Here is a 1,133,801-nt window from a genome sequence, read left to right on the forward strand (position 1 = left end):
ATTCTCCCCCAACCCCCCAGAAAACACTTTTTTCTACACATATAACAACTGCTGCTTGCACCTGATAGATCTCTCTCCATTCCCATCAAAGAAAGCCTCTACTTCCTCAGGAGTTTGCGGAGGAGCTAGTGGGGTTGTTCAAGTGAACCGGTACGGACTTGAAGGGCTGACATGGCCTGTTTCCGTGCTGTAAACGGTTATATGGTTATAAGTCATCATCTCCAGTGATCACAGTCTTTGCGCGGCTTCCTGACTCTGTCCGTCTCCAACAGTGAGCTGCAGAACTGCAGTCATTAGGTTGACCAAGGCAATAATCTGCATTCGCGGCTTCAGGACGGACATCGTTCTCCATCCCTCCGCATAACCGAGATCCTGTCCATGCATCTTCGCTGAAAGATTGATGGTGTCTGCAGGTTGGACGAAAGCCAACGCAACAAGAAGCCGAAAGCTACATTGATGTCCATGAGCTTGGGCTGGTCTCAGAGCGCATGCGCCGCCCGTCACGCGCTTGCCGCCTTCTAGGCATGCGCAGCACCATTTCACCGCGAGCGGGTGGCCTGTCGGAGCAGTTCCCCAGCGTTTGGGGGGCGGTGGCGGAGCTACGGCTGCAAAGTGGGCAAGAGTCGTGGGTTGATCAGTAATCCGAGGGCTTCCCGCTTTTATTCGGCGCCGACATCTGGAGGGTTGTCAGCGGCGTGAGAGAAGGAGGTTCCGGGAAATGATGGCGGCGCCCACTTACTGTGAGTCTCGGAGCTGAATCCTGGCGCCACCCGGCCACTCTCCTCCCTCCTTGTTGCTGCCGTTTGCGTCCGTGTGAAGCCCGTCAGCGAGTCCACACTTGGGCCCCGCTTCGTTTTCCTCGGACGTGACGTTGAATTGTAACCTGGCTTCATGCCCAAGCTCTTTCCTTTGGGTTCATTGTGTGGGTGCGTCTCTCATGTGCAACGCTCCTGCAAGGTTCCTCTTCACTGGACACTGTTGGCTCCACCGTGGAATCAATTCCCGGCCCAGAAAGTCAAAATATTCCAACACGGGACGGGGACGGGGACGGGGAAGCGTAGTTTTCTGGAGGAACTCGGCAGGTCGGACAGTAATGTCAAATCTCTTTCTCCACCAGTGTCCCCAACAGTTTCTGGTTTTATTTGGCATTTCCCATTTTCGTGACTGAAAAGTGGAAAATGTTACCCAACTGCACATGCTGAGCAAACAATGACAATCTGGAGTGAATTAGCAGCATCCAGAGCCTTTATTCAGGCTGACAAAAGTCCATAATTTTTTTTAAAAAGCTTTGTGTGTAAAGGAGACTGAATTGTAGAGACTTGTTCAAAATATGGACTGGCAGGTTTGTGTATTAAAGTTTTAGTTTTCATTTTTTAGTTCTATCATTTGGTCCTAGTGGCTCTGTTCACATGAGAACACAATGACTTGGATTTTTAGGGGAAATAGCAGGTTTGCTTTGTGAACTTGCTGGCATTTCTCTATTTAAATGCTGTTTGTTTATAATTTCATTGTCTGCACATTTGAATTTCTGCCTGTTCAACATTTGATTCCTGATGGTATACAGCAGTATAGAGCACTTGGGAGCAATCCGGATCGGTGCTAGAACAAGTCTTAGCAGGGGGCATTAGGGCAACTGGGGTGTTGGTGGTGTGGTTTCTATAGCCCCTTTCAACTTGCAAGTGATGGTAGGAATTAACCGCCAATCGGCCTTTAAAGTGCCGCAAGTAAAATCAGCTCAACACCAGTGTCAGATGACGTCATCTCACGCCGGAGATTGACGGTCTCGACCCCTAGTACAAACCCCGGCGTCTGCAGATGCTGGCAATGCAGTCAGGCAAGCGTGAGACAGGTAATTGCATTGTGGGATTAAAATGACCCTTCATGTTCCTGCACTTACGCAAAAACTTGGAAGAAATTATTAAATGAAGGTATGAACTTTGTCGTGGGAAAGTCACAGTGGGAGAGAGGGGAAATAAATAGCAATAGCGGACAATTTTTAAACAGTGCCGGAAAGTTGGTAGAGTTATAGCGCACAATTAACATAGCGTGGGGGGAAAAAGCGATGGCAGCCTTGACTTCCCAGAATGCCGTGAGGCAGAGAAACCCCTCCATAAATGCTCTGTTGCTGCAGCCCGTCATACAGCCCTTTCTCTGCCAAAAGGAATTCTGGGAGGGCAGATTCACCATCACTTCCCCCAACCCCCTACGGTATTTATAAATTGTACGCGATAATGCTACCAACTTTCTCATGCTATATAAATTGAGCACTAAAGCGCTACCAACTTTTCCACCATGTTTAAAAATTGTCTGCTATTGCAAGCTCTTTACCACAGTCCCTTATAAAGGTGTATATAGGTCTGCACAACAGTAGGAGCTGACGAGCTCATACTGTGCTGTATACATAAAGCTTAATTATGTTATAATTAGGCATGATTTATTTTATTCAAATACAAAATCATATTACATTGATCTGGATTTAGAGCAGGTCCACCATCGCTCGATGTGTCATGATGTTCCCAGTAGAAGGTAGAACAGTCCTAACTCCGGGGATGGCTCCTTGCAAGTATGAAAGCGTTCAGTGTCCCAGTTAGGAGTAGTCAAGTATGAAAAGCCAAACCCCCATTCCTCTCCTGGGACACTGAATGATCAATTTAGTGGGATGGAAGAGTGAAAGGGGCCTATGATACTATTAGTGTTGTGTGGTAGAGTGTGAAAAACAGTCGGGGTGGGGGAGGAGAGAGAGAGAAAAGAAGGAAGAGTCAGAGACTCTACACGCTACCAGCTGCCAACCATGAACCTCCATGCACTTCCCCTACAGGCAGCAGGTAGGAAGGCAGTGCAGGGGAACAACATCCCCCATCAGCACAGAGACTGAAAATAGTTTGCAGACCTTTGGCACAGCAATTTGGATGCAATGCGGGCTGTTGCGCGGACCCTTCCTGCCCCGTGCACTTCACCCATGGCTGCCAGGGATTTCTCCAGCCTTGTATTGTGGGTGACGTTTCCCTGGTGCTGCCTCTGGCAGAGCATTTTCAGCTGCGTAGGGGATTGTGGGTAATGAAGATGGCCATTGATCCTGCTGAGATGCTAGGCTACGGGTCTCAATACCTCATTTGGGAGGGGGGGAATGGCTTTGAGTGGTGGGGGGTCATAATATCTCGTTTGGGGGGGCAATGCCCGTGAATATCCTCCCTTGGTGCTGACCCTGAAAGCAATGCATCTGAAAAACGTGCAAGCATAATAGAAACAGTTAAACACTAAGCTATTTACATTTTAATTAATTGAGTTTAATTAAACACTTTACATTTTGGACTGTTTGTGACTAGACCATTGGCCCAGAAGCTGTGAAAGCTGTTTGACCTGATGTATTTACAGCATTTCATGATTTTCTTTTTGCATTAAAGGTAGTCCCCGACCTGAGACAAAAATTGGGACAGAAGGATCAGTCGTACCTCGGAAGGGCCGTAAGTCGGAATTTTGCCTGAGCACACGTGTAAAAGCCAAAATGTGCATACTTGTCTTATTAGTCGGTGCTCTGGGTTCATAGACTGAGCGCGGGCATCTTGATTTTTGTGCGCATGCACGAGCCTTTGGTTCGGCACCGGAGTTCAGTTGGCGCATGTGTGGTGGGATCATGCACTGGAGTTCAGTTGGTGCAGGTGCGGTGGGATAACGCGGTGGAGTCCAGTTGGCGCATGTGCAGTGGGATCGCGCGCTGGAGTCCAGTTGGCGCATGTGCAGTGGGATCGCGCGCTGGAGTCCAGTTGGCGCATGTGCAGTGCGATCGCGTGCTGGAGTCCGGTTGGCGCATGTGCGGTGGGATCGTGCGCTGGAGTCAGGTTGGCGCATGTGTGGTGGGATCGTGCACTGGAGTCCAGTTGGCGCATGTGCGGTGGGATCGCGCGCTGGAGTCCGGTTGGCGCATGTGCAGTGGGATCGCGCGCTGGAGTCCGGTTGGCGCATGTGTGGTAGGATCGCGCGCTGGAGTCCGGTTGGCGCATGTGCAGTGGGATCGCACCCTGGAGTCCGGTTGGCGCATGTGCGGTGGGATCGCGCGCTGGGGTCCAGTTGGTGCATGTGCACAAGTTAAGGGCACAAAATCAATATCAGGGCACTTAACTCGTGCATATGCGCCAACTAAACTCTAATGTGTGAACCCACTACACATGCACTAACTGAAGTCTCATGCATGCGCACAGGAATCAAGATGCCATGCTTAGCCTATGGACCCCTGAACACCAACTAACAATGTAAGTTTGCATATTTTGGCTCTTACATGCCCTATATCCTTGTTATAGTTTGTCAAAAACAACAAAGAAAAAATATAAAATTTACCATTTTTTAATTTGACCATGTCCGGATCGAGGAGTCGAGTAGGTTGTAAGTTGGGGAGCATTTTCCCCAGATTTTCTTGAGGAACATTGGTAGTTCTACTTGGAATTGTATATCAGCTTTTATATCCAGCCCTGTATCATCTTGTTTTTTTTTAAACCTATCCAAACTACCATTGGCTGTTACTTTTGTCTGCCATCCAGTATGGGGTGCAGATTAATTGTGGCTTAGTTTGAATTTTTTTTTGTACATTCTATATGGCACCATCCTGTTCTTCACCTCCATAGGCTTTTGAAATCTCTATTCTCCACTTTTGGTCTTTTCTATCCTGATTACCTCAGATGGTAGTTACTTCTTCAATTGTTTGACCTGAAGCTGTAGAATTTTCTCTCATATCTCTGCTTCATTCTGCGCAAAACCACTATTTTTGACCATGTACAAGATATCATTAAAACAAAATTATAAATTTAACAGCTTAATTCCACAGCGCTAATTTGTTTGTTTTTTTTAGAATGGGTATTCCTTAACATAGAAAGTAACAGCATCGTTAGTGTCTTTGTAACAAAGCATATGAGTTATTGGGAGCAGGCACAGAATTGAAGAACAAAGTGGTTGCCTTCATGTGTAAAAGCTTCTCATAAGTGTCACAAAACTTGATATAGACTAAAATGAAACTTAGAGAAGATGATGATTTGAACCTCTGTCAGAGGTAGGTTAGAGTACTTTTAAAAGAGAAAAAAGTAAAGAAGCAAAGAGTGATGAAAATGGGATGAGTAGAATTTCAACACTTGGCATATTGGTAGTTGAAGGCATGCCAGTTAGCAATTGAGCAGTGAAATTTTGGGAGGGGATAAAATTGCGGAGAGACTGGAGAATATTACTTGATGTATTGGTGAGTCCACTAAGCAATTGGAGGGGGGGGGGAAGAAAAGCTAGTTTAGCTTCATGTGTAGAGAAGAACATTAGAAATAGGAGCAGGAGTAGGCCATCTGGCCCATCGAGCCTGCTTCACAATTCAATGAGATCGCATCTGATCTGATAATAGACTCATCTCCACCTATCTGCCTTTTCCCATATTTCTAAATTCCCCAGCTGTAAAAACTTATCCAAGTTTGCCTTTCATAGATTTACTGAGGTAGCCTCCACTGCTTCAATGAGGAGCGAATTCCACATAATCACCACCCTCTGGGAAAAGCAGTTCAACCTCATCTCCATCCTTAATCTACTACCCTGAATTTTGAGGCTGTGTCCCAATCAATAGAAAGAACTTGCATACCTCTCTATGCCTTTCATAATTTTGTATGTTTCTATACGATCCCTTCTTGTTTTTCTAAATTTCAGCAAGTACATTCCCAGATGACTCGATCTCTCCTCATAGGATAACTCTCTCATCTCTAGAATCAACCTGGTGAACCTCCTCTGCACTGCCTCTAAAGATGATTCATCTTTCCTCAAGTAAGGAGACCAGAACTGCATGCATTACTCCAGATGCAGCCTCATGAACTGCCTTGTGCAGTTATAGCATAACTTCCATGCACTTAAATTCTAGAGAGCCTGCTGCACCTGCAAACCAACAATTTGCAATTCATACACAAGCACTCTGAAGTCCTTCTGGCACAGCAGAATGCTGCAATCACTTGCCATTTAAATTGTATTCTGATCTTCTATTTTTACTTCTAAAGTAGATAACCTCACATTTGCCAAATATTGTACTCCATCTGCCAGACCCTTACCCATTCACTTAACCTATCTATATCTCTCTCTGCAGATTCTCTGTATCCTCTACGCAATTTGCTTTTGCACTCAATTTAGTGTCATCAGCAAACTTACTCTGTCCAGAAATGGGATGAATGGGATTATACAAATTTGAAGATGAATGAACAGCAATGTTTTGGTGGGTTCATATTTTTGGAGAGTAGAAGGTGAGAGCTAGGACAACATTAGAACAATAAAATTTAGAATTAACACAAGCAAGGAAGAGATCTTCCAGCGTGAGATATTTAATAATATGGATGTAGAAGACATACATGTATGTTGTCTAAAATTCAACCATAATCCTTGAACCAATGGCCAGATGGAGTTGGTGATAAGAAATGTCAAATTATGGCAGGCATTAAAGGTGGTTTTGGTCTTTTCAATGTTCAAAGAAATTTCTGTGCATCTAGTTCTATCTAATTTCTGTTTCAAGTTCATTGAATTTTGTATCAGTATTTCTGGTACTACATTTTCAAAATCTGTTAATTTTAGTTTCTTTTGGTAACAGAAAGAAAACCACGCTTTGATGTGTCGCTAGTGCGTCTAACTCAACAATTTATGGAATTTGTGAGGAAGGCTCCTGATGGAGTTCTTGACATTAATGATGTGGCAAGAGTGTTTGGAGTTCGAAAGAGAAGGGTTTACGATATCACCAGTGTACTAGATGGGATTCATCTTGTGAGAAAAAAATCCAAAAACCTAATTGAATGGATGTAAGTTGCTTTTTACAATAGGTTTTGCTTTGCATAAAATTCAACTGTTAATTAGAGATACCTCTTTTGTTTTTAGTTGCTATCCATTGAGAAGATATGCTCAAAGAGTAACATCACCCTTCCGATTTTTGTTCTCCAGAAATAGACTTGACTGGAAATAGATGTTTGTTTTTCTTTGAACTAATTATATTGGCTTAGATTCTGTATTTATAATGATGGCAAAATTGTGGCAGTTGACATTGTTAGACCATGAAACATTTTTAAGCGCACGCTTGTGTACTTAAAAGCAAAATTCAGAATTTGCTGTGTTATGAGCCCAAAGGACCCCAAAACCCAGCAGCAACAGACATTCACCAAGACAGTGGTTTTTAAAACAAAAGTTATTTTTAATCAACTTTAAACATGAAAACAGAATCAAACCTCAACCTATCTCAATACTTAACTAACCCAAATTAATCCCCTTCTAATTCTAAGTGCATGTGTATGTAATGTGTGTGTAAATTTAAGAAAAGTTCTTTGGTTCACAGTTCAATCTCACTTCTCCTTCTTCCAAGTTCTCTGGATGCAGGCAATTCTTATACTGTGCACAGAATTTAACATGCATAAAGTTCACTAGGCTTTGGTGCTCGAAAGGTAAGTGTTTACCACTCAGGAAGGTTCTTCTTTGGTTTGCAGAGACAGATTTGTTGTTCCAGGATTTCCACAACTGAGGTACCACCATTAGTCACCTCAAGGTCTCGCTGATGAAAATTGCCCCATCAGGGTTCTCCAGATGGTAACCTCTTTCTTCAGGCTACCACAGAGTTCCTTCCTTTCTGTTCCCTTATTCCTAAGAGAAACATCAGACAGATAGCACTTCCAGCCATCCACTGCTCTGGAACTTTGTTTCCAACCAGCTCTTCCTGGCTTGCACCAGCTCCTTTCAGTGTCAGACACTCAAACTGAGACGGCTTGTCTTCTCTCCCTCTCTTTCCAACTGAGTCTGTCAGGAAGCCCATGTGACTCTCTCACTTGCGAAAAAACCCCACCTTCTTCAGCAAACCACAGGAGTTCTCCTCTCTTGGTCAAGCTGTTGTCTTAGAAAGGTCACTCCTGGGTTTTGTTTATCTGTGAGCACACTGTAAGTATTTGCAGCCAGTTTGTCTCCTCATTTCCTGTTATTATTTCAATTAGCACCTACTTGTGAAATGTGCATTAAAGTCTCCAAAGATCCTGCAATGTTACTGAATATGAATTCTTCACTTTTTAAATAAGATCTGTTTTAAAATGTGTATGTATGTAACCCACTAATCTTACTAAATTCTCCCAATTTTTATCCATTACAGCTGTCAGTGATTCATTGAACCAATCGCAGCATTGCTTATATAATCAGTGATCTACAGACAACTTCAATTGGGAACAAATTTAACTCAAAAATTACAAAAAGCATTCTACATTATTTTTTTAAATGGCATAATAAGTATTAATCGTTTAACAATTTTTCTGGGTTTGAAAGCAACTGGTGTCTTGAATATTTTCATGCCTTGTATTTTAAAATACCATATCTCTTTTAAAATGCTGGTATCTGCTTCTCTCTGAATCTATCCCTGCAAGTCCAAAACATAAGAAACAATGAAGCCTCAAAATTTTTGCATTTTTCACATAAAGGATTGATATCAGATTAAAAATGAGATAGTTTAACTCTAGATATACGTACTTTCATATTCATGTACATGAATCACCTTGAATTGTAACAATTTCGTATGTTTTTTTAAAAAGTAGTATTAATGAGATTACAGATATGATCCTAAACTTCACCCGAAAGTCATAATGAGGCTATTCATAAGTCCACCAATTTGATATTGAGCCTCTAAGAAAGCTGAAAGTCAAAGAGTAAATCAAGAATACTGGTATGTCTCAGAAAATCCAGGATCTTTGGTTGAACAAAATATCTAACTTGTAAGTATCTTTAAAAGAAAAGAGTATTTGGTAAGTTAAATTTTACCAGTAATTGTTCAAAGGAAGCAAAATTGTTTCAAATTAAAAAAATCTTGAATACATTTAATATCTATGCCAATCTTTAAAAACAGTATCCAATAAAGAAGGTTGAAAGATGATTAGATATAATCAAGCTGGCAAGAGAAAAACTGAGATCCACAAAACTTTCTAAATTGTGCCCACATTCTCAAACTGTCTCATTGTCAGATTACAAGTCAGTTTATAAAAAAGTTTTTTAAAAAAAAACCCTAAAATTGCCAACATAGATGTATTTTTAGTTAAAAATTCAATTCATTTCTACCCAAGGAGGGTGTTCAGTAACTTTGTCAAAATATAACAAAAGAAGCAGATTATGTATATTGACCAGCCAATAATACAATCCATAATCAGGAAATGCCAATCTACCGTTCCTTTTAGTCTTTTGAAGATGAGCTTTATTTAAATGAGGGTGTTTCCCTTGCCATATGTAAAAAGATGTAAATGAATCCAGTAAATCAAGAAAGGATTTGGGAATAAAAATGAGTAAAGCTTGAAAAAGATATAAAAATGTAGGTTAAATGTTCCTTTTAATAGAATTATTATGTCCAATCATAATAGATAAAAGTGACCATCCTGATAACAATTTATCAGTTAAATCTTTAAACTAAAATATCAGAATTATTGGAAATTAGTCTATTAGAAATTTTTTGTCACATAACTACCCATGTTCGAATAAAAACTTTGTAAACTGCTTTTCATGATGTTCACGGGTCATGCATAACTCTTCATGACCTGTGATTAGCCTTACAGAAAAGAAGACCTAACACCAGAGATTACTTTTTTTGTGTGTTGGCAAAATTCTGTGCAACTTTTGAAATAACTGCATTTTTTTTAAGCAAAAATGCAAGCTACCATCGATTACAAATGTCCTGTTTGTCATCTTCTTAGAGGCAAAAGTCCACAAGATAAACAAGGATATGAAGCCCAGTCTCAAAAACTGAGAAAAGAACTGGCAGACCTAACAACAGAAGAAGATTCCTTGGATGAATTAATTAAAGACTGTGCTCATCAGTTAAACAATTTAACAGAAGACAAAGAAAATGCTAGATATCCTTTTGTTGTTGAGGATGATACTGTTACGTAGAACACAACACAGAAAACAGGCAATTTGGCCCTTCTAGTCTGTGCCAAAATATTATTCTGCCAGTCCCATTGACTTGCAACCAGTCCATAAACCTCCTGACCTCTCCCATCCATGTATCTATCCAATTTATTCTTTAAATTTAAGAGTGAGCCTGCATTTACCACATCAGATGGCAGCTCATTCCACACTCCCACCACTCTGAGTGAAGAAGTTCCCCCTAAACCTTTCCCTTTCACCCTAAAACCACATCCTCTCATATTTATCTCTTCTAATCTAAGTGGAAAGAGCATACATGCATTTACTCACTCTATACTCTTCATAATTTTGTAAACCGCTATCAAATCTTCTCTCATTCTTCTATGCTCCAAGGAATAAAGTCCTAACCTGTTTAATCTTTCCCTGTAACTCAACTCCTGAAGACCTGGCAACATCCTAGTAAGTCTTCTCTGCACTCTTTCAATCATACTGATATCCTTCCTGTTGTTAGACAAACAGAACTACACACAATACTCCTAATTTGGCCTCACCAATATCTTGTACAACCTCATCATAATATCCCAACTCCAATACTCAATACTACTGATTTATGAAGGCCAAGATACCAAAAGCTATCTTTACAACTCTGTCTACCTGTGACGCCAGTTTGAGGTAATTATATATCTGTATTCCCAGATCCCTTTGTTCCTCCACATTCCTCATTGCCCTACCATTTACTGTGTATGTCTTACCTCGGTTTGTCCTTCCAAAATGTAACATCTCATATTTGTCTGCATTAAATTCCATCTGCCATTTTCTTGCCCATTTTTCAAGATGGTGCAAATCCTTCTGCAAGCTTTGAAAACCTTCCTAGCTGACCTCCAATCTTAGTGTCATCAGCAAACTTGTCTGCTTTTAATTTAAAGAACTTTGGATTTTTTTTGAAAAGGGCTTTGCTACAGAAGTTTTGTGAGATTGCGAAAAAGCCAACAGGATTGTGACAACACGTTCTGGTCAACATTAGACTTTTACTTGTGATTCTATAACCATGGACAGCATGTGAGGAATTTGAATCTCACTGAAAGTAAAAGCCACCAGCTAGAAGGGCTGGTGCAATGGTCTTCAAAATGCAAGGTATTGGGCAAAACAATGATTTAACGTAGTTATCTATTAAATAGTCAGTCATTGTTTTTGGCATTATCAAGATTGATCGTCTGGTCATTGATTTTTTTTTAATGTTCTCTGGTTGGGCAGATCTCTGGAATTACTCCCAAGTTATTTCAGAATCCAGTCAAGCATGGGTTGGTGTTTGATGAACAGTTGTTCAATACTTTTTCAGAAGGGAGCAACATAATTTAATGCCCCCTTTTTGATGGACTGTTCATCGGCATTGAACAAATTGTACAGGACTTCATTGGTTCAAGAGTTAGCTTCACCTTTCTAGCCCAACAGATGCCAACCTGAAAAACACATTTTCATCTTGAATGTCACAGGGTATTCCAGAAATGGTTCATTGTCTCATTATGGAAGAAACTATTGACAAAAGTTCAACCTGTTTCAAACCATAGTAAAACTCCTTTAATCTGGTAGACTTGGGACTTTGGTGCTAGACTGGCTGATTTGGCAGACTTTTGGATGTTATTTCAATTAAACAATTTTTTTAAATGGCACTGCCTGAGCCGCTGTTACAGTGTGGACCTGGGACAGTAGGGAGCAGAGGCACCGCTCTATGGTGGAACTCTGCAGGGTCCAACAGCTTTAAATGGCCTATTATGGGAGCTGACGCCTTTTTCAATTAAAATCTTGCAAATGGAGGCTCTCCCCAAGACGGCATCAAAAACTGGGAGAACATCCCCCATTTAAAAAGCATCCCTACTGGATGATGACCATGACAGAGGACCAACGAGGGGCTCAGTGACTGAAGGACACTACAGGATGGTGACCATGGCAGCAGACCAGTGAGGGGCACAGGGCTGAAGGACTTGCACTGACTACATTCAGTCAGTGACTTGTGGTCGAGGGACTCATGGGACTGGGATTTGAGAGTTTTGATGGCAAGAGGGGCTCTTGAAGGGCCTTGGATGCTGAAGGCTTCCTAATTGTATGGGAGGTTTGGATCTAGAGTTCAGTTTGCCATTGATCAAACAGGAGCTTTTGGGGTTGCAGAGGATGTGGGCAAATCCATGATACTCTGTTTCACTGAAGTGACTCTCTTTTGCTACTCTTCTCTCACACCTAAAGGTTGCCAGGCAATACTAATTGTGAGTCTTTGCCTTATGGCAGGCAGAAGGAAATTTTGTGCAAAACATTTTCTGTATATTACATGACAATAAAGGAATACTCCAATACTTTTTGACATTAAAAGGAAATTGCATTCATCCTGCAAAGTAATACATTTTCCATTGACCCTGTTGAGAAGCATTGGAACCTGGAGCCCCAGCCTATTAAACCAGATGCACCAATGAGCCTGTGGTCAAATAATTTGGATTTCTAAACAATTGAATATCAGAGTAAATGTAGCCCAATTAACTTTAGTCATCCAAAACCATGGAAGTTTTGCAAATGTGCATTCAAGTGGTAATTGAAAGAAAATTTCAGATTATCATTGAAGATTTCTGTTTTCCATAAATTTTAATTGTTTAATCTTAACAAAAAAAAATACACTAGCATATGTAACTTACAAAGACATACATAGCCTTCAAGCCTTCAAAGAACAGATCGTAATCGCAATCAAAGCTCCCCAAGAAACAAAACTGGAAGTACCTGTACCCAAAGAGGTAGGATGATTTTGGCATTTTCTGTTTTCCATCACATCTCCCATTTGGAGTTACTGAAAACGATTATAATTAATGATTTTGCACTTTTTAAATGAGCGGTCACCATTTACCTTTCAAGCACCAAAGCCTGAAGAAATACATAAATGTTAAATTCTGTGCACAGTATAAGAATTGCCTACACCAGTGAACTTGGAAGAGTGAGAAGTGAGATTGGACTGTGAATCAAATAACTTTTCTAAACTTGCACATTATATACACGTGTGCTTAGAATTAGAAGGGGGTTAAGTTAATAGTTCAAATTTGATTCTGTTTTTATGTTAAAGATATTTAAAAGCAACTTTTGTTTAAATAACCATTTGTCTTGGTGAATATCTGTTGCTGCTGGGTTTTGGGGTCTTCTGGCCTGTCACAGAGTACGTTAATGGATGTTTATACTAGAAACCCAAAATGCAACCAGCTCTCTCTTGGCAACCAATTCAAAATAATAACTAGAGAGCACACTTTAAAAAATTTAAATACAGTAAAGCCCCTGGTATCAAGCACCTACAGGGATTGGTAGATGATAGATATGTGAATTTTCCGGTTGCTTGAGACTCATTCTTGCAATGCCTAACTAATACAACAGCATTAAGAATAAACAGTTTAAAAGACAAAAGTCAGTGCAAAATATAAAGAAATTTGAAAAAAAAATCATTATTGTAGTCCCTAATTATGTAAAGTTCACGTTAATCAGCTATTTCCCGTAATTTGCATTCTTTTTTGAATATTTTATTTTAGTTTTTTTTCAATAAATATACATCAACATTTTCCATTTTCAAAATATATAAACATATGTATATAACTTTTTTACCTACAAAACAAAATGTAACCCCTTTCCTCCCTCCCCATCACAGTATGAATCCATACAGCATCAGGGCTTACAAATGGGTTTAAAAACGAAAATCCTTATTGCGGAGGCCACTTGTATTTTTATAATAGTAGCAGATTTTTATATTTGGGCTCCTGTATAGTCTAAATATGGTTGCCATATTTTTATAAATAAGTCATATTTGTTCTTTAGATTATATGTGATTAACAAATGAAATTTAGAATTTAGTCAGTTTATTAATTATTTCAATAAAGTTGTCCAAAAGATACTGCTCCGGGTCATCAGTGAAGGCCACCTGTTATTCATGTTGGTATTTCAGTAATATCCTGCCAGAAATGTCTCGCCTTCACACATGACCACATAGCATGTACAAATGTACCTATTTATATTCCAAACGAACACAGCTCAGCGCGGACATTGGCGACTTCAGGGGTTTCTACGAGGCTCTAAAGGCTGTGTACGGCCCCTCACCCCAAGTCCAAAGCCCGCTGCGCAGCTCAGATGGCAAAGTCCTCCTCAGCGACAAGATCTCCATCCTCAACCGATGGTCAGAACACTTCCAATCTCTTTTCAGTACCAACCGCTCAGTCCAAGATTCCGCCCTGCTCCAGCTCCCTCAACAGCCCCTAAGGCTAGAGCTGGATGAGGTTCCCACCCTGGATGAGACATATAAGGCAATCGAACAACTGAAAAGTGGCAAAGCAGCAGGTATGGATGGAATCCCCCCAGAAGTCTGGAAGGCTGGCGGCAAAACTCTGCATGCCAAACTGCATGAGTTTTTCAAGCTTTGTTGGGACCAAGGTAAACTGCCTCAGGATCTTCGTGATGCCACCATCATCACCCTGTACAAAAACAAAGGCGAGAAATCAGACTGCTCAAACTACAGGGGAATCACGTTGCTCTCCATTGCAGGCAAAATCTTCGCTAGGATTCTACTAAATAGAATAATACCTAGTGTCGCTGAGAATATTCTCCCAGAATCACAGTGCGGCTTTCGCGCTAACAGAGGAACCACTGACATGGTCTTTGCCCTCAGACAGCTCCAAGAAAAGTGTAGAGAACAAAACAAAGGACTCTACATCACCTTTGTTGACCTCACCAAAGCCTTCGACACCGTGAGCAGGAAAGGGCTTTGGCAAATACTAGAGCGCATCGGATGTCCCCCAAAGTTCCTCAACATGATTATCCAACTGCACGAAAACCAACAAGGTCGGGTCAGATACAGCAATGAGCTCTCTGAACCCTTCTCCATTAACAATGGCGTGAAGCAAGGCTGTGTTCTCGCACCAACCCTCTTTTCAATCTTCTTCAGCATGATGCTGAACCAAGCCATGAAAGACCCCAACAATGAAGACGCTGTTTACATCCGGTACCGCACGGATGGCAGTCTCTTCAATCTGAGGCGCCTGCAAGCTCACACCAAGACACAAGAGAAACTTGTCCGTGAACTACTCTTTGCAGATGATGCCGCTTTAGTTGCCCATTCAGAGCCAGCTCTTCAGCGCTTGACGTCCTGCTTTGCGGAAACTGCCAAAATGTTTGGCCTGGAAGTCAGCCTGAAGAAAACTGAGGTCCTCCATCAGCCAGCTCCCCACCATGACTACCAGCCCCCCCACATCTCCATCGAGCACACAAAACTCAAAACGGTCAACCAGTTTACCTATCTCGGCTGCACCATTTCATCAGATGCAAGGATCGACAATGAGATAGACAACAGACTCGCCAAGGCAAATAGCGCCTTTGGAAGACTACACAAAAGAGTCTGGAAAAACAACCAACTGAAAAACCTCACAAAGATAAGCGTATACAGAGCCGTTGTCATACCCACACTCCTGTTCGGCTCCGAATCATGGGTCCTCTACCGGCACCACCTACGGCTCCTAGAACGCTTCCACCAGCGTTGTCTCCGCTCCATCCTCAACATCCATTGGAGCGCTCACACCCCTAACGTCGAGGTACTGGAGATGGCAGAGGTCGACAGCATCGAGTCCACGCTGCTGAAGATCCAGCTGCGCTGGATGGGTCACGTCTCCAGAATGGAGGACCATCGCCTTCCCAAGATCGTATTATATGGCGAGCTCTCCACTGGCCACCGTGACAGAGGTGCACCAAAGAAAAGGTACAAGGACTGCCTAAAGAAATCTCTTGGTGCCTGCCACATTGACCACCGCCAGTGGGCTGATAACGCCTCAAACCGTGCATCTTGGCGCCTCACAGTTTGGCGGGCAGCAGCCTCCTTTGAAGAAGACCGCAGAGCCCACCTCACTGACAAAAGGCAAAGGAGGAAAAACCCAACACCCAACCCCAACCAACCAATTTTCCCTTGCAACCGCTGCAATCGTGTCTGCCTGTCCCGCATCGGACTGGTCAGCCACAAACGAGCCTGCAGCTGACGTGGACTTTTTACCCCCTCCATAAATCTTCGTCCGCGAAGCCAAGCCAAAGAGAGGAAAAGAAGAAAAGAAGATATTCCATATCTAAAACACATCTCTGATATTTCTGATTTTGATTCATGCAATTTCTGTGGTGTGAGGTATAATTGGTGTAGAAAATTATATGGTACTAATCCATATCTTCCATTTATAATTGATGTCATGCTACCTGAACACCAATCTGACCAGCATCTTTCCATTATTGCAACTCCTAAATCCAACTCCCATCTCTCTCTCGATCTCTGTAAACCTGGTTTGTACTTTCATTTTGGAGAGCCAAGTACATCTTGGATATAAATTTAGGTGTGTTCCCCAACCAAATCGTTCGTTCCATCTCACTAACTTCAGGTGGGGCCAAGTTTGGTCCCCATCTTTTCTTAAGAACAATCTTACCTGGAAAAAGCAGTAGAATGTCCCATTAGCTACTTCATACTTATTTCTTAATTGTTCAAAGACATGAGATACTTCCATATAATCAACATATCTTATTCCTTTGTCATATCATGAATTCAATGTTTTGTTACCTAGATTCATAGACATTTTTGCATAATAGTGTCCTCAGTGATATACCTGCTTTTTTCCCCGATACATTCATTTATTTCTTGCAATATTTTAATCATGTATATTAATGTAGGATTATATTTTTTGTTATTGACTTAACATTCCACTTATAAAATCCTTAATTATCTCTTTTATTGAATTCAGTTCCATTTGAATCCACGAAGGGGGACTATTTTCTTCAAAGAAAGATGATAAAAATCTTGCTTGTGCTGATAGATAATACTTAAAACCTAAAGTCTAAGTCCTCCCAGTTAAAGTCCCATGTTAACTTTTCTAATGCAGTTCTTGGTACTTTGTTATTAGATATGAATTGTCTTATACAATTATGTAATATCTTAAAGAGTGCAATAGGCAATGATGGAAATAGATACTGTAGTCTTGGGATTTCCTTCATTTTTATACAACTTACCCTTCCTATTAATGTAATTGGCAGATCTTTTCATTTCTGTAAATCTCTTTCTATTTTTTCTAGTAGAGGGATATAATTGAACTTGTACAAGTACTGTAAATTATTTTCTGTCATTATTCCTAAATATTTAATTCCATCGCTCTTCTATTTAAATCTACTGCCTTTTTGGTATCTCTCATAATTAAAATTCTACAATGGCATTATCTCACTTTTATCCATATTTATTTTAAATCTTGATATTCTTCCATATTTGTCTAATATTCTGTATAATCTTATCAGTGATTCAGTTGGGTCAGACATATATAATGTCACAACATCAGCAAATAAACTAATTTTGTTTTTCCTGCAAAATTTAAATTTAAACCCAGGTCACTGGCACTGTAACAGCATGGTGCTAATCACCACACTAAAAGTGCTGCCATCATAATTAATTCCCCTCTCCCAAGTTTACAGATAAAACCTTATTAATATACTTAATAATATACTAAAAAAAGATGAAGACTCTTACTAAGCAGGGATATGGAGTTACTTTAAGAGTCACCCAATGGCAAACAGCATTGACCAGCTCTTCAACCTGGACGACGCCATTTTATTCAACTGTAACTTTATTCAAACAGCTGCTACGAACAAAGAACGACTAAGTCACTCTGCTGGCTAAATATTTGCTCCCATTTTCACCAAAGGTTTATGTTTTACTTCAGAGAACATTTACCTTTAACAGTTTTAAACTTTTATTTATTATTGATTTTCCTCCCTTTTTGCCAGTTGCTTGAATTCTGGATAATAGGAACTGTACTTGAACTTGGAAAGCAGCCAGTGTGCACCATTAATGCTTGTAAAAGTGAAGTCATATAATTTAAAATCTGTGCTTGACACACATTAAAATTATGTTAATAAAAGTACACCATGACCCTTAAATAAGAATGCTTTTTTAAGAAAGTTGCTGTATGCTAAATTACAAGATTTGAAATTGATGACCGTGGAAATACTTGAACCATATCTTTATTTTCAAAAGCCAGTGCAGTTTGCATCTAAATTGCCAAGCAGACTTGATCTTTGTATTTCTTTGCAATTTTTGCACTCTTATTTTTAAAATTCAATTTTGTTTTTGCATAGGAAACGATCCAAGTTTATATAAAGAGTACTGAAGGACCAATTGATGTCTTTGTGTGTGAGATGCAGGAAGAAAGTAGTCCTAAAAAATACACAGATGACATATCCAACAAGAATAAAAAGATCTCTTCAGCAATGGATGAGACTGTGACATTACCACCTAATAAAGGTGAAGCTGCTTTTTTATGACAAGATTAAGTAAAACAATTTTTCATAGTAATTTTGATGAAAAATTATTCAAAGGCTATCAAGCTCTCTTGAACCTCCCTTGTTACAGTGATCGTGAACTACAGTACAACTTCAATTATCAGAAATGGTTGGGATAAAAGTCATTTTGGATAACTGGTAAATTTAAATAGCAGCAAATCACTTGTAAAAGGGTTTAAAAAACAACAAACAACAAGGGAAGGCTTTTTAAGCATTAAAATAATGTTTAATTCTCACCAAAAAAAAATGCTGGCTACTGCTGATCACTGACACCTCCCAATTGAGGACCCGCTGCTGCTGGAAGGCTGCTCTCCTTGAAGACACTGGGACAAGGGATTCTTCTGACCAGATAAATGAAAATTTCAGATAATCAAAGATGTATTGTACTTTGTCACCACAAAAGAACTGCCTGCACTATTGTAATGCCACTTTTTTCTTGTATTATGGTAAATGAATATCATTTTATTATTTTTAATTCAATATATGCTATTGTTTTTCATTTAGTACCTATTTGGTGCAGCAAGTAAACATTTTGGTGGAAATGTACAATGTACATGTCAATAAATTCATTATCAAGCCTTTTAACTGAATTATTTGGACTGATGGCCAGTAGTTGCGTTTGTCAAGCACACATGCTTTTTTTTTTAAACTTTATTTAAAATTTTATGACATGAATAAAATAAAAATTACATTTAAAGAAATAATAAAAAATAAGATAAAAATTAGAATACTACATCATTAAACTACACAAATTAACCCCCCAATAATTATAACACATTAATCATCTAATTTAAAATTAGTCCAACCCTCCCCCCAAAATAAAGAGTGAAGAATTAATTAACAATATTGTAAATAAAATAGAAAAAACCCCACTTACAAAAAAAGGATAAAACTTAACAACAAAAAAAATTACTAACAACAAAAAAAATATCAATACTAAAATAATACCCTTAAACATATATTTAAATCAAATGTAATACATGTATTTAACAAATAAAATCCACTTTAAAACTAAGTTCAAATATTAAAATCATATATCAACCACATATCTGTTATACAAAAAATCATAATTAATAATACATAAATACAGAATTTCCATTAATACCAAATTTCCTTTATAATTTGAGAGAACAAAAACATTCCTTAGAAAAACAATCAGATAAACTTTTCATTCCCTTCCCCTCCCCTTATATAAAAAAAAGAAAAAAAAGTTCAAACTCTTATAAAATTCTCCATATTCTTCATTTATAACATCTTCAAAATTCTCTATCGAAATTAACTTAATTTTATTAAACTCTTCTCCCTCAATGTATTTGTACTTGATTTTCTTCTTTTTCTTCTTATCACCTTTCCCCTCATCTTCCTCTTCATCTAATTCAACATCCTCAATTTTTGACTTATCTTCTGTGACATCATCCTCTTAAAAAAGAAAGAAAAAAGAGAAACCCCCCCCAAAAGAGAGAAAAAAAACCTCCTAATTTCCTCTCAATTACAATCAGAAAACAGATTTTTTTAAAAATTATTTATTTTTAAAATAATTATAAAAAAACCTTCACTTCATAACCCAAAAATTAAAAAGAAAAAAAAACAGGTCGGAGGTCACAACTACCTCTTCCTGTTTAAACCGCCCAAAGCGGTAACTCCCCCAAAATATTGGGTGTGAGATAACTCACAGGTAGCTGATGACTTCTGGAAACTAGTGCCCACCCAATTCCCTCTCCCAACTCCCATTTCATTAAACGTGGCAAGATGGCGTAGGGAACAGACGTGCCTTCCAGACCTCTCCTGACTCTGATTTATTGTTTTGTCTTTAAGTGCCCGTTAAAGTTCTTTTAAAAGTTTATAAATAATAGGTGTTGGATTAGTGCCTAATGGTTTATATGTGAAAAAAAAAGGTGAAAGAAAATATCAACAGACTGTTAAAAAACTACATTTTCCGAAATTGTCTGAGCCTACTTGTTTACAAGAAGCCAGGACTCAACGTAGAATGGATCCAGAGGAGGACGTGCAGAGTTCGGCATTGAAGCTTCGTTTTAAGCCGGTGAGGCTCTCTGAAGGTCGCACTCAACAGCTTTCAGACCAAAGAGCTGGACGGGTGCCAGTGTTTCGCACGGTGGCCACTGCACGTGTTGTTGCTGAGGCTTTGACAGTTGAATGAGCTGGGGCGCCACCAGCTGGAGAGTTAAAAGAGTTGTCATTCGACTGCTATAGTGGTGGCGCTGCAAAATGCATCTTCAATTACAACGGTTTTTCCAGACATCGATTCAGTGAAGATGATTAAAGAGATTTGGCTTAAAGATAACCCTGATCTTCAGTCTCCTGGCATTGCTGGGGGGACTTTGAGAGGGATTTTTATACGAAGTCAAACTGCTAGAAAAGATACTAAATTAAGGGAAGGGACAGAAGATCCCGTGGTCTCTAAGGAACAGCAAGACCTCATTATGCCTGAATCTACTTCTGTTGAAATGTCTGTTAAGGATCTTGAAGATAAGATATATTCTGTATCGAGTCACTTAGCTAATTTTGTGAACCCGTTTATTTCCAAGATAAATGCGATGGCGGAAGTCATTAATGCAGCTTTTAAGCTTGAAACCATTGAAAGATTTGAAATGTGTGATCAAGGTTTAGTCGAAGCACAGGATCAACTGCAAGATGAAAATAGAATAATTGAAACATTGCAGATCCAAAATAAAAATTTAGCAAAAAAGGTTGATTATTTGGAGAATCAATCTAGATGGAACAACGTGAAAATTGTTGTTTTGCCAGAAGGCATAGAAGGACCAGATCCAAGAAAATTTTTTACTGAATGGATTCCACGAGTGTTAGGACAGGATAAATTCCCTGAAGGTTTAATACTGGAACGTGCTTATAGAGTTTTAAGAAGAAAATCTTTTTCAGGACAGAATCCAAGATCTGTTTTGATCCGTTGTTTAAACTATTGTGACAGAGAGACAATTTTATGTACGGCTATTAGAAATGCTCAGCAAAATAGCAAAATAGATCTCCTTTGATGGTTCAGAATAATCCTGTTTTCTTCAAGAAATTTGAGTCAAGAAATTATGTTTCAACGACGCGAATTTAATTCTGTGAAAGAACGGTTGTGGAAAAAAAGACATAAGGGAACAATCAGGTATTCTGCAGTACTGAAGATTTTTTAGGATGGAAATTAGTCAAAGTTCTTTGACAATCCTAAAGAGGTTATGGGCTTTGCTCAAGCACACATACTTCAACATGTGCTGAACATTTGCAAATGCAGAAATTTGATGAATTGAAGGTATACTCTGTCACTGGACTCTCCATTGAGCCCAGCAATGACCTGAACAGTTGGTCCAGATGCACATTTCATCTTTGTAGCTAAAGAACAACAGTGTATCTGTTGGGAATCATTATTATCTTTTTAAATATATTTTGCATTATATTGAGTTTTTAATTGTAATTTTATTATAAAAATCTTTGTGAATAGTTTTTAAACTCTCTCTATTGGACATTTAACAGTTTAAAAAGGAATCATTCTTGCAAAGCTACTCTAAACTCTTTCCAATCCAGCACATCCTTCCTTAGAGGCCAAAACTGTGCCCCGTACTCCAAGTGAGGCCTCAACAGTGCTTTATAAAGCTTCAACATAACATCCCTGCTCCTGTATCCTATTCCTTCAGTTATGAATGTCAACATTGTATTCACCTTCTTCACCACCTAGAGGTTAACTTTAGCATGTCTTGCACGAGGACTCCGAAGTCCCTTTGCCCCTCTGAATTTTGAATTACTTCCCCATCCAAGTAATAGTCTACCCTTTTATTCTTTCTATCAAAGTTCATGACCGTACTTCTTTGCTCAATCTCCTAATCCATCTAAGCCTCTTGCAGCCTTTCCATTTCGTCATCACTACCTGCCCCTCTACCTAGCTTTGTTTCCTTTTCAAACATACAATGCAAAATGTGGCCCCAATACTGACCCTTGTGGGATACTACTGGTAACAGATAGCAACCAGATTCCATTATTCCTACTCTCTTGTTTCCTTCCATTCAGCAAATGCTCTACCCATGCAAGTACCTTTCCTCATTTTGTGAAGCAGTTTCACATGCGGCACCTTGCCCAAGGCCTTTTTGAAAGTCCAAATATACAACATATGTATGTTATTGGTCTAGTCTGCTTGTGGTTTCCTCAAAAAATTGCAGTAGGTTTGTTGGTGACTTTAGCCTATGTCATGCACCTCCAGGTACTCCATAACCTCATCCTTGACAATCGACACCAACATCTTCCCAAAGTTAAGCTAACAGGTCTATAAATTTCCTTTCTGCTGCCTCCCTCCCTTTTCAAATAGTGGAGTGACCTTTGTAATTTTCCAGTCCTCTGGAACCATACCGGAATCTATTAATTCTCGGAAAATCTTGAGTTTTTTAGAAAACTGCAAACCTGCATGTATGTGGGCTTAAAATATATATAGGTAAAGGATCACGCAACAGACTTATCAGTAAAAGTGATGTACATGGAATAAAAAAGGTTTATGGCTATACTGATGAAATTAGCTGAAGGGCTGGAACAGAGACCGATGGTGAATGTTTTTTGGGTCCCAGATAGACCTCTGGCAAGTTTTCCAAAATCAGTATTGAAACCACCAGGCTTTAGTTTTCACAAAACATAAAGTTAAAAATATTAAAAGGTATGGTCAAAGCTTCCCTCTGGTCTTCCTGCCAAAATGCTCTTACCCACTATGAAAGGGGACATTGGGTAGAATGGAGAGACATGGCAAACAAAATTTAATGCAGAACTGATGTACATACCAGCATGGCAGTATACCATATATTTTGGTGTATAATTCATCCTCCATTTTTCTGCCTAATTTTAATTGTTTTTATGGTATATCTGGCATATAAGTCAACCCAAATTTTCAGGATGCCTGAGTTGTCCGATTGGCCGGCATATAAGTCAACCCCAAAAAATTGCGATGCCTGAGATGGGCCATTGATCGGCATATACGTTGACTCCCAAAGATCATACAGATTGATCTGGGCATCGGCTGGAGGTGATTGGTATCATGGAGGGTCCATCAATACAGTGCGATTCATGATGAAAGTATGAAGTGAGTTTGAAACTGAAAGTGATAGAAATGGCCAATAAAACCAACAACTGAGCTGCTGAAGAAAATTTGATGTATATAAGTTGTTGGTAAGATATTGGAGGAAGAAAAAGGAGACTAAATACCAAAAAAGCAATGTTCATTGAGAAAAGGAATCACTCATTGGCCAGAGATGGACAATCATGTTGCAGAATGGGTATGTGAACAGAGGCAAGACTGCTACATGCTCACCTGAAATAAAATAAAATAAAATAACATTTGCACTGCAGTAGGCAAAGTCGTATCCCAGATCACAGTAACGATTTTGCAACTTTCATGAACTGGAAAAATCTGGTATTACAATGAAAAATGGGGGCCTGGCAAGATGGCGTAGAGTCTAAACGTGTAATCTCGACTTCTCTGGCCAGACTTTTAAGAACTTGTTTTTAACTCTTTGTTTTCAAGTTTAAATTTAAAAAAAAATTAGTTTAAAGTATTAAGGAACTGTTATGGCCATTAATGGTAAAAAGATTAAACCTCAAGTGCAGAAGAAACTACATTTTCAGAGTGTTGAAGATTTAGGGCCTAAGCAGCCTGTTGCAGTTTCAAGTTTGCTTTCTTCCGTCCCTAAACCGCAAAGATTGCCTGTGGGAGCTGATAAAAAAAAAATGACTACTACTCACCAGGAGAAGGACATCACTGGAATTACCCATTCTCAGGAGGAAGGTGTGTGTGCCCCCGATGTGGATCCTGATCCTGGCAGCCTGAAACTTTAACAGAGGGGCCACGCAAGAAGACTACTCCATTGCTTGAAATGCCCCAGGAAGTGCTCCAACCTGAATATCTTGATCTTTACCATGAGTTTTTGAAGCAACAACGGGTTGCGGGGGAGAACAGCGTCGGCCCCCTGAAGAAGTCAGGGTGCCGTCGCTGGGAGTCCAGAGCCGTAGTAAGACTGTTAAACTGCCTGTTGTTGAGATGCAGCAGGAGCTGCAGTTACCTGGTTCTGCCACTACGCAAGTGAAAGCAGGGCTGAGCTTTTCTGAATTACAATGTAAACAGCTAAGCCTTATTCAGCCTATGCTGAATGAAATGTCTCAAAAGTTTGGAACTGGATACAGTTAAAATACGTGTGGAAGCATCTTGTGAGAATTTTAAACAATTTCAGGCTGCTTTTTTGAAATGTCAACAACAAGTGGCTTCTAATACAGAAAAAGTGCTGAAGGTGGAAAAATCTGTTAAAGAATTGTGAGAACCTGTTAGAGAGGAAAGTAGACTATTTGGAGAATCAAAGTAGAAGGAATAATGTGAAGATTATTGATTTGCCAGAAGGTATGGAAGAACAAGACCCTCTTCGTTTTTTTACAGAATGGATTCCACAAATATTGGGGTGAGAATTTTTCTCTGGAGGCTTGGTATTGGAAAGAGCTCATAGAGCCTTAAGAAGAAGACCTCTGTCTGGTCAGTCACCGAGACCCGTGATAATTCGAAGCTTGAATTATTTGGACAGAGAGACAATACTTCGTTTAGCAGTGCAAAATGCGAGACAACGACAAGCTCCATTAATGATTCAGAATAGTAGAGTTTTTTTCTACCCCGATTTGAGTCAAGAGGTTATTCAGTGTTGGCGTCGATTTAATCCATTTAAAGAAGTTTTGTGGCGTAAAGGCCATAAATCTACGTTTCGCTATCCGGCAGTGTTGAAGGTGTTCTGTGGAGACTTTCAATCTTGGTTTTTTGAGAATGAGCGTAAGGCAATGATTTTTGCTGATTCGTTGCCAGATGTAAGAGGACAAAGACATAGTCCACCATTGTCTCCTAAAGAAAAATCTGGTTGCTCTGGAAATGGAAGAAATAATAGAAGTGGAAGAAATGGGAATGGAAAGAGTCCAACTTCTCTTGAAATGGGGTCACCGAGTCTGGAATCTCTTGGATGAATAGAAGAACTTTTTTTATTTTTACTTTCTTTTTATGTCATTATGATATCTTGTTGTTAGTCTTTCTTTGGCTGGAGAGGGAGAGATTTGCTCTATGTTCTATTAGTCATCAGCCACTGGTGGGTGATCCACACCCAAGTTTTGTTTAGGGATTACTACCTTTTGGTAGTTTTTTTTGGGGGGGTTCCCCTTTTTTTATTTTCATTTTATTTAGACTTTAATTTGTGGTTTCTTTTTCTCCTATTGGAGGGGCTATTTACGTTGATCTGAGTTTTTATATATTGATATTATTAGTTCTTAGTTGTATTAGTAGGTATGTCAAAGTTGAAGTTTGCTACTTTTAATGTTCGAGGTTTAAACAGTCCGATTAAGCGTAAACGTATTTTGGCGTATATTAAGAAAATGAAAATTGATATCGCTTTTTTACAAGAAACACTTCTGAATGTCAAAGAAAGTATGAAATTGAAAAGGGATTGGGTAGGACATGTATATTCTTCTTCATTTAACTTCAGGGCTAAAGGTGTAGCAATTTTGATACATAAGAATTTATTTTTTGAATTACAATCAATGGAGGAAAAGGCAGGTTGTATTCTTAAATTAAACTGTAAGATTTTTAGTGAATTTTGGACTCTACTTAATATTTATGCCCCAAATGAAGATGATGAAACATTTATTTCTGATGCATTTTTATGTCTGGGTCAGGCTAATGAGAATGTTTTAGTTGGTGGTGATTTTAACTGTGTTTTGGAACCATCATTAGATAAGTCCCCGAAGAAAGTTAAGAAATCTAAAATGGCTTCAAGCGTTGATGAAAGATCTCAACTTAGTGGATATTTGGAGACATCTTAATCCGACAGAGAAGGATTTCTCTTTTTATTCAGCTAGACATGAATCGTTTTCAACGATTGACTTTTTTTAGTATTGGCACATTTACAGGGGAAAATACAACAAGCGGAATATAAAAGTAGGGTGATTTCGGATCATTCTTTGTTATACTTTACTTATATAACTTCTGAGAAAGTTCAAGTGGCTTATCATTGGAGATTTAATACAATGTTGTTAAAAAATACGGAATATATTGATTTTTTTGAAAGAACATATTAATCTTTTTTTGAAAGAAAATTCTAATTCTGTCCAAAGTAAGTTTGTATTATGGGATGCTATGAAAGCTTATTTAAGAGGACAAATAATTAGTTACACTGCTAAAATGAAAAATAATTGATTAAATCAGTCTTTAATTAGAGAAATGGAGAACAAGAAAACGGATCGATTGATTTTTTTTAATTACAGTTGAACTTACCGACCTTAGAGGATGTAGATATACAGGAGTTGGAAGCACCATTTACTGACTCGGAAATTAAGATGGCTATGATGGAAATGCCAAATGGTAAATCGCCTGGTGATGATGGATTTTCGGTCGAATTTTTTACGATGACCTCTCTGTAGTGTTTGGAGATGTACTATGTCAGGTTGGCGAACATTATGAATTACCTGAGTCTTGTTCTAGTGCTTTAATTACAGTAATTCCAAAGAAAGATAGAGATCCTTTGAAAGTATCTTCATATAGACTGATTTCGTTGTTGAATGTAGATTATAAAATTATAGCCAAAATTTTAGCAAATAGATTGGGTAAGTTTTTACCTAAGTTGATTCATATGGATCAAACAGTTTTTATAAAGAATAGATATGCCTCGGATAATATTTTATGTGTGATTAGTTTGATTAATAGATTTCAACAATCTCCAGACTATCCAATGATGATATCTTTAGATGCCGAAAAAGCGCTTGATAGAGTTGAGTGGAATTTTTTGTTCAAAGTTTTGGAGAAATTTGTTTGGTCCTTTTTTACTGGTTGGATTAAGGTTTTATATAGTAAACCGGTAGCTAGAGTACTGACGAATGTTTTGATTTCAAAACTGTTTAAACTGACCCAATCTACTCGTCAACGTTGTCCTTTATCACCAGGTTTATTTGCATTAGTGATCGAACCTTTGGCTCAGTTGATAAGACAGAATACACAGATACAGGGTATGAAAGTTTTAGATGAGGAATATAAAATTAATTTATTTGCTGATGATGTATTGGTGTACCTGACAAATCCAGCTCAATCACTTCTGCATTTGAAGGAGTGTTTGATGCAATATGGACGTCTTTCTGGATATAAAGTTAATTGGGATAAAAGTGAAATATTACCGGTGAGTGAAGGAGATTATTCAGCTTATAAGAATATTCTTAATTTGAAATGGACAGATCAAATTAAGTATTTGGGTATAATTATGGATGTCCATTATCAATCTTTATATAAATTAAATTATGTTCCATTAATGAAAAAAATTAAGACTGATTTGATTAAATGGAAAGATCTACCTATTAATTTATTGGGTAGAATAAGCACAATTAAGATGAATATCTTTCCGCGAAAAAAATATTTATTTCAATCTGTTCTGTATTTACTTGACAATATTTTTTTTTGAGATTTGAATAAAATAGTTAGGGAGTTTTTATGGAGAGGTAAATTTTCAAGAGTAGTATTGAATAAATTAACTTGGAAATATGACCTCGGGGGATTACGATTGCCACATTTTCGAAATTATTATGAAGCAGCCCAATTTAAATTTATTAGTTCATTGTTGGTTTTGGAACGGCCCCCTAGTTGGGCCAAAATTGAGATGGCAAATATTTATGAATTTGAAATACATCAATTTTTGTTTAGATGGAATGTAAATTTGTTACAGCAACATAATGTGCCTATATTAAAACATTTAATGAAATTATGGACGAAGAAAAAGAAATTGATAGGTTCTAGTGGTGAATTGTCAGCTTTGATTCCGTTGTATAATAATCAACTTATTCCTTTCTCAATACATAATCGGAGTTTATTACATTGGAGATTAAAAGGTGTGGAAAATTTGGGAGATTGTTTTAAAGACGGTAAATTTTTATCTTTTGATCAGATGAGGGACAGTTATGGTATTGATAAGAATTCTTTGTTTCTTTATTATCAAATTCGATCTTTGGTAAAGCATGTGTTTGGTAGAGATATGATTTTACCTGAAATGACTAAATTTGAGACTTTTCCTTTGAAGGTACCAGAGAAGGGATATATTTCAGTTATGTATCAAATATTACAGGATGGTATGGATAAAAAGAGTTGGGATAAATCTAAAGGTAAATGGGAAGTGGAGATTGGTTTTATTTTTTCCGAGGATGATTGGTCAGATATTTGTTATGATACTGTAACTAGACTGATAAATGCACTTTATGCAATGATTAATTATAACCTTTTACATCAATTATACTTAACACCTGAAAAACTAAAAAAATATGATTTTCATGAATCAGATTTGTGTTTTAGATGTGGTAATGCGGTTGGAACTTTTTTTCATGTGGTTTGGTCATGTATACAATCTTTTTGGAAGAAAATTCAATTGTTTTTAGAATACCTGTATAAGATTAAAATACCTTTAGACCCGACGGTATTTTTATTGGGTAGTTTGCAACCTTTGAAAGGTCTGGGATTAGTTAAATTTCAACTTGCTTTTGTATATTTAGCATTATCTGTAGTGAAAAAATGTATTGCTAGTACGTGGAAGGATACGAATATGATTGATATTAATAGGTTGCATAATGAGATGAAATATTGTTTAATAATGGAAAAAATTACATATGTTTTGTGTGATAATTATAATTTTTTTCTTAATAAGTGGTTGTTATATTCAGAATATTTACATTTTGATTTACATTGATTAGATTTTAATATGTATGCTTCATTTTTCTTTAATTTTTCTTTTTTTTCATGGCTCTCCTCAGGAGAGTTGGCTGAAGGGGGGGTCTTCTTTTTTTTCTCTTTTTTCTTTTATATAAAATATAAAATGTAATGTTCATGTTTAGTTTATTGTTATATATGTTACTTATAACCTGTATCTTGAGCAAATAAATAAAATTTGGAAAAAAAAACAATGGAAAACAAAAATTGCACAGTGTAGATGTTAAAATCTTGTGTCTTTAACTCTCAGTTAATTTTGTGTTTGTTTCTTTAAGAGAACTATTGTTTGTAGTGTTACCATAGTAACTATGATGTAATATGTTGTAATACTGGCCCAGACTAACGATTTGCTCATCCTTCAACCAGATATGAAGGAAGTGTGAGTACGAGAAATTTTTCTTTGAATTTTTTGTGTATATCTTTAATTCCGTTAGGTATCTCTTTTAAAGTTTGAGTATCTTTATATACCTTTTTTATATCTATTATACAGTAAATGCTTTATTATTCATTATAAAAGTCTAAAAGTTTATTTATTTTATCAACAAATTAAAGCTACGTAAAGCAACAGCCACAGAGTATGATTTGTTGGATTAAAGAAATCGAAAATCGGAATATCATAGCTCACACCTTGGAAGATGACACCTTGAAATTAGGCAATATTAGAATAAGGAAAGTGTCATCTATACACAGAAACTACCAAAAGATCTTCATCATAAAGTTGCAAATTTTCACCAGTTTATCATACTAACGGGCAGAAACACATTGGCAAATATTGGAAACATGGACGAAACCCCCATGAATTTTGACATGATAGGCAATAGAACAGCGGAATGTAAAGATGTTAAAACTGTGCAAACCAGAAGTACAGGCCATGAAAGGACCAGGTTTACCGTGATGTTATCATGCATTGCCGACGGGACAAAGTTAAGACCCATGGTAATCTTAAAACACAAAATGAAACCTAAAATAAAATTCCCTGTGGATATTTTTGTTCATTTTCATGAAAAGGATTGATGAAAATGGTGCAAAACTATGGATAAACAACATGTGGAACAAGCGGTTTGGAAGTTTACGCAAAGAATGGAGTTTGCCGGTCTGGGATATGTTTCATAGCCACTTAACTGAGAAGACTAAAAGTAGATTAGCACTACAAAATACTTACATGGCGGTTATCCCAGGTGGTTTGACATCTATATTGCAACCTCTCGATGTCTGCTTGAACAAGCCATTCAGAGACACTGTACAAGGAATGGAATACATGGATGTCGAGTGCAGAAAAGTTGGTTACAAAGGGCAGGGCAATGTGTGCTGCATCGCTTGATGTGCTGTGTAACTTTGTGCTCAAGGCATAGTGCAAAGTTAGAGACTGATTAAAATCGTTCAAAAAGTGCGGCATCTCTTGATGGCACAGATGATGATTTGTCGTGGGACACTGATGACAAAGCTGAAACCGCCTCGTCAGATTCAGACTGGGACCCATATGATTATTTAAACAGAGTATGGATGTGCTTGCCGCCATCTTTGCCTCAGACGATGATGGCGAGAGTGATTTTTGAAGGGTTCTAATTGTGTTGTTGTTTTCAATAAAAATCTCAATGAAAATCTGTGGTAGTTTTTTTGGTTTTTCAAGGGTTGACTTGTTTTCCAAATTAGTTTATTGATGGTTTGACTGACATGCCAATTTTGAGTTGAATTTAAGGCCTCAAAAGTATATTCAGCACATAAGTTGACCCCCTCCCCCCACCTGCTTTTTTTTTAGAGATTTTTTTGTGATTGCAAATTTGAGGTGACAAGGACTATTCTAATTGTGGACTTCAGCAGAAGCTTTGTAAATCAGGTGATTGATGAAACATGATTGACAAGAGAAATAGAGTAACATTGAAAATCATTTTTATTCAGTAAGTAGTTTGCATGCTGGAATGAGTTATTTTTTATAGGTGGAAACAAGTTCAATTGAATTATTCTGTTGTCACATTTATCAAGATACAATGGAAAAACTTTTTTGTGTTGTCTAGATTAGTTGACCTATTCCTTAAATACAACAGGTGATGCAAAATAAAACAAGTGAATTGTTGCAGAGTAAAAGTTCAGATAGGGCATTCTTTTACAAATGAGATGTCCATTTAATGGTTTAATTGTCAAAGCTGAAACAATAATTGTGATAATGCAAGAGAAGAGATATGAGAGAGTAGGGTGATTGTAATGAATACAAGGAGAGGATCTGCTGGGAACCGCAGCAAAATGTTGGCATGCTGTACCTTTAAAAAATGACTGGGATAATACATGAAGGGGAAAAAAATTGCAGTATTATCGGGAAAGCGTTGAGGAATAATTAGAAAGTTGATACAAAATCTCGTGTGGGCTGCCTATTCTTTTTTTCTGAATGTTGTAATGACCTGATTTTCAGTTGCCTGTTGATGCTTGTCCTGTTTTGTTTCCTGTAAAAGCCTGTAATATGTGTAGTGTTTTCTTTATTCATTAGACATTCCATTGAGTTGCTTTCCATTTTATAATTCTTTAGTGCTGTAGCTTCATTTTGTTGATTAGATTTGAAGGCAGCATCATCATGAAGCATCAAAATAACTTTTACTTTGGTGTGATTTAAAGTGAGGGCTGGTTTCTCATTTTTACCTGTAATTTCCAAATTTATTGGGAATAATTGGGCGCTACAGTTGGATACTTCCTTTTTTTTCAATATTTTTATTAACATTGAAATTTCATATAAAAAAATTACAGGATATATGTTAAAAGTCAAAAAGATGTGTTACACTTAAATCATATTGTTTCATCCAAGGTACCCCACATTCTCAATCAAACAAATTACATTGTATTAATTTTTTTAAATCTAAACCCACTACCAAGAAAGAAGCTGTTTGGCCAAAGAAAGAAAGAATTCTTATCAGAATGATTAATTACCTCATTAGCCAACACTTCAACCTTCATATCAAATCAAAGATTGAAAGTAATTCAAAAAGGGTTCCCACAGTGTTTGAAAATTTACATTCAAATCAGATATTGAGCATCTAATCTTCTCTAAATTTAAACAGGACATGACCTCATGTAGTCATTGAGCATGGGTAGGTGGAGCAACGTCCTTCCATCTGAACGACACTGGCTGCCTAGCCAGAAGAGAAATAAAAGCTAATACATGCAGATCAGGTCCTGTTAAAGTTAGGCCATTCTCTCCAACAATACCAAATAAAGCAGTTATGGGAAGTGCTGAGAAAGTTTAAAATACTTTGTTCCAATATTTCACCAGGCTCTGGCATGTACAAAACATACAAATTAATGAAGCATCTACATTGTTCATTTATAACAACATTGGATACTTCAAACTCTTAAATAAACCTATTACTGAATTTGAAAATCCCATCAATACTTGTTTGCTTTTTTTTTAAAGTAGCTGATACTAAATTTGATTATGAAGTTATATGAACATTTTCTTAAAAATTTAGACATACAGAATTGTAATAGGCCCTATCGGTCATTGAGTACATGGCACCCAATTGACCTACAATCCCCGGTATCTATAGAATTTGAAAACTGAACAGATAATAGTTCAGCTTGTCTTTTTTATCATTGCCAATTTTATGTTTTTATTTTAAATATAAATGTTTGGACTAGATTTGGTATATGTGATCTCATCATGTGGAAGACCATCTCTCACTCATTACATGGCTTAGAGCCTCTAGAAGTTCCCTCTCTAGAGCTTGGGTCTAGTCTTACCCAGTGTGATGCCAAATGAACAAAGTCTATCCTTGATTGGAATGCTGAAGAATTATTGATTCAATCATTAGATATCAAAGTGGTAATGGAAAAAAAATCAGGGGAGGGTTTATACCAAAAAACCCCTCCATTGTTAAATATTGAATGTACAAATTTTTGTTTCAATTTTAATTTTTTAATTCCAGAACAAAGACTTGCAGAATGATGTGTATAATAAAGCACTGGGATGAAGTAATAAACTAAAGACCAGAATCCTTCAAAGTGTCATGATCCAAAAACCTACCAAAGGGCCAAAGAAGGAAGGTGTCCAGTGAGGCCATGCAGTCTGCATGTCTTGACAAATTTTGTTGAAACAGGTGTAAAACGCTATTGTTGTATGTTAGGAAGAAATACCAAATGGCTTTGCACAAAGCATGATATCACCAGAAGTGTCATTTGGAAATACCTTGGTAGATCAGCTGAAGTGTAGTTTTGGAAAATAAATTCCCAGCTAACTAAAATTAGTTTTTATAAATATTTTAATGTTAGAAAATGAATCATGAAATTGTCAATAAATTTATAGAATATTACCTGTGAATGTATATAGTAAAACTTTTTATTTGTTGTAATATCTTCAGGGTAAACATTTGACTTAAAAGTTAATGTCCTGAAAACACTTCACCACCACTATGTACAGAAAATATTGTTGAGTATAATATAATAGTCTTTATCACACTGATGTCTCTACTGCAAAAGATGCTGTTTTCAACCACTAATACAATTTATAAAGTTTAATTTAAAATCATATTGGTGAAAGCCTTAAAATTAATGGAACAGCTTTGTTCTTATATCCTATCTTAAAATAAATTCTGTTGAAATGTTTTTTTCTAATATTTATGCCAAATTTGTCCAATATCATCAAAACACCAGCTTAGAGTATTGTTACTGAATAACTTGTACTGTTGAAAGGTTAATTGGTGCTGACATTAAACTGGGGTGGGGGGGGGTGACCAATCTTGCTTAATGTAAGAAGCACATACGATAATCTTCAGATGTTTGAGAGTCGCCACAATCATGTGGCAACGCCCACTAAAACTACCACTTGTACAATTCCTGTCACAGCCAACATATTTGCACATATGTCAAAGAGCTGCATGTGGCCTGAATGCAGTGGTTTAGCCACCCCTCCATTAAAGCACTGTGTAATTCATCTTTGGCTGTGATCATTTTCAGGCCACATTTTAGTAGTGTAGTGAGCTACGTTTTACCTTTTCCTTATATCAGTTACCTCTGGGTGAAATCTGATGTGTTGTAATTTCTCATGTCAGAAAACCACCATTAAACCAGCATTCATGTAACATAGTTTGATCAGACTGTTCTCACATCTTGTACACACTTTAGGAATATTTGTAACTTGAGGTTTAAGATGTAATTCGTAAAAAAAAAAAGGGTCCAGATTAGATTATTTTTAATGTCTTTATTTATTCTTCTATCTCATTTCATGTGAGAATGAAGGAATCCCCACCCTTTTGATCTTTACCCAGAAACTATTTCATACGAGGCAAGAAAGCATCTAATTTTTAATTTATTGATATTACTTTGCTGTTAAACGTATTGGATTGCTCAGTTACTAATTGAGAACTGTGGTTGGATTCCTGATGGGATAACTTGTGACAGTATGAGCATTGTGGTTCCGTCTCACCAGCCTTTACATTGTAACGCTGTCTTTTATTTAAACTATTTACCATTTTCAGATAATAAATTGACTGTTTGCTGCTCGGATTACAAAAAGTGAAGTGAACAATCCACAAAACCTCAAGATATATTTTTATCTAACATTTACCTCAGTGAGCTCCTATTTGGATTTGACATTGTCACCCATCAGCTGTTAACTGAAGCAGTTATTTAATGCCTTTTGAAGCCCACTTTTATGCACATACTGTTAGATTTTTGATTTTTTGATTTTCCCACTGCAATAAAATCATGAACTTGGTATCTGGAATTTTTGTGTGGAGTAACTGATTAGAACAAATAATGGCTAAATCTGGGAATGAACCCCATTGCAGATAAGTCAGGGTAGCTGCATTGTAAAATAGTGTGCAAAATGCACAAAGGATTAGAGGGGACAATGAGACAGGTGGATGTCCATTTTCCTTGGGGGAGGGGGTGTGTGTAAATTGATATGTCTTGGGAGAAATGATGGTGTATCAAAATTGAGTCATTCACAAGGGAGATTTATTAAATAGTAAAATAAATTATGATCCTGTTGATGCTGAATTACAGTTTTCTGGAAATGTAAATCAGAACTGTGATATTTTAAAACTTATTTTTTTGAAATTTAGTGCTTATTCAGCTACAATATTTTATTTTCTGCTGTCTACAACCCAATAGAATGAATACTTGAGTTTTCAAATTTCAGGTAACCCTCACCTCCTGTGGTCTTTTTCTAATTCACCTCCACGCCTCCCATTTTTCCTTTCATCATGTGCCCCCTTTCATGCCTTTCACATTTTAATGCCCTTCCCACCAATTATCCTGACACCTCCCAACTGATGCTGTTCAACCTGAATTCCTCCATGTTTTTCATTGTTAAAATGTATGCAAAAAGCAATTTGGATGTCTTGAATGTGGGACTTGAAAGGCACACTAAAAAGTCTCCAAAAGTTTAAAAACAATTAATTTTGGATTTATTTCTGTGGAATTTGTTTAATTACTGCAGAATTCTCCCAAATGTCTGCTGACCTCAAATGGGGCATAATGCATTTGTAAATATTACAGGATTTTGTCCCCTGGAGATGATCTCATAATGCCAGAAATAGATCAGTGAGTGGTGAATACAAGAGGAAACTAGTTTTTATATTTAATCTTGTGTTTGAGGACTTCTGCCTTGGTAGAAAATGTAAATGAGTAACCCTTATACAAAAGATTTCATTGTTTAAGCTTAGTTCAAATATGCCAGTGAGAAAGAACGGTTTTTCGGAATCCAAATGATTCCAATAAATCACCAGAGGAAAGCCAAGAACTGGGAAAAAAACCTGTGTTGTCAGACTGGGAGGGGGGGGATTGTGTGGAGGTGGGGGGGAGAAGAAAGAGACACACAGAAAATAATGGAATGGAAAGTGGAGCTTTTAGTCTTTCAGATGAGGGACCCTTCCTCAGAGTGAAGTGTTGCAGACCCAAAAAGTTATCTAATTATTTTGAGGTGCCACCTGATGAGTTGAACTTTTCCAATATTTATGGATTTATTTCAGATGAAGAGCATCAGCAGTTTTATTTTTATATTAACTTATTTCTTTCCTTCTTGGGTCTTTAACCTGAAACATTGAGTTTTCTTATCCATACAAGTCTTGCCTGCTCTGCAAGTCCCAACTTCAACAACTCAATCCACAGGCCAAGTAGCTTGTGTTATGGACCCTGGACAACTTTATTTTTGGACCAGGGACAGGACTGAGCCTATGGCAGGAGACAGAGTATTATGCACTGCTGTAAAGCACTGAAGTAGTGCTGGGAAAACTGACAGCAGCATGGGAAGCACTGAAACAGTGCTGGGAAATAACAGTTGTCAGAAGCTCAAGAGCCACGTGCTGTAAGCCAGTGGGCTTGTGGAGAGTGCTCCCATTGTAGTCAACATCTCCATCAATTGGGAGAGCTGAAGGCATGCATTGGTGAAGTTGAAGAGCCCAGCATGCTGAGTTTTGAACAGGTTAGTGGGAGGGCAGTCAGGCGGTCGGTCTGTGTATGCGTGCTCATCCGGCAGCTTCAGTAAACAAGAGGCTGAGTTGATTCATACATGGGTGTTAGTACTGCCGTCCATAACTGTTTATCAGTGTGCTCACCCAGCAGTTTCAGTAGGAGAAAGGAGACCAAGCTACTTTGTCTATGGGTACGAGCACTGTTGTCTTGACAGCAGTTTGCATCACTCATATCTGATCTGGGCTTTCCCAGTCCCCTTCACTTGATGATCCAAGACAGGGTGTTTAGAGGGGAGGACTTATGTGACAGAAGGTCACTTGTTAACCCTAAAGTGGGCTTCGGAGTTGTGGACCTCGTGTAGTGATTAGGAGGTGAGGTCACGGTGAAAATTTCCGTGTGAAGAAATCAAAGGTGGTGCTGCCACATTCAAACCTCAGGAAAGTTGTAAGTCTACAGTGATCACGGCCATCTGTTTCGACGTCCAACTAAAAGACCAGCGTGCAACCAAACGAAGAATCCCAAGCCTAGAGACCAGACTATGCGAGCTGTTCCTTTTTGACTGATGGACTTGATGTGACTGACTTGAAGTATTTGCTTTGGGAGTTTTCTTTTGGGACATTTTGAGTTTGGACTTTAATGGTCTGGGGCTTTTTCCACATAGACCTTATAAATGACTAGTTAATGTCGAGTTGCCATCAAGGCTTATGTTTGGGTGTTAAGTTTATTGAGGTAATTCTATTATTATTAATTTGTTAATAAATTTTGTGTTTAAACTTAAACTCATCTGTTTCTGCTTCTCAATTGCTGCTGTTGAGGCATAAAACTTGAAATGCTGATATTTCCCCATTAAGCTTTTTCAATTAATCCTATTGCAAACATTCCTTTTGTTCTACACTCCCCTACCCACATTTTCCTTCAAATTGTGAACATATTTGCAGCTCTTCCTCTCCCAGTTCTGACATAGATTCACAGATCTGAAATTTTTACTTGTTCTCTCCACAGAAACATTTTTAGAACTGGTTTTCTGTTTTTGTCTATATCCTGCATCTCGTTCTACTAAACCATCGCCCACAAGGTAACTGATCAATACTGATTCTCTGCCCACCATCACTCCAAATTTCAAAGTCTATATTTCTTGATTTTCCCTATGTAGATGGTTGCAATTCGATAATTCTCTAAAACCTTGATCCTCCTAGATTCCCTTTACAGGCAAACTCTGGAATTTCATTTCCATACTCTTCTCCATTTGCACTTTTCTCTAACTTTTAGCAAACTAACAATGACCTTTTAGCAAAGTTTACTTGTCCATATCCAGCTAAAATATTTTGTTTTGAATATACAAGGGTTATGTTCTCTCCTTGGTTTTAATCAACTTCATATCTAAAAAGTCATAACAAGTAGCAGTAAACAAGAAACTCGAGGTACTGGGGTCTATTGTAGGACTCAAAAGTGCTGGGGAAATTCAGCATGTTACACATGCATAGAAAGCAAAAGACAGCATTTCAACCCCCCCCCCCCCCCCCCCCCCCCCGTACTCTTCTGACCAACCATGAATTATTCATTGCTGCCTTTTGGTTTCTATGGCTTCTCAGTGACCTGATGAGTTTCTCCAGCACTTTTGTGTGCTTCCACTAGGTGGTGATACGTTTACACAGCTCACAATCCCAAGGATGTGACAATTGGGTGGCTTTGACACCTCTGATCATGTTGCTTCAAGTGATGAACTTATTCAAAGTGCAAATTAATTTCTCTAATTGCCCATATTATCATTGATTTGATATCCCGATTGATACTGTTTATCATTTGTTCTGGAGGAAGGCCAGTGACTAGCCTTCAGTGTTATGTACAAAAGTGCACCAATCTACCTCAAGGGTTCCTTTCACATGGGTTCAAATGTGCAGGGATGCTATACCATCAATGGTGTTTAATTCTTTGAGATTTTCTTTTCCTCTTCATTCCAGCTTCCTCAAGATCAAGCACTGCTTGTCATGTGGAAACATGAAGCACGATGATCCAACATTTGTTGTATCCAGTGCTGTGTGTTGATGTTGAAATTCTTCAGGCATATTCTGAGAGATTTCCGATCTCTTCTTCAGTCCTCCATGTGACTGTTTACCCTTAGTCAATTCTCCATAAAGTAAAGGTCATCAGGCATTCTTCTGAAATGTCCTGCCCATCTGATGTGATTTTTTTCACCAATATCTGGATGCAGGAGAGGTTTGTCTGGGATGGGATCCATGTGTCTGGAATCTTGATGTGCTTGATGTGAAGTATTCTTCATAGACAGGTCATGTGGAAGTTCTGTGGTACATCTGCTCTACACTGACCATGTCTTGCAAGCAAAGAACCTCATACAAAGCCCCATATGAAGCAAAGAGCCTCAGATGCCACTATCATGACGACCTTCAAGAAACAGATGTAATTGTGTAAAAAGCAATGGGTCTCTCTAATGTTAGCCCAAGCCAAAAGTTCCCCAGACCAGTGAAGTCCTGCTCTCCAAACATGGTCTTTGCAAAAGCAGCATGGACGACCTTTTATGACATACAAGCATTTGACTGAATGGTGTACTAACAACAACCTCTCACTTAATGCCACCAAAACTAAGGAGTTGATTGTAGACTTTAGGAAAGGAAAATCAGAGATGTATATTGGAGGATCAAAGGTAGAGAGGCTAAGCAAATTTAAATTCCTTTGAGTTGCCTTCTTGGAGGATCTTCCCTGGACCCAACATAATAATGCCATCGTGAACAAAGCATGTCAGTGCCTCTACTTTCTCAGGAATTTTCAGAGCTTTGGTATGATATTGGAAACCTTGAACCTCCACAGATGTGTAGTGGAAAGTGTGATGGCCTGCTGCATCATGACTTGGTATGGGGGCACCAATACCTCTGAGAGCAGAGTCACAAGACTTGCACCATGAACAGTTGCTACCCCTTGCCATCAGACTCCTAAATAACAGACTCAATCATAGACTCATTTAAGTATTCTTACTTTGTACATTATTTACTACTGAATACTTATTTTCCTGTATTTGCAGTCAATTTGTTTACATTTTTTGTTTACATTTCTCTCTTTTGTACGTATCTCTTTTTTCTTGAGTATGTTTACACTACCGATAAGAAGAAATTCTGCCTGGCATGGGAAAAAGAATTTCCGGGTAGAATGTTGTCTGTCAGTAAATTTGAATTTTGAATTTAACCTGCAGTTGAGCAAGTCTGCAGAGAATCGATAAGTTTCGCTGTCTACACAAATTCTTCATCTGCCTGTGAACTTAACCAGCAGATCTTCCACCACAGTGAGTGTGATTCACATGCCATCCATCTCATCTATTGCAGACATTTTGGAGGCATTACCTCAAGAGGGCAGTTAACACTATAAATGACCCCCATCATCCTGTCACACTGCTACTTTCAGGCAGAATGTACAGAACCCTGAAGCTCAGCACCTCTCATTTAAAGAACAGTTTATTTCCAACAGTCATTAGACACTTGAACCTTCCCTTGTTACACTAATCCTGGACTGCTCCAACACCAGAGAAGGACTGACTGCACTATTGCAAGTCACTCTTACACTATGTAAAACAACCTGTCTACATCTACTGTCCATGCCTTTCAACGTTCAAAATGTTTAAATAAGACCCGCCCTCATTCTCCAAAATTCCAACAAATACAGGCCAAGAACTGTCAAACACTCCTCATATGATAACTTTTTCATTGCTGGATCATCCTAGTGAACCTCCTCTGAACCCTATGCAACGTCAGCACATCCTTTCTTAAATGAAGAGCCCAAAACTGATCACCAATCCCTTATAATTCCCACTCTTATATTCCATTGCTCTGAAATGAATGCCAGCATTGCATTTGCATTCTTCACCACCAACTCAAACTGCAAGTTTATCTTCAGGCCATCCTGCATGAAGACTCTTAGGTCGCTTTGCATCTGCGCATTTTCAGTTTTTTCCCCATTTAAAAATAATCTGCAATATAGAAGTTCATCAGTACTGCACCATTTACTCAACATATGGAATAAGATTCACGTAGAAAGGAAAAAAACAAATTACCAACTATCAAAATTATTATTGACGCGAAATCAACTAATCACTTTCACAATAGATAACCTTTCCTTTAGAGAATGGGAGAGAAAAGGAATTAAAAGATTAGAAAATTGTTTTTTGGGAAATAATTTATTATCATTTGAACAAATGAAGTACAAATATGGAATAACTCATGGTACAATGTTTGCATACCACCAACTGAAAACCTACTTAAAGGACAAATTGGGAAACAGACTGAGATTACCAGAAGGAAGCAGCTTTGAATGTGTGATTACAGATACAATGATAATTAAAAGATTTATAACAAACATGTACATCAAGCTGCAAGAGAAAGAGAACGATGAAATAATCTGTCAACCCAAATAAAAGTGGGAACAAGATCTAAACATAAAGATAAAAAAATGAAATATGGGAAAAATTATGCTCTGGAACTATGAAAAATATAATAAATACGAAGTTACGCATGATACAATATAATTGGTTACACAGGCTATACATCACGCCTCAAAAGTTAAATAAATGGGACCCAACAGTATCAGACAGATGTTTTCGCTGAAAGAAGGAAATGAGAACAACAGTACATGTAATTTGGGCATGTGAGAAAGTGGAAATGTTTTGGGAAGATCTAAATCAGGTATTAAATAAAATCACAAAAAGCAACATATCAAAAAATCCAGAGATCTTTCTTCTAAGTAATATAAGAAGTAAAGAAATAGGCCTCAAACTGGATGAAGCACAAAAAAGATTTATTATGATAGCCTTAGCTGTAGCAAAAAAATGTATAATGTCAACTTGGAAATCAGAAGGGAGCCTGAGAGTACAGCAATGGTACATAGAAATTAATAAATGTATTCCATTGGAAAAAAATAACATATAATTTAAAAAATAAAGTCACATTATTTGAATAAATTTGGGAACCGTACATGGAACACAACAGAGTGGGCCTACCGCGGACCTCCACCCCCTAAAATGATAGAATGAGAAGAAGACAAAATGACCTGACCCAGTGTGTAAAAGTAGATGACACAATTTTCTTATTATTTTAATTGTGTGATGATAATGTTTAATGGTTTTATTGTATTATATATGTTGAATGTTTAATGGGTTTGGAGGGTGGTGGGAAGGAGGGGGGGAAGGGAGGGGGTGGAAAAGGGGAGAAAATGCCACTGTGAAATATTTAAGAAGGAAATGTTTGTGTGTATTTTGATTAATATGGTTCATAGTGTGAAAAATAAAAAATTAAATAAAATCTGCTCATTTGTTTCTACAAAAATACATGACTATACACTTTATGACGTTATATTTCATTTGCCACTTACTTGCACATTCTCTTAATTTGTCTAAGTCCTTTTGCAGCCTCCCTGTTTGCTTAACACTACCTGCTTCTCCACCTACCTTCATATCATCTGCAAACTTGCCTACAAAGCCATTCATTCCATAATTTAAACCATTAATATACAACATAAAAAGAAGCGGCCCCAACCCCTGTGGAGAACAACTAACAACTGGCAGCCAACATGAATATTATCCCTGTATTCCTACACTCTGATTCTTGCCAATCAGCCAATGCTCTATCCATGCAAGTATGTTTCTTGTTATACCATGGGCTCTCACCTTGTTAAGTAGCCTTATGTGTGGCACCGTGTCAAATGCTTTTTGAAAATCCAAAATCTTCAATCTCATCTCCCTTATCCAGCCTGCTTTTCTTCCTACTTTTGTATTTATTGACCTTTTTTCATTAGTTCAATTAAGTTTACTATTTTATAATTATTTTTACAAGTACCTGCTCAACCATAGCAAGTAAGAATTTTGGTGCATATGTACAATGTATATGACAATAAACTCATTATCATTATCCCACCCCTGGGATCCCAGGCACTCCGAACCAGTGACTTCAGCCATCTGAGCTCAAACTAGATGAGAGTGTGTTTGGGGTGCATGAGAAGCAAACTTATGCATAAGGCCAGCAAAACCTAGCCAATTAACTGATCACTCTTTGCATCACGTGTCATGTGTCCTTGCTGTGTGTCCATTGGCCTGTATTTTGCTTTAAGATAATTAATTGATTTTGAACTGTTGATTGTTTGTGACAGGAAAGGCACAGAGAAGCCTGGTGAATTTCCATTTTGAACAGAGTGCAGCAAGGAATAGACCCTTTGGCCCACGAGGTCTGTGCCAACCATGATATCAAATCAAACCCATCTTCCTGCATATGATCCATAATCCCTCAATTCTTTACATGACCATATGTTTATCTTTCTTTCTTCTTTGGCTTGGCTTCGCGGACGAAGATTTATGGAGGGGGTAAAAAGTCCACGTCAGCTGCAGGCTCGTTTGTGGCTGACCAGTCCGATGCGGGACAGGCAGACACGATTGCAGCGGTTGCAAGGGAAAATTGGTTGGTTGGGGTTGGGTGTTGGGTTTTTCCTCCTTTGCCTTTTGTCAGTGAGGTGGGCTCTGCGGTCTTCTTCAAAGGAGGCTGCTGCCCGCCAAACTGTGTGGCGCCAAGATGCACGGTTTGAGGCGTTATCAGCCCACTGGCGGTGGTCAATGTGGCAGGCACCAAGAGATTTCTTTAGGCAGTCCTTGTACCTTTTCTTTGGTGCACCTCTGTCACGGTGGCCAGTGGAGAGCTCGCCATATAATACGATCTTGGGAAGGCGATGGTCCTCCATTCTGGAGACGTGACCCATCCAGCGCAGCTGGATCTTCAGCAGCGTGGACTCGATGCTGTCGACCTCTGCCATCTCGAGTACCTCGACGTTAGGGGTGTGAGCGCTCCAATGGATGTTGAGGATGGAGCGGAGACAACGCTGGTGGAAGCGTTCTAGGAGCCGTAGGTGGTGCCGGTAGAGGACCCATGATTTGGAGCCGAACAGGAGTGTGGGTATGACAACGGCTCTGTATACGCTTATCTTTGTGAGGTTTTTCAGTTGGTTGTTTTTCCAGACTCTTTTGTGTAGTCTTCCAAAGGCGCTATTTGCCTTGGCGAGTCTGTTGTCTATCTCATTGTCGATCCTTGCATCTGATGAAATGGTGCAGCCGAGATAGGTAAACTGGTTGACCGTTTTGAGTTTTGTGTGCCCGATGGAGATGTGGGGGGGCTGGTAGTCATGGTGGGGAGCTGGCTGATGGAGGACCTCAGTTTTCTTCAGGCTGACTTCCAGGCCAAACATTTTGGCAGTTTCCGCAAAGCAGGACGTCAAGCGCTGAAGAGCTGGCTCAGTCCAAGATTCCGCCCTGCTCCAGCTCTCTCAACAGCCCCTAAGGCTAGAGCTGGATGAGGTTCCCACCCTGGATGAGACATATAAGGCAATCGAACAACTGAAAAGTGGCAAAGCAGCAGGTATGGATGGAATCCCCCCAGAAGTCTGGAAGGCTGGCGGCAAAACTCTGCATGCCAAACTGCATGAGTTTTTCAAGCTTTGTTGGGACCAAGGTAAACTGCCTCAGGATCTTCGTGATGCCACCATCATCACCCTGTACAAAAACAAAGGCGAGAAATCAGACTGCTCAAACTACAGGGGAATCACGTTGCTCTCCATTGCAGGCAAAATCTTCGCTAGGATTCTACTAAATAGAATAATACCTAGTGTCGCTGAGAATATTCTCCCAGAATCACAGTGCGGCTTTCGCGCAAACAGAGGAACCACTGACATGGTCTTTGCCCTCAGACAGCTCCAAGAAAAGTGCAGAGAACAAAACAAAGGACTCTACATCACCTTTGTTGACCTCACCAAAGCCTTCGACACCGTGAGCAGGAAAGGGCTTTGGCAAATACTAGAGCGCATCGGATGTCCCCCAAAGTTCCTCAACATGATTATCCAACTGCACGAAAACCAACAAGGTCGGGTCAGATACAGCAATGAGCTCTCTGAACCCTTCTCCATTAACAATGGCGTGAAGCAAGGCTGTGTTCTCGCACCAACCCTCTTTTCAATCTTCTTCAGCATGATGCTGAACCAAGCCATGAAAGACCCCAACAATGAAGACGCTGTTTACATCCGGTACCGCACGGATGGCAGTCTCTTCAATCTGAGGCGCCTGCAAGCTCACACCAATATGTTTATCTATAAGCCTCTTAAACATCACTATGACATTTGCTGGCATCACACCAAAAAGAAAACCTATCTTGTACATCTCCTTGAACCCTTTCCCTTCTCACCTTAAACCCAAGCCCTCCAGTATTTGATATTTTCATCCTGGGAAAATATTCTGATGATCTACCTTATCTATGCCTATCATAATTGTATAAACTTCTATCAGGGGAAACAATCCAAGCTACAGATGTGTAGTGTTAAAGTGTCTGTATTCAAGGATGAGCATCCGGTTCCGCTGAATACCCAGCTGAGTATTAAAAATCTGAGCTCTCCTACATGCCAATGTATTCATCGATATTCTCAACATCTCACCCTGGCAGGGTATGGTACCCATGTGTTTCAAACATATGGCAATCGTACTGATCAAGAAGTGTGCAGTAACCTGCCTAAATGACTGTCGACCAGTGGCACTCATATCAACACTGATGAAATGTTTTGAAAGGCTGGCACTGAAGCATATCATGGATATGAGCAACAACATGGATCTGTTCCATTCCACCTATTGTAGCAACAGGTCTATGGCATATTCTATCTCATTGGCTCACATAAAGCCCTGGAACACCTGGACAGCAAAGATGCATTAATCAGGATGCTCTTTATTGATTACAGTTCACCATTTAAAACCATCGTCCCCTGAAAATTGAACAGCAAACTCCAAGACATGTGACTTAAGACCCCACTGTGTAATTGGATCCTAGATTTCCTCACCTCCTGACCACAATCAGCAAGAATTGGTAAGAACATCTCCTCCACAATCTCCATCAGTAACCGAAGCAACAAAGGGCTGCATTCTTAGCCTCCTGCTCTATTTGCTATATACCTGTGCCTGTGTTGCTCAGTATGACAATAACACCGTTTACAAATCCACTGACGATACCACGGTAGTGGGTTGTTTAATAATGGATGATGAGTCGGCCTAGAGAAGGGAGATTGAAAACTTGGCTGAATGGGGCACCAACAGCAACTTTGCACTCAATGTCACCAAAATGAAGGACCTGATTGTTGACTTCAGGAAGGGAAAACCAGAAATGTATAATACAATGATCATTGGGGGATCAGAGGTGGAGAGGATGAACAAATTTAAGTTTGGGAGTTACTATCTTGGAAGCTCTTTCCTGGAACCCAAACACAAATGGCATCCTTAGAAGCTTGCAGATGTTTGGTATGACACCAGAAACCCTGGAAAATTTCTATAGATGTGTAGTGAAAAATGTGCTGACTAGTTGCATCACAGTCTGGTATCAGGACACCAATACCCCTGAGTGAAATCCCTGCAAAAGGCAGTGGACACAGCCTAGGACATCACAGGTAAAAACCCTCCCCACCATCGAGAACATCTACAGGGAACGTTGCCATTGGAGGGCAGCAGCAATCATCAAGGGTCCACATCACCCAGCACACGCTACCATTAGGAAAGAAAAACCTGCACCACCAGGTTCAGGAACAGCTGCTACCCTTTCACCAGCAGATTCCTCAATAACAACCGCAATCAGGGACTTATTTAAGCACTCTTACAGTTTATTGATTTTTTTCCTACCTCTGTATTGCACAGTGTTTGTTTACATTTCTTTATTTGTATTCATGTGTACATTGAGTCTGTTTATTTTGCACTGCCAATAAGTGGTAATTCTGCCTTGCCCACATGAAAAAGAATCTTAGGGTTGTATGTGATGTCATGTGTGTACTCTGGCAATAAATCTGAACTCTATCTTTTATTAATAGCAACCCTTCATAATCTAGTCGAAGAGTTATCCATCAATATGAAAATAATACATTGAAAGGACGACGAAATTCCAAAAAGGACAGAAAAAAGCCTGCAAGAACTATAAATAGAACTGAACTGCCTTGGCTCAGTAGATTAGCATGCCAGGCCCATTAAGCCATATATAGTCCTTTGCTACAGTTTGAATACCCCAAGAGTGATGTTATTGAAAACCAAGAGATAGTCCAAATTTTATTAACTAATAATAAATCCAAGTATAATTGTCTTAATTCTTTCCTTGACTGAACATGTAAAAGGATCCATCTTAAGAAACATAATATGCAGTGAACTATCAGACAAATCAGCACTTGATTATGTCAAGATGCTGTTTCATACTGATTATCACAGTGACTCCAGCAGGAAAGGATATTGTTTGCCAAACATTTGGTGGGAAAGAATAACACTGCCAAAATTCTGAGTTCATGACATTCAGTCTTGCAAATAATTTCTCCAAAGGAAAGTACCATACTGATCATCTTTCCATATATTTGGATACTCCTTAGCTGATATTTTTGTGTTGGAAAATTACTTCCCAATTTTTCTATTAGTATCAGAAAAGTGCAACACCATTTTTCAGCACAGGCTTGTTTGTTACTGCACTTGGCTTTTTGGGTACTTTAAATTTTTGTCCAATTCTGTAAAATTTGGAGCAAGTTAGTTTGAGTGGTTACATGCCATCCATATAATTAGCAAACAGTTTTGTTCTCTACAAAAAGAAACAGTTGTCCCGAGTTGCTGATCTTTTCCAGCATTTTCAGTTTCTATTTGAACTCTTACGCTAGTTTGTCTAGAAATTAGGTTGAATCAGACTTTTATCTATGTGAGATCCAGTATCCAAAACTTTATGGGTCGAGTTTGAAGCCCAACTTTTGCCTACTAACTAATGTAATGGATCTGGTGAACCCAAGGTTATCAGAAGTTCTGCTTATTGAAAGTGTTTAAAGTGTAAGCTTCCCTTCATTTTCCAGCATTCTTTTTATTTGAACAACCACTGAAACCACATTGTCTGAAATTATGAAATCCACCATGGTCTTCAATGCACCAGAACAGCTTTTAGCCAATTGAAGAGTACTTGAAGGCTTCAGTCCCTGCACAAATCTCATGGCTCACTTGGCAGCAGTAGTTTCTGTCTATTCATGTGCTTCTATGACGGGATTGGTCATGGCTATCGCTCGAGGTCGAGGATGATGGACTTTTTTCTATTTTCCACTGAGCAAAGATGCCCGTGTATGTATTTGTTTAACATCTACTAAATGTTGCACCCCAGGAAGCACATGATACTTCACAAATCAATCAACTAATTCCAATGGCATGGAAACCACACTGATAGGATCTGATGGCCTTCTTCTGCCTTCACAGCCATTGAGCTCAGAGTAAATTGTCGATCTAAGTCCATCCTATTTGCCTGCATTTGGCCTGTATCTTCCTAAATCTTTCCTATCCTCTACCCTTCAAATGTCTTTTGAACACCATAATTGCAACTTCCTCTACCACTTCCTCTGGCAACTGTTCCATGTCCCTACCAGTTTCTCTGAAAGTTTGGTGCCCCTCAAGTCCTTGTAAAATTTCTCCCCTCTTACCACAAATCTAATGCAATCTAGTTTTAGACTCCCCTGCCTTGAGAAAATGACAATGATAATTTACCTCATGATTTTATATACCTCTAAAAGGTCACCCCTCAGCCTCCTATGCTCCATTGAGAAAAGTTCAAGGCCATCCAGCCTCTTCTTATAACTCAAGACCACCAAACACAGTAACATTCCTGTGAATCTATTCTTCCACGCCTTTTCCAGTTTAATGGCATCTTTCCAAAACTGTAAAGAACTTAACAGACAGACAACAGAAAAGATTGAAGGATGTACTCATTCCCTCCTTGAGGGAACAAAACACTCCCACTGAAGATTGGCCCATGGCTGGTCAAAATGAAGAAACAACTTGCAGGATGAGAAACTCAAGTACGTGCACAAGAATCACACAGAAGCCCTGAATGTGATGGTAGGAGAGGTCTATCTCACAAACTATATACATACCCACCCCCGAGACATTTTCTGCTTTAACTCTTGCCAAATTTGCTTTATCAGCTATGTCAGCACCCATGAAACTGGAGTGGAAGGAATTAATCCCAATGGATTACCTAAGAATTGAATCACTGGATGATATACAAGAGTATTCTAGCCAACATTCCACTCTGCTTGTATGAAAATGTCTGGCTTCTATCTATGCTCCTTCATCATGACTCATCTGTCTGGTAACACTGAGGGTTTTAATTCAGCACATTGTCATTCGCAAGGTATTGTTCAGGTATCCACAGATGTAATTCGATTTCCACTTTAAAGCCACATCATTATGTGGTTATGTAAGGCTGAACGTGTGCCTTTATTTCATTCAAGTAGGGATGACACATAATATTTTAAGGAAGGAAAAAAACTTTACAATACATTATTTGGTGTTCCTGAGTTTTGGATGTCATTAATATTCCAACCTCCTTTTAATTAACTTTTAAAAAAGAAATTACACAGTATTAAAATATATTTTCCAATGAATCCAGTGGTTTTAAAGGTGCCACAGGAACTAGGGTCCTGATGAGTTTAAAGGGAGAGCAGGAAACATTATCTGATGAGCAAGATTTGCAAATCATCAGATTTCAGATTGATGGGCTATTGCTGCAGTCAGGGAAGAATGAAAAAAAAAACATGGAGTAGAATTAGAGGTTTTACACATCCCCTGGATTACTATATCAAAATGAATCAATATGATTCGGGGGCTGAAGGGCCTCCTTTCGAGCAGAATGACTTGCTTCTGTGTCAGGTGACTTCTCAGCCTCAGTTATGGATCTCCACCTCATCAATGCCGCACTTTCCTTAGACTGAGTTCACATCCCTCCAAACTCCCCACCTACATTAATTTCTACCATTGCATTCATGCTTAGGTGCCCAAGTATCATCAAGAATCCCAAACATCATCAAAAAGTACTTCCAAACTGATCATACTTTTCTCTGTGGGTTTATTGCATCTTAAATTAACATTGGAAGCCACCATAAAGTTGTAGAAGAGAAAGAATCAACCAACTTCAAATTACGCTAGTCCTTGCTGCTGCTTGTAAACTTCTATAGATGTACCATGAGGAGCACTCTGGCTGGTTGCATCACTGCCTGGTATGGAGGTGCCAAATCTCAGGACAAGAATAATCTCCAAAGGGTTGTTAACTTGCCCTGCAACATCACAGACACCAGACTTCACTCCATCAAGGACATCTATGTGAGGCAGTGTCTTAAAAAAGCAGCCTCTAATCCTCAAAGACCCCCACCACCCAGGCCATGCCCTCTTCACTCTTCTCCATTGGGGAAAATGGAACAGGAGCCTAAAGATGAGCACTCAACAGCACAAGGACAGTTTCTGCCATCGGGTTCCTTAATAATCAATGAACCAAAGGCACTGGTTACTTTCCGTGCACTACTAGTTTTATTTTATTGATAGTAATGTTGTAAGATGGTTATAATATGAATATTTGCACCATGATGCTGCCAGAAAACACTGAACTTCATGACTTGTTCATGACAATAGATTCTGATTCTGTCAGAGGTGAGGAGAAAATATCAATTAGAAGTGTGAAAGGGTGATGCTGATGTCATTGACCATTCTACACTATACGCCTCTGCCAGGTATTCATTAAGCCTGTACTAATGCCATCACCATGGTAACTCCATAAATAAATATGTGTTATGGATAAATTCTAAGGGCCCACATGACGTCTTATTGAGCCCAGCTTCACCTTCAAGTGAAGTACAAACACTGTACAAAGTGAATAGAATCTTAGAATTTAAATATAGAGATAAATTATGTATAAATAATACAGTGCTATTTCTGGAATTATAATGAGGCAGATAGAATGAATGAATGGCTGAGTTTATTGATATATGCATTAGTACAGATGCACTGAAAGGCTAACTTGCTGCAATGTCCCAGATACATAGTGTGCACAAAACAGAACTTGTGAGTGTAGTTTCATCTGATTAAAGCTCATTGTCTAAGCAAACAATTGGTATTTTGACATATTTAATACTTCACTGTACTTTTTTTATTAATTTTTTTATTTTTCACACAATAAACCATATTGACCAAGATACATACAGACATTTTTTTCTTGAATATATACAGTGTCATTTTCTCCCCCTTTTCCCCCCTCCCTTCCCTCACCCCCTTTCCCATTTATTTGAAGTTCAATCTATAAGATACATTAAACCCGTTAAACAATGTTGTCACTTAATAAAAATAAACAAGAAATTTTACTGAGTCAGTTCTTTTCGTTGTCTTCTCCTTCTGTCATTTTAGGTGGTGGAGGTCCATGGTAGGATTTCTCTATTGTATTTTATGCATGGCTCCCATATTTGTTCGAATATTGTGATGTTATTTCTTAAATTATATGTTATTTTTTCTAATGGAATACATTTATTCATTTCTATATTCTCAAGTTGTCTTCTAATTTCCAGGTTGACATAATACATTTTTTTGCTACAGCTAGGGCTATCATAACAAATCTTTTTTGTGCTCCATCCAAATTGAGTCCAAATTCTTTATTTCTTATATTACTTAGGAGGAAGATCTCTGGGTTTTTTGGTATATTGCTTTTTGTGATTTTATTTAATATCTGGTTTAGATCTTCTCAAAATTTTTCCACTTTCTCACATGTCCAAATTGCATGAATTGTTGTTCCTGTTTCCTTTTTACAGCGTAAACATCTATCTGATACTGTTGGGTCCCATTTATTTAACTTTTGAGGTGTGATGTATAGCCTGTGTATCATGCGTAACCTCGTGTTTATTGTATTTCTCATAGTTCCGGAGCTACTTTACTGTACTCTAACCAGATTCTTGCTGTTTATGTAATTAGCTGATTCTGCTGTCACAACAGAATGTCTTTCACAAAGGAAAGCGTGGAGTTGGAAGAATTCAGACACTGCGCAGACATGAGAAGAGCTTAACCTTAACCTTAATATAAAAATAATATTTCTAAAGAGGTTTCTCAAGTTATGTTGAATGTTGTGGTTGGTGTAGGTCAATCAGTCAAGCTCTTGAACATTACAGGAGGTGTTCATCAGGGTCCAACCACCTTCACACAACCTTCCCCCCATTATCATGTCAGGTGTGGGGATGTTCTCCGATATTTGAGTTATTCACAGCTCCTCAACAAATTAAACAGCAAAACCCAAACAGAATTATTTCATGAGCTATATATACACTGCTAAGTAATAATCATACCATCAGATTAACCAGAAACATGATAGAAGCACCAACATACTGAAGCTACAAAAGCAGGTCAGCAGCTGGGCATTTTGCAGTGTGACTCATGCCTTGATATCCCAAAGCCTTCACACTACCTTCCAGGAACAGGTTAGGAATGTGGTGAAATCAACTCATCCAGACAAGTGAAGAGAAACTCCAGCAACACTCACCATCAATCAGGGCAAAGCAACCTGCGACCTCCTGGAATATTTCTTCCTTCCGTCACTGGCCCAGAACAGTTGCAACCTGCACATTGCTGTCATTCACTTAGGATTTCATAATCTTGTGACCTCTTTCACCAAAGACAAGGCCAGCTGGCACATGGGAACACCACTGCCTGCAGGTTCCCCTCCAAGTCCAGGAAATATTTTGTCAGTCTTTTGTCATCACTAGTTCCAAATCCATGAACTTCCTCCCTAGCAGCATGGTGGCAGTTACCTCTTATGGGAAAAATTATAAGAAGAATGCTCACCTTCACATTCTCAGGGGCAATTAGGAATGATCAATAAATGTGAACCAAGCCACTGATGTCAATATCCCAAAGGACATAAAAATAAAGGGGGGGGGAGGGTGTGGTTGGAAGAAAAAATAAATTTGAATGGGAGACAGAGAGGAGGAGAGAGGAGAGCAGTGCTGCCGCTAGTGCAGATCCGGGAGAGAGGAGTGCTCTGAAGGGTTCAACCACCCAGTCCTAATGTCGGCACTTCCATACAGGCTTTAAATGACCTATTAAAGGAGACGATGATTTTTGTCAATAAAATCCTGCAATTGCGGAGGTCTGTGCCCAAGATGGTAGCAACAGGGAAGCAGGGCACCATAAGTGGGAAGAACAACCCCCCCCCCATCACTCATCGAGAAGGAGAAACAGAGGAGATGAACCAATAGGGAAGGTGACCATGGCTGCAAACCAGCAAGGGCCTTAGTAGTTGAGGGACCCCACAGGCTGTGGGCAACTTGCGGTCAGGGGACTTACACGGGATTGGATCATGGGAACCAGGTACTGGAGCCAGGATTCGAGAGGATACGGAGGACAAGAAGAGCTCCCAAAGGGTCTTGGGTGCTGAAGGCTTCCTGATCATGTCGAAGGTTTGGATCTGGAGCTTGGGTTGCCGATGAATCGAACAGGACTCTGTACAGCTGCAGAGGTTGTGGGAATGCTGGAGGCGAATTGATGGACACTCAATGACCAACTTTGAAGAGACTCTCTTCTGGTTCTCTTTCTTACTGTAAGGGGCACCAGGCAACTCTAATGGCTAGTCTTTGTCTGCTTTACAGCAGAAAGAAGGCAATTTTGTGTAATATTACACATTCTGTAATATTACATGACATAAAAGGAATTTTGACGGACCAAGTAAATAGAAGAGTTCACAAAAGCAGATCTGGAAGATTTGGAGATGGAGTGAGATCCAGATCCTAAGGACAAGAATTCAATGCATTGGGTTTATTCAAGAGGCAGCACAATGGTACAGGACAGAGCCCCTGCAAATGAAGGGTGCTTGATTCCTGTGAACGCTCCAGTCTAGTCAGAGTGCTTTCAAGGGAGGAGTGAGAAAATGGGAAAATAAAAGTCAGTGGCTGCCTTTCCTTTCACTTTTCTGATGTATTAGAAACACTTCTCAGTGCCCTAAGGATGCCTAGATATATTGACTCATCTAGCAGTACTCACAGCAGTATTCCTGAGGATGCAGTTAAGTGCTTTTGTGTCATTGAAACTCATTTGAATAAGAACATCATGGTTTGCTTTCACTAGTGAATAATAAATGGCTTTCAGACTGATGGATGTAGCACCACTTCTCTCTCGCAATCAGAAAGATTTGGCATTAGTGGACATGATAGGAATTTGTGATGTACACAATAAAATACAATATTTTCCATTGATCTGAACTTGTCAAGGCACACGCCTAGCACAATTGCTCATTTTCATAATTTTCAAAAATAGACTGCTTGAACATATCATACATCCATTTTTGCCATATGGCTTTTTGACCAAAGAAGGTCCTTCCTTAACACTGGTCTTTATTGTTATCAAGGTGAACTGACTCCAATTCTTCACCTGCCTATCTTCCAGAGTAGCCATTCTCAGCAGAATCTGTATGGCCCCTTCTGGGGGCTATTGCACTTTTAAGGGGGAGCATGATGGAAATCATACAATATTTTCAATGCTTTTTTTATGTAGTGGGTAGGAGAGAAGTATGGGAGAAACCAACTAAACTTGATTGCTTCACAGGGAAGGGGGATTGGTGGTGTTGCCAGAGCTACTGTAACTGCAGCGCTGCCTCTGGTACATGCCAGGGAGAATGGGGAGCAGAGACTCAGGTCCTACTGCTTGAGCATGATGCTGGTGGCATTGTAAAGGCTTTAACCAGCTTGTTAAAGGGACTGACAATTTTTTAAAAATATCTTGAAAACACAGAGGTCCATCCCCAATGCTTGGCCGCAAACTCAAGGGGATTATTGGATTGATGCAGGGCACTATAAGCGGGAGACCTTCTCCCCTTCCCACTGAGGAGAAGCATGTAAGATGACCCTACTGGGAAGATGACTATGGCAATGGGCCAGCAATGGATTCAGCGACTGAGGGACCCACACAGGCTGCAGGTTGCTGGAGAACCATGTATCAGTATTTGAGGGGGTGCCAAAGACACAAAGGGCTCCTGATAGGGTGGTGGGCACAAAGAGATTCCTGATTGCTTTGGAGGTAGAGACCTTGGAGATCAGGTTTTCCAATAGATCGAACAAGAGGCTGTGCAGCTGCTGGAGACGCTCAGTATCTCTGAACAGACTCTCTTTTGCTTCTCTTTCTCTTACTGTTGGGGGCCTTGGGCAATTCTAATGGTTCCTCTCTGTGTGCCTTTACAGCAGGTGAAAGATGACACATTTTGTTCATACCAATAAAGAAACCTTGAAATCTTGATATGTTGAAATAAAATCTTTAATAAATGTAGAGAAAATCAAGCAAATATTTTGCAAAAGATACCAACAACATCATTTGAATGTAAATGCTATACAATGATGCGTCACCAATCTTTGATGAGATAATATGGAGAAGCCTTTATTGAAGCACCATATTTCATAAAAATATAGGATATTGATTTCTCAAATCTAATTTTCTCCAAAGGGATACAACTTTGGAATTTTGCATTCCATCTTCCCATATCTAAATAAAAGTCCGATACAGTGACTTGCTACTGCCAATGCTATTTTAACAAATTTCGTTTTATATATTGACAATTTTAATTTAGATCTTTTTCCTTCTATTTATCGCAACAGAAATAAATCTGGATTTAATGGAAATGCTGCACCTGTAACTTGTTCTAAAATGTTTCATGGATCCGCCCAGAAAGGTTTTACCTTAGAACGTGACCAAGATAAATGCAGGATAGTGCCTAATACATTGATCTGATACATTTGATTTCATTCTATTAAATTTTTGTGGTGTTAAATATAACTGATGTTAAAAAAATACTCATCTAGTCTACATCTTACATTAAGTGTTTATCATACCATCTTTTCTCATCAATTATAATATTCAGATCCATCTCCCTTTTTTGTCTAGATTTATGCACTCCCTATTTAATAGTTTGTTTTTGCAATAAAAGATATATTGCAGATGTACATTTTTTGGTATTTCTTCTCCTAATAAGAGTTTCCAACTCACTACGAATAGGTAACCACATTTCTAAACCTAACTTTTCCCTTAAATATGCTCTCAACTGAAAATAACAAAGTGTTACTAGATATTCCATATTTATACCTCAATTGTTCAAATGACATCAATTGATCTTGTTCATAACAATCTTTGATATTTTTAATACTATTACTAGACCAAATCATTTAAAATTGATTATCCTTTGAAATTTTGAATTAGGTTTTGAATTAGGGATATCTTAGGTGATATATTTCCTTTTTACTCTATTTCTTCTTTTATCTTCTCCCAAACAGTAATCAAGTGTTTCAACAGTGATGTCTCTTTAACTTGAGTTAATAATTTTCAATCCCATTTATATACAAATTCCTCTGTTAATCTCTCTCCTATTTTATCGAACTCTATTTTAACCCATGCCAGTTTTCCTACATCTTCAGAAAGGCAAGGAATCTCATTTGAGCTGCTTAGTAATAATTCTAAAAATTAGGAAGTTATAAGCCTCCCAATTCATATTTCCACATTAATCTTTATATAAAAACTCTTGACATTTTAACTTTCTAAAGAAATTTCCTTGCATATTTATTTAATTCTCGAGAAAAACTTTTGTGGCAATATTACAGGTAAAGTTTGAAAAAGATATTGAATTCTTGAAAATATATTTATCATTATACAATTAACCCATCCTATTAATGTTATAGGTAAAGTAATCCATTTTTTAAAAATCTTCTTCAACTTTTTTAAGTAATGGCATATAATTCAATTTACATAGATTTTTTATATTGTTATCTACACGAATCCCTAAATATTTAATCCCACCTTTTGGCCATTTAAATTGGGTATTTCTTTGACAGTAACTATAGTCCCCTTCTGTAAGAGGTATAATCTCACTTCTATCCCTATTTATTTTGAACCCATAAATCTTACCATATTCCTCCAAATTAAAGTGTAATTTCCACAGGGAAGTCTCAGGTTCTGTCAAGAATATTAAAACATCAAATTCAAATAAACTAATTTTGTGCTTTTCTTGGCCAACCTTAAATCCTTAAATTGCCGAATCATTCCTAATTACTTCTGTTAGTGGCTCTATAGCTAATATAAACAAGGCTGGAGATAGGGGACATCCTTGTCTGCTTGATCTCATCAGTTGAAATGGAGTAGATATTTTACCATGATTTAATACTTTAACTTTGAGACCCTTACAGAAAGCCTTAATCCAATTTATAAAAAATGACCAAATCCAAATTTGTCCAGAAGCTTAAATAAAAAAATCTCATTTCAATCAATCAAAAGCTTTTTCTTCATCTAAGGCCACAGCAATGTTAAATCTTTCCTTTTTTGTGCCAAATATATAATACTAATTAATCTAGCCACATTATCTGCTGATTGTCTCTTTTTAACAAGTCTGTCTGGTCTATATTTATTAATTTTGGTAAAAATTTAGTCATCCTATTTGCCAATATTTTAGCAAGAATCTTATAATCTGCATTCAATAATTAAATAGATCTATATGATGAAGGCTTCAAAGAGCCACAGTCTGTTTTAGGTATCACAATAATTATTGCTGTTGAAAATTATTCTGGAAAGCATGGATTCTTGATGCTTGACCAAGCATTTCCATAAAAAGAGGAATCAATAAATTCTTTACAGAACACAGATGGAAAACCATCTTCTCCAGGTGCTTTGTTACTTTGTAATGAACGAATTAGTTAATTCATTTCTAGTTATGTATTATTAGCATTTAATTCTGCTTGTTCTACCGTGCTCAGTGTAGGTAAACATCTCAGAGGTAAATATCTAACTATTTTATTCTCATCTTTTAAAGACTCTGAACCATATAATTTAGAATAACATTTCTTAAATGATTAATTTATTTCTTGAGATTTATAATTAACAACATTTAAATCATTTTTAATTACATTCATCATTCTTGATACCTGCTCTTTCAATTGCCAAGCAAGCACTTTAAAAAAATTTTTGTTCGAATACTGTGATGTTATTTCTTAAATTATATGTTATTTTTTCCAATGGAATACATTTATTAATTTCTATGTACCATTGCTGTATTCTCAGACTATCTTCTAATTTCCAGGTTGACATAATACATTTTTTTGCTACAGCTAAGGCTATCATAATAAATCTTTTTTGTGCTCCATCCAAATCGAGTCCAAGTTCTTTACTTAGAAGAAAGATCTCTGGATTTTTTGGTATGTTGCTTTTTGTGATTTTATTTAATACCTGGTTTAGATCTTAATTGCCATGCAAGCACTTAATGTGATCTTTCACCCAAGTCAAAATACCTCTGTTTAGTTCTTATAATCACCTTTTCTATTATATATGTTTGTAATGTATTATTTTTTTTTATTGATTAGTTGTCTATGTTTATCTTCAGAGCTTCTCTTTTGAAGATCTTTTTCTAAAACCATTATTTCTTGGTCTAATCTATCCACCTCTTTCATATATTCCTTTTTAATTTTAGAAGTAAAACATGTTGGCATCTCAGATATGCCTTCAAAGCATCCCAGATTACAAATTTATCAATCACACAGTTCAACTTTATATCACAAAATAGTTGTATTTATGTTCTAATAAAATCTTGGAAATCTGATCTTTTTAATAATAATGAATTCAACCTTCATCTATAAACTGATTTCTCTTTATCTGGCATTACAATCATCATTAATAAAGGCAAATGATCAGATAACCTTCTCGCTTTATATTATGCGTCTAATGTCCTATTCTGCAGTTGTAATGAAATTTTTAAAAAAGATCAATTCCAGAATAACAGTCATGTCTATTTGAATAAAAAGAATAACCTCTTTTTCTAGGATGTATTCTTTGCCAAACATCTATTAAGTTCAAGACTAATTAGTACCAATATATTTCTTGCTGCCTTAGCTCTTGATGCTCCTCTAGTAGTTCTATCTAAGATTGGATATGAAGAAAAATTCTGATTACACTCTTAATACTATTCTGCTTTTCCTGGTCTACTCCTCTGATTAGTGTTTCTAAAATACCTGGTCTTATTTGAGACCTCTTTCTATGCAGGTTTCTGCTATCACTTTCACTGCTTTATCATTTTTTAACTAGTTATTAATTACTTAGTTATTATTTAGTTGGAGCTTGTTCCTTTTGGGTATTATAGGAACATAGGAAGTAGGAACAGGAGTAGGCCAAAAATGGCCCATTGAGCCTGCTCCGCCATTCAATACGATCATGGCTGATCTAATTTATGACCTAACTCCACCTACTTGCCTTCTCCCCATATCCCCTAATTCCTCTATCATGTAAAAATTTATCTAACCGAATTTTAAATATGTTTAACGAGGCAGCCTCAACCACTTCCCTGGTTAGAGAATTCCAAACATTCACTACTCTCTGGGAAAAACTATTTTTCCTCATCTCTGTCCTAAATCTACTCCCACGAATCTTGAGACTGTGTCCTCTCGTTTTAGTTTCCCTGGCCAGCTCAAAAAACCTTCCTACATCTATCCTATCCATACCCTTCATAATCCTATATGTTTCTATAAGATCTCCTCTCATTCTTCTGAACTCGAGCGAATACAATCCTAGACAATTTAATTTTTCATCATAAGTCAACCCCTTCATCCCAGGGATCAACTTAGTAAACCTCCTCTGGACCGTCTCCAAAGCCAGTATATCCTTCCTCAAATATGGAGACCAGAACTGGACACAGTACTCCAGGTGCGGTCTCACCAGTACCTTATACAGTTGTAACATTACCTCCCTACTCCTGAATTCAATTCCTCTAGCGATGAAGGCCAACATTCCATTTGCCTTCTTAATAACCTGCTGCACCTGCAACCTAACTTTTTACGATTCATGCACAAGCACTCCCAAGTCCCTCTGCACAACAGCATGCTGTCGTTTTTCACCCTTTAAATAATATTCAGCTCTTTTATTTTTCTTGCCAAAGTGGATAACCTCACTCTTACTAACATTGTACTCCATCTGCCAGACCTTTGCCCACTCATCCAGCTTAACTATATCCCTCTGCAGAGTCTCCACATCCTCATTACAATTTGCTCTTCCACTCAATTTGGTGTCATCCGCAAACTTGGCTACACCACATTTTGGCACCTAAGAAAGAAAAACCAAAAACAACGGGAAGAAAAGAAGAAAGACGCCGGAAGAGAAAGGTGAAGGCCTTACCTGCACGAAAAAGCAGGGATCCGCCGTGGAAAGAGGAGCCCGCTCCCCGAGGTTAGTGGAGACCCCCAGGGTCGTGACACACCGACCGCAGGACTTCAAAAATGGCTCACTAAGCCAAACAGAGGTGCGCAACTGCGCATGACAAGGAGAACACCGAAGGGAGGGGGGGACCAGCTGTGGAGTGAAACTTCACAGGACGAACAGCTGAGAGATGCCCGACAGCAGGACTCTCAGCTGGAAGATAAAGAAAGCAACGGGAAAGGGAGGGGTGAGAAAGAAAAAAGGAAGCAAGAGACACAACAGATAACCAGCACAGAAGAAGAGGAACAACATCAAGAAATAATGGAAAAAAATACCCAACAAACTGAGACAAGCAACTCAACAAGAAAGTCAAAAGAGACACAGATACAAGGAAGAGAAATAGAAGACAAAAACCCAAGAGCAGACACAGAAGAAGAAGAACACCAAGCTCTGCACAGAGGAATAGGAGGTAAAATTAATGGACAGTACATAGATTTTTTTTAAAAAATCACAAATGAAAGCATTAAAAGAATGGTTGAAACTAGAATTTAGTGAAATGAAAAGAAAAATGAAAAGTACAGAAGAAAAAGTGAGTAGAATAGAGCTGGTCATAACAGATGTAGGGAAAGGATTAGAAAATGTGGAAGAACGTGTAATGGTGGTAGAAATGGAAGTGAACGACTTAAAAAGAAAATTGGAAGAAAGTGGCAAATAAGTTAAAGAAACACAAGAGTTGTTAGCTCAGAAGATGGATATAATGGAAAACTATAGTAGGCGAAACAATATAAAGACAGAAAAATAGATGGAAGAGATGTAACAAGAGCAAATAACGACGACAAATTACATATAAAGATGTAAAAATAATGTATGTAAGAACTAAAAGAGGGAAGAAAATGGAAGTAATAGAGAAGGGGGAAAACAAAAGAAAGAGGAGGGCTTAAAAAATAATAAGGAGAAGAAAAGAGGGGGAGCTTTGTTGTAATGTGAAGATAAAAGTCTTTTCTGAAGGGGGATGGGTGCGAGAGAATAACAGTCACTGCGAAATCAGTTGACACTTGCGAACGAGTTCACAATCCGAATGGAGAGGGGAGTTGTTGTTGCCCGGCAATGGACGAGGGGCAACTCAGAGGGGGGGGGGGTGACACTTGGGGTTAAGGGAATTATAGATGTGGGAATGGTTGAAATATTTTATGTTTTAGAAGTGTTGTCATACAGTGCGTTCAAAAAAAGAAAACGGAGAAATGAAAATGGGGAAAAAGGGAAAGGTGGTGGTGAGGAAGCGGAAATGAGATGTAAACAGAGTATGAGATATCCATGTTGAACTATATGACCAAATCAAAAGGAAGAGGCTATTAAATTTACTGAAAAAAGAAAAAATAGATATAACATTCGTGCAGGAAACGCATCTAACTGAAGTGGAACACAAGAAATTAAGGAGAGACTGGATAGGGCATGTAATGGCAGCATCATATAATTCAAAAGCCAGAGGTGTAGCTATATTAATCAATAAAAATGTACCAATCAAAATAGAGGAGGAAATGATAGATCTAGCAGGGAGGTATGTAATGATAAAGAGTCAGATATATTCAGAATTTTGGAATTTGCTCAATATATATGCACCTAATGAAAAGGATCAAAAGTTTATGCAAGATATCTTTTTGAAGATTATAGGTACGCAGGGGAATATATTGATAGGAGGGGACTTTAACTTTAATTTGGATTCAAAGATGGAGAAAACTGGACAAATGACTAGCAGAAAGAACAAAGTAGACAAATTTATGGTTAACTCAATGCAGAAAATGCAACTTATGGATATATGGAGGAGACAACACTCAAAGGAGAAGGAATACTCATATTATTCGAGTAAACATAAAACATACTCAAGGATTGACCTGTTCCCGTTGTCAGCCCATATCCAAGGGAGAGTTAGGAAAACGGAATATAAAGCTAGATTGTTATCGGATCACCCACCCCTGTTATTAGCAATAGAGCTGGAGGACATCCCACCAAGAACGTATAGATGGAGCTTAAACTCAATGCTACTTAAAAGACAGGATTTTAGAGAATTAATTGAGCGCCAAATTAAAATGTACTTTGAAATAAATACGGAATCAGTGAAAGATACATTTATATTATGGGATGCAATGAAAGCTTTTATCAGAGGGCAGATAATAAGTTATGTAACTAAGATGAAGAAGGACAACAATCGGGAAATAGAACAGCTGGAAAGGGAAATAGTAAGTACAGAAAAAGAACTAGGAACAAGGGAAGATACAACAAAAAGAATTGGCGGACAAAAAAATAAAATACGAAACACTATAAATGTATAAGGTGGAGAAGAACATAATGAAGACAAAGCAGAAGTATTATGAGCTAGGAGAAAAAAACGCACAAAATACTAGCTTGGCAGCTTAAAACAGAACAAGCTAAAAGAATAGTATTGGCATCAAGGAAAAAGGACAAACAAATTACATATAACCCAACAGAGATCAATGAAAACTTCAAGGAATTCTACGAGCAATTAAACCGAACTGAGAACGAAGGGAAAGAAGACAAAATAGACAAGTTTCTAGCTAAAATTGAATTACTGAAATTGCAAGAAGAGGATCAAAACAAATTGATAAAACCATTTTAAATAGAGGAAATACAGGATATATTAAAAAAGCTACCGAAGAATAAAATGCCTGGAGAGGATGGACTCCCAATAGAATTCTATAAAACATTTAAAGAGTTATTAATTCCTCCTCTCCTGGAAGTAATGAACCAGATTTTTTTTTTTTTTAAATTTTTTATTTTTCACACCATAAATCACATTAACCATGATACACACTTTTTCATTTTCACACATATACAGTGCCATTTTCTCCCCCCCTCCCTCCTCCCATCCCACCCTCCCTATCTCCCCCCTCCCGTCCATTTAAAGTACAAAATCTAGGATACAAGTAATGAACCAGATTGAAGAAATACAAAGAGTGCCAGATTCATGTAAAACAGCAATAATTACAGTAATACCAAAGACGGGGAAATATCCACTAACACCAGCATCGTATAGTCCAATATCTCTACTTAACTCAGTTTATAAGATAATAGCTAAACTATTAGCAAACAGATTGGCTGACTGTGTACCAAAAATAGTAAAACTAGATCAAACTGGATTTATTAAGAAAAGATGAATGGACAATATCTGTAAGTTCATTAACTTAATCCATGCAGTACAAGGAAATAAGATGCCAACAGTGGCAGTTGCTTTAGACGCAGAGAAAGCCTCTGACAGGGTAGAATGGAATTATTTATTCAAAGTACTACAGAGGTTCAAACTATCAGAGAAATATAGTAATTGGATTAAAGCATTATATAAGGGACCATTGGCAAAGGTGACAGTAAATGGATATATATCGAACAAATTTAAATTAAGCAGGTCAACTAGGCAGGGATGTCCACTATCTCCCTCACTGTTCACTTTAGCTATAGAACTCATGGAAGAACTGGTAAGAACTGAAAATAAAATAAAATGGATAAAAATAAAAGAGAAGGAATATAAAATCATTATTTGCAGATGACATCATAGTATACTTAATAGAACCAGAATTATCAATAAAAGAATTACATAAGAAATTGAAAGAATATGGAGAAGTATCGGAGTACAAGATCAATGCAAATAAAAATGAAGCGATGCCAATGAATAATGCGGATTTCACAATGCTTAAGAAAGAATCACCATTTAAATGGCAAACACAAGCAATCCGATAACAAGGTATTAGACTAGATAATAATCTAGGCCATCTATACAAGTTAAATTATCAACCATTAATGAAGAAATTACAAGATGACTTATAACATTGTAAAGATTTACCACTAACAGTGATAGGAAGGGTATATTGCATTAAAATGAATATCTTCCCAAGGATACAATATCCATTTCAATCATTACCAATTCCCTTAACAGAGAAATTCTTCAATGAGCTAAAGAAAATAATAAGGAAATTCTTATAGAAAGGGGGGAAACCGAGGATAGCGCTAGATAAATTAACAGAATGGTACAAACAAGGGGGCTTACAGCTACCAAACTTTAAGAATTATTATAGAGCAGAACAATTAAGATATCTATCAGATTTTTATCAAACAAGGGAAAAACCAGATTGGACCAGGTTAGAGCTAGATAAAATAGGGGAGAAGGTACCAGAAAATATACTTCTTAAGTGGGATGAAAAGCTGGTGGAACATAGAAGGTCAACAGTACTGCACCATCTGCTCAACATTTGGAAGAAGATTCACGTAGAAAGGAAAAAAAAATTACCAACTACCAAAATTATTATTGACACAAAATCAACTAATCCCTTTCACAATAGATAACCTTTCCTTTAGAGAATGGGAGAGAAAAGGGATCAAAAGAATAGAAAATTGTTTTTTAGGAAATAATTTATTATCTTTTGAACAAATGAAGTACAAATATGGTATAACTCATGGTACAATGTTTGCATACCTACTTGAAGGACAAATTGGGAAGCAGGCTGAGGTTACCAGAAGGAAGCAGCTTTGAATATGTGATTACAGACACAATGATAATTAAAAGATTTCTAACAAACATGTTCATCAAGCTGCAAGAGAAAGAGAATGATGAAATAAGCCGTAAACCCAAATAAAAGTGGGAACAAGATCTAAACATAAAGATTAAAAAATGAAAAATGGGAAAAGATATGCTCCGGAACTACGAGAAATACAATAAACACGAGGTTACACATGATACATTATAATTGGTTACACAGGCTATATACCACGCCCCAAAAGTTAAATAAATGGGACCCAACAGTATCAGATAGATGTTTTCGCTGTAAGAAGGAAACGGGAACAACAGTGCATGCAATTTGGGCATGTGAGAAAGTGGAAAAGTTTTGGGAAGATCTAAATCAGGTATTAAATAAAATCACAAAAAGCAACATACCAAAAAATCCAGAGATCTTTCTTCTAAGTAATATAAGAAGTAAAGAACTTGGACTCGATTTGGATGGAGCACAAAAAAGATTTATTATGATAGCCTTAGCTGTAGCAAAAAAATGTATAATGTCAACCTGGAAATCAGAAGAGAGCCTGAGAGTACAGCAAAGGTACATAGAAATGAATAAATGTATTCCATTGGAACAAATAGCATATAAATAAAGTCACATTATTCGAACAAATTTGGGAACCGTACATGGAACACAACAGAGAGGGCCTACCATGGACCTCCACCCCCTAAAATGACAGAATGAGAAGAAGACAAAATGAACTGACCCAGTGTGTAAAAGTAGATGACACAATTTTCTTGTTTATTTTCATTGTGTGATGACATTGTTTAATGGGTTTATTGTATTGTATATGTTGAACATTTAGTGGATATGGAGGGGGGTGGGAAGGAGGGAGGGAAGAGAGGGGGGAAAGGGGGAGAGAATTACACTATATTCAAGAGGGAAATGTTTGTGTGTATTTTGATTGATATGGTTCATAGTGTGAAAATTTTTTAAAAATTAAAAAAAAACACTTTTCTCTGAGAGAGAGAGAGAGAGAGAGAGAGAGAGAGATCAGTTCTGTCGCTTTACAGACAGCAGCAACAGCCGGAACTGGAGCAGGATAAGCTGGCAAGCTTGTGGAAAAACCCCATTTTGAAGATGGGTACAGCCTGGTCAAAGCCCTTGTGGTTCATACAAGAGGAGAGGACTGGCTGCATAATGTTTCAATTGAAATAAGGGAAACAAAAAGGAACTCTGTGATAACATGAAAGAAAGAGGTTATTGTCACATTTGTGGCCCGAAATGTGAAGTTAATAAAACATTAAACACAACTTTTATCAGGCGTAGGATTCAAATTCTTCCAGCCATGCCTTCCACTTCACACTTACAGTACTTGCATCACCCGTTGGGTCAAAATGAGCAATTCCACTATGTGTTAGAAAGTCACTGTTTGCACCAGCCATGAGGAAATATTCCAGCCCCAAAAGTACTGAGTTAAAGAGAAAATTCTTATCACCTTGAAGTCGTCTGTAATCCTCTGTAATCTTGTTTAGTCTTTAATTTTCTTCAAGCTTCTTTCATCCTCGTCGCCAATGTCACATTTGTGGCCCGAAATGTGAAGTTAATAAAACATTAAACACAACTTTTATCAGGTAAACTTCTCAGTGGCTTTTATTCCCCGGTTTCCTTTGTTCTCCTGATTGTGTTCTTATCTCTCTCTCATACCACGTGACTTCCGGCACATCTCATACATATTCATTATCATGACATCCCTCCTTTAATCAGAAATAAACTTTACCTTCACTTACCAATATCCCTCAGAAACCTACAAACATCGTAACTAATGGTAATACTATAACTCAACTACATAAAGTTTACTTCCTACTGCACTCATACATCCACTTTATGATATAAGATTAAAATACTGTCCCAAAGTTCTTATTAAAACTATGGCACAAAGTCTTCGTATTGTTTGGGCACTTTCCGGTTTCGTTTCGGCCTGCCTGCGATATTGTCGTCGCTTCTCGCTCTCGGCGTCGGAAATACTGCTCGCCATGGCTTCGGGTGTTTCTGGCGCTCTAGTCACTTCATCAGGAGTGCTGGTAACTGCCTGTGGAACATCATCAGGTCTCTCAGTTTCAGCATCTCGTACTGGCCTTTCAACCTCTTCGCTCGATGTATCTCTGGACTGGTACCTTTTTACACCTGAGACATTTCTCTTATACAGGACTCCAGTCGGAGACTTGACTGTCACCATACTGCCACTTCTGGATACGACAGTATAGGGTTGATGGTAATAAAGTGGGTCTAGCTTATCACCAGTTTCATGCCTCACTAGAACATTATCTCCTGGCATGATGTCTGAGTACTTGGCTCCACGTTTCGAATCTGTGTACAGCTTTGCTGCACCTTTCTTTTCAGCATCGTGGTCCCTCATCTCCTGGTCGTCTCGGATTTCCTTTATTTCTGGCATTTTTGTGCGGATTTTTCTCCCAAAAAATGCTTCTGCAGGACTTTTTCCAGTGGTTGCATGAGGCGTTGCTCGATAGACAGCCACATAAGATAGCAATGCTTCTCGCCAATTTTGTCCTTCAGCGTGTGCAATCCTCAATCGTTTTTCAATGGACTGATTTTGTCTCTCTACTTCTCCATTGGCTTGCGGCCATTTCGGAGTTACTTTATGATGGTGGATGCCTGTGGTCCTCATGTATTCCGCAAATGTCTCTGTAATGAATTGTGGACCATTGTCAGAGTATAATGTAACAGGTAATCCATATCTTGCGAATATCTCTGCTAATGCTTGTATTGTTTTTTCAGTGGTTGTGGACTTCAACACCACGTACTCATAGTATCTGCTGTAGTAATCTATCACTACCATAATTGATTCACCCGTCGGTAAAGGTCCAAGAAAATCAACAGCTACGTCGATCCATGGTCCTGTCGGGAGTTGCGTACTCCGGATCGGTTCTGGCGGATTACTCCTACTTGTGATTTGACATCCGTGACAAGTTTTAACAAATTCCTCTGCGTCTTTATCACAACTTGGCCACCATACCTTGGTCCTGATGTTTTGCTTGGTACCAACAATGCCTAGGTGTCTTTCATGCGCTAAGGATACGATCTTCGGTCTCAATCTTTGCGGTATCACCAATCTGCAACCTCTTAATACACACTGTCCAATGCAACAAAGTTCGTCTCTAATGGGAATGTAAGCCTTGTGAGTACACTTGTCCCATTGTCCACTCTGTATGCATTCTCTTACTTCCATGAGTTCTGGATCACGTTCGGATTCTCTCTCGACTTCCTTCGTAGTCACAGCTTTCGGTGTTGCCTGAATAGCTACGAAGCGTACAAAGCTCTCTGTTTCTGTTCCCAATTCTGACTTGGAATGTGGACCTCCATCCTTCACCAATCTGGACAGCGGATCTGCAATGTTTGCTTTCCCTGCAATGTGGATTACTTTATATTTGTAGGGTTGTAGTCTGAGTACCCATCTCTCTATTCTGGCACATGGTTTGGATCTAGGTGCATAGATCACCTCTAATGGCTTATGATCTGTGATGAGTTCAAATTCAATGCGGTATAAATATTCATGGAACCTCTCACAGGCCCATACAAGTCCGAGTGCTTCTTTCTCTGTCTGAGAGTATCTTCTTTCCCCATCTGATAACGATCTGCTGGCATAGGCAATGATTCGTGGTCCTCCATCATGCATCTGGACCAACACGGCTCCTAAACCAACCGGGCTGGCATCCGCTATGACTTTGGTTGATGCCGCCGGATCGTAATATCCAAGAGTTTTTGCATCTGTCAGGCTTTGCTTCAGCGCTGTGAACGCTTTCTTCTGCTCAGATACAAAATGAAATGGTACACCTTTCCTGGTTAGTTGCCTTAGTGGTTCTGCCACTGTAGCGAAATTAGGAATGAACTTTGCACAAAAATTGACCAATCCCAGGAAACTCCTCACCTCTGTTGCGTTCTGAGGTGCACGTGCCTCTGCAATAGCTTTCACCTTGGCCTCTGCAGGGTTTAGTCCTTTCCGTGTAAGTCTGTGTCCCATGAAGTCCATTTCTGACACACCGAACTGACACTTGTTTCCATTCACGGTAAGGCCTGCTTCCTGTAGTCTAGATAGTACACGCCTCAACCGTTTGTCATGCTCTTCTTTCGTTGGTGCATGGACTATGATGTCATCAGAAATGTTGGCAACTCCAGGAATGCCTTGAATCACTCGATGGATTTCATACTGGTAGATCTCCGAAGCTGCATTAATTCCAAATGATAGTCTCTTGTAACGATACAATCCACAGTGAGTCACAAATGTTGTTAAATCTCGGGAACCTGGATCCAGCTCTAATTGATGATAGCCCCATTTCAGATCAATTTTTGAGAATACCTTGCTGGTAGTTAGTTCTTGAAGTATTTCTTCCACTGTTGGTATAGGGTGTCGTTCTCTAATTATAGCTTCATTGGCCATTCTCATGTCAACACATAGTCTTATGTCACCCTTTGGTTTGGGCACAATCACTAAGGGACTGACCCATTGTGTCGAATGTTCCACTGGTTCAATAATGTCTTGTTCGATCAATTCTTTAATTTTGGCTTCGGCTTTCCCACGAAGTCCAAACGGAGTTCGGCGCATTGGTTGTGCCTTGGGTTTGACCGTTTCATCTACCACTAGCTTCAATTGTCGACCTTTCAGCTTTCCTACTCCTTGGAAGACTACGGGGAATTCTTGCTTAATATCCTCGTATGACTGAATTGAATTGACACAAGCTCCAATATGAAGTATTGCCAGGTCTTGAGCTGTGCTTCTACTCAGCAATGGTTCTCCCCTCTCTTCTATGACCATAAACTCTGCTTCGGTGTACTTATCTCCAGCTTCAACAGTTGCAGTAAAACATCCAATGGTCTGCAATGGCTTGGTTGCTGTGTATGGATACAGTTTCTTGGAACACTTCTTTGAGGTACAGATGATCTTTTTCCTTTTCAACTTCTCCCATAAATGTCGATCAATCACATTACTGTCACTGCCTGAGTCTACAATGACCTGAACTGTCACTCCACCAATGATCACTGGGACCTTCTCATGACGTCCTTCATTCAACGTAAATTGGTAACAACTCTGTTCCTCCTGGGTATCATCATCGTCACCGTCTATCTGGCGAATGGTATCTTTCTTTCCAGGATACTTTCCTTTCCCCCAGGCTTTGCCTTTGGAAGTTGTACTCTTCCTCTTCTGGTCTGCATTGGACTTGCTTTTGCACTTCTTTGCAAAGTGGTCCTTACCTCCACACTTTCCGCAAACTTTGCCTTTGGCCGGGCAATATGGGTCTTTTCCAAAGTGACCTCGGTTTCCACATCGATAACACTCCACGTCCTGTGTCGACGTATACCTTGGCTGATTATGGCGATGTGAGAGCCTCTTAATTTGCTGGCTTGAGTTGTCTTTCAGGATCATGGTATAAAATTGCCCTTCAACAGCCTCTAATGCAGCAGCAATGGTTAAAGCATCGATGAGTTCCAACTCACTCCCTCTTTCCAGTAGACGTCTTCTGAGTTTATCTGATCTACAGTGCTGTACGACTTGATCCAATAATTGGTTGTCCAAATCAGCTGGCATGTAATTCCATCCAACAGCTAGCTGGCGTAGTCTCGTCACGTACTGAGCAATTGTCTGGCCATCTTCTTGTCTCGTTCTCCGAAACAAATGGCGTTGAAATGTAGCATTCAGTGTCACTACATAGTGTGCATTTAATGCATCTACCGCTTTCTGGTACTCATCCTTTCTTCCAGTATTCAAAAGTGTTTTAAATGTTCCCGAACTGCAGGTCCAGCAGTGAAAAGAAGTAACGCCCTCCTCTGCGCTTTTTGTTCAACCGTACCGGTATGTAGAAATAGGCCACGACTGTCGGCGTAGGATTCAAATTCTTCCAGCCATGCCTTCCACTTCACACTTACAGTACTTGCATCACCCGTTGGGTCAAAATGAGCAATTCCACTATGTGTTAGAAAGTCACTGTTTGCACCAGCCATGAGGAAATATTCCAGCCCCAAAAGTACTGAGTTAAAGAGAAAATTCTTATCACCTTGAAGTCGTCTGTAATCCTCTGTAATCTTGTTTAGTCTTTAATTTTCTTCAAGCTTCTTTCATCCTCGTTGCCAATGTCACATTTGTGGCCCGAAATGTGAAGTTAATAAAACATTAAACACAACTTTTATCAGGTAAACTTCTCAGTGGCTTTTATTCTCCGGTTTCCTTTGTTCTCCTGCTTGTGTTCTTATCTCTCTCTCATACCACGTGAATTCCGTGACTTCCGGTACATCTCATACATATTCATTATGTTGACAGTTATCATCTGGAAAACCCTGATGGGGCAAGTTTCTTTGGCAAGACACTGAAGTGGATGACTAAAAGGAATCAGTGGTGTATGTCCAGTGAACAATAAATCTCTCTCTGAAAACCGACAAGAAGCTTCTTGAGCGGTAACCGTTTACCTTTCAAGCACCAAAGCCGGGTGAACTTCATAAATGTTAAATTCTGTGCACAGTATAAGAATTGCCTGCACCAATGAACTTGGAAGAGTGAGAAGTGAGATTGGACTGTGAATCAAAGAACTTTTCTAAACTTACACACACATTACATACACGTGCATTTAGAATTAGAAAGGGGTTAAGTTAGGTTATTTAATAGTGATAAATTAAAGAGTGATTATGTTTTCATGTTTAAAGATCGTTAAAAACAATTTTTGTTTAAGTAACTATTTGTCTTGATGAATATCTATTGCTGCTGGGTTTTGGGGTCCTCTGGGCTCATAATAGAATATATATTTATCAAGCCCTTTCAATACTGCCAAATGTAAATACTTGCACCCAATGCCAAGTGTATGGCCCCCTTTAATTCTAGAATAGTGTGAACGTGGCTGACAGTCACCATTTTTATTTGATTTGATTATTTGACTCTCAGAACATCATGGAATTGGAAGAGAATGGTAGGCACTTGTTAATCAGATTTAGCAATTTAATGTAATATGTTTATCCATTATGAATGGAATGAATAGTTCAGTAAAACTACTCTTATTCAAATCAAGGTTCTTGGGAGATGGGGAGGAATACATAAGGCTCTGATAGCAGGGGGATTGGAAACGTGGTAGCCTATTTAAAACAGAGTTGGAAGATTTAGGCAAGAATAGATCAGTGAATTTCACATCAATCCAAAGGAAAAATAAAGGGATGTCTATTGAGGGCAAGGTAAAGCATCACTTCAGGGAGCTTCAGAATAATTGCATTTATAATAGAAGATACCTATCAAGAGGATTAACTATAATTTAATAATTTAAAAACAAAGGAAAAAGTTGAGATTTTAGCAATGCAACATATGATTTCAATGCTGCGATCATAGTGTGCCCAGTTCCAAACGGGGCAGATATGGGCCCTTTATTAGTCCAGACTTCCTCTCACTCCAATGCCACAATTTCACTAGAAGTACAAAGAAGATTCATCTCATGCATAGAAATGGGATTCACTCAACAATTTAGGCTTGAATGCTAGTCAAGGAAATTAAGGCAAATTTTAACCCATATCTTCATTTACTAAAAATTTATGAATTTAATTTTTAAATGCACAAAATCAGTGAACCGGTGCGGACTCGAAAGGCCAACATGGCCTGTTTCCGCTCCTTAAATGGTTATATGGTTATGATCTAATGATAATTATAATTTATTATGATTAACAATTTTTAAAAAATCATTAGTCATAATAATTCCAACTTTCCAAACCTATCACAAATTGATTGTTAGCCATACATGGAATACAAAATTGTTTCCAATCTTCACTCCAAAGAGTGCTCTGCACTTTAGACTATCTTCCCGAGACCAAGTCTTAATATGTTGGTAATCATGGTTGGTATAGTGGTTAGCACAACACTATTACAGCACCAGTGACCCAGGTTTAAATCTGACACTGTCTGAAAGGAGTTTTACATTCGCTCTGTGACCATGTGGGTTTTCTCTGGGTGTTCCAGTTTCCTCCCACTCTCCAAAAACATACAGGATTTGTAGATTAATCAGTATATTTGGGTGGTTCAGGGCCTGTTACCATGCTGTAATTCTAAATTTATTTTAAAAAAAAATTAAAAATTCACTCTTTATCCTAAATTCAGGGGAGTACAATCCTCATTCCTTCAATCTCTTTCTGTAATTTAACTCTTGGAGAAAGCATGGTAGATTCTACAATGATGTCAAGCTTGGAAGTGCTCACAGCTCTTCGGGCGTGGTCTGATTAAAGGTTTCTATTTTTGTAGTATCACTTCCAACCCTTTGGATGTCCTTTAGGTGTTAAGGCTAATATTCTACTGCTGTCTTTTGACTATTTTCTCTCTTCTCTACCTGTTTGTCGAATGCTAATCATGCATTTTGTTTTGTTTCTCCACAAAATAAAATGTTTTATATTTTAGAAAGCCCTCTGTTCTGACTTTTTTTAAATTCTAAAGCAGATGATCTCAAAATTTCTGCACAGAAATCCATTTCTAATATATTAATATTTTTCTAACTTGTTTCACTTCTCACATCTTTTCTTTGCACCAAACACAAAAAATTCCCAATACATGAAACATAAAAATCTACCTTAAAATGTGCAAAGATTACATTTTCCCCATCCTTTGATGCGATGTTCCAAAGACAGAGAGAGAAAAAAGTTGCCTTATACTTATCATAACTCTTTCTTTCAACTGTGACACATGCCCATTTTGAGATTTTCCCATAAAAAGAAACATCTACCAGAATATTGACCCTGTCAAGTTCCCTCAGGATCTTGTATATTTCAAAAGTCCCCTCCCAATCTTCTAAACCAGTGGTTCTCAACCTTTTTCTTTCCATTCACATACCACGTTAAGTATTCCCTATGCCATCAGTGTTCTGTGATTAGTAAGGGATTGCTTAACGTGGTATGTGGGCGGAAAGAAAAAGGCTGAAAACCACTGTTTTAATTGTACCTAATTGACTTGTTATGTGCATGGCTTCATAACTCCAAAGGAAATGGGCCAATGACAATTTTTCCTCAAGCAAAATATTTCAGTAACAAAGAGTAGTGATTCTCAACCATCCCTTCCTGCTCATCTACCACCTTAAGCAATCCCTTACTTATCATAGAGCACTGATGGCATAGGGATTACTTTACCCCCTCCATAAATCTTCGTCCGCGAAGCCAAGCCAAAGAAAGAAGAAGGTGAGTGGAAAGAAAAAGATTGAGAACCACTCTTATAAACCATTAATTAGGTCATTCATAAAAAGAGCAAATAGCTTCTGCACCAAAATAGAACTAGGCACCTGCTGACAATTTAAGTAGATTTTGTCGTCTGCCATGTCATCAAATTGTGAAATTGATAACATTTCACCCACAATTCTATGAGCTTCAATCTTAGCTAATGGTAGCTCATGCTCAGAAAGGGAAAGAGAACATGACTCTGTGAACAGAGGAGAAGAAAGAGCGAACTACCATTGAGAGAAAAAAAAATGATGGATCAGTGGAGAGCATGACAGCCAAGAATGTCGCAGGACAGGATCTTTGTGAACTTTCCTCACTCATTCATCCTCAACTTGGATTAGTGTGCATTAGTTAAATATCCTGCTTAAGATTTCTCAGAATTGTTGAGTTTTGCAAATTTATTGATTGTGTGCACTTGTTTCAGATGGAAGTTTGATATATTGGGAGAGACATGTAATGCAAGATAAAGAATATGACGTTACCTGGATGTGGGAATGTCAGAATCAGAATTTCTTGTCATGAACAAGTCATGAAATTCGCTGTTTTTCAGCAGCGTCCTAGTGCAAACATTCATATCATAACCATTTTACAACATTACTATCAATTTTTAAAAAAATTAGTAGGGCATGAAAAGTAAGGCAGTGATTCATTGATTATTCAGGAATCTGATGGCAACGTGGAAGTAGCTGTCCTTGTGCCATTAAGTGCTTGCCTTTAGGCTCCTGTTCCTTTTTTCCCCAATGGAGCAGAGTGAAGAGGGCATGGCCTGGGTGCTGGGGGTCTTTGAGGCTAGAGACTGCTTTTTTAAGAAACTGCTTCATGTCGATGGAGTGAAGCCTGGTGCCTGTGATGTGGCAGGCTGAGTTAACAACCCTCTGGAGATTATTCTTGTCCTGAGAGTTGGCACCTCCATACCAGGCAGTGATGCAATCAGTCAGAATGCTCTCCACGATATACCTGTAGAAGTTTTCTAGAGTTCATGGTGACGTACTAAATCTCCTCAAACACCTCTCCGCTGGCAATCCTTCTTTGTGATTGCAACAACGTGGAGGCTCCAGGACAGATCCTCAGAGATGTTGACACCCTGGAATTTGAAGTTTTTGACCTTCTCAACTACTGAGCCCTCGATGAGGATGGGTCATGTTCCCCGGACTTCTACTACTCTGATTAACTGAATAAGATCTACAGAGAAAATTAACAGTTTATGGCCAATTATGGTTGCAATGTTGTACAGGTACAACTCAGCAGTCATAATCTCATTCTGTCTAAATTACTCGTGAAAATATGACATCTTATGGGTTCAAATAGAACTATAAGTGGCTCCATCCAGTACCTGGCCTCCATGTGAGAATCCAAATGCCCTTTGGGGACAGAATCCTCTCACTGATTGATGGAAGTCTGTTGTGTATGAAAGGAAACAAGTTCAGTGAGTTCAAAGAGCAGAGGTTGAACGCAGGAAGGATCTTTATTAGAACACATGTCAGGAGGTAGCAACAGGGAAACTTACACTAGTACTCTCAGTTACACAATAGAGTCTAACCAGTCACATTGGACTTACCACTACTGATTCTAGGAACTGTTTATACTCCTACAAGTACAGGATAACCCAGTCACATCAAACTTAACACTACTGATACTAGCAATCAAGGATTACAATACGCTATCCGCCATTCCTTGTCTAACATGGGCGTGGCTCCAATGCGATCTACAACACTTAATGTAAAATAGCCCCAATCTCTATGTAGTGCACACCTTACCAACGCCATTGTCCGCAATTCGTGAACTGGAGTGGAGCAAGGTTTGTATCAGGACCAAAGAGCAAGAGAAAGAGAGATACTGCAAGTGGTGGATTTTATAGAACAGTAAGCTGGAGCCAGATAATAACAAGGTGGTTATAGGAGCCAGTGGTCAGGTGTGCACAAATAGGTGAGCAGAGTCCAACCTTGATGTGACTTTAGACAAGGTTCCAGTCAGAGAAGTCATGTGACCCTCCACAATCCCACCAGGTTCCAGACAGAGAGGCCACATGACCCTCCACAATCCACACAAGAAAGCCTAAATTTAGTAGAGCAAACTGATACTAGAAAACACAATAGAAAATTCAGAAATTGGCACAGGTGAGTCAATAGGTGGTGTCCTATTTTTACTACGATGAAGGATTAAAGTTGTTGCTCCCACAGAAATAGACAATAGAAATAATTAAGTTTGTCAGTTAGAAACTTGTACTACAGTATCAAATTTGAACAATAGTTTAAAATTCTCCACATAGGTGCTTCATATTGAAAGGCAAAACACTGCATATGCAAAAACATGCAATAAAATCAGAAATACTCAGGGAGCATCCAAAGAGAAATAGGAACATAGGAAGTAGGAACAGGAGTAGGCCAAAAATGGCCCATCGAGCCTGCTCCACCATTCAATACGATCATGGCTGATCTAATTTATGACCTAATTCCACCTACCTGCCTTCTCCCCATATCCCCTAATTCCTCTATCATGTAAAAATTTATCTAACTGAATTTTAAATATGTTTAATGAGGCAGCCTCAACCACTTCCCTGGTTAGGGAATTCCAAACATAAGTTTGATTAGCTTGATGAGTATCTGCTTTTATCCTTCACGACTATCAATTGCTTTGCAATTTATCTTATTGGTCCTTTTAGCCTAAATTAGCTTGATAACATAAGTACTTTTTTTATGTATTTTAAGCTTCGATCATGGTTTCAATCTGACCAATAACTGCATCAGATTAAGTGTCACTTTTTCACTGTTTAACTTCTGGAAGCGACCATTGCACATGATTGAAAATGTTCTCTTTTTAACCTCTTAATTATTGACTATGCAAATCAGCATTTTCTGAGGACCTTTGATTTAATTACCGTTGAAACTGACAGTTTGTCAATTAGCACTTAAAGTGATTGGTTGATCTTAGAATGAGAGATCAAGAAACTTACATTGATATTAAATACTTAAAGCAGCTAGGCTGGAAAGAGTAATACAAGCAGAACTTTTGCTCTTTGCCACCACAATGTTGAAGTTAAACATTTGCCAGATTCCTCTGCTCAATATTTTGATTGGAATGTGGTACAGAAAGATAACTGTCTTGAAGTGATTTAGGTATGCCCTGAAACAGGAAATGTTAGGCAAATAGAAGGCTATGAGATAAAAGTGAAACTTGGTTGCTACAGATTTCACTAGCATTTATTTTATTTGAAGTCTATTGCAGTGACCTAATTTGCTGTATTACTTTCAGTCACAACTCAATCAAATCAACTACATTTGATCAATGCTTTACAAACTCACGTTAGAGTTTTATTATAAATTAAAATTTGCAATACCCTCAATCGATCTGATACAGAATCAAATTTCTATAGTTTTCAATTGATTTTAATCAGGAATATTTAATTAAAACAATCTTTTAATTAATTGCTCTGCAAAATCAATTGAAGAGATCTCAAACTGCATTACTTTGCCAAACTTGCCACTGAATAATCTTCTCCAGCTGGGCAGGCTGGAAGAACTGGGGAATGAAGCTGCTCCTCTTTGTGAACAGCTGGCATAAGACATCATCCAAGCAGCCCAGCTGGTCTCTGTCTGCTTTTCATCCCCCACACAGGATTACTGCTAAAGGCTGTTTAATCCCAAATCAAGGAAGACAACACTGAGTTTTATTTTCCAGTTTTCCCATTGTTGGATAGCTTTCCAAATGTGGCAACAAGCACCTTGCCCAAATAAATGCAGAATTCCAAAAGCAAATTTCAATGAGTGACTCGAGAGCAGAGGTCATTGAACTCTTGTGGCCTTCCTAGCCTCAGGCAAAAATCTGTAACATCAAACTTACACATCAGTTACTGAAACTGTGATCTTGGGCAGAGAATTTCTTTACCACTTCATCCGTAATCACTGAGGCCAATTTGATGTGACCAACTCTCTTGAATTGAATGAAATTTGGGACTGATTTCCCAGAAATGCTGCCAGCTTGCCTTTGTTTTGTCCATCAGCAGTACTCTTTTCAATCTGGCTGGCAGGAGGGATTGATGGGGCAGAATTTGTTAGGTGTGGCCAAGAAGTATGTAGACCAGTGATTAGTGGAAAGAGAGAGGTGGGTCATTGGCAATTATCTTTGCTTCCTCTTTGGCCACAGGGGAGATGCCAGAGGATTGGAGAATGGCAAATGTGGTCCCCTTTTTTAAAAAAAGGTAATAGGGAGAATTCTGGTAATTATGGACCAGTGAGTTATGCATCAATGATGTGCAAATACTGGAGGGATTCTTAAGGACAGAATTTATGAGCATTTGGAGAAGTGCAGTCTTCTCAGGGATGATCAGCACGGCTTTGTAAGGGAAGGCCGTGCCTCATGAGCCTAATTGGGTCTTTTGAGGAGGTAACAAAAGAAATTGATGAAGGTTGGGCAGCAGATGTGGTGTATATGAATTTTTGGAAGGTATTTGACAAGGTCACATATGAGACAAAGCCCTAAGGCATGGGATCCATGGAACCTTGGCTCTGTGGATTCAGAACAGGCTTGCCTGTAGAAAGCAGGGAGTAGTAGTGTCCCTGTGCTCCACAGTTTTAAATTTGCCATCAAACAATTCATATGTAATTAAAGTGCTGATTCCCGATTTTATTCAAGGTTATTTTAAAACATTTTGGTTTGACTATGCACTACATATTATAGCAGTTTTTATACATAGTCCCCTCATTTCAGGGCACCATAATTCTTAGGACATTTGTCTTCAAAGGTGTTTGTGATTATTCAGATATGTTTAATTACCTCATTGTTGCAGGTATAAGAGAGCTAGGCTTGCTTAGCTTTTGATCAACTTTGGAGTCTGTAATTTCCATTTTTCAACACGAGAGCCAGCGTTGAGCCAATGAAAGCCAAAGAAGCTGTTATGAGGCTAAAAAAAAAACAAGAATAAAACAGTAAGAGAAATCATATAAATCTTAGGAACACCAAAATCAACAGTTTGGAACATCATTATGAAGAAAGAGCGTACTGGTATTCCAAGGAAGACCTCCACTGCTGACAGAAGAATTCTCATCATAATGAAGAAAAATCCCCAAATGCATGTCCAACAGATCAGAAACACTCTTTAGGAGGCATGTGGATATGTCAATGAGGGCTGAAGTCTACAGAAGACTTCACAAACAGAAATACAGAGGCTTTACTGCAGATAAAAAACATGGCAAAAGGTGGTGTGCTTTGGATCTTGGGCAGTTCCTTTACGCCTCCACACTTTGCTCTTGCCATCACTCTGATACAGATTAATCTTGATCTCATCTGTCCACAAGACCCTTTTTTTCTGGAATTCTGCAGGCTCTTCTAAATACTTCTTTGCAAACTGTAATCTGGCCATTCTTTCAGTGGCTAACTGGTGGTTTGCATCTTACAGCTCTGAATTTCTTTTCATTAAGTCTTCTGCAAATAGTAGTCATTGACATATCGACACCTGGTTCTGTATTATGCAAAGCTATAGGAAAGGCCTAGCAGGTCAAGACAACACTGGTGCAGAGAGCAAAACTGAGCTAGTGTTAGAGATAAATGAGATGAGCCTTAAACAAATAATGGTGTAATATCGTTGAAACTTAACCAGCTCTGAGGCAAAATGAAGATGATCGTGAAACAGAGGGGAAGCAAATTTAAATTCTCAGGAATCACCATCTCAGAGGACCTTTCCTAGACCCAACATACTAATGGCATCATGAAGAAAACACATCAATGCCTCTACTTCTTCGGGAGTTTGCAGAGGTCTGGTATGACACAAGAAACCCTGGCAAATTTCTAGGGATGTGGTGGCTGCATCACGGTCTGGTATGGGAACTGTAACGGACTTGTATTAATCTTTAATTTAATGTTAAACTATATTTTATCTTGAGATGTACTCTTAGTTAGTTGTGGGCTGGAACAGGGTCACGCACATGTCACAACACACTTACAGAGAACCATTGAACTCAAAGTATTTATTTTTGGAGTATCAGAGCTAATGAATTTGAAGTGGGTCTTAATTATTTAAGAACAATTGAGTGCATTATTAAAAACTGAGGTATCTTAGTACTCAATAGGAACTACTGAAGAAAGCCATCTGTTTCTAAACTAAACCATTTATGGCTTCCTGAACAAGAGAAATGAAACTCAGAACCATGTGAGTGATATAATTAAGCCTTTGAAACAGAAGTGAGGTAATCCTTTGGAGTCGTGTCGTGTACAAGACAGAGGTATGAAAATCACATGGTTTACAAGAAACTAGGGTTGGAAACTATTTAAATTCCAATTCTGATCATGATTTCTAGGAAATAAGAATGACCTCGTTGATGATGTAACTGTCACCAGGTTTGGATAAATATATTATTGAATTCAGACATTTTTGGTTTAGTTCAGTTTGGAATTGACAGAAGCCAAAACCCTGTGACACACAGTAAAACCTTGTGAAAAACAGAGTTGACTTACAGTAACCAGAATATGTGCTGTTTTGTGTGTTATATCTAAGGTAGGTAGGTGCCTGGAATGCATTGCCAGGGGTGGTGGTGGAGGCTGGTTCAATAGGGATATTTCAAAGAAGCTTCGACAGGCACATAAATGCAAGAAAATTGGAAGGTTACGGGTGTGAAGTAGAGAAGATTTAGATCGTTGAGTATGTTTATACATGTCAGCCAAACATGAAAGGCCTGTACTCTGCTGTAATGCTCTATGATCTATACTTCCTGACCTGTTGAGTGTTTTCCAGCATAGTTTTTATTATGGAAGTTTCAGTTCATCATTTCACAGGAGGTTACTTGTGTTCATCTGGCACCACTTGTATATTCATGATGACCCCTGTACTTTACATTCAATGAATTCCTGTTGGATTACAGCTTTGGAATACAGAGGAAAACACAGGAGCCAATCTGTGCACAGTGTGATCCTAAACAGGAGGAGTATGAAAAGTGAATCTGTTTTACTGTGGTTGCTTGAGAGATGAATGCCAGCTAGAACGTGTTCCTGCCTAAGCACACAGGAGAGAAAGTAAGAAACATATTGAGTTACTGTTACAAAATAAATTACGCCTCGCCAGCACTTGAGCCTTGCTTCAATAATTTGTGAATGCTCCACTGTTGTCATGTGTACATTCACTTGTAGAATATTGGTTTTTAAGCTCTGTGAATTTAGTTTTAGGTATGACAATCCATGCCCACAGTAAAAAAAATACTCTCAATTACTTGTCCTGTATCAAAGAAAATCTATATAGAGCGCTGTTTGGAATATAGAGCGCTGTGCGGAATATAGAGCACTGTGTGGAATATAGAGCGCTGTTTAGAATATAGAGCGCTGTTTGGAATATAGAGCGCTGTGTGGAATATAGAGCGCTGTGTGGAATATAGAGCGCTGTTTAGAATATAGAGCGCTGTTTGGAATATAGAGCGCTGTGTGGAATATAGAGCGCTGTGTGGAATATAGAGCGCTGTTTAGAATATAGAGCGCTGTGTGGAATATAGAGCGCTGTGTGGAATATAGAGCGCTGTGTGGAATATAGAGCGCTGTTTAGAATATAGAGCGCTGTGTGGAATATAGAGCGCTGTGTGGAATATAGAGCGCTGTGTGGAATATAGAGCGCTGTTTAGAATATAGAGCGCTGTGCGGAATATAGAGCGCTGTGTGGAATATAGAGCGCTGTTTAGAATATAGAGCGCTGTTTGGAATATAGAGCGCTGTGCGGAATATAGAGCGCTGTGTGGAATATAGAGCGCTGTTTAGAATATAGAGCGCTGTGTGGAATATAGAGCGCTGTGTGGAATATAGAGCGCTGTGTGGAATATAGAGCGCTGTTTAGAGTATAGAGCGCTGTGCGGAATATAGAGCGCTGTGTGGAATATAGAGCGCTGTTTAGAATATAGAGCGCTGTTTGGAATATAGAGCGCTGTGCGGAATATAGAGCGCTGTGTGGAATATAGAGCGCTGTTTAGAATATAGAGCGCTGTTTGGAATATAGAGCGCTGTGTGGAATATAGAGCGCTGTGTGGAATATAGAGCGCTGTTTAGAATATAGAGCGCTGTGTGGAATATAGAGCGCTGTGTGGAATATAGAGCGCTGTGTGGAATATAGAGCGCTGTTTAGAATATAGAGCGCTGTGTGGAATATAGAGCGCTGTGTGGAATATAGAGCGCTGTTTGGAATATAGAGCGCTGTGCGGAATATAGAGCGCTGTGTGGAATATAGAGCGCTGTTTAGAATATAGAGCGCTGTTTGGAATATAGAGCGCTGTGTGGAATATAGAGCGCTGTGTGGAATATAGAGCGCTGTTTAGAATATAGAGCGCTGTGTGGAATATAGAGCGCTGTGTGGAATATAGAGCGCTGTTTAGAATATAGAGCGCTGTGTGGAATATAGAGCGCTGTTTGGAATATAGAGCGCTGTTTGGAATATAGAGCGCTGTGTGGAATATAGAGCGCTGTGTGGAATATAGAGCGCTGTGTGGAATATAGAGCGCTGTTTAGAATATAGAGCGCTGTGTGGAATATAGAGCGCTGTTTGGAATATAGAGCGCTGTTTGGAATATAGAGCGCTGTTTGGAATATAGAGCGCTGTGTGGAATATAGAGCGCTGTGTGGAATATAGAGCGCTGTGTGGAATATAGAGCGCTGTTTGGAAGTGTTTGCTTCTCTGATGCTGCTTCAACATTTCTATGTTGGTATAGTAGTCTTATTTTATGCTATAATCTTAAAATTTTCTGCAACTCTGTGGTCTCCAGGTCACCTCTTAGGCTGGGAGTGAACCCAGAATATCCTTTAATTTGTATTCCTTAATATGTTCCAAATAAAATTTCAACTTTCTCCAAATAAAATTGCACATAACTGAAATGAAACATTTATACGTTTTGCTGAACAGAAGTGGCTAACATTCAGGTGCAGAAATAAATGTTACCCTGTAGCGCTCACGCTAAGGAGTGAATAATGGGACCGGCAGTCGACAGGTCCATTCCAAAACTCTCTGAGCGTTTAAAGGCACTCCCTGTTCCTGCCGTTGGGAACCAGAAGTTGTGTCGCTACCTGGCAGCTATTCATACTTTGCGCGGGGGGGCCCTTTCCTTGAAGGGAAGGGGAAGATGCCTGGCGCCATCTTGGAATAGGCTGCTCTAACTGAGTGCGCGTTACAATCAGAGCCAGTTCCCCTGAACACCAAACACTTTGGTTGCCACAACTCTATGATCGCCAGACTCAATGGGTCACCTCCACTCTATCCACAACGGTGATGAGTGATACTGTTGACAGGTTCTTATTAAAAATGTTCAGAATGATGAAGGGTTTTGATAGTCAAGAGAAGTTTATTCACACCAATTGGATTAATTAGTAACTATAATAATTTTTCAAAAAAATAAAATAAAATCACTCAGAAACTACTTCCTTCATGCAAAAGCCTATTTGGATATGGAAAGTCCAACCACAAAAAGTGGTGGATGATTGATCAATGGTAAGGTACGGTAATAAATATTTGGAGAGAGAAAATAATTTTAGAGGAAAGAGAGGGAAGAACAGGCCCAATACTTTCCAATAGCTCATCAAAGTAACAAACAAAAGGTAATACGTTCAGGCACTGTTTGCAAGATAAATATTAGCCAGGTCATTGTGTGAACATTCCTATACATATGAAGGATTAAAAATTGAAAAAGTTTCCTTTGTACTGAAAAAGTCTAAGTGATTACTTATTCCCCTTTCACACCTTTTAAACATATTTGTTTTAATGAGATGGAATTTGGTGGTGGAAAAAAGAATTGACAAGTTAAGATTGGAAGACTGTTCATTGCTCTTATTGGTGAGGTCTTGATTTAGGCAGCAGGAACTCCCATGAAAACCAAATGGCACAAAAATAGAAACTGTTGAGAATAGTCAGCAGACCAGGCAGCATTTGTGGAAAGTAAAATGTCTATGCACTCTCCAACCAGATGGCATTAACAGAAACTTTTCTGGTTTCTGCTGACCTGTTCTCCTCTTCCCCCTCCCTCCTTCTTTCTAGTTCTCCTCCCTCCCTTCACCCAGCCATCCCTCCTACCCTTGATCGCTGCTGTTCCCTCCCTCCCTTCTTCACCTATCACCTCCTGCCTTTGCAACAACACCTCCCCCCCTTACTCTTTTGGTCGGATGCCTGCGACAATTTTCCATACCTGGATGAAGGGCTCAAGCCTGAAATGTTGGATTATGTATTTTTATCTTTGCTATCTATATAGAATCTGCTGAGTTTCTCCAACATTGTGCGTTTTAGCATTTGTGGAAAGATGATCGGAATTAATGTTTCAGGTTGATCACCTTCAGAAGAACGGATCTCCATTCTGATAAATAGTAATTGCACTTTTTCCCTCTCCACAGATGCTGCCTGACCTGTTGAGCATTTCAAGCATTTGTACTGGAGAAGATATTTCTCTCAATTTGCATCTAAAACCCTGCCTCCTAGTTCTAAATATACTTAATAATATTTAATTAATACTTTGATTTATTTTTATTCTTCTCTCCAAGGTGGTTACACTTACATTTTCCCTTATTATACTCCATCCACCAAACTCTTACTCCCTCGCCCAAACTTTCTGTCTCATTTTGTGCTCTGTTTCCTCTTTAATTGGCTCGTCCACCCATCAGCGTCAGCAAAATAATTGTCTGCCATACACTCAGTTTCTTCATCCATCAATGCACTGCTCCCTGTGGCACTCTACTATTTAATGATTTTCAGATTTCCAGTTTATTGTCAGAGTGTAGAGCTCGTCGAAAGAATCAAAGACTTGTTGATCCAAACCAAGGCTTTTATTAGCAAAAGACAGGACCTCTTCACAGGTGGCCGACCAGTCTGGAATGATCTGACCTGGCTAGTGACACAACCCTTTAAGGCCCAGACAGTAGGTGTGGCTAAGCTCTCAGCCAATCGCTGTAAGCACAGTCTAGATACTGTAACTATATACACTATATACATTGGTGATAGATCTGTACTATCACACAGAGTACATACATGGAGGGAAAAAAACAATAAAGTCTAAAAATAAGAGTCCTTAAATAAGTCCCCGATTGAGTTAATTGTTGAGGAGTCTGATGGTAGAGGGATAGCAACTGTTCCTGAACGGAGTGGTGCAAGTCTTGTGGTACCGATACCTCTTTCCTTATGGAAACAGTGAAAACAGAGCATGTGCTGGGTGATGTGGATCATTGATGAATGCTTCTGCTCTCCGACAGCAGCGTTCTCTGTAGATGTTGTTGATGGTGGGGAGGGTTTTGCAAGTGATGTCCTGTGCAGTGTCTACTACTTTTTTCAGGGCTTTATGCTTGGGGATATTGATGTCCCCATACCAGACCATAATGCAGCCGGTCAGCACACTCTTCACCACACAGCTATAGAAATTTGCCAGGGTTTCTGCTGTCATACCAAACCTCCACAAACTCCTGAGGAAGTAGAGGCACTGATGTGGTTTCTTCATGATTCCATTAGTGTGTTGGGTCCAGGAAAGGTCCTCTGAGATAGTGACTCCCAAGAACTTAATTGCTCACTCTCTCCACCTCTGATTTAAAATCTGATTGATTTAAAACTCCACACGATTGTCTTATGATTTTTCTAAATATCTGGCTTTTACCTCCATAATGGATTCTAATACATTCCTAGTGACAGACATGAGGCTGAACAGCCCAAGGTTTCAGTCTTCCTCTCGGAGGCAGCTTTGTAGTCATTTTCAGGAGGAGACATGTTATTGTCCCACATACCCACTTAGATTTCTTTTATACTGCAATGCATTCCCCTCCCAAACCCCACCCCCACCCACCTTAACACCAGGCCACAAAACACCATGGTTTATCAGTAAAACAAAAAGTGCAAATGCTGGAAACACTCAGCAGGTCAGGCAACAACTACAGATAGAAAAAATAGTAACCTTTTAAGACCTTTCATTGTTCTGATAGTCTCAGATCTGAAAGATTAATTGTTTCTCTTTCCTCAGATGTTGTCTGACTTGCTGAAGGTTTCCAGCCTTTCCTGTTTTCATTTCAAATTTCCAGCCTGCAGCTTGTTTTTTAAATTTTCACTGTGTTTTATGCTGATTGAATTGTTATTTCAACGAGTTAGCATGAGAACAATAGGGCTGGATGGCTTTCTTCTGTGCTGTTCCATCCAATTATTTTAAAGGACAAATTAAAATGTACTTGTACGGTAGCTGTAACAATCAATCTCTATTATTGGTGCACTTTATAATTCTCCTCTATGGTGCCTATGAAGTGACTTTGGACTTTGAGGAGAGAAGGAATCTTCCAGGGAGCAAGTTCATTCACTTGAAAGAGTTGGAAAGCAGGAGAGGAACAGATCCTTCAACTAAGGCCTAATTTGGAAACAAGCTGGAGTGCTTTTTTTTTAAATATCCTGGCAACTAAATGTCAGGACAAAAAAAAACTAGTTCCCATCATTGCAAAGAATGAGACTGGATAGAAAAAAAGAACGATTAATCCTCTTGAAAGGAAGATATATCACTGTTTCTGACAGTTGTTAGCAGCCAGGCATTCCCCAGAGGCCCTCATTGTACATGATGAAACTGTCACTTGGGTAACAATGGCTGTAAAGCCTTCAAGGCAAATGATTTCAGCAAAAAGGACTAGCCAGCTTTGTGGCTAATTTTTCATCATGGACTACCTCTGGTAGAACTCTGCATTTTGTCATTAACACAGGAAATGCAATGCTTGAACTAATTTGGTTTAATAAATAGGTTGGTGGAATTATTATTAACCATAGGTGGACACACGGTGACAATTCCTGCCATTCTTCTTTGGCTTGGCTTCGCGGACGAAGATTTATGGAGGGGGTAAAAAGTCCACGTCAGCTGCAGGCTCGTTTGTGGCTGACGTCCGATGCGGGACAGGCAGACACGATTGCAGCGGTTGCAGGGGAAAATTGGTTGGTTGGGGTTGGGTGTTGGGTTTTTCCTCCTTTGCCTTTTGTCAGTGAGGTAGGCTCTGCGGTCTTCTTCAAAGGAGGTTGCTGCCCGCCAAACTGTGAGGCGCCAAGATGCACGGTTTGAGGCGATATCAGCCCACTGGCGGTGGTCAATGTGGCAGGCACCAAGAGATTTCTTTAGGCAGTCCTTGTACCTTTTCTTTGGTGCACCTCTGTCACGGTGGCCAGTGGAGAGCTCGCCATATAACACGATCTTGGGAAGGCGATGGTCCTCCATTCTGGAGACGTGACCCATCCAGCGCAGCTGGATCTTCAGCAGCGTGGACTCGATGCTGTCGACCTCTGCCATCTCGAGTACTTCGACGTTAGGGATGTAAGCGCTCCAATGGATGTTGAGGATGGAGCGGAGACAACACTGGTGGAAGCGTTCTAGGAGCCGTAGGTAGTGCCGGTAGAGGACCCATGATTCGGAGCCGAACAGGAGTGTGGGTATGGCAACGGCTCTGTATACGCTTATCTTTGTGAGGTTTTTCAGTTGGTTGTTTTTCCAGACTCTTTTGTGTAGTCTTCCAAAGGCGCTATTTGCCTTGGCGAGTCTGTTGTCTATCTCATTGTCGATCCTTGCATCTGATGAAATGGTGCAGCCGAGATAGGTAAACTGGTTGACCGTTTTGAGTTTTGTGTGCCTGATGGAGATGTGGGGGGGCTGGTAGTCATGGTGGGGAGCTGGCTGATGGAGGACCTCAGTTTTCTTCAGGCTGACTTCCAGGCCAAACATTTTGGCAGTTTCCGCAAAGCAGGACGTCAAGCGCTGAAGAGCTGGCTCTGAATGGGCAACTAAAGCGGCATCGTCTGCAAAGAGTAGTTCACGGACAAGTTTCTCTTGTGTCTTGGTGTGAGCTTGCAGGCGCCTCAGATTGAAGAGACTGCCATCCGTGCGGTACCAGATGTAAAAATACCTAGTGTCGCCGAGAATATTCTCCCAGAATCACAGTGCGGCTTTCGCGCAAACAGAGGAACTACTGACATGGTCTTTGCCCTCAGACAGCTCCAAGAAAAATGCAGAGAACAAAACAAAGGACTCTACATCACCTTTGTTGACCTCACCAAAGCCTTCGACACCGTGAGCAGGAAAGGGCTTTGGCAAATACTAGAGCGCATCGGATGTCCCCCAAAGTTCCTCAACATGATTATCCAACTGCACGAAAACCAACAAGGTCGGGTCAGATACAGCAATGAGCTCTCTGAACCCTTCTCCATTAACAATGGCGTGAAGCAAGGCTGTGTTCTGGCACCAACCCTCTTTTCAATCTTCTTCAGCATGATGCTGAACCAAGCCATGAAAGACCCCAACAATGAATTCCTGCCATTACAGCCTGTCCAAAAGACTGTAATTTTTAAGTGTTTCCTTTTGCCTTAACCAATGATGCAAAAAATATTGACAGAATTACCCACCAATTACACACCACCTCTTAAAATGACAAAAATGCCACCCCCCTTGAAATTGAGACTGCTGTCAACTATCTGAACAATGTCAGTTCAATGAACATGTACAAAAGGACATTCATACCTTAAAGCTTTCACATTTATAGGTCTTATTATACTAGTGAGTATTGATTGAATGTTTCATTGTGTTTTTGATGAAAGAAAATAGCAAAACTGTCTGTTATGTTAATACATTATCTGAAATCTGGAAGAACTTTATCTGAGTGACATCTCAGCATCACCACTGAGATTTGATAACGAGCCTAGTCTGGTCCTCATCTCCTTTTACAGAATTTGATGGGCGGGGGAAAGGAGGGGGGATAATAAAAGGAAAATGAGCCTCACTGATTTTTGGCTTTGGTCACAAATTATGTATTTAGTGGTCTAGGAACTGATTAGCTGCCTGATCTTTCACGAGGGAATATGGTGGTGCATGTAGACATGAACAACAATAAAGCATATTTTAAAACTTCTATTTGAAAAATATACCTTAAGTTAAGAATATAAATTTTGCGCAGTAAAAGAGATTTGTACAAGAATCTTAATGTGTTAAAATAATTGCATATTTTGTTAATGTAAATGTGATGGGTGCTACTTTATATATGATGAAATTTAAAACCTAAAAATATATTTATTGCAGGGAAACATACAATGTGGTGAAACTTTTGATATATTAGATGAAATATTTCTAATTATACTTGACAGGCTCATTAATCCATTCTTCTTATTTCTACTGTCTGGATTTTGTGACAGTAGCAATGATGAAGCTATTGGTATTTGCCATCGTTTATTTCATGAAACTGACAGCACCTGTGGGCTTGTCACACATGCACAACTTAACATGGAAGTCCTAACACAGCTGTCTGCAATTCAACACACCCACACAGTCTGCATTGTTGACCACAGTCAAGGAAACTAATGAGAACTGACATGAACTCAAACTAACATACCAAGGGCTAAAAAATATCCTCAAAAATGTTATACTTCGTCCCTGAGGATTGTGAGTTTTTGATGGTGTATTAACCATAACTTTCTTTGTAAGATATTAAGGGTGGTGTAGGAGGTGTTTGACACACACTATCTTTCATTGGTTCGGGCATTGAGAACAAGACATGGGACGCCATTTTACAACTGTACAAGACATTGGTAAGGCCACATTTGCAGTATTGTGGGCAGTTCTGATTGTCTAGCTATAGGAAGGATGTCATTGAGCAGGAAAGAATGCAGAAAAGAGTCATGTGAATGTCCCCAGAACTTGAGGGCTCAATCAATAAGATAGGAGTTTATTCCCTTCAGCGCGCAGGCTAAGGGGTGACCTTATAGGAGTATACTGGTGTGTATGCACTCACTTAATTGAAACTCGGAGACGTGATGCTTTCTCATCCTTTACTTCTACTAGACTAACATGGCTACTGACACACAGGGTTATATATAGGGAAGGGTGACATCATGACGTGGGCATCATGATGTCCAACAGAGGGCGGGCTTGTACCCAACACTCTTCCCCCCCTCCCCCACCCTGTAAGATAAATACTGACTGGGCCCCTTTGAACTAAAGATTACATCAGGCCCAGGACTACAAGTGAGAATTTGAATAGATCTCATGAGTAATTATAATTATAAAAGGGAATGTATTTAATAATAATCAGGGCACATAGTCCTTAAAGCGTTTAGGTGGTCTTCTTTCTCTTTTGGACTGCCTTGGCATGGTTTGCTGTGCCAGTTTTTGCTCGGGACCCGTAGATAGTCGGGTCGGTGGTTGAGTCAGCAGCGACTGCCTGTCTTCACTGCCCTCCTGGCTGCGTCTCAGCTATTGGACACCTCACTGGACTCATTGGCTCCGCGACCGTCTCTGCCCCCCCCCCTCCCACCCCACTCGGACTGAAGAGTGGGATGGTCGGGACAGGCCACAGCAGGTCTGGTTCCACCTCCTCCAGTTCATAAGGCAGTTCATGGACCTTAGTGTCAGTCAATGCTCGCAATTGGTCAATGTATCGCTTCCACAATCTGTCCCCCACTAGAACATGGGTTCAATTTTTGTAAGATTACTCCTACCACTCATGAGTCTTTATATTGTCTATAATCTTGTACCAGAACTCTCTCACCCACTTCTAATGTTCAAGGTGAGGTTTATGGCAATGCTCTCTTTTGCAATCAGAGACTCAGATCTCAATGAACTTTTGACAGCCTGGTCTTCAGGTTGCAGCAAAACATTAGTTCTGGTGGGGTGCGTTTTGTGGTAGAATGTGGCGTGTTTCTGTCCCCCAATAGGAAATCTGAATTTTTTTTGTGTCCAGGAGGCATTTAGAAGTTTCATAGTTTTCATTGCTGTTTTGAATGTTCTGCCTCCTCATCAGTACTTGGGTGATAGGGTGTGGACAAAATATGTCTGATATTGTTGTCACGCATAAATTTTTAAAAATGTTCTGATGTAAATTGGGGCCCATTGTCCATAACTAATTCACGAGGCAATCTGTAAGTGGCAAAGATAGCTCGTAGACAGTCAATCATGGGATCTGCTTTGGTATTTTTCAGCTATGAAACTACTGGCCATTTGGAGTGTGCGTCCACAGCTATTAGGGAAGTCCCATCCATGAATGGTCCAGCGAAGTCTACATGAATCCAATGCCCTGTGGTTTGGATGGCCATTTCCATGGGTTACCTTCAGCTTGTGGCATTTTTGGCTGCATTGACTGACATACTTTGCATTCTCTTACTGTTGTTTCAATGTCCCTGTCTACGGAAGGCCACGAGACATCTATCCGGGTCAGTGCCTTCATTCGTACCATTCCCGAATGGCCATAGTGCTGTTCTGATAACATGGTAATTTGCCATTTGGCTGGAATAATTGTATGGGGACACCATAGCAAACATCCTTCTTTGACTGATAGTGGCGGCACGTATGGTAAAGTTTTAGATCTTCTGAGATGACTTTAGATTTGGGCCACCCATTAAGGGTGAAGTATAGGATCTTGCTTAATATTGACTCTTTTCGGGTTTCCTTTCCGATCAACTGAGCCGTAATGGGCAGTTGTTGAAGTTGTTCTTAGTTGATAGTTGCTGTCTCTGCTGTCCATTAAACAATTTCTTCTCATTGCTCTGCTTCGGGTAGCAGCATGCGCGATAAGGCATCTGAATGGCTAGTTTATATTTTATACACCGCTAGTAGCATGGCTCATCTTTGAATTCTGGCCACAGCTAATACTGGTATATCTTTGTGTGTCCCCAGGATTAAACTAAGAGCTTGTTGTCTGTAAATTTTCTTCCATAAAGATATTAGTGAATTTTTTTACACCAAAAATTATTGCCAATCCTTTTTCTAGTTGGGTGTAATTGCATTCACTTGTGGTTAATGTTCATGAAGCATATGCTACTGGACTCCTCGGCTTCGCATCCGTCATGAGGGGCAGAGAGGAGGAGGAGAAAGGACAGTCTTTTTTCCAGGATAAGGGAAGCTAAAATTAGAGGGCATAGGTTTAAGCTGCAAGAGGAAAGAATTAAAAGGAACTTAAAGGATCTTTTTAATTCCACATAGAAGGTGGTGAGCATGTGGGAAGAGGAAGAGAACCATTATGATGTTTCATAGATTTTTAGACAGACATATGGATAAAGGTTTAGAGGGAGATGGGCCAAACACAGGCAAATGGAACTGGCACAGGTTGGGCTGAAAGGTCTGTTTCCATGCTGCCGAATTCTATGTTTGTTAAATAACATTAACCAATTGGTTACACACGATAACTTTTCAGTAGAGAGGAGGCCGTAGCGAAAAAGTGACAAAAAAAACAAGGATAAGCAGAAGAGGTGACAAAGAAACAAAAGATTGGTCTTTCGGTCTTAAGGATGTCATAGAGTTTTACAGCATACAAACAGGCCCTTCAGCCTAACTTGCCAACCAAGCTAGTCCCATTTCTTTGCATTCAGCCTATATCTCTCTAAATCCTTCCTATCCATGTACCTGTCCAAATATTACAATTGAAACTGTTGCCAGTGCGGCTCTGCTCCTCCCCATGACCCTCCACCCACATTTTATTCAGGTGCCTGTCTACATTTTTTCATACCTTGATGAAGGGCTTAAGCCCGAAACATTGATTATGTATTGTTTTATCTTCGCTCTATAAAGTACATTGTTTGACCTGCTGAGTTTCTCCAGCATTGTTTTTTGTTTACAAATATTACAATTGTCCTGGCTTCATCCATTTCAACTTGCAGCGCGTTCCATATACCAACTGCCCTCTGCATGAAGAAGTTGCCACTCATCCCCTTTTTAAAATCTTTTTCCTCTCATGTAAAATCTATGCTATCTAAATTCATAGAAAATAGAAGCAAGAGCAAGCCATTCAACCCTTCGACCCTGAACCACTATTCAATATGATGCCACATCCAACTCCTTTTTAAATGTATCTAATGAAATAGCCTCACCAACTTTCTGAGGCAGAGAGTTCCCTCGAAGCTCACAACTCTCTGAGTGAAGAACTCTCTCCATATCTCTTTTCTAAACTCATTATCCTTAAATTATGACTGTGTGTTTTGGACTTCCCCAACATTAGGAATATTCATCCAGCTTCTAGCTGTCTTTTCCTGTTGGAATTTTAGATTTCAATAAGAACCCCTCTCATTCTTACAAATTCTGAGTATAATCCTGGTCTGTCCAGTCTTTTTTCATGTGTCAGTCCTGCCAAACCATGAATCAGTCTGGTGAACCTTTGGTCCACTGCCTTTTTAGCAAGAATGTCCTTCCTTAGATCAGACCAAATTTGCACACTATACTCAAGGTACGGCCTAAACTGTTGCAGAACCCTTGGAAATGTAGAAAGGTACAATATTGAGTAGTGCAGAAACAGGAGAGGCCTATTACTATTTTATACCAATCTTCACAGTGCGACATCGCTAACTTACCAAAGAGAGATGTTGTGGATGGGATGGGAGGTGAAGACCTCGATACAATGGCCATCACTAAAAGGGTAGTGCTGAGCAAATGAATGGGTCTAAAGGTAGATAAGTCCTCTGTTCTTGTTGGAATTCATCGCAGGATACTGAAAGAAATGGAGCATTATAGTTGAGGTGATTGTGATAATTTACCACTATTTTCTTGCCTCTGGGCAGATCCCAGCAGATGAGAAGAGAGCAAATGTCAAGTCAAAGGCAAATAACTGTAGACCAGTTAATTTAATGTCCGTAGTCAGCAAAATGCTTAAAATTATCATTAATAAAGAAATAGCGAGACACGTGGATAGAAATTGTTTCAACAGGCATGAATTCAGTAGGCGTGGGTCACATTTGACAAATTTATTGAAGTGTTTTGAGGATAAAATGAATGTAGTGGATAGATTGGAATAGGTGAATTTGGTATACTTGGATTATCAGAAGCCATTTGAGAAGATGTCTTATCCATGGAGTTGGTGGTAATGAAGAGGAGACCAAATGTAGTGAATCTAAATCTTTGCTGATGTCATGAACTTGAGTGAAAAAGCAAACTCATTGTGCAGACAATAAGGATAGCCTTCAAAGAGTTATAGATAAAGTGAGTGGGCAAGGGTCCAGCAGATGGAGTACAATATTGGTAAATTTAAGGTCAGTCACTTTGCAATTAAACATAGTAGATCAGATTATTATTTAAAAGGTGAAAGATCAAAGCATGCTGTTGTGTTCAAGAACTTGGGAGTGCTTGTGTGTGGATCACAAGAAGTTGGTTTTCAGTAACAACAGGTAATCGGGAAGGCAAATGGAGGGATTGAATTTAAGAGCAGGAAGGTTCAACAGCAACTTTACAGGGCACTGATGAAGCTGCACCTGGAATTTTGTGTGCAATTATGGACCCCTTACTTGAGAAAAGACATACAAATTTGGATATGATGCTCAGGAGATTCACCAAGTTGATTCTGAACTAAGTTTAATTTGGCAAAACAGGTTTCAGTGGCAGGAATTTGGCTTCTACTGTGTCGTAAATAAATTTAATTTAAAAAATGACAATTTCTGCATTAAAAACATATGTGGATAGGTGCCTGGATTGGAAAGATTTAGTGGGACATGGGCCAAACACAGGCAAATGGGACTAACTCAGGTAGACGACGCTTGCGAGTGGATTCGCAAATCCAAATGGAGAGGGGAGATGTGGTTGTCCGACAAGGGATAAAGGACAACTCAGGAGGGGAAGGGGAGATTGGGGATAAAGAAGATAGAAATAGGAGAATAAGGAAAATGTTGGATGTTGTAGGAATGTTGTCTTATAAAGAGTTGAAAATAAGAAAACAGAAATGGAAAAGGAGGAAAGGTAATGATGGAAAAACGGAAAGAGAAGATAAACAAAATATAAAAGGGCTACGCTGAACTATATGACTTTAAATATTAATGGAATACATAACCAAATTAAAAGGAAGAAACTACTAAATTTAAATGAATAAATGGATTCCATTAGAAAAAATAACATATAGGTTAAGAAATAATATTGAAATATTCGAACAAGTATGGGAGCCTTACATTAAATACAATAGCGAAAACCTACCGGGGACAAACATTACCTAAGTTGATGGAAGGAGAAGGAAAGAAAAGAATGGACTCAGTAGAATTTCTGGTGTATTTTTGTTGAATGACAACATTGTCTGACTGGCTTAATGCAACCTAGATTGTATACCTAAAATGGATGAGAGGGGGGGTGGGGGGGTGGCTTGGGAGGGTGGGGGGGGGGGGAGAAAAAGTCACTGTATATGTGTGAAAAAGAAATAGTGTATATCATGGCTAATGTGATTTATGGTGTGAAAAATAAAAAATTTAAAAAATAAAAAAAAGAAAGAGTTGAGCTGAAGGGCCTGTTTCCATGCTGTATAGCTCTATAGGACAAACCATAGCTGACAAGATCTGACTCACAGCTATTTTCATAGATTTTTATTACATCACACTTCCTAGAAAGCCCTGTCTGCCTGTCCTGGGTGTCATTATTGAGCTTTGTTTAGATGGATGAGCAGGTAAAGTAAACTTGACCACAGGGCAGAAGAAAGAATGAGGCCAAGAGGCCTGTTTCCCAACCCATTCTTGCAGGCTGGATCACACTTAACTGGAGCATTGGACTACTTTATCTGCCTGATTATAGCCACACTTTAAAATTAACACAATAATGTTGGAAGGGGTTAAGAAGAGCTTTATACTGTACTTTTAAAATGATTTTTTTTCTCCTCAGGGATTACAGGTTGTAATTCTACTTTGAAGAAAAGTAGGTTAGCATAGCTGTTACCACAATGCTATTACAGTGCCAATGACCAGCGTTCGAAACTGGCATTGCTGTAAGAAGTTTTTACATTCCCATCATGTCTGTGTGGGTTTCCTCCCAACCTTCAAAATGTACGGGGATTGTAGAAATTATTGCGGTATGTACTTGTGGGCTCAACGGGCCTTTTTACCATGCTGTATGACTGAATTTTAAAAAATATTAAGATCAAAATTAATTTATGTGGTACTCCATTCAACATTAAGCATATTTTTAATGTTGTCAACCAAATACTATTAATGGAGCAGTAGCAATGTTTATTAAATAATTGTCATTGAATTCTGCATGCAATGCTGAATATAATGATTTCCCATTGGAATTGATGTGGAATAAAATTGCAAGGGGCTGTACTTTTCAGAAATTGCACAGAAACTGTGAGCTTTACACTTGCCTAAGTCAGGAATGATGAATTCACCAAACTTTCTGAAGCTGGCTTCATCATTTATTCACAGCGAGTTCTGAGAATGGGTTGCGACTGCTCCCGTGGAGTTCTGTTGAATGGCTTCCCAGAACACAGTTGTTTGGATTGCTTTCAAGATGGCCCAAATTATCAATGGGGTGCTCCACATTCAGAGAACTTGGCAGCAATGAAAAGGAAAGTCACCAGCCTCAGAAAATCAGACATGATAAAACAGATTTCCGATTTATTGTCAGAGTACATACATGACATCACATACAACCCTGAGATTCTTTTTTCCTGCAGGTGCAGCAGAATTACCACTAATTAGTGGTGCAAAAATAAACTGTACACAACGTAAACAAATAAAAGGAACTGTAAACAGATAACGGATGTAAGCAAACTGACTGTACAATACAGAGAGAACAAAGAAAATCAATCAATAAAGTGCAAAAATAAGAGTCCTTAGATGAGCCCCTGAATGAGTTTGTCGTTGAGGAGTCTGATGGTGGAGGGGTAGCAGCTGTTTCTGAACCTGGTGGTGCGAATCTCGTGGCACCTATTTCTCTTTCCTGATGGCATTAGGGAGAATGGAGCATGTGCTGGGTGGTGTGGGTCTTTGATGATTGCTGCTGCACTCTGACGGCAGTATTCCTTGTAGATCTACTCAATAGTGGGGAGGGTTTTGCCTGTAATGTCCTGGACTGTGTCCACTACCTTTTGGAGGGCTTAACGCTCAGGGGTATTGGTTTTTCCACACTATGATTCAGCCAGTCAGCACACTTTCCACCACAACTCTGTAGAAATTTGCCAGGGTTTCTGGTGTCATATCAAACCTCCGCAATTCCAGAACTCCAGGGGAAAACCCACACAGACACAGGGAGAATGTACAAACTCCTTACAGACAACGCAGGATTTGAACCCCGGTCCTAATCGGTGGCACTGTAAAGGCATTGCGCTGACTGCTACACCAACAGTGCTGCCCATGGACTGAAAAACAATTGAGGAATTAGAAGCGCTGATGGGCTTTCTTCATGATACCATTGGTGTTTTGCGCCCTGGTAAGATCCTCTGAGATAGTGACTCCCAAGAACCTAAATTTGATCACCTTCTCCTCCGCTGATTCCCCAATGATCACTGAATTGTATACCTCTGTAAAACTATTCATATTTCGAGTAACAACATGTTTTATTTTAACCTGCTATGCTTTACTTCACATCCAGATTGGCAATGAAGATCAAACTTGATAACAATAAATTTAATTGATGGCATATTTAAAAGGTTATTGCAAAAAACATAGTAATGTAGGAAAGAGATAAGATTAAAAACCCTATGTTCTGATGGTCACATGGCGCAATGATAATCTGGATTTTGAACAGTCAAAGCTTTCACTCTCAATTAATTTATCTATCACAGACACAGGAAACGAGGAAAACACAAATAATAGTCACTCATATAGAACCAAAACATGCCCTTCAGCCCACCTTGTCGAGACCAGCTAAGTTGTTAACAGAGCTAGTTCCATTTGCCAGTGTTCAGCACACATCCCTCTAAACCTTTTCTATCCATGAACCAGTTTCAATTGCTTTAAAACATTGTAAATGAACCTTCTACCATTTCCTCTGATAGCTCATTTCATAGAGCCACAACCCTCTGTGTTTGTATGGGGGTGGGGGGGTTGGGGTGGAGTTGCTTCTCATGCCCCTTAAATTTATTGCTTCTAGTTTCCTAATGTATTGTCTCGAATCTCCCCTATCCTGTGAAAAAGACTATGATCATTCACTTTATCTATATTCATTCATGATTTTATAAGGTAACCCTTCAGCCTTCTATACTCCAGGGGAAAAAAGTCCCAGCCTATCCAGTCTCTCTTCAGAGCTCAAACTCTCCAATCCCATCCTTGTGAATCTTCTGTGCACTTAATGACATCCTTCCAACTCCGAGATGACCAAAACGGCACACAATAGTCTTGGTATGTTCAGCCCCTAGCAATGAAGACAGATGTGAAATGAATGTGAACAGACTTTATGAAATGGAATAGGTCTAGACCTAGATTCTTTCCTTTGCATCATCCAATTTCAAATGGAGCTATGAGGAAGCTCTCAAGAAATAAATACTAAGTCTGCAAGTCAAGCTCATTAAAATAAGAGCAGGGAAACAGAAGAGGTATGTAGTATCCAAAGATATTTGTCGATCAAATGACCTCTGTTTCAGCTGAAGTCAATTTGGAGAATGAATCACCACATGGTAAAGTTGTGACTGAGTTGGACCCATGAACTGGAGCATCTAATTCAAGCTAGATTGACAGAGAAACAAAGCCTTCTTAATGTGTAAATCCAGAGTAAAGCAGCCCAAATATGTTTTTTTTTAAAATCAAAATATATAAGGAAATGAGGAAGATTTTTTAAATTAAAAAAAAAATTAAATTTAGACATATAATGTGGTAACAGGCCATTTTGGTCCATGAGTCCATGCCACCCAATTTACACCCTACCCCCAGTATGTTTTGAACGATGGGAGGAAACCAGAACTCCAGGGGAAAACCCACACAGACACAGGGAGAATGTACAAACTCCTTACAGATAACGCAGGATTTGAACCCCGGTCCTAATCGGTGGCACTGTAAAGGCATTGCGCTGACCGCTACACCAACAGTGCTGTCCATGGACTAAAAAACATTTGCAAGATTAGCCTTTATGGTGTTCTTCTTTGAAAATAAATGTAAGCATGGGTGTGGCATTCACTTTGTGTGCTTATACTGTGATCTGAATTTGATGAGGGATTCATGTGATGAGGCAAAATATGACAATATCTCAGATATTCTTTGACAGTTTAGTCTAAATAGATGGTTTGTGTGCTGTCTTGTAAATAAACCAAATCCTCATTGATTAGAAAGGCCTCAATGCATTTGTGAAGACATTTCACCTTTCTATTCCACTTTCCAAGTGTTACGCAAGAAAACAATGGTCAACTATTGTTCTTGAGCAGATTTTTTAATGACAACAAATTTTGACCTTTTATTTATAGTCACAGCATCTAGGCATTGGTGCTGCTGAGAAAGTAGAAAACTGAAAAGGTAGGGTTGAGCAAAAGGATACGTGTGTGTTTTATTATGCAAATTTTGTATTCCAAGCTATATCTCAGAATCAGAATCAATTGTCATGAGTGAGTCCTTGAAATTTGGTATTTTGTGGCTGCATCATAGTGTAAACATACATATTATAACCATCTTATAACATTACAATAAAAAAATTAAACAGTGCGTGAAAAGTAAGGCAGTGTATTTGGTTCATTGATTATTCAGGAATCTGATGGCAGTGGAGAAGAAGCTATCTTTGTGCCGTTGAGTGCTCATCCTTAGGCACCTGTACCTTTTTCCCCAATGGTAGCAGAGTGAAGATGGTATGGCCTGGGTGGTGGGGATCTTTGAGGATTAGAGGCTGCTTTTTTAAGACACTGCCTCATTTAGATGTCCTTGATGGAATGAAGACTGCTGCCTGTGATGTCGCAGGCCAAGTTAACAACCCCTTGAAGTTTATTCTTGTCCTGAGAGTTGGCACCTCCATATCAGGCACTGATGCAACCAGCCAGAACGCTCTCCATGGTGCACCTGTAGAACTTTACGAGAATCTTTGGTAATGTACCGAATCTCCTCAGTCTGCTCACAAAATATAGCTGCTGGTGAACCTTCTTTGTGATTGCATCAACATGGAGGCTCCAGGACAGATCCTCAGGGATGTTCACACCAAGGAATTTGAAGTTCTTGACCCTCTCCACTACTGGGCCCTCGATGAGGACTGGGTCATGTTTCCTTGACTTCCTCCTGAAGTCCACAATCATCTCCTTGGTTTTGCTGACATTGAGCGCAAGTTTGTTGTCGTTACACCATTCAACCAGCTGATCTATCTCCCTCCTGTATGCTTCCTCATCGTTGTTTGTGATTCTGCTGACAACTGTGGTGTCATCAGCCAACTTGTAGATGGCATTGGAATTGTGCCTGGCCATACAATCATGGATATGTAACAAATAGAGCAGTGGGTTAAGCACACATCCTTGGGGTGCGTCTGTGTTGATGATTAGTGAGAAGAAAACATTGTTTCCAATTTGTACTGACTGTGGTCTTCCAATGAGAAAGTCGATGATCTAGTTGCAGAGAGGGGTACAGAGGCCTAGAGTTTGTAGCTTCTTGGCCAGTACTGAGGGAATAAAGGAATTGAAGGTCGAGTTGTAGTCTATGAAGAGCAGCCGTATGTATGAATTGCTGTTTTTGAGGTGATCCAGAGTTGAGTGGAGAGCCAACGATATTGCTGTGGAGCGATTGTGACGAAAGGCAAATTGAAGTGGGTCCAGATCTTTACTTAGGTATGTGTTAATTCTGGCCCTGAGCAGCCTTTCAAATCATTTCATCACAGTGAAGTTAATGCTACTGGGTGGTAGTTATTGAGGCAGCACATGCTACACTTCGTGGTACTCTTCTTCTTCTCTTCAATCTAGCAAGTCCCCAGGTCCGGATGGCTTTACGGTAGAATTTAAAAAATCATTTACTAATTTACCTACTCCTCAACTATACAAGATATTTGAAAATTCAGTTTTCTCTGGGACCTTACCGGCAACTTTTTATGAAGCATCAATTTCACTGATTCGTAAAAAAGATAAAGATCTGACTGAATGTAATTCTTATAGGCCATTTTCTTTTCTGAATAGGATTTTAAGGTTCTTTCTAAGATTCTAGCCAATAGGTTGGAAAATATTCTTCCTTCTGTTATATCTAAAGACTGGATTAATTAAAAATTGATATTTGCATTTTAATATCTGTAGATGAATGAACATTATTTATTCCCCTTCAGACATAATTCCAGAATGTGCAGTTTGATGCAGAAAAGGCTTTTGATAGAATGGAGTGGAACTATTGATTTGATACATTAAAGAGATTTTATTTTGCTATGGGTTTTATATCATGGATTAAATTGATTTATAGTACTCCTTTATCTCTGGAGGTTACTAATAATAACAAATCCTCCTCATTTAGGTTGTTTAGGAGAACTAGACAGGGATGTCCAATTAGCTTTAACACCTCTAACAATAGCCCTTAGAGACTCTTATGAGGTTTAAAGGATTGTCAGAGATGGAGTAACTCATAAGGTTTCTTTGTTTGCAGATGATTTATTAATTTATATTTCAGATCCTGAAAGGTCTTTCTCAGTTATGTTTTATGTGTTTTTTCAATTCAGCTCTTTCTCTGGATATAAATTAAACCTTCATAAAAGTGAACTTTTTCTAATTAATATGCAGGTCCCTATCTAAACTCAAGTTCCTTTTAAGATTGTTGGAGATAATTTCACATACTTGGGGATTAAAATTACTAAAACAATTTAAAGATTTATAAACATTCAATTTTCTTCCTCTATTCGAGTATGTGAGATTGTCTTTTTCTTGATGGTCTCCCTTATTGTTATCTTCAATAGGACAATTAATGCAGTTAAAATGATAATATTACCAATGCTTTTATATTTATTTCAAGAGATTCCAGTTTACATTCTGAAATCTTTTTTTAATAATATTGATTCAAAAGTTTCTTCATTCATTTGGAAGAACAAAAACCCTAGCATTAGCAAATTTCATTTTCAAAAATTGAAAAAAATGGAGGTATGGCCCTACCTAATCTTAGATTTTATTACTGGGCTGTTAATATTCACTATTTAATTTTATGGAATTTTTTATTTTGACCATTTGGATCGTCCATTATTGACAGATTTAGAATTGAAATCTATTCAGCAGCATTCAGTGGCCTCTTTATTGGGTACCTCCCTTCCATTCAGCTTTTCCAAGATCAATAGGAATATATCTAATCCAATACTCAAATATACATTACGAATCTGGTTCCAATTTAGGATTTTTTTTTAATTTAAAAAGCTTTGTCTTATCTAGTGCTATCTCTCATAATTTTTTTTGACTGTCAATAATTGATCAATCTTTCTCTATATTGAGAATCAAAGGCATTGTTTCTTTTGCAAATTTATTTAAGGAAGGTTGCTTAATGTTTTTTGAACAGCTGGCAAGTAATATATTTACAGATGAGAAATTTCTTAAATACCATATTACTAGATTTTCCTTGCACATCCACCAGATTCAGTTGATAATCAGTTGATAATATTTTTCAATTGAATCCCTTCAGAAAAGGATTAACTGGAATTATATTTCATAGATTATTAAATTTACATCCAGTCCTTCATGATAAGATTAAAAAGGCTTGGGAACTAGAAATTGCAAGACCCTTATCTGACGATCTATGGGACAAGATTTTTAAACAAGATTTCTATACGTGCCTGAATTCAAAATGGTGTATTGTGTTCACAAATCCTATCACTTTTCCTAATATTAACCTTATTTGTGACAGATGCAAATCTGAAATTGCTACATTGACACATATGTTTTGGTCTTGCTCATCCTTAGAACACTATTGGAAAAAATATTTCAATATCTTTTCAACTATACTCCAGGTGAAACTACGACCCAATCCAATAACTGCTCTTTTCAGGGTTATTGACCCAGACATAGGGACTTTTTCTGTACCTTTTCAACAGGTTGTGTCCTTCACTACATTGTTGGTTAGAAGAGCCATCCTATACAAATGGAAAGGATATACCCCCAACAGTGTTTCAATGATTTTCTCATATTAAGTTTAGAAAAATATTAGATATCATGTATATGATTCATCGGTGAAATTTGAAATTTTATGTAAAGGTTTCTAATTTGATTAGATTTATTTACTCTTCCAGATGAGATATATTTTACCTTTGTTTTTTTGATTTAAGGTAGGAAACAAAAGCTACAAAATATATGTAACCCTCGGGATAAGCTGTTCAGCTGTTTTTGTTAGTTGTTTTTTTTTATTATTAGAGTAGGTTAGGTGGGGTTTTTATACAATAATTTTGATGTTTTTTTTCTTCATTTTCACTCATTGCAGTGGAGTGGGATTGAGTTTATACTGTTTGAAGTTTTATAGTGTATTTTCAGTTTTGTTCCCTTTTCTTTACTGTATTGTATTTCCTGTAAGAACCAATAAAAAAGATTGAGAAAATAGAAGTAAAATATCACTGATATTGTTTAATTGGAGAAAAGATTAAATAAGTGCAAATAATATCTACAAGATGGAGTGTCACAAATAGAGACAGTAATTTTCATGATCACAGTCACAGAATTTTTAAAAATTGTGCTAGATTATTACAATACATACATATTAAATGCAATTCCCAAATATTTTAGACAGAGAGAACATCACAGAAATACTTGATTTTTTTGCAAGTCCAGCATATATTTTAAACCTATTAATTTCATCAATTATTTTGGCCATGCATAAAACTTTAAGTGTTTAATGGTGCTCCGTAATCTTTAAATATTTGAATACAGATTTAAAATGTGAATGGTTTATCATAATCTAAGAATGGAAGCTATATGAGTAATATTTTAAACATAATCATTTTTTATCCACTCATTTAGTTCATTTAACGCCCTAAGTAACACATTGCACCATCTACCAACTTATTGTGTCTCCTAATTTAACAATTAGACAAAAAGGTGAATGCATTTTTTTCATCTGATTTATTAGAAATATCTATTTTTATTTAGTGCTAGCCCAGTTGCCTTTATTGTGGTCCTGGAATCACATTTATTTCCAGAGATTTGACACAAAAGATCTGCATTAAGGGCACTCTACTCTGTTGGAACTGGTGACTTTCAGATAAGGTCTCAAGCCAAAGTTCTAACTGGACTCTTAGTAAAGATAAGAAAGTTCAAGGCATTATTTCGAAGAACAGATGATACATCCCCAATGCCCTGGTCAATATTTATCCAGACAAAAATCATATGCTTGATATCTCAATATTTTTTGAGAGACCTTATTATTTGTCATACAGGTATTTCCTGACTTATGACCATAATTGGGATCGAAGGATTGGTCGTATCTTGAAATTTGCATGTCAGAAATTTTGTCTGCGTGTACCAAAGTCTTGATTAGAAAGCAAACTTTCTAATCAATCTTTTTATCATTGTAGATTTGACGATAAAACTTCCTTAAAGCTCCTTGAATTTGTCAGTCAACCTTGGTGAATCTTTCCACATTCTGGTCCATGTTTACCTTGTTAGTTGGTGTCCCTGGGTCCGTAAGATGGGTGGGCCAACTTGATTCCTGTGAGCATGCGCGATATTTGGTTGGCATATTGGAGTTCGGTTGGCACATGCGCGAGAGTTAAGAACCTTAACGATATTGAATTTGCGCCCTGACTCTCACACATCCCAACCAAACTCAAACGTGAATCCACTGCGCATTTGCCAACCAAAGACTTACGCATGCGCACAGGAATCAAGATGGCCACGCCCAGCCTACAGATCCCGGGACACTGATTATCAAGGCAAGTATGCACATTTTGGCTCTTACATGTACTGTATCCCTGTTAAAGTTTGTCAAATACAAGATAATCAGTGTAAATTTTATTTTTTTGTTTACATATATATATTTATATTTTTTACATTTCGGTCGTATGCGCAGATGGATGTAAGTTGCATGGGTTGCAAGTCGGGGAATACTTGTTCTCAAATACTGTAAAATGATTTATTGAATTTGGGAAGTGCTCCACTGCTGACACCTCCATGAGTACTGGTTTGTGTTCTCCTAGTTTCCTGAAGTCCACAATCAGTTTTTTAGTTTTACTTATGTTGACTGCAAGGTTGTTGTGATAGCTCTCAACGAGCTGATCTAGCTCACTACCGTATGCTTCCTCATTGCTGTCTATGATTCTGCCGACAACCGTGGTGTCATCAACAAATTTATAGAATGGCATTTTAATTGTCTTGGGTATAGAGCGAGTAGAGCAGTGGGCTAAGCAAGTATCCTTGAGGTGTGCCTGTGTAGATTGTCAGTGAAGAGGAGAAGTTGTTACCGATCCGCAATGACTGTGGTCTTCCATTGTGAAAGTCAAGGATCCAGTTGCACAGGGAGGTATAGAGGACCACGTTTTAAAGCTTGCTGACCAGCACTTAGGCGATGATGGTTTGAAAGCTGAGCTGTAGTCGATGAAAAGCAGCCTGATACACATGTCGCTCTTGTCGAGGTGATCTGGGGCTGTGGAGAGCCAGCGAAATTTGCATCTGCTGTGGAGTGATTGTGGTGGTTGGCGAATTGCAGTGAGTCCAGATCTTTACAAAGGTATGAGTTCATTCTGGCCATGACCAAACTCTCAAAGCATTTCATTGCGGTAGATGCGAATGCTACTGAGCAAATGTCATTGAGGCAGCTCACTCTGCTCTTTTTGGGCGGTAGTTTGATTAATGCTCTTTTAATAACATAACATAACATAACATAACATAACAATTACAGTACGGAAACAGGCCATTAGGCCCTTCTAGTCCGCACCGAACCAAACACCCCTTTCTAATCCCACCTCCCTGCACAATGCCCATAACCCTCCATCTTCTTCTCATCCATATACCTGTCCAACCTTTTCTTAAATAATACAATTGACTCCGCCGCCACTATTTCTCCCGGAAGATCATTCCACACAGCTACCACTCTCTGAGTAAAGAAGTTCCCCCTCATGTTACCTCTAAACCTCTGCCCCTTAATTCTTAACTCATGTCCTCTTGTTTTAAACTTTCCTCCTCTTAACGGAAATAGTCTATCCACATCCTTTCTGTCTATCCCTTTCATAATCTTAAATACCTCTATCAAATCCCCTCTCAACCTTCTACGCTCCAAAGAATAAAGACCCAATCTGTCCAATCTCTCCCCATACTCCAGATGCTTAAACCCAGGTAACATTCTGGTAAACCTTCTCTGCACTCTCTCCACTCTGTTTATATCCTTCCTATAATTAGGCGACCAGAACTGCACACAGAACTCCAAATTAGGCCGCACCAACGTCTTATACAATTTCAACATCACCTCCCAACTCCTATATTCCATGCAATGATTGATAAAGGCCAGCATACTAAAAGCCTTCTTCACCACCCTATTCACGTGAGTTTCTACCTTCAGGGAACGATGTACCGTCACTCCTAAATCTTTCTGCTCTTCTGTATTCCTCAATGCTCTCCCATTTACCACATATGTCCTATTCTGATTCTTCTTACCAAAATGAAGCACCTCACACTTATCAGCATTAAATTCCATCTGCCATTTTTCAGCCCACTTTTCTAAGCAGCCCAAATCCCTCTGCAATCCTTGAAAACCTTCTTCATTATCCACTATTCCACCTATCTTAGTATCGTCTGCATATTTACTAATCCAATTCACCACCCCATCATCTAGATCATTAATGTATATAACGAACAACAATGGGCCCAATACAGATCCTTGAGGCACACCACTGGTCACCGGCCTCCAACCTGACAGACAATTATCCACTACCACTCTCTGGCCTCTCCCTTTCAGCCAATGTTCAATCCATTTGACTATCTCAAAATTTATACCTAAAGACTGCACCTTCCTAACTAACCTTCCATGTGGTACCTTATCGAAGGCCTTACTGAAGTCCATATAGACAACATCCACTGCGCTACCCTCATCCACATTCCTAGTCACCTCTTCAAAAAATTCAATCAGATTGGTCAAACATGACCTTCCTCCCACAAATCCATGTTGAGTGCTCCTGATCAGACCCTGTCTATCCAGATGTTTATAAGTACTATCTCTAAGAATTTTCTCCATTAATTTACCTACCACAGACGTCAAACTTACAGGCCGATAGTTGCCAGGCTTCCTCCTTGAACCCTTTTTAAATAACGGAACCACATGCGCAATGCGCCAATCCTCTGGCACTATCCCCATATCTAATGACATTTGAAAAATTACCGCCAGAGCCTCTGCTATTTCCTCCTTCACTTCTCTCAATGTCCTGGGGAAGATCCCGTCTGGTCCCGGAGACTTATCCACCTTTATATTCTTCAAAAGCCTTAAAACTACACCTTTTGTAATCTCTATATTCCCCATATTTACCCAATTTGCTTTTTTTATCCCACATCTCCCAATATCCTTCTCCTTAGTGAATACCGAAGAAAAGAAACTGTTCAATATCTCCCCCATTTCTCTAGGTTCCACACACAGTTTTCCACTCTGATTTTCTAAGGGACCAATTTTGTCTCTGGCTTTCCTCTTACCATTAACATATTTGTAGAACTCTTTTGGATTAGTTTTCACCCTGCTTGCCATAGTTTTCTCGTACCTTCTTTTAGCTTTCCTAATTCCTCTCTTAAGATTCCTCTTACATTCAATGTATCTTTCAAACATCTCCTTAACTCCATGCTTCTTATATCTAATGTACGCCTCCCTTTTTCTTCGAACCAAGTTTCCAATATTCCTTGAAAACCACGGATCTCTCAAACCTTTTGCCCCTCCTTTTAACCTAACAGGAACATAAAGCTTTTGCACTCTCAAAATCTGATCTTTAAAAGACTTCCATCTCTCTACTACATCCTGCCCATAAAACAAATTGTCCCAATGCACACCCTGCAAGTCCTTTCGCATCTCCTCAAATCTAGCTTTTCCCCAATCAAAAACCTCAATCCTTGGCCCTGATTTCTCTCTTTCCATAATGACATTGAAGCTGATGGCATTATGATCACTGGACCCGAAGTGCTCGCCAACACTAACCTCCGTCACTTGACCCATCCCATTTGCCAACAGTAGATCTAACACTGCTCCTTCTCTGGTCGGCACCTCTACATATTGTTGTAAAAAACTATCTTGCACACATTTCACAAACTCTAACCCATCCATTCCTTTCACAGAATGTGTTTCCCAATCTATATGTGGAAAATTAAAATCTCCCATAATTACAACCCTGTGCTTATCACAAATATCTACTATCTCCCTACAGATTTGCTCCTCTAGGTCTCGGTCCCCTCCGGGTGGTCTATAATACACCCCTACAAGTGTAACCTCTCCTTTCCTACTCCTCAGTTCCACCCAAATAGCCTCCGTGGATGTGCCCTCTAATCTATCCTTCCTAGGCACCGCTGTAATATTTTCCCTGACAAGCAATGCAACCCCACCTCCTCTTGCCCCTCCGACTCTATCACACCTAAAACAACGAAACCCAGGGATATTCAGTTGCCAATCACATCCCTCCTGCAACCATGTCTCACTAATCGCTACCACATCATACTTCCAAGTATCAATCCACACCTTCAGCTCATCCACCTTTTTTACAATACTCCTGGCATTAAAATATATGAATTTCAGGGATTTCCCATTTTTTAATCCCTGTTTTCCCTCATCTTTAAGAACAACATTTTTTACTTTTCCTGCCAATTGCCCTTCATCTTCTTCCAGAGCATTTCCCTTCTCTATCACCTGCCCATCCATATTCAAATACTTACTACAAACTTTCATTGTTTGCATTCTAACCTTCTCCTTACTGCTCTGTACTATTTTGTTCCCTCCCCCCAACCATTCTAGTTTAAAGGATCCTGAGTAGCCCTAGCAAATACCTCTGCCAGGATTCTGGTCCCCCTGGGATTTAAGTGTAACCCGTCCTTACTGTACAGGTCACATCTCCCCCAAAAAAGGTCCCAGTTATCCAGAAACTTTAAACCCTGCCCCTTACTCCACCCCTTCAGCCACGTGTTAATCCTCCACCTCATTCTATTTCTATTCACACTGTCACGTGGCACAGGGAGTAATCCAGAGATTACCCCCTTTGCGGTCCTTCTTTTTAACTCCCTACCTAACTGCCTGTACTCACTTTTTAGGACCTCTTCTCTAATTCTCCCTATGTCATTGGTACCTACATGTACCACGACCTCTGGCTCCTGTCCTTCCCACTTTAGGATATCTGGGACACGAGCAGCAACATCTCGGACCCTGGCACCAGGGAGGCAAACCACCATCCGGTTCTCCTTGCTGCGTCCGCAGAATCCCCTATCCGTCCTCTTAACTATGGAGTCTCCTACCACAATTGCCCTCCTCTTCCTTTCCCTCCCTTTCTGAGCTACAGGGGCCGACCTCGTGCCGGAGGCACAGCCACTGTCACTCCCCCCAACCTTGATGTCCCCCTCAACAGTGCTCAAAGAGGCGTACTTATTGCTGAGGGTTACATTCACAGGGCTCGTCTCTGGCACCTTACGTTCTTTTGAAGCAGGAACGAACTGAACGCAGCAATAAGAGATAAAAATGTCCATGAACATTCTATCTGATTGGTTGACAGAGATTTTCAGTACCATGACAGGTACACCATCACGGCCTGATGCTTTGTGAGGGTTCACTCTCTTGAAAGCTGATCTGACATTAGCCTCAGAGATAGATATCACAGGATTGCAGTTACGGCAAGGATTCTCATTGGTACCATTTAATTCTCCTTTTCAGAGTGAACATAAAACACGTTTGGCTAATCAAGGAGAGAAGCATCACAGCCATTTATACTTTCAGGCTTTGTCTTGTAAGATCTAATGGCCTGCAAGCCCTGCCATAGTTGGCAAGTATTGTTTCTGTTACTAACTTCACTTGGAATTGCCAGTATGCTGTTAAGAGGGGCATCCACAGATTGCACCTCGACTTCCAGTAGAGATCTGTATCACCAGTCTTAAATGCCATCAACCTAGCAGGTTGCAAATCCTTTGATACATCCACAGCTTTTGCTTGGGGTATACATGGTATGTGCACGTGGGCACACAAATATCCATACGGGTACTGCTGAAGTCGGTGCCAGTATGAAGATGAATTATGGTCCAGTCCACTGATTCAAAGCAGTTCTGCAGGTGTTCCTCCTCCTCCCTCGACCATACTTTTACCATCTTCAACAGTGGTGCTGAGGTCCTCATTCTCTGCTAGTTTGCTGGGTTTAGAAGCACAGCCAAGTGATCAGACTTGCCGAAGTGAGGGTGTGAGATGGCTTGGTAGGCGTTCTTGATGGTAGTGTAGCAGTGATCATATATGTTGGTTGCTCTGGTTGCAGAGGTGGTATGTTAATCATAGTTTGTAAGAGACTTCTTCAGGCTGACCTTACAATGATTGGGAAGGCTTGAGGGTGCGCTGTCTCGTGGCTGCCGATTACAGTGCTCAGCTGTTCCAGTGCCAGCCTGATGTTAGCCTGGGGCAGCATATGCACAACAGTGACCAGAATAGGGGAGGAGAACTCCCTTGGCAGATAGAATGGATGACATTTGATTGCCAAATGTTCTAGGTCGGGGGATCAAGACTGAGACATAACCATCATGTTGGTGCACCATGTTGAAGTAAACGCTGCTACCTCTGAATTCACATGACACTAGTGTCCAAGACTGGCGGTGGAAGGTGAAGCCCTTGGGTTGTAGCACTGTGTTCAGAATGCTCTCATTCAGCCATGTCTCAGCAAAACACACCACACAGCAATCCCTTATGTCCCCCTGCTGCTGTAATCTGGCTGAGTTCAGAAATGATGAAACAATGTCTCACTGTCTTATGGTGGCCTTCTTAATGGCATCTTTTTTTTATTGACATCCCTGACATCAAACACACCTTTTGGTCAAACAGAAACACTTTTCATTTTTTGTTAAATTATGTCTTTTTCCTTACTTAAATATACAGTAACACTTTAAAAAAAAAATAACACCGTTGAAAGTAAGAATTGTTCATTTGGATTTAGATGAACGGCCCTGATTCATCTCGTGATACTCATAAGCCTTGATGACACCATCTATAGATACCCAGCCTATGATTTAATGTCTCACTTTATCTAATCTGCACATTTAAGATTTGGGAAGATATCCAAGCATACATCTACCCTAAATTGCTTAGATGATGGAGAATGACTCACCTACTAATGATTCTAAACAATAAATTCAAAAATCTCGTGCTGAAATTCAGTTGTGCTTACCTGGCAAGCTTGTCTCTCTGAGCCAAATGTTTGAGTCTTATTCCATGGTTTAGCACAAAAATCCAATCAGACCCTTTTGTTCAATTTGGGGAGAGTACCGGTCGGAACTGCATCATAGGAAGTGACATTCTGTAAATCAGATATTAAATGGCAAATCAATCTGGTTTCTTTGAGAAAGCTAAATATATATATTTTTTAAAGTTGCGAGTTATCTTGTCCAATATTTAAGCTCTCATTAGAAAAATCATGCTCCTTTTGCACAGTTTTAGCTGATTTTATTTCTCTGTAACATATGCTCTGCTTTTTTTTAATTTTATTTTGAACAAATCTGCTGTATGTAAGTGTGGATTAACTTGCCTGGATAGGCTTTTTTTTTTGTGGTATCTTCACCTATATAACAATAAATTCATTTCAATCAACAGCTAATACTGCATTTTATTTTGGTTATTTCATGATTTAATGGATGTAATATGCTTCGCTAGATTTTGAAAAGGACACAAAAGATGCAATATAATTGTTCGCTACCCAAATGAGCAAAATTATTCTCTTTGTACTTGGAGCTTCTTCCCTGTCACTGAAACCGTTGATTTCAAGTTCTTATTTTTCTTCCCTCTGCAACCTTAATTGGTCTGACTGTCCAGCATTCACCTTTACTCTTTGGCACTAATTTAATATCTGGTTCCCCTCCATCCACTGAATATGACAACTGTCAGAAAATATGTACCCTTCCATTTGCACTTGTCCTGCTAATCCACTTACTTTGAATGTTTTCTTTCTGAAAACATTCTAATACATTCACTGCTTTGACAATATTTTGGCTACTTTCCTAATTTTTGCCGTCTGTAGTCTTTCCCAGACTCTTCCATTGTGAAGAGCCTCAGGCGATTGCCTGCTGTTGAATGCTATATATAAATGCCAATTGAGGTTGTGATTTAACTCCAAGTTGCAATGCCTTGGTTTTCCAATTTGCTGCAAAAAAAAATTACTTTTGAGTTCAATGATAGAAATTATTTGTTTCTACTCTGCAACTACAATTAATTATTTCTGAGAATATCATACAGGATACACAATTTTAATAAACAAATTAACTGTGGCTGTCTAAACCTTATTGCATCCACCTTAAAAGCAATCAGAAGTTATGAAAATTAATGTTTTCATTTCACATGAAATGCAGGCAAGTTCATTGTCAGTAACAAGACTGTGTCCTGCTTATTTGTCTCCAATTATGTTGAATGAAGGATTATTTGGTTGTATAATGACAATGTTTACTGCACCTACCCAAACCTACATTAAGGTTTTACTAATCATTGAATATAATCAAGAGAAAAATTACTTTATTCAGCAACATAATTCTTTTTGAAATTCGTATTCTTTTCCTGCTGTAATTTAACATTTTTTCTACATCATATTGCATCACTCAGCCAGTCTTGTTTTTTAAAGAACTCAGAGCTACAAAACTGCACAATGAGCTGATTTACTGATTTGTCACTACACGTCTCTGCCAAACTTTAGAGTGTCTGGCAACATCATTCTTAGACTGATGCCTGTGCTGCCAATAGTGATGTTATTACGCACAACTTAGAATCTTTACACAGTTCATCATTGGAAAAAGTGCACTCACAATGATGCCGTTCATTAAAGAAATAAAAGAACCCTGAGTTCAGACTTCACTGGTTATGGTAGTTGAAGAGGATAGAGATTCTCTCCAAAAGTGCGTGGAGAGTTGAACAATACATAAATGAAGCCATTTCAAAGAGATGTTGAGAAATAATTGAGGCTTCAATTAATTATTCTTCAGAATCTCATAAATACTAAGGTTATGTCTGAATAATGTAGCTTAGTGAACCAACTAACAATTTATCAAAGGCAAGCAAGGAATAAATCAGGATGCAAATCAGTTTTAAAATATATATATCTATAGTACATAGATATATTATATATATATATATATAGTATATCATTTTATACAATGGTTATATGAGGAGGGCATTTTGAGATGGATAGGCTTTCATTCATATACAGTCAGTCAACATTTAATTCAAGGTTTACACCTCACTGACAAAAGGCAAAGGAGGAAAAACCCAACACCCAACCCCAACCCACCAATTTTCCCCTGCAGCCGCTGCAACCGTGTCTGCCTGACCCGCATCGGACTTGTCAGCCACAAACGAGCCTGCAGCTGACGTGGACTTTTACCCCCTCCATAAATCTTCGTCCGCGAAGCCAAGCCAAAGAAGACAGCTATTGAGTGAGTTTATTTGAATGTTTAAAAGTTAATTGATGAGGATATACATGTATGCCTTTAAGATGATGAAGACAATTATAGGAATGATAAATTAACCTGCAGAATTAGAGACCAGTTGACAAGGGAATGATCAATGGAAATAGATGCTCCTGTAAAATATTGATCACACTGGAGTTTGTATAGAAGTTCCTTATTGGTTAACATTAGAGGAATGCAATTCTCATATCGAAGAGCAAGTTATCATCAGGGAACAATGTGTAACCTGACTAAAGGTTACCTGCTCAAATCAAGTGAATAGATTTCAAGTGAGTGTAAATTAATGCAGATATACCCCCTCCATAAATCTTCGTCCGCGAAGCCAAGCCAAAGAAGACATAAAGGATGCAAACTAATAAGCACGGAACGGAGAATACTGTTTCATTGACCTTGTACAATTAACTTGACTTGAGTTGACTAAGTGAATGAATATTTAACTAATCATTCACATATCTTGAAAAGGCCAATCTCACAGGAATCTGCGATCAAGTGCTTCCCTTCATAGGAAGGCAAAAGAAAGAAATATACTTCCAATATGATTGTAGAAGTTGAGAAATGTAGAACAATACAGCAGAGGAAGGGCATTCTCCACACTGCTCTCACTTCCTCCATGCCCTTCTCAGTGAATAGCAATGCAAATTACTAGTATATGTTCTCTGGCTCCAGGCATAAATTCTTTCCTTTCTCTTTGAGTGGTTCTTGCCTCTCCCTAGTTATCCTCTTGTTCTTATTACAAGTTTAAAATGCCTTTGGACACTCCTTAATTCTCCTCATCAAGGACAGTTTTGGCCTTCTAAGTCCCGGCTTGAACTCTTTCCTACTCTTTTTATATTCCTCATTCTCTGATTTTAGTTTTCTAAACTTTACATTTGCTTCCTTTTTCCTTTTTGATTAAATTCATATTTTCTTCAGGCTGACTTCCAGGCCAAACATTTTGGCAGTTTCCGCAAAGCAGGACGTCAAGCGCTGAAGAGCTGGCTCTGAATGGGCAACTAAAGCGGCATCGTCTGCAAAGAGTAGTTCACGGACAAGTTTCTCTTGTGTCTTTGTGTGAGCTTGCAGGCGCCTCAGATTGAAGAGACTGCCATCCGTGCGGTACCGGATGTAAACAGCGTCTTCATTGTTGGGGTCTTTCATGGCTTGGTTCAGCATCATGCTGAAGAAGATTGAAAAGAGGGTTGGTGCGAGAACACAGCCTTGCTTCACGCCATTGTTAATGGAGAAGGGTTCAGAGAGCTCATTGCTGTATCTGACCCGACCTTGTTGGTTTTCGTGCAGTTGGATAATCATGTTGAGGAACTTTGGGGGACATCCGATGCGCTCTAGTATTTGCCAAAGCCCTTTCCTGCTCACGGTGTCCTCCATCAGCCAGCTCCCCACCATGACTACCAGCCCCCCCACATCTCCATCGGGCACACAAAACTCAAAACGGTCAACCAGTTTACCTATCTCGGCTGCACCATTTCATCAGATGCAAGGATCGACAATGAGATAGACAACAGACTCGCCAAGGCAAATAGCGCCTTTGGAAGACTACACAAAAGAGTCTGGAAAAACAACCAACTGAAAAACCTCACAAAAATAAGCGTATACAGAGCCGTTGTCATACCCACACTCCTGTTCGGCTCTGAATTATGGGTCCTCTACCGGCATCACCTACGGCTCCTAGAACGCTTCCACCAGTGTTGTCTCCGCTCCATCCTCAACATCCATTGGAGCGCTTTCATCCCTAACGTCGAAGTACTCGAGATGGCAGAGGTCGACAGCATCGAGTCCACGCTGCTGAAGATCCAGCTGCGCTGGGTGGGTCACGTCTCCAGAATGGAGGACCATCGCCTTCCCAAGATCGTGTTATATGGCGAGCTCTCCACTGGCCACCGTGACAGAGGTGCACCAAAGAAAAGGTACAAGGACTGCCTAAAGAAATCTCTTGGTGCCTGCCACATTGACCACCGCCAGTGGGCTGATATCGCCTCAAACCATGCATCTTGGCGCCTCACAGTTTGGCGGGCAGCAACCTCCTTTGAAGAAGACCGCAGAGCCCACCTCACTGACAAAAGGCAAAGGAGGAAAAACCCAACACCCAACCCCAACCAACCAATTTTCCCCTGCAGCCGCTGCAACCGTGTCTGCCTGTCCCGCATCGGACTTGTCAGCCACAAACGAGCCTTCAGCAGACGTGGACCTTTACCCCCTCCATAAATCTTCGTCCGCGAAGCCAAGCCAAAGAAGAAAGAAATTCATATGCTCTCATCATCCAAGGTTTCCTTACATTGCCATCCGTGTCCTTCCACCTTACTGGAACATGTCATTCCTGAATTCTGATCAGCTGGTCCTTGAGCAATTCCAACATGTCATATGTGGACTTGCCCAATTACAGCTGCTCCAGATTAACTTTGCTTCTCTCTGGTCTCATCATGCCATAACTTGTTCTCCCCCAATTTAGTACTTTCTTGTTCATAACCATTTAAGAACTTGAAATGTAATCACAGTTCCCAAAGGTCAGTCATCTGGCCAGACTCTTATAGCAAAACAAAGTCCCTCCTCTCGTTAGACTATCCATATACTGTCTCAAGAAGCTATTTTGGATGCTCCATTCTAAGCCTCTTGCTCTAAGGGAGTCCAATGCACAACTGGGGAAATTAAAGTCACCAACTATGACAACCCTACTGCTTTTACATCTTTCCATAATCTGTCGACATCTGTTCCTTCATCTCCTGATGGCTTATATGGCATGGTGAGGAGACAAATATAAAACTAATTTGTCATGACTTTTGATAGAAACAACATTTATTTATTCAGTGTATAATGGAAAGGTAGAACTGAATGTGAGCAACTTTGTTGATATTACATTGATTAATCTGTTTAAGGTCAAAATTGTTTATTTCTTCCAGGCCAAAAGAGAAGCAGAGACACTTATGACTAAGTTTTCAAATAAAAAAATCAATTGTTGAATGTAACTGGTCAGATGCAATGTAGCTGCAGTAGTGTTTGATGTCCTAGATCAATGGTTTTCAAACTTTTTCTTTCCACACACGTACCACTTTAAGTATTCCCTATGACATAGGTGCTCTGTGAATAGTAAGGGATTGCTTAAAGTGGTATTTGAATGGAAAGAAAAAGTTTGAAAATCACTGTTTTTAATGGTACTCATTATGTGCACTGTTTCATAACTCCAAAGGAAACAGGCCAATGAGTTTTTCTCAAGCAAAATATTTCTGTAATAATTGGATCTAGAGCAGTAATTCTCAGCCTTCCCTTCCCATTCACTTTAAGAAATCCCATACTAATCACAGAGCACCTTTGGCATAGGAATCACTTAAGGTGATATGTGAGGGAAAAGAAAAATTTTGAAAACTTACATGTTTATAAGAGGGAAAGAAAATATGATTATATATATATATCTTACTGACTTTGGCTGCTGTGTTAGCAACCATCATGCAACAATGCAGTGTCGTCACATTCATCCATGAATTATATCAATTATGGTTGAAAATATAAATTGTGGACATTTGTTGGGGAATACAGTACATCATGCAAGCCATTATTAATTGGGGAGACTGCGGATCAGATAGTCCAACCAGCTCTTTTTGACATTTGTTTTCATTACCATTGCCCAAGTATCTAGTAATTTTCATCTTTTGGGCATTAGCATGTGTTTGTATGTTAGAAGTGGATGCAGTTGGAAATTGGTCACCATTGGTGGAAAGTAGAGTAGTGGACAATGTTCTGGGTTTTCAAAGAATACAACCCCTCCTCATCGATAGCTTCAGGCAGAGGTACAAATGCCTGAAGACCAGCTCATCTAAGTTCAAGAACAGTTTCTTTCCAATGGTTCTATGGCTAGGAGAACCAGTCAAAGGCTGGCCACTGAGAGGGAAGTGACTCACTTCCTGACATCCAAGACCTTTCTACTATCTCCAAGGCAACTCTGGAATGTGTTAGAATACTCCTCACTTGATATTTTTTCATTTAACTTCAATTCTGACTTAGTGTGTCTCTTCCTGTTTTCGTCTGGGATTCCCCTGGCATCTCCAGTTTCCACCCACATCCTAAAAATGTGGGGATTGATAAGGTTAGTTGTCTACTGCAAAAGCACTCCCTGTGTCTAAGTGAGAGAAAACATTTTGGTTGGCGTTAATGGAAACATAGAGAGATTAGTTACAGGGAAATGTAGTGGGGAAATTAGATTGCTGTATGAGCCGACAGGGACTTGGTGGTTGGGTAGGGATTGTGGGGGGGGGGGGGGGTGGGAAGCAAGTAGCCTCTTTCTACGTTACATGGAAATAAAGTTAAGAATGTAGGCTTCTGTTTCTCAAAAAATCAGTAAATGATCTAGCAGGACACGTATCTTGTGAAGATTTGCATCTTTGTCAGTGCTTATATCCTTCAGTAGTTACCTCAAATATTACATTTCACCTTTAAATGTAATACCACAGCTATCAGTAATAAAGTCAATTAATACCACAGCATAAAACAATATAAAACTGCAGATTTGAGCACTGTTACGAAAGAAATTAAACCACAGACTGTAAAGCTTACACAAATGAATGAGTACAACTGACACATCCTTTACAAACACTTCCACGAAAAATCATGCTGTAACTTCCCTGTTCGTGCTGATACACCAACAGGCATGAATGGCAAGGGTGTGAATGGTTTAAGAGTTCCAATCTCGAATAATTTACCTTCAGATGACTAAGCAACAGGAATTGATTACGTAAAGAAGGAATAAAATAGTAAACGGAGAATATTTCCAACCTCTTAAGTAGCTAAAAATCCTCTTGTTAATAGGAATCTCAGAATGGAAAGAGTTAAGCATTCTCATCATATACAAAAATGCCAGAGAAAATCAGCAGGTCCTGCAGCGTCCATAGGAGACAAAGATGTTTTGGGCTGAGCAGTCAGTTTGACAAGGTATGAGCAAAAAGCAGACAGGTACCTGAATAAAAATACCAGGCTTGTGGTGGTGGGGGGGGGGGGGGGGGGGGAAGAGTAGAAGGAGCAGGAGTTGGAGCACGGGTCAACAGCCCAGAGGTGGACAAGGCTAGGAGGACAGGAGAGAAAATGTGAGATGCAGAGCTGGAGGAAAGGAGACTGAGGGATAGGGAATGAGAGAGGTGGGGGGTGCAAACAGAAACTAGGGAAGTCAATGTTAATGCCATCTGGTTGGAGGGTGCCCAGAGTTGTTCCTCCAATTTTTGGATGGTCTCAGTTAGGCAGTACATGAGACCATGGATGGATATGTCAGCGAGGGGAATTGAAATGGGTTGCCATTGGGAGATCCTCACTTTTGCTGCAGACAGACCGAAGGTTCTCAATGTCAAACGAAGAAAGTTTCATCTCATTCTTGCATCGCCCCCTGCATCAGCTACAACTGCGTATGCTGGGGGGGGGGGTCGTCGTCATGATCAAGGAACCTCCTCTTTCCCATCGCATTCACCTATGCTCACGCCTGATCCGTCGCGGCGCCTGCGCTTTGGTTGACCGCGCGGGAGGGGATGCGAACCTCGGAGCGGCTCAAACGGCGGCTGCGCGCTGAGAGTCTCCTCCCCGCCCGCCGTCATGGCTCGAGCGACGTGAACGCGAGCGGAGTGCGGCTGGTCTTGGGTTGCTGATCGCTGCTGGGTCAACGCGGAGCCTGATGTGAAAAAAATAGTAGTCACTCGGCGACCGGAGGAGTGGGGGAGAAAGGGAGATTTGTGCGCATTGTTGGGGGCGAGGAAGAAGGAGCTACCATGCCGGACCAGATCACAGTGTCGGAATTCGTGGGCGAGACGAACGAGGACTACAAATCCCCGACCGCCTCCAGCTTCACCACCAAGATGAGCCAGTGCAGGAACACGGTGGCTGCTTTAGAGGAGGTAAGGTGCAGCGCCCCTCCTCCCTCCCTCCCTCGGCAAACTTCTCCCCGCCGCCCTTGCCGCTTGGCCGGGAGCTGATCCCATTCGCCACCACCGTGGCTGCCGGCTCGGCTCGCCTCTCCCCTCCCCTCTTCTGCTCGGCGGCTGAGTCCAGATCCAGCCTCAATGTGTGCGGCGACACCCCATGCATGTTTCATTGACCATAGTCACTCTGGGAACTCGGGGGGGGGGGGGGGGAACACGACCGAGGGGCAAAGTACAGGAGTCAAGAAAGAAACCGAGGGGGTAAGGGGCTGCTTGTATCCTGGGGTACATCGGTGTCGGGAATGTTTTCCTCCGCTGACTGAGCCTTATTCAGCCTGGTATCGTTTCCTTTGCCAGTGGAAGGAAGGCGTCTTGCATTGACGGCGATTCGTGGGGTTTAAGACAATGTTGGAATGTTTCCTTTCGGAAGGTTGCCATTCATTCTGGAGTCGAGCTATTTCTGGGAAAAGCCAGTTTAGGTTTGAATCGACAGTGTAATGCGTGATTAAACTTTAAATTGATCTCGCTTGGTGTGTTCTCTCTATATATTAAAAAAACACCATTGTATTTTTTTTAAGAAAGTGATGCCTTTTAGGAATTATGCTTTTCTAATACCTGCTATTTGCAGGCGACTAGTTTTAATATGGTTGAGACAGAGGATGTGATTCCAGTCTTCAACACCATCAAACATACAAGTCTCTGACAGGATAAAAATTGACACGTTATGAACTCTCAGACGTCGAAATCATTTCCAGCATTTTATTGAATTGAAAAGCTCCAAATCGTGCTCTTCCCCCCCCCCCCAACATTTTCATTGACCTTAAACACCGACTTTCTTTCTCTGCAGATGTTGCCTTCCAACATTTTCTGTTTTATATTTTGAGATTTGGTGGAATTTCCTTTCTCAACGTGGTTGTGATTTGCAATGTATTTTAAATGAATGTTCTTATTATTAAGTTTTAATACATATTTGTAAATCATCACATCACAAAAGTGAAAATAGAATGAAATTCTGCAGATGTTATTCCATTTGTCTCCAGACGTACTCTATCCCTGCAATGGATGATTTCATTTGAAAACAAAACAGACAAATAGTTATTTTAAAAAGTTTTGAAATTATTGGTCTTGGCCAAGTGAACTTTTGTTTCATCCCATCTATAAGCCCAAAGATTTTTTTCATGCATTTGTAGTTATGAGATTAGCAATAAATCCACTTCAATGAATACATTTACTCATACAGTTAAAAGGAAAAATTGTAGATGTTAGAATTTTGAATAAAAAAGAAACAATGATGGAGATGCCCAACAGATCAGACAGCAGCTGTGGAGAGAAAATATTTCCTGCATTGTTTTTAACTTGGATGACATCATGCTACCTAAAATTTCTATTCCTGTGTGCTTGTGAGACTGGATTTGATAATTGCTTGTGTATAAGCTGAAAGAATAATATCTAACAAATCTATTTTGCATAAAATTGGCTTTTAAATAAGGTCGACAAATTAAAAATCGAGGTTTTAAAATTAATTTCATTTGTTAATGAATCTAGGCCATCCTATTTCCCCCATTTGGAAGGACTATAAGCAGATGCCTGTTATTTTGTTGTCTCATTCTGTTTATATTCTTGGATTTATTCAGTAGTATATAGGAAATGTGTGTAAGGAAGGAAATGTGATAGCATACTTATTTGACAGCTGTTGGTTTTCTGTGCACCACATTATGATGTAAGTGGATTCTTCTTGGCAAAGTTGCAACTTTTTTCTGTGCTTGTATTCCATTTGTTATAATGAAAATGATATTGATAGTGACCTAGTACAGCAGCTAGTGTGGTTCACAAAATGTTATCTGCTGGATTTCAACAGATGTATTATTGAGAATAAGATGATGTGACATCTCATCATTCATAATTATTATGGACCAGAAATGTGCTGCAATATATTTTTTAACAAAGTAAGGTATCTGTGGCAGAGTGGAAAATTGATTTTAGTTTCTTCTCCACATAGAATTAGTTTTCAGGGGACAATTAAAATGATAGTGCATATTATATGATTATGAAGACTGCAGAGATTTATTTCTGGCATAAATATTAGTAGCGGTCAAATCTTTTATTTCACAGAATATTGGGAATTATTTGTTCAGTATGTTATTTATTGGTAATATTTATATGAAATATAAATATTATCAAATATGTTTAAATAAACTGCAGATAATGATCAGGGTGTTGCTTATTAATGTATTTTAAAGTGAGCATTTTTTCATTCCAAATGTGACATATTTTCTCAATTTCTAGAAATATTTCTAGAAAAAAAACAGCAAGCTTGAAATATTTGAAGTATAGCAGAATATTTAGGATTTTGAACATAGCAGAATGTCCTAATTATCAATAGGTATATTTATTATTAGGGAATGAGGTAGTTAATTGGTGACCTCCAAGTACTGATTGATTACTGGATTTGCACAAAGGCTGAACTTTGACTGTTCATGTAGAATTCATATCCTGCTAACCAATAGAAACATTGTAGCACATTTGCAAAGACATTTTTAACGCACCATAGCTATTGGAACTAAATTTCAGAAATGCATTAAAAAAAATTTGTACATGTTTGGAAGTACAGCTAAAAGCTAGTTATTTTGTACTCCTTAGCATCTGTGTCTTGGAGAAGAATTAAAATAATTAAAATAACTTCATAAACTCGTGTGTCTTTGCTTTTTCGAGCAATAACAGATTTTTGTTTTTTTCTGAAAGGAATTTATTGCAGAGGGTTTTCTCATAATACAATAATATTTTGTGTAATAAAAGAGTCTGGTGTCAATATGAGGAAGGTGCATCGAGGGCCTGACTGGGACACCAGGATTAAGAGCCGGTCGATCTGCTCGCCACTGGGCGACTCTCCAAAATTGTCTCCCTATTCCTGCCTAGTAAGAGTCTATGTCTTTCTTAGTATTAGGTATATTAGTGAGGCTTTATCTATAAACTTGGTGAAGGCAGTTTATTATGACGACAGCACGGTTAGCATAGTGGCTTGTGCAATGCTGTTACAGCGTCAGCGAACGGGATTAAATTTAAATTTTTAAGTTACGGGAATTACCTGGTTAAAGTGAACTTTATTTAATTAACAACTACATTACTGATTTTTTTTGTCAATTACTTTACATTTTGCACTGTCATCTTTTAGGTGGTGTATTCTTAATACAAGTGTATTAGTTACGCATTGTAACATTGTTTGGAAAATTTGTATTTCTGGCATCTGCGATCGCTTGGGGATTTCACTGTATTTTGAATCTATTGGAAAACTTGATATCATCCTAATGAATTATTTGCAACTTCAGGCTTGTATCTTAATTTGCTATATTTGTAGTTTTTTTTTTAATTTCTGCTTGTAATTTGTCATTTATTCACCTGCTTCTGCACCTTTTCAGAAACTAACTTTATTATTTAATGTGCCTTTAACACTCTTTCACTTAACTCCATCATCATTTTTGAAATTAATCTCTCCTGCCCTCAACCTTACCACAGATATTTGCATTTCTCCATCTCCCTTTTGATTGAAACTTGCTTTAGCCCTGCCTCCTGTACTCAGTAGTCAGCATTTTCTTGTTTTTTTTTATGGAACTATGTTACTTTGCTTTTTATTGAAGTAGACAACCCTATATTTAATGAAGAGGGTTGAGGATGCTCAATTGTCAAATGTATTAAAATCTGAGTTTTATAGATTGTTTTTTTTTAAATCAGAGGATGTTGGGTTCAAGAAGGAAAATGTGCACAAAATACTGAATTGGCCATGATTTTAAAATTCAAAAGTTCAAACTTATTGTCTGAGTACATGCATGACATCACATATAATCCTGAGATTCTTTTTCCTATGGTCCAGGCAAAATTTCTATTTATCGATAACTAAACAATAAGAAAGCTATTATACAAAAGAAAGAAATGGTGTAAATACAGAAAAAAATAAATATTCAGTATAAATAATGTGTAAAGTAAGACTCCTTGATTGAGTTAGTCTGATGGTTGAGGGGTAGTAATTATTCCTGAACCTGGTACAATGAGTCCTGTGGCACCTGATGGCAGTCAGCTTTAATGACTGCAGCTGCTCTCCAGCAGCAGTGTTTCATATAGATATTTTGATGGTTGGGAGAATTTGCCTGTGATTTACAAAGGCTGAGTCCATTCACTTTTGCAGGGCTTATCAATTGGCGGTATCGATGCAGCCGGTCAGCATATTTTCCACTGCACATCTGAAGGTTTGCCAAGTTTTCTGATGACATGCTGAAACTCTGCAAACTCTTGAGGAAGTCTAGGCATTGCCATTAGTGTGTTGGGTTCAGGAAAAGTCCTCTGAGATTGTGACTTTCAGGAATTTAAATTTGTTCACACACTTCACCTTTGATTTCTCCCAATCATCACTGGATTTTACACCTATGGTTTTCCTTTCCTAAAGTTTACAATCATCTTGTTGGTCTTGGTGACATTGAGTGTGAGGTTGTTAGTACAACATTCAGCCGATTTTTATTTTTTTCTTTTCTTTATTTATCTATTTATCTATTTATTTTTTAAATTTGAATTTCCCTCCTGTATACTGACTCTTTACACAGTCCACTACCGTTGTATCATCAGCAAATATCTAAATGGTGGTGGTTTTGTATTGAGCCACGCAGTCATAGGTGTAAAGCAAGTAGATCCAGAGGCTAAGTACACAACCTTGTGATGCTTTTGTGCTAATGGAGATTGTGGAGATGTTTCTGCCAGTCCTCACAGATTGTGGTATGGAGGTAAGGAAATCCAGGATTTAAATGCATGGTGGGGTTTTGGAGCCCAGTCTTGGACCATAAGATATTGGAGCAGAAGTAGGCCATTCTGTAATTCTATCATGAGCTGATCTATTCTCCCACTCAGCCCCATTCCTCTGCCTCCTCCCCATAAATTTTTATACTCTGACTGTTCAGATACCTATCAATCTCTGCCTTAAATACACACAACGACCTGGCCTCCACAGCTGCCCATGGCAGTAAATTCCAGAGATCACCACTCTGTTTAAAGAAATTCATCTGTATCTGTTTTAAATAGGTTCCCTTCAATCCTGAAGTTGTGCCCTCTTGTCTTTGTCTCCTCTACTATGGGGAAACAACTTTGCCACACCTACTCTCTCTCTCGAGTCCTTTCAACATTCAAAATGCTTCTATGTCCCCCTAATTCTTCTGAACTCCAAAGAGTACAGTCTAAGAACCATCAAACATTACTCGTGCTAATCCCTTCATTCCAGGAATCATTCTTGTAAATCTTCTCTGAACCCTCCCCAATGCCATCCTTCCTTAAATAAGGAACCCAAAACTGTACCTCGTACTCTAAGCTAGGTCTCACCAGTGCATTATAAAGCCTCAACATTATATCCCTATTCTTCTTGAAATGAATGCCAACACCTTCTTCACCACCAACTGAACCTGGAGGTTAACCTTTATTATCTCCTGCACAAAGATACTCAAGTCCATTTGCACTCCAAATAATAGTCTGCTCTTTTATTCCTTCTACCAAAGTGCATGGCTGTACACTTTCCAACATTGTATTTTATTTGCCACTTTGCCCATTCTTATAATCTAAGTCTCTCTGTAGTTTCTCTGTTTCATCCTCCACCAATCTTTGTATTATCCACAAAGCCATTTATTCCGCAATCCAAATTATTAACATGCAACGTAAAAAGAAGTGCACCCAAATGTGGACCCCTGTTGTACATCAGAGGTAACCAATAGCTAACCAGAATAGGTTCTATTTATTCCCACTCACTGTTTTCTGCTGATCACCCAGTACTTTACCCATGCTAGTATTTTTCCTGTAATTCCACGAGCTCTCGTCTTGTCAAAGGCCTTTTGAAAGTCCTAATATACAACATCCACTGCATGTCCTTTGTTTAACTTGTGGTTCACTCAAAAAATTGCACTAGGTTTGTCAGGCAAGAATTTCCCTGAAGGAAACCATGTCAACTACTTGAGGCTTACTGCTACTGTTATTTTATTTTGTTTACACTGGAAATTTCACTAAGTAGCTAAATTCACATTATACTTCAACCTCTCGTCTGTTTGCTTGATCTGTTCTATCCCTTTTTAGACACTTTGCATGTTTCTTGCAGCTTGCATTCCCACCCAGATTTGTTTTGTACTGTTTATAAATAAGGTACTGAAATTAATTTTGAAAGGATCTATTCCCATAGGATTGAGAGTTTATAAATTTGAGTGTCTTCTGTTGTTGTTGTGTTTACCTCAGTTGTTATAAGGCAGGGGTGTCAAACTCAAATTCACGGAGGGCCAAAATTAAAAACTTGGACTAAGTCGAGGGCCGAACTAAATATTTACTGAAAATTTTCAACAACATCTGCATGTTTTCTCTTCTTTCAACATATGTAATGTTAAACTTTTTCTTATTAAAATAAATGTTTAATAATAGTTTTGGATAAACTCTTTCCAGAAGCATTAACAAATGAGAAATAAAATATTCAATAAATAATATTTCTCTGGAGGATTTGTCAAATGTTGCTAGTGTGCTGTCGAATAGTAAAATCTGAGGGCTATTGAGAATGTGGGAGAATAACATGATTCCTGAAACAATCCAATGGGTGACTGATTGTGGGCATGAACTCTAGTAGGGTTATTTGCCATGCCCTTTTTCCATTGGTACAGATATCCTTTGATTTACACACTTTTCAAGTTTTATGCCTAATGAGCTTGTATCCAGGTGCAGGACCATTTTTAACCAGGAATATATTTATCACTGTGACATGAAACTATTGGAAGATCGTTTTATCCTGAGATTAAAGTTCATAATCCTTACTCAGGCCTGTGTGCGGGAGGGCGGGGGTTTGCGGGCGATTGGGTTGGACAACGACAGTGCGGGGGCATCGGCTCTCGCTGCAGGGCGGCATCTTGGTGGATCAGCGGCCCCGTCACCGTGAGTCGCGGGTCGGCCTGCGGCAGGGAGGGGGAGTGGCCAACGGTCCTGGCGAGGTCAGGCCCGAGGCCTCCGGTTCCAGGCGCTGGGAAGCGGCCTTGGCTTCCCCCGACACCGGCCAGGCCCCAAAACCAGAGTCCACGGTGAGACCCTGCAACGTAAACAGAGGAAGTGGGGGCGATTAGCGGGCTGACGCCAATGCATTCTGGGATTTGTAGTATTAGCTGTGCATGCGCTATACTGGTGCGGCGGCCAGCGGGCCACCTCTAATACATTTTTGAAATGATCTTGCGAGCCAAATATAATTATATCGCGGGCCAAATTTGGCCCGCGGGCCAGAGTTTGACATGTGTGTTATAAGGTATTCATTAAGACCTTTTTAAAATTGTGGTTACAATGCTTAATCATAATTGGCTTTGAAGCTACAAAGCTGTTATGTACAAATATTTTGAACCAGATGATTTTTTTTTGTTTGACTTATTTCTGCTTTTAATTCTTTTCAGATAATATTTCTACTTCTGAACAAAATAAGCTTTGTCTTTTTTTTAAAAGAAAAGAGTACTCTAATGGTTTGCGGTCGCCACTTTTGGCTGACTGTATGATGATAAGTAGAACAATGGGCTAAATTCTCTGATAAATGATGGATACCCTCGGGTATGGAATGACAGCTTTGCATAAGCCTGGAGATGATTTTTGAAGTACCGTTCAGACAGTACAAAAGACATTGTTCAGGTTGTTAACTCAAATTAGTATCTTTGGATCATCATGGATGACAACACAGTCCTTTTGTGGTTGTGATGGGTGTGATGGGATTCTGTTGTCATTCTTAATATAGGTTAAGTGCACAATGAATAGAATCATTTTGATTGAAGAACGCTCCCATGGAAAATTAGTGTTTCATTTCTTTCACACTCTCAAAATTTTTGAGTCAACAATAGATTTTACGTAATGTAAACCATGCATTTAGAATGGCACATGATGGACTAAAAATAGTCTATCATCTACATACATGGTATTTACAATCAGACTTGTTTTTTGAATATATCAATCAGTGATATTACATAAAGTAATATATTGAAATTAAATCAATTATCATTTCTGTGGATTCCATTTGGTTTTGGAACATGTATACAATTCTTTCATTTAAGATTACAAGACACAGCCTCTGGAATGCAAAGAAAATGGGGGGAAAAAAAATGCACAAGGAAAAGAATATTATAAATTTGTTGGACCAGTGGTTTAATTATAGAAAAATTCAATCTAATTGATGGACTTTGAGCTGTGTGTAAAAGAGATTGACAGCAAAGTTTCTGCTGTACCTAGGTCAGCTTTACTGTATGTTTTTGAAGATTTTGTAAGGGATTTGAGAAGCATTGCAAGTATATGCAGGGAATTTTTAAAAAAAGGACATTTATCATTTTTTTAAAAAACTTTATTCGTTCAAAAAACAAATAATATATGACATATACAGCAATTAAACATGAACATGAATATATATATAAATAAAAAAAGAAAAGAAAAGAACCCCCCCTCCTTCAGCCAACTCTCTTAAGGAGAGCCATAAAAAAAGAAAGAATATTAAAAGAGTTAAATATACATGTTAAAATCTAATCAATATAAATTGAAATGTAAATATTCTGAGTATAACAGCCACTTATTAATAAAAGAATTATAATTATCATGCGAAACATAAGTAATTTTTTCCATTATTAAACAATATTTCATCTCATTATGCCATCTATTAATATCAATCATATTTGTATCTTTCCACATACTAGCAACACATTTTTTCGCTACGGATAAAGCTAAATATACAAAAGCAAGCTGGAATTTATCTAATCCCAAACCTTTCAGAGGTTGCAAACTACCCAATAAAAATACTGTTGGATCTAAAACTATTTTAAACTTATACAGATATTCTAAAAACTATTGAATTTTCTTCACAAAAAATTGTATATGTTTACATAACCAAACAGCATGAAAAAAAGTTCCAACTGTATCACCACATCTAAAACACAAATCTGATTCATTAAAACCATATTTTTTTAGTTTTTCAGGTGTCAAATATAATTGATGTAAAAAAAATTTTAATTAATCATTGCATAATGTGCATTTATTAATCTAGTTACACTATCATAACAAATATCTAACCAATCATCTTCAGAAAAAATAAAACCAATATCCGCTTCCCATTTAATTTTAGATCTATCCCAACCCACATTTATCATTGATAATCCCTTGAAAAATGGGGAAGAAGCTGCAGCAGCCATTTTTGTTTTCTATGCTAACAATGAAATTTGGAAGAATACAGTAAGGGCTAATGTGAAGCAGTGCTGAGATGGAGATAGTGAACTGGTTTGAGCTCGTAGGAGGTAAATATTATCTTCACCCATCTCCCTTTCTGTCAGGAAGGTGTATGAGTATAGCCCTTTTCACACTGCTGATTCCATGGGTTAAATGGCCAATTTAGCATGTTCGTTCCCAATAATTGTGTGGTGTGAAAGGTCACAACCAGGCAGGGCGAGTTAAATTCAACTGGGTTCTAACACTTGGCTGGGTTCTGACATGTTCTCCCACCAAGTTAACCCACTAATCCCCTTCTGGTGATGTGAAAGCTCAACCTGCTCTCTCATTGTTACTGCTGGAGGTGCCCCCCCTCCCCCAAATGCCTGGTTGCCCATTAGCCAGTTAAATCATGGTTCAGTGGGAAAGGCTCCTAAGTGCAGCATGCTTGGTAACTTTTCCCAATTCCTAGGAAGTTTGGCAGTGTGAAAGGGACTTACTTATGAGTCCACACATCACTAGATTCACGGACAATGTCTTTTCTGCTGTTATTAGATATGACCTCAAACGATTAAAATGATTTTACATTTGCTCCATACCAACAGATATCTCTGTAGTACTATGTATGTGATGTCTAGTGGTCTGCTTGCAAAATAGCCTTGATCTTTGCATCTCGGTCTATGTGACAAAAATCTCGAACTTGTGCGTGTACAATTTCTCCTGTTTCAGTTGAGTTGTAAAATTCTGAACCCATTCAAAATATCAGGGACTGACTTGCATACAAGTATAGTGGATTCTGCAAGCCCAAATAATAAACAGAAATATATCTTGAAACCTATTCGTTTCACTTTTTTGTGAAGTTAAGTTTGAGTTGGTTGATGTCCTTAGTTAAATTATCATTTTATATCTTTTAAAGATTTTGCCATTCATTCTCATCTATTCCGACATGCATGAGAATGGGAGTGTGGCTTGGTATGACAATAACACCATCCATGGTAGTGGGATGTATAAAAAGGGGTGAATAGTCAGTCAGTATACAGGAGGGAGATTGAAAACTTAGATGAATGGTTCACCAACAACAACCTTGCATTCAATGTCACCAAAATGAAGCAGCTGATTGTTGACTTAAGAAAGGAAAAGCCAGAGGCGTACAATTCAGTGATCATTGGTGCATCAGAGGTGGAAATTGTGAGCAAATTTAAGTTCTTTGGAGTCGCTGTCTCAGAGGATCTTTCGTGGACCCAACACAGTAATGGCATCGTGAAGAAAGCACGTCAGCGTCTCTACTTCCTCAGGAGTTTGAGGAGATTTTGTATGACATCAGAAACCTTGGCAAATTTCTACAGATGTGCAGTCTGGTATGGGAACACTAATACCCCTGAGCATAAAGCCATCCAAAAGCTAATGGACACTATCACAGGCAAAACCCTCCCTACTATCAAGAAAATCTACAGGGAACACTGCTTTTGGAGACAGCAGCAGCAATCATCAAGGATCCACACCACCCAGCAAATGTGTATCCTGTGCACAGTTTTTTTTGCACTACCAATAAGTGGTAATTCTGCCTTGCATGCAGAAAAAAGTATCTCAGGGTTGTATGTGATGTCATGTTTGTACTCTGAGAATAAATCTGAAATGTGGGATATTTTTTGCAATCTGCCAAAAAGTGGATTTTGCACGTTAAAAGATCCAGCTTGTCTCAGTGATATCTTTTACAAAATTGTTAAGTTTGGTTGAATATAGGAGATTACTTTCAAAATTTCTGCTTAACACAGCAGGCTCTGGAGTGAAATCTCAATGTAATTTGATCAATTCTGAAGAAAAGTCCTTTGTATTTTGCCATCCCAAATTTGTCTACCAAACAAAATGTTAAGAAGTAAAGCCACTGAGTTAATAAATTTTGTCACATTTTGGTGCTATGAGAGCTTGAGAATTTAAAATCACACTTTATTAACGATCTGTACAATTGTTAATGTGCCTGAAATCTGTTGTTTGTTAAACTTCCAACTCTTGAATGTGAAAGACTTTAAATAATTTTTGCCTTTTAATGTTTACTGAGTGGCGCTCTGAAAGTTTGTGCAGAAGATTTGTTTTGGTACATTGTGCAAAATATTTCTAACAAGTGATTTTTGAGCCTCTTTGCTTACTGTTTAATTATTAATTGTTTTGCTTGAGCAAAAGAATGAAGAGAGGATTTCAGATTAGCACATGAAATGGATGTTCCCTTGTGAACAGGATCAAAATGGTGGAAAGAACAAAATTAACTAACTTTATGTTGTCAATACTTGTAGGTAGCACCAATCTGAATTTTTTTCACATTTGTTTTTTTTTCATCAATAACCACAAAGACAGAACATCAGACACGCATGTCTTATTTTGTTATGGTGAGTTTTCCAAATTCTGAATATGGATAACCACATTTAATTGGTTCAATTTTAAATTATTATTAGTTGTAGTATTTGTAGTACTACTTATTCAGAGGGTTCAGCAATGAATTAACCTTGAAGTACATTAAAAGTTTGAATGTGCAAAAGCACAACTTGTTTTTGTCGCCAATTTATTTATCCCAGAAATTGAAAATTTATACATTTCACTGTAGTGTTTATATTAACTAAAAATACACTGTTAATCTGTTTTGTTCCCAGTGTTCCTAGTTCTCAGAAATTATATTTCTGGCACTTGGGCTGGCGGGTTCATGAGACCAGATCTGGTAACAGATACTAATCTAGCTAAAATTTAATCTGAACATGATAGAATATTGCAGTAGAATTTTTATCCTGAAGAATTTAGTGGTTATTTGCTATCCATGTTAGAAAGTAGCAGAAGTAAGAGTGATAATCTTTGAAACCATTAATCAGTAATTTAAAAAAAAACAAATCAAAGTTGGTTTACAAATCTACAAGTGCAATGGAATCAAGTTAGGTCTGTTAAATGGCAAAGATCGTATTCATGGTCAAGCATCCTGTATCTCTGCTCTGCTACCCTTAACTGTGATTGACTTTGATTCTCCTGAGGAAGTATAAGGGCTGACATACTTTCTTCATGATGGCATTAATATAATAGGTCCAGGAAAGGTCCTCTGAGATGGTGACCCCAAGGAATTTAAAGTTGCTTACTCTCCCTACCTCTGATCTCCAATGATTACTGGATCATACACCTCTGATTTTCCTTTCCTTAAGTCTATAATCAGCTCCTTGGTCTTGCTGACATCAAGTGAGAGGTTGTTGTTAGTACATGATTCAGCCAAGTTTTCAGTCTCCCCTTTGATACCGACCTCTACGGTGGTATCATCAGCAAATTTGTATATGTGGTGTTGTCTTACTAAGCCACACTGTCATAGGTGTATACGTAACCATGTGGTGCTCTGGTGCTGAGGAAGATCGTGGAGGAGATGTTCTTGCCATTCTGCACTGATTGGGGTCTGGAGGTAAGGAAATCCAGGATCAAATTGCACAATGGTCAAGTCATTTTTATGTATCATTCATACCATGCTCGCGTGGAAAAGACAAGATGGTGTTTCTCCAGATCATGGAGCATATTTATATAAATAGAAGTTAGAATAGTTAGACATTGAAACATTAAAATATTAAGATGTATAAAGGTCTAAGGTGCAGTATCCATATATGTCCTGGGAATTCAGGAGCCTCATGGCTTGGGGGGGGGGGTGGTGGAAGACTGTTGCCCAATATGGACGTAATGTTCTACGGTACCTCCTACCAGATGGCAGGAGGGAGAACAGTTTACGTGAGGGGTGTGTGAAGTCCTTCACAATGTTTGTTGCCCTTTGCTTGCATTGAGTGTTGTAAATGTCCTTCATGTTAGAAAGAGGCTCCCAATGATCTTTTCCGCTGACTTCACTATCCTCTGCAGGGTCTTGTGTCCGAGGAGGAACAGGTTCCAAACCAGGTGGTGATGCAGTTGGACAGGATGCTCTTAATACATCCTCTGTAGAATGTAGTGAGGATTGAGGGTGGGAGGTGAACTTTCCTCAGCCTTCGCAGGAAGTAGAGGTGCTGCTGGGCTTTTTTGGCTATGGAGCTCCTGGTGTTAAGGGCCCAGGTGAGATTCTCTGCCATGTGCACTCCAAGGAACTTGATACTCTTGACAACCTCAATAGTTAAATTAGCATGAGTAGTTGCTAGAAAATGTATTGCAGTCATTTGGAAACTGGATATGTCTCTAACGTTGCGAAGGTGGCAATGCTGAAATTCAAAGTTGTATCCCTTTGGTGGAAAAAATTACTTGCAACCTAAGAAATAAAATATTCTATGCTTTTAGAAATTTGGTGCCCATATAATCAAATAATGGGATTAAATTTGTAGTGACATCCTTTTTACCCCTCTGGCCCTGGAGAATCCTCCTCTGTATGTTTGTGTTAGAACCGATGGGTTGTATGGCCCAATGTCTCTCTCTGCAATCCAAGATTCTTTGTTACTTTTTATTTTTAAATCTTTTTATACATTTTTTTGTTTTTCAATTTGTATTTTTTTTGGGAGGGAGGGATTTTGGGGTGGTTGAAAACTGATAGTATGTAATCAATTTGTTCTCTTTTTTGATATCTGTATATTATAATAATTGTAGTTACTGCATGTATGGAGTATTACATAAAATATTCAAAAAACCGATGAGATGACATCTGCCATAGGCCTGTTGCTGTGGTAGGCAAATTGGAACTGATCCATGTTGCCACTCAGACAGGAGCTGATGTGCTTCAACACCAGCCTCTCAAAATACTTTATCACTGGAGTTGAGTACCACTGGTAAATGGTCACTTAGGCAGGTTACCACTTACCAGTACAATTGAAACCTGTTTTGAACAGGTGGTTACTAGGGCCTGTCAGAGAGATGTTGAAGATGTAAGTGAATACAGTAGTCATTTGGTTGGGGCACGGGTTTTTGCTATTCGGCTGGTTAGTTTTTAAAGAATGGCAACTTATTATTTCCTGACAGTGAAAGAAAAAAAATATTTAAAAAATTCTGTTACTTGGGTAGGTAATATTTCTGGGCTGAAACGTTGGCCATCTATTGTGTTCCAGGGACGCTGCCTGATCCACTGAATTCCTCTAGCACTTGCTCCAGTCTTGCTCCAGTTTTCCAGCATCTTTAGACTTGTGATTTACCTCCTTGATGAAAGCTATGATTCACATTTCAAGATGTTGTTTGATAGACAGCAATGCACCTTGATGGTGATCAGGTTTAACGTGTGTCATTCTTCCTCTCATGGGAGATGGTCTCTGCTATAATTACCCTGTCAAAAATTTTAATGGTTTTGAAGTGATATTTAATTGATGTGTGGCCACTGGAATCGCAGTGGACACGACGAATTAACCACACAAGACGTTTCTAGAGTGAATCAAGCCAGAATCACGTGCTAACATCATCATGCATTGATGTCACGTGGCTGGTTCGATGCCTCCTGGGAATTGTAGTGCCGCCATGGCACTGCTATGTGCCCCCCGCTCCCGGAACCGGCAGAAAGGTTTTTCTGTTTTTTTGTCTCCTCTGTGATGGACTGTTGGCTGCTGCAGTGGGGAAGACTTGACAACATGAGCTGGTTTAAGGCTGTCAATAGCGAAAGAGTGTGGCTTCCCTCCAATGTCCAAAATACATGTCGACCTAGTTTGAGTATACTATAAGGCCTTTTCTAGGGCATCTGTAAAGGTTGACCAAGTCTTCTCCTTCGTACGAAGACATACTCGCAGTTTTTGAGGTCTTCAGGTACAAAAGAAGAGTTTTCTCCATGTGGTGATGGTAGTAGAGGGGTCGATTTTTCCTACGGGTCTCCCTTAGCCAGCTCAACAGCTTAGGATCATCGCTGGAGTTGGAATGGTAGGGGATGAGCTCCCCTGGAACCATCAATGGTATGTCGTATTTGAGCTCCTCAGATGAAGCTTGGAGGACCAATAATACCCAGGGCAGCTCATCACCCCAGTTCGGGCCCTCTAACTGAGCCATCAAGGCTGACTTGAGATGTTGATGAAATCTTCCCACCATTCCATTGGCCTGGGGATGATAGGCATTTGTGTGATGAATTGTTGTACCAAGCAAGTGAGACAAGGCCATCCACAGCGAGGAAGTAAATTGTGGTCCTCTATCCGAAGTAACATGCGCCAGTAGACCAAAACGAGACATCCATGAACTGAGGAATGCCTGTGCACATGTCTCTAGTAGCATCTACCTTAGGCACAGCCTTTGCCCACAGTGGAAACCTGTCTATTACTGTAAAAAGATAACGGTATTCTCTTGAAACAGGAAGGTGACCAACTATGTCCATGTGGACATGAGCAAAAGTCTTGAGTAACTGCTGGGAAGGACTGCGTTGGTGCCTTAGTTGCCTTAGTTGGTGCTGAAGTTTTGCTTTTTGGCAGACAATGCAGGACCTCATCATTTGTTTGTCTTTTTAAAGACCATGCCACACGAACCTGTCTGAAACCATACAGTCGATCTAATTGATGGATGTGAGAGACCCTGCACAGAGTTGAATACTCGATGTTTCCATGATGTCAGAACTACTGGGAGTGGGTGTCCCGTTGATATCACAGAGGAGTAGTTTGCCATTAACTCCAAACTGGACATCTTTCAGTTGCAGGTTCGTCATTGCAGTCCGATTAGCATTTGTCTTGTAGACATGTTCTTAGGCTGTGGATAAAGCTGTGTAGTCAATACCTTGATCTACAGACAAAACCTCGAGTGGAGCAGAGCGGGAAAGTGCATCAGCTATTACATCGTCTTTTCCGGAAATATATAGTATTTTTGTGGAGAATTCTGAAATTAATGATAATTGCCATTGTTGTCCTGCTGACCAGAACTCTGCGACCTTGGAAAATGCAAATATTAAGGGCTTGTGGTCGGTGTACATAGTAAAATCCCTGTCCTCCAAAAAGTAATGGAAGTGTCAAATAGACAAGTAAATGGCCAAAAGCTGCTTATCAAAAGAACTGTATTTCTTCTCTGCCTCATGAAGATGGTGGCTGAAGAATGCTAACACTTTCCATTGCCACATGACATTGAAGTGCACCTCTTATGGCCATACTGGAAGCATCTGTAGAAAGGGCGGTGGCTGCATTTAAAACTGGGTAGCTCAGCATAGTGGCATGAGTCAGCAAATCTTTTGTCTTCAAACAGGCATTGTTTGGACGCGCACGCACGCAGGAAGCGGGAGGACGGAGCGGGGCTCACGGTGAGGAGAAGGGAGATAACAGCGGCGCAGCCATGAAGTGATGGGAGGTGTTATGGCTGGCCTCTTAGGGAGCCCTACAAGGCTGGAGGGAATATCCACTGCCGGGACCTCTGAATTCCCGCCCCCCAAGGCTGCTGCTGGCGGAGTGGGTCGCAGCCGCTCTCCTGCTCGGTCTTGCAGCCACCAGGCCTGGCGGCAACCATGAGGGAGGACGTGAGGATTCTGCTGGTCGGGGAACCTAAGGTTGGGAAGGCATCTTTGATTATGTCTTTGGTCAGTGAGGAGTTTCCTGAAGAGGTTCCTTTACGAGCAGAAAAAATCACTATCCCAGCAGATGTCACTCCAGAGAAGGTCCCCACACACATAGTTTTTTTTTGGATTTAATGATTGTTGCCTAGTTGTCTTTTCACTAACAGAAGCAGAACAGACAGAGGAGCAACTTCACAATGAAATTTCCAAGGCTAACGTGATCTGTATAGTGTATGCTGTCAACAGCAGAACTTCCATTGACAAGGAAGAAGCAGGCACTGTTTCCCCCTTCAGTCCAATGGATGGTTCTGGCATTTCTAGACAGTAAATCGAAAGGAGGCTTCATGATATGAGCTGCTACCGGAAGAAACTGACAGTAAAATTTTACCATTCCCAAGAATTCTTGTAGGCTTTTAACTGTAGCAAGTCTTGAGTACTTGGTACTTGGATGGCAGCAGAGTCGCGCCTTCCTGAGTAATCCTATGCCCCAAGAAATTAAACATTTCTTGTCCAAAAAAGCATTTATCTGGATGTGTACGAAGATGTTCCAAATGTTTATCTTTCGTCCCACTGGTCACAAAAATGTCATTGAGGTAAATGAAGATATTGGTCATACCAAGTCCTAAAGCATCCATCACCCATTGAAATGATTGAGTGGCATTCTTTAATCTGAATAGCATTCATAAAAATGCAAAGAACCCAAACAGGGTAATTATTGCTGTTTTTAGAATGTCTTCTGGCTCTTCTGGTACTTGGTAATAACCACACACCAAGTCGATTTTGGAGAAGATCTTCACTCCATGGAAATTAGCTGAGAAATCCTGAATATGAGGTATTGGATAATGATCCGGGATGGTGGAGTTGTTAAGCTGCCTGTAATCTCCACAAGGTCGCCAATCTCCATTGTGTTTCAGGACCATGTGTAATGGAGATGCCTAGGGACTGTTGGACCTATGAATTATGCATCGTTCCTCCATCTTGGAAAATTCTTCCTTAGATAAGCACAGCTTCTCAGGAGGCAAGAGGCATGCTTTAGCGTGGATAGGAGGGCCCTTAGTACAAATGTGATGAGTAACACCCTGGTTTGCAGTGGAGGCAGAAAATTGTTGAGGAGTAATTTCTGGAAAATTTTCCAACAGCTTGGAGAATTCATCTACTGGTTTTCCTAATATTTGAAGGTGCAGAGCAGGGGTATAGGCATCTGCCAGAGGAATAGTCTGAAATGTAGTACCATCTATTAGCTGACACCCTTTTAAGTCAATGAGGAATGAATGATCCTGAAGAAAATCTGCACCAAGTAAAGGTTGGGATACTGCTGCTATAATTTATGGCCAAGTGTAGAGTTGATTCTTAAACTTGATGTTCATCTTTCTGGTGCCAAAGGTTGGAATGTTGGAACTGCTAACTGCTTGTAGTTGCAGTTCCATGGTCCATGATAGCATGTGTCAAAACCGATGGGTGGAAATACACTAACTTCTGAACCCGTGTCCACCAGAAATTTTTGCTGGGACAACTAGTCCCACACATACAGTGGGCTTGCAGGTTTCTTGCCAACCGCCACAGCCCTTACTGGCGGTTGGCCTGGGTGTTTCTCGCAAATGGGCAGGGTGGAAGGCACCTGCGGGCATTTGCTCCCCAATGCCTGTGGTAATAACACCAAGACGAGATGTCCACAGGCTGCTTGCTTGTCGTAGGGTGTTGTCTACTTGGAGGGAGTGATGTGTTAAGAGCACTTTTGTGTGACACGGGGTCAATGTTGGAGGGGTTGGTTGTACAAACTTGTCTTTCCTTGCTGTGCTTTTAGCCAGCCATAGAAAGTCTGTCTTCGCTGCTACAGCCCTTGGGTCTTCAAATGTACACTTGGATAACAAGACCCTAATATCATCTGGCATTTGCTCTAAAAAGAGCTGCTCTAATAACATTGGGGCTTTTCACCAGTTGCCAGGAACTGCATTTTATCCATTAGTTCTGAAGGGCTGTCGTCTCCCAACCCATTAAAATGTAGTAGTTTGGCTGCCCTTTCCCTATGGGACATAACATATACACATGATAAAAGTGCTTTAAAAGCATCATTCTTGCTGGTATGCAGTGGATCCCATAGAAAGTTGCCAACCTACTTAGCCACAGCCTGGTCCAGGGCACTGACAAAATAGTAATAACGAGTGGTGCCCAATTCAACGTGGTGAAGGTGAAATTGTGCTTCAGCTTGCTGGAACCACAGTTCAGCCTCAGCTGTCCAGAAAGGTGTTAGCTTCACAGCAATGGCTACAACGTCCATATTTGTCCAAAAATGCATTTTTGGACTCATCAGGGTCACCATTTGTAGCCACTGGAATCACAGTAGACGCGACGAAATAACCACCCAAGGCATTTCTACAGTAAATCAAATGGATTTACTCTTCATCACCCGTGCAACCTTTTAAAAGCCTGAATCGCACTCGACATGTGCTGACGTCATCATGCACTGATGTCGCATGGCCGGTTCGATGCCTCCTGGGAGTTGTCGTGCCACCACAATGCTGCTACAGATGCATTTACTTCTCTACTCCTAGAAGAATGATCCCTTCTTCTCTTGATTGTTTACATAACTGAAACCCCACTCACTTGTGTTAATTTAATGTCTATGCAGCTTCCAAAGATAATTTTGTTAAAGTTTGTTGCCAAGAATTGGGCACAATATCCCTCTTACCTCCTAATCAGTAATTCTTAAAAGCTGAGTCGACCTTGCTTTTATCCTCTTTGCCTCTTTTCCTTTTCAATTTTTTAATTGTTTTTTGTAATAAGTACTGTACAATGAAGGAAAGGGAATGAAACTGAAAATAGTGCGTGCGTGCGTGCGTGCGTGCGTGCGTGCGTGCGTGCGTGCGTGCGTGCGTGCGTGCGTGCGTGCGTGCGTGCGTGCGTGCGTGCGTGCGTGCGTGCGTGCGTGCGTGCGTGCGTGCGTGCGTGCGTGCGTGCGTGCGTGCGTGCGTGCGTGCGTGCGTGCGTGCGTGCGTGCGTGCGTGCGTGCGTGCGTGCGTGCGTGCGTGCGTGCGTGCGTGCGTGCGTGCGTGCGTGCGTGCGTGCGTGCGTGCGTGCGTGCGTGCGTGCGTGCGTGCGTGCGTGCGTGCGTGCGTGCGTGCGTGCGTGCGTGCGTAAATTTCAAACAGTGTAAACTCTTTTTAAAATTTTTTTATAAACCACATTGATCAAGATACATACATTTTCCTTTTCAAATATATAGAATATCGTTTTCTCCCCCCCGCTCCTTCCTCCCCTCCCATTCATTTAAAGTATAGAATCTAAGATACATTAAATCAGTCAAACAATGTTGTCACTCAATAAAAATAAACAAGAAATTCCACTGAGTCATTTCTTTTCATTTCCTTCTCCTTCTGTCCTTTTTGGTGGTAGATGTCCCCGGTAGGTTTTCTCTATTGTGTTTCATGTATGGCTCCCATATTTGTTCAAATATTGCAACATTATTTCTTAAATTATATGTTATTTTTTCTAATGGAATACATTTATTCATTTCTATATACCATTGTTGTATTCTCAAGTTATCTTCTAATTTCCAGGCTGACATAATACATTTTTTTGCTACGGCTAGGGCTATCCTAACAAACCTTTTTTGTGCACCATCCAAATCAAGTCCAAATTCTTTGTTTTTTATGTTACTTAGGAGGAAGATCTCTGGGTTTTTTTGGTATATTGCTTTGTGTAATTTTATTTAATATCTGGTTTAGATCTTCCCAAAATTTTTTCACTTTCTCACACGTTCAGATTGCATGAATTGTTGTTCCCATTTCTTTTTTACAATGAAAACATCTGTCAGATACTGTTGGGTCCCATTTATTTAACTTTTGAGGTGTAATGTATAGCCTGTGTATCCAGTTATATTGTATCATACGTAACCTCATGTTTATTGTATTTCTCATAGTTCCAGAGCATAACTTCTTCCATGTTTCCTTCTTTATCTTTATGTTTAAATCTTGTTCCCATTTTTGTTTAGTTTTACCATTTGTTTCCTCATTCTCCTTTTCTTGCAGTTTAATATACATATTTGTTATAAATCTTTTGATTATCATTGTATCTGTAATCACATATTCAAAATTTCTTCCCTCTGATAACCTCAGACTGCTTCCCAATTTGTCCTTCAAGTAGGATTTCAGTTGGTAGTATGCCAACACTGTATCTTGAGTTATATTATATTTATTCTTCATTTGTTCAAAGGATAGTAATTTATTTCTTGAAAAACAATTTTCTATTCTTTTGATCCCTTTTTTCTCCCATTCTCTAAAGGAAAGGTTATCTATTGTAAAAGATTTTGCGTCAGTAATAGTTTTGGTAATTGGTAATTTGTTTTATTCCTTTCTACATGAATCTTCTTCCAAATATTGAGCAGATGATGTAATACTGGAGAATTCCTACATTGTACCAATTTTTCATCCCATTTATATAATATATGTTCAGGTATCTTCTCCCCTATTTTATCTAGTTCTAATCTAGTCCAATCTAGCTTTTCCCTTGTTTGATAAAAATCTGATAGGTATCTTAATTGTGCGGCTCTATAATAATTTTTAAAGTTTGGCAGTTGTAAGCCTCCTTGTTTATACCATTCTGTTAATTTCTCTAGTGCTATCCTCGGTTTCCCCCCTTTCCATAAAAATTTCCTTATTATTTTCTTTAACTCCTTGAAGAATTTCTCCGTCAAGTATATTGGCAATGCCTGAAATAGGTATTGTATCCTTGGGAAAATGTTCATTTTAATACAGTTTATCCTTCCTATTAGTGTTAGTGGTAAGTCTTTCCAATGCTCTAAGTCAGTAAGAGTTAATCTTGTAATCCGACACTTCTCCATATTCCTTCAATTTCTTATGTTATTCTTTTATTGATAATTCTGGTTCTGTTAAGTATACGATAACGTCTTCCGTAAATAAACTGATTTTATATTCCTTGTCTTTTATTTTTATCCATTTTATTTTCTGTTCTTATCAATTCTGCTAGTGGTTCTATAGCTAACGCGAACAATAAGGGTGATAGTGGGCATCCCTGCCTTGTTGATCTGCTTAAGTTAAATTGCTTTGATATATATCCATTTACTGTTACTTTCGCCAATGGCCCCTTATATAATGCTTTAATCCAATTAATATACTTCTCTGGTAAACTGAATTTTTGTAATACTTTGAATAAATAATTCCATTCTACTCTGTCAAAGGCCTTCTCTGCGTCTAAAGCAACTGCTACTGTTGGAGCTTTATTCCCTTCTACTGCATGAATTAAGTTAACACATTTACAAATATTGTCTGTTGTTTGTCTTTTTTTTAATAAATCCAGTTTGGTCTAGATTTACTATTTTAGGTACATAGTCGGCTAATCTGTTTGCTAATAGTTTAGCTATTATCTTATAATCTGTGTTAAGTAAAGATATTGGTCTATATGATGCTGGTGCGAGTGGATCTTTCCTTGTCTTTGGTATTACTGTAATTATTGCTGTTTTGCATGAATCTGGTAAGCTTTGTGTTTTATCAATCTGATTGATTACTTCCAGGAGGGGAGGAATTAATAAATCTTTAAATGTTTTATAGAATTCTATTGGGAATCCACCCTTTCCTGGTGTTTTATTATTTGGTAGTTTTTTTTATTATCTCTTGTATTTCTACTATTTCAAATGGTTCTGTTAATTTATTTTGTTCCTCTATTTGTAATTTTGGTAGTTCAATTTTAGTTAAAAATTCATCTATTTTGTCTTCTTTCCCTTCGTTTTCAGTTTGATATAATTGTTCGTAGAATTCTCTGAAGTTTTCATTAATCTCCGTTGGATTATATGTGATTTGTTTGTCTTTTTTCCTTGATGCCAATACCATTCTCTTAGTTTGTTCTGTCTTAAGCTGCCATGCTAGAATTTTGTGCGTTTTTTCTCCTAGTTCTTAATATTTCTGTTTTGTCTTCATTATATTCTTCTCCACCTTATATGTTTGTAGTGTTTCATATTTTATTTTTTTTATCTGCCAATTCTCTTCTTTTAGTTGTGTCTTCCTTCATTGCTAATTCTTTTTCTATATTTGCTATTTCCCTTTCCAACTGCTCTGTTTCCTGATTGTAGTCCTTCTTCATCTTGGTTACATAACTTATTATTTGCCCTCTGATGAACGCTTTCATTGCGTCCCATGGTATAAACTTATCTTTCACTGATTCCGTATTTATTTCAAAGTACATTTTAATTTGTCTTTCAATAAATTCTTTAAAATCCTGCCTTTTAAGTATCATGGAGTTTAATCTCCATCTATACATTCTTGGAGGGATGTCCTCTAACTCTATTGTCAATATCAGGGGTGAGTGGTCCGATAATATTCTAGCTTTATATTCTGTTTTTCTTACTCTGTCTTGCATATGAGCTGATAACAGGAATAGGTCTATTCTTGAGTATGTTTTATGTCTACCCGAATAATATGAATATTCCTTTTCCTTTGGGTGTTGTTTCCTCCATATATCCAAAAGTTGCATTTCTTGCATCGATTTAATTATAAATTTGGTTACTTTTGTTCTTTCTGTTAATTTTTTTCCCAGTTTTATCCATGTTTGAATCCAAATTAAGGTTGAAATCCCCTCCTATTAGTATGTTCCCTTGCGTGTCTGCTATCTTCAAAAAAAATATCTTGCATAAATTTTTGATCTTCTTCGTTAGGTGAATATACATTGAGTAAATTCCAAAGCTCCGAATATATCTGACATTTTATCATTACATATCTCACTGCTGGATCTATTATTTCCTCTTCTATTTTAATTGGTACATTTTTACTGATTGATATAGCTACTCCTCTAGCTTTTGAATTATATGACGCTGCTGTTACATTTCCTACCCAATCTCTCTTTAATTTTTGTGCTCCATTTCAGTTAAATATGTTTCTTGCACGAATGCTATATCAATTTTTTCTTTTTTCAGTAAATTTAGCAGTTTCTTCCTTTTGATTTGGTTATGTATTCCGTTAATATTTAAAGTCATATAGTTCAACATAGCCATTTCATACTTTGTTTATCTTCCCATTCCGTTTCCTCATCATCACCTTTCCTTCTTATCCATTTCTGCTTTCTTGTTTTGAACACTTTATGAGACAACATTTCTAAAACATCAAACGTTTCCCTTATTCTCCTATCTAAAATTTCTTTAACCCCACTATCCCCTCCCCTTCCTGAGTTGCCCTTTATCCCTTGTCGGGCAACCACATCTCCCCTCTCCATTTGGATTTGCGAATTCACTCGCAAGCGTCAACTGATTTCGCAGTGACTGTAACTCCTCCCCACCCAGCCCCCCCAGAAAAGATTTCAATTTTCATATATAACAAAGGTCACTCTTTTAATTCCCTCCTTACTTACTCTCTTCCCTTTCATTCCCTTATTAATTCTTATCTATACTCTATATACTTTCCTTTAAATACGGATACACTCATGTACACACATATACATACATACACACACACACACACACACACACACACACACACACACACACACACACACATTTATTTATATATATATATATATATATATATATATACACACCCATATACACACATACATATAGTTTGTGGTCATTTTTACTCTCGTTACACGTCTTCATCTCTCTGCCTGTTTTGTAGTTGTTCTGCATATTTTCGTGCTTCCTCCGGATCCGAGAATAGTCTGTTTTGCTGCCCTGGAATAACTATTTTAAGTATCGCTGGGTACTTTAACATAAATTTATGACCCTTTTTCCATAGTATCGTTTTTGCTGTATTAAACTCTTTTCTCTTCTTCAGGAGTTCAAAACTTATGTCTGGATAGAAAAAAAATTTTTGACCTTTGTATTCCAGTGGCTTTTTGTCTTCTCTTATTTTCTTCATTGCTACCTCCAATATATTTTCTCTTGTTGTATATCTTAAGAATTTTACTAAAATGGATCTTGGTTTTTGTTGTGGCTGTGGTTTCGGGGCTAATGTTCTATGTGCCCTTTCTATTTCCATTTCTTCCTGTAATTCTGGTCTTCCTAGGACCCTGGGGATCCAATCCTTTATAAATTCTCTCATATTCTTGCCTTCTTCATCTTCCTTAAGGCGCACTATCTTTATATTATTTCTTCTATTATAATTTTCCATTATATCTATCTTCTGAGCTAACAGCTCTTGTGTCTCTTTAACTTTTTTATTAGATTCTTCTAATTTCTTTTTTAAGTCCTCTACTTCCATTTCTACGGCTGTTTCTCGTTCTTCCACCTTGTCCACTCTTTTTCCTATATCTGACATGACCATCTCTATTCTATTCATTTTTTCTTCTGCAATTTTAATTCTTTTTATTTCACTAAATTCTTGTAATTGCCATTCTTTTACTGATTCCATATATTCTTTTAAAAAAACATATCCATTGTCTTGCCTTTCCCTTCTTCTTCCATTTCTCTATGTTCTTCTTCTTCCTCTGGATTGGTCATCTGTTGTTTCCTTGTTTTCTTTTTACTCTCTCTCTTGTTCTCATTGTTTTCTGTGTTCTCTTCCTGTTGTTGTGTTGCATCTGTCATCCTCAGCTGTGGAGATCGACTCCTCAGCTGTTCCCCCCTCCCGTCAATGTGTTTTTCTCCATGCGCATTGTGCATGCGCGAGGAGTTGCGCACTTTTACTTGGCTCCGCAAGCCATTTTTGTAGTCCCGAGCTCGGGACTTCCACTGACCTTAGGGAGCGGGCTTCTCTCTCTGTGGCGGGCTTCCTCGGACAGGTAAGGCCTTCACCTTCTTCTTCCGACATTCTTTCTTCTTCCCGTTGCTTTCGACTTTTCTTTCTTCGCTGCCATTTTCTTCCCACCTTTACTTTATCTTGTTTTAATTTTTATTCTTGTACCTTTGTGTTTTGTGTATTTTTTTAAACTTTTCAGGAGAGGGCTGGAGTTCCCTGACCGGCCACTACTCCATCACGTGACTCCTTTAAACAAACAAAAATATGAACAGCTTATCCTGAGGGTTACATATACTGTATTTTGTAGCCTTTGATTCATTCTGTGATTTAAAAAAAAATACCAAGGTAAGACTATATCTTAATGAGTACACATTAAAAACATTTACATCAAATGAAAATAAGACAAAAGGTTGCCATGTATCTTCAAATTTCACTGATGAATCAAATACATGATATCTAATTTTTTTCTGAACTTAAACAGGACCTACTAGGAGAGAACCATTGAAACACTGTTGGAGGTCTAGAGTCTTTCCATTTGAATAAGATGGCTCTTCTAGCCAACAATGTAGAGAGGGTCACAACCTGCTGTGCAGGTTTTCCTTTGCAATAGACATCAATTTGACTTCCATCTTCAAAGATTTGTGGTCCATCAACTGTTGATTCAGTTACAAAGTCCCCATTCTTCAGGTCTCTGCATTAAATTTCATTAGATAGTATCTGCAAAAGTTTGATAAATGTGAATAACATTATTATTTTGGAGGGTAAATTAGAATTTATTCCCATCAGTGGATGTTGAAAAAGCAGGGGACACAGATTTAAAGTGAGGGGAAATGGTATACAGGGCTCAGATGAAAATACATTTTTTTTGTAGAATGATATGGTTATGATGTGGAGCACTATGAGATTGGAGGAAAGGAAATTGATTAGGACAATTTAAAAGAGCATTGAATAGATGCTTGTGAGAAAATGATTTGCAGGGCTCTAGGGGGAGTGTTGACATGGGCTGATTCTGATAATTCTTTCTATTTTTTTTTCTCTCGATTTAAGTCATCAGTACCATTGGGTGATTCTACTTTTAATATGCTCATGTTGCTGTTCTTGGGGTAGTGCCTTTGGAATAAGGGTAATTTGTTTCTACCCCTGTTTTGTGGATTCTAAGGTAACTAATGATGCCATTTGGGAACCACAGATATAGCAGGTGTCTAAAGTGGAGGGCTGATGTATAGGTTGTAAGGCGTTGCACTTCTTTTGCTTTTGCAGGGACTTGGTTTTTGTACATTAATTATTAATTCTGTACACTCTAGCTTTGTGTAACTTTTGTACTTTTTGTGACTTGTAGTTCAACTCTTAGTTCATTGTCTCATGCAATCAATGGTTTTGTTTCCACCTCCGGTTGACTGTCCTGGTGAACCTCTCTAAGATTTCACTTGATAGGAACTAAATTAGGACAATGAGAGGTGGCAGCCTTGCCATTTGTTTATTATTGTCAAATGCAGACCCATCATGATGTCAAACAGAACACAGCTTGTTTTGCCAGGATTTGTCAAAGAGGGACTGATGTTATCTTTTTTATTTTCAGCCAAAATATTTTGTTTTAACATTACTAATCAAAGGAGTTTCTTCGATGTAAGTTTTATGATCAAGATTCAGAAGTTGGCAGTCTGCTGTTGGATCTCAGAAACAGAATTTATTGTCACGAACATGTCACAAAATTTGTTGTTTTGTGGCAGAAAATAAATAAAGAAAATAGTGGAAAGAAAAGTCAAAATCGCGCAGTTTTGGAACCTGATGGCAGTGGGGAAGAAGTTGTCCGTGTACTGCTGAGTGCTCATCTCAGGCTCCTCTATCTTTTTCCCAATGGTAGCAGAGTGATGAAGGCTTGGCCTGGGTGATGGGGGTCCTTATGGATAGAGGCTGCTTTCTTAAGATATTGCCTCTTGTAGATGACTTCGATGGAGTGAAGACCAGTGCCTGTGATGTCACAGGCAGAGTTAACAGCCCTCTGGACTTTTTTTTCTCGACCTGAGCATTGGCACTTCCATACCAGATAGTGATGCAACCAGCCAGAATGCTCTCCATGGTACATTTATAGAAGTTCTCAAGAGTCTTCGGTGACATACCGAATCTCCTCAACCTCCTCACAAAGTGTAGCCGCTGTTGAGCCGCCTTCATTGACGTGGAGGCTCCAGGACAGATCCTCGGATGTTGAGACCCAGGAATCTGAAGTTCTTGACTACTGAGCCCTTGATGAGGACTGTTTGTTATGCATAAGTTTCTGAAAGTAGCTTACTATTTATTTAACAATATACAGTAAATCCTCATTCAATCTGCCAATTTTCAGGTTGACTAAGACTTTACCAATGCCGAACTAATATACCTGCATTAAGAATACACCGTTTAAAAGACAAAAGACAGTGCAAAATGTAAAGTAATTTGAAAAAAAAATTAGTATTGTAGTCTGTAATTATGTTAAGTTCACTTTAATTAGATAATTCCCATAACTTACAAAATTTAAATTTGAACCCCGGTCGCTGGCGCTGCAATAACATTGCACTAGTCATTACCCTAACCAACCCACTGTAATAATTAACCCCTCTCCCCTTGATAACCCAACTTGCCTCCACACTAGTGTCCTGGTCAGGGCCTCGGCGCAACCCAACTCGCCTCCACACCAGCTAGTTTGTGCTTCTTTAGTTGAGCTATTACGTCCAGTTAGTATATTGTGATTATATTTCTTTTGCAAATTTTTCAGTATTACATTGTTTTCAATTTTTTTGGCCACTGCTACAGTTGAATATCATTTCATGGTTTTAAAAATATTTTTAGAACCATTTTTATTCTGGTCATGTAGATTTCTGATTGAGTTCTCCTTTGCTTTTTCCAGACATTTTTAATCAAAAGATTGTTTTTCTTCAAAACCTGCTGAAGCTATTAACACTTTCTTGCTAATACCTGACTCTTAATTACTTTTATTTTCCTGCCGTTCACCTTCAATTTGTTTAATGCAAGTCTGAATTTCTGCAGTCTCTGATCATTCCTGATGCACAAGTGTATCATTTATGATAATCAATCATTTTGGCAGTAAGAATATCTTTTATCATTTTATACTGTTACATCAGATTTGTTATTTTAAAAAGTTCAAAGTAGTTCATTTGGAAATAACTTTTTGTGCATTATGAAATAACTAGAGTTATTAATAGAAATTATTTGGCAAATTTGTCATTTACATCCATTGACTTGATTCAGTCTTTGTCCACTCTTTCTGCACAAATCCCACCCTCACTCTTTCTGCACAAATCCCACCCTCACTATCAAACCGCTGATAAGTGTAATGCTGTTGTGGTCTGGCACACTGACCTCTACCTTGCTGAGCCCAGATGATAGCTCTGACACCTCCTCTTACTTAACCCTTCAACAGGATACCACCAAAGAACATCAAGGCACCATCTCATGTTCTATCTCTAATCTCAACACTTCAGGTTATCTCCCTTCCTCTGCTTCCAGTGCTGTTGTTACCCATCCCCGCACTGTCTGGTTCTACCTTCAACCCAATTATCCAGGTAGACCCTTTGTTTCCACATGCTCCTGCCCCACTGAACTCGTATCATCTTACCTCCTGTGGTCCAGTCCCCTCCTATCTACAAATGCAATACCTTGCATGCCCTCTATCTCTTCAATAACTTCCAGTTCCTTGAATTTGACCACTTCATTTTCACTATGGACGTCCAATTTCTTTACACTTCCATCACCCATACAAAAGGTCTCAAAGCTGCTCAACTCTTCCTCCGCTGCACTGATGACTATATTGGTGCAGCCTCATGCATCCATGATGAACTCGTCAACTTTATTCACTTTTCTGCTAACTTTAACCAGAACCTCAAATTCACTTGGTTCGACTCTGGAGACACTCTCCCCATGCTTGATCTCTCCGTGTCTATTTCAGGAGACCAACTTTCTTCAGACATATTTTACAAAAAAAAACTAGCTGGCACAACTTCCTTGACTACACTTCTTTATTCTCAGTGCCCTGTAACAATTCTATTCCTTTCTCTTAATTCCTCTGTTTCCATCATATATGCTCCCAGGTCTTCCTGTCTAGATCATCCAAGATGACCTCCTTTTTCAAATAAACATGGTTTCTCCTCTACCACCATCAACTCAGCTCTTACCTGCATTTCCTCCATTTCTCACACTTCTGCCCTAGCCCCCTCTGCCCCTATACATACAAAAATAGGATTCCCCTTGTCCTTACCCAATCTCTCCATCCAACATTATCCCCCATAATTTCTGTCACCTACAGCAGATCCCACCACCAGACACATCTTCACCTTTCCTCCCCTCTCTGCCTTCTGTAGGGACTACTCCCTTGTCTACTCATCCTTTTCCACTAATCACCCCATGGCACCTTCTCCTGTGATTACAAGAAGTGCCACCCTTGCGGCCACACTCCTCCTTTACCACCATTTGGGGCCCCAAGTAGTCCTTCCAAGCGAAGCAATACTTCACTTGTGAATCTGTGGGAGTCATCTTCTACATCTGGTATTCGCATCTTTTCTACATTAGAGAGACTGGATGCAGACTGGACGATCATTTTACTGAGCACCTTTGCTCTGTTTGCATCGATGACTAGGATCTCTATGGCCAACCATTTCAGTACTGGACTGACATGTCTCTCCATGGCCTCATGATCTGCCAAACCAAAGCCACATGTACATTGAAGGAGCAACACCTAATATTGCGTCTGGGGAATCTCCAACCAGATGCCATTAGCATTGACTTCTCTGGTTTCTGCTAGCCTACTCCCTGCTATCCCCCTCCCCCTGTTTGCTGGTGTGCCCTCCCTCCCTTATCCAGCTATTACCTCTTGTCTGTGGGCTGCATCCCTCCACCATTTTATTCAGACGCCTGGCTACAATTTGCTCATATGTTGATGAAGGATTCAAGCTTGAAAGATTGGTTGTGTGTCTTTATCTTTGTTATACAGGTGCACCACGACTTATGATGGGGTTACATTCTGGATCTTTGGCTTGGCTTCGTGGACGAAGATTTATGGAGGGGGTAAATGTCCACGTCAGCTGCAGGCTTGTTTGTGGCTGACAAGTCCGATGCGGGACAGGCAGACACGGTTGCAGCGGTTGCAGGGGAAAATTGGTTGGTTGGGGTTGGGTGTTGGGTTTTTCCTCCTTTGCCTTTTGTCAGTGAGGTGGGCTCTGCGGTCTTCTTCAAAGGAGGTTGCTGCCCGCTAAACTGTGAGGTGCCAAGATGCATGGTTTGAGGCGATATCAGCCCACTGGCAGTGGTCAATGTGGCAGGCATCAAGAGATTTCTTTAGGCAGTCCTTGTACCTTTTCTTTGGTGCACCTCTGTCACGGTGGCCAGTGGAGAGCTCGCCATATAACACGATCTTGGGAAGGTGATGGTCCTCCATTCTGGAGACGTGACCCACCCAGCACAGCTGGATCTTCAGCAGCGTGGACTCGATGCTGTCGACCTCTGCCATCTCGAGTACTTCGACGTTAGGGATGAAAGTGCTCCAATGAATGTTGAGGATGGAGCAGAGACAACACTGGTGGAAGCGTTCTAGGAGCCGTAGGTGATGCCGGTAGAGGACCCATGATTCGGAGCCGAACAGGAGTGTGGGTATGACAACGGCTCTGTATACGCTTATCTTTGTGAGGTTTTTCAGTTGGTTGTTTTTCCAGACTCTTTTGTGTAGTCTTTCAAAGGCGCTATTTGCCTTGGCGAGTCTGTTGTCTATCTCGTTGTCGATCCTTGCATCTGATGAAATGGTGCAGCCGAGATAGGTAAACTGGTTGACCGTTTTGAGTTTTGTGTGCCCGATGGAGATGTGGGGGGCTGGTAGTCATAGTGGGGAGCTGGCTGATGGAGGACCTCAGTTTTCTTCAGGCTGACCTCCAGGCCAAACATTTTGGCAGTTTCCACAAAACAGGATGTCAAGCGCTGAAGAGCTGGCTCTGAATGGGCAACTAAAGCGGCATCGTCTGAAAAGAGTAGTTCACGGACAAGTTTCTCTTGTGTCTTGGTGTGAGCTTGCAGGCGCCTCAGATTGAAGAGACTGCCATCCGTGCGGTACCGGATGTAAACAGCGTCTTCATTGTTGAGGTCTTTCATGGCTTGGTTCAGCATCATGCTGAAGAAGATTGAAAAGAGGGTTGGTGCGAGAACACAGCCTTGCTTCACGCCATTGTTAATGGAGAAGGGTTCAGAGAGCTCATTGCTGTATCTGACCCGACCTTGTTGGTTTTCGTACAGTTGGATAATCATGTTGAGGAACTTTGGGGGGCATCCGATGCGCTCTAGTATTTGCCAAAGCCCTTTCCTGCTCACGGTGTCGAAGGCTTTGGTGAGGTCAACAAAGGTGATGTAGAGTCCTTTGTTTTGTTCTCTGCACTTTTCTGGATAAACCCATCGTAAATGGAAAAATTATAAGTCGATAAAGATACAGTACCGCACCAACCGAACATCATAGCCTAGTCTACCTTAAACGTGCTTAGATGCTTACAGTAGTCTACAGCTGGGCAAATTTATCTAAATCAAAGCTTATGTTATAATTAAATATTGAATTCCTTTTGTCTCCTCACATGGAGAGACTGGATGCAGACTGGACAATCGTCTCCATTTGCAGACTTTCATGTTTTATTCTTCTCTCCCCTCTTTATGTGAAATCGCACTCTTAGAACATAGAACTCAATAGCACGGTACAGGTCCTTTGGCCCTCAGTGTTGTGCCGACCCATATGATTCTATATAAAAAAAGTACTAAACCTCCCAACCCTGTAACCCTCTATTTTCCCCCCATGTGCCTGTCTAAGAGTTTCTTAAAAGCTCCTAATGTTTCAACCTCTACCACTATCCCTGGCAAGGCATTCCAGGCACCCACAACCCTCTGCTTCCATGCTCCAAAGAGAAAAGTTGACTACAAATATCCTAATCCTATGTACCAATCCATGCACTGAGTTCTTCTGGCTTACCAGTTGGCCTACTTGAATTAAAATTAGTACAATTTTGTTTATCAGAACTTCCTTGTTCTGCCTACTGAACTTGCTCACTTTTATTTCTAAATTTGCCTCCATTCTCTCACTGCCACAGCTCTACTTTTGTCCAATCCCAGCAAAGTGGCTTAAACCCTCCTGATTCCAGAAGTCATCAGAGGTACTAGATAAATGCAATCTTTTATTTTACTTTAATCAACCATGACCAAAGGTCAAGAGTTTCTAACTTTATTTAATAAATTTAGCTTTACACTTGTATAAGATTGACCTGGGCAATTCAGCTGTTCAACAAATTGGCACCAAACCCTCTCGATGTGAGAGACAACTTCTCCCAAACATGCCTGAAAGGGGCGTCATGCCAGATTCTCTTCCCAACAAACAGGTCGTTCAGCATTCCGAGGAAGTAAAGGGCAACTAATCTTTCAGGGAACTGAGCCCTTCATCAAGGTTTGAGCAAAAAAAAACACTTGGCACTTGAATAAAAAAGGTAGAAGGGAGGGAGGATAGGAAGGAGGAAGGAGGAAGGGGAAGGGGAAAAAAACACAGGCAAACAGGAGAGGTCTTAGATAAAGGTGAAAAATTGGTGAGAAGAGATGGGGAGGAGATAGCTCTCGGGAAGAGAAGGGGATGGGGAGCAGGAGGAAAGGGGGGATTGGGAAAGAGTGAAAGACTCGAGAGGGGTTCAACAAAAATTGGAGAAGTCATTGTTGATGCCTTCTGGTTGAAGAGTGCCCAGACAGAATACTAGGTATTGTTCCCCCAATTTGCGGGTAGCCTTGGTAATCTGCTTGTTATGATGCAAGTATGAAATGTCAGACAGATGGGGCAGCCGTTGGAAGAGTCGGAGCGAAGTAGAGACACCACTGCCCACAGGCACCTTCCACTGAGGTGAAGGATCATCGTTCCTCCCCTCACCCCCATAACCCCTGAGCTGTCCAACATATTTCAAAAAGTCTGCCAGAACATGAATGAGCAGAGTGGGCATCAAATCCTTGTGTAGGAAGCAGCCCAGTGCTCTTTGACGGACAGCAGCCATATCCCGGCTCACGCCACTCAACTGCTCGCCCTCATGGATGTTTTCTCGCTATTATACTAGTATTTGTGTAGTTCTCTCTTAAATCTTAATTTATCCATTGGGTTTGAACTTAGAGCCAGAGTAATAGAGTGGTACAACACAGCAACAGGCCTTTCAGCTCACCTCTTGTCATCTTGCCAACTATACAAATCCCATTTTCCAGTTTTAATTCTATTTCCTTCTGTACCTGTTGAGATACTGTGACGACTTGTCTCCAGCAGCATGTAGGAACAACCTTCCACATACCAACTACTCGTGTGAAAATTTTAACCCTCTGATCCCCTTAAAGCCTTCTTAGCTTGAACTTTATCCTCTAATTTTAGACACCCCCTACCATGGGGAAAAAGATCCTTACAAAATACCCTATGTTTATTGTAGGGTGTTTCGTATTCCGCTATTATATCACCTCTAAGTCTCCTTCACTGAAGGAACAAAAGACTTGGCCAACTCAATCTCTCCTGATTAACTCAAGGCTTCCAATCTATTTGCCTTGATTCAAATTGATTTGATTCTCATTGTCCTCACTGGAGAACATTAATTTGTGTAAATTATTTCATTAAGAAGTTCATATTTTCCATTTGCAAAGTGTTTGATAGTCTGTGGTCTAGTAGTGACTTCATGTTCAGCTTGAACTCCTTCTCTCTTATAATAGCTAACTCCTTTATCAGAAACCAGCTGTGGAAATTTTTTAACTGTTTGTTGAAAGCCAGGAAATCAGCTTGGATGTTTGCCTGTTTTGACTCATGTTTCCAGAGCAAAAATAATGGAAAATACTGGCGAGAGTGGCCCCTAGTCCATATACCTTGCGACACATTTTATTCTGGAAATGAGGTCTGTATGTTCTATGAATGTTGCTGAACCAATAGAGTTGGTTGGGTGATGTGGGGGGAGGGGAAAGAAACAACATTCTTTTTTTCACCATCACCCATCCCTTCTAAACAAATGTTTGCGCCTTTGGAACGGATCAATGGTTGATTGTCCTCTGCCCATTAGGCCTTGAAGTATTGGAGAAACAATGTATATCTCCTAGTTCTTGCTATTCAGATGTTGAGCAAGTCAAAGTAACAATTTGGAGTATGAAAATAATATACTGCAAAATGCAGAAACTTGACAGTAGCTTACAAATTAATTACTGAAAGGACATTAAAATCTCCTTCATACAAATTTCAAATCAGAAAATAAAATAATGTGCCAATGTGATTGGTGGTTTGCTTTATTCTGATTGCAACTGGTTCTCTTCGTAATACTTTGAATATTACAGCTTTATGAAACTTCATTTTAATTATCAAAATATTTTGTTGTGAAAATAAATTTGGTAAGATGCAGATGAAAGTATTACAAAATCTGATTTTTGAAGATTATTCTTTATGTAGATGAGGAAATTGACAGCAGTGAAAGAACAGAAAAAGTTAGTGCTTTATTGTTTCAGTCCTTTTCATTAAGTTGTAAAAGTGTTTTTACTTCCATTGCATTGGATATAGGTTGATCTTTCCTTGTCTGCCCAATTTTAGAGACTGTTCAGATTTACGTGTGTTTGTGTGCAGGTTTATGATCATGCGCTGGTATTCTTTCTTTCTTTGGCTTGGCTTCGCAGATGAAGATTTATGGAGGGGGTAAATGTCCACGTCAGCTGCAGGCTTGTTTGTGGCTGACAAGTCCGATGCAGGACAGGCAGACACGGTTGCAGGGGAAAATTGGTTGGTTGAGGTTGGGTGTTGGGTTTTTCCTCCTTTGCCTTTTGTCAGTGAGGTGTGCTCTGCGGTCTTCTTCAAAGGAGGTTGCTGCCCGCCGAACTGTGAGGCGCCAAGATGCACGGTTTGAGGCGATATCAGCCCACTGGCGGTGGTCAATGTGGCAGGCACCAAGAGATTTCTTTAGGCAGTCCTTGTACCTTTTCTTTGGTGCACCTCTGTCACGGTGGCCAGTGGAGAGCTCGCCATATAACACGATCTTGGGAAGGTGATGGTCCTCCATTCTGGAGACGTGACCCACCCAGCGCAGCTGGATCTTCAGCAGCGTGGACTCGATGCTGTCGACCTCTGCCATCTCGAGTACTTCGACGTTAGGGATAAAAGCGCTCCAATGAATGTTGAGGGTGGAGCGGAGACAACGCTGGTGGAAGCGTTCTAGGAGCCGTAGGTTATGCCGGTAGAGGACCCATGATTCGGAGCCGAACAGGAGTGTGGGTATGACAACGGCTCTGTATACACTTATCTTTGTGAGGTTTTTCAGTTGGTTGTTTTTCCAGACTCTTTTGTGTAGTCTTCCAAAGGCGCTATTTGCCTTGGCGAGTCTGTTGTCTATCTCGTTGTCGATCCTTGCATCTGATGAAATGGTGCAGCCGAGATAGGTAAACTGGTTGACCGTTTTGAGTTTTGTGTGCCCGATGAAGATGTGGGGGGGCTGGTAGTCATGGTGGGGAGCTGGCTGATGGAGGACCTCAGTTTTCTTCAGGCTGACTTCCAGGCCAAACATTTTGGCAGTTTCCGCAAAACAGGACATCAAGCGCTGAAGAGCTGGCTCTGAATGGGCAACTAAAGCGGCATCGTCTGCAAAGAGTAGTTCACGGACAAGTTTCTCTTGTGTCTTGGTGTGAGCTTGCAGGCGCCTCTCTCCAGTAATCACTAATGGACTAAACCCTCCCCCCATCATGTGGGATTTTTTTTCTTCTGACCTTCTGTCTGTTGATCTCTGCTCTCTCTCCCCCAATATTTTTTTATTCTGGCACCTGCCTGCTGTTTGCTCCTACATTGAGGAAAGGCTCGGGCCTAAAACAAAACAGTGGTTATCCTTTGCTTCCCATAGATGCTGCAAGATCTGCTGAGTTTCTCCAGCACTTTTGTGTATGGGACTCTATTTTCTTAAGGTCTTTAAGAAAGAGAAAGTGTCTTTGGGCAAAGTGAAAAATCCCTAGAACATGGAAATGATTTTGTAAGGTTGATTTCTTTTTAAACGTAGAGCTTGGTAATTTGTCAAATTTTGGTAAGTAGTTGATTATCAAAGAATGTTGGAAATGCAATTATTGTTCCTTGGTTAGTGCTCATTATTTATTGTCATTTTGTACTTCCATTGCTTGCTGAGGATGCAGACTCCTTTTGACAGATACGAAATTGCTTGTTATTTCATCTTGTTAGAACTCTATTCAGTTACATTGTATGTCATGAAGTATGTGGAAATTCTGAATGCAGCTCCATGGATGCAAGTTGCCTAAAATATTTTCATTTGCCCTTATCCTGGCAATGGGTGAGGCTGAGTACATACACACTGTTGAAATGGTTAGGGGAATTAAAATGGATTACCCATAACCATTTGGGTTTTGGTGGAGTTGGAAATATGGAAATATTCAGAGGTGAAGTCGCAGGCATATGTTTTAAAGAAAGCATTTTGTAAAAAAAATTTATGCATAGAAGGTTCATTAAAGATAGTTTATAATCTGCAGAGAGATTGAGATGGGGAGGTGATGGAAGTAATTTTAAAGAAGAAGGTGTTTTGTTGGATCTTTCACTATAACACTAGTGAATCCTTATTAACTGTTTAGTTTAATGAAAGGACATGAATTGCAGATGTTATAAAATGAGTTGAGATTGATGTGGTTAATACATATCATTCTCTAACACAACATATTAATGCAGAATCTGTAATTTCTTTATCAGTGAAGAGAAGTATTAAAGGTAGAGATCAAGTTGAGCATGGAGCAAAGCCTGATAGACAGGAGAGGAATAATATTTCTTAAGTTAATTTTAAAAAATTAGACATACAGAACAGTTACAGGCTCTTCCAGCCACTAGCCATTCATTTAATCTTTAACACCTGTAAGTTTTTCAAAGATGGGAGGAAACCAGAGCACCTGAAGGAAACTTATCCAGACACTGGGAGAACACATAAACTTCTTACAGAGAACACCGGATTTGAACCTGCATTGCGGGCACTGTAATAGATTTGCGTTAACCGGAACCCAAATCTTGGCTTTAATAACTTGGATTTGGAGAACAGAAAATAAAATAAAAGGGATAAAAAGGGAATATAAAATCAGTTTATTTGCAGATGATGTCATAGTATACTTAACAGAACCAGAATTATTAATAAAAGAATTACATAAGAAATTGAAGGAATATGGAGAAATATCAGGGTACAAGATCAACGCAAATAAAAGTGAAGCGATTCCAATGAATAATGCGGATTTCACAAAGTTTAAGAAAAAAAATCACCATTTAAATGGCAAACACAAGCAATCCGATACCTAGGTATACAACTAGATAATAATCAAGGCCATCTATACAAATTAAATTATCAGCCATTAATGAAGAAATTACAAGAATACTTAGAACATTGGAAAGATTTACCACTAACACTGATAGGAAGGGTAAATTGCATTAAAATGAATATCTTCCCAAGGATACAATACCTATTTCTATTGTTACCAATTCCTTTAACAGAGAAATCCTTCAATGAGCTAAAGAAAATAATAAGAAAATTCTTATGGAAAGGGGGGGAAACCGAGGATAGCGCTAGATAAATTAATAAAATGGTACAAACAAGGTGGCTTACAGCTACCAAACTATAAGAATTATTATAGAGCAGAACAATTAAGATATCTATCAGATTTTTATCAAACAAGAGAAAAGCCAGATTGGACCAGGTTAGAGCTAGATAAAATAGGGGAGAAGGTACCAGAACATGTACTTTATAAGTGGGATGAAAAACTGGTGCAACATAAAAGTCACCAGTACTGCAGCATCTGCTCAACATTTGGAAGAAGATTCATGTAGAAAGGAAAAAAAAACAAATTATCAACTACCATAATTAATATTGACTCAAAATCAACTAATCCCTTTCACAATAGATAACCTTTCCTTTAGAGAATGGGAGAGAAAAGGGATCAAAAGAATAGAAAATTGTTTTTTGGGAAATAATTTATTATCTTTTGAACAAATGAAGTACAAATATGGTACAACTCACGGTACAATGTTTGTATACCACCAACTGAAAACCTACTTGAAGGACAAATTGGGAAACAGGCTGAGGTTACCAGAGGAAGTAGCTTTGAATATGTGATTACAGACACAATGATAATTAAGATTTATAACAAATATGTACATCAAGCTGCAAGAGAAAGAATGATAAAATGAGCTATAAACCTAAACAAAAGTGGGAACAAGATCTAAACATAAAGATAAAAAATGAAAAATTGGAAAAGCTATGCTCCGGAACTATTGAGAAACACAATAAACATGAGGTTATGCATGATACAATATAATTGGTTACACAGGCTCTATATCACACCCCAAAAGTTAAATAAATGGGACCCAACAGTATCAGATAGTTGTTTTCGCTGTAAGAAGGAAACGGGAAAACAGTACATGCAATTTGGGCATGTGAGAAAGTGGAAAAGTTTTGGGAAGATCTAAATCAGGTATTAAATAAAATCACAAAAAGCAACATACTAAAAAATCCAGAGATCTTTCTTCTAAGTAATATAAGAAGTAAAGAACTAGGCCTCAATTTGGATGAAGCACAAAAAAGATTTATTGTGATAGCCTTAGCTGTAGCAAAAAATGTATAATGTCCACTTGGAAATCAGAAGAGATCCTGAGAGTACAGCAATGGTACATAGAAATGAATAAATGTATTCCATTGGAACAAATAGCATATAATTAAAAAAATAAAGTCACAGTATTCGAACAAATTTGGGAACCGTACATGGAACACAACAGAGAGGGCCTACCGCGGATCTCCATCCCCTAAAATGATAGAATGTGAAGAAGACGAAATGAACCGACCCAGTGTGTAAAAGTAGATGACACAATTTTCTTGTTTATTTTCATTGTGTGATGACATTGTTTAATGGGTTTAATATATTGTATATGTTGAACGTTTAGTGGGTGGGATGGGGGGTGGGAAGGAGGGAGGGAAGGGAGGGGAAAAAGGGGAGAAAATGCCATTGTGTATATTCAAGAGGGAAATGTTTGTGTGTATTTTGGTTAATATTTTGTCACATAGTGTGAAAAATAAAAATTTCAAAAAAAAAACTTGGATTTGGGAATTCCCATAGAGCTGAACAGAGCTAGTGTTCATTAGTATTTTTTGTTCTACCAACATAACATAAGAAATAGGAGCAAGGGTAGGCCATCCAGCCTATCAATCCTGTTCTGCCATTCAATGAGATCATTGCTGATCTAATGGTAGGCTCATCTCCACATACTTGCCTTTTCTCCCGTATCCCTTAATTGCCTTATTTTGTAAAAATCTATCCAAACTTGCTTCAATATATTTACTGAGGTGGCCTCCATTGCTTCCATGGCCAGAGAATTCCATAGATTTACCACCCCCTAAGAAAAGCAGTTCCTCTTCATTTCCATCCTAAATTAACTACTTGAATCTTGTTCTAGACTCCCCTTCCAATAGAAACCACTTCAGGGATAGGGAGACTCTTTGGGAAGATTACCCAAGCGGCGAGTGGCATTGACTGTCTCTTCAGCTTGGTGTCCCACTCAGACCCTCGGTGCAACCCAGCACACCTCCATGCCAGTGTCCTGGTCAGGCCTCCTCCACTCCAGTAAGGACGGGGAAATTATCTAGTTAAACGAAGGAGGAGAAGCTAAGAGGTATGTTTTTTTTAAAAAGGGTGTTGCAGGAGCAGATATCTATGATGTATATGTTCCTTAAGTGATTGAAAGGGATAGAACAGATTACAACTGTTTTTAAAAAAAAATAGTTGACCTTTTAATGAGAAGCATGGATATAAAACCAAGGAGATTATGCTGAGCCTTAACAACAAGCAACAAGGGAAAGCGTTTTAAATGTGAAATAATGTTTAATTATCACAAAAAAAACCTAAACAAAATGAGATATATCCAACACTAAAAACTCGAAATTCTTTTTTCCAAAATTCCAAATTTTTTTCAGCTGAGGATTTCCGATTGCTTGATATCCTTATTTATTCAAAATTTTTCGGAGACAAAATAATGCCATTTTGGCTTTTAAATATTTTGGATAATGAAGATTTCTGATTTTTCTGTAATTCTCAATTATCCAAAATTTTTTTTGGAGCCGAACAGATAACTGAGGATTTTGGATAATCCATTTGTACTGTAGATGTGTCAAGTGGTGAGGTCCAGTTGCAGCTGGAATAAATGATCAAGGATGATGTGCTGAATGTGGAGGTTGGTGGGGTGAAAGGTGAAGACCAGTAGAATGCTATCCTCTTTCTCTTTAGAAGGGGGGAATAAAAGTGTAACTTTGAGAGACAGGAAATGCATGAGAATGGGCTAGACTACAGAAGAGGAGAAGCCACATTGCTTGAAAAAGGAGATAATCGCAGATGTCTGGGTGTCATCTTGTGAGCAGATGTGGCAAAAGCAGAGAAACTAGAACCCTTCCAGGAGACTGGATGTGTGGATTTGTCATTGAGATAGCTGTGGGAGTCTGTAGGTTTGCTGCAGGAAGTAGCCCCAGTGCAGTCATTAACACATCAGAGGTAGAGTTAGGGGTGGCGCCTGAGTAGATATGGCACCAAGACTGTTCCTCATAGCCAACAAAAAGGCAGGCATGGCTGGGATCCATGAGAGTGACCATAATACACACTTTATTTAAAGAAAATGAGAAGTGTCAAAAGAAAAGTTATTAAATGTGAGAGCAACTTCTCCCAGGCAGAAGAGAATGGAAGGAAACCAGCTTCAGATTCCAGTATCTGCAATCCCATGTATGTTTCCAGTGGATGAGTATGGCTGGGGCACCAATGGAGAAACAGTATGGTTCTCAGACAATGAACATTTGCCACATAACATTTTTAAAAAGGTACAAAAAGCTTCCATTCCATTTTTGTGCTGATGCTTTAGAATTGTTATTCAAAAGCACAGTCTTTAAAATGGACCAAAATTAGATTTCCAAGTCCTTTCTTAAATTGCTGTTCTATGACATTTTGCAGGATCCTAGCAGGCTGCTATGCTTGCCTAAATTATGGTCATTAAGTCAGAACAATAATTTTACTGTAATAGTAGCAAGGACTGACAACTTTGGAATATTAAATATCAGTTCCATTTGCCAAAAGTAATTACTTTAATTTAAAAGAAAATCATGTTGAAAGATTTTCTAGAATTAAAAGTTGTACTGAATGCTCCCATTTCAGAAGTAAATCACAAAATTCTATGGACACCATAGTTGGAATAAAAAAAAAACGCACAAAATTCTGGAGAAGTTCAGCAGGTCAAACAGTGTTCTTTCTGTAGAAAAAATAAAGAATCATAACCGACGTTTTGGGCTTGAGCCCTTCATCAAAGTATGAGAAAATGCTGGCAAGCGTCAGAACAAAAGAGGTGGGGGGGGGAGGTGGGGGGGGAGGAGGGGGATGGCAAAGGCAGGAGATGCTAGGTGGAGAAAGGAGGGAGGGGACAGCCGCAATGAGGGGGAGGAGGGATGACTGGGTGGGTAGGAGAACTGGAAAGAAAGGAAAAGGGGGAGGGGAAAGAAAAGACCAGCAGGTTTAGTAGAAGGCAGAAAAGCCGATGTTAATGCCGAGTGGCTGGAGAGTGCCCAGACGAAAAATAAAGTGTTGTTCCTCCTATCTACGGGTGGTCAGGGTGGGATTGAACACAAGGCCATGGACAAAAATGTGAGCGTGGAAGTGTGATCTGGAATTGAAATGGTCGGCCACTGGGAGGTCGCTGTGGTTGAGAACGGAGAGGAGGTGCTGAACAAAGTAATTCTCAGTCTGCGACTAATCTCTCCAATGTAGAGAATGCCACAAAGGGTTCAATGGATGCAGTAAATGGGTCCTCTGGATGTACACATAGTGTTGGTTCACTTTCCCAGACTGGGTGAGGTGTTGGCACAAGTGTTGCATCTCCTGCAGGCACAGGGGAAAGTGCCGGGAGGTGCATTTGGTGGGGAGGGATGAGTGCGTGAGGGAATTGTGGAAGGAGCAGTCCCTGTAAAAGGCTGAGAGGGAAGAAGGAAAAATGTGTCTGGTGGTGGGATCCTGTAGTAAATACTGGAAATTCAGATAATACCAGATAATACCAGATAATGTGTTGGATGCGGAGGCTGGTGGGGTGGTAGGTGAGAATGAGTGGGATTCTGTGTTTGTTGCGTCTAGGGGCAGAGGCACCAAGGCAGACGAGCGAGGGATGGACGAGATGTGGGTGAGGACTGAGTTGATGGTGGTGGAGGTGAAGCCACGTTTGTGAAAGAAGGCAGACATTTTGAAGATCTGGACGAGAAGACCTCATCTTGAGAAAAGATGCAGCAGAGACATTGAGAGAAGGGGATGGAATCCTTTCAAGAGACAGGGTGTGAGGAAGTGTAGTCCAGCTAGTTGTGGGAATTGGAGGGTTTGAAGTATGTCAGTGGACAGCTTGTCTCCCGAGATGGAGACAGATTTATTTAATGTTTTCCTAAACACACCTCCCACATAGAAGTGCAACAATATGAGCTAAACATAACACATTTCTCAGTTTGACAACTTACAATATTCGTAGAACAATTAATGTTGTTTATTGAAGACAGTCAATGGAAAACAATTTTCCCTTATTTACTCTTAATTGAAATCTTTCATGATTTTATGTTGCCAACAAATCCCCCATTAACATTCTTTATTTCAAGAATAATATTCCTTTTGCTTTATTCTCATGATGAACTGAAATCCTGGATCCTGGTTGCCAGATTAATGAGATGAAGAGGAATGATTTCTTTAGCATGGTATGCAGAATTGATTTTGATATTCCAACTGGGACTTGGGTAACACATCAATTAGGTGCTTTCAAATTGTAGCACCTGGGTAGCCCTCCTGGGACCTGGGTGAGATTACTGGGTCATGTGAGCAGGATGCGCCTTTCAAATAGCAGCCTAACCTACCTGTTAAATCTCCAACCCGGCAATTTAAGGGGGATCCTGTCTCTGCGATGACATGGTGAGTGACGCATCACACAGTCACAGGCAGCCCCACAGGGAATTTCTCTCTGTTTAAAGTAAAGTTCTCCTAAACGCCCCTGCTCCTGGCTGTCTGTCACCAGCACCAGAGTGGTTCCAGTGGCATGGGGATTATGGGTAAGGAAGATGGCCATTGCTCCTGCACTCCTGCATTGAGCCATTACCACGAACTAGAGAAGCATGCCATGGCAGCAGTCCTCCCCTCATCCCTGTTTGCAGCAGCAGAGCATCACGGCACCGCCCCCACCCGATCGCGGCAGCAATTCTTCCCGTTCGCAGCACATCGCGGCCCCCCTTCCCCATTCATGGCAGCAGCACGTCAAGGCAGCACCGTGACAGCATCCTGCATTGATCCAGCCAGGGGCTTCCCTGTGATGCACGCACACATTGATGTCACCAGAGTAAGTGGGTCCGCCATTTCTTCTTTCAAATTACTGAGGAGGATGTTCGAGTAGGCTCAATTGGAGTGGCCAGTGGAGACCGGGCAGTGCGTGAGTGGCCCAGTGCAGGATTACGACTTTGAGTGTTTGGCTCACGAGGCTTCGGCAAGCTTGATTCCAGTAATGTAAGGCCAGGTATGATGTTTGTAAATTAGGAAAAATTAATGGAGGCAGCAGCCATGGCAGTCGAATGCTCTGATTGCATCATGTGGAAAATCTGGGATGGTACTCTTGTCTCTATGATGCAATTCTTGGGAGACCGAGTTAGGGAACTGGAGCTGGATGAATTCCTATACATTTGGGATGCAGAGGCAGTTAGAGAAGAGCTTCAGAGAGACAGTCACCCCCAAAATGCCAGGAGGCAGGTGACTGTTAGGAAAAGGAAGGGGAATAAGCAGACAGTGCAGAGCACCCCTGTGGCCATTTACCCTCAACAATAAGTATACAGTTTTGGATACTGTTGGGGGGGGGGGGGGATAGGGTACGATTTATCAGAGACAAGTTATGGTGTTCTCGTCTTTGCACAGACACTTGCCCCTCTGCTCAGAGGGGAAGGGGGTGAGAAGAGGAGAGCTATGATGATTGGGGACTCATTAGTTAGGAGAGTCGATAATAGGTTCTGTGAATGAGATTGAGGGTCCTGGATGTTGCCTTCCAGGTGCCAAGGCCAAGGATGTCTCTGCTTGAATTCACAGTATTATGGAGGGGAAGGGTGAGCAGCCAGATGTTGTGGTCCACATGGGTACCAATAACATAGGAATAGTGATGAGGTCCTGAAGAGGGAATATAGGAAGTTAGGTAACAAGTTAAAAAGCAAGATCTTAAGGATGGTAATCTCAGGATTGCTGCTTGTGCCACGTTCCAGAGAGAGTAGGAGTAGGAAGTTTTGGCAGATGAATGAATGGCTAAAGAGTTGGGGCAGGGGTTCAGATTTCTGGATTATTGGGATCTCTTCTGGGAAAGGTCTGACCTGTTTTTTTTTTAAAGATGGACTGCACCTGAACTGGAAAGGGACCAATATCCTGCTGGGTAGGTTTGCAAGAGCTGTTGGGGAGGGTTTGAACTAGTTTGGCAGGGGGTTGGGAATCAGAATGTGAGTGCAGAGAATAGGGGATAAGGTCAAAAGTATGATGCTCTGTGTTCTGAGTTTGTGAGGAAGGACAGGCAGGGGACAAAACAGTTAGAGGGTTTGAAATATCTCTATTATATCAATGCTAGGAGTATTACAGGCCTGGAAGTCAGCCTGAAGAAAACTGAGGTCCTCCATCAGCCAGCTCCCCACCATGACCACCAGCCCCCCAACATCTCCATCGGGCACACTGAAGTCAAAATGGTCAACCAGTTTACCTATCTCGGCTGCACCATTTCATCTGATGCAAGGATCAACAAAGAGATAGACAATAGACTCGCCAAGGCAAATAGCGTCTTTGGAAGACTACACAAAAGAGTCTGGAAAAACAACCACCTGAAGAAACACACAAAGATCAGTGTGTACAGAGCCGTTGTCATACCCACGCTCCTGTTCGGCTCTGAATCCTGGGTCCTCTACCGGCATCACCTACGGCTCCTAGAACGCTTCCATCAGCGCTGTCTCCGCTCCATCCTCAACATTCATTGGAATGACTTCATCACCAACATTGAAGTACTCGAGCTGGCAGAGTCCGCATGCATCAAATCCATGCTGCTGAAGACCCAACTGCGCTGGGTGGGTCACGTCTCCAGAATGGAGGACCATCGCCTTCCCAAGATCATGTTCTATGGCGAGCTCTCCACAGAGGTGCACCAAAGAAAAGGTACAAGGACTGCTTAAAGAAATCTCTTGGTGCCTGCCCCATTGACCACTGCCAGTGGGCTGATATCGCCTCCAAACGTGCATCTTGGCCCCTCACAGTTCGGCGGGCAGCAACCTCCTTTGAAGAAAACCGCAAAGCCCACCTCACTGACAAAAGACAAAGGAGGAAAAGCCCAACACCCAACCCCAACCAACCAATTTTCCCTTGCAACCGCTGCAACCGTGCCTGCCTGTCCCGCATCGGACTTGTCAGTCACCAACGAGCCTGCAGCAGACGTGGAGATACCCCTCCATAAATCTTCGTCCGTGAAGGCAAGCCAAAGAAAAGGAGTATTAGGAATAAAGGGGATGAGCTTAGAGCATGGATTGGTATGTGGAACTGCAGTGTTGTGGCCGTGACAAAGATTTGGCTAGAGGAAAGGCAGGATTGGCTGATGCAGGTACCAGGGTTTAGCTGTTTTAACAGGAATAGGATGGGAGGTAAAAGAGGGTCGGGCGGAAGGAGGGGGAAGCATTACTGGTCAGGGATAGTATTACAGCTATTGAAAGGGAGGAGTCTGTAGAGGATGTGTCCACTGAGTCGGTATTGGTGGAAGTCAGAATAGGAAGGGAGCAATCACTGTGCTGGGAGTAGTCTACAAGTGCCAAATAGCTCTCAGGCCACCAAGGAGCACATAAGCAGGCAGATTTTGGAATGGTGCAGGAAATACAGGGTTGTAATTATGGGTGATTTCAACTTTCCCTACTATTGACTGGCACCTCCTGACTGCAAGAGGGATGGATGAGGCTGAATTTGTCTGGTGTGTTCAAGGATTCCTGACACAGTATGTGGACTGGCCGACAAGAGGAGAGGCCATACTGGAGCTAATTCTGTATAATGAACTTGGTCAGGTGGTAGATCTTGGTGGGGGAGCACTTTGGTGAGAGTGACCACAACTCCTTGAGCTTTAGCATAACTATGGATAAGGATAAAAGCAGACAAAATGGGAAAGGACTTAATTAGGGAAAGAATAATTATGGGATGAGGCAGGAAGTAGTGAGAATAAATTGGAAACAGATATTCAAGGGAGAGTGTACAGAACTAATGTGTAGGAAGTTTAGGGACCACTTGTGCTGGTATCAGCTTAGGAATGACCCACTGGGACAAGGAAAAGATAAATAAGGGAACCATGGTTGATGAAACAGGTGAGGCAGCTAGTCAAGAGGAAAAAGGAAGCATATATTAGACATAGGAAGCAGGAAACAGGAAGGGTTCATAGGAAGTATGGTAGCCAGGAATGAGCTTAAGAAAGGACTTGAAAGCTTGAAGGGAGCATGAGAAGGCCTTGGCATGTAGGATTAAGGAGAACCCCAAGGCGTTCTGTGCATATTTGAAGAACAGAAGGATGATGAGATTGAAGATGGGTCAGCTAAAGGATGAAGGAGGCAACATGTGCCTGGAAGCGAAGGAGGTTGGGAGATCCTAAATGAATACTTTGTTTCAGTATTCACCAGAGCAAGGGACCTTGATCAGAGTGAGGTTGGAATAGAACAGGCTTGTGTGCTGGACAATATGGAGTTTAAGGAAGAGGAAGTGATGGATCTTCTTTAAAAACATCAAGGTTGATAAGTCCCTGGGTTATAAGTTGCTGTGGGAAGTGAAGGAAGAGATAGCTGGGGCAGTAGCTATGATCTTTGAGTCCTCTTTGGCTGTAGGAGAGGTGCCGGAGAATTGGAGAATGGCAAATGTAGTCCCCTTGTTTAAAAAAAATAATAGGGAGAATCCTAGGAATTATAGACCTGTGAGTCTTGCGTCAAAGGTGTGCAAACTACTGGAGAGGATTCTTAAGGATAGGATCTATGAGCATTTGGAGAAGTACAATCTACCCAAGGATGGTTAGCATGGCTTTGTGAAGGAAAGATTGTGTTTCACGATCCTAATTGAGTGTTTTGAGAAGGTAACAAAAGAAATTGATGAGGGTAAGACGATAGATGTGGTCTACGTGGATTTTACTAAGGCATTTGACATGATGCCCCATGAGAGACTTGTTCAGTAAGTCATGAGGCATGGGATCCATGGAACCTTGGCTGTGTGCATAAAAAAAATTGGCTTGCAGGTAGAAAGCAGAGAGTGGTAGTGGAAGTATTTGCCTGGAGGTCAGTGATTGGTGGAGTACCACAAAGATCTGTACTAGGACTCCTGCTCTTTGTACTTATAAATAACCTGGATGAAAAGGCAGAAGGATGGGTCAATAAGTTTGAGGATGATGCAAATGTTGGAGGATTTGTGGATGGAGCTAAAGGTTGTCAAAGGTGACAAGAGGATATAGACAGGATGTAGATTTGGGTGGAAAACTGGCAGGTGGAGTTCAATCCAGATAAGTGAGAGGTGATGCATTTTGGAAGGACAAACCAGAAGGCTGAGTACAGGATTAATGGCAGGTTACTTAAGAGTGTGGGTGAACAGAGGGACTTTGGGCTCCAAATCCACATAATTCAAAGTCACTGCATAGGCTGATAGGATAGTTAAGAAGGCCTATGGAATGCTAGGCTTCATTAATAGGAGGGTTACAAGTTCAGGAGTAGAGAGGCCATGTTGCAACTCAACAAATCTCTGGTGAGACCACACTTAGAGTTGTGTTCAGTTCTGGTCACCTCATTATAGGAAGGATGTGGAAGCTATGGAGAGGGTGCAGAGGAGATTTACCAGGATGTTACTTGGATTGGAAAATAAATCTTATGAGGCAAGGTTTGCAGAGCTGGGAGATATTTCTTTGGAGCATAGGAGGATGAGAGGAGACTTGATAGAAGTCTGGAAGATTAGGAGAGGCATAGATTGGGTGGACAGCCAGCCCCTGTTTCCCAGGGCAGGAATAGCAGACACCAGAGGACAGGAGAACAAAGTGAAGGGGTGGAGGTTTAGGGGAGACATCAGGGGTAAGTTTTTTTTTAACACAAGAGTTGTGAGTTCCTGGAATGCCTTGCCAGGGATGGTGGTGGAGGCTGGAACATTAGGGGCATTTAAGAGACCCTTTGGCACATGAATGGAAGAAAAAAATAGAGGGTTACAGGGGAGGGAGAGTTTAGTACTTTTTAAAAAAAGGAATATATGGATCGGCACAACATTGTGAGCTGAAGGGGCTGTGTTGTAGTGTTCTATGTGTGTCCATGATAGGTTATTTGTTATGTAGACTCAGCAGAACTTGGTGCTCTCTGTTCTCCACTACAGAGTTGATGAGTAGTGGAGGATGGTCATTCTTGGTCCTCCTGAAGTCCAAATCATCTCTTTTATTTTGTCTACAATGAGATTTAAGTTGTTATTCGTGCACCATTTAATGAGATTTTTCACTTCTCTGTAGTGCAACTCATCATTGTTGCTCATCAGGCAAGCTACTGTTGTGTCATCTACAAATTTGATGACACTGTTGGAGCTGAATCTTGTATTCCATTCGTGGGTCATTAGTGTGAATAGGAACAGACAGAGCACACAGCCCAAGGGTGCTCTGGTGCTCAGCGTGATAGTACTCAATATTCTGCTGCTGATCTGGACAGACTGTGGTCTTTCCGATAGGAAGTCCAGAATCCAGCTACAGAGATGGGTGTCGAGTCCCAGTGAGGATCGCTTCTCCACCATCCTTTTGGGGAATGATTGTATTAAACACATATGATAGAACAGATTCTATCACCAATGTGTATATGTACAGATTGTAGTGTAGGATGACTGTGATTGACTGAGAGTGTAGCCACACCTACTGGCAGGTCTTAAAGGATTGCTCCGAGCCAGACCAGGTCATTCTGGACTACTTGTGATATGCTCCAGTCTTTTAGTTAATAAAAGCCTTGGTTTGGATCAACAAGTCTTTGGTTCTTTCGACGCGCTCTACAATGTCAAGCTGAAGTCCATGAACAGCAGCCTGGAGTATGAAGCTTTGTTCTCCAGGTGGGTCAGGACGGAGCGGAAGGACGTGGCTGTAACATCATCAGTGAAACTGTTTCTTCTATAGGTGAATTGAAATAGGTCCAGTGTCTTTGGGAGGTGTGCTTTGATGCATTCCATCGTGAAGCTGCATGAAGCATTTCATAATGATGGAGCTCAGTGCCACAAGGTGGTAGTATTTGAGGCCCGTTATCGTTACCCTCTTTGGTACTGGAGTGTTGGTGGCTGTCTTGAAACCTGTGCGATGATGGACTGTTTTACTTGGTCTTGTACCTCTTCCTTCATCTCCATCCAGAGTCCTAAACAGTACTCTAACCTCTTTTACTACATTTGGTTTTCCCTTTGTGGCCTCCTCTCCATTGGTGAGACCAAATGCAGAATTGGGAACCATTTCACAGAGCAACTTCCTGAGTTCCAGGTTGCATGCCATTGTAACTCCCTTTTCCATTCCTAAACTGACCTGTCTGTCCTGGGCTGTCTCCACTGGCAAAATGGGACCCAGCTTAAACTAGAGTAAAAATGCATCATATTCTTCCTGAGCAGACTATAACTTCAGGGTGTGAACATGGAATTCTCTAATATCAAGTTTGGAGTCCCATCGCTCTTATTCTATACACTTCCTACTCTTTTTTTTTGTTTGTCCCCTTTCCACTCATCCCAACCCATTGAAGCCCCTTTTCTTTGGGACCATCTCCCCACTGGATTCTTCTGCTCTCTTCCCACACATTTTGGTTACATCGATCTCTTTTTGTACCACCATTCTCATCTTCTTGTCAAATTCCAGAGCTGCAACCTTTAGTCTTTTAATAACTTGCTCCACCCTATATAACTCATCTTCTTCCATTTGACCCCTTTGTTTTACTTGCCTCTCTCTCCCTTTGTCGGACACCTGCCAATCTGCTACCTTTCGCATCTTTCCCTCTACCTGGTTCAACAATCCTACATGGAGCTCCTGTCCCTTAAATACTGGCCTCTCTTCAACATGTCCCTAGTCGCGATAAATGGCTTTAGCTGGAAATATTGTCCATTATTTTTCTCCCACTGCTACTGCTGCTTGACCTGCCGAGTTCTGCCACTGGATTGGTTTAACTCATCCACTTGGATTCTGATTCTCAGCATTTGAGAGTGGCATTGAACAATGAGGTAATTTCATCACAGGCAGACTGTTGCACTGTGAAAAGGCTTTGACAGCTAATTATATCATGCTTCAGACTCAATGTCCTGTGAAAGCTGTCATTCACAAGCATTGAGTATGCCAAGGACCTGTTGAAAAGTGTATGTATATTATCATGTCAAATAGATTTGCATAGCTAGTTTGGCACCTGGGAATGATGATTGATCATTTGCTGCTTGTACAAAAAGTAATTACATTGCAAAATGCATTTTCCCTGTTATGTGTTTGTACTAACAGTCTGGAACAGAAGACTGCTGTAAATCAGTTTTTTTCAAACACAAAAGATTTGAAAGGTATTAGCAAAACCAAATGAATTGTATTTTGAGTTGGTCACATATCATTTGCACTTAACCATAAACAATATTTAAGAGTTATTTTAATGCTTAAATACAAGTTTCCTATCCAGTTAAAAACCATCCCATTTACTGACCAAAATTAAATAAAACGCATAATCAAACTTGTTGCTGTTATGAAACTACTTTTTCTTTATACTTTTAGGCACTGGATGTGGATCGTGGAGTGTTACAAAAGATGAAGAAATCTGTCAAAGCTATTTATACATCTGGGCTAGGTAAGGATCTGCTATAAGTCTTGATTACAGCAAAAGAGCAAGTGTGACCTTTTGTTTTCATCTGCCTGTCCTCAGAAAGTACATGTTCTTCTGTTCCCAAACCAAGGTTAGTAAAACTAAAATAACACACTTGACTCAATAAGATACCTTTGGAATGAACTTTGGACTTTGATTAAAAAGCTTAGATTTTGGAATTAAAAATTGAATAATAATGTTGCATCCTAAAGAATAAAATTGAATAACATTTTTATTCTTTGTGCACATTTAATAAGAAAGATGATGTCTAGGTTTCCCTGGGGCTTCAGATATGCTTTGGCAATAAATCTTTGAAAGATGTGATAATGAAATGCAGAGGACATAAAATTGTGTTATGTAGCTGACAGATATCCACCAAGCACACCCAAATGCACTGGGGTCTATACGTTTATGAAAAATCTAATTTTAAGTATTGTCAAATAACTGAAGCACTGAAAATTAATGTTTGTGTCTGTCGAGTTGCTCTTCCTCAGAACTTAATCACGATCGATCCCCTGCTGCTCATTTCTCAGTATCTGTCTCTCTCACTTTGTTTCACTTACTGCTCTTGCACAGACTTGCCATTTCATGTGTGCTTTCTCGATCTATATGTTTCAGTGAATGTATCTTCAATATCATTAGTAACACGATACAGAGTAAGTTTCCCTGTTCACACAAGTTGAATTCCCTGTGAAGAACATCAATCTGTTCTGGATTTCCAATCATTGTAAATTTCCAGGGCAAAATATATTGGAACTCATTTGTGGAAGTACATAGTTGGCATATTTGTTCCTTAATATCTACAGAATTCAAGCTAGTGTTTTAAAAATAATGATTCTTTGGAGCAGAGTACTGGATCATTGAAGTTATAGATTATCCTACCTTTCAGGAAGATGAGACTGTGGCCATCGAAGCAAAATGTCTTGGAGTCCAAAAGGAAAATAATGTATTTTCTTGCAGACACTCTAAACCTTGGGGGGAAAAAGCATAACAAAAGCCGGAAGTAGTCAGCAGGTCTTTGGAGAGATGAGCAATTAACATTTCAGGGTGCTGACCTTCTATCAGGTCCAATGAAAGTTAGAAGGCAAGTGCATTGAAGATGTTACGGTGACCAAATGCAACAAGCCAGGGCAAATCAGAAACAATGGCTAGATGTGGAGGTTTGTGCATTGTTCAGAGCTCATGGTGCTGCCTTCAAGTCAAGTGACAAGATGGCATTAAGATCAGCAGGGGCTGAACTCTCTTGGAAGGCAAAGAGTGGGTACGTATGGAGATTCCACAGACATCTGTGTGACACAGGCAGCACAAGGCACATGTGGCAGGGTATTCAAACAATAATTGACTGGAAGTCAAACCTGTGGGTCCTGACAAGTTGAATATTTTCTATACGCTGTTCGATGAGGAAAAACAATACAACACCAAAGAAAGCGTTGTCTCCCCAGGAAGAACACGCACCCTGCATAGCTGAAGTAAGGAGGATCCTATCCAGGGTGAACCTCTGCAAAACAGCAGGACCACACAATGTATTTAGTTAAGTCCTGAAGGATTGTACAACCCAGCTGACGGAAGTTCCAACAGATATCTTCAACATCTGACTGCAGCAGTCCACTGTCCCTGCAGGATTCTAGGTAGCCACCATCATCCCAGTGCCCAAGATAGCGATGTTAATTGGGTAAAATGTCTTATCGCCCAGTGGCACTGATGACTACAATCATGAATTGCTTGGTGTGACTGATAGTAGAATGCATTCGATTGCATTACATCATCACAGTGACATTAGACCCATTCTAGTTTGCCTACCTTCCTATAGAACAAAGCACCAAAGCACTCGGTGTTCAATATGATCCTGCCTCAGAAGCAGATAGGCAAACTGTCCTCGCTGGGACACCCCTTTGTGCAACTGGATTTTGGACCTTGATTGAGAGACCAGTCAGTTCAGGTTGGTAGCAAAACCTCAATCCCATCAGGCTGAGCACTGGCGCACCTGAAGGGCTGTTGCTCAGCCCTCTACAGTTCAAGCCTACAGTCCCAGTACGTTTTGGAGGGTGGGAGGAAACCAGAGGAAAGCCCATGTAAACATGGGGAAAACGTACAAACTCCTTACAGACTGTGCTGGATTTGAGCCCAGGTCACTGGCACTGTAATAGTGTTATGCTAACTGCTATGTTAACTTTGCTGGGAGCATTGTGAAAATAGGGCTCAAAGAATTATAGAAGACCCTGTCCATCCAGCACACAGTATTTATGACCCACTACCATCAAGGAGGAGGTACAGGAGCATGAAAATCGAGACTGCCAGGCTGGGAAATAGCTTCTTCCCACTAGCTGTGAGATTAATGTACAGCATCCTGTAACTGAGAGAATCATCCCAAAAATATTTATATACATTTTTATTTTAAAATGCATCTTTATGAATAGATGTGATTATTATGCATTGTGTGTGTGCACAGTGGTCCAGTGAAATGCTATTTTGTCAGGTTGTACATATAAAGTCGGATGATGATGAACTTGAAGATGCAAAGAAAGTTGGTGGAGAGAATTTAAAAGGCAAGTTTGTGAGGGCTTGAAGACCAAGGACACTGCTGAAAGAATAGTCAAGTTTAATGAATAACATAAAGGCCAAAGGAAAGAGAGAGGACAAAAGCATGCATGCTGAATTAAAGGTTGTAGTGTGTCAACTCAGTCATTGAGGTGCCTCCCCCGTTGGAACAGTTCCAATAAGATCGGTATAGGAGCACAAAGAATGAGAGAATTAAAGTCACAGGTTAATGGAAGCTCAAGGTCATCTTTGTGGACTGAATGGAGGTATTGTGTAAAATGTATGTGCTTATGTAGGAAACCACATCAGTTGCAGCTGGCTAAATCAGAATTAAAAGTACAGTACTGGCTCATTTGGAAGAGGTGTTTGAGTTCCTAAATGACGGGAAGAGAGGCAATAAAAAGAGCAGGTGTTGCAGAATGTGTGAAGAATTTGAGTTGTTGGTATGGGAAGTATTGCTGCTGTTTTGGGGGTATCCCATTGCAACCAGTTATTATTAAATACGCCAATTTTTTTGTGGGGGGGGATTTTGTTTGGACGATGTTAGAAGTCCAGTTTTAATGCTTGTGTCCACAGCACAATTTCTTGTTCAATTGTTCTATGTATTGAAGTTTCTTCTTAAAAACAAATATAGTACAACTCTGATTATCTGAAATGGTCGGGGCTGGGCCTATGTTGGATAAACATTTTTTTTTTCAGAGAACTGGTTATTTTTTAAAAATCTGCTCAGTAGCAATAGCAAGTCACTTGTATCAATGCTTAAACAAGCACAAACAACAAGGGAAGGCTTTAATTTTCACCAAAAAATGCTGGCTGCTGATCACTGACACTTCCCCACTGAGGCCATGCTCCTGCCCGGGAGCCCAAGGCCCCCTGTCAGTTGTGGTCTGGGGGAAATTCTCCCCCCCCCCCCCCCCCCCTGGATATATGAGGATTTCGGAGAATCCAATTTTGGATAATCAGTTGTACTATTACTGCTCAATGGCCTGTTCAATTCATTTGGCTTTTTAAAGGCTGAAAAGTGTTACTGAATACTCATTCCAATGAACATCTGAAATGCAATGCTATGTGAAAGTTACAAATATAGCTTTTTGGTCACCTTGGTTTTTCTGCGTATGTTTCATTATATTAACATTTTTTGACTTCTCCATTTTTTTGTTAACTCTCTTCCTCCTGTGTCTCTTACCCTATCCTTTAGCTCCCTACCCCTTCCCTTTTAGCACTCTCCCCTATCGCTTCTCTGTTTTATTTTCTCCTGCCCTCGCATCTACATCCATCTATGGCCTCTTATCTGTTAGCCTGTGCTACCCTCCTCCTTCACCTTTTATTCGCATGTCTGTCTGTTTTTTTTTTCCTTGTACCTGACGAAGGGCCCTGACCTAAAACATCTGTGGCCCTTTACTTATGACCTGCTGAGTTTCTCCAGCTCATTTGTGTATTACATTCCTGCTGCTTTCAGTTGTACGTGGAAAGGGAAATAATCCTGAGATTTGTACCTGGAGCTCCTGCTTCCCTCAATTCAATTTACATGTCCCCATCCTGCTTATTGCCCAAGTCATTTTTTTTAAAAAATTTTTATTTTTCACACCATAAACCACATTAACCATGATACACACTTTTTCCTTTTCAAACATATACAGTGCCATTTTCTCCCCCCCCGCCTCCCTCCTCCCATCCCACCCTCCCTACCTCCCCCCTCCCATCCATTTAAAGTACAAAATCTAGGATACATTAAACCAGTCAAACAATGTTGTCATTCAATAAAAATACACAAGAAATTCCACTGAGTCAATTCTTTTCATTTCCTTCTCCTTCCGTTAATTTAGGTAGTGAATGTCCCCGGTAGGTTTTCGCTATTGTGTTTCATGTAAGGCTCCCATATTTGTTCAAATATTTCAATATTATTTCTTAAACTATATGTTATTTTTTCTAATGGAATACATTTATTCATTTCTATATACCATTGTTGTATTTTCAAATTATCTTCCAATTTGCAGGTTGACATAATACATTTTTTTCCTATGGCTAGAGCTATCTTAACAAATATTTTTTGTGCTTCCTCCAAATCAATTCCAAATTCTTTGTTTTTTTATGTTACTTAGGAGGAAGATCTCTGGATTCTTTGGTATATTGTTTTCTGTAATTTTATTTAATATCTGATTTAGATCTTCCCAAAATTTTTCTACTTTCTCACATGTCCAGATTGCATGAATTGTTGTTCCCATTTCTTTTTTACATCGAAAACATCTATCAGATACTGTTGGGTCCCATTTATTTAACTTTTGAGGTGTAATGTATAGCCTGTGTATCCAGTTATATTGTATCATACGTAACATCGTATTTATTGTATTTCTCATCGTTCCAGAACATAACTTCTCCCATGTTTCCTTTTTTATCTTTATATTTAAATCTTGTTCCCATTTTTGTTTAGTTTTACCATTTGTTTCCTCATTCTCCTTTTCTTGCAGTTTAATATACATATTTGTTATAAATCTTTTGATTATCACTGTATCTGTAATCACATATTCAAAGTTACTTCCCTCTGGCAAACTCAGACTGCTTCCTAATTTGTCCTTCAAGTAGGATCTCAATTGGTAATATGCCAGTGCTGTATCTTGAGTTATATTGTATTTATCTTTAATTTGTTCAAAGGATAATAATCTATTTCCTGAAAAACAATTTTCTATTCTTTTAATCCCTTTTTTCTCCCATTCTCTAAAGGAAAGGTTATCTATTCTAAAAGGGAGTAACTTGTTTTGCGTCAATATTAGTTTTGGTGATTGATAATTTGTTTTATTTCTTTCTACATGAATCTTCTTCCAAATATTGAGTAGATGATGTAATACTGGAGAACTTCTATGTTGTACCAATTTTTCATCCCATTTATATAATATGTGTTCAGATATCTTTTCCCCTATTTTATCTAATTCTAATCTGGTCCAATCTGGCTTTTCCCTTGTTTGATAAAAATCTGATAGGTATCTTAATTGTGCGGCTCTATAATAATTTTTAAAGTTTGGCAGTTGTAAGCCTCCTTGTTTATACCATTCTGTTAATTTATCTAGTGCTATCCTCGGTTTCCCCCCTTTCCATAAAAATTTCCTTATTATTTTCTTTAACTCCTTGAAGAATTTCTCTGTCAGTTGTATTGGCAATGCCTGAAATAGGTATAATATCCTTGGAAAAATATTCATTTTAATACAGTTTATCCTTCCTATTAGTGTTAGTGGTAAATCTTTCCAATGCTCTAAATCGTCCTGTAATTTTTTCATTAGTGGATAATAATTGAGTTTATATAGTTGGCCGAGATTTTTATTTATTTGTACACCTAGGTATCTTATTGCTTGCATTTGCCATCTAAATGGTGATTCCTTCTTAAATTTTGAGAAATCCGCATTATTCATAGGCATTGCTTCACTTTTATTTACGTTAATCTTGTAACCCGACACTTCTCCATATTCCTTCAATTTCTTATATAATTCTTTTATTGATAGTTCTGGTTCTGTTAAGTATACTATAACATCATCCGCAAATAAACTGATTTTATATTCTTTGTCTTTTATTTTTATCCCTTTTATATTATTTTCTGTTCTTATCGATTCTGCTAGTGGTTCTATAGCTAACGCGAACAATAAAGGTGATAGTGGGCATCCCTGCCGTGTTGACCTGCTTAAGTTAAATTGCTTTGATACATATCCATTTACTGTCACTTTCGCCAATGGTCCCTTATATAATGCTTTAATCCAGTTAATATACTTCTCCGGTAAACTGAATTTTTGCAATACTTTGAACAAATAATTCCATTCTACTCTGTCAAAGGCCTTCTCTGCGTCTAAAGCAACTGCTACTGTTGGCGCTTTATTCCCTTCTACTGCATGAATTAAGTTAATAAATTTACAAATATTGTCTGTTGTGCATCTTTTTTTGATAAATCCAGTTTGGTCTAGATTTACCATTTTCGGTACATACTCTGCTAATCTGTTTGCTAATAGTTTAGCTATTATCTTATAATCTGTGTTAAGTAAAGATATTGGTCTATATGACGCTGGTGTGAGTGGATCTTTCCCTTGCTTTGGTATTACTGTAATTATTGCTGTTTTACATGAATCTGGTAAGCTTTGTGTTTTATCAATCTGGTTGATTACTTCTAGGAGGGGCGGAATTAATAAATCTTTAAATCTTTTATAGAATTCTATTGGGAATCCATCCTCTCCTGGTGTCTTATTATTTGGTAATTTTTTTATTATCTCTTGTATTTCTACTATTCCAAATGGCTCTGTTAATTTATTTTGTTCCTCTATTTGTAGTTTTGGTAGTTCAATTTTAGTTAGAAATTCATCTATTTTCCCTTCTTTCCCTTCGTTTTCAGTTCGGTATAATTGTTCATAGAATTCTCTAAAGTTTTCCTTGATCTCTTTTGGATTATATGTAATTTGTTTGTCTTTTTTCCTTGATGCCAATACCATTTTCTTAGCTTGTTCTGTCTTAAGCTGCCATGCTAGAATTTTGTGCGTTTTTTCACCTAGTTCATAATATTTCTGTTTTGTCTTCATTATATTCTTCTCCACCTTATATGTTTGTAGTGTTTCATATTTTATTTTTTTATCCGCCAATTCTCTTCTTTTAGTTGTATCTTCCTTCATTGCTAATTCTTTTTCTATATTTACTATTTCCCTTTCCAACTGCTCTGTTTCCTGATTATAATCCTTTTTCATCTTGGTTACATAACTTATTATTTGCCCTCTAATGAATGCTTTCATTGCATCCCATAGTATAAACTTATCTTTCACTGATTTCGTATTTATTTCAAAATACATTTTAATTTGTCTTTCAATAAATTCTTTAAAATCCTGCCTTTTAAGTAACATGGGGTTTAATCTCCATCTATACCTTCTTGGAGGGATGTCCTCTAACTTTATTGTCAATATTAAGGGTGAATGGTCCGATAGTATTCTAGCTTTATATTCTGTTTTTCTTACTCTATCTTGCATACGAACTGATAACAAAAATAGGTCTATTCTTGAGTATGTTTTATGTCTAGCCGAGTAATATGAATATTTCTTTTCCTTTGAGTGTTGTTTCCTCCATTTATCCAAAAGTTGCATTTCTTCCATCGATTTAATTATAAATTTGGTTACTTTGTTCTTTCTGTTAATTTTTATCCCAGTTTTGTCCATATTTGAATCCAAATTCAGGTTGAAATCCCCTCCTATTAATATGTTCCCTTGCGTATCTGCTATCTTCAAAAAAATATCTTGCATAAACTTTTGATCTTCTTCGTTAGGTGAATATACATTGAGTAGATTCCAAAACTCCGAATATATCTGACATTTTATCATTACATATCTCCCTGCTGGATCTATTATTTCCTCTTCTATTTTAAATGGCACATTTTTACTAATTAATATAGCCACTCCTCTTGCTTTTGAATTATACGATGCTGCTGTTACATGTCCTACCCAATCTCTCTTTAATTTCTTGTGCTCCAATTCAGTTAAGTGTGTTTCTTGCACAAATGCTATATCAATTTTTTATTTTTTCAGTAAATTTAGCAGTTTCTTCCTTTTAATTTGGTTATGTATTCCGTTCATATTTAAAGTCATATAGTTCAGCGTAGCCATTTTATACTTTGTTTATCTTCCCTTTCCGTTTCTCCATCATTACCTTTCCTTCTTATCCATTTCTGCTTTCTTGTTTTGAACACTTTATAAGACAACATTTCTAAAACATCAAACATTTTCCTTATTCTCCTATTTAAAGCTTCTTTAGCCCCAATCTCCCCTTCCCCTCCTGAGTTGTCCTTTATCCCTTGTCGGACAACCACATCTCCCCTCTCCATTTGGATTTGCGAATTCACTCGCAAACGTCAGCTGATTTTGCAGTGACCGTAACTCCTCCCCACCCAGGCCCCCCCAGAAAAGATTTCAATTTTCATATGTAACAAAGGTCACTCTTTTAATTCCCTCCTTATTCCCTCTATTCCATTACCTTCCCTTATTAATTCTTGTCTATACTCTCTATATTTTCCTCTAAATACGGATACATTCATGTATGCACACTATACATATACCTCTTTACCCACATACATATAAATCGTGGTCATTTTTACTCTTATTACATGTCTTCATCTCTCTGCTTGTTTTGTAGTTGTTCTGCAAATTTCCTTGCTTCCTCTGGATCCGAGAATAGTCTTTTTCCATAAGATCGTTTTCGCTATATTGAACTCCTTCCTCTTCTTCAGGAGTTCAAAACTTATGTGTCTTTTTAGTTCGCAATCTTTTGTACTCTCGTTACACGTCTTCATCTCTCAGTCTATTTTGTAATTGTTCTGCAAATTTTCGTGCTTCCTCTGGATCCGAGAATAGTATGTTTTGCTGTCCTGGAATAAATATTTTCAATACCGCTGGATGCTTTAGTATAAATTTATACCCTTTCTTCCATAAAATCGCCTTTGCTGTATTGAACTCCTTTCTCTTCTTCAGGATTTCAAAACTTATATCTGGTTAAATAAAGATTTTTCGCCCTTTGTACTCCAGTGGCTTGTTGTCCTCTCTTACTTTCTCCATTGTTTTCTCCAGTACCTTTTCTCTTGTAGTATATCTTAGGAATTTTACTAAAATAGATCTTGGCTTTTGTTGTGGTTGTGGTTTAAAGGCTAATGCTCTATGTGCCCTTTCTATTTCCATTTCTTGCTGTAGTTCTGGACATCCTAAGATCCTGGGGATCCAATCTTTTATAAACTCTCTCATATTCTTGCCTTCTTCATCTTCCTTAAGGCCCACTATCTTTATGTTATTTCTTCTGTTATAATTTTCCATTATATCTATTTTCTGAGCTAACAGCTCTTGTGTCTCTTTAACTTTTTTATTAGATTCCTCTAATTTCTTTTTTAAGTCCTCTACCTCCATTTCTACTGCTGCTTCTCGTTCTTCCACCATGTCCATTCTTTTTCCCATTTCTGATAAGGTCATATCTATTTTATTCACTTTCTCTTCTGTACTGTTTATTCTTCTTCTTAAATCACTAAATTCTTGTGCTTGCCATTCTTTAAATGAATCCATGTATTCTTTAATAAGAGAAAGTATATCCATTGTCTTGCCTTTCCCTTCTTCCATTTCACTGTACTCTTCCTCTTCTTCCTCTGGGTTGGCCATCTGTTGTTTCTTTGTTGTCCTTTTCTTCTCTTCTTTCTTTTTTTCGTTGTCTTCTATATTCTCCTCTTGCTGCTGCTGTTCTGCAGCTGTCATTGCCGGCTGTGGAGATCGACTCCCCAGCTGGTCTCCCCTCCCGTCGGTGTGTTTTTTTTGCATGCGCGGTTGCGCACTTTTACTCGGCTCAGCGAGCCATTTTTGTAGTCCACTTTCTACCGACCTGAGGGAGCGGGTTTCTCTCTCCACCGCGGGCCTGTTCGAACAGGTAAGGCCTTCTCCTTCTTCTTCCGTTGTCTTCTCTTCCTCTCTTCTTACCGTTGCTTTCGATTTTTCTTTTTTTCGTCACCATCTTCTTTCCACCCTTATACTCACTTTACTTTAATTTTTATTTTTGTGCCTTTGTGTTTTCCTTTATTTTTTTCGACTTTTCTGGAGAGGGCTGGAGTTCACCGTCCGACAATACTCCATCACGTGACTTCCACTGCCCAAGTCATTAATGCTATTCTGTACTATGACCTTTGGGCGTTCTCCTTCCCTTTTAAGAGTATTCTGTAAATGCTCTGAGACAACCCTGGCCCAGGCATCAGTGAGGCATATAATGTTCTGGAGTCTGGCTCTCAGCAATAGAAATGCTTGACTGTTCCCCTTATTAGTTAATTTCTCACCACTCTGCTCACTTGGATTTTTCCCTTCCCTGCTGTGCATGAGTTGTTGTCAATTTCTACGGTGAGCCCATAAGCTCTTCCCTTCCCTCAACCATCCCCAACAGTATTGAAGACTGTGTTGTGTACCTGTTTGAGAGGGGAATGAATACAGGGGATTCCTGCATTAACTACCTACCTATACTTGCAGCCCTTTATGCTGGTCACCTATCTATTATGGTCCTGTGGATTGGAGGTATTTTCTCTCTCTTTTCCCCCCCACCACTCCCCACCCCCCGGCCATTGACGTGATCTACTGGGATCATTGTCTGAAGAGGGCACAGAAAATTATTGAGGATCCCTTCCACCCAGCACACAGCATCTTTCAGCTGCTCCCGTCAGGGAAGAGATACAGGAGTATCAGCCAGCTCCACCAGGCTGAGCAACAGCTTCTTCCCATGGACAGTGAGAATGCTGAACGACCAAAAGAACTGTTCACACTAACCATCCGAGACTCTTTTGTACAAAATAATATTTATTTATTTTTTATTGATTATAATACTTGCCCTGCATATGTATTATTTGTCTGTGTGTTAAGTCTGGCTGTGCGTCTGCATGTTTTTGCACCGAGGATGTGCGGTACAGTTAGCGCAATGCTATGACCACGGGTTTGAATCCAATGGTGTCTATAAGGGCTTTGCATTTTGGGCAGCATGGTTGGCATAGTGGTTACCACAACACCTTTATAGTGCCAGCGATCAGGACCATTGTTGAAATCCCACGCTGTCTGGAAGGATTTTGTGCATTCTCCCCGTGTCTGCATGGGTTTTCCCTGGGGGCTCTGATTTCCTCCCATTGTTTGAAAAGTACTGTGGACATAGGTTAACTGTGCTGTATGTCTAAATTTAAAAAAAGTTAAATTTAAATTTACGACCTGAGATTACTATTTTGTTGGGCTGTACTTGTGATGACGGTAAACTTGACGACTATTCTCTACCTGCAGTATGATTACCTTGCTTAATGTGTATTTTTAGTATTGTGGCTACTCCATATTGCGTCTAACCATAGTTCCATCTGTTCAGAAGCTGCAGGTGGACATACTTCCTGCAGGCCTAGTCATCATTTTAATTAGTAAATTGTGGATGATGGTGGGTCCTCTTGGAATTTTTTTTCTTTCCTGTTGGAATGCATTTATTCTGAAAGATCCCACAACTGTCTGCCACTGTCTTCTCATTTCCACTCAATCAGCTTCTATAATTCTGATTTAATTAATTTGGATCATTCTCTCTTGTGCTAAAATAATGATTAATTAATATAGCCCTCCACCTTTTCCCCAGCTTCCGATCCTTCTGAAACATGTACCCTTCAGTAATCAGGAACCAATCTATGTCATTCCAGTAATGGCCATTAAATCATTCTCAATTCATTTTTAAACCCAGCCCATCAGCAGAGATTGCTTTACATTTCTACTCAAAAGGCAGCTGTTCACTCGAAAATAATGAAGATACAGTCATGAAAATTGTCTTATAGAAACAGTGCTTCCACTATGTTCAGACAGCTGGTTTGACCAGTGACAGCTGGTCAGTCCTGTCAGCCACACCTTAAAGGATGAAGTGACGTTCTTAGTTCATCTCCAAGAATGTTACAAGGGATGAATACTTGGTATTGTGGAAAAAATAGCTTGGACAGTTCCTCAGAGACTTCTGTTACAGTTAATGGCTTTGTAATTGGAGACCACAATGTCTGAAAGTGTTCAAATGTTCCATCTGCTGATTGCTCTTTTCTATATAAAGAACTATCCCAACAAACCCACTATAAAAAGTGGTGTGTTTTTTCTGTACTGCATTTGTTAAATCTGGTCTTTTTTTTCTGTCTCTTTCTTCAGCTATTGGATAGACAGTATCAAAATGTCTTGCAGGCCAGAAGATGTTATGATAAATTGATGCCATTTTGGTAAGCAGCATATGATTACCAAATATAGTTCGCTATTGCTCAGTTGAAATTGATCTTGAATTAGAAGATCTTGGTTTTTATACCACTCTGCAAACTTGAGTACAAAATCCAGCAGACACTGCTGTACTATACCCTAATCTGTCAGATAAAGTGTCAAATTGAGATCCTCTTTTTCTCTAGTGGATGTCAAATGAACCAATAGATGGTTTGCAAATATTGATCCTTCAACCAATATACATTTTTTTTTTTACATTCATAAGATCTGTCATTGCAATTTTTTTTAGGGATCTGGTGTGTATAAATTGTCTATTGCATTTCCTGTGTTATAACTGAGAACATGTCAGAAGGCCACAGTTGCAGCCTGATTTGCTGAGTATTTCCAGTGCTTTTTTATTTTATAATTCTAGTTGCAGATTTTTTCATTTGAAATATATCATTGGAGTGAGAATTCTTTAGAATGCCCTGAAAAGGTCATGAAATATTCTATATAAGAACAAGACTTCTTACTTTTAAGTTTATGGTGTAATATTCAGATGCACCTTACCTTCAATGCTATTATTTGATACTTTCCATGATGAGATGCCGATGGGTTTGTGGGGAGTAGGAACCCACTCAGACATTGTGAAATGATCAGATAATTTGCTAGTGCTTGTTAAAAAATAGATAAATTATGTGCTGTTGCATTGTCCACCATTTAAAACTGTAACCTGGACTCACTGAGAACCTTGAGCTTTTTCAGTGGTGAATTTTATCATCTGCTAAGTGTGTATTAATTTTGAAGTTTAAGTGATTTTTTTTTGTTCTCCATTCTAACATCATCCCTGGGACTAAGGTAATTTAATGCATTTATTATATTGACTTGATTTTAATGCTAATTTGAATGGCAACTGTACCTGTTAATTTTTATAGCAGTGAGTTAATTTGAAGCAAGAAATCCTGACTGTATTAATTCTCCGAAAGCTGTCTAATTTTACTTCATTCACACTATCAACATTTTTCCTTTCCATCATTAAAAATAATATTTTACCTTCAATGAACCAATTGACAATAAATTTCACTTCCTCATCATTTTTGAGTAGTTTATTCTGAATTTCTCAGTGAATAGATTATTTTTATTTTGTAGTTTTGGATGATCCCATGTGGGTAAATTTTCCCTGAGTTTTATTGAGTGCTTTATGTCCATACAAGGGGCTTCTCTTTCTAGTGAGATTTCTTTTTAAATAGTGATACATTCTTGGTCCTGTAATATTCATTCAAATATTTTTGCACTTTTTCAATTAGCTTTATGCAGTGAACTGGGATTCACTGGGAGAGTGCTGTATTGATGACTAGCCCTGCCTCCCGGCTCCACCCCCGTTTACCCATATATAACCCTGGTTTCCCGCCTAAACCCAGAACCTCTCTGAAGCCTACTAGTGAACCCTACCCATTGTCGAAGCTAATAAAAGCGTTTGTTCTCCCTCCAGTCGTGTGAGAGCTTTTATCTACATTACAGTTTTATTAGCTTTCAAAACAAGGATGGAGGTGTTACTCAAACTGCTAATAGACTCCCAGTCCTCCAATGTGGCTGAGGAATTCGCACATTTCTAAACAGTGCAGGTATGAAGCGGCTTCAGGCTGCGTCCGAGACTACGAGCAGATCCGGGACACCCTGGTTGCAGGAGTCTGCTTGAGGTCCATGAGGGAGCGACTCAGGAAAGAAGGACCTCGCTAGTTATGTCAAGCTGGCCAAATCACTGGAACAGGCCAGGCTCGAAAACTACTATCTTGAAGCCAGCGAACTCGCGCTCTCAGGTGAGCACCTCCAAGGACCGGCTGCTCCCGCTACAGCTGCCCCTGCTCTCATGGCTGCTGCTTCCTACGCCAGGGAGTGCTTTTTCTGTGGAAAAGGTCAGCACCCACGAGCCCTTTGGCCCGCTAAAGACTCAGAGTGCTTCAACTATGGAAAGAAGGGACATTGGGCGAGGGTCTGCCTCACGAAGGGAGGTCCAAGGAAGTCCACAGCCTGCACTGCTCCTGGATCCGATTCCAGCCCCAAGCTGTCTGCCCTGAACTCGCCTGAGATCGCCCGCTGTGCAACTTGCCACCTTTGGAAATGGCGTGAAAAGGGTCGGTGGCCATCTTGGCATGGCCTGAATTCAAATTTGGTGCCATCATCATCAAAGGAGGTAGGAGAGTGGCCATCTTGCTACTCCATGAGGTCAGCACCATCTTACCTCCACAAGTTGACTCAGGTCAGAGGGAGCCACTCGAGCGAGGAACAAGGCATCTCTGGCAAACTGGCATCGCTGGTCCTTGACCAGAACAGACCTCGCCAGCTTAGTAACTCTATGGTAATGGTGAAGGTAAACAGACATTCTACCAAGTGCTTAATTATCTTGGGCTCCACGGAAAGTTTTATAGACTCACGGAATGTACGAAAGTATAACTTAAAAATATATCCTTCTAATTATTGAATCTTCCTCACATCTTAGTCCCATTTGGCGTTTATACAAAAACATTGTAAAGTTCATTTATTGTTCGAAGGGGGGAATTTTGTAAATTTAATCTTTATATTTTGGATGAATTGTGTGCTCCAGTACTGTTGGGTCTGGACTTCCTGTGGCGCCTTAAAAGAGTGACCTTGGAGTTTTCTGGTCCCCTCCCCTCTGGTAACGGTTTGGAATGGAGGGCCCTCAAAATCAGGACTCACTTGCAGCCTCTCTACGCTGAACATTGACTCTCCCCCTCTATTCCCAAATCTGTTTGCCGACTGTAAGCCCATCGCCACCAAGCGAAGGAAATACAGCACGGCAGATGGAGTTCACAAAGACGGAGACCCAGTGCCTGCTGGACGAGGGGATCAACGAGCCCAACACAGCCCGTAGAGAGCGCAAGTGGTGGTTGTAAAGGGGGAAAATAAGTCCAGGCTACTAATTGACTATAGCCAAACTATTAACCGATAAACACTCCTGGATGTATACCCCCTCCCTCGCATTTCGGATATGGTGAACAATATTGGGTCTATTCGACCATTGACCTGAAAGCTGCCTATCACTAGCTGCCAATCCATTCTGAGGACCACCTGTACATGGCTTTTGAGGCTAATGGTGGTCTCTATCAGTTCTGGAGGGACCCTTTTGGAATTACCAGCAGGGTGTCTATCTTCCAGCAGCAGATGGACAGAATGGTGGACGAGTATGGGTTGAATGCTACCTTCCCCTACCTCGATAATGTCACAATCTGTGGCTACACTGTGGAAGGCCATGATGCCATTCTCCAGAGTTTTCTCCATGTGGCGAGAGCCCTGAATCTCACATAATTCTGATGTGTGTATTCAGGTCTGCACGACTGGCTATCTATCCTTGGCTACGTGGTGGAGAATGGCATCAATGGCCCTGATCCCAATAGGATGCGCCCCCTTAGACCTCCCCCTCTCTGGGTCCACAAAGGCTTTGAGAACCCTGGGGTTTTTCTTCATATTGCGCCCAGTGGGTCCCTCAATACGCTGACAAGGCTCGCCCACTCTTAAAGGCCACTACTTTCCTTCTCTCGGCTGAACCCCAGACGGCTTTCAGTTACCTCCAAAGCCACATTGCGAAAGTCACTGTGCACACGGTAGACGAGAATGTACCTTTCCAAGTGGAAAGTGACGCTTCGGACATAGCCCTGGCTACTACTCTCAATCAGATGGGCAGGCTGGATGCCTTTTTTTCACGAACGTTACAGGGCCACGAGCTCTGGAACCAATCAGTGGAAAAGGAGGCTCAGGCCATTGTAGAAGCCGTAAGGCACTGGAGGCATTACCTGGCTGGTAGAAGATTTGCGCTCCTCACTAATCAGTGCTCTGTCGCATTCATGTTCAGCAATGTCAAGAGGGGAAAAATCAAGAATGACAAAATTTCTAGGTGGAGGATCAAACTCTCCACCTATAATTATGATATCGCCTTCGTCCAGGGGATGTTGTGCCTCTGCCAACTGCGGACCATATATAATGAGCTCTGCTATCCAGGAGTCATATGCAGGGCTCATTTTGTCAAGTTCGCAACTTGCCCTACTCAGTAGATGATGTCAGGGAGATGACCAGGTCATGCCAGGTCAGCCCGGAGGCCAAGCCATACTTTTATAGCCTCGCAAAAGTGCACCTGATCAAGTCATCCAGCCCCTTCGAACGGTTCGGCATCGATTTTAAGGGAGCTCTACCCTTCACGAACGGGAACACCTTCTTTCTCTCGATCATCAATAAGTACTCTCGCTTCCCATTTGCTATTCCGTGCTCTGACACATCCACCTCGTCAGTTATGAAAGCCCTAGACTCTATTTTCACCCTGTTCGGGTATCCCAGCTATATTCATAGCGAACAGAGCTCATCCTCCATGAATGACGAGCTGCATCAATACCTGCTGGTGAGGGACATAGCATCCAGCAGGACCACCAGTTACAACCCCCAGGGGAATGAGCAGATTGAACTTGCCCTGAAGTAAAAAGGCCTTCCAGACTCATGCTGGCAGGATGTCCTCCCCATTGCATTCCAGTCCGTTTGGTTGTTACTCTGTACTGCGACCAATGCTACTCCTTACAAGTTACTATCCACATTCAACAGAAGGTCAGCATCGGGGACTACACTCCCAGCCTGGCTCTCTAGTCCTGCCCGTTCCTTAAGAAGCACGTGAGGAGAAGCAAGACTGCCCCCTGTGGAGAATGTGAAACTGTTTCATGCCAATCCCATATATGCCTACGTGGAGCACCCGGATGGCAGGGAGGACACTGTCCCCATCAGGGACCTGGCACCCGCCAGAACAAAGAGTCCAGTGCCTTAAGTGCCCCACGAGCTACTGAGATCTTTCTCTCCACACCCACTCGGGGCCTCAGGGGATCCGGTTCAGGAGGAGCTTGAATCCCCCCCCCCCTCCGTCATTGAGCTGGAGCCCCAACCCACTACTCCTCCATCACTGGGACCAGGACACCCAAGAAACCCAAGTCCCCCCAGTGCTAAGGCACTCCACCAGGATCTCCAGACCCCCGGACCACCTAACTTTGTAAATTGTGTTATCTACTGTATATTTTTTTTCTGTCTTCTGCCGGCTTCTGATCCCATGTTCTCTTCATCCACAGACTCTTAATTCTGCACGAAGGAATGAATGTAATGAATTGAGAGAGTGCTATATTGATGACTGGCCATGCATCGTGGCTCCAGCCCCATTTTACCTAATATAACCATGGTTTCCTGCCTTAACCCAGAACCCCTCTGAAGCCTACTAGACATGTTGTTGAAAGCTAATAAAAGCATTTGTTCCCCCTCCAATCATATGAGAGTTTTTATCTATGCTACACTTTAATGTCCTCTTTTTTTATAATATGGAAAGTAAAACTTTACTAAAATAGATCTTGGCTTTTGTTTAGTGTAAACACAATCATATATGCTTAATAATATGCAATACTTTTGGAATGCTTTTCCTTTGAAACTGAACAGTGTGGATTTTATTTTAATGGGCTTTTCAAAAGGTGGGTGGAATGGTGATAAGAATGTTGTGGTAGCATTGGACAGAATGAAGAATAGAGTTTGTTGGTATGTTATCTAGTTCGTCAAGGTAACCCACGTATTGAGCTGACTTTTATTAACATTGTAGGAGCGCTCAACAACAGAGGAATGGATAGGAAAGTGCTTGGAATTGACAAAGCCGATTAGGGCCATGGACACCTAATTAATGGAGTGGAATGGGAAGACATGAGAACGGGAGTGGCTCATGTCATGTGATTCTGACATCACATTTTATATCCAAGCAACTACACAAGTTTATCTGAACAGAAAGAATACTGAGAAACAAAGTTAATGTCTCAGGTCAAAGACCCTTTGTTAAAAGTGGAAAAGAGTGCAAGACAGTATATTCTGTCTTGTTTAGAACCAAGACTGTATGTACATAATATATTATATCTTGAAGGGCCCAAGCTCAAAATGTTGGTATGCTATATAAAGTACACTGTTTGCCCTGTTGAGCTTCTCCAGCATTGTTTTTACTGTATGCAATATTCCAGGTGTGGTCTCACTGAAGTACTGTGCAGTTGTAATAAGGGACTTTTTAAAAAAAAATACCAACCCCTCACCATAATAAAAGATCAAAAAGCCATTTACCATCCTAAGTTTTTTTTGCTCTGTGTTTGTATTTTTTAAAATTGTGAACCTGCATACCATGATTCCACTGCATATCCTAATTTTGTAGTTTTCTATTGTTTAAAAAGTTACATGACTGGGATCTCTAGGGTTGCTAAGGATGCTGTATGGAGGAAGCAACAGGTCATCTATTGTGGCTTTCAGTCAAAAGAAACACACCAGTAGTCTGCTATCGAGCAAAGGGACAATAGCACCGTCTTCATTCTGACTATTTTCTGGCTATTGTTTTTAGGTCTAAATGAACCAAGAATTTCAATCTCATCATGACCAAGACTGACAATAACAGGTTGTATAAAGAGTGTTTGGATCACTAATGCTCTTTGATGTGAGGAGTTTGGCACCTTTTCATTGGTCTGGTTGAGGTTTGATCCATGCTAAGTCTTTTAACATATGGCAGTATTCATTTGGAAGAACAAGCATGCGTTGGTCTGACAATAGTCTGAAATTAAAGTGAGCCTGGTAATTATTGACCCATATCCATGCTGTAGCTAAATGCCTCCATTGGTTGAAGGGGAGGTGTGAGGATTTGGACCTAGAAGTTTTCAATATTAACTGATCTCTAATACTGTTCATTCTTCTTTTAAAATCAGAAAGGTATGACTACAGTAATGGGGTTGTATTTTTGACCACCTAACTGTCAGTGAGAATTGCAAGAGTAAATCCGAGAGATAGCAGACAGCTTTAGGAAACCGTGTGATGATGGGTGATTTTTAACTTTCTATATTGACTGGGACTCCCAAACTGTAAAAGGGCTGGATGACTTAGAATTTGTCAAATGTGTACAGGAAAGTTTTTCTAATTCAAGATATCAAAGTACCAACTAGAGTGCAATATTGGATTAATGAAAGGGAACGAGACAGGACAGGTGTCAGAAGTATGTGGGGGGTGGGGGGTGGGGGGGGGAGGCAGGGAACACTTTGGATGAAATGATCATTATGTCATTAATTTCAACAAAATTATGGATAAGGATAGGACTTGTCCTCAAGTTGAGGTTCTTAATTAGGGAAAGGCTAAATTTTGAGCAAATGCATAGATCTAAAAAGCATGGATTGGAACAGGTTATTTTTTGGCAAGGATGTGCTTGGTAAGTGGGAGCCTTCGAAGGTGAAATTTTGAGAGTAGAGTTCAAGTTTATTTATCATCCATTGCAGAAGTTTAACCTGATGAAACAGCGTTCTCCAGTCCATGGTGCAAAAATAAAAATGCGAACATGCAACCAGACATAACGCACATACAGACAAGCAATACTTATGCAGTACATAAATGCTGTTTGGTGTGGAGGTGCCAATGCACAGGACAGAAAAAAGACTATAGGGAATCATGAACTTCGGCAGCACCATCAGGGGGATTGGTCCTCACTCCATTGAGGACATCTTCAAGAGGCAGTGTCAAGAAAGCAGCCTCTATCTTCAAGGACACACTGCCCAGGCCATGCCCTCTTCATACTGCTATCGCCAAGAAGGAGGTACATGAACTGGAGCACAAAAAGAGCTTCTTCTATGAGGCATCAGAATTCTGAATGGACAATGAACCTCAGAGACTAGCTAACACACTCTTTTTAAACTAACTTTAAAAAAAAAAGTACCGTAATTTATAACATGTACACCTGTAATGCTGGTGCAAAGCAACAAATTTTGTGACATGTTCATGATAATAAATTCTGATTCTGAGTTACTGGGAAAGGTTAAATGGGTTAGGACTTTATTCCCTGGACTGTAGAAGAATGAGGGGAGATTTGATAGAGGTAGGCAAAATTATAATGCATAGAGATAGTAAATCCAAGTAGGCTTTTCCCACTGAAGTAAGTTGAAGACACCAGAGGACATGGGTTAAGAGTGAAAGGGAAGTTTAAGGGGAACATTGGGGCAATTTCTTCACACAGAGTGGTGGGAGTATGGAATGAGCTGCTAGCTGAAATGGTGAACGCAAGCTCAATTTTAGCATTAAAAAATTTGGGCAGATACGTGGATGGAGGTGCATGGGGGGGGATTGGGCTGGGTGCAGGTCTGGGACTAGAATAATAGTTTGGCACAGACTCGAAGGATCTGTTCTGTGCTGTAATGTTGTATGGTTCTAATTTTTAAAAACAATTCACCTGAAAAAAAATCCACCTCATGTATTTATTACGGTAATTGTTAGGATTTGTGATGATCTTGGTTCCTGGATCTCCTAATGCATTATATTTTCACTATACTGTTGCATTAGGTGGGGAAATCTGAAAAGTCTATAATACTAGTACAGGTAGTTGTCTCAACCAATACATTGTATATGGTTGCAGTTCTTCATTCATTGGAACAAGGGTTTGTGTGTTTTGACAGCGTTCAAATGAGTGACACTTGGAAATGATTTGAGAATCAGATACAGATTCCTGCTATACTTCCTGGCAGAGACTGGGTCTTTTGAGTGAGTTTGAATCATTGCAGTGAGATCTCTGAACATTTCATTCTTGTTCTTGAAGATTTTCCATAGCAGGTTGAAACCCCTGTAGAAAATGGTCAAGTTTTTGTGATGGAACTGAGAACTCGTATCATTTGCTTTAAATCTACTAAGATATTGACAGGATATTTAGTGCATGCCATTTAAAGTGAAATTCATGAAATTACATTTAGATGTTCAACACCCCTCCATACACCAATGATCAAGGGAAATCATCAGTTGGTTTAGGTACTCATGAATTACTTCTACAAGTGTAATATTTTGTTGCAGGAGACTAGCTTTTTAAAAACTAAATACAGCATCACAAGAGAAAAACCCAAGTCTGTGGACATTGGTTGAAAAACACAATGCTGGAGGAACTCAGCAGGTCAGTGTCTTTTATAGAGCGTAGTTAAAGATCCATAACCAACACTTTGAGCTTGAGCCCTTCATGATGTGAAATGTGGGCAGGTGCCTGAAAAAAAAGGGGGGGGGATCAAATGGGCTGGGGGAGAAGCACAGTCCCACATGCTGGAGGTAAGACATCTTGTATTTGGATATGCGAGTTCTGAGACAACACATGGATGAAGGAAAAGGTTCTTTACTTTAAATTTGTTGTAAACAGCACAATGAGGCATACCATGAGGTTGCAAGCCCCCATTACAGATCTTGCATACTGTCTCTTGCTCTGCTGGCAGCCAAGAATAATCAAACAGGAACTATAATCAAGGCCTTGCTATTGGCTATGCAAACATGATCACTATCATAGTAAGTTGTGTATCTCTAAAATAAATAATATTTGCATATAAATAATATTTGCATATTGTTTGAATTTCAGAATACAAGAGATTGACATCTTTTGATATGTCAGCAAAAATAATCACCAGTGTAAACTCCAATCTTTTTACAGAATTCTGATCCATGTTTCAAATTTTAAATGATTATTTGCATATTCTTTCCCCCCTCCCCCCGAATGCTCTCTGTGAGAATTTTAATTTTATAATGTAATTGGTTGCTTAGCCAGCTTAATGAATTTATTGCTGCGTCACATATCACCTTGAAATGATTCCTAACAACAGTTGGTGTGAGAAAAGGGAATTTTTTTTGTGGACGCTTCAAGATCAGTGATGTGGGTGGTTTTCCTTCCTCAGACCACAAATTCACAACTGATTTTTGCAAAATAAAATGTCATGACAGTCTCATGTATTTGTGATTTGTGGCTATAACCTTTCCTGATAAATAATGATCAATAAGAGCTTGCAAAGCAGAGCTTTCTGCAGTTGACAATTTATGAGTTAACTTGGGTTTTACTTTTCCAAGCTTTGTGATTCTCGATGACTGTGTGAAATCACTTCCTGAAGTATTGATTTCTTATGCTCCTCTACTCAAATCGTTGTCCAACTTTAGTTGCCAACTGTTCCAAGCACAGTTCTTGGTTTTGTTCACTTTCAGTATTGTTCTCAAGCCGACAACCAAAGAGTTTGTTGACATTTTTTTTATTGAGATTAGGATATTTTTAGAAAGGGACTGAATTGAGATCTGTCATACCTTCCCTTGGAAAACTCACATAACAAAGCATCAAGTTCTGAAGCTCTGATTTGAAGAAGATTCTCTTTCTAGAGAAAAGAATCTTTGTTTTTCCCTCAAAATATTGTCCTAACTCCAGATTTTGTTTTTGATGAAATTATTGAATTTAAATGGTTAAGTTACAATAAAAAACAGACAAAAATACATGCCGTGTTGTAAGAAACTGTTTCAAGTGAGTAAGCTATACTCTGTTATACGATCTTCAAGGTTTTGCTTATGAGCACCACCAAAATCCTGTACACGATCTTCAGCTTCTCTGTCAGATGATCAGCAAATTGTAGAAGCTTTAATGGCTTACAATTTGCAAAACAGTTAGATTTTCACATTTGCGAAGCAGCAACAAACTAATTGCAAAAGAAAGAATTTAATTGTTTTTATCTTTAATACCATATTGATGGGTCAAGACATAAAATGAGCAAAGGATTCTGTGAAACATGAAAGTCTGCAGATTGCAGCACAAAAGTTGCTGGAGGAACTCAGCAAATCTTGCAGCATCTATTAGACTTAAAGATATACTATATAACCGACATTTCAAGCCTGAGTCCTTCAAGGTTATTCTACACTTCTCCAATGGCTGAAAATATTTACCAGAGCAAAGTGCAGTGAAGACCAAATTGTTTCAAAGATCAAATTTATTGTTAGTGTACATTCATGAAATCACATACAACCCTGAGATTTTTTTTCTGCAGGTTGGGCTGAATTATTTATAGTAAACTGCTTTAAAAAAAAAGTAAACAAACTGCAAATACAGATGTATAAATATTCAGTGATGAATAAATAATGAAAAAGGTAAGAGTCCTTAAATAAGTGTCTAAATGAGTCTGTTATTCAAGAATCTGATAGTTGAGGGGTAGTAACTATTTTGGAATGTGGAGGTACAAGTCCTGTAGCTCCTGAACCACCTCCTAGTGGCAGCAATGAGAAGAGCTTGTTCTGGATGGCACGGCATGGATCCTTGATAATTGCTGTTGTTCTCTGACGGCAGTTTTGCCTATGATCTTTTGGGCTCTGTCTACTTTTGTATTTTTTGAATAGAACTAGAAACTTGACAAATAAGTTGTGAAATCTGACATGGGCACATGGAGTGAATTCACTCCTTATTCCATCTCATTCACAAATATGCTGCAGTGGAGGAATTTTGCCATTGTTCCCTCATTTGGCAGATCCATCATGTGATTAATTTAAAAAGTTATCTGACATGGCCTAACAAGCCATTCAATTTTTAGCTTCTCAATGAGCAGTGAAGGATGAGCTGGTCTTTCTTGCAATGTCCTGCTTCTAGAGATGGGGGAATATATATTTTTTTTTAAAGTGCAGTTTTCTTTTGGAATAGAGCAGAAAGATTTGGCACCATTGGACATTAAATGAACAAGCAAACCATTATGAGCCAATATTCTCACAGCTCTTGATTATATTTCCTCTCCTTCTGACTACTGTAAGGGTGCCATTTCAATCTCAGTTCCTTGACTGTTCTCAACACCAGTGCCCCACAAAGGTAGTACTCAGCTTCCTACTAATGCAGTGCCCATGACTGTATAGCTAAACTACTCAAATTCCATCAATGAATTTGCAGTTGATACCATCATATTGTTCTTGATCTCAAGCAATGGTGAGACGGTGAACAGGAAAGAGATGGAGGTCTAGTGACATGGTGCCAGCATCAAGAAGCCGTGAGACACATATTCACATGCAGGGAATGGAGACTCACGGATCATGTGCATGTTTCATTTGACATAGTGTTCAATGTTGAAGTTCTGTTTTATATTCTAACTTTAGTTGCCATATTTTCAGTGGCTACTTCTTCTCATTTATGTGGTGTACAAGACAGGATTTGAATCTTAAAAATGTCACTCCAAACATTGGGTTGTCATATTTGCCAAGTATAAAATCCAAACCTTATCAGCAAAGTCTTAGCACTTCCCCGCAGGGTCCAAACACCCAGTCCGACTTCAAACAGCTTGTTGAAGGAGCCATGGTGGTTTACTTTAAAACATGCTCTTAAAATTTAAACCTCTAATAGATAATTTGCTTTTAAAATATTGTAACAGCATCACTCCACTGGTCAGTGGTAAGTGCCTTATATGGTGAGTACAGGTCAAACCCTACATCATGTGGAAATTTTGGAGATAGTCTTGTGTACAAGTCAGCTTTTATGTCCTTCCAGTTAATTCCTGTACCTAACTATTTTAAAAAAGAAAAAATGACTTTTTAAGATGTGGCATTCTTTATTGATTAAATCAAGGTTTAAAGGTTCCTTTTATTGTCAAGTAATAATACATAAAAATGCAGGATCCATAACTTTGTCTGCCATAAGATAAAGAGTTGTCATAAGCATTGCTTGGAACTCCTAACAATAGGAGAAAGAGAAGCAAAAGACTCCCTTCAGAGACTAAGGATGTCTGAGGATTCATCTCTAGTGCTTCTGCAGCTGTACAAACTCCTTTTCAAACCATTGGCAGCCTGAGGTCCAGAACCAAAACTCTAATGTGATCAGGAAGCCAGCACCTTCTTAAATCCTGGTTCCAATGCCTGGTTCCTGTGAGACATTTGCCAGCCACCTGCAGACTGTGTGAGTCCTTTGATTGCAAGTCGGCAGCCACCTACAGAACATTATTAGTCCTTCAACTGCAAGTCATCAGTGGCCTGCAGTCTATTTGTGTCCATCAACCACAAGTCAACAACAGCCTGTGTGGTTCTTCAGCCACTGAGCCCATTGCTGGTCTGTTGCATTGATCTTCTTCATCGTGCTTTTCCATCTGAAAGTGGGGTGTTCTGTTTCTGGAACGTTACACTGGACTGCTGCTCTGCCAGAGTCTACCACTGCCCAGCCCAGGAGCCACCACTTTAAGTACAGGTTGTGCTCAAGATGCAAGGATCAGGCTTGCAAAATTGTCAATTATCAGGTAGAGGTAAAGCTGATGCATGTAACAGTTCAATATAAATTGGTTGTTTGGAAATAGGTGCTGTGACCAATTGATGAGGCTTCTTGTGCATTTGATAAAGTGGCCTAGAGTGCACATGCTGATTTGAGGTTGTTTAACTTACTCCTGTGCTTTATCCAAGGAACATAGTATGGTACATCAGACATGATGTTCAAATTCAACTTAAACTGCTTTTATAATATGCACTTTTAAAATTATGCATATTCATGTTTCCATCCAGAAGCCTCTTAAACACTGTGTTTAAGAGGCTTAAACAGGTGCTTCATTTTTTTTGGGACCAGATACTTTTCGGATAATGGAATAATATTTAAACGGTGGTACTGTTAAGGGAGTGGGAAGAGTTGCAGCGGGATTGGATGGGGGAGTTAAATGAGGTGAGATAAAGATGGGTCGTGCTTTCCCTGCCCGGGCCATTCTGCCCCCGCCTGTGCTGCGCTTTCCCCGCCTGAGCCATTCTCTCTGTCAAATACCCTTTCAGCAAGGTTGCTGAAATTCTGCTGGAGGACAATCCCTGTATTTTAAGTAAAACATACAATAAAATTTCAAACTTAAGCTGGCTCAAACTAAGCTAAACACCTGAAAATATATTGTATATGCAGTAAAAAAAAGTTTGGTTTTCAGAACTTTTCAGTTTTCATAATTTTGGATAAAAGATTACGTACCTATTGTGCTTCCCTCCAACTCTGCATATTGACAATATGTGTCCATCTGGAAGCCTCTTAAGTCTACTGTTGTACCTGCATCCATCATGATTCCTGGCAATCAAGTATCAGACACTCTCTGCGTATTTCTCCATTAAACATCTCCCCCCCCCCCCCCCCCCTTATGGATGTACAGTATTCTCTAGTACGTGACATTTGTACTCTGTGAAAAAGATTTTGCCTCGTATAATTTTGTAAATTTCTATCAGGTCAGCCCTGAGCCTCTGGCACTCCAGAGGAAACAGCCTAAATTTGTTCAACCTCATTTGGAAAGGATACAGGAAATTTACCGGAATTTCAACATGAGATTCCAGGTGCAGCTAAAGCAACTTTTTATGTAGTTTCAATACAACATCCTAATTTTTATACTCATTTCCCCATGTTCAATTTACTTTTTTTTCATTTTAGGGTATCATCTCTATTATCATACAGTACATCTTTTTGAAACTTGAATTGTGATCACATTAAATGGATATTTTTCTCCTTTTACGGTAAATTTTAAGATCAGCAATATTTAATTTCCTACCTCAATATAGCTAAAGCGATGATAGATCCGTTCTAATTAATCTCTAGTTTTCAACTTTATCTATTGTAACCCTGAAATCCTGTCCTTCTATCTACCATTGATTTATTTCTTCTTAATTTAAGTAAAACTTTGCTCATTCCTAATACCCTTGACCTCTAAAGCACATGGATGGATGCTTTAAGCCCTTCTCTGATTAACAGCCCACTGAACCTATACTGATTAAGTATGCTTTTGAGAAATTGCTGCATTGTTAGATGTGCCATCTTCTAAATTGGATGTTCAATTAGAGAATCCATTTATGTCCTAGTTAAAGATTCAAGAAATTCACCAAGTGTTCTGTCTGTAATTCAAACCTCACCCAGCCATGCAAGAAATCTATTAACTGGCACTTCCTTTTGCTCCCCATGTGCGTAAATTTGCAAATGGTAATCTTACACTGCATCTACTTAAAAATATTTGTCATAAAAACTTTCAGGGGATGTTAAAAAGATTGAAGTCCAGTTTGTTATTTTTCCTGCAAAGTGAGACTAAAGATATAAATGCAAGATTATGTAAAAAAACATTTTAAATTTCCCTACATAATAAAACATTAAAACATGTTTCATGTCTTCATCTCTCTGTCTGTTTTGTAGTTGTTCTGCAAATTTTCGTGCTTCCTCCAGATCCGAGAATAGCCTGTTTTGCTGCCCTGGAATAACTATTTTAAGTCCCGCTGGATGCTTTAGCATAAATTTATATCCTTTTTTCCATAGGATCGCTTTTGCTGTATTAAACTCCTTTCTCTTCTTCAGGAGTTCAAATCTTATGTCTGGATAGAAAAAAAATTTTTGACCTTTGTATTCCAGTGGCTTTTTGTCTTCTCTTATTTTCTTCATTGCTTTCTCAAATATATTTTCTCTTGTTGTATATCTTAGGAATTTTACTAAAATGGATCTTGGTTTTTGTTGTGGCTGTGGTTTGGGGGCTAATGTTCTATGTGCCCTTTCTATTTCCATTTCTTCCTGTAATTCTGGTCTTCCTAGGACCCTGGGGATCCAATCCTTTATAAATTCTCTCATATTCTTGCCTTCTTCATCTTCCTTAAGGCCCACTATCTTTATATTATTTCTTCTATTATAATTTTCCATTATATCTATCTTCTGAGCTAACAGCTCTTGTGTCTCTTTAACTTTTTTATTAGATTCTTCTAATTTCTCTTTTAAGTCCTCTACTTCTATTTCTACGGCTGTTTCTCGTTCTTCCACCTTGTCCACTCTTTTTCCTATATCTGACATGACCATCTCTAATCTATTCATTTTTCCTTCTGTACTTTTAATTCTTCTTTTTATTTCACTAAATTCTTGTGATTGCCATTCTTTTACTGATTCCATATATTCTTTAAAAAAAAAATATCCATTGTCTTGCCTTTCCCTTCTTCTTCCATTCCTCTGTTCTTCTTCTTCCTCTGGGTTGGTCATCTGTTGTTTCCTTGTTTTCTTTTTACTCTCTTCTTTCTTGTTCTCGTTGTTTTCTATGTTCTCTTCCTGTTGTTGTGTTGTAGCTGTCATTCTCAGCTGTGGAGATCGACTCCTCAGCTGGTCCCTCCGCCCGTCAGTGTTTTTTTTGTCATGCGCATGCGCGAGGAGTCGTGCATGTGCGGTTGCGCACTTTTACTTGGCTCCGCGAGCCATTTTTGTAGTCCCGAGCTCGGGACTTCAACTGACCTTAGGGAGCAGGCTTCTCTCTCCGCGGCGGGCCTCCTCGGACAGGTAAGGCCTTCACCTTCTTCCGACGTCCTTTCTTCTTCTTCCCGTTGCTTTCAACTTTTCTTTCTTTGCTGCCATTTTCTTCCCACCTTTACTTTCACTTTATTTTAATTTTTATGTTTGTGCCTTTGTGTTTTGTGTGTTTTTTTTAAACTCTTCCGGAGAGGGCTGGAGTTCCCCGACCGGTCACCACTCCATCACGTGACTCCTCCCTCACATTAAAACATGTTTGAGTGCAATTTTGACTTTTCAATATCCGGTTTCCTTGTACTTCTGCATGTTTGCATAAATAATCATGTACCACGAAGAATTGTTATGCTTCCACCAGCGTTGTCTCCGGTCCATCCTCAACATTCATTGGAGCGCTTTCATCCCTAACATAGAAGTACTCGAGATGGCAGAGGCCGACAGCATCGAGTCCACGCTGCTGAAGATCCAGCTGCCCTGGGTGGGTCACGTCTTCAGAATGGAGGACCATCGCCTTCCCAAGATCGTGTTATATGGCGAGCTCTCCACTGGCCACCGTGACAGAGGTGCACCAAAGAAGAGGTACAAGGACTGCGTAAAGAAATCTCTTGGTGCCTGCCACATTGACCACCGCCAGTGGGCTGATATCGCCTCAAACCGTGCATCTTGGCGCCTCACAGTTCGGCGGGCAGCAACCTCCTTTGAAGAAGACCGCAGAGCCCACCTCACTGACAAAAGGCAAAGGAGGAAAAACCCAACCCCAACCAACCAATTTTCCACTGCAACCGTGTCTGCCTGTCCCGCGTCGGACTTGTCAGCCACAAACGAGCCTGCAGCTGACGTGGACATTTACCCCCTCCATCAATCTTCGTCCGCGAAGCCAAGCCAAAGAAAAGAAACAATGAGGCACAGGGTGTAGAATTGAACTTTTAAGAACTTGAATGTATCACGGTTTTGATGTGTTTTGTCAGACCTTGATGTTAGTTGAAACTTATTGTCTTCAGTAAGTAACCAGCCTCTGGTTACCCAGCCATAGGAAAGGTATCATCGAGCAGGTAAAAGTGCAGGAAAGATTCACAAGAATGCAACTGGGATGGTTAGATTTAAATTATCAGGAGAGGCTGGTTAGTAACATTTTATTTATTGTATCCTTTTGCCTTTGTCTACCAATGTAAGCAGCAATACAACAGGCACTGCAAAGAACCTTGCATTTAATCAGTAGTCTAGTGCATGATGGTAAGTTTATGGTATAATTTTCTCATGTTCTGCCAACAATGTTTTGGTTCTAGTTATTGTTGTTGAAGGTTAGGATTGTTTGTAGATTTGTGAAACAGACTCCGAACAATGATCCTTGTTGATGAATGCAGTTGTGTTTGGACTGTTAAAATTGCATATTTAGATTTGTAGCTACGTTTCACATTAAGTTTAAAAGACATTGAATTCTGGAAATTAGAAATAAAAGCAAACATCTCATCTCTGAAACAATAACATTCTTATGATATGTGTTTGACAAATTGTTATAATCTGAAATTGAACCTGAAAATGTTTTACAAAACAGTTGACTCATTTTCAAAGAGTATTCACTTGGATACTGTTACAACTCCATAAAACATTGGTAAAATTGTACTTGGAGTGTTGTGCATCATTCTGGTACCCAGCAAAAGGAAAGGTATCATCGATCAGGAAGAAGTACAGAAAAGATTCACATGAATGTTACGGGGGAGAAATTCCAGCTGGTGGCTGATGGAGCAACACCTTTTTGGTGGTGCTTCTGAAGAACTAACCTTTCTCCCGCTACCTAACAGCTATTTTAATCTGTAAAAGTTGTTCTTTCTGGGAATCTAAAATTTTCCTCTAAATGGCAGACTGCGAAGGAGGAAGGACTGTTCCTGAACTGATGCAAGGGAAAATGGAAGAAAAGTTTCCAAATCGGTTGAAGAAATTCTCACAAGATTGGAAGATAAGATTGATAATTTGAACTTGTGTTACACAGCCATTGATCAGAAGATTACAAAATTTCAAGGGCATTTTGAAGATTTAGAAAAACAATATTACAACCTTTCAACAGACTATCAAGATCATTCAAGGCATATTGGAAAAAAGAGTTGATGCTTTTACAGAACTGCTTCGAGAGACTGCAGCTAACTTGCAAAATATAAGCATAAAGCTATTGACCTAAATAGCAGAAACCGGAGAAAGAATTTTTGTATTTTTGGACTTCCTGAAAGTATTGAAGCCTCTGACTCAATTAAATACAGACATCCTGTTTGTGTTGTTTAAAGGAGTTTTGAATAAACCTCCAATTTTGGATTGGGCATATCATGCTCTGAGGTTAAAAACCCCCACCTGAAGTTAAACCTCAACCTGTTATTCTCTGGTTCCACTATTTTCAAACAAAGGAAGCCATAATCAGAGAGGCTCAGAGATGAGGTATGCTGAAATTTCATGATATTTCTATTCATATTGAGGAAAATTACACACCTGAAATCTTGGCAGAAAAGAATGAAATTTAAAGAAGTCATGTCTAAACTCTATCAAAAACAACTTCACTCTTTTCTTCATTTCCATGTGCGGCTGAAGAAATCCCCTAAGAATGGTTCCCCTAAATGGTTTACTACTCCAGATCAAGCTAGGAAGCTTCTGGAAGAAGGTGCATCTACTCTGCAGCAAACTACTTGAAATGATTCCTGCTTATGAGATGTCACCGCTGAAGATATTTTTGGATTCATTCTTTTTCTTTCTCTTTTTATATTCTTTTGTTTAAATAAAAAGTAATAGGGGATTTTTCCCTATACATACAGGTAGTCCTCGACTTATGACCTACACGAGTTGCAACCACCCGCACATTGGAACGAAATTTAAAAATAACCGCGTCTGTATATGTGCAACATAGTCTGCAGTAAACATAGCAAGCAAAAGCAAACACCTATCTCTTGCTGATAGAATGCTAAGAGACTGAGGGAAAACCATAACTTTGGAGGTAAAAATGAAAGCTATTAACCAACATGACCAAGGTAAAAAGGTCAATGATATTGCATGCAGTCTACAGTTGTCGCCTTCCACTATGTCGATGATTTTAAAGGAAACAGAGAGAATACGCGAGGCTGCAAGAGGATCTGTAAGTTTGACGAACACAATTTTAACTAAGCATTGGCAAGGCCCCCAAGTTATTAATGGTGTAGTTGGAAGACTTGATTCAGAATTGCATGCCACTGAATTTAAGGACGATTCAGATGAAGGCTAGAGGTCTTCAAGGCATTGATGGAGTGAATTACATCGGGAGCTTCACCACATAATGACTGGTTTAGTAGTTTTAAAAGAAGGTACAGCTTGCCCAAAACCACCTAAATACCGACAAAGAAAATCCTCCTTGAAGCTAGAGGTCCTTGGATATTAAATAAAAGCAGGTTGGTGCGGGGGTGGTGGGGGGAGATACATGTCGTCTGGGCCTCATTCCTTATTTCATATTCTTAATCCTTACTTGCTGGGATGGATTGTTTTTTTTCTCTCTTATTCAGGGGGGTGTGTCGGAAATTATATCTGCACCTATGTGTCACACTTCAACGAATATGCCACATCTCTTCTGCAAATTGTAGGTAATTTTTCTCCACGGGAATACAACTCTGTATTTCCATTTTCCATCGTGAGATATTTAGCTGGGAGTCAGACTTCCACGTAACCGCTATACACTTCCTGGCTACTGGCAAGGCGAGTCCTTCACAAACTGAATTTGGTGTTTGGACAGTCTAAACTGTACTTCTGCACTCTCCCCTAGAAGGTACAACTCTGAATCCTGTGGAAAATCCACCTTTGTAAATTTTTTTACAAAGGGTCTCCCAGGTCTCCCCAGAAAGATCTCACCCTTGTACACAGCCAGATGGAGTGGACAAAGATTCCTACCTCCACACCACACCTAAAGCACAATTTTGAGATTTCTGGCTTTGAATTGTGTAACTTTATCGGTGTGAGGTATAGCCGATACAAGAAATTATGTTGTACTAGCATTAACAATTCCTAGTCAGGCTCTTCAAACACAAATCTTCCCATCATTGTTCATCAATTGTAATGCCCAAGTCCGACTCCCATCTTTCCCTTGACTGATGCAAGTCTGGCTTCTGGCTTTCACTTTTGGATTATGGAATAAATCCTAGAAATAAATTTACCCACATTCCCCTTTTGAGTTAGTCTCAATGTCACTGCAGTCAGGCAGGGTCGTTGTTAGTCCCAGTTTATCCCTTAGGAAAAATCTTAATTGAAGAAAGCAGAAGAATGTTCTATTTGACAACTCCTATTTAGTCCTCAATTGCTCGAATGGCATGAGCTGCTCTTGATAGTAACATTCTCGATACACCTGATCCCCTTCCGGCACTAGGTGTCCAGGATCTTAATTCCCAGAGTCATTGGGTATTAAATTGTTCTGGTCAAGGGTGTCTTAGAAGATAACCCCGTCTTCAATCCACTACATTGATTGATTCTTTGCAATGTCTGGCATACACATTTTATAATAAAGTTATTTAGCACACTGCTACATTTATATCTCAGGGTTATTGCTCAAAGAAAGAGGCTCATACCCAGAATGCAGTCAACACTGAGTTTATTTGGCTATCTGCTCCACCTTTTATAGACTGACTATCACATCAAGGGCGTGGCTTATGATCTGCTGGCTGCAGATTGGTTGCCTTGTGATCCGCTGGCCTGGATTGGACCCCCTGCGATCTGCTGCTGGCAATTGGCTGGTTTAGCCTCTGCTTTGCGCCCTATGGTAATGGGCCACTTAGCTCATATGGCATCTGTTCGATCACCACATTCAATGGCCATTTCCTGTGTCGGCCTGCAGAGCAGGCAGCGGGCCACTAAAATTATCTTTTGTTTTTAAACTGATTTGGCATCCCATTTCTATATAAATTCCTGATATCTTTTCTCCTACCGCATGTAACCTGATTTGTGCCCAAGAAGGGAGAGCCCTTCCCTCAAAAAATGAGGCAACAAACCTCATCTGGGACACCCAGTAGTATTTTTAAAAAATATGGCAGTTTTAAGATCTCAATTTATATTCCCATGTCAACTTTTCCATGGAGACTCTAGACATCTTGCTATTCCACAAAAAAATTCTGACACATCCATTGAGCATTTTAAAGAAGCACTGGAGCAATGAAATGGGCAGTGTTTGGTGAAAAAAAAATTGTAATCTTGGCATCACCTTTATTTTCACACAGTTAACTCTGCTCATCAACGTTATGGGCAGAGATTTCCATCTGACCAGGTCCTCCTCAATCTTCCAGAACAAAGGGAGGTAATTTATATATACTGTGTAGGTCTTTATCCACTCTTATCCCTAAGTTTTTAATGTCTTCCTGTGGCCACGTGAATCTGCTTTACCATTGATAAGGTCTATAATCTCCTTTAGACAAAGGCATAATTTCGCTTTTATCCAGATTAACCTTGTACCTGGAGACCTTCCCATAATCCTGCAGTACGGTCCTCAGTTTGGTCAAAGAGCCCCTCCTAGGTTCTGTCAAAAACACTAACACCTTGTCAGCAAACGGGTTGATTTTGTGTTCCACCTGGCCTACCTTAAACCCCATTCTGGATCCCGCAGAATGGCTTCTGCCAGTGATTCAATAGCTAGTATTAACAGAGTTGGGGACAGTGGGCGCCCCTGCCTACTAGATCTACTCAATGGGAACATTGGAGATGTGATGATTTTAGCCTGGGGCTGATAATACAATGTCCTTACTCAATTGATAAATGTTTCACCCAGTCCAAATTTCTCTAGTGTCTTAAGTAATTCCACTCCAATTGATTGAATGCCTTCTCCACATCCAGGGATACGACCACTTCCAGGTCCTCCCCCAACTGTGCCAGGTGTATTATATTGAGCAATCTGGCTATGTTATCTGCTGATTGCTTCTTTTGAACAAATCCTGCCTGATCTGGGTTTGTTAATTTCGGCAGATGTTTTTCCAAACCTATTGGCCAATGTTTTTGCTATAATTTTATAATCTACATTCAATAATGATATAGGCCAAGAGGAGGAGGGTCTCAATGGGTCCCTGTCTTTTTTTTTAGGGATCACCATAATGAATGCTGTTGAAAAAGACTCCGGGAGGGTATGTGTCTCTGCTGCCTGATCCACCATCTTCTTGAGGAGGGACATTAAAATTTTTTTTTGAATTTTCTATAAAATTCAATGAGGAACCCATCTCTCCCAGCAATTACTCTGCAGGCAGGTAAATTGCCTGAGTGTGTTCGATCTCCTCTCTAGAGAAGGGAGCGTCCTGATCCAAGTTTGGTAGTTTCAATGAAGGCAAGAAATCATCTACTTGGCAGGTTCTCCCGATTCTGATTCTTTATAGAACTTACTAAATGTATCATTTATTACTTTTGGCTTTTATAAAATCTTGCCATTCCCCCCTTTGATTTGCATTAATTGTCCTTGAGACTTCTTCTGCCCTCATCGACCAGGACAAGACTTTATGGGACTTGAACGCCAGCTCATAATACTGTTGGCTCAATCATAAGATCATCTTATCTGTTTTCTATGTCTGCACCATATTATATTCAAGCTTTATAGAACAACCATAGAACAATTATATTGACTAAATCTTTATATTTTTCATCAGATCCCAACCTTTGATAATCTGTTTCCAATTGAGCTATGTCCTGTACCAAATTATTAATTTCCCTCATATATCCCCTTTTTATCCCTTTAATGTATCCAATTATCTGCCCCCTTAAATAAGCCTTTAACCTGTCCCAAATAAAATTTAAAAAAAATCTTTAGCGGGGAAGCTCGTCTGGCAGAGCAGTTCTATCTGAGTTCACAAGATTCACAAGATAAAGGAACAGAAGCAGACCACTAGGCCCATCGAGTCTGTTCTGTAAATCTACACTAAGCTACTCTACACTAATTCCAATTTCCAGCCTTTTCCCCATATCCCTTGATGCCCTCACTAATGAGATACTTGTCTATTTCTTGTTTAAATATTCCCAATGATCTGGCTTCCCGGCATTGAGTTCCACAGATCCACGACACTCTGGCTAAAGAAGTTCTTCCTAATATTTGCTTTATATCCATAACTTCTAATTTTAAGACTATGACCCCTTGTCCTTGGTTCACCCACCCAGGTAAACATCTTAACCGCATCCATACTATCTAAACCTTTCAAAATACGAAATGCCTCTGAGATCTCCTCTCATTCTCCTTAACTTCAATGAATATAACCCAAGAGCTGCCAAATGCTCTTCATACATTAGCCCTTGCATTCCAGGAATCATCCTCGTAAATCTCCTCTTCACCCTCTCCAACAACATCACATCCTTTCTAAGATAAAGGGCCCAAAACTGTGCACAGTACTCCAAATGAGGTCTCACTAGTGCCCCATCGAACCTCATCAACACCTCTATACTCTTATACACTATTCCTCTTGAAATGAATGCCACATTCGCTTTCTTCACTACCAATTTCACCTGGTCATTCACTTTTAAGTTTCCCTGCACGAGGACACCCAGGTCCCTTTGCACATCTGAGGTCTGAATATTCACCCCATCCAAATAATATTCTGCCTGTTTATTTCCACCTCCAAAATATACAACTGTACATTTCTCTATGTTAAATCTAATTTGCCATAATTTTGCCCAGTCTCCTAATCCGTCTATATCCTTCTGCAACTTTACGGTTTCTACTACACTTCCGACTCCGCCACCTATCTTGGTGTCATCCGCAAATTTGGCCACAAAACCATTTATACCACAATCCAACTCATTAATATAAATTGGAAACAGCAGCAGCCCCAATACCGACCCCTGTGGAGCACCACTAGTTACAGGCAGCCACCCAGAACGGGATCCCTTAATTTCAATCCTTTGCTTCCCACCTATGAGCCAATTTTCTATCCAATTTAATAACTTCCCCGTAATTCCATCGGCCCTCATTGTATTTAGCAGCCTAATATGCGGCACTTATCGAAAGCCTTTTGAAAATCTAAATAGATAACATCCACAGCCTTTCCTTAGTCTATCCTTTTTGAGATTTCTTCTAAAAACTCTTAATAGGTTGGTCAGGCAGGATCTTTAAAAAACCATGTTGACTTGGACCTATCCTTTCATACATCTCTAGGTATTTCATAACCTCATCCTTGAGGATTGACTCTAATATCTTCCCAACCACTGACGTCAGTATAATAGGCCTACAGTTTCCTTTTTTCTGTCTCCCACCTTTCTCAAACAGTGGAACCACATTTGCAGCCTTCCAATCCTCTGGAATCTCTCCAGAGTCCATCGACTTCTGGAAGATCATCTGTAAAGGATCTACAATGTCCAAAGCCACCTCTTTCAAAACCCGTAGATGCACTTCATCCAGTCTGGGAGATTTATCAAACTTTAATCCGTTTAGTTTGCCGAGTACAATTTCTCTAGTAACTCTAACTGAATCTAACTCTACTCCCTGAAGCCTCTGACTGTCCAGGATATTATTAATGTCTTCCACGATGAAGACAGACGTAAAATATTGATTAAGTTCTTCTGCCATCTCTTTCTAACCTATTACAATTTTCCCATCATTGTTTTCCATTGATCCTATGTCAACATCTCTCTTTTATTCCTTATATATTTGAAAAACCTCAGTATAATTTTTAATATTGTTAGCTCATCTTTTCTTTCCAAATGACTTTCTTTGTCTATTTCTGTAAGTGTTGAAAGGAATCCTATTCTTCTGATTTCCCACTAATTTTAGCTTCCTTGTATGCCCATATACCCTCCTGGAGTCTTTTTTAACAGCATTCATTATGGTGATCCCTAAAAAAAAGACAGGGACCCATTGAGACCTTCCTCTTTGCTTCACCTCTTTTGTTAGTCACAATGGTACCATCTTTCCTTGGACAAATTTCTTTTTCCTTCAAATATATCTATCCTGCAGGCCTTTTATTACTTGCAAAAATATCTTCCAATCCTGCTCTGATCCTCCAATTGGTTTGCTTTCCCAGTTTACTCAAGCCAGTTCCTTTCTCATGCCACTGTAATTTCTTTTATTTTCAAAATAGATACTGTTTAAAAAATTTAAAAATTGACACTGTTTCGAGCCCAAAGGACACCAAAACCCAGCAGCAATAGATATTCACCATGACAAATGATTACTTAAACAAAAGTTGTTTTTAATTATCTTTAAACATGAAAACCGAATCAAACTTGAACTTGTCACTATTAACTAACATGATTTAAGGGGATTCTAAGCGCACATGTATGTAATGTCTGTGTAAATTTAAGAAAGGTTCTTTGATTCACAGTTCAATCTCACTTCTCGTTCTTCCAAGTTCACTGGTTGCAGGCAATTCTTGTACAGTGCACAGAATTTAACATGTATAAAGTTCACCAGGCTTTGGTGCCTCAGGAAGGTTCTTGTAGGTTTGCAGAGAGTGACGTGTGGTTCCAGGATTTCCACAACTGAGGTACCACCATTAGTCACCTCAATGCCTTGCTGATGAAACTTGCCCCATCAGGGTTCTCCAGATGATAACCTCTTTCTTTCAAGCTAGCACAGAGTTGCTTTCTGTTCTACTTATTCCAAGAGAAACATCAGACAGATAGCACTTCCAGCCGTCCGTGACCCTGGAGCTTCTGTTTCAGTTCCAACAAGCTTTTCTTGGCTTGTTACAGCTTTCTGTGTCACACACAGTCCAAATCTGTCTGTCTGTCTGTCTCTCTCTCTCTCAAAGAGGTCTGTCTCTTGCTGTTGCTTTTAAAGACAATAGTCCATTCATTCACTTCAATTAACAGTTATTTGTGAAATCACCATAGCATTCTCCATAACTTCTGTAAAGTCACTGAATATGAATTCTTCAGTATTTCAAATAAGATCTTTTAAAGTGTGTGTATGTAACCTACTCTAATTTTACCAATTTATCTCCTAAAAACATTCCCAAATATTCCATCACAATACATCTAATTTTTTTTTTCCTTTTTAAATTTTAAATCCAATTCAACCACATTATGATCACTGTTTCCTAGAGGTTCCATTGTAGCAGCAGCGACACTGCTCCTGCAAGAACACACACAACCAGATGGATTGAGCTCAGTGAGCAGACTAGTTTATTGTAGGCTGCTGGGCTGTACTTGTACTCACAGCCCGGACCTGGCTGAGAACCGCGCTGGAAGGCGCTGATGTCATCCAGGTGTCACGTGGTCCCCCAGCGTGGGCTTCTGAGCCCCGTGCTGGGAGGAAGGGAACACCCCCGATGGGGCCATTTTGGCCAGCTGCCCTGCCGCGTGGCTTACAAACGGGGCTGGTTTGCCTGTCTAGTGGTGAGCTGCCACAAAGTCCCACCCCAGAACCGGCGCCAATGTCCTTTTTCGCCCGGCGGCCTCGCTTCTTGGGCTGGGCTACGACCACAGGCTCAGTGGGATCGAGATGCACTGGCTTCAGCCTGTCCATGGTAAACAACTCCCGCCTGCCACCAATGTCCAGCGTGAACGTGGAGCTGAAATGCTGTACAACCATGTACGGCCCCTCGTACGGTCGCTGCAGAGGTGCCGCGGTCAGGCCCCACCGAACGAAAACGTACTCCGCAGAAAGCAGTTTGCCAGGAACGTGAGATGGATGGGTGCCATGCCTGGGTGGCAGTGGGGGGTTCGAACGAGTCCAAGCATGCCCTGAGGTGAGAAAGTCGTTCGTGCGGCGACCGCTGGGGATTGTGAGGTACGTTGACGAACTCACTAGGTAGTATCAGCGGCGCACCATAGACCAGCTCAGCAGATGATGCTTGCAGATCTTCCTTGGGAGTGGAAGGGATGCCCAGGAGCACCCAAGGCAGTTCATCCACCCAGTTGGGACTGGTGAGGCAGGGCATAAGTGCCGACCTAAGGTGTGAGTTTTCCATGAGTGCAGACGTTCAACCAGTCCATTGGCCTGCAGGTGGTAGGCCGTGGTGCGGTGTAGCTGGATCCCCAAATTGTTGGGGAATTGTAACTTGTGGTCGAAGGCACTATACTTCTGTTCCGATGGGCGGAGTAGCCAGTTGAAGAATGCCAGTGGCTTCCAATGTCCACTCACCTGCTGCTCCAGGATGGCACCGACGGCTGTGGCAGAGGCATCGACAGAGAGTGCCATTATGCAGGTCGGTGTGCGGGTGGGCGAGCATGGTGGCCTTCGCGAGGGCATCCTTGGTGCCCTCTAATGCGGTGCAGACTTCTGGGTTCCAAGTGAGCATTTTGTGCTTGGCTGCGATGAGGGCAGCTCCCAGGATGAAGCGGTTGTAAAGGTTGACCATACCCACGAACTCCTACAGCCCCTTGAGGCTGTCCGGGTGTGGGAACTCCCTGATAGCAGCGACCTTCACAGCGGTGGGCATGGATCCTTCGGCCGTGATAGTATGGCTCAGGAACTGCATGGACACTTTACTGAACTGGCACTTGGCCGGGTTGATGGTATGGCCAAAATCGACCAGCCGGGAGAAAAGGGCGGGTACGTGGGCCTTGTGTTGTGCCTGGTCCTTGCTGGCGACGAAGATGTCGTCCATATAAATAAAGATGAAATCCAAATCCCTGCCCACATAGTCCATGAGGCGCTGGAAGGTCTGAACGCTGTTCTTGAGCCTGAATGGCATGCGCAGGAATTCGAACAAGCCAAAGGGGGTGATGATGGTCGTCTTGGGTATGTCGTCAGGGTGCACCGGGATCTGGTGATATCCGCACACCAGGTCAACCGTGGAGAAAATTCTCGCACCGTGCAGGTTGGCCGTATTATCTTGGATGTGAGGGATGGGGTAATGGTCAGGAACTGTTGCCTCGTTGAGGCGTCGATAGTCTCCACAGGAATGCCAGCCGCCGGAGGCTGTCGGGACCAGGTGGAGCGGTGAGGCCCACAGGCTGTCGGACCACCGAATGATCCCCAGTTCCAACAGGTGAGAAAACTCCTTCCCTCGCCACCTGGAGCTTGTCAGGCGGGAGCCGGCATGCCTTGGGGTGATGTGGTGGAGCAACCCGAGGTGCGGCAAGGCAGTGGAAAACTGTGGCTTGAGGAGTGTCGGGAACTCATCCAGGGTTCACTGTAACTCGTCTCTGGGCGTGCTGATTATGGCCATCTACAGTTGCTCTGAGCGGGAGGCATCGAGGCGAATGGCCTGAAAGGTACGGGTGTCCACCAGGCATCTACCTCGAATGTCCACCAGAAGCCCATGTGTGAGGAGGAAGTCTGCCCCCAAGATGGCAGTCGGGAGGGACAAGACGATGAACCTCCATGCAAAATTTTGTTGGCCGATCTGGAAGTGGACTGTCTTATCTCCATATGTCCAGATTGCTGTTGCGTTGGCCGCACAGAGGGGAGGTCCACGAGGTCGGATCCTGTACTCGATGGCTGTGGCCGGGATGACGCTGATCTGGGCTCTAGTGTCAACGAGGAACCGATGGCCATGGCTGGGATGACGCTGATCTGGGCTCCAGTGTCAACGAGGAACCGCCGGCCGTTGACTGAGTCCAGCAGGTAGAAGAGGCTGTGTCCTTAGCCACCTGCCGCAGCCATTAACAGCGGCCGGCCTGGTCATTTCCCTGGAACGAGCAGGGCTGACGACACTTCCGAGCCTTGGCTCCCCAGCGCTGGTGGTAGAAGCAGAGGCCTGAAGCGGATGCCATGGCCTTGGTTATGCTCTTGTGGGCCCCTGCAGGGGCCGGATGCTCTACCACAGTGCTAGGGGTGGGCTTGGCGTGTTCGTGCCTCGTGACCTGCTGGACCGCTGAGCCCTCCGGGAATCGTGCGAGCCATAGCTCTTGGGCCTTCCTCGGGCCGGTGAAGCTCTCCTGGACTAGGAGCGGCCGGATGTCCAAGGGCATGTGGTCAAGGAATATGCGCTGGAAGAGTAGGCAGTTGGTGTACTCACCCATGAGCGTGAGCATCTCATCCATCAGCTCCATTGGGGACCTGTCCCCCAGGACATTGAGGTGCAGCAATCTCGTGGTATGCTGGTCTCTGGATGGATAGTCTGAGGGATCTGGTAAGCTCTTGCTTGATGGTCTCTATTTGTCTTCGGCAGGTGGGTGCTGAACGAAGTGCAGCACGCGTCTGGCGGTGGCCTGGTCCATGGCAGTGACCACATGGTAGAATTTGGTCGTGTCGGACAAAATCTGGCAGAGGTGAAACTGAGCCTCCGCGTGGCCGAACCAGGTATCCGACTCCTGAACCCAGAATTCAGGCAGTTTCACGGCTATAGCGCTGATCCCAGACTCGCTCATGATGGGTTCAAAGACGTTTGAACCAGTTGGGGTCACCAATCGTAGCGGCGGCTATACTGCTCCTGCAATAACACACGCAACCAAATGGGTTGAGCTCAGTGAGCAGACTAGTTTATTGCAGGCTGTTAGGCTGTACTTGTACTCCCAGCCCGGACCTGGCTGAGAACTGTGCTGGAGGGAGCTGATGTCACCCGGGCGTCACGTGGTCCTTTAGCGTGGGCTTTTGAGCTCAGTGCTGGGAGGATGTGAACACACCCGACGGTGCCATTTTGGCCGGCTGCTCCTCCGCGTGGCTTTCAAGCGGGACCAGTTCGCCTGCCTAGTGGTAAGCCGCCACACTATGACCTTTAACTCCCTAACAACCTCGGGTTCATTGCACATGACCCAATCCAGATCTGCAGATCCCCTGGTGGGCTTCTCAACAACCTGTTCAAAAAAGCCATCTCCTGGCTTCCAGTATTTTCCTCTTTCCCAATCCCCTGCCATGTTAAAATCCCCCATAATTATTTTGATATTATCCTGTGGCATTCCCTTTGTATTTCCTGCTGTAGCTCATAGTTCACTTCCCAGCTACTGATTGGGTGCCAGTATATAACTGTTAATATGGTCTTTTTACCCTTGACATTTCTTAATTCAACCCATAATGTTTCTATCTCTTTTGACCCTATGCCCTTTCTTTCTTTTGACCCTATGTCCTTTCTTTCTATTGATTTACTGTCATTACTTATCATCAGAACCACCTACCCCTTCCACCTCTACGCACCTGCCTATCTTTCCTATAGACTGTGTAACCTTGGATATTGAGTTCTGACAAAGGTACAAAATTCTGGTTTTCCCAATGGATTTAGGTACCATCTATATGCCAAAGCCTCCTTATCTGGCATTATGATATGACAGCAGCCAGGCCGTGTACGCGGACTCCACTATCCTACTTTCCAACTGGGCTGATGCCAGGAAAAAAAAATCAATTCTAGTGTAGGAATTGTGTGCCTCAAGTAAAAGAAGTAATATCTTTTTCTCAGATTCAGGCTTCTCCAAGTGGCTATGAAATTTAAATCTTTCATGAAGGCCAGGGTAGACTTGGTCTCATCACCTTCTTGGCGGACTTATCCATGACCAGATCCAGGCAAAAATTGAAATCCCCTCCAATCAAAATATTTTCACCCCCCCTCCCCCCCCAGATACTTTCAAGAATATATCTTGTATAAATTTTTCATTGTTGAAATTTGGGGTGTATATATTCATAAGTGTCCAGGATTCTGAGTATATTTGACAATGCATCACCATGAACCTCCCACCCCCACCCCGGACCATTACTGGAATATTCTTTCCTATTAGGATTGCCTCTCCCCTGGATCTGGAATTGAAAGAGGATGCTGCCATCTGGCCTACCAATTCCCTTTTTAATTTGGAATGTTCCTGGTTCGTAGGATGAGTTCCTTCAGGAGTACTATGTCTACCTTCCGCTTCTTAAGGTGTGCCAAGACCCTCTTTCTTTTAATCATCCAATTTAGCCCATTTACATTAAAACACGATTTTAATCATTTTACCCATCACATCATTGCCTCTCCAACTTCCTCTCCCCCTCCCTTCTTGTCTTCCAATACTTCCGTCTCTTTTGTCTTGTATTGATTTCTGGCGCAAATGCTTGTTTGCAAAAAGAAACCTAAACAAATAGACAAAACCAAAAATTCAAAAGAATACATAAAAATCTCCACATAGTCCCTTCTCCTTCCCCTCTTTTCCCCATTCCATTCCTGCCCTTCCAAGTGCCCCTATCCCCAATACAGGTGCCAACTCTCCCTCTAATCTGGAGAGTGCCTGTGGTGTGGGTGCGACTTGGCCCACTGCAGTGCAAATGTTCTTATTTTATTTTAGGTGACTATGTTGCAATCTTGCCCCTGTTCAGTGTGTTTTTTCAACTCTGGCCAACGAGTGATTCCTTTTCTCAAAGAACATTGCCTTTTTGGTATTTTTCTTAAAGCCTCTTCTTTCTACCTCCAATCTCTTACCAACTTATATACATCATATTTTATTGCAGCATCTCGGTTGTTGGTTTTCTTAGCCATTTCTATCACTTTCAACATAAAGTTTGCTTCATATTTTGTTGCGTGCTGCGTTGTGTCATTGGACCTTCCATGATAGCAATCACCTTCAGCCAATGCCCAGCAGATCAATCTGCGTGATCTATGGGGGGTCGATGTATATGCTGGTCAATGGGGCACCTCAGGCAGCCAGAAAATGGGAGTCAACTTGTACGCCAGATGTACCTTAAAATGAGGCCGTAAAAGGGGGTCAACTTACATGCCTGTTGACCTAAGCACAGAAATATATGGCATTTACAAATTAGGAATTTCTTAAATACCATATTACTGAGCTTTGCATTTGTATATCCTCCAGATCTAGTTGATAATATTTTTAATTGAATCCTTCTCAGAAAGATTAATTGGAATTATATATGGTAGATTATTAAAATTATGTCCATTACTTCAAAATAAGATTAAAAAGGCTTGGGAATTGGAACTTGCATTACCCTTATTAGAAGATCTATGGGACAAGATTCTTAAACTGGTGAATACATCTTCAATTTGTGCCTGACATTCATTAATCCAATTCAAAGTGGTACATCATGTTCACATGTCAAAATGTAAGATGGCTTGTATCTTTTCTAATATTAATTGAGTCAGATGCAAATCTGATATTACTACATTGACATGTACGTTTTGGACTTGTCCATCCTTACAAATCTATTGGAAAGAAAATTTTAATATCTTTTCAACTGTTTTTCAGGTGGAGCTACAACCCAATCCATTAACTGCTCTTTTTGGTGTTATTGAACTAGACATAGGGAGTTTTTCTGTACCTGCACAATGGATTGTGGCCTTCTATACATTGTTGGATAGAAGAGCTATCAAATTCAAATGGAGACACTAGACCAGTGGTTCTCAACCTTTTATACCACTTTAAGTATGCCATCAGTGCTCTGTGATTAGTAAGGGATTGCTTAAGATGGTATGTGAGTGAGAAGGGAAGGTTGAGAATCACTGCTCTAGACCCAATTGTTACTGAAAAATTTTGCTTGAGAAAAATTGTCGTTGGCCCAATTCCTTTGGAGTTATGAAACCATGCCCATAATGAGTCAATTAGGTACAATTAAAACAGTGGTTTTCAACCTTTTTCTTTTCACCCATATACCACCTTAAGCAATAATTTAGTAATCACAGAGCACCTATGGCATAGGGAATACTTAAAGTGGTATGTGAGTGGAAAGAAAAAGGTTGAGAACCACTAGACCTCCAACAGTGCTTGTGATTCTCTCATGTCCTATTTAAGTCTAAAAAAAATTAGATATGTATTTGATTCATCGGTGAAATTTGAAGATACATGGTGACCTTTTATGTTTTATTTTCATTTGATGTAAATGTTTTTAATGTGATTAGATGCACTCACTCTTCCAGATTAGATATAGTTTGCCTTTGTTTTTTGATTCACAGTATGAATCAAAAGCTCCAAAATATATGTAAGATATGGGTTAAGATGCTCAGATGTTTTTAGTTTTTTTAAATGGAGTAGGTGAAATATTGTATTTTCAGTTTTGTTCCCTTTCTTTATTGTACTATATTTATTATAAAAGCCAATAAAAAAATGGAAAAAGAATGTTATGGGACTGGTAGAACTAAATTATAAGGAGAGGCTGGTTAGGCTGGGATTTTTCTCTGTGGTTTGTAGGAGGCAAGGGGGAACCATACAACACTTTATAAGATCATGAGGGGTACAAATAAGGAAAATAGTTATCACTTCTCTTCCCCCCCACCTCCCCCCCACCCCCCCCCCCCCCCAGTCCTTGGCTTCGCAGATGAAGATTTATGGAGGGGGGTAATGTCCACGTCAGATGAAGGCTCGTTTGTGGCTGACAGTCCGAAGCGGCACAGGCAGACACAGTTCCAGTGTTTGCAAGGGAAAATTGGTGGGTTGGGTGTTGGGTTTTTCCTCCTTTGTCTTTGAATCTAAAAGCACATGCATGGATTTAAGGTGTGAAGGGGCGGAAAAGATATAAAAGGCATGTAAAGGGGACTCTTCACACAGAGTGTGGTGGGTATATTAAACAAATTGTAAGACAAAATGATAGAGAGGGGTACAATTGTAATGTTTATTAGACATTTAGACAGGTACATTGATAGAAAAGTTTAGAGAGATGGGCTGAATGCAGGAAAATGGGACTAGTTTGATTGGCATTGATGATTTGGGATGAAGTGCCTGTTTTCATGGCGCAGAAAGCTGATTTTAAGTTGAATGAAATTAAATTCACTACTTAATTGAAAATGAGTTAACAACAACATTGTACTGCCAAGATTCAGTATTAAGTTCCCATTGTATGACCGTAGTGTGAATGGAAGCTTTTGTTTCATGGATTATTTTTCCTTTTGTGCAGGTCATGTGGAAAACGAAGAACAGTATACACAAGCACTGGAGAAATTTGGTGGTAACTGTGTCTGCCGTGATGATCCTGATCTTGGCACAGCTTTTCTGAAGTTTGCAGTCTTCACAAAAGAGTTGACTGCACTTTTCAAAAACCTGGTAAGTTTTTAAATGTATCTGGAAGCATTTTTTTATATAATGCAAGTATTCTTGATACTATAAAAATGTCTGTTTATTATGCATGTATTGATCATAGAATATATAAAGTAACGACTGCACAATAGCTCCAGGTCCATATTAAACTGACAATACCTTTTTGATTAAAACTAGGAGCTGCCAGTGAACTTCAAAATCACAGGTGAAGCCAAATAGAATGGAGATCTTTATCTCTTTGTGCTCTGACTGGCACCAACTGACTTTGACTAATGCATATAAAATTTTTTTGGGGTTTCAATTATTGTTCACCAGGTTGAGGAATGACAGAAGGTTGCAGAAAATAAATGTGAGGGAGACCCAGCCCATCTATTCAACTAGGAAAGGTATAGCATCAATAGTCCTTGATCCTATGCAATTCATCTTGCTTTCCACCCTTAGATATCTGAAGATAGTTTACAGCTTTGACTGAGTAATAGAGCAAATATGCATGTTGCAGTCATGACAAATTGCATTCAAGATACTGAGATGATAACTCATCCCTCAATAATGTTTAAAGGTGAACAATGTACAGAAAGAAGGGTAAAAAGACAATGCTGGAGAAACTCAACAGGTCAAACAGTGTACTTTATTTACCAAAGATAAAGATATATAACCAATGTTTCATACTTGAGCCCTTCTTCAAGGTATGAGCAAAACGTAGGAGGTCGCCTGAACAAAGGTGTATAGAAAGGTGTGCACCTTCTATTTATTTATTTATTTTATTCTTTTTCCAAGCTGAGAAAAATAGTTTACAATTCTTTATACATTCCTTCATATCAAGGTGCAACTGAGAATTGGAAAAGAATGAATGAAAAAAAGACATCCTGATAAGTTTAAGTGGGTGCTTGACAATCATTGCAACCTATCGGGCCTGATTCCTGGTTTAATGGCTTCAAATTCTTAGCAAACTGAACTTTTAAATTTTGAATATTACAAAAAGTTATCCAAACTATTTATATATGATTACATTATGTAACATCTGAGGCATTGCACAGTATTGTATTGTTTGCAAGGGCACACTGTAGAAAGGACTAAGAAATGATTGTTATGGTTGTAAAGCCAGTAATTAAATTGTTTGTTTATCACAATGCAGATTCAGAATATGAGCAATATCATCACTTTTCCTCTGGACAGCTTACTGAAAGGAGATCTGAAAGGAGTTAAGGGAGTAAGTTTGTTGTGACCTTATAACTACTTTTAAATTACTCTTAATTGGTTCCACTTTGAAAATGCCCACATTTTGTTGGATAAAATAATTTGTTATTTCACTGTTAACTTGTAGCAAAAATTCTTGGTTCAATAAATGTTATAGCAGATTAAAATCTTTCTTGTACTACTACATTACATTGGAGTCAAAAATCTTGGAAGAATCATTGAATGTTTGCACTGGATAATGTATTACCTCATCTTCTTAATTTCGTTTGACTTTGCTCTTCAAAATTCCATCTAACTGTTGGTGATCTACAGGAGCCAGTTTCATTGTTCCACCTGATCTTTTCAACTTGTAGGAACAATCTTTTCCCCTCAAAAATGTACTATCATTCAGTGAGATTGTGACTAATCCATTCCCCTCATATGTCTTGGCTCAATAAACATTAGAAGTTCAGATTTAAAATTGTTCATTTTCTGGGAGAGAGTTCTGCACTTTACTACTTTAGTGTGGATAAATGTTTCCAAACATTCCTGGAATCTTATAGATCTCATTTTTAAGTTCTTTCAGCCTAGATTTCTGACACATCGTTTTTTTTTCCCTCCCCCTATATGCCTCATGAACTTTCTTGAAAATCCTAGCAAAATTTAATAACCATCATTTTTTGTATCCTTCTGTTTCTTTCTCGAGTGTTAACTTGCCAGAAATATCCCTGTAGTTTTTACTACAACCAATGTTTGTGACTGAGAGTTCCACCTTCCCAGCATCTTAAACAAAGAACTGAAATAGGAATACAGTTTAACTGTAGTCCTTGTGCTGTTTTTAGAATAGTAGTAATTGAAATGAAAGTTTGTTTTCTTTTAGATATCTGTTATCCTGTCAAATTAATACAAAACAGAATAATTCTTCAATCCTTCAAAGTTGAATATTAGATGGAAGTAACTAATTGAGATAGAAACCTATAGATCATTTTCTTTTTTGCTTTCAAAAATAAAACGGCAATCACGCCATATTCATTCACCTATTTATAATCTAGTGGTCACGCTTTAGTAAGACATAATTGCATTGGAAAGTGTGCAGAAGAGATTCACTGTGATGTTGCTGGAAATTGAGTATTTTTGTAATGAGAGAATTGATATGCAGACTTTTTTTTCCTTGGAGAGGAGGAAGCTGAGTGCGGCAGGTATGCAAAAGTTATGAGGGGCAATGGGTTGATAGAACATAACCTTTCCCCATTGCAGAGATGGCTAAGACCAAAGGGCATAGGTTAAAGATAAGAGTGGGGGAAGGGGAATAGACTTAATTTTGGATCTGAAAAGTTGCCATTGAAAGATTGCTACACTGATTTTAACTTTATGAATTTTGGCAGATGTTGGGATGATTGTTTAGGATTGGATAATAGCAAATTAATTCCTTTATTTAAGATGGGAGAAAGATGGAAATCGGGAAGCTACACAGCAGTTAACATCGGCAAAAGGAATTAAGGATGTATAGTTAAGGGCATTATTAGCAAGGTTGTTAAGGGGTTTAAAAAAACCAGAATCGGGCAAAGCCAACATGATGTGAAATTATACGGGGAAAGGCTGGAGATTGCTCTGATGGTCGGCATTGGCTTGACAGGGCAGATGAACTCTTCTTTTGTAAGAAAGTGTATATATTTAAACAAAAAGATTATTTATGGGAAAAGTGGGATTGCTTGGAGTATTGTTAACATTTAGAAGACATTTGAGGAGATTCATGAGAAGTTATTGCAGAAAAGAAAAAGTAATTGGAAATGAGGTAATGGGAGGAAAAATATAAAATTATCCACTTTTCCAGGAAAAATAATAAAGAAGCATATTATCTAAACGAGACTGGACCAAAATTGACCATGATCTTGATGAATGCCAGAGAAGGCATGAGAGATCCAAGTAGCCTGCTCTTGTTCTTGGTATGTTTCTACACAATAGTTTGAAATGCTAGTGTAGTTTTCTTCTTTGGACATAAGTTGATCAGTTATGTGACTTTTTTTCTTTTTGCAATAAAAGCATTTTCCACAAAGCCGCAAAATACTAATTACTATTTTGAAAAGTTAATTCATAAATGAGCTTGTGCACAGAAATGAAGCAAAATGCATTAAAGAGACCACAATTATTTTATTATAACTGAATGAAAAGTCCAATAAATGATGAAATATACTTGGTTCTTTTCTGCCAAATTAAGCTAAATCTACCATTTGAAATAAAAAAAAATCATTCTGCACATCTCCTTCCCCTTCTTACCTCAAATACATGCTCTCTTGTACTTTTCTTTATACCCAGAGTAAAAGATTCTGACTTTCATAATTTTATAAACGTCTCTCAGGTCTCTCCTTAGCTAAAGCAGTGGCTCCTGCTTTTTGATTCTTCAACAAAAATGAACTATCCTATCCATGATTTTATGTTTCATTCATCTCTCTCCTATACTGCGTGTGATTACAAACCTAGTCTGTCTAGCGTTTGTCGTAAGACATTTTAGTTATTTTTGTTAGTGACTTGGTAACCATATCAAAACTGAGTCAAATGTATTAAAACCCTTGGATAAGGAGACAAATTCTCCAGATATGATCCCACTAATTTCTGTTATGTCTGAAGCATAACCCCTCTACTTTTGTGTTTTATTCCCTGAGCAATAAATTATATTTTGTTAATTTTCCTAATGACTTGATGCACCCAAGACTTAACTTTTTTGTGAACCATACACGAGGATCCGCATCTCTGCTTAATAATCCATCACCATTTAGATCTTTTCTGACAATTTTGTGTTTTTGTATATTGTACTCCATTTGCCATATTTTAAAATTTTTTTATTAAAAACATTTGTCTACTCCATCTATTTGTATTCCTTTCTATATTTCTTGACATCTTGACAATTTGTCTTCCTTGAAACAATTGGTATACTGTTATTTCAACCTTAACCTCCTGTAATTGCTCATGTAATTGAAATACTGTATAATTTGGGGAAAATGGACTAGTGGGTGGTTATATTTTATCTTCGTTAAACAATAATAGTTTTTGACTTGGTCTAGTCTTAAATGTGTTGAGACATTTAGTTTCGAACTACAGCATGGTAACAGGCCATTTTGACCCATCTGTGCTGCCCAATTTACCCCTATACCCCCCACCACCCCAGTATGTTTTGAATGGTGGAGGAAACCAAAGCCCCTTGGGAAAACCCCAGAAAATATCGTAGCTAGAAAATATTGCAAACACAGACTTAAAAATTGTCAAACTTGCGCTACTATGTTGCAGCAATCAGAAATTGTGTACTAAAAGAAGGTAGTTAAAAACTTATTCGTACATCTTTCTGCTTCCATCCCTAGGATCTTAAGAAACCTTTTGACAAAGCCTGGAAGGACTATGAAACAAAAGTGTAAGTCTTTTTTAAATCAACCCAGCTGTATTTTTAAAATTTTACTTTGAAATAAGCTCTGTGTGCTTTTTTAAAAAATCAGGTAATGTTGTATTGTCCTTTTGGGAAAAGTATATTGAGAAAAATAAAAAGTATATTGTCCTTTTTTTGAAGAACACGCTCTTAAGCATTAAAGCTATGTGGATCTGGAAAGTTTGTACATTATGTAGTAGTTTTCTGGATTTGACTTTGTAAAGAAATTGTTTTCAGTTTGAGTAATAAGAAACTTCAGAATAATTTATCTACTCATGGCTATTCATGAACATTTGGAAAAGTGAAAAATGAATATTAACATGGAGAGGAAGAAGAAGCAATAATTAAAATGTTAAATATTTTTAACATGGTTGCCATAGTTTTCCATCTGAGAAATTTTCCTTTAACTGGATGGCTAACCATTAACTGAATTGTGTCAGAAAAATGCTAAAATTAGCTAGAGTTAATCAAGTGGATTACCAAGTGATCCCTCACTGTTATTGATGACATTTACAATGGTCGATAAAGAACAATCTACCTATAGATGGAAACTCAATTCAATGGCATTAAAAAGACTAGATTTGTATGATTTCTTTTTGTTAGAAGACAAATTCAATCTTTTTTCAGACTAATTCTAATTCAATTAATGATGTTTATTTTATGGGATGCGATGAAGGCTTATTTAAAGGGACAAATTATGTTATACCTCTAAAATGAAGAAGAACTACATGAAAGAATTGGATGAATTGGAAAAGGATTTACAAATGCGTGCCTTAGGAAACTTGAGTGCAACACATTACAAACATATAGAATGGAGAAAGCTATAATGAGAACTAAGCAGAGATATTACGAATTGAGTGAAAGGGCTCATAAGGTTGTTGCTTGGCAACTGAAAACAGAACAAGTTTCAAGAACTATCAATGCAATTGAAACAGAGTTGAATGTGACTACTTATAAGCCTCATAAAATTAATGAGGCTTTTAAACAGTTCTTTTCTCAGTTGCATAAGTCTGAATCACAGAGATGATAATAAAATAGGATTTTTTTTACTACAAAGAAGGTTACTGGTCTATACAAATGATGCCATTTTCACATCAAGGGAAGTGGGAGAAGCATTAAGCTAATTTCAAAGTAATAAGTCTCTGTGAGAGATGGTTTCCTGTCTGAATTTTACAAGGAATTTAAAGATTTGTTAATTCCTCCTTTTATGGATATGTTAGAACAAGCGATGGTGACACATACATTCCTGGAAACGTTCTCTACTGTGATAATAACGGTACTACTGAAAAATGATAGCGATCCTCTAAAACCAGTCCATATAGACCAATTTCTCTGTTAAATCTAGATGGTTGCAACATTTTTAGTTAGCAGGTTGATGAAGTTTTTACCAAAACTGATACATATGGACCAGACAGGTTTTGTGAAAAAGAGTAAATCTGCTGATAATGTAACTAGGTTACTTAGTATTATACATTTAGCTCAAAAGAGGGGAGATTTAAGGGTAGAAGTGACGTTAGACACAGAAAAAGCATTTTATTGATTAGAATGGGACTATTTGTTTAAGGTCCTTGAGAAATTTGGGAAGAGTCCGGTCTTTATAAATTGGGTTAAAGCCTTATATAATAACCGTAAAGCTAAAGTTGTTACCAACAGGTAGGTTTCAACATTGTTTTCATTGTTTATGTCTAGTAGGCAAGGATGCATTTTTATCACCTGCATTATTTATTTTAGCAGTTGAACCCCTTACAGAGGTAATTTGAGCTGATCTGGATATTAAAGGGTTTAAGGTGAACTGAGAAGAATATAAAATTAATTTATTTGCCTTAGCAGTAGCAAGAAATGTGTGACAGTGAACATGGAAATGAGATACCCATGCAGAAATGCATAGCTGTGCTCCTTCAGAGAAGATTACATATAATTTGAGAAATAAATATGATTGTATTTTTGAAAATTTGGAGCCTGTACTTAAGAATTGAGGAAATTAATTTATAGACCTTTTTCTTAAGCCTCGAACTTCGTTAACTTCCTTAAAAATATTAAAAGTTTAAAAACTATTAATTCCGTGTGGTGAGGGGGAACTTCCAGGAGCCAGGTTTCTAATCTGTTTCTTACTTTACTTTTGTTTTCTTACATAGTCCATTTTTTTAATTTTTTTCCCTCTTTTGGGGGTTAGTTTAGTTGGGAGAGGGTGTTGGAGGGGCGGGATTCGGGGTTTATATTATCATGTAATAGGTTTGATATTAGTAATTGTCATCTTTTTTATTTGGGTGTTATTGCATGCATGGAAAATTTCTAAATAAAATTAAAAAAGAAAAATGCTAAAATTGAATTCCAGAGAGTTTTTTTTAAATCCATACAATTTGCTATCATCTTGGAGTCGTTGTGACATCTTCACCCATTAATTGTGCAGAATTACATTTGGTTCTTATTTACAACACAAACAAAAAAAAAAGTTGGGATCATACAAATTTGAAAATGTATCTTCTAAACTAGTTATGTCTCCTCCATTGGTCATGATCAACCACGAGTACTGCGCCTCTGTAATCACTGAAGCTGGAATGGCCTCTCTAGGGCGCAAGCCAGGGCAAAGTTGATATGGAGATCCATCCCCAATGCTAATGGCAAGAACGATGAAAGTGGATACAGTTTGGTGCCAGCAGCGTTGCCGTGCTGGTGCCTGGTTCAGCAGTCAACCGCCTCAGACCTCTGACTTTGGATTTTTCCTTGGGGTTTACTCCCAAAGTGGGTATAGCCACAAGGCAGTGGAGGTTTAAAATTGGAGTTTTCCCTCTCCCAGATGAGTTATGGTTAACAAGCCCCATCTGCCTGGAGCAACTGATTTCAAGATGCCAGTGACCTGCCTTTGCCCCTTCTCCTGACAGTAAGAATAGCTCCACTGGGCATAAGAACTATGCTACACATGAAGGCCAGGAGCTGGATTTGGTTGTTAGAGGCTGCTTGAGACCCACGCCATGAAGAGCATTTGTGTGGCAGTGGGAGCTCGTCCCCACTACCACCCTTCAGTTATAACAACCTTTGGAGCCTTCTAAACTAGTATAATTTTAACAATTGACATGAAAGATGTAGAGTTATTGAAATATATAAAATTAAATTTAGAAAGATATTTATCTTGGATAATAAAATAAAATTAATGTATATTTTAAAAAATTCATGCATTTATCCAATTAATTATGGCTTTGCTCATTTGACCTGATCTTTTAAAAATTGTTGATTGTTCATGTTTAATTTATTCAAAACTGCTCAATTTTTTGGTCAAGTATTCTTCAAATACAATTACTTACTCCATTTTATTTAAATTAGAAGAACCCTTTGAGCCATAGTTAGTAATGAAAGTCTTAAAGGAGAGCAAGATGAAACCAAACTGCTCTACAATAGGATCATAAGGCTACTATCCCACATTTGGAGGGATACATGGTTAGAATGGGTTCAGATGGATATGGGCCAAATGTAGAGGGAGAGAGGGAAAACTATTCCATGCTGCATGGTTCCATAACCAGTAATTCCTCTTGAATTTGAAATTTTTTTCTTGAATAGACTTAACGGATCATCCATAGCCCTGTTGGTTAGAAAATTCCAAAAATTTATAAAGTTTGAGCTAAGTGTGTACTTTTCTAATAATTTCTTAAAAAATATAGTATGTTTCTAGATTTCTAGAAATATAGTATGTTAACAGGCCTTCCTCTCCCCCCCCCCCCCCCCCCCGCCCCCACCATACACTAATTAACCTACAATCCCAGTATATTTTTAAAGGGTGGGAGGAGACTGGAGCATCCAGAGGAAACTCATGCAGATAAGGGGAGAATGTACAAACTCCTTATTGACAGCCCTGAATATCAACTTGGGTAGCTGATGCTGTAATAGTGTTGCACTAACCGTGCCATCTGAATGCTTCTATGAAATCTCTTCTAATTTTCCTTAAAAACTCCAGTGCTGCCTGTTCTATCAATCTTTCCTTGTAAGACAACTCATTTATTCCAATAATTAATCCAGTAATTCTAAACTATCTGGCCTCCAAGATGAGTATATTTGGTTCCTTTTATCTGGAGACCAAAACTGCAACCACCCTTCCACAGGAGATTTTGCTAATGTTCCAGAAGATTTTCAGCAAAACTTGTTCTTTGTCGCAATAAAAGCCAACATTATATTTACCTTCCTGCTGGAGATGGTTCAGTGATTTAGATTTAACCACTTTTGGAAGAGCACTTAAAACAGATAATAACTTTCAAATATGTAGATGTGTGTCTGACATTCATGTGTTTATTACTAGGGAGTGGGGGCCATGCCATTGTTTTTCCTCACTGCCCCACACACAATCTCCCCATCCTTCCTGACTGTACTTGCATATTAACTTTATCTTTTGTATTTAAGCACACAACCAGGTTCCACATTTACTCAATTTTTCTACTCGTTTTATGAAAGGGAATAACCTTGCATTCCTCACTCTTATCACTTGTACTTTGCTCACAAATATCTTTTGCAGATACTTCTCAAACCAGACCTCCCGATTAACTTTGTTTGTTCAGTAATCTTGAATATTTGCACACTTTACCTTCATTTAGGTGATTAATGTCGGCTTCAGCCTTGTTCCTTGTAACTAGTTACAACCTGCCAACCTGAAAATGAACCATTATTTTTGGTCTCTTTGCTGTATTCTGTTAATACTAATACATTTTCTTCAACCCCAGGACCTGTATTTTGTGTAACAACCTTTAATGTGGCATCTTATTTAGATGTCTTTTAAAAGTCTAGATTTCTTATGCAAACTTGGTTGGTGAAGTGGTTAGCGCAAAGCCTTTACAGTGCCAGTGATTGAGGCTGGGGTTTGATTCCCAAGCTGTCTGTAAGGAGTTTGTACATTCTCCCCGTGTCTGTGTGGATTTTCCTTGGGGGCTCCAGTTTTATCCCACTATTTGAAACGTACTGGGGGTGTAGGTTAATTGGGTGTAAATTGGGCAGCATGGGCTCGTGCGCCGGAATGGCCTATCACCATGCTGTATGTCTTTAAAAATTTTTTAAAAAACCAACTCCTTGCTCTTTCATAATCTGCTATTTGCATCCGCAAAAGACTTGGATTTCAAGATCAGCATCAGGATTTATTGTCATGACATTCAGTGTTTTGCAATAGCGTCATAGTGCAAACATACATGTTATAACCATCTTACAACATTACTATATAAAATAAATAAAATAATAACAATAATAATGCACAAAAAGTAAGGCAGTGTCTTTGGTTTATTGATTATTCAGGAATCTGATGGCAACAGGGACAAAGCTGTCCTTGAGTACTCAGTGGCATGACTTTAGGATGCTGTACCTTTTCCCTGATGGTAGCAGAGTGAAGAAGGCATGGCCTGGGTGTGGGGGTCTTTGAGGATAGAGGCTGCTTTTTTTTTAAAAGATGTTACCCCATGTAGATGTCCTTGATAGAGTGAAGTCTGGTGACTGATGTCGCAGGCTGAGTGAACAACCTTCTGGAGTTTATTCTTGTCCTGAGAGTTGGCGCTTCCATACCAGGCAGTAATACAACCAGCCAGAATGCTTTCCATGGTACACCTGTAGAAGTTTACGAGAGTCTTACCGAATCTTCTCAGACACCTCACAAAGTATAGCTGCTGGTGAGCCGCCTTTGTGATTGCATCAACATGGAGGCTCCTGGACAGATCCTCGGAGATGTTGACACCCAGGAATTTGAAGTTCTTGAAGTTCTTCTCCACTACTGAGCCCTTGAAGAGGACTGGGTCGTGTTCCCCTGACTTCCTCCTGAAGTTCACAATCATCTCCTTGGGTTTGCTGGTGTTGAGCACAAGGTTGTTGACTCATGAGTTGATCTATCTCCCTCCTGTTCCCTTCCTCATTGCTGTTTGTGATTCTGCCGACAACTGTGGTATTATCTGCAAAATTGTAGATGGGATTGAAATTGTGCCTGACCACATAGTCGTAGGTGCAGAACAGTAGGCTAAGCTCGTATCCTAAGAGTGCGCCCTTGTTGATCGGCGAGAAGGAGATGTTGTTTCCAATTCATATTGACTGTGGTCTTCCAATGAGAAGTCAAGGATCCAGTTGCAGAGGGGAGTACAGAGGCCTAGAGTTTGTAGCTTCTTGACCAGCACTAAGAGAATAATGGCATTAAAGGCTGACGTAGTCTCTGAAGAGCAGCCTTTTGAATGAATTGCTGTTTTTGAGGTGATCCAGAGCTGTGTGGAGACCCAAAGATAATGTCGCAACCATTTATCTTTCTGCTTTTAAGGAACTGATGTTTTTTTTTTAATTTAGTCCTTTCTTTCATGTACTAATATTGCTTTTAACTTAAAGAACCTGGAACAATACAGGCCCTTCGACCCACAAGTTGAGTCGACTGCTGTAAATCTACTCCATTGATCAATCTAACCTTTCCCTCACATTACATAACCCTTCTTTACTTGCATCCATATACCTATCTAAGAGTGTGTGTGTGTGTGTGAAAATGTGAGATCATTCAAGTTAAATAGATATCCTCCGGTATTGGCCTTCGCTACCCTGGGATAAGGTAGTGGGTGCCCACTTTATGTATGCACCATTTAACCTTGTACATCGTCTTCCTAGCTTGCTTAATCTTTTCTCATGAGATGCGTTCTTTAATCCAGGGATGATCCTGGTATATTTCTCCTGCACCTTCTCTGAGGCTTTCACATCCTTCCGATAATGACCAGAACTGAACACAATATTCCAATGTGATCTAACCAGAGTTTTGTAGAGCTGCAGAAATGCCTCATGGCTCATGAGCTCAGTTCCACTATTGGCCAGCACATCCTATGCTTTCTTAACCACCCAATCAACTTGCATAGCAACTTTGAGGTGATTTCTGAACTTGGACCCCATGATCCCTCAGTTCCTACACACTGCTAAGAATTCTGCCATTAACCTTTTACTGTCCCTTCAGGTTCAATCTTCCAAAATTTGTAATTTCACACTTTTCTCTATTGAATGTCATCTGCCACTTCTCATCCTAACTCTGTATCCACTACATGATCCACAATACTTCCAACCTTAAGGTCATCTGCCAATCATCATTTCATTTCCTCATCCAAATAATTTATAAAGATTACAAAGACCAAGGGGGAGGGGGAAGGTTGTTTCTAGAACAGTTTGCACTTGTCACTGACCTCAATTCTCTGCCATCTTCTCCTTCTGTACCTGAGCCAATTCTGAATCAACGCAGCCAAGTTCCAATGGAACTTGTGCCTTGACTTTCTGGATGAGCCTTTCCCACCTTCTTTCCAATGCTCTATCACCTCATGGACCCTCCCTAGCTGTGTCACCCTTCTACACATAATATCACCCCCTCTTTTTTTTTTAAACTTTAGTCTCGATAAAAGGTCCTGACCTGAAATATTGACATCATTTTTGCCCATGAAAGTATTCTGACCCACTGAGTTCCTTGAACAGCTCATTGTCATTTACGTAAATATACAAAATTTGTCAACTTTTGCTTGCAGTTAAGTCGTACAGGGGAACCACTTGTCCAGCACCTCCACTATAAGACAAAGAGAAGCAAAAGAGAGTCCCTTGAGGGAGACCATGTCTGTAGATTCATCCACTGTACTGAGTATCTGTTGATTCCCCTCCTACACACCTCAGACCCTAGCAGCTGCATGGCCTCAGGTTTGTTCCAAGCTCTTAGTTATGAACCTCCACTACGATCAGGAAGTTGCTAAGATCCAGGGTTCTACGGGAGCCCTCCTTGCCATCGGCACTCTCATAAATCATGATCTTGATATGTGGTTCCCACTACCCAGTCTCCAGCAATCCCCAGCCGAGTGTGAATCCTTTGGCCTTGGGGCCTACGCTGTTGCGCTGTCATTGTCACCTTCCCTGAAATGTCTTCTCCTGGGCTTCTCCTCCTCACTGGCAGTGGGGAAGTGGGCGGTTGGTAAGGGGAAGAGGGGGTGGGAGTGGTTGGTGATAACCTCAGTGGGTTGATTTTAAAAAAAAACACTTCTGGCCCCTTCTGCAGGCCACTTAAAGTCTATCTGGTACCATGGGCATAACAATCAGTCCAATAGTGGAGAACTGTCTCCCCACACTCCTAGATCTGTACCAGTGGCAACACTGCAGTTACAGCAGCATCAGGAGGTTTTTTATTTTGGCCATTATATTAGTAAATAATTATGACTTTCAAAGCAAAGTTTAGGGAAGAAGAAAAAGGAGCAAGATTTTGAGCATTTGTTCTCATTGGAAGTGAGAACCAGAAAAATAAGTCAGTATTATTATTAATTAATTAGTTTGCCTTTAAAGAGGAATCAATGTTTGGGTGAGGACTGAGGGTTGATTTGTGGTGAAAGGGTCGTTTTCCTGTGGAATAAATGAGTTGGGGGTGAATTCATTGGAAAAATTGGTTTGTTCTTCCACACATCCATTCACCCAGTTTCTTTCCTTTATAAAACTTCTCCCATTCACCTTCTCTCCTAGTTGAATCTGTCCACCAGCTCCTGCCCATCTGGCTTCACTTATCGCCTAACTGCTAACCCATCCCTCCATATTACTGTATTCAGACATTTTCTTTTTTTTTTTAAATTTTTTTTTAATTTTTTTTATTTTTCACTCCATAAACCACATTGATCAAGATACATACATTTTCCTTTTCAAATATATACAGTGTCGTTTTCTCCCCCCCCCCTTCCCATCCCACCCTCCCTACCTCCCCTCCCATTCATTTAAAATACAGAATCTAAGATACATTAAACCCGTCAAACAATGTTGTCACTCAATAAAAATAAAGAAGTTCCACTGAGTCAATTCTTTTCATTTCCTTCTCCTTCTGTCATTTTAGGTGGCAGATGTCCCCGGTAGGTTTTCTCTATTGTGTTTCATGTATGACTCCCATATTTGTTCAAATATTGCAATATTATTTCTTAAATTATATGTTATTTTTTCTAATGGAATACATTTATTCATTTCTATATACCATTGTTGTATTCTCAAGTTATCTTCTAATTTCCAGGCTGACATAATACATTTTTTTGCTACAGCTAGGGCTATCCTAACAAACCTTTTTTGTGCACCATCCAAATCAAGTCCAAATTCTTTGTTTTTTATGTTACTTAGGAGGAAGATCTCTGGGTTTTTTGGTTTATTGCTTTCTGTAATTTTATTTAATATCTGGTTTAGATCTTCCCAAAATGTTTTCACTTTCTCACACGTCCAGATTGCATGAATTGTTGTTCCCATTTCTTCTTTACAACGAAAACATCTGTCAGATACTGTTGGGTCCCATTTATTTAACTTTTGAGGTGTAATGTATAGTCTGTGTATCCAGTTATATTGTATCATACGTAACCTCGTGTTTATTGTATTTCTCATAGTTCCAGAGCATAACTTCTCCCATGTTTCCTTCTTTATCTTTATGTTTAAATCTTGTTCCCATTTTTGTTTAGTTTTACCATTTGTTTCCTCATTCTCCTTTTCTTGCAGTTTAATATACATATTTGTTATAAATTTTTTGATTATCATTGTGTCTGTAATCACATATTCAAAATTACTTCCCTCTGGTAACCTCAGACTGCTTCCCAATTTGTCCTTCAAGTAGGATTTCAGTTGGTAGTATGCCAACATTGTATCTTGAGTTATATTTATTCTTCATTTGTTCAAAGGATAGTAATTTATTTCCTGAAAAACAATTTTCTTTTCTTTTGATCCCTTTTTTCTCCCATTCTCTAAAGGAAAGGTTATCTATTGTAAAAGGGATTAACTGATTTTGCGTCAGTTATAGTTTTGGTAATTGGTAATTTGTTTTATTCCTTTCTACATGAATCTTCTTCCAAATATTGAGCAGATGATGTAATACTGGAGAATTCCTACGTTGTACCAATTTTTCATCCCATTTATATAATATATCCTCAGGTATCTTCTCCCCTATTTTATCTAGCAAAGCAGCAGGTATGGATGGAATCCCCCCAGAAGTCTGGAAGGCTGGCGGCAAAACTCTGCATGCCAAACTGCATGAGTTTTTCAAGCTTTGTTGGGACCAAGGTAAACTGCCTCAGGATCTTCGTGATGCCACCATCATCACCCTGTACAAAAACAAAGGCAAGAAATCAGACTGCTCAAACTACAGGGGAATCACGTTGCTCTCCATTGCAGGCAAAATCTTCGCTAGGATTCTACTAAATAGAATAATACCTAGTGTCGCTGAGAATATTCTCCCAGAATCACAGTGCGGCTTTCGCGCAAACAGAGGAACCACTGACATGGTCTTTGCCCTCAGACAGCTCCAAGAAAAGAGCAGAGAACAAAACAAAGGACTCTACATCACCTTTGTTGACCTCACCAAAGCCTTCGACACCGTGAGCAGGAAAGGGCTTTGGCAAATACTAGAGCGCATCGGATGTCCCCCAAAGTTCCTCAACATGATTATCCAACTGCACGAAAACCAACAAGGTCGGGTCAGATACAGCAATGAGCTCTCTGAACCCTTCTCCATTAACAATGGCGTGAAGCAAGGCTGTGTTCTCGCACCAACCCTCTTTTCAATCTTCTTCAGCATGATGCTGAACCAAGCCATGAAAGACCCCAACAATGAAGACGCTGTTTACATCCGGTACCGCACGGATGGCAGTCTCTTCAATCTGAGGCGCCTGCAAGCTCACACCAAGACACAAGAGAAACTTGTCCGTGAACTACTCTTTGCAGATGATGCCGCTTTAGTTGCCCATTCAGAGCCAGCTCTTCAGCGCCTGACGTCCTGCTTTGCGGAAACTGCCAAAATGTTTGGCCTGGAAGTCAGCCTGAAGAAAACTGAGGTCCTCCATCAGCCAGCTCCCCACCATGACTACCAGCCCCCCCACATCTCCATCGGGCACACAAAACTCAAAACGGTCAACCAGTTTACCTATCTCGGCTGCACCATTTCATCAGATGCAAGGATCGACAATGAGATAGACAACAGACTCGCCAAGGCAAATAGCGCCTTTGGAAGACTACACAAAAGAGTCTGGAAAAACAACCAACTGAAAAACCTCACAAAGATAAGCGTATACAGAGCCGTTGTCATACCCACACTCCTGTTCGGCTCCGAATCATGGGTCCTCTACCGGCACCACCTACGGCTCCTAGAACGCTTCCACCAGCGTTGTCTCCGCTCCATCCTCAACATCCATTGGAGCGCTCACACCCCTAACGTCGAGGTACTCGAGATGGCAGAGGTCGACAGCATCGAGTCCACGCTGCTGAAGATCCAGCTGCGCTGGATGGGTCACGTCTCCAGAATGGAGGACCATCGCCTTCCCAAGATCGTATTATATGGCGAGCTCTCCACTGGCCACCGTGACAGAGGTGCACCAAAGAAAAGGTACAAGGACTGCCTAAAGAAATCTCTTGGTGCCTGCCACATTGACCACCGCCAGTGGGCTGATAACGCCTCAAACCGTGCATCTTGGCGCCTCACAGTTTGGCGGGCAGCAGCCTCCTTTGAAGAAGACCGCAGAGCCCACCTCACTGACAAAAGGCAAAGGAGGAAAAACCCAACACCCAACCACAGCCAACCAATTTTCCCTTGCAACCGCTGCAATCGTGTCTGCCTGTCCCGCATCGGACTGGTCAGCCACAAACGAGCCTGCAGCTGACGTGGACTTTTTACCCCCTCCATAAATCTTCGTCCGCGAAGCCAAGCCAAAGAATCTAGTCCAATCTAGCTTTTCCCTTGTTTGATAAAAATCTGATAGGTATCTTAATTGTGCGGCTCTATAATAATTTTTAAAGTTTGGCAGTTGTAAGCCTCCTTGTTTATACCATTCTGTTAATTTCTCTAGTGCTATCCTCAGTTTCCCCCCTTTCCATAAAAATTTCCTTATTATTTTCTTTAACTCCTTGAAGAATTTCTCCGTCAAGTGTATTGGCAATCCCTGAAATAGGTATTGTATCCTTGGGAAAATGTTCATTTAATACAGTTTATCCTTCCTATTAGTGTTAGTGGTAAGTCTTTCCAATACTCTAAATCATCCTGTAATTTTTTCATTAGTGCATAATAATTGAGTTTATATAGATGGCCGAGGTTTTTATTTATTTGTATACCTAGGTATTGTATTGCTTGCATTTGCCATCTAAATGGTGATTCTTTCTTAAATTTTGAGAAATCTGCATTATTCATTGGCATTGCTTCACTTTTATTTGCGTTAATCTTGTAACCCGACACTTCTCCATATTCCTTCAATTTCTTATGTAATTCTTTTATTGATAATTCTGGTTCTGTTAAGTATACTATAACGACATCTGCAAATAAACTGATTTTATATTCCTTGTCTTTTTTTATCCATTTTATTTTATTTTCTGTTCTTATCAATTCTGCTAGTGGTTCTATAGCTAACGCGAACAATAAGGGTGATAGTGGGCATCCCTGCCTTGTTGATCTACTTAAGTTAAATTGCTTTGATCTATATCCATTTACTGTCACTTTCGCCAATGGCCCCTTATATAATGCTTTAATCCAATTAATATACTTCTCTGGTAAATCACAGTGCGGCTTTCGCGCAAACAGAGGAACTACTGACATGGTCTTTGCCCTCAGACAGCTCCAAGAAAAGCTCAGAGAACAAAACAAAGGACTCTACATCACCTTTGTTGACCTCACCAAAGCCTTCGACACCGTGAGCAGGAAAGGGCTTTGGCAAATACTAGAGCGCATCTGATGCCCCCCAAAGTTCCTCAACATGATTATCCAACTGCACGAAAACCAACAAGGTCGGGTCAGATACAGCAATGAGCTCTCTGAACCCTTCTCCATTAACAATGGCGTGAAGCAAGGCTGTGTTCTCGCACCAACCCTCTTTTCAAGCTTCTTCAGTATGATGCTGAACCAAGCCATGAAAGACCTCAACAATGAAGACGCTGTTTACATCTGGCACCGCACGGATGGCAGTCTCTTCAATCTGAGGCGCCTGCAAGCTCACACCAAGACACAAGAGAAACTTGTCCGTGAACTACTCTTTGCAGACAATGCCGCTTTAGTTGCCCATTCAGAGCCAGCTCTTCAGCGATTGACGTCCTGTTTTGTGGAAACTGCCAAAATGTTAGGCCTGGAGGTCAGCCTGAAGAAAACTGAGGTCCTCCATCAGCCAGCTCCCCACCATGACTACCAGCCCCCCCACATCTCCATCGGGCACATGAAACTCAAAACGGTCAACCAGTTTACCTATCTCGGCTGCACCATTTCATCAGATGCAAGGATCGACAACGAGATAGATCACAGACTCGCCAAGGCAAATAGCGCCTTTGGAAGACTACAGAAAAGAGTCTGAAAAACAACCAACTGAAAAACCTCACAAAGATAAGCATATACAGAGCCGTTGTCATACCCACACTCCTGTTCGGCTCCGAATCATGGGTCCTCTACCGGCATCACCTACGGCTCCTAGAACGCTTCCACCAGCGTTGTCTCCGCTCCATCCTCAACATTCATTGGAGCACTTTCAGCCCTAACGTCGAAGTACTCGAGATGGCAGAGGTCGACAGCATCGAGACCACGCTGCTGAAGATCCAGCTGCGCTGCGTGGGTCACGTCTCCAGAATGGAGGACCATCGCCTTCCCAAGATCGTGTTATATGGCGAGCTCTCCACTGGCCACCGTGGCAGAGGTGCACCAAAGAAAAGGTACAAGGACTGCCTAAAGAAATCTCTTGGTGCCTGCCACATTGACCACCGCCAGTGGGCTGATATCGCCTCAAACCGTGCATCTTGGTGCCTCACAGTTTGGCGGGCAGCAACCTCCTTTGAAGAAGACCGCAGAGCCCACCTCACTGACAAAAGGCAAAGGAGGAAAAACCCAACACCCAACCCCAACCAACCAATTTTCCCCTGCAACCGCTGCAACCGTGTCTGCCTGTCCCGCATCGGACTTGTCAGCCACAAACAAGCCTGCAGCTGACGTGGACATTTACCCACTCCATAAATCTTCGTCCGCGAAGCCAAGCCAAAGAAATACTTCTCTGGTAAACTGAATTTTTGTAATACTTTGAATAAATAATTCCATTCTACTCTGTCAAAGGCCTTCTCTGCGTCTAAAGCAACTGCTACTGTTGGAGCTTTATTCCCTTGTACTGCATGAATTAAGTTGATAAATTTATAAATATTGTCTGTTGTTCGTCTTTTTTTAATAAATCCAGTTTGGTCTAGATTTACTATTTTTGGTACATAGTCAGCTAATCTGTTTGCTAATAGTTTAGCTATTATCTTATAATCTGTGTTAAGTATTGTTCTATATGACGCTGGTGCGAGTGGATCTTTCCCTGTCTTTGGTATTACTGTAATTATTGCTGTTTTGCATGAATCTGGTAAACTTTGTGTTTTGTCAATCTGGTTAATTACTTCCAGGAGGGGAGGAATTAATAAATCTTTAAATCTTTTATAGAATTCTATTGGGAATCCATCCTCTCCTGGTGTTTTATTATTTGGTAGTTTTTTATTATCTCTTGTATTTCTACTATTTCAAATGGTTCTGTTAATTTATCTTGTTCCTCTATTTGTAATTTTGGTAGTTCAATTTTAGTTAAAAATTCATCTATTTTGTCTTCTTTCCCTTCGTTTTCAGTTTGGTATAATTGTTCGTAGAATTCTCTGAAGTTTTCATTAATCTCCGTTGGATTATATGTAATTTGTTTGTCTTTTTTCCTTGATGCCAATACCATTCTCTTAGTTTGTTCTGTCTTAAGCTGCCATGCTAGAATTTTGTGCGTTTTTTCTCCTAGTTCTTAATATTTCTGTTTTGTCTTCATTATGTTCTTCTCCACCTTATATGTTTGTAGTGTTTCATATTTTATTTTTTTATCTGTCAATTCTCTTCTTTTAGTTGTGTCTTCCTTCATTGCTAATTTTTCTATATTTACTATTTCCCTTTCCAACTGCTCTGTTTCCTGATTGTAGTCCTTCTTCATCTTGGTTACATAACTTATTATTTGCCCTCTGATGAATGCTTTCATTGCGTCCCATAGTATAAACTTATCTTTCACTGATTCCGTACTTATTTCAAAGTACATTTTAATTTGTCTTTCAATGAATTCTCTAAAATCCTGCCTTTTAAGTAGCATGGAGTTTAATCTCCATCTATACATTCTTGGAGGGATGTCTTCTAACTCTATTGTCAATATCAGGGGTGAATGGTCCGATAATATTCTAGCTTTATATTCTGTTTTTCTTACTCTGTCTTGCATACGAGCTGATAACAGAAATATGTCTATTCTTGAGTATGTTTTATGTCTACCCGAATAATATGAATATTCCTTTTCCTTTGGGTGTTGTTTCCTCCATATATCCAAAAGTTGCATTTCTTGCATCGATTTAATTATAAATTTGGTTACTTTGTTCTTTCTGTTAATTTTTTTCCCAGTTTAAATCCAAATTAAGGTTGAAATCTCGTCCTATTAGTATGTTCCCTTGTGTGTCTGCTATCTTCAAAAAAATATCTTGCATAAATTTTTGATCTTCTTCGTTAGGTGAATATACATTGAGTAAATTCCAAAACTCCGAATATATCTGACATTTTATCATTACATATCTCCCTGCTGGATCTATTATTTCCCCTTCTATTTTAATTGGTACATCTTTACTGATTAATATAGCTACTCCTCTAGCTTTTGAATTATATGACGCTGCTGTTACATGTCCTACCCAATCTCTCTTTAATTTCTTATGCTCGATTTCAGTTAAATGTGTTTCTTGCACGAATGATATATCAATTTTTTATTTTTTCAGTAAATTTAGCAGTTTCTTCCTTTTGATTTGGTTATGTATTCCGTTAATATTTAAAGTCATATAGTTCAACATAGCCATTTCATACTTTGTTTATCTTCCCATTCCGTTTCCTCATCATCACCTTTCCTTCTTATCCATTTCTGCTTTCTTGTTTTGAACACTTTATGAGACAACATTTCTAAAACATCAAACATTTCCCTTATTCTCCTATCTAAAATTTCTTTAATCCCATTCTCCTCTCCCATTCCTGAGTTGCCCTTTATCCCTTGTCGGGCAACCACATCTCCCCTCTCCATTTGGATTTGCGAACTCACTCGCAAGCGTCAACTGATTTTGCAGTGACCGTAACTCCTCCCCACCCAGCCCCCCCCAGAAAAGATTTCAATTTTCATATATAACAAAGGTCACTCTTTTAATTCCCTCCTTACTTCCTCTATTCCCTTTCATTCCCGTTATTAATTCTTATCTGTACTCTATATATTTTCCTCTAAATACAGATACACTCATGTACACACATATATACATACACACCTATATATATAATACATACATATAGTTCGTGGTCATTTTTACTCTCATTACATGTCTTCATCTCTCTGCCTGTTTTGTAGTTGTTCTGCAAATTTTTGGGCTTCCTCCGGATCCGAGAATAGTCTGTTTTGCTGCCCTGGAATAACTATTTTAAGTATCGCTGGGTACTTTAACATAAATTTATGACCCTTTTTCCATAGGATCGTTTTTGCTGTATTAAACTCCCTTCTCTTCTTCAGGAGTTCAAAACTTATGTCTGGACAGAAAAAATTTTTTTTGACCTTTGTATTCCAGTGGCTTTTTATCTTCTCTTATTTTCTTCATTGCTTCCTCCAATATATTTTCTCTTGTTGTATATCTTAAGAATTTTACTAAAATGGATCTTGGTTTTTGCTGTGGCTGTGGTTTCGGGGCTAATGTTCTATGTGCCCTTTCTATTTCCATTTCTTCCTGTAATTCTGGTCTTCCTAGGACCCTGGGGATCCAATCTTTTATAAATTCTCTCATCTTCCTTAAGGCCCACTATCTTCATATTATTTCTTCTATTATAGTTTTCCATTATATCTATCTTCTGAGCTAACAGCTCTTGTGCCTCTTTAACTTTTTTATTAGATTCTTCTAATTTCTCTTTTAAGTCCTCTACTTCCATTTCTACGATTGTTTCTCATTCTTCCACATTGTCCACTCTTTTTCCTATATCTGACATGACCATCTCTATTCTATTCATTTTTTCTTCTGCACTTTTAATTCTTCTTTTTATTTCACTAAATTCTTGTAATTGCCATTCTTTTACTGATTCCATATATTCTTTAAAAAAAAATCCATTGTCTTGCCTTTCCCTTCTTCCATTTCTCTATGTTCTTCTTCTTCTTCTTCCTCTGCGTTGGTCGTCTGTTGTTTCCTTGTTTTCTTTTTACTCTCTTCTTTCTTGTTCTCGTTGTTTTCTGTGTTCTCTTCCTGTTTCTGTGTTGCAGCTGTCATCCTCAGCTGTGGAGATCGACTCCTCAGCTGTTCCCCCCTCCCATCAGTGTGTTTTTTTTTCATGCGCGGTTGCGCACTTTTACTTGGCTCCGCGAGCCATTTTTGTAGTCCCGAGCTCGGGACTTCTACTGACCTTAGGGAGCGGGCTTCTCTCTCTGCGGCGGGCCTCCTCGGACAGGTAAGGCCTTCACCTTCTTCTTCTGATGTTCTTTCTTCTCTTCTTCCCGTTGCTTTCGACTTTTCTCTCTTCGCTGCCATTTTCTTCCCACCTTTACTTTTACTTTGTTTTAATTTTTATTCTTGTACCTTTGTGTTTTGTGTATTTTTTTTATACTTTTCCGGAGAGGGCTGGAGTTCCCTGACCGGCCACTACTCCATCACGTGACTCCTCTAGACATTTTCCAAGGTACGGAAGAATTCTGTTCCTGAGAAATGTCAGTCATCCATTTTTGTTGCACATCGGAAAGTCTGTTTGGAAAAACTACCTGTATCATAATCACTTCTGCATACTGCTATGAGCCCAGAGAACCCCAAAACCGAACAGCAATAGATATTCACCAGGACAAATAGTCACTTAAACAAAAGTTGCTTTTAATTATCTTTAAACATGAAAACATGATCAAACTCTAACTTATTACTATTAACTTACTTCATCTAACTTAACTCCTTCTAATTCGAAGTGCACATGTATGTAATGTGTGTGTATATTTAGAAAAGTTCTTTGATTTACAGTCCAATCTCACTTCTCACTCCTCCACTGGTTGCAAGCAATTCTTATATTGTACACCGAATTTAACATCTGTGAAGTTCACCAGGCTTTGGTGCTTGAAAAGTAAATGGTTACCACTCAGGAAGGCTTTTGTCGGTTTGCAGAGAGAGATTTGTTGTTTGCTGGACACAAACTGGTTTCTTCTAATCAGCTACGTCAGTGTCTTGCCGAAGAAACTTGCCCCATCAGGGTTTTCCAGATGATGACCTCTTACTTTCAGGTCACCACACGGTTCCTTTTTGTTTCTCTTATTTCAAGTGAAACATTAGGCAGCCAGCCCTCTCATCTCGTATGGACCACAAGGGCTTTGACCAGGCTGAACTAAGCATTCACAACCCATCTTCAAAATGGAGGTTTTCCACACGCTTGCCATTTTGTCTTGTTGCTGCTGCTGAACTGAATTCTCTCTCTCTCTCAGAGAAAAAAAACCTGTTTGACTCTCTCTGCTTCCAAAACCACACATGACCCTCTTAAAACGGCAAACTGCATTCAGACAGCCTGAGGCTCTGAACCAAATCCTCCGAGTTCTTTCATCTGTTGCTTTTCAAAACCACAATCCATTAGTGAAGTCTCTTGGGCACTCTTCAAAATTCTTGCAAAGGCACTCGGAGCCAGGTCTGTCTGGCTTGAGCAGAGCTCCAGTATTTTAAATGAGATATAAAAACCTGACATAATTTATCACCTTTAAAACATATCTATATAAAATACAAAATACAAAATAATCTGTCACAATACGGTTCTGTATTTTCATTTCAGCCATAATTAAACTAATTGCACACTTTGGTATGTCATTCTTAAAGAATACCATGAACTATTATGGTATTACTAATATATGGAAAAATTATTTCAAAAACTAAAGGGCGAATTAACTTAAAATTGGATTTCCATTAGTGGGGGCTTCTGTAACCTGGGATCTCTCCTGGCAACCTTTCCTTTTCTCTCTATCCTGATGCATGGTCTTAATCCAAAATGTCATATGATATCTTTTGACTCCCACAGATGTTGCCCGCTGAATTTTTCCAGCAATCTATTTTCTTCGAGATTTCAGTATCTAGAATCTCTTTTGACTTGATAAATGCAACACCATAAAGGGACTTGAGAGCATGGAGAAGGATGTTTCTTCTCCTGGTAGAGTTCAGAACTAGGGTATGTAGATTCAGAATTAGCAGTAGGCCACAAGAGAGCAATGAAGAGGAATTTCTTCACTCATGGTTACATGGATCTTTAGAATTTTTAGCTGAGGGAGTGGCAGACACTGAAAGTATTTTGGGCCTTGGGGGATTGAATGTTACGGGGACAGGCAGGAATGTTGAATGTGCTGACGAATGGCACAGCACGCTTGAGCAGCCACATTGCCTACTTATGTTCTTAAATTATAAAAATGTAATGCTATGTTTGAAGTAACTCTGATACAGAATTTTGATTTTCATGTGCAGTACAAAAATTGAAAAGGAAAAAAAGGAACATGCCAAGCAACATGGTATGATCCGTACAGAAATAAGTGGAGCAGAAATCGCTGAAGAAATGGAGAAAGAACGGAGGTTTTTTCAACTACAGATGTGTGACGTAAGTTGGTTTTGTATAATTATTATTTTTGCTCATTTTATGTAATTAGACAATTATTTGTTCTGTTGTTGAATATGGTCATCATTTTATAGATTATTAGCTTTTATAGAAACAAAAGTGACTGCAGATAGTGAAATTTGCAACAAAAACCTGCCTACCAACCTCCGTCTCAGCTCTCCTTCTAACTTATCTTGTTAAGAGCCCAATGGACCCCAAAACCCAGCAGCAATAGACATTCACCAAGACAAGTGGCTTTCAAAAGTTATTTTTAATCAACTTCAAACATGAAAATAGAATCAAACTTTAACTTAACTTTATTCTCATACTATATTCTATACTAACTAAATTATCCCCTTCTAATTCTAAGTGCACGTGTATGTAATGTGTGTGTAAATTCAAGAAAAATTCTTTGGTTCACAGTTCAATCTCACATCTCCTTCTTCAAGTTACTGTGCACAGAATTTAACATGTATAAAGTTCACCAGCCTTGGTGCTTGTAGGGTTTGCAGAGAGAGATATTTGTTGCTCCAGGATTTCCACATCTGAGGTATCACCACTAGTCACCCCAGGGTCTCGCTGATAAAACTTGCCCCATCAGGGTCTTCTAGATGGTAACCTCTTTCTTCAAGCTACCACAGAGTTCCATTCTTCTATTTCAAGAGAAACATCAGGCAGATAGCACTTCCAGCCATCTGCTGCTCTGGAACTTGCTTTCATCAGTTTCAAACAGTTTTCCTTAGATTGCACTTTTCAGTGACTTGTCAGTGTCCCACACACTGACTGACTGACTGAGGCTGTTAACTCAATTCTCTCTTTTCCAACTGAAACTCCAAAGAGAGCACATGACTTATGTCTTGCAAAACCCCCACCTTCTCCAGCAAGCAACAGGAGTTCTTTCTTCTTCTCACATTGTTATCTTAGGTAAACAATCCAAAATTTACCTTTCTGTGAGCACTTTGCAGAAAGCGTACTGATAGACAGCATGACTCCAGCAAGACATTCTCCAGAGATCCTGCAATGTGAATTCTTCAGTCTTTCAAATAAGGTCTGTTTTAAAATGTGTGTATGTATATGACCTACTCTAAATCTTATAAATTCTCCCCAAATATTAATATTGTTACACTCTGTACTGGTTTTCTTTCCTCTACAATCTCATCCCTGATGCAGAAAGATTGACCATTCCTTTGACTTCAAGGATGCTACTTGACCCGTTGAGTTCTACCAGCAGTTTATTTATTTTGCTATGTGCACATAATTGGTGTCATGTTTCAGTATAACAGTTGATTCTAAATACATAATCAAAATTGTAGTTAGGAACAGTTGTGTCTGACACGGAGTCTGGTCTGTGGCTAAACAGGGAAGGGAGGAGAAGAGGTGAGCTGTAGTGATAGGGGATTCCATAGTTAAGGAACGGTTAAGAGGATCTGTGGAAGAGATCAAGTATATTTTGCCTCCTTGGTGCCAGGGTCCAGGATATCTCAGATCAAGTTCACGGCATTCTCAGGAGGGAGGATGAGCAGCCAGATGCTGTGGTCCATGTAGGGACCAATGATGTGTAAAAGGACGGTGAGGGAGTCCTGCAAGGAGAGTTCAGGTAGTTAGGCGCTAGGTTGAAGGACAGGACCTCCAGGGTTGTGATCTCAGGATTGCTACCCATGTCACATGCTGGTTGGTGAGGTTAGAAATAGGAGGATAATGCAGATTATCCTGTGGTGCAGGAAGGAGGGCTTCAGGTTTCTGGGTCATTTGGCTCCCTTCTAGGGAAGGTGGGACCTGTTCCGACAGGGCAGTTTGCATCTGAACTGGAAGGGGACCAATATCTTTGAGGGAAGGTTTGCTAGTGCTGCTCTGGTGGGTTTAAACTAGATTTGCAGGGAGATGGGAACCAGAGTGCCATAGCAGATAGAGGAGAGGAGGAAAAAGATGATGTTAAAATTCCATCACCATTAGAAGTCAATCGGTTTAAAGTGGTGGAAGTGTTCTCAGGTACATCTATTTCAACATAAGGAGTATTGTAGGAAAAGCAGATGAGCGTGGATTGGCAAGTGGAATTATGACATTGTAGCTATTAGTAAAAACTTGCAGGAGGGTCAGGACTGGCAGCTCAATGTTCCGGGCTTCTGACATGATAGAGTGGGATAGATGAAAGGTGGAGGATTGGCGTTGTTCATCAATGAAAATATCACAGTTGTGCTCAGGCAGGACAGACCAGAGGTTTCGTCTACTGAGGCAATATGGGTGGAGCTAAGGAACAGCAAAGGTATGACCACACTCATGGGCTTGTATTATAGACTGCCAAAAGTCATTGAAATTTGGAGGAGCAAATCTGTAGAAAGATAGCAGACAGCTACAGGAAACAATGTTCATATGGTAGGAGATTTTAATTTTCCACATATTGACTGGGACTCTCATACTGTGAAAAGCTGGATGGTTTGGAGTTTGTCAAATGTTTTCAGGAAAGTTTTCCAAATCAATATATACAGGTAGTGGTACCAAAAAGACAAGAGTGCAATGCTGCATTTCCTATTAGGGAATGAGATAGGACGGTGACAGAATTATATGTAGGGGGACATTTTGGGTCCAGTGATCACAATGCTATTAGTTTCAAGTTGATTATGGAGAAGGATAGGTCTGGGCCTCAGGTTCAGATTCTAAATTGGAGAAAGGCCAATTTTAAGGAGATGAGAAAAGATCTAGAATGTGTGGATTGGGATAAGTTGTTTTTGGTCAAGGATGTGCAAAATAAGTAGAGAACCTTGAAAAGTGAAATTTTGAGAGTACAGAGTTCATGTTCCTGTCAGGATTAAAAGCAAAGTTGCAGGCATAGGAAACCTTGGTTTTTGAGGGATATTGGGGATCTGGTTGAGAAGAAGACAGAGGTGTATAGCAGGTATAGGCACCATGGAGCGAATGAGGAACTTGAGGATTATAAAAAATGCAACAAAACCGTCATGAAATAAATCAGGAAGGCTAAAAGGAGGTGAGATTGCTTTTGCAGACAATGTGAAGGAAAATCCTAAGGATTTCTATAGGTATATTAAGAGCAAAAGGATAGTAAGGGACAAAATTGATCCACTTGAAGATCAGAGTGATTGGCTTTGTATGGAGCCAAAAGAGATGAGCGAGGTCTTGAATGTTTTCATCAATATTCACTCAAGAAAAGGGCACAGAGTTGTGGGAAGTAAGGAAAATGAGCAGAGAGTTCATGGAACCTGTAGAGATTAAAGGGTAGGTAGTGCTTGCTATCTTAAAGCAAATAAAGGTGGATAATTCCCAGGACCTGACAAGATATTCCCTCAGATCTTGAAGGAGGCTAGTGCAGAAATTGCAGGAGCTCTGGCAGAAATATTTAAAATGTCCTTAAGCCACAGGTGTAGTGGCAGAGGATTGGAGAGTAGCTCATGTTGTTTAAAAAATGGCTTCAAAATAACTCTGGAAATTGTAGGGTGGCGAGCTTGATGTCAGTAGTAGGTAAATTATTGGAAGGTGTTCTAAGAGATTGGATATACAATTATTTTGATAGCCAGAAACTGATTAGCGATACTCAACCTGACTTTGTGCATGGCAGGTCGTATTTAACGAATCTTAGAATTTTTTGCAGGAGTTACCAAGAAAGTTGACAAAGGAAAGTCTGTGAGGGCTGTCTACATGGACTTTAGTAAAGCCTTTGACAAAATCCTAAATGGTAGGTTAGTCAGGAAGGTTCAAATGTTAAGTATTCATCGTGAAGTAGTGAACTGATTTCGACGATGCAGCCAGAGAGTAGTGGTGGATGATTGCTTCTCAGACTAGAGGCTTGTGACTTGTGTGCCTCAGGGATCAGTGCTAGGACCATTGATGTTTGTCATCTATATCAATGATCTGGATGATGATGTGGTAAATTGGTTCATCAAGTTTTCAGATGACCTTAAGACTGGTGTTGTGTACAGCAAAGAATGTTTTCAAAGGATCTGGACCAGCTGGAAAAATAGGCTGAAAAATAGCAGATGGAATTTAATGTAGACAAGTGTGAGGTGTTGCATTTTGGAAGGACAAACCAAGAATGGATATTCACGGTAAATGGCAGGACATTGAGGAGTTTGATAAACAGGGAGATCTTGGAATACATAATTCCGTGAAAATGGTGTAAAAGATTTGGGATGTCATGGTAGAGTTGTATAAGTCACTGGTGAGGCCAAATTTAGATTATTTTGTGTGTAATTTTGGTCATCAAACTACAGGGAAGACATCAATAAAATAGAAAGAGTACAAAGAAATAGGATGTGGCCCAGACTTCAGAAACTGAGTTAAGGGGAAAGGTTAAACAGCATAGAACAGTGATTCTCAACCTTTTTCCTTCCACTCACATACCACTTTAAGTAATCCCAATGCCATTAGTGTTCTGTGATTCGTAAGGGATTGCTTAAGGTGATATGTGAGCGGGAAGGGAAGGTTGAGATCATTTTGCTATTGAACATTGGAGGTTGCAGTTGACGTTGCAGTTAGCCCTAAGCTTTTAAAAGCTATTTAAATAGGGAATAGCAGCAAAAAGAAAATTGGCTGGAGAGATTTCTCAAGTGGAATGAAACAATGGCTGAGGCATTGACAAATATTCTGTATTTTTAATAATACATATATAGGAGAATTGATGTTGCAAGGCTGTGTGGTCTGAGGGATAAGAGTTTGAATAACAATGTGGAATATGAAGAAATTAATGTCAGTAAAGAGAGAAGAGTTGAAAATAGGAAAAATTTCCTGGTTCTGATAGCTTGATCACTAGATTCCAAGAGCAATGACTACAGAATTAATGGATGCATTAATCCAGTGGTTCTCAACCTTTTTCTTTCCACTCACATAACACTTTAAATATTCCCTATGCCATAGGTACTCTATGATTTAAGGGATTGCTTAAGATGGTAAGTGAGTGGAAAGTAAAAGTTTTGAAAACCACTGTTTTAATCATATCCAGCTGACTCGTTATATGCACAGTTTCATAACTCCAAAGGAAATGGGCCAATGACAATTTTTCTCAAGGAAAATATTTCAGTAACAATTGGATCTAGAGCAGTGATTCTCAACCTTCCCTTCCCACTCACATACCACCTTAAGTAATCCCTTACTAATCACAGAGCACCAGTGGCATAGGGAGTGGTATGTGAGTGGAAAGAAAATGGTTGAAAACCATTGTATTTTCGGGGGGCGTGGCAAGATGGCAAAGGGAACAGACGTGCCTTCCAGACCTCTCCTGACTCTGATTTATTATTTTGTCTTTAAGTGCCCGTTAAAGTTCTTTTAAAAGTTTATAAATAATAAGAGGTGCTGGATTAGTGCCTAATGGTTTATATGCAAAAAAAAAAGGTAAAAGAAAACATCAACAGACTGTTAAAAAATTACATTTTCCGAAATTATCTGAGCCTACTTGTTTACAAGAAGCCAGGACTCAGCATAGAATGGATCCAGAAGAAGACATACAGAATTCGGCATTGAAACTCCGTTTTATACCGGTAAGGCTCTTTGAAGGTCGCACTCAGCAGCTTTCAGAACAAAGAGCTGGCCGGGTGCCAGTATTTCACACAATGGCCACTGTGAGTGCTGTTATTGAGACTTTGACAGTTGAATCAGCTGGGGCGCCACCAGCTGGAGAGTTAAAGAGCTGTCATTCGACTGCTACAGTGGTGGCGCTGCAAAATGCATCTTCAATTACAACGGTTTTTCCAGACATCGATTCAGTGAAGATGATTAAAGAGATTTGGCTTAAAGATAACCCTGATCTTCAGTCTCCTGGCATTGCTGGGGGGACTTTGAGAGGGATTTTTATACGAAGTCAAACTGCTACAAAAGATACTAAATTAAGGGAAGGGACAGAAGATCCCGTGGTCTCTAAGGAACAGCAAGACCCCATTATGCCTGAATCTACTTCTGTTGAAATGTCTGTTAAGGATCTTGAAGATAAGATATATTCTCTATTGAGTCACTTAGCTAATTTTGTGAACCCGTTTATTTCCAAGATTAATGCGATGGCGGAAGCCATTAATGGAGCTTTTAAGCTTGAAACCATTGAACGATTTGAAATGTGTGATCAAGGTTTAGTCGATGTACAGGATCATCTGCAAAATGAAAATAGAATAATTGAAACATTGCAGATCCAAAATAAAAATTTAGCAAAAAAGGTTGATTATTTGGAGAATCAATCTAGACGGAACAACGTGAAAATTGTTGGTTTGCCAGAAGGCATAGAAGGACCAGATCCAAGAAAATTTTTTAATGAATGGATTCCACGAGTGTTAGGACAGGATAAATTCCCTGAAGGTATAATACTGGAACGTGCTCATAAAGTTTTAAGAAGAAAATCTTTTTCAGGACAGAATCCAAGACCTGTTCTTATCCCTTGTTTAAACTATTGTGACAGAGAGACATTTTTACGTACGGCTATTAGAAATGCCCAGCAAAATAGATCTCCTTTGATGGTTCAGAATAATCCTGTTTTCTTCTATCAAGATTTGAGTCAAGAAATTATGTTTCAACGACGCGAATTTAATTCTGTGAAAGAATGGTTGTGGAAAAAAAGACATAAGGCAACATTCAGGTATTCTGCGGTACTGAAGATTTTTCAGGATGGAAATCAGCCAAAGTTCTTTGACAATCGTAAAGAGGTTAGGGACTTTGCTCAGTCTCTACCAATCATGCAGTTTCAGGAACGATGTAGTCCTTTAAGGTCTCCAAAGAGAGTAGAGATGTAAGGTGGGATCCAGATTTTTAAAAGAAATGGAAGCAATGGTGACCGAAGTGGTAACGTTGATTTTAAAAAATAAAACTTTTATCTTTTTTTTTGAGAAGAGTTTAAATAGTTTAAATAATGATGATAGTTTAATGAAATGGGAGTTGGGAGAGGGAACTGGGTGGGCACTAGTTTCCAGAAGTCATGAGCTACCTGTGAGTTATCTCACACCCAATATTTTGGGGGAGTTACCGCTTTGGGCGGTTTAAACAGGAGGAAGTAGTCGTGACCTCCGACCTGTTTTTTTTTCTTTTTAATTTTTGGGTTAAGAAGTGAAGGTTTTTTTTTAAATTTTTTTTAAAAAATAAATAATTTTTTAAACTCTTTTTGTTTTCTGATTGTAATTGAGAGGGAATTAGGAGGTTTTTGCTCTCTCTTTTTTTCTCTTTTTTGGGGGGGTTTCTTTTTTTTCTTTTTTAAGAGGATGATGTCACAGAAGATAATAAGTCAAAAATTGAGGATGTTGAATTAGATGAAGAGGAAGATGAGGGGAAAGGTGTTAAGAAGAAAAAGAAGAAAATCAAGTACAAATACATTGAGGGAGAAGAGTTTAATAAAATTAAGTTAATTTCGATAGAGAATTTTGAAGATGTTATAAATGAAGAATATGGAGAATTTTATAAGAGTTTGAACTTTTTCTTTTTTTATATAAGGGGAGGGGAAGTGAATAAAAAGTTTATCTGATTGTTTTTCTAAGGGATGTTTTTGTTCTCTCGATGAATTATAAAGGAAACTTGGTATTAATGGAAATTCTATATTTATGTATTATTAATTATGATTTTTTGTATAACAGATATGTGGTTGATATATGATTGTAATATTTGAACTTGGTTTTAAAGTGGATTTTATTTGTTAAATACATGTATTATGTTTGATTTAAATATATGTTTAAATGTATTATTTTAGTATTGATTTTTTTGTTAGTAATTTTTTTTGTTGTTAAGTTTTATTCTTTTTTTTGTAAGTGGGGTTTTTTCTATTTTATTTACAACATTGTTAATTAATTCTTCACTCTTTATTTTGGGGGGAGGGTTGGACTAATTTTAAATTAGACGATTAATGTTGTGTTATAATTATTGGGGGGGGGTTAATTTGTGTAGTTTAATGATGTAGTATTCTAATTTTTATTATCTTATTTTTTATTATTTCTTTAGATGTAATTTTTATTTTATTCATGTCATAAAATTTTAAATAAAGTTTAAAAAAAAAAGAAAACCATTGTATTTTCTAAAGTTCCCCAGAATTTGGAATAGTTGAGAGGTAATAAATAATAACATTGCTTTTCAAGGAAGGAGGGAAGTGTGAGGTATCATTATCAAAATAAATTGGCATCAGTGTTTTTGAGATGCATTTGGCAAGATGGATGTATTATATCTGTTTTTCAAAAGGTACCATCGAAAGTTTGTTAAATTTAAGAAGGCCACGGAGAGATTTTGCAAGTTATCTAGAATAGAGTATTGTTGAAAGGACAAGTAAAAATATTGAATTGGAATAAATGGTTAATTTTCTGCTAAACAAACTTTCACTGGCTGGTTACCTCAGACCTATTCAGATTTACTGATGATGCAAAGCAAAAATAGGAAGTGAATTATGATGGGTTCAAAATGATACAGATTAAGATAGCAAATAAGATGTGGGGAAAAAGAAAGATTATTTATTTTGGTTCTTTCTTTGGCTTGGCTTCGTGGACGAAGATTTATGGAGGGGGTAAATGTCCACGTCAGCTGCAGGCTCGTTTGTGGCTGACAAGTCCGATGCGGGACAGGCAGACACGGTTGCAGCGGTTGCAGGGGAAAATTGGTTGGTTGGGGTTGGGTGTTGGGTTTTTCCTCCTTTGTCTTTTGTCAGTGAGGTGGGCTCTGCGGTCTTCTTCAAAGGAGGTTGCTGCCCGCCGAACTGTGAGGCGCCAAGATGCACGGTTTGAGGCGATATCAGCCCACTGGCGGTGGTCAATGTGGCAGGCACCAAGAGATTTCTTTAGGTAGTCCTTGTACCTCTTCTTTGGTGCACCTCTGTCACGGTGGCCAGTGGAGAGCTCGCCATATAACACGATCTTGGGAAGGCGATGGTCCTCCATTCTGGAGACGTGACCTACCCAGCGCAGTTGGATCTTCAGCAGCATGGATTCGATGCTGTCGGCCTCTGCCATCTCGAGTACTTCGATGTTAGGGATGAAGTCGCTCCAATGAATGTTGAGGATGGAGTGGAGCCAATGCTGGTGGAAGCGTTCTAGGAGCCGTAGGTGATGCCGGTAGAGGACCCATGTTTCGGAGCCGAACAGGAGTGCGGGTATGACAACGGCTCTGTATACGCTTATCTTTGTGAGGTTTTTCAGTTGGTTTTTTTTCCAGACTCTCTTGTGTAGTCTTCTAAAGGCGCTATTTGCCTTGGCGAGTCTGTTGTCTATCTCGTTGTTGATCCTTGCATCCGATGAAATGGTGCAGCCGAGATAGGTAAACTGGTTGACCGTTTTGAGTTTCGTGTGCCCGATGGAGATGTGGGGGGGCTGGTAGTCATGGTGGGGAGCTGGCTGATGGAGAACCTCAGTTTTCTTCAGGCTGACTTCCAGGCCAATCATTTTGGCAGTTTCCGCAAAACAGGACATCAAGCGCTGAAGAGCTGGCTCTGAATGGGCAACTAAAGCGGCATCGTCTGCAAAGAGTAGTTCACGGACAAGTTGCTCTTGTGTCTTGGTTTGAGCTTGCAGGCGCCTCAGATTGAAGAGACTGCCATCCGTGCGGATTTATTTTGGTTAAAACAGTGGTAAAGGTGAGGTTTTTTTAATGATGAAAAACTATAGTTAATATTGATGAACAAAGATTTTAGTATCCACGTTTATGAAGATAAAATTACCAGTGTAGCCGACTGCTACAAAGAAACAGCGTGAGCTTAACCTCACTCATTTATTAGGGCTGGAAAGGCTGCTTTTATACTGTTCAAGTTCCCGCCGTTCTTGCTGATTGACTGAGTCATCCATATGAATAACAATAGCGGGCGGGAACATCCATGTATATGAATGGCCTTCTTCCCCAGCCTGTTTCTGCTGAGTTATCTGGGCAGCTTGACCAATGCCATTTTAGGGCTGTCGGTCTGATGCTGCCCCAGCTTCTACCCCCGCTGGTTTGTTGTCCTGTGAGTCGCTTTAGTGATCTCTGTCCGTGTCTGCTGCTGCGCAATGTGCCAGGCCGATCTCAGTAATTGCACGCCGCCACACCAGATACAAGAGACATTTAGCAAAGATAATGTTATGTTGCCTTTTATTGTAAGGCTATTGAAGTACAAAAGTGTAAAATAGGTGTTGGGCTTTGGTGATTTTAGGTACACGGATCAAAACAATCTTGGGGTCAGTGTCACCTGGATTAACAAAATGTATTTCTGAATGAGGATGTAGATCTACAAAGAATTTGCCAATACCCATTTACAAGAATGAAAAGTGATTATCATTGAGGCACAGAATGTCCTGAGATGCCTCAACATTCTTTCTAGTCCATGGATTGTAGAACTATGGAGTATAGTCTTGGAGAGAAAAAAGGTTGTCAACAAAAGTCTGAAATCAACTTTGTTGTGTGATTTGTGTAGATAATCTTTAAAAATTGTATCACATCATGCATGCACTTCTCAAGAACCTTGTCATACTGGATATCTTGAGTGTCGAGTGATTTTTCAGATTCAATATATTCATTGTTTTCACAGTATTTGCTTAAGGTCAATGAGATCAAGATTAAGAAAGGTGTTGATTTACTCCAGAACCTGATTAAATATTTCCACGCACAATGCAAGTAAGATTTTAAATTTTTCATTTATATTCTATTTTTAAAAAATGGTAGCACCTTAAATATATATTAGAATGTTTAAATCTAATTTTATTCAGCTATGGGCATAGTTTTGACTAATTTTCATGATGTATTCCAGCTTAACTGTTTAAAATCAGTTTTTTTCAGGATGGCTTGAAGGCTGTCGAAAGTTTAAAACCTTCCATGGAAAAGCTAGCTACAGATTTGCATGCTGTAAGTTTAATTATTATTGTGAATGAAAATCCTTTGCATACATTGTATAGAGTATGAAATAATGCGAATGGCTATTTTCTGTTGATTAGAGAGTGAAAACAAATTGTACACATTTTTGGTTTTATTTTTACTCTCGAGTCTGATCTATGTCATACTAATCTTTTGATCTGTTATTGACATTAATGTAATCTGCTTTAAAATACGGAGAAATACTTGCTCTTGAACAGTATATTTTCTACTAAATAAAAGTGTTTGAATTTTAGAATCTGATCGCATTAAGCCATGTTCTCTCAATGGTCACGTACTTAGTGATATTCATGTCTAGATATTGTGTTCTTAATGGATTTAACCATTTATGCATTTTCATTTTTCACACAAAATCTTTTGTGTTTACTCATCAATTAAGAATTAATTTGGGGATTAAAATATTTTTTGTGGGTGAAATTTAAACTAGGTTGAATAAAAGAGAATCAAAATAATTTGATAAAAAAAAATTGCTGAAAATCTTTTGATAGCTGCTTAAAAAAAATCATCTCTATTGCTATGGGAGGCAGGCAGATGGAAATAAATTTCAAGCATGTGCTCAATGTTCACTGGAACTATCAAAGAAGTGTATCAATAAATGCTAATAATCTGCACATTACATTTTTTTTGCCAGCTATTTAACTCTATCTAGGTTTTGAGTCCAATTATGCAAATTGACAGCACCATTTTAATAATTTTTGATTGTGCAAGACTGCACATTTAGAGTTTAACCAACTAACGATGTGATACTAATCAGAAGTAATTTTTCGCCATTAGATAATACTCCTCAAGATCGGAAGACACTATAGAAGGTGGTGAATTCAACTCAGAACATAACAAAATATCCATCGTCCATTTACATCACTTGCTGCCTTAAGAACCCTTCACATCCCAGACACACATTCTTTTGTGAAAACACATGCCCATAGGGTTAAAGACTGATTCTTTCCTGCACCATCAGGCTCCTGAATGACAGTGCTCTGTCAATCTTAGTACATATGTTGATGTCTGTTTGGAATATATTGTTTTCATTTTTTTTAAAGTCTACCATTAGTTTTACAATCAGAATACTGTTAACAATTAGGTTCCTGGACCTACCCCTTATCGCAATAATTAATTCCTCTATGACAAGCACCATTCAGCATGGTGCTGTGACTAAAGGAAGCTTTCACTGTGCCAGACACTAGAATAGACTGAGATGGGATCTGATGAATTATATTTAACTGACTTATTGACTACGTTTGATAAATTGTGTAATTTTGTTACCTTTAACTGTAAAAGGGTAGAATGTTTCAGCACAAAAGCAGACAGCTGATCATCTTGGAATTGACTCTGGCTTTCCAATTAAAATGGGTTAAGAGGGAATGGGGAAAAGTTTAGGGGAACATTAGGGGGATCTTCTTCACATAAAGAATGGTGGGTGTGGAATAAGTTGCCAGCTGAAGTGGTGAATACTGGCTTAATTTTAACATTTAAGAAGAATTTGGGCAGGTGCATTGCTGGAAGAGGGAGGGGAGGGCTATGGACTGGGTGAATGGAGAAAAATGGTTTGGCACAGACTAGAAAGGCCAAAGGGGCCTGTTTCTGTGCTGTAATGTTCTATGGTTCTAATCCTGCACCAATGTTTTTCTTTAAAACCCTAATCTCACTTTGTTTTATTCTTCATCAATTTTGTCCAGTTCTGTTGATTGCGTATCCCCACAAACCCCAACAGCATCTTTCCTAAATTAGTCAGTTCTCTTTTCCACATTTACACTGTAACTTTGTTTTGGATTTCCTGTATGATTTCTGCTTGTAGAAGTTACATTGTCAGTAATGATGCTTGGCCATTTTCCCTATAGATGAAATATGTTATGGAACAATTAATTCAAGGAAGATGAGGTGGAAAAAGAAAATTTTATTAGTTTGTTTATTTGTCACAAAATACGAAGTACATAAGCAGGTTCTTCTGTGAACAGACCCAAAGGTTGTCTTGAGCATTACACGTAGTTGTGCACAGAGCACAATTTACAGAGTACAAAGGAAGATCATTTAGCACTAAGCAAGGGCAGCTTGAGAGCACTGTCATTCAGGAGCCTGATGGTGCAGGAAGGAATCAGTCTTTAACCCTATGGGCATGTGTTTTCACATTCTTGAGTATCCTCCCTGATGGGAGGAGGGAAAAGAATGTGTGTCTGGGATGTGAAGGGTTCTTAAGACAGCAAATGATGTAAATGGACGATGGATATTTTATGTTCTGAGCTGAATTCACCACCTTTTATATTGTCTTCTGATCTTGAACAGAGCAGCTCCAATACCACACTGTGTTGCAGCCAGCAAGTATGTTGTCATATATTGAATAATTTTGTTGAATGGTGCTCTACAGGACATTCAAAGAATTGCTTAAGATCTGCTTCATTTTGCCTTGTCCAGCTTTTTGTCTGGATGTGGTTAGGCAATAATACTTTACAAAAGAGAGAAGTATTTTTAATCCTATTTATCCTAATCAGTATTCCCTGGAGCATAGAAAAATGAGGGGAGATTTGATAGAGGTACATAAATTTATGAGGGGTATAGATAGAGTAAATTCAAGTACTATTTTTCCACTATGATTAAGTGCAATATAAACCAGAGGACATGGGTTAAGGGTGAAAGGGGAGATATTTAGGGGGAACATTAGGGGAACTTCTTCATGGTGGGAGTGTAGAACGAGCAGCTAGCTGAAGTGGTGAATATGGGCTCAATTTTAACATTAAAAAAAATTTGGACAGGTACATGGATGAGAGGGTTATGGAGGGATATGGACTGGGTGAAGGTCAGTGAGACTAGGCAGAAAAATAGTTGGACACTGACTAGAAGGGACAAAGGATCTATTTCTGTGCTGTAATGCTCTATGGTTCAAAGTGTTTTGTGTGTTTGCTTTTGTGCTTAGAGGATAATTATTGAAAAGAGTAGCATTTACTATATTTTTTCTAATTTTGCTGCTGATGGCTAGAACAACTATTTTTGTTCCGACATATGATCATGTGGATTTTATTTCCAGATCAAGCAAGTCCAGGATGAGGAAAGGAAACAACTTGTTCAACTTCGCGATGTACTGAAAGCAGGGCTTCAGGTTGAACAAAAAGAGGTGAGCGCTTGGCCGTCTCATGCTGATGCATTAGATGTTTTTAGTCATGTTTTACTTTGCATTTGGAGAACAACATTGTGTAAATTCATCCAGGCAATGAATTATTATAGTTTAATAGTAAATGTTGAATTTTTGAAACTGTGCATCCTGCATGAAGAGATCTGACTTTAATGCAATGATTACTGATGATAATAACACAAATATAAACTTTAAAATTTCAGTAGATAAATTTTGTATACCCAGAAATTTCGCATCTACTTCAAATACTGCTTAATTCTGATATTTTGTGCTTCCAGGAATTACAGATACTTTACATATTCAGTAAAAAAACTTGTTTTCTAACAGGGTTGATGACTGTTTTCCTTAATTAGTTAAAAATATGATGATCTAACAAATTTTGATCAGTATCGAATATTTTATATGTTTTATATCAAGTGATTAATTTGGATATTCCTCAAATACTCCCCCCAGATGCAACAAAAACAGGATTCCCCTTGTCCACACCTACCATCCCACAGTCTCTGTCTTCTTTGGCTTGGCTTCGCAGACGAAGATTTATGGAGGGGTGAATGTCCACGTCAGCTGCAGGCTCATTTGTGGCTGACATGTCCGATGCGGGACAGGCAGACACGGTTGCAGCGGTTGCAGGGGAAAATTGGTTGGTTGGGATTGGGTGTTGGATTTTTCCTCCTTTGTCTTTTGTCAGTGAGTTGGGCTCTGCGGTCTTCTTCAAAGGAGGTTGCTGCCCGCTGAACTGTGAGGCGCCAAGATGCACGGTTTGAGGCGATATCAGCCCACTGGCGGTGGTCAATGTGGCTGGCATCAAGAGATTTCTTTAGGTAGTCCTTGTACCTCTTCTTTGGTGCACCTCTGTCACGGTGGCCAGTGGAGAGCTCGCCATATAACACGATCTTGGGAAGGCGATGGTCCTCCATTCTGGAGACGTGACCTACCCAGCGCAGTTGGATCTTCAGCAGCATGGATTCGATGCTGTCGGCCTCTGCCATCTCGAGTACTTCGATGTTAGGGATGAAGTCGCTCAAATGAATGTTGAGGATGGAGCGGAGACAACGCTGGTGGAAGCGTTCTAGGAGCCGTAGGTGATGCCGGTAGAGGACCTATGATTCGGAGTCGAACAGGAGTGTGGGTATGACAACGGCTCTGTATACGCTAATCTTTGTGAGGTTTTTCAGTTGGTTGTTTTTCCAAACTCTCTTGTGTAGTCTTCCAAAGGCGCTATTTGCCTTGGCGAGTCTGTTGTCTATCTCGTTGTCGATCCTTGCATCCGATGAAATGGTGCAGCCGAGATAGGTAAACTGGTTGACCGTTTTGAGTTTCGTGTGCCCGATGGAGATGTGGGGGGGCTGGTAGTCATGGTGGGGAGCTGGCTGATGGAGGACCTCAGTTTTCTTCAGGCTGACTTCCAGGCCAAACATTTTGGCAGTTTCCGCAAAACAGAACGTCAAGCGCTGAAGAGCTGGCTCTGAATGGGCAACTAAAGCGGCATCGTCTGCAAAGAGTAGTTCACGGACAAGTTGCTCTTGTGTCTTGTTGTGAGCTTGGAAGAGACTGCCATCCATGCAGTACCGGATGTAAACAGCGTATTCATTGTTGAGGTCTTTCATGGCTTGTTTCAGCATCATGATGAAGAAGATTGAAAAGAGGGTTGGTGCAAGAACGCAGCCTTGCTTCACGCCATTGTTAATGGAGAAGGGTTCAGAGAGCTCATTGCTGTATCTGACCCGACCTTGTTGGTTTTCGTGCAGTTGGATAACCATGTTGAGGAACTTTGGGGGGGATCCGATGCCCTCTAGTATTTGCCAAAGCCCTTTCCTGCTCACGGTGTCGAAGGCTTTGGTGAGGTCAGCAAAGGTGATGTAGAGTCCTTTGTTTTGTTCTCTGCACTTTTCTTGGAGCTGTCTGAGGGCAAAGACCATGTCAGTAGTTCCTCTGTTTGTGCGAAATCCGCACTGTGATTCTGGGAGAACGTTCTCGTCGACACTAGGTATTATTCTATTTAGGAGAATGCTAGCGAAGATTTTGCCTGCAATGGAGAGCAGCGTGATTCCCCTGTAGTTTGAGCAGTTTGATTTCTCGCCTTTGTGTTTGTACAGGGTGATGATGATGGCATCACGAAGGTCCTGAGGCAGCTTTCCTTGGTCCCAGCAGAGCTTGAAAAAACTCATGCAGTTTGGCATGAAGAGTTTTGCCGCTAGCCTTCCAGACCTCTGGGGGGGTTCCATCCATACTTGCTGCTTTGCCACTTTTCAGTTGTTCAATTGCCTTATATGTCTCTTCCCGGGTAAGGACCTCATCCAGCTCTAGCCTCAAGGGTTGTTGAGGGAGCTGGAGCAGGGCGGATTCTTGGACTGAGCGGTTGGCACTGAAAAGAGATTGGAAGTGTTCTGACCATCGGTTGAGGATGGAGATCTTGTCGCTGAGGAGGACTTTGCCGTCTGAGCTGTGCAACAGGCTTTGGACTTGGGGTGAGGGGCCGAACACAGTCTTTAGAGCCTCGTAAAAACTCCTGAAGTCGCCAATGTCCGCGCTGAGCTGGGTTCGTTTGGCGATGCTAGTCCACCACTCATTTTGGATCTCCTGCAGTTTGCGTTGAAGATGGCTGCATGCACGACGGAAGGCTTGTTTCTTCTCTGGCCAGGATGGCTTTGTAAGGTGAGCCTGGTGGGCAGCTCACTTCTTTGCCAGCAGCTCCTGGATTTCCTGGCTGTTTTCGTCGAACCAGTCCTTGTTTTTCCTGGAGGAGAAGCCCAGTACCTCTTCAGTGGATTGCACTGTGGTAGTCTTCAGCTGATCCCAGAGGGTTTCAGGGGACGAGTCCGTGAGGCGGATTGCATCCTCGAGCTTTGCTTTGAGGTTTGCCTGGAAGTTTCCTCTCACTTCGTCTGACTGCAGGTTTCCAACATTGAACCTTTTTCTGGGGCCTTTACTGTTCCTGGACTTTGGCTTGAAGTGAAGGTTGAGCTTGCAGCGAACCAGCCGGTGATCACTGTGGCATTCTGCGCTGGGCACGACCCTGGTGTGGAGCACATCTCGTTTGTCTCTTTCTCGCACCAGGACGTAGTCCAGGAGGTGCCAGTGTTTGGATCGGGGTTGCATCCAGGTAGTCTTCAGGCTGTCCCTCTGCTGAAAAAGGGTGTTTGTAATGACAAGCCGCTGTTCTGCGCAGAGCTCCAACAGGAGGCACCCGTTGTCGTTGCACTTGCCGACACCATGCTTGCCCAGGATTCCTGGCCAGGTTTTTGAGTCTTTGCCGATGCGAATGTTGAAGTCACCAAGGATGACAACCTTGTCGGCTGTAGGGGTGCATTGAATGAGGTTGCGCAGATCAATGTAGAACTTGTCCTTTTCTGCTTGTTCCGCCTGGAGGGTTGGAGCATAGACACTGATGAGGGTGATGCGACGCTTGTTTTGAAGGGGGAGTCGCATGGACATGATCCAGTCCGAGTGGCCTGTCAGGAGGTTTTCGAGTTTGGAGGCAATGGAGTTCTTGACCATGAAGCCTACACCAGATAGGCATCGTTCATCCATAGGCTTGCTAGACCAGTAGAGTATGTAGCCCGCGCCACTTTCTTGGAGGCTGCCTACATCTGCAAGGCGGACTTCACTGAGAGCGGCTATGTCGATGTGAAGTCTGAGGAGTTCATGTGTGATGAGAGCAGTCCGACGTTCAGGTCGGTGGCTGTCAGCCTTGTCTAGCATGGTTCTGATGTTCCAGCATGCTAGCTTGAGTTTGTAAGCATCTTTTGAGGGGGAGGACGTGGAAGGGGAGGACGTGGACATGTCCTCGGGCCTGCGCAAAGGAGCTTTTAGGTGGAGTGCAGTGTGCACAGTACTGGCCCCACCTTTTACACCCATGGTTCGTGTGCTGTGGCCAAGCAAGCTGGAACGTGGCAGCGAGGTCCTTGGGTCGTAGGTTTTATATCGGAGTGGCCTTCTCCTATGCAAGTTTCTTACCCAGGCTGGAGGGGCCTGCCTCCCCTCCTAGGTCGGACCATACTGCCCGGACCAGGGCCTGGGCCACTGGTGCTTTCCCTGTGCCCGGACCGGGGCCGCCGCCTCCTTCTTTCTGCCCGGACCGGGGCCTCCGCCTGCTTCGCTCTGCCTAGGCCGGGGCCACCGCCACCCCCTCGCTTCTGCCCAGACCGGGGCCTCCGCCTGCCTCACTTGACCGAGGCCGGGGCCGCTGTCTCCCCCTCGCTTCTGCCCGGGCCGGGGCCTCCGCCTGCCTCACTCGACCGAGGCCGGGGCCGCCGCTTCCCCTTCGCTCTTGCCCGGACCGGGGCTGCCGCCGCCTACCCTCTGCCCGGACCGGGGCCGGGGCCGCTGCTGCTTTCCCTGTGCCAGGAAAGTAAAAAATACTGTACAGTAAAATCCCCTTTATCCAGCATTCAATCAACCAGAAACTCAAACCAATGACAAAAATGTCAAGGAAATGAATAAACTTAAAAGTAAACGCTTTAGGTAAAAGTTTGAAGTCAAAGTTTAAAATTGTAAAAGTAAAGGTCTCTGAAGCAACACATAACACCTTTTATAACACCTTTGTGAAGATCGGAGCAAATATTCAGCCAGCCAGCAGAACACCTCGTTCATGCTTCACTCACAGCAGCTGTTTGTTTATTGACTGTCTCTATTTGTCCTTGAGAAGGTGGTGACCAGCATCCTCATGAACCACATTATGAACCAACACATTATCGTCTTTAATTTCTGTCATCTACAACATGATCCCACCACTAGACACATTTTCCCCCCTCCTTCTTCCGTAAGGACTGCTCCCTCCGTGATTCCCTTGTGTACTCATCCTTTCCCATTAATAGCCCCCATTGGCATTTTACCCCTGTGGCCGTAGGAAGTGTCACGCTTGCACCCACACCTCCTCCTCACTACCATTTGGGCCCCTAAACAGTCGAACTTCAGTTGTGAATCTGCAGGAGTTGTCTATTGCATCCAGTGCTCCTGTAGTGGCCTTCTTTACATCAGAGAGACTGGACGCAGACTTGGAGATTGCTTTGCTGAGCACCTTCGCTCTGTCTGCATCAATGACAGAGATTTCCCATTTTAATTCTGCACATATCACCGTGCTGATATGTCTATCCATGGCCTCAGTACAGTCAAACCAAGACCACCTGTAAATTGGAGGAGCAACACCTTATTTTCTGTGTAGGCACTCTCCAACTGGATGGCATTAACATCACCTTTTCCAGTTTCTGCTAGCCTACTCTTTGTTCTCCCTTCTCCCCAATCCCTCAGACTTCTTTTCTCCTGCTCTCTTCCCTCTCCATTCACGGAGCCATTCCCCACCCCTCCCCACTGCTGTTTGCTGGGGGGTGGGGGGATTGTTCCCTCCTGATTGTGGGACTCTGCTCCTCCCTCTGCCCCCCCCCCCCAACCTTTTTGTTTGGATGCCTGCTTACATTTTGCTCATATGTTGATGAAGGTCTCAAGCCCAAAATGTTGATTATGCATCTTTACTTTTGTCAAGTTGTCAGGAACACTTTTGATTACTCTTCTCTGACAACACCTTACAGGCATCCTGACAAGAAATCCACAGGAATTGCAGTGTCTGCAGCTTGTGAGATAGTCTGAAGTATATTGCCATTGGCATCTGTACAGTGATTGAATAAACAGAAAAAAAATTATTCAGTGAGTCAGATAGGATTCATGGTGATATGAGGAAAGAACTGGCTCAGGTCGACTGGAAAAGCCAAATAGTTGGAAGTACAGAGCAGGATTGGAAGATATTTTTGCAAATAATAAAAGGCCTGCAGGATAGATATATTCCAAGGAAAAGGAAATTAGTCAAAGGAAAGATGGTACCAATGTGGCTAACAAAAGAAGTTAAGGCTAAGATAAAAGCGGGTTTTGAAAGAGGTTGCTTTGGAGATTGTAGATCCATTGGTGCCAATCTTCCAGAAATCAATAGACTCTGGCGTGGTTCCAGGAGAATGGAAGGTTGCAAATGTGGTTCTGTTGTACAAGAAAGGTGGGAAATAGAAAAAAGGAAATTATGGGCCTATAAGTCTGATGTCGGTGGTTAGGAAGATATTAGAGTCAATCCTCAAGGATGAAGTTATGAAATACCTGGAAATGCAGGACAGGATTGGTCCTAGTCAGCATGGTTTTTTTTTAAAGGTTAGATCATGCCTGACTAACCTATTAGAGTTTATTGAAGAAATCTCAGGTAGGATAGACGAAGGGAATACTGTGGATGTAATATATTTGGATTTTCAAAAGGCTTTCGATATTTATCAGCATGTTAGGCTGATCAATAAGATGAAGGTCCATGGAATTATAGGGATGCTATTAGATTGGATGGAAAATTGGCTGATAGCCAGAAAGCAAAGGGTTGAAATTAATGGATCCCGTTCAGGATGGCTGCCTGTAACAAGCGGTGTTCCGCAGGGGTCAGTATTGGGGGCCGCTGCTGTTTACAATTTATACTAATGATTTGGATTGTGGAATGAATGGTTTTGAGGCCAAATTTGTGGATGATACTACAATAGGTGGCTGAGCAGGAAGTGTTGAAGAAACTATAAAATTGCAGAAGGACATAGACAGATTGGGAGACTGGCCAAAAATATGGCAGATTAAGTACAATGTTGAAGTACAAGTGTTCGGTTGTACATTTTAGCAATGGAAAGAAACAGGCAGAGAACTATCTGGATGGGGAGAAAATTCATTCCTCGGAGGTGCAAAGAGACCTGGGCATCCTTGTGTAGAGTAATCTACGAGTTAATGCCCAGGTGGGATTGGTAATGAAGAAGCCAAATGCTATGCTAACGTTCATTTCAAGAGGTATAGCGTACAACCTAGAGAGGTGTTAATGAGACTCTATGGGGCACTGGTGAGATCCCATTTAGAGTACTGTGTGCAGTTTTGGGCCCCCTATCTTAGAAAAGATGTGATGTTGTTGGAGAGGGCACAGAAGAGATTTACTAGGATGATTCCTGGAATGCAGGGTCTGGCATATGGGGAGCGTTTGACAGCTCTTGGGTTGTATTCATTGGAATATAGGAGAATGAGAGGGGGGATCTTATAGAGACATTTTGAATATTGAAAGGATTTGACAGAGTGAATGTGGATAAGATGTTTCCCTTGATGGATGAATTGAGGACATGGGGTCATAGTCTTAAAATTATGTTATCCATATTAAACAGATATTAGGAAGAACTTCTTTAGTCAGAGGGTCGTGGATCTGTGGAACTCACTGCCAAACAAATATTTAAACAGGAAATGAACAAGTATCTCATTGGTAAGCGTATCAAGGGATATGGGGAAAAGGCTGGAAAATGGAACGAGGTGTGAGCATAATTCAGCTTAGTGTAGAGTCATGGACCAGACTTAATGGGTCTAGTGGCCTGCTTCTGCTCCTTTAACTTGTGTGATGTATCAAGATTATATATATGATTGCCAAGCTAATATCAGTAAAGATTGGCCAAACCAAGTTGCATCATTCATCCAACACTTTTGTCACTGCAATATACCTCTCCTCCAAAGAAATTTCTCATGAGAGCAGAGCTATCTTCATAGACAATAATAAATTGCTAAACTTGTATCAGCTACACTCCAGAACCAAGGTTACCTAAACCTCAGAAATTAATTTGTAGTATGCAGATAACATTGATGTTTGCACATATTCAGAGGCCAAACCATTCATTCACTGAAACCTTCAATACTGTCTCTACAAGATGTCCCAAATGTTCTTGTGCGGGCGGGGCGGGGGGGGGGGGGGGTGGTGGAGTGAATAGTTTTCTGTATACTCTCCCAGGCCTCTGACACCTCAGTGTTTCACTTGGGGCAAGACGCATTGTTCACCTCTGCAAACCACATTACTCGAATGGTCATCTAATCTAGGTTGAGAGAAACGATTATCATGTGAATAGAGGAAATAGTTTAAAGAGGTTCTGAAAACCTTGGGGGAAAAAGCAATATTTCAGCTCACAACCTCACAAAAGTGGTGGAATATTTGGGGTGTGATTGAGAATTTCAAGTTCATTAACTTGAAGTACACAGAATTGCAACTTAAGCTCCAGATGAAACTACATGCTTTTTCACACATAATGGTGGAGTCTGCAATTCCCACATTGGCCTCATTTGTCAACTCAGGACTAACAAAACTGGAGTTGAAACAGGTCATTTTCTATAAGGGACTATCTAAGAAGAAGAGCACTGGTCTTGTACCCCTTGTTGGACTTCCCAAAAAGTGGAAATGTTCTGACTTACTAAATTTGTTTTGCTTAGATGATTATAATCCTCTCATTTCCTGTAAATGCAGCAACTAGATTTCTACATTTTAACATCTCATTGGTCAAATTAAATGTTTTATTTGACTAAAGGTTATTTGTATTGGGGAAAGAGAGAGATGTGTAGAGGTTAGTAATTTTGAATAAAAAGTGGGTTAGTGTTTACAAATAAACCATAGCTTCAGTGAATGATAGAAGAAGCAGTTTTTCTTATTCCATTGCTCAAGTTACTCAAATCCACTTGAATCCATTTTCAGGATCAAATAACGTATTAAAAAACATTAGGTGAAACAAGAAAGTTGAGTTGTATTGTCATAGGGAAAAAATAACTGATGAAGAGTTTTCAATGATGCCAGTATGTCTTTGATTTAAACTGAGCCAAATTAAAAGGATTTAACATTTCAATGCTATCTACACATATTGACATTTGACAGCGATGTTTGACTTCAGATTATTGTGAAGACTTGTGAATAGTTGCAACTGGTGTTTACATTTAAAATATATTCTCAAGGGACGTGTGCAAGAAACCACATTGATCCTCAGAGATCCCATGCAACGTTTTTGATGACTGTGACTGTGTAAATACTTTGTTAATATATACCAGTATCTATTTGTAGAAAATGGTTTTCATAAAAATAATTTATTATAACTGTGTTAAGTGTGATTTGTTAAAAAAAATCTTGTAACTAAAGGATACATTTTGCTTCTTTCCAAAATGCAAATACCTTTGTGATCAAAGTCTAGGAGAGTAAGTTATTTTTGTGTTTTATCTAGTGCTACATAGTGTATATTTAAAATCTGTCATTTAATTTCAGAGATCATATTTAGTATTTAAACCTCATTTGAATAAGGTTAATTGCATTTAAAATAGTAATTTTACATTTTTAATTGAAGCAAAATAAATTGTTAGTGGTTTATTTTGGTGTTATAGTAGTTTTTACTATTGTATGTTGGTTAGGACATGGAGAAGAATATAGAGATTAGAATAGAGAGGAAATTTAACCTTCAAATAGGAAGCTAATTTCTGACCATTTTACATTAACTTACAAAGCAAAATTCAGCTATTAATTCATTGGTTTTCACATTGCAAGTGAAGATGGTGATTTAATCTTTTGAGTCCAGAGGCAAATTACTTTGATTCAAAATTGGCCAGTCTTAGTTGTATTCATGTTTGAAATATTAACAAGTTCAAAATACTTTTGTTCTTTCCAGTTGATTAATGATTATATAGGGAAATAATTACAATATAGATTGCATTGATTATAAATAAGTTTGGAAGTAGTATATTGTTGAAGATCACATGCTTGTGGATAGTCTATGCATCAAAAGTTGTAATGAGAACATGGCCTTCTTTAAAAATAAAGTATGGTATCATCCTTCCATGACTTCTAAAGAGAGAATAGGAAAAATGCTAAAATATGTCATTGGGATCTTTGATCTTGCAAAAAGTTTCCTAAGACCGTTAACATTTGATCTTAACTATAGTCTATCCAATTGCCTTTTGCTATTTGAGTAATATTCAAATAGATTTGCACTTTTTTGTACGATAAAGTGTTAAATTGATATCATATTAACAGAAAATCTGCAAATGGTTATGCACAGAGCCACTGATATTTAACCATTTTAAAATTATGAAAAGTTATTTACATAAAGTAGTAGTTAATAGAATAACCATACTAGCATAAATGACAAAACTATGCAGCAGATTGTTAACATCAATGAAGCAAATAAACATTTTATTATTCTACCATTTGGGTTCCTAAGATGTAATAAAATTATTTCATCATTTAGGATTCACAGGTTCGCCAGAGCACCATGTACAGCTTGCATCAACCTCAGGGAAACAAGGAGCATGGAACAGAAAAATGTGGTGCATTGTATAAAAAAAGTGATGGGTAAGTGAAAAGTATTATTCATTCATTGTTGAACTATTTTAAGAAATGTCTGAAAATCTGCCCATCTTGGGAATTTCTCTCAAAGAAGCTTTCACTTTGCTGAAGCAAGTCATGCAAACCAACCAGGATAAATAGGTCTATGCTGAACAACATACAGCCCACAATTACTTCTCACTTCAGTCCAACTTGACTGTTACTGCTAATAAGCATGGCTAGAGGCAAGTCATTAGTACACTGGAATCTCCAGATCCTTTTTATGGTAGACCTGTAACATCATCAGGAGAAGCATATGAGGTCCAGAAGAGATGCTATAGAGGCTGGACTAAGCACCCAAACTATGATTCAAATCTTCCAGCTGTCTCCCAGGCTTCCATTTGACTCCAGGACCAGGGACTTATTTGGTTATTAAAGTGTAAACTAGAGATTCTGAGGCAAAATTCAAGCCCAGACCTGACTTGGATCTTGTACTCAAATCATATTGGTGCCTGCCACTAGATCCAAGTTTATTGTGCTCATGGTAGGATTCATCACAAATGTATTTTGGCAAGTTTCTTGAGGCATGACACTGAGCTATAACACTGAAATAAATAATGTGGGCATGGTACCATTAGGCACAAATCTGAAACCATATCATGCAGCAAGACAGTTATAGTGGAGACAGTTTCTGGCAAGCAAGTGTATTGGGGATGTGGCATTGGGTAATGAGGGGGCAGTGAGTGGAGCAGGAACAAGATGGTAAAGAGAACCATAGCATTTATGTCTTTCAACAAGACTGAAAATAACATTACAATGATAATCTGCTCACTGAGAATTTGGGAATCTCAATGGTTCAATATTTGGTTCATAGGGTGATGTTTGCTGTCATCTTTTTCACTCTGGTAGTCTGGCTTCCAGACTCAACATTCCTATCTCTTTTGAAGATTTGCTATCATAATGCATAACCTTTTTTAAATAAAAATTGTGAAGTAAAGAAGTGTGGAGATATTCATAAAAGTAACATCCATTGATCTGGAAAATCTGCCAGTTTGGCACTACCAAAACTTGTTGGATTAATGAAGTTTTATTACATTTGATGATGGTTTAAAAAAAAACATGTTGTTTATGGTCTTAAAAGTGATCTGGATTCTAAATGTGCTCTTCCCACCCTACAATGTGCGTTACTGGATTAGATAGACACCAGTAGCTTTGGAAGTTCATTGCAATTACTTCATATTTAGAGGTCTAAAAACAGTTCAGAATTACTCCAAATTTAAACAAGTAATATTTCCTAGAAGTAAAGACTGTGGTTACTGACATTATATTGCAGATTTTAATTTTGATGTATTTTTTTTCAGGCTGAGGAAAGTGTGGCAGAAAAGGAAGTGTACAGTAAAAAATGGTTATCTGACAATTTCACATGGAACAGTAAGTTTAAAAAAAAAATTACTGGAGATTTTTATCCATATCAACTTTTTGATGATTGCAAAGGAGGACCAGATTTCAGACAATTTGTAATATAACATAATTAAAGGAATAAACCACAACTGCCTTGCCATGTAAAAAAGTAAAAGATGCACATTAGTCAAAAATCATACAGGTATGGAAAAAATATAACCTCCAGGACTTTTGTTTCTCAAACGAATTATGAAATTAGTGGAAATTTAGATCTAACCTGTACATTGGGAAACTGATGGGACTGATGAAAGTCTGGGTTTACGGTACACCTTGTCACTTTTTACTCTATTGGAACTGTGGACAGTAATATTGAGCAGTTTTAATATTGGAATAACAATAAAAAACATGATTTCATACACATCAAATGTTCAAAGGATGTAATTTCCTGTTCAAGTATAGTGGTTTCTACTACAGTACAGCAGTTTTGTTATTATTACCAAAGTTTTGTCTGAATGCCTTCCATGTTTCTGATTTTTTTTAATTATTATTTAGGTTAATAGACCACCAGCAAAGCTCAATCTACTTACATGTCAGGTGAAGGCAAATCCTGAAGAACGAAAATGTTTTGATCTGATATCACGTATGTTTCCACATTTTAAAAAAAAATAGCCAAATTGTTTGTACATAAAATCCAAAGGTTAATTTAGGTTTAGAAGTGTGTAAAACAATAAAGTACTTATAAAAAATATTATAAAATAAATGTGCAAAAAAATTGCTATAAATTTGACAAACTTCAAGAAACACTATTCTCTGTCTCAAAATTGAAGATATTTCTTGTCTATTATTAAACAGTGGTATTCTAACAATTAATTTCAAAATTTTTAGAACTTAATTATTTTGCTTTGGTAACTAGGTGTTGATTTCAATAAGAGTAAGGAATCAGCAAATACCCAAATTCAAGCTGGGTAGTGAATGAGGGTGAAAATGAAAATGGGGAAGAAAATGTGAGAATAAGAAAGGAAGAAGGGGCTGGGCAAGGGAGGTTTGAAAGTAAGGAGAAATTTAAGAAAATGGGCAGAGGGTGAATAATGTTGGGTAAGTATCCATGAGGGAGGTGACCAAGGTAGTGGGTACATTTTGAAACGTGTACGTTAATGGTGCTCACCATGCAAGCTCTCTCGGAAAATTCAGGAAGCTTTTTTGGAAAACTTTTTAAAAGGTTGAAATTTTCATGAAACTAACTTAATTGAAATTTTTTTTGAAACAATATTCTTTATAATAATTTTATGCTACTAAGTGTCTTTTAAGTGAATAAAAGCATTTTTTAATTCTGAATCTGATGGTTGGAATACTAATTTGGTGGTGCATCTTCTTGTACAGATGATAGAACATACCATTTTCAAGTGGATGATGAACAAGAATGCCAAGTGTAAGTTAAAAATACTAATGAAAACACAACAACTTAAGAAGATTTGTTAATAATAATAATGGATTTGTTCCAAATAATTATTTCTTCTTTGTAAATAGTCTTTCATAAGTTACTACAGTATGTCTTCAGAAACTGAATGATGGTAAGGATTTAAAAATGGATAGATGGTCCTTCACAGAAACTGGCACATTCAAACTTGTGTTGCACTATTCGCCCTGAAGCACATTAGATCTTGTTATAAAAGTGGAGGAACTGCTTCTTTGTATTTTGCAGGATTGACTTGCATCCAATTCTTTGGATGACCTCTTCCCTTTAAGTAAGATGAGTGTTTTAGTCTTGTTGCCACATAATGTGAACAATGTGAACATGAGAAGAAATATTGTTAGAAGTGATAGAAATTGTACTTCTATCTACATAAAATATTGTTCTCCACTGACTTGCTATTTATTTGTTCTTGAAAATATTTGTTTGCAAAGTCGGTCATTTGTTACTGGGAATGTTGATGAACATTGTACTTTCATCAAGAGGTCTCTCCTGTTTATTTTGATGTTCTTGCGCTCACAATCAATGAAATATCAGTCGTGAGTAGGGGCTGGCCTGTAACTGGCAAGGAGCATGGATTGGGCTGTCATTTATTCATTTCAAATGTAAAAATTACATTTACCGTACTTATTCTCATATACGTGACTTCCTAAATCTTGTAATTTCATGTTTTTAATTGCTATGTTAATATATGGCTTGTGTTGCAATGAAGCTGGATTTTAGAGGCAGACCAGGTATTCAGCGAGGTCGAGGAACAGGGACACTGGGAGACATGGGTTGGTTTGCTGCCAGAGTTGAGGTTAGGAGTGAGAGTAGATGTGCGGATATTTACTGTTTGGTGATTCAGTGCAAGATGCTGCCGACCAGCTACTGTGGCTTATGAGGTCAGAAACTTGTCAATTTCTTCCATGTGGCACTGCATTAATTCAACAGCAAATGTTTATTTTGACTAGCAAAATAAAGGTGCTATTGTTGAATGTCATTGCAGCCCTTTATGTCATCTTTCAATGACTTAAGAGAGATCTATATATTTTTCCCGATCCTTCTTGAATAATGAGGACTTTATGTAACTCTCTTCTCCAACTCCTGAACAGAATGTTAAAGAAAGAATGCACTTGTGTATATTTGATAACCAAGAATTTGGGTTTTGGGTAACATTGCATCTGAGTTAAAATACAGTGAGACATATTTGAACAATATTGTGTTGTTAATTAAGCTAATATTTAATTATGTTTGTGCATTGCTAAATTGCTGTGAAAGCTATAACAAATGTAAATTAAATTATTGTGGTGAAAGCAGCGATCTTATTAACAGGAATTCTGTTATAAACTTGTTGAGATTGTGAGACTTCTTAAAAATATTCGTGGGATATGTGCATGACTGACAAGTCCTGCTGATGCATAATTATCGATGAGAAAAAGGCAGTAGTTGGTTTCTTGAACTGCTGAGTGCACTTGGTAAAGAATTCCAACAGTATTTAATGAAGTATTTCAACAGTATGTTGGAATTAATGTTCCAAGTCTTTTTCTCATTGATCATGAAGGATTGACTACTTATTTCCATGTTGGGTTAGTTTGTGATAAGTAGTCATGTTTCTGCACATCTGATCCTGTTCTTTGAGACATCAGAGATCATGAATTTGGGAGGTGCTGTCAAAATGCCTTGGTGATTTTTTTGCAATGTGTCTTGTAGCTAGAGCACATTGCAACTACAATGTGTCATGGGTCTAAGAAGTGGTCAGGTACCAATCAATGTTCTCAGATCTGATTAATTCAGGCAAATTGATAATATGCAGTTATGCTTTCGATTTGCACTTTGTAGTTGGGTACTTGTACTTTGGAATGGCTTTGGGGAGCAATGAGGTGAGTCACTTGGATCAAGATGCACAACTTCAACTCTGAAATAATGTGGCTGGCATAGTTTATGATTAGTTATGACCCCAAAATGTTCAGGATAGGGGATTTGTCAATAGCGATTCCAAAGAATGTAAAAGAGTAGCTGCATTTGGAAGATCATTATGTGAAACTTGTCTGCAGCAAATGTTATTTGCTGTATATCAGTTCATGAGGATGCTCATCTTTCTCAGTATAGCCAGAAAATCATTAAATTCATTGGAGTAAATCTTATGGGGCTGGTGCAATTGTCTGTGGAATTGCTGTTCATAATCTCCCTACCAGATCTAGACTTTGATAAGCTTTCCTTAACACTTTTACTGCAGTAGCATTGTTTGAATATTAGCAGGGTCTCCATTGGCTCGAGGAGGAAACTGCATCACTAAAATAATCGTGAAACCTTTGCTGGCAAAATGTCAATCTCTTTGCTGTCTGTCATTTATTGTGATATCCATGCACTTTAAATCTGTTAAACTTTTTTTCTAGTTTAGACAAACAACATGGTAACAGGCCCTCTGGCCACGAATTGTGCTGGCCAAATACCCCAATTAACCTCCATCCCCTGTATGTTTTGAAAAGTGGGAAGAAACCGGAGCTCCTCGAGGAAACCTATGCAGACATGTGGAGAATGTGCAAACTCCTTACAGACAAGTGCTGTAATAGCACTGTGCCGCCCCAATGAGGTATATAATGTGAAATCTTCTTTAAAAATTGACTAAAAATACCCAAAACATAAATTATTGAAGAATATTAAATTGAAGTGAAAGAAAAATATAAATCAGTGTCTACCTTTCCTTTCCATTCAGAATTACTAACATTTGCATTAAAATCTGGACCATTAACAGGGGAGCTATGAACGAAACTGAGCACTCATAGTTAATATTCTCTCCTCTGATATTATGATGGAGGAAATGACCATAGTCAAATATAGTTGGAGCTTGATCAAGCCACAGCTCGACAATGCTCATTGAAGTTAGTAGAGTCTCTGAACCCGTGCCAGATCTAACTTGGCTTAGGATCCAGGAGTCACCCAGAGCTGTGACTGCAGTGCAGGGTGAGTGAACAAATTTAGATCTGTGAATCTTTTAACAAGTTTGAGACTGTCATGTTTGTCAGCATGTCCATGGACATCCTGAACTAATTTCCATCTGAATAATTAAATGTCGGTTCAATTCAGAATAATTGGCATTCCCCAGCAAAGTCCATACTATTTATCAAGTTGCTATAAATGAATCTGAGATATCTGCAGCTATTATTGAAATGCACTCCATCTCTGATCTTACAATGGAGGAAAGGCCATAGATGAGCAGTTAAATGTAATTGGGTCTTCATCATTACTCTGATAAACTCTTCCAGACTTTAATCATGGATGAGAAGCACAGTCATTTTGTCCATCAAATTTCCATTGATTTCAACTTTACTGGGATCTCTTAATGGCACATTAGATCTGATGCTTTTGACATCAAGACAGCAATCACTTTCTCTCCTTTTGGAATTCTGTCCATGTTTTGGAAACAAGGCTGTAATAATACCTGCAAACCAAGGTTGTATCTGTCCATATTTTCATTTAAATGTTAAAATTGAGCCTGCATTCACCACTTCTGCTGGCAGATCATTCCAAATTCCCATAACTCTCTGTGTGGAGAAATTCCCCATAATGCTCCCCCAAACCTTCTCCCCCCCCAACCTTCACCCTTAACCATGTCCTCTGGTATGTATCTCACCGAACCACGGTGGAAAATGCCTACTTGCATTTTCTCTTTCTATACCCTTCATAACTTTGTATACCTCTAACAAATCTCACCTCATTCTTCTATGGTCCAGGGAATAAGGGTCTTACCTGTTTAACCTTTCACTGTAACTCAGTACAGGTGACTAACTTTTTATCCAGAATTCCAAAAACCTGCATCCTCCAAAAACTGGCACTTTTTTTCAGCAGATGACATTACACGCAAGTAACATTAATATCCCATAATAAATTCTCAATTTTCAGAGGGGTGCTCCTCCAGCTCCTGTTGTCGTCGTCCCCACCCCCCCCCCCCCCCCCCCCCCCCCAGTGGGGCGCAAGCGGCGGTTGGGTCAATGTGAAGTCAATGGTTGTCTTCCTTACCCATAATTCCCCATGCACCTGGAATCATTCTGGCACTGGCAGAGCGATTGTAGCTACATAGGGAATTATGGGTAAGGAAGACAACCATTGCTATCACATTGAGCCAGCCGCCGCCTGTTTCTCTTCCACCGGTTGCTTGAGTCGTCACTACAATCTGGTATGGTGCTCCATAAACTCTGGGCTCAGCAGCACTGCACCCCTGCTACTGCATCAGGAGTTAGATGGGGGTAGGTGGTGGACAGTGCTGTGCTGCCAGGATGTGCCTGAGGGCCAGCCGATGAGCTGATGGAGCACCTGAAAACTTCTGGCGCTCAGCACTACCAGCCCGATGGCCTGCTCCTCCTACACAGCTCTGCACCTTGGGTATAGCCTTCTGTCCTGCTTGACCGCTGGCTCTGAGCAGCCAATGCTGACCGCCTTTATGGCTGAGCTCTCAGGCCACTCTGTCGACCCTGTGCTGCCCATTTACACCCAATTTATCTACAACCCTGGTACATTTTGAAAGGTGGGAGGAAACCGGAGCCCCCCAGGAAAAACCCATTCAACACGGAAAGAAAGTTCAAACTCCTTACAGTCAGTGCAGGTTTCAAACACTAGTCACGTTCCTGGCACGGAAACAGCATTGCACTAACCTTGAAGGCCAATGTGCAAAAATCTCTTTTTATGATCCCATCTATCTATGATATTACTTTCAGGGAATTATGTGTCTGATTTCCCAGATACCTCTTCTACAACACTCCTCGGTGCCCCACTTTTTAACCATGTATGTCCTTAAAACACAGAAATGATGGAGGATCTCAGCGTCTATGGGAGGTAAAGATACATAACTAACACTTTGGGCCTTAGCTCTTCAAGGTGTGAGTAAAAAGCAGGCAGGTGTCTGAATTAAAAGGTTGGGGACAAGGGAAGAATGGACAGAGGGAGGAGATAAAATTGGATATGGATGGAACATAGGAGAGAGGAAAGGTGGGGGGGCGTGTTTTAGGGTCTGTGGAAGCACAGCTGGGGGAAAGGAGACAGATATGCTTTTTACACAGCCCTTTTGTTTTGGGACATTTGCTCCTTTTTAATGGAACATCTGCTGTCTAAAAAGCATTGAGATGGAATGGGGAGTGGGGCTACAGGCAGCATGGAGAGGAGTGAGGGCAATCACAAAGTGTGGCTGGGTCCAGCACCAACCCGGCAAGGTTTCATTCCCAATACGTCACTGATTTGACGTTATGACTGCCAGCAAAGGTAAAAAGAAGAGTCGATCTGGCTGACAATGAGTAGTTCACTCGGCAGGCACTTGGGGTTTAATCCATCTCAGATGTCTATGGATGCTCCCATAAATACAGAAGTCTGAAATGAGCTGGTGGTGAAATAGTGATGCATCCTCCACTAGACTCACTGTTTTGTTAATACACTGATATATTACTGGGAGGAGAATTAGAAATGATTTAATTCATAAAAACATAATTCATCGTTTTGACAGGACAGAAGTGGGGTGACTGTTGGCCTTTCAAAATAGGACTATTCATTCATGAATAAGATGAAAAGTATGTACAAAAGGGTACTGAATCTGGAACGCTACAGAAGGAGGGTGTGAATGCTCAGTTATTGACAGACCTTCAGATAATAAGGGAGAGGAGATTAGTGGTAAGGAGTGGCATTGTGATAAAAGACCAGGCCCTGCATTGATCCCCAGATGTCTCTAGTCACCTTGTGCTGTGAGCATGCTGGTCTGTGGGTTTGTCCTCAGTTTTAAGTCTGAAGCCCGCTGCCCTGCTCCCCCCTACGTCCGGCAACGATAGATAGCAGTGATTAGTTAGAGATTACATAAGGCGGTTCATGAGTAGAATGAAAAATGTTTAAAATCCACTGCCTAGATCAATACAGTAGATTTTCCCATGCTCTTCTATATATTGTGCGTATGTTTTACTAAATTGTGCACATTTTCCCATGTTCTTTTATAAATTGTGCATGTTTTATTAAATTGTGCACGTATTTTCCCACATTCTTATGATTTGTGCATGTGTTTTAGTCCCACTATGATTTTCCCTTGCCCTTCTATTGATGTGCGTTAATATGTGTAACTTTTGACTGCAAATCTTGTGTCCACACTCGCCTCTCACAAACCTGACTCATTCTCAACACAACAATGACCAGAGCAGGGACTGACAGCGTTACTATCAACGTTACTCACCATTATCATCCTAATTTCAACCTTGCATACAAGACCGGGGAAATATTTTTGAGCTATTTTTTGGATGGAAAAAAATTGGTCTAACATGCCGTTAAATGCGGTATTGTGTGGCTGCAGAGCAGGGTGAGTGAACAAATTTAGATCTGTGAATATTACACATGTAATACATGACATTAGAAGCCGACGCTGTTGAGTTACACGTCCCACCTCTTTTGCTTGTAGAATGCCAGTTTGCTGTGTAAAAGGACACACTGACTCAGAAAGTTCGTTTCCATGTAAATTACTAAAACCAGCTTAATGATGGGTCTTCCTTATGGAAATATAATGGAATTTCTGTGTTTATATTAAAAAAAGCATAAGAGGGAAAATGGGGTGGGGGTGGGGAGGTGTGCGGTGTCGAAAGGAAGCCAGAGAAGTTGATGTTAATGCCATCTGACTGGAGAGTGACTAGATCAAATAGGAGATGTTGTTCCTCCAATTTGTGGGTGGTCTCAGCTTGGTAGTGCATGGACAGGTCAGCAAGGGAATGGGCTAGGGAATTTTAAATGGGTGATCCCTGCTAATGTGGCAGACAGCTGATGTTCTCATCAAAGCGATTTTCCAGTCTGTGTCTACTCTCTCCAAATTAGAGGGGGCCACTGAGGAACAAATATTCAGATATTGTTAATAAAAATATTGCAACATGGATGTTCTATATTTTCTTCAATATTTTGTTCATTTACTGTATTGATACAATTTTCTTTTTAACAAATGGGTCATATTAAATTTACATATTTATATTCTATTGTTACACAACTTTTGGGCTTATTAATTCTTATCATATGTTAAGTCAAGTTTATTATCTGATTGTACAAGTACAACCCGATGAAACAGCGTTCTCTGGTCCTCTGTACAAAACATGTAAACAGACACCCAGACATCGCACATTTACAGACAAACAATGCATTCACAGGACAAGCATTTCATCTATACAGGTAAATAAATATTGTTTCATGAATATAAGAGTCTCAAATGGTTAGTGTGAGCAGTTCCTTGGGTCATTCAGCATTCTCACTGCCTATGGGAAGAAACTATTTCTCAGCCTGGTGGTGCTGGCTCTGATACTCCAAAATCTCTTTCCCAAAGGGAGCAGCTGAAAGATGCTGTGTAGACCGTGGAAAGGGTGCTCAATGATTTTGCACACCCTTTTCTATGTGTGTATAGAATTAATGTAATGAGACTCTTCCAACTTATTACTATTTCCTTTGATTTCATTAACAATGTTTAGGAATATTTGTTTTATGAAACAAAACTACGCAATGTATTTAAAATACTAGAGAATAAGTTTAAGTTCAAAGTTCGGATTTATTGTGAGAGGACATGCATGCCAACACATACAACCCTGTGATTTTATTTCCTGCTGGCTAGGCAGAATTTCTAATTAGCGGTATATAAAAAAACTACTCCAAAAAACTGAAAAATAAGCAAAGAAATGTAAACAAACTGCAATACAGAAAATATATATTCAATAATAAATAATGTGGAAAGTAAGAGTCCCTAAGTGAATCTCTGATTGAGTTTGATGTTTAGTTGCCTGATGGTGGAGGGGGAGCAACTGTTCCTGAACCTGGTGGCACCTCTCCTTAACGGCAGCATCAAGAACAGTGCATGTCCTGGCTGGTGTGGATCCTTGATGATTGCTGCTACTCTTCAATTGGATAGTTCCATGTAGATTTTCTCAATGGTGGGAGAGTTTTGCTTGTGATGTATTGGGCTGTGTCCACTACCTTTTGCAACGCTTTCTGCTCAGAGCTGTTGGATCCCCTATACTAGGCCATGATGCAGCTGGTCAACACACTTTCCACTGCGCATCTGTAGAAGTTTGCTAAGGTTTCTGATGACATGTTGAACTTCTTCAAACTCCTGAGGAAAAATTGCAACTGACGTGCTTTCTTCACGATGGGATTTGTGTGTTTGGTCTAGAAAAGGTGACTCCCAGGAATTTATATTTGTTCACCTTCTCCATCTATGATTCCCTAATGATTACCTCTGTTTTCCGTTCCTAAAGTCCACAATCAGCTCTTTGGGTTTTCTGACATTGAGTGCAAGGTTTGTGTTAGTACACCATTCAGCTAACTTTTCATTCTCCCTCCTGTATACTGATTCGCTGCCCTTTTTCAAACTCACTGCCATGATATTGTCACAAATTTATAGACGATGCTATTGTTGTACTGAGCCACACATAGCAAGTAGAGCAGGATACTTAAGAACAGAGTTCTTTGGTGCTCTGGTACTGATGGAGATTGTGGGGGAGCTGTTCTTACCAATCCTCACTGATTGTGGTCTGGATGTAAAGAAATCCAGGATCCAATTGTTCAGTGGGTACTCCTCAGTGACAAGATCTCCATCCTCAATCGATGGTCAGAGCACTTCCGATCCCTTTTCAGTGCCAACCGCTTAGTCCAAGAATCCGCCCTGCTCCAGCTCCCTCAACAACCCTTGAGGCTAGAGCTGGATGAGGTCCTTACCCGGGAAGAGACATATAAGGCAATTGAACAACTGAAAAGTGGCAAAGCAGCTGGTATGGATGGAATTCCACCCCCCCACCCCCCCCCCCCCCCCAGAGGTCTTGAAGGCTGGCGGAAAAGCTCTGCATACCAAACTGCATGAGTTTTTCATGCTCTGCTGGGACCAAGGAAAGCTGCCTCAGGACCTTCGTGATGCCATCATCATCACCCTGTACAAAAACAAAGGCGAGAAATCAGACTGCTCAAACTACAGGGGAATCACGCTGCTCTCCATTGCAGGCAAAATCTTCGCTAGGATTCTCCTTAATAGACTAATACCTAGTGTCGCCGAAAATGTCCTCCCAGAATCACAGTGTGGCTTTCGCGCAAACAGAGGAACTACTGACATGGTCTTTGCCCTCAGACAGCTCCAAGAAAAGTGCAGAGAACAAAACAAAGGACTCTACATCAACTTTGTTGACCTCACCAAAGCCTTTGACACCGTGAGCAAGAAAGGGCTTTGGCAAATACTAGAGCACCTCGGATGCCCCCCCAAGTTCCTCAACATGGTTATCCAACTGCACGAAAACCAACAAGGTCAGGTCAGATACAGCAATGAGTTCTCCAAATCCTTCTCCATTAACAATGGCGTGAAGCAAGGCTGCGTCCTCGCACCAACCCTCTTTACTATCTTCTTCAGCATGATGCTGAAACAAGCCATGAAGCCTCAACAATGAAGACGCTGTTTACAACCGGTACCGCACGGATGGCAGTTTCTTCAATCTGAGGCGCCTGCAAGCTCACACCAAGACACAAGAGCTACTTGTCCGTGAACTACTCTTTGCAGATGATGCTGCTTTAGTTGCCCATTCAGAGCAAGCTCTCCAGCGCATGACATCCTGTTTTGCGGAAACTGCCAAAATGTTTGGCCTGGAAGTCAGCCTGAAGAAAACTGAGGTCCTCTATCAGCCAGCTCCCCACCATGACTACCAGCCCCCCCACATCTCCATCGGGCACACAGAACTCAAAACGGTCAACCAGTTTACCTACCTCGGCTGCACCATTTCATCTGATGCAAGGATCGACAATGAGATGGACAACAGACTCGCCAAGGCAAATAGCGCCTTTGGAAGACTACACAAAAGAGTCTGGAAAAACAACCACCTGAAGAAACACACAAAGATCAGCGTGTACAGAGCCGTTGTCATACCCACGCTCCTGTTCGGCTCTGAATCATGGGTCCTCCACCGGCATCACCTACGGCTCCTAGAACGCTTCCATCAGCACTGTCTCCGCTCCATCCTCAACATTTATTGGAATGACTTCATCACCAACATTGAAGTACTCGAGCTGGCAGAGTCCGCAAGCATCGAATCCACACTGCTGAAGACCCAACTACGCTGGGTGGGTCACGTCTCCAGAATGGAGGACCATCGCCTTCCCAAGATCGTGTTCTATGGCGAGCTCTCCACTGGCCACCGAGACAGAGGTGCACCAAAGAAGAGGTACAAGGACTGCTTAAAGAAATCTCTTGGTGCCTGCCACATTGACCACCGCCAGTGGGCTGATATCGCCTCCAACCGTGCATCTTGGAGCCTCACAGTTCGGCGGGCAGCAACCTCCTTTGAAGAAGACCACAGAGCCCACCTCACTGACAAAAGACAAAGGAGGAAAAACCCAACACCCAACCCCAACCAATAAAGTTTCCCTTCCAAACGTGCCTGCTTGTCCCGCATCGGACTTGTCAGTCACCAACGAGCCTGCAGCAGACGTGGACATACCCCTCCATAAATCTTCGTCCGCGAAGCCAAGCCAAAGAAAGAAAAGAAGAACTGTGGCCTAGATCTTGGAGTTTGCTGATCAATTTTGAGGGGATGATGGTGTTGAATATCGAACGGTAATTGATGAAAGAGCATCCTGATGTATGTACCTTTGTGTCCATTTGTTCCAGAGCTTTGTGTGGAGCCAGTGAGATGGTATCTGCCATAGACCTGTTGCTGCGGTAGGCAAATTGGAACTGATCCATGTCACCACTCAGACTGCGGCTGATGTGCCTCAATACTAGCCTCTCAAAACACTTAATCACTGTGCATGTGAGTGCCATAGGGTGGTAGACATTTAGGCAGGTTACCACGTTCTTCTTGGGCATAGGTACAGTTGATGCCTGTTTGAAAAAGGTGGGTACCAAGTGAGATGTTGAAGATATCCATGAATACATTGGCATGTTCCTCAACACAGGGTCAGGTACTCTGTCTGGACTGGATGCTTTCCTTGAATTCACTCTCTTGAAGGCTCTTCATCTTCAGATACTGAAAGATCATCAAGAGACATGGGGGTGAAAAATTTACCTTTGTGTTTATTAGGAAGAATTAATACTATAAAAATGAATATTTTTCCTCGTATACAATATTTATTTCAATCAATTCCTTGTTGTTTACAAAAAAGATTTTTTAAGGATTTATATAAAGTAATTAGGGATTTTTTGTGGAGAGGAAAATTTCCTAGGGTGGCGTTGAAAAAATTGATGTGGGATTTTCAATTTGGAGGGTTACGGCTACCTAACTTTCAATTTTATTATGAAGCAGCTCAATTTAGATTTCTTAGCGCACAAGATACGCCTAGTTGGGCACAGATAGAATTGGCAGTTATTTCTGAAAAATTTTCGAATGAATTTTTATTTCAATGGAATAAAAATTTGTTACAAACTTATGATGTACCAATATTGAAACATTTAATGAATTTATGGACAAGTAAATTACATAAAATGGGATTGAAAAATAAGTGGTCGGGAAGATTACCATTATATAATAATCAACTTATTCCTTTCACAGTATCTAATACTATTTTGAAACAATGGGAGGAGAAAGGAATACATAATTTATCTGACTGTTTTTTAGAAGGTCATTTTTGTTCTTTTGTAGAATTGCAAAAGAGATTTGATATAAGTGGTTATTCTATATTTGGGTATTATCAGTTAAGATCTTTTGTAAAACAGGTATGCGGTTGTCAAATGAATTTACTATCTGAAACTGATTTTGAGAAATATGTGCTCTCATTTCCAAAAAAGGGTTATATATCAGGTTTTATCGTATTTTGTTGGAAAGTGAAAGTAAAACAGATTGGGATAAAGATAAAATGAAATGGGAAAAAGATTTAAGTTTAACAATAACTGAAGAAGATTGGTCTGAAATCTGCCATAATAGTGTTCGAAAATTGATTAATGCTAGATTGGCGATGATTAATTATAGTTTTATACATCAATTATATTTAACACCCGAAAAATTAAAAAAATTTGGTTTTAGTAAGTCAGATCTTTGTTTTCGTTGAGATCAGGTTTCTGGTACTTTTTTTACATGCTGTTTGGTTGTGTGATCGGTTACAACAATTTTGGAAAGGTATTCAATCTGTATTTAATAATCTATATAATCTTCATATTGTATTAGACCCTGATATATTTTTAATAGGGAATATGCAACCGTTGATTGATTTAGAATTAGATAATTACCAGATCTCTTTTATTTACTTAGCGCTGGCAGTGGCCAAGAAATGTATAGCGATTACTTGGAAGAATAGAAATGTATTGTCTTTAGATAGGTGGTATTCAGAGATGAAGTTTTATTTGGTTATGGAAAGAATATCATTTTCTATACAAGATAAGATGTCTTTTTATGAGTTAAAGTCGACCCCATTTATTGATTATATACAATTTAAATAAGTTTGAATTAATCATTTTTTTCTTTAAAATTTTTTTATTATATATTTTTTCTATATATGTTTTCTTTTTTCTTTTTTTTAGCTTTTTTTATTAGTTGTTTTTTTTCGTTTAAGTTCTTTTTGTTTTTGTTTTTTCATATATATTCTTATATAATAAATTTTTTTTGGATTAATAATTAATACTTAATTTTTTTTGTTTTTTTATAAATATCGATCTTTTTTTAAAGATATATATTTTTTATTTTTAAAAAATTATGCTGATAGTATTAATTCTTCACTCTTTATCATGGGGGAGGGGGGGGTTTAGGGGTTAAAAATCGTTTTTTTTTAGTCTTAGTTTTTAGTTGTTAGGGGGAGATGCCGCGATTAGTATTGTATTAACTATGTTACTTTGTACTTGTATTACTTTATTTTGTATTTTTTCTGTACGTGAATTACTTACTTTCTTCATATGTTAAAATTAATAAATAAAGTTTCGAGAAAGAGACATGGGGGTATGCCATTGTTCTTCCTTGTACTGATGGTCAAATCGGGCATGAAAGACATTGAGTTCATATTGGATTGAAGCTTTGCTCTCTCCTACTACACCAGATTTAGTTTTGTAGCAGGTTGCGTCATTTAGGCCCAGTCACAGCTGTTGGACATCCTTCATTGTTTTCATTCTCGTCTGGAATTTCCACTTCACCAGGGAGATGGCTTTTTGTAGGTCGCACCTGCTCCTTGTGTAGTATTCTGGATCTCTGGACATAAATGCCTGTGATCCAGCTCTTAGCAGGTTCTGGATTTCATTGTTCATCCAGGGCTTCTGGTTGTTGAAAATCCTGATAGATTGGGTGGGGACACACTCGTCCAAGCTGTTTTGATAAAGTCAGTAATGGCCCAGGAATACTTGATGTAACTTCCATTATATCCAACTAAAATGGTAAATATTAAAGAGTTGTAAAGAAATAATAAACATGATCAAAGATGCTATTTTATGTTCTTTGGATAGCAGTTTTCCTTGGAAGCATGAGTTTTTTCTGTTTCATGTCTTGCATGTTGCTTTTTATTTTGTAGTTGGATGTCCGTTTTGCAGAACAGTAAAGAAGAGGCTTTGAACAATGCCTTCAAAGGAGACCATAATACAGGAGAAAATAACATTGTCCAGGAGTTGACAAAAGCAATTATTGTAGAGGTGCAACGGATGACTGGAAATGATGTGTGCTGTGACTGCAGAGCACCGGGTAACTTGAATTTGCTCATTAAACAGATTGTCATGATCATTTGCCAACAAATATTTTCAGAGTTACAAAGGCCAATACCAAGGGACATGTGTTTAAGATCAGTGGAGCAAAGTTGGGGAACACTTCACAGTAGTATTTTTTTAAAGTAAGTATTGGGTGTCTGGAATATATTGCCAAGAGTGGCCATAGAGGCTGTTACTATGGAGGCATTTTAAGACTCAAAAGCCCCTTTCAAACTTGCATCCCACTAAATTGACCATTCAGTGTGCTGGGATAGGAAAGGGGGTTTGGCTTTTCACACTTCACCACTCTTCACTGAGACAGTGAACGTTTTCACATTTGCAAGAAGCCATCCCTGGGGTTAGGACTGTACTACCTTCTACCGGTGACGTCATGATGCATTGAGCGATGGTGGTCCTGTCCTAAATCCTGATCAATGTGTTATGATCTTATATTTGAACAAAATTAATCATGCCTAATTATAACATAATTAAGCTTTATGTACAGCCCAGAATGAGCCCTTCAACCCCTGTTGTTGTTGTGCTGACCTATATAAACCTTTATAAGGGACCGTGGGAAATTTCTAGCAATAAATAGCAATAGTGGACAATTTTTGAACAGGTGGGAAAGTTTGTTGAGCTATAACACATAATTTATATAGTGTGGGAAAGTTGGTAGCACAATTTTATACAATTGATACATATTGTGGGGAAAAAGTGATGGTAAACCTGCCCTCCCAAAATTCCATGCAGCAGAGAAAGGGCTGTGTGGCCTGGCTGCAGCCACAGAGCATTTATGGAGGGGGTTTCTCTACTTTTTCCCACGGTATTTATAAATTGTGTGCTGTAATGCTACCAATTTTCTCATGCTGTTTAAAAATTGTCCACTATTGCTATCTATTTCTATTTATTTCTCTCTCTCTCTCTCTCTCTCCCCCCCTACGCTGCGACTTTCCCCACAGCAAAATTTATACCTTAATTTTAATCTTTTCTTCCTTCACATTTCTGCACTCACGCTAAAACTTGGGACATTTCAATCCCACAATGCAATAACCCATTTTACACTTGCTTGATTGCAATGCCAGTGTCTGGATTGTACTAGGGGTCGAGGCTGGCAATCCCTGGTGTGAGATGACGTCATCTGACGCCAACGTTGAGCTGATTTTGCTTTCATATTTGGCACTTTAAAGGCCAATTGGTGGTTAATTCGTGGGATCACTTGCAAGTGTGAAAGGGGCTTTAGAGAGGCACATGGATGTAGGGAAAATAGAGGGTTATGGACTGAGGCAGGGAAGAGTTAGATTGATATACAGCACAGCATCTATGCTGTACTTCTCCATGTTTGAATGCCTTTTTGTCAGATTTGCTGCTACATCAATAAGAAAGTAGTGTATTCTCAACATTTTTTACTGGTTAATATAATTATTTAAATTTAAATTTAGACATACAGCATGGTTACATGGCCTTCCGGCTCACAACCCTGTGCCACCCAAATGACCTACAATCCCATATGTTCTGAAGGGTAGGAAGAAACTGAAGCACCTAGAGGAATCCGACATAGACATAGGGAGAATATGCACATTCCTGACCGTGCCAGATTCAAATCCCAGTCGCTGGTGGTGCAACAATGTTGTGATAACCACTACACTAACCATGTCACATGTATTTTAGTGCAATGAATATTTAGCTCTCATAATGACAAAAGAATAAGCAAATATTATACTCAGATATTATACTCTCTTGTTTTCTTAGCTGTAAATTTAGGGAGGCAGCATTTTAGGGTCTATGTAATTATTCCACATTTTTAATCTCTTTTTCAGGTTCATATTAATAGTGGAAGGTCTGTGGAAAAATATTGATGAGAGTATTAAGAGTTTTGGTTTGACCATAACATTATTAAATTTCATCTTCTAATATTATACCATTGTGTGTGAAAAATGTCCAATAGAGAAAAATAATTCACTTCCAAGATTGCTGTTAATATTTGAATAAATATGTATTTTCAAATGCATATTGTATAAAATACATCACCCATTTTTGATCATTTGTTCCATTCAGCTAATGTTAATGCACTACACAAGCCTACTCCCATCTTACTTCAACTAATGGGGTCAACTTAACTCTGTTATCATCTCCCTCATATGCATATCGAGATTCTCTTGTTCCATGTTTCCATCGCTCAGGAAAACAAAGTTTCTCCTGAATTTCCAACTTCAGTTGTGATGTTTGGAGTAGCAGGAAATGGATGAAGTTTTAAATGAATGCTGCTTACCTCTTTTAACTGTGGAGAAGGATATTGCGGCAAGCGAGTTCTGAAGCATTGTGAAGATGGTGGTGTTAGAGATCCTGATACATCTGAAGGTGGGAAATATCCTGGGGGTCCTAACCAGGTGTATCCTAGGATGTTATAGGAGCCAGGGTTGAGATTGCTGGGGAGATGGCAGAGAGTTTTATACAGGTACACGATCCTTTATCCGGACATCTAAAATCCGGAAAGCTCCAAAATACGGTAAGTGGGGAGAGAGGTGGCCGGCGCTTGGGGCAGGCGGCCAAGGGACCCGTGCTTGGGGGAGGTGGCCGGGCGACTGGAAGGGGGTGGGGCTGGATATGGGCAGCACAATTCGGGTGGGCTTTCCGAAATCCGGAAAAATCTGAAATTCAGAACACACTGTCCCCAAAGGGTTCTGGATAAAGGATTGTGTAATTCATTAGCCACAGGTGAAGTACCAAAAATTGGAAGTTCACTAATGTTGTACCAGGTAACTACAAGCCAGTGAGTCGTGCATTCCTGGTGGGAAACTGATTGGAAGCAATTTTGAAAGACAGGATTTGTATGCATTTGGAAAGGCAAAGACTGATAAGATAGTCACTGTGTTTTTGTGTGTGCAAAATTGTATATTATGAACTTAATTGAATGTTTTGAAGAGGTAACCAAGATTGACTTGGTCAGGGTACATGGGATCCAATGTGAGCTAGCCAATTGTGTGCAGAATTGGCTTGACATTAGGAGGATGAAGGTGGTAGTTTTTGTTTGCTTATGGTATAGTGCTCCTGAAAAATCTTGAATATAGCGTGGTATTTTGAGTTTGTTAAATTTTATTCAACAGATCCGACATGGCTATCAACTAATCTGGGAATTCTAACATGCATTGAATGCTCTGGAATTCATAGAGAGTTGGGAGTTCATTACTCCAGAATACAGTCCCTTACGTTAGATGTATTAGGAACATCAGAACTCTTGGTAAGTCCTTTTTATAATTCAGTTCATTATGAAATTTCTACAAAAATGAGAGGTATCTCATAGAAGTATCTCCCCTGTAATTTTAGCAGATTGGTTACATTACATTAATGGCCATAATAAAATTCTGAAAGCGGGTTAGTTGAAATCCTACAAAATAAAAAACACAAAATAAATCCATTGAAAAATATGCAGTATTCTAAAACGTATAAGACTCTCCCATTTAAAAATTAGGAAATTTGGCTTGCTAAAATATAGTTCTGTGGAAGAAAATGTTCCAAAAAGATGAGAGGAATTTTTAAACCAAGTACAGATGAGTTGGGGAAATTGAGAATCTTGATTTTTTTTTAATGTCTGAAACACCACTCAAACCTGATGCCTTCTAATTGTAATGAAGTTGAGTGCTTTGTATAATTGTAGAGATTACAGAAGAACAGCTGAGGAGACTGATGGGTTGATATTAAACAGACTTTCAATTCTTGGAAAAAATGCTTTTGGTGATATTGAAGGTCCAAATCTTAATCCTCAGAGGAAGGTTGCCCAAAGTGATGATAATCATTAGCTTAAATTCTTTTTACCATGTCAGGATGGTTGAATTTTATTTTCAACTGGTAACAAAGCTAGTCTATGGTTAGCACAATGCTATTAGAGCACCAGTGACCTATGTTTGAATCTGCTGCAGTTTATAATGTGTTTGTACATTCTCCTTCTATCCATGTGGGTTTCCTCCGGGCTCCAGTTCCTCCCTACATTCCAAATATGTACGGGGTTAGTAGGTTAATTGGGTAGTGCTAGCTCGTGTGTTAGAAGGGCCTTGCTGGTAGGTGGCACAGTGAATACAGCTCCATTGTCCTAGGGTCAATCCTGAACTCTGTTGTACTGTGCAAAGTATAGACATTCTTTCTGTAACCATGTATTTTTACTCTGGATTCTCTGGTTTCCTTCCACATCAAGGTGTAGGTGATTAGTAGGAGAGAGGAGGGGGTGGAATTGATGGGAATATGGAGAGAATAAACAAGGTTTAAGGTTGAATTCAAGTAAAAATGTGCACTTGATTTGTAGACTCAGTGCTGCATCTCCACAAATCTATGACTGTATTTAAATTGTCCAGTAATCATCAAATAATATTTTGAGTCTCAGCAGTTTTAATATATATAATAAGCATGCTACATACAATGAGTGTAATTGAAAATTGTTATTTTGACAGCTAGCTAAGAACATTGGGAATGCAGCATTTAATGAGATTATGGAAGCTGGTCTGTCATTAGATGGGACTGTCAAACCTAATCCAAACAGTGACATGTAAGTACAGTATCCATTTTGTTCCCTGTTCCATCATGGAAAGAGACACAGCAAATATGCATCTGGAAAGTTAGCAAGGCTTTCCTTCATTTTTTTCTAAAGTGCAATGATATTTTTGTATAGAACATGACCCATGTGTGATTACTTTTTTTTTCTAATTTGACTAACCTTCAGGCAGTAGGCATAAAGATTAAAATTCTGTAAGCTTGTATTTGACAACGTTATTTTTAAAGTTATCCCGTTTGTGTTTTTAATTCTCATGCAAAAATTTAGATTATACTGAAGATGTATATTTTACCCAATGTAGGTATGATAAGGAAAGGGATGACGGACTTTACCTCGTACTTTCCAAGCTAAATTAAGTTTTTGTTGCTTCAAACAAAGAATCCCCAGACATTTGTTATTTATTAATATGTTGTGAAAACCAATAGTTAACATTTAGATGTCACATTCTTTTATTTTGATGGAAGATCAAACAGTAACACTTTTTTCTTTCCACAACTACTGGTTTTTTAATTCAAAATTTTATTTATGAATTTTACAAAATACATACAAAACAAACTACAAAAGTCAGAGAGTCAGAATTTAGAGAGCCACAACTGCTGCTTGACCTGGTGAGAATTTCCAGCTTTATTGGTTTTTATTTCAGATTTCCAGCTTTTGAAATCATCGTTTACTGAGAATAATCTGTTTAAGTTTTGCTGTCTCTTATCTGTTGACCAATGCCGTGTAATACCTTGAATTTTATGTGCACTAAAATCCAGCAGCAATAGAAATTCACCAAGACAAATGGTTACTTAAACAAAAGTAGTTTTTAATTTTCTTTAAACATAAAAACAGGATCAAACTCTAACTTTTTACTATTAACTCAACCTCCTTCTAATTCTATGCACATGTATGTAATGTGTATAAGTTCAGAAAAGTTCTTTGATTCACAGACCAATCTCTCTTTTCACTTCAAGTTCACTGGTTGTAGGCAATTCTTGTACTGTGCACAAAATTTAACATTTATGGCTCTGGTGGAAATGGTTATCGGTCAGGAAGGTTCTTGTCGGTTTTCAGAGAGAGATTTGTCGCTCGTTGGACACAAACAAACTGATTTACTTCCATCCGTTACTTCAGTGTCTTGCCAAAGAAACTTGCCCCATCAGGGCTTTGTGTTCTCGTTCTCTCTCTCTCTCTCTCTCGCTCATCCCCCCACGCCCCCTCCCACCACCTGCAAAACCACATGACTAAATTGCATCCAGACAGATTGTGGTTCATCTGGTACTTTCAAAATAATTACTCCACAGCATATCCAATTAACACCTACTTGTGAAGTCCTTCAACAAAGCAGTTTCCATTGTCTTTATAATGCCACTGGGCCCCCGGATTGTCTGGTTTGAGCAGAGCTCTTACATTTAACACCAGATCTATATTGCGAAGTGTTTGTTTGAGATCTACGCTAAAACACCCCCCCAACACAATTTATCTCCTTTAAAACATATTTAAAATATAATATCCATCACACTCTATAAAACATCCTCCTGTGTTAGGCCTTTGTAGAGTGCGTCGAAAGAACCAAAGACTTATTGATCCAAAACAAGGCTTTTATTAACTAAAAGACTGGAGCATATCACAAGTAGGTCGACCAGTCCAGAATGACCTGGTCTGGCTAGGAGCAATCCTTTAAGACCTGCCAGTAGGTGTGGCTACACTCTCAGCCAATCACAGTCATCCTACACTACAATCAATATATACACATTGGTGATAGAATCTGTACTATCACAGCCTTATCCAAAGCTTTCTTACAGCCAAATTCACCACAAGCATTGGTTCCATTTCATTAATTCACAGTGACTCTTGATGCTGATGTTTTGATTTTCACCTTTGACTTTTTTTCAGTCACCAATTATGATGACTTGTTGTACCATTAATCACTGAGATTAAGTATCACAGCCTTAGTGGATGGAGCAGGAATGGCATATGTTTAAGAATAACTGGCTGGATGGTTGTAATTGAGATTATAAAAGAAAATGCAACTGTTCTACAAAGATTGCGTATGATTAATTTTGTTCGGTGTCATCCCATGTTCATCTCAATCCTCTGCCTTTCTGCACAATGAGAGTATTCATTGCTCCACCCTCAGCTGATCAGGCATCAAATTCAGCAATTCCCTTCCTTATGTAAGAGATTGCTTCCTCTGAACAAGCTTTTGGTCACTACGTACTACTTTATAAAGTTATGGTCAATTTTGACTGATACTGTGCCAATGAATTGTAAGAATTTTATTTCACTATAGAACAAGATAAATGCAGGTTGTCACTTTGATGTGTTTATTTATAATATAAATTGACGAAAACAATAGTCCTCTTTACTTATTTAGAATTTCCAATATTTTGTCGTCTGGCTCAATGTGAGGTGCTGATTCCTATGCTCCCTTTTCCATGCCAGGGCCCTGGTTTCCATGCTACTGAGTTCAGTGGAAAATGCATTACTCTACAATTAGCAACCAAAATGAAGCAATTAAATTGAATTTGGAGTATTAATAAGTATGCCACCCAATAGTCTAGATAATCTTGAAATCCAGTATGACCAAAGTCCAAGGCAATGGAGTTTTATTCAAGGTCCTGCTCAATTACTGTATTGAAAGACTGTAAGTTTGCACAAATAAGGAATCCAAGTAATATTTTTATTGAATATATTATTCAATGTTAAATAAATAGTTTGGATCTCTTGTCGTTGATATCAAATGAGTTGTTCAATTCTTCCTACAGGGTTGCACGAAAGGATTACATCACAGTTAAATACATAGAACGGAAATATTCAAGGAAAAGGTCCACCGACAATGCTGCCAAACTTAGTTGTCTATGCGATGCAATCAAGTCAAGAGACATTTTTGCACTAATTCAGGTGTATGCTGATGGTGTCGATCTCACTGACCCAATACCTTTGGCAAATGGACATGTAAGATTCATTTGTCACACAGCATCATTTTTCAGCATAAAGGGACTATACTATGTGGATGCATAATTTGAAATAAACCAGAGAAAATTGTGTAATCCTTTACTACCAATTAATGATGAAGATAATTCATAGATATCATACATGGATTTTAAGAAGGCACCTGACAAGAGCCAGCAAGTCCAATACTCCAGCTCATGAAGTAAAAAGGGTTGGTGGCAGAACAGATAAGAAATTAGAATGAGAAAAGTGAGTATGGACTAAATGACTAGGCTCTGAAGCATATGTAAGAACAGAAATTTGCATAGATCTTTTAAAGGAGCACCACGAGGTAAGAAGGAGGCTCAAAACAGTTGAATTCAGGGCTTCATAAATAAAGGCTTAGAGATAAAAGCAGAGGGGATTTTAGAGTCTTTATAGAGCATTGATTGGGTCATAACTGGAGTATTACTTGTGCTTCGAGTTGTCACATATTTTGGTGTAGGGGTACCCAGAGGCTGCAAAAGAGACTGGCTTGATTGGATCAGAAGATGAGGAATTTTGCCACAAACTGAAGAATTTGGATTTTCCTTATAAAAAACTAATTGAAAGATATTATAATGGGTTTGAAATAAAGGGAAGATCATAGAATGCATGGTAAACCTGATGGGATAATGATACTGAGAGCATGTAAGAATTTTTTAAAAATCAAGGTAGTGGTTAAATCTGGATGGTAAATTTAAATTAAATTTTATTTATAGAACAGTAGAAGCTAATTCTGGACATTAAAACCTGTGCTGCCAAATAATACCCAAGTTAACCTACAGTACGTTTTGGAGACTGCGAGGAAACTTGAGCACCTGGGGAAAACCCACACAAACACAGGGAGAAAGTACAAACTCCTTACAGACCGCGCCGGATTTGAACCTGCATCACTGTGATAGCGTCGTGCTAACCACTTCACTAACTGTAGAAACAGAGTCAACAGAATCTTCAAAAGGGAATTGAATACAGTTTATATATTGAAGGGAAAATATTTTGCAAAGCTATGGAAAAAGAAAAAAAAGAATTGCTTAATAAAGAATTGGCTAAGACTCAATGGGCTGATTGGCCTGTATTGTAACAGTTCTGTGATTCTGTGAATTCTCCAAACTCAATGGAATATCATATATATATATATATATATATATATATATATATATATATTTAAAAATCAATTTGTCAGTGTTTTCATATATTTTTCCAGGAACAAGGAGAAACAGCACTGCATCTTGCTGTAAGATTAGTGGACAGGACATCACTTCATGTAGTGGACTTTTTAGTGCAGAACAGGTGAGCTTTTTACCGTAAAAATTAAATAAAATTAGCTCTTTTGCCAACAAGTAGAAGTTATGTCGTGTAGTTGATTAGAAATCAGTAGTATTACAACTTGCATATCTGCTATTTCAGCTGCTCCTCTGCTGGGTTGGCTACATGGATGACAATTACACTACACTCTTACCAATGTCCTGTTTATTGTATATTAATTAATTGTAGATATCAAAGAAATTGATACCCACCTTCCATGAGAGCTGGTCCTGATGACTGGAAGAGATTTTAGTGAATGTTTATAATATAATTATTCAGATCATTTGACCAAACCTTTTTAAAAATTATACTGTAAAATTGTTGCAAATGTTGCATCAAATGTTTGTATTACATTGTTAAAAAGGAAATTGTCATTGATGTAAATTAAATGGAAAGATCCAAGGGGGCAGTGAGGAGAAAGGGGGTGGTCAGGGGGTGGTGAGGAAAAAGAGGGCAGTGAATGTTTGTTTCTTGATGATGTGCTCTGGACAGGACATGCACCACATTCACATCTGCAAGGGCCTAGGCTCCAGGTTTGTAAAAATTTCAAATGATTTTCAGGTTGTAATGTACATTTAAATTATGTATAAATATACTGACCCTCCCCCACTTATTTTTAGCCCTGACTACCTGCCCTTCGAGCTCCCAAAGGCTGATCCTTGCCCCGACCACCACCCATCGAACTCCTGACAGCTGATCCTCGCCTCGAATGCCTGTCCATTGAGCTCCCTATGGCTAATCCTCTCTCCAGCTGCCTGCCCATTGAGCTCCCTACGGCCCAATGACAGATCCTCTCTCCGGCTGCCTGCCCATTGAGCTTTCTCCCAACAGCCCAATCACAGATCCTCGCTCTGGCCGCCTGCCCATCCAGCTCCTGAAGGCTGATCCTCGCCCCGATCGCCTGCCCATCGGGCTCCTGACAGCTTGAAGACAATGTTGTTACAGTTGAGGTGTAAATTTACCTTTTCATATTGCTAAATAAATTGGTTTCTGAAAAGTTTTATTTGTGAAATACATATGCTTGTATATAGTGTTAGATTAGTTGTTTGAAATATATGGTAGACCTAATACCAAAAAAGGTGTGTGTATGTTGGGGGGGTGGGTGCACTAGGGATATGGCCTGGGAGTTAAGGGGGCGACAGCCCGAAAGTGTTTGGGAACCACTTGTAGATCAAATACTGTATTTGGTTGTCAAGTTCTTGAATATAATATTTTAAAATCTAATACTATGAATGAATTTGTCATGTTTGGTCCAACAGTGGGAATCTTGATAAACAGACTACCAAAGGCAGTACTGCATTACACTACTGCTGTCTAAATGATAACGTGGAGTGTCTTAAGTTGCTTTTGAGGGGCAAAGCTTCCATTGAAATAGGTATGTTGCTTTAAAATATATTCTTAATTTGTTGAGACCCCTTTCCAGAGGAACCAAGCATGGTTTAAAATCTTTCCACAAAAATAGAAAGTTATAAATGCATATTAGGTTTATTCAGCATTCCAAAAGAGGGAAAAATATAAGTTGATCATTCATGTAAACACCTTTTGAATTAGGAAAAGAAGACAAGGCACTTGAAAATCAACTGAACAAGATAGAAAAGCAGTTGCAAATACGCATTACATGTGTTGTGTGGGGCTCAATCTGACCATATACCGTATTAAATACGAGTTGTTAATGATTTCCAGTAGATTTTGCACTTCAGCTTTTCAAGTCTTTTTGATTTAAAGCTGGATTTACATTTATAAATTTGCATGAAAAACAGGAAAAGTACAGTAAAATCCCCATTATCCGGCACCTACAGGAATCGCGGATGCAGGAAATGTGAATTTTCCAGTTGACTGAGACTCAATCTTATGATACCTAACTAATACACCTGCATTAAGAATACATTGTTTAAAGGACAAAAGATTGTGCAAAATGTAATTTGAAAGAAAAACAGTATTGTGTTCTTTAATTATGTAAAGTTCACTTTAATCAAGTCATTCTTGTAATTTACAAACTTTAAATTTAAATACAAATTCCAGTTGCACAATGTTGTGCTAATCGTGTTGACGTCATAATGAACCCCATCTCCCCCTCCAAGTTTACAGATAAAGCCTTACTAATATACCTGATACTAATAAAGATATGGACTCTTACTGGTCAGGGATAGGGAGAAACTTTGAGAGAATTGCCCCAGCAGCGAGCGGCATCGACCGGATCTTCATCCTGGTGTCCCAGTCAGACCTTCAGCGCTGCCTGACTCACCTCCACGCCATTGTCCAGGTCAGGCCCTCAGTGCACCTCTCCTGCACTGACAACATGACTCCCCTCCATGTCAGTATCCCAGTCAGGCCCTTGGTGCACGTTCCTTTAAATTTGAACCCCATTCACAAGTGCTGTAAGAGTGTTGTGCTCGCGGCGATGCTAACTGCTGCCATCAATAATTAACCTCCTCCCCAAATTTACAGATAAAGCCTTACTATGAATAAAGATAAAGACTTTTATTAGGCAGGGATTGGGAGGCACTTTGGGAGAGTCGCCCCAGCAGTAGGTGGCACTAGCTGGCTTTTCATCTTGGGTGCCGCCACTTTATTCAAACACAACTTTAATCAAACAGCTACTCCAGGCAAGGCATGACCAGGGTGCTCTGCTAGCTGAATGTTTGCTCCCAAGGGGTTGAGAGTTGCTTTGGAGAACATTTACTTTTACAATTTTAAACTTTAATTTAAAACTTTATTTCTCATTTATTTTTTAAAACTATTTATTTCCTCGGTTTCTTTTTTTGCCAGTTGTTTGAGTTTCTGGTTGATTGAATGCTGGATAATGGAGATTTTACTGTATTTACTTTGAGCTGTGATCATATTTAAGGTTAGCGTGAAGTTGATACGATCTCTGCTTCTACAAATTGAACAGCTTCAAATAGGTTTGCAAGATTTTGCTACTCAGTGTAATAAAAAGTATTGTAGTGCTTATTGTAGATTTTCATTGATCATAACAGTTTTTATTATTAATCATGGGTAATTTTAATTTTGGGCATTTTAAAATAGGCAGCTAGTGATATATTTCTTCAATTTAAACCAAATATTTAATGGATTGTGTTATTTCATTTTAGCCAACGAAGCTGGGGAAACGCCACTTGATATAGCCAAGCGCTTAAAACATGTTCAGTGTGAAGAAGTGGTATGTTTTATATTTGAACTATTCCTCTATAAAGATCATTGGAAGATGTTTACTTATTACGCAGCATCATAAATTATTAATTCTTTTCAGCTTGTTCAGTCACTATCAGGAAAATTCAATGCACATGTACATGTGGAATATGAATGGAGATTGCACCATGAAGATTTGGATGAAAGCGATGATGATCTTGAAGATAAGGTAGAGATGTGACATTCCATTACCTAGTTTGTTAATATAATATCTTAACATGCGTCCGATCTTTTATCTGCATTATTTATATCTGAAATATGATATTCTTTCTAGGCTATTGTCCCTCTACTTTTGATGTCCAGGATTATACTGATTTACTAGTTGCCCTTTCAGATAGGATCCCAAATGATGAATATTTCAAAGTGAATGTAACCTCCCAAACCATAACTTAAAGTATCTAGCAAATGGATCACACATAGTGCGAAAACCCTGATGGAATTCTGAGCTTGATACTTTTATAATCGTAACAAGTTGTACTACAGATCAATGTAAAACATGATGTATTTATGCCAGTGATGCCAAGTGAAGGAATGTGTTGAATGAAAATTTTTAAGCATAGTTCTAATAAAACCTACCCTTTTCAGCAATCCAGCCCGAATCGACCCATCAGTTTCTATCAATTATCATATCAGTCAGCAGTGAACCAGCTTCAACCTCCGGCTCCTCACGCAGTGCTGACAAGAGATTCGACAATAAAAGACAAACAGCGACCATTCATTCCAAGTATGCTGAATAATGAGACATATGGAACGGTACTGAGCTCCAGTCCTCCTCCTTCTGTAACTATTGCTCCTCCTCTTCCACCAAGGAACATTAATAAAGGCGAGTCATTTGCATCTGAGGTGTATTGGCACATATTCATCACTTTTTTTCTGTAAGCAGTTAAAATAGCAAAATTTTAATACTAGAAGAATGGCAAAGATGGAGGAGAGTTGAAATAAATTGACAGGTACTGTAAAACTGGCTTCAGCCTGTTAACTTCTGGGCTTTATTCCAGCAGATTAGTCTGTGGAGAGTCAGGCCCCATGGGATATGTAGTCACTGTATGCTAACTGATCATAGACTACTATTAAGTTTAAATACAGATTGAGGGTTCTTTGGAGCATATTGGCCAGAACAAGGTGAGAATCACTTCAGTCAGGGAGTTAGGCTCATATTGGGGAATTGTGGTACTGAATCTTCCAATCTTGCCAATCGGAAAACAGGTGTTCAGGGTATTTTTGTTGGAAGCTGACTTTCTGCTCTTCTGAGTTTTCTTCTGCACTTTGGTAGTATAATCTTTCACATCAGCATGGATGTCACTTTTGCAAACGTAGACCACAGATTTGGACAAGTTGTCCAATGGCAAAGGCAGTTTATTGATCACAAGCCATAATTGCTGAGGAAAGGGAAGTATAGAGATTTATGCTCGAGGCCAAACCTATACTGACAGGTTTGAACCTGCTGTGTGGCAGATCATAGGCATTTAAGTCTGGAGCTCCAGATAACTACAGAAGGAGCAGGTATGATCTGCAGAAAGCATTTTCCTGGAAGAAGTGGAGTTTTTGGATGAGAATAGAAACCACAAGGGATACCCAACAACTGTGGCAGGGCCTAAGTGATGTTACCTGCAGCAAAACAAAATCTGGTGCAGTAGGAGATGCCAAAGCTTCACTCCTAGATGATCGCTATGCCTTCTTTGCCCAATTTGACCATGAGAAAAAGAAAGAACCATCACTGCGCACCCCCATGTCCCCTGATAATCCTCTTCTGTCCGTATCCTGGAATGAAGTGCGGTCTGCCACCAGGAGAGTGAATCTGAGGGAAAACATCCAGTCTAGATAGAGTACCCAGCTGAGTATAAAAATCTGTGCTGACCAACTTACCAATGTATTCATGGATATCTTCAACATCTCACTCCGGTAGGGTGTGGAACCCACCTGTTTCAAACATGCGTTAATCGTACCAGTGCCCAAGAATAGAGTGGTAACTTTCCTAAGTGACTATCAACCAGTGGCATCAACATTGATGAAGTGTTTTGAAAGGTTGGTGTTGAACCATATCAGCTCCTGTCTGAGCAGCAACATGGACCTATTCCAATTCACCCATCATAGCAACAGGTCTGTGGCAGATGCCATCTCTACGCAGAGCCCTGTAACACCTGGATGCACTTAATCGACTACATTTTGGCATTTAATACCATAATTCCCATAAAACTGATCAGCAAACACCAGGACCTGGGCCTCAATGCATCACTGTGTAATTGGATCCTGGATTTCCTCACCTCCAGACCACAATCAGCGAGGATTGGTAAGAACATCTCCTCCACAATTCCCATCAGTACTGGGACACTACGGGGCTGTGTTCTTAGCCCCCTGCTGTTGTCACTTTACACCTATGACTCTGTGGCTTGGTACAACAATAAGACTATCTACAAATTCGCCAATGATACCAGGATAGTGGGTTGTATAAAGAATGGGGATGAGTTTGCGTACAGGATGGAGATTTAAAATTTGGCTGAATGGTGCACCAATAACAATCTTGTACTCAATGTCACCAAAACTAAGGAGCTGATTGTTGACTCCAGGAAAAGAAAGCCAGAGGTATACAATCCAGTGATCATTGGGGGATCAGAGGTGGAGAGGGTGATCAAGTTTAAGTTCTTGGGAATCACTGTCTCGGAGGATCTTGAACCCAACACATTAATGTCATCATTGAGAAAGCACATCAGAGAGCCGCTGCCATCAGAGATCCGCAGCAATCATCAAGGATCCACACCACCCAACATGCACTCTTTTCTCGCTGCTACCATCAGAAAAGAGGTATAGATGCTACAAGACTCGCACCACCAAGTTCAGGAACAGCTGCTACACTTCCACCATCAGACTCCTCAACAACAAACCCAATTTGAGACTTATTTAAGGACTCTTACATATTATTGTTTTTACGCTTTCTCTCTATTGTAATCAGTTGTTTACATTTCTTTATCTGATTACACATGTACATTGTGTCGTTTTATTTGCACTATCAATAAGAAAATGAATCTCATGTTTGAATGTGATGTCATGTATGTATGTGCTCTAACAATAAATCTGAAATCTATACTGAATTTCATAAGAAAATAAGAAATGTAAACAGGAATCAGCCACTTAGTCCATCAAGCTTACTCTATCATTAAAAAAAATAAGATTATGGCTGGCCTGACTCTGGACTCCTACCCCATTTCTTCAAAAATTAACCATTGCTGACAGATATATTGAGACTGACTCAACTCCTTTATTAAACAGAGAATTCTATAGATTTTCTACTCACGGGAAGAATCATTTCTTCCTCATTTTGTTCTTAAATATGCTCCCCTGAATCTTGAGGCATATTCCCTAGTTCTACTCTCACATGCGAGTGGAAAAAAAATCCTCCCTGCTTTTATTTAGACCTTTCATTATCTTGTGTCTTGGTGGGATGGAGGGTTTCAAATTTTAGGGTCACTGGAACTGGTTTTGGGGGAGATGGGACCAGTACAAAATGGATGGACTATACTTGGGGCAAGACTGGGATCAATGTCCTTGGGACATTGTTTGCTAATATAGGGGAAGTTTAAATGAATATTGTAATCATTGCAGAAAGATCAAGGGAAGCAATGCAGAGACTAAAAATAAAGTTAGAAAAGAGAGAAGTAAAAGTGGAGTACAAAAACAGTCAAATGCAAAAGACACAGTTTACTGGATTCTGAAAGGACAATGAATGTAAAGGCACTTCATCTGAATGCCCATAGTTTTCGAAACAAAGTCAGTGAACTAGTAGTGCCAAGGAGCATTTACTGGCATTTACAGAAATTTGGCTGCTGGATGCAGATGATTGGAAATTGTAAATCAATATGTATCAGGTAATTCAGAAGGTTAGGCAAGAAGGTAGGATAATGCTCTTAATTAAGGATATGATCAATATGATAGAGTCTATATAAGGTCTAAGGAGCAGAATGTTCAATCCAGGGTAGAGATTAGGAAGAGCAAGAGGGAAAAAATAAATCATCGGTGGGAATAGCCTTTAGGCCACCAAATAATAAACACAAGCAATAAACCATGAAATATCAGATCCATGTAATAAAGGAATGACCGGTATATTTGTAATGGTGAACAACAACTTGCATGCAGATTGGGCGAATTAAGTTAGTTGAGGCATTTTTGAGGAGGAGTTCATGGAATGCATCTGTGATAGCTTTCTTGAACAAAATGTCTCTTAGATCTGGTCCCATGCAATGAGACTGGTAGAATGAATAATTTTGCAGTTAGGGATCCTCTCGGAGAATGTGATCACACTAAGATTGATTATTTTTCATACAAATGGAGGGTCCAATAGTATAATCTAAAACCTGTGTAAGATGCCTAAACAAGGGAGACTACAACAGGATGAACAAGGAATTGGCTAGTGTAGATTGGGAGCATGTGTATATAGTGGGACAGTCGAGGAGTAGTGAAAGACATTTAAAGAGATTGTTTGCCATGCTCAACAGAAGTATATTCCAGTTAAAAACAGTAAAGATAGGGATTATAAAAACAGATAGTGAAAGTTTTTGTAATTGTAAAAAGTGCAAATATAGCTCCCATGGAAGATGAGAAGGGAGATTTAATATTAGATAATATGGAATTGGCTGTAGCCTTAAATGACTATTCTGTGTCAGCCTTCACAATAAAAGATACATCCAACATACCAAAGAGGGTGTGAAAGGAGGCAAGGACCTCAATACAATTGCCATCAATAAAAATGTAGTGCTGAGCAAACTAGTGGGTATAAGGTAAACAAGTCTCTTTGATATCTTTGACCTTGTGATATGTGTTTCTCAGGCCAACGTCAGAACATCCTTTGAGAGGGTGAATTCTTGCAAGCCATCAGACCCTTATGGTGTACCTGGCAGAGTACTATAAAATTGTACCAACCAACTAGCTGGTGTGTTCACAGACATCTTCAATCTCTCATTGCTGCAGTCGAAGATTCCCACCTGCTTCAAAAGGGCATCAATCAAATGGTGCCCAAGAAAAGCAGAGTGAGCTGCCTCAATTATTATCACCCAGTAGCACACACATTAACTGTGACATGCTTTGAGAGGTTGGTCATGGTCAGAATTAATTTGTACCCGAGACCTGAACCCAGTGCAATTCACCTATCGGCACAATCGTTCCACAGCAGATGCCATCTCACTGAATTTCTGTTCAGGCCTAGATCACCTAGACAAGAGCAAAATCATACATCAGGCTGCTTTTTCTTGAATTCAGCTCAGCATTCAGCACCATCATCCCCTCCAGCCAACTGGTCAGCCAACTCCAAAACTGGGCCTCTGTAACTAGATCCTGGACTCCCTCATCAGAAGACCACAGTCAATGTGAATCGGTAACGTATCCTCCTCACTGACGGTCAATACAATTGCACTTCAAGTTGTATGCTTACCCCAGTGGTCTACTACTCTCTCCACACCCGTGACTGTGTGGCTAGGCACAACTCAAATGCCATCTACAAATTTGCTGATCACGGGAGAATCACAGATTTCAATGAGGAAGTGTACAGGAGGGATGTAGATTAGCTAGTTCAGTGGTGTCACAACAACCTTGCACTCAGCATTGGCAAACCCAACAAAGTGATTGTGGACTTCGGGAAGGAGAAATCAGGAGAACGCAATCCAGTCCTCATCGAGGGGTCAACAGTGGAAAGGTTAAAGAACTTCAAACTCCTAGGTGTCAACTCTTAAAATCTATCATGGGGCCTTCCTGTCGAAGTAATCATGAAGAAAGCTTACCAGCGGCTATACTTTGTTAGGAATTTGAGGAAATTTGGTATGTCACCAAAGACTCTTGAGAATTTCTACAGGTGTACAATAGCAAGCATTCTGACTGGTTGCATCACTGTCTCGTGGAGGTGACAATGCACAAGATAGGAAGAGGCTACCATCAAGAAGGAGGTACAGAAACCTGAAGATAAACACCCAATGATAGAAAAACAGCTTCTTCCCCTCCATCAGATTTTGAATGGACATTGAACCACAGATGCTACCTCACATTTTGCAAAACAACATATTTTGTGACAAATGTTCATGATAATAAATTCTGACTCTTGTCCTGTGGAATATATCCCAGGGCACTGAAAAAAATGCCAAAAGTTATGGTGGACAATTTAGTAGTAATTTACCAAATTTCTCTCGACTCTGGGCAGGTACCAGCTAGTTAGCTTAACATCTGTAGTCGTAAAAATGAGGAAGAAAGAGCGAGACAAATCCTATTTGACAAATTTACTGAAATCATTTGAGGATATAACGATCAGGTGGATGCTTTGAACTTGGATTTCCAGATGAGGTGCAGCATAAAAGATAAGGATGCAAGAAATTGGGGGTAATGTGTTAGCATGGATAGAGGGTTGATTAACCAGTCAAAGGCAACAGTTGTGATAAATGTGTGTTTCTCTGGTTTGAATTCGGTGGTAAGCAGAATTCCGCAGGGATTGGTGCGATGCCCACAACTGTTCACAATATACATGAATGATTTGGGAAAGTGGACTGTGTATCTAAGTTTGCTGATTACACTAAATTGAGTGGAAAAAATAAATTGGGCAGAGGATGCAGAAAATTTGCAGAAAGATATAAATTGGTTAAGTGAACAGGAAAGGGATTGACCAATGTTGGTAAATGCGAAGTCTTTCACTTTGGAGGAATTAGATCAGATGATGATTTATATGATGTCAAATTGCAACTTATTGTGCAGAGGGACTTGGGAATGCTTGTACATGAATTGCAAACGATTTGTTTGCAGGTGAGGCCACACACTGATAGTGCACGCATTTCTCTGCTTCTTACTTGTGAAAGGATATACTGGCTTTCAATGGGGTGGAGAAAAAGTTCACCAGGTTGATTTCAGCAATGAGGGAGTTTGTCTATGAGGAGAGACTACACTTGCTAAATTTCAAAGAATAAGAGGGAATCTTATAGAAGCATATAAAATTATGAACGAGATAGATAATAGAGGCAGAAAAGTTATTTTTGCTGATAGGTGAGGCTAAAACTATGGTACATAGTCTCAAGAATTAGACAGCATAGATTTAGGATTTGAATAAAGAGAAACTGCTTTTCAAAGAGAGGAGTGAATCTGTGGAATTCTCTGCCAAAGAAAGCAATAATGGCTACCTCATTAAATCTATTTAAGATGCAGTCAGATAGATTTTTGGATAGTGGGGAAATGAAGGGTTATGGGGAAAAGGCAGGCAGGTGGAACAGAGTCTACAGCTAGATCAGCTTTTATTTGTGAAGAAATGGCCTCAAGAAATGAGCAGTTTGCAAAATTGTGAAATCTGGGGCATGATGCATATCGAATCCTGTAGTGAATTTCTTCTGGTGTCTTGAATTTAGTTCAATCTTCGATTCCTGGTGTTCAGACAACGACTTCATCCAGTGCTTGGAAATCTACATCACTTGGAATGGACACAGCAAGTAGGCAACGATCTGCATCAGATCCACCAAATCTTCATCCTCCTGTACCACCGGTCCGAGTTACATCAGCAACAACAAGTATGTGGTGATTGAGTGTGTTGTGATGATTGAGTGAGTATGTGATCATTCAAGAATCTGGTGATTGAGAGTGTTGATACTGTGGTCAGTTTTGTTTACGGCACGATAATTAATTAAAATTAGATTTTCTTTATTTTTCTTGTGCTGAATTAACAGGGAGTGTGATCTAAAATAATGTAAGTTCAGTAAACTTGTTAACTGATCCTCCATTGATCATGCCTTTAACTTTTCCTTCCACTTCTCCCATTTCCTGCAGATCCAGGGTGTAGCCATGGGTACATATATGGGGCCCAGTTACCTGCCTCTTTATTGTTCCAATCTTATTTGTGTAATACTCTGCAACTCTTCAAGTTCAAGTTTATTATTACTGTATATGATTGCATAAGTACAACCCGACGAAACAGTATTCTCTGGTCCTTGGTGCAAAAACATGCAGACACACAACCAGATGTAACACACATGCAGACAAGCGATACATTATGTATATGTGTGTATTTTTTTTTCTTTGGCTTGGCTTCGCGGACGAAGATTTATAGAGGAGTAAAGTCCATGTCAGCTGCAGGCTTGATATGTATGTGTGTGTGTATATATGTTTTATATATATATATATATATATATATATACATATCGAATCCATGCTGCTGAAGACCCAACCGTGCTGGGTGGATCGCGACTCCAGCGAGCTCTCCACTGGCCACCGAGACAGAGGTGCACCAAAGAAGAGGTACAAGGACTGCTTAAAGAAATCTCTTGGTGCCTGCCACATTGACCACCGCCAGTGGGCTGATAGCGCCTCCAACCGTGCATCTTGGCACCTCATAGTTTGGCGGGCAGCAACCTCCTTTGAAGAAGACCACAGAGCCCACCTCACTGACGAAAGACAAAGGAGGAAAAACCCAACACCCAACCCCAACCAACCAATTTTCCCCTGCAGCCACTGCAACCGTGTCTGCCTGTCCTGCATCGGACTTGTCAGCCACCAACGAGCCTGCAGCTGACGTGGACATTTACCCCCTCCATAAATCTTCATCCGCGAAGCCAAGCCAAACGCCTGCCTGTCCTGCGTCGGACTTGTCAGTCACCAACGAGCCTGCAGCAGACGTGGACGTACTCTTCTATAAATCTTCGTCTGCGAAGCCAAGCCAAAGAAAGAAGATATATATGTTATGTATGTGTGTGTATATATATGTGTGTGTGTGTGTGTGTGTGTGTGTGTGTGTATGTATATGTATTTTTTATATATATATAAAAATAGTGGAGATTTGGAGTTTAACTTGGAGGTTTGGTATAAGCAGTTTATTCAGTCCTTCAGCATTTTCACTGCCCGTAGGAAGAATCTGTTTCTCAGTCTGGTAGGTCTGGCTGTGATACTCCTGCATCTCTTTCCCAATGGAGTAGCTGAAAGATGCTGTGTGCAGGATGCTAGGGGACCTCAATGATTTTGCATGCCATTTTCAGACAATGATTCCAGTAGATCACATCGATGGTAGGAGGAAGTCCCTAGTGATCCTCTCTGCTGCTCTTATGGTCCTGTGGATTGACTTCCCATTCAATTCTCTACAGTAACTGTGATGCACCCGGCCAGGACACTCTCAATAGAGCTCCTATAGCAAGTTGACAGGACGGTGGCCAATAGCCTTGGCTGCCTCCAGTCTTCTCAGAAAATGCAGTTGCTCTTGTGTCTTCCTGACAAATGAGGAGAAAAAGTGTGTCCAGGATAATTCACTTGTTAAGTGGACTCGAGGGACTTGGTGCTCTCTACTCTCTCCAGGGTGGTTGTTCCTGGTGCTCCTGAAGTCCATGATCATCTCCTTTTGTTTTATTCACATTGAGATTCAGGTTATTTCTCGGGCCTTATCACGAGATTTTGAACCTTTTCTCTATAGGGCGACTCATCGTTGTTGATGATGAGACCAACTACTGTTGCGTCATCTGCAAACTTGATGACTGTTGGAGGTGGATCTGGCGTTGTAGTCATGGGTCAATGGCATGAACAGGGGCTTCAATGTGACAGTGCTCAATATTCTGCTGCTGACCCAGACAGCCTGTGGTCTTTCTGTTAGGAAGTTCAGAATCCAGTTTCCGAGAGGGGTATTGAGTCCCAGCGAGGATAACTTCTCCACCGGCCTATAGGGAATTATTGTATTATACGCTGAGCTGAAGTTGATGAACAGCAGCCTGGTGTATGAGTTGTCGTTCTCTAGGTGGATCAGGATGAAACAGAGGGATGAGGCCATAGCATCATCAATATAACGGTTTTTTCTATAGGTGAATTGAAATGGGTCCAGTGTCTCTGGGAGATGTACTTTGATGTGTTCCATCATCTGACACTCAAAGCATTTCATAATGGTGGAGGTTAGTACCACTAGACTTTAGTCATTGAGACCTATTACTGTTACCCTAACTGGTACTGGGGTGATGGTGATTCTCTTGAAACCTGCAGGGAGAATGTTTTGCTGCAGTGATGTGTTGAAGATGTTCATAAGAATTCCATCAGTTGATCTGCACAAACCTTTAGTACCTGACCAGGTATGTTGTCTGGTCCCACTGCCTTGTGTGGGTTCTTCCTGAATAGGGTTCTTACTTTGGCTGTGGCCATTCATCAGGCTTCAGTGTCAGCATGTTCTTCACATTGGCACCTTGCATAGAAGATGTTCAATCTGTCTAGAAGGGAGACAACATTGTCTTCAACTAGCAAGGTTGTCTTGTCATCTGTAATGGTCTTGATCCCTTGCAATATGCGCCTCGTATCACCAGCATTGCACAGCTGTCTATCGATTTTTCATGCATACCCACTCTTTGCCTTCTGGATTGCATGGGAGAGTTCAGCCCTGGCTGAATTTAGTGCAATCTTGTTTCCTTTCCTGAAGCCAGCATTTTGAGCTCCAATAAGTGCCCGGACCTCTGCATCCAACCATGGTTTCTGGTTAACCCTGGTTGTGAAGCATTTGATCTCAGTGACATCCTCAATGCACTTGTTGATGTAGCCAATCATTGAGATTGTGTACTCATTCATGTTTATATGACCCATGTAGGTGGCTGACTCCCTCAAACAGCTCCAGTCCGTGGTCTAAAAACAGTCCTGTAGCATTGCTGTATCTCTCCCCTCCTCTGCCATGTCCTGACCTCTCTGAGAATTGATCTTGTTTGCTTTGCCAGCGATCTGTATGCTGGAGTTAGCAGGATTTATATGTGATCTGTGTGTCCTTGGAAGGGGGTGGGGGGTGCAAGGGGCAACCTTGAACACACCAGGCTGGTTGCAGAGGTTCGGGTACTTCGCGGAACTCATAATGCTGGCTTCAGGAAAGGAGACAAGATTGGACTAAGATCAGCCAGGGCTGAATTCTCCCATGTAATCCAGGGATGTCGGTGTGCATCTGATCCAGGATGTTCTCTCCTCTGATGGTGAAGTTAAAATGCTGTTAAAACCGTGGTAAGACTGTTTTCAGGTTGGCGTGATTGGAGTCAACAGCTATAATCATGGTGTCATCAGGCTGGAATGCCTGGCTTTGCCGATGGTACCATAAAGCTCCTTCAAGGCTTTACCCTCATTAGCTGAAGGCAGAATGTAAACTGCAGCAATTAGCATTGCCGAGAATTCCCTGGGAAAGCAGAAGGTTCTGTATTTCACCATTAGGTACTCTTATCTCTGCTGAATGAATGTGTTTACAACAGACATTTGTGTACCAGTTCTCAATCAGAGCAAGGACAGAGTCCCTCTGGTCCTCACTTTCTACCCCATCAGCATCTACATTATCCGCCAACTTCAGCACAATCCCATTACCAACCACATTTTCTGCATTTCCCACATAATCACAGAAAATAGAGACGTCCCGGCATCTCTTCCCTCTCCTTCATCCAGATCCACAAACAGTCCTTCCAGATGAAGCAGACTTTACATGCACATTGCTCAAGCTGATCTACTGCATTTGTTGCCCTCAATGTATCCTCTTACATCAGTGAGTTCAAATCCAAATCGGATGACCCTTTGCCAAACAGACACTTAGTCTGTGGGTCTAAGCTTGAGCTTCCTGTGGCTAACCAACCATTTCAATGCCCTTTAACATTCTAACATGTGTATCTGTTGTTATCAGGGTAAAACTAAATGTAAACTTGAAGAGCAACATATGTTCCTCCTTGATATCATTAAACCTAACAAAATGAACATTATTTTTCTAATTTTGGGCAACTCTCATCTCTTTCTAGTTTCACTGTTGCTATCTCTTTACTGACCACTGCTCTTCAATTTTTCTTTAATTCCTCCAACCCCCCCCCCCCACCCCTTCAATGGTCTCCACTCATATAATCACTCCACCTCTCTGATACCAAATCGTGGAACATTCCCTACAGTATTGTATAAGTGGCATCACCAGAAAAACTGCAGCTGTTCAAGAAGGGAGTCATCTATGAATCACATCAATGGCAACATGTGTGGAGAATAGTGGTGAATTTTTTAAAAAAAGCAACATATTATGCATAACTTATTTGACTTTGTTTTTGTTTGCTGTTATCTTTCAGATTCTTCACCACCAGCTCCAGTGGCAAAAACAAACAGCGTTATAGAAGCAATGAGTCTGCAGCTAAAGCAGTCACAATCTCAACAGCAGCAGCAAGGTACTGTGCAAGCTGCTCAGAACAAAAAAACGCCACCTCCGCCGCTGCCTCCACAGCCGCCACTTCGCACTTCGCAGCAGAAGTCATTGTCCAGGTAATAGGTTTTATGTTTGCAGCTTGTGACCGTAATCATTCTTTATATAGCTTCTTTTCTGGCAATAGAAATATATGGAACTAGAAACTGAGGGGCAATAGATTGCTGTTTTGTGGCAAAACGCTTGGTGATATTTCAGAGACTTTGGATGAAAGAATTGGAGATTGGTCAGGATGAATGGGGATAGATAAAATGATCTTCCTGCCCGGTTTTATCTTGTGGCTTCCATTCTGTACTTAAAAAAAAAAAAAAAAATCTAATTTGAACTGCTCAAAAAATTTATGGTGATATGGTTAAAAAAGAGAGTGGACAAAATTAAAAATTGGAAACTGCAAAGAAAGTTTAAAAACTTCCATATCCTAAATGTTCTTGATTTCATTCAGAGCTGGATTTATTATCATATGTGACACAAAATTTGTTATTTTGCAGAAGCAGTATTGTGCATTATGGGTGCAAATATATCTATAAATTACATTTCCATAAATACAATATTTAAAAATAATTGGTGCAAAAGAAAAAAAAGGTGAGGTAGTGTCTGTGATTCATTGTCCATTCAGAAATCTGATGGTAAAGGGGACAGTTGGGAGTGTGTCTTGAGGCTCCTGTACCTCCTTTCTGATGGTAGCAGTGAAAAGAGGTCATGGCCTAGGAGGTGAGGGTCCTTCATGTTAAAGGGTGCTTTCTTGAGACACTGTCTCTTAACTGTGTCTTTAATGGACGTCTAGGGCACTGGCTGAGTTTCCAACCCTCTGTACCCTTTGTCCTGTGCATTGGCACCTCCATACCAGAATTGATGCAACCAGTCAATACACCTGTAGAAGTTTGCAAGAGGCTTTGGTGACATCTCCCAAATCTTCTCAAACTCCTAATGAAATATAGATGCTAGCAGGCCTTCTTCATGATTGCATCAACAATTGGGCAATAGAGTTCAACAGTTGAAGAGAAAGGAGTGGGCTGTCAGAGTGGTAAGGCTTTGGGTCAACAGGCTCCGGCGAGAACAGATAAGGGGTGAGGATTAATTGGAGTTGAAGTTAGAGGAACAAAAAGAGTATAGGTAAGAGCAGTTTTTTAAGATATATATTTTGTTCATCTAGTCATAGACAGTGGAAATGACAGCTAAGGCAGGGAATGCTCCTCTTACAAAATGATGGTTGTCAGGGAAGTCAGCAGTATCCCTGACAACTTCATCTACAAGAAGTGCATCCAGCTGCAGCTCTTGGCAAGCCGAATTAAGGAATTGGAGCTGGCGTTGGATGAACTCCAGTTCATTCAGGAGGTAGAGAGGGTGATGGACAGGAATTACAGGGACACTATCACACATAGGAGGCAGGAGGAGGGTAGATGGGTGACAGTCAGGAGAGGGAAAGGGAAAAGACAGGCAGTGCAGGACACCCCTGCGGCCGACCCCCTCAATAACAAGTATACCATTTTGAATTTGGATACCATTTGGGGGGATGTCCTACCAGGGATAAGCCACAGAGATGAGGTCTCTTGCACAATGCCTGATCCTGTGGCTAAGAAGGAAAGGGAGTAGAAGAGACAAGCTGTAGTGGTAAGGGATTCCATAGCTAGGGAGACAAATAAGAGATTCTATGGAAGAAATTGAGTATCCCAGATGGTATGTTGCCTCCCTGGTGCCAGGGTCGATATATCTGAGATCAAATTCATGGCATTTTGCGGAGGGAGGTGATCAGCTCTATGTTGTGGTCCATGTAGGGATTAATGATGTGTGTAGGAAAGGTGAGGAGGTCCTACAAGGAAAGTTCAGGGAGTTAGATGTTAGGTTGAAGGACAGGACATCCAGGGTTGTTATCTCAGGATTGCTACCTGTCTCATGTAATAGTGAGGTTAGAAATAGGAGGATAATGCAGCTTTACACGTGGCTAAAGACATTGTATAGGAGGGAGGACTTAGGGTTTCTGGATCATTCGGCTGTCTTCAAGAGAAGGTGGGACCTGTTCTAACGGGATGGTTTGCATTTGAAGTAGAAGGGGTCTAATATCCTTCAGGAAGGTTTGCTAGTGCTGCTCCGCTGGGTTTAAACTAGATTTGCAGGGGATGGGAACCAAGTGCCAGAGCAGATAGGAGTGGAGGAGGGAAACAGTGATGTTAAAATTGCATGCACTGTTAGAAGTCGATTGGTTTAATGTGGTGGAAATGTTCTCAGGTGCATCTATTTCAATGTAAGGAGTTTTGTAGGAAAGGCAGATGAGCTTAGAGCATGGATTGGCATGTGGAATTATGAAGTTGTGGCCAGTTGTAAAATTTGGTTGGAAGAGGGGCAGGACTGGCACCTCAATATTCTGGGCTTCCGTTGCTTTGGACACGATAGAATGGGGCTGTGGTGGGGGGGTGGGAGATGAAAGGGAGAGGACTGTCATTGTTCATCAAGGAAAATATCACAGCTGTGCTCAGGCAGGACAGACCAGAGAGCTCGTCTACTGAAGCAATATGGGTGGAGCTGAGGAATGGGAAAGATATGACCACACTTATGGTGTTGTATTATAGACCGCCCAATAGTTAGAATTGAGGAGAAAATCTGCAGGAAACATAAGGGTGTGATAGGAGATTTTAACTTTCCACATATTGACTGGGACACCCATACTTCTAAAAGGGCTTGATAGCTTGGAGTTTCTAAAATGTGTTCAGGAAAGGTTTATAAATCTATGCACAGGTGCTCCTTTACTTATGATGTCTCAACTTACAATTTTTCAGTTACGATGGTGCGCTGGTGCTGTATTTTATTATTAAAAATTGTTTTTTTCAGTGTGGAATAAAAGATATTCAATATTTAATTATAAAATAGGATGTGATTTAGATAAATTTACCCAGCTGTAGGCTATCCTGAGTGGTCTGACAACATTTAAGGTATAATCTAGGTTAGGTATGGCAAGGCTGCATTCTTCCTGTATTTATGTATGGCTGCAAGTCATCGACCATCACAAATGGAATGGAAAAAAGAATCAATTCAGCAGAGACATGGTTTCTCAGAAGTATGCTCTGCATATCAAAAATGCACAGGATAACAAACGAAGTTCTACAAAGAATGAACACAAAATGTAAATTACTTAAAAGCATCAGAAAACAGCAATCAAATTCTTTGGACAACTAATGCAAAGAGATACATTAGAACAGTTAGTTACAATTGGTAAGCTGGATTCTACCTGATGGTATGAAAAAGAGTTAGATAGAGATTGAAAGTGATAGATGAATTAACATGATGGTTAGAAATAAGGGAGGCAACAAATACAATTTGGAGGGTCAGAGACCGTGATGGATGGAGAGACGTGATCACCGACAAGGCACCTGAATGAACAAGGCTACCAAATGATATTTGGTAGGTGTGATATTCTTTTTCGACACGATTTTCCCACAGGTTTTTTGGAAGGTAATCCCATTAGAAATAGAGGAGCACCTGTATAAGAGGTACCAGCAAGAGAGAATGCAATACTGATTCTCCTATTAGGGAATGAGACAGTTCAGGTGACAAAAGTATGTGTAGGTGAACATTTTGGGTCCAGATCATAATGCCATTAGTTTCAACTTAAATATGGAGAAGGATAGGTCTGGGCCTCAGGTTCAGATTTTAAATTTGAGAAAGCCCAATTCTGAATGGGAGAGAAAAGGAATTAAAAGAATAGAAAATTGTTTTTTGGGAAATAATTTATTATCTTTTGAACAAATGAAGTACAAATATGGAATAACTCATGGTACAATGTTTGCATACCATCAACTGAAAGCCTGCTTAAAGGATTAATTGGGAAACAGACTGAGATTACCAGAAGGAAGCAGCGTTGAATGTATGATTACAGAAACAATGATAATTAAAAGATTTATAACAACATGTATATTAAGCTGCAAGAGAAGGAAAATGATGAAATGAGCTATAAACCCAAACAAAATTGGGAAAAAGATTTAAACATAAAGATAAAAAATGAAACATGGGAAAGGTTGTGCTCTGGAACTATGAAGAATATAATAAGCACAAGGTTACGCATGATGCAGTATAATTGGTTACACAGGTTATATATCATGCCCAAAAAGTTTTAAAAAATGGGATCCAACATTATCAGATAGATGTTTTCTCTGTAAGAAGGAAATGGGAAAAACAGTACATGCAATTTGAGCATGTGAAAAAGTGAAAAAGTTTTGGGAAGATCTAAATCAGGTATTAAATAAAATCACAAAAAGCAACATATCAAAAAATCCAGACATCTTTCTTCTAAGTAATATAAATAAAAACTGGCCTCAAACTGGATGAAGCGCGAAAAAGATTTATTATGATAGCCTTAGCTGTAGCAAAAAAATGTATAATGTCAACTTGGAAATCAGAAGAGAGCCTGAGAGTACAGCAATGGTACATGGATAGGGGATTCTGCGGACACAGCAAGGAGAACCGGATGGTGGTTTGCCTCCCTGGTGCCAGGGTCCGAGATGTTGCTGCTCGTGTCCCAGATATCCTAAAGTGGGAGGGACAGGAGCCAGAGGTCGTGGTACATGTAGGTACCAATGACATAGGGAGAATTAGAGAAGAGGTCCTAAAAAGTGAGTACAGGCAGTTAGGTAGGGAGTTAAAAAGAAGGACCGCAAAGGGGGTAATCTCTGGATTACTCCCTGTGCCACGTGACAGTGTGAATAGAAATAGAATGAGGTGGAGGATTAACACGTGGCTGAAGGGGTGGAGTAAGGGGCAGGGTTTTAAGTTTCTGGATAACTGAGACCTTTTTTGGGGGAGATGTGACCTGTACAGTAAGGACGGGTTACACTTAAATCCCAGGGGGACCAGAATCCTGGCAGAGGTATTTGCTATGGCTACTCAGGATCCTTTAAACTAGAATGGTTGGGGGGGAGGGAACAAAATAGTACAGAGCAGTAAGGAGAAGGTTAGAATGCAAGCAATGAAAGTTTGTAGTAAGTATTTGAATATGGATGGGCAGGTGATAGAGAAGGGAAATGCTCTGGAAGAAGATGAAGGTCAATTGGCAGGAAAAGTAAATAATGTTGTTCTTAAAGATGAGGGAAAACAGGGATTAAAAAATGGGAAATCCCTGAAATTCATATATTTTAATGCCAGGAGTATTGTAAAAAAGGTGGATGAGCTGAAGGTGTGGATTGATACTTGGAAGTATGATGTGGTAGCGATTAGTGAGACATGGTTGCAGGAGGGATGTGATTGGCAACTGAATATCCCTGGGTTTCGTTGTTTTAGGTGTGATAGAGTCGGAGGGGCAAGAGGAGGTGGGGTTGCATTGCTTGTCAGGGAAAATATTACAGCGGTGCCTAGGAAGGATAGATTAGAGGGCACATCCACGGAGGCTATTTGGGTGGAACTGAGGAGTAGGAAAGGAGAGGTTACACTTGTAGGGGTGTATTATAGACCACCCGGAGGGGACCGAGACCTAGAGGAGCAAATCTGTAGGGAGATAGTAGATATTTGTGATAAGCACAGGGTTGTAATTATGGGAGATTTTAATTTTCCACATATAGATTGGGAAACATATTCTGTGAAAGGAATGGATGGGTTAGAGTTTGTGAAATATGTGCAAGATAGTTTTTTACAACAATATGTAGAGGTGCCGACCAGAGAAGGAGCAGTGTTAGATCTACTGTTGGCAAATGGGATGGGTCAAGTGACGGAGGTTAGTGTTGGCGAGCACTTCGGGTCCAGTGATCATAATGCCATCAGCTTCAATGTCATTATGGAAAGAGAGAAATCAGGGCCAAGGATTGAGGTTTTTGATTGGGGAAAAGCTAGATTTGAGGAGATGCGAAAGGACTTGCAGGGTGTGCATTGGGACAATTTGTTTTATGGGCAGGATGTAGTAGAGAGATGGAAGTCTTTTAAAGATCAGATTTTGAGAGTGCAAAAGCTTTATGTTCCTGTTAGGTTAAAAGGAGGGGCAAAAGGTTTGAGAGAGCCGTGGTTTTCAAGGAATATTGGAAACTTGGTTCGAAGAAAAAGGGAGGCGTACATTAGATATAAGAAGCATGGAGTTAAGGAGATGTTTGAAAGATACATTGAATGTAAGAGGAATCTTAAGAGAGGAATTAGGAAAGCTAAAAGAAGGTACGAGAAAACTATGGCAAGCAGGGTGAAAACTAATCTAAAAGAGTTCTACAAATATGTTAATGGTAAGAGGAAAGCTAGAGACAAAATTGGTCCCTTAGAAAATCAGAGTGGAAAACTGTGTGTGGAGCCTAGAGAAATGGGGGAGATATTGAACAGTTTCTTTTCTTCGGTATTCACTAAGGAGAAGGATATTGGGAGATGTGGGATAAAAAAAGCAAATTGGGTAAATATGGGGAATATAGAGATTACAAAAGGTGTAGTTTTAAGGCTTTTGAAGAATATAAAGGTGGATAAGTCTCCGGGACCAGACGGGATCTTCCCCAGGACATTGAGAGAAGTGAAGGAGGAAATAGCAGAGGCTCTGGCGGTAATTTTCCAAATGTCATTAGATATGGGGATAGTGCCGGAGGATTGGCGCATTGCGCATGTGGTTCCGTTATTTAAAAAGGGTTCAAGGAGGATGCCTGGCAACTATCGGCCTTTAAGTTTGACGTCTGTGGTAGGTAAATTAATGGAGAAAATTCTTAGAGATAGTACTTATAAACATCTGGATAGACAGGGTCTGATCAGGAGCACTCAACATGGATTTGTGGGAGGAAGGTCATGTTTGACCAATCTGATTGAATTTTTTGAAGAGGTGACTAGGAATGTGGATGAGGGTAGCGCAGTGGATGTTGTCTATATGGACTTCAGTAAGGCCTTCGATAAGGTACCACATGGAAGGTTAGTTAGGAAGGTGCAGTCTTTAGGTATAAATTTTAAGATAGTCAAATGGATTGAACATTGGCTGAAAGGGAGAGGCCAGAGAGTGGTAGTGGATAATTGTCTGTCAGGTTGGAGGCCGGTGACCAGTGGTGTGCCTCAAGGATCTGTATTGGGCCCATTGTTGTTCGTTATATACATTAATGATCTAGATGATGGGGTGGTGAATTGGATTAGTAAATATGCAGACGATACTAAGATAGGTGGAATAGTGGATAATGAAGAAGGTTTTCAAGGATTTCAGAGGGATTTGGGCTGCTTAGAAAAGTGGGCTGAAAAATGGCAGATGGAATTTAATGCTGATAAGTGTGAGGTGCTTCATTTTGGTAAGAAGAATCAGAATAGGACATATGTGGTAAATGGGAGAGCATTGAGGAATACAGAAGAGCAGAAAGATTTAGGAGTAACGGTACATCGTTCCCTGAAGGTAGAAACTCACGTGAATAGGGTGGTGAAGAAGGCTTTTAGTATGCTGGCCTTTATCAATCATTGCATGGAATATAGGAGTTGGAAGGTGGTGTTGAGATTGTATAAGACGTTGGTGCGGCCTAATTTGGAGTTCTGTGTGCAGTTCTGGTCGCCTAATTATAGGAAGGATATAAACAGAGTGGAGAGAGTGCAGAGAAGGTTTACCAGAATGTTGCCTGGGTTTAAGCATCTGGAGTATGGGGAGAGATTGGACAGATTGGGTCTTTATTCTTTGGAGCGTAGAAGGTTGAGAGGGGATTTGATAGAAGTATTTAAGATTATGAAAGGGATAGACAGAATGGATGTGGATAGACTATTTCCGTTAAGAGGAGGAAAGATTAAAACAAGAGGACATGAGTTAAGAATTAAGGGGCAGAGGTTTAGAGGTAACATGAGGGGGAACTTCTTTACTCAGAGAGTGGTAGCTGTGTGGAATGATCTTCCGGGAGAAATAGTGGCGGCGGAGTCAATTGTATTATTTAAGAAAAGGTTGGACAGGTATATGGATGAGAAGAAGATGGAGGGTTATGGGCATTGTGCAGGGAGGTGGGACTAGAAAGGGGTGTTTGGTTCGGTGCGGACTAGAAGGGCCTAATGGCCTGTTTCCGTGCTGTAATTGTTATGTTATGAATAAATGTATTCCATTGGAAAAAATAACATATCATTTAAAAAATAGTCACATTATTTTAACAAATTTGTGAACCGTACATGGAACATAAAAGAATGGGCTTGCCTTGGACCTCCATCCCCTAAAATGATAAAATGATAAGAAGACAAAATGACTTCATGCAGTTTGTAAAAGTAGATGACACAATTTTCTTGTTTATTTTCATTGTGTGATGACATTGTTTAATGGTTTTATTGTATTGTATATGTTGAACGTTAAATGAGTTTGGAGGGGGGGTGGGAAGGGGAGAAGGAAGGTAGGGGGGAAAAGGGCAAGAAAATGACACTGTATATATTTAAGAGGGAAATGTTTGTATGTAATTTGATTGATATGGTTCACATTGTGAAAAATTAGAAAAATTTAAAAAAACAAGGTGCCTACACACACTCATGTGGCCAACTCTGCCCCATTCCCTACAAGCCCAAACTATCTGGGCAGGTGTTGCAACTCCCTCGACATCCATGACAAAAGCGAGGTCAAGACTTTTATCTGAGGTCAAGGGAATCCACACAAATTCAAATGTTATCATACCTGAAAGATGCGGCAGTTATAATGAGCAGCAGTTAAAAAAAATGAGATAACACTCTTGGAGACTGGTGCATCATTAGGGTAAAACACAACAAGACAATTTAGAATTTAGACTCAAAAACATTACATAAAATTACATAAATTACAAGCTAAACTAAATTTATTATACATAAAGCACTCATTGCAGTTATATAAAAAAAAATGAAAAATCTATGCCACCAATCCTTGACTAGAAACCCAACACTAGCACCATAGGGTTGAAAGACCTCAGCAAACCTCGGTAGTTCGAGTAAGGAGCCTCTCAGTTCGCGTTCTCTGGTCCCTGGGGTTATGATATAGGCAGCTCCACGCCCCACAGGCACCCACATTGCCTCTCTGGAGTGCCCCACCAGCGTGGAGAAGTCTGGGCCCTGCAAACAGTCCACAGCCTCGGTGAGGCATCCCCTCGAGTACATTTGCTAACTTCACCCAGTGACAAACCCTGGGCTCCACCTCATTGCCGCAGCTCCACGTCTGTCATTCCAATCTCAGTCTGGGCCGTCCCGGGCCCCACACCGGTTGCTAAGGCTGCACCGCTGTCCTCCAAGCCTCCCTGCTAACATTCCAGATGCCCACCTCAGGTGTCAGGACCTCCACAATGGACACCCCTTAGATGGAGCATGAATTGCTGCCAGTGAATTTTTCAGGCTCCAGTAGATCCCTCAAACACTCCCTGGTGCTTGTCCGCCAGTTCCAGGCCTCAGACTTTGAACATGGCTACATACTTAAGATAATATGCATCAGAGTCCAGAGAGTTGCATTGAGCTGCAGTCACATTGCTGCCATCTTGTCCATCTATTGGGCATTGGTCTATCAAGACATTGGTGAGGCCAAATATGGAGTATTGTGTGCAATTTTCGTCACCTAACTGCAAGAAAGCTATCAATAAGATAGAAAGAGTGCAGAGAAGATTTACTAGGATGTTGCCTGCACTTCAGGAACTGAGTTACAGGAAAATGTTAAAAATGTTTATTCCCTGGACTGTAGAAGAATGAGGGGAGAATTGATAGAGGTATTTAAAATTATGAGAGGGATAGACAGAGTAAATGTAGATAGGCTTTTTCCACTGATGGTAGATGAGATACAAACCAGAGGACATGGGTTAAGAATGAAAAGGGAAAAGTTTAAGGGGAATATAAGGGGGAACTTCTTCACATGGAGAGTGGTGGGTATATGGAACGAGCTTCCAGCTGTAGTGGAGAATGCTGGCTCAATTTTAACATTTAACAGGAATTTGGTCAGGTACATGGATGGAGCAGATATGGAGGCCCATGGATTGGATTCAGGTCAATGGGACTATGCAAAAAAAAAATGGATCAGCACAGACTAGAAGGGCAGAATAGGCCTATTGCTGTGCTTTAATGTTCTATGGTCCTAACATGATGGCCCCAGGATAGATCTTGAGAAATTTTGACACCCAGGAATTTGAAGTTATTTACCCACTTCACTGCTGACCCCTCGATGAGGACAAATTTGTGCTCTGGTTTCCCTTTCCAGAAGTCTACAATCAATATCTAAGTTTTGCTAACTTTGAGTGCAAGGTTATCAATTAGCTGAAGAGAGACGGAGCGCGACTCGGATGGGTAGAGGGAAGAGAGTCAGCAGCATGACTCGGGTGGGCGGAGGGAGGAGAGAGACTGCAGCGCGACTCGGGTGGGCGGGGGGGAGGGGAGAGATACGGCAGCGTGACTCGGGTGGACAGGGGGAGGAGAGAGAGACTGCAGCATGACTTGGGTGGGCGAGGGGGAGAGACAGCAGCATGACTCAGGCAGGCAAGGGGAAGAGAGAAGGCAGCGCGACTCGGGCGGGCAGGGGGAGGAGAGAGACGGCAACGTGACTCGGGTGGGTGGAGAAAGAGATGGCTGCATGACTCGGGTAGACAGTGAGCACATTTCAGGTGGGCTTAAATCTGGGGCAGCTGGCTTTCATTCTGAAATCTGGAAAAATCTGAAATTCAGAATACACTGTCCCCTAAGTGTTCCAGATAAAGGATTGTGCATCTGTACTTGTCACACTGTGGTGATATGACTTGAAAATATGATGAACACTTGTAATTCTTTTTCTTCACATGTTCTGTGACATTATTTTAAAAGAGTTGAACTTTGCTAACGACCTGCTGAATTTTCAGATCTAATTCCTTTTCTATAGTTGCTTAGGTGCAGCATTGCATGCCAAACACTCTTGTCAATATGAAATTTTTATTGCCTTATTTATGTGAAGCAAGGTACGTGACTGAAGTAAGTACCTGAAGTAACAAAAAAAAACTAAATAAATCTGCCTGCTCATTTTGGAACATCTCTGTCATCTGTTTGCAGTTCTGAGCGAACATCCACAGTTAAAAGACCATCAATGGTACTTGGATCAATGCAATCACTACAGGCAGGTAAATTGGCATACTTTATCAGCTTTGCAACCATAATGATTGTGCATTCTATAAATGAAATACCCAATTATAGTTAAAAAATGGATTTAAGTTATTCTTTACTGTTTTGGTTACCTATGTCATTTTTGGTGATGGCTTTGATAGAACTAAGTGTATTATGTCTTTAATTTGTGAATTCTGGATGTGCCATGGGCAGGTACTTCCAAGTGTATTTTCATTCAATCAAATTCATGCCCTGCAATCAGCATTGGTTTAGAAGTAGCATACTTGATTCTGAGTCAGGAATTCATGTGCTCAAGGCCCTCTGAAGAAGTAACTTGGGAGGATCCCCTAATTATTTAGCATATCATTTGGATGTAGAAGATCTTTGTGGTGCACTTCAGATTATGATGTGGGCTTCTTCCTGTGTCCCAGCAGATACTTATTCATAAGAAAATAACAACAGTGTAGATTTAATAATGCATACAGTGCAGGATGTGTAAATATTTCTCTTCCTGAGAACTCTGTCAGACGATTTTTCCATTAATCGTCCATTTTGTATTCCTACCCTAATTGTATTGTTCCACGTGAACCTACTGTATTTATTTGATTTCATTGAATAGTTATGCAAGAACTATCTCCAATTAAATTAATGGAATATATATCGTATCAACTCATTAATGAATATCATGAAACACTTATTATTATCATTATTATTGATAGAAGAGTTTAGATAGTCAAATTTCCATAAGTCAAGTGTATATTTCATTGTTCTTTTTTGTGACAATTGATTACCACATTGCACTGTGTTTGGATAGTTACATAAAACAGGGGTTCCAAACCTGGGGTACATGTACCCCCAGTGGTACATTTGCACTTTTCAGGGGATACATTGGGTCTCAGAGAATAACCACTACTGTACCATACATGGTGTTGTAATCTGCAGTCATATTTCACAATGTCATGTTTTTTTTAATCCTTAATTTTTAGGGGTACACGGGAACCTATAAAAATGCCCAAGGGGTACAGAGGAACAAAATGGTTGGGAACCCCTGCCGTATAAGAAATAGCATTTTGGAAAACCCTGAGGAGCACACATGTACTATATTAATACAAGTTAGTTTTACAGGATCTGTCTGAAAGTAAGATGAGAAAATCTGTATTCAAAGCAGATCAACATTTCACTGTTTCTTCTCCAATAGGTGATGCTTCCTTGACATCTGACACTGCACCTAAAAAGCCAGGACATGCACCTAATTCAACAAATTTAAACAAGGCTCCAGCACCAATGCCACGAAAATCTCAAATGGTAAGTACATCATCAAACACAAAAAAATGCTTGAATTTTAAGGATTTCAAATAGGATTTCTGTCCTATTAAATTTTAAATAAAGCACAAGGCTTTTTAACTTCAATTCCCAATGAACCATTTTAAAATTTTCTTTTAGTTTTTAATTTTTGATTGTGCCAATAATAAATGGTTTATAAAATAGCTGTTATTTATTCAATCTTCCTTAAATTTGCATTCAACCCACAAACACTATAATAAGGAATTCTCTAGTCACAAGCTCCTTGAAACCGTGTTGAAAATGATCACTGCGAATTGAAAGAACAGACTTAACTAGAGAATAACATTATAATTAGAGGTTTTTGATCTCGGCTTTTTTAAATAATTTTTTCTTTTCACACTGTGAACCATATCAACCAAAATATGTACAAACATTTCTGATTAAATATACACAGTGGCATTTCCCCCCTTTTTCCCTTTCCAGCTGCTCTATTTCCCGATTGTAATCCTTTTTCATCTGAGTTAAATAACTTATTTCATGGCTTGGTTCAGCATCATGCTGAAGAAGATTGAAAAGAGGGTTGGTGCGAGAACACAGCCTTGCTTCACGCCATTGTTAATGGAGAAGGGTTCAGAGAGCTCATTGCTGTATCTGACCCGACCTTGTTGGTTTTCGTGCAGTTGGATAATCATGTTGAGGAACTTTGGGGGGCATCCAATGCGCTCTAGTATTTGCCAAAGCCCTTTCCTGCTCACAGTGTGAAAGGCTTTGGTGAGGTCAACAAAGGTGATGTAGAGTCCTTTGTTTTGTTCTCTGCACTTTTCTTGGAGCTGTCTGAGGGCAAAGAACATGTCAGTAGTTCCTCTGTTTGCGCGAAAGCCGCACTGTGATTCTGGGAGAATATTCTCGGCGACAATAGGTATTATTCTATTTAGGAGAACCCTAGCGAAGATTTTGCCTGCAATGGAGAGCAGCGTGATTCCCCTGTAGTTTGAGCAGTCTGATTTCTCGCCTTTGTTTTTGTACAGGGTGATGATGATGGCATCACAAAGGTCCTGAGGCAGTTTTCCTTGGTCCCAACAAAGCTTGAAAAACTCATGCAGTTTGACATGCAGAGTTTTGCCGCCAGCCTTCCAGACCTCTGGGGGGGATTCCATCCATACCTGCTGCTTTGCCACTTTTCAGTTGTTCATTTGCCTTATATGTCTCATCCTGGGTGAGGACCTCATCCAGCTCTAGCCTTAGGGGCTGTTGAGGGAGCTGGAGCAGGGCGGAATCTTGGACTGAGCGGTTGGCACTGAAAAGAGATTGGAAGTGTTCTGACCATCGGATGAGGATGGAGATCTTGTCGCTGAGGAGGACTTTGCCGTCTGAGCTGCGCAGCGGGCTTTGGACTTGGGGTGAGGGGCCGTACACAGCCTTTAGAGCCTCGTAGAAAGCCCTGAAGTCGCCAATGTCTGCGCTGAGTTGGGTTCGCTTGGCGAGCTAGTCCACCACTCATTTTGGATCTCCCAGAGTTTGCGCTGAAGATGGCTGCATGCGCGACGGAAGGCTTGTTTCTTCTCTGGACAGGACGGCTTTGTAAGGTGAGCCTGGTGGGCAGCTCGCTTCTTTGCCAGCAGTTCCTGGATTTCCTGGATGTTATCGTCGAACCAGTCCTTGTTTTTCCTGGAGGAGAAGCCCAGAACCTCTTCAGTGGATTGCAGAATGGGAGTCTTCAGCTGATCCCAGAGGGTTTCAGGGGACGAGTCCGTGAAGCGGATTGCATTGTCGAGCTTTGCTTTGAGGTTTGCCTGGAAGTTTCCTCTCACTTCGTCTGACTGCAGGTTTCCAACATTGAACCTCTTTCTAGGGGCTCTACTGTTCCTGGGGTTTGGCTTGAAGTGAAGGTTGAGCTTGCAGCGAACCAGCCGGTGGTCAGTGTGACAATCCGCGCTGTGCATGACCCTGGTGTGGAGCACATCTCGTTTGTCTCTTTCTCTCACCAGGACGTAGTCCAGGAGGTGCCAGTGTTTGGATCGGGGATGCATCCAGGTAGTCTTCAGGCTGTCCCTCTGCTGAAAAAGGGTGTTTGTAATGACAAGCCGCTGTTCTGCGCAGAGCTCCAACAGGAGGCGCCCATTGTCGTTGCACTTGCCGACACCATGCTTGCCCATGATTCCTGGCCAGGTTTCTGAGTCTTTGCCGACGCGAACGTTGAAATCGCCAAGGATGACAACCTTGTCGGCTGTAGGGGTGCGTTGAATAAGGTTGCGCAGGTCAGTGTAGAACTTGTCCTTTTCTGCTGGTTCTGCCTGGAGGGTTGGAGCATAGACACTGATGAGAGTGATGCGACGCTTGTTTTGAAGGGGGAGTCGCATGGACATGATCCGGTCCGAGTGGCCTGTCGGGAGGTTTTCGAGTTTGGAGGCAATGGAGTTCTTGACCATGAAGCCTACACCAGAGAGGTGTCGTTCATCCAAAGGCTTGCCAGACCAGTAGAGTGTGTGGTCTGCGCCGCGTTCTTGGAGGCTGCCTACAACTGCCAGGCGGACTTCACTGAGAGCGGCTATGTCGATGTCAAGTCTGAGGAGTTCATGTGCAATGAGGGAAGACCGACGTTCAGGTCGGTGGCTGTCAGCCTTGTCTAGCATGGTTCTGATGTTCCAGCATGCTAGCTTGAGTTTGTGAGCATCTTTTGAGGGGGAGGACGTGGAGGGGGAGGACGTGGACCTGTCCTCGGGCCTGCGCAAAGGAGCTTTTAGGTGGAGTGCAGTGTGCGCAGTACTGGCCCCACCCTTTACACCCATGGTTCGTGTGCTGTGGCCAAGCAAGCTGGAACGTGGCAGCGAGGTCCTTGGGTCGTAGGTTTTATATCGGAGTGATATAAAGAAATCTCTTGGTGCCTGCCACATTGACCACCGCCAGTGGGCTGATATCGCCTCAAACCGTGCATCTTGGCGCCTCACAGTTCGGCGGGCAGCAACCTCCTTTGAAGAAGACCGCAGAGCCCACCTCACTGACAAAAGACAAAGGAAGAAAAACCCAACACCCAACCCCAACCAACCAATTTTCCCCTGCAACCACTGCAACCGTGTCTGCCTGTCCCGCATCGGACTTGTCAGCCACAATCGAGCCTGCAGCTGACGTGGACTTTCACCCCCTCCATAAATCTTCGTCCGCGAAGCCAAGCCAAAGACATAACTTATTATCTGTCCTCTAATGAAGGCTTTCATTGCGTCCCATAATATAAATTTGTCTTTCACTGAATCTGTGTTTATTTCAAAATATGTTTTAATTTGGCGTTCAATAAACTCCCTAAATTCCTGTCTTTTAAGTAGCATGGAGTTTAACCTTCATCTATATGTTCTTGGTTGGATGTCCTCCAGTTCTATTGCTAATAACAGGGTGAATGATCTGATAGTAGTCTAGCTTTATACTCAGTTTTCCTAACTCTCCCTTGAATATGGGCAAACAACAAAAACATATCAATCCTTGAGTATGTTTTATGCCTACTCGAATAATATGAGTATTCCTTCTCTTTTGGGTGTTGCCTCCATATATCTGTAAGTTTCATTTCCCATCGATTTAACCATAAATTTGGTTACTTTATTCTTTTTGCTTGTCTTTTGTCCAGTTTTATCCAACAATGGATCCAAATTTAGGTTAAAATCCCCTCCTATCAATATATTTCCTTGTGTGTCTGCAATCTTCAAAAACAAACCCGTATAAACTTTTGATCCTTATCGTTAGGTGCATATATATTGAGCAAATTCCAAAATTCTGAGTATATCTGACACTTTATCATTACATGCTGGATCTGTTATTTCCTCCTCTATCTTGATTGGTACATTTTTGTTAACTAATATGGCTACACCTTTAGCTTTTGAATTATATGATGCTGCCGCTACATGCCCTACCCAGTCTCTCTTTAATGTTATGTTCCACTTCAGTTAGATGTGTTTCCTGCACAAATGCTATATCTATTTTTTTATTTTTTCAGTAAATTTAGTAACCTCTTCCTTTTAATTTGGTTATGTATTCCATTAATGTTTATAGTAATATAGTTCAACGTGGCCATCTTATATCTTTTTTACACCGCTTTTCCGCCTCCTCGCCACTCCATTCCCCCATTTTCCCATTTTTATCTGTTAGTTTTCCCTTTTTAAGCTCAATGTATGAGTACACATTTAAAACCTAAAATAATCCAACAATTCCCACACCAAATAACACCTTAACCCCAAATGCATCCCCACCCCCCCCTTTCTGAGTTGCCCCTTATCCCTTGTTGGGCAACCACAACTCCCCTTTCCATTTGGTTTGCGATTTTGCTCGCAAGCGTCAACTGATTTCACAGTGACGGTTATTCTCTCCCCCCACCAACCCCACCCAGAAAACATTTAAAAAAAAATACATATAACAAAGCTCTCTTTTTTTCCCCACTTTTTCCTTCCTTCCCTTCTCTTTTCCATCTTTAGTTCTTTACATATACATTATTTTTACATCTTTATATATACTTTATTGCCGTTTTTCTTTCTTATTACATCTCTTCATCTCTTCTGTCCTGCAAACGTTCTGCGAATTCTTGTGTTTCCTCCGAATCCGAGAACAGTCTGTTTTGCTCCCCAGGTATAAATATTTTAAGTACGGCTGGATGTCTTAACATGAATTTATAAACTTTTTTCCATAAAATCGTTTTCGCTCTATTTAATTCCTTACTCTTCTTTAAGAGTTCAAAACATATGTCAGGGTAAAAAAATATTTTTTGTCCCTTATATTCCAATGGCTTATTATCTTCTCTAATTTTATTCCTTGCCCGCTCCAGTATATTTTCTCTTGTCATATATCTTAAAAGGTTTACTAAGATGTATCTTGGTTTTTGATGTGTCTGTGGTTTCGGTACTAGTGCTCTGCGTGCCCTTTCTATTTCCATTTCTTCATGCAATTCTGTTGTTCCCAAAACCTTTGGGATCCATCCTTTTATAAATTCCTTCATGTCTGCGCCTTCTTCCTCCTCCTTCAGGCCCACTATTTTTATGTTGTTTCGCCTACTATAGTTTTCCAAAATATCAATTTTCTGAGATAACAACTCTTGTGTCTCTTTAATTTTTTTGTCATTTTCTTCCAATTTTTCTCTTAAATCATTTACTTCCAATTCTACAGCCGTTTCCCCCTCGTCCACATTTTTTTCCCTATTTCTGTCATGACCAGTTCTAAACTTTGCATTTTATCTTCTCTTTTCATTTTTCTTTTAATTGCACTAAATTCTAATGATAACCATTCTTTTAATGATCTCATTTGCTCTTCAAAAAAGTCTTTATCTATATTCTGTCCATCCGTTTTACCTTCTATTTCCCTGTGAAGATCTTGGCCTTCTTCTTCCTCCTCTTCTGTATCTGTACCTGTGTTTGTGTCTTCTTCTCTTCTTTGTATCTGTGTCACTTTTGTTTTACCTGATCAATTACTTCAATGTCCTTCGAGCAGGTAAGGCCTTCTTCTTTCTTCTCCAGTGATTTTTCTTTTTTTTCCCATTGTTCTTACTTTCTCTTTCTTGGGTGCCATCTTCTTGTTCTTCTCTGTAACTTTATCTTCTATTTCTTGAGTTTTGTATTCGTTGAGCTCTGTCTTTTCCAAACTTTTTTTCTTTTTTTCTGGAGAGGGCTGGTTCAACCTGACTGGCAACTACTCCAACACGTGACTTCCCCTGATCTCGGCTTTTGATATGAATTTAAACTGGTGCAAGTTACACCACAGTGAAAATTGATTTACTTCATCCATTTTAGTATCAGAGAGAACGAGTTGACTAAACCAGTGAAGTGATTAATTCACTTAGCCCTATCATGAATGAATATTGAGCTTAATGGATCAGGATTCTGTGTGTGTGTGTGTGTGTGTGTGTGTGTGTATACATATATATACTGACTTCACTGACATTTGGAGGAATCCTTGATTTTACTGAAATTGTACTGTTTGTGTCGTCTTAAGTTGTACAATCAAATGTACAATCTTAATTTACATTTAACTCTATTTATTAATCTTTGAAATGATTTGCAAAAAAAAAACATTAGAACTAAAATTTATTTTGGTTACCACTTAATCAACCCCAGCCATTAGGAGTTTTCTTTTTTCTGTGATATTTTGTTTTTTATTATTTTAGATTAAATCTAAGCCACGAAGAGTGAAAGCAATTTATAACTGTAGTGCAGATAATCCTGATGAACTCACTTTCTCAGAGGGTGAAGTTATTGTGGTTGTTGGTGAGGAAGATCCAGAGTGGTGGGTAAGTGGAGTGGATAATTGTTAACAGTTCAATTTTACATTGAAAATTTAAAAATCTCTTTCTAATTGATGTCAACAAACAAACTAGATCACCCTTTATATTAAGTACCCTGTAGTCAAACAATTATATTTTTCAGGTAATTGCAATATGTAAAGTTGTTTAATAGAACAAAAAGCTGACATCTTTCAAATTGAGACAGAAAAGGAAAAACTCCGGTAATCAATAGGTGGGGCATTGGTCATGATGGACTGGCAGAATTGTGAATAATATCAATGCAAGAAAACATTTTAATATCTTTTGTTTTGAAGATTTTACACAGTATTGTCATAAATTTCTCAGTAATCTTGGTAAGTTTAGAGAGAGGGTGGGAAACTAAATGGTAGGTTAAAGGGTGGAGCAACCAGGTACCTTGTGAGTTAATGGGCAGTGAAGGAGCCAAGGCGAGTGGGAAGGGATGGTTAGAGATGGCAATGTCATGAGGAGGGAGGGTAGGAACAGGGAAAGGACATGGCAAGTGGGAAGGAGCAAGGAACGGCAAGTGAGAAGGGGAGGGCAGGAAAATGGGGACAGCGAGGGCAGATAATGGAGACTGAATGTGGGAAGGGAGGGTAGGAGCCAGGGATGGTGAGTGAGAAGGGAAGGCAGGAAATGGTGAGTGGGTAGGGAGAGTAGGAGCTGAATGGCAAGTGGGAAGGGAGGGCAGGAGATGGGATCAGCGAGTGGGAAAGGAGCGTAGGAGCTGGGGATGGTGAGTGAGAAGGTAAGGTGATCAATGGGGATGGTGAGTGGGAAGGGAGGGCAGGAGATGGGGTCTGCTAGTGATAAGGGAGGGGAGGAAATGTGGTCAGTAATTGATAAGGGAGAGTAGGAGATAGGAACAGCGAGGGGAAGGGAGGGTAGGAGATGGGAACAGCGAGCGGAAGGTAAGAGATGGGAACAGCGAGCGGAAGCAAAGGTAAGAGATGGGAACAGTGAGGGGAAGGGTGGATAGGAGATAGGAACAGTGAGGGGAAGGGAGGGTAGGAGATGGGAACAGTGAGGGGAAGGGAGGGTAGGAGATGGGAACAGTGAGGGTAGGAGATGGGAACAGTGAGGAGAAGGGAGGGTAGGAGATGAGAACAGTGAGGAGAAGGGAGGGTAGGAGATGAGAACAATGAGAGGAAGAGAGGGTAGGAGATGGGGTCGGCGAGTGGAATGGGAGGGTAGGAGATGGGTCAGTGAGGGGAGGAGATGGGTATGACAAGTGAGAAGGGAAGGTAGGGTAGGAGCCAGGGTGTTGGCGGTTGGGAAGGGAGGGTAGGAGTCAGGGATTTGGCGGTTGGGAAGGGAAGGTGATCAATGGGGACTTGGTGAGTGGGAAGGGACGGTAGGAGATGGGAACAGCGAGGGGAAGGGAGGGTAGGAGATGGGAACAGCGAGGGGAAGGGAGGGTAGGAGATGGGAACAGTGAGGAGAAGGGAGGGTAGGAGATGGGAACAGCGAGGGGAAGGGAGGGTAGGAGATGGGAACAGCGAGGGGAAGGGAGGGCGGGAGATGGGGATGACGAGTGGGACTTGGCGGGTGTCAGTGGTGGGTAGGAGACAGGGATTTGTCAAAGGGGAAAGGAATGCAGCAAATGTTACCAGGTGATGAGTTTTGATAGTCTTCTAGAAGAGTTTTGAAATCACGCAGTACTGTTTGTGAATTCAGGACATTGTCATAGCCAATGGAGTCGTTATTTGAAGTTTGGTCACTAAATGTAGGAGGATGCAGCCAATAAATTCAAAAGTTCAAACCAGAAAAAAGTGAATCTAATAATGTTGTGATGGAGGGACAATATTGGTTAGGACAACAGGGGTAAATCCTCTGCTCTCTTTCAAAATAATGCCCATGAGTTTTATTTGCCCACCTAAGAGGGAAGACAAGAAATTGGCAGGCATTATACATGCATCGTAGACTTTTATGTTGGGATGTGAGTCAGAAATTGAACCTCTAATTTGTTTGCTCAGAGATCCAGAGGTAAAGAAAGGGGAGATGAGCAGTCGGCTGTTTAATGAGAATGGACATGAGCACATTGCAGATGGGTCTCATGGATCTAGTGGGGCTCTTCGTCAACTCTGAGAGTACGAGAAATGCTAAAAATAACTAAAGAATGATGTGAGCTTCAGGACCAATACAAATGCTAGGATATTCAACCCAAATAAGTTGGGGGTGAAAGTGACAGAAACAATTGATTCATTAGTCTCCATGGCCAGGAGCTCCTCATCCGAGTTGCTGAAGATAAAGGATATGAAGGGTAAAAGATTTAAAAAAGATGATTTGAGATGGAAAAAGGATAGTGATTATCTCTGCATTGTAGGATGGTACTAGAATAGTGAGCAATTCTAGGAGGTGAGACCCAATCGTGCTTTATCTGGTCCAAACAAATTTCATGAAAAGTAGCCATAAGTAAAAATGAAAATCTGCAGACACTGGGGTTGAAGTAAAAACACAAAGCTGGAGAAACTCAGCAGGTCAAACAGTGTCCTTTATATAGCAAAGATAAAAATACATAACTGATGTTTTAGGCTTGAACCCTTAATCAAGGTATTTTTGTATCATGGTTGCTTAAATCTTCAGCCCTTTGGTAGTAGGGATTGACCTATGGTATGTTTCAATTAAAATGTCAATTGGGATGATGTCTTCTTTCTTCAATATTTTTAATTAAATTGAAATTCTACATTTAAAAAAAATACAGAGTACAGAAATAAAAAAGGTACTGAATGCACTACACTCAGATCATACTATTTCATCCACAATAAACCACATTCTTAATCAAACAAATTGTAGTAATATTTTATTATTTAAAAAAATCTTTTCCCACTACCAAAATCAAAGCTGTTTGGCAAAGAAGAAAAAAATTCCTGTCGCAGTAATAAATAAACTTATTAGTCATCACCTGTGCATTGATACCAAATCAAGGATTTTAAAAGTAATTCAAAAATGTTACTTAGTGTTTGAAAAGTAAAATTCAAATTTGATATTGAGCATTGAATCTTCTCTAAATTTAAACATGACGTAACGTCACATAACTATTGAGCGTGAGCAGGCGGAGCAAAGTCCTTCCATCTTGACATAAATTGGGCCATAAGAGAAATAAAAGCTAATACATTAAATCAATGATACCAGACAAGGCATTAGGCTTAAAATTTACTTTGAAAAGTACAGAAAAAGTTTGAAATACTTCCTTCCAGTATTTCCTAAGACTCACATGAATTAATGAAGCATCTCCATTGTTGCCTCTATCACAATGAGGAGATACATCCGCATAAAAGCGAAATAGTTTGACTTTGGACGTGTGAGCCTTGTGGACTACTTTAAATTGTAGGAGGGAGTGATGAGCACATAAAGATGAGGCATTAACTAATTTAAAAATTACATTTCGAATTGCTTCAAATATTGAAAACTGTAGGTCCAGTTCCCAAGGTTTTTAAAATTGTATCTAAAGGAACCTCTCTTATTCCCAACAATATGTCATAAATGTTAGATATTGAATCATTGTAAAAAGGTTGCAAATTAAAAATTACATCTCTTAAATTTTTACCAAAGCTTAGAAAGTGTATGTAAATGAGATCGCAAAAAAATCTCTAATCTGTAAATAATGAAAAAATTGAGTATTTGGTAAGCTATATTTAACTGACAGTTGTTCAAAATAAGTGAGATTCCCTTCAATAAATAGATCTTTAAAACATATAATGCCTAATTATACCATTCTTTAAAAGTTGGATCAATCATGGAAGTTTAAAGAAATAATTAGAAAAAATAGGACTAGAAAGAAAAAATCTCAGTAAACCAAAATGTTTTCTGAGCTGTATCCAGATCCTCAAACTATGTTTAACTACCAGATTGTCAGTTAGTTTATTCTGAGAAGGGAAATAATAGAAAATTTTGTAACAGAATTGGATTCAAAAGGGACCCGTATTGGACAGACTTCACGGTTAATATAACATGACCAAAACGTAAGATTTTGTATGTTGACTACCCAATAATAGAACCTAAAGTTAGGGCTAAGCCTCCACTTTTTAACAATATTTGAAGATGGACTTTATTTAGGTGAGGGTGTTTGTTCTTTCATAAATAAGAAGATAAGATTGAGTCAATGGAATTAAAAAAAGAGTTGGCATTAAAAACAGGCAAAGCCTGAAAAAGGTGTATAAATTTAGGTAATTAATTTTAATAGGGTTGATTTGACCAACCAATGATAAAGAAAGGGGCGACCAGTTTGATAATGCCCCCTCACGTATTTTATTAAATTGAGAAAATTTTCTTTAAATAGGTGTTTATAATTCTTAGTAATTATTACATCCAAATAAATAAATTGATTTCTTACTATTTTAAAAGGGAGATTAGTATTTATTGGTCACATATTATTTCAAAGGAAAGAGTTTACTTTTATGTAAATTTAACTTATAACCTGAAAATTGACAAAAATGAGAAAGTAAAGAATGCGTAGAAGGCCATGAGTTCTCAAGATTATAAATAAAAAGAAATAAGTCATCAGCATAAAGCGAAACTTTGTGGGCAGTGCCCTTCCTTAAAAAGCCAGTAATATTAGATTCTCAGAAAGTGATAGCTAAGGGTTCAAGAGCCAGGTCAAAAAGCAATGGACTTACAGGGTATCATTGTCTGGTTCCAAGCTGGAGCATTAATGGTTTAGAATTCTGAAAGTTAGTAAGAACACAGGCAGAGGGAGATAGATATAGTAATTTAATCCATTGAATAAAATCAGCCCCAAAATTAAATTTTTCTGAAGTCTTAAATAAATCATTCCTTTCTACCCAGTCAAAGGCCTTCTCCACAGCCAAAGATATCACACATTCCGAAATTTCCTTAGAAGGAGAGTATATCATATTTAAAAAATGGTGCATATTGAATTGGGAATACTGATTTTTAGTAAATCCTGTCTGATCATCAGATATGTGGCAAAATATTTCCAAGTTTATGACCCAAAACTTAGTATAAAATTTTAATATCAATGTGGAGTAAAAAAAAATTGGCCTGTATGAAGAGCAGTCGACTGGGTTTTTATTCTTTTTAAGAATAAGTGAGGAAGAAGCTTCATAAAAGACAATGGCAGCTTGCCCAATTTAAAAATAATCGGAAAAAAAACTGAACCTAGGTGCAGAGAAAATAATGAGTAAAAAGCCTTATAAAATTCTACAGAAAATTCATCAGGACCTGGTTATTCCCCAGAATGTAATGAATGTACAGACTGCAATTTCCTCATTAAAAAATAGGTTGATCCAATTGCTTTTGATTAGCAGCAGATAGTACAGGAATATTCAATTGATCTAAAAATTTATCCTTAGGAGAATCAGAACTTTAAAGTTCAGAATAAAATCCCTTAAAGGTGTCATTTATTTCTAAATGATCAGTGTCAAAATACTATTAGTTTTGCATACTTACCTGGCAGAGGAGAATCGGTGGTCATGATGGCCAATCTCCCAGGACGAGGCTATCCCATTGCACTTCAGGTGTGCTGACGCCTGCGATGTTCCCAAATGCGAGATACTCGATTGCAAAATTTGTGGTAGTGGGGGACTGCGTTCGCACTCTCCCCTAATTAAAAAAAAAAAGAAAAAAAAATTTTTAAAAAGCTTTGCGAATTTCCTTAATTTGTCGTTTGGCTACTAAAGCTTTTAATTGATTAGCCAATAGTTTATCTCTTATATCTCCATGAATATAAAATTGACCTCTATCTTTTAAAAGTTGGGATGATGTCTTCAAGCCTGCCTTCTGATGTTGTGGCTAACTTTGCTCTGTGAATTTTTGTATTTTTGTCACGTGGAATTGAATATCCAGAGAGATATGCTCAGAATGTGGTAGGGAAAAAGAAATAAAAGAATTATAAACTCTAATATTTAGTCATTATGAATATCTGTAATAAATAAATAAATATTTTGGATGTTTAAATATAGTTAATTAAACTATCTCTTAGCTGTAATGTTTACTAGAATATTTTGCATTTAATTTAGGATCTTACACAATGGTTTTATAAATGCAGTTTGGTTGGAAACTTATACTATAAAAATCCATTAATCTAGCAGGCTTGGAACTTTGATGCTAAATTGGCAGATGGTCCAGATTTGAATGTTATTCCTATTGATACCTCAGCATATTTTTCATTCATTTTTCTTTTTGAGATGCTACAAAATAACATGGTGTAGCGGGCCGAGTGACTGCACAATTAGATGGGCCGAATCGCCGCCCCAGTTGTCCAACACAACATGGCACAGGCCCCCCTTCCCTTCTGAGAGGAAGCCTGCGGTTGGCGACACGTGTTGCCTGGGGATGGCGCCACCTGCTGGTTGTGTGCTGCTGGACAGGTAGTGACGTTGCAACACGCTGACGCACTCCTTAAGGCTAGTGTGCCCCTCACAGGAAATGGGAGGTCCCCTTGAGTAGTGCAAGGAATTCAAAATAAAGTTCACCCTCGTGTTGTGTGGATGTCTCTCATTTCGGTAGTGCTTCCGTTAACATACGCTACAGTGGTGATCCCAGCAGCTCCAACATCTTTGGAACCCACCTCGAATATGACAGAATGCAGGATGCTACTATCACTACAGTCACAACGGCTGCAACCAATGCTGTGGGTGTGCATTTGCTACCCTTCTGGGCAAATCAGCCCAGGAATTGGTTACAACTGGCCGAGTCATTGTTCCAGATCAGAGGCATTGTCTCGGAGGACACCAAGTTCTGGCACATTGTCAGCGCCCTGGGCAAAAGTAAGCTCCTTCGTGGAAAATCCTCCTATGGAGCATAAGTACGAACAATTCTGGCGTTTCCTTCTCAATTCCCTGGAACTCAGCCAGCATGAGCACGTCGTCCACATCCTGAATATGCAAGACTTGGGCAATAGGAACACCTCCAAGCTCATGCATGAAATGGTGGCCTTAGCGGACAGACACACAAAGTGTTTCTCGTTTGAGGCCCTGTTCCTCTCCAAGCTACCAGTGCACGTTTCCTCTGCAATATCTGACATGGATTTCAGCACCCCACACCTGGTAGCCAAGGAAATAAACAGACTTTTCCGCATTCCGCCACAGAGTTAATCATGTGCAACCAATCTACACCATCAGTGCCACCACTTCAGCCCCCTCCTCCCCACCCCTCCCCCCTGTTGAGCCCTCTAGCAGTGGCTGCTGCCCAACCGCAATGTGACGAGCGCTCAGACAAACAGCAATTACTGTTTCTACCACCGCAGATGGGGCCGAAATGCCTGGCGTTACACCCCCCCCATGCTTGTACCCCAATGCCAAGTCAAGCATGGTAACGGGAAATGGGCAGGCTGGCCTCGGCAGCTGGAACATATAAAGGCTTACTCTACCTCAGGGACCAGTGAACAAAGAGGGATTTCCTAGTCAACACGGTGGCAGAGATAAGCCTCGTTCCGCTGATGTATTTAGATCTCAAGCACAATTCCAAGGGCCTTCCCCTGCAGGTAGCCAGTGGTTCCTCCATTCCAAGTTTCGGCACCCTTCTGGTCACAATCCACGCCACAGACACTTTTCCATTGGAAGTGTATGATTGTGTCCATGGGGGGAGCCCAACTTGGAGCAGATTTCGTCCGGGCACACGAGCTCCTGGTGGACATGAACAGATGCTGTTTGTTCAACGCTACCACATTCCAGCCATACCCTCTTACTCTACAGCAATGTTCATTACTTTAGGAATCCACACACTGGTCCGTTATGAACATGCCCATCTACTGGCCAAGTATCCTTCATTGTTGGCACCAAACTTGCATGACGCTAAAGCAGCACAATGTGTGGAGCACCACGTCGAGACCACTGGGCCCCCAATGTATGCATGGGCATGACGCATCCCGCAGGACAAACTCCTCCAATCCAAGACCGAGTTTGCTGCCATGGAGGAGCTGGGTATCATCTGCCAATCAAACAGGCCCTGGGCATCCCCGCTGCATATGGTGCAGAAGAACTCAGACGGTGGCATCCGTGTGGTGACTACAGATGACTCAATGATGCCACTATCCTAGATAAATACCCAATCCCACACATCCAGGATTTCGCCACTAGGTTCCGGGGCTGTCGGATTTTTTCCAAGGTGGACCTCATCAAAGGGTACCATTAGATTCTGGTCCATCCTAACGATGTCCCAAAATCCTTTTGGTCTTATCGAGTTCCTTCGGATGGCTTTTGGACTAAAGAATGCAGCCTAGACATATCAACGTCTCATGAACATGGTTGGCAGGGACCTCAATTTCATCTTTGTCTATCTGGATGACGTTCACATCACCAGCCCTGACGTCAGCACACACAGGCCGCATCTCACTTACTTTTTCAACAGTTTGCAGGAGTTCGGACTCATGGTGAACCCGGCTATGTGCCAGTCTGGCCTGGAAACAATAGATTTCCAGGAACACTGTATCACCCGAGAGGGGGCCACACTGCTGCCGGATAAGGTGGAAGCCATCCAATGTTTCCCCAGACCGAGCACAATCAAAGGCCTACAGGAACTCCTAGGGATGGTGAACTTCTATCATCGTTTCCACACAGGAGCAGCTACCCTCATGCAACCCTATTTGACCTCATCAGACTTGGCGACAAGGTGCTCCAGTGGACATGTGAAACTGTTGGAGCATTCCAGGCAGCCAAAGCAGCACTGGCAGAGACCACATCTTGGCTTATCCAGATTCTTCCTCCTCCCGGCCCTTACAACAGATGCATTGGACAGAGTGGTTGGCTCAGTACTGGATAGTGGGTCAATGAACAGTGGCACCTCCTGACTTACTTCAGCAAACATCTCTGGTCACAAACTCAAATATAGCACGTTTGACAGTGAGCTGTTGGCCTTGTACCTGGCAATATGACATTTCCAGACCACGTTAGAAGGAAGGGTCTTCATCGCTTACACAGACCACAGACCACAAACCACTAACAGTGAGTTACATGGTCAGTAAGGCCACGACACCTTTCCTACATTTCAAGTATACACCGGACATTCAGCACATTGCAGGCAAATCCAACGTGGTGGCCGACACACTCTCCAGATCGGCCATCGGCACTACTTCAGTAGGGCTTAATGTTGCTCAGTTAGCCAACGACCAAGCAGATGATGTGGACGTCCAGGCTTATCAGACCACCATCACCAGCCTGAAGGTTAGCGAGCCCAAATTTACTGCACGTCATCTTCACAGGCTTCCCCATACCATCCTACCTGCAGCCTGGCGACAACAGATGTTCGACCCAATTCACTGCCTGTAACATCCATCCATAAGGTCCACGGTCCGCCTACTGTCTGACAAGTTCATGTGGCACGGCCTCCGCTGCGATGTAACCCTGTGGACTAAGACTTGTTTCTACTGCCTACACTCTAAGTGCACAGACACACCAAGGCCCTGCTCCAGAGTTTCGACCCGGCACAGTGCTGTTTAGACCATGTGTATATGGACATTGTCGGCCCTCTCCCGTGAGCCAAGGTATGCAACATTTATTCACACCTATTTTACCCATTGGCTGGAAGTGTTCCCCCTGCCCAAATGCGACACAGAGACTTGCGCCAGAGCTTTCTTGCCCATTTAGGTCATACACTTTGAAGTCCCAACCCACATCGCCTCAGACCGAGGGGCCTATTTCACGTCCTCGCTCTGAGCGAACCTACACAAATTCTGCGGCAGCTAGTTAAACTACACCATGGCCTACCATCCTCAGGCAAACAGCCTTGTCGAACGTTTCCACTGCCATCTGAAAGCAGCCCTGAAAGTTTGACTAGAGACCCGAATTAGATGGACAAATTCACACCTCTCCAAAAGAAGACCTACCAGTGTCATCCCCGAGATGGTGTACGGCTCCCTATTTACCATCCCAGGGTACATTCACTTCAACCCTCCCAGCCCACAACCCAGAGCTCTAGACATCCTCCAGTGATTGAGGGAACAAATGGGTAAACAGAAACTTCCGCCACCTTCCTGACACAGCTCTCCACCCTACCACGTCCTGGCGAACACTGCAGCCCACCAAATTTGTTTTTGTTCGAAGAGGACAGCAAGGGACACACCTCCAATGTTCCTATGAAGGCCCATTCAAGGTGTTGCTGTGTGATGGTGTCATTTTCACCTTAGACATTGGCAGGCAGCAGGACATTTTACCATTGAACGCCTCAAGGCAATGCATCTGGACTCAGGCCAGCCTGTCCCAGATCCCCAAGTCAGACACAGAGTCCACCGGCCCAAAGACAGTATGGTGACTTGCTCAAAAGGTGGCAGCAATTCTGTGGGGGGGGGGGGGGGCGTAATGGGCTGAGTGACCATGCAGTTAGACAGGCCAAATCACCGCCCCAGTCGTCCGACATGAGATAGCGTGGGCCCCCTTCCCTTCTGAGAAGCCCGCAGTTGGCAACATGCATTGCACGGGTGATGGCACCAGTTCCTGGTTGCGCGCCACTGGACAGGTAGTGACGCCACGACGTGCTGACATCACTCCCTAAGGCTAGTGCGCCCCTCACAGGAAGTGGGTGGTTACCTCAAAGAGCGCAAGGAATTCAAAATAAAGTTCAGTTACTAGTTCACCCTTGTGCTGTTGGATGTCTCTCATTTCGATAGTGCTGCTGTTAGAATAATACATTTTCTTGTGGACCTGATAAGTTTAAAGGCAGTGCAGGAAACATGGCTCTAGTGAGTGAATGTATCCTGGGATGGTAAGCGGGGAGCCATACACCATCTCAGCGGATGACACTGCTTAGTCTTTTGGTGATGTGTGAATTCATCCATTCAATTCAGGCCTCTAGTCGAGCTTGCAGGGCTGCTTTCAGGTGGTGGTGGAAATGTTCAACAAGGCAGTTTGCCTGAGGATGGTAGGCCATGGTATGGTTTAACTAGTGAGTTTCAAGTGAGCTTGGAAAGAATGCCTTGGTGAATTTCAAGAGAACCAGGAAATGGGGCCTTGGTGAATTTCAAGAGCATGAGAAACACCAACCATTGAGCCAGGAGGGAACATATGCTGAACCATTGAGATTTAGAAATAATTGGGCCACAAATTATTTAGAGAATATACACAGTCATAATATGACTACTGCTGCCATCAAAGTAGATTTAAAATTGAATGCAGTAAGGCTCCTCAGATTCTCAGGACTAGTGTGATACAAAAAACACTTTTCTAAAATGAATATCAAGAACTTTTTTTTACAATATTTGATTAATATCACCTGAATTAACAATGAGTTTTTGCAAAGTATTATCTCAAAGACAATTTAACAATTGTGTAATAAAAATATGGTTATCATTCTGTAACATCAATTTCTCTGAATATAGCAATGTGTTTATTTTCCTCTAGATTGGCCACATTGAGGGAGACCCAAAGCGAAGGGGTGTGTTCCCAGTGACATTTGTACACTTCATTGCTGACTGAGGTCTTTCAAAAGTGGAGAGAAGCAATTTAAGCATGGTACCATACCTGATGACAAGCAATGCATCTTTTTAGCTTGATAACCAAATCACTTCTTAGCTGGAGGATGTTATAAGTATCTAGATTTTAAATATGTATTCTTGAAGTATTTGCACTTTCAGTACAGCTGGAGATTCATTTTATAAATTGTACACTTCTCATGTCTCTCAATTAGCTAGGGTGCAATTTTCTATGGTACTTGGGAATGGAAAGAATGCTATTTTTGGATAGTGAATAGCTCACGGCACTAACTATTAAAATGTTTAGAAATATGTCGCATCAGCAATGAAGCAAAATTGGAGAACAAGTAGAAATGAAAGATTATATAATTCACAAATCAGGTAATGAATTAGAAAGCATGCTGTTTTGCTGAACGTCACATCTTCCATAAAGCCTTAAAACACTACTATAAATCTTAAAACATCTTTCATATTGATTTATATAATTTTCCTAAACATTCATTAACACAGGATTCTAATGTAAATATGAATATATTTCAAAAGGCAGCTAATGAACAGCAATGTCCAGCAAGGCTGTTTCTTCAAAAGAAATAAATCATGAATATTTAGACATGATTATTGGGGATCCTTCGTGTATTTTGTATAGTCTTACTGTTAATTTTTCATTTTATTACATAGTTTAACCAAAATAGTGTTTAACTAGCAAAATTATTTTGGGGAAAAAAACTTAATGTTGGCTGTAGGCTTTTTTTTTAAAGTGCACAGAATAATTGACTTTTTATAATTAAGTATAGAAACAATAAAAAAAGTGCAGTGGAAAACATTTATAGTCACTTTCATCTCAAACACTTTTTGCAAAGATCTTACTGGCCTGTTGTTGAAAAATTAGTATTTTTAATTCTTAGATTTGTTAATTTTTTTTTAAGAGACATCCTGAATTCCAATGCAGAGGAATGCAAATTCAAAAATTATTTTGGCCTAGCAATAAAATTTTTAAAAAAGCCAATCACTTTTAACTAAATATGGCTGTAATTATTGTCAAAAGCAAAAATTATTAACTCTTGTATGTAATACAAATTAATACTGAAGATGTTGACATCATTCAGATAGATCTATTACTTTCTATAAATGACTAAAAGTATCAATAATGTCTGGACAGGATAAACATTGCTGAAAAAATCCTGTTTCGGGATGGTGTAAAATGAATACAAAGATGACAAACTTTGGTATTTGTTGCAGAGCAACACTATCTATATATATTGTAAATGTTCAGTCCTACCTTTACATTTCATTGCATTGGTTGATGATTAACGCATGCGTAATGTACTGTATATCCCAGTTTTAACATTGGAATTAATTCAGAAATGTAATAAACAGTTATTAAACTGATGCCTGCTCATCAATGCAGGTTAAGTGTACAAAACCTAGTAAATTTGGTATTTGAAGAGACAGTAAGTATCTAATGAAGTACTGTACAAAAAGATCTAAAATGTTTAAAAATCCATCCATTGTATCAAGGTAAAAGCTGCTTTAATTGTTAACTTTAGTTTTGTTAATCAGTAGATTTTCTAGAAATCAGATTCATTCCATTAAAGACTACAATCGTGAGGCTTGTATATCTAATCTATTTAAGTTTCTTTATGAATTTCACTCTGCTAAACGAACTATATTCTTGTTTTGGGTAAAACCAGAATTTTGATGTTGAAAATGTAAACAATAAAGATGAAAACTTTCCCCCAGAGATGTACTCCATTCTAAAACTTCACATTGAGATCCATCTAAAAAACTAAACTACACAAAATCAAAAAGAGAAAACACTCTGTGGCAAAGCGTCAGAAGCTGGTAAACATTTTTACAAAAATATTCAAGATCTAATAAAAGTACCATCTAGTTTTGAATACTTCCAAGTGCTCTCAAATTCTGTAGATGAAAATAGCATGTTCATAGTACATACATAATTTTCAGCTCTGTTATTGGATTTTAGGCCAAGATTAATAGTTTGTATGACTCATTTCAGGAGCTGACTGAAACTACACTGGCTTTTGGTTTGTTTTGCATGCTGTAAGATTTGTAGAGATTAGCTAATTATTTAGCAGTGAAATGTTTGACATTCAGCACAGCATTAGATTCTCATTGTATTAAAGAAGTGTCCTTTAAAGCTACCAGAATTGGGAGCAACTATTTGAACAAAGTAGGTTTTTGAATGATTATTTGCATTGATTTTTCCATCAACCTGAAAGCAGGGACACACTTCTGAGGTATAGTTTTCTAACTACCATCCTTTATTAATGTCTATTCACCAGTCTCACTGCTTTCCAATATAAACCATCTTTCAATATCCATACATTGGCATCAACATGATATAGCACTGTTCAAGAACCATCCTCAGAATTGGACAAACCAGAAAATGCTGCATGTGTTTCTCCTGCTTCCGGTCTTACTTTAAATATGCCCATTGCACCATGTTGTTTCAGGCTACCAAGGTGTCAGAGCAGTGTTCATTCTGTCTACCCCCCTACACACACACCTCAATGCCAAGATTTCCAATTTCCATTTGGCCTGGCCATGTGTCTTTACAGATGTTCACTGGGCTGGCCATGTGTCTTTACTGATGATCACAGTTGTTGACCAGCATTTGTCACAAAATGGATCTAGCATGACCTCAGGCATTTACTTGATAAATTGTGACCATTCAGATGGCTGTAGCAGGTTCTTCCCCTGTCATTCTTTTCTTGACAGGACATTCCAGCTTGTAGTTACCCCTCTCCTCCCCCCCCCACCCCTTTTTGTTCGGATACCTGCCAGCATTTTTCCATACCTTGATGAAGGGCTCAAGCCTGAAACATTGCTTATGTATCTTTATATTTGCAATATAAAATACACAGTTTGATCTCCAGCTGTTCAACAGCATTGTTTCTAATGAGGATATTCAAACTATGTGGATTTTGGTGGTTTAAAGGCTGATCATTTTGCATTGGATATATAACTATTCAATGAATCCCAGTTACTGAAATATAATTCATTCAAACTTGAACAGTGTTGCATGCTGTTTAACTTCTCGGGGCACCACAATTGAATTGTTGTTATGCCCAAGCATGTAATTCAGCTGATTTACCTACATCTGATCAAAAGTCTCCCATTTCAAACTGTATTTATCTTTCCACAAATGCTACTTGATATTTTACTGGTTTTATTTGTAATTATAGTTGCATTTACTTCAGATTTTTGCTATTAATTAGTATTCTAATTGAAATCCCCCACCATTTTGGAGTACTGTCACAAAATATAATTTGCCTTGCATATTCTTTCACCTGGAGAAAATCAATTAACTTAATGCAAACAATTAAGCTTTTGATCTTACAGGAATAATTTCCACTTCATTTAGCTAAGAGCAATCTTTTTGATAAAGATACACAAATACTGTAGTTCATTTTAACTTTTGTTTGGTTGTTCATATGCCCAAAAGTTATTTTTGTCACATCTTTGGTTGTAACAGAAATTGGAGCGATTCAATTTTTCTGCATTTGTTTTACTGCACATAGTACATGAAAATTACATAAATAAGCAGACCACATTTTGGATACTTTATTGAAAGAGCAAAAATACAATCCCATTTACTAAGATAAACATTGGCCTATAATATTCCTATACAAATAATTTCTTTGGGGTTGTTATAGATTTAGTGAAATTTCAATGACAGACGTGTTATTGAAACAAAACTGCTTCATATGAACAATGGAAGCAATTGACACTATATCCACTCTGTATTGAAGATGGTGATGTACTACATTTACAAAAAGTGGGGATGGTTATTGTTGGGGATGTCCATTATTTACTGAAAAATAGTAGCAACGGCAGTTCTTGAAAGCTATAAAATGTTCCGTTCCTGCACAGGAGCATTTGTAATTGCAATGAGCAATTAGCCAAAGACTGTCTAGCACAAGTTTGATTGCTATTTAAACGATTATCAGGATTTATCTGATGAAAATGCTGAATCAAAAGCTGTGGATAGGACTTTGCAGATAGTTTGAGCTTGTTCCTGCAACCCAAAAAAACAAAATTAGTAAAATCAATTTCTTTAGCTACATTGGTGTTAATTTCATCCAAAACATATCTTCTGGTGTTTTAACTCCAGTTGTAATTGCACAGGTGATAATATAGGGAAAAGGGTTGTGAAAAAGCTACAGGAAATGGTTTAATAAACCTTCAATTTAAAATTCTTAATTCTTTGGTTGACTTGCCCCAATCTTTTCAATCTCTCCTAATCCCAATATTCATCCTCAATTTTGATTGAATAGCCTGGTTAGTTTGTTCAAAGATTATTATTTTTGGATAAGATAACAAGAAGGGTGGAGCGAGTCTGGGATTGCAGACAGAGTTGAGATAGTGAGAAGGAAAGTTTGATCAGATCTATTCTTCCTCACCCCCACCCCCATCTTTACTCTCCTCTCAGCTATGTAGAATGAGAGAAAGTGGAGAGGGGCATTTCCATCAGTTTCATTTTGGATCTCCAATGCTTGTCCAAACTCCTTCCACCTCCATTGGGGCGGCACATTTGGCTTAGCAGTTAGCACCATGCCATTACAGCTCCAGCAATTGGGACCGGGGTTCGAATCCTGTGCTGTCTGTAAGGAGTTGTACATTCTCCCCATGTCTGCAAGAGTTTTCTACAGGGGGTCCAGTTTCCTTCCACCTTTCAAAACATACCAGGGATGCAGGTTAATGGGGTGTAAATTGGGTAGCACGGACTCGTGGGCTCAAATGGCCTGTTACTGTGCTGTATGCCTAAATTTAAAATATTAAAAATTCAGTTGTGGCATTGGGTTGGAGCAAAATGGCTTTACATTTAGATTCAGTCACTGTACAGTGGCACAGGAGGTGGGACAAATCTCGAGGCAAGGGTGATGGGTAGTTCCCATGATCTGACTTGTGCATTGAAGAGTGAGGGGCAGAGAGGCTGTGCATTTCTCCTCCTCTACTCACCCTTAGTTGCCAATTACATGACACTAATCTGGAGCTTAACAGCCTGGCCTGCAAACTGCAGGAGTTGGGCTTTACCAGTAGACTGCAGAGCAGTTGGGCCTTCCAACCTGCCTCAAGCTGCTGCACTGGAAGGAGTGAGATTCTGTCATCTAGCTAGGAAAGTGTTAATAGTGTGATGGTGCTTGGAATGATTGGTCAGGAAGAATGCTGGAGGAAGTAGTGAAAACAGAGTGCAGCCAACTGTGGCGCAGGGAAGTGGCTACCACCAACAATTATACTGCGCTAATTTGTCCAAAATTCCTGTGGGCAGACACGATGAACTCATTTGAGAATTTAATATCTTTTAACTGTGTAATTATTCATCTTTTAAAAAATTTAGGGCTTTCTATTGATCATTAACAACTGAAATAAAATCCTCTCTTAACTATTAGTCATTTATAAAAACAACACTGGCTAGATGTTGATCAAAGGTTAATAAAATACCCAGTGTTATAGCTTGATGAATTTAAATATGTCAAAAACAGAATAATTGACAACTATTATTGCTGCCTCATGCACCACGATGAACTTGTCAACTTTATCCACTGCTGCTAACTTTCACCCTCACCTCAAATTCACTTGGTCCATGTCTGGCAACATTCTCCCTTTTCTTGAGCTCTCTGTCTCCATCTCGGGAGACACATTCTCAACAGACATTTTCTACAAACCCACCAACTCCCAAAGTAATCTCAACTACCCCTCTTCACCATATGTACCCTGTGACACGTGAATCTGCAGGGGTCATCTGCATTCACCACATGTACCCTGTGACACGTGAATCTGCAGGGGTCATCTGCATCCGGTGATCCTGTCATGGCCTCCTCTACATTGGAGAGACTGGATGCAACCTGGTGAATTGTTTCATTGAGAAACTTAGCACTGTCTGCTATTCCAGCGAGGACCTCCCAGTGGCCAACCATTTCAATTCCATGCTCCACTCCCGTGCCAGTATGTCAGTCCATGGCCTTTTGCACTGCCAAACTGAGGCCACCCACAAATTGGAGAAACAACACCTAATATTCTGTCTGGGCACTCTCCAACCAGATGGCATTAATGTCACTTCTCCAGTTTCTGCTCCTCCCTGTCTATCCCTCTCTCTGCCAATCCCTCTGTCTCCTTTCCTCCAGCTCCCCACCTACTATCCTTTGCATTCAGAGAGCTATTCCCTCCCCAATACACTCTTGCACTTTTCTCTTCTGCCCTCCCACCCGCATCCACCTCTTGCCTGTGGGCCTGTGCTCCTCCCTCAGCCACTCCCCACCATTTTATCCAGACAACTGTCTACTTTTTGTTCATACCATGACGATGGGGGCTGCAGACTTTCCTGTTTAACTTCATTTCATCAGACTGATGTTTTAAAGCAATGTTAATAAGAATAAAATCTAAGGATAATACATTAAAAGAAAGAAGAGTGTGACCTGTCAATTTCACTGGTAATGCAATTTTAGAGAGATTTGGGGCAGCATGGTTGGCTTAGCAGTAGCTCTAAGCCTTTATAGTGTCAGTGATTGGGACCAGGGTTTGAATACTGCACTGTCGGGAGTTTGTACCTTCTCCTTGTGTCTGTGTGTTTTCCTCAGGAGCTCTGGTTTCTTCCTGCCGTTTGAAACGTACCGGGAGGTGGGGGGGGGAGTATAGGTTAATTGGGAAGCATAGCAATGCAACTTCGAGGAAAAGTGACTGAATATAATTTGATACTTTTCAATACACTTTTGTTTTCACGAGTGAAGAACAACTGTCAAGGAATAATTTACAACGTGGATCAGTAAAAGAAACTGTGTGATCATGGTTTTAAAAACTAGGGCAAGGGAGCCAGAAGGTCACTGCCCTCTTTCCCTCACCCCAAACACCCGTGTCTTAAGATTTGTTTGGAGGATGAAATGAAAAATAACACTTTTAAAGGTTAGCTGAGTGCTGGAAACAGTACTATTGAGCAATGGCAATAAGCCATTAAACAAAAATATGAGTGAATGGAGGAAAGTATTTAAGGAAGGCATAGAGGGCAAGAATTATAAGGAAAAAAGATTAACCTGTGACTTCAAGTAATTATCACAGGCAACTTTGATTGGAGTGCAGGATCTGTTGGAGTTGATTGTTGGTTTGCCAGAAATATGGATAGGCTGAGCAGATTGAAAACTTGGTCAATCTCCCAAAGGATGTTCCAAAAGAGAAGGGTAAGGAGGTTTTGCCTCATTAACCCCAAGAGGCACAAATTATTTGTATTTTCACAAGCTTGTGACAGTAGCAACAATATTAGAATGTCAGATGTATATTTAAAAGCTCAGAGTCATGATTTGAGGGTGGGGAGAGACCAGTGACATAAATTTCCCAGAATTAAAAAAGGAAGTTTGCAGATGATGCATCGTTGGAGCAGACATGAACAAATGCCTAGGGGTAGACAAAGTTGTAGATGGTATGTGAGATCCCAATCAAGGGTGAGGGGAGGAGGTAAATGAAGTATTCCATTCAGTAATTTCTGATATTTGTAATGTTTCCGAGAATGAATTGGGTCAGCTCATTCAAAGTACACATTAGGCACCTGTTCAATGAATGTAATATAAACAAAATGGGAGTGTACACTTAAACTAACAAAATAATTTTTTTCTCACTTTAGCCCAGGGACTACAGATTCATTTCTAATTTAATTGCTAAATCTCTCTTGCAAATGAGATTTTACTGTAAAATGGACAAGGTGGAGAGGGAAAAAATTGGGGGTATAAAAACTTTACTGAAGAGTTTCTCACCAGGCTATTGCATTGATACACACAGATACTGTACTCTGTCTGGTTTGCGTTCGTAGTTTTTATAGCAAGGAGGCTTTTTCCCATGCCGAGCCCATCATCATAACAGATCACTCGCACTATTAAATACAATGGATGCCTGTGCAAAATGTCCTGCAAAAAAAAAAGTTACTAAAATGCATTGTATTCCTGAAGTGAAGTTGGATAACAAGGAGACCTTACTTGGTATTTATGAAAATAAATTGTTGACCTGATGATTTTAATAGTGGGCTGCTTAACAAATACAAATAGATACAACTTCTTTGGCCCATTAGAACAATCCCTGTCGATTTTCTCTCAGCCAAATCAGCAGTAATGGCTGAGACAACATTTGTCTATTTTTTTAAAACTATATATGCTTTCGTTCCCAATTCATTAATTTTCCTTTCCAATCCTTCAATTTTGTATTTTAAACTAATTGAGAAAGTTATTTATATTTTTATTATTTATTTATTCTTGGAATATGTAAATACTAACAAGCACTTATCTATCCATAATTGCACTTCAAAAATAATGAGAACTCTCTTTTGAGCCTTTGTGTTTTGAGGGAATTTCCAGTGTACATTTGATTAACAACTTTTCTCTTTGGGTTCCAATTCATAAACTGTTTCCTTGCTCCAGGTTTCCTTTTGAAGGGTAAAGCAAATTATCTAAGGACAGTTATGAAAATATAATGCAAAAAAATTGTGCACTTAAACACGAGAAAGAAAGAATTGTAAATTAATTTCTCAGAAGCTACAAAGAAAAGGAAGTTGTTTCGATTAAGGCAATTAAAGAAACCCAAAGAAGTGATTATCGTAAGTTCCAGTTTCATAACTTGGCTAGTACAAGCACTACCTTGCGATATTAAATGATACTCGATGTGCAGTGGACAGGACTTAGCTTCCTGTAGTGAGGTGAGTGAAACACACTGTACTCTTCTATTATGTTTAAAATATAGAACATTTGCTCTCTTCCTGGAGTGTTGTTATGAAATTAGCAAGCAGTTTTAATCGAATTCTCGAACATCCCTTGTGGTTTCAAGCCAAAGTTGTTTTGAAGATCTAAATGGTTTTGATGTTGTGAAGTTACCATTTTATAATTGATTTATGATCCATAAATTATTCTTATTTTGATGCCTACCCTGTATTCTTGATTTTTTTTAATAGATAAGGTTGTATATATTACCTCAATTTAGTTACTCTGGGACTGGACATGCATCCAAGATTGTTTAGGAGATCTTGAACCCCACAATTTATTGAAATTAATTTTACTGCAAGTATTTTGACTGAAGTACTTTGGTTTGCTAGTCAAGAATCATAACCTCAGCTGGGTTTAAAACCAAACATTCATTTGGTTTTCCTGTAACCTACAAATTAAAATATTTATCATAAGAACTCTATTTGGCAGTTTTCTTGCTTGCACTGAATTAAAATCATGTCACTTTGCAATTCAACATTTCCAAAAACATGCCACTTTCACTGTCTGAACATGGCATTTTAATGTATGGGCTTCAATTTGCCACTTCTAAATTCAATAAGGACCCAATTTATGCAAGTTCTGCTTTTTGCATTCAAATAGATGATACAGTGAACTTGAGAATAATATTAACAAATTCCTAATAAAAAAAGCTCCTACTCTTTTACTAGCAAGGCTGCATTTTATGACATCTACAGTTAGAAACAGAAGGCTTCTGTTTCTCTATCTACCTTTATCTAGAAGTAAAATAATGTTTATATTGTTACATAGGAGCAATATGCACAGAATATTAAGAGCTGTTCCAGTTCTCCAACAAACACCCCCCCCCCCCCCCCCACTTTGATTGGTATTTGATGAAAGTTAACTTTTTGGGTTTTATCAATAACGCTTCAGTCCATTATATAACGAAATAATAATTAGCTCCCTCAAATGTCACATTTAACTGCAATTTTGCTTTAAATGTTTGAGCATTATGAGAAACAGATATAATTAACAAGCATCTATGTTATATATAGGGAAATCACAAAATTCTTGCCCTAAGGCAAATTGATTTATGTTTCCTGTCTCTCATCATCATAACTAAATGGGCAGGATGAATTAATATACTTACAAACTGATCAGAAGATGCAACTTTGACACCATATTTAGAAACACACAAAATACTCTCCTCTTCTGATGGTGTAAATGGCAGATTTCCATATTGCTGTCAGAAAAAGAACAAGCAGTTGAGAGAAATCTGGCACCTGAAATTGATGGGTTTGGCATACTTCACTTTTGTTGAATGTGAACTATATCGTACAACTTTAGGCAAGGGAGGTGTGAGTGAGTTTAATGCTCAGGTTTGCAGGAAACAACAATAGTTGACTCTCGCTACGTTAATTTTGAGTAATTGAAGACAAACTGGATGCCTGTGGATTTCCTAAAATCCTGCAGGTTTTTGAGCATGAAACTTTTATAGAAAAGTGGATATTATATTCACAGCAGGAACACTGTATTTAATAGCAATCTATAATAAGTATCAATAATACATGCTGTTGCAACAATTCTCAAAATCTTTTATGCTTCATTCTGAATTGCATAGCATATATAATACAAAAGCATGTCATTCAGATCAACCATTCCATGAGTCTTATCTAACTCATCAATTAGTCCTCCTTTGCTTTCTCCTTCAATCTTAAAGCTACAATATGCGAACAGAATAGCTAAAACCTAAAATATTTTCAATTTGCTTCAAATATTCTCCAATCACTACCTCGTGTTTAATTCACTGATATGAAGCTGAACTGATGGTCATGAATGTAGTTTTGCCCACTCATGGAAATGCTCACTTACTGGTAAATCATTCCGTAATCTCTTATCTCTCATTTTTCAAGAGAAAAGATGCTACCTATTCATCCAGTCCTGAATATCCAGCATGAAATTTCTGGCATCATTTTGCATATTTCCACAGAACTCAGTCCATTGCCACTATACCATCTCGTGAGGCCACAATAATCTCACAAGCAGCTCCAGTTGTGGCCCTAATAATGGGTCAGCAGAAGAGTAGTGTAAATGGTACTTTTTAAATTCTGTTCCTCTAGAAGTAAACCCCTGTGCTTTGTTCACTTTCTTATAGATTTATTTAGTTTCACTCCATCACTATGTAATTTTTGTATTTGTTGTGCTGCATACATGATAAAGCATCTTTTCTCTAAACAAAATTGGAAATTCATTTATTGCAGACCTCATCATTATGGACTATGATCAAACTGCCCCCCCTCTCCAATAGACCTTCCAAAATTTGAGGTCATCTCTAAATTAAGAAAATACCCTTTCAAATTGTGAATAGCAATTGCCCTAGCATTGATCTCTCCAGATGCTAATAGCATTCAATGTTGAGGGTAGGCTGCTTCATAGGAAATTATCCTTGCCTGGAACTTATATGACAAATGTTACATGTCAATATTGGCCCAATCCTGAATATTGTCCAGGCTTAGTTGTATGTGGATAAGAACTTCTCTATCATCTCTCCCAGTCAATAGTAATGAAATGTATTAACAGGATGAAGGGTAGATTATTCAAGTAAATGAGGATTTTTGGTTTCAGATCAATTAATGTTTCAGGTTAATGACCTTTCATTTTCCAGTTTGGAAAAAAGTCAAGGAATTAAAATGTTTACTCTATTTCTTTCCCTATAGGCTCATAGAACAACACTTAAACAGGCCCTTCCACCCACAATATCTGTGCAGACCATGATGTCAATTTAAACTACACATTTGACTGCATATGATTTGTATCTTTCCATTCCCTTCCTGTTCTGGTCTGTCTAAGTGTCTCTTAAATGTTCCAATTGTATCTGCTTTCTCCTTGGTCACACATTTCATGATCCCACCACTTTTCAAAAAATCTTGCCTCAATTCTTCCTCCTCTTGCACTAAAACCATTCCAGTTTGACATTTTCACACTGGGATTAGGACTGATTAACTGTACTGTCTACGCCTCACAATTGTATTTATTTCCACTAGTCACCGGTATTCCAGAGAGAAAAAACATATTAGCTTGACTTCTCTGATCCAGACAACATCCTGGTGGATCTCCTCTGCACCTCACCAGAGCCTCTGTCCTTCCTATAATCTGGCATGTGACCTAACAAAAGTTTGTATAACTGCAGCAGGTCTTACCAACTTTTATACTTAACGCCTTGACCATTGAAGACAATGATGCCATTTACCTTCACCATCTTATCTATTCATGCTGCCACTATGGATTGAAATATGGATCTGAACCCTCAGATCCCTCTGTATATCAATGCTCCTAAGGGCTTGCCATTACTGTATACTTTTCAGTTTCATTTAACCTTGCACGTCTGGATTAAATGCCAATGAAAATCATTAATGCCAAAGCAAAAAAAGGAGTCATGGAGGATAAATTAACATTCTTTAAAATCCCATTTCCATACCTGTGCCAAATCAATATAATTAATCAAATCTTGTGGTCCTTGGAGACATTCAACTAGGCTAGCTTTTAAATTTTCAATAGCACCCAAATACTTCACTCGGAATTCATTGCATGCGTCAAAGTTACTGTTACTTTGACCTGGAATCAAAAGACAAAGGTTCTCATTACATCATCATGGAAAATGAACAATTTCACATAACCCATGTGTTTTTTTTTTCTGAATTCTAAATTGGCAGAATTAGAAATCTGCCTTTCTGGTTAGTGATTTTATTTGAGATTTTAAGAGAAAGAGGGAAAAGGATGAATTGCCTGTTTGTTCCCAAAATAACGTCTCAAATAAAATCGCTAACCATAACAAAACAAAAATAAATTGCATTGCTTATAGGTCCTCAGTTGGAACAGCATTGACCTTCCTTTTGGTTTCTGCAATGCTCATTCATTTGATCAATGGGAGAGTGTCTGAATAAATTAAAGCTAATCTGTTGCCATATTTGCATTATCTCATATCTCTAGTCTTGCATTCTTTTGTTTTCTTAACTTCTCACAAATTCATATTACTGTGAGGGCAAAGTCAACTGGAAAAGAAATCCCAATATTGTTTCTACCAAACTGCATTAGCTTGGGACTTGTAATGCTATTTGAAACATTTTTTTTCAAGATAGAGAGATAAAATGTAAAAGCAACATCCCACCCTATCCATTCTTATGATGGCCAATGTCAACTCGTGAGACAATTCCTGGATCTTCATATTTTGCATGGTACAGATAATAGGTCCTAATCTCAGAACATCCAGTTCTTTCATCTGAGCTTCACTCTCAGAAGCAGTTTAACTGATCTAACTAATATAATTATGGACAGAATAGGAATCATTTTCTTAGTTTTGGATGAATCAAAATGTGGTGAATTCCTCACAGCATGTAGTTGTGGTTTATCTTGGTCATAAAACATTTCTCATGAAGTGACAAGAATCTAGGTTTCGTAGAAAATTTGTCATACTAGTTATATGAGCCAGAGACACTAACTACAAAATACTCAAGTAAAGAAATTAGGCCAACACCGCAGTGTAATTCTGGAATTATCCTTGGTGTCTTGGATAACATTATTTTATCTGATCATTAACACACAATTGTGAGAGGTTCTTTGTAAAATGTCTCCCCCAAATTTTCTACATTTCTTAATTGGTTCTTAAGCACTTTGAGGTCTCCCACAAGATTTGAAATGTGCTATGTAAATGCAGTGCATCTAAAAAAAACCAGTAGTACTATACCTGAACTCTTGGTGGAATCGGTATCAAGGCTAGCCACTGTACTAGATCGGGAAAGGCCACCCAAACTGGAATCTACTGACTAAGAAGAATACAGTGATGTTGGGATTTCAACTTATTCACACTGCAACATTTACAATTCCCTGGAACATCTTGCATCCCCCTTTATCTTAATTAAAACTGAAACTTGTATCAGAGCCAGATAGTGGGGTGAATTAGTACTTTTGAACCCCTGGAGAAAAATAAATCCCATTTCACGTGATTTAAATATCAAATGAAAGAGTGAGTAATGGCTATTATATGTTCATAAACTGCATGTAAAAACTTCAAGGAGAAAGTTGGAACACAGGAGACTATCAGAATTAAGCCATTTGGCCTCTTATGCCTGGTCCAATTTTCAGTCATGTCAGCACCACTTTCTTCACTAACCCATATTCCTCTTATTTAATATCTAAACATTGATTTATCTGAATATACTCATTGTAATAATTACAGATTCCCATAATATGGATTAAGAAATGTATTCTCATTTCGGTCCTGAATGGGTGACTTTGGTAAGAGAAATATGTCTGCATCTATCCCATGAAGCCCTTTAAAAAAAATGTGATTGAACGTGAACATCTTTCAATTTAAAAAAAACATTATAGGGTAAATGCCCAGTCTGCTTAATCTCTCTTAATATATCAAACTTTCACTGCACTCCAATTATTGTAACTACTTACTTTCAATAAAATATCACCAAAATCCAATATAATTTGACCTAGATGTATCTACTCATGTATTCAAAGTTTCCCAATCCAAAAATAACTGATTTAATTCAACTGTTTTTCCATTAACTATGCCTGCATACTGCAACAATATTGCTCATTCTATATTTTTTTTCTCTGGCATTTTATTAAAGTCCAAATACACAACATATGAATTGCTTCACCTTTATCCAGCTAATTCATAATTTGTCAAACATGATTTATCTTCTATAAATCTTGATTGACTTTGCTTATCCTTACAGAAGTGTTTGATTTGTTTTTGACAGCATTTCTTCTATTTCAACCATACCACTGCTTCCTATACTGTACTAATTCATTCCTGGTCTGCTTTTTTCTCTGACCTTGTTTCACTAACTAACTAGCCATCCAAAACTCAGACCCATTTCATAGAAAGTTATATTCATCCTTTATCCATGTGCACTGGCTGTTGGTTCAACAACGGCTTGTTGTTAAAATACTAATTTTAAAAAAAATCTCCTCAATAATCCCTACCAGCTCTACAACCTACTTAGGTTAGTGTTCCTTCAATCATGGACATTTTATTTTGGGGCATACCATATGAATATTATTTTCACCCTCAGACTTGATATAGGATTCCAGCCTGAAAGGTTTCCAGTTTCCTTTTCTCCTACTGATGCTACTTTACCTGCTTTATTCCTCCAGCAGATTATTTTATTTTCAAAACTTTAGCCAAAAAATATTTTTTCTATATTTTTAAAATAGGCAACAATTGACATTGAACTAGTTTTTTTTTAATCCTAATTTTATCTCCTGAAGGGAACAAATAAGCCATAAAGACCAAGTGGTGCCGGGCTCATAACCTGATCCTAAACACCACAAAAACAAAGGAAATCATTCTGGACTTCAGGAAGCACAGGTCTGACCCGCTCGCCCTCTACATAGATGGTGACTGTGTGACGAGGGTCCACAGCTTCACCCTCCTGGGCATCAATATCTCAGACGACCTCTCCTGGACTGTAAACACTTCAGCAATCATCAAAAAGGCCCAAAGGCGCCTGTACTTCCTGAGAATGCTCAAAAAGAGCAAGGTGGGTCAGAAGCTGCTGAATACCTTCTACAGTTCCACCGTACAGAGCATCCTGCTGTACTGCAGCACAGTATGGTTCTCCCATTGCACTGAAGAAGAGCGGCAAAGACTTCAACGTGTGGTGAGGGCAGCAGAAAAGATAATTGGATGTCCCCTACCCTCCCTGAAGGATCTCAACACCTCTCATTGCCTCAGTAGAGCACAAGCAATAATAAAGGATCCCATCCACCCTGCCCTGCATCTGTTTGACCTACTACCCTCTGGCAGACGCTACAGGTCAATCAAGACAAGAACAAACAGACTCAGAAACAGCTTTTTCCCCCAGGCTGTCACTACACTGAACACACATATCCACAAATTCCCCTCTCTGTCCTCCACATCTATTATACATACAGCCGACACCCCCCCTCCATTCACATAAAGGACATATACGGAACTGTAAATTAAATTTTTTATTTAACTTCTGTGGTGCTGCCTGTGGTTGCGTCGCTGCATTGGTAACCTTATACTGCTGTCATAAATCTCGTTGTATAACTTGTACAATGACAATAAAAAGCTATTTGATTGATTTGATATTTGATCATTACTATAATCGGGTCAGTCTTCACCTGGAATACACACACATGCATTTTCCCATCACAATCACTAGATGGCAAACAGGAGTGAAAATCTGGGGAGATTTTGATTTTCCTTGCTAGTGATACCAATATTAAATTCAGCATCCTAACTAATCTCTGCAAATTCCGTCCTGATTCTGCATATTCTAGCTAGCTCAGTTACCTATAAAAGTATTGAGGTAAAAATGCTGAATGCAAGAACATCACAATCTCTGGATTCTGCATTGTTCTAAGGCTGGCAGACACAAGGCCTAAATGACCTCCCATGTTGTTTGAAAATATGAAAATATGACCACCAGTATGCTTAATTCTAAAAGGAAACAACATGAACCAGGTGGTCACATAGATCGATTGGTGAAAATCTGCAAATTTTTTTGGAAATGTTGATGGATAGGATGATTCAGGAAATAGAACTAAGGCTTCTAGAAAAATCAACCAGTGTTTCAAAGACAGTGCAAAGATAAATGGTATTGCAATCACGATAGAAGTGACATGTTAGCAGAGAGCACCAAATGAAGAAAACTGAAAAGATTATTGATCCATTCATTGGCAGTAGTCTTGAGTTATAAAGGTATGAGGGGTAGAAGAGGAAAAAGAATCAACTGCAATTATTAAAGGGTATTTGTGTACATTTTGGTTTGACCCTGTAGAAATTACAGCACTTTTCATACATAGTCCCCTCATTTCAGGGTACCGATAATATTTGGGACATAACAATGATATGTATATTAAAGTAGGCATATTTAGTTCTTTGTTGCATATCCCTTACTTAAAGTCTGTGATTCATAGACATCACCAGGTTCTGAGCATCTTCTCTGGTGATGCTTTGCCAGGCCTCCACTGCAGCCACCTTCAGCTCCTGCTTGTTTCGGGGGGGCTAGTTCCCTTACGTTTTCTCTTAAACGTGTGGAAGGCTTGCTCAATTGGATTTAGATCAGGTGACTTTGCCATTCAACAATTTTCCAGTTTTTAGCTTTGTTACTTTAGCAGCACGTTTAAGATTAATGACTTGCTGAAGGATGAAGCACCATCCAATGAGTTTGGAGGGATTTGCTTGAACTTGAGCACATAAGATGTTTCTGTACACCTCAGAATTCATTCTACTACGGTCATCAGTAGCTACATCATCAATGATGCTACCTATGGCAGCCATACATGCCCAGACCATAACACCTTGGGCAGTTCCTTTACACCTCCATTCTTTGCTCTTGCCATCACTCTCATACAGGTTAATCTTGGTCTCATCTGTCCACAAGCCCCTCTTCCAGAATTCTGCAGGCTCTTTTAGCAAACTGTAATCTGGCCATCCTGTTTCTGTGGCTAACTAGTGGATGGCATCTTGCAGTGTAGCCTCTGTATTTCTGTTCTTGAAACCTTCTGCAAAAAGTAATCATTGAACACTCCTGACGAGTGTTTCTAATTTGTCAGACAGGCGTTGAGATTTTTCCTTCATTGTGATGAGAATTCTTCTGTCTTCGGCAGTGGAGATCTTCCTTGACCTACCGTCCCTTTGCGATTACTGAGCTCACTAGTATGCTCTTTTAGATTTAGAAATGCAGTACAGTAACAGGCCCTTTCGGCCCATGAACCTATTAGCACCCAATTAACCTACAACCCCTGGTTAGTTTTTGAACAGTGGGAGGAAATCGGAGCCCTCGGGGAAAACCCATGCAGACACGGGGATAATGTACAAACTCCTACAGCAATGCGGGGTTCAAAACCCAGTCCTGATAGCTAGAGCTGTTACAGCATTGCACTAACCACTACACGAACTGTGCTGCCTTTACCTTTCTTCTTAATGATGTTCCAAACTGTTGATTTTGGTAATCCTAAGGTTTACGTGATGTCTCTTACTGTTTTATTCTTGTTTTTCAGCCTCATAATGGCTTCTTTGACTTTCATTGGCACAACTTTGGGGTTCATGTTGAAAAATAGCAACTACAAACTCCAAAGTTGATCAAAAGCTTAAAAGCAAGCCCAGCTCTCTTATGCCTGCACCAATGAAGCAATTAAACGTACCCAAGTAATCACAAACACTTGTGAAGCCAAATGTCCCAAACATTATGGTGCCCTGAAATGTGGGGACGATGTATTAAAAAGTGCTGTAATTTGTAGTGCTTAAACCAAAATGTTTACAAATAATATTTAATAAAATCTGGAATGTGCACTTTAATCACATGTGAATTGTTTGATTAAAATTTAAAACTGGCAAATAAAGGAAAATAATCTTTGATCCAAACATTATGGAGGGCACAGTATTTACACTATTTTTTCAAATTTATTGATCAACCCAGTCAATCTCTATTTATACAAATAATATGCAAATATAAATCTTAGATGAAATTATACAGATTCTATCATAATTGTTCACAAATTGCCGAGCGAAATTAAACCAGTCTCTTTTACTTTCAAACATTAACAGTAGATAAGAAACTTCAATTGCCTTAAACTATTTTTGTCATAGCATGGTAAATTACAACAATAATTTCCAATTAAATGGGTCGATCTTGTCTCAGTGAAAACCTACCTTGCTTTTAGTACTGATTTCGCTGCCTTGAGAACTGCTACTGCTGTGACGTTTCTTTCCTTTCCGAAACATGTCTCGTCATCCTTTTGGTAAACCAAATAAACCAGTGAAACAGAAAATATCAAATAAAGCACATAAAATACTCAAAATATCTGACTTGTATAAAATTGTTAACAATATGTACAAAGCTGAAACCTTTGGCAATTTGGGGAAGACACAGGGAAACAGTCTTTTCAATCCCCATTCACATACAAACAATAGATGAATGCAAATTTGACATGAACTTGTATGCTCTTTTACAATGTTCCCATAACTATTTACAAACTGCACAAAGAAGTGTGATAACATCATGTTCATGATATTGTTAATATATCAATGTAATTGAGGAGTTTGCAAATTATAACTTTGTCTTTATAAACCAGGCAGTGTTGGTAATGACTTGGGATCTTCGATTTAAGTGTGTTTAGCATGAGGAGATTCTAAGTCTTGACAATTTCACATTTTAACTTCATCAGAAACAACGATTACCTCTAAACATTTTATACACTGCAGTCTCCATTAAAGAAACTATTCATTGAAGCAACTGTGTTGCAGTGCAAAACGAAGGACGAGAAAATGATCAAGCATAGTCGAGTCGAAGTTCAGTAAAAGTAATTTACTCAGTCACATGCAGCTTTTTAAAATGACGTCATTACATTGTGACATCATGACGTTACTTGGAACCTCCCGAGCCGATTCGATTAAGCCTCCGGTGAGCCGCTACTTTGTGTTTTTCTTTCCCCCCCCACCCACCCACACTGGCAATAGGAGGCTAAGCCTCTGGTGCCATTTACTGTCCACCACTCTTGGGTGCTCATCCACTCCTTCTCATCAGGAGTCATGACAAGGGCTGATCAAGGTCGAGATGAGTGGGCTTTAGTCAGTCAATCATAAATGTCTCTGGATGTCCCCCAAAGTCCAGTACACAAGTTGTAAGATTGTTTTGTAGTACTCTGAAGGGGCCCTCATACAGCCTCTGTAAGGGTGGCTCGTGTGCACCTCTACACATAAACACAAACTCATAATCCTTTGGGATGAAGGGTGTCATTGTTCCATGCCTTGACGCAAAACCGGGCCAATTTTCCAAGCAGCTCATGCAGTCTGCCTAAGACTTCAATTGGTGGCACCTCCTGTCTGTTTGCTGCAGGCACAAACTCCCCAGATACAATGAGCAGGGTTCCATAAACCAACTCTGCCAATGAGGAGTTGAGATCCTCCTTGGGTGCTGTTCTTATTCGCAGGAGAAGCCAGGACAGCTCGTCTGCCCAATCATGTGCCTATGGAACCGCTCCACCAGGCCGTTTGACTGCAGGTGGTAGGATGTCATGTGGTGGAGCTGTATTCCCAGCATTCGGGACAAAATGTTCCAGAGTGCAGAGGTAAGCTGTGGACCTGTCAGAGGTGACGTGTGTTGGTAGGCAGAAATAAAAGCTCTGGCGCATGAATCGGTTGATGAGTCAGTCATAGGAACGGCCTCTGGCCACTTAGTGAATCTGTTGTTGACCGTTAACAAGTACCTAGACCTTCATGACACCAGGCTGACAATGTTGGCATGCGCATGGTAAAATTTGCGCTGCGGTGGCTGGAAAGGCTGAAGTGGCGCCTTCACATGCCTTGTCACTTTTGCAGATTGGCAGTCCGTGCATGACTTTGCCCAATATGTGACCTGCTTTTTGAGTCCATGCCATACAAACTTGTCAGCTATCAGGCGGACCATTGCTTGAATGGAGGGGTGGGACAGTCCATGAATAGCATCAAAAATGCAATGTCTCCACACCAGCAGGGAGGATAGGGCAAGGATGACATGTGAAGACGTCACACAGGAGAGTGGTACCTTGCAGCCCAAAGGCTACATCCTCAAGTTGCTGGCTCGAGACAGCAGTTCTATAAGCTGGGAGTTCATCGTCCTGGCACTGATCTTTGGCAAACGCCATGTAGTGTACCACTGGAGAGAGGACACATACTGCTTGAATGAAGGAGCAGGATAGGGCATCAGCCACCACATTACTCTTATCAGAGATATGTTTAATGCTGGTTGAAAATTCAGAAAAAATAAGATGGGTGCCATGCTGACGGGCTGACCAGGGATCTGATACCTTCGCAAAGGCAAACATTAGCTTTTTGTGGTCAGTAAAAACCATGCAGTTCCTCCCTTCCAAAAAATAGCAGAAGTGTCTGACTGCTAGGTACAGTGCCAGCAGTTCCCTAACAAATGTGCTGCATTTCATTTCCGGAGGGCAGAGATGTCTACTTAAAAATGCTAGAGGCATTGGTATACTGTTCCAAGACCCCACCTACTGCTGGGTCAGATGTCTACTGTCAAGGAGGTTGGTGCATCCATTTGTGGATGGACCAGTGATGTTGCCTTCACTAGGGCATCTTTGGTCTACTGGAATGCTACTGACGCCTCCTTTATCCACTCTACTTCTGGACATGAGGTCGAAGAGGGGTTTCATAATATCTGCAGAGGGCAGAAAGCAATGATAGAAATTGACCATCCCCACAAATTCCTGGATCATTTGATTGTATCGGGCTTCTACCTTGCTAGGCAATGGAATGACACCCCGGATGCTGATCTGATGTCTTAGTGACGAGTGATGTGCCTCAGGGATTAGTGCAGGGACCATCTATATCAATGATCTGGAAGATAATCTGATGCCCCAAGAACTCGATCGAGGACTGCCTGAATTTGCACTTGGCAGGGTTCAGTCCTCTTTCTCTGCCTTATTTGTTATCTCCCCGTGTCCGTGTGCATTTCCTCTCTGCCCACCTGTCTCCGTTGCAAGTCTTTTATCTCTCTGGCTTTGAGAAGCATACTGTTCAACAACAAAATAAAAAGGGCAATAAAGTGCTGCGTGTTGCAAGCAGCTGGCTACTGGGGTCTGGCGAAAACCGAACTAAATCTGCATATGCTCCACCTCTCCGATATTTGGCTGCTGGCTCCCTCGGACTCTTGTTTCATGCTATATTTTAACACATTGGTTTCTGGCATATATCTAGTCTTTGGCCAACAGGAAAGTGTCATCTGTGCATCCCTGGGAAGTGCTGTTGACAGTGGCATTTTGCAGATGAACGCCTGGGGTAAACTCCTGCATTGTTCCCAGTTGGAGAAGATGCTTGTGTGGACAGGGAACAGGAATACCAGGAAACAGCTGTCACCCCGGTTAATGGAATATTTTAGGCAGTATGCTCCCTGGACTGTGCCAACCTCTATCTGTGGCAACTGGATATTCTAGCAATAAGAAAAATCATTAATCGACTGTTCAAACTTTAGTTAGAAAGGATGATCTTGGACAAAAAGATATACTTCCATGGGCAGTCTGTGGGGGAACACACTGATGTTAAAACTCCAGTCATAATCTCTTATTTCAGTCAGTGTCAGGTGAGGCAATGATAATTAATACTTGAGTCTCAGGTACCTGAATGTCTGGCAGCACAGGAGGAAGAATGATCAATGGCCGTCTCCTGTTACCCATAATCCCCATGTAGCTGGAGCTGCTCTGTGTGGGGAATTATGGGTAATGAAGACGCCATTGCTTGGTGCATATATTAGACCTTACAACGACAGGCAACGCTACTGCACCACTCACCCCCCAACTCCATATGCTCCAGAGGATGCTAAGAGGCTCTGCTTTTCATAAAGCAGTGCAGGAACAGCCTTTTAGGGCTGCTGAATAAAAAGGCAAGTTCAAATTTTTCTCCACTGATGGAGGTGGCCTCGAAATGGAGGCCAGGCATTAAAAACACTTCAAGGCTGGTTAAACATGACCTACCACACACAAAACCATGTCGACTATCCCTAATCAGTTTCTAGCCATCAAAATAATTGTATATCCGATCTCTTAGAACACCTTCAATAATCTATCTACACTGACGTCAGGCTCACTGGCCTGTCATTTCCACGGATACTTTTAGAGCCATTTTTAAACAATGGAACACTGTGAGCTACCCTCCAATCCTCTGGCACCACACCCATAGCTAAGGACATATTAAATATTTCTGCCAGAAACCCTGCAATTTCTCCACTAGCCTCCCTCAAGGTCTGAGGGAATATCTTGTCAGGCTCTGGGAACTTATCCACCCTTATTGGCTTTATAGGTTCCATGACCTCTGCTTGTTTTCCTTTCTTCGCATGACTGTGCCCGTTTCCTGAGTGAATTCTGATAAATTTAAAAAAACATTTAAAATCTCCCTCATCTCTTTCGGCTCCGTACAAAGCCAACCACTCTGATCTTCAAGGGGACGAATTTTGTCCCTTACTGTCCTTGCTCTTAATATTCCTGTAGAAACCCTTAGGATTTTTCTTCACATTGTCTGCCAAAGCAACCTCACGTTTTCTTTTACCCTTCCTGATTTCTTTCGTGAGGTTTTTCTTGCATTCTTTTTAATACTCGTCATGAACCTCGTTTGCTCCAATGTTGCCTATCCCCGTTATACAGCTCTCTTCTTCTGAACCAGATCATTTGTTCCATCAAGTTCGTTCAAGAGTTTAACGTATGAATAAAAATCAAACCTCATTCTTTTAAACCGCAATGAGTACGGGCAACACTTTTAAAATGGTTTCCCAGTTCATCTTTGTCCAGTCTGCCTTTGTATCTTTGCAACGGGTTTTATTTAAGACAATAATTTCAGACCTAATTTCCTCACTCACAAACAGAAGGGGACGATCGCTGTTTCCCAGAGCATTCAATAGACTGTCTATAAAATGATTCCTTCTCAATACATAGACCCAGAAGCTGTCAATTACGTCCCTGCCTGATTCTCATTATTGAAAACTAACGCTCTGCCGGCTGGATATTGTAGGCTTCTCCCTCTCCTGTCATTTCTTACCTTCATTCAAGCTGTTTCTGCATCTTTAACACCAAGCTCTTTACGGCCGACCTTCACTGCATTGACCCTCCCGATGAGGGAGATGATGTCGGCGCTTGAAACGGCCACAAACACCCTGGGCCCGCTCACCTCCACAGCAGAAACGATGAACCCCGCTTCACAAACAAATACCAGGCTCGCCCTCTCAAATCAAGCAGCCGCCGGAGCCTTCACTCGGCCTCTGAGGGACTCTGCGGGACAACGGACCGCGCTGGTTTCCGGTCGGACACATTTGGCGTTGGGACCGGAAGCCGAAGCTCGCGCCGGGCTGGAGATGTCGGCGAAACGGAAAGCGGAGAATTTCATCCCGGCGGAGGAGAGCGACCAGTTATTGATCTGCCCGCTGTGAGTGACCACTCCTCCTCCCACCTCGGCTCTGATTCCTATTCCCCCCCCCCCTCTGGCATCACCCCCACCACCATCCCGCTTCTCCCCCTTCCTCTCCATGCCTCCCGCCCCTCCACTACCACCACCATTCCACTTCTCCCCCTTCCTCTCCATGCCTCCCGCCACTCCACCCCCACCACCATCCCGCTTCTCTCCCTTCCTCTCCATGCCTCCCGCCCCTCCTCCACCACCACCATCCCGCTTCTCCCCCTTCCTCTCCATTCCTCCCGCCACTCCACCCCCTCCACCATTCCACTTCTCCCCCTTCCTCTCCATGCCTCCCGCCCCTCTTCCACCACCACCATCCCTCTTCTCCCCCTTCCTCTCCATGCCTCCACCCCCTCCACCATTCCACTTCTCCCCCTTCCTCTCCATGCCTCCCGCCCCTCTACCCCCTCCACCATCCCGCTTCTCCCCCTTCCTCTCCATGCCTCCACCCCCTCCACCATTCCACTTCTCCCCCTTCCTCTCCATGCCTCCCGCCCCTCCACTACCACCACCATCCCGCTTCTCCCCCTTCCTCTCCATGCCTCCCACCCCTCCACCCCCACCACCATTCCACTTCTCCCCCTTCCTCTCCATACCTCCCGCCCCTCCTCCACCACCACCATCCCGGTTCTCCCCCTTCCTCTCCATACCTCCCGTCCCTCCACCACCGCCACCATCCCGGTTCTCCCCCTTCCTCTCCATGCCTCCCGCCCCTCCACCACCTTCACAGTTCTAACCTTGCCTCCTCTTCATACTCCTTCACCGGTTCTCCCTCTGCCCCTTTTCCAAGCTCTCTCCCTGGAGATCTTTTTTACAACCTCCCACCTCATTGTTTCCCCAACCTGGTACGGCCTGGTTCTACCATCTACACAAGATCCACAAATCTAACTGTCCCAGGCCTATTGTGTGCTCTTGCCGCGCTGAATTTGTACATCATCTTATCTGGATTCTGTCCACTTTGGTTCATTCCATTCCCACTTCTGGCTGTGACACCTCACATGCTCACCACTTTGACAACTTACAGTTCCCTGGGCCTGATTGCCTCATTTTCAGTTTGTATTGTAGCAAGGTCACTGCAGCTAGGCTATGGCTCTTGGTTATAGCCCTAAGGCTGTTGGTCAAACCTGCAGAAGAAGACATGAACACCAGTAGAGTGCTTTCAACACTGTTTATTCAGAGGCAGTCTGCCTTTTATAGTCAGCTCGCCACATCACTACCAGGACGTGGATTGAGCAGGCCAGCTCCAGATTGGTTACCTTGGATGCCCGGGCCCCAACTGAGCCCCCTGCGATCCACCAGTGGTGATTGACCAGTTTCACCGCTCTGCCGGCAGCCTATGGAAATGGGTGTTTCAGGCCACACAATGTTTTGCTGGTCGCCGCATTTGACGGCCATTTCCTTTGTTGGCCCGGGCTGCTGCCCGACCGCCACCCCCCCTCCCAGAACCGGCAACTGGGGCACTGATTTTAGGAAGCCAACCCTTGCATCATGGGGTCGGGTGAGTGATGGGCTGATCAAAATCAAAGTTGCCCGGTTTCAACCGGTCAAGTGTAAAAGTCTCTTCCCTGCCACCAATGTCCAAAACACAGGTGGAGCCGTTGTGTCTGAGCACACGGTATGGCCCTTCGTAAGGCCACTGTAGAGGTGGCCTGTGAACCTCGTGCCGAACAAACATGTATTTACAGTCAGTCAAGTTCTTTGGGACATAAGTGCAGGGTTGGCCAGGGTGGGGGGGGGATCTAGGTTTAGCGGGGATCAGGGTGCTTAGGTGCTCGCGTGGTCAGGACAGTGTGTTCGCTGTGGACTCCCCTAAGTCCTCGGGGCCTACTCGAATTCACCCGGTATAGCTAGGAGTGCACCATAGACTAACTTGAGGTCCTCTTTGGGTGTGGTGCGGATGCCTAACAGGACCCAATGGAGTTCATCGGCCCAGTTAGGTCTGGTAAACCATGCCATTAAGGCTGCCTTAAGGTGTCTGTGGAACCTCTACACCAACCCATTGGCCTGTGGGTAATAGGCCATGGTGTGGTGGAGTTGGGTCCCTAGAGTGTGGGCTAAAGCAGTCCATAGAATGGAAGAAAATTGCCCCGCCCCCCGCCCCCGTCCGATGTAAGGTGTTCGGGAACCCCGAAACGCACTACCCAAGTGTTGAGTAAAGCCCGAGCACATGCTTCTGTGGAAGTCTCTGATAGTGTTACTGCCTTTGACCATCTGGTCATCCAGTTAACCATTGTGAGAAAGTAACAAGCACCTCTGGATTTGGGTAGGGGACCCACAATGTCAATGTGCAAGTGGATGAAGCAGCGACATGCCGGCTCAAGTGTCTGTTGTGCAGCTTTGATATGAATCTGGATTTTGGATGACTGGCAGTGAGTACAAATCTTGGCCCACAGGGCAACCTCTTTGTGGAGGCCATGCCAGAAATACTTGTTCGCCACCATTTTGGCTGGAATGGCAGGGCAAGGTTTACCCATCAATCTGGATGTCCTTCAGTTGTAAGCCAGTGAGCACTGTCCGGTATGCTGGAATGTCAGGGTCTGCTTGCTGGGCATCAGGGGTAGGGTCGTGTACCAGCAAGATAGCTGGACGGGATAGCGTGTCGGCCACCACGATGGATTTGCTGGCTATGTGTTCAATGTCCATTGTAAATTCGGAAATGTAGGTCAGGTCCCGCTGTTGCCTAGTTGACTCTGGATTTGACACCTCACTGAAGGCAAAGGTAAGCGGTTTGTGGTCCATATACACTTTGAACATCCTGCACTCCAGAAAGTGCCGAATTGCCAGGTATAAGGCTAAAATTTCTCTATCAAACCACTGTACTTGAGCTCTGGTGGCCTGAGGTGTTTACTGATAAAGGCCAGCGGTTGCCATTGTCCATTCACCAGTTGCTCTAGTATGCCCCGACCACTGTGGTGGAGGCGTCTGTCGTGAGGGCAGTTGGGGCGTCTGTCCACGGATGCACGAGGAGGGAGGCATTGGCTAGGGTGTTTTTGGTGGCCTGGAAGGCTTTGGTCGCCAACATCTACCAACATCTTTTACAAACCTACTAACTTCCATAGTTACCTGGACCACACCTACCCAGTGTTTTATAAGGGTGTAATTTTCTTTTCCTAATTCCTCCATCTCCATCACATCTGGTCCCAAGATGAGGCTTTCCATTCCAGGATATTTGAGGTATCCTCCTCGTTGCAGTTTCACTCAACTTTTATCAAAGCAGCTCTCATCTGTATATCCTCCATTTCCCATACATCTGCTCTTGTCCTTTTCCCCCACCCCAGACATAACCCAGCACGTCTTGCCTCCCTTCACCACCCCTCTCGATTTTCCATTAGGATTGTTCTTTCTCCACATCTCCCTTGTCCACTCAACTCTTCTCACTAATCACCCACCCTGGTACTTATCCCTGTGCACTTATATCTCCTCCCTCATCACTATTCAGGACCCAAACAGTTCTTCCAAGTAAAGAAACATTTCACCTAAGAATCTGTAGGGGTTATTTACTGCATCTGGTGTTCGCAGTGTGGTACCCTCTACGTCAGGAGACTGGAAACAGACTGGGAAGTGGTTTCATCGAGCATCTTTCACAATAGCCAGAATCTCCCAGTGACCAACAATGTTAATTTCCACTTCCCATTCCCATACAGACATGTCTGTCCATGCCCAACTGTATTACCATATTGAGGCCATCTACAAATTGGAGAAATTGCACTGTTATGGCAAGTTTCCAACTAGATGGCATCAACATCGATATCTCTAATTTCTAGTAACCCCCCCCCCCCCCCTTGCTTTCCCACATCTCTCGGCTGCATTCTTCTTTCCCCATACCCTTTGCCTGTCACGCATACCTTTCAGCCTCTAGCTCTCCACCCCCTTACCTGCTTTCTGTTTGGGTGTCTTCCTCAAATTATTACTCCAAGCTTTTACTTTTTTATTCCTTTCTCCTCCTACCTGTATTCAGCTACCATTTGCCAGCCCATGCTCCTCTCCCACCACCCCCCCCCCCGCAACCCCTTTTCCCTGCTTTATTCAGTTCTTGCTCTTCCTGATGAAGAGTTTCTCCCTGTAACATTGACTATTGCCTTCGATTGATGCTCCCTTATCTGCTGAGTTCCTCCAGCAATTTGTCTCTTCCTGGACTTCCCCCTGACTCTTCACTGTGCTGTTCCCATTCCCAAATCTCTACTGCTCCTTTCCCAGTTCTCCCCCAGCCCCCTTTTCCAGGCTCTTTGCCTGCTTCTCCATTTGCCCTCTCTCCCCAGTTCTTCCAATCTCCTTCCTCTATCTCCTCTCTTGCCTCCCCACCACCCCCCCCCCCCTACAATATGATGTTACTTGAACATAACCCCATCACTTCTTTGCTGTGATCACCAGTGCCTCTGTACTTCAGTAGCAACATGCCACAGGGGTAAAGTGAAGCAAAAGTTTTCATTTTACCCAACCTCTGAACTTGAAGCTACTGTTTGCATTTCTTAATATGAATCCATAAGTTTTGCGGTAAAATTTATTGTTCTTCTTGATGTGTGTAAAATGTATTTTTAATCGATAGAGGAGCTGGCCAAGAAGTAGGAAGATCATGCATCATTGTGGAATTCAAAGGAAGGAAAATCATGGTATGACTGTTATACTGGAATTTACAATTCGTTTTAGAATTTTTGGTTGACCTGTTATTTTATTAAACAATTGATGTTCTAGAACAAATAACTATTTATTGCAACAAAGTCCTTGTTGAACCAGTTTGTAAAAGATCCATGGATGAAAATTATTGTTATTCTCCTTTCGACATTGTTAATGCCTGTCATAAAAGAAAATAGAAGCAGGAGTTGGCCACCAGATCCCTCAAACCTGCCCTATCATTTAATATGATCTACACGGACCTCAACTCTTTTGTGCCAGTTCCCTATAACTCTCAACTCCATGATCTTTCAAATAATTACCTATGTTTCTCCCCTTAAAATATTTCTTGTGATTAAGCTTCCAACAGTCCTGGAGGTCCTGCCCTCTGGGTGAAGTAATTAATAGGCTCATGTTGAGAAAAAAATGGGCCTTCAGGGTACATTTCTCTTAACAGTGGGTTAAGTCATATCATTGGTCAAGAGTGAATATTTCAATCTTGTGTGACGGTTTGATCAGTCTCTAAACTTTGCAATCATAGCTCTTTCTGAACATGGATAAACAATTGATCACAAACTTTAATTGATTTATGGTAATCAGAAGATTAGTTGTGCATTTCCAAGTTGTGATTTGTGTAACATAAACTTGAAGAGGATTCTGACATGGACAATTTATGTCTCTTCGTGTGGTTTAATTTTGTACAGTTGGATTGTGGGATACATCCTGGTCTTGAAGGAATGGATGCACTCCCGTACATTGATTTGATTGATCCTGCAGAGATAGACCTTCTCCTTATTAGTCAGTAAGTAAAGTTGCTTTCCCTAATATTTTGATGTTAGTGGATTGTTGCAAACTTTCTGTACTTTTCTGTGACTACAGTAAATTCCACTTGTATTATGTTGCTAATAGGGTAAAAATATCCGAGGGCACTACATGGTAGTAGCATTATCAAGTGCTGAAGTACTTTACTAAAAAAAAGGCTTCACTTGCTACTTTTCATTGGAGGGAATGAACTAGTGTAAACCATGGCTTTCTGCCATTCCAGACTTGAATTTTAAAGGCTTTGATTAGATCAACCATGACCTTTTTAAATTCTGATACTCGAAACCAGGTTTATGCAACCTGTCTTCATAAATTATCCCCTGCTATTATTTTACACTCTACCTTTACTAAGGACTATTCGTGCTTTTATGGAAAGTTTGGGCATAGTACTTTCTGTGAGGTTGCTTCCTCAATTTTGTATTCCAGTCATCTTGATATGTTGGCTATATTCCATGAGCCTTTTTGAATACTAGTTGCATGTTACTGCTAGTTTATCCATATGCTCATGTTTCTTGTTCTCAGAGTCTCTGCACTCAAAACATGAATCTAATCCAGCATGGATAAACGTAGTTATCTCTCTCAGCTCAAACACTGTTGTGTTTTGCCTGTTACTCTGTCTTTCTGTTTCCCATTGTAAATTCTCCCTTCCATCGTAACTTAGTGTTGTCTATTAACTCGTGTACACCATAAAATATATGATGAAAAGAGGATCCAAGATGTTGAAATATATGCTTGTCAGGGTTTCATTCGGGGCATGCTCTTGATCACTCCTTCATCTCGAAACAATGTCCAATTCTGCACATTATGATTATTTGCAGTTTGATCAGCGTGCACAGATTGGGCTGAAGGGCCTGATTCTTTATATGACACTTGCTAATCTCTAATCAGTTGCCATCTGGAAGTCAAACTTGTAAGTTTTCATTTTGGCTCAAAAAAGTTGCTTATGAGATGAGTAGTCTCAGCAAATTTTAATCAATGTTATAAACTAAAAGATCAGTAAATGAGTGTTTTAAAAAAAATACTGCAGATGCTGGAAGTCCAAAACAAAAATGTAAAATAAAGGGACTATCCAACTGGTCAGTTGGTTTCAGTGAATAGAGAAAGAGTTAATAATCCCAAACTATTTCCAGCATTATCTATTTGTATTTAAGTAAGAGATCAGATTAAATTTACACGATCAAACTATTTAAACTTGATATGTTAGATTTTGCTCTGCATCAGATGAACACATTCCATAAGGGATTGCAGAAAAGGATGAGCATTTATTCCTATGGTAAATTGACTATTCCTTTCAGTGAAATATGGATTATGCTTCTACTCAAAAGTTGTATTTGGTTCACGTGTACACACAATTAAAATATTTTGGCATCTTCATTTTATATCTTTGAGGAAAAAAGTTTTGGGTAATATGAATGAGAGAGAAGGCAGATCATTGTTAAATTAAATGAATAGTTTGATTCATCATATGTAGCAGCCATTCTCAACTTTTTTTGGCTATGGCCCCTTTAGGACTGTTCAAAGTTTGTGGGCCACCTTCCCTATGAAACAGTCAAGTTTAGTTAGTTTCTTCCATACTTCTCTCCTACCAACTACATAAAAATTCCTAAAAAGAGTGCTGTGGTCCCCATTGAGAATGGCTGACCAAGAGCAATGGCTTTTATTTATAACCAAAGACTATGGAAATATAGATCAAACAATATTTATACATGAGAACCATTGTTCCCGCTAAGCTGTGTGTGTACACACACCTTTTGCAACCAGTGCACACAAAGGAAATTAATGTGCGCACAAAAGGTTAGTTACCTAAAATAATGTAATGATTAATAATTATAGTAGTTCAAAGTAAAGAATAAAATCTTAACTGAATATGTGACTTTGTAGAATGCAATCATGCTTGTATTATATTACAGTTTTATTAGCCATGAGAGAGAGGCTGCGGCAAAATTATCTTGAATCGATTTCAAGTTTACATTTGCACAAGCATTCAGTGCGCACATACTTTTGTCACAGGAAAAAAAAAATTGCACACCTTAAGACTTTTGTGCACACTGACTGCTAAAAATTAGAGGGAACATTGATGAGGTCCTTTTCTGACTTTAATTTGGCCATCTGTATTAGTTTCCATTTAGATCATTGTGGTGCACTTCCATGGTTCCTGCAAAAAACTAGTTTTAAAGGCAGAACATTTATGACTCATGCTACAAAAGCTATATATCGCTGGCTGTTGTCTGATTATGTCAAGGTCAGGTAAGTGAAAGCTGCTATAATTTTTTTCATGCTTAACGAATTGTGCTGTTCTCAAACTTTCCCCTTGCTATCTTGTTTTTAATTTAAAAATGTTTTTTCTTCATTTCCAAACAAAAGAATTATTTTAAAAAATACTGAAAATTGAGTTCACCCAATTACCTTTCCTTTTCCTTTTTGTTGAAATAAATTAATCTGTCATTACCTTCCAGGGCAATTTAAATCATGTTGAGGAAATATTTCTTTTAACATTTGCAAAATTCTTTAGATAGAAATCTGAAATAAAAAATGTTTATTTTTAAATTGTATAATAAATCCTTAACAAGAATAAGAACATAAGAAATAGAGACTAAAATAGGCAATTTGTCATCTTATAATTGTTTCATCAGGGAATTCCAAAGCTCCATTATCCCCTGGGTGAAGGTGTTTCTTCTCATCTCTGTCCTGGTTGACTGAACCTTTATTTTAAGACTACGAAAGCCCGTTCTTTGGTCCAGTAGAAGGAGTTATTACAATGTAGTTGGTTGATGGGAGGTTATTTGAACATGGTGATTTGAAATCTAATCTCCTTTCTATTCTCTATCTCAGTGGGTTTTAAACTTTTTCTTTCCACTTACATACCACCTTAAATAATCCCTATGCCATAGGTGCTCTGTGATTAGTAAGGGATTACTAATGTGAGTGGAGAGAAAAGGTTAAGAGCCACTCTTCTAGACCTAATTGGAGTTATGAAACCATGCACACAATGAATCAACTAGTTATGATTAAAACAGGTTTTCAAACTTTTTCTTTCTGCTCACCTCTCATTTTAAATCATCCCTTTCTAATCACAGAGCACCTATGGCATAGGGAATACTTAGATGAATGGAAAGAAAAAAGGTTGAAACTTTTTCCTTGTTTTGTTCCACCTATCACCTCCTAGCCTCTGTGCTGCCTCTCCCACACACATCTACTATATTGGCTATCCTCCCTCTACACTCTCAGTTCTGATGCAAATTCTCATCTATACCTTTGCCTCCAGATATATTGCTCGATCTGCTGAGTTCCTCCAGCAGTATTTTACTCCAGATTTCAGCATTTGCAGTCTTGTGCCTTTCTTTTCTATTCTCATTTGATTCCTAATTGTATGTTTTCCATTGTGAGTTCTGAAAGTAAATGCATTATTCTGCTTGTGCTCCGAGATTGAACAAGCCAGCTGTCAGATTTGGACATCTTGTAATGCTGGCACATTTAGGGCCCAAGGTTCATCAAAAGCATTACAAGGTTTCACTTCTAGTGTTCATAGAAAACTTGCAATTGGGGGGAGATTATTCAGCCCATGTGCATGCCAGCTGAAAGATCATTACCAAGCCAAATTTCACATGGCCCTTTCCGTTCAATTACTTTTTAAATGCATTGAGGGTTTATGCTTCTACTGCCCTTTCATCTTCTAGATGGAAAAAACAGCCTTCTATTGATTCACATCATTTCTTAATATTGCAGTATATACATTTATGGATAACTTTTTTTTTTGCCCTTAAGTAATATTTCTGCAGATGATATGCTATACACAGAATCAGATTTAGAGGAAAGCATGGATAAGATTGAAACAATCAACTTTCACGAGGTGAAGGATGTGGCAGGTATCAAATTTTGGTGTTACCATGCAGGCCATGTCCTGGGAGCAGCCATGTTTATGATTGAAATAGCTGGGGTGAAGGTATGTACTAAATAAATAAAATTGTGACTTTAAAACCCTGTTTCATTCCTTTGCCAACTGTAACAAATCTCCAGATCACCAGTGAGAGAAATGTGCTTGGAGTTTGAGCCTGTTCCCAGACCACTAAGATTTTTGTTTTATATTGGTGGGAATTATTTTGAGAATATTTGGAGATTTTTTTAGGCATAATTTCCAAACTTGTTTTGCACATCATTTGGTTTTTTTTATATATCAGTAACATTAGTCATTACTGTAGACCCGATGGTCCACAGTGTACGTGTTTAGAAATACTACTCAAAAGAAATCAGTGTCTGAATGAAGGATAATGTCACCTGTTCCGTAATCTTTCATCCAAACTTCTGATTTTATTTTGTAGCTATAATTATTGATTTTCTGTGGTTTCATTTCTGAAAGCTAGATCAAGTGTTGTCTTTAGATTGACCGTATTATTGGTGTGGGAAGATGGTGGGTTTGTTGTGGAAGGTGCATAAGTAATAGAGGATATGGTGATGTGGATCAGAAGACTTTGAAATATGTTGTATTAAATAATTTTAGTTTAATAGCAATTCTAACATTACTAATATTAACGGATGCTCAATTAAATTGCAGGTCAATGTCTATGATGGAATTTTTCATGGGACATTGGAGTTTTCCGTGTATATTCAGTAGAATGTAATGCATCTATTGTTAATTTTAAATATAATAAACAACATTTTTTATCTCATTCTCAATGATTTCAATATTATTGATCTACAGATTTTGTATACTGGAGATTTTTCTCGACAAGAGGATAGGCATTTAATGGCAGCTGAAATTCCCAGTGTCAGACCTGATATTCTTATTATAGTAAGTTGGCTTTTGTTTTTCAGGAAATTATAATCTTACCAGCAGTGAAATGAGTGAACTTGTGTATGAAATATGCCAAACAATTACTCAACATTTTTTAACCAAATTAGCTGAATGCTTAGAAATGGAAAACAGTGTCATTATTTTTGTAGCTTTTCCTAGTATATTAAATTGACTGTATTTGTTTGATTTATTTAAATTGTGGGTACGCCAATTGTCTCCAAGCTCTGCTAAATGACCTTGGAAGATCAATAAAACTACAGAATTTTTAAAAATTCAGACCAAATTGCTAAATGTTTTGCCTATTAATACATTACAAATGGGTGATTGAACTATTCGATAAAAGGAGAATTTATTGTCATGTGCACAGATACAATTCACAGATATAGAAAAATTATTATTTGCTTCAACCACAGTTACACAAGGTACACTAACTACAATAGTATAATTTAAATTACCATTATATGCTAAGACAGAAAAAGAAGAAATGATTAATATAAAAGGACAGATATATATTCAAAGATGCAGTTCGTGCAATGGGGGGGAAAAAAAGTGTTTCAATAGTGTAGGTAGATGTTTTGTTAGTCACAGAGCGGTTCACGATTATTGTTATGATGTTTTGGGGAGGTTCAAAAATCTGAAAGCATGTTGGAAAGAAAACTGTTCTTGATCCTAGAGGTGATGGACTTAATACTTCTGTACCTTCTGCCTGAAGTAGCAACAAGAAGAGTTTGTAACCAGGGTGATGAGGATCCTTTATGCTGTAAATCTGATCTTATTGAAGCATTTAAAAGTTTGATTGACAGGGTGGTTGCTGAGTGGACAATTCCTCTGGCACGTAAGAAGGCCCCCAGTTAAGACTGAGGTGAGGAGGGTATTCCTCCCCCTGCCCGACTTTAGGGGATCATGACTTTATTCTGGAAATTTGTGAAGAAAGTACTTAGGACAGAAGTTGGGAGACATTTGAGCTGCAAAGGAGTCGAATAGTCTGGGGAGCAAATGAGAAAGAAATGGTGACAAAGGGTTGAATCAGCCATGATCATATTGAACCCAATGAGAAGGCAGTCAGAACATAGAACAGTACAGGTCATTTGAACTACAATGATGTGCCAAATGACTGTACGTAAATCTATTCCATGATCAAATCTAGTCCTTCCCTCCCTCTCAATCCAGAACCCCTGCCCATATTTCTTTCTAAAAGTTTGTTAAATGTCTCTATTGTACCAGCCTGAAGCACTGCTCCCAGCATTGCATTCTAAACACCCACCACTCTGTTTTTTTTTAAACTTTATTTAATATTTTCAAAACAGAAACTTTTACAAAGTTCATAATATAAAAATGAAAACTACAACTAACCCACCCCCAGCAAACTCCACAAGGGAAGCATTAAAAAAAAATTAAAAAACACATACAACAATTTAAGATATTACTAACTTCATACATTACAAATAAGGTGACCACATCTTAACAAAAAAGTCATAATTATCATGCAAGTTATATGTTATTTTCTCCATATAAATACAGGACCTCAACTCATTATGCCAACGATTTACATTTATCTCAATCTTGTCTTTCCATGAAATTGCAACACATTTACATGCTACAGCCAAATTCTAAACGAAGAAATGCTGTCTGAAACTTATCTAACCTCAAATCTGTAAATGGGGCAGTACAACCTAACAAAAAAAAATTTTGGATCTAACAAACATTGGATCTTAAACAAATTTTGAAGAAATTCCCTAATTTTATGCCAAAATTATTGAACCTTATCACAAAACCAAACTGAATGTAAAACTGTTCCTACACATAATCCACATCTATAACACAGCTCTGAATTACTAAATCCATATTTTTTCAATTTCTCCAGGGTTAGATATAACTGGTGCAAAAATTATAATTAATCTTACTATATCTTACATGAAGCAATTTAGTCACACCATCAAAACACATCGTCTCCCAATCGGCCCAATTAATATCACAAATTAAATAATTTTCCCATTTAATCCTAAATTTATTTTATCCATAGTATCTTGCAACAACGCATACATCTCAAAAATAAAACCCTTATTTAAGGAATGAGAAATCATAAACTCAAATTTTGTTAACTTTGGAATTTTAATTTCTCTTCCAAAATTATCTTTCACTAACGCTCTAATTTGATAATAAACAAACAAAGAATTCACTGGAATTCCAAATTTCTCTAAGTTGATTAAACAATAAAAATTTACCCTCTTCAAAACAATCCTGCAATGACTTTATACCATTAATCTGCCATTCTCTTAAAAATCTATTATTCAATGAAAAGGAATCAATTTATTTTGATATATTGGGGCCTGAACTGATATTTTACCTTTTGTACCTATCAATAAATTCCTTTTAGTCCAAATCTCTTAACAAATGTTTTAAAATCAGTACATTATATCTCTGTAATAAAACAGAATTCCACTTAAATATAAATTGATGTGAATAAGGTTCAGAAATACCAGCCAATTCTACCCTAGCCCAATTAGGTGGGTACAAAATATCCAGCATACGGTTAATAAATCTTAATTGAGCTGTTTCATAATAATTTTGAAAATGAGGTCATTGTAAACCTCTCAAAGTGTATTTCCAAGTCAATTTATGTATCGCTACTCTAGCTAATTTTCCCTTCCATAAAAATCCTGAAAAAACGATTTCAGAAGTAAACAAGGAATCGACTGAAAAAGATACTGAATTCGCGGAAAAATATTCATATTAATACAATTTACTCGGCCTATTAATGACAAAGGTAAATCCTTCCACTTAATCAGATCAGCTTTAATCTTTCTCACTAACGGTACATAATTTAAATTATACAATCATTGAATATTTACATCATTCATTATACTTAAATAATTAATTTTATCAGTCCAACGAAGTTTAGTAATTTGTCTACACTGATCGTAATTTGCTTCGGAAATTGGTAATTATCCCAATTTACTTTATGTCCTGACAATTTACCATATTGTTCTAGACATTCTTGCAAGTAAATTAAAGATCGTTCCGGATTAATAAAATATATCAAAACATCATAATCAAATGGATGAGAAAAGACGTCTCCATCCATTGTCATCAAGCCACTCAGCACAGAAATGAGCCCACTGAGTCCATGCTAATCTCAAGCACTCTTTTTAAGCCAATCCTTTATTTTCCCCAATCTCTGATCATTTCCCAGCAATTCCCCGAAAACTCTCTCAATCTGGCATTTAACTGTGGCTAATTAACCTACCAAGGGGTGTGAATCTTGAAATTCTTTTCCCAAGAGATGAAAGGATTTAGTTGTTGAGTATCTTTGAGAGAGATTGAGAGGTTTCTGAGTGATTAGGAAAATGAAGAGATGGATCTAAAGTGGAGCAGGGGCTAAATGATTCATATTCTTATGCTCTTGTGTTCATGTAATCTTCAACACTGGTATTTCTGTCGTTATACAGGAATCCACATATGGTACTCACATCCATGAGAAACGTGAAGAGCGTGAAGCTCGATTTTGCAACACCGTTCATGATATTGTGAACCGTGGGGGCCGCTGCCTCATTCCTGTTTTTGCTTTAGGCCGTGCACAAGAACTGCTGCTAATTTTAGGTGGGTGTAAATGTAAATTGTGCCCCCCTTTTTGTTGGATACTTTTTTGGAAGCACTTAAGGGTAGAGGAGACCATCTGTCCTCAGGACAGCTATTTCATCGCATTTATCAGTATTAACTCTTAAGATTGCAAAGACTAGTGAAATTTTCACCTCTTCTCTGGTTGAACAAATGATGCGTGATTCTGCATTTACTGGCTGAAGATAGTTTTGGAAGACTATCAAAAAATATGATAAGATATTTAATTTCTTATTAGAACACTTAGGTTGATAATTTCTTCAAGTCTACTTTATAAAGAGAAAAAGAAGACTTTACAAATACTATTTAAATGTTGATTATGTATGAAAGGATGTGGATGGGTCAAATAAAATTAAATATTTTACTTGTTCCTTTACATGTATTGTGTGCCTTTACTTATAAAGGCACAATATTTTCTGTCTTTTTAATATATTTTACTGCAATTATGGAAGATGTAAACAAAACAATTATAAATTGAAATACAAATTATGAGAAAAAGAAAAAACTAATCCAAAACCCCTACATTATACAACTTTCGAAAAAGAATTCATGTGTTGGTCTCAAGTGGTGACAACCTGGAAATAGCACAGAATCGAAGCTTATGACAATCCTAAAACTTTAGATTATAGTAATAGTCCATAAAAGGGCTCCATGTCTTTAAGAAATTAGTATTTGCATCTTTAATGCCATATCTAATTTTTTTCAAAACTTAACCATTATGTGTGGGTACCATATTTTGTTTACAAACCAGGTGTCTCCCCCCCCCCCCCACCGCACATTATATGTGTTTACGTGCTGTATGAGAATATTTTTACATGTTGAAACAACGCACACAATTTATAGCGGGCATGGGAATGTAATAGCTGCAATGAAGGAACTCGCACAATTTATAGCGGACATGGGAAAGTCACCGGAAATTTATAGTGAGCGTGGGAATGTAATAGCGGCAATGAAAGAACGCATACAATTTATAGCAGGCGTGTGAATTGGGTACATACAAAATGGCAAAATTCAAAATTTTAATCTTGAGAATACCTCTGGCCTGAGTGCCATGGTATTCCGAGAAACAGGACATTTTGGCTAGGGCACTACACCTTATCAATGTTAATTTCCAGACCCGTACCCTGAGGGAGGAGATTAACATATCAAGTGCCTCTAATTTGAGATGACATTAGGATGATTCTGCCCTCTGGCATCAGTTTAATCATCCTCATTATATCAAATCAAACCATAAATTTCTCAATTGCACACTATTTTTAACAAGATGAGGTTTATTTTAAAGAAAGGCTTTTTAAATCATGACAGAATTAAGATCATGCTAACTCTGAAGCCTGTATTCGATTTATTTATTTAATTGATTCCTCTCCAAAGCTTGCAGGATGATATCTATATAATGGTTGATTGACACCCCAGGGGGAAGTTGAATGAGTGTAAATTGCAGGAGCTTAACTGTGGCAGATAGTGGGACTCTGGAATGTGTTTTGTCTCATGCCCCAAGTAAATGCAAATTGCTCTTGTGAGTCAGAATGTAGAGTACTACACCCACATGGTATATGGGTGCACTATAAGAAAATATTTTTACATAATTTATGATTTTCTGCACATTATATGCATGTGTGTATTATATGAGTGAAAATTTAGTTGGTGGAGTGTTATCTTTCCATTTAATCAAAATTGCACTTCTGGCTATCAATGGAGTAAAAAATAAAATTTGGTTTTTAGTTGAAGCAAATATCTTGAAAAGATCCAAAAAAAGCAATTAAAGGGCAAGGTTCCAATTTAACCTTAAGAATCACTGACAATGTTTGAAAAATATATTTCCAAAATTTTTCAAAACTAGGGTGTCCAAAATATGTGAATCAAAGAAGCCTCCCCAATTTTACATCTGTCACATAGAGGATTATATCAGACTAAAAACAAGATATTTTAATTTTAGACATATGTACTCTATGGACCACTTTAAATTGCAATAAATAGTGTCCTGCACTAAGGGAAGTCGTATTAATCAGATTAGAGTCCCAAACCTCGTCAGAGAATGAAAGATTCAAATCCTGTTCCCAGTCTCTCGATCTCAACTGATGAGGCCATTCTTAAATCAAGCAAATTGTTATAAATAAGAGATATTAAATCTTTATAGAAAGCCGTCAAATCAAAAAGTCAATCAAAGCCTGTAGAATTTGCAGAAAGTCATGGATCTGAGATTCAACAAAATGTCAAATTTGTAAATATCTAAAAAAGTGAGTTAAATTTTTACCACCAATTATTCAAAGGAAGCAAAATTGTTACGAATAAAAAGGTTGTTAAAACATTTAATACCCAATCTGTGCCAATCATTAAAGACAGTATCTTGGAAAAAGGGTTGAAAAGGTGGTTAGATATAACAGGGCGAGGAAGGGAAAAGTTCAGAAATCCAAAAAACCTTCTAAATTGTCCCCATATTCTCAAACTATGTTTAAATTTTGAATTATTAGTTAACTTGTATAAAGAGTAAGGTTTTTTAAAAACCCTAAAATTGTCAACAAATAAGTGTTCTTTGTAAAATTTAATTCCATTTCTGCCCACGAAAGGCAAAATATTTTGATTTGGGGTTAAATACTAAAAGTGCAGCTCTGTTCATGGCCTGCTAATCTTGCTAATCAAAAGTGTCTTTTGAGCAGAAGTGCTTCTTGTCATATACACCAGTTCAATGTACAGATCGACCAAAATTCTTACTTGCTGCAGCCACCCAGTTGCATAAAATACACCAACTACAGTTGTGCAAGTTAAATTAATAAATGTAAACAGATAAATAAATAAATATTCACAACTTTTGAAACTGTACCTCAACAACTAAAAATCAAAATTATAGATGGCATCCGTGAAGGCTATGGTTCAGTTTTTCTCTGACCATTCTGCAGTTTCTTGTTGCAGAATTGACACTAAATAGCTGCTACCTGAATTCAAATTGGGATCTTTGAACTGTTCTTTGATTTCGAACTGAACATCTGGCCCTGTATCCCCTCCAGTATATTATCTGCGTGATGTTACATATCTTCATTCCTAACATTCCCTAACCACAGTTGAATGCTTACTTATGCCATGTCACTTTGGCACTGACTGCTCTGATGCAGTCCTTCTGAGGATCCCACTGTTCATGTAAATTTCAGCTTGACCGATATTGTTTTCTGTCTCTGTTGATCTACAGAGTCACACATCAAGAGCTATCAATCTCGTGGTCAAGATTTTCAGGGCATTGTCCCTTCCTATCGTTATAGCCTTTGGGAAACTGAAATAAATATATAGACTCATTATGTAAAAGCGCAAAAGCATCAGGGCTGTTATAGTGGATGACTTAAAAATCCCCAGTATTGACTTGGACTTCTTTCCTGTCAGAGGCCGAGATAGAGCCAAATTTGTTAGATGCATCCAGGAAGTTTCTTGGTACAGATGGTCCAACCAAGAAAGGGGTGGACCATCTGTACTTAAGTTAGGAAATTCGCCTGGCAGGAGATTAGAGTTTCACTGGGTGAGCATTTTGGGAACAATAATTATAATTTTGTAAATTTTCAAATAGTTATGGATAGTTGGGATTCTAAATTGGAGGAGGGCAAATTTTGTGGGAATGAGAAAGGATCTAGGAAGAGTGAATTTGGATATGTTGCTTTCTGACATGGATGTGTTAAATAAGTAGATGGCCTTTAAAGACAAAATATTTAGAGTGCAGGGTTTGCTTGTTCCTGTTAAATTTGAAGGGAAAATTAACAGGTAGGGAACCCTGGTTTTCAAGCGATATTGGCGATCTGGTTAAGAAGAGGGCGGTGTATAGGCAACAAGGAGGAAATGAGGTACTTGAAGTGTACATAAAATACAAGAAGGAAATTATTAAGGCAAAAAGAAGACATGAGGTTGCTTTAGCAGATAATGTGAAGGTAAACCCGAAGGGTTTCTACAAGTATATTAAGTGTAAAAGAGTAAGGGACAAAATTGCTCCCCTAGAGGATCAGAGTGGTCGTCTGTGTGTGGAGCCTCACGTAAAGGGGGAGATCTTAAACAGTTTTTTTTGCATCAGTATTTAAGGAGGAGAAAGTTCTTGCTGCCTTTCAGCGAATAAAGGTAGATAAATCCCCCGGCCAGATATGATATTCCCTTGGACCTTGAGGGAGACTAGTGTAGAAATTGCAGGGGCCCTTGCAGATATATTCAAAATGCCCTTAGCCACAGGCGAGGTACCAGAGGATTGGAGGGTAGCTCATCTTGTCCTGTTGTTTAAAAAAAGGTTCCAAAAATAAACCAGGTAATTATATGTCAGTAGTAGGTAAATTATTGGAAGGAGTTGTGAGAGATAGGATATATAGGTATTTGGACAGCCATGGGCTGATGAAGGACAGACAGTACAGTTTTGTGCCTGGTAGGTCATGTTTAACGAACCTTGAAGAGTTTTTAGAGGAGGTTAAGACACTAAGTATCTATGGTGAGGTTGTAACTTAGATTTGAAATTGGCTGTGTGGGAGAAAACAGAGTGGTAGTGGATAGTTGCTTTTCAGACTGGAGTCCTGTGCCTCAGGGATCTGTGTTGGGACCATTGTTGTTTGTTGTCTATATCAATGATCTGGATGATAATGTGGTAAATTGGATCAGCAAGTTTGTTGATGACACAAAGATAGGTGGCGTTGTGGACAGTAAGGAAGATTTTCAAAGCTTGCAGAGGGATCTAGACCAACTTGGAGAATGAACCAAAAAAATGGCAGATGGTGTTTAATGCCAAGAATCTGCATCTTGGAAGGGCAAACTAAGGTAGGACATACACAGTAAATGGTAGGGAGCTATGCAGTGCAGAGGAGCAAAGAGATCTGGGAATACAGGTACATTGTTCCCTGAAGGTAGCATCGCAGGTGGACAGGTGGCATCTTAGCCTGTATAAATCAAAGTATTGGGTTTAGGAGTTGGGATGCTATGTTGAAGTTGTTTAAGATATTGGTGAGGCCAAATTTGGAATATTGTGTGCAGTTCTGGTCACCTAACTGCAGGAAGGGTATCAATAAGATTGAAAGAGTGCAGAGAAGATTTACCAGAATGTTGCTGAGTTTTCAGGAGTTGGGTTACAGGGAAAGATTAAACAGGTTAGGACTTTATTCCTTGGAGCAAAGAAGAATGAGGGGAGATTTGATAGAAGTTTACAAGATTATGAGAGGTATAGAGAGAGTGGATGCGAGTAGGCTTTTTCCACTTAGATTGGGGGAGATAAATACGAGAGGTCATAGTTTTAAGCTGAAAAGGGAAAGGTTTAGGGGGAACATTAGGGGAAAATTCTTCTCTTAGAATGGTGGGAGTGTGGAATGAGCTGCCATCTGATGTGGTGAATGCAGGCTCGATCTTAAGTTTTAAGAATAAATTGATAGATATATGGCTGGGAGAGGTCTGGAGGTTTATGGAATGGAAGCAGGTCAATGGGACTAGCGGAGTAATGGTCAGCACAGACTAGAAGGTCAGAATGGCCTGTTTTTGGTACTGTAGTGTTCTATGGTTTTCTGAGCAGACTGGCAGACATCACATATATAATACAACAAATAAAGCACAGTGTAAAAGTACAAAGTGCGAGATGATATAGAGGACAGGCAGCATAACTACTATATTGGGGCTCATTCAAGAGTTTCGTACTTGGAGTCGAGTCTCATCAGCAGGCTGCAGTGTTAGGCCCTCCTCATGGTAGGGGCCTTGAAATTGGGAATGTAGAATTACAAATCTGGAAAAAAATTAGAATAGAGTTAATGATCTTAAAGGTTTTAGGGTGGAGTGATAGATGAGCAGAACACTTGTAGAAGGTCTGCTGGGAGCAGCTCACAAAGTGTCGCCGTGCTTTTGTGCGATTTTGTAAATCTCTGCAGGGGTCTTGAAGGTAGGGACGTGCTGATATTTCAGGGCATGTGGATATCAGGAAAGGGAGTTGCTGGACCTCTTGAAGAACATTAGGGAGGATCAGTCCCCAAGGTCTAATTGGAATCTATCCCAGGTTTTTGAAGGAGCCAAGAGAGGTTGGTACGGCCTAGACAGATCTATCTATCCTGTGTCACCATGGGTGAGGTCATGAAGGACTGGAGAATAGTCAATGTTCTTCCTTTGTTCAGGAAGGGAAATTAGAGATAATCCAACAAATTATAGAATGGTTAGCCTTATATAAGTTGTCGGGAAATTATTGGAGAAGATTTTTAGGGACAGGATCTACTTGAATCTGGAAGTGCATAGGCATATTGGGGGCAGCATTTGAATTAGGGAGATTATGTTCTATGAACGATGAGCTTTTTGAGATTGTGAAGATGACTGATAAGGTTGGAGCAATGTAAAATGATGCCTCAAATTTCAGAAAGGTTCCTCATGATGGGCTAATCCAGTTAAAAGATTAAGGTACATAGTATCCTCAATGACTTGGTAGATTGGATTCAAAATTGGTTTGGTCATAAAACCTAGAGAGTAGTGATGGAGGGGTGTTATTCTGACTAAAGGTTACGGTCTCTTGTTTTGTTGGGGTCAGTGCCGTGAGCTTTGTTGATTTTGATGTTTGCAAATGATTTTTAAAACGTATAGATGGGCTGATTAATAGATTTTCAGATGATACAAGAATAAGGAAGGTTGACAAAGGATAGACCTAGATCTATTTGAAGTGAGTAGAAAATGGCACAAGTGTGAAGTGTTTCACTTTTGGAGATTAAATGTAAAATGTAAGTATATAGCAAATTGTTGTTTCTTTAGGAGCACTAAATGTACGGAGGATCTTGAGGTGCAAGTTCATAACTCAGTGAAAGGGACAACACAGGTAGATGAGATATTAAAGAAGGCCTTCGACAGTGAATATAAATGCTGAGAAGACCTATTGCAGCTGTATAAAACTTTATTTGGGTCACATTTGGTTCTGATAGCTACATCACAGGATAGAGTTTAATCTGGATTACAGCAGAAAGAAGCCAATTTCATGTAAAATTACATGTTCTGTACTATTACATGTAAATAAAGGAATTTTGAGTTAGAGAGTATTAGCTATAAGAAGAGATTGGATAACTTGGATCGTTTTCCTCCAACCGTTGGAGACTGAGGGGTGACTTGATAGAAGTGTAGAAAATTGTAAGAGGCATAGATAGTCTTTTGAATCTACAACCTGAATCTCTCCTCAAGCTCTGCTCAATCTCTATCTTTAAAACCTTTGTTAAAATCCAAGCATTTCCAGGCATTTGGTTGCACCTTCCAATATCAAACTTTTTTTAAGAGCTTGTGTGAATTCTGTCTGGCAAACTATTTAAAGAACATGGAAGACCAAAATTGGCTGCTTCTTTCTTCAATGAGGAAAGAAAGTTTAATGAAATGTAATAGATAAATAGGGGACAATCGTATTTGTGTTTAAAAGGTCTTATTTGTGTTGAAGGTCATTCACTGTATTGGGTTTGCTCATTCCATCAGTTTGCTTTGTCACTTTGCAGAAAGAAAATAAATGGAAAAGAAAGATGCAACAAAGCAGTAATGTAATTTTATTTTACACAATAGATGAATATTGGCAGAACCATCCTGAACTACATGATATCCCCATCTACTATGCCTCATCTTTAGCAAAGAAATGTATGGCTGTATATCAAACCTATGTGAATGCCATGAATGAGAAAATTCGAAAACAAATCAATATTAATAATCCTTTTGTCTTCAAACACATCAGCAACCTCAAGGTAGGAGAATTGTTGCTAATTGGATTTAGTTGATATTTATGGAAATTCAGAATTCATATATTTGGAGTTGCATCTTTTCCAAGCAAAGTTGGTGAAAATGATGCGATGTATTTAAAGGAACCACATATTCAGATTCAAAATATGGAGTCCGAAATAAAAATAGAAAATAGTGGAAATACTCAGCAGACAAAGCAATGTTTGTGGAGAGATAAAGATGGTCAGCATTTCCATGTGATACAAGGTCAACATCTGTTTTTATTTGCATTTTCTATAAAGCAGTGATGTGCAAAGGGATCTGCAATAGTTCCCTGAAGGTGACCATGCAGGTAGATAGAGGATGCACAGAGAGTATTAAGTCTTATATATAGCTCCAACATGACTTCTTTACTCTTATACTCTATGTACCTGACCAAAGAAGGCAAACATGCCACATGCCTCTATCTACCTTTTTGGTCACCTTCAGGGAACTATGGACTTTGGCCCACAGATCCCTCTGCACAATAGTGTTCCATTCTGGTTGCCCCATTACTGGAAGGATGTGTAGGCTATATATAGAAAATATGCAAAAGATGATTACCAGGTTGCTGCCAAGATTAAAGGGTGTGAGCATTGGAGAAAGATTGGACAAACTTGGGCAGTTTTATCAGGAGTTTGTAAGATTGAGAGGAATAGATAGGAGAGACAGAATGTTTTTTTCCAGGTTTAAAAAAGCATATACTAGAGGACATAAATTTTAAGTGATGGAGTAGGTGGGGGGATTTAAAGGAGATTTGCCGGTTAAGTTTTAATTGTACAAAGTGGTAAGTGTCTAGAATAGGTTGCCAGGAGTAATGGTGGAAGCAGATATGATGGTAGCATTTCATCGACTTCTAGATAGACATATGACTTTGCAAGGATAGAAGGATATGTATCATGTTCCATTTAGGCATCCTGCCTGTTGCAGACATCATGGGCTCAAGGGCCTATTGCTTTGCTGTACTGTTCTATGTAAGTCATTTTGGCTGATTTTAGTTGATAATGTTAGGTGCAATGTCAATGCGCTTTATCCAAATGCATCACATATCATCCAGAAGCAATCTATTTCAGGAGGCAATAATGGTGGCTGGTGAAAAAAATCGGCAAAACAAGTTAATGATATCGGATACCATTCAATAAAATTCAAATTTTCATAATAATGAATATGTAATAAGTGAACTGATAAATTAAAGAGATAATAGAGACATGAGTAGAGCTTTTGTCAATGCTTCACCTTTACAATTGTTATTTTCTTTTTTGAAGAGTATGGATCATTTCGATGACATTGGTCCGAGTGTTGTGATGGCCTCTCCTGGTATGATGCAAAGTGGTTTGTCCAGGGAACTGTTTGAAAGCTGGTGCACTGATAAGAGGAATGGCGTGATTATTGCAGGCTACTGTGTTGAAGGTACACTTGCTAAGGTATGCAAAGTTTGAATGCAAAACATTCCAAAATGAGTTGTTTGATTTCAATTAAACATATATGTTCCATATTTTGAGCTCCAGATTGTTCAGCATAAGTCACTAATGTCTTAGTTTCAACTTTCCAACCTTCAGTGCTCTCACAAAATTCCAAGTGGCAGCTAAGCATTGGCAACTGTGGAAGAAAATTTATTTGAAGTTAGGTTGTTTCTGTGGCACAGTCCTCTGATCCTTGCCTGTTTCATAGAGAAGAAGGCAACTTCGGTTGTGACATTTGCAGTGAATAGTTCCCTAAGGACACAAGTATGCATTATACTTTTCTCTGCCTCTTGCGTCTATACTAACCATACTTCAGGTTTCTAGTGATTAATGTCCTCTCATGTAATATAGGATGGTTATTCATGATTATAAGATTACTGTGGGTATTTCCATGAGGTTATTAAAATATTCAAAGTTAATGGTACTGAATAAAGTTGTGTACACTTCAAAGCAAAGGGATAATTTTTGTTTCTTGTGGTATCACAAGCAACATAGGAGGTGCTCGCTTTTTTATATAAATGTTAACATAATTCTAAGCATGTTTAATTATTTTGCAAACTGTCATAATCCATGTTAATACCTTTTATAATTTTAGCATATTATGTCGGAGCCTGAGGAAGTAACTACCATGTCTGGACAGAAATTACCATTGAAGATGTCAGTAGATTACATTTCATTCTCTGCACATACTGATTACCAACAGACCAGCGAATTTATTCGTGCATTAAAACCGCCACATGTGGTCAGTACTTAACTATAAAAATGTTTAATTTGTATTCTTTTCCCAGCTTTCAAAATGTCATCTCTTACTAACTTCTAAATTCCACATATGATGGTTCTGATGGAGACTTAATCTATGAGTTTTGAAAATCCTGGGGGTTTTTTTGGAAAGTTTTAGGGAGACAGCAAATTCTAGTTGTGCAGTATCCACTAACCCAATTTCTACCAGTGATCTTGTTCCAGCAGAGGTCACTGGGTAGTGATTAAGAATCAAAAATCTTGGTTAAATGTCTTTCCTGTTTCTGCTGCCTTTCCTTCAGGAGTGACCAGATTGAAAACATGTTAGTGTTGCACATATTGCTGACCTATTTTTCAGTATTCCTCAAACGGTTATTCTGATTTAATCCTTGATGATGTATGTTGTTTGGTTTTATAAAATGCACTGCGTTAATTTCCCTTTATGGAAAATTTGGGATTTCTTATAGTTGCTTGTACATGGGGAACAGAATGAAATGGCCAGGCTGAAGGCAGCACTTATTCGGGAATATGAAGACAATGATGAGGTTCATATTGAGGTCCATAATCCACGTAACACTGAAGCTGTGACATTATACTTCAGAGGTGAAAAACTTGCCAAGGTAATTAAACATTGTGTTTTACTCTCTTCTGATAGAAGAAAGGAGGGATAGCCATCAACAAGCATAATTTTAATGTTTTCAGTTCTTTTACTTTTTTCCTTCCTTTGGTTATCCCTGATTGGTGTTTATTTTTGTTGGGAAACTCATTTAATTCTTGAAACTGAGTACAAGGGTTAAAATAAATGGAGGTTAAATTGGGACTTATCTGGCAAGATCTGTTGGTGGAGTGTAGAAACCTGTCTCAGACTCAAATAAGTGTTGTTGATCAATACCGTTCTCTAACAATAGAGGAACAGAAAAAATATCCTGGAAAATGTAGGTCACTTCCAATATCATGGAAGGCATCTCTCAGCAAACACGGATGGTGATGATGCCATGACATTAGACAACATTTAAATAAATAAAAATTTGTTTTGAGTAATTCTTCTAAATACAAAAAGTGATTGAACCCCGCATACATTCATTTATACAATTGTTCCCAGAAACAAAACAATATTGAGTTATGGAATGATTTCTCTTGGGTTTGATTTTGTTCTTTAACTTTTTTAAAACTAATTCTGTCGTATTGTCAAATTGTTCAGATTTCTGATCAGATTCCTCGCACAGTTTGTCCCTGGTATACACTTCCTGAGTTCAAAGTGTTTGCAGGTTTCTTCTTATCATATTTTAATCTTTATTGTGTCTTTAACAGGTGATGGGCTCCTTGGCAGACAAAAAAGCTGAGCAAGGTCAAAGGATCTCAGGGATACTTGTAAAAAGAAACTTCAACTATCACATACTTATTCCTTCAGACCTGTCCAGTAAGGAAATGAATTCTCCATCCTCCCATAGTTAAATCTTGGGTTTAAGGAAAAACATGAAGTGCAGAATGTAATAGTAGGATTTGACAAAGAAGAGCTATCCCATCATCTCCAGAAGAGTTTCACCGTAATCACTTGCTAAATCTGTGAATAGTATGAAGCCTATTCCTAGCTGAGACTGTATTGGTTGTGAGATTGCTATTTCTCAAAATTGTGTTCTGCTTTAATCCATGTTGGAAGCTTTTATTCCATATATTTAAAGGTACTTGTTGCAAACTTTTGGTGAAATTTGGATACACTGAATTAAATAAAGTTTGCTCTTTGAAAATAAAAATACCTTTTAAATAACTTTCTTCACCCTTCTTGAATGTTTACAACTGTGAAATAGTACAAATTAATTTGCATTTTTTTCTGCAAATTTTATTGCATGTGTTTTGGATAATAGTAAATCTGTGTGTTGAAATCTTTGGCTGTTTGGCAGGATGATGAGTCGGGGTGGGAGAAGGTGGAAGAGAAGCAACAGTTCCATAGGCACCACCATTCTACTACTTCACTGGCTTTTGAAAGGGGCATTGCAGCTGTAACTTGTCCTTTTGATATCCACTTTTCTGGGTAGAGACCAGCAATACTGGCCTTGATCAATTTTTAAAAAAAGATTTTTCAGCAAATATTTAATTTTCTCTTTTCAAAGGCACAAATTTTTTAGACATCAAACTGCTTTTATCATTGGGCCTTCACAGATACTTTACATTTCATTAATTATGTCTTCCAGCATTCTGTTTCAGAGTTTTGCAGGTTCCATAATTTTGGTATCTCCAAATTGCAAAAACAAACCTTTTAATCCCACATCCAAAATATTTATTAAGGTACCTGAAAGTTTAGATTGACATGGTATTAGACTTTTAACACAAGATGTCAAGTTGCAGCTTTTCAATCTCTGAAGCCAATTTGCCTTCAGGGTTTCCATTGTGAGGTTGATACCTCCTGTTCTCAGGAAACGTAGGGGTGGAGTTGTGTTATGCAACCTATGCCCTCAGAGCAACTGCTTAAAAAAAAACTCAAACAAAAAGATACACAAGCTTATAAATCCCAATGCAAACTCACATTTAGCCTATCTCTTAGTACATGGATTCACCGGACTACGTTAGATAATAAAAACACAGAAATAAGGATCAGTTTCACACCGTCTGTAGGAGGTAAAGATACAGAACCAATGTTTTGGGGCTTGAGCTCTTCTATGGACGCTACAAAACCTGCTGAGCTCCTCCAGCATTTCTGTTTTTACTATAATCATAGCATCTGCAGACTGTAGTGTTTAACTATGTTAGATAATAAAAACACAGAAATAAGGAACTCAGTAGGTTTCACAGGGTCCATAGGAGGTAAAGATATAGAACCAATGTTTTGGGCTTGAGCTCTTCTATGGATGCTATGAAACCTGCTGAGTTCCTCCAGCATTTCTGTTTTTACTATAATCACAGGATCTGCAGACTGTAGTGTATCTAACTACATTAGATAGTGCTCTTCACAGATTAGGTTGCCATCAAAGAAAATAATTGGGAGCAGGACTGGGGAACGGGAAATAGATTTATGCCATTTAGAAATCTTTCAGGAATATCATTAGTTTGAGCTGTTTGTTTAGACAAATCTATTTTTCACTTTTATATATTTTCAAAATTATTAATATTCAATGTGCCCAAATTCAAATTGGAAATTGTTGCCTTTTTGTCTTGTAATAGATTACACTGATTTGGCAATGAGTACTGTGACACAGACCCAGGCCCTTCAGTACTCAGGGCCTTTCATGCTTTTGGCACATCACCTACAAGCTCTTGCAGGTTTGTAACAACTGCTGCTCCTTCACCCTTCTGCTTTCTCGTTGGATAAGATTTATTGGCCACCTTCTCTCAACTTGTTCAATTTTTTTTTTAAACCTGAATCCAGATTCTGAATTTGTAGGGAATTTAATTGCAAAGTCTGTTGTTTCTCAGACGATTGGTGGACCAGAGATTTGTAATAGGGCTTCTAGTGTTTTTTTTAAAAAATATCAGTACTGGTGATACTGACAACTCCATCCATAATTCACATGGGAATATATTACTTTCTCACTAGATCTTTGCCTTCCTTGGTTATATATAATCAGTTCTTTAGCTTCTGAATTGCCTGCTTAGAAAAACTACTTAACTAAAATGTAAATGATCTATCTAATATGTATTTATTCTGTTCCAAAAGGTTTATTGCTATGCCAGACAGTAGATGCATTTTGTTCATTCAATCAGCAAGGAAGAAAGTTGCTTTATTTCAAGAACTTGCACTTCTCTCAAAGTTGGTTCTATTTATAGTCATAATAGAACTTAGTTGCTGGACAATATATAGAAACTAAATTGACATCAATCGCTAGATTCTAAATTGTTTGAAGTTTTTTTTCCCATTGTAATAATTAAATATTTTGTTACCTCTCAGATGATGTGGAAGAAATTGAAGTTCAAGAAAAACCAGCACTGAGGGTCTTCAAAGCAATTACAGTGGTTCAGGAGCCAGGCATGGTTATGCTGGAGGTGAGCGTTCCTTATGTGTTCATTAATTTATTAGGTTTTTTTTTCAGAATTTATATGGTCATATGAGTTGTATACCTGCTTGTGAAACAAAGCCAAAACATTAATCAGCATAGTCCCTTTCATGGAAGTTGAGAGATTTAAGTGGTGGGCAGCTGTGGGTTTATAGCTGTGCAAGCACAATTTATAGCAACATTTCCTCAACTAGTTAATCTCTTACAATTCTCTCCTTTCAGACTTTCAGAACTCTTCTTTAGGATCTCTTGTGTTCAACTTAAAATACAGAGTGGACCTATATTAACCAGTCATCCAAAATGCAGCATTCCTTCAGTCATGTGTTGAAGCACCATCCCGATTTATGTGCACAATTTGACATCCTCAATGGTTATTTATTTGGAACTATTGATGGGACGAAACTTTCAATGCATACTGTGTATCATTAGTCATTATTGACTTGCATAATATGATTATTTTTAATTGCTTTGTTTTTTTTAAGCTGACTGCATTGTTTAGATCAGAAATTAACATGACAACTTTGATTAATACTGTTGAATTGAAATAAATTGGTTTTTTTTCCAAATATACTTTTCCCATGAATCTCTAAGTTAGTTGGTAAACCACATAATAATTACATAAAAACAGGTTCATATTTCAGTAACCCTCCCTTTGTATTTTTTTTTCTTCAGTGGGTGGCAAATCCATTAAATGACATGTATGCTGATGCAGTAATGACAGTCATACTAGAAGTGCAGTCAAACCCTAAAGCCCAGAAAGGTCTGTCGATCTTCAAAGCTTCATTAATTTCCTTTTCATATTCTGCGTTTTTTTTAAAGAAAAACAATATTGTTTCATTCTAAAAGCTTCAACATTCTGAGGTTGTGTCCGAGGGTGCCAGCACTGTTCTAATGCTGTGTCCGCTTAGTAGTTCTAGCATCATGTCTGTGTCCAGTTTGTTGTTCTTCATGTGTGAGTTATTCTCCAACTCCATGGAGCTGGACGAATAGGGAAAGTGGGCCAAGGAATGGCAGATAGAATTAGTTCAGAAAAGAGCAAGGTGTTGCATTTTGGTAGGTTTAATCAAGGTAAGACTTGCATGGTGAATGATAATGCCCTGGAGAGACTTGGGTGTACAAGTACATAGTTCCTTCAAAGTGGTGGCATGGGTAGATAGGATGTTGAAGAAGGTATGTTTGCTTTCATCATTCAGGGTGTTGTACAGAGGAGGGATGTCGTGTTACAACTCTGCAGGTCATTGGTGAGATCCCACTTAGAGTGTGCGGTGTTATAGGAAAGACACCATGAAGATGAGAAGGGTTCAGAAAAGATTCATGAGAACGTGACTGGGGCTGGAGGGCTTAAATTCAAAGGAAAGGGTAGATGCGATGGGACTTTTCTTCTGGAGCATAGAAGGCTGACGTGAAACCTTGTAGAGATTTTTGTCATCATGAGCACCATAGATAAGATATTTTTCCCCAAGGTCAAGGAATTTGAATGAGAGGACAAATTCAAGAAGAGAGAGGAAACATTTAAAAGGATCTGAGAGGCATCCATCTCACAGAAAATGGTGGACATATGGAGCGAGTTGTTAGAGGATATTGTAGAGGTGGGACAATAATAGTATTTAATTTAGTTGGATTCATAGATAGGAAAAGGTTAGAGTGATATAGGCCAAGCACAGGCAAATAGGACTAGCTTGGGTAGACAACTTGGTCGACCAGGACAAGTTGGTCTGAAGGGCCTGTTTCCATGCTTTAAAATTCTGACTCTATAAAATGGGTCTCACATTTTTTAACTGTGTAACCAATTGGAAATAGATTGACTATCTTTTTTCTTTCCAAGGTTTCTGGGTAAAATTATACATTAAATAACTGAATTAACTGAATTTGTTAGCTGACAGTAGGTGAAGTTTATAACCAGTCTGGCTTAGTATAACACATCAATTTGTTGTCCCCAGGCATGAGAGAAGTAATAATGATTTATTTCATTGAACTACAACAATGCTGGTAAACATTTTGTCTATCTTATGCATACCAAGCTGACTGGTTTCTGAATTCATAGTATGCAATAGGCAATTATTTTATACTTCTGTTCTTCATGCTCTTTAATACTGTGGGCCACGTAAACCAAAATTTGGTAGATGCTTTTCAGTCAACATTTCTGATCTACATTTTAAGGTGTTATTTCATTCAATAAATGGACAGTTGGTTGCTTATGTATTTCTATTTTCTCTAGTTGTGCAACAAAGTGCAAACAAAAAGGTTGACGAGGAAACATACACAAAGAGATTGGAGATTATGCTGGAGTAAGTTGCTACACTTTATTAGAATTTTTGTGCGGGTAAAAAAAAAATAAACTTTGACCCAGTACTGTATATCTACAAGGCAGAATGTCGTTCTGCACAGTATTTGCTTTGATATTGAATGTTGAAAGTGTAGCAAGATATTTGCAATATGATGAATTCGCTAGTTTTTCAGAAAGATCTCCATTGTTACAGAAGTAAAGTTACAGAAGCAACTTCCTTAAGAATCTTTCTATTCAGCATATGCTTTCTGATGGTATGCCAGGAATATTCCAGATTGAACTATCCAACTATAATACGTATCATTGCTTCCAGTGTCATGCTTAAATCAGATTCCCAAAATGATACAGCTGTTCACCTGGCATGGAATAGGGATAATTCTTTTTTTCCTTGCTTTAGTCCCATTGCATTTCATTTGCAACTGTGGTAAATGCTTTCATTTGAAACACTCTATACACAGATTAAGAATAATATTAACCTTTAAATAAAAAGATACATTTAGTTAACATTGCTACTATGTTGTCTGAATTTCATCATACAATGTTCCTTTGTGATCATTTCTATGAATAATGAAAAGAGAACATTAGTGATATGTTGCGAATTTCTTTGCAGACTTTTGAAAATGTCATTTACCTACACAATTGTTTGTTTTTAAAGAGATATGTTTGGCCATGATTGTGTGTCCAAATCTAAAGCCAGCAATACTCTCTCTGTGACAGTCGATGGCAAGGCAGCAAATATTTCTCTGGATACACGGGCAAGTATTAACAGCTTTCATGACTAGCAATATTGATGCACAAGATGAGAACAATATCTTTGAGTCTCAATAAAGGGTCCTGACTTAAAATGTTGACTGTCCATTTCTCTCCATGGATACTGGCTGAGTCACTGGAGCTTCTTTGATCACCTGGGAAGTATGTGTTTTATACTTGTTGAGTAACTAAAACATTGCCACACCCTCCCATTTGTTCCCAGGTAATAGTTCTGGCTTGTCAGTGCTTAGAAAAGAATCTGGTTAAGACTGGAGATTCTGAACCTGCCTCTTCAAATAGGAATGTGCATAATCAGCAGGATTTTAAAACAAATAGAACACGTTCTCTTGCCAACATTTTGCATGTTCAGATTCTCATCTGAGCTGAGAAAACACATTAAATGGCTTACTTCATTATGCCTAATTGTATTGGAAGTTAGCACATTGAAGATGAACAAAAAATACAGATACAACAATTTTCAATGATAAAAATTTCAGAAGAATGAACAAATTCTTTGTGTTTTGCATGGCTCCCATTTGTGATTCAAACTTTTGTAGGAATACATTTTTGATAAGTTGATCTGGTATGCTAAAATTTCTCAAGAGAATATAGATTCAGGTTTATAAGAATGATTGGGCTTATGTGAACATTATATACCTTTTGAGGATCTCTCCAGAGACCTACATGCCATAAAGAGACTTGGACTGTTACCCATCTCCTCCCTATAAAGACGAGATTGATTAATGAGTTGATTGACACTTCAACCTCTGAGACTTTAAGTTCGCATCCACAAAGTTGCTTACCACGACATTTTAATTCAATTTAATTTGACCTGTGCTTGTTAGAGCATTTCTGTACTTTTTAAAGTATGATTTATATTAATATTATCATTTAAGTTTGCTGTGCTTAAGTTGTATTTTAATTGTTCAATTGTGATATACTCAGTAGTTGATCATGTTTAGATTATTTAAAATATTATCATTCATTTTAAATTGGTTTTCCAGAGAGAAAGCACATTATTGAGGTCCTGCCAGGCAGATTTCTTGTGCTTTCAGCTTACGATTTCCCTGATCTGTAAATACTTTTTGTTGATATTTTTGTACAAAATACTTTTAATGCCCCCCGCCCCCCCTAGAGCTGATATTAATTTACCAAACTTAATTATTTTTAAACTGATTTTTTTTAAACTATCCTTTGCTCATTTTGTAGTCCTTTTATTTGAAAACTGTAAATTAATGTTTAGTATTCCCATTAAGGCAGAAAGGTGTGATGTACTTTGTCTTTATTTCACGAATGGCATCCATACTTTGGAGATAACTGAATTAAAGTTGGCACCAGGTTCTTTTTACCGAGTTAATGTGCATTCAATTCTTGCAGGTTGACATCATTACTTGGGAAAAGAAATTTAAACATTTACAATCAAGTAGAAGCAAATTAAAATCTTTGACAAAAAAATATATGGTTTTGTAACAGTTCTTCCTGTGTTTGTCTTTTATTTAAAATAAAACGCAAGCACATGTATTAATTCCTTTCATTTCTCCAAACAGATGGTTTTGTGTGAAGAGGGCAGTGTAGAGGATGAACCACTTCGAGAAATGGTGGAAGTGGCAGTGCAGCGGCTTTATGAAACAATACACCCAGCTCTCTCTTGAAATGGTGAAAGACTAATAAATATGAACTGTATTCTGTTTGTCTTCAACTTTTAATGACATCTGGTTTTTTTTCACGTGAGTCCCTTATATGAGTGCTTTAAGAACAAACTAAAAATGTGTATTGCATTACAATTTTAAGCTAACTGTATATATTTGGATCCAGACCATTAGCTCTTCAAATAAAATTTTGATTAATTGCCTCTTTTGCGCCAAAGTATAAAAACTGAGCTAACGTGACTTCAAGTCATCAAAGAAGCCATTGTTTTCCTGAAAACATTATTTCTATGCTGTCAGCTTTAATTCCATAGTAAGGAAATGATTTAAGTTGGTTATTTGATTATTCAGTGAGTACAATAAAACAAATTAACCAGAACGGATGTGTTTTGGAGTATCAGTTGGGTGCCAAGTAAACTGGAAGTAGACATGTTTTAAAAACTTAAATTTTTGAAAAATAAATATTTTTAAGAAAACTTGATTTTTTTTTCAGTGTTCTATGTTTGTGGAAGTGCTCTAATGCAGTGGATTTGTTTTTCTTTAAAACCTTATGATCCAGAGGATATGTTTTTCCTATTTTTGATTCTGGGGATAGATTTCACTGCTATTGTAGTGTTAATGAATTTCTATTTTGTGAAGATATTCCAATGAAATATCAGCAGAAACATAAAATGTTCATTCCAAGTTGGACACATCAGAGAGTAATAATTTGTAGAAAAAAAGATGATAGAATGGTGACCAGTAATGGAATAAACAAACATTTTTCATTTTGTCTACCACAATTTGGAAATCATCTGTTCAATTCATAGTTGCTTGGAACTAAAGTATTCATATGGGGGTTTATTCAAAAAAAGTTATGTTTCCATGTCAGTGAATGAATAACATATTTAAAAATTATCTTGACACAAAAACATTTTAACCAGGGGATAAATGTCTGATCTCATGTAATTAGTCCAGAAGGTCAACTTCTAGTAAGAGGATAATTTAATGCACAAAAGTGCTGGAGAAATTCTGCAGGTCACACAGCATTCATAAGAAGCAAATATATGGAGCCTGATTAAAAAGGTGGGAGGAGGAGCACAGGTCAGCAGGTAAGAGGATATAGGTGGATATGGGTGGGAGTGCAGAAGAGAATAAAGCTGACAAGTGGATAGGGGGAGAGGAGTAGCTCCCTGAATGGAGAGGGAAGGGGGTGGGAATCTAGAGGAAAGAAGACAGGAATAGGGAGGGGATTAAATCTAAGAAAATTTTACTGCCATTTGGTTGGAGTCTCCAGACAGGATATTCGATGTTGTTCCTTCAATTTACAGGTTTGGCAATGCATGAAGCCATGGCCAGACACGGTGCCATGGGAATTGGGTGTGGAATGAATAGGTTGGCCACTGGGAATGCTCCATTATTACAGTAGAGAAAGCGAAGATGCTCAACTAAACGATCTGCCAGTCTGCATACAGTTTATCTGATGTGGAGGAGGCCACAATGGAAGCACTGGATTTAGATGACCCCTGCAGGTTCGCAAGTGAAGTGTTGCTTGGGGCCTGAATGGTGGCGAGGGTGGAAGCATGAACGCAAGTGTAACGCTTCCTGTGATCACGGGTAGGTTTAAAAAAAAACACAAATACTGGAGGGACTCAGCAGATCTTGCAGCATCCACAGGAGGTAAAGATATATAAGCGATTATTTCAGGCCTGAGTCCTTTGAATGAAAAGCAGGCAGGTGTCTGAATTAAAAGGGCAGGGGAGGAGCAAAGACCAGTAGACAAAAGGGATGTATTGTACATAGAAAGGAGGACATCAGAGAATTGACTGGGGGAAGGGGAAAAAGACAAAAGATGTTGATTAGATATGGATAGGAGGGGAGTAGAGGAGAGTCACACAGGGAGTGATCCCTGCTGAAAGCAGAAAGGGGTAGATATGTCTGGTGGTAGGATCTGGGAAGAGTATGCCTTGACAAACAATACAATCTTCACTCTATTACAAAATATTGCATGATTCATTTTCTAGAATAGATTTGTTTCTGATTTCGGCACATTTGCAGGCTAGAGTAGTGCAGGCTGAATATAAGAGTAGGGTTATATCCAATCGTTCTATGTTGTTTATTTCTTGTGTGGGTTCTGAAGTGTTGCAATCAACTTACCGGTCGGTGGAGGTTTAATGTAATTGAAGAAACCAGAGTTTATTACTTTTGTTAAGGAACGGATTGCTTTATTGTTGGATGAAAATACTAATTCAGTACATAGTAATTTTGTGGAATGCTTTAAAAGCATATTTGTGTGGTCAAATTATTAGTTATTCTACAAAAGTAAAAACAGTATCTAGTGGAAAGTTTGGTGTTGGAGAAACAAATTACTGAGTTGGAAAAGGAATTTCAGAAGAAGGTTTAAGAAAGCAGTATTCTTTCTTTTTTTTCTTCTTTGGCTTGGCTTCGCGGACGAAGATTTATGGAGGGGGTAAAAGTCTACGTCAGCTGCAGGCTCGTTTGTGGCTGACAAGTCCGATGCGGGACAGGCAGACACGGTTGCAGCGGCTGCAGGGGAAAATTGGTTGGTTGGGGTTGGGTGTTGGGTTTTTCCTCCTTTGCCTTTTGTCAGTGAGGTGGGCTCTGCGGTCTTCTTCAAAGGAGGTTGCTGCCCGCCAAACTGTGAGGCGCCAAGATGCACGGTTTGAGGCGATATCAGCCCACTGGCGGTGGTCAATGTGGCAGGCACCAAGAGATTTCTTTAGGCAGTCCTTGTACCTTTTCTTTGGTGCACCTCTGTCACGGTGGCCAGTGGAGAGCTCGCCATATAACACGATCTTGGGAAGGCGATGGTCCTCCATTCTGGAGACATGACCCACGATGCTGTCGACCTCTGCCATCTCGAGTACTTCGACGTTAGGGATGAAAGCGCTCCAATGGATGTTGAGGATGGAGCGGAGACAACGCTGGTGGAAGCGTTCTAGGAGCCGTAGGTGATGCCGGTAGAGGACCCATGATTCGGAGCCGAACAGGAGTGTGGGTATGACAACGTCTCTATACGCTTATCTTTGTGAGGTTTTTCAGTTGGTTGTTTTTCCAGACTCATTTGTGTAGTCTTCCAAAGGCGCTATTTGCCTTAGCGAGTCTGTTGTCTATCTCATTGTCGATCCTTGCATCTGATGAAATGGTGCAGCCGAGATAGGTAAACTGGTTGACCGTTTTGAGTTTTGTGTGCCCGATGGAGATGTGGGGGGAGCAGTATTAACTAAGTTGAAATTACGTTATAATACTTAACAAACATATCAGTGTGAGTGATTAATTCAAAGATCCAAGTAACATTATTATGAGTTGGGTGAGAGGGCTCATAAGGTTTGAGCTTGGCAATTAAAAACAGAACAGGTATCGAGAATTATTAATGCTGTTAAAAAGAATTCAATAGTTACTTATAAACCTCAAGAAATTAATGACCAATTTTATCAGAAATTGTATACTTCTGAGGGAAAACAGGATGATGGTTTTATTGAATCCTTCTTATCGAAGTTAAATTTACCGGTTTTGGGGGAGGAAGAGGTAAAGGAATTGGAAGCTCCGTTTACAGATTTTGAGATGAAAGAAGCTATACAAGAGATGCCGAATGGAAAGTCGCCAGGTGATGACGGATTTTCAGTGGAATTTTATAAAGTGTTTTATGAAGATTTCTCTTCTATATTTAGGGACGTGTGGCAACTATACTACAATTGGTCCTTTACTTTCAACCAAACGACCACCTCTTCCTAATCCCCTTGGTGGCAAAATTTATAACCCTCAACTTTGACAGGCCAAGGATTCTGAGGGTGAATCTGTTAAGCTTGTTCTTTATCTAAAACTCGAGGCGTCTTTATTCCCACCACCCTGGCCCCGAATGCTGCAAAAAGAGTAGGTGAACGTCGGCTATTCGGTCCATCAGAGCGGGCTATCGGCCCTTTGACTTTATGCTGCACGGGAGAAGGCCCTTCCGGCCCATGAAGCCCAGTTAATCGTTTTTTGGAGGAAGGCGGAGCCCGGCGGATAATGTACAAACTCCTTTAAGGCAGCGAGGGGTTTGAACCCGCGGATTTGCGCAGGAGTCCACAGAAGGGAGGCGGTTGGTCCATGGCGGGCGGGCGGCTCGCCTGGCCGCGACTCGTCCTGTTGGGAGATTCCATCACTCAGGTAAGGAAGGGCCCCGGTTCGGGCGGGAACACAGGACGTCTCGGGAGGGGTGGCCGGGGCCTGAGGGCCGGCGATCAGCCGCTGTCGGCTCCTGGGCGTGGGGATCGGCGTCAAGGCCCGGGGCGCAGTGTCCACCCGCCCCGGCAGGTTGAAGGGCAGGACCGCAGCCCGAGGCGGGAGCCGGGGAGCGGAGCCGCCTGTTCCCGGCCTCTGGAGGCCCGCTCTTGGGAACTTTCGAAGTGAGATTAATGGGCATTTGGGACTGAACAGGGCTGAAACGTTAGTTACTTCAGGTTCCTATGAATGTGGCGTGACCTACTGAGATTTTCCAGCACCTTTGTGTATTGCGCACTGCAGTCACAACGGCTAGAGACTCGACTGAGTCACCTTTCTTGCTCCAAAGAGAAAAGCCGTATCTTTGTCCACCTTGTTTCGTTCAACATATTTGCAGGAACTTGATAGACATTAGTAGTATTGAGTCAAATAAGGTGCTAAGTGGGCTAAATTAAAGCTTAATTCAAGGAAGTGTATTATTGGATATTAAAGGAAGGTGTCCAGGCAGATGGATTTAGATTCTGGTGTTCTTGCATAAATGTTGGTTTAAATATATTAGACCATGTGATTCAACCTAAAAGACACTGGAAAAATGGTGCAATAACCTATGTATGTATAAAATGTAACAATTGCTCCAATGAACTATATACAAGGGTCAGGGCATTGATATTTCTCAGGATTTATTTGCACCTTCTGGCTGCAGTGTGACATTTGGAATTCCATATAGACTACATATCATTTGTAGCCATACGGTTATGAAGTAGTTCTTTTAATTATATACCACATTTTTTTCAACTTGCATTGACCAAAGTGCTGTAAAACCAAGGCAATCAATCAAAACTATTTACAGAACAACAGATTAAGGTGTTATAAGTAGACCACAATTGCAGTGAATAGTGCAGTGCTGTCGGAGGTTAGGAACGTACAAAGGGTTTCAGCTGTTAAGCGCTAATGACAGGAGGTATGTTTTAACCTGTATTTACAGCAGTTGGGGTAGGGGCCTAGCTTAATGGTCTGGGGAATGCTATTCCAGTTCAGGGGTTGCAACTGCAAAGGCCATGTCTCCCCTTTGTGTGCACTTAGTGCATCCTGCTCTAGTTGACCTGAGCTGCTTGGAGTAGGATGTAAACATATTGGAGATGTGGGGGGGGGGGGGGAAGAGTCATTGAGGGCTTTATATGTAAATAGCAGTAGCTTCAAGTCAATTCTGAGCCGCACTGGCAGCCACAGAATTGGGATGATATGGTCCATCTTCTTGGCATCTGTCAGGACCCTACCTGCGGCATTTCAAACCAACTGGAGGAGGGTTAGGGAGGACTGGCTAATTCCAGTGTATAGAGAATTAGCGTAGTCCAGATATCAGAAGATGAAGGCATGAATAACCCTTTCAAAGTTCTTGAGTGAGAGGTAAGGTTTTATTTGAACAATGGTGCAGAGATGGAAGAAGCAGGCCTTCACCACAGTCATAAATTTGAAGGCAGGGTCGATTAGCACCACAAGGGATTTAATATGGGGTTTAATAAGAGTGAATAGATTAACCTAGGGAGTCATGTAACCTTTTGGTGAAATTAAGGGACCGAAAAGGATGATAGGAAGTTGCGGGCCATCCAACATCTTATGCTTTCCAGACAGTTGGTTTGGTTGGTGATTTTTGACTGGTCATCTGGTTTTAGGGGTAGGTAGAGCTGGGTGTCATCAGTGTAATAGTGGAAGGAGATGCCGTGTTTCTGCATGATATGGCTGAGGGGGAAGCATGTACAGCAAGAAAGGAATGGGGCCAAGGATGGATCCTTGTGGAACCCCACAGGAGAGGGTGGCTGATGCAGATGTGTAGTTGACCATGAAAACCCTGTCAGTGAGGTAAGATTTGAACCAGTTCAGGGCCACACCATTGATACTGACCTCCTGCTGGAGATGGTCTACCAGAATAGCATGATTGATGATATTGAACGCTGCGCTGAGGTCTGTGAGCATTAGAACAGTGGTGCTGTTCGAGTCTGTGGTGAGGAGTAGGTTATTGTATACCCTCAATAAGGCCGACACCATGCTGTGGTGGGCTTTGTATCCAGACTGAAACTTTTCCATTTTTTTTATTTTGGTGAAGATAGGGAGATAGTTTTTTAAGTATTAGTTTTTCGAGGACTTTGAAGAGGAAAAGAAGTTTTGAAACAGGTCTGTAATTTTGGGGAATAGTGGGGGTCAAGGTTAGATTTTTTCAGGTGGGGCCTCTGCACGTTTGAAGCAGGTTGGGTCAGAACCAGTTGGGAGGCAGCTGTTGATGATGGAGAAGATGCTTGGACCTGCAATATCGAAGACCTTCTTCAGGAGAATGGTAGGAGTAGTGTCAAAGGGACAGATTGTAGGTTTCATGGAAAACACAGTCTTTCTGAGGGTGGGTAGTGTGATGGGACTGAAGCTCACCAGGTTACGTGGACACAGCTGCGGTCCAGTGATGTTTTTCCTAATGTTCTCAACTTTATCGATGAAGGATTTTTGCATTTGTCACTGGCTGTTTCTAAAAAAATGTTTAGAATTTGACCCCTTGGTTCGCTCTGATAGGTGCCACCATTCCTGCAGCCAAAAAGTTTAAATGTGAGTGAATGAAATGATGATCTCCTTTTTCTATCTTTGTAGGTGGGGAAAGGAGGAGGGAGGGTATTATTAGTGGTCGGGGGGGGGGGGGGTTGGGGTTTTTTTATATATAAATGACTAATCACATTGTGTCTGTATTAATATGTAGTAACTAATGTTATGTTATGTGATTTTAAATTTTAAATAAAATATTTTAAAAATCTTTTTTAAATTCTTCACATTTGGCAAGGAATATGTCCAGGTTTGTAGTGGGTGGAAGGCCTACAACCGAGTTTATGGTGCTAAAGAGGACTCTGGGGTTATGGGAGTTATTGGCAATTAGGTTGGCAAGGTATTTTGTTCTCTCAGCCTTCTTGCATCCTCTCCTTAGGGCTCTGGTCACATTGTTAAGCCAAGGTACTGTCTTGGGTTTGGGTTTTTTCAATCTGAAAGGAAGGGTAAATTGCTTTAAAATGAATATCTTCTCAACGATACAATACCTATTTCAATCGTTACCAATTCCCTTAACAGAGAAATTCTTCAATGAACTAAAGAGAATAATAAGGAAATTCTTAAGGAAAGGGGGGGAAACCGAGGATAAAGCTAGATAAATTAACAGAATGATACAAACAAGGTGGTTTGCAGCTACCAAACTTTAAAAATTATTATAGAGCAGCACAATTAAGATATCTGTCAGATTTTTATCAGACAAGGGAAAAACCAAATTGGACCAAGATAGAGCTAGATAAAATAGTGGAGAAGGTACCAGAACATATACTTTATAAGTGGGATGAAAAACTGGTGCAATATAGAAGTTCACCAGTACTGCACCATTTATTCAACATTTGGAAGAAGATTCATGTAGAAAGGAAAAAAAACAAATTACCAATTACCAAAATTATTGACGCAAAATCATCTAATCCCTTTCACAATAGATAACCTTTCCTTTAGAGAATGGGAGAGAAAAGGAATTAAAAGAATAGAAAATTGTTTTTTGGGAAATAATTTATTATCATTTGAACATATAAAGTACAAATATGGAATAACTCATGGTACAATGTTTGCATACCACCAACTGAAAACCTACTTAAAGGACAAATTGGGAAGCAGGCTGAGGTTACCAGAAGGAAGCAGCTTTGAATATGTGATTACAGACACAATGATAATTAAAAGATTTATAACAAACATGTACATCAAGCTGTAAGAGAAGGAAAATTATGAAATAAGCTATAAATTGAAACAAAATTGGGAAAAAGATCTAAATATAAAGATAAAAATTGAAATATGAGAAAAGTTATGCTCCGGAACTATGAGAAATATAATAAATATGAGGTTACACATGATACAATATAATTGGTTACACAGGCTATATATCACGCCCCAAAAGTTAAATAAATGGGACCCAACAGTATCAGATGTTTTCTCTGTAAGAAGGAAACGGGAACAACAGTACATGCAATTTGGGCATGTGAGAAAATGGAAAAGTTTTGGGAAGATCTAAATCAGGTAATAAATAAAATCACAAAAAGCAACATTCCAAAAAATCCAGAGATCTTTCTTTTAAGTAATATAAGGAGTAAAGAATTAGGCCTTAAACTGGATGAAGCGCAAAAAAGATTTATTATGATAGCCTTAGCTGTAGCCAAAAAATGTATAATGTCAACCTGGAAATTAGAAGAGAGCCTGAGAGAACAGCAAAGGTACATGGAAACGAATAATTGTATTTCATTGGAAAAAATTAACATAATTTTAAAAATAAAGTCACATTATTTGAACAAATTTGGGAACCGTACATGGAACATAACAGAGAGGGCCTACCGTGGACCTTCACCCCCCTAAAATGATAGAATGAGAAGAAGACGAAATGAACTGACCCAGTATGTAACAGTAGATGGCACAATTTTCTTGATTATTTTCATTGTGTGTTGAGATTGTTTAATGTGTTTATTGTATGCTATATGTTGAACTTTTAATGGGTTTGGAGGGGGGTGTGAAGGAGGGAGGGAAGGGAGGGGGGAAAAGGGGAGAAAATGCCACTGTGTATATTCAAGAAGGAAATGTTTGTGTGTATTTTGATTAATATGGTTCATAGTATGAAAAATAAAAAAATTATTTCAAAAAAAATTTACCTACTACTGATGTCAGGCTCACTGGCCTATAATTTCCAGGGTTACTTTTGAAGCCTTTTTTAAAAAAAAACAATGAAACAACATGAGCCACCCTCCAACCCTCCGGCACTACACCTATGGCTTAAGGTCATTTTAAATATTTCTGCCAGAGCTCCTGCAATTTCTACACTAGCCTCCCTCAAGGGTCCGAGGGAATATCTTGTCAGGCCCTGGAGATTTATCTACCCTTATTTTCCTTAAGACAGCAAGCATTTCCTACTCTTTAATCTGTAAAGGGTCTACAACCTCACTGCTTATTTTTCATGACTGTGCCCGTTTCCTGAGTGAATAATGATTGGGGGGGAAAAAATTTTTAAGCTCACTCCCATCTCTTTCGGCTCCATAAAAATTCGATTACTCTGATCATCAAGGGGACAAAGTTTGTCCCTTTCTATCCTCTTGGTCTTAATATACCTCTAGAAACCCTTAGGATTTTCCTTCACATTGACTGCCAAAGCAACTTCATGTCTTCTTTTAGCCTTCCTGATTTATTTCTTGAGGTTTTTCTTGCATTTTTGTGCTCTTTGAGTTCCTCATTTGCTCCATGATCCCTATACCTGCTATACACCTCTCTCTTCTGAACCAGATCCCAATATCCCTTAAAAACCAAGGTTCCCTATGCTTCCTAACCTTGCCTTTAATCCTGACAGGAACATAAAAACTCTGTACTCTCAAAATGTCACCTTTGAATTTGAAGTTCCTCCACTTACCTCGCACATCTTTTCCCCTAAACAGAATCCCAATCCATACATTCTAGATCCTTTCTCTAATTTAGAATCACAGCCCGAGGCCCAGACATATCTTTCTCTATAATTAACTTGAAACTGCTCTGGGTGGGTCATGTCTCCAGAATGGAGGACCATCGCCTTCCCAAGATCGTGTTCTATGGCGAGCTCTCCACTGGCCACCGAGACAGAGGTGCACCAAAGAAGAGGTACAAGGACTGCTTAAAGAAATCTCTTGGTGACTGCCTCATTGATCCCGCCAGTGGGCTGATCTCGCCTCCAACCGTGCATCTTGGTGCCTCACAGTTCGGCAGGCAGCAACCTCCTTTGAAGAAGACCGCAGAGCCCACCTCAATGACAAAAGACAAAGGAGGAAAAAGCCAACACACAACCCCAAACAACCAATTTTCCCTTGCAACCGCTGCAACCGTGCCTGCCTGTCCCGCATTGGACTTGTCAGTCACCAACGAGCCTGCAGCAGACGTGGACATACCCCTCCATAAATCTTCGTCCGTGAACCCAAGCCAAAGAAAAGAAAGAATATTATGATTACTGTTCCCAAAATGATCCCCTGCACATACTTCTGTCACCTATCCAGTCTTGCTCCCTAAAAGGAGATCCAGTATTTTGCGTTCTCTCTATAGTGATTTATAAAACTTACCTGAACAGACTTCAAAAATGTATTTAAAATTACCTTAGCCATAGGTGACGTGCTGGAGGATAGCTAACATTATTCCATCGTTTAAAAAAGAATTATTCAGGAAATTATAGACTGGTGAGCCTGATGTCACTAATGGGTAAATTATTGGAAGGTGTTCTCAGAGATCGAATAAACAAGGACTGATTGGGGATAGTCAGCATAGCTTTCTGCATCATAAGTTGTTTTTAACCAAGGAGATTATTAGGAAAGTTGAAAGAAAGGGCATCGATGTTGTTTACATGGACCTTAGTAAGGCCTTTAACAAGGTCCCACATGGGTAGTTGGTTAAGAAGGTTCAGTTTCTTGCTATTCCGAATTGAAGTGGAAGCCAGAAAGTGATAGAAGCTGATTGCCTATCTCCCTTGTGCCCTTTGACTAGTGGTGTACTTCAGAGATTAGTTCTGGGTTTATTGTAGTTTGTCATCCATATCAACAATCTGGATGACAGCATTGTAAATTGGATCAGTAAGTTTACAGATAACACTAAGATTTTTTTTTAAATTTTTTTATTTTTCACACTATAAACCACATTGATCAAGATACATACATTTTCCCTCTTGAACATATACAGTGTCGTTTTCTTCCCCCCTCCCTCCCTCCCTACCTCCCCTCCCTCCCTCCCTCCCCTCCCATTCATTTAAAGTTCAGAAAATAGGATACATTAAACCCATCAAACAATGTTGTCACTCAATAAAGACAAACAAGAAATTCCACTGAGTCAGTTCTTTTCAATTCTCTTCTCCTTCTGTCATTTTAGATGGTAGATAGCCCCGGTAGGTTTTCTCTATTATGTTTCATGTATGGCTCCCATATTTGTTCAAATATTGTAATATTATTTCTTAAATTATATGTTATTTTTTCTAATGGAATACATTTATTCATTTCTATATACCATTGTTGTATTCTCTAGTTATCTTCTAATTTCCAGGCTGACATAATACATTTTTTTGCTACAGCTAGGGCTATCATAACAAATCTTTTTTCTGCACCATCCAAATCAAGTCCAAATTCTTTGTTTTTTATGTTACTTAGGAGGAAGATCTCTGGGTTTTTTGGTATATTGCTTTTTGTGATTTTATTTAATATCTGGTTTAGATCTTCCCAAAATTTTTTCACTTTCTCACATGTCCATATTGCATGAATTGTTGTTCTACTATTTCAAATGGTTCTGTTAATTTATTTTGTTCCTCTGTTTGTAATTTCGGTTGTTCAATTTTAGTTAAAAATTCATCTATTTTGTCTTCTTTCCCTTCGTTTTCAGTTTGATATAATTGTTCATAGAATTCTCTGAAGTTTTCATTAATCTCCGTTGGATTATATGTGATTTGGTTGTTTTTTTTCCTTGATGCCAATACCATTCTCTTAGTTTATTCTGTCTTAAGCTGCCACACTAGAATTTTGTGCGTTTTTTCTCCTAGTTTATAATATTTCTGTTTTGTCTTCATTATGTTCTTCTCCACCTTATATGTTTGTAGTGTTTCATATTTTATTTTTTTATCTGCCAATTCTCTTTTAGTTGTGTCTTCCTTCATTGCTAATTCTTTTTCTATATTTGCTATTTCCCTTTCCAACTGCTCTGTTTCTTGATTGTACTCCTTCTTCATCTTGGTTACATAACTTATTATTTGCCCTCTGATGAACGCTTTCATTGCGTCCCATAGTATAAACTTATCTTTCACTGATTCCGTATTTATTTCAAAGTACATTTTAATTTGTCGTTCAATGAATTCTCTAAAATCCTGCCTTTTAAGTAGCATGGAGTTTAATCTCCATCTATACATTCTTGGAGGGATGTCCTCTAACTCTATTGTCAATATCAGGGGTGAGTGGTCCGATAATATTCTAGCTTTATATTCTGTTTTCCAAACTCTGTCTTGCATGCGAGCTGATAACAGGAATATGTCTATTCCTGAGTATGTTTTATGTCTACCCGAATAATATGAATATTCCTTTTCCTTTGGGTGTTGTTTCCTCCATATATCCAAAAGTTGCATTTCTTGCATCGATTTAATTATAAATTTGGTTACTTTGTTCTTTCAGTTAATTTTTTTCCCAGTTTTATCCATGTTTGAATCCAAATTAAGGTTGAAATCCCCTCTTATTAGTATGTTCCCTTGCGTGTCTGCTATCTTCAAAAAAATATCTTGCATAAATTTTTGATCTTCTTCGTTAGGTGAATATACATTGAGTAAATTCCAAAACTCCGAATATATCTGACATTTTATCATTACATATCTCCCTGCTGGATCTATTATTTCCTCTTCTATTTTAATTGGTACATTTTTACTGATTAATATAGCTACTCCTCTAGCTTTTGAATTATATGACGCTGCTGTTACATGTCCTACCCAATCTCTCTTTAATTTCTTGTGCTCCACTTCAGTTAAGTGTGTTTCTTGCACGAATGCTATATCAATTTTTTCTTTTTTCAGTAAATTTAGCAGTTTCTTCCTTTTGATTTGGTTATGTATTCCATTAATATTTAAAGTCATATAGTTCAACATAGCCATTTCATACTTAATGTTTATCTTTCCTTTCCGTTTCCTCATCATCACCTTTCCTTCTTATCCATTTCTCCTTTCTTGTTTTGAACACTTTATAAGACAACATTTCTAAAACATCAAACATTTCCCTTATTCTCCTATCTAAAATTCCTTTAACCCCACTATCCCCTCCCCTTCCTGAGTTGCCCTTTATCCCTTGTCGGGCAACCACATCTCCCCTCTCCATTTGGATTTGCGAATTCACTCGCAAGCATCAGCTGATTTCGCAGTGACCGTAACTCTTCACCACCCAGCCCCCCCAGAAAAGATTTTAATTTTCATATACAACAAAGGTCACTCTCTTAATTCCCCCCATACTTCCTTTCTACCCTTTCTTTCCCTTCTTAGTTCTTACCTCTATTCTATTTTTTATATATATATATATATATATCTTCTCTCTTTGGCTTGGCTTCGCGGACGAAGATTTATGGAGGGGGTAAAAAGTCCACGTCAGCTGCAGGCTCGTTTGTGGCTGACAAGTCCGATGCGGGACAGGCAGACACGGTTGCAGCGGAAAATTGGTTGGTTGGGGTTGGGTTTTTCCTCCTTTGCCTTTTGTCAGTGAGGTGGTGTATGTATATATATATATATATATATATATATACACACACATACATATAGTTTGTGATCATTTTTGTTCTCGTTACATATCTTCCTCTCTCTGTCTGTTTTGTAGTTGTTCTTCAAATTTTCTTGCTTCCTCCGGATCCAAGAATAGTCTGTTTTGCTGCCCTGGAATAACTATTTTAAGTACCGCTGGATACTTTAGCATAAATTTATATCCTTTTTTCCATAGGATCATTTTTGCTGCATTAAACTCCTTCCTCTTCTTCAGGAGTTCAAAACTTATATCTGGATAGAAAAAAATTTTTTTGGCCTTTGTATTCCAGTGTTTTTTTTTTTGTCTTCTCTTATTTTCCTCATTGCTTTCTCCAATATATTTTCTCTTGTTGTATATCTTAAGAATTTTACTAGAATGGATCTTGGTTTTTGTTGTGGTTGTGGTTTAGGGGCTAATGTTCTGTGTGCCCTTTCTATTTCCATTTCTTTCTGTAGTTCTGGTCTTCCTAGGACCCTGGGGATTCATTCTTTTATAAATTCTCTCATATTCTTGCCTTCTTCATTTTCCTTAAGGCCCACTATCTTTATATTGTTTCTTCTACTATAATTTTCCATTATATCTATCTTCTGAGCTAACAGCTCTTGTGTCTCTTTAACTTTTTTACCAGATTCTTCTCATTTCTTTTTTAAGTCCTCTACTTCCATTTCTACGGCTGTTTCTCGTTCTTCCACCTTGTCCACTCTTTTTCCTATATCTGACATGATCATCTCTAATCTATTCATTTTTTCTTCTGTACTTTTTACTCTTCTTTTTATTTCACTGAATTCTTGCGATTGCCATTCTTTTACTTATTCCATATATTCTTTAAAAAAAATATCCATTGTCTTGCCCTTCCCTTCATCTTCCATTTCTCTGTGTTCTTCCTCTTCTTCTTCTGAGTCCATTCCAGGATCTGTGTCCTTTACCTCTGCCTCTTCTGGTTTTCTTGTTGGTTTGTTTGTTTTATTTTGTTGGGTATTTCTGGTCTTCTTATTTGAAGTGTCCTGCTGCTGGTCTTCTTCCTCTGGGTTGGTCATCTGTTGTTTCTTTGATTTCTTTTTACTCTCTTCTTTCTTGCTCTCGTTATTTTCTGTGTTTTCCTCTTGTTGTTGTGTTGTGGCTGTCAATCTCAGCTGTGGAGATCGACTCCTCAGCTGGTCCCCCCTCCCGTCAGTGTTATTTTTGTCTTGCGCATCACGAGGAGTCGCGCATGCACGGTTGCGCACTTTTGCTTGGCTCCGTGAGCCATTTTTGTAGTCCCGAGTTCGGGACTTCAACTGACCTTAGGGAGCGGGCTTCTCTCTCTGCGGCAGGCCTCCTCGGACAGGTAAGGCCTTCACCTTCTTCTTCCGACGTCCTTTCTTCTTCTCTTCTTCCCGTTGCTTTTGACTTTTCTTTTTTCGCTGCCATTTTCTCCACACCTTTATTTTCACTTTATTTTGGTTTTTGTGTTTGTGCCTTTATTTTTTCACTGTCTTTATTTTACTTTTCTGGAGTGGGCTGGAGTTCCCCAACCAGCCACTACTCCATCACGTGACTCCTCCAGATAACACTAAGATTGAGGGTGTCATGGACAGTGTAGAAGTCAGATAGAATTTAATGCAGGCAAGTGTGAAGTGTTGCACTTTGGGAGGACTAACCAAGGTAAGACATGCACTGTAAATAGTAGGGCTCTGAAAAGTGCATTGGAATAGAGGGATCTGGGAATAGGCACACAATTCCCTGAAAGTGGCATCACAGGTAGATGGGGCCGTCAAGAAAGCTTGTGGCATGTTGGCCTTCAAAATATTGAGTATAGGAGTTGGGATGTTATGGTAAAGTTATTCAAGACATTGGTGAGGACAAATTTGGAGTCTACAGTACAAGAAAGATATCAAGACGATTTTTACAAGGATGTTGATGGGACTTGAGGAACTTAGTTAGAAAGAAAGATTAAACAGGTTAGAACTTTATTCCCTGGAGTGTAGAAGAATGAGGGGAGATTTGACAGAGGCATTCAAAATTATGAAGGGTAAAGACAGAGTAAATGCAAGTAGGCTTCTTCCACTTAAGTGAAGTGAAATACAAACCAGAGAACATGGGTTAAAGGTGAAAGGGGAGGAATTTATGGAGAACATTGTGGGAACATCATCATGTAGAGTGGTAAGAGTATGGGATGAGCTGCCAGCTGAAGTGGTGAATGTGAGCTTAATTTTGACAGGTATATGGATGAGAGTGGTATGGTGGAGGTTATTTTGACTAAGCAGAATAATTGGTACAGACTAAATGGGCTGAAGGGCTCATTTCTCTTCTGTAATGTTCTATAAAAGATGATTGACGGATATAACAGAAATCTACAGCGCAGTACAGTCCCTTTGGCCTGCTGTTGTGTTGAGAAGAGTATCAGGTTCAAGGGGTTCACAGAGACACGAGTCTGGACCCAATTGTTACAATCACGTGTAACTTCTATTGACAAACAGGGAACAAACAAGAGAGAATGTTAAAAGGTACACAATTACTAATTCATGTAAGGGAAGACATTCACCTCAGACATCAGTTAGACTCCAACAATGGTAAACCTATATTTGATCCTGCTCACACAGTATGAACAGGGATTCTTACACATGCTCCCAGTTCCCTGATCAACGGGGGTGCAATTCTACTGCAAGTATTTTTTCTATTGGAATACAATGGCTCAGCCTCAGTATATTTCACACCTCACCTGTGACCCTTCCAGTGATGTCCACAGTAGCGACCTGGCATGGAACAGTGTCCGGGACTTGGGCCACGAGGCAGAGAGGGTGAATGTGCTCTGCGCTGGTGCTTAATACATAGCTAATCTTTGCTGCAAGCCATTGATGACCCTAGGTGATTTAAATTAGCCAATGGTGAGGTGTGCACTAATTAGTGGCTGAAGTCCAACCTTGATTGACAGGTGATGTGACTTTTGAATAAGTTTCAGATGGGGAGGACACGTGACCACCCACAATACACACATTCTAGACAGGTATGGAGGCCACGCTTCCTCCACACGTAACATGTGCCTACCTAATAACTAACTCTAATTGTCAAGACGTGAGTCTGCAGATGCTGTGATTGTAGTCAAAACACAGAAATGCAGTGTCCAAAGGAGGTAAAGATACATTACTGATGTTTCAGGCCTGAGCCCTTCCCCAAGGTATGAGTGCAAAAGGACAAGCATCTGAATGAAAGACTGGGGAAGAATGGAGGAAGGGGAGTCAGTAATACATCCTTGCCTTCTATGGATGTTGCAAGACTGGCTGAGTTCCTCCACATTTCTGTTTTTTAACTAACTGCCTGGAATTTCCATACTGCGTGACCCTCCATTTTTCTCAGCTCCCTGTACCTATCTAATAGTCTTTTAAAAGATCCTATTGTGCCTGCCTCTACCACAGTTGCTGGCATCACATTCCATACAACCACCACTCTGTGTGGGGGAAAAAAACTTCTACTCCACCCACCGAATGGCTTCTAGTATTAGCTTTTTTTTGGGGTGGGTAGTCTCTGGCCATCCACTCTAATGCCTCTCGTCGTACACCTCTAACAGGTTGCTCCAAGGAGAAAAGACCAAGTTCACTCAACCCATCTTCATAAGGCATGCTCTTCAATCCAGGCAGCATCCTTGTAAATCTCCTCTATACCCTCTCTAATAGCATCCACATCTTTCCTGTAATGAGGTGACCAGTCTAACAATGGTCTTGTATCGCTATGACATTACCTCATGGCTCTTTAACCCACTGGCACAGTTAATGAAGGCCAACACACTGTATACCTTCGTAACAACACAATCTACTGTGTAGGAGCTTTAAGTGTCCTATGGACATGGACCTCAAAATCTGTTTATCTACACTGATCCCATTAATATTGTATTCTGCCTTCAAATTTTACCTCCTGAAATGAAGTACTTCACACTTTTCTAGATTAAACTCCATCTCCCACTTCTCAGTCCAGCTCTGCAGCCTATCAATGTCCTTTGGTAACTTCTGGCAACCCTCCAGACTATCCACAACACCACCTACTTTTGCGTCATATACAAAATTACTTGCTCATCCTTCCACTTCCTCATCCAGGTAATTTATAAAAATCAGAGAGGCCTCACAACAGATACCTGCAAACACCACTGGTTTCAGACTTCCATGCAGACTACTAACCATCTGCCTTCTCTTGGCAAGCCAATTCTGTATCCAATAAGCAAGGCCTTGTTGGATATCCATGCCTCCTTACTTTTTGAATGAGCCTTGTATGCCTTACTGAAATCAATGTTCTTTGTTATATCTTCAAAAGATTCAATTAGGCTCGTGAGAATGCCCTGATGAAGCTATGCAGATTATGTCTCAGTAAATGCTTGTAAATTCTGTCTCCCAGGATCTTCTCCAACAGCTTTCCCAACACTGAATTAACACTGAAAGGTCTATAATTTCCTGTGTTATCTCTACTCCCTTTTTGAACAGGGGAACAACATTTGTAATCTCTTGTGTCCCATGACTATGTGAAATCATCACCAATGTCTAAGCAATCTCCTTCCTCATTTCTCACAGTAGCCTTGGGTAAATCTTGTCTGGTCCGCGCGACTTTATCTACTTGTAAAATTTCAATGCATCCTCTTTCTTAATGTCAACAGACTCAGGTGTTTCAGTCTGCTTTTAAGTCATCTTCACCATTGCCATGGTCCTTTTCTCTGATGAATACTGAAGCAAAGTATTCATTAAGCGGCTCTGCTACCACCTCTATCACCTCTGGTGGGTCCTATCCTCACATAATTCATCCTCTTGTACTTCACATACTTGTAGAACGTCTTGGGGTTTTTCTTAACCCTGCTCACCAAGATGGAGCGAGATGGTGGAGATGGTTGCTGGAGGGGGATGAACAGGAACATAAATGTGACCAGTGTTGGAATTTGATGAGTCATTGGAACTATTAGAAGAGAAATGAAGGGGAAATGGAACAAGATGGTGGAGGAGACGAGGTAGGTGAAATGTGTGGGCAGTATGTGGAAGGAACCAACCAGCAATGACTGATGGGTGTTGGCAGAGGGGGAGAGGAGGAATTATGGGAAAGATACAAAAGTGGATCTTTGATGACGAAAGCAGAAGGCAGATTCTAATTTAAACATTGATAAATTAGGGAAAGAATTGGTGCAACAAGGGCTGAGAGGTGTTTATGGTGGCAAATAGTATGTTTGCCTTCACTTCGAGAAGCTTTGAATGAAAAATCAAGGACTACTCCTCAAGCATTGTGTGCCATTTGCCTCCTTGTCCGAGGAAGAACATTGATGCTAAAGAAGGAGTGTAATATAGGTTAATTAGATGAATGATTGGGGTAATATTCTCACTGAAATTTTTTTTTTAATACTTACAGGACTGTGTGGATGGAGGAAGAATGTTCCCAAAGGTGGGGCAGTTGAGAACCAGGGATCTCAAGCTCGTACTATAGAGCAGCCATTCTCAACCCTTTTTTTTTAGCTATGGTCCCCTAAGACACTGCTGAAAGTTAATGGGCCCTCTTCCCTGCAAAGCAGTCAAGTTTAGCTGGTTTCTTCTGTACTTCTCCCCTACCAATTACATAAAAAAATTTATGATTTCAGTCCATGGCCCTCATTGAGAATGGCCACGACCGAACCTCAGTTTGGAAGTGTGATGGGGAAAGATTTTTCCTCACAGAGATTAATGAACCCATGGGATTCTCTACGAGAAAGGAGTTGATGTAGTTGAGAGATACTGGGAGAAGGCAGGATCAGGACACCCGATTTGGATGCTTAGCCATGACCATTCTTGAATGCCAAAGCAGGCTTAAGAAGCCAATTCCACATCCATGTTTCATTGAATAATTCCAGTGTTTTCCAATTTTGTTTTCAGCTGGAACATAGTTTGGTTCTGTGAAGCTCCAATAATCTGACATCCTCATGACTTTTTTCAGTCCACCGCTATTAATACACCTAATGAATTACTTCACCTTCTTTAAAGATGTCGCACAATAGTGTAATGAACTTGGAGGTGAGCTAGGTGATTTTCAAGGAAATATGGAAGAATGAACCCCAATCGATGGGAAGAGGATGGGGAAGGGGCATTGAGCCAGATGCCACACCACTGGAAATCTTGAACATGGGATAGTAAATTATCAGAATTTTACCATGTTAGAACTTCGGCTCCATCTCCTTAATGGGGTGATAAAGTAGTAAAACAAAACTTCCTAATATAATGTAGTTTCTTCCTATTTCAGGTTGAAGAAAGATTAGAAAAAATATTGTCCTAAATTCTTTAAAATGCTGGCAATAATGTGATGAGGAAAATTGGGAGCAAAACTGAACTCACTTTGATGGTCTAACTACCTGACTAATCTTATTACTCCCAGGGATCCTTTGAAAATGGAGGATGGGGTGCTGCAATTGCAAGCAGACTTGTTAGGTAAGTTCAAATATCTGCATCTATTATATTTACAATGACATTGCCTAATTTGTTCTGATAGCAGTGGAATTTCTGTTAGAACACTGCATTCGAGCACATCTAAATGAACTCAGTAAAGAGCAGTAACAAACGATCTGCTGGACAATCTCTGCAGGCCAAGCAGTTGGGACACTTATTAATTCAGAGGAGGGTATTTTTAATCAGCTATCTCAAAAGCTTGTGTAGAGGAAATTGAATAGCTGGAAAGGAATTAACAGTAGTAAGGTGGTTCGGAGGAATAGGGCAGTGCAGCAAAGAAAACAGGTAATGGGGAATACAGTAGATCAAAGGAGTGAAGGTTCTATTTGGCTTGAGGAAGAATGTTGTTCTGTTATGAAAGGATTGGTTGGACGTGCAATTGTTTTGTACATATTGGGATCAGTGAATCCTCGCTAGGATAAAAGTAATGGAAGGGAGTTGGAACAAGGCAGCAAGAGCATTACAAATCGAGTTGGTCTCTGGAGGCTAGTAATGGGACGATGAAATAGGAAAGTATGACAATGAGGCAGAACTTGCTAGCAAAATATATACTTCCTAATGATGAGTAGACAGAAAGATCATGTTCTCAATGAAAATAACTATACTTCTGGTGTAGGAAGTGCGATGTGCTAAACCGTGGTTTGTCAGGATACAACACAAAATGGGCCCGGATAGTTCTACCGAAAATTATTTCTCAACCTACTAATCAAGAGACCATTGCTGCTGTTGTAGTCTTTTTTGGAGCAAATGACTCTTCTTTGAAAGGTAGGTACTGCATGCAATACTTCTGCTCTAGCAAGTCTGTCTCTTTTGAAACCATCCCTTGAGCAAGGTTCCAAATTCTTTTTTCAAGCTGTGCTCCAACCAATCTTGGCAACATACAAGCGTGCTTGCTGTGTAACTGACCACAAGACTATGCATAGGGAGGAGAAAATTATGTACAGGTACACAATCCTTTATCTGGAAAGCTCCAAAATCCAGCAAGTGAGGAGAGAGATGGCAGCGTGAGTTGGGTGGGCAAGGGGGGGAGACCGGCAGTGCAAATCGGGCGATTGGTTGGGGGGGGGGGGAAACCAGCAGCGAGTCAGGCGGGCGAGAGATTAGCAGCGCGAGTCAGGTGATTTGGGGGGGGAGAGACCAGCAGCGCAAGTTGGGCAGGCGCGGGGGAGTGCGGCAGCATAATTCAGGTGGGCTTAAATCTGGCTTTCCAAAATCCGGAAAAATCCGAAATTCGGAACACACTGTCGCTCAAGGATCCTGAATGTGAAGGTCATGCAGCAAACTGCATACTTCTGTGTTGGAGAATGTGAATAAAGGATTGAGCTGGAGTTCCAGTCGGAGCGAATAACAACAACAAAAAAAATCAAAGTTGCTGAAATCCAATGCTCATTGGCTTGAGGACAAACTTTTCCACCACCGAGAAAGAGTCAGGTTTGGGAATGTCCTAAATTAGTGAATTGAAGGAAGTAACCACAAAGAAGATGGGGATGTTGGGCAGAAGAGTGTTTCCATATTATAAATCCTCACCTGTTAGACAAGACCATCCAAGATTAACGAAAGTTTACAGTGATGAGCTTGTCACAGATCATAAATGAATAATTTTTGGCCAAAGAATTTGAATGTTTTCATTAGACTAGCAAAGACTGCCGAAGGTGTCCGCTAAGGAGAAAAATGGTGAATTTTTAGAAATTTTTTTTAACATCAATGCAAAAGCTATGAGAAATCAGATTCAAAAATAAAGTCCACAAAGGTCAAATATAAATGAGGGAAGATTTTAAATAGAATTTTCACTTGGGGTGAAAGTGTAACTTGACGCCATCACTCTTATGAGTTAAGCAAGTCCATGTTCACGTGGAGTTGTGTTAAAGTGAAAGGTTTTTATGCCTTAATCTAAAACTGTATTGTGGTTTTAAGTTGGTTTGGAAGCTATCACTATTAAAGACTTATTTATGAGCAGGTGTCAACCCGGTGCAACATGTTCCTTTGGCTGAATATGGTGAAAATCTGAACCATATAATCCAGTACCTGAAATCTATGGGTATTTGTGAAGAAAAAATGATCATGATAACACCACCTCCTCTGGATGAGTCCTCCTGGGAAAAGGAATGCATCGCCAAAGGTAACAGCAACACACGCACACAATCTAAACAAAGCAAAGAGAATTAATAAGTTCTGAAACAAGGAAAGTAGATATCAATCTCCTGCAGCAGACTTCCAACTTGCAAATCTTGTATTTGTTTCTTACTTTGAACATTGTTTCCACTTCATACATGGTTTGGGGTATAGTAGCAAAGAGCCGATGACAAATTATCCAGAGATCACATGAATCTACCATGGCAGCTTGGAAGTTGTTAAATTCCAGATCCATTTGATTACTTGATTTATTTAAATACTATTGATGAAGCTACACTGTTGTTTAAAAAAAAACCCACTGATTTATTAATGTTCTTCAGAGAAAGTCATTGTAATTCCCACCATCCCTCTTCGACTCCACCCCACCTTCCCAATCTGGCTTTGGTATGACATTAGGCTGATGTCTTGATTCAGCGATGGTTGCAAACAGGAAAGGAAAGCCTTGATTTCTGAACAAATCATTTGTTAAATCTTTGCACAATTATAGCAATTTCAAAAATGTTAAACATTTACACTTTTCTGCATCTATCCTTCTCTTCCACTCAATCTCACCAACGTCAATTCCTGCTGAGGTTGTTGAAAAGGTTCTGTCGGGGAAAATCTCTTTTCCAGAATAACTCAGGCAGAGACTTCATTTGCTTCGAGAGTTTTATTTTGTGATATTACAGAGAGACTGTCCTGATCTACACCAGAATAAGAACTCTGCCTTCTGTAGGCAGACAGCACATTTTTATACAGGAGAACAAACAACTCCATCTTCCTTCTGCACACAAAGCACATTCCTAAATATACTAGGCACTAGGTCATGGGGATGGTTCTGCAACCAGCAGAAACTGGCTGGTTTCTTAGATTACAAAGGAAACAGAAGTCCACACTTGCAACATTTCGACTGCATATACAATAAGATCATTTTTTTTCTTCCACAGGTTCCTATTAAATTCACTTCTGAAATAGCATGGAAGTACTTTCCATTTTCTAACTCTACTCCATTCTGCAGCTCTCATCTTATTAACTGTCAAGCATACTTTGGGTGAGACTAAGAACTTTTATGCTTTATCATTTGATTCCCCCTGTGACTGTGCCTGATATTTATAAGTACGCATATAATTCCACTTTCTGGATTTTTTTTTCCAGCAACACACGTATCCAATTACTTTGAAATTTTGCTATGTTCACCCTTTCAAGGTCTGCATTCCAGATAATAACAATTTACACACATTAAATAAACCTTTATTTCTTTTTGGTCAGATGTTTTATATCTGATTACCAACACCCCCTGCCAGTGAAAGCTGTGTTCTACATTAAACCCTTCAAGTCTAATCTTAAAACTCCCTATAGCCTTTTGAGGAGAAGGAAAGACATTCTCACACCATTAACATCACTAGGTGAGCGTGTGTAGCAGCAGGCAACTTTGTTATCCGCTTCTCTCAGAATATCTGTGTAGACTGAAGCCTCTCTGATATCGACTGCACCACAGCTTAGTTCATATGACAGTAACAAACCTGCTGTACAAGTTGTCCATAAGACGTAATATATTCATGAAAAGTTAACATTAACTTGCATAGATTTTAATCATATTCTAGGACCATGACAACAATTTTTGATGCATTTTTCTGGAGAGGTTGCTTCCTTTTGTTACCAGGTAAGAAATTGGACAGATGCAATTCAGTAACCAAGGAGTACGCTGAAGCCTGTGTCAAGGTCGCCACAGAATGTGGAACTGATGTACTTGACCTCTGGACTTTGATGCAAATTGAGAATCAGGTAAAGAAGTTGAACATTTATGCTTTATACTTTCAATTTATACTTCAGGTTCAAGGAGCAAGAAATATAACAACATTTCATGGTGGCAAGTAATGGTTTTAGCTTTTTGCATTTTTTTTTAGAGATACTTGAAGTGCAATAAGCTAAATTTAATTTTAGGTCTGGTAACATCATTGTAATCCAGAATTTAAGAGTTAGAGTGGTGGTTCCATGAAAATATGCAACAAGGAAACAAAGTCCAAATAGGTGACTGATATCAATACTTAACCATGGTAATGAATTTATATTTTCCAAGGGATTAGAAATAACAAAAAGTACACTAGAGCTTTGATTCCTTAAATTTGGTTTTTGGGATTTAGAAATGAGAAACTAGGTAAAACGAAGCAACTTTTCCCTATTTCCATGGGCTGACACTATTGTAGGTAGTGCCCGTGAAGATGATTACATAATCCTGATCAATTACATCTTGGTCTCCACCCTGTTGTAACTGAAGTCAATTTCAGACATGCAGTATTTCTTAATTATACTTGCTAGAATTATTTATTGAAACCACCATACTTTTATTGTGGGAACTTGATGTACAATAAGCTACAACCTGACAATCCAAAGGTGCATGGAACAGGCTGCCGGGGGGAGCAGACACAGCGATAATGTTCGAGATGTATTTAGACAGGGAAGGGAGGAGCAGGTACAGTAGGTCTTTTTCTGTACTATACTGTTAAATTTTGATTACAATATATTTTGTACAAAATTCTGACAGTATTGCAATGTGTGCACCACTTTGGCTTGGCTTCGCGGACGAAGATTTATGAAGGGGTGATGTCCACGTCAGCTGCAGGCTCGTTTGTGGCTGACAAGCCTGATGCGGGACAGGCAGACGCGGTTGCAAGGGAAAATTGGTTGGTTGGGGTTGGGTGTTGGGTTTTTCCTCCTTTGTCTTTTGACAGTGAGGTGGGCTCTGCAGTCTTCTTCAAAGGAGGTTGCTGCCCGCCGAACTGAGGCGCCAAGATGCACGGTTTGAGGCGAGATCAGCCCACTGACGGTGGTCAATGTGGCAGGCACCAAGAGCTTTCTTTAGGCAGTCCTTGTACCTCTTCTTTGGTGCACCTCTGTCTCGGTGGCCTATGGAGAGCTCACCATATAACATGATCTTGGGAAGGCGATGGTCCTCCATTCTGGAGACGTGACCTACCCAGCGCAGTTTGATCTTCAGCAGTGTGGATTCAATGCTGTCGGCCTCTGCCATCTCGAGTACTTCGATGTTGGAGATGAAGTCGCTCCATTGAATGTTGAGGATGGAGCGGAGACAACGCTGGTGGAAGCGTTCTAGGAGCCGTAGGTGATGCCGGTAGAGGACCAATGATTCGGAGCCGAACAGGAGTGTGGTTATGACAACGGCTCTGTATATGCTAATCTTTGTGAGGTTTTTCAGTTGGTTATTTTTCCAGACTCTTTTGTGTAGTCTTCCAAAGGTGCTATTTGCCTTGGCGAGTCTGTTATCTATCTCGTTGTCGATCCTTGCATCCGATGAAATGGTGCAGCCGAGATAGGTAAACTGGTTGACCGTTTTGAGTTTTGTGTGCCCGATGGAGATGTGGGGGGGGGGGGGGGCTGGTAGTCATGGTGGGGAGCTGGCTGATGGAGGACCTCAGTTTTCTTCAGGCTGACTTCCAGGCCAAACATTTTGGCAGTTTCCGCAAAGCAGGACGTCAAGCGCTGAAGAGCTGGCTCTGAATGGGCAACTAAAGCGGCATCGTCTGCAAAGAGTAGTTCACGGACAAGTTTCTCTTGTGTCTTGGTGTGAGCTTGCAGGCGCCTCAGATTGAAGAGACTGCCATCCGTGCGGTACCGGATGTAAACAGTGTCTTCATTGTTGAGGTCTTTCATGGCTTGTTTCAGCATCATGCTGAAGAAGATCGAAAAGAGGATTGGTGCAAGAATGCACTACAGCAGCACAAACAAGTCAGATATAATGCTTCTAATGGTTGCTGAGACTTTGAGTGATCACAGGACACTGTAGTCTAAGGCAGTCCAGGACAGTTTATTTTTAAATCACAAGTCCATAAGAAGACAGTCAATGTTATTATTTTCAACAGATCAATGACCGTCATGGTTGTCTTGTCTGTGAATAAATCATATGCTTATCAATTTACTTGGGTGCTAAATACAACCTAAAGTTCTTTTCAAAAATTTTACATTACAGGACTTTTCCTCCTACCTTTTGGATGGGCTACATTTATCAGAAAGAGGGAACAAATTTCTTGAAACACATTTGTGGCCCCTTTTGGAAAAGAGGACAGAAAGTCTGCCACTGCTTCTCCCACAGTGGAGGGATATAGATGACCTGAACAGCCAAGTCAACCTACTTTTGTAATTCATTGATTTTTACAGAATACATTAGCATAAAATCATGCTCAGGATTAATGTTCTGTTCAACTAAATTACTGACATAATCTGAAAAAGGAAAATAATGGAGAGAAATGGAATTTAAGCAATTGATGCATCTTTGAGAAATTCTGACCAAATCCATTCCACCTCCTACATAGGGTATAACTTGTACACTTTTTAAACTTGCATTTTTTTTAAGGCAAGATTAAATATTTCTGTAAGTGGGATAGGTGGCCTGTGCCTTTAGCGGTACAAGTTTCACCAAACATACTGATGAAGAGTGCATCTTAAGACCTTTTGAATTTTTTTTTTGTTCTGCTAAAAAAAACCCAAGAACTAACCAGCATCATTTCTTCTACTCACCTTAGGCAAATATTTTCTGGTATTTGTTACTGTCGCTGCAGGAAAAAGTTGCTGGCTATTCACCCTATCTATACCCCTCATAATCTTGTATACTTCTAAGTCACTCCAAGAGGTGCAATCCAGGCAACATCCTGTAAATCTCCTCGGCATCCTCTCCAAAACATCTTTGTCCTTTAATGAAGAAACCAGAACCAAAAACAATACTCTGCATGGTCTAACCAGAGTTTAATAAAGCTGCAACATTACCCCCTGGCTCTTGAACTCAATTCTCCCGATTAATGAAGGCCAGCACCCTGCAAGCCTTCTTAACCAATTATCAATTCATGTAGCAACCTTGAAGGGGTCAATGGATTTGGGCCCCAAGATCCCTCTGTTTCTCCTATCAAGAATCCTGCCATTAATCACTTGCTCAACTAGTAGTGCCCAACATATATAGTTTGAGGATTTCTCCCTTGGTATATTATTCCAATCAAACACAGTTAAAAGAATTAATTCTCCAGAAGGCTGTCTTCCAGATCATTTAAAAAACTTCTATTCTTTTACCCTTGAAGTATTCATCCAAAGTACTTCATTATTCGTGGAAGAAAATTAGAAATGTTGAGATCTGTAAAATTGTCAAATTAAACTGATGCTGTTTTAATCAAAATAGTTTGCTCTATCTGTATCAAAAATTGCAACTGTACATTTTCTTTATCTTTTTGATTCCACATCATCATTTAATGATTGAATTTTAATGCTATTGTCGAGGATGAAACAGAAGCTAAAAGGCTCAACTCCAACACGGGGAAAAATACATTGCCACTTATGGTGCACAGTGAAAGAACTGTAGCAGCTGTCCTTCTGAAAACTATCCTTCAACATCAGTTTTATTCTAGATTATTAACCAAATACCATAAGTACCAACAAGACAATCCATCAAACAAGCTTTGAATGGACCATTTGAACCCAAGGCTGCTGCACTATCAACGTCACTCACCATAGAACATAACAGCGCAGAAACGGGCCCTTCTAGCCTGCGTCAAACTATTTTTATGCCTAGTCCTAATGACCTGCACCAAGATGTCTATCCATAACCCCTCCCATCCATGTACCTGTACAAATCTTTCTTAAATGTCAAAATTAAGCCTGCGTTTGCCAATTCGGCTGGCACCTCATTCCACACTCCCACCACTGCACAAAGAAGGTCCCCATAATGTTCACTTTAAATTTTTCCCCTTTCATCCTTAACCCATGTCCACTAATAGTTTTTTTTAAAATCTCACCTCAGTGGAAAAAGCATGCTTGCATTTATTTGAAATATACTTTGCGTACCTCTATTGTATCTACCCTCATTCTTCTGTGCTTTAGGAAATAAAGTCCAAACCTGTTTAACTTCTCCCTGTAACTCAGTTCTTCAAGTATTGGCAACATCTTTGTAAATCTATTCAATCTTGTTGTTTCCTTCCTGTAGTGAGGTGACCAAAGCTGCACACAATATTCCAGATTTGCCTTCACCAATGTCTTGTACAACTTCACCCTGCACACAGCATCTTTCAGCTACTCCTGTTGGGAAGGAGATACAGGAGTAGAAGTACCACTAGGCTGAGAAACATCATTTTTCCCCACGTGCAGTAGACTGCTGAATGAATGAATGAATGAACTGATTATACTAACCTTCAAATTCCAGCTGCCATTTTTCCAGCTGGTCAGGTCCCTCTTCAAGCTTTAAAAACCTTCCTTGCTGTCCACGACATCTCCAATCTTTGTGTCATCTGTAAACATGCTGATCCAATTTAGACCATAATCGTCAAGATCATTGATGCAGATGACAAATAACAGTGGACCTAGCGCCAATTTAAAAAAAATTCACACTATGAACCATACTGACCAAAATACACACAAACATTTCCCTCTTGAATATACACTGTCATTTTCTCCCTTTTTCCCCCCTCCCCTCCCTCCCTCCCAACCCACTAAACGTTCAACATATACAATACATTAAACCTATTAAACAATGTCATCACACAATGAAAATAAACAAGAAATTTGTGTCTTCTACTTTTACATACTGGGTCAGTTCATTTCGTCTTCTCCTGTCATTTTAAGCGGTGGAGGTCTGCGGTAGGACTTCTCTGTTGTATTCCATGTACGGTTCCCAAATTTATTCGAATACTGTGATGTTATTTCTTAAATTGTATGTTATTTTTTCCAATGGAATACATTTATTCATTTCTATGTACCATTGCTGTATTCTCAGGCTATCTTCTAATTTCCAGGTTGACATAATACATTTTTTTGCTACAGCTAAGGCTATCATAATAAAACTTTTTTGTGCTCCATCCAAATCGAGTCCAAGTTCTTTACTTCTTATATTACTTAGAAGAAAGATCTCTGGATTTTTTGTGATTTTATTTAATTCCTGGTTTAGATCTTTCCAAAACTTTCCCACTTTCTCACATGCCCAAATTGCATGTACTGTTGTTCCCGTTTCCTTCTTACAGCGAAAACATCTGTCTGATACTGTTGGGTCCCATTTATTTAACTTTTGGGGCATGGTGTATAGCCTGTGTAAACAATTATATTGTAATCATGTGCAACCTCGTGTTTATTAGTTCCGAAGCATAGCTTTTCCCATGTCCATTCTTTATGTTTAGATCTTGTTCCCATTTTTGTTTGGGTTTGCAGCTTGTTTCCTCGTTCTCTTTCTCTTGCAGTTTGATGTACATATTTGTTATAAATCTTTTAATTATCATTGTGTCTGTAATCACATATTCAAAATTGATTCCTTCTGGTAACCTCGGCCTGCTTCCCAATTTGTCCTTCAACTAGGTTTTCAGTTGGTGGTATGCAAAGATTGTACTGTGAGTCATACCATATTTGTCCTTCATTTGTTCAAAAGATAATAATTTATTTCCTGAAAAAAAAAATTCTATTCTTTTGATCCCTTTTCTCTCCCATTTTCTAAAGGAAAAGTTATCTATTGTGAAAGGAACTAGTTGATTTTGCGTCAATATAAGTTTTGGTAGTTGATAATTTGTTTTATTCCTTTCTACGTGAATCTTCTTCCAAATGTTGAGCAGACGGTGCAGTACTGGTGAATTCCTATGTGGCACCAGCTTTTCATCCCACTTATATAGTATATGTTCAGGTACCTTCTCCCCTATTTTATCTAGCTCTAATATGGTCCAATCTGGTTTTTCCCTTGTTTGATAAAAATCTGATAGGTATCTTAATTGTGCTGCTCTATAATAATTCTTAAAGTTTGGTAACTGTAGACCCCTTCTTTGTACCATTCTGTTAATTTATCTAGCAATATCCTCAGTACCCCCCCAACCCCCCCCCCCCCCACCCCCCGCAGCTTTCCTTAAGAATTTCCATGTTTGGAGGAGTCACGTGATGGAGTAGTGGCCGGTCGGGGAATTCCAGCCCTCTCCAGAAAAGTAAAAAAAAGACAGTAAAAAAACAAAGGCACAAACGTAAAAACCAAAATAAAGTGAAAGTAAAGGTGTGGAGAAAATGGCAGCGAAAAAAGAAAAGCCAAAAGCAACGGGAAGAAGAGAAGAAGAAAGGACGTCGGAAGAAGAAGGTGAAGGCCTTACTGGTACGAGGAGGGCTGCCGCGGAGAGAGAAGCCCGCTCCCTAAGGTCAGTCGAAGCCCCGAACTCGGGACTACAAAAATGGCTCACGGAGCCAAACAAAAGTGCGCAACCGCGCATGCGTGAGGAGTCAGGCATGTGCGATGCGCAAAACAAAAATAACACTGATGGGAGGGGGTGACCAGCTGAGGAGTCGATCTCCACAGCTGAAATTGACAACCACAACAAAGCAGCAAGAGGAAAACACAGAAAATGACGAGAACAAGAAAGGAGAGAGTAAAAAGAAATCAAAGAAACAACAGATGACCAACCCAGAGGAAGAAGACCAGCAGCAGGACACTTCTAGTGAAAATAAGAAGACCAAAAATACCCAACAAAATAAAACAAACAAACCAACAAGAAAACCAGAAGAGGCAGAGGTAAAGGACACAGATCCTGGAGTGGACTCAGAAGAAGAGGAAGAACACAGAGAAATGGAAGGGCAAATACATGGATATATATTTTTTTAAACAATATATGGAATCAGTAAAAGAATGGCAATCACAAGAATTCAGTGAAATAAAAACAAGAGTAAAAAGTACAGAAGAAAAAATGAATAGATTAGAGATGATCATGACAGATATAGGAAAAAGAGTGGACAAGATGGAAGAACGAGAAACAGCCGCAGAAATGGAAGTAGAGGACTTAAAAAAGAAATTGGAAGAATCTGGTAAAAAAGTTAAAGAGACACGAGAGCTGTTAGCTCAGAAGATGGATATAATGGAAAATTAAAGTAGAAGAAACAATATAAAGATAGTGGGCCTTAAGGAAGATGAAGAAGGCAAGAATATGAGAGAATTTATAAAAGAATGGATCCCCAGGGTCCTAGGAAGACCAGAACTACAGGAAGAAATGGAAATAGAAAGGGCACACAGAACATTAGCCCCTAAACCACAACCACAACAAAAACCAAGATCCATTCTAGAAAAATTCTTAAGATATACAACAAGAGAAAATATATTGGAGAAAGCAATGAGGAAAATAAGAGAAGACAAAAAACCACTGGAATACAAAGGTCAAAAAAAAATTTTCTATCCAGATATAAGTTTTGAACTCCTGAAGAAGAGGAAGGAGTTTAATTGCAGCAAAAACGTTCCTATGGAAAAAAGGATATAAATTTATGCTAAAGTATCCAGCGGTACTTAAAATAGTTATTCCAGGGCAGCAAAACAGACTATTCTTGGATCCGGAGGAAGCAAGAAAATTTGCAGAACAACTACAAAACAGACAGAGAGAGGAAGATATGTAACGAGAACAAAAATGACAACAAACTATGTATGTGTGTATGGTAGCTGTATATATATATGTATATGTATATATATATATATATGTATATATATATGTATATATATATGTATATATATATATGTGTGTGTGTATATATATATATATATATGTATATATATGTGTGTGTGTGTGTGTGTGTGTGTGTGTGTGTGTGTGTGTGTGTGTGTATATATTAAAAAAATAGAATATAGGTAAAAACTAAGAAGGGAAGAAAGGAAGTATGGGGGGAATTAAGAAAGTGACCTTTGTTGTATATGAAAATTAAAATCTTCTGGGAGGGGCTGGGTGGGGAAGAGTTACAGTCACTGCAAAATCAGTTGACGCTTGCGAGTGAATTCGCAAATCCAAATGGAGAGGGGACATGTGGTTGCCCGACAAGGGACAAAGGGCAACTCAGGAAGGGGAGGGAATAGTGGGGTTAAAGGAATTTTAGATAGGAGAATAAAGGAAATGTTTTATGTTTTAGAAATGTTGTCTTATAAAGTGTTCAAAAAAAGAAAGCAGAAATGGATAAGAAGGAAAGGTGATGATGAGGAAACGGAAAGGAAAGATAAACATTAAGTATGAAATGGCTATGTTGAACTATATGACTTTAAATATTAATGGAATACATAACCAAATCAAAAGGAAGAAACTGCTAAATTTACTGAAAAAAGAAAAAATTGATATAGCATTCGTGCAAGAAACACACTTAACTGAAGTGGAACACAAGAAATTAAAGCGAGATTGGATAGGACATGTAACAGCAGTGTCATATAATTCAAAAGCTAGAGGAGTAGCTATATTAATCAGTAAAAATGTACCAGTTAAAATAGAAGAGGAAATAATAGATCCAGCAGGGAGATATGTAATGATAAAATGTCAGATATATTCGGAGTTTTGGAATTTACTCAATGTATATTCACCTAACGAAGAAGATCAAAAATTTATGCAAGATATTTTTTTGAAGATAGCAGACACGCAAGGGAACATACTAATAAGAGGGGATTTCAACCTTAATTTGGATTCAAACATGGATAAAACTGGGAAAAAAATTAACTGAAAGAACAAAGTAACCAAATTTATAATTAAATCGATGCAAGAAATGCAACTTTTGGATATATGGAGGAAACAACACCCAAAGGAAAAGGAATATTCATATTATTCGGATAGACATAAAACATATTCAAGAATAGTTTTATTCCTGTTATCAGCTCACATGCAAGACAGAGTTAGGAAAACAGAATATAAAGCTAGAATATTATCGGACCACTCACCCCTGATATTGACAATAGATTTAGAGGACATCCCTCCAAGAATGTATAGATGGAGATTAAACTCCATGCTACTTAAAAGGCAGGATTTTAGAGAATTCATTGAACGACAAATTAAAATGTACTTTGAAATAAATACGGAATCAGTGAAAGATAAGTTTATACTATGGGACGCAATGAAAGCGTTCATCAGAGGGCAAATAATAAGTTATGTAACCAAGATGAAGAAGGAGTACAATCAAGAAACAGAGCAGTTGGAAAGGGAAATAGCAAATATAGAAAAAGAATTAGCAATGAAGGAAGACACAACTAAAAGAGAATTGGCAGATAAAAAAATAAAATATGAAACACTACAAACATATAAGGTGGAGAAGAACATAATGAAGACAAAACAGAAATATTATAAACTAGGAGAAAAAACGCACAAAATTCTAGTGTGGCAGCTTAAGACAGAATAAACTAAGAGAATGGTATTGGCATCAAGGAAAAAAAACAACCAAATCACATATAATCCAACGGAGATTAATGAAAACTTCAGAGAATTCTATGAACAATTATATCAAACTGAAAACGAAGGGAAAGAAGACAAAATAGATGAATTTTTAACTAAAATTGAACTACCAAAATTACAAACAGAGGAACAAAATAAATTAACAGAACCATTTGAAATAGTAGAAATAGAAGAGATAATAAAAAAACTACCGAATAATAAAACGCCAGGAGAGGATGGATTCCCAATAGAATTCTATAAAACATTTAAAGATTTATTAATTCCTCCCCTCCTGGAAGTAATCAACCAGATTGATAAAACACAAAGCTTACCAGCGTACCAGATTCATAATTCATAATTACAGTAATACCAAAGACAGGGAAAGATCCACTCGCACCATCTTACCAGATTCATAATTCATAATTACAGTAATACCAAAGACAGGGAAAGATCCACTCGCACCAGTGTCATATAGACCAATATCCTTACTTAACACAGATTATAAGATAATAGCTAAACTATTAGCAAACAGATTAGCCGACTATGTACCAAAAATAGTAAATCTAGACCAAACTGTATTTATTAAAAAAAGACGAACAACAGACTATCTGTAAATAAAGCTCCAACAGTAGCAGTTGCTTTAGACGCAGAGAACGCCTTTGACAGAGTAGAATGGAATTATTTATTCAAAGTACTACAAAAATTCAGCTTACGAGAGAAATATATTAATTGGATTAAAGCATTATATAAGGGGCCATTTGCGAAAGTGACAGTAAATGGATATATATCAAAACAATTTAACTTAAGCAGATTAACAAGGCAGGGATGCCCACTATCTCCCTTATTGTTCGCATTAGCCATAGAACCACTAGCAGAACTGATAAGAACAGAAAATAAAAGATAAGGAATATGAAATCAGTCTATTTGCAGATGACGTTATAGTATACTTAGCAGAACCAGAAATATCAATAAAAGAATTACATCGGAAATTGAAGGAATATGGAGAAGTGTCGGGGTACAAGATTAACGCAAATAAAAGTGAAGCAATGCCAATGAATAATGCGGATTTCTCAAAATTTAAGAAAGAATCACCATTCAGATGGCAAACGCAAGCAATGCGATACCTAGGTATACAAATAAATAAAAACCTCGGCCATCTTTCTAAACTCAATTATTATCCACTAATGAAAAAATTACAAGACGACTTAGAGCATTGGAAAAACTTACCAATAACACTGACAGGAAGGATAAACTGTATTAAAATGAACATTTTCCCAAGGATACAATACCTATTTCAGGCATTACCAATACACTTAACAGAGAAATTCTTCAAGGAGTTAAAGAAAATAATAAGGAAATTTTTATGGAAAGGGGGGAAACCGAGGATAGCACTACAGAAATTAACAGAATGGTATAAACAAGGAGGCTTATAACTGCCAAACTTTAAAAATTATTATAGAGCCGCACAATTAAGATACCTATCAGATTTTTATCAAACAAGGGAAAAGCCAGATTGGACTAGATTAGAACTAGATAAAATAGGGGAGAAGATACCTGAACATATATTATATAAATGGGATGAAAAATTGGTACAACGTAGGAATTCTCCAGTATTACATCATCTGCTCAACATTTGGAAGAAGATTCATGTAGAAAGGAATAAAACAAATTACCAACTACCAAAACTAATACTGACGCAAAATCAGCTAATCCCTTTTACATTAGATAACCTTTCCTTTAGAGAATGGGAGAAAAAAGGGATCAAAAGAATAGAAAATTGCTTTTCGGGAAATAAATTATTATCCTTTGAACAAATGAAGGATAAATATAATATAACTCATGATACAGTGTTGGCATACTACCAACTGAAATCCTACTTGAAGGACAAATTGGGAAGCAGTCTGAGGTTACCAGAGGGAAGTAATTTTGAATATGTGATTACAGACACAATGATAATCAAAAAATTTGTAACAAACATGTATATTAAACTACAAGAAAAGGAGAATGGGGAAACAAATAGTAAAACTAAACAAAAATGGGAACAAGATCTAAACGTAAAGATAAAGAATGAAACATGGGAGAAGTTATGTTCAGGAACTATGAGAAATACAATAAACACGAGGTTACGTATGATACAATATAACTGGATACACAGGCTATACATTACACCTCAAAAGTTAAATAAATGGGACCCAACAGTATCTGACAGATGTTTTCGCTGTAAAAAGGAAATGTGAACAACAATTCATGCAATTTGGACATGTGAGAAAGTGAAAAAATTTTGGGAAGATCTAATCCAGATATTAAATAAAATCACAAAAAGCAATATACCAAAAAACCCAGAGATCTTCCTCCTAAGTAACATAATAAACAAAGAATTTGGACTCGATTTGGATGGTGCACAAAAAAGATTTGTTATGATAGCCCTAGCTGTAGCAAAAAAAAATGTATTATGTCAGCCTGGAAATTAGAAGATAACTTGAGAATACAACAATGGTATATAGAAATGAATAAATGTATTCCATTAGAAAAAATAATCTATAAATTAAGAAATAACATTACAATATTTGAACAAATATGGGAGCCATACATGAAACATAATAGAGAAAACCTACCGTGGACATCTACCACCTATCTTTCCCTTCGTTCTCAGTTTGATATAGTTGCTCGTAGAATTCCTTGAAGTTTTCATTGATCTCCGTTGGGTTATATGTAATTTGTTTGTCCTTTTTCCTTGATGCCAATACCGTTCTTTTAGTTTGTTCTGTCTTAAGCTGCCAAGCTAGTATTTTGTGCGTTTTTTCTCCTAGCTCATAATACTTCTGTTTTGTCTTCATTATGTTCTTCTCCACCTTGTATATTTTTAGTGTTTCATATTTTATTTTTTTGTCACCAATTCTCTTCTTTTTGTTGTATCTTCCCTTATTGCTAATTATTTTTCTGTACTTGCTATTTCCCTTTCCAGCTGTTCTATTTCCCGATTGTAGTCCTTCATCTTAGTTACATAACTTATTATCTGCCCTCTGATGAAGTCTTTCATTGCATCTCATAATATAAATTTGTCTTTCACTGATTCCGTATTTATTTCAAAGTACATTTTAATTTGGCATTCAATAAATTCTCTACATTCCTGTCTTTTAAGTAGCATGGAGTTTAATCTCCATCTCTATGTTCTTGTTGGGATGTCCTCCAGTTCTATTGCCAATAACAGGGGTGAGTGATCAGATAACAATCTAGCTTTATATTCCATTTTCCTAACTCTCCCTTGGATATGGGCTGACAACTGGAACATGTCAATCCTTGAGTATGTTTTATGTCTACTTGAATAATATGAGTATTCCTTCTCCTTTGGGTGTTGTCTCCTCCATATATCCAAAAGTTGCATTTCCTGCATTGATATAACCATAAATTTGGCTACTTTGTTATTTTTGCTAGTCTTTTGTCCAGTTTTGTCCATCTTTGAATCCAAATTAACGTTAAAGTCCCCTCCCCTGCGTATCTACAATCTTCAAAAATATATCTTACATAAATTTTTGATCCTCTTCATTAGGTGCATATACATTGAGCAAATTCCAAAATTCTGAATATATCTGACACTTTATCATTACATATCTCCCTGCTGGATCTATTATTTCCTCCTCTATTTTGATTGGTACATTTTTATTGATCAATATAGCTGCATCTCTGGCTTTTGAGTTATATGGTGCTGCCATTACATGCCCTACCCAGTCTCTCCTTAATTTCTTGTGTTCCACTTCAGTTAGATGTGTTTCTTGCATGAATGCTATATCAATTTTTTCTTTCTTCAGTAAATTTAACAGCCTCTTCCTTTTGATTTGGTTATGTATTCCGTTAATATTTATAGTCATATAGTTCAACATGGCCATTTCATACTTCGTTTACCTTTCCTTTCCGCTTCCTCATCACCACCTTTCCTCCTTATCCATTTCTGTTTTCTTTTTTTGAACACACTGTAAGACAACACTTCTAAAACATAAAATATTTCCACTGTTCCCACATCTAAAATTCCCTTAACCCTAAATGTCCCCTCCCCCAATGTCCCCCCCCTCTCTGAGTTGCCCCTTGTGACCCAGCACCAATTATTGAGGCATACCATTTGTCACAAGCTGCCAGAGAGGCAATCATCCACCACCACTCACTGGCTTCTCCCGAAGCAACCTCATGTCTACTTTTAGCCCTTCTGATTTCCTCTAAGTTTTTTCTTGCATTTTTTATACTCCTCAAGTACCTTGTCTGCTCCTTGTTACATAATACCATTTATACAACTTCTTCTTAAGCATCTCTCGAAAATAAAGGATGCTAACTTTGCTTTTAATCCTGACAGGAACATACTACACCATACTCTCAAAATTACATCTTTGCAGGCCTCCCACTTACCAAGCACATCCTTGCCAAAAAACCTTTCCCAATCCACACTTTCTCATTTCCACAAAATTGAGATTTCTCCAATTTAGAATCTCAATCTGAAACCCAGACCTAATCTTCTCAATAATGAACTTGATCACTGGACCCAAAATGTTCCCCTACACATACTTCTGTCACCTGCCCTGCCTCATTTCCTAATAGGAGATACAGTATTACACTTTCTCTGGTTGGTTCCTCTATATATTGATTTAGTAAACTTTCCTGACAAACCACAGGTGGGTCAGTGTGTTTCCATGCAGGTCTTTAAAAATGTTAATTAAAACACTTTAAATTAGATGTGTTTCTTGCAGAGCTTCTTGACTTGAAAATATTGCTTAGTTATTGTAATAGTAGGCCATGGCATGTTCGGCTGGAAGCCAAGTGGGCTTAGACTGAAAAAGTGGAGAGTCTTAGCCATCAGACCTTTTACAGTATGGGAGTCCAGTCAATATGTGAATATTTAAAATCCACCTACTGTCATAACATTGTTTCCTTCAGCTGTCTGCCCTCTTTACAACCAAGTTTCACTAGTGGCCACAGTGTTATAATTCCACGTGCCAATCCACACTCTAAGCTTGTCTGCCTTTCCCATAATACTCCACGCATTGAAACAAACACACCTCAAAACATTATTCCCAATCTTTTGATTCCTTTCTTTGAATGCAGTCTTAACAATGTTTTTGCAATCTCAATCCACGATGTATTCTGGTTCACATTCGCCTGCACAGCTAATTTAACCCCTGCCTGGTGCAGCACAAGCAAACCTTCCTGCAAGGATATTAGTTCCCCCTCCAATTCAAATACAAACCATGCTGCTGATACAGGCTCCACTTACCCTGGAAGAGAGCTCAATTATCCAGAAATCTGAAGCCCTCCCTCCTGCCCCATATCTTTAGCCATGTATTAAGCTGCATTAACCTCCCATTTCTCACCTCACTGGCACATGTAGCAATCCTGAGCACACCACGCTGGGGGTCCTGTCCTTTGACTTAGCGCCAAGTCCCTGAACTCTTTGCAGAACCTCATTGCCCTACCCACATCATTGTTCCCCACATGGACCTTGACATCAGGCTGATTGCCTTCCTTGAGAATGCTGTGAACTCAATCTGAGACAACCTGAACCCTGGCACCTGGGAGGCAACATACCAATTTCAATTTCTTCCACAGAATCTCTCATCTGTTCCCCTCACTATCGAATCCCCATCACAACAGCTCACCTCTTCTCCTTTCCCTTCTTAGCCATGAGACCAGACTCCATGCCAAAGACTTGACCAATGTGGTTTGTCCTGGTAGGGCATCCCTCTCATCAGTATCCAAAACACAATAGGTGTTATTAAGGAACAGCCACAGGCACTGACTGCTTGTTTCCTTTCCCACTCCTGTCACTCAGCTACCTTCCTCCTGCCTTCAGGGTGATTGCATCCCTGAAACTCCTATCACCCCTTTACTTCCAAAATGATCTGAGTTCATCCAGCTCCCCAACATGGTTTGTAAGGAGCTGCAGCTGGATGCACTTCTTGCATCTGCCGCCATCTTTTGCCTAACATACTGATCCAGTTTCTGCTAAACTGCTCTCCTTTCTCCCCCTCCACCAGCTGTGCACCCCCTTCCCTCTCTATCCACCTAGCCATCCCTCCTCCCCTTACTTGCTGCTGTGCTCTCCCTCCCTTATCCACCTCCTGCCTTTGCATGACTTCCCCCCATTTACCTTTTTATTCAGATGCCTACTGACATTTTTCCATACCTTGAAATATCGGTTATGTATTTTTTATCTGTTTTATTGACACTGTTTGACCTGCTGAGATTCTCCATCATCGTGTTGTTATTTCAACTAGTGTCTGGAGATTTTTGTGTTTTCTGATCCACAGCATCTTTCCCGTTTATCCTACCTGTGATCTCTTCAAAAATTTCCATAGGTTTTTTCAGGCATGGTTTTCCTTTAAGGAAACCATGCTGCCTCTCGGTATTTCATAATCTCATCCTTGACAATTGATTCCAACAGCTTTCCAACTGCCAATGTCAATATAATTTCTTTTCTGCTGCCTCACTCCCTTCTTTAACAGTGGAGTGACATTCGCGATCCTCCAGTCCAATGAAACCAGGACAGACTCCATTGATTCCAGGATGATCATTGCCAATGGCTCCACAATATCTACAGCTACCTCCTTCAGAATCCGAGGGTGCATTCCATTTGGTCCAGGAGACTTATCCAAGCACCTCTCATGATCTTGTCCGCATTCATTTCTCTTCTGAGAGAGCCATAAGAGTCCAGTATGCTACTAATGTCTTCCACAGCGAAGACTGGTCCAAAATATTCTTTCAGTTCCTTTGCCATCTCCTTGTATCCCATTACATACATCTTCAGTATAATTTTCTATTGGTCCTATATCTACTTTGGTCACTTTTATTTATTATATATTTAACAAACCTTTTAATATATTCTTTGATATTACTTGTTAATCTCCTTTTATAATTTGTCTTTTCCTTCCTAATCACCTTTGTCGTCTTCTCCAAGTTGTTAAATTTCCCAGTCCTCTATCTTCCCACTAATTTTTGTTCCCTTGTATGCCTTCTCTTTTGCTTTTACTTTGGCTTTAACTTCCCACCTCAGTCACAATTATTTCATTCACGTTTCTTTCTTTTTGCTCTGTGCCTGAGCTTTCCTCATTTCTTGCAGAATCTCCAGCCATTGTTGATCTGCTGCCTTCCTCATTATTGTCTTTTCCAATTGACTTTGGCCAGTTCCTCTCTCATGTGACTGTAATTTCCTTTACTCCACTGAAATACCGACACATGGGACTGTAGCCTCTCCTTTTCAAATTTCAAAGTAAACTCAATCATATTGTACTCGAGGAGTCACGTGATGGAGTAGTGGCTGGTAGGAGAATACCAGTCCACTCCAGAAAAGAAGAAAAAGCAAAGCCCCAGATACACAAAACACAACAAATAAAAGATAAAGGTGTGGAGAAAATGGCACTCAAGAAAGAAAAACCAAAAACAACGGGAAAAAAAGGAAAGACGCCAGATGAGAAAGGTGAAGGCAGGGACCCGCCGTGGAAAGAGAAGTCCGCTCCTCGAGGTTACTGGAGACCTCGCAGGACTGCAAAAATTGCTCACTGAACAAAACAGAGGTGCACAACTGCGCATGACAAGGAGAACACCAACAGGAGGGGGGACCAGCTGTAAAGAAAACAATGGGAAAGGGAGGGAAGAGAAAGAAAAATGGAAGCAGGAGACAACAGATAACCAGTCCAGAAGAAGAGGACAAACATAAAGAAACCATGGGAGAAAAAAAACCAACAAAATCAGAAGAGGAACAGATACAGGGAAGAGAAAACCCAAGAGCAGACACAGAAGAAGAAGAACACCAAGCTCTGCACAGAGGAATAGGAGGTAAAATGAATGGACAGTACATAGATTAAAAAAAAAGTACAGAAGAAAAAGTGAGCAGAGTAGAGCTGGTCATAACAGATATAGGGAAAGGATTAGAAAATGTGAAAGAACGTGTAATGGCAGTAGAAATGGAAGTGAACGACTTAAAAAGAAAATTGCAAGAAAGTGACAAAAAAGTTACAGAAACACTGGAGTTGTTAGCTCAGAAGATGGATATAATGGAAAACTATAGTAGGTGAAACAATATAAAGATAGTGGGCCTTAAGGAAGATGAAGATGTGAAAGAATTTATAAAAGACTGGATCTCAAAAGTCTTGGGAATGCCAGAAATGCAGGAAGGAATGGAAATAGAAAGGGCACATAGAACATTAACCCCGAAACTACAGTCACAACAAAAACCAAGATCCGTTTTAGTAAAATTTTTGAGATATACGACTGGAGAAAACAATGAATAAAATTAGAGAAGACAAAAAAACCACTGGAGTACAAAGGTCAAAAAAAAAATTTTCTACCCAGACACAAGTTTTGAGCTCCTAAAGAAGAGGAAAGAGTTTAACACAGCAAAATCGATCCTATGAAAAAAAGGCTATAAATTTATGTTAAGATATCCAGCTGTGCTTAAAATAGTTATCCCGGGGGAGCAAAACAGACTGTTCTCGGATCTGGAGAAAGCACGAGAATTTGCAGAATGCCTGCAAGACAGAAAGAGAGATGAAGAGATGTAACAAGAACAAAGAATGATGTATATATAAAGATGTATAAATAATGTATAAGTAAGAACTAAGAAAAGGGAAGTAAGGGAGAAGGGGGGAAAAAGAGAAGAAAAGAGGGGGAGCTTTGTTGTAATGTGAAGACAAAAGTTTTCTGGAGGGGGTTGGGTGAGAGAATAACAGTCACAGCGAAATCAGTTGACACGCAAACGGGTTCGCAATCCGAATGGAGAGGGGAGTTGTGGTTGCCTGACAAGGGGCGACTCAGAGAGGGGGGGGAACACACTTGGGGTTAAGGGAATTTTAGATGTGGAAGTGGTTGAAGTATTTTATGTTTTAGAAGTGTTGTCATACAGTGCATTCAAAAAAAGAAAACTGAGAAATGAAAATGGGGAAAAGGGGAAAGGTGGTGGTGAGGAAGCAGAAATGAGATGTAAACAGAGTATGAGATGGCCATGTTGAACTATATGACTATAAATATTAATGGAATACATAACCAAATCAAAAGAAAGAGGCTATTAAATTTACTGAAGAAAGAAAAAATTGATATAGCATTCGTGCAGGAAACGCATCTAATTGATGTGGAACACAAGAAATTAAGGAGAGACTGGGTAGGGCACATAATGACAACATCATATAATTCAAAAGCCAGAGGAGTAGCTATATTAATCAATAAAAATGTACCAATCAAAATAGAGGAGGAAATAATAGATCCAGCAGGGAGATATGTAATGATAAAGTGTCAGATATATTCAGAACTCTGGAATTTGGTCTATATGCACCTAATGAAGAGGATCAAAAGTTTATGCAAGATATTTTTTTGAAGATTGTAGATACGCAGGGGAATATATTGATAGGAGGGGACTTTAACCTTAATTTGGATAAAACCGGACAAAAGACTCGCAGAAAGAACAAAGTAGCCAAATTAATGGTTAATTCAATGCAGGAAATGCAACTTTTGAATATATAGAGGAGACAACACCCAAAGGAGAAGGAATGCTCATATTATTCGTGTAGACATAAAACATACTCAACATGTTCCTGTTGTCAGCCCATATCCACGGGAGAGTTAGGAAAACGGAATTTAAAGCTAGATTGTTATCTGATCATTCACCCCTGTTATTGGCAATAGAACTGGAGGACATCCCACCAAGAACATAGAGATGGAGATTAAACTCCATGCTAATTAAAAGACAGGAATGTAGAGAATTTATTGAGCGCCAAATTAAAATGTACTTTGAAATAAATACAGAATCAGTGAAAGACAAATTTATATTATGGGATGCAATGAAAGCCTTCATTAGAGGGCAGATAATATGTTATGTAACTAAGATGAAAAAGGACTACAATTGGGAAATAGAACAGCTGGAAAGGGAAATAGCAAGTACAGAAAAAGAATTAGCAATAAGGGAAGATACAACAAAAATAATAAAATACGAAACACTACAAACGTATAAGGTGCAGAAGAACATAATGAAAATCATATTGTAATCACTACTTTAGGGTTCTTTTGCGTTAAACTCTCTAATCACCTCACTCCATTACACTGCACTCAATCCAGAACAGCCAATCCTCTGGTGGGCTCATCAACAAGCTGCTCCAAAAAGTCATCCCTTATACTTGTCTGCATTAAATTCCATCTGCTATTTTTCATCCCATTTTTCCAACTGGTCCAGATCCCTCTGCATTCTTCACTGTCCACAACACCTCCAATCTTTGTGTCATCTGCAAACTTGCTGATCCAATTTATGATATTATCATCCAGATCACTGATATAGATGACAAACAACAATGGTCCCAGCACTGATACCCGAGGCACACCACTACTCTTTGGCTTCTCCCATATAGCCAATGTTGAATCCAGTTTACTATGTCACCATGAATACCGAGCATCTGAACCTTTCTCACTAAGCCCCCATGTGGGACCTTGTCAAAGGCCTTACTAGAGGCCATGTAGACAATATCAACAGCCTTTCCTTCATTCAACTTTCCTGGTAACCTTGAAAAACTCTATAAGATTGGTTAAACATGGCGACCATGTTGAGTATCTGCAATCACTCCCTAACTTTCCAAGTACTTGAATATCTGATCTCTTAGAACACCCTCCAATAATTTACCTATTACAGACATCAGGCTCACCAGCCTATACTTTCCAGGATTATTTTTGGTGCCTTTTTTAAACAATGGAACAACAGGAACTACCCTCCAATCCTTCAATACAAAAAGAAAAATAAGCCTGTGCTTACCTGTGCGGTTTTGCTGAATCATTTTGTTCCTCCCTTGAGCTGTCTTACCTGAACTCCTTCATCACCACCTCAGCCTTGTCAATACCTTATGATCAATGAAAATTCATCAACCTTAGCTCCTGGTCCCTTTCAACAGATGGGATCAATCATTGTAGAACCAGTAAGTTTTAATAAAATTGGAGGCTTGCAATTCAGCTCAATACCATGCATCTCAATCCAGATGGAAGCTGAGGTTTCCAATCAGCTTGTTACTTAGAATCAGTGGCTCATTGCTTCCCTAACTGGGTAGTATGTACTTATCCACAGCAGATGTTCCAATTAACACAGCAGACAATCATCTGATTGTACAGAGCACATAGTGCTATTTAGGAATCCTTGCTGGCTGGATAAGACATATCGCAGGCTTCATCATTAAAGTACATATGACAGGTGGTTGTCTGTAAATTTGAACCATTTTAAAAAAAGCAATATTTCACATTGGAAGAAGTCCAGAAAAGATAACGAATGCCAAGGACCTGACATTTGCCCTCCTCCTTTCATCATGGGAACACTAAGAAATGAAGTTGCTGAACTTGTGTCAAAACCAACCTGTGACACTTTGCAACTACGGAAGAACTGCAGCTCTACCCAGAACCTCCATATGAAGAAAACCATTTCAAAACATTATCCAGAATCAAAATGTATTGTCATGTCACAAAAAGGTGTTGTTTTGCAGGCAGCATCACAGATGCAAAATTGCTAATTACACTCTTAAAAAAATAAATAAATAGATTGGCTCACACATGACTGGGGTTCATTGTCCACTCAGAAATCTGATGGCAGTGGGAAGCAGCTGTTTTTGTACCATTGGGTGTTCGTCTTCAGGCTCCTGTACCTCCTTCCTGATGGAAGAGGGCATGGCCTGGGTGGTGAGGGTCCTTGAAGATAAAGGGTGCTTTCTTGGGACACCACTTCTTGCAGATGTCCTCAAAGGAGTGAAGACTGATGCCTCTGACAGGGCTGACTGGGTTCACAACACTCTGTAGTCTTGTCCTGTGCATTGGCATCTCCATACCAGACAGTGATGCAACCAGCCAGAATGCCCTCGTATACCTATAGAAACTGCGAGTCTTTGGTGACATATCAAATTTCCTCAAATTCCTCACGAAGTCGCTCATGAGTCTTCTTCATGAATGCATTGACATTGATCTTCAGAGATGTTCAATTATTTGGTGTTAACAAGTTGAAACAGTCAGCAGTCAGTCTCAAGAAGTTCAGAGAGGCACAGTAGCAATAGCTACTGTGTTAACTCCGGTAATCTTCAACTCTGGCACTAGCACATTCTCCCCTTGAGTCTGGATGCCTCACAGATACTCTGGTTTACTCCCACAACCCAAAGATATACTCGGGGAGTAACTTGCTATTGCAAGTTTCATCTCAGTACGTTCAATTAGTAAAAAAGTCAAAGGGGACAATGAGCATGGGAGAGAATAAGTTGTACAACTGGAGGGAGAACCAGAGGAAAGAGATTGTACTGCTGAAACCAACATGAAGCTGATTTACCAAATGCATATGTCATAATAATGTGCAGAATTTTTGTCTGTACTTGCCTGCACATGTCCAAGACATCTGGATTACAACTGATACTTCATACAACGGGCATTTTTCGGGAGAACTTAAGTGACTCCTCCACAAGATGAATATTCAAAATATTTAAAGGGGTTCATTAAAACAAACAAAACAATGAAAAATCCAAACACTTTAATAAAGTACATTGCAGTCACTATAATTCCAAATTTTTATATTTACAAAAAAAGTCTTTAGTTCCCAAACATTGGAGAGGTAAGCTAACCACGTTGCTTGCATGTACTGATACAGAAACAATACTTATTAACACAAGGCAGCAATTTACATATCAGTGCTTTGAAACAGCAAAAATGTAACTGACCATAATTGTTTTTTTACCACAATAGGAACAAAAAAATCACCCTGTGAAAAATTGAAGGTGAAATTCATGATTGTGTTGTAAAAAGTGGATTAAACGGTGAAGAACCTATTTTTGGAAGTTTAAAAAAAAACTTTTTTATGATCTGGTCAAATTTTTTTTGTTAAATGAAGAGGCCATGTACATGAAGTCATTTTTGTGTACTTAAAAGCAATTATAGAGTTCCAGGTCAGAAACACATTAGCAGCTTTAAAAAAAAAATCCTGCATACATTGGGTATTAGCCCACATCAATTTGCATTTAGATAAAAATGTAACCAAAGTCATATGAAGAGACACCACATGATAAATAATTCAGTGTTTCATAAAAATTGACTAAACATTCAAGCAACATTAGCATTCAGTTTCTTTACTGTCAACTCGGGTTTGACGTTGCAATTTAAACACAGACGCTTTGTCACTCCTGTTGGCAGAGTGAGCTGTTAAATCTTCAAAGGATTTTGCTGCCTGGCTACTATTTGGAAATGGGTCTTCGCCTAACCCACCCTCTCCAATTAAAGAATCGACACTGGGGTCTTCCTGTATCGTGTCCATCCGATGGTGGTCAGATTTTGTTGGTACTACAATTGTTGGGACAGTCACTGATGCCATTGGAGTTGATGGCGGTGGTGGTTGTTGAAACCGGTTTGTGGACTGAAGAGGAGGCTTCACTATACGGACAGAGGCAGATTCAAGGCTGCTAAACATCTCTGCGTTCTGCAGTAAATAGTTAAAAATTGTTACATTAGACAATGTTATCTTGACAAAGTATTCATGAAGTTCCTTTGGTTTTCTGTCACTTCTGGAGATGGTGTCAATGATAACCTAGAATTATTACTACACAATATAAATTTACAACATAAACTTGCAGTCTATCATTCTTAAAATGGAAAGACAAATTAGTTATGCTTAAGTTTATAGGCTGGTGGTTACAAGCCAACTATATCAAAGTTGCCTCAAACTTCCTTTGTGTAAATACACTAAAATGCCTACAACTCTGTATTATCATATCCAATTACATTATGCACCATCATAAAATTGAAACTTTTGTGGCTAAGACACATTTAGATGGGGTGGGTATGCTAATAAATGCAATAAGTGTTTCTTAAGTGAAGGAGACCAGATATGGGCATTTAAATTGGTTGGTATCTTTGAAAAGCTGTTGTCATGTACCTGCAACTCTGCATTTCAAATTATTTGGATACAATACAAAATAATTTGTGTTAATTAGCTTAGACATTTGTTACACCATTATTACTGGCCTAAAGCCTAAATCCAAAGAAAATTGATAATGAACAACTTTTTGGACTGCTTGCAAATTATTAATGAATTAATCTGAATTCAACTTCCATTATGCTTTAACATATACCATTAAAATAGTCAATAAAGCTGTGCAAAGATGCCTTTAGATGGAAATAGAAAAGTCACAAATTGGTACAGAGCAAGGGTGATTGATAAACGTCCATCCGGAGGATAAACTGAAACAAATAGGATGCTTGTGTGCAAAGATAATAAGAGTGAAAACAATCAATAACATCCTTTTTATTGATCTCAAATATTAACAATGCAGTGAAGTGCCTTGGACTTTTGACCACATCAGGTGTAATATAAAAATAAACCATCGGCTACATAACTCGATGTTGTATGTTGCTGCATTGACACTTACTATTTACATCTATTTGGTCGTGTGAATTATGAGTAAATTGTTGATTCTAAATCATGTATTTGAATTACATTAGTTTGGAGACCAGTGGAACTGTGAAATAAGATACAAGTACAAATCGATCGTACCCTGAAACTAGCTGATATTACTTCATTTTGTTGCAATGAGGCTATTTTCTATCTTCGAGTTTTAATCACAGAAACAGCTCCATCTGCACAACTTGACATTTTCAGGGAAAAAAATGACAAGCAAGTTACTTAAACATCAAAACAAAGCCAAATTCACTGTTATACAAATGATTTTCAACTATGTCCCATTTCTGGCCATTCTGTCTATCAGAGATTATACCAGTAATGTGTCGGTCTTGGCTCAGTGGATGTTATGGACATCCTGACAAACGGAAACATGACTTTATGCAAATTCACCCATATAATTTTAAGGTATTTTCAAGATATTTCAAGGTGTTTCATGGTGTTCATTAATGAATGGGTACAGATGTATGCCGTTAGTTTAATTTGGGTAGTGTTAGGGTGTTATTCAAAGAAATTGAAGAATTATAGTAACTCTATAGACCAATGCGATAAGAGGCTTTCATTTCTCTGGAGTAATTAGCTTTTAGGCAGTCCTCAGTAATGAAACCTTTGCATAACCCAGGGACTGACCCTTGCCTCAGTACAAAAGTGTGGGAGCAAATTCAACTGCAGATTGGGAACTCAATCCAGGTGACACTTCAGTACTAAAGCAGTGCCATCTTTGTATAGCTCTTTACTGAAAACAGTGCAACATTTTCACCATTTTTCAGGTGAATACAATGTCACTTTGTATTTTACAGCTCGCCATCACAAACAGATTTGGCCATGCAACAATTCTATTTGGATCAGGAACATTAAACTCCCTATGAACTATATTTTAAAAGACTCAGTGTTATTAAATAGCAAGTTTACTCATTCTGTACTGTATAAAATGAGCCAGGAATCTATGGACAGACAAGAACAACTCAACTACATTATAGATAGAAAGATCCGATAGCCAGAAATTGATCAGAAGTCGACTGACAAAAATGATCATTAACAAATGTTTAGAATACATACACTGGGAGGGAAGAATGTTTTTGTGCTCTCCTCGTACTGTTGGTCTAATTTCTTATCCTGGGGAAAGAAAGATAAAGTATTTGTTAATTTATCCCTGTGCTCCCTTGCAGCAAAACAGTAAGTATATCAAATTAAGGAAAAAAACTCCTTCAGCACGAAATAATACGAACATTTAAGTACAACCTGGTTAAAAAAGGTTTTGCTGCTCGTGTCAGCTGTGACTGAGCCTTTGAGTCAGAAGAGAGTGGGTTCAAAACCCCTCCCCAGAACTTAAGTACCAGATGAGACATTAAATCAAAGACCATCATCTTAGTTCAATGAAAAGCAGGAAATAGGTCTGCCAGCTGAGTAGCATCGATTCCTCAACCTTCATTCACTAAAAGCAATTCTCTGCATGATCACATGACTTTTTGAAAGCTTTCCTTTCAGTTTGGCTGCTGCACTTCCTGCTTTATTAAGAACCTGCATTTCAAAAGTAATTTGGGATATCCTGAGGCATGAAATATTAATGCAATCCTTCTTCCCTCCCCTTCCCCGAACACAGTGTTCTACTATTTACAATTTGGGAACTCTCCTCGTTAACCAGCTTGGTCAAAGGGAAAAGGTAAGTTGATATTTATAACTGATCACAACTGACATCCAAAGAGACACCAAATGAATCCAGAGAATGGGATTAGGTCGGACAGTGGAATTGTAATACAGGATCAGGTTGATGGAGACTGTAGTCAAAGGATTCACTTTAGGCTGTGGACTGCTGAAGACCGAATTAGACTGGCTGAAGTGGGGTACCAGGTATCGGGACTGGGATGTAGAAGGCACTGAAAGGTTACTAACCATGTCATAGGTTTGAATCTGGAGCTCGGGTTGCCGATGGTTTGGACTGGAGCCTGTGTGTCTGCAGAGGCTGCGAGAGCTCTGGAGGCAAACGCATGAACTAAGAAGCACCCGGCAATTTCTGCTGATGGCAAATCTGTCTGCCTTACAGCAGACTAAAGGCAATTTTGTGCAATAGAACACGGTTTTTATTATACAATAAAGGAATCTTGATCTTGATTATTTATCAATAACATAGCAGGTAAAGTAAGCTTGAGGAACACTATTACTTCTTGTTATGTTCCTTTTAAGCTACATTTGTAACTCAAGATTCCAAATGAACAATGCAAACTATACGATTTGCCATCCGTACCGTGCTCAGAAACCAAACATTTCTTACCACACAATGAACAAGAATACTGAGCGGAATCCAAAAAACCAGAGAGAATACAATGACAGATCCAACAATGTTGTCAGCTAGGAATTTCCCTGTTTCAAAGAAAATAGTATTAGTATTCATTGATACTCATTTTTGCAATATCAATGAGGATAATTTTATCAGAGCTTGGCTACTGGCAATTCAGTCAGTAACGTGACACCTTGTCTGGGTGGCACTGATAGGGTGTAGTGCAACACTGTTACAGTGCCAACGATTGGGACCAGAGTTCGAATCCCACGCTGACTACAAGTTTGCATGTTCTCCCCCTGTCTGTGTGGGTTTCCTCCAGGGGCTCCGATTTTCTCCTACCTTCAAAAAAAAAATGTACCGAGTTTGTAGGTCAATTGGGTGTAAATGGGCAGCACAGGCTTGTGGTCCAAAATGGCCTGTTACTGTGCTGAATGTCTAAATTTAAAGATGTCTATTATAGAGGGATCATGTATGTCCAAAGAAATGTCCATCTCCTAATCAGTTTTGTTAAAAACTAATGAAGTCCATAAAATGATGCTTCTTCATGCAGAAAGCAGTGGAATGAATGCCAAATGAAGTGGTAAATGCAGGCTCAATTCTGACATTTATGAAAAATTTGGATAGGTTAATGGATAGGAGGGGTATGGAAGGCTATGGTCTGGGTGCAGGTTATTAAGTCTAGGCAAAGTAATAATTTGGCACAGACAAGGTGGGCCAAAGGGCCTGTATATGTGCTGCAGTGATCTATGGCTCTATACCTCCAAGAATAACCTTAAGTACCATTAAACCCAAGTCAAAAAACCCTGGCACTTTATTCCAGCAGATATCCTGTTTGAGATCAATTAGCACTGAAAATGGACAAGAAATTATTCTCTCTGAATATTTATTTATTCACAGGGCAAATTTATTGATCCTCATTGGTAATATAAACTGTCTTTTTTAATCTGCTGGACACCTTGAAGAAATACTTGTGGAATGCTGTTAGATGAGATTTTCAAGATTTAAACTCAGGCAAAATTAGAGCATTTACAAGTCAGGGTGGTGGAAGAAATCATGATTTGGAAGACAGGTCAAAGTAACCTTGGCAAGTAACTGCAGTATATTTTATCATTGGTACACATTGCAGCCCTTGTGTATGGGTGGCAAAAAAGTGGATATTTAGGGTAGTGGATACATTCCCAATCAACCAAGCTTTCTTGTTCTAAATAATATCAAGCTTCTCAATCACTATTGGAATAGCAGTCATTCCAACAAGTGTGGAGAACTCTTTCAATTGACTTGTGCTTCATCAAGAGAGTAAAGGCTTCAGACAGTCAAGTCTCTTGCCACAGAATATTGAGCTACTTTTGGCTCTTGTAGTCCATTATTTACAAGGTTAGTCCATTCTTAGAAATTCACAATTAAGAAATAATGTTCTGATTTAGTTTCATAGAAAAAATCTCAGACAAAACTGTAAACATTAAGGATTAAGAGACTCAGGTATATACAAATATTCCATTCTGATGGAGTGATCATTGAGAGCATTTTTTTTGAAATTATGGTTTTGTAGGCTTAAGTAACAGCCACAGTTTTATGGAAAAGTTACCCGACATAGATATTGAAATATTGCTATTTAATATGCCATAACTTTCATCCATATATAAACATATAACCATTTACGGGCGGAAATAGGCCATGTTGGCCTTTCGAGTCCGCACCAGTTCACTGATTTTGTGCGCCCTCTTCAGGCATTGGTCCCGGTAGATCTTCATTCAATAACGATGGGTGAATTCAATGCAGGTGGAATCAGTCGTAGAAATGTTTGTGATGTTGGAGGACTAACTGTCAACTGCTCTTATCCAAGTCAGCCAAGTAGCAGCAAATTTGGCAAAATTCATTTCTTTATTTTGCTTTAACAAAACACAATTGCATTTGTGAGTCGTTTAACTTAATCTACAGTTTGTTTAAAAATGTACACTTAAAATAGAATGGGTGACATGGTTAGTGTAGATATTATTGCGATACTATTACTGCACCAGTGACCCGGGTTTGAATTTGGCGTTGTCTGCAAGGAGCTTGTGTCTCCTCTCAGTGTCTGCGTGGGTTTCCTCCAGGTGCTCCAGTTTTCTCCCACCATCCAAAACATAAGGGGTTGTAGGCTATTTTGGGTGGAATTGAGTGGCATAAGTTTAAATGGCTGGAATCGGCTTCTACCATGTTGTAAATAAAAATAAAAAATTAAACTACAAAAACCATTATGCAACTTATTTCTGCTTCGTGTGCTGAAGAAGAAAAAGGACAAAAGACTGCATGAAAACAAACTATGTTTCTGAGTTTACCAAAAGTATTGATATCCAATTTCTCAATGAAATCCCAGAATCGTTCTATCACATCTTGTACTTGCTTTTCACATTTGCCCTGTATAAGCAAATGAGAAAAAATGAACCATTAATAGTGGCATCTATTAATAGATGTAATCATGTAGGTTTCACCCTTAGGTCAATGAAAAGCCATTTCAAGTGCATATTAATTAGAAAGTGACAATATAACTAGGTGCTACTCTTCCCTCTCCCTCCTTGTAACAGCCTCCCTTCCATCCCACCAAACACCAGTTATTGGCAGTAGTTCTAGTATTATTTAGATTTCCTCTAGAAGTGTTTTTAATGCATCTATTAACATTTAATTTTGCTTTCCGTTATTAATTGTCTCTTTTTATTTAACTACTCCTACCTTCACCCGAAGACAGATGATCATTTTTGTTATTTCCTCCCTTTACCATGACTCTATTTAAAAACAGTTATCTATCTCATTGTCGATCCTTGCATCTGATGAAATGGTGCAGCCGAGATAGGTAGACTGGTTGACCGTTTTGAGTTTTGTGTGCCCGATGGAGATGTGGGGGGGCTGGTAGTCATGGTGGGGAGCTGGCTGATGGAGGACCTCAGTTTTCTTCAGGCTGACTTCCAGGCCAAACATTTTGGCAGTTTCTGCAAAAAGAGCTGGCTCTGAATGGGCAACTAAAGCGGCATCGTCTGCAAAGAGTAGTTCGCCAAGGCAAATAGCCCTTTTGGAAGACTACACAAAAGAGTCTGGAAAAACAACCAACTGAAAAACCTCACAAAGATAAGCGTATACAGAGCCGTTGTCATACCCACACTCCTGTTCGGCTCCGAATCATGGGTCCTCTACCGGCACCACCTACGGCTCCTAGAACGCTTCCACCAGCGTTGTCTCCGCTCCATCCTCAACATCCATTGGAGCGCTTTCATCCCTAACGTCGAAGTACTCGAGATGGCAGAGGTCGACAGCATCGAGTCCACGCTGCTGAAGATCCAGCTGCGCTGGATGGGTCACGTCTCCAGAATGGAGGACCATCGCCTTCCCAAGATCATGTTATATGGCGAGCTCTCCACTGGCCACCGTGACAGAGGTGCACCAAAGAAAAGGTACAAGGACTGCCTAAAGAAATCTCTTGGTGCCTGCCACATTGACCACCGCCAGTGGGCTGATAACGCCTCAAACCGTGCATCTTGGGGCCTCACAGTTTGGCGGGCAGCAACCTCCTTTGAAGAAGACCCCAGAGCCCACCTCACTGACAAAAGGCAAAGGAGGAAAAACCCAACACCCAACCCCAACCAACCAATTTTCCCCTGCAACCGCTGCAACCGTGTCTGCCTGTCCCGCATCGGACTTGTCAGCCACAAACGAGCCTGCAGCTGACGTGGACTTTTTACCCCCTCCATAAATCTTCGTCCGCGAAGCCAAGCCAAAGAAAAATTTAAAAACAGTTCTTTTATACTTCCACAAAAGTTGCCATGACCTTTCATAATATTAGTTTTGAAATCAGGTTCAACCCAGACCCTTAAGTGACCAATATTATATATAGTCTGTGTAAGCAACAATGCCCCTAGGCTAATAGTGGGTCAGGTTACTAGGAAAACTCTAAACTCCTCTTTGAATAATACAGTGGCAAACTGGCCAAGAAAAGGGCCTAGTGTTATGAGCCCAGAGGACCCCAAAACCCAGCAGCAACAGAAATTCACCAAGACAAATGGTTACTCAAACAAAAGTTGCTTTTAATTATCTTTAAACATGAAAACAGGATCAAACTCTAACTTATTACTATTAACTTACTTAACCCCCTTCTAATTCTAAGCACACGTGTATGTAATGTGCAAGTTTAGAAAAGTTCTTTGATTTACAGTCCAATCTCACTTCTCATTCCTCCAAGTTCACTGGTTGCAGGCAATTCTTATAGTGTGCACAGAGTTTAACATTTATGAAGTTCATCAGGCCTTGGTGCTTGAAAGGTAAATGGTTGCCACTCAGGAAGGTTCTTGTCAGCTTTCAGAGAGAGATTTGTTGTTTGCTGGACACAAACTGATTTCTTCTAATCAGCCACTTCCCCCATCAGGGTTTTCCAGATGATAACCTCTTTTTTTCAGGTCACCACAGAGTTCCTTTTTGTTTCTCTTATTTCAAGTGAAATATTAGGCAGCCAGTCCTCTCCTCTTGTATGGACCACAGGGGTTTGACCAGGCTGAACTAAGCATTCACAACCCGTCTTCAAAATGGGGTTTTTCCACAAGCTCGCCAGCTTGTCCTGTTCCTGTCCTAGCTGCTGCTGCTGAACTCTAGAACTAAATTCTCTTTCTCTCTCTCTCTCAAACACACACAGAGAAAGGCCTGTATGACTCCCTCTGCTTGCAAAACCACATGACACTTTTAGAACAGCAAACTGCACTCAGACAGCCTGCGGCTCCAAGCCTAAACCTCCGAGTTCTTTCATCTGTTGTTTTTCAAAACAACAATCCATTAGTGAAGTCTCTATAGGCACTCCCCAAAGCTTTTGCAAAGGCACTTGGAGCCGCCTGTCTAGCTTGAGCAGAGCTCCAGTATTTTAAATGAGATCTGTTTTGAAGTGTTTGTATGTGACCTACACTAAACAAAATCTGCCACAATTTATCACCCAAAAACATATCTACATACAATATAAAACACAACATAATCTGTCACACTAGATTTAAGTTATCATTCAAAATTTAGTGGGAGAGAATTTTTTTCTTGTGACAGGCAAGTATATTTCTGCATGGACTCACCACCTGCATATTCAACTCCACTGAGTTAATAGAAACAAGCGTATCAGTACAACTGGTAGCACATTGCCAACAATGGAGTATTCATAGAATTAAAATGCCTAAATTTCAATGAAACATTTTCTTGTGAATTGAAAGCACAAAATATTCTACCAAAAGTGACTGCTGTCTGTGTACTAAACCAATTTTAGAAAATAAGTTTCATGTCTGCTTTCTCAGGCTGTCCTCTAACATTCATGGATGTACTGAAAGGAATCTCTGATGTTTATCAAATCGAACCTGAGTGCATTTTGTTTTCTTCATGACTCAAAGTGGCAATGTACAGAGAATGTTCTAAATTTAATTCAAGAATCCAACTTCCTTTCGGTTATCCCTCAGATTGTTTCCATATACTTCCTTTCCTTTTGGAAGCAATGATTACATTATCTGCCCAAATATACCCCAATATCTCTTGAATCTATTTATACTGTGCACTTCCAAGGCTGTATTTAATGATATTCTGAGATATTAATAAATGGAAATAAATCTTCAATGCTTTACAAAAGACTAAAAGATGTGATAACAAATATTGGCTAAGATCAGAAAAGGGAAGAGAAAATGAATATTTTCCAGTAAAAAAAACTACAGTAAGCTCACTGTAAAAGTTATTACTTACATGTCCATCACAGAATCCAACAGTGCAGGGTTTCCCTTTGCGCAGATACAGAAACTGTTTGTTTTGATCTATAAATGGATTACAAGTTCCATCTTCTCTACAACAAACTTTGCAGGAATTGTCAGTTTCTAAACGCAAAAACAAGGGACCATTTTAATATCTACACATGCAGTATATAATTCATAAAATACTATTGGCAACTGAATAAAATATAGTTCCATGTAGTAGATGTAGTTTTAAAATTAAACTAGGTTATACAGAAAAGATTCCAAATTCAAATCAAAAATTCAGTTCTAACTTCAAATGATGATTCAGATTGTCCTTTGCTACTCTTCTTGAGAGAGCATTGATAATATTATCTTCCATAAATATATTCTGGTATCTCTTGAACCCAAATCCATTTTTCTAGTCTGACTTATTCCATATTTCTTTTGGGCAGAGAGTCTCTGGGACCTTATCTGTTTGTGGTCCCAAACAGTCACCAGGGCCAATCTCATGACCCTCAGCACCCTAAGCAAGGATCTGGTAGCTATAAGACCTCAGGTGGAAGATTGCTGAGACCCTCTTTCTGGAGGAAAGTTCTGAGAGTGTAAACAGCTAATTATTTCAATAAATCAGAGACAAAGTCAACTATTAAAGCTGATGTGAATGATTGCTGGATTTTAAAAATGTGACTTCTAGTCCTTGACCCTTCCATCCACTGCATCATGATCTCACCATCCACTATGTCCAGATCCCTCAATATTTTAATTTACCAATCTACTCAAATAACAGTCATACCTCATCCCACATTCTCATAAATCTTTTCTGGACTTTCTCCTCTGCTTTCACATCATTCCTATAATAAGATGGCCAGAACTGAACTCAATAATCCAGCAGAGGCCAGACCTATGTTTTATAATGGTCCATGTCTCTATTAAAAAAAGCTCTCAACTCTGTATGACTTATTAACTGATGTCAATTCGCCCTATTCCTTCCAGTGACATAACCCCCAAGCATTCTGGTCCCTCCTCTTCCTGATTAGAACCAGATCTTTATTGTATAATTGCATTTCCTCATCCTTCCAATCTCACATTTTTCTGCATTAAACTTTATCTGTCACGTCTGCCCATTCTATGGCCTTTTTATACAATGCTGCAATTTATAATTATTGAAAGTCAAGCTTCATCTTAATTGCAAATTTAGATATTATGGTTTGTATTGCCAGGTTCAGTTCATTAACATGGTTCAAAATGGAGGAGTCACGTGATGGAGTACTGGCCGGTCAGGGAACTCCAGCCCTCTCCGGAAAAGTTTAAAAAAATACACAAAACACAAAGGCACAAGAATAAAAATTAAAACAAAGTGAAAGTAAAGGTGGGAAGAAAATGGCAGCGAAGAAAGAAAAGTCGAAAGCAACGGGAAGAAGAGAAGAAGAAAGAACGTCGGAAGAAGAAGGTGAAGGCCTTACCTGACCGAGGAGGCCCGCCGCGGAGAGAGAAGCCCGCTCCCTAAGGTCAGTTGAAGTCCCGAGCTCGGGACTACAAAAATGGCTCGCGGAGCCAAGTAAAAGTGCGCAACCGCGCATGAAAAAAAAAACACTGACGGGAGGGGGGACCAGCTGAGGAATCGATCTCCACAGCTGAGAATGACAGCTGCAACACAGCAACAGGAAGAGAACATAGAAAATAAAGAGAACAAGAAAGAAGAGAGTAAAAAGAAAACAAGGAAACAACTGATGACCAACCCAGAGGAAGAAGAAGAAGAACATAGAGAAATGGAAGAAGAAGGGAAAGGCAAGACAATGGATATTTTTTTTTAAAGAATATATGGAATCAGTAAAAGAATGGCAATTACAAGAATTTAGTGAAATAAAAAGAATTAAAAGTGCAGAAGAAAAAATGAATAGATTAGAGATGGTCATGTCAGATATAGGAAAAAGAGTGGACAAGGTGGAAGAACGAGAAACAGCCGTAGAAATGGAAGTAGAGGACTTAAAAAAGAACATGGCTCAAAACAAAAGCACTGAGCCTACACCATCTGTGAAGGTCATCATTATTACCTTACTCCAGAATGAAAAGAACATGAGAAATTGAAGCAGGAGTGAGCTAGGTGGCCCACCGACCCTGCTCCACCATTCAATAAAGTTATAGATGACTTGGCCCAAGATTCAGTTCCCCTTATGCACCTGTAATCTAATCTTTACTGTTCAAAAATCTATCTTGAATTTATTTGATGAGGCAGTCTCTACTGTTTCAGAGAATTCCACAGATTCACTACTCTCTGAGAGAAGAAGTTCTGCAGCTCTGACTTAAATCTGCTCTTCCATATCTTGAGGCCATGCCCCTCAGTTGCAGTCTCAACTGCCTGTTTATACAACATTCCTGTTATCTATTCCTTTCATAATTTTATGCTTCTATAAAGATCCCTCCTCACTGCAATAGCTGGAGTTTCTGTGAGAAGTGCATGTCAGGCCAATTTCAAAAAAAATATTTGAATGGAAATTGGCACAACTGTGGCTGACAAGAGAATTCAAAGTAAAGGCAAAAGGGAGGACATACAAGGAAGCAAAAACTTAGTGGGAAGATGGAGGACTGGGGAACTTTTAAAAACATATAGGAGGCAACTAAGAAGGTCATTAGGAATGAAAAAATGAACTTTGAAAGGAGGCTAGCAAATAATATCAAAAAGGACACCAAAATATTTCAAGTCTATTGAGAGTTCAAAAGAAGTCTTCTGGGGGAAGTTTATCACATTTGGTAGATTAACAACTAATTCTCAAATTCAATTCACAGAAATTGCCAGGAAGAGCATAGCAGCAACATGGAAGCCTGACTCCTATCTACTCCTTCGGAGATGAATTGCTGCATCCCAATTGAAAAGGTCACATACAAGCTCAGGAAGGGATACAACACCTTCCTAAAAATCTGGCAGCCTTATTTAGAGCATATAGGTACCTCATTGGTGCCAATATAGGGTTACGATCGCTACTGGCTAGCCAGTAGACCTCTGTCAAGATTTTAACACTCTGGTATTATCAGGTCTCCATATATTTTACTGTATGCACTGACAGTGGGATGCTTTTTTTGTGTTTCTTTTTCTTTGTTCTTTCTCTGTTTAACAGCGCTTCTATAGAGGGGACGGGTGGAGAGAGGGATTCTCTTGATGTTCCGTATTTGATATGATTGTTAAATATATTTAAAATCATAAATAAAATATTACAAAAAAGTTCAAAAGAGGCAAAAGTAGATATAGGATGGATAGAAAATGAGGCTGGAGAAATAATAATAGGTGATAAGGAGATGGCAGAGGAACTGAATGAGTATTTTACATCAGTCTTACGTTAGCAGCATACTAGGATCAAATAGGCCAAAATCAGCAAGGTTTCCTTGAGGGAAAATCTCGCCTGACAAAACTACTGTATTTTTTTGAGGAAACCACAAGCAGGCTAGACAAAGGACATGCAGTGAATGTTGTATATTTGGATATTCAAAAAGCCTTTGACAAGGTGCCACACAAAAGAAAGCCCATGCAATTACAGGAAAGAATGCCTGCATGAGTAGAGCATTGGCTGATTGGCAGGAAACAGAGAGTGGGAATAAAGGGATCCTTTTCTGGTTAGCTACCGTACTGTAGTAGCGTACTGCAGGGATCAATGTTGGGGCCACTTTTTACAATGTATGTAAATTATTTGGATTGAGCAATAAATGGCTTTGTGGCTAAGTTTGCAAATGATAGATAGGTGGAGGGGCAGGTTGTGAGGACAAAACAGAGGCTTTGAGAGACAAATAAATTAGGAGAATGGGCAAAGAAGTGGCAAGTGAAATACAATGTTGGAAAATATACACTCGTGCACTTCGATAGATGGATAAAAGGGCAGACTATTATTTGGATGGGGAGAAAACTCAAAACTTGTAGGCGCAAAGGGACTTGGGAGTCCTCATGCAGCATACCCTAAAGGTTAAGCTCCAGGTTGAGTTGGAGGTGAAGAAGGCAAATGCAGTGTCGGCATTCATATCTAGAGGCATAGGATACAAGAGCATGATTGTGGTGTTGAGGTTTTATAAGGTGGTGAGGCCTCACTTGGATCTCTGGGTACAGTTTTGGGCTCCTTATTTAACAAAGGATGTGCTGGCATTGGAGAAGGTTCCAAGATGATTAACAAGAATGATTCCTGAAATGAAGGGATTATCCTATGAAGAACGTTTAACAGCTCTTGGAATGTAATCTTTGGAGTTCAGAAGAATTGAGGGAGGACCTCATAGAACCATTATGAATGTTAAAAGGCCTGGGCAGAGTCAATATGGAAAAATTGTTTCCTATGGTAGGGAGTCGAAGACAAGGGGATACAACTTCAGGATTGAAAAGTGCCCATTTAAAACAGATATGCAGAGGAATTTCTTTAGCCAGAGTGGTGAACCTCTGGAATTTACTGCCATGGGCGGCTGTGAAGGCCAGGTCGTTGGGTGTATTTAAGGCAGATTGATAGCTATCTAAATAGACAGGTTATCAAAGGTTAAGGGGAGAAGACAGGGGACTGGGGCTGAGTGGGAGAATGGATTATCTTATGATGAAATAGCAGAGCAGACTTGACAGGCCAAATAACCTACTTCGCTCCTATATCTTATGGTCTATGGTCTCATTAATCTAAACTTCAATTACTACAGTCACAGGCTACTGGATCTTTCCTTATAAGCTAGCCCCTCATTTCCAGAGTCAATTTGAACCTCCTCTACACTCCCTCCAAAGCCCATATATTATTTCATAAGGAGACAAAATTACACACAATATTCCAAGTGCAGCTTCACCATAACCATGTACATTTGCAACACAACCTCCTTCCTCTCAAAACAATCCCTCTCACAATGAAGGCCAACATCCCATTTGCATTCTGATTGCCTGCTGCATTTGCAAACTAATATCTTGCAATCCATTTACAAGCACTCCAGGTCTCTCTGCAAAAAGCATACCACTATTTTCTACTATTTAAAATCAAACAACATTCACCATAATCTTCTGTTGGTGAAGCTGAATCAAAATCAGTTTTATATATCCATCCTATCAATGTCCCTTTTATGCCACATGTTACAAATTTGCTGAGGATCTTGTTATTGAGCACCTTATTAACAGCCTTTCAGTAAATCTACATCACCATGACCCCCATTAACCTCATCAACTCCATCCATTTCCTCATCAGAAAATTGTTCCTGAAAAATCCAGGCTGACTTGCTTAGTTAATTCAGTTCCCTCCAGGTGACTGTCAACTCTGTCCTGGATCAATGTTCATATAAACATGTAAAGGTTAAAAATAACTGGCCTGTAGTTGCTGGACTTATCCTTACTCCCTTTGAACAGAGGAGGAATATTTGTCAATCTCCAGTCTTCTGGCATCACCGCCATTTGCAAAGGGCATTGAAAGATTAAAGTCAATACCCTTAAAATGTTCTTCAAACTTCCTCCTGGTCCTTGTAATTTGACAACCAAGTTCAGCCAACTTTTTCCTTAAAGTATCTCATTTCTTACCACCCTCTTCCCTGAACGAATGCAAAGTATCAATTCAAATAAAAAGCTTTTAATTTTATCTTCATATTTTTCTGTACTCTGCCTCCATTTAGTGGTGTACTCTGCAGCTTCAGCACTTTTCTGTTTACTGATGAACTCTGTTTATTATTACATCTCTACTACTGCATTTTCCTTTCTTATTGCCTACCGAAATATCCCATTCATCTGAACGCCAATATTCTATTTCCAGCTGACTATGTTTTCCTTCCGATTCAATCCTCTGATTCCCACCCATCAGTAAACAGTACTGGAAACCCTCAGCCCTCTGCGGAATATTAGTCCCTTCCTGTTGAGTTACAATGCATCTGGTTTGTAAATTGTCAATGTGTAGAACTACAAATCCCTTCTTCCCTGGTGAGAGTATAATTTCCTCAGGAATCCAAAACCCTCCCTCTAGCCATTGTCCCATTTCTATATTCACAAGCACATGGTATTTCAGTGATGAGTCCTTTGAGTTCCAGCTTTTTACTCTCCCAACACCTTAAATTTTGTCTCATTTAATCCCTCAATGCACCTATATTGGTTGATACCAAGGTGGAACATGACCTCTCCCTGTTTAGCCTCCCCTTTAAGGATGCTATCCTATGAGTATGGAAGCATCTGCCTCCTTCACTTTTGAATCGTTTGTCCTAGATCTTCCTCCCCTCTGTGTAGCCGAGTCATTTGTGATGTTACATTACTAGCTCAGACTGCACCACTGTGTCTATTGAAGAAACATTAACAAATTAAACATGTTGTTTCCCTTGTGTATGTGATAACTCTGCTAAAATGCAAGCTATCCCTACCATATGTCGTACTGCTCTTTCACTATTTTCATCCTGCCTATTCTTCATCCTATTTAACACAAATTTGCACAAATAAGCACTTGCTACTTCTACTTGATTTCAAATCTGATTTGACATTAGAATTTTAACGATTCAGAAAATGGATATATATCAAAACAATTTAAATTAAGCAGGTCAACTCGGCAGGGATGTCCATTATCTCGCTCACTGTTCGCGTTAGCTACAGAACCATTGGCAGAACTGATAAGAACAGAAAATAAAATAAAAGGGATAAAAATAAAAGAGAAGGAATATAAAATCAGTCTATTTTGCAGACGACATCATAGTATACTTAACAGAACCAGAATTATCAATAAAAAAATTACATAAGAAATTGAAGGAATATGGAGAAGTATCGTGGTATAAGATCAACGCAAATAAAAGTGAAGCGATGCCAATGAATAATGCGGATTTCACAAAGTTTAAGAAAGAATCACCATTTAAATGGCAAACACAAGCAATCCGATACCTAGGTATTAGACTAGATAATAATCTAGGCCATCTATACAAATTAAATTATCAGCCATTAATGAAGAAATTACAAGATGACTTAGAACATTGGAAAGACTTACCACTAACACTGATAGGAAGGGTAAATTGCATTAAAATGAATATCTTCCCAAGGATACAATACCTATTCCAATCGTTACCAATTCACCTAACAGAGAAATTCTTCAAGGAGCTAAAGAAAATAATAAGGAAATTCTTATGGAAAGGGGGGAAACCGAGGATAGCGCTAGATAAATTAACAGAATGGTACAAACAAGGGGGCTGTCAGCTACCAAACTTTAAGAATTATTATAGACCAGCACAATTAAGATACCTATCAGATTTTTATCAGACAAGGGAAAAACCATATTGGACCAGATTAGAGCTAGACAAAATAGGGGAGAAGGTACCTGAACATATACTATATAAGTGGGATGAAATGCTGGTGCAACATGGGAATTCACCAGTACTGCACCATCTGCTCAACATTTCGAAGAAGATTCACGTAGAAAGGAAAAAAAACAAATTATCAACTACCAAAATTATTATTGATGCAAAATCAACTAATCCCCTTTCCTTGAGAGAATGGGGGAGAAAATGGATCAAAAGAATAGAAAATTGTTTTTCGGGAAATAAATTATTATCTTTTGAACAAATGAAGTGCAAATATGGTATAACTCACGGTATAATGTTTGCATACCACCAACTGAAAACCTACTTGAAGGACAAATTGGGAAGCAGGCTGAGGTTACCAGAAGGAAGCAATTTTGAATATGTGATTACAGACACAATGATAATTAAAAGATTTACAACAAACATGTACATCAAACTGCAAGAGAAAGAGAACGAGGAAAGAAGTTGTAAACCCAAATAAAAGTGGGAACAAGATCTAAACATAAAGATAAAGAATGAAACATGGGAAAAGATATGCTCCGGAACTACGAGAAATACAATAAACACGAGGTTACGCATGATACAATATAATTGGTTACACAGGCTATACACCACACCCCAAAAGTTAAATAAATGGGACTCAACAGATAGATGTTTTGGCTGTAAGAAGGAAACGGGAACAACAGTACATGCAATTTGGGCATGTGAGAAAATGGAAAAGTTTTGGGAAGATCTAAATCAGGTATTAAATAAAATCACAAAAAGCAACATACCAAAAAATCCAGAGATCTTTCTTCTAAGTAATATAAGAAGTAAAGAACTTGGACTCGATTTGGATGGAGCACAAAAAAGATTTATTATGATAGCCTTAGCTGTAGCAAAAAAAATGTATTATGTCAACCTGGAAATTAGAAGATAGCCTGAGAATACAGCAATGAATAAATGTATTCCATTGGAAAAAATAACATATAATTTAAGAAATAACATCACAGTATTCGACAAATTTGGGAAACGTACATGGAACACAACAGAGAAGTCCTATCGTGGACCTCCACCACCTAAAATGACAGAATGAGAAGAAAACGGAATGAACTGACCCAGTATGTAAAAGTAGATGACACAATTTTCTTGTTTATTGTCATTGTGTGATGACATTGTTTAATGACGTTGAGTGTGTGGGAAGGGGGATTGAAGGTGGGAGGGGGGAAAAAGGGGAGAAAATGACACTGTGTATATTCAAGAGGGAAATGTTTATGTGTATTTTGGTCAATATGGTTCAAAGTGTGAAAAATAAAAAAAATTTAAAAAAAAAGAATTTTAATGATTATAGTTCATTCAGTTACCAAATGGAGAACAGCCTACTGCGTGCGATTGATGCAGGTCAACATTTGGTCTCAGACCGAACTTTGATTAAACAATCAGTCCTTGTTTAAGCGAGGTCAAAAAATAGAACCCCAGAAATCTCTGTAAATCTTCTCACCATTGCAAGCACATGACTTGAGACCATGCTCTGCTTCACAGAAAGGGATGCATTCCCCATTTTTACACTTTCCCATGTCCACGCAGATTGTCTGATCTGCTGCATTACCAGGAGCAGGACAGAACTGGTCAGTCCCTGTCAATAAGAAATTTATTTAGTTTGAAACCTAAAGCAAGAGAATAAATGACCAATTTTAAGAAAAAGTGGACAGATTTAAAATCAATTATTGTAGCTAAGAAAACAATTCATTCATTATTGATTAATGTAAAGTTATTTCATTTTCAATGATCTAAAATGACTTCAGACATAACCAATAATTTTTCTGACATTAATTCATTATTTTGAAGTGTTAATCAAGCACATTGCATCAGAAAATGTGGCAGTCACTTCCTTCTCAGAATCAGGTGCTTCTCTGGCATTCATGTGGGGGTTTGTGTGCATTCTGCCTTCATTTAATACAATACAGGCTATTTCCAGGCCTAAATTTGTCATTGGTGATAGAAATGCTGTAACATAAAAAATTTTTTTAACATTTACAGGCAATTAATTTTTTTTTTAATGATCTTTTGTGGAAATTGCTGGATTTCTTTTTTCCCGTCCACTATTACTGCACTAATGAGACTTCAACTGAACTTTCTTGGAAAAGGATATGAGATGCCTAACAGACATAGATCTGCAGAGGGAGATGGGTACATTATGCTCTGGTAGATGAATGGTTAGCTCTTTTGGAGAGGGAGCTCCTAAAGTAGGTCAAATTGACAACCCACACAGCATGGTTATGCAGAACTCTAATGAGAGAACTGATTTGCAGCAAATCATTCTCAGTAATACATAAAATAAGTCCTTCTAAAATGTGAAATAAGATTTGCCCTTGGCCAGATCCATTTTTCAGTTCTTAATACTGTAACAGTTTTAGTAGTTATGAGTGTTGAAAGAATTCTCATCCTATTAAGCAATACATTGTTGTTATCACTGGTTAACTGATGAGCAATCAGTTGTGGCCTGATCTTGGAAACAATTTCTGTCAAGCATTTTGCAATGTTGGTCCATCCATTGGAAACACAGAAGATAACAGACACTGCAAGCACTGGCTCCATTTTGGCAGTGAAATTAAAACACAATCATCTGGAATGATGATTCGCACTGCACTTTGCTTCATTTTCTTATGCCCCACAGCTCTGTTAACCAACTGCGATGGCTTCTGAATCTTCATTAAATCTTTCAATAGTTACACCTCGTTAAAACTTAATGCATACATATTTTGACTACCACTCACCAGTACAAGAAGATTCTCCTTTGCATGTTGCATTGATTGCTTCCTGACATTTCTTTCCAGCTTTTTCAAATTGGCAATCTTTGCAGCATGGGCTGTTCTTGTCACTTCAGAAAAAGTTAATAGTTTTTAAAAAAAGTTCCATAAACAAAAAATGTACAGAAGTCAAAAATGATCAATTCCAAGATTCACATTTCCTAAAGTATATATTTGTGAATGATACATATTATTTGTGAATTCATAATGCTTTTTAAAAATTTTCTGCGTATTTTTAGACTATTAGAACATTTTTTTTTGTTTGAAATGATACTGATTGATCAAAAAATATCTGATTCTTCTTATTGTAGGTACAGTTTAAGAGAAAATACAAGTAAAAGAGTAAAAGATAATGGGGCGGGGAAGTGTTTGCAAGAAAAGTGGCTTTCATAATCCTACATTATTTTAATCTTCAAGTTCTGGCCAAACCAAATCAGCAATAGTAGCCTCAAGGGCAAGGTCATGAAGTGTATTTATCCAAGACAGCCTCTTGGAACAACAGTTATGTGAGGTCAAAACAAGGTAGAGTTTCATGTTCAGGTTGAAAGCAATATATGAAGAATTAAATATGAAAGGCTTTTCAATTTTTTGTTACCTGCATTTTTTGTCTTCCTTGAGTTTACATTGTTGAGTACAACATTTGTCTTCATGTAGATGTAAAAGCCCAGGATCACACTCCTCTCCTTCATCCACACGCGAGTTGCCACATACTTTATTGTTCCTCTTTTGAAAGCACTTGGACGCTTTATTAATTAGAGTCTGATAAATTGATCGTTTGCTGCAGTTGGAGAATAGCTAAAGAAATATAGACATGACATGAGATACACTATTTAGCATCTTTTATAGATTTCAAAAAGCATATTACTTATTTTGACAAAATCTATTTTCATGCTCACTCATTGAATAAGCATTCAGGCAAAAATTTAAAAGTAGCTTAATGAGATAGTGCAAGTATCAATGTGTTTTGAAATTAGCAGAGCATCATTTTTAAATGAAAAATCACATGTAGTTGTCAAAGTTAAAAATTCACTGATGACAAAGCTCTTTGATCTGAAACATAAACTTTCTTTTTCCCCATTGCAGATGATGCCAAAAATGAGGGTTTCCAGTATTTTTTTTGTGTTTATTTCAGCCAAGCAACGTACATGCTATGAAAGTATTATATGGTACAGAACTTTAAAATGAATTGCACCAAGACCAAATAGTGCTTTAACATTTTGCTAAACAAAAAATCTAGATCAAAAACCACAATAACATTTGACAGTGGAAGGCCGGTAGAACCAACATTAAACTTACTTTGCGTAGTGCAGCAGAATGGAAAAACTTTGAAGTACTTTTGTTATGTCGCAGACCAGTAGCAATGGAAATTCACCAAGGTAGTGATATATTTTTTCTTTTAAAACACTATTATTTATTAGTAACTACTAATAATATAACACATTAGTCAAATCAAAACCAACCATATGCAAATGTACTTGTTTGTGTGCATGGGATATCCAAACCATAACTGCTTAGGCACAATTCTGGAAAGTCATTCCAAAGATCAGTCTTAGAAATCCAGTGTCGAAGCACAAACTTTTAGACTGATACACAGAAGTAATCATGAAGAAGATGGGAGAGTTTCTTCCAGAGAAATATCCTTTCATACGAACAGTTATCATAATTCGCTTTTCCTTGCAGAGGGAAACAAACTCATGACTTTCACGATGCTTCCAAAATCCAGGTACGAGTCAATCGAAATAACATTACTTTGGTCACAATCTGCTGCAGAAATTCTGTTGCTTCCAAAACCCAGGTACAGGACAATCACCTTTCCTTTTGTCAAGGTGAGGTTCAATAATTCCCCTGACAGGGAAAATCAGCCAAATTGTCCATTATCACACAGTCATTCCTGCTCTGTATTCAATGAAATGGTCTATCAAGTGCTGTTCCTTAGTGCTCCACCCATATGACTCTCTCACCACCCGTGCCCCTGGAAAAAGCACCGATGTTCTTTCTCCTCTGCAAATTTGGGTACAATCTTTACTAGCCGTTGCCACCCAGTCACTCCAAAACTGTGAATGGTTGCAGTCTGTAGTAGCCCTTAAAGTGATACTCTAAATAAAACGGGGAGCTCGTAATACTTTATCTTAATCCAAATTTTTTTTAGGTATCACTACACCATGGCACAACACATTCTTGCTTGAGCAACCCATAAACAATATTAAAGCATAAACATTCACGACAGATACCACAGTCAAGTCAAAGCAGAGTGAAAGTACGTGATCTGGAGCAACACACAAACTACTGGATGAACTCAGAAGGTTGAGCAGCACCAGTGGCAGAATAAAAGTTGTCAACATTTCAGGCCAGAACCCAGAATCCTGATACAGATTCAAGGGATTCGGCAGGAACTTAATTCATGCCAATTTAGTGTTAAACATGAAATAATATATATTCACATCTGTTGCATTTGCTACAATTTTATAGAACTTTCTTCTCTAATCTTGCCAGCCTCATCTCCACGAACTTCAGACGAAGAAAATTTCAATTTTAGACCACAGGATGCTTTAATTTGGATGACATAAAATTAAGAGAGCCACGAGTTTGGCCTCTCATTTTCACTACTTGATTAGTGGGCATTGATTATTTAGTTTTGTGGCCTCCTGATTACATACCCCCATCTTCTGAAGAACAGTCAGTTTTGCATAATAGAGCCTGTGAGCATCAGAAGACTATTAGACCCCATGGATGTTATAGTTAAACCAGTTTCTGTCCACCGCTAAATATTCACAGTTCCACATTTTTGAGCAGAAATTGTCAGAAAACAATCAAAAGTAGAGCCTTTCTCCTCCATATCTCACCCTCCTCCAACCTGCCATGCTCCTGTCCCCTTCAGACAGTGCTAGGAGGCTTCACAATCAACCTTTAAAGCATTCAGCAAATAGAAATTATAATCCTTTAACTCCAGGTTGGATTCAAATTTGGAACTTGGACATGGCTAATAATCATTCCACTTTAGTTTTCTTTGATATAATTGGGGCGGGGGGTGGGGTGGGAGGGGGAGGTCATATTTCAAGTTTTGTAATGAATTATAAATATTTGGGATTTTGGTAAGATAAGTGGGTTACATACATATACACATTTTAAAACATCTTATTTGAAAGACTGAAGAATTCATATTTAGTAACATTGCAGGATCTCTGGAGAATGTGGTGCACATTTCACAGGTAGGTGTTAATTGAACTGACGTCATGAAATGAATGGACTGGAGACACTTTGGCTGTTGGAAGCTCTTTTCAAGGGTTTTGACAGAATGCACAGAAAGGTCACTCCTGGGTTTTGTTTACTTAAGACAACACCTTGACCAAGGAGAAGAACTCCTGTTGTTTGCTGAAGAAGGTGGGGGTTTTTCAAATGAGAGATTCACATGGGCTTTCTGGCAGTGGCAGTTGGAGAGAGAGAGAGAGAGAGAGAGAAAAATGTTAAGCTCTCCTAGCTAGTGTGTGTGACACTGAACAGTGCAAACCAGGATGAGCTGGTTGGAAACAGAAAGTTCCAAAGCAGTGGATGGCTGGATATTTGTCTGATATTTCTCTTGGAATAAGAGGAACAGAACTCTGGTGGTAGCTTGAAGAAAGAAGTTACCATCTGGAAAACCCTGATGGGGCAAGTTTCATCAGAAAAAGACATTGAGGTAGTACCTCAATTGTGGAAATCCTGGAACAACAAATCTCTCTCTGCAAACCCTATAAGAACCTTCCTGAGCAGTAAACATTTACCTTTCGAGCACCAAAGCATGGTGAACTTTATACATTTTAAATTCTGTGCACAGTATAAGAATTTCCTGCATCCAGAGAACTTGGAAGAAGAAGTGAGATTGAACTGTGAACCAAAGAACTTTTCTTAAATTTACACACACATTACATACACGTGCGCTTAGAATTAGAAGGGGGTTAATTTGGGTTAGTTAAGTATAGAGATAGGTTGAGGTTTGATTCTGTTTTCATGTTTAAAGTTGATTAAAAATAACTTTGTTTTAAAAAAAACTCGTCTTGGTGAATGTCTGTTGCTGCTGGGTTTTGGGGTCCTTTGGGCTCGTAACAGTATATTGAATGCTACCTGATGAAGGGCCCAGGACTGAAATGTTGGCTACCCTTTTGTTTCCTATGAATGATGCATGACCTCCTGAGTTTCTCCAGCACATTTGTGATTTAGTGTTATGACATAGACAAGTCACAATAGAAATTCACCAAAGTAATGGTATCTTCAAAACAATTATTTTTAATAATGACTATTAGGGTGTGTGTGTGTTTGGGGGGGGGGGGGGGGCAAATTAAACCTTTGCAGTTCAGGCACAATTCTGGAAAGATGATTTTTAAAGTTCAGTCTTAGAAATCTTTTGTGCTGAAACTGCTGCTCAAAAGTTCTCAAGCTCATGAATTCTTATAGATTTGCTTTTAGAGAAATATTCCTTCAGACAAATGATTTTCCACAAACACCCCTCTCTTGCATGCAGGCTACGGAACTTGTATTTTACACAATGAGTTCACAAACCGAGGCAAGGATTTCACGAAGTGACTATTTTTTAATGGCTATGATAGAACTGCCCTCTTTTAACAAAGAGACAGGAAGTCTCCTTCTCTTTGAAACCACTGATTCTGTGTACCTCCCATAACAAGGAAAACACGGCACAACAGTACCTCTCTCACTGAAGGCTACTGTATTTCTGACTTCCGATGAAACTGGGGCAATATTAAAGATGCCTTCCTGCCATCGTAATCACATGACATCACTCACTACTGGCTTCTGTTTGAAGTTCCTCTCTGCCAAAGGTTTACAAGAGAATGCTTCCTTGCTGTATGCTCACATGTGTTCACAAGTGCTTTCTAAGTAAACTTCATGGTTTCAGGTTTCAGTGGAGAATTGCTCGCTTCTCTGAATTAGCAGTCAAACTGTCTCTTAGAGCAAACATTCAGTGTCTTCAATATTTCAAAGGACAATCACTCTAGGCTTTATTGCTCTGCTTCAATGGTCCATAGCAGACTCAACCCCCTCAGTGTGTAAGTGTCTTTGTGTAAATGTCCCTGTATCCAACCCACAAAGTCCCTTTACTAAAAATAATATTTATAACTTCAAGATTACTAAGAACATAATTCTGTCACAATTACATTGAATGTAAAGTCTTGTTAGACTTTGTTGGTTTATTGTCTTCCATTCACAAGAAAGTAAGTACTAAACAATGAAATTTAGTTGCGCTGTACCTTGTTATTATCCTGGTCACCACTCACTGCAATAGGATACATGACATATTTTCCACCACCATCATCAGTGGGAGCACACTCATGGCTATCTGGATCATGCTCTGCTCCAAAGTTATGGCCTAATTCATGAGCAGTGACGAGATCCGCTTCCTGTTTTTTTAATTAAAATAATGAAATATTTTTGGTTAAAGTTCTTTTTTAAAAAAATAAGCAGTATCAATAAAAGACATGAAAAGAAAATTTGCAATATATATTTGAAATTTCATTCACTGCAAAATCATTATTCATTTCAAAAGTCATTCCAAAGAACTGAGTTAAAGGGAAAGGCTAGGTCTTTATTCCCTGGAGTGTAGAAGAATGAGGGGAGATTTGATAGATGTATTTAAAATAATGAGGGGGATAGACGGAGTAAATGTAGATAGGCTTTTTCCACTGAGGGTAGGTGAGATACACACCAGAAGACATGGGTTAAAAGTGAAAGGGGGAACACGAGGGGGAACATCTTCACACAGAAAGTGGTAGAAATCTGCAACAAGCTGCTTGCTGAAGAGGTGAATTTTAACATTCAAAAATAATTTGGACAGGTATGTGGATGGGAGAGGTATGGAGGGCTATGGACTCGGTTCAGGTCAGTGGGGCTAGGCAAAATAAATGGTTTTGCCAAAAGGGCCTGTTTCTGTGCTGTCACATTCTATGGTTCTAACAGAATGATTAGTAGCTTAAAATATTTTGTACATTTTAATTTTCTAAATATACAATACTGATTAGATTGTTCGATAAAAGAGTTCGTACAGATACAAAAGACCAAATTACCTTCTCATGTCCTACAAGAATCAATGAGTCCATGATCAAATGTTTCTAACTCAGTGAAATGCTATTATAAGGATCTGATTTACCCTTTTTTAAATGTTATCCATTTTTATAATTATAAGGCACAAAAGGACAAAATAATGAAAACATCCTGAAATGCTAAAAATCAATTAATATCATTACCAAATTCCCCTCTAGATAATTTAACCCAACCAGTGTCTCACCAGACCATAGTGCACACACAAAAGCACATAATACACAGTACATAAGGATCACATATAAAATTATATAAATATTTGGATTACAGGATACTGGTCATCAGTCTCACTGCCTGCAGGAAGAAGCTATTCCCAGCCAGGCAGTCCTGATTTTGATGCTCCTGCACCTTCTTCTTGATGGTGATGGATTAAAGATATTATGTGCTGGATGGAAAAGGTCTTTTGTAATTCCTCAAGCCCTATTTCAAAAGCACTCCCAATAAATGTCATCTACAGATGAAAAGGATACTCCAGTGATCCTCTCAGGTGTTTTAACTTCATACACAAGTTTTCTTATTCCTTTTGTTTTAAAACAACATAAAAGGCCTTTTGGCCCATTAAGTCAAGGCAGAGGGTCAGAGCATTCCCATCAGTCCCAATGCCCCATTATTTCTCTGTTACATATTCTTAAATACATCCTCATCAACTGTGTCCCAAATCTCCTATCACCCATCTACATTAGGGACAATTTATAACAGCCATTTCACCTACCAGTACATCTTTTGGGTACGGTAAGAAATTAGAGCACTAAAGGGAAACCATGTGATCATAGGGAAATCTACAAATTCCGCACAGCCAGCAACAAAAGGTTCAGGATCAAACCAAACCTCCTGAAGCATCACTATAACTGCCATGCCACTGTGCTGCCCCATTTTCAAATAATTATTAAGGAAAAAGGACAAACCTAAGAATATAGAGACGAATGTTCAAAAATATTCATGAACACAGGAAAATGAATCTCAGGGTTGTATGTCATGTCACGTATGTACTGATAATAAACCTGAAATCTGTATGTTCAAACGGAAATGAAATCACACAAAGAAATCAATATGGAGAAATGAGAACACACTTAGAAAATCCAGCAAAACACATTTTACAAAAGAGCCCAATTATAGGACAGGTAAATTGTGCTTAAAATTATAATTAGAAAACATCCACAGGAAAGTTTCATTGTCGTGCATTGAAATAGCATTTTTAGTAGAGCAGAATCAGTTTAAGTAATATATAATTTACCTTAGTGAGGATTGTTTTTCCATAATTCTTAGTGCTTGTTAATCCTGTATTTAGGTAAACTGTCTTCTTCATTGTTGGGTGATCATAGGCTGGTGAAAAAACATTCCTAGATGATACAGCTATTGAGATGGTTTTCCCAAAAGACAAAGACAAAAAGTTCTCATTGTTCTAGTCTGAGAGTAGGATTGCATTAGACTTCAATTTTCACATCATCTATATTTAATTACTGCTGAATAAAGCTTTGCAAAACTATTAATCAGAAAAGCACGATTACCATAGCAGTTGGCGCAATGCTATTACAACGCCAGTGACCCAGGTTCAAATCTGGCGCTGTCTGTAAGGCATTTATCTGTTCTCCCAGTCTTTGCACGGTTTCCTCTGGGTGCTCTGGTTTCATCCCACTTTCCAAAGATGTACCATTAATAGGTTAATTGCTCACATGGGTGTATTTGGGTGGCGTGGGTTCATGCATTGCTGCATCACTAAAAGAAAAATCTCCCACATCACTTTATATATAAATGAATTTTTTTGCTTTTACAAGCATATAAGTTACCCGTACTGAGTCATTTGTTTAAAGTATGGAGTAAGTGGAATCAATCTATAGGTTCAAAGGATGTATGCTCAATTAAAACTCCACTATATCAGAATCAGTTAATTCCATTTTCTATGTATAATCCTTGTTTGAAGGATTGAGATTCAAAGGGTTTGGTATTAATTGAAGATTGTTTTGAGGCAGGTTCATTTCTTTCATTTGATAGGCTTAGAGAGAAGTTTGGCATATCACAGAACACATTGTTTGCTTATTATCAAGTACGTGATTTTTTAATGAACTGTTTTGGTTGGAAAATTATACTGCCAACGCAATCGAAGTTTGAAATGTTACTTATGGAAAAGGGAAAGAAAGGGTTTGTCTCGGAAATGTATTCGTTGTTGTAGGTAAAAATGAAAAAGGTAGGCGCATTGAGAATAAGAGATAAATGGGAACAGGAGTTATCTACTTCTATTTCTGAGGAAGAATGGTCTGATTTGTGTTTGCATAGTGTTACAAAATTAGTTAATGTGCGTTATAGTTTAGTTAATTATAATTTTCTGCACCAGTTATATTTAACTCCCGAAAAGTTAAGGTTTTAGCGATTCTGATTTGTGTTTTCGGTGTGGAGATCAGATAGGTACTTTTGTTCATTCTGTGTGGAATTGTGTAAAAGTTATGCCTTTTTGGGAAAAGATTATAAAATCTTTGCGAGATTTACTCCAATCCATGGTTGTGTCTATTAGGTTATATGAATCCATTAACAATGCATTTGGATACACCTCAGATTGCATTTATTCGTCTGAGTTTGGCAGTGGCTAGGAAATGTATAGCAGTAACCTGGAAAAATGATGTGGAGTTAAATATACAAAGATGGCATAATGAAATTCAATCATCTTTACATTTAGAAAAAAATGACATATAATTTGCGAAATAATTATTCTTTCTTTGAGAAAATGTGGACCCCATATTTGAAATGTATGAATTTAGATGTTAAGTAATTTTTTTTTACTTTTGATTTGACTGGCGAATTGATATATTGCAACCTAACTCACTTTGTTTGTTTATAAATACTTTCTATGTGTATGTTAAGCTCCGGGGTGGGGGGATAGTAAGGGGTGGGATAGTGGGGTGGAGGGTGGGGGGGGGGGGGGGGGTAGATTTAGAGGCGTTTGGTTTTTTTTGTAATTTGTATTTGTATTCTGTTAAATTTTAAATAAACTTTTCAAAACAAAAGAACATCTCCCACCCATTTTATAAAAATAATAGTACCAGGAATTTGTACGTTTTTAGCACGCCCATCAACCAATCCCATGTACATAAAACAATATTAACTGTTATAACCACTTGCCTTCAAACTATTATACAACTTCAAATAATAACTAAATTTTCAAAAAATAATCATTTAGATTTTTGACATGCAGAGATTGAATGCAATGTAATGTATTTGGTTTTGAAATTTCAAAATGTGCCACCAGTAATAAGATTCACCAGTAGCAGCATGTGTAAAATTGGCTCCACAATATCACAGAGCCGGAATTTATGGTCATGAACAAGTCACAAAATTCTGATCTTTGTTCAACTAACTGACTTCGACAATTTGTCAGCTATCAGCTTAAAATAGTAACACAGTGCATTTTCTTCACCAAAGAATTAAATATTTAAAATTAAAATTTCATTTACATTTGGACTTACGTGTGGGGCAAATACCACCTAATGCATGTGGTTTTGGAGATCCAACGTAAGCTAGCCCAAGTGTTCCATGTTCAAAATCTTGGTAGGTGAATAAATGTGCAAGGCAAACTTTGGATGCACTTGAGGCTATATCTGCACTGAATTGCTTTAAAAAATAGAAAACAAACACATAGGAAACAGAAACTAAATTCCCAGTTTATGGCTAAGTAAACTAAAGACATACAAATCTATATTTCTGTACTGTCAGATTTTCCATTGTGTTCCTCAAAAAGTATTTCATTCTGCATGCTTTAATTCTTGAAGAATGCATTTGCATAGTGATAAAGTCAAAGTGTCAGGAAGTCAACTGTTTAAATGCTCTTGCACAATCATTTCAATGCTCTCTTTTTATATTGCCAAAAATTCCATAATTTTCTCTTTTTAAATTGCCTTTGCCAAGAGGAACTAGAAATCTTCTATTCTAGAATTATTTTTCATGTTCTCACTTTTAGGTAGGTCAGCCAAGTCTCACCAAAGCTTTGACCTGAAAATGTTCCATCACTGTAGTAATTTTATTCAAATGCTAAAACTGGTATCAGAGAGTTCAGAGCATAATACATTTCAAAAATACGTACTGGTTCTCATAAAGATAGATGTAATTTGCTCCAGTAAGAAATGTGTCTGTCCCTTACCTCTAATAGAGGTTTAACATCCCAAGCATCTTTGCCAACTGGATAGGTCCCTTCCATATTGTAGTGTTTCTCTCTTGAACCTATTCTCTTTGGTTCTTTGTTAACAATGATCTGCAATTAAAAATAAAGAAACTGCATTTAAAGCCTCAAGTGCATATTGTAGTGTTTCTCTCTTGAACCTATTCTCTTTGGTTCTTTGTTAACAATGATCTGCAATTAAAAATAAAGAAACTGCATTTAAAGAATACCTTTAATGTAAAAAGATATTCAAGCCATAGAAGAGGCTGACCAAAAGCCTAGTCATTGGTTGGTTAAAAGACCAATGTTGAAAGGAAGAGTGAGAAGGAGCAAGGCAGAAGAATTTAGAATGGAATTTCATAAAGTGAGGCCTAGACAGGTGTGAACATTGACTGGGTGAAGGAAGAAAGATGTAATAAGCCACAATAAGAAAACCAGAGCTTTAAATATGGAGGAAGTTAGAATGAGGAAGAATAGGTCAACTATAACATTACTTAACGCATGTCTGTTAATTTGAACCGAGAGAATGTGAAGCAAGACAGGGCGAGTAAAATGACCTCCCATCTTGGAGCCTTTGAAACATTCAGGTTGAATAGAAAAAAAATGCAATAATTGTGATTTTAAAAATGACTAAAGTCAGGAGATGGAAATTCTTCTCCTCAGCTGTGAGCATAGCATCTTGGAGAGAGATCATGTTATCATTTTTCAATATAGCAACCAATACCATAGGATTAAGGAGGAGGCTTTGCTAAAGGACTACAAGCAACTGTGATCCAAGTTAAAAAGCAGAAACAATACTAATAATCTCTGGATGATGCAGATTTACATGTCAATTCAGGTATCTAACAAAAATAAACAAAAAGTTCCAATGAATCTTCCTCACAACCACACTGCCAATTCACTTTGTACCTTAAGAACACACGAAAATAGGAGTAGGAGGAGGTCTCTCAGCAACCCCCCTCCCCCCATCCCGAGCCTGCTCTGCCATTCATCGTGAATCATGGCTGATTTGCCCAAGGGTCCATCTTCTCCTCTGTGCCAACTCTCCATAGCCCTCAATTACCTGATCTTTCAAATATATAGCTATTTCATCTACCCCCAAATAGTCCACGTCCTTCTGTGGTAGACAACTGATATGCACCACATCTCTGCGAAAAGATTCAACATATATCAATTTTACATGACCGACCCTAATCATGTAAACTTATTCCCTCTTTTGAGATTTTTCCACTAGTTGAAACATCTCAACATCTACCCTATCTCTCCAGGATCTTTTCAATAATATCAATCCTCATTTTTCTGAACTTCAAAGAACATAGGTGTATTTCATGATTGAACAACACTCTGATCTCAGGAATTCACTTAATGAATTTACTTTGGACTGGCTTAAAAAGAATCAAAACTGTGCACAGCTATGTTATTTTTCTTAAGTCACCTAAAATATTACCATTTTAACCAAAGTACACTTCACATTTTGTTTAAAAAAAATGCAATATAATAGGATATCAGAATCTTGTTGCCTGGCACCATGATCTTTGGATGGCTACTCAGTTATGTAAAATACATCTGCCACCGATTTTTATGATGGGATATTATTTTGGTTACTTTACACTCTGTTGAAATGCTCCCAACTTCTGGATTTTCAATACAAGTACAACAAAATGTTGAGGTAAATTACAGTAATAAACAATGAACTTTGCCACACAGTCTTTAAAAAGCAGAAAGGAACATTATAAATATCAATTCTTATAGCAGACATAACATAATGCTGTTCATTTGTTCTAATGGCAAAATCATTACAGAATAAAGTTTATTTTCACTGAAACTTCAATTGCAATCTTAAAGACAAGTCAAATAGGTCTCAGAAACTTCGAGTAAACTCATTTCTATCCAATGTATTAAAATTATAAATGACAGTCACCAACTAAAGTAACTTATTCAAGTACAGAGTAGATAATTTAATAATTTATCCAGTTGCTTGATTTTAAGTTAATTACCTCTTCTATCTGAACCCCATATCCTCTGAACTCAGCCTCATTCCAAGAGGTGTTTCTATAAATGTCATCCACGCGGTCAATCAATTCTATCTGCATTTAGAAAAAGGATCAAACATTAAATCAGAAAATGAGCAATTAGAAGAAACAATACATTCAAACAGAACCACATCACATTGATGCATCACAGTGCAATATCTATTGCAGATAGCAGCTCCCAAACTTATTGCCAGCATCGCTATCGGAATGGGGTAGTGATGAGTAATTTGCAATAATCAGAGACATTTGGAAAGTGCTAACAAAGGTTTAAATCATTTAACTGCAATCTGAAATAAAAAAAACTGCATAACACAATCTGAAATAAAAAACTGCATAACTACAATCTGAAATAAAAAAACTACATAACTACAATCTGAAATAAAAAAACTACATAACTATAATCTGAAATTAAAAAAACTACATAACTACAATCTGAAATAAAAAAACTACATAACTACAATCTGAAATAAAAAAAACTACATAACTATAATCTGAAATAAAAAAACTACATAACTACAATCTGAAATAAAAAACACTACATAACTACAATCTGAAATAAAAAATATTACAATCTGAAATAAAAAACTACATAACTACAATCTGAAATAAAAAACTACATAACTACAATCTGAAATGAAAAACTACATAACTACAATCTGAAATAAAGAAACTACATAACTACAATCTGAAATTTAAAAAAACTACATAACTACAATCTGAAATTTAAAAAACTACATAACTACAATCTGAAATAAAAAACATTACAATCTGAAATAAAAAGCTACATAACTACAATTTGAAATTTAAAAAATTACATAACTAATCTGAAATAAAAAACATTACAATCTGAAATAAAAAAACTACATAACTGCAATCTGAAATAAAAAAACTACATAACTACAATCTGAAATAAAAAAAACTACATAACTACAATCTGAAATTTAAAAAACTACATAACTACAATCTGAAATAAAAAAACTACATAACTACAATCTGAAAAAAAAACTACATAACTACAATCTGAAATAAAAAACTGCATAACTACAATCTGAAATAAAAAGCTACATAACTACAATCTGAAATAAAAAAACTACATAACTACAATCTGAAATTTAAAAAACTACATAACTACAATCTGAAATAAAAAAACTACATAACTACAATCTGAAAAAAAACTACATAACTACAATCTGAAATAAAAAACTGCATAACTACAATCTGAAATAAAAAACTACATAACTACAATCTGAAAAAAAACTACATAACTACAATCTGAAATAAAAAAACTGCATAACTACAATCTGAAATAAAAACTACATAACTACAATCTGAAATAAAAAAACTACATAACTACAATCTAAAATTTAAAAAACTACATAACTACAATCTGAAATAAAAAAACTACATAACTACAATCTGAAAAAAAACTACATAACTACAATCTGAAATAAAAAACTGCATAACTACAATCTGAAATAAAAAAACTACATAACTACAATCTGAAATAAAAAAACTACATAACTACAATCTGGAATTTAAAAAACTACATAACTACAATCTGAAATAAAAAAACTACATAACTACAATCTGAAAAAAAACTACATAACTACAATCTGAAATAAAAAACTGCATAACTACAATCTGAAATAAAAAACTACATAACTACAATCTGAAATTTAAAAAACTGTGTAACTACAAACTAAAATTTAAAAAAACTACATAACTACAATCTGAAATTAAAAATGGTGCAATTACTCAAACAATTTTGCCTGCACATTTAGATCTTTTTCATAATAGAAGAACAATAAATCAAATTTATGATAAATAAAATTATAAGATAGGAGGGGGTCTATTGTACATAACAAATGCCTCGTTGTTTGCCCTAAAAAATGTCATTACTCTGAGAGCATTAATTACCAATTAAATTAAATAATTAAAAACACACTGCACAAAAAAAAATCATGAAAAGTGCCAAACTGACCTCCAGACTGAATACTTGCCATCTACTACTACCCTTTGCTTTTTGCAGGCAAGTCTATTCTGAATCCACAGGGTTTCATGGATCCCATGCCTCATGACGTTCTGAATTAGTCTACCATTGCCGAATGCCTTACTAAATTCACATCTACTGCAATACCTTCATCAATTTCTTTTGCCACTTCCTCAGAAAACTCAATTAGACTCGGGAGGTACAACCTGCCTGTCAGAAAGTCATGCTGATTATCCCTGAGAAGGGATTGATGCTTGAAAATCCTGTACCTAAGAATCATCTCCAATAGTTTACCTTGCACTAACACAAGACTTACTGGTCTGTATTTCTCAGGATTCTCCCTATGACCTTTTTTCAATAAGGGGACTACATTTGCCAACATAGCTGTCAATGATAGACATATATCAACTACAAACATTTCTGTGTTGAATTTACATAATGTCAGCAAACCCAATGCACTTTATTCATCAGAATGTTTCACATTTTCCTCTTCTCTCCGCTGACAACTGGCTGTGCTGCTGTTAGGATTTCAGCAGGGATTACACCTTCTCTGATCAGTCACTGCTTTCTCTTTATTATAACTGTCATTTCATTTTTTGAGCCTGATTTGGATCTGAAATGTAAATAATCACTGGCCACTGATGAAGTTCAGCATGGTCTACAGCAGTGTATATAAGTACAAAACAAAACTTGATGGTGTAATAATGCATCAACAGAACATTTCTTTATAATGTGAAATGATGGTTCTGGGTTTGCAACTTCAAATAACATTTATAATTTCTCCTTCATCACAAAGGATACTGTATGAAAAACATGCATTGCCTCAAATGAGATCCATTGATTTAACCATATCAAATATTGTGCAAAATATCTTCCCACTCCATTTCCCACCCAGAACTTTTCACCTTATTTTAAAAATTAAATCATAATTTCATAATTTCCAACCCTCAGGATTTTCTGTCAAAAAGTAACACATGAAAACACAAAGATAATTTTCCCGTTACTTGGTTACTGAAATAGCATCACAGAATGTCACAGTCAAAGGATTTCATTCACATTTTGACTCAAAGCTTAAACATGAAATAATCCATGAAATCTTAAGGATTAATGAACAAATTAGTCGGCAAACAATCAAGGACTTAAAAGGCATTGTTTTCCCTTCAGTACAAAATATACATCAACAAAAAGTACTTTTTAAAAGTTATCTCACATCCTGGCCTGCTGCTTATTTCAAACATTTGAGATTTTAGCCAGAGTGTGGATGAGGCAAAGTTTGCTGACACAAGTCCAGCAAGAAAAAAAAAGCATTCAAATCTATTCATCTAAATGATTGCTTACCAAATAATTGATAGTGATGCTTTCTTCACTACGCCCCATATGTCTGAAAAACCGATAATCCGCCACCACTAGCATTTTACAGGTATTCTTTTCAGGATCTAGAGGGACCTTTTGCCTTTTTTGTCGCTGGATATATTCTGTCAAAGGATTTAAATTTCAGAGCAGTTTCAAAAGAAATTATATCAAACTGAAGCAAAATGAACAATATATTACTTAGAAGTAGAATTATTCACCTTAATTAAGTATGTCCTCAACAAGCCATGTTTTCCGGGAGTCGCATGATGGAGTAGTGGCCGATAGGAGAATACCAGCCCTCTCCAGAAAAGAAGAAATAAAGTGAAGAAAATACAAAGTTCAAGAAAAACAAAACACAACAAATAAAAGATAAAGTTGTGGAGAAAAGAAACAAAATGGCACCCAAGAAGGAAAAAGTAAAAACAACGGGAAAAAAAGAAGAAAAGACGCCAGAAGAGGAGAAGGCCTTACCTTTATGAAGATACAGGGAGCCATCGTGGAGAAAAGCGCGCGCTCCCCAAGGTTGGTGACGACCCCGCAGAGTCGCGATCTCCCAACCGCTGGACTGCAAAAATGGCTCTCTGAGCCAAACAGAAGCGCGCAATGTGCACACTAAGGAAAAAGAAAACACTGACGGGAGGGGGACCCAGCTGAGGAGTGAACTAACACAGTGCAACCAGCTGAGGGATGCCCAACATCAGGGCTCTCAGCTGGAAGAAGAGGAAAGTGACAGGAAAGGGAGTGATAGGAAAGAAGAATAGCAGCAGGAGGCCCAACAGATGACTAGCCCAGAAGAAGAGGACCAACAGCAAGAAGCCATGCAAGAAGTGGCCCAGCAAAGTGAGGCAAGCAGCTCAACAAGAAAGTCAGAAGAGACACAGATACAAGGAAGAGAAGTAGAAGACAAAAACACAGGTGCAGGCACAGAAGAAGAGGAAGAAGAAGACCAAACTCTGCACAGAGGAATAGAAGGCAAAATAGATGGACAGTATATAGATTGAAAAAATTTTCAAGAACAAATGAGAGCATTATTGACATTAGAATTTAGTGAAATGAAAAGTACAGAAGAAAATGTGAGTAGAATAGAGCTGGTCATGACAGAAATAGGGAAAAGATTAGAAAATGTGGAAGAATGAGAAACACCTGTAGAAATGGAAGTGAATGACTTAAGAAAAATATTGGAAGAAAGTGATAAAAAAGTTAAAGAGTCACAAGAGTTGTTGGCTCAGAAGATGGATATAATGGAAAACTATAGTAGGCGAAACAATATAAAGATAGTGGGCCTAAAGGAAGATGAAGAAAGCACAAATATGAAAGAATTTATAAAAGAATGGATCCCCAGGGTTCTGGGAATGCTAGAAATACAGGAAGGAATGGAAATAGAAAGGGCACACAGAACATTAGCCACAAAACCACAGTCACAACAAAAACCAAGATTCATTTTAGTAGAATTTATGAGATACATGACAAGAAAAAATATACTGGAGAGGGCAAGGAATAAAATTAGAGAAGAAAAAAACTGTTGGAATACAAGGGTCAAAATTTTTTTTTTTTACCCACACATAAATTTTGAACTCCTAAAGAAGAGGAAGGAGTTTAACACAGCAAAATCGATCCTATGGAAAAGAAAGCAATAAATTTATGTTAAAATATCCAGTTGTGCTTAAAATATTTATCCCAGGGGAGCAAAACAGACTGTTCTCGGATACAGAGAAAGTATGAGAATTTGCAGAACGCCTGCAGGACAGAGGGAGAGATGAAGAGATGTAACAAGAATGAAGAACGACGACAAACTACATATAAAGATGTAAAAATAATGTATAAGAACTAAGAAAAGGGAAATAAGGGAGAAGGCGGGGTTAAAAAAAGAGGGTGAGCTTTGTTATATGTGAAGATAAAAGTCTTTTCTGGAGGGGGTTGGGTGGGAGAGAATAACAGTCACTGCGAAATCAGTTGACGCTTGCGAGCGGATTCACAATCCAAATGGAGAGGGGAGTTGTGGTTGCCCGGCAAGGGACAAGGGGCAACTCAGAGAGTGGGGGGACATTTGGGGTTAAGGGAATTTCAGATGTGGGAGTTGTTTTATGTTTTAAAAGTGTTGTCATACATTGAGTTCAAAAAGGGAAAACTGAGAGATGAAAATGGGGAAAAGGGGAAAGGTGGTGGTGAGGAAGCAGAAATGAGGTGTAAACAGAATATGAGATGGCCATGTTGAACTATATGTCTATAAATATTACTGGAATACATAACCAAATTAAATAAAAAAGGCTATTAAATTTCCTGAAAAAAGAAAAAAATAGAGATAGCATTTGTGCAGGAAACGCATCTAACTGAAGTGGAACATAATAAATTAAGGAGAGACTGGGTAGGCCACATAGCGGCAGCATCATATAATTCAAAAGCCAGAGGTGTAGCTATTTTAATCAATAAAAATGTACCAATCAAAATAGAGGAGGAAATAATCGATCCAGCAGGGAGGTATGTAATGATAAAGTGTCAGATATATTCAGAATTTTGGAATTTGATCAATATATATGCACCTATTGAAGAGGATCAAAAGTTTATGCAAGATATTTTTTTGAAGATTGTAGATACACAGGGGAATATATTGATAGGAGGGGATTTTAACTTTAATTTCGACCCAATGTTTGATAAAACTGGAGAAAAGACTAGCAAAAAGAATAAAGTGGCCAAATTTATGGTTAAATCAATGCAGGAAATGAAACTTATGGATATATGGAGGAGGCAGCACCCAAGGGAGAAGGAATATTCATGTTATTCAAGTAGGCATAAAACATACTCAAGGATTGATATGTTTTTGTTGTCGGCCCATATTCAAGGGAGAGTTACAAAAACGGAATATAAAGCTAGATGGTTATCTGATCACTCACCCCTGTTATTAGCAATAGAACTGGGGGACATCCCACCAAGAACACATTGATGGATATTAAACTCCATGCTACTTAAAAGACAGGAATGTAGAGAATTTATTGAATGCCAAATTAAAATGTACTTTGAAATAAAAACGGAATCAGTGAAAGACAAATTTATATCATGGGATGCAATGAAAGCCTTCATTAGAGGGCAGATAATAGGAAAAGTTATGCTCTGGAACTATGAAGAATATAATAAACACAAGATTATGCATGATACAGTAGAATTGGTTACAGAGGTTATATATCACGCTCCAAAAGTTAAAAAAATGGGATCCAACATTATCAGATAGATGTTTTCGCTGTAAGAAGGAAATGGGAACAACAGTACATGTAATTTGGGCATGTGAGAAAGTAAAAAAGTTTTGGGAAGATCTAAATTAGGTATTAAATAAAATCACAAAAAGCAACATACCAAAAAATCCAGAGATCTTTCTTCTAAGTAATATAAGGAGTAAAGAATTAGGCCTCAAACTGGATGAAGCGCAAAATAGATTTATTATGATAGCCTTAGCTGTAGCAAAAAAATGTATAATGTCAACTTGGAAATCAGTAGAGAGCCTGAGAGTACAGCAATGGTACATGGAAATGAATAAATGTATTCCAGTGGAAAAAATAACATATAATTAAAAAAATAAAGTCACATTATTTGAACAAATTTGGGAACACAACAGAGAGGGCTTGCCTCGGAACTCCACCCCCTAAAATGATAAGAAGACAAAATGACTTGATCCAGTGTGTAAAAGTAGATGACACAATATTCTTGTTTATTTTAATTGTATGATGGCATTGTTTAATGGTTTTATTGTATTGTATATGTTAAATGTTTAATGGGTTTGGAGGGGGGTGAGAAGGGGGGCAGAGAATGTAGGGGGGTAAAAAGGGGAGAAAATGCCACTGTGTATATTTAATGAGAAACGTTTCTATATATTTTGGTTGATATGGTTCACAGTGTGAAAAATAGAAAATTATTTAAAAAAAATAAATCAAATTTTAAAAAATGAAAATGGAGGTGTTAGGATTGTGCGTGTTTGACAGTCCCTGGGCCTCCCCCTCCACATGGTACTAAAAACAGCAAGGGGGTGAAGACCATGTTGTGATTATCACCGCCTCAACGAGGCCACCACGCCCGACAGATAACCCATAATCCTCATACGTCTTCGCAGCTAACCTGCTTGGGGCACAGGTGTTTTCCAAGGTGGACCTTATCCGGGGGTACCACGAAATCCCAGTTCACATCCAGGATGTCCACAAGACAACAATTATAACCCTCTTTGGTTTGTTTGAATTCCTATGCCTGACTTTTGGTCTGAAAAACGCGGCACAGCCTTTCCAGCGGCTGATGTATGCAGTGGGTTGGGACTTCCTATTTGCGTTCATCTACTTGGACAATATCCTCATCGCTAGCCGCAGCTGTAAAACCATGCTGCCCACCTGAGACAACTGTACACCCGGTTAAATGAGTTTTGGTTTGACAGTTAACCACGCAAAGTGCCAATTCGGCCTGGACACTATTCATTTTGGGTCTCAAAATAAACAAACATGGGGCAGCACCCATCCCGAGAAGACTGAAGTGGTCCAGCACGTACAGTAAAAGGGCTGCAGGAATTTGCTGGTATGATAAAACTTTTACCATAGATTCATACCGGCAGCGCTCCTCATCACGCCCCCCACTTCGCACTAATGGCAGGCAAGTCAAAGGACATTACCTGGGCTGATGAGTCTTCGAGTACATTCCAGAATGCCAAAGATGAGCTGGCCAATGCCACCCTCCTGGTACATCCCAGACTAGAGGCACCTAGCGCTCTGACAGTCGACACCTCCAGCACAGCGGTAGGAGGCGTACTGGAACAGTTCACTCCCTCCCCCCACCCCCGCCCCCGAGCTCAAATACAGTGAATTCAACCAAGTGCTATACCTAGTGATAAGCCATTTCCATTACTTTTTGGAATGTCAGCAATTCAAGGTCTTCACTGATCACAAGCTGTTGACCTTCACTTTCCATAAAGTATGAGCCCATCAACAGACACTTGTCCTATGTGTCCGAATTTACCATGGACATAGAGCACATCGTGAGGAAAAGGAATGTAGTAGCCTACGCTCTGTCTCGCCCCATGATTGAGTCAGTACATGCCCTGTCCCAGGGGGTTGAACACGTGGCCCTTGCCAAAGCAAGACCCTGAGATCCCCACTATAGGACAGCCATCTCTGGTCTCAGGGTGTAAGACGTCCCCGTCGGCCCAGGTAACCTGACACTATTGTGCAACATCTCCACTGGCAGCCCTCACCCCATCGTCCCAGCCACATGGAGGCACCAGGATTTCAACATCATACACAACCTGGCGCATTGTGCAATCCAAGCCACAGTCAACATAGTGGCTAGCAGGTCTGGCATGGCCTCTGTAAGCAGGTCAGCTAGTGGGCCAAGACCTGCACGAACTGCCAGTCCTCAAAAATGTAGTCACACACAAGGGTGTCCACAGACTTTTGAACCAGTACAGTGCAGTTTCAGCCATCTACATATTGATATAGTGGAGCCGTTACCATTTTCCTGTGATGTGAGACATCTGCCGACCCTGTTGACTGCTCCACGAGGTGGGCTGAGGCAGTCCCGTTGCCTGATATCACTTTCTAAACCTATGCCAGGGCACTGATCGACACATGGGTGCCCATATTCGGGGTCCCAGAACAACTAACCTCAGACAGGGGGGCACAATTTATCTCTGGCCAGCACTGGCTAACTTCCTGGGTACACAGCTCCACCACACCACGGCATACCACCCTCATGCCAATGGGTTAGTGGAGTGGTTCTACAGGTACCTGAAGGCTCAAGGGTCCAAACTGGGTGGACGAACTGCCTTGGGTCCTGCTGGGGATTCGCTGAAGGAAAACTTCAATGCCTCGGCGGCAGAGATGGTCTACAGCACACCCTTAATCATTTCGGGGGAGCTCCTGGATCCTGGCAAATGCCCAGAAGACCCTACAGCCACCCTTGCGAACTTGTGGTGAAAACTAGGGTCCCTGGTCTTGCAACAATCCCCACCAAACAGATGGCCCAAACGTAACAACCACAAGACTTAAAGACTTGTCAGTAGGTGTTTGTGCAAAGGGGTGCACACCGGCCACCCCTACAATGACCCTACAAGGGGCCCTACAGGGTCATTAGGGACAACAGTTGCACTTTTATCTTCAACATCGATGGTAATGAGTAGACTTTTCTGTTGACCTCCTGAAACCGGCATACCTAGATTGTGACCAGTCGGTCTCCGCTCCTCTCCTGTGATGCAAGGACAGACCGTCCAAGTCAATGTACAATGGTCCAATTGCTGGTTCTGGGGAGGAGTTTGTGTAGTGGCCCGTGCAGTGAACTTGAATTCATTGTCTATGTATAGTTCAAATGGCTGACTCCTCCTTTGGTTCCATCCTCACCTACCCCAATATAAAGCCTGGTTTTTCTGCCTTACCTCAGATTCATCTGAGGACTATTGTGTCTACTAGCCATTTATTGTAAGCTATTTGTACTCCTCACTTTTCTCAGCCGTGTTACAGCCCACGCATGGAGACAAGGACTGGTCCACAAAATGGCCAACGAACATGGTGACCACGTGGACCTGGGGGTGACACTGGCCATCGCTCTTGGTGACCTCCTGCAAGGTGGGAAGATGGATACTGTGGCGGGAACGCCGGCTGATCCGATGGAGTGGGGCCCTGACATCAGCCCCTGGGGCCCATATAAATGCGATGGCCAGTGCAATAAACCAGTCTCAACTTCAAGGCTTTGGAGCGCATGTCATTATACTCCATGCCTATGTAGCACGAATGCTACATTACTTGCATTTTATCAACATTATATTATGTTGTTGTGCTTAAGGATCGGCAGACATATATTCCACTGTCCCTGCATTGCTCCAAATCTCCCAGAATCCTTCCACTGATGTGTATTCTTCGCCTTGTTTTACTTTCCCAAATACATTACGCAGATGTACTATTTTTCTGCCTGATTAAATCAGTGCATCTTCCTGTAGACTAAAGCTTCATTGTCAATCTGCATTTTTAATCATGTACCCTAAATTTAATACAAGTGGTTTGAATTTGTTCCATTTATTGTTGACACATCTCAAATAGCTACTTGAATTTCAACAATATGACATTTGGAAAAATTTTACCCCTGTGTATAATACAATCCCCCCCTCCCCTCACCCACCTGAATCGTGCTGCCGTCTCTCCAGCTGCTCACCCGCCCGCCCGAGTCACACTGCCTTCCCTCATGAACCCCCCCCCCCCCTTGACCACCTGAGTCGCACTACCATCTACCGCTGGCCCGCCCGAGTCGTGTTACCATCTACCGCTGGCCCGCCTGAGTCGAGCTACCATCTACCGCTGGCCCGCCCGAGTCGTGCTACCATCTACTGCTGGCCCGCCCGAGTTGAGCTACCATCTACCGCTGGCCCGCCCGAGTCGTGCTGCCGCTTGCCCGCCCAAGTCACGGTGCCGCTCGCCCGACCGAGTCGCGGTGCCGTCTACTGCTCACCTGCAGAAAAAAAATTAAATTTTGCTCTTGAGTATAATGTGACCCCCCTATTTTTGAGGGGAAAAAAGGGGGAAATTTTTTTTTGCATTATATTCGAATATTTAAGGTAAATAAAATTAATGAGAGGCATTGGTGAGGCCCTTGGGGGGGTCATGAGAGACGGCAGCGTGACTCGGTCACCAAAGTATAGGTAAGATATCAAGAAATTGGAGAGGGTGCAGAGAAGATTTACTACAATGTTGCCAGGGTTACAGGGTCTAAGTTATAGGGAAAAGTTAAATAAGTTAGGACTTTATTCTTTGGAGCGTAGAAGGTTGGAAGGGGATTTGATTGAGGCATTTAAAATTATTAGAGGTATAGAGATGATGAGAAGAGGCATTTTCCTTTAAGAAAGGGGGAGATACAAATGAGAGGACAGGAGTTGAGAGTTAGGAGACAAAGATTCGGGGGGGTGTTTGACTCAGAGAGTGGTGGGTGTGTGGAATGAGCTTCCAGAAGAAGTGACAGAGGCAGGGTTGATATTAGCATTTAAGGAGAAGTTGGATATGTATATGGACAGGAAAGGAACGGAGGGCTACGGGTGTAGTGCAGGTCAGTGGGGTTAGGTGGGAGAAAGTGTTTGACATGGACTAGAAGGGCCAAGATGGCCTGTTTCTATGCTGTAATTGTTCTATGGTTATAAAATTAAGAAAATTAGACAGCATTTTCTCACATACACCTACCAGTGGAGGCATCTATATCAAAATCATCCTCTTCTTCATTATCATCTTCTGGCGAGAGCTCAGAGTCATTCAGTTTTATATAACCACAGACGTTGGCAGACTTTAATCGTCCAATTTCCAAAACATTTTCAGATTTGTATGCCAACAATTTTTCAAATGGGGCTGAGTCAACAAATCTCCATAGGGGCTAGAAAAGAGAATTAAATTCACCAATATGTAATTAAGAATCTAATCACCAGAACTTTATGCAGGCCAATTTATCATAAAAAAAGACAGTAAAGTTAGAAGAACTTACACCTATAAATCAGGATGTAGTGTGTGTCTCTATGTGCACGTAAAAGAAACTGAGCAAAGGGCCTCAGAGGTGATAATGGTATAGGAAAGAAGGTGTGATAGGTCAAGAGACAGGCAGAGGGAGAGACCTCAAGGTGGGGGGTGGGGGAAGAGAGACAGAAAGAGAGAGAGAGAGAGAGAAAAATTTAAAGAGATGGAAGTGATAAATAAGTTCGGGAAAAGGTGAGGAACAGTGAGACCACATGCAGTTGGGATAACCGAAAATGCTATATTTAAGGCTGATAAGGAAGAATCTTATGTTGTTCCTCAAGTTTATGTTTGGCCTCATCCTAAATGAGGCCAAGGATAGATATATCTGAGGGAATAGTTGGGGTTAGGGGCAGCAGGGAAGATGAAATAGTTGGCCACAGAATGCTCAAGTTTAGAACCACAGACAGATCATAGGCAAAGTGGTCACCCAATCTGTGCTTGGTGTCACCAATGTAGAGGGAGCCACACAGAGTACACCGGATGAAGTAGATTAGATTGGATGAGGTGCATGTAAACCTCTGCTTCAGCTGAAGGTCAGTTTGTGGCCATGGATGGAGGTGAAGGGAGGAGATTAGGGACAAGATTTGCATTTTCTGTGATTATGGCGAGAAACGTGGATGAAGGAGTGACCTATCCCAATGAAAAGCAGATATGGCTGGTAGCAGAATTGTGCTGAAGTTGGCAGGTGTTGCTGGATAATTTGTCAGACATAGGGGCTGGTAGGGTGGAAAGTGAGGACCAAATGATCTCTCTCCTTGTTCTGCCTTGGGGTGGGGGAGAGGGTATGGGTAGAAGTATGCAAAATAGAGGATGTAAAGGGGTATAGAGGTATGGGCTTTATCAATTGCAGTAAGGGGGAATCCAAACCATGTATATTAAAGAAAGAGGACATTTCAGATGTCATGGAAAGGAAGGCCTCATCCTGGGAACATATGAAGCAGAGGCAGAGGATTAGGAACATACGGATGGTGTCTTTACAAGAGACATAGTGAGAAGATGTATAATCCAAGTAGCTGGGAGAGTTAATGGATTTGTAATAGATGTCTGTGGGTAGTTTGCCCTGAGATGATGACAGAGAGGTCAAGGTAGAAGAGAGAAGTATCAGAAGCACTCCAGGTTAACTTAAGGTAAGCTTCCGGTGGAGTAATTAGTGAAGTTAATTAAATTTCATATTCAGATTTATTTTCAGAGTACATATATGACATCACATACAACCCTGAGATTCTTTCTCCTGCAGGAGAGGCAGAATTACCACTTAGTGGTAGTGCAAAAAAAAAACTGTAAACAGCATATACATGTACATGAAATTATCAAGTTCTGCATGGATACAGGAGGTAGAAGCAATGCAGTCATCCGTGTAGCGGAGGAAGAGTTGGGGAATGGTTTCAGAGTAGAATTGGAACAGGCACTGTTCCACATACCCGACAAAATGACAGGCCTAGCTGGGAACTCACATGTGCACCCATGGCCACACCCTGGATCTGGAGGAAATAGGAGAAGTCCCACTATTTTACTTTATACTTCTTTATCTTCTCCGATCAGAAACATTGACTGACCTTTTCTACCCATGGATGCTGTCTGACCTGTTGAATTTCTCCAGCAACTTTGTTTGTTTAGAAGTATTACATAGATTGACAACATCAATAATGGGGGCTGGGAAGCTATAGTTATAGACTTAATACACCAAGGCTACTTAGACTATTGATAAAGCTTTTTCTTAAAATATTTTATGTAAGTTTATATGTTAAACTCAATAAAATTATTTTAAAAAGAAAAGACTATTGATAAAGTAACCAATAATTAGAGTGAAAGGAAAATAATTTCTTCTGGTTGAAGAATTAATTACAATCAACTTATAATCTACTGAGAAGATGAGAGCATGTTTTAGCTTTTATTTCTTTTTATAAATCGCCACTGCATATAAACTGGCACAATTAAAATGGATAAATTGCTTCACACATATTCAAATTCAGTATCTTCCACTTTGTTGTGAACATTTTTAGGTGTATATTAGTTTTAGCACATTAAGGATGTTAGGCATGGATACCATAGTCATCGTGAGAAACTCTACACAAGAAACGTCCCAGTATCAGAACTTCTATCAAGCCTTCCCCAGAACAAAATGGTAAATTAAGAAACACAAATACCTCAATGTTATATTCTCCTTCATCAGTAACAATTCTGGCATTAAATTCCTCTTCATCAATAAGAGCACGGACCTTCGAACCTGGTTCACCTTTTATTTAAAAATTGCACAATTAGGTTTCTGATCTTCCATGTACAGTTTCTACTTCAACTTCAATATAGTTTCAACTTAAAATGATTTTATTTTCAGTTAAGACATCAGAATGTTACTTGAATGATTTCTCCAAATTTCAGAGTTTTTAAAGAGAGGATGAATTCAAGTCAGCCACAATACAGGATCTGGGCTTTAATGTTTGCTCTCATTCAGGATATAATAGTGCAATAATTTACTAAATATAAATTTAAATTATTTTAGAAAATAAGAAAACAAATGTTCACAGATCTTAGCAAAAAAATTTACAGATCATAGCAAAAACATTAGCAACCATAATGTTATCATTACAGTAAAGGAGCCAGAAGATGAATACCCAACATTACAAAAACAGCTTCTTTCCCCACCCCCCATCAGATTTCAGACACTACGCCATGAACCAGACACTACCTCACATTTTTCCTCTTTTTTTGCACCTATTTTTAAAGAGTGGATTTATGGAATTGTAATTTATAGCAATTTTTGCACCTGTAAAGCAGAGGTAAAGGTGCCAAATGACTCATATCACCAGGTTCAGGAACAGTTGCTACCCTTCAACATCAGACTCCTAAACAACAAACTCAATCAGAGACTCATTTAAGGACTATTAGTTTGGTTAGAGATTCAGCAATAAGAAAATGAACCTACAACTGCCCTGGTATGCATGCACAACACTGTGAAGGAGGAAAGGTCTGTGGTGAAATCCATAAGCAATGACTTCGGTCTTTTAAATATTTAATTCAAGGACCTTGGAGTTCATCCACAACTAGATTTGGATGGTTGTTAATTAACAAATCTGAGCAAATAGTATTTCCCCCATCCGAGAAAAATACAAAATAAGAATGCTTTTCTGCACAAATTGTTTTTTTTACTTTTGAATTCAGAAGTCCCTGATCAGCATTTAGAAATAAGCATAACTAATTTGTTCACCAGTTTTAATACACAAGCTTTTAAGTAATAAAAATCTTACTGATTCAGAGTTCCCTGGTAGACATGACAACTCATACATCAGACTTCCATTTAAAAGTTTTAAATCTCATTATCTAATAATTCATCCAAAGACAGTATTCAAGAAAAAATATCTTTATTTTGAACAAACACAATTATCCCACAAAGATTTATGTTTTAAATACAGTATAATTTTCTTCAAGTCATTCAGGGGCATTAGATACTAACCAATCACATGGCCAGAAAAGAAATTTTTCCATTGCACAGGATATTCTTCTTCATTTCCTTCTCCATCCACTACTACTGCTTTGAAAGTTTCAGAAAAATGCTCCACGTTTGAAGTTAAATACAAGTTAAAATTCCTGTGAAACAGGAAATTTAAAAAAAAATGAACATACTCCTATTGCTGTATTTCTATACATGCATTTTTATCTAATGCTGTTACATAATAATGTACACATTAGCATTCCCCTCTGCACCACAATTACAGTAGGCTAAGTACCAGACTAATGCCCAAGATAATAATAATATCTATGAGAGTTCATTTCAAAAGAGAGCTCCCACTTATTTGGCCAAATGATGTGTCTACAACTTTTTAATCACAGGTTTGCTTTTCATATTGATATTGAAATGTAATTTTGGACTAACAAGGTTTTTAAAGTTAATTTTTGTTTTGAAAATCTTGCTTTTTCTTCATTTTCTTTTCCAGACCAGACAAAAGTACACCTTGCTTCTCATCCAAGGGATTATATTCACGATGAGGGAGGTTCAGATTCAACAGTGCTGTGTAGTGTACTGCTGAGGCCACAGCTGGAGTGCAATTCTGGTCTCCTTACTTCGTAAGTATAAAGTTTCTTGGAGTGCACTTGGCAGAGAATCGCACTTGGTCCCCTAACACCAACTTCATAGCCAAGAAAACCCAGCACTGCCTCTACTTCCTGCGAAGCGTGAGAAAAGTTCATCTCCCACTTTGCATCCTCACTACATTCTACAGAGCATCCTGTGCAACTGCACCACCACCTGGTTTGGAAGCTGTACCTCCTCAGACCGTAAGACCCTGCAGAGGATAGTGAAATCAGCAAAAAAGATCACTGGGCGCTCTCTTCCTAGCATGAAGGACATCTACAACACTCGATGTAAGCAAAAAGCAATAAGCATTATGAAGGACTCCACACACCCCTCACATAAAATCTTCTCCCTCCATCTGGTGGGACTCAGGTCGCTATGTCCAGATTGGGCAATTATTTTTCCCCAAGCCATCAGGCTCCTAAATTATCAGAACATGTGTCAATAATGTACCGTTGACTTTTATTGTATACGTCTTAATATTTTAATATTTCAAAGAGTATAACTTCTATTCTAACATATTTATGTAAATATGCTCCGTGATCCTGGAGAAATGCTCTCGCCTTTACTGTGCAAGCATGGTATGAACAATAAATAAAGGTGACTTGGCTAGAGCAAAGATAAGCTGGCTCTGGAGACAGAGGTTCACCAGGTTGATTCCAGAAATGAAGGGTTATTTATGAGGAGAAATCGAGTTTCCTGGAACTATACTCCCCGACATTTAGAAGTTCGAGGGGGTGAGGGGTCTTCTAGAAACTAAAATTATAAAAGAAATAGATAAGATAGAAGCAGGGAGGTGGTTCCCACTGGCAGGTGAGACTAGAACCAAGGAACATATCCTAAAGATTTAAGGATATTTAATTGATCAGTGTCCTTTTTAAATGTCCACCAAGCAAATATCACTCATCCAGGCAGAACAATACCCATGTGGTTTTCCCTGTTGCCATAACAAACTGGCAAGTCTCCACTCAGCATCTTATCTGTTTGAAGCAACCCATTAGGAGCGTGAATTGAAATGGAACCAGTAAGGACATAAAAGTTGTACTTCATGCTTAAAATCCAACTTGGTTTCACAACTTTCATTGATCCAAAATGCAAAATTAATAAACTTTTATACTTTCTATACATCAATAATAATTGTGTAGACCTTACAATAGAACCAATACTGTTCAAGCACCTCCATTTAAAAAAACTGATACATGGAGATAAATGCTTTAGAGGGATATCGTCAAATGCATGCAAATGGGACTAACTTGGGTAGGCAACAGTCAGCATGGACAAGTTGGGCCAAAGGGCCTATTTCTGTGCTGCAAAACTACAATTTATCTGGGATATCAAATTTTGCTTAGGATGAAACAACTGAAGTTTGATTATTAACTTAAGCAGAAAATATAGAGAGAAGCATTCTAGCTTCCTGCATTGGATTTCCCTTCTGTATGCATTTCTATTTTGTTTTACAAGCAAGTATTTCAACACCTTCCTGCCCGACCCCCCCAAAAAATTTCTCTCTAATCATTAATATCTTAATTTTATATTTCTTTATAGTAAACTATATCTTTGTGGTTCTCACTTTGAGATGAAAATCACCTCTGTTATCAAATAATTATTCAATCTTACCGATTCAGGGCTGAAAAATGTACTGATTGTTCTAAATGAGTCTGTGGTTCTGCATCTCGCTTTCTTAGACTGTGCTGACGGATATCCGACAATGAAAGGATATCATAATCTGTTAATAATCCATTCAAAACATCTGTTTAAAAGAAAAACAAAGTTAAAAAATGTTCAGATCATTGTTTACAGCTGACTCAATTATTCAATGTAATCGACAGAGATCATGCAAAGAATTTCATAATGCAAAGTATATGCAAAACATTAATAGATATCAAACATCATGCTTGGATGAACACAAAAACTACAATGCTGAAATCTTGAGCAAATAAAGAATTGTTGGAGGAATTCAGCAGGCCAGACACCATTCATAGGAAGAAATGGTCAGTCAACATTTCTGCACTACATTGAACCTTTTATCAACTGAAGATAAAAGGTGAAATTACAGATGTAAAAGGGAGAGCGGCCCATTGGATGCAAAGTGCAGGAGGTATAGAGACAGTTAGAGGGAGAAACCATTAGGAAAAGAGAGAGAAAGAAAAATTAGAGGAGAAAGAAAGTAAGCACAGAAAGTGTAAAACAAGTCCCTACCTTTTGCCCTCACCTCGATCCAAGGCCACAAGCAAAACTCCCGGGTGAGGCAGAGCTTTATGTCCAACCTAATCTACTGCATTTTGTACAGGCAAATCCCACTATAATCAATACAAAATTGAGCTACCGCGATTTGGAAAAATGCGATTATTTCCTGTTTTATGTGTGTAATTACTGAGTTACTGGAAAATCTTTCTGGAAGTTTCTGGAAAACTAGAGTTACAAATAGATTGTGTGAACAGCCCTAAATAAAATATATGCAATGACAGTCAGACTCAGTGTGTGCCCCCTATTAAATATGGATAAAAGAAAATGTGGAAGAGAATCTGACAGTCATATTAAAAGGAAAAGAAAAGTAATTACTTTAAAAGAAAAACTTGGAAGTTATTAAAAGACCTGAAGATTGTGCCATCAATGTGAAAATTGGACATGATCTGGGCTACAATGAGTCAATGGTACACACAATTTTAAATAAGAAGCATGAATATAAAGAACAAGGAAAAGTTAGATCCGTGTCTCTAAGCATGCAAATTATTCAAAACAGAACTCCATTAATGAGTGAAATGCAACAGCTCTTCATCTTTGGATTGAAGATTGAAATCAAAAGCAAATACTACTTTGTACAAAAAACATTCAAATCAAGGCTTTAAATATCTTTTTGATCCTTAAAAAAATAAATTTCAATGGGATACGGAAACTTTTGCTGCAAGTTTAGGTTGGTTTGACTGCTTTAAACATCGAACAACATTACACAACATAAGAATCACAGGGGAAGCTGCTACCGTTAATAAAAATACTGCTGCAAAATTTCTAGAAACTTTTCAAAAAGGATTTGAACTTGTTGAAGTCACCAAGGATTTTTATCTAAATGCCAATCCTAATATTAGAAAGAACCATGAAAGTCTGCCACAATTTAGAAAAACAATTCAAAATCTGTGCAGTCAACTTTGGACAAATATTTTTCTAAGAAATAGTTTATGATGTAATTATAAAATAAATGAAAAATATCATAATTATTTTTATTAACCTTAACAGTTTTGGCATTATATGCAGCTAAAAGTTGTTTTTAAAATACATTTTTATCAGTCTTGATGGACGATCTGAAAGGATGGGAATTCATTTTAATTATTCCCATTGATTCTATTAATTGATTAATGCAAATTCGTCTTACCTGAGTAAAAATTGGGACAAATTAATCGAGTAAAGCGGGGTTTACCTGTATACCTGATGGAGTTTTTCTATATTGGTGAAGCCAAACATGGATTGGGTGACCACTTTGCCAGAACCTTATGCTTGATTTTTAAATTTAAATTTTGACAAATGGCATGATAAAAGGCACTTTCAGCCCACAAGTCAGGCCACCCAATTACACCCAATTGACCTACAAGCCCATGTACGTTTTGAAGATGGGAAGAAACCAGAGCAACCTGAAGAAACCCCATAGGGAGAATGTACAAACTCCTTACAGACAATGCTGGATTCGAACCAATGTTGCTGGTGCTGTAATAGCATTACACTAACCGTGTCACCTTATGGGTCTAAACTTGAGCTTCCTGTTGCCAAGCATTTTAACCCCACTAACTCTTCCTACAGTGAAACATCTGACCTCAGCCTTATCCACTATCAGGGCGAGGCCAGAGTAAACTTGAGGAGCAACATACCACATTCTTAAAACTTTAAATCTAACAGCATGAACAATGATTTTTCTAATTTTAGGTGTCCTACCCATCTGATTCCTGTTTCCATTTCTTCTTTACTTTCTACTGTATTTTATATTAAAAAAACGTACTAACTTTCCTTTCTCCCTCTGCTTCCTAATGGTTTCTCCCTCAACCTGCCTCTCCATTTCCCACACGATCTGCCCTATACTCCATCATGAATGGATTCCCCACCCCGATTTTCTTTTCACCTTTATATATGTAATTTCACCTTTTTGATCTTAGTCTTGATAAAAAGTTCAAGCCAAAAATGATGAATGACCATTTCCACCCTGTAATATTACAAATTAATTCTTAATTGCTCTTCTCCGCTCCTCTAGGAATTTAGAAGGCACCTTTCTTTTGAATTCTAAGTGTAACTGTATAATTAAGTTGAGTAAAGCTTGGAAAGCAACCACAAAGTTTTTCATTCTCACAACAATTTACTCAACTTAAGTGTCAAGCACTCAGACATCGACCCCAGCTCGCTAACAGCTGCCAAGGATTTGCAAAACTAGCATATGATTTCCATGAACTACGGTGACGACGATGGGGACAAGATACCAAAAAAGTACAGAACACTATTAGGCTGTGCGAGTTGCAATGTTTTTAAATACATAGAAGGATGTGAAAGTTTTGACTCAGCTATCTCTAAGATGAACAGTTTATATGTGAAGACTCCGAATGAGGTTTTGTCCAGACATTTATTGGCTACCAGGCGGCAGAAGTCAGTAAAATCATTAGATGATTTCTTCTGGAGTTGGAAAACTTAAAAAATAAACTGTAATTTTCGAGATCATAGTGTGGATAAGTGTGGAAACGAGGCAATGCATAAAGTGTTCATCGCTGGCATTGCCACATCTACAATACACCAGCATCTCTTAGAAAACAAAACAATGGACTTGCAGACTGCTACTGTGTTAGATGTAGCTCAATGCAAAAATGATGCACACTACCCAGCGGCCCACACAGCTGCAGTAGTGATCCCCGAACCACCACAAGTACCGCAGATATGTGAGAAGGATTCTTTAGCAGAGCTGCATGATAACCTTCCAGTTGCTCTTGGGAAACCAGCTGTAGCTGCCACTTATAACACAAAATGGAAAAGTTTCTTCTGTGGTTTCTCTTACCATTCACGTGATAACTGTCCAGCATGTGAGGTTACTTGTTATAAATGTGCCAAGAAGGGATATTATGCCCGGGTATGCGAATCCAAGGCCTCACCAAGCTCAGTGGCAAAGACTATCAATTCTCAGGTAGTGGCTACACTTACTAATGTACCACAAGGACTCGCACAAGCTAGAACCTTTGTGACTGTGAAAGGTAAAAGGTTAAGTGCTCTGTTGGATTCACAAAGCACTGATAGTTAATATCAATGAGAAAGTCACACAGGAACTAAAACTAAAGGTTCAGCCATCCAATAAAGACATTACTATGGCTCAAAGAACTAAACACAAGGATATGTTGATCTAACTCTTAGCCTTAATAGCCAGCCATACGCTGCCACGACTTGGTGGATTGAAGGACCTATGTTCTAACTTCATACTTGGCCAGGATTTCCAGCATCAGTATCTGTGTGTGAAATTTGAATATGGAGGACCCTTGTCTGAGCCAATGGAGCTGATCATTACTGTACACTGACAGCAGCAACAATAGAAGAGCCATCCCTTTTCCCAAACTTCTCTCTGAGCTGTAAACCAATTGCTGCCAAATCAAGACACTTTTGCAAAAATGATCAGAACTTCATTGTAGAAGAAATTTGCTAATTACTTTCAGAAGGCATAATTGAGATGTGCATATCACCAAGTGGTAGTGGTGAAGAATCCTACTCACTGACACAAGAAGTGAATGTGTGTGGATGATTTGCAGATAATCAATCAATACACGGAATTGGATGCTTACCCCTTGCCAAGAATTGATGAAATGGAGAACGAATTTGCGAAATATAGTGTGTTCTTTACCTTTAACCTGAAAAGCCGCTACCACCAAGTGTCACTGAAGGAGTCTGATTTGAAGTATACAGCTTTTGAAGCCAATGGGCGTTTATACCAATTTTGTAGGATTGCATTTGGAGTCACTGGCTTCCACTGAGCAATGGACAAGTTAGTTAAAGAAGAAAAACTGCAAGGTGCCTTCCCTTACCTTGATAATATCACTATTGTTGGACATACACAAGAGGGACAAGATCAAAATCTAAAGAAATTCCTAAAGACCATCAGTCGGAGGCACCTAACACTTTATGATTTAAGGACTGTGGAGTCTGTGAATTTCATTAATGTCCTTGGATACTGTGTGGAGAATAATTTCATTAAGCCAGATCCTGAGAGACTTTGCCCACTACAAGAGCTATCTCCACCAGAAAATTTGCAGTCCTTAAAAAGGTTACTTGGGATGGTTGCTTGGTTTGCCAAATGGATTCATTGGTTTTCTAACAAGATTCAACCGATAGTAAATACAGAGAAGTTTCCAATGGAGGAAAAGGCCCTGAATGCCTTTAACTTACTAGAGAGAGAGAGAGAGAGAGAGAGAGAGAGAGAGAGAGAGAGAGAGAGAGAGAGAGAGTTGGAGGAAGCCACCCTGCACTCGGAGGATGAAAATTTATCCTTTGAGGTAGAGTGCAATGCATCTGATGTGGCTATTTCTGCTGTCCTTAACCAAGGAGGATGGCATGTTGCATTCATGTCAAAGATGCTACAAGGAAGTGAACTGCACTACCACATTGTAGAGAAATAAGTGACTGCCATCATTGAGGCAGTGCTCAAATGAAGCCACTACCTGGCATGACGCCACTTTAGCTTGGTTACTGATCAGAGAGGTTTTTATGTTTGACAGTAAAAAGCATTCAAAGATAAAGACTGCAAAGATTCAAGAATGGAGGTTGAAACTTGCAGCATTTTGTTTACACAATGAAATACCGTCCTGGGAAAGAGAATGACGCATTTAGTCAGGCGTACACTTGTTCAGCCTTTACTACCTCTACATTCACTGACATTCACAACAGACTTTGTCATCCAGGAATAACTCGGCTGCTGCAATTTGGTTTTTTTTTAAGACTTTATTTAAAATTTTATAACATGAATACAATAAAGAATTACATTTAAAGAAAAATAGAAAAAAAATTAAAAAGGTATTAAAAAATTAAAAAGGTATGGCTGCTGCATTTTGTTAGAGCAAAGTATCTCCCTTTTCCTCAGATGTCAAGAAGACTTGTGCTTCATGCAGGGTCTGTGCTGAATTAAGGCTTCAGTTCGCTGCTGCATTTTGTTAGAGCAAAGTATCTCCCTTTTCCTCAGATGTCAAGAAGACTTGTGCTTCATGCAGGGTCTGTGCTGAATTAAGGCTTCAGTTCGACCACCCACTAGGAGGAAATCTTATCAAAACAACAAAACCTATGGCATGGCTTAGTATTGATTACAAAGGACCCTTGCCTATAGCTTAGCACACACATGTCAAACTCTGGCCCGCGGGCCAAATTTGGCCCGCGTTATAATTATATTTGGCCTGCAAGATCAGATTAAATATATATTAGAGTTGGCCCGCTGGCCGCCGCGCCAGTATATCGCATGCACACTGAAGGTGAAAATGAAGTCGCCGGAGGTGTGGAGGGATCTCAGAGTCCCAAATCCCGGGGATCAGAGCGCCGCACTCAGCCCACCCGGCTCCCGGCCACACAGACGCGGCTGGAGTTGGGGACCATCCTCGCTGGGTCTGCGCTTCAGCGGCGACGCCAGACCGAACGTCTCGTTGGCGATGCCTTCCCCCTCGCTCCGTGCGCGGCGGACCCTTTTGTTGGAGACGAGCCCGGCGCAGTGAGATCGCAATTTAATCCCTCTCCAACCATGGGAGGGGGGGTGGGAGCAACGCGCTCTTCTCAGCCAATTCCTCCACCGCCCCAGACGCCGGCGTTTCAACGGGGGGTTCGGGTGCCTTCGTCAGGCGACCGACCTGTTGGTCCAAGACAAGGGGAGAGCGTACAAACTCCACACAGACAGCACCTGAATTCGGGTGAACGTGGAGCTGCGACCCCACATTCCACATCAGGACTGTGTGTAAGATTGGGAGCAGTGAGACGGAAGCTTATTTTGTTCCTGTGATTTAAGCCTTTCTTGGGGTGGGTGGGGGGGGTCCTTCTCTGACCACTTGCCTAACAATGAACCTAATCAGATGTGGAGTTACCACAATACAACAGTTCTCAACCTTTTTCTTTCCACTCGCGTCCCTGTGCCATTGGTGCTCTGTGATTAGTAAGGGATTGCTTAAGGTGGTCTGTGGGTGGAAAGAAAAAGTTTGAAGACCACTGCTTTAATCATCTCTCATTGACTCGTCATGTGCACAGTTTCAGGCGCTAAAGGAAATGGGCCAATGACAATGAAAGAGTTTATCCAAAACTATTATTAAACATTTATTTTAATAAGAAAAAGTTTAACATTACATATGTTGAAAGAAGAGAAAACATGCAGATGTTGTTGAAAATTTTCAATAAATATTTAGTTCGGCCCTCGACTTAGTCCAAGTTTTTAATTTTGGCCCTCCGTGAATTTGAGTTTGACACCCTGGCTTAGCGTAACCTATATCTACTTACAGTAGTTGATGAATACTTACTAACTTTGCCTTTCTATGTCCCAATATGCATAGTAGAACAGTGATCAGATGCCTGGATCTGCTATTTAGCCTATGCATACACTCTGATCAAGGCACCACCTTCATGTCTGAAAGATTAATTCTCTCAGAATGGGGTTGCCACAAGTCATACTACCCCATACCACCCTATCAGGAATGGACAGGTAGAGATGTTTAACAGTATCATATGGAAGCCAATCTATTTGGCTCCTAGATCATATAACCTGCCCGAGAAGTACTGGGAACTGGTGCTTCCTGAGGTAATACACTCCCAAAGACTGCTGTTGTGTACAGCAACAAATACTACCCATGAACATTTTTTTGCATTTCAACGCTACTATTCCCTTGGAAATTCACTGTCCTCCTGGCTAATGATCCCTGGACCCATACTACTAAGATATGCGAGGAGTAACAAGAACAAACCACTTGCAGATCAAGTTAAACTCTTTCACAGTAATCCAATACATGCAAATATCAGGTACCCAGATGGACCCAAGTCTATTGTGTCTGTTCGTGACTTGGCACCTTGTCCAGAAGCCCAGGCAATCCCCACATCTTCTATTGTGGAAAAAGAAAAAAAGGAATCTGATGGTGCCATTACTGAAGGAGGAGGAGGAAGATATAACATGCCATAGTGTGGAGTCAATGAAACAGTAGCTCTACAAGAACTAAGGAGATCTGGTCATGTTCCAAAACCTCCCAATCAATATGGATGGGAGTAGTCCCGTAAAGTGTTGCTTGATACTGCTAGTGCTTTTTTTTTTAAGGAGAGAAGAATGTAATATAACAAAGTTATTCTTAATTGTTCTTCTCCGCTCCTCTAGGAATTTAAAAGGCACCTTTCTTTTGAATTCTAACTGTAACTGTACAATTAAGTTGAGTAAAGCTTGGAAAGCAGCCAAGTTTTTCATTCTCACAATAAAATCTTTCATGCTATTTGACCTGCATTTCTTTTTCTGCATCATACTCATTTTGTTCTTTATAAAAAGATCTTACCTGTTTGTTCAGGGCTTGTCTTACAGTGGTACTTCTTCCAATTTCTTTTTTGATTTGCAGAGGTTTGCAGTCATACTTACAATCCAATATTATATTCAGAGAAACATACATATCGGTTATGTAAATATGCCTCAATAGCCTTAATAATTATTTTTAATATAATAAATATTTTTCAGTGTATTCTCCATGTGGTTTGACTAACATTAATTAACCCACATACTTTAATTTACTATTATTTAAAAACAGGAGGTATTCTAATTGTAGTTAATATACTCTTTATGTTCCTGGAATTCTCTGAAGGCAAGGTTCCAAGCATGATTGCATGGGTACTTATAACTGACAGCATGGGCCTTTAAAATATCACATGATTATTAGCCTGCAAAAAAAAATAGCAGCTAAATAAATGAGAACCTAGTGTATTACACACTAAGACACTAGATATATTATTTTCTCATTATTTCATGTAAACATCGATTCAATTCAAGTTGGTCAAAAATACAAATGTAGAATTAACTATGGAATCACTGGTTGTAATTCCGAACGCAAAATGTGAAGGAGAAAACATCACTTTGTGGTCGGTGTGCTGTGTAACAAATGAGAGATAAAAACCATACAGAAACTGAGTGAGTTGAACCAACCAACTGACTTTACTGGAACTCTCCAAGAGCTTGTCAGCACCACTCCCATGATCTTTTTCAGCCCCTCCCACCGTGACCATTGTGATGTCACCCCAGTGCGAGCATACACCCCCATGGCCGTGAAGTCCTGGACATGGGGAACTGGGTACTGGTCAGCTTTCATGGCATTGTTGAGCCAACAGCAGTCCCCACAAAGTCTCTATTCTCCAGAAGACTTTGGCACCATGTAAAGAGGAGAGACCCACAGGCTGCCCGGGCACCGCATGATTCCCATCTCCTCAATCTTCCTGAATTGTTCCTTGGTGAGCCATAGCTTGTCAGAAGGAAGCCTGCATGTTTTGGCGTGTAGCAGCAGTTCCTGCTTGGGGATATGGTACTGGACGTCATGTTTTGAGACTGCGGTGAGAACTGTGGCATTATAATGGCCGGGAATCCTGTCAGGATTTTGAGTCGAGGTGGGGTACCAGGAACTTGGCTTCTCGAAGGGTGAAGATCTGGAAGGTTCAGGAATTGATCAGACAGCACCCTTTCAGGTCCACCAGGAGGCAGTGGGCTCTAAGGAAGTCTGAGCCCCATATGGGGCTGAGACATGTCAGCCAAACTGAAAGTCCAGGTAAAATGGCAGGAGCTGAATTCAAGTGGGATGGTCCGCACCCTGTATGTGCGTATGCTGCTATTGTTGGTGGTGGTGAGGGACGGTCCTGACTTCCTGGCACAGGTGTCTTGGTTTGAGGTAATGCCGCCCCGAGTACTGGTCTCACAGATAAAGGAGGCTGACTCGGCAGCCAACTATCATAGCCATTACTGACGACCAACCCTGGTGTTTCCCAGATGGGAGTGAAATGGATGGCAGCAGCAGGCTCCAGACCCCATTTCTGATGTTAGTAACTCCACCGCTCTGAGTATGAGTCTCTACCTGCTGCAGCTGTCGCTAACCTCCTCAGTGGAGTGTGAGAGAAGAGTTGCTGGGAATAATGCAGCGACTAAGTCAATGGACACCCTGCCCTATTCCTTGGCGTGCCACAGGACATCCATACGGGCTGCTAATCTGTGTAGGTTGCTGAAGTAATCATCCTCGTGGAGTAGGCAGATGTCTTCCGGCATCTGTTCAAGAATTATATGCTTGAACAGTATCCAGGGCCTATGGCCATCCATTAATGCCAGCATAGCATTCATAAGGACAGCTGGAATGCAGTCGCCCAGGCCATCCATGTGGAGTGGCCGTGCCGCTCGTCGCAGTGGGAAAGGCCGAAGTTGTGGATAAGGAGTGTCTCAATTGCCTCATACCTGTCGGCAACTGGCAGCTGATGTAAGAAGTTGATGATTTGTCCAGCAGTCTCCTAGTTGAGCAAATTGACCATGTAGTAATAGCTTGTGGAGTCTGTGATGATCTGCCTGACCTGAAACTGGGCCTTAGCCAGTTTGAACCAGATGAACAGCTGGGAGCTCCAAAAGAACGGCAGCTTCAGCGAGACTGCGTTCTGTGCACTAGGGTCATTCATCATGGGGACTGCCGGGGTCACCACTGTGGTCGGTGTGCTGTGCAGAAAAGGAAAGAAAAAACCCACACAGAAGCTGTGAGTTGAACCAACCGACTGACTTTATTGTAACTCTCTTGAGCTTATCAGCACCACTCCCATGTTCTTTTCGGCCCTTCCCACCGGGACCATTATGAGGTCAGCCCAGTGCGAGCCTGCACCTCCATGAGCTGGTTTACTTGTGGATCAGTGCAGCTCGCTACAACTTGACAGAATAACGATAGATGAGAGAAATACAAGCAAATGCACAGTGTGCATTAAGAACTGGAATGGTTTGTGATAGGAACACTACCTACCACTTCAATAAGAGTTATGAATGACATTAACATCCAAAATACCCCACTGTAGCGGTGTGAGCAGTGGAAGAAACACAGCCACCACGTTGAGGGTCGTTAACGACTCTTTTTATTCAAATTCAGCACGTCTCTTTAAGGGCAGCATGAGCTCAGTCACCTGGTACATTGTGACATCATAATCGCTGCCCAGGGTGGGCGCTGGAAGGGATGCTGGAGTCGGAGAGAAACCTCTGACGACGCCATTTCCCCATGACTGCCCCACCACGTTGTGATACAAATGGGGCCGGTTCTCCATGAGGATGTGTGCTGCCACACCACCTTGATTTTTCATAGGACTATGTTACTCAGAACTTAACTGCATCATCCACATCAGCAATATGGCAACCATACAATAAATGGCTGAAGTTAGTAGAGACTACTCAACAATAAGTGGGTCACCTCCTTTTGTCATTCTTATCATTTTCTCCTTCACTTAATTCCTTGAGCAATTTGCCAGATTCAAAACAAATGTGATAAAATACTGACTACCGTCTGGACATAAAAGAGCTTGAAACCTATTTCAATGGTCAATAACCAATCCATTCTCCATTGGCATGTGATAATGTTAAGTTTATTGTCCAACGTATAAATCCACCAAAATTCTTGCCTGTTGCAGCTGACAGGAAATTTGATTTTTTTTAAAAAAAGCAACTACAAAAATAACTAAATCTGCAACAGCATTCTTAATTAAATTAAAAGGAGACAATAAATACAAAAAAAGATAATATTCAGTTATTCTAGTGCAAAAAAGTGACAGCAAAGGTGCAGACAAACTTTCTGTGATGTCAGAATCTGAGTCCATGATTAGTGTTACAAGAGGAGGTTCAAGAGCCTAGTAGCTGTTGCAAAGAAAGTGTTCTTAAAATCCAGATGTGCTGGTTTTCAGGCTTCTGTACCATCTGCCTGAAGCTAGCAGTAAGAAGAGATTGTGACAGGGGATGGGGCTTCTTCATGACGTTGGGTGCTTTCTTGAGGCAGAGCCTCCCATGGATGCATTTTATGTATGAGAGGTCAGAGACTGTGATGCACCTGGTTATTTGTTACCTTCTACAGCCTTCTGTGCTCATGGGCAGACAGATAAATGACTAAAAGCAGGCTGTGATTGAACCTGTCAGTATACTTTCTCCAGTGCAACTGCAGAAGTTTGATAGTATTTGACAACATGCCAAATCTTCTTGTACTCCTTAAAAGTACATGTTGGTGTTCTTTCTTCAACGTTGCCTCAATGTGCTGGCTCAAAAAGAGGTTGTCCAAGATAATGAACTCCCAGGAACTTGAGATTCTAATTCACTCCACCTCCATCCCATCAATGCAGAGATGTGGTCTTTCAGCTTCTTGGCCTTGGTGATGTTGAGAGTAAGATTGTTCTGGCACCACCCGACTTGATTCTTGATTTCCCTTTTGTGCTCTGACTTAACATTTCCAGTTATTCACCAATTTGCTGGTGCCAGCAAATTTGTAGATCGAGTTGAAGGCAAACTTTGCAAGATGCTCAGTAGAGGGCCAAGCACACAGCCTTGGAGTACCTTGCTACCTCTTCCATGTGTACAATGTCAACCTCACTGTGGCACAACTATTAGATGCACTCTATCACAATACCAGTGACTCAGGTTCACTCCTTAGCTTGGGTGCTGTCTGTGTGGAATTTAAGTAAAATATCATACTGATTTTTGTAACACCATGCTATCAATATAAAAAAATAGGTACTACAGAAACTCTGTAATTCAGCCATAATTAGTAGCAATCTAATGCAAAAAAAAAGTCAAACTAAATAAATTTTATGCAGAACCTATATCCACATAATTGTTTCCAAGAGTTCTGAAAAAAGGAACCTTGTAGATGACAAAGATCTGTTTAATCCATTTGATGATACTTGCCACATCTCCAAATTAGTCAAAATGTTGATCAAGTGAAATTAATTCCATATATTGGATTCTCTTGATTTCTTCGAAGTATAGGTAGTCCAGCGTCACCAACAGCAAACATAAGTAAATGTATGATAGCCAAGAATGAGTGGTGAAGACTAGAAGTTCTTCGCTGACCTTGAAGAATCAGCCCACAAAAATTAAGTGAGTTTTTTTGTGGCAAGGATTTTCTTTACACCACATCTAGCACAATGAATCATTCAGCAATCTAACAAGATAGGAAAACACATGCACAGAATATATCAGGCACAATGGTTAAACCGACATTGTAAATAGTTCACAACATTAAAGATAGTTAAGATTGAAATGTTTTTTTTAAAGTGAAAAATAAACACACAATTTAAAAATATTTACCAAGAAAGAATTTCTTCTTGGGTTATTAGGACAAAACATAATTTAAATTCACATATGCTCATGTGATAAAACAACATTTTTCAAGAGTTTATTCAAATAAAAATATTTGTCACTGTGGATTACTAATTTCTGATGACCATACTCGAGACATTTTCAAAACAGCCCACCTCAGTGAAGGAACAGAGAATGGCAGTCAGCAATTTCTGCATTTCTGTATTTAACAATGGCAAAATCAAGAACTGGCCTCAGTGAACTGAACATAAAAGTGTAATACAGGTACAGTACTCCTTATCCAAATACTGAAAGCTGAAAAGATCAGATATCTGAAACTCTTTTTGTCCGTGGTCCCATAAGGTAATACGTAATAGTGTTCAGAAATCCCGATAGGAGAACAGGATGTAGTGGATGCAAGTAGTACATTATGGAGTGTAGATTTTACAATATATGTCTACTTCAGTTAATTTGTACATATGTAAATATTTGTATTGTAATGTCAATGCATGTATCTTTAAGTCTGAGTGAATGAGTGCACTTTTAAAAATGGTGTTCCAAAATCTGAAAAAAATCCAAAATCTAAAACACTTCTGGTCACATGTATTTCGAATAAGAGGTAGTCTACCTGTACCTAATTATTGACACATCAAAACAGAGTAAACAGCATTCTTCTATCACATTTTTGCCATATTCTTTTAGCATCTTCCTACCAATTGCATGAAAGCACCAAAATCCAAGACTGCCTACTTCAATGTATAATACTAGTTTGCAAAGCAAACAGTTTGCTATGATGTAATGCTAACATCCTTAGGTAGGCATCAGTTTAAGTGTACTGAAATATTAAACAATTGAACAGAAGCAAGAAAGACAAATAAAAATTATAACACAGCAAATCACAGTTAATCACAAATTTTCTTCGACCGTGCTAAAATTGCCACGTGGAAGTTGCCAAAACAACTAATTTGTACATTTAGTTTTCTCTACTAGAAACTACTGAGTTGAAGGGAATGGCACTAGAGAATATGGAAGGAAAGAAAAGGTTTTTCACCAATATACCAGTCTACATCAGTAAACAGAACAATAACATAACACTTTAAGGCTAGTATCTGAAGATGCACAGCATTCCTAACAAGATGCACAAGTTGGAGACACTAGAGATGACAATCCAGAGCAAAACACAATCTGCTTGAGGTACTCAGTGGTTAAGCAGCATCAGTGACAGGAAAACAATCATAATTTGGGGTCACAATCCTTCATCAAGACGAGCGAGTTAATAAGATGGAGGAGTTGGCTGCATAAAAATAACTGGTATGATCTGCTGGCCATCACAAAGATGAGGCTTATTCAGTGACTGAAGGGGACTCTCTTTTTGCTTTTCTTTCTATGACTGTAAGTGGTGCTGGGCAATTTCTGCTGATGGCGAATCCTTGTCTGCCTTACGGCAGACTAAATGCAATTTTGTGTAATGTTACATTTGTTGTGGCAATTAGTGAGACCTGGTTACAGGAGGGACAGGACTGGCAACTAAATATACCAGAAGACAATTGTTTTAGATGTGATAGAACAGGGGGTAAAAAAGGGGGAGAAGTTGCTCTGCTTGTTAAGGAGGACATTACTGCCGTGAGGTGGCACGATGGTTTGGAGGGATCATCCAGTGAGGTTGTTTGGGTGGAACTGAGGGGTGGAGGAGGCATGAGGGCACTAATAGGAGTGTATTTTTGACCACCAAATGGGCCAAGAAAATTGGAAGAACAAATTTGTAAGGAGATAGCATATATGTGTAATAAACATAAGGTAGTGATCATGGGAGATTTTAACTTCCCTCACATTGATTGGGATACTCATACAGTAAGAGGGCTGGATGGGCTAGAGTTTGTCAAATGTGTACAAGATAGTTTTCTTAATCAATACGTAGAGGAACCGACTCGGGACAATGTAATACTGGATCTCCTGTTAGGGAACGAGATAGGTCAGGTGTCTGAGGTTAATGTTGGAAAACAAATTGGGTCCAGTGATCACGACTCTATTAGTTTTAGGGAAGAGCAAAGAAGGGCCTAAAGTTAAGGTTCTGGATTGGAGAAAAGCAAATTTCGAAGGAATAAGAATGGATTTGGGGAGTATTGAGAGGGACATGATTTTTTCAGGAAAGGATGTAAATGAAAAATGGAGAATATTCAAAGAAGAAATTTTGAGAGTACAGAGTAGATATGTCCCAGTGAGGAGCAAAGGAAAGGCTGGAAGTCATAAGGAGCCTTGGTTTTCGAAGAATATTAGAAATTTGGTTAGGAGAAAGAGGGAGGTGTACAAGAGGAATAAACAGCAGGGTGCTGAGAAATTGAAAGAGGACTACAAGGAGTGTAGACAAAATCTTAAGAAAGAAATTAGAAAGGCCAAAAAGAGGCACGAAGAGGCTTTGGCAGGCAGAGTAAGAATAAATCGAAAGGGTTTCTATAGGTACATTAAAAGTAAAAGATTAGTGAGGGATAGAATTGGACCCCTTGTAGATAGGGAGGGTAGGCAAAGGAAAAGTCAGAGGAGATGGGGGAAATTTTAAATGATTTCTTTTCCTCAGTATTCACTAGGGAAAAAAATATTGTACCAGTTGAAGTAAAGAAAAATAGTGGGGAGGTCATGAATCATATAAGGATAACTGAGGATAGTGATGGAAGTGTTAAAAAAGATAAAGGTGGACAAATCTCTGGGTCCGGAAAAAGTATTCCTAAGGACACTCAGGGAGACTAGTGTACAGATAGTGGGGCCATTAACAGAGATATTTAGGATGTCACTGGTCACGGGGGTAGTGCCAGAGGATTGGAGGGTGGCTGTTTAAGAAAGGGTCCAGATGTAAGCCTGGAAATTATAGACCTGTGAGTCTGACGTCTGTGGTGGATAAGTTGATGGAAAGTGTTCTGAGGGATGGCATTTACAAATATTTGGAAGAACAGGGATTGATAGGTAGGAGTCAGCATGGTTTTGTCAGAGGTAGATCATGCTTAACAAACCTTATAGAGTTTTTTGAGGGGGTTACAAAAAAGATTGATGAAGGGAAGGCTGTGGATGTTGTCTATTTAGACTTTAGTAAAGCTTTTGACAAAGTTCCCCACAGGAGGTTAGGAAAAAAGGTGGAGGCATTAGGTATAAATAAGGAGGTAGTGAAATTGATTCAGCAATTGTTGGATGGGAGGTGTCAGAGAGGAGTGGTAGAAAATTGTTTGTCAAATTGGAGGCCGGTGACTAGTGGAGTTCCTCAGGGATCGGTCCTGGGTCCACTATTGTTTGTTATATATATTAACGATCTGGAAGAAAGGGTGGTCAATTGGATAAGAAAGTTTGAAGATGATACAAAGATTGGTGGTATTGTGGACAGTGAGGAAGATTACCGTAGCTTAAAAAGAGATATAGGAAAGCTAGAGGAGTGGGCTGAGAAATGGCTGATGGAATTTAATACAGATAAGTGTGAAGTGTTGCATTTTGGAAAAGCAAATCTAAATAGGTCATATACATTGAATGGTAGACAATTGAGGAGTGCAGAGCAACAAAGGGATTAAGGAGTTATGGTAAATAGTACCCTCAAAGTTGATACTCAGGTAGATAGAGCAGTGAAGAAGGCATTTGGAATGATGGCATTCATAAATCGGAGTATTGAATTCAAGAGTTGGGATGTTATGATGAAATTGTTCAAACCATTGGTGAGGCCAAATTTGGAATACTGTGCAGTTTTGGTCACCAAATTATAGGAAGGATATAAACAAAAGAGAGAGTGCAGAGAAGGTTCATGAGAATGTTGACAGGATGTCAGGGTTTGAGTTACAGAGAAAGGTTGAGCAGCCTGGGGCTTTTTTATCTGGAGCGTAGAAGATTGAGGGGGGATTTGATGGAGGTGTTCAAGATTTTAAAAGGGATAGAGTCAACGTGGATAGGCTTTTTCAATTAAGAGTAGGGGATATTCAAACCAGAGGCCATGGTTTGAGATTGAAGGGGGAAAATTATAAGGGGAATATGAGGGGAAATTTGGTGATGTGAAATAAGCTTCCGGCGGAGGTGGTTGAAGCAGGGACGTTATTTACATTTAAAGAAAGACTGTATAATTACATGGAGGGGAGAGGATTGGAGGGGTATGGACCAGGTGCTGGTCAGTGGGACTAGGAGGGTGGGGATTTGTTCCGGCATGAACTAGTAGGGCCAAATTGGCCTGTTCTGTGCTGTATATGGTTATATGGTTTTTTGACATGACAATAAGAGAAGAGAGGTTATCCTGGCACCACACCAAACTTTCCATCCCTTCCCTGTATTTTGTCATTATATCCAACCTACTACTACTATAGTGCCATCAGCAAATTTGAAGATGGAGTTGGAGCAGTACTTAGCTGTACAGTTGTGGGTGGAGAGGGAGTGTAGTAGGGGACTGAGTAGACATCCTTAAGGAGCACTGGTGTTGAATGTGATCAAGATATTGTTATCCATCTTTACTGACCGTGGTCTTTTAAGACAGAAATCAAGGATTCATTTACAGAGCGTTTGCAGAGGCCTAGATCCTGAAGATTAGGTGAGAAATTGTGTAAAACAGTACCTATTAGCAGTTTAACCATGCCTCTCTTTCTTTGGCTTGGCTTCGCGGACGAAGATTTATGGAGGGGGTAAATGTCCACGTCAGCTGCAGGCTCGTTTTTGGCTGACAAGTCCGATGCGGGACAGGCAGACACGGTTGCAGCGGTTGCAGGGGAAAATTGGTGGGTTGGGGTTGGGTGTTGGGTTTTTCCTCCTTTGCCTTTTGTCAGTGAGGTGGGCTCTGCGGTCTTCTTCAAAGGAGGTTGCTGCCCGCCAAACTGTGAGGCACCAAGATGCACGGTTTGAGGCCCACTGGCGGTGGTCAATGTGGCAGGCACCAAGAGATTTCTTTAGGCAATCCTTGTACCTCTTCTTTGGTGCACCTCTGTCACGGTGGCCAGTGGAGAGCTCGCCATAGAACACGACCTTGGGAAGGCGATGGTCCTCCATTCTGGAGATGTGACCCACCCAGCGCAGCTGGATCTTCAGCAGCGTGGACTCGATGCTGTCGGCCTCTGCCATCTCGAGTACTTCGACGTTAGGGATGAAGGCGCTCCAATGAATGTTGAGGATGGAGTGGAGACAGTGCTGATGGAAGCGTTCTAGGAGCCGTAGGTGATGCCGGTGGAGGACCCATGATTCAGAGCTGAACAGGAGCGTGGGTATGACAACGGCTCTGTATACGCTTATCTTTGTGAGGTTTTTCAGTTGGTTGTTTTTCCAGACTCTTTTGTGTAGTCTTCCAAAGGTGCTATTTGCCTTGGCGAGTCTGTTGTCTATCTCGTTGTCGATCCTTGCATCTGATGAAATGGTGCAGCCAAGATAGGTAAACTGGTTGACCGTTTTGAGTTTTGTGTGCCCGATGGAGATGTGGGGGGGCTGGTAGTCAAGGTGGGGAGCTGGCTGATTGAGGACCTTAGTTTTCTTCAGGCTGACTTCCAGGCCAAACATTTAAGACGCTGTTTACATCTGGTACCGCACAGATGGCAGTCTCTTCAATCTGAGGCGCCTGCAAGCTTACACCAAGACACAAGAGAAACTTGTCCGTGAACTACTCTTTGCAGACGATGCCGCTTTAGTTGCCCATTCAGTTTAACCATGCATTGTGTACATAACAGTAGTGATTTACCCATACAATGGCTGCAGAGGAATGGACAGCACTGTTCTGATTACTACCAGCTGAGCTGATTAAGGCTGAGGTGCTCAAGACTGATGCAGGACATGCCTGCAGCATGAGGTAGCTGAGAACCCCTAATCAAGGGTATCTGGCCGAAATATGCAAGCATACATGGCAATTGATATATAAGCAGCAGTCCTGAACCTTCTCACTTGATTATAGATATCTAAGCTTTCTAAGCAAGACTCTATATCAACTGAGCAACATGCTTGTGAATAAAGTGTGTGGTTCGAAGTTCATTGAGTCTGAAGTTATTCACTAGGTCTAAACTGAGAAAAGGAGAAAGCTCCACATGGGAATGTGTTTGCTGGGGATTAGGATACTAAAGGCAGAGCTGTAGTCCAGTACAGTAGTCTAACATAGGTGTCCAGGGCAACCAGGAGTTCCAAGATCAAGTGAAGAATCAAGGGAGATGGTATCTACCACTGTGTTTGACCAGAAGGCAAAATGAAGTAGGTTGAAGCTGGCTGGTAGACTGGAACTGATATGACCCATAACAAACCTCCAAAAGACTTCATGAGGATGACTGTAAAAGCCACCGGCAGTCATTTAGGCCCATTTTTATGTTCTTTTTCAGTCCTAGTATGATGGTGGAATTCATGAAGCAAATGGGGACTGTGGCCTATTGAAAGATATCTGTGAATACATCAGCCATTTGATCTGTGCACGCTCTCAGGACATGTCCCAGTGCTCCATCTGGACCAGTCACTTTCTGAAGATTCACCCACCAAAAGGGCACCCTGATTTCAGCAGCAGTGACCTGCTTGCAACATTACTTGTAATAGTTGATGGGCATGTCAGCTTTTCTGCTGGTTCCCCGATCAAAGCAAGCATAGAACTTGTTTAACTCATTGGGGAGTGTTACACTGTTGAATGCAAATGCTGCTCAGTTTGGTTTGCCCTGCCTCAGTCACCATGTGTCCATGATTTTCTCTTGGGCCTTGAGCTAGGTGAGGTACTGTCTCTTGGCTTCCCTGATGACTTTCAGGGATGATACCTGGATTTCTTGTAGAGGGCTGAGAGCCCTGACTTGAATGCTTCTAACATACCCTTCAAAGATGTGTCAACTTCCTGGTTCATCCATAGTGCTTGATTGGGGTATACCTTTATCATCTTCTTGGACATACAGACTTCTACACTTTTGCTGATGAAGGTGGTGATGGCAGCAGTGCATTCATTAAGGTGGTTTCCAATTTCTTGAATATAGGCTAGCCTACTGACTCTTTCAAATAATTCTTGTACCAATTCAGTTTTAAATATATCAAAAGGACTAGAAAGGTCACAAAGTAATAAATAATCATAGGAAAATAAGAATTATTAATATTAAATCTGTAACAGTTGTCTCCTATAATAATTATTTTCAGCTGATGCCAGAAACCAGAAGGGGAGCGCTAGCTTGTGCATGATTCTAATCTAACATGTGAACATTAATATTTAGAAACCCCAGTTCAACATTATGTGACAGGTGAAGTGATTGGTTCCCTTTATAAGTTCTTAATCCATTGCCCACAAGTGGTTGTTCATTTGTTTTTCAGTTTGAAGTCATGTGATCAAACCTCCTGTCGATCAGCAGATTTCCCCTCTGCCTTTTCCCAAATGTGCACAAACCACAACACATCACCTCTTTCTATGTCTAACTTCTACCTCCACTATGTACATCTGTCATTCCCATCTGCCCAAGTGCGCGTTTGGCGTTTTGAAGGCAACTCACACTCATACATTCCCCATGGGCATGTCAGCTTTTCTGCTGGTTCCCAGATCGAAGCAAGCATAGAACTTGTTACACTGTTGAATGCAAATGCTGCTCGTTTTGGTCTGCCCTGCTGCAGTCACCATGATGTTCTCTTGGGCCTTGATCTCGGTGAAGTACTGGAACTTTTGGGAGGCTGGGGGGGGGGGGGGGGGGGTGTTGGGGCAGCATCCCCTCGCTGTGATGAAACGGACCTGCCCACCCTGAGAAATGCGTTGGATGAAGTGCCACCCTATTCGCACACCTCACTCCCACTCAAGCACCCACCAGCTCCATCCACTGACCAAGTGAACCCCCACCCACGCCGCCCCCCATGAAGCGAACTCAGAAGCAAGTTACGCCGGTTGCCGGATCGGGCTGGCTCCGGGCCTCCTCCTCTTACCGGACTGGCGGTCGCGTGCCTCGGTCTCCGGCTGGCGCCCGGCTGCCTCTCCTATCCGGCAGAAGAGGAGCAGCGGGACTACCATCACCATCACCATCGCTGAGGGTCAGAGGATAAAACTCTCCCCACCCTCGGCCGTCTCCGCCCAGCCGCTGCCGCACGACGACACCCCGGAAGCAATTAGCTCGGCCCGGAAGTGGTCTCGCCGTTTGGGTCCAACCAAGTGAAGGAACAATTTCGTTTAAAGAACAAAGGCGATAAATTGAAGGGAAATCCCCCCAAAGATTATTTAAAAAGAGCCCCTTCTCTTGCTGGAAATATACTATGATGCTGGAGAATTTAAAATAAAAACTTGTAACGTCTGTTCCCAGTGGCAGGGTCTCGCCAGACCAAGGTCAATATGCCAGCTGTGACAAATAACAAAAGAGGCTAAACAGGAGAGAGGAAATTATTAATATACAGCAGAATGCACCATTCTAAACTCTGACGGGTAAATAACTGAAGGAGAGACATTGGCAGATCTCTGATGGAAAGGTAAGGCAGTAACTTTCAATGTATTTTGCTGATTTGAGGGGGGGGGGGGGTGGAAGAGAAACTGAGCCAAATCATTTCATAATGTGCAATCCCCTTTCTACTCAGTGGATCAGTAAATAATCCCAAACGAGAGAATCAGAATGGGTGACGTGAATCAAAGCATTTTTTTGTCATCTCTGGTTGGGTGGCTTTTTATTCACAAAAGAACATTTTTAAAAAGCAGGGTTTCTGGCTCCTCGTGTCTGTAATTGGATCTAGCCATGGACTCAGCTCCACCATCCTGTCTTTTCTGCCTTAATTTCCCCACCATGCAAAAATCTAACTCGTAAATATTTGTAATGAGGCATACTATGACCATAAGACAAGCGCAGCCCATCCAGTGTGCCCCACAATTGAAGTCATGGCTGACACATCTTTCCTGTCTTCTCTTCATAACCTTTGACACCCTTACCAATCAACTGAGCAAGTGAAACACAGAAGTCTGCAGATGATGTGATTGTAGTAAACACGCACAGTAAATACTGGAGGAACTTAGCCAGTCTCACAGCGTCCCATAGGAGGTAAAGATATATTACCAATATTTTGGGCCTAACCCCTTCTTCAGGGCAGGTAGGTGTCCCAATAAAGACTGGGAGAGAGAGGGAAGAATGGGAATCCAGAACAAGCAAAAGGTTTTAATAGGATATAAGAGGAAAGGTGAGAATTGATTTTGGCTCTGTCAGAGAGAACCAACCAGAGGAAAGGAGACAGGGACAAAGATTGAGGTAGGAGTTTATAACAGAAACTGGAGGAGTCTACGTCAATGCCATCCAGCTAGAGGGTGCCCAGATGGAAGACGAGGTGTTGTTCGTCCAATTTGCTGGTGATCTCAGTCTTTCTTCTTTTCTTCTTTCTTTGGCTTGGCTTCGCGGACGAAGATTTATGGAGGGGGTAAAAAAGTCCACGTCAGCTGCAGGCTCGTTTGTGGCTGACCAGTCCGATGCGGGACAGGCAGACACGATTGCAGCGGTTGCAAGGGAAAATTGGTTGGTTGGGGTTGGGTGTTGGGTTTTTCCTCCTTTGCCTTTTGTCAGTGAGGTGGGCTCTGCGGTCTTCTTCAAAGGAGGCTGCTGCCCGCCAAACTGTGAGGCGCCAAGATGCACGGTTTGAGGCGTTATCAGCCCACTGGCGGTGGTCAATGTGGCAGGCACCAAGAGATTTCTTTAGGCAGTCCTTGTACCTTTTCTTTGGTGCACCTCTGTCACGGTGGCCAGTGGAGAGCTCGCCATATAATACGATCTTGGGAAGGCGATGGTCCTCCATTCTGGAGACGTGACCCATCCAGCGCAGCTGGATCTTCAGCAGCGTGGACTCGATGCTGTCGACCTCTGCCATCTCGAGTACCTCGACGTTAGGGGTGTGAGCGCTCCAATGGATGTTGAGGATGGAGCGGAGACAACGCTGGTGGAAGCGTTCTAGGAGCCGTAGGTGGTGCCGGTAGAGGACCCATGATTCGGAGCCGAACAGGAGTGTGGGTATGACAACGGCTCTGTATACGCTTATCTTTGTGAGGTTTTTCAGTTGGTTGTTTTTCCAGACTCTTTTGTGTAGTCTAGCAATGCATGAAACCACAGACGGACATGCCATCAAGGGATGAAATGGGGAATTGACATGGGTGGCCACTGGGAGGTCAACATCACTGCATTGGACAGAGCTGAAGAGCCCAGTCTGAAGACCTCCCAGTCTGTGCCCATATAGAGAGCACAAGTGATCACCTAGCAACTTCTGCTTTTTTTAAATATACCCAATGACTTGGTCTCAGCCATCTGCAGCAACAAATTCCACAGATTCACCACTATCTGACTGAAGTAATTTCTCATCTCTCTCCTAAAGTGAAGTCCTTTTATTCTGAGCCTGTGCCCTCTGGTCCTAGGCTTTCCCTCTACAGAGAACATCTTCTTCAATGAGATCCCCCCCTTATCCTTCTAAGATGCAGTGAGTACAGCCCCAGAGCCACCTAATACGCCTCATACATTAATCTGCTCATCCCTGCGATCATTCGTGAAAAACTCCTCTGGACTGTCTCCAAAGCTAGCACATCCTTCACAAGATATGGGGCCCAAAACCTAGTCCTCTCGAAATGAATGCCAACATTGTACATGCCTTCTTTATGACTGAGCTACTAGTTAACATGCCTGTTATCTGAAACAAAACCATTTTATTTCAACTCATTTTCAATGCATGCTATCAGACTTCTACTGATACCAGAAGCTCTGAACTTGTACACTCGTCTCTTAGGTGGGACCTTGTCAAATATCTTTAGAAATCTACAATTCATCATGTGACATTTGGACAGATAAAATGGATAGAAAGAATTTGGTCTAATTGTAGGCAAATAGAACTAACCCAAAATGCGAACTTAGTCAGCATGGCCATAGGGCCTATTCCATACTCAAAACCTCAATGACCATCTCTGCTTAATAGATCCTTGGAAGAACTCAAATAAATGTTGCACATGATTTACCTTTCATGAAATCATATTGACTTGCTCCCAGTATATTTAGCTTTGCTGAATGACTGATTAATTCTTCTTCAATTATTGACACATAGACAACAATAGATGTCAAACTGACAAATAGTTTTCCACCATTTGTCTTCCTTCATACAATCTAATTGTATCTTCCTTGAACTTCATGATTTTTTTAAAAAACATTCTATTAATGGTTTACTATCTCTGCTGCCACTTCCTTGGGTGCAAATCATTAGGTGTTGGTGATTTGTCTGCCTCAAGTCCCAAGAGCTTTTCCAATATTTAGTGTCCTGTGATTGAGAGTTTTACAAGTTCTTCCACACTTTCATCGATGAAATATTTGCAATGTCCTTCACAGTGAAGTGATGCAAAAAAAAATTGGTTTAACGTATCTGCCATTTAATTTTCACTTATAATTTTTCAGCTTCATTCTCCAGAGAAACTGTACTTTAGCCTGAGTGGACAACACATTAGCTGAATTTCACACTATGGCTAGAAATAAGGATCAGGTTTGGGATAAGTGACAATGGCACCTATTTATGGAAAAAAAACAGAAAAAAGTATTTTTTTTTGTTACTAGCTGACAGTTACTAGAGGCCTGAACTGAATTAAAACAAGACAGTTCCACCACAGCAAGTGAACAACTTGAATGCATGTTAAAAGGCATAGAAAATAGGACGTTGTGAGCTTTCCCCCATCTCGTAATACTTTTGCCTCGACCTCGTAAGGGCCTTCTCCATACCATTAGTCTAAAGAGTATTGTATCCCATTTCTTGTTTGTAAGAACTCTGTAGTGCTCCTGAAAATCCTTCTCTAATTGGGTAATATTTTTTTCCAATTTCTCCACCTCCCTCACATAATTTTTCTTGACAGTCTTTGTGTACCCAATTATCTGGCCCCTCAAGTATGCCTTAAGGGTGTCCCACAGAAAGAATTTATCTGTAGTAGAGGGAGTTGGTCTTACAAAACAGGGCAATTTCAGCTCTCATGAAAGTACAAAACTCCGGCTTAACAATAGACTGTTAAGATCCCACCTGTATCTCTGAAGGAGGGCTCTGGGCCCTCCTCCCTTTTCTGTTGCAGCCAGCCTTCCAGCTTCTCCTATCCTCATGGCTGTATCCCTTGCACAGCCGACTGCCGCTATTGCCGCCATAGTATTCACCCCACCGTACCTAGTCTCTGACTTGATGGCCCTCGCGATCACTGTCCCGGTCGACCTCCTCAGCATCCTCATCGAGTTCGCCATTCCCAAGCTCACACTGGCTCTACTTGAGCCTGCCACTCCGACTTGACTCACTGCCAGCAGACCCTGGCTGTTGGGGAGACCATTACTTGGCACGTGAACCCACGACCTGCGAGGGAGAGGCAGCCGTCCCATCCCCCTCGCTCCCACTCACCCTCTCCAAGGCTTTTACTGCCCTCACTGCCGGTCGGAACCATTCCTCCGCTCTCAGCACTGCCTCCCTGTGGAATTCCCATTGGTACGGAGGTCAGGAGGAGATGTACTTCGTCCTCGATGGCTCTTGAGTCAGCACCGCCATTACTCCCGATACGAGGCTCCTCTACTTGCCTCACATCCTTGTCGGGTTGCCCATTTCCTTGCTGTATTTTTGTTTTTTTTGTTGATTGAAATTTACTCATCCTCTTGTATTCAGACAGGATTTTTTCCTTTTTTATCCTGGATTTTAAATTTTTAATGCTGTTTTCTGGTCTAGGTCTGGGAGCTCTTAAGATCCGCAACCTCCTAGATTCTCACCATCATGTGACCTCGTTCTCTTCTAACCTCATCAATCTTGTCAGAACAGCAAACTCAATTGCAACTCAACTAGTTCCACATATTCTTCCTCTCTCCTGATTATGGCATCCCCACCTCCCCAGTTACATTGAGAATATTGCTTTTGAACCAGATTCTATTGCTCCTCCTGGCAATTCTTTTCAGATCTTAACCATTCACTACAATGCTATCTCTCGTGTTATTTTTGGCTGTAGTACCAGTCACTTTTATTCCATTTGCTCTAGTTCTGCTAATCAGGATAGTTTTTCTCTCTCCCATCTAGACCATTGCGACTTGCCAATCTCTACCACTAACCTTTTCCAAGGACAACCCCAGCTCCACTAATCTAACGACCTCATCCCTCTTTGCCAGCACATTGATGGAACGTTTTCTTTATCCTGTCCAAAACACCTCATCTCAGCTAACTTGTATTGTGTAGATGTCAACATAAGCAATGAGAAATGTGCAACTGTTAAAAAGTCCAAGATTTACCAGAGGCAGGTGGCATAGATATTATTCCAATAAGTACTTTTCATTTGTATTCAAGAAGTGAACATTAAGATACTGGAATGGGCTTGTAAACTGACAAAGTAGTAGTTTGGAAAGAATAATTGCATTTAATGTGGATAAATCAGACAGTCTAAATGGAATAAAAGAAAAGTGAAGAAAGCAAAGGTAGATATTCCAGATTATTGGTTATATTTTCATAAAGTATTTAGATGAGAGCAAAATCTTCTAAAACATAATCATTAAACATATTTCAGAGCCCATATGAACTTAACATTTTGCAATTAGATATGTACCCTACACAAAAAAATTTAGTTTTATACAATTTAAAATCAATTTTTAACAATGACAGTAAAACTTGTTATCCGGAATTCAAGCAACTGGGAACTTCCAACAACTGGCAATTTTTTTTTCCTCTGTTAAATGTGTCTCTTGTAAAAAAGCACTATCAATTTTCAATTTTTTAAAATACAAGCTAAAACATTTTTTCTTAATTTTACTATTAACCCCATTTATATAAAACTGTGGCAATTTTGTTATATCCGTGTATCCGCCGTATCTCAATAGACACGGGGGCCCTGCCCACACCCTCATGCTTTAGTAGGGTTTGGGGGCTTCCAGGCCCACATGCCACTATTATCCACAAGAGCCTTTTTAAGCATTTGTTGTATCTCATCACGGATAACTGGAGCAAGAGAAGCTGGCTTGATAGGAAGCAGCAGCGGGAGCAGAGGCACAGTTGGGCTAGGAAGGCTCAACAGCTAGGGATGATGTTCCCCTGCCTTTCTCTTATAAAGGGCATAAAGGACTGCGGTAGGTTTCCCATCAATATCACTTTTAGATACGCCTAACTTTAACAAGGTTAGAAAAAGGTGCTTTCTTGTCGGTCCTTTCTTGTCGGTCCGTTATTTAAGGTAAATAAATATTTAGATAAAAGTTTAAAACTGAAAATGTTCTCTTAAGTAACACATAAACCTTTGGTAAAGATCAGAAGAAATATTCAGCCAGTGTCTTGGGACTTTACTCTTAGCAGCTGTTTAAATAGTTTGAATAAAATGGCATTGCCCAGGATGAAGAACTGGTCGATGCCTCTCATCATTGGGTGGTGACTCCCTTAAAGTATCTTTTTAACCCTGCTTAGTAAGTCTTTATATTATTGAGTATATTAGTAAGGCTTTATCTGTAAACTTTTGGGGGGAGGGGAGGTGGGGGAAGGAATTATCTATATTATTGTTCGTGTTTTGGGCGACTCCATGGATATGCAGCGACAGTTAAATAGTTTCAAAGAGTATGACAAAATAAAGTAAAATGCTGTAAGGTTTATATATTCATTCAAGTGAACTTTGTTCAACTTAAGTACAATACACGTTGATTATCCCTTATCCGAAAAGCATGGAAGCAGAAGTCCTTTGGATTTTGGAATGTGTTTAGGGTAAGTGCTGTAACATCAACAGAATATCTGTATCATCTGTTAAACAACGGCAGGCTTTCAGGCTCCACCTACGATGCTGTGTTTTGATCAAAAGATTACAGTACACTTTTTTTCCCCCAAACACAATAATGTTGCTGGTCATGTTACACTCAAACATGGCATTTTTAGGTGGAGATGAATTGCAGATTTCACATGAAAATAATGCATTGTACTTCCCTCGATTCAAAACCATTTTGGCTATTTCACCATCAGTCATTTTCAAAAATATCTTTGTACCACATAGCCGAGAATAAGCAAAAAACTGAGTAATGTGCGTAGGTTTGGTGGTGACAATGGTTGGTAACAAACTGGCACTAACAGAATGTTAGAGCCCCATATGGGCAAGTGAGGTCAGGTGTGGAATTTTCCACTTGTGACATCATGTCAGCGCTCAAAAGGTTTTAGATTTTGGAGCATTTTGAATAAGGGGTACTTATGGAAAATATGCCTATGTGCTATTCATTATGTATGATTAATTAACCCATTAATATGTAGTCCATTATTTTGTAACCTTATTTTATATTCTTAAACAATTACTTTTTATTCTGTATTGCTTGGGATACTGAGGTATCCTGTTAAGCAAGTTATTTTGTTTACTGTGGATGACAATTTACTTCTTACCTAGTATGTATCTATGTAACCAAAAGATAAGTGGCAAAACTGTAGTAGCACACATGGTATGGACCCCAATAGCCACTGATGGGTAAAAGATAAGCATGGCAAAAGACAGTAAAAACATGTGCTTTTAGACCTGATAAGATAAACAACTAAGAGACAATAGTGGCAAGCTCAAGAACCAACATATAGCTTGAGATAAGGAGACTGATGGACTGTTCAGAATCAACACACACACACACAAGATAGGATAATGATTGAGTGTACAAGCAAGGTTATTATTTGAGCATAAAAAAAGGGTGCTCTGTGTGTCCAGCAGAGAGTTAGGGATTTATTCTCTGAATGTCTCAGCCTTTTCTTATAAATAAAAGTTTTACTTTTTCAAGAATTCTGTGTTATCTGGCTCATTATTGGACATCGAAAAACCACGATATACTCAACCTGTATTGTCTTTTAAACTGTTTATTCTTAATGCAGGTGTATAAGTTAGGAATTGAGAGTCTCAAGCAACTGGAAAACTCGCTTATCTGGCATCTACCAATCCCCGTAGGTATCAAATACCAGGGCTTCACTGTACTGTATTGTGATAAATTTATAAAAATATTATAAATATCCATTGTAGTTCATGTCAGATAAGCAATACACACTCTGTTAAGTGGTCTATAAAATGTCATTTATTTCAAGTTACATTGGGAATTAACATTTTCACAAGCCTTTTGGGGATTATGATAAAATGACAATTATAGTGGTCCAAATCTCACATATGCACAAACCTGCAAAGAAATTGTATGCTTTTAAAAAAATATTGGGCACAATCCCAAGTTATATTTTTCCATTCCAGTGTATCAAAGTCATGCAAGTGACTTAATCATTTACAAGCATAACCTCAAACTTGAGCAGAAATGTGCAGTAACAATACAGAAAAGTCAGTATCATATTGACATGCATGTGTATAATTAATTTTTTTTTTAAAAAGGTGAAGATTCACTAAATTCCAAAAGTCACAAACTTTATTGTATTTTTAGATGTTTTTTGGTCTAATATTTTCACAAGGCCAGTCTTCCTGCAGAATAAAGGTCTTTCCCACAACTATTTTGCTTTAGCTATCAAAGGGGATGAAAGAATTCTCAATGCACAAGTCAACTTCAAAGGAACTGAAACCTGGTGACTATGGAAAGATGGTTTGAGTATGGGAAGCAAGCCACTTAAATGAATTAAAGTAAAACCCAATTCTTTTAATTATGCTCACAATACAAACATTGCAAGAATTTCAAATATTAAACATTCTGTCCTCTACATAATTTTCAGATTACACATGTTATAAAGTTAAAACTATATACTCTTCTACAGCAGTAAATGCTTACCAGTAAGGCAGACAACTATAACACAAATAATTGACCTCTTTTAAAGCAATGTGCATAGGACTAAATTGGAGACTTTCCATACTCAAAATCAGTACAGTTCTGACAACATTTTGTTGCAAGAGGAATTTCTGAGTGGAGTAGTTAGGAATGAAGATGTGTAAAAAGTTTGGGAATTGGGCCCTGTGTGTGCTTAATTTTCCCCAGGTTCCGCTGTAACAGGTTCACTCTCATCTGGTGCACTATCATTTGACCATAACTAGGAAGAGAGAAAAATGTTATTAATTCTCATCGGTAATAAAGATTAATAGAGCTTTTTTTTATAAAAAGAATTCATTAGCAAAGTCTAAACATTACCTTCAACAAAGGTCTAACCTCAATATGAAATTAGTATTAAAATAGGTAATTCTCTATTGTATGTGACAAAAAAATCATTTCTGGGCAACTTTAACTCTGGCAATTGTGCCAAAATGTTATTTAGTTTTCAAAATAACAAATATTAAAGATCACTTCCCATTAATAGCCACGCCTTAGACAACTATTGGTGCTCGAAACCCACTTAACCGATACTTAATTTTCTCTTACAAGAACAATTAATTCCAATTACATCTATAGCTCAATTTTGCGACTCAGGATCAGTCACCTCCACTTAAGATTATTCACTACTATGGAATCACTTGAGCACATTATAAATCTATGCCATTTTCTCTAACCAGACAGCATCAATATCTAGTTTCTGATAACCACTCCCCATTCTCCCTCACTTTCCTATCCCTCTGTCTCCTTTCCTCCAACTCTCCATCCCCTTCCTTCCCCATTCTTAGAGCCACCCTCCTCCCACCTCAGTTTACTGTTTGGCCTTTCCTCCTTTATCCACCCATTGCCTCCCGCTGCCCCCCTCCCGCTGCTCCCCCCCGCTGCCCCCCCTCCCGCTGCCCCCCCTCCCGCTGCCCCCCCTCCCGCTGCCCCCCCTCCCGCTGCCCCCCCTCCCGCTGCCCCCCCTCCCGCTGCCCCCCCTCCCGCTGCCCCCCCCTCCCGCTGCCCCCCCTCCCGCTGCCCCCCCTCCCGCTGCCCCCCCTCCCGCTGCCCCCCCTCCCGCTGCCCCCCCTCCCGCTGCCCCCCCTCCCGCTGCCCCCCCTCCCGCTGCCCCCCCTCCCGCTGCCCCCCCTCCCGCTGCCCCCCCTCCCGCTGCCCCCCCTCCCGCTGCCCCCCCTCCCGCTGCCCCCCCTCCCGCTGCCCCCCCCTCCCGCTGCCCCCCCTCCCGCTGCCCCCCCTCCCGCTGCCCCCCCTCCCGCTGCCCCCCCTCCCCCCCCTCCCGCTGCCCCTTCCCCCCTCCCCCCCCCTCCCGCTGCCCCTTCCCCCCTCCCCCCCTCCCGCTGCCCCTTCCCCCCCCTCCCCCCCCCCCCATTTTATTCAGGCACCTGCCAACATTTTGCTCATACCTAGAAGGGCTCAAACCTGAAACATTGGTTAAGTATCTTTATCTTTGCTAAAATAAAGTATGCTGCTTGGACTGCTGAGTTTCTCCAGCATTGTATTTTTACTTCAATCACAGCATCTGCAGACTGTCATGTTTTACTACCATCAACACTGACTTCTCCAATTTCCATTTAGCTCCCCCTTGTTTCCTTAACCCCACTCCCTTGCTTTCCCCAATTTCTCTGGCCCCATTTTTGCTCTTTCTACTATCCCATCACACACACCCATCTTCCAGATCATGATCCCTACCCATTCCCTTCCCTTCATTACCATTCCATGACCTACTTTCCTCTCAAAGTGCCTCTGCCTCACCCTCAGTTTCTTGCCCTTTTCCTCATTTCTTCTTCCTCTCATCCAAGTTCACCCATCACCTGCCAGCCTATGCTTCTCCCCCTCCACCCCATCCTTTTATTTGGGCTTCTGCCCTTTTCTTGCCATTCCTGATTAAGAGTTATGGCCCCAAAGGTTAACTATTGCCTTCCATGGATGCTGCATGTTTCTCTAGCAATTTGTGTGTTGCTCCCATTTACCTTCTTTACTATCTGGTCAACCCAATTCACCACTTTCATCTATGCACCTGTACCCTTGGAACTCTCTGTTCTATAACATTTTCCAAGGCTTCTCCATTTATCGTGCAAGTCTTACTCTAATTTGATGAAGCAAAGTACAACACCTCACACTTTTCAGAGTTATATTTCCATTTGCCATTCCTTGATCTGCCTCTCCAAATCATCTAGATCCTGCTGTAAACTCATCTTTCCTCACTGTTCAACATATCCAATTTTAGGTTCATCTGCAAATTTGCTGATCAGATCGTGATATCCCCCTTCCCAGATAGTACCCTGTCCTCTTTTACTTTATTTCTCAGTCTTTGCCACTCATCTTCATTTTTTAAATTTATTTGAATACATTTTCACCAACCAGTCATTATATACCCTTTTTTTGCATTCCTCCAATGACTTGATTAATGATCTCTTCATTTCCTCCTTGACCTTTCTGCACCCTTTGATGGAACTAATTATGCCACCTTTCTTCAATATCAATTTTTTTCTATTGGCCTTTTCCCAAAATCAGCTTATTTATTTTCATCTGAAAGAAGCCTTAACCTCCAACAAAAACTTCTCATCCCTCTCTTCACCTTTGTCCTTGGGGACCTCGAGGATCAAAGTCTACTGTTCTTGGCCCAATAATTTCCTTGGTTTACAAATTATTTCCGTTTACTGAGCAATACAAGTTTGTGTCTGCTCCAAATCTTGATACTCACAGGTGCACCCCAAGGCGCTTAGCCCACTGCTCTATTCATTATACCCCCATGACTGTGTGATCGGACAATTCCAATGCCATCTAGAAGTTTGCCAATGACACCACAGTTGTCAGCAGAATCACAAATGGCAATGAGGAAGCATACAGGAGGGAGATAAATCAGCTCATTGAATGATGCAACGACAACAACCTTGTGGTCAACATCATCAAAACCAAGGAGATGATTGTAGGGTTCAGCAGGAAGTTTGGGGAACATGACCCAGTCCTCATCAAAGGTTCAGTAGTGCAGTGGGTCAAGAATTTAAAATTACCAAGGATCTGTCGTGGAGCCTCTACGTTAAAGCAATCACAAAGAAGGCTTGCCAGCAGCTTCTACAGGTGCACTGTGGACAGCATTCTGGCTGGTTGCATCACTGTCTGGTATGGAGGTGCTAACTCTCAAGACAAGAGTAAACTCCAGAGGGTTGTTAACTCAGCCTGCAGTATCACAGGCACCAGACTTCACTCCATCAAGGATATCTACATGAGGTGGGGTTTTAAAAAATCAGCCTCTATCCTCAAAGACCCCCACCAACCAGGCCATGCCATCTTCACTCTGCTACCATCAGGAAAAAAGTACAGGAGCCTACAGACTTAGCACTCAACGGCTCAAGGACAGCTACTTCCCTACTGCCATAGAATTCCTAAATGAACCATAGACACTGCTTTACTTTTCATACACTAGTATCCTTACTTTCTTTAAATTAATGTTGCAAGATGGTTATAATATGAATGTTTGCACCATGATGCTGCTGCAACACATCGAAGTTCATGACAATAAAATCTAATTCTGGCTTCTTGTCAGACATGGTTCTTGGACAAAGACACTACTCCCATCCCTATACAATAAAAACTAAAGCAATGGTCCATAGTTCCAGTGCAAACCAAATCTGACCTCTTCCTTACCCATTCCTCAAGTTCAATCAGGCAGCAGATAACACAAGCATCTATTCAAACAAGCTCTCAGTCAAACAAACTCCCATGGCTCATACGATTCAATTTCACCTCCATGGCATCATTGCCTTTAGCTTTCATTATGTAGGTTTCATTGTGTATTATCACATTTGCCCCTCCTTTGAATGTTTCCTTGCTTCATTTCTCAAAATCCAATCTTCTAATTTTTTTTCTATGACCTCATCACCCCATTCTTGAAAGTGGTCTTCAGCTTCAAGGAAGCCACCCGATTATGGAATGCAAGAAATAGTAATAAGGCCCTCATGCCTGCTCCCTCATTCATGGCTGATCTTTTACCTCAGTCACTTTCTACAGTAACCCAGTGTAACTTTGTTTCCTTAATAGCTAAAATCTATTGATCTTTGTCAAAGAGTGATCCTCCACATCCCCTTTAGTTAATGTATTTCAATGAATCCCCAACCTACAGGTGACAAGTACCAATGATACCACTGATGCTAAAGCAGTTTTATAAAAACACATTCAATAAGTTATGTACACTTTATTCATCCAAATATTTCAAGGATAAATACCAGTAATTAATGGCACAAAAACATTGATCTGGAAATAAAATTACATTTGTGCATCTTTAATCTCTTTAGTATTGAAAAGGGCTACAAACCACAGGTACAGGAAAAAAAGCCTGAAGTAACTTACTGTAAGATTGTCTCTAAGCAACTGCATAATAAGGGTGCTGTCTTTGTAGTTATCATCTTGGAGAATATCCAGCTCATTAATAGCTTCATCAAATGCCTAGTAAGAACAGACAATTTAAATGTAAAGGTTCCATTATTATCACATAATAATGCATTTAGAATGCAACATACATGAAATTCTTCAACTTGTGTCTATCGCAAAGCAGACAGTTGCCATTTTGTCCAGTGCCCCTCAGAAAGAACAATATGATTTTGGGTGGGAGTTTCAAAAACTTCTGCAGATACAGTTTAAACACTCAGTGAATCTTCACAAATCAGGAAGGACTGCAAGTCATCTAATAATACCAGACATGGTAGATCTCAACCCTGTTGATAGGAACACCATTCCTTATTTTATCAAGCCTAGCAGATTAAAAAAGTAGTTATCTTGTAGTCATATCCATATTGAACATTTCATTTAAAAAATCAATTTGTTAATGATTATTCAATAAAATTAAACAAATGTAAACAACCTCAACAAAACAAAAGAGGTACCAAATCTAACAACTAAGACTATCATTTTCAGAATATCAAAATACTATTGTTTAAGCAGAAAAACTCAAGTCATTCATTAAGTAAAATTTTTTCATCTCTACAAGTTCTCTGGGTCCTTTCCTAGTTTGCTACAAATTTCTTGTGGATTCTTTGGACCCCATCATGCAAATTCCATTCCAATTTATTTTTTCCCCCAGAAATATATTTATTGAGCATCAAACACAAATTAATACATATTATACAGAAGTACTTTGTGTTCCTATCATTTTTTTTTTAAAAAAGAGAAAAATCAACACACATCTGCACAACTGTTCACATACACCCTCGAACACCAAGACCCACCATCCCATGACCACCCTGGTACCTTTGTTGCCAGTATCAGTATATTACCGATTGTACTGGTAAAACCATCTCACAGTTAGTTTTTTATTCTGTAAGCCCTTGTAATTCATAGAAATAACTCATTTGATTTTTTGCAGTTTAATAAAGAAACTGATACCCTTATTCCATTATGTAATAGCGGAACCCCTGTCAGACATTTCCACCCTCTCCCCCCCACCCCCCTGCCAAAGTGCCGTGATCTACTGGGATCGTTGTCTGAAGAGGGTGTGCAGAATTATTTGAACCCCTTCTGCCATGCACACAGCATCTTTCAAGAAGAGATAAAGGAGTATCAGAGCTAGCACCACCAGACTGAGGAACAGCTTCTTCCTACAGTGAGAATGCTGAATGACCAAAGGAACTTCTCACACTAGCCATTCAAGACTCTTATGTAAAGAATGATATTTATTTATATGTATAGATGAAATACTCGTCATGCATGTGTACTGTTTGTGTGTTATGTCTGGTTGTCATGTTTTGCACTGAGGACTGGAGAATGCTGTTTCTTCAGATTCTATTTTTACAATCAGATGTCAATAAACTTGACTTCCAGTGTAACAAGATTAGATGCTTGTCAAATAAGGATGTAAATGCTATCATGTCTTTCTGCAGTGAATTTAGGGATTTGTTGGAGATTCTAAATATTGCAGTCAACAGGCAGGGTTGCAAATTGACTTGAAATATTTCAGATAATGTGCTAAAGACTCCAGTCCATAACTCACATTTTGGGACACTGATAAAACATGCAACTTGGGTGACAAGGAGAGTCATTACATCTATTGCATTTTTCCTCTATTTCATGATAAATGGCCGATAGTCTAGATTTTGAAAAGTGAAGCCTGTGCAGCACCATGAACTGAACAAGTCCAAAGCAAGCGCACGAGGTGGTAGAATGAATTCTCTCAATAGCCTCTTCCCACAGTTTCTCCTTCATTTCTTGCTCCCATTCGGTCTTTATTTTGGAATATGAGGGACATTTAATTGACGGAAAAGAGCTATAAATTTTTGAAATTGTCCATTTTACTCATAGATTAGCTGATAACTCTTCCCGGGTTATTTGGCAGATAACTGTGGGAAGTTTGGGAAAGCGTTCAAAATAAAATGTTGACTCAAAAATTAACAAAATTAGTGTGATGCAGAAAGATGAAGCTGCTAATCATTCCATCTGCATAAAAGATCTTGAAGACATTTGATTCTTTTAATTTGCCATGTATTAAAAAAGAATCAGTGACAGAAGGTGAAAATAAATGATTGTTATTTAAGGAACCCTGAACTGATGCCACTACCACTTAAAGTGATGTCTAATCTGGGACTATATTTTTATCATATTGAGCACCACTGGGTTGTCAGTGTTGTTAGAGGGTTTTGTGGGCAATGACCATGATTTTACAAGATGATTCTTCCAGTTTACACCAGGAGAATTCAGGGGAATGCACCTAGTAATTTAGCCTATGTACATGTGCTGCCCAGTAGTGAAATTGTAAAGAGCGAGTCCTCCACCAGCTTTACAGCAACAGTTTTCAAACCCTTGAAGATTTCCTGTTCCAAATAAAGATTATTTAGCGAGGTGAAAAAATATTATGGAAGAAATAAAGGAATGGTTTGAAACAAGTAAAGGAATCTTGGTAATATATTCATTTTGACTACATTTATTTTGCCCATTAGTGACATGGGGAAATTGCTCCATCTCTAAAAATCTGATTCCACCTGGTTGATAGATGAAATCAAAATTTTTATTAGGTTATTGGAGAATGTATGCATGATGTTTACACATAGGTACCTGAAACCTGATCAACTAAACTGTAAAAGTAGATCTGATTGCTTAAGTTGCAGAGTTGCTCTGTTGACAGGGTTACATTCACTCTTTTGAAGATTTGATTTATAACCTGAAAAAGAGCCAAACTCCTTTGAAATGGAGGGAATGCTTCTCTGCGGGTCTGTTACAAATAGCAGTAAGTCATCAGCATACAGTGAAACTCTCTTTTCAGGTCCATTTCAGAAAATGTCTTTAAAAGGTATGGTAAGAGTATAACAATTGATAATGGTTCAATTGTGATGGCAAAAATAAGAGGGGATAGGGGATACCCTTGTCAGGAACTGTGATCCAGTACATAGTAGTCAGTGAGTTTTTTTTGTGAACAGATACTTATTGTGAAGTGTACAAAAGGTAAAAACAGGAGATAAACTTGCACCAAAATCCAATTTTTTTTTAAATCAAAAAAAATACTTCCACTCTACCCTATCAAAAGCTTTTTACAGCATTTAGCTGAATTTAAACTTCGGGAGACTTTGTTAAGTGTTCAGAGTAAATGTTGGAAGAGTGTACGAATTCCATTCCAATTTCTGCCAAAGAACTGGAGAAGAAGCAAATGGTCTGATCTGGATTTCTATTGATTAAACTTGCTTCAAAAGTTAGATCTGGAAGTCCGTTGAGCACCAGGCTTAACCCTGAACTGCCAGTCATAAAATACTTCTGTTGACATTCACACAAGAATGGACACTTTGTCACCATCTGCTAACCTCCCACTCGCAGTGTGGGAGGTTATGCTCTAACTTTATTGAGGCTGGAAATGCCATTTGGTTGATTAGCTGACATCAGCCACATGAATAACAAAAACAGGATTCCCACCCGTGGGAACATTCTTGCATATGAATACCCTTCTTCCCCAACCTGGTGTTGTTCTGTTAGCTGGGCAGCCTGGCCAGGGCTGCTGGTCTTGTACTGCCTCAGCATTCACCATGCTAGGAGTTATGCCACTATTTATTGCCAGCCCGGCATGATTCTCCTCCCCCCCCCCCCCCACCCCTCGCAACCAGAACCGGTGCTACAGTTCAGTGTCCATGGATGCAGTTTCCAATTTCTTTGACAGTCTGCATCTGCATCAAGGTGCTGCCATCTTCACGGGTTGTGTGCATTGGGTCTGTGTGTCCCGGCTTGCGCCTTTCTGCAGTGAAAACCTCTGGTTTGCCACTGATGTTGTTTGAAGGTGGCCCTGTTGTTTTGGATGATTCAGAAGGGGCCTTCATAGGGCTTCTGTAGTGGTGGACAGTGGACCCTCTGCACACAAACACATACTCAAGTCTGAGGTTTTTGGAGATGTTGAACTTGGCTTGGCTGTGTCTGGAGGGTTGGGTCAAAGCCAAGTTGCCGACCTTTTCTCGCAGCCTGTCCAGGAAGGTGGTTGTATCCGCCTGTTGACCTCTGGCTGGTGGGACAAGATCCCTGAGAACCAGGAGTGGAACCTGTAGACGAGCTCTGCAGAGAATGTGCAGAGGTCTTCTTTTGGTGCTGTACAAATGCCCAGCAGTGCCCATGGCAGTTCGTCCACCCAGTTAGGGCCCTGTTCATAAAGGCGGCCTTGAGGTGCCTGTGGAAGCACTCCATTATCCCATTGGACTGTGGTCCACAGGTTGGAGGTGAATTGTGCGCCTCTGTCGGAGGTTATGTGGCATGGTAATCCAAACCTTGGTACCTAGGACGAGAGGAGTGCCTTGGCGCAGGACCTGGTGGATGTGTCAGCTGGGGGGATTGCTTCTGGCCACTGGGTGAAGTGGTCAACCACCGTGAACAGATGCGGAAATCTGGTAAGGGGCCTACTATGTCCATGTGAATGTGGTCAAACCTTTGTTCTGTTGGCTCGAAAGGCTGTGGGGGGTCCTTAGTATGCTGCTGTACCTTGGCTGCTTGGTACTGCGTGCACGTCTTGGCCCACCAGCTAACTTGCTTCTGCAATCCATGCCATGCGTACTTGTTGGCCACCAACCAGACTATAGTACTGATCGATGGATGTGCCAGCCCATGAATGGAGTCGAAAATTCGTTACCTCCATGCCGTTGGGATGATAGGTCGAACCTGTCCGGAGGCCATGTTGCACATGAAGGTAGTGTTACCTGTGCTGACTGGGATGTCCTGAAGCTGCAGCCCAGTGATGGTGGTCTTGTATGAGGTATCTAGTCATCCTGCTGCTGTGCCTCTGCTAGTGTCACGGTCCAGTCCGTTGGCCAGAGAGTGGATGCTCTGTCTTGACAAGGCGTCCATGACCACATTGTCTTTTCACAAGATGTGCTTCACGTCAGTGGTGTACTCCGAGACTCAAGTGTCTTCTGACGGGCCAACTAGGAATTGGAGATCTTAGCCAGTTCGAACATCAGTGGATTGTGGTCCGTGAAAGCCCTTCCCTCAAGAAAGTACTGAAAGTGGGAGGAGTCACGTGATGGAGTAGTGGCCGGACGGTGAACTCCAGCCCTCTCCAGAAAAGTCGGGAAAAACAAGAGAAAATACAAAGGCACAGAAATACAAGTTAAAGAAAAGTGAATATAAAGGTGGAAAGAAGATGGAGACAAAAGGAGAAAAATCAAAATCAACGGAAAGAAGAGAGGAAGAGAAGACAACGGAGGAAAAAGGTGAAGGCCTTACCTGTCCGAAGAGGCCCGCTGTGGAGAGAAGACCCCACTACCTCAGGTCGGTAGAAAGAGAACTACAACAATGGCTCACAGAGCCGAGTAAAAGTGCGCAACCGCGCATGCGCGACTCATCGCGCATGCGCGATGCGCATGAAAAAAAACACACCGACGGGAGGGGGGACCAGCTGGGGAGTCGATCTCCACAGCCGGCAACGACAGCTGCAGAACACCTGCAGCAAGAAGAGACCACAGAAGACAATGGAAACAAGAAAGAAGAGGAGGAAAGGGCAGCAAAGAAACAACAGATGGTCAACCTAGAGGAAGAAGAAGAGGAAGAGGAAGAGTACAGGGAAATAGAAGAAGAAAAGAAAGGCAAGGTAAAGGAGGTACTTGCTCTTGTTAGAGGATACATGGAGTCATTTAAAGAATGGCAAACACAGGAATTCAATGATTTAAGAAGAAGAATAAACAACACAGAAAAGAAAATAAATAAAATGGATATGACCTTAACAGAAATGGGGAAAAAAATGGACAAGATGGAAGAACGGGCAATAGCAGCAGAAATGGAGGTAGAAGACTTAAAAAAGAAATTGGAGGAATCTAATAAAAAAACTAAAGAGACACAAGAATTACTAGCCCAAAAAATAGATATAATGGAAAATTATAACAGAAGAAATAACATAAAGATAGTGGGCCTTAAGGAAGATGTAGAAGGCAAGAATATGAGGGAGTTTATAAAAGAATGGATCCCTAAGGCCCTAGGATGTCCAGAACTACAGCAAGAAATGGAAATAGAAAGGGCACATAGAGCATTGGCCCCTAAACCACAACCACAACAAAAACCAAGATCTATTGTAGTAAAATTCCTAAGATATACTACAAGAGAAAAGGTACTGGAGAAGACAATGGAAAAAGTAAGAGAGGGCAACAAACCACTGGAGTATAAAGGGCAAAAAATCTTCATTTATCCAGATATAAGCTTTGAACTCCTAAAGAAGAGAAAAGAGTTCAATGCAGCAAAAGCGATTTTATGGAAGAAAGGATATAAATTTACACTGAAGCATCCTGCGGTATTGAAAATATTTATTCCAGGACAACAAAACAGACTATTCTCGGATCCAGAAGAAGCACGAAAATTTGCAGAACAATTACAAAAATAGACTGAGGGATGAAGACGGGTAATGAGAGCAAAAATTATCACGATTGATATGTATGTGGGTAAAGACAAAAATAGACTGAGGGATGAAGACGGGTAAGGAGGGTAAAAATGACCACGATTGATATGTATGCGGGTAAAGAGGTATAAGAGTGAATAGAGACAATGGGCATATGTGAAAGTATCTGTAATTAGAGGAAAACATAGAGAGTATAGACAAGAATTAATAAGGGAAGGTAATGGAATAGAGAGAATAAGGAGGGAACTAAAAGAGTGACCTTTGTGACATAAAAAACGAAATCTTTTCTGGGGGGGCTGGGTGGGGGGAAAAGAGCGGTCACTGCAAAATCAGTTGACGCTTGCGAGTGGATTCGCAAATCCAAATGGAGAGGGGAGATGTGGTTGTCCGACAAGGGATAAAGGGCAACTCAGGAGGGGAAGGGGAGATTGGGGATAAAGAAGATAGAAATAGGAGAATAAGGAAAATGTTGGATGTTGTAGGAATGTTGTCTGGTAAAGAGTTGAAAATAAGAAAACAGAAATGGAAAAGGAGGAAAGGTAATGATGGAAAAACGGAAAGAGAAGATAAACAAAATATAAAATGGCTACGCTGAACTATATGACTCTAAATATTAATGGAATACATAACCAAATTAAAAGGAAGAAACTACTAAATTTACTGAAAAAGGAAAAAATAGATATAGCATTTGTCCAAGAAACACATTTAACTGAATTGGAGCACAAGAAATTAAAGAGAGATTGGGTAGGACATGTAACAGCAGCATCGTATAATTCAAAAGCAAGAGGAGTGGCTATATTAATTAGCAAAAATGTGCCATTTAAAATAGAAGAGGAAATAATAGATCCAGCAGGGAGATATGTTATGATAAAATGTCAGATATATTCAGAGCTTTGGAATCTACTTAATATATATTCACCTAACGAAGAAGATCAAAAGTTTATGCAAGATATCTTTTTGAAGGTAGCTAATACGCAAGGGAACATACTAATAGGAGGGGATTTCAATCTGAATTTGGATCCAAATATGGATAAAACGGGGAAAAAAATTAACAGGAAGAACAAAGTAACCAAATTTATAATTAAATCAATGCAAGAAATGAAACTTGTGGACATATGGAGGAAACAAAACCCAAAAGAAAAGGAATACTCATACTACTCGACTAGACATAAAACATACTCAAGGATAGACCTATTCCTGATATCAGCCCACATACAAGGGAGAGTTAGGAAAACGGAATATAAAGCTAGACTATTATCGGACCACTCACCCCTGTTATTGGCAATAGAGCTAGAAGACATCCCTCCAAGAATGTATAGATGGAGATTAAACCCCATGCTACTTAAAAGACAGGATTTTAGAGAATTTATTGAAAAACAATTAAAAATGTACTTTGAAGTAAATACGGAATCAGTGGAAGATAAGTTTATACTATGGGACGCAATGAAAGCATTCATTAGAGGGCAAATAATAAGTTATGCAACCAAGATGAAGAAGGACTATAATCAGGAAACAGAGCAGTTGGAAAGGGAAATAATAAACATAGAAAAAAAATTAGCAATAAAGGAAGATACAACCAAAAGAAGAGAATTGGCGGATAAAAAAATAAAATATGAAACATTACAAACATATAAGGTGGAGAAGAATATAATGAAGACAAAACAGAAATATTATGAACTAGGGGAAAAAACACACAAAATCCTAGCATGGCAGCTTAAGACAGAGCAAACTAAGAAAATGGTATTGGCAACAAGGAAAAAAGACAAACAAATTACATATAATCCAAAAGAAATTAAGGAAAACTTCAGAGAATTCTATGAACAATTATACCGAACCGAAAACGAAGGGAAAGAAGGGAAAATAGATGAATTTTTGACTAAAATTGAACTACCAAAACTACAAATAGAGGAACAAAATAAATTAACAGAACCATTTGGAACAGTAGAAATACAAGAGATAATAAAAAATTTACCAAATAATAAGACACCAGGAGAGGATGGACTCCCAATAGAATTCTACAAAACATTTAAAGACCTAATAATACCGCCCCTCCTGGATGTAATGAACCAGATTGATGAGACACAAAACTTACCAGATTCATGTAAAACAGCAATAATTACAGTGATACTAAAACAAGGGAAAGATCCACTCTCACCAGCGTCATATAGACCAATATCTCTGCTAAACACAGATTATAAGATAATAGCTAAACTATTAGCGAACAGATTAGCAGAACAGGTACCGAAAATGGTAAATTTAGACCAAACTGGATTTATCAAAAAAAGACGCACAACAGACAATATTTGTAAATTTATTAACTTAATTCATGCAGTAGAAGGAAATAAAGCACCGGCAGTAGCAGTTGCTTTAGACGCAGAGAAGGCCTTCGACAGAGTAGAATGGAATTACTTGTTCAAAGTATTGCAAAAATTCAGTTTACCGGAGAAGTATATTAATTGGATTAAAGCATTATATAAGGGACCGTTAGCGAAAGTGACAGTAAATGGACATGTATCAAAGCAATTTAACTTAAGCAGGTCAATGCGGCAGGGATGCCCACTATCACCATTATTGTTTGCGCTAGCTATAGAACCACTAGCAGAATCGATAAGAAGAGATAATAATATAAAAGGAATAAAAATAAAAGACAGGGAATATAAAATCAGTCTGTTTGCGGATGATGTGATAGTGTACTTAACAGAACCAGAACTATCAATAAAAGAACTATATAAGAAATTGAAGGAATATGGAGAAGTGTCGGGATACAAGATAAACGTAAATAAAAGTGAAGCAATGCCTATGAATAACGCGGATTTCTCAAAATTTAAGGAGGAATCCCCATTCAGATGGCAAACGCAGGCAATAAGATACCTAGGTGTGCAAATAAACAAAAATCTAGGCCAATTATATAAACTCAATTACAATCCACTAATGAAAAAATTACAGGACGATTTAGAGCATTGGAAAGAGCTACCACTAACACTGATAGGAAGGATAAACTGTATTAAAATGAACATTTTTCCAAGGATACTATACTTATTTCAGGCATTGCCAATACAACTGACAGAAAAATTCTTCAAAGAGTTAAAGAAAATAATAAGGAGATTTTTATGGAGAGGGGGGAAACCGAGGATAGCACTAGACAAATTAACAGAATGGTATAAACAAGGAGGCTTACAATTGCCAAACTTCAAAAATTATTATAGAGCCGCACAATTAAGGTACCTATCAGATTTTTATCAAACAAGGGAAAAACCAGACTGGACGAGACTAGAATTAGATAAAATAGGGGAAAAGATACCTGAACACATATTATATAAATGGGACGAAAAATTGGTACAACATAGAACTTCTCCAGTATTACACCATCTCCTCAATATATGGAAGAAGATTCATGTAGAAAGAAATAAAATAAATTACCAAATACCAAAACTAATATTGACGCAAAATAAGCTACTCCCTTTTACAATAGACAACCTTGCCTTTAGAAAATGGGAAAAAAAAGGGATTAAAAGAATAGAAAATTGTTTTTCAGGAAGTAGATTCTTATCCTTTGAACAAATGAGAGATAAGTACAATATAACGGGAGATACAGCGCTGGCATATTACCAACTGAGATCCTACTTGAAAGATAAATTAGGAAGCAACTTGAGTTTACCAGAGGGAAGTAACCTTGAATATGTGATTACAGATACAATGTTAATCAAAAGATTTATAAAAAATATGTATATTAAACTGCAAGAAAAGGAAAATGAGAAAACAAATGGTAAAACTAAACAAAAATGGGAACAAGATTTAAATATAAAGATAAAAAAGGAAACATGGGAGAAGTTATGCTCTGGAACGATGAGAAATACAATAAATACGAGGCTGCGTATGATACAATATAATTGGTTACACAGACTATACATTACACCGCAAAAGTTAAATAAATGGGACCCAACAGTATCTGATAGATGTTTTCGATGTAAAAAAGAAAGGGGAACAACAATTCATGCAATCTGGACATGTGAGAGAGTAGAAAAATTTTGGGATGATCTCAATCAGATATTAAATAAAATAACAGAAAACAATATACCAAAGAATCCAGAGATCTTTCTCCTAAGTAACATAAAAAATAAAGAATTTGGAATTGACTTGGAGGATGCACAAAAAAGATTTGTTAAGATAGCCCTAGCTGTAGCAAAAAAATGTATTATGTCAACCTGGAAATTGGAAGATAATTTGAAAATACAACAATGGTATATAGAAATGAATAAATGTATTCCATTAGAAAAAATAACATATAGTTTAAGAAATAATATTGAAATATTCGAACAAGTATGGGAGCCTTACATTAAATACAATAGCGAAAACCTACCGGGAACAAACATTACCTAAGTTGATGGAAGGAGAAGAAAAGAAAAGAATGGACTCAGTAGAATTTCTGGTGTATTTTGGTTGAATGACAACATTGTCTAACTGAATTAATGCAACCTAGATTGTATAACTAAAATGGATGAGAGGGGGGGGATGGGGGGGTGGCTTGGGAGGAGGGAGGGGGGAGGGAGAAAAAGTCACTGTAAATGTGTGGAAAAGAAAAAGTGTATATCATGGCTATTGTGATTTATGGTGTGAAAAATAAAAAATTAAAAAAAAAAAAAAAGTACTGAAAGTGGCGCATGGCTAAGTACAGCGCCAGTAGATCTCTATTGAAAGCACTGTACTTTAGTTTTGGGGCCGCAGATGCTTCATAAAGAAAGCTAGCAGATGGCAACATCCTTCTATCTACTGTTTCAGAACTCCAACAATTGCTGTTCTTGAGGCATTGACCATGAGGGCTGTGGGCTCAACTGGCCAGGGGTGGATCAGGAGTCCAGTGTTAGCCAGAGCTTCCTTCGCTTCCACAAATGCTCATGTGTAGTAGTCTTGCCAGTTATCAGGATGAAAAGTGGGCACATCACTCGAGCAGCTGCGGGAATGAACCAGTGATAAAAGTTGATCATCCACACAAACTCCCATAGTCCTTTGATCATACTGGGCCTAGGGAAGTTACGGAAGGCCTCCATCTTGCTGGGTAGTGGTGTGGCCCCGTCTTTGAAAATCCTGTGGCCCAGGAAGTCAATTGTGCTTAGACCAAACTGGCATTTGGCCAGGTTGATAGTAAGGCCGAACTCACGTAGGCAATTGTAGAGGTTTCAGAGGTGTTATAGATGTTCCTCCCAGGTTCTGCTCGCCATCAGGATGTCATTTAAGTTGACAAAGGTTCCGTCCAGGTCTCAGCCCATCTTGTCCATCAGTCACTGGAAGGTCTGTGACGCATCCTTGAACCCAAATGGCATCCTCAGGAACTCAACAGCTCAAATGGAGTTACGATGGCCATCTTGAGGATATCGTCAGGGTGCACCGCGATTTGCTAGTACCCTTGTACCAGGTCCACTTTGGAGAAGATTTTCGCTCTGTGCAGGTTTGCCGCAAAATCCTGGTAATGGCCTCCAGCCCCCAAAAGCTTTAGGCACCATGTGCAGGGGAGAAGCCCATGGACTGTCCAACCGCCAAATGATAGCCAACTCCTCGAGGTTGCAGAATTCCTCCTTGGCCAGTCAGAACTTCTCAGGGGGAAGTTCCTTGTATGGAACGATGGACTCTTGGTAAGGATACAATGCCTGGCGCTGTGTTGGGGCATCTCTAACGTGAACTAAGGGGAAAGGATTGCCGGAAACTTCGCTAGGTCCTTGGAGAACTCATCGTCTGAGCTGTGGATGGAGTCCCCATGCAGTGCCAGGAGCCTGGCACCCCTCAGTATGAAGGTTTGGAAGGTCTCCGTGTGTACGAGTCCCTTATTCTTAAGATCCACTAGGAGTTTGTGGGCCCACAGGAAGTCTGCTCTGAGGAGTGGTTGTTCCACTGTGGCCAACACAAACTCCCACAAGAAGTGACTGTCTCCGAACTGAAGCTCAGCCTTTTGGGTGCCATTGGTCCGAATGCTGCTGTTGTTGGCAGCCCTCAACATGGGGCCCGCTTGCCTGCATCTAGTGTCCAACCCTGTCGGAGGCATCACGCTGACCTTTGCTCCTGTATCCACCAAGAAATCTCTTCTGGATAGGCGGACCCATACATACAGGAGGCTCCCTCGATGGCCAACTGCTGTGGCCATCAGCAATGGCTGGCCTTGTCGTTTCCCTGAAACTCGCAGGGCAACTGGCATCAGAGGACCTCTGTGCCCAACCTTTGGTGGTAGAAACACCACCTCTCCTTGGACTTGTCCCTGCCTTTTTCCTGCTGCTCCTTTCCCAGGCCTGCCTTGGTCTGGTTGTGAGACTTCTTGACAAGCCCCACAGGAGCCGAGCACTTCTGTTTCTGCTTCCACAGAATGTCTGCCCATGTTGCGACTTTCTGGGGGTCACTGAAATCCACTACAACCAGGAGCAGTTGGATGTCCTCAGGCAGCTGCTCCAAGAACGCCTGCTCGAACATGATGCCAGGTTTGTGGTCTCCTAGGAGGGCCAGCATCTCATTCAGGAGCACTGTCAGGGATCAGTCCCCAAGCCCATCCAGGTGGAGCAGCTGTACCCCTCTCTCTCTCGCCGTGAGAGTCCGAAGGTCTCAGTTAAATAGCTATTTGAAGGCAGTGTAAGTGCCTTCCAATGGTGGCCTGTCGATGAAGTTGGCCACTCTGCCTGCTGTCTCCGAATCCAGGGCGCTGACCATGTGGTAGTACTGTGTGGTCTCAGACGTGATGCCAGACTCTGGAACGAGCCTCAGCCTGGTCAAACCACACACCAGGTCAAAATGTCCAGAAGGTCATGAACTTGAGGCCAACTGCACTGATCGCTGCTTCTAGATTCAATCTAAACCATCAGGGTCACCAATTGTAGCCATCTGCTACGAAGAAACACACACACTTGCAGTATGGAAGGTTAAGCTCTGACTTTATTGAAGCTGGAAGTACTCCTTTTATACAGTTGAACTTCCCGCCGTTTGGTTGACTGGCCGACATCAGCTGCATGAATAACAAAAACGGGATTCCCACCTGCGGGAACACTCTTGCATATGAATACCCTTCTTTCCCAGCCTGGTGTTGCTCTTTTAGCTGGGCAGCCTGGCCTGTGCCATTTTAGGGATCCCCCAGCTTCCAACTGTGTCGGTTCACTTTGCTAGTGGTTGCATTAGTGAGTTATGCTGCTGTTTATTACCGTGTGTTGTGCTGGCCTAATCTCCGGGTTGTGGGCTGCCACAACTTTGATGTTAATTCTGTACTTCAGTAACACAATGTATTCAGCGGAGGAAAACAATTTTTAATTTAATTTAGACATACAGCATGGTAACAGGCCCTTTCAGCCCACAAGCCCTTACCACCCAAATACTCCAATTAACGTACAACCCAATGTTTTTTTGAAGGGTGGGAGGAAACTTGTCCACCTGGAGGAAACCCATGCAATCACGGGGAGAACGTACAAACTCCTTACAGACAGCATCAGATGTGAATCTAGGTGACTTGCGCTGTAATAACATTGTGCTAACTGCTATGCGAACAGCACTGCCCAATTCCAGTGAAAATCTTTCAAACGACAAGTGTCTATAGATATGATAAACTGGATTAAACTATTTTAATTCATTCTTTAGAAAATATATGCAACTTACATCTTTTGCCACTGTACAGGCCTGTTCTGGATGGTTGAGAATTTCATAGTAAAACACAGAGAAATTAAGAGCAAGGCCCAAACGGATTGGATGTGTTGATGGCAGCTCCTTGCCGATTCCAAATGCTTGTTGATATGCTAACTGTGACTTTTCTATTGTTTCTACAAAAACAATGAGAATCTTACAATTGAAACTTAGTTTGCTTTGGAAACACTATCCATTATTAAATCAGCAAAGTTGAATCTGCTTATTAATGCAATTTTGAAATCAGCAATTAACACTATCAATGATGGTTTTAAATACTTAAATAATTATAACCATATAACCATTTATTACTGAAGTTTTTTTTAAATAAAGGAACATTAAAATTTGTCTATATACATATTTGCAGTTATATGGTGCAATAATTTCATAGCAGTTCCCATCTTTGAGCAATAAATTTTTCACTTTATTGACAAAAGCAGATTTTGGAATAGACTTCTCAGAGACAATATTTACATTACATTAACATGTCCCTATTGAACCATCCTATCCTCCACCAACATCCCTGGCATTGAATTCCAGGTACCCACTATCCTCTGTGTAAAAAAAAACTTACCCCTGACACCTCCTCCAACTTTCCTCCCCTTGATGTGTACAGATGTATTCGGGTGCTTGCTATTCTCAACCCAGGGAAAAAAAAAGTGCTGGCAGTCCATCCTATCTCTGGCTCTCATGATCTTGTAGACCTCTATTACGTCACCTCTCATCCTGCTTCAACTCCAAAGCCCCTAGCTCTGTTAACCTTGCCTCACAAGACATGTTCTCCAATCCAGGCAAATTTCCCTGCACCCACTCCATGGTTTCCACATCCTTTCTGTAATGAAGCAACCAGAACTGAACACAATATTCCTAGTCTGATCCAACCAGTTTTATAGAACTGCAATATTACCTCATGATTCAAACTCAATCTGTGTCTGAGGGACAGCATACCCTAAGCCTTCTTAACTATTCTATCAACCTGCACAGGAACCTTGAGAGATCAATGGATTTGGTCCCCAAGATCCCCCTGTTCTTTCATACTGTTAAGAATTTTGTCATTGGCCATGTACTCTCCTTTCAAGTTTGACCTCCCAAAATGTATCACATTGCCACTTTCCCACCCAACTCCACATCCTGTTGTAACCGACAACAACTTTATGCAGTACGTTTCCCCATATCCAAAATACTTGGGACAGGACATTTTTTCAATTATCAGAACAATGACTTTAACCAGCTCAGTAGCATCAACAGTTAAACAACAACATTAAAAAATGGCAGGCTTTGAGCATGAAATAATGTTTAATATGTACAATACAACTCCGATTATCTGAAATCCTCATTTATGCGAAAAAAATTTAATTTTGGATAAATGAGGATATCCAAAACAAATCAGAAATCCTCATTTATCTGAAATTTTTTTCAGCGCCGAACTGGCCTCACAGATTGAAAAAAAATTAACTCGACGTGAAATTAAAATTATGATTATCCCCGTTTCAGTTAACTTCCTCCCCTCTCTCTTTCCATTTCTTCTTTACCTTCCCCATTGACATTTCTCTCCAACTCTCCCTCTCAAACTGCATGCCACTGTCTCCCAGTCACAATCAGTCGAAAGAATCCCTTGTCCTGGAGTCATCAAGGAGAGCTAGGCAGGAGCGGGACCTTGTGCTCGGTGGTGTTCCCTCCTATCCCCTGCATGTGCGGTAGGCATAGGGGAGGATTCAGAGTCGGGACTCCGGCATTGGGAGCTCTGGTTACCAGGAAGACAGGAGCCTGCTGACTCGCCCGTGAGTATTTCACTGGCCTGGGAAGCCTCCCTGAGGATCAGCGGCAGCAGTGGGGACGTGTTGGGGATCAGCAGTGACAGTTGGGAGGTCTCGGTGATCAGCAACAGCGTTGCAGCCAGTATTTTTTTTGGCAACAATTAAACATTATTTATGCTTTAAAAAGCCTTCCTTTGTTGTTAGTTGTTGCTACTAGGCTATTTTTATTTTAAAATGACCAGTTCTCCGAAAAAAAATTATCTGACATTGGCCTGGTTCTAACCATTTCAAATAATTAGAGTTGTACTATTCCAAAAATCAACTTGATCTCTGCTTACAAAATAAGATAAATGCAGCACCAAACACTAAAAATTCTCCTCGATGGCTTTCAATGTTTCCTCCAGTGTCATTTGCCTCATTAACAATGGTTTTTGTCTTTGACTTTATAAATTGACATGATTTCTTGTTCTGTTATGAATGTATGCTGCACTAGTCCTTGAATAAGTCCATCACACATTTTTACCATGTTGTCTATATGCACTTTTTCTGCAGTGTCAACAAAGTTATCTTTATCACGCTCACCTTGATGCAGAACATTTTTAGCTATTTCACCATCGGTCAGTGAATGAACAATTGGAGCCTCAATGTTAAAGACTTCAAACTTCAGTCCTCTGTTTAGACAGGTGAAAGAGATCTTATCTAAATGGTTTACCGTCTCTACGTCGTTTGTTGCTCGAAATAATATCATCAAAATGAATTTTCTGCCTAAATTTTTATATTTATTTCAGACAATTCTTATTTTTATACCAAAGAAATTTTTTTTGACTCAGTTGAATCTATTATCTCTTCGTATATTTGGAACAACAAGAGTCCAAGGCCGAATAAATGTAATTTACAAAAATCAAAAAATAGATGGAAGCTTTGCTTTGCCTAACCCAAAACATTATTATTGGACTATTGATATTAAAATTTCTGGATTCTTTGCATAGATAAAATTGGACTACCCAGAATGCACATCCATGGAGCTGAAAGCTTTTAACAAAGCTGCTCTGGCTACATCACTTGATGTTTCCCTTCAGCTGATTTGAACAAAAATATTTTTCTTTATCTGTTCCGATTATTAATTATTTTTTCCCCTCTATCTTGCCTTGATTGTGATTTTCATAAATGGAGAGAAAAGGATATCACTTCATTTTTTTTATTTGTAGACAGGAGTTTTATGATCTTTGAGCATTTGTCACATAAATTTAATCTTCCTAATTTTCATTTTTGTTTGTATTTACAGATTAAGGATTTTCTGAGAAATCAAGTTACTATTTTTCTGTTCTCCTGTGATAGTAATTGTATTGACTTACATTTTCAGTTAAATCCTTGACAAAAGGGTTTAATCAGATTCATTTATGGATTAATTTCTAAAATAGGTTGCGTTTCTGTGAATAAAATTGAATACTTGGGAGAGCGACTTAGAAACTATTCTTTCTGAGGATAGATAGACCAAGTGTTTAAAATTGGTCTATTCCTCTTCCATTTGTGCAATTATTCAATTCAAGATAGTACATAGAGCATATTTATCCAAAGATAAATTAGCTAAGATTTTTCCTACCATCAACCCTGGATGTGACAGATGTCATAATAGGGTTTCTTCCTTATTTCATATATTTTGGTCCTGTTCAGCACTAGATCACTATTAGAAATAAATTTTTAATGCATTTTTCCATATTTTCTCAGTTACTATTCAACCTCATCCCATTACAGCTTTATTTGGTGTGGTGATAGATAACAGTCAATTATTGGTGTCCGATAGCTTTTGCTACTTTAATGGATAGAAGATGTATTTTGTTAAGAGAGAACTCTAATCCTCCCAGTTAACAATAGATGACCCAAACCTTATCATGCTTGAACCTTGAGAAGACTTGATGTAATGTTTTGAAAACTGAAGTCTAATAAAATATGGCACACTTTTATGGAATATTTCAATGTTTAATGTTTACCATTTTGTGTGAAACATACAAAGCATTTGTAGTCTCTTTCTGAACTTACTTATACAAGTCTATTCACCAACGACGATTACTGTTACCCTTTTGGTGGTTTAAGGCAACCTAGCCACTTTTTCCTCTTTTTTTTAAATTTAAGTTTGGGGGTATAGATTTAGGATTAGTTAGTTAGTCTTTTTCTTATTTTTTCTTCATGAAAAAGATATAATATTAAATTCTATCTGTTTGTTCATTCTAGGATACATTGTGATTACTCTGTGTGTGCAAGCACGCATTTATTTTTTTAAATTTATTATAAAATTCAATAAAATTTTTTTTAAAACTTGTTCAATATTCACTTCTTCCAGTTTACTGATGGACTCTGAATGTCTACCTTTTGCATATGTAAGGAGGTCACTGACATCCATAGTGCTATCAACAGACCTTTTTGTCATTTGCAACTATATCTTTGTACAACAATATCAAAATAGCGCCAACAGAGCATCAAAGCCCTACATGGGCAAATCAGGTAATAAAGTTTTTTCAACTTGTGATGTCATGTCAGCATCTCAAAAAAGTTCAGTTTTTGGATCTTTTTGGTATTCAGAACTTTGGATATGGGGATACATATGATACACATCAATTCTACGTTATTTATTTGTTCAACATTTTATTCAAATTCAATTATTTTCCAATTTTCTATAGCAAAAAGAAGTTAAGTTTACCTTTTCGTTTATCTCCAGAATCAACTTCAGCGAGGTACCGATAGTAATCGCCCTTCATTTTCAGGTAGAAGACCTGGCTCTCTGGGCAGGTGGTTTGGGTTCCAGAGTTTTCTGGAGAAATTAAGTATTTCTGCAACAAAGTCTGCAGGGAAAAAAAAAAGTCAAACCTCTAGCAAGTGAAACATTAAAGTAAAAAACAATTTCAGAACTGTTCAATACTACAACTTTACACTATTTTAACCTATAATTTACACCTGTGAGGTGGAGATGGGTGGAAGGAAGAAGATTTACTTCCAGAAGCTTGTTTCTTATCAAGAATTTACATATCACTATCTGAAAAATATTCACTGTTGTCTCCACCAATCTTCAAGTGTGACAGAGTATATAGATATGTTTTTGGAAGATAAATTGGGGAAGGGTTTGTTAGTGTAGGTCACAAATAAACACTTTAAAACAGATTATTTAAAATATTGGACCTCTGCTAATACTAGACATGTCAGGGCCTCAGAGCCTTTGCAAAAGCTTTGTAAAGTGCCAAAGAGACTTCATTCATGTATTGTTGTTTAAAAAAAGGCAACAAATTAAAGAACTTTTCGGAGCCGCAGATTGTCTGGAGGGGAACTTGCTGTTCTTAGAGGGTCATGTGGTTTTGCAAGCAGAGAGAGTGAAATGGGCTTTCTCTCAGAGACAGAGAGATCACTTCTACAATGTTACAGTCAGCAACAACAGTGGGACTGGAACAGGACAAGCTGGCAAGCTTGTGGAAAACCCCATTTGGAAGACGGGTTGTGAGTGCTTAGTTCAGCCTGGTCAAAGCCCTTGTGGTTCATGAAAGAGGAGAGTACTGGCTGTCTAATGTTTCACTTGAAATAAGGGAAACAAAAAGGAACTCTGTGGTGACCTGAAAGAAAGAGATTATCATCTGGAGAACTGTGAGGGGGAAATTTTCTTCAGTAAGACAACTGATTTAAAAAGGAATCAGTTGTGGGTCTCCGGTGTTAAACAAATTTCTCTCTGAAAACCAACAAGAACCTTCCTGACTGATAACCATTTACCTTTCAAGCACCAAGGCCTGTGAACTTCATAAATGTTAAATTTTATTCACAGTATAAGAATTTCCTGCAACCAGTAAACTTGGAGGAATGAGAAGTTAGATTGGACTGTGAATCAAAGAATTTTTCTGAACTTACATACACATTCCATACACGTGCGCTTAGAATTAGAATTAGTTAAGTCAATAGTGATAAATTAAAGCGTGATTCTGTTTTCATGTTTAAAGATAATTAAAAGCAATTTTTGTTTAAGTAACCATTTGTTTTGGTGAATATCTATTGCTGCTGGGTTTTGGGGTCCTCTGGGATCGTAACACAAGGAAGAGTTCAAAAGACTCAAACGTCAAAAAGCTCCACATCATCTGCATTTGAACTGCAAGTGACCACCTATTTTTGATTTCAAGTTTCCTTGGGTTCTAGTTTCTTACATGAGAAATCATCCTCTCCACATCAAGAGCGTTAATATTTCACTCTTCTACACTTCAGCAGAAACAAGTTTAACTTGTTCAACTGTTCCTTGTAACACAACTCAGTCACGCCAGGTATCATTTAAATGAGCCTTCACTTAACTGTTTCAGAGCCCATGGGCCTTTGGGAGACCTCTTGCCCCAAGCATCATCGTTAATCCCAGTTCCGATACCCAACACTCATGAGCCAATCTCCAGCAACCTGCAGACTGGTCAGTATCCTTTGTCCTCGTCACCTTCAGCCAGAGCTCCTCGCTGGTCCGCTATCTTTGTTAGCGTCTTCAGAGTAGTCTCCTCTGCTTCGCCTTCTCAACAAGGGGTGTTCTCTCCATTACTGCTGCTCTATACTAACCCGCTGCTCCCCTGGAGTCTGCAACCCCTTGAGGTCACTGCTGAACATAGGCACCGCCATTGTGGGCTCAGACCCTGTGGTCGCAGGAGTTTAAATAAAAAAACCATCAGATTCTTTAACAGGCCGTTTGAAGCATGCACGGATCCATTGGTAGTAGGACTGGGTAGTAGTACTCCATGGGGGAGCACTGTGTCTTCATTTTGTTCTCTCTGGGTCTGCAGCAGCTCTTCATCCTGGACGATGTCATTTTATTCAAACAACATTTTTTATTTTAAAACAGCTGCTACGAGCAAAACATGACCAAGACACTCCGCTGGATGAATATGTGCTTCCATCTTCACCAAAGTGTGAGCTCTTTCTCTCAGCTCCCCATCCCCTTCTTCCTGACCTCTTGACTGTTGGCCTATGCTCCTCCCCTTGTCCCCCTCCTCCTCTTTCTCCACCCCCCCTTTCTGCTCATACCTTGACAAAGGAAAAGTACAGGTCTGAAATGTTGGTTGCTTTTTTGCTTCCTATAGATGCAACCGTGTCTGCCTGTCCCGCATCGGACTTGTCAGCCACAAACGACCCTGCAGCTGACGTGGACATTTACCCCCTCCATAAATCTTTGTCCGCAAAGCCAAGCCAAAGAAGAAAGATGCTACATGACCCACTGAGTTTCTCCAGCACCCTTGTGTATTGCAAGAATACAATTCCATTCATCAAGGGATAAGTTGTCTGAAGCTCATCTCATTTTCATACATTTTGTTCTCCAATATCCTATCCATTTCACCACATCTCCAGCCAAGTTTATCAATGAAGTTCAAAACTTTTATCACCTTTTAATTCATTACCTTTGTTTTTGGTGGAACGTGAATGCTTAAAATTTCAGAGTAGACAAACTGTATGTGACAGTTCTTCTTCAAACTAAAGCAGATGAAAGTACAAGACATTGCTTATCCACAGAGTAAAAAGGTCATGAATAAGTTTAAGAAAGAATCACCTATTTAAATGGCAAACACAAGCAATCCGATACCTAGGTATACAACTAGATAATAATCTAGGCCATCTATACAAATTAAATTATCAGCCATTAATGAAGAAATTACAAGATGACTTAGAACATTGGAAAGATTTACCACTAACACTGATAGGAAGGGTAAATTGCATTAAAATGACTATCTTCCCAAGGATACAATACCTATTTCAATCATTACCAATTCCCTTAACAGAGAAATTCTTCAATGAGCTAAAGAAAATTAATAAGGAATTTCTTATGGAAAGGGGGGAAACCGAGGATTGTGCTAGATAAATTAACAGAATGCTACAAACAAGGGGGCTGACAGCTACCAAACTTTAAGAATTATTAGAGAGAAGCACAAATAAGATATCTATCAGATTTTTATCAAACAAGGAAAAAACCAGATGGGACCAGGTTAGAGCTAGATAAAATAGGGGAGAAGGTACCAGAACATATACTTTGTAAGTGGGATGAAAAACTGGTGCAACATAGAAGTTGCACCATCTGCTCAACATTTGGAAGAAGATTCACATAGAAAAGAAAAAAACAAATTATCAAATACCAAAATTATTATTGACGTAAAATCAACTAATCCCTTTCACAATAGATAACCTTTCCTTTAGAGAATGGAAGAGAAAAGGGATCAAAAGAATAGAAAATTGTTTTTTGGGAAATAATTTATTATCTTTTGAATAAATGAAGTACAAATATGGCATAACTCACGGTGCAATGTTTGCATACCACCAACTGAAAACCTACTTAAAGGACAAATTGGGAAACAGACTGAGGTTACCAGAAGGAAGCAGCTTTGAATGTGATTATAGACACAATGATAATTAAAAGATTTATAACAAACATGAACATCAAACTGCAAGAGAAAGAGAATGAGGAAACAAGCTGTAAACCCAAACAAAAGTGAGAACAAGATCTAAACAAAGATTAAAAAATGAAAAATGGGAAAAGCTACGCTCTGGAACTATGAGAAACACAAAAAAAGGTTATGCATGATACAATATAATTGGTTACACAGGCTATACACCACGTCCCAGAAGTTAAATAAATGGGACCCAGCAGTATCAGATAGATGTTTTCACAAAAAGCAACATACTAAAAAATCCAGAAATCTTTCTTCTAAGTAATATAAGAAGTAAAGAACTAGGCCTTGATTTGGATGAAGCACAAAAAAAGATTTATTATGATAGCCTTTGCTGTAGCAAAAAAATGTATAACGTCAACCTGGAAATCAGAAGAGAGCCTGAGAGTACAGCAATGGTACATAGAAATGAACAAATGTATTCCATTGGAAAAAATAGCTTATAATTTAAAAATATCTTTGGCTTGGCTTCGCGGACGAAGATTCACGGAGGGGGTCATCTGCAGGCTCGTTTGTGGCTGACAAGTCCGATGCGGGACAGGCAGACACGGTTGCAGGGAAAATTTGTTGGTTGAGGTTGGCCTACCGCAGACATCCACCCCCTAAAATGATAGAATGAGAAGACGATGAAATGAACTGACCCAGCGTGTAAAGTTCATCCAATAGATGACACAATTTTCTTGTTTATTTTCATTGTGTGATGACATTGTTTAATGAGTTTATTGTATATGTTGAACGTTTAGTGGGTAGGGAGGGGGGGGTGGGAAGTAATGAGGGAAGAAAAAGGGGAGAAAATGACACTGTGTATATTCAAGAGGGAAATGTTTGTGTGTATTTTGGTTAATATGGTTCATAGTGTGAAATTTTTTTTTTAATTAAAAAAGAGTAAAAAGGTCAATATCATAAAATTTCACAGAATGCTTACTAATGGACATTAGTATGAAAGAAATTCAATCTGATCACGACTGGTGACAAGCAGTGAACAGAAATATGCCTCCATCCATCTTCTTAACAATTTTTTTTTTAAAATCAGGAAATGGTAATATTCTGTTGAAAACAGTTGATAGTATTAGATAACACCTTTCAGGATGCAATAGGTTGGTCTCAAATTAAGTGTATGAAAAAAATGACACATACCTTCAAGAGCTCAGAAACCAAATAACTAAACACCCGACAAAAAGCATAAGAGAGGCACAAGTTGTTATATGAGATTTAGTCACACATAGGAAATTTAGAAAGAGCCTTCATTGCCATTTTGAAAAGTATGCAGGCATAATACCAAATGTTGAACTTTACAACCAATCTGGACAAACAAATGTAGAAATAGTGTCAGATTTACGTGCTATATTTGTAAGTTCATTTTGTATCTAAATTTGACATATTAAAACAATTGAACAAGGGAAATAAATCTCTCATCCATATAATAATTTTACTTGGAGGAACTTATGTCAGATCAGTGTAATACAATATAATACAAGTGTAAAATCTTCAGAACAGAGGGGGAAAGCTGGATGTTTGAGTGCTACCTACAGTCAATTTACATCATCTGTTTTAAACTTAAGACATTCTGGTATTTTGAAAAAAATGTTTGATCATAAAACATTTGGCAAGAGATGTCACAGTTGGGAGCAAACGATTAATGGGAGTAGTTTTTGGAGCAACATTTTTAAGGGAATTCCGTCCTGGTGGTGGGGGTGCTAGTGATGTTGGGGGGTTGGTGTGGTGTCAGTAACAAAAATCATCAGGTGCACAAATGGACAGTGTACTGTAGTAGAGAAATGTACACTTTTCAGATAACGATGAGACTATGGACGGGTAGCATAGTTCCCTTTAAGTCAATGAATTAGTAAACAATTGAACTTGACTTGCCTCCCCACTCTTCCCCCCCCCCCCCCACCCAGCACAAATTAATCATTTACAATGGCAGCTCAACTCAAATGATTGAATAATTAGTTCTTGCAGAATGACGACTGAAATGAGAATAGACAAAAGGTTAGTGAAAAATCAAAACTACAGATGCTGGAAATATTGTAATAAAACAAAGTGTTAGAAACCCTTCTTTCACAGATGCTGCCTGACAGTTAACGATACTTGGCCATAAATATTCAAAATTATTTTATTCTCATGTAATAAATCTTCCAACACAATAAGAAAATGCGCAAAAGATAAAGTCAGTTTCTTTGAACAGCCAGCATAAGTTCCCAGGGCCGGATTAAGCTAGTGCAGGGCCTGCAGTGCATGTTCTAAAGGGGACCTAAATTTAAAAAATACATGGATATTAAAACAAATAAATCTTTTACTTGCATAGCAGAGTCAGCGCCATAAGAGATCTAATCATGAGGCTACCCACAGGGTGGTGAGGGGGGGGGAGCCGGTGCCATCCCTGCTGTGAACTCCTCTGTCCACTGCGCTGTCACATTTGCCCTGTCTGGGAGTCTGCCTCCCCTCCTTCTGTTAGTCCAACTGTTCCTCCCACCCATCCATGCAGCCAGGGACAGGGGCTACAGCTGGACACACTCCCTGCCTGCAGCATTGTCAGGAACACTTTTCTCACTGATCGGCAGTGTGTGACAGTAGGCGAGTCCCTGCACTCACCCCCTCTTCCCTTAACAGCCCTACTATGGTGGGGGGGGGGGGCGGGTGGGAAGGCCCCAGCCGGACCTCGCCCAGACCTTGGTGCTGTTTGCCCTCCTCCCCAAGGCCTCACACACACCCCAGCAGCACCGCCACCACAGGGCAGCGCAGCTCCAACAAGGACTGGGTTCCTGCCCTATGCACCCAGGACTCACCCACCCCCAGCCCCACCTGCTCCGCTGGGGCAAGACTCACCTCCACCCCCAGGCCCAGGCTGTGGCCTCCTCTGTGGACCGACCGGCCCATTGCTGAGAGAACAGCGCTCAGTGATGCTTGCAGGGACTGGGATGCAAGCACTCACATGCCTTGGTTAGGGCAAGCTGTCACGTGACAGGACGGCAGCTGCACAGGAGGGGTGGAGTGAGCTGTCAGAGGAATGGCAGCACACAGTCACTGCGCACAGGGGGAATCACAGAGCAAGTAGCTTCTCGTGGCTTCGCATCAGGTTGGGGTAGGCCTCGGTGACACGATCTGGGTTGCACATTTGGCAGACCGCCTCTTGAATGGGCTACGGTGAAGTACACCATATGTCTCCCAACCTGAAATGATAGCTTGCAAACATATAGCGCAAGGTCATTGAAAATGTGGGACCCATAGCATATGCTACTTTTGCTACTAGATTAATCTGGCACTGGAAGTATCAATGATTTTGAACAACGTGCATCAGCAATTCAAATACCAAGACTTTGTTAGTAGTACTTGCAACAGAAAACTTTACTTAAAATAATCTCAAGAATCTTTAAACATCCCACCTATCCAACTTTGTCAGGCACAGATCTTTCAAAAATGTTTCAAAATATAAACATTCTGTTGTACATTCATACATTGTTCAACCTGTGCTCATTCTAAAATTCTTGGTTGTGTTTCTATGCTTATTTACCTCATTATAAACTTTATAAAGTTGTAAATACATCCAAGACACTATCTCAAAACAAGCTTTCTAATAGTTTTTTTTAATTCAATTTCCCCAACACCAGGCAGCAATCTAGATTAACCTCCAAAAATTTCAGACTTTACAGTTCAATTTAAATTCTTTAATTCTCAATAAAATCTAGAGTTTAATAAATGTGGCTTTATCAATCACAGTTCTGCTCTATAACCCACTGCGACAAACTCTTCTGTCCTTTAGCCCAAAGTACATCCAGAATTATTGGATTTCTTCAAAGCTGCAACTCCCTTTTGCTGAAGCTAACTTCCATCAGCCATTTCATTATATTCCTTCACATTATTGGTAATCACTTGCAATTGCTTCCAGCCTTTTGAAGAATTAATCTCCTCTTCAATAGTCTGAATATGCCCAAGACGGTCTGATCTCAGAAGCTAAGCAGGCTCAAGCCTAGTCAGTGCTTGGGAGAGGAGACCACCTAGGAATACTAGGTGCTGTAAGTTTCTGTGAGGGGCACTGGACAAATTGGCGACTGTCTGCCTCACACTCCACAAAAGTTCAAGAATTTCATGCATGTTACTTTCTAAATGTGGTAATTATGTGACAAGAATGGAACCTTTACTTTTTACCTTTATTTGATACCATAATTTTGAATCATCACAGGTAGATGAGTGACAGCTACCTGGATAAACTCATCCTTTTTTACACTTCCCAATGTAAACAAATCTGTACTCTTCATTCCTCATCTTTTTTCCTTCCTGAACATGGCCCAAAACTCCTCCCTTCATACAATGACCTCATAGCTAAATTCATGATGTCCACTTCCAAGTATATTCCTCAGATTTCATCCTCAAAAATTCAGTCAACTGGCTTACCCATAGCCGAACAATCTCTTCTAGTATCCCTGCAATTTACCCTCCCTTCTTCCCCACAAACTTCCCTTCTATACTTTTGCCACCCACCTACAGTAGGGGCAATTTAGAATAGCGAATTAATTAATGTGTGTGGGACGTAGCAGGAAAACAGAGTATAGAGGAACCCCCACACCACGAAGATACAAACCCCACACTGGGAGCACCTTCAGCCAATGAATCAAAGTAATTAGACGGAGTTTTATGCCCATTTAGAAACGTGGGTGCTACTTTCCAGACCTATGACACAAGATTATATTCAATGAAAGGTGCCACAATACAATTTCTATCATAACAATGTCTACCCTCAAATCTGTCAGGATATTTAGATGTAGTCACAGGCTGGCTCATTTCCCTACCAAATTAACTGATTTTTAATTTGCCATCTACCCATTAAAATATTGCTCATCTCAAGTTCAAATCACCTGAGTATTCATCTCTGGTAATCAGTAAAGACCAATGATCCAACCCATTTAATTAATCCTCTGAATAGCAATACTCTCTGATTGCTAATAACATTTTAAAATGTTCACATTGTTTGAACTTAATATGCACAAAGTAGGTGTCTGGGTGTAGAAGATGGCAATGTCAACTGCAAAAGAAACCTATAGCCAAATTGCAGCATGGAGTTCAGATTCAGCAACTCTATTTGTGAAATTGATAGCAGCCAGAGACAGAAAATTGGGGCAGGACTCATTTTAAATGTATTTCAACCTAATAAGTTGCAATTCAGGCTTCCAAACACACACACAAAAATTAGAGTATTGACCAATTCCATCTGCCTCACTCAAGTACTTTACCTGAAGGAAGCCATCTCTATTTAAAAACAGGGCTGACATTGAAAAGTACTTTTTAAAATGAAAGCAGGAGGAAGTTGCAAAGCCACAATTTCCACTGCAGCAAGCCGATCGATGTCCCTTCTTTTAAACTGCCTGATCACCGGAACTCTTTATGCCAAAAACAATTCAAAGCAAAAGTGCCTGTGGACCATAGCCTAGGACTGTCACTGTGTTATAAACGCCTACAGATTTCAATCCAATGCACAATATCATTTTGCTAATCTTATGTAGAATTTAAATGTTTTAGTTTGGACCACACTAACTGCTTAAAGAATTACCATTAAATCTTAAAACTCACTCAGCTAGATTTAACAACATTCATATTTTAACAAACATCAAAACATTGGCCTCAACAGCAAGATATGAAGAAACTGATTTTGATAATGCCTCTAAACTACCCCACCCAACATGCACGCCCAAATTAAACAAACCACTACAAAATGTGATGAGTCAACAATCATTGCTATGACCCATAGATATGACACATTACTGAATTGTAGCAGCTTGTTAGGAATTTGTGGCCCTGTTGGGTGGCATATTTTGTAGATGGGAATAAGTAATACGAATATAAAAGTTCACATATGAAATGGGATTCATTTTCCACCACACTCAGCAATCTAGGGATATATTACTGCCTTATACCAACATCGTTTAAAAAAAATACTCTCAGCCCACAATCTTAAGAACAGAATTCCCATTTCAGGAAAGATACAAAATCAGGTAGGATTGCAACATGTGAATGTTACATGTTGTTCAACACTGACAAAGTAAAATTCTTCAGCTCAGAAAACAAATCCATTTCCCATGGTGCTGATCACTGCTGGCTTCAATGGATCTTTACCATAAATAAGCATTTTTAAAAGTCCGTTTCCTTGTTAAGTCCAGAAAACGGCGTGGCACACAGGCAACCTTCAGTTAGATGTTACAAATTTTAACTTCAAACTTGTATCAGATAGTTAATCGGAAAATACAAATTCAAGATCGAGAGATTGTCAATGATCTGCCACGGCCAAAAAGCAAAATTTCAATTCATATTCTTTGTAAGCACCACTCCACGATGGGTATACAAAAAAACCCAATATTAATGAACTTCTTGATGCGATAGTTAATCTAACATCACAACTAGTAATGAAAAAAATCTTAAGGACTAGCTCAAATCTATCATTTTCACGCGTCACTCGTGATAATTAACCATGAAAAGCAAAACCTAATAGCGTCATTCCGATGGAACTACTGCCCTCATCGGATTTTCTTTTAATAAATTGCTAAAACACTTCACCAAAGGGGTTTGACCGAAAATTGCACCCACAAGCCCTGAATTCGTTTTGCTTGGTTGAAGAGTTTATTTTACAATGGTCCTTCCCCGTCCTTTGTGCATCTCTTACCAGGACGTCCTTGCAGATTTCACGGAGTTCTTGCTCGATTTTCTCCCGGTAGGCTTTGATCAGCTGCAGTTTCTTCTCGTCGTTGTCGTTTTTCTGCTCGATGCTTGAAATAATCCTCCACGCCGAACGGCGGGCGCCCACCACGTTCTTGTAGGCGACCGACAGCAGATTCCTCTCCTCAATGCTGAGGCCATTGCCTTGCTCGGTCACCGCTTTCATAGCGGCGGCCATGTCATCGTACCTCTCGGCCTGCTCGGCCAGCTTGGCCTTCTGCACCTGCTCGGCATTACAGGAGCTCTGCTCTTGAACGTCGCCGTGCTTCTCAGCCTGCTTGGCATTCTCGGCGCTGCCCTTGGTCTGCTCGGCCGGTTTCACTTGCTGGACCTGCTCCGTGTTCTCCATGCTTCTTGCGCTCGTTGGCTGGCCTCGCTATCCCGAGGACTGGACTACTGCTGGCTCTCAAAGGGTATGCAAGCTGCTGGGGGTGGGGAAGAAAAGAGGAAATTGATTCTCAGAGAGAGAGAGAGAAAACAATGCGTCCGAAAGTGTTTGATAGAGGGGGGACCGAGCGAGGCCAGGGCGGGAGGGTGGATACCTTAAAGAGGGGTGGGGTTGGGGTGGACGTTTAGGTACATTCGTTTGCTTTCGATCTCGGGGTAAAATTGCCTCGATCTACTTTGTGCAAAGTACCAATAAAGGGAACATGGCGGATTGTTTAAACCCAAGAGATCGTCAAAATTGAACTGAAACATTAAACCCTGCTGTTAAAAATTTTTCTAAAAACTTGTAACCTTGCCCACCCACCCTTTTGTTATTTAATGGTCGGCCCGGCCCTCTTCCCTTCCTTTTTGCCTCCCACAGAGAGAGAGAGAGAGAGAGCGGCGATTATCGAGGCAGATTCCAAAAAAGAGACAAACCTATCGCTCGGGTTCCTATCGCCTCAAATAGATCAACTTTGGCCGGAGGTAGGGGCGGGGCCACGCCGTTTGACGGACGCGCGGGGCCCGCGCTTGCGTAATGATCGACTTTGGTTCCACCAATGCGCGGAAGGAACCGGCCACAAACCTTTGGAAATTGTCCAATCCTCGAAGGCCAGACAAAAAGGCGGGGACATTGCTCCATTCTTATGGGTGAGCTGGATGAGGAGGCTGCTGGCAGTCCACGGGGTTTCCTCCAATTAGATTCAGGGTGAAATGACGTTTCAGTTGTCATGACGACCACGAAGAGCAGTGGAATGGTAAGGGCGTGGAAGTGGATGGGACGCTTCATGTCAGTCGGTTTTGTTTGAATGGGCTTGCACTGAGAAGGGAAAAACGCTGAAACTCATTAGTCAGATTGTTACACACTTGTTCATGACAAATTCTGATCCTGATATGAACGTTAAACATCGAACAAAGATGATACTGATGGACTAGCATTAGTTAAAAAAGCACATCAAAGTTTTAAACATCAACTGTTTATCAACTATATATTCTAGGAAAGTGCATATTCGTGGTGCTGCTGGGGAAAATAAAGTGAGAGAGGGATTTAAACCATTATTTTCATTCGGCAAACGAACAGGACTGAAGATTAGCACGTGTCCTGCATCAAAGAATCTTTAAAAATAACTGGATGAAGAGATGTTGAATGCTGAAGCTCTAAGAATGATGAAAAGGCCCTAGCAAGTTGGAAAACCACAAAGGTAATTAACTATTAAGCCAGTTGTAATTGCGGAAATAAAATAAAAACACAAAATGTTGAAGAAAAAGAAGTTTCAGGGCAAAGATCTATCAAAATCGACTTGAAAATGTTAATTGGCTTCTCTTTTTACAGAAGATGTTCAACCATCTGAGTGTTTCCAGCATTTTTGATTTTATTTCAGATTTCCAGCATCAGTGGTACTTATAAATTGTAATTTGGAAAATCCAGGTGGAAGGAAGTTGTAGGAAAACAGAGAAAATCCAGTATGAGGGAAGATCTAGGAAGACAAATAGAAAATCATACTAAGCAACCAAGGAATCCTCACAATTAAGCATATTCAGTATGATTTCATTTTTTAAAAAGCCTACATTTTATCAATTCATTAGAGATCTTTGAGAATATAATTAAGCAAAGAGAATGCAGGTAAAGAAAAACCAGTAGACATAATATATTTGGATTTCCAAAAAGCATTTGATACAGTGCTTTGTAAAAGGTTATCTCACAAAATATGAACGTGATATTGGTAACAAAATATTAGTATAGACAGACTAACTAATTGACAAAATAGTCAAGATAAATGGATCACTTTCAAATAAAGAGGGCAATGAGCTTCAACTAGTTACAGTCTTGACTTGTGCCTCAGATGAATTGCATCCAAATTTGCTCACAGTACTTGGATTGGTGGGAAGGCAAGTTGTGAAGAAGACGTAAAAAGTATGAAAAGGTTAAATATAGGATAAATAAAAAAGAAATATTATGGAAAATGGAGTATAATGTAGGGAAGATGAGAAATTATCCACCAGGATAGGAAAAATTTTAAAAAATAATAATTTAATAGCAAGATAGATTCCAGAATGCTGCTATACAAAAGTAAATGGGTAGGTTCATACAAGAATCACAGAAAGTTAGCTTGCAAGTACAGCTGGTAAGAAAGAAAATAGAGTATTTGTCTTTAATGAAAGAATTACAAAAGTTTGGAAATATTTCTGCAATTGGATAAGATCAAATTTGGAAAAGTAGGCACATTGTAGTTTTTCCATTTAAAAATAGATATGTTTGCACAGAAGCAGTTCAGAACAAATTCATCAAATTGGTTCCAAGGCTATACAGGTTATTGATTGAGAAAAATGTTGAGCATGTCAGGCCTGTACTTACAGGAGATGAGAATAAAAGGAGAACTTACCAAAAAGATATGATTTTGAAGGTGGATGCAAAGACATCTTTTTCCTTGTGGGAAGATTAGAACTCAGGGATATAGTTTTAGAATAAGGGTTCACCTATTTAAAATGGAGATGAAAAATAATTAATTTTCTCTGGGGGTTTTATACGTCTGGAATTTTCTGTCACTGTAAGCTGTGGAAGCTGAATCATTGAAAATATTTAAGGCTGAGGTAGACCTGTTTGGTCTAGAGAGGAGTCAAGTGTTATGATAAATAGGGAGTAAATTGAAGTTGAGGGTAGGATCATACTAAATGGGAAAGCAGGAATGTTTTGTGTGTTATTTATTAAGTTTCTGAGTTGGTAAGTATTCAGAGATTTGAACTCAAAAATCCAGGCAAGCACCCCAGAGCATTGTCAAAGAAGTATTATACCTTGAGTCACAATTTCTTCCAGATAAGCACCTAGACTATTTGTTTCGTCAATTGAAGCACTTCAAATAAGAAATTATCTCTGGTGTCCTATAAATTATCTGGGGAACTGCTGTGCACAAATTGGTTGTCACATTTTGTTGATTGAGTCTATACTTTAAAAATATTTCACTCTCTGTAAAACAGAGAACTTCAGTAGTACCTCCCAAATCTAGGAATGCTGAAAAGAACAAGGTAATCAGATATGTGAGTCCACATACTGGATCTTCTTCAAGTCGTAAACTATCTTGCAAATGTATTACCCTTCCTTCAATCTTGCTGGTCTAAACATTGGCACTCCCTACTCAACAGCACATAGATAACAGCAGCTGATTAGTTTCAATGGTTATGTTTACATTGTTCACTTCAATATTTCTGGGGTTAAACAAGTGGTCCTGTTGAATTACAGGAAAAAAAAAATCTGTTAGAGGAACTGTGGACTGAGCAGCATCAATGAGGGTGGGGGGAGGAAATATTTAACATCTCCATTGAACCCCATCATCAAGACTGAGAATTACATATTTACATTATTGTCAATTGAGTATGCTGGTTTTTTTTGTTTGCATTACTGGCTGCTACTCACATAACTCCCAATTAAAGTAACTGAAAACACTGTAAATGAATGTAAAAAAAAAAGGATTCCTCACCTGACTCGAGTTTCTTTACAGCATTGAGGAAGAAAAGTGGAGTCTGAGAAGAAAAGCAAATTGAGGACCAATGAGAGAAGGCTGACAAAGTGTCAATATTATTTGGTATTGAAGGTAAGGTGAGGCCATCAATGATGGAGAAGTGAAGGAAATTATGAATATATCAACATCTCTCATATGCCGGGTGATAGAAGAAAGTTAGAGAGAAAAGGGCATTGAAAGTGAATATTGGACGTAGGAGAGCTCGAAGGGGGCACGAGAAGGCCTTGGCATGTAGAATTAAGGAGAATAACAGAAGGATAATGGGAATGAAGGTGGGGCTGCTAAAGGATATACATGTGTCGGGAGGCACTGGAAGCTGGGCAGGTCCTAAATGAATACTTTGTATCAGTATTCGCAAGAGAAAAGGATATTTACTATGGTGAGGTAGAAATTGAACAGGCCTGTGTGCTGGACAATGTGTAAATATTAGATCTTCTTATAAACATCAAGATTGATAAGTTTTCGGGGCTGGACATGATATATCCCAGGCTTCTGTGGAAAGTGAAAGAAGAGATAGCTGAGGCAGTAGCTATGATCTTTGAGTCCTCTTTGACTGCAGAGGAGCTGCTAGAGGATTGGAGAATGGTAAATGTTGTCCCCTTTTAAAAAAAAAAAAAGGTAATAGGGAAAATCCTGGGAATTATAGACTGGTGAGTCTTATGTTGGTAGTGTACAAACTAATGGAGAGGATTCTTAAGGATAGAATCTATGAGCATTTGGAGAAGAACAGTCTACTCAATGATAGTATGAACAAAGCAGAGAGTAGTAATGGAAGGAAAGTATTTTGCCCGGAGGTTGGTGACTAGTGGAGTTCCACAAGGATCTGTTCTGGGATCCCTGCTCTTTGTGATTTTTATAAATGACCTGGATGAAGAGATGGACAGATGGGTCAGTAATTTTGTGGATGACATAAAGATTGGAGGAGTTGTGGATGGAGCTGAAGGTTATCGAAGGTCACAAGAGGATATAGACAGGATGCAGAGTTGAGCAGAAAAGTGGCAGATGGGGTTCAATCTGGATAAGTGTGAGGTGATGCATTTTGGAAGAACAAACCAAAAGCCTGGGTACTTAAAGAAGTCAGTTACTTAAGAGTGTGAATGAACAGAGAGACCTTGAGGTCCATACATCCCCCACAGGTTGATAGGATAGTTAAGAAGGCCTATGGGATGCTGGGCTTCATTAATAGGGGGATTGAGTTCAGTAGAGAGGTCATGTTGCAGCTCTACAAATCTCTGGTAAGACCACGCTTGGAGTATTGTGTTCAGTTCTGGTTACCTCATTATTAGGAGGGATGTAGAAACTATGGAGAGGGTGCAGAGGAGATTTACCAGGATGCTGCCTGGATTGGGAAACAAGTCTTATGAGGCAAGGTTAGCAGAGCTGGGACTTTTCTCTTTGGAGCGTAGATGGATAAGAGGAGACTTGATAGAGATCTGCAAGATTATGAAAGGCATAAATAGGGTGAACAGCCAGCACTTGTTTCCCCGGACAAATCAGCATACACCCGAGGACATGTGTACAAAGTTAGGGGAGGGAAGTTTAGGGGAGACATTAGAGATGAGATTTTTACACAGAGCGTTGTGGGTGCCTGGAATGCCTTGCCGGGGATGGTGGAGGAGACAGAAACATTGGGGGCATTTAAGAGACTCTTAGACACATGGATGAAAGAAAAATAGATGGTTATCGGATAGGGATGGTTCAGTACTTTTTTTTTTAGGAAGGAATATATGGGTCAGCACTGCATCAAGGGCTGAAGGGCAACTATTGTACAACATAATTGTTCTATGGATATCATGGGATTTAAAGGAGTGGCTTTGCAAATGCATGAATTTGTGCAATCAAGGGTGGTAGCTCACAGTAATTTATAATTCATTCGCTCGGAATGCAGCCAAGATATATTGTATCAACTTACTGCTGCACCTACTTACATATTTCATCCATATTCTTTCAGTGGATATTAGCTGCCACGTTAGATTGCAACCTCCTTCCTCCTTTTTAATTCTTGAAAAGTTCTCTCCACTCACCTTTCCACAGCTGCGTTATCAGAGGCTTGTTTTTTTTTAAGCTGACCTAAAAGATTCCACAACACCATTGTCAAAAGGAATAAAGGATTTAATTCCAGTGTCTTGGACAGATTTATTCCCAAATCAAAACTATTTAAGAACAAATTTGCTGACTTTATCACATTGCTGTTACTTAGAGTTTACTATGTGAAATTGGGCTACTGTGTTCCCAACATTTAAACAATGGCTTTATTTTAAAAGTACATCTTTGCCGATAAGTGCTTTAATATCTCCTTTTACATCCCAAGGTTAAAAATAATTATATCAGGCACTTAAGATCCTGTAAGTTCCCATCTCTTCAAAGATCTCAACCTGACATTTCTGTCCTTGCAAACGACAGCCTCATCTCAAGCTCCATTTTCCTCTCCAAATCTATGTCCATCTTTCATTCTTCACGCTCTCCAGATTCCCATCACTGTCAGGGCATTATAAAGATTTTAAGGAAAGTCAGAAGACATTGTCTTTGAATGTGAATTAATCCTCCTTAATTCTTCTGAAGTTCCTCAAATACATTTTCATAAGTATACAGGTTTATGAGCTAACTCCTGCTCAGAAATATGTTCAACTAGCTATTTTCTGTCAGCCACACCACTTGCAGGCCAACACATCAGTTTTTTATTGTATAACACAGCACCCAATTTATTCGTTCGTCATATCTCTCAACAACTCCTGTTTCTTTTTTATACAGATTTTTCCATATTCAAAGTGAGCAAAACATAAAATACTGAAATTAACTATTGGAAAGCAATACTATCTGTTTTGGCCTAAACCCTCATACAGCCTCTAATTCTATTACCTAACCACCCCCCCCCCCCCCAAAATATTGACCCAAATTTGACTCATTATACCCTAAATTACAAAGGCCCACCAATTTCCAAATCTGTCCTGAAACTACTTTCACTCTTGTTGTTGCCAGTTTCAGAATAGACTAATTTTCTAATCTTCATCTTCAATAGACTCCAACTCGCCCAGTATCTTGCTGGCAATGACGTATCATTTCCTATTCTTGCTCACTTCTAAATCCACAGTTACTCAAAGAAAATAAGTTAAAATTATCAAATTTACATGCTTAGCCCGCTGTTCTACTTACGGTACACCCATGACTGTGTGGCTAGGCACAATTCCAATGCTGTCTACAAATTTAACTAGTGTGAAAACTGGACAGGCTACAAATAAGTTAAATGTGCCCTGTGGTTTACAGCTAATGCTGAAAGCAGCAGCAGACTGACAGCAGTTCAAGGTTTCAGCTGCTTTCTTTACCCAAGGTGTGCTATCAAATAAGTATTCTGCCATGCCTCTTCAGCAGCACCTAATATCCACAAATTGGTTACATGGATTCCTAGTAGCTTGATGGTCTTGATTTGTTCACCCAAGTCGTGCAATGGTTCTCAACCATTTTCTTTCCACTCACATACCACTTTAAGTATTCCCTATGCCAAGAAAAAGTTTGAAAACCACAGTTTTAATCATGCCTAATTGACTCATTATGTGCAGGGTTTCATAACTCTAAAGGAAATGGACCAATGATAATCTTTCTCAAGCAAAATATTTCAGTAACAATTCTCAACCTTCCCTTCCCACTCACATACCACGTTAAGCAGTCCCTTACTAATCACAGAGCGCGAATAGCAAAGGGATTACTGAAATACCACTCACATATCTCTTTAAGAGTGGAAAGAAAAAGGTTGAGAACCAGTGAAGTAGTGGGTCTTCAAAAAGTCACACATATGAAGGTCAATCCTGTCTGTAGCCAGTTTATGCAACTCCAAAGTGACTGATTTACACTCTTCTTCAACTCCAAAGAGCATAGCATTGCATCCAAGCCACTTCCTCATTCATCACAATCTGGTTTCTTGATAGCCTGGAGTAAGATGCAACCTCCTTAGTGGTTCTGTTGCTTCATCAGTTTCTCAGCATGCTCACATTCTTCATGAGACTGCGAAGGAAAAAAGCTGACAAAGTTCTTCAGTGCAATGTCATCACAGTTGAAGTAGTAGGACAGAGAGAGTTAGAAGTAGGATGTGTCGAGCTCTTATGGGTGGCATGGTTAGCATAGAGGCTAGCACAATGCTGTTTCAGTGCCAGCAATCAGGACTTGGGTTTGAATCCCGCGCTGTCTGTAAGGAGTTTGTACATTTTTCCCGTGTCTGCATGGGTTTTCCCTGAGGGCTCTGGTTTCCTCCCTTCGTTTGAAACATATTGAGGGTTGTAGGTCCACTGGGTGTAATCGGGCAGCACGGGTTCATGGGCTGAAAGGGCCTGTTTCCATGCTGTATGTCAAATTTAAAAAAAAAATTCTGATGACATACTGTTGTCAGCAGAATCACAGACAGCAATGAGGAAGAGTATAGGAGGGAGGTACCATTGATCAGTTAGTTGAGTGGTGTCACAACAACCTTGCACTCACCGTTAATAACAGCAAGGAGCTGATTGTGGACATCAGGAGGGGAAATCAGGAGAACATGAACCAGTCCTTATCAAGGGTCAGCAGTGGAAAGGGTTAAGGAATTCAAATTTCTGGGTGTCAACATCTCTGAAGATCTGTCCTGACGCCTCTATGTTGATGCAATCATGAAGAAGGCTCACCAACGGCTACTTTGTCGGGAGTTTGAAGAGATTGGGTATTGTTGGGCACTACTAGTTGCCCCAATAATTACAAAGACAAAGACTGAGGGGAATGATAGGCTTTATTGTACATAAGACTTGAGCTGGCCTGGATCCAAGCGAGGGAAGTGCAGGGAAGGGAGAGGTGGCTTGACCTTTGTGGCCTAGGCCACAGGGGAGGAGTCCAGGGAATGTCATCATGGGGCGGGCCAGCCCATGTCTTTACTGGCCAATGACTATATACAATCCATACCCTGATAGGTATCTCACTAAAGACTCCTGCAAATTTTTACTGGTGTACTGTGGAGAACATCCTGGTTGCATCACTCTCTGGCATGGAGGTGCCAATGCACAGGACAGGAAACAACTACAGAGAGTCATGAACTTGGCCACTGCCATCATGAGCAGCAGTTTTCACTCCAAGAGGTGGTGTCTCAAGAAAGCAGCTTCTGTCCTCAAGGACCCCACCACCACCTAGGGCAAGCCCTCTTCACACTGCTACCATCGGGAAGGAGGTACAGGAGTCTGAAGATGAATGACAGCTTCTTCCCCTCTGCCATCAAATTTCTGAATGGACAAGGAATTACAGCCACTCCCTTACTTTCCATTATTTCTGGACTAATTTATTTATTTTTAAAGATAATTTAATGCAAAACATGTTCATGACAATAAATTCTGATTTTGATTCTATGCTGCTTCTTTCTTCCACCACTGTTGGCATGCCTCTGGTCATGTAGTCCCTTTGAATTTTCTTGGTGGGCTTCTCTACCTCTACCCTTCCTTTAGCCCTTCTTTGAGCAGCTCTTTATCATTCCTGCGCTACTGTACTCCCCAGCTCAGCGCTCGTTTTCTTCAGTGAAAAGGCTTACAACTGTTTCCTGTAATATTCTATATAAATGTAGGTAGTATGGTGGTGGTACTAGGGGCTTTCTGTGCCTAACAGGTTCTTTATCATGATCAACAGCTCTTCCTATCTTTTAACTCTGGAATCTGCAATCAGTGCAGATTGACAATATCACCTTATCCTCATTGACCATCAACACAGGATTGCCTAAAGGAAGGCTGCATTTTATTAGTTCCCCATTCTATTCCCAAAACACTCATGATTGCATAGCCAAGTTCCCCTCCAAAGCATTCTATAAATTTGCTGACAACACTATGCCCATATAACAGGAGCTGGTGAGTCAGAATACAGGATGGAGTTTGAGAATCTGGTTGTGTGGTGTCAGAACAATAATGTAGCTCTCAATGTTAACAAGACCAAGGAGCTTATTGTTGATTTTAGGTAGGGACCAGGCACCTCTCTGCATTGATGGGGCAGTAGTTCAAAGGATTAGCACCTTCGCGCGTTCCAGGAGTCCACATGTCAGAGGATCTCTCCAAGAACCAGCACATCAATTACAATAAACTCCTACTTTACTTGTATATATTTTTATTTCAGCCTTTTTAGCTGAACCGGAAGTACCTGCTTGAAGACATTCAACATGTGAAAACTATTTGTGAGGATATGTTATTTGTGAATTTGTTAGAAAATAAATATAGAAAGAAATGTACATGTGATTAAGTAGAACACTTTAAACAATGCTCTTTTCATGTTTATTTTCTTAACCACTGCAGAATTTTTTAAAAACTTTATTTAAAACTTTTAAAAATAATGTAAAATCAATAGCAACAACAAAAAAAGTTATTATACAATATAATAAACCCCCCTCCCTCCCTCCCCCTTAAGGGGAGCCAAAAAAAACATAAAACTTATACAATATTTTAAGATATTTCCAAACCCATATATTCTAAATAAGATGACCACATTTAACAAAAAAAGAGTAATTATCATGTAAATTATATATTATTTTCTCCATATAAATACAAGATCTCAATTCATTATGCCAACACGCTATATTAATCTCTACATTGTCTTTCAAAGTAATCGGTACACATTTTCGTGCCACAGGTAACGCCAAATGTACAAATGCTATTTGAAACTTATCCAACCCCAAGCCAGTCAAAGAAACCATATAACCCAACAAAAAAAATCTCTGGATCAGAGAATTAAAATTTAATTTTAAATAATTTCTCCAAAACCAACATAACTTTTTCCCAAAATGGTTGTACTCTATCACAAGACCAAACTACATCCAAAAGAGTTCCAGTACTTAATTCACATCTAAAACAAAGATCCGAATTACTAAATCCATATTTTTTCAATTTCTCAGGAATCGAGTTTAACTGATGCAAAAAATTATAATTAACCAAACCATATCTTTCATTAGTCAATTTAGTTACCCCTTCATGACACATAACCTCCCAATCCTCTTGAGGTATAACATAAGTTAAATCGCTTTCCCATTTATTTCTAGATTTCTCCAAATTCATTTTATCCATAGTTTCCTGTAACAATCGATGCATATCTGAAATAAAACCTCTCTTTGCTATAAAGGAAATCAAAGATTCAAATTTCAACTTGGGTAAACTCATCTCTTTACCATAATTATCCCTGAGCAAAGCTCTAAGCTGGTAATACACAAATAAAGAATTTACTGGTATACCAAATTTCTCCTTCAATTGATTAAAAGAAAGAAACTGTCCTTCTTCAAAACAATCCTGTATCACTTTTATACCCTGAGAATACCATATCTTTAAATACCTATTAAACATTGAAAAAGCAATAAGCTGATTTTTATATTACAGAGTTTGGATTGATAATTTACCCTTTGTTCCTATAACAGCATTTCTTTTAACCCATATCTTTAACAAATGTTTTAATACTGGCATATCATATGCCTGCAATAAATTCAAATTCCACTTCTATATAAACTGGTGAACATCAAATTCAGAAATTCAGGCTAACTCCACCTTGGCCCAACTAGGAGGCTGATTAATGTCCATCATTCTACTAACAAACTTCAACTGTTTAGCTTCATAATAATTTTGAAAATGAGGCAACTGAAATCCACCTTGTGCATATTTCCATGACAACTTCTGTAAAGCAACTCGAGCTAATTTTCCCTTCCATAAAAATTTCCTCACCACCTTATTCAAATCCTGAAAAAAACTCTTTGAAAGTGAACATGGAATTGACTGAAATAAGTATTGAATACGAGTAAAAATATTCATTTTAATACAATTTACTCAACCTATTAATGTTAATGGAAGATCCTTCTATTTAATCAAATCCATTTTAATCTTTTTCAATTAAGGTAGATAATTTAACTTATATAAAGATTGATAATTTGCATTCACAGTTATCCCTAAATATTTAATTTTATCAAGACAATTTTATAATATTTTTATACTCTTTATAAATCCCCTTCCAAAATTGGGAATATTTCACTCTTATCCCAATTCACCTTATACCCAGATAACTCCCCAAATTGAACTAAACATTCTTGTAAATATTTCAAAGAATGTTCTGGATGTGTCAAATAAATCAATACATCATCAGTAAATAAATTAATCTTATATTCATCATCTGCAATTCTTATCCCTTTAACCTTGTCATTCTGTCGAATTGCCTGAGCTAATGGTTCAATGACCAATGCAAACAAGGCTGGTGACAATGGAGAACCTTGATGACTTGATCACGATAATTTAAATGGCAAAGAAGTTTGGCTATTTGTCACCACACTAGCAATCGGATTTTTAAACAATGCCTTCTACTCTATCGAAGGCCTTCTCAGCATCTAGTGAAATAACACATTCTGAAGACTTGTGTGAAGGAGTGTAAATAATATTCATCAATCTTCTAATATTAAAGGAGGAATAACGATTTTTAATGAAACCAGTCTGGTCTTCAGAGATAATATATGGTAATATCTTCTCTAGCCTTGTCGCTAGAATTTTAGAGAAGATCTTAGAATCAACATTCAACAAAGAAATAGGTCTATAAGAACATTCGGTCGGGTCTTTATTTTTTTTCAAGATTAAAGAGATAGTAGCTCTGTAAAATGATTGTGGTAGTTTACCCAATGTGATAGATTCATCAAACATCTTAATCAGCCAGGGAGAGAGAGTAGAAGAAAAAGCTTTATAAAATTCCACAGAATATCCATCGGGACCTGGTGCTTTCACCGAGTTCAGTGAGAAAATAGTATTATTGATCTCCGAATCTGTAATGGGTTTACTTAATTCTAAGTTATCTTGAGGTAATACTTTTGGGAGTTTCAAATGTTCTAAAAAAATTAAACATATTACTAAGGTCTTGAGGGGATTCTGTACTATATAAGGATGTATAAAAATTTTGGAAAGATTGATTTATCTCTTCCTGGTTAACAGTCAGTTCTCCATTCTGTTTGCGAATCTCCACAATTTGGCGTCTAGCTGAAATATTCTTCAGATGATTAGCCAACAGTTTACCCGGTAAATTTGAAACTGGCACTGAAAATCCATTCACAGCAGTGCAGGGCGCACAATTGGGGAAGGACTAATAGTTTGCAGTCTGTGAACGTGTACTCTCGGGGCTGGACTCCACACTCTGATGTGAGTATGATGCCCTCCCTCTACCCTACTACCCCACCGGCACACTGACGGTCTGTCAGCTGCCGCTAGGCTGCCTGATGCAACCCCAAAGTGTTATTTCTGCGGGAGGAACAAGCACAGCAGGTCCCAGTGCCCGGCGAGAAAAACCAGGAGCCAGAAGTGCCTTAAAAACGGCCACTTTGCAGTAGTCTGTCGCTCCAAAATGGCCACAGCCAAACACAGTGCCTCATATGAAGCCCAGTCGCCACCCAATTAAAGCCTTGGTTTGGATCAACAAGTCTTTGGTTCTTTCGATGCGCTCTACAATTTTATTCACTAAAAGACTGGAGCATATCACATGTAGGTCGACCAGTCCAGAATGAGCTGGTCTGGCTAGGAGCAATCCTTTAAGACCTGCCAGTAGGTGTGGCTGCAAAGTCATCCTACACTACAATCTGTACATATACACATTGGTGATAGAATCTGTACTATCACAGTATATATTTACCTATGTGTTCAGCAGTATGGATTTAAAATTACTTAATTTGTCTCAACCAAAGATTTTTTTCTTGTCCTTGTCATGGCCTTTATAAAATATGATCACTTCTTCCCTTGGTTTTCTTCATGCAATATATGATGAATATTATGCAATCCAGACTCCAAACCACAAATACATTTCAAATTAATGATTACTTGATTGAAATGTTCAATTATTATAACCCATTTGGCAATTTGTAACATTGCTTTACACTTTCTATAAGAAACATAAATTCAACTTGTTGTGAATAATTTCTCAATTTCCAATCTGTCTTGCACCTATATATAATAATAAACATACAATTTATATAGCATCTTTGTTCCAAGGTACTTCAAGAAAACACTATCAAACAAAAATTGACTACTGCCTCAAGGAGTTGAACAAAAGCTTCGACAAAGGTAGTTATGAAGATTTGTTAAAGACGATGCTTAAATGTTAACTCAATTGAACATAGGTTTTTTTTGTTAGGCATTTAAACAAATTCTACAAATAAAATATCTTGTAAAATTGTTGTTTGACATCAAATAATAATGAGTCAACTGGCTGAAATTCTGTGACACAGCTACAGAAAAATTAATACAGGGAATTAAAATCTCATGTACTGTATTTAGAAATAAATATAGTATATTTGAGAAAATAAGTAACTGCATTTATCAGAGATACTCCCAGATGAATAAGTGACACTGTTATCAGTAATACAAAATAGAATCCACATGGGTAGAGTGAAAATATAATAAAAGATCAGTCCACCTCAGAGTAAGCTGCAGATGATTTAATGGTGGAAGGGAAATAAAATTACAAAGAAAAGAGAAAAAGAGAAAAAAAGAACAAAATAACAATCACTGTGGATTTCACTATTAGAAATAATCAGGAGAACCAAGAAAAGGTTAAGCAAATGGACTTCCTCTAATTGATACAGAAGTCGAGACAAACACAGTAATTAAGAAGGCAGAGAAATAAGACTTACTAATTATAAATAGTAATAGAAAATAAACTAGTGCAAATGAAAAAGTAAAGAAATATCTTGATCCTACATCAAAATGCTGTAAGATAATAAAAATAGAAAATGCCTTAAATGCAGAAGGTAGGAAGCAATTTGGAAAGTGAAATGAGGTTTATGTTTAGGTCTTCATCAGAACTGGTATAAAATATATGTTGTACAAAGTTTTGCTGTGAGGAAAATCTAAACATGAAAAGAAAAGAAAAAAAGTTGATGTTGACTCGATCTTGGTCATTTAAAACTAGCAACAGCTATAGAACACACTTAAAATGGTGCTCAACGACATCCAAGAAAAATATATATTCTACTAAAAAATAAGAAATGAATACAAATGATAGATCATAGAATAATAAAATAAATAAATAGTGTTAATTAATAAATAGATGTTATTAGCTCAGAAATAATATATCACCATTTAAGCAGTTATGCCTGAATACAGCAAAACTAGAGTAGCATCTGGCAGTCTGATAAATAACTGGTGTTATGTAAGTGCTATGCCAAGGCCGTCTTCTTCAACCAACTATTCTGGCATTCATTAGGTCTATGATCATTGCTTCATTATTACTAATACCTGAGGAATCACATTCATTCATTGATACTGCTAAAACTGCTGAGATGTTCCTGGGCTTTGATGGAAGTTTTGTTCAGAACCTACTTATGGAATTCAATGATGGAGCAGATATTTCCTGGAATTTCCCTGCATTTATTTTGTTCTCTAATCCTAGGTTTTGGACTAAATTAGATTACTGCCTGCAACTTCTTTATCAAATTGTACATTCCTTTCATGTGGAAATGCATTGTCATTCCTTCATTGGATCTAAATCCTGGAATATCCTACTTGCCCATTAGCATTGCAGAAATGCCTTTGCCACACAAGTTGCTATAGTTCAATTTCCCCAAGGGGAATTGGGATGACTTGTACCTGCCTGCACTCCAGATCCCACAAATAAACCAGAAAAAAATTAAGGGAACAGGCAAAATTATTTCAGCGAATATAATTTAACTAGATTTCTAATTTCTAAGTTCTTTTGTACAGTTGATTAATGAAAATAGTGGTGCGCTTTAAGACAGAGAGCAGAGAAAGAGTTTAACCAGTAATTATTCAGAGTGGCTGAAACCGCACCATTATTAGACTAGGGCTAACCCGTTGACATTGATTGACAAAATGAGAATGATTTGGCAATGTGAACAACATGCTGGAAACAGCCTAGAGGCCATTGATTTGTGTCAGCAGGAAGAATGAATTTAGCATAGTGGTTAGTGTAAAGGTTACAGCACCAGAAACCTGGGTTCAAATCCAGCGCTGTGTGTAAGGAGTTTGTATGTTCTCCCTGTGTCTGCATGGGTTTCCTTCGGGTGTTTTGGTTCCCTCTCACCCTTCAAAACGTACTGGAATTGTAGGTCAATTGGGTGAAATTGGGCAGTATGCCCTCGTGTGCCGAAAGGACCTGTTACTGTGCTGTATGTTTAAATTTAAATTTTGTGGGTGGTGTGAGAGACTGTCAACAAGAGAAGACAAGCATTTGACAGCATCATAACAATTGTATCCTGAAAAGTGGGATTCTTAAAAGCTGCGGATCCCGAATAATCAATCATAAACTGAGATAGCTGGACACACTCAATATTTAGAATAACTTTTATTGTTATTAAATAAGAATTCTGATGCACTGTTGCAACTTTTTAGATGAAAGCACAAGTAATGTTCAACTGTATACATTATTAGGTATAATTGTTAATCATTCTTTTTTTAATTCTTTTTCACCTTTCCATATGTTTTGTGCTCTCAATCCATTTTACCATTTCTCATTTATTGCCTGCTGTGTTTCCTTTTCAGATTTAGCTTTCCTAGTGTATTGTAATGCAGTTGATGATGGTCTGTTAGTATTTTAGACTGACATAAAGCAAAGACTCATAGGAAGCTGTCCAACTACAGACATTTAATACCCATAACCAAACCAGACTTCACAAAACACATGCTCTCTAATCCATTGAGCATGAAGCCTGACTTTTGAGCACAGATTTCCCACAACCAAGCTAGTCTGTTGCCTATCTAATATTAATTTCCACGTGTGTTTTTTAAAAGATTGACATTTATTTATTTAGACATACAGGTCCTTTAGGCCCAAGAACCCATGCTGCCCAATTACACCCAATAAACCTACAACCCCAGGGTGGGAGGAAACCAGAGCACCTGGAGAAAACCCTTGCAGACATGAGAAGAACATGCAAACTCCTTACAGTCAGTGCCGGATTTAAACCCCATTCCCAGTTGTTGGCGCTAACTGCTCTGCTAACTGTGCCGCCTCTTTCTGCAGGGATCAATGGATAAAGATCAGGAATAGGAATCCTTTGCCTTAACTTTCAGGAAAAAAAAGACAATTGACAGTCTGAGCTGTTACTGAAGGTGAGATTAGATGACACAACACACTAGAGATTTAATCTATTATTTTGCTCATGAGAAAGACTGGTTAAGGTTGCTACTCCACTCAAGAAAATTATTTTTTAATGTTAGATTTTTTAACTTGATAATTGAGGTGACTTAAAGTGATCCAAATAAGTTTGCAACAAGACCTGAACATGATAGAAATAGGTGCACGGAGTTTCCACTTAGAATTGTTGGACTAGGTCTGAATTGTTGTTTAGATGAGGCCGGTAGTAGAAAATACAATATTGAAGATTCATATACTGTAACAATTATGATGTACAATAAATCAAATTCTCAGTTCACTGTGGAGCAACTAGGGGAATTACAAGACGAAGATCTGCCCTTAGTTGGAAGGGTTGCGTGGACCTAGATGGAAGTCGGATGGAAGGATTACCATAACCTGGCACAAAGTCAATTGCTGTCTGAGAAATTTACTTTCTAGAAAAACTTTATGGATGTATTCAGTACCCTATATCACTATAGCCAATCTCAGGCTTGGGAAATGAAGTGAACATTATAATATAAACAAGAATAATGTCATATATTGTTCGAAATACAGCAGGACGTAAATTCTGCCTTTGATTCCATGACAATTCTACTCCAAAATTCTTGGACCGGGTATTCACCAAAGATTGAGTGTACTTCCTATAGGGATTGTGATTCCCAAAGTGCTCACTGATTGAAGAAGTTAAAAATAAAAAAGGGTAACAAGAGGAAAAACCACAAATAAAGTTAATCAAAGATGAGAGATAACATAACAGACTACTGTTGTTGTCTCAAAGTTGGCAGGTTTAGAACCAACTGCCAAATTATTCCTAGGTGCTGACTGCTTTCTGATATATTTTTTTCCTTGTGTGACCAATCTGCATGCCTGAAATTATTTCAAAATAAACACTTGGACATAGAATGTATAACAGTACAGTGCAGGAACAGGCCCTTTGACCTGCGTGTCTGTGCTGAACATGATGTTCAAATCAAACTAAAATTCTGCTGTCTACACTTGATAGATATCCATTCATCCCCTTCATATTCATGTGTCTATCTTAAATGCTATGACTGTATCTGCTTCCACTACTACTTCAGGCAGCCCATTCCAGGTACTTATCACTCTCTGTGTAAAATATCTGTCCCACTTATCTCCTTTAAACTTCCTCCCTATCATCTAAACATATATCCTCTAGTGTGTATATCCTCTAATGTGTGACACTTTTTCTCCAGGAACATTTTTTGACTGTCCACCCTATGAGGGTCTCTTATAATTTTATACGCCTCTATCAAGTCACCCCCTCAGCTTCCCATGCTCCAGAGAAAACAACCCAATATTGTCCAGTCTTTCCGCCATAACCTCTAAACTAGGCAACATCCTGGTAAACTTCTTCTGCATCATTTCTAAAGCCTCCACATCCTTCCTCTAATTGGGTGACCAGAATTACACATAGTATTCCAAGTCCAGCTGAACCAAAGTTTTATATAGGTTCAACATGACCTCTTTACATTTGTACTCAATGCCCTTCCCAATGAAGCCAAGCATACCACATGCCTTCATTACCTCCCTATTACTCATTGAAAGTGGCCATGCGAGCTATGGACCTGAACCCCAAGATCCACACTTGTAAGAGTACTACAAATAACTATATACATTTGACTTTTATTTTATCTTTACATTTGACCTCTCAAAGTGCAACACCTTACACTTGTCCAGATTAAACTCCATCTGCCATTTCTCTGCCCATATCTATTACTGAGGTATATCCTGAGGTATAACCAATCTTTGTATCATCTGCAAAATGACTAACCAACCCATCTACTTTTTCATCCAAGTCATTAATATAAATTACAAACAAAAGGGGTCCCAACACCAACTCCTGCTGAATACCACTGATTAACACAAATATCAGCCAGCCAATTTAGTATCCAAACTATCAGTCACCATGGATCCACGCTGCTGCACCTTCTGAATCAGCCTTCCATGAGGGATCTTGTCAAATACCTTAATCAATTCCATGTAGACATCAACCACCAACCACCCTCATCATCACCTTTGTCACTTCCTCAAAAAATTCAATCAACTTGCTAATGCATGATCTGCACCTCACAAAGCCATGTTGACTGTCTCTAATCTGACCATGACTTTCCAAACGTGAATAAATCCGATATTAAAGTATCCTTTTCAATAGTTTCCCTGGGAACTTACTGGCCTATAATTTCTCAAAATCTTTATCTCCCCTTTACCCAAGATGATGTGTCCTATGTCCTTTAATAGTGAATTTATGATCTCATTGCATGCATAATCCATTTTCCTCCCTTGCTCTGAGTCCATTTTAACTGGATACAAAATAAAACATATCTTTTGCATGCAAAGCTAGAATTTATTATTATTAAAAGTATGACCATGGCAGAATTTATTGCTTTTGAGAAGTAAAGAAAATGTCAAAGTGAAGTGTGAGTGACTGACTATCTTTTTGCCTGTCTGCTTTAGTCCCTTTCTAACTATTTCTAAATGTCTATATCCATTTTCTTGCACAATATATCTTTCTAAACAAGTCAATTTTTAATTACAGTCTCATGCCAGCAGAGGTGCTCTTGTGCAGCCATTCTCAACCTTTTTTTGGCTATAGCCCCTTTGGACTCTGAGCAAAGTTTATGGTCTCCCTTCCCTGTAAAACAGTCATGTTTAGTTTGTTTCCTCCCTAATTCTCTCCTACAGGCTGCATTAAAAATATTATATGATTTCAGTCTGTGCCCCCCCTCCCTTAAATATGCTGTGGCCCCCATTGAGAATGGCTGCTAATGGATGACATCATTATTGCGATGTTTGGTTTAAAGATGACGTGATTGAAAGTGATGACAGAAGATAAGAACACAAGTAAGATTTTTAATGTAACTAAAAATCAAATCAGTTATTGGATTTAAACAAGGACCAAATGTGTGACTTTAAATTAAGGAATGAATTTAATCTGCTAGGGCTCCATCCTTTAAACATGATTTTATTGCACTTTATATAAATATCATGTTTTTACTGTTGTACTATAATTGGCTACTGCCGGCTGGACATACCACCCGAGAACAATCCTACCCATTACTCTTTGTATGCTCCCAGTCTTCCTGCCATGATCAGTCGATTAATTTGGTTGGTGCTCCAGTCTATAGTCAATAAAAGCCTATCAGTTTCATAACTTCAGTCTTTTGTGGTAATTGATGGTGCATCATACCAATACCTTTTATGTCCACTTTGAATAGGAGATTTTAACTCTATTGAGTATCCCTGCAGAAGCTGGAGATTCAGTGATATCTGTTTCAGAGGCCAACGTTAGAACATCCTTCAAGAAGGTAAACCCTCACAAGGTGTCAGGCCCTGATGACATACCTTGCAAGGTACTAAAAAATCTGTACCAACCAACTAGCGAAAGTGTTCATGAACATGCTTAATCTCTCACTACTGCAATCGAAGGTTCCTACCTGGTTCAAAGGGCTTCAAGAAGAGAAGGGTGATTTTAGGTGGTGGAGATCCGCGGTAGGACTTCTCTGTTGTGTTCCATATACGGTTCCCAAATTTGTTCGAATACTGTGATGTTATTTCTTAAATTATATGTTATTTTTTCCAATGGAATACATTTATTCATTTCTATGTACCATTGCTGTATTCTCAGGCTATCTTCTGATTTCCAGGTTGACATAATACATTTTTTTGCTACAGCTAAGGCTATCATAATAAATCTTTTTTGTGCTGCATCCAAATCGAGTCCAAGTTCTTCTTGTATTACTTAGAAGAAAGATCTCTGGATTTTTTGGTATGTTGCTTTTTGTGATTTTATTTAATACCTGATTTAGATCTTCCCAAAACTTTTCCACTTTCTCACATGCCCAAATTGCATGTACTGTTGTTCCCGTTTCCTTCTTACAGTGTCAACATCTGTTGGGTCCCATTTATTTAACTTTTGGGATGTGATGTATAGCCTGTGTAATCAATTATATTGTATCATGCGTAACCTCGTGTATATTGTATTTCTCATAGTTCCGGAGCATAGCTTTTCCCATGTTTCATTCTTTACCTTTATGTTTAGATCTTGTTCCCATTTTTGTTTGGGTTTACAGCTTGTTTCCTCGTTCTCTTTCTTTTGCAGTTTGATGTACATGTTTGTTATAAATCTTTTAATTATCATTGTGTCTGTAATCACATATTCAAAATTGCTTCCTTCTGGTAACCTCAGTCTGCTTCCCAATTTGTCCTTCAAGTAGGTTTTCAGTTGGTGGTATGCAAACATTGTACTGTGAGTTATACCATATTTGTCCTTCATTTGTTCAAAGGATAATAATTTATTTCCCGAAAAATGATAGAAGGAGAAGAAGACGAAATGAACTGACCCAGTATGTAAAAGTAGAAGACACAAATTTCTTGTTTATTTTCATTTTGTGATGACATTGTTTAATGGGTTTAATGTTTCATATATGTTGAACGTTGAGTGAGTGGGGAGGGGGGGTGAAGGAGGGAGGGAAGGGAGGGGGGGAAAAGGGGAGAAAATGACACTGTGTATATTCAAGAGGGAAATGTTTGTGTGTATTTTGGTCAGTATGGTTCATAGTGTGAAAAATAAAAAAAATTAAAATAAAAGAGTAGGATGAGCTGCCTCAATGGTTATCACCCAGTAGCACCTACACCTATTGTAATGGATGCTTTGAGAGATTGGTCATGGCCAGAATTCACTTATACCTAAGAAAAGACCTAGCCCACTGCAATTTGCCTACTGCCACAATCATTCCACAGCAAATGCAATTCCACTGGCTCTCCTTCCAACCTTGGATCACCTATACAATAGCAATACCTACATCAATTACAGCTCAGCTTTCAACACCATAACCCCCTCAGTACTGGTCAGCAAGCTTCAAAACCTAGGCCTCTGCACCTCCCTCTGCAACTGGACCCTTGACTTCCTCATCAGAAAACCACAGTTATTGTAGGGTTAGGGTTAGGTAGTGATCGGTAACATCTCCTCATCACTGACAATCAACACAGATGCACCTCAAGAATGTGAGCTTAATCCACTGCTCTACTCTTTTTATACCCATGATTGTGTGGCTAGGCCCAATTCAAATACCATCGACAAATTTGCCAATTACACCACAGCTGTCAGCAAAATCACAGAGGACAATGAGAAAGTGTACAGGAGTGAAATAGATCAGCTAGTTGAGTGATGTCACAACAACAACCATGTACTCAACAGTAGCAAAACTAAAAAAATGATTGTGGACTTCAGGAAGGGGGAAACACAAACCAGTTTTCATCAAGGAGTCAGTAGTGGAGAGGGTAAGGAACTTCAAATTCCTGGGTGTCAACATCTCTAAAGACATAATCTGGGCCATCATGTCGATGGAATCATGAAGAAAGCACGCTTGGGGCTAGATTTCATAAGGAGTTTAAGGAAATTTGGTCTGTCACCAAAGATTCTTGCAAATTCCTTTAGGTGTATCTTGGAGAGCATTTTGACAGGTTGCATTGCTGTCTAGAATGCAGGTGTGAATGCACAAGACAGATAAAAGCGACAGAGAGTTGGACACTTGGTCAGCTCCATTATGGGCAATAGTCTTCTTTCCATTAAGGACTTCTTTACGAGGCGGTGCCTCAAGAAAATATCTCTATCATCAAGGATCCTCACAACCTAGGCCATGCTCTTTTCTCACTGTTACCATCATGAAGCTAGTACAGGAGCCTGAAGACACACTCAATATTACAAAAACAGCTTCCTCCCCACTGCCATCAGATTTCTGTATGAAGAAAAAACCTATGGACACTACCTCTTTTTCTTTATTTTTTGCACTACTTAATATTTTTTAAAATCTTATGTTTACAGATTGTAATTCATAGCAATTTTGCCCTTGTAATGCACAATGCTGCCACTGCAAAACAACATATTTTGTGACACAGGTTCATGACAATAAATCTGATTCTCAAACTGCGTAAAACACCATTTAGAAAAAAAATATTGAATTCAGCTACATGCAAAATTGCTCAAAATGTTTTGTTTGTTTTCTCATATATAGAACTTATAATCTGCTTCTTAGGTTTCCAAATAGATGGCTGATCAGTTCTATTAACAGAAATATAATGTTAAAGAAGCTTTATGTATCCCGTCATTACGCATAAAGAGATGTAAAGAATACTCCAAAACGCATCAATATTTTCCACTCATCATCCAGATTTTGTTCAAACTTAATTTATTATAGTCCTAAATATTGCCAATGCTCTTTCGGTATATAAATAATTTTTGATGTTTTTGTTCTCTAAATCCTACTGTTAAATCATTTTTCTGTCTAATTTAACCCATTGACCCCATGTATCCTTCAGCTAAACGTATACTGCTCTTCTTTCAAGGCTATTATTATTCTTTCCCTTTAGAAAATATTGATTTACCCAGCTCAGATTCAAGTCGATGATTTTAAACTTTAAAAGGTGAAATCCATGGCATAGTTGTGCTAATTTTCTTAATCAATTTTTAAAAAAAATATTGTCTTGTGGCGGCTCAACACAAGGCAGGTGAACCGGCCCCGCTTGTAAGCCACGCAGCGGGGCAGCCGGCCAAAATGGCGCCGTCGGGGATTTCCCTTCCTTCCAGCTCGGGGCTCAGAAACCTGCGCTTGGGGACACGTGACGCCTGGATGATGTCAGCCCCCTCCAGGATGGTTCTCAGCCAGGTCCGGGCTGGGAGTACAAGTGCAGCCCAGCAGCCTGCAATAAACCCGTCTGGTTGTGTGTGTTATTGCAGGAGCAGTGTAGCCACCACTACAATTGGTGACCCCGACTGGTTCAAACGTCTTTGAACCCATCATGAGCAAGCCTGGGATCAGCGCTATAGCTGTGAAATTGCTTGAATTCTGGGTTCAGGAGCCGGAGACCTGGTTCATCCACATGGAGGCCCAGTTTCACCTCCGCCAGATTTTGTTTGACACGACCAAATTCTGCCATGTGGTCGCTGCCCTGGACCAGGCCACTGCCACACACGTGCTGCATCTTGTTTAGCACCCACCCGCCGAGGACAAGTACGAGACCATCAAGCGAGTGCTTACCCGGTCCCTTGGACTATCCAGACACCAGCGTGCCGCTCGGGTGCTGCACCTCGACACCCTGGGAGACAGGAACTGATGGATGAGATGCTCGCACTCATGGGTGAGCACACCAACTGCCCACTTTTTGAGCACATCTTCCTCGAACATATGCCCGGGGACATACGCCCGCTGCTGGTTCAGGAGAGCTTCACTGACTCAAGGAAGGTCACCCAGAAGGCCCAAGAGCTATGGCTCGCATGATTCTCAGAAGGCTCAATGGTCCAGGAGGTCACAAGGCACGGTCACGGGCAAAACCATGCCAAGCCCACCCCTAGCGCTGTGGTAGAGCACCCGACCCCTTCAGGGGCCCCCAAGAGCATAACCAAGGCCACAGCATCTGCTTCAGGCCTCTGCTTCTACCAACAGTGCTGAGGAGCCAAGGCTCGGAAGTGTCGTCAGCCCTGCTCTTTCCAGGGAAACAACCAGGCTGGCCGCTGTTAATGGCTGTTCTCTACCTGCGGGACTCAGTCAGCGGCCGGCGGTTCCTCGTTGACACTGGAGCCCAGATCACTGTCATACCAGCCATGGCCATCGAATCCAGGAACCGACCTCGTGAACCTCCCCTCAGTGCGGCCAACACAATGGCAATCTGGACATATGGAGACAAGATAGTCCACTTCCAGATCGGCCAACGGAATTTCGCGTGGAGGTTCACTGTCTCGTCCCTCCCAACTGCCATCCTGGGTGCAGACTTCCTCCTCGCACACGGACTTCTGGTGGACATTCGAGGTAGGCGCCTGGTGGATGCCCGTACCTTCCAGGCCGTTTGCCTCGATGCCTCCTGCTCGGAGCAATCGCAGATGGCCACGATCAGCATGCCCAGAGACGAGTTACAGCAGATCCTGGATGAGTTCCCGACACTCCTCAAGCCACAGTTTTCCGCTGCCTCGCCACGCCACATCTCCACCCAGAGTCTGCTGGTTCACGCCAAAGCACGATGGCTCCCACCTGACAAGCTCCAGGTAGCGAAGGAGGGGTTTTCGCACCTGTTGGAACTGGGGATCATTCGGCAGTCCGACACCCCGTGGGCCTCGCTGCTCCACCTGGTCCCAAAAGCCTCTGGTGGCTGGAATCCCTGCGGAGACTATCGACAGCTCAACGAGGCAACCGTTCCTGACTGTTACCCCATCCCTCACATCCAGGACTTTACAGCCAACCTGCATGGCGTGAGGGTCTTCTCCAAGGTTGACCTGGTGCACGGATATCACCAGATCCCAGTGCACCCTGAGGACATACCCAAGATGGACATCATCACTCCCTTTGGCCTGTTCGAATTTCTGCACTGCCGTTTGGGCTCAAGAACGCCGCTCAGACCATCCAGCGGTTCATGGACTCTGTGGGCAGGGACTTGGATTTCGTCTTTATTTATTTGGATGACATCCTTGTCGCTAGCAAGGACCGGGCGCAACACAAGGCCCACCTACGTGCCCTTTACTCCCAGCTGGCCGACTTCAGCCTTACCATCAACCCGGCCAAGTGCCAGTTCGGGAAAGAGTCCATGTAGTTCCTGGGCCATAACATCATGGCCGAAGGAGCCATGCTTGCCGCTGTGAAGGTTGCCGCCATCAGGGAGTTCTCACACCCGAACAGCCTCAAGGGGCTGCAGGAGTTCGTGGGTATGGTCAACTTTTACAACTGCTTCATCCTGGGAGCTGCGCGCATCATGCAGCCACTGTTCACCCTCATTACAGCCAAGCACAAAATGCTCACTTGGAACCCAGAAGCCTGCACCGCATTCGAGGCCACCAAGGACACCCTCGTGAAGGCCACCATGTTCGCCGACCTGCATATGGCACTCTCTGTCGATGCCTCTGCCACAGCCATTGGTGCCATCCTGGAGCATCAGGTGAATGGGCATTGGAAGCCACTGGCATTCTTCAGCCTCCTGCTCCGCCCGCCGGATCGCAAGTATAGTGCCTTCGACCACAAGTTACTGGGCATGTACCTGGCAGTGCGGCATTTCTGCTATTTTTTGGAGAGGAGGACTTTTACCACCTTCACCGACCACAAACCCCTCACCCAGGCGCTCGTGATGGCGGCCTGCCAGCAGCGTCACCTTTCCCTCGTGTCGGAGTTTACCAATGACATTCGGCACAAGGTGGGGAAGGACAATGAGGTTGCCGATGCAGTCTTGCGACCGGCCATCTGCGCGCTGTGCCCGGCCATGACTTCGACCAGCTCGCCCGAGACCAGGAAGCTGATGAGGAGATGAGGGCCTTCAAGACCACCATCACAGGCCTGCGGTTCCAAGACCTCCCGACTCCAAGCGGCGAAGGCACCATCCTGTGTGATATCTCCTTGGGCACCCCGTGGCCATTGGTTCCGCAGCAGTGATACAGGCAGGTCTTCCATCACATCCACGACATTACACATCCATCCATCAGATCCATGATCCGGATGGTGGCAGAATGGTTCGTATGACATGGGCTGCGGAAGCAGATCGCGGGCTGGGCCAGAACATGCACCCATTGCCAGACGTCCAAGGTGCACAGCCACACTAGGGCACCTGTACAGGATTTCGATCACGTCTGGGAACGGTTCAGCAACATTCATGTGGACATTGTCGGGCCCTTACCCGTTTCCCGGGGCAACCGATACCTGTTTATGGTGGTGGACCGCACCACTCGCTGGCCCGAGGTGATCCCGATGCCAGACGCCTTCACCGACTTCTGCTCCCGAGCCCTGTTGCATGGTTGGGTTGCCCGGTTTGGCGTCCCAGCTCACCTCACCAGCAATCGGGGCGCCCAGTTCACATATGTGTTCTGGTCACAGCTCGTCAACAGGTTGGGGATACAGCTACACCGCACCACGGCCTACCACCCGCAGGCCAATGGACTGGTCGAACGTCTGCACCACCACCTTAAGTTGGCGCTCATGGCCCGCCTCACCGGTCCCGACTGGATGGACGAACTGCCTTGGGTGCTCTTGGGCATCTGCTCCACTCCCAAGGAAAATCTGCAGGCATCATCAGCTGAGCTGGTCTACGGTGCGCCGCTGGCACTACCTGGTGAGTTCGTCAACACACCTCACAATCGAGGGAGGAGTCACGTGATGGAGTAATGGCCGGACGGTGAACTCCAGCCCTCTCCAGAAAAGTCGGGAAAAACAAGAGAAAATACAAAGGCACAGAAATACAAGTTAAAGAAAAGTGAGTATAAAGGTGGAAAGAAGATGGAGACAAAAGGAGAAAAATCAAAATCAATGGAAAGAAGAGAGGAAGAGAAGACAACGGAGGAAAAAGGTGAAGGCCTTACCTGTCCGAAGAGGCCCGCTGTGGAGAGAAGACCCCACTACCTCAGGTCGGTAGAAAGAGAACTACAACAATGGCTCACAGAGCCGAGTAAAAGTGCGCAACCGCGCATGAACAAAAACACACCGACGGGAGGGGGGACCAGCTGGGGAGTCGATCTCCACAGCCGGCAACGACAGCTGCAGAACACCTGCAGCAAGAAGAGACCACAGAAGACAATGGAAACAAGAAAGAAGAGGAGGAAAGGGCAGCAAAGAAACAACAGACGGTCAACCTAGAGGAAGAAGAAGAGGAAGAGGAAGAGTACAGGGAAATAGAAGAAGAAAAGAAAGGCAAGGTAAAGGAGGTACTTGCTCTTGTTAGAGGATACATGGAGTCATTTAAAGAATGGCAAACACAGGAATTCAATGATTTAAGAAGAAGAATAAACAACACAGAAAAGAAAATAAATAAAATGGATATGACCTTAACAGAAATGGGGAAAAAAATGGACAAGATGGAAGAACGGGCAATAGCAGCAGAAATGGAGGTAGAAGACTTAAAAAAGAAATTGGAGGAATCTAATAAAAAAACTAAAGAGACACAAGAATTACTAGCCCAAAAAATAGATATAATGGAAAATTATAACAGAAGAAATAACATAAAGATAGTGGGCCTTAAGGAAGATGTAGAAGGCAAGAATATGAGGGAGTTTATAAAAGAATGGATCCCTAAGGCCCTAGGATGTCCAGAACTACAGCAAGAAATGGAAATAGAAAGGGCACATAGAGCATTGGCCCCTAAACCACAACCACAACAAAAACCAAGATCTATTGTAGTAAAATTCCTAAGATATACTACAAGAGAAAAGGTACTGGAGAAGACAATGGAAAAAGTAAGAGAGGGCAACAAACCACTGGAGTATAAAGGGCAAAAAATCTTCATTTATCCAGATATAAGCTTTGAACTCCTAAAGAAGAGAAAAGAGTTCAATGCAGCAAAAGCGATTTTATGGAAGAAAGGATATAAATTTACACTGAAGCATCCTGCGGTATTGAAAATATTTATTCCAGGACAACAAAACAGACTATTCTCGGATCCAGAAGAAGCACGAAAATTTGCAGAACAATTACAAAAATAGACTGAGGGATGAAGACGGGTAATGAGAGCAAAAATTATCACGATTGATATGTATGTGGGTAAAGACAAAAATAGACTGAGGGATGAAGACGGGTAAGGAGGGTAAAAATGACCACGATTGATATGTATGCGGGTAAAGAGGTATAAGAGTGAATAGAGACAATGGGCATATGTGAAAGTATCTGTAATTAGAGGAAAACATAGAGAGTATAGACAAGAATTAATAAGGGAAGGTAATGGAATAGAGAGAATAAGGAGGGAACTAAAAGAGTGACCTTTGTGACATATAAAAAGCGAAATCTTTTCTGGGGGGGGCTGGGTGGGGGAAAAGAGCGGTCACTGCAAAATCAGTTGACGCTTGCGAGTGGATTCGCAAATCCAAATGGAGAGGGGAGATGTGGTTGTCCGACAAGGGATAAAGGGCAACTCAGGAGGGGAAGGGGAGATTGGGGATAAAGAAGATAGAAATAGTAGAATAAGGAAAATGTTGGATGTTGTAGGAATGTTGTCTGGTAAAGAGTTGAAAATAAGAAAACAGAAATGGAAAAGGAGGAAAGGTAATGATGGAGAAACGGAAAGAGAAGATAAACAAAATATAAAATGGCTACGCTGAACTATATGACTCTAAATATTAATGGAATACATAACCAAATTAAAAGGAAGAAACTACTAAATTTACTGAAAAAGGAAAAAATAGATATAGCATTTGTCCAAGAAACACACTTAACTGAATTGGAGCACAAGAAATTAAAGAGAGATTGGGTAGGACATGTAACAGCAGCATCGTATAATTCAAAAGCAAGAGGAGTGGCTATATTAATTAGCAAAAATGTGCCATTTAAAATAGAAGAGGAAATAATAGATCCAGCAGGGAGATATGTTATGATAAAATGTCAGATATATTCAGAGCTTTGGAATCTACTTAATATATATTCACCTAACGAAGAAGATCAAAAGTTTATGCAAGATATCTTTTTGAAGGTAGCTAATACGCAAGGGAACATACTAATAGGAGGGGATTTCAATCTGAATTTGGATCCAAATATGGATAAAACGGGGAAAAAAATTAACAGGAAGAACAAAGTAACCAAATTTATAATTAAATCAATGCAAGAAATGAAACTTGTGGACATATGGAGGAAACAAAACCCAAAAGAAAAGGAATACTCATACTACTCGACTAGACATAAAACATACTCAAGGATAGACCTATTCCTGATATCAGCCCACATACAAGGGAGAGTTAGGAAAACGGAATATAAAGCTAGACTATTATCGGACCACTCACCCCTGTTATTGGCAATAGAGCTAGAAGACATCCCTCCAAGAATGTATAGATGGAGATTAAACCCCATGCTACTTAAAAGACAGGATTTTAGAGAATTTATTGAAAAACAATTAAAAATGTACTTTGAAGTAAATACGGAATCAGTGGAAGATAAGTTTATACTATGGGACGCAATGAAAGCATTCATTAGAGGGCAAATAATAAGTTATGCAACCAAGATGAAGAAGGACTATAATCAGGAAACAGAGCAGTTGGAAAGGGAAATAATAAACATAGAAAAAAAATTAGCAATAAAGGAAGATACAACCAAAAGAAGAGAATTGGCGGATAAAAAAATAAAATATGAAACATTACAAACATATAAGGTGGAGAAGAATATAATGAAGACAAAACAGAAATATTATGAACTAGGGGAAAAAACACACAAAATCCTAGCATGGCAGCTTAAGACAGAGCAAACTAAGAAAATGGTATTGGCAACAAGGAAAAAAGACAAACAAATTACATATAATCCAAAAGAAATTAAGGAAAACTTCAGAGAATTCTATGAACAATTATACCGAACCGAAAACGAAGGGAAAGAAGGGAAAATAGATGAATTTTTGACTAAAATTGAACTACCAAAACTACAAATAGAGGAACAAAATAAATTAACAGAACCATTTGGAACAGTAGAAATACAAGAGATAATAAAAAATTTACCAAATAATAAGACACCAGGAGAGGATGGACTCCCAATAGAATTCTACAAAACATTTAAAGACCTAATAATACCGCCCCTCCTGGATGTAATCAACCAGATTGATGAGACACAAAACTTACCAGATTCATGTAAAACAGCAATAATTACAGTGATACTAAAACAAGGGAAAGATCCAATCTCACCTGCGTCATATAGACCAATATCTCTGCTAAACACAGATTATAAGATAATAGCTAAACTATTAGCGAACAGATTAGCAGAACAGGTACCGAAAATGGTAAATTTAGACCAAACTGGATTTATCAAAAAAAGACGCACAACAGACAATATTTGTAAATTTATTAACTTAATTCATGCAGTAGAAGGAAATAAAGCACCGGCAGTAGCAGTTGCTTTAGACGCAGAGAAGGCCTTCGACAGAGTAGAATGGAATTACTTGTTCAAAGTATTGCAAAAATTCAGTTTACCGGAGAAGTATATTAATTGGATTAAAGCATTATATAAGGGACCGTTAGCGAAAGTGACAGTAAATGGACATGTATCAAAGCAATTTAACTTAAGCAGGTCAACGCGGCAGGGATGCCCACTATCACCATTATTGTTTGCGCTAGCTATAGAACCACTAGCAGAATCGATAAGAAGAGATAATAATATAAAAGGAATAAAAATAAAAGACAGGGAATATAAAATCAGTCTGTTTGCAGATGATGTGATAGTGTACTTAACAGAACCAGAACTATCAATAAAAGAACTATATAAGAAATTGAAGGAATATGGAGAAGTGTCGGGATACAAGATAAACGTAAATAAAAGTGAAGCAATGCCTATGAATAACGCGGATTTCTCAAAATTTAAGGAGGAATCCCCATTCAGATGGCAAACGCAGGCAATAAGATACCTAGGTGTGCAAATAAACAAAAATCTAGGCCAATTATATAAACTCAATTACAATCCACTAATGAAAAAATTACAGGACGATTTAGAGCATTGGAAAGAGCTACCACTAACACTGATAGGAAGGATAAACTGTATTAAAATGAACATTTTTCCAAGGATACTATACTTATTTCAGGCATTGCCAATACAACTGACAGAAAAATTCTTCAAAGAGTTAAAGAAAATAATAAGGAGATTTTTATGGAGAGGGGGGAAACCGAGGATAGCACTAGACAAATTAACAGAATGGTATAAACAAGGAGGCTTACAACTGCCAAACTTCAAAAATTATTATAGAGCCGCACAATTAAGGTACCTATCAGATTTTTATCAAACAAGGGAAAAACCAGACTGGACGAGACTAGAATTAGATAAAATAGGGGAAAAGATACCTGAACACATATTATATAAATGGGACGAAAAATTGGTACAACATAGAACTTCTCCAGTATTACACCATCTCCTCAATATATGGAAGAAGATTCATGTAGAAAGAAATAAAATAAATTACCAAATACCAAAACTAATATTGACGCAAAATAAGCTACTCCCTTTTACAATAGACAACCTTGCCTTTAGAAAATGGGGAAAAAAAGGGATTAAAAGAATAGAAAATTGTTTTTCAGGAAGTAGATTCTTATCCTTTGAACAAATGAGAGATAAGTACAATATAACGGGAGATACAGCGCTGGCATATTACCAACTGAGATCCTACTTGAAAGATAAATTAGGAAGCAACTTGAGTTTACCAGAGGGAAGTAACCTTGAATATGTGATTACAGATACAATGTTAATCAAAAGATTTATAAAAAATATGTATATTAAACTGCAAGAAAAGGAAAATGAGGAAACAAATGGTAAAACTAAACAAAAATGGGAACAAGATTTAAATATAAAGATAAAAAAGGAAACATGGGAGAAGTTATGCTCTGGAACGATGAGAAATACAATAAATACGAGGCTGCGTATGATACAATATAATTGGTTACACAGACTATACATTACACCGCAAAAGTTAAATAAATGGGACCCAACAGTATCTGATAGATGTTTTCGATGTAAAAAAGAAAGGGGAACAACAATTCATGCAATCTGGACATGTGAGAGAGTAGAAAAATTTTGGGATGATCTCAATCAGATATTAAATAAAATAACAGAAAACAATATACCAAAGAATCCAGAGATCTTTCTCCTAAGTAACATAAAAAATAAAGAATTTGGAATTGACTTGGAGGATGCACAAAAAAGATTTGTTAAGATAGCCCTAGCCGTAGCAAAAAAATGTATTATGTCAACCTGGAAATTGGAAGATAATTTGAAAATACAACAATGGTATATAGAAATGAATAAATGTATTCCATTAGAAAAAATAACATATAGTTTAAGAAATAATATTGAAATATTCGAACAAGTATGGGAGCCTTACATTAAATACAATAGCGAAAACCTACCGGGAACAAACATTACCTAAGTTGATGGAAGGAGAAGAAAAGAAAAGAATGGACTCAGTAGAATTTCTGGTGTATTTTTGTTGAATGACAACATTGTCTAACTGAATTAATGCAACCTAGATTGTATAACTAAAATGGATGAGAGGGGGGGGGGATGGGGGGGTGGCTTGGGAGGAGGGAGGGGGGAGGGAGAAAAAGTCACTGTAAATGTGTGGAAAAGAAAAAGTGTATATCATGGCTATTGTGATTTATGGTGTGAAAAATAAAAAATTAAAAAAAAAAAAACACACCTCACAATCCCCAGCGGTCGCCACAAGAACTACTTCCTCACCTCAGGGCACACTTTGACTCCTTCCAACCCCCACCGCCACCTAGGCTTGGAACCCACCTGACTCGCATTCCTGGAGAGCTGTTTTCCACGGAGTTCATTTTCATTTGGCGGGGCCCGACTGTGGCACCTCTGCAGCGACCGTATGAGGGGCCGTACAGTGTTATACAGTGATCCGGCTTGACGTTCACACTGGACTTGGGCAGCAGGCATGAGCTGTTTACCATGGACAGGCTGAAGCCAGAGCACCTCGATCCCACCGAGCCTGTGGTCGTTGCCCAGCCCAAGAAGCGAGGCCCCCCAGCAAAAAAGGACATTGGCGCTAGTTCTGGGGAGGGCTGTGTGGCGGCTCACCACAAGGCAGGCGAACCGACCCCGCTTGTAAGCCACGCGGCGGGGCAGCCGGCCAAAATGGCGCTGTCGGGGTTTTCCCTTCCTTCTAACTCGGGGCTCAGAAACCCGCACTTGGGGACCACGTGACGCCCGGATGACGTCAGCACCCTCCAGCATGGTTCTCAGCCAGGTCCGGGCTGGGAGTATTAGTACAGCCCAGCAGCCTGCAATAAACTAGTCTGCTCACTGAGCTCAACCCGTCTGGTTGAGTGAGTTATTGCAGGAGGAGTGTAGCTGCCGCTACAGTCTCTTTTTAGTTCTTCATAACTGTCATACTGAAGCAAATATTGCACCAGGTCCTAGAGATGCCAATTAGCTGTGAATTGTATTAAATTATTCATTGGACATCTCCCGCTGATCTGCTAACATTTGACTCCTCAATTTATTACATTCTATCTCATGGTATGAAATGCAGCCTTACCTTTATCAGGAACATTAGTGCTATTATGTCTATCTCCTTTCAAGCAATGTGCTGAACTCAGTCATATTATCATCACTTTTAGATAAATGTCCATACATAGCAATGCTGATAGCTAAATCTTTTTCAAATATATGGAATAAAATAAATAAAATGAACAAATCAATAATAACAACTAAATTTAATATAACCTGGCCCTATGTTGATTCAAGGATCTATTGTCATAGATGGCTATCTTTAAAAGCATTAGAGAAATGCTCTATCTATTGACAAAAGCAAGTCTGCTTCTTCCAATCTGCATGGAAATTAAAGTATTCCTTTAAACCAGTGGTTTTCAAACTGCCCACCTCCCCCCCCCCCAACTCACATTCCACCTTAAATAATCCCTATGCCATAAGCGCTTTGTGATTGGTAAGGGATTGCTTAAGGTGGTATTTGAGTGGGAAGGGAAGGTTGGGAAACACTGCTCTAGACCCAATTGTTACTGAAATATTTTGCTTGAGAAAACTTGTCATTGGCCCATTTCTTTGGAGTTATGAACCCGTGCACGTAACAAGTCAATTAGGTACGATTAAAAGTGATTTTCAAGCCTTTTTCTTTCCATTCACATACCACCTTCAGCAATCCGTTACTAATCACGGAGCACTATGGCATAGGGATTGCTGAAGGTAGAATATGAGTGTAGGGGGCAGTTTGAAAACAACTGCTTTAAACTTTCAATACACAAAAGTGCTGGGAAAACTCAGCAGGTCATGCAATGACTAAAGGAATCAAAAAGATTTAACTAATGTTTTGGGCTAGAGCCCCAGCAAGGTATAAGTAAAAAGCAGGCTGGCATCAGAATAAAAAGGTGGGGGGATGAGAGGAGAGGAAAGGGGGGATGAAGGGGCAGGAGAAGGCGCACAGGCCAACAGATAAAAGGTCACAGGTGGATATGGGTAGGAGGGCAGAATAGAAAAAGTGAAATAAGGATGGGGAGAGGGCAGCTCTCTGAATGGAGAGGGAATGGGTGGGGTACAGGAGGAAAGGGATGAAAGGACAAAGGGTTCTCAGAGGGAGCAGTTCTGTGGAAAGTGGAGGGGGGAGAGGAAACTATGTCTGGTGGTGGGAACATCTTGTAGATGGTGTACATTGAGGATGATATGTTGAATTCAAAGGCTGGTGGGATGGTAGATGAGGATAAGGGGAATCTTGTCCTTGTAGCGTCCAGAGACAGAGGGGGCCAGGGCATATATGCTTTTTCCTCTTGTGCCCTCCTACCCAAATCCATCTATGACCAGTTGGCCTGTGCACTTTCTCCTGCCCCTTCTTCCCTCCTCTGCTCTCCTCCCCCACCTTTTTATTCAGGCACCTGTCTGCATTTTGCTCATACTTTGATGAAGGTTTCAGGCCCAAAACTTTAGTTAGTATTTTTATCTTTGCTACATAAAGAAGGCTGCGTGACTTGCTGAGATTCTTCAGCATTTTTGTGTAAATGACAACCATGACATCTGCAGACTTTCTTGTTTAACATCAAAATAATGGAGTGGTCATTTTAAAACTCAGACGTGTAATTTTTTGTCTCACAAAGGATATTCAATGTAGAATTTTCCACCATAGAGAGTTACGGAAGCCAGATCATTAGAAGTATTTAAAGCAGAAGTAGATAAATATCTGAAAACTGAGGATTATTGGGACCTGGCAGAGAGGAGGAGTTGAAGCTTGGAGTGGATCAGCTATGATCATATTCAGTTGGGCTTGAGTAGACAGGTGGTCTACTCCTGCTCCTATTTTCTTGCATTCTTGCGCAATTCTCCTACACCTCAGTGCATTAGCAGCAGTCCAGCTATCTCTTTGACAATCTATAGTACTGTATTACATACAGATAATATTGTACATATTGGTTTGGAGCATTTTCTACAGATCCCTGTTCTCAATCTTTGCCTATGGAAAATAGGTTAGGACAGTGAATATAATAATAAGGATTCCTGCTTTTATGTTAACAGTCATTCTATCCTTAACTGATGGTGACCTTGTTTCAAAGACCTCTGAAAATCCAGCAGCTACAAAGATGAGAAAGCAGAATCTATTATTGGAAGTGCCTTTACAGTTTTGTTTTTTGGTCAGGAAATGATGAGTGAACCCATTCCTATTGAAGCCCCAGACGACCATCTATCTTTCACCTACTATCAGACTTTCCACACTGTACACCTTCCCCCCCACCCCCCCCCCCTATCACTATTCCCAATCCCTAAGACCTACTGAACCTCCTAACATTGATATTGACAGAATACTGGCCAAGATTGGATTCTTTGGGTTCAGTCACCTCTTTATAGTCCCCACCCCTCACAATTAGAAATCACAAAACACAATGGGGATCCATTCCTCAACTTAACCTTCATGTACTATAACAGAAACAATCATATGCCAAGATGCTTTTTAAGAAAATTATCAAATAAAATTTAACGTTGCATGGCAACAAAGAGAAAACAAAGGCGGAAAGGCAAGAGATTTTTGTGAACAGTCCCAGGGTTGGCCTGGCAGCATGAGCCACAGGTGCTAAGAATAGAGCATTTAAAATGCATAAAGTACAAAAGATTAGCTACAGGTGAAAATAACAAGTCTGGATTGTCCAAAGAAACTTACCAAAGGAATGTTAATTTATAGTGTAATTACTTTATGAAATAAGTTTAGATAGCTTTGAACTGCAAATTTCCATTAGATATTGCCTCCCATATCTTGAGAAGACTTACCAAACCAGGAAGGACAGCTTCTATCCCCTCTTTTGTTTACCATCCTATAACCTGTGAGCCTGATATTAAAAATGTGGGGCAAGATTCCAATTTTACTGAACGTAAAAACTTTTCTGCTGAACTGACCAAAAGGCCATTTCTGCACCAATGGATTTACACATGATACAGCAACTGGGCCTTACTGAGATAAGATATTTAAGTAACTGCAGTGAGTTTATTGTTTAAAACAAATCGAAGTTGAAAAGTATGCATAGATAATGAGGATGAGAAACCAAGTGTGCATTAACATTGCAACTGCACCATCAACCCACAGTGATTATATAATAAAAACAAAAGCAAAACCTGGATCCAACAAAAGAGAGACAGGAAGAATTAAGTAAGATAAGATAGGAGGATACACAGATCAAGAGGAAATAGATATTTTCTTTTATTGTGCTTTGAGGACATCAAAAAGGTCTTTAAAGCCTATGAAATATTATTTGAAGGAATGCAGGAAACTTTTTATAAAGAAAATGGAGTAAGATACTCATGAGTTGTTAGTACATTTGATTTACATCTGATTGTAATATCTATGAGAAACAGGATATATAGTGACAGGTAAAATAGATGGGGGAGAGCCAATGGATGTGGTGTACCTGGACTTCCAAAAGGCCTTCGATAAGGTCCCGCATAAACGACTGGCTTCCAAAATCAAGGCTCATGGGATTTGGGGCAAAGTATTGATGTGGATTGAGAACTGGCTGGCAGGTAGAAGACAGAGAGTTGAGATAAATGACTAATTTTCTGAGTGGCAGGCGGTGACCAGTGGGGTACCACAGGGATCTGTACTGGGACCCCAGCTGTTCACAATTTACATTAATGATCTGGATGAGGGGATTGGATGTAATATCTCCAAATTTGCAGATGACATTAAGCTAGGAGGGGTTGTGTGCACGGAAGAGGGGGTCAGGAAGCTCCAGTGTGATTTGGATAAATTGAGGGACAGGGCAGATACATGGCAAATGCACTACAATGTGGATAAATGTGAGGTTATCCACTTTGGTAATACAAACCGGAGGGCAGATTACTATTTGAATGGCAATAGATTAAAAGATGGAAAAGTGCAGAGAGACCTAGGGGTACTTGTACATCAGTCTCTGAAGGCGAGCATGCAGGTACAGCAGGCACTTAAAAAGGCAAATGGTATGTTGGCCTTCATATCAGGAGGGTTTGAGTATAGGAACAAGGATACCTTACTGCAGCTGTACAGGGCCTTGGTGAGACCACACCTGGATTATTGTGTGCAGTTTTGGTCACCTTATCTAAGGAAGGATGTTCTTGCAATGGAGGGAGTGCAGAGGTGATTCGCCAGGCTGATACCTGGAATGGCAGGAATGACTTATGAGGAAAGATTGCGCAAATTGGGATTGTACTCACTGGAGTTTGGAAGATTGAGAGGGGATCTCATAGAGACATATAAAATTCTGGCAGGACTGGACAGAATGTATGCAGATGGGATGTTTCCAATGATGGGAAAATCCAGAACCCGGGGCCATGGTTTGAGGATAATAGGCAAACCATTTAGGACCAAGATGAGGAGGAATTTCTATACCCAGAGGGTGGTGAATCTGTGGAATTCATTGCCACAGAGGGCAGTAGAGGCAGGTTCATTAAATATATTTAAGAGGGAATTAGATCTATTTCTTCAGTATAAGGGTATTAAAGATTACGGAGAGAAGGCGGGGACGGGGTACTGAACTTTAAGATCAGCCATGATCTCGTTGAATGGCGGAGCAAGCTCGAAGGGTCGAATGACCTACTCCTGCTCCTATCTTCTATGTTTTTCTATGTTTCTATGTTCTGCCACGCTGCAGGAAGTACTGTAAATGATACTAGATATAGTTAAGAAAAGATTCCCTGGAGCAAATGAGGCTCCAGGAAACTTTATAAAAGGAGTTTATAAAATCATGAAGTACATCGTCACAATCTGTATCCCACCACAGGGGAATCTAAATCTAGGTTAAAGTTGAGAGGGGAAAGTTTTAAAGGGGATCTGAGAGGCAGAATTTTCACATAAAGGGTGGTGGATGTATGGAGTGGAATGAGCTGCCAGAAGAAGGTATAGAGGCAGGTACAATCACAATGCTCAAAAGATATTTGGAGTGGTATGTAAATTGGACATATTTAGAGGGATATGGCCAAATTCAGGCAACTGGAACTAGCTCAGGTAGACACCTTGAAGGGCCAAAGGGCCTGTTTCCATGCTAAACCCCCTTAATGGTGAACTCATAGTATGAATCTATATACTTTTTTGACCTGATTACCAATAACAGGCACCCCAAGGCACTGGAAAGTTACCACCAATACCATCTCAGCAAAATCCTCCAAATTCACTGGAAGAATAACGAGCTCTCCCAGCTCTAATTACATTATAACAAGGGCTGGAAGAGGTCATTGAGATTAATTCTCTTAGTCACACATAAGCAGCTCTGCTGGAACAGTTACTTGGACCCTTTTAGACACTTCTCTGCCCTTTCTCGATCTCTCTGTCTCCATCTCTGAAGACAAGCGTTATACTGACATTTACTGCAAACCCACTGACTCCCACAGCTACCTTGTCTACATTTTTTTTCACCTGGTCTCCTATAAGGACACCTTCCCTTTCTCTCAGTTTCTCTGCCTTCTCTGTAACTGCTCTCGAGACAAGGCCTTCTATTCCAGGGCATCTGAAATGTCCTCCTTTTTCACCCAATGCCACTTCCCCTCTAATGTGGTCAATTGAGGCATCTCACACTTCATTTCTGCTCTCAATCCCTCCCCCCACCCCCCTCAAACAGAACAGGGATAGGATTCTTATTCTCACCTTTCACCTCACTGGCCTCTACATTCAGCACATCATCCTCTGTCATTTTTGCCAGCTGCAACAGATCTAGGCTTCTTTCCACTCTCCTACCCATTACCACACTGAACTGTCTATCCAGAGGCTTCTCCGCTGCCAGGGTGAGTCCCAACATAAACTAGACAAACATATTTAATCTGTGCAGTCTACAGCCAAATGGTATGAAAATAAATAAAAAAAATAATTTCAGGTAATGAGTTCCTGCTCTCATCTTCTGTACTCAGATGCTCATTCCCTGCCCTCTTTTTTGTCCCCTTTCCCACCCACACTGACCCAACTCCCCTTCCATCCCCGTCCTCTTTGGTTTCATTCCTTCACCCTCATCTCTATGGATTCTTCTGCTCCATCAACCCCCTTTGCACTCCTTCTCCTTTCGGTTCCATCTGGTCTATCTTTATACCATCCTTGTTGCCTTATCAGGTTGCAGAACTAGTACTCTTTGTCTTCTAACCACCACATTCTATGACTTTTCTTCCTCTACTTGACCTATTTATCTTGGCTCTCTCTCCCTTTGTTTGGCATCTGCCAATCTCTGGCCTCTCTCCGACATGTTTCACCTGTCCATGGTTCACCAATCTCATATGGAGCCCATGTTCCACCCCTCTCACTCTGTCCTCTTTACATTGTGTCTCTTCTCCCTATACCCACTATCAATAAGAGACTTCACTTTTAAATGTCAACCGATCTTTTTCTCCCATTGATGCTGTTGAAGGACCCACACAGGCTGTGGGGTGTTGGTGATGTGATCAAAGGACTCACACAGCTGTGGGCTGTTGACTCCTTTTGTTCGAATGACCCACACAAGATGCGGGGGTGCTGGAGACTGGCTCATGGGAACCAGGTATCAGAACCAGGATTCGAGAGGGTGCTTAGGGCAAGAAGAGCTCCTGACAGGCCTCAGGCACTGAAGTCTTCCTGATGGTATCGGTTTGGATCAGGAGCTTGGGTATTGATAGTTTGAAGTGGAGTCTGTACAATTGCAGAAACTGGGGATGCACTGGAAGTGAATCCATGGACACTCAGTGTCTCAGAAGGGACTCTCTTATGCTTTTCTTTCTCCTATTGTTAGGGGAGCAGGGCAATGCTTATGGTGACTCTTGATTTGCTTCAGCGCAGATAAAAGTTCATTATATCATGTATATTACATTTTTATGTATTATTTCATAACAATAAAAGAAATTTTGAACCTTGACAATAAAAGGAACGTTTGCATGACCCAGTGAGTTCCTCTGGCACATGTGTTTAAGAAGAAATAAAATGGTGAAAGCCGGGAAAAAAAAATTCAAGGATAAGCTCTAAGCCAGGTATTCATGGAATTGATTTTCTCGTCTTTTACATCATCAACACAATTAGCTGAAATCAAAGCTCAGAGGTTAGTTGTGTGACTAAATCAGAGAGTGATATGTATGCACTGTTGGTTCACGGTACTAGTTTGTATTTATTTCCAGAGTGGATGTGGCCGATATCACTCAGCTTAGTTTTTTATTTAATGTGAAATAATGGAGCAATCAATCATGCAGATTACAAATACTTTTGGCTTATTTTGGAAAATCAGTCAATGAAACTCCATTACTTAAAATGATGTTGACAGCAGACACCTTATAAAACCTCAATTAGATACAATGGCCTAGAAAATTTATTGCAGCAGAAATGGCCCCATATGGGCTGCAGTAAAATAATAAGCACAAGATACATGTGATTGTAGTGAACTGGGAATTCTTTTCTGCTGTGATGTCCTAAGGACTGGCTCCTCCCCCGACTCTGCCCCTGCATATCCCGATATAAACCCTGGATCCCTGCCAAAACCCCGGTTCAGTCCAAAGACTATTGTATGTTATTCTTACTGAATAAAAGCATGTTGTCCTCTCTCTGGTCTTGAGTGCTTTCAGTCGGGCTACAATTTTATTCAGTAAAGAAGAGGATGAAAGCTCTGTTGAAACCAGCAATGCTCCTAATTGACCAGGTTGTCAAAGATGTAATTAACTCACTGCTGGTCACAACAGAAAGAGTCAGACAAGCAACGAGCGAAGACAACTTCCTTCAAGAGATAATGCATTATCATCATTCAGGGTGGCCAAAAACTTATCCATGAATGGAAATCCAGCCATTCTTCAAAAGACGAGAATCATTGGCGATCACTAATGACTGTCTTTTGTTTGCAGAAAGGATTGTGATTCCCAAAGCTCTGCAATCTACAAACCTCAAACAGTTTCACAGTAGACATCCTGGAATGAATCGAGGGAAAGCACTATGTTTATTGGCCTCTGATGGATGACCAAATTGAACTGTCACGCTCATGTATCCGATGTGCTTCGGGTGCGAAATTCCCTGTTAAGACGTATCTACATTCCTGGCCTCAACCAAGCGGGCCGTGGAATCATCTTCATATTGACAATGCAGGACCAATTAATGGGGAGTACTACCTAATTGTAGTGAACACATACTGCAAATGGCCTGAGATAATCAAAGTAGCCCAACCAACTACATCGGCTACAATCATGGAATTCAAGTCCATATTCAATCGATTTGGTTCTCCAGTAACATTAGTTTCAGACAATGGTACACAATTTACTGCAGCTGACTTTGATTTTTTTTCTGCAAGCAATATGGCATCACACATTTTTGCTCACCTCCTTATCATCCTCAGTCCAATGGTCAAGCAGAACATTTTGCGGATATGTTCAAACAAGCTCTGAACAAGGGCAAGGGTCCAACGGAAGAGATCCTGCAGAGATTCTTGTTAAATTACTGGATCATTCCAAACCCATGAACTCCAACCAGGTGGCATTTCACCTGCTGAAAACCTGTTTGGCAGGAAAATACGGGAACCATGTGATACCATATTTTCACAAAGTCCAGTATGGTCAATGTATGTTGGTGCGGAAATTCAGAGATAAGTCAGAAGTATGGCAGCTGGAGAGAATCCTAGGAAAAATTGGAGATGTTCTCTATCATGTACAAGTTGGACCAGACAGATGGACCAGACATGTCAACTTGTTGCAACCAACAGAATGCAACCTCCCTGAAACAGCACATGTGCAAGTCAGCCTAGATGCCCTGTTGGACACATTTGAATTCCAGAGACCATTGAACCACCAATCACACTCATCACACAGAAATGAGCCTATAGCTTCTACATCACTGGACCCTGTAAGGAAGTCTCAAATAGTTCAGAGACCAATTAAGCCCTTCCAAGTGGATCCCAGATTCCACTCATATGAGTAACCAGTTCAAAGGGAGAGGTGCTAAGATGCCCTAAATAGAGTGACCCCCACCGTCGCCAGGAGTGGCTATTACCGGTTCTCAGGACCTGAGCCATCAATCAACTAATCCTGTCACATATGTATGAGATGGCTTGCAAGAGTTCCCTCAGGACCAAGGGTAAAGTAAATACTATAAATAGTTCTCTAATTGTAAATAAAGGGGGTTGTTCTTTGGATATCGGAAAACATTGGTGTCTGTTATTTCTCTCTGGGTCTAATGAAGTAGAAGCTTGTATTCCACACAACACATGCACAGCACAAACCTTTGCCATATTTACAACACTTTAATTTTATTCTTTTTTTTAATCAGAGCACCACTGTCATGCAAGTAACCAGTGCACCCCATGGGATCAATCAATAATCTCTATGAGTGCATTGAAAGCCATGTTTGACATTCTCAATGAATGAAAATGAAAACAGGTGACATTTTTGCCAGTTAAAAACAGCAGAATAGAATTTTTTCCACCAGCCTTTATTATGGTAGGCTAATCTTCCTTTGGTCTTAGCTATAAACAGATCCAAAAAATAGACAATTCCTTTGCTTTCCTAAAAAGAAAAGGCTTGATGAGAAAAAATAGTTGAGGTAAATAGTACAAGATAAATTAAACATTTTAAATCAAAACATTTGCAAAATTGAAACCAAATCCATAATGTATGTTTAAGTATTTGGTTAAAGATATGTCTCCTACTCTTAGAAATAGTAAAAGGAATAGCAGCTCTCTATAAGGAAGCTAATATGAATACCTCTGTACCGATTTCAGTATGTTGATATGTTGCAAGCATTGAATATAAGGAAATGGTTTGGACAGTGGTAAATTCAGATAATGCTAAATCCCATTTGTATAACTATATTTTATGAATGAAGTATATTATTGGAAAAAGATGCTGCTTTTTTTCTTGTAATAAAGGCACAATGTCAAAAATTAGATACTTCCTTGCTAAGCAGAATGGCTCAAGTTTTGACATTTTTTCCTTGTGCATCAGCATCTTTTGATTGATGAGATTAGTGGCTTGTGATAGTACAGATTCTATCACCAATGTGTATATGTACAGATGGTAGTGTAGGATGACTGTGATTGGCTGAGAATGTAGCCACATCTACTGGCAGGTCTTAAAGGATTGCTCCTAGCCAGACCAGGTCATTCTGGACTGGTCAACCTACATGTGATATGCTCCAGTCTTTTAGTTAATAAAAGCCTTAGTTTGGATCAACAAGTCTGGTTCGTTCGACACGCATTACATGGCTCTTCTTTGCTGTATCTCCAGTGGTTGAATTACTCTCAAGTAATATATTTGAGGGATTCAAACTGCACTACAATGTTTGACATCTTTCTTATTTTAGGTTTAGCTTTTGTGGCAATGCAGTCAAGATTCTTTAACTTTTATTGCTTCCTTGCATGGTTACAATTACATATTTAATATCATCTGCCAAGATTTCTCAGTTGCTTTCAGTTCCATCCTTCGTTATTTAAGCACCTTTAGTTCATTGATATGATGTTCATAAAAATAATGTATGTTCAGAAAATATATTCAGATGCTCAAATTATTTTCACACCAATATTTAAAAAACAGGAAATGATGACTAAGCTACCAAACCCTTCCCATACAGAGTTAATGCAACCATACCCATGCACTATTAATATCAAATCTCATCTTTCCACATCTATGATGTAAATCTAAAGCTAACTCAACTTTTGAAAAGCGGATAGGGCTGAGTGCAACTCTGGTTTCAAACAACCGCACCATTTTACTCTACTGAGGTGAGGAAAAGAATATTTGACAAGGTATAAAACACCCAGCGCACATAACCTCATAATGGCATAATCTCAGGAGTTTTTTTTATCTCTGGAGATTTGGTTGAAATTCATCCTCAAATTTTTTGGAAGAAAACTATGGCTATGATGCACAATCAATTGCAAAAAGATTGAAGTAATCAAAACTGAAGGCTTTTATTTGCAAGAGATGGACACATCCCTTGAGTTGCTGGCTTACACTCACCTGGACTTGAACTGGGAGCAAGCTTGTTGCATGACAGCCATTATGGGGGAGAAAGGGGAGGAGTCACGAGGTGGCCAGTGAGACCAGGGTCAAACATGACCAGGGTCATGTCATTTACATATAATGAATATGTACACAAGTGGTTTCACCACATTCACCCTTTTTTTAAAAGAAAAGTCCTGGTGGGGGGGAAGGTGTGTGGTGTGGTCAGCCGACTTCATAAGTTCACTCTATCCAGCGGTCTCCTTTGGTGTGACTGGCACATCTCTGTCTGGGGGTCCATGGCAGTCTCCATCTGTTTCAGCTGATCCATCCCGGTTGGCCCGGTGGGGATACTTAGCTGAGCCGGGGGGTGGGTGTGTGTCGGCTGTCAGGTTGGCAGGGATGGTGGGGTTTGGGAAGAACTGGGGGGGGGTACCTGTTGGCTGGTTGGGGGGGTCCAGATGCTCCCACGTGTGCCAGGTCCCGGATGGATACTGTGTCCTCGCGTTTGATCGGGAATGCCACATGGGCGTATTGTGAGTTTGCGTGAAGCAGCTAGACCCTCTTGACCAAAGGGTCAGACTTGTGGATCCTCATGTGCCTGTGGAGTAGGACCAGCTCGGAGAATGTCAGCCGACCTACTGGGAAATGTAAAGAGTCTTCTTTTTTGAGGTGGCCATACACAAGAGGGACCAGATAACTTGGAGCACCTCTGGGAGGACCTCTTGCCAGTGGAGGATGGGGAGGCCCTTGGACTTTAAGGCCAGTAGTACTGCTTTCCAGACCATGCCATTCTTCTGCTCCACCTGTCCATTCCCTGTGCAGTTATAGCTCATGGTCCAGCTAGAGGCGATGTTCTTGGACAGCAGGAATTAATGCAGCTCATCGCTCATGAAGGTTAACCCCTATCATTGTGGACGTAGTAGAGGTATCCGAAAATGGTGAACAGATTGTTCAGAGCCTTTATGACGGTAGCTGCAATCACATCCGGGCAGGGGATGGCAAAGGGGAACCACGAGTACTCATCGATGATGTTGATGAAGTACACGTTGCGGTTCATGGAGGGAAGGGGTCCTTTGAAGTCCATGCTTAGATGTTCAAAGGGGCAAGAGGTTTTTATCAGGTGTGATTAGACAGGCTGGTAAAAGCGCGGCTTGCACTCCACGCAGACCCGGCAATTTTTGGTCAGCATCTTAATGTCCTCGATGGAGTAGGGGAGGTTATGGCCCTTGATAAAATGAAAAAAACATGTGATCCCTGGGTGACAGAGGCCATCGTGCAGAGCCTGCAATCTGTCCATCTGCACACTGGCACAAGTCCTCTGAGACAAGGCATCCGAGGGCTCATTGAGCTTTCCGGGCCGGTGCAGTATGTCATAATTGTAGGTGGAGAGCTTGATTCTCCACCTTAGAATTTTATAATTTTTGATTTTACACTACTACTAATCGTTAAACATGAAAACAATTGCCTGTCGGCCAGTCAGCAGGGTAAAATGCTTAACGGCGAGATAATGTCTCCAGTGCCATACAGCTTCAGTGATAGCCTGGGCCTCTTTCTCGATGGAGGAGTACCAGATCTCAGGGCCCTGGAGGGTGCGCGATTAAACACCATGGGCCTGCCCGCCTGGTTGTGTGTGACGGGCAGGGCAAAGTCTGACACATCACTCTCCACCTGGAATGGGATGGAGTCATCCACTGCATGCATCATGGCGTTTGTAATGGCGGCTTTGATACGGTCGAATGCCTTGCAGGCATCTGCCGATAGGGGGTCTGTTAGTGCCCCTGATGAGGGGTCAGGTCTTCTCTGCGTAGCTGGGGACCTACTGAGCTTAATAAGAGAAAAACCCCAGGCATCTTTTCAGAGCCTTGAGGCAGTGGGGCAATGGAAGTTCTAACAGGGGGGTGCATGCGATTGGGGTTGGAGCTGATGACTCAATTTTTCACATTGCAGTCTAGTATAGTCAGGCGACATGTGCTGAAGACACACTTCCCTGTGTTATACATCAAGTTGAGGGTTTTGCACTGTTGTGGAATTTCTGGAGGTTCCTATTATGGTCATGCCCATTCTTGACTCCAAAGGGGACTCTCAGGAAATGGGATAGTTGGGCATCTGCCTTGAAGGCAGTATACTGGCGGTCTTCGGAGCGAATGAGGGGCTGGTGGTATGCAGACTTAAGGTCTATGGTGAACACATTATATTGTGCAATATGGTTCACTATGTCAGCTATGAGAGGCAGGGGGTATGCATCCAGCCGGATGAACCTATTGATGGTCTGGGAGTAATCGATGACCATCCGGTGTTTCTCCCCACTTTTCACCAGCACTACTTGAGCTCTGCATGGGCTCGTACTCTGTTCTATCACCCCCTCAGTGAGGAAGAGTCTCACCTCTGACTTAATAAATACCCTATCCCAGGTGCTATATTGCCATTTTTAGTGATGATGGGTTTACAGTGAGGGGTGAGGTTGGCAAACAGGGATGGGGGAGAGATCTGGAGAATGGAGAGGCCGCATGTCGCACACAGTGATTAGGTTTGGGGCTGCTGGTCAGCTACATGGTGGGGGGAAGCGGGTGATTAAAAACTGCTCGTTACAGACTGAAGGGAAGGTGAGGCCCATCGTACTCCATGGTGATACTCTTCAAGTTGCACTGGAAGTCTAATCCCAGTAGGATGGATGCACAGAGCTTTGGCAGTACAAGGAGTGTAAAGTTATGGTATACCATGCCCTGGACGGTTAATGTTACTGTACAACTGCCACAAACTTTTGCTGAGTGGGATTGGGATGCTAAGGAGACACTGTACTTCATGGGCTTCACCCCAAGGGAGTAGTGCTGTACAGTGTTTGGGTGAATGAAGCTCTCAGTGCTTCCACTATCAAATAGACATGTGGTGGGACAGCCATTTACCTGAAAGTCCATCGTGGTCCTGGAGAGTTGATGGGGTCTGCGCTGATTCAGTGTTGCCATCTTTGATGCAGTCACTTCCAGAGATCTGGGACACCCAAACACGCACACTACTGAGAAAACTGACCGCGATTATGTCACTTCCACCTTCTCCCTCTTCTCTTCCAACGAACATGATGCGCACGTGGACCTATCATCGATCGTTGGAAGAGAAGAGGGAGAAGGTGGAAGTGACAAAATCGCGGTCAGTGATCTCAGTAGTGTGCGTGTTTGGGCATCCCAGATCTCTGGAAGTGACTGCATCAAAGATGGCGACCCCCCATTCGCACGTGTTCCTGCTGGACTTCAGGGTTTGTTTGAACTTACAGATCTTTACAAAGTATTCTTTATTCTCACAGTTGGAGCAGACAGCGTCCCTGGCAGGGCAGTGTTTCCTCGGGTGCTTAGGCTGTCTGCAGAACTAGCACATCGGGTCGTCACTAACGGCAGCGGAGGTCAGCTCAGGATGGGAGGGGGCTTGCGATCCTGCCTCCCAAGATAGTGGCCCCCATGTTCCCCATGAGGCAACTGCATGTTCACTGGAGAATGATTCAGTGTTGTGGCTAGCTACCTCAAGAGTCTTCGCCAGTTCGATGGTTTGAAGTAAGCTCGGTTGTCTCTGTTAAAGTAGACTCTGCCTCACGTAGTTAGAGCGGACGCCTGTTATGCAAGCGTCTTTGATCAGCAGCTGAATGTGCTGTTCTGCACTCACAGCCTGGCAGTTGGAGTCCCTTACAAGCTCCTGAAAAGCACTGTCAAAGTTATTGTAGGTTTCCCCAGGTCGCTGCCTGCGCAAGTGGAGTACGTGCTGCGCATAGACTTCATTCACCTGGACTTTGTACTAGTCTTTCAGAATATCCATTGTGGCTCCGTATGTCTGGCAGTCCCAGACCATCTGGTAGACTCAGTGCCCAATGTACGAGAATACCAAATGGATCTTATCCTGGATGGCAGTTGCAGAGGTTGTGAGGAACGTTTCGAAACCGCGGTGCCAGAGCGCGAATTTGTCGGCTGCTTCGAGTTTTCTTGAGTCAATTTCGAGGCAATCCAACTTCAAATATTTGTGCATGTTCCGAGAAAAACAAATCTTGCAAATAAAATTGATGCGCAAACACTGAAGTAATCAAAACTGAAGGCTTTTATTTGCAAGATTTGCCACATCACAGTGGCAATTCCTAAACATGTTTAGACCATGCAGTGAAATCTTCTAATGCTTAGATATCAAAAAAAATCTAACAACAATAAAACCTCTGGTATTCCTCACCTACAAGGATTGCGGATGCTGTGTATATGAATTTACCGGTTGCCTTAGACTCAATCTTACAAAACCGAACTAATACACCTGCATTAAAAATAAACAATTTAAAAGACAAAAGACAGTGCAAAATGTAAAGTAATTTGGAAAAAAAATTGTAGTCCTTAATTATGTAAACTTCTCTTGAATCAGGTCATTCTTGTAACTTACAAAATTTAAATTAAAATTTGAACCCTGGTCACTGGTGCTGTAACAGCATTGCACTAACCGCTACTCTAACTGTGCCGCCTTCATAATTAACAACTCAGCCACCCCCAAGTTTACAGATAAAGACTTACTAAGATACTTAATATTAATAAAAATAAAGCATCTTACTTGGAAGGGATAGGGAATCATTTTGGGAGAATTGCCCCAGTGCTGAACAGCATTGGCCAGCTCTTCATCCTAGGCAATGTCATTTTATTCAAACACAACTTTATTGAAACTTTATTCAAACAGCAGCTATGGGAAGGGCACAACTGGGGCTCTCCACTGGCTGAATGTTTGGTCCAATCTTCACCAACGGTTTATGTGTTACTTTGGAGAATATTTTACTTTTAATGTTTTTATTCATTCTTAGTTTTTTTTCTGCTTGGAGTTGTCAATTTCTTAAATTCTGGATAACGGATTTTACTGTATTAACTTCACTCTTAATTTCTACAACAGTTTATATCACTTCAAAATTAGTCTAGTTCTTCTTTTAATGGACTGTGAATTCATATCTTACATGTTTTGTTAGACTATTTCAGAGGGTAGTGATTCTCTGTGCACAGAAATAGGTTGATGGCCTAATTTTTGATATAAAGACAGATTAAACACATTCTCTAGACCTATCTGGTTCCATCTGCCCTTGCTTTATCTTATCATCTTCCCATTATCATCATTCTTACACCACATTCCAGAATTTATAACCTTTTTGTCCCCAGCATCTGTCTCCACTTTCATCCCCCCCCCCCCCACTTCCCACCACACCTCGCCTCACCACACCCTACCTCAGATTCATCTGTCTTTTCTTCTTCCCTGTCTGCTTCTGCCTTTCATCCACCTCTCTTGTTTTCCAATTCCATCCATCCACCTCCCCCACTTGGCTTCTTGTGCCCATCATGACTCACCTATCACCTGCCAGTCCCTGCCTCACCCTTCGCCTCTTCATACAGGCATCCTTTCCTCTCTACTCCAGTCCAGAGGCAGGATTCTGATTCAAAATGTCAACAATTCTTTGATGCCCCCCCCCCCCCAAAAGATGTTGCTTGATTCACTGATTTCCTCAAGCAGTTTATTTTTTTTCTTTAAATCTATAATTCTCTATTCATTTAAAATAGTTTATTCGGCTCTTCCAAGTTTCCAAGTTTAATTCATTCATTTAAAAAATATCAAATTGCCCTTAATGATGTAGGCCTATTGTGGTCATTCAGAGTACCAGTGACAAATTTTGTTATGCACCTTTCTCAGAATTCTTCACCATTTGTAGGGGGCAAAACTTGATACAGTACTCCAGTGCACAATGCTAAATAAAGCCTGGTACTACGAAAATATTAAGCACTTTTTTTTATTTAGAAAATCCTTGGAATACAAAACCTTTTTTATCCATTCCATACCACCACCTTTCTTTCCTTGTTGATTTATTGGTTATTATCTGAAGGCCACTCCCTTGATATTTACCTTTTAGCAAGTTACCACTGTATTAACTTGCAATTCATGTCAATGCTTGACATGATTTCGACACTTCCAGTCTGCCTTAATTTCGCAGACTCAAAGATCTTCAGCTTTGTTGTCTGTAACTTTCCTCCATCAGCAGGTTTGTAGTGAGGATCAAGTTCAAGATTATTATCATCTGACTATATATACACAACCAGACAAAACAGCCTTTCCCTGGACCATGGTGCGCACACAGTACACAGCACATAATAATTACATATGTACATAAGATATAACTTTTATAAATAAATAACTAGATTGATAAATAAATATGTGTGTGATAGTGTGTGCGCGTGCGCTCGAGTGGGGGGAAAGAGAGAGAGAGAGAACATGAGCGTGGAAGTCCTGATTTTGATGCTCCTGTACCTCCTTCTTGATGTTTGTTAATGGATCAAGGATACTGAATTGCTAGGTGGAAATGGTTCTCAATAGATTTTTAAGCCCTATTTAAGCAAAATCTCCCAATAAATGTCGTCAATAGGGGAAAGGGACCTTTTTGGTTGTTTTGATGATCCTCTGTAAATAAAAGTTTTTACACCCCAAGAAAATTCAAAGCGCTATCCGGTGATGCAATTTATTTTAGTAGTTTGTAGAGTATAATCATCAAAGCAGTATGCCCATTGTGTCCTTCAGGATTATATCAGCATGTTGCACAAAACTGCCTTCAACCAAATCAACTAATGGAAATACTAACACAGATTCTTGCCTTGCTATTCACCCTCAATGCCATGACATTTCACAGGCATTTGATGGCACTGATCTTACAATGAAAATGTTGTGACTTGTTTATCATTAACATGAACCACAACTTTCCATTTTAACCATTTCATCAACAATACAATATATTTTATTTTATTTTGTGATTTATTTTTATGTAAAAGTTGTAGTCTTGTTGAGTTTTAATAGGCTATTTACAGTATTTAAATGATTAAATCTGGTTTAGAATAGTGTTTTACACATTATTTCATTCCATTTGATCATGGTTAGAATAAATGGAGCAACTCAGTCAATTAATTGTGTGAAACTGTTTTATTAACCATACTTTTGAATTTATGTTTCTTTTTACTGTTGTATATGAGGACATAGTTATTTTGGCACATTAAAACCAAAAAGCCTTCCATTCATAAGTTCAGGATACATAAAAGCTTACAATGGCTTTTTATATTCTGATGACTTATATTAGTTGCTTCTTCATATGATGGATGCCATTCTTATCTTAGAAAGGACACGTCCCATGTATTGGGTGTGGACAAGGAGGTACAATTTGGATACCTCAAGCTCAGTTTCACACTGAGTAACAGGAAAGGTGACTATGGAGGTGGTGACTTTGGGGGTGTGGGCTATATTCACGGCTATTTGCTGTCTCTGAAGTGACCCTCTTTTGCTTCTCTTTCTTGTTTGAATAATGATACTGGATCAGTTAGTAATTCTTTGCTTTTGCAAGGCAAACAAAGGAAAGATCTTTTAAATTGAATGTTGAATCTTAACATTAAGATTCAGGATATTATGCATTAAGTAAGACGAGTTATGAGGATGATCTGACTGAAGGTTAGATGTAGAAAATAGATTAGGAATTATTTAGTAATATCTGGAATTCTGTATTTCCAGATTTTAGCTCCCTACAAGTTTTAATGATCTGACTGAAGTTTAGATGTAGAAAATAGATTAGGAATTATTTAGTAATATCTGGAATCCTGTATTTCCAGATTTTAGCTCCCTACAAGTTTATTTGTAAAAAAATATTTCTTCAACGTGTAAGCATTCTTGTTCACATCCAAGCAGGAATCAACTTGTATATTTAAATGACATTAATGTGAAAGAAGAAGTGCTTGTTAAAGGGTTATTGCAATAAAGAACTCTGTCTTGTTGCAACTTGACCCTTACAACAAGATTTCTGCTACTCTGGGTGGGCCTTCATCATAAATAATTTCAAAGGAAAACCAGCTGCTGATTTTCAAACTGGCTATACTGGTTGGAAATCTCCTTCATTTGCATTTTTATCAAATGAGATAAGTGAGTGCCATCAACTGACAGGAAGTTTAAACTTCACAATTAAACATTTTATTTTAAGGACATAACAAGGACATACAGTATTCAATACTGATGAATCAAGCTGAATCATTGAAGTTGAAGGAGGAGGGTTTTCTTTCTTTGGCTTGGCTTCGCGGACGAAGATTTATGGAGGGGTAATGTTCAATTCAGCTGCAGGCTCGTTTGTGGCTGACAAGTCCGATGCGGGACAGGCAGACACGGTTGCAGTGGTTGCAAGGGAAAATTGGTTGGTTGGGGTTGGGTGTTGGGTTTTTCCTCCTTTGCCTTTTGTCAGTGAGGTGGGCTCTGCGGTCTTCTTCAAAGGAGGTTGCTGCCCGCCGAACTGTGAGGCGCCATGATGCACGGTTTGAGGCGATATCAGCCCACTGGCGGTGGTCAATGTGGCAGACACCAAGAGATTTCTTTAGGCAGTCCTTGTACCTCTTCTTTGGTGCACCTCTGTCACGGTGGCCAGTGGAAAGCTCGCCATAGAACACGATCTTGGGAAGGTGAAGGTCCTCCATTCTGGAGACGTGACCTACCCAGCGCAGTTGGACCTTCAGCAGCGTGGATTCGATGCTGTCGGCCTCTGCCATCTCGAGTACTTCGATGTATGAGATGAAGTCGCTCCAATGAATGTTGAGGATGGAGCGGAGACAACGCTGGTGGAAGCGTTCTAGGAGCCGTAGGTGATGCCAGTAGAGGACCCATGATTCGGAGCCGAACAGGAGTGTGGGTATGACAACGGCTCTGTATATGGTAATCTTTGTGAGGTTTTTCAGTTGGTTGTTTTTCCAGACTCTTGTGTAGTCTTCCAAAGGCGCTATTTGCCTTGGCGAGTCTGTTGTCTATCTCGTTGTCGATCCTTGCATCCGATGAAATGGTGCAGCCGAGATAGGTAAACTGGTTGACCATTTGAGTTTTGTGTGCCCGATGGAGATGTGGGGGGGCTGGTAGTCATGGTGGGGAGCTGGCTGATGGAGGACCTCAGTTTTCTTCAGGCTGACTTCCAGGCCAAACATTTTGGCAGTTTCCGCAAAACAGGACGTCAAGCGCTGAAGAGCTGGCTCTGAATGGGCAACTAAAGCGGCATCATCTGCAAAGAGTAGTTCACGGACAAGTTTCTCTTGTGTCTTGGTGTGAGCTTGCAGGTGCCTCAGATTGAAGAGACTGCCATCCGTGCGGTATCGGATGTAAACAGCGTCTTCATTGTTGAGGTCTTTCATGGCTTGGTTCAGCATCATGCTGAAGAAGATTGAAAAGAGGGTTGGTGCGAGAACGCAGCCTTGCTTCACACCATTGTTAATGGAGAAAGGTTCAGAGAGCTCATTGCTGTATCTGACCTGACCTTGTTGGTTTTCGTGCAGTTGGATAACCATGTTGAGGAACTTTGGGGGGCATCCGAGGCACTCTAGTATTTGCCAAAGTCCTTTCCTGCTCACAGTGTCGAAGGCTTTGGTGAGGTCAACAAAGGTGATGTAGAGTCCTTTAACTACCATTAAATGTGCATCAATCTGAGTAAAGTATTTTTGGTTATTTTATTTAAAGACAATGCAATTTAAATAGTGAACCATAGGTAGATCTTGGAGACAATGCACCCAAGGATATATTTTATAACTACTGTTTTAAAGGCAGCCTGAAAATAGGCAGATTATAAACATTTAAGGATGAAGACAACATTACAGCCATTCCTACCATATATATGAAATAAAGAATAGGGAATATGGTACAGTGATCTTGCCTGGAGCTGGATATATCAATACCAATAAATCAGAGTTCATGCATTCATTAAATCATTCAATGGACACCACGTGCAAAATAAAATCAGAAAACTGAAGGAAAACTTTGGGAATAATCGAGATTTATAGCCTGATCATGTCGTAAAACTTTATAATAGTGCTGATCACTGGGAAGCATGTCAACACTATGAAAAGACTCTTCATGGCAGTCATAATGCGAAAGCATTTTTTAAATCAGATAAATTATTTACAAAAGGAACACATTCAATAGGCTTTTTCAGATGATTCTACGCTAAGAATGCGTCTGAAGAAGCAGAAGCGGTGCTTTAAATTGCCGTTCAGGTGGCAGCGTTTAAAACGCAACACTGGCCACCTGAAAGACACAGCTGCACAGGATGCGGCTCTGAGCACACTCCGGCGCCTGCCCAGTGTCAGCTGTGATCAGCAGCCTGACCCTTTAATATCTGCTTTCAGCCAGCTGCATTCAGGTGGCTGGGGGAAACCACTGAGCTGAGCTGATTATCCCTCTCGGAGGAGGGTTACCTAGCTCGCCTCAAGAGCACCTCCTGCACATTCAGGTGGCCTCAAAACAGCTGCATATTGCCTAAACATGCGGCTTTACATGTGGGGCAATTGGGCACCTGAAAGTGCCTAATGTCTCTTCCCACCCTTAGTTTCATGTCCATACATTTACATCACTGTATATTGTCACATTCATTTCTATTAACACCACTGTGGAACCTTGTCATTACTCTCCCCTCTTCTTTAATTTTATTTACAAATTTTCAAGTCAAAAAGTGCAAAGGACAAAATAAGTTACCAAAAAAAAGTAATATACATCCATTAATAGCTATTGCATGTCTAACTATAATTAACCTCCCCTCCCCTCCCCCAAGAAAAAGTAAGAAAAATAGAGAGTAATAAAACAAGGTAGTTCAAGACTAGATTAAAAAGAGAAAAAAAAATGAGGGTGTCAGGATTGCACTGTTCACCTTCTCGACCTTAAATTATCTAGCTTTTCTAGATCCAAGGGAGGGATAAAGCTAAAGATTTACAGCTATTTGCCATAAGTATGGCTGCCAAATATTGATTAAAAACATCATATTTGTTGCTCAAACTGTAAGTGATTTTCTCAAGGGAAACTTTGAGAACATTGCATTTCCCCATTCCAATGTGTCATTCCTAGATGGGAATGACTTCCAGGTAACCGCTATACATTTCCTGGCCACCGCCAATGGGATCTTTGCTAATTGCTTTTGAAATTTGGTCAGCCTTATTACAGGTCTTATTACAGGTTTGCCTGTGATATCTCCCAGTCAAAACAATTCTGGATTTTGTGGAATATGTTTTCTAGAAAATTCGCTAGATCTACCCAGAGGGCCTCACCTTGGAACATGACCAGGTTAAATGTAGAAAGGTTCCCACCTCTGTGCACCTTCTAAAGCATTGGTCTGAAATTTCTGATCTATTTATTTAATATTTGGAGCATGAGATATAACTAATGCAAGAAATTATACTGTACCAGTCTATAGCTAACATTAACTGTATTTGTCATACTGTCTCAACATAGATTGGACCAGCACTGTTCTCCAATTATTATGTCCAAGTCTGATTTCCACCTCTGTCTTGACTTATGTAACCTCCTTTTAGGAGTTTTTACTTGAAATAGGAAATACGCTGCTGAAATAAATTTCTTTATAGTCCCCTTTCAAATCAGAGTCTCCAAATTGCTGCATAAACCTAATTTGTCTCTTAAATAAGATCTCAGTTGAAGATAGCAGAGAGAAATTACTATTTAATAAATCATTTGTATTTTTTAACTGATTGAATGAAGCCAAGTTGCCCCTGCTCATAACAGTCCTTGATACAATTGATCCCAGGTGTCCAGGATCTTGTTATCCAATACTGATGATATTAATCTATTTTGAGTCATGGGTATTTTTGGTGATAACCCCACCTTAATTCCAATATGCTGATTTATGCAAAACATTAATTACATGTTTTAATAGTGGGATTTCTCTTATTCCCAAAACCAATTTAACATCCCATTTATGAATAAAATCTCCTGCTATCTTCTCACTCACCTTGTACAGCTCAATTTTTGCCCAGAATGGTCAAGCCCCCACCTCAAAGAGAGAGGCAATAAAATTCAACTAGGCTATTCTTTTTAAAATCTGGGAGTTGAAATCCTCCCAGGGCATAATTCCATGTTAATTTCTTTATTTTATATTTTTTTATTTTTCACACTGTAAACCATATCAACCAAAATACATACAAACATTTCCCTCTTAAATATACACAGTGGCATTTTCTCCCCTTTATTCCCCTCTACCTTTCCTCCCCCTTCCCACCCCCCTCCAAAACCAATCAACATTCAACATATACAATACAATAAATTCATTAAACAATGTCATCACATAATGAAAAATAAACAAGAAAAATGTGTCATCTACTTTTACACACTGGATCAAGTCATTTTGTCTTCTTATCATTTTAGGAGGTGGAGGTCCGAGGCAAGCCCTCTCTGTTATGTTCCATGTACGTTTCACAAATTTGTTCAAATAATGTCACTTTATTTTTTTAATTAGATGTTATTTTTTTCCAATGGAATACGTTTATTCATTTCAATGTACCATTGCTGAATTCTCAGGCTCTCTTCCGATTTCCATTTTTTTGTGACAGCTAAGGCTATCATAATAAATCTTTTTTGCGCTTCATCCAGTTTGAGGCCTAATTCCTTACTTCTTATATTACTTAGAAGAAAGATCTCTGGATTTTTTGTTATGTTGTCTTTTGTGATTTTATTTAATACCTGATTTAGATCTTCCCAAAACTTTTTCACTTTCTAACATGCCCAAATTACATGTACTATTGTTCTCATTTCCTTCTTGCAGCGAAAACATCTATCTGGTAATGTTGGATCCCATTTTTTTAACTTTTGGGGCATGATATATAACCTGTGTAACCAATTATACTGTACCATGCGTAACCTTGTGTTTATTATATTCTTCATAGTTCCAGAATATAACTTTTCCCATGTTTCATTTTTTATCTTTATGTTTAAATCTTTTTCCCACTTTTGTTTGGGTTTCTAGATTAGTTCATAATTTTCCTTCTCTTGCAGCTTTATGTACATGTTCGTTATAAATCTTTTAATTATCATTGTGTCTGTAATCGCATATTCAAAGCTGCTTCCTTCTGGTAATCTCAGTCTGTTTCCCAATTTGTCCTTTAAGTAAGCTTTCAGTTGATGGCATGCAAACATTGTACCATGAGTTATTCCATATTTGTACTTCATCTGTTTAAATGCTAATAAATTATTACCCAAACATGAATTTTCTATTCTTGTAATTCCTTTTCTCTCCCATTCTCTAAAGGAAAGGTTATCGATTATAAAAGGGATTAGTTGATTTTGCGTCAATAATAATTTTGGTATTTGGTCATTTGTTTTTTTCCTTCCTAAGTGAATCTTCTTCCATATATTGAGTAAATGATGCTATACTGGTGAGCTTTTATATCGTACCAGCTTTTCATCCCACTTATGAAGTATATGTTCCGGTACCTTCTCGCATATTATATTTAGCTGCACTTAGTCCAATCTGGTTTTTCACTTGTCTGATAAAAATCTAATAAAAACCTTAATTGTGCTGCTCTATAATAATTTTTAAAGTTTGGAAACTGCAAACCACCTTGTTTGTACCTCTCTGTTAATTTATCTAACACTATCCTCGGTTTCCCCCCTTTCCATAAAAATTTCCTTATTATTCTCTTTAGTTCATTAGAGAATTTCTCTGTTAACGGAAATGATAACAATTGAAATAAGTATTGTATCCTTGGGAGGACATTCATTTTAATACAATTTACCCTCCCTATCAATATTAGTGCTAATTCTTTCCAATGTTCTAAGTCTTCCTGCAATTTCTTTATTAGTGGCTGATAATTTATTTTGTACAAGTGGCTTAAATTATTATCTAACCTAATATCTAGGTATCGGATTGCTTGCTTTTGCCATTTAAACGGTGATTCTTTTTCAAATTCTGTATAATATGCATTACTCATTGGCATTACTTCACTTTTATTTGCGTTGATCTTGTACCCTGATATTTCTCCATATTCCTTCAATTTCTTGTGTAGTTCTTTTATTGATATTTCTGGTTCTGTTAAGTATACAATGATATCATCTGCAAATAAACTGATTTTATACTCCTTCTCCTTTATTTTTATCCCTTTTATTTTATTTTCTGTTCTTATCAGTTCTGCCAATGGTTCTATTGCTAAAGCGAACAGTGAGGGAGATAATGGACATCCATGACTAGTTGACCTACTTAATTTAAATTGGTTCAATACATATCCATTTACTGTTACCTTTGCCAATGATCCGTTATATAATGCTTTAATCCAATTAATATATTTTTCTGGTAGGTTGAACCTCGGTAATACTTTGAAGAAATAATTCCATTCTACCCTGTCAAAGGCTTTTTCTGCATCTAAAGCAACAGCCACTGTTAGTTTCTTATTTCCTTGAACTGCATGAATTAGATTAATAAATTTACAGACATTATTTGTTGTTCGTCTTTTCTGAATAAATCCAGTTTGATCTTGTTTTACTATTTTTGGTACACAGTCAGCCAACCTGTTTGCTAATAATTTTGCTATTATCTTATAATTTGAGTTAAGTAGAGATATTGGTCTATATGATGCTGGAGTTAGTGGATCCTTCCCCGTCTTTGGTATTAATGTAATTATTGCTGTCTTACACGAATCTGGCAAGTTTTGTATTTCTTCTATCTGGTTCATTACTTCCAGGAGAGGAGGTATTAATAAGTCTTTAAATGTTTTATAGAATTCTATTGGGAATCCATCCTCTCCAGATGTTTTATTGTTTGGCAGCTTTTTTTAATATATCCTGTACTTCCTCTATTTCCATTGGTTTTATCAGTTTGTTTTGTTCCTCTTCTTGCAATTTTGGCAGTTCAGTTTTAGCTAAAAACTCTTCTATTTTATCATCTTTCCCCTCGTTCTCAGTTTGGTATAATTATTCATAAAATTCCTTAAAGTTCTCATTAATCTCCATTGGATTATATGTAATTTATTTGTCCTTTTTCTTTGATGCCAATACAGTTCTTTTAGCTTGTTCTGTTTTAAGTTGCCAGGCTAATATTTTGTGTGTTTTTTTCTCCTAGTTCATAATACTTCTGCTTTATTTTCATTATGTTCTTCTCCACCTTATAAGTTTGTAATGTTTTGGTTTTTTTTTTTGTCCGCCAACTCTCTCCTTTTTGTTATAGCATCCCTTTTTGCTAGTTCCTTTTCTGTACTTACTATCTCCCTTTCCAACTGTTCTATTTCCCAATTGTAGTCCTTTTTCATCTTAGTTACATAACTTATTATCTGTCCTCTAATGAAGGCTTTCATTGGATCCCATAATATAAATTTGTCTTTCACTGATTCCGTATTTATTTCAAAGTACATTTTAATTTGGCGTTCAATAAACTCTCTAAATTCCTGTCTTTTAAGTAGCATGGAATTTAACCTCCATCTATATGTTCTTGGTGGGATGTCCTCCAGTTCCATTGCTAATAACAGGGGTGAATGATCAGATAGCAATCTAGCTTTATATTCAGTTTTCCTAACTCTCCCTTGAATATGGGCCAACAAAAACTTATCAATCCTTGAGTGTGTTTTGTGCCTACTTGAATAATATGAGTATTCCTTCTCCCTTGGATGCTGGCTTCTCCATATATCCATGTTTAATATCCTGCATTGATTTAACCATAAATTTGGCCACTTTATTCTTTTTGCTAGTCTTTTGTCCAGTTTTATCCAAAATTGGATCCAAATTAAAGTTAAAATCCCCTCCTATCAATATATTCCCTTGCGTCTCTACAATCTTCAAAAAAATATCTTGCATAAACTTTTAATCCTCTTCATTAGGTGCATATATATTGATCAAATTCCAAAATTCTGAATATATCTGACACTTTATCATTACATACCTCCCTGCTGGATCTATTATTTCCTCCTCTATTTTGATTGGTACATTTTTATTAATTAATATAGCTACACCTCTAGCTTTTGAATTATATGATGCTGCCGCTACGTGCCCTACCCAGCCTCTCTTTAATTTATTATGTTCCACTTCAGTTAGATGCGTTTCCTCCACAAATGCTATGTCTATTTTTTCTTTTTTCAGGAAATTTAATAGCCTCTTTTGTTTAATTTGGTTATGTATTCCATTAATATTTATAGTCATATAATTTAACATGGCCATCTCATACCTTGTTTACACCTCATGTCTGCATCCTCACCACCACCATCCCCCTTTTCCCCATTTTCATCTCTCAGTTTTCCCTTTTTAAATTCAATGTATGACAACACATTTAAAACATAAAATACTTCAACAACTCCCACATCCAATTTTACCTAAGCCCCAAATGTCCCCCCCCACCTCTCTGAGTTCCCACTCGCATCAACTGATTTCGCAGTGACGTTTATTGTCTCCCACCCAACCCCCCCAGAAAAGACTTTTTTTTCACATATCACAAAGCTCACCCTCTTTTTCCCCCCTTACTTCCTTTCTTCCCTTCTCTTTCTCTTTATTTCTTACATATACATTATTTTTACATCTTTATATGTATTTTATCGCCATTCTTCATTCTTGTTACATCTCTTCATCTCTCCTTCTGTCCTGCAGGCATTCTGCAAATTCTTGTGCTTCCTCCGGATCCGAGAACAGTCTGTTTTGCTCCTCAGGGATAAATATTTTAAGCACAGCTGCATATCTTAACATAAATTTATCACCTTTTTTTCTATAGGATCGATTTTGCTGTATTAAACTCCTTCCTCTTCTTTAAGAGTTCAAAATTTATGTCTGGGTAAAAAAATATTTTGACCCTTGTATTCCAATGGTTTTTTGTCTTCTCTAATTTTATTCCTTGCCCACTTCAGTATATTTTCTCTTGTCGTATATCTCAAAAATTTTACTAAAACAGATCTTGGTTTTTGATGTGTCTGTGGTTTTGGAGCTAGTGTTCTGTGTGCCCTTTCTATTTCCATTTCTTCCTGTATTTCTGTTATTCCCTGGACCTTTGGGATCCATTCTTTTATAAATTCTTCCATATTTGTGCCTTCTTCATCTTCCTTTAAGCCCACTATTTTTATGTTGTTTCGCCTACTATAATTTTCCATCATATCAATTTTCTGAGCGAACAACCCTTGTGACTCTAACTTTTTTGTCACTTTCTTCCAATTTTCTTCTTAAGTCATTCACTTCAATTTCTACAGCCATTTCTCATTCTTCCACATTTTCTAATCTTTTCCCTATTTCTCTATTCTACTCACTTTTTCTTCTGTACTTTTCATTTTTCTTTTCATTTCACTAAATTCTAATGTCAACCATTCTTTTAATGCTCTCATATGTCCGTGAACTACTCTTTGCAGACGATGCCGCTTTAGTTGCCCATTCAGAGCCAGCTCTTCAGCGCTTGACGTCCTGCTTTGCGGAAACTGCCAAAATGTTTGGCCTGGAAGTCAGCCTGAAGAAAACTGAGGTCCTCCATCAGCCAGCTCCCCACCATGACTACCAGCCCCCCCACTTCTCCATCGGGCACACAAAACTCAAAACGGTCAACCAGTTTACCTATCTCGGCTGCACCATTTCATCAGATGCAAGGATCGACAATGAGATAGACAACAGACTCGCCAAGGCAAATAGCGCCTTTGGAAGACTACACAAAAGAGTCTGGAAAAACAACCAACTGAAAAACCTCACAAAGATAAGCGTATACAGAGCCGTCGTCATACCCACACTCCTGTTCGGCTCCGAATCATGGGTCCTCTACCGGCATCACCTACGGCTCCTAGAACGCTTCCACCAGCGTAGTCTCCGCCCCATCCTCAACATCCATTGGAGCGCTTTCATCCCTAACGTCGAAGTACTAGAGATAGCAGAGGTCAACAGCATCGAGTCCACGCTGCTGAAGATCCAGCTGCGCTGGGTGAGTCACGTCTCCAGAATGGAGGACCATCGCCTTCCCAAGATCGTGTTCTATGGCGAGCTCTCCACTGGCCACCGTGACAGAGGTGCACCAAAGAAAAGGTACAAGGACTGCCTAAAGAAATCTCTTGGTGCCTGCCACATTGACCACCGCCAGTGGGCTGATATCGCCTCAAACCGTGCATCTTGGCGCCTCACAGTTTGGCGGGCAGCAACCTCCTTTGAAGAAGACCGCAGAGCCCACCTCACTGACAAAAGGCAAAGGAGGAAAAACCCAACACCCAACCCCAACCAACCAATTTTCCCCTGCAGCCGCTGCAACCGTGTCTGCCTGTCCCGCATCGGACTTGTCAGCCACAAACGAGCCTGCAGCTGACGTGAACTTTTACTCCCTCCATAAATCTTCGTCCGCGAAGCCGCCAAAGAAGAAAAGAAAGAAAGAGAAAATGTTCTTGAAAATGTTTTTAATCTATATTCTGTCCATCTACTTTACCTTCTATTTCTCTGTGCAGATCTTGGTCTTCTTCTTCCTCTTCTTCTGTGCCTGCACCTGTGTTTGTGTCTTCTTCTTCTCTTCCTTGTATCTGTGTCTCTTCTGACTTTATTGATGAGTTGCTTCTCTCACTTTGCTGGGCTTCTTCTTGCTTGGCTTCTTGTTGTTGGTCCTCTTCTTCTGGGCTACTCATCTGTTGGGCCTCCTGCTGCTGCTCTTCTTTCCTTTCACTCCCTTTCCTGTTACTTTCCTCTTTTTACAGCTGAGAGCCCTGGTGTCGGGCATCCCTCAGCTGGTCGCATTGTGTTTCCCCACTTCTCAGCTGGGTCCCCCTCCCGTCGGTGTTTTCTTTTTCCTTAGTGTGTGCATTACACTTTTGTTTGGCTCAAAGAGCCATTTTTGCAGTCCAGCGTTTGGGGGATCGCGACTCTTCGGGGTCGTCACCAACCTTGGAGAACGGGTTCTCTTCTCCACGATAGCTCCCTTTTTCTTCATGCAGGTAAGACCTTCTCCTTTCTCTTCCGGTGCCTTTTCTTCTTTTTTTCCCCGTTGTTTTTACTTTTTCCTTCTTGGGTGCCATTTTCTTTCTTTTCTTACAACTTTATCTTTTATTTGTTATGTTTTGTATTTCTTGAACTTTGTATTTTTCTTCACTTTATTTCTTCTTTTCTGGAGGGGGTTGGTATTCCCCTGCCGGCCACTACTTCATCACGTGACTCCTCTCATCCCATGTTAATTTCTTGAGGGAGACTCTTGCTGCATTACCATTCCAGAGGAACTTTCTAATATGTTTATTTTAATCCTTTAAAAAAATCTCTGGGGCAATGATATGGGCAATGTTTGGAAGAGGTCTCAGGAACACATTCATTTTAATACAATTGACTCTACCCGCTAACATAATTGGCAGAGGTATCTATTTATTTAAATCCTCTTTGATTTTCCTCAACAGGGGAACATAATTTAATTTATATAAATCTTGAAAATTGTTATTTATTTTAATCCCTAAATATTTTATCTCATTGAGTGGCCATTTAACTTGACTATTTCTTTGATAATAACTGTAATCCCCTCCCATTATTTCATTTTTATCTCAATTTATCTTGTATCCTAATACCTTCTTATAATCTTCCAATTTAGAGTGCAGTTTTTCCAACAATCTTGCTGGTTCTATCATATATATCAGTACATCATCTGCAAAAAGATTGATCTTATGTTCATCCTGGTTCATGATGAATCCTTTAATGTCTAGATCACAGCAAATAGCTTCTGCCAATGGTTCAATAGCCAAAATGAAAAGAGCCAGAGATAATGGACAACCTTGTCTACAAGATCTAGTTAACAGGAATGCAGGAGAGATCTGCCCATTAGTCACAGCTTTCACTTTGGGCCCATAATATAATGCCTTAATCCAATTTATAAAAGTGTGTCATAATCCAAATCTTTCCAACACTTTAAACAAGAAACCCCATTCCAGTCAATCAAAAGCTTTTTCCACATCCAAGGCAACAACTACACTCGAATCACCACTTTGTTGAGCCAGATGTATTACATTAAGCAATCTACTTACATTGTCCATAGACTGTCTTTTTTGCACAAATTTTGTTTGATCCTTATTTGTTATTTTTGGTAAAAACTTTACAATTTATATGCCAAGGCTTTGGCAATGATCTTATAGTCCGTGTTCAATAATGATATGAATCTATTAGATGACGGTTTCAATGGATCCCTATCTTTTTTGGGATTACTGTAATTATTGCTGTTTAAAAAGTTTCTGGGAGGATATGAGTTTCAGCTGCCTGATCCACGCTCCCATAAAAAGAGGTATCATGAGGTCCTTAAATTCCTTATAAAATTCAGGGGGAAACCCATCCTCCCCAGGAGATTTTTTTAACCTGTAATGAACTTAGTGCTTCCTTCATTTCTGTTTTAGTAAAGAGAGCATTCAGTCCATCCTGTTCTTCAAAAATCTAAATTTGGAAGCTCTAATTCTGACAGGAAATCTTCTATTTTTTTTAAATCCCCTTCAGATTTATGATTTATACAGGTTTGTATAAAACTGTTTAAAGGTCTCATTTATATCTTTAAATTTATAAGAAATCCTGTCTGTTTCCATTTTACTGCATTAATTGTTCTTGAGACCTGTTTTGCTTTCAACTGCCAGGACAGACCTTGTTGGTTCTTTCCCCTTTGCTTGGTTCTCATTATTACCTTTTCCATTTTATAAGTTTGCAAAGTATTGTACTTGAGCTTCTTTTTATTAAGCATGCTGTTTTATTCCTCAGAGCCCAATTTTTCAATTGAGTTATCTCCTGTTCCAATTCATCTACCTCCTTCACATGTTCTTTATTAATCCTTGATGTGTAGGCAATTATTTGTCCTCTTAAATAAGCCTTTAAAGTGTCTCATATGATAAATCTGTCAGAAGTGGAATTGCAGTTAGTCTTACAGAATGTTACAATTTCTGTTCTGATAAAATTACAAAAATCCGATTTCTTCAATAGCAATGAATTAAGGTGGCATCTATATGCTGTATTTTGTTTATCTGCATTGCAATTGTTAATATCAAGGGTGAGTGATATGACAAAAGTCATGCCATGTATTTGACCTCCATGATCCTACCCTCCAATTGGGCTGATGCCAAGAAAAAAAATCTATTCTAGAATAGATTAAATAAAAAGAATAATCTCTTTCCCTTGGATGCAGTTGCCTCCGGGTATCCATTAAGTTAATCTCCTTCATCAAAATCAAGGCGGCCTTAGTAGCCTTTGTTTTGGTTACTGTTTTTAATGACATCCAAAACTGGATCAAGACAAAAATTAAAATCTCCATCTATTAAAATATTTTCTGCCTATCTGCCAATTTCAAAAATATTAATACATTTTCCATCATCCATATTTGGTGCATAGACATTAAGGTCCAGTGTTCTGAACTTATCATTATGTACCTATCAGAGGTATCTGATACTATATTCTGCACTCTAACTCAGTGGTTCTCAACCTTTTTCTTTCTACTAACATACCACTTTAAGCAATCCTTATGCCATAGGTGCTCTGTGATTGGTAAGGGATTGCTTAAGGTGGTATGTGAGTGGGAAGGGAAAGTTAAAAATCACTGCTCTAGACCCAATTATTACTGAGATATTTTGCTTGAGAAAAATTGACATTGACCCATTTCCTTTGGAGTTATGAAACCGTGCACATAATGAGTCAATTAGGTACGATAAAAACAGTGGTTTTCAAACTTTTCTTTCTACCTACATACCACGTTAAGCAATTCCTTACTAATCACAGAGAACCTATGGCATAGGGCATGACTACCAGCCCCCCCACATCTCCATCGGGCACACAAAACTCAAAACGGTCAACCAGTTTACCTATCTCGGCTGCACCATTTCATCAGATGCAAGGATCGACAATGAGATAGACAACAGACTCACCAAGGCAAATAGCGCCTTTGGAAGACTACACAAAAGAGTCTGGAAAAACAACCAACTGAAAAACCTCACAAAGATAAGCGTATACAGAGCCGTTGTCATACCCACACTCCTGTTCGGCTCCGAATCATGGGTCCTCTACCGGCACCACCTACGGCTCCTAGAACGCTTCCACCAGCGTTGTCTCCGCTCCATCCTCAACATCCATTGGAGCGCTTACATCCCTAACGTCGAAGTACTCGAGATGGCAGAGGTCGACAGCATCGAGTCCACGCTGCTGAAGATCCAGCTGCGCTGGATGGGTCACGTCTCCAGAATGGAGGACCATCGCCTTCCCAAGATCGTGTTATATGGCGAGCTCTCCACTGGCCACCGTGACAGAGGTGCACCAAAGAAAAGGTACAAGGACTGCCTAAAGAAATCTCTTGGTGCCTGCCACATTGACCACCGCCAGTGGGCTGATAACGCCTCAAACCGTGCATCTTGGCGCCTCACAGTTTGGCGGGCAGCAACCTCCTTTGAAGAAGACCGCAGAGCCCACCTCACTGACAAAAGGCAAAGGAGGAAAAACCCAACACCCAACCCCAACCAACCAATTTTCCCCTGCAACCGCTGCAATCGTGTCTGCCTGTCCCGCATCGGACTTGTCAGCCACAAACGAGCCTGCAGCTGACGTGGACTTTTTACCCCCTCCATAAATCTTCGTCCGCGAAGCCAAGCCAAAGAAGAAGAATGTAAATGGAAAGAAAAAGGTTGAGAACCACTGTTCTAACTGGATAATTTTTCCCTATTAAAATAGGTTTGCTTTGGAATCAAATTAAGACACTTTGACCTGACCTCTTTAGTTTCTTATACTCTTTCTCTTTTAAATAAGTTTCCTGAAGGTCTACCCCCATCTTTTTAATGTGTGCCAATATTTATTTCCTCTTCACTGTTCCATTTAAATTGTTCACCCTAAAACTAACAAATTTTATTGTATTACTCATTTCCCCAGGGAAAAAAAAATCCCATTTTCATCCCCCCACCCGCCCCAGACCCCATTACCCACCACCACCACCCCACCCCCCCAAAATGTTCCATGTATCCCAGTCTTTAGAGACAAGTTTGTGTGCACTTGACAAATTAAAAGAAGAAATATAGCATTCAAGAAAAGCAAAGTGAAAAATAAAACCCTTCCCCCTTGAAACTCTGATGCCCCTAAAGAAGAAAAAGACACCCCCCCCTGCATATAACAGGTTGTGTTCACCACACCCATCCACCTCAGTTACATAATACAATACCTTCATCCTATACCCTCCCCTAAAAAAACTTTAGTTAAACCATTAAAATTTACCTTATAATAGGAAAAAAAGAAAAGATTTTATATTATTCATAGCAATATATATCAAAAAACTATTTACAATAAATCCATTGCTAAATATCCAATTAAATTGTTCTTTGATCTCTGATAGACTGTTCACATCATCTGTCGCTTGTTTAACATCAGATTTGAATTTTTTTTTGCCCACTTGGTAATATTGTTTTCAATATTGCCAGGTAACGCAGGACAAAATTGTATCCCTTCTGCCTGAGGGTCGTTTTTAGTGCATCAAATTCCTTCCTACGTTTGAGTAAAGCAGTTCTAATATCAGGGTAAAATAAAACTTCCATTTCAAGTGGGCCTCCCCTGTTGTCTCTGAGACTCAGTTCTACAGCTCTTAGAATTCTTACCCTGTCCTGGTGGCGTAGTAGCTTTACTAGGACAGAGTGAGGCCTCTTGTCAAGGACAGGGTGTGGCACCAAAGATCTATGTGCTTTCTCAATTTCTAAACCTTGACCAATTTTGTCTTGACCCAGGACCCTTGTGATCACTCCTGAAAGAAGTGTATAGGGTCATTTCCCTCAACATCTTCCTTCAAACCCACAATTTTTATATTGTTTCTCCTGCTAAAATTCTCCAGAGAATCCAGTTTGTCCCATATTTTTCCTCTTCTTTTAGTCCAGACATTCAAATTATTCTCTATTTTGTTCACTCTGTCCACAATATCTTCTTCTTGGTCTTCTACTTCAGAAACCCTTCCTGACAATTGTCAAAGGGCTGTTTGTAGTTTTCCCATTCCTGCAATCATGGCGTTGAATTGTTTATTTATCTGCCTACCATTCTCCTCCACGTAATATCTTTCTTGGTAGGCTTTGCCTTCTTTCTTCTGCCTTCTTACTTGTTTTAACGAAGCTCCTTCTTGGTCTGTATACTTTGTGTGCTGGTATCCCCCTTTGCAATCTCTTCAGAGCTTTCTGTTTCTGTTTCACTTTCAGCTCACAGTGCAGTCGAATATTGTCTGCTTCCAGTAAAGCTGCCCCTGTTTCTGATCTCAGCTATCTCCCAGGAGCCTCCTTAAGTGAGGGCATCCTACCTCTGCAAAGTACCTTCACCACTGCTCGACCTCCCGGGTGAGCCTTCTTCCTGTGGGGAGGGTCAAACTTCCTCCCCTGGCTTCTTCCTCCCATCCTTCATACTCGGTGGAGCGCGGGCGCGTTGGGCAGTTATAGAAGGCTGGACCATTCCCTCTTTTAGGTGGGTTCTTCTTTCTGGTCATCATTTACAGCAGAGCATTTTAATTATTGTTTAAATGTAGCCAAGCCAAAGAAAAAATGTAAATTAGCCAAGTCTCCAGTCCAATTTACATTTGATTATTAATCAACTCCAAAAGTGACATGGGCAATCTAGTATACACAGAATGACTTTAGGAGTAAATCCCAAATAAAAATTAGATGCAGAAGTCTTATATTTCTTTTTGTGGTTTCTTTCTTCCAGGTTTTCACCATTCTACTCATTTACTTTCATTTACATATGTCACTTTGGCTTGGCTTTGCGGACGAAGATTTATGGAGGGGGTAAAATGTCCACGTCAGCTGCAGGCTCGATTGTGGCTGACAAGTCCGATGCGGGACAGGCAGACACGGTTGCAGCGGTTGCACACACACACACTCACACACACACACACACACACACCCACACCTGTATACATTTATTTATATGACTGCACAAGTCTCACTGATCTCAAAAGATATAGTGAGGTAGAGAGTTATTAGAAAATTGAAGGATATATTTACTAGTGCTTCTTGTATCTGGTCACAAGTAAATTTGTGCTGAGATTTAAGAATCTTAAATACACCCCCATTACTCACTCAGGGTGTGGATATGTGATCAATCTCAAGAGTTATGTTACACTGCATGCTAACACACGTTTAGTGATGAGCTCATCCAGCATCTGCTTAAGTATTCATCAAAGTATTGATTTCACTCTTTGGAACTCAGAAACATTTTTTTTTTGCGAATTTCCTGATTTTCCTCATTTCTTGATGAAATCTGATTTACCCGAGCTTTCACTTTTAACCAAAAGAATTCACAAATATATTCAAGACTTCCCCTTAATGTGAGTCTAGGAACCCTGGATGACGTGATTCCACAAAAGGTGTGGTGTCTGCTGTGAATAAATAGTCCATTGTTCACCAGGGTGGGACTCAGCTACTGTGAACTGCAACACCTGGCTAGCAATCTAGATAACCTCCCCCACTGTTACAGCCACCTAACTCTTTACATACATATCAAATATTTTAGTCAGCCTGATCTTCAAAACTTTTTATTTCAGTCTTAATAACTTTCATTCACTCCCTCACATACTACTTTGTACAGCTCTATGCATGTTAGAATTGACTTGTTAGACCGCTCATGGAATAACCCTTCTCATTATACCACAATAAACATGAAGTATGAAGCAAAGTTGTATTTGAACTAACAGGAACTGAAGAAACAACTCAATATAATGCTTCTGTTTTTAACTAAAGTTTCCCATTGCTGAATTTTGAAGTGTAATTCTTCCAGAGGTCATGAAAGCTGTTGATTGTTGAAATTCTGTATATTTCGCCACATAAGATGACCCTTGAAGCACCCAAAAACAGAGGTCGTCTTATAGGCCAGATACAAAAATATGACCTTAAAATTCTACTCAAAATGCCATTGGATTGGTTTCATAACCTACTCAGAACTCACTCTAACATTTTTTTAAGCTACCAGTATATTAGAAATAATTTTTTATTGTTTAAATAAACACATCTAAAATCCTTCAAGATCACTGACGCAAAGAACTCTTCAAGCACATCTGGAGTCTTTCTGGGCCTTTTTATAGTGCAAAAAAATGAATGTAAAAGAAGAAATTCTCCACGTTTATATTGCTTCACTTACCTACAGGAGGCGAACTCAGAGGTAGAGCGACTCTCTCCACCTCCTCCATGAAGGCAATGTGAAGAGGCGAGCTGATGATGTCCTGATGGCGTCGTCAGCCCACGACTCAGGAGCACGAATTTTAATGCGCTCAATGTGGTCAGATGCTTAATTTAATGTATATTATTGTAAATTTAATTTTACAAAATACTTGTTTGACTGTATTAAGTAAGAATTTTGTTCTTTTGGGTGGGAGGGAATGTCTATATTAATTTTTCACTTGCTGGTGCATATGGATGACGTCACGGCAATGGGTGGTGCTACTGTACCACTCGCCCCGCCTCCTTCAACTCTGGAAGACGGCTCCCGATGCCACTCAGTAAGAAAGCAATGCTAGATCAACTTTTTAGGCCTTCTCCATAAAAAGGTAAATTCAACTTTTTTTTTCGTTGAGCTGCCTTCGAGGCAGCATTTCACCGTAAAAAGGCCTGTTGTCACATGGGTCCCAGTCTGAATCAGATGACTCATCTCCGCTTCATCATCAGTGTCCCACATCCTCCATCCCATCCATTGCACAAGAGATATCGCACTTTTTGAAAGATTTTATTAGTCTCTATTTTCACTTTATCTCATGCTTTGATCACAAAGTCACATAGCTCATCAGGTGATGAAGCACGCATTGCCCCGCCTTTTGTAAAGGATTTTTCTGCACTTGTCATCCAATTATTCCATTCTTCATGCACATGATCTTTAAATAGCTTGTTCAGCAGACATCTAGTGGTTGCAATAGAGAAGTCAAAACAACTGGTATAACAGCAATCACAGTATTATTTAGTGCTAATCTATTTTTATTGGTATTAATTAAATAACTGCGAAACATAACCAAGATCAACAAACTCCATTCTTTGCAAAAATCACCTGGCCGCCTGTTCCACACATTGTCTATCCATAGTTTTACACCACTTTCATCCATCCATCCTTTTGCATAAAAATGTTAAAAGAAACACTTGGTGGGATTTTTAATTTAATTTTGTGCATGAAGATTACCATGGGTTTTACCTCCATGCATGATAACTCCACCATAAACCTGATCCTTTCATGGCCTGTACTTCTGGCTTGCACAGTTTTCACACCTTTACATTCCAGCATTTTATTGCCTATCATGTCAAAACTCATGGGGGTTTCGTCCATGTTTCTGATATTTGACAATCTTCTTCTCTTTGGCTTGGCTTCGCGGACGAAGATTTATGGAGGGGGTAAATGTCCACGTCAGCTGCAGGCTCGTTTGTGGCTGACAAGTCCGATGCGGGACAGGCAGACACGGTTGCAGCGGTTGCAGGGGAAAATTGGTTGGTTGGGGTTGGGTGTTGAGTTTTTCCTCCTTTGCCTTTTGTCAGTGAGGTGGGCTCTGCGGTCTTCTTCAAAGGAGGTTGCTGCCCGCCAAACTGTGAGGCGCCAAGATGCACGGTTTGAGGCGATATCAGCCCACTGGCGGTGGTCAATGTGGCAGGCACCAAGAGATTTCTTTAGGCAGTCCTTGTACCTTTTCTTTGGTGCACCTCTGTCACGTGGCCAGTGGAGAGCTCGCCATAGAACACGATCTTGGGAAGGCGATGGTCCTCCATTCTGGAGACGTGACCCACCCAGCGCAGCTGGATCTTCAGCAGCGTGGACTCGATGCTGTTGACCTCTGCCATCTCGAGTACTTCGACGTTAGGGATGAAAGCGCTCCAATGAATGTTGAGGATGGAGCGGAGACAACACTGGTGGAAGCGTTCTAGGAGCCGTAGGTGATGCCGGTAGAGGACCCATGATTCGGAGCCGAACAGGAGTGCGGGTATGACAACGGCTCTGTGTACGCTTATCTTTGTGAGGTTTTTCAGTTGGTTGTTTTTCCAGACTCTTTTGTGTAGTCTTCCAAAGGCGCTATTTGCCTTGGCGAGTCTGTTGTCTATCTCGTTGTTGATCCTTGCTTCTGATGAAATGGTGCAGCCGAGATAAGTAAACTGGTTGACCGTTTTGAGTTTTGTGTGCCCGATGGAGATGTGGGGGGGGCTGGTAGTCATGGTGGGGAGCTGGCTGATGGAGGACCTCAGTTTTCTTCAGGCTGACTTCCAGGCCAAACATTTTGGCAGTTTCCGCAAAACAGGACGTCAAGCGCTGAAGAGCTGGCTCTGAATGGGCAACTAAAGCAGCATCGTCTGCAAAGAGTAGTTCACGGACAAGTTTCTCTTGTGTCTTGGTGTGAGCTTGCAGGCGCCTCAGATTGAAGGGACTGCCATCTGTGCGGTACTGGATGTAAACAGCGTCTTCATTGTTGAGGTCTTTCATGGCTTGGTTCAGCAGCATGCTGAAGAAGATTGAAAAGAGGGTTGGAGCGAGAACACAGCCTTGCTTCACGACGTTGTCAATGGAGAAGGGTTCGGAGAGCTTATTGCTGCATCTGACCCGACCTTGTTGGTTTTCGTGCAGTTGGATAACCATGTTGAGGAACTTGGGGGGGCATCTGAGGCACTCTAGCATTTGCCAAAGCCCTTTCCTGCTCACAGTGTGAAAGGCTTTGGTGAGGTCAACAAAGGTGATGTAGAGTCCTTTGTTTTGTTCTCTGCACTTTTCTTGGAGCTGTCTGAGGGCAAAGAACATGTCAGTAGTTCCTCTGTTTGCGCGAAAGCCGCACTGTGATTCTGGGAGAATATTCTCGGGGACACTAGGTATTATTCTATTTAGGAGAATCCTAGCGAAGATTTTGCCTGCAATGGAGAGCAGCGTGATTCCCCTGTAGTTTGAGCAGTCTGATTTCTCGCCTTTGTTTTTGTACAGGGTGATGATGGTGGCATCACAAAGGTCCTGAGGCAGTTTTCCTTGGTCCCAACAAAGCTTGAAAAACTCATGCAGTTTGACATGCAGAGTTTTGCCGCCAGCCTTCCAGACCTCTTGTGGGATTCCATCCATACCTGCTGCTTTGCCACTTTTCAGTTGTTCGATTGCCTTATATGTCTCATCCTGGGTGAGGACCTCATCCAGCTCTAGCCTGAGGGGCTGTTGAGGGAGCTGGAGCAGGGCAGAATCTTGGACTGAGTGGTTGGCACTGAAAAGAGATTGGAAGTGTTTCTGCTAATGATGTAATAATAAACTATTGAAAACAAGTAACTTTATGATCAAGATCTTTTGGTAGTTTCTGAGCAATTTATGTTTCTTGTCGTAATACCAAATTTTTCCTGTTCATGAAATGATTGCACCAACCTACTGTACCTTTAAAATCTCTACTGTGTTCTGGGTTTGACCTTGCCCTCTTCAGTGCATATGCTCAGATTTTATTTCTTGTGACCATGTAGCAATCATGTCTCTGTTCGAGTACCCATTCAGCAATGTGATTTTCCAACTCTGGCCAGTGACTGATTCTTCTTTTCTTCGAACATTGTTTCTTTGGAATTTTTTTAAAAACATCTTCATTCTTTCACCCCTCTCTTACCATCTTCTCAGTTATGCCAAATGTCCTGGCAGCAGCACAATCGGCCACTTCAATGACTTTTAACTTAATACTTGCTTCACACTCTCTTCGTTTTGCTGGAGGCTCCATGCTAGCACCCACCTTCCGGCCATGCCCAACAGCTCAGTCAATGTGACGCCAGCTCAGTCAACACCTGAATTATTGGGGGGATTGTACCCGATAGATGATAAAACCATGAAATTCAGGCTGAAATTGGGACCTGTCTTATCTGAACGTTGTCTTATACGCTGATATGTACTGTAGTTGCATTTCCCAAACCTTTTAAGTACAGCTAAGATAAATGTTATGCTCATAGCTTGACATCCAGCTCAATGACCCTATGATGGTAAATTTTGTTATAAAATGTTACAAATATGTTAATTGTAAGAGGAAAGCTAGAGACAAAATTGGTCCCTTAGAAAATCAGAGCGGAAAACTGTGTGTGGAGCCTAGAGAAATGGGGAAGATATTGAACAGTTTCTTTTCTTCGGTATTCACTAAGGAGAAGGATATTGGGAGATGTGAGATTAAAAAAAAGCAAATTGGGTAATTATGGGGAATATAGAGATTACAAAAGGTGTAGTTTTAAGGCTTTTGAAGAATATAAAGGTGGATAAGTCTCCGGGACCAGACGGGATCTTCCCCAGGACATTGAGAGAAGTGAAGGAGGAAATAGCAGAGGCTCTGGCGGTAATTTTCCAAATGTCATTAGATATGGGGATAGTGCTGGAGGATTGGTGCATTGCACATGTGGTTCCGTTATTTAAAAAGGGTTCAAGGAGGAAGCCTGGCAACTATCGGCCTGTAAGTTTGACGTCTGTTGTAGGTAAATTAATGGAGAAAATTCTTAGAGATAGTACTTATAAACATCTGGATAGACAGGGTCTGATCAGGAGCACTCAACATGGATTTGTGGGAGGAAGGTCATGTTTGACCAATCTGATTGAATTTTTTGAAGAGGTGACTAGGAATGTGGATGAGGGTAGCGCAGTGGATGTTGTCTATATGAAATTCAGTAAGGCCTTCGATAAGGTACCACATGGAAGGTTAGTTAGGAAGGTGCAGTCTTTAGGTATAAATTTTAAGATAGTCAAATGGATTGAACATTGGCTGAAAGGGAGAGGCCAGAGAGTGGTAGTGGATAATTGTCTGTCAGGTTGGAGGCCGGTGACCAGTGGTGTGCCTCAAGGATCTGTATTGGGCCCATTGTTGTTCGTTATATACATTAATGATCTAGATGATAGGGTGGTGAATTGGATTAGTAAATATGCAGACGATACTAAGATAGGTAGAATAGTGGATAATGAAGAAGGTTTTCAAGGATTGCAGAGGGATTTGGGCTGCTTAGAAAAGTGGGCTGAAAAATGGCAGATGGAATTTAATGCTAATAAGTGTGAGGTGCTTCATTTTGGTAAGAAGAATCAGAATAGGACATATGTGGTAAATGGGAGAGCATTGAGGAATACAGAAGAGCAGAAAGATTTAGGAGTAACGGTACATCGTTCCCTGAAGGTAGAAACTCACGTGAATAGGGTGGTGAAGAAGGCTTTTAGTATGCTGGCCTTTATCAATCATTGCATGGAATATAGGAGTTGGGAGGTGATGTTGAGATTGTATAAGACGTTGGTGCGGCCTAATTTGGAGTTCTGTGTGCAGTTCTGGTCGCCTAATTATAGGAAGGATATAAACAGAGTGGAGAGAGTGCAGAGAAGGTTTACCAGAATGTTACCTGGGTTTAAGCATCTAGAGTATAGGGAGAGATTGGACAGATTAGGTCTTTATTCTTTGGAGCGTAGAAGGTTGAGAGGGGATTTGATAGAAGTATTTAAGATTATGAAAGGGATAGACAGAGTGGATGTGGATAGACTATTTCCGTTAAGAGGAGGAAAGATTAAAACAAGAGGACATGAGTTAAGAATTAAGGGGCAGAGGTTTAGAGGTAACATGAGAGGGAACTTCTTTACTCAGAGAGTGGTAGCCGTGTGGAATGATCTTCCAGGAGAAATAGTGGCGGCGGAGTCAATTGTATTATTTAAGAAAAGGTTGGACAGGTATATGGATGAGAAGAAGATGGAGGGTTATGGGCATTGTGCAGGGAGGTGGGACTAGAAAGGGGTGTTTGGTTCGGTGCGGACTAGAAGGGCCTAATGGCCTGTTTCCGTGCTGTAATTGTTATGTTATATGTTATGTTATGTTCACTGGGTTAGCCATTGTCACTCATAACAATAAATATTTATATTTGTAAGAATTTTCAACACCATTTAACATCTTAGTATTAAAGCAGATTCATAAAGAGAATATGGATGATGGAATGGCAGGTACCCTGGTAATGATGACAGTAGATGATGTTTGGACAAGATTATGAGATGCAGTGAGTGAGTGGAAATTCAAATCATTTAACTTCTAGGGTTTTGTCCTTACTGAATATGATTGGACACAAACGGTATTTTGCCATGAAATAATGTAATAATATAACCCTTTTCAGGATTGCGCTACCTACAAAGTTCAATAGGGTATTCAGTGATATGCGAATCTCCACAAACTCCTTACAAAGTCAGACATTGGCATACTTTGTTGATATTTCCTAGATTTGCTGGCCCCAGGAGAGGTCATCCAATAGTGGATACCCAGGAATGTGAAGGTATTAACCCCCTCTATTACCACCCCACTGATGAAGATAGGTGCTTTAGCATTCCTAAAGTCCACAATAAGTTCCTTGGACTTGCTGATGTTGAGACCAAGATTAGCACTTTGTCCAGTGGTCTCCACTTCTGCTCCCAAATGCCTGACCCACTTCTCATTGTTTGTTCAAGACTGCAGCAGCTGTAGGTTCCTGTCCCTCTGTGAGATTGTTTCCATGTCCTTGCTAGTGCTTTGTAGGAACCTTTACACCCACTGCTACAGCATGACTGTCAGATCCTCACAATCTAAGCCCCAAGAAATCTGAGGAGTGAGTGCTAAATTTGACATTGCTTTCTAATTGTTTTGTAGCATTCTGATTTAGGCACAACCTTTTCATGGAGAATTTGGACTCTCAGTATCTGGCACTTTAAAATTGCTACTGAATGCATACAGAAGTTGTTAAGGCTTACGACCATTTCATGCTTCATCGGCACTTCACCAACCAACTTTCAAAGAAATGGCATACATACATCTTTCAGGGGAAGGCTTTACAGTCTTGAAACTCTACATTCATCAACCTCTGATTGATTTTACACCCTGATCCGGAGTCTTCAGCTGTGTTTTTGACAGACTCTATCCCCATTCTTTCCAATTTGTTAATTAAATAACCTCCTTTGAGATACTGTTTAAATTTTTACCACTTTGACCAATTATTTGATCACTTACTCTTCTGTCTCCATTTTGATTTGTGCCAATGGCTCCAATGTTGAATCATACTTTGCTTTCTGCTTCCAATTCACTGTTACTCTCCAGCAGCTTGTTTTTTTCTCATGCAGCAGTTTAAAGCTGCCTGCCAACACTTTCTCAAAGCCGATTAGGTGTGGGTAACAAATGCTGGCTGCCATGTCCAGATCCTGAAAAAAAATTCAGATCTGCACAAGTAAAATTAAACATGAAAATCTGTGTAAATATCCTGAATGAAGCATGTTTGCTTCACCCTCAATTTGTTGAAAAACTTAAACACTTTATCCTCAAATAATCACCAAGTACAATGGAGCCCTTTATAGCTGCATTTTTTCTCTTTGAAGTGTTACATCATTCACATCCTTGCTTTTTGCCATCCCACTGAAAGCATGATTATGTATATGTTTAGCTCATGTAACATTTATTGCTATAATTATAAATTGCACAGTGATACACACTTTATTCCATTTTCCAGTAACTAGAGGTTATTCTCCCTTTTTTAATTAATTTTGAAGGAGGATACAGCACATAAAAGCCAAGACAAACTGGCCATGATGATAGATCCAGTAAAGTGTGCCTGTGGACTTGAAGGGCCTGAAGAGGAAGAACTAGAAATGGTACAAGAAGTCAGTGCCCTCATAAAGTTGAAAAGGATACTAGTTGCTTCTCTTTTATCTCACACTATTTGTGGCCAGGAGGAAATGGTGTACCTCGTGTATGTGGAGTACAAGAGGTTGCAGTCCCTCTTCACCTACCTGAAGCAACTACTCCTCAAGTTCTGGCTGCACTTAATGACACTGTGTATATTCAAGAGGGAAATGTTTGTGTGTATTTTGGTCAGTATGGTTCATAGTGTGAAAAATAAAAAAAATTTTTTAAAAAGTTCTGGCTGAACTTTAGCCCCACGTTCAGAATCAGAATTAGGTTTATTGTTATGAACATATGTCACAAAAGTTGTTTGGCAGCAGCAGTATTTGGCATTTCTGGTGCAAAAATTGCTATAAATTACATTTCTGTATATTATTCAAAATAGATAAATTAGCCCAAAAGAAGAGAAAATAAAAGTGAGGTAGTGTTTGTGGTTCATTTTCCATTAAGAATTCTGATGGTGGAGGGTAAGAAGCTGTTTTTGTAACATTAGGTGTATGTCTTCAGGGCCCTGTACCTCTTTCCTGATGGTAGCAGATGGTGTTTTCAAATTGCAACACCAGGGTGCAATTACTGGGACGTGAGTAGAGGATGCACCTTTCAAACTGCAAGCTGACCTACCTGATAAATCGCCAACCCAGCGATGACGTTGTGAGTGATGCATCATGCAGTCAACTTCCTTTCTGTTTTAAAGTTCTCCTAAACGCCATCCACGTCAGTTGCCCCCCCACCTCCTGCCCCCAGCCATCAGTGTCTCCCCCTCCCCCTGCCCATCAGTCGCCAGTTGCCTCTGTTCCCAGCCATCAGTTGCTCCTCCCCCCAGTCAATTCCTCCCAGTCAGTTCCCCCCAGCAACATGCCACTGCCATGAACAGGGAGGTGGGGGGAAGTGGTTGTGTGACAGAACATAGATATGTTTTTGGGAGATAAATTGGGGAAGGTTTGTTAGAGTAGGTCACATACAAACACTTTAAAACAGATCTTATTTAAAATACTGGAGCTCTGCTCATGCTAGACATGTTGGGGCCATCAGCCTTTGCAAAAGTTTTTGAACGTACCCAAGAGACTTGACTAATGAATTGTTGTTTACAAAAAGGCAATGGATGGAAGAACTTGTCAGAACCACAGATTGTCTGGAGGGGAACTTGCTGTTCTAAAAGGGTCGTGTGGTTTTACAAGCCGAGAGAGTCAAACAGGCTTTTTCTTAGAGAGAGAGAGAGAGAAAGAGAGAGAGAGAGTGACAGAGATCGGTTCTACAGTTTTACAGCCAGCAGCAGCAACTGGGACTGGAACAGGACAAGCTGGCAAGCTTGTGGAAAACCCCATTTGGAAGACAGGTTGTGAGTGCTTAGTTCAGCCTGGTCAAAGCCCTTGTGGTTCATGTAAGGGGAGTAGACTGGCTGTCTAATGTTTCACTTGAAATAAGAGAAACAAAAAGGAACTCTGTGGAGACCTGAAAGAAAGAGGTTATCATCTGGAGAACTCTGAGGGGGCAATTTTCTTCAGAAAGATACTAAAGTGGCTGATTTAAAAAGGAATCAGTTGTGGGTGTCCAGTGTACAACGAATTTCTCTGAAAACTAACAAGAACCTTCCTGAGTGGTAATTATTTACCTTTCAAGCACCAAAGCCTGGTGAACTTTATAAATGTTAAATTCTGTGCACAGTGTAAGAATTGCCTGCAACCAGTGAACTTGGAGGAATGAGAAGTGAGATTGGACTGTGAATCAAAGAACTTTTCTGAACTTACACACGCATTACATACACGTGCGCTTAGAATTAGAAGGGGGTTAAGTTAAGTTAGTTAAGTCAATAGTGGTAAGTTAAAGTGTGATTCTGTTTTCATGTTTAGAGATAATTAAAAGCAACTTTTGTTTAAGTAACCATTTGTCTTGGTGAATATCTATTGCTGCTGGATTTTGGGGTCCTCTGGGCTTATAACACTTTATGGGGGATAGGAACATAGGAAGTAGGAGTAGAAGTAGGCCAAAAATGGCCCATCGAGCCTGCTCCGCCATTCAATACGATCATGGCTGATCTAATTTATGACCTAACTCCACCTACCTGCCTTCTCCCCATATCCCCTAATTCCTCTATCATGTAAAAATTTATCTAACCGAATTTTAAATATGTTTAACGAGGCAGCCTCAACCACTTCCCTGGTTAGAGAATTCCAAACATTCACTACTCTCTGGGAAAAAACTATTTTTCCTCATCTCTGTCCTAAATCAACTCCCCCGAATCTTGAGACTGTGTCCTCTCGTTTTAGTTTCCCCAGCCAGCTCAAAAAACCTTCCTACATCTATCCTATCCATACGCTTCATAATCCTATGTTTCTATAAGATCTCCTCTCATTCTTCTGAACTCGAGTGAATACAATCCTAGATGATTTAATCTTTCATCATAAGTCAACCCCTTCATCCCAGGGATCAACCTAGTAAACCTCCTCTGGACCATCTCCAAAGCCAGTATATCCTTCCTCAAATATGGAGACCAGAACTGGACACAGTACTCCAGGTGCGGTCTCACCAGTACCTTATACAGTTGCAACATTAGCTCCCTACTCCTGAATTCAATTCCTCTAGCGATGAAGGCCAACATTCCATTTGCCTTCTTAATAACCTGCTGCAGCTGCAACCTAACCTTTTGCGATTCATGCACAAGCACTCCCAAGTCCCTCTTTACAACAGCATGCTGTAGTTTTTCACCCTTCAAATAATATTCAGCTTTGATTTTTCTTGCCAAAGTGGATAACCTCACACTTACTAACATTGTACTCCATCTGGCAGACCTTTGCCCACTCATCCAGCTTAACTCTATCCCTCTGCAGACTCTCCACATCCTCATTACAATTTGCTCTTCCACTCAATTTGGTGTCATCCGCAAACTTGGCTACACCACATTTTGTCCCCTCCTCCAAGTCATCAATATAAATGATGAACAGTTGTGGGCCTAACACTGACCCCTGTGGCACCCCACTTACCACTCTCTGCCAACCTGAAAAACTCCCATTTATCCCGACTCTCTGCCTCCTGTCAGACAACCAATTGTCCTTTCGGATTGAAAATTTGAGTTTTTTGTGATTTATTAGTTAATTGGGGTTTCTTCAAGCTAATTTAAAGCTTGTGTGTGGAAAAACAGCAGCAATGGATATTGATACATTTTTGTCACAACCATCGCCTGCAGAGCTGCAGAGCAAGAGAAAAGAGGAAATGATGGTTATTTCGAAGGCATTAAAGTTGACTGAAGTCAAGCATTGGATGAGGAAAATACAAATACCGAGGATTATAGTGAAATATTATATAGGTGAGGGAAAATCTGTTGTGAAAACAGATAATTTTCTGGAGGATAGATCTTTTGAATTTCCATTGGAATTGGAGAAATTGAAAGTGCGAGAGGCTGAAAAACAAAGAGAGGAGGCTGAAAAACAGAGGATATATGAGGCAGGGAAAGCTGAAAAATGGAGGGAGGATGATAAAAGACAAAGAAAATATGACTTGGAAAAGATTGAAAGGGACAGATGGTTTCAATTGGAGAAGTTAAAATTTGAGATGGAGGGAAGTAAGAGAATTCAAGCTGGAACTCCTGGGGAGAGTTTTTTTGGCTAGTAGATAGGTAAATCTAGTTCCTCCTTTTGATGAGGGATATATAGATACATAATTTCAGCTTTTTGAAAAAGTTGCTGTGAGCTCAAGATTACCAAAAGAAAAATGGCCACTTCTGCTCCAAAGTGTATTGAAAGGAAAAGCACAAATTGCATACACTAGTTTGACTACCGAACAAATGGCAAATTATAACACTGTTAACCAAGCAGTATTGAAAACTTACGAGTTGGTTCCAGAAGCATATAGACAAAAATTTAGGAGTTTGGTGAATCATGTAGATTTTTCTCTGAGAAAATATGTATGTTTTCACCATTGCTGCACCTCAAAAGGAATAAATAATAATTTTGACAGATTGAGAGAATTGATATTAATTGAGGAACTTAGAAGGTGTGTTCCAAATGAGGTTAAATTATACCTGGATGAGAGAGACATGGGGATGTGGTGGCAAACAGCTAGATTAGTGGTTGAATTTGCCCTAATTCACAAAAATATATTTCAGAATATTAAGTATTTTCAGAGAGTTAATGTGGAACTGATTAGTAAGCCTCTTCAGAGGGTTAATGTGGAGCAGACTAGTAAGCCTGAAATTAAATCTGGAGAGAATGTTAAGAGAAAAGATGAAGGTAAGGTGGGAAAGGACAGAACTTCTGGATTTGTATGTCATTTTTGTCAGAAACTTGGTCATGTTATTGCAAATTGTCTAGTATTGAAAAAGAGATGAGAAAAGGAGGTTTCACCAGAAGCATGTATTCAGACAGTTGAATTTAAGGAGAGCAGATGTTCCAAACCTGGTAAGGGTGTCATGGATGTTTTCAAACCTTTTGTGTCAGTGGGCTTGGTTTCAGTAAAGGAGGGAGAATCACAGGTTCCAGTGAAAATTCTTAGAGATACTGGGATTGCTCAGTCACTATTGTTGGAAGGTGTTTTCATCACCTACGGCTCCTAGAATGCTTCCACCAGTGTTGTCTCCGCTCCATCCTCAACATTCATTGGAGCGCTTTCATCCCTAACGTCGAAGTACTCGAGATGGCAGAGGTCGACAGCATCGAGTCCACGCTGCTGAAGATCCAGCTGCGCTGGGTGGGTCACGTCTCCAGAATGGAGGACCATCGCCTTCCCAAGATCGTGTTATATGGCGAGCTCTCCACTGGCCACCGTGACAGAGGTGCACCAAAGAAAAGGTACAAGGACTGCCTAAAGAAATCTCTTGGTGCCTGCCACATTGACCACCGCCAGTGGGCTGATATCGCCTCAAACCGTGCATCTTGGCGCCTCACAGTTTGGCGGGCAGCAACCTCCTTTGAAGAAGACCGCAGAGCCCACCTCACTGACAAAAGACAAAGGAGGAAAAACCCAACACCCAACCCCAACCAACCAATTTTCCCCTGCAACCGCTGCAACTGTGTCTGCCTGTCCCGCATCGGACTTGTCAGCCACAAACGAGCCTGCAGCTGACGTGGACGTTTACCCCCTCCATAAATCTTCGTCCGCGAAGCCAAGCCAAAGAGAAGAGAAGACTGACACAGGGGAGACAACTTTGATTAAAGGTGTTGGAGGTGAGGTAGAGTCAATATCTCTTCACAACAGAGTGATGAATTTAGAATTAGTTAAAGGACCTGTTGCAGTAGGAGTAATTTTAAAGTTACCCATGCAGGGTGTTTCATTTTTATTAGGGAATGATTTGGTAGAGGATAAAGTTGGGTCAGTTTTGAGATTAACAAATCGGCCTAGTAAGGATGAGGTTGAAGAGGATTGTAAGATATATCCTGCATGTGCTATAACAAGGTCTTTGACTTAGAAAATGATGAGAGTTGAGGAAGATCCAGTTGATAGAGACTTGCCCAGTCCTTCTGAAATAGTTTTGAAAGAGCAGGTAATTGTGAGGGTAAGGATTTCTCTTTGTCAAGGAAAGAGTTAATTCGCCAACAGAGAACAGATACAGATCTTATTTACTGAGGGGACAAAGCAGTAAGTGAACAGGAGATTAAAGAAATGGCTTATGGATATGACTTGAAGGGTGAATTGTTAATGAAACCTTATTTAGAGGAAAAAGGTAGTGGAGAACAAACTGTATCAGAGGTGTTAGTTGTTGTCAGGGTTGAGGAAGTTATGGATTTCCTCTCCTCCAGACCACAATCAATGCAGATTGGCAAGAATATCCCCTCCTCAATTTTCATTAGTACTAGAGCACCAGAGGGCTGCGTACTTACCCCCTACTCTACTTGCTTTAGACCTATGACTGTGTGGCTCGATACGACAATAGCACCATCTATAAATTTGTAGATGATACCACAGTAGTGGGCTGTATAAAAAGGTGCGATGAGTCAGCACACAACAGGGAAATTGTAAACCTCGCTGACAACCTCTCACTCAATATCACCAAAACCAAAGTGCTGATTATGGACTTCAGGAAGGGAAAACCAGTCGTGTATTATCCAGTGACCATTGTGGGATCAGAGGTGGAGAGGGTAAGCAAATTTAATTTCCTGGGAGTCACTCTCTCAGAGAACCTTTTCTAGTCCCATCATACTAATGTCATTGTGAAGAAAGTACATCAGCGGTTCTACTTCCTCAGGAGTTTGTGGAGGTTTGAAAAGACATTGGGAATTTTGGAAAATCTCCACACAAGTGAAGTCAAAGTGTGCTGACTGGCTGGGGAGAACCAATACTTCTTAGTGGAAAGCCCTGTAAATGGTAATTGACATATCCCAGTGCATCACAGCCCAGTGCATCACAGCAAAACTCTCCCTGCTATCGAGAAAATCTATATGGAATGCTATGGTCAGAGTACAGCAGCAATCATCAAGGATCCACAGACCCAGGACATGCACTGTTTTTGCTGCTGCCAGCAGGAAAGAGGTATAGGCGCCACAAGACTCGCACCACCAGGTTCAGGAACAGTTGCTACCCTTCCACTGTCAAACTCCTAAACATCAGACTCAATCAGAGATTCATTTAAGAACTCTTACTTTGCACATTATTTATTTACTGAATATTTTTTCTGTATTGCAAAGTCAATTTATTTACATTTTTTTTAGATATACAGTACAATAATAGGGCCATTTTGGCCCATGGATCCTGCCATCCAATTTACAAGGTGGTATGCAATGTCAATTATGTACTCCTGTCCTTTTAACATTCCATCTGGTTATGCATGAAATGAAGATCCTTTTGGATTGAATTGGGGGAAGCGTTGACCAAAATTGTGGGGGTAGCGTTGACCAAAATTGTGGGGGTGAACTTCCCTCTAGACCCAAAATTGTTTCTTCTGGGGAATTTGGCAGTTATAAAAGTTAACTTCTCCAGAATTAAATCTAAGCTTATTAAAATTGTGTTGTCAATAGCCAGGAAATGTATAGCGATAATATGGAAATCAGATTCCTTACTTCATATTGATCATTGGAACATGGAAGTGCAAAGTTGTGTTCCCCTTGAGAAGATTACATAATTTTAGGAATAGATATAGTATGTTCGTCAAAATTTGGCAACCTTATTTAGATTACATAAATGCCCAGATTGTATAATTTATTTTGATATTTGACAATTAGTATACTCCTTATTGGAAATTTAATACTTTTAAAATGGTGTGACTGAGATATTAAACCTTGCATCTGTTGCTTTTTCTATTCTATTTTCTTTTTATCTCCCTCTTTTCCCTGCTGCCTATGCCCTTTTCTTTCCAATCTGGGGCAGAATTGCTGGGCGAAGAGGGACTCTCCTATTTATATTTTTTTTTCTCGGACCTTATGAATGTTTTTTTATGATTTTATATTTATTGTTATAATATTAATTGAGTCCTGTATTCCATATTTTCTTAAACTTTAAATAAAATATTCAACAAAAAAATTATGTACTCTTGTAGCGGGCCGAGCGGGCACAAAGTGTGCCCTGTCGCCAGTGCAGTTCTGCGGGCATGCAGAACCATAATACTGGCGCTGCATATGATGGAGCAGCCATGTAGCGGGCCGAGTGGGCGCACAGCATGGCAATGCAAACAGTTGCTGGCACGGTTCTGTGGGCATGCGGAACCCTAATGCGGAAGTCTGTTTACTCACCTAATGGATCGCACGCAAGGTATACTGAGTGCCGAGGAACGGCACGTTAAGCTGTGAGTCTCCTACCAGAAGGTGCGGAACACTTACAAGGCTAGATTTAAACCTGCCGGTCCCGTGGATCGGCAACAATCTCATAGTGACGCCCCTCCTTGTCCCAAGGAACCCGGGACACACAGTATATAAAAGAGGTGTGTAAACCCTGAATAAATCAGTCTTGAGTTGACTATTCTGGTGTGTGTTTGTATTTCTTTAGTAGCTCTACCATACTAGCCACTTCAATTGGTGATCCTGACTGCAAGATTCGGCTGAAGTCTGAGTCTACAGTCATAATGGACGCAGCTACAGCAGCAGCCACCGTGGTGGCAGTTAAGTTGGACTTTGCTTGCCTCCTTTCTGGACACATCAACCACAGGTTTGACTTATTCAGGGTGAAACCCAGTTTTGTCTTCAAGGCATAACGGCGGAGGACACAAAGTCATAGGGGCATTGGACGCTACTACTGCATTTCGAGTGAGCCAATTTATTGTCAATCCCCCAGCGGAAAACCAGTACACCAGGTTCCGCCAGTTTCTTCTGGATACACTGGAATTGACAAGGCATGCGGGTTTTGAACATGGAAGGCCTGGGTGACAGGAAGCCATCAGACATAATGAATGAGGTGCTGGCATTGGCAGATGGTCATTCTCATTGCCTGGTTTTTGAAACCCTATTCCTATCAAAGCTGCCAGCTTGCGTCACCATACCCATTGCTAACATTGATTGCTGCCGTCCCCATGACATAGGCTGACAGGCTCTATCGTACTTGTTCAGACTCTACACAAGAGTCTGCTCAAATACAGCCTGTTTTGGCAGCAGATACATCTCCCGCATCCTACGAGCCTTCTGTATTTGCAGTCCAATCAAAGAAGGAGGAACATGCTGATGTATGTCAAGAGTGGTGTTTTTACCATCGCTGTTGGGGGAGAAATGCCCATAAATGCGTACAGCCATGTACCTATTACAGGAAAAAGGCGGGAAACGAAAGAGCCGGCTGCCAGTAGTGGCCTCGGCAGCTGGCGCAAATACGGGCTTGTTGTATCTTCAAGACAACGTGGGTAAGCACAAGTTTCTTGTAGACACAGGTGCTGAGCTTAGTTTACTCCTACCAACCTATTTTGAAAGGACCCATAAACAACAACACCGAGCGGCGAATGGAACTACCATTCCCAGCTTTAGCATGCAACGGATCACAATTGGAATAGGTGGGACCACATTCCATTGGAATTGCCTCTTAGCTTCTGTTGCTCAACTTATTTTGGGTGTGGACTTTTTATGATCCTATGACTTACTGGTAGACGTGAAATGGAGGAAATTGGTTCATGCCACCACCTTTCAAACGTACCCACTGGCATGCAGCAAAGGGAGAGTTTCCCACCTTGGGGTACATACAATGTACAAGGATGCCTATGCTGCCCTGCTCAATGAATTTCCCCGTATTCTCACTCCTAATTTCAATGCCTCAAAAACAGCCCATGGTGTGTCTCATTACATAGACACTTCAGGCCCACCGATTCATGCCAGAGCTCATCGTCTTCCACCTGATAAACTGCTGCAAGCAAAGGCGGATTTTACGGCAATGGAAGAGTTGGATATCATTCGACGCTCCAACAGTCCTTGTGCATCACCATTTCATAGTGACGTCCCACCTTGTCCCGTGGAATCCGGGACACACAGTATATAAAAGAAGCAGGTAAATCTTAAATAAATCAGTCTTGAATTGACTACTCTGGCTTGTGTATGTATTTCTTTAGTAGCTCTACCGTAGTAGTGAAGTGCAGTTAATGAAGAAACTGAAGGCTGTGTAGTTAACCAGAAATCATGGCTTTTATTTGTAGAAACTTCGTAGTACAATAATGAATAATAATGGGTTCATGCACAGTTATACCCAAGGGGAGTGTCTTTAGTGATAGAGATAATACACGTCCAATGTCAGGAGAGCAGACTAAGCATAGCGAAAGACTGACAGCATGACACAAATTCATCACAAGTAGCCGCTACACTCTAACAATAAATTTGAACTTTGAACTTTGAAGATGAATAACAAAATCCAGTTTAATCCCTCAATTAATTATTAATAAAGTGAAAAGCCAGGAGTAGCACAAGGTGGAAAAAACAAAGTGGGTGTAAGGAGACAGGACAATGCCAATGGAAGCAAATAAAAAAAGTGGAGAAATCTGTGGCTTTCTTAGTCTAGGAGATCTTCAGGAGGAGAAGGGGATCATAAAATAATTATCCAGAGTCTATCCTGTTTTATTAACATTTATTTAATCCTTTTGTGGTTTTGTTAGCAGCAAGGGAAGAAATATTTATTGTTCCTGCAATTTAAGTTACATTTGTGGTTCATCAGGATTGTGCCATTTGTATGCTGACACGATAACTGGCTGCAGAACAGCAGTGATATAACACCAGAAAGCAAACAGGCCAGGATTAACATACATAGATGCAAATCAGGAATGACTGTATACTGAAATCCCACAATGATAAGTTTGGACACTGATTTTTATATGCATAGTATTCTGTGGAACAGAAGCCACTTGTCAGTCTTGAAATCTCATGTCCAAGCTAGGGATCCTGCCACAAACAAGGAGATCCCACCATTATTAGTACAATAATTCCTACCTTTCCAAGATGCCGTTAATCCCAAGAATGGATAGAATTTAAAAGTTATGCAAGGTCCATTAGACAGCAGTTTCCTACCAAATTTTTGAGGTGATGGTAAGAAACCAATACCAATGTAGATAAAGCTCTTTGGCAGTCAGTTTCCACCTTCAGCTCAATGTCTCATAAAGTTCACTAACATTACCCTTGTCATCAAGGAGACAGTTATAACTTTTTTCAATAACTATTCATGTATACTCCTTCCTTTCATTGTTTACCGCATCTATTAAGGAACATCTATTGAAACCATAAATTCTGCATAATGCTAACTGCAGCCCATTGTGTTGCATGCAATTTTTTTTAATGAAAAGGTACCTAAAGGCTTGCTTTAACATGGGGAAATAATGAAGTGCGGGAATAGCAGAATGATACCAAGGTTCAATGAAAATAAGATAGGGTTTTTTTATTTTAAATCCCAGCTTTCCTTTAACTAATTCCCTTCTAAACTGTGAAATAGGCTGGAAGAGGGAGCTAGCCAGGCATGACAACTGCTGCAGTTAGAAATCCATGGGGAACAGCTGACTACAAAGGACAATGCAGAGGGAGTTGGGCAGGGGAATGGAACCTAGAATGAGATGTGAGGGAAATTGTCCTATTTATATGACTCACTCTCCAGGGGTTGTAGAGTGATACAGATCCCTGAATTTCAATCCTGATCTCCAGTACTGTCCTTCTGGAGTTTGTACCCTTTCCTTGTGGCCATTTTCACTTCCCCCCAGGTGTTCTGATTTCCTTTCACATCCCAAAGATTCAAAGGTTAAGTGGTCACTAGAAATTGCCTGCAGTATGTTGGTGGTGCATGGAGAGAATTGGGCACAGGGAATATTAATGAATAGGATTGCACTGAGAGATGGGAAAGATTTAAGCTGAATGGCCTTGATCTACAACATTACAATATGAGAATAGTTATAATGAGGAGAAGTGCAGTCTTCAGAAGCATTGCTGATTAGCAACCAAGAGGAGCATCTCATTGCAAATATTGAATTGTGAAAATCTAACAGATGCTAAAAATGGGCCATCAGATATTATAACAAAACCATCAGATTATTGTTAATGTAATGAACCACATTTTGCAGCATCAATAGTGCAGAAACTAATTTACAAAAACAAATAACGTATTCATAAAGAATCTATCATTGAATATATTCAGTACTAGAATGATTGATGTCAACTCCAATTAAAAATAATCCCAAATCTAATTTGAGTTATTAAAGTAGTCCATTTCACAGACCACTAAAACAGCAAACTTGGGTTTACTGAAAAATTTTCCCTTGAACATTCTGTTTCTCAGAGTTATAGATGTCCTGACAAGAAAATGTTAGGAAAAACAATTATTTTTTTAAAAAGAACTGGCCCAGTAGCTTTGTAATTTAATTTTAGAAAGTGGAATGTACAAAAATACAAGTTAATAATTTTTTTTAAAAACACTCTGAAAGGTGTTTTAGATAATTTTATCAAATGATTTATGATTTCAAATCTTTTGGATAATTCTTTAACAGATAGTGGTACCTGTGTAAATTCAAATGGTTCAGTTCCAACTACTGAAATTAATGCACGATAATTGGGACCAACACTTCTGCACAGTAATGAGCAAGGAATACTTTTACCAGAAACGCAGTAAGGATAAATTTAATGGTTTCCAACAGATAAAGGGATCACTATGCACAATAAACTATTGCATTATTAATTGCAGTTATGTGGGGTATGGTAGCACAGTGGCTGAGTTACTGAACATATCCAGATGTCTGTATTAATTGATTTGGAGATATGGGTTTGAATCCCATCCTGGCAACTTAGGGAGTTTATACCTTCTCTACACCAATGAAGCAAAATGAAGATTGGGTAACCATTCTACTGAACACCTATGCTCTGTTAGTCTAAGCTTAAACTTCCTGCAGCCAACTATCTCAATTCACTTCACCATTCTCACACAGTTATGTCTGTCCTTGACCTCATCTATATGTCTGTCCTCATGCAGGGTGAGGAGGCATGTAAACTTCAGGAACAACATAGCTATATTCCTTCTGGACAGCCTTAAACCTAATGGCATGAACATCAATTGTTCTGATTTTAGCTAACCACCACTGTTTCTATCTCCTCTTTACCTACTTTGGTTCTTACTTTTCTCTCTAACTTTTTTCCACTCCCTCCCTGTGGTCTCTCCCTCTTCCTGTCTCTCCAATTCTCCTTCCTTCTGTCTAATACCCCATCTTGGCCATTCCCCAGCATTTTTCCCTCTTCACATATATAATATCATCACCTTTACAATTTTTATCTTGATAAGGGGTCCTGAAATGTTGAATGACCATTTCTGCCAGTGGATGTTGCCTGACCTACTAAATTCCTCTGGCATTTCAATGCATGCTCAAATTTCTATGATCTAAAGTTTGTGTGTTTCTCTGGGGAATTTATTCTGTCAACTAGATGAATCTGGAATGAAAGAACAGTATCAGTAATACTGATCAAGAATCTATGAAATTGTCATAAAACTTATCTAGTGTAGTCATCTCATTCAGTAAAGGTAATCTGCCACTCCAAACCTGTCAGGCTTATATGTGTCTTTGAATCTACCAAGGTGTTTAACTCAGCTATCCTCTGAAATTATCAAGCAAGCCACTCAATTGAAGTCAATTAGGAATGAACAATAAATGCTGACTTTCCAAGTGATGTCCACATTCTACTAACATAAATGACCAAATATCCTACTAACATGACCAAATATACTGGCACAAAACCAGTTATTATCACTGCACATGGTTTCTCACCCAGTCCCTTCCTTATTTTGACACAGTGCTACCTTAACTTTTACAAGGAATTAATAATTATGCATGAGCATTGACCTCTTGTTGCATTCCAGAAATGCTACCAAAGGGAGATAACATGGCCATTTGGCATTACATCATCATTGAAATAATTTTTTAAATGCCAGAAAATTCATGGTTTTGGGCTCATTGTGAATCATATACTATGCAGCTAATCTTTACCAAATATTTTGCAGCTTTCCACAGCATTGAAACGGAATTGTCTCTTCATAGAACTATCACAGCACAGAGGAAGGTCATTCAAGCCATTGAATCTATGCTTGCTCCTACTGAAACAATGATTTGCTACATTAAATAGAATCAGGCTGTTGCCAGGCAATAGGTTGATTCCATTAATTATCTCTAGAGTAGTATGCAGCATTTCTGAACAATTCAAATGTTTCCAAAACTTAAAACTAAAATGGTGTACGAAAATTTGCAATAAATCTAAACTATTGATTTTCCTGCTCCTTCTTTGGCACTGTGACTTCTTCACTATTCTGGGGGCAAACATTAGGAAAAGGGATGAAGACCTCAATCCCCAGCCAATCTATTAATGCTATGAAAGATTTTCCCACTGTAGGCATATTGCCTTGTGGTTCAATTAGCAATGAATATTAAAACAGAGGTGCCACATCTCAGTTCTTTCCAACTTTAATCTCAACACTTCAACTGTTTATCCAGTTTATTTAATGCTATTCATAGCTTTAGTTGGGTTCTGTTACATAAATTCAATATATAAAAAAATGTTCATAATATCTTAGTATTTGTTTAATGTGGTGCACATGTCCTCTATTACAGTGTAAACTAAATTGCCCACTTACACCCACATTATGCAGCCTGCGCCACATTATGAATTATGCACAAATGTATTTATTCAGGCTCATCTGTAATTGTTTATCTTCATTATTGCCTGAAGCTCACTGTGACACTCTTATTTTTAGGAATTTCTGTGGGTTTCTTTGTGAGGAGTGCTGACCAACGTAGACCTTTCTGCCCACAGACCTCTCAGCTGTTGCAACCTTAAATGTATCACTGACTTAAATCCTCAGCTGGTTGTGGACTGAAATTGTTTTTTAAATTGGAAATTTTAACCACCTCCTCCTTTTAACCAACTCATCAAAATTGCCCTTAACCACAAAGTTTCTTGTCACCTACAAATTTACTGATCATTCTATATTCCCGTCCAAATTATTAATGTATTGTGATAGTACAGACCTATCACCAATGTATATAGTTACAGTATCTAGAGTATGTAATGACTGTGCTTACAGCGATTGGCTGAGAGCTTAGCCACACCTACTGTCTGGGCCTTAAAGGGTTGTGTCCCTAGCCAGGTCGGATCATTCCGGACTGGTCGGCCACCTGTAAAGAGCTCCTGTCTTTTGCTAATAAAAGCCTTGATTTGGATCAACAAGTCTTTGGTTCTTTCGAAGAGCTCTACATGTATGTAAAAACAGTAAGCGCCCCAGTACCAATCTCAGTGGTCGCAGATTTTCCAAACACAAAACAACCTCCATCCTTACCCTGTGCCTCCAAATGCCAGCCCAATTTTAGATCAAAATTACTAGCTTTCCCTGGATCCCACGGGCTCCAACCTTGGAAAAGATAGTGGTTAAAATTTACCTAGGTGTCGTATAGCCTCCACACAGTCGGCAGGAGCCTAGAGCAGATCTGAAGGCACAAGACTAACAAGATTTTAATAGTAGATGATTTCAATTTTCCCAATATTGATTGAGATCAACTCAATGCAAAAGACTTAGAGGGAATATAATTTTTAAAGTGTGTGGATGTGAGATTTTTCAGCTATTTCCCAGATAATGTACTTAAGAAGGTTGTTGTGATAAAGGATAAAGATTGACCAGAAATTTAAGACTAGAATTGTGGGAAGGCCAATTTTGCAAGGGCAAGAGAAGTCCTGGCAAAAGTAGTCTGGAAGCAACTACTTGCAGGTAGGGTATGAGTCATTTAAAAGTGAAATAGAGTCATACTGTACTCTAATAATACAGCAGTGTTTGGACCTTGGTACTGCTACAGTGGCAGACCTTCTGGACTATTGGATGTTACTAATGCCCCAACAATTTTAATTCACTTTTTTTTTCAACACTGTGGTGCAGGACATTTTCCCATGAACTTGGTGAAACAGGGTTTGGATGAGTTTAAAAGAAATGCGGGAACAATGTCCTTGTGCATGTAAAGGTCCATAAGAACAGGGCACCGGTGAACTTTAAAGAAATGTGGGAATGGGGTAAAGGTGAATAAATTCCCTGAACCTGATGGGTTTTAATGGGTGATATGGGAGGAAATGAAAAAGATTGCTAGGTCCTCACAGAACTTTAAACATTATCAGCTACAGATGAAGCACCAGAAAGCAATTCATACAAATGGTAACTAACCTAGAAGGGCAGTTTGAAAAACAAAATCAATTTATCACAGACCTGTGACTCTAGTGTCAATGGTAGGAAGTTCTTGGGAAAAAAATCCTGTGACAGGGTTAATCTAAATTTGGAAAGGCAGCAACTAATCAAAGATGGTCAGCATTTGTCATGGTGAGCATCCTTAATTGATCAATTTGACTGAATGTTTTAAAGAGATAACGAAGTGTTATGATGAGGATAATGTGGTTGATGTAGTTTACATAGACTTTTGTGAAACATTTGACAAGCTCCCATGTAGGATTCTGGTGCAAAAGGTTAGAGCCTGTGGGATCCAGGGAAAGCTAGTAATTTTGAACCAAAATTAGGTTGGCATTTGGAGGCACAGGATAAGGATGGAGGTTATTTTGTGTTTGGAAAATCTGCGACCACCGATATTGGTGCTGGGGCACTTATTGTTTGCTACATACATTAATAATTTGGACGTGAATGTAGAATGATCAGTAAGTTTGTAGGTAACATGAAACTTTGTGGTTTCTTGATAGTGAGCAGGGTAATCTTAGGCTAAGGGCAATTTTGGTGAGTTGGTTAGATGGGAAAAGCAATAGCAGGTGGAATTTGGGAGGATTAATAATGAAAGGTAGGGCCCAGATACAGAAGGATGTTGGAATGCAAGTGAAGGATCTCTTGAGAATGGCTGCACAAGAAGATGAGGTGGTGAAGAAGGCATATGGGATACTTGCCTTCATTTACAGGTACATGGTATACAAGAGCAGGAAGTTTATAGAACAACTTTATAAAATATTGGTCAGGCCATAGCTGAAGTAATGAATACAATTCTAAACACATATATTAGAAGAAGGATGTGATTTTAAGGTGTAGAGGATATTCTTAGTCATCGCTGAAGATTTAAACAAGGCCAACTGGAAGAAGATTCTCCCAAACTATCACTGGTACATCTCCTGAAACATCAGGGGATCAAACACTCTCAACTACTGCTACAATACCATCAAGGGTGCCTGCACTCCATTCCATGATTTGGAAAGTTGGACCTTGGTCTCATGCACTGGCAGACTGAGGCCCCCCTGCAAAATGAATAAACAACACCTCATCTTTTGACTGGGCTCCCTCCAACCAGATGGCATTAATATCTACTTCTCTGGCTTTCGTTAACCACACACCCTCAATTCTTCCTCCCCCCACCATCACCTTCTCCCCACTTTCTCTCTTCCCTATCTCCTTTTGCACAGAAATAATCAATTCTCGTCTTTCCCCTTATCATATCCAATTAACACCTTTTGTTGGTCTGGATTCCTCCCCCCACCCAGCATTATTTGTATTATGAGATTTCCTGTTTTTTTGCTTATTCTTATTATTCCTTGAGGAATTATTATTCCTACACAAAAGAGTCTGGAAAAACAACCAACTGAAAAACCTCACAAAGATAAGCGTATACAGAGCCGTTGTCATACCCACACTCCTGTTCGGCTCCGAATCATGGGTCCTCTACCGGCACCACCTACGGCTCCTAGAACGCTTCCACCAGCGTTGTCTCCGCTCCATCCTCAACATCCATTGGAGCGCTTACATCCCTAACGTCGAAGTACTCGAGATGGCAGAGGTCGACAGCATCGAGTCCACGCTGCTGAAGATCCAGCTGCACTGGATGGGTCACGTCTCCAGAATGGAGGACCATCGCCTTCCCAAGATCGTGTTATATGGCGAGCTCTCCACTGGCCACCGTGACAGAGGAGCACCAAAGAAAAGGTACAAGGACTGCCTAAAGAAATCTCTTGGTGCCTGCCACATTGACCACCGCCAGTGGGCTGATATCGCCTCAAACCGTGCATCTTGGCGCCTCACAGTTTGGCGGGCAGCAACCTCCTTTGAAGAAGACCGCAGAGCCTACCTCACTGACAAAAGGCAGAGGAGGAAAAACCCAACACCCAACCCCAACCCACCAATTTTCCCCTGCAACCGCTGCAATCGTGTCTGCCTGTCCCGCATCGGACTTGTCAGCCACAAACGAGCCTGCAGCTGACGTGGACTTTTTACCCCCTCCATAAATCTTCGTCCGCGAAGCCAAGCCAAAGATTATTCCTTGAGGTAGGGCTCAGGCCCGAAATGTTGGCAATATATCTTTTTCTCCCCTGGATGCTGAAAGACCAGCTGAGTACCTCCAGCATTGTGGTGTGTGTTTTACTACAATCACAGTGTCTGCAGGACTCTTCAGACTTTCATTTATATATTACCCATATACACACATACATATAGTTCGTGGTCATTTTTACTCTCGTTACATCTTCATCTCTCTGTCTGTTTTGTAGTTGTTCTGCAAATTTTCTTGCTTCCTCCGGATCCGAGAATAGTCTGTTTTGCTGCCCTGGAATAACTATTTTAAGTACCGCTGGGAACTTTAGCATAAATTTATATCCTTTTTTCCATAGGATCGCTTTTGCTGTATTAAACTCCTTTCTCTTCTTCAGGAGTTCAAAACTTATGTCTGGATAGAAAAAAAATTTTTGACCTTTGTATTCCAGTGGCTTTTTGTCTTCTCTTATTTTCTTCATTGCTTTCTCCAATATATTTTCTCTTGTTGTATATCTTAAGAATTTTACTAAAATGGATCTTGGTTTTTGTTGTGGCTGTGGTTTGGGGGCTAATGTTCTATGTGCCCTTTCTATTTCCATTTCTTCCTGTAATTTTGGTCTTCCTAGGACCCTGGGGATCCAATCTTTTATAAATTCTCTCATATTCTTGTCTTCTTCATCTTCCTTAAGGCCCACTATCTTTATATTATTTCTTCTATTATAATTTTCCATTATATCTATCTTCTGAGCTAACAGCCCTTGTGTCTCTTTAACTTTTTTATTAGATTCTTCTAATTTCTTTTTTAAGTCCTCTACTTCCATTTCTACGGCTGTTTCTCGTTCTTCCACCTTGTCCACTCTTTTTCCTATATCTGACATGCCCATCTCTAATCTATTCATTTTTTCTTCTGTACTTTTAATTCTTCTTTTTATTTCACTAAATTCTTGTGATTGCCATTCTTTTACTGATTCCATATATTCTTTTAAAAAAAATCCATTGTCTTGCCCTTCCCTTCTTCTTCCATTTCTCTATGTTCTTCTTCTTCTTCTTTCTCTGGGTTGGTCATCTGTTGTTTCCTTGATTTATTTTTACTCTCTTCTTTCTTGTTCTCGTTGTTTTCTATGTTCTCTTCTTGTTGTTGTGTTGTAGCTGTCATTCTCAGCTGTGGAGATCGACTCCTCAGCTGGTTCCCTCTCCCGTCAGTAATTTTTTTGTCATGCGCATCGTGCATGCACGACTTCTTGCGCATGTGCAGTTGCGCACTTTTTCTTGGCTCCGCGAGCCATTTTTGTAGTCCCGAGATCGGGACTTCGACTGACCTGAGGGAGCGGGCTTCTCTCTCCGCGGCGGGCCTCCTCGGACAGGTAAGGCCTTCACCTTCTTCTTCCGATGTCTTTTCTTCTTCTCTTCTTCCCGTTGCTTTCGACTTTTCTTTCTTCGCTGCCATTTTCTTCCCACCTTTACTTTCACTTTATTTTAATTTTTGTGTTTGTGCCTCTGTGTTTTTTTTAGCGTGACTCCTCCCACTGTAAGAGATGCTTCAGGCAATTTCTGCTGATGGTGAATCTGTCTGCCTTACAGCAGGAAAAAGGCAATTTTGTGTAATATGACACTGTTTTTATTACATGACAATAAATTGAATCTTGAATGTCACCAAGACCAAGGAGCTTATTGTTGATTTTGAGAAGGATGTGAAGAAATTTGTTAAGTGATGAAATACTTTATCAAAGTAGGAGTGGGGGGGAGGGGAGGGGGGAAGAGAGAAGCAGAGAGCATCAGAGATCTATCTTATTTTACTTCCTTCTATCTTTCAATGTATTTTAATATAGGTTAAAAAAAATTACTGAGGACATATTTTTCACATTTGCACAACCACATTGAAGAATATAGCTATGAGCAATGAAGTCAATGACATCAAGTGACTATGTCAGATTTACTAAATCACTGAAGCTCATGGTTAATTGCAGCAAGTCTTGGGTTGTGATATGAGCATAAAGAGAAACTCAGTGCCTGCAAATTTTCTTACAAATATTTAAAAAAATACTGTTTCAGTGGAAGACATAATGAAAAGCTAATATAGTCTCAACTCTTGATATTACAACAAAGTTCAAAAGCATTTAAATTTAGAAGGGGATGTTTTGGGGATGAATAAGAGAGCAAGAGAGAAAATGAGGCCATATATGAAAATGCATGATAATGATTCTATTAGTAGAAATTGGGTCACATACAAATGCAATGTTGGCAAGCTTGCTCTCCACATCCATTTGGTAAGGAATGGGAAAATCATACAACCATTTAAACCCAGAACTATCAGTGACTATGGAAAGTTATGTTTTAAACGTGCAACCACAGAAAAGGAGCAATGGGTATTCTAAAAGAATCTGATATGATACAGCAATGGTGTCAATTCAGAGCAGCAAGACACTTTAAAAGCAACCTATATATGCATACACAGGGTATACTGAGCCAAAGTAGTCAACAGGTGTCCCAATAGTAGGGAGACAAATATAGCAGATAACTACAAAAGGAATATTTTTAGAGAACTGAGGAAGATAAGCAATGGGAAGAACTCATTTCAATAACATACTGTATGTCCTACAAGCAGTGATATAAAATGCTGTGATTTCAAAAATAAAGGCTTGTAGCAGCAGCTACTCTGCTACTGAAAGAACACACCAGACAGGTTGAGCTCCATGAGCAGAACTGATTTATTGCAGGCTGCTGGGCTGGACTTGTACTCCCAGCCCAGACCTGGCTGAGAACCACACTGGGGGGCGCTGACGTCACCCGGGCATCACGCGGTTCCCCCAGTGCGGGCTTCTGAGCCGCGTGCTGAGAAGAAGGGGAAACCCCCGACGGCGTCATTTTGGCCGGCTGCCCCACCACGTGGATTACAAACGGGGCCAGTTCGCCTGCCTAGTGGTGTGCCGCCACACAGCCCCCACCCCCTCAGAACTGGCGCCAATGTCCTTTTTAGCTGGGTAGCCTCGCTTCTTGGGCTGGGACACAATCACTGGTTCGGTGGAGTCAGGGTGCGCTGCCTTCATCCTGTCCACAGTAAACAATTCCCGCCTGCCGCCAATGTCCAGTGTGAACGTACACCCTGAACGCTGGACAACCTTATATGCCCCCTCCCCCACAAGGTCTCTGCAGAGGTGCCACGGGCGGGCCCTGCCGAATAAAAATGTACTCTGCGGAAAGCAGCTTGCTGTGGACGTGAGATGGCTGTGTGCCGTGTCTGGGCGGCAGTGGGGGTGTGAAGGAGTCCAAGCGGGACCGGAGGTAGAGAAGCAGCTCATGCGGCGACCACTGGGGGTCGTGAGGCGCGTTGAACTCACCAGGAAGTGCCAGTGGTGCGCCGCAGACCAGCTCAGCTGATGATGCCTGCAGATCCTCCTTGGGCATGGAGCAGATGCCCAGGAGAACCCAAGGTAGTTAGTTCACCCATTCGGGACCGGTGAGGCGGGCCATAAGTGCCGACTTAAGATGGCGGTCAGACGCTCGACCAGCCCATAGGCCTGCAGGTGATAGGCCGTGGTGCAGTGTAGCTCGATCCCCAACCTGTTGGCGAGCTGTGCCCAGAGCACAGAGGTGAACTGGGTGCCCCGATCACTGGTGAGGTGATTCGGAACGCCGAACCAGGTGACCCAACCATGCAACAGCGCTCGGGAGCAGGAGTCCGTGGAGGCATCCGGCATTGGGATCGCCTTGGGCCAACAAGTGGTGCGGTCCACCACCGTGAACAGGTAATGGTTGCCCTGGGAAATGAGTAAGGACCCAACTATGTCCATGTGAATGTGGCTAAACTGTTTCCGGATGTGCTCAAACACTTGTACGGGCCCCGTGGTGTGCCTGTGTTCCTTGGACATTTGGTAATGGGTGCATGTTCTGGCCCAGCCCGTGATCTGCTTCCGCAGCCCATGCCTGACGAACCGCTCTGCCACCATACAGACCGTGGACCTGATGGACGGGTGCGAAAGGTCATGGATGTGATGGAAGTCTTGCCTGCGCCACTGCTGGGGAACCACTGGCTGTGGGGTGCCCATGGAGACATCGCACAGGACCGTGCTTCTGCCGCTCGGAGTCGGGAGGTCTCGGAACCGCAGGCCCGTGATGGCAGTTCTGAAGGCTCACATCTCCTTGTCAGACTTCTGGTCCCGGGTGAGCTGGTCGAAGTCAAGGCTGGGCGTCAGCACGCAGATGGTCAGTCGCGAGAGTGCATCGACGACCACGTTGTCCTTCCCCGTCTTGTGCTGAATGTCGGTGGTAAACTCCGACACGAAGGAGAGGTGTTGCTGCTGGTGGGCCAACCAGGGGTTCTTCGCTAACGCGAGTGCCTGGGTGAGGGGTTTGTGGTCAGTGAAGATGGTAAAAGTCCTCTCCTCCAAGAAATAGCGGAAATGCCGTACCGCCAGCTACATGCCCAGTAACTCACAGTCAAAAGCACTATACACGCTCTGGTGGGTGGAGAAGCCGGCTGAAGAATGCCAGTGGCTTCCATTGTCCATTCAACTGCTGCTCCAGGACGGCACTGACGGCTGTGGCAGAGGCATCGACGGAGAGCGCCATATGCAGGTTGGTGTGCGGGTGGGCGAGCATGGTAGCCTTCGCGAGGGTGTCCTTGGTGGCCTTGAAAGTACTGCAGGCCTCTGGGGTCCAGATGAGCATTTGGTGCTTAGCTGCGATGAGGGCGAATAGCGGCTGCATGATACGTGCAGCTCCCAGGATGAATCGATTGTAGAAGTTGACCATACCTGCGAACTCCTGCAGCCCCTTGAGATTGTCTGGATGTGGGAACTCCTTGATAGCGGCGACCTTTGTAGCGGTGGGTGTGGCTCCCTCGGCCGTGATGGTATGGCCCAAGAACTGCATGGACTCTTTCCCAAACTGGCACTTGGCTGGGTTGATGGTGAGGCCGAAATCGGCCAGCTGGGAGAAGAGGGCGCGCAGGTGGGCGTTGTGTCGCGCCCTATCCCTGCTGGCAACGAGGATATCTTCTAAGTAAATAAAGACAAAATCCAGGTCACTGCCCACTGAGTCCATGAGGCACTGGAAGGTCTGAGCGGCATTCTTGAGTTGAACGGCATGCGAAGGAATTCGAACAAGCCGAAGTGGGTGATGATGGTCATCTTGGGTATGTCCTCAGTGCACCAGGATTTGGTGATACCTGCGCACCAGGTTAAACTTGGAGAAAACCCTCGCACCATGCAAGTTGGCCATAAAGTCCTGGATGTGAGGAATGGGGTAACAGTCAGGAACTGTCACCACATTGAGCTGTCGATAGCCTCTGCAGGGATGCCAGCCGCTGGAGGCTTTCAGGACCAGATGGATCGGCGACGCCCATGGGCTGTCAGACTGCCGAATGATCCCCAGCTCCAACAGATGTGAAAACTCCTCCTTCGCTACCTGGAGCTTGTCAGGCGGGAGCCGGCGTGCCTTGGCATGAACCAGTGGGCCCTGGGTGGGGATGTGGTGGAACACCCCGTGACGCGGCAAGGCAACGGAGAACTGTGGCTTGAGGAGCGTCAGAAACTCGTCCAGGATTCTTTGGGACTCGTCTCTGGGCAAGCTGATCATGGCCACCTGCGGCTGCTCTGTGCAGGAGGCGTCGAGGCGAACGACCTGGAAAGTATGGGTGTCCACCAGGGGCCTACCCCGAATGTCCACCAGAAGCCCGTGGACAAAGAGGAAGTCGGCACCCTGGATGGCAGTCAGAAGGGACGAGACGGTGAACCTCCACGAGAACTTTTGTCGGCCGATCTGGAAGTGGACTCTCTTGTCTCCATACGTCCGGATCTCTGTTGCCTTGGCCGTATGGAGGGGAGGTCCTCAAGGTTGGTTCCTTGACTCGATGGCCATGGCTGGGATGACGCTGATCTGGCCCCCAGTGTCGACGAGGAACCACCGGCTGCTGACTGAGTCCCGCAGGTAGAGGAGGCAGTCCTTGGCCAGCTACAGCAGCCATTAACAGTGGCTGGCCTGCTCGTTTCTCCGGAACGAGCAGGGCTGATGACACTTCTGAGCCTTGGCTCCCCAGCGCTGGTGGTAGAAGCAGAGGCCTGGAGCGGATTCTGTACCCCTGGTTATGCTCTTGGTGGCCCCTGCAGGGGCCAGATGCTCTACCACAGCACTAGGGGTGGGCTTGGCATGGTCATGCCCATGCCTCATGACCTGCTGGACCGCTGAGCCCTCCGTGAATCACTTGAGCTATAGCTCTTGGGCCTTCTGAGTAAAGCTCTCTTGGGCCAGTAACGGCCAGATATCCTCTGGCAGATGGTCAAGGAAAATGTGCTCAAAGTGTGGGCAGTTGGTGTGATCACCCATGAGCGCGAGCAGCTCGTCCATCAGCTCCATCAGGGACCCCTAGGACGTCGAGGTGCAGCATCTGAGTGGCACGTTGTCGTCTGAATAGTCCGAGGGATCCGGTTTCGTATTTGTCTTCGGCGGGTGGGTGCTGAACGAGGTGCAGCAGATGTTTGGCAGTGGCCTGGTCCAGGGCGGCGACCACATGGTAGAATTTGGTCGTGTCAGATGAGATCTGGTGGAGGTGAAACTGAGCCTCCGCGTGGCCGAACCAGGTCTCCGGCTCCTGAACCCAGAATTCAGACAGCTTGACGGCTATAGCACTGATCCCAGGTTCACTCCTGATGTGTTCAAAGACATTTGAACCAGTCGGGGTCACCAATTGTAGCAGCAGCTACACTGCTACTGAAAGAACACACACAACCAGATGGGTTGTGCTCATTGAGCGATTTATTGCAGGCTGCTGGGCTGTACTTATACTCCCAGCCCAGACCTAGCTGAGAACTGCACTGGGGGGCGCTGACATCACCTGGGTGTCACATGGTCCCCCACCGCGGGCTTCTGATCCCCGTGCTGAGAAGAAGGGGAAACCCCCGACAGGGCCATTTTGGCCAGCTGCCCCGCCGCGTGGATTACAAGCGGGGCCGGTTCGCCTGCCTAGTGGTGAGCCGCCACAGGCTCATACTAATAACAAACAAGACTCAGGATGTGGTTGAGTCTCATTCAACCCTATTTGGAAGGAAAACCAGTAGAGACAGAGTAAGCATCATGACACAAACCTTAAAGAGAAAAAATTCAAACTACATGAGATATCATGTCCCTTACATTGAAGATGGAAACTGTGGATGAATGAAGTTTCTAGAATGATCTCATGAGGTTTGATGACAGATTCAGAAAATTTCCCATGGACAACTTAACCTTTGCATACAGTAGTGAGGAGAACAGAGAAGAATACTGAAATGAAAGAAGTTCTCATAGAGTAAAACATTTAAATAAACTGAACACAATTTGTTTGAGTTCCTATGTCTTGTGTACCAGGTGGTGCATAACAATGAACTTTGTTGGAGATTAAGAACACACTAAACACATATATATTAGGGAAAATACTTATTGAGAAATAAGTTTTATTTGTAATCAGGTTCATGAAAGAATTTTTCTTTTCAAAATGGAAAGTAGGTGTAACATTGCGCTCAAAATGATCAACGTCGCTGTGAGAGTACGCTCAAATGTGTACCACATGAAAACTGAATAACCTTTCTTAATGGGATTGCTGTATTCCCCTCTTTCTCTCTCACCTAAATAAACATTGTGATTAACAGCCCATGGCAGACGGTAAGGTTCTAGTTTTATAATAAAGGTGATATTTCCCCCCACGAGTTGGGGATGAATGATATCATCATAATCTCACTTTGCAAATTTCAAACTTCTTTTAACCTATAAGAGATTTTAAACCAACACACTTCAACCAAAGCATGCGGACTTCTCCTGATCCCCTGCCTAACATTAATCTGTCAACCAACATTACCATTATACATTAATTTATATATTATTGTTTGTAGGAGCTTGTGTGTAAACTAACTGCTTGGTATTACAGTAAAATAATGCACTTTAAAAAAGAGTTTTACTGGCAGTGAAAAATGTTGAGGAGTTCTTAAGCCATGAAAGTTCTAATTTCTTAAAAGTCACTGTATATGTGTGAAAAAGAAATAGTGTATATCATGGCTAATGTGATTTATGGTGTGAAAAATAAAAAATTAAAAAAAAAAAAAAGTTCTAATTTCTTTTGCTCACGTTCTTTTGATATTTTACAATTTATTTTGTTACTCTCTTGCAAACTTGATATTACATGTATACTTTAGACATACTTAGGCATGCAGCATGGCAACAGACCATTTCGGCCCACGAACCCATGCTGCCCAATTACACCCAAATGACCTAAAAACCCCCAGAATGTTTCAAACAGTGGGAGGAAACATGAACACCTGGAGAAAACCCACAAAGGGAGAACGCACCAATTCCTTACAGACAGCATGGTTTTTGAACCTCAGTCCTAATCGCTGGCACTTTAACAGCATTACTCAAGCTGGTAGAGTATGCAAGCATCGAATCCATGCTGCTGAAGACCTAACTGTGCTGGGTTGGTCACGTCTCCAGAATGGAGGACCATCGCCTTCCCAAGATTGTGTTCTATGGCGAGCTCTCCACTGGCCACCGAGACGGAGGTGCAACAAAGAAGAGGTACAAGGACTGCTTAAAGAAATCTCTTGGTGTCTACCACATTGACCACCGCCAGTGGGCTGATATCGCCTCCAACCGTGCATCTTGGCGCCTCACAGTTCGGCGGGCAACAACCTCCTTTGAAGAAGACCGCAGAGCCCACCTCACTGACAAAAGACAAAGGAGGAAAAACCCAACACCCAACCCCAACCAACCAATTTTCCCTTGCAACTGCTGCAACCGTGCCTGCCTGTCCCCCATCGGACTTGTCAGTCACCAACGAGCCTGCAGCAGACGTGGACATACCCCTCCATAAATCTTCATCCGCGAAGCCAAGCCAAAGAAGAAAAAAAAATACTAACTGTGACTCCCTGTTACCTGTTCTTTTATTCAGCTGGTATACAAGTCGAAAGTTGTACACAAAATATTATAAATTCTTTTCTTTGGCTTGGCTTCGCGGACGAAGATTTATGGAGGGGGTAAAAAGTCCACGTCAGCTGCAGGCTCGTTTGTGGCTGACAAGTCCGATGCGGGACAGGCAGACACGATTGCAGCGGTTGCATGGGAAAATTGGTTGGTTGGGGTTGGGTGTTGGGTTTTTCCTCCTTTGCCTTTTGTCAGTGAGGTGGGCTCTGCGGTCTTCTTCAAAGGAGGTTGCTGCCCGCCAAACTGTGAGGCGCCAAGATGCACGGTTTGAGGCGTTATCAGCCCACTGGCGGTGGTCAATGTGGCAGGCACCAAGAGATTTCTTTAGGCAGTCCTTGTACCTTTTCTTTGGTGCACCTCTGTCACGGTGGCCAGTGGAGAGCTCGCCATAGAACACGATCTTGGGAAGGCGATGGTCCTCCATTCTGGAGACGTGACCCATCCAGCGCAGCTGGATCTTCAGCAGCGTGGACTCGATGCTGTCGACCTCTGCCATCTCGAGTACTTCAACGTTAGGGGTGTAAGCGCTCCAATGGATGTTGAGGATGGAGCGGAGACAACGCTGGTGGAAGCGTTCTAGGAGCCGTAGGTGGTGCCGGTAGATGACCCATGATTCGGAGCCGAACAGGAGTGTGGGTATGACAACGGCTCTGTATACGCTTATCTTTGTGAGGTTTTTCAGTTGGTTGTTTTTCCAGACTCTTTTGTGTAGTCTTCCAAAGGCGCTATTTGCCTTGGTGAGTCTGTTGTCTATCTCATTGTCGATCCTTGCATCTGATGAAATGGTGCAGCCGAGATAGGTAAACTGGTTGACCGTTTTGAGTTTTGTGTGCCCGATGGAGATGTGGGGGGGCTGGTAGTCATGGTGGGGAGCTGGCTGATGGAGGACCTCAGTTTTCTTCAGGCTGACTTCCAGGCCAAACATTTTGGCAGTTTCCGCAAAGCAGGACGTCAAGCGCTGAAGAGCCATGAAAGACCCCAACAATGAAGACGCTGTTTACATCCGGTACCGCACGGATGGCAGTTTCTTCAATCTGAGGCGCCTGCAAGCTCACACCAAGACACAAGAGAAACTTGTCCGTGAACTACTCTTTGCAGATGATGCCGCTTTAGTTGCCCATTCAGAGCCAGCTCTTCAGCGCTTGACGTCCTGACGTCCATATTATAAATAATGCTTTGATTTTTATTTTTGGTGGGAAAGCTTCACTCAAAGGAAACATGGATTAGATAGAGTAACAATATTATTCTAAATCTGAGTACACTTTCTTGGACATGTTTTAAATGCAAGGTTGAGTATTTTTATAATTTAAAAATTGTTATTATATAAAGTTATTAATCTTCCCATTTTCCAACATAAATACCCCTCCACCATCAGACTCCTATTAAGGTCTCTTACTTTGCACATTATTTATTACTGCATTTATTTTTTTTCTGCATTCCAGTACATTTCTTTCATTGTTAATATTTCTCTCTTTTGTTAATGTATTTTTTCTTCCCTTGAGTACAGTTCGGAGTTACTCTTTAGAAATTCTCCCTGGCTCGCAGGAAAAAAGAATCTCAGGGTTGTATGTGATGTCATATGTATGTACTCTAACAATAAAACTGAACTTCGAACCTTGATATCTCTTTTTTTCCCAAAATATTTTTATTGAGCCATAAGACCAATTGTATTTGCCCTCTATTTCAGGATAAATGGCTGATATTCTGGATTTAGAAAAGTGAACCCTGTGCAGAACCTGGAACTGAACAAGTCCAAAGCGAGTGCAGGAGGTGGTAGAATGAATTCTCTCAATAGCCTCTTCCCACAATTTCTCCTCAATTTCCATTTCCAATTCTTGCACACATTCTGTCTTTATTTTTGAAATTGAATGACTTTCAATTTACAGAACAGAGCTATAAATTTTTTAATTTGTCCCTCTCGCTCCTGGATCAGTTGATACTAGATCTTCCAAGAGTTGAACTTTGATAAAGAATAAAGAGAAGCTGGAGTGAATCAGTAGATCGGGCAGATCTATGGAGAGCAATGGTCAGTCAATATATCAGGTTGGGCCATTAAGCATTTTAATTGGCCTTGATAAAAGTTCCCAGTCTGAAACGTTGACTGAACATTTCTCTCCATGGATGATGCCTGACTGCTGAGACCCTCAAGATTCCAGCATCTGCAGTTTTTTTAGACATAAGACTCTTCTGGCCCATGACCCTGTGCCACCCAAATACCCTAATTAACCTGATTCCCCCCCCCCCCCACCCGTACATTTTGAAGGGTGGAAAGAAACTCATGCAAACTCCTTATAGAGAGCACTGTATTCAAACCCGGGTCACTGGTGCTGTAAAAGCACTGTGCTAACCAATACATTAATATTGTGTTTCTCTGCATTTCTGTAGTTAACTGTTTCATTAAGGAGGAGTGGAATAGACAGACTGTAAATATCACAAATAAAAGAGAACTGAACTGACCAGAAATAATAATTTAGTCCTGAATCTGGAGATCAGCTTCTCCAGCAGTCTCTTGATATTCCACTGAAAAGCCAATCAACAATTTATGCTCTGGATTGGGCAGTGCCCACAATTTGAATCTTCCAATATTCTTTGTCAAAATTCTGCACCTACCTGTATTCTGGATGCTCTGCCTTGATGCAGAGATAGAATCAGATGGTGGCTTAGGCTTCAGCCTCACAGAACCCAACAGCAAATTTAATTATTATTCAGATATCTACAATCCTGCACCACCCACAAAACTGATGGCCTTGACATGCCCCAAAAATCAACTTAAATTACTGAAATCCTACAATTTAAAATCCCTCTGCAACTGATTTTAGCCTCAAAATGCTTTCAAAAACTATAAACCACTGAAAGCCATTGGTAGATTTTAAAAAGCAATGGATATTTTTGAAATATTTGCTTGAAAGTGTTCAACCCATAAGCAATCTGTAGATTATTGGAATCAAAAGTTAATGAAGATTTGTGAGTGCTTGGGTAAAACTCTGGCAACTTTTAATTTTCACACTTCAATTGTGTAATTTTGTTTAACTAAAAATTCCTTTAATTCCCTTGACCCGTGATCACTGAGTCCTGTTAATTTGTTCTGTGCTGCTGTGGAAGATGCCATTGATAAAATATTTGATTGATATCAAAGAGTTTGGTGATGGGATGCCAGAGACTGCAAGGAGAGTCCCAGTTTTTTTTTAGTCTACATGTAGTAAAGTAGCAGTGCAAGCTTGTGGATTCAATGCTCTGAAACAGTCAGTACCATCAGTTCCTCTTCAAACAAACTTGCATACTCTGTCCCAAATTCAAACAGGGTAAGTGAGAGCAGTTCACCATAAAACCATCAGTATTTAGCAATAAAATACATTTTGAGTCAAGGGTTTCAGGTCCAGTTTCAGATGGAAATAATTAATAATATAAATAAAAAATTGCTCCTGGTGGAAATCAGAAACAGAAATAGAAAATGTAAAAACTCACCTGTGGATTGGAAAGGTACACAATCAATGGTTTGTGTCTTCGGCCCTTCATCAGTTCTGACAAAGGGTTGCAGATGTGAAATGTTACCTGCTTTTCTTTCCAATTAATAATGCAGCTGCTCAATAGTTTAATTTTATACTGATATGTACATAAATTATCTTCCTAGAACATCTTGCAAAGGTAAACATAGATCAAATGTATACATATTTCCTATTTCTAATGAAATAGAAGGGGGCATTAAGTCCATGTTGGCTCTCAGAGCAATCCCATTACCCTATTTATTTCCCAGTAACCTATTCTCTTTCACATTCATCAGATCCTGCCATCACTCCCAATACTGCTTCACCCAGATGGAGCAATGGGTCCCAAATCAGTATTAAATATATTTTGTGGAAGGAAATCTGTTAAGGATACATTAAATAATCTTATTTTTGAGAAGACAGAAAATAAAATAAAATTTGTGTGATAGGGCAAGATATCCTCTTCTTCGGCTGTCTATTAAATTTGAGGATGAAATCTACTCAGTGAAAGATACTTTTAACATTGGGTGGCCATGACACAGCATCTACTCTGTGCTCTTGATGCAATCACTCCCTTACCCTTAGCTGCTTCACCTCCCTCAGTCCTCCTTCCTTATCATCTTTATTTTGAGTTGCCTTTTTATCACTCTCCCTTTTTTCCCTCACACTTTCCTGTTCTTTCTCTTTTCTTCCCCTTTTTTCTAATCTTTGTTGCAATTCTTTATTCATCCCCACCTTCTATTCTCCCTTACCCTGCTGTTCACCCATTTGCAGTTGCTGCCTGCCCCATTCTGTCATTGTGTGCTCATTCCAAGTTGTTCCCTGACCAGCTACAATGTCTGAAAGACAAGGTTTTTTTTAAATTTTTTTTCACACTATAAACCACATTGATCAAGATACATACATTTTCCCTCTTGGACATATACAGTGCAACAGGGAACAGGAATAGTAAAGGACCAAGTTTGTTGTTGAGGAGTCTGATGGTGCAGGGGTAGCAACTGTTCCTGAACCTGATGGTTCGAGCCTTGTGGCATTTAAGCCTCTTTACTAATTGCAGCAGTAAGAACAGAGCATGACATGGAATTGGAGTCATGGGTTTGTCAATCCTGATAAGTCAAAACTGGAGAGTTTGCCCATGTTGATATTGTGTTGTAGAAAACTTCAGCTCAACCACTGTAATTTGATGGGACCCAACAGTATCTGACAGATGTTTTCGCTGTAAAAAGGAAATGGGAACAACAATTCATGCAACCTGGACATGTGAGAAAATGAAAAAATTTTGGGAAGATCTAAACCAGATATTAAATAAAATCACAAAAAGCAATATACCAAAAAACCCAGAGATCTTCCTCCTAAGTAACATAAAAAACAAAGAATTTGGACTTGATTTGGATGGTGCACAAAAAAGATTTGTTAGGATAGCCCTAGCTGTAGCAAAAAAATGTATTATGTCAGCCTGGAAATTAGAAGATAATTTGAGAATACAGCAATGGTATATAGAAATGAATAAATGTAGTCCATTAGAAAAAATAAAAAATAATTTAAGAAATAATATTACAATATTTGAACAAATATGGGAGCCATACATGAAACACAATAGAAAAAACCTACCGGGGACATCTACCACCTAAAATGACAGAAGGAGAGAAGGAAATGAAAAGAACTGACTCAGTGGAATTTCTTGTTTATTTTTATTGAGTGACAACATTGTTTGACTGGTTTAATGTATCTTAGATTCTGTACTTTAAATTAATGGGAGGGGAGGTAGGGAGGGTGGGATGGGAAGGGGGGGGGAGAAAATGACTGTATATATTTGAAAAGGAAAATGTATGTATCTTGATCAATGTGGTTTATAGTGTGAAAAATAAAAAAATTATTAAAAAAAACCCTGTAATTTGTCAATGTTGATTGAAAATTGACTTGGTCATAGAAGAGCAGTGGTGGAGGGATGTTTTATTGTTGGAGATCTGTGACCAGTGGAATTCTGCAAGGATCAGTGCTGGGACATCTAACTTACAACTGAAAATAAAAACTGTAGATTTTCTGAATTTTCCTTTTTAATTGTGCATTTACAAACTCATGTTCCATGCTTTTAGATGTTAGAATTTTTATATAAATGCACTTTGTTATGGTTGATCTTAAACCTACTGAAGGCATAATGACTGCCAAGCCCCCATTCTCAATTGTAGTGCAGGTTTAAATCCAATAATTGACAGTGCCTCCCCTTCATGATGAGTTACTGTGTGGGTGTGTGCACTCACTCCTCCAGTGCTGTGCTGTTCATTGGCAAGATTCTCCTGCTTTAATTAGCTGGCGCTTTCTCCAACTCCAACTCATACAGTCGTAATTTGTTAGAGTTGATGGGCGATGGTGTGAAACAAATCGGTAATATCAAATTGGACGACTCAAACAACCTGAATGATTTTCAGAAATTTGATCAAATGGATATCAAATGGCTAATCTAATATCATTCATTTTGCACCGTAACCAAAGTTAAAAATGTCCTGGTGTTATGGCTCATGATATTAGAGTATCATTTGTCCTAGGATTCATTTTGATTTCTGGAAAACAACTGACAGCATTCCACTGATCAAGTCAATTAAAAAATGTGGCCATGATGTTGAGGCATGAGTGTGATGATTTCTAGCATTTTCTATTTCATTCCAGTTCTCCATCATTTGCAGTATTTTGATGTTGAATTCTTTAATTTACTCATCGTTTCCATTTTTTTCTTATCTACTTCAATCTTATTTCTTTCCCTTTATACGCCCTTTATCATTGTGTCCCTTCTCTCCCTCCCTCCCAAAGCTGCCAGAATTTTTTCAAAAATAAACTTTATTCACAATAATAAAATAGATAGAAAGGAAAACAGTGCCTTTTTTCACTTTCTTAGTGTCATATAATTTTGTTACCGTACTTTGTAGTGTTAACCATTAATTATACATTACACCATTGTCACTAATGTGGCACCTTGGAATTACTTTCCCTTCACTTGTTTGAGGGGTTTCCACACTGGTCACAATTCCTCGTTGCCCAATAGTGGAAGGACCCGAGACTGTGGTCCTACCCCACAAAACCTTTGCAGTGGCTGCCCCAAGCTTCAGTGTGTTCTTCAGCACATACTGCAGCATCTTGGAATGTGCCAGGAAGTAGCATTACCTCATTGACATCTCACTGTGCTGCAAGACCGTAAGTGTCAAGCAGATCAAAGAATGCCTTTGTCTGAGTTGATGATCCTTCTAGCAGCACAGTCTGTAGTGTCCACCATAACATAGGACAAAGCAGAATCCTCTGTAATGCTGCCATTTGGGATGAACCATGACAAGTCCCGTGAATCCTTCTCCCAGCATTTTCAGCATCTAAAATGACCCCCATGGGGTACACTGCTTTGACTGAAAACATCAGAATGGCAAGTATACCCATGGAGCATCTTTCATACTGAATAAAACTTGGCTTAGGATAATAGGTTGGGTTGAGAGTTAATGTGGCAAGTAGATACTATTGATAAAGGAAATTCAGCTCCATTTCAAAGTCAAAGACCAAACTTCATTTACCACCATATCAGCCTATGCATGATGGGTTAAAATGTGCATTGATTAAACAATAGCAGCTCATCTGAAAAAGTAAACTGTGTAAGAAATTAAATTGAGTAAAGTTGAAGGAAGATACGCCTGTTATATGTAAACAGAAAACCAGGCATTAATTAATTTTGTCTCTGATTAGCAGAAAGAGAAAGCAATAGAACTCGTTAATAGAAAAGAGAGATAGCTAACATATTTCCCAGTACATGTTGTGCAGATGATACATGAAAATCTTGCTTTTATCTTAAATATGTTCCTTTTATTTATAATAGTATACTTATTGAAAGTCTTCTTAATTTCCAAAGAAGAAATATTATTATGCCTGTTCTGAATTTGACAGAAAAGGAATACTAATTATAGGGTGCAATCCACTGTAATACTCCACTGCAGATTAAATACACCCTCATCTGCAATATTCAATGATTTTAAGTACTTTATTTACATTAACACAAGTGTATTTACATTATCACACATTATTCAAACAAGAGCAGAATGAGTCCTATTTACATTCCAGCTTCACGCAGTTTAGGAGCTGGAAAGTCAATATCAACATAGGTTCTCTTGACACCCTCTTATATATATTTTTTTATTTCTCGAAACAGTCCTTCCATGCTTTTCAATTAATATCTGCTTTATTATTTGATATCTTTTAAATGTTCTGGCACATACACTTGAGCTATCCACAAAAAGATAAATGAATTCAATTATTTCAGTGTTAATTTGTTGCTTTGGCATTTTCCCCAGCTTTTGAAATACCAACATATGTATTCATAATTAGGATGTTATCTTGAGGTAAAATTCCCCTTACTGTCCCCTACACAAATATGATACTTAGATGTAAATGTTAAACAATTCATTGTGAGCCTTAATTTTTATTAGAACCGAGGTCCATGTGCATAAATCAATACATTTTTGTGTTCATACAGTACTAGCAATTCTTTCAGTGTAAATGAAAAACATTTCTTGCTTTGCTTCACACTTTACTAATTAATCTAGACCATATTCCCTCTTCCCATTTCCCTTGCAATAGGAAATGGAGGCATAGATAAGGTGGACTGCCAACTCCTTTTTCCTGGCGCAAGAGTAGCAAACACCTGTACAAGGTCAGGAGAGGAAAGTTTAGAGAGTCATGGGTGCCTGAAATGCATTCCCAGAGGCTGGACCAATAGAGACATTTAAAAGACTCTTAGACATATTACTACAAGAAAAATACAGGGTTATGGGTATGAGGTCGGGAAGGTTTGTTGAGTAAGTTTGCACAGGTCAGCGCAACATCATGGGCTGAGCGGTCTGTACTGTGCTGTTCTATATTCTATGACAGATAGCAATTTCAAAATTTCAAAAATGCTCTGTCTATTTCTTGGTTAGATGGCAACACTTTAGGTTATTTTCATGCTTAGTCAATGAGGACAGATGCAAGATAAAAAATAGGGAAATCTTGCTTCTACTGTTCAGAATATTGGTGATACTGCAAGAGGAGAACCACAAAATGTTTAAGGAGTCAAAGTTTCATTGCATGCAATTCAGAAAAGACTCCCTGGGGTAAAGTTTGGCCTGTATACATGTTTAGAAGAATAAGAAGCAAATGAATTGATTTTGAGGGACCATGACAAGGCAGGTGCTGAGGAAACTTGGAATGAGAGAACATAACTTCAGGATAGGTTTACTCATTTACAATAAAAGTTGAGGAGAAATTTCTTCTGTCATTGATTCATGAATCATAAAAATAGTTTACCTTGGAGACCTGTGACAGCAGAATCAGCAAGGCAGCAGTCAAAGGTTATGGGGAACAGAAAGTGGAGCTGAGGCCAAGATCAAATCCGTTAAATGGTTGAGCTGGCTCAAGTGGCCAAATCATACCCTCTGCATTCTAACATTTTTTTGCATGGACAAAATGCTTAAATATACATTTATCTATTGAAAAGTTGCTGAAGAACATTGAAGGAAAATAACAATCTTTGAGATGTTCAGTCCATATAATTATTGTGACTATATAAATAAACTACTCCTACTACTAATTTTAATCCAAAATATTTCCCCCTTATTATTACGTACTCCTCTCAAGTTCATCCTCATGTCAATAGAATGTATACCATAATAGCCATTGTTCGAATCCTCCTTCCTCACAAAGTGAATCAATTTGTAAATCACTGACCTTCTGGTAGGACCACATGCCTATCTGCATTGAACAGGAGTGAGTGAGAGCAGAACTTTCAAGTTCCTGGGAGTTCATATTTCAGAAGACCTTACCTGGAGCTAGCACATCAAGGCAGCAGTGAAGGCAGCACATTAATGCCTTGACAAAGGGCTCAGGCCCAAAATGATGGTTATGTGTCTTCACCATAAAGAATAAAGTGTATCTCCAGCACTTTTGTGTATTAAACTATCAGGTCCACTTTCAAAGGAGTCTGAGGAGATTCGGCATCAAACTTCCAAGGTGCATTATGGAAAATATACTGACTGGTTGCATCATAGCTGGTTTGGTAATTCAAGTGTCCAGGAACACACAAGGCTGCAGAAAGTAGCAAACATAACCAAGACCATCACAGGCACCGACCTCAAGAATGTAGCTAACATTATAAAGGACTTCCATCACCCTGGTCACAGCTTCTCATTGCTACCTTTGAGTAGAAGGCACCGGAGCTTGAAAACTAATACCTCTAGGTTCAAGTGTAGTTTATTTCCAACATCCATCAGATTCTTAAACCTCCCTTTTGACACAAATCATGGGCTACTCCAACAGCACAAAAAGACTTCTTCTCTATTGCAAGTAATGTTTTATGTACTAGGATTACTGTGAATATTTATTTCCTAACTAAATCATGTATTGATTATTGCTTTTAATTGAATTCAATTTGTTTACTATAATAGGTACTTTTTTCTTTACAAGTGTCTGTTGAACTGAAGCAAATAAGAATTTCAGAACATATGTACAGCAAATATAATAGTTGTGATGATAATCTTATTATTATCTTTTATTCTTTTTCAATCGTCCTTTTAGGTTTACAACAAACCCATTGAGAATTTCTATTGGTTTTATAAAGACAAAACTCATCATTTACATTCCCTTGCTCTATTCCTTTGGGATTTGCAAAGTCAATTTGCCTTTGAAATTATTGATCTTCATTGCTATCATTAACACTAATCATTAACAAGTTCTAGGTCATTGCATAAGAAAAGTTCTTTTGCATATTTCCCTCTGTATCTTTTTCCTAAAACCTTAAATCTGTGTCCCCAGTTATTGTACCTCAAACTGTTCTTTCCTGACATTATATAAGCCTGTTATCATTTTGTAAACCTCTATCAAATTTCCTGTTTCATTCCTCCAAGGGGATCAACTACATCTTCACCAATCTAAGGTCAGGGAGAAAATCCTTTATTCCTCAAATTATTCTGTGACATGTCCTCTGCTGCCTTAGAGACTGCAAGGATCTTCACTTCTAAGTCTAGTAACCAGCTCAATATTCCAGATGTGGCGTAACTATATCTTTCTATTTTTGGTACACATTACCACTATCTATGAAGCACAAGATATTTTTCCAACTGGTCTCTTAATATGTTTCACCACTTTCTCAGATCTACACAGTTTACACAGTTTCTCGACTTTAGAAGTATGCCATTGGTCAAAATTCAAAATGCATCACCACATACTCCTCTGTATCAAAGGCCATCTGCCTCACTGTTTGTCACAGTTCTGCATTTGGTATGATCTGCAAATGTTAACATTTTACTCTGTATTCAAACACCAATAACAATTTACTACAATTTCTTATTCTCTATCTTGGCTGCACCATTTCATCAGATGCAAGGATCGACAATGAGATAGACAACGGACTCGCCAAGGCAAATAGCGCCTTTGGAAGACTACACAAGAGTCTGGAAAAACAACCAACTGAAAAACCTCACAAAGATAAGCATATACAGAGCCGTTGTCATACCCGCACTACTGTTCGGCTCCGAATCATGGGTCCTCTACCGGCATCACCTACGGCTCCTAGAACGCTTCCACCAGCGTTGTCTCCGCTCCATCCTCAACATTCATTGGAGCGCTTTCATCCCTAACGTCGAAGTACTCGAGATGGCAGAGGTCGACAGCATCGAGTCCACGCTGCTGAAGATCCAGCTGCCCTGGGTGGGTCACGTCTCCAGAATGGAGGACCATCGCCTTCCCAAGATCGTGTTATATGGCGAGCTCTCCACTGGCCACCGTGACAGAGGTGCACCAAAGAAAAGGTACAAGGACTGCCTAAAGAAATCTCTTGGTGCCTGCCACATTGACCACAGCCAGTGGGCTGATATCGCCTCAAACCGTGCATCTTGGCGCCTCACAGTTTGGCGGGCAGCAACCTCCTTTGAAGAAGACCGCAGAGCCCACCTCACTGACAAAAGGCAAAGGAGGAAAAACCCAACACCCAACCCCAACCCACCAATTTTCCCCTGCAACCGCTGCAACCGTGTCTGCCTGTCCCGCATCGGACTTGTCAGCCACAAATGAGCCTGCAGCTGACGTGGACATTTACCCCCTCCATAAATCTTCGTCCGCGAAGCCAAGCCAAAGAAACATTGCACTATTTTTAAGCCCAAATTGGGCCATCTATTTTTTTTTTCAGCCAAATATGTAGAACTTTGTCAAACGCCTTCTGAAAATCCATCTTGACACCATTCACTGCATTCATTTCATTCACACTTTCTGACACCTCATCAAATTAAAAAAAAAACCCAGTTAAGTTGGTGACTGGCTCTCCTTATTTAACAAACTGTTCCAAGCCTTGTTCATTGGATGAGGGGGATAGAGGTCAAAACAGTTTTGCACTTAACATTTGTCTCTGTGTCTATCTGACCCCTGTCCTATCGCAAGGAACATTGCACCAACATAACAAAGTTAAATAAAATCACACATTGCCATTTATGCAAATTTTATCGGCATTTACCGATCAATTCCGACCCAGAATTTTTCAGCCCAATAATTCACGGCATTATCAGATAAGAAGTGCCTGGTCAAACAGTATAAAATTGACGAAAAAATACACTGTACTGAAATTTATGAGCCATAAGTGGCTTCTAGTCAGTGAAACACCTCAACTAAACATAGAAGTGGTTGAATAAAGTAAATAATCAAAACCAGAACATCTTAAACGCTTAAAAAGAAAGCCAGAGGAGAAGATATTGATGCTTTGACGGGCAACAGAAACTGTTCGAGGAGGATCTTCCCCCGGCCCGAATTCAGCAGCGGACCTTCGAGGGTGTGCAGAGAAATCGGTCCGGGTTCACGATCGGCGGCTCCGCGAGATCAAGTGCGGAGCGAGGATGGACGAGGAGGGCGCGGTGAGTCCACGAGGTCCCCCCCCCCCCCCGCGCCCCCTTCCCCCCCTCCCCCGCGCCCCCTTCCCCCCCTCCCCCGCGCCCCCTTCCCCCCCCCCCCGCGCCCCCTTCCCCCCCCCCCCCCGCGCCCCCTTCCCCCCCCCCCCCCGCGCCCCCTTCCCTCCCCCCCCCGCGCCCCCCCCGACCAATATTGTGTTAGAAAATAAGAAATTGTAGTAAATTGTTATTGGTGTTTGAATACAGAGTAAAATGTTATCATTTGCAGATCATACCAAATGCAGTAAAACTCATCATGTAATACAGTATGAGAATATTATTTCCTTAACCTTCATTTTGATTCCCTTTCATCAAATAAATATGTATTTTTTAAAAAGCTGTGTATGTTTGTATCTTTTTCCAGAGAGATTTTAGACAGGCTTGTGAACAATGTTCTGTGATCAATTGGGGGATCTCGGATGAAGGCAAGTTCTTTTGCAAGTCTTGTCACAATGTTATTGAGGTGAGTACAATTAAGTGAAGGTTAAATACTTAGTATGTCATGGGATGCCTTCTGATCATTGGGGAACAGACCAGAATACTGATAATAGTAATTTAATTGCTGTATAATTATGGTCACAATTATCTGGCTCCGAGCCAGGAATACATAATCAAATGTGGAATCTGCAAGGTAATCTGGGTGCAACTAGAAGAAATAAGTTTTGGAATTTTTTGATGAAGTTTATCTGTTGATCAAAAACTGACCATCGACACTTGTGTGGAAAAGATAGGATGATTTATTTGTCCCAAGTTATATAAATGCAAATTTTACAAATAAAAAAAGCCAATTAAATGAGAATAAGAAGCAATAAAGTCTGGGTAGGTGTGAACTTTCAGATATCCAACACATAATATTTCTTTTGTAAACTTCTAAGTCTATGTTAAATGTTTCAAAGAGCTGGAATTTCCTAAAACTATTTAAAGTAGTATTGCTATTAACATCCTTAATTATGTTGAATATCCCAGGCAGATTAGTAATCTGTGAAGAAATAAGTGAGTGTCTAAAGCAAAATGTCTATGATTTTCAGATGTTCAAGGCAAAAATAATAGGTAGTTGAGCCAGGAAAATATTATTTCAATTATTATTCTCACCTTCCACTGTGTGCTGTTTTAGAATCCCACCTCGGGGTACAGAGAAGATTTTCTTTATATCACAAATGATAACACACTCCAGTTAACCAGAGAGGCAATAATTAATTCTCAAAATAGTGAAGTTGAGAGATGAGATTAGAGTAAATCCAAAGGGTGATTATACTTTTAGTGGCACATTAACCATATAACCGTTTACAGCACGGATTTGATGGATCATTGGAGTTTTAAGTGGCAACAGAATGAGTCGAAATGAGGACAATATTTTCCATGCCTATTGAATGTGTTTCCTTGAAAGGATGATGAAAGCAAATTCAATAATAACATTTATTTTCTGTTTTGATGAAGTGACTCCACTTTTATGTGGTGCGACTGCCAATCACACTTTTCCATTTCATCATACTAGAGGAACTATTCCCTTCCAACTCGTGAGATGTTTCCAGTAACAACCTCTTCTCTCATTACCTCCACATTTATTTGAAAGAAACATATCACAGGCTTTTTAATTGCTTCTTTTCCACCATCTAGTGACAGGAACATTCCATTCAGCGTTTTCTTTTTAGTTTGGCATCATCCTGTAGAAAATATGTCAGTTTCACATCACTGACTTGAAATGGAAAAGTGAGAAAACTGGTGTGTTTTAAGTTTCAGGAAAGGGGTAAAGAATGGACGAATTATTTGTATTTAAAGCAGACCCAAAGGTATCGAGATATTTAGGATATTTCTTTGACCAGGAGCTTTCACCCAGACTATAGATTGTTACTGCTCTCTGGGGAATCTCTAATTCATTGGGGCTCCAGCCTCTTGTCCTCCCTAGATTTGTACATCACTGATTGCTAACATTGAGACATTGACTGTCTCAAATTTTCCACTGTGTTCACTCGTTCTATTCTCCCTCCAAGTGAGCACCTGAATTTCCAAGAACAATTTCCAATGTTATCATCAAATCTATTGACAAGGATGATACTATTGTCATTTGGAAAATTATCACTTGGGGGAGGGGGAATTCATTGTCAACAGTGTCTTTATTTCATAGATTGGGATAAGGAGCTAACACTATGAACATCATTTCTTATATTTTAACTATTTGTTATTTCTGAGCAGTAATGTAATCTGGATAAGTATTTCCATTGCTAGTTGATTTCTTTTTCCACAAAAAGGTTTTGAAGAATCAAACTCTTCCTGTTACTTATTTTAAATAAATAATTTTGTGAGAAAACCAGCTTTCTAATGTAAAAGTAGGAGATTCTATGGACTGATTGTTCTGTATGTGTTTGTCTTTAAAGCTTTTGATGGTGAATGATTTCTGTTCTGTTTAGTCATGGAGCTGAAGCCATCAGTTCTTGTCTGTGCTACCACCTCCCTGCTAAAAGCAATCATAACGATTGGTCTTGATTTCTGTCCATATTATTCAACATTAGAGAGCTATTGGAGTGATTTCTCATTTTTTTGTCTTTCTTCAGTTTTCATCTTTGGGATAATGTACGATTAGATGAAATTTGAGAGGACACCATTCTGAGTGCCGTTACTTTCAATTTTGTCCATTCAAATGTTAAAATGATTTAAATAGGATTCTGAAACATGTTTAATTTAAAGCTTTTTTTTAAAACCTTCTTCTGGCAGAAAACAGCAGATGTTGCATCTGAAATGTTTATGCAAAATGCAAGAATTAATACAATTTCCAGGGACCGAAAGAAAAGAAACAAACTAGGTGGGTGTAAATCCTCCAATCTGCAGTCTTATAATATGAGCTCTTTTGTTTGACTGGTTTGCACTTGATTTCTCTTTAATCATACTATTTTGGGAAAGTGTTCTCCATAATTTTTGAAGTCTATTCATAAGGAAAGGCATTTGGAAAGATTCTGGATATACATTTACACCATTTTATACATATAAATTTAATGATAGCAAAAGGTTTTTTAAAGATTGATGTGCAAGGTAAGATCTCATAGGAGGCTAACAATTAATTATAATTTTGAAATAAAGTAGCAAATTCAACATGTTGGACAACTGGTAACATCACTTAATTCGGCTGAAACTCCATGCAGTGGAGGTCAATTCAAAGTCCTTGCTACTGAACTTCTACTGCTTAACATGACACTATATAGTTAGCCCATTAATCCCAGTGGTTTTAAAAAAAAAACCCTGCTTTCCAAAGGATCATTAATTGATTTCATTCCTTCAATAAAAATGTGTATGTGAATATTTATAATGCAGTGTTTTTAAAAAAAAAACCGTATAAAGCTTCATTCAGTGTTTTTATAACTTGTGACTTTGATGGGGTGTCACAGCTGTCAGTCTTTCTGGGAGCATAGCCAGTCATTTGTGCTTGAAGAGACTCTATTTACTCTTGGATGTACAGTCAATCGATGTTTAAGTGGCTCGCTGATCTGCAGATATGGCTCATGATCTACATGTTACATCTGTGGATAAAGAGAGTAGAGTCACCAACTGTTTCCTCATCGGACCTAATACTCTGATACCCAACCCCCTGCCTTTAAACCAGCTCGACATGTGGATGGAAACCACGGTGTTAGATCAGATGATGGAGCAGTTGGTGAAATGGTAGGTGCTATGTGTAGTGAGGCTGTGAAGAAACATGGGCAGTAAATGGAACATAAATGCAATAAGTTGGATGGGTTGAAATGTGTGGAGTAGGAACAGAGCAGATGAACTCCGAGCATGTTGTTGCAGCCATGATAAAGACTTGGCTATCTTGGGGGAAGGAGATGGTTGTGGACTTCACAAGGTCCAGGAACAGCCACCCCTGTAGTGGAGACCGCAGAGTTCTTTGGAGTTCACTTAACTAGTGACCAATCATGGGTACTCAACATCTCCTCACTTGTCAGGAAAGCGCAACAGCGACTGCACTTCCTGAGAAGACTGAAGTGGACAAGGATACCGGCCACTATGTCAACCTTCTATAGGAATTCTATCAAGAGAGACCTGGCCGGCTGCATCACAGTGTGGTATGGTTGTAGCAGAGAAATGATTTTCCACAGAACCATGAGTGGCAGAGAAGATCACTGGAGTCTCCCTTCTCCCACTCTTTCCCATCGATGTGATATACTGGGATCATTGTTTGAAGAGGGCACACAAAATCATTGAAGACCCCTTCCATCCTGCTCACAGCATCTTTCAACTACTCCCACCAGGGAGGAGATACAGGAGTATCAGACCTAGCACCACCAGGCTGAGGAATGGCTTCTTCCCACAGGCAATGAGAATGCTGTGATAGTATGTGATATTTCCTGTGATAGGAAATGCTCACACTCACTATCCAAGATTCTCATGAAACAATGTTTATTTATTTATTTGTGTAGATGAAATACTTGTCCTGCATATGTATGTTATGTCTGTGTGTCTGCCTGTTTTGCGTCGAGGATGGGAGAACACTTGTTTCATCGGGTTGTACTTGTACAATCAGATGACAAACTTGAATTGACTGCAATGGCTGATCTAAAGCTACACTTTAGATATTTCAAAAAGGACAGGGAGGGAGGTAAAAAAAGGTAACAGGAGTAGCACTGATGATGAGATACTATCACAGCTGCAGAAAAGGGAGAAGTAGTGGACGAATTGTCCACTGAGTCATTGTGGGTGGAAGTCCGGAATAAAGGGGGCAATAATCCTACTGGGTGTGTATTGTAGACCCCCAATAGTAACAGAGACATTAAGGAGCAGTAAAAACACAGCGCTGGAGAAACTCAACAGGTCAAACAGTGACCTTTATATAGCAAAGATAAAAATACTTCACCAATGTTTTGGGCTTGAGCCCTTTGTCATGGTAAGGAAAACCGTTGGCAGGCATCAGGGAGGAGCATGGTTGCAAAGGCAGGAGGTAATAAGTGAAGGAGGGAGGGCATAGCAGCAACCAAGGGGAGGAGGGATGACTAGGTGAATAGAGAGGGAAGGGGTGGAAAGCTGAGGGGAAGAAGTCAGGGTGAATGAAGGGAGGGGGAAAGCAGAGCAAGTTAGCAGAAACTGGAGAAGTCCATGTTAATGTCATCTGGCTGGAGAGTTCCCAGAAGGAAAATCAGATGTTATTCCTCCAATTTATGGGTGGTCTTGGTGGGATAGTACACGAAGCCATTGGCAGACATGAGTATGGGAGTGGACACAAAACTGAAATGGTTGACCACTACGAGGTCCCTGTCGCTTGTATATGCAGAGCAAAGGTGCTCAGCGAAGCGATCTTCCAGTCCGTGCCTAGTCTTTCTGACAAAGAGAAATGCGACAAAGGGAGAACTGGACACAGTCATTCAACCCTGTGAATATCAAAGTTCGGTGTGATTTCACTTGAAAGTCATATAAATAACTATCAATTATTACCTATTTACTGGAGGCTATCAGCTTCTGTTACACAACTCCTATGTTCTTCTAATTCTTTTCACCCATCCCTAAAATTTCTAAATTTGAAAAACTTTTGTACCAGCCATAAAGCATTCTTGATGGGAATACATTTGAAACTTTTAAGCTCTTGCTGTAATAGTAATTAACATGTCTGTATAATCAATATACAGTATTATAAAACAACATTTTAGGATAAAGCAGCATCGGTTTACTGGCTGAAATTGAAGCCTTTCTAACAGAAGAATGCATGATTATTTCAATGATAAGATGAACTAGAAGTCATGAATCAAAATTGGTAAAAAAAAGTATTCAGGTAATAATAGGACTAAAAGTTATGAATTGGGGGTAAAAATAAAATTAATACATCAGATTAAACTTGCTTAAATCATTTGCTTGTCCTTGGATAGAAAATTAAGACATTTTTGTCAACTTTCCCAATGTTAGTGTCCTCGAAATAAGGTTATCAGCATTTGGGTCCATGCTGAGTGTCCAAGAATAGACTCACTCACTTATGCAAACCAAACTCCCCTCTATCTATACCTCCCACTATCTTGGGAAAGCTATATTAAGGGACCCATTCCACATTCATCATACTGTACTCTACTTCCTCCCCCTTCCTTTGGGCACAAGACACTTGAGCTTGAAAACATGATCCTCTGGATTCACGGTTAATTTCTTTCCTGATATTATCAGACTTCATTCATAAAAGATGATGCCTTGCACTAACTACGTTTCTGTATACCCTGCACTTTTTTGTTGTTTTTGCATCAATACAGTTTTCACTTATTGTAATACTACTCTATGTTCTTTTGAATTATTATTGACTGATTGCTGTACTTAATTGTGATCTGACTTGCCTGGATAGCACACAAAACCAAACTTTTCATGATATCTCAGTTCACATGACAATAAAAGCTTCATTTTAATTGATATTTGAAAGGGAAATCAAAATGATAACTTAGTTATTGATCTTCTCTAAATAATGATGTATCAGTGTTTTGGTAATGAATATTCCATTTGTGTTGCAGATCAAGGTCGTGAATGGTATGTTTGTGAAGGGTTCCAGTATATTTTAAATCAGCAAGCTAAGGCCTTGGTGGCATTGGGGACATCTCCAGTGATTGAAGTAAGTATGAAATGTAAAATGATAGTGATTTAGTGGATGAGCTGAGGTTTACCAACTAAAATTAGCACATTACATGGCAGCGATTAATATTGGAAACAATTTAAATGTATTTTTATTTGTTAAATTAAACATGGAAAAAGTTGCCTTCTTGAAGTAGCATATATGGATTTCATTTATTTTGCAGTTGTGATTGTTGTAAAAACACTGGAAGAACTCAGCTGGCCTATTCATCATCTATAGGAGACAAACATATTGCCAATGTTTCAAGACTGAGCCCTCCTTCAAGGAAAAATTAGAAAAGGCAGAAGCAGGATATATCAGAAAGTCTCAGAATTCAAACAATGGGGGAGGAATCCAGACCAACAAAAGGTGTTAATTGGATTAGGAAGAATTTATGATGTCTGTGCAAAAGGAGACAAGGAATGGAGAGACAACAGAGGAAGCAAGGGGGTGGGGTTTAAACAAAAACCATCCAAATGGAGGGTGCCCAGTTGGAAGATGAGGTGTTGTACCTCCAATTTACAGGTGGTCTCAGTCTGGCTTGAGTCCATGGTCAGGAATGTTGGCAAGGGATGGAGAATTGAAATGGATGGCCACTGGGAGATCAGCGTCCAGTCTCTCCAATGTACAGAAAACAACAGTGGGAGCATTGAATGCAGTAGATAACCCCTGCAGATTCACAAGTGAACTGTTGCTTCATCTGGAAGGACTATTTGGGGCCCTGAATGGTGCTAAGGAAGGAGGTGTGGGCGCAAGTGGAGCAACTCCTGCGGTCACAGGGGTAGGTCCTAAGGGGACAACTGGTGGGGAGGGATGAGTGGACAAGGGAGACACGGAGGGAGTGGTCTCTGCGGAAAGGGGAGAGGGGAATACGTGTCTAATGATGGCAGAAATGGCAGAGGAGGATATGGAGGCTGGTGGGGTAGTAAGGGAGGACCAGAGGAAACTTGTCCTTGTTGCACGTGGGGGTGGAGGGGGCCAGGTCAGATGTGAGGGTAATGGAGGGTATGTGGGTGAGCGCTGAGTTGATGGTGATAGAGGGAAAGCCTTGTTGTTTGAAAAAAGGATATCTGTGATGATCTGGTATAGAAGTCCTCATCCTGGGTACAGATGCGATGGAGACGGAGGAATTGAGAGAATGGAATGGAATCCTTATAGTGGACAGGGTGGGATGGACCAAGTGAATTTGAGGTCAGGGTAGAATTTGGATGAAATCAACTAGCTCATCATGGGTATATGAGGCAGCACCAAAGTGGCTGTCTTTGTAGTGGAGGAAGAGTTGATGGGCCTTGCCTGTGTAGACTTGTAGCATGGATTGCTTCAGGTTGCCAAAAAAAAAGGCAGGCCTAGCTGGGGCCCATGAGGGTACCCATGGCGACCCTTTTGAGAAAGTGCGAGTGTCAAAGGAGAAATTATTGAGGGTGATGACAAATTCTGTCAGCTGGAGGAGGGTCATGGTGGAGGGGGTCTGGTTGGTTCTATTGTCCAGAAAGAAATGAAGGGCTTTGAGACCTTCAGTATGGCGAATTGAGGTGTATAGGGATTAGATATCCATGGTAAACATGAGACGATCATGTTAAGGGAACTGGAAGTTGTTGAAATGATGGAGGACGTGAAATATCCTGGATGTAGGTGGAGAGAGACTGGACCAGGGAGGACAAAACAGAGTCAAGGAAAGTGGAGACCAATTTGGTGGAGCAGGAGCATGTGGACAAGATGGACCTGTCAGGACTATTGGGTTTGTGGATCTTGAATAGGAGGTAGAAATGGGTGGTACAGGGTTGGGAATCGATAAGGTTGGAGGCTGAATTCGGAGATGGTGCATTATACAATGGGGAAGGAATCCAGACCAACAAAAGGTGTCAGTTGGACTAGTTTGATGAGTTTTGGTGGAGTCCTGTTGGAGGGGTAAGTAAGAAGAGGCGTCTGATAATTGTCATCTGGCTTTGGCCAGATAGAGGCAAGTGTGCAAGACCACAACAGCACCACCCATGTCTACAGGTTTCATGGTGAGGTTTGGATTGGTGTGGAGAGAGTGGAGGGCCAGGCCTTCTGAGGGGGTGAGATTGGAATGAGTGAGGAGTAGTGAAGTCGATGAGGTTGATGTCACGGCAGCAGTTGGAAATATAAAGGTAGAAGACTGGAATGGGGTATCCAGGAGGAGGAAGATATTTTAAGATGGGAGAAGGGGTCTTTAGTGAGGGGTGGAGAATCGTGTTTGTTGGAAGTAAACATGGAGACGATAGAAGAAGAGTTGAACATCATGGCATGCGTGGAACTTGTTAAGGTGCTGGCAAAGGCGGACAAAGGTGAGGCCTCTACTGAGGACAGAGCGTTCAGTCTCTGAGAGGTGAGGGTTGGAGGGGATGGTGAAGACCAGAAAGGGGTTAATGGGAGGTGGAGTGGAGGTGTCGGGGAGGGGAAGAAGGTGGAATGGGTCAGGAGGTGGAAGGTAGGAAGGGTCCAAGGGAGGATGGAGAGGGTTTGGAAAGTCAGAGAGGTCTGTGCACTCCCGGAGTCAGGGTGAGAGTTCACGACGAAGACTCTGTCCTGTAGGTTGCAGGGGCCAAGGTGGAAACCTGCATCTGAACCTTTGTTCTTTTGGTCACAGAGTTCAGGATGAAAGTTCATGTCGGAGGCTTGATTTTTGTCAGGAATTCGGTCCTGTAAACCACCTGGGCCAAAGTGCAGACCCAGGTAGGGGGTTCCCAAGGAAATGTTTAGCTTGTTCTGTTACTTAAGACACCAGAGATAATCACTGTCTTAACCAAATTTGGCTGGTCTAAAAATAAGCAGTCTCAAGAGACACAAGCTTCCAATCCAAGTGTGCAGAGTCGGCGGTTGTAGGTTGCATTGGATTGTATCTGTCACCAGGCTGCAGATTGATTTGTTGTGCGGTTACGTATAGAACTGTGGACTCAATAAAGGGCAGTTTCATTTATAGGTGGGCAAGAGAGTAACATTTTAGATTTTAAGAGTTTATCTGAATAATACTTGATAGAAAGATTGTCGCTTTAACTTGTGCATAGAGCGTATCGGGAGCAAATATTCTGCTTTTCAAAAAAAAAACCAAAATCCATTACATTCCCTCCCCCATTTTTTAATTTCGATATCTATTTGGTTTTCCATATTCCTGACAAAGGGCTCAGCCTTGAAATATTGATGGCCTTTTACTTCCTATGGATGATGTGTGACCTGCTGAGTTTCTACAGCACTTTTGGGTATTGCACTGGACTCCGAATCTGCTGATTTTTCCTGTTTACATCCATTACATATCTGTAAGGCTTGCTCAGAATAAAAAAATAATGCTCAATAGTTATTGAATAGTGACTTTTTATGAGAATATTACTTTTGATATCCTGAAATTCTGGCCAATAAATTTATTTGTACCTGCCCAAAGAGGTGTGCTTGTGAGGCCGTAGCACATCAAGATTTGTTTTGAGTTCATTGCTGTTTTTCTAATTCATTTTCCTTATTGTGAGGTCCAGTACTGACTGCATGTCTTTGGATGTGGCAAGAGACTGGAGCACTAGGGGATCATGGACAGAATGAACAAATCTCATACAGTTAGTACTGGAGATCAGGATTATCCTTCTACTTAACATTCAGTGCTTTTCCTACACCAATTTACTTTGTCTTTTTTGATGGACACTAATGGAATTTGTTTTTCCATTTTCCACCTCTTTTGTACATCAAGTATTGATGTTGCTTCCACTGTTGAAGTGTTGGTTGAGTCTATTTAAATTGTACTTGTGTTCTTTAACTCTGATTATCCACTTCACATTATCTACTTAATAAGCATTGTGTTCTAATCTGAACCAAAATAATAGGGCACAGAATTAACAGTTGCTTAGATGTGACTAGATTGATTACAAAAAGACAACATGAATTGAAGGAAAATTGAATCTGACTTTATGGAGGGAAATGTTATTGTTAGGGACTTTTCAAAATTGAAGGTCATGGATTTCAGAATTTTACCTTGATGAAGGGCTCAAGCCTGAAATGTCAGTTATGTCTCTTTATCTTTGCTTCATAGAGGACACTGTTTGGCCTGCTGAGTTACTCCAGCATTGTGCTTTGGCTTCAGAATTTTTGTTTTCTGAGAAGTTTCAAGAGACAAGTGATTTTAATGAGAGTGTGCCATAAATGATGCATACTGTTCCAAATGTTGCCTTGCCATGATCTGCACAGGACTTGAATGATATTTCTTCCTTAATTGCCCTTGAGAGGCACCCTAGTTTTTGATTAGCCTTTTTGATAATGGCTTCAAAATGAGAAGCAGTGATTGTCAATCACTCTGGATTTCCCATGGTGGCCCGTGACCGATATTTGCTGCCTTGTTAAGTTTTGTATACAGCTATTGGTTTGTGTTCTGCATGTATTACAATGAAAGCTATTATTTTGTTAGTATTTGTGACTGCCGCAAAGATAAAATTGGGTCATTGACTTAAACCTATAACATTATTGCAAAGAAGAGCAATAACTTCCAGTAAATGGAATTTTAATTAGATTTATCCCATTTAAATCCTATTTGCTGTTCTTTCACCCACCCAGTTAATTGAAGCAGACTTCTTTGAATGTCACTGTTTGTCCTTGTGGTCAAGAGCATAGGTTTATTATACATGAGATGAGTATGAACAGCAGAGACCCAAGCCAGACCAATCTGGAACACCACTGCTTGCTGCTTTAAGCTGGTGATTTTCTCTCTCTCTCTCTCTCTCTCTTCTCTTCTCTCCCCCCCTCTCTCCCCCCTCTCTCCCCTCCCTCCCCCCCTCCTCCCTTCCTCCCCCCTTCCCCCCCTACCCCCCTACCCCCCCCACTCCACCCTCCACTCCCCCTCCACTCCCCCCCTCCCACTCCCCCCCCTCCACTCCCCCCTACCACTCCCCCCTCCACTCCCCCCACCACTCCCCCCTCCACTCCCCCCACCTCCACTCCCCCCCTCCACTCCCCCCCTCCACTCCCCCCCTCCACTCCCCCCCTCCACTCCCCCCTCCACTCCCCCCTCCACTCCCCTCCACTACCCCCCCCTCCACTCCCCCCTCCACTCCCCCCCTCCACTCCCCCCCTCCACTCCCCCCCCTCCACTCCCCCCCTCCACTCCCCCCTCCACTCCCCCCCTCCACTCCCCCCCTCCACTCCCCCCTCCACTCCCCCCCTCCACTCCCCCCCTCCACTCCCCCCCTCCACTCCCCCCCCTCCCACCACCCCCTCCACTCCCCCCTCCACTCCCCCCCTCCACTCCCCCCCTCCCCACTCCCCCCCCTCCACTCCCCCCCTCCACTCCCCCCCCTCCACTCCCCCCCCTCCCACTCCCCCCCTCCACTCCCCCCCATCCACCTCCCCCCCCTCCACTCCCCCCCTCCACTCCCCCCCTCCACTCCCCCCCTCCACTCCCCCCCTCCACTCCCCCCTCCACTCCCCCCCTCCACTCCCCCCCTCCACTTCCCCCCCCTCCACTCCCCCCTCCACTCCCCCCCCTCCACTCCCCCCCTCCACTCCACCCCCCTCCACTCCCCCCCTCCACTCCCCCCCTCCACTCCCCCCCTCCACTCCCCCCCCTCCACTCCCCCCCTCCACTCCCCCCCCTCCACTCCACCCCCCCTCCACTCCCCCCCTCCACTCCCCCCCCTCCACTCCCCCCCCTCCACTCCCCCCCTCCACTCCCCCCCCTCCACTCCCCCCCCTCCCACTCCCCCCCCTCCACTCCCCCCCCTCCACTCCCCCCCCTCCACTCCCCCCCCTCTCACTCCCCCCCCTCCACTCCCCCCCTCCACTCCCCCCCTCCACTCCCCCCCCTCCACTCCCCCCCTCCACTCCCCCCTCCCACCTCCACTCCCCCCCTCCACTCCCCCCCCTCCACTCCCCCCCCTCCACTCCCCCCCCTCCACTCCCCCCCCTCCACTCCCCCCCCTCCACTCCCCCCCTCCACTCCCCCCTCCACTCCCCCCCTCCACTCCCCCCCTCCACTCCCCCCCCTCCACTCCCCCCCTCCACTCCCCCCCTCCACTCCCCCCCTCCCACTCCCCCCCCTCCACTCCCCCCCTCCTCCCCCTCTCTCCTCTCTCTCTCTCTCTCTCTCCTCCTCTCTCTCCCTCTCTCCCCACCCTCTCTCTCTCTCTCTCTCTCTCTCTCCCCCCTCTCTCTCTCCCCCCTCTTCATCATGTGTTCTTCGCTATTTAATTTTAGTTAGGCTTAACATTCTGAACTTTTTTGTGTGTAAAATTATCACACAGCAGCATGATCTGTCAGAAGAACTTTTGTTCATTATTTTTCTTTCTTCCATTCATAATTCCTTCAACTGACTGAGATACAAGTCTCAATTTATTTTTGCTTGCTTTTGCTACTATCTCAGAAAAGCTTCCAATAAATTGAAGGGCCCATCCCACCCCAGTCACACTCTTCTCTTCCCCTTCTGTTCAGTCTAAGTATAGTACAACTCCGATTTTCCAAAATGGTCGGGACCAGGTCTATTTCGGATAAATGATATTTTCGGATAACTGGTCATTTTTTTAAAAACAGACTAATAGCAACAGCAAATCATTTGTAACAGTGTTTAAGGAACAACAAACAACAAGGGAAGGCTTTTTAAGCATGAAATAATGTTTAATTCTCACCAAAAAAACAACCTGAACATAATAAGATAAATCCAACATCAAAAACTCAAAATTCTACTCTGAGATTTTTCCAAAATTTTTCAATCTGTGACATCAGTTCGGCTGTGAAAATTTTTTTGGATAACTGAGGATTTCTGTGGCTATCCTTATTTATCCAAAATATTTCAGACAAATGAGGATTTCTGATTTTTCTGAAATCGTCAATTATCCAAAAAAAATTTCAGAGCTGAACAGACGTCACTTGTAGGTCCAAACATTTTTTTGGATAACTGAGGATTTTGGATAATCTGATTTTTGTATAATTGGAGTTGCACTGTGCATGTATTTGAAAACATTCGCCTCCAGCTTCAAGGATAGTTTCATTCCTGCTGTTATCAGACACTTGAATGGACCTCTCATTGGTAAAAGATGATGCCCTTGCACTGTTTTAACAGTTCTTTTCTCCACAACCTATACTTTATCCTGGAAACAATGTACATTTTAACTTGCTGTAACACAATACCTTACATGTTTGTTTTATTATTGCAAGGCCTGATGTCCTTAAGTACTTGCCTGGAAGCTTTTCGCTGTATTTTGGTGCACATGACGATTTAAAAAAAACCATTCAATTATTTTTATTTTTTATTGTAATTATCATCCCAATCATTGTTAAAATGCTCCAATATCATTCCCTGACAGTTACTGTACATTTTGGTGAAGTCCCTGCAAGTGTGCTGCTGGATCCCTCATTATCTGCTGCATAGAATATCTCCATAATCTGATAACACCATACTAATTCTTATCTCTGACCTCCATGGCAGCCGACCCCTCTCCCGCTGATCGTGGCACCACACCCCCCCATGACATTGACCCCTTCACCCTGTGGCAGCAACCTCCCTTCCCCTGATTATGGCCCTTGTCTCTCCGCATCGCAGCAGCGACCCCTCCCTCCCCCCAATCACTGCAGACACTTTAGCCGGTGTGTCCCTGTGATGCCAGCATGTAAGTGCTGATGTCACAGGGGAAAACCAGGTTGGCCATTTTGCAGTTCAAGCTGCCAGTCGCTGTGACCTAGGTAAGTTTAACTGGGTTCCCTGACTACCTCTGAGGTTGACTTTGGACAACATTGACCAGGTCCGACCATTTCAAGCTGCCTTGTGGGTGGGGCACTAACTAGGCAAATTGCCTGGTTAACCCCATTTTACAAGACAGTTTGAAAGCACTGAGTGTGTAGCGTGGATTGTGGAGGGTCATGTGGCCTCTCTGTCTGTTACTGCATGGAGACCATCACTGAACTCCAGGCTGTAGGCCACAGGCAGCCTGGGAGGCCCGAATGCTACAGGTCCGTCTCGAATCCTGAGCCGTGGGCAATGCTGGAGACCAGGTTAATTTGATATACTTGTTAATTGTAATTAATTTACTGTTTGTTAGTGTGCTCTGCCTGTTGACATTATAGAGAGCTGATGATACTGTGTGTTTAACCCTCACATTCCAAATCAGGAGTTGAGAATATTTAGCAGTGATTTATTTGCACCCATTGTGTAATTGTTTGTATTATTGCTGTGCATGTGCTTGTTAGTTGTGACCATTGCAGAACTCCAGGCTGCGAGCCACGGGTAGCTCTGGAGGGCCAACTCAATGGGCCCGTCCTGGATCCCAAGTATCGGCGACACTGGAGATCTGATTCATGTGTATGTACTCATTAGTTACATGGTATACTATCCCTGTGGATGGTGGGGGCTCAAGAAATTAAACCCTTATTTCTGGGTATATCGTGCCTGTGGGTATGGGTGCTGAAGAAGATAAACCCTCATTCCTGGTATGCCATACCTGTAGGTGCTGTAGAAGTTAAATCCTCGTTTCTCAGTATACCATATCTGTGGGTGGTGCGTGCTGAAGTTAAACCCTTGTTTCTTGGTATACCGTGCCTGTATGTTCTGTACATTAGTCTGTGTGAGTGTGTGCCCTTTTGTGAATTCCCCTGTGCATAAATAAAGCCCATTGTTTGTTGATAACACATGTCTTGCCTTGATTTTTTTTTAAAACCCATCAAACCTACTTGAGCACAACACAGTGTTGCTACTTTTTCTTGCTTATCTTTTCGGTACACTTTGTATTTAGAAGAGAGGGTTGGTTTGAGCTGGAGCCTGTCTGCACTTAACCTCGCCTCTCATTAGCCCTGGAGCTGCAATAACTATTGCAGCCTCAGGACTCCCAACAAATACAAAGCCTTGCCCCCATGGTGGTTCCAAAATGCGCCAGGAATGAGACCTTGCCCATGGACAACCCTAAGGACTTTTTGGCATTCTTATCTTTCGGAAGATGCATTCACTTTTCCCCCTTGTCATGGAGATGTCAGCATGGAAGTGGGTCCACTGAATCTGTGACCTATTAAGCACCTGTTTTTATTTTCCCCACATTACTATCAATTCCCTCCAGACTCTACTCTGCTAAGGCCAATTCCCAGTGGTCAATTAACCTCCAACCTGCATATCTTTGCAGCATGGAGAACATGCAGATTCTACATGTACCAGAGCAGCATCACTGTACCACTTGTTTTGTATTGAGAACATTTTAAAACATTTAATGAGAACATGAGGGAAAAAAAATTGTATTGATGTAAATTAATGCAGGTGTTGGTCAGCATGGACTCTACAGTGGACATTTCTGTGCTTTAACCTCTGACCATTTATTCTTTGGAGCTGTACCTTATTCACAGTTTTTGTCATTCTATCCCATTGTCATATCTCCTAATATGTTTCTAATTTGCTGCTGTTCCTTTTTATCTTATCTCCACTCCTATGTGCTATTCCTCCTCCTGCCAATTTAGTATAAACGCTCTTCAACCGTGTTAGTTGGGGTATGCCAATTTATTGTCATTGTTTAGAAATAAAACCTTTTTTCCTGCTTACTAATAATTTTTGGAACATTTACAGTATAAAGCAGTACAGTAATATTTAAACATGCATTTGTGTTGTTACGAGTCCAGATGACCCCAAAACCCAACAGCAATAGAAATTCACCAAGACAAATGGTTACGTAAACAAAAGTAACTTTTAATTTTCTTTAAACATAAAAACAGGATCAAACTTTAACTTGTTACTATTAACTTAACCCCTTCTAATTCTAAGTGCACATGTATGTAATGTGTGTATGTTCAGGAAAGTTCTTTGATTCACAGTCCAATCACACTTCTCACTCCTTCAGGTTCACCAGTATAAGGCAATTCTTATACTGTGCACAGAATTTAACATTTATAAATTTTGACCAAGCTCCAGGGAAAAGGTAAATGGTTACCACTCAGGAAGGTTCTTGTTGGTTTCAGGAGATATTTGTTGCTGGTTGGACACCCACAACTGATTTCCCACGATCTGTACTTCAGTGTCTTGCCAAAGAAACTTGCCCCATCATGGGCTTTCCAAATGATAACCTCTTCCAGGTCACCACAGAGTTCCTCTTGTTTCCCTTATTTCAGGAGAAACAGTCTAGCCAGGCATTTCCTCTTGCAAGGCCAAACTCAGAACTCTAACCCATCTTCAAAATAGGGTTTCAAACAAGCTTCCAAAAGCCACTGCAGAAGTCAGCTCTCTCTCTCTTTCAGAGAAGAATCCTGTTTGGTCTTATTTTTCTCTCTTTACTTGCAAAACCACATGATCCCTCTTGGAACAACAAACTGCAAGCAGACAGGTAGCCGGCACCAGAATCAGTTTCTGCCTGGCGATCTGTTGCTTTAAAAACAATAGTCCATTTACTCCACAGCATCAGTTCAATTACCACCTACTTGTGAAGTCTCCATAGTCATTCTTCAAAGTTTCTGTAAAGACACATGAAGTCTCCCTGTGCATAGCTCTTACATTTTAAATTAGATGTCTTGTGAAGTGTTGCTGCCTTTGTTTGTGGTGAACTAAACGAAACTCGCCCCCCCCCCCCACAATCTGTCTCTTTAAAAGACATTTATAAAAAATATAAAATATGATATAACCTGTCACAATGTTCTACAATAAACAAGTCCTTTTCCTGATATTGTTTCAACAAGACTAAAGGCTATTTCATGTAATATTGCAATTCTGTTTTATTACATGACAATAAATTGTATCTGATCTGATATCTGATTTTTGTTATATACACATTGAGTCTATACACATAGATATGCGAGGACTGCATCCAGAATTGGAGAAATACTGTAAACTTAATAAAATATTTAAATTCATGTCCCTAAAAACAACTATCATGGCAGTCCAACTGCCATCAGCTCCGAATAGGCTACAAACAGCCTGTTAAAGGAGTTGACAGTGATTTTTATTTAAAAAATCTGCGACCATGGGGTTTGTGCCCAAGAAAGCAGTGCATATGATCGGCAGCAGCAGCCACACTAGGGGTTACAGACCCTGGGGAACCAGAGAACTGGTGCAGGGCACCAGAAAACAGGTGGAACACCCCAGCTCCCCCACCCCCCAGTTCGAGAAGGAGAAGCAGAGGAGGTGACCACAGGATGGTGAATATGGCAGACCAGTGAGGGATGAAGAACACGGGAGGGGGCTGTTGGTGGCTTGATGCGAGGAACCCCTGCAGGCGACTGCGGTCGAGGGATTAACACTAGGTGGTGGACAGCTGAAGACTTGCTTGAGACTGGCTAAAGGGGTATCAGGTATTGGAACTGGGATGCAAGAGGGTGCCATGAGCACTGAGGTCAAGTCAGAGGTCAAGTCAGATCAAGTCAGAGGTCATGATCTGGAGCTCGGGCTACTATTGGTTTGGGCTGGACTTCTTGTGGCTACAGCAGCAGTGGAGGTGAATCTGCGGTCACTTAGTGACTCTGAGGGGATTCTCTTTTACATCTTTCTCTGACTGTAAGAAGTGCTTTAGGCAATTTCTGCCAATGGTGAATCTGTCTGCTTACAACAGACAAAAGTAAATTATGTGTAATATTGCACTGGCTTTATTACATAACTATAAAGGAATCTTAGCACCATGATTAGTTTTAATTCTGTGGGCAGTGGATTTGGTCATTGAATCAAATTAGGGTTTTGAAATCTATATTTTGAGCTCAAGTTCCTCTTTGACATCTGATAACGGTTTATTTTGTGCCTATTTCATATTCTTACTATTTGGTCTTTTTATCCATATTTCAAATGGTCATTATGCTTTGATGGTATTCGTCTGATATAGCCTTCCATCGCTTCTCACTTGTGTTTCATGTTTCAGCCTATTGGTTTTGTGTTATTGTGTGGCAGAACCATTAAGAAATAATAGGCTTGCTTCTGTGCTGAATCTGTACTATGTGGTTCTGTGTTTGTTACGCTTCAACTATGAAATTAAATGAAAAACTGTTTTTGTTGATGTTTACTGGAGAAAGCATCCCGAAGCAATCTATTGTGTTGTAAAATCCACTGTTTTAAAATGTCTTCATAATCACTAATATTTATTGTTTTGAATTAAGAAAAATGTACAGCATGTTTAAGTTAAAAGATTTAAAAATCCAGCAGGGGGCACCCTTGGTCTTTATTAAGACCATAAGTCAGAGTTAAGCCGCTTTCAGGTGGCTAGAGTACCCGACTGTAAAGCTGCCTATTTTACCCCAATGCGGCTGACCAGTGGCCACCTGAAAGTGGAGAACCTTGCCAAGAGGAGCACTTATCTCACCCTCTTCCTGTAGGTCTATTCTCTGGCTCGGAGAATCCCCCTACACCTGAAAGCAGTGCCAAGCAAAGCAGCTAGCCGGTGCGGGATGTCAGCCACTCCAGCCCTGTAGTTCCACGCCGGGGGGCTGTCAGGGAGAGAGGAGGGGGGGCTGTCAGATGGCTGCCCCTGCCCTGACTCAGAAACCGGCGTTTGCTCCGTGGCGTCTCTCCCTGCTTCGGACCTTTCAGGTGGCAGAACACTGCCTTCAGTGTTGCAGACACCTGCAGCTGCTCTGGAGCCGCATTCTCCAGGCAATTCCACCTGAAAGCGGCTTTTAGATAGTAAAGAAATGAGTCCTTCAGCCCAACCCTTCCATGACAACCAAGGGGTTTTCCTGGCTTGTTCCATTGCCCATTGAGAACCTTTCCTATCCAGATTCTTCTCTCATTGTCTTTTAGCTGTTGTAATTGAACCCACCTCTAACACTTTCTTTGACAGGTCATTCCATATACCCACCACCCTCTGTGTGAAAAGCATCTCTCCCTTTATTAAATTTATAATTTGTTTAATTTGAAATGTGTATGCAAAGGATAGTTTATCTCTATTAACTTGCAAGTTTTGCAAGTATGTAATTTGTTGCTTTTGATCATTGTAATATTAAATGGATAAACAGGTGATAGCAAACAATGTATTTTTGAATAGCAGTTGTAGAACAGATACTTCAAATACAGTACAACTCCGATTATCCAAAATGAGGATATTCGAAGCATTTATGCGAAATTTTTTCAGAGCCAAACTGACCTCACAAGTTGCAAAAAAAAATTCATCCGACATGAAATTAGTGACAATTGTCCTTGTTTCAGGTAACTCTCTCCCCTCTCTCTTTCCATTTGTTCTTTACCTACCACTATTGACTTTTCTTTTCAACTCACTCTCTCAAACTGCGTGCCATTGGGCCCTTTCAAACTGCCACGTAAAATGGGGCTAACTGAGCAATTTGCACAGTTAGTGGCCGAGTTGCATGCTAATTTGAAAGGGTTCAACGGAGTCAATTTGGTCATTACCCAGCCAGATCCCTGATGTACCTCAAAGGTGGTCGGGCAACCCAGTAAAACTTACTCGGGCATCCTGGTCTGGCTGTTTGAAAGGGGAAATTACCAACCTGGTGATGTCAGCGCTTGCATGCATGCATTTCAAGGAAACCTCTGGCTGAAGTGCCACTGCCGCAATGGGGGGAAGAGGGGTGGGTGCCATGATAGGTGGGTGGGGGGGCGAATGGGGTGCCAAGATTGGGGAGAGAGGTCGCTGTCGCGAGGTGCTGCTGCTGTGTACACTGCTCTGTGGTGACGGCTCAATGCGGGAGAGCAGTAGGAATGACTGTCTTCCTTACCCATAACCCCCCCCCCCCACGCCACTGCAACCACTCTATTCCTACACTCCTGCATCAAGCCACCACTGTGGACTGGAGCAGCACATCGCAGCAGCAACCACTCCTTCCCCTCCCTTCCCGGTTCGCAGCACGTCACTGGAGGGAAGGGGAGGTAACAGACGGGGGTTGGGGGGGCGGGGGGAGAACCTGGTGGTCAATACTTTCTGTGAGTGCATAATACGTCGCTCACCACACATCATCACAGGGATGGGATTCCCCTAAATTGCTGGGTTGGCAATTTATCAGATAGGTCTGGCTGTGATTTGAAAGGTGCATTCTACACCCGTGACCCAGTAATCGCACCCGGGTCCCAGGAGGACTACCTGGGTGCTGCAATTTGAAAGCACCAACTGTCTCCCAGCTACAAGTAGCCGGAAGAATTTCTTGTCCCAGTGTCATCAAGGAAAGCAGCATCAGGGCAGGAGCAGGACCTCTGGCTCAGTGCCATTCCCTCCCCTCCATCCTCGGCACAGCAGAGCTCCCCAACGCCGACTCAGAAATCTCCCCTCGGCCTACTACCGTACATCGGGGAGTCCGGTGTGCATTTGTGGTAAGGCTAACAGGGGAGGCTTCCATCTGGGTCAGGGAGTTCTGGTGACTGGGGAGACAGGAGCCCACTGACTCGCCATTGAGTATTCCACCAGCCTGGGAAGTCTCCACAGGGAACAGCGGTGCATACGTGGCGGAGATTGGCTGCGGTTGAGAGGTATCAGTGGAGGCCAGCATTTTTTTTTTTTGATGAGAATTAAACATTTAATGCTTAATAAGCCTTCCCTTGCTGTTGCTACTGGGCTGTTTATATAAAAAAAATGACCAGTTCTCCAAAGAAAAAAAAGTTTAGCCAACATAGGCCCAGTCCCGAACATTTCGGATAATTGGAGTTGTACTGTATTTTAAATCCATCTCCTAATTCCTCTCCACTTTTTGCTCAGAGTTCCTTCCAATAAGTCAGATTACGATCTCTAATGTTATGGGAACTTGCATTTTATTCCTTGCTGGTGCAATTGTATACCTTTATGGTATTGCTGAACCACTCCCTGGAGTGAAGTATAATAAATGAATGTATTTTTCTTTTCTTAGGGTGAAATTCTGTGTAATGTTTGGAGGCGTTACTTGCAAAAAAGCCAACAAGCTTATACAGACAAACCTGTTGCCGTCTTCAGCAGAAAGCGGAAGGTTGGTGTAATTAAAGAAATGAATTGGTTTTATAAGGTGTGCTGGGATAATTCAGGAGTTATGGGATATGGAATTGTGTGAATATACAAGGCATTAATATGAGAACCAGTCTTCACAAAACCTCTTCTAATGTATATTTCAAGCAGGAATCAGATTAGAAATTAAAATGACAGCTTTATAACAAACTTTTCTGTCTCTGGATCACAGGCTGTTGCAGCAGGTAATGTTTTTTTGAGGGGGCAGTTTGTCACTTAACGCAAGATGATGGGGCTGTGTTCTTTGGCTTACATTAGCCCCTTTCATACTTGATTAGCCCCTTTCATACTTGATTAGCCCCTTTCATACTTGCAAGTGGTCCCTGGAATTAACGGCCAATCGGCCTAACGTAAGGGTCTAGCGTGAAAGCAAAATCTTCTCAATCCTGGTGTGAGATGATGTCATCTCAAGCTGGTGTGAGACTGCCTCCACCCCTAATACAATCTCCAGTGACTGCAGATGCCAGTGTTACAATGAGGCAAATGTAGAAAGGGCAATTGCATTCTGGGGTAGAAATAACCCAAGTTTTTGCATTACTGCAGGAATGTGAAGGAAGAAAAGATTAAAATGGAGGTATAAACTTTGCCACGGGAAAGTCGCAGCAGGAGAGAGGGAGGAAATAAATGGCTATAGCGGACAATTTTTAAATGGTGTGGGAAAGTTGGTACACTCTGTGTCGCTATAGCACACGATTTTTAGTCCATGGGAAAAAACGATGGCGGACCTGACTTCCCAGAATGTCGTGTGTCAGAGAAACTCTTCCATGAGTGCTCCGTGCATGTTGCCATCCGTACAGCCCTTTCTCTGCTGCATGGCATTCTGGGAAGGCAAATCCGCTATCACTTTTTCCCCATGGTATTTCTATATTATGCGCTTAATATGGTGTTTAAAAATTGTCTGCTATTGCTATTTATTGCTAGCACTTTCCCACAAACCCTTAAAGGTTTATATAGGTCGGCACAACAGCAACAACAGGGGCTGAAGGGCTCATACTGTGCTGTACATAAAGCTTAATTATGTTATAATAAGGTATAATTAATTTTGTTTGAATATCAGATCATAATACATTGATCAGGATTTAGATCGCTTGATCCATGATGTCACTGGTAGAAGGTAGAACAGTCCTAACCCTGGGGATGGCTCCTTGCAAGTGTAAACACGTGCCGTGTTCCAGTTAAGAGTGGTCAAGTGTGAACAGCAAAACCCCATTCCTATCCTGGGACACACAACAGCCAATTTAGTGGGATGCCAGTGTAAAAGGGGATATAGATAGGTCTTGAGCAATATTGTTTAACCTGTAAAAACATTGTTCAGAAAAGGGACTTTAACAATTACTCCAAAATTGTTTGAAATGAATGGAACATCAACTTAAAACACAGGGAAACCAACAGTCCATTGCTGTACCTTGCTTCTTTAAAAACCATCACAAATAACCACAAAGCAGAATTAGCTGCTAATTTCCACAATGAAAAGCTTTGAGCAGATAGTTTAAAGTGTAGGATGGATCAGACCTCCATGTACTTACAATCACACAACTTCTCAAAAAGATAATCTCTTAAGACAAGTGGTCCTGCAAATTATTTCACCCCAAGTAACAAAAACATTCAATTGGTCACATCCTATTCCTCTCAATACACACCTTACAAACACATAATAGCCTTTGTGCTCACTAATGCATTCTCTTGCTCTCATGAGGACCAAAGTGGCTGCACAGCATACATTTTAAGTAATGCCCCTGTGTCTACCAACATATTACATTTCCCCTTTTACACTTGCCTGTGATCCCAGGAATCAAACGCCATTCAGCCTTTAAAGTGGCAAGTGTGAAAGCAAAATCTGCTCAACTTTGGATGACGCCATCTCACGCTGGGGATTGACAGCCTCAACCCCTAGTACAATCACGGGCATCTGCAGATTCTGGCATTGAGATCAGGCATGTGTGAAATGGGCAGCGACATTACAGGCACTTCCTATTAAAGGTAGAACAGACAAAACACTAGGGATAAACCCTTGCAAGTGTGAAAGCATTCAGTGTCCCAGTTAGGAGTGGTCTAGTGTGAAAGGACAAATCCCCATTCATATCCCGGGACACTGAACGGCAGATTTAGGGGATGCAAGTGTGAAAGGGGCTTAATAAAGCTCTGAAAGAATGCTGTTGGGGTACATCACTTTGTCTGATGATCACTGCCACTGACAATGGGTGGGACTACCAGCTATTTTTGTCAGCACTGTTTTTCCATCATGTTCCACTAAATCTTGCCACTATCTTAACCACAATTAACAACAAAATCAATGATGTTTACTTCTGATTGTTTTCTCAACTAGACATTTTTAAATTTTCTACCACATCTTGTAAACCAATTTTCTACTGTTAGATTGAATCATACATACTTTTTTTTACATGATGCTGCTGTCCCACTATAGTTTTCACCTATGAATTTGAGGGTCCAAAAAAAATTTAAGAAATCATGGAGTTTTTAAAAAAAATAGTGTTGGAGGTAAGATCAGTCTTTGACAGTGGTTTTCAAACTTTTTCTTTCCACCCACATACCTCCTTAAGGAATCACTGACTAATCACAGAGCACCAATGGCATAGGATTGCTTAAGGTGGTACGTAGTGGAAAGAAAAAGTTTGAAAAGCGCTCGTCTGTGGTATCCAAGCTGGGATTTCTCCCTATAGTTATTCAGCTCTTGATTTAAGCATAGATTTGAAACAGAAATGAAAATTGCTGGAAGAACTCAGCAGGTCAGCATCTGTGGAAAATGAAACTTAACATTTCCGAGCTACAACCCTTTGTTAGGCTGGGGTTCTTTTTACTTTCATCTAAAGCATGGTTGATTGCTAAATGATCCTCATTAGTGCTGTGTTTGGAATTAACAGAAAGCACTGAATTGGGTCTTTACGTAAATCAAAATAATGTACAGGTACTCCCTGACTTACAACCATAATTGGGACTGAAGGAACAGTGGTATCTCAAAATAGATGCAAGTCAGAATTTTGCCCACGCGCATGGAGTACCAAAGTCTTAAAGCAAACTTTTTAATCAAATATTGTATTTGACAAACTATTACATAGGGCATGTAAAAACCAAAATGTGTGTACATACTTTGTTAGTTGGCATCCCAGGGTCTATAGGCTGGGCGCGGCCATCTTGATGCTTGTGTGCAGGCGCGAGCCTTTGGTTGATGCTTGCATGGTGGGTTCACGTATTGGAGTTCGGTTAGCACATGCACAAGAGTTGAGGGCACAAATTGATAATTGTCAGGGCTCTTAACTCTCACGTATGCACCAACTGAACTTCAATATGCGAATCCACTGCGCGTGCGCCAACTGAAGACTTGTGCCTACACCCAGGAATCAAGATGGCCGCGCTCAGCCTATGGACCCCGGGGCGCCGACTAACAAAGCAAGCTTGCACATTTTGGCTCTTACATGCCCTGTTAACAATCCCTGTTATAGATTGTCAAATGCAACATAAACTGCATATATTTTATATTTGTTCTTGTGTCCAGATCGATGCAAGTCGCATAGGTTGCAAGTCAAGAATAGAAAAAAGAACATTGGCCTATTGTTCATTGTGCTTTTTGTAAAGAAAGTGGAAGTCCAATAGAGCTGACTAAATGTGGAGCACACTATATTCTAGTATATAGGTCGGTTTCTTGTTTGCGTGCATGTTTTTACATGTTTGAACATGAATGAAACAAAATCTCTATCATTCAAACACCTTGCAGGAGGTTGATATCATTGTGTGCTCTGCATTTTAAGTGAGTTGTATAGAAGCATAACTTTGTTGCTTCATTTTACAAATAAATTGCTGTATTTATAGAATGACACTTAAATAATTAGAATCTTAAATGTAATATACTTTGCATATAGTTTTTGACCACAATTATAGAATAGATTTAATGAGACTAATTTGATGAAGCAATTAAGTATGGAGATCCAGACATTTTCCAGATCTATCTTGATGTTGAAATGATTTGCTGTTTTTCTATTTCTTAAATTGTCCATTTTGGTTCCATCTGTACATGAATATTAATTCTTTAATTGTAAAATGAGAATCTATTAAATTTTATTAGTAAAATTTTTAACCATGAATCAATTTTCTTGAAAGTGTAGAGGAACTAACTAAGCACTAGATCTACAGATGTGATGAGCCAAAAGACTCCTTCTGACCCTCAATTCTATGATTCTGTAATGGGTTTTCAGTAAATAACCTATTTTACAGTTGGGTAATTGGAAGGGGAAAGACTATGCATATATGATAAAAGCAATTAACGTGCAAAAATAAAGTACCAGCAATACTAGACTTTTGTTTCTCAGTGGCACATTGAGTAAATTATTGGCTATTTTTGTATTTAATGCAACTGGCCTTGGCAATTTTTTAAAATCAAACTGAAGCTGTAAGAGATCAGTTCAATCCATCTGCCATCTGATTGTACCAGTACAACTGGCAAAACTGTGTTCTCCAGTTCACAGTGCAGATAGTGCAAAATGTGTACAGACTTAACAGACATGCAGACCAACAATACATATACACAGTGCATACAGTATGTACATATATTAACATCAATTAATAATGGCAGTCACGGAGAGTTGTTTAGCAGTCATTTAGCAGTTTCTCTGCCCATGGAGAGAAGCTCTTCAGCCTGCAAGCTCACACCAAGACACAAGAGAAACTTATCTGTGAACTACTCTTTGCAGACGATGCCGCTTTAGTTGCTCATTCAGAGCCAGCTCTTCAGCGCTTGACGTCCTGCTTTGCAGAAACTGCCAAAGTGTTTGGCCTGGAAGTCAGCCTGAAGAAAACTGAGGTCCTCCATCAGCCAGCTCCCCACCATGACTACCAGCCCCCCCACATCTCCATCGGGCACACAAAGCTCAAAACGGTCAACCAGTTTACCTATCTCGGCTGCACCATATCATCAGATGCAAGGATCGACAATGAGATAGACAACAGACTCGCCAAGGCAAATAGCGCCTTTGGAAGACTGCACAAAAGAGTCTGGAAAAACAACCAACTGAAAAACCTCACAAAGATAAGCGTATACAGAGCCGTTGTCATACCCACACTCCTGTTCGGCTCCGAATCATGGGTCCTCTACCGGCATCACCTACGGCTCCTAGAACGCTTCCACCAGCGTTGTCTCCGCTCCATCCTCAACATCCATTGGAGCGCTTTCATCCCTAACGTCGGAGTACTCGAGATGGCAGAGGTCGACAGCATCGAGTCCACGCTGCTGAAGATCCAGCTGCGCTGGGTGTGACACGTCTCCAGAATGGAGGACCATCGCCTTCCCAAGATCGTGTTATATGGCGAGCTCTCCACTGTTCACCGTGACAGAGGTGCACCAAAGAAAAGGTACAAGGACTGCCTAAAGAAATCTCTTGGTGCCTGCCACATTGACCACCGCCAGTGGGCTGATATCGCCTCAAACGGTGCATCTTGGCGCCTCACAGTTTGGCAGGCAGCAACCTCCTTTGAAGAAGACCGCAGAGCCCACCTCACTGACAAAAGGCAAAGGAGGAAAAACCCAACACCCAACCCCAACCAACTATTTTTCCCCTGCAGCCGCTGCAACCGTGTCTGCCTGTCCCACATCGGACTTGTCAGCCACAAACGAGCCTGCAGCTGACGTGGACTTTTACCCCCTCCATAAATCTTCGTCCGCGAAGCCAAGCCAAAGAAAAGCAGTTTCTCTGCCCATGGAGAGAAGCTCTTCAGCCTGGTGGTTCTGCTCTGGTACTTCTGTATCTTTTTTTCTGACAAGAGTAGCTGGAAGATGCTGCATGTGGGGTAGTAGGGGTCCTCCCTGATTTTGTGAGCCCTCTTTAAACAACAATCTTGGTAAATCTTGTCATGGGGAGGGAGGGATCCTCTCTGCCACTTTTCTAGTCTTGTGGATTGACTTCTAATCTGCTGGTCTACAGCAACCCTACCACGCTGTGCTGTAGCCAGTCAGGATGTTCTCATTAGAGCTCCTGTAGAAAGGTAACAATGGTGGCCAGTAGCCTTACCCGCCTCAGCCTTCTAAGAAAGTGATATTACTGTTGCACCTTCCTGACAACTGAGGATTTGAGCATGAGCATTTAGATGATCACTGTCACATATGAAGTAGTTTTGGTCATGGTGGATCATGGATGAGCTCAAAAGTTTCTTTTGAGTTGTCATAATCCCTAGTGGTTGAATGCTTCTACTATGAAGTTAAGGTCTGCCTGTTAAATTGCAGTTTCTTTGGTCAACAGTGCCCATTATTAACTTGAGATGTCAACAAAAGTATTACAATTAAATGCAGTTGCAATTATGTGCAATTTTGTGTTGTTAGCTTGCAATCTGTGGGCTGTGGTTCATCTGCATGAAGGTGTCCCTGAAATGGGCTTTAGATAATCTCAACATATTAGCCCCTTTCACACTTCCATCCCACTAAATTGGTCGTTCAGTGTCCTGGGATAGGAATGGGGGTTTTTCTTTTCTCACTTGACCATTTCTAACCGGAATACTGCACTCTTTCACATTTTCAAGGAGTCATTCCCAGGGTTAGGACTGTTCTACCTTCTACTGGTGACGTCATGGCGCATTGAGCGATGGTGGAGCTGCCCTAAATCCTGATCAATGTAACCATATAACCACTTACAGCATAGAACAGGCCAGTTCGGCCTTACTAGTCCATGCCGTAACAAATCCCCACCCTCCTAGTCCCACTGACCAGCACCCGGTCCATACCCCTCCAGTCCTCTCCTCTCCATGTAACTATCCAGTCTATCCTTAAATGTAACCAATGATCCCGCCTCAACCAGGTCTGCCGGAAGCTCATTCCACATCCCTACCACCCTTTGCGTAAAGAAATTTCCCCTCATGTTCCCCTTATAATTCTCCCCTTTCAACCTTAAACCATGCCCTCTAGTTTGAATCTCCCCCACTCTTAATTCAAAAAGCCTATCCACATTTACTCTGTCTGTCCCTTTTAAAATCTTAAACACCTCTATCAAGTCCCCTCTCAATCTTCTACGCTCAAGAGAAAAAAGCCCCAGTCTGCACAACCTTTCCCTGTAACCCAAACCTTGAAATCCTGTCAACATTCTCGTGAACCTTCTTTGCACTCTCTCTATTTTGTTTATATCTTTCCTATAATTTGATGACCAAAACTGTACACAGTACTCCAAATTTGGCCTCACCAATGCCTTGTACAATTTCATCATAACCTCCCTACTCTTGAATTCAATACTCCGATTTATGAAGGCCAACATTCCAAATGCCTTCTTCACCACACCATCTACCCTGAATATCAACCTTGAGGGTACTATTTACCATCACTCCTAAATCCCTTTGTTGCTCTGCACATCTCAATAGCCTACCATTTAATGCAAATGACCTATTTTGATTTGCCTTTTCAAAATGTAACACCTCACATTTATCTGTATTAAATTCCATCAGCCAATTCTCAGCCCACACCTCCAGCCTTCCTAAATCACCTTTTAATCTACAGTAATCTTCCTCACTGTCCACAATACCACCAATCTTTGTATCATCTGCAAACTTACTTATCCAATTCACCACCCCTTCTTCCAGATCGTTAATATATATAACAAACAATAGTGGACCCAGGACCGATCCCTGAGGAACTCCACTTGTCACCGGCCTCTAATTGGACAAACAATTTTCTACCACTATTCTCTGACACCTCCTATCCAACCATTTCTGAATCCATTTCACTACCTCCTTATTTATACCTAATGCCTCCACCTTTTTTCCTAACCTCCTGTGGGGAACTTTGTCAAAAGCTTTACTAAAGTCTAAATAGACAACATCCACAGCTTTCCCTTCATCAACCTTTTTTGTAACCCCCTCGAAAAACTCAATCAGATTTGTCAAGCATGATCTACCCCTGACAAAACCATGCTGATTACTCCCTATCAATCCCTGTACCTCCAAATATTTGTAAATACCATCCCTCAGAACACTTTCCATCAACTTGCCCACCACAGACGTCAGACTCACGGGCCTATAATTCCCAGGTTTACATTTGGACCCTTTCTTAAACAGCGGAACCATGTGCGCGACCCTCCAATCCTTTGGCACTACCCCCGTGGCCAGTGACATCCTAAATATCTCTGTTAATGGCCCCACTATCTGTCCACAAGACTCCCTGAGTGTCCTTGGGAATATTTTGTCCGGTCCCGGAGATTTATCCACCCTTATCTTTTTCAACACAGCTACCACTACCTCCTCGGTTATCCTTATATGCTTCATGACCTCCCCACTATTTTTCTTTACTTCAACTGGTTCAATATTTTTTTCCCTAGTGAATACCGAGGCAAAGAAATCATTCAAAATTTCCCCCATTTTTTCTGACTTCTCACTCAGCCTACCCTCGCTATCTACAAGGGGTCCAATTTTATCCCTCACTAATCTTTTACTTTTAATGTACCTATAGAAACCCTTTGGATTTATTTTTACTCTGTCTGCCAAAGCCTCTTCGTGCATTTTTTTGGCCTTTCTAATTTCTTTCTTAAGATTGCTTCTACACTCCTTGTAGTCCTCCTTCAAATTCTCAGCTCCCTGCTCTTTATACCTCTTGTACACCTCCCTTTTTCTCCTAAACAAATTTCCAATATTCTTCGAAAACCAAGCCTCCCTATGACTTCCAGCCTTTCCTTTGATCCTCACTGGGACATATCTTCTCTGTACCCTCAAAATTTCTTTTTTTAATATCCTCCATTTGTCATTTACATCTTTACCTGAAAATATCCTGTCCCACTCAATACTCCCCAAATCCCTTCTTATTCCTTCGAAATTTGCTCTTCTCCCATCCAGAACTTCAACTTTAGGCCCCTCTTTGCTCTTCCCTAAAACTAACCGAAAACTAACAGAGTTATGATCACGAGACCCAAGTTGTTCTGCAACATTAATGTCCTGTACCTGACCTAGCTCATTCCCTAACAGGATATCCAGTATTACTCCGTCCCGAGTCGGTTCTTCTACTAATTGATTTAGAAAGCAATCTTGAACACATTTAACGAACTCTAGCCCATCCAGTCCTCTAACTGTGTGGGTATCCCAATCAATGTGAGGGAAGTTAAAATCTCCCATGTATTTGAACAAAATTAATCATACCTAATTATAACATAATTAAGCCTTATGTACTGCACGATATGGACCCTTCAGCTCCTGTTGTTGTTGTGTCGACCTATATAAACCTTTATAAAGGTCTGTGGGAAAGCGCTAGCAATAAATAGCAATAGTGAACAATTTTTAAACAGCGTGGGAAAGTTAGCGCTATCACGTACAATTTATAAATACCATGGGGGAAAATGTGATGGTGGTCCTGCCCTCCCTGAATTCCATGCGGCAGAGAAAGGGCTGTATGCACAGCTGTATACACGGGGTACTCATGGAGGGGTTTTTCTGTCATTCAGCATTCTGGGAAGTCAGATCTGCCATTGCTTTTTCCTACAGTCTACACTTGCCTGATTGCAACACTGGCCAGGGATTGTACTGGGGTTGAGACCGTCAATTCCCAGCTTGAGATAACATCATGTAATGCCAGTGTTGAGACAATTTTCATTTCGCACTAGGCACTTTAAAAGCTGATTGTGAAAGGGGCTGTTGATTGCCAGAGTTACACAATGTGATGGTATGTGCTATGAAAATAATGCTGCTATGATGCCTTTTTATTTTTCTTACATGTATCAGAAACCTGTTAGAAGTTTGGCATAATTACCTTTTCTGTTAATGATATTGAAGCAACAATGCAAACAAGGTACTGTGCTTGAAAGAGGAAATGTCCTTTTTATATGCATTGTCTGGATTGGCTCCTTCAATAACAAAATCTCTGGTTACACATCAAAGGCAGTTGTTACTGCACTGTTCAAGCTAGTGAAACACTTTTGCAATTTCTAGACTGTCCGGAGATTTTTATTATAACTTTGGGGACATTGCTTCCAGTCATATTGCTTACCTACTCCATTTTTTTTAAAATGTGCAAAAGATAATTTTGTACTCTGTGAGAAATACACATTCTGTATTTGTGGTTTGAAAAAACAAAAGTTTCACCATATTTTCCAAAACCTTCACCTGAATCTTGCAACAGCTTGCAGGATGTCAGGATCTTTCTTTAAGGACATTTTTATAAAGTTAGTGTGATGAGATTGACCAATTTTTTTGTTTAGATAAGAAAATCATCCCTCATTTAAAAAAAAATTAATATAGTTTGATTCAAAGAATAATGTTATATTCCACTGTGTCACCTCATACCATTAGCATTAATTTGTACCTTGGACAGCTGATTGCTAGCTGTAGTTTGTGTCAGCACATTCCAGATTTCTATACCAAGTCAATGGTGATTGTACAACTCACAGAACTGAGGGGCTGGAAACACGTTTCATACCAAGTCTCTGTGTTACACCAACAGTAATAGGGACCACCAATCTTTACTTACTAACATGAACATCAAATAAAATTTTATTATGTTCTTCTTTCAACATAATTGTGCCAAATAAACTCATCCCCAAACTCCATGACCTTGGACTCAGCACTCCCCTCTGCAGTTGGATCCACAACTTCCCATCCTACAGGTCAGTCATTGAGGATTGGTGACAGCATCTCCTCCACGGTTATCCATTATGCCGAGCCACTACAGGCTATGTACTCTGTCCTGTACTATACTCCCTGTACATCCACAACTGCTTGGCCAAACACATCTCCAGATCCATCTACAAATTTGTGGATGACACCTCTGCCATAGGCAGGATCTCTAACAATGACAAAATGGAGTACAGGAGAGCGATAAAGGGACTTGTGAATTGATGCCAGGACGACAACCTCTCCCAGATGTCAGCAAGATTAAAGAGGTGGTATTAACTTCGAAAGGAGGAGCAGAGCTCACTCCCCGGTCCATGTCGAAGATGCTGAAGTGGAGATAGTAGCTTCAAGTTCCCAGGGACAAACCTCTCCAGTGACTTGTTCTGGTCCTTTCACTGATGCAAAGATCAAGAAAATACCTCTACTTCCTTAGAAACCCAAGAAAATTTTGCATATCACCTGTGCCCTCCAAAACTTCTACAGATGAATTTTTCAAAGTATCCTGTCAGGGTGCTTCACTGGGTGATATGGATACTGCTTCCCCCAAGACTGCAAGAAACTGCAGAGAGTTGTGAATACAGCTCAGACCATTGCATAAAGCCCCCTCTCTCCATTGACATAAACATATTAAAAGACCTATGGCACCTTGGCCTCACTCTCTTAATCCTTCTCCTGTTGGAAAGAAGACTCTAGAGTGAGATTACACACCATCAGATTCAAGGACAGTTTATTTTCCGTCGTTATCAGTCGCCTGAACGAACATTGCACAAGTAAAACGATGTTTCTTTTGCATACTAACTGATCTCTCTCTCTAACTTTGCACTCTCTGCTGTTTTATTTGCTGCATTATTTATGGGGTGTCAACCTGGACTTCTCACAAAACAAACTTTCTCACTGCACCTTGGTATATGTGACAATAATCTTGAGTATAAATTTAATGTTCCTGTTTTGATCATTTTGTATTTTTGTAATGTTTTGTTATATGTAATTATTACAATATTTTCTTGTTTCTAAATGTCAATAATTATCAGAGACATTTAGAAATAGTGGAAAAGGCTTTCTGTTACTACAAGGATGCGATTGGGCAAGTGTCATATCATGGCCTCCAGGTTTATACCACCTGTTTGCCACTTCACCTCATAGAACAGCCACAGCAGTGAGGCTGGCAGCATTGCAACCTGTGATTAGAGTACACGAGGTGTTATCCATCTCAATAGTTTTTAACCAAGATCCATTTTTCTAGGAAAAAGAGAGATTTCTAGAATTGTAGGTTTTTGTACCCACCCACGTAATGTAATAAAACCAGAGAATAGTTGAAAACACTCAAGCATGATTGGAAATGAAGGAAAAACAGAGTTAATGCTTTGGGTTGTCAGAAGTTTAGAACCATAGAACATGACAGCACAGAACAGGCCTTTTCACCCTTCTAGTCTGTGCTGAACTATTTTTTGCCCTATTTCCACTGACATGCACCCAATCCATAGCCCTCCATACCTCTCCCATCCATGTACCGGTCCAACTTAAATGTTAACATTTAGCCTGCATTCACTACTTCAGCTGGCAGTTTGTTCCACACTCCCACTACTCTTGTGTGAAGGAGTTCCCCCTAAACTTTCTCCTTACACCCTTAATTCATGTCATTTCATTTGTATCTCATCTACCTCCGTGGAGAAAAAAAGCCTACCTCTGTGTATACCTCTCATCGTTTTAACTACCTCTATCAAATCTCAACGGTCCAGGGAAAACGGTCCTAACCTGTTTAACTATTCCCTGTTCTCTGTTCCTGAAATCTGAGCAACATCCTAGTAAACTTTATCTGCACTCTTTCCATCTTATTGATATCTTTCCTGTACTTGGGTGACCAAAATTGTATGCAATACTCCAAATTTAAATTCCTCATTGTCTTGTACAACTTTACCATATCGTAACATCCCAACTATTATACTCCATGCTTTGATTTATGAAGGCCAATGTGCCAAAAAGCTCTCTTTTCAACCCTATTTACCTGTGACACCACTTTCAGGGAACTATATATCTGTATTCCCAGATCCCTCTGTTCTACTGCACTCCTCAGTGCCCTACCATTTACTGTGTATGTCCTTTCTTGGTTTGTCCTTTCAGAATGCAACACCTCACACTTGTTTGCATTAAATTCCATCTGCCATTTTTCATCCTATTTTTCCAGCTGGGTTCAGATCCCTCTGCAAGCTTGGAAAATCCTTCTCACTGTCCACAACTCTGCTTCATTTGCAAACTTCCTGATCCATTTTTCCTCATTTTCATCCAGATTATTGATATAGATGACAAACCACAATGGTCCCTGAGGCCTCCAGTTTGAGAAGCAGTCATCCACCTCCATTCTCTGGCTTCTCCCACAGAGCCAATGTTGAATCCAATTTACTACCTCGCCATAAATATGGAGCGTCTGAACCTTCCTGACTTACCTTCCATGTGGAACCTTGTCAAAAGCCTTTCTAAAGTCCATGTAGACAACATCCACAGCCTTTCCTTCATTAACTCTCCTCAAAAAAACTCATCAGATTGGTTAAACACAATCTACCATGCACAAAGCCATGTTGACTATCCCTAATCTGTCCTTTGCTATTCAAATACTTGTTTATCTGATCTTTTAGGACACCTCCAATAACTTACCTTATACTGACGTCAAGCTCACTGGCAAAAGAATGGATAAGTGAAAGATTAGTTGATTTTTTTCCCCCATCCTAGTTATAAATTTAATTCTTCATTGATATTAATGTGATATTAAATAATGGACATTTTTAAATTTAGAAATTCAGCATGGTAACAGGCCCTTCTGGCCCACAAACCTGTGCCACCCAATTGATTTACAACCCCCATATGTTTGAAGGGTGGGACGAAACTGAGGCCCCCAGTGGAAACCTACACAGATATAGGGGGAATGTACAAACTCCTGACTGATGGTCCCAGATTTGAATGTGATGCTGGCGCTGTAACAGCATTGTGCTAACTGCTACACCAACCGTCCTGCCCTATGCAAACTGTGCCTCCCTTGAATCGCTTATCAAAATTGTGTGAACCAAGTAGGTACCAAATGGCTTCATACTACATATTTCATTCAATGTAAACATCATTGCAGTGTATTTTTTTTAAAAATCTACATTGATGGGCTTATTAATTTCCTGTCATTATCTAAGCAATCTCATGAAATTGTTTCCTTTAAATAGTTTTCCCTTTTTCTTTAACTTAAAACAGAATTCAGAAGTCAATTCTAGCTCATCAAGATTTGACACTGAGACAGATGTACCCTCCTTGCATGGCTGCCTTTCGTTGTCTGAAAATATTTCTGAAAATGCCTCTCACGATGACAGTATTGGCCTATCTGAAAATACATTTTTATCAGGTAACATTTTTACTATTTCTAGGCTATATGCTATACAATATTCACTTAAGATGAAGGTTTTGGCAGTTATCCATATCTCCTATTATAAGACTATGCTACTACCACTCCCATTTCAATAATGTATTATGCTCTAGAGTTACGTAGATGGATCATTTCTAGTTGTTTAACAGTGGACTGTGACATAAATTGTGTTATGATGTTATTCATTATCAGAAATTAGCAACTTGGAAAAATTATGGGAGATTTTTTTTCCCATAAATGATTTTCGAAATCATATCTTCAGATTTCAGATTTAATTAATGTTAGAGCATATATATGACATATTGTAAATGTAAAACTAGAGATTAACATTAGGGATGAAAGAGCAACAACAATAGGTTGGCGTAGATGGGGCCAGAACTGCGTCAACTTTAAATTTTAATAAAAATTGGATAGTTTCAAATCCTGAAATCTTTAAAACAAAAAAAGTTTAAATAATCAAGTAGAAAATAAAATTCAAATTAACAAGCTGTTAGATAGTTTTAAAGTTAATTGTCTAAAAAAAATTTTTAACTTTAAAAAAAACATGCAGGAGTTTTTTTTTAAATATTAACTTTAAATTAAATTAATCTCTCAGATTTTTGACAATATAAATTCCAAAGGTTTTTCATTTAAATTTTAGGGGAAATTGCTCAGATCAAGTATAGATTTTTGGAGGAGGTCCTTTTGTAAGCATTGGGAAATTACTCCCTTAATCTCTGTGGAGTTCAATTTGTTGTGTAGCTTGCAAGGTGATGTGAGATCATTCACAGCAATGTGTGGATTTCCTTGTTTAAACAATCAGTTTCAAATCGTAGTGATGATGAAATGCCAGGAGTTTTGCTGTCATTAGTACTTCCAATCTTCCACACCAACCATTTCCAATCAGTGAGAAATAACAAAACATCAAATAGTTGAATTCCACTTTATTATTCACTGTTCCTTTCAACATGAACAGACCAGAAGATTGGAAACAAATCAGATTTGTTTACTCTGCACAGGAGAATGATGTGGATTAAATCAATGTTTCTAATGCCTATGCCTACAATTTGATTTTATGATGTTAGAAAACAAAACTGCCTGGTGCCCCCTCCTGAAGCACAATGTGATAACATGTTGGTATCTTGGTCTTTTCTATTCACGGTTTCTACTTCATTGCCGAGGTGTGATTGTGAGGATGATTGTGAAGAAAATGAATTGTGATAATGAGCATATCATGAAGGGAAAGAAAATGGTATTTTATGTTTAACTAAAACATATTATTGTACATTTCTTTGTTAGAGGACGAAATATCATCTATACGCTCAGGATCTGTTGATGGCAGCCTATATTTACGACCTGCATATCGTAAGAGATTACTGATGTCTATGCCCATGACACTAGCATTTTGTTATTTGGCACTGCTATGGCTCAGAGAATCAATTACTCTTGCAGATCTCCTACGGTAAGCTAATAGCATTAACTTTTCATATTAGTGTTTCAATGTATTCTGTGTTTCACATTAAAAGATGAATGTTGAAAGCCATATGGAAAGACATCTACTTACACAGGGATTTTCCTCTTCCTTTTAAACATCAGTGTGCAGTAAAGTCTAATAAGCTGGTACACTTAGGACTTTGGCATTACTGGACTAGCAGATGTATTGGATAAATACTCTGCTCTTTTTTTAAAAGAGGCTATACAGTAGAATAATACATTTTCTAGTTAACTCTTTGTGTATAAAGGGAACAAAGGGAAATAGAACCAGGTAGGTCTCTAAAGAAGGGGAGCCAGAGCTTTGACAAAGAGAGTATGGGAATTATGCCTCATGAACAAGATGACTAATCATTGGGATTTCTAAATTGTCTGATAGCAAGTTATCAGATGTTTACTCTTGTATTGGTGGGGCCACATCAGCAGCAAATCCTGTGGAGAGCCTATTTCCCGTGATCTTTACCATGAAACTCAACTATTCAGTACTCTTTGTGCTGCCTCTCTTTTTGGATCCTTGCCAGTTTTGAACATCTGAAACCTTGCTGGTCATGTCCTAACATGATAAGTGTATTTACCATGCCTATGTGTTGGTGTGGTAAATACGCAGAATGGGTCAAGGATTTTGGAAGGATCGATGATTTCAAAATCAGGTTCTGTTATGAGCAATGCAAAATAATTTGAAAAGATGTCAAGTAAAATTCTATTAATCTGACACATTTGGGATTTTGGAAGTACTAGAGTACCAGATTATATGCTGGGTCCCAGTTAGGTAATGCCTTGATTTTAAATGCATATTCCTGTTTAAGCTATTCAGGTTTTGGCCCTATTTTATTCATAAAAACAGTGTGTGAAATTCTTGGTTCCAGTGAGCTAAGTGAAGTGTCTATTGTCTTTTAGGAAGTTGGTAAGACTACTGTGACTGAAAATGTAAACTTGCTATTTTGGTAATGGGCTTCCAATATGATTGAAAGCAGTTTTACTACTGTTATTGGCTACATTGCTCAGTGTGGAGCACCTTAGAATATTTCTATAAGTATTCCGATAGATTATGTATGTATATGTATATGCTGTAGGTGTGTGTATAAATGTTTGTGTATGTGCAGGGTGGGGAAGGGAAGGGGAGAGGTAAGATCAACAAGGCTGAGGGTGTCAGGAGTTAGATTGGGGGGGGGTGGGTACATGCGATGGACAGCCAGGGCTACGATGAGTGAGGCGGTTGGGCATTACATTAGGGTCAGGAGTTGGATGTCGGGCTTACTTGGGCAGTGCCACAGCTGGGGCAGGATCAGCAGTCAAATCGACAGGTGAGGATCGGTGTTGGGCTTGGGAGAGTGATATTGTGATTGTGTGTATATGTACATAAGTGTGTGTCTGTTTAAAATGTATTTTAATTGTAAAGTTTCCTCCTTGGGCAATAATAACATTTAGATGTACAAATTGTCATGGTCTACCTGCATGTTTGTGACTGGATTTGGTACTTCCTGATTTGTAAATTCAGTAGTAATTTCATGAACAGTTCAGGCCACAATTTTGATGGTTCAATTTTTTTAAACCCTCCCATTTCAAGGGGCTGGGGGACTTTGGTCCTTGTTTAAAGCAACTTGGAATGCCAATGAAATTGATTCTATTTTTTAGTAAAATAAACATTTGCTTGAGATTGGAACTTCTTTGACGTTCTGAATTTCAAGTTGATCTTTAAATTTTCTTCAATAATAATTTTTAAATAGGTTTGTTTCAGAGCTACATATACCATATATAAACGCCATCCAGTATTTTCCTGAAGAGATGAAACTTTATGGTCCAGATATTCGTATCTTTCAAGTGCAGGTAAAGACCTACATTGATTTGGGAGGGGAGGGGGGTGGGTGGGGGAATGCTGCAAATACTGAGTTAATGGCAAGGTACTAAGGAAAATAAATCACAACTTTATATTCCTTATCAGCTTGGTACAATACCTTGAGATGTTATCTGGTAATCCAACCACAAGAAATTTTAGAGTCCTTGTTTTTGCATCTAATTAGAAGATTTGTTCTAACCAAACCAGAATGAGCTGTACTACATTTATGTATGGATAAAAATTATAGTAAATGGTGGGGTTGGGTTGGGGGGGCTAGCGTGATGGCATAGATTGGAGATGTGAAAATATGCCTCTCCTGGCAGAATTAATCAAAAAGTGACCAAAAATATTTTTTTTTTCAAATTTTCTTAAACTTAAAAACTTTGGGAATTTATTCATAAATCGATATACTTTGGCTTCAAGGAAAGGAAGATTCAAATGACTAAGAAAGCAGTTATTAAAGAGGTTAGTATTAGCTGAAGAAGTTGGGCCTACCTTAACAATGGAACCTTGGGCTCAAGTTCCTCCTTCTCCAAGAGTGACCTGCGCTGCGACGGCAAGAATCCATATAACTCCAGCACTGCCTCTCTGGGGAAGATGTTGCTGGGGTCCAGAAGAAGACGATTGAACAACACAGGAACAACTGCCCATGCGCGAGCGTTTGCACATGCGCACGACGGAACAAGCTGTTTCCCTATGGGGAATAACTGAACCAATCAAGGCTGTTGTCTGCTGTTCTGGTAGCCAGACACAGCCATTGATTCAACTAGATATTGAATCAGAACCATTTGGAAGTGACTTGGGGGGGAAAAAAGGATGAAGACCAAGATAAAGAGAAGGAAGAAAAAGCTTAAGAATGGGAGGGAGCGGGAGCAGAATATGAAAAAGATGAAGCACAACTAATTCAGGGGATTGAAGCAAATCAATTCAGATATCCTGAAGCCAGAACCCAAGGTATGGAAGCTCAAGAACAAACCTCTATAATTATCAACCAAATGTAGTTAATGTGTAAACGTATGGATTTGAAATTTTTATGTCAGAAGTGATGTTAAAGCACAATTTGAATATGTTAAGGGTGAAATAAAAAAATATTAATGAAATGGCAAAATATACTAGCTGTTGATAAAGTTAAAATTCAAGTTCAGAAAATTGAAGATGACATTCAAGACTATTGTTATGAAGCAGAACAATGTAAAAATACAGTTAATAAAATGGAAGATTCTGTTATGGCTTGAAATGTGCAAAGGAAAGAACTTTTACAAAAGATTTGATGTATTGGAAAATCATAGTCGCAGGAATAATGTGAAGATGTTGGGTTGGTTGAAAATTTTGAAGGCTCTAATCTGGTACTTTTTAAAAAAAAAAAAAATGGATTCCAGAAGTTCTGGGTCCTGAGAATTTCCCAAATGGACTTGAACTGGATAGAGCACATAAGATTAATAGAAAGAAGCCACTCCCGGGACAAGCGCCACGCTTGGTTTTGATTAGATGTTTACGTAATCAAGATAAACAATATTAAGAGTGGCTGTACAAAATGTTCAAAATTACCAACATCCATTAACAGAGGCAAATTGTAAGTTAATGTGGATTTAAGCATGTCAATTGTGAAAAGAAGAAAGACATTTAATCCTGCAAAATCAGTATTCTGGAAAGAAAGATATACATTTTCTTTCCGATACCCAAGTACTCTTAGTGTTTTCTGGAGAAAATCAATCATGGTTATTTTACAAATTAAGTAGTAGTTTTAGAATTTGTGAATTCTCTTCCGAATATTAAACAAGATCAATGAATGGATGTGCAGAGTTCAGTTACTCAGCAAGTTTTGGAAGACCGGCCTGAGAAGATGCAAGTTGCAGAACTGGTGTCGAAGCAGCAAGAATTAGTTGAAATCAATGATGACCAAGTGAATAAAGACCTTGAAGAAGCTTTTTTACACTTATAAATTAACTGTTTAATTAAAGTAATATATATTCTGTCCAGGGGAGGTGGACTTTTGATCTTCTCCTTCCATAATCATGTGCCATTTTGTGTCAAACACCGTTTACCATATAAATGGGCTTAATAATCCAATCAAGAGAAAAAAAGTTTTAGCTCATATTTTAAGAAAAATTAAATTGATATTGCTTTCTCAGTCATTTGTAAAAAAAAAATTCAAAAATTAAAAGAGATTGGGTAAGTCAAGTACCTTCATCATTTAATTCTAAAGCAAGAGGGGTTGCTATTTTGATATTGAATCCAGTATTATCAGATTTATGCTTTGGATGTGGTCAGGAATTCAGTTCATTTTTGCATTCTACTTGGAAGTGTCCCAGAGTAAAATCTTTTTGGCTAGAGGTTGGAAATTTTTTGGAGAAAATGTTCAGGTTAAACTCCCACAGGATCCGATGTTATTTTTGTTGGGTAGTATTAAAGTGATTAGACCTAAATTAAGGTTAACTATGTATCAAGTTGAATTTTTAAGACTTGGGATTCTTTGAAAGCCCATCCTGATGGTAACCCCACCCCTGCTCCATTATTATTAGAATTGAGATTTTGTTTTTTTTACATTCTCCAAACTTTTTTCTTTTTCTTTTGGTATATTCTGAGGGAGAGGGTGGGTGGATGGAAGAAGTACATTTTATTTATTTATATATATATCCAAACCACATGTATAACCTTTTTGTAGCTTTATTGTATATGTATACATTGATGTGGTTTTAAAATTTTTAAATAAAATAATAAAAAAAATTATAGTAAATGATTGGTTAAATAATTGTCCATTGATCCACAAATTCAGAAGTGTCTATAGTCAATAATTGCTCTTTAAGGAATTCAGAGTTTAGTGTTTGATTTTGTGGTAAAATGTTAATTACAAAAATATGTGGGGTTATTTTAATATAAAATCTGGATTTTTCAATTTAAATAAAAGTTGTATCCATGACGAATGGAACAATTTAAAGGAAAGAGTTGCACATGAAGCACATCCACATGAAGCTATGATGTGCATTTGAGTTTGAGGGTTTTGGAGTTTGATATCTGACAATTTTATGGGCGAGATGCAGTCTTTTATTTGGATGCTTTCTAATATGCTTTTTACAAAAACCTAGCGCAATCCTAAATATTAGTGATTGCTGTCCTGTATTTGTTTTTCACTTTGATAGCTGAAAATGTCATTCTGGTTTCTGTTCTTCTGCCTCTGCCTGGGCAATTTTTCCCCAAATAGGTTATGGGTAGTAATCTTCTGTAGCTGTTTTGGAAAACATGATTAAATTTATTATTTTTGAACATAATAAAGATGTTTATTTCTTTTTACAAAGTAGAAATATTCAACACCAACAATTCTATTCCTGATTGATTTTCTATTCCTGATTGATTTTCTATGTGGAGATCTTTTCTAGTTAGGACATGAATTTGTTACTTTGTTATTAAAGAGAATATCTATTTGCTAATATCATAATGCATTCTTTCTGTATTTTTTCCTAGATAGTGCTCAGGAGCATTTTTTTAAAAATCTAATATTTTACATATGGAAGTTTTGATTTAATTATTGACAAAACATAGCAAAGTAATTTTATAAGATGCTGTTTTCTTTTTGTATTTATGCAGAGAGCACAAAGTAAGGTCCCAGTTTTAAACCCTGGTCTGTGTTAATTTAGCTATTGTCAACAGAAGCAACAATAAATTAATAAAGCATGAAAATATATTTGATTTTGGTACTCTGTAGGTCACATACAAGAAAGTAAGAGCATTAGTCAGCCAATCGGCCCTCAAGTCTGCCCTACCATTCAGTATAGTCACGGCTGATCTACCACAAACTTAATTTGGCAATAAAGGTTCATTGAGAAACCTTGGAAAATTCAAAACACTTCCAGTTAGCATAGGAGCCACTTCTCTGTGAAAATAGACTCAAATGCCGAGATTCTCCATCATCTTCAATATACAATGTACCTTTCATCGATTTAAGAAAAGGGATATGCAAAGATCATCCCTCTCATCTGGCAAAAAAAACTCATGGTGTAACCTCTGCTCTTCACATTGATTTCAAGGCCCAGACTATCCACAGCAGACATCATGAGACACTAAAAAGCCACCAATGGTATATTTACAAAATGCTTTAAATTCATTGAAGGGTATGTTAACTTACATCCTTGTCCTCTCCAAGTTCATGTTTCGGATCCAGGTCTCTTCATCAGAATTTTGATTTCTATTGACATCAACTATGTTTTATTATTGGAATTTGATAAGGATCAAATAGCAAATATCACAGGGATGTCTAATTGAAGTTGATTGACATGGTTAACTCCACTATCCTCTTTCAATACCTCTTCATTATCATCCAACTGGATGCTATGGTCACAACTAGAGAATGATCAAGAATGGCCTTCCTTCCCATACCTACTGTGACTCAGGCCAATCTTTAATAGGTGAGGTTAAGAGGGATAGGTGGTGCCTTCTGGAAAGATTTTCATATCCCTCATGCTCATCTGGTGTCTTTCCATGGAACTTGCGGAATTGCCATTTCCCACTACAACCATCCTAGTAAAACATTTCATTTTATTGAAATATTGTATTGAAAGGCCATTCCAGAAATTAAATAAACAGAAAATTTTACAAACTAGATTGATTTAAAAATAAAATCCCAAGACCATGTAATTATTTTAAATATCTAATAGCTTGGTGTATGCTTCCTTCATTGATTTGTATTCTGTTCTTTGATCCATACACGATCGTGTGCAGATTAATTGGCAACAACTGTAATAAATATTGCCCAGCACACAAGTCTTTTTGGGGATTACTCCTCTCTCTCTATTGTGCTTCAGGGCACTTTTCAGTTTTGTTGTTCTATGAACTTAAGATCTTTTTGTGATGATTTTGTTTCAGTCTGTTCCTTCCTACGATGATATCCAAAGGAAAATGCGCCAACTTGCTGAATTTTTGGATCTGCCTAGTTTTCCTGAAATAACTGAAAAATGTTTCCTCCATCCATATTTACTTTGTATCAAATATTTATTAGAAGCCAACTTGCCAGGTAACTTCTTACAAGTACTTCAAAATTATACAGCTAAGAACATCAGTGCCCCCCCCATCTAAATTGGAAGCATAATATTTATGCTTAAAGGGGGGTCAGGATTGCAAATTAGAGTTTGTGTTTCTATGCATTTCGGGTGATATAGGGAGAGGAATAAAAGGGGAGTTTTTTTTTAAAAATTGTTACAGATGAGACCAGATAGATTGCAAAGATTGTTGAGTGATACTTTATTGTTTGAGCACAGTTTAGGCAAATTCAAACCAATAAGTCAACAAAAGTAGAATATTTCAATTACTGCAAATACTTCGGAGGATGTAATTAGTGAAGAAGGAATTGATGCCACAGGTTTTGTAAATTGCACAGAACAATTTTTTCAATCTTTAGGCAGAAAACAAAGGGAAAGGAGAGGGTGAAGAATTTTGGATTGTTCAGTGAAAAGGTGTGGAATGAATACAAGTATTAATTATAATTTGATTAAATATAGTTATGGAGAAAATAAAACTGGAAGCAAACATTTCACAGTGGAGGAGGGGCAAAACAATTTTCAGGTTGGGAAATGATTTATCGAAATTGAATTAGAAATTGCTATCTGAAGGTGAATTGGTTTTGGAACAAGGAGAGGTATTCAAGATGGTGAAGAAACTGATCTTCATCCAGAGGTAGACAGGGAATCTATAGCTGAAAATGTAACGGAGAGAAGAAAGCCCTCATCACATGTAAAATATACTTTGATTTACATTTGACCTGCAGTACAATGGAGGTCCCCAATGTAAAAGGGGATTAAGTGGGGGAGTTAAATTTCAACTGGCTGCTAAATTATAAACTGCCACATAAAATGTGAGTTTTTTTGGAATAAATATGTACATCTATTCTGCAAAACAGTTCAACAAAGGTTGTTTGCTTTTTCCAGGATATTTGTAGTTAGGGATATAACCATTGAGCTGGAAGTTTTAAAAGCTATTGAACAACATCCATATTGAAATGTTTGGTTCTGTCTGTTACAATTGAACTGTACCTTTTACAGGATCTGAATCTCTTAGGTTTAGGTCTCAATGTGGGTGCAGTATAATAAAAACAAAATAGATCAGTTGAGTTACCTTCTACTGAATGATGTGACCTGGATTTTGTATTTGTTGGGAAAGCACATCTTGAAGAAAGCTGCCCATAAAGCTCTGGCTCCCTCTGTAACATTAACTTTCACTTTTTTGATGTCATTTGCATTCTTGGTGTCCATGCAGCCAGTTATACTGATAACTTCTTACTAAAATGCCAAAACTTAAAAAGTGCAATTTTAAAAATATTTTAATAATTTTTTCAGAAGTTGATTTAGAAAAAACATTGATAAAAGATTGTTCGAAATTTCAACATTATAAATATTAAAAAAGACTTTTATTAGTTTTAAAGCTACAAAAGGCTTATCCAATTGACTTAGAATCCATATGCATACAATTGGTAATTTGGAGCCAGAGAGTGTGTTCAAGCTATTGAATAAAAAATATAATGAAACATAAGCCATTCAGACTAAGTGATGGCATGAATTTTTCCTAAAAACTTTGTTTTCTGCTGATTGATTTTTCATGATGAACTGGAGAAGGCTGCGAGTTGCTTGTAGAGGAGCAGCCTCTGGGTTCCTGTGTTTAACTATGATTATACACACCAGAAGTTACTGCCATTTTCTTGCTTTAGGGACAATGAACCCTGATAATGTCATTGACAGTCAAACTATAAAATTCAGGCAATTTACTACTTGCATATGGAATAAATAAGTGGTTGAGGAACAGGATTTGAACTATTGATAAATGCTGTACTTGGCCCTGTATAACTTCCAATCATGTTTTTTTAACTTTACAAATGGTGTGAAATTAGTGTTTTTAAAATGCAATCCTGTTACCTAAAATAGATATAATTTCAATTGTGTAAGTGTGTTAATAGGTATGCCAATAAATCTTAAATGTTATTGGTGAAAGGGTTGTATAAATCAAGCAGGCACAATAAGCCTCATCCGTCTCTTAAAAGAGTATATTAGTGCATTGGAGGATGCGCAACAAGAAGGCAATAATTAAGGGATTAAATATGTTGCTCTTGTATAATTACAATTAATACAACCAGAATAATTACCAACATAATATGAACAATTTGCAGTTAGCCTCACCTACTCTAACAAACTCTTTTGTTTTCCATTAGAACTGTAAAGACTAGTTGCCCTGCTTATGTCCATCAATATTTATAGTCATTAATACTATAAAAACAGCTATCACAGATCATTAACTATTCTAGCTGGGCTGGCCCTGAATATCCTCTATTTAAAAATAAATTTGATTATCCTGTGAATGTTTATTTATAAACATTCAGTTAAACTGGAGTGAGTGATGTATAAAAGTAGAGGTGTTTGTATTAGTATCTAAAACTAGTTTTACTGAGATAAAGTTCAAGGAAAATATAGAGAACTTACTATGCAGCATTAAGAATTACTTAGAAGTTGCTTTGATTTTAATTTTTCATTGGTTATCTCAAACTAGAGGGCATGCATATTTGGACACAAAGACTGGTGAAGAAAATGGGCATTGGTGAGGTGGACTATCTAACTTTTCACCCATTATCCAGAAGGGCAAAAACCATCAAGTATGAAGTTCAGGCTGTGGCAGTGATTGTCATTACTTTGAAACTGCTGTTTGTACTTGATGACAAGCATGAGTGGTAAGTCGCTTGCTGTATATCATAAAATATCGCAGAGTCGGAAAGGACTGATTTTTAAAACAATTTTTTTTGTACCATTTTAACAGGTTGCTATCTAAGCGAGCAGATGAGATAAACAAGCAAAGCTGTGAAGGTATTTTATGATATTTGTTGTAAGATGTGTAAAACTAAATTCCGACAGTATAGCAGTCAGGAAGGACCTATAACATAACATAACATAACAATTACAGCACGGAAAAAGGCCATTAGGCCCTTCTAGTCCGCACCGAACCAAACACCCCTTTCTAATCCCACCTCCCTGCACAATGCCCATAACCCTCCATCTTCCTCTCATCCATATACCTGTCCAACCTTTTCTTAAATAATACAATTGACTCCGCCGCCACTAGCATACATTTCTTTTTGATTTTCTATTCTGCTCAATAGATAGAATAATACTGAGGAAGGCAATTCAATTCATCAAATTTACAGTAAATTGTCTCTTTTACAGAGCAATCCATTTCTCTTCCGCTCATCGTATTCTTTCCCCATATCCTTGTTTTCCTTGTTCCAACTTTTAAATTAAATTTAGGCATACAGCATGCTAACAGGTCATTTCATCTCACGAATCCGTGCCGCCCAATTTACCCCCATTTAACCTACACCGCCAGTATGTTTTTGAACGGTGGGAGGAAACTGGAGCCCCGAAGAAACCCCACTCAGACACATGGAGAATCTCCAAACTCCTTACAGACTGTGAGGGATTCAAACCCTGGTCTGGACCCGATTGCTGGCGCTGTAAAGGCGCTGCGCTAACTGTTATGCCAACCGTGCATTTAATCAATTATCTTTTGAAGACTATTCTCTTTTGCAGGTGGTCTCACAGTTGATTTCCACTATTTTGGTCTCTCTTTTCTGTGTCCTCTCCATAATCTTCCAAAGTATCTAAAATGTTGCACTCAGAATTGTACCTAATACACCAGTTTTGGCATGAACAATGTCCTATACAGATTCACTATAACTTGATTGCTTTTGTGCTCCATACCTCTTTCATTCCAGTGCCTTTATTCTTCACAAATGCTTTTGAGAAAAGAATCTGAATCACTTAATTATAAATGGTCTATTTTCATTTGATATGTTAGCACCCAAAAGTATATGGATTAAGTTTATGTGATAGGTTTTGTTAACATGTGAAGTGGTAATCCTAATCCTCCAGTTTGGAAATAATTGAGGGGCATCTTCTAACAAAAAAACGAATTTTTGAATTAAAATGGGACACATTAGAATGAAGGGCAAGATGTTTTCTTTGAATGTGCCAGTATGCTTCAAGTGCATTTTTCTTTTTAGTATAAATTACACCATAATTAAACAAAACACATTTTTAAAGTGTGATGTAATTTTAATGTTGTGATCTAAAGTAAAATCAGAATAGAGAAAATACAGTCAATCTGGGCAGAATCTTCATTACAACTCTTTTCTTGCATGACTTCTGTCCTGTTAGGCATTAAGCATTTTCAGTTCCGAAAATGGTACAAGGTAATGAAAAACTCTTTGGATGAAAGTGAAAAGGAAGTGGAAGAACAGACAGCCAGGTACGTGATCCGTTGTTACTTGTCTAAAAAAAATTGCTGAACGATTAATTTGCTCTGAAAAAAATTCAGTGTTTAAATTGATTAATGTTGCTCTAATTTTTTTTTCTGTTTGTCACAAAGTCGTGCACCTGGATGAAATGTACCCAAGAATACAAGCGATTTGACCAAAGATTAACCAAAAATGCTTTTTTTTTTTCAGTTCTCTGGAAGGCTGAATCAAACATTGTATGGATTGGAAGGTCATTATAGGGGCAAAAGGAAATTAGGAAGATAGTTCCACAGGAGAGCAGAAATTAAAAGTTCTGAAAACTCGTACCCTGCTGGAAACTATCACTATTTTCTTCACACATCACATGAACTGCCAAATTTTCTGCCAACTGCAAATTTAGAAATTGTGGCTTTTATCTTGCTCTTGTCTTTATCTGGTCCACTCTTGTCTTATACCCACTTCAAGATGAATTCTGGATATTATTGCCATGTATTTTTGCCTTCCCAAATGTCCCTTCTGATTCAATTGTCTAGTTCCTGTCCCACTAACAAACTCGTTTCACACCTTCCCAATAATACTAGCAATATTCTCCATGAAAATGTTGGTCGCCATCATATTAAAGTACAGTTTGTCCATCCCAGAAGTCCCAATTTGTCAAAAATCTAAAGCTTTCCCTGCTACGCTGTTTCTCCAGTCATTCATTCATTTGATTTTTCTTCCTATTTCTGTAATCACAGATCTGTGTTGACAGTAGTTCAGAAATTACCTTTGAAATCCTGCTTTTTAAAATCTCTCCAAGCTCCATAAACTCTGCCTAAATGACTTTTCCTCTCCATCAATGTTGCTGGTTCTGATGGACCATAACCTGTGGCTATTTTCCCCCCTCACTGAAGCCGTCGAGTGACCATTTTGACCATGACATCAGGGAGACCATATACTGTAACATTTCAGAGTCTCATTAATCACTACAGCATGTCCCACTAACTATTGTATTTACAACCTTCATTGAGTCTATGAGTTGTTGGTCCCAGGAAAAGGTTAATTGTATATTGTTGTATAAAGAGGTTGAGCAATATCAGTCAGTATTTTAGGGAGAAATTATCATTTATTTTCAGCCATAATTATATAAATTGTTTAGTGCATAAAATGCAAGGAAAATACCATTTTATACTAATTTATTTTGGTGCAGTGGTATGTGGTGTTAAGGTGAAGAATCTTTTTGCATGCAGTATCCAGACCATCAGTGTCATGTTGCCCAGTAACTCTGCATAATTTCTGGGACTTGCTAATTGATTTGTGTTCAAGGTTCCTTTATTGTCATTGTAATAGTACAGAATTCCAATTGTAAAACAGGTACACAATCCTTTATCCGGACATCTAAAATCCGGAAAGCTCCAAAGACCGGCATTTTTTTCCTGGTGCAGGTACAGCAGAGGGAGAGGTGGCAGCGTGACTGGGGCAGGCGAGGGTGGAGATAGACAGCAGCGCAACTCGGGCAGGCGAGAGGGGGGAGAGAGACGGCAGCACAACTCAGGTAAACGAGGGGGAGAGAGACGGCAATGCAGCTGGAAGGGGGTGGATACGGCAGCACAATTCAGGTGGGCTTAAATCTGGAAAAATCTGAAATTTGGAACACTCTGTCCCCCAATGGTTCCGGATAAAGGATTGTGTACCTACTTGGTCTTCTTTTGAACACATTTTTAACAAAAGGAAGAACGGTTTGAATGAATTTCTGGGCCAGTATCTTTGTTTTGCTCAACAATTCTGTTGTGCCTTGACTTTGATGCAAAGAAACTGGAAACATTTACACAAATGCAGTTCTTATGAGTCATTGAAATAGCATTTGTCTTTTTTTATTGGTAACCACATTTGAGTGCCTCCAGCTGCATTGCTGAAGGCAAATTCAATTATGAAGTTACAACATGTATCTAAAAATAGTGTTAAAATGTGCATTGTGTTTCGTCGCAGGCACCTATGGAAGTGTGAAAAGCCACTTTTCTTTTCTATAAAAAAACAATCGGTAGTCTACAAAAAGAAACGTAAGTGAATTTATTTTATCAGTGTTACTGATGGGCATTGTTTTTTCATGAGAAATAATTTTGTTTTGTCTAAATTATCAATATTCACATATTTTTAAATTGCGTCAATATGAATGAACATTTCCTAAGCTATTCAACAGGGGAAAATATAACATTTTGTTTATTGTTGGTTTCTAAGGCTACAAATTCCTGTTTACCTCGAGGACATGACTCCATCTATGCTGACTTCCCAGTGGTGTATATTTTGATATTGCTTATTTAAACTTTGTGTGCTCAGTGAGTTGCAGCTTAAAGTATAAAATGTTATGATCTATAAGAGCTATTCTAAATTCCAGCAATTTATTTTCTGACGCTTGAAAGTCAGGTTTTGCTTAGTGGTTTTGTGGCGTTCTGCCAGTCATGAAAAATGACTAGTGAGCGATTGAGTTGTAGAAATTCATTTAACTGGAAAGGAAATGGAAGCAGAAAAATGCCAGAAACATTCAACAAGTCAATTAGCCAAAAAGTCTCTGATCAAAAAGTTAGCTCCATTATTCTTTTCACAGATACTACCTGGCCTGCTGAGTGTTCACAGCACTTTTTGATTTTATTTCTGATTTAAATATTTGCTTTCTTTTCCTTTTCATTAGTTGGAAATGAATATGGAACAAAATAACAATTTTTTTAAAAAGTGGATTGCAGTTGTGAAAATGGTTGTTAAGTAAATAGCATGCATTACTGGTTGCACATCAATAATGTCAGAATTGAGATACAGTGGAAAGGTTGTAGATTCAAGTGATCAAGATATGATCAGAATTTATCTCTGCACTAATATTTCAAACCCCTTATTCATGAGAAGGCTATTAATTTTTCAGGAATCTGTGTCAGATTACAATTAAAAATCATCAGATTAAAACAATTATGAAAAATCAAGAACACATGAAATTTTGTCAGAATTTGGAAAGAGTACCTGATCCACAAATATGTGCGTAGGCCACAGAAATGTATGGTTTATTCTTAGATGAGTTGGTTCCTATCAAAATACTATAGAGAGAGATCTTTAATGCAGATGGATAAACTACCAGAAATTAGCCATTATGCCCTCACAATGGTGACTGAATGGGGGTGTGGAAGACCACTTCTTTGAATACATTTAGCTACAGGTATTTTAAGTTACAACTAAATTAAGGGTGTGATTTATAACTGATTTGAGGCTTTTTTTACATCACTTTTCAACTTGATCGTGAATCTGACATTTAGATTTTCTTTGCTAGGCTAAGGCAGCTAGTTGCTACCTTGTCAGATGACTTGAGTCTGAGTAGTGTGCATTGGCCTCCAAGGAAGGCCCCATTACTGAACATTTTGCCTTCAAATGACACCATATGTATCTTGGTTCATTAGCAAAAAAAATTCATGGAGAATGCTAAATGATTTTTATCACCACCTCTGAGACTTTGCCCCTTTCATCTATCCAAATAAACTTGACAGGATAAAAAGCAGTGGCTGATTTTCATGGTCCAATTGATGATCTGGCTGAACTCTGAATGAACTGGTGACCAACTTTCTGCTGTTTAGCTCAAATTTGAGTCTTGTAGAATAATTGCTCACCAGCCATTGGAGGGAGTTGATCACCAGAGTACATTGGAAGCTAATGCAAGGTAACGGAAAAGGCTATCAACATCTTGCATATTGTTGAATAGAAAATTGACCACATAATCTCAAAACTAGCTGGTATTGAGAATTACTGTTTATAAAAGAAACTGGGGTCTTGTTATTTTCTGGTTTCAAATGTGTCAATTATTTGATTTTAGGTATTATCCATAGTCTAAAGAAACAATTTGTTAGACTTACTTCCCAGCCAGTGTTGGAAAAGAAAAGACCTTCTAGTTTCTGGTTCAGCTGGAATGAAGGCATTCTGGAAAGACCTTGTTTTCACGGAGATAGCCTCAAAGGATATGATAATGAAAAAAGTGAAAAGATCATAAATGTCAACGAACGCTACTGGCTCTGTTGTCTGAAAATCTGCAACGAGAAGTATGTAATTTTGTTCCATAAACAATGCTATCATATGAACATTGCTGTCATTAATTCCTGAATGTGACTTTGCAGTTAAATTTCTGAAATATTAATTAACAAAAATAACTTTCAATTTAATGTCTGGATATGTATGCAAGCATGGTTACATAATTTAACACAATATTTATAAATGAGAACACAACAGCAGCAGATTTAGGCAGTATCCTGGTCTGCTCTGCCCTTATCATAGATGATGCTGGCTTTAAGTCTGCTTTACTGTTTGATTCCAGTATCCATTTATTTCATGGATATAGAATGATTCCCAGAGACAGAAAAGTAGCAAGTGTAGCCCACTATTAAAGAGACAGAGAAAACACGTAGGGAAGAACAACAAATTAGTCTGACATTAGTAACTGAAAGATGCTGGAATCTATTATAGGATTGGGCTGAATGAACATTGATTTTCAAAAGAGAAATTACATGGGATGAACCTTTTCAAGTAGATTAAGGCTGTAATGAGCAGAATACAATGGAAGGAACAGGTAGACGTGGTGTACAGTGAAACCCCATTAGAACATGATTGTTGGGGTCCATAAAATCTCATCGTTAAAAAAGCGGGGTTGTGCTAAATTAGGGTTTCAATAAATTGTTGTTGTTACAGTTGAAATTAAAGCACAAATTAATTTTTAGAAAAACAGAAATTGCATTTTTGCCGGCAGAAAACAAATAAAATGAGTGACGCTGAACACTCAGCTTAACGCTGCTCAGCAGCATGCTTAAACATGTTTTGAAGTAGCAAGAACTACATTTGTGGAGAGACCACTCGCAACTCTGCCTATAGTCGGTCAGAGTAACAAGTGGCAGAGGGGAGAACTCAACCCTTGCTGGATTTTTTTTTAAATTTTTTATTTTTCACACCATAAATCACATTAACCATGATACACACTTTCCTTTTCACACATATACAGTGCCATTTTCTCCTCCCTCCTCCCATCCCACCCTCCTTACCTCCCCCCTCCCGTCCATTTAAGGTACAAAATCTAGGATACATTAAACCAGTCAGACAATGTTGTCATTCAATTAAAAATACACCAGAAATTCCACTGAGTCCATTCTTTTCATTTCCTTTTCCTTCCGTTAACTTAGGTAGTGATTGTCCCCGGTAGGTTTTCGCTATTGTGTTTCATGTAAGGCTCCCATATTTGTTCAAATATTTCAATATTATTTCTTAAACTATATGTTATTTTTTCTAATGGAATACATTTATTCATTTCTATATACCATTGTTGTATTTTCAAATTATCTTCCAATTTCCAGGTTGACATAATACATTTTTTTGCTATGGCTAGAGCTATCTTAACAAATCTTTTTTGTGCATCCTCCAAATCAATTCCAAATTCTTTGTTTTTTATGTTACTTAGGAGGAAGATCTCTGGATTCTTTGGTATATTGTTTTCTATCATTTTATTTAATATCTGATTTAGATCTTCCCAAAATTTTTCTACTTTCTCACATGTCCAGATTGCATGAATTGTTGTTCCCATTTCTTTTTTTACATCGAAAACATCTATCAGATACTGTTGAGTCCCATTTATTTAACTTTTGAGGTGTAATGTATAGCCTGTGGATCCAGTTATATTGTATCATATGTAACCTCGTATTTATTGTATTTCTCATCATTCCAGAGCATAACTTCTCCCATGTTTCCTTTTTTATCTTTATATTTAAATCTTGTTCCCATTTTTGTTTAGTTTTACCATTTGTTTCCTCATTCTCCTTTTCTTGCAGTTTAATATACATATTTGTTGTAAATCTTTTGATTATCATTGTATCTGTAATCACATATTCAAAGTTACTTCCCTCTGGCAAACTCAAACTGCTTCCTAATTTATCCTTCAAGTAGGATCTCAATTGGTAATATGCCAGCGCTGTATCTTGAGTTATATTGTATTTATCTTTCATTTGTTCAAAGGATAATAATATATTTCCTGAAAAACAATTTTCTATTCTTTTAATCCCTTTTTTCCTCCCATTCTCTAAAGGAAAGGTTATCTATTGTAAAAGGGAGTAACTTGTTTTGCGTCAATATTAGTTTTGGTAATTGATAATTTGTTTTATTTCTTTCTACATGAATCTTCTCCCAAATATTGAGTAGATGATGTAATACTGGAGAACTTCTATGTTGTACCAATTTTTCATCCCATTTATATAATATGTGTTCAGGTATCTTTTCCCCTATTTTATCTAATTCTAATCTAGTCCAATCTGGCTTTTCCCTTGTTTGATAAAAATCTGATAGGTATCTTAATTGTGCGGCTCTATAATAATTTTTAAAGTTTGGCAGTTGTAAGCCTCCTTGTTTATACCATTCTGTTAATTTATCTAGTGCTATCCTCGGTTTCCCCCCTTTCCATAAAAATTTCCTTATTATTTTCTTTAACTCCTTGAAGAATTTCTCTGTCAGGTGTATTGGCAATGCCTGAAATAGGTATAATATCCTTGGAAAAATGTTCATTTTAATACAGTTTATCCTTCCTATTAGTGTTAGTGGTAAATCTTTCCAATGCTCTAAATCATCCTGTAATTTTTTCATTAGTGGATAATAATTGAGTTTATATAGTTGGCCGAGATTTTTATTTATTTGTATACCTAGGTATCTTATTGCTTGCATTTGCCATCTAAATGGTGATTCCTTCTTAAATTTTGAGAAATCCGCATTATTCATAGGCATTGCTTCACTTTTATTTACGTTTATGTTGTAACCCGACACTTCTCCATATTCCTTCAATTTCTTATATAATTCTTTTATTGATAGTTCTGGTTCTGTTAAGTATACTATAACATCATCCGCAAATAAACTGATTTTATATTCCTTGTCTTTTATTTTTATCCCTTTTATATTATTTTCTGTTCTTATCAATTCTGCTAGTGGTTCTATAGCTAACGCAAACAATAAAGGTGATAGTGGGCATCCCTGCCGTGTTGACCTGCTTAAGTTAAATTGCTTTGATACATGTCCATTTACTGTCACTTTCGCTAATGGTCCCTTATATAATGCTTTAATCCAATTAATATACTTCTCCGGTTAACTGAATTTTTGCAATACTTTGAACAAATAATTCCATTCTACTCTGTCAAAGGCCTTCTCTGCGTCTAAAGCAACTGCTACTGTTGGCGCTTTATTCCCTTCTACTGCATGAATTAAGTTAATAAATTTACAAATATTGTCTGTTGTGCGTCTTTTTTTGATAAATCCAGTTTGGTCTAGATTTACCATTTTCGGTACATACTCTGCTAATGTGTTTGCTAATAGTTTAGCTATTATCTTATAATCTCTGTTAAGTAAAGATATTGGTCTATATGACGCTGATGTGAGTGGATCTTTCCCTTGCTTTAGTATTACTGTAATTATTGCTGTTTTACATGAATCTGGTAAGCTTTGTGTTTTATCAATCTGGTTGATTACTTCCAGGAGGGGCGGAATTAATAAGTCTTTAAATGTTTTATAGAATTCTATTGGGAATCCATCCTCTCCTGGTGTCTTATTATTTGGTAATTTTTTTATTATCTCTTGTATTTCTACTATTCCAAATGGCTCTGTTAATTTATTTTGTTCCTCTATTTGTAGTTTTGGTAGTTCAATTTTAGTTAGAAATTCATCTATTTTCCCTTCTTTCCCTTCGTTTTCAGTTCGGTATAATTGTTCATAGAATTCTCTAAAGTTTTCCTTAATTTCTTTTGGATTATATGTAATTTGTTTGTCTTTTTCCTTGATGCCAATACCATTTTCTTAGCTTGTTCTGTCTTAAGCTGCCATGCTAGGATTTTGTGCGTTTTTTCACCTAGTTCATAATATTTCTGTTTTGTCTTCATTATATTCTTCTCCGCCTTATATGTTTGTAGTGTTTCATATTTTATTTTTTTATCCGCCAATTCTCTTCTTTTAGTTGTATCTTCCTTCATTGCTAATTCTTTTTCTATATTTACTATTTCCCTTTCTAACTGCTCTGTTTCCTGATTATAGTCCTTTCTCATCTTTTGGTTACATAACTTATTATTTGCCCTCTAATGAATGCTTTCATTGCATCCCATAGTATAAACTTATCTTTCACTGATTTCGTATTTATTTCGAAATACATTTTAATTTGTCTTTCAATAAATTCTCTAAAATCCTGCCTTTTGAGTAACATGGGGTTTAATCTCCATCTATACATTCTTGGAGGGATGTCCTCTAACTTTATTGTCAATATTAAGGGTGAATGGTCCGATAGTATTCTAGCTTTATATTCTGTTTTTCTTACTCTATCTTGCATACGAGCTGATAACAAAAATAGGTCTATTCTTGAGTATGTTTTATGTCTAGCCGAGTAATATGAACATTCCTTTTCCTTTGGGTGTTGTTTCCTCCATATATCCAAAAGTTGCATTTCTTCCATCGATTTAATTATAAATTTGGTTACTTTGTTCTTTCTGTCAATTTTTTTCCCAGTTTTGTCCATATTTGAATCCAAATTCAAGTTGAAATCCCCTCCTATTAATATGTTCCCTTGCGTATCTGCTATCTTCAAAAAGATATCTTGCATAAACTTTTGATCTTCTTCGTTAGGTGAATATACATTGAGTAGATTCCAAAACTCCGAATATATCTGACATTTTATCATTACATAGCTCCCTGCTGGATCTATTATTTCCTCTTCTATTTTAAATGGCACATTTTTACTAATTAATATAGCTACTCCTCTTGCTTTTGAATTATACGATGCTGCTGTTACGTGTCCTACCCAATCTCTCTTTAATTTCTTGTGCTCCAATTCAGTTAAATGTGTTTCTTGCACAAATGCTATATCAATTTTTTCTTTTTTCAGTAAATTTAGCAGTTTCTTCCTTTTAATTTGGTTATGTATTCCATTAATATTAAAGTCATATAGTTCAACGTAGCCATTTTATACTTTGTTTATCTTCCCTTTCCATTTCTCCATCATTACCTTTCCTTCTTATCCATTTCTGTTTTCTTGTTTTGAACCCTTTATAAGACAACATTCCTAAAACATCAAACATTTTCCTTATTCTCCTATTTAAAACTTCTTTAGCCCCAATCTCCCCTTCCCCTCCTGAGTTGTCCTTTATCCCTTGTCAGACAACCACATCTCCCCTCTCCATTTGGATTTGCGAATTCACTCGCAAGCGTCAGCTGATTTTGCAGTGACCGTAACTCCTCCCCACCCAGCCCCCCCAGAAAAGATTTCACTTTTCATATGTAACAATGGTCACTCTTTTAATTCCCTCCTTATTCCCTCTATTCCATTTCCTTCCCTTATTAATTCTTGTCTATACTCTCTATATTTTCCTCTAAATACGGATACATTCATGTATGCACACTATACATATACACACATATACCTCTTTACCCACATACATATAAATCGTGGTCATTTTTACTCTTATTACATGTCTTCATCTCTCTGCTTGTTTTGTAGTTGTTCTGCAAATTTCCTTGCTTCCTCTGGATCCGAGAATAGTTTTTTTCCATAAGATCGTTTTCGCTGTATTGAACTCCTTCCTCTTCTTCAGGAGTTCAAAACTTATGTGTCGTTTTAGTTCGCAGTCTTTTGTACTCTCGTTACACGTCTTCATCTCTCAGTCTATTTTGTAATTGTTCTGCAAATTTTCGTGCTTCCTCTGGATCCGAGAATAGTCTGTTTTGCTGTCCTGGAATAAATATTTTCAATACCGCTGGATGCTTTAGTATAAATTTATACCCTCTCTTCCATAAAATCGCCTTTGCTGTATTGAACTCCTTTCTCTTCTTCAGGAGTTCAAAACTTATATCTGGATAAATGAAGATTTTTCGCCCTTTGTACTCCAGTGGCTTGTTGTCCTCTCTTACTTTTTCCATTGTTTTCTCCAGTACCTTTTCTCTTGTAGTATATCTTAGGAATTTTACTAAAATAGATCTTGGCTTTTGTTGTGGTTGTGGTTTAAAGGCCAGTGCTCTATGTGCCCTTTCTATTTCCATTTCTTGCTGTAGTTCTGGACATCCTAGGATCCTGGGGATCCAATCTTTTATAAACTCTCTCATATTCTTGCCTTCTTCATCTTCCTTAAGGCCCACTATCTTTATGTTATTTCTTCTGTTATAATTTTCCATTATATCTATTTTCTGAGCTAACAGCTCTTGTGTCTCTTTAACTTTTTTATTAGATTCCTCTAATTTCTTTTTTAAGTCCTCTACCTCCATTTCTACTGCTGTTTCTCGTTCTTCCACCTTGTCCATTCTTTTTCCCATTTCTGATAAGGTCATATCTATTTTATTCATTTTCTCTTCTGTATTGTTTATTCTTCTTCTTAAATCATTAAATTCTTGCGCTTGCCATTCTTTAAATGACTCCATGTATTCTTTAATAAGAGAAAGTATATCCTTTGTCTTGCCTTTCCCTTCTATTTCACTGTACTCTTCCTCTTCCTCTTCTTCTTCCTCTGGGTTGGCCATCTGTTGTTTCTTTGTTGCCCTTTTCTTCTCTTCTTTCTTGTTTCCATTGTCTTCTGTGTTCTCTTCTTGCTGCAGGTGTTCTGCAGCTGTCATTGCCGGCTGTGGAGATCGACTCCCCAGCTGGTCACCCCTCCCGTCGGTGCGTTTTTTTGCATGCGCATCCCATCATGAGCGAGCCTGGGATCAGCGCTATAACTGTGAAACTGCCTGAATTCTGGGTTCAGGAGCCAGAGACCTGGTTCGGCCATGCGGAGGCTCAGTGCCGTCCTGGTGCAGCAGGTGAATGGACATTAGAAGCCGCTGGTATTCTTCAGCCACCTGCTTCACCCACCAGAAAGCATATACCGCGAGTTACTGGGCAAGTACCTGGCGGTGTGGCATTTCTGCTATTTTTTGGAGGGGAGGACTTTTACCATCTTCACCCCTCACCCAGGCGCTTGCAATGGCAAAGGATCCCTGGTCGCCCCGCCAGCAGCATCGCCTCTCCTTTGTGTCGGACTTTACCACCGACATTCGGGACAATGTGGTTGCTGATTAACCTTGTGACCGGCCATCTGCGCACTGATGCCCAGCCTCGACTTCGACCAACTCGTCCGGGACCAGAAGTCTGATGAGGAGATGAGGCCCTTCAAGACTGCCATCACAGGCCTGCGTTTCCGAAACCTTCCAATTCCGAGCGGCAAAGGCACCATCCTGTGCGATATCTCCATTGGCACCCCGCGACCAGTAGTTCCCCAGCAGTGGCAGGTCTTCCATCACATCCACGACTTTTCACATCCGTCCGTCAGGTCCACAGTCCGGATGGTGGCAGAACGGTTCGTATGGCATGGGCTGTGGAAGCAGATCACAGACTGGGCCAGAACATGCACCCATTGCCAGACGTCCAAAATGCACAGACACACCAGTGCGCCTGTTCAGGTGTTCAAGCATGTCCAGGAACGGTTCAGCCACATTCACATGGACATCATCGGGCCCTTACCCATTTCCCGGAGCAGCCGTTACCTGTTTACGATGGTGGACCGCACCACTCGCTGGCCTAAGGCGATCCCAATGCCAGACGCCTCCACCGACTCCTGCTCACGAGCACTGTTGCTTGGTTGGGTCACCCGGTTTGGCGTCCTGGGTCACCCCACCAGCGATCGGACACCCAGTGCACAGTAATAAATCCAAAAAATCATATAGCAAATATTAAAATGTCAAATTCAGAAAGGTCATACCACTACCCTTCTTAGGTTTCTGTAAGAGAAGCTTATTCAATCTGGCCCCCTTCCCATTCCAAATATATGATGAAATCTTAGAATTAATATTATCAAAAGATTTTGTAATAAAAATTTGGTTAACTTGAAATAGGTATTAAAAATTTAGGTAATATTATCATCTTGACAGCATTAATACAACTAACCAAAGACAAAATCACTGTGGACCATCTAGGAAAAGATTGTTTCACAAAATCTAATAAAGGAGAAAACTTTAATTTAAACAAATCTGTAAATTACCTAGTGATTTTTAACACCTAAATAAGTAAAATACTCACTCTTTAACAATCTTAAATGACAGATTATAATAAATAGGATCATGTGAGTTTATTGGGAATAATTCACTTTTATGAAAATTTAATTTGTATCCAGAAAAACTTCCAAAACCGATATTAAAGAGAGCATCAGAGGGATGGAATTAGCAGGATCTTAAATATAGATGAAAAGATCATCTGCATATAGATAGGCTTTAAGTACTTCATCTTCTCTACTAATACCTTGAATCTTATTTCAGTTACAGAGTGCAATTACAAGGGGTTCTAATGCCAGATTAAAAAGTAAAGGACAGAGGGGACTGCCTTGTCTAGTATCTTGAAACAATTTGAGTGGGGAAGATTTTTAATTATTAATAATAACTACTGTAGTTGATTCAAAATAAAGTAACTTATTCCAGGAATTAAATTCAGAACCATAATTTCAAACAAGTATCTCCATTCAACTCTATCAAAAGCTTTCTCCGCATCTAATGATACTGTACTACACATTCTGTAATCTTAGATGAAGTGGAATATATGACATTTATTAGTGGAACTGATTTTCTCAAACAAGAGTGAATCTGTGAAATTGTCTGCCCAAGTAATCGGTAGAAGCTGCCTCTTTCAATATTTGCAAGGCACAGTTAGATTTTTACATTGTAGCGAATTAAAGATTACAGGAAAATGCCATGCAGGTGGAACCAAGTCTACTGCCAGATTATCCATGATCTTAACAAAAATGGTGGAGGAGCGGGCTTGATGGACCAAATAGCCTGCTCCTATTTCTTATTTTCTTAATTAGTTGGATGAGCGTTATGTTGACTTTTATTGTGAGGGTAAAGACATTATGTTGCAATCAAACAGGATGAGACCATGCCTGGAATATAACTACCTATAGTAAAGCCAGAGATTAAGGGCAACAAACTAACCAGTTTGGTTTCTGGGAGGGTATGGATGTTGAGAGCATATATTAAGATACTGTATAAGGAATACAGTAAAACTTCTGGTATTGGAATTCAGGCAATTGGCAAAAAAATCAAGGAGAATATATTTTAAAAATATATAAAACAAATAAGAATAAGATAATAGTTTAAAAAATATGCAAGTTTGAAATTGTAAAATAAATGTTCTCTGAGGTAACATATAAAACTTGGGTGAAGATGGGAGCAAATATTCAGCCATCAGAGTACCTTAGTCGGGCTTTTCTTGAAGCAGCTATTTGAATAAAGTTGCGTTTGAATAAAATGATGTCACCCAGGATGAAGAACTGGTTGATGCTGCTCACCTCTAAGGTAACTCTTTTATCCCTTATCTCCTGTAAGTGCTTATCCCTGCTTAGTGAGAGTTGTCCCAGGGGCTTTATCTGTAACCTTGGGGCAAGTGGAGGGTGTTAATTAGCTGTAATGTTGATGTTTGTCTTTTGGGCGGCTCCACAGATACAGCAATGTTTTCAAACAATGTGAGTGAAAATAAAGTAAAATGCTTTAAGGTTTATATATTCATGTGTGAAGTTTGTTCAGTGAAAAGTACAGTATAGTATTTTTGTCTTTTGTCTTTGAAATTGTTTATTCTTAATGTGGGTGTATTAGTTAGGCATTGTAAAAGTTAGTCTCAAGCAACTGAAAAATGCACTTATCTAACATCTACCAATCCCCATCAGTACCTGATACCGGTGTTTTACTGTCTATAAGATATTAAATAAACTTGGACCTTTATTATCAAGAATGTAGAAGAGTAGGGGGTGATCTTATTTAGATATACAACATTTTGGCAGAGTTGATAAGATTGAGAAGACATTGCTTTCCCTGACTGAAACATCTTGCCCCAGTATGGAAACATGAAGGAATTAATTATTCAAAACTGAGTTGAGAAATAATTTCTTAATTGAGAGTGCAGATAATCTTTGGAATGTCCCATCAAAGAGGATAATGGAGGTTCAGTCACTGAGCATTTTCAAGACATTGATAGACTTTTGGATATTATTTAAAATTGAGGGATAAGGGATAGAGGAGCAGTGTGTTTAAAAAGACTGAGGAAGAAAATCAACTTAGTGAATGGAAGAGCAAACATGCAGAGCCTATTCCTTTTTTTTATTTCTAATGTTCCTTTAATATTCAGAAATCTATTGACATCAACTTTAAATATACTTAATTAAACCGTCACAACAATCAAAGATAGAATCCCTAGATTTGCAATCCTCTGTGTAAAACAATTTCACCTCATGAAACTCAAGGGAAGGTGTAACTCCAAATGTTTTGTATAGCCAGGCAGTAAAATTTTATAGTCATATAGAAAAAGATAGAAACAAAAACAAACTGAGTTAACTTTTTTAGTCTTCGACCTGAAATGTTAACTGTTTTATTTTGCGCAATTGCTGCTTGACTTACTGAAAGTTTGCAGTATTTATCATGATTTTTATCACTGACATGTTTTTAAATTATTGTGGTGAAATTACAAATTGATATTATAATTAAAGATTTTTTAAAAATCTGTGTTTGCTGTATGTGTGTGGCTGTTGTATAGTTGGTATTTTTGGATCATATTAGTTGGTGCTTGAATATATATATTCTCTTTGGCTGTACCTGCATGTATGGCAGATTAAAAATAAACATAGTGTTGCATTACATTTGCTTGTAGGGAGGTGTGTTTTTCTGGGTGAGTAGAATTTTCCACGGTAGGATATGTCATGCATGTCTTAGTGTTAATTCATTTCATTGTAGAGTTATGAGTCATTTTTTTTTCTTCAAAGGTGTATCATTAAGAAATCAGATGATATTTGACTCCAGATTAACTCTACGGTGAATGCCTTGTCTAGGCCTAGCAAAATTCATTACTTATCCATAAAACTTTGATAAATGATTGCACCTCATACTCACAGACCAATACTTTCATCATTAACAATCAGTTCTTTAATATGCGTAAAACACTGAGTGGGCCAGGAATCTATCTCTCCAACAAAAAACTCTTTCAGGATTGGACTTTGAATAATTTAAATGTATCAAATATGCTGCGGTTAATGTTGAGAAAGATCAATTGATGCTGCAATTCGAGCTTTGTTCTGCTGCAACACCTAATTTTATAAATTCTTGGAAGCTCAAATCAATAAAAGTTTTTTTTTTAAGTTTGAAATTTATTATTTATTCAAATGTTTAAATAAAAACAACAATTTGACCCACCTAAATATCATAAAACACCTTTCATTAACGTATATATTTGCATGGTTTGATACTAATTTGTTTTGTTGAAATGCTTTTTAATTTATAACAGTTCCTGGTGCCTTAACATGTGCCATGCAGTTGCATTGCTAATGCCATATCCAATGGAACTTTCTTGTTTTAAATTCATTAGTATTGATTTTAGAGACCTTTTGGCAGGAAGAAATGTAACAAACTTGATTGAAGAATTAAGCAGAACCAGATATTCATTAAATATTAGTTTTTATAGCCTCAGGATATTTCAAAGAGCATTGACATTGTCTCTAGGGTACTTATTTGTACCGCACGGATGGCAGTCTCTTCAATCTGAGGCGCCTGCAAGCTCACACCAAGACACAAGAGAAACTTGTCCGTGAACTACTCTTTGCAGATGATGCCGCTTTAGTTGCCCATTCAGAGCCAGCTCTTCAGCGCTTGACGTCCTGCTTTGCGGAAACTGCCAAAATGTTTGGCCTGGAAGTCAGCCTGAAGAAAACTGAGGTCCTCCATCAGCCAGCTCCCCACCATGACTACCAGCCCCCCCACATCTCCATCGGGCACACAAAACTCAAAACGGTCAACCAGTTTACCTATCTCGGCTGCACCATTTCATCAGATGCAAGGATCGACAATGAGATAGACAACAGACTCGCCAAGGCAAATAGCGCCTTTGGAAGACTACACAAAAGAGTCTGGAAAAACAACCAACTGAAAAACCTCACAAAGATAAGCGTATACAGAGCCGTTGTCATACCCACACTCCTGTTCGGCTCCGAATCATGGGTCCTCTACCGGCACCACCTACGGCTCCTAGAACGCTTCCACCAGCGTTGTCTCCGCTCCATCCTCAACATCCATTGGAGCGCTTACACCCCTAACGTCGAAGTACTCGAGATGGCAGAGGTCGACAGCATCGAGTCCACGCTTATGAAGATCCAGCTGCGCTGGATGGGTCACGTCTCCAGAATGGAGGACCATCGCCTTCCCAAGATCGTATTATATGGCGAGCTCTCCACTGGCCACCGTGACAGAGGTGCACCAAAGAAAAGGTACAAGGACTGCCTAAAGAAATCTCTTGGTGCCTGCCACATTGACCACCGCCAGTGGGCTGATAACGCCTCAAACCGTGCATCTTGGCGCCTCACAGTTTGGCGGGCAGCAACCTCCTTTGAAGAAGACCGCAGAGCCCACCTCACTGACAAAAGGCAAAGGAGGAAAAACCCAACACCCAACCCCAACCAACCAATTTTCCCTTGCAACCGCTGCAATCGTGTCTGCCTGTCCCGCATCGGACTTGTCAGCCACAAACGAGCCTGCAGCTGACGTGGACTTTTTACCCCCTCCATAAATCTTCGTCCGCGAAGCCAAGCCAAAGAAAGAAGAAGAAGAATATAACAGAATATTCAGTAGGTAATTTGCACATGATGCTGACCTATTTTAGTGTTGTGGACTGAGTAATACATATTGTCAGCAAATTGGATAACCTTCTCTGTCCGCTATCACCAATTTCAATATCATCTGCAAGCTTACTGATCATTCCTCATGCATTCTCATCCAAATAGTTAACATAAATGGCAAAACAATAATGGACCCAGCACTGATCCAATTGACAAATATTAGTGGTGGATTCAGATTTTGAATCTTTGAATGTTTCAACATTTAAAACCCCTACTGAAAGCACGTGTATTTTTAAGGTCTCCAGCTCGCTTTTGTAATTTTATTGAACTGCATTTTAATTTTTTAGTTGATTATCCAGTTGTGCTTTTAATTTTTTGGTGACTTTATGATTAATTTTTTTATTGAAGAATTATTTCAAAAATGTTTCTTAAGATCAATTGAAATTCGATTCATTTATTAGATACTGAAAGATGGTATGTGGGGGATTGTATTTCAACAAATAGTATTGATGCTAAAAATCTAAAATAAAACAAAGAGGTAAAAATACTCAGTTACTCAGGCAACATTGTGCATGGTGGATGGGGAGGAAATGGTTGAGTTATTAATCTTGCTATCCCAAATCTAGAAAATGGTCAAAGGCTGGTTTGGTTCTTGTCAATTTGATTCATGACCTCAATCAGTTTTGCAAGAAATCTGGGAAGGAACATACTGGGGCAAATTGTAGTTTTCAACTTGTATCTGGGTTACAGAAAGTCAGTGAAAGAGCTGATTTTTTTTAAATATAAGAGTGTTTGTTTGCTACATAATGAGATTTGAATGAAGAAGCAAAGAATTGAATATCATGGTTTTGAGTTGCTCATGTGGATGGGAGCAATAAGTGGGTGGACGAAAAAAAACAATAGTTTTTTGTCCTCATGTTTCCTTTGGTTTTGAACGATGGTTGAAAAATTATGACATTGTATTGAGATGTTTAAAAATCAAGATTATTTTTGGTGCATACACAAACTATTTATTCTGGTGAGGAATCCAGAGCAAGGAAGGCAAAAACACATCAGTTCACTTCAGAGTGTAATTGGTAAGCAGTAAGTCATGCAAAGATCAGTAGAAATTAGAAACTCACTCAAAGATGTAGTAGATGCTGGATCAATAGTCAAAATTTTAGATTTATAACAATTATATATCAAAGGAAGATGAACAGGATTAAGGTTTGGCTCAACCATTATCTCATTGACTAACAGAACATGCTTTATTCTTGTTCCTGTGTACTTGAACTGAAGGTGTGCATTATGACTTTTACTCTCTCTTCACTTTAAAGCCAAAGCAAAACAGGTGGATGTTTTGCATCTGGCTTTATCTCACCAAAGCCTTGGGTCTCACAATTGTTTGATTGAACATAATGATAAAATCTTGCTCTTGATCTTGAAAGTCTAAATACAGGAGCCAGCGTCAGTTGTATTGAACCCGAGTAGCTATTCAGAGCAATCTTGGAATTTGTGTCAAGTGTATTGTAATTTGCTTTGGGAATATCTACTAAAATAAATGTTGGATTGAATTGATAATTATCAAGACTCTACTTTTCACAATTTATTTTGATAAAGTAGGCAAATAACCTCGGTGATATTCCCTTTGAAAAAAAAATGGGTTGTAAATATGACTTTTAAACTTCACCAGCTAATTATGAATCCAGATTTTATAGATAGAATAAAAATCTCCACTTTGATTTCAAGGAACTTTTGCCAATTTAAAATAATTTTAAAGGGTTTGTCTGTAACTTGACAATCAGTTTTTGCTCATTTAAAGGTTTAGGATGTTATGATGAAGTTGATATGCCGCCAATTAGAGGAGGGATGGGGAAATTCTTGTAGAAAGGGAGGAATCCAAGGGTAGCATTAGATAAATTAACAGAGAGGTATAATCAAGGTGGTTTACAGTTACCAAATTTTAGAAATTATTATAGAGCTGCACAATTAAGATATTTATCTGATTTTACCAGACAAGGGAAAAACCAGACTGGACTAAGATGGAACTAGATAAAATAGTGGAAAATGTACCAGGACATATACTTTTTAAGTGGGATGAAAAGCTGGTGCAATATAAAAACTCACCAGTACTGCATCATTTACTTAATACATGGAAGAAGATCCACTTAGAGAGGAAAAAAACGAATTATCAAATACCAAAATTACTATTGACACAAAATCCGCTAATCCCTTTCACAATAGACAACCTTTCCTTTAGAGAATGGGAGAGAAAAGGAGTCAAAAGAATAGAAAACTGTTTTTTGGGAAATAATTTATTAACATTTGAACAGTTGAAGTATAAATATGGGATAACTCATGGTACAATGTTTGCATATCATCAATTGAAAGCTTATTTAAATGATAAATTGGGAAACAGCTTGAGATTACCAGAAGGAAGAAGCTTTGAATACGTGATTACAGACACAATGATAATTAAAAGATTTACAACCAACATGTACATTAAGGTGCAAGATAAGGAAAATGAAATAAACTATAAACCTAAGTAGAAGTGGGAAAAGGATCTAAACATAAAGATAAAAAATGAAGTATGGGAAAAGTTATGTTCTGGAACTATGAAGAATACAATAAACACAAGGTTATACATGATAGAGTATAATTGGTTACACGGGGTATATATTACTCCTCAAAAATTAAAAAAATGGGATTCAACATCGGATAGTTGTTTTCGCTGTAAGAAGGAAATGGGAACAACATTACATGCAACTTGGGAATTTACGAAAGTAAATACGTTTTGGGAAGAATTAAATCAGATACTAAATAAAATTTAAAAAAATAACATACCAAAAAAACCAGAGATATTTCTTTTAAGTAACATAAAAAGTAGAGAATTAGGCCTCAAATTGATAAAGTGCAAAAAAAATTCATTATGATAGCCTTAGCGATAGCAAAAAAAATGTATAATGTCAACTTGGAAAATGGAAGAGAGGCTGAGTATACAGCAATGGCACATGGAAATGAATAAATGTATTCCATTGGAAAAAAATAACATATAATTTAAAAAATAAAGTCACAATGTTTGAACAAATTTGGGAACCATACATGGAACATATCAGAGAGAGCTTGCCTATAACCTCCATCCCCTAAAATGAGAATGAAAATGATAAAAAGACAAAACTACTAGATTCAGTGTGTAATAAATAGATGATGCATTTTTCTTGTTTATTTTCCTTTGTGTGATGATATTGTTTTATGGCTTTATTATATTGTATATGTTGAATATTTATGGGTTTTGGAGGGGGTTGGGTAGAGGGGTGGGAGGGAAAGGGGGTGAAAAAAGGGGAGAAAAGACCACTGTAAATTTAATGAGATACGTTTGTACATATTTTGGTTGATATAGTTCAGAGTGTGAAAAATAAAAAAAATTATTTAAAAAATTTAGAGGAGGGATGTGTTGGGATTGAGAGGAAGGTTATTTAAGATGACGCATATCATTCACAATTGTAATTCAATTTTTTTTTTAAACAGCTTGATTTAAGAACAAAATACTCACCAAACTTTAGCAAGAACTTTTTTTTTAAAAATTAATAAAAAGTTCTGATTTTTTTTGTTGTTGTTGTTCTTTCCAATTCAGGTCTTGTAGACACCTAACCAGGTCTGAAATGAAGCGCTTTCCTGGAAGCTACATGTTTGTGCTAAAACTTTTCTCCTTCCTACTTGGAGTCAAGTTCTCCGTTATACATAATGAAGTTTGTCAACTGGAACATAAACTATTTGATGTAACAGAAGCATTGAAACCTGGAAAAATGTACAAGAAAGCTAAATAAATTTCTTCTGCAGAGAGAAAATATTGTATGTTTCAAACAGCTTTTTAATTGAAAATCATCAGCTTTGCTGGAAATCGGTAAGATTGTGTACTTTTTTTGAAGATTAACTTAAAATTGTTAAAGTTGGATTTAGAACTGTAGAACAATTACAGCACTGAAACAGGCCACTTTAGCCCCTCTAGTCTGTGCCGAGCCACTTTTTCTTGCCTAGTCCCACTGACCTGCGCTCAGCCCCTAACCCTCCATTCTTCTGCCGTCCATATATCTGACCAAATTTCCCTTAAATGTTAAAATCAACCCCACATTTACCACTTCAGCTGGAAGCTCATTCCACACTCACACCACTCTCTGAGTGAAGAAGTTCCCCCTGATATTCCCCCTAAACTTTTCCCCTTTCATCTTAACCCATGTCCACCCTCAGTGGAAAAATCTTATCTACATTTTCTCTGCCTATCCCCCTCATAATTTTAAATACCTATAACCAAATAACCTTTTCCTGTAACTCAGTCCCTAAAGTCTGGGCAACATCCTAGTAAATCTTCTCTGCACTCTCTCTATCTTATTGATATCCTTCCTGTAGTTAAGTGACCAAAACTGCACACAATATTCCAAAATTGGCCTTACCAATGTCTTGTACAACTTTAACATAACATCCCAACTCCTGTACTCAATTTTTTGATTTATGAAGGCAAAGATGCCAAAAATTTTCTTTACAATCCTATCCACCTGTGACACCACTTCCAGGGAATTATGTATCTGTATTCCCAGATCCCTCTGTTCTATCACATTCCTCAGTGCCCTACCATTAACTGTGAATGTCCTTTCAAAATGCAAAACCTCATACTTACCTGCATTAAATTCTATTTCATTTTTCAGCCCTCTTTACCAGTTGGTCCAGATCCCTCTGCAAACTTTGAAAAGCTTCCTCACTGTCCACCACACCTTCAATCTTAGTGTCATCTGCAAATTCACTAATCCATTTTATCACATTATCATCCAGATAATTGATAGGGATGACAAACAACAATGGTCCAAGTACCGATCCTTGAGGCATGCCTCCTGTCTGAGAAGCAATCATCCACCAGTATTCTCTGGCCTCTCCTGTCCAGCTATTGTCGAATCCAGTTTTCTATTTCACCATGAATACCTAGTGTTTGAACCTTCCTGTCTAACCTCCCACGTGGGACTTTGTCAAAGACCTTACTAAAATCCATGCAGGCAACATTCATAGCCTTTCCTTAGTCAACCTTCCTGGTAATCTCCTCAAAAAATGCTAATATTGGTCACACACCATCTATCATGTATAAAGACATGCTGATTATCCATAATCATTCCATGGCTATCCAAATAATTGTATATCCGATCTCTTATAACACCTTCAAATAATTTACCTACAACTGATGTCAGGCTCATCGGCCTACAATTTCCAGGGTTACTTTTGGAGCCTTTTTTAAACAAAGGAACAACATGAGCTACCCTCCAATCCTCCAACACCACACCTGTGGATAAGGACACTTTAAATATTTTTGTCAGAGCCCTGCAATTTCTACTCTAGCCTCCCTCCAGGTCCGAGGGAATACCTTGTCAGGCCCTGGGGATTTATACTTTTAATTGCTTTAAGACAGCAAACACTTTAATCTTTAACATTACTCTTTAATCTGTATAGGCTTCATGCTTGTTTTCCTTACTTCCCACAACTTTATGCCCATTTCCTTAGTGAAAAATAATTTTTAAGATCTCGCCATCTCTTTTGGCTCCATACAAAGCCGACCACTATGATCTTCAAGGGGACCAATTTTGTCCCTTACTGTCCTTTTGCTCTTAATATACCTATAGAAACCCCTAGGATTTTCCTTCACATTGTCCGCAAAAGCAACCTCATGTCTTCTTTAACCTTTGTGATTTCATTCTTGAGGTTTTTCTTGCATTTTTATACTCCTTTAGTACTTAATTTTCTTCATGCTGCCTGTACCTGTTATACACCTCCCAAATCAGATCTCCAATATCCCTTGAAAACCAAGGTTCCCTATGCTTTCTAACTTTATCTTTAATCCTGATAGGAACATACAGAACTCTATACTCTCAAAATTTCACCTTTGAAGGTCCTCCACTTACCTCAAACATCCTTGCCAGAAAACAACTTATCCCAATCTACACATTCTAGATCCTTTCTCATTTCCTCACATTTAGCCTTTCTCCAATTTAGAATCTAAACCCGTTCCTCAGCTCCACCCATATAGCCTCAGTAGATGTGTCCTCTGATCTGTCCTGCCTGAGCACCACTGCAATTTTTTATTTTCCCTGACGAGCGATGCCATTCCTTCTCCCCCACCCCCCCCCCCCCCCCCCCCCCCCCCACCACCACAGGTTCAATTTCGTCATGCTACAGAAGCCAGGAACATTGAGCCCAAAGTTTCACTAATTGTCACAATGTCTCTCTCTCTCTCTCTCTCTCTCTCTCTCAATAAATGAAAATAAGTAGAAATACCTCTATGTGCCTTAAATCTGACACACAGGAGACTGCAGATGCTCGAATCTGGAGCGAAAAGTAAGCTGCTGGAGCTACTCATTGGGTCAAGTAGCAAATATGGGCAACACGAAACATTGACAATTCTTCCCTCCACCCTCAATCCTAGATGGTGTTCCACCTGAATTTTTGTTTTGTGCCTTAAATTTGCTGTGGTGAATTTCATTGTTACTTCTGTTACATAGTAGTCATTTGTTGTCCTAATTCTAGACCTGGCCCATGGTAGCAATGCTTTGCTGGATTTTCTGACCATTGACCATTTCCATGTACTTGAAATTTATAAATGTGATTTGGTAATAAAGTATGTAATTTTGTGATTTCTATGTGGAGCCATAATATTGCAGGGTATTTTCTTAGTTTCTTTATCTTGTCAATTATTTATAAAAGTAATATATCTCTGGACTTCTGGAATGACACATTTTGTATCTTTTTGCATGTAGGTATTTTTCCTTTGTTCACTTTGTGCTGATCAATTTCTTATTTTCATTTTATATTTCTTGATGGTCAATTTTTCTCATTACGTCAAACACTGAAATCAAAATATTTCTTAACTCTAATTTACAAAGATTTATTATGATTCTTCATGCTGTGTTATCTTTGAGTTAGTATGAAGTTCCTTCCGTAGCCAACAATATTCTTCACTGTCCCAAATTGAACCCTATTGTATGATTTTTTTTCAGTCCCTTCTTTCCAATATTTTTGATGGCATTAATTCCCAACAGTCAAATAGAATCTGACAAAAGAAATAAATTCCTCTGTTTATTATTTGTTTTAGAAATGTTATATATTAAGAAAAGAAACTTCATCGTGAAAAATGACCAGTTATACTTCTTTCCCCATTTGGCCATGTTTCCAAATTCTGATTTATTTTAAAATAACCCAAATTTACATTAAACTGATGTTTTATATTATGGAGTTTGTAATTGTAAACATTTGTCCAGACTAATGATATTTCTTTAAACTGTTCGCAGCACATCTTCATCCAAAAAATAATCCAAATGTGTTTTGTTCTTTCAATTTTCTAAATCTGCTGTAATCTCGGACAAATTTTAAGCTGTCCCATACACCTGTAGTCACACATCAGTATTAAATGATACCTGTTGCACTGTTGTCTAAAACAGAATTTCTGGAAATTCATGTCTCAGTGTCCCACTGTTATCCCCATTGATACAAACTGATTCATAAATGGAAAATGTGTGTGAATTCCATAACAAGTAGGCAAGGATTTTTTTTTGTTTTCCATAATGCAAGTCTTTAAACTTGCACACCACTCAAATCACTTGTTAACATCCATTTCATAAGAGAATAACTGAGTGCTGATATGCAGTGAGAAAATTGGTAACTAATAATCTAATATTAATCTTGGCCTTTGATTTAATCCTGGCTGTGATCCATTGGTGCAATTGTTGACTGTAAGGAGATGTGCTATTTCCATGTTTGTTTGAATCACATGATATTTTTTTCAATCGGTATTGCATATCATCAGGTCTCACTCATAGAGTTTGTATTTATAAACTTAATTTATCGTGACCTCTGTTCCTTTACTGAGTGACTGTTTCAAATCTTTGCCTCATTTACTGCTTTTCCAAATTTAATGTGATCTCCAATTTAGAAAGAAATATTTTTCTTCCTATTCAACAGGCATATTTCTTATTTGTATCTATGTGATTTAGCAGTTGTAATAAACCATTTCGAAATCCTGTGCTGTCTGTAAGGTGTTTGTATGTTCTCCCCATGTCAGCATGGGTTTTCCCCGAGGACTCCAGTTTCCTCCCACCATTCAAAATGTACCAGGGGTGGTTGGTCAACAGGAGTAATTAGGTGACAAGGGCACGTGGGCCGAAATGACCTGTTACCGTACTGTATTTAAATGATGAAACAAAAATGGCTACATTTCAATTGTTCTGCAGCTACAGAATATTTTTACTGAAATGGAATCTTTTATTTGCATTCCCACAGGGCAGACAACCTGGTTATCACTGGATGTGACAAAAGGAAGCAGTATTTGTATTGTTATAATTTTTCTTCATCAGTTCTGGCAGGGCTACAGACAACAAGTGAACAGCTGTTACGAATGGAGCTTGCTGCATTGATGATCGTTTTTAGAATTAGCAATGGTCATTTTGCCACCTACTCAAACTACTGTCAGTCTTTTCAGTCCTTCCTATCAGTGTGGAGGAATAAAGTTTCTTCATCCACCCCCCCCCCCCCCCCCACCAACCCTGCTCAATTTATGTCTGTAGTTAAATCCTAATGTTAATGTACCAGACAAATAAAATGAAAGGACAGAATCATTAAATCACAAGTTTTCTTACTGTTGTAAAAGGATACATTAGTGTAGCAAAATAATGTACAGAAAAACTTGTAATTTTAGTTTCAGGATTTTTGTTTGCAAAACATCTTGTAAAGACAAGACAGCAGGCAGGCATTCTCCAAGAGAAGGTCTGCTTGGATAAATTTCATTATCTAATATTTAATATATATGTGGTGGACTGAGTGGCCGCACATCTGGACAGGCAGAACTGCCGCATCAAACAGCCAGTACAGAAAGGTGCGGGCTCCCTTTCTTTGCCTCGGAGAAGCCAGCGTTTGCAGAACTGTGTGGATTGATGGAACACATTGCTTCCCTGCTGGCATGTTGCCAGAAAGACAATGACTGCAACTCGCAAACTTCACTCCCCTTTGTGAAGCGCACTGACATCACTCCCCTTTGTGAAGTGCGCTGACATCAATCCCCTTTGTGAAGCACGCTGACATCAATCCCCTTTGTGAAGCGCGCTGACATCACTCTCCTTTGTGAAGTACGCTGACATCACTCTCCTTTGTGAAGCGCGCTGACATCACTCCCCTTTGTGAAGCGCGCTGACATCACTCCCCTTTGTGAAGCGCGCTGACATCACTCCCCTTTGTGAAGCGCGCTGACATCACTCCCCTTTGTGAAGCGCGCTGACATCACTCCCCTTTGTGAAGCGCGCTGACATCACTCCCCTTTGTGAGGCGCACGATTGTTTAAAATAAAAACAATTGCAAGTTGACTTCTCTGTTGCTCCTTGAGCTCTGCAGTTAGTCCCACTAAATTGGTGACCCAGAAGGGTGCTCAACATCTTTTGAGCCTCAACGGTGAAGCATAGTGAGAAAGCCTTCAGAATGGATGCCAGTACTGCGCTACACGCGGCGGCTGTGAAACTGCTCACCTTCTGGCCACACAAACCACGTCCATGGTTCCAACAGGCTGAGGCCCAGTTTTGCATTATGAACATAACAAATAAAGCCACCTAATTCTGGCATGTAGTCACCTCATTTGATGAAGATTCTGCTGCCAAGGTAGATGATTTTATCAAGAACCTGCCCGAGGAGGATCAATACAGTACTTTTAAGGCTCACCTCCTTGTGACTTTCAGTATGTCTGACCTGGAAAGAGGCACATGCTTGCTCCACCTCGATGATTCGGGGAGCCAGAAGGACATTAGAACTGATGAATGAAATGCTTGTGCTAGCAGACGACCATTTCAATTGGTTAATGTTCAAGGCAGCCTTCTTGGAATGGCTCCCTCGTGACATCGCCCTGCTGCTCTCTTCTGCTGACTTCTCCAAACCAAGGGAAATGGCGAGGGAGGCAGACAGATGTCACAGGGTACCGCAGCCTCCCATGGCAAAGTTCAACAGGTCACCTTGGACAATCAAATCAATGCAGCTGCTGGTTCTACGGGACTTCACAAGCTACCGAGGAAGAACAGTCAGTGGTGTTTCTACCACAGTCTGGAATCTGTGCCACTGTGTGCCATCGTGCAGTTACGTGGTTGACTCCCAGGGAAATAACACCTGACCAACCTATTATATGCACGGGATGCAAACTGCTAGTGGACTCTGGAGCTCAGCTCCATATCTTCCCGCCATCCTCTTACAAGTGGGAATCTTGAGTGCCTCAAGCCAACTTGCGTGCCGCCAATGGCACTACTATTAGCCGTTACCAAGTCGATACAACTGGTATTAGGTGACACACCTTACCGCTGGACTTTCATGCTAGCAGCCGTACGACAGCCCATTTTGGGAGCAGATTTCCTGAGGGCACATGATGTTGGAAGACGTGAAAAGATGCTGTGTGGTCCACGCTACCACATTCCACACATGCCCACTTTCCTCGGGTCATCGGTTGGTAACGTTACTACATGTGCAAACACTCGCCACCGATGATTTTGCGAACTTATTACCAGTGTTTCCCAAACTACTTACACCAAATTTCCATTTAGTCTCTCCACATCATGGAGTTCAGCACTACTTAACCACCACCGGCCCTCCCATATGTTCTAAGGCATGTAGACTTCCCCCTGACTGGTTGCTACAGGCCAAAAAAAAGTTCAAAACTATGGAGGAACTAGGCATCATCTGAAGGTCCGATAGTCCTTGGACATCACCACTCAATATGGTGCCCAAAGCATCCAGTAGCTTAATATCTTGTGGAGATTACTGACATCTCAACAGTGCAACTGTGCTGGATAGGTATGCGATAACCACACATTCAAGATTTCACCGCCAATCTCCATGGCAAATCTATCTTCTTAAAGGTAGAATTAGTGAAAGGTTATCACCAAATCCCTAAAACAGCCATTATTACTCCATTTGGTCTATTTGAGTTTCTGAGGATGCCTTTCAGCCTTAAGAACACAGATCAGATGTTCCAATGTTTAATGGATGCCATTATGAGAGATTTGCCTTTTCATCTACCTCAATGACCTCTTAGTGGCCAGCAAGTCCACAGAATCACAGACAACACCTGCGACAATTATTCCAGAAGCTTCGGGATTTCAGCCTTGAGAAATGTGCATTTGGCAAACACACAATTGACTTTTTGGGACACAGGATTTCAAACACAGGTGCAACCCCACCTCCAGACAAAGTATCAACCTTTCGGGCCTTTCCAAAGCCCACTACAGTTAAAGGGCTACAAGAATTCCTAGAATGGCCAACTTTATAACAGGTTCATCCCAGCAGCTGCCAGGATCATGAAGCCCTTGTTACACATCCTTACCAGTAAACCTAAAAATCTGCTCTGGATTACAAAGACCACAGAAGCATTTGACAAAGCAAAATAGTCGCTTTCAAAGGTAACCATGTTGGCCCACTCATGCACGCCCCGCTTGTGCTCATGTCATTCACATCGGACATCACCGTAGGGGTGGTTCTGCAACAGAAAATTAGGAGTCACTGGCAACCCCTGGCATTTTTCAGCCGCCACCTACACCCACTCGAATTAAAGTACAGCATTTTTGACTGGGAGGTTATCTGGCCATCAAACTTTTCAGACAATTTCTCAAGGGTAGGCATTTTACTACGTTTACTGACCATAAGCCTCTAACGTTTGCCCTTGCCAAGATTACGGATCCCTGGTTGGCGCATCAACAGAGGCACCTAGCCTATATTTCTGAATGTACCTTTGTGTGGCATTTGTCTGGTAAAGACAATGTTGTAGCTGATGCCTTGTCCAGGACAGAGGTCAGTGCAATTACAGGAGGGCTGGATCTCCGGGTTCTCGCAATAGCCCAATGAAGAGGACAAGGATGTACAAGCTTTTCGTACAGCTATTGCGGAGCTGCTCTTAGCTGATGTTCCATTGGGCCCTGACCTGGTGAACATACTTTGTGATACTTCAACAGGTCACCCACAACCATTTATCCCACTGTCTTGGCAGAGGAAACTTTTCGACCACATTCACGGCCTATCTCATCCATCTGTCAGCACAACTGTCAAGCTCATGCCCTCAAAATATATCAGGCATGGCTTAGGGAAGCAGGTCACTCACTGGGCATGAACATGCCTCTCCTGCCAGGCACCTAAGATCCAATGACACACCCAAGCACCACTTCAACAATTTCCATCAAAGGTTTCAGCATATACACATACGCATTGTGGGCCTGCTGCCTGTGTCCAAAGGTCAATGGTATGTACTAACAATGGTTGACTGCTTTACCCACTGACCGGAAGCTACATCAATGATGGACATCACGGCTGAAATGTGTGCTCAGACTTCTCTCTCGACCTGGATTGCTCGATTCGGAGTACCAGTCCATCTAACCTCTGACAGAGGAACTCAATTTACTTCAATCTTGTGGGCAAACCTGGCGACACTTCACTTACACCATACTATTGGATACCACCTGCAGACTAATGTGCTTGTGCAGGGGTGTCAAATTCAAATTCACGGAGGGCCAAAATTAAAAACTTGGACTAAGTCGAGGGCCGAACTAAATATTTATTGAAAATTTTCAACAACATCTGCATGTTTTCTCTTCTTTCAACATATGTAATGTTAAACTTTTTCTTATTAAAATAAATGTTTAATAATAGTTAAAAGGCGAAAGATTTATACGATCTGAAGAAAAACCAGAGTGTACTATGTTTAATAATAGTTTTGGATAAACTCTTTCCAGAAGCATTAACAAATGAGAAATAAAATATTCAATAAATAATATTTCTCTATAGAGGATTTGTAAAATGTTGCTAGTGTGCTGTCGAATAGTAAAATCTGAGGGCTATTGAGAATGTGGGAGAATAACATGATTCCTGAAACAATCCAATGGGTGACTAATTGTGGGCATGAACTCTAGCAGGGTTATTTGCCATGCACTTTTTCCATTGGTACAGATATCCTTTGATTTACACACTTTTCAAGTTTTATGCCTAATGAGCTTGTATCCAGGTGCAGGACCATTTTTAACCAGGAATATATTTATCACTGTGACATGAAACTATTGGAAGATCGTTTTATCCTGAGATTAAAGTTCATAATCCTTACTCAGGCCTGTGTGCGGGAGGGCGGGGTTTGCAGGCGATCGGGTTGGACAACGACAGTGCGGGGGCATCGGCTCTCGCTGCAGGGCAGCATCTCGGCGGATCAGCGGCCCCGTCACCGTGAGTTGCGGGTCAGCCTGCAGCAGGGATGGGGAGTGGGCAACGGTCCTGACGAGGTCAGGCCCGAGGCCTCCGGTTCCAGGCGCTGGGAAGCGGCCTTGGCTTCCCCTAACACCGGCCAGGCCCCAAAATCAGAGTCCACGGTGAGACCCTGCAACGTAAACAGAGGAGGTGGGGGCGATTAGCAGGCTGACACCAATGCATTCTGGGATTTGTTGTATTACTGTGCATGCGCTATACTGGCGCGGCAGCCAGCAGGCCACCTCTAATACATTTTTGAAATGATCTTGCGGGCCAAATTTGGCCCGCGGGCCCGAGTTTGACATGTGTGTGCTAGTGGAATGTTTCCACCGGCATCTGAAACAAGCCTTACGGGCAAGACTTAATGGGCCTCAGTGGGCAGATGTGTTACCATGGGTGCTGTTGGGTATTAGAACGGCACTAAGGATGACCTGGAGATCTCTTCAGCAGAATTAGTTTACGGTGCTCCACTCCTAGTACTGGCAGACATCACTCCTCCAGCCAAAGGTCAATCCTCAGTTGCAGAGAAATTACAAGAACTAAGAACAAGATGGTTTCCCTGGCTCCAGTTCCAGAAACTCATCATGGATCCCAACTACACACATTCCTGCTGCTCTTGACTCTACTTACATCTTTGTTCAACGTCCATCCCATGCTACACTCCCACAGCAACCTTACAAGGGGCCTTATAAAGTGCTGCAGCACAATGGATCTATGGTGCTATTGGACATTGGTGGTTGACCCAGAACTTTTTACACGAGACAAACTGAAGCCTGCACACATGGACATTGCTGAATCTGTGCATGTCTCATCTCCCAAGCGCCAGGGACGCCTTCCTAAAATACCCAAAGTTGTGACATTGCAACCTTGCAATGATTCTTGCGGGGGGAAGGGGGTGGGGTAGTGTTGTAGACCGAGTGGCCGCACAGCTGGACAGGCAGAATCGCCGTACTGAGCACCCAGCACAGAATAGTGTGGGCTCTCCTTTGCCCAGGAGAAGCCGGCGTTTACATACCCATGTGGGTTGACTGAGAACATTGCTTTCCTGCTGGCCTGTTGCCAGAGAGACCACAACTGCAGCGCATTAACTTCACTCCCCTTTATGAGGCACGCTGACATCACTCCCCTTTGTGAGGCATGATGACATCATTCCCCTTTGTGAGGTACGCTGACGTCACTCCCCTTTGTGAGGCATGCTGACATCACTCCCCTTTGTGAGGCATGCTGACATCACTCCCCTTTGTGAGGCATGCTGACATCACTTCCCTTTAATGATGCGTGCGATTGTTTAAAATAAAAAACAATTGGTAGTTGACTCTCTGGTAAGTTGTGTTTCTTGTGTTAATACCACTAAAGTATACATTAATTCTGATTATAATAACTACAGCAAAACCCATTATCAGGAAATCAAGCAACCGGCAAAAATAAAATCACAGTTAATAAATAGGTAAAAAATACGAAAGTTTAAAATTGTCACACCTTGCCATTAGTTCACCAATCACACAACATGCAGTCTCAAACAACGGGAAAATTCACTTATCCGGCATCCGCCAGTCCTCATAGGTGCCAGATAGCATGGGTTTTGCTGTAGTTAAACCCTGGAATTTTGGAAGTAATAGAGGTTTTGAATAACTGTTTCTTGGTGAAAGCAAATGTGATGCAGGTGTTGCTTTCCATATAGATCTATATTTACTTAATTCATAAGTCTTAAAACCTTTGTTCTGTCCAATATTAATTGTTTGGTCACACCATGCAAGATTTTTAAATCAATTTGTTTATGGTCACATGTACTGCAATGCAGTGAAAGCTTTGTTTTCCATGATGGTAAGTTACCCCATACTTAAGTACAACAGGTAATGAAAAATAAAAATGCTATGTGAAGTATTGCAGAAACAAAATGAGTTAAAAAAATGAAGAGATCAATTTACCAATAACAGGTCCTTTCAATAGTTTGATAGCAGCAGAAAAGAAACTGTCCTTGAATGAATGTTTTCAAACTCTTGTATCTCTGCCTGATGCGACAGAGAAGAGAGTGTGACCAGGATGGGGTGTATTTTTTCAGAGGGATCTGGAAAACAGACAATGAAGTAGAGATTGGCTTTTGTGATGACTTGAGCTGCATTCACATCCCTCTGGAATTTGTTGTGGTCTTGGGCAGTGTGATACAGAAGGTCACCTGACCTCTCCAGCAGGAAATAGGTTGGAAGTCACCTCACCCTCCAATCGAGGTTGTATCCACACGTGAGGCTGCCATATAATTGGTTCTCACAGATCACATGAACACAGTTGACCCCAACCCCCTCCTCTCTCAGCCGGCTACAGTAAAAAACCTACTATGTGGACCAACTTGATCTCTTTTCCACTTGAGTGATCCCCAAGCTCCACTGCAGGTTGTGAGTCACAGGCGATACTGGAAGACCAATTGTGATCAGTTGCACACAGAACATTCTCTCCTGGGTGTATGCTACAATAACCTCCACCCTTTACTGGCATATACCATACAATTAGTTCTCCAGCATTGCCTGTGGCTCACAACCTGCAATGGAGTTCAGAGTTCATCTCAAGGGGAAAAGAGATTGAGTTGGTCCACATGGTGGGCTTTGTACTGCTGCCGGCTGGGGGGAGAGGGGGGCTGGGTGGTGTTTCCATGTGACCTGCAAGCACCAATTGTGGGGAAAACTCACGTGTGGGTGGATATAACCATGAATGGAAGGTGATGTGACTTCCAACCTGTTTCCCACCGGAGAGGATAGATTATCTTCCATACAACAGGCAGAGCTTTTTCTGTATTAAGCTGTGATGCATTTGAACAAGATATTTTCTAAAGCACATCTAGAAAAATGGGTAAGAGATATTAAAGATATTAAAGAAATGCTGAATTTCTTTAGGTTTCAGTGCATGTTCTTGTCATTAGCATTTATGTTTTTGGATTGTTAGTAATAGTTGCACCTAAAAAAGCTTTCCACCATCCCCTCTTTACGCCATTGATACAGTGTGTGCTCCAACCACTTGCTGAAATTGTTAATCAATTTAATTTTCTTGATTTGGATTTATTGGATTTTAATTTTCTTCAGAGTAGCCTGCTCAAACATAGATTTTACTGTTTGTGCCACTGACTTTGTTGCTTCTCAACATCATTGAAGATCTCCAAAATAATCTCCATGTTACAAATAGAGACCAATAATGAATAATAATCACTCCTTCTCACACCGTGGTGAACATGTGGGTAAACTGGGCAATTTGACCCGTTACCTACCCGGGAAAACCACAATGTGAAAAGGTCAGACCAGGCAGGGCTGGTCAAATTGATCGAGCTCCGAGACCTAGGTCAGGGATACTCTCAGAGCCCGGCCAAGTTCACCTGCCAATCACATGGTGGTGTGAATCAACAGTTGACTTACCAGGAAGGGATTGTGACATCAGTGCCTGCATGCATGCGTCATATAGGCAATTAAAGAATTATACCTCATGCAACATGCCAACACTGTCTGATGTAGTGAAAGCAAGTTCAAATGCCCTTTTCACTCACATGAAGACAATTCCCTCATCGTCAGCTTCCTTTTGTTAAGTTCAAACATGAAGTAAAACAGCTGACAAGAATTTCAGAGACATTAACCAACATGTGACCATGAGAGATCATAAAGCATGAATACGCCAAGAGATGGGATGAGGATGGTGGTGACATATTTACTATCCTACCATGCTCTCGGTGAAAGTGTCTGTCTAAACTAGTCACGGAACAAAGATAAATAGCACTGCCTCCCCCACTCTTCTGCTCCCTGTCCATCTATCCATATCTTTACTTCTATCATCCGGTGTTCAATTCTGACAACAACATTATACTTAATATACTTAAATCATTAAAGCTATTATATACAAACATCTTCGGCTCACCGGAGCGGCTCGGTGAGCTCTGACAACACTGACGGCTGTGAATTGTGCTTCTAACAACTGAGAAAAGAACTGCTCCTTGCAGGAAATCGCCAATATTCTTAATTGGTACAGGACTAATGATAAGAAATACATTTAAAACAAATTGGGTTGAATAATGCCAGTGGGCATCTGAGTGAGGGGAATAGAAGATGGTACAGGGAATAGTCTTTTAAACAGCTTTTTCTGTATTGTTGATCAGACTGAAAGCAGTAAGGCAGAGGCTTGGGCATTTAGAAAACCAATGATAATCAGAGTATTTACCTCTGCCATCTCCAGTGGCACTTCCTGTCAGTGCGTAATGCATCACTCACGGAGGGCAGGACCCCTTTTAAGATGCCTGGTCGCTCAGTTTCCAGGTAAGTTAAGTCACGGTGTGAAAGACCCAGGAGGTGCAACCTTTCCAGGAACTTCACTTGGGTCCCAGGATGGTCGCCTAGATTCAGCGACGTGAAAAGGCCTAGTGCAAAAAGTAGAAACAAATGGCATGGAAATTGATGATTCAGTCACTGAGAATGGATTGATTTTACTGATTAGAAATCATTTTAAAACTACTGCTAAAAAAAGCCTGCATTCTAAGTTATATAAAAACAAAATATTGGAAACATTGACAGGTCAAGTGCATCTATGGGAAGAAAAGCTTTTTTTTCTCAGATGCTACCAGGCTGCTGAGTTTACAAAGCTGAGGTGAACAAAAAGTCTGCAAATGCTGGGGAACTAGTACAGTACACAAAAGTGCTGGACGATCATGTAGCATCCATGGAAACCAATGCACAATCGAGGTTTTGGCTTTGAGCCCTCCTTCCGGTAGGGCTTTCCTACATTTTCTATTTTTATTTCAGATTTCTAGCATCTGCAGCTTTTGATTGCTCTATCCTGTGTAATAGCATTTGATTGGATAATATTGTGATAGAATTTTCATTTTCAATATATCTGCATATAATGGCAAATGTTTTTGAAGCAACATAAATTTCAAGGTGGTTCACAAAAAAAAGACCAATGTTCTGGTGATGGTCATAGTGGGTCTGAAAATCAAACATTATGGATAGAGAAAGAATAAGTTCAGAATTTGCTTCTACAAAATATTCCTCTGTTTTGAACACTGATTTTCCTGAATGGGGAATGGTTGCATTATTCCTGAATGTGGTAGCATTTGGATTAGTAGAAGTGCTGGTTCTCTAGGCTCCAGAAGAGCTTCATCTATCTTTGTGCTTCTCAAGACCATTGAAGTTCTCCAAAATAATCTGTTATGCAAAAACATTCATTTGTACATTCTATTATTGTTCCTTGCAGTGATCCAGCCAAAGGTTCTATGCAGCACCAAAGGAAGAAAAGGCAACCCTGCCTTCATGGGAAAGCTATGTTTCCCACCCTTTAATTTGGGCTGCACTTTGGATATCTGTAGAGCAGTTTAATCCATTTTCTGATTTCCTCCCCAAAACCTCTTTTGGAGTGCATGTCCATCATGTACGTGTACAAACTCCTGTCAAGGGCATGGTGAAATGCATTTGCATAGATGTATGGCCTAGCCAGTCCGAACCTCCCTGACCTTCCCTAACCCCCTCCCTTGGCTCCTCCCCTGATTTCCCAATAAAGGCTGGTGTGCCCAGACTTGCCCTTTCTTGCTCCTGTACCTGGAACCTGGCCAAGTAGTGTATCAGTAATGCTCAGGTTTTTGGTAATTAAAGCCATTTAATCACTCCATCATGTCAACATGATTATTGTATGCACCACAATTTAATTACTAAAACAAAAGCTATGGAAGCTCAGCATACAGGACTAAGTAGCAGTGATCGGGAAGATGCCCGGTCATGCAGCCCACAGATGGTGGAGTCGAGCCAACCATGTGGTACAGTAGCGGACATATCCCTGGGGTCTCCATCAACTCTCCAGCGAGTAATGGGGGAAGTTTGCTGGCCAACTACGCTCACGATTGAACCCAGGGAACCCAACGCAGATGTTGCCTTCGAGAGGGGGCTGCATGGGATCAGACATTCATGTGCCACCACAACCTTAGGGATGCTGAAGATAAGTACAATCTCCTGTTTACATCCATGGGCGATCGGGTGTTTTGAATAATTAGAGACTGCTGAACCTACAACGAAGCGATGGCCCTGCTGCAGAAGCAGTACAGGACCCCGTCAAACCCAATGTAGATGAGGTACAAATTAATGACCCAGCATCAAGCCCCTGGGGAGCCCTTCGCACCGTTCACGCAGGTGATGAGAGAGCTGGTTAGAGCGTATGGATGTACCGCAGTGAGTGCCTCCGAATATGCTGACAAGCTGCTGCGGGACGGACTGCTGGCAAACATGCTATCAATCCAGGTCCATCAAAAACTTCTGGAAAAGGTAACTGCATGTTGCAAGGAGTACTGGATTTGGGGGAGGTGATGGAGACTGCGGTGCAAAGCTGTAAGGTTTCGCATCAGAATGGATGACCCTCTCCCAGTAGTAAGAGATACTACCGGACATGCTGCATGCTACCAGGTCCCTGCTGTGCATGACTACAAATGCCACCCCCCATGAGGGACTCTTCATCTTTTCCCAGGAGGTCGGCATCCGGAACCACTATGCCAGTCTGGCTGACGACATCGGGGCCGGTAATTCTTCGCAGACATATTAGGCCCCACAAGACAGATCCCCTGGTGGAAAGAGTGCATCTGGTACACGCGAACTCACAATATGCATTTGTGCAGTACCAGGATGGGAGGGAGGACACTGTGTCAGAATGAGACTGGCCCAGGCAGAGTACACTAACACTGTTCAGGTGACCCTAGAAGAACCAGACAGTCAATCGACACAGTGCCCATCACGTCCCAGAGTTTTGACGTACTCCAGCGCCACCCCCCTCAGATAACCATAGAACCTCCCCCACCAGCACCAGTCATCAGTCAAGCACCAGCGGCAGTCAATCCCACAGAGATCTCACCAGCAAGGAGCCCACCCCTACAGGCAGCGAAGGGCTCTGAAACCAAAATTCCACCCACACAGGTACCCAGTCCTGCGAGCTCGACGCAGGAACAACAGGGGCCTTGCCCAACACCTCAGAAGTCACAGAGGATCACCGGACAGGCTGAATCTATGAAGGATGCTATGAACTACATATACAGTATGTGCTCTGTGTCGCCACATCACCCCGCCAGGTTTTATCTCAAAGAAGGGGTAAATGTGATGAAAAGCATTTGCATAGATGTATGGACTGGCCAGTCCAAACCTCCCTGACCTTCCCTAACCCCTTGGATTTCCCAATAAAGACTGGTGTGCCCAGACTTACCCCCTCTTGCTTCTGTACCTGGAACCTGGCCTAGTAATGTATCAATAATGCTAAGGTTTTTGGTAATTAAAGCCATTTAATCAATCCATCATGTTGACATGATTAATGTATGCACCACAATGGGCCTTCTGTTCCAAGCTGACCAGGCTGGTGTCCACTCCTCTGTCTTACATGTAGGCAATGGTATCTCTGAAGCCCCTTTCACTGTGCCGATTACATGTGGGTTGAACTGGCTAATTTAGCAGGTCCTTTCATGGTAATTGTGCTGTGTGAAATGTCCCAAACTGAGCAAGTTAAATGCAACCAGGCTCTGACACTTGCCCCTATCAAATGTCAGAGCCCAGCCGAGTTATCTCACTAATCACCTTCTGGTAGTATGAAAACTTGACCTGCTCTTTCACTGGAGGTGGAACCCCATTAAAATGCTGGGTTGCCAATTAACCAGGTAAATCATGGTGCAGTAGAAAAGTCTCCCGAGTGCAGCATGTCTGGTAGGTTTTCCCGCTTCCTAGGCAGCTTCACAAAACAATTCACTTTTAATAGTCAAAATGTCAGCCCTTTCCACACTGATTAATCAGTAGATTCAGTGAACTGCTTAAGGAAGTCTTTTTTGCCTTTCACATTGGGCCACTGTTAACCGGTTCTCTGCATCCTTTCACACTCATCACAAGGCATCCCCAGGGTGAGGGGATTCTATGCTCCATCGGTGAAGTCTGAGTGACTCATTGAACGATGGTTGTCCTGCCCTAAATCCTGATTATGATCTTGTATCTAAACAAAATTAATCATGCCTAATTATAACATAATTAACTATCATGTACAGCACAGGATGAATCCGTCAGCCCCTGTTGTGTCAACCTATATAAACCTTTATAAATTTATAAAAGATTGTGGGGAAGTCAGAGAAAACACAGAGCATCACAATTAATAAAGACATGGGAAAGTCCTAACAGCAATAGCTCACAATTTATCAAGACAGTGGGAAAGAGCGAAGCTCGAACTGCCCTCCCAGAATTCTGTGCAGCAGAGAAAGGACTGTATGGCAGGGACCACTCATGGAGGGGTTTCTCTGACACATGGAATTCTGGGAGGGCAGATCCGCCATCTCTCTCCCACTGTGAATTTCCCACAGTCCTTTAAAAATTTATATAGGTTGGCAAAGTTTATACCTTTTTAATCTTTGGTTTGCTTCGCGTTCCTGCACGCCACTACTTTATTCCAGGATAACCTACGTCCCTTTCACACTGGGCTAATTGGAACACAGGCGTCATCAGATGCCAGGGATGATACTACCTACCTAGGTATCATCTCCGGAGTGATTTGATGCTTGTGTGCCAATTAAGGAGCTTTCACACTGGGTTCTTGTTGCGCGAATAAAAGCTCTCACAACAGGAGGGAGAACAAACGCTTTTATTAGCTTATAACTACCGGTAGGGTCTCACAGTAGTCTTCAAAAGGGTTCTGGATTTAGGCGGGAAACCAGGGTTATATGTGAGCAGATGGAGGTGGAGGCAGAGCCAGCCATCAGCACAACACACGACCAGTGAATCCCAGTTCACTGCATTCACCCCTTCCTGTAGAATTTAGGGGCTGTGGATGAAGATGGAGAACATGGGTTATTTACAAATAACAGTTATTTACAAATTTACAGATTTAAGCAGTCTGGGGGTCTGGAGATCCTGGTGGAGCGCCTTAGCACTGGGGGGCCTTGGAGTCCTTGGGTCTCCTGGTCCCCTTGTGAGGGTGGAGAGGTGGGCTGGGTCACCAGCTCAAAGGTGGAGGGGGATGCACTTTCCTCATGAACCAGATCCCTTGAGATCCTGACTGGGGGGAGGCAAGAATGAGCTCTGTGGCTCACAGGGCACTTGAGGAAATGAACCCTCTGTTCTGGCAGGTGCCAGGTCCCTGACCTTTTAAAGTTGAATAGGAGCCTATGAGGAGTAGCCTTGGTCACGGTGCATAATAGCACCCGGATGGAATGGAGCACCATAGGGAGTTGGTGCACTGTTAGCCAAAATCAGACATACACAAAGATAAAGACTTCCACAGAGCCAGACTGGCTGTGGCTGCAGCAACTCTGAGTGAGGCCTTGGGAGGCCGGCGCAGACTTATATCCCAGAGGGTGATTGACACCCGACTGGGTGGGGCTTGATCCATTCAGGCCGACTGATTGACAGCCGGCCAGGTGTTGTCCTGTCCCCTTACACTCCGGCAGGTACAGAGGTTGCCCCCTGCAGTAGGCCGGTGGTGTATCACCACATTCACCCCCTTCTTTAAAATTGTCCCGGGGGGGCAGTAACAAGGAATCGCACCCACTATTTACATACAATATTTATAGGTTGAGATGAGGAGTGTAAATCTTCTACCAGCCAGGTAGTATCTCCAGGTAGTATCTCCGGCCTGCCCACCATCTCCGAAATTTAGGGGGGGGGGAATGCATCCAGGAGTGTGTACAATTAATAGTTTGGCTATAGTCATTTACGACCTGGACTTGTTTTCCCCTTTTACCACTACCACTAGGTAGTGCTAGGTTCGATGATACCATCATCGAGCAGACATTGTGTCTCAGACTTTATGAAATCTTGGTATGCTGTGGTGTATCTCCTGCCTTGGTAGCAATAGGTTAACAATCTGGGAACAGATTCGGAAAGAGTGGGGGGGGTGGGGCTTGTTGATATTCAGTGTGGAGAGGCTGCATGTGGGTTCTGATTTTAGACGTCCATTGTTCCGAACCGTTACGGGTGGAGGGAGGCAGAATACTGCAAGGTCAGGCTTTTAAGGTGACACAGGAATCCTGACCCAACAGCACCGGAGCACATAATTCATCAAGTACATACAGGCATCCTATACAATGTTGTTGAATATGCATAGAATGCGAATGAGATGCAGGAATATATGATAATTGGAAGGATGCACCTTTAGGTTGTATTCTTGCACAGTCCATGAGTCTATGAAGCTTTCTGTAGAGCCTGTGTTGATTAGGCATTTAGTGGAATGTCCGTTTATCTTCACAGCCACTATGGAGTTCCTGAGCTGGTGAGGTCTGTCCTGATTTAGAACCATCGATGCTAGGACCCCAGACACTCCATCCTCCTCACTCGAGTGGCCCCCACCATCTTGGGTTGCCCTGCGTGGGTAAGATGGCGTCGATCTTGTGGCTCAGCAAGATGTCAGTCCTCCTTCTTCCTCCAACAATGATGGTGCTGAGTTTGAATTTGGGTTGCAGCAAGATGGCCACCGAGCCTTTTCACACCACCCTCCGTCGGTGTGCAGCGCAGCAAGTGGGTTTGGGTGAATTTGGGGCTGGAATCAGATCCAGGAGCGGTGCAGTCCGTGGGCTTCCCTGGGCTTCCCCTTGCGTGACAATCCTTCACCAATGCCCTTTCTTGCCACAGCTGGAACACACTGAGTTCTTAGCTGGGTGATGAGATCGGGGATGCTGGCTCTTGACGCAGAAAAAGCACTCCCTAGCACAAGAGCGCTCCCTAGCATGGGAAGCAATAGCCATTATGGCAGGCGTAGCGGGAGCAGCCTGTCCTTGGAAGGGGTCACCTGGGTGAGCAAGCTCGCTGGCTTCAAGGTTGTCATTCTTAAGCTTGGCCTGTTCCAACAATTTGGCCAGCTCAACGTGACTAGCCAGGTCTTTCTTACCTGACTCGAGCAGTCACTGCCTTATGTTCCTCGAGCGGACCCCCACGACTAGAGTATCCCGGATCTGTTCTTCTTCACGAATGTGGCCCATAGCCCCTTTGTACCTGCACTTCTTGGCAAGTGTCCACAGATCCAGCAGGTAGTCATCAATGGTCTCTTCGGACTATTGGTGACATAGAGTGAGTCGGTGCCTCACTAGGACCCTGTTTTGTGACTTCAGGTACCGTGCCTTTGAAGCCTCAATGGCAGCATCGTATGTAGTGCAGTCCCTGAATACTGCCTACCCTTTCATTCCTATCCTCGAAACGAGTGTGGATCTCCTGAGTTCATTGGTGTGGAAGACGTCTGTGGTCTTGTTCAGGTAGGCCTGGAAACAATCTAGTCACAATGGGGACAGAGGGTCTATCACCAGCATACCCAGCTTGAGTTGCACTTCCATCGTTTAGGGAATGTTAATAAAATTGTAGCGTGAATAAATGTTCTCACAACTGGAGGAAGAACAAATGCTTTTATTAGTTTATAACTATGGGTAGGGTCTCACAGCAGTCTTCAGAAGGGTTCTGGGTTTAGACCGGAAACTAGGGTTATATGTGAGCAGATGGGGGCAGAGCCAGCCATCAGCACAACACACTATTAGTGAATCTCAGTTCACTGCAGCCCTTAAGTGGTAGATTGACCTAGGACAAGGTGCCAGTGTGAAAGGGGCTTTAGGGAATGGAGAAACAGAAAAGCATTCACAACCAGCCACAGAAATGTTACAAGGTTTCATTCAAATGAGAGATATAATAAGTTCTAGTTTTTTCTCTCTTATCCCTCAGGCAAGATGACTTGCTCTTGAGATGGGAGTTCCTAATTAGTGAGAACTGTCGAAACTGAACATGCAAGAACTTGCCAAATCCATTGTTAATCTGATTTGTCTCACAGCTTGGATAACTAATGTATTGGAATTATGAACAAAAATGTATATAATGCTCTCAGTATTTTATTGAGATTAAGGCAAATGGACCATATATCTGTGGGAAAAAAATCCCAAATCCTGTAATTGTGAAGCATCCGCATGATTTTAATGTATCATATTTAAATGCTTTGTGATTCATCACTTCTCTGAATATTTATTCAATTATAGGTTTTCCTTTACCAACTGATTATTTTTTCTGTGAGTCTGTTATAATTATTGATATCTTCTCCAGATCATTACATCTGTGTACTAATTCTGATATCTGCATATTTTTAAATCTGATTTGACTATTTCATTATATTCTATGTTTATTATCAATTGTAGTATTTTTGTTGATGCTATGGATCAGAAAGCTTGCAAGAGCTTCTACTTCCTCAAAAGCCTCAGGAAATTCAGCATGTCCTTTACCCATTTTTATAGATGCAAAGTAGAAAGTATCCTGTCCAGATGCATCACAGCTTAGTATGGGAACTGCTCTGCCCCTGACTGCTCAGAATTGCAGAGTTGCGATTGTTGCTCAGGCCTTTGCACAAGCCAACCTCTCTCCATCAAGTTCGCCCACACTTCCCGCTATCTTGGGAAAGTAGCCAACATATTAAAAGACCCGTCGCCGTCATTCTCTCTTCTGCTTCCTCTTGTTAGGCAGTAAATACATGAGTTTAAAACCATGCTCTGCCAAAATTGAAAATTCAAAACATACCGGAGGTGTAAGTTAATTGGGCGCACAGACTCGTGGGCCAAAATGGCCTGTTACCATGCTGTATGTCTACATTTAAAATTTAAATGTAACATTTTTTTAAAATTAAATTAAATTTAAAATTTAATAAATTTAAAAATCAAGGTCATTTGATAACAGTGCAGCAAGAAACTATTGACATGCCCTATATTACTAAAATGATGCGGACCTGACAGGTTTTCATGCTGCCAACTGAGCAACATATCAGACTAAATTTATGAACTAGACTAGCCATTCAGTAGCAGATTAACCATTAGGCTGAGTAGGCTGAAGCCTAGGGGCCATGAAGGAAAGGAGTCCTGACATCAAACAATAGAAATAAGAGATACAATAATAGAAATGTAACTTTAACAGTGTCAAAGGGAATTAAGCCTCAATACAAAGTATTTTAAAATTGCAACAACTTGTAGCTTTCAACGTTCGTGTCGATTGGCTTTCATCTATTCACTGAAATAAAAAAAACAGGCCAGCGGTGATTCAATGCAGGATCAATGGCTGTCTTCGTTACCAATAATCCCCCATGCAGCTACCACTCTGTCCATGCCAGCGCCAGGTAAATGCGCATGCCTGTCGTCGCCTGCCTTCTATCCGTAACTATGTACCAAATTGTCATTATACCTTAATTGCAACAATTGTAATCATAACGCAGGTAAGTATAAATAACCCATATACTTCAGGAAATTTTATTTTCTATTCAAATACAGTTGCACAGGGATGGGACGTGAGAGTACTGGAAAACTAATGTTAATAAAATTGTTTGATCTGATTTGGTCTTTATGTATCAAAGGAGTTAAGGGTTATGGGGATAAGGCTGGAAAGGGGTACTGATGGTAGTGATCAGCCATGATCTGTAAAATGGTGATGCTGGCTCGACGGGCTGAAGGGCCTACTCCAGCTCCTATTGTCTATTGATTTTTTTGAAATAAATACAAGATAAAATCCTTTCTTAATACATGGGCCAAGGATTCAAGGGCTCTCCAAATGACTGTGCCCCCCCCCCCCCCATGCTTCCCATTGGCCAGGCTGATGCTGAACTTGCTTTCCATTGGCTCGCTGCCCAGTCGATTGTCAGGCAGCCAGTGACGCTGTCAGGCTCTGCTGCACGTGGTCTGGGCAGAGCAGTGGGCAGGTGAGGGGGGAGGGAGGAAGAGAAGAAGCAGCAGCATGGACCATTGTGATGTCTTTGGTACCATCATGGTTTGGAGTGGGGCCATCACTCAGCCCCTTTTAAGTGTGTTTGAACCACATAGGAGGGAGGGAGCGAAGGAGCCAGGCTCAGATTAGAAGAAGCGAAGATGCAGGAGGGCGGGTCGGGGGCGCTGCTGGGCCCTTGAGGCAATGGAGCCATGTGGCTGTGGATTTGCACCATTCAGCATTGATTGATCCAGAAGCAGTGGTGCTAGAGAGGCATCTGCAGGTACTGCCTGGGGAAGGGGGCCAGCAGGAACAAGGTGGGGGAAGAGGGGACCGAGGGCTGGGCTAGGATGGAGAGGGAATTGGTGCACTGGGAGATCTCTGCAGCATTAAGAGCTTGGTAAAATTACCAAAAACAAATATGTTTTTTTTTTGTCAGATGTTTCAGGGTGCAATTATGCCTCTGGGAGCGTGGACATGGGCAGCCTTACTAAAGCTCAACTTGGGCCCCGGGTGGTAGTTAACCCGCCACTGCAGCCATTCCCAACCTTTTTTTGGCTATGGAGCTCTCCTCAAAGTTTATGGGTCCCCTTCCTGTGAAGCAGTCAAGTTTAGTTTGTTTCTTTTGTACTTCTCTCAAACTAGCTATATAAAAAACTTCTAAAAAACTGATATAATGAGAGGTGAAAAGTGTTTTACTCTGAGCATAAAACTATCTTGTGATTCCAGAGCAAATAGGAAATCATTTATATTGGAAAACATGAACATGCAGAATACAAAAATGTAAAAAAGGATTGTTAGAGTACAATGGTTTGTACACAATGAATCATCAGGGAACCTTGAGCAGAAACTCGAGAATGTGAAAATTTAATAAAAATAACTTTAAAAAATAATTCTTATAAATTGAAATTTTAGTGAGATCCTTGAGCTTGATGTTTTTGCGCAAATTTTGAATGTCAGGCTCAAAAGTGGATAGTGACAGTTGAAAGTCACCTCTTGTTGCTGGATTTTGTCAAGGAAGCTACCTTGCTGATTCTACATTCACCAAAATATGTCAAAGGAAAGGCAATGAAAAATATTTTGGCCTTTTCCCATAGTTCAGAAAATCAATTTGGCAGATAATTCTTAACCCCAAAATTTTCTTTTAAACTGATTGAACTTACAGTGTGGAAGTATATTCACTCTGAAGATCAATCAACATTTCTTGAATTTCTGCATCAGAATATTGAGGTTTAACAGGTCATTAAATCTTTTCTGTAGATCTGTGTGTGTTTGCTTTAGGTGTTTCACATAAACCATAATGTCACCGCCTTTCAATGCTTTTGCATTTGTGTTCAGATTTGGAAATTGTAAAAATAGCTGACGTCTGATATTGCTCAATAGACTGAGCTTTTTAAGGAAAGAAGCAATGGCTTCCTTACAATCAATGAGGTTATTGTGTTTACCTTCAAGGTCTTGAGCAATAAATTGAGTTGGTCAAAGTTATCTGCCAGTTTAAAATATGTCCATCTTTGCATCAATGAGTTTTTCTCCATGTTCATTAAGAGAAAGGAAGGAAACAATCTTGTCCCAGCATGCAACAAAATGACAAAGACATTTTCCTTTGGATAGCCACCTCACCTCAGTCTGCAGCAGTAGCATCTGGAAATGTTTGTATTTTCTTCATACAGCTGCTGGAACAGACAGTTTGGAATGGCATATTATTTTATAAAGTTTACAGTTTTCATGACAATTGAAAGCGAAGCATTTAAATCTCCTCCTAAGTTTTTAGTCACTAAGTGCTCCCGATAAATGACCCAATGAACAGTAAACACTGAAGGTCTAATATTTTTCAGGTGTGTGATGAAACATTTGTATTGTCCAACCATTGGAGCAGCACCATCAATTGCACAGGCATCTGTGTTGTCAAATAGAAAACTATTCTTGTTTATGTAATTCTTAACTTCTTCAAAATAGTCAGCTTTATTCCTGGCAAACAATACCTCTTCCATCAGTTTGTTTCCATCCCAGAATCTAGCATAAGCCATCCACACTTTCAGAGTGGATTTGTCTAATTGTAAAGAGAATTTCTTGGATTGAAATGACTCTTTTTTAAATATCCTTTGCCATCTTCTTGAAACAGTGGAATTACTCAAAGCAATTGCTTGAGTAGTTTCTTTGGCATTTAAGGTCATGACATCAGATATTATTATGGACACAGAAGGCAAAATAAGTGACTCAGCAATGCTATGAGCTTTTGCATTTTTAGCAATCAATTCATGATGCAGGAAGGCCTTTTTCGAATTTCTGTGATGTTGCTCATCCAAAGAGCTTTGGGCTCTCAAAATTATCTCAAAGGGATTTGAAGTAATCCAAGGGTTTATCTATCTTCTTTTTTTTAATACCATATGGACTCCATATGTTTCAGCTTGCTTGGCCTCATGCTTTCATTTGAAAATGTACCAAACAAACAAAACACATGGGCAGGGTCAGGTTTTGCTGAGATGTAATGAAACCATATGATTGGTATTCCAAAGAATATTGCCAATACTTTTTTGCCAAGGAAGTGATGGGTAAAATTATTTCTCAAAGTAATGAAAATTAACTATTACAAAGCAAAAGAACTTCTTCTAAAGGCTATCTTTCTTTTTCTCTTTAAAAAAATATTTTTTATTGATTTTAATAAAGAACATACAAACAAAAAAGTCTACAATTCCATAAGATGATATGGACAGTTACACAACTAGATAAGACATTCTGTATAACATTAACATATATAAATTATACATCATATTCATAATTCATATTCTAAATAGTATTTTTTAGAAAGAATCCCTAAGCATTAAAAAAAATAAAAAAATAAAATAGTAAAGGAGAAAATCTCAAACCCTTACCTAACTGCATTGCCAGATTGGTATTAAAAGAAAAACAAAGGTAAAAACAAAATTAACATTAAGAACTTGGAAAAGATACAAGTCGGACAATTTAATTACATTGAAATAAATTTATAAAGTAAGATAGTGAGCCATAAATGACCCCTATAACTTGTGGAATCTTGTATCTGAATTGTTCATTGTCCAAGGGTTATCTTAAAAGTCATCTTAAATTTTATGGAAAATGGGACTTCTGGCTGACTATTGCATGGCATAACAGCAATACTTAGGATACTTAGGTGCTCCTGTTCGTTTTGGAACTTTTCCCATTCATGCACCTTTAATTTTTAACCAAAGTGTTTCATACTTTGCCCTTTCACTAATTAGTATAGTTGTTTTTCGAAATGGCTGCACTAGAAGTGCTAAATCTAAAAAAAAACAGTAAAAATGGCAAAAAAGAGGAAGAGGCACCATCGTTGATTGCAGATTTAATTTCTGAACAAACATACATGGGATATAACTGCATTGTTAAAAGAAACTCAATGGGAACTTAAATCTCCACATGAAAAGGTTGTACAGTCGATATCAGCAATTGACAATTGCTTGGGAGTTGTGGAGGCTGGTTTGGAGTCAGTTAATGAACATTTTAACAAGTGTGAAACTCTTAGTTCTGAATTGTCTGCTAACAACGTCAAATTAGCTTTGAAAATGGTTGATTTGGCGAGTAAAAGCAGGCATCAAAACATACCGATCTTGGGCTTAAAAGAGGACACAGAAAATGGTCAGTTGACTGACTTCTTTTCAAATTTACTCATGGAGGTTTTTAGAAGGGAGTTTTTTTTTCTAAGAAGCCTAAGCTTGACAGAGCTTATCGATCCTTAGCTCCCAAGCCAACTTCGGGACACTGCTCATGTTTGGTAATCCTCCAGTTTCATTATTACCAAGTGTTATAATAAGGAGCTATACTAAGATTCTTCAGCAGAAATGTAAGGATTTAAAATGTAATTTTTGAGCTTGTTACTGTGTGGTTCAGCAACTTTCAATGCTGGGAGGTTGGGGTGGGTGTTTGGGTGTAAGGAGCAGAGTTTGCAAGGTTGTTTTAGCTTCATGGTTTATATAACCTGTGTTATTGCATGGATTCAAGGTGACTGCTTGGAGAATGGTGACAAAATATGCTGAATTGTTTTCATTACATTAATTAAGACTCAATCTAACCAGAGTTATCTCTTGGAACATTAAAGGGTTAAATAGTCCAATTAAATGCTGAAGATTATTTGTTCATGTCAGGTATCTGAAAACGGAAATTGTTTCTCTTCAAGAAACTCGTATCAGAAATTGTGATAATACCAGACTTTTTTTTCAAAATGGAATGGACAATGTTTTCATTCTTGAACATTTTGTACATCATAACACTCTATCAGATAACTATGGTTGTTATATTATGCTTAGAGGTAAACTATATATTAAAATGGTAGTTTTTGCTAATGTTTAGGAAGATTATTTTCAGCCCTACCAGTCTTTACTCATTGAAGTTGGGGGGAGATTTTAACTTGTTTGCTAAATACTGTTCTGGATTGTTCCTCCCCTAAACCTGCCACTTTCAGTAAATTTGCTGCTGTAATTCACTCATTTTTAACACATTTTGGTATTTCAGATCTTTTGCATCTTTTTCATCCTAACAGTAGAGAGTACTTATTTTTCTCTAGTGTTTACTGTTCTTATTCTTGGATAGATTATTTTTAAATAGATAATTAATTGATTGCATCGACCAAATCTTGTGAATATCAAGGAATAGTGATATCTGACCATACTCTTATTATTTTGTCATTGAATTTTCCTGACTCTCCTTCTATAAAGAGCTACTGGCATTTTAATTCTGCCTTACTTTCAGATAATGTTTTTTTTTTATATTTATGGATGACCAAATTAAATGTTTCTTTAATACAAATTCTTCTTCAACAGTTTCTAACTTGATTTGTCTTAGAGGACAAATTATCTCTTATACTGATAAAGAGGAAGACTAATAAGGAAAGATTAGATTTAATCACTCAGATCAAACAAATTAATTTACACCATGTGCAAGCTAAAAAAAAAACCCAAAACCCCTGAATTATATAAAAAGAAAGTTGAACTTCAAACTAAAATTGATCTTCTTTCTACTTATCCCATTGAATTTCTGAGGAATAAAAATCAATTTTACATTCTTGGTGAAAAATACGGTGAGCTTTTGGCCAACTAATTGAAAGGAGTGGCTGCTAAAAGACAAATTACAAAGATGTAGATGGATGATAGTATGGACACTGCAGATCACTCTAAAATTAATGAGACCTTCCGAGAATTTTACTCCAGACTGTATCTTCTTTTTTTTTGGCTTGGCTTCGTGGACGAAGATTTATGGAGGAGTAATGTCCACATCAGCTGCAGGCTCGTTTGTGGCTGACAAGTCCGATGCGGGACAGGCAGACACGGTTGCAGCGGTTGCAAGGGAAAATTTGTTGGTTGGGGTTGGGTGTTGGGTTTTTCCTCCTTTGTCTTTTGTCAGTGAGGTGGGCTCTGCGGTCTTCTTCAAAGGAGGTTGCTGCCCGCCGAACTGTGAGGCGCCAAGATGCACGGTTTGAGGCGATATCAGCCCACTGGCGGTGGTCAATGTGGCAGGCTCCAGACTGTATACTTCTGAATCTAATAATGATAATGACTTAATGATGGACTTTTCAGTTCACCTAAATTTTCCTACACTTTCTCAGAATAGAATGGAGGCACCTATTTCCCTAAAAGGAAATACTTTTTGCAATTTCTGCTTTACAATTGAGTAAATTTTCAGGACCTGATGGGTACTGTGTTGAATTTTTAAAATCTTTTTTCTAAATTGGTTGTGCCCCAACTAAGCTTGTGCTTAATAACTCATTTAATCAAGGGAATCTTCTATCATCCTTTAATTAAGTTTGTATTTCTCTTATTCTGAAAAAGAGGAAAGATCCAATTGAATGTGCTTCTTATGGGGCTATTTCTTTACTTAATGTCGATATGAAGATTTTTGTTAAAATATTGGTCCATAGATTGGAGAATATTTTTCCATAGTTAACTTCCGAGGATCAAACTAGCTTTATTTTTTTTAAAAATGTTGTTCTTATTTTAATATGCACCATTTATTGAATATTTTATATTTATCCCCCTCTCCTGACTCTGAATGTGTTCTTTCTTTAGATGCACAGAAAGCTTTTGATCAGGTGGAGTGGGATTATTTATTTGCTCTCCTGGAAAAATTTAATTTTGGACCATGTTTAATCTAATAATAGATTAAATTATTACATTTATGTCCTACTGCTTCAAATCTTACTAATCTAGAACAATCAAAACCTTTTAATCTTCATTGTGGTGCTTGTCAATGCTGTCCTTTAAACCCATTACAAGTAACCCATCATTAGTAATTGCTCTTTGGGAATGAAGAGATTTTACAAGTAATTGCTCTTTGCTAACATAGAAATTTTACAAGGATTTACAGGAAGGGCATTGAACATAAGTTTTCCATTTATGCCGATGATTATTTTGCTTTTTGTATCTAATCCAGATGTTTCTTTCTCCAATCATATTATCCTTGTTATCTCAATTTAGCCAGCTTTCAGGATATAAATTGAATCTGCACAAGAGTGAACTTTTACCTCTAAATGGTCCTTTACCATTTTGATTTTCCGTTTAAGATTGTGAAGGATAAATTTACTTACCTTGGTATTACAATTACTTGGAGTTAAACATCTTTTAAAGGAATTTTTTTCTATTCTATTTCATCATGTTATGTTATTTCTATTGAGATGGTCACCTTTATCTATTTCAATGATTGGCTGCATCAATTCTTCTAAAATGAAGATTTTACCTAAATTTTTGTATCTTTTCCAATCTATACCTATTTTCATTCCTAAATCTTTTTTCGATTCACTTGATTCGCTTACATCTTATATATGGCAAGGAAAACACCCCTGTTTAAATAAAGTTCATCTTCAAAAATCTAAAAGGAATGGACGTTTGGCATTTCCTCATTTTAGATTTTATTACTAGGCGGTCAATATACGTAACTTGATCCTTTTGCTACAATCTGTTGACTGCCCCAAATGGGTAGAAATTGAATTTAATTTTTCTAAGGATAATTCCCTTTTGGCAATTCTATGGCCTTCTTTATCTTCTTTATATAAACTAACTAATAACCCAATAATTAAACATAGTTTGAGAATTTGGGCACAATTTAGAAGGTTTTTGGATTTCAGAGTTTTTCTCTTGCCAGCCCAATCACCTTTTTTTTTACCTTCTTTACAAGACTCTTCCTTCGATGACTGGCACAGACTGTGTATCAAGGGTTCAAATGTTAAGTGGCTATGTGATGTCATGTCATGTTCAAACTTAGAGAAAATTAGATCCTCAATTTCCAATTTCAATTTAAATTTTCAAACACTGAGGGGACCTTTTTTTGAATGACCATATATTTTGGTGTATAAGTTGAGACATGAAACTAAAAAAATTCTCAAAGGGGTGGGTCAACTTATGCTTTTGAAACCTTAAATTTGCCAATAAAAACAGATTGATGTCAATTCAGCATATAAGTCGATGCTGGAAGCATCTCCCCACCACCAGTGCCACCGCTCCCCGACACCTTCCTGCAGCTGGTTGTCACCATAAACGGTCCCTCCACCTCAACGCTGCTGCCTGGTAGGCTAAGATTTCTGCTCCCACCTGGAGCACGATGTCACCGCTCACTCCGTGGGCCATCGCCATTGCTGTCTGGTAGGCTGAGTTTTTTTTTAACTTACTTAATTTACACTTTGTTACTTGTGATTGGGGTGTTTTAAAAAAAAAATTGGGTTATTCGTGGAAGGCCCGGACAGCCCAAAAAATGGGGGTTGACTCGTATACCAGATATAACATAAAACCCTTAAAATCAGGCTGGAAAATGGAGGTCAACTTGTACACTGGTCGATGTATATGCCAAAATATACAGTACTTTTATAATCTTTGATTTGTTATGAAGGTAGAAATGTTGACTAATGGGGTAATTTATCATTCTGATAAGAATTCTGTCTTTATGTTTTTTGGCCAAACAGCTTCTTTCTTGGTAGTGGGTTTAGGTTTTCCTTTTTTATAATATAATATAATAACAGTACAATATAATCTGTTTATTAAAATGTGGAGTACCTTGGATGAGACAAAATGATGCGATTTAGGTTTAACGTATCTTTTTGAATTTTAACATAACCTTATGTACTCTATTTTTCCATGTGTAATTTCAATGTAAATAAAAATATTGAAAAAAGAAATATATTTTACTGAATATAATTAGATTTTCTTTATAAAGCAGGGTTTCTAGTTGTAACATTGTGTGGTCATCTCTCTCCATGGAAGATTCCTGACCCACTGAGTCCCTCCAGCAGTTTGTTTTTTCCCTCTTATTATGAAAAGTGTTTGTGAAAAAAACAATACTGTTTATCAATGAAATGACATAGTAATCCTGTTTTCTACTTAAATGTTAAAAAAAGTATCAAAATTGAACACCCATTTGTTCCCATCAAAGTTTTTTTTTCTAAGATATTATGGGAAATTTATTAAAGTAGAACACTAAATCAGGACTGAAAATATCACAAAAATATTTTGGCTGAATATTTGAGCTTTTATGACCCAATCCATTAAATCTACTTGCGAATGCTTCACTGTAAGAACCTCTCAAACCAGTGAACTTTACTACCTGGAAGGATGAGGGTATCAAACACATCTCTCTATGTTTTTCAGAAATGTATCTTCTTCAGTGTGGTAATTTTCTACTTTATAGCTCCTTCATTGTGTGGAGTGCAGAAGTTTTTGCTGACACCAAATCAAATGACTGACAATAATGCTGGTCTTCTTGGTAATGAACTGATAGTAACAAAAATATTGAACCACCTATGCAGGAAAAGCTGGAGAGTTGTTAACATCAGACAAGCACCAATTTTGATTTTGTTCAATAGTGAACATTGTTTTTTTTTTGTTTTTTTTTTAAATTTTTTATTTAATAGTGAACATTGTTGATATGTTTCTGAATTCACTGCTCCTGTGGGAAATGGTTACAAATAGAGAAGTTTTGAAAAGAGCAGACCAATGTTTGACAGCATTATTTGGCTTCAATGGTACCTTTCCAAATTACCTTCAGACGAGTTAATTCAAGAAAAAAAAGTCAGAAATGACTTCCTTATTATAGTTTCTCATGAGTGACCGACACCAGTGGGATAATTCCAACTGTATACAAATTTGCCAGATGCTGTGGAATATGTAGCAGACAAGGTCACTTCCAGTAAAGGTGTCCTCACATCCACTTGTCACACAGAGCTTTGGGTGTATTGTCAGAAAGTGGGTTCAAAGGGTCCAATTTACTTTAGGTAACCATGATAAACAATAATGTCCTGCTATCAAATTCACCTGCCCGTCTAAGACAACTTTGTCACACATAAACTATAATAAGAAATATGTGCTTTATAGATTCACCAAGTGGTATAATTTGGTGTAATATTCTACAAACAGCATAAATTAAATGATGAGATTTTTTTTATTATTTCTTATTATAACAAATTATTGTAAAAGGCAGAAAACTGGTAATTCAGCTTCAGTTGAGGTAAAGTGGGTTATTTGGATTTGTTCAGAATTAAAGTGTCAGAGATGAAGTTATTTGGATTTTTTTAACCACAAATAGACTTTATTTGCAATATTTGTTTTACAAATCAAGGTGTATTCCCACCCTTAGTTTCATGCCCATACATTTCCATCACAGTACATTCGTGCATTCATTTCTATTTACACCATTGCTACCACTGTTGCTCCTTGTCATTTCTCTCCCTTCTGTTGTTTGAAGGGTTTCCCTTTGGTGTCAGCCCTTCAATGCCAGATAACAGAAGGACTCTAGACTGTGGTCCTTCCCAACTGTGCCCTTGTGTTCACTCTGTCGAGCCTCAGTGCATCCCTCAGCATGTACTCCAGCAGCCTGGAATGTACCAGTCGATGGCATTTCTTCACCAACAATTGGTCTTCACTGAAAGACCAACAGGTTTCGGGCAGACAAAAGTGTGTCTTTTGTTAATGGTCTTCCAACAGTTCTGGATTTTTGACTCAGTGTACATCCCCAGAAACAGTCAGTAAATCAGAGAGTCCTCCTTCATGCTGCTGCTGGGATGAACCATATCAAGGATCCTTGCATCCTCCTCCACACATTCTTAGCAAATCTACAATAGGCAAAGAGGTGGTCAACTGACTTGATTCCACTGCAGTCATCTCAGGGAAAATAGGTGATATTCTAGTTGTACAGGCAGGATCTTACTGTTAAGGCTCCTTACTGCCAGCCAGGCCAGGTACTCCTGCTTGTTTTTGAGCACTGGCAATGAGTCATTCCTCCAGATGACATAGACAATCTGCTCTGGGAATCACCCACTATGTACATCAAGTCCTCATCTCTCAGGGTCTGCAGGATTATCTGTGTTGACCACTGCCTGGTGTCTTTGTGGCAAAAGGTGTTCATCTGGAAAAATATTTCCATAAAGAACAAGTGGTGTGTTAAAATCCAGCTGACTGGGACATTGTGTGGCAATAGGGCCAAGCCCATACTTTCCAACACCTGGGACAAGTAGAACCTCAGTACATAGCAGTAGTTGGTGACCTCGTACTTTGGTTCCACAGGAAAGTGATCATCAGGAGAGGGCCATGTTGTCTGGCGACTTGTACATAATGACCCTTTGGATCCTTTCCATCTTGGATCCCCATATAAACAGAAGACTACTCTGGTAACCACCAGGGTTGAGGTGCAGCAGTACCAGGAGCACTTTTCACCTGATGACCAAGTTCTTCCCTGTTATTGAGAAAAGGCAGTGTGCCTACAGCCTGGTGGACTTCTGTAATCTGCTCTGACCATTTTTTGTTGCCCGCCTCGGTCCCTCCAAACCAGATCCCCAATACCTTCAGGTAATCAGATCTGATTGTAAGGGAATGGAACACTGCTCAGACCAGTTATTGAAGAGCATTGCTTCAATCTTCTTCTGGTTTACTCTGGTGCCCAATGCCATCTCAAACTGGCCACAGATACTGGTCAGTCTCTAGACTAATCATGTCTAAACTAAAGAAAGCAATGTTGTCCGTGTACAGGGAGGCATTAACCTGAGTGCTTCCACTGTCTGGTAGCATCACTCCTCTTACACCCTCGTCCTTCCTGATGGATTTGGCCAAGGGCTCTATGCAGCACACAAATAAGTCTGGAGAGAGCAGGCAACCCTGCCTGTCTCCAGACTTGATGGGGAAGCTCTCTGTTTCACTCACATTGATTTGGACTGTGCAATGGATGTCTGTGTAGAGCAGTTTAATCCAATTTTGGATTCCCTCCCCAAATCCCATTTTGGAGAGCACATCATCGTGTACATTGTGATATCTGGTCAAAAGCCTTATTCTGGTCTAGGCTGATTAAGCAGGTGTCCACTCCCTCTCCAGCAGGTAGGCAATGGTATATCTGAGCAGTGAGAGGCTGTCAGAGAGTTTCCTGCCTGGAATAGTGGAGGTTTGGTCTGGATGGATCACCTATCCCAGAGCAGACTTGATTTAATTAGCTATGGCTTTGAATAAGATTTTGTGGTCATCGTTAAACAATGATATGGGTCTCCAATTCCTGATTTCCTCCTTCTCCCCGTTCTGTTTGAAGATGATGATGATGTCCTTCCACATGGAGAATGACATGCTGCCTGCTAGGAGGATAGAGTTGTATTCTTCCAGCAAGTCCAGGCCCACCCAGTTTCACAGAGCTGTGTACATCTCAACTAGTAAGTAAGCCATCTCTTCTGGGAGTTTTACTCAACCCAAAGGAATGGATGGAATTCCTTAGCTCCCATTTGTCTGATCCAAATTCTCCCGCTTACTGTCGTCAAGACCTCTGCGAAAGAGTACAGGAAGTTTAGGGAGGTCATTCTGTCTGTAACCTTAGTGTTGTACAGTTCAGCATGAAAGGATCTGCTGATCTTCTGTGAGGATGTGACTGAGCTGTCCTCTTCCTTAAGGCTGTGGATTACAGAGTTCCCACTGTGAACCTCTTGGAAGAAGCGTGAGCTCATCTCATGCTGCTCTACTATGCGGACTCTGGATCAGAAGATGATCTTGGAGAACTCCAAGCTGAATAGTGCAGCTTGCTGGCTCTTCACCTCTTGGACTTTCTCTTGCACATCCTCCCCTCCCAACTGCAGAAGGAGGAGATGTTGCAGGTCAATCTGGAGTTGGATCAATTTCTGTTGCCTCAGGTTAAAGAACTTAATCTTCTCTTGGTTGCTTCTCACCAGGTCACTGGGGAGCCAAAGAAGGGGTTCACAGTTCTCCAACTGGAGTATTGCTTCTTTAGTTCCTCTATGTTCTCTGGGGTCAGCAACTTCACATTCAACTTCTACATTCCCCTGCATGCCTTCTGGGCCTCTTGTAGGTGACAGGAGGTGTGAAGGAGACAGTGGTCAGAGAAAAGCACTGGGATGATGATGATAGTTCTGACTATGATGGTCTTCGACATGAAGATAAAGTCTATCCAAGACTGATCTCGACCAGGTGGGCTGTGGCTATGCTCCACTTGCAGGGATCCTGAGGTCATCACACAACTGTACTTCCTTTATAGTCTCCATTAGGCATCTGGAGGAACTGCCCAGTCTGATGTCAGCACCATCAGATTGTCCAGCCACATCAATGATATAGTTGAAGTCACCGGCCAGAAAGATCTGCCTGGATGTCGCCAGCAATGGTGAGAGCTGCTGCAGCCAGCTTCTCACTTCACGTGGGTAAGGTGTACACATTGATCAGCTGGAGGTGGGTGTTGCAGTAATTTAGATCCACCACAAGAAGATACTCCCCAAACCACCTTCTTAACCTCAGTGATTACAACGTGGCCTCCCCACAGCTAGATTCCCAGACTGAATGTGCAACATTCACCCTCCTCTGACCATATAGACAATCCACGAGGCCACCATCGTGACCACATCCTGGGGTGTGGCAGCCCACACTCTTGTATGAAAGTGTAATATCTGCCTTGACTTTGGCTAAGTATTGTAAGCCATTTACACATCATGCAGTGTGTTTCCCTCTGACCATGTTGAGGGTTGCTATTTTAATCTCCATTGTTTATTGGAGTCTCCAATTCGCATTCCTTACAGTTCCATGTCAATCAGCCTGAGCCCTTAATGATGATTGCTTTGGTGAACTGCAGCACTGATTTCAGACTCTGGAACAAGGGTGTCCTCCTCTGGGAGTGTGGTCTCCTCAAACGAAGCTGGTGGTATCACTGGGGAGAGATCCAGCTGTATTCCTGTTTCTTCACTCCCTTGCTGGCATGTATTCTCCTTCCCCTGGAGCTGGGAGGCGATGGCTTCTGTATTGCTCCTGGTCTCCTGGAGCTGGGCACTGTACACCCCACAGTCGGCCTTTCTCATAACCTGCTGTCCTCCTTTCTTTCCCCTCTATCTTGGCACTTTCTTTGCCTTCATCCAGAGCTCACGCTGGATTCATCCTTGGATGCAAGAGGTTGCTGGCTTCTGTTTGCCTCTTGATCCTTTCCTTCCCATTGCTTGCAGTGTTGGTTGGTAGTTTCTTCCATGGGGCTTTTTGGGTTTTCCTTCTTTTTTTTCTCTGTCTGCCATTTTTTCTCTGCAACACCTTTCTCCATTGACACTGCCTCCTCAGGGGGGCCTCCAGCCTCATGGCTACGGTTTGCGGATTGGAGTTGGAGGTGCATGAGGTCTCCTTTCTCCCTCTGATCTTGGTTTCTACCAGGGTCTCTGTTGAGGTTGAGAGGGTGTTGACCTTGTTGCCAGTGGCAATGATGACTGTTTCCCCTCTTACTGCATGTGCATAGGTGGCAAAATGTTTTGGCCAGGCTCTGAAGAAGTGCCCTACTTCCCCTCACAATTTGCAGCACTTGCTCTCTGCATAGTCCTTGGTCTGGTGGCCTTCTTCCTTACAGTTCTTACAGATAGCTGTGCTGCATTGGTCCACCACATGTCCAAGTTTGTTAAAGTTCTTGCACACCCTGGGCTTTCCAGCATAGACCTGCAGTTCCCTCCAATGGCAAGTACCGGGAGGTCCCTTTGCTCTCCTCTCTCAGCTTCATCTTCCCTTGCTGTTTGCTGGACCTGATTTCAAATGTGTTTTTGACATTCACACAGGTCCTTGACATATTGGCCTAGGAAGGTGAGCACTTCCACTACTGGCATATGTGGGTTGAACGTGTGCACTGTTATCACTCATACCTTCTGCATTGGAAGGGTGAAGAGTTGCTGCTCCTTGAATAGCAAAAGTGGAGCCACATTCACCTTCTTCTGGAAGATCTAGAGCATCTTCTGCCATCCTGCTGTGGACTTGAATGTCTTTTTAAAATATCTTTATTGAGTTTAATTTAAAAAATACACACATATTGATCCAATACAAAGATTGAAAGATTAAAAGACAAACAATTTGTATTTCTCCAATAATACATATGAAAATTGTGTGTACTCCTCTCGATCAAACCCCTTTCACAAAATATATCAAAAGAAAATAAAAAGGGAAAAAAAGGCAAGAACCGCTTTAATTAATCAAACCTCTTCCTCTAAACAAGGTTTGCTTGTATATCTAAAATGCTTAGGAAATGAAAGACAACATTCAGAAGCCAGACAATGCTGTTCGAGAACATCCAAAAACCTTGTTAAATTATTGTACCTGTAATACTCTATGTCTTTCATGGCTTGGTTCAGCATCATGCTGAAGAAGATTGAAAAGAGGGTTGGTGCGAGAACGCAGCCTTGCTTCACGCCATTGTTAATGGAGAAGGGTTCAGAGAGCTCATTGCTGTATCTGACCCGACCTTGTTGGTTTTCGTGCAGTTGGATAACCATGTTGAGGAACTTTGGGGGGCATCTGAGGCGCTCTAGTATTTGCCAAAGCCCTTTCCTGCTCACGGTGTCGAAGGCTTTGGTGAGGTCAGCAAAGGTGATGAAGACTACACAAAAGAGTCTGAAAAAACAACCAACTGAAAAACCTCACAAAGATTAACGTATACAGAGCCGTTGTCATACCCACACTCCTGTTCGGCTCCGAATCATGGGTCCTCTACCGGCATCACCTACGGCTCCTAGAACGCTTCCACCAGCGTTGTCTCCGCTCCATCCTCAACATTCATTGGAGCGACTTCATCCCTAACATCGAAGTACTCGAGATGGCAGAGGCCGACAGCATCGAATCCACGCTGCTGAAGATCAAACTGCGCTGGGTAGGTCACGTCTCCAGAATGGAGGACCATCACCTTCCCAAGATCGTGTTATATGGCGAGCTCTCCACTGGCCACCGTGATAGAGGTGCACCAAAGAAGAGGTACAAGGACTGCCACATTGACCACTGCCAGTGAGCTGATATCGCCTCAAACTGTGCATCTTGGAGCCTCACAGTTCGGCGGGCAGCAACCTCCTTTGAAGAAGACCGCAGAGCCCACCTCACTGACAAAAGACAAAGGAGGAAAAACCCAACACCCAACCCCAACCATCCAATTTTCCCCTGCAACCGTGTCTGCCTGTCCCGCATCGGACTTGTCAGCCACAAATGAGCCTGCAGCTGACGTGGACATTTACCCCTCCATAAATCTTCGTCTGCGAAGCCAAGCCAAAGAAAAAAATATTCTATGAACGGGCCCCACATCTTGTAAAAATTCATTTTTAGATCTTTAACACTGTATCTTTTTTTTTCTAAACTTAGGAAGGCCATTACCTCTTGTAACCATTGAATATGAGTAGATGGGGTATTGAATGTCACATCAAAGAGATGGTTATCTCTGATGTCCTGGAGGCAGTAGATGTCTGCCTCAAATCTGCAGATATCCCATCAAGACCATCTGGATGACAAGATCCTAGGAAAATGGCTTGCTTGGGTCCTTCACTGTTGGGTTCTGGATGGACTCTTTGTCCTCCCAAAAGATTTGCTGCCTTCTCAGCCATCCTTGTCAGACCTGAGGCAAAGATATATAATCAACATTTGTCAAAGTTATTTGGTGATGGGATGTCTCCTTTGATGGAAACTGTTATTGATCACCCACTTCTGCATTTACCAAATATATCCACCTCCGCACCATCCCCCCCCAACCATTACTCACAATCACCTTATTAGCTCCTGGCCTTATGATTCTACACACAGCAGAGTGGGGTGTTTTTTCCCTCTGTTCTTAATTTATTTTGAAGAGAGAATGTAGTGCAAAAATGTGAGTGATTAAAAATATGAAGTTGTGTACATACAGAAATTTGATTAGTGGCATGGGCTTTGTATGTACACTTTATTGCAATTACATCCTACTGTTATGCAAAGGCGGGGTGCATTACTTAAACACATTAGGCAGAGATACAGCCATTTTATTCATCCTCATTTGTAAAATCTTCATCAATTCAACCTCTTCTGAATAATGCAGGAAACATGACCTGTTGCATTACAAAAGGAATGCTGATGTTTTCTACATTTCAAGTATTGAAGGGCTATGCTATATGTCTGTGAAGGCATTAAATGTCTGTGGTCTGTAACCTCTTCATGGTGTAAAGGCTCGTTGCCCACATTTTAAGTTGATGTGTGGAATCAGGATAGTTGCAGGAGTTCCATCTGCATAGGTGGGAAGCCTAACAGCAAAACCACTCATAATCTTTCAGAGCAGATGAAATTGCTATGTTTTTTTCAGATTCTATTGGCATTTTAAAATATATGCCATAAAAATGTTTCTGCAGGTTAGTATGCATTTAATTGCTTGGTTTATGTGCACTTCTGTTAAATATTTCTGCTAGGATCCAATAAGGCAGGAGTTCAAAGATAATACTACTTTTAAATTCATGTGAGGAGAGCTGTCTTTGATGTAATATTGGCAGTTGGGAGATTTAAAGACAACAGAATGTGGCTGATAGGAGTCAGTTGGAGGGATGTTTGCTGCCCAAAGACATTGATGCTATCATGTTAACTATCAGCAGATCACATTTGTGAAAATAAACAATTTTTACTTATATGGCATGAAATAAACTTTGACACTCATGAAGATAGTGGATCAAATGTAATAATTAAACTTTTTAAGTATTCTTTGAATTTCTGCTGAAAAACTGGATTAACAAACATATGATTTTTGAACTTTGATCAACTGATCATTCTGTTGCATTTCAGCTCCTGATGTAGACCAGCAAAGGTTTATGAAATTTCCAATCAGTTATGTTGGATTCAAGCACACTTACTTCAAAGGAGAGGAACAGCTATGAGAGCAAGTTTTAACTCGCCTTGTTTTTGATTATTTGCATTCATTTAAATAGTTGATTTGCATTTTCTCTTTTAGATGTTCTTTAAGTTTTTAATGATTTTGACATGTTCAATTTTAAGTTTTTGTATGTTTATGGAAGTCAGGCATTCATGCTGTTTGACAAGTGAGTGTGACTGAGCGTACTGTCAAAGCCTCTGTTGGATTCATGACTGGATGATCCTGCAGTGCTCAGTTTCACTGATCAGATCAGAGCAAGTTTCCTTGAGCAACGAGGTATTGAGAGATATTGTCGGTGAGCAGAGAAATTTATTGAAGAAAACTGCCCCAAAAGAAAGAAATTATGTAATCCCAGACACTATTGAAAAAGAAATCTAGGGACAGCTTTATCCTCATTTTGCAATGCTCTCAGTTATACCTCTTGACCGGAATCCAAAACAAATACCCCCAAAACATTTTGAATGTTAATTGCACTTTTCACAAATCAGGTTTTAGTCAAGAGCATTACTCAAAGCAAGGCTTAAAGGATGTCTTTAAACTTTGGCAAATCCTTGGGTGGTCATGTAAACCTGAGCCATTGACATCAACGGGCACAAATTAACCCACGTGCAAATGAATACTTTCGGTAAACTGAAGATTTTTGTTATATGATTTGTTATTAACGCAGCATCCAAAGATTCCATGGGTGTCTTTCATGGTGATTTTACTTCATGGCTAAAGTCATGCCACAATCTTGCAAATAGATGTAAAATACCTTATTCTTCTGCCATCAATTAGATGAATTGGTGTTTGTCACATTCCAGGCCTGGTTGTTCATGAACACAGACTGGACAGAGTAGTTCCTACAACAGATGCCTCAAAATAAAGACGCAAGGTCTTCGGCCTGAACCGTTAACTTTTATCTTACTGATGCTGCCTGCTCTGCGGAGTTGCCATCATTTTCTGTTTAAACTTATTGCATTGATTTTGCAGAACTTTGAAACGGGCAACGTTCCTACAAACCCACCAGGGTCGCGCTGGGAGAATCCAAACGTTGGCGCTTCAAGAATTCTTCAGCCAGTCGTGGAGAGAAGATCGCAAGTAAAAGCGGGACGGGTTTGCTGGTCAGAGCCACGTTCACACCGCGTTACCTGAAGCCAATCAGATGCAGGCGGCAGGAGAGGGAGGGACGGGGAAACACGGCGACAGTCCAATCCTCTGGAGATCCGCAATTCCCCGTGCACCTGAATCGCTGCAACGCAATATGAGAAAGAGAAACAAAACAAATACACCTCAGCAGAAACTCGTTTTACCACCGAACGGAGCGGACACTCTGGCTGTTCGGGTTTAGCCGCACATCGGCCCAACTAGAAAGTCCAGTTGGACCGACCGAGTAGTGAGATCGTGTGAAGGGGTGGGGAGGGGAGGGGGGGGGAAAGGAGGGAGGGGAGAAGAGAAGAAGATGACACAAGAACACGACAAGTAAGTGAACGCACTAATTTTTCTGCTTCTCCAGTTCGGGCTCTTTAACGTGCTCAGGAAGGGGGTAGGAGGCGAGGGGCTTGCGTGAGCTAGTCCACCCACGTGATCCACCCATCACCCCCATCTCCTTCCCCCCTCCCCCCGGCTCCACTTGAAGGGCTACTTTGCGGTCAGCTGCGCCGTTCTGCCGGTGAGTGAGGGAATGCGGCGGGCGCACCTGTCAGCGCAGCACCTGCTCCGGGACTCTCAACTGGAGATTGCCCGCACTCACGTTGCCACCACGGCTGGGCAGCCTCCCTTCTCCCACCGTCGCCGAGAATTTGCACCCGGGTGCTGTCAGTTTGCAGGGAGTGGTGCCAGCATGGTTTCATGTCGAATCCGGGGGGGAGACACCACCTCCAACCCTTCCATCCCAAATAAAAATCAAGGCGAATTGTCGATTGCAACGGCAACACGTCCGACCATTAGTTTGCTGTAAATGGAGTGATTTACGCGGCCAACTGTGGTTTCTATTTGCCATTTATTCCGTGAGAGTTCTCGCCCTCCCCTGGTGGGGGTGATGAGTCGTGACGGGTGCTCCAGCCGAGGCGAGGGGGAGCAGAATTCGGCTCACTGACCGAAATCCACTTGGGTTGATTTAAAGAGTGGTAAAGGTTGGGGGGGCGGGGCACAGAGTGGGGACAGAGCCGGCAGAAACCTTCAGGGTAATAATCGTTGAAATCACCCCCCCCCCCCCCACGGTTTTCACATGAATCAAAGTCGTAAATTAGAGCAGCATATCGGGAGTTCTTAGCATTTGCCCACACGTTGATAGTTTCGGAAAGGAGACTTGAAGGCTACAGCGTGAAGACACTTGGCAGCGGTGAAACTCTACACCTTCGAGGCGTTGGCCGTCATCTTTGTAAAATCCCTGAGTCAGGAGAACAATCGGCTGGCAGGTGCTTCGCAATAAACACTTCGCTTCCAGGGAGAGGGGGCTGAGGATTCATCAGCTTGCAATGATTTGACCTTGTTTTGATCGCTGATCTGATGAGCCTGTGTTACGGAGTGTTTGAAACACCCCCCTGAAGAATGTCATCCCCAGGCGACTTAACGCTGACATTAATAAGATCTGCAACCTGATGCGTCACTTGTCCGCCAAACAGAGCTTTATGCTGTGGCGCCTGTCTAAAAGTTTTTAAAAAAATCTTACTGTTTATTATTAATGGGCTTTGATGCTCCAACTCTTAATTAAACCTGCAACTATTTATTCATTCATCCCTTAGTCCCCCGACCCCTTTAACTTGGCGATGGGCGCTCGGTTGGCATTGTGTCCGTTGCTAAACATAAGTGATTCATGGTTGAGTCGCTGGTGAAAACCTGATATGAAATTTAGCACAGTTCTCTGAGTTTTTGAGAAGGGACTGTGGGGAGAAACCCAATGTGGGAGGGCTTGTAGGGAGGAGGAAGGGGGCTGGGGAGAGGGGGTGGGGGGGGTGGGTGGGTGAAGAATGGACTGAATTCCCGACCAAAAATTTGAGGGAGGTTGGAAACGTGCACTGGGTTTTCATTGGAATTAATTGAGCTTTCGGTGTTCTCTGTGGCAGCTACATGTTAAGATTGAAGTCCAGGACATCCCCGCTCTAAAAGTGTTCCTCAACCAAAGAAAGGCAGCAGAAGTAGCTTCTGTGCTGAACTTTCTACTTTTGACAAATTGGGCCTATTTTTGGCTGGGGGTGGGGGGGGGGGGAAATCAGTGATTTTAGTTAGATGCTGCGTTTCACTTTTAACTACACTAATACTAAATGAAAACTAACTAATTAAGTCTAACTACTCTAATATGCCCAGAAAATTTAATCATAATTTATCACTTGTGCTTACAGGCTGTTGGTAATCACCATTTAAAAATAGTTTTAGAACTCTTGCGTACAAAGAGAAAAATAGTTGGCTAATAATGGTACGTCTTGCATTGACTTTACTACATCAATTATTTTAACTCACTTTCTAGATGAAGTTCCTTCTGCTAACATGCTTGGATTGTTTAAGGTTCAACAATGATGGTAATTGAACAGGTTTGTTCTATGCTTCGTTGCATTAGAAACTGTATAAACCCACAAAATCAGATAAGACAGACCCCATGGCTTCAGTAACCACTATTATCACATAATTCCTGCTGATGAAGGTCCCCTATGCAAAGTTTGTTCTTCCCATAATTTCATCCACGTACTACAATGTTTAGAATATATTCATCAATAAACGAACTCTTTGCTTGCTTGAGAACATGGGTTAGAATCTTAAAAGGCATTGATTCCTTTTAGTTCGGGTAAACATCCCCATTATTTCAGTTGGAATGAGGAAACTGATGTTACTTCAGAGTGGACAGTTAAATACTATCAGGGAGAAATATGTACAAGTACTGAGGCAACTGCATGAAATTGAAAATGGTGCAAAATTATGATCAAGAAGGGTGAATTGACAGTGGTGAATCTGAATCCATATGGGCTTGTGGTAAAGGATCAAAAGTTGGAGCAGAAGTTGCTGGAAAGGTTTTGAAATAAAAATGATCATAAGCCTAAGAGAGTTCAATATTCATCAAATAAAAGTTGCAAGGAAGGGAAGTGAAAAAGAGAAATTATAATTTCTAGCAATGGAAATGTTCCAAAGTGATCGAGATTAGAGAAAACTACAAAATATGTTTGTGGTAATGCCTGAGCAACAAAGCATATAGATAAAAAAAAAGACCAGATGAATGCTAGTTTGGGTAAATGTTTTTGGGGAGGACCATTGACAAATTTGACCATGACTCAATTGGCATTACTTAAAAGATGTGCAAATGTTGGGAAAATAGCATTTCATTGTAATAGGAAAACAAATTCGTGAAGAATGCTGTCTGAGGCAAAACCATATGCAAATTACACAAGGAATAAAAGAGAAATAACTGAAAGGAATATGATCTTGGGAAAATAATGCAAAAGAAAATTAGAAAAATAAGAGGAAGTTGAAACTAAAATATACAATATGTCACATGATGCATTGAATCATTAAACAATAATTGTTTATTATTGATGAGTGTGACAAGATCCATGGTATCCAGCAAGTCAACTCCAAATGAAGATCCATAATATGGATCAGAAGCAAAGTGACAGTACTTGATGTTGACCTTTTTTTTAAATGACCACAAATGACTTGGTATTTTGTTTTCTAGTACAGTATTTAGGCCCTTTTACACAGCCGCTGAAGAGCAGAAGATTTCAGGAAATTTTCTGCTCTGGTGTCAGTGTAGAAATGTCAAGACAGAATTTATTATGTAAATTCCATCCCGTGATTTTTCTACTGAGACCCCTACACATTTTTACAGAGCTGCTGCAGTGTAAAATCACTCAGCGACTCTGAAAGAAACAGGCCTAATGAATACAACATTCCCCCTCCGATGAACTCCGTAACTCAGGAAGGCTGTGTAAAAGTGCCCCTGTGTAAATTACTGCATTCTAATTTTTTTCAGAATAATTCCAAAGTAAAAATGCCAATTGTTGCCACTGGGATTCAGTATGAGCAATTCACACTACTGGTTGAGCAGCCAATCTCCGTCAGTAATTTCTAGCTAATAGTTTGGATGTTTTATATAGCATCAAATACAATTTAAGGAATATTTTCTCTGAAATATCAAAAGAAATATGAATACATTTTAAATGTTATTAGAAATAGGTATTTGTTGTTAGTTTATTTCCTTTAACTTCTCATTTAAAAAAGCCAGATACAGAGGGGCTTGCATATTAAATGGTGCCGTGCAATTGATTTCTATTGTCATGTAAAATGACTGGTCATTTATTAGGTGTGGCTGCTTGCCTAAATAATAGGGATTACTTGAAGAGAACATAATACAGGTAGTACCAAAATCAGGAATATTATAATAAATTTAGATACTTGATGATCCTCGGTATGTGGAGGGGAAACAAAAAGAGAGCTGAATTTGCATTTCCCTTTCACGCAATTACCACCACATTCAACTGAATATTCTCCAAAATTTTCAACATCCCTATTGTGATGCAATCATTAAACACATTTTTTATCCCTCTCCTCCCTTTTCCATATTCTCAAGGGACCTTCCTCCAGCAAAAAAAAATGCTGGGGCACCTCAGTGGGTAAGTTAGCATCAAAGGAGGGAAATGAACAAGCAAAAATTCAGGACTGCTTCCGGACTGAGAAAGCAGAGGAAAGGTGGGCAGCATTAAAGGAAACAGGGGAGGGGTGTATAGGTGACTCATGGACCAAAGAGGAGGAAGGATGATGGACAGATGGAGCCATGTGGGATTGAGTTGGGGGGGACATAGATTGGTGAAAAATAGACAGGGCGGCATGGTTGACGTAGCAGTTAGTGCAACGCCAGTGATCGGGACTGGACCTGGGTTTGAATCCCGCACTGTCTGTAAGGAGTTTGTATGTTCTCCCCGTGTCTTCATGGCTTTTCTCCAAGGGCTTCAGTTTCCTCCCACCCTTCAAAAACGTATCAGGATGTAGGTTAATGGGCTGTAAATTGGGCGGCACGGACTCATTGGGCCAAATTGGCCTGTTACGGTGTTGTATGTCTAAATTAAAAAAACTTAAAGAAGAAATGTATGGGCGGATGGAGGGAAAGGGTGGAGGGAATATGTAGAGAGAGCTGCTGAAGGAAGGAGATAGGTGGGATCATATAAGGGAAGGATGATGGCCTGATGCAAAAAGTGAGGAGGATGTACGATAGGAGGGAAGGAGAAGAGGAAATGGATGTAAACTACCCAGGTGAAATATTAAGCCCTGCATTTCAAATTTGTGTTTCACCTCATCTTGGCAATGGATGAGGTTTAGGACAGAGATTCCTGTGATAATGGGGAGGAGAATTGGCAACCGGGAGCTCTTGCTGGCATGTGAGGACAAGCACAGATGCTCGGGAAAAGGGTCACCTTGCCTGTGTTTGGTCTCTCTGATGTGGCATCCTTTACTTCAAGAGCACTCAGCTGGATTCATGTGAGGCAGGAGGGACAAGTGTAGTACCTCCTATGGTTACAGCAGAAAGTGTCAGGGGGGTGTGGTGGCTGGGTTGGGGGCAAAAGTAGCAAACAAGGAAATCATGGAGAGAATGCCCCTGTGGATAGCAGAAAGAGGTGGGGAAGAAAGGATGTGGCTGGCAGAAATGTCAAAGAGACTTTCAACCCAGATGCTCTGGTTCGTTCTAACATGATGGTACTCACAGTATGGACCAAATGTAAGCCTGTGCTGAGCTTGCAGTTGAACACCACTTTAATCCTCTGTCTTGTTTTCACTCTGAACTCACACAATGAAAATCAATGTTAATTCCAGGAACAAGCCCAGGATTCCTGACTAAAAACAGTTCACAGCTTTTCTGATATTGTGCTGTGTTTCAGCAATTTCCAATGAGGAACATTTCTAAAGGATCCTGTTCTTATTTCAGACTTACAAGATCCACAGAACACCTCTTCTAACTTCTGGACTGATCTTTTGTTTCTTTTACATACACTGTACAATTCTTCTTCTTGTCATTCATCTCTCAACCCTATTCCAAATCCTTGGTTTCTACCCTACCTCCCATTTCCTTCTGCTCTGCAACTTTTAAAACTTAATTTTCTCTAACAGATTACTTTTGTGATGAAGGGATCATTAACTTAAGGAGTTTTCTCTGTCTGCTAAATGCTTCTGGCATTCTGTATGGTTCTTATTAGTGATTAGTAACACTAGCACTTCTCGGGAACACCACTAAGTTTCTTGCATTCTCGGGGGTAGCGTACTAAGTGTAGAATCTCTATTATTGATGACTTCCAACTAATTAGCGACACTGGCCGAGATTAATCTTGAAACCTTCATATTCAAAACTTAGTTCAATGCTGAACTGTACCTTTTCAAGCACAAATCGTTGAGGAATTCTCCAGTTCCTACCTGACAGAATAATATCTTCTGATGTCTGTACATCTGTTTTTCCCTTGAGACCCAATAATGATTCTTGTTAAAGAACATTATACTTGTATGATAAATGAGCTCTTGGATCTTCTGTTTGTTCTCATCAAACCAATCTGAGTTTTCTGGGAGAGAAGCTAAACTCAGGAGTTTATTATGGTGCAGACTAGATACTATGAGCACTCTGTGGCTCCTGGTTAATAGGAGTCAGTAATCTAGAAGGTGGAGACTTAAGTACTTCTCTCTCAGCAAGGTAATTAAATTTGTCAATGTTGATCTTTCCTGTCTTTTCATTTCTGTGGCTGTCACCCTTTAAAACTAAGGGGCCAGGTTGATGGGAGTAAACAACTGGATTAGATGGCACTCATAAACACCTGTCACTTTGGGAGTAATGTGGATGCCCTTGTGGTCATTCCTCTGATTATGATGTAATCTAACAGCGGTCATCAATATGGATCACTTTGTCCCACACTTAGGCTTGGGCAATAACTTTGCTCAGGTTGGAGAATTCCACTTGGACCACTGGGGATTGTACAAAAGAGCTGATGATCGCTGATTCTTTTCTATTGGGGTGGCTGGATGGTCACAAGATATTAGATTTGTTGTGGATGCCAGAATAGATAATTATGGAAAAATCAATCTATAACGAGGGCACTTCACAAACGAAAGCATTGGAATTTATATTGTCCATCTATTCTGGGAGTGTCCGAACCTGAAACAGTTTATAGAATGATTTTTCCAGATGGCGTCAGATTCTCAGAGTCAATATTGGGTCCTTGTCCCCGTATTGCTTTGCTTGGTTATTCTCAACAGGAAAATATTTCCTTGAACCTAACTCGAAGAAGAGTTGTAGCCTTTACTTCATTGATAGCCAGACGAGTAATTTTGATTAAATGGAAAGATAGTTTATCACCTATTCATATGCATTGGATACAGGATGTTATGTCCTGTTTGAGCTTGAAGAAAATTAGATATAATAGTAAAAAAAACTATGATGGAATTTTTTTTTAATCCTTTATTTTGAAGTTTTCATACATGTAATATATAATCATTTGTATACATCCACCATATTGTACAAATTGATCCTGATTACAAAAAAAATCCCCTCCCCTTAACAAACCCTCCCTAACCCCAACCCCCTAGAGTAAAATCAGTAAACCATGCTTACATATTTTTGTATTATATAGTAACATATTAAAGAAAAGAAAGAAACTAGAAAGAACTACTGGATTATATTAGGATAGGCTATGGGGCACTAAGGACTTTGTCACACAAACAGGTATCTTAACTCATCTTACAGGTAGTGTTGTAGGATCCAACGATCAGAAGAAATACAATTAAACAGCAATATATGGACTCCATATTTGTAAATATGTAGCGGCAGCTACACAGCTACTGAAAGAACACACACAACCAGATGGGTTGAGCTCAGTGAGCAGAAAACTGGTTTATTGCTGGCTGCCAGACTGAACTTGTACTCGCAGCCCGGACCTGGCTAAGAACTGTGCTGGGGGGCGCTGACGCCACTCGGGTGTCACGTGGTCCCCCATCGCGGGCTTCTGAGCCCGGTGCTGAGAAGAAGGGGAAACCCCTGACGGCACCATTTTGGGTGGCTGCCCTGCCGCGTGGATTACACAGGCCCCCCACTCAGAACCGGCGCCAATGTCCTTTTTAGCTGGGTGGCCTCGCTTCTTCGGCTGGGCCACAATCACTGGTTCAGTGGGGTCAAGGTGTCCACAGTAAACAGTAAGCAGCTCCCACCTGCCGCCGATGTCCAGCGTGAACATAGATCCTGAACACTGGACAACTCTATACAGCCCCTTGTAAGGTCTCTGCAGAGGTGCCCCACTGAATAAAAACGTACTCTGCGGAGTGCAGCTCGTTGGGACTGTAAGATGGTCGTGTGCCATGTCTGGGCAGCGGTGGGGGTGTGAAGGAGCCCAAGTGGGCCCGGAGGTGGGGAAGTAGCTTGTGCAGCGACCACTGGGCATTGTGAGGTGCATTGACGAACTCATCAGGTAGTGCCAGCGGTGCACCGTAGACCAGCTCAGCTGATGACGCCTGCAGATCCTCCTTGGGTGAGGAGTGGATGCCCAGGAGCACCCAAGGCAGTTCGTCCACCCAGTGGGGACCGGAGAGATGGGCCATAAGTGCTGACTTAATGTGGCAGTGCAGACGCTCGACCAGCCCATTGGCCTGCGGGTGGTAGGCCGTGGTGCAGTGCAGCTGAATTCCCAACCTGTTGGCAAGCTGAGCCCAGAGCACAGAGGTGAACTGAGTGCCCCGATCACTGGTGAGGTGATTCAGAATGCCAAACCGGGTGACCCAACTGTGCAACAGCATTCGGGAGGAGGAGTCTGTGGAGGCATCCAGCATCAGGATTGTCTCTGGCCAATGAGTGGTGCGATCTACCACTGTGAACAGGTAATGGTTGCCCCGGGAAATGGGTAAGGTCCCGACTATGTCCACGTGAATGTGGCTGAACCATTCCCAGATGTGCTCGAACTCTTGGATGGGTGCCCTGGTGTGCCTGTGCACCTTGGGCATCTGGCAGTGGGTGCATGTTCTGGCCCAGCCCGCTATCTGCTTCTGCAACCCATGCCAGGAGAACCACTCTGCCACCAGACAGACCGTGGACCTGATGGACAGGTGCGAAAGGTCGTAAATGTGATGGAAGACTTGCCTGCGCCACTGCTGGGGAACCACTGGCCGCAGGGTACCCATGGAGACATCACACAGGATGGTGCTTCTGCCGCTCGGAGTCAGGAGGTCTCGGAACCGCAGGCCCGTGATGGCAGTCCTGAAGGCTCGCGTCTCCTCATTGGACTTCTGGTCCCGGGCAAGCTGATCGAAGTTGAGGCCGGGTGTCAGCGCGCAGATGGCCAGTTGTGAGAATGCATCGGCGACCAACGTTGTCCTTCCCCACCTTGTGCCGAATGTTGGTGGTAAACTCTGACACGAAGAAGAGGTGATGCTGCCATCGCAAGTGCCTGAGTGAGGGGTTTATGGTCTGTGAAGATGGTAAAAGTCCTCCCCTCCAAGAAACAGCGGAAATGCCGCACAGTCAGGTACATACCCAGTTCCTCACGGTTGAAGGCGCTATACTTGCGCTCTGGTGGGCAGAAAAGCTGGCTGAAGAATGCCGGCAGCTTCCATTGTCCATTCACCTGCTGGTCTAGGAAGGCGCCGACGGTTGTGGCAGAGGCATTTATGGAGAGCACCATATGCAGGTCGGTGTGTGGGTGGGCAAACATGGTAGCCTTCGCGAGGGTGTCTTTGGTGGCCTCGAATGCACTGCAGGCCTCTGGGGTCCAGGTGAACGTTATGTGCTCGGCTGTGATGAGGGCAAATAGCGGCTGCATAATGCGCGCAGCTCCTGGGATGAATCGGTTGTAGAAGTTGACCATACCCGTGAACTCCTGCAGCCCCTTGAAGTTGTCCGGGTGTTGGAACTCTTTGATAGCGGCGACCTTCGTAGCGGCGGGTGTGGCTCCTTCAGCCGTGATGGTATGGCCCAAGAACTGCATGGACTCTTTCCTGAACTGGCACTTGTCTGGGTTGATGGTGAGGCTGAAGTCAGCCAGCCAGTAGAAGAGGGCGCTCAGGTGGGCCTCGTGTTGTGCCCAATCCCCGCTGACAACAAGGAGGTCGTCCAAGTAAATGAAGACGAAATCGAGGTCCCTGCTCACTGAGTCCATGAGGCGCTGGAAGATCTGAGCTGCGTTCTTGAGCCCGAATGGCATGCAAAGGAATTCGAAGGGGGTGATGATGGCCATCTTGGGTATGTCCTCAGGGTGTACGATAGTCTCCGCAGGGGCGCCAGGTGCTGGAGGCATTTGGGATGAGGTGAAGCGGCTGTCAGAGTGCTGAAAGATTCCCAGCTCCAGCAGATGCGAAAACTCTTCCTTCGCTACCTTGGATTTGCCTGCGCCACTGCTGGGGAACCACTGGATTCGCTGGAACTCATCTCTGGGCGTGCTGATCCTGGCCATCTGCGGCTGCTCTGTGCAGGAGGCGTCGAGTCGAATGGCCTAGAAAGTCCGGGCATCTACCAGGTGCCTACCTCGAATGTCCACCAGGAGGTCATGGGCGAGGAGGAAGGGACGAGAAGGTGAACCTCCACGAGAACTTTCGCCGGCCAATCTGGAAGTGGACTATCTTGTTCCCATACATCCGGATATCTGTTGTGTTGGCCGCATGGAGGGGAAGTCCTCGAAGTCAGTTCCTGGACTTGATGGTCGTGGCTGGGATGACGCTGATCTGGGCCCCAGTGTCGACGAGGAAGCGCCGGCCGCTGACTGAGTCCCGCAGGTAGAGGAGGCTGTGTCTTTGGCCAGCCACCACAGCCATTAACAGTGGCCGGCCTGCTCATTTTCCTGGAACGAGCAGGGTTGACGACGCTTCCGAGCCTTGGCTCCCCAGTGCTGATGGTAGAAGCAGACGCCCGGAGCGGATGCCGTGCCTCTGGTTATGCTTTTGGTGGACCCTGCAAGGGATGGGTGTTCTACCACAGCGCTAGGGGCAGGCTTGGCTTGGTCATGCCCTTGCCTCGTGACCTACTGGACCGTTTAGTCCTCTGGGAATCACTCGAGCAATAGCACTTGGGCCTTCTGAGTCGGCCTCCTCGGGTCGGTAAAGCTCTGGTGCCAGTAACAGGCAGATATCGTCAGGCAGATGGTTGAGGAAAATTCGCTCAAAGAGTGGGCAGTTGAGTGCAAGCATCTCATCCATCAGCTCCACCGGGGACCTGTCCCCCAAGGCGTCGAGGTGCAGCATCCGAGCGCCACGCCTGGATAATCCAAGGAATCTGGTGAGCACTCACTTGATGGTCCCCTATTTGTCTTCGGCGGGTGGGTGCTGAATGAGGTGCAGCACACGTTTGGCGCTGGCCTGGTCCAGGGCGGTGACCACATGGTAGAATTTGGTCATGATGGACGAAATCTGGCGGAGGTGAAACTGAGCCTCCGCGTGGCCAAACCAGGTCTCCGGCTCCTGAACCCAGAAGTCAGTCAGCTTGATGGCTATAGCACTGATCCAATCCCAAGTTCGTTCATGTTGGGTTCAAAGACGTTTGAACCAGTCGGGGTCACCAATTGTAGTGGCAGCCACATTGCTACTGAAAGAACACACACAACTCAGTGAGCAAAAAACTGGTTTATTGCTGGCTGCCGGGCTGGACTTGTACTTCCAGCCTGGACCTGGGTGAAAACCGTGCTGGGGGGCGCTGACGTCACTCAGGCGTCATGTGGTTCCCCCAGCACGGGCTTCTGAGTCCAGTGGTGAGAAGAAGGGGAAACCCCCAACGGCGCCATTTTGGCTGTCTGCCACGCCACATGGATTACAAACGGGGCTGGTTTGCTTGCCTAGTGGCATGCTGCCACAAATATATATTATACTTATTCCTCAATTTTAATTAATTTTTTTTAACTGGAATACAATTTTGAATTTCTGCATATAATCTATCTAAACTTAAGCACAATCCGATTTCCAAGTAACTGCAATAAACTTTCTTGCCACCGTCAATACCTTTTTTACAAATTTCCTTTGATTTAATGAAAGTTTCAATTTTGGGTTCATCCCTTCCACGTTCCCTAATGAGAAAGGGTCAGGGTTTTGTGGGTATGAAATACCAGTGATTTTTTCTAATAGTTCCCCTACTTTCACCCAGAAAGGCTTCACTTTCGGATACATCCACGTAAAGTGCAGAAAAGTACTTTCTTCTATACCTCACCTAAAACACTTATTTTATAAACCTGATTTTATTTTATGGAACTGATACGGTTTGATGTATAATTGATGCATAAATTATACTGTATTAATTATATCGTACATTGATTGTATTAGTCATACATATGTGTGTTCATATAATATTCAAATATTGGTTACTATGATGGAATTTGATAAATTATGAGGCCCATTCATGGATTATTATCATAATTTGATTACATCTGTTTGAATGCTCTGGGGGTTACTTGCTCATTATGCGGAGGCCAGTACTTGATTCCTTTGCTTTTTTCCTTTTGCTGATGACTGTGTTTAGAGGGAGGGGTAAGATTAGTATGGGGGGGGGTCTTTCCTTTTCCTTTCTTTTCTCCTTTCTCACTTTCTGTGTTTTTTCTTTTTTCTTTTCTTTCCTTTTTTCTCTACACATAGAAGATATTACTTTATTTAGTTTTCATAGATTTATTTCAATGATAGAATGTAAACCAAAGTTCCTTCAAATGAACTTCTTTTATACATGTTTACTGCATATATTGTATTGTATAGTATATTCTGTATGTTAACGTATTAAAATTGACAATTTTTTTTCAATATATGACTTGTAATATTTCTCTCTGTCATATCAATAAAAATGTAAAAAGAAAAGGAATTGTATTGCACAACATGACTTGATTGGGGAGGGGCGTGAACATCCTTCACAGGGGCAGGAAAACTGTGCTTAGTGGACGAAAACCATGCATTTGGGGAATAGCTTAAATAGAAGGGAAAATGTGTTGTTTAAACAATAGCGCTACTGATATCATGAACCATTTTCCCTTTCAAGAACCCAGGCATTCAAAGATGCTGTGCCTCCACAGAAAATTACTGGATTTTTAGCAGGTGTGGAAAAGATTACACAACATGTTTCATGTTGTAAAATATTACATGCTTGTGGCATATTACCCTTGAAAATTACTAACCACCTGATGATTACAACCTACATGAGTGTTACAAACCACTTAAGAGTTACCAACCACTGGCTTTCTCCATGTAGAGTTTCTTTAACTTAAAGCACTTAAAGATTGTGGAGTCTTTTTGTCTGGAATATTTCAAAGAAAAACAAAACCCCTTTATTGAGTGCCTTCCATAATCTTCCACAGCCATTGAAGTACTTTTGAAGTTTAGTTACTGTTGTAAAATAGGGAAATATAGTTGTCAATTTGTGAATAGCATGGTCCCTAAATAGTACTGAGATAATTTATTTTATTACCTGTGGGATAAATGTCTAAATGAGTTTGAGTGTTCTTTGTTATACCTCTGAATGAGGAAATGTGTAAAATTTGAGTATATATAGCTGACGTGTGAACTGTCCCCAGACCCATGTCATGCTAGACTCTGAAGAAGAATGTTTTTTATTTTGGCATTTGGAGCCTATTACTCTTTTTGATGTTATTGCTCAGAAACCCCACATTCAAGCCCACTGAACTTGTTCAACTTATTCTCTTGCAGACCTTGAATATCCTCTCTTTTACAAATCCATGCCCATTTTAAAGAACTTCCTCTGCGATCCTATCCATTGGGTCTGGGCCCTAAAAGTGTTTGAACGTTTTTTTAAAAGCCACAACCTTTAACAAGCAAGACCTTTCTGTGTCTTTGACAATGCCTGTGTAAAATAATTGAGTTCAGTCAGACTCAGTTCAACTCTTCTAATACTATTGCATCATCAATCGGCCTGTCTTAAATGCAGCTTTGGATCATTGGTAGACCTGCTTGCTAACTCCAAAGCCATTCTCCCAAATTTTTAAAGGACAATAGATTTGGGTTTGATTTCCATGGGTGACTTGGTATTCTGTCTTAGTCAGGCTTGATTTTTACTTCCCCTGCTTGTTTTGTTTTCTTTCTCCAAGTCACGCTTGTTCATTACTTTCTGTCATTGTTGATGTACATTATTTCTAAATGTCAAACATAGAAGGTTCTTCCTTGTCCAAATACCTTCACACCCATAAATAATCCTTCATAAGTATAATTTCTTTTGGTGAATAAGTTAACCAATTTTTTGGAGATGCACTGAAACATTTTCGACTTCAGGACTTCACTCCTGATCGATGTAGCTTTCCTCTGTATATTTTTCCAAATGATATAAACTGTGTTTATATCCAATATGCTTAAATGACCCCAGGCATTTCTTGTCTATCCCAGCTTCACCTTCACCTTGTGTAAGGGTGACAAGATGTCTTGTATGACCTCAACCATTGTGGGAAAACACATCTTAAGTTCATTATTTTTGAAAATACCAGAATATTGATGAAGTATTTTGTTGCAGAAGCAACTATAATTATGCACTCGAGATTAATCTGGACACGTTTCAACTTGCCACTGAATAATTAAAATGCACTTCTTAATTGTGTGGAATATTTGGATACAGAACTATAATATTAGCTTAAATGCTAAAAGAGTCAAAATGAGCTTTGTGTTTTAATTTGGCAGCAATGTGAAGCCCAGCTGACAAAACTACACTGGCGAATTCCTAGGTGTGTCAGGGTTAATCGGACACAGCTTAGGGGTGCACACTTAAAATGAGGTGTGGCCAAGGAATGCCATTTCTTTAAACGGGTGTACTTGACACTTTATTGTCCAACATGCAAGGACCATTTACAATTGCATTAAGGAAATTGGACTTTAAAATATTTCAGTTGGATTTAAGAACATAGGATGTTGATAAAGGAAATCACTCAACTTAAAATCATTTCTATGAAACCTGTAAAAACTAAGCTCTGTGCTGTGGATTCAGTCTGTCATTGGCAAGAAATGAACGTATAATCAGGAGTTTGAAAAATCTTGCTGAATTAAAAAAATATTCCATTTTGTAATTTTAATAACAATCTTTTGACTTTGCATTAGTGGAGGACATTGTTAGTTTTCTCTTTCTCTCCTCTCCATCTCATGCACAAGCCCCCCCTCCATGCCGCCCGTCTCACGCACTCATTGCACCATTTTATTTATCGATGAATGAGGAAGCCTCATAAAAACATGTTGTTGGATGGGACAAATGTATAATTTCTCTCCACCTTACTGAATGGGAATTTGCAAATTTTCTTTTGAGACTGGTCTTAGTTACCACTTTAAAGAGGAATAAGCCAATTTTCTGTTCAACATTGTTTAAAAAATGCAACAGCCAAAGAAACAGATATCAGTCCATAATGTCAGTGTGCCGTTTTCCAAATGAAATTATTATTTTATTTTAATTTTAGAGATTTTAAATGTATTTAAATTTAGAGATAGAACATGTTAATAGGCCTTTGTGGCCCTCAAGCCCATGTCCCCAGATACCTCAATTAATGTAGAATCCCCATAAGTTCTTGAAAGGTGGGAGGGAGGAAACTGGAGCATAAAGAGGAAACCCAGGCAGACACTGGGAGAACGTATAAACTCCTTACAGACAGTGCTGGTTATGAACCTGGATGGCTAGCACTGTAATAACAATTCACCAACCACTATGCTAACCAAGCGTCTTATGATAAGAGTTTAGTAAATTTATGAGTCATGTGTTAAAAATTTTATAGGAGATTCAGATCCTGGATTGAGTTGCTATTAAACATTAGATCAATTTTTCTGTGTTTGTTCACTGGACAAAGTGGGAAAAACTGGCCACACACCTGAAATAATTCAAATGCGTATACACCTAATGAGGTTAGAAGTTATGGGAGGAGAGGGGGATAGTGGGTTTCTGCTTTGGATAAGCCAGAGCTACATGGCCCAGCTATGTGCTCTGCAAATGTAAGAGAGTTCCAACTAGATTATTCATGAGTCCTGCAATTGTAATTTTCTGTGATGCTTTTCTTAGAGTTTATTTTGCTTTGTTGTGTGTATAGAAATGCAATTTATCCCTATCACTGATTTCAAGGAGTAGATACAGCAATTAGTGATAACAAAGTGGTTTTCAGACAAGCCTTCTGCAGTGTATAAAGAGAAGCTTTGGGAAGATTAATTTCAACATACTATCCCAACAGGATATTACAATGAACTAAACCTAATATGCACGTTTTCAGTATGTCAACTGATCTCAAAAGCATTGACTATCTCCAATTCTGTATGTTTTCTCTCCATTTCATAAGATGTAGGTATCAGTAGAAAGGTGAACATTTAAAACTTGTCCAAGTTTGTGCTTTATCAGTAATTATTAATGTTAACCTAGCACCAGACCTGATGGTGGCCTTGTTTGGGTGGTTGAACAGAAGGTAGAGAAATTGTCTTCATTTCAATGTCATGCATTAGTCTTTGCCTCTCTTATTGCAAGACGAGTTATTTTGATCAGATGGGAAGATGCTGTCCTGCCCACTCATAATCAATGGCTACATGATATGATGTCATACTTAACCTTGGAGAAAATAAGGTGTTGTATAAGTGGCTTTAATTTAAACTTTTCCAAACTTTGGGGTTCTTTTTTTGAATTATTTTCACAGCTTCTAATGGGAATCTTAATCAAGTTCTTTGTGATTCCTGTGATTATGCATTTTTATTTCTACTGGTAGTTTTTTTTCTATATTAACATGCAATTTAGGAATGGTTTGGGGTTTAGATTAGTTAGTTACATTGCTTTTTTTTATTCCAGTTACCTATGAATGATATTGTTTCATAAGAAAAATTTTCTTTCTCGGACGTGCTGTGCTTGCCTGCTCTATTGCAGTTTGTATTAGTTTTATGTATCGTTCCTTTATGTGTGTGTGCATCATTATATAAAATTCAGTAAAAATATTGAAAAAAAGAAAACATCCATAATTGTGCTTGGGAAGCTGATGGTCAATTGCTTTCTTGAACTCCACAATTCTTGTGGTGAAGAAAATCCCTCAGAATGACTGGTTCAGTGATGTTCAAGAAGCAGGAAAGGATTTCCAAGACAAGAATGTGTACAACCAAGAGGGCGAATTGTGAGTGATGCTGTTCCCATGCAATTGTTGTCCTTAACTTTCTAACTAGTTGGTGTTGTGGAAAAGCTGAAGATCTCATTGCAGTGGGATCTTGTGGATGGTACCTGATATAAAACTGGACTCTGCTGGATGAGAGAATATACGTATATTTAAGATATTGGATTGTAAGCCATCCATTATGTTGCTTTTTTTCCCCCTGGTGGTATTTAGATGGTGAGGTGAAGACTGATCCATCCCATTCCTGACTTGTGACTCGTAGGTAGTAGGGAGCTTTTGGGGTCAGGAGCCACTTATCATGGTTATACACAGGTCATAGCCTCTGACCTCATTTACATGCCTGGCTTGTTAAATTTTGGGTCAATGGGGACTGCTGACCCACATACTTGCAGTGTACTGTACCTGACTTCATCCTTAACACCTGTGCAAAGCCAACGGGCTGGAATTTTTGCTAGACCAACTTCAATTTGTCTAATATCACAACAGGTCAATGACAGACACAATCTTGATGACCCTCCAGTCTGCATTAGCTCCTCTAGTCCACAAGAATACCTACATCAGACTATTGATCATTGACGACAGCTCGGCATTCCACACATTCTGATCAAACTAAGGGATTGAGGACTCTTAGCTCGGCATTCCACACATTCTGACCAAACTAAGGGATTGAGGACTCTTAGCTGGGCATTCCACACATTCTGACCAAACTAAGGGATTGAGGACTCTTAGCTGGGCATTCCACACATTCTGACCAAACTAAGGGATTGAGGACACTTAGCTGGGCATTCCACACATTCTGACCAAACTAAGGGATTGAGGACTCTTAGCTGGGCATTCCACACATTCTGACCAAACTAAGGGATTGAGGACTCTTAGCTGGGCATTCCACACATTCTGACCAAACTAAGGGATTGAGGACTCTTAGCTGGGCATTCCACACATTCTGACCAAACTAAGGGATTGAGGACTCTTAGCTGGGCATTCCACACATTCTGACCAAACTAAGGGATTGAGGACTCTTAGCTCGGCATTCCACACATTCTGACCAAACTAAGGGATTGAGGACTCTTAGCTGGGTATTCCACACATTCTGACCAAACTAAGGGATTGAGGACTCTTAGCTGGGCATTCCACACATTCTGACCAAACTAAGGGATTGAGGACTCTTAGCTGGGCATTCCACACATTCTGACCAAACTAAGGGATTGAGGACTCTTAGCTGGGCATTCCACACATTCTGACCAAACTAAGGGACTGAGGACTCTTAGCTGGGCATTCTACACATTCTGACCAAACTAAGGGATTGAGGACTCTTAGCTGGGCATTCCACACATTCTGACCAAACTAAGGGATTGAGGACTCTTAGCTGGGCATTCCACACATTCTGACCAAACTAAGGGATTGAGGACTCTTAGCTGGGCATTCCACACATTCTGACCATACTAAGGGATTGAGGACTCTTAGCTCGGCATTCCACACATTCTAACCAAACTAAGGGATTGAGGACTCTTAGCTGGGCATTCCACACATTCTGACCAAACTAAGGGATTGAGGACTCATAGCTGGGCATTCCACACATTCTGACCAAACTAAGGGATTGAGGACTCTTAGCTGGGCATTCCACACATTCTGACCAAACTAAGGGATTGAGGACTCTTAGCTGGGCATTCCACACATTCTGACCAAACTAAGGGATTGAGGACTCTTAGCTGGGCATTCCACACATTCTGACCAAACTAAGGGATTGAGGACTTTTAGCTGGGCATTCCACACATTCTGACCAAACTAAGGGATTGAGGACTCTTAGCTGGGCATTCCACACATTCTGACCAAACTAAGGGATTGAGGACTCTTAGCTGGGCATTCCACACATTCTGACCAAACTAAGGGATTGAGGACTCTTAGCTGGGCATTCCACACATTCTGACCAAACTAAGGGATTGAGGACTTTTAGCTGGGCATTCCACACATTCTGACCAAACTAAGGGATTGAGGACTCTTAGCTCGGCATTCCACACATTCTGACCAAACTAAGGGATTGAGGACTCTTAGCTCGGCATTCCACACATTCTGACCAAACTAAGGGATTGAGGACTCTTCAGTACCGTGGGAATGTCAATGACTTAATTTCATTCCACATTTGCGCATTCTAATTAGCTCATGTAGGATGCCCAGAGTCTGCTAGCTGTTGGGCAGAGGGGACAGGTAGGTGGGTGGTTTGATAGTTAGTGCACTCTCTCTTCTCAATACCACCCCAGAACTTCTTTCTCCACTTTTAAGTGGTGATGGACCAGGATTCCCAAGAGTTGGTGGGTTGGTACACTTTATCAAGAAGGCTTCAAGAATATCCTTGAGTCTTTTCTTCTGATAATCTCTTGCCATGCCAGAGGTTGGAATAAAGTGTTTGTTTTGGGAGTCTGGTGACAGGGGTGTAAGTGACATGACCTGCCCAACAGAGGCAACTCAATGCAACATAGTCCTCAATGCTGCCATGTTGGCTGGGGAAAAGCACAAATGTCAGTTCAATTATCCTGCTATTGCCTTTGGAGGATCTTGAGTTGACAGTATTAATGACATCTCTCCACTCCTTTGTCATTCCTGCTTTGGGTACCTATGACTCAGAACCTAGCAGGAGGGTAAGAATCATTGATGCCTGAATTTTGGGTTGGGTTTGAAGTGTGTTTTTTCTCAGCTAGCTATAAAGTTGAACTTGCATGTGGGCTTTGATTGCTTCATTCCTGAGGAACTGTTAAAGGAGTTGCACACTGTAGTGGTTAACAAATGACCCTACTTTTGATCTTATTCAATGGAGTTGCTTGCTGTAATACTGTAAAGTGAAATGGAGATTCTTGTTTGTGTAAAATAGCAAGAAGGTTACTATCTGGAACTAGGAGAACTTATAAATCTAAAGTGTTGTCCACCTTCAAGAAGGTGGCAGATAGAGAATGGTTTGAGGGCCTTTGACTTCTTCTTTGAACAGTAGCGTAACAAGACCCATCCACTACTACTCTTTTCCACAGTCAACAACTGCACCTTTAATTTCCTCCAAATCAAAGGTGTCATGATGAAAACTGTACACAACTATTTATGGGATGCATGCAACTTGTTTAGCTGTTTCATTCCTGCTCCAGCCCCTTCCTTAGGTTTGTTTTCCACTGCATTGATGGTTTGCCTGGTGTTGCTTTCTGCTCTTGTGCAGAATGCCTGAAGTTTTATCACTTTTCCATTTCCACTCTCTCTCTCCCACTTCCATGTAGTCCACCAATGACTCCTCCCTTCCCATTTTTTATCATCTAGCAGACAATAACTATTACAATCCCTTAGCCTGTCACAGCTATATCTTCTTAAGCCTTGCTTCCAGGAAGATCTCTGTCATATCTGATGAAGGGCTCATGATCAAAACATGGACTGTCTTTTACTTCAAAATTACTAATTCATTCATATAAATCTTTTACTCCTTAATTCGCATTATTCCACTTCTCTCTCTCCACCGATGTTACCTGATCTGTTGAGTCTCTCATGGTTCAAGATTCCAGCATCTGCAGATTCTTGTGTCTCAATGGCTTCTTCAGATTTCAGAGTTTATTGTCAGGGTACATACATGGAATCACATACAACCCTAAAATTCCTTTTTCCCGTGGGCATGGCAGAATTATCACTGATTGATAGTGCAAAAAATAAACTGTGCACGACGTAAAACATGTAAACAAAGAACTGTAAACAGATAACAAATGTAAACAAACTGTACAATACAGAGAGAACAAAAAAAAATCAATAAAGTGCACAAGTAAGAGTCCTTAATTCTGTCTCTAATTGAGTTTGTTGTTGAGGAGTCTGATGGAGGGGTAGCAGCTATTCCTGAACCTGGTGGTGAGAGTCTTGTGGCACCTATATCTCTTTCCTGATGGCAGCAGCGAGAACGGAGTGTGTGCTGGGTGGTATGGGTCTTTGATGATTACTGCTGCCCTCCAATTACAGCGTTCCCTGTAGATGCACTCAGTAGTTGGGGGGGGGGGGGGGGTTTGCCCATGATGTCTTGGGCTGTGCCCACTAACTTTTGGAGGGCTTTACGCTCAGGGCTATTGGTGTTCACATATCAGACCTCAATGCAGCTGGTCAACATACTTTCCACCACACTGCTATAGAAATTTGCCAGGGGCATCATTACCAAACCTCCACAAACTCCCAAGGAAGTAGAAGTGCTGACATGCTTTCTTCATGATGTCATTGTTGTGTTAGTTCCAGGAAAGGTCCTCCAAGACAGAGACACCCAAGAACTTAAATTCACTCACCCTCTCTACCTCTGATCCCCCAATGATCACTGGATTGTACGCCTCTAGCTTTCCTTTCCTCTAGTCAACAATCAGCTCCTTAGTTTTGGTAACATTGAGTGCAAGGTTGTTGTTTGTGCACCATTCAGCCAAGTTTTCAATCTTCAACCTGTATGCTGACTCATCCCCTTCCTTTATACAACCCACTACTGTGGTATCATTGGCGAATTTGTTGATGGTCTTATTGTTGTACCTAGCAACACAGTTGTACGTGTAATGTGAGTAGAGTGGGGGCTGAGAACACAGCTCTGTGGTGCTCCAGTACTGATGGAGATTGTGGAGGAGAAAGTTCTTACCAATCTTCACTGCTTGTGGTCTGGATGTGAGGAAATCCATGATCCAGTTACACAGTGGGATGTTAAGTCCAGGTCTTGGAGTTTGCTGATCAGTTTTGGGGAGATGATGGTGTTAAATGCCGAACTGTAGTCGATAAAGAGCATCCTGATACATGCATCTTTGCTGCCCAGGTGTTCTAGGGTTTAATGTAGAGCCAGTGAGATGGCATCCACCGTAGACCTGTTACTACGATAAGCAAGCTGTCACCACTCACATGGGAGCTGATCTTCTTCATCACCAGCCTTTTAAAAGATTTCATCACTGTTGATGTAAGTGCTGCTGGTCAATAGTCATTGAGGCAGGTTACTACACTCTTCTTGGGCACCAGTATGATTGGTGTCTGTTTGAAATAGGTGGGTACCACACCCTGCTGAAGTGAGATACTGAAGATATCTTTGAATATATTGTTAAGTTGGTCAGCACAGACTTTTAATACTCAGCCAGGTACTCCATCCGAGTCGGATGCTTTCCTGAGATTCACTCTCCTGAAGGCAGCACTTTTCTTTCCTGAATCATAAATTTCCATAATGGACAAAGCTCCAGGCCAAGTCTTTGCAAGTCCCACACTTCTGATCTCCTCTGTTGTTCAGAGCAGGAGTAGGGTTACCCTTGTCCTGATCCTATTCTCCACCAGCCTTATTCATAATTTATGCTACGCATACCTTCACTTCTTCTTTCAGCATTCCAAAGGAACTATCTCCTCTGTGACCCCTGGTTTATTTTTCCACCCACACTCACTTTCTGTCTCGTGGCATCTTCCTGTGTGACAGCAGAATTTATTTTCTCTTTCCTTCCCGATATCTAGGAAAATAAACCCTTCTTCCAGGTATAGCAATAATTCATTTGTACCACTTGCAACCTTGTGCAGTGCACTATGTGGTCAGGTTGGAAAACCAAATATAGTGTGGTAACTACTTCATGGACCATCTCCATTCAGTCCACAAGGATGTCACTGAATTTCCAGTTGCTTGTCCCTTTAATTGCTCGTCCCAGTCTTGTTTTGTCCACTCTTTTTTTGGGGCTCTCACACTGTTCCACTGAAACTCCAGGTAACTTTGAGACAAAGCGTTTCACCGTCCAACTTGGCAATTTTAAGATGTTTGGGCATAACATTAAATTCCAACAATTTCATATAATACACTTTTTCTGAATATTTCAGAATTGCCAAGTTAATTAACCTGTATGCAATGTTAATTCTGGTTATCTTTGCACAGCTGCTATCTGGTATTTTGAGTAGATCATCATTTCAATTTGTTTCATATTGCCAGCTTTTGCAGTGTTTTGGATCTTACATTCCAGCTCTGTTCTCTCAGTCTTTCTCCCTCCTTTTTCTGTCATTTAAAAAAAAAATCTGCTGATTACATCTCCTTCAAACTGATCAGCTAGGATTAAAAAGGTCTGCCTCCCTCTTTCAGTCTCCTGGTCTCCACCCTAATACAGGCATTCTCTCCATTCCTTCTCCTTCAAGCCAAGTGAAAATGCCTTTTTTATTTACTTTTTCCAGTTCTGATGAAAGGCATCAATCTGAAATGTGGATTCTTTGCCGCTCTCCAGAGATGCTGCCTTACCTGCTGAATATGTCCATCATTCTCTTGTTTTTATTTCTGTCTTGTTGTGTAAAGCTTTCAAAGTTTGATTTCTATGTTAAAATCTAAAACCTAGCTTTAGTGACTCACTGGAGCAGATCTTGTGTACCTGAAGCCAATATTTTAAAAAAAATTACAACTGATGCATGAAGTGATGTCGCAAACTATTGTTGCCAAACCTGTTTGGACAAAATTACCCAGAACTACGTGTTTTGCATTTTTTTTCAAATTTGCTTAGATTTGTTTGTTTCAAAACTTATTGGATTTTATTTTCGTCACTTTTCTTCACCTCCTTTGCAGTAAAAGAGCAGTTTTAGTGCTGCAAAATGAGCCACTTTATCCCCAGCGACGCTCATACACCAGTGAAGATGAAGCATGGAAATCCTTTCTGGAAAATCCCTTGACTGCTGCCACTAAGGCCATGATGAGCATCAATGGAGATGATGACAGTGCTGCTGCTTTGGGTTTACTCTACGATTATTACAAGGTAAGCAAACCCCGCAGACCAATGTACTCCATCTTAGACCAATGTACTCCATCTTGAGGAATGGCAAACTTTAGAGATTCCATGTTTGGAAAAAGTGATGTTCAAATCACCCATACTATGGTGTCTGCTCACGATAACCAACAGGGCCAAATCAAACTATTTCTACTTGTACAATATCCTCCATAAATGGCCTCAAAATAAGTTTGCCGCCTTTGATATCTATCATTGGATTTATTACAAACTAACTATGACTGAAAACAAAGATGCTGTTCTTGATCTCCAAGACTGCTGACAAGTTCAGGAGAACTCTTGCCTTCTTAGAGCCATCATTTATGAGTTTATTTGCTGCTGATTTTACGTTGTTATGATAACTGCAATATTATGGCTTCTTTGGCTTGGCTTCGCGGACGAAGATTTATGGAGGGGTAATGTCCACGTCAGCTGCAGGCTCGTTTGTGGCTGACAAGTCCGATGCGGGACAGGCAGACACGGTTGCAGCGGCTGCAGGGGAAAATTGGTTGGTTGGGGTTGGGTGTTGGGTTTTTCCTCCTTTGCCTTTTGTCAGTGAGGTGGGCTCTGCGGTCTTCTTCAAAGGAGGTTGCTGCCCGCCAAACTGTGAGGCGCCAAGATGCTCGGTTTGAGGCGATATCAGCCCACTGGCGGTGGTCAATGTGGCAGGCACCAAGAGATTTCTTTAGGCAGTCCTTGTACCTTTTCTTTGGTACACCTCTGTCACGGTGGCCAGTGGAGAGCTTGCCATATAACACGATCTTGGGAAGGCGATGGTCCTCCATTCTGGAGACGTGACCCATCCAGCGCAGCTGGATCTTCAGCAGCGTGGACTCGATGCTGTCGACCTCTGCCATCTCGAGTACTTCAACGTTAGGGATGAAAGCGCTCCAATGGATGTTGAGGATGAAGCGGAGACAACGCTGGTGGAAGCGTTCTAGGAGCCGTAGGTGATGCCGGTAGAGGACCCATGATTCGGAGCCGAACAGGAGTGTGGGTATGACAACGGCTCTGTATACGCTAATCTTTGTGAGGTTTTTCAGTTGGTTGTTTTTCCAGACTCTTTTGTGTAGTCTTCCAAAGGCACTATTTGCCTTGGCGAGTCTGTTGTCTATCTCGTTGTCGATCCTTGCATCCGATGAAATGGTGCAGCCGAGATAGGTAAACTGGTTGACCGTTTTGAGTTTTGTGTGCCCGATGGAGATGTGGGGGTGCTGGTAGTCATGGTGGGGAGCTGGCTGATGGAGGACCTCAGTTTTCTTCAGGCTGACTTCCAGGCCAAACATTTTGGCAGTTTCCGCAAAACAGGACGTCAAGCGCTGAAGAGCTGGCTCTGAATGGGCAACTAAAGCGGCATCGTCTGCAAAGAGTAGTTCACGGACAAGTTGCTCTTGTGTCTTGGTGTGAGCTTGCAGGCTTTTGTGCCATGATAACAAAGTGTGACTGGAATACAGTACAGAGTGAGCAGAGGGCTGCAAAATCATACTGTGACTATATGAAGAGCATTTTCCCATGGCAAGATGGATTCCTCTGTCTAAACTAGTTGGGAATCACAAGCGCTACTTGTGGATGGATGGGAGCAACATTCTAGATTAGTGTGTGCAATTCTGGTGGGCTCATTAGGAAGCAGGTGGAGGCTTTGGAAGGGATTTACTAGGATTAAAGAGAGGTTATTTACTCAGGAGTATTGGGTGCTGAGGGAAGACCATATAGGAGTTCATAAAATTCTAAGAGGCATAGATAGAGTAGATCATCAAAATACTTTTCCCAGGGTTAAAATGTCACTGACTGGAAGATGTGCATTTGAAGTGAGTTGGGTATTTAAAGGAAATGTACAGACCCTGAATTTACATAGAGATTGGGAGGTGACTGGAACAGGCTGCTGGGGATAATGGGGGAAACAGCTACAATAGTAGCATTTAAAAGGCTTTTAGGTACAACATAAACATCAACAGAATAGAGGGATATGGATCAAGTGCAGGCAGAAGACATTTAATTTAAATGTGGTCTACATTTTATTCATACCTTAATGAAGGATTCAACCCCGAAACGTTGGTTATGTATCTTTATCTTTATATATTGAGTTGCTGAGCTTCTCCATCATTGTGTTTTTACTTCAATCACGGTGTCTGCAGACGTTTGTGTTTTAATCCTGTTCGTACTCTGGCTTTTGAGATATCCAGGCCAGCATTCTTCTCAATTTATTTTGTCTACTTGTCCATGAGATTTTTTTTCAATATATACAACTGAGACATGTCGTTACCATAATTAATGTAGCAAGCAGGTTAATGCATTCCCTTACAATCATTCAACACCTTTAATGTTTCATCTCTAAACATTGTATTTGTAGAACATATGAGAGGCTGTAACACAGAGCCCAACTACTGGATATGCAGTGGCAACAGGACCAGAGTCTGGTCCTTACCCTCAAAATGTTCAAGGTGGCTGAACCAAGTTTTAGTATATCCCCCAGCACACTTTCCTGTCCTTTGGAATGTGCCAGTTGGCAGTATTTTGCTTGTGGATATTTCTTTAGATGAGAAGAACAACAATTTTTGGGCAGACCTATGATCGTCTTTCACAGAGCTGATGGCCTTCTGGAGGCAGTTCATTTTTGTTTGGTAAGTGTCCCAAGGACCAGTCCATACTTTCTAGTGTCCTCTGATATTCAGCTGCTTCAGAAACATCCTCAAAAAGGCCTCTATGTCCCTTTCCAGACCTTCTTGGCAAATATATTCTGCAAGGTGATGGACCATCAAACCTGTCCATGACACCAATGATCTATGCACAGGAATCAGAATCTTATGGGCTGCCATTGAGTCTGGCTTTCCATCATTTTAGGAAATACTTAGTTCTGTTCTTTTTGGACTGTAATCCATTTGCTACAGTTCTGCCAATTACCATAAAATTTGCATATTAGTGAAGACTGTAGTTTTGAATTAGATCAAGTTTCTCTTTAAAATATGCTCTCCTGTTTTTTTTTTAAATTTTTTATTTAAAATATGCTCTCCTGCTTGATAAGAATTTAAACCATGTCCTGAGAAATGGTGACAGGATTGACAACTGCACTCCTTGTTTAACTGTGACTACAAGCTAGAACTGAATACTGAATAGCAAGTGTAAATTTGCTTAATGAACAGAAACTATCCTTAGAATGTACCTGTAGTCTGATCTATGCCAGAAATTTTGTTCACAAAGTATTGAATCAGAAGCATTTTTTTTTAACTTTAGGTTCCCAGAGAGAAGAGGACAATACCACCTGAGAAAAGTTCTAATACTGACCCTGAGCACAATAAAAGGTAACAGTTTTGTAACTATTGATATATAGTAAAACCTTTGGTATCTGACACCTATGGCGATTGTTAGATGCCGGATAAGTGAATTTTCTGGTTGTTTGAGATTGCGTGGCACATGGATTGATGAACTAACAGCAAAGTGTGCCCTTTTAAACTTTCAAATTTTTTTACCTGTTTATTTTCTGCAATTTTTTTTGCCATTGCTTGAATCTACATGTTGTTTGAATTCAGGATAATAGGGGATTTTATTGTATTCAGAATGGCAAGAGGAGCTTTTTTTTCGGTCCATTGTATCTTACTTGGGCTTTTGAATTCTCAGAAAATTTACTTCCAGATCTCTGACTAATTTTTGTTTTCCCTTATCAAGTACATGTATACAGCAACCTTGCCAAATTACTCATTAAATCATTTTCCATCACAGAAATAATTTTCATGTTAGTGGCAGTTATTTCTGCTCTCCCTCTCTCCAATTGTTAACCAAAACTGTTCATAATTTTTAATATTTCCAAGCCTCATGTATTTGTTTAAATTAACTCAGACAGTGAACTCAGTTCGACCGTTTAATAATCAGGTCTTTTTAAAAAGTGGTTTTCCTTGTTCCTAACTTTCTCCTTTGCATCCATACAATCTCTGTGAATGTGAATAAAGGCTAACCTTGCACTGGTGGCGGACTACAGTTGGAAAGTAAAGTTCAGGCTGTGTGCACATATATTTATGTGCGCGTATAAATATTTACGAGCCTGCTTGGGACCAAGAAAAGAGGAAATAAATGAAAGTGGGACAGATCTTTTTTGCTAACCACCATGCCATGCCTCCTGGAATATTTCCAGGGATAAGGAAAACTATATTTTTAAAATTTGCAAGTATTTTCATGTTTTTAAGGGATTTTGGGTGATGTCATTCTGTGGGATGTACAAAAAAATCTTTTAAATACATTTATTGTTACTTTCAAAAGTTTTCATTGATTGAGAGGGGCTCACAATGAATGACTTGCTTTCTGTTGAACTAATACATTTCATGGAGTCCTGTATAATTTGTTACTTTTTAAAAAATAGCCATTAACTTGCTGTCCTGTTAATGGTTGTTCTTAATGGAAACATTTTAAAAATTGGTCAGCAATTCCAAAGACTCCTGAGCTACAAAATGATAAATATAGTTTATGAACTTGACAATGACTCCTGATGTACATGTTTTAGCCAATTATAAAATAGAATATGCCCAGATGGAGAGAGGAAACCAAGTTAACCTGATGAAAGTTCACTGCTCTGAAATATTTATTCTATGCTTCTCCCTCCACTAATTTTGTGTGTTGCATTTTCTGTTTTATTTCAGATTTACTGCAATATTTTACTTTTGGATTTTTGACTTGTGCTATTCTTTTTCAAATTGTAATCTTTGACCATTTCTCTCCATTTTGTTTTGCTGGTTGAAGATTGCTAACTCCCATGCATCCCCTTCGTGTTAGAAGGGGAGTACGATCTGGCATGCTGCCTCCTTCACCGCCAACATCAGTGCTGCTTTATGATCGTCCAGAAGGAGGCACAATTCAATCAGGGTGAGCAGATAACATTAGGCAATCCATTTTATCCCCACCCTTTCTCTGTTATACAGTACCTCTCAAAATGTGCCACTCAGTGTGAAAGCCTCATGAAGAACTATCAAACTTTCACCCAATTAAATTGATGGATTTGACTGAGATTCTGCTGCTCTTGTAATTGGACTGTGCTGTTTTCCGATAAACACAATCTGTAAGAAAAACAATTGATCTGCAAATAAGTGTTAAATTGAGTATTGATTTCAGTATGTTAATGGCATTTAAAATTTTCATTTCAATATTCTCTCTTCTGTTTCATTAATTATTCAGAGTGACTAATGTTGCATTAGGTCAGAGTTACCTGACTTTTTAAGCTCATGGAACCCTTTTGGGGAGCACTTGGAAATGGCGGAACCTTAATCGTCCTGTACAGTTTGCAATACCTGGTACATAAAAAATTACAGTAAAAAAGTAAATAAACTTCCCATTCTCCAAGTTGAAATTATTTGTTGCCTCTAATTTACATTTAATGGGAGGAATGAAATTTTTTCTTGTCGTCACAGATCTTCTAAATGTTGGGTACAACATGGTTCATAATATTGCACATGTGGAATATCGGTAAAATATGCCCAGCTTCTTCGTCAGGTTTGCGCCAGAAGAATTCAGATTCTCATTGGTTAAAAATGATGCGCAGGCCTGGTGTCTCCACTGCTGACATCAGGCCTCATGGAGCCTTTTTTTCTTAGGGTGTACAGTTTGTTGCTGTCCCAGAAACAAATTGAATTAAGAACAGAAGAAATAAGTAAATTAAAGAAAAACAGGTATCACGTTATTACTCCCTATCACTTCTTCCACAGATCCCAGCTTGGGAAACCCTGCCTTAGGTTATCTGAATTGTTAGGATACCTTTGAATTGTGAATAACCCATACAAACAAAGTTTAAGAGAAGATTTTAAAAGTTATTTCCTGTAATCTTTTGCTGTAACTATTGCAGCTGTTTTGGATTGGGATATAGAATTTGCAACCATTTCGTCAAAAATTTTCATGACTTTTGCAGTATATTCTATTATCTTTGCGATGGAAGGGGAAAATACACATTGTTATTTTCAGAATTTACATTCATGCCACAATTTTTACCCAGCAATTTGAAACCTGTTTGTTTTAACTTTTTTTTTTAAAAACTCCAAAATTATAATTACAGTATTGTAGCGGCAGCTACTCTGCTCCTGCAATAACACACACAACCAGACGGGTTGAGCTCAGTGAGCAGACTAGTTTATTGCAGGCTGCTGGGCTGTACTTATACTCCCAGCCCGGATCTGGCTGAGAACCGAGCTGGAGGGCACTGACATCACCCGGGCGTCACGTGATCCCTCAGCGCGGGCTTCTGAGCCCCGTGCTGGGAGGAAGGGAACATCCCCGACGACGCCACTTTGGCCGGCTGCCCTGCTGCGTGGCTTACAAGCGGGCCGGTTCGCCTGCCTAGTGGTGGGTCGCCACAGGAGAACATTTTAAGAGTAAGAGAGGATGCAATTAATAACTGGCGTGACTGTTAACTTTTGATGTCTCTGTTGTAATTGAGAAGCTGGAAGGCCTAGGACTGAAACAATTATATTTGTATTTATAAAAAAAATGGAAAATATCAAAAGCAAAAGCAAATAATTAGTCAAATAATAGGTTTACAGCTGGTGCCTGAAAACTGAAGACTCAAGACAGCACCTAATAGCCTGAATACGCCTGAGAGTGTTTGACCTTGGAAGCTAAGCAGGCTCAGGACTGGTCAGTACTTGGAGGGGAGACCATGTAGGAACACCAGGTTTCTGTGAGGGGGGGCGACTCTCTATCTACCTTGCGGTAGACAAAAGTTAAAGAATTTCATGTATGTTACATTCTAAATGTAGTATTACATTCCAACAATGGAACCTTTACCTCTACAATTGCTTCTAAGCCAGGAGTAAAAGTCACTGTTTTTCTAACAGTTGAGCTATTAGTGCATTCCATCTATCAGACTAGCTTGCCTTCTCCTCTGTCCTCTCTTAAAAAGGAAAGCATTTGTCAATATGAAAGTAACTTTTGATGGACTGCAAACCATCATGCTAATTCTGTGTGTGGCTTCAAAGAAGGAAACTGGGCTGGGAAAGGGGAGGGGATATTTTTGATTGACATCTTCCAGCACAGATGATTGACCATTGATGTTCATAGAGAGCCTGTGGAAATAAGGGACTAATTGAGAATTCAGTCTGAAGAGTGGTTTGCAACTTTGCCATTGTGCTTCAATATTTTTGAAAGCAATATTTTTGTATTCAAGGAACTCCATACCATCTGCAGACCAGCCAGTTATTTCCACAGCAGACAGTCGAGTGCAACAACTGAGAGTTTTGCCGGTCAATCTGGTGTTGCCTAGCCACCCCATTGGACACGACAAGGTGAATCAATTTACATCTCCAGACACCACCGTGACAGTCTCTGTGTCAACAGTATCGTCCCATTCCATCAAAACGGAAGCCCACCCGAATAACTTCTCAGTTGGAGTACCTCCAGCAACGTACTGTGGTGATGGTCCTGAACGCATCGTTATCTATGATCGAAATCTGCACACTGACCACTTCACCTCAACGGCACATTCTTCACAAAGAAGGACTCCTGACACCACCTTCACAGAGACATTCAAGGAAGGATCTCAAGAGGTAAACTAATTCTTTACTTATCATACAAAACCGTGTAACCTTTGGGCCTTTGTCCTCCTTTTACGATAGAGTAAAAGTACCTTTTTATTTAGCTCCAGTTGTCCTGGGGGCAGGCCAGAAATGATGTGTTAATACAGATCTGGACATGCAGGAATAGGCCTGGAATGACAAATGTTTGTCTTTGCTGATGCTTCGCTGCCTTGGGTGGAAGGAGCTTTACCAATTAATATTTTCCAATAAATCACACACAACTTAGTTCAACATGCCAATGGAATCTTCTTGCTGGGTTTACTCAGAGACCAATGAATCATAAGGTCCGGAATTCACATTAACAATGGTACAAAACCAAGAATAACAAATCCATAGCCCTGCTGATAATTTGCAACCAGTTTGGAAATAAGGAAAGGTTAAAACAAGACAGTAACAAGACAAATCATGGAAGGGCAGGTAAAGACAAGAAGATAAGTATGAAACTTCAAGGGTATTTAATTAATTTCTGTGCATAAATTGTGATAAGTGACAAAGCTTGAAAAAGTGATGAAAAAGGCAAACCAGATCCTATTCTCTATTTATATAGCACAAAAAAATTATGAAGCTTTGTAAACAGCAGGTTTGGACACAATGGAGAGCAACTATAATCTGGCCTGCTGGGCATATCCCACAGCCCTACTATTAGCAGCACATAACAAAGACAAAGAAACATAATCTGCTTCTAACTGCCACGTAAACTCGGACATGGAAAGAAATAAGATCTGCAGGTGTTGTAAATCTGAAATAAATCTAAAAAAATGGGAAAACTCGGCAGGTCACAGTTCTTTCTCTTTCCATGGATGCTGCCTGACCTGCTGTGGTTTTCCAGCATTTTTTGTTTTTATGCCACATTCACCCAGTTGGTGTCACAGTTGTTCTAACCATCTTCCCACAAACTACACCCCCCCCCAATAACTTTCTCTTCTGACGAAAACAAATGCATTTCTCTTTTCCAGTTCTCATGAAAGGTCTCTGATCTGAAATACTAACAGTTTCTCTTTCCAGTGTTACTTTCTGAACAACTGACTATAGACAATAGTCAATAGACAATAGACAATAGGAGCTGGAATAGGCCATTTGGCCCGTCGGGCCAGCACCGCCATTTTAGATCATGGCTGATCATTACCATCAGTACTCCTTTCCAGCCTTATCCCCATAACCCTTAACTCCGTTACCCACAAGAGTCTTATCTAACTCTCTTTTGAACATAGTCAGCGAATCTGCCTCTACCACCCTCTGTGGCAGAGCATTCCACAGATTCACACTTCTCTGGGTAAAAAAATGCTTTCTTATCTCCGTCCTAAACGGCCTACCCTGTATTCTTAAACTATGCCCTCTAGTCCTCGTCTCCCCCATCATTGGGAACAAGTAATCAGACTTCACCTTGTCTATCCCCCTGATGATTTTGTATACCTCAATCATGTCCCCCCTCATCCTTCTAAACTCCAATGGATACGTCCAGTTTTTCTAGCCTTGCTGCATATGACAACCCTGCCATCCCTGGAACTAACCTTGTAAATCTGCGCTGCACACCCTCTATAGCTAGTATGTCCTTCCTCAAGTTTGGAGACCAGAACTGGACGCAATACTCCAGGTGGGGTCTCACCAGGGCCCTGTATAACTGCAGAAGGGCGTCTCTGTTCCTATACTCCAATCCCCTCTTTATGAAAGCCAACATTCCATTTGCCTTCTTCACAGCTTTCTGAACCTGCATGCTAGCCTTCAGTGACCGGTGAACAAGTACACCCAGATCCATTTGCACTTCCCCACTCCCTAGCTTGTCTCCATTTAAATAATACTCAGCTTTCCTATTACTTCCCCCAAAATGAATAACCTCACATTTGTTCACATTGAAATTCATCTTCCATTTAGCCGCCCACTCCTCCAGCCTGTCCAAGTCCCTCTGCATTTTCCTTACATCCTCCTCACACCCCACACCGCCACCCAGTTTAGTGTCATCTGCAAATTTGCTCATGTTATTTATAATCCCCTCATCCAAATCATTAACATAAATTACAAACAACTGAGGACCCAACACCGATCCCTGAGGCACTCCACTCGTCACATCCTGCCATTCTGAAAAAGACCCATTCACTCCAACCCTTTGTTTCCTATCTCTTAACCAATTTCCTATCCATGTCAGCACCTTACCTCCAATACCATGCTCCCTGATCTTGCCCACTAGACTCCTGTGCGGTACCTTATCAAAGGCCTTCTGGAAGTCCAAATACACCACATCCACTGGCTCTCCCGAGTCCACCCTCTTTGTCACATCCTCAAAGAATTCCAGAAGGTTAGTCAAGCATGACTTACCCTTAAGGAATCCATGCTGACTAGCCCTTATACTATTATTACTGACTAAGTGTTCTGCTATTTCTCCTTTTATGATGGGCTCCAATATCTTCCCCACCACTGATGTCAGGCTAACCGGTCTATAATTTCCCGTTTTCTCCCTCCCTCCTTTCTTAAAAAGCGGCACCACATCAGCCACTCTCCAATCCTCAGGGACCTCTCCGGAATCTATGGAACTTTGGAAAATGTCGACCAGTGCCTCCACAATTTCCATAGCCACCTCTATTTCAGACTTCCTGCATTTGCAGATTGTGGAATTTCAAGGCCTAGGTGAATAGATGAACTCAGCCCAAAACACCGACTGTCTATTGTAGTGGTTCTCAACCTTTTTCTTTCCACCCACATACCACTTTAGCTATTTCCTATGCCATATGTGCTCTGTAAAGGGTGGGTGGAAAGAAAAAGTTTGAAAACCACTGTTTTAATTGTACCTGATTGATTCTTTATCTGCACGGTTTCAAAACTCCAAAGGAATTGGGCAAATGACAAGAAAAATATTTCAGTAACAATTGGATGATTCTCAACCTTCCCTTCAAGGATTACTTAAAGTGGTATGTGAATGGAAAGAAAAAGGTTGAGAACCACTGATCTATTGCTTTCCATGGATACAGCATGACCTGCTGTGTTCCTCCAGAAGTTTTGTGTTGTTGTGGTGGAAAAGGGTTGCTTTTCAGACTGGAGGTCTGTGTTGTGCCATGGGGCTTGGTGCTGGGTTTGTTGCTAAAATTAATGACCCAGGAGAGAATATTAATGGTATTGTGAGTTTGCTAAAATTGCTGGTAGAGTGGACATTGAGGAAGGTTATCTAATGTTACAACAGGATCATGATCAACTGAATTAGTGGTCTGAGGAATGGTAGATAGAGTTTTAAATTGGATAAGTGCAAGGTGCTGCATTTTAATAAGTTAAACCTGCACAATATGCCCTGAGGAGTGTGGTAGAACAGAGATACCAGGGGGTACACTTGCATTGTTCCTTGAAAGTGGTGATTCAGCTAGATAGGGTGGTGAAGAAGGCATGTGGCATGCCTTCCATCAATCAGGCATTGATCCCAGAAATTGGGACGACAAATTACGGCTCTATAAGAGGTTGCTAAGGCAACATTTGGAATACTGATACAGTTCTGGTCACCTAGCACTGGGAAGGATGTCAATAAAATGGAAATGATCCAGAAAAGATTCACAAGGATGATATTGAGACTGGATGGTTTGTGTGATAAGGAGAGACTGTATGGGCTGGGACTTTAGATAGTAGGAAACAAGGGGTGACCTTATGGAGGCATTTAAAATAAATCATGAGGGTGATAGGTAAGACTTCTTACCAGGTTGGGGATGTCCAAAATCAGAAGGCATGGGATTAAGCTCGGGGGCAACTTTTTTCACGGAGATTAGTGCATATATAGAACAAGCTGCACAAGGAAGTGGCAGAGATGGGTACAATTCAGACATTTGTAAGATATTTGGAAAAAAAATACATGGATAGGAAAGTGTTAGAGAAAACTTTGCAAAGCACAGGCAAGTGGGAATAGCACACATAGGCAACTTATTTGGCATGGATGAGTCACCAGGAGCCCGCAGTCTGCGTGAGTCCTTCAGCCGCTGAACCCTCGCTGGTCCAATACCCTGATCATCATCCCTGTAGCGTTATCTCCCAGGCCTCTCCTTCTCAGCAGGGGGTGTTCTCCCATTTCTGGTGCCCTAACTGCTGCTGCTCCACTCTTCACCCCCCCCCCACCGTGTCAGCTACCCCTTGTAGTCCGCTACCCAGGATGCGCAGCCATATTGGGTACAGACCTTTGTGGTTACAGGATATTTTTAAAAATTGACTCCTCTCATTGGCTGTTTAAAGTCTGTACAGAGCCGTCGGCATCACAACTGGACAATAGGACCCTGCTGAGCCACACTGTGTTTCCACTCCTCGCTATACCAGCTCCACACCTGTGGCTGTGCTGCCATTACAGCAGCTCTGGCAGTGCCGCCAAAAAAAAACTAGCTTGTTGACAATAACCAAAGATCCATGGACGTAGGATTGGTGCTCATCATGTATTGCTTCTGTATGCCTGTTATGTATGAACAAAGCAGGCAGAACAAGTGTCATTTTTGGGAACAATAGCACTACCCACCACTACTCGACCATTGGTGACAAGTAGTCTAAAACACATACCTACGATATTCCCTGGTGACTAACCTCACAACTGAAGCTCAGGTCAGCCAATTAAGCTATGTACATTCCATTCCAACTTTTCCACCATTTATGAGCCTCATTTGGATTGTTTGGATAACGTGAGCAAACTAAGAGAAGCTGGAGGATCTCTACAGGTCAGACGGCATCCATAGTGAGCATTTTGGGTGCGGATCCTTTTTGAGACTAAGATGGGAAGGGGAGAAAGGAAGCATAAAAAAGAAAGGAGGAAGTTCGAGAGAGGGGCCAAGAAGTAATAGGATACTGAACAGATAAAAGTGGGAGAGGTGAGGCTTGCTGGGCAGAGGGGTGGAGACCACTTAAGAGGTGGTGGAGGGGGGGATGGGGATGGTAGATGAAAGCAAGCATTGGAATTGGTTGGGAGAAAGGGAACAATGGAACCAGATCGGGGTATGGTGTTACCTGATGTTTGAAAATTCATTGTTCATACAAGTCTTACATCAACTGCATTTGCAGCGGGAAGTGCCGGCTAATGGTAGGGGGTTTATGTTGGGAGGAGGGTTGAGCTGGGAATAGAAGGGTAGATGGGGAGGGAAGAGCAACCTTGGGGGAGAATGACGAATATATGTACAGACATACAGTACAGCAACAGGCCTTTGTGTCCTATGACCTACAACCCTGAATGTTTTTAAAAGGGTGGGAGGAAACCAGAGCATCCAGGCAAAACCCATGCAGACACAGGAAGAATGTACAAACTCCTTACAGACAGAGCTGGATTCAAACCTCAATTACTGGCACTGTAACAGCGTTGCGCTAATCGGTACGTTGACCATGTGACCTGAAATAGTCCCTATGAAAAGCAGATAAAAGTAGCGATGGCTCAATAACATTATAAAATGTTTTTTACATAAGACAAGGTTCCCCAGAGGAAGAATGAGGAATTTATTTGATAGCATTGTTTATTTATCTCTTGAACTACTCAATAGGTCACGTGGCAGTTTCTGAGTGGCTGCAGCAAGTTTCTTGTGATCATCAGTGAATAAAATCTACTGTAAAAGTAGAAATGTGACTTTTATGTTGAATTCTTTTATTGAATATGTTATGGGAAAAATAATAATTGGGAATTTGACAATATCTGGATAACTCAAAATGAAACAAACTTTTAGACCCTGCCAGGAATCCTTGGACTAATTAACATGGCTGATTCAGACACATCATTGGATATGTGAAAAAAAAATGTAAGGGGTTTATGTTTCCAGCCGTGGTAAAAATATGAAGGGGATCAAAGATATTGGGGAATATCATTAAGCTAGAACATGCTGAGGAAAAAGTGGGTGGTTCTATGCCCCTGTAGTTTATTCACTGGGCACCTGAATAAGCTGATGATTGACTTGTGTTAGTCTGATGTTGGTGTCCTGATGAATATGAACTCTGCGCACTCCCCCTTCAGGGGTCCTGGTGAATATGAACTCCCCCTTCAGTGGTCCTAATGAATATGAACTCCCCTCTTCAGGGGTCCTGGTGAATATGAACTCCCCCTTCAGGGATCCTGGTGAATATGAACTCTCCCTTCAGGGGTCCTGGTGAATATAAACGCTGTGCACTCCCCCTTCATGTGTCCCAATAAATATGAACGTGCTCTCTCCCTTCAGGGGTCCTGGTGAATATGAACTCCCCCTTCAGGGGTCCTGGTGAATATAAACTCTGTGCACTCTCCCTTCAGGTGTCCTGGTGAATATGAACTCTGTGCTTTCTCCCTTCAGGAGTCCTGGTGAATATGAACTCAGTGCACTCTCCCTTCAGGTGTCCTGGGGCCTCTGTCCATTGAACCCATGACAGGTTAAGTCCCGACACGAGTAGTCCCCTTTTCCCATTTTCCTATTATTTTGGATCACTGTAGGGGGAAAGGGCAGCTAAAAGATCATTCACACAATTTATTTATTTGCTTTAATCTCAATTTTTTTTCGTGGTTTAAAACTACTGAGTAAAAGAGTTTAAATGCTTTAGTGGTTTAATTCATTTATATTTTGAACAGTTTTTTATGTGAAGTGATTCAGAAGACTTGGAAATATTTACCAGCTGGTTGTCAAAATCTTTTCTGGCCACTTTGTGGCAGACTTTTCTGGCCTACCCAGGAGGTACATTATGCCGTAACCAGTTTTGTTGTAGTGCAGTGGATGCAGATGGGTAGCAAGTCAATGGCAAGTCCATAGTTGTTGTGCATGTCAATGACAAAACTTTGCTGCCTACATTTTAATGCACCATGTTCTAGTTACCCATATATTAATTGTCCTATGTTGGATCCCTGTCCATCTACCTCAAATCTCTCTAAATGATCCATGGCCCTGACAATTGCTATCTTTGGAGACTTTCTAAAATTTGGCAGATCTCACATCTATCACATCTCCATTTTTAATTTCTTTCCCATGGCAATGTGCTTTGATCTGAACAGCCCTTAAATTATGGGATTACTTTCCAATCTCTTCAACCTCAATATTTCATAATTTAAAGCATCCCTCTGTGACCAAGATCATCTTTGCTAATTTCTGTATCTGTTTTTTGATTATGTTCTGTTGAGGTCCCTGAGAAGTATCACCAAATGGTAGTGTCTGATTAGCATTATTCAACTTTTGATTTACTTTAACATCCTGTTGGTAATATGGAACAATTATACAATTAGATGAAGTAATAGCTCTTAAAGTTTATAATTAGCCAAAAGTTCCCTCATCTAACTGGATAGTTACATAATGGCCCATAACCACAGGCAATTATGTACTTGTGTACCGCAGTCTTGTACTTGTAAATAAATAACCATATGTATCTTTTACTTAGTTAAAAGCTTGTTAATTCTTGACCCAGTTAGGTATGAACAGGACCCATGAATTGTCCTGTGGGTGTGCAACCTGCTAGACAAAAAAAATCAATGATTTAGCCATGAATTTGTATATGGATATAAATCTTTGTCTCGTGTATTTATGACATCATACTTCAGTCCAATTATGGACAAAAAAAGAAATTCTTTGTCCAACTTTATGGTTCAATTAAACTTTTCATAAGGTGCTCAAGTAAGAACTGTTAGTGCCGTGGATGCTCTAACACATTCAACATTAAGTGCTTGCAAACACACAAGCAGAAAACAATTGTCTGTTGTCGTTCAGTTTTATCTTCAAACTCACACAAGCCCTGTCAAATGCATGCTATAGGGCAGCTTGAGATTGTGTGTCCTGATGCTTCTCACTCGCTTCACGTATGCCAGGTTCCTTGCACCTCAAATATTGTCCGACAATGATGATACCAGGTTCATGTTACACTTTCTGTCTGGTAAAAGTAACAGAAAATCGATGTAAATATTGGAGAGACAGCATAAACATCCATTTGAGCTGTTTTTTTGGAATTTCTTGATTATTGATCTGCCAAAATTTACAGTAAGACATTATAAGAAGCTTACTGGTAATTCTGGGGTAGAAATTCACCCTGGAAGTAGGCTATATGGCTTTCATCAGCTATGGTTCCATAGGTTTAATCCAGTCCTACCCCTTCCTGGACATGCACAAAGATTGAGGAGATGCCACACCAGTGGAAATGTAACTTCTTGGATTGGACACTTAATGTTTTAAGCAATTTTATGCCAAATACACTTCAAATAAAACTAACACCTTGTAACATTGAATGCTCACGTACAGCTGGATTGGAGCTCTGGGAAAGTGAAGTGGTAAATATTGTGTGCTAATATTATTGCTTATACAATTTAGAAGGCCAATTATTATATAGCTTTATTATCTCATCAATATTTCTTGATCCTACATAAAAAATACCATATTGTTACAGTACGGAAACACGCCATCTCAGCCCCTCTAGTCTATAAGTGATCTCCTCTAGTCCCACCTACCTTCACTCTGCCCATAACCCTCCAAACCTCTCCCATCTAAGCACCTATCGAACTTTTCCTTAAATGATAAAATTGACTTTGCTGCAGCCACCTCTTCCAGAAGACCATTCTATTCCACCACCACTCTCTGAGTGAAGAATTTCCCTCTCATGTTACTTTTAAACTTTTGCCCCCCCCCCCCCCAACTCTTAGCTCGTGACCTCTTGTTTGAATCTCATCTACCCTCAAGGGAAATAGCATATTCACATCTACTCTATCTATCGCTCTCATAATTTTAAATACCTCTATCAAAATCCCCACCCCCCCCAACCTTCTATGCTTCAATGAATAAAGACCCAGTCTAATCAATCTTTCTTTATAATCTAGATTCTGAAATCCAGGCAACATTTTAGTAAATCTTCTCTGCACCCTCTCTACCTTATTGATATCCTTCCTATAATTTGATGACCAGAAGTGCACACAGTATTCCAAATTCGACCTCAACAATGCCTTGAATAGTCTAAACATCACTTCCCAACTCCTATATTCCATGCTTTGATTTATAAAGGCCAGCATATCAAAACCCTTCTTCACCACTCTATCCACATGAGATTCCACTTTCAAAGAACGATGAACTGTTATTCCAAGATCTTTCTGTTCCTCTGCATTCCTCAATGCCCTCCCCTTCACTGCATATGTCCTTTTTTGATTATTCTTCCCAAAATGAAGTATTTCACACTTATCTACATTAAACTCTATCTGCCAGCTTTCAGCCCACTCTTCTAAACAGGCCAAATCCTTCTGCAGTCCCCGAAAATCATCCTCACTATCCACAACTCCACCTATTTTTGTATCATCCGCATATTTACCAATTCATTTTACCACTCCATCATCCAAATGATTAATGTAAATGACAAATAACAAGGGACCCAATACCGATCCCTGAGCCACACCGCTTGTTACTGGCCCCCATCCTGACAGACAGTTATCCACCATGACTCTCTGGGATCTACCTTCTAGCCACTTTGAACCCATTTGACTATCTCAAAATTAATATCTTGCTCCCGAACCTTCCTTACCAACCTTCCATGTGGAACCTTATCAAAGGCCTTACTGAAATCCATATAGACAACATCTACTGCTCTACCCTCATCAACATTCCTAGTCACCACCTCAAAAAATTCAACAAGATTTGTCAAACGTGACCTTCCACACACAAACCCATGTTGGGTGTTCCTGATCAGACCCTGTCTCTCTAGATACTTTTATATATTATCTCTAAGAATATTTCCATTAGCTTACTGACCACCGACGTCAAACTTACAGGCCTATAATTGCTAGGCTTACTCCTCAAACCCTTTTGAAACAAAGGAACCACGTGTGCGATATGCCAATCCTCCGGCACTATGCCCCCCTATAATGACTTTTGAAAAGTCACTGTCAGAGCCTCCATTATTTCTTCCCTAACACCTCAAGGTCCTGGGGAAGATCCTGTTAGGACCCGGAGACTTATCCACCTTTATATGCTTCAAAAGCTCCAACACCCCTTCTTTCCTAAACCCTACATTTTCCATAATTACCCCTTTTGCTTCTCTTATCCTACATGATTTCATATTCTTTTCCCTAGTGAATACCAAAGAGCTCATTCAATATCTCCCCCATCTCATTCTGCTCCGCACACATTTGTCCGCTCTGATTCTCTAAGGGACCAATTTTATCCTTCATTCTCCTTTTGCTATTAACATATTTGTAAAAACTCTTCGGATTTACTTTTACCCTGTTTGCTCTAGCCACCTCGTACCTTCTTTTCACCTTCCTAATTTCTTTCTTAAGATTCTTTTTACAATCAATGTATTTTCCAAGCATCTTGTTTACACCTTGTTTTTTATATTTAATATAGGCTTCCCTTTTTATTTGAACCAAATTTCTAATCTCCCTTTAAAACCATGGCTTTCTTGAACTTTTGGCTCTGCCTTTTATCCTAACAGGAACATAAAGATTCTGTACCCTCAAAATCTCACCTTTAAAAGACTTCCTCTACCTCCTTCCCATAAAACAAATCAGCCCAAACCACTCCTTGCAAGTCCTTTCTCATCTCTTCAAATCTAACTTTTCCCCACTCAAAATCTTTGGACCAGACCTATCCCTTTTCATAATTATATTGAAACTAATGGTACTATGATCACTGAATCCGAAGTGCTCCCCAACGCATAACTCTGTCACCCGCTCTATCTCATTCCCCAACAATAGATCCAACACTGCCCCTTCTCTAGTCAGTACCTCAACGTCTTGTTGCATCAAACTATCCTGCACACATTTTACAAATTCTAATCCATCTAGCCCTTTCACAGAATGTGTTTCCCTGTATTAATTCTCAACCGTGTGACTATCTTTCTCAATTAAAATCATTTTCAAATAGTTACCATCAATAATAAAGAAAGAAAATATTTACATAATACCTGTCCCTTCTTTAGGGCATGCCAAAAAGCTATTTTTTTCTGTTTCCACACCCCTCTTCCTTCATAGGAACAAGTCTGATGATATGCTAATGCCTTGGCACTCAAACAGAAGCTGGTTTGAATTTCTGGATAAATACTGTGGCAGTAGTTGAGGTTTGATCGTTACTTCTGATGAAAGAATGGTATGCTCTACCGGCCAGGTTTTATACACTTGGTCTCTGTCAGTCTTTGAATTCACACCAAGCCACCACCCCCACAATATAGTGAAACATGTTGGTTGCAATCCAGAAGGCATTGATATAGCTAATATGCTATGTAAAATGGTCAATGGATAAATTGGTATCCAATGCACAAGAAGGCAAATTGGAGTATTTATAGATGTGTTTAACACTGTTTAATGATTTTTAAGTGGAAGAGGAGTCCATAGGATCATTTTCTTCAATGTTAGTTGGCAGCTGCTTTTTATTAAGGTAAATGGAAAATAAGAAATATTAGACAACAGTGTCCCTGTATACCACTTAGAGATGGAAACAGCTTGTATTTATCTGTTCGCAGATTAGGCTCTTCCCATGCACTGAAATACTTAAAAGTGCATTCACTGTTGTACAACATATCCAAAAGCAACAGCTATGGATCCTGAAAACCACAGTACAATAATAACTAGTCAAAGTACTTTTGGTGTGAAGAATATTGAAGACCTCTTTCTTCAACATGACACATGATTTTTATTGACCAGAAAAATTGTAGGAGTCTTGTATCTTTAAAAAATGGTACTCGCTGATGATATTGTACTGACTTGTTAGACTACATTATGCACTAGACGTATTGAAGCTCGTAGAATGGTTGGTGTTACCTTTAGATTTGTCCAACAGTACCTTGTGTGACAGTTTATGTTATATTTTATATTGTGTGTGTATGTGTGTGGATATATATAAATATGTAAAAATCTTCTTAATATTTGTTTATTTATTTATTTTATATATTTATATATATATATATATAGGAGATATATTGTTGCAATTTTTTTAGTTTAGAACACTTATAGATACAAACACTTCAAAACCGATCTCATGTAAAAATGCTGGAGCTCTGCTCAAGCTAGACAGTCCAGGCTCTGGGTGCCTTTGCAGAAACTTTGAAGAATGCCTGTAAGGACTTCACAAGTAGGTGTTAATTGGACATGCTGTGGAGTAATGGATTATTGTTTTGGAAAGCAGCAGATGAACAAACTCAGAAGATTAGGTCCGTCAGGAGCCACAGTTTGTCTGAGTGCAGTTGGCTGTTCTAAGAGTGTTTTCTCTGTGTGTGTGAGAGAGAGAGAGAAATGAGTTCTACAGTTCAGCAGTAGCAATAGCTGGTTTGGGAACATGTCAAGCTGACAAAGCTTGTGGAGAAACCACATTTTGAAGCCGCGTTGTAAGTTCTTAGTTCAGCCTGGCCAAAGCCCTTATGGTCCATACAAGAGGAGATGGCTGGCTGTATAATGTTTCATTTGAAATAAGGGAAACAAAAAGGAACTCTGTGGTGAACTGAAAGAAAGAGGATATCATCTGGAAAACCCTGATGGGGCAAGTTTCTTTGGCAAGACACTGAAGTGGCTGATCCAAAAGGAATCAGTTGTGGGTGCCCAACAAGCAACAAATCTCTCTTTGAAAAGTGACAAGAACCTTCCTGAGTGGTAACCATTTACTTTTCAAGCATCAAAGCTTGGTGAAATTCATAAATGTTAAATTCTGTGCATAGTATAAGAATTGCCTGCAACCAGTGAACGTGGAGGAGAGAGAAGTGAGATTGGACTGTGAATCAAAGAACTTTTCTGCACTTAGACATATGTTACATTGGTGTGCGCTTAGAATTAGAAGGGGTTAAGTTAGGTTAAGTTAATAGTAATAAGTTAAATTTTGATCCTGTTTTCATGTTTAAAGATAATTAAAAACAACTTTTGTTTAAATAACTATTTGTTTTGGTGAATTTCTATTGCTGCTGGGTTTTGGGGTCCTCTGGGCTCATAATATTTGTATCCAGATTGGAGTAGGTGAGGGTCCAACTGAAAAGACGTTTAGTGCAAAAGACTGATAATAATGTAATAAAAATATTTGAAAAAATGTTTTTTTTAAATTGTGCATGGAACATAAGCTCCTTTTAAAATCTGATGGAAACACAAATTCATTCAGTACTAGGTTTAACTGAAAAAGGCCCAGTCAAGAAGTTAACATTCTTGGCACAGAATTACTAATGTTTCATTAACAAGATTGTATGATTACCTTTGGCTCAGGCTGAAGTGCTTACAGTATAATAGCATGAATGGCAAAATATCAGTGGAAGAAAGGCCATCATAGACCAGTGTTTTTGCTCCTCATTTATGTTTTATTTCATTGGCAGGTGTTTGGATTTCCAACTGATCTCCCCATTCGAATGCCTGCTTTAGATTCAGAGGAGTATCTATTTGATCGAATGAGGTAATACTTGAAATTACAATATTTATGTAGGAATTAAAATGTACAAATGTAGTCATGTGTACTGTATTCATATTTGTTATTAAAATAGTTCTGTAATTTCATCAATGTGTCAACTGTTCTTAGGATGTGTACACTGGTAATTTTGGAACATTATGCAATAAATGCAGCTAGCAATACTATATATTAAGTAGTACTTTATTTTCCAGCAGGAGTGTAGAATTAGACCCAAACTATGCAGGGTTTGATGGGTCAAATGATGATATTAGCAGAATAGAGAGTCTGATCAGAACTACTATCTGAAGACTTTTAGCTGTTGAATGAGACTTCAAAATAGCACCATGTTTGTGAAAGTCAGACCCTTATGCAGGTGATGAGTGGCTTGCTTTCAGTGGAGTCAAGATCAGAAAATAAATTGTCGTCTTGGACAGAGAGATGCGCAAGTAATCAAGAATCCTCAAAGGGGCTAATATTTGTGGCATTTACTTTTATATGAACTTGATCTTTTTTATATTGCTAGGATTGAATATCTGATTTGATATTTTATTCTCTGTTTTACAATAGTTCATTTGAGTATGTATTGGAAGCCTCCAAGTCTCTTAAACAGAAAACAGGTGATGGGACTATGACATACCTGAATAAGGGACAGTTTTATCCCATCACACTCAAAGAATTGAGTGCCAATAAAGAAATGCTTCACCCAGTCAGTAAAGTCAGAGTAAGTTGTTAATGACACTGTGTAAGAATTTCATTTATCATTTATGGTAATAAGTTTGATTTGTTAACTGCTTGTAATGTAGAACAATTTTATTAAAGAAGCTGACGCTGAAGTCGAATCTTTACAGTCTTTGAGAGAAGCATCTGTGGTAACATACACCTTTGTAAGTGAAGTAGATTTTGAGATTGTATGACTGAAAATTAGTGAGAACAATTCATCAACTTTCTTGGCATTCTTCGATGTTGCTGATTGCTATCATTCATTTCCCTCAGAGTGATTTTTTTTATATTAAAGGATTATAAATATATATCTGAATAAAATCTAGAGTGTGATGCATTTCTGTAACAGTTCTGGGTTAAATTGCACTAGATAGAAATTTAATTGGATACTTTCTCTTTCATCAACGATAAGATATCCTTGTTGAATGCTAGCATTATGGTGTTATTCCCCATGCAAATGGTTTCGGATGTTGCTTAGGAAATTGGATTCAATTAAAGAAATGTTCCAACATGCATTTTGTGTGCATTCCTGGGATGCAAGTTGAACAGATCTCAGGCAAACACTGGTAATTTGACTTGGATAGGTTCGTTATAATTACTTTGCAGCTCTCCCAGCAGTCCCACCCACTCTACCCTGTCTTTCCCCATGCTACTTATCACTGTGCCCCAGCAGGCCACCCCTCCTTTTTTTTAAATTTTTTTTATTTTTCACACTATAAACCATATTGACCAAGATACATACAGACATTTTTCTTCTTAAATAAATAGTGTCATTTTCTCCTCCTTTATCCCCCCTCCCTTCCCTCCCTCCCTCACCCCCTTCCCCATTTATTTGAAGTTCAATCTATAAGATACATTAAACCCGTTAAACAATGTTGTCACAATAAAAATAAACAAGAAATTTTACTGAGTCAGTTCTTTTCGTTATCTTCTCCTTCTGTCATTTTACAGGCCACCCCTCCTTCACGACCTCCAGAATCTGATCAGACTTTTGATATCCTACCTTCAAACCTGAATTAAGCCAATATCCGGTTTTTCAATTTTCTCCACTCTCTGAAGCAGAGCAGAATTTGAAGGAGAGCTTGTGAGAGTCTGATAGGAACACCCAGTTTGCTGGGGCTCAGATGCTCTTGAATTTTACAATGGCGTACTCAAAATATCTCCAGTGCACTATGCTCCTCCCTTCAATCCCAGGGATTTCTAGGCCATCATACCATATCCATTTAAATAGTTTTGGAGAAGTTTCCACTTTGTTATTGTAATAAATACTAACAGTGACTATTTATTCCCATTTTAGAGTGTGATAATGGTTGTTTTTGGTGATGACAAAATCCGGGATGAGCAACTCAGGCACTGGAAATATTGGCACTCTCGACAGCATACTGCAAAGCAACGCTGCATTGACATTGGTATGTAACAATTAACTTATTTTTCTTCAGATGTGAATGAACCACTCTGTTGAAAGAACTACCGATCTTGTTGTTATTGCACCTCCATGGACTAGGACTTTTGTTGTTGTCCCTGTAATCGTAATGGTTCACCAGGGAAAATAAGGCATTGGTATCCCTTTGATGCACTTGTGGGTTGTTTACTGTGGGATGAACTAAAACAGTGCATGAATATGCTGGAAGATTCTTGAAGTGAAGATCTGGTCATCTTTATAGCCAACAGCAAACCCTGACCTCAGGGTTATCACAGACATTGTTGCTAAAAGGTGCAAAGGTCAGAGACGACCAGTCTTGAGAAATGTGACATTCAGTACATTCCTGGAAAGATATGCCTGTCCCTGTGAGATTGATAAAGTGTCTGAAGAAAGGTGGCCTCTCCTAATTTCTCAGAAATCCACTGCAGCTCACCCGATTTGTTACTAATCTTTTGCTGCTTGGTTTTATAGAAAATGCATCCTCACCATCAGGCATCATTAGTTAGTGGAAAACAATTAACAGCTAAAAATCAGCAACATGCACTTTCCAGCCCCTAAGATTTGAAACAAATGCCACTGATGTGAGTGTCTGCAACTTTTCAACTGTTTAATACTACTGAATCTAACCCATTTACTTTCTGGGGCCATTTATTACCCCCATCTTTGTTTTAAACTTGCATTGGGATCAGAATTTCAGCAGAAGATCTTGATTTGCAAGCAATCCACAATGTTGTAGGGCAGCCATTTTTAAGCTATGCCCCACCTCACCCCAGCCAGGACTCTGCTCAAAGTTTATGGGCCTCTTCACTATGAAGCAATCAGGTTTTGGTTTCATCTGTAATTCTCTCCTACCGACTGCATAAAAAAATATTTATATTACGTGAGGTGAAAATAAAACTAGGCATTTACTTAAATCTGCCGGGACTCCAGGGGTGTTGTAGGGTCCTCACTGAGAATGGCTGCTGTAGAGAAACCTCATCTACAGACAATTCATCCCCACATCCACAGAGCTGAAGGTATTTTTTATCTTGTGGTTGTTCTCTGGTTCAACTATTGTTTCATTCTTCAATTTTCAGATTTCAAATTTATTGTCAGAGTACATACATAACATCACATACCCTGAGATTCTTCTTTCTGTGGGCCAGGTAGAATTACCACTTATTGGTAGTCCAATAAAAACTGTACACAATGCATGCATGTAATCAATTTTAAAAAATGTAAACAAACTGTACAACATAGAGAATTTTTTAAAAAATCAATAAAATGCATAAGTAATGAGTCCCTGATTGAGTTTGTTCTTGAGGAGTCTGATGGTGGTGGGGTAGCAACTGTTCCTGAACCTGGTGGTGTGAGCCTTGTGGCACTTACAGTAAGCCTCCTCCTTCCTAATGGATTCAGTGAGAACAGAGTGTGCTGAGTGCTGTGGATCCTTGATGATTGCTGCTGCTTTCCCATGGCAGTGTTCCCTGAAGATGTTCTCAGTAGTGGGGAGGGTTTTGCCTATGATGTCCTGGGTTGTGTCCACTACCTTTTTGGAGGGCTTTACGCTCAAGGGTATTATTGGTGTCTCCATACCAATCTTAATGCCATATTTAATCCTGAATTTAGCTTTGAACACATATTTTCATGGCACAGTTAGGTAGCAGTCAGTGTGAAGCTATTACAATGCCATTGACACAGGTTCGAATCTGGTGGTGTCTGTAAGAAGTTTGTATGTTATCTCTGAGTTTGCGTTAGCTTCCTCTGGATGCACTGGTTTCCTCCCATTTTCCAAAGATGTACAAGATTGGTAGGTTAATTGGTCACATGGGTGTATTTGGTTGGTATAGGCTTGTGGGCTGGAAGGGCCGGTTACCTTGATGTATCTTTAAATTTTAAAAAATGGTCAAACTGGTCATTTTTGTATCTGTGACAGTCTCTGCTTCAACTAATGAGCTGCTATAATTATTCTCCTCTGGACATATTAGCCAATTAACTTTCATCCATACTCCTTAAATATGATGTCAGCTAAAGCTGTTGTCTAAAATCCCATTTCCCTTCATATCACCCGCCTTCTGTGGACTCGCGAAGATTCCTGGTTACGCAATGGTACACTTTTAAAATTTTCCTTGTTTTGGATTTGCTCTGTAATCTCTCCTCTATCACTGTAATGTCATTTCAACTCCAAGGGACTGCCTGATTAGCAGAAAATAATTTCCTTCTGCCCTGCAACCCTCCAGGATGTCTGAGAAGCCTGTTGCCAATTGTGGAACGTAATCACTCCAGTACTGACATATATGTCTTCTAAAATTCTCTGTCTCTCTTCCTTTCTTAAAATATTTTGTTAAGCTTAATAAAAACCCTTTACACATAAGTCAAATCATATCATATATATGTCACATAACAACTGAAAATTAGAAGCAGAACCATAATTATTGCATAATTTACTTTCTAAGGGCACCAAATTCTATAATTATAATTAAATCATAACTAATCTACCCCCTCCCTCTAAACAAGGTTATCTGTATATATTGTAAATATGAATTGAATGATGGCCCCCAGACACCAGACAGAGAATCCCCAGCGCATCTACAGTACTTAAATCCTCAGATTATGATAAAAATCCATGAATGGGCCCCTCATCCTATCAACTTCAGACTTTGCATCTTTATTATTATATCTAATTTTTTTTCCAAACTTAAATAAGACATGATATCATGTAACCATTGAATACGAGTGGGTGAAACAATGTCTTTCCACTTCATCAAAATTGCTCATCTAGCTATCAACAAAGCAAAAACTAAGATTCTCTTTCCGGATTGAGGACAGAGATATATCCTCTTCTAGAGAAAAACCAAATGAAGCAATCAAAAGACTTGGTTCTAATTTAGTCTTAAGAATCATTGATAAAAGTTTGGAAAATCTCTTCCCAAAAATGTTCTAAGTTCAGACACTCCCAAAACATATGAATCAATTAAGCTTCACAAATTTTACACTTATCACATAAAGCAAAATTACCTCGAATAAAAAGATCTTTAAAACTTTTAATGCCTAATTCCTTAAAACCTATATCTAACAAAGAAGGTTGGAAAAGATGATTCATTGCAATAGAAGTGACAAAAGAAAAGGTATGATAACCAAAAAATTTCCTAAATTGTGGTCCATATCTTTAATCTATGCCTCATTATTGGGTTACTAGTCAATTTAGAAAAAACTAAAAGGTAAAAATGAACCTAAAATAGCCCACATAGGTGTCTTTTTAGAAAAATTCAATTCCATTTCTACCATAAAGGGTGATCAGCTAACTTATCAAAATGTAACAATAAGATTAAATTACTTATATTGGCTGCCCAATAATAGAATCTAAAGTTTGGTAGTGTTAATTTCATTTTTTGGACACAGGTGTAAAAGTGACTGAAGAGTCTCATGTCAGGCAGCATCCTTGGGGGCAGTCTGTTTCAGTTTGAGTCCCTTTTTCAAACTAAGATGGGAAGGGGAGATAGCAAGCATTAAAAGAAGGGGGAGGGGAAAGCAAGGGGCCAAAAGGATATTAGATAGATGAAAGTAGAAGAAGTGGAGTAGAGGTCGAGACCACTGAACAAGGGGGTGAATGAAAAAGAATACTGGAATGGTCTGGGAGAATGGGACAGGTGGAAACAGTGGGACAGAATTAAGGTGAAGTGATGTCAAATTGGCAAATTCAATGTTCATGCAGTTGGAGGCTACCCAAATGGAATATGATATGCGGTTCTTCAAGTTTGCATTTGGCCTCACTCTTGCAATGGATGAGGCTGAGGACAGACAAGCCTGTGTGGAAATGGGGAAGGGATTCAAATACCTGGCACAGGAGGACAGAGCACAGGTGCTCAACAAAGCAATTGTTTAATCTGTGCTTGGTCTCACCGTGTTGTAGACGAAGTTGGACGGGGGACATCTGAAACTCTGCCTTACCAAGAAGATCTGTTTATGCATCTGGAAGGAAGTGAGATCTCCTAATGGGATAAAAAAAAGACTATGACAATTTACCTTATTTATACCTCTCATGATTTTATAAACCTCTATTCTCCTTTAGACTCCACTGCTCCAGGGAGAAAGGTCTCAGCCTATCCAATCTCTCCTTGTAATTCAAGCCTAAAAGTCTCAGTAACACTCTTGTGAACCTTTTCTCCATCTTTTCCAGCTTAATGTTATATCTTTATGTCAGGGTGACCAAAACTGTGCACAATACACAGTCTCAGTGATATCTTGTACAGTTGTAACATGACATCACTGCTCGGGAACTCAACGCCCTGAATAATGAAAGCAAACACCTTCTTCACAACTCAATCAGCGACACCACTTTTGTGGAGCTACTAAATGTATCTGTACCCCCAAGTCACTGTTCTATAACACTCCCCATGGCCCTGCCATTCACCATGTAAGTTCTGCCCTGGTTCAATCAGCCTTGTACAAGTTAAATTCCATCTGCCATTCCGTGACCCATTTTCCCATTTTATCTACATCCTGTTTAATCTAAGAAAACTTTCTTCACTGCTCTCTAAAACACCAATTTATTAACCATTTATTAACACTGTCATCCAAATTGTTAATATAGATGATAATCAATAGAGGACCCATACCAATGTCTCTGGCACACAATTGATGACCAGCTTCCAAGCTGAAAAGCAACTTTCCCCTCTCACCCTCTGGCTTCAACCACCAAGTCAATTTTGTATTCATAATCCCCTCTATCAACTCTTCTTGTTACATCCTCAAAGAATTTAAGGAATTTTTTTGAACATGACACTGTTAATAAAATCATGGTGACTTGGTTTAATTATTTTCAGGTTTCCAATATGATTAGATCATTCCTCTTCAGTTATAGACACAAAGGTATTGTGCATTAATAGCTGTTAAACTAGCTGGCCTGTAGTTCCATGCCTTCTGCCTTTCTCATTTTGTGAACAAGGAGGTCACATTGGCTGTTTTCCAAACATCCAGTAGCCACCCAGAGATTAATTAGTCTATTATGAAACATTTCTTCCAATGGATTCATTATCTCTGGACCCACTTCCTTTAAAACCTTAGCATTCAGGTCTTTGGGATTTGGCTACTTTAGTCCCAGAATTTCTCTAATACTTTCAACCTTGTAATTTGGATTTTTGTAAATTCCACCATGTTATCTGAAAATAACCCATCTGCCATCTGAGGGATGCAAGGAAAGTCTTCCTTGTATCCTGATGCAACCACTGTCTATGCAGAGGAGTATGTAGGCAAAGTTAGTGGTTGTCCTTGCTTCCCTGTCAGTCAATGTCCTCAGTTGCAGGACGAAGGGGGAAAAAAGTCTGGTAGTGATTAAAAATGCCTCATTTTGCCATGTTAAATTCTTAATCTTCACAACAAATGATGTCTGACCTTGGAAATTTGCTTTGGGTTTTGGAATGCTGTAATAATCTGTCAAAAAGCAGCTAATCCAACTAGGAATCTCCCCAAGTAAGGAAATGTTAAATTTTCCAGCTTTAAGAAACTTTTCTGCAGAAAAACACAAAAGTTCATCAAACTTAAATAATATTAGAACTCACACAATGCAATAAAGGGTCCATGTTGACCTATTTGGCCTATTGAATTGTAAGCGTTGAAGAATGATATACTGAATGAGGAAGTTGGTGGGATGAAAAGTGAGGAGCAATGTGTTGTAGTAGTGGATGAATGAGGAACAACGTGATAGCAGGAAGATCACTAGTTTATTTTGCTTTTGACTGTTAGAGTTGATTTTGATTTGTCTTTTATCTCTACACTTGGCCCAGGACTCTCTCTGGTGCTTTGGTTGTCTCCTTTAGCTTCATAAGGAAGTATATGTGGGTTGGGCGAGGTGCGTACTTACTGCGTGGAACTCAAGGCGATGTGTTGTGCAGGCATAAGATCCTGGATCTTAATGATGTTGGCAGAATTCCAGAAAGGAGATCAGATTACTTCTGTAAATTCCATGGATTGGCTTTTGTGAATAAATTATTTCCCCCCCCCAAAGGATCAATGAGCATTGAGTAATGAGAGTACACTGGCTGTCATCAGTGTGGATAAATATCTGGCTACAGTTTGGAAGAAGTCTAAAATTGTGCTGAAGGGTAAATTTAACCCAGGAAGTATTATGGCTTTGGAGTTCAAGGGGGATATCTAATCCTGATCTTTAGGTGCTTCATAAACAGACACGTATGCAAATTCCCTTATTTCCTCAATTTTTAACTGCTGAAAGACCACAGAGTTTTGCCTTGCAACCTAACACCAATAACAAGGCTCTAATAATTATAGGTTTGTCAAAGCTGATTGCCATGCAAGGCGTCAGTAAATATTGTTGCAATTCCAAGCAGCTGAGTTTAACCTGAATGCTTTGTGTTTCCTGTAAAATCTCAAATTGATTTCCCAACAGAAATTTACATTTGAAAGTAAAGGTAGGCACAGTGGAACCTGCCTCTAACCCTCCTGAAAGTCTTGCAAAGCCTTGATATAAGATTATATGATTCATGGGCAAGAGATCTTGCCCATAAATTATTTTCTGGTTGGTAACACTAAAGCCCCAATTCATTGTATTCTACCACAGAAACATATTACATTTATATGGGCTGTAGACCTGAGATGAATTTTGAGGCAGTAAAACATGAAGATCTGCAGTCATTATGATTGTAGTAAAAGCACATAAATGCTGGAGGAACTCCGCAGGTCTCGCAGCACCCAGAGGAAGTAAAAATGTATTACCGACATTTCAGGCCTGAGGCCTTTCTCAAGGTTATTTCGGTGAAAGCCATGAAAAAATGTTTTACAGTTCCCCAGTTTACAAATATAAGAATGAGTTTCCATAAAGTTGCATTCAAATAGCTGATATATGTACATGCTCCTATGAACAGCAGAATAGGATTCTTTATACATTCAGTGATTGTCTTTTCTTATGTGTATTTGATGCCATCCTTCACAGTACTGTGGAGATATGATTACCATTTTGAGTGATTGCTCTGTATTTTCTGACATGGATAAAATCCTCTGTTAAATGAAACCTGTGCATGACCCAGGGACAGCCTGTAGAAAATTTGGACCACATATTAAGTGACTAATTTAATTTTAAGAAATGCATATTGCTAATTGTGTGAGGGGGTGTCTCTGGAGTGTTGGTAGCCTCCTTGACACTGGGTTAACATCTACTTTAGACAGTTAACACCTCCTTACCCTCCAGCTCTCTCAGACTATTGGAACAATGTTATGGGCACTACCCCAAGGCCCTCAGCTTTGAAACTTCAAATTTGGAATAAGTAGTTCAGACACCATGGCCTAATTCGACCAGACTTGCCAGAGGGTGCCAATTGTCACATACTTAATGAAGTTTTAAGACCTCTATGAAAATCAAATAAGTCTGAGCAGCAGTGCAGTCTGACATGAATACAGGGAGCCTTGCAATTCTTCCAAAACCATTTTCATACTCTTCCATCTCTTAGAATGTTAAAACTCAAGAAAGCATTAGCATGCAAGTAAGTACCTGTGGCAGCAGTAAGCCTAAACAAATACACTCACTACCAGATAAAATTAAACACAACATCTACTGAAAGAAAGAAAAACTCGGTATGGAAATTTTAATTACGGATGCCCTGGAGGCTGAGGGTGAACTTTTGTTATGAATTTAACTGTTTCAAATTCAATATATGTTTTTACTGAGCACTTTGTAGACTCAAATTATGAATTTGTGTTCAGACTTCACAAATTCAAGATTCCTTTATTGTCATGCTATAATGTGATAGCGCAGAATATGTAATATTACACAAAATTGCCTTCTGCCTGCAGTAAGACAAAGTCGCCATTAATGCTGCCCAGCATCCCATACAAAAAAAAGAGAAAGATAAGCAAAAGAGAGTCCCTTCAGAGTTGCTGAGTGACCATAGATTTGTCTCCAGAGCTCCTGCATCCTCTTGCAGCTGCAGACACCTGTTTGATCCATCAGCAATGCAAGCTCCAGGAGACTTAAAAAGACCTACTTAAAAAGTGCCTACTTCTGTCCTTCCTGCATAGAATATTTCATGCTAGGGTTGCTAGTTCAGAAACATCACCTGGTAAATAAATTATTTTCCACGTGATGTGACGAGTGACAATATGGTGATTCAGTGTGCTATTCGGACAATGGCAAGACTTCCTTGGACTATATATGGCAAACCTTAAACAGTTTAAAATGGTTCACTAAAGCTTTTAAAAATTGTATGGAATGAGCAGCTCTTTGTTTCTATTCTTCTGCAGCTGATTACAAAGAAAGTTTCAACACAATTAGTAATATTGAAGAAATCGCTTACAATGCCATCTCCTTTACTTGGGACATCAGCGATGAAGCTAAGGTAGGACACTTCTCTGCAAAGTGACATGATTCAATTTCAGGCTTTCTCCAGATTAGTGGGTGCAAGTATGAATAATAACCTTTGTCACTGCCATGATCCAAGAGGTCATTACTTGGGTGGCACAGATGGCGTAGCGGTTAGTATAACGCTGTTTCAGCGCCAGCGATTGGGACCAGGGTTCAAATCCTGTTCTGTCTGCAAAGAGTCTGTATGTTTTCCCCATGTCTGCGTGGGTTTTCCCTCCCTTCAAAATGTACTGGGAGGTTGTAGGTCAATTGAGTGTAATTGAGCAGCACGGGCTTGTGGGCTGAAAGGGCCTGTTACCATGCTATATGTCCAAATAGTTTTTGAAAAATTCAACCGAATCCGGAATTCGAATTCTAAAATAGAGTGAAGGTTTTCTTTCTGTAACTGCCAAATGCCCATCATGTGACAAATTTCAATGCGTTATGTAAATTGCCACGAATTATAATTATTATTGAGTGGATCTTCAGTCTCTGTGGTGTTAGATCCGAGTGGAATTATTGCTGACTGATGTAAAAATACAATGCTGGAAAACCACCTGTAAATTGGAGGAATAGCACTTGATTTTCCGTCTGGGCTCTCTCCAACCCGGATGTCATTAACATCAACTTCAGTTTCTGCTAACCTACCTTCTCCCTCCCTCCATTCTCTTTCCCTTTGTCTTTCTTTCTCCAGCTCTCTACCCTCTTCCCTCATGCTCCTTCCACTCGTCCCACCATTTTGTTTGGGCACCTGTCTACATTTTTCATATCTTGATGAAGGGTTCAAGCCTGCCACATTGGTTATGTATCTTTATCTTTGCTATGTGAAGTACACTGTTTGACCTGCTAAGTTTCTGCAGCATTGTGTCATTATTGGAGAAACTCAGCAGGTCAAGCAACGTACTTTATGAGGCAAAGATAAAGATACATAACCGACATTTTGGATTTGAGCCCCTCATCGAAGTAACTTGATCAACTGACTGATGCTGGCTTCATAAGTCTTGTGGGTATTTGAGGTTTCAGAAATGATGACTGATGATTTCAGGGATGAGAAAACAATTGGTGCCTTCTTAGACGCTGAGGCATTTGGCCAAGCTCAACTGCTTTTACAAACAATTGCTAACATGACCATCCACAATCTATACCTTGTCCCCTTCACCATCTTCATTAATGCTCTTCAAGACAACTGTGAACTTTTAGTACATGTATACAGTATCTGAGAAATTAGTTATTTTCAGTTTTGTTATTTTGGAAAGGTCAAACCTTGCAGGACAAATCATGACCACATGATGGCCATTCAGAAATATGTCTGCACACTTCATGTGCAGAGAGTTTCTTTGAGAAGAGTTTGACAGAGCTTGAATCCAATGCTGTCCAAAAGGAGTTTGCAAGTTCTCCTTGTGACTGTGTTTGTTTGTAGTGATAGAGTGCTCACCACCAGGAGGAATCAGAGATGGAGTTTGTGGCTTCTGGGGAATGCTGTTGCATCTTGTTGCATTCAAGATGGAGGCCTCCACATGAGGTCTGACCTGTGGGTGTTCTGTTTTAATGCTCTTCCCTTAGTTAATAAATCTTACTGTTTAAAAAGAACCCAAGTTTCTCTATTGTAATAAAAGAAGCATCATATGGTACCAGGAGTGGACGAAACACCAGGAGTGTGCTGCTATGCACACAAGTGAAAGAAACAAAGAAACACTACATTGTGCGTAGTGAGTAACAGTCGATATCCACAGAGAAAATATGGAAAGTTTAAAAAACTCCTGATGCCGTAAAATGGACTGGAAATGTTGACCATGAGTGGGAGCTGTTTAAAGAAAGATTCAAGTGATTGGAATCAATAGCCAACCGGATACATGGAAAATTGCAATGCTACTTACTGTGATGGGACCTAAAGCTCTAAAGGTTTTCCACACATTTATTTTTGCCAAGGCAGAAGATCAGAGCAAATATGACAAAATTATTGAGATGTTTGACGATCACCAAAGAAAAATGAAACCATCGAGAGGTACGTGTTTTGCTCATGCACGCAGCTGCAGGGAGAGAGCTTTGATACTTTTTTTAACAGACTTAAAATTAAAAGCAAGAACATGCAATTTTGGATCATTACAAGATTCAATGATCTGTGATCAAATTGTGTTGGAGATTAATGATAAGAGAGGGAGGTTGCTGCAAAAGACAGAACTTACCTTAGCTGGAACTGTGAAGATATGCCACACCAGTGAATTAGCTCAGCAGCATGCAAAAAAGTACAGTGATAATTTAAAAACCAGTGAAAATGAAGGCATAGTCATAGCCACAGGGTCTGGATACTCACATAATCAAAAAATGAGATACAGGGAACAACAAAAAGATGGAGAGACATTCATTTGTAAACAATGCGGCATTAAACATGCGCCAAAGCAATCCCCATCTTATGAAAAAGTCTGTAACAAGTGCAAAGAGCAGAATCACTATGCAAAGTATTCTTTTCACGCTGGTTACAGGCAAACGTCAATTTGATCTGTGAACGTGACATCAGGGCGATGAAAATAAAGCCATACATTCATGCAAATACTGTAATGCTCAAAGGATACAATGGACAGAACATCGACATGAAAGGTACATGTAAACTCAAGGTAAAAGTTAAAGATAAAGAGCACCACCTCAGATTCACAGTAGTCCCAGATGGGTATATATCTCTGCTTGATGACAAAACATGTGAAAACTTAAGATTAGTCAAGAGGGTGAACTACACAACAATGACAATGAATGGAACAGTGTAGAGGAAATACTGGATCAATTTCTGACATCTTCAAGGGATTTGGAGTTCTACCATTCATCTATAAGATACAGTTAAGAGGATGCACAGCCAGTAGTGCATGCGCTGAGGCAGGTTCCAGCAGAACTAAAAGATAAGCAGGAACTCGACCAAATGACAGCACTAGGGTGTCATAAAGAAAGTGGAGGAGCCCACAGAATGGGTGAATTCAATGGTGTGTGTCAAAAAGAAAAGTGACCTAAACATGTGCATGGACACAAAAGACTTGAATGCAAATTAAAGAGAGAACATTATCAGATTCCGTCCAAAGATGAAATTACAAGTGAGATGGCCAGTGCAAAGTTTTTCACTAAATTGGTTGCATTCCAGGGCTTCTGGCAAATAAAACTGCAAGATGATAGCACAAAATACTGTACATGTAATACACTGTTTGGCTGATACTCCTGTCTGAGGGTGGCTTTTGGAATTTCCTCAGCTCTGACAGTGTTCCACAGGACAATGGCACGCATCTTAGAAGGCATAAATGAAGTAAGTGTGCACATGGATGACATGATCCTATGGGGATCCACACAAAAATAGCACCATGAAAGGCTCCTCAAAGTGCTACAACACATCCAGAAGTATGGATTCAAGTTAAACAGAGAAAAACGTCAGTTTGGTGTGAAGGAAATCACCTTTTGCGAGATGAATTGTCAGAGGCAGATGTGGAGCCAGACAAGAGCAAGGAAAAAGCAATTTTACAGATGCCAAGACCCACTGACAAAAAAAGCACATTGAGAGTGCTGGGAATGATCAATTTCATTGGTAAATTCATAACCAAAACTGTCTTCCAAAACAATATACCTGAGGAAGTTGTTTCAGGACAAATGTGAATTCAAGTGAACAGACAACCATGAGGATGACTGAAGATCATTCTTACTACAGATCCAGTATTTTTGACGTTCTTTGACACATCTAGAAGGACAAAAATATCTACTTCAGGCTGTGGGAGAAGATTGGAGGCTAGTCTCATACGCATCAAGGACGACGACAACATCTGAATGTCGATGTGCACAGATTGAGAAAGAGTGTCTAGGTCTAGTCTATGGACTTGAGAAATTCCACAGTGATGTGTATGCTCTATCAACATTCGTGGCAGAGACAGACCACAAGCCATTAATAGCAATAATTAAGAAAAATCTCTATGAAATTTTGTCGAGAATCCAAAGATTGATGATGAAGCTTCAATGTTATGACTCTGAATTGGTGTACACATCAGGGAAACTTATTGTGTTAGCTGATGCATTATCCATGGCAAATGAAGCACACACTGAGAGTTCCACCGAGACAGATGTGAATCTCCATGTGAATCTGATCACTGAATCTCTTCCCATATCTTACATGAAATCCAAGCAGATCGCAGCTGAAACAGAAAAGGACACAGTGCTATAGAAGGTCATCAAGAATCTGAATGAAGGATGGCCTAGAGGTGAATGTCAGCCATACTCCAACATCAGAGCTGAGATGAGTGTTGTCAATGGGCTTCTACTCAGAGCAGAAATGTTGTTTATTGACCAGCTATAAATGCTGACATTGACACGATTGTTTCAAGTTGTGAGATCTGTTTGAAGCATCACGTAAAGGAACCCATGATCATAACTGACATAACACCAGAACCATGGCAGAAAGTTGGGACTGATCTGTTTCACATGGATGAAAAGAATTACTTACTGGTTAATGATTAAACATCTCAAGGAAAGGGGATGTAGTGATAGAGTGCTATCATCAGGAGTTGGGAGATGGAGTGTGTGGCATCTGGGGAAATGTTGTATCTTGGGAATGCTGTAGATTCAAGATGGAGGCCTCCACATGTGGTCTAGTCTGTGTGGGTACTGTCTTAATGCGGTTCACTTAGTTAATAAATCTAGCTGTTTAAAAAGAACCCAAGTTTCTTTATTGTAATAAAAGAAATATCACAGATTTCCTCTGGGTGCTTCAGTTTCTTTCCACCTTCCAAAGACATATGGGATGAGTAGGTTAATTAGCAACATGGGTGTATTTGAATGACATGGGCTGAAAGGGCCCTGTTACCGTGCTGTAAAGTGAAGACTGGACTAATTGAGAAATGCAGGCACCACATGCTCTTGATGCATGACCTCATTGGCCAGACAGTTCACTTTTCTTCCAACAAATTTACAACTAAAAGCCACTATTAGTTTGGATCCATATTGTAAGTGTAATGCAGCCTAACCAGGAATCACTTCCGAGATTTAGGTTGGAGGGATAGAAGTTGGTCCCTCAATGAACTGTTGTAGTCGCCCTCCATTCGTTTATTTTTTTTTATGATTCACTCACAAATTTGGCTTAAGCATGCATGAAAAGAGTTCAGTTCAGTGTGGTGATATCAGGTGAGTTGCTGGGGAATTCTCTTCACTCTCTCTCCTCCCTTCCATCTCTTGCTTCCTTTAGTGTTGCTGGAGAGTTTTCCTTCCCAACCCAGATCACTGTGTTGCACTCCAGTCCCATTTGCTTAAAGAATGTACTGAAAATAAGTAAACTTAGATAGAAAACTCCTCAAGTGACACAAAACAACTAAATGCTGGAAATCCTTATGGTGTTCTGAGGAAACTGGTGGATGTTTTGATTGAAGTCCCTTCCTTAATTTTTTTTTCCCTCTTCACATGTGCTTGTGGGTATTTGGGAACAGATTAAGTGTCACATATTATTACAATAACGATGGTAACTGTGTGACGCTGGATTCCTGTTGGTTTTGCAGATGAAATATACTTTTACACTTTGGCCAAGTCTGTGAGGGCGATGAACGTCGGTGTAAAAATGATAGATGTACCTTACACAGAGATGATATTTGAGAGCGAATAGAAAGTTTGGGGTTCATTGTTCTGGGACATTGATGGTGGGCTGTCCTTTTAAACCACTGGAGGCAGTTTGTTGCCAAAGAGTTGCTCAGTAGGTTGCTTCAGAGAGCAGTTCAGAATGAACCAGATTGGTGAAGCCATACAGTATGTTTCCAATTATCTGAAAGGCTTGGGATAGACATTTTTCAGTTAACCTGATTTTTCAGATAACCAAGAAATGGCTTTAAGGAGCCCAGTAGCATCAGCAGAATACTTGAATTGGCCAACACTTCCCCACCACCGTTGCCACTCCTGCCCAAGAGTCTGAGGTCCTTGTCACTCCTGCCACCATCTCTGATCCCCGTCACTTCCCCACTGCTGTTGCCACTCCTGCCTGGGAGGTCGCTCTCACAAGATCACAAGCAAAGGAACAGAAGCAGGCCACGAGGCCCATTGAGTCTGTTCCATAAATCTACACTAAGCTACTCTACACTAGTTCAAATTTCCGGCCTTTTCCCCCATATCCCTTGATGCCCTCACTAATGAGATACCTGTCTATTTCTTGTTTAAATACTCCCAGTGATCTGGCTTCCACTGCTGTATGCGCCAGTAAGTTCCACGGATCCACGACCCTCTGGCTAAAGAAGTTCTTCCTAATCTCCTTGATGACTCCAGGACAGCAGAGAACCAAATACAGTGGAGGATAAATAAGAAATGGAAAGACAGAGGGGAAGGAGTTACCTGAAACTATGACGATTTCCCCTTGGACTGTCTGACCTGCTGACTTCATCCAGTCGCTCACTGATGGCTCGAGATTGCAGCCTGCTTCTCTGAGCTGTTCAGCGTCTGTCTTCCTAGCTGGTTCTGAACTCTGTTGTTACCAAACTGGTGCTAAAAGTGTGACAGAGCCCCACATGAGCACATCGCAAGAACATTTTTTTTTGTATAACTAAGATTTTTGGTTAAGTGATTTTCAGACAGTCAGAAACACACTGTACAGATACCAGCATAGAGTAGGCTTCTTTCTTCAAACTATTAACTCTTTCACACAGAGGATTCAAACTGGCTATTATCTGCCTTTCGAACACTTCTCCTACCTATGTGAATGCATCGAATGCAGAGTAGGGGGAGGTCTGAGCTGACCCAGTTTTTATCCACCAAGTTAGCCAGTCTAAAAGGGTGAGCCGTGCTGCCGGGTTGAAATGGGAAGAAAGTTATGTTTTGATGACGTCTTGTATGTGCAACATAAATCCATAGTCCAAGGCTGCCCGCGCATCCAAACTCCCGATGCCCCGGGCTGTCCCTTTAGCATCCCCATTATCCTCAACATCCAGCAATTAATTATAGTGCCATGCTTAATTCTTCAAGCCCAATGTGCTTTCTGCTGTGTATATTTTCAATCTTCTTCAGCATGATGCTGAACCAAGCCATGAAAGACCCCAACAATGAAGACGCTGTTTACATCCGGTACCGCACGGATGGCAGTCTCTTCAATCTGAGGCGCCTGCAAGCTCACACCAAGACACAAGAGAAACTTGTCCGTGAACTACTCTTTGCAGATGATGCCGCTTTAGTTGCCCATTCAGAGCCAGCTCTTCAGCGCTTGACGTCCTGCTTTGCGGAAACTGCCAAAATGTTTGGCCTGGAAGTCAGCCTGAAGAAAACTGAGGTCCTCCATCAGCCAGCTCCCCACCATGACTACCAGCCCCCCCACATCTCCATCGGGCACACAAAACTCAAAACGGTCAACCAGTTACCTATCTCGGCTGCACCATTTCATCAGATGCAAGGATCGACAATGAGATAGACAACAGACTCGCCAAGGCAAATAGCGCCTTTGGAAGACTACACAAAAGAGTCTGGAAAAACAACCAACTGAAAAACCTCACAAAGATAAGCGTATACAGAGCCGTTGTCATATCCACACTCCTGTTCGGCTCCGAATCATGGGTCCTCTACCGGCACCACCTACGGCTCCTAGAACGCTTCCACCAGCGTTGTCTCCGCTCCATCCTCAACATCCATTGGAGCGCTTACACCCCTAACGTCGAAGTACTCGAGATGGCAGAGGTCGACAGCATCGAGTCCACGCTGCTGAAGAACCAGCTGCGCTGGATGGGTCACGTCTCCAGAATGGAGGACCATCGCCTTCCCAAGATCGTGTTATATGGCGAGCTCTCCACTGGCCACCGTGACAGAGGTGCACCAAAGAAAAGGTACAAGGACTGCCTAAAGAAATCTCTTGGTGCCTGCCACATTGACCACCGCCAGTGGGCTGATAACGCCTCAAACCGTGCATCTTGGCGCCTCACAGTTTGGCGGGCAGAAACCTCCTTTGAAGAAGACCGCAGAGCCCACCTCACTGACAAAAGGCAAAGGAGGAAAAACCCAACACCCAACCCCAACCAACCAATTTTCCCTTGCAACCGCTGCAATCGTGTCTGCCTGTCCCGCATCGGACTTGTCAGCCACAAACGAGCCTGCAGCTGACGTGGACTTTTTACCCCCTCCATAAATCTTCGTCCGCGAAGCCAAGCCAAAGAAGATTGCAGTAATGTATTTTTTCAGCATAAATGGCTTTTGAATAAAGGTTTTAAGAATGAAAAAACTATATTAAGAAAAACACAATGAACTGTACAAGGGAACTGTAAAGGTTCCATTACTGTCATGTAATACCCTGTACTACATTTAGAATGTAACATGCATGAAATTCTTTAACTTTGTCTACCGTAAGGAAGGCAGAGAGTTGCCACTTTGTCAAGCGCCCCTCACAAAAATTGAGGCCCCAGCAAGGAATGAACTCTCAACCCCTGGTTTACAATATGAGTGCTCTCACCACTGAGCCATCAGATCCTCTCATCAAATGCAGTTTATTCATATGTAAGCATACAGCTGGCTATTACTAGTCCTTATTTCAGTGACATCCAGCATTGCGAATTTACCATATACCCATAATTCCATTAGAAGTTTCAAAACCCCAAGATGTTCAGCATTTGTGAACAGTTCTATGCTCCTATTATGCTTCAAAGTAACTCGAGTGTTCCAATAAAATAAAATATGCCATTATTGTGTACAAAGCAATGTCACTGCCCAGCGCATATGTTTTACATCACACTAGACGCTGACGCTGCTGTGCTATGCATCCAGCCTCTTTTACTCCGGAAGCCTGCTTGCTGTGTAAAAGGACTCACTGGGCCACCATTTCTTCTGTTCTGGGTGAACAAGCAAGCTGGCTTCCAGGGATGGGTTGTGTATCCAGCAATAATGATACTTTCCATTGTGTAAAAAGGGTATATACGATACAGCAATCTGGAAGCCATTTTTACTTAATTTGTTTTTTTTAAATTTGCATATTTTTAAACTGAATTCAAATTTACAGACCAGCATGCAATCATTCAAGCTTGCATTTTGTGGATTATTTGACTCCTGCAGAAGATCTGTCAGAAGCTGAAAGGAATAGGCAGTTAAATGCTTCAGGTGTTGCCCTGATAATACATGTCCTTTACCTCTCCATTTACCTGGCTCTTTCTGGCAGTGCATCTAGCACCAAAAATATGTCATAATTTCTATTTCTTGTAAATTGAATTCTTTGATTTGGACAATCAGCTAAGTGTCTTTTTCCTAATGGTCATACAGGTTCTCAAGTTTGACCAGGGAATCTGGCTTTTAGCATTGCTTCCCTGTCTCCAATCTATTTGTTTAATGTAGACAAGAGACAACTTTTCTGGCCTGGATGGGAGATGATGAATTAGTCCGATTAACACTCTTTTCCAGTTGGTTGACAAACCCTACATTACATAACTAATTTATTTCCCCTCACTACATGGACCAGCGGTTTGGATCCACTCATGGGTTTTAAAGTATATTTAAAGATGGCATCTCAGATCTTCCTCAGACATAACTTTTCGTATTGTCCTATGAGACAGGAAAAAACAAATAAAGCTGTTGATCCTGCTCCATTATTCTCTGAGACATGGGTAAAAAGAAGTAGTGGGTTTCTGACACAAAAACTCCCTCTGTATCAAAACTATACACAAGCTCATTGAAAGAAAGTTCTTGAAATTTTCTTTAAGTAAAACACTGGAAATAGACTTTGAGCGAAAATATAATCCTTGGTTATGATACAATATAGTACAAATTACACTAGATAATTCTGGTCACTTTGAAGTCGAGCTTCGGATGCAAGTTGGGTAATTTGAGAATGTTTCCTGCCAGGGTCTTTGCATCTTAATTAGGGAACTACATGTTACTCTGTTATCACATTGCCACTTTTTAAAGCTCCATGACTACTTGAACAAATTAATGATTATTTGTTAAAATCAACTTGTTTACTGCTTAAGGCTGTTGATAAAGGAGTACCATCAGTGATATGTTCTGTTTGGCAGGTCCTTGTTATAACTTTCTCTCAGCAAATTCACATTTTGATAGTCACATGTGCAAGGGTTGTTGGCTTTAGATTTGTAATCGTGTTTCTCTTTTTAAAAAAAAATGTTCCTTGAAATAGTTGAAAATTACCAAATAAAGATAGGTGTGGGTTTTTGGTTATTGGAAAAATAAAAGGAAACACTTTGGTAAATGTGTGAGATGTGCAACAGGAGAATGGCAAGTAGTAAAATAAAATAGGATTTTAAAGGAGCTTTAATATGTTGCAAAACAAAATGCTTCCATCTGCAAACATGGGTGTATGAGGTGATGTCAATGTACAAATAGACTATTATATCTCTTGGAGCCAAGAGGACTATTAAACTAGCTATAACTTTCAAAGGAATGGGCGGAAAAGTTTAAACAACAGATGTTGTGGCAAAAGTTGTGGCTTTTATAAGGAAACAAAAGAAATTATTTACATGTCAACCATCAAGTTATCCCCAATCTTGTCTTACTTGGAGGCAACATGTGAGGATGGAGGAAAATAATGATGAAGAAAATCAAATAGAACAAAATTTATGGAGGAAATAAAAAATTGATGGTATTGTTAGTAAGAAACTATTAGTTATGTGGCAACTGTCTCATTTGTGGAAGAATCTGGTTCCTACATTGGAGTCATTATCCACCTCAAGATTGAGAAAACCAGAGTAGAGGCAAGTTATCCTCGATTCTAAGAGGTTACCTCTGCAGTTTTCAGAATCAGAATTTATTGTCATGAACAAGTCATGAAATTTGTTGTTTTGTGGCAGCATCATAGCTCAGACATTCATATTATAACCATCTTACAACAATAAATAAAAATAGTGCATGAAAAATCGAAGTAAGGCAGTGTCTTTGGTTTATTGATCATTCAGGAATCTGATAGCAGCGGGAAAGAAGCTGTCGTGCTGTTGAGTGCCCTTCTTTAGATCCTGTACCGTTTTCCTGATGGTAGCAGAGTGAAGAGGGTGTGGCCTGGGTGGTGAGGGTCCTTGAGGATAGAGTCTGCTTTCTTAAGGCACCAACTCTGTAGATGTCCTTGATGGAGTGAAATCTTGTTCCTGTGATATCACATCCGAATTAACAACTCTAGGGAGTTTTTGCTTTTCCTGAGCATTGACACCTCCATACCAGACAGTGATGCAACCAGCCAGAATGCTCTCCACAGTACACCTGTAGAGGCTTTTGAGAGTCTTTGGTGACATACTGAATCTCCTCAAACACCTCACAACGTATAGCTGCTGGCGAGCCTTCTTTGTGATTCCATCGACGTGGAGGTTCCAGGACAGATCCTTGGAGATGTTGAGACCCAGGAATTTGAAGTTCTTGACCCTCTCCACTAATGACCAATCGATGAGGACTGGATTGCATTCTCTTGACTTTCTCTTGAAGTCCACAATCATCTCCTTGGTTTTGCTAATGCTGAGCACAAGGTTTTTGGCGTGACACCACTCAACGAGCTGATCTGTCTCCCTCCTGTACACTTACTCTTTGCTGTTTGTGATTCTGCCGCCAACTGTGGTATCATCGGCAAATTTGTAGATAGCATTGGAATTGTGATGTGTGATATTCACTATTCACCCACGCAGTCATGGGTGTATAGTGAATAGAGCAGTGGACTAAGCACACATCCTTGAGGTGCGTCTGTGTTGATAGGAGGAATTTTGTGGTTAACCTGCCTTTTGCTTATTGTTGTGACATTAAAGCTGCAATAACTTCAATTATAAATGTTATCTGCCTCTTTGGAGATGACTAAAACATTTAAAGACTAGATGTACAGATGGCTCTCTGCTACAGCAACATCTATAATCTTTAATTTCAGAGGATGGGGCTTCTTCATCAGTCATCATTGTATTTCATAAGCATGACAACCCTCCTTTTACAAGGAAAACAAATACTGTTGAAGGGATAAGATAAAATGGGGGAAGGGAGGGTAGAATGATTCATGGATCCTTAACTTGAATATAAAGTAGACCCCACTTGATTTTGAGAAGGAAAAAGGGCAAACATGAAGCTTGAGAAAATACTATTGTGGTAAAACAAAAGCAAGAGGATGTGTGCTTAGCCCACTGCTCTATTCACTATACACCCATGACTGTGTAGGTGAATAGTGAATATCACACATCACAATTCTAATGCTATCTACAAATTTGCCGAGGACATTACAGACGTCAGCAGGATCACAAACGGCAATGACGACTTGAACAGGAGGGAGATGGATAAAGTTGGACCTCTAATATACTGTATAAACCAAAAATGCTGGAAACACAGGTCAGACAGCAACTGCTGAGAGAGAGAAAGTTGACATTTCATATTAAAGACTATTTATCAGTACCCTTCAGATGAAGGGGCATTGCCCTGAAACATCGATTGTTTTGCACTGAATGAGTTCTGCTGAGTATCCCTGGTATTTACTGATTTTATTAGGAGATTAATGCATAAGATCTTATTGAATTTTCATGAACTGAATAATGGCAAAGAGGAAGTGTTTATTATAAGTAATTTAGCTTTGAAATGTGATGGTGCAATGCAGTTTCTTTAAACATTGGGTTTACCCTTCCTCCCTCTCACCTGATTCCTCATCTCTCCTTGTGCCTTCTCCCCTCCTCATTTTGGGTGAGATGTTGGAAGGCTTTGATATGTGACATCATAATATTATGAGCCCCACACCCTACCCCATTAATTATACTCAAACTTAAGCTGAAGTGTGTACCATTTGGCTACTTCGCGCTTAGCTGTTCTGCTGAATGACAATTGGGAAGATTAATTTTTATTTTGGTGTGTGGCTGAATGGCAAAAATGCTTTATTTTGACAACATTGACTTTAATTGGGTTTAGCTGCGGCCTCTAAAAATTGAGCGATGCCCATCAACAAGACTCTTGACGGAGTTCAAAAAAACCAGCTGAAACTTTATAGCTTGTAAAGGTGTGAAGCATCTAGGATTAGTTCTTGAAAGGTAAAAGATGATCCTTGATCTTATTGAAAGATGGAGTGGAAGCAAAGGGCTGTGTGGCCTTCCTCTGCTTCCATTGGAAGATGAGATCTGATTTAATGATGTTTTTTTTAAAAGCCATTGCTTACTAATCAGGAAACTAAAATTCTGTGATCTGCACCCTTAATTAAAATGATGTCAATTGAGCAAGTTAGATCTTACGTGTATAAAAATAAATTTCTGCATGATGAATTTTAATTAAAAAAAAAACTGAAAGGATTGAGGAAAAATGCTCCATAACAGGTTTGCGGAGAACTGAATGGGGACACCTGCTTTCAAATTGGGACCCAGTGTTTGGCAAAGCAAGTTCGCCAGGAAATGAGAATAACTTGAGAATTGTTGTTAGTTCAGTGTTTTGAATCTAATTTTGAGCTTATCCTTACCCTTGGGGGTGAAGTATATTTGAGCAGGTTTATACGTTGGGATGTACTCAAAGTAGATTCAAAATATTGATCAATTGAAGCCAAAATCAATTTTCAAATTATTCTAATTTCCTGTCACCAATTAGAGAATATTAGTGATATCCTAAACAATGAAAATACCTGAAGCTCAAAGGATAATGATCATGATGGATGTTTGTCTGATGACTGGCCACATTAGACAAGTAATTTATGATGGCTAGGTGCAAAAACCTGCATAACCTGATTGTCTATATTTCAGCAAGCACACCCAGTTTTGTTTTTAACCAAAGAAAGAAATGTATTTAACCCCTAAAGAGTAAATTTCAAAATGCTGCTGCTCCCCTGTCATAAACTCTATAGAAGCCACTGTTTATATATTTAAGTGAGGTTGAACAAATGATAACTGAAGCTATTGCTCTAAAAGTAAAAAAATAGTAGGAAGTTGTGCTTTTTTTTCCACCTTGGGCCAGGTTTCCTACCAGGTATCAGAACAGTACTTGAGTCTTGCTTGTGGACTTCACTGTGACCCTGAGCCATTTTCCTGGGCAAGGCATCACCAATACTGCAGATGAGACATTCACTGGGGTACAGAGTTTTAATGCAGAACCTGCAGCATTAGGGATCTGCAGAGCAGTTCAAAGAGGACTGACTTGACTGTGGTCCACATGTCTCGGGACCATTATGGATGGAGACATTCATTCATTTTTAAAAAATTTAGACATACAGCACAAAATTTCAGCCCACGAGTCCGTACCACCCAATTTACACCCCATTAACCTACACCCCTGGTACATTTTGAACGGTTGGAGGAAACTGGAGCCCCTGGAGAAGAACCATGGGGAGAATGCACAAACTTGTTACAGACAGCACTGGAATCTGGCTGTAAAGGGATTGTGCTAACCGCTACGCCCACTGTACTGCCCTATCACTATGCCAACTGTACCGTCCTTTCAGATCCTTTCCTTTTAATAATGGCTTGAGTCAAACTCCAGCAATTCCTCCCTTAACAGCACTGTGGGAGCAGCAACAACAAAACACCATTGCCTCCACTGTATGTTGTATATGACTGCGGCAATAGGACGTGAATGATTGACACTAATCAGTTCCAAAGTGTTGGCATGAATGATTTATATCAGCTCTGCAGACCTAGACTCTCATGAATCTTTCAAAATGTTGCAGTGAAAACCTATTTGTCCAGGCTTGCTAAATGCTCAGATTTTTAAAAATCACTGCTTATTTACTTAATGGAGCAAGTATATTTACTAAGGAAGCCAAGTACAATCTGCAAGAGAAACTCAGCAGGTCCAGCAGCATGAGTGAGCTGAGGAAAGTTGTACAGAAGCAATGTAAAGAGGAGAGGGTGGGAGGGGTGAGTCAGGGGCTCCACATGGGATTGGCATAACAGGCAGGATTGAAAATTGATTGACAGAGGGAGAGGAGTAAACCGGGTGGGACAAGTTGCTCGACTTGCAGAGTTGCTCCAGCAGATTGTGTTTGGCTTTAGAATCCAGCGCCTGTAGTCTCCTGTGTGTCTCCAGATTAAGTAAGGAATTAAGATTGTGGGGTTGCATAAAAAAAACAAATAGGTTATCTTTTTCAGTTCTATCTCTTCTGCCTGTCACTTTTCTCTGATGAATATCTGCTTTGGTCAGTGACAGACAGGGATAAACTGATCACTTCTCTTGAGCTACAATTATTTTTATGCTGTCTGCCACTGTTCCTAATCTGAAAGGCAACGAGGTTCTACTAGATTAAAACTTCCCTGAATTTGCCCTGTCTCCTGCCATAAAATCCATGATAACCTGAAAAAAGACAAATGGCTATTTACAATATTTTTAAAATCCTGAGTCCACAGGATTGGAGATTCTCTGTGGAAATTTCAGTCAATTAATTTTAATAGGTTGCATTTATTGAGAGTATTTCTGTGGTGAAAGAAACTTAACAATAGATTGTGTAGTTATGGTTTAATGCAAAACAGCCTCTGGTCTATCTCAACAAATTGAATTCTGCCAACGTGCAATTTTAGGCAGGCTATTTAAAAAAATGTGTGAAGGAAAATTGATCAGAATTTGTGAAGCTGGCAATAACCATGAGCTCTATTTTGGTACAGACTTTGTATTTTTGAAGTAATGTAAAAATCTGCCTTTATTGAATTGTGCTTTTATTTTTCAATTTTTAAAAAGCCAAGAGTTATTCCTGTTGCTGTTACATGATGTGCAAATAAATCTACAAGAAAGATGTTAAATAAGAAAGTCTGTAGACACTGGGGTCCAGTGTTGGAGAAACTTAGCAGGTCATGCAGCAATCATAGGAATTAAAGGGCAACCAATGTTTTGGGCCTGAGCTTTTTGTCAAAGTATTTGGTCACACCTTGACAAAGGGCTCAGGTCCGGAATGTCGGTTACCCATTACTTCCTATAGATGCTGCATGACATAGAACATAAAACAGTACAGCTCCTTTGGCCCTCGATGTTGTACCAACCCATATATTCCTTTAAAAAAGAATGAAACCCTCCCTATCCCATAACCCTCCACTTTTCCTCCATCCATGTCTAAGAGTCTCTTAAATGCCCTTAATGTTTCAGCCTCCACCACCATCCCTGGAAAGGCATTCCAGGCACCCACAACTGTCTGCATAAAAAAAACTTACCCCTGACATCTCCCCTAAATTTGCCTCCCTTCACTTTGTACATATGTCCTCTGGTGTTTGCTGTTCCTGCCCTGGGAAACAGGTGCTGGCTGTCTACCCTAACTATGCCACTCATAACGTATATTAAGTCTCTTCTCAACTTTCTATGCTCCAAAGAGAAAAATCCCAGCTCTGCCAACCTTGCCTCATAAGACTTGTTTTCCAATCTAGGTAACATCCTACTAAATCTCTTCTGCACCCTCTCCATAGCTTTCACGTCCTTCATATAATGAGGTGACCAGAACTGAACACAATACTCCAAGTGTGGTCTTACCAGAGATTTGTGGAGATGCAACTTGATCTCTCTACTCCTGAACTCAATCCCCCTATTAATGAAGCCCAGCATCACATAGGCCTTCTTAACTATCCTAGCAACCTGTGCGGGGACCTTGAAGGATGTATGGATTTGAATCCAAAGGTCGCTCTGTTCATCCACACTCTTGTAATCAACCATTATCCCTGTATTCAGCCTTCTGGTTTGTCCTTCAAAAATGCATCACCTCACACTTATCAGGATTGAACTCCATCTGTGTCTTTCCTGCTCAACTCTGCATCCTGTCTACATCTTCTTGTAATCTTCAACAACCTTCAGCTCCATCCACAACTCCTCCAACCTTTATGTCATCTGCAAACCCATCCTTCTACCTCTACATCCAGGTCATTTATAAAAATCATAGAGCAGGGGTCCCAGAACAGATCCTCACAGCACCCTACTAGTCACTGACCTGCAGGCAGAATACTTTCCTTCCACTACAGCTCTTTGCTTTCTTCCTGCAAGTCAATTTTTTTTATCCATACAGCCAAGTGTGATGCGCTGTGGTGCAACAAGCAAACACAAAACACGAGAAGACTGTACTACAGGCTTTAATCAGCTCAAACTATGTACACACCAGTCTTCATATCTTTGCTGGCTCCACGTGTGCCTGACTGTCCTTTGCTGTCTCCATGTTTCCACTGACCCTAGGAGGGGCCAGCTCAAGTCTATATACAGACCGGTGATTGACAGCCGTCCAAGTGGGGCCAGCCTCTCAGGTTGCCTACCTGCAGGTACAGTGGTTTCCCCCTGCAGTAGGCTAGTAGGAGTGCCGCCAGTGTTGTGGTTGTATCATTACACCAAGGTTCCACTGATCCTGTGCCTCATGACTTTCTGAACATGTATCTCATGGGGGACCTTGTCAAATACCTGACTAAAATACATGTACACTACATCTACCACCATAGCCTCATCAATTTATTTTGTCACCTTCTCAAAAAACTCAATTAAGCTCGTGAGGCATGACCTTCCTATCACAAAGCCAAGCTGACTATCCTTGGGTAGATTGTATTACTCCAAATGTTCATAGATCCTATCCTTAAGAATCCTCTCCAGAAGTTTGCACACCACTGACGTAAAACTCACCGGGTCTATAATTCCCAGGATTCTCCCTATTATCATTTCTAAACAAAGGGACTACATTTGCAATTTTCCAACCCTCCGGCACCTCCCCTGCAGCCAAAGAGGACTCAAAGATCGTAGCTACTGCCCCAGCTATCTCTTCACTCACTTCTCACTGCAACCTGGCGTATATAATCATGTCTGGCCCTGGGAACTTGTTAACCTTGATATTTTTAAGATCCAACACTTCCTCTTCCTTAATCTCCACATTGTCCACTACACAAGCCTGTTCTATTCTGACCTCAATCTGATCAAGGTCCTTTTCTTTTGTGAATACTGAAGTGAAGTATTCATTTTGGACTTCTCCAACCTCCTCTGCCTGCAGACGCACATTGCCTCCTTTATCCTTTACCAGCCTCACCTTCATTATCATAATCCTTTTGTTCTTCACATATACATAAAATGCCTTTGGGTTCGCCTTAATTCTACATGCCAAGGCCTTCTTACCCCCACTTCGAGTTCTCCTAAGTCTTTTCTTAAGCTCCTTCCAGGCTACCATATACTTCTCATGAGCCTTTCCTGCTTCCTATATCTAATATATGCTTTAGACTAGTTGCCTCACCTGCTTTGTCAGCCACAGTTCCTTTCTCCTACTATCTTTTCCTTGTCCCAATGGGACAAACCTATCCTGAACCCAGCACAACCCTAAACTTCCTCCACATCACTTTTGTGCTTTCACCCTTGAACATCTGTTTCCAATTTACTCTGGCTAGTTCCTGCCTCATCCCATCATAATTATCTCTTCCATAATTAAGCACTTTCCCATTTTATCTTTTTTTAAATCCTTTTCCATAGCTATGCTGAAGTAAGGAATTTGTGTTCACTCTCACCAAAATGCTCCACCCCTGCCCCCCCCCCCCCCACCCCGAGAGGTCCTCCATCTGACCAGTTTCATTACCCGGAACTAGATCCAGTATGGCCTCTCCTCTCATCGGTTGGTCCACATACTGTGTCAGGAATCCTTCTTGAATACACCTGACAAATTCAGCACCTCTTGCAGTCAGGAGGTGCCAGTCAATATTAGGGAATTTGAAATTGCCCATAATAACAACCCTGTATTTCCTGCACCATTCCAAAATCTTCCTGCTTATCTGCTCCTCAGTGTCTCGACTATTTGGGGGCCTATAGACTACTCCCAGCACAGTGATTGCTCCCTTCCTATTTCTGATTTCCACCCACACTGTCTCAGTAGACACTCCCTCTGCAGCATTCTCCCTTTCTGTAGCTGTGATAACTATCTCTCACCAGTAATGCTATTCCCACCTCCCCCCCCCCACTGCCCTGACAACCCCAAGCTGGCTGCCCCTGCCCTGAGGGGGTCATGGAGAGAGAGAGGGGTGTGAGATGGATTGCGGGCTGTCGTCATCAGCCTGTCCCTAGGCAGCTGATTGCAGTGGGATTACATTCATGCTAGGCGGTGGAGTGCAGGGCTCTGCCGCTGACCCTTCCCCCCAAGAAGGATTGCAGTCAACGCCTTGGAGCCGGCCGGAGTACATTCATGGAGGTAAGTCTCAAGACGCAAGGCTTTTTGACCCTATGAAAGGGCCTTATATCATTGGACCCCACGTGGACCATGACATCTGGCTGCTCCACCTCCCCCTCTTGAATGGTGTGAACTCAAATCAGAGATGTCCCTGACCCTGGCACCTGGGAGGCAACATGCCACCCGAGATCCTCCTATCTGCTCTCTTGCGACTATTGAGTTTCTCCAGCATGTTTGTGTAATCTACAAGAAAGGTGATAATTTCTATGGAAATCTTGGAGGCGAAATGCACACAATGTATAATGGATTCAAGCATTATGTTTCTTGGTGTTCACATTCTTGTGATGGATTGAAAACTTCAGTGCAGAACAAAAGTTGCATTCCTCATGATGCATTTGTTTGAATAGAATATTAAGCAGAGATACTGTCTGCCCTCTCTGGTGAAAGCCAACAATTCCCATTGCACTATATTTAGAAAGGCTGGGGAATTTTCACTGGTGACACAAGAGACACAGATGCTATAACCCGGAGGTAAAAACAAACTGCTGCAGGAACTCAGTGGGTTGAGCACCACCACGGATGGTCGACTATTCAGGATGAGACCCTGCATTGGGACTAAGCGCATAGAGTGAAGACAGCTAGGTGAGAGGGAACAAGGGAGGGGTTGGTATGTGATAGGTACAACTAGGTGAGGAGAGAGATGACGGGCAGTTGGAGTCAGATGTGGGAGTGGAATGGGTGGAGTTGGTAAACAGCATTGGTTGGTTGGTGATAGGTCAAGACTGATAAAGGAGAGAGAGAGAATATAAAGAGACACATAGAGCCAGGAGATGAGGGAAGGGTGGATGGAGAGGCGCAGGCTGGAAGTTGTTACATGGAAACTCTGGGTCAATCTCCCTTCAGGTAGCCTATCTGCTTTATCACCTGTTGGTGTGTGTAAGTTAGTTGTGTTTCCCATTTTACAACATGACTGAGTTTCCAAAAGTGCATCATTGTACGTAAAGCAGTTTGGAAACAATGAAGCAGCAAAAGGTGGTTTCTATATTCTCAAATCACTTTTTCTTTTATTAAACAGCAGCATCTTTTTATTTCTGAAATGCATCTTGTTATATATTTACTCATCCGTGACAAGCAATCAGTACAGGAAGTGGAACTGTGCCCCAGAAAAGATAAAATGCTCTTCAAATGTTAAAAAAATGTACAGGCTCAGGGATGGTAGAAATGATAAGCTATTTCCCCTGAACTATGATTATATTTTATCTGTACCATTTTACAAAATCCTACAATTTTACTCTGGCTGATTTGTATTTAAAGTAGAGTTTTGTTCTACGCCCCAAATATTTCCTGACAATAAATATTGCTGTATTGTATTGTTACAAATTGGGCCAAATGTTAACATCTATGCTCCCAAATAAAAAAAATATAATCAGAATCTGCTGGACAGCGGAGAATTAGTGTAGCATCATAAAGTCATTTCTGTAAGAGCTGCAGTTCCATGTTGGGCCTCTTTGAAGGGCCTTGGCAAAGTCTTTGGTTGTTTTGAAGACACAAGGGACCACAGATGATGATATCTGGATTTAAAAAAAAACAATCTGCCAGAGGAACTCAGCTGGCCAGGCAGCAGCAGTGGAGGGAAATGGAGATTTGACACCAACCCCCACTGAGCAGCGTTACCCTGTTTTTTATCCCCTCCCTCCTTGTATTCCATCACACTCCTCCAATGGGTGCCTTACCCTCACCACTCTCATCTATTTGGTTCCAATCTTTCTTATTGGATTCCATAATCTGCAGACTTTTGTTGTCTCCACATCAACTCCCAGCCTCTTGCTACTGTATCTTTGCCTTCCTGCAGTTGACTTTTATCTCTCAATCGATCCCTCCTCACCTGGATATGCCAGGACTTGCCCCACCCCTCCTCCCTTATTGTCAGCTCTCTCTCCTACTCTTTCAGTCCAGGTGAAGAGACTCAACCCAAAGTGTTGATACTGTGTGACCTGTGGTATTTCTTTTTCCTCACTGGTTGTATTAAATGATTATTAAGAGGAGTACCTTTACCACACAGTCCATAGTGATTTAAGGTAGTCCATCCTGCTGCCTCTACAGGACAATGGGAGCTGGGTAATAAGCATTAGTTACCTTGTCATTGACTTCCAGCAGATGCTCTGCATTACCAAAACATCACCTTTCTTGTACTGTGAATATTTAATTATCTATGATATGCATTACCTCTTCTGTCTTGCATTTGTGGTTGTTTAAATTTTTACTGTTGTAGTTGGTGCACCTGTTTGGCTGCAACAAATAAGAATTTCAATGCAAATCTTCATTGTTCTTATGTAAATGAGAATAAACTCACATTAATATTGACAATGACATTCTCATATCAAAAATGAATTAAAATCTCAGCTATCTTGATCTGATGTGCAGAGTGATAAACACATCCTGTTGATTTGGTAAAATAATTTCACTGTATGCAAATTTAGATGGATCCTGCATCAGTTTCAGACATTAAATAACATTTATGTTACCTTTTCAGTTGGTTGTCTGCTGTAGTTTTGAGATAATTGTTTCAGAAGACAAGTCATGGATGGAAGGTTGAAGTCAACTACATGGGTGACATTTCTTGGTGGATTTTAAAACGGATCCAAATCTAAAGATCTAAAACAATTGGCATATACTTTATGAATAAGTCATAAAGGATGGATAAGCAGTCAATATTCACAGGACTTGGTTTAAAAAAAACAGCAAGCTGTTCTTTGCTTTTGTAGATGGATAAGATCTGCTGGAGGAGAGAAGTAAAAAATGAAAGTCTGCAGACACCTTGGTTGAAGTAGAAACAATGCTGGAGAAAATGGGGCCCTTCATCAAATCTAGAAGGGAGAGGGAGGCAAGGAAAACAAGAGAGATGAGTCAGACAGGGTGGAGTGGTGATCAGAAGACAAAGGCTGTCAGTGGTGATGGAATCTGATAAGAAATGACAATGATGGTGTAAAAAAGAACAGATGGAAACAAAGGGTGTGTGTGTGGGAGATGGCAGGGGACGGGGAGCAAAAGAGAGCGCAAGAATCCAGAGGGGAGATGGGGTGGGTGCAGTGAACTGGAATTCACTGGTAGTGTGTTTTGCTGATGGCTGGCTCTGCCTCCCAGCTCTGCCCCCATCCGTTCACATATAACCCTGGTTTCCCGCCTAAACCATAACCCTACTGAAGACTACTGTGAGACCCTACCCATAGTTATAAGCTAATATAAGTTCTCCTTCCAGTCGTGAGAGCTTTTATTCGCCACTACAATTTTATTAGCTTATTCCCTAGAATATGGAACCGCTGCTCAACCCAGATATGCTGCTGACAGACCCCCGACGTGGCTGAGTTCACATACTGGCAACACTGCTTCCAGGCCTACCTGAACGTGGCCAGAGACGTCTTCCACACTGATGAACTCAGGAGGTCCGCACTCATTTTGAGGGTGGGAACTAAAGGGTATGCAGTCATCAGGGACTGCACTACATATGACGCAGCCATCAAGGCGTTGAAGGCTCTGTACCTTAAGTCACAAAACGAGGTCCTAGTGAGGCACCAACTTGCTCTACGTCACTAGTGGCTAGGAAAGACAATTGATGACTACCTGCTGGATCTGTAGACGCTTGACAAGAAGTGCAGGTATGAAGCAGCTATGGGCCATGTTCGTGAGGAAGAGCAGATCTGGGACACTCTAGTCACGGGGGTCTGCTTGAGGTGCATGAGGCAGTGTTTGCTTGAGTCAGGTAACAAGGAACTGGCTAGCCACGTCAAGCTGGCCAAATCGTTGGAACAGGCCAAGCTCGAGAACGATGACCTCGAAGCCACCGAGCTCGCTCACCCAGGTGATTCCTTCCAAGGTCCGGCTGCTCTGACTACCTCAGCCCTAAAGGCTGCTGCTTCCTATGCGAGGGAGTGCTTTTCCTGTGGCAAGAGCCAGCTTTTCTGATCTCATTGCCCGGCTAAAGACTCTGTGTGTTCCAGCTGTGGCAAGAAAGGACATTGGGTAATAGTTTGCTGCACAAGGGGAAGCCCGGAGAAGTCCACGGCCTGCACCACTCCCGGATCTGATTCCAGCCCCTAGTTGTCTACCCTGAATTCACCCGAGCCCACTTGCTGCACTACATTCTGACGGAGAGAGGAAGTGAGGAAACAGCACAAAAATGCTCGGCAGCCATCTTGCCGTGACTCAAATTCAGACTCCGTGCCATCATCGACGAAGGAGGAAGGGCAGCTCACTACTCCTGGTCCAGTCTTTCTCAGGAAGCACATGAGGAGAACCAAGACCAACCCCCCTGGTGGGGAGGGTGAAACTGCTCCACGTCAATCCCACTTACACTTATGTGGAGTACCCGGATGGCAGGGAGGACTCTGTCTTCATCAGGGATCTGGCACCCGCCGGAACAGAGGGTCTGTTGCCTCATGCCCTGCGAGCCATGGAGCTCATTCTTGCCCCTCCACCTTTGAGCCGGAGATCCAGCCCACCTCCATCACAAGGGGGCCAGGAATTCAAGGCCCTTCAGTGCTAAGACACTCCACCAGGATCTCCAGACTACCAGACTGCTTAAATCTGTAAATTTGTAAATAACTGAATATTTTTCAACCATTTTTTCTGAACCCATGTTCTCTGTCTTCATTCACAGACCCTAAATTCTACAGGAAGGGGTGAATGCAGTGAATTCACTGATAGGGTGTAGTGCTGTTGGCTGGCTCCGCCCCTATCTGCTCACATATAACCCTGGTTTCCAGCCTAAATCCAGAATCCTTTTGAAGACTACTGTGAGACCCTACCCGTAGTTATAAGCTAATAAAGTATTTGTTCTTCTTCCTGTCATGAGAGGTTTTATTCATGCTACAGTGAAGGGAAAGGATGGAACCAATGAGGAGGGGGGATGAGATGAGTGGGGGGAGAGTGTGGGTGGATGGGAAGGAAAATGGGGGAAAGGGAGGGGAAGAAGTGAAAATGATACAGAAGAGAGGGGACTCATTACCTGAATTAGAAAATGCTATGTTCACACCATTGTTCTGGAGACTGTCCAGGTGGAATACGAGGAGTTAAAACACAACATCCTGCAGACTCTGTGATTGTAATCAAAACACAGAGATGCTGGAGGTACTCAGCAGGTCTTGCAGTGTCCATAGGAGGTAAAGATATATTACCAATGTTTTTGGCCTAAGCCCTTCCTCAATATGTGAGCAAAATGCAGACAGGGTCCTACAATGTAAAGCTGGTGGAAAGGGAAGAATTGGAGGTGGAGGAGTGCAGACCAACAGACATAAGGTATTAAGAGGACAGGAGAGAGGAAAAGTCATGTGACTTTTGGCTCTGTGAAAGAAGACAGAGGGAAAAGGGAAGAGAGACAGAAGTAGAGGAAAAGAAACAGGGAAAGATGGGGTGGGGGGGGGGGTCTAATGGAAATTGAAGGTTGATGTTAATGCCATCTGACTGGAGGGTGCCCAGACAGAATTTGAGGTGTTGTTCCTGTTAGTGGGTGGTCTCAGTCTGGCAGTGCATGAGATTATGGATAGACATGTCAGCAAGGGAATGGGAGGGAAATTGAAATGGGTTGCCACTGGGAGATCCACGCTATTGCGGCGGCAGAGCCGAGATGCTCAACAAAGTGATCTCCCAGTCTGCATCCAGCCTCTCTGATGTAGAGGAGACTACAAGGAATGCAGTAAATGACCCCTGCACATTCGCAAGTGAAATGTTGCTTGGCTTGGAAGGACTTTGGGGCCCTGAAGGTGAGGGAGGAGGTGTGGGTCACAACTGGAGCTACTCCTGCGGTCAGAGTGGTATGTGCCAAGGGGGCGATTTGTGAGAAGGGAGGAGTGGACAACAGAGTCATGGAGGGAGTGGTCCCTGCAGAAGGCAAAGAGAGGAGAAGGCAAGATGTGTCTGACTTTGTGATCATGTAGTAGGTGGCCAAAATGGCAGATGCCAAGACTGGTAGGGTGGTTGGTGATTTTACTTTTGCTCTGGGCCCCTCCACTCCCACATGCAACAAGGACAGATTCTCTTTGTCCTAACCTACCACCCCACCTCACATTCTGTCTGAGCACCCTCCAAACAGATGGCATTAACATCGACTTCCGGTTTCCTTTAGCCCTACTTCACGCCTCCCCCCCCCAATCTTTTCCCATGTCTCCTTTCCTCTCGCTCTGTTGCCCTCTCTCTTCCATTTTCCCTTTGTTTCCTTTATCAGAGTGAAAAACTGTCCTCCCTCCCCCAATCAATTCTCACCTTTCCTCTCTCCTGACCTCTTATCATATCCAATCATATCCTGTTGGTCTGAGCTCCTCCCTCTGCCCTTTCTTTCCTTCTCCCCAGCCTTTTATTGAGGCACCTGCCCACTTTTTTACTCATACATTTGGACATAGGCCTAAAACCTTGATTATATTATCTTTACCTCCTATGGACACTGCGAGACCTGCCGAGTTCCTCCAGCATCTCTGGGAATATGAGGAGTTGGTCCTCTAGTTTGCATCAGGCCTCATCCTTACAGTGGAGAAGGCCAGGACAGACAGGGTGGGAATGAGAAGGGGAGTTGAAAGAACATGTAACCTGTATGCTTTGCTTCTTCGTGGAGGAAGTATTTGCAATAATTAGACACCCTTTGGAAAAGAACTTTCTTGATTGCTCAATGACATCAGCGCCCTGGGACGACTTGCCTGTGCTGAACACTCATTCCTTATAATAGCTCATGACTGACCTCTACTGACCAGCTGAAGTACCTGCAAAGCACAATAAAATGAGAGTTACAATTGGAAATGCCTTAACTTTCTAGTTCGTTAATAACTCTTTCAAATTGTACATTGAATTACTCTTATGAGTTTTTCTTTTTTCTCTTGGCAGACCTTTTTTTTTAACATTTTAGTTCTCCAGACAATTTTTGGGTTGTGGAAAGTCCCTTCAATTTCAAGTTTATTGTCACATGTACCAAGGTGCAGCGAGAAAAGTGTCCTCTCTTTTGCCTGGTATCTACTGGAAAGGAGCTTCCAAAGATGTTGTACTTTCTTGAGTGGTTAGATGGACAAATTAGATTAGATTAAATTAGATGGACAATGGACAAATGTGATGGCTCAAAATATTACATGTACATAGTTAACACCTTAAAGTTGTATAGTAATATTTCACTCTTTTACCATAGATCTTTGATGCATGAGTTGTCTAAGCAGCATATTGTTTATATTGAACATATTGTTTAGAGGAGGCAAGAGAAATATAATAATCTATGTTATCCAGGCATAGCTTTAACAGGGTGAGGGAAATCCAAAGAGAAATCAAATTTGTTCTTGGGTCACTGACCCAGGTTTGTGTTGATGGTGACGGCTTCTTCCCAGTCTGCCCATTTATTATTTCTACTAAAGTGCATGACCATACACTTCTCTGCCCATTCTCCTAATCTGTCTAAGTCCTTCTGCAGCCTCCCTGTTTCCTTAACACTACCTGCTCCTCCACCTACCTTCATATCATCCGAAAACTTAGCCACAAAGCCATTTATTCCATGATTTAAATCATTGATACACAACATAAAAAGAAACAGCCCCAAAACTGACACCTGTAGGACACCACTAGCCACTGGCATACAACCAGAATATGATCCCTGTATTCTGACTCTGCTTCGTGCCAATCAACCAATCTTGATTGTAAGTTTCCTGTTACACCATCTTCTTCTTTCTTCTTTGGCTTGGCTTCGCGGACGAAGATTTATGGAGGGGGTAAAAAGTCCACGTCAGCTGCAGGCTCGTTTGTGGCTGACCAGTCCGATGCGGGACAGGCAGACACGATTGCAGCGGTTGCAAGGGAAAATTGGTTGGTTGGGGTTGGGTGTTGGGTTTTTCCTCCTTTGCCTTTTGTCAGTGAGGTGGGCTCTGCGGTCTTCTTCAAAGGAGACTGCTGCCTGCCAAACTGTGAGGCGCCAAGATGCACGGTTTGAGGCGTTATCAGCCCACTGGCGGTGGTCAATGTGGCAGGCACCAAGAGATTTCTTTAGGCAGTCCTTGTACCTTTTCTTTGGTGCACCTCTGTCACGGTGGCCAGTGGAGAGCTCGCCATATAATACGATCTTGGGAAGGCGATGGTCCTCCATTCTGGAGACGTGACCCATCCAGCGCAGCTGGATCTTCAGCAGCGTGGACTCGATGCTGTCGACCTCTGCCATCTCGAGTACCTCGACGTTAGGGGTGTGAGCGCTCCAATGGACACCATGGTCTCTTGTTAATTTGCCTCATGCGCTGCACCTTGTCAAAGGCCTTCTGAAAATCCAAATACACAACATTCACAGCATCTCCTTTATCTAGCCTGCTTGTCCCTTCAAAGAATTCTAACAGGTTTGTCAAGCAAGGAAACCATGCTGTTTTTGACTTGAACTGTCATGAACCTCCAAGTACTACATAAACTCATTCTTGACAATCGACTCCAACATCTTTCCAACCTCTATCGTCAGACTAACTGGTCTATAATTTCCTTTCTACTTCCTCCCTCCCTTCTTTATTCCTGAAAGATCATTACCAATGCCTTCACAATCTCTCCCACTATTTCTTTCATAACACAAGGGTGCAATCCATATGGTCCGGGAGACTTAGCTCCTGAGACCATTCCATTTTCTGAGCTCTTTCTTCCTTGAACGTGACAATTGTAATGTTACAATTTGCACTTCTGGTTTTTTTAAATTTAATTGGGAAGTACATGGAATATTTTGGATTGTTAAACTCTCCGGGCTAACTTCCAACCCATTTCACTATCTTCCAACTTTAACAATTCTTCTTTGGCACTAATTTGACTCTTGACGCTTAGTTTTGATCTTCTGTTTGTAAGCCTTGAAAAAAATAATATCAATATTAGGTTTACAGAAAAAACCTAATCAGTGCAATGCTCTCTGTTAATGTAAAATTTTAGACATACAGGATGGTAACAGGCTCTTCTGGCCCATGAGCCTGTGCCACCCAAATAACCCACAAACTCTGTGCGCTTTGAAGGGTGGGGGGGAGACCGGGGCACCTTGAGGAAACCCACGCAGACATGGGGAGAACATACAAATTCCTAGTAGACAGTGTTGGATTCAAATCCGAGTTGCTGACGCTGTAATAGCGATGTGCTAACTGCTGCCTACAAAATCGATCACTCTAAATAATCAAGGCCTGAGGAAGAGAGACTCACAATGTGAAACACGTCATCTAGTTTTCACTAGGCTTGGCCTGGTGAAATGTCCAGCACTAGTCCAAAGAAATGCTAACAGGGAAGTTCCTGTTTTCTGCATCTTTGAAAATCTGACAGCAACACTATTGTGTAGGATCCCTAAGTTGGGACTGGTTTTCTGTTGACTTTACCCCAGCAAGTCCATCTTTAATGTGACTTTACTGAAATGCAAGTTTATTATCACCTGACTGTACATTTTTTTTTTCTTCTTTCTTTGGCCTGGCTTCACAGACGTAGATTTATGGAGGGGTAATGTCCACGTGAGCTGCAGGCTCGTTTGTGGCTGACAAGTCCGATACGGGACAGGCAGACACGGTTGCAAGGGAAAATTGGTTGGTTGGGGTTGGGTGTTGGGTTTTTCCTCCTTTGTCTTTTGTCAGTGAGGTGGGCTCTGCGGTCTTCTTCAAAGGAGGTTGCTGCCCGCCGAACTGTGAGGCGCCAAGATGCACGGTTTGAGGCGATATCAGCCCACTGGCGATGGTCAACGTGGCAGGCACCAAGAGATTTCTTTAGGCAGTCCTTGTACCTCTTCTTTGGTGCACCTCTGTCTCGGTGGCCAGTGGAGAGCTCGCCATAGAACACGATCTTGGGAAGGCGATGGTCCTCCATTCTGGAGATGTGACCTACCCAGCGCAGTTTGATCTTCAGCAGTGTGGATTCGATGCTGTCGGCCTCTGCCATCTCGAGTACTTCGATGTTGGAGATGAAGTGGCTCCAGTGAATGTTGAGGATGGAGCGGAAACAACGCTGGTGGAAGCGTTCTAGGAGCCGTAGGTGATGCCGGTAAAGGACCCATGATTCGGAGCCGAACAGGACTGTGGGTATGACAACGGCTCTGTATACACTAATCTTTGTGAGGTTTTTCAGTTGGTTGTTTTTCCAGACTCTTTTGTGTAGTCTTCCAAAGGCACTATTTGCCTTGGCGAGTCTGTTGTCTATCTCGTTGTTGATCCTTGCATCCGATATACAACCAGACCATGGTGCCCATACATGCACACACAGTACACAGCAAATGATAATCACATACTGTATATATATATATATATATATATATATATATAATGATATAATTTAAAATAAATATATGTAAATATTTTGGATTATTTTACTTTCTTTTCATTTATTGTCATATACATAAGTACAATGAACTGTACAGATGCACCAAAATTCTTACTGCAGCCAAACAACGATGTAAAATACACCAACTTCAATAATCTTTAAAAAATTTAGACCTATGGCAACATGGTTGGTGTAGCGGTTAGTGTAATGGCTTAACTGCACTAGCAATCAAGACCATGTTCAAATCCCACACTGTCTGTAAGGAGTTTGTACGTTCTCTCCGTGCCTGCATCAGCTGTGCTGCCCAAATCTTAAAATTATTTCAAATGCAAGGCAGAAAACTAGATAATAAATATCACAGGCAAAATAAATGAATATTCACAGTTGCAGTTAGTTCAAGAAAAATAAGTGACATTTTCAATAGTATAGGCTAAAGATCTTTTGGTGGTCCTAGGGCAATTTTTGGTTAGGGTTGGAGAAGAACTAGAAGATTCAGGAGCTTGATAGCTGTTGGATAAAAACGGTTCTTGAATGTGAATTTGTTGGACTTCAGGCTTCTATATCTTCCAAAGAGATTGCAACTAGGGTGAATGGGGTCCTTTAGATGTTGGAAATGCTCCTGATGTATTGCCTCACATGGATGCTTTCAGTGGATGGAAAAGTGGAGCCTCTGTTGAATGGCAAGGTTTGCCACTTTCTTCAATGTTCTGTGTTCATGCCCATTCAAGTTTTCAAACTAGGTTGTGATGTAAGCAGTCAATATACTTTCCAGAAAATGCAACACAAACGTCGGCAGATTCTGTGATTGTAGTAAAAACATAGGAATGCTTTCCACAGTACATTTATGTACACAATACATAGATATTCAATGACATGCCCAGTCTCCTCAGACTTCTGAAATAGTAGCGGTATTAGTGTGCTTTCTTCATGGCTACCTTCAGAGGAGATCCTCAGATTATGTTGTTTCCCTACCTGCTTAATATTTCAGATTTCCAGCATCACAGGCTTTTGTTTCTCAGGTGTATTGACTGCATTGTTTCTTCAAACCAAACTGCTGTATTTTCCCCTTTGGCATAAATCTATCTTATTTAGCAAAGAATTACATAACTACTGAAATTATTTCTATGTAGATAACTGAAGCATCAAGAGAATGCTTACCATCTCTTTTGAGCAATGTTAAGACTGATTTATTTACCATAAATTTAAGCAATTATATTTTGAAAAATGCAAGCTACAAAGTAAATTATTGCATAAATGATTTGTGTTGCATTCTTGGTATGGAAATCCCAATGGAGTACTTAAAGTGATGGATTATATGATGTTTGACCTTCTGTATTAATGAATGAATTACATCAACATTTTTCCTTTTGGGTAATTTCCAATCTTAAAATAATGACCATATTGAAGGAAATATGGTCAGAGAATAATATGTATGACAGGCTCCTGATGTTATCTTGTTCTTGGTAGCAACAGTGACTCTATTCACGCAGTTTTGTTGTATGTTGGTTATTTTTTAAAATAATTTTTGACCTACTTTTGATTAAGAGTGGGGAATAGTTTGCTGAACAGGCAGGTATTAAATATAAGCAGAATGAGTTTGCAATTTCACAAAGAAATCAGTAAATTAACTTTTAATTGATGCATACATTGGCTCAATGTGTGCTGTTTAGACTGAGATGTGCTGTACCATTTTCATCATGTTTTTACCTTTTCCATAGCAGATATGGCAGTTGATTTGAAGACAACCAGTTCAAATCCTACCAAGGCAGAAAGTAATTAAATAAATTCTAAAATGAACAAAGCATTGTCAGTAATGAATCTACGAGAAAAAAACATGCCTGGCTTGTCAATATTTTTATAGGGAAGGAAATCTGTAATCTTTATCCAGTTTCCCCAATATGGGATGCCCAACTATTTTCTGAAATGGGTAACAAGCTACTCAGTTTGAGGGGCAGTTAAGAATGGCATTCACATCCTGTAAATAATAAATGCACAGTAAGAACCTTTAGCACGAGTTATTTTTGAACAAAGAGGCACTCGGAGTATAACTCTGATAATCTGCGATCTGATTGTTTGGTGATCCCAATGGTTCAACAAAAGGTTTACTGGATGAAGCTTCCACAGTATATTAAGGTAACTAGGCCTCTGTTGCCAGCCTCCTTATAAACTCATGGGCTCCCATTTCTTTTGCTCCCATGACACTCACTGGGTACCTTTTCCTTAGTTGGGAAAATCTGCTAGTCTGGCAATACCAAAGTCCCAACTGTGCTGGTCTATCATACTTAAAAGTCTATTGTCAGAGTGTTATTCTTTGACCTGACATGGCCTTGCATGATATTTCTGAGGTGTTGTATGCTCAATATTTGGGTGATATCAGTCCCTGGTTGAAACTTAAAATAGCAGAAGAACATTGCTGCTGTTTTCCAGCAGAGGGCATCACACACCACAGGAGCAGTACAAGGCTGGGGGGTGGTTTGCATTCTTTGACAGAACCACAGCAGAAGATAATGGCAGACATAGGATAACATTTTTCAAATTAAATTTGACTTGAAAGTAAAGATTTTTTTAAAAACAGAAAATGCTGGAAAAACTCAGTAGAGCAGTCAGCATCCGTGAAAAGAGAAAAACTCAATGTTTTGGATCTGTGACTTCTGTTAAAACTATTCTGACAAAGGGTTACTTAACCAAAACGATTATCTCTGCACAGATGCTGCCTGACTGCCTGGGAATTCCAGCATTTTCTGCTTTTATTTCACAATTCCAGAATTTGCAGTTTTTGTTAAAAACTTTTTTTTGTTAGTTTTAGTGCAACCTTAGAAGTTGTCTTATTGGAAGGAAGTAATGTGTTGGTTTGAATGTTTTTCCTTCCATTTTATGTTACTGTTTAAGCATTTTGAATATAAAATCCTACCACTTGTTCAGATGGTATGCTGTCGGACACTCACCTGCTGGTAAACAGAAGTTATTGGTGGGGAGGGAGTGAAGACTCGATGAGGATGTTGGATTGGTTTCTTGAGACTGACAAACATTCACTGATCTTAGCGTTTAGGAGAAATTCAACAAGTCAATTCCATCCTTTGTTCCCCTCGATGTTAGTTTTGCTCAGGTTCCAGGTTACTTACATTCTTTTGGTGTGGTCCTGATTGTTAAGGGGGGGGGGGGGGGGCGGAGGGGTGGTCATTTAAAACAGAGATATGTGGGCATTTTTTTTCAGGCAAAGGGGAGTGAATCTCAGGAATTCTCTACCCTTAAGGGTTGTGAAGGCTTGGTCTTTGGTAGTATTTAAAATGAAGACAGATTAACTCTTGAAGGATCAGAGAATTGAGTGCTCTATGGAACAGGCCTAGAAGAGGAGCTGAGGCCTGGGACAGATCAGCCATAATCATATTGAGGGGCCAGATGACCTTGGCCTGCTCCGAGTTTCTTGGATCTTGAGGAAGATAACTTAATCTCCAGGCATTCAGTTCATGTGTTCCTGCTTCCAATAATAGGAGGGTTGATCAAGCAGCATTAGGCCAAGTTAGACTTATCCTGCAGTCTTATAGTGCAAGAAGATGCACTGCATCATTGTCATCAGGTGGTTGCACTGGGTCATTGGCATCAAGTAGATGCACTGGATTATTGTCATCAAGTAGATGCACTGGATTATTGTCATCAAGTAGATGCACTGGGTAACTGACATCGAGAAGATGCACTGGGTCATTGTCATCAGGTGGTTGCTCTGGGTCATTGACATCAGGTAGATGCACTGGGTCATTGTCATCGAGTAAATGCACTGGGTCATTGTCTTTGGGTAAATGCACTGGATCATTAAATGCACTGGGTCATTGTCATCGAGTAAATGCACTGGGTCATTGTCTTTGGGTAAATGCACTGGATCATTAAATGCACTGGGTCATTGTCATCGAGTAAATGCACTGGGTCATTGTCTTTGGGTAAATGCACGGGGTCTGTCATCAGGAAGATGCATTGGTTGCAAGTCCTCTTTTTAGTATAATTCCGCTTCTTATTTCCCAAAAGATTTTTCCATAATGATAAGATTTTCAGTATGGCATCTCAATAACTTTTAAAAAACCCAACACCCAACCCCAACCAACCAATTTTCCCCTGCAGCCGCTGCAACCGTGTCTGCCTGTCCCGCATCGGACTTGTCAGCCACAAACGAGCCTGCAGCTGACGTGGACTTTTACCCCCTCCATAAATCTTCGTCCGCGAAGCCAAGCCAAAGAAAGAAAGATAAGGCCTATAATGCATTTTGAGCAAAATTTCTACACTTGTTGCCCCCTCGACACCACTTTTGTATGAAATGGAGTTTTAGTACACAAAGCATTGTCTCTGTTTGTGACGATCTTGGCTTTTTCAACCTCTCGTATTCCATGGATAGATCACTGCCATTGTTGAACCTTCTGAGTGTAAACTCACCCTCTGATGTATTGATCTAAGATCGTTCAATTTTGTGAGACTTAGTTAAGTTGAGAAAAAGGATGTTTGAAGATCAGGACTTCAAACCTGGTGGAAAACTCATGGTCTATTTGGTAGCACTGATCACTACTGTCCTTACATGTTTCTGAGACAGACTATCTATAGCATGCATCTCAAAACACTGGAGAGAAACAACTAATACTGTCTCCTCAAAATCCTCCATATTCTCAGGAAGGACACATGAACCAATGTCAATGTCTTCTCCAACATACCATGCATTGAGATTTGAGTTCACTCAATAACTTCCATTCAACAGGGCATGTAATTCAAGGTGCAATGCCAGGTTCCTAAAACAGACACTCTATTCCAAGCACTGTCATGGAAGGGGTGGCCATGCAGATGGAGAAAGAGATTTAAGAAACTAAGCACAATCTGCTAGAGCCCCATTTTATCCTCATAACCTGCCTCAGACCCTGGAGAATGTAAGTCATCCTTGATCCTGAAGGCTGCCAATGAAGGAAGATGCATTGATTACGTTGCATTTGGTCATGGGTATAGCTTTAAATTCACAGCTACTGCTTTCATCAGTTGGTGGTCGTGAAGGTCTGTGTTGGAAATAGAGTCTTGCAAAATTAGCCTTTCTCTTGCAGATATATGTTATGGTATTAAAACTAAATGTGCAAAATATGCTTTGCTTCTTTAACTTGCGAATATATGGGTTCTGTTTCCCATTTCAGATTTTCATCTCAGTCAATTGTCTGAGCACAGATTTTTCATCTCAGAAAGGAGTCAAAGGGCTACCACTGAACATTCAGATTGATACATATAGTTACAACACTCGAAGCAACAAGCCTGTCCATAGGGCAAACTGCCAGATTAAAGTCTTCTGTGACAAGGTATGCTGTTGGAATAAGGATCTTAACCTTTCCTGCTTTGCTCTTTAGTTGTTGACTGCAGATTGATTATGATTAGTTTGTACAATGTTGCTGCAAACTCTAAGCCAGGGGTGTCAAACTCAAATTCATGGAGGGCCAAAATTAAAAACTTGGACTAAGTTGAGGGCCGAACTAAATATTTATTGAAAATTTTCAACAACATCTGCATGTTTTCTCTTCTTTCAACATATGTAATGTTAAACTTTTTCTTATTAAATTAAATGTTTAATAATAGTTTTGGATAAACTCTTTCATTGTCATTGTCATTGGCCCATTTCCTTTAGCGTTCTGAAACCGTGCACATGACGCGGGCCAGAGTTTGACATGTGTGCTCTATGCGAACAATAGAAAATTGTAGCATGCTCCTTTATGTCTTAATTAACTTCACACAGAAAATTATCTTGGAGAAAGTATGGGACTAGAACCCAAACAAAAGGATTCGAAAGAGAGGTGATCTTCCAAATGTCCTTAGATTGTGGAATAGTCCCAGCAATTTGGAATAATGCAAAAATGTCAGTCCCACTGTAAAAAGGAAAGGCAAGTTAGGAACTATAGTCCAATTGTCTTGCCATAAGTTTTGGAGGAATGTTGGGATCCATTATTAAAGAGATGGTAAAAGGAGACTCAGAATATCTTAATTTATGATTAAATAGAGTAAACGTGATTCTATGAGGGCTAAAGCATGTCTAATTCATTTTAAGGTGAGTTTCTTTCATAAGATAATGAGCAGAGTAGATAAAGGACAGCCAGTGAATGTAATATATCTGGATTTTCAAAAAGTATTTGTCAGGGTACTGTTTCAAAGGCTGTTTATAAAACAAGGGCCACATGGTTGGAGATAACATTTGTGCACAGAGGATTTCTCTCCTATCCTGTAACTAAGAATAAGAACCGATTTTTTAATGTTTGTCGACTGTCACTGGTAGGGCACCCGAGAGGTTGGTGTTGGGCTCTCAGATGAAGAAGCACCAGGTGCTGTGTCCACAAAGCCATGTGGGAGATGAGTTGTGTGTGGTCCCAGAAAATGGCAGATTGGGGTCAATGTGAGAGAATGTAAGGTAGTGCAATGTAAATATGAATAGAAAAACAATATTTTTGATGAGCATTGATCTACAAGGGGATTGGTATGCTAATTTTGAAAATTTGAAAAGGAAATATAAATGCGGAAAAAATAATTGGGTTGACTATTTTTTTAAATGGAGAGAAAACTGAAAATACCCAGATGCAAAGGGACCTGGGAGTCCTCATGCAGGAAAGGCTGAAGGTAAACTTGCATGTTGAGATGGTGTTGAAGAAAGCTGGCATTCATTTCAAGAGGAATAGAATATAAGAGCAGGGATGTCATGCTGAAGCTTTATAAGACACTGGTGAGACCTTTTTTTGGAGTATTGTGAGCAGTTTTGTGCTCCACATTGAAGAATTAGATGTGCTTATGTTGGATAGTGTACAAAGGAGGTTCACTAGGATGATTTCTGGAATGAAAGGATTATCAAAGGAGCATTTGACAGCTCTTAGCCTGTATGTGTTGGAATTTAGAAGAATGAGGAGGGATCTCATTGAAACATTTTGAATGTTGAAAGTTGTGGAAATGTTGTTTTTCATGGTGGGAAGGCACAACTTCAGGATTGAAGGGTGTCTGCTTAGAACACAGATGGGTAGGAATTTCTTCATCCAGAGGGTGGTAAATCTGTGGAATTTGTTACCATAGGCAGTTGTGGAGGACAGGTCATTGGGTATATTTAAGGCAGAGATTGATAGGTTCTTGATTAACTAGGGCATCAAAGGTTAAGGGGAGAAGGCCAGGCAGTGGGGTTGAGTGGGAAAATGGATCAGCTCAATGGGATGAATAGCTTATTTCTGCATCTATGACTTATGGTCTTAAGATGTAGAAAATGATCATGCAGGTAAAATGAATGATTGTGAAGGGTAATTGCAAGGTAAGCTCTTGCTGACCCTGTACAGGGTTTTGGTGAAGTCATTGTGTCTCACTTTGGTCTCCATACTTAAAGAAGGATGTAATGGCCTTGTAGACCAGCATTGTGCTGACTCCAAGATTGAGACCTGGCTATGAAGAATGAATGGGGGAAGGTTGGCCTATTCTCAACTGCACTGCAAGGAGATGCCATTGAGGCAGCACATATATTCTGAGGGGGGGTAACAGGGCACAGATAGAGGCTGTTTCCTTTATTTAAAAAGTCCACATCATGGGGCATGGTGTCAAGTTAGGGTTTGGTTGTCTAGGGTTGAACTGAAAAAGTGATTTTGAAGCATTGTTAAGAATCTCTGAAATGTGCTGACAAGAGAGCTCTGGTTACTGAATGTATTCAGGACTGAGATCAATAGATTTTTGGTCAGCAAAGGGATCAGGTGGAATAGTAGATGTGAAGGACAGGTTCAGCCATAAAATATGATTGAAAAGCTGAATAGGCAGGAAGGAAAGTTGATGCATTAATTCCTCAAACATTTAATAATTTGTGTTTGAGACAGTTGTCTGTTATGCTCAGTTTAGGGGTTACTTCTGGAGTTAATGCACTAAAGAAAGGAGACATTGTAGCGGCGGCTACACTACTTCTGCAATAACACACGCAACCAGATGGGTTGAGTTCAGTGAGCAGACTAGTTTATTGCAGGCTGCTGGGCTGCATTTATATTCCCAGCCCGGACCTGGCTGAGAACCGCGCTGGAGGGCGCTGATGTCACCCGAGCATCACGTGGTCCCCAAGCGCGGGTTTCTGAGCCCGAGCTGGAAGGAAGGGAAACCCCTGACGGCACCGTTTTGGCCGGCTGCCCCGCCGCATGGCTTACAAGCGGGGCCGGTTCGCCTGCCTTGTGGTGAGCCGCCACAACATTTTATTTCATATCTTTTAAGGGTATAACACTGCACATTAACACTATGAAATGTTTGCTAACAGCAGGACTTTGAAATGCTTACACAAAAGCTGCAACACAATGACTGAACACATTTAGATCTCTTATAAAGCCTCTGTTTTAAACAAAGAACATTTTCCACAAATTAGCTTTTGTAGACAGCTTAGGAGCAGAATTAGCAAGCACTGATAAGGTCCTGAGGTTACAAACTGGTATGCATGTTTGTCTCAATAATACAAATGTTTGTAATACAGGTGTATTGGCTGGGACAGACTTGTTGATGAATATGACTCTTTTCTCATGACACATTTACATTCCCATACAATAAATAAACATGGATGGGATGAAAATATCTGGTTCCCTTTTCCAAATGTCAGGTCATGCTTTAGGTAGTGCATTAGAAAAACAAATATATCACCATTAAAGGTGATCGATTGAATCAGACAGCCTTGGAGCTGTGGTGACTGATTGAGTTCTTGTCTCTCTCCTTAGAGACGCCATTGTGCCTGAGGCTGTTGGACAGCCCAATGAGAGATGAACTGAGGAAGGTCAATTGAGCAGGTGGCCTCACTGATTGGGGCAATGGTCTTGGGAGTTCAAAACAGTGGACAATATGGCCCAAGTTTCCCTCAGATGTTCCATAATTATGACAATTCCATAATTGTCCTCTATGTCCTTGATAGGGACCATGGATCTGGAAATGATGTAAAACTATCTAAAGGTGGCCGTTACTGAGTTTCACTTCTGAAAAATTGATTTTCAATGGCATAATATGGAAAAAAAAGTCAAACAATTGAAGTTCGGCTCTGGGTTAATTTTGACCTTTGGTAACAGTATAAAACAGATGGTATGAGCTTACTTAGCTGTTACATATTAACTGAAGTTAGTTGATATAAAAATCAGAAGCAGTGTGACCCGAGGTTTTCTATTGGCCAAGGCTAAAGTTCAGTTTCTTTCTCTTTCAATATTTTTATTCAAATTGAAAAATACAGAGTACATAAGAATAACAAATCAAAGGTTTTGAAAGTCATTTTAAAAGAGTTCCCACAATGATTGAAAATTTAAACTCAAATCGGAAATTGAGCATCTAATCTCTAAATTTAAACATGACATGATGTCACGTAGCCATTGAGCATGGCAACACTTCCCGCCTAGCATAAGAGAAATAAAGGTAATACATTGCAAGTCAGATGCCATTAGAATTATGCTACTCTCTTCAATAATACTGAACAAGGCAGTTAAAGGATTAGGCTTAAATTAACTTTAGAAAGTACAGCAAAAAGTTTGAAATATTTCATTCCGTATTTCCCAAGACTCTGGCATGTCCAAAATATGAATTAGTGAAGAATCTCCATTATTACAACTATCACTACAAGGAGTTACATCCACGTAAAAGCAAGATAACTTGACTTTGGACATGTGAGCCCTATGTTTGACAAGCTTGTAGTGCTGTCAGCTATTTTTGGGCGGGAACCCGTTTATGAATGGGCTGACAGCTCGTTACGTGTAATAGCACTGTTGTGTACAGAGGACCAGGTGGAAGAGGTGGAAATGGATAGTTGTCTGGAATGTTGTTAGTTGCAGCTGACCTGTCTGTGTGAGTGTCCCAATACCCATTTCTTAGTAATTCACAGCAATCATTTAAAAGTCTACTTTACCTTTCATAATACGGTTATAATAGCATCTTAACTCTTATACACAGCACATTCATTTCATTACATTGTCTACTAATACCACAGTTTGACTTTGGACATGTGAGCCCTATGGACTACTTTAAATTGTAGGAGAGAGTGGTGAGCACATAAAGATGAGGTATGACCCAATTTAAAAATTACATCCCAAGTTTTTTAAGAGATTGAAAACTGTAAGTCCTGTTTCCAGGCTTTTTAAGTTTTATCTAAAGGAGCCCCTCTAATTTCCAGCAACATGTCATAAATGTTAAATAATGAACCATTGTAAAAAGGTTGTAAATTAAAAATTGCATCTATTAAATTCTTATCAATGGCCTTAGAAAATGTATGTAATTGAGATCGCAAAAAATCTAATCTGTAAATAATGAAAAAATTAGTATTTGGTGAGCTAAATTTAACTGACAGTTGTTCAAAAGAAGCAAGACTCCCTTCAATAAATAAATCTTTAAAACATTTAATGTTTAATCTATACCTTTCTTTAAAAGCTACATCAATTGTGAAAGGTTTAAAGAAATAATTAGATAAAATAGGACTAGAGAGAGAAAATTTCAGTAAACCAAAATGTTTACTAAATTGTATCCAAATCCTCAAAGTATGTTTAACCATCAGGTTGTCAGTTATTTGAAAATGGGGAAGTGAGGATCCGAGAAGGGAAACAATAGAAAATTTTGTAACAGAATTAGATTCCAAGGAGACCTATATTGGTCAGTCTTCATGGCTAATATAATATAATCAAAATGTAAGATTTCATATATTGGCTGCTCAAAAATAGCACCTAAAATTTGGTAAGACTAAACCTCCATTTAAAAAAAAGTTTTTGTAGATGGACTTTATTTAGGTGAGGATGTTTGTTCTTCCATAGATTAGAAGATAAGATTGAATCAAGGGAATCAAAAAAAGATAGGAATAAAAACAGACAAATCCTAAAATAAAGGTATATAAATTTAGGTAATATATTCATTTTAGTAGAGTTGATTTGACCAAACAACAATTAAAAAAAAGGGGCGGCTAATTTGATAACACCCCTCTCCTGTATTTTATTAAAGTTTTCTTTGAAAAAGTGTTACAATTTTTAGTAATTATTAAATCCAAAGAAGTAAATTGATTTCTTACAATCTTAAAAGGAAGATTAGTATTTATTTGTACCAAATTATTCAAAGGAAAAAGTTCACTTTTTGTAAATTTAATTTTTAACTTGAAAATTGACTAAAATGAAAAATTATAGAAAGCATAGACGGCAATGAGCTCTCAAGATTAGAAATAAAAACCAATAAATCCGCAGCATGAAGCAAAACTTTGTGGCCAGTGCCCTTCCTTAAAATGCCATTAATATCATTAGATTCTCAAAAAGTGCTAAAGGTTCTAAAACCAGGTTAAAAAGCAGTGGACTTAAAAGGCATTCTTGTCTGGCTCCAGTCTGAAATTTAAATGGTTTGTAATTCTGAGAATTAGTAAAAACGCCAGCAGAGGGAGACAGATATAGTAATTTAATTCATTAAATAAAATTAGCCCCAAAATTAAATTTTTCTAAAATCTTAAATGAATAATTCCATTCTACCCAATCAAAAGCTTTGGTTTTGGAATATCACACATTCCGAAATGTCCTTAGAAGGAGAGTCTATATTTTAATAAATGATGCCCGCACGTGCTCCAACCATTACTCGCGTTTGAGCCCTCGGGTTAATCCTGAGGCGGATCTGTAAAAAACAGGAGAAAAAGGGGGAGGAGGTTCCATTCTTCTGCAAATATCCCTAGCATTCAGAATGTTCACTCTTGACAAATTGTCGTGAATCATTTTTAAAATTTAACACAAAATGTTGAAATTAACTAAAATACCCAAGAACATCTTCCTGCAGAGCAATTGTACTCTTCTCATCATCTTGATGTTGCTGTTGTTGACGTCTCCTCTCTCTGTGTTAGTGCCCAGAGATTCACTGGTCCCACGAGGATCAAAGCTTCCACCAAGTCTTCAAGGTTCCTTTTATTATCACATGTCAAAATGTAATGTAGATGATAGGCCAACATTAGTCTGTTGGTTTGCGAAGGAGCTAGTGGAGTTGTTCAAGTGAACCGGTACGGACTTGAAGGGCCGACATGGCCTGTTTCCGTGCTGTAAACGGTTATATGGTTATATGTATATTGAAATGGGAATATCAATTTTTAATAAATCCAATCTGATCATCAGATATAATAAATGGCAAAATATTTTCAAGTCTACAAGCCAAAACTTTGGATAAAATTTTAGTGTCAATGTTGAGTAGAGAAATTAGCCTGTATGAAGAGCAGTCGACTGGATTTTTATTCTTTTTAAGAATTAGTCAGATGGAAGCCTCGTAAAAACACTGTGACAACTTTCCCAGTTTAAAAGAATCAGAAAAAAACATAGGTGAGGTGTAAATACTGAGGAAAAGGACATAAAGTTCTCCAGGAAATCCATCAGGACCTGGTTACTTCCCAGAATGTAATCAACTTACAGTACTGCCTTGGTAATTTCTTCATGCAAAATAGGTTGATCCAATTGCTTTTGATTAGCAGCAGATAGTACAGGAATATTCGATTGATCTAAAAAAATATTCATTACAATATTATCCTTTGGAGAGTCGGAACTGTACAGTTCAGAATAAAATTCCTTAAAGGTTTCATTTATTTCTAAATGATCAGTTGTCATAACACCATTAGCTTTATGAATTTCTTTGATTTGCCGTGGGGCTACTAAAACTTTTAATTGATTAGCCAATAGTTTACCTGTTCAGTTTCAATATTCTTGGCAAGTTATCCACCAACCAACCCTTTGATGTATTTTTTTTTGAGTGACTTGCCACAAGTAAAGGTCATATTCACATTCCTGAAGCTCTTTATCCAACAGGATCACTGGGCCAGAGGTAAAGTTCTCATTGCAAAAGTCCCCCAAGGTCATTGACTTTTTGAAATATTTGTTGAGGAAATATCTGGCAAGTTAGCTACAAAGGCTGGAGTTTCCGCGTAAAACTCACCAGTTCTTGACTACAATTGTATCAGCTCTCACTTATGCTCGGTGGCTGTTTACTTCCAGCTGAACTGTATGCAGGACAGTGTCCCTCTACAAAACCAAAACCAGGGAGCTACTTCAGTGGCTGTTGTTAAGATGGATTCTTAACTTATTTCTACGTTTCATTAGCTGGAAAAAAAATATAGGAATGGCTGCTAGATTCATAAAGTGTCTTTTCTTTTCCCATGATTTTTTTTACTCACAGGGTGCTGAACGAAAGATACGCGATGAGGAACGTAAGCAATCGCGTAAAAAGTCCAAACCTAATGATGGTAGTTCCCATCTGAATACCTGTGAGTACACGAAGGTTCCAAAAACAGGAGGATGTATTTTGATGTTTAAAAAAAAGTACAATACAAACAAAAAAAAGTGCCAGAGAAACTCAACAGGTCACATAGGAAGTAAAAGGGAATCAACGTTCCAAAGATGTACCGGGTTAGTAGGTTAATTAGGTGTATTTTGGAGCTGGGGGAGGGGGAGGGGGGGGGCTCATGGGCTGGAAGGGCCTGTTACTGGGCTATATCTCTAAATTAAAAATTAAAAAGTTTGGGGGCTAAGTTTTCGTCGTGAATCTGAATTTTAAAAAAAGTGGGGAGAGGAGGAGCGGAGTGGAGGAAGGCTGGGAAAAGAGTACAAGCTAACAGGTAATAGGTGGATACAGGTGAGAGGGTAGAAGAGAAATGTGCTGAGAATGCATAGGGGAGGGGGCAGAGGATGAAGAAGGGTAGCTCTCTGATAGGAGAAGGAAGGGAATGAGGTGAGGAGCTTGAGGAGACAGGCGGAGGAATGTTAACAGAATGTTGATCGCCTTTCTTATGGATGTTGCATGACCTGCTGAGGTTCTCCAGCATTTTTCTGTATGTTGTTCTTGATTCCATCAACTGCAGATTTTCTTGTTTAACAATATAAAGATGTCCTCTGCAGGTTGCAGTTGGAACTGATAGCCACTTTTGTGTTTGGAAAATAAATAAATGCAGGTGTTGGAAATAAAAACAGAAAATGCTGGAGTTACACAATAGGTTAGTGGTACCCGCAGAGAGAGAAAGAGAGTTAATGCTTCAAGTTGATGATCTTTTGTTAGACTAGCTTTGATAAAAGATTATTGATCTCAGATACTAACTCTGTTTCTCTCTCCACAGATGCAATTAGTTTGTTGAGTAACTCCAACATTTTCTATTTCTGAAAAACAGTAATTACACTTCTTATTCAGTTCAGGATAAGAACTGAATTTTCTAAATACCCATTTTTCAATTGGACATCAAGATGTATTTGCTGATTTTCAGAAGATGTGAGAAATATACATATTTTCAGTGTCCTTGTTTTTTAAAAATAAGTAGAATAATTATTCATTTTAGCAATATTTGTCTTGACAAATTATTTAAATAACATAGGGGATGCAATGAGAACTGATTGTACTGTAGTTAAAAATATTTGATTTTTTTGCCAGAACCAAAGAATAAAGTTATTGCTATACCATGTATTGTGGAACAATTTTTTAAATCAACCAATTTATAAACAATTACCATTTAGGATCATTTAATTAAATAATCACTTTATGACAAAATTTACTGGTAAATTTTATTTTTAATTTTTGCAAAAATGCTGAGTCATTTTATACATACAAGTCCAGATCCCCAGGTTAACACAAACTCATTGCTGTCAGTCATCAGATGATCCTTTCTTGTTCTTTTCACGTTGTGATTTCTCGTTGCAGTTCATGACACAAAGATGCCCATGATCCCCAACCACAGGCAGATGGAGTCGACAGTATTCAAATCCATCACCGATCTCGTCACTCAGCCTGTTCTCTTCATTCCTGACATCCAGCAACGTAGTGTGCATGTAGGTTGGATATGTTTACTTATAATATTAAAAATAAAGTATTGAAAGTAGTTTGTGCTGTAGCTGTTTCCATTTTAGAGAAATGTCTGCAGGGTTGCTCGCCGCTCCGGTTAATTGCCCAGCTAATTCACTATTTAACCTTGGATATCTGCTCACCCCTGCGAGGCAAAACCCCCAGTAGCACAGAACCACGCTGATCATCTGTTGGACAGAAATGCTGTGGAGGATGGTGAAGTCAAACCTGACAAACACTTTGAATGGGAGTGACTGCCTCTGACATTCACAAGCATTAAAAAAGTTCTAAAACTGTTTAAAATTAAACATAATTTTACATTTTTTTATAAATAGTAAGAATTAAATATTAGAAAGCACTTAATATTTAAATACATTTACAGTAAAACCCCTGGTATCCAGAATTTAAGCAACTGGCAACCTCAAGCAATCAGCAGGAAAAAAATTGAGGGGGAAAAGCAAGAATAATAGGTAAAAAAAAATGCATAAATTTAAAATTGTAAAAGTAAATGTTCTCTGAAGTAACATATAAACCTATGGTGAAGATGAGAGCAAATATTCAGCCTGCGGAGTGGCTTGGTGTGCTTTGCTCATAGCAGCTATTTGAATAAAGTTGTGTAAAACAACAATGGGGTCGGCAAGGATGCTCACCATTGGGATGACTCTCGAAAGTGTCTCCGTTGCACTAATGGAGCAAACCATCAAATCAGGAATCAGTGGGTCAGGCAGCATCCATGAGTAAAGTTAATGAAGTGTTAAGTTCTGCATGCATAAAATAGGTCACAGCAATGCAGTGGAGGAAGAGTTGGGGAATAGTGACCGAGTAGGATTGAAGCAGAGCTTAATGTGTGTAAGATCCAATCTATTCTACTGCATTCAGTGGAGCCTCTTTCATCTTGGTGAGATCTAATCTAGATTGTGTGACTGCTTTTCTGAACAACTACGCTCTGACTGTGAGTCTAAGCTAGAACTCCAGTTGCCAAGCATTTTAATTCCTTGGCCTCATCCATTGCCAGGGTGAGGTTAAAAACATATTTGAGGAAAAACACAACAGATTCCCCCTGGGCAGTCTTTAACCAAATGACATAAACATTGATTTTACCAATTGAAAATACTGGTTCCACTATTTACGTCTCTTCTTTACCTACTCCCATTCTTACTTTTCTCTCTAACCTTCCTCCTCTCCCTGCCCCCTCCCCATTGGTCTCTGTGCCTACCCTCCACCTCTCCCACCTTCTGTCCAATACCCTGTCCTATGAGTTTCTTACACCCTTCCCAGTTTATTCCCCATCCCTTTATTCCCCTTGATATACTTGATACTATCCATACATATTTTCGTCTTGATAAAGGATCCCAACCTGAAACATTGACTATTTCTGGCCACAGAGGCTGCCTGACCCACCGAGTTCCTCTGCTGGACACCAAGGAGTGCATCATCAGAGTGCTGGTGGAATGACAGCACAGACCTGGAGATGATGATGTGGTCGGGATGTCCCAAACCTCTACAGTGCATGGAGGTGAAAGCCAAACAGCTAGCTTTTTATTAGGAATTTCTGATCATTGCATTCCAGAGCACACAAAGGAAGCCAAAATCTGCCTCCAAAGTATCTTGAACACAGAAATTATTCACACTTCCTTAAAGGAATTTACGAGGTTTATTAATTTTGAATTTGGATGAAAGGACACTAATACCAATACTATAAGTCAGTAAGGTTTTGTTGACAGCTAAGATTTTAATACCATCAGATTAACTAGTGATGATATCCATGACATTTCACAGGGCTTCCCTGTTGGAACAGATGAACTAGAAGGTGAAGGGTAAGTTTGCTGACCTTGGATATTAATTAATATTTTTTGTTTATCATTCACTCTGTCTTATTTTCCATTTTTTTTGTTTGTACCTGAGATTTAATGCAATTCAATAAAGATCTTAATGGAAATTACAATAGTGTAGGTATTTAAAGCAGCTCTATTCAGCCAAAGGACGAAGGGATACTTGAAACGTAATTTTCTCCCTCACTCACTGAAGTCTGGATTTGCCTCTCAAGCCTGTCCCCACCATTCAGTGTGATCATGACTAACCTAAGCAGATCTCAGTTCCTCTCCTGTGCTAGTTTCCCACCATCCTCAAATTTCATGATCTTTTAAAACGTATCCACCTCCACCTTAAATACTTCTGATGGTGTGGTCTCCAGAAATCTCCTGAGATTCACCATGGGGGAAAAAAAATTACATATACCTTGATTTTAAATGAATGGCTTCTTATCTTGCAACAAGGTCCCCTTGTGGGAGACTCTCCCATTCATAAAAATAGCTCAATGTCAAACCTGCCATTGCCCCCTCAGGATCATGCATATCTTAATAAGTTCTCCCCTCATTCTTCTAAATTCCAAAAAAATACAGACTAAGGTTATCTTGCCTCTGTTAATAGGACAACTCTGTTGACCCAGGAATTAGCCTGGTGACAGACTCTCCTTTGGACTGTCTCCAATGCTATTATATAATTTTCTAGATAGGAGGACCAAAGCTGCATGGTATTTGAAATGTGACAATACTGGCACCCTGTACTATTTGAAGAGCTTCCCTACTTTTAAAACTCCAAACCTTTTGCAATAAAATCCATCGTGCTATTTGTTATCTTGACTTCTTATTGGACCTGCCTGTGAGCCCTTTTGTGATTAATGCACAATAATGTTTGGAACCCTCGATACTTCACTCACTTACCATGTCTGTCCATTTTCATGACGATTTCTCTAACCATAGGGCACAAATTTTCTCACATTAAACTCCATTTGCCAAGTTTTTGTCCAATCACTCAATATGACCTGCCAGAAGCTGCTTTATTCACAGTGCAAATCTCCTGTCAGAGGTGCTAATTAACTTTAGTCAGTGTAGGCGAGGTTTATCCCAGCTGATGCATCTTGATGGACCACAGTGTATTTAACACGGAAAAGAGATATACTTAGAACAGGCTGGGCAAAGTGGACACATTACCTGGATTGTAATGTGCAAGTGTATGTTAACCACCATTACAATATCCACATTCTTTCTCAAAGGCTGATCACATCCTCACCTACAATTCTCAATCTGTTAAAGTTACAGAGGCACAGAGAGAGATATAGTTGGCAGTCTTGGATCAGTACTTTTTCCCCACAGAATGATTCTGGGATCCCTAACCGTGTCTAGGGCACAAATTGGTTCACCAACACTACCATCAAAGCCAGTACCTTCCTCTGCCAAGTCACTTATCCTCCTTTAACCTTTAAGTCCATGGAATCAGGATGATCAGAGGCTGGGTGAAGGCATCAAACCAAAGTCTAATGTGGACCTCAGCCACCAGAATTCCTGGCAGGATTTGGTGTAGCACGTGCTTCCCCTTTAGACTTGTCACCATAAAAATCAATGCACTGAACTTATCAATCCCAATCCTTTCAAAGTGTACCGTAACCAAAGTGTACATTCTGATATGAATTCATGATTTGACATTCAGCCAAATCAGCCAGTGAAAGTTTTGATCACCCTTTTGCATTACCATAGAACATTACAGTACAGAAAAGGGGCCTTTGGCCCTTCTAGGCTGTGCCGAATTATTTTATTGCCTTGTCCCACTGACCTACACCTGGACGAATCCCTCCATACCTCTCCTGTCCATATTTTTCTTTACATGACAAAATTGAGCTTGCATTAACCAATTCAGCTGGCAGCTGTTCCACACTCCCACCACCCTGTGCATGAAGTTCCCCCTGATGTTCCCTGTAAACTTTTCCCCTTTCACCCTTAACCCACTTCCTCTAGTTTATATGTCACCTAACTTCAGTGGAAAATGTCTGCTTGCATTTTATCTATACCCATCATCATTTTGTAAACCTCTATAAAATCTCCCCTCATTCTCTTGTGGTCCAGGTAATAATGTCCTAACCTGTTTAATCTTTCCCTGTAACTCACTTCTTCAAGTCCTGGCTACACCCTTGTAAATCTCCTCTTATTGATATCCTTCCTGTAGTTAGGTGACCAAAACTACACACAATACTGCAAATTTGGCCTCACCAATGTCTTATACAACTTCAACTTAACATCTTAATGACTAGATTAAATATTTTGATTTATGAAGCCTATGTGCCAAAAGCTCTCTTTACATCCTTATCTACCTGTCACGTAACGTTCAGGGAATTGTGTGTCTGTATTCCCAGATCCCTCTGTTCTCCCACACTCCTCAGTGCCCTACCATTTATAGAGTACGTCCAACCTTGGCTTGTCCTTCCAAAATGCAACACCTCACGCTTGTACACAATGATTAATGCAACTTTGACAGCCTCTGAGGATGCATTACCAGGAAAGTAACACTTGGTTTTCATTCCTAATTGAATACTAATGAACCACTGCATTTACCTTCTAAAGAATAAACAAGATTATTCTTGCAGATCAGGAATAAAAAGACTGCCATTCTCACCAGAAGAAGATTTTGGATCCCCAAGTAAAATTCTCAGGATAGAAGAGCCAAAGAAAGGTAAATGTTCCTGGCGAAATAGAACCATTCTGAGAGCCTGTCTTAATAATTCCATCAAAAATATCATTGGGTAATAATGCAAGAAGCCATATATTCAATAAATTTTACAGAGCTCAAAGTGAACTGAAAAGAAAATATTTTTCTTGAAAATGAACATGATAATAGCTTCCTAATAACTGTTTTCATTTAGATGTCACTTATACTGTTTCATGTGGGTAGAAGGTGGTTTAATTGATTTATTAAATTAAAGAGCTTTTTATGAATAGTGATCCATTGACTAATTTCCCTTGAGTAAGTTCTATCATTTGGTTGATGTAAGCTCCACATACATTTTTCATGCAGTAGACAAATTAAGAGAGAGAATATTATGAAGGACTGGCTTTTAGATGGTTGTGATGCATGAACCCGAGCTTAGTGAGAATGAAACAACTGCTGCCTCTACTGTCGATAATTTTCCCTGGCTTGTATTTGTATGGCTTATTCTTGCTGCTGTACTTAAATAAACAAAAATATTAACTATTCTCCAGCCTTCTGGTATCTCACCTTTGCCTGATGATGATGTAAGTCTCCACAAATGGCTCCAACAATCTCCTCCTTGCTTCACATAGGATTCTGGGATGGATTATACCTGGCCCTGGGGATTCATCCACCATTTTGTATCCCAAAGCCTCTAACACCTCCATCTTCTTACTATCTACATGCACTTTACCACCATTCTCAATGATATTTTGGCTATGGCCCCTTTAGGACTCTGTTCAAAGTTAATGGCCTCTCTTCCTCGTGAAGCAATCAAGTTTAGTTGATTTCTTCTGTACTTCTCTCCTACTGACGACATAAAAACCAAAATATATTTTATGATTTCAAGCCTGTGGTCTTTCTTAAATGTGCTGCAGCCCCCAGGGGGGCCAAATGGACCCCGCTGAGAATAGCTGCCATAGACAATCAACGTATCCCTCCCTGAACTCGCTATCCTCCATTTCCTTCCCCTAGGACCTGGCCCACAACCCCTAGCTCCACATGTAGATTACGGAATGGATCCAAGGGGGACCCACCTTAGTCCTGAAGCAGGGTTCTGACCTGAAATGTCAACAGTTCATTTTTCTCCATGGATGCTGTCTGACCTGCTGATTTCCTCCAGCAGTTTGTTTTTTTTACTTACAGAATGTCTTGCGGTTCTCCTTAATCTTACTGGTCAAATGTATTTCATAGTCCCTTTTGTCCTCCTAATTCCTTTACATTCTCTCTTTCACTCTCTATTTTCCTCAAGAGACTCATGTGATTGCAGTTGCCTAATTTGAGGAAAAATAAATGCTTGTGATAAGGAGTGTTTCTGATTTTAGTGTCAATAAAGAATGCAGTACAGAAACAGGCCTTGCAGCCAGCTCAGTGAGTCTGCAACCACTCTCAACCTTTTATTTACAATAACTCCACATCAATCCATTAAAAAAAATTCTCCCCACATTCTCATAACTCCTTGTCCCCAGATTATATCACTCATCAACACCTAGGGGCAAGTTATAGTGGCCAATTACTTTCCCAACCTGAAGGTCTTTTTGCAATGGGAGAAGATAATGACACTGAGTTTATTGTCATACACATTGTACAATGTGCATATGCATTGAAATTCTTTCTGTAGCTCAACAGGTACTTGTCAAGAAAAATTATAATGGTAAACACTGAATTAAATTTTAAAAGGACAATAAATACATAATAAATAAATATTCACAATAATCCTAATGCAATAAAAGTGATTTGTAATAGTTCAGGCAGTCCTTTTGTGATGTCAGAGCAGTCGATGATGAATGTATCACGGGAGCTTCAAGAGTCTGATAGCTGTTGGAAAGAAACTATTCTTGAACCTCTAGGTGCTGGTTTTCAGGCTTCTGCACCTTTCACCCAATGGTAACTGGAGCACCTGGTGGAAGCCCCTTTGTCACAGGAAAAAACATGAAAACTCCACACAGACAGCACCAAATTCAGAAATGAACCTGGGCTCAGATGCTGTGAGTAGTGGTTCTACTGGCTATGCCACTGTGCCACCCCTTTCAATTTGATTGCCCCATTAACCTGAAATGTTTTGACTCTAGTCCCTTTTAAACTGCAGCATCTGGGTAGCCTTCCTGGGACCCAGGTGCAATTACTGAGGCAAAGGTGCTGGAAGCACTTTGAAATTGCCAACCCAGCGAGTTAAGGGAGATCCTGCCCCCGTGATGATGCGTCACATACTCACCGGAAGTACTGCTGGATGTTCGGATGCTGGCTGCCTGGTGAAGCGTGCATGCAAGCACTAACGTCACCAGAATAAGCAGGTCGGCCATTTTTGTTTTCAAATCGCCCAGGTAAGTTTAACTGGGTTCCCTTACCATCTCTGAGGTAGGTCAGAGACTAGTTTGATGCCTACGGGGTTGACCGGGTCAGACCCTTTCTAACTGCTGCGTAACTGGGGCACTAACTGGGCAAATTGCCTGGTTAACTCTGTTTTACATAGCAGTTTGAAAGGGCATAATAAATTCATGGAGTATTGTTATGATCTTGATCAAGGTTTCTCACTGAGATGAACTGTGGTCATGATCATTCTGGATTAATATTGCCTCTCCCCATCACTGTGAGTCCTTTCAACATTCTCTTTTTGTTATGGATCATAGGGCATCATTCAGTCCTGCAGTTCCACTGGGAAACTGTATTACTTGTAATTTAGAGAATAAAACTAATTTTGAACTAAAGATCACAAAAGCTCATAAGGATATGATAAATTTGAAAAGTGCAAGGTTAGTTTAAGCAACTGAGCCAGAGGGTTCATGTGATCTAGTGTAGATTTTGTTTTTAAAGAACACCTTTGATTTTATTTTAAAATTAGGGTTGTGCGCTCAGGATTCCATAATGGATAAGGGATGGCACATTATTGCAGAAACCTTTCCAAAATCACATGATGAACTCACAAATCACCTGAATAAACCTTGATATGGAAGTAGGATCAAACCCCCTTTGTGCAATTGTTGCAACTTGGTCAATATTAGTAGTTGGCAGCAGGATTGTCGACAGAAATGTTTTGGCATTTTTGGAAATGTGTATCTGAACTGTATTCTCACAAGCACTAATGATGACAAGGAAGAATGGATCCAGAAACATGGACAGTGGAAAGTTCCAAAAGATATGATCTTCACACAGTTTCAGAAAATTATTTGTTAGATTAATATTAGTTTCTAACTTGTGTAGAGTATCAACGATGACTTTATTAAAGTTCCTTGTGTAATATCTGTGAAATCGGGAATTGTTTGTTGTTTATACAGTATATAATGATACGTTTACCATGCTTGAATCCTAATAAGTTACATAAATATGTGCTTTTATAATCTATTTATAAGAAGCTAATTTAACATGTAACAGAATCATTTGCAAATATCTGTGAGCTCTGTGTTTTGCTTTATATTTAAACTCGTGTCTATTTTCAGTTTTGCTTTATGTCAGGAAGGAATGTGAAGAGGTGTTTGACGCATTGATGTTGAAAGCTCCTTCTCTGAAAGGCCTAATGGCAGCAGTAAGTTTTTTCTCATTCCTTACACTTGCATCGATATTCACCAATTTTCAGTTTAAATTTTGCCAGGACCATGCCACACTCGATCTCTTTACAGCCTTCATGCACACACAGACCAAAGATGAGTTGAAAGCAGCTGCCTTTGACCTAGAATGGTAAAACTTAAGTCAAGGGGAAAATGCTCCACTGGTTGGAGTTACACTTAGCACAAACTACAGTGTGGAGGTCAATTGTTAAATCTATGCATGTTGGCTGAGCAAGCCCACTCCTCACTCATGTTTCCTTCACGTATAACCCCACATTCCCAAGAACTGCTCCCAGATTCTACCACTCACCCACACACAAGGGCAATTTAAATTGGCTAATTAGCCTGCTAATTTCCATGTCTTTGGAGAGAAACCAGATCACCTCGAGGAAACCCATGCAGTCACATGGGGAATCTGCAAACTCCACACAGACAGCATCTGAGTCCAGGATTGTACCGGGATGCTGGTCTTGGAGGTAAAAGCTCTACCTCAGCAGCTTCAATACTTGTAGTCCCTCCATCAAAAGGTCAGAAACGTCAATGTTTGGAGTTGATTAAGCAATGTTCAATTCTTTTCACAACCCCACAGATATTGCACTCTATGACTCTATGAAGTAGCAATTACTACTTTTTAAAGGATTCTCTGACCTCTCGTTCTAGATTTCAGAAAAATATGAAGTACCTCTTGAGAAAATCGCAAAAGTCTACAAAAAATGCAAGAAGGGGTGAGTGTGTAATGGTATCAGGTTGGTTACGGTTGTTTTGGGGTAATACATTCAGCAATGTTAATTAATTAAATATACTTGCATTTCCCCCACTATAACTTTGATCTTCATCCAGTATCACAGAATTGGAAATGAATACGAGATCATCTCATATCTGGCTCCACCATTTTAAGATTACCTTCCTAACCTGAATTATGTTAAACTAGGGTTATCTTGGAGGCATGAGATATTTCTGGGCACTTTTAGTTATGTCAAGCTATATTTCAAAGCCCCCTTTCTACGCCACCTCTAAATATGAACCTGTGGTTTCTCTAAAATTGAGTCATTGCTGAGATGCTTTTAATTCTTATGAACCACTCCCTCAACCCCAGTACAGTCCCCATTTCTCACTTCTCCTTCAGCTCCTCTCCTATTTCAGGACAGGCTTAGCATTCTGCAGTGTTTCACCAATTGGTTCCTGCCTATCTTTGCCAATCTTACCAATTCCATACAATCTATCCTTTCTCCTCAATCTCTTCCTCCTTTACAGCTTTATTCATTAACTTTCACATTTGCCATCAGTGTTAAATACTGCTTCTCTCCCGTTTGCTTTTCAAGAAGTTCCCACACACAGGACAGTGAGGAAGGATATCTTAAGTTTACAACAGGACCTAGATCAGTTGGGAAGGTGGGCCAAGGAGTGGCAATGAAATTTAACTCTGAGGAATGTGAAATATGAGTGTGCAAGTCAAACCAGGGGTAGGACTTGCATGGTGAATAGTAGGGCCTTGGAGAGTGTATAGATTGAAGAGATCAAGTGGTACATGTGCATAGTTCCTCAAAAGTGGCAATTCAGGTGGACAAGATGCTGAAGAAAGCATTTGGTATGCTTGGCCTCATTAGACAGTATATAAAATACAAAAGTTGGGGCTTCATAACTCACCTGTATGAAGCATTGGTGAGACTACACTTAGAGTATTGTGTGCAGTTTTAGTTTCCTAACGAAAGGAAGTACATTAATAAATAGGAAGGGGTGAAGAGGAGATTCATCAGGATGTTGCTGGGACGAGAAGGCTTGTGTTATAGGGCAAGGTTAGATAGGCTGGGCCTTTATTTCCTTCAAGCAAAGGAGGCTGAGGGGTATTGCAAGGGTTTATATAATCACAAGGGGCATAAATAAAGTTTTTTTTTACCAACGTAGTCAATTCTAGACCTAAAGGGCACAGGTTTCAGGTGAGAGTGGAAAGTTTTAAGAGCAACCTGAGAGGCAACCTTTTCATCACAGGGTGGTCTGTATCTAGACAAGCTACCAGAGGAAACTGAAAAATAAGGCAAATTTTGACATTCAAAAGATATTTGGACAGATACTTGCATAGGGAAGGTTTAGAGCTGTAGGTCATAAACGTTTTTGGGCTGCCGCCCCCTTGGTCTCCAGGCTATATCCCAAGCGCACCACCCCCCACATACAATGGTGCTGGGGGGGTGAATGGCAGTGCTAAGGGGGGGGTGAGTGGCAGCACTGAGGGGGGGAGGGTGAGAGGCAGCGCTGAGGGGGGTGTCATGAGGCTGCTGAGTGGAAAGGGGGGTTAGTGACAGAGGTAATAACGCTAGTACAACATGGCAGCCACCGAGACCAACTCTCACAAGAACACCTCGTTGCTGTTTATTTTGCTCACTACTGCCACCCCAAATCTGGCCAGAAACTTTGCAGCAGACTGAATAATAACAAGACTGAAGGTTTGGAATGCACCCTTTCTCCTCATTGCCCCCTAACCGCCCCTTTTTCCTCACCTCCCCCTTGGATTTTTCTACCGCCCACAGGGGACAGCAGTGCCCACTTTGGGAATCACTAGTTTAGAGGGACATGGACCAGACTGTAAAGTTGATCGGCATACATGTGTTGGACTGAAAGACCTATTCCACGCTGGAGGATTCTGCTCTTTACCCACAATTCCCACTCCTACTGAACATGCTGTTGCTTGCCAGTTTGATTCAAGATTTTAAAGACATTTATTGTCCTTACGATGTTCTAAGATCACCTTGCCATTTAAAATCTGAAAATGTTGAAATCCCATAACACTATAGTAATATTATCAAAAGGGCAGAGATTGACATGCTGTCATTCTGTTGTTAGCATCTTAGTGAACATGGATGACAACATTGTGAAGCATTACTCCAATGAAGACACATTCCAACTAAACATTGAAGAAGTTTCAGGTTCCTTCAAGCTCACTCTTGCTGAGATATGAAGAGAATCGACAGGTGGCTCACTCAGTGCTAAGCCATTATTGACCAAGCCAATGCCACACATACAACGTGAGAGCAAAGGAATGAAAGAAAAAAAAAATATATAAGTACATCAGTCATCACAAGCCTCCAAACTGGAAGTGCGCACTACACCAGCAAAAATTACATTGGTGACATAGTCGTGAAGCAGCTAGTACTGCTACCACCCAGATATAATATCTGAACTTTGATTCTGACCTCTGAGGTGTTTCTTCTGGTGTCCTGCTTCCTAAAGGTGTCCTGGAAGATTAATTGGCTAATGTCAATAATCAGATGTGTAGGTAGGTAGCAGGAGTGTTGGGAGTTGTGTACTTGTGACAGATAAAAATGTTACGAGGAAATAGGTGGAAATCTGTATAGATGGGAATGCTTTGAGAGCTAACATCCACTCCATGGGCCAAACTGCCCACATCATGTTGTATGATATCACTTAATAAAGTAATACCAAATATTTACAGTCAATTGTCCCAAACCGATGACCCTTGCATTAATTCCAATAAATTGTCTTTTTTTCATTCCTTTGGCCTCCTGAGTTCAGTATTGATTTAAACACATTGAGAGCAATATACATATCATCCACATACTGTAACCAAAGAAAAACATCAATAAAAAAGCTCTTGTCAATTGTGTATATATTATGTATAGATTATAAAGTGCAAAGCAATGTCTTTCTAAACTGGAGTGGAACTTGGGATTCAGATGATAGTTGATGTTTATGCTGTGTTACAGTCTTGTAATAGACAGCCCATTAACTATGTATCCTATATTTTTTTATTATGGAAGTCAAGTAATATCTTTAATCTCAATTCACATCATGCCTTAAATTCAGATTTTAGAAATTTACCTTGCCTTTTGATAATTAAAAAAAAACTGCAGGAATTAACATTTGAAACTGACCACTTGAAGAATGTCCTTTGTTATTTTCAAAGCAATTGCAGAAAGACTCCTTTAAATAGGTGTTGGACTGCCTTTACTACAGGAGAAAACAGCGAATGGCTGATAATGCCATAGAATTAACAGTGTGTGTGTAAAAAATAAGTGAAATACATTAACGCAGAACCATACAACTTTGGACTATCTTTTATCATAGTAATTTTCAAGGTTTACTAAGAATTAGGGTCTGGGTAGGGGCGGGCAACCTTTTTCCATACATGGGCCAAATGGCATGTCAGTGATTGAATGGGGATTAACACTGATGCTACCATAAATAAATAAATGGAATGAATTCAATGATGCAATTCAGGTCAGGGAAGGCATCTTCTAATCTGGAAATGCACCATAAATCCCGAGTTCATTATTAAAATGACAATAAAAACAAAGTCAAAAAGAACAAAAATTAGTTACAATGAAAACAAAATAACTACCCCCAAAACAGTAAGAGGGAGACTAATGTCACACAAAGAGGGTGAGCCTCACACAAAGAGTGGGGGCTTTTCAGAGAGATGAAATAACAGAGCAAGAGGGATTTGAGCACAGATAGGGAGTGCAACACACAAAGAGAGGGATTCACACACAGAGAGGAAGTCCAACCCAGGGAGAGGAAATGCAACACTTTGAGAGAGAGTCCAACACAGAGGCAGGTGATTGCAGAGAAGTGAGGAGTCACACAGAAAGATGATATCACACCCACACACACACACACACACACAGAAACAGAGAGAGAAAGAACATGGAGATAAGTTGAAAGGGCATTACAGAAAGAGGTGATGTTGCAATGAGAGGTGGAATCTCACAGACACGGATCTCTCACAGAAGAGATGGGTCTCACACAGAAAGTTCTCTCAAGGTGTTTTCATGCTGGGCCTCTGCTGGCTGCAGAGGCGGATAAAAACTTTAAACTTACCTGTTCATGGAACAGCCCTAAAAGGCTGCTCTAGTGCTGCTGTTATGCAAAACAGCGCCTCGGTGCATCGTCCAGAGCCACTGTTGGCGGGGCTCCTGTTGCTGTGGCACCGCTCATCATAAATACGTGGCAGAGCAATGGCCATCTTCGCTACCGATAATCCCCCATGCACCGGGAACTGTTCTGGGAAATGCAGCTGTGGGGGATTATCAGTAGGGAAGACGGCCATTGCTCTGCCACGTATTAAGCCACTGGTGCTGACGAGCAGCCCTGAAGGCCAAAGTAGTCCAGTGAGGTACCGGAGGCAGGAGCGGCCAGCGGGGCTGTCACAGCCCGCACCGGCCGCCCTCTAATGGCCTCCGTCCTGAGGGGGTCATGGAGGGAGAAGGATGAGTGAAATGGGTCGTGGACTGATAACATCACTGCAACATCATCAGCCCGCCCCAAGCCAACTGCTTACAGCAGCAGTACATTCATGCAGGGTGGCGGAGAGCAGCACTCCGCCGCTGACCCTTCCCCCAAGAGGGATCGCAGTCAGTGCCTTGGATCCAGACAGGGCACATTCATGGTGGTAAGTTTCCCGATGCAAGGGTGGAGAATCTATTCCTTTACCCTTGGGCTTTTTGACTGTATGAAAGGGTCTACAGACAGTGGGATAATGTCACTGTGAAAAGGGAAAGGGTGGGGGGGGGGTGTCTCCAGTACACTAAGTCGAATACATTGGGATTTGGCCCGCAGGCCGCAAGTTGCCCATCCATGGTCTGGGTCTTTAAGTTTGTAGAGCACGTCGAAAGAATCAAAGGCTTGTTGATCCAAACCAAGGTTTTTAACTAGACGACTGGAGCGTATCACATGTAGATTGACCAGTCCAGAATGACCTGGTCTGGCTAGGAGCAATCCTTTAAGACCTGCCAGTAGGCGTGGCTACACTCTCAGCCAATCACAGTCATTCTACACCTCAATCTGTACATCTACACATTGGTGATAGAATCTGTACTATCACAAAGTTTTACACATGAATTGTTTTAATTTTATTAAAACAAAACACTCGACTGCAAAACAATGCTTCTTTAGGAAAAACAGTTAAAGCAAGTTTAAAGCTATTTTGGGTGTCCTGCGAATCTATAAAGGGTTATTAAAAATGCAATGTTCTTTTCCAGTATCTTGACAATTTTAGGCCAGGTTTGCATTTCTTTTGAAACAAATAGTTACCTGAGATGATGCCTCATTCTGAAAGTGACTAATTATAAGCAAGTCCCTGCAATCACAAGTAACAGTTTATTTCAGTGCAACCTATAAACAGCTTTACAGTCTTTAAACTGTATGAAGGAATCCTTATTGTTCTTAATAATAAGTAAAAACAAAGTTGTGGGAAGAACTCCGCAGCCTCCATAGGAGGTAAATATATATTACCAATGTTTTGGGCCCGAGCCCTTCTTCAAGGCCATACCTTGAAGAAGGGTTCAGGTCCGAAGTCAGTACTACATATATATCTTTACCTCCTATGGATGCTACAAGACCTGCCGAGTTTTCATGTGTTGTTCTTGTTCAATAAAGTAGGAATTGAAAATTTGCATCATAGGCTAACCTATAGCAGATGATTTGAATTTACATTTCAACCCAATAGATTCAATAATAATAAATATTTTCAAAGTTTGTTCATACATTTTAAGGCTTGTCCACTTTAAAGATTAATTGCACATCTGACCATGTCTACTGAAATGTCCAAATATCTGCCCGTTTACAAAGTGCTGATGGAATCCGGAGTTATAAACACCTGTTTTAATTGAGTATTAGTTATTTTTCTAATTGAAAACCAATGTCAGATTCCACTGATTGGACAATGCAGGTGGGAACTAAGCCACTGACCAAGGGCTGCCAGTCTGGGAGATGCATCTGGTGTCAATTGTCACTTGCATTGTGGTATTTCAGTCCCTAGGTGGAGGCTGTAGCATAACAATGAATTTCCCTGCTTTGAGTTTCAATGGCACCATTCATTCCACCTGGGGCATACTTTGGGTGACTGTACACTGAATAGACCACATACTACACAGGCTACCCCTGTTTAAGTAGGTAAGAGAATGGTTTCCAATGGGTTCACCTTGTGGGGATCAGAGCTGGTATCTGCCCAAGTGTGTTCCATAACTGATATGTGAGGACCGAGACATTTCAGGTGATGGACTGTGTGCACAAAGGAATTCTTGGCATTCACTTTGCCTTTTTTAATGCTCACTGATGTGCATAGTTCAGACAGAAACTTCATTTTCAAGACTCCATTAATGCACCAGGGTATATCCAAGGCATGGTATGGCTGAGTCTTGGTGTTATTAATGGTCCTTGCAAGAAACGGTTGCTATAGTTATAACAAGCTTCTCTGTCTTCACAACCGTTAGACTATGCCGTGTAATAGTAACCATATAAGCCAGATGTCTCCCTGGTCAAAAAACACAAATGGATGTTGATTTGGGAAGGGTGTCATTCAACCACAATGGTTCTAGTGGGTGAATTAATGCTGTAAATCATTGCTTGGGCTCTTGCAAGAACAGTGGCTAAAGTAGCAAATGGACAATTTCTTTATTAATGGGGCTACATCTGATATTAACCTTTGAGAAGAGAACATTGGACAGAAAGAGAATATTTGCTGAATAATTAACACTTTCATTGGGGGGGAAAAAAACCCTTCGATGGAACACTCTTTGTCATCAGTATTTGACAAAGAATTAAAAAGTCAATTTTCAAACTTTTAACCAAACAAAAGACCAAAGCTTAAATTAAATTTGTTCTGTATTTTTAAACATGTTCTTCATCTGCAAAGTCTGGTAAATGATGCCCTGACCTTTAATAGCCCAGGAAAGGAATATTTGTGGGTATGTACAGTTACACATTGGGAAACAAAATCACATATTTGAATGTATATTTTTGGTAAGAGGTCAAAGTGTAGTTAAATATTATTAATATCGTCAAGATAATTCTAATCCAGTTTGTTACAGAATAAAATGGAAAAGGGTTTTTGCAACTACTCTTATTGTATCATTGAAAATGTTTTACTGATTTTGTGCTGATGTTTGAAAAAAATGTATTCAAATCTTATTGTATACCAAAGGGAATAAATTTTGTATGGACATTTCCATAGTGAGTCACACAGTTGCTCACAATTTTTAAACCATGTAAATATCTAATTAAACTGGAGAAAATCTTGTGATATCAAACAAGGGTGATCATTGTCCCAGCAATCTAACATTGCAATCTAACATTTGTACTAATGTAATTCATTCATTATTTCATAGGAAAAGTTCCAGTTCATCTTGAAGAATTAATATGGACAAAAAGAAAGCCTATATGCTTCATTTCCACAACAATGTTGTCTTGGGTAAACTTATACCTCTCATTTTGTTCATTTTAGATTGGTCACAGTGTTTTAGCTACCGAAAGAAAATAGACACACACACCGAGAGCAGTTCAGTTTATACAAATGTTTATTACTAATTCAAAAGCTGATTTCACACTACAATATGCAAGCCCTTCCCAACTATACTTATCAACGCTTGGACTGGTCCCAACTGCCGAAGCGAGGCAACAACTGCACACTTGTAGTAGGTTGTCAGGGCGCTGGTAGCAGCTTCTCCACCTCCCCCGACCGGGACGTTGCTCGGACTCTGGCTGTTCTTCCTTCTTGACAAGGGGTGTTCCCACCCCTCGGAGAGTCTAAACTTCAGCAGCAGGACCACAGACTTTTATACCCCAAAAACAATTAATCATGCACCCACTCCCTCTAACATTTGTCAGTCAAAATCAAAGCTGAGCATACTATTCTACAATTTAGAAGATTAATTATTATGGAGCAGGATGCTATGATATCCTGGTTTATCTCGTAGATACAAGGACTCATTAAAACTTCTTGAGCAAGACAGGTTGTGACCAATACGTCAATTTCAGAGTGTTGTATTTGACAACTGCTTTCCCTGGGCCTCACGGTGGAATTCCATTTCAAAGTGTATCTTCAGATAAGTCCCCATGGCTGAGTTTAATTACATCTGCTAGTTCTGAAAGTAAGGTGACCTGCGTGTGGACCCAGTGTCGTCAGTTCCACATAAGCAAAAAGCATCTGAGTACATGGTTTTAATCCTCCATTACATTCCACCCCTTGGTCACAATCTGTCATTTGCGAGGCCTAACCAGTATTTGAGTACAGAGGGAGCGAAAAAAGAGAAATCAAAACAACAATTACAAAGATAAGCAATGACGCGAGCAACCAACGGAGGATATTGTGGCCCACTCCCCCAAATGTAGCAGTTAGCCATGAGAAAGGATTCCAACCAAGGCTCAAATTATCCTTGTTGGCCACAATACCCAGATACTGGAGCTCACGAACAGATTTTGAAACATGCTGAACAATAACATATTTATATAAGCTGCACTTGAGGCTGGTGACCGAGGACTTCCTTGGTGTAATGCATCGGACCGTGTTTCCCACTGGGAACTCCCTTGGAACGTCCTCGACATTACAAATCCAATTGCTGGCATCAAAGCAGCTGTTAAGCCAGATCACCAGGAGTGTAAAATGGAGAACCTGGAACAAAGAAGCCTGACACATGTCACTCACGATACCATAAGCGTTCAGTGTTTAAACAGACTAAATCATCCTGTCCCTCAATAGCTACCCACCGAGTGTTACCCTGGGCAGGTGTCACTATTTCCCCTTTTACAGGAGGGCCACTACCTGGTGGTGCCACCCATACCTTTTGTCCAACATTCTCTAGTTCGGGGATGGGGGGCAATGACTGTTTTTCCTCTGGAATAGGCTGTAATTCAGGAGCGTGAAGAAGTCGGTGGAAAGGTGTACCTCCTTTTAAAGGGCGATGATTCAAATTGTCGACTGCCTGCTGCAGCACATGGCACCATCCCTTCTGGGTCCCCAGTGATGTTAACAAATGAATTTGTTCCTTCAGTAAGCCGTTCATTTGTTCAACTAACCCGGCAGCCTGCGGGTAATAAGGAATATGGTGGACCCATAAAATACCGTTGTCATTTGCCCAATCACAGATTGCTTTCCCGGAGAAGTGCGAGCCATTATCAGAGTGAATCTCCTCTGGAACATCATAACGATAAATCAAATGGTTTTGTCCTTGGATAGTGCTAGCTTGGTCAGCCGTCTTGGTGGGAAAAGTAAAAACCAGGCCCGAAAAGGTGTCAACCATTACTAGGACGTAATATTTACCCATGCAGTCTAGCATGGGGCCTATGTAATCAATTTGCCAGACCGCAGCTGAGTGAGCACCCCGTTTTATTCGGCCATGCGGACCAGGTGGTACGGTATGGAACTTCACAAGCTGACATTCTGGGCATGTACATATGACCATGCGGACATCATCCTTATGGATGGATAAAGCATGTGTACGGGACCACATAGCTGATCCCTTCTCCCCCAAATGACCACTCTGTTCATGTGCCCATCGAGCCAGGGGGACGGTATCAGCACAGCTGATAGTGGCAAGCTGATCTGCTACTGCATTATGTTGAGCCATGTTAGTCGCCATATTGGTATGGGCATCAACGTGATAAACGGTTATCTCACGATGGTGGGAAGCATCCCACAACAGCTGCCACAACTCTTTGCCCCATACTGGGCGGTCATGTATCATCCAGTTGTTCTTTTGCAAATCAGGCATCCATACCACAAGTCCATTAGCCAAAGCCCAGGAATCAGTAAACAGGCGAAGAGGGTGATCATGGGGATCTAGTGGTAAAGTGACTGCCTTCAACTCAGCATACTGACTGGAGCCACCATCCCCCTCCTCCGATAACTGAGTTCCTGACCTAGGATGGTAAGCCACCTGTTTGTGTATGCGGCCCACCCCTTCAGGCCCTCTGGTCGCACGACTCTGAATATACCACTTCCATTTAACAATAGAAGACTGCTGAGCCCGCCGGATCTTTAGATTAGCATCATTAGCCAGGACCCAATTCATTATAGGAAGTGCAGGTCGCAATTGAACATCTGCATCACCTGTCATTCTTTCAGTCTCTAGCAGGGCCCAGTAACAGGCTAGTAACTGTTGTTCAAAAACAGAATAACGAGTGGCAGCCTCAGGCATGGTACGTGACCAGAATCCTAGTGGGACTCGGCGACCCTCTTGTTTCTGCCAGAGGCTCCAGGAGGCCACATCATCAATATAATGGTGAATTGAGAGGGAAGGCGATACTGGAAGGTGGGTGAAGGTATACTGGCGCCCCTTCCAGGTAAAGGCGAACTGATCCTGTGAGTCCTCAGCTATAAGAATACTGAAGAAGGCCTTAGCGAGATCAATGACAGCATACCATGTTCCTGAGTTCCCAGTAGCAATGTTTTCAATAAGAGTGACAATGTCCGGAACTGCTGAAGCAAGTGGTGGGGCATGTTTGTTCAAAAAACGATAATCAACTGTCATTCTCCAGGAGCCGTCCAGCTTCTGGACCGGCCAAACAGGGCTATTGAAGGGCGACGTTGCAGGCCTCACTACCCCTTCTTCTTTCAAAGCATCAATGGTGGCGGTAATCTCCTCCTGCCCTCCAGGGAGGCGATATTGCGGAATGCATACAGGTTTTGAGGGGGGTGGCACCACCACGAGATCCCACTTGGCCTGACCCACCACTAATCTTTTTGTAATAGTCCGAATTCCGAATGCAAACCCCCCTTGGCTAGTATTAAGGGCTGTACCGGCCAACATATTAATACCCAGAATACACTCGTCAGTGGCAGCTACCAACGCATGTAACCATATGGGGGAAGGGCCATCACCCACCGTGGCACGGACTTTTATTTCCTTTGCCAGGGTGATTGCCCCTCCCATTCCTTCTATTCGAAATGTGGGTCCGTTCCAGAGGTCGGGGTTACCAGGAATCACCGAGTGCTCTGCACCGGTGTCAACCAAAGCCAAGTATTGGCGATCATTACCCCCACCCCAGTGAATTGTTAATGGTATGTAGGGCCGCGGATCCCCGTGTGTGCGCCGTGTCTTGATGGAATAGACACGGGAATCCTGCCCACACCTTCAGGCTTCAGAAGGGTTCGGGGGTTTCCAGGACCACATGCTATTGTTATCCTTAAGAGCCTGTTTAACCCATTGTTGTACCTCATCACGGGTAACTGGGGCAGGAGAAGCTGACTCGATAGAAGCAGCAGTGGGAGCAGAAGGCACAGCTGGGCCGGGAGGACCCAGCATCTGGGGATGATGTTCCCCTGCCTTCCTCTTATAAAGGGCATACAAGACTGCAGTAGGTTTCCCATCAATATCACTTTTAGGTACGCCTAACTTTAACAAAGTTAGAAAAAGCTCTTTTCTGGTCAGTCCATTATTAACAGCAGCCCCTCTCCTTTCATCCTGTCTGTCTGCTTGGACAGTCCGCTGCCTTACGGGGCGGGCTTGAACAGCGGAGGGAGAGGGGAGTATGCCAGGCACATGCCGGGGGGTATCTGCATTATTACCATTATCATCATACCAGATATTCCCGTCCCAATCATCAATTACATCAGGATCATTGCCATTCCTTATCATGGCACGAATACGGTGTGGATCAGGTTCTACCCCTTGCTTTTCCTTATTCGCACAGAGCTGTTGCCGGAGTTTAATATTACGGCAAATTGTTTGAACATGCTTATCCTCCCATTCTTTGGCTCGATCCTGACTGGTGCTAACAATTTCGCTCATCATCGAGCAGCGCTGTCGCAGAGTCTCTACTTCCTCCTCTAGTTGTTTTCTCTTATGTTCAGACTTTACCTGCTGCTGAACTAATTCAACTTCACGCTGAACGGAGTGGCGTAAGGCTGTGGCCAGCAGCCAAAAACCGTCTGTCAGCGTCCCCCGTTTTTTTGGAAATTTACTTTCTCGGAGGAGAGTGGCAACCCGCTCTCCCAGAGGCACACTTAAGGGTTCTAACCTTTCATCCCAACTGATGGGTGGTCCCAACAAAGACAGGGTATTAGCCAGCATGCCAAACCCATCATCTTTGGAAGTCCATCCCGGAATCAAAAACTGCTCAGGGCTCACCTCTTTCTTTCGGCGAAACATCTTGAGACCAACCCTGCTCGCAGCACCAATTGTCTTGGGTAAACTTATACCTCTCATTTTGTTCATTTTAGATTGGTCACAGTGTTTTAGCTACCGAAAGAAAATAGACACACACACCGAGAGCAGTTCAGTTTATACAAATGTTTATTACTAATTCAAAAGCTGATTTCACACTACAATATGCAAGCCCTTCCCAACTATACTTATCAACGCTTGGACTGGTCCCAACTGCCGAAGCGAGGCAACAACTGCACACTTGTAGTAGGTTGTCAGGGCGCTGGTAGCAGCTTCTCCACCTCCCCCGACCGGGACGTTGCTCGGACTCTGGCTGTTCTTCCTTCTTGACAAGGGGTGTTCCCACCCCTCGGAGAGTCTAAACTTCAGCAGCAGGACCACAGACTTTTATACCCCAAAAACAATTAATCATGCACCCACTCCCTCTAACATTTGTCAGTCAAAATCAAAGCTGAGCATACTATTCTACAATTTAGAAGATTAATTATTATGGAGCAGGATGCTATGATATCCTGGTTTATCTCGTAGATACAAGGACTCATTAAAACTTCTTGAGCAAGACAGGTTGTGACCAATACGTCAATTTCAGAGTGTTGTATTTGACAACTGCTTTCCCTGGGCCTCACGGTGGAATTCCATTTCAAAGTGTATCTTCAGATAAGTCCCCATGGCTGAGTTTAATTACATCTGCTAGTTCTGAAAGTAAGGTGACCTGCGTGTGGACCCAGTGTCGTCAGTTCCACATAAGCAAAAAGCATCTGAGTACATGGTTTTAATCCTCCATTACAAATGTGTGATATGCTTTTTCAAAGAGATTTAAGAACATAAAATATTCTTGTATCAAAACCTAAGGGTGCATGATATATCAGTGATCTCTGCATCCATCCCACCAATGACACCCGTGGTATTTTTTAAAATGCTTGCAGTGTGCACGTTGGCTGCTAATTTTCTTACAACATTCACTACATTTCAAGGATACTTAAATGGGCTGATGTGAGGTTACTAAAAATGGCACATGGATGCGAGTCTTCATTTGTCATATTTAAATAGAGTTCATGCCAAACATAACAGTGACAAAGCAAAACCTCTGAGGAAACTCAGCTGCATTTCAAATATATATTTCCTTGTAAAACGGGATTGTGACACTTCAATGACACAAAATATTTTAGTATTGTTTCTAATGTTAAACAAAGGGTACAAGGCATTAGGCCATAACTACAGTACAGTGGATTTTGAGAGCCATCAGGCATGTAAACACCAGGATGATGCTTGGAAAGGAAAATCAGGAATGAGTGCAGGTCGAGTACCCCTTATCCGAAGATCTGAAAACCGAAAAGATCCAAAAACCAGATTTATTTTTAGTGCCGACATTATGCCAAAAGTAGAAAAAAAGTTCAACACCGGTCTTACCCACGTGGGGCTCTGATGTTCTGTTGGCGCTAGATGGATTACAATAACAGTAAAAAAAATCTTTGCTGCTGGCTGGGAAGATGTCAAACAGAGCTGGGTCCAAGTCTTCAGCACCAGCTGCAGCTGGTGTCGGCGACAGCAACTCCATTCTCAACATTGGGTGCGGCTCTGTCGGCATCAAAGAAGTCACCTCAATCTCCTGGGCAGGAGAGGGGACCTTAGTTGGGGATCAGCATGTAGGTGTCAGGACCAGTAGCGACGGTGGGGAGGTGTTGGGGACCTGCGGTGGCGGGGAGGTGGTCTTCTTTTGTAATTAGAGGTCAAGTTTTTTTTTGGCAAGTACCAAACATTATTTCATGTGAATTTTCCACTTGTGGCCTCATGTTGGTGTTTAACTCCTTTCAGGTATTCTTCTGATGCTACTGCGCTGCTTCGTCCCAAGCAGTTTGGATATGGGGTATTTGACCTGTACTGACATACACACAAATACAATGTACATATGCACTGAAATTCTTACTTGCAGCAGTAAACAAGTATTTTTAAAAAACCATGATTCCAACAGTATACATTAAATTACCACAGTAATGAAAAGAGATAATAAATTATAAATACAGTTATAGTTAGTACAAGAAAAGAAAATGGCTTTTAAGTAGTGTAGACAGATCTTTTGTGGTGGCAGAGTAGTTTATGATTAGGGTAGTAAGGGAAGGTTCAAGAGCCTGATAGCCATTGGAAAAAAGTAACATACTTGAACCTAGAGGTGCTGGAGTTCAAGCTTCTGTACCTGCTTCCCTAAGGTAGCAGTGAGAAGATATTGTGACCAGAGAGATGGAGATCCTTTGTGATGTTGGCTGCCTTCTTGAAAGAATAGATGGGAGTTCAGAACCTGTGATGGACTTGGCTATGTTTGTTACTTTCTGCAGCCTTGGACACTTGAAGTACCAACTCAGTATTCTTTCCACGGTTCAGATGTAGAAGTTTGATATAACATGTCAAATCTCCTCAGACCTCTTCAGAATTAGTGACATTGATGTGCCTTCTTTGTGGCTGCCCCATTTTGCTGGCTTCAGGAGAGATCCTCCAATATATGGACTCCCACTAACCCTCTCCACTGCTGTGCCATCAATGCAGGCAGGTGTGTGCTCCCTCTGCCTCCCCTTCTACAATAAACTCTTTGGGTCTTGCTGACATCGAAAACAAGATTGTTGTTTTCTGTGACTCAAGTCACTGGAACTAATTCCATGGAATTAGAGATGGTAAAAGCAAACATTCATCAGATGTTTTACAAAGATAAGATTCTCTTTAGTGTGCACGCTTACATCAAAATTTCAAGCTTCGTTAAAGGCTAATGGAAATGTACACGGCAACCTATAAACATTGAGATCAGTGACAAAACTGAAAAGACAATACTGGTGCTACATCTATCCAAAAACAGACTGAAGTGCCAGTTGATGAAGAAGACAAAGACGATGTGGTCAAACAATAATCATGGCTTTTATTAGCAGAAACTCATGGTACAATAATGAAAGACAATGGGTGCATATACAGTTATACCCAAGGGGAGTGTCTTTAAAAGTAGAGATAATGCACAGCCAATGTTAGTACAGCAAGGCTCGCCCGAGGGGGGACAGGCAGCTTGGCAGAGATTCACCACACAGACCAAGCCCAGAATTTTTAAAACCAGCTAACTTGCTAATTGCAGCAGTATTTTTGAGGACTACTGTATGGGGCACACAATGATTACTTTTTCCTGAGTTCCAGATGCACAGGAGATACCTGGATTATACAAGAAAATGGTTTGGGAGCCTGTGTTGCACACAGAAAGAACCAAAGTTCAATTTTATGTGCCAACATTTAGGCCCTGGAGCCTCTTTACTTACCTTGGATGACATGCTGAATATATGCACAACACATGGAAGCCATGTTGGGTTTTTGTGGACTACATTTTCACACAAATTCAACAGATTTTGAGCCCTTTGTGATGAATTACATTGTATAGCTATCCATTTAGTTAGAAGGTAAGTATTCTAATATCAGGAAAGATAAATCATTGAATAGAACCGTAGAATTTGTTTTAGTTATTGATTTAAATTGTTGCAGATGAAATAGCGGGAGTAGGCCTTTTGCCTTTTTTTCCACCTGTTCCATCATTCAATGATATTACGGCTGATTTGCTCTGCAGTACTTTCCTGAACTAACATTATGTCCCTGCTTTGAATATAGTCAGTGACCGAGCTGCCACAGCCCCCCCTTAGGTAAACCATTCCAAAGATTTTTGACCTGTTGGGCTAAGATTATTTTTTCTCCTTGCAGACTCTTTATTTTGAGACTGTGATCCTAGCTAGGGGAAGCATCATCCCTCCACCTTCTCTGTCAAGCACTGTAGGAACTTTAATGAGATCAACTGATCACTATGCACATCTCTGTGCTGTTAAATTACTCCTCATGTGACATCTGGCTCATCTTACCCCCCATCCCCTCAATGGGGAATCAATTTTGATGAAGCTTTGGTGCACTCTCTTTATCATAGGTTTCTCTTCTGATGTAGGGAACCCAAAACCGTACACAGTATTCAGGTGTGGACTCACCAGGCCCTAGATATACAGTAAGATGTCACTATTCATATCATCCCAAAATGTTCCCTCCTAATTTCTTCCTCTTTTTGTTAACTTTCAGCAAATCATACCCAAAGACTTAATGGAGTTCCTTAACACCCACACTTCAAACTGCCACCACTCTAGAAAACATTAGCCTTTACAGCGCCAGCGATCGGGACCTGACTGGAGTTTGTACATTCTTCCCATGTCTGCATGGGTTTTCCCCGGGGGCTCCAGTTTCCTCCCACCGTTCAAAACATTCCAGGAGTGGAGGTTAATTGGGTGGCATGGACTCATGGGCCAAAATGGTCTGTTATTGTGCTGTATGTCTAAATTAAAAAAAACAAAAACATTGTTTTACTACTTTTCCTGCCAAAGTGGATGACCACATTTCTACAGATTATTTTTACATCTGTCATGTCCTTACCCATCACTATTTATATCCTCTAAAGTCTCAGAAATGTCCTCACGGCCCCACACTGCCTTTCAGCTTTGTATCATCTGTAACCTTAGGCATGATGCACTAGGTTCCCCTCATCCAAATTGTTCATGTGGATGCTGCTCTATTGTCATCTCGATACATCTAGTCAGCCTGAAATCATCCATTTAATTTCCTTCAACCAATACACAATCAAACAATGCCAGTATACCATCCCCTCATCCCACATTTAAACAATCTCTAACGTAGCACCATATCAGAGGCCTTTTGTGAGTCCAAATTCACTGCATCAACTGATTCTTCCTTATCTACACAGCAGCTCAATTCATCTGATTTGCCAAACATAATTTCACTTTCGTAAATTCAGATTGAAGCTTCCAAATCCCAGTAAGTCCCCTGTTGCCACCTCCTTAATATTAGAAACCAGTTTATATAATAATTTCTGCTTACTCTTCTTTGAAATTCCAACAAGATATTTTCACCATTTTGGTGTTATGGGATGTGGTGGACTTCAACAAAAAAGTAATTGCATTTGGTGACCTAGAACCTTTCACAACAGCAGGGAAATAAAAATAATACAATGACTTTACATACATTGAATCAGCAATAATCTACCAGTACTTTCATAAGTTTTGTGTCAGCATTTTCACATGAAAAAGCTTACTTGTCACATTATGCCTGTTACAGTGAGAAGGGTTTATCTGCCAAACAGTTTAACAGATCAACTTTAGCATACATACAACTGTATAAGGTAGAAGGGTAAGATTACTATCAGTTGGGAATGGAAAAAAAAATATTAATTATTAGAGGAAAATATTAATTATTAGAGGAAAGCAAGGGAGCAAGAGAGTAATGAGAGTAATGATGTGGATTCCTTCAGGAAACTGACTTTAAGCCTGTTGGTGGGCTATTTCATACACTTGAACTTTTTTCCCAGTGAAAGGAGGGAGAAAACCAAACTTATAGAATGAAAGTCAAGCATTAATCCCTTGATTATTTAAGATTAAAGTATCATAGGAAAAGACTATTTCTTCCAATTTGCTCTGGTATCAGATGGGATTCTGGATTCCTGTTATGTTTACACTATAAGTGTATCAGTGGTTCTCAACTTTTTTCTTTCCACTCACATACCACTTTAGGTATTCACTATTCCATAGGTGCTCTGTGATTAGTAAGGGATCACTTAAGGTGGTATGTGGGTGGAAAGAAAACCACTATTTTAATTGTACCTAATTGACTCGTTATGTGCATGGTTTCATAACTCCAAAGGAAATGGGTGAACAACAATTTGTCTTGAGCAAAACATTTCAGTAACAATTGGGTCTAGAGCAGTGATTCTCAACTGTCCCTTCCCACTCACATATCACCTTAAGCAATCCCTTACTAATCACAGAGCACTGATGGCATCGGGATTACTTCAAGTGGTATGTGAGTGGAGAGAGAAAGGTTGAGAACCACTGAGTTAGGTGAATAAAACAACTTCATTATATCCTTATACTTGCCTGCAGTGCAATCCTTGAAGTTTAAATCTAATTATACTTGTAAAAATGTTATATGCAAAATCCATGGATTTTCCAAGGACACATGAATCATTGTTAGTTCTACAAAATAAATAACTTCTTCAGGGGACCTGGAATCTATGACAATTAACCTAATTTACTTCTGCTCAATGTGACAATAACTTTAACTGGCACTGAGCTACTGCAGATAAACAGGTTAGAAATGATTAACTACAACAAACAAATCCTCCTCAAGGATAGTAGTCAAGAGAGAAATATAGAAGCATTTTAGATAATTTATCAAAGGAGCAGATTGGTGTACTGACTAGTTTACCTTGAGTAAATCCATATCATCCCATAGTGCTGAAGATTATATTTTTGACTTCATTTTTCAGGTGGATCAATTAACTTTTGAAATCCATGGCCCAAGTCAAGTTGACTTTCAAGGACATGTACAAATTTCAATGTTTGGAACACAAAAATAATCACTTCTGCATTCCCACTTCTTTCATCTGGATGGAAGACGAGCCAATTTCCTTGGAGACATGACAACAAATTAATCCTTAAGACGGTTTTCCATGTAAACAGAAGACTACCCAACAAAGCATTTGCTGGTGTGAAACAATTGTGGAGTGTATCAGACCATGGCAAACCCTTGTGCCTTTTGCTCATATGTGTAAATCTGCTCAAGGGACTACGATCAGTCAGTTGGATTCAATAAAATGCTGAAATTTGTTACAGGTCCTCCAGCCATCTCTTAACATGTCTCCTGTAATTCCACAGAAGATGGAAGCAAGATTTATTGCTCCACATATTATTTAGTCCAACCCACAGTTTTCCACTGACATCTCGGAATGGTATTAACTTTGACTATAGAGGTTATTAATTAGGGAAATTAGTGCGAATCCCAGTAATTCCGCTGTGGTTAATCGCAAATGGGAGAAAACAAACTGACTAACAAAGTCATGGATGAGGTTAATTTTTCTCTGGAATTGTAGGCTGGTGAAAGAAAATGTTGAGAAACACTACAATTTAGATTCCTACACTTTTTTTAACATGGCAAAATGTTCCACAGTGTTTCAAGGAGCATTGTGAAACAAAATTTGATAGTGAGCCACAGTAGGAATTAGAAGTTTGTTGCTTGGCAAGGAGGTAGATTTTAAAGAGCGTCTTTCAAAAGGACAAGGGAGAAAGAGAAGTGAAGAGGGATGAGATGCACATGGGTAGAGGCTTAACATTTGCCAATGGAAAGGATCAAGTCAGAAATAGAGGAGCTTGGAAAGAAAACAGCGTATAAATCGAAGGAATGTTGTAAAGGTGTAGATTGGTAAGACTGTGATATGATTATAAGATTTCAATCTTACTAGATTGAGAGCCAATTATAATTAAAAACTTTTTAAGAGAAGGCTTCATCTAGAGTAGGTGGTCAGAGAGTTGTAGATGCATTTCACAAAGCTAATAACTGCATAGAAACTTGGATATTTTAGAGAAGGATTGTACACTGTCATGAAATGGAACAGGAAACCAAAGTTCAACCAATTAGACTAAGTGAATACAGTTAGCTCTCTGATGTTTGCAAACTTGAACAATAATGGAAAGTAAACAGGGAATAGTTAACAGCAACACAAGTGAATGTGATGTGGTAATGTAGAGGGTCAATAAGGGGAGAGTGGACGGCATACATACAGACGGCCGTGTGTTATGGCCCTCTGGGAAATGGAAATACAACCTTACAAAATTCACAGATCACCACCTAAAAAAACTGAATACAGAACAAAATTTGCACTTAAGCAATTGATGTGAAACATAAATAAATAAAAATTATTTTTTAAAACTTATTTCTTTTTCAATCTTTTTATTATTATTATAATTTATAAACACATACAGTTCAAAGAGATATAAAAAAATACATAGTAAGTAATGAATTAATACAGAGATATTAAACAACAATATATTACAGAATAAAAATATATCATTAAAAAAATTTTTGATCAGTTTAGGGTGTGAACTATCTCTAAAAAAAAGATATAATTAATAACAATATATGAAAAAAGAGAAAAAAAAACCCAAAAAAGAAGAAAAAACAAATCTGAATTAAAAAAAACTTAAAAAAAACTAAATAAAACCTACAGATATAGCTAAACCACGCCGATCACTCCGATCTCATCTTACAGCCCAATTATCATACATAATCATAGAAAGAAAACAGAGCCAGATCAACTCACCACAAATGAAAATATTGAATAAATGGTCGCCAGGTTAACTCAAACTTAGAAGGGGATTCATAGACAGAGTTTCTAATTTTCTCTAAATTTAAACATAGTATAGTTTGGGTAAACCATTGGAAAACAGTGGGAGGATTTACCTCTTTCCAATTTAATAGTATAGATCTTCTAGCCATTAGTGTAAGAAAAGCAATCATATGATCCGCAGGAAGAGATAAATAAGTCAAATCTATCATAGGTAATCCAAAAATTGCAGTAATGGGATGTGGTTGTAAATCAATATTCAAAACAGTAGATATAATGGAAAAAATTTCCTTCCAATAATTCTGTAAAGAGGGACAGGACCAAAACATATGTGTAAGGGAAGCTATTTCCAATTGACATTTATCACATATAGGATCGATATGAGAATAAAAGCATATATCTGGCAAAACAAGAATCCTAGATTGGGGAAAAAATATTTACAGAAATCTAAACTAGAGGGAGGGTTGGCATTACCCAACTTTAGAATTTATTACTGGGCAATTAATATTAGTTACTTAAGGTATTGGTTGAATTATTCAGAATTATCTCTAAATCCCCATTGGGTAAATTTAGAAATTAAACCAATACAAAATTTTTCAATTAGCTCTATTTTGGGAGCTGCTCTCCCTTTCACTCTTACTAAATTATATAAACAAATTGATAATCCAATGGCTAAACATACACTACGTATATGGTTTCAATTCCGGAGATTTTTTAGCCCAAGTCATTTTATCTTGGAAACTCCTATTGTACTAAATTTCCTTTTTCATCCCTCTCTAATTGATCAAGCTTATTTACTCTGGAAAGTTAAAGGTATAACATGCTTTTCGGATTTATTCTTGGATAACTCTTTCATGTCATTTGAACAATTATCCATGAAATATGATTTACCTCGATCTCATTTCTTTCGATATTTGCAGATTAGGAGTTTCTTAGTTTCGACTTTACCCTCTTTTCCCAATCGGGAGACTACGACTGTTTTAGAGGATATACTATATTCAAAATTCCCTCCAAAAGGTGTGATATCTAAATTATATAATATAATTACAAAAATAAATTCTGGGACTTTTGAAAAGTTTAAAAATGATTGGGAAAGAGAACTCAACCTTCATATTTCTAATGAAAATTGGAATAAAATTCTGCGACTGGTAAACTCTTCTTCTCTATGTGCAAAACATTCACTAATACAGTTTAGTTGTTCATAGAGCTCATATGTCTAAAGATAAACTCCAAAACTTATTTCTTGTTGCATGTGAAAATGAAAAAAAGCTTCATTTTGTGGTAAGTTGTGCTACAGACTATTTTCTATGAATGCCACTCCCACCCCCCACCCCCCCCCCCCCAATCTCAGTTGGTTGTATTGTGAACTTTTAAAAAGACTTGACAAATTGCCACTTAACAGACCTGCTTGAGGTCGCATAGATGTTGTTTGAAGAGTCAAAAAAAGAAAGACACTTGGGAAAGCAAAAATTGGATTGTTCTTCTCAGTGTAGAAAAATGAAGAGGAGACTTAATAGAAGTATCCCAGATCATGAAAGTTTCAATGGTAAATCACCAACTGCTTCCATTGGTGGAAGATTTACCAGGATGATTCCTGGAATGCAAGGGCTAACATTTGAGGAACGTTTAGCGGTTCTTGGACCATATTCGTTGGAGTATAGAAGAATGAGAGGGGATCTCTCATTTCGAATATTGAAAGGATTGGACAGAGTAGATGTGAATAAGTTGTTTCCCTTGGTGGGTGAATCCAGGACAAGAGAGAACAGTCTTAGAATTAGAAGGTACCCATTTAAAACAGAATGAGGAGAAATTTCTTGAACCAGAGGGTCGTGGATTTGTGGAATTTGTTGCCAAATACAGCTGTGGAGGCCAGATCATTGCAAGAGTTTAAGGGGGAGATTGATAGGTATCTAATTAGGGTATCAAGGGATTATGGGGAAAAGGACAGTTTAGCTCAGGGTGGATTTGCAGAGCAGACTCGATGGGCAGAATGGCCTACTTCTGTTCCTTTATCTTGTGATTGGTAACCAAGTGAGAACAAATTTTATTTCAATAAAATTCTTAAATCTGAATCTTCCTAAAACACTTGTTCAGTCACTTTTGGAACCTTGTTTCCATTTCTGGGCGCTACTCTTTAGGAAGTAAGTAAAGTTCTTACGGTGGGAGCAGCATGCTTCTAAAGAAAGGAACGAGTTCTGTGGATAGACTGAAGCTGGGGTGATAATTTCCCTGGAACAGAGGGAGATGCAAAGGATTTGATGGAGGTAATTAAAATTATTGAGTTTTTGACTGAGATGATAAAACTATTGCTGTTGGCAGTGGCAAATAGATCAACAACAGGGGACATAGAATGAAGGTAACTGGGAAAAGATCCAGAAATGACAGGAGAGAAATCTTAGTACAGCAAGTAGTAAGATGTTGGAATCCACTGATGAGAGTGGGGTCAGATTCAAGTAGCAGATTCAGAAGGAACACAGATAAGCATATTTTGTTGAAGAGATGTCGACTTCACAGGGTGAACTAGCATTTGGTCACCCATCCCCAATTGCCCTTGAGAAGATGGTAATCAGTGGATTTATTGAATTGCTGCAGTCTTCGAGGTGTGAAGTTGGGATGAAGTGCTGTTTGAAGGAAGCTTCGGAGATGGTGTTCCCATGTCCTTCCATCTGCTAGATATGTTAGGTTTGGAAGGTGCTGTCAAAGGAATCTTGAGGAAACGTGGCTAAGGAGAGAAGGTTGGGGAACAGAACTGAATTTTTGTAGAACTAGCATGGACCTGCCGGGCTGTGTGGCTTACTTCTATGTTCTAACCTTTTTGTCACTTTGTGACTTGAATTAATTGGAAGAAGAGGCAACATGAAGAAAGTTTTAGAAGAGAAAGTTGTGATCTGAAAGGCTGGATAATGGGAGCAGGTTCAACCATAACTTTCAAAGTGATAAATTCTTGATAGGGGAAGATAATTATAGTGCCAGAGCAGATAGTGAAGTGGAGGAGGAAAAATATGATGTTAAGACTTCATATGGAGACAGAAATGAAAGGGTTGTGTGTGGTGGAATGCAAGGGGTATTGTAGGAAAGGCATATGAGCTTAGAGCGTGATTGGCACATGGAATTATGACATTGTGGCCATGGGTGACGGTTGCAGGAGGGGCAAGACTGGCAGCTCAAGGTTCTGGGGTTCAGTTGTTTCAGACGTGATAGAACGCTACAGAACACATAACAGGCAATTTGGCCCTTCTAATTTGTGCCAACCACCACTCAGCTTGTCCCATTAACCTGCTCTCATTCCATAATCCTCCAGACCTCTCCCATCCATGTATCTATCCAATCTATTCTTAAATCTTAAGATCAAGCCAACATTCACCACATCAGATGGTAGTCCATTCCATACTCCCACCACTCTCTGAGTAAAGAACTGGCTAACTGGCAGAGGGGCTAGAAAAGCAAGGCAAACAAGCAGTGAGGTCATGGAACCTACACAGATTAAAGATGAGGAGGTGCTTGTTGTCTTAAAGCAAATATGGTAGATAAATCCCTAGGGCGTGACAAGGTATTTCTTGGACTTGAGGGAGACTAGTGTAGAAATTGTAGGGGCCCTGGCAGATATATTTTAAATGTTCTTAGACACAGGTGAGATGCAGAGGATTGGAGGGTAGCTCTATTTTTTTTGCTATTTAAAAAGGTTCCAACAGTAACCTTGGAAATTATAGGCCAGTAGGCCTGATGTCTATGGTACACAAGTTATTGGAAAATGTTCAAAGAGATCAGATATGTAAGTATTTGAATACTCAGAGACAGATTGGGGATAGTCAACATGGTTTTTTTGCAGGTAGGTCAGTTTTTACCAACCTTATGGGGTTTTCTGGAGAGGTTACCAAGACATTTGATGAAGGAAAGGCTAGTGGACATTGTCTATATCAGAATCGGAATTTATTGTCATGACATTTGTTGTTTTTCAGCAGCGTCACAGGTGCAAATATCACTATAAATTGCATTTTATAAATGAATAATCGAGTGCAAAACAACATGGACCAGTAAGGCTTTTGACAAGGCCTCACATGGGGGTTAGTTAAGCGAGTACAGTTGCTCAGTATTCATAGTGAGATTTTGACAGTGGTTTTACTGGAGAAGCCAGAGAGTGGTAGTAGATGATTGCCTCTCTGACTGGAGGCCTGTGACTAGTGGTGTGTCTCAGGGATCAGTGCTGGGTTTATTGCTTTTTGTCATCTATATCAATGATCTGGATGACAATGTGGTAAATAGGATCAGCAAATTTGCAGATTGGAGGTACAGAATAGTGGACAGAGAGGAAGGCTTTAAAGCTTGCACCAGGATCTGGACCAGCTGGAAAAATAGGCTGCAAAATTGCAGTTGGAATTTAATGAGGACAAGTGTGAGATGTTGCATTTTGGAAAGAAAAACAAAGGCAGGGCATGCACAGTATATGGTAGGGTACTGAGGAGTGTTCTAGAATGGAGGGATCTGGGAATACAGATACACAATTCCCTGAAAGTGGTTACACAGGTAAATAGAGTACATAAGCCTTCATAAATTCAAGTATTGAGTATAGGATTTGGGATGTTTTAAAGTTGTACAAGACATTGGTGAGGCCAAATTTGAAGTATTATGTGTAGTTTTGGTCATCTAACTACAGGAAAGATTGGAAGAGTGTAGAAAAGATTTACTAGGATGTTGCCAGGTCTAGAGGAACCAAGTTACAGGAAAAGGTTAAACAGGTTAGGTCTTTATTCCCTGGAGTGTAGAAGAATGAGGGAGATTTGATAGAGGTATACAAATTATTATGGGTATAGATAGAGTAAATGCATGCAAGGCATTTTTTTTCCCTTCACTGAGGTTAGGCAAGATACAAACAGAGGACATGGGTTATGTGTGAAAGACAAAGTGTTTAAGGGGAACATTAGCAGGAATTTCTTCATGCAGAGAGTGGAATGAACTGCCAGATGAAGTGGTGAATGCAGGCTCAATTCTAACATTAAAGAAAAATCTGGACAGGTCCATGAATGGTTGGGGCATGGTGGGTTAGGCAGTGGGATTAGGCAGAATAATTCAGTACAGACTAGAAGGGCCAAATGGCCTCTTTCTGTGTTGTAATGTTCTATGGTTCTATGTCTACTCTCTGAAACGATGGAAGGTCACAGAGTTACAGAGACATCTACTGTGTGTGAAGGATGGTAGAATATCTGAGTCACTCTTTTAGGACAGCTCCCCTCAGGATCAGCCAATTTCACCTGGCAGTTGTTGCCACCCTGTCCAACATCATGTACATCCTGGTCTTTAAACCTTTTTGACTAAGGACCACACAAATGTCTTTTGAAACATCAGTCTTGGTGTTGAGCAGCAAGAAGTGAGGCTCTGGGTTTGACAAGATTGCTTGCTTTACTTATGGAAAACACCATTTTCTTGAACCAACTACCTCTCCTGGCAGCAACTCTCAGCTTCCCACCATCTTGAGGACTGTAAAAGAAAGCTATAGAACCTTGAGGCTGTCAGAGAAATAATTTGGTGCACGCATTTCAGATTTTTGAAAAGAAAAAATTCTAATTGGCATCGTCTTTTTAGTCCTGGTGCATTTCTCCTGCTACCACTCTCACAAGTCTTCAATGTTATCCTCATACTGCAAGAACTATTTCACAAGCGCTTCAACTTGGTATGCAGAAGACCTTTGGTATTATAGTAAGGATAATTGCAACACCCAACCCCAACCAACCAATTTTCCCTTGCAACCGCTGCAGGCGTGCCTGCCTGTCCCGCATCGGACTTGTCAGTCACCAACGAGCCTGCAGCAGACGTGGACATACCCCTCCGTAAATCTTCGTCCGCGTAGCCAAGCCAAAGAAGGATAATTGTGTAGCAGAGCTAACCATCTAGGCCTCAGATTGCAGCAACTTGATTAATGTTGCATGATTTAACCAGGGAAGGGCATAGACAACGATAGAAAGAAGATATTCTGTCCTACTAATTGACAACAATAAGCACCTCTTCCCAGATTTCACTGCCTCTCAGATAAGGTCCCTCAGCATCCCCATTGATCTGCAGGAGCGTGGTCAGTAGCATTGCTCTGAAATCTTGGCAGAGATCTTGCTTTCTCTTGGTAATCTAGAGAAAATAGTGAAGCCCAGGTTCTTTAATGGTTTGAACATGTATCCTTATCATTGCCAGAGGCTTCTGGAGAATGGCCAGTATGAGGTCATCCATAGCAGATTGCAGTGACTCAGCTGTTGGACAAATAAGCAGGGAATAGGTCTCCTCCCATGTGTGTTACAAACACAGCGAATGCTTCAAGTAATGGTGCCTCCTCTATGTGACTATCCCATAGTTACTCAGTGCCATTTTCACAGTAAGGGAACGCAAAGTACAAACCCCAGTGACTATTCATTCTCCCTGTTAGCCTCATCAAACCTTAACTGAAGGTTTTAAAATGAAAGGTTAAGAGACATTGGTTACTCAATCCAAGTGAAGGTGGAAGTTGTAGATTCTATATTTTCTGCTACCAATGGTCAGAATCTGGAAACTCAAACAAAGAACAGGAGGCAAAGGTATAATGTTGTGAGATGTTACAGCAGGGGACTATGGTTTAGTTTCAGAGATGGTGAAGGTTAAATTTTAAAGTATAGTGGTCACTTCCTACTTCACCTGCACCAGCATTGGCTGTTGTTCTACCTGTGATGAGGGAGCTTGGATGAAACAGTATACCTGTTCCAGTGAAATCAAGCAACAGAGGAAATTAAAAATTGAAGCAGGGATAGGTCATTTGACCCTTGTGCCTGCTTTACCGTTCACTGAGATCATGGGTGATATTTTTACCTGTCCAATTTCCACAAAGCTTTTTTCTCTTAATATCCACACTTTTATCTATCTTTGCCTTGAATAAGCTCAGTGTATGAGAGTCAATTGCCTTCTCAGGTTGAAATTTCCAAAGCTATCCGATCCTCTGGGTGAAAATGTAACTTCTCATCTCTGTCCTGAATGGCTGAATGACTCCGGCCCTTTTGTTCTTAGCACAATTTTGGAAAGACTAACACCACATCTAAATTAAAACAGAACACGTTGGAAATGCTTGGGTCAGGCAACATCTGTGGGAAGAGTAAAAAACTGGAACCAGAGCTCATCTGAGGACTGATTTCAACCCTATACCAACCTGTGAGGCTTCTTAAAAAATGTTGCTTGTTTCAATGAGATTGATGCTTATTCTCAAGGGAGTATCAGTCCAGATTGCTGATCTCTCCTTGTATGAAAAACTCATCATTCCAGAAATTAATCTGTAAATCTTCTCTACACTCCCGCTTTTGCTGATATATTCTACCTTAGCTGTGATCAGACCTATATACCATATTCCAAATCCAGTTTCACTGGGGCCCTTTATCTTCTTCTTTGGCTTGGCTTCGCGGAAGAAGATTTATGGAGGGGTAAATGTCCACGTCAGCTGCAGGCTCGTTTGTGGCTGACAAGTCCGATGCGGGACAGGTATACACGGTTGCAGGGGAAAATTGGTGGGTTGGGGTTGGGTGTTGGGTTTTTCCTCCTTTGTCTTTTGTCAGTGAGGTGGGTAAATGGAGCATAATACACCTATGCTTATTTTCAAATAATCTTGCTGTAAAGATCATAAGGGTATAGGAGCAGAAGTAGGTCTTTCAGGCCCACTGGGTATGTTCCACCATTCCTTTTTAAAATAGGTTTAACATAATAATCCTACATACAAAGTCTACTAATATAACAAAAAACATGTCATATTGTATACAGATCACAAAATAATATAAATGTAATACAGTACAAAAAAATCCATCCATATTTGTTGACATTATTATTTCTTAAAAACGATTCTGGATAGAAATCAATTGAGTTACATTATATCAACCCTTGGTCAAACAGAGTAATATCTGTCTAATTTGATGATATAATCTAGGACAACGATAATTAAACCTTTATAAGATCAATTAATCTTAAAAAGAATAAAAAATATAAAAACAAAACAAGTAAAACTAAATCTAATCTACCCCCTCCCTCTAATTAAGATCATCATGTAGAGAAAAAAGGTAAAGACATGGATCAAATAACGATCTTCAGAAACCAGATGGAGAATCGCCAGAGCATCCAAATTACTTAAATCTGCCAATCATGATAGTATTTATGAATGGGCCCCACATCTTTTTAAATTGAAACTTTCTATCTACAATGTTGATTCTTATTTTCTCCAAGCATAAATATGACATTGCATCATGTAACCACGGTGTATGAGTAGGTGAAGATTCATCTTTCCCTTTCATTAAAATTGCTTGTCTGGCAAACAATGTGCCTAAAGTCAAAACTTCCTCTTGAGATGCAGACAAAAGTATGTCCATGAGAAAAACCAAACAAGACGATAAAGGGCATGGTTCTATTTTGATCTGAAAAATCGTTGGATAAAGATTGAAAAATGTTTTCCCAAAATCTTACTAAATTGGGACACTCCCCAAACATATGGCTTCAAAAATGTTGCACTTCTCACATAATGGCAGAGCATGATGTTGATGCATTCCATCATGACCTGATCCATTTTCCCTCTCAGCTCCATTCTCCTGCCTTCTCCCCATGACCTTGATATCCTCACTATTCAGATACTCATCAATCTCTGCCTGATGACTACACCTGTAAGAGATGTATCCAGCTGCAGTTCCTTCCAGACTATGTTAGGGAACTGGGGCTGGATGAACTCCAAATCATTCAGAGGGCAGAGGGGAGAGGGAGTGATAGACAGGAGCAAAAAGGAGAGTCATACAGGTAACTGTTAGGAAAGGGAAGGTGAATGGGCAGTCAGCGCAGAGCACCTCTGTGGCCATTCCCCTCAGCAACAAGTATACCACTTTGGATACTGCTGGAGGTGGGGTGTGGGTGGGGGTGACCTACCTGGGCCATGCAGCACTATGGTCAGCTCTGAGCCTCAGAAGGGAAGTGTGACGTCAGGTAGAGCAATAGTCAGAGGGGATTCAGTAGGGGAACAGATAGGAAATTTTGCAGCTGCAAAAGGACTCCAGGATAACATTATGGATCCTGGGTGCTCAGGCCCAGGATGTCTCTGAGTAGTTGCAGAATATTCTTAAAGGGGAGGATGAGTGGTCAGAGGTTGTGATACAAATTGGTATGAATGACTTGGGCAGGAGTGGGGTAGATGTCCTGCAAAGTAAGTTTAGGGAGTTAGGAAAGAGGTTGAAAAGGAGGACCTCCAAGGTGGTCATCTCTGGTGCCACGAGCTAGAGAAAGTCAGAACAGACAAATGAGTGGCTGAAGAGATAGTGCAAGAGGGAAGGGTTTCAAGTTCTTGGATCACTGGAACCTTTTCTGGGCAAAGGAGGACCTGTCCAAGTGGGATGGGTTGTCCCTGGACTTGAGGGGAATATCCTGGCAGGGAGGTTTGCTAACAGTGTTATGGAGGGGGAGGGGGGTAAATTAGATTCATGAGGGGGTGGGAACCGAAGTGAAGAGGCAGTTGCCGCACAAGTATGGATAGCTTGTAAAGAGTTTGTGTGGAAGGACAGGCAGATAGGGCAAAATTGCAGCCATTGGGATGAGTTGCAAAGCAACAGGGACACACAGTCAAAAAAAAGTAACAAATACAGGGCTTAAGGTTTTGAATTTAAATGCATGCAGCACAAGAAACACAGTGGGTGACTTTGCACCACAGCTACAGATTGGCAAGTGTGATGTTGTGGCCATCACAGAGTCGTGGCTAAAGGATGGATATAATTGGGAGCTGAATATCCAAGGATACAAAGCACATTGACAGGATAGGCAGGTGAGCAAGGGGAATGGAATGGCTCTGTTGGTAAGGAATAACATTAAAATCATTAGAAAGAGGTGACGTAGGATCAGAAGATATAGAAGCATTGTGGGTTGAGTTAAGAAATGGCAAAGATAAAAAGACACTGTTGGCAGTTACATACAGACCTTCAAATAGTAGCTGGGATTTGGACAACAAATTACAACAGCAAATAGAAAAGGCGTGTCAGAAGGGCAATGTTACGTTAGTCATGGGAGATTTTAAAATGCAAGTAGATTGGGAAAACAAGATTGGAGCTGCATCTCAAGAGAGAGAATTTGTAGCCAACCAGGGAAATGGCAACTCTGGATTAGGTATTGTGAAATGAACCAGAGTTAATAAAGGAGCTGACAGTAAGGGGGCCGTTAGGAAGCAGTGATCATAATATGATAGAATGAGTTTGAGAGGGAAAAACTAAAATCAGAGGTGTCTGTATACCAGTGGAATAAAGAAAACTAAGAGATATGAGGAACTGGCAAAAGTTAACTGGAAACACACCCTAGGAGGGAGGACAGCAGAGCAGCAATGTCTGGAGTTTCTACAAGAAATAAGAAAAGTGCAGGACATGTCAAAAGAAAAAGAAGAAATATTTGAATGGAAAATTACACAAATGTAGCTGACAAGAGAAGACAAAGTAAAAGCAAAAGGGCCCAGATGGAAGCAAAAATTAGAGGTCTGAAAAGCTTAAAAGCATTAGGAAGGAAAAGAGGAACTTTATAAGGAGGCTAGCAAAAATACCAAAAAGGATACTAAAAGCACTTTTAAGAATAAAAATGAGGCAAGTGTAGATATAGAACCAAGAGCAAATGACGATGGAGAAATTATAATGGGAGACAAGGAGATGGCAGTGGAACTGAATGGGTATTTTACATCAGTCTTTACTGTGGAAGATATTATCAGTGTGCCAGATGTCAAAGTGTATCAGGGATAGGAAGTGAATGCAGTTACTATTTCAAGGGAGAAGGTGCTCAGAAAGCTGAATGGTCTAAGGGTGATAAGTCTCCCAGGCCAGATGGAATGCACCTTTGGATTCTGAAAGAAGTAGCAAAAGAGATCGTGGAGGCAGTAGTAATGAACTTTCAAGAATCGATAGATTCTGATATGGCTCTGGAGGACTGGAAATTTACAAAGGTCACTCCACTATTTAAAAAGAGAGGGAGGCAGCAGAAGGAAATTAGCCTAACATCAGTCGTTGGAAGTTGTTGGAGTCGATCATCATGGACGAGGCTAAGTACCTGGAAGTGAATGGAAAGAAAACCCAAAGTCAGCATGGTTTCCTTAAGGGAAAATTTTGCCTGACAAACATACCACAAGCAGGCTAGACAAAGGGCATGCAGTGGATGTTGTATATTTGGACTTTCAAAAGCCCTTTGACAAGGTGGTGCACATGAAGCTGCTTCACAAAATGAGAGCCCATAGAATTAGAGTTAAAATAGTAGTATGGGTAGAGCATCAGCTGATCAACAAGAAACAGAGAGTGCAAATAAGGGAACCTATTTTGGTTGGCTCCCGGTTATCAATGGTGTACTGCAAAGGTCAGTGTTGGGCTCACTTCTTGCATTGTATGTTAATGATTTGGATTGCAGAATATATAGCTTTGTGGCTAAGTTGCAGATGATACAAAGATGGGTGGAGGGGCAGGTAGTGAGGAGGACACAGAGAGGCTGCAGACAGACAATCATCCTCTTCTGGATTCTCCCATAAAGCCAATGTTGAATCCAGTTTACTACCTCACCGTAAATACAGAACGTCTGAACCTTCCTGACTAACTTCCCATGTGGGACCTTGTTAAAGGCCTATTTAAGTCAATGTAGACAACATTCACAGCCTTTTCTTCATCAACTTTCCTGGTAACCTCTTAAAAACACTCTATAAGATTTGTTATACACAATTTACCACACGTAAAGCTATACTGACCATCTCTAGTCAGTCCATGACTAACCAAATACTTGTATATCTGACCTCTATGAACACCTTCCAATAACTTACCTACTACTGATACCAGACTCACCAGCCTACAATTTCCTGGGTTATTTTTGAAGCATTTTTTTTAAACAATTGGACAATATGAGGTACTCCCCAATCCTCTGGAACCTCACCTGTGACTAAGGCCATTTTAAATACATCTGCACTAGCCTCCCTCAAAGTCCAAGGGCTTGAGGCCTGTCAGGCCTGAGGGATTTATCCACTTTAAGATGGCAAGTATCTCTTCCTTTTTAATCTGTCTTGGTTCCATGACCTTACTGCTTGTTTGCCTCACTTCCCTAGAACCTGCGCCAGTTTCCTGAACAAATACAAAAATCCCATTTAAGATTTCCCCCGGACCATTCTGATCGTCAAGAGGACCAATGTTGTCCCTTACTATCCTTTTATCTTAATAGACCTGTAAAAGCCATTCAGATCTTCCTTCACCTTTTCTGCCACAGCAATCTCCTGATTTTTTTTTCTTTTTTAAAAAAAACCTGAATTCCCAGCCCTCTCAAAATGTCAATTTTGAGGGTCTCCCATTTACTGAGCACATCCTTTCCAGAAAAAAAAAATCCCAATCCATGTTTCTAGATCCTTTCTCCTAGAGAATCACAACCTGAGGATCAGACCTATCCTTAACCACAATTATCTTGAAATTAATGGAATTATGATCTCAGGACCCAAAGTGTTCTCCTACCCATATTACTGTCACCTGTCCTGTCTCATTCCCGAATAGGAGATCCAGTATTGCATCTCTCTAGTTGGTACCTCGATATATTGATTTAGAAAAATTTCATGAACACACTTGACAAACTCTAAGCCATCCAGCACTTTTACAGTACGAGACACCCAGTGAAGGGTCGCACATCTGGCACAATGCCTTTATAGTGCCAGCAATCGGGACCGGGGTTCAAATCCCACTCTATCTGTAAGAAGTTTGTACGTTTGCCCTGTATCTGCATGGGTTTTACCCAGGGGCTCCGGTTTCCTCCCACCATTCTAAACGTGTAATTGGCCGGTACAGACCCGTGGCCCAAAATGGCCTGTTGCCGTGCTGTCTGTTTAAATTTAAATATGTGGAAAGTTAAAGTCACCTACTACCACAGCTTTATGTTTCCTGTAGCTGTCTGCAATCTCCCTGCACATTTGATCCTCAATTCTTTTGAGCAGTCAGACCTTTCCCATTCCTCAGATGATCTACATATACTCTCTGTAAATGAGTCCTCGAGCCTGGCCTGTCTGAGTATAGTTCTAATCTTTTCTCGAACAAACAATGCCACTCTTCCCCCTTTCATCCCTCCCAGTCTATCATATATGAAACAGTGGAACCTCAGATCATTGTACTGCCAGACCTGGCCTTACATATCCAGGTTTCACTAATGGCCACAATTTCACGCGCTATAATACGTGTTAATTTCAGCTTTAAAAAAAAATGTAAGAATCCAAAGACAAAAATCAGTCTCAATAAATGCAAGTAAAACCAAAGTAGCAACATGTACACATTGAAGGTCATATTCATTTATTTAAAATCTATTTTTTGCCCATGACCCAGCACCGAATTTTACAGAAATGCCAATGGTAAAATCAAATTTCAAATATGATAAAAATAGAACACTATAAAAACCATGGTTAAGTTCAAATGCACACATTTAAGGTTATTATTCAGAGAATCTATTGTAGTTGGCAGCAGCAGAAAGTTTTCCATAAAGACTGCACACAATGACACTCTTTCCTTCAATATATGTCCACCTTATTCAGTGTTTACAGTGCAGCCTTTTCAACTAGAAACAAAATGATCAGGGAACCCCTTTGAACGTTTGTATTCTGTTCATAAATGCAATTACACCTCATTGTGACTCAATATTTCATCTTTGTCAATCAAAAACTAAAAATAAACTCTGCAAATCTGAAATAAAATGCTGGAAACTCAATGGACCAGACAGCATCCATGGAGGCAAATATAGTCAAATGCTCTGAAATATCCAATCTGTTTCTTTTCCCACTCTTTGCTGAGAGTTTCCAGGACTTACTTAATTGGTATTTCTAATTTGGACATTCTACAGCAAAGAAAACTTCAGGAACAGCTCTCCTCCTTGGAATCTTGTAGGTCTTTATAAGCTAATTCAAGGTGTTTAAAGTCCCTCTAGTTTTTCTCAATTCATCCCAAACTCCTGCAATTTGTCCCATCTTCTCCTCTATGTGATCAAGAGAGTTTTTGGTCATATACACAAGTTCAAGAACTGGCCATCCTCCTCCTCCACTCTTAATTAACTTGTGGTATTTAGCACTGGAGATTCAGAAACATGCAGAACAACCAGATACAACCTATAGAAGGCCTTCACCAATGCAAAGAGATCATTGCAGACCAAGCTGGAGTCTTAACTGGACAGACACTCGATAGCTGTGGCAGGGTTTGTATGCCATCATATCAGAAATGCACTGGTCAAACTCAATGTCTTCTATATTCGCTTCAATATTAAAACAATCAAAAACCCTCGTGAGACTTCACTAGCCCTGGTGACTCTCTGCTCCCAGTCTTCAAAAGGGCATACATCATTCAGGTGACGTGCCTCAGTGACACTGACATCTACCATGATGAAGTTCTTTGAGAGGTTGGTTATGGAACAATTCAACTCCCATCTTAGGAAGGGCCGTGGACCAACTTCAGTTCGCCTTCTTGTCACAACAGGTCAACGGCAGATGCCGTCTCACTGGCCTTCCACTTTGTGTTAGATCAGATGGACTGCAGGAACACTTGCATCAGGTGTTTATTGACTGCAGCTCAGTATTTAACACCAAACCAACAAAACTCATGACCAACCTGGAAGCATCTGAGACTCTGTTCATCTGTTTGCAACTGGATCCTTGACTTCCTCATTGTCAGACCCTAATCTGCACAGAGCAGTAACATCACCTCCTCCTCATTGACCAAATAAAAAAACACAGGAGCATCCCAAGCTTGTGTGCTAGTCCCCAACACTAGACCTTATACACCCATGATGATGTAGCCAAGTTCAGATCCAACTCAACTTACAAATTTGCTGTTGACATAACGTTGTTGGCCAAATAACTGGAAATTATAAATCGGAATACAGGAATGGAGATAAAAGATGGTTGGGTGGTGCCAGGACAACAATCTTGCTTCCAACATCGCCAGACCAAGGAGCTATTTTTGATTTTAGGAAGGAGAACCTGAGGGATAATACTCCGTGGGATGGAAGTGGAGACCATCAGAACCTTCAAGTTCCTGGGGTTCCATATCTCAGAAGACCTTTCCTGGAACCAGCAATATCAAAGCAACCAACATATTAAGGCAACCATGAAGAAGGCACACCAATATCTCTACTTTCAGAAATCAGAGGAGTTCTGGCATGTCATCAGATACTCTATTAAACTTCTACAGATGCACCGTGGAAGGTGTATTGACTGGTTGCATCACGACCTGATTTAGTGATTTGAGGGTTCAGGAGCACAGAAGCCTGCAGAATCTAGTAAACATAGCTTGGCCCATCACATGTTCTAACCTCCCCTTTAATGCAGTCATCTGTGAGAGATGTTGCCTCAAGAAGCCAGCCAACCAACATTATAAAGGACCACCATCATCCTGGTCACAACCTCTTCTCACTGCTACCTTTGGGCAGAAGGTACAGAAGCCTGGAGACTAGCACTGCTAGGTTCAAAACAGTTTCTTACCAACAGCTACCAGGCGGTTGAACCTCCTCTTGTTACATTAATCATGAATAACTCCAACACTACAGAAGCACTAATTGCACTATTGCAAGTTACTCTTCCCTCACTGGTATTAACATGAATATTAATTTTCTTTTAATTTAATTAGTTTATTATTATAGTTTTTTTTTACAAGAACCTGTTCAGCTGCAGCAAGCAAGAATATCAGCACCACATCTACATGAGACTGTGTCTTAAAAAAGCAGCCTCTATCCTCAAAGACCTCCGACCACCTGCCCTTTTCACTCTGCTACTATCGGGAAAAAGGTACAGGAGCCTAAAGACAGCACTCAGTGGCACAAGGACAGCTTCTTCCCCACTGCCATCAGATTCCTGAATAATCAATGAACCATATACTTTTCATGCCCTATTATTTTGACCTTTTTAAAAAATAGTAATGTTGCAAGATGGTTATAATATGAATGTTTGCTCTATGATGTTGCCGCAAAACACCCAAAGTTCATGACTTGTTCATGACAATAGATTCTGATACATTGTACAATGGGTATGACAATAAACTCATCACCATCAATTCTGATGCAGGGTCTCGGTCTGAAACGTTGTCAATTCCACCCCAATGGAGGCGACTTGACCCACTGAGTTTCTTGAGCAGTATTCGGTTCTCCCGAGGGGGTGGGGGGGGGGGGTGAAATGCATTTTTGCTCTTAGGGTACAAGGACTGCCTAAAGAAATCTCTTGGTGCCTGCCACATTGACCACCGCCAGTGGGCTGATATCGCCTCAAACCGTGCATCTTGGCACCTCACAGTTCGGCGGGCAGCAACCTCCTTTGAAGAAGACCGCAGAGCCCACCTCACTGACAAAACCCAACCCAAACCAACCAATTTTCCCCTGCAACGTGTCTGCCTGTCCCGCATCTGACTTGTCAGCCACAAAGGAGCCTGCAGCTGACGTGGACATTACCCCTCCATAAATCTTCGTCCGGCGAAGCCAAGCCAAAGAAGAAAGAAGAATGTAAGGCGTGACGATGGTCGGAGGAAAAAAAAACCAGAAAGGAATCTAGGAGCAATAAACCAGTATTCTTGGTTTGGCAAAGAAATAGAATAAATCTGCCTACAAAAAGGACTTGCTCTCTTTTTCTGAACATTGCTACTGGCGGCCCCTTTAAGTCGCTGCAAGGAAATGGTTTTCTTAAAAGCTCTGCTGAGGCAAAGTTGCTGACTTCATTCTTTGAAAAGAAAACAGCTTCCAGATGGTCGATACCTCCCGTCGCCCGCCCTCCCGTCGGCTCTCTTGTTGACACGACGGTGGACGTGGGTGGTTTCAGGCAGCGTAACCTTTCCTCTAGTTTCCAGCGCCGAGTTCAGCCAGTTCACGGAGACTGAAAAGACCTGAATGTAGGCGGACCTGGTTGAGAGCCGGACGAGGGGGGCGGGCGGGGAAAGGAGGGGCCACTGTGGCGTTCCCGCCAATCACGCCGGTGACGTTAGGTGTCCACGCCAACGATCAGCCTCTGATCACGCGCTGACTGCGTCTCGATTGGTTGATGGTACGTACACCTTTGGCCACTATTGGTGGAGCTTCACAGCCGCCAGCTGTAATGTAATTTTTGTTGTTCTGTATGTGTTGCAACTGGGGAGCTATGTCCACCCAGAGAGGATTTGTTATTTTTATTGCTACCATTTGCAGGGCCTCTCCTTTCTTGACTTTCCCTTGCTTTGATTGGGATTTTTTTTAAAAAATGTCTTATTAATTGAAATAAATAAAATGCGGTGTAATTCTCCATGTCAAGTTGGAGAAATGGAAGAATCACGTAACGTGAGTATATTAATGTAACAGCGATGAGTGATTTGTTTGAATGCTGATTGATAAGAATTCTGTGTGTTTGACCCAGTGGTTGTGATATTCTGGAGAGTGCTTTTTTCCTTAAGCAAGATGTTAAATCGTTTTGAGAAAGGCTTTGAAGACAACAATGGCAAAGGACCATTGTTATTAGTTATACATGATGTAGCGAAACGCTGCATTCCTCGCTGTCAATTAGAATTTGTACTTTGTAAAGAAGGCGATAATGTTATTTCATGTTTGGGAACAAAACTTTGCAGATTTGGATATTCGGTGTTTCAGGAATAACTGCTATCAGTATGGGATAATCGCAGAACATTTAACAGAAAATGCTTTCAGTCTGTCAAATGGAGAAAGTTGCTTAATTGTATCGTCTTTTAGACCATTTTGCATGATTTTTGAAATTCCTATTTAGCCACATTAATCTTTCGCGTTTATTTTCTTGGACAAAGAGATGTTTTAGGAGGGGACTTCCTGGTAGAAGCTCTCTCGACTTGCAAACTTCACATGGCTGATTAATTAGTGACGTCGGTATGGTTGATTCTATATTTGGAGTTGGAGGCGTTCAGGGTCATTGTGCCCATCCTGAGCCTAATATCTTAACATATTTTACCAACTCCCTTCCATTGGCAGCACCATACATGTGACATCTGCTCAGCTGCTGAATGGAAATATCAACCAATAATAAAATGTAATGCAATTTAAAATTCACTACAGAGCAGATGTTGGAAGGATGCAGCAAAGATTGGTACTTGTGTTTATGATGTGGCTGTTACCGAGTCATGGCGGCAAGAGGGAAGATTTGATAGGGAAGGAGGTAAAAGAGGTGGAGGTGTAGCATTGCTAATGAGGGAGAATGTCCCAGATGCATTCAAACTGGACCGAATGGTGGGCTTGATTACTGAGGCAATGTGGGGGGGATCAGAAATAAGAAAGATGTGATCACTCTGATAGCACTCTATTACAGGTCTAATCCTCACCAGGAGGTGGAGGAACTGATATGTAAACGGATAATGCAGAAGCACAAGGTTGTAATAGTGGGAGACTGTTAGTGCTTAAATGGGGCAGAATTTGTTGGGATAGTTTGGTAGAAGTATCCAGGAGAGTTTCTTGAAGCCCAATCAGGAAGAAGATTATTGTAGAGCTTGTGTTGGCAAATGAGCTTGGCCAGTGGAGAAACATTTGGGGAATAGTAATCACTTTTCCTGAACTTTCAAGATACCATATATGCTTGTCCAATAGTCGACTATTGGTCCAAAAATTGCATGTTTTCTGTATATCCTGTGCAAAAGTTGAACCCTGTCCCATTTATGGCTCCGTCCAGCCTGACTGAGAACTTTCACCTCGGCCGCCCGCCCATCCAAGCTCCTGACATTCCAACGGCGGGTAGTCACCCCGGCCACCCACCTTACCAGAGCTCCTAACGCCTCAACCGCAGTCTCTCTTCTACGCTCCGATTGCCCACCTGCCCGAGCTCCCCACGCCCCAATTGCCTGCCCGTCCGAGCTCCCCACGCCTTGAACGACGCAGGTACTTGCGTGGTCAAAAGGACAACCTGTGTACAAGTTGACAACCCCTCCCCCAAATTTGACCCAAAAAAATGGGTCCAAAAATCTCAACTATTACACGAGTATATGCGGTAATTACAGACCTTGGGCTTTTTGTAGAAAAATAGTAAATTGGGGAGGGGAAATTATGACATGATTAGGCAGGAGCAGCTGCTGTCAGGCAAATCCACAACTGCAGGTGGCTGTTCTTTAAGGATCAACTAATTAGTGTCCAGGACTGGCATGTTCCTGTGTGAAGGAAGGACCAGGATGACAAGGTAAGAGAACTTTGATGAGAGAGGTCATGAACTTAAGAAAAACTAGACATAAGCTTCAGAAAGCTACAATGAGTCTGGGCCCTGGTGGAATATAAAGATTGCAGGAAAGAGCTCAAGCAGGGCCTTGTGCATGTCTCAAGGGGGCCATAAAATATCCTTGGTGAACAGGATTAAATAAAATCTCAAGACATTTTTACTTGCCCTAAAAACAAGAGGATGATGAGGGAAAGGATTGAACCACACAAGGTCAAAGGAGGGAGTTTGTGCTTGTGTCCAGAGGAACTGGGTGAGTACTTTGCATTAGTGCTTACCTTCTATTTGGTCCGACCAAAGAGAAGGATATGGGCAGTGAGAGGGAGCATAATGTGGAAAATCCTGGTGTGTCAGGGCATTTTGAGTCAAGAAAGAGGAGCTGTTGGACCCCTTCTTATTAAGGGAATGATAAAATGTACCCCCCTGTTATTCAAAGAAAAGTGAAGAGATTTGGTGAGGGCTTGACAAAGATCTTTGTATTCTGATTAGTGACAAGAGAGGTAATAAAGGACTGGAGAGTGGCTAATGTATCTTTGTTCAAGAAGGGATAATCCAGGAAAGTATAGGCCAGTAAACCATGTCTGTGGTAGGGAAACTATTGGAAAGGATGCTTGGAGATGGGATTTATGCATGTTTGGAAAGTCATGGTCAGATTAACAACAGTGGCTTTGTGAGGGGCAGTCATGTCTTGCCAAATGATTGAGTAGTTTAGGGAGATGACAAAGATGGTTGATGAGGGTTGAGCAGTGGATCTTGTATTGAACATGAAGGTGCAGATGCATGGGATCCATGGTGAGTGATAGCGGGTAGTGGTGAAAAGGGTTTATTTGGGCTGAAGTCCTGTGTCCAGTAGTATTCTGCAGACATTGGTGTTGGGGCCCCTGTTTCTGATGTATGCTAATTACTTGGATAAGAAAATTATGTAAGTAGTTTAGTAAATTTGCCAATTAGACAAAAATTGGTGGAGTTAGAGTTGTGAACAGTGAAAAGAGTACCAAAGAGTACAGCAGGATATAGATCAGTAACAGATATGGACAGAGAAATGTCAGGTGGAATTTAATCTGGACAAGTGTGAGGTGTTGCATTTTGAGAGGTCAAATGTAAAGTGGAACTTTTATAGTTTATGGTAGGGCTCATTTAAAAAAAATTGGTTCGGAGAGAGATCTGGGTGTCCAGGTCCACAACTTATTGAAAGTGGCCAAGAAGGTAGATAGGGTGATTAAGAGAGGGTATGATATGCTTGATATTGGTAATGAGTTCAATGTCATATACAATGTGCATATCGATCAAAATGCTTACTTGCTTTAATCAAAGAGGTACTTTGTAGATAAAAACTACAATAGTATACATTAAGCTAAAATGAGCTGATAAATACAAAAACAAGATAATAAATATTCACAGTTACCAGAGTGCAAGGAAAAACTGATGTTGCATTAGTCATTTTTGTGGTGTTGGAGGATCCATGATTCATGTAACAAAGGAGGTTTGAGAGCCTGATAGCTATTGGAAAGAAACTGTTCTTGAGGTGCTGCTTTTCAGGCTTCATTGGGTATAACAGTGCCATGTTGCAGCTATGTATAACTTTGGTTAGCCCACACTTGGAATACTGTGTGTAATTCTGATTGCTACATTACAGGAAGGATGTGGGAGGCTTTGGAAATGGTACAGAAGAGGTTTATCAGGATTTTATGTTGTTTGGAGGGGTACGAGTTATGGAGAGAGATTGTTTGGCTGTTTTCTCTGGAGTGTACAAGGCTGAGGGGTGACCTGATGGAGGTTTATAAAATGATTTGAAGCATTGGTAGGATGGACTGTCAGAATCTTTTACCCAAGGCAAAAGTATAATTCACCAGAGGACTTGAGGTTAAGGTGAGAAGAGGAAGTTGTAAGGTAAAACATCATGAGATGGGAATGTGTAAGGAGTTACCCTGTACAGGGCTGTAACAAGAAGGGGAGGTGTCCTTGTACTCCTGTTAGGTAAAACATCATGAGATGGGAATGTGCAGGGCTGTAACAAGATGTGAATGCATCCTTGTACTTACAAGATAAGAGAGACATTGATGGATTGAGAGGCAGGAAGCTAGCAGGGAAAGGATAGCAACAGTTTTAGTCATTGGACAAGTAATGATATGATGATGTTCTAAGCACATATCCAAGGGTATAAAAAATCACCATTTTGCTGATAACGGCAGAATGCATTCTCCGACTAACATGGTTAGTCGCAAGTGTTACAATCGGGTAATAAAGAACAAAGAACCCTGATTTCGACTCAGCCTGGTGTTTGTCTCACTCATTCATGAACAAAGCAGACCTAACAAAGTGCAAGGGAGACGTGTGGGGCAAGTATTTTGCACAGAGAGTGGTGGGTGGCAGGAGCAGTGGTGGTAGCAGATAAGACAACTAATTTATTGTCATATGCATTGTACAACGTACATATGCACAGAAATTCTTACATGCTACAGCTGATCAGGTACTTTGTTTACAAAAAATCTATAAAATCAACTAAAAACACTACAATGATGTACTTAATTGAATTACAAAGAGAAAGAAATATTAAAAAATAATTCAGTTATCCTTGTGAAAAAAAAGTGACAACAGTATTGGAGACAATTCTTTTGTTGGAGCAGTCCCTGATTGGTGTGACCAGGAGAGGATCAAGAGCCAAATAACTGTTGGAAAGAAATGGTTTTTGAATTAGAGGTGCTGGACTTCAGGTTTCTGTATCTTTTGACTGAAGGTAGCAGTAGGAAGAGGATATGACCAGGGTGATGGAGGTCCTTTATGATGTTATAAGCCTTCTTGAGCAGTGCCTCATATAGATGCATTTATTGGACGGGATGTCAGAGTCTGTGATGGACCTGGCTATGGATGTTACCTTCTGGAGCTTCCTGTGTTTCTGGACAGGCACATTCCCAAATCAAGCTGCGATGCAATCTGTCAGTGTACGTTCCACAGTGCAGCTGTAGAAAATTGATAGAGTATTTGATGACATGCCAAATATCCTCAGACTCCTTAGAAAGTAGAGGCGTTGGTGTGCCGCCTTCACAGTTTCTTCGAAGGGCTGGTTCCGGGATATGTGTCCTGAAATATGGGCTCTTAGGATCTTGAAAGTTCTAACCCTCTCCATCTTTGTCCCTCGGCCTTCATGCACTACCCAACCAAGTTTTTGATTTCCATCCTGTATTCTGACTCGTCCTCTAAAGTTAATAATAAGCTCCTTGATATAATAGTAACATTTAAGAGGCTGCTGGTTAGACACCTGAATTTGAAAGGAACGGAGGGATATCTATCAGGTGCAGATAGCTGAGTTTTACTTTGATTGGGACATCATGTTTGGGACTGACATGTGAGTACAGTGCTATACAGTTCTATGTTCTAAAAACAAAAAAAAACATGTTGGAAGTATTTTGCAGGTGAGCATCGTTGTTGGCGGGAGAAACAGTTAATGTTACAGGTCAAAGACACTAGACCAAAACTGGGAAAAGTGCTGATCGAGCTTGTCTTACTGAGTGCTTCCAAGAATTTTTGCATTTGTTTCAGATCCTTTTAGGTTATTTTTCTGATTATATGAATGCAATTCTCGTACATTTCTATTTTTAGAATATACATCATGTAGAAATTCAATTTTCATTGAAAATTACAAAGCAATTTATCACTTTTTTGACAAAATGAGGAATAATTTAAATTGTACATCTCTGAACATATTTTTCATGTTGTATTTTGAATTGAATAAAACAAAGCAGGGAAACAATGGTTCCCTTAAGTGACATGTAATTGATTTTAACGTTTTTTTTAAACCAACAGGTTGAAATCATAGGCATTTATGAGTCGATATTAGAAAGGAAACGACATGATAGTGAAAGGTCATCTGGCAGTCCATTGGAACAGAATGATATTGAAGCTGTGGAGGCTCTTGTTTGTATGAGTTCTTGGGGGCAACGGTCACAAAAAGGTGATCTCTTAAAAATGCGACCACTTACACCTGCTTCAGATACAGATTCTGTGCTCTGTGAATCTGTTACCCCAATGTTGCAGAGGGATTATCATTCTTTCTCATTCCTTGTAAGTATACAATTATTTAATTGATGGCTATTTGTAATCAGGAAATCAGAAGCAAACAAGATAGCTGTGGCAGTGGTATAAATTTTAAGACTGGGATGTAACTGTTGCAACTATTGATGTATTAAGTTTAGCAGCAAATGTAATGAAAGAATAAAAATGTAATTGCATACCCTCTTGTTATAGAAGGGACATTGAACTTATTCAGCCTCAAACTAAATGTGGTTTTCTATATCTTTCCAGTGTATGACTCCACCACATAGTCCTGGTATTGTTGAATCTAGTAATAATCCTCCAGTGCCCCAAATTACCTACCCAAAGCCAGCAACCATCACTACAAACAGTGGAGCCCACATGGTCAGTACGGTGACCATGAAGCCTGCTTCAGTGAACATTCACGAATTTTCACATCCGATGCCTCCTTCTGCTGAACCTACTGTTGCTCCTCACTGCCGGTCAGTGGCCACCAGTGTCATCCGTCACACTGCGGATAATTCTCCTTGCAGCCATATTCCTTCATCGTCAGTGATTGAAAGACCCCACTCGAGTCTCCAAAACCTTGGGGCTAAAGGAAAAGCAACAAGCCAATGTAAGCACACTAAGGAGGTGCGACCAGTCACGGGTTCTGAGAGCAAAAGTTGTTTGCAGCAGAATTTCACCAGGTCAGTTAGCAAGGACCCACAGACAGCAGAGCCCTCACTAGGACCGTCTTGTGTATCAAATAAGATTGGAACTGAACATCAAAACCAGGCCAGGTCACTACCAGCACCCTTGCACCCTCCATCTGTGGCAAACACTACTCCACTTCTCTGTCAGATGTTGCCTGTGAATGGAGGGAGAAGAGAAGGAGGAGGTGGTGTCGTTTCAGCAATGATCCAAACGCCAAGCAACGGTGTGAAGTCTGTGTTTTCCCAAACTGCTCCAGTCTCTCAACCTCTTCTGGTGGGAACATCAGTGTCACAAGGGACTGTGATGTTTGTGTTACCACAGCCCACTCTAACACCTCCATCTCCTGGACAACAGACAATCATGGCAGTTGGGAACACAAAGTTGCTGCCGCTGGCTCCTGCTCCTGTTTTTGTTTCGTCAGGCCAAAATTGTGCACCGCAGATGGATTTCTCCAGAAGGCGTAATTATATTTGCAACTTTACTGGGTGCAGGAAGACCTATTTCAAGAGTTCACACTTAAAAGCACATCTCCGAACACACACAGGTATGCTTTAATTTCAACATCATTTGGTGACATTCACTGGAATATATGATCTCTGGTGTGAGATATAAATTTTAATCTGAAAAATGATTATTAATTACTAAAGCTATATTCACCCATAAGAGGAGAGCATTCACTACAGAGGTAAATAAGAGAGACTGTCGACATTTGGAAACTGGAGAAACACACAAAATGCTGGAGGAACTCAGTGGGTGAGGCTGCATCCATGAAAGGCAAAAGCTAGTTGATGTTTCAGCCTGATAATTTTGCCTTTCATGGGTGATGCTGAGTTCCTCCAGCATTTTGTGTTTCTCCAGCATTCCATTTCAGTCCTGACGTGTGCCTTGTTGCTAGAGTAAAGGCTTTGGAAATCAAGAGTTGTCACAGGACCTTATTACCTGCTCGAAACCATAGTATTTCTGGGGTTGGTCCTGTACAGTCACAAGTCCAGATTAATATTCAGGATATTGATGGCAGAGTATCGTGACAATGGTGAGACTATCGAACAGCAAGGAGAATTGGTGAGATTCTCTCTTGTTGGAGATGGTTTAATCTTTCAATGAGGTGGCACAAATTGAATTCTGCCTACGTGTTGATGTATGTGGGAATGAGACATCCACTCCCAATGCGTTTCTTTTGCAACTTGTAAGCGCTACCATTGAGGATAAATCCAATTTTCAGTATTCTTCACAAATAAAATTGAGCACCCTAATCCAAACCATGCTTTGCCCTTCCAGATTTGTTTCAAGAAATGTTAATGCAGCACAATTTTGATAACTGTTAATTTTTTCAGGCGAGAAGCCATTTAACTGTAACTGGGAAGGATGCGACAAGAAGTTTGCCCGCTCGGATGAACTGTCGCGGCACCGCAGGACTCACACTGGAGAGAAGAAGTTCATGTGCCCTGTTTGTGATCGACGCTTCATGCGCAGTGATCATCTCACAAAACATGCCCGTCGTCACATGACCACAAAGAAAGTCCCCAATTGGCAGGCTGAGGTCAACAAACTGAACAAAATAGCTATTTCAGCACCTTCTGCCATCCCTGTAAAAAACCTATTGATTCCTTCCACAGCATCCACCTGAATGAGGTGACTTGCACACAGAATTTGCACTAAGTGAGTTCTCTACAGGAACTGGAGAAGTGGTTGGAATGGTCAAGCAATTCTGATAGTGGTGTGCTTTACTGATTCTCAAAGTATGGCTTGATTTGTCTTTGTGATATGTGTGATTGGTAAGGACACCAGTAAACAGGTTGAACATAAATCTGACAACCATAAAGGTGGAATCTTCTCATTTTGAATGCACGGAACGCAAAGAAATTCCACCATGGTGGTTCATGGAAAATTTCATTATATTCTAACCAGTTTGTGTAATGTAAATAGAATTTGCTATGCACATTGTATACTTCCTCTATTTAATAAAACAATTTTCATGTACAACAGGTGAAAATTATTTTCTGGCAATTTTCACCATAGAAAGATAGCACTATACTGTTTTATTGCCATAAAGCAATAATTTTGTGAAGTCCCCTTTCAGATTCCAGTCCTCTGAACTTGAAGCCAACAGGCAAAGAATTGGGAATGACTAAATTTGTACTTATTAAAAGTTTGCTATTTTACAAACACATTATCTATTTATTATCATTCACGTGAAATTGTCTATATTATTTTAGCTGTCCAGTATTTGTGGTTTTTTGTCCTCTGACGTATTTATAGTTTTCAGTATGCTATATATTACACAAATTGTGGATTTAAAAAAAAATATCCTGTGCAGGATGGTGATTGGAAGGGCTGAATTTTTTTTTAAAGAAGCTTCTGGTTTACAATAGTAATGAATTAAGAAAACTGTTTTTTAAAAAAAAAACCTGAAAATCTGAAATAAAAAGAAACGCTGAAAATACTCAGCAGGACAGACAGCTTCTGCAAGGATCTGAAATTAACAACATAATACTGGAAAATACCCCACAGCATTTTCATTAAATCAGAGTAGATACGTTTAGTGAAGATCAAGCTTCCTTTTGTAGTAATAATAGATGAAAATGTAATCTACAAGATATTTCATCTCTTGACTGACATAAGGCAAACAAAAAGTCACCATCCGAATTACCTGGCGCCTCCAACAATAGGAGAAAGAGAAGCAAAGAGAATTCCTTCAGGGACACAGAGTATCTGTGAATTCGCCTCCAGTGCTTCCACGGCCTCTGTAGCCGCACACACTCCTGTTCAATTCATTGGAAACCTGAGCTCCAGAGTCAGACCTTAGATTATGAATAGGAGGTTTTCAGTGCCTGAGGTCATTCTTGCCCTCAGCACCCTCGCAAATCACAATAGGATACGCATCAATTCACAAGATATAATTAGGAGTAACTATGTCATGAGACAATTGTATATCCTAGTGGAAATGGAAATCGGGTGAGCTGTGAACAAAGTTTTATACAATTATGTAAATTTATAATTGCTCTTCATACATTTATGTGCTTGACTTGTACAGATTGCTTGTGGCTTCTTCTATGCTTCATAATTACACAGCAACCCACTGAAGTTGGCCAGCGTTATCGCTTTGTCAAAAACTTTATAATGTTGTTTCTGTACCACTTGCCATGCTTTATTTAAATTCTTCTTTGATCTTGCCTTCTCTATTATTATAATCTTTAGTTCTGTAAACGTGAGAAATCTGCTGTTCTGGCCTGCAGAATATCCCCTATTTTAATCACTTGGTCTCTACCAGCTGCACCATCAATTTCAAAATCCTAAGCTCTGGATTTCCCTCCTAAACCTGGATTCTCTGCTGCCTTTAACTCAAATTCTCCTTAAAATTTTCTCATAGACCAAGTTTCTGGCATCACCTCCTTATGTCACTTGGCATAAGTATTCTCCTTGATCATTCCAATGTGACCACAGAAGGGTTAACACCCACATTTAATATCTCTCTGCAAATCAATGCAATTATAGTTATTTTCTGCATTGTCTCTCAGCCTGTGACTCCAAAAGAAACACTTACAACTACAGAATCTCATTCATAAATGTACTAAGCTACTGGAGTTTTTGACATTAAAAGTTTTATACGTTCATTAGACCAAATACAATCCTTTCCCAAACTGGGAGGAAAGGATCTTTAGTGAGTTTTGATTTGATGCTCAAATTGAGAATAGTTGGGCATTCACTTCCTTATCCTGAAACAAATGTTTGAGCCACGAGATGTTAGAGGCACTTCTACCTCGACGAGGATTTGGCCAAATACTCTTGTTCCACTTTAAAAAAAAAATGGTTGAAACTCAATTTTTCAAGTGGTTGAATTGTTTAGGATTTGTACTTAGGCTTAAATTGCCTATCCAAAATGATAAGAGCTTGTATCCTACTGCTTGAGGCATATTTAAAGTGCTATCCTACGTGCAGACAATTGTGTGATGTGTCCTAAGTGAGAAATAATATTAATAAATGTGTTCCTGACTAAGGGTGACCCATGAGTTGCTGCTGCTACTTTGTAGCTCCAAGAACCCATGTGTGATCCTTGATCTTGAGCACAGTCCAGGAGGAGTTTGATTGTTTACTCTGGGAAAGGGGGTTTTCATTTGCTTTGATTTCCTCCCACCTTCCAAAGATGTGCTGTTAGAGGAAACTTGCAGTTTAATTAATCTATCAAAGATGGAAGTTAAAGGGTTGCAGAGTAAAAATTAGTAGAGGGGAAAGTTACACATGGGACTGCTCTGCTGGAAGATGGTATGGAGCCCTTCGGTTAAAGGCCTCCTGTATTGTAGTGAGAAAGATTCATCCTTATAATAATGACATTGACCCTAATACACGTTTAGTTAAAACTAATTTTTAACAAATGTGTATAATCAAGGATTTTAAAATGAAGCAGATAGTGAAAAAATAGAACATAGTGAAACTTCTTGCAGTTTCAGCTGATTTATGAAAGGGAATTGGAATATTTGAGGACCATTTAGTTGGCAGATCTGGCTTGATGTCTACTGAACACCAGTACTGCCCAAGTGAGCCAATTGTAACATCCCAAAACAACTATGAACGAATGGGTCATATTTTGCTGGCTTTATAGATGTGCCATGATTTCTGGCAATGCTCAGCCCAAGAGCATGCTTTGAGGTGGTTCTTTGGTTTACAGCAGAGGTTTACACAGTTATTTACATTGCAGGAAGGCGGCACTCCATGATTGTACCAGGAATAATGTGGATGGCATGTTGGAGCTTGTACTTCAGAAACTACTCATGATAGATCAAGGTACAAATGCAATAAAACTGGAAAAAGCCATGGATTCATCAAAACTTAAACAATAGATATACCAAAGCTTTTGCCATAATGACTGATTGCAGGAAAAACTTTGTCTATTGATATATAGTACCTTGGATTAAAATTGCCTTTACAGTTCTCAGTAATGTGAAAGGATGTTTCTATCATTTGCTCCCCAGATAATGTTTATTTTCCTTAATCCTCATTGGAGCAGAGTCTGAGTGAGCCAAATGTGCTCTTTGCCAAGTGCAAGAAATTACAGTCCCAAGGACTGGTTGTGAGAGCTCCCTGGGTGAGGATTCCTCAGTCTAATTGTTGGAAAAGAGGTGGCCTGGTGGTGATGCTGTCTTTTATTTATAACATGATTTAGTCTCTTTCCTCTGCACTCTGGGCTGGAGTTTGTAAATTACCCTATCACAGGAATTTACTCCAGACAACATCCAATCTCCAGGTTATTAACCATTTGGAGCCAGGTACTCTTACCTTTACCAGGAAATTGTATCGCTGCTCGACCCAACAATAGTGTGGATTGTAGAGGGGCATGTGACCTTTCCATCTGGAACCTGATTGGAAGTCATCTCACCTGCCAATCAAGGTTGAGCTCGCCTGATTATTGGCCCCTTTAATTGCCTTATGGATACCTGGGCCAGACCCTCCAGCTGATTACACTATCTTCCTCTCCTGGGATGAATCTGAGCTCCACTCCTGGTTGGAAACCATGGGCAATGCTGGAGGATCATTGGTAAGGTATGCTCATACAAAGAGTTGGTAGCTGTAGCATTGTGTGTCTAGTGTCCCTAGTTTAGTTAGATAAGAACCATATCTGCCAGATATATCAAGGGGTGGTGGGCATTGTATGTGATAACTTGATTGCAAAGCTTCTATCCACGAGTGGTTGTGGATGTATCATTTAATTCAGCAAGTATGCCTTTCACCCCTGCTGTGACTCCCCTACATATATAAATAAAAACTACCTGTTTAATTAGCTGTGTTCAGACTCGTTACCCTTAGGATCCATTGACCTGGTTTCACCCACAACAATTGGTGCTCTGTTCTGACTGACCGAGCTTCAGGGGAGATGTTTTGGAATTGGGGCAGGCGAGCTAATGCAGGCAATGAGGATAGGATATCCCTGGGTAGACATGATAGTGCAAAGTAAGGAAGCTTGGCAAGCTTGTTGGTGACCACAGCAAACCAGTAGACTGGTCCAAGCACCTGGATCCACGTGATGAGTAAACCGGGCATGAAGTCAGGGTCCCCAAAAACTAAGGGGAGTTAGAGGGGTTCCTTTTGGCTGCTTGCGTCTCTTCTGAGAAACTAATGGGAGATTATACAAAGGAAAGATTTGCAAAGTGCCTAGAAAAATAAAGAGATGGAGGCGCTCCAACAACACTGCTATGCACTGCAGGAGGCAGTATAGGCTGCCCGAGCCACTGCTCTCGAGGCAAGAGAGACAGGGGTAACTTGCAGACTGCTGCAAATGCAGCAGCTGCACATAGCTGGTCAGTCTGGCTGGCAGATAGACCGGTTAAGGTTTGAGCCATTGTTCGACGAGGGAACGTGGTCAGGAGAGGGGGATGTATGGATGGGCAGTGACAAGAGTGAGGGGAATGAAAGCTGCTCCAGTTGTCCTTTATCCCCCCCCCCCTCGCACCCAAACCTCTGCAGGCTAGACCTGTGACTGTGCGGTCACAGAGATGCCACAATGGCACCCCACCAACCCTACAGAACGGGGAAGCACAGAGAGTGGGGGAACCTCAGATGGACATACCTGTGGCTGCTGTGAAATCACATTGACACGGGAATAGTCAGCAAAAGAACTGACCATGTTGGGAGAGGGATATTGCCAGTGTCCAGGTGAACACTTGGCTGCATGGCTGCTCAGGATCTGTGATGAAGGGGCCCCCGCCATGTGAACTGCCCCCATCAGGAAGAAAGTGCCTTTGATAGCTTATAGGACCAGCAGATAATTAATAATGCCCTGTGGGTGCTCCCTGAAGGGATTTGCAATGGCACCTCCTGTGGGATCAGGTGGTGACAGCAGTGCAAGTGCTCTGCTAGAACAGGACCTGTGCTCTGCTAGAATGGGACATGTTCTGCCAGCCACAGTGGAACAAGTTTAGTGTCATCAGGGAATGGGCTTTAATTATGGGCATATATAGAGGGAGCCTGTGTTTGCCATTTCCCTGAGAAGGGGAGAGTTACTGAAGCCCTAGTGAGCTACATTTCATCACAGTGTGCCCTGACCTAAAATCAGTGGTCCTATCCCCCATGGGACAGGCAACCAGGGAAGATTGTCTGGGAAACCATCAGATTATTAAAGGACTTGAACACATGGAGCAGGGGGTACCCAGTTAAGTCTGCAAGGCCAAGGTAAGGGTAGGTAACGAAGGCCCTCAGTTTATCCGCAAAGAGTTGTTTATGGCATTGGTATGCACTGGTGTGGAGTGTGCTTGCATTCATGGGATCCCACCTCTGCTTTCTAAACACTTGGGAAAGAGCAGTGCGGGGTGGGGGGGGGGGGTGAGCCCTGTTGAGGAGGAGCTCTGAATTTCCCACCCACAACTTGGAACAACCCTCTCTCAGCTCCTCCCCCAACCACAGTAGCTCCTGATTCTCTTGGGGCAGAGCTGAGAACCCTGCTGTGACAGGAACTTTCTCATATCCAGTAGCAGGAAACATTACCCACAGGGTGGCAGACATCTGCATTCCTCCCATAGGATAGAGGCCAAAGCACCCAGTGGATATGTTCAGTTGTCCTCTTCTGGGTGATCTGAGGCTGTATGCTGGGGCAAAGGGAATATGCAGCATTGGATGGCCCTAGTAGGCTGAGCACATTCTCATCCCTGGCAGGAGTCAGTTCTCGTGCTACTCAATCCTGCTCCACCATTCAATGAAATCAGAGCAAATTACTTGTATCAACTCTGTTTGCCTCATTTATTTTTACTCTTTTTCTGCCCAGTAAGAAATTCTAATTATCTTACTGCCCAATTCTGTGAGACCTATTTTTTTTAAAAATTACAATCTCTTGTGTGGCATGTTGATGAGCTCGTCGATTTCATCTACTTTGTTCCCAACTTCCTCCCCAATCTTAAATTCACCTGGTCTATCTCTAGCAACACTTTCTCTTTCCTCAATCTCTCTGGCTCCATCTCAGGAGACAAACTCTCGACAGACATCGTCTATGAACCCACCAACTCCCACAGTCACCTCGCCTAAACTTCTTCACACCCAGCACCCAACGAGGATTCCATTCCCTTCTCTCAATTCCTCCATCTTGTCTACACCCAGGACGAGATCTCCATGCCAGATCATCAGACGTCCTCATTTTTCAAACAACGTGGCTTTCCCTGTACCACCATCAACTTGCCCCTTACCCACATATCGTCCATTACTTGCATGCCCTGGCCCCTTCCACCCCCACACACAAGGACAGAATTCTTCCTGTCCCCTCCTACCACCCCACCAGCCTCCATGTCCTACATATCCTTTTCCGCCACCTACTATGTGATCCCACAAGTAGACACACATTCCCCTCTCCTCCCCTCTCTGCCTTTTGCAAGGACCACTCCCTCCATGACGCTCCTTCTCAGAAGGATTCTTCTAAGTGTTGTTGATTATAAACCTGTGAATCAAACTGCATTTGCCTAAGGATCATTATTGCTGTGGTACTTTACACCAGCTCCTCTAGGCCACAAAGTTTCATTCCTCTAGCACTCCTGGAAGTTGACAAAAATTTGCCAAATATATTAGCATTAATGAAGTATTAGCATTAATAAAGTAATGTAGTGTGCACGCTACATGAAGTGTGAAGTAAGAATGACACACACAGTCGAGTTGAGGTTGAAGACTGATTTATTGCACTGCCAACTCTGTTTATATTCACTCACTACCTCTGACAGGAGTGACATCATCGCAGCGCCAGCCTCTGACTGACCAGCATTCCCGTTGTTTCCTGCCATGCGGGAGGTCACGTGGGACGACGGCCATTGGTCCCTGCGGGGGCCTCACGATTGCGTGTTCGCTGGCCATTTTGTTAGCCAGGTCACGACTTGGTTCGCGGGCCGCTACAATAATAATTTTATTTTCAATTAGGTTTTTATTGCAGTTTAGTGGCCCCCACTCAAATGAATGCCCATAAGAATCGCTGGTAATTCTAGGGGGTGATATTGTTCAGCTGTATGACCATCAAACTTCCAGTTACGTTAAGAACAGGGCTCCTTAGGCATACAATATGTACTTTAGCTCGCATGTTCACCTCCAGTCTCATTGAAGGTATTATTTGATTATAATGGTCTTCAATGAGCTGCTGCTAAAAAGCTTTCGCTTAAATATTGTGCTCTCCCTGGAGGTTATTGCCTACAAGATACACCTTTGTTGTCTATTTTGAGGACTAAGTTGTACAGTACAGGTTGAACCATTGTCATTGACATGCACTGGAGGTCACAGTGTTGTTGCTTGAGGGTCTGTGTGAAGACTGGTTTACCTCTGGTATAAGTATGTAGCATCATGAAGGGAGACAACCCTCATCCTAAGTTTGCTCCCCACGTAGGCAAAAAGATGATGGGATAATATAAATGCATTGTAAATATTGTTAAGAACATATGTAAGTTGCTGCCTGATGCGCTGTTCATCATCACATTCAATTTAATGGCAGGGTAACCTTTGTGGTCCAAGGGGGCACACACACGCACACACATACACACACACACCCACCCCCTCACCCTCGCCCTCTCCCATGCGTGCACACACCCACTCACTCGCGTGCACACATACACCCACACACCCACATTCACACCCACTCTCCCGCCCCCTCACACTCACATACACCCACCCAGACCCACTCGCACACTCCCACGCACGCACACACATACACCCACCCACACTCACTTGCACACTCCTATGCGCGCGCGCACACACACGCATAGTTAGAGTTTAAGTTGTCATTATATATAAATTTAGTTAAGTTTAGCTAAGTTAGTTAGATTATAATAAGTGTATTATAAATGTTGATTAATAATTAAAATATATTGATGTCACCAGCAATTGAGAGATAAGTATGAAATATGACAAAATACACTTTTATTGTTATTTTCAACTGAGAGAATAGCTACAAGAAAAGTTAGGTACTAGTATGATGTAACCAACTTGCAGCGATATGGAGCTTCTTATAAGGAGAGGTTGTACCAAGAAATTAATTTCTGTAATTTACCTCTCACTACAGGCAGGTATCACAAAAAAGGGACTTCATAAGCCAAGACAGAAATGGGAGAGGATCTGAATATTGTGCTTGGTGAGAAAAGATGGGCTGAACTTTGCCATGATTATATGACAAATATTATTAATGTTAGATATAGTTTTGTTTAATTCAATTATTTACATCAATGATACTTGATGTGGAGTTAAACTGCAAATCCCTACTCTCCTCAAAAGTTGAGAAAAAGAGTCAAAAAAGGTTGAAAAGTTTAAGAAAAATAGAAGGTATATGAAGATTTAAAGAATATAATTTAAAATGCCACCAAAGAAAGAGAAATCAGCTGTAGTAACACAAGAAATGGAGCAAGAAAAAGATCAAGATAGAGAAGAGAGGCCTACCTTGAGGAAGGATCCAGGAGCTGTGTGTAAGGTACTGGCCAAGGGAGACACGCCGAGAGCTGGAGAGACCTTGGACATCACTGTGCAGGGTCTCTCCTGACAATGGCCCTCTGCTACGGGTGAAGAAGTGACTCTGTGCATGCACAGAGTGCAAAAAAGAGGCAGTTTTAAAAAAGGCTCGAGGCTTCTAGCTCCAGTGGACAGGAAGAAGAGCAAGAAAAATGCTAGAATTTATGGCTAGAATGATGAGGAAAATGAAAGTGACATTTATTTCCACAGCAGATGTGAAGAATTAAGTGGATCATTTCCAGCAATCTATAATGTTATTAATGGAAGAAGTTAAGAAATGTTGAGAGAATATAGCTGAAAATAAAAGTTTTATAAGTAGAAAAAATGATGCAGCAGGTGGTCAAAAGATCTGAAGTTATGGATTAAAAAAATTAAAGGAAATGAATTTGAAATTCAAGGCATTAAGGAACAAATGAAGAAGGTACAAGCTGAAGCAGCAGCAACAAAAGAACAAATAGTGCAAAAAAAATGACATTTTAGAACATTTCAGCAGAAGGAATAACAAAGATTATTGGACTTAAAGAAGATGAAGGACAGGAAACCAAAAATTTTTTACAGTGTTGGGTTCCGGAGACTTTGGGAGTAACTGAATTCCAAGGAGACATTGAGATTGAGAGAGCACATAGTGCACTGAGACCAAAGCCACAACCAGATCAGATACTTCGTCTGATACTTGTTTAAATTTCTTTGTTATGAAGTAAGAGAAGATCTTGGAACTGCCGGCTAAACCGGCAGAAGGAAAATGACAATTACCTTTGGTTTATAATGGGAATAAGATTTTCTTTTACACTGATACAAGTTTTAATTTGTTTAAAAAAAAAATGGAATTTAATGCAGTTAAAAATGTATTGTGGAAAAAAGGTAATGCCTTTGTCTTGACATATCTGACAGTTTTAAAAGTTTTTGTCCTAGATGGAAAAAAATAGATTTTTTTGCGAAACCGAATGAGGCAAAGGTGTATGCTGATTCTTTGCCAGAAAGAGAGAGGAAGGTGGCTGTTGATATTTGAAAGGTCCCTATGAGTGTGAAAGAGTTAAGATGTAACTGAAAATTTTGAGAGAGCTTAATTGGAAGGTTTCAACTGACAATTGATCTATATATGTTTAAAAAGATTCTTGAATGAATAAGAATAAATAGTCAAAGTGCAACAGGCAAATGAATTGTATTTTGAGTGAGTTAGTTAGGAAAATGGAGCTGAATACTGCGGAAGCATGCACGCAGGTGTGGTTTTTACCACAACCCGCATAGTTCAGGGAATTAAAGCCATTAAAACATCATATGTCTTTGGTTAGGGGGGGATTTTTCTTTTTTTTAAATTTTTTCTATATTTTTTTTCTTCTTATTGTACACCTACATTAATTAAGAATAATACTAGATATGTTGCTAACACTGAAAGTGGGAGAAGGTGGATGGATGGACAAAGGATTTTATAGAGGTAGCTGATTGAAGGGAAATTGCTAGTATTAATATAAATGGAATACAGAATCAAATAAAATGAAAAAAAAACAAAAGTAGATATAACATCTTTGCAAGAAATTCATATGATGGAAAAGGAGATCAAAACTTGAAAAAAAGATGGATTGGTATTGGCACCTTCATTTAATTCAAAAGCTAGAGGTGTTTCAATATTAATACATATAAATTTACCAATTAGAATATTAAATGCTACTATAGACACAGCAGGAAGGTATGTAATGGTTATTTGACAAATCTATTCAGAATATTGGACTTTATTGAATGTTTATTCACCAAATGCAGATGGAAAATCTATACAAGACATATTTCTGCAATTAATGAGTGCAAAAGGGAAACTATTAGTAGGAAGAGATTTCAAATTTACCTTGGATCCAAAGTTATATAGTAAGGAATTGTTTAAGTTGGTATGTGAGTGGAAAGAAAAAGTTTGAAACCATTGTTTTAATCATACCTAATTGACTCGTTATGTGCATTGTTTCATAACTTCAAAGGAAATGGGCCAATGACAATTTTTCTCAAGCAAAATATTTCAATAACAATTGGGTCTAGACTCTAGCAGTGGTTTTCAACCTTCTCTTCCAATTCACATACCACCTTAAACAATCCCTTACTAATCAGAGAGCACCAATGGAACAGGTATTACTTAAAGTGGCATGTGAGTGGAAAGAAAAAGGTTGAGAAACACTTGTATCAACTGAGTGCAGTGAACTGAGATTCACTGGTGATGTGCTATACTGATTGTTGGCTCTACCCCCATATAACCCTGGTTTCCCGCCTAAACCCTGAGCCCTTCTGAAGACCACTATAAGAACCTACCATCAGTTATAAGCAAATAAAAGCATATACTGTCCCTCCAGTCGTGAGAGTTTTTATTCACGCTACAATTTTATGAGCTTATTCCCTAGAAGATGGAAGCGCTACTCAAGCCAGTTATGCTGCTGACAGACCCTCTGTCCCACAACGTGGCTGAGGAGTTTGCATACTGGCTAGAGTGTTTCCAGGTCTACATGAACATGACCACAGATGTCTTCCACACTGATGAAATTAGAAGGTCCGCACTCATTTTGAGGGTAGGAACTAGAGGGTATACAGTCATCAGGGACTTCACTACATATGATGCAGCCATTGAGGTGTTGAAGGCTCTGTACCTGAAATCGCAAAATGAGGTCCTAGTGAGGCACCGACTTGCTCTATGTCGCCAGTGGCCAGGAGAGATCATCAATAAATATCTGTTGGATCTGTGGACACCTGCCAAGAAGTGCAGATACTAAGTAGCTACAGTCCACGCTTGTGAGGAAGAACAGATCTGGGACACTCTAGTTGCGATGGGTCTGCTCGAGGTACACGAGGCAATGATTGCTCGAGTCAGGTAAGAAAAAACCAAGCTCAAGAGCAACAACCTTGAAGCTAGTGAGCTTGCTCACCCAGGTGACCCCTACCAAGGATTGGCTGCTCCCACTCCCCCAGCCCTAATGGGTGCTGCTTCCCATGCTAGTGAGTGCTCCTGCGCTAGGGAGTTCATTTTCTGTGGCAAGAACCAGCATTCCCAATTGCGTTCCTCGGTTAAAGACTCAGTGTATTCCCACTGTGGCAAGAAAGGACATTGAGCGAGGGTTTGCTGTGCGAGGGGAAGCCCGGGGAAGTCTGCAGCCTGCACCGCTTCCGGATCCAACTCCAGCCCCAAGTCATCTGCCCCATATTCACCTGAACCCACTTGCTGCGCTACACGCCAACAGAGTGTGGCAGTGAGGAAACGGCTTGAAAAGGCTCCACAGCTATTTGGCTGTGACTCAAATTCAAACTTTGCGCCATCATTATCAGAAGAGGAAGGAAGGCAGCAATCTTGCCACGAGGTCAACACCATCTTACCCACTCAGGGCAACCCTGGATGCTGGAGGCCACTTGAATGAGGAGTATGGAGTCTCCGGGGACCTAGCCTTGATGGTTCGAGATCAGGACAGACTTCAGCAGTTTAGCAACTCCATAGAGACTGTGAAGGTAAATGGACATTCCACTAAATGCCTAATCGACACAGACTCTACTGAAAGCTTCATAGATTCACGGACTGTACAAAAATATAACCTGAAGATGTATCCTTCCAATTATCACATATTTCTTACATCTCAGTCTCACTCTGCATGTATTCAACAAGGTTGTATGGTACATTTGTCATTTGAATGGAGGGAATTTTGTAAGATACACCTGTATGTACTTGATGAATTATGTGCTCCAGTGCTGTTTGGGTCTGGAATTCCTGTGTCACCTTAAAAGCATGACCTTGCAGTATTCTGCCTCCCTCCCCCCGTAACGGTTCGGAACAGAGGGCCCCTAAAATTAGAACCCACATGCAGCCTCTCCACACTGAATATCGACACCCCACCTCTCTTCTTGAATATGTCCTCTGACTGCAAACCTATTGCTACCAAGAGCAGGAGGTACAGCACAGCAAACCAAGATTTCATACAGTCTGAGGCGAGACACAACGTCTGCTTGATGAAGGTAAAAGGGGAATATAGCTAATATAGCCAAACTATTAAGCATACTCGCTTCCTCGAATTTCGGACATGGTGAATGATATTGTGCAGAATCGGGTCTATTCGACCATTGACCTGAAGGCTGCTTATCACCAGCTGCCAATCCATTCAGAGGACTGTCCATATATGGCATTTGAGGCTAATGGTCATCTCTATCAATTCTGGAGGGTCCCTTTCGATATCTGGTCATTTTCACACTGCTGTTTGTGAAAGCTCGTTGTGGACTACTGGCCAGCACTTTAATCTTTAGAACCAATGCTACACCCGCATTTCTCCCTCCCTCCCCAGCTATTTTAGAAGGCGTGCATAGTAATTAGGTATGAACAGTATTCGACAACAGTTCTTCTCCACCTCCCTCGCCCACTTCAACCTCAGCTCCCAAAATGGGCTGTTGTCCACTCACTCTGCACTAACCCCAACTTTACCATTAAACCCGCAGACAAGGGAGATGCAGTTGTGGTCTGGCATACTGACCTCTATGGGAACCAGACCTCAGCTCTCGGTCACTGTATCTACCCCCTCCAATCATCCTCAGCATACTATTGCCCACATTATAAGGGTTTTCATTGCTTCAGGTGATCTCTGCACCTCCAACTCTACCCTGTCTGCTTACCAACTTTGCACCACTTTCTTCCATCTCCTCAAGTGAGCTGCCCTGGCCAACCCATTGTTTCTGCCTGCTCCTGCCTCACTGAACTAATATCCTCGTACCTCAACACCATCACCACCAACCCCCCCCCCCCCCCATCCAGTCCCTTCCCACCTGGACTTGGGACATCCCTCATGCTCTCCACCACTTTGACAACTTCAAATTCTCCATCCCCTGCTACCTCATCTTCACTATGGATGCACAGTCCTTGCATACATCCATTCCCCATCAGGAAGGTCTCCAGGATCTCCATTTCCTTCTTTAATGCAAAGCTATTCAGTCCCCATTGACAACACTCTCCTCTGCTTGGTGAATCTTGTCCTCATCAGTAATAACTCCTTCAACTCCTCCCATTTCCTCCAGATCCAGGGTGTAGCCATGGGTAAATTCATTGGCCCCAGTTATACCTCTCATTTTGTCAGGTATGTGGAACAGTCCTTGTTCCAATATTGTGCCACTTCCCAACTCTTCCTCCACCTCATCTGGTCCCAGGATGAGTCCTTCAGAACATCAGAAATATCTTCTTTTAATAATTGTGCCTTTCCCTCTGCTGTCATTAATAAAACTGTACCATTTTTTCAATTTCTCACCCCATCGCCCTCAGATAGAACAAGGACAGAGACCCTCTCATCTTCTCCACCCTACCAGCCTCTATATCTGACATTCTGACAAGTTCACCAACTTCAGCACTATCCTACCATCAGCCTCATCTTCCCCTCTCTACTTTTCACAGGGACCAGCCTCTCTGAGACTCCCTCATCTACTCTTCTCTCCCCACCCACCTCGGCACCTCCTTCAGTAATTGCAGGCAGTGCAAATCTTGACCCTACATTTCCTCCACCTCATTCATTGCCAGGGTGAGGCCAAACGTAAATGTGAGGAACCACACATCACATTCCTTCTGCAAAGCTTTGAACTAACATGAGCATTGATGTTTTTAAAAAATAACATTTGGGTAACTCCCTCCTCTATTTGGTTCCACTCTTCTTTACATACTCCTGTTCTTGCTTTTCTCTTAACCAGCTTTCTCCCCTTCTTTGGTGGTTTCTCCCAAGTCTCTTCAAGTCTCCCACCTCTGTCTAATTCCCTATCACCTCTTGCCCCCACCTCCACCATGAACTTGAGGTCCAACTTTAATCTTGATCAAAGGTTCCAACCTGGAGCACTGTTTTACATGTGATTGCTGACCCACCATCTCTATCCAGCTTCTCTTTGTTCACAGGATTCCAGCAGCTGCAGTTTTGTTTCCCTGTAGTGTGAATTTGTAATGATAAATCTTTAGTTATAAAATATATATTTTTTAGTAAAGGAATTGTGGGCTGGACAGGGGCACACCTACAGACATGCACAATTACATGCAGAGAGAAGCCATTTGTGGTGATGCAATAAAACAAGAAGTGATTGTTCATTGAAATATCTAGGACAATGTGCTATGATCAAGGAGGACATCTAATTAAATAAAAGATTCTCTGCTTGTTTACCTATGTTGTTAGAATGGAAACTCAAGCATCTGTTCAAACAAGCTGGTTTTTGCTTGTGGCTTCAGCAGGCAATTCGGAACCATATCAACTCATACTTTTGGAAGAGAAGAAGCTTCAAATACAACAATGCTGTCATGTCACATGATTAAAGACATTTGAAAAGCTGCATTTTAATATTGCATCAAGAAACATCTGAAGTCAGAAATTCAGTAGCCTCCAGTTAAAAAGGTTCTGTTACATTCACGTGTGCTTAGAATTAGAAGGGGGGGTTAAGTAAGTTGATAGTAATGTTAAAGTTTGATCCTATTTTCATGTTTAAAGATAATTAAAAGCAACTTTTGTTTAAGTAACCATTTCATTAGTTTCACCATGTTCATTTTTACTTGGCCACTCCATGTACCCCTTGCCAGGGTTTGTGAAATCATAGTGGAAGGAAACACCAATTCTGAAACCTCCATGCAAGAGAGGGAAATAATTTGTATGAAGAAACTTCTCTGAAAAAACTTTAAAGTATTTTGTGAATTTTGCAAAGTCTGATGCCTCGCACCAACTCCATAATTACATTTGAGCAACAATTTAAAGAATCTGAGTTTCAACACAAAACTGACTAAACTTAAAAATTGATTATTTTTATAATTGTGTCTAAACTGTAATGGTTTTAGGACCTTCCCCATACATACATACATACATACATATATCCATGGGTTTAAGTTTAGAGTTAAGTAAGTGTTATGTTATTAAATAAAATTATTGTTTTGAAGAAGTCTTTCATCGGATGCAAGGATCGACAACGAGATAGACAACAGACTTGCCAAGGGGCATACCGCCTTTGGAAGACTACACAAAAGAGTCTGGAAAAACAACCAACTGAAAAACCTCAAAGATTAGCGTATACAGAGCCGTTGTCATACCCACACTCCTGTTTGGCTCCAAATCATGGGTCCTCTACCGGCATCACCTACGGCTCCTAGAACGCTTCCACCAGCGTTGTCACCGCTCCATCCTCAACATTCATTGGAGCGACTTCATCCCTAACATTGAAGTACTCGAGATGGCAGAGGCCGACAGCATCGAATCCACGCTGCTGAAGATCCAACTGCGCTGGGTAGGTCCCGTCTCCAGAATGGAGGACAATTTCCTTCCCAAGATCGTGTTATATGGCGAGCTCTCCGCAGAGGTGCACCAAAGAAGAGGTACAAGGACCATCGCCTTTCCAATTCTGTAGATATTCCTCAGACAAATGTACAAGAGGTAGATTGCAAACTTCCAGGAAACCTTAAATATATGTGGAAACTAAGATTTATATTTGGATGAATTATAGGCCCTTCATTAATATGCAAGTGCAGGTGACAAGGAGAACATTGCTTCTGTCCTCCGGTGGTTCAATTTAAATGCTGAGTTTCTGAAAGCCACTGAGAATGAGCCTTAGTCCTTAGTTTCCTCATGACACCGAAAGAGATCACCACCCATTGGGTCAGTTCCAGTTCACCAGGCAATCCTCTCAATCCCTTCACCAGCCATTTTCCTGTCATTTATTCTCCAAAATGTGTCCACCCACGAACCTCTGATTCTCCCACTCATACCTACCATAAATTAGACAGCGTATCAAATTAACTCATCAGCATGCTTTTGGGATCAGGGAGGAAACTGGAGCACACAGTACAAACCTATGTGGTTATGGGGAGTATGTAAGCTGCAGCCTACTTGTTGATTACATGAGGTATTGTGACCTAAATGAGAATTATTTTGAAGTAAACATTAAAATAGTAGTTATTGATTAGATTGTGGTTATATTTTTAATATTATTTTTAATAGACTCAATGGGCAGCAGAGAACAGTGGACTATTGACAGCTGTTAGATTGCATTAATCCTCCATACCCATATTCATTCATTTCTTTCCAAGTAATCAACCATGCCTTGAAGCACAGCACCAACAATAAACCCACTAATATTAATAATCTAGCTTGCATAAAGTTAATTGAAACCAATAATTGTTAATTATCAATAGGTTTCTGTGCACAATTTATTCCAAAAATGTATATACAATTCATTTACTAATGTATTTTCCAACACTGCATCAAAGTGCTAAATACATTGAAAAGCATTCCTGTTCACTTTGGTAAAGTGTGCAGATTGGTCGAATGGAGAACCTTTCATTCCCAGTCAGCTGTAGTCTTTTTCAATGCTGGCCATTAGTTCCTCTTCAGAAAAATCGTACAGAATTGGAGTCAAGTTGGGTGATGTACTTTTGCCACTGATCTGGAATCTGGAGGAGAAGAGAGTTCAAGATGTGCATGTTTCCGTCCATTAACAAAAAAAATCAAATCATGAGATTTACAGAAAAAAAGGAGAAAGGCAAAAAATGTGTGGAATGGCTCAAGAACTTTGTTTTATTAAACTACCACTTAATCATGAGGTATGCTATCTTATCATTCCTAATTCAATGTCACAATAAATTTGTTCTGATTTTTATGTGTAAACTATTGTAATTTCAGTGTGGTAAAATCCTGCAGTCATCACACACAAGATCATGGTTACTAGGTGAACACCCTTGTTTTCATACTCAAATGCAGGCATCCTCCCTTAAATTTGCTACATGCCAAGATATTTGCATATTAGAATGTCTGGAAACAAGAATAAATATTTCCCATCATGGAAAGGAGCATATTGGTAAAAGAACACATTTCCTCTTGCCAAATAAATACTATGATTGGCACTTTTGGTATTAGTCCATGTTGAAAGGAAATCAAGATTTTGCTGCTGCAATATTTTAAGCAAAATTAAAATGCATGAAAAAGTTATCTGCGAGATTACAATAATCAAGGGGATACGAGGGACGTAATAAATGCAATAAAACCAAAAGTTCTTCAGTCACTCAGCAGGCAAGCGGTATCTTTAAGTTAACCAGCAACATTAATCCCATCTCTCTCTTCTCAGGTGCTGCCTGACCTGCTAAGTAATTCCAGCATTTTTTGTTTTAGTTCAGATTTCTAACATTCACAGCTTTTCTGGCTATAGATATTGATTGTAATAAGAGACAAAGAGTGTCAAATAGGAAGATTAAAATTGATAAATGGCAAACACAATCTGCACATATCTGAGCTTTTCAAATTAGTAGATGAACCCAGCAAGTTAGGGAGATAGGAAGGGATAGACACAGAAAAAGAACGAAGCAACAGACTGAATTAATTACTGCAAAATAATCATTTTTAAATGGAGTCATTTTTCATCTGTGAAAGATAATTACATTAATCTGGCAGGCATAAACTTTGGTGATGCTGGTCTGACAGGCTCCAATAGCTCAGTGGTTAGAGCACTGGTCTTGTAAACCAAGGGTCCCAAGTTTGTTCCTTGCTGGGGCTACATTTCTGTGAGGGGTGCTTGTCAAGGTGGTGGCTTTTTGCCTTCCTTACAGTAGACAAAGTTAAAGAATTTAATGTATGTTACATGACAGTACTGGAACTTTATCTTTAGGTAATCCATATTATTGGAATTTTCTTTCTATTGAATATTCCAACACAATTCACTTTAAAAAAAACACTGCTTTAAAGATGCTAATGATGTTTTCAATAGATAAAAATAATTTCCCAGTGAGGCAGCAAATGTAAAAGGAGCCTGGAAACAGGGCCCCAGTGAGTTGAGGGATTGTGGGGAAGAGAACCACGTAAATTTCAAAGGATTGTGGGAACCTTGCACCCTGCTTTGTTGAGATAAGCCCAGGAAGCCCAAGTCTCAGTGCATTGAAAGGAATACAGAAACCCTGGGGCCCAGGGTTGAGGGAAACCAGGTGACAAACAATCAGGATTTCTGAATGATTGGAATTTTAATTTAGATAAAACTTGGTATCATCTGCACCTGCGAAGAACCGAAGTTAAAGTGTCCGTGTGCAAAAGTAGGTACAAAGACAAATCAAAAAGGCTAACAGAACATACAGCTCTATTTTGGCTCCTGTTTATTCATTCAAGGGTCATGAATTCTCTTTTCTGACTGCCTTTGAGGAGTTGGTGGTAAATAGCCTTATCAAAGTTGATGCCAGTGTGATGGATTGCAGGAGTTCTAACATTATGACCAACAAGGAATTGCAATCTACATCTAGGTAAGGCTTGGAATGGAACTTGGGAGGTGGTGATGTTTCAGTTCACCGGATGCCCTTGAATTACTAGGTTATACAGTGTGTGAGGCTGGAGGTGGAGGTTGTGATAGTACAGATTCTATCACCAATGTGTATATGTACATATGTACATATATTAGAGCGACTTCATCACCAACATCGAAGTACTCAAGATGGCAGAGGCCGACAGCATCGAATCCACGCTGCTGAAGATCCAACTGGACTGGGTAGGTCACGTCTCCAGAATGGAGGACCATCGCCTTCCCAAGATCGTGTTATATGGCGAGCTCTCCACTGGCCACCGAGACAGAGGTGCACCAAAGAAGAGGTACAAGGACTGCCTAAAGAAATCTCTCGGTGCCTTCCACATTGACCACCGCCAGTGGGCTGATATCGCCTCAAACCGCGCATCTTGGCGCCTCACAGTTCGGCAGGCAGCAACCTCCTTTGAAGAAGACCGCAGAGCCCACCTCACTGACAAAAGACAAAGGAGGAAAAACCCAACACCCAATCAACCAATTTTCCCTTGCAACCGCTGCAACCGTGTCTGCCTGTCCCGCATCAGACTTCTCAGCCACAAACGAGCCTGCAGCTGACGTGGACATTACCCCTCCATCAATCTTCGTCTGCGAAGCCAAGCCAAAGAAGATATGTACATATGTACAGATGGTAGTGTAGAATGACTGTGATTGGCTGAGAGTGTAGCCAGACCTACTGGCAGGTCTTAAAGGATTGCTCCTAGCCAGACCAGGTCATTCTGGTTGACCTACTTGTGATATGCTCCAGTCTTTTAGTTAATAAAAGACTTGGTTTGGATCAACAAGTCTTTGGTTCTTTTGAATGATCTTCCAAAAGAGATAGTTGCAGCAGGGTCCCTTCTGTCATTTAAGAGAAGGTTGATTGTGTACATGGATGTGAGGGGTTGGAGGGTTATGGGCAGAGAGCAGGAGGGGGAAGCTAGTGGAGTTGTTCAAGTGAACTGGCGTGGACGAAGGGCCGACATGGCCTGTTTCCACGCCGTAAACAGTTATATGGTTATAGTTATATGGATGCGCACAACAGAGGTGAAGTCTAAGTGAGGTACAATAGAGCATCTTGTAGATGGTGTACACTCGATGATATGTGGTAGTACAGTGTGTGAATGTTTGAAGTGATGTATTGGTTCCTAAGCAAGCAGACAATTTTCTCTTGGCGGAGCTGATCTTGAGTGTTATTGGAGCCTCATTCATCGCTGCCCAGGACTATTGGTGTCCCACAAGGATCAGTGAAGAGACCCTTATTCTTTGTCTGCTCGTGAATATGAGAGGCAAGATTAGAAAGTTTGTGGATGACACAAAAAAAATTAACTGGTTAAAGTGTGAAAGTTCCTTTAGGATCCAGAGAGTTGTTGCTTTTTCAGTAAAATGGACCCAGGTTAAACAGGTTAAACAGGTGGGTTTAATCCAGACCAAGGCAAGGTGATGCTCTTTGGGAGCACTAATGAGGTTGGGATGTATACCACAAATTGCAAAGCCTGCAGAGCATTGAGAAACAGAGGGACCTTAGAATTCCATGAAGGTAGTACCACAGGTGGTCAGGTTGATCAAGACAAGAGATACTGACTTTCATTAATTAGAGCACTGAATACAGAGAGAGGTTTTGTTCTAACTTCGTAAAACTTTGGCCGGACCTCGGCTGAAATACTATGTGCAATTCTGGTCACCAAGGTACAAGAGGGTATGATAACTCAAAAGGATTCAGAGGAGATTCATCAGGACAAAGCAGTTCAGTTATGAGAAGAGATTGAAGAAAGTAGTTTTTTTCCCCCCTCACTTGAAAAGGGGACATTTAAAGGGGCCATGATTGTTGTATATAAAATTAGGAGTATAGATAGCGTAGAATGCAGGAAACATACCCCTGTTTAATCCTCAATTTTATGTACCTCAATCAGGTCTTCCCTTAACTGCCTCCATTCCAGGGAAAACACACCCACATTCTCCATCCTCTCCTCGTAACTAATCCACTTCATCCCAGGCCACATCTGGTGAATCCCCTCTGCACCCTCTCCAGCACCATCACACCTTTCCTCTTGTGTGGTAACCAGAACTGCACACAGCACCCCAGCTGAGATCTGACCAATGTTTTAAAGTTGAAGCATATCCTCCCTGCTCTTGTACTTAGTGCCCAAATAATAAAGGTCAGTGTGCCATGTCTTGTTAAGCCGGTTTTCTAGCTGCGCTCCCTCCTTAACGCATCTTTGGACTTGCAGACCAAGGTCCCTCTTTTCCTCAGTATTCCCCAGGACGCTACCATTTATGGAGTATATCCAAATCCCTTTCATATATCTAGATTAAACTATTAATTATATTAAAGATTATTTCTCAGTCCATTTTACCAACACATTGATATCATCCTGTACTCTAAGAATATCCTTAACATAATCAACAATTCCAATAATCTTTGTGTCATCTGCGAATTTACTGACCACGTCTTTCAAATGTATATTACAAACATCAGTAATCTCAGCTCTGACCTCTATAAAACACCACTGGTCACAGGCATCCAATCTACCATCACCCTCTGTCTCCTATTGTTAAGCCAATTTTCAACCCAATTTGCTAATCCATTGGTCTAACCTTTTGGAGCAGTGTCCCATGAGGGACTAGGTCAAAAGACTCTATGAAGTTTGTAAACCACATCTATTTCACTGCCTTTATAACCTCGAAAACAAAACTCAATTAGATCAGTCAAGCATGATCTATTCCTGATAAAACCACACTGGTTATCTATGGTTTGTTCCTGACTTTCCAAGCGATCATTAATCCGTTCACTCAGAATATTTTCTTCAGATCCTATTGGATGTGAATACTGTGAGACATTGTGAAGAAAATGAACATCTGCAAACATGTTTACTTTGAACCTGATTATCAGGACAAGTTGTTGACGAAGAGGTCTTGGCTCGGAACAATGAGGAACCCTCGAAGTGATTTCCTGAGACCGAGAGAAATGGCTTCCAACAAACCACAACACGTGGCACAGAAGCAGGTTCTTTCTGCTACCCTTATCCATGTCAACCAAGATGTCTATCTACACTAATCCTATTTGCCACATTAGGCCTGTGGCCCTTCATACCCAAATATCTGTCCAAATGACTTTAAACATAGTTTTAAATTATGTAAAAACAATGTGCAATGTTCCGTGCTTCTTATTACTTTAGTCTGAAGGATTTTATCCCTGATTTTAAAAAATTGACATCAGTTTTACAAGGCTTCCTTGTTGTTACACATGACTGTGTTGCCTCAAAAATCAAAAGCACTCTCAACTCCTCTTCAGAATTCAGTTGTTTTGTCCTCATTTGACCCTTGGCTGTATTGCTATCTGACTAGTCTTGACCTCTAGTTAACATGTTATTAATAAGAAGTAAAACATGAAAATCTGTAGATACTGTGGATGAAATAAAAACACACAATGCTGGAGAAACTCAGCAGGTCAAACAATGTCCTTCATCATGGCTTGGCTTTGCGAACGAAGATTTAGGAAGAATTGTAGACATGGGCATGTCCTTCGATCCTGCACAGTGGATTTTGTTTTTAGGTGAAATGCAGTATGTTCAGGACCGGCCCCACCCTTTACACCCAGGGTTCATCTGCTGGGATGGTGACAGCCAGGTCCTAAGTGTTAAGTCAGAGTGTCCTTTTCCTAGATGGATGGCCTGACGAGGCTAATGACCCCCATCTGCCCAAGTTTAAGAATTAGATTGTTCCTTCTCTTCGGCTGGCTGCTCACCGAGGTTAACGAGTCCAGTGATACCATTGGACACTCGGTCGCGCCATGACGTAGCCATGTCATGGAAAATGGGGGAAAACGAGATGTTGCTATGAATACAGTAATGTAGGAGAGGCCATTTGCAGTGACCTCCTGACTGGCAAGCCAGACAGTGACCACATGCAATCACTACACCAAGAAAGGAGAGACTGTAGCGGCGGCTACAGTGCTCCTGCAATGACACATGCAACCAGACGGGTTGAGCTCAGTGAGCAGACTGGTTTATTGCAGGTTGCTGGGCTGCACTTATACTCCCAGCCCAGACCTCGCTGAGGGCGCTGATGTCATCCGGGTGTCATGTGGTCTCCAAGCACGGGTTTCTGAGCCCTGAGCTGGAAGGAAGGGAAACCCCCGACAGCGCCATTTTGGCCGGCTGCCCCGCAGTGTGGCTTACAAGCGAGGCTGGTTCGCCTGCCTTGTGGTGAGCCGCCACAAGACAATGTATTACGTGTGCACTTTCCCTCGGTGAGTGGGATATCAGCCCCTGCTCTCAACTGCCCTGTCCTTTATATGGTGAAGATAAAAATACATCACCAACTTTTCAAAACATCGGTAATGTATTTTTACCTTTGCTATATAAAGGTCCCTGTTTGAGCTGCTGAGTTTCTCCAGCATTGCAGGTTTTTAACATTATAGTAAAAACTTAAAAAAATACTGTTGATGTCACCTTTCACCACTATGTTGATGACATAGAGCAGATCCAAAGGTGATTATTTGGAGGTGGGTGGGGGGGGGGGGGGGGGGGGGAAGGAAACCAGACCATCTCCACAAGGATTGGATCTGCCCAGCTTTAATAGGCAGATTACCAGGCAATGTTTATCTTTATTAGGTAGATGGCAGTGTTGTCTTTAAATGCCCCAGTTTCGAATACAGTAGTTATGAATTCATCCCATTCACGACCATGGCAATAAAACAGGACAGATGAGATTTTCAGTGAAGGGGAATATCTTCACATGGATTATATTATGTTCACTCCTACTGATATAATTTCAGTTAAACAAATCCGAGACAGGAAGATTAATTAGGCCAATATCTGGCAAGTTTGCCTTTAATAAATACATGTCTTTTTAAGATTAACCCACACATCAAAATGACTGCTAATTCAGTCCCTGATATTGCTTCTGGAATATCCCTCTCCACCAAAGGAGAAACAGACTAGCCTAATGTCTCTGGGTTTAATCTCTACAACCTCTTTTTAAAAGAACAAATACAGCTGCAACTTTCTAGTCCTCAGATACTAGGCCCAACCTATGGATGTCTGGAAGAAAATGGTCTTGGTCTCTGCAATTTCCAACCTTACTCCCCTCAGCTGTGCAGCAGGCATCCCAACCAAATCTGGCGATTTATCCACTTGAAGAGCAATTAGCCTTTCTAACTCCATCTTTATTACTTTTTGTCATAACTATTATCTGAGTTGCATGTGCATCCTTTGAGGCTCCAGAAGTGTCTTCTTCCTTGGCAAGGACTGGCGCAAAGGCTAATATTTCAGCCATGCCCTCAGCTTCCAAAAGTAAACTTTATTTTGGTCTAAGATTGGGACCACTCACCTTTGCAATTTAAAAAAAAATATTTGCATGTCCTAAAATATTTCTGGATTCCCTTTCATTTTTGCTTTTACTTTCCCTGTGAACATTTTGTAATCAATCCAATTTTCACTTGCATTAACAGCCTGACAACTATCCTGTTCCTACTCTGCTTTATTTTACTCTTTTCTGTTATCCATGGTTTTATTTTACTTTCAAGGGAATCTAATGATCTCCTTTTGGAAAGCTTCAATTGCAGCTTTGACTGCAAGATTGATTCATTTCACCCAGCCCAGATCAGTATTCATCTCATCCAATAAAAATTCTTAAATTGACCATTTTTGTGATGGTGCCAGAGAGTGCAGAGTGGATTCTCCCTTGCCTCTATTTGTTACGTCAACTCTTTATTTGTTAGATGAAGGAAATTTTAAATACATTTTTAAATACCAATCGACTAGATGAATGAGGGACGTGGGTTAGAAGAGCTCTCTATGAAGAGTGATTAAAAAGATGATTCAAAGTTATCAGACTGAAGATTTTACATGCTAAAAGTAGAAAATGACGCGCAAGAAAAATAAGACCCAAAAACTAGGGCTGAAGAAGTTCAAAAGTTGCCGAGATCATCGACAGAAAGTCCACAAGGGAGTGGTGAAGAAGGTGCCACAGTCATGTCGGAGCAGACTCAAATAGACCGGGGTGGGGTGGGGGGGGGGGGGTGACACCCGATCTGTAGAAGTTACTGGAAACAATGGAGACATTGAGCGGATGATTCCCTAATGTATAAAACGTGCTGAAAGAGGTGGCACACTAGATATCAGGGACGGTGACAGCGCATGAAAACCTGACGACTCAGGTGGGCCAGGTAGACAGTGACCTGATAATGGCTCAGGAAAAACTGAAGGCCCTGGAAGAAAATGCAACGGCATGGAAACTGAATAAACAACTACTGGTGGATAAAATAGATCATATGGAGAATTTCAGCAGAAGGAATAATGTCCATATCAGTGGGCTAAAAGAAGGGACTGAAGGGAATGACTCAGTGGGGTTCTTTGAGGAATGGATTCCATGAGTGTTGGGAATAGGAAGATTCAAAGAAAACTTGCTTATTGAGAGAGCCCTCTGGACCCTCAGCCCCAGAAGACCAGATGATCAAAGACCACGACTGGTGCTGGTAAGAATTTTGAGTTACCGGGATCAGGAGGCAACACTAAGAGCAGCAGTTGAATATGCCAGGGAAAATAATGGCCCAGTAGAGTTGGAAGGTGGAAAACTACTGTTTTTTTTTAATCCCACCCCCCCCCTCCCCCACAAGACCTTTGTGCAAACTTGGTTAAGCAAAGAAAGGAATTCTGATGGCATCAAGTGACAACTGCTAACACAGAACATAAAGCACTCTCTGCTATACCCGGCAATGTTGAAGATCGATGTGTCAGAGGGACCTTGAAAATTCTGTAAAAATCCAAAGGAGGTTGAGACATATATACACAAGCACTATAAGGGGGACTTCAGAATGGATTCCAGAAAGAAAAAGACAAAGTGAACTGTGAACTTAAATCTGTGTAAAAGTTATATTTTGGATTGTCCTTTATTGGTGAATTAAGGTAGAATTGAAATGTATAAGGAGAGCTCAGGAGAGTGAATACTCTGTAAAATAGTGGCAGAGCAGATACCCTGATTTAAGGAGGTTCATGGTGCCAGAGAAGGAGTTTTACAAAAGGGTGCTGAAAGGGGGAAGGATTCTCTCTCAGATTGTACTACAGGCTTCTTTTGCAGGTTTCTAGGGTTTCTTGTTAATGTTACCGTCAGTGCAGGAGCATCACACATTTTCTTTCGAAGAAAATCACTATGAAATCAGCAGAAGGGTTATATGGTGGAGCTGTATATGTGTAAATATGAATGAGTAAAACTTTAAAATTTATTAATTATAATGTTAACAATTTAAACGGACACAAAGAGGAAAAAAAGTCTTGGCACACTTGAAAAAAAATTAAAGGCGAACATCGTTTTCCTACAGGAAGCACACCTTACCAAATTGCAACATAATTAAAAAGGGACTGCTGGGACAAGTAATTTTGTCCTTATTCAACTCCAAAGCAAGGTGGGTGGCAATTTTAATTAACAAAAATATACTAGTGTTGGTCGAGGGCACGTCCAGTGATTCAGTGGAAAGATTTGTAGTGGCACATTGTCGGATATACGTAGAATCCTGGTCGCTTCTGAATAATTATGGTCCGACTTTTGATGAATCCTTTAGGCAGAATGTCTTCTTAAAAGCAGTGGAAGGAAGACAAAATATATTGGTTGGGGGAGATTTTAATTTTTCCTTGGAACCCATCCTTGAGAAATCAGCAAAGACAGTGATGAAAGCAAAAGCTGTGAAAGTTACTTTATCTTTTATGAAGGATTTATATTTGATAGATTTATTCTACTCAAAGGTTCAGAACTCTTATGAAAATTGATTTTTAAAAATATGTCTGCACAATTGGAAAACAGAACAGTCAAAACCGAGTTTAGGTTAAACAATATTATACAAAAAACCGTACGTCAAAACTAGATTGCTATCTGATCATGCATCGCTGATCCCAATGATAACTATGTCAGAGATACGAGAGAGTGTTTATAGTTGGGGTCTTAATTCTACGCTGTTGAGAAGGACAGATAATTTTATTAGGGGACAAAAAATTGTTTTCTGAAACAAATTGCCCCCCTACTAATGATAGGTTTTTAAAAAAATATGGAACACACTCAAGCTTATTTAAGGGGACAGATAATTTCATATACTAAAAAAAACATATAGCAGAGGTTAATGGTCTGGAGAAAGAAATTGCAGAGCTGGAAAGAGTACCAGAAATTGGGTTTGAAAAATAAATACAAGATCTTGGAAAATAAAAAAATATATAATACAAACATTCAAAATAGCAGGAACCATTTTAAAATCAAAACAGAAATATTATGAATTGGGATATAGAGCTCAAAGTTCTTTTGCGGCAAATAAAGGTGGATGATGAATGCAATCCAAACAGAGCCTGATAAATTAACATATAATCTGAAAGAAATCAATATTATACATCAGAATATTTTAGGCAACTCTAATGAGATAGATGAATTTCTTTCAGTGATTGAATTGCTAAAATTGGAAAATAAAGATCAGATGGAATTGGATACCCCTTTACCAGAGAAGAGATTGAAAATACATTACAGGCAACTAAATCACCAGGGGGTTTGGCGGCAGTGGGGGAGGGGGGGGGGCGAATGATGGTTTTTCATTCGAGTTTTACAGACAAGATCTTTTGATGCCTCTCATTATGGACAGGGTAGGCCAGGTGGTGGAGACTTGGACTCTCCCGGAATCCTTCTCAACAGCAGCTATCAAGTTGGTACCAAAAAAGAACAGAAATCTTCTTTATTAATGCAGATTACAAGATTCTGGCTGAAGCCCTAGCTAATAGATTATGGCAATATTTACCTAAATTGATAAATCTGGATCAGGTACACTTTGTTTAAAAAAAAAGGCACTGAACATAATTTGGGCAGATTAGACTTAGCCAGATGAATTATACTGAATAAAGTGAACCTGATTATAACTGTATCTTTCGATGCAGAAAAGAAATTTAAATCGGTTAGAGTGGCTGTTTCTATTCAAAGTAATAGAAAAGTTTGGAATGGGCCAAATATTTATGAACTGGATAAAAACCCTTTAATCATAAGCCGCAAGCCAAAATTATAACTAATCGTCAGATGTCGATGATGTTTCCTTTGAGTAGATCCATCAGGCAAGGGTGGCCACTGTCACCAGGCCTCTGTTTTGGCGACTGAATCATTAGGATCCAGACATAGAGGGATTCAAAGTTGACCAGGAAGAGCATGAAATCAATTTGCTTGCAGACGATGTGCTGTTGTATTTATTAGACCCTGACCAGCCTTTGGCCAAACTATAGACCACACTGGAGAAATCTGGAAAATTTTCTGGTTACAAAATTAATTTAGGGAAAAAAAAATCAAAATTATGCCATTGTGGCGGCGCACATCTCTGTGAGCAAACCGGCCCCACTTGTACCACCGTGCTAACGGGGCAGCTGCAGAAAGATGGCGCTGCGCGGGGCAGAACTCCCATTGGCCTTAAAGGGGTGCACGTGAAATTCAAATAAACAGTTCAACTGAAGCCTCCACTGTCCTCTGTGGTGTGTAGTAGCCACTACATTGGTGACCACGCAGAGCCCAGACGTTATCTGGTCTCTATAAACATGGATTTGTCAGCAATCAGCTCTATCTCCGTGAAACTCCCCCTCCTTTTGGGCCCATCGGCCCCGTACATGGTTCAGGTAGGCAGAAGTGCAGTTTCGACTCCGGCAGATCATCTCAGACTCCACCATGTTCTATCACATTGTGAGTGTTCTTGACAAAGAAATGGCGGCCAAAATGGACAACCTGATCCACAATCCTCCTGAGGAGGGCAAGTACATCACCCTCAAAACTCTCCTCCTCGGCACCTTTGGTCTCTCCCGTCGGCAGTGCTGCAGCCAGGATGATGCACCTTGATGGCCTGGGGGACAGAGCCCCGTCCGTGCTGATGGACGAAATTCTTGCACTGGCTGAAGGCCACAAACCCTGCCTGATGTTTGAGCAAGCCCTCCTTGAACAAATACCGGAAGACATCCAGCTCCTACTAGCGGACAAGGACTTCTCGGACCTTCAGAAGGTTTCAGCCCGCGCCAACGTGCTGAGGTGAACCAAACAGGAGAGCGAGGCCACCATGAATCAGGTCACCCACCCTGGACCCAGCCGACCACCGACATCCCTGCTCATAACAGGGAAATTACCAGGCCAGGTGCCGTTGATGGCTGTGACAGCTGGCCACACGAATAGCCTCTTACACGTGGTCAACAAGACCAATGGACAGTGTTTCCTGGTGGACACCGGAGCAGAATTGAGCATGCTTTCCCCGACCACCCTCGAATCCTGCACGAGAGTACAAGGCCCGATACTGCGGGCAGCAAATGGCACTGACATAAAGACCTTCGACACATGGACCATTCAGATACACCTCGGGCTAGACAAATACCGCTGGAAGTTCCTGCTGGCCACAGTGAGAACTGTGCTGCTAGGAGCCAATTTCCTCCAAATGTACAGCCTGCTGGTCAACCTGTAGGGCAAGAGACTCGTGCATGCCCATACGTTCCAGTCCCTTCCACTCAAGCCATCCAGCATGCACAGCCCAGGGATAGCCACCGTCTGCACACCCAGGAATGAGTACTCCTGCATCCTAGACGAATTCCCTGCCATTCTATGGCCACAATTCACCACCACCATGCCCCAGCATGGCATCCGCCACCACATCGCCACACAAGGTCCTCCACTCCACGCCAAGGCCAGACGACTGCCACTGGAGAAGCTGCAGCTTGCAAAAGAGGAGTTCTCCCACCTCCAGGAACTCGGCATAGTCCAGAAGTTGGACAGCCCCTGGGCCTCTCCCTGCATATGGTCCCAAAGGCCTCTTGGGGTTGACGCCTGTGGGGGACTACCACACCTGACCGGTACCCCATCCCCCACATACAGGACTTTACGGCCAACCTACATGGCACCAGGGTTTTCTCTAAGGTCGACTTGGTGAGGGGCTACCATCAAATCCCTGTACACCTGGATGATATTGGCAAAACCGCCACCATCACTCCATTCGGCCTTTTCGAATTTCTACGGATGCCCTCTGGCCTGAAGAATGCAGCCCAGACCTTCCAGCAGCTCATGGATACAGTGGGTAGAGACCTGGACTTAGTGTTCATCTATCTCGATGACATCCTCATTGCCAGTCGAGATCACAATGAGCACAAGACCCATCTCGGCACACTGTTCGCCCGCCTGGCTAAATTTGGCTTCACCGTCAACATGGTCAAATGTCAGTTCCTGGGCAATACCATCACCGTGGATGGGGCAGCACCATCACAGGACAAGGTCAAGGCCATACAGCAGTTCCCCAAGCCAGTCACCCTCAAGGGCCTACAAGAGTTCACCGGAATGGTTAACTTCTATCATCGCTTCATCCCGGGGCTGCCTGCATAATACGCCCATTGTTTTCCCTGATCTCAGCCAAGCAAAAGACACTAGAGTGGTCGAAAGAGGCTGAGACATCCTTGGCCCCATGGCCTGATGCCCATAGAGCACTCTTGGTGGACGTGTCCGCCATGGGGGCATCCTCGAGCAAGAAGTCAACAGGCAGTGGTGCCCGCTGGCATTCTTCAGCCGGCACCTCTGACCACCCGAGCTGAAGTACAGTGCATTCGACAGGGAGCTCCTGGCTTTGTACCTCTCTATCAGGCACTTCCGCTACTTTCTGGAGGGCAGACCGTTCACCGTTTTCATGGACCACAAACCACTCACTCAGGCCCTCGCCATGCTGAGGACCCCTGGTCGGCGCCTTTCCTACATCTCAGAGTTCATCACCGATATCGGGCAGGTAAGGACAATGTCGTTTCCAACGTGCTCTCCAGACCTACCATCCACAACTTATCCCCCGGCCTGAATTACGCCCAATTAGCTCAGGCCCAGAGGGATGACGAAGAGATGTACATTTTCCGAACCACCATCACTAGCCTGCGCCTCGAGGACCTGAGGCTGCTGGGCAGCCACAGCATGGTCCTGTGCGATGTCTCAACCAGCTCGCTATGACTGGTAGTCCGTTTCCCCCTCCCACAGTGGAGGCAGAAGGCGTTCTGGACGATTCACGATCTGGCCCACCCCTCAGTCAAGACATCACTATGTATAGTGGCAGAACGTTTCATCCGACATGGATTAAAAAAATACAAGTGGCCCAGAAGGCAAGGAATTGTATGCATTGCCAAGCCTCCAAGTCCAGCGCCACGTTAGAGTCCTGATACAATATTTCAAACCACCAGCCAGGCGGTTTGACCTTATCAACATCGATACAGTGGGACCCTACCAGTGTCCAGGGATGCCCACTACCTCCTGACTGTGGTCGATCAGACGACGAGCTAGCTGGAAGCCTTCCCATCAGGGACACTTCCACAGAGTCCTGCGCCAGAGCCCTGCTCACTAACTGGGTCGCCCGGTTCAGCATTTCAGCCCACGTGACCAGCGACAGGGGCACCCAGTTCACCTCCGCCCTCTGGATGCATTGGCACACTGGTTGGGGATCAAGCTCCATCACACTACAACAAACAGACTCATGGAGCACTTCCACCAGCACCTCAAGGCGCCTCTCATCGTGCGGGTAAAAGGACCCAACTGGACAGACGAGCTGCCGTGGGTCCTGCTCGGCATTCGAACGGCTCCGAAAAAGGACTTCCGTGGAACTCATCTACAGTGCACTGTTGTCGCTACCAGGGGAGTTTTTCGGAGTGGGCGCAGAATCCGAAGGTGAGATCCCAACCCTTCCTGTGGACCCCTGCAACAGACTTGCCTCACCGGCACCCCCACCACCGACCCACCAAGGTAAGCACCTGGCGAATGTCCCCAAATAGCTGGCCTCAGTGGAGTTAGTGTTCGTCCAGCGTGGTCCGCACCTGACCCCCTGCTGTGCCTGTATAAATTTAGTTCTCAAAGGCAAAACTACTAAGCTGGGCCTACAAAGGTGGGAGTCAGACCTGGGTGTTTTAATACCAGAGGAGTGTTGATCTGATTAATGTTTGGATAGTATGACATCAACAATCAATGTGCGATATGGACTTCTTAAAAAAAAAAATCAACTATATCTCATGCCACAAAAACTGCATAAATCAAAATATGAAATGTGCTTCAGATGTGGCATTGAAATTGGAACTATTTTACATTCTACCTGGTCGTGTGCAAAGGTAAGGCCATTCTGGTATGATCTCGCTGAAACACCAACAAGAGTAACTTGCCCACACGACCCAGGGCTGTACCTTCTGGGCAACCCCATGGACATGAGCTACAAGCTAAGTTTCAAATTTGCTTTGCGAAAGTAGCTCTGGCTGTGGCCAAGAAGTGTATAACAATCTCTTGGAAATCTGACTCTCCCCTTCTCATTGCTCAGTGGGCTGCAGAGTTACCCATGGAGAAAATTATTATATCTCAAAGAATAAATATGACACATTCATTAAGATACGGCAACCATATTTAGATTACTTAGGGGTCCAACTATAAATTTGACCTTTCAATGTAACGATGTGATATTCCCCCAAAAAAATGATGAAAAATTAGCTGACGGTATGTGAAGTCATATTTTTGTATGGGGGGGGGGAGAGATTTTGAATTTTGTAGATATTTAATACATTTGATGTTTAAAGATTGTGTGAATGTTTTTGCAGAAAATGAAACATTTAAAAATGACTAAATGAATTCTGGAACTTTCTCCAAAAGGTACTGAATTAATTGAATTGTTAAAGATGTTTATCATACAAGAACATGAAGCTATATGAGAAAATAGAGATGGACTGATAAGCCATTATCTTCCTAGTCTTCTCATGCAAATACCTCTTATACAAGCAATAATTTATGAAGATCTCAGATTATCCATGCTTATTGTGATAACAAATTTGAAACCCTTGTTAGGTAATTTCCATATTAAATTTGATATGGGGTATTCTGTTAATGCAACATTATTGTACAAGAGAGGCAATACAAGATAAATTTTTGAGTCATTGTTTCATACTTTTTTGTATGCAAATTCCATTTTTAAACAAATCATTGGATACAGTGTTCTGTTTTGAAAACTAAAGCAACCCAAACAAAATTATTTGCTAAATTATAGATAGTAAGCCCTTCAAAATTTTTAGCGCAATGCTCAGGAAGTTAGGAAATAGATCTTATGGAAGCCTGTTAATTTGAAGTGTTAAAGTTTTTTCTCTCTGCAGATACTGCAGATTTCTACCATCCACAGTTCTGTTTTGTTTATTTGTTCTTTAATGTTCTGCAAATTAATCATTTGCATTTTTCTAATAGATATAATCAATTCTTTATCACTTCTTGCAGGAAAACACAAACTGCATTTGAACTTTAATATATTTATAGTTGACAGGCTGTGGAGATAAAAAAAAACTAACTCATTATTAATATACTGTTGTTTAACCAATTAAGATAACTTGGGGACAATTTCAATGTCCAAATAAGAAGGTTAACTATCAAAGGTACAGCAGCATTGTTACAGGATGGGATGTTTATACACAACTCACCCGTTATTTTCTACATCTCGTGTCTTTATCAAGAGTATATCCTGCAGAGTGAACAGATAGGTTAATTACAATTTGGATGATGTTTTATGCATCAACAATTTACACAAAACATTTAAGACTTGCACAGGGTGCAAAGTATAAATGGTCTCAATCTCTAGAGAGGTTGGGAGGACCAAATATTTGGATGGAATTGTGATTAAAATGCATGTCCTTTTAAAATATAGATACAATGGGTTGTAAAATATTTCAAGTACATAGCTGATTTCTTGGTGTCCAAGAAGATTCCTCAAATATGTATCAGGCAAAAACAACTTCCCTCTGCAACTTCACTTCCTCAATGTTATTTGTAAGACTGTTTTGCACACAAGTTAATGGTTTCCTCTACAATATATCAACTTAAATGTATTTAGCAACTATTAATGGAGAACAATTTGCACGATTGCAAATAAACAAAATATATTAGCTATCCATGATTTGACATTAGGTCATGTGATAAGCATTAAAATTTTTCTTCAACCTAATAGGAAGAGGGATGTAGACAATGAGCAAGGAAAATTCAGAATTTATGGTCTAGGCAACTTGAGTATTCAGTCAAGGTTATGCAAAAGGCAAAATTTGGAGGAGCCCAGGTTCATTTCTTCAGGATTGTCGGGTTGGAGGATGGAAGGAGTAAAACAGTTTTTTTCCAGCAACCAGTCTAAAGACCCAAGAAAACTCTGGGCTCACATTATACGACAGCATGAAAGTGGCAATACAAATGATTTAGAATAAAGCTAACATCAGTCACATGAAACATAGCGTCGCATCCCTTTCCCATCTTTTCTCGTTGAGCAAGTGACAAGTTAACCAGGCATTCATTTTGCTCCCACCACATTAAAATATAGATTCTTATGTCAATAGTAAAATACAATGAAATAGGAATGATATCATGCAATTGTATAATCTCCTTATTAAAAATGCAAATCATTTTAATTTACGACAGATGTCCAGCATCAGTTAGCATCAAAGTTTATTTGAAGGAAAACAGTAAGTGAAAAGTTTACTAAATAAGAACTTTTTGTGATTTTTTTTTCAAACTTACTTTCTATTATTACTTCTTCTCCATATTTATACTGTTACTATTGTTAGAAAAACAGGTTTGAAAGTGTGCAGGTTAAGTTCCATGGCCACAATTAATGATTTTAAAGGCAGGAGTATGAAACCCACCTGGGGAATTTAACTTTAAAAAAAAATTCTGGAATTTTAACTAACTAGGTAATGATGGCAAGGCAACTCTAATCGACGTACAATTTTATCTAACCTGTCAATGCATTTCTGAAAAGGAAATCTGTCACTTTTATCCTGACTCATTTATATGTAATCTTTCACCCAAAGCAATGTCGTCGACTCCAAAATTGTCCTCCGAAATAACCTAGAAAGCAGCTCAATTGGAGGTCAATGACAATACAGGTCTGCCCCTGCACGAACTTCCTTCTGCTATTTATTCAAGAGTGAACTTTATATTTGCAGTTTGCTCCCTGGCCTTTAAGCTTGGTAGGAAAATAATGAGGTTGGCACAAAAATATTTGAGAATGTTGTCCTGAATAATTGCTGTTTAACTCCTTGCTTCATGTGCGAACATTTCACAGCTGAAGAGTTAAGAACAATGGCCAACAGCTCTCAAGTCAGCGGCTGCAACTCCCCCCCCCAAGACATTACATAAACAGGTTCCTGAAGTAGCAGATTATTGGTTACTGATAGAGCATTACTATATTGAATTAACCCAACCACTGGGTTTATATTAGAGGTGAAGCTATTTGGAGACTATTCTTGCGCCCTGGTATGGTTTTCCCCCTCTATTTGACCAAATTTAGACTTTAGCTGAAATATTGATGATAGCTGCTTTTTCCCATATTAAAGACAATGAATTGATATCCCAACTGAAATTAATGTTTCTGAAATGCAAAAAAAAGTTGCTCAAGATCATTGCTTCCAAAAAGACCATATAGAAAAAGTACCGTGCAAGACAAGCCTGGGGCTGGAAGGGCACTTTATTTACTTGTTATTTTAAGTCTTGGTCCGGCTCTCCTGTGTAATTTTTAAACGCAAGGCTGCAAACTCACGTGTGCTGGGGTTGGAAGTCTCCTGGGGCTGGTGCTGAGCCTGTAAGTGGTCTGCGCCGAGGGCCGGGAACCAGCAGGGAGCCCCTGCTCTCCCTCTGCCTCCGTCGGGCGGGGGTTCTTCGGGCTGCCGGAGGTACCATGATGCCGGGTCAGGCACTGGATGGAAGGCGTGCAGTCGCCCCAGGGAGCCTTTGGCAACCTCCACGTGGAAAGACTGGAGCGCTGAGAGGAGCCGCCCTCGGCTCGAAGGCGGGGGCTGAGCCCCCACTTGGTCGCTGCCCTGTCCAGCTCCCGCTCCACGTTGCCGGCGTCCGTGGACTGCGAGCCGTCCGCTCTGCGCCGACAGGTCACGGAGCGATGCTGTCCCCTTCTCTTCTGACCGCCGCCGGCCGCTCCCTCCTCGGCGGAACCCGTCTTTTTCTCTTCAGCCGGCAGCGGGGGACCCACCGCCACCTTCCTCCACTTACTGCCGCCGCCACCCATCGTCTGCCCTGGTCACGATCCTTCACTTCACGAACCCCCCCCCAATACTGTTTATGGTGGGATTTTCGCAGGGGGATAAATAACACAACTCTAGCACGTCAATTTCTGCTCACCAATCCAGCCCAAGGGCGGGACAAGGCAGGAGAAAAAAAACTATAACGTAGCCCAATCCCCTCCACCAAACATCTCCAACATATCCATTTTCATTTCTGGCCAGACTTTGGGGGGAAATAGGCTCCTGTTGGATAGTATCCTGATCCAAAATTCTCTGTATCTCAGCTTCCAACGTGTTCCACCAGGAATCTGGATCCACAATGAACTCCCATTGGAGCGGATGAGAACCATGTAAGTTTTTGGGTTTTATCTGACCCAATTTCTACCCTGCCAAATTTAACGGATTGTTAGTGCTCGGGTGTAAGGGCCCTGAAGTACTTGAGGGGTTGCCATTCAATCTTAGATTGAAGTTTTTAAACCAAAGAAGTTCGTTTGGGTTAAACTAAGCTTAATTCACAATCACAGCTGATTTTAAGATTCCTCTTGCAGCATTGCTCATGGGTTAAAGCATGTTGATTAGCAATGACAAGAGCATAGATCGAAGTTAAAATAGCATGTTTAAATATGGAACACAATACAGCACTGGAACTGGCCCTATGTGCACAAAACATGATACCAAATGTTTTTTGCCTGCACATGATCGATACCCCTGCATTTATTTCCTATATATTCATGTGTCCATGTAACAGCCTCTTGAACTCTACTATCATATCTGCTTTCATTACCGCTGCACTCTGTTGTCCAAAAATTAAATGTTTCCTATTTTAGCTCATTTTATGATGCTTTTATTTATGATCAAAGTTAGAATTCAAATTGCTCAGCTAAATTTTGTAATATCTATTGACCCTTAAAGGATTCCAGCTACAAATGCTGACTGCTCATCTCTCTCCAGCTTCTCAATGCTTGTTTATAACAAGTGTGTTTAATTGGTATTCCAAAGTTGTTTCAAGTTCCTGGGAGTTCATGTATGGGAGTTTTCTAGAGCCAACATATCGAGGCAACTGTATATAAGGCACACAAATGTCTCCACTTTCTCTGAAGCCTGAAGAGGTTTGCCATGTTGTTGAGTTCTCTATTGAACTACAGGTGTACTGTGGAAATTTACTGACTGGTTGCATCATGCCATAGCTTGGAAACTCGAGTGCCAAGGAAAGCAGAAGACTTCCACAAAGTGCCAGATCTAGCCATGTCCATTATGGACACCTCTCCCTTCTCCACGTCCATTAAAGACATCAGTGTCAGACACAGCCAAAATTATAAGGACTCCTGGCACCCTGGTCAACCTCTTCTTGCTCTTATTTTCAGACAGAAAGTACAGAAGCCTGAAGTTCAACATCTCTAGATTCAAGAACAACTATCAGGCTCTTGAACCTCCTCATACTGTCCTTACCTGGACCATAAACTAATCTGGGACGACCAAAAGATTTGCCTGCACTAATGAAACCACATTTTTTCTTGCACTCAACTGTAACCATGATTTTTAAAAAAAATTATCTATTATTTTTATCTGTTTTTCTGTCTTGGAATATTGTAATTTAATTTATACTCTTGCCATTGGTGTATCTTAACTACCTGTCTGGCTGCAGAAAGTAAGAATTTTGATGCATCTGCTTATTGTACTTATGTATATGGCAATAAACACATCTCAAATAGGAGCTGGAGTTTATTGTCACATACATAGTAACAATGTACAGATGCTCAGAAATTCTTGCCTCACAGATACTTAAGATACATAACTAGCATAGTATGAATTAAATTACCATAATATGGCCCAAGTCAGAAAAAGAGATAACAAATATAAAAGGATAGATACGTTTTCACTGTTGCAGTTACAGTAAAAAAAAAGGTGATATTTTAATCGTACAGACAGGTCTTTTGATGGTCAAGGAGTAGTTTATGGTTAGAGTTAGGACAATATGCAGAGGTTCAAGAGCTTGACAGCTGTTGAGGAAAAATTGTCCTTGAACCTGAGGTGCTGAACTTCAGATTTCTATAACTTCTGCCTGAAGGTAGCAGTGAGAAGAGGTTATGACCAGGGTGATGGGGAGCCTTTATGATGTTGGCTGCCTTCTTGAGGCAATGTCTCACATGGATGTCTTCACTAGATAGAAGGTCAGTTCATATGATGGCTGGCTAGGTTTGGCACTTTCTGAAGCATTATGCATTCTTGGGTGTATGAGTTACCAAACCAGAGCATGATACAACTGTCAGCATGCTTTCAACAGTGCACCTCTAGAAATTTGACCAAGTATCGACGATATGCCTAAGCTCCTCAGACCTTTTAGAAAGTAGAAGCATTGGTGTGCCTTCTTCACTATGACTTTGATGTGCTGGCTCAGGGAGAGGTCCTTTGAGATCCCTTCCTCAAGTCCACAATATGTTCTTTGGTCTTGCTGATGTTAAGAGCAAGATTCTTGTTCTGGCACCACACAATTAAATTCTCAATCTCCATCCAATATTCTGACTCCTTATTACCCATTATTTAACCACTAATGGTGGTTTCGTCAACAAATTTATAGATTGCACTGGAGCCCAACTTTGCTGTGTAGTAATGAAGTTAGAGGTAATCGATCAAGGGCACGTAGCCTTGAGGTGCTGTTGTGTTCATGGTCAGTGGAGGGGAGGTAATATTGCCAACCTGGATGGATTAAGGTCTACTTATGAGGAAGTTGAGGACACAGTTGCAAAGGGGCAAACTTTTAAATGATCAGCTCCTAGTTTTATAGTAATGGCCTCTTGTTTGCAACTCTCGCTTGTGGAAACATCTCAACATCTACTTCTGTCTGATCTCCTTGGGATTTTGTGCATTCAAGTGAGGTCACCCGTTATTCTTCATAACTCGATATGTCTTACTAGGACAATGCTCTTATTTCAGGAATTGGCAATCCTTTTGGATTGCCTCAAGTGCTACTAAATCCCTTTTTAAGTAAGGGGATCAAACTTGTGGGTGGAATTCCAGGAGTGGCCACATCAGTATCCCGTACAACTGTACCAATACCTTCTTATTCTTAAATTCCAATCCCTGTATAATTAAGGCCAATGTGTAGCCTTCTTAGCTACTTATTAAACCTGCTTGCCAACATTTTGTGATTGATGTACTAGAACACCATGATCCCTCTGAACCTCACTCATCTGCAGACTATCTGGTTTTTATGTGGATGTATCTCCTCATTGTGATAAATGCAGCAATGGAATTGCTTCAGTAATTCATAGGTTTTGGACATGCCAGAGTTTTGAGAAATTTTGGATTGAAGTATTTCAAACTTTCACTGCACTTTTTAAAGTTAATTTTAAACCAAATCTGTTAACTGCTTTATCTGGTATTGTTGGAGAGAATGACATAACATTAACAACATCTACGCTGCATGTATTAGCTTTTATTTCTCTTATGGCTAGGCGGGTGGTGTTGGTCAGATGGAGGGATGTTACCCCACCTGATCACGCTCAATGGCTACATGATGTCATGTCATGTTTAAACTTAGAGATTAGATGCTCAATTTTCGATTTGAATGTAAACTTTCAAACACTATGGGGGCCCTTTTTGAATTACTTTTATAATCTTTGATTTCTTAAAAATGTTGACCAATGTGGTGATTTATCATTATGATAAGACTTCTGACTTTCCTTTTTTTTGGCTAAACAGTTGATTTCGTGGTAGTGGGTGTAGATTTCTTTTTTTATATATAATAAAATATCAATCCAATATAGTCTGTTGATTAAAATTTGGGGTACTTTGGATGAAATAATATGATTTACGTGTAATGTATCTTTTTGAATTTAAACATAATTGTAACTCTCTATTTTTGGATGTGAAATTTCAATGTTGATAAAATATTGAAAAGATCACCTGCAAACATGTAATGCAATCTAAACCTTACATAATGCAACAACAAAACTTCAATATCTCTTTGTACAATTAACAAATAAAAGTGGCTTGAAAATTTTAAAAAAACTGCTATCTAACTTGAATCCTAATTTAATCAGTGCATTTTTGCTTTATTGAACAAATGTCATTTTGAACTTCATTTAAAATTATTTAACCCATCATGAAACTGGCTAGTTACGATCTAGTGTAATGAGACAAGATTAATGGCAACCTTATTGTAAGATGTTTTCCAGCAAAAGTGATCATAATCTGATAATATTTTGCATTTGTTTTGAGAATAATGTAATTAAATTTGAAATACTATGTTTAAATTTAAATAAAGTTTTAAAAAAAATTAAATGTTATTTTACCATACAAACAGGAGGATGCAGTTTTCATTCAAATTTGAAGTTTTAAATTGGAGAGTTGTGGATCTTGTTGGCACCCCATATACAGGCACAGGTACCTCCCGAGTTGTGACCATTGCGGCTTTCGTCCATTCGCACATTTGGCCGAAAATTTTTAAAAAAGGAAAAAATATACAATTTACACGGATTATGTTGTATTCGACAAACTATAACAAAGATGTTCAAGTGAACCGGTACGGACATGAAGGGCCGACATGGCCTGTTTCCGTGCTGTAAATGGTTATATGCAGGGCATGTAAGAGCCAAAATGCACGTACTTACCTTGTTGGTCGGCACTCCAGGTTCCGTAGGCTGGGCATGGCCATCTTGATTCCCGCATGCACACGGGAATCAAGATGGCCATGCCCAGCCTACAGACCCCGGAACGCCGACTAACAAGGTAAGTATGGACCAGAATATGGAAAGATTTGCCATGGTTGATCAACAAATTCAGGAAGCTCCTAGTTGTTACCGTCAAATCTACAATGAAAAAAAGATTTTATAGCGGGCCGAGCGACTGCTCGAGTAAACAGGCCATATCGCCACAACGTGTTGCTGGTCCAAGATGGTGCAGGCTCCCCCTTCACTGCCGAGAAGGAACCCACACCTAGCACCATGTGCGGGCTAAGGAGCCTTCCACTTCTGTGTAGTGGCCAGCCGGTCGGAGAGTGACACTGTGACACTTCGGGGAGCCGGCGAGTACATCACCAGAAGTGGGTGGGCCAGTGCGGAGACGTGGCGAATTCAAACCAATAAAGTCAGTCTTTGGTTCACGCTCACGCTGTGTGGATGTCTCTTTACTCAGTAGCGTTGCCACAGTAGTCGCTACAGTGGTGACCCGTACGCCACCCTCATCGATCACATGAGAATGCAGCAACTGGCTGAATCCACAGTCGCAACGCCCACGACCAACATAGTGGGCATACATCTTCCGCCGTTCTGGGTGAGCCAGCCCATGATCTGGCTACAGCTGCCAAAGTAAGCTCCTTCATAGAATACCCAACAATGGAGCGCAAGTACGAGCAGTTTCGACGTTTCCTCCTGGACACCCTAGAGCTCAGCCGGCACAAGCGCGCCATCAGAATCCTCAACATGCAGGGCCTGGGCAACAGAAAGCCCTCCGAGCTGATGCATGTGGCATGAGATGGTGGCGCTGGCAGATGGGCACATAGACTGTTTCCTGTTGGAGGCCTTATTCCTCTCGAAACTACCAGTATATGTATCCTCGGCAGTTTCGAATATGGATTTCAGCGCCCTGCACCTCGTAGCCAAGGAGGCAGACAGGCTGTGCCATACAGCATAGCAGAGCTCCCCCCCACATGCAACCAATCTATGCAATCGGCGCCGCCACCCCATCCAGCCCACCAGGAACACTAGCAGTATTTGGGGCACAGCAGCAACGCGAAGGGCACACAGAGGAGAACAGTGAGTTCTGTTTCTACCGCTGCCGATAGGGCAGGAACACCCAGTGGTGCACCCCCCCTGTGCATGTACACCACCGCCAAAACCAAACCAGTAATGGGAAGCGGGCAGGGCATCTTGGGGGTTGGCACACAGAAAGGCCTACTCTACCTCAGAGATCAGAGGACAAAGGGAGACTTAATCATCAACACGGGCATGGAGATTAGACTCATTCCACCTACACAACACACCACCAAAGGCCTTCCCCTGCAAGCGGCCAATGGGTCCTCCATTCCCAGCTATGGAACCCGCCTGGTCACCATCCATGTCGCAGACACCGTTTTCCAGTGAGTGTGCACCATCGCGGCCGTGGATGGGCACTTCTCAGAGTGAATTTCCTCTAGGCTCACAAACTGCTGGTAGACATGATAAGATGCCATTTAGTAAATGCCACAACTTTCCAGTCCTTCCCCCTCACCCTATGGAGACACTCATTCCTGCCACTGGGAATTCACACCCTAGACCAAGATAAATAGACTCCCTACTGGCCTAATACCTGGCTTTATTGGCACTGAACTTCCATGACTCCAACCCGCCACATGGCATGGAGCATCACATAGAGACCGCCGGCTCCCCGGTGCATGCACGAGCCTGGCACCACCCGCCAGACAAGCTCCAACAAGCCAAGGCCGAGTTCGCCACCATGGAGGAGTTGGGGATCGTCCGCTATTCCAACAGCCTCTGGGCCTCCTCGATCTGCATAGTGCAGAAGAGCTCCAGCAGTTGGTGCCCGTGCGGCAACTACCAACCATAAACAAGGTGACATTCCTGGATGGGTACCCCATTCCACATGTCCAGGATTTTGCCACGAGACTACAGGGCTGCAGGATATTTCCCGGTACACCCCAGCGATGTCCAGAAGGCAGCCATCATCATGCCCTTCGGCCTCTTCGAAGTCCTGTCGGACTCAAAAATGTGGCCCAGACATTCCAGGGGCTAATGGACTGGACGGCAGGGACCTCAACTTCATCTTCATTTATTTAGATGACATCCTTATCACCAGCCCTGACGCCAGTACCCACAGGATGCACTTCACCCGTCTGTTCAACAGACTACAGCAGTTCGGGCTCATGGTGAACCAGCCAAGTGTCAGTTCAACCTGCAAACAATAGACTTCCTGGGGCACTGCATCACCCCAGAGGGCACCACACCACAACCCGACAAGGTGGAGACTATTGAGAACTTCCCGAGCATGACCAAAGGACTGCAGGAATTCCTGGGGATGTTCAACTTCTACCATTGCTTCCTCCCGGGAGTGGCCACCCTCATGCAGCCCCTGTTCAGCCTCGTCAAACTCGGTGACAAGATGCTGCAATGGACGCCGGAGGCGATGGAGGCTTTCCATGCTAAGTCAGCACTGGCAAAGGTCACGGCACTGGCAAAGGTCACAGCACTGGCAAACCCGGATCCCACCTCTCCCCTGCCCTCACAATAGATGCTTCAGACAGAGCGGTGGGCACAGTGCTAGACCAATGGGTCAATGAGCACTGGTGACCCCTCGACTTCTTCAGTAAGCACCTCCGAACACCAGAGCTCAAATACAGTGTGTTCAGCAACAAACTGCTGGCCTTGTACCTGGCAATACGGCACTTCTGATACATGCTAGAGGGGAGAGTGTTCACTGCCCACACAGACTACAAACCGTTGGCCTACGTGCTTACCGAGGTCTCAGACCCATGGTTGGCAAGTCAACAATGGCACCTCTCCTTCATATTGGAATTCACCATGGACATCTGCCATGTTGCTAGCAAGGCCAACGTAGTAGCTGGCACGCAGTCCAGGCCTGCTGTCGCCGCAACCTGTGGAGACCTCGATGTCGCCCAGCTCACCAAGGACCAGAGGGAGGAAGCAGACTGGATGGCCATCACCAGCCTGAAGGTCAGAGACTTCTGCTCCTCCACACTATGCTGTGTGTCATCTTCACTGGATCCCCAAGGCCGATCCCATCCGCAACCTGCTGGCAGTGGGTTTTTGACCAGATATGTGGTTTATCCACCCCTCCATAAGGTCCATGGTCTGCCTGCTCTTGGCCAATTTTGTGTGGCATGGACTCTGGCGAGACATTACCCTGTGGGCTCGAACCTGCTTACAGTGCTAACGCACCATGGTGCACACAAAAGCTCCCCAGCAGACTTTCAAGCCTGCGCAACGCAGGTTTGAATATATCCACGTCGACATCATCGGCACCCTTCCATTGAGCCATGGTATGAGTTATCTGTTTTTTTTTTTAACTTTATTTATTCGTTCAAAAAACAAATAATATATGACATATACAGCAATTAAACATGAACATGAACATTTATTTTTATATATATATATATGTATATATATATATATATATATATATATATATAAATAAAGAAAAGATCCCCCCCCCCACTTCAGGCAACTCTCCTAAGGAGAGCCATAAAAAAAGAAAGAATATTTAAAAAAAAGTTAAATATACATATTAAAATCTAATCAATATAAATTGAAATTTAAATATTCTGAGTATAACAGCCACATTAATAAAAGAATTATAATTGTCATGCAAAACATACATAATTTTTTCCATTATTAAACAATATTTCATCTCATTATGCCATCTATTAATATCAATCACATTTGTATCTTTCCACGTACTAGCAATACATTTTTTCGCTATGGATAAAGCTAAATATACAAAAGCAAGCTGAAACTTATCTAATCCCAAGCCTTTCAGAGGTTGCAAACTACCCAATAAAAATACTGTTGGATCTAAAACTATTTTAATCTTATACAGATATTCTAAAAACAATTGAATTTTCTTCCAAAACGATTGTATATGTATACATGACCAAACAGCATGAAAAAAAGTACCAACCGTATCACCACATCTAAAACACAAATCTGATTCATTAAAACCATATTTTTAAAATTTTTCAGGTGTCAAATATAATTCATGTAAAAAATTGTAATTAATTATTGCATAAAATGCATTTATCAATCTAGTTACACTATCATAACAGATATCTAACCAATCATCTTCAGAAAAAATAAAACCAATATCCGCTTCCCATTTAATTTTAGATCTATCCCAACCCTTTTTATCCATACCATCCTGCAATATTTGATACATAAATGAAATATAACTCTTCTCTGGTACCTTCATAAGAGAAGTCTCAAATTTAGTCATTTTAGGTAAAATCATATCTCTACCAAACATACATTTTACCAAAGATCGAATTTGATAATAAAGAAATAAAGAATTCTTATCAATACCAAAATCTTTCCTCATCTGATTATAAGATAAAAACTTACCCTCTTTAAAACAATCTCCCAAATTTTTCACACCTTTAAATCTCCAATGCAATAAACTTTGATTATGTATTGAAAAAGAAATAAGTTGATTATTATACAACGGAGTCAAAGCCAATAATTTACCCCGAGAACCTATCATTTTATTTTTCTTTATCCATAACTTCATTAAATGTTTTTGTATGGGCACATTATATTGTTGTAACAAATTCATATTCCACCTAAACAAAAATTGATGTATTTCAAATTGAGAAATACTTGCCATCTCAATTTTAGCCAAACTAGGAGGCCATACCAAATCCATCAATGAACTAATAAATTTAAGTTGGGCTGCCTCATAATAATTTTGAAAATGTTATAAACGTAATCCCCCTAACTCATATTTCCAAGTTAATTTATTCAAAGCTACTCTCGAAAATTTACCCCTCCATAAAAAATTCCTTAACCATTTTATTTAAATCTCGAAAAAAAATGTTATCAAGTAAATACGGAATAGATTGAAACAAATATTGTATACGCGGAAAGATATTCATCTTAATTGTATTTACCTTCCCATTAAATTAATAGGTAAATCTTTCAATTTAATCAAATCAGTTTTAATTTTTTTCATTAATGGAGCATAATTTAATTTATATAAAGATTGATAATTAACATTCAAAATTATACCCAGATATTTCATTCGATCAGTCCACTTCAAATTAATAATATTCTTATAAACTGAATAATCTCCTTCACTTACCGGTAATATTTCACTTTTTTCCCAATTAACTTTATATTTAGAAAGACATCCACGTTGTATTAAACATTCCTTCAAATGCAAAAGTGACTGAGCTAGATTTGTTAAATACACCAATATGTCATCAGCAAATAAATTAATTTTATACTCCTCATCTAAAACTTTCATACCTTGTATCTGTGTATTTTGTCTTATCAACTGTGCTAAAGGTTCAATCATTAACGCAAACAAACCTGGTGATAAATGACAACCTTGACGAGTTGATCGCGTTAACTTAAAAGATTCCGAAATCAAACCATTCGTCAATACTCTAGCTACCGGTTTACTATATGGAGCCCTAATCTAACCAATAAAAGAAGGACCAAACTTAAATTTCTCCAAAAAATTCCATTCAACTCTATCAAATGCTTTTTCTGCATCTAAGGATATCACCATCGGATGATCTAAAGATTGTCGAAATCTATTAATCAAACTAATCACTTGAAATATATTATCCGAAGCGGGCTAAGGAGCCCTCCACTTCCGCATAGCAGCCCAAGGCCGGAGAGTGACATGGCGACATGATGACGTCATTTCGGGAAGCCAGCGGGTACATCACCGGAAGTGGGTGGGCCAGCATGGAGATGCAGCAAATTCAAACCAATAAAGTCAGTCTTTGGTTCACCCTCACACTGTGTGGACATCTCTTTACTTGGTGGCGCTGCCGCAGTAGTCGCTACAATTTGATTAAAAAGTTTTCCACGTGATCAGGCAAAATTCTGACTTAAATCCATTTTGAGATATGACCAATCCTTCGGTCCCAATTACGGTCGTAAGTCAGGGAGTACCTGTACATCAGTTGTAGTCTCACAATGCGGCAATGTCACTTCAATATTTTCTGTCTGTGTTAATATCTCTTTCAAATACAAGGCACCAATACAATTCATGCCAGTTCCAAACTTTCACTGTTGTCCAGGAGGTTTTTTTCTGTTATCTTGCTGGAAAGGATGAGTGTAATATTTTTGAGGAACTTTTTAGTACTAGGCTTCATTCCATTATTAGAGATAATGAGTGTGCCAAGTTAGAATCATGGAAAATCATTTCTTGCATTCAAAACAAAAATATAACAGTGGGAAGACGATAGATTAAGTGATGTTTTGTTTTTCATTCCAGTCACATAGTTTTTGATGCTTGCGTTTGTAAAATATGCTCTGATTTTTCAATAATTATTTTTTCTGGTTAGTCACATGAGAGAATCGGGTCAGAAAATTTGTTGTGGCGTTTCGGGTGGTTGCATTGTATTTACCTTTAACTTGCAGCATCCTAAAGGCATCATATAATCTCCTGCAGATTCTGACGACTTTTATGTGAAGTTCCAGCTACAGCTGAATGTAGCTCCTAGTAAATCATGTCGAATACTTAGACGTTAAAAAGGCACAGACGAGTTATCTAAGCCCCATTCAAGTTCATATTTGTGTGAAGATCTACATTGATTTGTCTCCCTAAAGTTGTATGTGATTTTTTTTTTACAATTGTTAAATTTTAATAATTATTTTTAGAAACTTGGATCATTTGGAAATCAGCTTTTGCTAAAACAGTAACATTTGTTGGGGAAATCTGTATAGTCACTCCTTTTAGTGGACTTTTATTGGTCTGTTTTAAATAGAGCCGTGCTTTCATGGTTTTTGTAATTGTTGCTTGGGATCCTGATAGTAAATGATTGAATTTCCTCTTTGTGAAGATTTGTGCATTCCTTCTTTGGGACTGAAGGCATCCCAGAGATCAATGACAAAGCCATTCATTCAGTTTGTTTCTACAACACTAGGGCAACAGAACCAGTGGATAAATTCCACCCCTTTACATCTTTTAAAGTTATAGATCAGTGAATTAGTGCCATTTGTTGGCTGTTGAAATAGGCACACAATCCAAACCGATACCTCTATTACTTTTTAAGATGATGATTAAATATCCTATTGCATAAACTATAATATCCATTGTCAATGAGGTCCAGTAACCATTTCACCTGGGTCTGTTGGCATGAGATGATGAGTGGTTCGAGTCTGGAATGTACACTCAGGATAGTAGTTGAGTCAGCTTCAATCTTATGCAAATGGATGCAGGGTGAATATTGGAAAAGAAGAATTTGCAAGCCTGCGGAGCTATAGTGTGAGAGAGGGACGAGCAAGACTGTTGCTCCTACCGTGATGTAACCTGTGATTCTGAATCAGATTTGTGACTTGACAGCATTTACAGACTAGGTTTTGCAATAATGCCATCCAACTTCAGCACAGTAACACAGCAAAGGAGAGAGACCAAGCTGAAGGTAGGGGTGACATCCACTGCAATAAACAATAAAATATTTGGAGGGAATGAGTGTTTACATTGATCATGCTCTCACATCAAACATCTACTAATGTAATTTTGATGTAGAAGAATCTACTATTTCAGTTACAGAATGAAGAGAAAGATGGTGGAAGATTATTAAAACTGAATTGTACAATCTTTAACGAGGCTTGGATTTTGCTTGATGTTTATGCTCCAAATGTTGAGGATACAGCTTTTGTTGTGGATATGTCTTTATTATTTGGACAAGTAAATTCTAATGTGATGATTGGGGGAGATTTAAATGTGGTATTGGAGCCTCTATTGGACAAGTATTCAAGTGTAATTAAGCCATTATATAATAATCAACTTGTTTTTTACACACATACTGTTTGGATTTGTGATTGATTGCAACAGTTTTGGAAAGGTGTTCAATCTATTTTTAATAGTTTATATAATATCTATGTTGTATTAGATCCTGATATATTTTTATTAGGGAAAATGCAATCATTAATTGATTTAGGTTTAATTGATTATTAGATTTCTTGTATTTATTTAGCCTTAGTGGTGGCCAAGAAATATATAGCGCTTATTTGGAAAGATAGAAATATACTAATCTTAGATAGGTGGTATTTAGAGATGAAGTCTTGTTTAATTATGGAAAAGATATTCTTTTCAATTTAAGATAGGATGTCTTTTAGCTAAAGTGGACTTCATTTGTTAAGTATATGTAATTAAGTTTGACTTAAATATGTTTTATGTGTGATATTTTAGATTTGATAACTTTTTTTATTAGTATTTTTACTTGTTATTTTTCTTTTTGTTTGAGTTTTTTTTAATATATATAATATTAACTTCATTAATTCTTCACTTTATTTTGGGGGGGAGGGGTGGTTTTTTTTATATATAATTTTTTTTTAGTGGCCGTATATATGGGGGGGGGGGGTTAGACTAATCTAAGTTAGGTTATTAATGTTGTGTTGTAATAATTACTTTATTTTTCATTTTTATTTAAATGTAATCTTTTCTGTTTTATTCATGTGATAAAATCTTTAAATAAAGTTTAAAAAAAAACATCTACTAATGTGTAGCTCATTTCCATTGTTCTGGACTGTACTTAAAATAATGCACTCATTGTCCCATATAAAGGGTTATATATTATCACACTTTATATTGCATTGTCCATTGCATCAGATAGCAAGTACATCCTCCCAGACATATATTGTTTATAGAACTACAATTAGAACTTGAAGTTTTTGAAGTCAGTATTAATATATTGTTGCTGGCGACATCAATCACGCCAACCTGAAAACGGTCTTACAATGGTTTCAACGGCATGTCAACTTCACCACCAGAGGAGAGAACACCCTGGGTCAGGTGTACACCAATTTCCCTGGTATGTACAAGGCTACATTTCACCCCCACCTTGGTTAACTGGATCAGATATCTGTCCTGCTAATCCCGGCATACACACTGCTGGCAAAGCAAACTAAGTCAGTTCATAGGGAGATCAGGACGTGGCTGGGGGCGGGGGGGTGGGGGGGGGGAGAGCGTGGTACATAGCAGAACTCAAGGCTGCTTTGAGACCACGGACTGGAGCTATTTCAGGAAGACGGCCACCTACAATAGTCATGTAAACATAGAGGAGTATACAAGCTCAGTGACTGGCTACATCAGCAAGTGCATTGAAGTTGCTACCATCATCAAATGCTACACAACCAGGGGCTAACCAGAAACCATGGTTGGATGCAGAGGTCTGGGCCCTTCTCAGGTATTGTGATACTGCTTTCAGGACAGGGGATAGGATGGCACTAAGATTAGCCAGGGCTGAACTCTCTCATGCAATCCAGAAGGCAAAGTGGGAATACGCACAAAAGATCCACAAACAGCTGTGTGACACCGGTGACACAAAGCACATGTGGCAAAGGATCAAGACTATTATGGATCATAACTCAACCTTGTGAGTTAAGGACAATGATGCCTCCCTTCCAGACAGACTGAACACCTTCTATGCACTGTTTGATGAGAAGAACTAATGTCACCTGCACAGCCGCGGCTGAGGTGAAGAGAACCCTGCCCAATGTGAACCCACACGTGGCTGCTGGACCAGTCAATGTACCTGGTCGGATACTAAAGGACTGTACAAACCAATTGATGGAGGTCTTCATGGGCATCTTCAACACCTCACTGCAGCAGTCCATCATTCCTGCAGGGTTCAAGACAGCCACCATCATCCCAGTGTGCAAGAGGGTGACAATAACAGGCCTCCAGCATCTGGTTATGGAAAGCCTGAAAGCACACCTCCCAGAGATTCTGGTCCCATTTCAATTCATCTATAGAAGAAACCGTTTCACAGATGATGCTATAGCCTTGTCCCTTCACTTCGTCCTGACCCACCTGAAGAACGACACCTCATACACCAGGCTGCTGTTCATTGACTTCATTCCCCAGAAGTTGGTGGAGACGTTGTCCTTGTTGGAACTCAACACCCCTCTCTGTAACTGATTTATGGACCTTGTAACGGAAAGATCACAGTCTGTCTGAGTCAGTAGTAGAACGTCAAACACCGTTATGCTGAGCATGCTGGGCTGTGCTCAACCCACTGCTGTTCACTCTACTAATCCACGACTGCATCTCCAGATCCAGTTCTAAGTGTCATCAAGTTTGCAGATGACACAACAACAGTTGACCTCATCTCCAAGAACAATGAGTTGCATAACAGAGAAGAGATGGAAAATCTTGTGAATTGGTGTGAGAGTAATAGTCTGAGCCTTAACATGGACAAGATGAAGGAGATGATCATGGACTTCAGGAATGACCACCCTGTGGTGCACTGTTAGCCAGAATCAGAGACGCACAAAGATAAAGACTGTACAACAGACTTCCATAGAGCCAGGCTGGCTGTGGCTGCAGCAACTCTGATTGAGGCCTCAGGAGGCCGGTGCAGGCTTATATCCCGGAGGGTGATTGATCCATTCAGCCCAACTGATTGACAGCCAGCCAGGTGTTGTCCTGTCCCCTTACACTGCTGCAGTAGCTACTTACCATGGGCTGTGAGAATGGTGAATGACCAAAGGAACTGCACATACTAACCATCCAAGACTCTCACATTCATGAAACAATATTTATTTATTTTGTATAGACGAATACTTGCCCTGCATATGTATTGTTTTTATGTGTGTTATGATGGGTTGTATGTCTGCATACTTTGCATTGAGGACCAGAAAATGCTGTTTCATCAGGTTGTACAATCAGATGACAATAAACTTGACTTATCTTGATGTAAGAGGACTGAAAAGAGCTATCCCAGATGTGGGCAATTTATCTACAATAAATTGAAGTTCAAGAAAAATATTCTCACTTAAGAACAAATAATTGATTTTTTTCCTGAAACCTCTTAATCTTTCAACATTATTTTTATTAAAACTTTTTACACTTTTGTTCTGTCTCATAGGAGCTCATTGAACAACCTTGCCACCATAATGTTCCCACTTGAGTACTTTTTAAAAAAATCACAGCAACTTGACACCAGATTTCTCCTGAAGTATTCAAATATAAATGAAATATCTGGTGTTTTTAAATGCTTTGTCTACTAGTCTGAATGAAAAACCTGAAACACAATTACATGCATCAAAAATATTATGTCCATTAGAAGGGGTAACACAGAAGGAATTTCCCTCATCACCACCCCATGATAAGGATGTACAACTGGAATTGTGCTATCTAAGACTCTAAATGATCATGGTCCAAATCCTCAAAAAATATTTGTTCCTGATTTTTAAAAAATTTAGTCCCCTTCTGAAGATACTTGGAAAACAAACTTGGGATTGTTGTTTCAAGGGGTTGCTCATATCTCAATTTTTTTTTAGCTTTTTCAATCTGGAGGGCAAATTTCCTCTCCAAAAGTCCACTCGTATTTCTCTTTCAGCTAACACTTTAGCTGCCATCCATCTTTAACATTTTCCAAATAGATATAGGTTGTTTATTAATTGAAGATTTTAGAGTACAAGCTGTGGGGATGGAAATAATGCAAAAGAGGGTATGCTAATAATTAACCTATGTGTACTGAACTATAAAATCTGTTTTTTATATGTCTCTGCTCACTTGATCCCTCCATGAGATTTCTCTGTTGTTTTGCGCTGTGATTCCCTTGAATGCCCAAGTGGGATTGTATATTTCAGGGTAATGATCTTGCACAAAAAAAGCAAACATTGATAATCAGGGTAATCTAAGTCACATCTAAGAGCTCCTGTTATCCTTGTCTATACCTCTGTCATTTTCAATCCAAAAGGCAATCTCTCTGAAATTTTTTCAAATCATTTATAGGACAAGGACAAAATGATGAGGCAAATGCAGCATGGCCATATCTAACTGCCCTTGAGAATATGGTAGTAAAACCATGCAGCATCAACAAATATTTGAGATGTAGAATAAAAATTAACAGAATTTATGTGGAAAAAAAAACCCATAAAATATGTGTACAGAGAATTGAACTGCAAGGGTGTTAATTTACAGCAGAACACTTAAGAGATTTTCTTTGGAAAATGCAAGGCAACTTTTTCTATTGATACCTGTACAGCAACCAATGTAACATCTATTTTTAGTCATTAAAACAACACCTTTTCTCTTGCTGAGAACACAAATAGATTTTCCTCACCTATGGACTGACCGTGCACCCATGAGATATTACTGTTGAGAGAATACGTACCATAGGAATTTATCTCCACTTATTGCATGGGATTGAATGAGGAAAAAAGTCCACATAATGGAAAATCATGATATGGTCGGTTTTCAAGTAATATAATCATTCTGTAAGGTGGGATGTAGAGGAATTTCCACAGTATTGTAGATAGGAAGTGCCTGGATTTTAAAATGTAGCTACTTAAATGATATCATGTCAAATGTTAAACACATCTGATATCAAAGATGTCCTTATCCCATGGTCAGCTGTGAACTAGTTCTGGCCAAACATAAAGATCTCGCCCTTAACTTTACCTGTATAATAGTTGATACCATGTAAAAGTCGACACCCCTATTTTTGACCCAAAATCTGGTATTTTCTCTACCTCCCGTGTACAAGAACTCCCGACACCCCAAGCGACAACTCTTGCCTATGCCCCGGCTGCCCGCCCAACAGACCCCCTGATGCCCCAAGTGAGGACTTCTCACCCAGTCCCGGCCAGCTGGCTGCCCATCGGAACTCCCTATGCCTCAAACTACGCAGGTATTTACCGTGGTCAAAAGTAGTATGTGTGTAATAGTCGACCCCCTAAATTTTACCGTAAAAATTGGTCCACAAAATTTGACTATTACACGGATATATATCGTATTCAATAGAGCATGAAATGAATTAAAACTAATTAAGAAATGCTGTACATTTCTAATAGTTTTCTATGGCACATAGTTAAATTCAGCCTTAATTTGGCATATATTGTACATGTAAACAAAGAAATTAGATAAAACATAGATTCATGTGTACATGCTGGCATGAAGAACACGTTTCTACTAATGTGCACAACCAAGTCCTTATCAAGGACTCAGTAGTGGAGAGGACCAAGAACTTCAAATTCCTGGGTGTCAACATCTCTGAGAATCTGTATTAGAGCCTCCACTTTGATAAAATCACAAAGAAGGCTCACCAGCGGCTATACTTTGTGAGGTAACTGAGGAGATTTGGTATGTCACCGAAGACTCTCGTAAACTTCTACAGGGATACCGTGGAGAGCATTCTGGCTGGTTGCATCACTACCTGGAATGGAAAGGCCAACTCTCAGGTCAAGAATAAACTCGAGAGGGTTGTTAACTCAGCCGGCGATATCACAGGCACCAGACTTCACTCCATCGAGGACATCTACATGAAGTGGTATCTTAAAAAATCAGCCTCTATCCTCAAAGACCCCCCCACCACCCTGGCCACGCCCTCTTCACTCTGCTACCATCAGGAAAAAGGTACAGGTGCTTAAAGATGACCACTCAATGGCACAAGGACAGCTTCTTCCCCACTGCCATCAGATTCCTGCCTTACTTTTTGTGCACTATTATTTTTATTTTTTTACAGCAATGTAATAAAGTGGTTATAATATGAATGTTTGCACTCCTGATGCTGCTGCAACACACCGAAGTTCATGACTATAGGTTCTGATTCTGGACATCCTTAACCTGTCAAAATGACAAACCTTCAAACCTTGACTATTTTGTATTTAAGTTTAAATTTCTGTGGTACTGATAAATAGTGACATTTTTCAGATTCCAGATTTTCGAAGATCAGCAGAAACTCTTAAAAAAAAATGCAACGAGTCCTGTTTCACCAGTATTTCTAACACATGACCAGGTCTTCTGCCATAAGGCCTGGCAGAAATGACTGGCCTTTGTGTGAACAAAATGTTTCATCCTCACTGACTTAAGAGCCATATTGAAACTTGGGCCTTAATGTTCTTCGACTGTTTGCATAAGTTCTGATCTTAAACGAGTTATGTACAAATACATTTTGAAGTGAAAGGTAACAACAGTTGAGGTGTTTTAATATATTCCACCTGCCACTGCCCTTTCACCAATTCTGTCAAAGTCGTATGGCCTTTGGAAAAACTTCATTTTGGGAACCAACTCTTCCAATTCAAGAATTTTGCAGCATTATTTATGACTCAAATAGATCAGTCAGTTTCCATCATGTTTCCTGGAACTGAAACCAAGTGAGATGAATTGGCAATCAGAGAAGCAATTACATTATTCAATTCATTATGGTTAGGATTCCTAACAACTTACTGAAGAAACTTTATGTTTTCAATGTTTCAAGGATTTTTGCACTTGGGATTTGTGTACAAAATTTGACTGAGCATACAGTCAAATTAAATAATTACACAACTATCCCCTTCCCATCACCTCTCAGTTTTTTTCTCCTCTGCCCTCCCAACCATATCCATCAGTGACCACTTACTTGGTGGCCTGTGCTGGCCCTGCTTCCTTCCTCTCTTCTCCTCCTCTACCCTTTTTATCAGCACCTACTTATGTTTTGCTCATACCTTGATGAAAGGCTCAGGCCTGAAATGTTGGTTATGCTTTGCTTCCTTGAGATTGTGTGTGACCTGCTGAGTTTCTCCAGCACTTTTGTGTATTGCACAATTAGTTAATTTAGTCCAGATCATGTACAATGGACCCTATAAACAATCTTTGAATAAATGTAATTATTCAGTTGACATAATTAAAAGTATTGTAATTATTAGTCACTCCATGTTACCTTTTTCAAGAATACCATACTTGCAAATACGCAAGTAAAAATTATTGCTTGCATGAAAACAAAATTCATGTTAGACTGCTAATCAAATACTGTAGCAAGTCAACTAAATATAAATGAACCAGAAACAGTTCAGTTTAATAGAAAGAAATGATGAAAGACTGAGCGAACACCAGAAACCGTCGGCATGAACGTGATGGGCTGAGGAGCCTGATTCTCTGCTGTAGTGTTGTATCATTCTAAACCTGAGCAATTAGTGCTCAGTTTTTTTTTACTGTTGTCAGCTGTCAATCAATCCTGAATTATTTAGAATCAAGAACTATTCTTATATTTTGTGAGTGTCACTGTCAAGGCTAAGTAAGCATGTTAAAGGTGCATAGTGTGGTCAGAAAGAATGAGTAAGCATAGCTTGTTAGTAGGTTCTTGCAATTAGAAATTCTGCTAGTTGTCCTGAACAGTCTGCTCAGGGAAACACCTCACAGTCCCTCAGTGATAAAAATTGGGCTGCCTGTGGAGTAAGGCCACAGATTGGGAAGAGGGTCATGGTTCATTTAGTGAGGAATACAGGGTGAGGGTTCGGGACTAGGATATTGGGGAAGTACAATTGGTGGCAGGTTCTGGCAGCGGAGAGGCTGGGAAAGAAGGTCCCCGGGTAAGTATAACAGTTCAGAAAAGGAGATTAGAACATGAGGGTAATTTCAGGGGTTCTGGGTAGGAGAATTGGATCATCAAATGTGCATAGGGGTGTTAAGTGATTGGTGAGTGGAGGATGTCAAGCAAGGCGTGATCTCGTAGGAACTAAAGGTCAAGGGGCTTGTAAGTAAAAGGGGCCAAGCTGAACTAGGATCCCAGTCCTGAGCTGGGGCTTGTTTTACAGAGGTCCCCTTCAAAACCATACTTATGGAAAACGAGCAGAATTATGGAAACCTGATTAGTGCTGAGAATCCTCAACCACGAGCAAACTTCAGAACAACAGAGCCCTATTTCTTTAAGTGACTTTAAAAAAAATGCTGAATTGGAAAATTACATCACGTGTACAAGCAACTGACATGGAACTATGATTCACAACATGCAGAGCTCGATCACATTTCTGGAGTGATGCAGTTCGACCCAGAAACAATTATAATTGCATTCCAGTTTTAACAAGAAAATCTTTTGTGCTCCGTTTAGTGTTTTTTTTTTAAATTTTTTTATTTTTCACACCATAAATCACATTAGCCATGATATACACTATTTCTTTTCACACATATACAGTGACTTTTGTGCTCCGTTTAGTGTTGAAGACATTTGTACTACATGGTCACATTTCATTCTCTCCAGCTTAAGACCTGTGAAAATTAGGTTATTGATTTTTGTCAGCCTTTCTTTTGCAAATACAGTTTTGCATTGACTTTTTGCCGAATTACAGGGGCTATATGTCAGCTGCTGATATATTAATGCCTTTGTCATTGCTAATACATTCAATTCTTGGAAAAAGCTGATGACAGTTTGCCTTTTCTAACTTTGTAGATGCAAAGTTGTGGAAAGCTGTGGCACTAACTCACTGCAGCCTTGTGAGATCAAGTATCCCACTCTGTGTGAGAAACAAACAGACCTTCATTTCACAACCCTTCAACTTTTCACAATTAAATGTTGTTGCTTATTAAATATTCCAAATTATTTCATTCAAACACTTGTATTTCACAGAAGGCAATAAAACACATTTTAAACTCTTTGGAGAGAACATTTTCTTATTAATGTTTGCAATCAAATTGATGCAAATTTTCTGGTCTGGCATTCCGTCTATCTAGGTTTTTTAAAAAAAACATGGTACCATGAAAAAGTACTAGTTGCTGAAGGACTTCAACGAAGAGTAAACTTAGTCACCATGGCAATCTATAACTATTCACTTTAAACAAGTGTTTAAATAACATGGTTTGATTAAGGAGCTGAGTGGGCTGCTTGTAAAACAGGTCATTTGCCTTTTCCTGCAGTCAGATTTTAGTGCATCATTCAGTTGAATAATGGACTGTAATATTGATTGTGATCGTCCATCTTGCCCTTTGTATTGATAATGCCATTAAATATTATGTCCTACTGTCATGCCTATTCATTTAGCCATTCCCTTCAGTTCTTTAACCCTTTTCTGCAATATGTGAATGAATATCAATTCCTATACAAGATCAGGCTTGATTCAGTCTCAATGTAGTCTTCTAAAATTTGGTGCTGACTTTGTTCATCCCACATGAGGCATTGCTGTGGACAGTATAAAGGGACCTTGGACATTCCAAATGCTGTACAGGATATTTGCATAACTACAGATTCATATATTGCCAATTATCGACTCCATATCAAGGCAGATAGGCAGGAGGAGGATAGCCAACCATCAATTCTTGGGGTTATATCCTTGACTACGATTAGGTCAGAGCTGGGCATCTGCAGTAAATCACTCTCTGCCTGACTACACTGGGCACACCAACATCTACAAGGTACAAGTCAGAAACTGAATGCCTTATCATTGCTTGAATGAGTGCTGCACATATTTTTTAAATTTAAAAAACAATTTTCACACTATGAACCATATTGACCAAAATACACATAAACATTTCCCTCTTGAATATACACAGTGTCATTTTCTCCCCTTTTCCCCCCTCCCTTCTCCCCAACCCCCTCCCCACCCACTCAACGTTCAACCTATATGATACATTAAACCCATTAAACAATGTCATCACACAATGAAAATAAACAAGAAATTTGTGTCTTCTACTTTTACACACTGGGTCAGTTCATTTCGTCTTCTTCTCCTTCTGTCATTTTAGGGGGTGGAGGTCCGCGGTAGGACTTCTCTGTTGTGTTCCATGTACGGTTCCCAAATTTGTTCGAATACTGTTATGTTATTTCTTAAAGAGTGCTGCACATATTCAGAACAAAGCAGAAAGCTGGATTGACTGCCACCCACCATCCTTACTACACTGATGCATTGTGTCCTTCAGATTTTCAGTATCTGCAGATCTTTGATATTAGGTGCTTCCTGGGAACAGTATCTTAGGAAAGGAAATGGATTTAGATTAAACACATTGCACATTTTGATATGAAATATATATTCATGTGTTTATTCATTTAATTTGAATATCAATATCAACCAAATAACGCATTTTATGACTGTATGATGAGCATCCAACGAAACAAAGAATTATCAAAGCAAAAGGTTAAAACAATTTTTATTAGTTGTTTTAAATAGTACAAAATAAACACCTAAACATACAAGAGATTAAAGCAGTAGCAAATAATTTAAAATATGAACTAATAAAATTTGAATTATTTATCTGACGGAATTAGACGACACAGAAAAAAAATTGCATATGGGGGTGGAGCAGAGAGGTTCCAGCAATTATATCTTAGTAAGTAGATAATTACCCAGTTGTCCTGCATCAGTGTGTAATATTTTCAGGATGTAGTGCAGCAGAGATCAGTTATCTCATCAGATCACTTATTCTCTGTGAGAATATTGGCAATGGCTAGGGTAATTGGGAAATCGCCAACTGGATTGTCACTTTTGCTTCCACATTCATAAAATTGCTGTCAATTTCATGTTGATAGTTACATAGTTGTCACCACCATATTTTTGAGATCTACAAGGGCTTTCTTTCAGTGCATTGGCTCTGTCCTTGGGGCAAATGAAAACACATCTAGTCCATTCTGGGGTAATAGTTCCTGCTCCTGGAAAAAAATTAGCTTAATCAGTTTTGTTTGGCCAAAATTAATAGGATGATAATTAAATCATATGACATCACTTTGCAATGATGTTTGGCGGCAACTGAAGTGAGAGTTGAAATCCTCAGCCCAAAGCTTTGTGTGCAGTTTTCTTTGAGATCAGTACCAAGCATCACTGCTTACAGCAACATTACAGTCTCAAGGTGTCCCAAGGCACTTTAAACTGAGTGAAATACTTTTAAAGCACGGTGCCTCTTGATATAGGGAAATGTAGCAGCTGTTTTGCAATATGGTAAGATCACAGAAACTACTATAATATAAATGACCAGGTAGTTTTTTTTGATGAATGAGAATAGATAGTAGATAAGATCCTGGAAGTATGCCCCTGTTTGCTTCTCAGAGTGCCATTGTTTATTCCTGGTCCATTTGAGAAGTGGATGTGATTGAGTTTAGCATCTTGTCGAAGGAATCCATCCCTCTGGTATTACTAAAATATTTATTCACGTTTCTGGAGCAAGTTGTCAACATAAGACCAATGACTCAGTAAAAAGTGTCTGCACTATTGTAACATCACATTTTTTTGCACAAGTCTCAACCATGAATATCCTTTTATATTTATTATCTTTTACTCTCATTTATACTTACTATTTATTACTGTGTTTTACATACTTGTGTAGCAACAGCAAGAATTTCAGAGCATCTGAACATTGTACTTATGTATATGACAATAAACTCTTATCTTATCCACAAGAAGAGGGGAAAGAGAGGGGTGGATCCCAGAGTTGCCCATTACCCTGATTCCTGTGGGAAAGTTGCCAAAAATTCACCTTAATTGAAAATGGGATTGATCTCAACTTGATCACCTTCCAGTGAACAGCATGTTGACTTTAATTCTACTTCTATAATTGCGAGAATCAATTTCCTTGTGGGGTCCCAGTTGAAGTTCCACCCTGATAGACTGTGATCTTCCAGATGGAAAATTACATACTCCAGGCCTGCCTGCTCATGTCTACTCTTGCTTGCTGGAAACATTGGTTTGAGGTATTTGCACTTTGCTATTCAGGCCCACTCATGAAGAACAGCTACTTAGGCATGATACCAGTGGACTGCTGGCCTCCACAGAACCAGAAAGTACCAGATGAGTCCTGGGACATATCTATCAGGAGGGGAGAGAAACCCATTCTTGAGAGAGGCAGCACAGCATCCTGTTTTATGAGGTTTGTAGTTTGGAAGAGGCAAATGCTTTGGGTCAGTAAATATGCAGATGTAAAACATTTTTCCTGATATATATTTAAATTACATTTTAAATTTTAAATTTAGATTTACAGCCCTTTTGGCCAATGAGCCCCTGCCACCCAAATACACACATTTGACCTACACCCCCAGTACGCAGTTAGTGAGAGACCCAATTGTATCAAGAGTATGTAAGTGTGGAGGTCACTCGTTGAGGAGTGAGAGCTGAGAATGTAGGTAAGTAACTTGTAGAATATACAAGTAAGATCATGTTGTCACTGATTTGCCCAAATTTGGGGGCTTTCAAGACAATAATGACCCCTGTAATTTTCCAGATCCAGCATTGTAGAAGGAATGCCATCTCACTTGGAAATTGCTTCAGGATTGTATGGCCCTCAGCTTCGCCTGCCTGTTTGTTGGGTACCCTATTCTTGGGTACCACTCCCTAACACTTCCTCCGCTACATCAGTGATAGAATCTGTGTTACTTCTTGTAACCGTGCAGAACTGACAATTTTATCAACTTCACTTCCAATAGCCCTCCAATGACTGTTTCTGACATCTTTCTTTCCTTCTTTGGCCTCTCTGACATCACATCCACAGATATCTACTATAAACCCACTGACTCTCACTATTACCTGGATTATAAATCTTCACACTCTGTTTCTTGTGAGGATGCAATTCCTTACTCCCAATGCCTCTCCACCTGCTGCATCTCTTTCCAGGACAAGGCTTTCCACTCAAGGACATCTGAAATGTCCTCCTTCTTTAATGAACATGACATGCTTACTGTCATTGATAAAGCCATTTCCTGCATCTCCTCCATTTCTCATACTCCACCCTCACCACCTCCCGCCCAGGCAGAACAAGCCACAAGTTCTGGTCCTCTCTTTCCACCCCACCAGCCTGAATATCGGAAGCATTATCCTCTAACACTTCTGCCAAATTTAGCACGATCCCACACCCAGCCATGTCTTCCCCTCTCTACCTCTATCTGCTTTTTGCAGGGATCAGCCTCTCGGAGACTCCCTAGTTTCCTCTTCCTTCTCCACCCACCCTTCCATGCTCTTCGGCAGAGCATGTAAAGTTAATACCTCTATCTCCCCCTTCACCTCCATCCAGGGCTACAAACAGACCTTCCAGGTGAGGCAGAGCTTTAGATGCACATCAGCCAATCTAATCTACTGCGTCCCATTTACTCCGTGCAGCCTCCTCTACACTGGAATTAGACTACACATATAAAATCACATATGGGGGTGGAGCAGAGATGTTCCAGTAATTATCTCAGTAAGTACTTAATTACCCAGTTGTCCTGCATCATTGTGTAATATTTTCAGGATGTTGTACAACAGGATCAGTTAGGAAATACCTGACTATCTCATCAGATAATTCAGCTTTGCTGAACACCTGGATTCTATTTGTGGCTCTAAGCTTGAACTTCCAGAAGCCAACCATTTAATCTTCCCCAACCATTTCCACACAGATATGTCTGTCAGATTTCAGATTTATTGTCAGAGTACATACATGTCATCACATACAACCCTGAGATTCTTTTTTCCTGCAGGTGCAGCAGAATTACCACTAATTAGTAATGCAAAAAATAAACTGTACACAGTATAAACATTTCTTGGTGTGACAGTATATAGATATGTTTTTGGGAGATAAATTGGGGCAGGTTTGTACAAACTCTTTAAAATAGATCTTATTTAAAATACTGGAGCTCTGCTAATGCTAGACATGTTGGGACCCCAGAACCTTTGCAAAAGCATTGGAGAGTGCCCAAGAGACTTCACTAATGGATTGTTGTTTACAAAAGGCCACAGATGAAAGAACTTGTCATAGCCGCAGATTGTCTGCAGTGGAACTTGCTGTTGCATGAGGGTCATGTGGTTTTGCAAGCAGAGAGAGTCAAACAGGTTTACTGTGTGTGTGAGAGAGAGAGCAAGAGAGAGACAGAGATCAGTTCTACAGTTTTACAGTCAGCAGCAGCAACTGGAACTGGAACAGGACAAGCTGACCAGCTTGTGGAAAACCTCATTTTGGAAGACGGGTTGTGAGTGCTTAATTCAGCCTGGTCAAAGCCCTTGTGGTTCATGCAAGAGAGGACTGGCTGTCTAATGTTTCACTTGAAATAAGAGAAACAGAAAAGGCACTCTATGGTGACCTGAAAGAAAGAAGTTATTATCTGGAGAACCCTGAGGGGGCAAGTTTTGTCAGCAAGACACTGATGGAAGGGCTGATGGAAGTAAATCAGTTGTGGGTGTCCTGGAACAACAAATCTCTCTCTGAAAACTGACAAGAACCTTCCTGTGTGGTAACCATTTACCTTTCATGCACCAAAGCTTGGTGAACTTTATAAATGTTAAATTCTGTGCACAGTATAAGGATTGCCTGCAACCAGTGAACTTGGAGGAATGAGAAGTGAGATTGGACTGTGAATCAAATAACTTTTCTGAACTTACACACACATTACATACACATGTGCTTAGAATTAGAAGGGGGTTAAGTTAGGTTAGTTAAGTCAATAGTGATAAGTTAAAGTGTGATTCTGTTTTCATGTTTAAAGATAATTAAAAGCAACTTTTGTTTAAGTAACTATTTGTCTTGGTGAATATCTATTGCTGCTGGGTTTTGGGGTCCTCTGCGCTCGTAACACTTGGCCACGTCCAATATCAAGGAGAGGCCAAATGTAAACTTAAGGAACAACAAATAATATTTCTCTTGGACAGCTTTCAACCCAATGGCAGGAACATCAATTTTTATTTTGGCTAACTCCCACTTTTATTTGGTTCCAGTATTTCCATCTCTTCTTTACCTGTTCCTGTACTTCAAGTACAGAGGTACTCCCCAACTATTCCTCTGGTACATCGATGACTACATCAGGACAGCCTCATGCATCTGCAATGAGCTCGTCAATTTCATAAATTTCGAGACCAATTTCCACCCTGACCTCAAACCCACCTGGTCCATCTCTGATGACTCTCTCCCTTTTCTGGATCTCTCTGTCTCCATCTCAGGAGACAGACTCTCCACTGGCATTTATTACAAACCCTCTAACTCCCACAACTACCTGGATTACTCATCATCACACCCTGTCCCCTGCAAGGACTCCATCCCCTTCTCTCAATTTCTCCATCTCTGCTCCCATGATGAAGTCTTCCAGACCAGAGCCTTTGAAATGTGAGCCTTCCTCCACAAATGTGGCTTTCCCTCCACCATTATTAACTCGACCCTCACCCACACCTTCTCCAATCCATGCTCATCTTCCCTAACCCCCCCGCCCCTAGAAACAATAGACACAGAATCCCCCTCGTCCCTACCTACCACCCCAGCAGCCTCCACATCCAACAAGTTATCTGCTGGAATTTATGGTACTTACTACAAGACCCCACCACCAGACACATTTTTCTTTCTCCTCCCCTCCCAGCCTTCTCCAGGGACCACTCCCTCCATGACTCCCTTGTGCACTCTTTCCTTCCCATCCATTGCCCCCCTGGCACCTTCCAGTGTGGCCGTAGGAGAGGTAATACCTGCACCCACACCTCCTCCCTCACTACGGTTTGAGGTCCCATCAGACCTTTCAGGTGAAGCAACACTTCTCTACATCGGAGAGACCAGTCACAGATTAGGAGATTGCTTTGTCCAGCACCTCCTCTCCATCTGCAACAAAAGCGACCTCCTTACAGCCAACCATTTCAATTCTGAGTTACTCACATGTCTGTCCGTGGCCTTTCAAACTACCCCACCCTGACCACCCGCAGATTGGAGGATCAACGTCTCACTTTTCGTCTGGGCACCCTCCAACCCCAGGGCATGAACACTGAGTTCACTGCATTCCACTAATCAGCCCTTCCCCCCCCCCCCACCTATCATTTCCCACCCTCACTGCTCCCATTTTGTTTGGACATCTCTCATGTTCCCCCACACATTGATGAAGGGCTGAAGCCCAAAACGTTGGCGATGTATCTTTGCCTTCACTACATAAAAGCACTGGGTGTTTTTTTCCACTTAACCACAGTGTCGACAGAATCCTGTGTTTTACCCCTGCTCCTGTATTTTCTTTTCTAACTCTTTCCCTGGCCCCATTCCCAGTAATCTCTCCCTCTGCCTTTTCCTACACCTCTCATACTCTCTGTCTAATACTTCTTGGCCCCTTCTCCTTTTTTACTTTAATCTTGATAAAGGATCGTGACACAAAATGTTAACTAACCATTTTTGCCCAAGGATTCTGCCAGATCTGCTGAGTTCCTCCAACAGCTCTTTGTTTGAATTAGGAAATCTAATTGTTTCACTCCAGAAAAAACAATTATTTCAATGCATTCAATTGCAATTGAATTTGTAGGCGACCCTATCCAAAACTCTGAGAGTCTCATGTTGCAGTGAACCAAATGTTACCTTTATTATTGCCACCTTTCCCATTCTTTTAAAAATTTCCACAGGTATAAGTGTCAATGAACAGACAATGCGATTGGAAGGGAATCCAGTGTTTTTGAGACATCCTGAAATGGAAATTTTCAGAATTAATTATTATGACAAGCGCTTAATAAATTGCAATAATTTTTTGCATGGAAATAATGTTATAGTTGTGATACAATCATCAAAGAATATTTCCTAAAGTTTTTTCGACACTTATGAAAATTTTTTTTTGTTTTTGAAAGACTACATTAGGATATGCACTTGAACTTCCTAATAATGTCTTAATTTGTTTCGCTTGTTAATAAGAAAACATATTATGTCTTGCTTGAATTTGGAGAAAATTAGATACAACATTAAAGAGTTCAAGATTTGAATTTGACAAGATATGGGGCTATTATCATAATTTGAATACATAGGTGGAGGTGCTCTCGGGATTTTCTGTCCGATGCCGGGGAGCTGAGACTCTATTCTTTACATATTATTCACTGGTGACTGTGTTTAGTGGGAGGGGTAGGATTAGAATTTTTCTTCTTCTTTTTCTATTTTCCTTTATAAGTAGAAGAGATTAGTCCAATTAATCAACTATGAATATGTTGTAATATTAGAATATGAGGTAGTTTTCATTAGGGAATTTCCATTTTATTTGAGCCTTGTGTACAAGACAATGTTTAAAATCACTTAGGATTCATATTCTGTATTGTATTGTATAAAAATTATGTAACAAATATGTAGTCAATATATAACGTAATATTTCTCTCTACCAAATCAATAAAAATATTTTAAAAATAATTAATAAGAAAACATGCTATGTTGCTGTTTTTTTAAAGATTTAGTCACACTTCAGTTACTGGACATGTTCTGGATAGAAAAAATAATGTATTCATAAACAGTCCTGTTTGCCACCACTACCATAACTCTAACCACTTCCTGTCCTAACCAAGAGCCAAGCAAAATTATGAAAAATAATTTTGCAAAAAAAATAATTTTACCTTTAGTGATTTAATTATCAATATATGAATCTAAAGTTTTTGAAAGCATAATAACTTTTTTACCTGTTTCAATGAATTCTCAGTTACTAAACTTCTTAATAAGCAAAAACCACAGTTCACTCCGGTTTCCTTGATTTCCAAAAGGTAGGATCAGTGCTTTGAACAAGACCACACAAAAAAAAATCAACACCACTCATTCAGCCAAATGATTTCTTAATCAAAAATTTCTCAAAGCTTCTCTGAAAATTTTACATCTTTTTATTGTTGGAAATCTCTTCTGTTTCCCATTTCCGTTAGAATGGATCTCCTGGGATATTGCAGTCAGGTCTTGGAATGTGCTTATTGGTGTGGTGCTGCTTGCCATAACTTCTCCCACACAATGAATTTGCAACTACTAAACACCTTATTTAACCAAAATCACATTTCTGCATGATCTCGTCCATTTCTAAAAACTGGGATGTGCTTTAATGTGTCACAATTCAATTTTATTTTATTGCTTTTGTTCCATCTTGCTCATGATTTTAATTAATATTAATAGCCATCATTAAACCACATAAACGTCTATTAAAATTTAGCAGGCCAGGTAGCAACTATGGAGAGAACTGGAATGTCACTGTTTTGGGACAGGTCCATTACTCGAGATGTGAAATGTTGATTAACCGTTTTTTTCCACGGATGCTACCTCACTCTCTGTGCCCCTCATTGTTTGCTCAAGATTCCAGCAGTTTTTTTTGTATTTCTCAATTAAAAATTTGGTTATTTTAATCTCTATATTTTATCATGGAATTCAGGACAGGAATAGTCTGGTGGTCTGCTTGGGTCCATGCATCCAGTTAGGCTCACGAAAGAATGGAATGACTGTCAGAATATGTTCAGTGAGTGACTCATCCAGCTGTCAAAGGGACATTGCATGGCCTACAAATGCCAGTTTACCACTATGACATTCTCAGCAGGGCCATTGGATCACAGAAAGGACCTCTAAACCTCTCATTCAGAGTGCAGTTTAACAGAGCATGAGATTGAATCAAGAATGTTCATATATTTCAACAGTACCAAAGGATATTGTTGAAATAGAGCTTGGAACACAGGAACTGTAAATAGAACCTCATTGATTTGATACTTTATTAATTATAGAATCATAAAATGTAGATGCAGAAGGACATTCAGCCCTTCAAGCCTGCACCACCATTCAGTATGATCATGGCTGAATGTAATTTCAGTACCCTATTCCTAATTTGTCTTCATACCCCTTGATCTCTTTAGCCACAAGGGCCCTGTCCAACTTTCTTTCGAATGTATCTAATGAACTAGCATCAATACCTTTCTGTGGCAAAGAATCTCAGAAGTTCATAACAGTGAGTAAATAAGTTTCTCCTGATCTCAGTCTTAAATGGCTTATCTCATGACCTGAGACCCCTTGTTTTAGACTTCCCCATTATTGGGAACATTCTTCCAGTATCTAACCTGTCTTGTCAGAATTTTATGTTTCAAAGAGAATATCTCTCATTCTTTTAAATTCCAATGAGTATGACCTCAGTCTACCCAGCCTTTCTACATATGTCAGTCCCAGGATTCGGTCTTTGCTGCACCCCCTCAACAGCAAGTCTGTCCTTTCTCAGATTAGGAGACCAACCATGTATGCAATACCTATAGCATAGCCTCACCAAGGCCCTGATATAGAAAAAAATATCCTTGCTATGGAGACAGAAATTCAGAACTAACTTGATTCCAGGAAGGGGAATGACACCTTCTAGGGCTACAGTGAGTATGGAAAGACTAAATTTTTTAAAAGGAAGAGCTGCCTTTGGATGTAGCAGGGCAATACATTAATCTCTTTGTCTACAGATGATCTCCCTCCATCTTTGGGCTTCTTCTTCTAATTCTCAGGACTTCTTGTTTACTCTCGAGGTTGGTGACTTTGATTCTACTATTGATTGGTAGAAGAATGGCCTATAGAAGGTCTCTTATTCATTCAGTTACACGTGGTCCAAGGTGGGAGAAAGCAAACCCTGCTTGCCCCAACTAAGAGTTTTCCTGAATTTTGCAGAGTATTCTTAGAAGGGTCCAGCCCAGGGCATATTCCAGTTCTGATATGATAATCGGGGTCAAAAAAAAAAACCCCAGAATGCTATTGAAAAACATAAGTCAAGCAGTATTTCAATAAATTTAAATTTAGGTAAAGTAAATGTCTGGATTTCAGATTGAGACCTTGCTTTAGCATTGAGAAGGAAGAGGAAAAGTTGCTGGTATAAGGCAGAATGAGGAGGAGTGAGACAGCTAGTAGTTGATGAGTGGAACTAGATGATGGACAAATGGAACCAGTTTTTTTTGTTGGGGGGGGGGGAGTTGGAATGAGATGGGGAAGATGAACAAAGGAAGAAAGAACCTGGGTGGATGGGTGAGTGTGTGGGTGGAGAACTCTTGGGTGGGGAGAGAGGGGTTGTTATTTAAAATTGGAGAATTTTACATACTCAGCAGGAGTATGAGATGTTGTTCTTCCAACCTGCCGTTTCATATTCCGCCTCCAGTACAATGAGATGTCCTTAAGTGAATACTGCAGATGCACAGTAGCTTGGTGCAACCAATGGAAATGCTTTGTGCGGAAGGACTGTAATCTAAAATCCTACCACTGGGCACCAAGGAGCTGAATCCTGTGCCCACAAACACTTGAAGGGTGTATTGTCCAAAGAGGCCACATGAACATCATTGGTGCTTTGAACATAGAATGTATAGAATGGACAGTACAGAGAATATAAAGAATGTAATTTACTATCTTGTATTTCTTTTATATATTTTCATGAATATAGTTTTATTGTTGAAATTTAAATAAAGTGAAGTTTGCTTCTTTGTTCTACAGCAGAATTATGGCCAAGCCTAACCATCTCTGACAAACTTTTATCAAGGATAACCTTTCTATAATGGTTCCACCTGCTCTTGTATATTTTTGTATCTCTCAAAAACAATGGCCGAGGTTTTATGAAGGAACAGAACATTCTTTTGACTTTAATTAAAAAAAAGTCAACCCACAATAAAATCACAGGTTCTGCGTGTGATAGGGATTCCCTATCTGCAAAACGACCTGCACTCTGGTGCCACCTATAGTCAGAGAGTGACGGTATCAATCAAGCAGAAATTCTTAGGAAAGATATAAAAATCATAGATTAAAAGAAGTTTGTAATTATCTTATACAAAGCATGAAATAAACAGAATTAAGCATGGAATTAAAGTGGCAACTAAAAAATCTTTAAAATTAACAGCCAGGACATTGAGTAAAAATTGGCAAGTTATATTGCCGTCATATCAAACTTTGTTTAGGTCACATGTGGAGTATTGTATGCATTTCTTGTCACCGATTACAGGAAGGATGTGGGGCTTTGGAGAGGATACAGGATGTTGCCTGGATTAGAAAGTGTTGGATACAAGGAGAGGTCAGACAAACGATGGGTTGTTTCCTCTGAAGCGTTGGAGATTGAGGGGTGACCTGATAGAAATATCTAAAATTATGAGAATACGGAATAGCGAGTCAGTGTCTTCTTCCCAGGGTGAAAATGTTAAATACTAGAGGGCATGGATTTATGGTGGGAGAAGGAAAAGTTTAAAGGAGACAGACAGCATTTTTGCAAACAGTGTAGTAAATGCCTGGGATGCTCTGCTGGGGGAGGTGATGGAAGCTCATACAATAACAATGTTTAAGAGCATTTGAACAGGAACATGAATGGAACAAAGGGATGTAGACCACATCTAGGCAGATAGGATGAGTTTCAATTGGTATCATGTTCAGCACAAACTTCTTGGGCTTAAGGTTGTTTTCCATATTTACAAAATGTAGACATGTAGCACAGAAACAGGCCTCATCGGGCCACCAAAACTGAGCCTGTGCCGCCCAGTTTCACTCAGTTGACCTTCACCCCGGTATGTTTTGAACGGTGGGAGGAAACCCCGGAGTCCCTGGAGAAAACCCACACAGACACAGGGAGAACATACAAACTCCTTACAGACAATGCAGAATTTGAACCCAAGTGCTGATCACTGGTGCTGTAACAGCATTGCGCTAACGGCGATGCCAACTGTGCCACCCCAGTACGCTAACCGTCCCTGTGCTCTACTATTCTATGTTCTGCATGTTATTTGGAACATCAATGGAACTTTGGTCACAATGGAAATAGTGAATGTATGTCACGTACATAACTAGTTTACAGAGATAATGAAAGTTTTCCTTGCTGCAGCTTCCCAGGTACATAAATTACACAACATTCAAGAGAAAAAAATTGAAAAGTCTTAACAGATACAAAGTATTTTTAGTGTCAGAGGACTTGTTTGGAAATTAATGTCATAGGATGACGTTAGAAATTTAGTGACACTGTATTCAACTTCAATAGTTTTAAAAGCATGAGCTTTTAACTGTACTAAAAGTTGGGAGTTCATATCAAATCAGATTAACATTGATTCATCTGCACTGACTGCAGTAGACAGTCAAAGAGCTGAGTATCAACAGCATTAACACAAGGATTTCCATATTAAGCAGTACAAGCACAGAATGCAGAAGTTGATATCAATTTTACATGGTGTATGATGAACATGAATTATGCTGCCATTGTGCGTGTAAATTCCTGTCTATTATCTAATTCACCCACCAGTTGCCTTCTTTCTTTATGTTAGGAAAGACCAATTCACCCGCAGGAGGATTGGGGGCTGAATCATTTCAAGAAAAAGAACACAGGGCTCACCTGGAGTTGTGTTATGTAGAAGCAGGTGAAGAGTCCTCCTAATTGCCATTTGTTTGAGCTATTGACTTTAAATTGAAAGAGATAAGAAACATAATGTTGCAAACCTGCTGGGTAGATTCTCCTATGATAACATCTCCATTCCTGAATATCCTCCCAATGACAATGAGAGTAAAATCTATTTGAAGTATGAATTTGCAAAATATAAAGATATTCTCATGGTTATCGATAATTTCCCCTAAATTTGTATCAATCTCTTTTGCAAAAGGATTTTGAATGTTTAGTATGAGTTCTGCAGGATGGTTCTGGATGCAAAACAAATGAACATACACTCTGCTGTGGACCAAATCTTTATTTTGTCAGTACAACCAAGCAGGGAGAAATCTCTGATGAGAGAATCTCTCAGATTGTTAACATACACTGATTTTTTATAGCCAATTGAGCCAGATCAAATAATTGACAGGTTATAGGTAGTGCTGTGACCATAAATGAGTATTGGTATGGCCACTTGCTCTCTATGATGTTCAGAACAGCCTGCACGTGGGCTAGGGAATAAGATCATTGTTCTCTTTTGTAACATCAGCAGACATAGAACCATAAAACACTACAGCACAGAATACAGGCCATTTGGCCCTTCTAGTCTGTGCCAAAAAATGACTTGCATTTCATAACCCTCCAGACGGCTCCTATCCATGTGGCTATCCTGTTTATTTTTAAAACTTAAGAGTGAGCCTGCATTTACCAAGTCAGATGGCAAGTCGTTCCACACTCCCACCACTCTCTGAGTGAAAAGGTTCCCCCTAATGTTTTCCCTAAACCTTTCCCTTTATCTAAGTGGAAAGTGCCTACTTGCATCTATACCTCTCATCATTTTGTAACCTCTATCAAATCTCCCCTCATTCTTATACCTGTTAATTAATCTTTCCCTGTAACTGAATTCCTGAAAACCCGGCAACATCCTAGTAAATCTTCTCTGCACTCTTTCAATTTTACTGATATCCTTTCTGTAATTAGACAACCAGAACTGCACACAATACTCCAAATTTGACCTCACCAATGTCTTGTACAACCTCACCATAACATCCCAACTTCTGATTTATGAAGGCCAAGATGCCAAAAGCTTTCTTCACAACCCTGTCTACCTGTGATGCCACTTTCAGGGAATTATGTATCTTCTAACTGATGGTTCCCATTCATCTGGTGCTCTCTAACTTATCTCTCAAATCTCAAGGTTTAAGATTTGAATGTGAACAGCCAGCACTGAACTAATGACTCACCAGTTCTTGGCCATCTCAATCTCTAAATTTGATCAAGTATCACAGCAAGTTTTGTTACATTGCAGTCTCAAAATTTTAACAGCACAGGGTATACTTTTAAACAGTACCGCATATTAATGAGTTAATTTCATAAATTCAGCTCACACAATTCATGAGTTTACACATTCAGATAATGCTACACATAAGAATCATGACTGGTGTCGATGGTTAGTATGTTTTTACTTATCTGTGCAAAACATCACAGCAACAGGTAGTTCACTGCAGTCTAATAATCAGGCTTTCTGTGCACATTCTTTACATTTTGATCTCTAAACTGCCTTATCAATAATTGCCTCTTCTCTGGAAAGTGGGCAAAATTATTCTGCGTTGTAAGTATAAATGGAGGCGCTGAAGAATACATGTTTGTGCATGTGCACATTTTGAGGCTTTGATTCAAGTTAGTTCCATCTTATTCATGGAACCACACAAAATAATGGACCACACTTAACAGCTGCAGAACAACCTGCTCCCATTATACAACACAACTCTCCAGACAATAATGGTCTGTGAAAATATCCTGGAAAATATGAACTGCTTGCCAAACCTTGAGGATGTGGATGATTTCATTCACCATCTCCTTCAGTGCCCTACCACAAATGAAGATCAAGACCTCATAGCTGACAAAATATCCATAGTTGACCAGGATCTCTCTCCTCCTATATGAGGCTATTTCCAATCCGGGTCATCCTCAAACCCAGGTCTGCCTAAGAAGAAGAATCGTAATGCAGGCAGTATATGGTACAGTACCTGAGTAAGACAATTATTGTAATTGGTTTAATGTCCTCTAAGTTGTGGCTAATGAATATGTGGCTAAATAGTTGGTGCAGGGGGCAGGGGGCAGGGGTTCAGATTTTTGGATCATTGGGATCTCTTCTGGGGAAGGTATGACCTGCACAAAAAGGACAGGCTGCACCTGAACTAGAGAGAGACAAATATCCTGGGTTGGCAGGCAGATTTGCTAGAGTTGTTGGAGAGAGTTTAAACTACTTTGGCAGGGGGGATGTGAACCAGAATGTGAGAGCAGAGAATAGGCCAGAAGTTGAAAAGGATGATGCAATGTGTTGTGGGTTTGTGAGGAAGGACAGACAAAGAGGAAGCAAAAATGTAGGCATTTGGAAGGTTTGAAATGTGTCTATTTCCATGCAAGGCGAATTAGAAATAAAGGAGATGAACATATTGCATGGATCAGTGTGTGGAATTGCGATGTTGTGGGCATTACAGAGATTTTGCTGACGGAAGGACAGGATTTGCTGATGCAGGTACCAGTGTTTAGACGTTTTAGAAGGGATAGGATGGGAGGTAAAAGAGGGATGGGGGGCGGAGTAGTACTACTGGTCAGGTAATACTAACTACGACGGCTATAGAAAGGTAGGACACTGAAGAGGGAATGTCTACTGAGACAGTGCGAGTGGAAGTCAGAAAGAGGAAGGGAGCAATCACTTTACTAGTAGACTTTCAGCCTGTTTGTCGATGTGGTAGTAACAACATGACTTGAGAGGAGAGGTTATAACATTAACTATTTACTACTATCTACAGGTAAGTGGGAGCTCTGTACATGGTGGCTGTTCTGTGCCTGGACTCTGCCAAAATCCTGCCCAGCAATCCAGAGCACGCACATGCGCAGACCGCTACCGCAAGAATGGTGGCTGCAACACGATTGCAGTGGGTGCTGAGCGATCTGGTCTATATCCCCTTTCTTTAGTAACCCCCAATGTAACACAGTTCACTAGTTAACATTACACAATGAACATAACCAAAGTGGATCAGTCTTTGTACTTGGGGTTTGGTTTACAGATGCACCCAGAGCGCGTCCTGTAATAGCCCACTGTGGAGGTAGAGGCCTATGGTACCTCAACCTGAAAATGTGCACTGATTGTTATCACTGGTGAAATCTACTGAGGGAGCACAACTGTCTTTAGGCTCAAGTCCCGGTGTTCTGGTACACCATCTTGTCAGGATCGTGTTGAACTGGGACCTGTTCCCAGTTCCCTCTGTCAAAGGCTTGAGCGGTCGGCTTGCCTTATTGCAGCACTCCTTCTACGACAGTTTTTTGTTCAGCAGCTGGGCCTTGATCTCCTGTTATTTTAATTTGGGGCTTCAGAAGCTTCCTTGCCACAGGTAAGGTTATGCCCGTCTGTCTCAACATCAGTCTCTGCGCCGGAACCCAAGCGTGGCATCACAGGAAATGTTCCTTAGGTTAAGCAGATTGAGAAATACATCCATTTTCTCCCTGTAGGACTTTTCCATGAGCTGTTTCTCACTTTTTTCCACTCTCTCAGCCAACTCATTAGACTATGGCTATTCCGGGCTGCTGGTAATGTGAGTGAAGCCCCACTCTGCTGCAAAGTCCTTAAATTTTTATCTCGTAAACTGTTATCTGACAACAGGATGTGTGGTGCTCCATGCATTGAAAAGTGCCTTTTCAATTTGGTGATGACTGTTGTGGAAGTAGCATCACGTAACAGGTCTATTTCATATGACCCCGAATATGAATCAACCAACACTATGACAATGTCAGTTGTCACAGTTGACCAAGGTAAGTCTGGAACCAGTTGAACCGGTAATGGTACTTTCTGCTGGTGTGGCTTAGTGCTGTTGCACACCATGCAAGCTTGCAACTCTTGGTCAATGTTCTCCATCATCCTAGGCCAAAAAACAATGTCCCTTGCTCTCCGTTTTATTGCCTCTACACCCGGATGCCCTCTGTATGGAATGTTGACATGTTTTTCTGCAATGAGCTGGGAATCACAGGTTTCTGACCGATCATTATAATCGCTTCTTCGAAGAGCAGCTCATCACAGAATGGGAAATAGGGCTGCACTACTGGTGGCAGATTGCACTGCTTGTTTGGCCAACCACCCTTGATGAAATGACAAGGGTCTTTAAAGTAGTGTCCTCTGTTGTGTGTCTTCTTAGCTCCTCCAGGCAAGATGAGGATATGTGAGTGACTGTCATTATGTCAAAATTGTCCTCCTCCTCATCCTGTTGGGACAGTGGAGTCTCTGGATGCATCTCTTTTCCACACTCGTATACCAGGGTGATATTTTATTTCTGAAGACTGAGCATCATCCTTAATAACCTCGCTGTGCTGCGCGTATGGGCTTCTTCAGTATTGTCTCTATGGTCACTGGCTTAACTTAGATGTAGTCATTAAATTGGAACAGGCAAAAACCACCAACTATTCTTATTTTGATTTGCACATACCTGGTCTCTGTATTGGTGAGCGACTGGATGCAGATGGAGTTCAATTCAGATGAGTGTGAGGTGATGCATTATGGAAGGTCAAACATTTTGGAAAGCAGAGTACATGGTTAATTGAAGGATACTTAACAGTGTGGAAGAACAGGACCTTGAGGTCCAAATCCATACATCTTTCAAGGTTGCTGCGCAGGTTGCTAGGATAGTTATGAAGGCCTTTGGTATTCTGGGCTTCATAGGTAAAGGGATTCAGTTCAGAGGTCATGAGATAATGTTGCAGCTCTAAAAATCTATGGTGAGACCACACTTAGAATATGGTGTTCTGTCTGGTTACCTCATTACAGGAAGAATGTGGAAGCTATGGAGAGGGTGCAGAGATTTACCAGACTACACAAAAGAGTCTGGAAAAACAACCACCTGAAGAAACACACAAAGATCAGTGTGTACAGAGCCGTTGTCATACCCATGCTCCTGTTCGGCTCTGAATCATGGGTCCTCTACCGGCATCACCTACGGCTCCTAGAACGCTTCCATCAGCGCTGTCTCCGCACCATCCTCAACATTCATCGGAGTGACTTCATCACCAACATCGAAATACTCGAGCTGGCAGAGTCCGCAAGCATCGAATCCACACTGCTGAAGATCCAACTGCGCTGGGTGGGTCACGTCTCCAGAATGGAGGACCATCGCCTTCCCAAGATCGTGTTCTATGGCGAGCTCTCCACTGGCCACTGAGACAGAGGTGCACCAAAGAAGAGGTACAAGGACTGCTTAAAGAAATCTCTTGGTGCCTGCCACATTGACCACCGCCAGTGGGCTGATATCGCCTCCAACCGTGCATCTTGGCACCTCACAGTTGGGCGGGCAGCAACCTCCTTTGAAGAAGACCGCAGAGCCCACCTCACTGACAAAAGACAAAGGAGGAAAAACCCAACACCCAACCCCAACCAACCAACTTTCCCTTGCAACCGCGCCTGCCTGTCCCGCATCGGACTTGTCAGCCACCAATGAGCCTGCAGCAGACGTGGACATACCCCTCCATAAATCTTCGTCCACGAAGCCAAGCCAAAGAAACCTGGATTGGAAAATGTGGCAATGTTGGCAGAGCTGGGGCTTTTCTGTTTGGAGTGAAGAAGGATGAGAGGTGACTTAATAGAGATCTACAAGACTATGAGAGGCATGGATAAGGTAGACAGCAGCACCTTTTACCCAGGGCGGGAGTAGCAAACTCCAGAGGACATCTGCACAAATTGTAGGAAGGTTAGTGGTAAGTTTAAAAAAAAACAAGAGTTGTGGATGCCCAGAATGCATTGCCAGGGATGGTGTTGGAGGCGGGAACAATAGGGGCATTAATGTACGAAACGAGCGGGTAGAGAGAGATTAGTTTTTTTAAGGTATTTCTTGGTGGGCATAACATCGTGGGCCGAAGGACCTGTATGACTGCCCTGGTTTAAGAATTTAGATGCAGTGTGTCCAGCAAACACAGCAAGAAGTACAAATGAGTATATTAACAGATCCTATAACCTGCCATCACTCCTGATTTGTCCAGTCGCCAGCAAAATGATCAGAAATGAGAAACTAGTTCAATTTTTTTTGTCTCGCTTTCCTGCAAGATCAGTTTTCGGGGCAGTTTCAGAGGAAAACATGGGGGGAGCTGGTGCTCCCTCCACTATAAGAGGTGCTCGAAGCACCACTGGGAATGGTCATTTTTAATCACGCCGTGAAGATTTTGATCAAAATTTGGAGGAAAATCTTTAACTTCAGTCCATGTTTTGATTGCAAAAGATGTGTTTTGCCTCACGTAATTATAAACGGATGCCTTAGGTTTTTTTTATTGCACTGCAAATATTCGCACACGCGGTTAGTTTTTTGTCTAGATTGTGAATCTATGGATTCGAATGTCAATATCTACATGACACGACAGGATCGAACAAGTCGAAACATTCAATGAACTAGTTACTCTCGCACCGATTTCAAACGATTGTTACATTTCTGCGGGTTATGTTCAAGACTTAGTAACATTTAATCAACAATGCAACAAATGCTGCTGCTTTAACATTTCAACTCAAAATTACATCATCATGACAAGTCAAAACTCAAAGGTATTTCGTTAAAGTCGGTGTGAGTTGCAAGTTTTAAGGGAAGACGTTTTTTAAATCATACGAGTTAAATATCTTTAAACTTTGATAGAAAATCGTACGGTGGTGGGAGGAAAAAAATGCATTTTGTGTGAAATGTGATATTTCCCGCCAAACCAGCGAAGACCATTTCATCCTATTCCCCCAAACAGGGTCTGTCTCCGCGCTCAAATCTCCCCACGGCAGGCGGGGACTGCTCGCGGATTGAAATTCCCGCGAAGACCTGCCGCACGGTGATTGGCCGGCACCTTCTTCGAACGTCACGACCGGGGAGGCTCCGCCGCTGCTGATTGGCGAAGCTTGGGAGGATTTCAAGGGGAAGGAGCGCGCCGTCGCCAGACCGGCACTCAGCTGAGCCCAGGCGCCCGTGTGGTAGACGGTCACTGTGCTCGCCGCCTTCCCGCGTTCTTGTGTCGATAACTAATTCTCTTTGAGCAAACCCTCCTCTCCCCCACTCAGGACCCTTTTCAGTTCCCAAAATGCATTCGACTCGCTCTCCCCTCGCTGCCAAGAACGAGAACGTCGTCTTAGTTCGAATGAATAACTTCAATTTTAACGACAAGGAGAATACGGTAAAGGGGAGGGTGGGGAATGTTATTTCTCCCTCTCCAGGGAGCCAAATGCAGGGCCACTCTTTATGGAACTCAGCCCCTCGGTAACCCGTTTACTGTCTTCCTTTTGCACAGCCGCCTGCTTTAACCGGTACCCGGGTCCTGGCCAGTAAAACCGCCCGCAATATCTTCGCAGAAGCCAAAGTAAGTGAAGACTCGCTTCGCTGTATCCCAACCCACCGGCGGCGCCTTTTCAGAATGGCGCCAAACCCCTGACCGCCTCCCAAGCCCAAGGAGCACGCTTCCCCGGGGGGGGGGGGGGGGGATGCATGCTTATAAATGCAGTGATTGCAAATGAATCAAGTTTAATTCTCGTCTTTTTTTTTTGTTGCGTTCTGTGGGGGAACAGAAACCGAATGGCGCCAAATGTTTGCTTCCCCTTCTCCCCGGTGCTGTTTTTTGGACGGGGTGACGTTTTGTAACGTGGATTTTGTTCGCAGGTAAAACCCGGAAAGGCTGGTAACTCGGGGTTGCAGGATGAGCCTCTGTTGAGGGAAAATCCGCGCCGTTTTGTCATCTTCCCCATACAATATCACGACATCTGGCGAATGTATAAGAAAGCTGAGGCGTCCTTTTGGACGGCAGAAGAGGTAACTTTGTCAAAGCATCTGATTTCTCTTTCTCCCCCCCCCCCCCATCAGTTGCTAGTTCTTCGGTGTCAAAGCATCTGATCTTCCCCCCCCCCCCCCCCCGCCCGCCCATCAGTTGCTAGTTCTTCGGTGTCAAAGCATCTGATTTCTCTTCTTCCCCCCCCCCCCCGCCCGCCCATCAGTTGCTAGTTCTTCGGTGTCAAAGCATCTGATTTCTCTTCTTCCCCCCCCCCCCCCCCCCGCCCGCCCATCAGTTGCTAGTTCTTCGGTCTTACAGGAGCCCCTGGATATCTTGCCCTTTGTTCTCCAAAGTATTTCGTGTGTCAGTCGGGAGGAGGGACATTTTCTAACTTAATTTGATTAGCATTGGCATTTACATTTAAACTAGTGAGGTTGAATGGAAGGGTTGGGTGCATTTTAATTAAATTCTTGCTTAAATCTTAATGGCTTGCGAGTTTACCAAAGTGGAGGTGCTACTTCGACCCTGTACAAGGCTTTTTTAACTTTTAACTACCCTTTGTTCTTCGGGCAGCTCCACCAGGCACCAACCGAGTATTAGAGTGCATCGCCAATGCTTTTTAACAGCCACATGCTCCCTTGCCACCATTCTTCCTGGTAATAACTGAATCTAAAATATTAATCAAATGGCAGATAAACTGAAGATGCACAAACAGAAAATGCTACATATTTCTTGATCAGGCAGCGTTTATGGAGAGAAATAGTTAACATCACAATCTAGTGATGTTCTTGTCATCTGGTATTGTACTTCAATTTTAAAAAAAAATTCTACAATATCTTTTGGAACTTCATTCCCTTACCTCCAGAATGAATCATCGCTCCGTGATGGATCCTCTCATAGAAAATGAATTATCTTTCTAAGATTGCTGTATTTGTCCATCTTCTGCCATTGATCTTGACAGCTATTACTGCTCCTTGTGGTTAAAGATTGCATCAACAATTTGACTTCATTTCAATTCTTGGCTGTCCATTGTCTTTCCTGATTGTGTTCTTATCCCAAAAATAAACAGGCATGCAACATCTCATTCAGTTTTGTCTGCAGTTACCTTAATGCCCCTGTTTTCAGACTGTTATTTCTGATTATCTTTGATCCTTTCAACATGTACTTTCCCTCAAAGCCTAAACCTATCCCTGAATAAGGCTTACTTTTTCTTTTGGAGCATTTGCACACTCTTGACTTAATATTCCATTCCCTGATCCCAGGTCCATAGTTCAGCTGACAATGGTCTGTTTTTATCAAGTGCATCAAAGTAGAAGTTGTATACCTTGCTTTTGCAGTCTCCTGAAATGACAATCAGTTTTATTTTTGAATTTTGTGTCAGTGTCCCAGATACTAATGACTACTAATTTCCCTTTATAGGTTGATCTCTCAAAAGATCTCCAACATTGGGAAAACTTGAAGCCAGAGGAGAAGTACTTCATTTCCCATGTCTTGGCATTCTTTGCAGCAAGTGATGGCATTGTAAACGAGAACTTGGTAAGATGCAATATTAACTGGAATTTAAGATTCAAGATTCCTTTTATTGTCATTTAATCATTACCAAAAAAATACAATGTCCTTTTGTCTGCTGTAAGGCAAAGAGTCGCCATTAGCATTCATTGTCCAGTGACCCTAACATTAAGAGAGAGAAGCAAAATAAGTCCCTTCAGAGACACTGTCCATGGATTTGCCTCCAGTGTTTCTGCAGCCACACACTCCATTTCAAACCTGAACTGATCCAAACCTTGATACGATCAAGAAGCTTTTGGTGCCTGCAGCCATTCTTGTCCTTGGCTCCTTTTGGATTCCTGGTTCCAATACCTAACTCCTGTGAGCAGACTGGCTTGATTTTATCGACTGCGGCGCTAAAATGGGTTGTCAATGCAGCTTTGTGGGTCCATCAGCCACAAAGCCCTTTGCTGGTCTGCTGTCGTCAGCTTCCCTTTAGGGTTGTTTCCCAGGCTTCGAGGATGAGGGGTGGGGCTTGTCCCAGTTTCTGTGGCCCTGTGCTAGTCCACTGTTGCCTGGCACAGGCTCCACCATCTTGCTTCAGACCTGTGGTTCCAGGTGGTTTTTTAAAATTTAAATAAAAATAAATAGATTGCCTCCTCTTGCACTCTGTTTAAGGCCTATAATGGAGCTGTCGGCATCAAGGTTGGGCTGAACAACCTTGCAGAGCAACACTGTCTCTGTTTTCCTGGGACAACTCCAGTGGTGGCAGCTCTGATTTCTCTTGGAAGATTTTATTTTATTTTTTGCTTTTTTTTAAAAGGTTGAGCGCTTCAGTCAAGAAGTTCAAGTAACAGAGGCTCGTTGCTTTTATGGATTCCAAATTGCAATGGAAAATATCCACTCTGAAATGTACAGTCTTCTCATTGACACTTACATCAAAGATTCTAAGGAGAGGTAACTAGATTGTCCAAACAGCCTCAAATTATCAAGTTTTCCCTGCATTCAAACATTTGAAATACCCATTCTTCTTCACAGGGAATTTCTCTTTAATGCCATTGAGACTTTGCCCTGTGTGAAAAAGAAGGCTGACTGGGCACTTCATTGGATTGGTGACCATCAAGCGACATTTGGTAAGCAGTGTGATTATTATCAGGAAGTTCTTGGCTAGTAGCATGTACATCCCTTGCTGGGAATCTGTTGAAATTAATTGCCTTTTCCCGATTTCTATTTTAGTGTTTTTGTATTTTTAAACCAAGCTAAATTCACAGGTTGCATTCATTTGAATATATGAAATTCTTGCATTTACCAGGTGAGCGAATTGTAGCTTTTGCTGCTGTTGAAGGAATTTTCTTTTCTGGATCCTTTGCTGCTATTTTCTGGTTGAAGAAGCGAGGTTTAATGCCTGGGTTGACTTTCTCCAATGAGCTTATCAGCAGAGATGAGGTATGATTTTTTTCAAACCAGAATTCATTTGTGTGGATTTGTGTACTGTTGTCAAAATGAACAATATTATTAAATGTAGTCTGAAGTAAATCTTGCTTTGATTTCTGGATGTCTCGTTTCTGACCCTAGCCAGTACCACTTGCATGTCAAAAGTGACCAGTTCAGCTTGTATTGGTACTGAGTGGCTTTTTAGATTTTAGACATGCTGCACAGTAACAGGCCCTTTCAACCCATGAACCTGTGCTGCCTGTTTGTACCCAATTGACTACACCCCTGGTATGTTTTTGAATAGTGAGAAGAAATAGGGGAGGGGGTGGGGGGGGAAGGAGGAGAGGAACCCAACACTGATACAGGGAGACTGTACAAACTCCTTACAGACTGTCCTTACAGACAGTGCAGGATTCAAACTCCAATTGCTGGTGCTGTAGTAAGTAGCATTATGATGACCACTACAGTAACCCTGCTGCCCTTTATGTTTGTGGGTCGTTTGTCTTTGCAGGCTAGCAAATTGCCTGCTACTGCTTTGCAGCAACAGTAGAAATGTCATTGTGCTAATGGTGCAGTGATTTCTTGAAAATATGGATCCAGTTTTGTTTTTTTTTTTAGCCCATCCATGGGAGTCCATAAGCTGAATTTTCAACCAATATTCATTAATTGTTCAATTTATTTTGTAATACATTTATACTGGCAGACTTGCATGGAGAAGATCTATCATTGTAAACTGTATAAATTTTATTTTGACCATCTTGATACTGTAATGTTCTAGGGTCTACATTGTGATTTTGCCTGCCTGATGTTCAAACATTTGGCACAAAAACCTTCAGAGAAGAGGGTGCAAGACGTCATCCAGGATGCAGTTTCTATAGAGCAGGTAATCTTAAATTTGATCAGAAATAATATTGGTATCAAATGGTACAAAAGTTTTTTTTGTGAAATGGAGACTAGGCCTGGTGATGTTCAGAATCAGAATTTATTGTTATGAAATTTGTTTTTCCTGAGTGACTGTTTTAGTTAATGATCTGTTTGTCTTTGGGAGGGATTGGTTGGGTCATATTTTATTTCTTAGTTCTAAGTAGGGTACAGGAAGCCAAAGTTGCTGAACTAAGCCAAAATTGGTGTTGGAGAGCATCATGGAAACAACTGAGCAAGCACATCTTCATTGCTGAGCAGACTTGTGTATTGAACCAGTCAGCTGTTTTGTGTTTTGGAGGTGGGTACATCAGAAAAGGCACACAGAAATAGTCCCATTACAGCTTGGCAGAAGACTCCCTTCAGCAGTGGGTAAATCCATCCCAACAGTATCCATATTTGGAACTCGGAGGGCATGTAGCCATTTGATATATTCATAGGAACCTGCATGAAATGAATGCCTGTAACCTACAGTGTAAGGAATTGTGTGCAATTTTCCATTATACTTTGAAAAATGTCAACTTTCATTTCAGGAATTTTTGACAGATTCTTTACCAGTGAACCTGATTGGAATGAACTGCAGCTTAATGAAACGCTACATTGAATTTGTAGCTGACCGCTTGATGTTGGAACTAGGTTTTGATAAGGTATGGTGTAAAATTACTCCATATGTTAGTAAGCCATTTGACTCCTTGCATTTGCTTTATCATTTTACTATGATCATGGCAGATCTCATTATGATTCCAACCCTACATTCTCATTGGCCCAGTGTTCCAAACTTGTAACCTACAGAATTTCTCAGTCAATTAAATGACTCCCTATTTGTTTTAAATGGAGGTCTTCTTAAACCAAGGTTCTCTTACAAGAGGAAGCATCCTTCAGGTCTACCAAATACAGGATGCAAAATATCTAGAACCCTTTGATCTTCAGATTCCAGCCTATTCTGTACTATGTAAAACAATTTTCTTTCTCGATATCAGTCCAGTAAAGTTGTTTGGCACTTCTTCCCAAGTATTTGCATCCTTGAATAAGGAGACCTGCATTGCATACAATACTCAAGCAACAGTTTCATGAATTACTAAAGCATAATCTTAATTCTTTTGTTCATTGAGAGGAATTTAAAAAAATCTTAAATGTTAAAGTAACTTGGTGTTCATGTCTTTGTAGATCTATAAAGCTGAAAATCCATTTGACTTCATGGAGAACATTTCTTTAGAAGGCAAAACTAACTTTTTTGAAAAGAGAGTAGGGGAGTACCAGAGAATGGGTGTGATGGCCAAGACTGGTGATAACTCTTTCACACTGGATGCAGATTTTTGAAAGCCTGAAGATTGACATGTCAGATGAAAAGATAGGATTGACAAACAGACTTTTGTTCCGAATATCCCTGTCTTTTCAGTTGCATTGATAAATCTGGTATGGTTAAAAGGATTAATTCCAACAAGGCTATGGTTTGGAATTTGTGCGGTCATAAGTGCTTAAAAGCAGTGGGATAATGTTACCTTGTATGTAATTATAATTGCACAAACAACAGTGAGTGCATCTCACTTTTCAAAACACTTGAATTCACATTGGTGCTGTCAAGCATTTTGTTGAGCCTAAATAGCTTCAGCTACTGGTGTTTGGTTTACAGCAGGTCTCAGTTGGTTTTAATATGTAAATATTTTAAACAAAAATGCACTTTCTAAATAAAGCATTTGCCACGGATACTTTTTAAGTAGTGGTGTTTGAGTACCTCCAATGAAGAGGTGATGGATCTGGTACAATGACATTTAACATCTCATAAGCAATTAGTTTTTGAAGGGGTGAATAACTATATCTGAAATGCACTAAAAACAGTGACTAAAATAGATTCTCCGACTAGAATTTATTACAACCCCCAATTGGGGGTGAAAGATGCTTAGGTGGATGTGATCAAGATGAGTATAAGGAGGAATGCTGGCATTCCTCCATGTTTTTTTGCATAATGGGTCATTTGGCCTATTGAGTCAATACTGACATTTGGTGCAATACAACCAACAATTTGTACAGAACTCCAAGCAGCCTGATCTCTTTGTAACTGCCTTCCACATGCAGTCTAAACAAATGAACTTAACAAGCAGAAAACAAAACATGCTGGAGAAACTCAGCAGGTCAAACAGTGCCTTTATATAGCAAAGGTAAAGATAGACATCACCAATGTTTTGGGTTTGAGCCTTTCAAGGGGTGGAACATGGGAAATGTCTGAATAAAAGGGTGGTAAGGTTGGGAGATGATAGGTGGAGGGAGAGGAAGTAGGAACTAGAATAACTAGTTAAAGTTGGGGGTGGTGGGGGGGAGAGAGAAAGAAGGGCTAGCTGATTAGTGCCATGCTACATAAAGACACTGACCTGCTGAGTTTCTCTAGCATTTGTTTTTTCACTTAACCACAATGTCAACAGAATCCTGTTTTATCCCCAACTTAACAAGTATGTACTTTAGATACCAGGGCACATAATGGAAGCCTGCCTGGTCACAGAAACTAAGCTACATGGTTTACTCCTGTTCTTGTGTTATCAATGACCTTAGATTAGGGGCCTCCAAAGTGGTTGATATTGACCCCCCCACCCCCTTACCCCACCAGGTCAATGGGAATTTCTGTGGATTTGATATAAAATATTTCCCTCAACGTTTGTTGGGGGTGGGAGGGAGGAGTTGCTGTTGAGATTTATCTGCCATGAGCACTGCTGCTACACCTCTAAATGGAGGACTAATTAACAACTGACTCATGCTGGATGGAGGACGGATCAAAAGTTGGACTGTCCAGCCAACTAATCTAGAGAGCCCCCTCCCTGGTCCAGCCCCTTGCACTCTTGTCTAGTGCTAGGATTCCATTCCTGGGGGTCAATGAAGGACCATGTAGTCCCTGAAGGGGTCTACAGTGTTTAAAAAGTTTGGGGAACCCTGATGGTAGCAGTTACTGCACTTGTGTCCAACATTTGAGTCCAGCCTAAGCTTTGTTACTGCAGGTCAAAATGGAAACCAATATTTGCCATTTTATCATTTGTGTTAGCTTTTTTTTAATAAGTATGGGGTTTTTGATTTGTGCTTATTTTCCAATTGTTAAAATGTGTAAGCTGAGAAACAACAGTCTTTTTTCAGATTTATTGTCGGTGTATGTACGTGACATCACCCTGAGATTTTTTTTAACTGCAGGTGAGGCAGAATTACACAAATTAGCCAGATAATGAATATACAAACTGATAGTCTTCATGGATTACCACTATATTGAGAAGGATATGGACATGTACCTTTTTTGAAATTGAAATCTGGATTTCTGTCGCTGAATAATGAATCCAGTTTATCTCAATAAGGGAAATGTGAATTAGTGTTCAAGATCAAATGGAAAAATTGCACAAGAAAACAAATTATATTTTCACTCATAACGTGCTCATGTATAATACGTGAGGAAAATCTGAAATGTAAAAATGTCCTCATAGTGCTTGCAAATACCATGAGCATATAATATTTGTCCTGTCCAACACCTTCATACACCCTATAAAAGTAAAAAAAAACAAAACACATGCACAGATAACATTATCAGTCTATAACTTATCTGTATTCGATCTAGCCCATAGATTCTCAAGGTGGGGTGTAGGAATATTTAGGGAAATAAAAAGTTGGTTTGAAAAAATAAATTTATGTTGGTGTGAAAGTTGTCAGTACAACACAATTGTAGCTTCCAAGTAAAATCACTGTTCCCTTTTATTTTCATAATGTGTTTTTGCTTTTCTGATGTTTCTCTTAATTTGTTATCCTTGATTTAAATAATTGTATCTTTCTGACCAGGTCTTAATATCCATTCCAAATTATTTAATTGGCAACAAGGATACCAAAAAAGACCCCAGAAAGTAAAGCTCAAGGCAGTTTTGATGTACTTTCTGTGAGGATTTTTTTTTAAAATTCAGATACCGCACTAGTTTTTTTTTAAGAGTCAGTGTCCTTCCTTTAATTCGATCATTACTTTTATTACATTTTTCAATTCTAAGATCTAATAAAATATTGCTTAATTGTTTCAGGGAGCTTGCACTGCTGTCTGTTCAAAATGGGCAGACCAAGTAAATAAAAGGTTAGTCAATATTCAGTGGAGTTCTTGAAGTTTGGGTTTATACCTGCTGTATACGATGAACATGCACCTTTTTGCCTATTATGCCAAGACTGAGAAATGAATCAATGAAAGCAGGCCGTCCTGAAGCTCATTTGAGGGTAAAACATCCTAACCATTTCAATTTGAAATGGGAATATTTTAAATTACTGAAAGAGTTGAAAATAGATCAAAAGTCACTTAATTATTCACTGCACAAACTATAGCCCTGAATTGTATCCTTGAAGTTGGTTATGAAATTTCTCTGCTGATAGAAAAACATGGTAAGAATAATACAATTGAGGAGGAACTGATTAAACCTGCAATATCATTGTTTCTCAAGAGTTCTGCAAAAGGATGACATGTCTGAGCAATGTCCATTCTGCAACAGAATAGATGACATGGGTCAAGATGTTGAAAAACAGCTTATTGAGAAGTTGTTCTCAATACAACTGGATATATCTACTGTATGGGACAGTAAGGCTCTTATTGGTGTACATGAGATATATGAGTTTCAAGAAGAGAAGCAGTTGCTATCTACAGCAAGTTCAAAAATTATTTGGATGTAAATGAAATATCAAAAGGAAGCATTGAATCTTGTGCTGCAGATGGTGCATCTGCTATGATATTTAAAATTAATGAAGGATAAAAATCTAAACATGTTAGTTGTGCATTGTGTTATCTCCTGAGAAAACTTAGTTGCCAAGAAAATTTCCCATTCTGTGATCAAGTTTATCAATGCCATCAAAGCTAATGCCAAATGTGAATGACTGTTTAAGTAGTTTTGAGTCGATTAAGAATTGCAGAAGCCAGGTGGTTGTCAAAGGGAAACTGCTTCAAAAGCTTTATGGAACTGATCTTTGAGGTTTTTGAAGGACAAACCTGAAATGAAACTCTTGCTAACAACAAATGGAAAAGTTTATGTGAGTTTATGGCCACTGGAATTGCAGTGTACACGACAAAATAACCACACAAGGTGTTTTTTTTTTAAAGAGTGAATCAAATAAATTTTCTCTTCATTACCCGTGCAACCTTTTAAAAGTCAGAATCACCCACTCGTCATGTGGTGACATCATGCACTGATGTCACGTGGCTGGTTTGATGCCTCCTGGGAGTTGTAGTGCCGCTATACTGCTGCTACAAGCCTCACCCCCAGAACAGGCAGAAAGGTTTGTCTTTTAGGTTGTTTACCTCTGTGACGGACTGTTGGCTGTTGCAGTGGGGAAGACTTGTCCACATGAGCTGGCTTAAGCCTGTCAATAATGAAAGTCTGGCTTCCCTCTGATGTCCAAACCACAGGTTGACCTAGATTGTCTGAGTATCCTATAAGATGCTTTGTAGGGAGTCAGTAAAGGTTGACCAAGTGTTTTCCTTTGGATTAAGACATATTTGCAGTTTTTGAGGTCTTCAGACATAAAAGAAATTCTCCATGTGATGATGGTGGTATGGGGGTCAATTTTCTTATGGTCTCTCTTAGCCTGCTCAATAGTTACTTATGATCATCGCTGGTGTTGGAATGGTAGGGGACAAACTACCCTGGAACTACCAACAAGATCTGCAGATGAAACTTGGAAGTCCTTTGGAGTTTGAATGCCCAAGCAGCTCATCAGCCCAGTTCGGGCCCTCTAACTAAGCCATCAAGGCTGACTTGAGATGTCAATGAAATCTCCACCATTCCATTGGCCTGGGGATGATAGGCATTTGTATGATGAATTGTACCAAGCAAGTGAGACAAGCCCGTTCACAGCGAGGAAGTAAATTGTCCTCTATCCAAAGTAACGTGCCAGTAGACCAAAACAAGACATCCAGGAAATGAACACCCAAGCACGTGTCTGTAGTAGCATCTACCATAGGCACGGCCTTGGGTCACTGCAAAACTGTCTATTAACTATAAAAAGATAACGGTATTCTCTTGAAACAGGAAGCGGACCAACAATGTTCATGTGGACATGAGCAAAAATGCCGAGTAACTGCTGTGGACTGCAGTGATGCCTTTGTATACAACTGAACTTTTGCTTTTTGGCAGGCAATGCAAGACCTTGCCATTTGTGTAAAGTCTTTTTTAAGACCATGCCACATGAACCTGTCAGAAACCATACAAACAGTCGATCTAATCAATGTGCATGGTCTCACATCCAGAAACGAAAACTCAATATTTCCATGATGTCGAAAGTACTTGGAGTGGGTGTCCTGTTGATATTAGTAGTTTACCATTAACTCAAAACTGGACATCTTTCAAATGCAGGTTTGTGATTGCAGTCCAATAAGCATTTGTCACATGGACGTGCTCTTGAGCTCTGGTCAAAGCTGTGTAGTCAATACCTTGATCTACAGACAAAACCTTGCATGGAGCAGAGTGGGAAAGTGTCTTCTGGAAATATGTAGTTCTTTTGTGGAAAATTCTGAAATGAATGATAATTGCTGTTGTGGTCAAGCTGACCAGGGCTCTGCAAACCTTGGAAAATGCAAATGTTAAGGGCTTGTGGTCAGTGTACATAGTAGAATCTCTGCCCTCAAAATAAATAACTGGTGTTGAATGAGCAAGTTAATGGCCAGAGGCTCCTTATCAAAAGTACTGTATTTTTTCTCTGCTTCACGAAGATGGTGGCTAAAGAATGCTAACACTTCCCATTGCCCATTGACATAGATGAAGTGCCCCTCCTACGGCCCGACTGGAAGCATCTGTAGAAAGGGTGGTGGCTGAGAATAGTGGCATGAGTCAGCAAATCTTTTGTCTTCAAGCAGGCATTGTTTCCCTCTTCAGTCTAATGGATGGTTCTGGCTTTTCCAGACAGTAAATCAAAAAGAGTCTTCATGATGTGAGCTCCTCCTGGAAGAAACTAAAGGTAAAAATGTACCATTCCCAAGAATTCCTGCAGGCTTTTAACCATAGCAAATCTTGAGTACTTGGTAATGGCCTCAACTTTGGATGGCAGTGGAGTCATGCCTTCCTAAGTAATCCTATGCCCCAAGAAATAATTTCTTGTCCAAAAACGCATTTATTCGGATTGATGTCCAAACTTTTGAAGCCAACTAAGTGTTTGAAGGTGTTCCAAATGTTCTTCCTTAGTCCCACTGGCCACTAAAATGTCATTGATGTAAATGAAAACATTGGTCATACAAAGTTCTAAAGCATCCATCACCCGTTGAAATGATTGAGTGGCATTCTTTAATCTGAATGGCATTCATAAAAACTCAAACAAACCAAACGGGGTAATTATAACTGTTTTTGGAATGTCTTCAGGCTCTACTGGTACTTGGTGATAGCCACACAGTCTATTTTGGAGAAGATAGACTGAGAATTAACTGAGAAATCTTGAATATGAGATATTGGATAACGATCTGGGATGGTGGAGTCATTAAGCTGCCTGTAATCTCCACATGGTTGTCAATTTCCATTGTATTTCAGGACCATATGTAATGGAGATGCCCAGGGACTGTCAGACCTATGAATTATGTCTAGTTCCTCTATCTTGGCAAATTCTTCCTTAGATAAGCGCAGCTTCTCTGGAGGCAAGTAGCATGCTTCAGCGTGGATAGAAGGGCCCTTAGTATAAATGTGATGATTAACACTGTGGTTTGCAGTGGAGGCAGAAAATTGTAGAATAGTAATCTCAGGGAAATCTTCCAACAGCTTGGAGAATTCATCTACTGGTTTACCTAATATTTGAAGGTGCAGAGCAGGGGTATAGGGGTCTGCCAGAGGAATGGCCTGAAATGTTGTTCCATCTATTAGCTGACAGCCTTTTGAGTTGACGAGGTATGAATAAGCCCGAAGAAAATCTGCACTGAGCAAAGGTTGGGATACTTTTGCTATAATAAATGGCCAAGTGTAGAGATGATTCTCGAACTTGACGTTCATCTTCCTGGTGCCAAAGGTTGGAATGTTGGAACTGTTAACTGCTTGTAATTGCAGGTCCAGGATAGGCGAGCATGTGTCAAAACTGGTGGGTGGAAATACACTAACTTCTGAACACCAGAAATTTTCTCTGGGACAACTGGTCCCAATATACAGTGGGCTTGCAGGTTTCTTGCCATCGCCACCGCCCTTACTGGCGGTTGCCCTGGGCTTTTCCCGCAAACAGGCAGGGTGGAAGGCACTTGCGGACATTTCCTCCCCAATGCCTGTGGTAATACACCAAGACGAGGTGTCCACTGGCTACTTGCTTGTTTTGAGGTTTTGTCTGCTTGTAGGGAGTGATGTGTTAAGGGCACTATTGTGTGACATGGTCAATGTCAGAGGGGTTGGTTGTGCAAACTTGTCTTTCCTTGCTGTGCTTTTTTAGCCAGCCATAGAATGTTTGCCTTTGCTGCTACAGCACTTGGATAACAAGACCCTAATATCATCTGGCATTCGCTCTAAAAAGTGCTTGAATAACATATTGGGCCTTTCACCAGCATCTATTAGTTCTGAAGGGGTGCGGTTCTAACTCACTGAAATATAGTTTGGCTGCCTTTTCTCTATGGGTCATACCATATAAACAAAATAAAAGTGCTTTTAAAGCGTCATACTTGTATGTGGTGGATCCTGTAGGAAGTTGCCGACCTTCTTAGTAATGGCAAGATAGTAATAATGATTGGTGCCTGTAGTGCGCATCAAAAGAACCAAAGACTTGTTGATCCAAACCAAGGCTCTTATTAACTAAAAGACTGGAGCATATCACAAGTAGGTCGACCAGTCCAGAATGACCTGGTCTGGCTAGGAGCAATCCTTTAAGACCTGTCAGTAGGTGCGACTACACTCTCAGCCAATCACAGTCATCCTACACTACCATCTGTACATATGTACATATACACATTGATGATAGAATCTGTACTATCACAAGGCCCAATTCAACTGCGAAGGTAAAATTGTGCTTCAGCCTGTTGGACCACAGTTCAGGGTTGGCTGTCCAGAAAGGTGGTAGCTTCACAGCAACAGCTGCAGAGTCTATGTCCAAAAATACGATTTTAGACTCATCGGGCTCACCAATTGTGGCCATTGGAATCGCAGTAGACATGACGAAATAACCACACGTGGCATTCCTAGAATGAATCAAATGAATTTTCTCTTCATTTCCCGCGCAACCTTTTAAAAGCCGGAATCACCCACTGACATCATCATGTACTGATGTCACATGGCCAGTTTGATGCCTTCTGGGAGTAGTAGTGCCACCATAGTGCTGCTACCAGTTACTTGACGGACCTTTTTGAGAAACTAAGTACATTGAACAAGCAACTTCAAGTAGCAAATATGACACTCATTGATGCAAAAACAAAGATATTTGAATTCATGACACTTCTAGAATTATGCCAAAGGAATATTTCTGCAAGAAATTTCAGTCAATTCTATTGGTTGAATAAGTGAGGTAACTAATGCTGTTACAAACATCATTGGTGACCATTTGAAAATGTCGGTTACTGACTTCAATTATAGATTTTGTGATTTAAAAATGATGGATTTTCCCTCTTGGTTAATTCAGCCATTGCTTGTGGACTTATCTGAAGTTCCAGTGCAATACCAAGAGGAGTTATCTGAGTTGCCACATGATGAATCCGAAAACTATTCAAAGTAAAGGAATCATGATGTGGCTGTCTAATGAGATTGAAAAGAAATACCCAAACTCGACTACTTTAGCAAGGGAATTACTGATACATTTTCCATCATCATATTTAGTAGAATGTGGCTTCGATGCTGTTAGTGATTTGTTACAAGCTAAGAGAAACCGACTGAAAATTACAAATTGTGGAGATTTAAGGTTGAAACGAACAAAATTAATCCCTCGAATCAAAAAAAAAATCTGCAGCCAGTGTCAGGGGCAAGGTTCTCACTGAAGTGATGACAATTGTTGAACGTGTGTTTGAGATGACTGACATATTGAAGTAGTAGTTGAAATATGTGTTCCAGTGTATTCCCAAAGTTAATTGCATTGAAATCTTTGGCTTGGCTTTGCGGACGAAGATTTATGGAGGGGGTAAAAAGTCCACGTCAGCTGCAGGCTCGTTTGTGGCTGACAAGTCCGATGCGGGACAGGCAGACACGATTGCAGCGGTTGCAGGGGAAAATTGGTTGGTTGGGGTTGGGTGTTGGGTTTTTCCTCCTTTGCCTTTTGTCAGTGAGGTGGGCTCTGTGGTCTTCTTCAAAGGAGGTTGCTGCCCGCCAAACTGTGAGGCGCCAAGATGCACGGTTTGAGGCGTTATCAGCCCAGTGGCGGTGGTCAATGTGGCAGGCACCAAGAGATTTCTTTAGGCAGTCCTTGTACTTTTTCTTTGGTGCACCTCTGTCACGGTGGCCAGTGGAGAGCTCGCCATATAACACGATCTTGGGAAGGCGATGGTCCTCCATTCTGGAGACGTGACCCATCCAGCGCAGCTGGATCTTCAGCAGCGTGGACTCGATGCTGTTGACCTCTGCCATCTCGAGTACTTCGACGTTAGGGATGTAAGCGCTCCAATGGATGTTGAGGATGGAGCGGAGACAACGCTGGTGGAAGCGTTCTAGGAGCCGTAGGTGGTGCCGGTAGAGGACCCATGATTCGGAGCCGAACAGGAGTGTGGGTATGACAACGGCTCTGTAGACGCTTATCTTTGTGAGGTTTTTCAGTTGGTTGTTTTTCCAGACTCTTTTGTGTAGTCTTCCAAAGGCGCTATTTGCCTTAGCGAGTCTGTTGTCTATCTCATTGTCGATCCTTGCATCTGATGAAATGGTGCAGCCGAGATAGGTAAACTGGTTGACCGTTTTGAGTTTTGTGTGCCCGATGGAGATGTGGGGGGGCTGGTAATCATGGTGGGGAGCTGGCTGATGGAGGACCTCAGTTTTCTTCAGGCTGACTTCCAGGCCAAACATTTTGGCAGTTTCCGCAAAGCAGGACGTCAAGCGCTGAAATACACTTGCAGTAAATGATTTAATTAAAATTTCTTTTGAATATATAACTTTTTTCCACTAATGGTAGGGGATATGCTTTTTTTAAAAAATTAAAGTGGGCCTAGGGCAAAAAAGGATTGAGAACCATTGGTTTAGTCCTTAAATAAAAACCTACCTTTAATTACAAGTTAACATAAGAAGTAAAATTATTTGACAGATGAAAATATACATTGTTATTGTGATATCTATTATATTTAGCTTAAAGGTTTATAGTATTGTAGAATGAACATTGAGATGATTATGCTAGTCTTTTCAGTTTTATTATGTATGGCTTCTTCATATGCAGTCAGCCAATAATTCAATGAAGCTAAGCGAGAACATGTTGTTCCAGACAAGTCCATCAGGTGGTGTTTGTGTTTTACAAATACAGTCGAGTACGCCTACATTGGAAAGGGACCAATGAACGTGACATATTTCAGTCAACGTTGCATATTTGGGTTTGAATAATCTAATTGTTCCCTTTTCTGTTTATAATTAAAACTTTTGTCTTTCTGGTTACAAGAAGGCTTTTTGTTTTGTTTTGCTGCCATTAAACATTTTGTATAACTTTGTCTGTTTGTGATAAATGGAAACTAAGCTTTCCTTAGGATTCAATTTTTTAAAAACTGTATAACTTTTTTCAAAGTATTGAGAACCAGCAGTTTAAGGGTTGTGGTCTCTTTGGTGATATTGGTTAATGAATAAGATACCCATTTGGTTGCTTTTACTGAGCTGAACAATTGCATTCCTATCAATTTACTCTGAATGTTGTAAAAGCTCTTTTCAATGAAGAGGAAAGCATCTGGCAGATAAAGGTGTGTAATAGGTTGTTAGTGCACAGCTGAGCATGCATATGTTGAGTTCTGTTATATTCTCAACTAAGTGCGAATGGACAGTTTGACCATATTTCCTACTTGTTTTATTATATAAATATGTGAGATAAATGCAGTAAACAAAAGCATGAGAGATATTTACTAGCTGGCTGTGAGACTGTTATATGATAGCAGTTGTTTCTGAGGCTTAATGAACTTATTAACATCCTTTGTTCCATGTTTCCTTAAATAATGAAGGGTGCTGCATGAATTAAGTTCTTTCTTTATACTCTGGGCTGAATAGGGAAGCTACACAAGAGATGACTGGAAGGATAATGCACTTAACAATTCCATGAATCAGGCTTTAGTCTCCTTTACAAAAGTTCCTCAAGTTCATCCAGTAATTTGATCAACCAGGGACATGATAACTTGAAGTCCTTTCCACACCTCTTTTTATGGCAATGTACATCGTTGTCTTTTATTTACCACATTAATTGTTACCATTATTGTTAAGTTGTAGCGGCGGCTACACTGCTCCTGCAATAACACACGTAACCAGATGGGTTGAGCTCAGTGAGCAGACTAGTTTATTGCAGGCTGCTGAGCTGCACTTATACTCCCAGCCCGGACCTGGCTGAGAACTGCACTGGAGGGCGCTGACGTCACCCGGGCATCATGTGATCCCCAAGCGTGGGTTTCTGAGCCCCGAGCTGGAAGGAAGGGAAACTCCCAATGGTGCCATTTTGGCCGGCTGCCCTGCCGTGTGGCTTACAAGCGGGGCCGGTTCACCTGCCTTGTGGTGAGCCATCACAAAGCCACCACCAGAACCGGCGCCAATGTCCTTATTTGCCAGGCGGCCTCGCTTCTTGGGCTGGGCAACGGCCACGGGCTTGGTGGGATTGAGGTGCGCTGGCTTCAGCCTGTCCATGGTAAACAGCTCATGCCTGCCATCCAAGTCCAGCGTGAACATCAAGCTGGAACATTGTATAAGCCTGTATGGCCCCTCGTACGGTTGCTGCAGTGGTGCCGCGGTCGGGCCCCACTGAACGAAAATGAACTCCAGGGAAAGCAGCTCGCCAGGAATGTGAGACGGGTGGGTGCCATGATTGAGCGGCAGTGGGGGGTTCAAAGGAGTCCAAGAGTGCCCTGAGTTGAGGAAGTATTTTGTGCGGCGACCTCTGGGGATTGCCTGCAGATCTTCCTTGGGAGTTGAGCAGATGCCCAGGAGCATCCAAGGAAGTTCATCCATCCAGTCGGGACCGGTAAGGCGGACCACAAGCGCCGACTTAAGGTGGCGGTGCAGACGTTCGACCAGTTCATTGGCCTGTGGATGGAAGGCTGTGGTGCGGTGTAGCTGTATCCCCAACTTGTTGGCGAGCTGTGCCCAGAGTGCAAATGTGAACTGGGCATCCCAATCGCTGGTGAGGTGAGCCGGGACACCGAACCGGGCGACCCAACCATGCAACAGGGCTCGGGAGCAGGATTCGGTGGAGGCGTCTGGCATCGGGATTGCCTCGGACCAGCGAGTGGTGCGGTCCACCACCGTAAACAGGTATACGGTTGCCCTGGGAAATGGGTAAGGGCCCGACAATGTTCACGTGAATGTGGCTGAACCGTTCCCAGACGTGCTCGAATTTCTGTACGCGTGCCCTGGTGTGCCAGTGCACCTTGGACGTCTAGCAATGGGCGCATGTTCTGGTCCAGCCCGCGATCTGCTTCCGCAGCCCATGCCATACGAACCGTTCTGCCACCATCCGGAACGTGGACCTGCAGGACGGATGTGAAAGATTGTGGATGTGACGGAAGACCTGCCTGTGCCACTGCTGTGGAACCTCTGGCCGTGGGTTGCCCAAGGAGATATCACACAGGATGGTGCCTTCACTGCTCGGAGTTGGGATGTCTCTGAACCGCAGGCTGGTGATGGCGGACTTGAAGGCCCTTGTCTCCTCATCAGCTTCTTGGTCCCAGGCGAGCTGATTGAAGTCGAGGCCGGGCGTCAGCGTGCAGATGGCCAGTCGCGAGAGTGCATCGGCAACCACATTGTCCTTCCCCGCCTTATGCCGGTGGTAAACTCCGACACGAAGGAGAGGTGACGCTGCTGGCGGGCCAACCAGGGATCCTTTGCCATCTCGAGCGCCTGGGTGAGGGGTTTGTGGTCGGTGAAGATGGTAAAAGTCCTCCCCTCCAAAAAAATAGCAGAAATGCCGCACCGCCAGGTACATGCCCAGTAACTCGCTGTTGAAGGCCCTATACTTGCGCTCCAGAGGGCAGAGCAGGCGGCTGAAGAATGCCAGCGGCTTCCAATTCCCATTCACCTGCTGCTCCAGGACGGCACCGACGACTGTGGCAGAGGCATCGACAGAGAGTGCCATATGCAGGTGTGTGTGCGGGTGGGTGAGCATGGCGGCCTTCGCGAGGGCATCCTTGGTGGCCTCGAATGCGGTGCAGACTTCTGGATTCCAAGCGAGCATCTTGTGCTTGGCTGTGATGAGGGCGAACAGGAGCTGCATGATGCGTGCAGCTCCCGGGATTAAGCGGTTGTAAAAATTGACCATACCTGTGAACTCCTGCAGCCCCTTGAGGCTGTTCGGGCGTGGGAACTCCCTGATAGCAGCAACCTTCGCAGTGGCGGGCGTGGCTCATTTGGCCATGATGGTATGGCCCAGGAACTGCATGGACTCTTTCCCAAACTGGCACTTAGCTGGGTTGATGGTAAGGCCTAATTCAGTCAGCCGGGAGAAAAGGGCACGTAGGTGGGCCTTGTGTTGCGCCCGATCCCTGCTGGCAATGAGGATGTCATCTAAGTAAATGAAGATGAAATCCAGGTCCCTGCCCACTGAGTCCATGAGGCACTGGAAGGTCTGAGCGACGTTCTTGGGCCCGAACGGCATGCGCAGGAATTTGAATAGGCCAAAGGGGGTGATGATGGCCGTCTTGGGTATATCCTGAGGGTGCACCAGGATCTGGTGATATCTGCGCACCACGTCAACCTTGGAGAAGACCCTCGTGCCATGCAGATTGGCTGTAAAGTCCTGGATGTGAGGGATGGAGTAACGGTCGGGAACGGTTGCCTCGTTGAGCCGTTGATAGTCTCCGCAGGGACACCAGCCACCGGAGGCTTTCGGGACCAGGTGGAGTGGCGAGGCCCATGAGCTGTTGGACCGCCGAATGATCCCCAGCTCCAACAGGTGTGAAAACTCCTCCTTCGCTACCTGGAGCTTGTCAGGTAGGAGTCGGCATGCCTTGGCGTAAACCGGCGGGCCCTGGGTGGGGATGTGGTGGAACACCCTGTGGCATGGCGAGGTAGCGGAGAACTGTGACTTGAGGAGTGTCGGGAACTCATCCAGGATCTGCTGTAAATTGTCTCTGGGCATGCTGATCATGGCCATCTGCAGTGGCTCCGAGCGGGAGGCATCGAGGTGAACAGCCTGGAAGGTACGGGAGTCCACCAGGCGCCTACCTCGAATGTCCACCAGAAGCCCGAATGCGAGGAGGAAGTCTGCACCCAGGATGGCATTCGGGAGGGACAAGACAGTGAACCTTCAGGCGAAATTCCGTTGGCAGATCTAAGTGGACTGTCTTGTCTCCATAAGTCTGGATTATCGTTGCATTGGCCGCACGGAGGGGAGGTCCACGAGGTTTCCTGAACTCGATGGCCGTGGCCGGGATGATGCTGATCTGGGCTCCGGTGTCAATGAGGAACCGCCAGCCGCTGACTGAGTCCTGCAGGTAGACAAAGCTGTGTCTTTGGCCAGCCATCACAGTCATTAACAGCGGACGGCTTGGTCATTTCCCTAGAACAAGCAGGGCTGACGACACTTCCGAGCCTTGGGTCCCCAGCACTGGTGGTAGAAGCAGAGGCCTGAAGTGGATGCTGTGGCCTTGGTTATGCTCTTGGGGGCCCCAGCAGGGGATGCGTGCTCTACCGTAGTGCTAGGGGCAGGGTTGGTGTGGTCGTGCCCGTGCCTTGTGACCTGCTGGACCACTGAGCCTTCCAAGAATCATGTGAGCCATAGCTCTTGGGCCTTCTAGGCGACCTTCCTTGGGTCAGTGAAGCTCTCCTGAACCAGCAGCGGGTGGATGCCCTGGGATTATGTTTGAGTAAGATGCGCTCGAAAAGTAGGCAATTGGTGTGCTCACCCATGAGCGCGTGCATCTCGTCCATCAGTTCCATGGGGGACCTGTCCCCAAGGGCGTCGAGGTGCAGCACCCGAGCGGCACGCTGGTGTCTGAGTCTGAGGGACCCGGTAAGCACTCACTTGATGGTCTTGTAGTTGTCCTCGGCAGGTGGGTTCTGAACAAGGTGCAGCATGTGTCTGGCAGTGGTGTGGTCCAGGGTAGCGACCACATGGTAGAATTTGGTCATGTCGGACAAAATCTGGCGGAACTGGGTGAAACTGTTCCTCCGCGTGGCCGAACCAGGTCTCCGGCTCCTGAACCCAGAATCTAGGCAGTTTTATGGCTATAGCGCTGATTCCAGGCTCACTCATGATGGGTTCAAAGACATTTGAACCAGTCGGGGTCACCAATTGTAGCAGCGACTACATTGCTCCTGCAATAACACACGCAACCAAATGGGTTGAGCTCAGTGAGCAGACTGGTTTATTGCAGGCTGCTGAGCTGCACTTATACTCCCAGCCTGGACCTGGCTGAGAACCATGCTGGAGGGTGCTGACGTCACCCGTGCATCACGTGGTCCCCAAGTGTGGGTTTCTGAGTCCAGAGCTGGAAGGAACCATTTTGGCCGGCTGCCCCGTCGCGTGACTTATAAGCAGGGCCGGTTCACCTGCCTTGTGGTGAGCCGCCACAAAGTTCCCATTACACCTAGAACATCCACATAGTTCTTGACCACATGACAAATTCTTAATCACTTTACCATTTAGCACCAAGGCCTTTGCAGCCAGAATATCATATTCTTTTGTAAAATGACTGGCTGGTAAAGTCTTCAGTGGAAATATAGTAAGCTGTGGTTGATCATTCACATACACAAACGTTGCCTTTGCAGTTACATCTTCACAAAGTTGTAAAATAACCAAAATGTTACAGGAGTACTTTGCATTTAATAATCTTGAATTGCCTCCTCTAAAGGCTGCAAACATCAAAAATGCCCAAAAGAATGACTTAATATCCACAAAGATAGTAAGATCAATGCTCAATAATTTCAGTCTTACCCAGTCTTCAGAGAGTGGAGGGCTGTTCATAATGAATTGTGAATAAATGAAAAGGAGAGCATCAACTGTAAAGCACATATATGGCGACTTAAATTGTGAAAACCTTTAAAATGGCTCTTTCTCTGCTGGAAAGAGTTACTCCATGTGATGGACTTTTTGCAGTGAACTGGAATTCACTGTCTGTGTATTGTTCTGATGGCTGACTCCACCCTCACCTATCCCAATATAAACCCTGGTGTTCCCCCCCTTACCTCAGATTCACCTGAGGATTATTGTATCTACTGGCCATTGATTGTAATCTATTAAAAGCGTGTTTGTACTCAATTGTCTTTGAGTGCAATCAGTTGCATTACAATTTTAATAGCTCAACTCTGAAGCAGGATGGAAGCCCTGTTGAAGCCAGGCTTGCTCCAGGTTGACCCTCTATCCCCTGAGGCCCCGGAGGAATTTGCCTACTGGTTGGAGTGTTTCCAGTCCTACCTGATGGCCACACAAGACATCTTCAACACTGATAGTCTCCAGAGATCTGCATTTCTCTCTCGAGTCGGCCCCAAGGGATTCGCTGTTATCAGGAGCTGTGCTTCTTATGAGTCTGCCATTAGAAGACTTGAAGGCCATCTACATGAGGCTACAAAATGATGTGCTGGTAAGACACTGGCTCTCAACATCAGCTGTGTCTGGGTGAGTTGCTGGGCGATTATGTCCTTGAACTGTGGGCTCTGACTAGAAAAGGCTGACTGCTGCGGCCACATGTGACCGGGGATGCTACTTCTGTGGACAGGCACAGCACCCTTGCACCCGATGCCGTGTGCTCAGGATGCAGTAGGCGAGGGCACTGAGTGAAGGTCTGCAGGGCTAAGGGGAACCCAAAGAGGGTAACCTTGTGTGTGACCCCCGAATTGGCGTTCAACCCATGCCCGAGTCCTGAAGTGCCAGCCTCAGCCTCTCTGTGCTGCTCGCCACTAGCATCTTGATGCGTCACGTCTGGAAGTAAAGCATCGCGGGAAGCCATGTCGATGGCACCTAGTCCTTCAGATCAAAAAGGAGGGCAGCCATCTTGCTGCACCTTGTAGTCAATGCCATGTTGTCTGCCTGTAGGCCAAGACAAGAGAGTCAATATCGGCACGGGAGCAACAGGGTTTCCAGAGCACTGGCATTGGTTGTCCAAGGTCAGGCAACATCTCACAAATTGAATAACTTTACAATAGAGGTGACAGTAAACAGGCACTTAACTGAGTGCATGGTAGACACTGGCTCCAGTGAGAGCTTTTTAAACTCTGTGGTACAATTTAAAAGTGTACCTGACAGACTATTGTATTTTCCTAGCTTTGCACTTGCACTCTGCGACGATGCAGGGGTATTGTATAGTACATCTAATTGTAAAAGGAGGGAATTTTGTAAATTCCAATTGTATGTACTGAAGGATTTGTGTGTTGCTGGGCCTGTACTTCCTGTGTCACCTTAAAAGAGTGTGATCCACTTCCTCCAATCACGGTGCGGAATGGACGGTCCCAAAAGTCAGATGTCACAGATCCACCCTAAATATTGATTACCTTCCCCTACCTCTATTGTTTTCGAACCTGACTCCCAATTGCAAGCCAATAGCCACAAAGAGCAGGTGATACAGTGTGGGGGATTGGGAATTTATTAGAACCGGGACACAGTGGCTGCGCAAAGAAAATATAATTGAGCCTCGCAACAGCCCACGGAGAGCTCAGGTGATAGTCGTGAAAGGGGAAGAAACGTCCAGGCTAATGATTTACTACAGCCAAACAATTAATCGTTTTACACTCCTCGAATATAGGACATGGTAAATGAAATTACTCCGTATCGGGTCTATTCGACCATTGACTTGAAAACTGCATACCATCAGTTACGGATCTGTTCTGAGGACTGCCCCTTCACAGCATTTGAGGCAGACTGACTGCCTTATCAGTTCCAGAGGGTCCCTTTTGGTATCACTAATGGGGTCTTGGTCTTCCAAAGGCAGATGGACAAAATGATCGATGAATACGGGTTGAAAGCCACTTTCCCTTATCTCGATAACGTCACCATTTGTGGACACTCTCTGGAAAACCATGATGCCATCCTCCAGAGGTTTCTCCACACGGCCAAGGCCCTGAATTTCACTTACAAATCCAGTAATTGCGAGTTCTGGACTAAACTTATGGCAATTCGTGGTGGAGAATGGCGTCATTGGCCTGACTCCAATCGAATGCACCCCCATTAGACCTCCTGATCCCGAGAACCATGAAAGCCTTAAGGAGGTGCCTGGGCTTCTTACTACGCTCAGTGGTTCCCTCACTACGTGGATAAAGTCCGCCCCTCTTAAAATCCATCTCGTTATTGGCTGCTTTCGACTACATTCGGAGCTACATCGCAAAGGCCACCGTGCATGCAGTGGATGAGAATGCACCCTTCCAGATAGAAAGCGATGCCTCTGATGTAGCTCTGGCCGCTACCCTTAACCAGGTGGGCAGGATGGTTGCCTTTTTCTCCTGCACCCTACAAGGCCACGTGGCGTACCTTGATGGGCAGAGAGGACACTGTCTCAGTCAGAGACCTGGCACCTGCTGGAACAGAGGATCTGATGCCTCAAATGAGCTAGGAACTACCAAGTACTCCCCCCCCACCCCCCCCTCCCCAGGGTCCGGATGACACTGCTTGGGAAGTCATTCAATCCATTCTATGACCAGAGCCGGAGCACCCAAGACACAGTAACCCTGTATCACAGGAGTTCGGGAAGCCCAAAGTTCTCCAGTACTGCTGCGCTTGACCAGAATATAGACCCCCGGACCGACTTGACTTGTAAATAATTGTAAACTATTATTTTGTTTGAATGAATGGTCTCTGTTTTTCATCCACAAGTTCTATTCTGATGGAAGGGGTGAATGCAGTGAACTGGATTCACTATGTATTGTTCAGATGGCTGGCACTTCCCTCCCCTACCCCAATATAAACCCTGGTTTTCCCACCTTACCTCAGATTCACCTAGGACTATTGTATCTACCGGCCATTGATTGTAAGCTGTTAAAAGTGTATTTGTATCCCTCCCTCACATTACAACTTTATAGTACATTAAGCTGGAGGACCCAGCCCAAGTAATCATGAGGTGCTTAAAGGGGCCAGTGGCCAGGTGTGCTCTAATGGGTGGGCAGAGTCCAATCTTGATTGGCAGGTAGTGACTTCTGACTAGATTCCAGATGGAGAGAACATGTGACCCTCTACAACCCACATTCCCTACAGATTCTAGATGGAGAGGTCACATGACTCTCCATAAATACACACTATAAAACCTGTCAATAGTTTCCAAGTCAAAGGACAGGACAGGCAGATAAATGTTGCAGGTCCTTGTGCAGAAAGTGGGGGAACATTTCTTTGGTTAGTCATCTGCTTCAACTGACAATTCCACAGCTTAGTTGATTTCTGGGTCAGTTTATATGCCTCTTGTTTTAGTGTCTTTGTCTCTCTCCTCTGCAAAGCTTTTATATTTTATGGTCCTTTCTCCAGTTGCTCTAACTCAAACTTACATGACATCTCTTTTCACTGGTATGTCTAAGCTTGGTGGGACTTCTTTCTTATCAACCTAAAAGTTGTGTGGGCTTCTTTGTAATTTACATTCTCCACACTTCTTTTGATCTTTGGCTCTTGTATGCAGTTTTTTGCTGGGTATAATTGCATTATCATTTTGTACTCTGATGGAACTGTTTTGTTAATATTTATAATTATGAATAGGAAATTTTTGCTCTAAGCGACAACAAGGCTTAAGTTAGAAATATTGATTTGTTTGACTGAACAAAATGTTCTTCCATTTATTACATGGTTTTAAAATTGCTTAACTATATATAGATGGTAGATATAAAGTACATAATATAGATGAAAAAGTATTTTACGGTGCAAGTGATTCTAAACTTCATTTAAACTACTTTTAAAATTACATGATTTAAATATTTCTATTTGGAAAGCTAATTTCAATGAAAAATGCTCCCCTTCTATCAAAATAAAAGTGACAGATTGGAAATGGTATTGTAGAGAAGTGATAATGCACAGAATTACATTTTTTTTAGACTCGTCCATTACAAACAAAGATTTGCTTATTCTGCAGTTTTACACAATTTCCCTCCTTTGTGTTTTGTCTTTCTTTTATTCCTTGCTTTTTAAATCTTTCAATTTCAAATATTTATTTCAATGGTCAATGTTGCTCTTGTTTCATTTTATTTTTGCACAGCTGGATTTTTTCTTTCCCTTTTTAAAAAATAATTCATTCAGATAGTTTCATTAAGGATTTCAGGATGGTATAGCAATTGGCATTGCTGCCTGTCTGCTCCCAGTGATCGGGATTCATCCTGATTACGGGTTTGACCACGCAGAGTTGCCACATTCTCTCCATGAGGGTGTAGCTTTCACCAGCTGCTCTGGCCTCCTACACCCCAAAGACATGCTGGCGGGTCAGTTTCTTAGTTGCTGAAAATGAGCTCTTGTGTTGGTTGATGGGGAAATAAAAATCAAAGGCGGTTTGATGGGCCTAGGAATACGTTCAGGGGCACATGGAAATCAGGAGATGAGGAGGGGGACTTATGGGATTGCTCAACCTGGGAACTGGTGTAGACCTAATGAGCTGAATGGCCTCCATCTGTGTCATTATCAGTTAATAAGATATTAGTTTCTAATAAGTAGACATGCTCAGTTGAATAAAGTTAATCTTTCCTTCTTTTTTGGACAGTTGGCTCTGCAGGGTCATTGTATCTCGGTGCTAACTCTTTGGTCGTCAATTTCAAAAGTCATGAGGCATGGCAACTGAGGCAGAAGTATGAGGAGAATCCACATATTGTTGTCTGATATTCTGATTGCCCTCAACAAACAAGTATTTATACCCGAGTGCACATTAGGTCACCTTGAGACTTGCTTGAAGGAAAGGGAAAAGGATTTGTTGCAGGGAGAATAGGATTGTTAAAGTAAAGTAGAAATGCGGAAGCAAGTATAGAAATTAAGGCAATGGAAGTGTGAGAATGGGGATAACATTTACAAGGCTCAAGTTGATATGTTCTTCCCATACTCACCTCCCAATGTTAAACCGTTCCATCACCCCTGTTGTAAATATTCTTGCAAATCAAGACATCATTTTGGATTTAAATGCACTTTTGGATTCAATAAAGCTTGAAAGACAAACTATTATATGTAGAATTTAGAAAGCATTTCTAAATCAAATTCATTATATAACAAGGAGTAGGTAGGTGACTACAAGTGTAATACTGCAGTACTACATCATTTTATAATAATTGGATGACATAATGTGACTATCAATTCAAGCTCATTATATGGGAATTGGTGTCTGAAAATTTCATTTGCATATTAGTGTTTTGCTGCCATTGCATATCCTGTATCCATAGTGTAAAAGTTATTTGAGGGAAATTATACAACTTCATTAAATATGCTGTAGCCCTTCTCTGCATAACATAACATGTAATAAGTACAGATAATTTGTTATATTGTTGTTGGCTTTAACACTCAAGAGTCTAATTTTTTTGAACAGAAACAATGGAACTGAACTCCACACATGAAACCCTGAGATTCTTGCTCTTGATTACTATTGAAAAGGTCTTGTGTTGCCCACACGTTCATTGACTAACAGGAAGGAGGAGGAGGCCAAGTACAACTGGTGCTGTTGTTTGGCATAACAACACTATAATACCAGAAATTCTGCTCTATAATGCCAGAAACTCTACTCAATAATACCAGAAATTCTGCTCTATATTGCCAGAAACCCTACTCAATAATACCAGAAACTGTGCTCTGAGTCAGGATATCAATTCTGTGGTAATGATATGAGTAAACCCTAGTAAATTTTGAACAGTGGGAGGAAACCGGAGCACTCGGAGGAAACGCATGCAGACACAGGGAGAACGTACAAACTCTTCACAGACAGCGCCGGATTCGATCCCCAGCCACTGGCGCTGTGACAGCATTGCGCTAACCATGCCACTCAATTGTGTTGTTATTTGTTGGGTTCTCAGAAGATCCAGTTTGTCTCATCATTCTCAGGTTATGAAGGTAATTGGCTTGGAGCCAGATTTTACTAAAAGATTTAACTACTTTAAGATTAATCTCAGCAATCAAAGATGGCCACATTTTCGTATTTTTACCCAGTTAGAGCAGCAAAATGTAAAAGCAGAAGAAAGATTAAAATCTCAAACTTCACCTCTGGGCTTGAGGTCGAAAAGGAATGTGAACAATGTCACTGGAAGACCACTTGCCGGTGAGTGATTCTGATTTCACTGTGATCATCGTGTTTGGGTCAAAGGCTTCAAAGGAGGGAAGTCAGGGCAGGAATAAGCTCCACCAGTATTGCTCACATGCTGTCTCGGAGGAAGATAACTGAGCTCATCCCATCAGCGAGTCAGCTGTAGTTCCTGTTGAGGAAAAGGTGATAGTTCCTCACTGTGTCACCCTTTTCTCATTCTTATATATATACTTTTGACATCATTTTCAGTGTAACCGTGCCTTGTGCTAAAAGATCCCTAGCCTGCTTGCCTCCTCAGCAACATGTCCTCCTTACTAACTTCTCTTGTAACATGAGCTGCTTTGATGTGACTTCAGGAGTTATATACTGTAAAATGGAAAAGGAAAACTGGTCATTTTGTTCCCCTTTTTTTCTGATCTTGGGGCAGAGATAAGGAGTTTGAAACCAGATGCCAAAATCCACAGAAAAGCATTCGCACACTAATTACTCTTGGAGCAGTTTTAAAACCAATTACCCTCTGGCTAATCTTGGTATGTTTTATTTAAACAATGAGACCTGTGGCCTCCTAGGGACAGTTAGCATTGCAGTAAATAATTAATCACATAGTGCAGTGCTTCTGTATTTATAAAAACAATGGAGTAGATTTTCTTTTGTATTACCAAAGCATAGGTATTGTCTAAACAGAGCAGGAGATGAAAATGTAGTTGAGGAGAAATAGATGCCCATGATAGACCACATCTAATTTTCCTTTGTTAAAATTAGTAGGATTAAAATGGACCCCACTCAACTTACTTTTCAGGACTTTGAAATGTGACATTGTTTGAAATAACAAGACAGGCTTCAAGCCAGTGATAAAGCAAAATATCTCCTGGAAATTTTATTTTACCTGATGGCAATATGGGAAAATAATTGCTTTAGAATAGTTATTCATCTCTTACAAAATTTTCTGCTTTCTATTATCATTTAAAATCGATATTATTATCTTCATGGAGTAATCAAGAGGAAGCATATCTTGCCTCCCTTCTCATCAAATTCCCTCGATCTGCAGATCAATGTATTGCAGAATTTTTTTAAACAGCCATTCTCACTGCTGGAAGTATTGAAGCAAATGGTCCAAAAATATTAAGCTGGTGTTTTCTGTAGTTATTGTTTTTCCTTCAATATCAGTCAGTTTATGTAAACTATTTCTGTAATAGACTTCAAGTCTATCTCAAAATGAAACTAATTATAACCTCTGCTGCTGACATTACAGCCGTCAAATTCTTTTTTTTTTGAATCACTGGCTTTTGTGAACAGCTATTATGCAAATATTCTCAGAACTATAACTGTCCAAATACATCACATGGTTAAAAAACTTTGGGATTTTTTTGGAATAGTTCTTTTTCAATATTTTTATTAACATTGAAATTCCACATCAAAAAATCGAGTATATAATGATATATTTTAAAAGTCAAAATGAAACATTACATTTAAATCATATCATTTCATCCAAGGTACCCCACGTTCTCAATCAAACAAATTACATTGTATTTCTATTTTTTATTAAAAAAAAGATCTAAACCCACTACCAAAATAGAAAAAAAGAAGACCGAATTCTTATTAGAATAATAAATTACCTTATTAGTCAACACTTCTCCCTTCATAACAAATCATTTGAATTCAAATCGAGCATCTAATCTTCTCTAAATTTAAACATGACATGACGTCATGGATAGCTTAACACAATGAAAGAACAAATGAAAATGTATTCCGTTCATAGTGTGGGTCCTATCAAAGAATGAATTTATTGCAAGGTTTCTTTCATAGACAAATTATATAGTTCAGAAGAGAATATATTGCGTCCTGATTAACCTGAAGGTGACATCTTAATAAATATCAGAGATATCCCTTAGAGAGGATGAGACAGATATTCTGATGCTTAGAGCAGGTAGAAGATGATAGCAAAGAGTGTGTATTTGTGATGCTACAAATTTACAGTTGCAATATGTTTCATATCTGAAATAAGTGTTAAGTGTTACACAAATGAATAAAATAATATCATTAGGTGGCAATACCCTTTCCTTTACCTGATTTTGAAATCTACTTAAGACGAAAATATCTTTTTACCTCTTTTTTGTTCCCAATTACATACTCTATTTTAAAATATATAATTACAGTATGCCTACTTGTATTTTGTATTTGTCATTGCTTATAAGTGGTTATAGTTTTTATATTTATGTAGAACATAGAACAGTGCAGGCTCTTTGGCCCACATTGTTGTGCCAACCTATATTGTATAGACCAACAAATAAAAATATAACTTTTTTGGATTTATAACATTTAATACAACAATCCCATTTATCTATCTAATGATTTATCTAGAAATAATACATATTTCTTTCAGATTTAAAACTTTTAATGCTGCACTTTCATTTATCTATTTATGATCCCCTCTCTCGCTGTCTATCATCTATCTATCCATCTATATTTTCTATTTCAAGACTCTTTATTCCCAACTTTAACTAATTATAAACAATATCTGCAGAGGGGGGTGCTTCTTTACTGACCAGCACCACAAATATTTACAATGGTTTGAGCTTGTTCTTCTGCAACATTAAATTCTGCTTTACACTGCTCGATAAACATTCTCTTCTCATCTTGGTAAAAATAATTAGTTTCTCTTAACTAATTAAAACTTATCCCACATCAGAGCTATTACTTATTTTGCAGAGTATTAAAAATAACGACAGATATTATTTTTGTTTTTTTCACCTTGTAATCCTTCTCCTCTCTGTTCCTGTTTTAATGAGCTGCAGCTGCTCAAGTACTTTGTTTCATGACCCTTATCTAGAACATAGTAAAGCATAATTCGGTGCAGCCCCTTTGACCCATGATGTTGTGCTGGCCGACATATTTTTTTTATTTTTAGTGGTTCAGCACAGTAGAAGGCCCTTCTGGGCTATGAAACTTTTGCCTCCCAATTACACTCAATAAACCTACCAACCCCGTACATTCTTGTATCTTTTTCTTTGGCTTGGCTTCGCGGACGAAGATTTATGGAGGGGGTAAAAAGTCCACGTCAGCTGCAGGCTCGTTTGTGGCTGACAAGTCCGATGCGGGACAGGCAGACACGATTGCAGCGGTTGCAAGGGAAAATTGGTTGGTTGGGGTTGGGTGTTGGGTTTTTCCTCCTTTGCCTTTTGTCAGTGAGGTGGTCTTCTTCAAAGGAGGTTGCTGCCCGCCATATAACCCTACTTTATATCACTCTACCCAATCTGTCCCTTGGCCCATAACCCTCTATTTTTTTTTTTGGTGGAGCATTTAATGATAAATTCTTCTGCTGGCCTTTGGCCCTGTTTTGGTTTGATTGTCATCGTGGAGGATGAGCAGGCTTGAAGCAATTGCTTAAACATAGGCACCAGTAACATGTTAAGTGGGAAGTAAGGAAACCTGAAGCTACACATTTCCCATTATCACCGTCTAAGTCACGTGGCTTTCTGGTAATTTCAATACAGTAGAAGTCCAACCATCCAGATGCCAGAAATCCGGACCAGTTGAGAATCTGGACTTTTCCCCACAACTCTCAAACTTTTAAAATTTAACAGGCCTTTTGTGTGCACGTGTGCAAGCGTAACTATCGCAGATGCACAGCGGCAACAAGCAACCACTTTATTTTTCTTTAAAACTGCTTGTTTTGATAAATGAAGCACACTGTATTTGCTAATGAATAAACTATCAACATTTACCTGTTCATCTCTTCTTTATTCCTCCTTAAATCTGAATTTTAAAAGTACTGCCCGAGGATTCAGGAAATCCAGACTGACCCAATCCCCGAACATTCCAGACTTCTGCTATATGGTTATTGATATCAACATTTCTAAGTGGAAACATTTAAAAGTTAAATTGACTGTACAAAGGGAGCAATCACATGATCTGCTTTGTGACACCAGCAGGTTTTACTGGGGAGATCAGAAGGCATTTTTTCTTTCTTTTCCAGTGGACAGCAGGTCCCATAAGATAGATGTGAGGACACGTCCTAGAGAGTAATGACTTGTGTGTTTCCTATGTCAGCTTTCCTCAAGCAAGTGGAAATAACCACTGCTCACAGAAACAGCTGATAATAAGAAGACCAACAATTAATTAATCAGATTAAACAAATTGATTTATAATTAGTTCAAGATAAAAATCCGGATTTATATAAGAGTCAAACTTAAAACCAAATTTGACCTTCCCTCTACCTACCCTATTGAACAGCAGCTGTTGAGAAGTAGGAGTAATTTTTATATTCATGGAGAAATATCGAGTAATCTATTGGCTGGACAATTGAAAGGAATGCCAGCTTAAAAAAAAACACAGTAACATGATTCGGATGAGAGATGGTAAAATGATTACAGATTATTTTAAAAATAAATGAGATTTTTAGAGAATTTTATTCTAACCTTTATATCTCTGAAGTTAATAAAGATTTTACTTCAATGTCGGACTTCTTGGATCGCCGAAATTTACCTATCTTTTCCCAGGACAGACACGTCTGGAGGCATCTATTTCTTGGGAGGAAATAATTTTAGCTATTTTCTAATTACAATCTGGTAAATCTCCAGGACAAGATGGATATCCTGTCAAATTTTATAAATCTTTCTCCACATGGGTTGACCTTCATTTAAGTTTTATGATTGATGATTCATTTAAGGAATGGGAAGCCTGCATCATCTTTTAATGAGACTAATAGATCTCTTGTTTTGAAAAAGAGAAAGGACCCAGCCAAATATGCATCTTGTAGATCTATTTCATTATTTAACATAGATATGATTTTATCTTAAGTTCTTGCCAATAGATGTGAGAATATTTTACCATTAATGATTGATATGGATCAAATTGGTTTTATTAAAAATTGTTACTCTTATTATAACATACATTGATTATTGAATATCTTATATTTATCTTCCACTCCAGTGCGTGAATGTGTTCTTTCATTAAATGTTGAGAAGGTGTTTGAGTGGAATAGGAAATTTTAATTTTGGTCCAGATTTTATTAAATGGATTAAACTATTATATTCATATCCTACGGCTTCAATTAATACTAATTCGCAACAATCAAAACTTGTTAAGCTTTACAGGGAAGCTTGGCAAGGTTTCCCCTTAAGTCCTTTGCTCTTTGACTTGGTATTGGAACCCCTAGCAGTTGCTCTTTGTGAGAGTAGAGATTTCACAGGAATGGAGTTGAACATAAAGTTTCCCTTTAGGCAGGAGATCTTTTGCTCTTTGCTTCAAATCCTGAGGCTTCTATACCAAGTATATTAACCTTATTTGTCTAATTTGGCCAGTTCTTGGGTAAAAAATAAATAAGAGTGAACTATTATCCCTAAAAGGGTCTTTTACAAGATATTGCAATTTCCCTTTTAAGATAGTGAAAGACCAATTTAGATATCTGGGAATTACAATTACTAGGAGTTTTAAAAACCTATTGAAATAACATTTTTTGGTATTATTTAATCAGACTAAAGTATTATTATCAGGATGGTCACCCTTACCTAATAGAATGATTGGACATATCAATTTGATTAAAATGAATATTTTACCTAAATGTTTGTATCTTTTCAATCTTTACCAACTTTCATTCCTATATTAATTTGGATTCGTTTATTTCTTTGTATATATGGCAAGGAAAACAGCCTCATATAAATAAGCCTCATCTCCAAAAGACTAAAAGGAATGGGGGATTATCACTTCCAAATTTTAGATTTTATCATTGGGTGGTCAATTTATGCAATTTATTCTTATTGTTACTTTTTGATAAATTAGTCGACCGCACTTCTTGGTTAGAAATAAAATTGAATTTTTCTAAAAACACATCTATGTTGGCAATTTTAGTTTTTTTTTACCCGTTTCCTTTTCTATATTGACAGATAATCTGAAAATGAGGCATAGGTTGAGAATATGGGCACAGTTTAGGAAAATTTTTGGATATCATAGTTTTTCTCTTTCCAGCCCTATTATATATAATTATCTTTTTCAAACTTCTTTGTTAGATACAAGGTTCAAAGAGTGATGTATATTAGGTATTAAAAGTTTTATTTGAGATAATTTTGCTTCTTTTGAACAATTGACAGCAAAATTTAAACTTCCTAAAAGATATTTCAGATATTTACAAATTAGGCATTTTGTTCATCCAAACTTTCTGATTTCCCTCAAATTCCTGAAATAAATATTCTTGATTTACGTTTTGATTTGCAGTTTTCCCATGGTGGATTAATATCAATTATTTATGATAACTTAATGGATTTAAGAACAGCCTTAGTGGGTGGGGTTAAGAATGATTGGGAGCGTGATTTGAATATATAATTTTCAGATGAGGACTGGGACACCATTCTTAATTTGATTAAGGAGTCCTCATTTTGTGCACAACATTGTTTGTTACAATTTAAGGTGGTGCATAGAATACACATGTCTAAAGTTAAATTATCTCATTTTTATTCTGATATTGTTCCACCATGTAATAAGTGGAAAATCTTTGAAGCTTCATTGATTCATGTTTTGAGAGTGCCCTAATTTAGAAAAAATTTGGAAAAAATATTTTACAAACATGATCAATGATTCTTAAGATCAAATTAGAATCATGCCCTTTAATTACTTTATTTGGTTTTTATCAAGAAGAGAATATATCCTTGACTTCAACCCAAAAGAAAATCTTAACTTTTACCTTGCCAATAGTTGGATGAGCAATTCTGATGAAATAGTTGGATGAGCAATTCTGATGAAATGGAAAGATAACTCTTCACCCATTCATATTCAATGGTTACATGATATCATTTTTTACCTAAATTTGAAAAAAAATTAGATATAACATCAAAGAGGTAAAGGTTGAATTTGATAAAATGGGGGGGGGGGGGGGGGGAGGATTCATGAATTCTTAACACATCCCAAAGATTTAAGGTGTGTGATGCTCTGGAGACTCCCTGTCTGGTATCTGAAAGTCGTTATTCCATTCATATCTATATAATTTATACAAGTTAATCTTGTTTGGAGGGAGGAGTTGGATTATTGGGAGGGTTCTCTTTCCTTTTAAACTAGGTAAAGATGGTTTAACTGTGGATCATTAATAATGATCATATCACAGAATAAGATGAAAATACCCGAGAACTATAAAATCCCTTCTTTTAATATAAAGGAATCTTAATTATATTTTATCTACTTTCTATTGATCATTAATCTTGGGTATATTATGAGGAATGGATGAACTTTTAACTCAATGTAATAATAGAATTTGTTGTTTTGAATGGGCTAAGTTAAGAATTAACTATGGTTATAACTTCTGATTTATAATTTACATGTGAAAAGTATATGATTTGATTTATGTTATTAATTAGAAGACCATGTATAAAGAGCTTTTTTCTATTAAACTCAATAAAAATACTTTGAAAAGAAAAGAAAGAAACATTGAAATTATACGGAGTAAAAAATATGCTCCCAAATAACAGCAGTGAAATTGAGAGTAAAATTCAGAATTCCCTTAAGGTGATCCATCACATCCACGCATCGTGTCAAATTCGCGTTGCTCAACGTAGTAAAATGACTCAAGAAATTCACAAACAAGCTTATTAAATGAAACTTGATACATCATAGAAGAAAACATTAGATGGTGATTAAAACTTGATAGAGAAGCAGCTTTCCAGGAACATGTTAAAGGAGGAGAGGTTGAATGACATTTAAAGGAGATTGAAAGTATAGATTTTTTTATACAGAGGGTGGTGGTTATATAGAACATGCTGCCAGAAGAAGTAGTTTAAAGTGCATTTTGACAGGTACTTCAATAAGAAAGGGATGGAGGGATACAGGCATATTGTAGGCAAATGGAGGGTTATGCAGTTGGGAAATTCTAGGCAATTGTTAGAGTCGGTATTTAGGTTGGTACAACACTGGGGGAAAGGTCCTATACTGTGCTTTAGATTTCTTGGTTCTAAATGAGATTAGTGCAGTTGGCCTCAAGGGCCCATTTATGTGCTGTACAGCTCTATGACCATAACTGAGAGGTTTGGGAGAGAAATCCAGGTCTTCTTTCTGAAAAGTTTCCAATGGTGAATCTATTGAAACTGAATATCAGCAAGAAGTCAGAATTGAATGAATGCCAGAATCTTAGAGGGCTGCCAACCTGGACACAGTTATGCAAAATCATGGCAAGACATAAAAACAAGAATAAAATGTTTTAAATTGGAAGCGTGTTTATCCAGGGAAGTTCATGGGTGAAATTGGTTTAATGTAGTACTCTAGCCATTTTTTGAGCATGTATCTGATGAAATATAACTAATCGTGGCCTAGAATGGAGCTGCTTTCTTTAAGTAGAATAGATAAATTGAACATATCACCTGAATGTGGTGGAAAGAGAGAAATAACAAGGACATCATTCTGCATTGTTTATGGGTGAAGTGGCATTTGGCCACAGGAAACAGACCATAATAGTAAAAAGTAAAGCATTTGTGCGAAGCAACACACAGAGCTGGAGGACTTGGTGGACTATCTGTGGAACGCAATAGATAGTCGAGATTTCGGGGGGAAAAAAACCCTTCGACGGGAATAGCAAGAACCAGGTGGTAAGATAAGCCTGGTATGATTGACACATAACATTGATTTTCATGCTGGATTCTACAGGTGCTTGGAGATCAGAAACCATATTTAAGCTTGGCAGAACCCTGCCAACATGAGATTTCTATTGGGCTGGCATCAGTAACTTGTCTATTTTCTCAGTTGTCTTGTTGGTACATCATTTCTACTTTCAATTTTTTTTAAATTTTAGAGCTACAGCACAGTAACAGGTCCTTCCAGCTCATGAGTCCATGCCCCATGTGACTTTAACTACGAACCTGTGTGCCTTTGAAACAAGGGAAAGAAACTGAAGCACCCAAAGGAAACCCATGCAGAAATGGGGAGAATATAAAAACAGGGAGAATTACAGATAGCACTGGATTTGAATCCAGGTCTCTGGTGCTAACCACTACACATAACATATTTCCTGCTATTATGGGCCTGTGTACTATAGTATAATGTTGTTGTCTTTTTCTGATAAAGGCAAATGGTAGGCAAGGGGAGGAATTGGCTTTCTAGGACTGTTAATACTAATGGGGACAGAATTGAAAATCTCGGAGAATAATCTGCAAGGACCTTTATATGTAAATGCAGATACTACTAATGACCAATTGCTGGTTATGTTTTGCATAATGGATGAATTTCCATACACTAATATATGAATAGCTTGCTGGATTTTATGTTACCTACTTAAACCATTAATGGTGCAGCTATTGTCATAATGGCATTTTTATGTCTCTTCTGTGCTTTCTACTTTAAGGCTACTAATTAGTGCTAAAAATAACTATTAAACTGTAAATATAACCTTGTAATTGCATTTGGTTCAAATTGGTAATAATGTTTTGTTTGAATAGTGACAAACATACTTTATCATGCAAATCAATTGCATTATTTTCAACAGAGATGAGAAATCAGATATCGAGTCTTGTTAATGCCGTGAATCACTGAGACCAAAGGAGGGGATCGAAAGGGCCTCCAATTTACCTGTACAAGTCTCTGGCTCATATGTTTTCTCCCCTCCCAACACTCATACTAATTCTTTCCCTTCTTCTGCTTAAAGTGGCAATTTACAAATCCACCAAATAACCTAAGGTATCTCATTCAACTCCTTCTTCACCCATGAGCCTAAATATCTAATGGGCTTTTGGAGCACAGGTACATCACAGTTAGATCCATTGCTGTCCCTATCCAGGGGTTTGCATATTTTCTTTCCAAATAGAAGCTTGGAGCAGATTTTATCCTGATTTTTTTTTCTTTTCCTCTTTTCTACTCCTGGTAATTATAATCTTCTGTAGCAGCCCACCATAACCCAGCTAATGATCAGACTGATAGCTGAATGCAATGATCATCTGTTCAGTATAGTTGTGAAAATGAGGGCAATTTACTGGCTGATTAGTTAAACAACCTTGGAAAACTGAAAGGTTTGCCTTTCTGAACACTTTGAAAGAGCTTGTCCAATGTTAATGCAACAATCCTACTGCAGACTTCCCCTTTCATATTGTGTATTCAATTCCCCTTCAAGAGTTACCAATGATTTCCTGTAGGTGGTGCATTTCATAACTCAATATTTTAAGTCAGAAAACCTTTGTCAGTATTCAAACGGAGACAGTAGAAGCATGTAAAGCTGCAGGGAGGATGAGGGAAGGGTGTCGCTAATCACGTGAAACCAGGATGACTATGGGGATAAGCTGGAATGGTTGTTTGGTCAATGAGTGAGTGAGAGAGTGTGACCATAGACAAAAGAATATAGGAACTGTGAAATACAGAGCAGGAGGACAAACCCAGCAAGTCAGGCTGGCCACATCCTCAGAGAAAGAGAGAGAGCAGAAAAAAAACAAGCTGAGCTGAAATCATAGACACACAGATGGCTGCAGATGCTGGAATCTGAAACTTAACGCATGCTGGAGGAACTCAGCAGGTCAAGCTGCACCAGTGGGAGAGAAAGAAAGGTTGATGTTTTGGGTGAGATCCCTTCATGCCGACTGTTCAACTCACAGCCCAGTGTTGTGTTGAAGACACAACACGCATATACACACACATACCAGACTTTGTTGTTTCACTAGTTCCTTCTCCCTTTGTTCTCCTTTCCTATCTCATCCTCCTCCCCCACTTGCTTCCATCTATCTCCCCATGATGCCTCCCCTTATCTGCTCTGTATACCAGCTACCATCCTCTCCCACCTTTCCCATGCACAGAGGCAACCTTTCCTCTTCCTTCTCAGTGCCAATGCATGGTCTTGACCCAAAATGTTGACAAACACTTTTGCCCCAGTGTTTTGTTTGTCAATTCCACCACGTTTCTCATATGCAGGACCAGCCTCCCACTCACTTGATCCAATTACTGACATCCCATCCTCCCAAAGCCACAAATTACATCCTCTATATCTGCCACCATGCCATGCACACAATCCTAGGTCTCCCCAAGTATTCTGCAGCATGCGATGCAGATGAACTTTCTCCAATGATGGCAGTTTGCCAATCCACGATTTTCTCTCCATTAAAATTCATGAACGAACAGTCTCTGGCTGTAAATGCATCATTTCTCCGGATATGCAGCTAGTGAGTGCAGCACCCCACTGAGATTGTCAGATTGCACACTGACTCATCCTGCTTCCTTTACCTTTTCAAACTATTACTGCTTCCCTTTTCCTTCTTTCTCCCTAAACCAGGACAGCCAGTGTGAAGGGCACCATGCTCCTTCACTAGAAGTGACTGGGTTTTTAACTGGTTGTTTACAGGCTCAAGGGGAGGCCAACAATTTAAGTGTTTTGAAACACCCTTTCCCATCAAAAAGAAAAAGAGATACTATGCAGGGAAGAAAGATGTAAAATCTCTTACTATGGGAACTATTTTAAATGTCCAGTAGGAGATCAGATCCACATCTGCTTGCAGCCTGCAAGGTATTGTTAAGGATGATGGCTTACAGTGAAGATCTGTTCACAGTGACCTTGGCATGGGTTCCTTATTCTTGTACTTCACTAACAGCAATGGTCTTGCTAAGGATAGGTAGAGACTTGGTTCCTAAACATCATTTAAAAACCTACGTTTGAGACTGCAGTACAGGTGCTTGCTCATTCGATGGGTTCCCGCATAATGATGTGTGGAGTTCGAAGCTTGAACCATTCCATACACTGTGACTGACTATTGGAAAGTGAAAGTAAGACAATGTGTGGCATCCTTTTCATACTTTTTGCTGGCAATCAAAGTTCCACTTTTTGAAACATTGCCTGGCAATCTGAAATGAAAATAAATTCTAAGAATGTGGCTGAAATTACACAAAATTAGGCTGCATTTTCTGCTATTGAATGAAGACAATAAGCATTGCAATTTTTCATTGCTTTACTCTCATTTTCTTGACAATTCCTTCTGTCGATGTAAAGGCTCTCAGTGTGAAATGTAATTCTAGTAGTATCTTTCATACTGAGTGTCTGAGTATTTTGGTTGCAGTCATGTAATTAAACAATAAGACAAGAAAAAGTGTCTCAAATCTCAAAATTGATTTTTAGTAATATATGCATTGGGGAGGGTGTGATTCTTAATGAGAGACATGTTATACAAAGTACAGCATTGCATTCAAGTAATATTGCTGTATAATATTAATATTGTCTTCCACAATAGCTCAGTGGTGATGAAACCAGGCTTGATGAGTTTTCTTTTATTGTTAATGACCCTGGGTACGATGGTGATCCGTCGAGGCTATCCCTTGTTGTTGAGGATGATGAAGGCTCCTGTAAGTGTATTTGTTTAATGTGTAACTCCAATATGCACACGATACTTCACAAATCAATCAACTAATTCCAGTGGCATGAAAACCATGACGATTGGAGCTGATGGATTTGTTGCAGCCTTCATTCACCTTCACAGCCATAGAATTCAGAATAACTTTGACCACCTGTTCCACTGTTGAGGTCTTGGTTGGATTGTTCTTTGTCAGGGACTTCACCCTTGAGCTTACTGCCATGGGTGACCTTACCAGGAGCATCACTCTCGGGATCACAGGACCACACAAGTTTCTTCACCACAACAAGGTGACAATCCATGGAGAAGTTGATGGTGATTACAATAATGGCAGAAAACAAATAGGTTGCCCTTGAGAAATGATACGATTGAAAGATGGGGAGAAGAAATGTTCCCATGCAATCCTTGCTGGGGACGTTGATAGGTGAACTCGTGCAATTGATGTGTCTATATATTGTTTAATTGTACCCCATATCTCCCTCTGGTAGTTCCCAGTGAATGTTTATGTATGGATCATCTGGACTAAGTCCAACTTCAGTAAGCGGAGCAAAATGAAATTTATGTTGTAACTCCATGACCCTTTTTTCTTTGCAACTATTACTGATTCATAACACACTCAAAAATATTTGGTTGAATTGGGCCAAAATTAATAGGAACCTATCCATTGGGAGCAGATTTGCCATTTGACTACTGGAACAGTCTCCTCCATCAAAATGATCATGGCTGGTCTTTGATCATTCAGCCAATTGTTGGTCAAATATCAATGGAGCTGTAACCAGTCAGACTCACTGTCCAAGTTATGGATTGTAGCATTTGTCTTTGGTTGGGTTGGGGTGTGAAGGGTGATGGCAAAGGTTTTGGTTAGAGAAAAGTTCTGGATGGCAAACAAGCCACAAAAAGGAAGGGATTATGGGGGTGATGGCAGAGAGGAGGTGGAGACTGATAATACAATTTTTTACATAATGTTCCTGAGAGGTGGCATCTCGATGGGAACTGACATGTCATGATTAGATCCCTTGGGTGTGGAGGCTATGCGTGGCTAGAGGAGATGGAAGAAAAGCCATTTCAGGAGATTTCCTGCTTTGATTGGATAGCTAAGAATTGAGTTAGTCTTTCTCTAGGTTTTTCTAAAGGATCTGTGGAAAACTGGGTTAATTCGTTTCGTATACTCAAGCTGTAAACTGTATTACTGGCTCAATGTATAAATGTAACATTTTCAGCATGAAGATCAGAAACGTCTTTAGATCTACTTTGTCACTGCATATTATGCTGATATCAATTGGAACTTCTTTAGGATGTACATGGATGGACAGAATCAGAAAGAAAGAACGTGTGTGTGTGTGTGTGTGTGTGTGTGTGTGTGTGTGTGTGTGTGTGTGTGTGTGTGTGTGTGTGTGTGTGTGTGTGTGTGTGTGTGTGTGTGTACAAAGTTTAACAAGAAGTGAATATCGCCACTGATAGCCAAGATTTAGCAAACCCCAAGACTCACACCTGCAAAATGTAGGTGACAAAATGTGACTTTTACCCAATATTTCAGTGAGGTTGACATTGCAATGAACTAGTAATCTCAGGTAGCGTTGACTATCCAATGAACATTGAATTCTGATCCATTGTCACTTTGGAGGAAATTTACATGTCTGAACTAGGTAGAAGCTTTCCTAAACGTGAAGCCAAGGGTCCTGTGTAGTTTGCTCACGTGATTCAAATATTTTCCTGTTATTCATTCAAAATATATCACCACTACTTACAAAATTGGCACAGGCAACTCATGTCTAATTGTCATCAAAGCACTGAAAGCTATTCTCTTGACCTGTTTGCCATCTTTTTGGTGGAAGTATTCCTACAATACAATGCAAGGGGCATTTAAAGATTTAGATTAGACAATGATTAAAAAATATATATTCAAGTCAGGGTGGTGAGTAATTGGTGCCCTTGTCCTTCTAGATCAGCCATTCTCAACAGGGGCTAACAATACATTTAGGTATAAGCCTTGTTTTCTTTTCACCTCACATAACAAATTTCTTTTATGTAGTTTGTAGGAGAGAAGCGCAGAAAAAAATGGGCCCATTTCTCTGGGAAAGGTGCCTGTAATCTTTGAGCAGAGTCTTAAGGGAGCCATAGCCAAAAAAGTTGACAATGGCTGTTCTAGATGGTGTGACTTTCAGTTTGGAGTAGGGGTGTTGCAGGAGTCTTGGTGACTTACTGCTGGCATCATACAAATGTAGCCACAAAGTACTGTGGTGGGATGAAGAAATGCTAAAGGTATTGGATTGGGGATCAGATTGGAAGATAAGTGGGCATCAGGCCTGAGTGATGTTGGGTTTCTTGAACAGTGTTGGTGTTGTCATTCACCTGAACTCCTGAACTACAACACATGGAAGATCAGGCTTTGAGGATAAATCACTTACGACAGGATATCTTAAAGTCTTGACCTGCACTTCTAATTCTACTGTTACAAGCCCAAAGGACCCCAAAACCCAGCAGCAATAGATATTCACCACAGCAAGTAGTTACTTAAACAAAAGTTGTTTTTAATTATCTTTAAACATAAAAACAGAATCAAACTTTAACTTATCACTATTAACTTAACTACCCAACTTAACCCCTTTCTAATTCTAAGCGCATATGTATGTAATGTGTGTATAAATTGAAGAAAAGTTCTTTGGTTCACAGTTCAATCTCACTTCTCATTCTTCCAAGTTCACTGGTTGCAGGCAATTCTTATACTGTGCACATAATTTAACGTGTATAAAGTTCACTGGGCTTTGGTGCTCGAAAGGTAAATGTTTTTTTGCTCAGGAAGGTTCTTGTAGGTTTGCAGAGAAAGATGTGTTGTTCCAGGATTTCCACAACTGAGGTACCACCATTTGTCACCTCAATGTCTTGCTGATGAAACTTGCCCCATCAGGGTTCTCTGGATGATAACCTCTTTCTTTCAGGCTACCACAGAGTTCCTTTCTGTTCTTATTCCAAGAGAAACATCAGGCAGATAGCACTTACAGCCATCCGCCACTCTGGAGCTTCTGTTTTAGTTCCAACTAGCTTCTCCTGGCTTGTTTCAGCTGTGTCACACACACAGTCAAAGACTCCCTTTTGTCTCTCTCTATCTGAGTCAAACTCCCAACAGCATGTCCTTCTCTCTCTCTCACTTGCAAAACCCCCGACATTCTCCAGCAAACAATAGGAGTTAGTCTTCTGCTCCCATCTGTTGTTTTAGGTAAACAAATCTCTTAATGATCTTTGAGTGAGCACTTTGCAGAGAGGTCAAAAGCCTTACAAAAAGATCCAAAACAGACAACCTCGCTCTTCCAAGACAATAGTTCATTCATTTCATGACATCATTTCAATTAGCACCTACTTGTGAAATGTGCATAGCTTTCTCCATAGTTTCTGTAAAGTCAATGAATATGAATTCTTCAGTATTTCAAATAAGATCTGTTTTTAAAGTATGTAACCTACTCTAATTTTACCAATTTGTTTCCCAAAAACATTCCCAAATATTCCATCACAATACGACTGTACTGTATTGTATTTGGCAGATCCAATCATGTTTGGTTACTGGTGAGCATCTACCTCAACCCAATGATAGTGTGGAGGGAGGATAGATTAGTGATAATAATGTTATTGACTATCAACAAGATTGTGTTCCTCTTGCAGGTTAAAAGAATTAAAGAGATGTATGGTCCAGAAATAGATCCTTCAGTTTTTTTTTAAGAGTTTACACCATTTGGGGAAAAGAATAACCTTCAATGTGACTTCCAGATAAAGTTAGGATTCATAGTGCAGTGAAGTACAGCTATTGTCCTTTGCTACATCAAGATGTGCAATTTGTCTCCAACATTAACATCCAGTGGGTTTCTTGCTGAAACTTTAACAGCAGTGTCTCCTCAAGAGCAGCAGAAACAGCACAGTTTCATTAAGATATTTCAGAATCAAGACACGGTGAATAGCAGACAGATTATAACGGAGAAGTCAAGAAGGAAATTAGAGAGACAAGAAGAGCAATAATCTACAGATACATAAACAGTGAATCAATAGTGAGAGGAGAGACAGAGCAGATCAGGAACTAAGAAGCAAAAGGTTAAAGCACAAAATGAGCAGCCTGCACAGGAAACTGGCCAAGTGACAGGAAATAGAGCTTGAGATGCACCTGGGGCAGAGGAGGCTAGGGCAGATGAGTGGGTAATGAAGGAGATGTGGGTAGGAGCTGAGTTGATGGTGGTAGAGGGGACGACATGTTTTTTTTTTTGAAGAAAGAGAACATCTCGGATGATCTGGTGTGGAAGACCTCTACTTGGCAACAGATGTGATGGAGACAGAAGAATTGAGAGAATGGAAGAGAATCCTTACAGGGTGTGAATAAGTCAAGGTAGTGTTAGGAGTTGACAGGTTTGTAAAAAAATGTCTGTAGAAAGTTTGTCTCCAGATTTGGCTTCTCCTCTACCACCATCAACTCAGCCCTTACCATCATCTCCTCCATTTTCTGTGAGACCACTTCACATTCTCCCTCTCTTCCCTATTCCTCTGTCTCCTTTCCTCCAGCTCTCCACCCCTTCCCTCTCCATTCACAGAGCTATCCCCCCTCCCTGTTTTTTGTTGTGCCCTCTCTTCCTTATCTACCTATGACCTCCTGCCTGTTGGCCTGCGCTTCTCCCTCTTCCCCTCCCCCTCCACAATTTTTTCAGGCACCTGCCTACATTTTGCTCATATCTTGATGAAGGGCTCAAGCCTAAAATCTGATTATGGTTTATGTATCTTAATATTTGCTACATAGAGTGTACTGTTTGACTTTCTGAATTTCAGATTCAGATTTATTGTCAGAGTACATAATCACATACAACCCTGAGATTCCTTTTTTCTGCAGACACGGCAGAATTACCATTAATGGGTAGTGCTAAAAATAAACTGTACCCAGTGTAAAACATGTAAACAAATTAAAGAACTGTAAACAGATAACAAATGTAAACTAACTGTGCAATACAGAGAGAACAAAAAGTAAATTAAAGTCCATAAGTAAGATTCCTTAAATGAGTCCCTGATTGAGTTTGTTGTTGAGGAGTCTGATGGTGGAGGGGTAACAGCTGTTCCTGAACCTGGTGGTGCGAGTCTTGTGGCACCTTTACCTCTTTCCTGATGGCAGCAGCAAGAACAGAATGTGTGCTGGGTGGTGAGGTCCATGATGATTGCTGGTGCTCTCCGATAGCAGCATTCCCTGTAGGTATACTCAATAGTGAGGAGGGCTTTGCCTGTGATGTCCTGGGGTGTGTTCACTAACTTTTGAAGGGCTTTACGCTCAGGGCTATTGGTATTTTCATACCAGACTGTGACGCAGCCGGTCAGTACATTTTATACCATACCTCTGTAGGAATTTGCCAAGGTTTCTGATATCATACCAAGTCTCTGCAAACTCTTGAAGTAAAGGTGCTGACGTGCTTTCTTCATAATGACATTGATGTGTTGGGTCCAGGAAAGGTCCTTGAGATAGTGGCTCCAAAGAACTTATATTTGATCACCCTCTCCACCTCTGATCCCCCAATGATCACTGGATTGTATACCTCTGGATTTCCTTTCCTGAAGTCAACAATCAGCTCCTTAGTTTTGGTGGCATTGAGTACAAGGTTATTGTTGGTGCACCATTCAGCTAAGTTTTCAATCTCCATCCTGTAAGCTGACTCATCCCTTTCCTTTATACAACCCACTACCATGGTATTGTTGGCAAATTTGTAGATGCTGTTATTGTCATACAGAGCCACACAAGTCATAGGTGTAAAATGAGTAGAGCAGGGTGCCATGAATACAGCCCTGTGGTGCTCTGGTACTGATGGAGATTGTGGAGGAGAATTTCTTAGCAATTTTCACTGATAAGAACATCTCCTCCACAATCTCCATCTGCACTGGAGTTTCTCCAGCATTGTGTTTTTACTTTTGACTGGAAAGAGAGAGCAGCTGAGAACAGTTCTTTTTGGATTGGAGGTAGGTGGAGTTCTCCAGGGCCAAAAAGAGCAACAATATATTAATGGCTTGGTTTATAGGGCACACTTTCCAAACTTGCAGACATCTCTGAACTTGAAAGCCCAGTGAATGATGAGAATATTAACAGTGGAACAGGCATCTATGGACCAGATGCCATGTCGAGCTTGAAGCACTGTATTTTGAAGGGAAGCATGATGAGAGGCAAGAACAGAGAGTTGGGATTGTATTTGCATGGTAGATCATGATTAAAAAGGTGCACAGCATTCAGGACTTTATAAACCTCTTCCTCTATTTGGTTCCATCGTTCTTCAGCTACTCATGTTCTTACTTTTCTTTATAACTTCTCCCTCTTCCCCACCCCCACCTCACCTAGTGTTCTCTCCCTCCACCTCCTGTCTTATACCCTATCATCTCTTGATCTTTTCCCAGATTCTTTCTCCCTTCATGTACATAATCAACCCCTTTCTGCTTTAGTCTCGATAAGGGGTGCCCAACCTAGAATGTAGCTGTTTCGTCCATGGATGTTGTCTGACCAATTAAGTTCCATAAGCAACTCATTGCTTGCTCAAGATTCCAGAATTTGTAGTTTCTGTGTTTTTTAAAAAAAAAATGAGGATACAGATTAGGAAATCATGACCGATCATAAAATGCAATTAAAAACAGTAAATGAGGGAATCACTCAGGACTCATGAAGTATTTCTGAAAAGATGAACAGATTCAGGGTTTCATCAGCTTCTCTTTCTACAGATTCTGCCTGCTTGCTGAGGGTTCCCAGTATTTTTTTTGTTTTACATCAGATTTTCAGTGTCTGCAGGTTTTCTGATTTTCTTGTGTAAAAGTGGAGTATCTGTATTGTGAGCATTTCTAGCGATCACACTTCAAGAAAAAAAACTTGAAGACTTCAGAGTATGGAGCAGAGGTTCACTGAAAGGATTTCACACAGGTGGATAGCTGTGGATGTTCTTGTTAGAACAGAGGAGAGTGAGAGGGGATCTAATAGAGGTAGAGACCGAGAAACCGTTTCCATTTATCAAAGGGTCAAGAATAAAGAATGGAGGTGATTGGGAGAACAATCCAAAGGATGAGGTAAAGATTTTTTAAAGCAGCTGGTGGTTTGGTTTTGAATGCATGATCAAGTGTGGACGGGAGGATGATTCAGTTGTGGTATAAGAAAGATAGCTGGGTAGTCATCTTGAAAGAGCGTGCGGGCCTCTGTTGAGAGGGTAAACTGGTGTACCAAACTACATTGTTCTTCCATTGAGTCAGTCTAGACTTGAGTTGCTGTAATTGTTCTTTCATTATGTTCCCACATTCCAATAACTACTTTGATGTGTGGCAAAATTAAATTGGTTGATGTTTAAGAGTGCTGTCAGATATAGTGGTACAATTAATCTAAGATCTTTTGTAAGAACATCATTTTAAATAACCTGAATACAAGTAACTTCTACCTTTTGAAATTTAAGTCAGACAGGCTTGACATTATAATACATCTTTCACACTTCATTGTTCCTTTGGAAGGACTCCAAAACCAGCTCTCTGCCTTTGAATTGTGACAACGGTTATGCAGGCAAAGTGTGTCTCAAACCACATCATAAAAATCCCATAAGATCGGTTTTATTTGTGTTGGTTGATGAATAAATACTGGGCAGGACACCAAAAAAACCTCCCTTTTTGTTATATCAGCCGAGAATACAGGAAGGGCATCAGTTTAAAGCCTCATGTCGAACACTGCAGCACTCATGATTGTTCTGCAGCCCGTAGCCTTCACACACACGGAACTGCAGAGTGAGTCAGGAGTTCTGATAAAAGATTATTGATCTGAAACATTAATCCTGTCTTGCTCCCCTCTCAGCTGCTATGTGCCTTGCTGAGGGTCTCCAACACATTCTACTTTCATTGGACACCCTTGAGTTGCCATCACATATTCTTCTGTGTGGGTGAGGGTCAAATCTCAAAAAAAATTGAATGCCACTTGCTGTTTGTTTGCCTTGCGTTCCTACCAGGGGAACCATTATTTGTTAATGTGCAAATAAGAAAATCACTGATAGATTTTACAGACTGCTGCTCCCTGTTGCAAATGTTGATTACCTATTTAAATATAATGCTTGCAAACCTAATTATTCACTAACTGCTAGAATAATCACAGCAATTGTCACACTGGTAGTCCCAAATTTAAATTATGCTCAACTACGCTACTGTGATAAATATAAGATCACATTTGTCTCAATAATTTTGTATCACTGCTCAACAGCTGGTGTTTTTCCACACTAAAGGGGTACTGTTGTCCTGGGATACCATTTTACGAATTGAAAGCATACGCATAATAGTGTAATTCGTAAGACCACATGACTCATTGTTGTTGATTCTGCACATCCTTTGAAATTTATGAAGTTGATTCTAAATTTTCCCATCAGAAGTACATTATCAATTTTTTTTCTTTAAAATTAGGACTGCAAAATTCAGAGACATTTTAACAAACTTCAGTTGTAAGTAGATTGACGGAATCTTAGAATTGTTACAAACTGTTACAAATTAAAAAGAGGATGTTCTGCCCATCGGGTCTGTGCTAGCTGCTGCTGGACTAATCATATCAGTCCTATTTCCTCAATTGTTTCTCAGCTGTGCATATTTTTCTCAAGCATCTGTCTATTCCTTTCTCTTTTGAAGATCCTTTTTTAATCCTACTCCCATCATGCATACGAGTTGTAGATTCCATACTTTGGATGCATGTTAGTGCCCAGGAATGCAGTGGTAGCAAACATAGGCAAGGTCATCATGGGCTCTGCCTTCCCATCCATTGAAGAAATCTATGTGAGATGCTGCCTCAAGAAGGCAGCCAACATCATAAAGCATCCCATCACCCAGGTCACACCCTTGAGTTCAGGTCAATGTGGATTTGTGGAGGAACATGTGACCTCCCTGTCTGGAATATTGTGGTTTGTGAATGGTCACATGACCTCCCTGTCTAAAACTTATTCGGAAGTCGCTTCACCTGCCAATCAAGCTTGTATTCCAGCTACCCATTAGTGCACACCTTACTGTTGGCTCATTTAAAGGACTCCGTGTCCTCATTGGCCAAATGTCCAGCTTGGAACAGTTTAAAACATCGATGTGTGACAGAATATTTAGTGGTGGTTTGGAAGGCTTGCACACACATTTTAAAACAGAATATTTCCAGGACTTTTGCAGAATGCTTTTTGCAGGAGGCCACAAAGTATCGACAACAGCTTGCCTGAGAGAGCATGTGATCCTTGCAGGCAGAGGGGAAGAGTTTTGCTCTCAGAGAGGGAGGGTGTGAAACAGAGAGAGGAGTTGCAGAAATTATTTCCAGAAGGACAAACCTGGCAAACTTTGGAAGGCTGCCTGGTCAAAGGAGAAGACTGGCGGTCTGAAAGGTGACCTGAAAGAAAGAGGTTAATCTGGAGAACCCTGAAGGGGGTAAGTTTCATCAGCAAGACTGATTGAGAAGGAATCAGTTGCGGATGCCCTGGAAAAGGAATCTCTCTCTGAAAACCAGCAAGGACCCTCCTGAGTGGTAACCATTTGCCTGTTAAGCACCAAAGACTGGTGAACTTTGTTAATGCCAACTTCTGTGCACACTACAAGAATTGCCTGCAACCAGTGAAATTAGACTGTGATCCAAAGAACTTTTCTAATCTTAAATATTCATTACACACACCTGCCCTTAGTATTAGAGGGGATTAAGTGGGTTAGGTAGGTTAAGTAAGTAGGTTAAGTAATAAGTTAAAGTTTAATTCTGTTTTCTTGTTCAAATATAATTAAAAAACTTCTTTTGTTTAAGTAACCCTGTGTTGTGGTGCATATCTATTGCTGCTGGTTTCTGGGGTCCCCTGGACTCCATAACCGATGCACACCACATTTCTTTCTCTCTGCCTCTTGGTCCAAGTTCTGGACATCACCCCATGCCTGGTTAATACTGTGAACATTGCTGGTAAGATGTGCACTGCATAAATGTTGAGCTGTAGTTCTGTGATAGATCAGTGCTTGCAGAAAGCAGCACCCTCGTTGGTACAGGAAATTGGGAGTGTTTTTGAAAGCCCCTGTCTGTGAAGTGTGTACATGTGCGGGAGCATGTAGATCATGGGCAACCACTGATATCGGAGACCAACCTGTGTCCAATGTGAATATCTATATATTTGTTTAGTAGTAGCTCATTAAGTATCGTTTGACATCTTCCCCTGTTTGACTCCCGTGTGTTCAATTAATTTACCTTTGATTGTAACACTTCAGAGTTGTGAGAAACACAGTTCACTGATTAAATAATTTTGCAGAGTCAATAGGTGAAGCGATATAACCTTTCATTCAATGTTCTTGCAAGAATGGGAGTCCTCCAGAGAAGGCACACTCACTGATATTCAACAACCTTTTTTTATACATTTCTTTGTGTTAATAATCACTCCTTTGTTAATTTAATTGGTTAGTTAACTGAGTAATTGATATGTTAGTTTAACCTATCAAAAGCTGTTCCGCTCCTCCCTTAAAGCCTGCCCTTGTTTATTTCTCCCATTCCCATGATTTTTGCGACCCCAACTCCTACTTATTCTTATCCTTATTTGGTATGATGCTTTGTCACATGTTCCCATTCTTTCGCAGTTTTTTAATATATCAAGTTGTCCTTGTCTGCAATCTCTTGCAGGAATGTCCTTCCTTTCTTCTCTCACGTCTCATCTCTGTACAGCCATTGTTAGACTTGTCTCTGTGAACTCACTGAACCTGATACTTTCCAAACATAACATATGTTCAGGACATTCATGAATTCCACAGATTCCATATCCTCCTTCACAGTAAACACAAACAAAAAACATTAGTTTAAGAAATTGTGCGTTTCCTCTGTCTCCACACTTCGATCATTAGGGGGACCAACTCTCTCCCTAGCTACTTTTTAGAGTCAAGGAATTGGAGAATTTTACAAGCCCAACTTGTTCATACCAACCAAATTGTCCACCTCAGCTATTCCCATTTGCCTGTGATTGGCCCATTTTCCTCTAAACCTTTCCTATCTTGTGCCTGTCTAAATATTTTAAAACTATGTAATGTTCTACACCTCTACTTTCTCTGACCGCTTATTTCACATACAGAAAAAGAAGCCCCTTAAGACATTTTAAATCTTTCCTCCTTAATCTTAAATCTATACCCTTCAGTAGTTGGCTCCCTTGCACTGGAAAAAAGACTATCTATTTACCTTGTCTCTGCCCCTCATGGTCTTCTCTCAGACCTTATAGACTCAATCTATTGAGAAAAGTCTGAAATGTACTATTGTAGCGGGCGCACAGCACGGTATTGCGAACTGCCACCGTCAGTTCACAGACTTTCCTGACATATCGCAGGCTAGTAGTGCTGGGCGCCAAAGTACAGCGAGTGGATCAGATGAAGCTCCTGCCTAAAGGTGCGGGGCGCTAATGGCTCATAGCTTTAACCTGCTGGTCCACAGGACCAGCAGCTGTTCACTAATGAGCTCATTAACAGGCAGGGAATAAAAGGTCAGTGTATGTTTGCAATAAACCAGTCTTGAGTTGACTATCTTTGTGTGTGTTTGCCTTTATTTAGTAGCATCTACCGTAGTAGCCACTACACTATATCCTTTATGCTTGCATGATCTGAGCATCCTATACTTGACATTCTCCTTTTTTTTGAACAAACCCTCCACATCTCTCATCAACCAAGGTTCCCTGATCTTGCTCACCCTTTCCCTTCACTCCAATGGGAATCTTGTGGCCCTGAAGTCATCCTATGATCCTTTTTGCCTGCAAATAGATTCTCCCAATGATTCTTTGCAAATCCCTGTCTGATTTCATCAAAAGTAATCTTCCTCAATTTAGGACTTCAACAAGAATTATTCTTACCTTTTAAACTATCTTAAAACTATTAGAATCGTGGTTACTGATTCTCCATGTGATCCTCTATTGTTGTGTCAACAACTTAATGAAGCTCATTTCCTTAAGCAGATGCAGCCCCTTCTCTCATAGGGCCATCCCCTTATTGCCTCAGAACTTTTTGGGCACAGTTAACAAGTTCTGCCCCATCTAATCTCTTTGTACCATATCAGTCCTGGTCGATATTAGGGAAATAGAACTATTGACTATTCATGCTATTATTCCTCCACCTAGCTTTAATACTTTGATTTTATTTATTCATCTAATTCCAACTAACTATTGAGAAATTTATAATATAATTCCATCAAATTGATTACCCCATCTTATTTCTAAATTCTATGTACTATGATGTTCTCCCTAATTACTAGTGTAACTTCCCTTCTCTCTTACCTCCATCACTGTCAGACTGAAAATATATCACATAGCATTTAGCTGCCAGTCCTCTCTAACCCTCAACTATGTTTTTGTAATTGATATAATATCACAATCTCACCTGCCAATCCATGCCTGACCTGTGAAGTTTCTTGCATTAATGCAAGAACATACATGTCCTTATTTTCTAGGTGGGCGAGGGCTATATAGAGGGCTGTGGTGATGATATCATCCATAGAGTGGTTGGATCTATATGCGAACCACAGGGGGTCCAGTGACAGGGGCAGCAGGAAACTGATGTGCCCCACGATGAGCTTCTCAAATCAAATCTATTTCTGAATGTTAATAAAACAAAAGAGATGGTTGTCAACTTCAGGAGGGTCTGGGGGTCACTCTCTGCTGACCATTGATGGCTCTACTGTCGAGGGCATCAAGAATATCAAGTTCCTTGGTGTGCATTTGATGGAGAATCTCACCTGGTCCCTTAACACCAGCTCCATAGCCAAGAAAGCCCAGCAGTGCCTTTACCTCCCGCAAAGGCTGAGAAAGTTCATCTCCCACCCTCCATCCTCACTACATTCTACAGAGGATGTATTGAGAGCATCTTGTGCAATTGTATCACTGCCTGGTTTGGAAGCTGTACCATCTCAGACTGCAAGACCTTGCAGATGATAGTGGAGTCAGCGGAAAAGATCATTGTGGGCTCTCCCTACCATGTCAGTCATCTACAACACACGAAGCATGCGGAAAGCAATAAACATTGTGAAAGACCACACTCTGTCCCCCAACGTAAATTTTCCTCCTTTCTGCCATTTAGTAGGAGGTACCACAGCACTCAGGCCCTTGGATCCAGATTGGGCAACAGTCTCGGAGGATCTTTCCTGGAACCAAAGCTCCGAAGGCATCATGAAGAAAGCCTCTACTTCCTCAGGAGTTTGTGGAGGAGCTAGTGGAGTTGTTCAAGTGAACCAGTACGGACTTGAAGGGTCAACATGGCCTGTTTCCGTGCTGTAAACGGTTATATGGTTGTATGTGGATAGTGTACCGTGGACTTATATTGTATATGTCTTAATATTTTAACTTCTATTTTAACCTATGTAAATCTGCTCCGTGGTCCTGGAGAAACATGATCTCAGCTTTACTGTGCAATGCATGGTATGAACAACAAATAAAGGTGACTTGAAGTACAGTTTCGCTTTAAGACCTTTCACACTCCCTGTCCTGCTGCTGCTTCTGGTCTCTGCCCAAAAACTTAACTTTAACCTTTGTTTGCTTTAACTTTCCTTTCTGTGATATAACTACTTTGTGTTCCACATCTCCATCATTCTAGTTTAAACTCTATGAAAAGCACTAGCAAATCTCCCTGCAAGAACATTTTTCCTGCTGCAGTTCAGATGCAGCCTTTTATTGTATAGGCCCCCTCTGCCACAGAAGATATCCCAAGAATACAAGTAGCTGAAGCCCTCCCACCTGCACTAGTGATCCTGCATCATGTACTGGTGAGAATAGCAAATGAGCTGAGGAAATGTTTTCTTCTAAAATGCAGTGGACTTTTGGAACTTGCTATCTGAAGGGTGTGGCAGGAGATGCTCTCACCACTCTAAAAAGTATTTGGCTAAGCTTTTGAAAAGTCATAACTTGGAAGACTATGGACCAAAAACTCTGTAATGGAAGAAATCTTAAATAGCTTAATTTTTGATTAGCATGGACAGAGTGGGCCAAATTGACCTTTTTTGTGTGTGATGTTCTGTGAATTTAGGAACATGCCATATTAGTGTCTATTTCTTAAATGCTTTGATGACTTTAAGCTCCATTCACCTTCTTGAGGGTTTAATTTAAGGTCATTCTGGGATATTTTAGATGAATGAATTGTTCCATTGCTACACTTTTATATATCACCTTGTTCTTTACTATTTCTGTGATATCTCTTTTAAATAATGCAGAGTCAAAGTTATACAAGGTTTATATATCCCCCCTGTACCATGGTGACACCAACTAGGTACAGTGGTCAAGGCATGTTCTGACCACAATAATGCTCAGTTTTAGAATTGCAATTTCCTTTTTGCATGAGACCACTTTAGTTCCATGATGTGGTCTCCTCTTTATAGCTTCAGGGTGACTTGGGACTGTTAAACATGTTAAAGCATCTCTGGGTATCAGGAACTATCAGGTTCTCTGGGCTTTGCTTGGTGCAAAAGAAAGGAACTATCTTGCAAAATGTTATAATAACAAATAAAGGAGAGAGATGTAGAGAGCTGTGCAGACCAGGGAAATCAATGGGATTTTCTTAATTAATGAATAAAATGCAGGTTGTACTTCTTTAATCAGACAACATTGGGACCTGGCTATTGCTGGACCACAGAAAATGCCCGAAAACAGAAAACGAATGCATGCACAGACGCTGCTGTTACTTCGAGTTTATGGAGAAACCAAAGGGCAAGGACAGACCCCACGGTACGTGCCTGTCGTGTTCTGCCGGCCAGCTGTCAGTAAGTGCATCCCACACCTCTCATTTGGCGTCAATGGTGGGACTGTGCCGGTTTCTTTCCCACTCTTGATCATAAGAAGAATCTTTTTCCTGCACAGACTCTCCAGATGGAGAAAGATCCACACCACTTTCCATTTGTTCTGAGGAGGCTGGTGCAGGCAATGCAGCTTCTGCCACACGTTGGGAAGAAGCAATTTGATGAGATGAGTGTGTGGGAGCTTATGGACAGGTGGGCTCCTTTCACTATTTACACATGGTTTGTGATGAAGACGTGGTTCTCATTACCATCGGGCAGCATGGTTGGCGTAGCAGTTAGCAGAATGTCTTTAAAGTGCCAGCAATTGAGACTGGGGTTCGAATCCCGTGCTAGCTGTAAGGAGTTTGTACTAACTACGGCAGATTCAAAACATGCTGGACCACAGGAGTTGCTGGACCACAGAGCACCAGATAAGAGAGGTACAACCTATATAAAGGCATTAACAAAAAACTTGTTAAATACTTCCTCAAGCTCAACTTTAACAAACTATTACATCATCTCTAAATGTCAAGCTCATTGCTTTCCATTGTCTGATTCACTCCTTTGGTCATTTTAAAACATTGGGACAGTAGACAATTGCCTGTCACAGAATAAAATAAGATGCAGTAAAATGAATATTTTATAATGTTGGTCTAGATGGTGCTTGATCCAATCCACTACAATGTTTTCCCCCTCACTCCCCACCCTGCACTAGCCCAAAAGTTGGACTATCCTATTGCCGCCATATAGCCTTGCAAGTTGAGTGTTCAGGCCCTTGAACATTGCTACCTAATGAATTTCCCCAGCTCTCACTGAGTATACTGAAGACTGCGGTTGGTAGAATTTTGTTTAATAAGGGAATCAAGAGATAAGGAGCCAGTGCAGGAAAGTGGTACTGAAGTGAAAATTTAGTCATCTTGTTGAATCAGCTAGTGCAATAAGATGAGTGGCCTACTCCACCTTTATTTCTGTTTCACTTTCTGTACTGACTAAGACTCCACTAACGTAGGTGTACATCATTCCTCTATATAACTGGTAGTCACATATATTTAAAAAACAATTGATTACTGTTTAAATTGATCAAATATTAAACAGTTACTTTAAAAACACCCACACACACACACACACACACACACACACAAATTAAAAACATTAATTGTTCCATGAAGGGAGGTGAGGGCAATGAAACAAATGCCTCTTTGCTAGTCATGGAAAGGATGGCTCAGTCCTCAACCTAAAATATTGTCCACAACTTTTCTCAACAGTTACTGCCTGATCTGCTGAGACCTGCCAGCCACTCAATTTTTGGCACTTTAGTGTTCCGGCCTTTATGCAATGCCTCAAGACTTAATGGAATTGTCAATTAGCTGTTAGCACGATCTAACCCCCACAACCCCCTACCCCTCCCCTCCCGCAAATATATTTTTGAGAAAAAGCCACTGGTTTTGCTCCTTTGTGAATATTTCAAAGTTATCGGTGGATTATCAGAGCAAATGACTAAAGAAAATTTCCTCTCCTATAATCCACTTGTTCTCTTTCTGTATTTTTGGTTAAGGTTAAGAACTAAATAGTACGTTGGACTGAGCAGTTGTTTTGAGACCTTGTGAACCTTCTGTGTGAGAATTTTCTCAAGGATTCTCTCAATCTTTTGCAACTACACCAATAAAGTGGTGGACCTCTGAACAAAACAAAAAATAAAGGTGATTGTTGGTGTCCTATATCCAAGATTTCCAGTCAACCAGAGCCTTGTGGAATTTCAAGGCAGATATTTTCTGCATTCTCTGGTCTTAGTCTAAATTTTACTTTTTTTCCCCTCAAATCCTTATTTTGTTCTTGAGTGATGTTTTATAAACTGTTCTCACTGCAGTGAATCAGAAGTTAAATTAGTCCTTGGCAAATGAACTGCATTGGCACTGTTAATGTTTGAGGTGCTGTACAATGCCAAAACATTTAGTTTTGCCTTGTTCAGATTGGCTAATTTCCATGATTTTGCAAAGCACTGGTCCATTTTAACTAATTTGCAGTTTAATTTAGTGAACAGAAATTATTCTCTGAAGCAAGTCACATCTGTCATTCCCAAACCAGAACAGAATTTGAATCTTGTGACCTTAGTGCATGCATTTGATGAGGAGCAGAGTATGTGAAATTGCTTAACACAGAGACTGAGTGACACCGAAAAGCTTTGCCACTGATGTGGCTGAGGGTGAAATCACAAATTGGATAAGCATTTGAAACAGTAGGTTATACGAAGCTCAAGCTGTTCCCTGCAGTTTTTGAACCTGCCATTGTCTGTTGACAGTAGATTATTGTCATGAAGCTGGGTACAAGTTAATGAATAAAGAGCCAACATAATCATTACTGAAAGAACAAAATAAAACCAGCATCTGTAAAAGGCATGAAAAATGATAATCTCTGGATTGTGAAACAAATACACTTGAGATACCAAAGTTACTCAGCAGAAGAAAATAATTTCTGTCTCTTAAGGCTGTGGAAAAAAAATTATATAAAGTGAATTATTTTTCCTCACAGAACTATCACACATTCAGATCATCTTTAAAAATATTAATATATCTTGTTACCAACAACTCAAAGCATTCAAGTGAGTTTTTTTTATTCAAAGACACTGATCACCATCACAGATTTCATTCTCTACAATTGTTAGTCACATACTCTGTTATCTGTTCTTTGGATATTTGCATCAGCTGCCTTTTTAAGAGACCACAAAGCTTGAAAGAGAGAATATGTAATTAGCCTGATTCTACTTTATTTGTTAAAAGTATAGGAAGATTATGCCAAATTGCAGAACAATTTTTGTTCAGTTCAACTAAAAGAATTATTAATCAAGATTTAGATTATTATTAGAATTTTACTCATGTTAGCAAATAAATAAAATTAGCAAGAGAAAACAATTTAGGGCCTTATTTTTGATGATTACTGCCAAACAATATTGCATATATTTTTAAAAATAAAATGTTTAAACTATTGTTGCAAGCTTCTGTTTTTTTTAGTGTGTGTTACATTGGGGGTTGGTTCAGGGTGTAAAACACTCAGAGTTCATGACATTTTCTAGGCACCCTGGCACCATCCAGTCCAAACCATAATTAAAGTTAATTCTTTGGAAGAACAGAAAGATAATTATTGTTTTTTTCAAGAAAAAAACAGATGGGACATTTACAGGTCATATGATTATGAATTGAGACACTTGAAGTAGCAGCATAGAGTTTTGATCAAGCAAGTCACATGATTGAGACACTTGAAGAAGTGAGATTGATTAATAAGTAACCAGAGATCTGCAAGAGACAGAAATGAAGTGACTTTGTGTGAAATGGACACTTCTGCTGTTTTTCCTTCTGAGGGGAAAACAATGATGTACTGTGTCCATTATAATGGTCATTTTTGATTGACCCACATATAATCCCTGCCTGGGTTCTCAGAAGCATCATGGAAGTTGCAATTTTTGTTTCCCCAATGCAAGGAAGAGGGGAATTATCACAATCATTCGTATGAAAGAACATTTCTCTGGAAGCATCTCAATAAGGACTCATGAGTTTTGAGCAGTCTGATCACTCAGTGTCTCATCTACATAATAACTTTGAAACATTAATTTAAATGTTTTGATTTTCAACACAGGATTTCTAAGACTGAACTTTCTAGAATTGTGCCGTAGCTGTAGTGGTTTGGGTCACACACACACACCCACACACACACACACACACACACACGTTTTAAGTTTAGATTTAAGTAAGATGTTATATTATTAGTAATTATAAAAATATTAGTTTAAAAATAACATTGCCTTGGAGAATTTCTATTGCTGTTGGTCTGTGACGTAACATTATGTGTAGTTTTACTTTCAAAATTGACCAATATTTTCTCGTTTTGATGCGCAGAAATACATTGATTTTTTTTCCCAACAAAATTATTACAGAATTGGGTGAAAGTCTGCATGTTCGTCCCTAGTTATCAGAAGTACTGTGTATAGCACTCCACATCCACCTGGACTCTATTAAATAGGATCAGATTTTAGAAGATCACAATGTACCATCATGATTTCTAAAAAAAAGCAAACTTTGCACAGTTGGGCGAGAATTCAAGGCCGTAGATGCAGTACATATCTCAGTCATTTTGTAGCCAGAGCACACAACCACATTGTGACAATAGAGATATGAAAAAGTGAAATATTGATGCAGCAATTCAAATTAATGAATGTTGATACCAAAAATGAACAAAAAAATTTCAGTCTGTGCCGAGGTCAGGGAATACTTTTCATCTTGATGGCTTTGTGCTTCCCCTCAACCACAGCATGTATCTATATTAAACACAAAGCAGATAGCAGAAAGTGATGTTTAATGAGCTGTAATTAAATTCTGTATAAATGATTTTCTCAAACCACTCCATTTTTTTTGCTGTCGATGTTTCATAATTGCTCTTGGGGATCGTTAATTCCTTGTTTAATGTTGGCATATTGTGAGCTGTATTACTGCTCACTTGTATATGATATTGTCCCAGAACCTGCTGGAAAAATAAGGGAAAATTAATGGCATGTTCTATTTGTAGAGCGCGTCGAAAGAACCAAAGACTTGTTGATCCAAACCAAGGCTTTTTTTTTTTTTTTTTTTACAGACCTCCATCCACGCGGGGTCAGTTCTCAAAGAAGGAGTGAATGTGATAGTACAGATTCTATCACCAATGTGTATATGTACAGATGGTAGTGTAGGATGACTGAGATTGGCTGAGAGCATAGCCACACCTATTGGCAGGCCTTAAAGGGTTGCTCCTAGCCAGACCAGGTCATTCTGGACTGGTCGACCGACATGTGATATACTCCAGTCTTTTAGTTAATAAAATTGTAGAGACTTGTTGGTCGAACAGTCCTGAATGACCTGGTCTGGCTAGGAGCAATCCTTTAAGACCTGCCAGTACACATCTCAGCCAATCACTGTCATCCTACACTACCATCTGTACATGTACACATTGGTGATAGAATCTGTACAATCACATTATTATTAGTTAATTCAGTTTTGTTATTCACAGATGTTGCCTGGCCTGGTAATTGTTTCCACTATTTCCTGTGCACCTTTCAGCATCTGCAGTATTTTGCTTTTGATTTGGTGATTAGTTATTGTAACTTCAGTGCTCATCTATTACAGATTTTTCAGACATGTTGACCATAAAACATTAGTCATCGTCAGTAATGTGGGAGCAGCAAACACATCCAATAAAAGGTACTTTAATTATTTGCTTAATTTTCAAAACTAATGCAGTAATATCTTTTCATGGAAATATATGGGGTTGTAGCTTAATTGGGGCATTGGGCCCATGGACTGGAAGGGCTTGACTACATTTAAATTAAGAAAAAGCTCCCTTTGATTCTAGATTTCGCAGTTTTATTTCATTCTCTGAATTACCTGGAGTTTGTTTAATCTATTGTTTGCCTGATTGATTAAATTACATGATAGCTAACAGCAGTGTCGCATTGGGAACCTTCACACTTGTTTGCCTGTTTTTCTCAGTTTCAAACATTCACATTTTGTAAATTCTCCTGATGTCGTGGTTAACATTTATCGGTGAGTCATCTCTGCCAAACCAAAAATCATTTATCTGCAACTAATGGGTCTCCAATCTCGGTAACTGGCCGCTATAAATCTGTAAATGTGACTATATTTTAAAAGTACTCAACTGGATGGGGAAGTCTTGAACATCCACGAGTCAGGAAAGGTGTTAATTTCTTTGTTTATACTGAAGGCCAAATCAGTCAATACAATATTATGAATGTTCAAGGGGAAATTAGAAAGTAAGTTATTTTTATAGGAGCATTGAATGAAATCTATAACGGAGATAGAATAATAGAAATTGAGTATGAAAGAAAGAGTCCATGTGAGTGTGAGAGATAAAGCGATAGAAGGGGCTCTTTGACACAGGATCCAAAATGTACACTCCTTTAATCAGTAATTGTAAATGTTATGACTGCAGAACTATTTCATCCTGTTTAACTCTTGCATAACAGCATTTTTCTGAAGTTAAACATGAATTTGAAGATACTTTGTCAAATAGAGATAATTTTTGGATTTAGTAATGAATAGTTTTCAAGTAAAAAAAATAAGGAAATCATATCTAGATTCATAGTTTGGAATGTTACCTTTTGTGTAAATGTGAAATAAATGAAATACAGTAGATCCATATAAACATAGAGACACAGAATGCTTTTTTTAGCTGCACACTCAGAATCTACACAAGAACATGATTGTTTTTGAGTTATCCAGCCATTCCTAAGCATCATTCTTTTCTGTTTTTATTTTACTGTTATTGTTTGAACCTTTTCCCAGGAGAACTACACTATATCCAGGGCTGGTGCTAGAAATTGCGGGGCCCAATTAGAAAATTAGAAATGTCAAAAATTGAAGTGTCAAATGAGTCGTTGGTCCTCCAGATAGTCATCACTGGCCTTGGTGCCTGTCTTCTTCACCTTTCCTTTTCTAGCCTCTCGGCATAGGCTGGGCAACAACCCCCGAGCTCGGCAGGCTCTCTTAAAATGCCCCCTCTTTCCACATCTGTCACAGTCAGCTCGTCGGGCAGGGCACAGTGTGCGCGAATGCAGCATCTGCCCACAGAAGTAGCACTTCCTGAAGCGGTTCTTTCGCGGCTGCTTGGTTATGCTCAGCAGCAGGTCATCATCGCGGGAGGCAGTCTTTGAGGGAGTAGCTTCAGCACTTTGACCAACCTTGTCCCCTAGGGCTTTAGCACTCAGCAGCACTGTCCTGAGGGTCTTTGTCTGCATTAGGGCGGCATTAAAAGTCAGGTCAGGGGTCTCCAATAGGCGTTATCTAATGTAGCTCAAGTCCAGTCCAGTCCACTTATGAAGGTATCCAACATTAGAGTGTCTCGATGAGCTTCAGCTGTAACAGCAGGGAAGGTACAGGCTCTTAACAACCCCTTCAGCATGAGAGCAAAAGCATCGGGATGTTGCTTTCAGGTGTGAAGTTGATGCCTCACAAACAATGTGTTCTGTGGCATATCATAGTAGGTTTTGAGTAGACCCAGGGCTTTCTGATATACGGCTGTTTCCCTGATCACTGAGTAGGGAACCTAAGAGAGCAACGAGATGATCCATCTTCATGGGATCTTGAACCACATTGGTCGCTCGCAAGTAAGCTTGGAAGCATTGGAGCCAATGACGAAATATTTTGCTGGCTCTTGGAGCATCTTGCTCTATCTCCATTCTTCCAGGTTTCAAGGAAGTATTCATAGCTGAGTCTGTTAATAAAATTTATATGCCATTAAAAAGAGTTCAGAGAAGTGAATGGAATAATACTTGGCTTTTATTAACAGACTCAACGCTTCCTTAGTCTGGCCAGTGGGACACCATGTTCTGTAATACCAGCTAGTCAGACACTCCTTCAGCAGTAGCCAATACACAGGAACATCTATGTGAGTGACAGTTAGTAATAGTACTGTCGGGTCCCATTTGGGGTCACAAATGGAGTCTCCATGTTCCAGCAGGGGATGGACTGCATGGTAGACCTGAGAGCAATCTTCCCATATCTGGAGAATGTCACCATCTGCGGCCACGACCAGCAGGACCACAATGTCAACTCGGAGAGATTTCTCCAGATGGCCGAGGAGCTGAACCTCACTTACAACAGGGAGAAGTGTATATTCAACATCACTTTCCTCGCCATTCTGGGGTGCATCGTGGAACATGGTGTCATCGGTCCCAACCCTGAACGCATGTGACCGTTAATGGAAATGCCCCTCCTCCACACACTCAAGGCCCTCTGCAGGTGCCTAGGGCTCTTCCCTTACTACTCCCAGTGGGTCCCCCACTTCTTGGACAAGGTCCACCCATTGGCCAAAGCCACCACCTTTCCCCTCCCTGTTGAGGCACAAGTGGCCTTTGCCCGCATCAGACAGGACATCGCCAATGCCACAATGCATGCTGTGGACAAGGACACCCCATTCGAGGTGGAGTGCGATGCCTCTGATGTCGCCCTCATTGCCACCCTCAATCAAGGGGGCAGACCCGTGGCCTTTTTCTCTAGGATCCTCCATGGTTCAGAGCTCGGGCACTCCGCCATCAAAAAGGAGGCCCAGGCGATCATGGAAGCTGTCTGCCACTGGTGCCACTACCTGGTAGGCAGAAGGTTCACCCTCCTCACCGACCAATGTGCAGCGACTTTCATGTTCAGCACCACCCACAGGGGCAAGATCAAAAATGACAAGATCTTGCGCTGGAGAGTCCAGCTGGCCATGTTCAGCTACGACATCCAGTATAGGCTGGGGAAGCTCAATGACTCCCCTGATGCCCTGTCCTGGACCTGCGCCAGTGTGCAGTCCAAACAGTTTCAGGTGCTGCATGACATCATTTGCCACCCAGGCGTTACCCACTTCATTTAGTCTTGGAACCTCCCCTTCACCATCAAAGAAGTCCTGACCTTGACTGAGTCCTGCAGGGCCTGTGCAGGGTGCAAACCGTGCTTCTTCCGCCTGCCACAGGCCCATGTAGTGAAGGTCACTCGGCCCTTCGAGTGACTCAGCATTGACTTCAAGGGACACTGCCTTCCATGAATAAGAACATCTATTTCCTCCTGTTTTCCCTTTGCCATACCTTGCCCTGACACCTCCACCACCTCTGTTGTCAAGACACTGGTGCAGATCTTCACCATGTTCGGAAACCCAGCATTTATCCACAGCGACCGGGGTCCGGCTTTATGAGTGAGGAGCTGCACCAGTACCTGAGAGTGTGAGGCATCGTGGCTAGTCGCATGACTAGCTACAACCCCAGAGGCAACAGGCAGGTGGAGTGTGAAAACGTGGTAATCTGGAAGGCAGTCCTCTTGGCCCTGAGGTCGAAAGGATGGTCCATCAACTACTGGCAAGAGGCCCTCCCCGAGGTGCTCTACGCCATACGGTTGCTCAATCAGATCACTCAAATGCCTTTTCTTCTTTCCTACGAAATTGGCGACTGGTGTCTCCCTGCCAGTGTGGCTGACATCTCTGGGACCAGTACTCCACCGTAAACACACAAGGACCCTCAAAACCAACCCCCTGGTTGAGCAGGGGCACCTTCTCCATTCAAACCCAAATTATGCCTATGTCAGGTATCCCAATGGACGTGAGGACTGTCTCGACCAGGGACCTGGCACCAGCAGGGGTCAAGCCCTCTCACCCTGAGAACCCCTGGCCCATCCAGGATTCCCCAGGAGCCGAAACCCTCTCTCTGCCTCTCCAGAAGGCTCCACTCCCTGTGGACCTGCCCCACACCTACACCCCCTCTCTGCCAGACACTATCCCACCCACACTACTGTTGTCCCGGCCACCCTGGACCCAGCCAACCCTCAGGCAGCCCTGCCCCTACTGACCATTGACCAGGAGCCTGTCCTGTGGCGGTCCCAGAGGCACAGACAACCAATAGACTGCCTGGACTTGTGAATACTAACTGGTACCAAGGACACCCCTCCCCCAACCTTGATGACTCATTTTAAGAAGGGGGGAATGTGGTGATACTACCACTACACTGGCTGGACTCCTACCAGCCTACTGCAGGCCCCTTCGGGGGACAGTCAAACATGTGGAGCCAGCAAAAATACTAAGACTGATGTTCAAGTTTAGGGTTATTAAATTAAAGCCTATTGTACAGTCTGTGGACTTTGCATCAGAATAATTCGCATAGCAGCACTCACACCTGTTGATGGGCACTGTTAATCTAAGCTGAAGAGTTCAACTATGTAAACATAATTAACTGTAAGAAATGTATTTAACACTTTTAAATGATAATGGATCTTAAAGCCACATCTAGTTACAAACAGTAATCAATCATTTCAAAAGGCAGGCATTTTAATATCAGACTAATCAATGTGACATTAAGACTGGACTACGTAAATTAACACGGAAACAGTTGTTTGTGCAACATTGAAAATTCTTGAGACAATTTTGCTTACACAAACACACACACACACACACACACACACACACAGAATTCTGCTCCACAGGGCTTACCACCTGGTCCTGATGACGATGGCTTCATACAGGCTTTAAACAGCCTGTAAAAGGAGCTGAGAGTGTTTTTTAAAAATCCTGCAACCAAGTTGGTGGCATCTGTGCTGGGCAGCGTACCACGTGGAGTAGCAGGCTTCAGGAGAGCAGCAGATGGGCCGGTGCAGGGCACCAGAAATAGGGAGAACAACATTCCCCAGTTGAGAAGGAGAAGCATGGGAGACGACCCTACAGGGAAGGTGACCATGACAGCATATCAGTGAGGCGATCAGCAGCTGAAGGACTCTTACAGCCTGTGGGCAGTTGGTGACTTGTGGTCAAAGGACTGCTGAAAACTGGCTCTGAGGAACAAGTTATTGGAGCCAGGATTTGAGAGGGTGCTGAGGGCAAGAGGGGGTCCCATAGGACCTTGAATGCTGAAGGCTTCCTGATCATATCAGAGGTTTGGATCTGGAGCTTAGGTTAATCTGGAATCTGTGTGGCTGCCGAGGCAGCAAGAGCTGGGAGCAAGCAAATCCATGGATACTTGTATCTCTGAAGCGATTCTCTTTTGCTTTCTCTTACTGCTAGGAGTGCCAAGCAATGTTCATGGCAACTCTCTGTATGCCTTGCGGTAGATCAAGGTTGAAGTATATCATGTACATTACATTTTTAATGTATTATTACGTGGCAATACAAGAATCTTTAAATGTTTCTGTGCCTTTCATAATTATCACCACATTGACCAAAGCATGAAGGGTATTTCCCAAATTCCCAGAATAATCGTAGATAACCCTGGAAATCCTGTTAACACATTGTGCTAAAACATACTTTGAATTATTCAACCACTACAAACCATTGACATTGCTACTAAATATTATCTTGCATTGATTAGATGAATAATTAAAATATTCGAGGATAACATTTTGAGCAAAAGAGGGAATTATCGATTTGGCAATATCCAACCAATTGTAACTTTGCTTGTCTAGGCTTCATTTGTCAGAATTTTTTTTAACCATTTATTTATTTCCTGAGAAGTGAGTCAGAAAATAAAAAAAGATTGAAATTGACTGGATTGTATTCATTTGAAGGAATTTGCTATGGGTATTATCTGGAATGCAGTTTGAAATGTGATGAAGCTGCGAGATGCTTGATTTATAATGAATAGAAATATGAAGAGTGGCCACAACACCTGGCAGGGAGCCCTTTGAGCATAATTAGGCAAGTCACTCGAAGAATGGAAAGATTGCAAGGAGTTTAAGTAAGAAATGAAACTTGTTGGACCAACAGAGATCAAACATAACCATAGCCACACCTCGAAAATTGCAGTTTATTGTCACCGATCATGAGGGAACAATAATCTATTCAAAATTTATAGCAGCAAGTGGTTCAAAGGAAAGAAATTGTACTCGACATGAGTGGCACAAAGACTGAAGGGGTTTACCAGTGAGAAGCTCAGGTAATAATAGTTAGACCCTCCCCCTCAAACCCCATCCTAACCTCCCATTTGATTTCTACTAGAAAGGCAGTGTGTTGTTCTAAGAGTGAAACACGAAAGTCTGTTGCTTAATTCAATTTTGCAGGATGATTGTGACGCTAAAAACAATCCACTGTGGGAAATGATTAAATTTATAAGTAGCTGGCAGGTGCAATGAATTAACTTATTTTTATTCTTCCGTAGCATCTAAAGAAAATAGCTGTATGTTTAGTGTGCAGTGTTTACTTCATAAAGGGCATCACCAGGGAATGAAGGCAGAGCTTTCCAATGAACAATGCTCACCATCTGCTCTCGGTAGTACCATTTGGGTTGTGAACTCCTGTCAGCTGTGTTTGAGTAAACATTAATTTTGTACGGCCATTTTACAAGAGAGAGGAAGGAAAAGTTTCCTGTTTATTTTTTAAAGGGAATCTATTTTGCTGTTAGCCCTAAAGAACCATGTAGGATGACATATCTACATCAAATGTTTACCAAGCCTTTGGTGCGAAGACTCTCGCTCCACTAAATAAAACATCTGATTAATTTTTGGTTTGGAATACTCACCCAAAATATGCTTTCTGTTAATGATTTCAAGTTTTGAGGTTAATGATCTCCACTTTCATCCTGTTACCTTTGCTCTCATATTTTCCTTGTGCCTGGCATGGTATGAGGGAGTTTTCATATGAGGTGACCTCGACTTACTATTTCCATGGGGATAATTGTCACCTGGTGCAAAGAGGACAATGCTTGGCCAAAAATAGGGATGGTGGCCTCGTTGAAAATCGAAATGCTGGAAAGCTGAAACAAAAACAGGAAATGTTAGACACTCTCAGCAGGTTGGGCAGTATCTTTAGAAAGAGAAATGGAGTTATAATTTCAGGCCACAGAGTTATGTAGTCCTTTCCTAGACCAGCAGGCTCAGGAAGAGCTTCTTTCCTGAGGCTATGGCCCTGCTGATCCTTGCATCACAGCGCTGAGCAGTATTACACCCATATTTGTACTGTCAGTACTTTTATACTTGTTTGTTTGCTGGAGAACTTTTATTCGCAGTTGCTTGTAAATAGCTCTATTCTTTGTACTTCTGGTTAGATGCTAATTGCATTTCATTGGGTTTGTATCTGTATTTGGCACAATGACAACAAAGTTGAATCTAATCTAATCTATATCCACGCCAACCTTTTTCCCCTTTTACACAAATTGATTTGCCTGCAATATATCCGACACCATTCATCAGAACATTAATGGCCTTAATGCTCTTTTTATTCCTACAAAAAAGATTATTAATATTTTAAAAAGGAACTGTTACTGACTTCTCAATTAATAATCAATGTTATGCCATATTATCCTTGGGACTGACAGCGGACTGTTCTTGCGCATGAACATGATGCTGTTACTAACAGGTTAACAACTTTACTATAAGCATCCACTTTTATCCTTTTAAAGATCTTTTACCCATCTAAAAGATCCAAAGGGTGTGCTCATGCACAGCGAGTTACTCCAAAATGAAGAAAAAGAGTTGCAATGTTGATTTCAATGGAATTATTTAACTTGGACAGCAAAAGCTTTTCATCAAAAATGGAACGCAAACACACAACAAATGCAATGACATCACTGCACATCCTTGAGATATTTGATGATGAAACTAAATGGTGAAACATGCACAATAAATGCCAATTATTTATTTGGTGAGATGACCAGGTACTTAAATGGATAAATGTGGAATTTTGAATAGGCTCAGTCACAGATGTATTGCATTTTTATGGAGAATGAGAATTTTAAAGATCAGCCCAGGGACCGGCAAGAAGGTTGATGAAAACGGTGCTGAACAATTGTCACTTAAAGCAGGTGCAGAAACGGTCAGGTTTACCCTTCCCTATCTTCAACTACAGCAAGTTGAAATATATTCCAAGATTTGGTGCCGGATGAGTTGTTTGCTAACACAATACAGTAAAATCCCTGGGATCCAGCATCTATGGGGGCTTGGTAGATATCGGATGAGTGCATTTTCTGGTTGCTTGAGACTTAATACACTTGGATTAAGAATAAACAGTTTAAAAGACAAAAGTACTGTACTTACACTGAACAAGTGTATATGAATATATAAAGCTTAAAGCATTTTATAACCACATAATTGTTTACAGCGCGGAAACCGGTCATATCGGCCCTTCGAGTCCACGCTGGTAACCGGTCCGATGGTAGTGGGTTATCGTTGATATTTGCTTACAGAGTCCACGCTGGTTCACTTGAACAACTCCACTGGTTCTCCCCCCCACACTCCGCCCATAACCCTCCAACCCCCTCATATCCATGTACACATCCAACCTTCTCTTAAATGACAGAAAGGACCCTGCCACAACTATCTCCTCTGGAGGATCATTCCATTCTGCCACCACTCTCTGAGTGAAGAGGCATCCTTTAACATTTCTCCTAAAGTTTTTCCCCCTTACCCTTAACTTGTTCCAACTTCCCCTGCCCTCAGGGGAAAGACTCTACTCACATCTAGTCTATCTATTCCCTTCATAATTTTAAATACCTCTATCAAATCCTCTCTCAACCATCTATGTTCCAATGAATAAAGTCCCAGTCTCCTTAATTTTTCTCTGTACTCTAGATGTAAGCCAGGCAACGTCATAGTATATCTTCTCTGCACCCTCTCCACCTTACGTATATCCTTTCTATAATTTGGAGACCAGAAGTAAACACAATACTCCAAACCTGGTCTCACCAATGCCTTAAACAGTTGTAGCATCATCTCCCAGCTCCTATACTCTATACTATGATTTATGAAGGCCAGATATGCCTTCTTAACCACCCTGTCTACATGGGAATCCACCCTCAATGAACTCTGTACCATAACTCCAAGATCCCACTCTTCCTCTGCATACCTCAATGCCCTCCCCTTAACTGCATTTGTCCTATTTTGGTTATTTTTTTCCGAAATGCAGCACCTTGCACTTGTCTACATTAAATTCCATCTGCCATCTTTCAGCCCACTTTTCCAAACAAACCAAATCCTTCTGTAATCCAAGAAAACTTCCCTCGTTATTCACCACTACTCCTATTTTTGTATCATCTGCATATTTGCTTACCCAGTTAACCACCCCCTCCTCCAAATCATTAATATAAATGATAAACAACAGGGGACTCAGCACCGATCCCTGAGGCACACCGCTTGCCACAGGCTTCCATCTTGACAGACAGTTGTCCACCATGACTCTCTGCTGTCTATCTTCCAGCCATTTCTGAACCCATCTCACTATCTCTCAATTAATCCCTAGTGACTGAACCTTCCTTACTAACCTTACATGTGGAACCTTATCAAAAGCCTTGCTAAAATCCAAATAGATCACATCAACCACCCTACCTTCACCCACTTTTTTTGTCACCTCTTCTAAAAACTCAATAAGATTCGTCAAACATGACTTTTCTTTCACAAACCCTTGCTGGGTGCCCCTAATTAATCCCTGCTATCCAGATATTCGTACATACTATCTCCAAGAATACCCTCCATAACTTTCCCCTCCACAGAAGTCAAACTTACTGGCTGATGATTACTTGGCCTGCACCTTGTGCCTTTTCTAAACAACGGAACTACATTTACAACCCTCCAATCCCACGGCACCACACCCTCCTCCAGTGATAGTTGAAAAATCACTGTCAGAGCTTTATTTTCAGCCACATTCTTTGAAAACATTTAACCACTGATGCATCTGCAGGTTCCTCCCCCTCTACGGAGCCACCCAAAAGCTGACAATAACATTATAGATAATTAACCTCACTCCCCCAAGTTTACAGAAAAAGCTTCTGACTGAGGTGACTCTTATTAAGCAAGGATGAGGAGACATTTTATGAGAGTCCTCCCTAATGGCGAGTGGCAAAAACCAGCTCTTCATCCTGTGTGGTGCCATTTTATTTAAACACAACTTTATTCAAACAGCTGCAATGAGGAAAGGACGACAAAGGCTGAATATTTTCTCCCATCTTCACCAAGGTTTATGTGTTACATAGAGAACATTTACTTTTACAATTTTAAACTTTTTTTACCTATTATTTTATTCTTTTTTATTTAAATGTTTTAAAATTTATTTTCCTCTTTTTTTTGTCAGTTGCTTGAGGCTGCCGGTTGCTTGAATTCCAGATATCAGGGGTTTTATTGTTTATGGGGAAAGTCTGTGGATGCTTGGGAAGTGGTAGATAAATGAAACAATTGGCATGAATGTTATTGGCTGGCTGGCTATTTATTGGAGAACCTCTCATGGAACTAACATACTGAGGCAACTATGAAGAAGGCACTCTAATTGCTCTAGTGTCTAAAAGGCCTGAGGAGATTCAGCATGTTGTTGAATATACTAATGGACTTCTACAGGTCCACTGTGGAAAGTATACTGTCTGGTTGTAACTTGGCCTGGTTTGGAAACTCAAGTGCCCAGGAACACAGATGGCTGCAAAAAAAGTGGCAAGCCAAGCCATCACAGGCTTCAACCATCCATTGAAAAGGACAGCCGACATCATCAAGGAACCTGGTCACAATCCCTTGATCCCTTCAGGTAGAAAGTACAGAAGCCGAAAGTCCAGCACCTGTAGGCTCAAGAACCATTTTTATCCAACTGTTATCAGACTTGTGAAACTCCCCATACTATGCTAATTCTAACCAAAAACACAAACTATTTCAGGACCAGCAAAAGATGTTTACCTTATTGAAACAACTTTTTTTTGCATTAATTGAAGCTGAATAGTTTTTAATCTATCCTTTATATTATAAAATATACTTCTACAGATGTAGACAGAGAAATGGCAGGTGGAGTTTAATTTGGACAAATGTGAGGTGTTGCACTTTTGCAGGTCAAATATAAGGGGAATGTATACAGTTAATTGCAAGACTCTTAAAATCACTGATACGCAGAAGGAGCTAGGGGTTCGGCCCATTGATCCTTAAAGTATATTGGGTGATAAAGAAGGCATATGATATGTTTGGTTTCATTGGGTGGGTCATCGAGTTTCAAAGTAAGAAGGTCGCAGCCATATAAAACTTAGGTTAGGCCACACTTGGAGCATTGTGTGTATTTCTGTTTGCTCCATTTGCAGAAGGATATGGAAGGTTTGGAAAAGGCACAGAAGAAATTTACCAGGATGTGCCTGGATTAGAGGATGTGAGCTATAAGGAAAGTTTGAACAAATTTGGGTGGTTTTCTCTGGAGCGTCAGGGGCTGAAAAGCGATCTGATAGAAGTTTACAAAATTATGAAAGGCACAGTTACAATCTTTATCCCAAGGTGAAAATGTCACATACTAGAGGACATGCATTTAAGGTGAGAGGGAAAAGTTTATAGGAGATATATGGGCAAATTCTTCTACATGGAGATTAATAGACTGCCAGAGGCAGTGATGGAAGTAAATATGACAGTAGTTTTTAAGAGGCTTCGATACAGATAGATGAATATGCAGGAGAGAATTGAATACCTATCAAATATAAGCAGCAGGATTTTAGTTTAACAAAATTATCAACAAATCTAAGATGATAACAACTGCACTAATACATTAACATGCTTGCCACTAGTCCAATACTTACAATCATACCTTGCACCGCTCACACACTTTCAGGTATTGAAACATGGCATGCACGTCATACACATTGGTGGTAATGTTCTTCCTTTTCTTTTGCAAGGGAAGGAATGGATGATATAGGCTGACTATATCATCTAGAGGACATTCTGGAGGAGATGCTGCAGGCAATCTGGGTCTGAGTCACAGATCAGCTCATGATTAAAGTATAATTCTATCCTTAATACTCATTCTAAATGCTTATAACTTCCCTCTTAATTCTGCACTCAGCTCCTTTGTACAGAAGGCAAATAGTTTAAACCAGTGGTTCTCGACCTTTTTTCTTTCCACTCACATACCACTTTAAGTAATCCCTATGCCATCGATGCTCTGTGATTAGTAAGGGACTGCTTAAGGTGATATATGAGTGGGAAGGAGAGACTGAGAATCACTGCTCTAGACCCAATTGTTACTGAAATATTTTACTTGAGAAAAATTAACTTTGGCCGATTTCCTTTGGAGTTATGAAACCATGCACATAACGAGTCAATTAGGTACGATTAAAACTTTTTCTTTCCACTCATATACTACCTTAATCAATCCCTTACTAATCACACAGTACTTATGGCATAGGGAATACTTATAGTGGTATGTGAGTGGAAAGAAAAAGGGTGAGAACCACTGGTTTAAACATTCTCCTCTTTCTTGCATTTTCCTGCAAATCCCAGTGAAAAATGTGATGAACGGCCTGTTGCTTGTTCCTTTTATTATTTTTTTCTCATCTACAATGCCACAACGATCTCCTATATAAGAGAAAAAAAGGAACCCTTGTACAATTATTTTTAAAAATCAATTTTATCATATTTCTTGCATCACAGTCTGGAATTATTTATGCAATATTTCCCTCCTCTGCAGCTTTCTTGCTGCTCGTAATTGAGCACACCATTCCGCAATGCACATTATAGAAGCTGATGTGGGATGTGCTTCTACTCTCTTATTCCAATTGAGCCATAACTGAATTGTATGTGGACAAACAAATGATTAAACTATCAAATCATCAAACTGATTTTAGTTTCAGTGAATTTTTCCTTCCAATCAACTTAAAATAAATGATTGATAATATAATAAATTCAAGGATCGACCTTTCAAACCGGATTGACATGGTTTTTTTTCTTGAATGTTTCTTAAGCTAATTATCTTTGTCGCAAACTTTCAGATAACTGAGGGCAGATAATTTACACTCAGTATGTTGGCAAAATGTGACTATTTTTAACTGAAAGAAGGTATTTCTCAACATATCTGCATCTAACCTCCTGGGTTGTCAGCATTGCAATACATAGTGGAAGAAACAAAGATCACCATCCACCCAAGAAAGAATTTATATCTAAATTCCAAAGAGTCAAATAGTTACTTGTCAATTTTTGAAAATAACTTGGATGTGAAGAACACATGATTTTTCTTTCAGAACATAAAAAAAATGCAAAACTTGTTCAATTTGGCTTGAAGAATTGCAGTAAATAAATTACAAGAAACATTGTCTATGTTAGTGTAAAACATCAGCTATTCACTCTCTTTACACACTTTCCCCTTTTTGAAACAAACTTGTTTAGTATTTTAATATGATGTTTAATTTGTTTACTTTGCAGGATAGAATGAAATCTGTATGTGGAAAGGGAACACTTGCATTTACACAGAGCTCCTCTCAACTTTAGGAATTCCTAAAGCTTTTCATTTTGGAATATAGGAAATATGGGTACGTCTAAATACAGTGTAAACTCATTAAGAAGTCTTTGCTACTTGTATTGCAGGTGCACTATTGAAAATGTTGCTTTAGCTAAATACAACTTTTGATGGCGTCCATCCAAGTGTAATTGTAATATGACAACACAATGAAAAGAATATATTTGAAAAGATATAAATCAAAGGTTGTAGTTTAGTTCATTAGAAAACCTACAAAAAGTATCATTCATGAAGTTTAAGGCAAGATCACAGCATTGCCGAAGATAAAAGATTCAGTAATATAACCATAAACCATATAACCATTTGTAATAGCGACTGTGATTTGAAGAGAAGAATCAAAAGATGTGAAGATAGAAAATGATAGTATTTTGAGACCGAAACTTGAAAAAATGTCAGCATGTCACTAATAAGAAGGAACCACAGCTTTTTAATTAGCTGAGAGGCTCGTGAACAGTTTGGTAGATGGGTACAAACCAGGTAACATTTAGCTATTAATTGTAATTCCAAGTTGTAATGAATATATAGTAAATAGATAGTTGAATTTGGTTGCAAATACTAAAAAGATTCTGTGGTTTTTATATACCTATGTCCTGCCCTCTTGTATTTATTTCCATTCACAAGAAATTATAATATCCAACATCATAGGATTAATTTAATATCCACAATGATTTGAACTTCTGAAAGGGTAGCAATTCACCATCAGTGGAGTAAATAATTGGAATAAGTGTCAACCTAAGTGACTAGACTTTTATCTCTGAATCGGAAGAGTAGGAATACAAATCCCATGTTGCACTCTTCAGGGAACACGGTTGCAGTACTGTAGAAGTACGTCATTGTTGTTTGGGGTGAGTATGAGGAATCTTTGAGATGATGTTAAACTGAACCCTTCTCAGATTGATGTTCACATTGTTTTGATATTATTTAATATTTAAAAGGAAAAAAATGTAATTTGTGTCCTGGCCAGAGACGAAACTAAAAATACAATTATCTGGTCATGGAAGTGGTATTTTGTTAGATTTTACTCTGTGCATATTGCAATTCCCACTTTACAACGATGACTAGATTTCAAAAGAATATAATTGGTCATTGATGTTCTCTGCCTAGGAACAGAGCCATATAACTGTAAGTCTTTATCTTCTACTTCAATATTGTAAAAATGTCAGCATTAAAATTAGTAATGAAGAATGTTTTTAATGCAAATGAAGAAACAAATGTTCATTTGACACATTAAAGGAGAAGGGAAATGAATAAAACTAAAAAGCAAGAAATATAATTATATTTTTCTCTGGATGTTATCTTGCGGCAAATTGCAAAAGACCACATCAAAAGGAATGAGAACGTTTGCACAATCTAAAATTTAGGAAGGTTTCAGTTTCCTGTAGGTTTCCTGTAGGTTACCTGTAGGTTTCAGTTTCAGTTTCCAAGTAAAATCAGATCTCATCTTCCAATAAATATCTCATGAATATTTGTACAACCTTAACAGTTGTTTGATCTGAGAATGACTCTCATTGCATTTTGTCTCCTTGTATTTCCCTTATTAGTTGGTGACTTGTTAATAATTAACAGTGATTGCATGGTTGTGCCATTTCGTCGATGTAGTTGACAAAGACAACTGATATTTTCTCCTTCTAACCATTAATGCTCACTGAACAAAGGGGTCTTTAATTAGAAGAAAAGAATGTTAACCAGTGATGACAAAAGAAAATAGGGGATCGGGAAATGCGGGTTTATGAAGGTTTTCTATATCTTCTCCATTGTGGAGGATTAGCCTGGGTAGGAGAAGTGACTACTCCAGGAAAGGTAGCAAACACAGTATCATGGGTAGGTAGGAACATGAGAGAGTACTCCATTTTGCCCTTTTCACCTGTAATCACAGCTCAATAACAACTGATCCATCTTCCATTCCAATAATTTGCCATTAATCCTCTGCCCCTAATTGACAAAAAAACTTTGATCTTCAGCTTGAAAATTTAATTGGACACGAGAGAATTCCAGGTTTCTGTGTATGGAGAGTACGTCCTGATTTTATCCCGATCCCTTGGACTAAGATAAGGATTTACTGCCTTGCTTGCATTTCCCTCATTAGAGAAAATGCTTTCCAGCTTTCAACCCAGTGTGATTTAAATGATTAGCTTCCTCCACTATTGACTGCACTGAAAGTTTTCATCCCCAGTATGAAGTTATAATTCAATCATAGTGGCAGGAGATGGTATTGAAAATGAGGTGACAACATAGTGGTCTGAGGCTATGACTGTGTTCAAAATTCTCCTTTAATCCCAGTTAAATGCCCATTGGGAGAAAAAAAATCATGGGAGCAGTGCTTAGCTTCCTTGAGAAAAATCTGTCTTTCCTAATTATACAATGTGCCCTAAGGTCTGGAAAACAAACTATTGGTAGTTGCTATTATCTAGTGTATTATTGTCCTTTCCTAACAGAGTGATTGTGGTTAATGCTCGTGCCAAATTAGATAACAAAAATGTGAAAAATAAGCCAAAAGTAACATTAATTTTTTATTCAAATTAAATATCAAGTTTTATTATTATGGGGATCATTGAGTAAGTTTGATTGGGTGGACTTTGGAGAAAATAAATGCAGACCAAAAAAAGTGACGTAATTTCCACCAATGCAGAGCTCAGAGCAGTTGATGTTATGTGAAACTGGGAAAGTTCTCCACTTGTTCAACTTTAATGACATCACATTTATTACATTTCCCATTTAAATCGACCTTTGCAATAACTCATCCATCAAAATTATGCTGGAAGAAAGATGACGCTTTTCAAGTTATAAATGTCATCTTTTCCAAGTTTTTTTCCCCACATTAAGGCTGAAGATTTTCTCACTGCACTTTCTTAGTTTCAGTATTTTCTTCCACAATTCAATGTATCTACAGTAATTTGAAATGAATTCTTACCTCATTTCACAATTGGCAACATAGTGCAAAAATGATTTACGTTTACAAACAATAGTCCAATTAAGGATCCCAGAGGTCTGACTCCATACCTGGAGTGCCATGATTTAATTTTGTATTCTATCGGCAGGATTCTTGTTCTCCTTTTAATAATGGGAAGAGGTAATGAGAAAGCAAGTAAGTTGGCCTGACTTTCTCTCACTGTAATAGAGAGATGCAGCATAAAAGCATGCACTTTGGCACACTAAGTCTGCACACTCCATTAACCACTTTTTACACTAATCCCACATTAATCCAATTTAATGTCTTGTGTTCTTATCAACTCCCTCCTGATCTTGCCACTGACCCACACAAAAGGAACAATTTACAGTGGCCAATAAACCTGTGCATCTTTGAGATGTAGGTTTCCTTCGGGTTTCATCTCACGTGCTCACGGGGAGAACATGAAAATTCCGCCCAAACAACACCCGAGGTTGGGTTTGAGCCTGAGCCTCTGACACTGCAAGGCAGTAGCTCTACTAACTATGCCACTGAACTGCTCTAGATTGTTCACTGCTTCTCTCTCTCTACAGGCAGCGCTCGACTTTCTGAATATTTCCTACGTTTTCAGATTTTACTTCAGATTTTCAACATTTGCAGTTTTTAAAAGTTTCAATTATACCATTCATAATTTGTACCTATTCATCTTCCCCTTGTTAGAAATCCCTTGATGAAGACTCCTACTTAACTGAAATACATCAAACACAATGTTGAACCTATGGCAGAAACACAGAAGTTGCACCTGCTGGAATCATGAACAAAGAGTTGCTACAATAATGGTTAGTCAATGTCTTGGGTCTGGACTCTCGACACTTGACCCTTGCTGAGTTCTGCAGCAGTTCTTTAAAAGAAAGATAGTCTTCTCATCATATATTTGGTGAAAATTGGAAGGCATCCAAGACTATAGTACTGACGATTAAAAATAAAAGCAGTGGAAGAAGGTGGTTAAACCTCTCAATATTCATGGGAAATATCTTTCATGTATTCATGGTGGCCAACTGAAACAATCTTTAGAACCCTTGAATGTGTAATGAAAGGAAAACTAGTTGTTGAAATTAGTATTCTGGGATTTTCAATGATTCTGCAGCTACTAACTCAAAGTAAAATATATTTCTCAGGTTCCTCACTGAGCCTATTGCTACGAACATTGGTGCCTCTCTCTCAGCCCCTAACTTGATGCCTACCATCTGCCTTTCAAAATTTACCTGCAGATCACTGACAGCCTGTCAAAAACCAATAATTGATTGACCTCACAGATTAGGTGCCTGACCAACTAATGCCAGCAGCTTGCCCCTACTCTATTTATGAGGCTGAGCCTACAGCATTGGAGCCCACTTTTTTTTATTTTTGACCATCAGGTCTACAAAGCTTTGTAAATGCATGAAGTCTCAGTACCAGAGGCATTTAGCTGTACATATTCAAATTATTTAGATTCCCAAAATTATCATCGCCACTTCACTTGTCGATCAGCAGTCAAGAAGACTCATTTGCTATTTCCTCTTCAAACACCTTAAATTTTTCACATTTTCTCTTCATTCCTGACCATTTTTTTAGCAACTCTGGTCCATTTTATTTATTTTAGAATTACGGTGCCCTCCATAACGTTTGGGACAAAGACATCTTTTTTTTAATTTGCTCCTATGCTCCACAGTTTTAAATTTGTAATTTACATGTGATTAAAGTGCCCACCTCACTGACAAAAGACAAAGGAGGAAAAACCCAACACCCAACCCCAACCAACCAATTTTCCCCTGCAACCGCTGCAACCGTGTCTGCCTGTCCCGCATCGGACTTGTCAGCCACAAACGAGCCTGCAGCTGACGTGGACTTTTTACCCCCTCCATAAATCTTCGTCCGCGAAGCCAAGCCAAAGAAAGAAAAAGTGCACATTCCAGATTTATTAAAGGGTATTTGTATACATTTTAGTTTGACCATGTAGAAATGCCAGCACTTTTTTTTTGTACATCTTCCCTTCATTTAAGGACACCATAATGTTTGGGATATTTGGCTTCACACATGTTTGTGGTTACTCATTTATGTTTAATTGCTTCATTGGTGAAGGTATAAAAGAGCTGGACTTGCTTCTAAGTTTTTGATCAACTTTGGAGTCGGTAGTTGCCATTTTTCAACATGAGGATTAGAGTTGTGCCAATGAAAGTCAAATAAGCCATTATGAGGCTGAAAAGCAAGAATAAAGTGGTAAGAAACCTTAGAATTAACAGAATCAACAGTTTGGAACATCATTAAGAAGAAAGAGTGTACTGGTGATCTCTGTAATCGCAAAGGGACTGGCATTCCAGGGAAGACCTCCACTGCTGAATACAGAAGAATTCTCATCATAATGAAGAAAAAAAAATCTCCAAACACCCGTCCGACAGATCAGAAACATTCTTCAGGAGGCAGGTGTAGATGTGTCAGATTCTATCACCAATGTGTATATGTACAGTTGGTGGTGTAGGATGACTGTTATTGGCTGAGAGTGTAGCCACACCTACTGGCAGGTCTTAAAGGATTGCTCCTAGCCAGACCAGGTCATTCTGGACTGGTCGACCTACTTGTGATAGGCTCCAGTCTTTTAGTTAATAAAAGCCTTGGTTTGGATCAACAAGTCTTTGGTTCTTTCGACGCGCATTACACTATGTTCTGAAGAAGACTTCATGAACATAAATACAGAGGCTACACCGCAAAATGCAAACCGCTAGTTAGCCACAGAAACAGAATGGCCTGATAACAGTTTGCCAAGAATTATTTAAATGAGCCTGTAGAATTCTGGAAAAAGGTCGTGTGGACAGATGAGACCAAGATGAACCTGTTTAAGAGTGATGGCAGGGGAAAAGTTGAGAGAAACTACCCAAGATCCAAAGCATACCACCTCATTTGTGAAACATGGTGGTGGGGGTGTTATGGCCTGGGCATGTATGGCTGCCACAGGTACTGGCTCACTTACCTTCATTGATGATGTCACTGTTGATGATAGTGGCGAAATGAATTCTGAGGTGGATGCTCAAGTTCAAACAAATGCCTCCAAACTCTTTGGACAGCGCTTTATCCTACAGCGAGACAATAATCCCAAACATGCTGCTAAAGCTAAAAACTGGAACATTCTGGAATGGCCTGGCCAAGTCAGTCACCTGACCTAAATCCAATTGAGCATGTCTTCCATATGCTGAAGAGAAAACTGAAGGGGACAAGACACGAAACGAGCAGGAGCTGAAGGTGACTCCAATAGAGGCCTGACAGACCATCACCAGAGTAGATACTCAGCACTGGTGATGCCTATGAATCACAGACTTCAACCAATCATTGCATGGAAGGGATATGCAATAAAGTACTAAACATTACATAACATTGCTATGTCCCAGATATTATAGTGCCCTGAAATGAGGGGACTATGCATTGAAAATGCTATAATTTCAACATGGTTAAGCCAAAAATGTACACAAATACCCTTTAATGAATGTGCACTTTAATCACAAGTGAATTGTTTGATGATAAATTTAAAACTGTGGAGCACAGAGCAAATAAAGTTAAAAAAAAAAAGGGTCTTTGTCCCAAACATTATGGAGGTCACTGTGGCTGCTAAATTAAAAAAAAACCTCACCATTGAAACCAATCTTAAAATGGCTTATTCTATTGAATTTAAATTGTACTTTGGCAGATTTTATTAATGCACTGGGTAATATTTTTTCCTTGATTAAATAATAATAGTTTGTCTCAACATTTTCTTTGGATTAATCCCCTTGTAGTGTCCCCACATACAAGCTTCATTGTTTTTGAATTAGCTTTTACTGTTTATTTCATTAACTCCAGTCTTTTGCATTACAGGGTCAAATTAAGATAATTGTTTTTAATAGGAACTTATAATTCTTGAAGTTGCTAATTACAGTATTGAGTCATACAGACAGAATTGGTCTTTTGGCCAGCTGCGTCTGAACCAACAATCCAACATCCATTTACACTAATCTCATTTCATTTTCTCCTTATTCTCATCCTCTTAACTGTACAGCAAGGGCAATTTATTGTGGCCAATTATCCTACCAACCCTCACAATTCAGAGATGTAACAGGAAACTGGAACATTGGGAGAAATTCCAGACGGTAACTGAGAAAACATAAAAAGTTCACACAGACGACACCAGAGGTCATGAATGATATTGGATTGCTGAAATTGTGAGGCATGAATTCTGCTAGCTGCACCTCTGTATTGATGTTAAATGTTAACCTTCCTCTTTCCCCCCCACCATTAGTTTTTTTAAATTCTTGCAAAGAATAATGATAAAATTTCCAAGGAATCCAGTAAGTTTCATGGTTTAATGGGAACTGGGATCTTGGAAACTGTCAAAAGAACATGGAAGCAGGTGTCCTGGTGAGTTTAAAGGGGGAACAAGAACAGGAGCCCTAGTGAGATTCAAGGGAATATGAATTACAGGCCCTAGTAAGTTTCAAGAATGGAAAGTTTCAAGAATGGGCGGGAACTTGGCCCAGAGAGTTTCAAGATGCCCCAGGAAGTTTCAAGGAAACATATTACCAGATACTGAACTATTGGGAACCATTAGTCAGAGTAGTTTATGAGAGTTTTATTGTACTCCAAATGTATGTTTATGGATGAACCCATTCTGCTACTTTTTGAGCAAGATCCTCATTGCAATCTTGCAACGAGGGTGAAAACCTGAAATGTCTCTAATGCTATGAAGTTGAGGCTGTCCATGACCTTTATTTGCATCCAAAGCCGTCAAGGCAAAAGTTTGTGGTGCAAGACGTCACAGATCTCAGTGAGGAGAAAGAATGCAATTTGAGTATTGGCTGGTTAAATAGCACAGCTTCAATGGAAATAGGGTTAGTGAAACCATATGTTCTGTGGGAAAATAATAGCTGTCATTTATCAGACAAGGAAGATTGAATATCTCACAGTGCATTGAGTTTTTTTAACATTTTATTCAAAATTTGAAAATCAAAAAAGATAAACATTACAAACGTAATAAAAATACATGGTGTGTGTATATAAATCCCTCCCTACCCATCCCCCCATCCCTATCCCATCCCTCCCACCAATACCTAACCCAAAAGAAAAATCAGAGAAAGAAAGAAAAAGAGATTTAAACCACAATAACATAATTGAGCACCATGGAACAGAACAACACCACTACAGCCAGAGAATTCATAATTTTAAAGCCATATAATCCAAATAAAGGGTCCAAATGTTACAATTTTATAAAAAAATTATCACATAAATTATACATTACTTTTTCCAGTGGAATACAGGATCTCAATTTCATATGCCATCTATGTAAGCTCAAATCAATCTCATTATTCCATGTAATCGCTATACATTTTCTAGCAACAGCTAATGCCAATCTCAAAAATGCTATTTGAAATCTTGTCAACCTCAATTCCAAACTCCATTTTTTAATACTACCTAACAAAAATAATAATGGATCCATCAAAATTTTAACCTTAAAAATATGCTCTAATAATTCTTTAAGTTGCATCCAAAAAGACTTTTACATTCTTCTTGGTCATGTAATATGGTAAAAAGAACACTTCCGACATCTAAAACATAAATCTGAAGATAAATTATATCTCTTTAATTTTTCTGAGGTTAAATATAATTGATGTATAAAATTATAATGAACTAATCTATATCTCACATTAATAATCTTAGTCATACTACCTTTACTCAAATTCCTCCAATCATCTTGATTAATCAAAATCCCTAAATCTTTTGCCAATTTTAACCTAGACTTTTGCAAATCAAACTTAAGCATTTTATTCTGCAATAACAAATACATTTCAGATATAAACCTCTTCTTCCCACCTTCTATAAATAAAGTTTCAAAATGGGATTGTCTAGATAACCACAAAGTATAACCAAAATTATCCAATAATAAAGTTCTAACTTGATATAATATTTGATGGTATTTCATACTTCTCTTTCATTCTTTGTTTTGAAGCAGGCTATTTGTTTTCAACCTTGTAGTTTTAATTTCTTTTTGGTCCCATAATTTCAAAAAACTGATTATTAAACGTAAACAGGAAAAGTTTATTTTGATATAAATGTGTCTTACCTGAAATTTTCCCTTATACCTATTTCTTCATTTACCACATTCCATATTTCCATCAAGTGTATTAAAATAGGTGACTTATAATGATGTATTAATTTAGAATTCCAGTTATAAATAAATTTATCCATCTTTTCACAAATCTGAGATCATTTGCCCATACCAATGATTTTTCCAAATCAAACATTCTGTTAATAAATTTTAATTGAGCTGCTTTATAATAATTTTGAAAATTCAGAAGCTGTAATCCCCCAACTCATATTTCCAAGTTAATTTTTGTGAGGACACCCTTGCCATCTTATCGTTCTACAAAACTTTCCTCATAATAGAATTGAATAATTTTTTTATGAACTTTCAAGGAATAGACAAAAAAAATTGTAATCTAGGGAAAACATTCATCTTGATACAATTTACACTCCCTATTAATGTTATCGGTAAATCTTTCCATCAATTTAAATCATTCTTAATTTTATAAAACAAAGTTAAGTAATTTAATTCATACAAATGACTAAAATTTTAATGTACTTTAACTCCTAAATACTTAATTTGATCTGACCATTTAAATTTAACAATATCTTTACAAGAAGTATAATCCACCTCAGACAATGATATAATTAATTGTATAACCTGATATTTCTCCATATTGTTCCAATCTATCATATAGCTGTTTTAAACATTTCTGAGGTTCTGTTAAATATATGAAAACATCATTGGCAAATAAATGAATTTTAAACTCATCAGATTTCACTTTAATACCCTTAATATTATTATATTGCCATATCAATTGTGACAAGGGTTCAATGACTCATGTAAAAAGAGCTGGTGACAATGATCTTTCTGGTACAAATTGAAAAGAAATCTGCCCATTCATCACAACTCTAGCAATAGGATTTTTATATGAAGCCTTAATCCAACCAATAAATAAAGGTCCAAATTTAAACTTATCCAACACTTTAAACAAAAAACTCCATTCTACTCTATCAAATGCTTTTCAGCATCTAATGATATAACCATGGGTAGGTTGGATTCCTCCCAAGAAATATGAATTAAAGAAATCAATTTAACAATATTATCTTCAGAATAACCATTTTTAATGAATCCAGCCTGATTTAAATGAATCAAAGTTGGTAAATATTTCACCAATCTGTTTGTGAAAACCTTCATTACAATCTTATAGTCAGCATTTAATAATGAAATAGGTCTATAAGATTCAACTTTCAAAGGAGCTCTATATTTTTTAAGAATAACTGTAATAATTGCCTGTGAAAAAGAATCCAGAAATGAATGAACCTCCATCACCTGTTTCATACTTCCATTAATAAAGATATTAACAAATCCCGAAATTGTTTATAAATTCAACAGAAAATCCATCTTCACCAGGAGATTTCCCATTAGGCATGGATTGAAGTGCTTCTATTATCTCTCTATAAGTAAATGAAGCTTCCATATCTTTAATATCCTGATTACTCAAAGAAGGTAAATTAAGATTAGATTTTAAAAATGATCAATTTTAACTTCATCCTTTGCTAATTTGGAAATATACAATTTCGCATAAAATTTTAAAAATATATCATTTGTCTCTTAGTGTTTATACATAATCTTAGAATCTTTCCTAATTGTATTAATCATTCTAGAAGTCTGTTCTGACTTCAACTGCCAAGCTAAAACCTTAAGTGCCCTCTCCCCTAATTCATAGTATCTTTGATTAGTTCTCTGTAATAATTTTTCAAACTTATGTTTGTAATGAATTATACTGTATTTTCTTGTTAATTAATTGTATCTTTTAAATCTCCATTGAATTCTGCTGTATATCTTTTTCTAATAACTCTATCTCCTCCTCCAATTTATTAACCTCAGAAGAATAGTTTCTTAATCTTTGATGAGAAACTAATAGTTTGTCCTCTTAAATGTGCCTTCAAAGCATCCCATAAAACAAACTTACTATTAACTGAATCCACATTTACTTTCAAAAATTGCTGCATTTGATCTCTCATAAAATCACAAAATTCAACATTTTTTAACAATAAAGAATTAAATCTCCATCGATATAAAGTATCTACCTTTTCTGAACCTATACATGTTTTTAACATAAGAGAATGATCTGATAACGTTCGACTTTGATATTCCACAGATATAACATGACCTCGCAATTGTTCCAATATTAAAAATAAATCTATCCTAGAATAAGAATCATATCAAAACAAATAAAATGAAAAAAATGTTCTCCTTAGGGTTTATTAAGATCCAGCTGCGCTGGATGGGTCACGTCTCCAGAATGGAGGACCATCGCCTTCCCAAGATCGTGTTATATGGCGAGCTCTCCACTGGCCACCGTGACAGAGGTGCACCAAAGAAAAGGTACAAGGACTGCCTAAAGAAATCTCTTGGTGCCTGCCACATTGACCACCGCCAGTGGGCTGATAACGCCTCAGACCGTGCATCTTGGCGCCTCACAGTTTGGCGGGCAGCAAACCTCCTTTGAAGAAGACTGCAGAGCCCACCTCACTGACAAAAGGCAAAGGAGGAAAAACCCAACACCCAACCCCAACCAACCAATTTTCCCCTGCAACCGCTGCAACTGTGTCTGCCTGTCCCGCATCGGACTTGTCAGCCACAAACGAGCCTGCAGCTGACGTGGACTTTTTACCCCCTCCATAAATCTTCGTCCGCGAAGCCAAGCCAAAGAAGAAGAAGAAGAAGAAGAAGACATGTTTTTAACATAAGAGAATGATCTGATAACGTTCGACTTTGATATTCCACAGATATAACATGACCTCGCAATTGTTCCAATATTAAAAATAAATCTATCCTAGAATAAGAATCATATCAAAACAAATAAAATGAAAAAAAATGTTCTCCTTAGGGTTTATTCTCCTCCATATATCAACTAAATTCATTTCCTTCATTAAAATTAACAGTTGCTTTGCCATTTTAGTCTTAATTACCATTTTTGGAGATTTGTCTAATAATGGAACCAAACAGCAATTAAAGTCACCTCCAATTATAATTTTCTCATATTCCTTCATCAAATTGAAAAAGGAATCTAACCAAAATTTCTCATCGTCTACATTAGGAGCATAAACATTAATCAATGCCCAAGACTCTAAATAAATTTTACTGTTAACAACCAACAATCTCCCCACTGACTCAATTACTGATTTGAATTTAAATGGTAATCTCTTATTAATCAAAATAGCTACTCCTCTTGTCTTAGAATTAAAGAAGCTGTAACTCAACCCAATCTCTTTAATTTCTGATGTTCCTTTTTAGTCAAATGTGCCTCTTGCAAAAACACAATATCAACCTTCAACTTTTTAATATAAGTCAAAACTCTCTTCCTCTTAATTGAATTATTGAGCCTGTTAACATTAAATGTTGCAAAATTTAAATTAGACAGCACTTTAATCTATACCATTAACCTCCATGCCCAATATGGTGGGATTCCAATCCATGGTCAATCTGAAATAAATATTCCATCTCCTTACTAAAAAAGAAAAAGATAAATCTAAAAAAGAAAGAAGAAATCATAAAAGAAAGAAAAAAAAAAGTGGTACCTCCCTCTACTATGTGGGAAATGACCAATGCCACCAAGTGGCCAGTGATTTTCAATGGAGAAATGAACAATACCACCTCCCCTGAACAGAACAATAAAGGAATCATCAAAAGTTAAACATTTCAAGTATGATAAGCTTCCTTCAAATCTCTATTAACTTGTTCATCATTAATATCAATTTCAACTCATTGACAATGCTCCTTCCTTTGCAAACCATTTTTCTTCTCTTCTTGAGCTGGTTTCAATTGGTAAGAAGAATGTTCTGGACTTTCCTTCTGCTTATTATCTGGCAGAGAATTAGCAAATGTAAGAGCTTCAGCAACATCACTAAAAAAAACTGAGATTGAAAATCTCCATAAAAAACTTTTAAGAACAGCAGGGAATCTAAAGGCAAATTTATAAACTTTCTCCCACAATACAGCTTTAGCAGAATTAAACTCTTTATGACTTTTAATAATATATTAACTCAAATCTTCATTTAAAAAAACTCTACTATTCTTAACCACCAATGGGCCTTGATATTTCCTTGCATTTTAAACTGCTACACGTAAAATCATCTCTCTATCTTGGTAATGCAAACACTTGATCAATATAGAGTGTGGTGCCTGTCCAGGATAAGGCTTTTTTTCTAATCGCTCTGTGAGCTCTATCCAATTCCAAACCACTTGGAAAATATTCTTCCCCTCAAACTTCAGGAATCCATTTCTTGAAAAATTGAACCAGATCTGGACCTTCAAAATCTTCTGGTAAACTAACAATTTTAACATTATTTCTTCGGCTTTGATTCTCCAAAGTATCAATCTTCTTCAATAAATCACTTCTCTGAGTTTCCCATCCAGTAAATGAATCCTCCATCTGCTCCATCTTTTCTTTACATTGCTCTACATCATCCTGACAATCATGAAAATACTCTTCAATCTTCTTAAATTTGTCTTTCACTTTTATCCATCAGCTTCACACACTTTGCCACATCAGACTTAATTAATGTCATTGCTTCTTTCATACCAATAAATTGTTCTTTCAAAGATAAAAAAAAACCTTGATTCATCTGATTTGCCTTAGTCTCTATTTGTTTAAGTAACATATCAAATTGACTTGCTGAATCTTTTCTTGCACATGCTTAGATAAAGGCTTACCCTTGTATATTACAGTTTCTTCTTCTTCTGTACCTGGGTAGATATCCTCCTCTTCCAGTTCTCCCACGTTGTCCCCATGACATTTCGACCTACCAGTGGGTCCTGATTCCTACCTCCTGACTATTCAGCTTCATTGGGCCATGAGAGGTTGGGTTCCCCCGCTACATGGGCCAAGTTCAGTATAGCACATATGTGCAATTGCTTCTCATATTCGGGAGGAGGATGTCTTTGGGCTCCGATGCCATCTTTCCTGATGCTCTGCAGTGTCGGTGCCGGAGTCAACTAGACTTACTCAGGGACTGCCTTTGCAGTCTCAGATGAACAGAAATTGACTCCCCAGGCTCCATCTCAAAGGAAGGCCCAAGTTCTTCAGTACTTGAAGGTTGCTTGTTCATCATCAATATCAATTTCAACTAATTGACAACGTTAACGTTCCTTCCTTTGCAATCCATTTTTTTTTACAGTTTGTGCTTTTGTCTTCCTCATTATTGCCTTCAAAAATACATGAGCTTTATACTCAATATTTTAATAAAAAGTTTCAGAAACTTTAAAATCGAGTTTTTAATAGTTTTGTCGGGAGAGGTATCTTCACATGTCTCCCACCTATGCCATCATGCCACGCCCCCGTGAATTGAGTTTTGTGTGTACAGTACTGTTGATATTATCTGGAAAAGTTTTGCTCCAAAATATGAAGATAAAATGTCCCAGCAAATGTTAAATCACTCTGAAAGTGTGCAATATTGCTCTCATCCACCATCCCCTCTGCCATCCTGACCCCCAGCTTTCCCAATCCTTCTGATCCTACCAACAACTTCCATCTTGTGCCCTCCCTCCATATCCACCAATGACCTCGTGCCTGTGCTCCTGCCCCTCCCCCCTCATCCTGCCATTTTATTCAGACACCTGACTACATATTGATTATACCTTGATGAAAGGATCAGGACTGAAATATTAGGTGTATATCTTCAATATATAAAGTACGCTGAGTGATTTGCTGAGTGTCTCTGGCATCATGTTTTTACTACAATAGCTTTTGTGTTTCCATTCAGCTGAAAAAACTGTGAAGGGAGTTCTGTGAAAATCTTTCTCTCACAGCTCCCCAATTGTAATCCCTATTGCTTTCAAACTCTTCGATCATGTCCTCACCAAGACTCGCTTCTACAGCCACATTTCCTTCCTAGTTACTTGCCTATGCCATCATCTTGTGTCTCATGGTTCCAGCTCCAGTTCCAGGCCTCCCAGTTTGGTCCCCTCAAGGATCATGAGTACCTGCACTGCATTGATGGTTGCTCTCTCCACTTCTCTTGCTGAATTCTACAGACCACTCTTGCCAGTGCAAAGATACCAGCAGATATTCGCTCTCCCACTATCACACCTCTGGACTTCAATCGCTATGGCATGCCACAGACCTCTCCTGCACTTTATCCTCTGCCAGATCCATGCATTCAACTGCCAGTTCTTCATTCACCTGGCATTCATCAAGGATCTCCAGAGACTGCAACCTCTGACAGGGGGTTTCCACCCCGGCTGCCCGCAGGCCCCGGCCATTCACCTTGGTCCAGGCCACCCATGCACCGGAGTCCTCGACACCTCTGTGGATGCAGATGCTTGCCCTGGACCTGAACACCCCTGTTTTGGCATCTCCCTTGCCAGTTCCCATACCAACCTCAGGCTCTGCAGGGGTGACACTGCTGCTGAATCCCATAGGCTCATCTCAATCTCCCCACCACTCCTCCTTACCCTATCCCCTCTCACCTTTCCCTATTCACCCCATCTACTCCTTTGAGCTCCCCTTCCAACCCCTCCCACCCCTCAGACTTGCATCTCCCCCATGCCATTTTATTCTGGCACTTGTGTACATACTGATGATATCATGATGAAGGACTCGGGCCTAAAAGGTGGGTTATGTTTCTTTGTATTTACAATATAAATTATGCTCTATGACTTGAATTTTTCTGGCATTGTGCTACAGATATTACTACAATCACTGTATCTCCAGACTTTGGTATATCTCTACAATATTGCTCTCCCGGGTAAACAATTACTTTTTATAGCTGAATTATGGCATGAACAAGTTCCTTGTCTCAGATCCACAAATAACTTTCGCAGGTCTGCAACACTTTCATGAATCTCTGTTGCGGCACTGCTTTCCAAAGAGATCCTTCGAGCACTGGTGAATTGGCTGCTTCCATCAGCACCAGACAACTGCTATGCATTTGAGATACTAGAATACCATCAACACAATTTTCCACAACTGTTCTCCAAATGAGTTTCATCTGCCAATTTCATGAGTTCTATCCCTTTAAATTTCTACATTGTTCTAAGCTCTCTGAATGAATGACTGAGACACAGCCATCTCTTATGAAGGGACTTCTTAATAAACAAGTTTCTCTGGTCTATTTAACATTGTGGATTCCCATGAACATGCCCTCTTATGATCTGTACTCATTCCATGTTTGTCAGAATTCCAGTTTCAACAGTGGGAAACTGGGCTGAAATATAAAGAAATAACCTCCTCCATTCTCCAGCGTCTCTTCCATTTGATACAGTGCTTATTACCAATGTATCAATAGCCCCTTTTCCACTGGCACCCTGTTCCAAGAATTAACTGGGAATTTACTGGGACAGGGTCCAGTGGAAAAGGAACACTGTCTGAATGCTGGTGTCAAATGATGGCATTTCATGCTGGGGATTAATCACCTACTCATGTCCCCAGTATTTCCTGACGGCAGCGTGCTGATAAACCCAGTGGAAAGAGGACAGCAAGAAGCCACTCATTTCCAGTTGAAGGTAGAACACTCATATGCTCATATCCCTGGGGATGAGTTGTGTCCCATTTAAGGGTGGCCCAGTGGAAATGGCACAAAGGGCTTCTTATCCCAGGATGCCAGTGGAAAAGGAGCTAATGTTAGTTTTCATGTTTACTTTTTTTCTGGGTACTCTCCCCTTGCTTTGACCCACCCCTCATAGTTCTTTCTGCATCCTTGAAGCAAGTGCTCATTGTGTTGCATCTGGGATGAAGTTTTTAATATGTTCCTCTGTGGCAATTTTGTCAGCTCTCTACCTTATTCCTGAATCTTTCTCCATGGCCTTTATTCAACATCATTCACCAAGTCACCAGCACTAAAATTGCATGGCTTGTTTCCCTAACATTGTTTTATAAACCTTTAAAAAGTTGTAACATTCAAGTGGCATTTTAACAAAAAGTGGCCAGGCTGTATCAGGTATCTAGACAACTGAGTGCTCGGCAGCCAACGATGAAGGGCACCACCAACAGCATGCTGACTACAGTGAAAAGGACCCCAAGAGATTTGTGGATGACATCATCCACAGGAGGTTTGCCCTCTGTTAATGCTGACGACAGCAACTCAGGAGATCTCTCTGAAGGCACTTCAGAGGGCCCATCTATGAATGCATAAAGATTGTTATGATAGCAGAAGCCCACGGCTGGCCTGCTTGCTGCAGTGTGCTGCTGGAGAAGAAAATTAAGTCTGCCTTTGGAGTCAAAGACTTTTTTGGTGCAACAGTGATCAGTAAAATTGTGACACGTGACATATATCAGCAGTTTCAGCCTGAGACGAGTTGCAAAGTGAGAGTGACATTGACTTCCTTTCTGACACTGCAAAAACATGAACTTAGACTGATCATAGAAATATAGCAAAAAGACCCTTCAGCCCTCTGAGTCCATGCCAACCATCCTTTACACGATCCTACTTCAATCCCACTTTAAAAATTTTTTTTAACCCACATTCTCATTAGTGCCCCTGAGATTCTATTATTCCCTTCACACTAAAGTGGATAATTAACTTGCAGACTGGCATGTTTGAGATGAAGGAGGAAACTAGAACATCTGGAGGAAACCCACAACGAGAATGTGCAAACTCGACACAGACAGCACTGGAGGTCAGGATAGAACCCAGATCTCTGACACTGTGAGGCAGCAGGCTCTCCTGCATATGAGTTTTTGTGAGGTCACAGATACGAGTGAGCAATACTCCATAGAATTGCATCTTGCTTCCCCAAGAGGTGAAGAGTCTGGTTTAGTTATCTGCTTCCACTATCACCTACATGCTTCTGTCTCCCAGTGCCCTCCCTGCACTCCCTTTTTTTTAATACAAACTTTATTCAAAACTTCAACTACAGCATTACAAGGGTTAAAACACACACAGTTACAACTAAAAGCCACCATTAAAATGTGAGGAAAAAAGAGTGCAAGAAATAGTAATCACTACTGCCTCTCTATTGCACAGCACTATTAAATTAAAACATGATTTGCACCATAAATCACAACTGGGGGCTCACCGCTCCCCAAACTCGGCACCGACCCCCTTGGATACCGCATGCTCTCTCTCCAACAGCACAGGCCCGGATATAACTTCGAAAATGGGGCAGACAGGCAGCTTGCCCCAAACCCTTGACTGTCCTGACCCAAGAATAGCCAGTTTCGCCAGGCCCAACTACAACCCCACAAGGAGATCCTCTGAATGCTCACCCCCCTCCCCCCCACTGCACGGGCAACCATAGTTCAGGAGCATGGAGCTGAAGTTAAAGTACAGTCACTTAGCTCTCCCTACCCATTATCCCTTACTCCTCTGAGGTTCACCTATCACCTCCAGGCCCCTATGCCACCCCTGCCCCTCATCTTGTTATGCTGTCTATCTTCCCTCTCGACTCTCAGTCCTGATGCAGAGTCTTGACATAAAACTGTTACTCCTCCTTTCAGTCCACAGATGTTGCTCAACATGCTGAGTTCTTTCAGCGCTTTATGTTTTGCTCCAGATTCCTGCATCTTGTGTCTCCCTGTAAAATCTCATGACTATGTTATTGGGTGTTGAGCCTGTGTATGCTTCTTATTTATTACATGATCTCCATTGGTTCTTGTGTTGCCTCAAGTTCATTCATTCATTCATTCATGAAAATATGTACTAGGTCATTGGAAGGCAGCTTTATGACAGCACTGTTTAAAGATACAAAGGAGACTAACAAGTCAGTAATGCAGAATATTTTAAAGGTTGCTTCCATTTTCCAAGTTATCATTATTCATCTTTTTTGCCACTGCATAATAAATCATAATAAATCTTTTTTGAGTTTTGTCTAATTTTAGGCCTAATTCTTTGTTGTTTAACAGGAAGATTTCTGGATCTTCTGGTATCTTATTTTTTGTAATTTTATTTAATATTAAGTTTAAATCTTTCCAAAATTAAAAAAAAACTTTTGTACATGTTGTGCATGTAATATTGTTGCAATTTCTTGTTTACAATGGAAACATCTGTCTGACATTGTTGGATTCCATTTTTTTTTTAACTTTTGAGGTGTCACATATAATCTATGTATCCAATTGTATCATATGAAACTGATAATTTATTGTATTACTCATGGTTCCTGTGCATAGTTCTTCCCATGTTTCATTCTTTATTCGTATATTTAAATATTTTTCCCAATCTTGTTTTGGTTTGTACATTGTTTCATCATTTTCCTTGTATTGCAATTTTCTGTACATAATTGACATAAATTATTTTAATATCACTGTGTCCATAATTAAGTATGCACAGCAGCTATATTCAGGTAATCTTGAGCTTGTTCCCAATTTTTCTTTTAAATATGTTTTTAACTGATAGAATGAAAATATCGTACAATGTGATATTACGTATTTGTCTTTTGACTGTTCAAATGTTAATAAATTATTTCCCAAAAAGCAATCTTTTATTCTTTTAATACCTTTTCTCGCCCATTCTCCAAAAAATAAATTATCTATTTTAAAAGGAAATAATGGGTTTTGCGTTAGTAGGATTTTTGGTATTTAATAATGTATTTTCTTCCATGTTTTTAGTATATGATATAATATTGGTAAGTTGTGTTGTACCAGTTTTTCATCCCATTTATGAAGTACATGTTCCAAGACTTTTTCTCCTAATTTATGTAATTCTATCTTTAGCCATTCTGGTTATTCTCCCATCTGATAAAATTCTGATAGGTATCTTAGTTGTGCTGCTCTATAATAATTTTTGAAATTTGGTAATTGTAGTCCTCCTTGTTTATACATCTGTGTTAATTTTTCTAAAGCTACTCTTAATTTTTTACCCTTCCATAAAAACTTTCTTATTAATTTGTTCAGTTCCATAAAAAATTCTTTTGTCAAAGGAATCGGTAATGTTTGAAATAGATATTGTATCCGTGGAAAGATATTCATTTTGATGCAGTTTATTCTTCCTATTAAAGTTATAGGTAATTTTTTCCATTTTTCTAAATCTTGTATTTTTTTTTAATAATGGTTGGTAGTTTACTTTATATAAATGATTTAAATTGTTATCTATCTTGATACCGAGGTAGCATATAGCCTGTGATTGCCATTTAAAAGGGAATTCTTTTTTATATTTTGTATAATCAAGGTTGTTCATTGGTATCACTTCACTTTTATTGGTATTAACTTTGTATCTTAATATTTCTTCATATTCTTTCAATTTTATATTTAGCCTTTCTATTGATTTATTTGGGTCTGTAAATATACTATAATGCCATTTGCAAACAAACTAATTTTAAATTCTTCATCTTTTACTTTTATTCCCTTTATCCTAGGTTCCTTTCTTATCAATTCTGTTGATGGTTCTATGGTCAAAGCAAACAGGGAAGGTGATATTGGACATCTCTGTCTGGTTGACCTACTCAATTTAAAGTGATCTGAAACGTACCCATTTGTTATTACTTTTGCTAAAGGCCCAATGCTCTAATCCAATTAATAAATTTTTTGGGTAATTTGAATTTTTGTAGTATTTTAAATAGATAATTCTATTCTACCCTATCGAAGGCTTTCTTGGCATCTAGAGTTACTGCTATAGTTGGTGTTTTATTTATTTGTGCTGTGTGGATTAAATTAATGAATTTACAAACATTATCTGCTGCTCTTCTATTTTTTACAAATCCTGTCTGGTCTAATTTTATTAATTTCAGTGTATAATCTGTCAATCTATTTGATGTTGAATCTTCAATATTTCATGAAAGTTGACCTTATTTTGACATTTCCTCCATCTACTCTCCCCCCTCTCCTTCTCAGTCTCTCCCCTTCTCCCCTCTCACCTAGTTTCCTCCCCCTTTCTCCCTCCCTCCCTCCTCAATCCATTCTCTTTCTCCCTTTTATCTATTCTTCCTCCTCTCCCTATTACCTATTTTTCACCTTCTTCTCCCATCTCACCTTTGTTCTCTCTCTCTTCTCTCTTTTCTGCTCCTTCCTCTCCCACCCTTCTTCCTCCACACCATCCCTCCCAATATCTCCCCTTTCCTCCTCCTCCCCCTCCAAATTTCTTCCCTGCTATACTCCATCTCTCTTCTTCCTCTTTCTATTTCCCCTCTCCTCCTCCCACCCATCACCCCTCCCAATTCTCCCTCTCCTTTCCTTTCTATCCTGTCCCCCTTCCAGTTCACCCCTCCCCAACCCACCTCCCACCTTAACACCCTCCCTCCTCAACACCATTCTGTTCCATTCAATTCTCTCTCCCCCTTCCCTTCCTCCCCTCTTTCTCTCTCTACAGTTCTCTTCCCCATACTTAAACCCCTCTTCCATGCCTTCTCTTCCCTTTCCCTCTCTCTCCTGCTCTTGTCTGCAGACCTCCACTCCCCTCTTCATTTCTAATGCCTTCTCTTTCCTTCTCTGACCTGCTTCCCCTTCTCTGACAAACCACCACCATCCCTACCTTCTCTCTGCTCTCACCTCTCTCTTTCTCTCTCTCCCCCTTTCCTTTTCTCCCTATTTTCCCTCCCCTCTTCCATCTCTCATCTCCTCCCCTCTCGCTTTTTCCCAACCCTCTTTCAACATTCCTTCTCCCTTCCCCTCCAAATCTCTCTGGACCCCCCTTACTTTAATACTATCCCATTCTACTCCTTCTTTCCCCTCTCCTTGCCTCTCCCCATCTCAATCTCCCACTTCCTCTGAATCCTTCTTATACCTCATCTCCCTCATTGTCCACATCCTCTTTCCCTCTCCCTATCTCCCTCTACCCCTCTGCAATATTTCCTGTCTCCCCTCTGCCCCCTTATCTCACACCTCTTTACCATCCCTCTCTCGTCATCTCCATCTCTACATCCATTCTCTTCTCACTCCTTTTTCTCATTCCTCGTCGCTTCCCATTTCCCCTCTCCCTCCCCATTTTCCCCTCTTGCTCCCACCTCTCCTCTACAGTGTCTCCCATGCTTCCCTCTCTCTCCTCCCCTCAACCCTCTCCCCCTCATCCTTCCCCCTCCCAGTCTTCCCTTTTATCTTTCTCCCACCCCATTCATCTCAATCACCCTCTCCACTCACCTCCCCCACCTTCGCTCACCACGTCTTATTAAGCAGAGATAGTGATTACCTTAGGTAGACAATTGAGAAATTCCTGGAGAGGATTGCAAGTAATAAAGTCATCAGCATAGATTTGTGTGTGTGAAAATCTAGCCTCTCAAATTTCAAGTTTTTTTGAAATGGTCAGGAATGAGATTGATGAATGCAAGATGGTGCAACTCATGGACATGGGGTTCAGGAAACTTTTGACAAGGTCCCATATGGTTGATTGGCCTGGGATGGGATCCAGGGTTAGTTGGCAAATGGCATGGTAAAAGAAATTAGAGGATTGTAATGGAGAGTTGCTTGTCAGATTGGAGGCCTATGACCTCCAGTGGTACACTGCAGGGATCTGTGCTCGGACCACTAATTTGGATGGCAAGGCTGCTATCATTTAAAAAAAAATTTGTGGATGACACCTATATTGATGGAATAGTGGAAAGTGAGGAAAGCTAATTAAAGTTAAACCAGGATCCTGATCAATGGGGGAATATACATGAACAAATGTGGGGTACTGCACTTTGGTAAGTCAAACCTGGGCAGGACTTGCTCAGTAAATGGGAGAACAGAGCATCTAAGGGGAGCAGGTACATAGTTCACCAGAAATAGTGACACAGATAATCAGGGAGGTGAAGAAGGCACACTTGCCTTTATAGGCACTGGCGGAATAGAAGGAGAAGCGAGGTCAATTGGTAGGAAGTTGAGGTTGAGGGGTGAGTTTATGGAAGTATATCAAATCACGAGGAGCACAGATAGGGGCAGTTGTCATTCAGATTGTGAATAGGCACAGCCTTCTCTCAAGGGTGGAGGAGTCTAAAATTAGAGGGCACAAAGTAACCTTGAGAAGGGGATTTAAAAGGGATATTGGTACCGTTTTCACAGAGAGGGTGATGGATATATTGAAAGAACTGCCAGAAGAAATCATATAAGTGGTCACTATTGCACCATTTAAAAGACATTTGGATATGGATTTGAAACCTTTAGAGGAACATTAACAATGGAGGGAAAATGGGACAAGCTTTGCAGGCAACTTGGGTGGAACGGATGAGCGAGGGCAAAGGAATGTTAGCAAGTTAGAAAAGCCTGTAATTCTGAACTATGTCAGATATGGCAACACGAACATCACCTCACAGCAGAAAATAAACACCTTCTGTATGTGCAAAAGAGCATTTTGTCAACTCAAGGATCATTCTGAAATTGGTGGAATTTCTCAAATCAGAGGCTTTGCCAATTCTCCAATCAAATTCGCCTTTAATCCTGTTGGCAAAATCATGGGGAACAATTAGCGCTGAATTGGGAATTCCAACCGATAAAAGGCAAGTGGTAAGGGACTGAGTTATGAGTCTTCACACAAGGACAGAGCATTCGAGACCAAATGGTCGGAACTTGGCGAGGGTCGGGTGAGGGCCGGGTGAGGGGCTGGCCGTAACTAAGCAGATCTGAGGGTGTTTCCTGCGAGTGAAGAGCAAGTGTGTCCCTGCTCCCTATAGTTCTGAAAGACATCCAGCAGCATCAGAAATCCCCTGACCTGCTCTTCTCCAAATGATCCTCCCATCGCCTGGTCCTGGTTGATGCCATAGGCACTCTGTGTTTAGTAAGCGATTAATTGAGGTGGTATGTGAGTGGAAAGAAAAGATTGAGAACCACTGCTGCATTCACCACTTTCTTACACTCAGGCAGTTCCAGTGCCACCTGATGTACTCTGGCAAGATATTTTTCTTGAAACATCATGTTGTTGAAGGCCACGGGACTTGCTGAATTTCCTCCAGCATCTGAGGAAATGGAGATGTTGGTGCACAATTTTTGCCTTTGTGCTGACCTAGTTGGACCAGGGTAGTTGGTTGAAGATTTTTATGCCTAAGAACTTAAAACTATCTCCTATCTCTGAGTGCCTTTGATGTGGACAGGCAAATGTCGATGACAGCACTTTTGTCTTGCTGATTTTCACAAGTGCTCAAGATGTAAAAACAGAAAAGCCAATTGGTCCATCAAGTCTCCTCTGCCATTCTAACATGAGCTGATCCATCCTCCCACTTAGCCCCACTCCCTGGTTTTCTTCCCATAACCCTTGATGCCCAGCTGAATTAAATACCTATCAATATTTGCCTTAAATACGCCCAATGATCTCGCTTCCACAGCTGCCTGTGGAAATGTTTCCACATCTCTGTTTTAAATTGACACCCTTTAATTCTGAAGTTGTGCCCTCTTGTCCTAGACTCCCCTACCATGGGAAACATCCTTGCCACATCAACTGTGTCAGGCTTTTCAGCATTTGAAATGCCTCTGAGCCCCCCCCCCCCCAACCCATCCTTCTCTATTCCAATGAGTACAGTCCAAGAGCTGACAAGCATACCTCATATGCTAACTCTTTCATTCCCAGTATCATTCTAGTAAATCTTCTCTGAACCCTTTCCAATGCCTGAACATCTTTTCTCAAATAAGGCATAGAAAACTGTAAGTTGTACTCCAAGTGAGGTCTCACCAGCGCTTTATAGAGTCTCAACATTGCATCCTTGCTCTTATGTGCCATTCCTCTAGAAATGAATGCTAACATTGCATTCACCTTCTTCACCATCGACTCGACCTGAAGGTTAACCTTTAGGGTATCCTGAACAAGGACACCCAAGTCTCTTTGCATCTTTGAATGTTCTCCCTATCTAAATAATAGTCTGCCAGACTATTTCTTCTACCAAAGTGCATGACTGTACACACTCCAGCATGGTATATCATCTGCCACCTCATTGCCCATTCTCTTAATCTGTCCAAGTTTCTCTGCAGCCTTCCAGTATCTTCAGCACCGCCCACCCTACTCCTATTTTGGCACCATCTACAAATTTAACCACAAAGCCTTCTATTTCATAATCCAAATCATTTATGTACAACATAAAAAGAAGTGGCCCCAATGGTGTGACCCCTGGGGAACACCACAGGTAACTGGTAGCCAATTTTGAGGAAGAAGTTGCTTGCAACCAAAGCTTAGTTTGGTACTGTTTTTTGGTGACCGAGATTCTTGCATAGGTCACACCTTGATTTCTTGTATTGGGCCAGTTCTCCTCATTTAAATATCCCACACCTGGGCTTCAGTGGTGCTTGGTTCAAGCCAGGCCGATTGGTGGCCAGGGCTAAGCTGGGAGAATGGTTGGTGGGAAAGAGTTCAAGTTCCCTTTTACTGCTAAGTTGATTGAAGTCTCATGAAAATAATTGGATTTATGTCCTATCCAGGAGTACCCATACCCAAGTACAGCAAATAAAGGACCATACAGAGTGCAGAATTTCAGAAATATCAGTCAGTGGAAGGAATGGTTAGCTTTACATTGCGATGACAGCACCAGTGACCTGCCTTCAAATTCCTCGCTGTCTGTCCATTAAAAAAAATAAAAATGTAAAAATGGAAGCGCTGCTGCAGTTGTAACAATGGCAGTGGACCCAGGGGAGCGGAGACATAGTGCTGCTTCGCAGGGTCCAACCGTTCATTCTTCATGCTGGCATCTCTGTACAGGCTTTTAAAGGGCTGTTAAAGGAGCCAATGGTGCTTTTAATTAAAATCCTGCAATATCAGGGTCTGTGTAAAAGCTAGCGGTGCCTGTGCTTGGCAATGGCCACGAAGGGTTGTAGCTTCCGGGGGAAGCAGCGGACCAGTACTGGACACCAGAGACATGGAGAATACTACCCCCAAGTTGAGAAGGAGAAGCAGAGAAAGCGATTCTATGGAATTTTGATCGCGGCAGCAGACCAGCAAGGGCTCAGTGGCTGAAGGACCCACAAAGGGCTGGATGGCTTCGAGTTTGTCAAATATATTGAGAAAGTTTTCTAAATCAATATACAGAAGTACCAACTAGAGAGAGTGCAATTCTGGATCTCCTATTGGGGAACAAGACTAGACCAGTGACAGAAGTATGTGTAGGGGATCATTTTGGTTCCAGTGATCGTAATGCTATTATTTTCAAGTTAATTATGGATAAAGATAGGTCTGGGCCTTGGGTTGAGATTCTCAGTTGGAGAAATGCCAATTATGAGGAAATGAGAAAGGATCTAGAAAGTGTGGATTGGGATAAGTTGTTTTTGGGCAAGGATGTGCAAGGTAAGTGGATGACCTTCAAAGGTGAAATTTAGAGTGTACAATGTATGTTCCTGTCATGATTAAGGCAAAGTTAGCAGGCATAGGGAACCTTTGTTTTTGAGGGATTTTGGGGATCTGGTTCGGAAGAAGAGAGGTGTATACCAGGTATAGGCACCGTGAGGTACTTGAAGTATATAAAAAAATACAAGTAAAAAAAACTCAAGAAATCAGGAAGACTAAAAGAAGACATAAGTTTGGTTTGGCAGACAATGCGAAGGAAAATCCTAAAGGTTTCTGCAAGTATATTCTGAGCAAAAGGATAGTAAGGGACAAAATTGGTCTTGAAGATCAAAGTGGTCAACTATGTATGGAGCCAAAAGAGATAGAGGAGATTTTAAGTGGGGTTTTGGCAAAGGAAGTAGGGAAAACAGTGAGGTAATTGAACCAATACAGATTAAAGAGGAGATCTTGTTGTCTTAAAACAAATAAGGGAGGATAAATCCCCAGGGCCTGGAAGCAGTCTAGCCAGTATGTGAACTCCTCAGCTGCATCGGGGGACAGAGGGTCTATCAGTAGCATACCTGGCTTAAGTAGTGCTTCCATCGTTTAGGGAATAAGCTAATAAGATTGTAGCGCGAATAAAAGCTCTCACAACTGGAGGGAGAACAAACGCTTTTATTAGCTTATAGCTAAGGGTAGGATTTAACAATAGTCTTCGGAAGGGTTCTGGGTTTACGTGGGAAACCAGGGTTATATGTGAGCAGATGGGGATGGGGCCAGTCATCAGCACAACACATTACCAGTTCACTGCAAGAAGCATAAAAGAAAATTGGAATGAAACGATATGGATGTTGTTTACATGGACTTTAGTAAGGCCTTTGACAAGGTCTCACATGGGAGGTTAGTCAGAAGGTTCAGTACTCTGTATTCATTGTGAGGTAGTAAACAGGATGTGACATTGGGTATATGGGAGAAGCCAGAAAGTGGTGATAGATGATTGCTTCTCAGACTGGAGACCTGTGACTAGGGATCAGTGCTGGAACTATTTTTGTTTGTCATCTATATCAATGATCTAGATGATAATGTGGTAAATTGGATCAGCAAGTTTGCAGATGACCCAAAGATTGGAGGTGTTGTGGACAGCAAGGAATGTTTTCAAAGCTTGCAGAGGGATTTGGACCAGTTGTAAAAATGGGCTGAAAAATGGCAGATGAAATTTAATGCAGACAAGTGTGAGGTGTTGCATTTTGGAAGGACAAACCAAGAAAGGACACACACGGTAAATGGTAGGGCACTGAGAAATGCAGAAGAAAAGAGGATTCTGGGGATACAGATACATGGTTCCATAAAAGTGGTATCACAGGTAGATAGGGTTGTAAAGAGTGGTTTTGGCATATTGGCCTTCATAAATCAAAGTGTTGAGTATAGGAGTTGGGATGTTATGGTAAAGTTGTATAAGACATCCATATTTGAAGTAAAGTGTGCATTTTTGGTCATTTAACTACAGGAAAGATATCAATAAGTTTGAAAGAGAGCAGAGAAGATTTACCCAGATGTTGCCGGGACTTGGTTACAGGGAAACATTAAACAGGTTAGGCCTTTTTTTTCACCTGGAGCATAGATGAAGGAGGGAAGATTTGATGGCGGTATTTAAAATTATGGGTGTAGACAGAATAAATGTAGGTAGGTTTTTTTACACTGAGGGTTGGTGAGATTCAAACCAGAGGGCATGGATTAAGGATGAAAGGAGAAAAGTTTTGGGGGAACTTATTCATACAGAGGTGGTTGGAGTGTGGAATGAGCTGCCAGCTGAAGGGGTGAACGTGGACTCAACTTTAACATTTAAGAAGAATTTGGACAGGTACATGGATGGGAGGGATATGGACCGGGTGCAAGGTCAGTGGGGCAAGGCAGAAAATTTGATGGGCTGAAGGGCTTTTTTGTGCTGTAATGTTCTTTGTTTCTAAGGAGGACCTAGTGTGCTAAAATTTTCCTTTTCCTGTTAGAGCTTTGGAACTGGAGTGCACATTGCTGATGGATTGATCGGTGGTCTGTGGTTGCAGAGGCTGTGGGAGTGCTGGAGGTGAATCCACGGACACTGAGTGTATCTGAAGTGACTCTCTTTTGCTACTCTTTCTCTCTTACTGCAAGGGTCACTGGGGAATACTAATGCCTACTCTTCCTGGCAGACAGAAGGAAATTTTGTGTTGTATTACATTTTATGTATTGTATGACAATAAAGGAATCTTATATGTTCTTCCCCCTGCCTACATGGGTTTCTTCAAGGTTCTCTGCTTTCTTCCCACATTCCAAAATCTTGTGGGGTTTGTAGGTTAATAGGTCACGTAAGTATTTTTGGGTGGTGGGTAGAAGGGACTGTTGCCATGCTAACTCTCTAAATTAAAGTTAAATTTGAATGGACTAAGAGCATCATTATTTATCATTACACCTGTTCACGAATGTGTTAGTAATGTAACTTGTTTTGATAAGTCATTGTATTGAATCCTCTCCCTGCCAGAAGAGAATGCAGCATGGTGGGATGAGCCCTTTAGTATTTTGGCTGTTTTAATTTTGAGGCAGAATGATTTGTTGGTGGAAGGGTAGGAAATTTGTTGAAAACTTTCTGCACTTTCTTGCAATTTGGCCTGGAGCAGAACCCGTGCCACAAAGTGTGAGGAAGTGGTCAATGAATTGTTTAATATGTTGGCTGTTTTTTTTTCAAGGTTGTCAGTTCTGAGATAGATTTGAAGGGTTGTTTTGAGTGATAGTCTGAGCTGGGTTTAAAACATCCTACAGTTTCTTGCATTTGGGGTTGGAGTAGTCCCTGTGTTCTATTTCAACATTTATTAGAAGATTGGGTAGTCATATGAATGTGAGGGGTGTGGACAGGCATGGTCAGGGTGAAGGTCAATGGGACAGGACAGAATTAATGGTTTGGCACCATTAAGATTGCCCAAAGGCATGTTTCTGAGTTGTAATGTAAGAGAACAAATGAGAAAAAAGAGCAAATGGAGATCATTGAAAAAGGCAATGGGGCAGCTTCAATCTGAATGCATTGGAAGAGATAAGATGGCTTATACCAATTTGGGCCAAGCTAAAGCCGAAAGATGGCTCAACCAACAGCTCAAATTTATTCTGAATGAGATTCTTTCAGTGGGGTGAGAAGAGTGGCATGTTAGCTGCTGGGAATCTGGCGGTCCTTTATTTGACCTTGAGAGTTTGTTGCCCAGACATTTATTCTTGCTGCTGCCACGCAGGAATGTGAAATACCTCAAATACAATAGTATAAATCACTCGATATGCTGGCACAAAAAAATGAAATAATGTTCAAAAGGAGAGATAAATATTTATAATTCAGTGCTAAAAGGAAAAGTGATATCTTGATAGTGAAGAATGATCTCTTGTTTGTCATAAGTAGTTTATGGTTCAAATTAAGGAAAAATAGGGAAGTTGAGGAGTGTGATAATTGTTTGGAGGGGGGGGAAATTGTTCTTGAAGCTAGTTACTGGACTTCGAACTCTATCTTCTGTCTGAGAGCAGCGAGCAGAGATTGTCATGAGGATGATTCCTCAATTGTGATGGAAGGAAGGAGAAGAAACTTGTGCCCTGGTGGGTTGAGACTTTTCGTACGTTGCCTTTCTTTTAAGGAAGTGGGATTTGCAGATTGAGTCAATGGAGGGGAGAGCAGTTTGGGTGATGGTCTGAGCTGCATTCATGACATTCTGCTGTTCCTTAGAAACTTCACAACTTTTACAGATGTGCCCAGGAGTGTGATTGCAACAATATACTGTTTTGAATCTTGCAATGTGTGATTTCACAATTGTTATTCTTCCTCCTGACCTAAGGAGAATGCTGATGGCAGCAGCTACAGCAGAGCACATCCTGGGTGGTTTCTATTCCTGATGATTGCTGCTGCTCTCTGACAGCAGCTTTCCATATAAATTTTCTTGAGGAGGGTTCTGTTTGTGATATACTGGGCTGCGTCCAATACCTTTTGGAAGGCTTTCTACTCAGAGGTATTGGTGCCCCAAAGTTAAAGTTAACTTGGTAGGGTATGATGCAGCTGGTCAGCAGACTATCCACTACACACGCGCAGAGTTTGCAAAGGTTTCCAATGAGTAAAATTTGTTGGATTCCAATGAGTAAAATTTGTTGGAATGTTCAGGTAGAGTTGTTAAAGGGAAAGGAGATGCATGTGGTTTGAGCTGCATTCACTACTGTTGGCAATTTATTGGAGTCTTTGGAGCAGTTGTCTTACCATGCAGTGATGCATCTTGACAGGATGTTTTTGAAGATCCATCTTCAATAATTGTTGAAGAACATGGGAGCTATTACAAATTGATGCAGGATTTGTGACAGGTTTTTGCAGGCATTTGAGGAAATGTAGGTATTTGTGCACATTTTTTGTGATTGCATCTATCAGTCAAGGTCTCTTGGAAGAGGAAAAATAATCAGGACAAATCCCAGACCACAGAGGAGTCGATGTAGCCAAGACCAATCATTGATAATCCAAGGAGCCAATGTGGCCAGGAAAAATGTGGGTCATCAGAGGAAGTAATGTAACCATCAGAGTATGCAAAGAGGTCAAAAGCACTTCAGGAACATTGAAGGTCATGCCTGAACTCCTCATGCATTTTAGGAAGCAGTCATGTTTGTGCCATTTCTTGGTCAGCACGTCAACCAATCTTGGGACTGCTGGTAACGTGACCAGGACCAATCCCAGATTATTGGAGGAAGAAATGTGACTGTCACTTGGGATATAGAACATGTCCTGTGAAGCAAGGTTGACAGAGCTAGGGTTTTTTGTTCTGAGGTGACTCATTAGAAGTATCTTTGACTATGAGGGTCTTAGACAGGGTGGAGAGCCAAATGCTTTTACCTGTGGCAACAATCGCCAATATTAGTCAACGTTGAGTGAAGGAATGTTTTGAGGAGATGTCAAAGCTGATCCTTTTATGCAGAGACTTTGAGGGCTCCTGGAATGAATTGCCTGAGTTAGTGGTAAAGACTGGTACAATAGGGACATTCAAAACATCAGGCTCATGGATGCAAGAAAAATAGAGGTGTTGGGTGTGAAGCTGGGAAAGATTCAGATTGTTGTGGAGTAGGTTTAAAAATATTGGAATAAATCACGGACTGAAGGGCCTGTAATGTGCTGTAATGTTCAGTGTTCTAACCAGTCCAGGCCATTGGAGGAGGCAATCTGCCCAGAAACTTGTCACTTCTGGATTTCAGTCAAAGTTGAGAGAATTCGAGGAGGAAAGATGGCCATGACAAATTAGGACCATTAGGGGGAGTCAAAGTGTGAAACCTGAATCATTAGAAGAGGCAATGTTCCCAAGAACTCGGTGGAATATTGAGGATGTTATTTGGCCAGGGACAAGAGGGGACCGTTGGAGAAGGGAAAGAAGCCAAAAGCAACCAGAAGCATCAGAAAAATGCCCAAGTAGTAAGGACCTTGCTGGGAGCAATGTGGCCCAAGACCAAGCCAGAAACCTTGGAGAAGGCAACGGAGCCAGGATTGAACCTGGACCATCAGAGGAGGAAAAGTGGGCAAGAAAATTCTGGAGAATTAGAATAAGCAGTGAAACTATTGAAGGAGGGGTAAAAGGCAATGAGTAATGCAGGAGTTTCAGAGAAGACAGTAAGACTGCAACGTCTGTGGATTAGAGTGCGGCCAGGACACACCTGGAATGTGGCTAGCATGATGCCGAGTACATTGTTGTAGTAAATGTGACAAGGAGCATACCAGGACCATTAGAGTTGCCAGGAGCTAACCATGGTCATCAGAAGAGGCAGTGTTCCCCAGAACGAGCCAGGAACTTTGGAGAGGGAATTTGGCCAGTTCCAATCTGGGAGGCAATGTGGCCAGGATCCAGCTGGGACCCTCGGAGGAGAATAGAGACCAAGAGCAAGCTGGGATCATTGAGGAGGCACTGTGTCCAGCACCAACTGGTGACCCTGCAGGGCGCTAATGTGGCTGAGACAAAGCATTGATCAATTCTAGTGACAGTGGTGCTACAGTATGGGTTTGAGTTTTGGCATTGCAGATAAGATTGAATAGTTGCTTGTCAGGTGAGGAATATGGACAAGATGCAAGTCCATGACGCTTGGCAGAATAAATATTTTGGCATGGACATAGATGGGGGTGTTGGGCCCATTTCTGAGGTGTCATGATGAATATTTATAGTTACACCTAGTGCTAAAAGAAAAAGTGATGCATTAATAGTGGAGACAGATTGTTTGTTTATCATGAGTATGTTTAAAATTAGGGGAGAACAAGAAGTTTCAAGATATGTGTTTGGCGGGGAAAAAAGGACTGTTGTTGAAGTTGGAGGTACTGGACCTCAGGCTCCATAACTTCTAACCTGTGAGAAAAGGGAGCAGTGGAAGAGATTGTGACTCAGATGCTGCAGGGAGAGAAGAATGTGGCTGTATTGGGTTGAGTCCTTTTGTACATTGCCTTTTTCCTGAGGCAGGGGAGATCGATGGAGGGGAGAAATGTTTGTGTGATGGTCTGAGGTGCATTCACCACTTTCTGATGTTTCTCACAGTCTTCACTTTTACAGTTGTAATGGTATGGATTGTATGTACTCATTGACCAGTGAAGGCTTGGGCTGGCCTGCCCCCTGATGACACTCTCTCCTGTACTCCTCCCCTGTGATCCAGGCCATCAAGGTCAAGCCACTTCTCCCTTCCCGGCACTTCCCTAGCTTGGATCCGGGCCAGCTCAAGCCTATCATTCCCCTCAATCTTTGTCCTTGTGATTATTGGGGAAACTGGTAGTGCCCAACAATTTATTGTACATAAAATTTTAACGTCTCTGGTAATGGAGAAATTGCTGCACCCCAATCGGCTAGAGGTGGATCCCCAAGTCCTGGGTGCACCAGAACTCTTTGAGCAGTGGATCAATTGCTTCAACAACTTTCTGGAGGCTGTTGCTGGAGTGATCGACTTGGATGAGAAGAGGCTGAAAGTCCTACAGGCAAGAGTCGGCCAGAGGGCTTTCCAGGCCATCAGAAGCTGCAAGACCTACACCAAGGTGATGGCTGAGCTATGGGTGCTATACAAGCCCAAGATCAATGAGGTCTACTCCCGTTACCTCCTGACGTCCAGAAAACAACAGCCTGGTGGGTCGGTAGAAGACTTCGTCCGAGCCCTGATCAGACTGGGAAAAGAATGTTTGTGGAATGGTTCCTGTGCCGGCCCAGTGCATGGAGGACCTGGTCTGCGATGCTTGCGTGTCAGGGCTGAGGTCGGACTATGTCTGATAATGTCTCCTCGAGGAGGATCAACACCCATTGAAACGGGCGATCCAACTGGCCAGGACCTTAGACTTGGCCCAGCGCCATGCGGAGTCGATCCCAGGCAGAAACGGGCCTATCCAGTACGCGCCGCCACAAGGGCTGCCATCCTGGGAGTCGGCGTTGGGGACGGCCGACCCAACTGTGGCTGCATTGGCGCTGGGATTCACGAGATGCCACTTCTGTGGGCAGGCAAGACATCCACGACGTCTCTGCCCCACAAAAGGAGCTACCTGCTCGGGCTGAGGGAAAAAGGGCCACTATCAACGAGTCTGCAGGTCCAGAGCCCCATCCCAAAGCTGCGTGGCATGTATGGCCAAGGAGCTTCCGGTGCCAGCTGCATGTACGGTAAGGCGGGCGCCATTTTACCCACTCCCACCCCCATCCTCTACGCAGTGGCAGCTCTCACCAACGATGTCACTTTCGTCTTCTTCATCAATGTTGGCAGCATGGTCAACATGGAGGCTGCCTTCTTGGACATCGGGCCTCCCCACCGACGACAAACACAACTCACCCATCCTGGCTTCGATCACCTTGAACTCCATGATGCAGATCAAGGTGAATGGGCACAAATTGAACGGCCTCTTTGATAGTGCAGTACCAAAAGTTTTATCCACCCCGAGGTGGCCCGTAGACTCTTGATACCCATTTGGCGATGACCAGATCCGTGTCGAAAGACCAGCGAACTTGTATCTGGGTGTACTGTGTGGCATCTCTGACAGTGGGGGGGAGGGAGAATGTTATAATGACTTTTTGTTGTTGGTCATGCCCCAGCTCTGCACACCAATCCTCCTGGGCCTTGACTTCCAGAGTCAGTTCAGGAGTGTGACGATGGCATTTGGGGGCCCCCAACCACCGCTCACCATTTGCAATCCACAGCTTACGGATCCCCTCCCAATCGAGCACCTAGCCTCTGGCACCAACCTGCAGCCTCACCACCCTGTGGGTGGCCCCTCCGTCACTATTCGCGAACCTCTGAAAACTGATTGCCACCAAGAGCAGGCGCTCTAGAATGGACGATATGGCATTCATCTGGGCTGAGGTACAGCAACTCTTGGCAGAGGGGGTCATTGGCCCTAGCTCCAGCCCTTGGTCAGATGGGCAGGCAAGCTCCAGATGGTGATTGACTACAGTCAACCGCTTCACCCAGTTGGATGCGTACCCTCTACCCCAGATAGCCGACTTGGTCAACAAGGTCGCACAAAACAGAGTCTTTTCGACCATTGACCTCAAGTCGACTTATCAACTACCCCTTTGTCCGAGAGATCGGCTCTACACGGATTTCGAGGCCAATAGCAAACTTTTTCACTTCCTGAGGGTGCCTTTCGGTGTTACCAAGAATGTCTCTGCTTTTCAGAGGGTTATGGATCGGATGGTAGAGGAGCACAAGCTGATGGCGATGTTCCTATATTTTGACGATGTCACCATCTGTGGCCACAACCAGCAGGACCATGATGCAAACCTCACAAAGTTCTTACATGTGGCCAAGTCTCTCAACTTGATGTACAATAAGGACAAGTGCGTGTTCAACACAGACCACCTGGCCCTCCTTGGATGCGTCATGGCAAATGGTGTCATTGCCTCAGTCCCTGACCACATGTGACCTCTCCCAATCCCAAACACCCTAAAGGCACTGAAGATATACCTGGGGCTGTTTTCCTATTATGCACAATGGGTCCCCAATTACATCGATAAAGCCCACCCCCTGATTAAGTCCACAACTTGCCCGTTATTGGCGGAAGCCCAAGCTTCATTCTACCAGATATAAGGAGACATCGCAAAGCCCACGATGCATGCCGTGGACGAGTCCATCCCTTTTCAGGTGGAGAGTGATACCTCCAATTTCGCCCTGGCCACCATTCTTAACCAGGCAACCAGGCCAGTAGCATTTTTCTCCCGCACCCTGCACGATCCTGAAGTACGTCAAACTTCAGTCGAGAAGGAGGCCCAAGTGATCGTTGAGGCAGTGCACCACTGGCAATATTACCTAGCCAGTAAACGGTTTACCCTGCTAACAAACCAGAGGGCCGAGGCCTTCATGTTTAATACTAAACAGCGGGGTAAAATCAAAAATGACAAGATTCTTAGGTGGAGGATTGAGCTCTCCATCTATAATTAGGACATCTTGTACCGACCAGGTAAACTTAACGATCCCCCAGATGCCCTATCCCGGGGGACGTTCACCAGCATGCATCTCGACTGCCTCCAGACCCTCCATGACAGTCTGTGCCACCCCGGAGTCACAAAGTTATACCACTTCATCAAGACTCAGAACCTTCCATACTCCGTTGAAGACGTCCGGTCCATGACCAGATGCTGCCATATCCACGCTGAATGTAAGCCGCAGTTCTACTGACCCGAAATGGCACATCACATTGAGGCCACAGGCCCTTTTGAACGGCTCAGTGTCAATTTCAAGGGCCCGCTACCCACTACAAATAGGAATGCGTACTTCCTGATGGTGATGGATGAGTTCTCCAGGATCCCCTTTGCTATTCCCTGCCCGGATATGACCTCGGCGACGGTAATCAAGGAGCTGCGCAGTATGTTCACCCTGTTTGGTTACCCCGATTACATCCACAGTGATCAGGAGTCCTCATTCATGAGTGAGGAACTGCGACAGTATTTCCTGGCCAGAGGCATAGCCACCAGCAGGACCACCAGCTATAACCCCAGGGGTAATAGCCAGGTGGAAAGGGAGAACACCAACGTCAGGAAGGCAGTGCTCCTGGCCCTTAGGTCCAAAAACTTGCCGGTGTCCTACTGGCAGGATGTCTTGCCCAAAGCACTTCATGCCATCCGATTGCTCCTCATCTAACACTACCCAGCATGAATGCTTGTTTGCTTTCCCTAGGAGATCAGCGAATGGTTCCTCCATTCCTCCTTGGCTGGCAACCCCAGGGTTGGTCCTGCTATGGAGACACACGAGGGGCCATAAGATGGATCCACTGGTGAAAGCAGTCCATCTCGTACACGCCAACCAGCAATATGCATTTGTGAGGTACCCTGATGACCACGAGGACACTGTGCCTATCCGAGACCTGGTAAGGGCCGGGGATCCCAAAACTGCCCTGCAGACCACCTCACACGGGAGTGCAATACTGGAGGCCAAGCCACCTGACTCTCCTCTCCAGGAGTCGGTCCTCCGGGAGACATCTAACCCTCCCTTCCTCCCGGGAGCCCTCAATCATCACCACGACCCAGACTGTTCCCTCTCCTGCCCCCCCCCGGGACCGCTTCTCCTCCCAAACAGTAGAGCACGTTTATGTCTGCCCCCTGACGGTCCCGCAGAAGGAGGAGGTTGTTGGTGTGACTAAACTTCTAGTTAGATTTTTTAAATTCTTCTCTTGTTGTGTCGAAAAGAGGGTGGGGGGGGGGGATTCTGTTTAAAAAGAGGAGGTGAATGTAATGGTATGGATTGTATGTACTCATTGGTCGGTAAAGGCTTGGGCTGGCACTCTCTCCTGGACTCCTCCCCTATGACCCAGGCCATAAAGGTTGAGCCACCTCTCCCTTCCTGGCACTTCCCTAGCTTGGATCTGGGCCAGCTCAAATCTTATGTACAATAAAGCCTATCGTTCCCCTCAGCCTTTGTCCTTGTAATTAATAGAGCAACTGGTAGTGCCCAACAACAGTGCAACCTGGCAGATTCTTTCAGTGGTGCATATGTAAATGTAATTGAGGGCTCAGTATTCATGCCAAATATTCTCAGCTGTCTGTAGACGTAGAAGAGATGGTGTGTTTTCTTAGCTGTTGCACCAATTAATTTGGGACAATAGAAGGAAGCAATATAGGTAGTTCTACTCTGTGATCATGAAAATAGGCAACTTGGCTCGGACCAAGCTGAGTCATTGGATGAGGCCAAGAGCAGTTGTGGAGCATTGAAGGAAGCAATGATGCCAAAGGTCTATGCAGGACCAAGTGAGGAGGGAAGATGGCTCCATCTCAAGTACTATATCATTGTCACATCCAGTTAGAACTGAGCAAGGGCAACATTTATTTTACAGTTTGAGTTCACATTTATTTCTAAACTTATCAAGCTATAGTGCAGGGTTTTATGTGATGTCATGTAAGCACTCTGACAAAAAAAATCTGAATTGGTTTGGTTCGCACAACAAACAAGAAAGTGCAGACACATCTACTTCCTCTAGACAATTTTCGGTATCATCCTCACATCCATTAACCATTTTTAGAGATGCACCTCTGAAACAGAGTTGGATGGGAGGGAACCTCCCTAACTCTGTAGACCGGGTTGAACGCAGCTCAAATCATCACTCAAACCTCCTTTCCCTCCAACATCATTGGCACATCCCACTACCTCCAAACAAAATTAAGCACCACCAGACTGAAACTAGTCACTACCACAATACTACAGTCACATTGCTCAACAATCCTCCAAACCATAAAATAAATGTTGCCCTTGCTCAATCCTAACTCAGCACTTTGTACTGTGTTCTATTTGCTGTACTTCTGAATGGGTTGTCTTGTTATATAGCGCACAAAAATATTTTTTTAACTTTACCTCTGTGTACATAACAATGATATAGTACTTGAGATGGAGCCATCTTCCCTCCTCACTTGGTCCTGCATAGACCTTTGCCAACATTGCTCCCTTCAATGCTCCATGACTGCTCTTGGCCTCTTTGCCTCATTTGATGATACACCTCTTTCTTGGTATTTGGTCTACTGCAAATTTCAAACAACAACTAATCTAACATTATATATTTTTATGAAATATATGTAGTTCATATGCATTTGACAAAAATTTCTCGTAAACCAATTTATTTAGCAAATATGAAAGGATAAATTTACATCCCAACTCTAGCTACATTGTCTTCACAGTTGTAAAGGGATGGATGTGCTTTGTGCAGGGATATCAGCTTCTCAACATCAGGCAGGAAGGCACTAAGCAGAAGTCTTAGATCCAATCATTTTCAATTTGTTTCTTTGCTTGGAAAGAAGCTGGGCGACTGCACTGAAGCCTCACTCTGCTAAATATGATATTGGGAAGGCAATAAAGTACATCTTTGTTCCATAGTGCAGGGTAGCAGTCAAAAATGTTTTTTGTAACCAAAAATCTTGATATGATGTTTTGAACTTTTCCCTCAGCTCAATATTATTTTGGAGTGAAATCACTTCTTCTGACACCATTCCTCTTTCCTCATTGCTGATATCTAGGAATGAATTGATCCCCCATTTGGTATTTCCTGAGATCTGTCAGACATGTCTCTATGCAGCTGATCCAGGTGTGCTCAATACACTTGAAGGTCATCGTCTGATATGCTCTTCTCTTTTTCCGATTCAGAGAAGCTCGTAAACTGGAAGAGCTCACGATGGGCTATGTTATGTTTGACCAACTGTAACTTGGACAGAAATGTGGAGAAGGCTGATTTGGCCTGATAAGGTTAACCTCATTTCCTTGCAGTTGCAAATTAACAGTTGAACTTTGAATATATCTAACAAGTAAGCAATACCATGCTTGATGCTTCCTAGTTCATCACAGAGAACAGAAATGGAGTCCTGGAAGAATTCAACAACTGTTTTAAAAAGTGAATAGAAATGTCTCAGGCAGTTTCCCTTTGACAGCCATCTGTCATCAGATCCCTTTGATCTGTGTACAACAATAAATGTTCAGAATCTTCATCATTCTCAGTGCAGGCCTGTCAAAACAGCCAGGAATTGGGAGCATGTGCCTTGATTTTATTTATTGCTTTGATAACAGTGCTTAATGATTTGTGAAGTTGACCACTTAGGATTTTTGTGACCAGATGTTGCCTGTGGATTACACTGTGCACTGTAAACCCTCCAGTTATAGCTTTTTTCAAGAAACTGATGAAGCCACGATGATGACCTGGTCATCATTGGTACACCCCACCTGTTGCACAAGGAAGAATGTTGGTAAGCGGAAGACTTTCTCTTTATAAAAAAATTCTCAAGAACCCAAAATATTGATTCCCCTTTTGTATCTGTTTCTAATTGTCTTGCAAATAACAGCACTTTAACCAAACTTTTTTTTTCTGACAAAACGAACATAAGCAAGAAGTAAAGATTCATTGCCTGGCAGAGTAGACTCATCTAATTGTGAGCCAAATGCTGTTGTCTTAAGCATGTTGTACAAGGTGTCTTCAATATTTTCAGCCATTTCAATCACTCTTCTTTGAACAGAGTTATCGCTGAGAGGAATAGCTTTAATAATTGTTCAGGTGACCTGTGTAAAACTGTGCCCAGAACTTCACTTACTGCTGGGAGAATAAGCTCTTCTCCAATTCTATGAGGCTTACCAGATGTTGTATGATGCACACAAACCATCATTGGATTGTTGTGAAGTGCTAGCAAACATATTTCCAACGGTTTTCCATTTCTGTAAGTTTTCTCGAAGTGACTGCTTTATCAAAGTGTATTTTCATCAAATATTCAAGAAGCCTGGAAGGTTTCATGGCTTCATTTGAAAAGATTCTTTCAAGCAGTAGACACATGGGTTTCTGTTGGGCATTTGGTGCTGATACAAATCCATATTTCAGATATTCCAAACTAAATATCGAAAGAAGATAATATTTTTAGTAGATTTAATTTCTAAATTCATCCATCCAAATGGACCTAAAATTTCCTTATGATGAATCAAAAAAGTAATGTATCTATTATAAGCTAATAATAATAAAATTTAAAATTAGGTAATGCCAAGATCCTGTTTTTTAAAATATGTTGAAGGAAGATTTTCCTAAGATGGAAACATTTATTTTTGCATATAAAAGAAGATATGATAGAATCCAATGAATCAAAAAAGGATTTGGGAACAAAATCTGGTACAGCTTGAAAAATATATATGAAAATTTAGGAAGTATATTCATCTTACTAATATTGATGTGCCCAATATACGTGGTCAAAAGAGGGGACAACTCTTTAAAACATATTATTAAATTTCTTAGTAATACCGAGATAGAGGAACCGATTTTTAGCTATTTTAAAAGGAAAAGAGGAATCTAGAGAGCAAGAAGAACCCAAAATGAACAGCTCACTCAAATTGCAATTCAATTTATATCCTGAAAATTGCCCGAATTGATAAAGAAGTGATAAAATGGATGGGATCTCTCGATCAAGATTAGATATATACAACAAAAGGTCATTTGCATAAAACGACATCGTGTAAATACTTCCTGCTGTCATGATTCCTGAGATATCAGATGATTGCCGAAAAGCCACTGCAAAAAGTTCAAAACCCAAATTAAATAATAATGGGCTTAGAGGCCTAGTTCCACAATACAATTTAAAGTTTTGGATTTAACTGAATTAGTAAAAATTGAAACTGTAGGAGATAAATACATTACTTTAATCCAATTTATAAACTGAGGACCAAAAGTAAATATCTCTAATACACTGAATATATATGTTCTACTCTATCAAAAGCTTTTTTGGTATCTAAAGAAATAATACATTCAGAGAAGCATAAATACATAAAGGAGCATCTTTACCTTCTTTTGGCATCTAAATTAACTGATAATTTTGTTGTTAGACATGTATTGAGAATCTGGTTTCAATGTAGGAAACATTTTGAGTACCATTAATTAGTCCTATTTTAGGTAATTCCTTTTTTAAAAATCTTTGGTTCAAGATAATGCTTATTGTCAGTGGTTAGGTTTAGGTATCCAATCTTTTTCAGATTTTTTACTGACCAAAATCTTGCTACTTTTGAACAATTATCCACCAAATTTAGAATACCTAGACATCATTTTTTTTTTGGTATTTATAGGTGAGGAGTTTTTTTTTAATTTTTTAATTTTGAAGCTTCCTGAAGACCTAGAACCTAATATGATAGGGATGATTTATAATTTTCAACCTAATTATAAAGGGGTGGTATTGGCCTTTATTAATTACTTCTTAATTCTTGGGACAGTTCCCTGGACAGAATGAAAAAAACTATGGGACAAGGTTTTCCATAGCCATTTTCTGAATTCTTTTCTGAAACATGTGCATTCATCCTCTCTTTGTGCTAGACATTCATTAATACAGTTTAATCAGTACACTGGGCCCACTATTCCAAAGTTCAATTGGCTAAATTCTATTCTAATCTCTCTTGTAAATGTGTTAAATGTATAACTGAAGAAAGAACACTGTATTATTTGTTCTGATTATGACCTTTTCTTTCCAATTTTTGGGAAGGGGTATTTCATACTTGTCTTTAGTTCTTAATATTAATTTGATTCCAAATCCTTTTATTGCTCTCTTTGGAAGAGGTGGGCCATCTGGTTTAATTCTGACTGCTTCACAATCCCATGTAGTTGCCCTCACCTCCCTTGTGGCACGAGTCCGGTCCAGAGACTCCAGACCATGTCATCAAGGTACAAAAAGATATTTAGACTGCCCTCTTTTTTCCCCCTCACTGTCTCCTTGGATCTTTCCATCGTCTCGGGGGTGGTGTCCCATTGACCACTTTGGGAATCACTAGTATATCGCAAGACAATTCATTCATTAATTAAGCAAATAAAATATAGTACAAAGTGCTAAGCTACAGATGGAAAAGTTAGAACTTAACAAGTAACTTTTAAAAAAAATGATTGCAGTGGTTTAATACTGGTAATTGTTTTCAATCTGGTAGTTTGATTTTTTTTGAGCCTGTGGGATGTGCTGATGGAGTTGATAGAGGGAAGGTAGGTTTGAGTGATGGTCTGAATTGTATTCAAAAGTATCTGCAGATCTTTGGAGTCTTGGGCAGAATTGGTCCCATCCCATGCCGGCTGGTTTCAAAGATGCATCTGTAAAAGTTGTTGAGTGATGTGAGGGTGAGGCTAAAAATTATTTGGCAGATGTAGTTGTGTGTGTGCTTTTTTTTTGTCTGTGGTGTAAACCAAGCAAGCACCATTGGAGGAGGCAAAGTACCCAGCGACCAGGATAGATGCATTGGAGCAGGCAGGTTTACCAGAATTAAGGCAGGAACATCAGATAGCCAGGATCATGACAAGACCATCTATGGAAGAAAGGTGGCAGGAATCAGCTGGGAGGATGGTGTGAGGCAAAGCCAGGATAGAGATACCCAGACCTGAGCCAGCAATGTTTCCACAAATAACGGGACCATGAACAAGCTGAAAAGTTGTGGCTGGGACCAAAGCCATATGGTCACAACTCTTGGGAGGAGCATCTGTGGAGCTGATGTGGTCAGGACTCATCAGAGGATCATCTGTGAAGCTAATGTGTTATCCCTATCCATGATAGGCCGAATTAATGCTATTAAGATGATGATCTTACTTAAATTTTTATATATATTCCAAGCTATACCTATTTTTGTTCCTAAATCTTTTTTTGATAAGGTCGATTCTAAATTGTCCTCATATATCTGGCAAAACAAGAATCCTAGATTGGGGAAAAAATATTTACAGAAATCTAAACTAGAGGGAGGGTTGGCATTACCCAACTTTAGAATTTATTACTGGGCAATTAATATTAGTTACTTAAGGTATTGGTTGAATTATTCAGAATTATCTCTAAATCCCCATTGGGTAAATTTAGAAATTAAACCGATACAAAATTTTTCAATTAGCTCTATTTTGGGAGCTGCTCTCCCTTTTACTCTTACTAAATTATATAAACAAATTGATAATCCAATGGCTAAACATACACTACGTATATGGTTTCAATTCCGGAGATTTTTTAGCCTAAGTCATTTTATCTTTGAAACTCCTATTGTACTAAATTTCCTTTTTCATCCCTCTCTAATTGATCAAGCTTATTTACTCTGGAAAGTTAAAGGTATAACATGCTTTTCGGATTTATTCTTGGATAACTCTTTCATGTCATTTGAACAATTATCCATGAAATATGATTTACCTCGATCTCATTTCTTTTGATATTTGCAGATTAGGAGTTTCTTAGTTTCGACTTTACCCTCTTTTCCCAATCGGGAGACTAAGACTGTTTTAGAGGATATACTATATTCAAAATTCCCTCCAAAAGGTGTGATATCTAAATTATATAATATAATTACAAAAATAATTTCTGGGACTTTTGAAAAGTTTAAAAATGATTGGGAAAGAGAACTCAACCTTCATATTTCCAATGAAAATTGGAATAAAATTCTGCGATTGGTAAACTCTTCTTCTTTATGTGCAAAACATTCACTAATACAGTTTAAAGTTGTTCATAGAGCTCATATGTCTAAAGATAAACTCCATCGCTATTATTCTCATATCGATCCTATATGTGATAAATGTCAATTGGAAATAGCTTCCCTTACACATATGTTTTGGTCCTGTCCCTCTTTACAGAATTATTGGAAGGAAATTTTTTCCATTATATCTACTGTTTTGAATATTGATTTACAACCACATCCCATTACTGCAATTTTTGGATTACCTATGATAGATTTGACTTATTTATCTCTTCCTGCGGATCGTATGATTGCTTTTCTTACACTAATGGCTAGAAGATCTATACTATTGAATTGGAAAGAGGTTAACCCAAACTATACTATGTTTAAATTTAGAGAAAATTAGAAACTCTGTCTATGAATCCCCTTCTAAGTTTGAGTTAACCTGGCAACCATTTATTCAATATTTTCATTTGTGGTGAGTTGATCTGGCTCTGATTTCTTTCTATGATTATGTATGATAATTGGGCTGTAAGATGAGATCGGAGTGATCGGCGTGGTTTAGCTATATCTGTAGGTTTTTTTTAAAGTTTTTTTTAAATTCAGATTTGTTTTTTCTTCTTTTTTGGGTTTTTTTTTCTCTTTTTTCATATATTGTTATTAATTATATCTTTTTTTTAGAGATAGTTCACACCCTAAACTGATCTAAAATTTTTTTCTTATGATATATTTTTATTCTGTAATATTATTGTTTAATATCTCTGTATTAATTCATTACTTACTATGTATTTTTTATATCTCTTTGAACTGTATATGTTTATAAATTGTAATAATAATAATAAAAAGATTGAAAAAGAAAAGAAAGAAAAAAGAAAGAAAAGTATCTGCAGATCTTTGGAGTCTTGGGCAGAATTGGTCCCATCCCATGCCGGCTGGTTTCAAAGATGCATCTGTAAAAGTTTTTGAGTGATGTGAGGGTGAGGCTAAAAATTATTTGGCAGATGTAGTTGTGTGTGTGCTTTTTTTTTGTCTGTGGTGTAAACCAAGCAAGCACCATTGGAGGAGGCAAAGTACCCAGCGACCAGGACAGATGCATTGGAGCAGGCAGGTTTACCAGAATTAAGGCAGGAACATCAGATAGCCAGGATCATGACAAGACCATCTATGGAAGAAAGGTGGCAGGAATCAGCTGGGAGGATTAGTGCAGGGGATGGTGTGAGGCAAAGCCAGGATAGAGATACCCAGACCTGAGCCAGCAATGTTTCCACAAATAACGGGACCATGAACAAGCTGAAAGGTTGTGGCTGGGACCAAAGCCATATGGTCACAACTCTTGGGAGGAGCATCTGTGGAGCTGATGTGGTCAGGACTCATCAGAGGATCATCTGTGAAGCTAATGTGGTTGGGACATGCCAGGGGAGCATCTGTGGAGCCTGTGGGTTCAGAACTTGTCAGGGCAACAACTGTGGAGCTGGTGTGATTAGGACTCAATGGGACAGCATCTGTGGAGCCAATGTGGCCAGGTTTCTGTGGAGCCGGAGTGATCAGGACCAAGTCAGGAAATGGAAGAGCAAGTGTGACCAGGACAAATCTGGGACCTGTGACAGATTATGTTATATTTTATATTTCATATTGATATGTTTTAAAAGGAGATAAATTGTCGCAGGTTTTTTTAGTGCAGGTCACATACAAACATTTCAAAACAGTTCTCATTTAATATGTCAGAGCTCTGCTCAAGCCAGATAGTCCAGGTTCCAGGTACCTTTGCCGAAACTTTGAAGAATGCTTATAGAGACGTTACAAGAAGGTGTTAATTGGACTGATGCTGTGGAGTAATGGATTGTTTTGGAAAGCAACAGATGAACGAACTCAATAGATTAGGTCCTGAGCTGCAGACTGTCTGAGTGCAGTTGGTTGAAATAAGGGCAACAAAAAAGGAACTCTGTGATGACCTGAAGGAAAGAGGTTATCATCTGGAAACCCCTGATGGGGCAAGACACTGAAGTGGCTGATCAAAAGGGATCAGTTGTGGGTGTCCAACGAGCAAGAAATCTCTCTCTGAAAACCAAAAAGAACCTTCCTGAGCAGTAACCATTTATCTTTCAAGCATCAAAGCCTGGTGAAATACATAAATGTTCAATTCTGTGCACAGTATGCCTGATACCAGTGAACTTGGAGGAGTGAGAAGTGAGATTGGACTGTGAATCAAAGAACTTTTCTGAACTTACACACACATTACCCACACGTGTGCTTAGAATTAGAAGAGGGTTAAGTTAGGTTAGTTAATAGTAATAAGTTAGAGTTTGATCCTGTTTTCATGTTTAAAGATAATTAAAAGCAACTTTTGTTTAAATAACCATTTGTCTTGGCGAATTTCTATTGCTGCTGGGTTTTGGGGTCCTCTGGGCCCATAACAGACCACTGAGGCAATTTTGGACAGCATCATTAGGGAAGTCAATGTGAGCAGGAGAAATCGAGAAAAAACAGGAGACGACATGCCCTGCATCAATCCTAGATCATCAGGGCTGACCATCAGCTATTAAATCTGGAGAATCTGAATGAGTAATGTAACTATTATGTGGTGAAGAGGCTAAGGGCAATGAAGGAGCATATGAGGAGGCAATAGGACTAGGACATGCTAGGAGAGCACAGACTAATATGTCCAGAATAGATTTGAAAGCAATGGAGGAGTAAATGTGACCAAGACCACACCATCAGAGAAAGCAAAGTTTACAGGAGCAACTGGGCCCATCAGAAGAGGCAAATGTTGTCAAGAACAAGAGGTATCATTGAGGAGGCAACGTGGCTAGGACCAATCTGGGAGCATCAGTGAAGAAATGGAGTCTGGACCAAACTGTGAACTTTGCAAGAAGAAATGTTGACGAGACCAAACCAGGGCCATTTGAAGAGATAATGTGGCCAGGCTCATTGAGAAGGCAATGTGAACAGGACCATGCCAGGGTAATTAGATGGGGCAATTTGGTAGGTGCTATCCCATTCCATTGGAGGAAGATATTTGGCCGGGATCTATCAGATGGTGTACAAGTTGACCTGTGGAAAATCAACCCCTCAGGAAAATTGTGACTAAAGCCCAACACAAGTATGTTCCAGTTGATTCTGAAGTTTCTCACTGCATCTGACCTGCCACTGATGGTCTGAAAAGTGCAGCATTAGCAGAAATCCACAGAGCTGCTTCTCCTCAAATTATCTTGTGGTGGGAGTTTATTCAGGGCTTCAAGACAAGTAACTGGGTGATGTTTGGTAAGTACAGAAACCTTTGCACCATCCACATGCTCAACGACATCCAGCTGTCTCACCATATACACAGGACTGTTCTCAAATCCTACCAAGGTACTTTTGAGAGCTGATGTAAAGAGAAATACCATCCAAGATTTTTGTCCCAGTTTTGTCTCCATACATTTCATAATGCATAACATTTAGTTGCATTCTAATAAACACAAGGTGCACATTTCATTTCTCAATTGGCAGTAACACTTCTCATGTTTCTTCACTGTTCTGCTCTGGGTGTCTTGGCAAGGATTCCCTTTCTCTGGACACCTGTCCATTGCGAACTGAGAATCACAATCTATGACAATCCTCCAGATGAAACAGAAGATGACTTCAGTAACTGCTATGTGAAGGAGAGACAAATGGCCTTTCCATTGAATGAAGGATCGATTGCCAAGTTCCCAGCAATGCACTCTTTATACTGCATGAATCAGAGAGAAATGTCCCTGACCAAACAGACGGCACTGCCCTTGACTGGAGGAAAAGGATCCTGCAAATAGGTGGTGTTTAAAGCTGCCAGCAGTGTGGCCCATCTATGACCAAGTAAAGAAGAATAATCAACAGCATACCCTTCTGGTATTCACCCCCACAAAGGCTCTTTTAAGAGCCAACATAAATAGTCGCTGAGTTTACTCCACCTGAATATTTTATCTTTTTTAAAATCTCTGTATATTTCTTAATCCACATAGTTTAATTGCATTTTAGAGCATTCAAGTTGGGCGTGTCAAATCTCAATGCCATTCTACTGCAGTATAACCCTACCCCGTGAGACCATTAATATCCTCAAGACTAATTATATGTTTTAAATGAATGACTTTACATGACAATGATTTATGGTAAATTTGTCGTGATGCGTGTGGCAAATGTCCAACCCATTTGTTTTTAGACTGTTGTCCAGTCCTTGAGATATTTTGGACAAGAATACATTTGCTCTGCATCAACACACTGAGTCCTGTAACATTTATAGTCTTTCTTCACAGCACCGGTCTAAGCTGAACTTACATGTGGGTTGAACCAGGTAATTTACTGGGTCTGCACCTGGTATTCGCGCGGAGTAAAATCTCCCAACTTGGCAGGGTGAGTTAAATTCAACCGGGCTCTGACACTTGGTGGGGGAAAGCATCAGAGCCTGGCTGAGTCAACTCACTAATCACCTTCTGGCAGTGTGGAAGCACAATCTGCTCTCACATTGTCACCACTGGAGGAGGGATCCCCTTCAAGATGTTTTCGACATGAATGCATTGAACCCTGAAACACTAGTAGTCTTCCTTCAGTGCAAGTCTCAGCTGACCATAGATTGCCACCACAATCTATGATGTGTCTCCCAGTGAAATAGAAGATGACTTGGGTGACAGCCACATGCAGGAGCAAGGAATGGGCCACATCTGTGTCATCTGCCTTCCCAGTGGATGAAGGATCGATTATCAAGTTTCCTGCAATCTTCTCCTCATGCTTGTCGACCAGAAGGAAATGTCCCTGACCAAGATGATGGTGCTTCACTGGTCTGGAAGGAAATCATCCTGCAAGAAAATGGTCACCAAGGCTGCCTGCAAGTGTGGCCCAGCCATGACTGAGTAAGAAAGAGTCACCAATACCTATTCTTTCTTTATTCTCAGCCCCACAAAGGATCTTTTAGAATCCAAATGTATTGTCATGAATGTCATGAATTTCAGTCCTTCGTGGCAGCAGCGTTACAGTGTAAACATTCATATAAACCACCTTACAACAAGAAATTTAAAAAATAGTGCATGAAAAGTAAGACATTGAGAATTCAGGAATCTGATAACAGGCTGTCCTTGTGGCCGCTGAGTGCAGAGTGAAGTGGGCATGGCCTGGGTGGAGGGGGGTCTTTGAGGATAGAGGCTGCTTTTATTAAGACACTGCCTTTTGCCGATGTCCTTGATGGAATAAAGTCTGGTGCCTGTGATGTTGCAGGCCGAGTTAACAACTCTCTGGAGTTTATTCTTGCTCTGAGAGTTGGCTCCTCCATACCAGAGAGTGATCAACCAGCTACAATGCTCTCCACAGTACACCTGTAGAAGTTTTCAAGAGTCTTTGGTGACGTACCGAATCTCCTCAAACACCTGACAAAGTATAGCTGCTGGCAAGCTTTCTTCACGATTGCATTGATGTGCATGCTCCAGGATAAATGCTTGGAAATGTTGACACCCAGGAAATTGAAGTTCTTGACTCTCTCTGCTTCTGAGCCCTTGATGAGGATTGGGTCGTGTTCCCCTGACTCCTTCTGAAGTGCACAGTCATCTCCTCGGCTTTGCTAATGTTGAGCATAAGGCTTTTAAGAGCCAATGTAAAGAGCTACACCCACCTTTAATCCACCTGTATGTTCTGTCTCTGTATATTTCTCAATCTATATCATTTAATTGTGTTGTAATGGGTACAAGGTGGGCATGTCATGCTATTCTACTATGGTATCACCCTATCCCTTGATGCCATTTATATACCCATGACGAGTTATATGTTTTAAATAAATATGAAAGAGTCTATAAATGTCAGTGATTTGTGGCAAATTTATTTTGATGGGTGTGCAAAATATCCAACCCACTAGTTTTGAGATTGTTGTCCCTTAAGATATTTTGCACAAGAACACATTTGTATTCAGTACTGTAACACTTCTTCACAGTACTGGTCACGGCAACCTTGGGGACGTGTGGCTTTGTGGTGACTGAAGCTGCCTGCCAAATATGGTCCAGGCATGACTGAGTGAAGAAGTCTCACCAGCACCAACTCCTTCCTTGGTCTCAGCCCCACAAATGTTTTTTTAAGGGCAAATACAAGAGCTACAACCACTTTTATTCCACCTAAATGTTTGTCTTTTTTTTTTACTCTGTATTTCTGTATCTGTGTCGTTTAATTGCACTCTGTGTGTCCTGTCCACCTCAGCACCATTTTACCTCACCATCATCCTTTCCCTTGCTCTCCACAGATCTGAAGATAAATGCTTTAAAAATTGTATTGGGATTTTCAAATCCGATCTGTGTGGGAAATGTGGTTTGATGGGAGTTAAACAGAGTCTAGCCTGCTTGCTTTGTGGATGTTGCTCCTTCATCCAAATTTCTTGTGGGCAGATTTTATCTCTAACATTAGTTTTGAGCCCTTTAAGAATACTTATCAGGTTTCTTCACAGTGCCAGACTTGAGTATGCTGTGAATGTTTTGGTTTCTTCCTCAGGAGGTATGCATGTCATGATTTGACATACACCATACATTTTGGATCCCCTGATGAAACAAAACTCACTCGGGCTGTCTGCAGGAAGAGGGTACAGCCCATACCAGAGTCACGTTCAGCAACGCTGACCACATGCTCCCTGACTCTTGCCTGTCATAAAGCATGACATAATTTTCCTCACAACAAACCCATTATTTTGTGCAGGATCAATTTTCAACTCAGTGGATTTTTGAGAAATAATAGTTACCTTTCAGTGCCAGGACTTCCAGAGAAATCTGTGCTCCCAGAGCTCACTCATTGTGGACCTGCAGGAGATGAGGCTACCATGTGTGCCAAATCGACGAAAAATGCACCTAAAGCCCTCCCTCACTTTCAGCCCAAAAAAGGCTCTTTCAAGAAAAGAGCTACAACCAGTTTTATTCTCCTTATTCTAAACAGTTTAATTTGCCTAAGATATATGGCATTATATAATACTAAATTATGTTCATTAACTGACTGTGTAATTTATCATTGTATACATATATAACCACACTATAAGAAATAATTCCATTCCAACAAGGTTAGTTATCTAATGCACCTGTAAATTTGACCAGGGCTCTTATCCAACTCTTGTATGCTGTTTTGATTGGAATAAGAATTTTGAGGGATGCTGATGGGAATGCTTTCTATCTACAGAGGCCATAACATTTTATTGGGTAGTCTGAGACAATTCCACTCAGAGTTCACCCCCATTAATTTTGGGATAAATACAACTCCATCTTTCGCCCCTCTCTCCATGACTCTGTTCTTCCCTTCTCACATTCTAACCCACTCCCTCTACTTCTCCCCTCATACCATATTTTATCCCTCTCCTTCCCCTTTTCTCTCCCTCCCACCACTCTTCTCCATCACTTTCCCTTGCTGTTCCTCCTTCCCAATCTTTCCTATCTCCACTACCCTGCTCACTTCCTCTATCCCTTTTTCTCCATCCTTTTTCTCACTCCTTTCCTTGAGCTCTCTCTCTATTTTCTGTCCCTCCTCTCCCACCCTGGCCCCTCCCCTTTCCCTCCCAAACTTTCCCCTTTCCTCCTTTTTCCTCTCTCCCTCTCAGATTCTCCCTTTCTGTCCACAAACTCATCTCCACTCTCTCTTTCTCCTAACCCACCCTCCTTGAACCAATGCAGACACCTCCTCTATCCCTTCCCCTCTCTCTCTGCTTTTTCTCACCCAATTTTCCCCTTTCTCTCTCTCATCTTGTGCTCCCTTCTTGTACCATCTCGAGTCTCCCTCTCTCCCCTCCACATCCCTCCACTTACTTCTCTCTCCTTCTCTCCCACCTGTCACTTTTCTCCCTCTCTCCCCTCCTCAGCACTTTCCTTGCACATAATGTGACCCTCCTCCTCCCTCCTTTACCCATCCCTCCCTCTTTTTTCTTCCACCCAGTAGCTCTTCTTCTCTCTCCTCTTCTCCATACTCTCTGTGCTCCTCTTGCTCTTCCTTTTTTCTTTCCTCCTTTACACTTCCCTCCAAATGCTTCTCTTCTATTCATGCTCCCCATCTATCTCTCCCTGTCCAACTCTCCTCTCTCCCACTCCTTTATCATATTGTCTTCCTCCCTCACACCCTCCCCCCCTCCCTCACCTCCTACACCCTATCCCACCTTCTCCCCTCCTACCTCTCATTGTCTGTAGTCCTCTGCTCTCCCCCTATTGCACCCACTCCCCCACTTCATTTCTCTCCTCTCCCCCTCAATCACTATCTTTTCCCTTTCCCATGCTTTCCCTCCCAATCATTCTCCTGTCCCTTCTCCCCTTCCCTCTCACTCCCTTACTTTCACTCATTTTCTCCTCTACCCTATTTCATCCTCTCTTCTCCCTTCACCCTCTTCCCACTATTACCCTACCTCTTTCCTCCACACCTCCCTCTTAATCTTCCTCATTTCACTTGCTCCACCTTTTTCCCTCTATCCTGTCATTCCTCCTACCCCTTCATCTTCTCGGACCCATCCCCCTCCTAAACTCTCCCTTTGCTCTCTCACCTCCAACCATCTTCCACCCTCTCTGTGGTGTGCTATCAGACAGAAGCAAACACACAAAACCTAAAGACTGTACAACAGGCTTTATTCAACATAAACTTCCACAGAACCAGCTGTGAGGAGAGCTGCTGTAAACTCTGAGAGCGTCTTCGAAGTGCTGACTCAGGCTTATATCCTGGAGGGTGATTGACACCCGACTGGGTGGGGCTTGGTCTATTCAGGTTGGATGATTGACAGCTGGCCATGCTCTTCTGCAGGTACAGAGGTTTCCTCCTGCAGTAGGCCAATGATGTACCATCACACTCTCCTATCCCATTCCCCTCTCTACACATTTTTCCTATCCCTCTCCTACAACACTCTGCTCCCCATTTCCCATCCTTCCCTTCCCCAATCTCTCCCTCTCTCTCTTCCCTTTTTACCTCTCTCCCCTCTTGCCTTTTCCTTTCTATTTTACCTTTTCAATCTTTTTCCAGCATTTTCTTCCCCTTCTCACACCCAGTCTCACTCTAATTTTCCCTCTTGCGCTCTGAATCTGTCCCCTTCGGTCATCCTGTCTTACCTCCACATCTATACTTCACCCCTTTCCTTTCCCTCTCTCCTCCTTCCCCCTGTCAAGTGGTGAGGCAAGAATCTTCTCGCCGGCCCTAGGTGGCTTGGACCGAACAGTGAGGAATGGGACCAGGACCAAGCCGATGAGCAGAGTTGGCCGTGACAAAATAGATATGAGGGTAAGTGAACCACAAGTGTAGCCCTGCAGTTTTGAGGGATATCTGGCAGAACCCTGGCCTACGCTTCTACAAATGGTCCTCCCAGCGCCTGGTCAGAGGTGTGACATCCAGTGAGGATTTCTGGGCAGACCTACCCTCCCAGATCCTGGCCATCATGGAACTGCAGGAAGCTGGTGGTTCACTTCAGAAAGTACAAGAGGTAGGGGTGGAATGAGTCCCTTTAATATGTTATTTGCTTTTCAAAGCCAGAGGTATATTTTCAAAGCCAGAGGTATATGTAGATGTGTTCATTGGAAATGCTGAAGGTTTGTGTGATGTTCTGAGCTGCATTCATCACTTCCTTACAGTTCAGGCTGAGAGGTTCAAGTGCTACTCAGTGATGTACCGGTATTCTGGTAGAATATTTTTCATGATCTATCTGAGGAAATAGAAGTGTTTCTGACTATTTTAGCCCTGGTGCTGACTTGGTTGGACCAGTGCAATTAGTTGGAGATATTTATGCCTAAAAGCAATTTTCTATCTCTATCTGACTGCCTTTGATGTGGACAGATAGGTGTGTTGAAGTCTTTGACAGCTCTTT

General features: G+C 40.3%; 12 protein-coding genes, 3 long non-coding RNA genes and 1 other non-coding gene across 43 annotated transcripts; 10 read left to right on the forward strand and 6 right to left on the reverse strand.

The window, feature by feature from the left end:
- Positions 1-504: 504 nt before the first annotated feature.
- Positions 505-33,589, forward strand: LOC138736557 (transcription factor E2F6-like). 4 transcript variants are annotated; one of them, XM_069886250.1, is made up of 7 exons: positions 505-740; positions 3,405-3,464; positions 6,596-6,800; positions 9,705-9,863; positions 12,539-12,653; positions 18,040-18,205; positions 32,914-33,589. In XM_069886250.1, exons 1-7 carry the CDS (start codon positions 719-721, stop codon positions 32,931-32,933), a joined length of 747 nt encoding a protein of 248 aa, XP_069742351.1. In that variant the 5' UTR covers positions 505-718; the 3' UTR covers positions 32,934-33,589. The 4 variants fall into 4 exon arrangements, with proteins under 4 accessions (XP_069742351.1, XP_069742350.1, XP_069742353.1 ...); XM_069886249.1 differs by lacking the exon at positions 32,914-33,589 and adding an exon at positions 26,527-26,663; XM_069886252.1 differs by lacking the exon at positions 18,040-18,205.
- An 84,326-nt stretch (positions 33,590-117,915) lies between these two features.
- asap2a (ArfGAP with SH3 domain, ankyrin repeat and PH domain 2a) lies at positions 117,916-336,240 on the forward strand. 2 transcript variants are annotated; one of them, XM_069886254.1, is made up of 28 exons: positions 117,916-118,215; positions 169,403-169,475; positions 215,461-215,606; positions 216,736-216,810; positions 220,133-220,182; positions 239,653-239,782; positions 250,233-250,318; positions 250,471-250,546; positions 253,593-253,679; positions 263,732-263,835; positions 265,170-265,239; positions 265,762-265,849; positions 266,590-266,638; positions 280,124-280,290; positions 283,397-283,530; positions 284,735-284,829; positions 287,586-287,775; positions 288,998-289,083; positions 290,358-290,473; positions 292,191-292,258; positions 292,349-292,456; positions 292,873-293,110; positions 299,655-299,813; positions 304,332-304,521; positions 315,371-315,438; positions 316,620-316,726; positions 322,842-322,964; positions 334,274-336,239. In XM_069886254.1, the coding sequence occupies exons 1-28, from the start codon at positions 118,090-118,092 to the stop codon at positions 334,346-334,348; spliced, it is 3,084 nt and encodes a 1,027-aa protein (XP_069742355.1). In that variant the 5' UTR covers positions 117,916-118,089; the 3' UTR covers positions 334,349-336,239. The 2 variants fall into 2 exon arrangements, with proteins under 2 accessions (XP_069742355.1, XP_069742356.1); XM_069886255.1 differs by lacking the exon at positions 322,842-322,964 and having other exon boundaries at positions 334,274-336,240.
- Positions 328,381-328,544, forward strand: LOC138737776 (U1 spliceosomal RNA). The gene has a single exon (XR_011341228.1). It is a non-coding gene; the product is annotated as a U1 spliceosomal RNA (small nuclear RNA).
- A 1,674-nt stretch (positions 336,241-337,914) lies between the features above and the next one.
- itgb1bp1 (integrin beta 1 binding protein 1) lies at positions 337,915-357,906 on the reverse strand. 3 transcript variants are annotated; one of them, XM_069886258.1, is made up of 7 exons: positions 357,763-357,904; positions 352,765-352,847; positions 347,809-347,887; positions 346,543-346,679; positions 344,215-344,307; positions 342,111-342,260; positions 337,915-338,383 (listed from the first exon to the last, which is right to left on the reverse strand). In XM_069886258.1, the coding sequence occupies exons 2-7, from the start codon at positions 352,834-352,836 to the stop codon at positions 338,312-338,314; spliced, it is 603 nt and encodes a 200-aa protein (XP_069742359.1). In that variant the 5' UTR covers positions 352,837-352,847; positions 357,763-357,904; the 3' UTR covers positions 337,915-338,311. The 3 variants fall into 3 exon arrangements, with proteins under 3 accessions (XP_069742359.1, XP_069742358.1, XP_069742360.1); XM_069886257.1 differs by having other exon boundaries at positions 357,634-357,903; XM_069886259.1 differs by lacking the exons at positions 346,543-346,679; positions 347,809-347,887 and having other exon boundaries at positions 357,634-357,906.
- cpsf3 (cleavage and polyadenylation specific factor 3) lies at positions 357,704-390,940 on the forward strand. Its single transcript, XM_069886256.1, has 18 exons — positions 357,704-358,017; positions 362,594-362,657; positions 363,363-363,460; positions 365,599-365,727; positions 367,246-367,423; positions 368,180-368,269; positions 371,722-371,872; positions 379,403-379,578; positions 380,857-381,015; positions 381,650-381,796; positions 382,260-382,412; positions 383,104-383,212; positions 384,952-385,050; positions 385,676-385,770; positions 386,454-386,541; positions 388,000-388,069; positions 388,724-388,823; positions 390,366-390,940. The coding sequence occupies exons 1-18, from the start codon at positions 357,707-357,709 to the stop codon at positions 390,468-390,470; spliced, it is 2,322 nt and encodes a 773-aa protein (XP_069742357.1). The 5' UTR covers positions 357,704-357,706; the 3' UTR covers positions 390,471-390,940.
- Positions 390,941-394,184: 3,244 nt separating this feature from the next.
- On the forward strand, positions 394,185-451,691 carry iah1 (isoamyl acetate hydrolyzing esterase 1 (putative)). 4 transcript variants are annotated; one of them, XM_069886275.1, is made up of 7 exons: positions 394,185-394,613; positions 410,327-410,379; positions 411,014-411,162; positions 412,355-412,516; positions 414,173-414,294; positions 439,724-439,783; positions 448,906-451,691. In XM_069886275.1, the coding sequence occupies exons 1-7, from the start codon at positions 394,554-394,556 to the stop codon at positions 448,924-448,926; spliced, it is 627 nt and encodes a 208-aa protein (XP_069742376.1). In that variant the 5' UTR covers positions 394,185-394,553; the 3' UTR covers positions 448,927-451,691. The 4 variants fall into 4 exon arrangements, with proteins under 4 accessions (XP_069742376.1, XP_069742374.1, XP_069742372.1 ...); XM_069886273.1 differs by lacking the exons at positions 439,724-439,783; positions 448,906-451,691 and adding exons at positions 409,831-409,968; positions 416,498-419,369 and having other exon boundaries at positions 394,200-394,613; XM_069886271.1 differs by lacking the exons at positions 439,724-439,783; positions 448,906-451,691 and adding an exon at positions 416,498-419,369 and having other exon boundaries at positions 394,208-394,613.
- Positions 436,187-506,696, reverse strand: adam17b (ADAM metallopeptidase domain 17b). Its single transcript, XM_069886276.1, has 20 exons — positions 506,513-506,696; positions 485,977-486,109; positions 483,742-483,875; positions 482,438-482,526; positions 479,967-480,153; positions 471,766-471,902; positions 468,402-468,491; positions 466,566-466,596; positions 466,387-466,481; positions 465,716-465,860; positions 463,492-463,580; positions 461,411-461,560; positions 456,763-456,962; positions 456,135-456,238; positions 454,859-454,993; positions 446,132-446,259; positions 442,720-442,798; positions 440,393-440,481; positions 439,180-439,236; positions 436,187-437,142 (listed from the first exon to the last, which is right to left on the reverse strand). The coding sequence occupies exons 1-20, from the start codon at positions 506,607-506,609 to the stop codon at positions 436,780-436,782; spliced, it is 2,532 nt and encodes an 843-aa protein (XP_069742377.1). The 5' UTR covers positions 506,610-506,696; the 3' UTR covers positions 436,187-436,779.
- On the reverse strand, positions 496,092-496,438 carry LOC138736567 (uncharacterized). The gene is made up of 2 exons (XR_011340403.1): positions 496,344-496,438; positions 496,092-496,252 (listed from the first exon to the last, which is right to left on the reverse strand). It is a non-coding gene; the product is annotated as an uncharacterized lncRNA (long non-coding RNA).
- On the forward strand, positions 506,541-537,538 carry LOC138736566 (uncharacterized). Its single transcript, XR_011340402.1, has 4 exons — positions 506,541-507,046; positions 514,400-514,468; positions 536,122-536,252; positions 536,855-537,538. It is a non-coding gene; the product is annotated as an uncharacterized lncRNA (long non-coding RNA).
- LOC138736562 (14-3-3 protein theta-like) lies at positions 514,574-549,685 on the reverse strand. 4 transcript variants are annotated; one of them, XM_069886268.1, is made up of 6 exons: positions 549,585-549,685; positions 548,668-549,142; positions 538,268-538,409; positions 533,789-533,949; positions 519,673-519,768; positions 514,574-515,542 (listed from the first exon to the last, which is right to left on the reverse strand). In XM_069886268.1, exons 2-6 carry the CDS (start codon positions 549,067-549,069, stop codon positions 515,477-515,479), a joined length of 867 nt encoding a protein of 288 aa, XP_069742369.1. In that variant the 5' UTR covers positions 549,070-549,142; positions 549,585-549,685; the 3' UTR covers positions 514,574-515,476. The 4 variants fall into 4 exon arrangements, with proteins under 4 accessions (XP_069742369.1, XP_069742368.1, XP_069742370.1 ...); XM_069886267.1 differs by having other exon boundaries at positions 548,668-549,145; positions 549,585-549,683; XM_069886269.1 differs by lacking the exon at positions 549,585-549,685 and adding an exon at positions 549,472-549,578.
- taf1b (TATA box binding protein (Tbp)-associated factor, RNA polymerase I, B) lies at positions 547,799-739,070 on the forward strand. Of its 8 annotated transcripts, none has more exons than XM_069886263.1 (19): positions 547,799-548,002; positions 550,145-550,348; positions 552,644-552,736; positions 562,651-562,722; positions 565,640-565,728; positions 666,280-666,378; positions 668,628-668,715; positions 672,386-672,483; positions 687,211-687,306; positions 701,160-701,307; positions 702,607-702,769; positions 704,526-704,625; positions 709,496-709,643; positions 712,163-712,340; positions 712,427-712,473; positions 713,821-713,911; positions 715,869-715,939; positions 717,730-717,952; positions 734,139-737,179. In XM_069886263.1, exons 7-19 carry the CDS (start codon positions 668,652-668,654, stop codon positions 734,329-734,331), a joined length of 1,620 nt encoding a protein of 539 aa, XP_069742364.1. In that variant the 5' UTR covers positions 547,799-548,002; positions 550,145-550,348; positions 552,644-552,736; positions 562,651-562,722; positions 565,640-565,728; positions 666,280-666,378; positions 668,628-668,651; the 3' UTR covers positions 734,332-737,179. The 8 variants fall into 8 exon arrangements, 6 of the variants coding, with proteins under 6 accessions (XP_069742364.1, XP_069742365.1, XP_069742366.1 ...); XM_069886264.1 differs by lacking the exon at positions 547,799-548,002 and adding an exon at positions 549,782-549,904; XM_069886265.1 differs by lacking the exon at positions 547,799-548,002 and adding an exon at positions 558,773-558,830 and having other exon boundaries at positions 549,911-550,348.
- On the reverse strand, positions 707,646-744,881 carry LOC138736565 (uncharacterized). 5 transcript variants are annotated; one of them, XR_011340398.1, is made up of 7 exons: positions 744,804-744,881; positions 734,058-734,302; positions 717,770-717,940; positions 713,365-713,399; positions 710,741-710,918; positions 708,759-708,818; positions 707,646-707,861 (listed from the first exon to the last, which is right to left on the reverse strand). It is a non-coding gene; the product is annotated as an uncharacterized lncRNA (long non-coding RNA). The 5 variants fall into 5 exon arrangements; XR_011340397.1 differs by lacking the exon at positions 713,365-713,399; XR_011340400.1 differs by lacking the exon at positions 710,741-710,918.
- Positions 744,882-745,039: 158 nt separating this feature from the next.
- On the forward strand, positions 745,040-902,328 carry grhl1 (grainyhead-like transcription factor 1). Of its 5 annotated transcripts, none has more exons than XM_069886280.1 (19): positions 745,040-745,110; positions 774,504-774,597; positions 775,564-776,052; positions 799,159-799,345; positions 802,586-802,653; positions 804,083-804,205; positions 806,493-806,871; positions 820,105-820,181; positions 820,743-820,896; positions 822,193-822,304; positions 830,551-830,645; positions 865,082-865,240; positions 873,072-873,159; positions 874,581-874,708; positions 876,501-876,538; positions 879,142-879,227; positions 882,680-882,765; positions 883,448-883,512; positions 902,024-902,328. In XM_069886280.1, the coding sequence occupies exons 3-19, from the start codon at positions 776,033-776,035 to the stop codon at positions 902,034-902,036; spliced, it is 1,878 nt and encodes a 625-aa protein (XP_069742381.1). In that variant the 5' UTR covers positions 745,040-745,110; positions 774,504-774,597; positions 775,564-776,032; the 3' UTR covers positions 902,037-902,328. The 5 variants fall into 5 exon arrangements, with proteins under 5 accessions (XP_069742381.1, XP_069742379.1, XP_069742382.1 ...); XM_069886278.1 differs by lacking the exon at positions 902,024-902,328 and adding an exon at positions 885,626-886,401; XM_069886279.1 differs by lacking the exons at positions 745,040-745,110; positions 902,024-902,328 and adding exons at positions 769,032-769,135; positions 885,626-886,401.
- Positions 902,329-920,942: 18,614 nt separating this feature from the next.
- On the forward strand, positions 920,943-929,946 carry klf11a (Kruppel like factor 11a). The gene is made up of 4 exons (XM_069886283.1): positions 920,943-921,166; positions 926,853-927,110; positions 927,351-928,320; positions 929,111-929,946. The coding sequence occupies exons 1-4, from the start codon at positions 921,116-921,118 to the stop codon at positions 929,401-929,403; spliced, it is 1,572 nt and encodes a 523-aa protein (XP_069742384.1). The 5' UTR covers positions 920,943-921,115; the 3' UTR covers positions 929,404-929,946.
- A 16,256-nt stretch (positions 929,947-946,202) lies between these two features.
- Positions 946,203-965,642, reverse strand: LOC138737616 (uncharacterized). The gene is made up of 3 exons (XM_069888255.1): positions 965,059-965,642; positions 962,957-962,997; positions 946,203-946,638 (listed from the first exon to the last, which is right to left on the reverse strand). The coding sequence occupies exons 1-3, from the start codon at positions 965,539-965,541 to the stop codon at positions 946,536-946,538; spliced, it is 627 nt and encodes a 208-aa protein (XP_069744356.1). The 5' UTR covers positions 965,542-965,642; the 3' UTR covers positions 946,203-946,535.
- Positions 965,643-1,006,551: 40,909 nt separating this feature from the next.
- LOC138737617 (ribonucleotide reductase regulatory subunit M2) lies at positions 1,006,552-1,013,288 on the forward strand. Its single transcript, XM_069888257.1, has 10 exons — positions 1,006,552-1,007,150; positions 1,007,265-1,007,333; positions 1,007,630-1,007,779; positions 1,009,158-1,009,274; positions 1,010,050-1,010,183; positions 1,010,265-1,010,359; positions 1,010,539-1,010,672; positions 1,011,439-1,011,543; positions 1,012,115-1,012,228; positions 1,012,749-1,013,288. The coding sequence occupies exons 1-10, from the start codon at positions 1,007,058-1,007,060 to the stop codon at positions 1,012,899-1,012,901; spliced, it is 1,164 nt and encodes a 387-aa protein (XP_069744358.1). The 5' UTR covers positions 1,006,552-1,007,057; the 3' UTR covers positions 1,012,902-1,013,288.
- Positions 1,013,289-1,133,801: the final 120,513 nt, after the last annotated feature.

The sequence above is a fragment of the Narcine bancroftii genome, chromosome 6 (genome assembly GCF_036971445.1).
Source record: "Narcine bancroftii isolate sNarBan1 chromosome 6, sNarBan1.hap1, whole genome shotgun sequence".
NCBI classification, from domain to species: domain Eukaryota; kingdom Metazoa; phylum Chordata; class Chondrichthyes; order Torpediniformes; family Narcinidae; genus Narcine; species Narcine bancroftii.

What these genes read in the sequence shown, in the direction of transcription:
- LOC138736557 (XM_069886249.1), top strand. Translation starts at nt 719, where the DNA reads ATGATGGCGGCGCCCACTTACT. An exon ending in GATGGCGGCGCCCACTTACT is followed by an intron (nt 741 to 3,404) that starts GTGAGTCTCGGA and finishes TTTGCATTAAAG; the next exon opens with GTAGTCCCCGACCTGAGACA. An exon ending in AAGTACCTGTACCCAAAGAG is followed by an intron (nt 12,654 to 18,039) that starts GTAGGATGATTT and finishes GTTTTTGCATAG; the next exon opens with GAAACGATCCAAGTTTATAT.
- asap2a (XM_069886254.1), top strand. Translation starts at nt 118,090, where the DNA reads ATGCCGGACCAGATCACAGTGTCGGAATTCGTGGGCGAGACGAACGAG. An exon ending in TAGCTACAGATTTGCATGCT is followed by an intron (nt 250,547 to 253,592) that starts GTAAGTTTAATT and finishes TTTTATTTCCAG; the next exon opens with ATCAAGCAAGTCCAGGATGA. An exon ending in AGTTACATCAGCAACAACAA is followed by an intron (nt 299,814 to 304,331) that starts GTATGTGGTGAT and finishes GTTATCTTTCAG; the next exon opens with ATTCTTCACCACCAGCTCCA.
- itgb1bp1 (XM_069886258.1), bottom strand. Translation starts at nt 352,836, where the DNA reads ATGTTTCGGAAAGGAAAGAAACGTCACAGCAGTAGCAGTTCTCAAGGC. An exon ending in CGATTCCACCAAGAGTTCAG is followed by an intron (nt 346,680 to 347,808) that starts GTATAGTACTAC and finishes TTTTGATTCCAG; the next exon opens with GTCAAAGTAACAGTAACTTT. An exon ending in TGTATCAATGCAATAGCCTG is followed by an intron (nt 338,384 to 342,110) that starts GTGAGAAACTCT and finishes TTTGGGTTGCAG; the next exon opens with GAACAAGCTCAAACTATCTG.
- cpsf3 (XM_069886256.1), top strand. Translation starts at nt 357,707, where the DNA reads ATGAGGGAGATGATGTCGGCGCTTGAAACGGCCACAAACACCCTGGGC. An exon ending in TTGAAGGTACACTTGCTAAG is followed by an intron (nt 381,016 to 381,649) that starts GTATGCAAAGTT and finishes TTATAATTTTAG; the next exon opens with CATATTATGTCGGAGCCTGA. An exon ending in CAGGCATGGTTATGCTGGAG is followed by an intron (nt 385,771 to 386,453) that starts GTGAGCGTTCCT and finishes TTTTTTCTTCAG; the next exon opens with TGGGTGGCAAATCCATTAAA.
- iah1 (XM_069886271.1), top strand. Translation starts at nt 394,554, where the DNA reads ATGGCGGGCGGGCGGCTCGCCTGGCCGCGACTCGTCCTGTTGGGAGAT. An exon ending in ATTGCAAGCAGACTTGTTAG is followed by an intron (nt 410,380 to 411,013) that starts GTAAGTTCAAAT and finishes CTTCTGGTGTAG; the next exon opens with GAAGTGCGATGTGCTAAACC. An exon ending in TGATGCAAATTGAGAATCAG is followed by an intron (nt 414,295 to 416,497) that starts GTAAAGAAGTTG and finishes TTTACATTACAG; the next exon opens with GACTTTTCCTCCTACCTTTT.
- adam17b (XM_069886276.1), bottom strand. Translation starts at nt 506,609, where the DNA reads ATGGTGATGGTGATGGTAGTCCCGCTGCTCCTCTTCTGCCGGATAGGA. An exon ending in GAAAAACAATCCTCACTAAG is followed by an intron (nt 461,561 to 463,491) that starts GTAAATTATATA and finishes TTAAAAAAACAG; the next exon opens with GAAGCGGATCTCGTCACTGC. An exon ending in GTATTCTTGTTCATTGTGTG is followed by an intron (nt 439,237 to 440,392) that starts GTAAGAAATGTT and finishes TTCTTTCCCCAG; the next exon opens with GATAAGAAATTAGACCAACA.
- LOC138736562 (XM_069886268.1), bottom strand. Translation starts at nt 549,069, where the DNA reads ATGGAGAACACGGAGCAGGTCCAGCAAGTGAAACCGGCCGAGCAGACC. An exon ending in AAATCTGCAAGGACGTCCTG is followed by an intron (nt 538,410 to 548,667) that starts GTAAGAGATGCA and finishes TTTTCCCTGCAG; the next exon opens with ACTTTGTTGCAGAAATACTT. An exon ending in TTCTGGAGATAAACGAAAAG is followed by an intron (nt 533,950 to 538,267) that starts GTAAACTTAACT and finishes TTGTTTTTGTAG; the next exon opens with AAACAATAGAAAAGTCACAG.
- taf1b (XM_069886260.1), top strand. An exon ending in AAACAAGCAAAGCTGTGAAG is followed by an intron (nt 712,474 to 713,820) that starts GTATTTTATGAT and finishes CTGTCCTGTTAG; the next exon opens with GCATTAAGCATTTTCAGTTC. An exon ending in CTGAAAATCTGCAACGAGAA is followed by an intron (nt 717,953 to 734,138) that starts GTATGTAATTTT and finishes TTTCCAATTCAG; the next exon opens with GTCTTGTAGACACCTAACCA.
- grhl1 (XM_069886278.1), top strand. Translation starts at nt 776,033, where the DNA reads ATGACACAAGAACACGACAA. An exon ending in GCAACGCTGCATTGACATTG is followed by an intron (nt 822,305 to 830,550) that starts GTATGTAACAAT and finishes ATTCTTCTGCAG; the next exon opens with CTGATTACAAAGAAAGTTTC. An exon ending in GATAGAAGAGCCAAAGAAAG is followed by an intron (nt 879,228 to 882,679) that starts GTAAATGTTCCT and finishes GTCTATTTTCAG; the next exon opens with TTTTGCTTTATGTCAGGAAG.
- klf11a (XM_069886283.1), top strand. Translation starts at nt 921,116, where the DNA reads ATGCGGTGTAATTCTCCATGTCAAGTTGGAGAAATGGAAGAATCACGT. An exon ending in ATCATTCTTTCTCATTCCTT is followed by an intron (nt 927,111 to 927,350) that starts GTAAGTATACAA and finishes ATATCTTTCCAG; the next exon opens with TGTATGACTCCACCACATAG. An exon ending in ACATCTCCGAACACACACAG is followed by an intron (nt 928,321 to 929,110) that starts GTATGCTTTAAT and finishes TAATTTTTTCAG; the next exon opens with GCGAGAAGCCATTTAACTGT.
- LOC138737616 (XM_069888255.1), bottom strand. Translation starts at nt 965,541, where the DNA reads ATGGGTGGCGGCGGCAGTAAGTGGAGGAAGGTGGCGGTGGGTCCCCCG. An exon ending in GACTTCCAACCCCAGCACAC is followed by an intron (nt 962,998 to 965,058) that starts GTGAGTTTGCAG and finishes TTCACTCTGCAG; the next exon opens with GATATACTCTTGATAAAGAC. An exon ending in CGAGATGTAGAAAATAACGG is followed by an intron (nt 946,639 to 962,956) that starts GTGAGTTGTGTA and finishes CTTCTCCTCCAG; the next exon opens with ATTCCAGATCAGTGGCAAAA.
- LOC138737617 (XM_069888257.1), top strand. Translation starts at nt 1,007,058, where the DNA reads ATGCATTCGACTCGCTCTCCCCTCGCTGCCAAGAACGAGAACGTCGTC. An exon ending in TGACCATCAAGCGACATTTG is followed by an intron (nt 1,010,360 to 1,010,538) that starts GTAAGCAGTGTG and finishes TGCATTTACCAG; the next exon opens with GTGAGCGAATTGTAGCTTTT. An exon ending in ATGCAGTTTCTATAGAGCAG is followed by an intron (nt 1,011,544 to 1,012,114) that starts GTAATCTTAAAT and finishes CTTTCATTTCAG; the next exon opens with GAATTTTTGACAGATTCTTT.